General features: G+C 41.1%; 11 protein-coding genes, 6 long non-coding RNA genes, 2 other non-coding genes and 3 pseudogenes across 50 annotated transcripts; 10 read left to right on the top strand and 12 right to left on the bottom strand.

The window, feature by feature from the left end:
• The first annotated feature begins 7,445 nt into the window (after window positions 1-7,445).
• On the top strand, window positions 7,446-38,678 carry FFAR4 (free fatty acid receptor 4). Of its 3 annotated transcripts, XR_012326987.1 has the most exons (4): window positions 7,446-8,178; window positions 15,920-16,048; window positions 26,579-26,781; window positions 38,573-38,678. XR_012326987.1 is itself a non-coding variant. In XM_033841457.2 (3 exons), exons 1-3 carry the CDS (start codon window positions 7,612-7,614, stop codon window positions 26,678-26,680), a joined length of 798 nt encoding a protein of 265 aa, XP_033697348.1. In that variant the 5' UTR covers window positions 7,446-7,611; the 3' UTR covers window positions 26,681-28,252. The 3 variants fall into 3 exon arrangements, 2 of the variants coding, with proteins under 2 accessions (XP_033697348.1, XP_004321079.1); XM_033841457.2 differs by lacking the exon at window positions 38,573-38,678 and having other exon boundaries at window positions 26,579-28,252; XM_004321031.4 differs by lacking the exon at window positions 38,573-38,678 and having other exon boundaries at window positions 7,450-8,178; window positions 25,911-28,252.
• On the bottom strand, window positions 29,391-35,378 carry RBP4 (retinol binding protein 4). Of its 2 annotated transcripts, none has more exons than XM_033841458.2 (6): window positions 35,230-35,378; window positions 34,893-35,021; window positions 34,664-34,797; window positions 34,409-34,512; window positions 31,154-31,366; window positions 29,391-29,691 (listed from the first exon to the last, which is right to left on the bottom strand). In XM_033841458.2, the coding sequence occupies exons 2-6, from the start codon at window positions 35,001-35,003 to the stop codon at window positions 29,666-29,668; spliced, it is 588 nt and encodes a 195-aa protein (XP_033697349.1). In that variant the 5' UTR covers window positions 35,004-35,021; window positions 35,230-35,378; the 3' UTR covers window positions 29,391-29,665. The 2 variants fall into 2 exon arrangements, with proteins under 2 accessions (XP_033697349.1, XP_019795212.1); XM_019939653.3 differs by having other exon boundaries at window positions 29,393-29,691; window positions 34,409-34,515; window positions 35,230-35,377.
• Window positions 38,593-103,148, top strand: PDE6C (phosphodiesterase 6C). 5 transcript variants are annotated; one of them, XM_033841455.2, is made up of 26 exons: window positions 38,593-38,721; window positions 40,171-40,296; window positions 41,473-41,620; window positions 43,116-43,180; window positions 44,148-45,004; window positions 51,144-51,296; window positions 51,401-51,490; window positions 52,521-52,661; window positions 55,882-55,956; window positions 56,950-57,014; window positions 57,118-57,184; window positions 62,819-62,866; window positions 67,432-67,581; window positions 68,175-68,318; window positions 69,532-69,600; window positions 74,627-74,773; window positions 75,011-75,118; window positions 75,515-75,624; window positions 82,443-82,530; window positions 94,741-94,841; window positions 96,785-96,892; window positions 96,978-97,041; window positions 99,516-99,590; window positions 99,689-99,772; window positions 100,154-100,307; window positions 102,302-103,148. In XM_033841455.2, the coding sequence occupies exons 5-26, from the start codon at window positions 44,525-44,527 to the stop codon at window positions 102,361-102,363; spliced, it is 2,583 nt and encodes an 860-aa protein (XP_033697346.1). In that variant the 5' UTR covers window positions 38,593-38,721; window positions 40,171-40,296; window positions 41,473-41,620; window positions 43,116-43,180; window positions 44,148-44,524; the 3' UTR covers window positions 102,364-103,148. The 5 variants fall into 5 exon arrangements, with proteins under 5 accessions (XP_033697346.1, XP_033697344.1, XP_033697345.1 ...); XM_033841453.2 differs by having other exon boundaries at window positions 96,770-96,892; XM_033841454.2 differs by having other exon boundaries at window positions 100,154-103,148.
• Window positions 103,149-106,800: 3,652 nt separating this feature from the next.
• LOC101321198 (protein FRA10AC1) lies at window positions 106,801-147,573 on the bottom strand. Of its 2 annotated transcripts, none has more exons than XM_019939654.3 (14): window positions 147,443-147,573; window positions 147,140-147,209; window positions 145,380-145,456; window positions 143,716-143,811; window positions 143,558-143,603; window positions 139,980-140,056; window positions 138,848-138,931; window positions 137,816-137,900; window positions 125,351-125,396; window positions 123,182-123,295; window positions 122,033-122,075; window positions 120,118-120,236; window positions 109,260-109,338; window positions 106,801-106,969 (listed from the first exon to the last, which is right to left on the bottom strand). In XM_019939654.3, exons 3-14 carry the CDS (start codon window positions 145,454-145,456, stop codon window positions 106,927-106,929), a joined length of 909 nt encoding a protein of 302 aa, XP_019795213.1. In that variant the 5' UTR covers window positions 147,140-147,209; window positions 147,443-147,573; the 3' UTR covers window positions 106,801-106,926. The 2 variants fall into 2 exon arrangements, with proteins under 2 accessions (XP_019795213.1, XP_019795214.1); XM_019939655.3 differs by having other exon boundaries at window positions 147,312-147,450.
• Window positions 147,574-177,458: 29,885 nt separating this feature from the next.
• LOC141276744 (uncharacterized) lies at window positions 177,459-189,176 on the bottom strand. Its single transcript, XR_012326733.1, has 3 exons — window positions 188,994-189,176; window positions 180,004-180,032; window positions 177,459-177,620 (listed from the first exon to the last, which is right to left on the bottom strand). It is a non-coding gene; the product is annotated as an uncharacterized lncRNA (long non-coding RNA).
• A 154-nt stretch (window positions 189,177-189,330) lies between these two features.
• LGI1 (leucine rich glioma inactivated 1) lies at window positions 189,331-222,495 on the top strand. Its single transcript, XM_004315061.4, has 8 exons — window positions 189,331-189,870; window positions 190,264-190,335; window positions 207,994-208,065; window positions 208,167-208,238; window positions 215,940-216,011; window positions 218,565-218,734; window positions 219,006-219,170; window positions 221,336-222,495. Exons 1-8 carry the CDS (start codon window positions 189,404-189,406, stop codon window positions 222,169-222,171), a joined length of 1,926 nt encoding a protein of 641 aa, XP_004315109.1. The 5' UTR covers window positions 189,331-189,403; the 3' UTR covers window positions 222,172-222,495.
• On the bottom strand, window positions 189,339-206,867 carry LOC141276812 (uncharacterized). Its single transcript, XR_012326984.1, has 5 exons — window positions 205,734-206,867; window positions 205,319-205,373; window positions 194,530-194,588; window positions 192,892-192,966; window positions 189,339-189,524 (listed from the first exon to the last, which is right to left on the bottom strand). It is a non-coding gene; the product is annotated as an uncharacterized lncRNA (long non-coding RNA).
• LOC141276813 (uncharacterized) lies at window positions 207,244-378,307 on the bottom strand. 2 transcript variants are annotated; one of them, XR_012326986.1, is made up of 5 exons: window positions 378,033-378,307; window positions 376,994-377,210; window positions 249,245-249,419; window positions 248,015-248,130; window positions 207,244-207,921 (listed from the first exon to the last, which is right to left on the bottom strand). It is a non-coding gene; the product is annotated as an uncharacterized lncRNA (long non-coding RNA). The 2 variants fall into 2 exon arrangements; XR_012326985.1 differs by lacking the exon at window positions 207,244-207,921 and adding an exon at window positions 242,256-242,530.
• Window positions 296,425-306,321, top strand: SLC35G1 (solute carrier family 35 member G1). 2 transcript variants are annotated; one of them, XM_019939656.3, is made up of 3 exons: window positions 296,425-296,631; window positions 301,131-301,311; window positions 303,286-306,321. In XM_019939656.3, the coding sequence occupies exons 1-3, from the start codon at window positions 296,505-296,507 to the stop codon at window positions 304,022-304,024; spliced, it is 1,047 nt and encodes a 348-aa protein (XP_019795215.1). In that variant the 5' UTR covers window positions 296,425-296,504; the 3' UTR covers window positions 304,025-306,321. The 2 variants fall into 2 exon arrangements, with proteins under 2 accessions (XP_019795215.1, XP_004315108.1); XM_004315060.4 differs by having other exon boundaries at window positions 296,426-296,682.
• Window positions 378,308-378,466: 159 nt separating the features above from the next.
• PLCE1 (phospholipase C epsilon 1) lies at window positions 378,467-696,080 on the top strand. Of its 2 annotated transcripts, none has more exons than XM_073794169.1 (33): window positions 378,467-378,812; window positions 419,850-421,406; window positions 535,375-535,663; window positions 568,267-568,583; window positions 613,930-614,075; window positions 620,178-620,436; window positions 622,554-622,759; window positions 625,891-626,566; window positions 633,500-633,682; window positions 634,593-634,710; window positions 635,472-635,580; window positions 638,666-638,788; window positions 638,880-639,016; window positions 641,260-641,498; window positions 642,979-643,040; window positions 643,409-643,574; window positions 646,883-646,990; window positions 648,125-648,241; window positions 651,665-651,823; window positions 655,649-655,778; window positions 660,107-660,228; window positions 661,111-661,228; window positions 665,975-666,106; window positions 667,202-667,492; window positions 671,475-671,638; window positions 673,533-673,794; window positions 675,829-675,947; window positions 679,684-679,812; window positions 681,433-681,642; window positions 686,267-686,425; window positions 687,916-688,134; window positions 688,464-688,676; window positions 691,236-696,080. In XM_073794169.1, exons 2-32 carry the CDS (start codon window positions 420,201-420,203, stop codon window positions 688,650-688,652), a joined length of 6,864 nt encoding a protein of 2,287 aa, XP_073650270.1. In that variant the 5' UTR covers window positions 378,467-378,812; window positions 419,850-420,200; the 3' UTR covers window positions 688,653-688,676; window positions 691,236-696,080. The 2 variants fall into 2 exon arrangements, with proteins under 2 accessions (XP_073650270.1, XP_019795217.2); XM_019939658.3 differs by having other exon boundaries at window positions 635,472-635,628.
• On the bottom strand, window positions 551,180-552,821 carry LOC117308523 (uncharacterized). The gene is made up of 3 exons (XR_004522617.2): window positions 552,704-552,821; window positions 552,441-552,568; window positions 551,180-551,485 (listed from the first exon to the last, which is right to left on the bottom strand). It is a non-coding gene; the product is annotated as an uncharacterized lncRNA (long non-coding RNA).
• LOC101338475 (mitochondrial import inner membrane translocase subunit Tim29-like) lies at window positions 564,416-565,301 on the bottom strand (annotated as a pseudogene).
• On the bottom strand, window positions 677,526-725,213 carry NOC3L (NOC3 like DNA replication regulator). 16 transcript variants are annotated; one of them, XR_012326980.1, is made up of 24 exons: window positions 725,058-725,213; window positions 723,856-724,063; window positions 722,278-722,410; window positions 721,368-721,525; window positions 720,731-720,784; window positions 718,416-718,546; window positions 715,310-715,471; window positions 714,461-714,554; window positions 712,101-712,276; window positions 711,566-711,694; window positions 707,577-707,708; window positions 705,904-705,984; window positions 705,471-705,571; window positions 702,865-702,937; window positions 702,715-702,778; window positions 702,562-702,633; window positions 702,017-702,198; window positions 700,870-700,998; window positions 700,087-700,184; window positions 697,081-697,165; window positions 696,627-696,751; window positions 686,233-686,470; window positions 685,763-685,876; window positions 684,502-684,830 (listed from the first exon to the last, which is right to left on the bottom strand). XR_012326980.1 is itself a non-coding variant. In XM_073794170.1 (22 exons), the coding sequence occupies exons 1-22, from the start codon at window positions 725,064-725,066 to the stop codon at window positions 677,932-677,934; spliced, it is 2,439 nt and encodes an 812-aa protein (XP_073650271.1). In that variant the 5' UTR covers window positions 725,067-725,213; the 3' UTR covers window positions 677,526-677,931. The 16 variants fall into 16 exon arrangements, 7 of the variants coding, with proteins under 7 accessions (XP_073650271.1, XP_019795221.1, XP_019795222.1 ...); XR_012326981.1 differs by lacking the exon at window positions 684,502-684,830 and adding an exon at window positions 685,407-685,483; XR_012326976.1 differs by having other exon boundaries at window positions 685,763-686,470.
• TRNAG-CCC (transfer RNA glycine (anticodon CCC)) lies at window positions 690,429-690,501 on the top strand. Its single transcript has one exon. It is a non-coding gene; the product is annotated as a tRNA-Gly (tRNA).
• A 25-nt stretch (window positions 725,214-725,238) lies between the features above and the next one.
• Window positions 725,239-851,434, top strand: TBC1D12 (TBC1 domain family member 12). 6 transcript variants are annotated; one of them, XM_073794174.1, is made up of 16 exons: window positions 725,239-725,344; window positions 728,960-729,124; window positions 729,476-729,614; window positions 804,247-804,370; window positions 807,938-807,974; window positions 825,851-825,966; window positions 831,098-831,180; window positions 831,527-831,644; window positions 832,859-832,965; window positions 839,089-839,169; window positions 841,785-841,873; window positions 842,774-842,845; window positions 845,883-846,011; window positions 846,271-846,380; window positions 848,497-848,755; window positions 849,545-851,434. In XM_073794174.1, the coding sequence occupies exons 3-16, from the start codon at window positions 729,524-729,526 to the stop codon at window positions 849,611-849,613; spliced, it is 1,485 nt and encodes a 494-aa protein (XP_073650275.1). In that variant the 5' UTR covers window positions 725,239-725,344; window positions 728,960-729,124; window positions 729,476-729,523; the 3' UTR covers window positions 849,614-851,434. The 6 variants fall into 6 exon arrangements, with proteins under 6 accessions (XP_073650275.1, XP_073650276.1, XP_073650277.1 ...); XM_073794175.1 differs by lacking the exon at window positions 725,239-725,344 and having other exon boundaries at window positions 728,595-729,124; XM_073794176.1 differs by lacking the exons at window positions 725,239-725,344; window positions 728,960-729,124; window positions 729,476-729,614 and adding an exon at window positions 729,921-729,948.
• On the bottom strand, window positions 747,417-747,523 carry LOC117308610 (U6 spliceosomal RNA). The gene has a single exon (XR_004522700.1). It is a non-coding gene; the product is annotated as a U6 spliceosomal RNA (small nuclear RNA).
• Window positions 851,435-860,590: 9,156 nt separating the features above from the next.
• On the top strand, window positions 860,591-901,236 carry HELLS (helicase, lymphoid specific). Its single transcript, XM_019939671.3, has 22 exons — window positions 860,591-860,752; window positions 861,189-861,310; window positions 866,040-866,162; window positions 869,393-869,449; window positions 871,891-871,927; window positions 872,010-872,074; window positions 874,890-874,931; window positions 877,344-877,568; window positions 877,948-878,130; window positions 878,738-878,881; window positions 881,992-882,188; window positions 884,909-885,005; window positions 886,525-886,686; window positions 888,470-888,609; window positions 888,700-888,838; window positions 890,150-890,233; window positions 890,317-890,436; window positions 891,243-891,359; window positions 891,716-891,875; window positions 896,546-896,642; window positions 896,724-896,800; window positions 898,599-901,236. Exons 1-22 carry the CDS (start codon window positions 860,722-860,724, stop codon window positions 898,691-898,693), a joined length of 2,514 nt encoding a protein of 837 aa, XP_019795230.1. The 5' UTR covers window positions 860,591-860,721; the 3' UTR covers window positions 898,694-901,236.
• A 13,457-nt stretch (window positions 901,237-914,693) lies between these two features.
• On the top strand, window positions 914,694-974,029 carry LOC101330620 (cytochrome P450 2C18-like; annotated as a pseudogene).
• Window positions 922,309-924,720, bottom strand: LOC141276765 (tyrosine--tRNA ligase, mitochondrial pseudogene; annotated as a pseudogene).
• Window positions 974,030-975,115: 1,086 nt separating the features above from the next.
• On the bottom strand, window positions 975,116-1,021,017 carry PDLIM1 (PDZ and LIM domain 1). The gene is made up of 7 exons (XM_019939675.3): window positions 1,020,782-1,021,017; window positions 1,004,756-1,004,907; window positions 1,003,591-1,003,675; window positions 999,596-999,795; window positions 982,583-982,734; window positions 976,100-976,217; window positions 975,116-975,633 (listed from the first exon to the last, which is right to left on the bottom strand). Exons 1-7 carry the CDS (start codon window positions 1,020,875-1,020,877, stop codon window positions 975,447-975,449), a joined length of 990 nt encoding a protein of 329 aa, XP_019795234.1. The 5' UTR covers window positions 1,020,878-1,021,017; the 3' UTR covers window positions 975,116-975,446.
• LOC141276811 (uncharacterized) lies at window positions 1,014,105-1,020,013 on the bottom strand. The gene is made up of 2 exons (XR_012326975.1): window positions 1,016,419-1,020,013; window positions 1,014,105-1,015,374 (listed from the first exon to the last, which is right to left on the bottom strand). It is a non-coding gene; the product is annotated as an uncharacterized lncRNA (long non-coding RNA).
• Window positions 1,021,018-1,021,052: 35 nt separating the features above from the next.
• Window positions 1,021,053-1,024,105, top strand: LOC141276810 (uncharacterized). Its single transcript, XR_012326974.1, has 2 exons — window positions 1,021,053-1,021,360; window positions 1,021,479-1,024,105. It is a non-coding gene; the product is annotated as an uncharacterized lncRNA (long non-coding RNA).
• Window positions 1,024,106-1,024,483: the final 378 nt, after the last annotated feature.

The following is a 1,024,483-nucleotide window of genomic DNA, read 5'->3' as shown; positions in this document are numbered from 1 at the left end:
TCATTCATCTATTTAATTACTCCATTATCAGAAATACATATATATATATATATATATATATATATATTTTTTTTTTTTTTTTTTTTTTTTCTTCAGTACGCAGGCCTCTCACTGTTGTGGCCTCTCCCGTTGTGGAGCACAGGCTCCGGACGCGCAGGCTCAGCAGCCATGGCTCACGGGCCCAGCCACTCCGTGGCATGTGGTATCTTCCTGGACCGGGGCACGAACCCATGTCCCCTGCATCGGCAGGCGGTCTCTCAACCACTGCGCCACTAGGGAAGCCCAGAAATATTTTTAAGCATCCACTTTGTGTCAGGTGGAACAATGACACTTTGAAAACAATAATAACAATAATCTTTGAAAACAATAACACAGTTGTACAATTATGAAGTCCTTACCCTGTGCTAGGCCCTGTGCTAAAGGCCTGACAGTCATTTTCTTTACATGGGCCTGTGGTTATTATTTTATAGATGAGGAAACAGAGGTCTAGAGACATGATGTCACTCGTCCCAGTACGCTACAGAAACAATCACCCAACCTTGGAGGCTGCCGCCCATATGATCAGGCATTTCCTGCTAAAGTTCATTGCTGGGCTTGTGGCTGCATCTCTGCAGGAGCAGCAGGAGCAGCAGAAACTCCCAGGCCTGGGTTTCTGGCCACTTAAGTGCATTGTAACTTTGTGTCTCCTGAAGAGGAATTCCAGAATGTCCCAACAAGTTCAATTCTGCAACTGTACATCTCTCCTCTGAGTGGGAGCCAGCGCCACCTCAAAGCTATGGCTCTGAGAAGATCCCATCCAAGGCCACTGGGATGGGAGTCAGGAACTTGGGTCTGCTCCATTGGGCCTAACCAGCCACGTGAGCTGGACCCTCTCCCTTTGCCCTGCTGAGCCCTTCTGCTGCCTCATCTGTAGAATGAGAGACTACACTACCTGCCCTGGATAGCAGTCCTCAGGAGGAGATAAGAGCATGAACATGAAAGGTTTTTTTTAAATTTGGAGGTCTTTTCTTATATAAATCCATGCATCCTTATTATTGTCATCGTCTGGGCTTGTGTGCCTGGACTGAGTTCTCCTGGAGTCCTAGAGCAGAAGTTCCTGGCTTTTAGGACCTCACAGGTCAGGATAATTTTTTTCTATTATAAATCTCAATAAGTCTCATAGGGTTTTTACATAGGTCAACCTTTTTACATGGGGTTGTTTCTTTTTATTTTTTAAAAATTAATTTATTTTATTTAATTTATTTTATTTTTGGCTGCATTGGGTCTTCATTGCTGCATGCGGGCTTTTCTCTGGTTGTAGCGAGCAGGGGCTACTCTTTGTTGTGGTGCGTGGGCTTCTCATTGTGGTGGCTTCTCTTCTTGGGAGCACGGGCTCTAGGCGTATGGGCTTTGGTAGTTGTGGCACATGGGCTCAGTAGTTGTGGCTCGCGGGCTCTAGAGCACAGGCTCAGTAGTTGTGGCGCACAGGCTTAGTTGTTCCGCGGCATGTGGGATCTTCCCGGACCAGGGCTCAAACCTGTGTCTCCTGCATTGGCAGGCAGATTCTTAACCACTGTGCCACCAGGGAAGCCCCATAGGGTTTCTTCTTTTTTAAAAATACTCTGTCCTAAAAGAAAAAGAAGTTTAGCATAAAAGTCAGCAGAACATAACCTTACAATTAAAAGTGGATGTATTTAGCCTCATAAAAAACTATGTAGTCTGTATTTTTCTTGTTTCACTTTAGACCAGCGGAAAGTGAAGCAAGGACGGGCTTCTGGGAGCCATTGTTGGAGACTGTGTGGTTGGGTGTGTCCCCCACCTGCAGCCAAGCTCTGGGCAGTAAGAGGTGTATCATAGGGCAGCCATGTGCATTGGGGGAACGGAAGGACAGAACAGAAAAATAATGTTTCAGGAAATCTTTAAAATCCATGTTATAAAATAGTGGGTGCGCCCTGACCCCCAGTTTGTAAAGTACCTGTATGCCTACAGACAGCCTCAGATGCACAGAAAAAACACTGGAAGTCTACACGGCAAAACTTCACGGGGTTATCACTGCATGGAAGAATGATGGTTATGTTTATTTTCTCTGAGTTATTTCTTGCATTTTCCAAATCTTCCTGTTTTATAATCAGAAACATAGAAGGAATAAAGAAGTAAAAAAAAAAAAAGTGATGCAAGGGAAATCTTGCAATATACTGTTTAAGACCTTGGCCAATGGTCTTCTTGGGAAATGCAGAATTTCAGTGAAATCGCACCTTGGATTGCAGAAGACTCCTTTGGGACTGTGCTGACATCACCCACCCTGTCTTCACATTTCTAGGGCCTGGCCTGGTGCCAGGCATGTGGTAAGGATGGAGTCATCAGTGTGCGTCGTGTGGGCCACTTGCCCTCCTAGACTGGCCAGTGTGGCTCCTCACTGAGAGGGGCCCATGAAGAAAAGCTGCCACTTCCGTAGAAATGGACCTTCTCTGAATTGCTTTCCTTTCTGAGTACAAAAATTGGTATTTGCAGCTTCTTTTTGGAAGAGTGGAGCAAGGTGCAGGAATTCCCTGGTGGTCCAGTGGTTAGGACTCTGCGCTTCCACTGCAGTGGGCCCGGGTTTGATCTCTGGTTGGGGAACTAAGATCCTACAAGCTGTGCGGTGCGGCCAAAAAAAAAAAAAAAAGGAGCAAGGTGATCACCAAATCCCTTTTATGAGTTTAAGTTCCTATCTAAGAGGCAGTCTGGTTGCCATTAAAATAAAGACCATCTTTAAAGCAACAAGCCTTGGGGAGGCGGATCTTCCAAGATTAGGCATCTTGGTGACAAGCAACAGGAGTTAATTCTAGCCAATTCAAGCAGGAAAGAAATGCATTGGAAAGGCTCCCTCTTTGTCCGCCTCAGGAAACCAAGTGTCGTCACACTAGGACTCCAACCATCAGGCCCGGCGCCAGCCCCTCTTTGTACATCTCAGTCCTCGCAGTTGCTGTAAGGCTGACCCCTACATCTCCTCAGGCGAGATTCCCACAACAGTGAGCTGAGGACAGTCCCCAGGCAAATGGTTGGCTTGACGGAACACACTTTTATCCAGTCAGCAACCCCTATGTGATGGGTATGAGGGGGGATCTGAGGGCTGGAGCAGAGACCACCAACAAGTGGCAGGACGAGCCAGTGAGAAGGGCCCTGGCGGCACAAGTTTGCAAACCCTGCCAAGGACACCCACCTGAGGGGTGCATGCGGAGGCCGAAACCCAGCGAGGCCCTGCTCCCCAGGCTCAGAGCCTCGGCTGCATCCACCTTGCCTTTTCCTAAGTGTCTGCTCACTTTTCTAATTTTTATAAAGCATGGCATGTGTTAGGTATGGCTGGGCCACCAGATCTCATTGACAGATACCTGCCCTGGGCCCCTGGAATGTGAATACTTCACGACCAGGTGCTGATCACTTGTCCCACTGGACTTAGCTTTTTCGTTTGCCACTTTCTACTTGGCTTTTGACAGATAGGTGTGATATGGACAGCAGGGGGGATTACAGGCCCGAGGCCCGCAAAAGCCCGTGCCCTTTCCCAAGAACAGCATGGCTCTCATGCCCTCCACTTTGCATGTGCCCGAAGGCCACTCAGTGCCCTTGGACCTCCTTGGAGAAGAAGCAAGAGGTGGCCCTCCCTGCGCCCTGCTGGCCTGGCTGAGGTGGTCACTCAGCTGTGAACACTCAGGGCAGCTTGGCCTGAGGTCTTGTGGGAGCCCGCTTTGATAGGATGGGAGGAGGGGAGGCAGGAGCGAGACTTTAAGTGTTTACGGAGGGATAAGCGCCCTTTGCACTCTGCTCCAGAATAGATCCTAATTTTGCAAGGAGATACTCTGACCTCTGCAAGGACTTATGTCTCAGACCCGATAGATGTAGATATATAGGTAAATAGATGATCCATAGACTACCCGCAGAGAAGTTTGGAGAGGAAACTGCAGGCTGGAAAGCATTTTCATACAAACTTGATGAAAGTTTTTCCAGAGGGAAATTAAGAAAACCACACACAGAAAAAGGCCCCTCCTCTTTAGCTCAGAAACTAGACTGTCCATTTTTATATTTGGTGGATCCTCGTCTCCATTTTTACCATTTTATCTTAGAGCGGAAGAGGCAAGGGAGCATGGTACTAACACTAACAGTAATTAATGACCATAAGCAATGAATACAACTCTCACAACAAGGGCTCAGTCTGTGGTTTCCTATTGTCTTGTCTCCAAGGGACATGTGATGTCAATCCACCCTGGTGACTCTGTACCTGGCCCCATGGACTAAGGGGATTTCGCAGCCTTGGCCACCTAGGGCCACAGCACAAAGCTGAGCTTCACCAGTGAGTTGGTTAAAGGGTTTATAGAGTTTGCAGTGAAACTCCTGCCAGGAAGATAATTACATTTCTGGCTTTTGCCACAAGGTGGGACTTCACAACAGAAACCAATAGTAAGCAGTAAAGTCTGCTGAGGCCTCAAGAGGACAGGGTTTCTCAGTCTCAGCACCATTGGTATGTGGGGCTGGACAATTCTTTGTTGTCGGTCTGTGCTGTGCATTGCAGGATGTTCGGCCACACCCCTAGCCTCTCCCCTACCCACTGGATGCCAGTAGCAATCCCCTAGTATGACAACCAAAAATGTCTCCAGATATACCAAATGTCTCTGTGGTGGAGTGTGTGTGTGTCTAAAATCTCCCCCCAGTTAAGAAGCACTGCTCTAGTGGCTAATAGCAGGGGCCCTGGAATCAGACTGCTCAGATTCAAATCTTAGTGCCTGCAACCTGTAGGAGCACCGAATGAGTTAAAAAACATAAAGGTAAGGCTTCCCTGGTGGCACAGTGGTTGAGAGTCCGCCTGCTGATGCAGGGGACACGGGTTCGTGCCCCGGTCTGGGAAGATCCCACATGCCGCAGAGTGGCTGGGCCCGTGAGCCATGGCCACTGAGCCTGCGCGTCCAGAGCCTGTGCTCTGCAACAGGAGAGGCCACAACAGTGAGAGGCCCGCGTACCGCAAAAAAACCAAAAACCAAAAACATAAAGGTAGGCTACCACATAATTTATCTTCCAAACCAGAGCAATTTGAGAGCGAAAGAGGGTTATAATAATCTCATAACCTGAGACTGTCTCAGCAACAGGGATGTGTGGTCAGCCATTAAGTCCACACACAGTGTTGAGCACAGAGCCTGACCCAGTGTCCCCTGGATGACAACTGTGCTAAGTGTGTTACAGGTAGGAACTTTATTTAATCCCCCTAAACCCTATGAGGTGGTACTGTTATTATACCCTTTTTTTTTTTTCTTTTTGCTGTACAGGGGCCCCTCACTGTTGTGGCCTCTCCCGTTGCGGAGCACAGGCTCTGGACGCGCAGGCTCAGCGGTGGCCATGGCTCATGGGCCCAGCCGCTCCGTGGCATGTGGGATCTTCCCAGACCGGGGCACGAACCCGTGTCCCCTGCATCGGCAGGCGGACTCTCAACCACTGCGCCACCAGGGAAGCCCTATTATACCCTTTTGATACACGGGAAGATTGAAACACTTAAAGCTAAAATAACTTGCCTAAGGTCACACAGTGAGTAGCACAGTCAGGATTCGGGTCCTGGCAGGCGAGTGTCCGTGCCTGTGTTCTAACCACTGTCCATGTGTGCTTGGGGGTCACAGGAAACACAGTGCTGCTGAACGTTCAGCGAACCCCACATGGACTTCTAGCTCTGGGTTTTTCACAGTTTCAACATTAAACCCATTGACAAATCTGGGTTTTCAGGGGTTACTGTGATGGAAAGCGAATACATGGAGATCAGTGTGGAGCAGGAGATGAGAGTGGCAGTGTCCCTCCAATTCCCAGCTTTGTGGAGCTCAACGGGGACACCCATCCCTTTAGGAAGTCATTATTTAAGAAAGAGATGAAAATTTTATTTTTAAAATTCATTCATTTATTGTTTTCCCAGATGGCTTCTAAGTTGTTAGGACATAAAGTCAAGTTTTTTTGGACCCAGCTGCTTAATAAATGGAACTGCTGGGTATTTCTTTTGGCCTGCAGGTGCCATGAAGGTGATGTGAAAGGAGAGAGTTTGGGAACATCTGTACTCACCATTTTGCCATTGGGAGAACTCTGGAGGGTAATGATGAAGAAGGCTTTCTGGCACAGAGACCCCACTCTGGTTGTCCACTCTGGGGAAACCTCTTCCTGCCTCCGTGGTACTTGCACGCACGCGTGTTACCAAATCCCAATTGACTTACCTTTATTTCAATCTCTTGCCCTTTATCAACTGTGTCGGGAAGCAAACTGCTTCTCTTTTACTACCTGAATTTAGTCAAGGTTCAAGTTGAACATCTCCCACTGACATGCAATCTGCTCTTCAGGTCAGAGGTCACATTGCCAACTCAGACCCCAAATGCCACAGTGATAAGCAAACACAAATGCACCCCACCCCCGTGCCAGAGAGCACCTCAAGGCTGGTACACCAAATTTTTAATAAATACACAGAGATGATTACAAGACAGATGGCCTGGTAGCATGGCAAAGGGGAAGACCGTGAGGGTGTGCATGGTGGGACGGTGTCTGGCCAGGGAAGTGGTCACTGGGTCTAGGGCCACAAGCATACTTTCATTCTCTGTCTAATTTACCATAACAGAAAACTAGACAGCAGGGGTGTGGTGGAAACATCTGGGTCAGGGCCTTTTATTACTAACCAGGGGCCACCCTGGACAAGTCACTTCTTGCTGTGCCTCCGTTTCCTCATCTGTAAGGGGACTGGATTGTCCAGTGCTTTTTAAATTGGGGTGACAGAGGCACATTCACCACCTGTGTGTGCATTTGGAGTGTCTGTCTTTCCGGGGTGCTAAGTTTATTCAAGATTTTGGGGGGCCCACTCTTTTTACATTAAAGCATTTTATATCTTTGTTCAGAAAACAGAATTTACATGGATTTTAATTATGGTAATTAATAATTGATGAAGTTTCGTGAGCAATTACTGTGTGCCAAGTGTGAATTCCTTTATATGATCCTCACAATTACCCAATGAGATATTATGTACATTTATAGATTTTAAAAAAACAAGGGCACAGAGAGATGAACCAATCTACCCAGTCACAAGTTACTAAGCAATGATAAACAGCTGGTTCCCTTGCCCCCCAAAACGATCTGGGCCCATTGCAAGGATTTATCCGCAGACCCGTGAGACTTCTCTGGTGAAGCCTGAAAAGCACAGGCCAAAATGATCTCACATTTTGCGATCACAGGTCCAGCTCCGGCACTCCTAAATCAGTTTTAGCTAAATCAGTGGATTAAGGTCATCCTCCGGGTGCCCCTGGAGGATGAACGGGGCTGGGGAGGCCTTGGGGGGTTTCTGGGGGTTCACTAGGTGGGGTTTCCGGGCCGCTCGGGCGCTCCTATTCGGCCCGAGAGCGGCCTCTGCCTGGGCTGCCGCCTCCCTCCCAGCCTGGGTGTTACCAGCCGGCGTTGCCGGTACTTCCTCGTTCCCGCGCGCGCCCCAGGCTTAGCTCGCAACGCCCAGCGCCGGCGCTGCTCAGGCGGGAGGGGGCCAGAGGGGAGATGTCGCAACCGTCTCCCTCCCTCTTTCCCCGCCTTCGCACTCAGTCACCTCCCAGATGAGCCCGCTCGCAGACGGCTGCGGGCCGCGGTGTGCCCGGCATGTCCCCTCAGTGCGCGCAGGCGGCGGGCATTGGGCCCGCGCGCAGCCTGGAGCGGACCAACCGCACCCGCTTCCCGTTCTTCTCCGATGTCAAGGGCGACCACCGGTTGGTGCTGAGCGCCGTGGAGACTGTGGTGCTGGCACTCATCTTCGCGGTGTCGCTGCTGGGCAACGTGTGCGCCTTGGTGCTGGTAGCGCGCCGACGGCGCCGCGGCACCACAGCTAGCCTGGTGCTCAACCTTTTCTGCGCGGACCTGCTCTTCACCAGCGCCATCCCGCCCGTGCTGGCCGTGCGCTGGACAGAGGCCTGGGTGCTGGGCCCGGGTGCCTGCCACCTGCTCTTCTACGTGATGACCCTGAGCGGCAGCGTCACCATCCTGACGCTGGCGGCAGTCAGCTTGGAGCGCATGGTGTGCATCGTGCGCCTGCGGCGCGGCGTGCGGGGCCCGGGGCGGCGGGCGCGGGCCGCGCTGCTCGCGCTTATCTGGGGCTACTCGGCATTCGCCGCGCTGCCCCTCTGCATCTTCTTCCGCGTCGTCCAGCAGCGGTTCTCCGGCGCCGACGAGGTGAGCGCCGGGGTGTGCACGCGGGGCAGGTGTCCGGGAAAGGCTGGCAGGCGGGTTGCGCCGGAAACGGTGATCTGGGATGGTCATTAACAAAAACAACAAAACAATAATAGGCCGTTTGCTGCATTTAATCGTTGTGTCACCGTGCGCGGCACTAAGTTTTATCTGTGAAATTTCACTGTGACCCTACGATGTAGATCTCATAAACGCCCTCCAAAACGTTGTAAGTGGAGCCCCCGTAATGCCTGTAAAGTGCACTGACTATTGAGAGATTAGCTTAGCGGCCAGACAGACCGAACTAGGGGACCCGGAATGACTGATCACATTATAGTTAATTCTGCTTTCTCGCAGTACTCTTATTATCACACCTATTTACAGATGAGGAAGCTAAGGTACCCAGAGAGTAACTTGCTCAGGGTGTCTCAGCCTTAGCGCGAGGAGGAGCTAAGATCGCGCTCAGCAGATTCAGTGCGGGCCGGATGAGGGTCCTGCTTTGAGAATCGCGGGCAGGTGTGTGTGAATGGGCCGGGAAGAAAGGGCTTTGTTGACCCAGAGACCCCGGACCTAGTGCTGCCTCTAGCGGGGCTGTGACTTCCCCTCCGGAGCCTCAGTTTTTCCAACTGCAAGACGGAAAGATTAGACTAGACCATGGGATCTTACCCTGGGAGCTTTGAATGAAGAGTGCCTTCAGAGTATCTTGGACGCCCCAAATGTTCCGAAGATTCCAGAGGCTCAGCCCATAAGCGTTATTCTGGGCACCGCACCCAGAGTTGTCATTAGGATCATTGCGGGGGTCCAGGATCTAAAAAAGATTCTGCGCACAGTTCGTGACATTGGCTCGAGGCTATTCCTGTCCGGCGGTACAGAATTGCGGGCGCAGGTTTGTTCTCTTTGCTGCCCTGTGGCGCCGCTGCCGGGTTTGCGCGCGGAGATTCCCCCGGGACACCTGACCTGGACAGTGGCCGGCGGTTCTGGCTGCTATTGCGGTGTTAGGTTCTGTGGGCCTCGCGGGGAGGGCCAGGGACAGATGTACGTACGCCCCACGGGAAGGCTCGAGTCTTGAGGCTCAGCCTCCTGGAGTGTCTGCCCGAGACTGGGTTCTCCGCCCCGTTCCTTTTCCCTTCGACAGCAGTCGCTGGTTTTCTGGCCGTGGGACACTAAAGCTCAACCTTGGCCCTAGGAAGGAGTGTGGGGCCTCCCAGCAGAAATCACAGTCCCAAAGAGAGCCCTAAGCAGTGACCAGAAGAGGTGGGAGGGCCGGGAGGGAGGGGGGAAGGCTTCTAGCTGTGAAGGTGAACGTAGGCTGACGTGAACGCAGAAGTGGGCTTCTCTGGACGTTTCCCAGACTGGTCTCTCACACAGGCCTTTCACTGGGGAGAGAAGTCTGCATCCTGTGTGATATATATATATATATTGTTTTTAACACAAATCAAACCGAAAAGTCTCTGGGGGGCTGGGATTCTGCCATCTGTCTTTTGATTTTTTTTAAGTTATTCTCTCACTGAGTTACAGTGTTTCTGTATTTTTCACAGACTTGAGGGATTTCACAGAACTCAGGGAATTAAAACGCATAGAACATACCTTAAGGATATCTTATGTTTCCAGACATGTATCTTTGTGCCTCCCCCTTTTACAACTGTTTTAGGTACACTCTTACTTAACTGGAAAATAACACTAAAAAATGAGGCTATTGTCACCTCCCAGCCAAGAACCCAGACTAAAACTTCTTGCTGACGTGGACACGGGGGTTGTTTGAGTGAGAAGGCCTTCGCACAGATGCAGGACCTTCCGTGCCTTGCCACTCTGTATTTTACCCCAGGTAGGGCATCTGTGGAGGTTGGAGCCCTACACAGCACTTCCAGAATGACTACAGTTTTACTGTAAGGTGCTTCCGTGGAGGTCTGTGTTGTGGTGGCCTTCCCTCAGTCCCCCTTGGGGCTGGGCTCACAGACCCCTCTTGTTTCAATGCAGAAACACCTCCTTGGTCTTAAGAGCCTTTGGAGAGGGATATGGGGAAAGCCACTGGGAGAGAATGGGTCCACACAGCATCTCAGAAGATGAGGGGCCAGGTGAGCTGGCTGCAGGACCCCTGTTCCCTGAAATTAGTAGAGGTGGGGCCGGGGAGCTTGTAAGGAAAAACTGGGACAGTCCTTTCCAGCTCTCCATCCTCTGTCTTTTCCCCTACCTGCCCCTCAGCCCCCAACACACACATATCCACACCTGCCAGTAAGCCAACAAACAGAAAACTCCTGGTTCCTCAAGGGCCATGACCTGAATATGTAGGAAACATCTTACTTTATAGGTGGGCCTGTAAAGGGCCAAGTGAGGCTCTGCAGTTAAAGAAATAAGTTGAAAAGACTGAGAAATAGCAGGGGGGAGGGGGTGGGGCCATTGAAAAAAAAGAGACAGAGAAGGATCTAGTCTAGACTGAATTGAGACTCACATTTAAAATTAGCAAATGCTTGTTTTCTCAATCCTCTACTCCCAGCTTCCTGGCTGTAGATTCTGCCTGCCTGCTCCTACTTGGACACTAAATATGGAGGTTTTGGATGGGGGGACATTTTCCTACCCAAACCACCAGCTGAGAGAACTAACTAAACCCAAGCGCATGCTGGCTCCCTCCCCTCAAGGAGCACCGGCCGGGAAACAGTGCCTCTCAGAGTTTTCTGTTTATCTGAGCTCCCCCCACAAAACCCCCCCCAAGAACATGATTACCTTTGTCCATTTGGGCAGTGAGTACCAAGCAGTCAAGGTGACCAGACTCTCTCAAACTTAGATGAAATGATAGACAGGCTAGAAAATGCTAAATAATTTGGTATTAGGAATGCAGGCTTTGGAGTCAGATGTTCTGAGTGAATCCCATCTCTGCCATTTAGGAGCTGTGAGCCAGAGGCAAGTGGTCTCATCTCTCTATACCTCACTTTCCTCATTTGCCAAATGGGCACAATAACAGTATTAACCTTATAGGATTACTGTGGGGACGGAAGTTCAGTAAATGAGCTAACACCTGGCACACACACAGTTAAGCGCTCAAGAGTTGCCAGCTATTATTAGTTTCCTTATCTTTGGTTATAAATATTTTAAACATTTTTCAAACAGTACAATTCTTCTGATTGCGGTAATAAAAGACTGCCATTTTAAGAGGGTGGACACATCCTAGCAACTTAGACATCTCAGCCGGGTCAGCTCAGCCTTTGCCAGCAGGATTCCTGCCTGTGTATGCTGTGGCCCTGGTGGGGCGTGACCCTCATTGGCAGGTGGGGAGGGCTGTCCACCCTGGTCAGAGTGTGCTGCCCATTGATTCTGCAAACACTTACTGAGCACCCCTCCCTCCTGCCCCCGCCGTGAGCCACACGACCAAGACAGCATCCTTCTCTTCAAGGAGGGGCCTGTGCATCACGCAGATTCTGGTCCCAGACCCTGCACAGTTCGGTAACCCCACAGTAGCCCCACGAGTTGGTGTTCTCTTGTTTATTTTCTGAAGGAGAAGATGCCTGTAGTTACAGAATGGGCAAAGGATGGAAGCAGAAGTTAGCTGGGGTCTGTCTGTTCCTCCTGGTGCCTCTCCCATGAGTTCACACTTCCGGAGGAGCACTTGGTCCCACTGCTCTGCCCTGCCCCAGTTTAATACCAGGCCAATAATGCCGTCGTGTCCCTACTGAATGTGGATTGGCTGAGGAGACAAACAAGTTTCCTCACATTTGTTAATATTAGAGGATACTTTTAAGATATAGGAAAGTAAGTCCATCTCTTGCCATGGGTATGTTCTTTCTTCTCTGCTGGGAAGCTGATAGGAGAGGAGATATATAACTAGGATTCCTAGTTCCTTAAAATGACTTTGAAGTCTTCCATTTTGTTTGAAGAGGTGGGGCAGGGAGAACTAGTTACAAAGGTGTTCCCAAGGGTATTCCAGGAAGAGTCATTAGAGAAGCTGACTGGAAACAGCTGGAATCAGGTGGCATTTGCAAATGAGTCAGCCAGTGCGGGGAGGGGTCAGCACTTGAGCAGTGCCTGTAGATAGATGTCCCCCATCCACAGGAAAGTCTTCCTGGAAAAGAATGAGTGACGTGGGGAACTGGAGGGACATCACAGGCAGAGGAGATAGCCCACAATGTTGGCAAGAGATGGTGCTGGAAGGGTTGGTGGGGGTCAACTAGAGAAGGGCCAGTTACACACCCTTTAGGGCGTTGGGACTTAGGAGGTGAGAGATGGCCTGGTCTGTGGTCTGTGGGGGGAGGGGGAGCAGTGAGAATGAGCTTGTGGTGGGTTGGATAGCTATTAAGGCAGAACCTAGGAGTTCCCTCTGAGTGGAGAGGGAAGAAGAAGGTGGAAGGCCAGCACTCAGGTATCTGACAGCTTGGAAAATGGCGGCTCCGTGCCCGGAGTTGATGATGCAGGAGGTGGAATCTTTGGGGTGGGACACTGGAGGCTAGAAGTGCCTGTGAGGCATCCTACAGAGATGCACTCAGGGCAGTGGGGCCAGTCTGGGGTTCAGGAGAAGACTGGCTGGAAAGAGGAGGTTGCAACAGCATCTGCAAAAAGCCACCATGGAAATGGGTGAGACTGCTGGGGAGAGATGGAGCTTGGGATGGGAATACCAGTCACGGCCAACCACACTTCACACCATTGTACATGGCCTCTCATCTACATCCTTTCTGGTCCAGACACTGAGCTCCAGCTTCCCCATTCCCTTGACTGAAGCCCCATCCTTCCACGCACAGCTGACACAACCCCTCCTGGATGCCGCTTTCCCGGTGACTCCACAATCCCATCACCTATAGCTCTCTGGGCTTGCCGCTCTGTACTGAAGTTTCCTAGTGCTTTTTTCCCTCCCTGACTGTAGCATAGCCTCCTTTCCCATCCTCACTGTAGCCTCACAGTGGCTTAGTCACCATGGCTTGAGTCAGCGAGTGGCTGGACAAATAGATTAAAGGACACTGTTACCGGCTCAGCCAGCTCTGCTTCTGTAGTTCAGTAACAAAGCAGGCCCAGCACTTTTGGTTTTCAAATTTCCTTTTTATTTTTTTTAATAAATTTATTTATTTTTATTTATTTATTTTTGCCTGTGTTGGGTCTTCATTGCTGCACGCAGGCTTTCTCTAGTTGCGGTGAGCGGGGGCTACACTTTGTCGCGGTGTGCAGGCTTCTCATTGCAGTGGCTTCTCTTGTTGCAGAGCACGGGCTCTAGGTGCATGGGCTTCAGTAGTTGTGGCACATGGGCTTCAGTAGTTGTGGTGCATGGGCTTCAGTAGTTGTGGCGCATGCGCTTCAGTAGTTGTGGCTCGCGGGCTCTAGAGCGCAGGCTCTGTAGTTGTGGTACACGGGCTTAGTTGCTCCTCGGCATGTGGGATCTTCCCAGACCAGGGCTTGAACCTGTGTCCCCTGCATTGGCAGGTGGATTTTAATCACTGCTCCACCAGGGAAGCCCGACACTTAATTTTCTGGAGTGTATCTTTCCAGTCTTTTCTATGCCTGTGTGTGTGAGTGTGTGGATAGATACCTTTTCATTCGCACCTACACATTTTCTTCAACAATATGAGGCTAATGCAGGCAGATTATTTAAGGATCTATATTTTTGTCCCTAATGTAGCGAGAACACCTTGCTCTATCATTACACAGTCTTCGACAAAATCTTGTTAAGCCTGGAGAGGGTTAGGCAGACATTCTGGAGAGGGTTTTCAGAAAGAGTTGGGAGTTCTTGGGGGTTTTAAGAAATGCTTCTGGGGTCATCTGTTTTCTCTGCCCTCCCTCCCTGTACATTTTCCCATCACAAGCATAAGAATTAGAGACTGGGCTTCCCTGGTGGCGCAGTGGTTGAGAGTCCGCCTGCCGATGCAGAGGACACGGGTTCGTGCCCCGGTCCAGGAAGATCCCACATGCCGTGGAGCGGCTGGGCCCATGAGCCATGGCCGCTGAGCCTGCGCATCCGGAGCCTGTGCTCCGCAATGGGAGAGGCCACAACAGTGAGAGGCCCGCGTACTGCAAAAAAAAAAAAAAAAAAAAAAAAGAATTAGAGACTAAGTCACACTCAGGGCTGGAATCTGTTTCTTCTGTTTTCTGCTTCAACATTTCTGCTGATCTGTGTTGCCCACCCAATGCACTGGAATAAGGGGTCCCTGGTGGGTGGAGGTCTGAGTACAAGCATAGGCTACCTGGATTTCCCAAAGAGCTGTGGTCACTGCACTGTCAATATTCAGAAGATCCTTGAGAGACACAAATTTCTTTCCAATCACCAAAATGTAGAAAGCTCTAATAAACTTTATTCCATCCGGTGTGCACAGTGGGGGTGGGGATGAAGGAACAAGTTTTTAGAATGTCTAGTGCATTTGTAAACTGTCTAAACAAAACAGGAAAAGGAAGCAACATTCTCACCCCCAGCACCCTCTCAGGGTACAAATATAACTAAAGCATTCTTCCCTGTCTGACTTGCCTTAGCGGTTTTGGTAGGTTCCGTGATACCCTCTATAACCACTCAGCTCTTTGGAGATGATTAAAAAGGACTACATCTTTAGGGTTTTAGACTATTATTTTAGGAGGAAATTTCTAAGCTTTAGCTTCCTCCTCTGTGTGATGGGAAAAATAACTATGCATTTCAATAAGGTTGTGATGAACATTCCATGAGATAATGTATGTAAAGTGCTTCCTGGCAAAGAATAAATGCTCAGAGAATTTTAGATACTGAATAGGAAAAGGAGTGATTATTTGACTCTATTTTGAGTTTGACCATGCAATTATGATACACGTTGGGAAATGATAAAAATTCTTTGCCTTTGCTTAGTATAGCATTCAATAAATATTGGTTAAATGAATGAATAAATGACTGATGCTATGAATAATGATACTACTTCTGGACCGTGGTTAAGATGCCTTGTCCACCAGAAATCAATAATGTGGTCTTTTTACACAGAATATGCTCTTTAAAAGTCTGTTCTATGTGTCCAGAAGTGTGTAGGGCTCTTGTTTCCTAAAGAGTTTTGTCCTATAGTCAAGCAGGCGCTGGAGATCTGTGTTTGGGAGGATAAATAGATCTGTCATTGACCTATTTGTTCATTGGAAAAAATTGTTGCAGCAGCTTAGTAACTATCCAGTGAGGTCTGGGAACATGTTTTGGGGTTTGTAGTTAGTGTCAAACATTTGAATTCAACGCAACGTAGTGACAGCGGCAAGGTCACAAACCTGCACGCTCTTCTGCCCCATCCAGTGGTTTTACATCCTGATGACCGTGGCTGCACCTTCACTCTGGGGCTGTTGCATTCTCCCCAGGAGGAGGGGCACACCTCACTCCAGGTTTTATGTGTTTGCGTGTAGCACATCACTTCCAATCTATGTAAACTTACAGGGGTCAGATTTTTCCCCTGTAAAATGAAGGTCTTGGAAGAGAAGGCTCAAGGGCTCTTTGCAGCTCAGCCCAGGGAAGTGGAAAGAGCACTGGACCTGGAGCCATGCCTGGGAACTGACTCTGGGTCTTCCCAGCCTGGGGCCCTGAGGCCCACGTGCCTCCCTTGGAGAATGGGAATAATAATTATGGTGATTCTGAGGGTCAGAGGGGAATGACTTGTAAGTGGGGTTGTGTGGGCAATGGAAGGGAGTCGGGGGTTTCTTGTCATACCAGTTGTGTAACAGCAAAACACAACAGGGTAACACAACATTGTAACAGTGCCAGGTAACCCCACCTGGGGCTGAGCTAAAGGCCAAATAAGAAGCCAGCATTAAATGACCTTCTCTTCCTTTTTGTAACTAGGAAATTCCGATTTGCACACTGGTTTGGCCCAGCATTGCCGGAGAAATCTCCTGGGATGTGTCATTTGTTACTTTGAACTTCTTGGTACCAGGACTGCTTATTGTGATCAGTTACTCCAAAATTTTACAGGTATGTTTGCTTCAAGCGCTGTGGCTGAACTTCACTCAGGCTTGGGGTATTTCAGATGAATCTTAGCATTTCCAGGTCAAAATTTACCTTAGAATTCGCACCAGCCCAATCCTGGTTCACTGCCCAGATCCATCCCTCTGCAACGCTGAGGGACAAAAGTTTGGTCTTTTTTAAAAAGTTATATCTATGTGACTTTATTATTATCATTTGTTTTTGCTGATCACTAAAGTAATACAAGCTCATTATAAAAAATTAAAGACATAGAAATGTGTAACACAGATACTAAAAATCTGGTTTACCCCCACTGTTGACAATTTAAAGTACATTTTTTCAGGTTATTTTTCTTATAAATTTATATATATATACATATTTCTATGCAATGTGAGTATGTGTATGTATATCTGTGTACATATAAACACATATACGTATATATATGTGTGTGTGTATATATATATATAATGAACCATATAAAATGGTCAACTATAAAATATCAACTATTACCATGGTTCAACCCAATGTTTTTTTTTTTAGATTTGAGATAATGCTATCTGCTTTGTAACTTCCTTTTTTTGATTAGCACTGTATCATAACATCCTTCCATATCGGTTCCTATATCTCTGCCTCATTATTTCTAATGGCTTCATGGTTCTCCATCATATAGTTGTGACGTAATTTATTTTATGGGCTTTTGGGTTGTGTCCATTGTTTCCCCATCACAAACAGCAATGTGGTGATAAAGAATGTACACTTTTAAAAACTTGTATTGAAGTACAGTATAAATACAGAAAAGCACACCCAGCATACACGCACAGCTCACAAATTGACCACACTCCCAGAAACAGCTCCCAGAAACAGAACGAGAAACAGAGCATACGAGAAGCCCCTCCTCTATCCCTCTAATTGCTACCCCCACTCCCAGGGCATGTACCTTGTAAAAGTGCACTGCAACAGGAAATGATCTCTATCTTCAATGTGACTATGTACAGGGACATAAAAAAGACTTGCCAGCCTCTTTCTTACCCCTTGAGGCAGCATATTTGCATGCGAGGTGCTGGCCCAGGCAGATGGCATCTACATGTGTTCATGCTCATTTCAGAAGATTTAATGCGAAACGCTTGAGTCCTCTCCGAGGTTCACCGTTGTTGAATCTTGGTTTTGTAGCATATAATCTGCTAGTTGTGGTGAGCGGGGGCGTCATGGGCGTCATATGGCGAACAAGCAGGTTGAAGTGGGGCCCTTAGGTCCTGCTTGCTGTCTGGCCACTGTTATGGCCCTTTTGTTGTAGCTAAAGATCTGTGACCTTCTTAGATGCTTTAGAACCCAAAGCCAGGCCAACCTCCATCCGAGTCTTCTAATCTCTGGATCCTGTGTGAGACGGCCCCCCCACGTTAGTCCCTAGACTCTTCCCCACCAGTTGACTTGTGACCTGTTTAAGTGACGTCCCACCTGGGGCATGTTCAAGGGTATGAGGCAGATTCGGGCCTGGAGCTGAGGTCTGTAAAGTTCTTGCAGTGGGAGCCTGGCATGTGTAAATGCTATGTAAGCGTTAGTTACTATCATTATGTTAAAAGAAAAGAAGGGAGGGAAAAAGGAAGAGAAATGGAGAATGAATTTTTAAAAAATTATTTTAAAAATATTTATATGGTGTTTACAATGTGTCAGGAATTCATTTAATCCTAACCAGAATTACAGATGAGGAAACCAAGGCACAGAGAGGTTAAGTAACTTATGAAAGGGCACACAGCTCATAAGCAGCAGTATCAGGACTTAAACCCAGGCAGTCTGGTTCCAGAGTCCCAACATTTTAATTCCTCAGACACTTGTTAAGAATTTGCTCTGTGCAAAGTGTTGTTGGGGAGTAGAGATTGGTCAAGAGTAAGCAAGTCACATTCTCTATCTAGAAGGAGCTTTAACACAAGAAAGGGAAGGGGGAGACAGACAAAGGTGCTGCTATTCAATGCAGTGAAACCCTGAAACACATTAAAGAGTGATACTGAGGCTTAGTTTGAAAACACTTTGCAAATTGTTAAAAGAGAAAAAGGAGGGAAAAGGGAGAAAAAGCAAAGGGCCATAAAAAACACGGAGACCAGAAGGGGTTATTCTAATAACCTGCCTTTGAGTCCTGAATCTGCCCCTTACTTGCTGTGTAGCCTTGGCAAGTTACTTACCTTCTCTGAACCTCTGTTCCCTCATCTGCAAAATAATGATCCAACGGTTTAAGATTTTTGTGAGATACGTAGGAGATACTCCTGGTGGGACTATGGTGAGTGTCATGCCTGCCTGTAGCAGGGGATGAATAAATTACAGCTGTTGTTATTTGTTAGGCGAGACTGTTCCTCTAATCCTCTCACAGCATGCTGGGAAGAGGTACTGCTGAGATTTTTGAGAGAATAAACAGCAGGGCCCAGATTTGGAGCACCGCAAGAACATGGGACTGGCCCTAGAGCAGAGCTGGCTGGCTAGATGAGGGCTGGGCAGAAGCTGGCTGTGGCATCCGACCTCTCCTGCTTGGGCAGTCCCACTCCTGAGTCCCTTAGAGGCAAGAGGGTTCTGATCTGTCCCTTTTCACTCGTGCCTCATGGTTCTCAGCCACCTTCTGAGGAAGGACTGACTTATTCTATGGAAAGGATATTCTTTTCCTCGGGCCAGGGCCCACCTGGAAACATCCTAGGAATCCTCGAGCCCTGATGTGTCCTCTTATCCATCTGCCTCTAACTGCAGTTCCAGACACTTTGCCTATAAACTCACGGCCAGTCTTCCGTTCTTCCCATCCCAGACCTCAGGACAGCTCCTGGATGAATCGAGTGTCTGTCGTGACTCACAGTTATGAAATGGTGCTCTGAGCAGTGAGTCAATGATATAATTTAGATCCCATCACTTCCCTCACAGATGGAGGAAAAGCTAAAACCCTCACCTTAAGGCCCTGTGTGATCTGTCCCCTGCCTGCCCCTCTCGCCTCATCTTCTCCCCCTCCCTCGTGTCCTTGGGGCTTTTTCTTACACACGCCAACACACTGCTGCCTCAGGGCCTTTGCACCTGCCATTTCCTCTCCTGGATCTCTCCCCCCCAGACTTCTGCATGGGCCACTCCCCCACTTAATTTAGGTCTCTGCTCAAAAGGCTCTTCTCCAGAGAGATTCCCCATCATTCTCTAGTCCCTAATCCTGATTTATTTCTCTTCAAAGCACTTCCAACCCCTGTCAAATTCCATTTGTGTGTATTTACTTGCATATCATCTGTCTTGCCCACTAGAATGCAAGCTCCCTGAAGGCAGAGACTTTGTTTTGTTTACTGCCATAGTCCTGTGCCTAAAACAGAGCCTGGCTTATTCATTGTAGGGGCTTAATAAACACTCATTGAATGAGTAAGACACAAACTTTGATCACACTGAAAGGGCCAACAGCACCTTCTCCTTTGGGACAGTGGGAAAACCACTGGACAAAGAGTCACGAGCCACGGATTCTAGTCCAAGCTTTATTACTGTGTGACCTTAGGCAAGTCGCTTAATGAATGTGGGCCTCAGTTCCCTCTGGAGCCAAATGGGCCTCAGTGAATCATTTAACACAATAAAATGAGAATTGCAGATATGATAATGCTTTGAACAAACTGTTAGACTTTAATATGAAAGAGATCTAATGTGATTTTGAAAATTGCAACATTAATGCAAATATAAGACTTTCAGAAGATTACTTTCCACCCCACTGGCAAAACTGACTATTGCCCATATCCCAGGAGGACTATTACATTTGTTCTCACTCTGCTCCTGTTTGTAACTTGGAAGCTGGTAAGCTGCCAGGTGGAGAGCCTGGGTGGGGCCGCCTAGCTTGCGTCTCTCTTCCTCTGAAGATACTCATAACTCAGAGACCCTGAATCAGCCTTTCTGCTGAGCTTTTTCTATCAAGAGCAAAACTCTGTAAAATCAATTGAACATCAATATTAATTAGCTATATTCATAGAGACACAATTAGCAAATCATTTGAAACCATAGGACAGATAACTACACCACCGACCCTTTTCCCACCAGCCCTACCTCTCACCTGTCACTGCTGCCTCTAACTCAGGTAACCATCTCTAGGCCTGAGAAATGTCTCTTTCAAATCACCCTGACTTTTATTCCTCACAAGCAGTGTCCCCTAAAGCGTTCTCTAGAACTCCATGGGATGTTAGATGTTCGAAAAGGGTTCTATGATCAAAGGAGTTTGGAAAATGCTGGGTTAATTAAAGTTAAATGGGTTTCTTTGCTGCAGGCCTTCTCAGAGCCTTTATTATGCTCATGAACTTTGAGACTCTCCATCTCTGGAATAGAGTAGGCAGCATTGCTAAACCTGACTGCAGACCGCCTTTTCCGCACAGAGCTCTCTCTGGGCTGGTGCTCCACAGACTCTCCTTTGGGAACCGCCATTCTCAAGCCCCTACCCTGGTTGCTGGCTCTGCCCTGGGTGAGCGCTGAGAGGAGGCTTCACCGGGGCTCTTTTTTTCTGGGGCTGCTTCAGTTGCTCATGGCAATGGCCTTTTCCACCCTCTGCCTTCCCTGCTTCCTCTTTCCTCCTGACTCAGGCGTGCTCTACATCTCCAGTGGCTTTTTCCTATCAACAGTTTCCCAGGGTAATAGTCTCCAGGCCACTCCTCAGTGCCTTTGATCAGGCTGACCATGCTTGCTGGTGGGGCTTGGTTTATATTGTCACCCAGTAACCAGCACCATGGCAGGCTTTGTGACAGCTTATAGGTTTCTTGGTCCCCCTCTCCCTTCACCCCCAGGCCCCTCACCACCCAAACACTAGAATGGAAGTGCGGGGTGGGCAGTGCTACCTTGTTTCTTGCTGTGCATCCGGCACCTGTAGGAGTGTTGGCCACATAGTAAGGGCTCAATAAATATGTGTTGAATGACAGAGTGAGTGTCTGGCCTGAAGTTGGAAAACCTTCACCTATCTCAGGGCTTAACTGGGAAGTGAAATCCCTTTCGACTAAATGTGAAGGTCCTGGGTAGTGAACACGTGGCCCTTCCTTTCTCCATGCCTGGATCTCATTCCCCAGCTTTGGGGCCTGCTTGCCGGTGATGGAAGGGGAGATTGGTCCTCTGGAAGGATGGAGTCTGTTGTCTGATGATTCTAATAGGGAGGTTGTGGATTGACCAAGCAGCCCTCAGAGGAGACCCAACCCCAGGGGCTGGAGCTGGGTCAGTGGGAGCGACCTCTCCCCACATCCACCTGTCCGCGGCTGTGGTCTGGTGGCGTGGGGTGACAGAGGGATGTGGGGTGGGGAGAAGCTTTGCTCGTAGCCTTCAGATGCTCATGTGAATGTGAAGGCAGAGAGTCTCAGGCAATTTAAAAGTGACTTTTCAAAGGACTGGGGGAGAAACTCCAAGCCTGTTGTCCTAGATGAGTAGTTCTCATACTTTAGTGATTGAGAATAACCTGGGGAGTTTATAAAACGTGCGGACTCCTAGGCCCACTCAGACCCACAGAATCAGAGTGTCTGAAGGTGTGCCGAAGCATTTACATTTTATGGAGTGCCAGTGACCCTGATGGTGGTGGCCGTGGGCCACGTCCCCGGGAGCTCTGTCCTCTGTCCTGGTAGTGGCAGTGGTGTGACTGGCGGTGAAGAGCGTACCCTCTGAGGTACCCTTCCCTCACTTGACCGTGAGGCCTTGAGCAAGTCACTTCACCTCTCAGGGCCTCCGTCTCTTGTCCCCAAAATGAGAGCATACCCCACAGGCTTGTTTTAAGGATGAAAGTTAATCCTCAAAAGTTTATCGAGCTTTTAATTTGATCTAAAAGCACACCAAGCATTCAGTGTAATGCCAGAGACACTTTAAACCCTGAACAAAAGTCGACTAGTCTTGTCATCTAATGTGGGGAAGGGAGCAGGGAGGAGCTGCATTTTATTATAATGGGCCCATTTTCCTTCTCACTCCCTCAAAGCTGTGGGAACTGCGGATGGAAGGAAATAGGGTAGCATCAGTCAGTGCTAAAAAAAGAGCCAAGCACATGTTCACTTGGCCCGTGAGTCAGTTGTTTTGCTGTCTGCTCACGGTCATTGTCAGACACTTGCCAGAGCCCTGGACCACAGCAGCCACAGGGCTGCCCAGCCCCAGGGAGCTGCAGTCTGGTGGGACTCAGAGGTAAGAATGATGCTTCAACATCTACCGTAGAATATGTGGCAAGTGCCACGTGAGTACCTGAAACAAAGCGCTGCAGGATGCCAACAGCAGATGAACCAGGATGCCCTCCCGGAGTCCCTGGCATTAGAGCTTGGAGTTACAGGCTGGATGGAAGGATTTCCACTGACAGAGATATTAGAGGGTGGGAAGGAATTAGTTTAAGTTTAAGCATGGACTGGAGTCAGACTGCCAAGGTTTGAAGCCCAGCTCTGCGACTGCTTAGTTGGGTACTATTGGGCAATTTCCTTAACCTCTTTGAGCCTCAGTTTCCTCCTCTGTAAAATGGGGATCATCACTTATCTACAAAACAGAAATAGAGTTACAGTTGTAGAAAACAAAATTATGGTTACCAGGGGGTAAATGGAAAGAGGGATAAATTGGAAGATTGGGGTTGACATACACACACTACTATATATAAAGTAGATAACTAATAAGGACCTACTGTATAGCACTGGGAACTCTAGTCAATACTCTGCAATGGCCTATATGGGAAAAGAATCTAAAAAAGAGTGGATATATGTATATGCATAACTGATTCGCTTTGCTACACACCTGAAACTAACACAACATTGTAAATCAACTATATTCCAATAAAAATTAAATTAAAATAAAGCAAAATAAAATGGAGATCATCAAAGTACATATGTCACAGAATCGTTGGGAGAATTTAAAGAGATAAACCAAGTGATATGTACAAGGATTTGGCACATAGTAAGTGCTCAATAAGTGTGAACTTCCATCCACATCATTCATTCAAAAAATATCTAGAGAACTCCCTGGCGATCCAGTGGTTGACTCCCGACTTTCACTGCCAAGGGCCCGGGGTTCAAGCCCTGGTCGGGGAATGAAGATCCCGCAAGCTGCACGGTGAGGCCAAAAAAACGCCCAAAGAACCCCCAAAACAAAACAAAAAAATCTAAAAGACACCGTACCAGGGACTCCATCCTTCTTGGCAGAGCAATGTGGACAGCACTAGCAATGAGGCTGCTGTGGGAATCGTCCTCATGTGCCCACCAGGCTGCACTTAGCCTCCTCAGAAGTGGTGCCGTTTCCCCTGCAGCCCCACCCACCTGCCCCTGGGCAGCTGTTACCCTCCCCGGCCAATCATCCAACAGCTTTCACCTGAACACATATTCTAACTTTGATTCTACACAGCACCTTCCAGCTTAGATGCACCAGTGTGGCTTTGAGCCTATGGGTCTGAGCAGTCACCCCGCTGCAGAGCAGGGGGGCGGAAGTGGAAGGCAACTCCAGGAAGAGGGCTGGAGCCTTTTATGATGTCGCTCATCTTCAGCTCACCTGAGCTGGAGTTTCACAGATGGGGGCTTTGACCATTCATCATTAGTAGAGTGACCTTCAACAAGCTACTCAAATTTCCTGAGATTCAATTTCCTCATCTCTGGAGCAAAGATAATAATAGCACGAATCCAACGAGCAGTTTTGAAGATTAAATGTGACAATTTATGAAACAGATGCATAGTACAGTGGCTGGCACACAGGGAGCCTTTCTTGAAGCTCGGTGATCCTGATTCCTGTTGTTCTTGGCGGGGAGTGGGTGGGAAGGAAGGGGTTCTGTTCATTCAGCATCTGTTGCCTGGGTCACCGTCACCTAGAAGTGGACCAAAACTACTACACAGAAACAGTTGTATTTAATCACAGGAAAATTAAATGGCTACCCTTTAATTAGCTAATTAGAAGTATTCTAAAGAGAATATTTGAAGCCATATTCGGGTCTTGGAGTTAATCTTGCCCCAAATTTGAATGATTCTGATTACTTTCTAATTGCTTCATCTCTTGAGATTCAGTAATTTTAGGGGAATGGTCCTAGGAAGGCCCGGGCAGAGCTAACGAACGATAAGAGTTTTGGGGCTTCCCTGGTGGCGCAGTGGTTGAGAGTCCGCCTGCTGATGCAGGGGACACGGGCTCGTGCCCCGGTCTGGGAAGATCCCACATGCCGCGGAGCGGCTGGGCCTGTGAGCCATGGCCACTGAGCCTGCGCATCCAGAGCCTGTGCTCCACAACGGGAGAAGCCACAACAGTGAGAGGCCCGCGTACCGCAAAACAAAACAAAAAAAAGAGTTTTGGCTATTAAAGTCTCCAGACATGTAAGCACTCACTGTGTGCCCAGCAGCCTGCTCCTGCAGCAGAAGCAGGACACAGGGCCAGACTAAGCAAAGGCAAGTTAGCAAAGCACCACGAATGTGGCAAGACATTCGGAATTGGATCTCTTACCTGGGACAGAGGTCACAGGCTGGAACAAAGCATGTCAGGCTAGTGGGTGCAGGGCCCCATCACATCCCAGGCTAACTGTGCCCCAGTCTGCGGCCACCTCCACCCCAGCCCATCCTCACCCCCTCACGCCCACCTCTTGGCACTGTTAAAGCTAAGCAGGTGATGGGGGACAGCAGGCCTTCTGCCTACTGGCTGTGCTTAGAGGAAAATTAGAATCAGGCGTAAGCGCGGGACTCTGTATGTACCCCCGGGGCAGTGTGAGCCTAAGCACTGGGGTCTTTAGAGCCTCTGGGGAAGCCCCACCTTCTCTCTCACGGACTCCGCTTCTGTGGGGCTTTTGCCCTCTGATGTGAACAGTTCTAAGGCTCCTGTTTTCAAAGTACTTTGGCTAAACCCTCTCTCTCGAGAGCCTGTTTCTTCACCTGTAGAATGAAGGTGTGGAGTAGGCCTTGGCTACTCAAAGTGTGGTCCTCGGGGCATGCAAAATCAGAATCTACATTTAAATAAAATAGTGCTGAGTGCCTCACAGGCAGAGTGAAGTCTGAGAAGTGCTGCTCCAACCATGCACGGGCCCATCTAGCTGCAACACTCTGGTTCTGAGATGTTATGAAGCATTTGTCTGTTCCAGAAATACTGTTTTTACGTGGGACAGTGGGGTGAGAGGACATGCAGGGCTTTATTTTAATCTGGTTAGCCTGCCTCAGTTGATGGGCCATATGTCCAAGGCTGCCCACAGCCAATTAGTAGCCAGCTTCTCTGATGGATGCTGAAGCAAGACCCTCTAACTGACCAGGAGAGACTGGGCAGAAGGTTCGGAGAGCAGTGCCTGCAAGGGCTCCTGAAAGAAGAGTCCAGAACACCCTTCCGAACCCATGTCACCAGAGTTGCCTCCTTGCCCACAATCCCTCTGCTCTACTGCTGACCCTGCTCATTAGTACAAAATATTAGAGGTCCTTTCAGTTCCACTGTTGAGAATCTATTCTCCTGATATGCTCATCTAGGTGTGCAAAGATAGGCACGAGGGTGTTTATCCTACCAGCTGTCACCTCTCACCTGGGGGCATAAATGGGAAATGGTTTCAGTTTTTCAACACGTGTCACTAGCAGTGCTCTGGCCAGCTCCCCTTTCTTCCTGGGAAGGGGAGTCCTGAATGACACCTGAATCTGTGTTCACACATCTCTCTTCTAGACCATTGCATTCTGGCTTTGCACTTCCCCTCGTCAACACTATTTATAACACGGACGATCTGCCTTATTTCTCAGGAGGCCAGCTGACCTGCGCATCCTAAGCGCGGGCAGCGAGCCAGGCCTCTGAGAAGGGAGCTCTCTCCGCATAAAGCCCAAAGCCAAGTAGTCCCAGTGCAGCGAGAACGGCAGATTCCAACTCCTGGGCCTCCTCTGCCCCTCCAGGATCAACACTGCCGATGTCCTGCCGTAAACTGTGGCGCCGGCTCTGTTTTGTGTTCCTGCAGATCACGAAGGCGTCAAGGAGAAGGCTCACGACGACCCTGGCTTCCTCGGAGAGCCACCAGCTCCGTGTGTCCCAGCAGGACGTCCGGCTCTTCCGCACCCTGTTCCTGCTCATGATCTCCTTCTTCGTCATGTGGAGCCCCATCATCGTCACCATCCTCCTCATTCTGATCCAGAACTTTGAGCAAAACCTGGTCATCTGGCCGTCCCTCTTCTTCTGGGTGGTGGCCTTCACCTTTGCCAACTCGGCCGTCAACCCCATTCTCTACAACATGTCACTGTTTAGGAACGAATGGAGGAAATTTTTTCACTGCTTCTTCTTCTCAGAAAAGGGAGCCATGTTTACAGACACATCTGTCAGAAGAAATGATCTGTCTGTTATTTCCAGCTAGTTAGTTTTTCTCTGTAGGCGTCTATTTGTCACTCTCTGGCAAGCCATGGTGTGTTTTCAAAGGGAGTTCATTTCCAGGACGGTCGCACCAGGGTACCTGCTTTAAGAAAATGTAACCTATGCAAATGTACATTTACAGCACCAGTACATTGAGGGGTGATCATTCAGTATAACAATTCTATCCTTTATAAAAGTATTTGCTGTGGGTTCCTTTTCAATATGAACTTTTTCAGTGTGTAGTATGATTAAGTTTAATAATTTTTATTTGTAACTGTTCAGCAGTCTCATCTCCTACACGTAAAGCCACGCCTTGCCGGTTTCCTGAAGCGAGTCTTGGTCCAGGACCCAGATTTTTCCTCTGAAGAGTCATGGCCACTCTAGCTCCCCACCCTGGATTTGCAAGGCTGCAGGATCATTCATTAACGTCAAGAGCGCTTGAGGAATTTCCAAGGAACAAGGATTTAATTTCCAAGGAATTAAAGGTGACTTTATTTTTCATTTATAAAGGGATGCCATGGACCCCTTTAGGAGAAGCTTTGTCACGAAGTCAGACAGGAAGTCGGATGACTCCAAACATTTGACAGTGAGAACAGGAGTGATTCCCTTCGTTGATCCGCCTGTTAGATGCCTCTTAAGCACATGCTGTGGCCGGTGTTCTTGGTGGTGGGAATACAGCAGTGAACCAGACAGCCATGGCCCCTGCCCTCACGGAGCTTACTTATCTTCTAGGTGGGGGCAGCGAAAAACCAAACATAAGTCAATAGACAATATAGTGTTATGGAGTGAATTAGCGTCGTGAAGAAAATGGGACAGTGATGGCAACTTAGATGGGGTGTTGAGGGGTCTGCGAAGACCGTTCTAAGGGGTATATTTGAGGCAAAAGGTAAACCACAAGAAGGAACCAGCCATGTGAATCCAAGGGAGTGGGGCTTTGCAGGTGGAGCAGACGCTGGTGCTGGTGCAAAGAGCCTTGTGTACTTGTGGGACAGAAAGAAGAGGTGTAAACAAAGCAAACTATTGGCTCCTGTATGCCGGGCAATGTCCTTGATGCCAAGACAGAGGGGTGCTGTGCTGGAGACCATCAGTTGAGACCAGAGAGGTTACAGGGCTGGATTACACAGGGTCTGGGAGGCTGCCATAGAGAGTTTATTCTGTGTTCAGTGGGCAGCCACTGGAGGTTTGCAAGTGGATGCTGAAGTGACCTGCTCTACTGGTTGCTGTGCAGGGAATGAACTTTGTGGAGCAGGAATAAAGATGGAGACCAGTTAGGTGGCTGTTGAAGCAGAGAAAGAAGATGGGGAAGTTGGAGGTGGGTGGCATCCGTGGGGGATTGTGAGAAATGATCTTGGGACATACTTTGGGAAGGCAGAGCAAACATGATGTATTGATGGACAGGATGCAGATTAGGAGGGAAAGAGAGGATTCAGGGGTGACTCCTGACAGTGATTGGATGGAGAGCAGGCAACAAAAATGGGGAAGACTAGAAGAATGGGAAATAGAAAGACCAAGAGTTTCATTTGGGGCATTTACACGTGAAACCCCAGTGAGATCCAAATGGAGAGCAGGCAGTGGGGTGCAGGGATGTGGGGTGTGGGCCTGAATATGCAACGTTGGGAGTCACCAGATAGTGTTTGCAGATTTATGGCTTTATGAAATGTCCCTGGGAAGAGAGAGAGAGAAGAAACCGGAGCCAGCGAGAACCCAGGGCTACGCCAGCACTTGGAGGTTGGGCCAGTGGCTGGAACAGTAGCTCAGGGCCTGGCACATAGGACGTGCTCAACCAATCTTTGTCACCAAGTACATCAGAGCCAGTAGTTGTCTTTGCTGGTGGAGTTTCTTGAGCAGCTTGCTTTTTAAGTAAGGTTTATTACAAGCTTGAGGACTAGAGGACAGGGATCTTTTGTTCATCTTTAGTTAATAAATTTGGTAAATTAAAGCTGCTTTTTGAAGTGATGTGTGGCTGTCTTCTGGGTCTCTGGGGTGACACCTGAAGGGCCAGGCTCTGATGGCCCCTGTTCCATGTGAATGACAGGCAGAGCTTTCCAGTGCACGGTCCCCTGCCTTCCCCCTTTCTGGTGGGAGAACAAAGCACATTGATTTGGGGCCCCCAGGAGCCTCCGTGGCCCCCTGATATGTCAGCACCCACGCAGAGCTCTCCTCACACACGGGAGAGAGCTGCCCTTCCCTGCTTCCGACACATCTCAGAAATGTCAGCCTGGCATTCTAAGTGCTCTAACTGAACCCTCACTGCAGCCCATCAGGCAGACACTGTTTCCCCATATTGCACAAGAGGAGAGTGAGGCTCAGAGAAACTACACAACCAGCCCCAAATCATACAGCTAATTATATCTGAGCAGAATTTTGAAGTAAAACCAAGACACTGGTACCAAAGCCTTGATGCCTTTTTAAGATGATAAACTGAGGCTCCTAGGAGCTCCTGGGAAACTGAGGCACGTGGCTTTGTATGCAGCTATACGTTAGTGTTCACAAGCGCTGCTAATGGTGTGGGACACTGGTGTCCTGCCCCAGACCCAGCTACTTCCCCTTTCCCGCACACTGTAGGTAGGGGCGCCATGATCCGTCTCCTGATTCCCCCCGGGAAGCCCATGGCCTCTTCTCCTGCAGCCTTTTGCCCACAGCTGAAATAAGAAGTGAATTAGGTGCCAGAGACAATGAAGGGCTGGGGGGGCGTTTCTTAGAGCTCACCCCAACCCATGCCTCTTGGGCGTCTCAGACCAGCTCGGGGTAAGCCCACCCCCCCTGCCCGCCTCCAGGGCCTGGGGCTGCCTGAGGCTGGGGTCACTGGCCTGGCCTAACCTACACTCACCTCTTTTGGCCTCAGTAGTTAAGGCCTTCCTGGGTTAATGGGGAAATCCCTTTTTTCAGGAAGTTAAGAGAAGCCACATTCATTAATAATGGAGGTTAGGCACTAGAACAGGCCAAAGGTCATAAAGAGCCGGGAGAGAAGAACCCCTCCCGGCATATAGAAAGTGCATCCTACCCAGCCACCTGCAGAACTCACTTCAACACAGACGCGAACACAAATAAAAACCCAAATCACAGGAAATAGGTGACTATACATATTTTAATAAATCAAAGTCTGGAATCCTAATCCTCAAATGATTCCTTAGAAAACTCCAGGGAACACAGACATTTGAGTGCAAAGAGATTCACTTATCCCCACACATATTTTTACCTGTACTGAATGTTTTATGTTTACGTGGGGGAGGGGAGGGGAGGGGAGGGGAAGGGAGGGGAGGGGAGGGGAGGAGAGCGGTGCAAACTAAACTCTAAGAGTTGAAGGCTGAGTGAGTTAATAGGAAGTTTCCTAATGAAACGACACCCTCCGTGTTGCTACAAAATATTTCATTCTGATTCGCCATCACAGTAACCTGAAATGTAGAAAACAAAGATATTAATGACAGAAATATGGAGCTGGTGTTAAATGTAGAGAGTGAATATTCGATGACCTTAGGGCTCGGCTTTGTTCAAATGCTTCTTGTAAGGTTATAGCTAGATATGGCTCTAATTCATAAACATCTTCAAGGCTTTCTGAAACCCTCTGAATTTCTCTGGGGGTGATGGGGTGGGCCCCAGAGCATAGGATCTCCTGCATCAAAGTGCTGTTTTTTACCTGTCTTAAATTTGCCTCACTGCATTTCACAGGGATGTGGGTATGTCCTCCTGTTTCAGGAAGTGAGGGCCAAGTCAGCCTGACCTCAGCTACTCTGTTAGCAGTTTTATAGAGTGTTCACCATGTCCTGTGTCATATGTCACCAGGCGGTGCCACAAGGGGCTTCAGAGTCACAAAACCACTTTGGTTTGCATCCAAGTCAGCTATCTATTGAAGATCTTGGGCAACCTTCGTAATCTTTCTCAGCCTCTGTTTTCTCATCTTGTAGAACGTGGATAATGAGAATACCTACTTCATGAGGTGTCTCCAGGATTAAGTGAGATAAGGCAGGCAAAGGGCTTGGTGTGGAGCCTGGCTGGGGTGAGATCCTGCCCTACACTTAGGCTGCCCCTGGGTGAAACATCAAAATCTTACTTATTTACTTGTTTGGTCTGCATTCATATCTGTTTGGTGTAGTGTGGGTTAGCTAGTTAGATGACCAACAGAGAAGTTCAGTTTTGTTCCCTTTTTTCCCCCACAATTTAGCATTACCCTGTTTGGATTTTGAAACCCAGTTTCCCATGGGAGTGAGTGTCTATTCAAAATAAAATGTGCACTTTCTTCCAGAATATTACTGGCTTTTAAATCAAGATCAGACAAGAGTAATATCCATAAAAAGATTCAATGGGTGTTCCAGGGGATCTCAAAAAACGTAAGTGAGGAAAACCAGCTAGTCAACTTACTGGATATTTAGTTCCATATCAGAAAAAGAGCATTTGTTGAAACCACTCTCTTTTGAACTTGCTATGGTGATGTCTCTCTTTAAGTTGTTTTTACACCAAATGCCACATTCAATGCCCAGCTCTTCACTGGGGCCACTCAATTCCCCAGACAATATTAATCTAGTCAAAATGGTTTTTTGGGTAGTGCAGCCAGGAGCAAAATCATGTGACCACAGACTGAGCCTAAGGCGGCAGATAAAAAGGAAGCGTCTGTCCCCTGCAGTTTTACTTAATTAAAAGTGCCAAGGTTTTGGAAAAAGGCTTTTGCCCACTCCTTCTGCATCGGCCCCATGATAAGGCCAGTGAAAGATCTGGTCAGGAGGGATGAAGACGGGCTCAGAGGGGGCTCCCAGGACGCCCTGTCTTCTCTCGCATGCAGATGAAATGCATCTCAGGGCATGCAGACCCGGGGACCCTTAAGGGCGAGCAGCCGGTGCCCTGTTCCCACACAGCACTCACCATTGTGAGCGATCAGCCGGTACTGCCTGGCCAGGCACAGCTCCTCCTGCCTCTGCCTCACGATTCTCTGCACCTCCGGGGAAAAGCCGTTCAGGTCACGGGCGAACACGAAGGAGTAGCTGTCAGCGCAGGTACCATCGAGGTTCAGGAGGCGGCAGGAGTACTGCACAGCATAGGTGTCATAGTCCGTGTCAATGATCCAGTGGTCATCGTCTGCAAGGCAGAAAGCCATGGGGCCACTACATCTCCCTCCGCCACTCAGATGTCAAGGAAACTTACTGCCTGGCCCCGGAAGCCAGCCACTTCCCAAAACTGGATTCAGGAGTTAGGAAGCAGGAGACTACAGAGAATTCTGACAGCTCTTAGAAAATTGGGACCATGAGAAAGGATCTTGTCCTTTACAGGAAAAAATACTGGAGTCAGTGGTGGGGGGAACCTCATTCACTTTAATAATTCTTTCTCTCCCTGATGATAAATGTGATCGTATCTTTCCAAAGAACAATCGAGAATGTGGACCCATCAAAACCACAGCCTAGACCTTTCTACTGATGTCTCCTCCATCTACCCTCTGACAATATCTTGTGCCTTTGTGGCTGATATTGACGGCCACCAACGTATGTCACCCCCAACAGCAGGATGAATCCTTGGCACTGATCCGTATCAGCTAGTTCCCGGCCCTCTCACGATCCACACTGCTCTCCTGCCTCTCAGTCCACTGGATGATCTGGTTCATGGCTTTTCTGGCTCCACCCTAATTCTGGCTTAGTAACCCGACTCACTTCTCCAAGCTGGCAAAAGAGGGTATGTTCTGCCTTGAGGGCACAAGATGCCTACCCTCTGACATCAGATATTCTTTCTTAGAGCTCATACTCTTCAGAGCTCTCCTGACAGAGGCAGAGCTGAGCCCTTGAAGAATTTAGACTATATTTCTTCCTAAGACTGGGATGTAAGCCATGAAGCATAAGTGTAAACAAAGGTGGTACTAACGTCAATAAAGACAGGATGGGGAAACCACGTTAGTAAGAATGTATGTGAGAGGTTTGTCATGGAGAAACAACAATGTGGATATCCAAACACCTCACATTTGGTAAAATGTGTCACATCTCTGCTTAACATTCTTGTTGATGTATAACCATGACCAAGACTTTCTGAGCACTTAGTTAAGTATCAGTCACTGTATGGACACTTTCTGTGCTTTCTCAATTATTTTTCACAACGACCTGAAAGTGCACACTATCATCCCCATTTTCCAGATAAGGAAACTGAGGCACAGAGAAATTAAGTAATTCACCCAGTATCACAAAGAGCAGGACAGAACTGAGTTTCAGTCTGACTCTGGAGCCCCCATACCTAACCTCTACACCACGCTGTCTCCAGGCGATAAATAAACTGGGGGCAACAGGGGATAAGAAACTAGAAATGCAAAGCCTCCGTGTCTCCATTTCACACCCAGGTCATGAGGCAAGTGATGATCTCTGCTCTATGTCATGTTCTGTGCTGCAGGAACGCAGGGGAACCTGGATCCCCCAGCACTAAGGGTGTAAGGGAGATCGCTAATCCTCGCCTAAGTCACCTCTGGGTGTGCCTCTTGGCTCTGAGAACCCTGGGAGTCCCTGCCTAGAAGGGGCTCAGCCCAAACCCATGCCCTGTAGGAGAGCTGCACAGCGGTGGGTGGTGAGGCCCCTCTTCAGCCCACTGCAGGCCCGCCAGGAGGAAGACTGAGCCACCCCTGAACCTCCCAGGCTTTCCCATGGGGAATGTGTCAAACACCGGGATGTGGGGGTCAGGGGAAGCCATACGACTGCTCGGCGGTGGCCATGCTCGTCTGTTTGATAAGATGCAGATTCTAAAAATTAGTAACCTTGTGCCCCGTGGTACTGATTTTTGTAATCCATTATCAGAAGAGTTTATCTTTTACTCTAAATGGATCACTTCTGGAAGTTTCGCTGCGTTATTTGAAAAAATCTTTATTACCTCTAAGGATAAAAGCTTTTTTCCCCTCGTTGAATAGCAACTCCATATGTACAGTGTAAATCAATACTGAAGATGCAATTCGATAAAAAAAAAAAGTAAAAACTCATCTAACACAACTGTAGAGGAAGTCAAGGTGTGCGTGCCCCGTGTAGATGGGCTGCATGAAAGGACACTTCTGCCCTGGCTCACCAAGCTAAGAGTCCCCCTGAACAGCCCTCTGGGGCCTATCTCCCAGGAGAGTTCCAACAGTAGTCTGTAAAACTGTAAAAACTGGTTTGTATTAGGAGTCCCTGCTGTTCAGGGCCACCTAATCCTGACCTGGGAGCTGGAACCCCTGGCTTCTGACACTGGCTCTCACAAACTTGTTGCATGACCTTGGACAAAGCCCTACCTTCTCTTGACCTCAGTTTATTCATCTGCATGTTGAACCCCCTTCACATCTGCATGTTGAACCCCCTTCACAGATGAATAAACTTGACCACAGTTTATTCATCTGCATGTTGAACCCCCTTAACTCTCCATCTCTGTGGTTCCATGATATGTCCCCTGTGGCCTGCATTACTCTCTAGGTACCAAGTAGACTGCAGATTTGAAACTTAGGAGAAATGAGGAAAAAGTGGAAAGAGCATGTACATGTATGCTCTCGAACATCTACGTCAGGCTGAATTTTAGGATGCTCTTCTGAGAGTTCTTAACACCCTGCTCCCCATGTGAGTTTCAGGGCTTGGGAGAAAGGGAAGAGGTCACTGTCACCCAGAGCACTGTGCCTGGCTCAGAATCTCAGCAGCGGCAGGTAGGGCACCTTGGAGTGAGTCAACCCTGTGCATAAATGCTCCCTGCGTCCTTGGATGAGAGTCTCTGAGCCTCTGCTGGGCCCCTGGTAGTCAAGCTGTTTCAGGGATTCAGCCTAAAGAAATGGAGGAAATGCAAAACCAGGTTGGGTGGTGATGTGAGTTGGGTCTTGAGGAGGTGGGTGGTCTAAGCATGGAGAAGGCCACACCCCCTGGCACACTGGCCTTATGGGTAAATGGCAGGAGGAGGTCACGTGACAGGCCCCAGAGCCTTTTGAGCTTGGGCCAGGTTTTTGAGCTGGGGGATGGGGTGGGCGCAGTGAAGGGGCCTGGCTGCTTGCAGTTTCACCCCTCTAGCTTTAAGCCCTGCTGAGAGTTCTGGTTGCTTACAGACCGTTCTTCCCAAGGGTGCCACTAGAGGAGAAACCCAGCCTTTTGGCTAGGTATGTCTCCCATCCTCCAAGACAGTCCCACTAAGCCGACTACTTACTTCCTTTCTGGAGAAAGGACGCTACGCCCCAGTACTTCATCTTGAACTTGGCAGGGTCCTCGGTGTCTGTGAAGGTGCCCAGCATGTCTGCGCACAGGTCCCAGCTACTGCAGAAGCCAAGGGGATCATGAGCCAGGCTGGGCGAAGGGCTCCCTGCATCCCACCCCGGGTGCTCCCGTCCCTCCCCAAACAGGGTTTGGTGCTCAGCCCGGGGGACCCTGCAGCGCAGAGCGCAGCCCCCCATAGGTCACTGACTTAAAGAGACGGACTCGGCCCTTGGCCGTGGCTGTCATGTGGCCATTCTCGTTCATGAACTGGGCGACGATGTTGTCCTGCAGAAAGAGGCCCTTGGGGTCCTTCTTGGCCATGGCATACCAGGTGCCGGAGAACTGGGGAAGGGAGTAGAGCAGCGTTTGGTGTCCGGGAGCGCATGGCCGGCCGCCGGTAAAGGGGAACGGGGCGCATCCGGGACGCAGATACCTACGCGATCCTTGTCGAAGTTCTCTTTGACTCGGAAGCTGCTCACCCGGCAGTCGCGCTCCGCCCGGACGCTGCCCAGCGCCGCCAGTAGCACCAGCGCCCACACCCACTCCATCTTGCTCAGGAGTCCGCCCTGAGGGAACCGCGCGCCGTGAGCGCCTGGCGGCCGGACCAGCCGACGCGCCACTGCCAGTCCCTAGACCCCATCCCGCCCGCGCCGAGCCCTCATCCCGCCGGCCCCCGGTCCCCCATCCCTCCTGCCCCCGTACCCCCATCCCGTTCATCCCGGCCCCCCGTCCCTCCCGCGCCTGCCCCCCCGGTCCCGCCGGGCCGCCGCTCACGGTCGGGAGCTGCGCTCAAGCCTGGTCGCGGGTCCGGGCGCGCGTGGAGCTAGGGAGGCGAGCTGGGGCCGCCCGGCCGCATTATATAAAGCTCCGGGGGGAGGGGGTCGCGCTTTCGTAACTGCGCGGGATGAAAGACCGAGGGGGAGGCGCCGGGGCCGGCGGGCCAGGACTTGCATAACGCGCCCTGACTCACCGACGCCTGGGCGCTGGGAGGGTGCCTTTGGGCGAGAGCCTCACCTCCAGCGCCGCCCGGGGCTTGTGGAGCTGCCGCGTGGGGTGGCCTCGGCGGAGCCCAACTCTCCGGCGGCGGCGAGCCGCGGGAACCAGCCCTGGCCTAGTTACCCAACACGGGTGCCAGCTGCGGCCTGGGGTGGCCTCGGGGCCCAATTTCTCTGGCCGGAGGCTCAGGTCGGTCTGGCGGGAAGACCGTGGCCTCCCAGAGCGAGGGGCATCTGCGGTGCTGCCCGGTGCGTTAGTGCCTGGGCCGGGCCGTGCGCAACTGGCCCCTCGGCCCTCTGAGGGCTACTTGTGCAGCGGTCTGGGACTGTTTCCGCCAAGTAGTTTTTCATTTTATAAAGGATGTCTTTTACTCTCTTTCAGGGGAGTTGTGGTGCTCTCTGGATCAATATTTGTTCTTTAGTTTCAACATCTTTAGAAGCATTAAAACCCTCCCTGTTAAATATTCTCCAGAAACGCAACCCTGGTCAGGACAGGAAATATTTTAGCAACCTCGGTGGTCGCCTACTTACTCTGTGACACTTCACTCAAGCCACTTGGAAACACACCTACCAATTGTTTATGCTGCAATTTTATTTCAAAGCCAGAATGGAATTTTGTTTTGTTTTCAAAACAGCTAAGGTGAATTGACTGAGGAGAGGAGAAGAGGGGGAGGTGAACAAACTCTATAACGTCAATGGACAATTAAGTCGAAGTGCTGTGACTAGCTATGTGATTTTGTGCAGTCGTGGCACAATTCACTGACCGTGTTTTTCTCTTTCTATTCAGAGTTAAGAGTTCCTCTACTCTGATCAAAGCAGTCAGAAGATGCAGCTTTGGACTGAATGAGAATTAGGGATATGGCAAAGAGCTATTTTTTTTGTAAAGATGCCTGCTGTACACTATCAGCTGTGTCTCCATGGCCCAAACTGGAAAGGACCGAGATGAATGTGGTCCATTTTGCTACCGCCAGACCTGAAATAAGAGCGGGTGGAGGTAGAGGAGGGTGGCTGCCAAACAGAGACATAAAGACTTGATGGTCTTCACAGGGCATTCGGGTTACTTCTGAGCCTCCTGAAAAAAAACACCTGTGGCTCCTGCCACTTTCCTGTGACTCTCGGGCTGTCTCAGGAGTGCCAACGATGATGCAATTAACTCCTTACTGCCTCCTTCTTCCTGCTAAGAAAGCCCTGTTTCAGGCCTACCAGCTAACTAGGAGGTCTTCTGGTGAGGTTAATTTTATCACAAGATGTATAATCCCAAACAGCTCAAATAAGGTCTGCTCCAGAGCTGCTCCTGCAGGGACCCCGCGTGTGGCCATACATGTGGTAGTACCTATGCTCCCTAGGTGGGAAAGGACTTTAGGGTACCTCTCTATCTCGTGTCCAATGCGTGGATCCCCTCTTTGACATTCCAAAGTAGAGATCTATCAGCCTGTCCTCCAGCACCTCCAGTGATGGAGAGCTCCTGGCTGAGCCCAATTGCCTTTGGACCGTTATGAGTGCCAGAAAAGTTCTCCTTATTCTCCCAGCCCTTGTCAACTGTGACTGCCAGAAAAGTTCTCCTCATTCTCCCAGCCCTTGTCAACTGTTTCTTCCAGAGCGTATTCTTGGGGTCCTTGCTCGTGCCATATGTTAAATGAATATAGGGGATTTCAATGCATTTTTATGGAGCTTGTTTTTGCAGCAATACGTTTTTATTTATTTGTTAGATGCTTAAAAGTTGATGTAACTGTTCTTCCTCCCCCACCCCCCTCTCTTTTAATGATAAATCATGAATCTTGGTGTCCCAGACACCAGCAAAGGAAAACAGTTTGTTGGCATGCTCACTCGAATTTCTTCATGTTTATAAACACGTGAGTACAGGTCAACTGGTGTTTTTAAATTCGGTGCTTTGAAATTTATCTTCATAAAATAATTTTTTAAATATGCAGATGTGGGTATAATATCAACAGGAAAAGTGTTCACAGTGATTACCTGTGTGATAGGATTAGGGACATTTAAAGGTTTATTACTGATTTGTACCTTTTTGGTAATTTCCAAATTTTCCAACAGTGAAAATATTTAATCAGAAAATAAAACAAATATTCTCTTTGCAAACGTTTTTCTTTTTTTCTTCTAGAAGTAAAATTATGGTCTAAATTACATCTTATGGACTGTATATAATATACACAAAAGTTCATTGCCTTGTCATACTTTGTGGAGAGACAGACCATGTTTCCTTCATCTTGGTATCCACCCCCCCCAACTTTTCCACAGGATTTCTCAAGAGACTTACACATAGTAGGTGCTTGCTCAATAGATATTGATTTAATTTGTTTTACCGAAATCAGTCACTTTAGGTAAGCTTTATAAAATCCTTCTCTAAAAAGACCTGGTCAGAGGTCACTCTTTCTAAAATATAATTTCCCAGGATTTAACAACTGTAGCAGAGATGGCTAGCTGTCCTTTCACCAAAAAAGTTTTCACTTCCCTTCCATGGTGTAGAGTTGTTGGAAAGAAGCCACCCTGCCAGAGGGCACCTCCTCACTTCCTGCAGCTCTGTAAGATCACATGCCTATGTTCTGGTCAGTGGAATGTGGACAAAAGTGCTGTGTGTCATTCCCAGACGGGGCTTATAAAAGCTGCCCGTCTAATTGTCCTTGCTGTCTGTCTTTCCTCATCTGCTGGCTGGTGAAGCCTCCATCAGCCTGGGACCCCACCAGTGATTATCTTTATGTGAATGAGAAATAAACTTCCATTCGATTAAGTTGCTGGGATTTAGGGGTTACCTGTAACAGAAGCTAGCGTTACCTTAACTAATACAGCAGCAAGCAAGTCACTAATTCCTAGGAAATATTGAAAAGTGTTTTACCCTAATTGAAAAAAAGAACTAACGCAAGAAATTTATGTCCTTAGCCTCATAAAAATTAAGCATGTCCAACTAGCTCCATTTTGTACAAACTGATATTTACATCCACATCCTGACAGAGAGGCCAAGAAAAATTAATAACAAGGAAATTGGGTAGCATTTGTCTTCTGACTGCATTTAAAAGATGTCAAAATAATTGGTGGGAGAATGGAAAGATTAGTTATTTAGCCAATGTTTTCAAGTACAAAAAGTCAAACTAATTTTTTTCATAAAGATTTTTTCAGTGATTACAAAGCCATCAGTCAGTTTCATCAATTTCGCTGAAAATAACATGGATTCCACCAAATGAATTATCTCAGAGATACCTGGTCATGTCCATCAATTTGGTGCAGGCAGAAGCTGTCATGAGAGCAAATGTGCAAGGTGAGAGGGCCCTTTGTGGTTGACTGTCATGATGTGCCTGAAATCCCTGCCATTAGAGGATGCCTTTTGGTGATGAATAATGGTAGGAGCAGAGAATTTGGCTAAAGTGGAGCTGAAGAGCGGGGTCCAATATAATGATCCAAAATACACAAGGTTAGTCCAGTCTATTGTTGTGAGTTTTATGTTAGTGCTTCAACCTCATGTGCATTTTTTTGGGGGGGCTGTTAAATAAGCATTACTTCCTGCAGAAATAGTTAACTGCAGTGGAAAATTTTAGCAATTAAATATTACATGTGTTCATGAGTATAGTATACTATTGGAAAATGTAAATTTGTTAAACAGAAAGATTAAGGAAGTTAAACCATTCTTTGATATATCTGTAGGCTTTTAAAATGAGTTCCTGGAATTTTAATTTAAGTCTTGTATTGGTGTTTAACATTTTATTATATAGGTCTAGATTTTAAATTCCTTAAAGGAAAAGTCTTGTATGATCCCCTATAGCAGCTATTATGGTATCTTGTACACCTCATGGGTGTATTTTAAAATTTATTCCTATTTAAGCTCGTAGTTTGGGGTAGGTCACTATCACTAGCTGTGTGACCTTGAGCAAGTTATTTAATTTCTCTGTGCTTCGATTTGTCTCCTGTAAAATACAGATAATAATATACACACCTCATAAGTTTATTGTTAGGATGAAATGAGATGATATATATATAAGGGTCTTAGAAGGGTGCCTGGCACAGATTATATATTATAAAGTTAGCTATTCTTTTTTTTTTAACGTCTTTATTGGAGTATAATTGCTTTACAATGGTGTGTTAGTTTCTGCTATATAACAAAGTGAATCAGCTATACATATACATACATCCCCATATCTCCTCCCTCTTGTGTCTCCCTCCCACCGTCCCTATCCCACCCCTCTAGGTGGACACAAAGCACCGAGCTGATCTCCCTGTGCTATGCGGCTGCTTCCCACTAGCTATCTATTTTACATTTGGTAGTGTATATATGTCCATGTCACTCTCTCACTTCGTCCCAGCTTACCCTTCCCCCTCCCCGTATCCTCAAGTTCATTCTCTGTCTGTGTTAAAGTTAGCTATTCTTATGATCACTTTTTAATTATCATTACTTGTGGCTTATCTTTCTAAAAATATTCTGTGTAAATGGAATGGAGTTTTCACATCAATTTAGTTATTGTTTCTGAGATGCTTTGTCTAAATAAATGATTGGCAATGTCTGTAACATCTAAGATATTGGTCTTTTTCCTCGTTCTTCCCACTAGTTACTGTTCTATTCTTTAAAAACGTATTCTTTAAACGAACTGGAAATGCTGATATAAATGGTGAAGTTTAACAAAGTCAACAATTATTTTGTAGTGTTAAAAATTTATTCTAAGTGTCTGTTTGGTCATTTTAAAAATATTACATTTTCTTATTTTTGTTTTTTCAGTGCTTAGGACAGAGACACAAAAGTCTTGTCAACACAGGGCAGAAACTCTGCAAGGACTACCCCAGAAAAAGAGCAGCAGGGATGATGGGATTCAGTCAAGGACAGGGGAGGAGGAGAAGGATATTTGTGAGTGCACTAAAAGGCTGGGTTCCAGTACTTCCCTTAAAAAAATATTTGTCTTTATCAAATGTCATCCAATACGCAGAGTAGTCAGAAGTGATCCCTCTTTCTTGCTTGCCTTTCCTAACTAATCAATTCCCTTGTCCTGTTGATTGTTGCCTGAAATTATGTCTCGCATTTGTCCCTTCCTTTTTCATTCCCAAGCACCCTCACCCATAGCCTGTGAGAATAGCCTTAAAAACTTTGTTTATAATGAATGAATTTCTTTACTATATAAATTATATATGTTCACTGTAGATACTTTAGAAAAATCAGGTAAGCAAAAGAGAAGAAAAAAAAATATTATATTGAATTCCACCACTTTGGAATAATCACTGTTAACATTTTGGTATACACACCTCCATATATGTATGTGTGTATGTGGAATCATACTGCAATAGTATCTTGCAATTTATTGCACATAATAAATATCTGTTCATATCAATAAACAGACCTTTACAATAGGATTATTAATTAATGTATGGTTTCCTATTGTATGACTATAATGCCATTTATTTACTCAACCTCCTAGGCTATTTCTAATCTTTTCCATTTATAATTGTGCTTTTGATGAACGCCCCTGTAACTACATTAATCATATACAGCCTTAATTACTTTTGTAATTCAGAAGAAAGAAGAGTTGTAGGGTCAAAGAAGAGTTGCAGAGTCAAAGCCTGCACACATTTTTAGGGTATTTGATAAAGAACCAAATGCAATATAGCTTCTTAATTTGTATCCTAATGTCCAGTATTTCTTTCTTCCAAGTCACCTTTTTAAGCATGACCAGATTAAGTTTGTAGAGAAGAACCCTAATGTCATTTCTTACCCCTAAGAGTTTCCAGGGTTCAGAATCCTCAGCTAGCCTTTGAGGCCCTAATCTGGGCCCAACCTACTTTTCTAGATTCATCTCTCCCTAGTCCCCCTGTTACTCTGCATTCCATGCTATTGCTTCTGCTGTTACCACTACCTGGCTCACACTCGATTTCTACTCCACCTCTACCCAGTCTAGATATGATCCCATATCCACATCACGTAAAGTCTCATAGCTATATGTATGTACCTCACTTCTGGCTTTTATCCTATTCTGTTCTGTGCTTCATGACTTTCTGTGTCCTAATAGTATCTCCTTTGCTACACCACTAGTGCTTGTACAGCTGCAACCAAGGCTTACTCATCCCCTGTGTTCAGTCAGGATTGACTTGGTTATGCTGCAGTAACAAACAACCCTCACATCTCAAAGGCTGAACACAAGAAGGATTTATTTCTCACTCACGCTACACGTCCATCTCAGGTCAGTAGGGGGCTTTGTTCCATGACATCCTCACTCAGGGACTCATGAGGCCCCTACATCTGGCACTGGCGTGGCAGCAGGGAGAAGGGGGAGCTCCAGGGTCTCACTCTGGGAATTGATTGTTCCTACTTGGAAGAGACGTTTATGCTTACAACCCGTAGGTCAAAATTAGTCACATGGCCCTACTGAGGGAGGAGGGCAGAGAAGAATAATCTTCCCGTACAACTCGGAGGAGAGGGAAATCAGAAAAAAGGGGAACATGGAGTCTCTACCGCAGGAGCTAGTATGATGTCTTGCTTATAGTGGACCATCAGTAGACACGTATTGGAAGAACAAACAAATGAATGAATCTAAAAGTAGTTAGTGGACTTCCCTGGTGGTTCAGTGGTTAGAATCCGCCTGCCAATGCAGTGGACATGGTTTCGATCCCTGGTCCGGGAAGATCCCACGTGCTGCGGAGCAGCTAACCCCATGCACCACAACTACTGAGCCTGTGCACCACAACTACTGAAGCTGGCACGCCTAGAGCCCGTGCTCTGCAAGGAGAGAAGCTACCCCAATGAGAAGCCATGCACTGCAATGAAGAGTAGCCCCCACTCGCTGCAACTAGAGAAAGCCCGCGTACAGTAACAAAGACCCAACTCAGACAAAAAATAAATAAATAAAGTTTTCAAAACACAGAATGCTGACTATAAAAGAATATGCTTCATTTTAGAATTCATTTTCTTTTTTTTTTTTTTTTTGTGGTACACGGGCCTCTCACTGTTGTGGCCTCTCCCGTTGCGGAGCACAGGCTCCGGACGTGCAGGCTCAGCAGCCATGGCTCACAGGCCCAGCCGCTCCGCGGCATGTGGGATCTTCCCAGACCAGGGCACGAACCCGTGTCCCCTGCATCGGCAGGCGGACTCTCAACCACTGCGCCACCAGGGAAGCCCTCATTTTCATTTTTATAAGTAGAGGAATGTAAACATATATGGGCATTTTGGTTTTTTCCATACGCAGATTTCTACCTCAAGTATAAATCTGTGTGTGGGATATGGGTATGTGTTTTTGTCTCTCTGTGTGTAAAGAGGAGAGGATGGGAATTGTGAGCACACACATGCTTTTGAGAGAAGTGGGAACTGCACTGTCACACAGAACAACCAGGGAGAAAGAGTGTCCGCAACTGTGTTGGAAGATGAATGGTGGTCCCATAGGTGTGACTCAGCTGACTCAACTCCTTTCTCTTAGGAGATAAACCTGTGCATTATTCTAATTATAATGAGATGCTACTCGGATATTATGAAGTAAACAGCAATCTGAGGAGGACCCTCCTGAGACTAGACTTGGGTGTGACAGAGGGAGGTGCAAGAAAGGGTGTGTGCTTCACAAGACCCTTTGAGGGAGCAAGTGGACTCAACCATAGGAAGTGACATGGTTCAACAAATGCAAGTGTGGGTTCTGTTCCCCTGGGAAAACCATGTTCCCATCAAGAATCTCTTATCTCATGACCTAGAACCTGAAGCCTCAATGGATCTCTTCTTCTTTTCTGTCTAAGAAGACCATTATCACTCTAGCGAGGTAAGCATTAGGTCTAGAGAAATAAAGGAAACCCATAGCCTTGCTATTTTTGAAGTGGATTTAAATGTGGGTGAAACAGTAACTTTTGGAGTCACTGTAACTGTTACGTATGTTTTCATTCAAGAGAATTCTCCATATAAAGTTTGTAGCTTTATTGAAATGCTTAAAAGACCTTTGACTAAATTTGAAATCAGCCTGTAAATATTCAAGGAAATTGGTTCATGAAATGTGTAGTTCGGCTTATTAGTTGCATAATAGTGTTTAAGTATTTGGGAAAATGTGCTTAATCTATGTAAAAGCTTGATAACCTGAACATTAAACAAAAGTAAGTAGCGGCAAGTGTTTTTTCCATGCCAGAAGCCCCCGAGATGTAAAATATCCTAGCAACAGACAAGACAGGTATTATCCAGTAGATTTAACCAACTGTACCTTGGAGCAAAAAGGCATGAGGTCTGCCTATTACTGTGGAAAACAAAATCCAAATTAATATGCTTAGCAGGAAAACCTAGTTGGCAGCCTCATGGGTTGCCTTTTATGATCATGTCTTTTGACAAGGATTATTGTATAAATTGCGGCTTGATTAGGCTTGAATCATGGGCAAATATTTTTCCATGTTCACCTCTCTAGAATAAGCCAAAGGTCTGTTCCCTTAAAACATTTCCGAGGTCAAGTTTTTAAATGAGGGGAACTGAGAGGTGAGGATTTAAAAAAAAGAGTAGGCCAAGCAATCTGGCTGATCATAGGACTTTTAAGAAAAGGAAAGATTAATATTCGATTTTATGTTGTGTTATGCTAAACCCTTCCATCTCCCCCAAATGTTCATTCAAGTTGCCATATAAACAAACAGACATTTCCGAGGTCTAAATAGTTTTATTTCATAGAGCTATCGTGAAAGAACAAGTAGTATTGTCAATGCCTATGGAATATAATTAATGGATATATCCATGATTCTTCTTGTCGCCGACAGCAGCCACGGTTCAGCTATTTTTCTGGAATGGTCACTTTGACTTGCTACTTGGTTGGCTGATCTAAGACGCTCTGCGGATTCTCTGAGGATTTATGAGCTAATAATGCTTGGGGATTTCGTGTCCTGAAGAACTCTTTAATCCCATGCTTCCTGAATCCCACTCTAAGCCAGGACCTTCTGTCATATCCCAAGAGTTACAGGTCGTTTGAAAGCTCTGCTAAACAACCTTTCTGCTCAGCCTTTGGGGGTCCTGTGAGGTGCCCCTTAGGGCTTTCCCGGTATCTTTGACCAGGAGGTACCTCTTTGTTGGCACTCTGCCTCTGGTGGTGCTCTGAGGGTCTTCCATTCTGGACAAGAGCAGCAAAGCAAGCCACGCCATGGGTGAGATCAGCCAAGAGACGGTGGAGAAATACCTGGAGGACCACCCTCAGTTTGCCAAGGCGTATTTCGACCGGAAACTGCGGGGGGAGGCGGCGGGAGAAATCTCGGAGCCCGGTGGTGCGCAGGCGCCGGCCCGCGCGTCCTTCCCGGGCCTGACGCTGATGGAGGAGGCAGCCCTGTGCCTGGAGCTGCTGGAGGCCCTGCGGGAGGAGGCCGGCAGCGTGGAGCTGGCGGCGCACAAGGCCCTGCAGAGGCTGGCGCAGCTGCTGCGGGCGGACCGCTGCAGCATGTTCCTGTGCCGGGCACGCAACGGCTCGCCCGAGGTGGCCTCCAAGCTGCTCGACGTCACCTCCACCTCCAAGTTCGAGGACAACCTGGTGGTCCCCGACAGAGAAGTTGTTTTTCCACTGGACGTCGGGATAGTGGGTTGGGTTGCTCACACGAAGAAAACCTTCAATGTCCCAGATGTGAAAAAGGTAAGTGGCCTGATGGTGACAGTGGAGCGGAGAGGAGGCCTTGGTGGCGTCGGGGAGGAACACTGGGAAAGAGAGCGGGGGTCCAGGGGCCATCCTTGTGACATTGGCTTGGCTGGGGAGTGGGTGGTGGGGAAGAGGAGCACCGGGGCCGAGAGTTGCCAGATTTAGCAAATAAAATTACAAGATTCAGGGCTTCCCTGGTGGCGCAGTTGGTTGAGAGTCCGCCTGCCGATGCAGGGGACACGGGTTCGTGCCCTGGTTCGGGAAGATCCAGCATGCTGCAGAGCGGCTGGGCCCGTGAGCCGTGGCCCCTGAGCCTGTGCGTCCGGAGCCTGTGCTTCGCAACGGGAGAAGCCACAACAGGGAGAGGCCCGCGTACCACAAAAAAAAAAAAAAAAAAAAATTACAAGATTTCCAGTTCTATCTGAATTTGAGATCAACAGGGGATAATGTGTGCCCCATGGAATGCTGGGTGTTTTATTGGGCAGCCTCACCTGGGCCTGGTACAGTCCACACCTGCTCCCTTACACCTCCTCTGTGCTCTGGGCACTGTCCTGACCAACAGGGCAAAGCAGGCCGCTCACTGGTGAGATGATCAGCCAATACACCAGATGCCAAGACCCCTGAACCGCTTCTCACCCACGATCCTTTGAAGACACTCAGCTGTTTGGGGGTGAATTGGCTCCTGAATGATTCTCCCACCTATAGATCAAAGGTGCAAAAAGAAAAAAGATACCCTCCGAAAGTTCAGATGTTGCCATCTGGAGCCTTAAAAAGGTGAATTTAGGTGATGATTAAGTGCATTTGGCCATCTCAGCCCCTCATAACTCAGGTCTATCAAGATTTCCAATCTTGCAAATGGGACATTTGGACGCTCCTGAAGACTAATTGTATATTGCATAAATTATTATGCTCTTTTAAAAGCAGAAAAATTAACTTTCTCCTAACCAACGTAATGCTTGTTCATCTTAGAAAAATTAGAAAATACAAATAAACAAAAAGAAGGAAATGCAAATCACCCATAATCCCCCTCCTCAGCAATAGCCGTAGGTCCCAGCCTGGAGTGTCTCCTGCCTGCCCTTCTCCTACACACACGTCCCATCATTTTGATTTGCTATTAGCAAAGGGGAGAGTTCGACGATGATGGAGCAGAATTGATTGGGAGCTGCCCCTGAAATGCTTACTGTGTAGAGGTTTATTGCCGGCTTGTGGAGGAGGGGCAGCTGGAGGCGGGAGGATAATCCCCTACATGCCTCTTGAAGCTGATTACAGGAGGGGGGCCGTGCGGATCCAGAAGGTGCAGAAGTTGTCAAACATTAGCAACGCTCAGCAAACAGCCACAGGACAGCCCAGAGGGGCAAGGGTTGCCGTTGGGCACCGGAGAGTCCTCTCTCTTTACCATCCCTCCCTGCAGTACGTTTCAGCTGGTTTAAGTAGGATTCTGGGCCCACTGCAGCCGCTTCCGCTGACTAAAGGCCCTTAAGGCAAAGTTCTTGGATCCCCAGCAAGGAGGCTATGCCTGCACACCCTGAGGTTTTCTCACAGGAATATGCTTCTTGCCAGTCTCCAACTGAGGCCATCTCCAAAACGACTAGGACAGCAAACTTAAGAAAGTGACACGCAAGATGTTTTTTTTCAGAAAAACTTTTTTTTTTTTTAAAAGAAGAGATGGATAAAATGACTTATGCTCGACTCCTTTATGAATGAGCCCAGTTCTGTTGAGGACAGGATGATAGAAAGGAGCTGCTTAAGCGATCAGGTGGCCTGGGTGTGTTGCTGTCCATGATGGGCACCCCATATGCACAGGGCAGTAAATGGGGGGGAGGCGGGGTCACTTCGCTCTGTTCTCCCTTTTTCTGAGTATGTGTGAAGTCAGACGCCATCCCACCCTCCTGAGCTCAGAGGAGGGACAAAGACTTCATTTGCTCTCCGTTTCTACTGCTTCTAAGCATTTTTTTTTCCCTCGGAGAATGGTGCTTTTCAACTCTGGACGCACATTAAAATCAAACTGGGAGCTCTTTTAAAAACACGGATGTGTGAGACTCTCAATAGACCAATTACACCAGCCTCTTAGAGGCTGGGACACAGCCAGGAGTACTTTTTAAAAGCTCCCCAGGTGATTCTAATATGCAGCCAATGTTGAAAACCGCTGGTCTATTGGATGGACAGATTTAAGAGGAGGAAGTAAATTTCAAATCAACTGTGGATGATTAGATGGAAAGGGCTCCTGGAGCCTTTAGTTTATTCCCTTGGGCAGACAGGAAGTTGCAGTCATGGGGGGCTGCATCTCTCCAGGAGTCCAGGGTCTGGTCGGTAACTGAGAGTGGCTGGAGAGGATGAGGCCTCCTCGCTCTGTTCCCACCCTCATCCCACCGCGCAGCCCTGCAGTTTCACCGCACTTAAGTTGTGGTAAAATCTGCAAAGAGAAAGGAGTTGGAAATGTTTTAAGTGACATTTCTATTAACGCTTCACCTTTTCATTGCACTTGACACTTGGTGAAGATTTCTCTCGTTCTTTATCTCACTTGATTCTGGCCAAGACCCTGTGCAGAGGGCAAGGACCGTATTTTTATTTCCATCCTGTATATGTGAGAATCCTCTCAAGGTCAGTTAGGCAGGAGGTGCTGGGTCTGGGCTCCTAAACCAGGTCTTCCAAGGCCTCCTTTTTTTTGCCATAGCCCTGACTACACAGGACTCCTCCCTGGTTGGCAGTGTGGGCACAGGGAGGGAAGGACTTCTCACACATAGACCAGAGGCAGAACTGGATACTCCCAGCTTTGGCAACAGAGAAGCCACATGGTGTCGGGTGAGAGCTTTGAAATCAGGTGACCTGGGCGTATATCCAGGTCTGAGACAAGGTAACTGCGTGATGGACTGTGTTTCTGCACCTGAGAAACAGAGTAACCAAATGTACAGATGAAATGTACATAAAGTGCCTGACTCCTAGTAGGTGCTCAATAAATGAAAGCTATGGTAATATTATATTAATGCCAAGAGAAGTTGGGGGCTGGGTGTAGGTGGCCAAAACTGGGTCAATGATTATGGCCTGTTTTTAAAACAGGTTAAAGGCAGGGAAACTTAATAACAGGAAACTGAGACATATCCTCCACAAGTTAATCATTTCTTATTGTATTGGGAAAGCTGGTGATTAACTCTATGGGTGGTTCTCCTGACTGTGGTTTAAAAGAAAGCCATGCGAGAATCCTAAGTTTTCAATAATTAACAGGGTGCTTATAGCTCCCTTTCTGCCCTTCTCTCTTTCTGACTCTGGATCTTGAGATGTTTAATCAGAATTTAACAATGCTAAGATTGGCTGAGGGATCCAGGTGGCCCGCTGCTCTAAACCATGTTCCCAGTTGCCTTCATTGGCTTCTTTGAAGAATGACCACCAAGGGGAGTTTGTCAGTCCGAAAGATACAGGATTTACTCAAAGCAACTTCACCAAGGATTGCTTGAACCAGTGAAAATACAAAGCTGGAAAACCTTGCCTCACCCTACCCTGTAATTTGACAGATGGTTTTGTCCAGGATTTTCAGATGCAATGATAAGCAAGCATTAAATTTTGAAACTTCTAAGTCATTTTCTCAAAATAGCCAATTGAATGTGAGAACATTTCCTTGTGTTTAGAATCTAGAATAAACTAGCATCCAGTTTTGAAGCTGTAGAGTGAAGAGCGTCTGCCAAGAAACGCTGCATGTTTGGGGCGTTTTGGTTATTCCTTTAGTGCCCAGCATCACGGTGTAAGTGAAAGTGATCACGTTCTGTAATGCATAACGGGTTAGGAGGAAGATGGACAGTGAGCCAGCCTGGGCTATAGCAGTGGATTAAGAGAAAGAACCTCCCAAAATCTGGAGCTATTCTGGACTGAGTGAAGGTTCTGCAGGAGGTAGAGAGAAGTCACAGATAAAGCAGTTAGCAAAAAAATAGGGCTTCTGTTGGCGTGGGGCAGAGACTCAGCCCTCAGGAGCGAGCATGCTCCTGGGCATAGGAGGCCTACATCAGCTAAAAGCATCTAATTTCTTCAGTGGTTGGAATGGGTTAGAAAAGCTAGAAGTAGAAGCAGAATGGTAACGCAAAATCAGAATGACTTCTCACCCAGGGAGGCCCCCAAAGTCCCGGGTCTCTCTTCCTAGTATTAATTGAGCACCTACTATTAATATGTGTCAGACTCTTTTCTAGGTGCTCTGCCCACACTATGTTATTCTCTTCACATCAGAGACTCTAGACAGTAGATGATCTCATTGTTCCCATGTTCAGGCTAAAAAATGAGGATGCAGAGGTGAAGTAGCACGCCCAGGGTCTCACAGCTAGTAAATCTGGGCCTGATTTCAGCCAAGGAGGTCTGACTCCAGAACCTTCTTCACCCCTTATGCAATGCTGCCTCCTACATAAGTAGTTGGTTTCTGTGGTTCCACTTCGGGAAGGTATAGAAGACATCTGGGGTCAAGGGCTGCATCTGAATCCCTTAGCATCTCACATCTCTAAGGATCCTCCACAGAACTGATTCATCCGCCAGAAGTTCAGATTCCTGGTGAAGACAGATTCCACTGTAGGCAGTTAGGATTTGGTAGGTCTGCTGTGAGGTCTGCAAATCTGCATCAGTCTGCAGGTGATTCTGAGGCACAGCCCGGGTCTACTGCTCTGAGCAGAGCTGTGTGTGTTGACGAAGCAGCCCTTGTTCTCTGCTGGAAACTCTGGCCTGGAAGTCACACACCAGTGGACTCTCACATTTTTACTTTGGGAAATTGAACAGAGGCCAGCCTCCACGATTTGTGCTGCTCTTAGAAGCACCATCAACATGCAGAAATGAACAACTTGTGAAAGGAACACCACATTAATTTTGGCCACTGAGTCTCAAAGTCAGGTGGAAAGTTCAGTTCTAATTGAAGAAGACTCAAAGGGGAGACAGTCAGGACCCACAGCAGGCTGAGTCTACACCCAACTAGAGTGGGTATTCCTCTCAATTACAGCTAATAAGATAACTGCTGTCCTTGACCTTCCTCCGAGCCCTTCCATTTGTGTGCCTCTCCAAACTCATCACTCTGCCCTTTCCGTGGTTCTTGTATTAGAGTCAGCTCTCGCTTCTACTACTTGAAGTTTGTATCTGGGATGATACACTTCATTTTCCCCAAGGAAAGAAATAAAAAATATGAATGAGAGACATTGACTTGGTAGAACTTTGAGAAACTGATAAGTATCTGGTGCTGGCAAGAGGGTGGTCCTCTCATAAATGTCCAGGAGAGGTAAGAATTTCAACCATCTGTAAAAGCCCTTAGCGTTAAGTAAAAACTGCATATACCTGTTGATCCAGCAAAAGGAATTTCCACTTCGGGGAGTCCATCACATAAAAATAAAAGCAAGAGTGATTAGTGCAGTATTGTTTGCAGTGGGGAAAACTATCAGCGGACTGAATCAGGAGAGGCTGGCTGAGCAGATCCGGGGCCCCCGCACTGTGGAGCGGTCTACGAGAATCCAGAAGATGGGTTCACATCGTACACATCGGGAGTTCGTAAGGTAGTGTTAAGTGACGAAAGGATTGTATAAAATTAGAAAAGGAAATTTTATTTAAAAAAAGAAAAGTAAACCCTTTGTCTGAGCAGAGAGAAAGGCATAGAAGGAGATGTACTAAGCAGGAACATGGATTTCCTCAAGGAGGAGGAGTTTGGGGGATTAATAATTTTTTCTTTGTGTTATGATGGGTTGAGTGGTTTCAAGTGCACATTTTACTGCTGTGATTAAAAAGAAGAGCTCTGCGGAATCCCAGCTGTGCTCTCCTTCTGACACACACTTTCTGCCTGTTGTAATCCTGCATCTTCCCCCCGCCTCCCTCTTAGAACCTCACTTTCCATTTGGCCACAACATCACCTCTTTTCTCCTGGCCCAACCTCAGCCTAACCGGGATAGACCATAGTTCAGGCGGGAAATGCTCATTCGGAAACGGGCAGTTTCATTCTGTGCTCCACTCATTCTCTCTAATTGAGGGTGGGAGGTGGGTGGGGACTGTTTGCTCGGCACCACTGTGCAGCGGCCCTGGTTATCTGTTGGTAGGACTTGGACTAGAGAGGACGATCTGTTGCCATTCCTACATCTACACTCATGGTCCTATGCTGCTTTGGCAAATGTGTGAATGTATCTTGCAGAACAGCCATTTTTCTGACTTCATGGACAGACAAACCGGGTATGTCACCAGGAACCTGCTGGCAACCCCCATCGTGACGGGCAAGGAGGTTCTTGCTGTGGTTATGGCAGTTAACAAAGTAGATGCATCTGAATTTTCCAAACGGGATGAAGAGGTAACGCTAACCCTGGGCATCCCATAGGAGGCGCAGGAAATTTATTTGTTGTATAACTGAAAGAAAGATGTCACACCTAATTTGTTTTTCTCTGCCATCTGTAGGTCTTTTCCAAATACCTCAGCTTTGTTTCTGTCATCCTAAAGCTTCATCATACCAACTACTTGTACAGTATTGAATCCCGAAGAAGTCAGGTAAAGAGAAGGTGACATTAACCACTCCATGCTGACCTGTCTGACAAAGCAACCCAGAGGCAACAAGCCCAGACCCTTCCTATCCACACCACATGGATAAGATCCCCAAACGTCTATCCTCAGTGTCCTCTTATGTCCCCTCCCCCCACCCCATCTTCCTGTCCCTCTATCTGTAGGTACAGCTGGCTTGCTTTCTTCGGTCCGTATCCTGGGTGGCTGTGGTTTCTTCCTCTATGAGATAGCAGTGGTAATTGTAGTACTTACCCCACATGGTTGTTGTGACTATTAAATGGTCATTGAATGAATTAGTTCACATAAAGCTTTTAGCAGAACTATGTATTCCTGGTATTGGGTTGGCCAAAAAATTCGTTTGGGTTTTTCTGTAAAATCTTACGGAAAAACCCGAACGAACTTTTTGGCCAACCCAATACATAGTAAAGGTATTAATTTGAGAAGCACATCACTCCTCTGTTGCCTCCTTGAGCCAGAGGGATAAAGAACAACATTGGTAGCCAGGATACCTGAGTTGGACCGCTCTGTGGACCTCTGTTTCTTCATGAGTACAATGGTGGGAGGGTGGTTAGGATGGAGGACTTCCAAGGTCTCGTCCTGGGCTCACTATCCGGGTAAGGAGACCTTTGACTAGCTTAGGATGCATGGAAGGAGGCATGTGGCTTTCTCCCCATAGGGACCGGCAGGAGCCAGTGGGCCACCAATACTGGACCCTCTGCCCAGGAACTGTCTCTGCATTTATTGTTAGATCACTTGCCCTTTGAGCCAAAACATTTGGACATGGGGACCAATCATGGCTTCTCCCCTTTCATAAACCCACATCCTTGCAAAAGGTCTACTCATCATCCCACTCAGAAAATCTGAGTAATCTGTTGGACATGTACATGTGCCGAAATGGAATTGCGTTGTTTGCAATGCAATTCATTTTATCTGATGCACCTCCTGCTTTCTTCTGACTGATGCTCCTCTTCGTACTGTATTTTGTTCTGATTGTTTTCTGTTTAATACTCACTTTCAGATCCTCATGTGGTCAGCCAACAAAGTATTTGAAGAGCTCACAGATGTTGAGCGACAGTTTCACAAAGCTCTCTACACTGTTAGAACATACCTGAACTGTGAACGATACTCCATTGGACTGCTGGACATGACCAAGGAGAAGGTCACTGTTCCCTACATTTGGTCTCACCTAACATCCCCTATAAAATGCACATCACATGAAATGCAATCCATTAAAAAAAAATGGATACGCTATGTAAACTACTAGTCACGGTAGATCGTAAGAACCAGTGCCAAGAAAGTATGGTATAGAGGTAAACATGTACGTTTTTGGAGCAAAAAAGATCTAAGCTTGGCTTTTCCACTTCCTGACTATATGTCTTCAACAAGTCTTTTTTTTTTTTAATTAATAGACTTTATTCTTTTAGGGTAATGTTAGATTTACAGAAAAAATGAGCAGCAAGATCAGAGAGTTCCCATACATGACCTCTTCCTTCCCTACCCCCGCCCTTTCCCGTTATTAACATCTTGCCTTGATGCGGTACATCTGTTACAGTTGTTGAATCGATATTGATGTGTCATTATTAACTAAAGTCCACAGTTTACATTCAGCTCTCTGTGTTATACTGTTCTATGCATTTTGACAAATACATAGTGTCATATATCTGCCATTACAGTATCACACAGCATAGTTTCCCCCCCTAAAAACCCTCTGTGCTCCGCCTATGGAGCCCTTCCTCTCCCCAGCCCCCTGGCAACTACTGATGTTTGTACTCCCTCTGTAGTTTTGCCTTCTCTGTAACGCCGTATAGTTGGAATCATACAGCATGTAGGTTTTTCAGATTAAATTATCTCCCTTAGCAACATGCATTTGTGTTTCCTCCATGTCTTTTCATGGCTTAATAGCTCATTTCTTTTTAATGCTGAATAATATTCCCTTGTCTGGATACACCATAGTTTGCTTAATCATTCAGCTACTGCAAGACATCTTGGTTGCTTCCAAATTTTGGCAATTATGGATAAAGCTGCTGTTAATGTGTGTAGATTCTTGTGTGGACGTAAGTTTTTAACTCCTTTGGGTAAATACCAAGAAGGGCTATTGCTGGATCACATGATAAGACTATGTTTAGCTTTGTAAGAAACAGCCAGAGTGTCTTCCAAAGTGACTGTACCATTTTGCATGCCCACTGGCAATAATTGAGAGTTCCTGTTGCTCCACATCCTCGCCAGCATTTGGTTTTGTCAGTGTTCCAGATTTTGGCCATTCTGATAGGTGTGTAGTGGTATCTCATTGTTTTAACTTGCATTTCCTGACGACCTGTGATGTGGGCATCTTTTCAAATGCTTATTTCCCATCTGTATGTCTTCTTTGGGGAGATGACTGTTCAGATCTTTTGCTCACTTTTTAATTGGGTTATTTTCTTATCATTCATTTTTAAGTATTTTAAATACAAATCCTGTATTGGATATGTGTTTTGCAAATATTCTCTCCCAGAGTATTATATTTTCTTTCTCTTAACAGTATCTTTTGCAGAGCAGAAGCTTTTAATTTTAATGAAGTCTAATTTTTCCATTTTTTGGTGTTGTATCTAAAAAAATCCCACCAAACCCAAGTTCACCTAGATTTTCTCCTATGTCATCTTCTAGAAGTTTTATAATTTTGCATTTTACATTTAGGTCTATGATCCATTGTGAGTTGTTTTTCATGAAAGTCATAAGATCTATATCTAGATTCTTTTTTTTTTTTTTTTTGCATGTGGATGTCCAATTGTTCCAGTACAATTGTTGAAAAGACTATTCTTTCTCCATTGCCTTTGCTGCTTTGCCAAAGATCAATTGATAATATTTGTGTGGGTCTATTTCTGGGCTCTCTATTCTGTTCCATTGATTTCTTTGTCTATTCTTCCACCGGTGTCACACTCTCTTGATTATGGTAGCTATATAGTAAGGCTCAAAGTTGGGTAGTGTCAGTTCTTTGATTTTGTGCTTCTTTTCAGCAACTTCTTTTAACCTCCTTGATTCTTGGTTTATGCATCTGTAAAATGAGGACTTCTCTCATCAGCTGTGAGGGTTTGAGATTATTTGGAAATTGTATATTCATATCTATCTATCTATAGCTAAATGTCTAAATCTATATCTATATAGTGTCCAGCACATATTAGGGCATAAAAATAAAGTGTATTTTTATTACCAGTTTGAGGATTTATATTCTGAAAAGTTAAAATTATTTTAAAGTAGAAATTTAAAAATATTTAATATTACACAATATAATGCTCATTTCTCATCTTGCTTCATTAATTCTGTTGGAGCTCTCCTAGTTCAACATAACTAATGAATACCATATCATCTATATTTATTACTCTCCATGTGATTGGAAATGATCTTTTCACAGTAATTGTTCTAAGTGGATAAACATGGGACCAAGTGTCAGGAGGGCTGAGTTCTGATCCTGGCTCTGGGAGTTTCTAGGTGACTGTATTAGTTAGGATGCTTTTGGCTGCAAGTAACATCAGACCCAACTAAAAGCATCTTTAGTAATATGACAGTTATTATCTCATTTAACAAGAAGTCCCCAAATAGGGCAGTTCTATGGCTGATTAATTCAGAGCTCAATACAGGCATCAGAGTCCCTGGTGCTTTTCATTTTTTGCTGGTAAAGTCTCTGCTCCCTTCAGCATTGTTGGTGAGGTCTCTTCTTGTGGTGGTAAGGTGGCTATTGCAGCTCAAGACCTGGTTCACAGACATGACAAAATTGGGAGACATTTCCTACAAATATCATTCTCATCGCCCTTCGTCTAAAGAAAACCTTTCATCAGAAGGCCCTTGGAAGACTTCTCCTTCACTGTCCATATCCAGGCCACATACCTGCCCTCAAACTAATTCCAGCCACCTTACATAGACCACTCGTGAGCTGTGCAGGGCCCATCTTCCCTGAACAAATCACCACCTGATAACTAAATAAAATCAGGTTTTGTTAGCAAGGAAGAGGGGGAATTGAATGTTGGGTAAGGCAAGCAACACTGTCGTCCATTCTGCATGACTTTGGACAAGCCTCTTAACCTATCTGGATTTAGTTTAATTGTCTATAAAAGAGCTGCTATCTATTAAGTACTTTTAGCTATGTGTCAGGGTAGGTGCTCTGTATTATTCATTTAATCCACACAATGACCCTATAGTATAAATTTTATTATTGTCCCCATTTTACAGATTAAAAAGGTTGACTTGTTCACAGTCACAAGTTCATAAGTGGTATTGCTGAAAAAGAGCTTTAAAATTCCAGGATTATAAGTTAACATAAAACGTGCAAACCAATGACCTTCGTATAAGATATGGTAGGTCACGGAACAGTTTGCTTCGTAATGTTTAAATGTAATTGCCTCCAGGAATTCTACGATGAGTGGCCTGTCAAGCTTGGAGAAGTCGAGCCTTATAAGGGTCCAAAGACACCAGATGGCAGAGTGAGTGCAGACGTCTCTGTTGATGATACCTGTACCAGGCGCTAGAACTAGAGGAGGCCATGCGTAAAGGAAAGAGCGCTGGCTCGAGAAGGACTAGAAGGTTCTAGTCCTGTGACTTCCTGGGGGGCCTTGGAGTAGTAGAAAGAGCACCGGACAAGGAGGTTGAGGTTCGAGTCCCAGCTCTGCCCCAAACCAGCTGGGTGGCTCTCGCCTTCACTCATTGTTTAACTTCTCAGTTTCGTTTTCTGTGAAGCCAGGGCTGGGTGGATCAGTGCTTCTCCATAGGGAGGGATGCATCAGAGCCTCCTGCACAGTTTTTTAAACACACTGAGCCCAGGACCTTCTTCTGACACCCTGGACTGGGATCTCCAGGGAAGGGTTGGGTTAGATTTACTTTCCCCCTTGACTGCAAGCTTCCTAGGAAGCTTGTTCCACCACGGTATCCCCAGCACACAGGAAAGGGAAGGCATGGGATGGAATGTTCAGGTTCTTCATCTGCCCAAAGAAGTAGAAAGACTAGTTTTCAAGTTGCTTCCAGCTTTGACAATGTATCCACCGAATCCTGCTTCCGAGGCACCCTGTTCAGAAAAGCAAGTGCTGGAAGCTTGACCACTGGTCCCTGTACAGCTGGGAAGGGAAAACATTGACTGTGGTTGAGAAATTCCATGACTCGTTCCCCTGGAGTGATAAGTCGGTTATTTCTGGACAATAGAAAGAAATTAAAACACAAGATTCCCCTAGAAGCTGTTAGGCTGAATTCACCTTTCTAATATTAGTTCAATAGGCTTGTTCGTATAGATAAGTGGCCAGTGATATTTCCAGTCTTACGACAGGCTTATAATTAGGACATGAGTAGTTTGGTAATTTATGTTATGCAGAGAAATGTGGTTGGGAAATAAGGTGTTATTTAAATTTTAAAATATAAGTTCATTAAGGAAAAGTGTCTTCTTTGAGAAGTAAGATTTTTCTCATATTCTCTTTCTTTCCTCTTAGGAAGTCATGTTTTATAAAATCATTGATTACATTTTACATGGAAAAGAAGAGATCAGAGTCATTCCGTGAGTATTGCCATGAGGCAGCGGCAGGAGTTGCCGTTTTATTTTTGTATCCAGTGCATTTCTCTGTACAGCAATGATTTTCTTTCTTCTAATCTTCTTCAAGGACACCTCCTGCGGACCACTGGACTCTCATTAGTGGGTTGCCAACATACGTTGCTGAAAATGGATTTGTAAGTTATTGAACAAATTCAAATCTTACATAACATTGGATGAAACTTTCATTAGCCAAGAGATGGGAACAATTATGAAAGTAAGAATGCACCAGGTAAGGGTGAGGTTTGGCACAGGACATAGGAGAGAGGAATCTTGGCGGTCAAATGTAAGTGAACTAGAAACTCCTAAACTCTACAAGAAAATATTTAGTTAACATGAGAAAGAGTAATCCATCCCCCAACCTCTTATTCTGCGGCCACACAAATTTCAGACATCCTTTGGCAGTTCATGACTATGGTTCATTCTGGGTTTAATTTGATCTTAAGTATAGTTCCCTTGGTCAAGACTCTTGAAACAAGGAAAATTACTGACAAAAAGGAAAATATATATAAAGAAAGAACTTTGCCACTGATTGCAATGCAAAATGTAGTGAGTTGATAGATGAAGTGAAGATTTTTGCCCTGGTCTCTCAGGGGAGGGTGGGATGGAGGGACAATAGGCCAGGTCTGGCTGAGAAAGGTCAGGGGTGGGAAGACAACAAACAGCAGGTCTCCGGTAGGTCCCATAGGCCTCAGGGCCAGAGGACCAGGTCTCTGTAGCTTTCCCATTCGGCCTTGACCATACTTTCCTTCCTTCTCATGGCTGATTTCTCTCCCTAGTTGGGCTGTTCCACCATCTGTGTCATTTTTTTTTTCGCATCAAGATTCCTCCCCGCAAGAATGTTCAGTGCTTTTAATGTTTCTTTATGTTGGCATTTTTCCTTCTTCCCCCTTCAAACCCAAGTTTCTAAAAAAAAATTTTTAAGCATTTATTTGCATAGTTGTTTCTTCTTTAGTGTTGGCATTGTGTTTTGCTAGTGTTCATGCATCTTCATTATTTAGTATATGGGCATGTGAATTACAGTGACGAAAAGAGTCACCCAAGGGTCATAGGAGAAGTGAAACAAAATCTAGGTTGTCTAGTGTTTTTTCTTTTACTGTCATAAATCTGCCTCTGCTTAGTGTGAACATTTCTGGGTTCAGAATGGTGACAGAGTAAGGAAAATTCTATTGTGACTGCAAGATATTCTATCTGTGTGGGGATGATTTACCCTGGGTTTCAAGGAGGATGCCCAAACTCTGAGCTTAGTTGGTTTACAGGACCAGGTGGCCTTACCAGGTGACATGATCTCTTAGTGTAGAGACATGCCAAAGGGGAAGAAAAGAAAAAGAAGGGAGAAGCAATCTTATGTCTGTTAGGAGTAAACAGTAATATATACTAACAAATGTCATGTTTTCAAAACTGCCCCAAAATAATTGAAAATTTTTGAAAAAACATTTTTTTTTTTTGGCCACACCACGTGGCTTGTGGGATCTTAGTTCCCCAACCAGGGATCAAACCCTGGTCCTTGGCAGTGAAAGCGTGGAGTCCTAACCACTGGACCACCAGGGAATTCCCGCCCCCCCTTTTTTTTTATAATTGAAATATTTTTAAATGTCCTTCCTGACCTGGTGGTAATGACCAAAATATTCCAATTCATTCCTAACTGAATCCACAGATACCACAATTTTTCAGCCTCACCAAAATAGCCAAATAGCTTGACCACTGGCCCCTGTCCTCGGTTTCCCAGCATCCCATCTACCAGGCTCTATTTAGGGTTTTTATCAAGTTTGATACCCCAAAGCTGCTGTAGCCAGTATAAAGAAATTTATGCCCCACTTAAAAAAAATTTTTTTTATTGGAGTATAGTTGCTTTGCAATGTTGTGTTAGTTTCTGCTGTACTACAGCAAAGTGAATCTGTTATACATATACATATATCCACTCTTTTTTAGATTCTTTTCCCATATAGGTCATTACAGAGTATTGAGCAGAGTTCCCTGTGCTATACAGTAGGTCCTTATTAGTTATCTGTTTTATATATAGTAGAGTGTATATGTCAATCGCAATCTCCCAATTTATCCCTCCCCCGTAACCATGTTTGTTTTCTACATCTGTGACTCTATTTCTGTTTCGTAAATAAGTTCATTTGTACCATTTTTTTAGATTCCATATATGCTGTTTTCTGGATAATAAAAGTGATGTGCAATTTTTAAAAATAAATTTATTTATTTATTTTTGGCTGCGTTGGGTCTTCGTTGCTGCGTGAGGGTTTCTCTAGTTGTGATGAGCATGGGCTGCTCTTAATTGCGGTGTCCGGGCTTCTCATTGCGGTGGCTTCTCTTGTTGTGGAGCATGAGCTCTAGGTGTGTGGGCTTCAGTAGTTGTGGCACTGAGGCTCAATAGTTGTGGCTTGCGGGCTCCAGAACGCAGGCTCAGTAGCTGTGGCACACGGGCTTAGTTGCTCCACGGCAACTAAGCTCCCACGGCATGTGGGATCTTCCCAGACCAGGGATCAAACCTGTGTCCCCTGCATTGACAGGAGGATTCTTATCTACTGTGCCACCAGGGATTTTTTTTTTTTTTCCACCAGGGATTTTTGAATATTGAGTGAAATACTTGGCCTCGAGGACCTTGACCCATCTATAGATGTTCTCGAAAGGCTGGAAAAGCCTGGACCAAAACAGATACTGTTGATGGAAAGATCAGAAAAGAGAACTAAACTGCTTTTTGTCTCTTTTACACACACCTGAAGGATGCTTAGCCAATCAGTTCATGTTCTTTATTCAAATTAGATTATAAAAATGAATGGATAGCACAAATGAGTCCTTAAATGCTTAGACTGTATATACTGACAAAAACTTTGAAAGATGGTCCCATTTGCTTTGTAAGAGTAGTACAAAAACAGTAGACCTGGCTCAAGCACTCTCAGAAAGCACTTCCCTTGGGCCAGAGGGGCCGGCACAGTTAGTGCACTAGATAGAGAGGCCTGCTCTTACCTACTCACCAGACTGGTAGATTTTGGGGAGTTTGGTAAGCAGGTTGTTAAACTGTTGACAACTTGAAATCCTCCATGGTGGGAGTATTTACAATATGGAATTGGTTAATGATACAAATCAGGGCTTTCCCCAGCCCCTAGCAGGAGAGGCGATTCTACCAGCACCCTCACTGGAGATCCCGGTTCTCGTTTCATCCCATGAATTTGAACAAAATCACTTATCCTCTTTGGGCTTCTATTTCCTCATCTTTGAAAAGAAAAGCTTAAACAATTATTAAAGTGCCTTCTAACTTTAAAATGCTGTGATTTAAAGTATCTAATTTATCCGGGGGCTCTTCTCAATACTCTATAATGACCTGTATGGGAGGGGAATGTAAAGAAGAGTGGATATATGGGTATGTGTGGCCAATTCAGTTTGCTGTACAGTAGAAACTAACACAACATTATAGATGAACTATACTCCAATAAAAATTTAAAATAGAAAGAAAAGATGCCTGGCTAGTACAGTGGCATATAAAATCATCAATTCTAGAACTTGGAATTTCAGATCATTCTGATCTTAACCCAGTGTCTTTCCAAACTGAATATTGGCTAAGACTGGGCCATACTAATGAATAACACTTTCTCCTTATCTGGAAGTGAGTTGTAAGAACCAATGCAGTTATGCTGCTCCATCCACATGTATGCTTATCCCACAATACTGCACAATACTGCACAATACTTTTCTTTCCAACACATGGAGAATGTTGTAGTATAATAGAAGAAATAAACAGAGCATTCTCAAGGGACCAGTTTATTCATTTTAGGAGAGAGTACATATAATGAAATGCATTTTTGCTCAGAAATGCAAAGGGTCCTCTCTGCTATTGTCAAACTTGTTTTTATAAACTCCTATTTTATATTTTATTTTGGTATATCATTCTTGAGTACTTTATTGTCAGGTCTTCATTGGTAAACCCCTTCCCTGTGACAGTACAGTGTGTACTCAGTTTTGGAGCATGGAAAATGCATGTATTTGTTTTGTACCTGTAGTCTGGATATATAATTGACATCTTTGTGCTTTGGTGTTTCAAATATTTTAAGGCTGTAATGAGGAGTCACATTTACAGTCATCAATATATTCTCTGCAATGAATGTGCTCCCTTAATTAAATCATGATGCTGGAAAAACAAAAACAAACAAACAAAAAGTATCTAATGTAATTTTGGTGGAAAGAAAGATATTGTCTTTTATTAAGACATTAATATAAATGTTTCAGACATTACATGAAATTTCTAAAAATCTTATATGTTCTGGTATAATGTTGTAAGTCATAATTCTAGTTATTGCTTTACATATCTCAGAAATAACTAAATTTCCTTGTCAATTGCATTATTATGAACTTTCATCAAATCTTTAACCGTGGTCATTTTTAAGTCTTTTGTCATTTACAGACAGTTCTGGGTTTACTCTGATGCTTTTGCAAATATATTCCTATAAAATGGTTTCATCTTCAAGGAATTCATGGAAAAAACTCTGACAAGTACAGGTTTCTGGTAACTGACTATATTGCTGAACTGAATGAATAAGCATTTTCAGAACTCTAATGGAAAACTGATGAATTCATAAAAGTGCTAACAAAAGATCAAGATGAAAAAAAATTAATTACACAGGACTGAGTGAACTGATGAGAATGATTATAATTTTTGTGACTTGCCATTTGAATAAAAAAAAAAATCTCCCCCCAAAAAATTAAATCCACTGGTTGTTACTTAAAAAAAAAAAAGACCCATTTGTTGATTTGACCTGATGTAAAGATAATCCGAAATGACCCAAAAATGGAATGATTTCTTGTCCTTATGGATGTGAGCAATAGTCCCTGAGTTTAGTACTTAAAGTGATGTCTCGTAATGAGTATTTACTTTGGCGTACCTAAAAGGCTGTCTGGCTTTTCCCTCCTGCCCCTTAGCCACTTTCTCCCAACCCGGATCCCACATCAGAAAAAAAAAAAAAAAGAAGGAAAACAGAGCCTTCCCAGCATTGCTGCCACACCTGCCCAGGCAGAAAGGCCCTTTTGCTTAGACTCCTCCTCTCCTTGATCTGAACAACTAGTTGCTTTGAATTTGGAAGAAGAATCCTTAGAGGCTGAGAGAGTAGGAAGGAGCAGAGATGGGGCTAAATGTCATCCAGTGACTTAATTAGTAGAAGAGAAGCTAACTTTGTTACCCACCCAGGTCCTTGGACTCTTTAATCAATAGCAGTTGGTAAGAGGCCAGAGGAGAAATTCAGGCGAGGCTTCATTGGCACTCGCCGCAGCTTGAGGGAGCAACAACAAGACACAGGTGCCCTTGTTTGCTTCCTGGGAGGGGCGAGGGTGGGGGCGGGTTGGTGGGTCGGGCCGGAGGGGCGGTTTAAGTAGTCTGCCCACCCCCTTGGCCGTGCTGTGTGCAGGGATCACAGCAGTCCCCTGCTTTGCTCCTGGCGCCTCAGGAGTGGCAGTTGGTTTGTGGCCTTTTTGTGTCTTATCCTTCGTGATTTGCCCCAGCGGGGCATGCATGCAGTTGTTTTTAGTCCCTTATAGTTTCTTTGTATTCTGTTGCTCCAGGAGACGTTTGCTCAGATGCAAGCACTCCAGTAAAGGGGGCCCAGGTCCCAGCCCACCTCGACTCCAGCGTGTTGTTAGCACATGTGGCCTCACTGAGGTCTAGGGTGAATAACTTGTCTGCGAGCTGTGGAGACCCAGGGAGGAAACCCTTGCTCCCCGCGTTCTTTCTCGTTCTGCTCTGTGGCTTAATGGCTCCTCTTGCTTTGCAACAGATCTGCAACATGCTGAACGCCCCAGCGGATGAATACTTCACATTTCAGGTAACTGCCCTCTGCCAGGCCTCCCCTGTCAGTGCGGGGAGGGGGGCGGCACTGACCCTCTCCATCCCCAGAGCCTGCCTTGTGCTCGGGGGTGACCAGGAGGCACACGCAAGGCTTATGTCCCACTCACCCTGGCTGGGCTGGTGGCCACCAAGTAGCACGTTCTTCAGGGAAAGGAGAAGAGGGGGGAGGAGAGAAGGGTGTTTGTCACCCCAGCATTTGGCGGGGGGGCTGCCACTTCTCCCACCCAGTGCCTAAACCAGCCCTGGCACGTCACAGGTGCTCAGTAAATGGTCTCTGCCTGAATGATTAGCTGGATACATCCTACCACCTGGGTTCAGCCCTTTGGAGGTTTCTCGGGCCCGTCCCGGAGGCTTATTGCCGCTGTTATCAGGAAAAGGAACTTCTTGTTGGGTTCTTGGGAGCCCCTCCTGCTGTCAGACTCTTGGTTTTATCTTTCCTCCTCCAACATCCAGAGATGCCCCTCCCCACCTGTCCCCTCTTCCACCCCCTCCCCACCTGACCATTGGCCCGGCAACCTCTCCTTTTCCTCCTTCTGGCCCTTGCCGTTCTGTGTCCTGTTTTAGCAGACATCCAGTTGGAGCCCAGCCCCAGTCGGGAGTGGAGATGGCCTTCCCAGTGGGGGCCACTAGCGTCCGTCTTCCGGTCTCACCCCGACACGCCCACAGAGCCCCATCTCTGCCCACGTGGCACAGCCGAAGCCGGCCTGGGGTGGGTGGGGTGAGGGGCGCGCCCTCAGCAGCAGGGGCCCCCAGGCCTGGGAAACCTGTGCTCACTCGCCAGTTACGGGGCAGGTTTCCTCCTGCTCTCTGCACTCCTCTCTGCTCACCACCGTGGAAGCGTGCAGACACCACATGGCGTTTGCTCTAGCTCTTTCCTCCTTGCCTCCGAAGGCCTAATTGTGACCACACTGTGCCCAGCCATGACCCCTCTGTTTATGGCAACTGGGTGCCAGGAAGGAGTGCACAGGCAGGAAAAAGGGACAAGGACTCTCTAAGGTGTCTGAACCTTAAGCAGTCATAGTCTGAACAGGGAGGGCAGGGAGCTGGCCCAGAAGAATCGGGCCGCGCTCAGAGGTTTGGGGGCCTGTGCTTTCTGTGTGTGTGGGGTCCTCGTGTGGCCCCCGTGGGAGCAGCCACACAAGGGCTCTGACGGCGCAGAGGAGGCTGGGCACCCACCTGGGGTAAACCTCCAGCCTATAGGAATTGGCCAGCTCCCTAGGAAACATCAGTGTAGTGCCCGTGAAAACATGCTTCTCAGGTCTCTGACTGTAGGAAGGATGACCATCAAATGGCTGCTGGGCTGGGAAACCCACTGTCCACGCAGAGGCTGCACTTCCTGTGGGCCGGGATACTAACACAGGCCAGTTCCTGGGAGATGCCAGACTCCTCTGACCAGCACTGTTGGTCCTAGGAATCCCCTTCAGCCCTGCAAACTCTTTCAGAACTGCACTGTGGTCTAAGACACTCCCACCCAGCTCTCCATCCTTCCTTCTGTCCTTAGCCCTGGGGTCAGGACTGCATCTTTTTTCAAAAAATAAATTTATTTATTTTTGGCTGCATTGGGTCTTCGTTGCTGCGTGTGGGCTTTCTTCAGTTGCGGTGCGCGGGCTTCTCATTGCAGTGGCTTCTCTTGTTGCAGAGCACAGGCTCTAGGCATGCGGGCTTCAGTAGTTGTGGCTCATGGGCTCTAGAGCGCAGGTTTCAGTAGTTGTGGCATGCGGGCTCAGTAGTTGTGGCTCACAGGCTCTAGAGCACAGGCTCAGTAGTTGTGGCGCACAGGCTTAGTTGCTCCGTGGCATGTGGGGTCTTCCTGGACCGGGGCTTGAACCCGTGTCCCCTGCATTGGCAGGTGGATTCTTAACCACTGTGCCACCAGGGAAGCCCAGGACTGCATCTTGATGGGCTCTCAGCCTGTTTTCCCTCATAGGCATTGCCCCTGTGGATCATTCCAAAAGGCAGACTCAGGATAGGGTGCCCATCCTCCGCAAACCTCCACCCTGCTGGGCCTTCCCATTCTGTCCACCTGCTCGCACCCACCTCCATTCTCACCAGTCCCTCTTGCACCTGAGAAATTTAATGAAAAAACCAATGATTCAAAGTGAACTGTGGTCAGAACAAACCTGCAAAGGCAATGATTCTCAAACTGCGTTTCTTGGGGGCAGGGTATACATATTAGCTTCCTGTTGCTGCTGTAACAATTACCACTTAGTGGCTTAAAGCAACACAGCTGAGTTATCTTACGGTTCTGGAGTCAGAAGTCTAAAATGCGTCACACTGGGCTAAATTCAAGGTGCTGGCAGGACTGTGTTCCTTTCTAAAGGATCTCGGGGAGAACCTGTCTCCTTGTCTTTTCCAGCTTCTGGAGCTGCCTTGTCTCATGGCTCCCTTCCATCTTCAAAGCCAGCAGTCACATCGCCCTGACTTGGCTTCTGCTGTCATATCTCCTTCTCTGATTTTTGATTCCGACTCTCTTTTCTACTTTTAAGGATCCTTGTAATTACATTGGGTCCACCTGGAAAATCCAGGCTAATTTCCCTATTTTAAGATCAGCTGACTAACAACCTGAATTCCATCTGCTGGTTTAATGTGCCTTCCCCATTTAAAGTAACCTGTTCACAGATTCCAGGGATTAGGAAGTAGACGTCTTCAGGGTGTTCCTTGAAGTGGAGTAAGGGGCTCTTCAATTAACGTGAATCAAAGTGATTCCAATTCACAGAAGAAAAAGTACATAGAATTTTCTGTCTTAAGTTTTTGTCCTATTTCTCTTAAATCTTAAGTTCCTTCTATCACTTTTCTGTGAACAAGCTCTAACTTAATAGCAAGAGACATGAACATGAACAGGTACCAACTGAATATGTACTGAAAAAACAGAGGCAGTCAGTAAAGCTTATTTTGGAAGCTTTTTAAAAATAAATACACAGGTGCTTACCTTGCACACAGGTAATATTTTCTGTTATTGATGTTGTCTCTCATCCTTGTGAGGATATAAGTATATAAATATTTCATAGTATTTTCCAAAAATGAAGACTTTGAGAACCACAGTGCACTGCTTTTTCTTTCCCCCAAAGCTTTGACCATTAGGAAGCATGAATTGAGGTTTGGTTTCTCTGCGTTTCATTCTAAGTATAAAGGCAAGCTCTTCAACTAATAAGCAGTTGTTTATTGAGCATCCCTTATATGCCCAGCACTGTCCTGTCACTTAGGTAGAATTGAACAGTTTATGAAACAGCTCTTTGGTAAGATTAGAAAATAGCCTCAGAGACAACAATCAACAGTTCCAGAGCATTTGGAAATTATCTAAATGCTAAATTGTACAGTCAAGTCTAGAAGTGCTGTTGGAATTCTGAAAAAGAAAAGTTCCATATGGGTGAAAAAAGTTAGAGAAGGCTTCAAGGGAGAGGTGAGACTTAACCAGAGCCTCTGAGGATGACTAAATAAGCCGAGGACAGGCAGAAGAAGGAATAGCCTGGCCTGATGGGTGCTTGGCTACCTTTGCCTTGTTGCATGCTGTCCAGGTGCCACACCATGGTTCTCAGGCTTCGGAGGACTTTAGAATTACCTGGGGAGCCTATTTAAGATGCATGCCCAGAGATTATGAAACAAGCTAAAAAGAGAAAAATCTGTTGCCCTTGATCTTTGGGCAACACTTTGAGAAACACTGCTGAACTTCTGTGTCAGCATTCCCTACTAGGCTGTTATCTTGAGCTTAGGGACTGTGATTTAGTCACCTTTGCACCCCCAGCAGCTAGCCCAGGTCCTGAAACATCATGGGGCTTGACAGATGTTTACTAAGTGGAATCACACCACAGAACAAAAAACGATCTTGATGGGTCCGTCAGGAAAGCAGAAACCACACTAGGTATTTCAACAGAGATAATTTAATATAAGAATTTAGCTAAACAGGTTTTGGAGGACAGAAGAAATGAACAGGGACACTGAGGTAACACAGGTAAATGCTTCCCATCCCTAGGGCTGGAGCGGGAGAGGTCAAAGAGAAGAGGGTAGGGTTGTCACAATACAGACACTTGGTTCTAGGACACTCAAATGTACTACAGCACTTTTATGGCTGTATAGTTCTAGCCGTGTTCTGATACAACATAGGAATTGTGCATTTAACACCCCGCAATTATTCTTTCTTTAAACTGAAAATAACCTAAGTGGGGAATAGTGAGGGCTCTAGTGGCTATAAAGGGGTAGGGCAAGGGAGCCCCGTGATGATGGATTAGTTCTCTATCTTGGTTCTAGGGGAGGTTGCACATATCTACCTATGTGATGAGTTGGCATAGAAACACTCCTGCCTACCCCCGCACGTGCACAAATACATATAAATCTGGTGAAATCTGAATAAGCTCCATGGGTCGTACCAATATGTATTCCCTGGTTTTGTTAGTGTACCATAGTGACACAAGATGTTATCACGGGGAAGACTGGGTAAAGGGTACATGGGACTTCTCTGTACATTTCTTCTGCAACCTCCTGTGTACCTATAGTTATTTAAAAAAAAAAAAGTTAAAAAAATAACCTTAGTGTCTTTGTTTGTAGAAAGGACCTGTAGATGAGACTGGTTGGGTCATTAAAAACGTCTTGTCCCTGCCTATTGTCAACAAGAAGGAAGACATCGTGGGTGTAGCTACATTTTACAACAGAAAGGATGGAAAGCCTTTTGATGAGTACGATGAACACATCACTGAGGTAAGCGCAATTATAAACTAATGGAGGTAGATGAAATGCATGAAATAACAGAAGATGCATAATTATTTGTTATTCTGGAATGATGTTTCTGAAGGGCAATTAAGACGTGAGTCACACATGGTTGCAGTCAGTATATTGTTATTGTGTCATTTCTGTTTCCTGACTTCCGTAAACTGTACCGTTTTCTACCAAAGTGTGAACTTTTGGCTTAATCAAAATTCTTTTCAGTACTAGGGAATTGGGGAAAGGTCTCTCCTTTCTCCCTACTCCCCTTCTATCACCTCTCACCCTTGCTGCCACCTCCAGCCCTCTCTGATTTTCAGGTCATGCTTTATCTACTGGATTTTTGTAATTCCTCTCCTCTAATAAAGTATTCACGATGCATGGAGCACTTTGAAAAGCAAGGGCTTAGCCAGTTTTATTGTCTGGCTCTGATTATTGTACTTTTTCTTTTTTTTTTCTTAGATTAAAACAAGGAACTGGGTTGTTGATGGTGGAAGGGAGATTGATTGATAGGAAAGCATGCAAACTGTTGCCTCCAAATCATTTTTTCTTTAGGTTTAGAGAATCGAATCACATTCTATCTATTTCAGACTCTCACACAATTTCTCGGATGGTCTCTTTTAAATACTGACACCTATGAGAAAATGAATAAACTGGTAAACAGAAAGGACATAGCCCAGGAAATGCTCATGAACCACACCAAAGCTACTCCTGATGAAATCAAGTCCATTTTGGTAAGTGAGGAATTCGTCCTGTGACATTAGATGCTATCTAACCACGGCCTCTGGAATTCGCCTAATTACCCGGAGGTCTGCCAAATGAGAATAGGTTTAGTCCCGGGCTAAGGAGGGGAGAAACAAAGAAGGAGGGGTTGGGGGGAACTTGAGTGGTCCACAGTACACAGAGCCTTACTGACTTTCCAGGCTGCTTGGTTGGAATAGCACTTTGTTAAAAATAGCTCTGTAGGAGCTGGAGTAGTGAGGTCTAGATTCAAGAGTGTTAGCAAGGAAAAAAATATTTCTAGGGAGCGAAATGTCAGCTGTTGCCGTATAATGCTGTATAACAACCATAAGCTCTCAGTGGTGTATGACAATAAGCATTTCTTTCTCACTTATGAGTTTGTGGGTTGACCAGATTTCAACTAATCTTGGTTGGGCTGGGCTCCAAGCTGTGTGTCTGGTTTGCTTTCTGCGTCTATCATCCTTGATCAGCAGCTACCTGATAGATGTTCTTCTCATGGTGATGACAAGTACAAGAGAGCAAGCCCAGCTGTGCAAGCTCGTTTCAATTCTTTCCTCACATCAAATTCACTAAAATTTTCAAGGTACAAACATGACCAAGATCAGCATCATGGATGATTGGAGAGCAAGTAGATATTCGCTAACAGTGTTCTAATCACCACCAGATGAAGGGAAAATATAACACACCCACTGTCTCTATTCCTTTATTTCAAAAGCTTTCAGAGTGTGTGTGGTTGTAGTTTTCCTGGGGTGTTTTTGTTTGTTGGCTTGGTTGGTTGGTTGGATTTGGTTTTGGTTTTGCTGGGTGGTTTGAGACTTAAAAGAAATTTGATTTGAGAGTTTGAGATGTTGAAGATGAAAATGTCTGGGGAGAATAAAGGGAAATTGCTATAAACTAAAGAAAAACAGATGTAAGCCATTCATTTTTCTCGCCTACATGCAAACAACCGACGTCTCCTTCACCCTCTCCCTCTCTCTCTCTTTTTCTGAGACAGCTACTGTTACATTTTGGGGAGAAAAGAGAGATTAATTAATTTTTAGAGAAAATTCTAAATAATCAAGTGCTATAGATCTTCTTTGTATCCAGAATGCATCTTTCATGGAACTCATTACAACATAGTTTATTTTAACTGATTTTAAGAGTAAAGGAATCAGATCGAAATCAACTTTATAGCAATTTCACACCTCTTTTGCTTTTACATTTTAGAAATTTAAAGAGAAGTTAAATATAGATGTAATTGAAGACTGTGAAGAAAACCAACTTGTCACAATTTTGGTAAGTGTTTTACTTCTATCCTTAATGCCTTTTAAATAAAATATAGTAGGATACTTGTTCTCATTTTTCAAGTTAGTGTTGAGTTTCCTCTTCTCTGGCACCTTCCAAAGCTAAAAAGGAAAGAGATTTCTTCTACAGAGTGACCTTCTGGGTCCTTGCTTTTCTTTCTGTTTGTCCCCTACAGTACAATCCACAAAGGTAATTTAGAATCATAGTTAAACTAGATTACTGCATAAGGGAATGCAGGCACAGACTCTAGGGGTAGCATGGCCTGGTTTATTTTAATAGCTCTGGATTACAGCATGGCCACCCTGGAAGACACGGCAGAATTACAGTAGAAGGTAGATAGACCCTTGGAGGCACCATTAGCATCTGCCATTGCTAGCTTCTCTTCTGGATCCTGGAGGAATTCAGTTCTTTCCTGTTGTTGCCATTGGGTCACCCCTATTATATCTAGTTGAAATAACTTCTCTTCTAGTCATTAAGCTTGTATTTTGTTGTGTCTACTGTTTAAACCCACCCAAACACATGTTCTACAATCAACTGTTAAACCCATCCAGTAAGTTTTTAATTTCAGAGATTATCTTTTTCAGTTCTAGGATGTATATTTAATTCTTTTTTTTAAAGATTCCAACTCTGTGCTAAAACTTTCCATCATTTAGGGCTTCCCTGGTGGCGCAGTGGTTGAGAGTCTGCCTGCCAATGCAGGGGACATGGGTTCGTGCCCCGGCCCGGGAAGATCCCACATGCTGCGGAGCGGCTGGGCCCGTGAGCCATGGCCACTGAGCCTGCGCGTCCGGAGCCTGTGCTCCGCAGCGGGAGAGGCCACAACAGTGAGAGGCCCGCGTACCGCAAAAAAAAACCAAAACAAAACAAAAAAAACTTTCCATCATTTAATCTACTTTATCTATCTTCTTAAATTTATTCACATAGTGATTTTGAATTCTCCATCTAGATACCTGAATCACCTATGTGTCTGGTTCTACTGTCTATTTTTACTCTTGGGTTTTAGTCATTTGATCATTTTAAAGCATACTTCATAGTTTTTAAATTGAAAACCAGACACTGTGGGTTAGGATTTGTAGGGGCTCTGGGTGATATTATCTTTCTGTTCAAAGGGTTAGAGTTTTTTCTGGCAGGTGAAGGAGTTGGTTTTAGATTTTGTTAGGGGTGGTCTATTTCAGTTTTGCTCTTGCTACTAGGGTAGAGCCCTTATTTCTAGAGCGTGGCCCTTCTGGGATCCCAATTAAGAACCTGGGATTACCAAGGCCCCTAGACCTTGAATTTCAGAGGCTTGAATACAATCTGCTCGAAATTGAAATAATATCACACTTATTTCCCTCCCTAACTACCTCATCCTGTTTTCCACTGCCCCTTTCCAACCCATGACATATGTTCTTCTTTCTGAACTAAGATTACTGAATATCTCACCTTCCACATTCCCATTTTTATGGGCTCTGTCCTCCCATCCTGGCCCTTGGCTGTACCACCACAGAGCCAGTGGCCTGTGACCCCTTTTTGAGGGATCTGCTCCCACTTTTATGTCTTCATGTCACTTGAGGCTCTTCCTCCTTCTCTCACTCTCTCTGGCTTTACCTCTGAGCACTTTCCTCTCACACTTGGCCCAGAAGATGACTCCTTCTCCTCATTTACCCCAACAAAACTTATCTTCTTGTAAAAAAAAAAAGCTTTAATTGACATCCATGACATGTTGGAAATTTTCTAGTTCTCTATTTAGAGGAGGAAGGGTCTTAATGATGGAGAAGCAATAAAATGGGCAAAGAACCAGTAGCTTTACAATAAAACGGCCTATTTTGAATGTAAAATGTGCTTTAAGCTCATCCCAAATCATTGCCGCATAAAACTTAAGAAACAACCATATTTCAGAGGGGTTCTCCAAAACTATTGGCATAATTTCCAAGCTACATAAATATTTATGCATCTCCACTTAACCATGATTTTCTGCAGGGATGCATTTTAACTCTCAGTTCAGGGAAGGTGTGGTCCTCTTTTATAGGTATAACAGCAGGTGCACGTTGCTGGGCTGGGAAGCACTGAGGTAGCAGTGCAGTGACTTGGGCAAAGGAAGTAGGGAAAGTCGTTGTCCCATCTTCCCCTCTGCTTCCCAGGACATTTCAGTTCACTCGCGGATGCCCTGCAGCTCACATTTACCAGACCATGGGAGATGAGGACAGGGCGTCCCAGAGAAGTACCTCATTCAGTCCTCCTTCATTCCATTTTGTTTTTCATTCATTCAGTAATTACTGAAATGTCCTATGATACAAGGAACCGTTAAGCCTCAAGGGCAAAAGATAGTGTGGTCTGGTTTTCACCTGGTTCAAGAAGCCGCCTGTTTATTAGGGAGACAAAAAATACAAGCAGTGACACTGCCTTGAATGAATGGGTTCACAGGGCGTGAGCACCAAGGGCCCTGGGGAGGATAAGGGCCTGATTCTACTCACAGAAGATGATAGACTGCGAGATGAGGCCATGGCATGGAGGCCTGCAGGGAAAGCAGGAATCGGCTGGGCAGAGATTGACAATGGGGGCTTGGAGATGGCTGGAGATGGGATGGGGAAGCAGGACAGTGCAGACCAGGGCGTGGGGCACAGGAGACCGAAGACAGCTGGGTATGGCTGGAGCCCCAGTGAGCGGAAGAGGGGAGCAGCCCGTGAGGCCTGGCAGGGCGGTGGGACGAGACCATGGCAGCCTGGCACACTGGAACCTGCGAAGGGACCTGATCAGATACCCAGGAGCTTCTTCCCAGAGCAGAGGGAGTCAGCCAGCTGGGATGCAGCAGGTGGCTGGCGCCATGTTATGGCATGTGGGGTGGCAGCAGCCTCCCCCCTCTCATTCCACCTCAGCTGTGGGTTCCTTCAGGGAGGGGAAGACCAGCCTTTGGGGCCTGAGTTCCTACTTATCAGATGAATCAAAAGCCTTTATTTCCATCAGCCTCTCTGTATCACTGCTGCATGACTGCTGGTTTTCAAAACCTGTGATTGCCATATTGTAGTATTGTTTTATCGGTTCGCCTGTAACTGTAAATGGGGGCTGGGAGTCATAATTCTGAGAACTTCTTACTTTGTTTCCTGCTGAAATGCGCGTTTACGCTTTAGTGTGACTGACCTGATAACGCGTTAAAAAGCATTTTCACGTTTGATCTTTACATAATACTCTGGGGACAGCAGGACTGAGGCGACCTCCAGCAGGGAGGTTCTGGGCATTGGGCACCCCCCACCGTACCCCGTAATTCTTAGTCTGATTTTTTAAAAGATGTGCTTATTTTTTGTCTCTCCCCACGAGAATGTGTGTTTCAGGGGCAGTGACAATGCCTGCTTTCTTCATTGCTTTATCCATAATGCCTACAACACAGATAGGAACCAATAAATGTTTGTTGAATGAATAAAAATGAATGCAGAAAAAGAGCCCCTTTGGGCAAGGAATCTGGGAGGGTCTGGAGAGAGAGAAAGTGATGAGAAGGCTTTGGCAGAGGATGCAGGAGGTCCTGTGAGAAAGGAGTTTTGTGAAGTGTTACTAGGGGCCATGGGTTGAATCCCCCTCTCACTTTCTTTGACACACATGCAAATGAAATTGGCACTGCCTTTTCATTAGAACAACAAAGACAAAAATGTTAACTCTTGTCACTCCCATTTCACAGATGAGAACATTGACATATTGGGTAACATCTTATGGAAAAACCCAAACGAACCTTTTGGCCAACCCAATAGCTAATACCAACCCAGAACTGAATGCTAGTCTCCTGGCTCCAAGCCATAGCTTTGTAGGAGAGAGATCTCTGCCTAAAGCGACAGTCTGAGAGTGGCCTTGAGGAGAAGGGGGCACAGGAGGACCAGGAAGTTCCCTGAAGAGAAGGGCAAGGGTTTGAGGGGCCAGCCCAGACTCGGGGGTTAGGGGAACAGAAACCATAATTGTACTTAAAAGAGCCATATACCATTTGGTGTTGACTTTTGTACAAATAGAGCATGAATCATTCTCTGGGAAACCTTGAACTTACTGAGGGACATGATCTTAGCACAGTATTAAGGATTTATAATGGGCTCAGTAAATATCCACTGAACTGAATTGCTCCTGCATCTGCTGGACCCACTCAGCCCTCGCCTGCTTCTCTCCTCCCGTGGGACTGTCTCTGACCTGCCTTCTACCAGATCAGCTGAATACACAGCCCTCCAGAGTCTCTCCTCCTTCAGTTCCCCCAGCCTGCCTGCAATTTCTCCCAGCCCTGGCACTGACTCTGTGCTCTGGGAATGTTCTAAGCTCTCAGCTTTCACTGGTCTGTATTTTATAACCATTTTAGTAAGTTAAATTCCTTAAGGCCAAAATGCATATTTTTATCTCCCAAGCCATGTCAATATTCATGGGGCTAATTCACTGTTTTTTCACCTAGTCCTAAATCCTGACAGGGGGGTGGGTTAAATTAGATGTCTGCAAGTGTACCAGTACACTGCGGGGCATTCATTCATTCATTCACTCAACAAACATTTACCAAGCACCTCCATGGGAAAGGCCCTACAGGTTCTGAGATACCACAGCAAATAAAACAGACCAGATCCCATCCTTATGGAGCCCACAGACGAGTAGGAAAGCATCACTGAATAGGTAAAGATAATACGATAGAATCGAATTAAGCCATCATTTACTGTTTACTGAATATTTCTGGAATGGAAAAAAGTTGAGTATTGAAAATGGGTTAGGCTGCTGCAAGTAAACATTTTATCTTGCATCAAAGAAAGAAAATAGCCACTGGGGTCTGATTTAGAATTGAATGCCATCACTTAGAAAGCTTCTCAGTATAGCTGGGCCTCAGTTTCACCATCTGGAAACTGAGGATCATTGTGTAGGTTTGTTAGGATAATAAGGCATAACCCAGTATTGGGCAAGTAGAGACTCAGTGAATTGCATGTGGCATCCTTTTATTGTAATTTTGTTTTATGTCCAATGTCGGGTATATCAGACTAAAAGGAAATAAATGAATGTAATCTGGAACACTTGGTCCTTGTTTCAACAGAAAGAGGACCTACCAGACCCACAGGCCGTAGACCTGTATGAATTCCGCTTCAGCGACTTCCCCATCACAGAGCACGAACTGATTAAGTGTGGACTTCGGCTGTTTCTTGAAATAAATGTGGTGGAGAAATTCAAAGTACCTGTAGAGGTCAGATGGTATTTAATTTAAAATGCTGTGATTCTCTGGCTGTACTCCACTAAAATTTCCTGTGGTTCAGAAGATTCCCTGCAGTGTGGATTTTAAATTATCATTAACTTCGTCAGTTTGTCCACTTAAACCCTGTAAACAAGGCCAACCTATCTTTTCAGATAAGGTTGTCACAGACCTTCTTACCTTTAGAATTCTACTCCAAAGTCTGAGTGGTGTTGTCTTCTTTGGTGGCAGGTTCTCACCAGATGGATGTACACGGTGAGGAAGGGATACCGTGCCGTCACTTACCACAACTGGCGACACGGGTTCAATGTGGGGCAGACGATGTTCACTTTGCTGATGGTAGGTACAGAGCCTGTGAATCATCATAAACCTGTGCATCTCCCTCCTGAGTGTGGTGAGAAATGGATACAGTCCGTCACTTTAGATCAGTAATTTTGGAATTCATGGATACAGTCCCATAAACCCCCAACCCCCCTGGAGATGATGCCAGGGTACGTGGGTATCCCTGGGCGTTTGGCTGAATTATCACTCTGACACTCGTGTCCTTATATCCATAAAGGAAAATTCAGTTACCTGCTGGGTTTGTAACGGCCCAGAATGAGCTACAGTCCTCAAGAAATAAAGCCAGCTTGCTCTAAAAACACAGCAGACCCCCTTCTCCATTGCAGGCCGGCCTCTCTGCACATGCTGCGGAGGTGCATTAATCCAAGTAAATATGTACGTCTGTTTTTTTAGACAGGAAGACTGAAGAAATACTACACGGATCTTGAAGCCTTTGCCATGCTTGCTGCTGCCTTCTGCCATGACATTGACCACAGAGGCACCAACAACTTGTATCAGATGAAGTAAGTGAACACGTGTGGCCACATCAGCGTGTTCTGGTGCCCCCCCGCCTTATTTGTAAACGCCTTCACTCCTTCTTTTTTCAACTTTGTTTCATCAAAGTATTGAATTCATACATTAAAGAGCATTGATCTTTGGCGTACACCTGTACACACCTGGGTAGCACCCCACCAGCTCAAGCTAGAGAACATTTCTTCCTGGGCTGACTACTCTCACGTCCCTGGTCCTTGTACTTCCACCAGCTGACCTTCAGCTGACCTTGCATCTTAACATCATCACCATCTTCCTCTCTTGCCCAAGAAAAGAAGTGCAATCATAAGGGTAGAGGCCCTCAGCTCAGACAGATTTGGATTTATTGGGTTCACAAGTCATTTAAACTTTCTAAGCTTCGAGTTCCTCATCGGGAAAATAATAATTACAGTAATGGTACCTAACACTTAAGGTCGTTGTAAAGATTAAATGAGATATATATAAGGCACTCAGCTCATGGTTGGCTCTTGGCAGTTAATAATTATTAAGTATTATTATTATTACTGTTATTGTGTCATTGGCACTTTTCAAAATTCGTCAGCAATGCCATAGCCAGCCTAACTCCTTGATAGTGACATTTAAGAAGCTCTGTCTGCCTTGGCCACACTGTATCTTCATCTGTGACACATGACCTACCCCTCTCCAGAGGTACCAGAGGGAGTGAGACAATTTAGAGAGAATGAGCCTTGGAGTCTGGTTTTATGGGATCCAGATACTTCCCAGTTGAGGGATCTTGGGCAAATCATTTAATCTATTTGAGATTCTGTTTCTTAACTGTAAAATGGGTATAATATTGACCTCTTAAAGACTGCTGTGAGAATCACATGAAATTGTATATGTGAAACATAGTAGATGCTGAAGAAATTTACTCAGTGAATGAAATGCACCTCGTGAGCAGTGACTTTTCACCTTCAGCTACTCTACCAATCAGGCTTTGCCTTGAAAAGGGAATCTCCATTCTGGGTTCCGGGTAAGCAACGTCTTCGTCTTGAGAGTTCCAGCCCTTTATTTTTTTTTGTTTACCTTTTTATTTTATAGTGGAGTATAGTTGATTAATAATGTTGTGATAGTTTCAGGTGTACAGCAAAGTGGTTCAGTTATACATATACATGTATTGATTCTTACCTGTGTCCCGCTGTAGTGGAAGCATGGAATCCTAACCACTGGACCACCAGGGAAGTCCCAGTTATCCATTTTATTTTATTTTATTTTATTTTTTATATCTTTATTGGAGTATAATTGCTTTACAATGGTGTGTTAGTTTCTGCTTTATAACAAAGTGAATCAGTTATACATATACATATGTTCCCATATCTCTTCCCTCTTGCGTCTCCCTCCCTCCCACCCTCCCTATCCCACCCCTCTAGGTGGTCACAAAGCACCGAGCTGATCTCCCTGTGCTATGCGGCTGCTTCCCACTAGCTATCTGTTTTACGTTTGGTAGTGTATATATGTCCATGCCTCTCTCTCGCATTGTCACAGCTTACCCTTCCCCCTCCCCATATCCTCAAGTCCATTCTCTAGTAGGTGTGTGTCTTTATTTCTGTCTTACTTGATGAATCTCCTTGTGTGCCCTTACTGTGCTGGGGGAATTGCTCAGGAGTCCACAAAGATCTGGAGACATTACACTGGTAAAAACAGTTAACAGAAGATTGAATAAGACTGAATTATTATTCTCATATTGGTGGTACCGATCAGGCTACTGTGCAGTGTAAGCTGAAGCTGTTGGGACACAGCTTCCTGGCTTGACCTTGTGTCCTTGGTCTGATTTCTTGTCTCCAAAATGTCCAATGCCCTGGGTTCTGGTTTTCATCCTTATCTCCCATCTTTAGACTATGCCCTCTGGCAATGCCCTAGAAACCCTGCCATTTTCAAATTTTTATTATTCCCTTGAGTTCTTTTGTTCTCTTTGTTCACTTTTCTGGCCATTTTGTTTTCTGCTTCATTCTTTCATAGGTTCATAGATTTCTTTGTTCCTTTCATCCCCCTTTTCTTGGTTAGTTTTTCAGTTCTCTCATCTTTCAGTCTCCTTTACTCACCTCCGTTTTGTGTCTGATGAGATGTGGTTATCAGCAAAAAATCTGAGGAACTTTAGCATTTATCTCATCCTCCTCCGCCCCACATTCAACGCAGGCCTCTTTCCTACTGTATTTCTTCCTGAGTTCTCTAGTCTACATTCCATTATTTTTTATAATGGCCCATAAGGGACTCATATTTTTGAATGATTCTAATGGCTGAATGTTCTTCATGATATCAAATGGAAATTGGTCTTCTTATAACTTCTGTTAGTCCTAGTTCAAGTCTCTGAAGCTGTTAGAATATGTATAATTTCTCATCCACAGGCTATTCCTTCTTATATCGAAGAGAATTATTATTTTCCCCTCCTCTTTTCCTGGCTGAATATACCTGGTTGAACTTTTGTTTTAATCATTTCTCATATAATATTTTCTATACATATAATTTTATCTGTTATTCTTCTGTGAACCCACTCCAGTGTTTTTATGTCATTCCTTAAATGTGGGTCTTGGCAAATACCGTATGCTAACACATATATATGGAATTTAAGGGAAAAAAATGTCATGAAGAACCTAGGGGTAAGACAGGAATAAAGACCCAGACCTACTAGAGAACGGACTTGAGGATATGGGGAGGGGGAAGGGGAAGCTGTGACAAAGCGAGAGAGAGGCATGGACATATGTACACTACCAAACGTAAGGTAGATAGCTAGTGGGAAGCAGCTGCGTAGCACAGGGAGATCAGCTCGGTGCTTTGTGACCGCCTGGAGGTGTGGGATAGGGAGGGTGGGAGGGAGGGAGACGCAAGAGGGAAGAGATATGGGAACATATGTATATGTATAACTTTGTTACAAAGATTCACTTTGTTATAAAGCAGAAACTAACACACCATTGTAAAGCAATTATACCCCAATAAAGATGTTAAAAAAAAAAATGTGGGTCTTGGGGTTTGACATAATAATCCAAACATGATCTGAAATACTTTATATTTAATCCTAATTAAATTTCATCTTCTTAATTTGGTTCTTTTTTTAAAATTGAAGTTTAGTTGATTTACAGCATTGTGTTAGTTTCCGGTGTACAGCAAAGTGATTCAGTTTTTTATATATACATATATATGTATATATATAATCTATCTTTTTCAGATTCTCTTCCATTAAAGGTTATTATAAGATATTGAATATAGTTCTCTGTGCTATACAGTAGGTCCTTGATGTTTATCTGTTTTATATGTGGTGGTGTGTGTGTGTTAATCCCAAACTCCTAATTTATCCCTCCCTCCCTCTTTCCCCTTTGGTAACCTAAGTTTGTTGCCTATGTCTGTGAGTCTATTTCTGTTTTGTAAATAAGTTCATGAGTATGATTTTTTGAGATTCTACATATAAGTGATATCATATAATATTTGTCTTTGACTTACTTCACTTAATATGATAATCTCTAGGTCTTTCCATGTTGCTGCAAATAGCATTATTTCATTCTTTTATATGGCTGAGTAATATTCCATCATATATATATATATATATATATACACACACACACACACACACACACACACATATATATATATATATACACACACATATATATATCTCCCACATTTTCTGTATGGTATATATACCATATATATATACACCACATCTTCTGTATCCGTTCATCTGTCGATGGACATTTAGTTTGCTTCCTTGTCCTGGCTATTGTAAATAATGCTGCTATGAACATTGGGGTGCATGTATCTTTCTGAATTAGAGTTTTTGTCTTTTCCTGATATATGCCCAGGAGTGGTATTGCTGAATCACATAGTAACTCTATTTTTAGTTTTATAAGGAACCTCCATACTGTTTTCCATAGTGACTGCACCAACTTACATTCATTCCCACCAACACTGCAGGAGGGTTTGCTTTTCTCCACACCCTCTCCAGCATTTATTATTTGTAGATTTTTTTAATGATGGCCATTCTGACTGGTGTGAGGTGATACCTCATTGTAGTTTTGATTTGCATTTCTCTAATAATTAGAAATGTTGAGCATCTTTTCATGTGCCTGTTGGCCATCTGTATGTCTTCTTTGGAGAGATGTCTGTTTAGGTCTTCTGCCCATTTTTTGATTGGGTCATTAGTTTGTTTTTTTTATATTGAGCTGTTTGTATATTTTGGAAATTAATCGCTTGGCAGTCACATTGTTTGCAAATATTTTCTCCCATTCTGTAGGTTGTCTTTTCACTTCACTTATGGTTTCCTTTGCTGTGTTAATCTGATTCTTTATTCCACTCTTAATTGAAATTGCCTTTTAAAGCAGTCTGTCAGCCAATGGATTCGATATTTTTTCCAGCTTTTTTATCATCTGAAAATTAGATAGTCATGATTGCCATCAATATTCATCCAAGTCATTGATAAAACTGTGCATCAGGACAAAACCAGGGCAGAGTTCTGAGACTTGGGGCTAGAAACCTATCCCTGGGGAAGACAGTTAATTAAGCAGCACTCACTGGGTGGTGCTGTTCAGTATTTGTCCACACTCAATATTCCAGCTCATACAGAACACATCTTGAAGCTTCTTCTCAGCTGTCTTGCTGAAATCCAGACACACAGTTTCTGGCCTTCCTCTCTCACAAACCATATCACAAAAGTGTTCATGAGATCAATTCAGCATCATTTTCTCTTTCTAAACCTTCTCTGGAATTTCCTAGTAGTTATATTGTAAGTGCTTACAAATTCTGAAGCAGTTTAAACTGTTTCATAGATTAACGTCAATCTCCCTGTTCTGTCATCTACAGATTATACCATTTTCTACTTAAATTTTAGGGTAAAATGTACTTGTATCCAGTCTTCAATCATCTTTACCACTGCAAAATTTCCCAGAATATACCGACAATAGTCGCCCACACCCACCCCGCATCTTCAGATTCCTTCAGGAAGTTGGGATGTTACTCAACTGGGTTAACAGATGTGTGTGTATAAAAAATAATTTTTTCTTTTTTTTTTACTAAACCATTTGTGAGATAGTTGCAGGCCTCATGCATGACATTTAACCCGAAAATATTTCAGCACATATTTCCTGGGAACGTGGAGGACATTTGTTTATATAAACACAGTATAACGATCGCTCTCAAGAAATTTAACATTGGTACAATACTGTTATCTAGTATAGAATGTTTATTCCAATTTCCCCAATAATGTCCTTTATAACTATCTTTTCTTCTCTGTTTTGGGTCGAATCAAGGCTCACACACTGCATTTAGTCGTCAAATATCTTGAATCTCCTTTAATCTAGAATTGTTCCTTAACTTTTTTGGATCTTTCAGAATGTTGATATTTTTGAAGATTCTAGACCAGTTGTTTTGCATAATATCCCTCAATTTGGATTTGTCCAGTTGTTTTCTGATTACTAGATTCAGGGTAAACATTTTTGGTGGGAATTCTACGTAGGTGATGTTGTGTCCTTCTTAGTGCATTGCATCAGGAGGCTCATGATATCAATTTGTTCCATTAACTACAAGGTTAAGTTAAACTATTTATGAGTAATATTCAGCAGATCTCTTTATGCAAAGGTACATTTTCTCCTTTGTACTAATACGTAATCTGTGAGGTGTTATTTTGAGACTGGTTGAATATCTAGCTCCCCAGTAACCTTTCTTGAGTAATGTTTTTAAACCTAAAGGAACTAAGATACCACTCATTTCTAACTGAAATTGAGCTTTTTTTATTTGTTTAAATCTCCAGTGCTGACACAGTGTAGGTATTTGAATATGTATTAAAATTATGATCAATTATAGAACGGATCGGACATAGTCTGATTGTTCCCTAACTAGAATACTTGGTTTACCAGACCTGTTAATGACTCCTCTCCTCCCTAAAGTTCTGTTCTTTCTGAAATTAAGTGAAACTCTACTAAGACTGCCACCCATATTTCCGATTTCTCCCTTCCTTAAAATTATTTATTCCATATTTCTGTAACAAAGTCTTCATATTATCTATTAGACCTTTCACCTCGGCTTCTCTTCATCTTTTCTTTTCACCTTTTTATTTTCTTTTTAAAAAAAATTTTTATTTTATATTGGAGTGTAGGTGATTTACAATGTTGTGTTAGTTTCAGGTGTACCACAAAGTGATTCAGTTATACATATACATGTATCTGTTCTTTTTCAAGTTTTTTCCCATTTAGGTTATTATAGAATATTGAACAGAGTTCCCTGTGCACACCTTTTTATTTTCAATGTTGCTTCCCCTTCCTTGAACAGGAAGAATTGTAGAAAGACAGGGTACCAAAGTCCCCACTTTACATAAAGCTGTGACCTCACGACTAACAAATGGGAAATTTAAATTTATGTCACTGTCTTAGAGGAGAAAAGAAATGTTACTTTATCATCATTTTCATTTTGGTTCCTGGAAATTCTTAATATACACTTTCTGTGCAAATAAACTATGGGCTTCAACAAGTTTGCTACATGTTCTGTAAGTCATAGTCACCTCCATAAGCTCCAGGGAAGTTAACAATTTTAGATGCAGGGAGTGAACCAAACTTCGTAGTTTAAACAAGTCAATCATTTTATGCATTTAACCAATTAGGGTTGTTTTTTTTTTTTAAGGACTTTTTAAAAAGAGCGTATTCTCCTGTTCTAAATCTAAAGATTCTTTTCCAATATGTTACTTCCAACTGTTTCACAGGCATTCGGGGAGAGGGAAGAAATGAAAAAAAATCCTCAGATTGTAAAGATTCTGCATCATGTAACCTTATGTGTAATGTTTAAATAGCTAAAATTATCCTTTTCCTCCTAGATCCACATCTCCATTAGCACGGCTTCATGGATCGTCCATCTTGGAGAGGCACCACCTGGAGTACAGTAAGACTCTCCTGCAGGACGAGGTACGTGGGTCTCTCTCTCTCTCTAGGGCAGCTCACAAGCTCTGGATCAAAGCACTAACCCACAGAAAATGCTTAGAAAGAGGACGGCCTTGAGTTCTGGTGGTTGACAGTGTATACCCTTATTGAAGTCAATTGATAGAAATTGCTATATTGCAATAGTTTTTGAACAGCCAAGTTGGAAGTAGCTGAGATAGAGGAGAGAAGAGCCATGGAAAGTCACAGAACCTCTGTGGGTTTGTGAAGAAAGCAGCAAAAGCTTAAGGTGGGTGTGAGAGGGCTCTATGCACCCTGGGTATGTATGAATGTAAAGAGAAAAGGAGGCTACACAGCCACTGCTTTTCTGATTCATGTGGTATGCACTGTAAGGCACTGTCTGTATCTTTGAGAAAGTCAAGCTTTGGTAGTTGGGGGGTAGGCATGAAATCAGGCTGTGAGACAGATCGGACAACTGCCATCAGAGGCACTGAGTGAATCTCCCAAGAGTTCCAGAGGGAGGTGTCACATTCAGGAGTGGGCAGGACATAGGGGAGAAGAGGGGCAGGATCAGGAAGCTTTTCACAGGAAGTGGCTTAAGCTTGGTCTTGAATTCACTTTGATTTATGCAATATCATGTACTACTAACCTTCTGTAGAAGGCAGTCATTATTCTTTTTATTGATTTTATTTGAGGGGTATATAGGCTTGTGAGAAAGGTGATGAATATAATCTAGTTATACTTTAAAAAAACTATATCTTGAGAAAATTCTAACCCAGAATGAATCATTAGTAGATGGAGGGGAATACTGTTTTGTCTCAACAGAGAAACGGTCTAGAATCATACGAGTTCGTTAGGATAAATAAGCCCTCGGGAGAGTGGAGCTTTTTTCAGTTTCAATAATAATCTTTTTTTAAGCTCAGGGGACGCGGGGGTATATGGAAATATGTCCAAGTTTAGAAAGATAACACTACATTCTTCTAGATAATCAAAAACCAAGTGGGAAAACTTGTAAGACAGGGCAACCAGGGAGAAAAGTGGAAAAACAAAACAAATAAACACATGATTTAAAGGTTTTCAACAGCCTGTGATTGCAAGCTGCATCCAGACAGGGGGACACAGACCATCTGCGTCAGAATGATCGATTTCACAGGGTGGAGGTGGGCGGGCTTTTAAAAACACATCCTGGGCTTCATCCTGTGCTTACCAGGCTCCCTGGGGATTGGACCCAGGAATCTGCATTTTTAATAAGAATTTTCATAATTCTCATGTGTAGCCAGGACCTGTGCCTGCAGTAGTATCATAAAAAGGATGATACTATCTGTCCCAGGAGAATTAGAAAGAGTAGAATTGAAAGTAGTTCAGGAAGATAAGAGTAAATTGTTATTATCCAATTTGTTATGAGTCTTTGTTTTACTGGTTGGGACAGTCTTGTATTTTTGAGTAAGAATTTTCCATTCATCCCACTGATTACGTATACCACAGGCAGGTAGTATCAAAAATAATTTATTTAATTTTACGTTTACCTACTAACGCAAAATATATTTTTAAACCTTTACAGCCAAATGTTTAAGTGCTTAACTTTGGAAGGCTCCTAGTAGCTCATATGTTTTTCCTTTCTGGGATTTGAGAGTTTATAATAGAGTTGTTGTTTTCCATCTTAATTTTTTTTAATGTTATTTACTCTGCAGTCTGAACTGGTTTTGATGGCTATATAAAGGCTTATTATTCTTTCTAAAAAGGAATATTGCATCTTAGTAATCTGTACCACCTTGGCGAGGACCTGTCTACAGTGCTATTCGACCTGCTAATTGCAGACTTTTAAGGGTTGTAAATAGAGTCGCTAGGCAATAAATGCAATCACAGAGCATTTTATGAGCAGGCAAATTGAATGCTGAAAAAAATGAAATTTTAACCATCAGATGTTCTTTTTTGAGATAATACAGTTGTCTCAGTACATTTTTTTTTGAGAGACAATACAGTTCTTTTATTTATTTATTGTATAAAGAAAATATTTACACTTAAAACTAATTTTTTTACATAAGGGAAATCCTTATGATTATCTAGCAATTTTGTCATATTGTGGACGTTACTTATTTTGTTTTGTATATTATCAGGCTTTGAACTAAAATATCTTTATGTCCCAGTAGAGTTGGATTCCCTGCTTTGAGGACAGAACCATCTGTATTCTAAACTAGTCAGAAATCCACGCTTTAACCTAATGAATAGGTGGAAAAGTCTTGTTAGCCAAATTTGTCAGAATAGAAACTTTAATACTACAATGTACTGTCGGAATGACAAAATGCATTGCTCAGCATAAATAACAACACTTTTATTATTCAAAACACTTCACGAACTTTATTTATGCTTTTTCACACTGACCTTGTATTATACAAAGAAGAAATGAAGAAGAAATTAAATATCTTGTGTATGGTCACCAGCAAACCACAAACATGTTGGCAATCTTCTCTTATGGGTGTCGCATGTACCACATTGGAGACTAGAACTCATCTCCCCTGAGTGCCCTCATCAGGATGAATTGGAGCCATTTCTATTTTGGTGTGCTACGCAGAACTTACATTTTATTGCCATTTTCATGGCACTAGGAGAACAAAAACGGCCTGTTATTGGTAGAGGGGGGAGCAAAGTTAGACTCTTTCTGTGGGCAAGTGAAACCAGCTGAGCAGATGGGGGCCCAGCTGGAGTGGGGCTGGGACAGAGGCCTCCTCTCTTGTTCTGTGCACCTGTCTCTACATCACGTGTCCAGCACAATTCCCCGGAAGAACAAATGGAATATTATAGACTTATCTATATTTTAAATTAATGACAATAGTTGTAAAAATTACACATGCCCACTATAAAAATTCAAGCAATAGGAAACATTCCAAAGATAAATATTAAAAAATCACTTTAAATCCTATCACTCAGAAATAGACATTTCATTAACATTTAATGAACTTCATTGTAGCCCTCTGTGAATATATAAAGAGAGAAGGACAGAAACAATTTTAGAAAAATGGGATCTTACTATCCAAGCTATTTTTTTGGTTAGAGTTTTTATTTAATTAAGTTTATTGAAGTGTATGTACAATAAGTGGCATCCCTTTAATGTGTTTTTCATAAAAATTCTATGAATTCTATTCATACCCCTGGGAACTACCACACTCAAGATACAGAACACTTCTGTCATCCCAAAGGATTCCTTTTGCCCCCGGGCAGTCAATGCCTCTCTCTCCTCCCAGCCGAAGCAACCATTGAAATGTTTTTAGTCACTATAGTTTAAATCTTCTAGATTTTTATATAAATGAAATCATGCAATAATTACTCTTTTGTGCTGGGTTCTTTCATACAGAATAATAATTTTGTGATTTGTTCGTGTTGAATGAATGAATCAGCAGTGATTCATTCCTTTTCGTTGCTGAGTGGTAGTCCATTTATTTTAAATGAAAATTTTAATTCTACTTGAATTTAACAGAAGAAACTTTTTTTTAATGGAAAGAATTACAGAACTTCAGAGGACTGTGTTCTTATCACAAGAGATATTAGTTCTTAAAGAGAACCCTAAAATCAATAACCGGTGATTACGGGAAAGTGTGAAAAACTATAACGAGCATTTAGATGTTTGATTTTAGACCATACGTGTTAACTTTACATCATCCATGAACTCCCTGCTATGAAACATGAAACAATTAGAATACTTATACTGCTTCCAGCATCTCCACCTCTGTTTTATAAGGTATTTATTATCATTAAAAGTATTTTTTTTACTGTTATCAGTAGTTATAAAATTCACTTCGCTCTATAATTTCCACAATTGTCTATTTTTTTTAAACCAGAGCATTTATTGCATGACTAATGGTTGAAATCCCTAAGATGAACTGGATCCTACCCCAGTGGCTCTCTTGGGTTAGGTGTTGTTTTCCCCAGAATCCATGCCTGAATCTTCAGGATACAACCTGTAGGTGCTTCACTTGCCCGGCTCCAGTGGTGTTCTGTCCTCAGCCTCGGCACTCCAGGCACACTTCCTCTTCTGCCTGGTAGGGCAGCCACATTTGTCACAGGTGTGCTTCTGAAGGTGGGAGGCCTTAGAGCCACAGTGTGCGTCTCATTGTGATGCTTTCCAAATGACAGTGTTCCCTTTGTCATCTCTTTTCTGTGGCCAAGACCAAAGAGGCACAATTGTTTATTCCTAATTCTACTTTTAAATGGGCCTGATACTTAACCTCAGTCTTTCTACCATGACTTGTCCATTCCTGTGTATTTTATCTTGATTAGCTCGATTTGTGTTATTTGATAGTTTCTCCCAGAGTCTAAGCTAAGTACATGCCTAAGATCTGTTTGTTACATTTAGTTTTGAAAGTCAGTTTGGCAGAATATAAAGGTCTTGGGTCACTTTCTTTTTCTCAGAAATTGTAGGAAATTGCTCCAATGTCTTTCGGCATTGAAGCATTACCCTGAGAGGTATAAATGGCCAACCTGATTTTCTCCCTCTCACGTGACTTGATTTTTCTGCATAGATACTCATGTGATTCTTCTTTGTTTTTTTTATACTGCAGATTCATAGTCATCAGTTTTATACACATCAGTGTATACATGTCAATCCCAATCGCCCAACTCAGCACACCACCATCCCCACACCACAGTTTCCCCCCCCCCTTCATGTCCACACGTTTGTTCTCTACATCTGTGTCTTAACTTCTGCCTGCAAACCGGTTCATCTGTACCATTTTTCTAGGTTCCACATACATGCGTTAATATACGATATTTGTTTTTCTCTTTCTTACTTCACTCTGTATGACAGTCCTTAGATCCATCCACGTCTCAATAAATGACTCAATTTCGTTCCTTTTTATGGCTAATATTCCATTGTATATATATGTACCACAACTTCTTTATCCATTCATCTGTCGATGGGCATTTAGGTTGCTTCCATGACCTGGCTATTGTAAATAGTGCTGCAATGAACATTGGGGTGCATGTGTCTTTTTGAATTATGGTTTTCTCTGGGTATATGCCCAGTAGTGGGATTGCTGGATCATATGGTAATTCTATTTTTAATTTTTTAAGGAACCTCCATACTGTTCTCCATAGTGGCTGTATCAATTTACATTCCCACCAACAGTGCAAGAGGGTGCCCTTTTCTCCACACCCTCTCCAGTATTTGTTGTTTGTAGATTTTCTGATGCTGCCCATTCTGACTGGTGTGAGGTGATACCTCATTGTAGTTTTGATTTGCATTTCTCTAATAATTAGTGATGTTGAGCAGCTTTTCACGTGCTTCTTGGCCATCTGTATGTCTTCTTTGGAGAAATGTCTATTTAGGTCTTCTGCCCAGTTTTGGATTGGGTTGTTTGTTTCTTTAATATTGAGCTGCATGAGCTGTTTATATATTTTGGAGATTAATCCTTTGTCCATTGATTCGTTTGCAAATATTTTCTCCCATTCTGAGGGTTGTCTTTTCGTCTTGTTTATGGTTTCCTTTGCTGTGCAAAAGCTTTGAAGTTTCATTAGGTCCCGTTTGTTTGTTTTTATTTCCATTACTCTAGGAGATGGATCAAAAAAGATCTTGCTGTGATTTATGTCAGAATGTTCTTCCTATGTTTTCCTCTAAGAGTTTTATAGTGTCCGGTCTTACATTTAGGTCTCGAATCCATTTTGAGTTTATTTTTGTGTATGGTGTTAGGGAGTGTTCTAATTTCATTCTTTTACACGTAGCTGTCCAATTTTCCCAGCACCACTTACTGAAGAGGCTGTCTTTTCTCCATTGTATATCTTTTCATATGATTCTTAATTCTTCATATTTTAGTAACTTTGTCTGAATGTCTGGGTATTGACCATTCTGCATCTATTTTTTCCTTGTCATGGGTTACACTTATGATCCATAGAATTCTTTTTTTTTTTAATTTCAGGAAAGTTTTTTATTTTCATTGTATCTTTGAACATTTTTCTGATACACTGGGAATACCAATTATGTATATATTGAGTCTTCTTGCCATTTATTTGTTATGTTCTTTATATATATATATATTTTTAAAATATTTATTTATTTATGGCTGCGTCAGGTCTTAGTTTCGGCACATGGGATCTTTCGTTGTGGTGCGTGGGCTCTTAGTTGCATTGCATAGCCTTCTAGTTGTGGCGCACGGGCTCAGAAGTTGTGGTGTGTGGGCTTAGTTGCCCCACGGCATGTGGGATCTTAGTTCCCCAACTAGGGATTGAACCTGCATCCCCTTCATAGGAAGGCGGATTCTTAACCACTGGACCACCAGGGAGGTGCCTGTATATTTTCATAGATTTATTCTTTTCCATTTTAATTTCCTCAAGACTGTGGACTATGTCTCTTGCTGCAGTTCACTTGCTTATTCTATTTGAGTATAGCTTTAATGTGGATTTCATCAATTATATTGCTTTTATGTTCAATTCCATTTTTTTCATTCTACTACTAGTTCTGCTAGTTCACTTTTAATTTTACTGTTGCCTTGCAGTCTCCTCTTTAAGTTCTTATGGTTTTGAAACTATGGATATTACTGGTGTGAATTTTTCATGTTCCACTGGGTATTTCCTTTGATATATTTTTCATTTGCTTTTTGTGTTCCTTTCTTCTGTTGTTATTTTCTTAGTTTGGTGTGTGTGTGTGCGCGCACATACACTACATTTATGTACTCAGTCAACTACTGAAAGACATTTATGTGATTTCTGATTCAGGGTTGTTACGTATGGTGTTCTGTGACTCTCTAGTACATGTCTTTTTGTGAATACACGTGTGCATTTCTGTTTGGTATGTACCTAGAAATAGAGTTGCTTGGCCAAAGGATGAGCATATGTTCAACTTTGGTGAATGCTGACAAGCAGTTTTCCAAAATGGTTGTACTAATATATGTTCTTACCAACAGTTCCAGTGGTTCTCCATCCTCTCCAACACTTTGTACTTTCCATCCTTCTCATTTTAGTCACTCTGATGGGAATGTAGTGACATTGCACTGAATTTAATTTGTGTCAAATTAAATAGCATTGATTAACATGAACTACAGTTTATATTTATTAACCTTTTGAAATTCTCTGTTTTGGGGTTGCTTTGTTCTCAACTTGATTTGTAGGAATTCTTTACTCTGGTTTATATATCTTTTGTCAGAAATCTGTATTGCAAATATTTTCTCCCTTTCTGTGAACTGCCTTTTTACTCTTAATGTTGGATTTGGATGAATAGAAGTTCTTAATTTTAATGTCCATTTGATCTATTTTTTAAAGATTAGCTGTTTTTTTCTCATCTTAAAAACCTTTGACTATTCAAGGTAATGAAGATATTTTTCTCTATAACTGGTATTGTTCTACCTTTCTCATTTAGATCCACAATCTTTTTACAACTTATTTTTTTTTTAATAAATTTATTTTTGGCTGCGTTGGGTTTTCATTGCTGTGTGCAGGCTTTCTCTAGTTGCAACCAGAAGGGGCTACTCTTTGTTGCAGTGTGTGGGCTTCTCATTGTGGTGGCTTCTCTTGTTGTGGAGCATGGGCTCTAGCTGTGCAGGCTTCAGTAGTTGTGGCTCACAGGTTCCAGAGCGCAGGCTCAGTAGTTGTGATGCACGGGCTCAGCTGCTCCGCAGCATGTGGGATCTTCCCGGACCAGGGCTCAAATCCGTGTCCCCTGCATTGGCAGGCGGATTCTTAACCACTATGCCACCAGGGAAGTCCACAACTTATCTTTATATATGGTTTGATGTAGAGATCAATATACATTTTTCTGTCCAGGTGGAAATCCAGATGACCCGGCACCATTTATTAAAAAGACCACCCTTGGCTTCCCTGGTGGCGCGGTGGTTGAGAGTCCGCCTGCCGATGATGCAGGGGACACGGGTTCGTGCCCCGGCCCAGGAAGATCCCACATGCCGCGGAGCAGCTAGGCCCGGGAGCCATGGCCGCTGAGCCTGCGCGTCCGGAGCCTGTGCTCCGCAGTGGGAGAGGCCACAACAGTGAGAGGTCCGCGAACCGCAAAAAAAAAAAAAAAAAAAAAAAGCCACCCTTTTCTCCCTTCACTTCAGTGAGACCTTTTGTCATAAATCAGGTAACTGATTATAAAATAAGGTGGACTGCTTCCGTACTCTCTATTCTGTTCCACTGATCAGTTTCTCCTTTGTCAATATCATACCATCTTAACTACTATAGCTTTATAATAAATCTTAATTTCTTTCAGTGTAAATTCTCCAGCTTTGTTCTACTTCAAGTCTGTCTTGGCTTTTATTAAGCCTTTGTATTTTCATTTGAATTTTAAAATCAGTTTGTCAATTTACATACACATATCCACAAACCTGTTGGTATTCTGGTTGCAATTGCATTGAGTCCATAGATTTTGTGTTCTTGTGGTCTTTATGCAGAGGTTTTATGCAGTCGTTTGTTTTGAAAATGACTCATTCCTTAATGGAATTTGCCATCTGCCGAAGAATCCTGTGAGGAAGGGCAGAAATGCACTGAGGACAGCCTCAGCTTCCTATTTATTGTCTCAAACACTGCCTCACTGAGTCTATTTCTTTGGTCTGGGGAACACACCTCTTTAATTTGGGCTTTCCAGAAGTTGGGAAGGCTCATGTTAAGCAAAGCCCTTGAAGCTACAGGCTGTGTGTTAAGATCCGGCCATCGATGCCAAACTTCCTGCCATCACTTCTTGTTACCCAGGGCATTCTCTTTGGCACAGACGACTAAGTAATAGGAGTCAGTGCAGATATATGTCAGCATAGCTTTCCCATCAATTCCTCTTCTGCTGCTGCTCTGTGTTGTCAAACTGGATTTTTGAGGGACATCCTTCCTTCTTCTGTATGCTGTCCACATCCTAAGACCTCTTGCTCTGATTAAAAGATCACTGGCTCTGCCTTTGCTTACTCAAAAAAACCCTGCATGCATGTATATATGTTTAATCCTCAACTTGTTCCAAAATGTTTTTAATGGAGTGTCCAAAAAATATAACATTAAAGAAAAAAAATGAGGGCTAATGGGAATATAAAAATAAGATGATGTATGGTGAAGGCCCAAAATGTATACGGTGAAAAGTATAAACATTAGACATGGGCCACAGATTTGGTCAAGAGCTTTCTAGCAACTAAGACAAAACAGAAACAGGATCTTTTATGTGAATCTATAACCACAGCTGAAAAAGAAACCACTTAGAAGCTCTTCTAAGAACCTTAGCTGTGACAGAAGGAAAAGAGAAAATAGAATATTAAGAAAGGGTTTTTCAATTAGAGGCCTGTACAGTGTTTTTAGATGAAAGTGAAAATGAGTGAGAAGAGTGAAAATAAGGAATATTGTGCTATCAACAAAGGAAGCAGTACTGAAAAGGGTTGAGTGTACACTTTTTTCTTAATTACACTAATTTTAAAAGTGTGACATTAATCATCTTTTTTAAAAATCCAATATTGATTTACTTTGTAAAGTGAAAGACCTTTTGACAATCTGTCTGCTTTAATATAGCTGTTTTATTATTTTGGATTAGAAAAAGGTATGACTTAAATGAAGTTTAACAGTATTAAGTCATATTTATTTTTATCTCTTTATATATAGCTTTTCTCTCTCACATATATTTAGCAAATAGCAACAGGTATCCAGGTTTAAAAATAAAAGTACCTGTATTAAAGTAATTGGTGCCTAAAGAATACTGATTTACTTGGTTGATGGTTGTGTAGTCTGTACAGTCTGGCGTTTGGTAGACTCAAGGTCTATCCTAAGGGATTATTTATTTAAACCCAGCAGCCTTTTTTGTGTGCCCCCTCTCCCCATTCTATGTTTTTATTTGGCTCTTTTTTTTTAAGTTTATATTTAATTTTTAAAAATTACATATATTTAATGTATACAACATGCTGTTTTGATATACATATGTAGTAAAATGATTACTACAGTCATTAATTAACATTAACCTTTTTGTGTGTGGTGAGAACACCTGAGATCCACTCTTTTAGCAAATTTTTCAGTATATAATAAGGATTTAAATGACTTCATGTGCTATTAATTTGTCTAAAAGTTTAAGGCATTTCCACACGACCCCAACATTTTGTCCTTAGTACAGCAGTCAAGGATGACTTTAAGTGCTACTGGATCTACGAAGTATGTGTGGGAATTACATAATACACATTATTTTGGGAACATGATAACGTGTATCAGTGAACAGATAAAGGCAGTGACTCAGTGATGTAAATATGCCACTGGGTCCCCACCAGTCCAAGGGCAGGCCACCAGTGTACCAAAATCAGGGGCAGGTTAAGTGGGATTAAAATGACAAATGGCCCACTTACTCTTCCTTCTTCCTGGTCAATCCAGACCAGGTTAAAAATAACCTGTATCCAGACAATTTGGTGCAGAGATTATGCCCAAGGGGCTGCTGTGCACTGTCTCAAGTAAGACATTAATTTTGATCTAGACAAGCTTTCTTTTTGTTCATTATAGTGTCCAACAGCCATTTCTTCCTTCTATCAATTTAAAAATATAGCTGCTATTATGAACTCATTATTTTAACAAATATTACAACTTGCTTTTCTACTACTTATATCTGCTGTGTACAATACCATTTTTCTTGTCATGGAAGCTGTTATAAAAAGATGACTTAGGGCTTCCCTGGTGGCGCAGTGGTTGAGAGTCCGCCTGCCGATGCAGGGGACGTGGGTTCGTGCCCCGGTCCGGGCAGATCCCACATGCCGCGGAGCGGCTGGGCCCGTGAGCCATGGCCGCTGAGCCTGCGCGTCCGGAGCCTGTGCTCCGCAACGGGAGAGGCCACAACAGTGAGAGGCCCGCGTACCGCAAAAAAAAAAAAACACACAAAAAAAAACCCATGACTTAAATGGAGGTTTGTATTATGTATACAGTAACACATAATTCTAGTCTACTTCTTGCTAATATTTCAATCTCCTGGAATGACAGAGCTGTATTTGGTCTTGGGTTTGCAATTCTATTTTTACCTGGGGATTACCTCAAAACTTTATATAACAGTAATACTGATATATAATAAATAATTAAGTATATTTTGTAGCAACTTATAGTTCTGAAATGCATTCCCAGTTATCTCATTTGCATCAACATTCCATAAATATTTATTGATCACAGACTGAGTGCTAGGCAGTTAGCAGGGCAGCTGTTATTATCCCCATTTGATATAACAAATACAGATGTTAAGTGAGGTGTTCAGGATTACACAACTACCAAGTGGGGAAGCTGGGAGCTGAACCTGGGCTCCTTGCTGAGAGGCAGTGTGGTGCCCTGCTGCACTGGTTTAAACATCTGCTCTGCTGTGTACTAGCTGTTTAACCTTGAGCAATTACCTAACCTCTCTATGCTGTGGTTTGTTGTGCAATTAAGAGTGTTCATAGAGCACTTACAACAGTGCCCGGGAAGTAGTAAGCATTAGGTGAGTGTTTACTATTATTATTTGGTGCTTGACCCAGTATTCTTTTCTACATTATGCTGCCTGTATCTCCACATAGGTGAATAGACTGTTTCCTCCTTTCCGGTGGAATTTTTCTGTATTTCATAACTGTTAACTTCATTTGGCAAAACTCACTATACATTTGTCCTTTGGCCTGTATTCCTAAAATGGTGTTTTTGGAATATCATACCTTTTAAAAAACACTCCCAGATTTACACTCTCATTTTCTAGAACACTAAAAATTGAGGCTGATCCATGTATGAAGAGATTATTAGTGGGAAACTCTTTGAAGAAAGGTATAGTTAAGTCTTTGTAAAATATAATCGCAAGACATCATTTTAAGAACAACTTGGAAGAATTTACTTTTTCCTATGTGTATGTGAGTACTATTGTAATCTGCAGCTTCTGAAAGTTTTCCAGCAGTTTCTGTAATCACTATGAAATTATCTAGTAAATAATTCAACATGTCTAACAATCGGATAAATACCAGATATGCTTTATTAAGGCTCCTCAATTACTACAGAAAATTTTAAATCAATTGTTTTTGTTGAAATGGTCCTGGAAGAAAACACTTATTTCCTCCAAAATCTTATACATTGATTACCTGAATATTTGCTAATGATACCCATTTTTATAGTTTAAATTACCTTACTCAAAGTACAGCAGAGGGGTAACCTAATCCAAGAGAGAAAACTGAAAGCAAAAAAAGTGAAAGACCTAGTTGTTCTTCTTTCTATAATAGGATAACCTATGTTATTAAGCATTGTTTGGTTTGTATGTTGAATCAAAGGCAAATTAATGATGGCACTTTATTGTGAATTTTCATCTTACAGAGTTTAAACATCTTCCAGAACCTAAATAAACGCCAGTTTGAAACAGTTATTCATTTATTTGAAGTTGCAATAATAGCAACTGACCTGGCTTTATATTTCAAGTAAGTACAGAACTCCCTTGTACTCTGTGTGGTTCTGCCTTCTGTAAATGGTCCGTTGCCTTAAAGTTAAAAGGTATTTATTTACACACACAGTTCTTTTCTTTTTGTATTATCAATAGAATACCCTTAAGATGCCTGATAATGAATTTACTAGACATCTGGAAACATATTTTAAAAATCTAAGCCCCTAATATTAGTTTATCTGAAGAAATTTGAATTAAAGAATATGCAGCAAGGTAGGTGCACTGCCAGAAGAGCAACGCTACAAAACCTTACGAGGTGACTTTTGTCCTGGTGAATTCATCGTAGTCCACAATCTGGTATTTAGAGCTGCAGCCTCAGACATTTGCTCCTGCCAGAGTCCGAGAGTTGAAAAATCTTGGTGATACTGATGCACATTAACAAACTCAAAAAATGCTGACTTATATACAGCAGAGCACTAACCCTATTTATAATAATAATAATGATTACCAAGGAGGCCAGATACTCCAAGCTTCCGCACAATTTCTTGTCGGTGAATTATAAAGTTTAAAATGTATTAGAATAAGGTGAACTAGTTATAGGATCTAAGTATTTAACAACTTGGATGGGCAGTATTAAATTGTGCCTCTCTGATCCTTCTTCATTAAAAATTTATGTTAAATAGTTCAAACATGAAGACAGATATTTAGAAATATATAACTGATATCCAAATAGCTATAGCTCAGATTCAACAAATGCTAAGATTTTGTCTTACATCTTTCTTTTTTTAAGGGGAAAAAGTGATGCAATTGAGGCATCCCATGCCCACTCTATAATGAAAACCCTCTCCCCTTCTCCTTCGTAGATACCACCATCCTGATATTGCTGTGTATTCATCCTTCCCATTCATGTTTTTATATGGCATTAAGTGTGTTTAAAATTTTTCCATAAATGGTATCATACCGTGTATACCTTTCTGCAGCTTGTTTTCACACAATGTTTTGAAGATTTAGCTTGGTGGTAAATGGAAATCCAGTTCATTCTTTATATTTTTTATTTTTTTTCGGTATGTGGGCCTCTCACTGCTGTGGCCTCTCCCGTTGCGGAGCAGAGGCTCCGGACGCGCAGGCTCAGTGGCCATGGCTCACGGGCCCAGCTGCTCCGCAGCATGTGGGATCTTCCCGGACCGGGGCACGAAACCGTGTCCCCTGCATTGGCAGGTGGACTCTCAACCACTGCGCCACCAGGGAAGCCCTAGTTCATTCTTTTTAAATGTATATTCACCTGTGTGAATATACCATAATTTAGCCATTCTTCTATTCATGGACATTTAGATTACTTCCAATTTTTCATCACTGCCTACATTGTATATCCTTGTATATATATGAGAGTTTCTGTAAAGTACATATCTAGAAATGGGATTGTTGTAGGGTTTGCATATTTTAAATTTTATACCACATTGCAAATCTACTGCCCTCCTGAGTAGGTATGCCAATTTAACTCGCACCAGCAGCATACAGGAGTCCCTGTTATCCCATATCTGGACTCTTCTTGATCTGGGCTTACTTAAATCTATTTATTTTGTTAATCTGAGTGTGAGATGGTATTTTATCGTTCATACTTGTATTTTCATATCTTTTCATATATTTTGGCTTCTAATTTTTTGTTGGTTTTATGCATTACAGTGTTTCATCACAGCCTATGGCCTTTTATGTTATCTTTTTTTGTCACATGTAACTCTTAGTTTTAATGTATTCAAACCTAACAGTTTTTTTCCCTTTCTGGCTGGTGCTTTTTCTGTCTTAAACCCTTTCTATGTCAAAGTTACACAGCCATTCCCTGTTCCGCTCCCCTTGCCCCTTTGATCCACTACATGGACATTTGATGAAAACTGGGAACATAAAACCTGAAAAGCATGCATTAAAGACACTTTATCTCTGGTCTTATATGCTAAAATTGTTGCACAGCTGTATCTTTTTTAGGAAGAGAACTATGTTTCAAAAAATTGTTGATGCCTGTGAAAAAATGGAAACTGAAGAAGAGGCCATCAAATACGTAACCATTGATCCAACCAAAAAAGAGATTATCATGTGAGTAGTCAGAATTTTATTTCTCTTTTGGCAAAAATAACTTGTTTTATATTTCTATTTTAACACTTCTTGTTTTCTTTTAAAGGGCAATGATGATGACTGCGTGTGACCTGTCAGCTATAACCAAGCCCTGGGAGGTACAAAGTCAGGCAAGTAGTTCCCCTTTTCTTTCGCATACTCGGGCTCTGTCTAGGTCCCATGTGAAAGAGAACATGAAGGTATCAGGCAACCTCAGAATTTAATGATAGCTATCAGTTATATGACTATATATTTTGTAAGCAATTATCTTCATCACCCTGGTCTTGTCCTCTGAAACAATAGGTTTATAATTTACAAAGAAGAAAAAGGAATTTAAGAAGTTAAGACAAAAGTACAATGTTCCCTGTTGGGTTTCTGTTAGTGCAGAAAAGCAAACAGCTTTCAAGAGCTCACAAATGTCAGTGGGACAATAGGTCATTTGGTCAGGCCCAGAACAAAGCAAATAGAGGGAACCTTAGAAAGAAAATGCTTTCTGAAAAGAATTCCTTTATCACTGGACTGGCTGTAAGAAGTTTATATACAATTATTCAGGGAGTGTCTGCATTTTTAATAGAGGAGATAAAGGACGAGACAAGGATGAATCATTAGTGCCTTCATCTGTCAAGGGTGGCTTTGCACTTACAGTCTCCTCTTCAGTGTGCTGTCAGTTACCAGATGGCACTATCTGCAAGGTCATATTTAAGGGCGTCTTCCAAGGAAGTTCTTCCCCAACCTTGGGCAGTGAGAGTGGGAGCCATTCATTTACCACTTGGTTTCTTACTAATCGATGAAAGAAGCTTCTCTTTCTCCCTCAGTTAATTCACAGGGAAAACCCTAAGCAGAAGGGGCCAGAATTCACTGGGTTTGACTATAAATGTGGATTTTATTTGTAAAGACAGAATAATCGGAGCCATCAACCCCCAAGCCAAACACTTGTGCTCCTTCTGCACTGACTGCCTGCTCTTCCTTCTCTATTCTTTGTCGACATCATCACCCACGCCAGAACCTGGGGTCTTGCTTGAGTCCATCTCCCTCATTTCAAAACCATTCCTGTCCATCACTCTTGCTACCACCTTAGTTAATACTTTCCCTTTTTCATCAGAACTATGGTGGCAGCCTCCTAAGTGATCCTCTCTTATCATGAACTCTCCAACCTTCCTCTGAGCTGCTGCTGGGACTGCTTATAAATAGACCTCTGCTTGGCCACAGCATTGCTTAAAAGCCTTCTAAACTCCCCAGTGCTGGAGGTTTTCAACCTTTTTTAAAGAAAGAAGCAAAGTCTATTTTTCTCACACAAAAAGTTGTACAAAGATCACTTTATAAAAGAGAAAAAAGTAAAGTTACTTTCGCTTAAATTTCTCTTGGCATCTATTTTTGTGCCACTCATGCACTTTGGAGGGACCTTATGGCTCAAGAATAAGTACTACTGGCCCAGAGAATCAGGTTAAACTTCCCAGCAGAGCTTACATGGCCTGTCATTACCTGTCCTTAACTCCTACTCCCCAGTTTCTTTCTTTTCACTTTCCCATGTCGCCGCCTCACACTCTAAGCTGGATGTTGGGGACTTCCCTGGTGGCACAGTGGTTGACAATCCACCTGCCAATGTAGGGGACATGGGTTCGAGCCCTGGTCGGGGAAGATCCCACATGCCACGGAGCAACAAAGCCTGTGCGCCACAACTACTGAGCCTGTAAGCCAAAACCACTGAAGCCCGCGTGCCTAGAGCCTGTGCTCTGCAACAGGAGAGGCCACCGCAATGAGAAGCCCACGCACCACAACGAAGAGTAGCCCCCACTCGCCGCAACTAGAGAAAGCCTGCGCACAGCAATGAAGACCCAATGCAGCCAAAAATAACTTAAAAAAAAAAAGCTGGATGTTGAATTTTATCTGTACATAGTCTTCCCCCTCTTCTTTATCGGCAAACTACTAGTAATCCTTGATGATACAGCATAAATGCAACCTTCCTTATCTTTCTCCCTTCTCCTTGATCCACAGCAGTTCATACTGTTACTATTATAGCACTTACCAAATTGTTTACATGACTGTCTTCGTTAGACTGTGAGCATCTTAAAGATAAAGGTCACATGTTACTCCTCTTTGTAAGCCTGGCTCATGCCAATGTAAGGCAGCTAGCAGGTGTTCAATAAACCTGATAAATACTGGTTTTTAAAAAACTATAAATGAACCCTCAAATATCCTCTCACCATAATCAGGTGAAGTTGTTCTAAACTGTGCACGTATGTGCACAAACACACATGCAGATACATGCTAGATGCTAAGAGCTAAGCAGGACAAGAGGATCTGGGAAGCTTTAGAGCATGAAGCAGAATGTAATGGAATTACAATCTCCCATCTCCCCTTTTCATTGTTGAGAGGTGGTGGCAACAGCAAATAGGAGACAGGCACTCCTAGAATAAGTCTACCACAGTGAAGTAGGAAGAGAAATACCCTTTTCCCATTTAAATATAATCTGTAAATGACATCCTTTTAAAACCAAAGAGCACATGGTATGACAACACCTCAAGCATTAATTATAAATTTTATCCTTAAATGTCACAATAAAATGCAAACAAGTCACTTTCATGAATTATGTCATTCTTTTCAGGTAGCACTTCTGGTTGCAAATGAATTTTGGGAACAAGGAGATCTGGAGAGAACAGTGCTGCAGCAACAACCAATTGTAAAGAATGCACTACTTATTTAAAATTATCAATACAAATCAGTCTTTTTCACTGAACCTCAGAAAAAGATCTTTAAAGAATTTATTTCTCTTTCTAGCCTATGATGGACAGAAACAAAAAGGATGAACTACCTAAACTTCAAGTTGGATTTATTGACTTTGTTTGTACTTTTGTATATAAGGTAAGTAAACAAATTGATTATCTGAGTGAAATATGTCATCTTCTGGATGAGAATTTTTCTTTCAAACTGTAACCGAAATCAAAGCCATCCTCAAGGAAAGTCATTAGGGGTGTCCTTGTTTCTCCAAGGTAGTTGGAGGTATTACCTTAACCTCTCATTCAGGGGTGGAATGAAAGGTGAGAGAACTCAGATGTAAGCAAATGGAACAGACTTAGGCAGGAAGGAAAACAGCTACCTTTCCCACTTCTGAGGCACTGAGTTAATCTCATCCTAGCAGCTCTGAGCGCTGTAATAATTCCTTAGGGCTCCTTCTCTGCACATGAAAAGTATTAAAAATGAACTATATGATCTAAGAAGTTTCTGACCTAAAATTCTATCTAGGAGTTCTCACGGTTTCACAAAGAAATCATACCTATGCTGAATGGTCTTCAAAATAACAGAGTGGAATGGAAGTCCCTAGCTGATGAGTATGATGCAAAGATGAAGGTAAATGAAGAGAAGAAAAAGCAGGAAGAAGGAAATACGACTGAAAAAGGTAAGATGGAATCTGTTTTGACTTCTTGTAAAGTAGCTGAAAGTCAGGCGGAGCTTAATCTCACGACAAGAGCATAAAAAGTAAATGCAAACAGGAAATTTGCTTTACTGCACACAGACTGGTAATTAGAAGAAGTTGATTAGTGGTTTTCAGCGTTTTTTATCCCCCTCAAACAAGATCTTACTTTGTAATTCCAGATGGAATTGATTGGTCCAGTTGAAGTAGGGGTTAGGTTTCTTCATCCACTCTAGAATATGGCTCTTGAGGTACCTCTGCAGAATACTGAGTTTTTAGAAATAATATGAAAACCATACAATCAGTGGGATCAATCAGGATTAGGTGAGAAAATAATTTTAGTCCTAACATTATGCATTAGCTGTGAGACTTTGGGCATCTTGCTTAACCTGTCTGAGCTTAATGTTCCTCTCCAGATAATGAGACGGTTTTACAGATCTCCAGCCTCACTTCCAGACCTAAGGAAGCCCGAGATGTAAAGCTGGTCAGCTGATTGGGGTGACCTGACCGGTACCCCGAGACTTTGCCTATGCCTCAGATGTCTCTACTTAGTGCTGTTTATCCTGATGAAATTTCTACTCCTAAAGTCACTCAGTTAGGTTGAAGATAATCTTCAGAAAGCCTCTGTTAAGATGCTTAGGATCACCTATTAGTTCATCAGATGCCTCAAACGTCATCTGGAAAGTGGAATACTAATATCATGATTTTATATTTTGTCTTAAGAGCTCAACACTCAAAAGGTTTTGTAAGAAATTCTTTTTGTTTAACAAAGAAATCATCTCTATCTGGAAAGGCCCTGTAAAAAAAAGATGCAACATTCTTTTTAGATGGTTCTTATATTTAGTGGTATTTTAAAGAATTCATAGAGGGAGAAAGCATTTTGCTTAAAGGGTTAAGGATATCCTTCAACAGAATAAAAACAGGAGTTACTGACTCTGGGATATATATCCATTTACATATTTATTGGGTGTGTAGTCTGTACGATGGGGTCCTTATCTCCTAGAGCTTACCACCTGGTGGGGGAGCTAGACAAACTATCAAATGAACAATTGATTATCTAACTATAACTATCGGAGGAAGCATGAGGTATGTACCTGAGGCATCTGGGAAGACTTTCCTAAAGGATGCTTATGCTAACCGTAAGACTACATAATCTTTGCCTAAGCAGAGAAAGGAGGAGGAGTTGGAGAGGAAAGAACAGAATGTGCACAAAGGCCTTGAAGTGGAAATAAGCTTGGTGCAATTAAAGAACTTAAAAACTGGTGTAGCTGGAGTCTAGAGAGCTACAAAGGCGGGCAAAGTGCCAGATGAAGCTGGGAATGCAGGAAGCTCTGCCAGACAGTGTGTTGCCTTGAAGGCCTTGCTAAGGATTTGTCCTCCAGAGAGCACTGGGAAATCCTTAAAGGGATTTAAACAGGAAAGAGAGAACATCTGATTTGCACTTCAAAAAGGTAACAAAAATGGTCATTTTTACTGGGCAAGTGAAAAGAAAAGGTATTTCTTAGTACAATTCATCTTTACCTCAATTTTATGATGAACAGGTTATCAAGCCCTTTAAGTGGCTCCTAACTTTTTTTTTAGTTTTCAGTATATTGGATATGGATCTTCTATCCTTATTTACATAAAAAATTACTTCCAAATTTTTTTCCTACTACACTGAGAAGTCTCTGTAAACTAATATTATTTTATCTCCAGGCAACAAGCTTTGTGCTTGGCACAAAGCAACAACTCAGATTCCCGGATTGCATAGTTCAGTGGTTCTTCTGTGAAACTGAGACGTTAACTGGCTAATCATTTATTAGATTTTATTTTCTAAATGGACTAATTCTGAATATGAATTCAAGTTTTTAAATGGTCAAACCCTTAGTACTTGCTGTAGGTTAAAACTATGAAGTAGGCTATAAAGTTACACTAATATTAGGAAAAAACACTGTATATCCACTGACTCCCAATAATACTGCTTTTCTCCTTTTTACTAGCTGCAGAAGATTCAGGAGGTGGTGGTGATGACAAAAAGTCCAAAACATGTCTAATGCTGTAATACAGTCCAACTGGTCTAAATTTCAAATATTGTTTCTACATTTGAAGACAACAAGAAAACATTCAAAAGAACATCAGCAAATTTCATTCATCAAACCATCAAGTAACAGAGTAAGAGAATCTTCAGAAAAGCTACCCTGTGACTAGCATGAGAAAATATACTGCTAGCCTAAAAGCCCTGAGGGTAAAATAAAGTTCAACAGAAGTGCAAAATAAGACAAAAATAAGTGCATTTTTGGTGCCAATTTGTTTTAAATTAAAAATAATATAATCCTGAAATTAGTCACCAATTTTTTCTTTTTAAAGGTTCTTATTAACTGTATTCATTTACTAGGGCTACTTACAGCAAAATGCCCCAGACTGGGTGGCTTAAACAACAGAAATTTATTTTCTCACAATTCTGGAGACTAGAAGTCCAAGATTAAGGTGCTGGCAGGGTTGGTTTCTTGTGATGCCTCTCTCCTTGGCTTGTCAATGGCCATCTTCTTTCTCCCTGTGTCTTCAACTGGTCTTCAGTCTTCCCTCTTGTGGGTCTGCATCCTCATTCTTCTTATAAGGACACCACTCATATAGGATTAGGACCCACTCATATGACCTCATTTTACCTTAACTACCTCTTTAAATGCGCTATCTACAAATACAGCTGCATTCTAAGGTACCGTGGTCAGGATTTCAACATAGGAATTTCAGATGGGACACAATTCAACCCAAAACATTAATAATAATGATTCACACCTCACATCCCTTCCTGAATCAAAAGTCAACATGTCTTAATGTAAGAGTAAATAGAGTATAGAATGTGTAACATATGTAAGTACTATATAAGAAACAAAGAAAAAGGATGTTAAATGTTATTCCATCTGAAATGCTTCTTTCCTCCACTTTTTACCCTTGATAATAGTGAAGACCACACCACTTGTAGCAGCTTAAAAGTACATCATCATCCTACACCCATCCTTTCCCCCAAGTCTGAAATCAATTATTTTATGTGTAACTAAGAATACATTCTTACATTCAGAACTATTCTTCTCACTGAAAGAATTATCAATTTATAAGACATTACCTGGATAATCCTAATGCAAGTTAAATCAGCTAATAAATATTATGCATTATTAAGAAGCATGTGATTTGATTATGCAAAAACTTTACTATCAAAAACAGTTCAAAAGGACTTTTAACAGAGATTACTTTTAAAAATGATTACTAGGGAGCTTCCCTGGTGGCGCAGTGGTTGAGAGTCTGCCTGCTGATGCAGGGGACACGGGTTCATGCCCCGGTCCGGGAAGATCCCACATGCCGTGGAGCGGCTGGGCCCATGAGCCATGGCCGCTGAGCCTGTGCGTCCAGAGCCTGTGCTCCGCAAAGCGAGAGGCCACAACAGTGAGAGGCCCGTGTACCGCAAAAAAAAAAAAAAAAAAAAAAAAAAAAGATTACTAGGACTGTCTACCAGGAATTCTAAATACTGACTTGTCAAGAGAAACTAATCAACTACTTCTACTACATGGTACACATCTGTACGTCAGAGAAGATTTCTTTCTTATCTGTAATGACCAAATTATAAAACAGACCAAATATTTATACCACAGATTTCCTTGTAAAACATATCTAAATTATAATGAATTGGTCTCTGAACCTCAAATGTTTTGTTATAGAGAAGATAGTGTTCAGTTTTAAGCAGTTGAGAAATCACCATTTGTTATATTTTTACAAGTAAGTCACTTTAGAATTATAAGATTCTTCCTCTCACATTAGAATATAAGGTTCACGAGAGGAAAGATTTTTTGCCTCTTTTTGTCTGCTTTGTTCACATTGCTATGCTCACACTTAGAATAGTGCCTGGCACAAGGTAGGCACTCAGTAAACATGAATGAATAATATTTTGAATAAATATTGTAACAAACAGATATAAATGAAGAGTGCCTGGAAGTTAATAAAATATCTTTAGGGAGAAAAAAACTCAATATATACACCCAAATGATCGTTGTCTATATGTTATCACCTTTGGTGATATATGTACATCTTATTTTCATTGCTTAAAATAATTTTGAAACCACACTTCTAGGATTATTTTAGAAACTGTATAAGAAACCCTCTTCCTTTAAGCATTATATAATTTTAGACCCCAAAATATCAGTCAGCTCAAACAACTTCCTCTCCTCATTCACTAGAAAACGAACTGAGGGGCAGAGATGAGGAGGTCTGCAAAAATAGGAACTTTGCTTAAGAGCAAGTACAAGAAAGCATAACTTTATATCCCAAACCTATGGTCCGCTGAACACCACTGACTACGCTACAGCCAAGATTAAGATAGGTCTGCTGGAGAATTAATGTTTAAACTCTAGATAATAGATAATCAGCAAGGGCCTACTATATAGTACAGGGAAATCTACTCAATATTCTGTAATAACCTATGTGGGGGAAGAATCTGAAGAAGAATGGATATATGTATATGTATAACTGAATCACTTAGCTGTACACCTGAAACTAACACAGTGCTGTAAGTCAACTATACTCTAATATAAAATAAAAATTAAATTAAAAGAAATCTTTAAACGCATCATCTTGAGGCCTTTTCAAAGACTCCTTTAAAATATGACTCCCATTATCTGCCATTGTGTATGAATGGATTAAACACTGATTACATATAATGATCTAAATTTATAAATGAACTTAATGTCCATAAACCATACTTGCAATACCAAATATATAGATCTATTTTAAAAGGGTCTTTAAATATTCTTCCTAGTCACTGTTTAGTTTTGCAGGAATTTTATTTTCTGATGACCAATAAACTATTTTTATCATAAAATGTTTTAGCTTCATATATTCTATTACTAATATCAGTTTTGCTGCTGGACATTTCAATACTTTCCTCAGAAATCAAGATTCTTTTTCACTAAAAGTTGTGAGCTGAAAACGACAAAACAAAATTGTTTACTTATCTGTTGGTTAATAAACCAACACTGATTTACCATTTTCCGATGGTTTAGAAATGACTGCATAATTATTTCCTAGATACTTTTGTAGCACAGTGTCTCACACATAACAGAAGCATGATATTTAATGAATAACAACTGTTTAATAAAAAGATAATCTCTGATACTATTTAAAAATAAGATACTATAATTGCCTATTTTACAGTTTAATGCCAATCATTCCATGTTTAAATGTCATTTAAAATAGCATATCTTCAACAAAATAATTGGAATGGTACAATCATTTTTTACAGGTCCTCTCTTACTCACCAAATCATGCATCTTCTCCTCTATTCATCTCTTGGCTGTTTATAAAAATGGGTCTGACCTTTTGAAAAAAAAATCAATATATCCTTTTGAAAATTTGATGAAAACTATGGACCCTTTCCCCAAAACACACACATAATTACAAAAGTTTACACATAGATTCTAGGAGTGTTAGATTTCCTGAAGCACATCCATTGACTCTTGTGGGTATGAACCCCAAATTAAGAAGTTACATTTTGGACTTCCCTGGTGGCACAGTGGTTAAGAATCCCCCTGCCAATGCAGGGGACATGGGTTCAATCCCTGCTCCAGGAAGATCGCACGTGCCACAGAGCAACTAAGCCCATGCTCCACAACTACTGAGCCTGCTCTCTAGAGCCTGCGAGCCACAGCTACTGAGACCAACTGCCACAACTACTAAAGCCCGTGCACCTAGAGCCCATGCTCCACAACGAGAAGCCACCGCAGTGAGAAGCCCGCGCGCCGCAACGAAGAGTAGCCCCTGCTCACCGCAACTAGAGAAAGCCCACGTGCAGCAACAAAGACCCAATGCAGCCAAAAATAAATAAATTTATAAAAAAAAGTTACATTTTACAATATATCTCTGCATATAAATATATCCATATCTGTATGACTGTATCTGAGACAAGCTCTATGCACACAGTATTGTTCAGTTAAATTATGTTACTGTATAATCTCTGCTAAGAGTCAAGTTTCATGAACACATCTGCTGTTTTAGACTACTGGAATCTCATTTGGCCCCCTGTGGTATTAATTTAGTTTATAATAAATTACCCATACACTGGGGAATCAAATTTGATTAATAACAAACTCCGTTAAGTGGTAGAGGTGAGATGGAAGCAAGAGAAATGTAAGGAAAAAAGGAAAAGGCAGCTAATGACAAACTAGGTACTCAAAAGAGGGGTACTCGAAGACATACTTAATCTACTTTGTAATTTTGTGAAACCCCAATAATCCTAAAAGTTTAAGCTGAGGCAAGGGAACATAAATGTGAATCAGTGGGGGAAAAAAAAAACCCTACAAAAATATAGGCACAATGGATCTCTGTACTAGAGGATGTACTAGGTCCATACTTTAGGAGCTACAGATGGAACAGAGTTGTAGACAAACAACTGAAAAGATATACAGGGAAAAGTGCCTCCAATAAAACTGAAAAACTTCCAAAGCATCTGACATCCTGAGAGTAGCTGGATTTTTATTTCCAAAGACAAACCACTCAAGTTGCAACTTGTAGACAAAATTTTGTGAAGAGTTTCAAAGTATACTTTCACATTAAGGAATGTACGCATCCCTCTTCCATCTCACAGAAATAAACCTTGAAAATATTCATCAAATTCTTCTTCCCTATTTAAAAGAAAAAATATACAATTTGATTAAAATCAATTAGAGAAGAAAATTACTAGGTGACACATTATATGAAATTAATAAAAATATTTTAATCCAACATATTTGCTGATTCTTTTGTATAGCAATATATTTCATGATTCAGGTATCAAATAATTCTTGGTTACCCCAAAGATGTTAAAAAAAATAAATAATAATGCAAAAAAAATAATAATTCTTGGCTTCTAAAATAATCATAACTATACCAAGACTGATTAAATTGAAAATGCTGTATATGTTGGCACGTCTCCCTAAATGTACTTATTACCTAAGATTTTACTTTGAAGTACTTTGTGAAATGTCATTGCTTCTCTTTACTTTTTGGTTAACTTTATAACTTACTCTGTTCATTCTCATTTCAAATTATAGCCTGATCAAAAAATGAATGAAAAAAACTATTTTAAGGAAAAATACAAGTCTTACTCCTAGGAATAGGGACAATCTGCTTAGGCTGCAGATTTTATTACTCTGAGAAGAGTACATACGTATCTGTAGCAGTGAAGATTATGTCTAAAACAAAGAACAGAACTCTGAAAGGAGATATTACACTATAATGTGTTAAAATATTATGAAAATTGTAAAGTACTAAATAAACATTAGTGCTAGGAGCCACAGTAGTAATAGCACAGGTTTTCAAGTCAGACAGTGTTTTTTAAGTCCTAGCTCTGTCAGTTATTTGCTGAGCAAGCAAGTTATTTAACTTCTCTGGGCTCAGTTTCCTTATCTGTAAAATAAAGAACATCACATTTCCTCATAGAGCTGTTCTAAAGATTAAATGTATGTACAATTGCTTTTCTCCCTTCTGGGAACAGAGAATCAAGCTGGACAAATTCTGTGCACCAGTCTCTTCAGAAAATGTTCTTTTAGATCAGAGATTCACAATGGGACTCCATCATTTGGCTTTAAATAATTGTGAATGCCTAGAGCCACCACAACCATGTTCAAATTTTTAAAAAATTAATTCCAGAATCAGATAAAGTTGATTTAAAATTACCTACAATTTGGTATTCTCCTGGCTACTGTCCCTTTTCCCAAGCATGACAGCAAAATGCAGTAGAATTTTTAAAATTGTAGTAAGAACTTAAATATATGAAATTAGCTGAATTTCTGTGTGAACTTAGATGTCAGTACCTGATGTCAAGTTTTTATAAGGTCACAAAGAGCTTTGGATTATGAAACCCCTCTTAGGCTTTATTCATGTATCTTTACTGCCAAAAATGTGAGCTGACTCCAAGACCTGTTCTGTCATTTTCAGCTCTTCAAGGGAAAGTTATATGGTCAAAAGTTCAGTTGATAGTTTTACTAGGATAGTGATACCTTTTTTATAATCTGATCTATAACGACGACTCATTTGGGAATTCTTTACTTGGCTGACAAAAATAAAGGGTAAGGTCATAGAAAAAAACTAATCTTTTTAAAAAAAAAAAAAAAAAAAAAAAAAACACTCTTTCCAACACACCTGAATTCTATTACACTGAGAACATATTATATAATTAGCAATATGTTTTATAATCAGCTTAAATTAGCGAATCATGATTGATTCAACAGGTCTCTTATTATGAACCAATATGCCTAGAGTAACAAAATGGGACTAAAGTTTATTGAGCACTTACTATATTTGTAGGTATTGTGCCAGACCAGGTGCTTTACATTCTTTATTCTATTAAATCTTCACAATAAACTCTATGTAGTAGGTATTATTTTATCCCCTTTCAACAGATAAAGCTCAAGTGGTGAACATCCCAGTATATGAGAAGAACTGATAATATTCCAGCCTATATGCAGATAGCTCTTCAATCAATAGAGAACAATGCATGTGTTGACTTGTGTATCTCTGGGGTGTAAGGTGGCTGTTGGCAAGAAAACGTTTACACCTGTATATATCTTCAAGGGGCTCCCCTGTATAGGTTTATGATAATAAGAATATCATGGATAGGCTGCTCTGGAAGCTAGTAAACAGTATCTCTCTGAAACAATAAAAGCAAAGACTAGGGGGTCATCTGTCAATGTGAGCTGAGGAAAGATTTACTCACCAAGAGGGAGCTGGACAAGTTGGCTGTTTATGGCCATAAACAATGGCTGGGAATACACTCTGACCTTAGCAGGCTAGGTGTTCCTTGGCTTTAAAAAGACATTCATGATGCTAAGTTTTTCATTAACTGTTATCAAAAATGGCTGTGGTCAGAGCTTCCTAGACTGATGTAGAAGGTATGCATTATCACTGTCTATTAATACTATTATCAGGACTTACTGTGATTTTTCATCTGTCTCTGGTAGTGGGCCCTTCCAAAGTTCAGATTCTGAAGTACTTCCTTCCTCATCAGAGCTTCCTGTTCATTGAAAAGAGATTTTTTAAATGTGCACATTACATTTAAAACACATTTTGAACTACCCACCAATGCAATTAAATAAATTCCAGATTTACCTGTGGTTTAGCTTCAACTTTTATGGCTCTCTGAAAATTTAATGCACTTTTCCAGACCAATAAATTCTTTTGAAAAATAATAAGCTGATATATACCAAAGAGCCTCAGCAAATAGACCAAGGATTTAAAGTCTCATGGGAAACTTCTATAAATTATACTGAGTTAAAGTAACAATTCCAATATTAACTCTATATTATAAAGGAATTATCTCTTGTAATACAGTTGTCTTTAATTTAGTTTCTTATTTTTATTGATCATACAAAAGACATGCAGGGTAAGATTTTTGTAGAGTATTTACATTAGGATCAAGACCTTAAGAACTGAACTAGTATATAGGACTAGCAAGTTAAATTATGAAAAAAAATTTGTCAGACTTAAAAAAAAATTAATGCTGATTACATTAACTAGAAGAAGTCCATTTCAATGAAGAAACAGATGTTCTCATACATTGTTAGGAGTAAATACCATTTTCTTGAGGAAAATCTGGCAATATAGATCATTTTAAAATATAGATACCCTTTGACCAGCAATGCTTTTAGGAATTTAATTATTTACTTAGAATAAACGAGCACTCAGATATATGTACAAAGATGTCCATTGTATAACAACAACAGCAAAAGAAAACAAGTTAAATCCCCACCAATTAGGGATTAAGGCTTGGTTAAAAAATACTATACAGCTATTTAAAAAAACCCCATAGCACACCTGAATTACCATAGAAAAATGTGTATGCTATATCAAAATTTTTAAAAGTTACAGAAAGCAGGCGTAGTATAATACAATTTGTATTAAAACATATCTACATATATATTATTATTTATATATGCGTGTGTGTGTATATAAATACACACACACACACACACACACACACACACACACACACACAAATAAGTTTGTAAGGACCAACCAAACTTAACAGTGATTATATTACCTGTGGGCCTGGGATAGTTTTACTCTTTAAGCATTTCCAAATTTTTTTGTATTTTAAACAATAATCATGTATTACCTTTAAACATCAGTAAAAACAATAAATTTTATTTTTAAAACATAAAATAGACATGTTTCAAATGAATCACCCTATATTAGTCAACTAAAAATTATCAAATACTGAAACATGTATTATGAGACAATAAAATTATATGCCACAAAGTAATTATGTTAGCAAATAATTCCTCTCCAATAATGACCATTAGTCTGGAAAAGAAGTGACACAAATTTGGCCTGTCAATACAGAATGCACCTTAGTTAAACACAACACAAAAATAAAACAGTACTGATTTGCCATGATGGTTCTAGCCTTTTTTCCTGTTGGACTTTGATCCTTGAATCAACATGTTACGTCTGAACTTTGGTCCTAACTGAATCTATTCTAGCACAAATTCTAACGAAAACAGCAAAAAAATAAAAAAGGGAATGGGGGTTGTGCTTCTAACGATCTACACACAAAGATGATAAAATTATAAAGCTCTGGGAATAAGATTCCCACTCAACAACAGCCAGCACTGGAACTGCCAGTGTCCCAAACTGAATATGCGAAAAGACAAAAGTACTCTGCTTGGGACTTCCCTGATGGCACAGTGGTTAAGAATCCACCTGCAAAGAAAAAAAAAAAAAAAAAAAGAATCCACCTGCAATGCTGGGGACACGGGTTCAAGCCCTGGTCCAGGAAGATCCCAAATGCCACAGAGTAAGCCCGTGTGCCACAACTACTGAGCCTGCGCTCCAGAGCCCGTGAGCCACAACTACTGAGCCCACATGCTGAAACTACTGAAGCCTGTGCACCTAGAGCCCATGCTCTGCAACAAGAGAAGCCATCGCAATGAGAAGCCTGCACACAACAAAGAGTAGACTCCTGCTTGCCACAACTAGAGAAAGCCCGTGCGCAGCAACGAAGACCAAAGACCCAATGCAGCCAAAAAACAAAAACAAAACAAACAAACAAGTCTTCTGCTCTTATTTTTATGAAAATTCACTAACTGAGATAAAGAAAGCACAGAAAAACTAATTAGGCCTAGTAAAGTTATCACCATGGTGTTATCCTGTCAATGATGTCAGAGAACAAACCTACAAGGCCTTTGAAAGTGGGCAGCTAATTTCAAAAGGCCTTACAACCACCTGTTTTCTTGTTCCCTCTCAAGAGTACTGCCCACATGCCAGCTTTCCTACACCAGTTTTCTGGTAACAGACGATCCAGTTTTACTAAAAAGTACAATTAGTTTAGAATAACATTATAAAATAACTCTCTTTGAAAGAGGACATGCTGAAAAAGTGATCAAATATCCTTAGAGAATCAAATCTACAAGACTGGATTATATGACCTTTAAGGTCCCTTACAACCCTATGAATCTATTAATATTTAACTATGAATCTATAATACCTAATTCCATGAGGTTGACAGTAACTACAAATCATTTTTTTGATAACTGCTACAACCTGCCAGAGGTGGAAAGGGTACTGCATTTAGAACAATGGGCAACACAAAATGATGCTTGCATTTGTATCAGTGTCAAACCTACACAGTAATTATTGACAAGCGGGGATCAGAATTTAAGTCACTGACTCTGTACTGAAAGGGGAGCTTGGAGGTCCAGCCCTTATCCAATAAATGAACATCTTACTGTAATACTTCCAATAACAACTGGCTGTCCAATCTAAACACCTCACTACTTCCTGAAGCAGCCCATTCCTTTCTTCAGATAGTTCTAATTGACAAATTTTTCCTTAAATTAAGGCAAAAATCTGTCCTTGGGCTATTTTTATCCATAGACTCTAGTTATGCCAACCAGCCACCAAAAATAAGTCTCCTACATAGTAGCAGTCTTGAAAATATCTACAGTTTCCATGTCTACCTCCTTACCCCTTCCCTCTTCACTTTTTCCTAAGCTAAACATCTACGGTTCCTTCAACCTTCCTCCTATAACAACATTTCAAGTTCTGACAACACTTTGGTTCTTCTATTCTTGACCTGCTTTAAGTTTTCAATGTTCCTTTTAGAATGTAATGCAAATGTAATGCAAACTGCATATAATTTTCCCTATATGCTTTGAATAATGCAAGTAGATCCATCATCTTGGTTTTTCTGGATATTACATACCTAAATAACTTGGCCTACTGAAGAAGCGGCAAGTCGCCAATTATGAAAACAATGGACAGGTCAGACTTTTACAGACTTAACTTTTGATCTGACCCATTGTGAAGAACAAACACAAAATCTAATGTCCAGTATTTTCCTTTTCTCTGATATAACAATAATAGCTACAGATTATCAAAGATTACTTCATATAAGACACATGCTTTACATGTTTATTATTTCACTTGACTGATAATAATCCAATGAAGTCAAGTCTCTTTATACCCATTTTACAGATAGAACTGAGACACAGATCAAATCATTTAATGTGGATTTGTGTAATATATCTGCCCAAACTGAGGTATAAAGAGTAGACTAGGGGCTTCCCTGGTGGCGCAGTGGTTGAGAGTCCGCCTGCTGATGCAAGGGACACGGGTTCGTGCCCCGGACCGGGAGGATCCCACATGCCGCGGAACGGCTGGGCCCGTGAGCCATGGCTGCTGAGCCTGCGAGTCCGGAGCCTGTGCTCCACAACGGGAGAGGCCACAACAGTGAGAGGCCCGCGTATCGCAAAAAAAAAAAAAAAAAAAAGAGTAGACTAACTTTTGATTCACTGAAGAACAGTTATTGATGATATAAGTAAAAGAGCAGACTCTGGAGTTATACACCTGTGTTTAATCGTAGCTCTGCCATTAACCAACTATTTGACCTTAGGCAATTTATGTAAATTCTCTGGTCTTGGTTCTCTTATCTGCAAAATGGGATATTATATGCCCATTACTACGATTAAATGAGGTATACAACTAATCCACTTGCGATTATGGCTGACAATCAACAAAAGCAAGTTAAAATTCTTTTTCCCCATAGAAATTGGGTTTTTCTTTATGGATCTGGTGTAAATAATCCATATGTTAAATGAGGGTAAAAGGGTAACTGAATATTATCCAAATGGAAATGAAATATATAATAGAAACAGCAGAATTTGAGTTGTAAAATTGCCAAGACCACCTAAGACAGGTCACTGACCACCTGAGAAGATATCTGGGTTTGGCAAACTATAACAAGGTACATGTCCCCTGCTTGAAATGGTTCTACTTCAAGAACCAATCTAAGCTAGAGATTCTTCAGGTTGGCTACAGTATTGTCCTCTCCCTACCACCAGAAGTTTGACCTAGCTGAAGAGGGTGAAGAGACTTAAGATTATTTCCGGGAAATGAGGGAGGTTTGAGAGGGCTGGGGGAAGAACAGTGGGAGGGAGAAGGAAGGAAGAGCAAATGAAAGAATTAATATAAACAAGTCAGTCAAGCCCTTTCCCCAAAAGATTTTTTAATAAAAATTGGAATTGGAGAAGGGCAATGGCTTTTTTAAACATTAAATAGGCCTTCACACCTCTCACTGCAACATATAGTTGGAAATTGGCAAAAACTATAAAATTTCCCATTTTAACCTGTGTATGCTTTCTAAAACTATATATACTTACTACCCCATCCTCAGATAGCTTAAGTCTATCGTCTCATGCCTGGCTATGTTCTATAAACTGTCAGGAAACTTAACCTAATGTAGAAGAAGGAGCTTACTGATAGATTAGGATTCACATGGGGAGAAAGGAAGTGTCAGTGCTTTAAGGACACTTCAAATATGTTGAAAACAAAATGGTATGAGTAAAGTAATTCATAAAGAATACGTTGTATTCCTAAAGTAGAGGAATACCTCCACTGATATCTCCCTCTTCATTAAATTTTTAAACAGTAAATATCTTTAAAATTCTATTTCTCTAAAATTTCTGATTACTGAACACTTAAAAATTCTCCTTAAGAATTATATACTAAAATGCTAATAAAGTTTAAATTGAATGGTGATTTAGAGCAATTACTAAATATTTTCCTGAGTTTGCCACATAAATATATATTACTTTAAAATCAGAAAAAAATTAACTCTTAAGTTTATAAATTTACAAGTAAGGCTAGAAGTCTCAAATCTCTAAATTTCTATAAATAAGTTCAGATATTATAACATAAATTAGGTATGTTACTGAACTACACTTTGTTAGACCCTATTTATTGCAAGTTCTTTAAGAAATTCTACATCATATTACTGTTGAGATACAAGGTTACTGTTTGTTATATCACGAATGGATACCCCCTTTTATGAATCCACAGTAGATTCTGCTCTCAAAACTGCCTGGAAAAACTGAACACCCTGCGAGTTCTCTTTAATATTGTATGGGTACAATTAATCATTCTACTGGTGGTTTCCTTTCTTTGGTTTGGTTGTTAGGAAGGACAGTGACAAATCTATGATCTACTTTTGCAATTATGCAAGACTTTTTGGTAAATATTTGTCTGTATTAATTTTACCTCTAGCTTTACTTTCCTATTCTATCTTATTTTTCCATTATTTTGATTTCACCTTTAAAAAAATCTTATAGTATATATTTTTGTAAGTCATTGTGAATACTTTTTGGAATGTTGCAGGGAAGAAACAATAAAATTTGTAGCAAATATTCAATGAAATCCAATCTGATGAAAACTACAGGACTTACTAAAAATTGACCAGTAACAACCGTTGCTAACATTTGCTTTCTATGTACAAACCATATATTTAATTTGATCGATCAAAATCCCCAAATGACAAGAGATCACTCAGTCTTGTGCAATATAAGCAACATTTCTTAAATTTTAATCCACCTCCCCAATTCTTTTTCTATCCCAACTTCATCCCTCTTGTTCTCTTCCTTCACACTTCATGATGTGAAGTTAAAATGTTTATCCACTATATTTACTGAAAAAAAAAAATTTATGCTCTTCTATACTTGACATAAGAAACTTTTAAATGTTCTAATATGGGGAAGAAATACACTTTTGCTCTTTTTTCTATGATTTTTCTCACACAGTACAAAAACAACAACAAAAATTTACATCAGAACAAGTTACAGTTTGTGGGAAACCTAAACTGTAAATAACTTGAATCTGTATACTTTTATTAAATAAAAACTTGATACTGTTGATAGAATTTTCTGATTTCACTGAGAGTGAATGTGATGAAAAACAAAAACAAAAAACCCAGCACTGTTTAGTCAAGAATCATCTTGCAGTGGTGTAACAACTATAGCTATATAACTGGAATTCTTCCCAATAGTCTAGTGTATAGACTTGCAGGAAAGCACTTCACTGTCTTCTAATCTTTCCTGTTCCTTAGACTTATCTCCCTAATTAAAATGTTAGATTCTTTTAGGGAGGGGTGTTTTATGCTCTTGTACAGCCTGGAATACCTAGCACAAAACATAAAAAATAATGAACACCTATAAAAAAAAAAATCTCATGTTGCTAAGACAAAAAACCCCAAAAAAACCCAAAAAACCCCTCATAGATTAGCTGCAATACAAACAATATTTTATCTACAGATGTTCAACATCTGAAAGCAGTTTACAAATAAATGCCTTTTCTTAATCTTTTAAGAAAAAAAAATTTAAAAAATCTTTTAATCTTTCTTAATCTTTTTTGAAGATCATATACAGGTGAGAATTCTCTGTAATTGAAAATCACACAAAAAATTATGTCATAAAACAAACATTTTCAATTCTACAATGGTTTACCCAGTGAGGGAAACAGAAAAAGTACTGAAGATCTATTAAAGTAATCTAAAAAAATCATCATTATACAATCTCCTGCAGTAAGACCTCAGGGGAAATATTTCTGAAGGCTGCTAACTCAAAAAAGAACAGAAAACAGATGGAGAGTAACAACTCCTCCAACCTCCCTGGACAGGTCTCATAATTAGCCCAAGTTGTAGCATGAATGGCCCCTTAAGGCCAGACAAGAGGGTGTGAGAACTACAGGGTCAAGATTCCAAAGGAAGCCAAGGCCTGGACTGCAACAACTGCTTATGTTGTTTCTTCACTCCTACTTATTTCCTAGTCATCAGAGAGCAAATAAAAACATAGCTAAACTTCCAATGGCAAAAGAAATGCATTCTTCTCTGTCATCTTCTCTGTCATGTAAGGAACAATGATACCTGCTTCCAAGTGTCTATAGGTTAAAAAAAGGACACAGCTGGAACCAGAAGGAAGAAGTTGTACGTTTGGGCTAAATGTTAAGAGAAACCTGCTAGCAATTACAGCTGTCTGAAATGTAAAGGAGTATTTTGGATAATGGGTACCTTTTCCCTGGAGGTGTTGAAGCTAAAGCAGAACAAATACATGATAAAGAGCAGTGCATCTTAACCTTTATTGTACATATGAATCATTCTGGGAACTTAAAGTGCAACTCTGATTTAGGAGGTCTGGAGGGTCTGAAATTATGCATTTCTAACAAGCTCCCAAGTGATGACAATGCAAAGGACCATGTTTTGAAAGGTGAAACCACAGAAAATCTTTTTGATCATGATTCCAGGGCTGATCTCTGATGTTCCTTTCAACATTGAGAAATTGGTTGATTTCACTGACTCACTCACCTAACACTTACTGAATGCCTACTATGTGGGGCAAGCACTGTGCTTAGGAACTGGGGATAGAGAATTAAACAAGTCACACAGTCCCTTCCTTCACAGAAAAATTATTCCAAGAGTGATATGTATTTCTAAAGGTGAGTGCAGGATGCTATCAGAACGTGCTAAGAGGGACCTAATCTTGCCTGGAGGAGTGGGGTGAAGGGTGTCAGAAAATGCCTACCCAAGGAACTGAGCTTGGGGGCAGGATGGAGGTGGGAGGGGTAAGATCTTGAACTTCCTGCCAAGACAATTTACCTAAATACCCTGTTCTGTTCACACCTGCCAAAGCAGACTGGTCCTCAAAGTCAAGCTTTGATCTTTCTTACATTTCCTCTCTATGCATTCAGCTATCTAGCCATCCAATTATCCATCCATCCATCCACTTATTTAGCATTTTGTATGATGGTAACCTAAGGCTATCGGCTTGATGAGATCACACAGGGAGAACAGAGAAAATAAAGAGAAGCTGTGTAAGAGCCTTGAGCAATTCCAACAAGGGTAAGATGGAGGAGGAATTATAGTCAGGAGGCTGAGGAGAGGCTGAAAAGATAGGAAAAAGATCAAGAAAGTAATTGTTCTGAGGAATGCCAACAGTCCAAATGCAGCTGCGATATTAAGCATTTACTAATTTACTAACTATTCAAGTCTGGGCCAAATTAAGGTGGCCTGGCAAGAAAGTATCATATCAAGATCAACCTAATTCCAGATGATCGATCCCAGATGAGAAGATATTAAAGAGGTCTACATGGTTTTCCTAAAAGTTTGCTAAGATGTTGTCATTTTCTGCTTTATACCAAAGAAGCTGAAAAAAAGAACTATATCCTGTGCTCTCTGCTACGAAAGGTGCTCTGAATAAAGAGTATATAAGACACAGATGTCTCAATTCCACTCTGCTTTGGTTTTCTATCTCTGAAGTTGCCCTGAAACAATCTTCAAGTCTTTCATTTTCTTATTCTTTATTATTTATGCTTTACCTGTGCTAGTGGGGTGCTAGGGATAAAGCAATGAACACAGCAGACAGAATCCCTGTTCTCCTTGTGTTTTATGTAACTGTCATATGTGTAATGAAGGAAAAGTTCCAAGGTTGTGAAAGCATTATAAATGGGAGTCCTAATTTAGATTCATGGTCAGGAAAGGATCCCTGAGGAAGTGACATTTAAGCTTAAATCTGAAGGATGAGTTAGGATGGGACTGGAGGTTTTAGAGAGGAAGCAGCACCTATACAGTCCTTAAACAGAAAGAAGTTTGGCATTTTCTAGAAACTGAAAGGCTATGTGGGTGGAGTGTGAATGTAAGGTGAAGAGTAGTGATAAACAAGCCTTGTATGCTGGATCATATAGAGCCTTTGGGCTTTGTCCAGATATTGGTTATATCCTAAGAACATAGGAAATCACTACTAGATGGAGAATGGATTAAGGAGAGGGAGGTGGGATGACAAGACAGTGTTAGAATCAGTACGGATAATATAGTAGTAGCCTAGATGAGAAAACATGGTAGTTTGAACTAGACTAGAGAGAACATGAGAAATACATACCCTGGGGGTAAAACTGATAGTATTTACATAAGTAACAAGAAAAAAAGAAGGCATCAAGGATAATTTCCCGATTTCCGATATTAGTTTTTAGGTTGACAGAGGTATCACCTACCGAAATATAGAACACTAAAGGAAAAACATCTATAAGGAAGATCACATGCATATATATATTATAATTTGAGGGGTGCAACCCCATCCCTAGTCCTGAGTATCCAGCTACCTAATTATCTGTTTTGGAGGTACTGAATAAACTTTTATAAGGCAGGGATTAGTTCTTCTTTAATTTGGAATATGCAATGATTAACATAGTATCATACTATGATATAAATATATTATATAATAGTAAATGCTACAAAATCCTCAGATATAATACACTAAATATTTTACTGGCACATGAGGATAAATAAAAATTTTTAAAAACTCAAATGAGATTCTCACACTTAATTAAAATTTATTTTGAAATTTGAAACATGATTTAGAGACAAAAAAGGTATTCTGTTTCAAATACCATTTCTCAATAAACAAGAGAATATCAGTATTTTTCCTCTCAACATCTATCGATTTTACCAAGTCAAAAACTTGGCAATACATATACTTGAATGTATCATGACATGTTAGAAGAAAAAAGTGTATGTAAGAACATAACGTATCTAATGATCTTCATAGCTGGAGCAAGGCAGCCCTCTCCTGTTCAAGTATTATGTTAACACAGGCTGGAATCTAATTCAATCTACCATTACCTACCTAATTTAAGTCCAATTCACTCTAAGTTATAGTCAATTTGACTCTACTTTATTATGGACTAAAAAAGCAACTAGCAGTAACCTTCGTAATGCTAACTATGTACCAAGTACTATGCAAACTGCTTACATGCATTATCTCATTTCAACTTCTGAAAAATCCTATGACTTACTAGGTAAGATTATCATGACCATTTTACACATGAGAAAACTAAGGCTTAGCTTAAGGACTGCTGAGGAAGAAGTAGCAGTTGACTTGGATTTGAATTTAACAGTTATTTACTAATTGTACGTGCACAGCACCATGTTAGGTTCTGAGGACACATACATATCAACCTCTATCATTTCAAGAAGCTCATAAGCTAGTGAGAAAAATCACACAGACCATGATAATTGAAATCACAGTGTTACAATGTTAAACTGACTTATAGGTTATGTACTGATTTACAGTGTTCAAAGTGCCTTTCACATCCTTATTTGATTCTCCACAATAAGCACCAGCAGTATAAAGAGCAGGTATTCATATCACCACTATGTACACGAGGAAAGTGAAACTCAAGAAATTCAGTGACTTGCTCAAGGTAACAAGTCTGTAAGTAACAAATCCAGAAATTAGAATGCTGTTGCAATATTATACCATCTGCCAAAAATGAATCAAAACCAACCTTGTTATTGAAACTCCTGTAAGTTACTGTAAATTCATATCTAAATTCTCCAACCAGTCTCCTTTCAACTACTATAAAACAGAATTCTAAATGCATTTACTAATTAAATTCAACATTTGTGACATATGGCAGATTATACTTCATGTTCAGAAATATGAGTAAATATTTTATTTTAATTCCCTTTTACCTTTATCCTTTTTCTTAGAGGACTCTTCTACAGAAGATAATCTGGATTTTTTATGTGATGACTCTTCACAATCTTTTCTGGCTTTATCCTTTCTTTTTTTTGACTTGACTTCTTTTCTCCTTTATGTTGAACAATATAAAGTTAACTTTTTCAACTGAATTTTACAAAAAGTAAAAATCAATGGGTAAAAAAGTCAAATCAGTTAAAGTACTCATTTTTAAAATGTAGTTTACATAATAAGGAACCCTTAAATGAGTCTGTAAATATTTTAGGTTAGTATATTAATTAAAACAATTCTGTAAGATTATGAAGCCTGAACACTCTGACACAAAGGATTATTTTTATAAGTTCTGTGTATAAACCTTAGTAAATGTAAATCACAGTTTTTACTCATTTCTTTTCTATATTCTATCATTTAGCCATTCTAAAAAAATTACAAAATCAAATCTCATTTTCCTCCACATAATTCATATCTACCTACACTTTGAAAAAACACATACAAGAAAAAACCACTCTAACAGTTCTCAACCACCAGTAAATAGAAAATTCTTAAGAATAAAGGAATACAGCAAAGGTATAATAGAACGAGGATGGAAAAGCTTACTGTTAACTCATATATCTACTTTAGACCACTTATCCTTTTACTGCTGTAGCTTTATCTCTTCTAGGCCAAGTTTACAAGGTTGTCAGTGCCATAGCTGGCAAACAACTGATTTTAATTGGTTAAGAAAAGAAACACTAAATAGGAAAAGGTGATAATGCTGAAACTGGGACTGGGAAAGAGGATGAAGAGACAACAGAGTGGATTACTTTCAAGAAACTTGCTTATCAGGCCTTTCAAATTAAGATACACCAAATACTACAATACTGTTTAAGACAGTAATAACTTCTTGCCTCTTGTAAGAATAATTTCAATCTTGAAATGAAGCTCGAAACTCAAGGTCAAATAAAACTTTGTTATCTTCCAGTATCATTGAGAGGGGAAATCAATTAATCTAAAAACTTTGCTAATTTTAAGAATTTAAAATTTTTTATTTATTTTTAATAGCTAAAATACTAGATAAGGCTCATTTAGAACACAGCTGATTTTAAATTAATATACTAATATATACATTTTATAAAGTTGCAGAATCTTACTGTTAAGACTTTCAAGTGTTACTCAGGACATGAAACTTGACCACTACAATCATGCCAGGTTACACAGATTTTGTCTGAACATCTGCAACGCCAGGGACTTCATTATGCTTGACTTATCATACGCCAGACACTGTGTCAAGCATTTTATATGCATTTTCATTTAATCCCCACAATAACCTTAGTATACTCATTTTTAGAGATAATAAAATTGAGTCTTACAGAGGTTACATAGCTTGCCCAAGAAGACTAGCAAGTGGATTAGCTGAGAGGAATATATAGGAAAGCCTACTATCTATATATACTGCACAATGCAGAACAATGATACTCCTACCCCATTCAGTATGGCAGACACAGTCTAGCTCATTCAATAGGAGCCTGATTTTAACATCTAAAATGAGTATAGAGGTATAATCCTTTGTAACAATGACAAACTCTAATTAAAACAATGCTTAAATGAGACATAGGAATCACTTTATGAAGACCTGCTTTACAATATAGTTTCGAAGAATATTACAGTATCTGAACACTGATTCCAAACCAAAAATTCTAGCATCTATCTACCACCCTGCACAGGCCTTCACATTTAAAACTGCTTGACTAGAGTTAGGCATGACGAACTTCCAGTTCCCTGGTTTATGTGGTCATATGGTAATGGCGGATTTTATATACAATCAACTAATCAAACATCAACCACTCAAGTCTACTTTAGACATCCAGTGCAGGTGACTACGTCCCAGAGTACTAAAATTAACAACCACATTTTAAAAGATCATATTACCTGTGATGAAAATTTAATTTAAAGGAACATTCTTGGCATAATCCTAAAAAAAAAAAAAAAAAAAAGAGTAACAGCACAGAATTGCTAAATTTTAATAACTGCACAGCTACTTTACTTTTAATATCATAAATTGTCATTTTTCTTTACATTCCTTTACTGTAAGAGGGGAAACAAATAATCTGAAGAAAACAATCTGATTCTCTCCCACCTCAAAAAATGTATATATATAATAAAAATTGAATCAGAATGCTTGAGAAATTGAAAATATTCTGCCATTGCTTTAGAAAATGGTGCTGTCAAGTTATTCTAAAAGCAAACTGTTTCACAGGCAGAATTGTATCTCACATCAAAGACATCTAATAACAATAGTGTGGGTATAGTCATTTCCTCTGAAGTACTCTAAGAGTTTTCAAATGTAAAAGAACTTTCAAAAAAGTTCCTCTATTGTGGTCTCTTTTTTGCTTTAATCTCAGTTCACACTAGTTGACTCTTCCTCATAAGCACTTCCAGGAAGAACTCAGACACCAACCTTCATTGGTGTGTACCAAGTAGCATATGGAGAAATCCTTGATTTCTACCCAGAGTGGGCAGACACTCTAAGGGCACACGTATTTAGGAACCAGAGAAGGTTGTTAACATGAGGCAGAGAAGAAGCTGACACATAAAAGACTAGCTTAGGAGAAAAAAAAGAATAAGCAACAGATCCTAAAACATGTATATTAAGAGAAACTTCTGTATTCTGGGTTATAATCCTAAGCTTTTAAGACTAATATCAAGAAAATCTGCCCTTCTAAAATTTTTTCTTTATTGACAGTCAATAAAGTCTACACCATAACAATATGGCTATCAGCTAATGCGAGATTTTATATTGCCTTTTCTGATACTTTGCATCTCACTCTGCCCTGGTGACATTCTCAAAGTAATGGAAAGAGGTCTTCACTTCACGAATTACTGGTTTACCTTTGGCATTAGAACTATTTCCCCTAATGTCACTCTTGCAACTTTCAGAAGCTCTGAGAAAAAAAGAGTTCCCAAGAAGATACATTAAAAATTTTTAATTGGATCTTAAATTAGCCTATATATTTTAAAATCTAAATTACTAGATAAACTTTGAAGAAATCAATCACACCCCACCTAAAATCAACTTACTTAATTTAACAAGCGCATTTCTCTTTTCACCATGCTCAATATAACCAAAATTAACTTCCCAACTCTTTAAGCCTTCTTTTTTATCACAACGTTTATTTCCACAGCAAAACTGGCCTGCAAATAAAGGAAGGAATATTAGCTATGATGGTTGGTGACAATATTTATCTATACAATCTGGCATTACCTCTGAAATTTACTCAACATACATACATAACATACATGACATACATATATAAATTCCTAGCTTTATAAAATAATCATTAAAAAACTGACCACAATAATTGTGGTATGTTCAACAATCAAATCAAATTGCTGAATGAACTGTTTAAAAAAAAAACAGTTCCAGAATTCTTTACCTGATAGATAGTTGACTATCTATCAAGTTGACTGTTTATATTAAGATACAGAGTTTTAGTGACTCCGTGTAAGGGAATCTTACACTTTGGAAGATGGAAGTACTAGAAAAGTGTACTCACTAATACACTAAAAGAATAAGTATATTTTCCAAAGTACATGCACTTATAACTGGGACAATCTTTTTCAATATTTAATAATATTAAAATTGATAAAAATTGAAATTTTTAATATGGCATTTAAGTACCAGCATAAAATGACATTTAAAACACATTTTAACTAGCATTTTGAGATTAAGTAGAATGAGTAATCAAACCTGATGCTCTTAAGTTTTAGAATCACTTGACACTAAAATCAATGCCTTATTATCATATCCACTGTATATTAAAACCTATGCAAAAAAGGACTAATATTGATGATCCAAGAGGGAAAAAAAAATAAACTACTCAACAATTATTAACTTCAACAGAAAAAGACAAGATCAAACTTATTTGCACAAACTAAAAAAAAGCATTTATATCTCAATAATTTGCACCAACAGGAACTGCCTTTTTTTCATAAAAAAGAAACTGTCAAAATGAATTTTGAAAATTACCAGTTCAAAGGCTGATAACTTTTCTAAATTGGCATTGTTTCACTCATTCCAAATAAATACTTCATTAAATCTGTATGTGTTTAGCAATGGCTCTATTGTTAAAAAAGCACCAAGATTCAGTCAGAGCAAATAGCTTTCTTTCCCCTTCTCAAGTAAAACTTTTTTCAATTACATGAATTTAGAGAATGTCCATCAATTTTTTTTAAAGGCAGCATTACTTACTGTCACTTGAAAATTCCATTCAATAGAAGTATAAAATTTTAAAATTGTGGTAGACATTTCAACAGTTCTCATTGTCTTAGGTAAAAGCACAAACTAAAATGTAATGCTAAGAAAAGTTTAAAATAGCTTTAAAATTATTCTTTTTCCTTCTCCTCTATAGTACCTTTAGGGCTGATCTTAATTTATGGAAGATGTATATGAGCCATACTGACAGCATAAATGTTTAATCATTTAAAAATGAAACTTTTATTTTCAAAGATTTTTAAAAGTTTTTAGTTTAAAATTATTTCCTTAATGTTCCTATGTAGTTTTCAGAAACATTAACACTTAAAATGCAATCACCAATAAAGAGCTAATTTTATAGCGTGAGACAGTATAAAGATTAACACTTAAATGCAATCACCAATAATACAAAGCTAATTTTATAGCATGAGACAGTACAGAAATATTAAATTTTCAGAAAAATTTTATGAATAGATTACAATGCATAGAAAAAGCATTTACTGATTGTCTACCAAATGCTTGTTCTTTTTCTGTAAGACTAAATATTTGGGCTCAAACTCAGTGACTCCCTAAGAATAAGAACTAGCCTGTCTAAAAATTATTAGGTTCAAAGTAATATTTAATTTCTATCTGCAAAATGTGGATTTGACTGGAATACAGTAATACCAACACATTATTCCAAAAATTAATAGAGAAAAATTCAAGTATTCATCTGTTGATAGTTTCCTTCCTAGGAAATTTTTAACTCTTTGAACATTTTCTACTTATCTGCAATTGAATATCCTAGAAGCAAAAATTCTAAACGTAAAAACCATTAAAGCATTATATTCTGAACTTTGTTAGCAATATATCATTAATACACCTTCTCTAATTTTACTTTGTATTTTGTAGATAATCACTTATTGTATATATTAGGAATAATCTTACCCAGTGACTTCAATAATATAACAAAATAACCTTATCCTATTAAAAACTAAAATAAAAAAAAGAATTACCTTTCCCTGAAATTACTTCTTTTTCTACTCGCCACCTAAATCCAAACTGACAAGAAAAAAAAAATACATTTATGCCAGAGTAAATTTAAACAATATTTAAATTGTAGATAAATCTTATCATGGAGCCAACAATTAACATAATGACACTTACTAATCTAAAAAGTAAACCTAATTCCCCTCATGATAGTTTTTTCTCTCCTTATAGGATTCCAGGTACTTAAAAGTACATCTGAACAATCACCAACTTCTCTGTTAAGGAATAATCCTCTTTACTTTTTTTTTTTTTTTTTTTTTTTTTTTTTGGGGTACGTGGGCCTCTCACTGTTGTGGCCTCTCCTGTTGCGGAGCACAGGCCCCGGACGCGCAGGCTCAGCGGCCATGGCTCACGGGCCCAGCTGCTCCGCGGCATGTGGGATCTTCCCGGACCGGGGCACGAACCCGCATCCCCTGCATCGGCAGGCGGACTCTCAACCACTGCACCACCAGGGAAGCCCCTCTTTACTTTTTAAAAAAGTTTATTTATTCATTTTTGGCTGTGTTGGGTCTTCATTGCTGTGTGCGGGCTTTCTCTAGTTGCTGCGAGCGGGGCCTACTCTTCATTGCGGTGCACAGGCTTCTCATTGCAGTGGCTTCTCTTGTTGCACAGCATAGGCTATAGGTGCATGGGCTTCAGTAGTTGTGGCGTGTGGGCTCAGCAGTTGTGGCACACAGGCTTAGCTGCTCCGTGGCATGTGGGATCTTCCTGGCCCAGGGCTTGAACCTGTGTTCCCTGCATTGGCAGGTGGATTCTTAACCACTGCACCACCAGGGAAGTCCGATCCTCTTTACTTTTAGACTTCTTATTAAAAGTTATAGGTGCCAGGCACAAGGTATGTAAATTAACAAAAAATATATACTGTTCTATGACACTGACAGAAAAAAAGAAGTTCTAGTACAATAAAGAAGCAGTATACTATAATATGAGAGTACAGTCTTTGGAGTCAGATTGTTTGGGTTTATGTCTTAGCTCCATCGCTTCACAGCTATATAATACTGGACAAGTTATTTAATCTATTTGTGGCTCAGTTGCCTCATATAGAGATAATACGAGTACTACTGCTTTGGGTTAAGACGTTTAAATGGAATAATACATATAAAGTACTTATAATAGTATCTGGTGTATAGTACACCAGGGGTTAGCAGATAATGGTCTACAGGCCTGCTGCCTATTTTTATAAATAAAGTTTTAATGGAACACAACCACAACCCTTCATTTGTATATAGCTCTTTTCCCACTACAACAGAATAGTAATGAACAGGAAAAAGCAATGGTACCAGTCTGGAGCCCTAAAGTGGAAAGTTGTTAAATTTCCCTCCAGATTCCTAAACGTAACTTTATAGTTGACCCTTGAACATGGGGTTTAGGGGCACTGACCACTACGCAGTTGAAAATCTGAGCATAAATTTACACTTAGCCCTCCAGATCCAGGGTTCCACATCTGCAAACTGAACCAACACAGACTGTGTAGTACTATAGTACGTATTTAGTGAAAGAATCCACACAGTTCAAACCCACGTTGTTCAAGGGTCAACTGTTATTTGCTTTTTGGCTAAAAATGATAGTGTTAAAATGTTTTCTCCACTATCTTATAAGACTCACATCCATATGCTAAATTACTATTTTAGTAAATAGTTTAGTTTTCTATTCAATTTACCATATAGTTAAAAGCTCAGCTCTAGAATCATGCTGACCCAATGCAAGTTCTATCATTTATTAACTAGCTGTGAGGTTGGGAAAGTTACTTAATTTCTCAGTCTATTTCCTTTTTATGAATAAAATCCTAATCTCATAGGTTGTTGTAATTAAGAAAGATAATTCAGATGAAGCATTCAATGCCTGGTTAATTTTGCTTATTTTTATTTTATTTTTTAATCATCTATTATTTGAATTAGGCAATTCTGTATTTTAAACGCAAATGAGGGCTCGAAATATTTCAAAATATTCTAACTGAAAATAAAATAAAGTCCCCCAGTCTAGGAAAAAAAGAAATAAAAAATTCAAAATAACTCTGTATTTAATTCTATTTTTAAGCCCATACATCTATGTGAGGACTGTTTGTCATCCAAAAGATGTTGGAATGTCTACTGAAGCATAGTCAAATGTGTACAGCAACAGTTCCCAAACTTTTTCTTTCACTCATTAATCTATTCAACAAATAATTATTAAGTAACTACTTACTGGCTTGGCACTCTGCTGAGAGTATAAAGTGATTATTAAAATAAGTGTCTGTCACCAAGAAGGTTATAATCTTATGGCGGATAAGAAATGTAACAACTACAATATGTCCTACTAGTTAAAGATTGCATAGAGGTTTTGCCTCAATGTTTTTCTATTCTTTCCTGACAAATATTCCTGTTGATACATTGGATTAAACACTTGAATTACTCAGGGTGTGGTGCTTAGCCTCCTTTTCTTCTCACTCTACCCTCTAGAACAAGGAGGTCACACATGCAAGCAATAAGAGAGAAGTATCCTGACTTCCTGACAACACAAAGTTCCATGACCATCCACCTGGACTTTTATGGGAAAGGAAAACAAACTTGTAGTTCATTTAAGCCACTGTTATTTGGAACTGCTTGCTGGTCCCTGTAGCTGAATCTTACCCTAACTGATACAATGATCCAACCAAATTCTCAATGATGAAAGGGAAAAAGCAACAAAGAAGGAAATAGGGGTGTGAAACAAAGGCTGGAATTCACTAAAAATGCCCTAAGTATCTACTATATATATTAGGCACTTAGCTAGGAGCTTGTTAATTAAAAATGAATAAAACACTGCCTTTGTGTAAGTAAAACTATGAGAAAATGCATAGTAGCAAGAAAGTCAACAGCATTACTCTTTCTCCAAAATACTATGCCAAAAAAAACAATCATTATCTTTGCCAAGAAGATCCCCCTGGTATGTGTGGAGCAAGATATGGGAAATCTCTCTACCTTTCCCTCTATTTTACCGTGAACTTAAAACTGCTCTAAAAAACAGCCTTAAGAAAAAAGATGTCCCTCTCTCCATATTTCCTATTTCTCTAGGATCTATACTCAACACCTGCAAGTCATATGTGATTTCTTACTTGCACTTACCCTGGTATCTAACTAACTCATCATGTTCTAATAGAAAAACACAACTTGTTTCAAGATTATGCATTTTATTTATTTAAATTATTTATTATTTATTTTTGGCTGCATGGGGTCTTTGCTGCTGCATGCGGGCTTCTCTAGTTGTGTCGAGTGGGGGCTACTCTTCGTTGCGGTGCACGGGCTTCTCACTGCGGTGGCTTCTCTTGCTGCGGAACACGGGCTCTAGGCACGCAGGATTCAGTAGTTGTGGCTCATGGGTTCAGTAGCTCCATGGCATGTGGGATCTTCCCGGACCTGGTATTGAACCCATGTCCTCTGCACTGGCAGGCGGATTCTTAACCACTGCGCCACCAGGGAAGTCCCTATGCACTATAAAGTATGATTTCCAGTAATATACTGTGTTTTTATAAATGGGGAATACAGGGCTTCCCTTGTGGCGCAGTGGTTTAGAGTCCGCCTGCCGATGCAGGGGACACGGGTTCGTGCCCCGGTCTGGGAAGATCCCACATGCTGCGGAGCGGCTGGGCCCGTGAGCCATGGCCGCTGAACCTGTGCATCCGGAGCCTGTGCTCCGCAAAGGGAGAGGCCACAACAGTGAGAGGCCCGCGTACCGCAAAAACAAAAATGAAAACAAAATAAATGGGGAATACAAATATTTAACTATTTATTTATATCCACTTTCTTCCGTCAACTATAGTTATTTTTTGAGGGCAGACACCATGCTTTAACCCACAGCACCCAGCCCAGTCCTATATAAATACTGGAAGACAATCAACAAATGAACCAGGGTTGAAAAAGTTTTGTTATGTGCTCCTTGAAAGACTTACACTTCACCTGCAACTTGCAGTATAATACCTTCAAGTAACTCCAACTGCTGTGATGCTTTTTGGATTCAATATGGTCAATAACTATTAGAGATGAGAGCTAGTTTACAAGAAACTGAGGAAGTTTTAGGGATACATCAAGTGCTGGGGTTTGTAAACAGGGTTATAAAAATGCACACTACTACTATCTATGAGAATATTGTAAAGCAACCCACATGTTAAAGGCACTAGTGAAAAATTATTAAACCAATTATGGTTCTGAGATTTAACTATTAAAATGAAAAGAAATCCTTCGGATAAACAAATCTAAGATAGCTTTTTAGGGACTTCCCTGGTGGCGCAGTGGTTAAGAATCCGCCTGCTGATGCAAGGGACACAGGTTGGAGGCCTGGTCCAGGAAGATCCCACATGCCAACTAAGCCCATGTGCACAACTACTGAGCCTGTGCTCTAGAGCCCGAGAGCCACAACTACTGAAGCCCACGCACCTAGAGCCTGTGCTCCGCAACAAGAGAAGCCACTGCAAGGAGAAGCCCACACACCACAACAAAGAGTAGCTCCCACTCACCCCAACTAGAGAAAGCCTGTGAGCAGCAACAAAGACCCAACGCAGCCAAAAATAAATTAAATTTTTTTTAAAAACTTTTTAAATAGGTTGTCTTAATACAATACAGATGTACACTATCCAAAACATACAGATTTATGCAACATTCCTTCCCCTCCCATTTCAAACTGAGATCATTTGTTTCTGGGTCAATTTATCTATCAGTAGCTAAAAATGTGAAAAATGAGATAGGAATAAAAATCATCCTAGAGGAGGCGATCAAAATGGCAGAGAGACATGGAGCTCACCTCCTCCCACAAATAAAACAAAAATACATCTACTCGTAGAACAATACTCAGAGAATACCTACTGAAAGCTTGAAGATCCTATACAACCAGAGCTGAAAGAAAGATCCCCACATAACTGGGGAAGACAAAGGGAACAGGGAGAAGAAGAGGAATTGGGATGAGACCTACGCCCCTGGTAGGGAGCTGTGAAAAAGGAAAGGTCCCCTCACCCTGGGAACCTCCTTCACCAGCTGGGAGGTCTGCTGGGACAGATAGGGAGCTTCAGAGGCTCGAGAGAAGAGCATGGGAGCTGGTCTGCAGCCCTGCAGGGTAAAGAAAGACCAGTATAGACGGTCCCCGCCATGTCGCTGCACTTCCTAGCCAGAGACACGTGCCTGAAGTGCACAGCAACTGGGTAGTGAAACTTGGGCTTCAGTGGACAGACCTGGGAAGAGGACTTGGCTTGGCTGCGTGGAGACAGCCTGAAGGGCCAGGAGTGTTGCTTGGGCCAAAACTGGGGGTGTGCACAGGACAGAGAGTGGTTCTGCCACAGCAGGCTCATTATCAGCATGCTTGCAATGGGGCACAGCTCCGGCCACTGCGGGTTTTGCAAACTCTGTGGGTGCGCGCACACGGAGGCAGGGCTGAAGTCTGAACCAGTGACTGGAGCTCCCACAGTGCGCACACCTTCAGGAGGTTTTCCATCAGTGGCTTTGTCAGCATGCATACGTACCTAAGGGACCTCCAAGCCCATTACCAGTGCTCCCACAGAGGAACCAGCCACTGAAGGCAGGGCCAACAACACTGATCTTTGTGGGCACATGCACCAGGTGGCAGGCAGCATCACAGTTGCACGTTCCTGTGGACAGCTCCTGGGGAAGAATACACAGCAGCTCCTTTCCCAGAGAGAGTGCTCCAGTCCCACCTACCTCGCACTGCAGCTTAGAACCTGACCTGGGTGGGGGCTTCTACTCCTACAACTGGGGAGCAGACCCTGCCCCTGACAGGGCTGTGACAACCACAGAGCAAAGAGGAGGCCCTACTCAACATCCAGTGCAGGCTCTGATCACACCACCACCAAACACACTGCCATCAAGGGGACAAGGGCCAACACACCCTGAGAAAAGATATGGCAAGAATCCTACCAAAAACAACCCTTGCACCAAGAATACTGGATTCCCACAGTCTACACAGGGTCGCTCTGACATAAAAACAGCCACAGTAGATAACTGTTTCTCCTAAATTCATAGAGTCAAAGAAATATAAGTAAAATGAAAAAACAAAGGAACTATTTCCAATTAAAAGAACAAGAGAAATCCCCTGAAAGAACAACGAAACAGACTTCTCCAGTCAACGAAACAGACTTCTCCAGTCTACCTGACCCCAAGCTCAAAAAGGAGGTAATAATAATGCTGAAGGAATTAAGAAAGACTATTGATAGAAACGCAGATCACCATAACAAGGAACTAGAAACTATAAAGAGGAGCCAATCAAAATTAGATAACCCAACTGCCAAGATGAAAACCAAGCTAAAGGAAATAAATAGCAAACTAAATAAGGTAGAAGAATGAATAAGTGATCTGGAAGACAGAATAATGGAAATCACCCAATCAGAACAGCAGACAGAAAGACAAATGAAAGAAAAAAATGAAAGCAACATATGAGATTATGGGATAATATAAAGCATGCCAATCTATGCATAAAAGGAATCCCAGAAGAAGAAAGAGGAAAGGGAATCAAAAATTTATTCAAAGGAATTATGGCTGAAAACTTCCCAAACCTAAAGAAGGAAACAGATATCCAGATACAGGAAGCACAGAGGGTCCCAAACAGACCTACTCCAAGATATCATAATGAAAATGACAAAAGTTAGAGAGGATTCTAAAGGCAGCAAGATAAAAACAAAGAGTCAGTTACAAGGGAACCGCCATAAGGGTATCAGTTGATTTCTCTACAGAAACTGTGCATGCCAGAAGGGAGTGGCAAGATACATTTAAAGTCCTGAAAGGGAAAAACCTGCAACCTATGATACCCTACTCAGCAAGATTATCATTAAGCATGGAAGGAGAGAGAAAGAATTTCTCAAAGAAAAAAATAAAAGAACACAGCAACACTAAACCTACTCTATAAGAAATACTGAAAGGTGTTCTCTAAATAGAAAAGAAACAGGAATCTATAAGAAATGGAAAATCACAATAGAAAAAGTAAATATATAAAAAGATTGAAGACTACTTAAATTAGGCAGTACATAGATTAAAGAAACAATCAAAAAATTCTGTGAAAGCGATTATAATTACAATGAACAGCAAAAAGATAAACATGAGATGAGAAACAGGACATCAAAACTACAAAATGTGGAGGAGGGGAGTAAGAAAATGTAGATCTTTTAGAAAGTGTTTGAGCTGTTATGACCACCAGTCTAAAGCAAGTAGATAGAGTTATGGGTTAACATACTTGAAAATCAGGGTAACCACAAATCAAAAACATACAACAGATTCACAAAAACCAAAATGAAAGGAACTCAAGCATAATACAAAAGAAAACCATCAAAGCACAAAAGGAAAAACAAAAAGAAGAAAGGAACAAAGAATACAAAATCAACAGGAAAACAAGGTTTAAAATGGCAATAAATACACTTATCAATAATTACTTTAAGTGTCAATGGACTAAAAACATCAATCAAAGGACACAGAGTGGCAGATTGGATAATAAAACAAGAACCTATAATATGCTGCCTACAGGAGACCCACTTTAGGGCTAAAGACACATATAGATTGAAAGTGAGGAGATGGAAAAAGATATTTCATGCAAATGGAAATGACAAGAAAGCGAGGGTAGCAACACTCATACCAGACTTTAAAACAAAGGCCATAAAGAAAGACGAAGAAGGACACTATATAATGATAAAAGGATCAATACAAGAAGAGGATATCACACTGGTTAACATATACACACACAATACAGGAGCACCTAGATACATGAAACAAATACTAACAGACATAAAGGGAGAAACTGATGGGAATACAATAATAGTAGGAGACTTTTAACACCTCACTCACATCAATGGACAGATCTCCCAGACAGAACAGCAATAAGGCAACAGAGATCCCAAATGACACAACAGAACAGTTAGACTTAATTGAAATCTACAAGATACTACATCCAAATAAAGCAGAAAACACATACTTTTCAAGCACACATGGAACATTCTTTAGGAAAGACCACATACTAGGACACAAAACAAGGCTCAACAAATTTAAGAGGATAGAAATTATTTCAAGCATCTTTTCTGACCACAACCACATGAAACTAGAAATCAAAGAGAAACGAGGAAAAAAACTATTACATGGAGACTAAACAACATGCTACTAAAAACCAATGGGTCAACAATGAAATCAAAGAGGAAATAAAAAATATCTTGGGACAACAACAATGAAAACACAACCATACAAAATCTATGGGATGCAGCAAAAGCAGTCCTTAGAGGGAAGTTCATAGCGATACAGGCCTTCCTCAAAAAACAAGAAAACTCACAAATAAACAACCTAACCTACCACCTAAAAGAACTAGAAAAAGAAGAGCAAATAAAACCTGAAGTCATCAGAATGAAGGAAATAATAAAGATCAGAGAAGAAATAAATAAAATAAAGATTAAAAAACAACAGAAAAATCAATAATAGCAAGAGCTGGTTTTTTGAACAGATAAACAAAATCAACAAACTTCTGGCCAGGCTCACCAAGAAGAAAAGAGAGAGGACCTAAATAAATAAAATAAGAAATGAAAGGGAGAAATATTAACCGACACTACAGAAATACAAAAAATCATAAGATATTATGAACAGTTATATGCCAACAAAATGGACTACTTAGGAGAAATGGACAAGTTTCTAGAAATAGCCTGTAAAAACGGAATCAAGAAGAAACAGATGATTTGAACAGATCTATCACTAGAAGTGAAATAGAATCTGTAATTTAAAAAATTCCCTGAAAACAGAAGTCCAGGACTGGATGGCTTCATTGGGGAATTGCACCAAACATAGTGAGAAGAACTCATACTGATCCTTCTCAAACTCTCCCAAAAGATTGAAGAGGAGGGAACACTCCCAAAGCCATCCTATGAAGCCACCATCACCCTGACACCAAAACCAGACAAAGACACTAAAAAAAAGAAAATTACAGGACAATATCTTTGATGAATATAGATGCAAAAATCCTCAACAAATATTAGCAAACCGAATCCAACAACCCATAAAAAGGATCATACACCATAATTAAGTTGGGTTCATTCCAGGGTCACACGAATAGTTCAACATATGCAAATCAATCAATCTGATATATCACATCAACAAAAGACAAAAACCACATGATCATCTCAATAGATAAAAAGCACTTGGTACAATTCAATATCCATTCATGATTAAAATCTCTCACCAAAGTGGGTATAGAGGGAACATATCTCAACATAATAAAAGCCATTTGTGACAAACACATAGCCAACATAATACTAAATGGTGAAAAGCTGAAAGCCTTCCTGCTAAAATCTGGAACAAGACAAGGATGTCCACTCTCACCACTTCTACTCAACATAGTACTGGAAGTCCTAGCCACAACAGTCAGATGAGAAAAATAAAAGGTATCCAAAACGGAAGGGAAAAGGTAAAATTGTCATTATGTGCAGATGACATGACACCCTATATATAGAAAATCCTAAAGATTCTGCACAAACACTACTAAAACTGATATATGAATTCAGCAAGGTAGCAGAATACAACATTAATATACAGAAATCTGCTGTATTTCTTCATACTAACAATGAAATATCAGAAAGAGAAAGTAAAATAAATTCCCATTTAAAATCGCATCCAAAAAAAAAGAAAAATATCTAGGAATAAACCTAATCAAGGAGGTGAAAGACTTATATGCTGAGAACTATAAAACACCGATAAAGGAAACAGAAGATGATTCAATGAAATTGGAGGCTAGACCATGCTCTTGCACTGGAGGACTTAATATAGTTAAAATGGCCATACCACCCAAAGCAATCTACAGATTAATGTGATCCATATCAAATAACCCATGACATTTTTCACAGAACTAGAATAAATAATCCTTAAATTTATATGTAATCACAAAAGACCCAGAATTGCTAAAGTAATCCTGAGGAAAAAGAACAAAGCTGGAGGCATAACCCTTCCAGACTTCAGACAATACTATAAAGCCACAGCAATCAAAACTGCATGGTTCTGGCACAAAACAGACATACAGATCAATGGAATAGCATAGAGCGCCCAGAGATAAACCCACACACTATGGTCAATTAATCTTCGACAAAGGAGGCAAAAATATACAATGGAGAAAAGACAGTCTCTTTAACAAGTGGTATTGGGAAAGCTGGACAGCCACATGTAAATCAATGAAGTTAGAACACACTCTAACACCATACACAAAAATAAACTAAAAATGGCTTAAAGTCTTTAATATAAAACATGACACCATAAAACTCCTTGAAGAGAACATAGGCAAAACATCCTCTGACATAAATCGTAGCAATATTTTCTTAGGTCAGTCTCACAAGGCAAAAGAAATAAAAGCAAAAATAAACAAATGGGACCTAATTAAACTTAAAAGCTTTTGCAGAGCAAAGGAAACCATAAACAAAATGAAAAGACAACCTATGGAATGGGAGAAAATATTTGCAAATGATGAGACCAACAAGGGCTTAATTTCCAAAATATACAAACAGCTCACACAGCTCAATATAAAAAAAACCAAAAAACTCAATCAAAAAATGGGCAGAAGACCTAAATAGACATTTCTCTAAAGTAGACATCCAGATGGCCAACAAGCATATGAAAAGATGCTCAACACCGCTAGTTATTAGAGAACTGCAAATCAAAACTACAATGAGGTATCACCTCACACCAGTCAGAATGGCTATTATCAAAAAGTATACAAATAATAAATGCTGGAGAGGTTGTGGAGAAAAGGGAACCCTCCTACACTGTTGTTGGGAATGTAAATTGGTGCAGTCACTGTGGAAAAACAGTATGGAGTATGGAGGTTCCTTAAAAAACTAAAAATAAAGTTACTATATGATCCAGCAATCCCCACCCCTGGGCATGTATCTGGAAAAGACGAAAACTCTAATTCAAAAAGATACACACACCCCAACGTTCACAGCAGCACTATTTACAATAGCCAAGACATGGAAGCAACCTAAGTGTCCATCGACAGATGAATGGATAAAAAAGATGTGGTATATATATACAATGGACTATTATTTAGCCATAAAAAAGAATGAAATAATGCCATTTGCAGCAACATGGATGGACCCAGAAATGATCATACTAAGTAAAACAGAGAAAGACAAGTATATGATATCACTTATAGGTGGATATCTAAAAATAGTACAAATGAACTTATTTATAAAACAGAAACAGACTCACAGACACAGAAAACAAATGTATGGTTACCAAAGGGGAATATGGGGGGAGGGATAAATTATGAGTATGAGATTACAAATACACCTACCATATATAATATAAACAACAAGGATTTACTGGATAGCACAGGGAACTATATTTAATATCTTGTAATAACCTATGATGGAAAAGCATCGAAAAAAAGGAAAAAATATATATAACCAAATCACTTTGCTATACACCTGAAACACACAATATTGTAAATCAACTCTACTTCTATTTTTTAAAAATCACTTCAACATTAACTAAAATAGGACTTCCCTGGTGGCACAGTGGTTAAGAATCCGCCTGCCAATGCAGGGGACATGGGTTCGATCCCTAGTCCAGGAAGATGCCACATGCTGCGGAGCAACTAAGCCTGTGCGCCACAACTACCGAGCCTGCGCTCTACAGCCTGTGCGCCACAACTACTGAGCCCACATGCCACAACTACTGAAGCCCGCGTGCCCTAGAGCTTGCGCACCACAACTACTGAGGCCACACACTGTAACTACTGAAGCCCATGTGCTCTAGGGCCCATGTGCCGCAACTACTGAGCCTGCGTGCTGTGACTACTGAAGCCCGTGCACCTAGAGCCCATGCTCTGCAACAAGAGAAGCCACCACAACGAGAGGCCTGTGCACTGCAACGAAGAGTAGCCCCCCGCTCGCCACAACTAGAGAAAGCCTGCATGCAGCAACGAAGACCCAATGCAGCCAAAAATAAATAAAATTAATTAAAAAAAAAAATTAAAGTAAGATGTAAAGCGGGAAGGGAAATTTGCCATTACTAATTGGCACTGATAAGAGCTATTTTTACTAGAATAGACATTTACATAACAGAAGATGTGCATCTGCCTCTTTATATGGCATTCCATTTGGAAAAAAAAGCCTATCAATTTCAAACATCATTTGTGGAAGAAGACATCATTCAAAGTGTCAAATCATAATCACTAGAGGCTCTGGATTAGAGTCAGGATAAAACAAGATTCAGTAGCCACCTGTGTTTCATTTTAGACTTTTCATGTCTCAGCTCACAAAGAGTCACCCTTGACTTCAGGGCCCTTTGTAAATTCCACAGCTATCGAGGTTAAATGGTCCAACTGATACTTCATAGATGGAGGACAACTTAGGATTGAATTATTCTTAAAAGAATAATACAGGGCACAATAGTATATTAAAAAGTAACACTATACGTGAATAAGAACCTTCTTCTATAAATATCTGGAAGGCATACCTTATTTTCTTTGTATCTGGTGAGATCTGCTACGCAGTATTCCTTGAATAATTTATCATAGTATTTCTTTGCAAGTCTCTTCTCCCTAGATTCATTAAAAAAATATAAATCTTACATATTTAGAAATTCAACCATTGTTTGCTACTTGGAGGCAATGTCAAATAAATAACGCATATGATACAAACATTAATGTTTTAAAAGAGGTCATTACTTACATGTGCATAGAATATCTGAATATTAACTATTAGTGGGTCTCTAGGGAGGGAAGCTGGAAGACTAATAGTCAAAGATGAGAAGGAGACTGACTCTTCACTTTTTACCCTCTGTAATGTTTGAATTTTTAAAACCATTTTCAGGTTTTACGTTTTCCCAAAATATTTTTAAAATTTAAAAAGAAGCGTACTACTAGACAACAAATAATACTGTAAAAATTTTATAGATTATTTTTTAAAGACAAAGTCAAGCAATAAGAAGTCAGTTAGGGCTTCCCTGGTGGCGCAGTGGTTGAGAATCTGCCTGCCAATGAAGGGGACACAGGTTCGAGCCCTGGTCTGGGAAGATCCCACGTGCCGCGGAGCAACTGGGCCCGTGAGCCACAATTACTGAGCCTCCGCATCTGGAGCCTGCGCGTCTGGAGCCTGTGCTCCGCAACGAGAGAGGCCGCGATAGTGAGAGGCCCGCGCACCGCGATGAAGAGTGGCCCCCACTTGCCACAACTAGAGAAAGCCCTCGCACAGAAACGAAGACCCAACACAGCCATAAATAAATAAATAAAGTAAACTGTCAACAAGTAAAAATAAACAAACACTATTATATTTAAAAAAAAAAAAAGTCAGTTAAAATTGTTAAAAATTACCAAAAGAATCAAACCAGATTCAATAATCTGAGGCACGGTTTTATGTTCTCGATTCAGAACTGCTCCATGCAGGGGCCAAATGCATTGGACAGGTGACAAAACAAGAAAACACTCAGGGAGCAGGAGAGATAGGACTATAGCATTTGATGCATTATGTCTCACACGGGTACAATTACCAATTCATGTCCATTTCATCCTCCTCATTCCATAGGAATCTGTGATTTTCTCGTATAATATCCATGTCTATCTTGTCATTCTCCCTGAAATAAAACAATTTTAAATTCAATATGAAAACAAAATTAGTCAAACTTAAGTTAAACAGTGTGTGAGATTTTTGAGCACCTGAGTAAAAATAAGATACACAAAGATAGTTTTATATGTACGTATGTATGTATATTTATAAAAAGTATTTCAGTATTTTCAAAAGGCAGTTATAAAGAGTGCTGCTACAGAAACAAATGGATAAGGAATCCACCCATCTCTAGAGCTCGTTCAATTATATAAAGGGTGCTAAATTACCAAAACTAGGATGAGAAATCTGAATGAACACTAAATGGATAAGGAAGATGAATGAAAATAAGTTTCAGAATCTAAAATAAGTAACACCATCCTATTGTGATCTAATTTTAAAAATATATAAAAAATTTTTTCACACCTCATTTTACTACATCTTCCTAGGAAGACTGAGTAAGGAAGAGAACTGAAGGAGATGATTTTTCAAGATGGTAACAGATTGGGGACAGAAGAAGGGATTGTTGAGAAATACAGGCTAAATTCAGAGGAGAGTTAAGTTTGGGGCTGATGAGCTGGTATGAAGTTTTTTAGGGCACTATCAACTCGGAAAATCGTTAAGTAAAGAGAAAAAAACCCACACAAAACTAAGAGGCTCTGACAGAAGAGCCTCAGATATAAGAAGGAATTTCATGTGTGGGAAATATTAGAGTGAGGTCTCTTGTTTGTCCTATCTTTTAAAAAGCAATCCCAAACCTGAGGTCTGAAGAGTTCATTATTTCAAAGATCCTTGTGGGGGGAAAAAAAAAAATCACTGCATAATCAGGCACGTGAGTATTCCTCACACAATCCTGTTATTGCCAGAATCAGCAGGCTGCCTGAGGCCTGTTGCCAGAGAAATGGGGTTCATGATGAGTTGCTTAGCTAGAAGCTTCGAATGGCCTCTCCACCTTATAACAACAAAACTGGAATGGAAAGCAGGAGAACATGACAGAATCAGAAGATATAGTAGCTGTGAGTCTTCAAAGATACCCATACCTACCTCCCATTATGTAAAATAAACTTTATGACACTTACCCCAATCGCCTGAAGTCTTCTTTTTTGCCACCATAGTATAAAATATAGTCATTTACAAACTTTGTATGCCTTTGATACTGAAATGCAAAAAATTAAGGATTTTATTTGTTCAGTAGTTGGGTGTCAATGACATATTAGTGAGTAGGGAAAAAAAACATAGTATGAGTCTATTTAGTTTTTTAAAAATATACAAATATATACTATACATGCTTATAAATTAAAAAAAGATCTAAAAGGGTAAATATTAAATTGTTAAGAGTGAACACGGTACAGTAGAGGGGCTTTCACTTCCTACTGAATACTCTATATTGTTTTGAACATTTTCAAGCAATAACTCTCTGGAGAGAAGGACAGCTTCCTATATACAGCCTCACACCACCACTCATTTTATAGTTTCAAATTATAGTTTCCTATAACTATATATTATAGTTATTCCTATAACTATAAATTATAGTTTCCTATAACTATAACAAATTATAGTTTCCAAAGTTAAAGGTGAGGAGTAGAATTTTTCTTCATTATAAAATATAATTTAGCTATTTCAGTAACAATAAAGCCTCCAAAATAGAAGATGTAACTTTATTATATTAAATCCTAACAAGAGGCTTTCAAAAAGAAGTAAATATAAGAGATCACATGAAGCTACAGTCATGTTTTCAGTGCAATACAACGAGACACATGAGCATTTTACTTGTTTTAAAAAGCTCCATGGTACTCTCTCTAGAGCGGAACACACACATAACACAACTGACATAATATTGTCTGTGACTACAGCCTATTATATTAAAGACAAACAGTTATTTAATTGATCACAATGTGTTCCAGCAGAATAGTGAATCAAAACATAATTCTGAAACGAGCAAGAAAGCAATTAACATTTCAGAAAAGAAAAAAGAGAAAAAGCCAGATACCCAGAGATCTGGATTCTAGCTCTTGGTCTACCACAAACTGGTCATGTGACACTGGCAAGTCACTTAAATCTTTCAAGAGCTCAAGTCAGCAAACTTTTCCTGTAAATAGTAAATACGCAGGCCATACGGTCTCTGTTAAAACTACTCGACTCTGCCACTTTAGCATGGAAGTAGGCACAGATAACACCTAAATGAATGAGCACAGCTGTGTTCCAATAAAACTTTTATTTACAAAAGCAGGTGGTAGGTGGGACTTTGCTTCCTGGAAGATGCAGCAAAGATGTACAGTTGATCCCTGAACAGGGTGGATAGAACACCCACCCTCCTCATTGTCCAAAACCTGCACATAATGTATAATCAGCCCTCTGCATCTGTAGATTCAACCAACTGCAGATCATTAGTACTACAGTAAAATAAATACCCATATTTACACAAGTAATATAGTAAAATAAAAATCCTTGTATAAGTGGACCCTCACAGTTCAAACCCTGTGTTGTTCAAGGGTCAACTGCACTTCTCCCTATTCCTCCCACTGAGAACTAAAAACCTTGGAAATTATATATAAAACAAACATAAGAAGACTCTGAAAGGTAGAGAGAAGAAGGCAGACCAGCTACGGACCTCAGGACCCATGGTATGACATGGTGCTGAGTTCCCCAGGTTTTCTTTTTGCTGAATAAATGCCAGACTTGGAGGTGAAGAAGCTGGATAGCTGGAAATACCAACAAACACAGACAAAAGAAGTGCCAACAAAAGTCTGTTCCCTGTAACAAAATAATCAGGAGAGAGGCAGCCTAACAGGAAAGATAACTTTTAGGCAGTAACTACTCTATTCCAGCCAAACACTCCAGAAAATCTATGGCCCCACCTCCAGCCATGCAAGAAAAGGGGATCTAGACTTTCACCCTCACCAGGCTGTAACTAGATGCCCCAACACCCCCAACTGAGTGGTGTGATAGAAGGAGGAGCAGATGTTGAAATACTAAAGGAGCAGTGGCAGATGAGATCCATGGGAAAGCTAAGCTATTGGGTTAGGAGATAAGAGGAATAAATAAATTGGTGACAAGAGAACTTCTATAACTTAAAGAAAAGGATCAGGAACAATAAAGTGAAAGTGGTGACTACAGGATAGTGGGTATATCTAATTGACGTCGTCTCCTTCTCCCTATCCTGACTGCAGTAATAAATACCCAGAAATACTTTCACTCTCCAATATTCCCAACAGTAATATGGATGGCCAGTGGTAGCGGCTTGTGTAATAAGCCACAGTCTTACCAAAAAGTTGAGCTGAGAGATGGCTATCACAGGGAAACAAGGTATAACTTAAAGACAGCCCCAATTCATGCCTGAAAGCTGAAGCCACAGTAGGCCTGAGACAGTCCACAAACAGACCTATTATTTTTTTTTCATTTTTATTTTTTCTAACATCTTTATTGGAATATAATTGCTTTACAATGCTGTGTTAGTTTCTCCTATATAACAAAGTGAATAAGCTATATGTATACATATATCCCCACATCTCTTCCCTCTTGCGTCTCCCTCCTGCCCTCCCTATCCCACTCCTCTAGGTGGTCACAAAGCCCCGAGCTGATCTCCCTGGGCTGAGGCTGCTTCCCACTAGCTACCTATTTTACACTTGGTAGTGTATATATGTCCATGACACTCTCTCACTTCATTCCAGCTTACCATTCCCCCTCCTCGTGTCCTCTGTGTCTTTATTCCTGTCCTGCCCTTACATTCATCAGAACCTTTTTTTTTTTAGATTCCATATATATGTGTTAGCATACAGTATTTTTCTCTTTCTTACTTCACTCTGGATGACAAACTCTAGGTCCATCCACCTCACTACAAATAACTCAATTTCATTTCTTTTTATGGCTGAGTAATATTCCATTGTATATATGGGACCATCTTCTTTATCCATTCATCTGTCAATGGACACTTAGGTTGCTTCCATGTCCTGGCTATTGTAAATAGTGCTGCAATGAACATTGTGGTACATGACTTTTTGAATTATGGTTTTCTCAGGGCATATGCCCAGTAGTGGGATTGCTGGGTCATATGGTAATTCTATTTTTAGTTTTTTAAGGAACCTCCATGGTGGCTGTATTAATTTACATTCCCACCAACAGTGCAAGAGCGTTCCCTTTTCTCCACACTCTCTCCAGCATTTATTGTCTGTAGATTTTTTGATGATGGCCATTCTGACCAGTGCGAGGTGATACCTCATTGTGGTTTTGATTTGCATTTCTCTAATGATCAAACAGACCTATTATTAAACACAGTTTTACAAAGACATTAAATAGCCAAGAACCAGGTAGGAAAAGAGTAAGAGTTAAAATGAGACTGAAGATAATAGTATAAAAATGAGAAGTATTGACAGCTTGACAAAAATGGATTGGAAAAAATATCTGCAAGTACATGGACTTTGTAAACCTATTTATAGAAGATTAGTAATATGTTTTTTATTATTTTTTGCTTCTAAATCTTTCTTATATATTAGTAAAAGAGAATTGTACTCAGAAGTATATATGGCAAAATTCCATATCAATAAACATTTATCTTTAAATATAAAATTTATGTCTATCTGACTTCACAAGATTTTATGAAATAAAATAGATTTAAAAAGTTGTATTAGTCACAAAATCTAGAAATATAAAAGGATACAGCATCCATAGCTATGAGATGAAACCTTCTATTTCTTGCTTCTTCCCTGTTAAGAAAAATTTTATTTCAAGCAAATTCAAATGTCTATATTTAATTAATATAATCAAATCACCAACATCTCGAACCAAAAAAAAGTAATGTACATTGAAGTACCATACCTATCCAGCAATTCTGCTGCAACTTGCTTATGGACCACCTTTCCATGTTTTTCTTTCTGAAATGGCTTTTTGAGCAGTACATCATCTTCAACTGTCCTGGTTTGTTAAGAAGAAAAATTATTAGAAGAGTTCATTTTTCTCAGTGTTTCCTATTTCTTTATTATTTTCATAATTGGAACACGTTTTAAAGAATTCAACTCTTAAAGACTCACTGATCTTCAATGAGATATTTTACATCTCCTTTAACAGCTTAATTAATATCTTGACTTTATTTAATACCTATAAAATGGAGAAGACGAGACTAACAAATGCATGGGTTCTGGTGTCACACCACCTGGGGTCCTTGGTTCAAATTTTGGCTCTGTCATTCATTATCTTTATCTTAAATTACTTAATCTTTTTGTGCCACAATTTCCTTGTTTGCAAAGTAGAGATAACAAAGCTTTCAGTAACTGATAACGGAAAAAGAAGGGCTGATTATAGATGATATAGACTTTAGGTGATCAGCCCTAGTTACTTAAATAGATGTAATCCTAGAGCACACAAGACTATCCAACTAGATTGGCTCAAATTCTATTCTTACAAAGTAATATTTTTGAATGAAAAACCTTGAAAATGTAAAGCATTTTAATTTCATTTTATTACATAAAAATGTAATTCATTATATAATTATTTCTATTCTTTTGGTTATCCATGAAGACTGAGTACCCAATAAAAATGTTCAGCCCCAATTAGTATGCTTATATATTGTTTTCAGTGTCAAATAATAAACCAATTTTTGTAAGTTTGGTTAATATGAATCAGTCAACCACTCCTAAGTTAATGGATAAAATCAAGTTTCTAAGCACTGAAGGCTGAAAACAATGCCCCTCCCTAAACACAGCTACTCCACCAAGATCTGGCCTCCTTTGTAAGGTTCAGGCTTTATCTGCTAAGAGTTCTTACCTCTTCCATTAAATAAAGACTTCCATGAACTCCTTCCTCTGGCCACTTAGTCTGCTCATTCACAAAATCCTAAGAATTGTGCTGCATCACAATCTCATCCTCCACAGTATCCTCATTTTGCAGTCAAGTACTAGCAAAGGGACAACCAACCAAGCCCCCTCTTAGCTATGACAGTTGCAAGTAGAGTCCTTGACAGTTGAATGAAAAATAGATGCAACAGAGAAATCTAAGAACTTTAACTGATTTCCTTTTTTTTCCTTATGCTTCCCTTTCCATAAATCCCTTCACAGCATAAACATTACTTTCTTATCTTTTACAGAACTGTTCTCAATTTTTTTTTTTTTTTTTTTTTTTTTTTTTGGGTACGCGGGCCTCTCACTGTCGTGGTCTCTCCCGTTGCGAAGCAGAGGCTCCGGACGCGCAGGCTCAGCGGCCATGGCTCACGGGCCCAGCCGCTCCGCGGCATGTGGGATCTTCCCGGACCGGGGCACGAACCCGCGTCCCCTGCATCGGCAGGCGGACTCCCAACCACTGCGCCACCAGGGAAGCCCTGTTCTCAAATTTTTGAGTCAATTCATTATAGTTTAATAAACAAAAATTCATTCAGTAGAGCATCGCTGTCTTCACATGTAAACACAATGCCAAAACTTTAAATATTATTTATACCTCATCTCAATTTAGAAATGATCGGAAGCAGAGATCAATAAAAAATTACTTACTTTTTTTTCCTTTTGCTAGATTCTCCACAGTGTTCATCATCACTAAAATCAGAGTCATAGCCTCCATGACCATGCATCTGTAAAGGAGTATAGTCAGTTACTTAGAACTTAAATTGCCCACAGTTCAGGAAACAGAATAGTTCAAAAATAAGTTATCTTTAAAAGCCACAATAGTTTTAAAGGATTGTGGTGGGCATATCAGGGGTTATCTAGCCATCTAAAACTTTCAATCACTTTGAAGTAACAAACTTACCTTTCAGAAAATGAATCAATGTTTTTCACTTTAATTACCAACAAGGGAGATTACTCTTTGACCTTTCCATGTAAAACCAGGTCTAGAAGCTGCCATGTCACTGCATACAAGGTTCAGCAATGCTTTACTTTTATTTGATTCAGAGTAATAATGGTTGCTGGTATTTATCAACTTTGTTCCAGACATTATGCTAGGTTCTTTACAAACACTGCTTCTAATTCTGCAAGTTAGGAACTATTACCTTCATTTTAGAGATAAAGAAATCAAGGACAAAGCTAAGTAAATCAATTATACAGAGCAAATATGTGGCTAAGCAGATCTACTTGATTCTTAAGCCCATGATCTCAACTACTACAAACTGACTCTCTGGAATATGCTAACATTTTGATTACTGTATTCCATTAGCCTTAATGGATTTGTGAACAGTACGATCAACTGATAAAAATTTTCCTATCTTCTTTCAAGATTTCCTTTTTCTTTGAAACAGTTTCTTCAAGGTAAACCACCTTGTCCTTTGTTCTAGATAACTTTATCTTGTTTCTATTCATTTTTAAATCAAAATTCTTAGAAATACTGAAAGATCTCAATTGTCACTCAGTTGTGTTAGAAAGCAGCTCCTGGTTTCAGCATTACATAGAATTTGGGATATACATTAATGGCGGATGGATGGATTATTTGACTATATCTGCTAAATAAGGTGGCTACATCAAACAATCTTTAAATCCTATGAGTCTGTGATCTTCATAATTCCATTTTCAAACTTACGTGTATGGGTGCATATCTCTCTTCCCTGCCCCACAGAATTCGAGAGAGGCGGGCCCCAGCCAAGGTTGAGGCGAAGGTTTAGGCCACTTTCAACTCTACTCTCACTAAGTCACACCTGAATCGCACACCTTTTTATCATGTCAACTCCTTGCTTCCGCTGTTTTATCACATCTGTTCAAACCATACCAGCCTCTCACACCTTGTCTTATGTCCTCACTTTCTTCACGTTCTGATGGGGGACAACCACTGTGGGGAGCTTAGAGATAAGTTCTTAGAGATAAGTTTGTCTTATGTCCTCACTTTCTTCACATTCTGATGGGGGACAACCACTGTGGGGAGCTTAGAGATAAGTTCTGTGGGGAGCTTAGAGATAAGTTCTAGAGATAAGTTCTGGGGTCAGCCTGACAGAATGCAAACGGTGGCTCTGCACGTTTCATGTCTTTCTTTGGGCATGCTCCTTAATCTCTAGGAGCCTGTTTCCCCCTCCATAAAGGGAGGCTAATGAAAGAAAGTACCAGTCTCACAGAACTGGGCATTAAATGAGTTACCGCGTATAAAGGGTTTTAGAACAACGTCTGGTACAGTACAACCCTCCCAATTTTAACTACTAATTTAATTACCGTCATGATGTTCCTACACCCTGGGACACCACCTCCTACCCTTGTGCCCCCCGTCTCGTTTTTTTCTCGTCCATCCCATACCCATCTGAATTCAGTAGTTGCATTAAAAAGTTCTCACTCACTTCAGGCTACGAATCAACTGACAGGAACCAAGAGAAATTCGAGAAGGGAGACGCGGGGTGTCTTCTGAATCTGCCATCAAAAAAAAACACAAAAATCAACTAGTAGCATATGAGAAACAAGTTTCGAGATGTTTCTCCCCGACCCCAAGCACTCAAGGCCCTTCTCACACACCCCTTCCCCTCCTCTGCCAAGTGCTCCCGCTGAGTCGTTGTTCCCTCCTCTGCCCGCGTCTGCAGCGACGACCCACGGCCTGAGCGAGCTGCTGCGGCACCAGACCCGTCGCCCCGGCTGCGTAGCCTCACCACAGTCGCCGCCACTGCCAGAGCCACAACGGCTGCCGCCGCCGCCCGCTCCCCGCCTCTCCTTACGGGTCCCAACTCTGCGCTGCTTCCGGTCCGGCTCGGCCGCGCGTCTCACTTAAATGACACCGTTCCCGGGCGCGCCGACTTTGTGTTACAGCCAAAACAGCCCCGGGAAACAAAGGCCGCGGGAGAACAGGGCCGGAAGGGAAGGTGGCGGCTCCCAGCTTTACCGAAGTCGCCGCGCTCGGTTTTTTCCTGGGCCTTCTTCCATTACCCTCTGGGAAGCCCAACATTTAATCTCGTGTGGCACAGCTCATACTGAGCCCACGCCCCTCGTTTGAAATTTTATTTCGTTTTAGAAAAAACCCTGCCTGGATATCACTTGCCGTCCTCTTTCTAGTAACCTTAGAAACGCCTCCTCGGAGCAACCTTGCTGAGCGTCTCAGTCTCCGATCTGCCTCTCCTCCCTCTGCCCCACTCCTCCCAATAAAACAGTTCTCATAATTAGAACAGAAATAGCTTTCCATCGCTTCACCACCCACACAGTAGATGCCATTCCAAATGCAGTGCTGGTGGCAGAGGAGCTCATCGAAGATGCGAGGAGAGGCTGAAGAGGGAATAGGAGCGATTTCACAGGGTCGCGAATCCTCTGCAGACAAGTGACTTGGCACAGGTGAAAAAGATCCACAATAGTTACTAAAAAAAAAAAAAAAAAAAGAAGAAAGAAAAGAAAAAGAAAGAAGGAAAGAAAAAAAATACAGGCAGGAAAAGTTAAATTATTTTAAGCTCTGCCGGGTTCTCCCTGTGTTTTACCTTTTCTAAATTATGATGCCCCATTCTGCTTTACAGCCTAGTTACTGGGTTCGTGTCGTGTCTCCCTCCGGCTGATGCTATTCATCTTTGCTTCCTCCTCGGTACCCAACACGGTTCCCTGGAAATCAAAAGCGCTAATTAAATATTTGTTGAATTGAACTGGCACGCCACTGACTTTCACAGCGGGCTCATTTTAGTGAAAACCTTAGCACATAACACTCATTTTACATCTTTTGCACCAAACAGTGGATAAAAATATCTACCAGTTCAAGCCCTCCTTCTATCCCTGACAGTAAATTACAGATACAACCTGCTTTACCCAATGCAGTAAATATGATCTTTAAAAATCTGTAAGTTAAATTATTGTAAATTCAATTATTTCAAAATGCAATCAGATTAAACTTCAGTAAAAACGTTTATTAAAATATTTAAAGCAGTAGGAAGCCTCACGATTTAACATTATACTATATTGAATTATTTTGTCAAGCAGTTCCTTTTTTAGTAAATATCTAAAATATCTATTCTGTTCTTTTATTTATTATTGATAAAACCAAACACACTTGTACCTGGTATTCATTTCCTTTCTACCAATATGTGACCTTTAATAGCATTTTCTACCATTCTTAACATATTTTGTCTGTTGCTTCATTTTCCTCTTACAACAAGCCTGTGCTGCATGCAGTGTTATTAGCCCCATTTTGCACGTAAGAAATAGAAGCACAGAACTCAGAGCCACAGGCCTGGTGAGGGTCTAGAAACTGGGAATACTTGATTCTCTACAAGACCCTGTTTTCTCTCTGTGGCTCTCTCTCTCTGTCAAATTCTTTCTTTTTAAATTTACATATTTGTTTTTATTTTTGGCTGCATTGAGTCTTCGTTTGCTGCGTGCGGGCTTTCTCCAGTTGAGGCTAGCGGGGGCTACTCTTCCTTGCAGTGCATGGACTTCTCATTGCAGTGGCTTCTCTTGTTGCGGAGCATGGGCTCTAGGCACGTGGGCTTCAGTAGTTGTGGCACACGGGCTCAGTAGTTGTGGTTCGCGGGCTCAAGAGCACAGGCTCAGTAGTTGTGGCGCACGGGCTTCGTTGCTCCGCGGCATGTGGGATCTTCCCGGGCAAGGGCTTGAACCCGTGTCCCCTGGCATTAGCAGGCAGATTCTTAACCACTGTGCCACCGGGAAGCCCCAAATTCTTTCTTTCTCTCTCTCTTTTTAACTCATCAACTGTGTGAGAAATAGCTTCTGGTTCTAACATTTTAAGAATTTCAGATCTGTTGCTACCAGATCATTCAGCCAAAGATTTGCATTTCTCCCTTTGAGGCAGCAGTTATTGAAAGAGAGAAAATAGAAAATATATGTTAGGGATAGATCACATGATCTGAACTAAAAACAATTAATACAGGATAGACAACCTACCTGATCAGGAAATATCAAGTTAGCAATTACAGCTCAACAACTATAAAAACTGCAAATATTTATTAGGGGCCTGCTCTGGACAGAGAACTGTCATAATCATCAGGGTTACAAATATGTAAAAGTCACTCCTTACTCTCAAAGGCTGACTAGTAAGAAAGAACGAATATATAGAAAAAAAACAATAAAATATTCTATCATATATGAAGTGCCTGGTAAATGGCATGAACCTATGGTTCCCAATCTATAAAATGTTCTATTTTAATGAATATGAAAATTTACATGGACACCAATGTTATATAACTCAAATAAAGCAACAAAATACTACGATAGGTATGTGGTGGGGGTGAGGGAAGTTGGTCCCCACTCCACGCCATCACTCTCCTCTCACACACACACCCTTATTCCCGGCCACCCTTCCCCCCACCCCTAGAAAAAAAATGCTGCTCTGGGAAACAGCATAATAAAGAACTCCACTTCAAAATCAGCCTGACCCACAATCAAGTTAGGTCTCTGTCACTTACTAGCTAGGAGATCATGGGCAAGTTTTTAATTGAGTAAGTTTTTATTTCCTCAACTATAAAATGGAGATAATAGTAATAACTATCTCATAGTGGGTTATGAGGTTTAAAATGAAACAATGCAGCTAAAATGCCTAGAATGATGCATAGTTCATAATAAGAATATAATAAATGCTACTTGAGGAAAGTAGCATTTCTTGAGGGAATTCTTGTGATTTAGTTTAAAAATTAACTTCTTCTTGAGTATGGCCTAGAAACAGATCCACACTTATATAATCCTATGATTAATGGCATAGGTTTAAGTATGGACTTCTCAATAAATAGTTCTGAGCCAATTTAATATTACGGGAAAAAAAAAAAAAAACCTCAATTGCTAACTTGATTCACACCATACATATTAGTCACCTTCAAAGAAAACACAGGAAAACCTCTTCATGATATTCCATGATCTCTTCATTAGGGCAAGAGAAATTCTCTTAGATAGGACACACAAAAGGCTAACCATAAAGGACAAAAAAAAATTACCGACTCCGGTTCATTTAAAAGACTTTATTAAAAAATGAAAAGTTAAGGGGAATTCCCTGGTAGTCCAGTGGTTAGGACTCCATGCTTCCACTGCAGGGGACACGGGTTCGATGCCTGGTCAGGGAACTAAGATCCCACATGCCATGCATCGTGGCCAAAAAAAAAGAAAAAAATTTAAGTCACAGAGTGGGAGAAAATATTACAGTAGACACATTTATCAAGTTGTCAGATTATATGAAGAACTTTAAAAATAAGTAAAAGGCAGAAACCCAATAGAAAAATTCGCTAAAGACTTGAATAGGCAGTTCACAAAAAAGATGTCCAAATAGCCAATGCACATAAAACAAAGGGCTTGTCTTCACTAGTTATCAGAGAAATGAAAATTAAGAACACAATGCACACCATTACACACCTACGAGAATGGCTAACTGGAAAAGACAGACAGTGCTGATGGAGATGTCGTATGACTATAACTATTATATACTGCTGATGGGAGTGTAAATTGGTACAATCACCTTGAAAAAGGTGTTCAGTAGTATCTGCTAATGCTGAATGTGGGTATATTCTATGTCTCATATATTCCACTCCTCAGAATACCTTCAACAGAAAAGTGAACATATATTCATCAAAAGACCTGAATTAGAAAGCACTAGCTCTATTTATAAGTCAAAAACTGGAAGCAACCCAAATGTTCAGCAGCATTAGAATAGTTAAATAAATTACAACTTATTCACACAATGGAATACTATACAGCAATAAAAACAGACAAACTACAACTACATGCATTAGCACGGATGAATCTCATCAATGTAAGGCTGAACAAAAGAAGCATTGTATATGCAAAAGAATACATATGACACAATCCTATTCATATAAAAGACAAAAGGAAAAGTAATCTATCTGTGACAAGTCAGGATAATGATTTCCCTGATGGGTATAGAGGAGGTGACTGGAAGGGGGCACGAGGCCGTGGCGGGACGGGGCTTCTGGGGAAATGTTTCTTGACCCTGGCATTCACTACATGAGTGGTTCATTTCTACCTATGATTTGTGTACTTTTATGTATGTATGCTGTGCTTCAATAAAGAATTTACATTTACAAAATTTAACGGTTCCTAGAGTTTTTATAACTTTGACTCTAATTGATCAATGGAAGTGTTGGTGATTAAAGCGATTTCAGGCATGGCAGAATAAGTTAGGGAGTAGATAGGTGGGATTTCCTGGGGTCTCAGAATTCATGCCACATAAATGCTTGCATAGCCAAAGACAAATTTCCTGTAGGCACCAAGATGGAGGCAGACAGGGGCTCTGTAAGTGCTGAGACAGACTCTAGTCAGCACCCAAAGGACTGACATTGCCCAGGCTTTGAACACTTGGCACGGTCAGCTGTACTTCCTGTACATTTATAAGCCAGTATCTGGCAGAAGGCAGCTCCACAACCTCTGTAGTACAGCTCAGCCCATGAACAGAGACACAATCTAATTGCTATCTTTTGCGATCTGGTCAGCGGTTGGTCACTCGCTTGTGTAAGTGCCTGGAAGAGGCAGCCAGAGCACGAACACTGTGGTTGGATGGACGTTGAGAAGCAAAGTAGAGAGACAGCAATATACCAGTTAGCCAAATGAATTGACTGTCATTTCTAGGCCTGCTCCCAGGAGGCGAGATCAGAGACAGGATGTCTATAAAACGCCTCTCTGAGGCAGTGGTGGAGAAGGAGCCTTGTGATTAAGAGATAGGGAGACACTTACCAGGTCAATGAGATGAGAAGCAGAGACCAGGAATACTAAATGTCACCGGAAAACTGATGCACTTATTTTTTGTCATATAATATCTGTGGGTATCAAGATTTCAGGCCTCATTCAGGAAACTGCAAAGTAGGGAGACATTATAATAATGAAAGATGTTGGCTGCTGTAACTCTGGATCCTTCTTCAAGGGCTGGCTGGGCCTATAATCATGGAAAAGACATAATTCCCCCCATTGAGGCTATAGAGGAGGAAAGAAAACCTCTATCTTTCTAAGTTCTTCTGGCTGGTCTAAGAATTAAATTGACGTGAGACAGATTACCAGGAGAAAGTCAAATTTAATTACATATGTACAAGGTTTCATAAGAATACATATCACACGACTTCACAGTTTGTGAACACGAATTAACTGTGTAGAGAGTGTGTTGTATAGTCAAGTGAAACGTCCAGTGAAGTAGGTCTGTTGTGTATTTAAGGATACATATTATTATGTGGTCAGGCAACCAGATGTAAATAGTAAGCAATTTTCCTCAATGATCCCTGAATTAACATATTCTCTGAAACTAAAACCTCTTTGACTAGCTGTTCTGATACTGAAGGTGATAACTGATAGTTGGAAATGGAAACACTTAAACACAGAGGGATAAGCTAAATGACTGAATAGGCTCTGAGGAACAGTGGTAAACAGGAGATGGAGGGCCATATAAAAGCAACAGCACCCAAAGTAATACCGGGATCCATAAATGGAACTTTCTCAATGGCATACTTTATTGTCAGGAATTTTGTTCAATAGTATAGGAGGCATACAATAGAAATGCAATCCATTTTTCTAGAGAAGGTGGCAATCTGGATTTTTAGATTCAATATTCTGATTTTTAATATTGGCATCCAATTCAAGTTTAAAAATCAAAGCAAAACACCCTTTGAGCCAAAGCACTTCTGTGAGCTGAATTCAGCCCATGGGATGCAGATTTCCAAGGGGTAATCCTTCGACCTCAGGACTGCACTTCAGCGGTGGTGGTTTGCAAGCAGAGGTTCTGAGCCTGTTTTGGATGCATTCTTGAGAATAAAACAGACTCCTGGTAAGTCAGGCATGGACACACATTCAAGGAAGGAATCCAAAGACTTAAATAAACACTCGGGAAAGGGGGCTTACAGCAAGGGGTAATCTGTAAGTCCCTGGAGAGGAATATCTATGCCAACTGAGAGGCCCAGGGTGTCACCCCGACTGGGGGCATGGAACTCACATCCCAGCACACAGTGACAATGCTGAATTTTGCCTGAGCTACTTTGCTCCTGGAAAACAGGGCCAATTAAAGGAATTTCCCAGATTTTGTGATCTGGAAGAGAGCTGATTGCAAAGAACCACTCTTTCCCATATGACTTAAATAAGCCTCAGATGCCCCCTGTTTAACCTATGACAAAGCTACACATAGACCCCCCAAATTCCCATTCTTTGCCTCATAAATGATGAACTGAACTGCTCATCCCCACTGATCAACTGGATCGAAATGCTTGTTAACCAAACTTCGGTTGAGCTGCTTTCCTCCCTCCAAGCCCCTGAACTTTGGCCCACCATCAGCCTGAGCCAGCATACAGAGAACAGACTGGGCTCAGCATAAAATATTCTCTGATCTACAGTCTGATCGTGCCACCCTTTCATTCAAATTTCCCACATTTGGTTCTTTCCAGCCCTGTTCGTGCCTCTCTATTAAAATAAGACCAAAAAGCAAACAAAAAAACCCTGTATTTGCATGACCCTGGAGACCCCTGCAGGTTCTCCCTGTTGCAATTGTCCTCCCTCCTTCCTTATCACAATAGTCCCTCTATGCCCCCTTGCAAAAATTTTTTGAAAAACGTCTCTCCCAGCTAAGTCAAGATTTGTTTTTTGTTTGATCATGTCCTTATGCATCCTATATTAAATATTTTGCACAATTTCTGACAATAAAGTGTGCTGTTTAAAATACTGTTTATGGGGCTTCCCTGGTGGCGCAGTGGTTGAGAGTCCGCCTGCCGATGCAGGGGACACGGGTTTGTGCCCCGGTCCGGGAAGATCCCACATGCCGCGGAGCGGCTGGACCTGTGAGCCATGGCCGCTGAGCCTGTGCGTCCGGAGCCTGTGCTCCGCAACAGGAGAGGCCACAACAGTGAGAGGCCTGCGTACTGCAAAAATAAATAAATAAATAAAAATAAAATATTGTTTATGAACAGAATTATTATCTGGTGAATGATGCCCTCTCACAGGACAAGAATTAAGCAGCCACTGAAGTGACCCCAAGTCACTGGGCAGTGAGACGCTAGACGTCAGGAGTAAGGTCTCTAGTCTATCTTGTCTTCCATGATACCACACTCAAGTTTTTCCTCATCTTCAGCCTATGCCTTCATAGGCTCTGATGTTCTGCAGGGTTGGGGCTGGGTGTTCTTCTCTCGCTACTCTGTCAGCCATTCCCATGGCTCAGAGGACCATCTACATGCTTATATGCCCCCAGTTTATATCTTTTTAATGGCTTAATAATATTCATCATAGCTATCTATCTATATCACATTTTGTTTATCCATTCATCTGTTGACAGACATGAGTCATTTTTACCTTTTGGCTACTGTGAGTAATAATGCTATGAACACTGGTATACAAATATCTGTTCGAGTCCCCTGCTTTCAATTCTTTTGATATATTCCTAGGAGTAGAATTATTGGATCATATGGGAGTTCTCTGCTTAACCTTTGAGAAACCACCAATCTGTTTTCCACAACAGCTACCATTTAATATTCCTACCTTCTCCACATCCTCACCAACACGTTATTTCCCCCCCCCCTTTTTTCTTTTCTCTTTTTATAGCCATCCTAATTGGTGTGAAGTGGTATCTCATTGTAGTTTTGATTTGATTTCCCTAATGACTAATGATATTGAACATCTTTTCATGTGCTTATTCACCATTTAATACCTTCTTTGGAGAACTGTCTATTTAAGTCCTTTGCTTACTTTTGAATTGGGTTTTTTGTTGTTGAGTTTTAATTCTTTATAGATTCCAGATATTCATCTCTTTTCAGATAAACAATTTGCAGATATTTTCTCCATCCTATAAGTTGTCTTTTCACTTTCTTGATAGTATTTTTTGATGCACAAAAGTTCTTGATTTTGATAAAATCCAATTTAAAAAGATAATTTTTTTAAAAGGCTAAAATCATGACTCTTGTACACATATAAAATTACTGCACATCAGAGATTTTTACTTAGCTAATTCATGAGGCAAGCAGCAAGATGTTATCCCCCAGTTCAAAGGAGAATTTAGAGAACACACATATATAGGCAATCAGGAAAGTTAATATGAATTTACAAATGGATGCAAAACTGATCAATACCCACAGGGCAGTAATCAACTGCACCTCCACTAGACAAAATTCATTTGCGTCCCTATTGACTTGACTCATTTGTATTGCTATCAGTTTTATACAACTTAAAAAGTTGTATAAAATAGCTCAAAGACAATGAAAGTCTCATAACTTGATTGGGTGCTAGACAGGATACCTAGTAATCCATTTTCCTTTTTCAAAGTCTTCCATAAATTTTCCTGATGCCACCCCAGGCCACTCCCAGCATTATCCCAGCAGTGAGGTGAGCAAGCTGCTCTCCAACTGCCTCCAGTCTTTCAGCACTGGGATAGCTGCGGGGGGCAGTTAGTTCAGTTCAAGGACTAGTCATTAAGGGCCAGGTGGTGGAGGTGTAGCTATCCAGCCACTCCTGCTACAAACACTGAATATTTACTGTGAGCCAGCATTATGCTACAAGCACAGTGGGGAACAAGGCTGAATAGTCTCTGTCCTCTTGAGCTTTACTGTCCAAACAGGGACAGGAAGAACAAATGAATAAACAAGTAGGATAATTACAAACTGTGAAAAATGCAATGAAGGAAAACTGCTGCCATCACAGAGAATCACCCAGAGGGGCCTACGTAAGCGGGGTGGTCAGGACTGATCTCTCGGAAGAGAACATTGAAGCTGATACTTGAAAGATGAAGAGAAGCCAGCCATTCCGAGTGTGGAGTGTGGCAGGAAGCCAGCCAAGTAGCTGCTCTGCAGTCTGTCCTCACCCTCTGCACTTTTAGGACAGGTCTGCAGCAGCCGCAATTACTGTTTACCGCTGCCCTGGTGTGCAGGAGGCCGGAAAGGCCAAAGCCTGCCCTCCCAGCTGCCTTTGAGTCTCAGGTTCAAAAATTTTCAAGGGTAAGAGAAGGAGCCCTCCCAAACCAACTCACCCTCCTTCCTCTTTGGTCCCAGTTTTCCTCTAAATACCCGCTACCTGCTAAGTGAAGCCTGAAATGTCAACATGCAAACAACAGTTGAACCCAGAAAAAGAGAAAAACGGCTTTAACAATGCAAATGAGTGGGAGAATTAACACATTAGTGTGACTGTGTAAAATAATCAGCTCTTTTGCTGAACTGATTTGATCAGAAAGTTGCAAAACACAGGGATCTTCCAGGCAAGAGGAAAGTCCAAGGGTGGTGTGGGGCAATGCGGCACCAGGATCAATGGCACCTGCCTCACCTTTTTGTCCAGGGTCTGGGCAATAGGTCATCACTGTTCCAAAATCATGTCGTGCTGCTCCATGACTCTCACCAGGATGCTGGCACACGAAGGGCAAGGTTGGGAACCATCTGCCCAAGTTGGAGCGCTGCAAGTGAACGGGCTCCTAGGGACAGGCAGGAGAGGAAGGAGAAGGCAGAGGGCAGAGTTTGGGGCATTGATCTGGGTAGGAGAGGAAGCAGGAGATTGAGAACAGCAGACTAGGAGAGCCCACAGTGCCAGAGAAAAATGTTGTATCATAGCAACCGAGGGAAGTGTTTAAAGAAAGGAAGTGGCCCATTATGTCAATACAGAGGGACTGTTTCTCAGAATGTATGTGCCTCTGGGAATACCCACCTCAGAACCACGTGGGGGGTTATTAAGAATTCAGACTCCTAGGCCTCAGCCACCCCTGGTTTGGAATCTCTGTCTCGGGAGCCAGGAATTGGCATTTTAATAGGTGCTTAGGGATGTATGTTCCAAGTCGTGTTTAAAGACATGGGATGTAGAATTAGAGCTGGGTCTGATTCTGGTTCCTTCGCTTCAGCTGTTAGGCAAATTATTTAACCTCTATGAGCCCTAGCTTTTTAAAATCTGAAATAATACCTTTTACATAGAATTGATATAAGGACAATCTTCATATGAGATTTTATATATATATTATATATATGCAGTGCTTAGCACAATGCCTGGAGCACAGTTAAAAGTCAATCAATGTTAACTGCTATTATTACATAATAAAGAAAGGCCACTGGATTTGGGAAGAGGGTAATTTTAAATTTTCCAGAGAATTTCAGTAGTGGAACTTGGGAAATTTCCTGGAATTAAAAAGGAAATACGTGGATAAGAAGTAGAAGCAGCAAGTGAAGATCAAGTTCAAGCTCAGAAAAATTTGCAGCAGGAGGAAAGACATTTGGCTTGTTAGTTAGAACTGGGTAATGTTGGTAGGAGAAAGGTTATTACTAAAATAGCAGTGATGCATATGGTCACCTTTTTTTTTTTTTTTTTGCGGTACGCGGGCCTCTGTTGTGGCCTCTCCCGTTGCGGAGCACAGGCTCCAGACGCACAGGCTCAGCAGCCATGGCTCACGGGCCCAGCTGCTCCACGGCATGTGGGATCTTCCCGGACCGGGGCACAAACCCGTGTCCCCTGCATCGGCAGGCGGACTCTCAACCACTGTGCCACCAGGGAAGCCCAGTCACCTTATTTTTGATAAAGGAGGCAAGAATATACAATGGAGAAAAGACAGCCTCTTCAATAAGTGGTGCTGGGAAAACTGGACAGCTACATGTAAAAGAATGAAATTAGAACACTCCCTAACACCATACACGAAAATAAACTCAAAATGGATTAAAGACCTAAATGTAACACCAGACACTATAAAACTCTTAGAGGAAAACATCGGCAGAACACTCTATGACATAAATCACAGCAAGATCCTTTTCGACCCACCTCCTAGAGAAATGGAAATAAAAACAAAAATAAATGGGACCTAATGAAACTTAAAATCTTTTGCACAGCGAAGAAAACCATAAACAAGACGAAAAGAAAACCTTCAGAATGGAAGAAAATATTTGCAAATGAAGCAACTGACAAAGGATTAATCTCCAAAATTTACAAGTAGCTCATGCAGCTCAATATCAAAAAAACAAACGACCCAATCCAAAAATGGGCAGAAGACCTAAACAGACATTTCTCCAAAGAAGACATACAGATTGCCAACAAACACATAAAAGGATGCTCAACATCACTAATCATTAGAGAAATGCAAATCAATAGTACAATGAGGTATCACCTCACACCGGCCAGAATGGGCATCATCAAAAAATCTACAAACAATAAATGCTGGAGAGGGTGTGGAGAAAAGGGAACGCTCTTGCACTGTTGGTGGGAATGTAAATTGATACAGCCACTATGGAGAACAGTATGGAGGTTCCTTAAAAAAGTAAAAATAGAACTACCATACGACCCAGCAATCCCACTACTGGGCATATACCCTGAGAAAACCATAATTCAAAAAGTGTCATGTACCACAATGTTCATTGCAGCTCTATTTACAATAGCCAGGACATGGAAGCAACCTAAGTGTCCATCAACAGATGAATGGATAAAGAAGATGTGGCACATACACACATGAAATATTACTCAGCCATAAAAAGAAACGAAATCGAGTTCTTTGTAGTGAGGTGGATGGACCTAGAGTCTGTCATACAGAGTGAAGTAAGTCAGAAAGAGAAAGACAAATACTGTATGCTAACACATATATATAGAATCTAAAAAAAAAAAAAGGTTCTCATGAACCTAGGGGCAGGACAGGAATAAAGACGCAGACGTAGAGAATGGACTTGAGGACGTGGGGAGGGGGAAGGGTACATTGGGATGAAGTGAGAGAGTGGCATTGACATATACACGCTACCAAATGTAAAATAGATAGCTAGTGGGAAGCAGCCGCATAGCACAGGGAGACTAGCTCAGTGCTTTGTGACCACCTAGAGGGGTGGGATAGGGAGGGTGGGAGGGAGGGAGACGCAAGAGGGAGGGGATATGGGGATATATGTATATGTATAGCTGATTCACTTTGTTATAAAGCAGAAACCAGCACACCATTATAAAGCAATTATACTCCAATAAAGATGTTAAAAAAATAATAAAATAAAATAAAATAGCAGTGATGGGAGGGGGCTTGAAGGATGGAGTAAGGGAAGTTTCAGTGGTGCAGATTGAAGACACTAGAAAAAAACAGATTAGGAGTAGGAGCTCAGTCCTGGAGAAGATGGGAAGGAGGTTCAGAGGACAGGTAGTGGGATGGATACAAGCTGGAGAAGCTAACCTATTTCCCCTGATATCTGAGGAAAGAATTAGAACAGGAGTTCACCAAGTGTGGACCCTGGTCCAGCAACCTCAGTACCACAGCAGTTTGTTAGAAATGCAGCTCTCCAGCTCTACCCCAGACCTACTGTGTCAGAAACTCAAGGAAGGGGGCAGCAATCTGTGTTTTAATAAGCCCTCCAGGCAATTCAATGCACCTAGAGTTTGAGAACAACTGAATCAGGCAATAGTTGGAGAGGCCGGGACCTTGGAGGCAAAGTCATGCAGTGCCTTAGACAAGGCCATCTTCTGAGTGTGAGGGTGGCAGGGGGAGTACGTGGAGGCTGAAGGCACAGAGAAGGAGGTCTGGGACACCTGTTAGAGGTGGACACACGCGAGTCAGCTAGAGATACGTGCAAGTGTTGCCGAACTACAAGACGCCACAAAAAGTTTATGTCTTACAATAACAATGCATCTGAGTTCACTAGGAAAATAATGTAAAATATTCAAAAAGTCATATGTACTGAGATAGTTATGATAGTGAAAGACTAAACAATTGCCCAACAATAATAGGGGAAGGGACCTCCCTGGTGGCACAGTGGTTAAGAATCCACCTGCCAATGCAAACAATAAATGGTGGACATGGGTTTGAGCCCTGGTCAGGGAAGATCCCACATGCTGCAGAGCAACTAAGCCCATGTGCCACAACTACTGAGCCTGTGCTCTAGAGCCCGCAAGCCACAACTACTGAGCACGTGCGCCACAACTACTGAAGCCCATGTGCCTGGAGCCCATGCTCCGCAACAAGAGAAGCCACCGCATTGAGAAGCACGTGCACTGCAACAGAGTAGTCCCCGCTCGCTGCAACTAGAGAAAGCCTGTGCACAGCAGCGAAGACCCAACACAGCCAAAAGAAATAAAAATAAAAATGAAAAATAACAGGGGAAGAATTAGCAGAGTCCCAAGGCATCATTAACACCCTCTGAAGACTGAGACAGTGAGAGAAAACGTCTATGATACATTGTTGAATTATTGCACAATGACAATTATGTTTTTTTAAAAAAGCACTCTTGGGGGAATGATTCGAAGTTTTAAATACATAGATTGCCAAAGGCCACTAAGACCAAGGATATGGCTATTGAGTTTGCCACCATGGAAAGGAGTGGCCATTGTTAGGTGTAGGTACTGGTGAGGGCTTCTGGATTAGCTGGGCTTTAGTCTGGAAGTTGACTGCCATGGGGTGGTGTAGGGGACCAGGGGCAGCTTCCTGGCAGTCGCAGTGGCTCAGAACCAGGGCAGATAGGATGGAAACATTCAGGTTTCTTCAGAGCTCTTGAGACCACAGACTTGTCTGGAACAGAGGAACGCTATGGAGAATAATAGGAGATGGCCTTGGAAAGCCAGCATGGTGACCTTTCCAAAACCAAAAGCTGGGACCCGAGGCCTGCCAAGTTGATAGATGCCATTGGGATTGTGGGTCAGCATATTTGAATCTGGGCACTCCTGGGGTGTGTGAGACCAGGGCCATCACGTTGGATCAGTAATTCCAAGAGATCATTTACACTTGGAGACCTCAGTCCCCAGTCATCTTACAGAGAAGGAAAATGAAAGCAAGGGAAGTTTAACCACTTGCCCAAAGTCACACAGCTTTAATGCTGCAAAGGCCAAGGCTAAAGTGAGGGCTCCTGTTGTTTTGTTTTTTTTTTTTTTTGTGGTACGCGGGCCTCTCACTGTTGTGGCCTCTCCTGTTGCGGAGCACAGGCTCTGGACGCGCAGGCTCAGTGGCCATGGCTCACGGGCCCAGCTGCTCCGCGGCATGTGGGATCTTCCCGGACCGGGGCACGAACCCGTGTCCCCTGCATCGGCAGGCGGACTCTCAACCACTGCGCCACCAGGGAAGCCCAGGGCTCCTGTTTTAATACCATGCTTCTTGGATGAAGGACCCCGAAACGTGGGCTGAGATGAGATGCACTAGGTAACAGGGACTCATGATAAATTGCCATGCAGGGAAGCAACAGGGTGAGTGGCATGTCGGAGGAAGGACACTGATGTGTGAACTGGACAGGAGGAGTCTGAAGGGAGGGGATTGTTGGGGAACCAGCAGCAACCTCTGGGCATGTGGCCAGTTAGGGCCTGGGCCCAACTACTGGCTGTGAAATGAGACAGGAAAGAACTACGGAGAGACATGGCATCCCTCACGCCACACTTTCCCCAATTTCCTTCTGTCTGTTCCTCAGAATTCACTTCTTTGCCTTCAAGGCTGATTTGTGGACACAGCTCAGCACAAACTTTAGCCTGCTTGTAGATCTTTTAGGCATGTTTTCCTAGGCCATGCTCTACATTCTTCAGAGCCAGTGCTATACCCACTGGGAACTGAAAGGAATCAGCCCCACTATAAACTATGAGTGGTTCTGAACTTATGGCTTTCTACAAATGATGTGGCATTTAAATAGGAAGCTGAGGAAGCAGAGAGGCTGAGAGTGTCTCACCCAAATACCACTCTTTCTGTCCCACTTCCAGCACCTCTGATATGCCCTCAAACCTCCAGTGTCCTTTGCTCCCATCAGCACGAGACGAGAGGTATCACATTCAGACCATTTAGACTGAAAGGCACCTTGGGGGTCACCGAGGCTAAGCCCCCAGGGACCCAGGAACACAGGTGACCCAGGTAAAAAGAAGACCAGAACCCACGTCTCCTGATGCCTTCTCTGAACTACAACTTTCCTCTCCTCTCTCATTCCCCCTCCCTCAAATGCAACCTGAAATATAGTTCCAAAATTTTTTTAAAAGTCAGTTCAAAATTGTACTATATATATTTTTTCTGCATACATACATACATTTGTGTGCGTGTGTGTATATATATATGTGTATATAACTGTACTATATACATATTCAAACACAGATTAGAGCCAATAGAAGGAGATAAAGGTCCGGTAAACACACAGAAATCAAATATCACCTTAAATACAGTAATTGAATAGCATCCTCTAAGTCAAATTACCTTAATGGGGGGGAACGAAGACCTTTTCCCTTTATGCTATGTCTGCCATCAGAAGTGATTGATCCCCGTGCTTTTCTTTATATTACCCTTCCTCCCTTTAGAACTGCATTGTGTTGTTCCTTGTTCTTGTCTCATTTTCTTTCAGGACCAAACCCGCTGAAAGGAAAAGACCTTATTGTATTTATCTTTGCGTGCCTCCTGGTTCTTGGTATTGTTGGAGCACAATTGTTTGTTCTTCATAAGGTTTTGGCACAGTGCTCATTCTTCATAAATATTTGTGGAACGACAGGGCAACAAATGACTTGCATTCAATATTGTTGCAACATTTCCCTTCACCACTTAAAGGAGGAAAGTCCAATAGTGAAATGAATGTGCCACATCAACTGGTGAATTTAACAACGTGATTTCTAAAGAAAACACCTGAGGAAGCTGTGGGCTCAGACCCACGCTTCTGAAATCTAAATCTCACAGATGAGTCTGAACAGTGGAATCAAGCCTTGGGAAACAAATTAAAAATTCAACCCATGGCAATTTGGGCAGAATCAAATAAAATGTCCACTTGCCAATTTGACATTGACATGTAACCAATTTCCCTTTCCATAATCAATGAGTCCTTTTGAGGCAAAAAAGAGAAAAAAGAAAAATCCTCAGGATTGTATTTACTTACACTATTTGTAAGGAAACTGCCTGCTTGCTTTCCTGTAAAAGAGGGGCAGAGCAGTTCCTAGACTCTTCCCAGATGCTTCAGCTAAAAATTTAAATAAGCACCAGTGCCAATAATTGGAAATGAGGAGAAAAATTATGCCAAATACTTGGCACCAGCTGCAGCAATAAGTAAGCACCTGCTTTATGCTTCATCTGCTGTCACCCCCTCCCTGCTTCATTTAGGCTGGTTTCTGGTTTTTTGGAGAATAAATGCACCTAATTGCACATGCACACAAACCTCTTTTTTCCCTTCTCTTTTTTTTTTTTTTTGCTGTCATTAACTGGGGCAAACTGAATGGCAGGAAGATCCAGACAAGGACAGGGTAGTAAAGACACGTAAATTTCTAAAATCTAGAGCTTTAGGGAACGTCGGGGGCAGATGTAACCATAGTGATTAGCTCTGGTAGGAGAGTACCGATGTGCACTTCTGTACTGAACAGCAGATCACACGCTCCCAGGGAGACCCTGCAAATGAAGATGTGGATTCGATTTCTGGAAGCAAGATTCCTATTGGCTTCATCATGAACATTAGCTATGGCAACCAAAGCAAGTTCCCCTGCAGAGATGTAGGCTCGAAAAAACAATGCCATCAAATAGTTCTCGACTGTTAGTACAGGGCTAGTATGAGCATCAGATGAGATGTGAACGAGGTGACAGTGCTTTGAAAAGTTGAAGGGATTATGCAAATGCGAGGCAGGTATTAATATTAAAAATGTTTATTGAAATCCATCTAATAGAAACTGGATAGGAAGCGTATTCATCCCCTGGAAGTGAATTAGCACTTTTCAGAACCTTGAGTGCACATTTCCTCGCTCCCCTTTTATCTTGTCTGAAAACGCTGGCTAATGATGCCTACATCAGAGGTGATTGGGAGGCTTAAATGAGACTAAATGAGATAATGTATGTGAAGCACCTTGTTCCACGCCACTTTTATAAAAGACGCTTAATAAATGTGAATTGATTTCAAGGGGGAAAATCAAGCACATTATCCTGAGAATTCTTTGTACTTGCAGCCCACCAGTACATGCTTCACATTAAATAATGCATTTCCAAGACAGAAAAATGGAAAGGTCACCCTCAACAGTACATAATCAGTGAAGCTGATTGCTTCTTACACATAGAAAACAGACATGAAACAAAGACATCCATCCTTCCATTCGTAGGGGTCAAAGTCACAATTCCTTTCTTCCCATACTGATTACCTGTTCAGGGGAAATATTAAAGCTGCTTTTGAATTCCCTCTAACATAGCTAGATGCCCGCAAAGGAGAGATTCTGGGAATGGAGTAAGAACTTCCACTCACAGTCAAGAAGCTCCTTGGGGGCAGAAACATCTCTATCGGTTCCCTGCCACATTCCAGTGCCAACAAGCGTGCCCGGCACATAACAAGCACTCAGTCTACGTTTATCGAATGAGTTCAGCACGTGGGCGATATGAAGAAGAAAATAAGATATCACATTAAAGGAGTTTTGTTTCATCAATTTAATTGGCATGTGTTGCTTCATCTACCTTTGGTGCAAAATGAAGCCACATTTGTTTCAGTGCTCAAACCATAACGATTCTAAAGTTTCGTCTTGTTGATCAGGAGAGTCTATTCTACTCTTACTAGTGTACTTGTCTCATTAATAAGAGCAAGAACTCTGGGAGAAAGGAGTCCAGAGTGGTTAACCTATTAATTGTTAATTAGTTAATACTGCCTGACAGAAGAAGAAAACAGAAAGTCTGGTCAGTCTACCAAGGGGCTCTGCTGTCTGCTGTTTGCCCTGCTTTACATTAGCGTAAAAGAAGTAAAGTTCAGTTGTCTAGAGTGAGCCTCTGTATATTTTGGATATTGCTACAGTACCAAGACAGCCAACCATTGACAGTCCTAAGAGATGCTTAGGGAGCGTCAGGAGATAATGTCTCTTTCTCTGCGCCCACCTTGCAACCTCTGCACCAAACAGGCCTGTGCTTCTGGTGTTACAGCGCCCAGAATTTTCAGTTTACACACACTCACACACACAGAGCCACCCTGTCTCTAAGGCATGTCCACGGTACCTGGTGGCTGGATCAGCAGGCCCAGCATCAGCCTTATAATGTTCCCAGAACCCTTTCCTTGATTTTCTTCTCCCTGGAGAGCTTAAACACTCTGAGCTCAGGTTTGAGGAGATAACATTTGAACAGAACCTCAAGGCTGGGATGGAGAAGAGGAGGTGGGCATGCTAGAAAAACAAACAGTATCACCAAAGATAGTAGGTTTTTTCCCCCCAGGTTTCTGGCAAATTGAATGCATAGGTCTCAAAAGTCAATGGTAGGGCTTCCCTGGTGGCGCAGTGATTGAGAGTCTGCCTGCCGATGCAGGGGACGCAAGTCCGTGCCCCATCCGGGAAGATCCCACATGCCGCAGAGTGGCTGGGCCCGTGAGCCATGGCCGCTGAGCCTCCGCGTCCAGAGAGGTCACAACAGTGAGAGGCCCACGTAAAAACTAAATAAATTAAAAAAAAAAAGTCAATGGTAAGGGAAAGGGGAATAAAATAAAAATGGGTTTTGGGCACACATAGGGAGGGGCAATGAGTGGATGGGTCAGGACCTGGAGCAGGGGGATGTTCTTTCTTGGGCATCACATCTTATCCAATCCATAGTCCTCACGGGGAAGTCTCCTTCTGTCACAACTCATGGCTTGACAAGGGTACCATACTTGGCCTGGCATTCAAAGTATTATTCCCCATTCACACTATCATCATTTTCCCCTAGTGGCTCATCATAGTGGACAACAATCCAGTAGCCAGGCTTGAAATCTGTGAGTCCTACATATATGACAGTTCCCCGGTGAGGGGGCTGCCCAGGCACCTACACCTCACAGTGCTGACCTTGGGGATGGCATCAGCCTGGGCCTTCTCCTCGGTGAGGTGCTGGGCAATCTTGGCCTCAAGCAACCTTCATTCATTTGGACATGGAATTCATGCAGGAGTAGGGAGCTGGGGATGTCATAGAAAGGCCGGGCCATTTGGAGGGGTCTAAAATTGGGAGACATAGGGGAATACAGAGGGGTCAACATTTTTAAAAGCTGTCATTCTTTCCATGGGATATAAAGATACCCTGGAAAGGTGCAATTTGTACCACCTTTTAGACTTGGGGCAAGGAACCAGAACCCACCACCAACACTTCTGTGTTCTGCAGAGCAGTGGTAGCCTCAGGGAGGCCTTAGAGAGCTACAAAAGCACACTGGGAATAGACAGTCTTCCAAACTGGTAGGGTAGCATCTCCTAGACTGGTCTATCGTGTAATATGGACTAATTAGTTCTATGATAGGAATAGGTTAAAGGTATTATAGGAGCCCTTGGAAAGATACTCAAGCCAGTCTAGGACAATCAGAAAAATAATTGTGGTCATGAGAGTGAACTCCCCAAAATCTTACCTATCTTGAATGATAAGGAGTACATTCATTTGTCCGTCTGGCCAAGGAGAATGTGACTGGCCACGATCAGCTTAGACCAATCCTTTCGTTTGTCCTCTTCCCTGGCCATAAAATAGGACCACCAAGTGAGTGAAAAAAATTCCCAATGTCTAGGCCCACCCCAGTGATTCTAGACCCATCTGGGCTGAAGAAACAATGAATGAGAAGGCCTGGAGAACAGGGTGAGTTTATGGAGGTATTCATAGTTCTACATGCCCAGAACACAGAATAGGGAAGTAAAAGCCTCAGGTGACACACTTGGGACACCACTGCTCAGTGGGACATGGAAGTGGTGGTGTACCTTCTAATTCCCTGTCCTCAAGTCTAAAATGTGGTAGATGTCCCTGCAGCTATATCATAGCAGATGCTATTAAACAAGAGAATCTTAAAGAAATCTTTGAGAAAATGTACAATGGTTAAGGGTTCATGGTCTGCAGCAGCACAAGATGAGCTCAATTTTATCATCTAACACCTGGGACCAAGCCAGGGAGCCAGACCTGAACCTTTGGAGGGAATCAAGTACATTACGAAGGTACCACCCTTGGATTATCTTGTCCTTACCCACTATTGTCTCTCTATTACAGTCCTGAAAGCCATCACGTCCACGTTACCTTGCAAATTTCAGGAAATGCCGAAGCTTAGGGAAAGTGCTCAGGAGAAGAGACAGTTTCTTTCCTAGTTGCAAAGTCTAATAATCTGCAGTCATGTTCTTGGGCTCTACCAAGAATGTATCATACCAAGAACTTATCCAGGTTCTACCACTCATTTGCTATGTGCTATTAGGCAAGTTACTTCACTTGTCTAAAACTCAGTTTCATCTGTAAAATGGGGGTAATGATGAGTTGCTATGGCAGACGCTATGTGTTCACCATGCCTTGTTTCCTTTTTCTCCTGGTCATATGCGTAGTGGACATTTCCCAACCTCCCTTGCAGTTAGGTAGGGCCATGTGACTGAGCTCTGGCCAATGGAATGTGGGCAGAAGTGATGTGTGCCACATATAGGCCTCGACCTTAAGAACCCTCCCACGGGCTTCCCTGGTGGCACAGTGGTTAAGAACCTGCCTGCCAACGCAGGGGGCACGGGTTCGAGCCCTGGTCTGGGAAGATCCCACATGCCACGGAGTGACTAAGCCCATGTGCCACAACTACTGAGCCCCTGTGCCTCAACTACTGAAGCCCGCGTGCCTAGAGCCCGTGCTCTGCAACAAGAGAAGCCATCACAGTGAGAAGCCCGCTTACAGCAACAAAGAGTAGCCTCTGCTCGCAGCAACTAGAGAAAGCCCGCACACAGCAACGAAGACCCAACACAGCCAAAAAAATAATTAAAAAAAAAAAAAGAACCCTCCCACGGGATCCTCCCCACGAGCACTCTCTCCCTCTCCCCTCACCTGCTGGAGGATATAGAGTCCAGTAAAGAACTTCAAGGTCCTGGGGAGGATGGGGATGTGAGTAAGCAATCAGCCTTTACCTTATTAAGTTACTGAGATTTGGGGATTGTTTGTTATGGCAGTTGGCCTACCCTGACTAATACAGCAATCGTGAGGATCAAACAAGATAATTTATGTCTAAGCAGAGTGTCAGGAACATAGTAAATGTTTAGTAATTAATAGCTATTTATTACTGTGTGATATCTGCCCTACTTTATGTACATAGACTTTTCCCTTCCCATCTTTCCAATGCTACTTCTTCCCTTTCATCCAGTGACCAGGGTATCTCTGTATGTTTACCCCTGCTTTGTCTTTAAGCCTGAGCACAGTGTTAATGGGCTGCTTCTCTCTGGACCTTGTTTTACTAATAGCATTTCCTTGCAAAAAATATGGGGATAGAGGGGATGTTTCTATTGACATGATAATGGTTCTGAAATGAGTCAGAAGCATGAGACAGCCCAGTTGGCACCGTTCATCACACCTCCATTTTTGCCTTCCTTGCCTTTCCTGAAGGCTGCAGGGCTGAGTGTTAAATTCATTTGAGAACTGACTCGGATGAGCAGCACAATCTGCTCCACTGGAGAAAACATTTCATAAAAACTGTTCCTGCCGAGTTTCCATGAAACTTCCAAATTTTAAGTAGAAACTAGAGAACCAGATGGGTGGCAAAAGGAATATAAGTTAGTGAGGGAGCAATTGCTCATATGCTAAGGTTAAAATCAATAGCCGTATGACTAGGTGGCCACCTAATTGGCATGATTTGAGGAGTTCTAGGGGCTCCTCCTATGGTCCCCAAACATCTCCTCCATTGCATGTTGGCAATGCCTGAAAAGTTGTTCATAGCGACGCTTCACAATCACACGTCACTTTACGTGATCTCTCTTAACACTCACAATTCTTTTGCAAGGTAGGGTTATAAATATGGACCTCAAGACTGTGAAATCAAGTAATCGGCACAAGATTACACAGGTGGTAAAGGGCAAAGCAAGGACTTACCATGTGTCCTAAACTTCAGGATTCTTTCCACTATACCACAGTTGCCTCTGCCATCATTAAAACTTCATTTCTTTGGGTTAAATGAATCTCCTAAGAAATGGATCGTTCAAATGAAATCTTACCTGAATCTTAGTGTATAAATGGAGTTGTTCTGGCTGATGTGTATTTATGGGGAGGAGAGGCAGAGAGAGGGAAAGTTTAGGGAAGTAGATGCAAAGCCCAAGAACTACAGTCCAAAAGCCACTAGGTTAAAGCTTCCACCCCCTATTTCAATACAACTGGCCTTGGAGGAACCTCTCGCTGTCATTCATACCTTGTATCCTATCAGATATTTCCCACCACCTGAGACAAAGAACTAGAATAACAAGTCCAGATTAAAGGGCTCTGTCAGTACATGGCAAGGTGGGAAGGAGAGAAGGAGTAAATAAAAGATGAAAACCATTTGGCTTCAGGTTTGCTCTGTCTATTGAGGGAATCAAATTCTTCTGTAACTAATAGATTATTATGCTTCCTTAACCTTAGTGCTTTAAAACTGCTAATATGGAAACAGAGAAAACCTAGAAATAAAAAAGCAAATTACAATCCAAGAAGGCCTTCTATTACCTTGAAGTATGATCTTTATATTCTAGAAATACTAGAATTCCTTGCACTTATAGTCTTCAAAAAGTCAAAAATATAACTCTTATACAAGTATAGAATGAACACATGTTGGAGATTTATTCAATTCATTAGCAAAGGGTGGTGAAACTGATTCCAAAGAGAATTAGAGGAATTGGAATTATACAGGCATTGGAGAAAGGATATTGGCATGAGATGGTTGGATTAGACAAAAAATTGATTATCCTACAAGCAATAGAGCCATAACTTGAGGATTATGTTTTCTACCTTTCATAATTCATTTACATCTCTACAGGATACAAGTCTATAGGTTCTGGTGTAACTTCAAAGTGGCCTTTGGCCAATAGTGAACAGAAACTCAAGCAAAGGCCCACTACTCAGCCTAGATCATTCAGTAATTCTCGGCAGGCCTGTAAAGAGTGTTTCACTATGACACTGAGAAGACAGACTGCCCTCCCTTTGCTGTCTTTCCAAGTTTTGAGTCCTAGTGGCTCAAGTTGGGCTCAAGCAGGTCAAATTTTTCTAGTTCAAATTCTGATTTGCCTTTGAATGTCTGAGTGTGTTCAAAAACCAAGGAAAGAAAAAGAAGTGTGATTAACATTTGCATTCGTCAGCTAGGGTTGCATAACAAAATATTCCAAATAGGGTGGCTTAACAACAGAAATTTGTCTTCTCACAGTTCTGGAGACTGTGAGAAGTCCGAGATCAAGGGATCAACAGATTTGGTTTCTCCTAAACCTCTCTCCTTGGCTTGTAGTTGGCCACTATGTCCTCAAATTGTCTTTTCTCTGTTAACGGACCCCTAGTGTCTCTTCCTTTTGTTATAAGACACAAGTCATACTGGATTAGGACCCAACCCTTATGACCTCATTTATGCTTAATTCCCTCTTTAAAGGCCTATTTCCAAATATAGTCATATTGAAGGTTGGGCTTTAACATCTGAATTTGGAGGGCAGGGGGTACAATTCAGTCTATATGACATTTATTTAGCAGTTTCTCTGTGTTAAGACTTTCAAATACACAAACTTCTTGAGTGTTAACTCCAACCTGAAGAAGTGGGTGCATTTTACAGACGTGGTCTGGGAGGTTAAATAACTGCCCAAGATCACCCAGGTAGCAAGTGGCAAGGCTGTCGTCTGACTCTGGGAAGACGATGCTATAGGACGTCAGGAGCTAAAGGTGGGCCATTTCCAGAGGATCTTGTTAAGGTTACACAGCCTCTATAACTTCCTGATATTTGCTCTTTATTATAATCTTCTGATGCTTGAAATGAAAGATCCTATGGTCTTGTCTTCCAGGGAAGCATCGTCTGGAGAAGCCATGGAGACTGAGTTCCAGCCACAGCCAGCACTGTGAAAGTCAGAATTTCAGGGACCAGAGAGAGTGGGGGAAACTAACCACCATACTTCCCAAATTCCTGGGAGCTGCAACACGCAAGGGAAGAAGATAGAGCCAGCTGGCCTGTGACTAGGATTGGTAGGAGAAAAGGCTGCGTGGATCCTGATACGTTGAGAGAGACCGTCTGAGACTCATTCCTTCACTCTGTTTTTCATGCCCTCCCTCACTGTTTTACTCCATTCATATTAATTGGGCTCCTTCTGTGACCAGCACTACCAGATGCTGAAGGATTTACAATTCCTCCCAAGGATCCCTTTCTTGATTCTCCCTAAAGACCCCTTTTTTAGGAACAATAATATCTCCCATCTCCACTCCTGCAAAAAAATTGCCCTTACTAAGAAATGATCAATTAATTTTTTCATTTTCCTAGGTTCAAATCCTAGCTCTGCCGTTGGCTAGGTTTATGACCTATTCATTTCACCTCTCTAGCCTCAATTTTCTTACCTGAAAAAAATGGGCATATCAATAATACCTACCTCATAGAGTTGTTGTGAAAAATAAATGACATATGATGTATCTATATGAGATGATGGATGTTCACTAAACCTATGGTGGTAATAGTTTCATGATGTATGTAAGTCAAATCATTATGTTGTATGCCTTAAAGTTATGCAGTGCTGTATGTCAAGTATACCTCAATAAAACTGGAAATGAAAATAAAAGAAAAAAGAAATGATATAATGTAATATAGATATAAAGGTTCTAAGCACAATGCCCAATACCCAAACACGGCCCAGTGAAGGTGATCAGAGTATGTAACCCCAAAATATGCCACTTTTTTTAGCATTGTTTTGAGCTGAGAGCAATTTTCTCTCTGCCCTGTCCCTTCCTACCTAAAAGCAGAGTATAAATTTCCCTTTGTAAAGGTAAAATAAATTTCCATTTCTAAACGTGTCTCTGTCTCTAGTACCATGAAAAGAACTACTAGGGAGAAAATTCTTATCACCTGAGAGGACCCTTATCTGCATAACAAACCTTACTAAACAGCTTTTATCTACCACACATGCCCTAGTCACCTCCCAGAACTTACCCCCCCACCAGAGGCCCCAAACCCCTTTTTACTTTGTTTAGCCTCTTCTCCATACTTTATTAAGCCCCAATTCTTACACCTCCTTGAGTCACGTTTCTTTGTGAACGCCTGTGCATAAGTATGTAATTAAATACTTTTTTTCACTCATATTAAACTGCCTTTTGTCAGTTTAATTTGCACCGTCCAGGTACTGAACCTAAGAGAGTAGAGAAGTTTATCTTTCCCTACAGAGGCATGAAAACTTTTTCTTCTTGCAACTTTTTTTTGGCATTATTCTCCTTGTTGCCTTGTTTTCCCTAGAAACTATTTCTTAGAACCTTGGCCATTTTTGTGAGAATTTGGAAGCAAAAGAGTGAAGAGCTTTCCCAGGTCTTTGGGAGCAGAGGGCCTGCAGTGAGACACTCTCTACTGCTGCAGCCATCTGACATCCACAGGAAAGCTGGGCCCCTGGGGAGGCTGCTAGGATAGATTAAGGCAGAGGTGGAGCCCCTTGTTTAGTTTAAACTTTCCTGACACCTTAGTCTGGATTCTATTGCTGCTATTGCTGCCCCACCAGCCTGAATGTCCCCTAACTCATCCTTCAGCTCACTTGTTTCCTCTTGTTTAATTCTTGTCTCCTCCCCTAGACCGTGTGATGTTTGAGGGCAGGAGCTCTTTGGGTGCCATGCTGTGCCTCATATGGAGAACACACTTCATACACACTTATTGAATGAGTCAGCTGAGACAAATATGCTGAGTAAGAAATAAGATTCCTAAAAAAAAAAAAAAAAAAGAAAAGAAATAAGATTCCTTTGTCCATAGTAAAAAAGAAAAAAAATCCAGTGTTTACTTAGTTCTAATCTGAGCAATATAATTACAGTCAAATGTCAGATGATGGATACTCCACTTAAGCCTATGTCCATCACAACTCACTTCAATGTTGGTTCGGAAGAGGAACAAAAGGGGGAAAGTGTTGTTTTCCTGAAAAAAACTTGAACAATCATCTCAGCGTGTTGATGCTCTCATTTGAGAGTCCCTCTGACATCTGGCTCTATTCTAGGAGGGGGACAGAAGGAAGTACCATCTCTGGGCTGTGATTCACCCTCAGACTAGAATTAGGATACCTATTACCCAGGCCTGGGGGTGAGGGATATAGTCTGGGTCAGGCAGGCTGCCATTCTAGTCTCTTCTCCCCCATCCTCAGGCCTGATGTTTCCTCTCATCCCCCTCCCTCAGTCATTCTGACAGCTTCAGGAGGTGGAGGCTCTTATAAAGGTACCTTGAATAGCAGGAGACAGATCAGAATGATAATAACTTTCTATGCTAAACATATCTTACAGTATCTCATTTCCTCTTCATAGCAATCCTGTGAGGTGGGTTACTAGTATTATCTCCATTCTACAGATGAGGAAAACAGAGGATGACGAAGTATAAAAACTTTCCCAAGGTCACTTAGATGGTAAGTGGCAAAGCCAGGACTTGAGTTGTAGCCACAACACTAGACTGCAGCCTACTGGATTGGGATGACCAAGGAATCCCCCAGGTTTCCCCAGAGAGCCTCCAGAGCCAGGGCTGGGTCAGCCTCGGTCACTTCTGTGCCTCATACAATATATATAAACAAACAATGTCATACAGACATTTTACATAATAGTTGCCTCACACAGACAAGGCCTCAAGAACTGTCTATAATTTCATATACATCAAAAGTAAGAAATTACAGGATAAACATTTGGAAACTGATAGAAGTCAATTTGAAGCCAAGCTGTACGGTCTTGGGCAAGTTGTTTAATCACTGTGAGCTTCTGGCTCCTCAGAGTAAGGATGATAATGCCTCACTTGCAAGCCAGGTAAGATGATCAGTTGAGCACCTGGCCCATAGGAGGCCCAGCAAGTACTGATTCCTCCATCTTCCTCGCTCCACTGCTGGGAGCAGTAGGGGCAGTGCAAATGTGAGGCCAAGAGCGGGGCTGGCGTCAAAGCCCAGTGCTTTTCCACTGTTGATGCCCATCCTGCCCTGGACCAGCAGGGCACTAATCCTATGGTCAAAACCAGTTCCGTCATTCCCTTGTCATTTTCTGGGGTCAAATTCCAACCTTCTTGGGTCATCATTTCTACTGAAACGAATGAGTGTAATAAAGGCCACAAGTCACGGATAGCAATGGAAAGCTCGTAGTTCTTCCAGAATGAGAATATAAAGCCAAACAAAACGGAGCCTTTCTAAAGGGATAAGACAAAAACAACAAGCCTGAAATCCAACATCATGAAGTTCAAGTTTCCAGCATGAGCAGTCTAGTTACATGTTTTTCCTTTTAATTTCAGAGTCACAAAGCAAAACAAACAAACAAAAAAGGCAGTTAATAGTCTCCTTGAAAGGATGAAGGAGTGTCTCTTTTAAGAAAAAAAAAGACTGCTAATAACTATCTCGGGAATAATTCACGCATAAAATAGAAGAAGAAGGAAGGTGAGTAATCATATTTTCAAATTTATATTCTAATAAAGAAGTCTCACTCTGGGGCAACGCCTCTTAGAGCCACCGCTTTCTGGACCAATTATGTTCACCTTGACCGTGACTTAGAATTATGCTTGTTTTATTCCCTAACAACCTTTTTTTTTTTAAGCCAGTAAGAAGGTTGGCCTACCATGGTCTTGCCTACATTTTTGTTGTTTGACTCTGAAAAATTCAAATATATTTCCAGAGAAAATGCTAAATGGCTAAAATCATACTTTATCAAAAACAGTCTGGGATCATTTGCTTCTGTATACCTTTTTTTTTTTTTTTTTTGCTATGCGATGCAACATGCGGGATCTTAGTTCCCTGATCAGGAATCGAACCCATGCCCACTGCAGTGGAAGCATGGAGTCTTAACCGCTGGACCAACAGGGAAGTCCCTTCTGAATACTTTTTTTTAATTGAGGTATAGGGCTTCCCTGGTGGCGCAGTGGTTGAGAGTCCGCCTGCCGATGCAGGGGACACGGGTTCGTGCCCCGGTTCGGGAAGACCCCACATGCCGCGGAGCGGCTGGGCCCGGAGCCTGTGCTCCGCAACGGGAGAGGCCACAACAGTGAGAGGCCCGCGTACCGAAAAAAAAAAAAAAAAATTGAGGTATAATTGACATATAACGTTGTATGGTTTCTGGTATACAACATAATGATTCCATGTTTGTAAATATTGCAAAATGATCGCCACAATAAGCCTAGTTAACGTCCATCACTCTACATAGTTACAAAAATTTTTTTCCTGTGATGAGAACTTACAAGATTTACTTTCAAATATGCAACACTGTATTATTAACTATAGTCAGTAGAGTCAATAAAGTATGCTTCTGTATACTTTGGATTTAAGCTTTGCCATATGCATTTCAGTTAACTACAGTACATGTATCTGCCATACACAAAATGAGAAAAACAAAGGCTTTCCAAGCCTTGATTTTTACGAGGTATTTCTCCTTTCTGAGGAGAGGAATTAGGAAGTTATAGAATGTTAGTGCTATAAAGATGGAGAAACTGAGGCCTAAAGAAATGAAACGCCTTGTCTAAGGCCACACAGCCTCTCCAGAGTTCTTGCCGGAGGATATCTGTCAGTTTGTTTTGGATTCTGTGTGAAGAGCATTCAGCTTCCCCGAGTTAATGGATTATTGATTAATGTTCAGAAAAATGCACAAAGAAGTTTTTTATGTTCCCCACTATGAGAACTTCTTTTATTCTTCCTCAGTGGGAACGCTCAGAGCATGCTGGCCTGGACAATCCTTCGTTGTGTGTGGAGGTCCCAAGAGTTTCAGGATGTTAGCATTTCCAGTCCAACAACTGCAGCCAGGGTGAGAACAGAAATGCTCTTATCCATTTCCAAACACTTCCCAGGAAGGCAGTACTGCCCTTAGTCGATATCCACTGGGGTGTTCTAAGACCAAAATAGTGAAAAGTCCTCCCTCCCTACCCTGCTCTCCCCAGTGTCTTCTGTAATATTCTCCTCACTAAATAATCATTCCTTCCTTTTCAGGTTTTCTGAGCATCCAGGAATAGCCACGAGTGATGTTATCCATTCGCCAGCTACAGGCATATGGCACAAAGTGAAGCAGCAGGCAACTAAGCCCCAGGTTTTCAGACCTCCTCAGGGCACCCAAATAGCTATTACCTACTATGTTTGGATGTTCAAGAACCTGCTCAACACTCTCCTTGCCTTTCTAATAATCTAACCTCTAATAGGATTTCTGGCAGGGGCAGTTGACATGGACAGGATCCATAGAGATCATCCAGTGCAAGAGCTTCCTTTGAAAACCAGAACCTAGTTCTCAAGAGCTGTGCCCAATGTCATACAACTCATCCATGACAGAACCAGATCTTAGCCCATTTATCTTCCTTCCATGTCCCAGAGACAAACGTCCCATACGCCACAGCTCTTCCAAGGATCAACCCTGGTTACATGACCAGGCTAGCACAAAGGCTCAATACACATCACCTCACTGGGGTTCTGCACTTACACACCTCTTGCCTGCCAGGGTGTGAATAAGCTGAGATCATCTTTGTTTCAAGAAACCACTCTGAAGCAAGGAAACAGTGCTGTGGAGTGATTAGCAGCATGGAATGCCTCAGTTTAAAGCCAGATTAATCTCTTAATCTTGAGCAAGCTGCCTAGCCTCTGTGTCTCAGCTTCCTCATTTATAAATTGGGAGTCCATAATAACCAAACAATGTATTAGTTAAGATTAGATGGAGTAATGGTTCTAAAGCACCTACAACAGTGACTGGCACATTATAAACACCTGTTAAGTGTCAGTCGTCATCATTGTCATTATCACTAGATCATCATCATCATTATCCTTATCATCACCAACCTCTTCATCATCAATTACATCCTTTTTCCTCACCTGAAAATTTAACCAGGGAAAAAAAGCATGGCTGGTTCAATTTCTCCCACCATCATGAGCCAGAAGGGGCTCTTCCTTTGGGGACATAAGCAACGTTCTCCAATCCATAGCTAATTCAGTTTCTTCTCAATATTGAAGACAGTTGTGAAAATGTGTAAACTCAGCTTACTTACCTTTGGGAATAAAAATTAAGCAAATCAGGGCTTCCCTGGTGGTGCAGTGGTTGAGAGTCCACCTGCCGATGCAGGGGACACGGGTTCGTGCCCCGGTCCCGGAAGATCCCACATGCCGTGGAGCAGCTAGGCCCGTGAGCCATAGCCACTGAGCCTGCGCGTCCGGAGCCTGTGCTCCGCGATGGAAGAGGCCACAACGGTGAGAGGCCCGCGTACCGCAAAAAAAAAAAGAAAAAAAAAAAAAAATTAAGCAAATCAAAGTTCTTTTTTTTTTTTTAGAGTAAAGAAAATTACCAGCCCACAGCTCTATCTTTTCTCTTTTATAAGGCCATTTTAGCTGTTTTTCCTACTGAATAATCATTCATTCAAGGAGATAGAAAGATAAATAAATCGTGGGTCCTGCCTTCAAGGAGGCTTTCATAAGCAGTACAACTTGCTGCCTTTCATCCTGTTTACCTAGGTTCCACTCTGTGATGGGCTTGGAATCTTGGTAAACTAATAGTGCCAGGGCTGAAATTCTCCTGGAATCACTGACCTTCCTACTCCCTTCCTTGCAGACCACCACTCCTAATGGGCGGTTACCCAGGCTTCCATGCTGTTCCCAGTGCTCTTAGAGCACAGTCAGTTGCTTCCTATTGAGGAGTGGCTGGAAGGATGTATTCAGCATGTCTTTTTATTTTCTTTATTCTAAAGGTTTGACATCCGGGCCCTTGCTGACTTTGGAAGGACTGCCCCTCCCAGGGTTAGCCAATTCCTAGAGAGAGTAAATGACTCACCTGTGAACATATCTCTCACATATAAACCAACCAATGCAGAGCCCATATCTCCAACCACCTCCTCTGCTGGGCTCTCACATTCCCGACCACTAATCATCTCAGAGGCAGGTACCAGATAATTAGGGACAGCTCCAGTGCCCCAAAGCCCACTGAGATTATTCAACTAGTGCAATAAAGGCTCTTGTCCACATTTTTTCTTTACTCCCTCTGCCTCCTGACCAATGCTAGTGCTTCCCCACATGGCCCCCCTGCGTGGTGTGCCATGCCTCCTGTTTTATACTCCAGGAAACTATCACAACTTATTCCTTCATGACAGTTATTTCCACGTCTGCATGTCTTATCACACCTGATTAAAACAAATCTTGGGTACCCTTACAACAAAGGGAGATAAAACAGAAGAGGAAGAATCAGAGACAAGAGCCAGTTGGGGAGGAAGGATGGAATTTAACTCAGTAAATGAGATTAGGATAGGATAATAACCCCACATACTTATTTGATAACTTACTCATATCAAATGCTTTCATTGACACAATTTCACCCGACCTTGTCAAAAGCCTGTGAGGTTAGCATTATTAATCTCATTTTACACAAAGAAATTGAGACCCAGAGAGGTTAAGTGATTCAAACAAGATCCCACAGCCAGTGGTGGCAATACCGAGATTTGAACTCAGATCTATCAGATTCTACAATCTGGGTCACTATTCAGTTTTTCTGAATAGGTTGGCCCTACTGTGTGCTTAAAAGCTTAAATTTGGGAATCAGACAAATATGGGTTGAGTTCCAATTAATAGTAGCTGTGTGACTTTGGGCAAGTGATTTAACCTCTTTGCTCTTTCATTTCCTTTTCTGTAAAATGGGGTAATAATAGTACTTATCATACAAACTTGTTGAGAAGAATCAATATATAATTCAAATATATATAATTACATAATATTATATATAATATACTACTTATATATTATATAATGTATATGTATAATATATATTATAAATATATAATATTGTTAGTGAACACTAATATAGGAAAAAAGTTTCATCTGTATATCTGGCACATAATCAGTATTCAGTACGTGGTAGCAAGAGTTAGTACCTTTAGGAACCCTCCTACACTGTTGGTGGGAATGTAAATTGGTGCAACCATTATAGAGAACATATGGAGGTTCCTCAAAAAACTAAAAATAGAGTTGAAATATGATCCTGCAATCCCACTCCTGGGCATATATCCAGAGAAAACTATAACTCGAAAAGATACATGCACCCCAATGTTCATTGCAGCACTATTTACAATAGCCAAGACATGGAAACAACCTAAATGTCCACTGACAGAGGAATGGATAAAGAAGATGTGGTACATATATACAGTGGAATATTACTCAACCATATAAAAAAATGAAATTATGCCATTTGCAGCAACATGGATGGACCTAGAGATGATCATACTAAGCGAAGTTAGTCAGAAAGAGAAAGACAAATACTATATGATATCACTTATATGTGGAATCTAAAATATGACACAAATGAACTTATCTATGAAACAGAAACATACTCATAGACATAGAGAACACACTTGTGGTTGTCAAGGGGGAGGAGAGGTGGGGGAGGAATGGATTGGGAGTTTGGGATTAGCAGACACAAACTATTATATGTAGGATGAATAAACAACAAGTTCCTATTGTATAGCACAGGGAACTGTATTCAATGTCTTGTAATATATAATGGAAAAGAATCTGAAAAGAATATATATATATACACATATACAAATATATGTATACATACCCATATAACTGAATCACTTCATTGTACACCTGAAATGAACACAACATTGTAAGTCAGCTATACTTCAATAAAACAAAATTTAAAAAGAAGAGTACCTTTAATTCTTCTATTCTTGGCTGGGTATTGTGGGCCTTTGCTGTCTGGGTATGGGTATAGCATTATTGGCTTCTGGTCAAAATTCCCTTCTTAGCCATCCTCTTCATCAACTGGATAGAATATCCCTGCTTTCTTTCCAACTCCTGTTTTTCCTCCTTTGACAAAGGAGAGAGGCTATGTTCCAGCTCCATGTCCCTATAGCACTTTTACCCATTAGTTCAACAACTATTTATTGAGCAGTGTCTCTTTTTCTTTTCCTTTTTTCTTTTTTCTTTTTCCTGTTCCTGCATTAACAAACCACCCAAAACTCACTGGCTTCACACAGCAATCATTTTATTTGCTCACAGCTCTTCGATCTGGTCTGGGCTTAACTGGGAGTTTTTTCTGCTGGTCTTGCCAGTGGTCACTCTTGTGGCTGCATTCACCTGGCAGATCTATTTGGGGCTGAACTCAGCCTGGATGATAGGGTGGCTGGATCTCTCTTTACAGTCTTAGGATTTCTAACTCTCTGTATGGCCTTTTCACAAGGAGCCTGACATCTTACATTGCACCTCAGGGCTCCAAAAAGCCCCAAAGCAGAAGCTGTTGGGTCTTCTTGGGACTCTGGACTGGAACTGGAACAGTATCACTTCTGCCACATTTTATTGCTTAAGGAGGACCAGCCTGGCTGGCTTCCAGGGGAGGGGGCACAGGGCATGGACACTGGGATGTGTGGTTCCTTGAGCGCCATTAACATAACAGACTAAAAAAGCACATTCTAACACTTTGCAAGGCTTGCTGGTGAACATGTTAGAGCAGGTTCCTGCCTGGAGCTTACATCCCAAGGCAGGGGTTCTCAAAGCTTGAAAGTGTATCAGAATCACCTAGAAGCCTTATGAAAACACAGATTACTGGGCCCCACCCCCGAGACCCTGGGGTGGGACCCAAGAATTTGTATCTCTAACAAATTTCTGGGTGATGCTGATGCTGCTAATCTAAGAACACACTTTGAGAACCACTGTTCTGGGGTTGCTTCAGCACTAAAATACACCCCCAGAGATTTTAATTCAATTGGTCTGGGGTGAGGTATCTGTATTTTTTTGAACACATTTCCTTAGTGATCTTAATGTACAGACAGGGCTGAGAACCACTGCTTTTAGAGCCTAGAGTGTCTCCCTCTCTTTTTTCTTAAAAGCTTCCTTGAGCTAGTCACAATTTGATTCATCGTTATGACTACACCTGAATATTTCCCTTCAAAAACAAGGATTCTCAAATTTTGCCACACTTTAGAATTTAATGCGATTTTTAAAGTCTCGAAGTCCAGGTCATGCTCCAGACTAATTAAATCAGGACCTCTAGGGATGTAACCTAAGCATTAAGTATTTTTTTTTATTTCCCCATCTGATTCCAAAGTGCAGCCATGTTTGAGAATGGGTGCTTTAAAACACCCTTGTTGCCATTTTCCTGGTACACAGTTCCAAGTTAAAAAACAGTCTTTCCCATGCTGATCTCCAATGTCTTCCTGCAAACACTAAAAACTGCAGAGGATATTTTAACCTCGAATATTGCCCTCTCCTCTATTTACTCCCACTGACATCTGCATTTGTGCTCTCATCTCATAATCATGCTTTAGGGAAACCAGATTTTGCCACCTTTGCCATTAAAAAACTTTTTACCCAAGACAGTGAGGAACTTTTGGTGAGGAAGAGGTTAAGACGATAGCCCAGTTGCATGCTGGGAATTGTAGTTCAATAGCGGTGCCTAGCCAGGGAGACGCTATGCGCCTCCAAAGCGGCCCCCAGTATCCCACATCCCACACTGCCCTTTGGAGAGGCAGTGTCCAATAGCGACTAATACCTTGGGCACCAGAGTCAGAATGCCTGGGTTAGATCCCATTGCCACTCCTCACTAGTTGCGGAACACTGGGCATGTTCTCTAACCTCCTGGACCTCCTTTTCTTCTCCTATAAATATAGAGAAAATAATAATAATAATAATAATATCTAGCCCATGGGATTGTTACGAGGATTAAATGAATTAATATTAATAAAGTGCTTAGAACAGCAGCTGGCACATGATATGCATCCTGTGTCAGCTTTTGTTATTGTTGCCTTTTCAACTCCCCTCTTGGCCAAACTTCTGTTCTCTTGGACCACAAGAGTTGAAAATGCCCTGATTCCACAGTCAGGACATAAGAGTTTAGCTGACTTTTGGGAAATTATTCATTTGTTTGTCTAAATTGTCCCCTGGTCATTGCACTTTAAAATCTTGAGGATGGATTTGGGATGATAGCTGCTATCATTTCCCTTTGCCCTAGCCTAACAGACGCTGGCACACGTCCTGTAGTGAGTGTCCCTTGGTTTTGCCTGCCCAGCATCCATCCTCTTTGCTTCTGGTAGTAGCACCTTAGTTTCCTTTGGGGAGCCACTCCTCTCCCACAGTGTGCACTCTTGGTGGGATTGCCAGTCAAGGTGCCCTGGCTTCCCATGGCAAATGGGAGGGTACCTGACTCCAGCTGAGCCCAATGGACTCTCTCCTTCAGCAGGAACATGTGGATAAGAACTGGTAGGAGTGGATTCACCAGAGGACACTGCCCATTAGCTCCTGCTGCCTAGATCCCCAAGCTCCCACAAATTTCTCTATTTCTGAAGCCTGCTTGGACAGCCCTTCTGTGAGTCACTCCATCACCATGGCAGTAAGGTCCTTTATTTTAATATATTTATTTATTTATTTTTGGCTGCATTGGGTCTTCGCTGCTGCGCACTGGCCTTCTCCGGTCGCTGCGAGTGGGGGCTACTCCTCGTTGTGGTGCGCGGGCCTCTCATGGCGGTGGCCCCTCCTGTTGCAGAGCATGGGCTCCAGGCGCACAGGCTTCAGTAGTTGTGGCATGCAGGCTCTAGAGCGCAGGCTCAGTAGTTGTGGCACACGGGCTTAGCCGCTCTGCGGCATGCGGGATCCTCCCAGACCAGAGCTCGAACCCGTATCCCCTGCACTGGCAGGCGGATTCCCAACCACTGTACCACCAGGGAGGCCCAGTAAGGTCCTTTTATGCTTAGATGGGCAGAGTCAGTGTCCATCACTCTCTACCAAAGAGTCCTTGGTGACACACTACTTCTAATCTTTAAGATCTGGCCCTCTGCTCACTGCCCTCTCCCCCTCTTCCCATTTAATTCTGGGAGAGTTATCAGAAATTGAACGCCTTCTTTGTGACATGCCTTCCGCGTGCACTCTTACTAATCCTAATATCAACAATGCAAAGAAGGTATTACTTCCACTTTACCAGTGTGGAAAATGAGGCACAGAGAAGCTAAGCAACTCGCCCAAGGTCACACAGCTAGTAAATAACAGAAATGATATTCCAACAGGTCTGATTGCTGCTCTCAATCAGTAAGTGAAAGTTACTGGAATTGAGATCAACATTTCTCTGCCATTTCACAGACTCCTGGGGGTGGGTGAAGCTCTTCAACATCCTGTAAGGTAATGTTTTCTTTTTCTCTCTTTCTTTTTTTTTTTTTTTGTGTGTGGGGGGAGGTTATAAACCAATTGTAAGAAATACATTTTATATTGCAACCCTGAACACACACACACACATACATATCCAAAGAATGGAAACAAAGGCTTCACAAGGCAACAGCTACTCTTATAGGTGCAGTACAGTCCAATTTTGGATTCAAAACTATTTTATTCTTTAAAATTCTGCTTGACCTACTAGACTGATTTTGCAACCCACTAATGCAGCTGACTTGCTGCTTCAAAAACCCTGCTCTAGGTCCTGTCGCACCGGATGCTTTCCTTCACTCCCTCGAGCGCTCTCTCTTCTGCTGCTCAACTGCCTCTCCCCGTGAATACAGGCTCTCCTTTCTTCTTTCCATTCCTTTTCCCTGAATTTTCTGATTAACTCCCGTTCTCCAGCTGTTATCAGTGTCTCTCACATCTGCAATTTCCTTCATTTTTTCTTTTCTTTTTTTTCTTTTGTATTTTAATGGGACATACTTCAGACAAAAAAAAAAAAAAAGTTGCAAGAATAGAAAAAAAAATTCCTGGATACTGTTTGCTTAGATTACCCAATTTTTTTTTTTTTTTTTTCGGTACACGGGCCTCTCACTGTTGTGGCCTCTCCCGTTGCGGAGCACAGGCTACAGACGCGCAGGCTCAGCGGCCATGGCTCACGGGCCCAGCCGCTCCGTGGCATGTGGGATCCTCCCGGACCGGGGCACAAACTGTGTCCCCTGCATCGGCAGGCGGACCCTCAACCACTGCGCAACCAGGGAGGCCCTAGATTACCCAAATTTTAATATTTTAACACATCTGCTTTTTGCTTTAGCCTTCTCTCTCTTTCTCTCTCCCTCACACACACACATACATACTCAGTTACATATTTTTCTTTCTGAATGATTTCAAGATAAGTTGCAGACAGGATGTTTCTGTACCCCTAATACTGCAGTGTGAGTTTTCAAAAATAAAGAATTATTTCTCAAAAAAAAAAAAAGAAAAAAAAACCTGCTCTATTGAAAAAGCTGCTTAAACTGACACCAGTTTGCATGTCTGAGTGTAAAAGGAGGCAGGGCCAAGCTGGATCTTTTAAGCCTCATAATAATCATTTGTTTACTTGCATGATGTGTGTTTCCTAGGTCACCAGCCTGAGGGGAAAACTGGGATCAGAACCACAGCACACGCTGTTCTTCTCTCTCTGTGCTTTCATCAACTCTCCCAGAATTGCCAGCCCCTCCTCAAAGACCCCTTTCAGTTTCTGAGAATGCCAGGGAACGTCGCACATGCGCTCCCAAACATCTTCATTTTCCTTCTCTGCTGCTTAGGCTCCCTGCTGGGATCATTTGCCACCTCCTATGTCTGTGGGGCTGTCACTACTGTGGGACAGTAAGGGTGAGTTGCTCCTGGTGGAAAATCCAGTGATTCTGGTGATGTCTGAGCCATGGACCTGGATGGAGATACTATTGGTCTCATATCTCTACAGCAGCTCTGGATGCCAGAGCACTGTGTGTGGTCCCCATGGCACCCACAAGGAACGCCGTTGTGCCCACCAAACTAGAGAGAACACTCTCTGTTACAGGGATCCCAAAGTAGATTCTTCTTACGCCTTCAAAATTACACATGTTCAAGGGCAATGGACTGAAGAAAAAAAATTTCCATCCCATGTTCAAAACCACCTTCTTTTTCTCCAGCCCTGGCCCTTACCCTTGGACCAAGCTTGGGGGCTCCTACTCTCACCCAAACTGGGAGAGAGTTCTTTCTTCCCCAGGAGGATTCTTGGTTCCCTCATGTGCAGAGACTCTTGGCAAGGCCACAGTCTGTCATCCTGCACAGAAGTGCCTGCTTCTTGGAGTGAATATACACTTGAGATAAACCCATTATTATTTGAGAAATTTGCTTTCCAAATATCAGAAGTTACATGTTCAGAATTCAAGTCCCATTGCAATGATGACAATGATGATGATAAATCTTTCGTGTAACAGACCCCATGCTGAGCACTTTAGATACATTATTGTCCTTCATTCTCTCAACAACTTTATGTGATATGTACTGTTATACATACTCCTCATTTTACAGAGGAGAAAACTGACCTAGAAAGGTTAGATAGCTAGCCCATGGTCACATGGCTGGCCAAGTGCAGAGCCAGCCCTGGATCCCCTCAGCTACTCCTCCAGAGCTGGAACTGGGCAGTGAGCCTGCCTCAGCCAGGCCTCCCAACCTCCCTGGGCCTCCTTCCAGCTCTGCTTTCATCCTTTCTAAGCCTCTCTCCCAAGGCCCCCCCGTAATGCACAGGTGGGTTGCCAAAACATATAAAGGCTTCCAAGCTGGTGGAAAGCCCTAAGCTTCTACCCTCCCACTTCCCACACCCTCTCTGTGCCCTACCAGGGCTTCCTGAAGGAGGGCAGGGAAGCTTGGTCAGCAACAGGGCCCCCTCCCCAGGCCCCTCAAGACTTCAATATAGGGACTCCCGTGGTGGCGCAGCGGATAAGACTCCACGCTCCCTGTGCAAGGGGCCCGGGTTCGATCCCTGGTCAGGGAACTAGATCCCACACGTATGCCTCAACTGAGAGTTCACATGCCACAACTAAGGAGCCCACATGCTGCAACTAAGGAGCCCACGAGCAGCAACTAAGACCTGGTGCAACCAAATAAATAAATAAATAAACAAAAGACTTCAATATAGCGGCAACCTGCCCTCCTCTCACTAGTTCCCTCCTCAGTCCAATTCTGGAACCTGTAGTGTTTCTCCTCCCTAGATGAACATCAGCAATATGTTACTACACAGTTAAAATTGTGCCTGATCTCAGCAGGTGCTTTAATTGAATAGGAAATTCAAATCTGGGCTTTAAATGCCACAGCAAAAGAAAAAGTTATTGTCTTTTCAGAATGCCCATCGTAATTTCTCCTTAAAGAACCGCCCCCAACAACCCGCTATGGTCCTTTTTCCACTTGAACTGACAAACTGAACCGCCAGATAAATACAGCTGCAAAGTGAAGTTATGGCTATGATTTCTTTCCCGCATTCATTTGGTCTCCTGGATTAACCACGTCAAACATGAAAGACTGCTCGCCCTTTCCTTGATGGCATCTACAGAGCACAAAGCCAAGGGCTGATCACGCCATCTTGATAATCTGATACATTTGAAAGTGTATCAGAGGGGAGGGAAGTATTCTGTTTGCCTACACAGATCAGTTTAACCAAGCATCTGCCAGAGTGTCACCCCATGCAGAGTGGTGGCCCTGCCACTTTTCATCTGTGTGACCCCTCAGTACCTCAGTCTCCCCACTGTAACACGCAAACACGCAGTGATTGGAGCCGAGAACTCTGAGGTCCCTAAAAGATCTCAGGGTTTTTATCTTATAGTTACAAAACACATCACTTACAAGTCAGAGAACTTAGGGCATAGGTGATTGTTTGAATAAAAACCATCTTTTATGAAATTTTCGTCACATAATTATTTCACGGAGCAAGTTTCCACTGTGCACTCAAAGCAGGATTCAGTTTACAAACATCTGACTTGCAGCCAACTTTTGTGACACTTTTACTGTTTCAAGTGGGGCTTGCCCATAGGTCACGGTTTCTAAAATCACTGTGATAGACTCCCTTCCTCCATAGAGTCCTAGACAGCGAAGCAAGAGTAGAATGCATTCTAAAATCATTACTTCTCTTAGACTTAGTTTTTCCTTTCCTTGTTTTGTAAGACTTAGTTTTTTCTTTCCTTGTTTTGTAACAAAACACACACACACACACACACACACACACACACACACACACACCCCAACATATTTACAAGCCCCCCAAAACTGGTTTAACGATAATAACCTACTGGTCCTTTGGAAACACAAACCATATCCTATCGCTCTGCTGCCTAGAACTCTGCAGAGGCAACCTTGGCTCTCTGGGTGGTGGCCAGGCCTTTGCAAATGCTGCTTGCTCCACCTGGAATACTCCCGCCAACTCTGTCATTCCCCCTTAACTTGGAACTCAGCTGGATCATTGCTTCTCCAGGGAACTGTCCTTAACTTCCTTTATGATAGCTCTGAGGAGCTGTCTGGAGTTTCCTGGGACGAGCATGTCCCGATCACGGCTGCCTCCGCGCTCTGTGGCTGCCCATGAGGGCACACTTGTTGTTCACAGCGCTGAACAGGGCGCTGTCCAGGCACTGGATTCACCCAGGGGTCTCTCCCTTCATGGAGCCTGCAGTCTTCTGGGTAAACAGACAGCAATCAAATACGGGAATGACCATGACTGCCACCGCCCTCCTCTCACAGAGCTTCCAGAGAAGTAAACGAGGGGCGAGCTCCCTACAAGAGGGAAAGGTTAGACCATCAACGCCTCAAGCTCCATGCAGGATGAGTTTATGTCATAATCACATATTTGCTTAAATAGTCCTTGTACTCCTTTCAGTCTAAGAAGCTGAGAGAAAAAGGACTGTGGACTGACATCACTGGTGCCAGCTTGAGGGATGGCCGCCTGTGGCGTGGTAAGAAGACCAAGCGTCTATTCCTCCATCCTAAGCATCTCCACGCCCACATAGATTATACCTCCCTGCCCCAAAGCCAGGGCCTCTTGTTTTTCTCTTGTTTAAATGAGTTTCCTTCTCTAAGGGTACATCCTCTTTCCCATCATACAGGACAGTAACATAGCCTACCATTTGGATTTTTTTTAAATAAATGTATTTATCTATTTATTTAATTAGTTAGTTTTGGCTGCGTTGGTTCTTCGTTGCTGCACGTGGGCTTTCTCTAGTTGTGGCGAGTGGGGGCTACTCTTCGTTGCGGGGTGCGGGCTTCTCCTTGCGGTGGCTTCTCTTGTTGTGGAGCACAGGCTCTAGGTGCGCGGGCTCACTAGTTGGGGCACACGGGCTCAGTTGTTCTGCGGCACGTGCGATCTTCCCGGACCAGGGTTCAAACCGGCGTCCCCTGCATTGGCAGGCGGATTCTTAACCACCGCGCCCCCAGGGAAGTCCCTACCATTTGGATTTAATGTTTGTAATATTTATGGAACATCTGCATTATCATGCCCATTTTACAGACAGGAGAATAGATCCAGAGGCACCATCAGCTAGTTCATGGCAGAACTGGACCCTAAAAAGCCAGGTCTCTGGCTCTTAGGTTGGCGTTTTCCCCACCGTATCTCAGCCTCCTGGGTTCAGCCAGACCTTACCAGAGCCCTGGAAACCAAAGTTGGCTGCCTCCTGCTGGCAGGGAGTTCCTTCCAGGCTTCCGGTTCCAGCGCTCAAGAAAGGGGAGTGTGAGAGGTGAGGAGGGTGGGTTATACACAGAGGCAGTCAACGAACCGCTTCTATCTCCCTCCCTCACCATGGGAGGAGGGAATGGCTTACACATGGGGGGGAGGGGGCGGGGTGGATTATGAAAATCAATAATTTATGACAGTTAAGTGTCAGAAAAGTATTTACTCACATTCATTCCCTGAAAGTCACATTCTCCATGTGTTCTTGCTTGTCTTTCAGTGATGGCATCAGTCAGGTGGACTCAGCAAGAAATACCAAGGTTTTAGCCAAAAGCTGCGAAGGGAGAGAGTTTCATTTCACTTCCTATTTCCAGCCAGGGCTGGCTCCAAAGCTAGCTTTCCTTACTAGGTTGTTTGCCACATGAAAAGCAAATTCCCAAAGGTTTCTGAGATTGCTGAGATCCGATGCAAGATGACTGCTCCCACCCACCGGCCCACCCACCCACTAATAAGACATTATGCCATCCTATTTTTGGTAACAATTAAAGGGCTCCCGGTGCAAGCAGAAAGCTGTTTATTTTCTGTTACATCACTTCGCTTTGCCTTCGAAGGCTGGTCTGTGCTCAGTGTTTTCGTGGTGATGCAAGTCCGCTCTCTCCTCGAGCAGTTGGATCCCTCCCATCTCGCAGCACCTCACAGGTCTCTTCCCCGAGCAGTGCATCGCTGGAGCGAGGAGCAGCTCACGAATCAGCTGCAGGTCCCTGTTTTGAAAAGCAGAGAGACAGAGGCAGAGGAAAAGGGTGGACTCTTATGTGACCTGGTCTTAAAGCAAGACAATCACCATCTGAATTCCAGAAGCCCTGTTCATGTTTGGGGATATTTTTTCGACTGCATGGAATCAGAGAGAAGCCAAAGGATGGGAAATGCCTGCATCCCCCTGAAAAGAATTGCTTATTGCCTATGTCTCTTATCTGCGCTTTTGCTGACTGAGGGGAAGAAACCAGCGAAGCCAAAATGCCCTGCCGTGTGTACTTGTACCAAAGATAATGCTTTATGTGAGAATGCCAGATCCATTCCACGCACCGTTCCTCCTGACGTTATCTCATTGTAAGGCCCGTAAGCATTTTGGTATCTAATTTACAATTTAAAAATTCCAGCCGATGTATTTGGGGCTTTGCATGTATTGGTAGAAGGGCATGGGGAGAGATTCCTCTTGCACGCTTGGCCATTTGACAGGGCTAACATTTTGCTGCATTTAGAAATTTTGATTTTTATTAGCTGCTACAGAACATGCTTAGATATCTTCCACCCCTGAACATTATTATGAGAAACCTGTAGCAGATTCATCTCTCCTACTTCATCTGGAAAGGAACAGTATCGTACTTCATAAAATAGTGTCAAATAGTGACTGTTTTGCTAAACTGGATTAACATAAGGTTTGTTCTGTGTGTGTGTCTCTTTGTGTGTGTCTGTTTATTGTTTTGTTTTGTTTTCTTTCAGATCCTTTGTGAGATCTGGTTTTACTGAAATCTCAGAAGGGAGTTTTTTATTCACACCATCGCTGCAGCTCTTGTGAGAAATATTTATATCATGACTATTTTTAATACGGCATATATTTGGATAAACCCTCTAGTAAAACGATCTCAATATTAATTTTGTCAAATGTGATTATATTTCTGGAGAGGAAAGGAATATCAGTAAAGTGAGGTAGCTGGGTTTGTTTGCGACTTGACACCCACGGTGCGGATTGATGCTTGCAATTGTAAATTTGCTAACCTGTAATGCTAGCTACTTTCATGGCTATTTATGAAGTTGTTGGAATGTTGCAACAATGATCTTCATTTCATTCCACCCTTTTACTTTCAATTTTGACTTGGGAACTTTGGTAATTTTACCCTGGAGTTTCTGAATTAGTCAATACAGAACCCAGCATAACATATGCGCTCAAGATGTTGTCCTCGGGGACCTGGGGCAGGCTGCTACTCTGTATGATTTACCGTGTGGGGAAGAAAAATCTCAGTTCTTTCTAGGTAATTCCTTAAAATATTCATTCTCAAGTGACTGCTTTCTAATCTCATCTAATTTATAACTCATCCCCTTATAAGGAGGGAAAGGAAATATTAATATAGGAGAGTGCAAAGGATTAGTCTTTGCTGTGTGTTTTAAGTTAGCCATGAGGGAACCATATATTCAGTCTATGTCTGAAAATAGTCAAAAAATAATATTTGACTAAGAAATCAGATCTCTCCACAGTCATAACGTAACATGGATAATTTGTTCTGACGTGTAACGTTTGGCCATTGGAGTGTTAGTTCTTAGATCAGGACCACATATGGGGGCAAGAGGTCCCCCCCAACCCCCCACCCCGTTCTCAGGTGTCAGGCCACAGACTGGGTTGTAGTTACCGGTTCCAGGGGGGGAATCAGCCAAATGTCCATCAACTGAGCTGTAGTTATCTTAACTGCATGATCCTGGACCCAAGTTTTTTTGCCTGTTTTTGTTTTCTTGCCTTAATTGGCCATTTTGGCCTTTTGAGGTTTTATATACAGAGGCAAACAGCATGGATTTGAAATGCGAGAGACCTGTGTGTAAATCTCACCCTACCACTCCCTAGAAACTAGACGTGAAATTGTGTGCAAATGACTAATTCTCTCTGAGCCTCAGTCTCCTCATCTGTAAAATGGAGGTGATGACACCTTGAAAAGTTATCAGAGATAAATAAGATTTAAGTAGATAAAATGCTTGGTATAGGATGTGACAAATGGTTACACATTTTATAAATGGTAGGGTTTTAACTTTTCACATAAAGCTAAAAAAGCTAAAAAAAAATCACTTAATTTATTGTTTCGTCTATATGAAATCCCCAAACTGGTTTGACTATTTCATTTCACAAACCTGATCAGGTGTTTTGATATTATGTAATAATGTTGGCTACTGTCCTTCTACTAGCTAATGTCTTTGAATGATTAACAATTGAGTAGAATATTCCTAAGTGATTTATCTGTTTGATTGATGGCTAATAGTGTGATTAGGGGAAGTGTTAGTACATCAAACAAATTCAAAAAAGACAGAGTCTTTAGCACATAAAGGGGCAAAGTCTTCAGTGCTGGGATCCTTCCGTAGGATAAGAATTGCTTGTATGTGAGAAAGTGATCAGTTGTGCCTATGTTATTATTTGTTAAATACATAAATGGCTCATTTTAAAAGCATCCTTTTGTTGAGCTAAGGCACCTCTCTCTCCCCAGGAGAGTTAAATAGATCAGTCCTTAAAATTTGAGAAGCGTCAGTTGACACATACTACTCAAATTCCAACACTGGATGGGCATTAGCTGTGACACAGAAAGCCCGGATCGATCAACCTCATCAGTTAGCACCTCTCCACTCTGTGTTTCTGCTGGGTGGATCCGGCCTCAGCAAACACAGATGCTGGACAATGTTATAGAAATAGTTACCGGCTGCTGCAGAGTAATGTGATTACACGTATTTAGAATCACAGAGGAAAGCCAAGGAACTGGTTTTTAAATAGCCCACACGGAGCGTGTGTGCCATGCCCCTGCGTTCCATGCTCTGAGTTCCTATGGAACATTCCAGCCCTTATTTCTAAAAGCAGTTCAGTTTTCAGAAATAACAAAAGGGCGAGTAATTCTTGCCCTGGATGTCCTTACTTAACTCACACTGGCTAACCTCAACGTGGCAGATCTGTGCCAGTGCTGATCTTATGCAAAATTGTCCAGGGTCAAAGTTTGTCTCTGATCTCCAGGATCCTGTTTCCTAAAGATTCTGCTCCCCATTCTTCCTGTCCAATGTTCTCTGTTTCCTCCTGTCGTTGGGAAAGGGTCTAATAAGCGCATTTTCACTGAGGAGAAAATAAATGAAAAAGCTCCAAGTATGAACAGTGTCATAATCATAACAGTGGTGGGAATGCATGGCTCACAGACAGAAAGAGTTTTTCTGTAGGACAGGGCCATCCACTGCCCTGAACACCCCACACTGGAACATGAAGACCCAGGGGTCTTATTTGCCTTTGCATGACTTTTGCCATCAGACCAGACCTGGATCACACCAACCATTGCTCGGGGTTTGCAATGAATTCTAATGGTATTCGTGACCGCGGATTACCAAACTGACCTGTCATATCCTGTGAAGAGAGAAACTTCAGAATCGATTCTGCTTGATTGATGTACAAAGGCAGTTGGTTTCTTGCTAAGTTGTGGAAAAGAGAAAAGAAATGACCCATTCATGTCGCCCACCCTAACAATCTGGTAATTTCATTATGGCCCCAAATGCTTTTTCAGACCTTCTGCAGAAGGCATGATGAGAAGTACTTTTTGAAATGTTAGCCTGGGGTACTGAGGGAAACAGACGTAGTGCCTCCTTAAGTTACATATAATGTTTTTGGGGAAAAGATCCTGGTAGGCCTTGGCTGGCAATGTGTGTTGGAGAACAAGAAAAACAAAAGCCCACACTCTGTAGAGAGGAAGAATAAAATTATCCAATAAAAATTCATCAGATTAGTTATACAAACCTATTTTTTTAAAAAACACCTATGGTTTTAAACAACAGCAACAAAACCTTTCCCAAGCAAATGTAATTTCATTCATGTTTCCATAGGCCTGCTGTGAAACATAACCGGTGGGAATGATTATTCATTCTAGTCTGTTTTTAGTGATAGGAGCGAGTGGTACTTGTAGCGAAGGCAATTTACAGAAATGTGTTTTCACACAGGACAGTCCTGTTCTTCTCAACCACAGACTAAAATCCCCAATGATGTAGGCTCATTACAGAAGTAAAATTCAAATTTAAGAGCATAAAATGTGGCCACATTGCCATTTGTTGATCAAATTTTTAATAAACTAAAGCTATCCAACTCTAAAGAGAGTTCTATTTGCAGGGAGTAAATTACAGGGTTAGGTTAGTATCATGCACACACACAAAATCTTTATATAAGAATTTGGTGTAACCAGAAAAAATTCTATTTATTCCAGTGAGATCTGACCTTGTCTGAAGCAACAGAATTGATCCCTCTGGGGAAAAAATATCATCATTTCTTTTATTAATCCACAATCAATACATAAATATATAGCCCATAAGAAATCAAAAACTAAAAAACAGAAAAGCAAACAGCATGAACATGATAAATCATAAGTCCATCCTTACTAAGATTTTATCATTCAGTTCTTCAAAATAGGATTTGTCCGGGGAAAGCTATCCATAGCCTCTCTCACCTGTACAGCGATTAGCCTCTTTTTCTATTCCTCCTTACATGACAAATGTAAGAAACAGTTAGCAATCTTCAGTGACAACTCAAGCCAGACCCATCAGCTAAGAGGGCTTCTAGAGGAATTACTGGCCGGTTATAGATGAGCATGTTTTGGTTTGTGCCCAGTTGATGGCCCACAAGGGACGAAAAAGTAAACATTTCAATCACCTAGGCTGTTTTGTCTACAATCTGCCCAATGACCCATAGCTCTGATTTTTAACTTCTTAATTAATTAATTGTTGTGACTGTGCACACAGCCCTGTACACCAAAGGTTTTCTCTGAAGGTGTATTTCATTCTCTCAATTATTCAAGCAAGAAACTTAGGAGTTACCTCTCCCTCATGTCCACTTTCAACAGGAAACAGCATGAGAATCTGCCATCTCCTCTTCACCCCAGGACCATGGCCCTAACTGAGGCTGCAATCACTGTTCCACAGGCTGCTGGGGAGATTCTGCACTGGTCCCCCGATTCCGGTCCCTATTCTCCCCACCTCCATCAGGGTTACCTTCTTGAAGCGCAGATCTCATCATGTCACCCTCATGCTTGGAAGCCTTTAATGGTTCCCTAGAAACAGAGAAACATCTGAACACCCGAGTTGGTATTAATAGAATTTGGCTATTTGTCTAGGGTCATCTCTCGCAGTATTGATCGCACACACACATACACACACACATACACCCACACACTGTAAGATCCATGCATACCAGCCTGAAGTACCTCTATTTTCTCAAGCTCTGTAGATTTTACTGATGTCTATAGTTCTTTCTGTCATTTTTAGAGCTAACTGTGCTTGTGTCTGCCCTTGTTTCTCGAGGATTCTCAATAGCCAAGGTCCTAGAAAAGAGCCCGGATGTTATAAGCTTAGATCTTGCTTACTATATGTTTGTTGAATTCAGTTCATATTTTTATAGATTTTATACTAGAGATTCCTGTTTTCCTATCAGTAGATAGTCTCGGTCATGTACCTGCTCTTTTGTATGTTTTGTATACACAATCAGATTTCATGTGAATTAATAGTGTGGACGTCTGGAAAGTGGGCTGAACCAAAAAAAAACCATGAAGAGATATTTGTTCACGACATTATGATGTCAAACTCCTTCAACAGATATTTCCAGTGTACTGGAACTTAAAAGGCAAAGCATCCAAAATCTTTCTTTAGACCCACCTGCTGAATCCCTTTTGTTTCACTCTGATTTCCTCTAGGTCTTTGACAAGTACAAAATCATATTTGCCACCCAGGTTCTCTCCCAGGTTTGACTAGCCTCTCTCCTGTGAAGGTTCAAAGTCCCCCTTCATCCAGTCTGACAGGACATCCAAAGAAAAATGTTGGTTGAGCATTATTAAGATGAAGAGCAAATTTATGAACACAAAGACTGTATCATAAGGCAGTCATGATAAGCTCTCTCATTTTGTTCAAAATGATATTCAGTTGATTGGTGAGGATGGTGACTCTTGCCCATTGTTGAGCCTACGGCTGATATAGGCTACAAAATGATCCCAGGGCATTACAGTGACAGCTGTGGTGTCAAAATGGCTAACCCTGGTGAGCTGGCAATGTGGCAAGTAGTAAAGAACACAGGTTTTGTGGTCAAATAGACGTGGGTTCAAATCCTCGCTCTGCTGCTTCCTAGTTCTGTGATTCGGGGCAAGTTTAACCAAGCCTCATTATCTGCATCTACAAAGTGGGCAATAACCATAGTACCTGTTACACAGGATTACAGTCAGGATTCAATGAAACAGTACACGTAAAGCACTTGGCACAGCTCCTGTAACTCAATAAACATTAGCTTTCATTATAGTTCTGAAAATCACTTTAATTTGAATGACCTTAACATCAGATTAGCATCTGATTGTATAGTTTGGGTTTTCCTACAGTGCTAGCTGTAAAATTCTATTGTTCTACGCATAGGTCTCCATCAGAACCTGCTAAGAAATCTTTCTTCAAATACTTCTCACAAGGAACGTGAACTATTTACCTTTCCGAGAATGGGAGGGGAAAAGAGAAGCAGAACCCTTTCACTTCTTCCTCATGAAAAAACAACTGGAACCGTATTTTGTAAACATGTCAAGTTTTGTTAAAAATAATTAACACTGGCCAGTCTTCAGATGAGTAGTTTTGTGGTAAGATGGTAAGAAGCCTGAAGTAGAAGTCAGGAGACTTGGGTTTGAAATCCAGTTCAGACAGTAACGGGCTGTGTGACCAAGTATCCCTGGGCCTCAGATTTTATATGTAGAAAATATCAGAGATAGATTAAATTATGGTTCTCACACTCAAATGCCCAGTGGGGGCTGGGGTGATAAGGTAAATGAAGGAAACAGTTGGGTATAAGACAGTAGGGAGTGGTAGTGACTGGGGTAAACCAGACAAGACATGTCTTACCTAAAAATGACATCTTCAGTTTCAACTGATTATTGCTGACCGCACATGAATATGTGGTCTTACTTTTTAAATTTTCAGGGGAAGGCAGAAATCTGGAGGCAGATTTCTGAAACAGGAGACCAAACAAAACATATGTAATTGGCATTTTGAGACCTTCATGTTCAATTAACTAAGGTCTCTTTCTGCTTAAAAATTCTATTGTATTCTATTCTATTCTACAAACAGAGTACTGTTTGTAGGATAGAATACATAATATAGAAAATGGCCTTGTTAAAGAAAAGGACAATTTATTGTATCAATTCTAACAAACCAGTAAATTAGATTGTTAAATGAAAGAGCCTCATTCTATGGAATTGACTATTATAAAGTTATTATTAGAATAATAATGTAGTTTGGGAATAATAATTTCCCAAGCAGGTCCACTGGGACTTTACCAGGAGCTCCCATGGTGGCTGATGGTAGAACAATGTTTCAATATCCCTCCCATGGGGCAAGGACTGGAAAGGAATTGTTGAGCCCATTTACATGGCAGGATGACAGGTGCTTGCCTGTGTAAATTGTGATTAAAAAACAACGACCTTTAAAAAATAAACAGACTAGAATTTATATGCACAAGTAACTCCTGACTTGCAGAGAATTCCTTACAGGAGATCAGAGATTCTTCCTAACTTTGCTTCTATAGCTAAACGTTTCTAGATCTTTGAGAATTGTCTTCACTGCCAGTTTACAAGTCATACAATAAAACCAGGCAAAGTTTTGTTAGGGGACATTGTCATTTTTGTATTGCCTGATGCCAAGCACTGTATATGTCTCATTTTTTATTTCATCATCACAATAACCCTGTGAGGAAGTGTGATTATGTCCATTTTGCAGATGAAGCACTAAATCCTAGAAGGGTTAGGTAACCTCCGCGATGTCACACCCCTCATAAGTCTGCAGAGCCGGAGTGTAAACCCACATCCTCACTTTTAACTACTTCTCTCTGCTTCCTCTTGAACATGAATAACTGGGCTTAACTTTGCATAGCTTTGTTCCCCAAATCGAATCCCCTCTCAAAGGGTCAACCTTTGTCATTAGTGCGGATATGCAGGGGATGTGTCCTCATTCCTGGAGAAAATCGTTGACAAGCCCTTTGAAAGAGTGGCCCGCTGCAAGAACATCGAGTTTCCCTAGGGTTCAACTCTCTTTGTATGTGTAAACTCTGGTCTCCTTCCTTTGAAAGAGAGAGAGAGTGAAGAAAAGAGCAAATGGAAAGGGACTTATATACTTTAAAGTTATATCTTAGACCAATGTTTTCTAAACTCGTGTCCTATAGAACAGTTGTCCTGAAAAAAAAAAGAGTTCTGTGCTCAAATAAATTTGGGAAACCACTCATTCTATCCCTGCTTGGCTACTCGCAATGCATCTTGGCTTAGAAAAGTCTCTGGAATTATTTTATGTTGTTTTCCTTTTCTTAACCTACAACAGGATATTGGGAATCTATGCCTTCGGTGTTTGCTTTATTTATTTATTTATTTTTAAAGAGCTTCTTTTTATTTATTTATTTATTTTTTTGCGATACGCGGGCCTCTCACTGTTGTGGCCTCTCCCGTTGCGGAGCACAGGCTCTGGATGCGCAGGCTCAGCGGCCATGGCTCACAGGCCCAGCCGCTCCGCGGCATGTGGGATCTTCCCGGACTGGTGCACGAACCCATGTCCCCTGCATCGGCAGGCAGACTCTCAACCACTGCGCCACCAGGGAAGCCCTATTTTATTTATTATTATTTTTATTATTTATTCATTTATTTATTTATTTATGGCTGTGTTGGGTCTTCATTGCTGTGCACGGGCTTTCTCTAGTTGTGGCAAGCGGGGGCTACTCTTCGTTGCGGTGTGGGGCTTCTCATTGTGGTGGCTTCTCTTGTTGCGGAGCACGGGCTCTAGGCACGCGGGCTTCAGTAGTTGTGGCACACCGGCTCAGTAGTTGTGGCTCTCGGGCTCTAGAGAGCAGGCATAGTAGTTGTGGCACACGGGCTTAGTTGATCCGCGGCATGTGGGATCTTCCTGGACCAGGGCTCGAACCCATGTCCCCTGCATTGGCAGGCAGATTCTTAACCACTGCGCCACCAGGGAAGTCCCTTGCTTTATTTATTAGCTTAATTATTTATACCTCAGCTTGTTCTAGAGAGGCTTGCTAACAGAGCTTGGGTGGGTAGAAAGAATCCTATCTTAAAGGATCCATTAAACCATCTATCTCCATATAAGGAGTGACTCACTGCCAGGCTGTCTACCTGGTCAAGCAGCGTGGCACACTCTGCTTCTTTGGGGACCTCCCAGTGGAGCTCCATCTTTCAGAGGAAGTAGATTATCACTTGCAGCCCATTCGATAGGAAAAAGCCCTTGAGCTTAAATTTACACTCTCACTGTTTTTGTTTTGAGAGGATTCCCTCACAGCTATTTCCCAAATGCCTAATCCAGCATTTCCCTGGGTATACACACTGTATATAAAACTCAATGATAAAAGCGTCCCATTATCAATAAGATTGGGAAGCTGCATATTTAAATCCCTTTTGAAGAGTCTCAATTTACTTAAGGATAGAAAGATTCGTGTAATTAGGAACCCCGAGTAACTTCATTTACCCACTTTCCCCAAATTTATTTGTCTGTTTTTTTCTGTTGTTGTTCACGTAAAACCTCTCAACCCCGTAAAGGCCTTGTGTTCCAGGGACTACACTCGGGGAACTACTGGGCAAGGCTTGCCTAGATTTGTAGCAGATACTGGGCAGATCTGATAGGACTAAAAGGAGGAAGCATGGCCTTGCCCATGACCATTACCAGTCCGGGGGGAGATCATACTGGAGCACAGAATCCCAGCTCTGCCAGTTACAAGCTTCAAATTACCTCTCTCACCTCGGGTTTCTTTGTATCTTAAATGGAGACTACACTACAGTGTTCATTGGAGGATTAAAATGAGTTAATAGATGGCAATCTGATAAAGACGAGGCTTGGCATAGAATAGGCTTTAAATAAAATTTAAGTCCCTCCTCCTTTGCTTTTTAGAAGCAGGGAAATACAGACTGAATTTACAAACAACGTCGGGAGGGTGGGCTGTTGACTAGTTATGCCAATGTCTATAAAGGAAAAGTTTTGACTATCCTGGGAGGAGAGGTAATGAACTATAAAACCAAAGGGGTGGGTCCATGCTCAAGCCTTTGCTAGGGTGCATGCCAAGAATATTCCCCAGGGAAGCCCTGCAAATCTAAAATCTACATTCTAAACCTGGCGCTGCTCCTGACAAAAGATGTGGCCTTGAATAAGTCACTTAATTCCGCAGGCCTCAGTTTCCTCACCTGAGGAATTGAATGGCATATCTCTCTAGGATGCCCCCCCCCCCCTCAGACTTACGAGAGCAAAAGTAAGGTTACTCTCCATCAATCCAGATCGAAGAGGTGGTGGTCTACTTAAGGATCAGCTGAATTACATTGAAAATGTTTTCCAAGGATGAAAGTCAAAAAGAACTGTGACATAATGCGCTCATACGCGATGTGTCCCATTTTAATGCTTTCCTATCTTAAGAGCATATTTTAAAATATTCAGATGTAAATTATTCACGTGGCACATGCACTTAGAACGTGGGCATTTAACTGAAGTTAATCATTGGCCTATTATTAACTTTCATTCAACCAGTCCTATTCTTTTGGATAAAGGAGAATATTAGTAACAGCTAGCAGGTCTGAATCATTTAAGCAGAGGCAGCTCTAAACAAGTTGGCCAGCCCCTCCAGCTATGCCCTCGAATCTTCCAACGGCTGTAACCCATGCATCTTGCTCTCTCATTTACATATATATGCACATATACACACACAGGCACACATATGTACTTGGAAGTATGTTTACGCAACACTGCCCACGGCTGCCTAATTCCCTGGACAACGCTCATAACAGCTCTCTTAGGTAGGTGACAATCTCACTGGACCTCAGTTTCCCACTCTGTATAACTAAGGTCCTTCACTAGAGCTAAAAGCTCTTCCAGCTCTGATATTTTATGTCTATGCTCGTTGCTGAGCGATTCCTTGGCAGAAGCATTGGAGACATGCTCTTATACATTATCTCATGGAATTCTTAGAATCTTCCAGGAAATCTTTTTGTTATTATCATTCCTATTTTAATGGAGGATGAAATAGATTTACCTCCTTGATGTATCATGTACATAATAAACGGCAGCCACAAACTTAGAAACCAGATTCTCTATTCTATGTCTAATCAGTGCCATCTCTAAGGGACAGCCCAATGCTGGCTGCTCACTCTTCTTCATCCAGAGTAGCCCTTACTGAGGGGTTGTTTTATGGGAGAGCCCCCTAAATCATCCCCCACTCCATAGCTGCAAAGATCTGCTTCAGGCTGGAAGATAAAATGCAGACCACTTGTGGAACAATGACAATTCTGATGGCAGTTAAGATGTCACGGGTGACTAGAGAGAGTCTGAAGAAGTGTCATTAGAGCCAGGGGGCCCTGATGTGACTAGATGAGCAGTCTGGCTTGAAACAAGGGGAGATTTTCCCAGCAGGGTTACTCCTCCCTTTCAGCCATCTGCAGACCTGCCTCCCCACTATGCCCCACTCCTCATGTAGAGGCCATGCCTACTCTTCCATGAATGAAGCCTGCAGCCCTACAAGCCTGACGCATACATCTTTCAAGCTAGTTTAGACCCCTCATTTGACAACATAGAGAGGAGAAGTGATGTGCTCAAGGCCACACAGAGGATTTACGGCCAAGTGGCAATGAAGACCCAGGCTTTGCGATTCCCTCTGCAGCATGCTCCTTCCCTGGTCCCTAGAAGAGGTGAGAAGCCAGGGCAAGAAACCACTTCAGCAGCCCAGCAGCCTTGGCATCGACACATGTCCCTCCTGCCCAGTTATTTTACTCTTGTGGACCCCCAGCTGGATGTTGGGCAGCCTTAGCCTTGACCTCCACCTAATGTAGCTAGATCCTCATTCTGTGATCCTCTGCTTCTTCCTTTACTTCTCTGTTGCTGATCCCAGCACTTGAGCTCCATGCCAACCCTATCACACACTTCTCTGCCCCTTTTGAATTAAGTGCTGCTGGTCCTAGCTTTTCAACTAGGAACCCCCTAATAACCTTTCAGCCTTGGTGTTAATTTATTGCTTATGGAGAGGTGCGACCCACTCCTACAGACAGTTGAAAATAGGTAGTCAGAAGGAAGAACTGGAGCTCAGGGTCAGCAGACATTTTACAGATCTCGTCCTCTGGTCCCAGTGCAATATTAATTTTAAATTTATGAAAGCTTTAAAATAAAAAACTATCATCAACAGGAAATTTTAAGAATATTATTCTAAATATTTGTTGAAATCAAATATGCAATTTTAAGACATTACATTTAAAACTTACTGGATGCTTTACGTAGAGGTAAAGACATATTTCTAAATATTGATACTTTCATTTTAAATCAGAAAGAATAAAAACATATGAATTGAGCATGAAACAATACATATTCTAAGGACCTCAAGAGAAAATAAATAATAAACAGAAAAAAAAAATAAATTAGGAAGCAGTGGGAATAAGTAAATCCAAGATTTCATTTTTGGAAAAACCCAATAAAATAGCAGACATTTGAAGGAAGTAATACGTACTCGCAAGTGGCGGGGCGGGGGAGGGCATTAATTATTCAACAACAGGCTTTGGCAAATTTGGGTAAATTCTAGGCAGGAATCAAGGCAATGTCTCACCTCACATCATAGATAAAAGTAAGTCCCAAATAAATTAGAGTCAAAAAAAAAAAAGCTTAAGGAGGGAGGTTTAGGTAATATTTCATTAATATCAAGGTAGGAAAAAACATTTTAAGAATTACAGCAAAGAAAGAATATATAATAGAAGTTGATATATTTTGTTAAAATGTAAAATGTCTATATGTTAAAAATCATGATTCAAAAGGCAAATCATAATCAGTAGGGAAAAACTCAGCATCAAATAAGAAAGGAAAAGAATAGCTAATATCCTTAGTAAATAAAAGGCGCTTAGAAAGCAACAAAAATGGTCAAAGAACATGATTTCATAGAAAAAGAAACAAAAATGATAATACTAAATGTTGGTAAGGATGTGGTAAAAACAGGCGTTTTTATATTCAGAATTGAACATGTAATTTGATACGAGTTAGTAATAAACTAGAGACATACAAACCATATACAATCCAATAATGTTACTTTTAAAAATCTATCCTAAGTCTATTCTAAGGAAAGAATTAGGAATATGGAAAAATACTTGCATGAGAGGGTGGTTATGGTAGTGTTTATAATAGTGAAAATTGGAATCAACAATAAAAAAGTTAAATCCCGATATCTCCATAATACAAAACTTACTCGTCTGTTAAAATTATATATTGAAAATGTATTGTCCTGAGAAATTATAAGTACATGAAAAGGAGGACACAGAACAATAAAATTATTATTCCAATTTTATAAATATATACATGCATGTATCATATATTTATTATATATACACATATTCACATCTTTAGGTAGTATGATTACAGTGATCTTTATTTTCTTCTTTAAGCTTTTCTTTATTTTCCAGAATTTCTACACTGAGCATGTAGCGTCCTTAAGCAGAATACACCGAACCGCATTCAGATTTTTAAAATTCTTGACTTGAAAAAAATACAAGTTGACATGACCTTAATGTGACTTTAAGACTGCTTATTTTGAGTAATTAATTCCTTTAAAAAAGGAATTATGACTTAATTAGATTTCTTAAAACTGCATAAGCTGAGTAGTGTTATTATGGTTGTCTACCAGAATGGGGATGTTGTATCACTATGTGATCCGGGTCCTATACTGAGAGACCACCCAGTGTGTGGAAAGGGCAGTAGACCAGGAGTCTTGGGCCTCATGACCTTGGTCAAAGCTTTTAACATTCCTCTAGGCCTCAGTTTCCTCCTGCCAAACAGCTATTAACACCTACTCTACCACTTTCACAGAGTTGGTTCAAAGACCAAATAAGATAATGCAGCAGGAGTCTATGAAATACAGGCTATCATGGAGGCAACAATCATCATTTAAAGAATGAGCTATTGCCTGCATGGTATTGACAGTTGATATGTACGGTCTTAAATGTCTTTCTTGATAAGGAAGTACACACTCCCTTGGTTGCAGAGGAAAAAACTCCTCCCCGCACCTCCTACACTCCGTTGTTTTCGTACTGCACTCATGAGACTGATGGCTAAGAGACCTAAGTGCACAGCCCTTGGGGGGAGGGTACAGAAAGGACAAGGTGCATCCCTGTGTCCACCTCCACCAAAATCCTAGGGAACAGTGCCTGCCTTTTTCCCTCCCTAAGAATAGAGGAAGTGGCAGAGACCTCAAATGTTCCCACAGGATCAGGGGCAGAGGGCAAACTCTACATTATCTCTGCACCAACCTACTGGATGGCCGCTTGGCAAGTGTATGGATAGAGATCTCTGATTTGCAGCTCAGGGTAACCAGTTCATTCAGACAGTACACTTATCCCCACCCACCCATCCATGTGCTACTTTTGTGAGGGCAGTTGTCAAATCTGAGTCATATTATTGTGGACTCCTGCTGCCTGTAGTTATGGAGACGGGACAATCCACAGCACCTCTGTGTACCAGAGCAACTATTCCAGCCACACTTGCTGCAAGGAGCACAGGCCCCCTCGGTCACCACAGGTAAAGGAAGGCTATTGTGGCTGACAAGAAAGTTTACCATATGCAGCCCTGGCTGTGTGTAAGAGACACCTGGGGAGCTTTTAAATATCTCATGCCCAGGCCACACCCCAGGTATAGAATTTAACCAGAATCCCTGAGGGCGAGAACCCAGTACCAATATTCTTAAAGCAGGTGATTTAAGTGCAACTAAGCTTGAGAAGCACAGGTGTAGGATCTAACACAGATCTGGGCATCTCCCTGCTCCAGCCTTCACACACGCTGCCCTTTGTGGGGTCTCCTCTGCATTCCACTCTCTTCTGAGTGTGCCTTGCACAGTCTGCCTGCCATGGAGGTAACTCAACCCTAAGGCCTCTTTTCTCCTTCAGCTCCTCTGCTAGCTGGTTCCATCTGTTTGTGATTCCAAATCCCCAAGAAGGGATTCATCTTTCGCCCAACTCACCTTTTTGAACCAGACTAGTTGGGCCATGGGATGCTGACTGACCTCAGGATCAGCTACTCTGCATGAAGAACGGAGTCCTTCTTGGTCTCATAATTTATGAAAAGGGACAGAGGTCATGAGGTATAAAACCTGGCCACCCTGGTCTGCCCCAGATCTGTTTTGTGTGAAGAGGGGGTGGAGTGACACAGTTTCCCTTAACAGGGACGTTAGGATTCTTTAACACATCTGGCTCAATAACAAATCATGATACTGAAATCAAACATTTATAAAGGAACCCATACAAATTAAAGATTGGCATTTTACCCCCTTTATAGCACAGGACCTTTTTAAGTTTTTTTAAGTATATATAGGATAATAAAATGGATAGCCTGCTCAACTATATTTAGAATGTATGTATAAATTAACAAATCTTTGTCCATGGAATCCTTGTCCAAAGAAAATTACAATTGAATTTAGAATCTAGATATTAGAATATCTAGATATTAGAATTAGAATCTAGATATTAGAATTTAGATATTCATTATTATCTTAGCCAGAGGGATTTGTTTTAGCTTTTATAAGAAAACTTTTTATTGAAATATAATTTACTTAAAGAAAAGTGTGCATATCCTAAGTGTACATCTTGATAGTTTAAATTAAGACTTAATTTTTTTGGAGCAGTTTTAGGTTCACAGCAGAATTGAAGAGAAGGCACAGAGATTTCCCATAGACCCACTACCGTGACACGTGCATAGCCTCCCCCATCACCAGCCTCCTCCACCAAGGTGGTATGTTTGTTACAACTGATGAACTTACTTGATCGCCCAGAGTCCATAGTCTACATTAGGGTTCAGTCTTGGTGCTGTACATCCTATGGCAAATGTACAGTGACATGTATCCATCATTATGGTAGCATACAGAGTATTTGCACTGCCCTAAAAATCCTCTATGCTCTGCCTATTCATCACTCCCACCCCTGCCATGATTTTTTATAAAGTTAACACCCTTGTAACCAGCACCCAGGTCAAGAAACCAAACATTATCATTACCCTAAAGACTCCCTTTGTGCCCCCTTCCCGTTACCACTCACCTTCGAGGGTAAACCCTATCTTGACTTCTGCCAGCATAGATTAGTTTTGCTGGGTTTTGTTCTTTATATAAGTGCAATCATGTAGGATGTATTTTATTGCATTCTGGCTTCTTTCCCTGGACTTACGTTTGTGAGACTCACCCATATTCTTGCGTGTTGTTGTAGTTTTAGCCAGAGGCTTTGATCCTTACGAGCTAGTTCAGCAAACACAATTCAGCCAGGAAATATGCTCAGGGCTGAGGACACAAAAGTCAATAAAGATAAGCCCGTGCTGTAAGGAACATTCAATCTAGTAATGTAGTAATGACCAGAATTTAATGTAAAGTAAATCCCTCTTTATTTAACAAATGTTTATTCAGTGTCCACTATGGGACAGGCACTATTACAGGTGCTAGGGATAAGCAATGAACAAGCAGATAAAAATTCTAGTGGAAACACTGTTTTAGTTCCCTGACATGTACGGGCTAATTCTGCCCACTAATATCTATATCCTACCCTGTTATGCATATGATTCAACATAAGAAGAACTAGTGTTAGAAGCCATTTCTTCCAGTGACTTGGAGTGTGATTTTGAAGTCACTGGTCCAACCACGGGACAGTTTGCAAACCAGTGAGCATGGGAGGTATTTCTCTGTATCTATTTCTGCCTTATTTCATTCTCTCCATCCTTGATGCTGCTGCTTATACAGAATGAAATGAACATCTGGAACCCAAGGAAGACTTTGGATGGTAGCTTACCTTGGAGTAAGGCTGAGTAATCCTCTTGTTTCCCAGAACCATGAAGTAAGAAGAGACAATTGCCAAAGTTGTGACTGAAATCATAAAACTTTGAATTTGTTTGAATAACTATGGGCATCTAATACGTATGACTATTCGATAGTGCTGACTCTTCAGAGTCTAGTGAATCACTTGAGTATAAAGCTATGTATGATGTTGGAAGGAGAAGGGATAGAAGAGAATCCAATATCATTCCAGGAATGATAGCTTAGGAAGAAATGCAAGAGATCATCTGGTTTTGTTTGTGTTTTCGCCCATTTTTACAGAAATTTTCAAGCATATATAAAAGTAGGGATAATAGTAAAATTTACTCCCATGGACCCAGCCTCCAATTTCAGAAATTACCACCTCATGCTCAGTTCATCTCTAACCCACTGCTACCCCCTCCTCTCAATATTCTGAAGGAATCCCAGATGTCAAATAAGTTATTCACAACTGTTTAGAAAGTGACATCTCCTAGTTTTAATCCCCTTAGTTAACAGGCTCAGAGAGGGTAAGTCACTAAGTTGGTTAGTGGCAGTTATTTTTAACCCCTACACCTCAAAAATAAAAGTCAAATAGTTTACTAACTGAGAATATTGGACTTTACATAGTACAATTAAACAGTACGTATGAGACATGAGGTGTCAAACTATGTCAAACTTCTGGTCTGTCCCATGACCACGGTCACATTTTAGACTCTAAGTACAAGTGAAATATGAGGTTCTCCTATATGAAAACCTTAACATGTAGACTAAATGTCACTTGAACTCATTATAAATTTGTCATCAGTACATGAAAAATTTATTTTCAGTCTTTATCAACACTTTATCTAATGAATTCCATAAATTAATACTCATTCTAAAAAAATAACTTTGTATTATTTGACCTATAATCACCTCTGTTAAGCCTCCCATTCAGAAAAAAAAATTCTTCGGGAAATTCAACAGGATGTGGGGACGGCTGGTTGATGTTCCTTTTCATCAGTTATTTTGAAACCAAATCCCTGTGGATTTTGAAATTGCAAATAAATTTGTCCAAGCAAAAGTATTCCTTTTCAACTATGTAGTAATAAAATGCGTCTGAGACTCTTCCTAAGCCTCATGGTTTCCCATCTTCAGCCTGTTCTATTTTCAAAGTAGGAGGTTAGTTGATTTTTATTAAGCCAGTGTCAGTGGCTTATCTGCTATGAGATATCACAGCATAACTGGACACGGAGCTAGTTTTCTAGGTTTCCCAGGCTTGAAACCATGACACCAGCATTTGGCCTGGTCAGAATGTTCCAGAAGTTTCTAGAACAAGAGGGGGAGATTCTGCTAGTGTCTTTGCATGGAAACCTGCAACATGTTGATTTGGCTGTCGACTGCCATACTTGCCCTATTGTATCTCAAAATGTTACCCAGGGCATGTGACATCCATCCCTGTGAGGAGTGGGGCACAAGGCACCCCTCAATGAGCATTTGATGAGATAACTGACGGTTAAAAAAAAAAGCTGCAAAAATTACCTGAATAAATAACACTGTAGAAGGCAGACATCCAGACATTTTTCCATGCACAACTCCCACTCGTTTCTCTGAGAGATAAAAGCAGCAAAGATTGACAATCTGTCAGTTTAACCGTTTCATTGTGAACTTTTTCTGGGCAGGTTATTCACATCGAACTCATTTGATGTGATCAGTGATGATGCTTTTATTGGTCTCCCACATCTAGAGTATTTGTAAGTAAAATAACCTTTTTTTTTTTTTAACATAATGATTCAGTAAAAGGGCTCTGAGGTTCCTACAGCTGTCTGACCCAAAATATTATAACCTATTGCAGATTCATAGAAAACAACAACATCAAGTCCATTTCAAGACATACTTTCCGGGGACTAAAGTCTTTAATTCACCTGTAAGTATGAATGTTGCTATTACTTTTTAAACTTGCCAGTGGGCAATGCAACTTGATAACCTGTGGTTAAAGCACCCACTTTGTGGGTATCCATGAAAATTTAAGAAAGCCAAATGATTTCTCTACATGCACATTTGCCTTCTCTCCCTGCCATTAGCCAGTGTGTGTCCAGGAAACCAGTTACTATTAATACTAGCCCAAACCAGCAATAATTAGGAAAACAATCTACTCCAGGGAAATTGTGTGACTGAAATAACGTTTGTAATTATCTACATCATTACTCACTTCATGAATTGACTATATAGCTTAATTTGATATTCTCTGTTTCTCTTTTTCTGTACAAGCCCTGACTTCATATACATTTAAACATATACTAGAACCACAGGCCACGTCTACGCAGCACCTGAACAACTTTTTAATAAGAAAAATATTTATTCAATGGATGATTAGAGCTACATCAGCTGTTCTTAACGGGACAATTTTACCTCCCAGGGAACATTCACCAATATCTAGAGACATGTTTGATTGTCACAAGTAGAGGATGCAACTGGGATTTAGTGGGTAGAGGGCAGCAATGCTGCTATATACATCGTGCAGTGCACAGGACAGCCTGACAACAAAGAATTATCCAGCCTAAAATGGCACAGTCCTGAGGCTGGGAAATCCTGAGTGACAGGAACCAAGTAACTCTTTTCCCTTACCCTCCCCCACCCCCTACACACACACACACACACACACACACACACACACACACACACACTCACAGACAGATGTACTTTTAAGGAAACTAGAAGGGCATGGGAAGAAATGGCACTAACATTTGTTAAGTGCCTACTACTATGTTGGCCAGTGTGCTTTATGTGAATTTTCATTTAATCCTCTCAACGATTCTGCCAGAGTCACACAACCCCCGTTCTAGAAATGAGGAAACAGAAGCCTGGAGGGGATACGTGACAAGTGAACTGAGTAGTTATGGAATTATGATAACATCAACTCAATAGCTGAACTGCTATGGCTACTCATCCATTCAGGGACTGTTTCTCAAGTGCCTAATACGTGTCTCTTTAGTGTTAGATAAAGATGCAAGTCATCTAAGCATCATAGTCATTCTGTCGATTTTAACCTGTTGCCTCACAGTACCTCATTTCCAGCTCTGCCCTCTGAACCTTTATTCTAGGGTGTCTACGTGGTCATCATGCTGCCTCTACTAGTCCTTGTCTCTACTGCTGTTTGGATTTGTAGCAACAGGGAACTGATGGCCAGATGTATTTTACGAAATCACTGCACCTTTCAAGGCTTCTGTATATAGTCATTATAAAATGATGAGGAAAATAATGTTTATAAAATAAACAGTTTGCAACACTGCTTTTCACATCAGTGTTACAATGTGCTGCAAACCTGGCTGTGTATGGTACGAATGCTATGCCATTTGATTACGGAGCCAAACACCACCAAGCCTAATCTTTCAGTAAAAATAAATAAAAGAAATGAAGAAATGGAAAGATAAATGGAAGTTCATGACTTCAACTTGAAATCTACTTGATTCACATAAATCCATCCAACATGGCCTGTGTCTAATGGCTCAGCATCACGAGGGGCTGAAGGAAGGATGTAAGACCCTGGTGTTCTCTCTGGGAACCTGGACATAGCCTTGCCGTGCCCCTTAGTTCAATCAAGTATATCTTCTCTCCAGCCTAAGGGCCTCCCTCACCTGGAGGGAAGAATGGAAAGAAGGGAAGGAGGGAGGCAGAAAGAGAGAGAAAGGAAGGAATGAGGGGGAAAGAGGGGAGGGGTGAGGAAGGAGGGAAAGTGGGGAAGAAAAAAATTTATACAACACCCTAGTGAAGAACATTCATTTTGTTTGACTAGAGCCTATCATGCCCATAAAATAAAATGGAAATATAAATTTGGGTCATTATGAGGCCCCTTCTTTAGAGGTATGAAGAATATAAGAAGAAGGCACTGGTATAGCATGTGCTTAATACCTAGAAATTTTCAAGCTCAAGGGAACACAAAAGGCAGGCTTCAAAGAGAGAGGCGTGACAATGAAAGAGTCAGACAATGAAAGGGAAGTCCCACCTGTCTGACAGGTGCTGGAGGTAGGAAGGAGGTTTTAGGAGGGAACAGGTTAAAGTCGATTGAATATGACCCTTAGATCTCTTGCATCTTTATCAAACACTTAGGTTGATTCGTGTGGCATTGCCAATATGAGACTCTTTTGGATCTGCAAAAATGGCATTGCCATATGGTTCATCCTAAATAGTCTCTAGGATGTGCCACACAAAAATGAATAAAATCCAGCTCCAACCTGGAAGAGCTCAGTCTAGCAAGAGGAATTACATGAACATGTATTTTCTCACTGAGTGCCTTGTCCCCAGGTCATGATCTCCTTTCTAATTATGCTGTTCCTCCAGGTGTAGTTCTCTGCTTCTTCCTTCTTTCCTTCCTTCTTTCCTTTTTTCTTTTCTCCTTTCCTTTTTTCCTTTCAAGAAGAGATGGGTAGGGAAGATTTGAAGCCCAAATGTCCCTCTGACGGCTCAGCACATCAAGTTCATTTTCCATTATTTACCACTTATAAATAAATCTGACATTTGTTTGAGCCATTAATTTTCTTTTTAAGATTTTAGAGGTGTTAGGTTTCAAAGTGCACTTTCCTCCACCTCAGACCAATTCTTCTTAATTAAAGGCAAACATTCAAGTAGCAAAGAATTATCACCTCACCCTCTAACCTACAGAAAGCGTTTACAAAGCTTTTTCATATTCTTGACCTCATTACACTCTCTTGATGACCTTATGAAAGATACAAGGCAGGCACTATCCCCATTGGCGAATGAGAACACGGAGGTACACCCTCAGTTTAAGCTGCTCCCCAGTTAGTAGCGGTAAAAGTTAGAAGTTTCCCGAAGTCTTTAATGAGACATCTAGTGCCCTCGCCACCATGTCAATTATAGCAGGACCGGGGAATTCCCTGGTGGCCCCGTAGTTAGGACTCCGGACCCTCACTGCTGAGGGCCTGGGTTCAATCCCTGGTTGGGGAACTAAGACCCCGCAATCCATGCAGTGGCCAAAAAAGAAAGGAAAAAGAGAAAAAAAATTATAGCAGGATCAGAAAGCTTTATGGAGCTGGCTGGATCCTTCCACAGGACATCATTTGAGGAGCAAATATGGCTGGGGAAGGAAGAGAAGATCCTGAAGAGAGGAGCCCTACCCTCGCTGTAGTCTCCAAATGCAAATAGTTGGGATTAGACATATACTTTTAGACCCAACTGGTTCCCACCCTGGCCTAACATTAAAGCTTCTCCAAGGGACTTGCCTGAGCATTGATATAAATTCAGTTCATTCCTAAAGAAGCAATGAACTTATCTCACCTTCTTATACATCTAACTCAGTAGACTTACCTTCTAAAGAGACATTAATAGACAACTTAAAACTTACTATATAGACTTCTCTCCCCCTCAAACCAACCCCCCCGCAAAAAAGAGAATTCCTTATATTTAAGTCCTTACAAATCCTGGGACCCTCTCTTGATTATTCTGAATGACTGTAATATTATATATGATTAACTTAAGTGTTTGAATAGCTTATATATTTCAGAAAGGTTTGACTTTTCCTGATGACCATGTATTACTTCTGAAATCAGGGAAAAACTGAATTAAAAAATCATTTATGACCAATGATCACAAAATCTCTAAACATTTTGTACTGGTTTCTGTTAACATCCATGAGGTTTTCGTAAAGGTTCCCTCGGGCGTCACATGAGTGTCCTCGTGGCTAAGGCCCAGTGGAGGCAGGATTCTTTGCATGCATGTATAAAGACATTTGGGGAAAATGTCATCCATGTCTACCTGCTGGGGAACACCTACCGACTGCTCACCACTGCGGAGGTGCAAAAGATATATACAGCAGTCCCCAAGCTCAGGGTGCCTGTGTGTCTCCAGTTAGTCAGGCAGGATGTCCTCATTTCAGCCTTTACAATGACATGCATGTAAAGAGGGCAGTGCAATATACTGGCTGAGGGGGATCGCTGCCACCAGACTGCCTGGGTTCAAAGCACGGCTTTACCCGTTAATAGCTGTGGGACATCAGGCAGGTCACTAAGCTTCATGGTGCCTCCAATTTCTTATGTGTAATATGGAAGTGATAATAATCATCTGTAAAAATGGGGGTGGGGATAATAAAATACTTAGGAGTACCTAGATCCTAAGGTTGTCGTGAGATTAGGTCAGTTAATCTATGCAAAGTGCCTAGGACAGAGTGTGCTATGCAGTAAACACCATCACGTAGGAATAAACTAAACCTCACTGCCTAACTTCCACTGGTCCTGGATCAGGACTCCGAATGCTGTAGTGTATTTATCCCCTTTAAACATTTTGTATGAAATTAAAATAACTGTACTTGAAGTACCGCAAATTCAGTGAGACACCAACTCAAGCTGAGAATCTGCACTGCAGGGAGCCTGGGAGCACCCCAGATGGCCGTGGGCGATGCTTTCTTAGCAGCAGACCCCAGTGGCACTGAAACAAACGTGCTGTCTGAGCCAGTCTGGTCTGCCTTAGAGAGAAGACTTTCCAGTAGGTTCCATACTCCATAATTAGAGGTTTTCTCAGGTAAACCATGAAAACACCAAAGTGGAGGGAATGGTCATCAGTTCCATTGGGTAGGAAAGCCTGCCTGCCACTGAGAATGCTTGACCCTTCTCAGCTAGTCTCAAGGCAGCTAGGTGCTCAGCTCAGCAGTTTCCCTGGTGTTTTAAAGAATGTTTCTTAGGTAGACTCTGAGTCAGGACCTAGAGAATGGAGCTTAGTGGCAGGCATACTTTGAAGAGCCCTCCTAGGGAATTCCCTGGTGGTCCAGTGGTTAGGACTCGGCGCTTTCACTGCTGGGGCCTGGGTTCGAATCCTGGTCGGGGAACTAGAATCCTCATGGCTCAGCCAAATTAAAAAAAAAAAAGAAGAGCCGTCCTATTGTTTAGGGCTTATTACACAGTGAGGGCTCAGAGGAGGGAGGGCACTTTGTGAGCATCGTGGAGGTGGGGCAGTGGTAATTCACAGGGCTTTGCAATTTCTCCCTAACTCGGTGTCTTGGTACAAGGGCCTAAGAGAAGCATTCTCTGCTCTTTTCTTTGTCTGGATGGATGGCCTTCTTCTTATCAACTCCAGCCTGCCCCATTCATTCATTCATGTAAAAGTAGCTGTTGAGGACTTATATTATGCCAGGCACTGGGGATACAGTGGTAAGAAAAACATCCTTCCAGTACTCACTACAAAGTCATCCTAGAAAAAAAGTAACATTGATGCATGTTTTCTCAAACCTCTCATTGGCCTGTTTTCACTCTCTCCCAATCAGTTCTACCCCTCATCAGTTACCCAGATACAGCGCATTCCTACCCCATAGTAAAACCTAAGGTGGTGATGCTCATTGAGTTTTTTTTAAAATTTTGGAATTCCTTTTTTTTTAATCTTTTTTTTTATAACCAAAAACCCCAAAAAGACAAAAAACAAAAAAACCCGCAGTTCACCCATTTCTCCCATCCCCTCAACCCCACCTCTGGCAACCACCAATTTGTTCTCTGTATCTATGAAGTTCACTGACTCTTAACACCTTGGGTATGTGAGGCTTAGAGCTCTGTTCTTTGGGCAGGAAGCGGGAACTCTCAGATTCACCTGCTGTTTAAAAGAACTGCCCAGGGCAGCAATAAAAACATGGTGCCTCTTCCTGTGTAACCCTAGTGGCTGCAGTAATTCAGGACTTGACTCTCATCATTTCACTCCCACTGTCCTATGACCCAGCCTCCTCCAAGCTCATGCCCTGCAGCCAGTTGCACTTCGTGCTGGTTTCCGGGGGAGGGACTTCCACTTAGGAGAAGTTAGCATGAGAACTTCAGGACACATTGTGCCAGCAACTATATTGAGACACATAACTTGAGAGTGATTCTAGACTGGTCCAAGACCCAAGAAATCTCTTCATTTAACCACCATTCAGTAAAAAGAACTATGGAGCTGTTCTCTGGAATAATCTTCTTTAGCAGCATTTTATTAATTCTGCATAGGCGGACAGTCACAGCAGTTCATTTGTATGGTCAGTTTTCTAAATGTTGTTTCTTGGGCAAAGACCACACAAAAGCCTTTCTCCTTCCTGTCCCCCCCCACCACCACTCCTCCCAGCTGCGCTTTATTGAGAGTAGTCCAACTACCATCCTGAGTTACCGCATTTACTTTTTCTAACACTCTTATGATATGAGGTATTATTACCTCCGCTTAAAAAATGAAAAAGCTGAGTCGCAGAGAAGGTACATAACCAAAGTCACCCAGCCTGTAAATAGTGGAGCCGGGATTCAAACCAAGCTCAGAAAGAATGACTCCAAAGCTGTGCTCTTTGTCACAAAATGGACCATCACTGAGACTGGAAACTTCTGATTCAGTTCCCTTTCTTCTGTGTCGAGGTTCATTGAAAAAAAGCTTTCTAATCTAGTGGTAATTTCTAAAACTCAGAAAAACAACATAATTGACAAAAATAGATTTTAAAAGTTCTGAATGCTTGCACTTGAGAAATCTTGTATTAATTAAAGGAGGTGGAAAACATAGAAGACTTTTGAGAGTGTTTTAAATGGAATGTGAGAGAATTTTCAAGGGCTTTGGAGGCTGACAGCATAGACTCTTTTGTTTTTTTTTGTTTTTTTTTGCGGTACGCGGGCCTCTCACTGTTGTGGCCTCTCCCGTTGCGGAGCACAGGCTCTGGACGCGCAGGCTCAGCAGCCATGGCTCACGGGCCCAGCCGCTCCGCGGCATGTGGGATCTTCCCGGACCGGGGCACGAACCCATGTCCCCTGCATCAGCAGGCGGACTCTCAACCACTGCGCCACCAGGGAGGCCCTTAGTTTTAAATTTTTATTGTGAAAATTAAAAATACTCCTAAGAAGAGTATATAACATGTACATGTATAATGCTGGTTAAAAATAGAAAATTACCAGTACCTAGTACCCTTCCCTGTCATACAGCATCTGTTCCTTGTTATGTGCACATTTCTGCAGTATGGACACATGTCCCTTTCCTTGATACTATCAGGACTGTTTCTTACTTATTACCCTTGATTAGCATCAGAATCATTTTAGCGGTAAGTGAAAGAACAAAAAGAGAAGGAGAAAACAATTCCTGTGATAATAGGGCAAGAATTGGAAGAAGGGAAAAGGAGATGATTAAATAGGATGAATGGATGGATGGATGGATGGATGGGTGAATAGATGGATATTTATAAGGAAGCTATTTTCTAAGGAGGAATGAATGAATGGAGCTAAAAGGGAAAAAATGTAGAAAAAGGAGGAAACAAAAAGAATGTGCTGGAAGGGGGATAGATCAGACAGGCCTCCAAATTTGAGAGCTGTTGGTACTAAGAGTTGGAGGTTGAGCTGCTCTCTATAGCAAGTGGGGCGGTGGGGGGAGGGAGGAGAAGGGCAGCCTGAGTGAGAGGAGAGAGAGCACATGGAGACCATGGACACGGGGAGGCATCCCTTAGATGGAATGCCTGAGTGTGTGATGCTCATACTCAGTGCTAAGTAGAAAGACCGATGCCCAGGCATCATTCTGTTACTCGTATTTTGGAGGGTTTGCTTGTTTGTTTAATACCATAATACATAAGGGGTCATAAAATGCATTTATTTCATTTATGACTACAGTTTACATCATTCTTTTTTTTTTTTTCCAGGAGCCTTGCAAACAACAACCTCCAGACTCTCCCAAAAGACATTTTCAAAGGCCTGGATTCTTTAACAAATGTGTAAGAGGACCTAAGAAATCACTGATTAATTAATTAATTTGCAGTCGTTAACAAAGAAGCCTGGCGTGGATTATTAAATTTTTTAATTGGCTTTAAATTAAATGAGAATTTTTAAATTGGCTTAAAATTTGAATTTAGTTGGACTAATGTTTGAGTCTCCTATGGTATTTACCACTATATTCTGAAAATATAGTCCCGAGTTTGCCTTTGACAAAGTGTGTGCCTGTATGGCAGGGACTGATGACAAGGGACTTGGAGCGGTTAGGAAGAGGAGGGCTAGATAGAGATTTCAAGATGCCTTTTTTTTTCTCATGAGGTCCAGGAAATGGGGCTACAAAGAAAAAACATAAAGAAGTCTGGGAAACTGACAGAATAAAGATGAAAGTTTACACCCATGGGTTGGTCAGTCAAGAGAGAAATGGAGCAGGAAGTGGGGGAAGGGAAGAAAGTTTGCCTTTTCTCTCATTAGACTGAACAACAGCTCTAGGCTTAATCCCCAGGAATTTGGCTTAAGCCCCAGGAAGGGAATGAACTTAATTATTTTTGACCCTTTTTCAAACAAAAGAGCTTTCAAACTTTGACTTTTAAGCCTCAGAGTGAAAGATCTTTGTAAAGAATTTGTGTATTTTGTAGTAAGGAAAGCAAGTAATATATGCCTAACCCTTTCAAAAGCAATTTAGCTTCAATAAGTGCCTTCCAGAACATTGGAAAGGTATTTAAATGTCACAAAGTAGAAAACAGGAACAAACGAAAGATGTATGAAAACAAAGGAGTTCTTATTTTTCAGGTACTTTGCTATAGAATATATATTCAAAACAACTTTTCTCCAATAACAAAAATTTGAGTCAAGAATTTTCTCCTAAACCTAGGATTTAACTTCAAATCAGTAAGCTATGAAAAACTTCCTTTGTTCCTTGTAGTATTCCCCCCACCCCTCCTCCATGCCTATTACCCCAATTCCTGAAAGATGGTTTATTTCCAAGAGAGTGTCAGAATCAGGACACTTCCAAATAGTCTTGGACAGACCACAGTTATCCGCTCTGGTTTACAATAGCCCAGAAAAGTTGACACTCATTATTCTGGGTCAGAGTATTCTTGAGATATGAGGTGAGTCCTGAGAATGTCTTGGAAGTTAGATGATTCCCCACGGCAGCCTTGGGGATACAGCGTATTTGGGGACCCTCTGGCCCAACCTTGTGTCAGCCTATACCCCACAATAGCAAAAGAAAAAACACTTGAAATTGGCTCAGTCTCTCCAAGGAATCCCATAATGGGTTTGGCCTCTTGGGCCTACCTTGATAGGCCCAAACCAAGAATCATCTAAGAAGTGCAAGGATCCATGCCGACTTGCCTTTTAGTAGATTTCTTGGTTTCTTGAATTACGCCCTAAAACACATTTTTAAATGCTTCAACGTTTAAAAAGTATTCATATGCTGTGTGAAAAGTAGGTGGTACCTATCTTAGGAATTTTGTGTGACCAAGAATGGTTTTAGGGAAGAGATAGAGTTTTTGAACAGAAGCAGTGCAAATAAACAGAGAACTTGGCGAGCTGGGATCATATGTGGAAATTTAAACTATCTATGCTGTGCAGTTTATTATGGACATGAGCTATTATTGTATGTCTGCACTAGCTCGGCTGTGTCGACGTCATTTCCTATTAAAATTGAATTTGTAGACCATGGAATAGGATCAGGGTTAATTATGCCTGTGAGGAAGAAGAAAAGCAAATAGCTCACTCGATGTAATTAAATATGGTACAACAATCACTACATCTTTCTTTTAGACCTGTGCTGCCCAATATGGTAGCTACATGTGATCACCAAACACTTGAAATGTGTTCCTAGTGTAAATGAGGAACTGAATTTTAAATTTTACATAATTAAAAAAATTGAATAAAAAACTAAATTTAAAAACTGATTCTCTGTTCAATCATTGGAAGACTTTTAGGTATGCTTGGAACAACTTGGGTGTATAAATCTGTTTTTTTCAACTGTAAATTTTGTTAACTCTAAATACAAATCAGGAATTTCTGCTGAAATTTTATTTTCCAAATTGAGATATACCGTAAGTATAAAATACACATCAGACTTCAAAGACTTAGTATACAAAGAGAATGTAAAATATCTCATTAGTAATTTCAATATTGACTATATGTGAAAATGATAAAATTCTGTATGTATTGGGTTACATAACATATGCTATGAAAATAATTTCACTTCTTTCTTTTTAGTTTTTTAATGTGTCTGTAGAAAACTTCTAACTACATATGTGGTTCACATTGTATTTCTATGGAGAGCACAGCTCTAGACTGAGCTACCTTTGAATCCAAGAGGGAATAAGTTATGAGGTTCCATTGACTAGGGTGGCCTGCAAGGGCACACTGTGGTCATTCTCTGAGCCCAAAGTGAATGGTCAGTCAGGTTGAAGGTAGATTATGAGACATTATATAAAGCCAGGTGAGGTCATTCTGCACATGTTCATTGCTAAAGTAAAAGTCATGCCTGGGAAGGAAGGGCCCTCGTATATCAAAAGCAGCTGAAGTTTGTCTTTCAGGGACCTGAGAGGTAATTCATTTAATTGTGACTGTAAACTGAAGTGGCTGGTGGAATGGCTAGGCCACACCAACGCAACTGTTGAAGACATCTACTGTGAAGGCCCTCCGGAATACAAGAAGCGCAAAATCAATAGTCTCTCCTCCAAGGATTTTGATTGCATCATTACAGGTAATGTATTCCAAATGATTCCACCTCATAAAATTAAAATAAGGGCTAATTTTTTACATATGCAGGAACTGATTCTTTAAATATATATATTAAAAACCAACTGAGCAATTTAAAAATATTATGAACCGTTAAAATTCACGTGTTTAAAAGCAAAGTAAAATTGTCATTTCACTGTTTCTCTAGAATAAATATATTTCTTGTGGACATTTGAGATCTAGCCAAGGAATGAGGCATCAGCACAGCTACTCATCATCATTTTCAATTTTTGCAGAGTTTGCAAAGTCTCAAGACCTGCCTTTTCAATCACTGTCTATAGACACTTTTTCTTACATGAACGATGAGTATGTAGTCATCGCTCAGCCTTTCACTGGAAAGTGCATTTTCCTTGAATGGGACCATGTAGAAAAGACCTTCCGGAATTATGACAACATTACAGGTACGAAAAGCCTGATCGTATTTTGAGTGGAAAGTTAAGCCACTTGGGCCAAGGGCAACAGGAAAAGATGAATGATATCAGGGAATTCTTTGGGCAGGTTGAGAATCATTTGAATCCCAAATCTACCATTTACTGAGTGCCTGGGATTGTTCCCTAAAGCTTAATTTCCTCACTTGTAAAATGGGAATAATAATACCTAACTTTCAGTGTTGTTATAAAACAATGAGAGCATATGTTCAAGAAACTTAGTATAGGACCTAGCTTAGTAAATATACAATAAAAGGTGGGTTATTTTTCTTCAATGAAAAAGTACTGGACTAAGAATTATGAGTTCTAATCTAGGTTCTGCCACAAGCTAACTGGTCAAGCCACTCACCCTCACTGGGCCCCTCTTTTTAACTATAAAATAAGGAGGTTATTTTAGATCAATGAGTCTCAAACTTTACGGCAAAAGCATTACTTCTGCAAAATGTTCATGGGAAATCTCCTGAATTCCCCTCAGTTTCCCAATGGATTGCAGCAGGGCTTAGTGAAATCTAAACCTTACCTTTGTGTAAGGTTCTTCTTACATGTGTACAGTCTGTCAATTGCTTTGAATGAATCTTTAGATGAGCACTTAAATGAAAAATGAATCATATATTTGCAGACTTTCAGATGGCATCATCTAGTCTAGGATGATGAATATGTGTCATATATGCAGTCATTATCCCCTCCCTCACCCCAGACAGACATCGCTAATCTATCATGATGCTCTTTCTTGCAGAGGACAGAATCCTTCTTAACACAGTTCTCCAGGCAGTCACAATCAATCAATCAATATTGGTATATGGTTGAAAACTAGTGGCCATCTCTGATCTAGTTCCAACCCTCATTGTACAGAAGAGAAAACTGAATCCCAGAGAAATGATTTTCCCAAGGTCACAGAATTACACAGCCTTGAAAAGGGTCACAACTAGAATAATTTTGCCTATGGATGGAGCCAATTAATAGAAAGAGTTGATCCGGAACTTATTACCTCAAAGCCCTTAGAGCTGCAGTCAGAAAAAGCCTGGGACCAGATTTGCCCGGCTCTCTTTGGATTTCCTAGAGCCAAGCTCCCTCTATGAGATGAGATCAGAATCTACTGATAAATGTTAAACTTTAACAAAGGATATTGAGCTAGGCTTCTGACAGACTCCCATGTAGTTTTCTGAGATTTCCCAAAGGAGAAATCTCATCAGCTTCGCCCATGACTGTACCCCTCTTTCACTTTTCTCAAGGATTTCTCTTCCTTCTTTTCTGCCACCAGTGACCTAAAGCTTCACAAGTGGCATCTCTCTCCTTTCTCAGGAGAGAGCAAGAAGAGTTTATACATTCTAGAGCAAGAAGCAGTTTATACATAGAGCAAACCAATTGCAGGTAGAACCGTGGGCTGCCCAGACTACCGCTCAAAACTTTGTGAGGTTTTTCTAGAACCTTGTGGAATGCTGGCCAAGCTGGAAGCCCTTGTACAGCTAACTGCCCACCCCAGGTTGGGTTAAAAGCGTAGAGACGCTGGTAGCCTTGGGTTTGAATCCCAACTCTGCCTTCTCCTAGCAGCACCGAACCTCTCTGAGCTTCTGTCTGCTCATCTGCAAAAGGGAGGGTGATAATATTTATCTCTTAAGATTGTTGGGAAATTTAATGAGATGATTTGGCAAAGCATATAGTTGGTGCTCAATAAATGGCAGTTTCCAACTCATGATATGTCTGGGAAACAAATGCTTTCTTTCTGTAAGAAGCGAGAGGAGAGGGAGTTCCCTGGCGGTCCAGTGGTTAGGACTTGGTGCTGTCACTGCTGTGGCCACGGGTTCAATCCCTGGTTGGGGAACTGAGATCCACACATGGCTTGGCCAAAAAAAAAAAAAAAAGTGAGAGGAGAAAACTCAGGCTGTAGCTATGTATCCTGAACGTCTAGTACACGTTGGATGTGACATGACAACTCAGTTATTGATAACAAGGCTCCATGAGGTACAAAGGCACAGAACTTCGGGATCCCACTGCCATTGGACCTGATTAGGAAATTGGCCTTTTGCCTAATCAACCAAGGAAATGATTTTGGTGGCAGTTGCATGTCTTCGGCGTGCATCTTAACAGGCTCCAAAAAAGGATGGCCACCCTCCTAATCTCTCATTTGTCTTTTCCAGGCACGTCCACTGTAGTGTGCAAGCCTATAGTCATTGAAACTCAGCTCTATGTTATTGTGGCCCAGCTGTTCGGCGGCTCTCACATCTATAAGAGAGACAGTTTTGCAAATAAATTCATAAAAATCCAGGATATTGAAATTCTCAAAATCCGAAAACCCAATGACATTGAAACATTCAAGATTGAAAACAACTGGTACTTTGTTGTTGCTGACAGTTCAAAAGCTGGTTTTACTACCATTTATAAATGGAACGGAAATGGATTCTACTCCCATCAATCTTTACATGCGTGGTACAGGGATACTGATGTGGAATATCTAGAAATAGCCAGAACACCTCAGACACTCAGAACGCCTCATTTAATCCTGTCCAGTAGTTCCCAGCGTCCTGTAATTTATCAGTGGAACAAAGCAATACAATTATTTACTAACCAAACTGACATCCCTAACATGGAAGATGTATATGCCGTTAAGCACTTCTCAGTGAAAGGTGACGTGTACATTTGCTTGACAAGATTCATTGGTGATTCCAAAGTAATGAAATGGGGAGGCTCCTCATTTCAGGATATTCAGAGGATGCCATCGCGAGGATCCATGGTGTTCCAGCCTCTTCAGATAAATAACTATCAATACGCAATTCTTGGAAGTGATTATTCCTTTACTCAAGTGTATAACTGGGATGCAGAGAAAGCCAAATTTGTAAAATTTCAGGAATTGAATGTTCAGGCACCAAGATCATTCACGCATGTGTCCATTAATAAGCGTAATTTTCTTTTTGCTTCCAGTTTTAAGGGAAACACACAGATTTACAAACATGTCATAGTTGACTTAAGCGCATGACACACGAAATCCTGTGGCTGCCATCAGAAACTTTCTGCAGTACATGATCCGGATGAACTCAATGCATGATGACTCTTCTTATCACACTTGCAAATGAATGCCTTTCAAACACTGAGGCTGCTAGAACCAAGCACTACCCGTAATCTCCACCCTTTCCTGTCCAGTCCAGTGGTGTGGGAAGTTACCTTTTATAAGACAAAATTGAATTGTGTAACTGTTCTTTGCAGTGAAGATGTGTAAATAAGCGTTTAATGGTATCTGTTACTCCAAAAAGAAATATGAATATGTACTTTTCCATTTATTTATTCATGTGTTCAGAAACAACTGCCAAATAAAATGTTTACATTTTCTTTCATATCCCAAAGGTGATTATTTACAGGAGTTATTTTATTCTTGGTGATGGTATGTTGAGGAAGGAATTTTATACAATAGGGTTATATTTGGATCAAGAATTTATGGTGTGCATAATGAGTGAAGATAAACACTGATACTGATTACTCATCATTTATTAATAGGACGATCAGTTGAGTTTGAACATTCAAAGGTGTTTCTAAAGGGCATGGCTTTGGGGAACATTTTGAGGTGAAATGGTGACAAATGGAAAGAAGGGTAGTGAAAGTTGCCTATTACAAGAAGGCTAATTTGACAGTTAGACCCATCTTTTTCTATCTGATAGCTCCAGCTAAAAACATCATTCAGACAACTTAGAGAAGAAGCCAAAGTCAAGATTTTGGATTTTTAAAGGCCTATTCCGGGGCTTTCTAAATGTTTGACTCTGGAATCATCTGACAGCTGACAGAGATTGTAACCTTACAGCACTTGTCTCAGATGTATCCCGTATGAAGTCCTCTTAATATGATAAAGGATGCTTCACTTCTAGACACCAGTTCTGATACATTACTGACATACTGCAGAGTGCCTACGAGGCTCATATTTGATTTTCTAAATTCCTGCTCCTGGATCACATGGTATGTTAGCACTTGGCACAATGCCTGTGATAGAGCAGGCTCTTAAAAACTACTTTTGAAGATGCACATGTCCGCCTGTTATAAACTTAATAATAAACTTCATGAGGCCCTTTGATCTAATCAGTCATACTGATTTGAGTACCTATTAAGAACAGGGTATCATTCCTCTGGTTTGGGGAGGAAAACTGAGGAAAGAGGAGGGCATAGTCCTTGATCCGTGGGGCCTTAGAAGACTAATGGGGGGTTAGGACACAAAAAACTACAGTTAGCAGTGAGTGCCAAATTTCACCTGAACATTCTGATTTTAAGTATCGGGGGAGTATCCACAATGAGTTCCTGCAAGAAGTGGTCCTTGTTTGACCTTAAAGGGAAGACATGATTTCAAAAGGGGATCAGGGCAGAGAAGATATTCTTGGCATGATGTGGTTCTGTGTACTGCCTTCACAGAGGGGATCAGAGCTTCCTCCAACTCATTGTTCCCCAGAATCTCTTGCCAAATGACTAGGGGTGTGGGGGCAGGTGGGACAGACAGCAACTCCACTGGCAGCACATGCTTGGAGAACTTGAGGCATCAGAGGTACACATAATAGTTACATAGTCTCTGGGAAGCAACACCTTGGGGAGTTATGCATAGAAACCAGACTCCTTTACCACAGGGGGAAGATACTAACTCTGACATCAGGGTTATGGGGGGACAAGAAGAAGACTTACCCACTCCCAATCCTACACATAGGGAGACCTGGCCTTTGAATGTCTGACTTTCTTTGCTCCCTTGTCCTATAAGCAGCACATATGTGTTGGAGAACACCTGCTTGGTACAGACTGGGTTTAAGTCCAGCCCTGCAATGTCCTGATTTTGTCCACAGGCAAGTGACATGACCTCTCTGAGCCTCAGTGTCTTCATCTGTAAAGGTACAATGATGCCTACTCAAAGGACAACAGAAGGATTAAATGAAACAATGCACACATGGTGGATTGAATTTTACAAATATGGCCACAACAATATCTCCCAGCCTACTTGCTCTATGAGAACTTCCCCCAACCCCATCAAGAGGTGATGCCTAATTCCCCTATCCTTCAATCTGGATGGCCTTGTAACCAACAGAATGTGGTGGAAATGATGCAGTTTGACTTTTGAAGCTAAGTCATAAAAACAATGAAGCTTCTGCCTTGTGAAATTGGGACAATCCCTTTGGGAGGCCTGAGCTGCTGCATAGAAAGTCCTATTAGCCTGAGGCTACCATTCTGAGGAAGCCCAAGCTTTGGTCAACAGCCCCAGATAAGGTCGCAGCCAACAGCCACATCGACCACCAGTCCTGTGAGTGAAAGTGGCTCCAGGTGATTTCAGCCCCCAGCTCTCAAGTCACCACAGCCCATCAAATCTTCCCAAGTGAGGATCCGGAAATCATGGAGCAGAGACAAGCCATCCCTATGATGCCCTGTCCAAATTCCTGACCCACAGAATCTAAGAGCATAATAAAATGGTTGTTTTAAAAGGCCAAGTTTTGGGGTGATTTGTTATCCTGCAGCAGTAATCATGCAAAGAATAGCATGGGAAGTGCTTAACACAGAATGGCACAAGTTAGCACTCACCAAGTGCTAGCTATTACTAATGGGCTCCACACTCAGAATATTGTATGCTTTGGGGTCATGCTCTACCTTACTGTTGTAATATAATTCACCAACATTTCTTTTTTTTTTTTTTTTAATTTATTTTTGGTTGCATTGGGTCTTCATTGCTGTGCTCGGGCTTTCTCTAGTTGCGGCGTACGGGGGCTACTCTTCCTTGCGGTGCAGGGGCTTCTCATTGCAGTGGCTTCACGTTTTGGAGCACCGGCTCTAGGTGCGTGGGCTTCAGTAGTTGCGGCACGTGGGCTCGGTAGTTGTGGCTCGCAGGCTCTAGAGCACAGGCTCAGTAGTTGTGGCGCACAGGCTTAGTTGCTCTGCGGCATGTGGGATCTTCCCGGCCCAGGGCTCGAATCCGTGTCCCCTGCATTGGCAGGCGGATTCTTAACCACTGTGCCACCAGGGAAGTACCTGTCATTTCATTTTTAAAGGCTATCTCCTGTTTTCAGTATGTTCCGACTCTGTGCCAGGTACTCTGCTGACTTCAGGGCTGCAGAGATAGTGGATCTAGACTCTGCCCTGTTTGTTTTCATAGAAGCACTGGCTGTTTAAGTTAGCAAACCAACTGTCTAATTTACCTCGAAGCTGAGACCCAGAGATGTGAAGCAAGCTAGGTGAGGTAAGCTACGGTCCAGGCCTCCTGACACTTGGCCCAGTCCCTTCTCCATCACATGGTGCTACCTTTCAAAACCCTCCCATTGGAACCTGGGACAGCAGATGGGGAGAGAGGTGAGGAGTGAAGAGGCTGACCGAGAAAATAAATTCGAGAAAGACTGAGAAGGAGGACATATGGTAGGGTCCACTTTTACAGGAATTGACCGGTGTTTTCTGAGAGTTGCCCTCTCTCCCTGTAACCCTCATCTACTCTATACTATGCAACTCTGCCCGCTCTCCAGCCATAAATGATTGGACCTGGAGTGAACTCTCAATCTAGGTGCTCAATCCAGAAGCTGGGCTAGGCTCACCCTAAGCCAATCCATTCTCCCTCCTGGATATCTGGAATTAGGACAGCAGAGTCTGGGCCAATTAGCCACAGGCACCAGACTTGTAAGGTGATGATCTTAAATTTGGTTCCCTCGAAGCAGTGGGATTTACTGAAGGAGTGCTCTCAGGTAAGGGAGAGAGAGGCACATAGGGCAGGGGAAGATGTCAAGCAAAGATGTCCTTTCAGGAGAAGTCCAGCTGCAGCCTGACCCCATGTGGAACTCTAAAGCATGAATTGTACTACAGAGTGTGTCCTGCCTTGAAGCAAGGAATGTGGACATTTATATCCCTCATCTGACAGTCAGTGACCGGAGAATGTGGGGCATAACCTCTCAGGCATCTCCAGCTGAGAAGGTTGCAATTGGCTAAGGGTAATCCTGCAGAGAAGGGTACCAATGTAAGCAGTCATTAACCAACACCCACACTGCAGGATGGGTGCACCAGCCTAGCAAAGGGCACCTGGGTGGGTGACCGAAAGCATACGCTACAATGATGGTGGCTGAGGCACTACTCTGCTTTGGAGCAGCCATGATGGTCCATGAACCAGAAGAGCAGAGAGAAGTGGTCTGAAAGGTGAGAAGAGAATGAAGCAGACACTCAGAAAGGAGGGGTGAGAAACTACATAGTCAAGAGAGAGGGAGGGAGTGGAAAAAGAAGGAGGCAAGAAGAGAGAAAAGGGGTAAGAAAAGGGAGAGGGAAGGAGGGGAAACGGGAGAGTAAAAAGGAAGGGAGGAGGGAGAGTGGGAAGAAGATTGGGAGGCATGGTGTCCCAGCTTAGGTCACCTGAGAACCAGACTCTGAGAAGTTAATGTACATGTATTAGGTAGTACCTTTGAGACCAACACTGGGAAGGGAGAAGGAATTAGAATTTGGCAAAGAAAGCAGCTGAACTGTGATGCAGTTCTAATAAAAGCAACCCTGTAGGGAGCTCTAGAGCTGAGATGTCCTTTCTCAGCTGTCCCAGGTTGGAGCAAGGGGATCAGACCTTTATAGCTCCGCTGGAGGTGGGCTGTCCCTGGAAGAAAGCATGGCCTTGGGTGAGGCTGTTTTTTCAGCCAAGGCAATCCCCAAAGAAGGCAGACAGTAGAGACCCATCTTCTGTTAGTACTCCCAGAAGCTGGGAAAATAAGTCCTTTATTCCTGAATGAGGATCAGCCTCCATCCCAGAGGGAAAGGAGTGAGGAGTAAGAGTGGGAGAGAGGAGACGGGGAGAAGCAGCCCTGATTCCTAGTGATTGTTCATTTTCCACTCCATCCCTCATGATATCCAATGGCACTCCCTGTCCTTGAATTCCTTGAGATACCTCTGTAACCTTCTTATAACAACCCATCACACACACACACACACACACACACACACACATACACACACACACATTTTGTCTTGTTTTAGGTTAGTTTGTGTGGTTTTCTGTATTTGCCACAAAATCATCTTCGACTAAGTCAGAACACTTAGGCACAATGTACTATAAGGTAGATACAGTGGTGAGTACTAGATATTTCAATCTCTTTTCTCTCTGCTATTCAAACTGTATAATTTCTATTGCTCTACATTCAAATCCACCAACTCTCTCCTCTGTCATCTCTGACCACAAATTTCTTTAAAAAGTAGTATTATTTCAACTAGCTCAGAACTTCTCAACTTTCTAAAAATATTTCCAGTGTTTAAAAAAAAATTTGGACCATGGAAATTTTAAAATCTCCAATATATTTTAGACCAACGTATTTCCATTTATATTGTGGACCAATATTTTTGGAAATTAGAATAAAAATGAATTACTAGAAAAACAATCACGCGCTTGGTTATTGTGGCAATGTCAAATTGCTGTAAGAGTTTCTCAGCGCTTCCTCTCAAGTTCTGGACTTATCTCATCCCAAATGGATTCCACAGTCTTCCTGGACTGGCAGTGGTCCTAGAACCACATCTATAGGTAAACTGAACTAGTCAATGAGAGCTCAACTCACTCATTTCAGCTCTTGCAGTTATATGTCAATCTTAATGTGGGATGTAGACGCATTTTCATACGATTGTTATCAAGGGCATCAGGGCATCCACAGAAACCACAGGCCCAGGAAGACCTACAATGGTCCTATAAAGTTCTGAACGTGGAGTTCAAAATTTGACCCAGCTTCTTCTCCCACTCTAGCATCCTCCACTTCACCCACCCACCTGTTACCCACACAACTGGCCAATCCCTGCCTATCTAAGCACTTACATGCTTCCGTGCCCAGGCTGCTGCAACCACCTACAATGCCCTTTCCTTACTCTTTTACCTTTTGAAATCTTAGTCCTTCTCATCGAACCAATTAGATAGGATTTCTCCTTTCTCTGGCTTTCTCAGCCCGTTGCTTTTACCATGAGCGAGACTCACAATTCATTCTGCCTTGCCGTTTGCTTAGTTGTTGGTATGTCCATCTCTCCCACCAGGTTACACATCCCTGAGGGTCAGGACTGTCTCTTAGGCAGCTATGATCATTCTATGCCACCCCACCCTCAATCTCCTAGAACAGTCCCACTTTTAGAGAGAACACAAAGTTGGTGGGAATGAAATAGATTTAAGCCCAGCAGCTTCAGCCTTCATGTTCACATATCTGAGAAGCAGCCACATTCCCTATTCCCTGTGGTCAATTTCCAGTCCCAGAAAAAGTCCTCGCCATGGATTACCCCAAAAAAGCAGGCCCGCATAGGCCCATCTGCTCCCCAGGGGTAACCAGGGTGAGATGGAAGGTAAAAGAGACATAATTTATTTCCAGAGTCATTAAAAACACATACTGCAGATCTACCTAAAACCTAGCCCACAAAACTGAAGGCTAGGAACTGATTTAATTAATCCATGGAGACCCTAAGGATGAGAAGTTTGATACTCCTGGAAATTCTATGCCCTTTACAATTTTTATCCCACATCCATGGTCAGCACTACTCAGAGATGCCAAGGGGAAGCATCTTGCCTAGATGAAGCTTTTAACAATAATTCCCAGCAAAACTGTATCCCAGAAATCAGTCCTCTTAGTAGTACCAGATCTCAGGACAACTGTCCTTTATTTCCCTGACCTTGTCTACCCACACATGTTTAACAATTCTACCTTTAATTTAGGAAATATTCTTTAATATTTTAATTTCATTATAATAATGGGTGTCATTTATTGAGCACTTACTATGAGCCAAGTAATATACTAAGTGCTTTACCTGCATTATCATTTTTATCCTTTATAGTTCTATATAATAGTATTATTTTACAGATGAGAGAGCTGAGTCTTAGAAAAGCTAAGTAACTTGCCCAAGTCAAAGAGCCAGTTAAGAAGCAAAGTCAAGATTCATTTGGATAGTATTCATCAGTGACACCATGCTTTGAAGTGCTTAAAGACAAAACATATGAAAACTTCCAAACTCTGTAAACTGCCAGATAGACAGATATACCACTCAGGAACCTAGAGTGTTCCTAGTAGCCTCAGGCTATCAGATACCAACACCTACGGACACAGCAAGCACAATTTCATTGAAGATGTTTATTGATCACCTACTATGTGCAAAACACTATGATAAATGACAAAAACAAAACAAAAACGAGCAAGAAATTGTCCCTACCCTTAAAGGACTTGCACACCACTGGGGCTATTTCTAAAAGGCAGCATGCAAAAAAATAAAAGAGGCAAAAGTAAGATCTATAGGAAAAGTGAGATGTGACCCATGTTTTCCCATTTTTGCCTGTAGGTCTATCCTGATGGTGCCCATGTCAATTCTCTCTTTGGGGCAGTAGACACAGTGGTTAACAGAATATGTTTTAGACTCAAGCAGACCTGGGTTTGCATCTCAATGTGGCAACTTATTAGTTCTGTGACCTTGGGTAAGTTAATCTTGTCTGCAAAATGTGTATAATGATTACATAGAATGGGTTTGTAGTGATATGTGCCCTTATTTTTTTTAAGTGTATAATGTTTCTCTTTTTTTTCCTAAAAGAAGACAGAATCAGGTTCAGAAGGGGTTTACTCTATTGAGGCTATGTGACTTTGGTCAAGCTTCCTCAATTAGCATAAGTCATTCTCAACTAATAGTGGTGAGGAAACGCATAGTCCCATTTCCTGTCTCCAAACTCTGTCCACTCTCAATGGGTGTATCAAAATTATCTGTGGGTGTATTTCTAAATACACATGACCATTTCTCTACCCCAGCTTCTGATCCCTGAGGAGACACGGTGGTCAGGATTCTTTTGGTTGTCAGTTGCTGAAATCCAACTGAACTAGTTTCAACATAAAAATGCATCTAGCTTCAGAAAAACCTAGACCAGAAACTCAGGTGATATTTTCATTAGTCTGTCTTTCTCTGACTCTTGGCTCTATGTTCCTCCATGTTGACTTCTTCCTAAGGCAGTCTCTCCATTCACGGTGAAGAGACAGCCACCAGCAGCTCCGACATTGCCTCTTGCCAGTCTAGCCATGCCCAGTAACAAGACATCTTTCTCTGTAGTTTTAGCACAGGTTGGAGGATGATGCTCAACGGCCAGAGTGCCCACCTGAAGTAATTGTTTTGGCTAAGGATAGAGTGATCTGATTGGCTAAGCTTGGGACATGTGCCCACCCCTGGAACCCATGGATGAGAACCACGTGGAATGAGAGTGAGGTAAGGGTGATTCCCTCAAGTAAAATTAGAGTGCTGTTAAAAAGGAGGAGAGGATGCCACATAGGCAAAACAACAACAGTCATCAGCAAGAGGTGTGGTCTCTACTAAGATCCTCTACTTAGAGAGACAGGGTAACCAGAGGAGAAGCCACGGCCTCAGATGTGTTTAGAATCCCTTCACGAAAAGGTTTCAAAGAGCCCTTCCAGCTCTTATCTTGTGAAACTTGACAAAACATAACCTCCCATCTTTGTTTATTATTCATGATGATTCACTGGTACAATTTCTATATACATTTTTAAATGGTGTTCTCTCAAATATTCTGTTTTAAAATATTTAAACGGATAACCTTTATTTTAAAAGGATGTTTTCCCAAGTGAAGTCAAGCTGCCAATTCTGATTTAGTGGCCACCCATGCCTAGGAGATGAGACCAAGCGTTCCTAGATCATTTTCTCTTCTCCTGGATGTGTTTCCACTTCAGATCAATCTTCATCTGGCGAGGGCAGCTCTCTCCTTGCTCTAGTTACCTTGAGGTTGGCTTTGCAGATTAAAATCTTAGAGGCTCCTTGATGGCCCAGGACTTTCCCTGACTAAGCTTTCCCATAGGTATCTCGTCATTATCTGGAAATTATCATCGGCCAGTCTCAGCAGAGAACAGAATATAAAGTGCTGGCTTCTGTTAATAATGGTTCCCCAGACTTGAGGATATGGGGAGGGGGAAGGGTAAGCTGTGACAAAGCGAGAGAGAGGCATGGACATATATACACTCCCAAACGTAAGGTAGATAGCTAGTGGGAAGCAGCCGCATAGCACAGGGAGGTCAGCTCGGTGCTTTGTGACCGCCTGGAGGGGTGGGATAGGGAGGGTGGGATGGGGGGAGACGCAAGAGGGAAGAGATATGGGAACATATGTATATGTATAACTGATTCACTTTGTTATAAAGCAGAAACTAACACACCATTGTAAAGCAATTATACTCCAATAAAGATGTAAAAAAAATAATAATAATAATGGTTCCCCAATCTGGATGTCCCCCAGAATCACCTAGAAAGCAAACTAACTATACAGATTCTGGGGCCCTCACCTCAGACCCACTAAAACTGAACCTATAAAGGCTGGGATCCAGGAATTTTTATTTTTAAACATCCCTTAGGTGATTCTGATGTTGATAGCTCATTCCCAGTCCACTAACTGGGACTTGGGGTCCCCTACTCTAAATAACCACATTGGACTGACCAGTGGCATGTCAAGAGCACCAAGCCTATGGTTACAAAAGTTGGCCCCAAACTCTAGCACGTGCTAGCTTTAGGTATTACCCTGGGTGAGACATTTAAGTTTCTTTTGGCCTCAATTTCCTCTATAACTTATTGGAACTGGATCAGGTCATCCTGAAGGTCTTTCCAGCTCTGAAAATTCTGTAGCTCTCTGTTATAATGGGGAAAAAAAACTTAGCTTGGAAGTTTGGAGATCTGGGCCCAGTTCCAGCACTTTTATATTTTTGTGACCTTGAGAAGTCATTTTCATTCCCTGGGCCACAATTTTCTTTCTTTAAAAATGAGTTTGTTGTAGCACATGAGTTCTTTATGTTTATAATTTAAAATAGCTTTAAGATAACAATTAAGCCTTAGAGAATCCTTCAGGATAATCTGCTGAGATGTACAGTATGAATAAGCTGAGGATGATCACAGCTTCCTGTTAGCTTGGATTTGCTGGGTTGAGGATCTGCATGCAGCATTTGGTATGTTGGTGTTTAATGGATATGACATTTCACTGCACCAAATGGGAATGGAATATTTTTAGCACAGAATTCATCAAGGTTTAGTAAAAAGGACTTGTTCTCTGAATGGAGTGTGAACAAGCAGAGATACTATTTTAAAAGACCAAAAATAAAGGCCCCTTCCCCTCCACTATCACAAAATAGTCATATGTGCACTTATTTTCACCACAAAGCTTGAAGAACTTACTCCTTTCTGTATCTCCTAAAAGGCAGTATTCCATCTAGTGCAATAACTCTGCCAGCTCACACACATTCCTCCTGTATTTATATTGCCTGTGAACTTATGTTAAATAGGCTAAAAACACTGTTAATCATTGAAAGCTACCACTTATTGAGCACTTACTCATGTGCTGAATGTTTTACATGTATTTAGTCATCCAAGCCTTGCAACAATCCTATTATCAGTGTTTCCTAGAGAAGGAACTGAAGTTGAGAGAGGTTCAGAAGTCTACCTAAGGCATATAGCTAGGAGACAGCAGAGCCCGGATTCAAATCCAGGTCTGTCTTTCACAGACATCGAAAATAAACTTGTGGTTACCAAAGGGGAGAGGGAAGTGGGGAGAGACAAATGAGGGGTATTGGATTAACAGATACAAACTACTGTATATGAAATAGATAATGAACAATGATATACTGTATAGCACAGGGAATTATGCCCATTATCTTGTAGTAACCTATAATAGAATATAATCTGCAAAAGTACTGAATCACTATGTTGTACAACTGAAACTAATGCACTATTGTAAATCAGCTACACTTCAATTAAAAAATAGCTAGGTCTACAGATGAACTGGTTTGCAGGGCAGAAATTGAGACACGGATGTAGAGAACAAATGTATGGACACCAAGGGGGGAAAGTGGTGGGGGGGTGGGATGAATTGGGAGATTGGGATTGACATGTATACATTAATATGTATAAAATGGATAACTAATAAGAACCTGCTGTATAAAAAAATTAATAAAATATAATTCATAACTTAAAAAAAAAATCTAGTCTGTCTGAAATCAGAGCCTTAGTGATTGACCACTGTACTTGCATTGATTGTATCAGTCAGGATACGCTGGGGTACATGCAATCCTTTGGTAGAGCTCAAATATTACTTGCCTAAAATAATAAAGATTTCTTTCTTATTCATGCTACTAAGAACACTATTCCAAGTCATCATAATCTTCATATACTGATGCGTGCATTGATGGAATAGCCACTGCTTGGGACATTACTATGTAACTGTATCAGAGGGGAAAAAAACCCCAACAAAGCATGCACTGGCTGCTACTACTATTCTTATTGGAATTCCTTTATTCGATTTTTTAAAAACTGTTTTCATATAATACCTGAATAACCTTTTTAAAGTAAAGTTTTCCCAAAAATGGAGATTAAAGGGGACTAAGCTCCCTTACTGCCCGACCCCAGCCAACTCTTAGAGATGCCACTATTGGTTTGATGAGGATTTTGCTGTCTCATCCTCTTAATCGAAGGCCAATTTGCCCTGTAGTCATCAATGATATGGGGCAGATGTTCATGCTTACAATATTTACACTGGTGTGGGGGAAGAGTGCAGACCACTTTTAAATACACACATCTGCTAAAATGCTCTTCCATGGCAAACAAAAAAGGCTACGTAGTAGGTGGACCCTCCCAGAAGTACTTCCCAGATCCTGCACTGCTAGCCTGCATTAGCATGCTGGGAAGGATCAGCTCAAGACTCTGAAGAAGTCTACACTCTAAAATAAAATTTGACTTGTATTAATGGTTCCTAATAACCCAGCATGTTGGGGTATCTAAACCTAGGCTCCTTTATTTCTAGGATACCCAATTTTACCCCCAACAGCATCTTTCTAAATCTTTTCCCCTTTGCTTTCTGTTTAAAGGGTCAACCTGATGCTGATATTTGAAATTTCTGCAATGCTCAGCTACCACTTCAAGGATGCTGTAGCAGATAAAGCATAACAATAACAATTATAATATTACTCTGCTGTAGTGAGTAGGCTCATGTTCAGAGGCCCCCAAATAGGAACTATCACAAAATGTGGGAGCAAGGTCAAGAGATATTACCGTCTGACAACAAATTGAATGAGAGGCAGGGCAGAGTTGATGAGCTCAGACATTTTCTGGGCATATTTCAGGGCCCTTCCCAGAAATAACCCATTATTCTTTATGATGGGTGCCAGAACCATTCACAGGGCTTGTGAGATAAACTCTACCCGGAAGCCGCAACATGGCTTCATGCCATGCTCCTTAATAATAAGAGGGTCTGGTACCTGTTAAGGACAGATGAAGAAGGAGAGTTGGAGGGTAAGAATTGCAACCTTGGTGGGGAGGGGGATGTGACCCAATGGTTAACAGACAGAACAAGCCCACTGTGGTCAGAGAGGGCAGCAGAACCAGACTGCCCTTGTAGGTGGCCCCAGAGACTGTGTGGCATCTACTGTGGACATCTGAGCTCCAGGGGATCCAGTCCACGAAGGATGGTCCCCAGAAAAGTTGCAGCTAAAGTGGGAAAGGAGGTTTGGGGAAAGAGATTTCCTTTCCTGAGGCTGTTCTGGAAATTCCAAGAACAGAGTCCAGGGGCTACCAAGGTTCAAGAACTAGGATAATAATTAAATTTTTGCTGGATAAGCTTTGCCAAGGTCCTGCTTCAGCCTGATAAGGAAGGCAGCAGAGGCCAGAGGAGGAATCTGCAACTGAGGAAAAATATTTAAATAGCATCTTGCTTTAGTATTGTAAACAGAATTTCTCAGTGGGAAAGCAGCACCCCAAATCTGTCCATCTTCAAGGCAATGTTCTCCCCTGAAATCAATACACTGGCCTGCCCCCTGACAGACTGGATTAATCCTCCAAAGCCTGGTCATCCCAAGAGGAACCATGAGAACAGCAATTTGGATCATGCAAAGCTGAAGACTAGAACATAAACTCCTAATGACTCAGCCAAGATATAAGCAGTTAATTAAATTCAGCCTGAAACAACCACCCATCCTACCCAGCAGGTCTGAACAGACTAACCGTTGCTCTGCCTGTGTCACCAATGTCCACCACCTCCACAACAAAGAGAGATAACATCTTCCCAATAGACCTCCTGCCCTCTATCTTCTTCTCCAGAAGGTGAGTTTTCTCACCCAGGTGATGGTGAGCATGGTGAGGGTCATGTACACACAGAGGGGGCCTGCTTGGTTGCCTCCCTTTCTTCTTGGGTTAAGCCAGAGATGACTATGTGTAGTTGAATTTTACTGCCCTTAAATACAGCAAGACCGATCAAGCCCCGTGTGTGTAGGGTCAAGTACCAAGTACCACTCAGAGTTATTGCTAGTTGAGATGACTGTCCCAGTGGGTCAGGACAGTAAAGGAAATTATTTTTATTTATTTATTTATTTTTTTGCAGTAAGCGGGCCTCTCACTGCTGTGGCCTCTCCAGCCGCGGAGCACAGGCTCCGGACGCGCAGGCTCAGCGGCCATGGCTCATGGGCCCAGCCGCTCTGCGGCACGCAGGATCCCCCCCCAGACCGGGGCACGAACCCGCGCCCCCTGCATAGGCAGGCGGACCCCCCAACCACTGCGCCACCAAGGAAGCCCAAGGAAATTATTCTGTTAACACTTTGTTATCAAAGATGTTAGTCTAACTAGGCACAACTGTTGCTGTCAATGTATTCCCAGCCCTTCTCCTGGCTCTAAAGGTAAAGAAAATTCTGCCTTCTTCTACTCAATTTCTTCCTCTCCCCAAGTCCTCCCAGAGTCCTATTTTGGGGTCTCTCCTGAATCAGCACTGGGAGGAGAATAACACAAAGAAACTCACAGATTAGGCTGAAGGAGGGTGTTCGGATTTGGGTTTTGGAAGGGAGGGACCCAGAAGCAGCTGTGTAAGGGAAGTGGGTGGGAGAAAACATGGGGATTCTATGAAGTGTTTCTGTGGGTTACAGCCCTTTTGTGACATTAAAAAAAAATGTTGGGCTTCCCTGGTGGCGCAGTGATTGAGAGTCCGCCGGCTGGTGCAGGGGACACGGGTTCGTGCCCCGGTCTGGGAAGATCCCACATGCCGCGGAGCGGCTAGGCCCGTGAGCCATGGCCGCTGAGCCTGCGCGTCCAGAGCCTGTGCTCCACAACGCGAGAGGCCACAACAGTGAGAAGCCCACGTACCGAAAAAAAAAAAGTTGCTTGCCTGTGTTCATTTGAAACAAGTCTTCCTTGAGAATGGGCCCTATAAATCATAGTTTCAATAGAATTACAGGAGAAACTAACATAATTCTGCCTCTTCCTTTGAATGAGCATTTGCATAATCCAAATAGGTTATTCTGAACCTCATGAGGAACACGGAAAAGTACCCAACACACAGGATCTCAAGTTACCCCCAACCAAGCAAACCGGAAGACAAATAGTTATCAAAACCCTGCTATTTCTGATCTTCCCTTCCTTGGTATCACACCTAAAGCTTTCTGGAATCATTTTTGCTGCTTTAAAGCTGTTGGAGACATTTCCACTCCATCTTGCTTCGAAAGTTTCTTTTTCTGGAGGCCTTTGGCTTTAATGTCTCGTTACTTGCCTCCGGCTGCCCTTTAAAACCTCTCACTGTGGGCTTCCCTGGTGGCGCAAGTGGTTAAGAATCCGCCTGCCAATGCAGGGCACACGTGTTCGAGCCCTGGTCCGGGAAGATCCCATGTGCCACGGAGCAACTAAGCCTGTGTGCCACAACTACTGAGCCTGCGCTCTAGAGCCCGCCAGCCACAACTACTGAGCCCACATGTCACAGCTACTGAAGCCTGTGCGTCTAGAGCCCGTGCTCCACAACGAGAGAAGCCACTGCAATGAGAAGCCTGCACACCACAACAAACAGTAGCCCCCGCTCACCTCAACTAGAGAAAGCCCACGTGCAGCAACGAAGACCCAACACAGCCAAAAATAAATAAATTAAATAAATTAATTAAAAAAAAAAAAACACCTCTCACTGTGGCCTGGGCTGATGTTTCCTACCTTCATGTCTCCCCCACATGACAGAGCTGGTGTTCTTGGTTCAGTTCCTTTTTCTGTCCTAAAGGGACCCTTCTAGCTTCCAGAACTGAAGGCATTTAAAGAGGAAAACAGCCACAAGGCCCAAAGGCGCTTAGTTAACTAAGTGTTAAATATGCACTAGGTTTTACACCAGAGTATGAGGCATAGGATCAGGAGTGGCTTTTCCTGCTAAAGAAGGAAAACGGAAAGAAGAGGTAACATCAGCTGGAGAAAGTCTCCTGGTTACACACAAAAAAAAATGTTGGTATCTGAGCTGCTGGGGTTCTTTCTCCTGCCATCTCCCTCTCTGTCTGATTTTTTTTTTTTCTTTCATCGAAAGAGGATAAGGGCAGACATAACTAGGAAGAGTTGGAATTCACTGGGGAAATTACCTCACAAGCAGGCTATGGAAGAGGGCACCACAGAAACAGCTCCCCACGTAACCATGGTGACGAGCTGAGGCAGGAAGGGGTGGGAGGGAGGGAGCAAAGAGCCAGTGCAGATAGAGGGCAGGAGGGGACGCAGGGAGGGGAGAAGACATCCAGGTCAAAGGGGTGAGTGACAGGAACTCTGAGTCTTTTAAGCTAAATTCAGGTTTTTAAAGGAAGAAAGAATTAATTTATGATTGCAATTAATTGAGAAGGCAGGATGCACGTTATATCATGGGTTCTTTTTACGTTTAGACAGGGTTTTAAATGTTTCTTTGGAGTTTAGCTACTGTAACAAAGCAAGATTAGGAGTGAACAGTGGAAAGTTGTGGTTAAATAGGGGGTGGGTGCCGGGAGGGTTGAAGAGGAAGGCAGACAGACCTAGAGCTACCTAGAAGCCCAGAGACCACGTGTCATCTCTCCTGAGCACAGCACCCGGCTGCCTCCTGGTGGTGGCTGTCTTATGGAAGATCTGCTCCCTCAGGCTGAAGCAGCAAGACCAAAGCCATCAGTGCAGGATGGCTAGGTTTAGCAAATAAAAATACAGGATGCCCAGTTAATTTTGAATGTCAGATAAATGGCGAATCATCTTTTAGTATGTTTCTGTTCCCTAACACTTTAGTGTGTTTGACAACCCTAGGAAGGGTGACTCCCATTGGTTAAATATCTTCTTGATCTCTCATCATTATGTATTTAAAAAAGGAAGGAGGGAAGGAAGGAAGGGAGGAAGAGAAAATATGAACCCCAAATGGTTAGTTTCTCTCTAATTACCTATCCACACACTCCACCCCTTCTTGCTCTTCTGTCTCTTCACCATCACAGGACACTTCCTAACCAGTCCCCACAATATGTCTTCAAAAAATCAAATCAGAACAAAGCCACACACAATCAAACCAAACTTCTCCGGCTCCTACAAACTCAGAGTGTCTTTACCTAGGCGCTAATAGTGTATTACAACACCCCATATAGCCTCACCCGTGAGCCTCTGAACTGACCTCACTACTTACCTTTCTTGCAGCTGCCAGATCTACACCTGCTGGTTGACCCCACCTCTGAGCTCCCTGCTTGCACTTTTCTTAGGCCCTTGTCTATGATTAGGACACAATTCTTAAGGTGTCGACTAGTTAAGTGACAGGTGTCAATAAATCCTGTAATGGGGCTTCCCTGGTGGCGCAGTGGTTAAGAATCTGCTTGCCAATGCAGGGGACACGGGTTCGAGCCCTGGTCCAGGAAGGTCCTACGTGCATTGGAGCAACTAAGCCCGTTCACCACAACTACTGAGCCTGCGCTCTAGAGCCTGCGAGCCACAACTACTGATTCCACTCACCACAATTACTGAAGCCTGTGCTCCACAAAAAGTGAAGCCACCGTAATGAGAAGCCCACACAGCGCAACGAAGAGTAGTCCCCGCTTGCCGCAACTAGAGAAAGCCCACGTGCAGCAATGAAGGCCCAATGCAGCCAAAAATAAATAAATAATAAATTTATTTTTAAAAAATCCTGTAACAGTAACATTTCAAAGAAATGTTTCATAAAAGAGATCGATGTCTGTGGTTCCGCACATGGTGAGTGGTTCCGCACATGGTGAGTGGTCCTGGTGTTCTTTGATGGATTTTTCTCACACACCCCACCGCAGGTCCCAGCCCCCAGCCCTAACCTAACACCACTATAGAAAAGACCAGAAGTAAGACAAGAAATTGGCTCACAGATCATCTTAAAACTTCAGTCAGATCATGTCGTTCTATTTAAAACCCTCCACTGCTCCTCATTACATTGAGAACAAAATACAAAATGTTCACAATGGCCTGTGAAGTCTGTAGGATTTTCCTCCACCCACACATCTCACTCTTTTCCAAGCTCACTGCCGGCCAGTCACATGGAAGCACTTTCTGTTCCTGGAAAATGCCAGGTCTTTTCCTGCTGCAGGATCCTGCACTTGCTTTCCCTTCTGCCTGGAATGCTGCCCTCTGCCCAGATCTTTGGTTGGATAAATCATTCTGACCCTTCAGAATGCAGTTTTGGGGTGCTAAGAATATTCTATATTATACCTTCAGATTTGTATGCTTTGCTCTATGGATGTCGTGCCTCAATAAAAGCTAAAATATAAAGTGGGCCACCTACAGTAGTTCACTACCACAACACCCTCTTTATTTACTTCTGGACGGTGATCACAATCCAATAGTCATATTGATGTGTTTGTTTAATGTCTGTCTTCCCCCCCAGATCAGGAGTTGGCAAAATGATGGCCCACTGGCCAAATCCAGCCACCATCTGTTTTTGTAAATTAAGTTTTATTGGAACTCAGCCACTCCCATTCATTTAATGTCATCTAAGATGGCTTTTGTATTACAGTGGCAGAGCTGAGAGGTTGTGACAGAGATTGCATGGCTCCACAGAACCTAAAATGTTTACTATCTGCCCCTTTCCCAAAAAAGTTTGCCAACCCCTGCTCTAGACTGAAGGTTTCATGAAGGCAAGAACTGTATCAGTCTTCTCTATCTGTATTTTCAGGGTCCAAACTGTGCCCGACACAAACTCAATGAATGTTGGCTCCCACTGTGTCTCCTGCCAGCTGACCTCCAGTGCCATCTCTTAGTTTGCCCTTTCCCTCATTGGAGCCTGGCTCCTGGCCAGTTGCCCACAGATTGTAGGTTCTTGCCACCTGCCTCCCCGCCTAGTCCTGCCTCCTTGCTCTGTATCTCCAACCTGGTGTTACTTGTCCCCTGATGCTGAAAAGTGATCTGATCACAACAAATAATCCTATAACCCAAAAGCTTCCTCTGCTGTTTGTGGCCCATCAGAACCATGTTTTGTAATCAATGATTTTGTGGCATCCCAATCCATTCTCTCACGGGAAGCACGCCTATTTAAATTTCAGTCTTCTATTATTCAGCTTTCTGGACAACATATTTACTTAGGTCTTTTTCTGTTATAAAAATGATCCATCCACATAACATGAAATTTTGGAAGTAAAGAAGAAAATAAAAGGAAAAAATCACCAAGAGACAACCATTTTTAACACTCTGGTGTCATTTCTTTCCATTCTCCTTTCTATCTTTCTATTTTTTTTTTTAAAGCACACTTGTATGAAACAAAAAATGGCTAAGGGCAATTTTCTCTCTTGCATTCTCACAAGCATTTTTAAAATATTATACATTCTTTGTAAATTATTATTTTTAGAAGCTGCACAAAATTATATTGAGTGGATATATTTATGAAATATTTCCCTATTGTTGGGAAATATTTGTAATATATCCAGATTTTTATAACCAAAGATAATTATGAACATCTTTTGTGCATGAAGCTTTTTTCTTCCTTTTGGATTACTTCCTCAAGTAAATTTCCAGAAGCAGAATGACTGGATTAAAGGATATATATATTTTTTGAGTTCAGATACATATTGTCATTCTCACTTTTTAAAAGGCATGAAAACCTCTAGATAATGCCTCAAAGTAAATACACTCATGATACTATTTCCTGTGCTCTAAATCCATAAGAATGAGGGATAAGATGTCAAAATATATATTTATATGCTTCTCTCAAAATACAAGAGGAAAATCTCAGCAGCTCAATATACAAGTAAAACTTAAGCAATAAGCAAAATGTTAAACCACAGGCGTAAGCAGCTGGAGCCAGGCAAGCTGGGCTGGAGTTAAATACCCTCCTGGCCAGGCTAAATGCACCTTCTGTAATAGGAATCTGAGTTGGGCTTCCTACCCAAGAAGAGCGGGCAAGATAGCTCCACCCAGGCATGGAGAACTGTAGCAGAAATACACTACTTGCTCAGGGCCAGTGTCCACGGCAGAGTCCCTTCTGCTCTGTGCCATATGAACTGTGGAGAGTTGTCACTCCAGAAATGGGGAGCTCTGAAGTGAGCTGCACACATATGACATGGGTTGAGTCTGGTTAACCCATGAGATGGAGGCTAAGGCAGCTAAGAAACTGCCTCACAGACAAGGGACATGTGAAAGAAAATTCCCATGCAAAATGAGCTTTCCAGGAAAGGTTTGAAAACACACTTAGCACAATGAGAAGTAGTCCCAAAGGAGAGATTTATATCCTGAGGTGACAGAGATACAAGAAGAATCTAAAAAGAACTTTGAAAAAGGGGCTTCCCTGGTGGCGCAGTGGTTGAGAGTCCTCCTGCCGATGCAGGGGACGCGGGTTCGTGCCCCGGTCCGGGAAGATCCCACATGCTGCGGAGCGGCTGGGCCCGTGAGCCAAGGCCGCCGGGCCTGTGAGCCAAGGCCGCCGGGCCTGCGCGTCCGGAGCCTGCGCGTCCGGAGCCTGTGCTCCACAACGGGAGAGGCCACAACAGTGAGAGGCCCGCGTACCGCACAAAAAAAAAAAAAAAAAAAAGAACTTTGAAATGAATCTGTTTAAAATCTTCAAAAAAATAAAATAAGATAACATCAATAAAATCAGAAAAGGAGATTATGAAACTGGAATAGGTAAATAATTTAAAAGAGCATTAAAAAATTATCCACCCCTCAACTTAAAAATAAAACCATCCCTTAAAGGAACTGTACTTCACGACATTGACAGAAGAGGGTGATCTTGAACTAGGAATGACGAATTACTCCAAATCCATAAAATGAAACAAAGTAGCATAAATCAACACAAAGCTACTCTAAGGGGAAAAAAATGAGAATAAAAAAATATTTTAAAAAAAAAATTATTTATTTTATTTATTTATTTTTGGCTGTGTTGGGTCTTCGTCGGTGGGCGCAGGCTTCCTCTAGTTGCAGCGAGCGGGGGCTACTCTTCATTGCCATGCGAGGTCTTCTCATTGTGGTGGCTTCTCTTGTGGAGCACGGGCTCTAGGCGCACAGGCTTCAGTAGTTGTGGCACAAGGGCTCAGTAGTTGTGGCGCACAGGCTTAGTTGCTCCACAGCATGTGGGATCTTCCTGGAGCAGGGCTCGAACCCGTGTCCCCTGCATTGCCAGGCGGATTCTTAACCACTGCACCACGAGGGAAGCCCTGAGGATAAAAAAATCTTAGCTGGAGAAAATTCTTACCAAAAAACCACAAAATTCCAAATGGATTAATATCACCAAACAAGCATTTGGAAACAGGAAAAGCCACTTTAAATTAAAATTCAAAATCCAAGGGGGCTTCCCAGGTGGCGCAGTGGTTGAGAGTCCACCTGCCGATGCAGGGGACACGGGTTCATGCCCCGGTCCGGGAAGATCCCACATGCCGCGGAGCGACTGGGCCCGTGAGCCATGGCCGCTGAGCATGCGCCTCCGGAGCCTGTGCTCCGCAACGGGAGAGGCCACAACAGTGAGAGGCCCGCGTACCGCAAAAAAAAAAAAAAAAAAAATTCAAAATCCAAGAACAGAAATGGACAAAGTGATAGGTAAATAGATAGATAAAGTGATTGAGCAATCAACTGAATGAACTTGGGGAAAAAAAGACGAAATTATTTTAGGAATGAAGGCTAAATTTTAAGTACCCAACAGAGAACAGACTCAAATGAAATTTTAATGAAGAGTATTTAGGAGAGGCAGGAAAATAAACAAGAAAATAAAAATGAAATAAAGAACTAAAACGATTCAGACAGAAAGTGGTTGAAATGGAAGACAAAGAAAATTAAGGATACAAATCATTGGAACTCCTGAAGAAGACATGTAAAACAATGGAATACAATTTATATTTAACCCTATAATTCAAAATGGAGATCTATATCCTGTTTATGTACTGGAAGACTCAATATTGTTAAGATGTCGATTCTCCCCAGATTGAACTATAGACCTATCTAGGAAAAACTCCCTGTGTCTCCTTTACCTTTACACTCACTGACACTTCTGACCTGAGATGTGTGGGTTTATTCCCACACTCACCCATTTTCCAACAGCAGCTGGGTGTCCTACAGTTCAGTTCAATCTGACACTATGTACCTGGAGTGGGCGTCAGATCCCCTAAGTTAAGGGCTCAGTCCCACAAGACTGTCCACACTTCAGATGCCAATCACAAGGCTCAGGTTGTCCCTGGTACTTCTGACTAAACAGCTATAAATCGAAGTTCCCACAACCACCTCCCTGGATTTAATAATTTGCTAGATCAGTTCACAGAACTCAGGGAAACATTTATTACTACATTTTCCAGTTTATTATGTAATAAAGGGTATGGGACTTCCCTGGTGGCGCAGTGGTTAAGAATCCACCTGCCAATGCAGGGGACACGGGTTCAGCCCTGGTCCGGGAAGATCCCACAGGCCGCGCAGCAACTAAGCCCGTGAGCCACAACTACTGAGCCTGTGCTCTAGAGCCCGTGAGCCACAACTACTGAGCCCGTGTGCTACAGCTACTGAAGCCCGCTTGCCTAGAGCCCGTGCTCCGCAGCAAGAGAAGCCACCGCAATGAGAAGCCCACGCACCACAACGAAGAGTAGACCCCGCTCGCCTCAACTAGAGAAAGCCCATGCACAGCAACGAAGACTCAATGCAGTAAAATAATTAATTAATTTAAAAAAATGAATCTCAACTATTGCTTTACATTATATATAAAAATGTATTCAAAATGAATCATAAACCTAAACATAATACCTAAAGAAGTAAAATTTGTAGAAGAAAACACGTACAAGAAAAATTTGTGACCCTGGGGTAGACAAAGATTTCTTAGATTAGGCACAAAAAAGCACAAAATATAAAAGAAAGCTGATAAATTGGACTTCACCAAAATCATAAATTTCTGCTCTTTCAAGTACAGCATTAAAAAAGGAAATAGTCAAGCCATGTAATGGGAGAAAATATTCACAATACATACATAAGACCAAGGACTTTTATCCAGAATATGAAAAGAACTCTTATAACTCAATAATGAGAAGATAGACTACTTAACTTTAAAAATTGGAAAGGAAGAAAGATTGGGATGGAAGAGTCTCAGGCAAGCTGTCGAGGAGTTTTCAAGCCAAAGTCACACTCCTCTTGATGGAATGGGCTTGCCTCAGTCCCTCTGCTGTGCTCAATCATTGGAGCAAGTAGCCTAGGGAAGCGGGACTCCGCCCACTGGTGGTGGAGATAGAGGGGCAGGAGTAGGGGCCGGCTTGCAATTTTGCTCTTCGGTAGGAAATCCAGTGGCACATTTTCACAGCCACCCCTTCTCTGTCTCTACTTTCTGTTCTTCTGCCTTTGTTCTCCCAAGTATCATTTTTCTCTGAGCCTCTATCCCTCCTTTACAAAATCAGAGATATGATCATCAGATCTTCAGCATTCTCCTAACATCTGGCAAAGATGAGGAATTCTGGCTTTGTGACCCCCTGAAACTTTGCAGCAGAAAAACATTATTCTCACTGTTGTTAGGGCCACTCCTTTTCTCCAGCCCCACATCCCCTAGCATGGTGAGTCCTTACCTCTCTCAGGGAATTCTGCCCCATTCTTACACTGTAATAAGATGCTAGAATGCAGAAAATCCCACATTACACCATCAGCCAACTCTGTGTGTGTGTGTGTGTGTGTGTGTGTGTGTGTGTGTGTATTCTCACACAGTGTTAAGCTTTTAAATGTTTTAAGCATTTTTTTTTTTTTTTTTGGAAGACCTGGTGATTCTATCACAAACAGTTTTCTGGAGATTCCCCTGGCCTAGATGAGCTGTTAACCTTTGAAGTTGTTATGGGAACCTGTGTATTTTTTAATAAATTATTGATGTAAAGGAAAGAGAATCAGTGATGCTTATCTCAAAGGAAAACAAATGAGGCATTGGAAGATATGAAAAAATTTAAAAACCTGAACAAATCAAGTAATAAAAACAGCCTTTCCACCTTTACTCAAAACATACCAACGGAAAGCTCTCAACAATTCCACTATTTGGGGAATAAGAGCCCTTATTTCTATGGATAAGGTCAATTCGTACTTGTTGGATGAATGAACGAATGCAGAATGGGAGACAAGGTGACCCTGGCATTGTATTGGGTAAACAGGTCATGCTTTACTACTTGCATGGATTCTAGGAATTAAAGAGGTTCATCACCTGATGATTAGCCACTGATCCCAGTTTTTCATCAGCTCTGTTTCTTAAACCTGGAGAAATTTCACTGTGAATCACTCATTCACTTCTCAGAATTTTATTTTCTGTGCTGTGGGAGTCTGAAAGTTAGTATCTACAAAAATATCACCCTGTGAAGCAGTTCAAAAAAGCCAATGATAATATGTGGCTGTAGGACACAGGTCTCCTTTCGAACAAATTTAACCAGGTATTGCAGCGTCTCAAGCATAAAATAAGATCACATTAATTTTTCATGCCCGCATTTTAATGGCTGGAACCACTGAGCTCTTGCTAGATCTTAGGCTCTTGCAGTGGACACAGGGATGGTGAATCCCCAGGTCTCTGTTCAAGGAAGGACTTGCCCAGCTGCTGGGAGTGCTGTCAGCAGAGAACCTTCAGCTGTCAGCCCCTTCAGGGTCAGCCTCATACTTATACAGATGGTCCCTGACTTAGAATGATCAGGCTTAGAATGGCTATAGAGAGCTCCTTTGCCTAAGGTTACACCCTTCCTGGGGCAGCTTATACCTAATGATGGATGGGAGCCGGGCTATGTAGTCCCAGCCGTTTCAGCCCAACATGGGACAACTCAGATGCATTGGGTTGCCTGTAGGGTTAGTGGAGGCTGGTGGACCTACATATTAGTCCACCTTCTCTCTCAGCCCAGTCCAGCTTCCTTCCCCTTCCTGCCACATGTGTTGATCTCAAGGGTGCTTCCTGTAAACATCCTGCACACTAAACTCCATCTCAGAGTGTGCTTGTGGAGGACCCAACCTGCAACAACTCCTGCCCACTGCCACCTAGCACTGCCAGATAAAATATGGAACTCCCAGTTAAATGTGAATTTCAGATAAACAATGGATAACTTTTTAGTACAGATCTTCCTCGGCTTATGATGGGGTTACATCCAGATAAAGCCATCATAAGTTGAAAATGTCGTAAGTCAAAAACCTACCAAACGTCATAGCCTAGCCTAGCCTACCTTAAACATGCTCAGAACACTTACATAAGCTGAACGTTGGGCACAATCATCTAACACAAAGCTATTGTATACTATAGTGCTGAAGATCTCATGAAATGTATTGAATAGTGTACTGAAAGTGAAAAACAGAATGGTTGTAAGTGTATTGGTGGCTTACCCTCATGATCATGTGGCTGCCTGGAAGTTGCCACTGGCCAGCATCACTATAGCATCATACAGCATATTGTGAGTACAGAAAAAAGTCAAAATTCAGAATTCTAAGTACAGTTTCTACTGAGTGCATATTGCTTTCACAACACTGTAAAGCCAAAAAAAGTAAGGCAGAAAGAGAAAAACAAATATCGTATATTAACGCATATATGTGGAATCTAGAAAAGTGGTACAGATGAACCTATCTGCAAAGCAGAAATAGAGACACAGATGTAGAGAACAAACGTGTGGACACCAATGGGGGAAAGGGGGGGGGTGGGATAAATTGGGAGATTGGGATTGACATATATACACTACTATGTATGAAATAGATAACTAATGAGAACCTGCTGTTCTCAAGCACAAGGAACACTCAGTGCTCTGTGGTGACCTCAATGGGAAGGCAACCCAAAAAAAGAGGGGATATATGTATACATATAGCTGACTTGATTCGCCGTGCAGCAGAAACTAACACAACAGTGTAAAGCAACTATACCCAATTTAAAAAAAAAATCGTTTAAGTTGAACAATTCTAAGTCAGGGAGCATCTGTATAAGTATGTCTCAAATATTGTTTTGGCTCTATTCCCTATGCCTAGTATGGTGCTTGGCTTAGAGAAATGTTTGTTGGATGAATGAGAATGTTAGGACCTTATTTTAAAATAGAATGCCCTGTTACACAAGGAAGAAGGCAGAGGTGGGCAATGGTCTCCTACTTTCCATTCTGTGAGCATTTCTCAGAAGGTCCACAGATAAGCAACATCCCAACTACCTGAGGATGCTGGCTACAAACGCAGATTCCTGGGCCCCGCCAGCTTTAGTGAAGGAGGACCTCTGGGGCTGATCCCTAGAAATCTGCATTTGTAGCAAGCTGCCTGGAAGAGTCTTCTGTCCCCTAAGGTTTGAGAAACTTCTACACTGAGAATGGTGGCCTTGAACTAGAAAAAACAGTTTTATCCCAATTGAGCAGGCCTCTCTCTGTGGTCACCAAAGAACTGTAGAGAACAGGGGACGAACCCTGTCTCTTTCCCTTTCCTCTTGAGTCTCCTTTCTTGGACCAGACTGATCGTCGTAATCTCTGGGAGAAGAGTTGTATAAGAATTCAGATCTACTAAATCAGAGGCTCCAAGGGTAATATGCTGAGCATGGGAGGGCCTCAGAGAAGCCAGAGCGGCTGCGAAAGGTATTAGGGAAGAGATGCTTTGAACGACAGGCAGGATTGCACGGGCATATTGGAAAGGTCTGAGTATTCCAGAATTATAGACTCCACAGGCTTAGAAGCAGGAGAAGCATGGCCGGAGGAGACACTCACTGTTAGAAGGTGCCTGAATCTCAGTGACACGCTGCTTCAGGATCTGGGTGGCAACTTCAGGAACATTCCTCTCTAGCTCCAAACACAGTTCCAAGTTTCTGCTGTCAGATGTCCCTCTGGAAAGAAGCAGAGGAATCTTTCTACAGGGTTTACTCAGATCTCAAATGTGTCAACACAGAAACTAAATGATCATCTGCCAGGAGTTCCCAGATTGGTGCCCCAGTCGGCTGGACCCTGAAGTCCAAAAGCTCATGTTCAAATTTCATACCTTTGACCAAGTCCTCCTCATGCAACATTCTACTCTCTTCCCCACGGGATGAAGGGGCGAAGGTGCATGGGATGGGTGAGTGGTTTTCCCCAGATGCCAAACAATATCATAAAATTTTCCTCTCCCTCCCATTTTATCCTTTAAGGAGCAACAGGATTTGTGAGTAAGAGGCATCTAGGCATTTGGCATTTGTGCAAGGTGATTTGGGGCTGATGAAGAATATGTGACCTCCATGGAGGGGTGAGGTGGGGGAGTCACTCTGAGCACACACCTGGCTAGAGCAGCAGGTGCATGTGGGGAAGAGTGAAGAATAAGTTCGGATCATTGATAGTAATTTACCAGCCTTGGTATGCTAAGAGGGACAGTTCATCTTCTCAACCCATCTTTCTAGACCAACGTTATTGCAAGTCTCAGCTCACACTGTCACCTCCACAAAGAAGCCACGCCTAAGCACCTATTTTATTTTTAATTTTCTTAACATTTATTTATTTATTTGGCTGTGCCGGGTCTTAGTTGTGGCACTTGGGATCTTTGCTGTGGCATGCGGGATCTTTTAGTTGCGGCATGCGGGATCTTTTAGTTGCAGCATGCGGGATCTTAGTTGCGGCATGTGGGATCTAGTTCCCTTACCAGGGATCGAACCCGGGCCCCCTGCATTGGGAGCACAGAGCCTTAACCACTGGACCACCAGGGAAGTCCTGCTAAGCACTAGTTTTAAAATTGCTCCCTCCCTACTCTGACACTCTCCATCACATTACACTGTTTCATCTTGTTTAGTGTGTTGCTCATATATTTAGAATTATGCTGCTTTTTACTTATTTACTTGTTTGCTATCTTTGCCTTCACGAGAATGTAAATTCTATGAGAACTGAGTCTGTCAGTTTTGTCCACAGCTGTAATCCCTCGCCTAGCATTCCTTAAGTACGCCATAAAATGGTTGTTGAATGGATGAATGAACTTACATTTTTTTCATTGAACATGATGAATATTTGTTAATCCATAACAGAAATGTCAGCACAAATGCTATGATGATAGAAGTATCTATGCCATAGGGACCCTTAGTTTGCACTGTTCCTTGGGGCTCACGTGGACTGTCTTGTTAATTCTGAACTACATTTGAAAAGCCATTGACAAGTTCTGTGGAGAAAAAGACAAAGGTTGAGCATTGCAAAGTCTTTACCAAATTGTTGCACAGGGTTTTATGATTTGACATTTAGGGGAAAATCAGCAAGTCAGCCTATACCCAACAGAAATTCAAGAGGTGACAGGTAATAATTACTCATGAACATTACATTTGAAAGCCTTTAGCATGAAAAAAAATCTTTAGATAGATGCATGTATTTCTCTTAAATTTTATCTCAGAAAAAGTAGACTTTAATGAGTCTTTCTAATGAATAAAAACTCATTTTTAAAACTAAATAAAACTTGCCACAATCTGCATGTTCAATGAAGTATTTTGTTAAAATTTACGTGGAGAAGAAATCAAATTCAATTAATCACTAAGAAGTCAGAGCTCAGTCAAGGATAAAAGACCTGGAAAGTAGAATCATAAAAGCTCCCAGATGTCAGTGAAGTTGCATACCACTTCCTAACATATAAGATTATAATATTCAAAATTTTACTTATCTGCATCTCTAGGTCTAATTCTCCTGTTTTGAATGTCACAAAAGGTCATTTCTTTGACTCTCCAAAGAGCAGAATTTTTCTAAAAATAGGCAAATAGGACCTGTACATCCTTTACCCTTCCAAAGTCTATGCATCTATAATTACGCCCTGCGTTTAAGAAGGAGACAGCTAAATTATCTGTGCCTTTTAAAGAAATGTTCAGGAATTTGGTTGAGGTTGTCAAATTTCTTAGATGATTAACTAGCTTAAAGCAGGCTATTTAGGTTTCTACTACTGATGTTAAAACGTTCGCCTTTGTTCATTTGTTTTTCATTCCTTTCCTTCTAATGTTATTTGAGTTGTGGGTCTTTGTCTATCACTAGATAATGTGCATCAATTTCAGAGCCTCTGCTGCTTACAGAACTTAGCACAACTCATTCATTCAACAAATACTTTTAAGTGCCTGCTATGGTCTAGATACTGCAGAAATAGCAGTAAACAGAGACACCTGCCTTCTTGGAGCTTGTATTTTAGTGGTGAAGACAGACAATGAATAAGTAAAATGTGTGCTCTTGCTAGATTGTGATGGGTGCTAAGGAGAAAGCTAAGCAGAGAAGGGTACATGGGAAATCTGTGCACGGGAGGAGGAGGCCGGAAAAGGCCTCAAGGAGAGACGCCATTTGAGTGAAGTTGGGAAGCAAGTAGGGGCACACCACGCAGATAGAAAGCACTCATATGTATTGAGTAACTGAGCCATGGTCAATTAGTTTCTCAGCTCTCACTATGTTTGGGATGTCTCTTCCACTGAGGGGCTGGTGTGTTTATATTGTAGAAATCTTGTCCTTTCTCATAACTCTTGAATGATGTCCTTATTCACAACCAAAAATAGCAATCCCAGATCAGCTGATATGCATAGTTACGTCCCCAAGAATAAATGACTCTGCACTGTCAGAAACTGGCTGGGAAGCCAGCTGGCTGAATACGTAGGGGGTAATGTAGTAGCCTGCATTTGTGGGAATTCAGCAACACCACCTGCAGCTGTGTGGATGTGGCACCGTATGAAATGGAAGGGGTCAAAGAATTCCAAAGAGAAAGCAGAAGGCAGAGGTCTTGCTATTGGGAGTTAAGGTTTTACACACAAAAATGGTGTCAGGGAGGGAGAAATTTCCTCCTCGATCCCTCTTGAGTTCTTGTGGCTGGGCTAATAATAAAATTAACAGACAGATGAACAGGAGCAAAAGAAACAGATTTTAATCCTGTGCCCAGAGGTCTCAGAGAAATGGGACCTAAGAAGTGGCCAAAACAGGCAGCTTTTTATACTTTTTAGACAAATAAACAAATTTATGAGGAATTGACAGGACAAAGAAACATTGGGTTTTGGGTGCTCAATTAGCGAAGAATTTAAACAGAGTTTGGGCTTAGGGAGTAAATTAAGGTAACAAGGTTTATTTATCTGGGCTTCTCAGCCCCAAATTCCTTAAGGGTGTCCTCTACCTCCAGATGCAGGGAGGGCGCCTTTCACGTGAGAGATTTATTTCCTGCTTTTAGGGCGGCAGAGAGGAGGAGTAGCATGTCCCTCTTGCACCGACCATTTCTTAAGTAACTTTCATTCAAAATAATCAATGTGCCATTGAGGCACATTTTGGGGTGGCTGACCCTGGGTCCCAACAATAGCAATAAAACTCTGAACTGTAAACTAGTTTCTAGTTCTTGCATGTACATGTGTGGACTTTTCTCCAGCCTTATCTATTGGTCGTACCTAAGCAACATGTTATTCTTGGTACAAACTACCACCACCAGGAACTGAATGCCCTCTTAGCTCTCTGTGGCTTTGCACGTGCTCTGTACTCCTGACCCTTAGCCTTCCAAGACTCAAGTCAAAATTTCACCTTTTCTGTCAAAACCCAATGAACCATAACTTAAACTCGGTGCATATCACTGTAGGTGAATTATATCTCAAAAAAATAAAAGAGGGCTTCCCTGGTAGCCCTTCATTCCCACATGCCGTGGAGCAATGAAGCCCGTGTGCCACAACTACTGAGCCTGTGCTCTAGAGCCCATGAGCCACAACTACTGAGCCCACGTGCCACAACTAGTGAAGCCCGTGCGCCTAGAGCCTGTGCTCCACAACAAGAGAAGCCACCGCAATGAGAAGCCCGCACACTGCAACAAAGAGTAGCCCCTGCTCACCGCAACTAGAGAAAGCCCATGCACAGCAATGAAGACCCAATGCAACCAAAAATAAATAAATAAATAAATTTATAAAAAAAAAAAAGAAAAAAACTTCATCTCCTCTGAGAAGCCTTCCTGGCACAACCTCCCATTCCCCCCAACCTTCCCCCCACCAGCAGGTTTGGCCATGATGCCTGGCAGTTCCAGAGACTGGGAGTGAGCTTCCTAGTGAGCCCAGGAGCCAAAGGAGGGGATGTTAGTGCACCTGGTAATAATCCAGGTGGATTATTGCCTTCTTTGCCTATTCCACATTCCTCCTCCTTTATCCTTTCAACTGCAGACAGATAATTTCTGCCTCCTAGGGTTTTGTTCACTGTCGAATTATTGAGTAAAGATGCATTTTAATATTTCCCCAATTTTTGCTAACTTCTAGGAACACTAATTCAAACTTTACATCATAATTCAGACTTGTCCCACCCATCCATCCATTAGAGGTCAAAGCATAGTTATACAGGTTTTTGAGACAGAGGGCTGTATGTTAAATGACATAGATAGTTTGCACACCCAGATCTGTAAGTACAACGTGGTGGGTCATCGTGACCCCTTATAAGATCAAGAAGGAATGTTATCTTTTAAGAAGTTGTCCTGTTGGTGCTAGGAGAATGTTGTTCTTTATGGCTGAGCAGGTATTTCTGCTGTTGGGGGAGGTTTGGTCCAGGCATAATGCAGATGCACAATGCACAGTAGAGGCGGGAGGGGAGGCGAAAGGGCAGAGAAAAAAATTTTAGGCTTAAATTTTTCTTGTCTTGCTAGAAAATATGAATTTTATTTCATACTTCCTTCCTTTGCTCCAACCAGACCTTTTTGCTGTTCTGTGAACACACCTAACACACTTGCACCTCCCTCTGTCCAAAGCATCCTTCCCCCTACATCTGCAAGGCTCACACATGTACTTCTCAACCAAACACCCTATCTAAAATGCAAAGCCCACCCCCAGCAGTTCCAAGTCCCTTCACCTTGCTCTAAAGCTCATATCATGTTTTATCATTCTCCATAATTTACTTATTTAATTGTGCTCATTATCTCCTTCATTAGCTTGTAAGCACCAGAAAAGGAAGGATATTTTCTGTTTTAATCACTGAATAGCTTGCATCCGTGGCTAGCACACTGAAGGTGCTCAATCGGTATGTATTAAATGAGACGGTACTGGCATTAGCAGCCCTAGGGAAAGTTTATCTGAGGCCCCGCAAGTGAGAAAGCACAGAACTACCTCTCTGACTTTTGATTATTAAGCTGCACAAGTGTAAAAAACTCATTTTCATGTTACCCTTCAGTCAACAAAGCGATACAGTTCCTTCAACTTGCTTAATGAGTGCATGAGAATGATGGCTAATTAATGTGAAGCAGCCTAGCTGCTCTGCCAGTTAGCTGCGAGGATCACCTGAAGAGCTCCTCGGAAGGGGAAGAGGCCTCTCTCTGGCCCCTGCATATATGCCCCAATGTCTGCACAAGCCCAGAGGAGTATCTAAGGTGAAAGGAGAACGGAGACAGCCTCCATCTCGGGGTCTTGGACAGTTTCTGATTGTTCTTCTTGCCTATAGGAAGCCTGGGACTTTGTTCCCACTTTCCCAACCTGGGACCCTCATCCTGGACCCTGGTTTGTGGGATTCCTCAAAGACTGATCCTAGAGCTAGTTAATTAGAACATCCAGGCTCATGGGATAACTGGGGCTGTTTCTTGCTCTCTGGAATCTTTCCTGGCCTGGCTTTTCCTGGCTGAATGCTACTCAATCTCTCTCTCTTTCTCTCTCTCTCCCTCTCTCTCTTTCTATTTACATTAACTGATGTTCTGGCCACAAATTGAGAACAGATTTTACCTGTCAGACTGGGTCTGAATCCAGCTGAGCCACTTACAGGCTGATTGACTTTGAATATGTTTCTCAACCTTTGAGAGCACTGAATTTTACCTGAGCCCTGAGAAAACATGGAGGGTTAAGAAGTCCCCCGCCATCTCTTGGTACTCCAAAATCCCTCCACCTTTTTGTATTCCAGGAAATGGCTATCTCAGACAGGACAACCTGACCTTGCAGCTTCCAAGACCTATCTCCACCCTTTCCAGGATTCCCAAGAGGCATTCCCTTATTTATCTGCTTCTATAAAACTCCAGGCCCCTTCCCTTTATTGAGATCATCCGTGTTAATGAACCTTCTCCCTATTGCAGTAGCCTGGGTAAAACGAGATCCTTAATTGTCCACTACATTTTGTCTTTCATAGTTTTAAGCCTCGATTTCCCATCTATAAAAGGAGATCATCATAACTACTTCTTAGACTTGGTTGAGGGTTGAATGAAATTATGTATGTCAAGTTTAGTAAACTCTCAATAAATATTCTGATGGGATTATTATTCCTGTTAATTCCCTCCAGCCCAGTTCTACCAGGCCTTGGACCTTAGGTTTTCAATTAAAACTTGCTATCACTACACATTTTCTGTTATTGACAGTATTTTTCTAGAAGATTTTTTCTAGAATAAGATTTTGAGGGGTTTGGCCATGTCTAGCCCTAATCAGTCACTGTCAACCATCAAACACATCCTTAAAGCATGTCCCAAAGGCTGACTGAAAACAGCATCTCAGGGCTCCCCCTGCATTCAGAAATGGAGTTCTGAACCACTTCCCCAACCTGCCCCACATTTGTTCTCCAAGATCTGGCCTTGCTTCTCCCTTCACATTTCATTCTTGGTGTTTTTTCCTGTAATAAGCGTTGTGTCTCAACTATTCAGCTACATGCTTCTGGGTCCTACTGGTGGTAGAGTAGGGGACTACTTCACTCAGGGGAGAGCTAGGGCTAATCACTCCTTCGCTGTGCTTCTGACGGATGTTATGCAGATAAGAGTCTCTCAGGTAATAAGAGTTGTCTCTGGGAGTCGCTCTCTTCCTGGTATGGAGACATCTTTATATGGAATATATATACAAATGTAGATTTCCTTTACAAAAGAAGAAATTTATACTCTATTTTTAGGCAGTTAAAGGGAAGTAAAGAGCTCTTCCTTGTATGCTGGTTCTCAATGGCCTTTAGCTCAAGATAATCCACATCCTAGAGAGACATATTTTGGAATGGCATATTCTGATAGCCTTCATATGTTTATTGCAGGGTTTGAGCCCCATCAGTTGTAGATCTTTGAAAGCGTGCAGCGTCTGAAGAATTATCCAAAGAACCCTATGTCTGCCCAGGCTAATACATTTTAAATTGAGTTAAATATTCATCCATTTCCCTTTTGCTTTCATTTTATTAGGATAATGAGAGCTGCAGAGACGTTTTAAAATAGAAGTTGTTTAAAATTCCTTCTGTATATTTGAGCCTAATCAACTGAGTTCTCACTACGATAACTAGCATGGAATGCTTCACAAATCTGGAGATCAAACATGATCACATCTCTACCACTTTTCTAATTATTTGCTTGAGGCCCCATCTGCCTTACTATCAAGAAGCACAGTATCTCCTACCCTAAATTATCTAAGAACCATGGCGGAGAGTGGTGAGTAGGGGTGGGGGCATCTCACTTCAGCCAAAAAGGAAGCCCATGTAGCTTCCACACTCTAATCATGCTTTTTTATTTTCATTTCCAATGCTTTGACATCTTGGGACCTTGCTGATCCTGGATGGCTGCCCCTCCAAGGGCTAGCCAATTCCTAGAGATAGTAAAGACTAGCTGGGATTAGTACTTTTCATATGCCAACTAACCAATCCAGAGCCTACCCCCTCCCACCTACTCTATCAGGCTCTCATCCTCAGGGCCACTATTCCCCTGCCCTAATCACCCCAGGGCCAGTACTAGACAACTACAGAACACCCAGAGACCATTGAAATTATTCAAGTAGCCAGTCCTCAGCCTGCTTACACTGCCTTGTCTATTTCTTTCCACAGAAACCACAATAAAGCCTCTTGCCCATATTTTTCTCAAGTTCATTTTTCTTCTAACCAATGCTGGTACTTCCCCACCACTATGGTAAGCCACCCCCACTCCTCTTGGGAACTGTGAGTAATAATCATTTCATCAGCAATCCTCTCCTGATCTGTTGGCCTCCCCATTCCTGAACAATAATAAAATTTATATTTTAAAACCATCCCAGAATCTAGTGAGTCCAGCAAGCTATGGCTTTTCACTGTCAAGGGCATCAGCATTGAAAATAGGTGTTATAAAGTCCAAGGGGTCATGCTGGCCTCTCACTGCCATGATGTCAATGTGTTCCAGATCTCAACCAAGACTTCAGGAGGTCCTGGAGGCAGAGCCCAGCTCAGCCGAGGATGCCCCACACCTGGGATTCCAAGAGAGCTGATGCTCAGTGCTTTCAGCTCACATATCCAGGCACCTCCTGGGGGAAGTCAACCTGTAGAAGACTGGCATCTGGCATCAGCCACCTTGGGGACCCATAGCTATCTTGTGAGAAGGCTGCCTTCAATTGATACACTGATGTAATCCAGTGATTTACTCTAGAGGAGAGTAGGGGAGTTCCTGGCATCTCTTTTGCTATAAAAAAGAGAACCCCTTCCAAAACACTACCCCAATTTCATACAGGCATTTCACAACTTATCAGATTACCTAATTTATGAAGGAACTGCTTGTAAAATAACCTTTGTTCCTCCTCCATCACTGGCCTCCCTTGAGCTCATTATGGACTCTTTCCATCCCTGAAAACTCCCTTTCTCCCCATCTCCCATCCACAATGGCCAAAGCTCCCCCACAGACACCTTCTCTTCTAGTCTTCCCCTAAGCCTCCTGGCGATGCCCCAATCTTGGCTCCTCCATCAGCCTAAGCCTCTTTCCCTACAGCCTAGCTCATTTAAAGTTCCCCATAGACCTCAAGCCTTAGCTTTCAGAAAAGCTTAGGAACCTGTGTCAGGCCCAGCACTCAAGTTTTAGGAGGGCCTGGGCTGCTTCAAGGATTGTGTTGGGGAAGGGAAGAATTTCCTTCCACCCTTTCTAGGTTCTTCAGCTGGTCTAAGAATTGACATGAGACAGAATAACAGGAGAAAATCAAATTCCATCACACATTTATGGGGGCCCTACCAAAAAAAAAAAAAAAAAAAGAGACCAAGGACACACTAGGCGATTGAAGCCTATATGGCAGAGTGAAAGGAAAATCAAAATGGAGTCAGTATCGTTAAAAGAGCCGTCTACAATGGAGCTGGAAGGCTACTGAAGAAGTGTGACCTATGCACGTGTTTCAGCCTGGGAGGAATCTGACCTTTTGACTGCTTATTATCCTAATGAAAGTATCCAGAACATCTGCTAGAAACTCAAGATACTTATCAGACCCTTATCCTAAAATAACTGTGACAGTCTATCTACTTATTGGACCCCTACCATTAAACAACTTGTGATTACTTAAGGACAAATATTTTCTGAATTGTGTCAGAATCACAATTATCACCAAGCAACTTTAACAGCCTTGTGGATTTTTGTCTTTATAAGCCCCGTACTCATTCTCTTCCCCAGAATACTCTTTTTGTGATAGGTAAGAACAAATCTGACTCCATACTGGATCTGTTACTTGTACTTTAACCTTTGTATTCTATTGCTTTTGCTACAAGTTAATCACTAAAGAGTTGTTGCCTAGGGGCTTCCCTGGTGGCGCAGTGGTTAAGAATTCGCCTGCCAATTCAGGGGACACGGGTTCGAGCCCTGGTCCGGGAAGATCCCACTGCTGCAGAGCAACTAAGCCCGTGCCCACAACTACTGAGCCTGTGCTCTAGAGCCTGCGTGCCACAACTACTGAAGTCCACACGCCACAACTACTGAGCCTGTGCGCCTAGAGCCCGTACTCCGCAACAAGAGAAGCCACCGCAATGAGAAGCCTGCGCACCACAACGAAGAGTAGCCCCCGCTTGCCGCAACTAAAAGAAAGCCCCTGCGCAGCAACAAAGACCCAACGCAACCAAAAATAATTTAAAAAATAAATAAATAAAAAATAGAGTTGTTGCCTATAGCTTAAAGTACACATAATGGCCCATCTCCAGGAACTCTGCCTCCCATGCCTGAGCCTTAACTTAAAATACCTTTGTTTAGTTCACAGGAAACATCCTAACCAGGTCACCTGTGAATGGCTGCCAGAAAGAAGAATTTAACACATACTTTCCAGAGTCTGGCCGGAACCAGGAAATATTTACAGCAACTTATCGCCTTTTTTACTCTACCTTTTCAGCTCCCCCTCTTAGTTCCATAAAAGAAACTAGCATCCAAACCTGGGTGAGATGGTTCTTTACGGCGTTAGGTCCACCATGTTCTTGGTCTGCTGGCATTCTGGATGAAGTGGCTATTCCTTGCCCCAACAGCTCGGCTCTCGATTCATTGGCCTGTCTCAGGCGGGGAGAGGTACGAGGTTGGACTTGGTGACATTTTGGGGATTACCCTATCTGTATCTGCTGAATTGCAATTCTTAAGAACCCAAATAAAATCTTTTCTTAGTTGCAGCCACCTGCATTAGTTTTTGTTTTTGTTTAATTTGGCTGTACTGGATCTTAGTTGTGGCACGCGGGATTCCTGAGTGTGGGATCTTCCTTGCGGCATGCGGGATCTTTTAGTTGGGGCACGCAGAATCTTTTTTTAGTTGTGGCACGTGAACTCTTAGTTGCAGCATGTGGGATCTAGTTCCCTGACCAGGGATTGAACCCGGGCCCCCTGCATTAGGCGCGCAGAGTCTTAGCCACTGGACCACAGGGGAAGTCCTTGCATTAGTTTTTGATTGACACCATCTGAAAGACGTGGGTAAGAGTTTGGAACTTCAGAGGGGAGGAAGGCAATTAACCTGGAGCTGAGAAAACAAATGTTTTGTAAACAAAGGTTTGCTCTGCTTTGCAGAGACAACGGACACAGGAAGGACTTTGGTCTGTAGGCCCTCCAAGTTTTCCCTACCATGCCCAGCCCACATTCTTTGTAGATATCTCTGGTGAGAGTGCTCTTCCTGGACCAGGCCCTTTATCTAAATTAATTTAGGCAGTTAAGGGGGAGGTAAAAAAGAAAGACTACCTGAGGCTTCTTTTAACTTAAAAATAACCAGCCTAAAATAATCCACCTGCTAAAGAGACACATGTCTTTGGCGTGGCAAATTTTGCCCTCCTACAATTATAACAGTGACACGGGTTTTTAACTGGCCTGAGAACCCAGTAAACATTTAAACAAGTATGTTTCCAGAAGAAAATGTGTCCCAAGGTCCAAACAAGGGACACCCAAATGAAGTTTCAGAACATCCCAACTCTGACACTCATCTCATCCATAGAGACCCAGATAAACTCAATAGAATGCGCATACCACCTTTACGAGCTTCCTTGCCAGACATTAGGAGAATGGACCAGATTGTCTCTTGCAATTCCAACAGTGATGTAAGATTAAAGCTGAGCTCAAGAGAGGTTCATGTCCTGCTGTGAATAATTTCTGCATTGAATGATTTATGAAAAGTTTTGGGAGTAGGGGTGGTTTAACACCAATTTAAAGGATCCTTGCTAATTCAAGGATCACAGCAGAGAGGAGAATTTGGAGAGGGAGGTTGGCTGAGGGCTTTGTCGGGCTGGAGAACCCAAAGAGCACAAAGGTATCACAGGGTGACCAATTTATTTCTTGCTTCAGCGGTTCCTTTTTCTCAAATCCAGACACTATTGCATCACAATAGTCTCAAAGTGGCCAAATGCCTTCATTCCAAAGAGCAGTTGCTTGCCACCTGCTGGTTTGCATTAACATAAACTATGCAGCCAGCTTCTTGTTCCAGGGGAAAAAAGCCTCTCTGTAGGGTTGCTTAAGGCAATCAGACATTCAGCTTAAGAAAGGAAGAATTAATTAACTGAATTAGCTGACTTTCCGCTCCAAGTACTGTTAAAGGGAAATAATCTTGAATGAGTTTGTAACCAGTTCATTTACACAATTTTTTTTTTTTTTGACCCCACCCCACAACTTGTGTGATCTTAGTTCCCTGACCAGGGACTGAACCCAGGCCCTAAGCAGTGAAAGCACAGAATCCTAACCACTGGACCTCCAGGGAATTTCCAATTTTTGTTATTTTAAAGGATTCAATGAGATTTTAAAATCCAGAGGCCTCAGTTTAGTAAAGCTTGACCTGAGTGAGATGTTAAACATCGACACCAATGCACAGCCTCCTTCCCTCCCATTTATTACAAACATTCAAGCTGCTGCAGACGGTTGTTTTAGGGATATTAAACTACTAAATGCCAAGTCTTATTTTCACATTTCTATTTTCATTTTGCTAATTATCTCTTAATAGAAGCTTTTTGTGATTGACCTTTATCAACCAGTGGGCAATGCGGCAGATTTCAAAAGAACTTTTGTTTATACAAATCACTGGACTGGAGTCTACTCAGTGGCCTTGGCAAAGGCCTGGAGGTGGGAGAGACTGTGACTAGGGAGGCTGGGGTTAATAAAACCTGGTGAACAGAGCAGTGGTTATGGAACTCAGAGGTCGTGTGTTCAAGTCCCAGCTGGGTAGGATAATATAGTCAGATGATTTATTGTTCAAACCAGGGTACTTTTAAGAGTAAAAGGGACTGCTAACTGTATAGGATGTCAGGACAAAAGAACTGAGACAGTCTTAGGAAAATGGTCACCATGTTGTTAACTGAAAAACAGTGTTTGTCTCTTAGTGGGTGTTGAGGCAAAAGACACAACCAAGCCAAAGAGCAGGAGAAGGAAGGATTTATCACTTGCAAGAAGTAAGGAGAACACCGGGGACCTTTCCCAAATCAGTGTCTCCCCAGATAGCAAAATTGGGGAAGTTTCAAACTAAGGGTATATGCATATTACTGAAGGAGCTTGGGTGGTCAACAGAGCCCAAGCTTTAGTTGATTGAAGTCACCAGGGCCAGAAAAGGTCAACATCATCATCCCTTAGGTTCCAGCCGATCTGTTGTTTGAGGACTTCAGGCTAATCTTTACCACTGAAACAGAACTGGGAGTCTTTACAACTGATATATTATCTTTGCTATTGTTTCTTCTCTTGCCTGATAACAGTCATTGGCTTTCGAATTCTTTTGTTCCCTTAAGATCATTAATTACTGGGACCTGTTCAAGGGCAAGCAGTGTGGCCAGCCTTAGATCACAAAATGGCTTAGGCCCAAAATGGCTTCTCTTATGTCAAGAAAGCCATGCCTGGTTTTCTTTCTCTGGGGACTCCTTACCCTATCTGCTTACAATGCTACTTATCTCCTTAGCAGCTTTGTGATTGTGGAAAGTCATTTGACCTTTCTGAGCCCATTTCTCAGCTTTAGAGTGAAGATAACATTGTCCCACAGACCTTTTACACTTATTAGTCTTGGAGATACACATTAATGTACTTTATAACATGTAAAACATGGTATAAATATGAGGTACTACGATAGTTGATAAAGCAAAACCAAGCTTACTTCTTGCTACTGAGGGACCAAATATACAGATAGCAGCCTGACCATATATAAAAATAGAACGATCTGCAGCAATCTGCTCAGGAAACCAACCCCTTATCTACAATAAGCAGTGTAAGAAGCCAGCCTGCTATAAGGCAGACTTGCAAGAAGCCAGTTTGCTTTCTCTGATGACAATCCAGGAAGCTAAACAATAACCTCTGTCAGAATCGGCCCCAAATGGCCAGAACTTGATTTTAATAACTGACAACTTTCCTAATTTTTATCCAACTAGGAATCTATCAGAGAAAGATAAATTCCAATTTAGGAGCTATCAGAGAAAACCAAATATCTGCCCTTAACTAGTCACACAGGACGTTCTACTTCTGGGTAGGCAGCCTACAGCTTCCTCGTGTCAACATCCTTCAATTAGAGCATACCTGAAGTCTTCCTTTTTCCCCCTAAAAAGCTTTCCCACTCCTCTGCCTGCCTTTGAGTTTCTGCCAAAACACAAGTGACAATGGCTGACTCCCTTGCTATAGCAAGCTCTGACTAAAGAGCCTTTGCTTTTCTCACTTGGCTGGTCTTTATTTCCATATCTGATATTTTCTTACAGGACCTTGGGTCACAGGATATTGAATGGAACTTTCCGTGTTGTCTTGGGATTGTGCATAAAGCCCTAAAGCTGAGGGAAATAGGTGCTAGGTACATTCATAGAACTAGGAGGAATCCAAGAGGTCCTGCTACTTTTATGTCATCATTCCCTAAAGCCTAAATTAAGAGTAAAAATATTCCCAGAGTAGTAGAAGTACCCTACAGGAGGGATGCGGAAGCTTCTCAAGCAAGGATGTTTGTATTTCCTGTGAGGCACTTGATTCCACAAATTTAGCAGAACTTAAGCCTTCTCATTGGTACCGTTAATAGGCAGCTGCCTGCCGGTGAGAGGACCCGCAGCCCAGAAGGGGCTGAGGGTGATGGTTAGAAAATGTTATGCTGGAAAACATCCCCTAACCTTGGGTGCGTGGTCATTCAGAATAGAGACTACATTTCCCATCCTCCCCTGCACCTAGATGTGCTAAGTTCTGGCTGATGAGATGTGCAGCATCTATGCAGTACAGAGACTCTGCAGGGCCTCTTTTGCTACAGAGGTTTTTATTTTCTCTCTTTAGTCCCTCCTCTGCCTTCTCCAATTCTGGTGGATGCAGAAGCAGAGTGGGAAGGAGTGAGAGTAGTGTTGTGGAGGAAAAAATTATCCTCTACCTGTCTAGGTTCTTCTGGCTGGTCTAAGAATTAAATTGACATGAGACAGCGTAACGGGAGATAATCAAACAAAAGTTTAATAACGTGTATACATGGGAGAGACCCAGGAAAACTAACTCACCAAAATGGCTGAAACACTCATATTCAGCTAAAGACAAAAGGGGATACACAAAAGTGGTTTGGGACTTCAAAGGGGAGGAAGGCAATTGACATGAAGATGTAAAAATAAATATTCAGTAAAAAAATGTTTGCTTGAAAAAAAATTTAATTAAAAAAAATTTGCTTGGCTATGCAGAAACAGTGGGACAGAGAGAGGAATTTTAACAGACTGCTCCGTTCCTCCCTATCTACAACCATAGTTCCTACAATAAATATCTCATACCTAGTTCATACTGTAATGATCTATGGTGATAGCTCCTTGCCTGGAACAGGTCCTCTATCTAAATTCTTTTACGCAGTTAGGGGAAGGATCAAAGGTGTGTTTTTGTTGTTGTTTGTTTGTTTTAGTCTTTTGAGCCTTGATTGTTTTCAGCTCTAAATAATCTGCTTGCCAAAGAGACACATTTTGGAATGGCATATTTTGCTCCCCTATAGTAGACATGTCCCCTACCCCTTGCAAGCCCCCTTGGTCATACCCAAGCTGGGGAGGAGGGACGGAGCGTTGAGTTGGATATGAAACTGAAGCTTCTCATTGGGCTGGACCCAGCTTGGCTTTTTAATACCTGAGTGTGAATAGGAAGCTTTGGGATCTGCCCAAGGTGTCATCAAGGAACAGAAAATAGGTGCTCAATGGATGTTTTAGTCCAATGATCCAGATTTTCATATGCTCCATTTTCTTAAATAGGGCACACTTGGTATGTTGTGCAAAATACTTATAGATTGGGGCAGGAGCAAACACCAGAACTAAGGCAAACATCTACCAAAAGGGGCACCAGTAGCCAAAATACATCATTTGAAACTTCAGTATCCTATAGCTTGCAGGATCCTATGCTACAAGAGTCTTGTTTTTTTTTTTTAATTGTATTTTTTAAAATTTATTTATTTGTTTGTTTATTTTTGGCTGTGTTGGATCTTCGTTTCTATGCGAGGGCTTTCTCTAGTTGCGGTGAGTGGGGGCCACTCTTCATCGCGGTGCGTGGGCCTCTCACTGTCTCGGCCTCTCTTGCTGGGGAGCACAAGCTCCAGACGCGCAGGCTCAGTAGTGTGGCACACGGGCCTAGTTGCTCCGCGGCATGTGGGACCTTCCCAGACCAGGGCTCGAACCCGTCTCCCCTGCATTGGCAGGCAGATTCTCAACCACTGCGCCACCAGGGAAGCCCTTGCTTCTTCTTTATTACAGATTACGGTAGTCAATAAATGACTGATGGACCAATGAATTGATGATCTTACATGAAAATTATTAATCTTTTCATCAAGCAGGCAGCTTTTATCTTCAAACTTTTCCTTACATTTTTTAACGTTTAAAATGTAAGTTCTGGGGCTTCCCTGGTGGCGCAGTGGTTGAGAGTCCGCCTGCCGATACAGAGGACACGGGTTCGTGCCCCGGTCCGGGAGGATCCCACGTGCCGCGGAGCGGCTGGGCCCGTGAGCCATGGCCGCTGAGCCTGCGCGTCCGGAGCCTGTGCTCCGCGGCGGGAGAGGCCGCCGCACTGAGAGGCCCGTGTACCATAAAAAAAAAAAAAAAAAAAAAAAAAAAAAAAGTAATTTCTGTACATATATCCAGCAAAATGGAAGTCTGGAAATGGAATTACAGCCTTCTAAACATTAATAAAGTAGGAAATCGGTTTTACATAATTTAATCTTTGGGACTTCCCTGGTGGTGCAGTGGTTAAGAATCAGCCTGCCAATGCAGGGGACACGGGTTCGAGTCCTGGTCTGGGAAGATCCCACATGGCGCAGAGCAACTACTGAGCTTGTGCTCTAGAGCCTGCAAGTCACAACTACTGGAGCCCACACACCTAGAGCCTGTGCTCCACAACAAGAGAAGGCACCACAACGAGAAGCCCGCGCACCGCAACAAAGGGTAGCCCCCGCTCGCCGCAACTAGAGAAAAGCCCGCGTGCAGTAATGAAGACCCAACGCAGCCAAAAGTAAATAAAACTTAAAAAAAAAAATTCATCTTTGAGTTTAAATGTAAAGATGGCGTAAGCAATCACCCATTTTGTGATAGATGCTGACACCTACTGGCCAAATTTGATATTAAATGCTTGAAATGTTTTGACAAATTAAAAAAAAAAAAAGGAAATGTTCTCATGTTCTCTGTTCTACAAGGGGGAAGCTTGGTGGAGGAAGTGTTACCAAGCCAGACTTGGGTCTGCTCTCCTGCACACAGTAAAGCCAATCTACTGACGCCGGGTTGTGGTGAAGGAAAGCGCCATGCACCAAGCAAGGAGTCCAGGGCAGCTAGTCCTCAAAACACTCCAACTCCCTGATTGGTTTCAGGAAAGCATTTTTAAAAGCCAGGTGAGGGAGGGCAGCCACAGGGTTTGTGATCAGCTCACGGACAATTCTCTGATTGGTTGATGATGAGTGGTGAGGTAACAGGGCAGTGTCACATTATCAATCCTCAGGCTCCAGTAGGTCTGGGGGCTGCGTGCTCATGGTCATCATTTAGTGGTGGTTTTAGCATCTGTAAAACAACTCAGGAAATGTGCATCAGATACTGTTACCTAGGTACTTCAGAGAGGAGCTAAAGCACAGGACACGGGAGCAGGGGTTTGTCCGGGAAGGCCCCATAGGGTCCTGCTCCCTTACAGAAGGGGGAAAAAACCCTGGCTCCAGAGAGATGGAAGTATAGCCACTGGGAAACAGAAACCCAAGAATGAGAACAGACCTAAGGAATAGAATCTTGGGGTGGCTTTTGAAATGTCATCAGATTGACCCCAGAACTTCTGCCTCTCCTTCAGTTTTTCATTTGGGGTTCCAGGTGCACATTTTTTTTTTAATATTTATTTATTTAGGCTGCTCCGGGTCTTCGTTGCAGCATGAGGACTCTTAGCTGCAGCATGCATGTGGGATCTAGTTCCCCGACAAGGGATTGAACCTGGGCCCCCTGCGTTGGGAGCGTGGAATCTTACCCACTGGACTACCAGGGAAGTCCTTCCATTTTTAAACTAGACTTTAGAAAAGAACCACCCTCCAAGCCACCAAACAGATGTGCCCTTGCATCCTTTTCTAGGCATTCCTGTGGCACCTAATCATCAACAGTATTGCTGAGACGTTTCGGATGCCTACCCTGTGCTACAATGCTAAGCGCTTTATAAGTAGACAGACCCTGGAGTTAGACGACCAGGATTCCAATACTGGCTCTGCTATTTACAAGTTCTGTGACTTTAGTCAAATAACCTAATTTCTCTTTCCTTGTCTCTAAAATGTAGATAACAATAGAGCCTACAGCATAGAGTTCTTGTGAGGTTTTAAAGAGTTTATATATGTAAAGTGCTCAAAACAATGTCTGGTATGTCCCAAGTGCTATACAAATGTTAATTATTTTTACTTTGTTTTTTCTTTCCAGTGATAGTCTGAAATAAATAGTTATTTTTAAAATTAGGAAACTGAGGCTTAGTGTAGGAGTTGGAAATGCTTTCAGCCCCTCTCCTACTGGTAACCACTAACACCATTCCTTCCCTTGCTCCTTCAGGCTTAAGGGTAGTAAAGGCATTCTATTAGCAATAGTCCCTTGTTGATTCTCTTAACCCTGACATGACAAATTATTACATTCCATCTGTTTCCTGCCAGAACCCTGACAAACACCTTATATAGTCTCCTATAATATCCTTTTATGTATACTCTCTTAAGGGGTCTTATTCTATTGAGATTTCAACCTAGAGCCTTGTCCCCATACATCTTTCTGGCACCCCAGGTGCCCATAATGGCATGTTCCACCAACATATGCACAGCAACTTTGCTGTAGAATGAGGACGTCTTGGCTCCATGAGGCATGCAGGAGAGAATTAGAGTTACAGGCTTCCTTCACTAGTCTAGCCTGCCATGGTTGCAGTTCTCATGGTTGTATCTCTCCAATGTTGCCCTGCTTAATCTGAGTCCCAGCCCTTGTCCTGTCTTCCTAATAAGTCCAGCTTCTCTATCCTCTCCCTTTATCTTGCATCCTTTGCATCTAAGAAGTGTGCCCCAGTATAACTCTTATATGCCTCTTTCTTCCTCTGTCTGGGCTAAATTCTCCTACCATCTCCCATTCTTAGCTATTTTACTTCTTTCCTCTTTTCTCCTTCCTCAGTCCATGCTTCTCCTTTCCCTGTTTTCCTGGCTTGCATCTGGAACACGGCACCACTCCAAACTACTTTCCCAGGTCTAGTATCGCATTGCTTGTCAATCATTTGCAGATCATCATGGCATGTGAAAAAGAGAGTAGACTTAATTTTATTTTAGCAGTATTAGCAGCATAATAGGCTGGGTCTTAAATAAAATAAATGTTATGAACTCTGAAATACCGACACATGGATAGGAGTCTATTTTGCTCGTTCGTAAAAGCCATTTGTTTTTATTGTGGTAAAATATACATAACATAAAATTGATCATTTTAACCATTTTTAAGTGTACAGTTCTGTGGCAATAAGGACATTCACATTGCTGTGCAATTATCAGCACTATCCATCTGTAGAACTGTATCTTCCCAAACCACAACTGTGCACTCATTAAATGGTAACTCCTCATTCCTCACTCCCTCCAGCCCCTGGCAACCACATTCTACTTTTTTGTCCTTATGATTTTGACTGAGTAGACTTATTTTGTGCTGTTGAGAAGAACAAGGTCAGGATCACTGCATGTGAATTGCAAGTGGCCTGTGTTGATGTGTTACGTCCACCCATTGTTGGTGGACAGTGAACTGCCTACCTGTGGCAAATCTCAGGATGAGCCTGAACGAGCATCTGCTAGGAAAGAAGGGTGAGGGGCTGAAAGAGAGGACACCTCCACCCCCAACCCCAATCCTCAGCCCTGCTTCTGCAAGCTCCCTTCTGACTCTTTAATCCTATGAGAAGGAAACTTGGACTGAGGAATATGAAATGTGTTAATAGAAAACACTGGCTCTTAAGTTATTACAGCCAGTATGTCCCCACATGCGTTACTGACAGTTACTGCCAGAGTCATGCACAATAATATTATGAAATCTAGCCTTTGATTAAGGCAAGTGTCCCCCCAAAGCAGGAGTGATCAATGCAGAAGTGGTGAGCGTAGGCAATATTCCCCATGTCAAAAGTTACAAATAGGAAGCCAGTAGGCCAGACTCAGAGAGAGCTGTCCTGTTTGGCCTGCACAATATATTTTTTTAATGTGATTAGTTGGCAGATTTCAGCATCTGATTTCTGGTTTCACTTGAAACATCTGGCGACACTGGGCCTGAAATCTTGCCTGGCAACAAAATAAGGCTCCCACTCTTTGTTCCCCTTGCTCAGCCTGGCCCTGGGAGCATTCAGGTTTGCAACCCCTGCTCTTAGAGATCTTAGGGCCAACTTTAAGAATACATTTACAAAATGTTAAAGAAATGATTAATTACAGCTCTAAAAAATAATTGAAAAATGAATAGAGGAAATATTTGAAAAGGAACAGCGTCCAGATTCCACAGGTGTTATGGTAAGGGAAGTGTGACCTCATCAAACAGATTTGCAAAGTTGGTGAAAATAATTTAAATAAATATCTGAGGGGGAAAATCAATCAATACACATTTTGGGGGCACTTGTAACATCCTCCACCACACAATTCAATCCCTGTTCTGTTTGTCAACAACACTTAGCACTGTTTAACATACTCCATGTCATATATAATTTTCCATTATGGCTTAATAAACATAGCTGTATTTTTTTAATATAATTGCCCTTGATAACTTATTTTCTGTTAGTGTTCTATTAAAATACAAGCTCGCCAAGGGTAGAATTTTTTTTTTTAACTGACGTATAGCTGATGTGCAATATCTAAATTTCAGGTGTACAACATAGTGATTCACAATTTTTAAAAGTTTTATTCCCTTTATATTTATTATAAAATATTGGCTATATTCCCTGTGTTGTACAATATATCCTTGTAGTTTATTTAGTTTATACATAGTAGTTTGTACCTCTTAATTCCTTATCCTTATCTTGCTCCTCCCCGCTTCCCTCTCCTCACTAGTAACCACTAGTTTTTTTGTCTATACCTGTGAATATGCTTCTTTTTTGTTATATTTACTAGTTTGTTGCATTTTTTAGATTCCACATATAAGTGATATCATACAGTATTTGTCCTTCTCTGTCTGACTTATTTCATTTAGCATAATGCCCTCCAAGTCCATCCGTGCTGCTGCAAATGGCAAGATTTCATTCTTTTTTATGGCTGAGTAGTATTCCATTGTTTATATATATCACATCTTTTTTAAAAATAAATTTATTTATTTTTGGCTGTGTTGGGTCTTTGTTACTGTGTGGGCTTTCTCTAGTTGCAGCAAGGGGGGGCTACTCTTGGTTTTGGTGTGCTGGCTTCTCATTGCGGTGGCTTCTCTTGTTGCAGAGCACGGGCTCTAGGCATGTTGGCTTCAGTGGTTGTGGCATGCAGGATCAGTAGTTATGGCACATGGGTTTAGATGCACTGTGGCATGTGGGATCTTCCTGGACCAGGGATCAAACCTGTGTTCCCTGCGTTGGCAGATGGATTCTTAACCACTGCACCACCAGGGAAGTCCTATCACATCTTCTTTATCCATTCATCTGTTGATGGACACTTAGGTTGCTTCCATATTTTGGCGGTTGTAAATAATGCTGCTATGGACATTGGGGTGCATGTATCTTTTCAAATTAGTGTTTTCCTTTTCTTTGAATATATACCCAGGAGTGGAATTGCTGGGTTATATGGTAGTTCTATTTTTAGTTTTTTGGGAAACCTCCATACTGTTCTCCACAGTGGCTGCACCAATTTACATTCCCACCAACAGTGCACGAGGGTTCCCTTTCCTCCACATCCTCAGCAACATTTGTTATTTGTGTTCTTTTTGATGATAGAGGTATTATTTTTCCAACTGTTTTATTTGCAGTTATATCTCCAGAGCTGAGAATAGTGCCTGACACATCACAGATACCCAAATAAATATTTGATAAATGAATGAATAAACTTATTTTGTACAAGTTAGTTCTACACCAACAATTGTAGGGATGCAAGGATGCATAAGGCACCACTCTCATATTCAGAGATCTTAGTGTAATTGGAAAAATAGGACATAAAGACAAAAGGCAATAATAGGAGATTTGTATATAATTAAATTGACAAATGACTGGAGCAGACAAAATATTCCAAAAGTCCAGAAGGAGGAGAGATTATTTTGACCTGGGGTGGATGCTCAGGAAAGCCTCACAAAGGAGGTGGGATTCAACCTCAACTTTGAAGGCGGGGTGAGATTCATGCGAGAAGTAGGTAGGACATTCAAGGGAGAGGAAACTATATATTAGAAAAAAATTAGCAAGGAGTTTGATGACATCCTGTAAAAACTTTCATTTTATCACTCCATAGTCTGAGCAGAATTTGAATAAGGTATATATTCTTGGAGGTTTTGGAGCAAGTTACTGTCCAAAGCAGTGTTTTCAGGCATTCAACTTCATGACTTGGTGAAGGATGAATTCACAGCACGTGGTACTGGCAAGACTCTCAGAGGCAAGGAAAAGAAGTCTTGGGGGTTTCACAGCTTGATAATGAACAGTATCATTAACAGAAATAGAGAAGTCAGGAGAGAAGAAGCAGCTGCTCAGGATTTTGATTGCAAGTGACAGAAATGCAATATGAAAGTCTCTGGACAAAAATAGAGACTTTATTGGTTCAGGAAAGCAAACTGCCGAAAAAGCAGGTGTGACAGGGAGACTCAAAAACATTTGGCAACAGGAACTAGAAGTTCATCTCATTCTCCGTCTGCATCTCTGTTTCTCCCTTCTGGGTTCATGTCATTCATGAAGCTGCAATACATCTGCCATCATTTCCCAGGCTCACATCCTCCCCACTCTCACACCAGAGATGACGATTCCAATAGAAAAGTCCCTGTAACACTCTGATGGATCTGTGGGGTCACATCCCTACTTTAGTTGGAGGCAAGAGGCAGAGTACTCTGCTTAGCAGTGCCCATTAAAATCACAAGGTTGGCGGGTAGAGCAGTCCCTCAAAACAAAGGGAGGATACATTTTCAAAAAGAAATGGGTACATGCTAGATAAATAAAGCAACTGATGTTTACCACAGGGGACAGGCAGAGAGTGTATTGTTTGCTTGTTTTGACATTTAAAATTAGGTAAACTAGCATAAATCTGAGATCACAGATCATATAATCTCAGAGTTCCATAAAAGTCACCTGATCCCATACCCTATCTAATATATTCATTTTTTTTGGTAATATTCCCAACAAGTGATCTTTCAGCAGGCACTCAACTTAGTCCCTCCTTAAGCCCTCTAGCCATTGTAAAATATTTCTGGTTGTTACAAAGTTGTTCCTTATAGTCAGATAAAAATCTGTTACCTTGGAGCTTCCACCAGTTAATTGCAACTCTCTCCCTTGGTGGTATCCATAATGAATCTCTTCTACTTTGCAGGATCGAAGAGAGCTCTCATGTTCCCCAGTAAGCCTTTTCTCAGGCTAAGTCTCAATTTACTCCAGCTATTCCTCATGTGGCATGAAGAGTGCCCTTGGACCTTTGTCCAGTGAACTCTTTCAACATTCAATAAATGTTTATTGTGCACTTGCTTTGTGTCAAGCAGTAAACTAGACCTTGAGAATAAGGTGATGAGAAAAATAGGTTACATTCCTGTCCTAAGGAAACTTACAATCTAGGAGGAGAGAAAAATATTGTGTACATAGTCACACAAAAAGATGACAACAATGATAGGTGTTATCAAGAAAAACTGCAGGGTTATATGCTTCTCTTAAATTTTAGTGCCCAGAATCATATAAGCTGCTTCATGTATGGTCTTGCCAATGGTAATGGAGGGTGGATTAAATATGTCCACAAATTCTTTGCCACTGTCTTCAAAAGGTGAAACCCTCGCCTTGAGTATGAGCTGCACTTGTGACTTGCTTCTAATGAAAAGAAAAGAAGTAACGGGATGCTGCTCCAGAAACTAACTCATAAAAGGCACTGAAGTTTCCTGCTTGCTTTTTTTAAAAAAATTATTTATTTATTTATTTATTTATGGCAGCGTTGGGTCTTTGTTGCTGTGCGCAGGCTTTCTTTAGTTGTGGTGAGGAGGCACTACTCTTCCTTGCGGTGCGCGGTTTTCTCATTGTGGTGGCTTCTCTCTCTCTATATATATATGTGTAGGGCTCGAACCCGTGTCTCCTGCATTGGCAGGCGGATTCTTAACCACTGCGCCACCAGGGAAGTCCCCCTGCTTGCTCTTTCTTGGGTCACTCGCTCTGGGAAAATCCAGCTTCCATGTCATGAGGAAACCCCAAAAGCCCTTTTAAAAAAGCCTATGGTGGAACTTCTTAACCATAGTGCTTAACCATAAAGAGCGCCATTCTCCTAGCATCAATGAGACAACTCCTTAAAAGATAACATTCCAGGGGCTTCCCTGGTGGCGCAGTGGTTGAGAGTCCGCCTGCCGATGCAGGGGACACGGCTTCGTGCCCCGGTCCGGGAAGATCCCACATGCCGCGAAGCGGCTGGGCCCGTGAGCCATGGCCGCTGAGCCTGCGCGTCCGGAGCCTGTGCTCCGCCCGCGAGGCCACAACAGTGAGAGGCCCGCGTACCACAAAAAAAAAAAAAAAAAAAAAAAAAAGATAACATTCCTTTTTGATCTTGTAAGGGGTCACATGACCCATCATGATGACACTTAAATGTGGATTACGTAAACTGTCAATAGTACGTCATTTGATGTACAGCCCTCTGCCGCAAAAAACTTATACAACTCTGCCTTGACTTCTAATGGACAGAACAGTTCTCAGAGCATTCTGAGACACTCTTCCCGGGTTATAATCCTCAAATTCAGCTTGAATAAAATTCTCCATTTCTTTCTTAGATTGACTGATTATCTTTTCATGGACAATTCCTCACACTGACTATTTTGACTGTCATATTGCCCAGCTGATACATGTTGATTTTATGGTCAAATAATATTTCTGTCTTTTTCTCTCACCTTCTGCTGATTTAGCACATTGTTCTATCCTGTCAAAATCTTCTGGGAGTTTAATCTTCATTCAAGGTGATAAATTATTCCTACTGCTTTGTGCCACTTCATGGAAGGAGAGGAGCAATAACATCAAAATCAAGGAACCAGGTACTGATCCCAGATTTGCCACTAGGTACTTCCGTGACAAGGAGAAAATCTCCCAGTCTCCTTCAGCTTCAGTTTCTTCCATGTGCAAAATAAGTATAGTAATGCTGGTTCCAGGAGAGGGATGGGGGGAGGGCAAGATAGGGGTAAGGGATTAAGAGTTACAAACTACTGTGTATAAAATAAATAGGATATATTGTACAGCATAGGGAATATGGCCAATATTTTTTAATAACTATAAGTGGAGTATAATCTTTAAAAATGTGACTCAGTATGCTGTACACCTGAAATGTGTATAATAGTGTAAATCAATTATACCTTAAATACATACATGCAGACATAAAGCAAGCTGATTTCATGGGCCTCTGAGGACAGACTAACCTGAGACCTGTTCCTAGATCCAGGATTTATGAGCTAAAACGGACATTTTTCACTGCCAAGCACGCACTTACCCCTCCTTCTTCTGGTAACAGTACTAGAGTTTCTTCTGGGGAAACTACCATTCCTACACTCTCAGTCCATGTGGTTTAACAAGCTTGAAAGCCCCTCCCCAGCCCTAGCAATGGTGTCTAATTATGATGCAAAGGAAAACTCAATTACAAGGGACTTTAAACTATAGAGATGTTTACAGTATAGGTATAGAAGGTTTCTGGATCAGTTGAGTAATGCCGGGCTCGAGGCCTGCATCTCTGAGATTCTCTTGGCCTTCTCCTCATTGTCACACTCCAGCCTTTTCATTATCTCACATTAATGTCAAAGTAGGAAGTTGCTGGGTGGGGTGTGGTTTATACACATAGGAAGACTAGTTTCTTATTTAATCGGGGAAGAAAATTGTTATGACTTTGTTAAATTAATATTTATTAAGTAGACCTCCAGGAAGGTGGATGGTAAGCTGGTGTTCAACAAAAGACCACAAGAGGAACTGAAGGAGAGGTTTATTACTCACAGGTACCGGTGGAAGAACACTGCACTCTTTGATTGGCCACACAGGGAAGTCAAGGCAGGGTACAAGCAGAGACAGAGAGAGGTAGGATCCCAGGGCACATGCATTTATCAGGGTCTGTGGATGGAGTGCCTTGGGGTTCTCAGGCTAAGGCTGAAATGGTCCATTCAAAAGAGCAAGGCTTTCACAAGTTCCACAGGGGTCTTATCTAAGGCGGAAGGCGGGGGCACAAGGGCAAGGCCCTGGAAAGTGGGAAAGACTATCACAAAGGCTACTGGGGAAGTCATACCAGGAACTGACATTTACTTGTGACTCTGCAGGCTATCATCTAGGGTAGGAGCTTGCATGACGGGGCTAGTGTTAGTTTATGTCTCCCACAGGCTGCTTAGCCAAACAAAGTAGATGCCAAGGCAGCAATATCATGGAGTAGCTAGACTCTCAATAAAGATCTTCCCTGGAAGTCGGAAAGATCACCTCCCCTTTCACTTCATTGGCCAGAGTCAATCATATGGACATCCCTAGCTGGAAAGGAAGCTGAGAAATTGAGTGTTTGGCTTTTTCAGACTCTCAGTCAGTGGAGAAGAGAGCTGGGAAATACTGCTGGGTAAGCAGTTCATCAACAGCGTATGCCATAGATAAGCACATGACCCAGACCAGCCAATCTGCATATTCCATCTGCCCAGTCACAGGATAGGTGCCTGGATGGATGGATACACCATTCTCCGTGGATCCTTGAAAGTCGGAAATACTGTGGCCATCTTGCCACCAGTAGCAAGGAGTCTGCCTGAGATGGGTGTTGACACAGAGGGAACATGGGTGAGAAGCAAAGAGAAGCATATTCCCATTGACCTCATTTGAGTGCCTTGTTACTGACATTCCTGAGTCAGCTATACTTCTCGGACCTGACATTAATGTGAGCCATTAAATCCCAAGCCCACTGTGGTACTTTAGTAACCTGAAATGAACTGTGCCTCCCAGTATTCATACCTTGTGTGTTCTCTCTCCTTGAATCTGTGCTGACCCTCTGCCTTACTTTAACCAATAAATTATGGTAAAAATGACATTGTGCAAGTTCTGGGCCTAAGCCTTAAGATTCCAGCTATTGCACTCTTGGAAACCGGCCATTGTATAACAAGTCCAACTACCCTGAGACTATCGTGCTATGAAGCTAACCGTGTGGAAGAACTATAAGGAAGAGAACTGAGGAACCTAGCTGCATTGGCCAGGGTTCTCCAGAGAAACAGAACCAACAGGTTATACAAATATAGAGAGATTTATGATAAGGGATTGGCTCACATGACTATGGAGGCTCAGAAGTCCCATGATCTGCCATCTGTAAGCTGGAGGCCCAGGAAAGCTGATGGTTTTGTGCCCGTTCACGCCCAAAGGCTTGAGAACTAAGGGAGCCAATATTATAAATTCCAGTCTGAGTTTGGAGCCCCAAGAACCAGGAGTGCCAATATCCAAGGGCAGGAGATGGATGTACCAGATCAAGCACAGACAGCAAACGTACCTCTCCTCTGCCTTTTTGTTCTGTTCAGGCCTTCGGTGGATTGTGTCATGCCCACCCACATTGGTGAGGGCTGATCTTTACTCAGTCTACCAATTAAAATGCTAATCTTTTCCAGGAACACCCTCACAGACACAGCCAGAAATAATATTTTACCAGCTATCTGAGCATTCCTGAGCCCAGTCATGTTGACACATAAAATTAACCATCATTCCAGCTGACAGCAAGAACTGAGGCTCCCAGCCGACGGCCAGCGCAAACTTGCCAACCATGTGAGTGAGCCATCTTGGAAGTGGATGTTCCAGACCCAGCTGATAAGCTTTCCCCACTAAGCCCTGTCCACACTGCAAATAAAGAAAATGGTTGTTGTTTTAAAGCTACAAAGTTATGGAGCTGTATATCACACAGCACTAGATAATTGACATTTGGTATATATTTTTCTTCCACTCACTGAGTTATTTTTAGGATTAAATGAAATGTACATAAACGTACCTATTAATGCTAAGGATTCTTACTGGGCTCCCAGTGACCACTGCTTTCCCACCTGCCTTGCTGAAATCTGCAAACGCTGCCTCCAGCACTGCCTTCATCTTGCAGCTTTGTAAATCATCAAAAAAGAATAAGGTTAACTTAACTAGTAAACTCTTGTTGACTCCCAGTGACCACTTTACTCAGTTTTCTAAGTGGGTAAAGGATTTATTAAGTGGACCTTTCTATAATCTTGCCATAAATAAAGGCATAGAAAGCCATTTAAAACTTTGTTTTGTCCATTCCTGCATTTGTTTCTTGTTTATTTCTGTTCCCCCCTTTCTTCCATCCCACCCCCTCCTCTTCCTGCCATCCCCAGATTAGAGAAAGTTTCTCTGGCCTTGGCTAGGGAGTAGGTTGGTTCTACTTGGTTCTAAGAGAGGAACATTTACCCTGCTTCTCCCATGGGCTGTTTGGGCATGGAGGAGGGGAAGGACCGAGATCCCAGAGAGGTTTTGAAGTTCTAAATGTGGAGGGGACCTAAGCTGCCTCTCTTCAGTAGAGCCCTGATGGGGCAAACCAGCAGAAACTCTAAATAAGATTGGGGTTCTGAGCTCAGGGGGTACTGGAGGCAAGACCTCAGACTAAAAATGGATGTGGTGGTATGGGCAAGTGGACCCAAGAAATGTTACCTGAGGTCGTCTATGCCCAGCTATGTATGGGGACAGTAAATTATTCCTCTGAATACAACCCAGGCATAGGAAAGGGCAGCAGCCATGCCACGGGGTTCATGTGGGCCTGGCATCATGTTGAAAATCAGGAGCCGTGTGCTCCTAAGAAGGCACCCTGAGCTAAGAGAGCCCCAGATCCAAGGGGGGGATGGTGATTGGGACCCGTGTGGATTAACAACTAAAGACCAGGCGAGAATGAGGACTTCCTAGCAGATGCCAGCAAACAGAAACTAGGCATTCGACTTCCTTCACCCCACCATCCTCTGCTGTACTTTGACACTCAATACCAGAACTTTAATACAACACTGGAAGAGTGGGGAATCCCTGATTTACTAAGATAAACTGGCTACCACTCAAATCAGAACAAGGGCTCATAATAGAAATCAAGTTCATTCGTGGAAAGCTAAGCGCTCATACCTTGCATACCGGAGTCTTTGCATCAAACATATTCTCCAGGATTTTGGTGAAATAGTTTGCAGGTGTATTGCCAGTACTCAGACCTGAACTCTGCAGGTGCTGTCACCCAGTGCTACCGTGACATGGGCACCTGGCATGGCCCAATTGATTCAGACCATGAAGGTGGAAGAGATCAATGCCAGCAAAGTGCCACTGACCAGCAGTCAAGCAGTTTCGCAACACCAAGATCAAGTTCCTGCTACCTCAGTGGGTCCTGCACAGCACAAGCCACACTCACCACCAAGAGCCCCAACACCTTCCTGTAGATGTAGGGCTCTCCCACTCCCCGGTCTGGCCAAATAAATTCCCTGGGGGAAAAAAACCAGAACATGTTCTCCACCTGGGGAATATGTAAAAGGGAAATCTGAAAGATGGGTAGGGATTAGGGATTAGTTCAATGTATAAGGAGGGAAGAAAGTTCCAGGCAAAGGGAGGAGCATGTGTCCTTTTGTTTTCAGAGAACTGTGTAGTTCATTTCGAACGAAGTCCCATCCAAAAGAAGTTTTGTTTATATATCTTTAATGCCATTAAAGGGACAATTTTCAAAAGCTACCGAAAGCCAGTGGTTTCTGGTTAGCTAAGATGTCCTCTGTACTCTATAATGTTATTTCCCTTACCCAACCTTGGAGAACATTGCAGACTACTTTGAATGACATTGTTTTACCAGAAGCCTACTGGAGTATCTGCCCATTTCTCAGTGAACCCATTCACAGTGAACTGCTCAACCGTGAGAGTAGACTCCTGGCGACTTTATTTGTGATAGATGATCCTGGGCAACTTATAAATCAGATACAGGGAGACATCTGGCTCAATTTGAACCAATCATATTCTCCCTTGAAAATTAAGTTTGGCAGCTAAGGAGCTGCTAGTTATTCTCAGGGTGCAGCTGGAACTGAGGGGCACATAACCACAGGAGCTGAACAGAGACGTGAAGAAAGAGAAGAAGCAGGTGGGCAGGGAGATCCAGTGTTGAGGAACCATCTAGCTCCAGAAAGAGAGAGGGATCAGAGGGTGCCTTAGATCCTGATGGGAGTCCTGCAGGGGCCTCAGCTGCATTCCTTGGGTTCTGAGACACACCAAGTATATCCTTACATATATTCCCTCCCCCCCCACCAGCGCTTTCTGAAGCTAATTCAAGTGAATCCCATTACTTGCAAGAAAGGGTTCAAAGACAAGATAATGAATTGTGTGCCTTTGTTTTCCGGTGGGCCAGCCGGTAGCTGCTTCGTGCTCAAGCAGCAATGTTACAAGGCCTCAAATTAAGATTATTCCCTGCTCAAAATGCATGCCTGCGACTTGGCAGTTTTCTTCTGAGTCCCTGCAAAGTCCTGGCAAATCTCAGCCAGCTGTTGCCCTCTCCTTGTTCCCCAGTAGCTTAGGCTGGCAACTTTTGTATCCTCACACTACCTTGCTCAAAGCACAACAGGTAAGTCATCCAACACATGGGGATGCAGTGGTGTGTGATATGGACCGGGTGTCTACCTACCTAGAGCTTCCGGCTATGGGGGGACACAGGTAATTAAACACAAAATTAAATTATAATTCCGTTTTATTGCTGTTTAACCATCAGGAAGAACCGCATGCCAGAGAGACACATGGCAGGGGTGCCTAACCCAGTCAGGGAGGGGTGGAAGAAGAAAAGTGATTTGTCAAAATGGAACACGATCCCAAAACAATCAAAGCCTTTGCTTACACAGGGCTTCTGTGTACCAGACATCTTTCTAAGCACTTTACATGTTTGAGCTCATTTAATCTTCACACGTCTGTGTGGTAATTATTACTATTGGCCCCATTTTAGAGATGATTCAAGTACATCCTAGAGAGATTAATAAGCATGCCTAAGGACACACAGTTAGTGGTGGAGCTGAGATTCAAACCCAGGCAGTTTGAACAATGAATGTTTATTTATTGATTGAACAGCTACAAACTAGACAAAGTACAATGCTTATCCCACCACCCATGCTGGTCATTCTTATTTTTAAAATGTAAATATCCTTAGGCTTTGAAATGTGCATCTAGTGTGACCCAACTGTATATGTAGAGTCAATGTGAAGATAAAGAAAAGAGCATTTGGAGGCAATGCTGCCATGTTATCACACTCTAGATAATACTGAATGGCAACCACATTATAATCAGCAATGACCTCTACACATCAGGGAGCAGGAAAACAAACTGGATCATTTCAAGTTTGCACCAGCTGCCAGCTGAAATTACCCCATTAGAGGGAACTCCAAAGGAGCGGTTGCTGGGTGACAGGGGAAGCTGGCTGACATGAAGTGCTCCTTTTCAGGAAAATCCTTCCATGCGGATTTTTATTTCTACATATTTCAGGCTGATTTTGTAGCCTCATCAGAAAATGATTGTTTCGTTATTTTACTTAACAAAATGTACTACAGCAGTTACTTGTAAAGCTGCTGAGAGTTGAATCAACTCCGGTACGAAAGTTAAATTACCAGAGTTTGGGCGGTATTTTGCTACACTATATTGTACTAAAAAGAAGAGGTCTATTTTTTTCCCAAAGAAACAAAATGTATTTATAATTAATTAACAGAATTAGGAATTCTTCTTTAGAAATTTTTTATTTGTTTCTGTTCTTCTTTCCTTCTGGCCTTTATTCTCCCCTCCTCTTCTTTTAACTCACATCTATACCACTCTCAGCAATTCTCTGTTCATCTTCTTTCTGGACACTTTATAATATTTAAGTAAGAGTTACTGGCCTGATTTGTGCACATGAACTTGCAGAGAAATGATGGGTCTGTTTTGAGCTAATCTCTCATGTCCCTTGATATTAACTCTGTGACATCATTAGAGATATTCACAAACACCCAGTGTTCCTGTGTCTGGCACATGGTAGGACAGCACCTCCCACCCCATCTTGAAACTAGGTATGATCATGTGACTTGCTTTGGCCAATAAAATATGAGCAGAGTGATGCGAATGTGTTAAGACAATGTAAGGCAGCGATAATAACAACAACAATAATAATAATGGAAAATAACAAAGGTTTATGAAAATGTAGAAAAAATGGAAATACTGTTGGGAAAAAAATGTAAAATGGTGTAAATGCTGTGGAAAACAGTTTCCCAATAAACTGAACATAGAATTATCATATGACCCAGCAATTCTGCTCCTAGGTATAGACCCCAAAGAATTGAAAACAGGTGTTTAAACAAAACTTTTACATGAATGTTCATAGCAGCTATACTTACAATTGCCAAAGGTAGAAACAACCCAAGTGTCCACAATTAATGAAGGATAAACAAAATGTGGTATATACAATAATGGGATGTTATTCAGCCATGAATAGGAATGAAGCACTGATATACACTACAACATAAATGAAAATTGAAAACATACTAAATGAAAGAAACCAGACACAAAAGGCCACATATTATATGATTCCAATTATATGAAATACACAGAAAATAGGCAAATGAAGAAAGCAGATTGTGATTGCGAGGTGCTGCAGTGGGAGTTGAGGGGGTAGGGAATGGAGAGTGACTGCTAAATGGGTGTGGGATTTCCATTTGGGGTGATGAAAATTTCTGGAATTAGATAGTAGTGATGGTTTCACAACATTGTGAATACATTTAATGCCACTGAATTGTGCACTTTGGTTAAAATGCTAAATTTTATGTTATGTGCATTATATTATAATTTAAATATATATGTTATATATATTTATATACCATACACACATAGGAGCTTACATATGGAACATCCATCAATCTGAATGATTACAGCATGACTGGAAACTAAACTTTTACTGTGTTAAGTCATTTGTTGTAGCTGCATAACCTAGCCCATCCTGATTGATGTAAATTATTACATTGCATTTGGTTCACCTAATCTTTTCTTAGGCCTCCTTCATGCCAAGCACTAGGGAAGCAAAGATGAAAAGCCTCAGACTAGCAAGGGAGATAAACATATTAACCAAAAGATGCTCTTCAGTGTGATGATCCCATAATAGGGTAGATTAGGAGTTATAGTGGAAGCACAAAGGCCAATTGAAATGGCCAATTCCATCCTGAAATGGCCAATTCCATCCTGGAAACTCAGAGAAGGCTACCCAAGAAGGAGAAGCTTGAATTACAGTTTAAAAGATGTGTAGACATTTGCCAGCTAGAGAGAGGGAGAGGTTCATCCCAAGTTGATGGACGAACTTACCCTCTGTGTAATGATATAGGCATGAAACAGCTTGGCATGTGGCAGAAAATGGCACTGATCAGAGAATAACATGTGAGGTGGTGAGTGCTGGAGTTGAGACTGGAGAACTTAGCAAGTGTCTGTAGTTTGAACCTAAAGTTGTAGCCAGTCCTTCCTTACCATTCCACTTGTGACATACATGGAAAATGAATACACATATGGACACCCGGGCAAAAGACTGAGGCTGCTTGTGGCTGGCTGGCCACACACCTGGACCAATGTTAGCCACACCTGGCATATCTTAATTCATTGCAGCACACATCTTTTAGGAAGCTCTACTATGGGTAATAGAGTCTCACTGACGATTTTTACTCTAGGAAGTAATATGATAAGATTTGCATTCTAAATCATTGCAGGGAAGGTGGATTAGTATGAAGAACAAGACTGAAGTCAGGATGATCTGGGAGGAGGCAATGCAATAATCCAGAAAGAGATGGCAAGAGCTTAAATCAGCATAGTAGCCATGGGAATAAAGATAGTGGACAAATTCAAGATATAGTACAAGGTAGAATTAACAAGCATTACTGATTGATTGGATGTGGAGGGTAAAGCAGGAGAAAGAGTCTCAAATGGCTCCCAGACTGAGTGAATAACTGTGGCGCCACTGGAATGGGAAAGAGAGGTAAGGGAGAACCATGAAGATAGGAACCTGTTGAACTGATATGCCAGCGGAGGTACCTGAAAGGTAGTTAAATACCAGGGTAGTTAAATATGGGCTCAGAGAGAGGACTGGAGTATGGTTAAAGATTTAGGGGTCATGGACAGATCCAAGTGGTAATTAAAGCCAGGGGATAGATGAGGTGGTTGAGAGAGGACATAAGTGAGAAATGAAAAGGGCTGAGGTCATTTAAGGAGAACACGGAGGAAGGAAAGCCTATGGGAATGACATTGGCTTTGATGCATAACAGGATCATCTCAACGGACTGAACACTGAGACACTTTGAAAAGAGTGACTCTCTTTAATCTTTCTAAATCCGTCTAAATTAAATGTAAAGACACCTCTGGGAATTCCAGAAGATTGGTCCACTAATACAGGCTGAAGCCTTTTGTGAAAACTGAATGTTTAAAAAATATATATCATTTAAAGTAATTTTAACTAAGTCATAATTATGGCTCTCTCTAACATGTTACTACAGTATATTGTGCTTATCTACTTATATGTCTACTTCTTCTCACTAGATGGTGAAATCCTCAAAGGTCCCCTGGTGTCTAGCCTGGTACTGGCACATAGTTCACAACTGATAGATATTTGTGAATTAGTATGAATTTGAGTTTTAAAGTTCAGTATAAACAAAGTATGATAACACTTTTTGAAACTAGGGTCCTGTAATCTCTCCACGGTTTTGCAAAGGAAATATGTTAAATGGGCAAGAGATACTATAGTTCTAAATGTGGCAGTGCCCCTTATAATAGTCAATATTGATAATTATGCATGATATATTCAAAAAATATAATGTCATACAGAATGAACAAACTAACACTATACACAATACACTAAGAAGGGTAAATTTCACAAACACGATATTGAGTGAGAAGCCACACAGAAACAAATGCATACTATATAATTACAATTATATGAAGTTTTAAAAACAAGCAAAACTAATGGATAGTTTTAAAAGTCTGGATATTAGTTATCTTTGGAAGGGGTGTACTGATGGGGAGGAGGCACAGGGAGACTTTTGGAAAACTGGTTATATTTCTTGATTTGGGTATTATTTCATGGGCACATTAAATCTGTGATCATTCTTTGAGCTGTACACTTACTATTTGTGCATATTTTTCTGTATGATTGTTATACTTCAATAAAATATTACTTAACAAAAATAATTATAACTAATAACATTAAAAAATAGTCTCCACAAATAAGAACATGGCATTAAGCAAGTAGTTGAACTTACACTAAACAACCAATAAGAAAGGATAGTGAAACGAAGAAGTTGATGGATTTCAGAAGGTGTGAGAGACTTGGTTTGTTTATTGGCTAAAGACTCAAGGGGTTGCTGGTAACTGTATATCTGCATGGGACCAAACCCAAAGTGGCCTTGTAGCTTGATAAGACTATCTCAATTTCTAAGCTTTCAGTACAACTATCACCAAACGGACCTTCATTTTATTAGATCAAAATTCTGAGGATAGGGGACTTCGACTGCAATCTGTGATAAACTAATTGATATTACACCTGGCCATAAATAAAATATCAATAAATATGGACAAAATATTCAAAACATATATTTTAGATAATGAACAACAGGCTTCACAGGACTGTAATCTCTGAAGGAGGGAAACAAATGAGGTAAGTCCTGCAAATGCCCCAGCTTTAAGTTATAGGCATTTAGATTCTGGCATAGAGCAAAGCATAAGAGTCTTTCTCAGGAGAGAAAGAAGAAATGCCTATTCAGGTGTCCTCTCCATTTTTTAATGGGGTTGCATTTTTTTTTAATTGAGTTGTATGAGCTGTTTATGTATTTTGGATATTAACCCCTTGTCAGTCATATCAATTGCAAATATTTTCTCCCATTAAGTAGGGTTTTTTTTCTTTCTGTTTTGTTGATGGTTTCCTTTGCTGTGCAAAAGATTTAATTTTAATTAGGTCCCATTGTTTATTTTTGCTTTTGTTTCCTTTGCCTTAGGAGATAGATCCAAAAATATATTGCTATGATTTAAGTCAAAGAGTGTTCTGCCTATGTTTTCTTCTAGGAGTTTTATGGGTTTTGGTCTTACATTTAGGTCTTTAATCCATTTTGAGTTTATTTTTGTATATGGCATGAGAAAATGTTCCAATTTCATTCTTGTACACGTAACTGTCCAGTTTTCTGAGCACCACTATCGGAGAGACTGTCTTTTCTCCATTATATATTCTTGCCACCTTTGTCATAGATTAATTGACCATAAATGCATGGGTTTATTTCTGGGCTCTCTATTCTGTTTCATTGATTTATTTGTCTATTTTTGTGCCAGTATCATGCTGTTTTGATTACTGTAGTTTTGTAGTATAGTCTTAAGTCAGGAACCATGATATCTCTAGCTTTGTTCTTCTTTCTCAAGATTGCTTTCACTGTTGCTTCAGGGTCTTTTGCGGTTCCATACAAATTTTAAATTTGTTCTAGCTCTGTGAAAAATGCCATTGATATTTTGATAGAGATTGCCTTGAACTGGTAGATTGCCTTAGGTTATGTGGTCATTTCAACAATATAAATTCTTCCAATCCATGAACACAGTGTATCTTTCCATCTGTTTCTGTCATCCTCAATTTCTTTCATCAGTGTCTTATAATGTCCTGAATACTGGTCTTTTACCTACTTAGTTAGATTTATTCCTAGGTATTTCATTCTTTTTAATGTGATGGTAAATGGTGTCACTCTCTTAATTTCCATTTGGGCTAATTCACTCTTACACATTCTTAGGTCTCTACTGATTTATTAACTTTAGATGATTTCTTTTATTCTGCTTTGGAAGATGAAGAATTTTAGTGTATTTTACCACCTCCTACTTTTCCTTGTTCCTGTCATATCTTTTTGATCAACTGGTGTCTGGCCAAGTTGGCATCTGCCAAGATGGGGACATATTTCACTTTAGGATAAAAATGGTTGCCCTTTGTCAAACCTGCATCCTTGCCAGGCAGGCAATGCGCTATCAATTTATATATGGTAATATAATTAATCTTCAGACCCATGCTACTCAAGAGGCACTACCCCCATTTTACAGATACATAAAGTTAGGTTCTGGCTAGTTATGTTTCTTGCTCAGAGTCCTATAGTTAATGACGGTTGGAGGTAGACCTAGCCTCGACTCTCTAACACCCAAGCCCACTTTCTTTTTAAAAATATTTATTTATTTATTTGGCTGCACCAGGTCTTAGTTGTGGTACTCAGGATCTTCCTTGTGGCATGAGGGATCTTTAGTTGCGGCATCCAGGATCTAGTTCCCTGACCAGGGATCGAACCTGGACCCCTGCATTGGGAGTGTGGAGTCTTAACCCCTGGACCACCAGGGAGGTCCCCCAAGCCGACTTTCTTAACCATTACTGCCCTAGAATAACAAATGCCTTAAGGCCAGTCTAGTTCTGCCAAGGTGAATAGTTCCTTCATTATGCAAGTTAAGTATCTGTATGTGTGTGTGTGTGTGCACATGTTCATGTGTATCCATATTTATCATGTAGAAATAAAATATATGACAGTGCTATGTTAAAGAATGGGAGAGGGAAAATAGAAGGTTATAAGGTTCTTCATATAGAGATACCTTTGTTATTTTGTGGGTGACAATTATCTTTTAAAGATAATAAAAAGGAGGAGAAAAATTTTTATATATACTCAAATATTTACCATTTCTGGCACTCTTCATTACTTTGTGAAGATCTAAGTTTCTATATGGTATCATTTTCCTTTAGCCTGAGGAACTTTTTTTTAAAAAATTAATGTATTTATTTACTTATTTTTGCTGTGTTGGGTCTTTGTTTCTGTGCGAGGGCTTTCTCTAGTTGTGGCGAGCGGGGGCCACTCTTCACCGCGGTGCGCGGGCCTCTCACTGTCGCGGCCTCTCTTGTTGCGGAGCACAGGCTCCAGACACGCAGGCTCAGTAGTTGTGGCTCACGGGCCTAGTTGCTCCGCAGCATGTGGGATCTTCCCAGACCAGGGCTCGAACCCGTGTTCCCTGCATTAGCAGGCAGATCCTCAACCACTGTGCCACCAGGGAAGCCCTAGCCTGAGGAACTTTTTAAAACATTTCTTGTGGAAGAGATTCTGGGAACAAGATGGTGGAGTAAGAAGACAGAGAGTTCACCTCCTCTCATGGGCACACCAGAACTACAACCATGGGCTTCCCTGGTGGCGCAGTGGTTGAGAGTCCGCCTGCCGATGTAGGGGACACGGGTTCGTGCCCCGGTCCGGGAAGATCCCACATGCCGCGGAGTGGCTGGGCCCGTGAGCCATGGCCGCTGAGCCTGCGCGTCCAGAGCCTGTGCTCCACAACGGGAGACAGTGAGAGGCCCGCGTACCGCAAAAAAAAAAAAAAAAAAAAAAAAAAAATTACAACCATTTACAGAGCAACTGTTGATGAGAAAGACCGGCATCTAACAGAAAAAGATTTTCTACGACTAAAGATATAAAGAAGGAACCACAACAGATGGGTAGGAGGGGCGGAGTCCTGGTATGGTCATGACTCCTACCCCCGATGGGCACCCACAAAGGGGAGGGTAATTACAATTACAGAGGTTCTCCCCAAGGAGCAAGGTGTCTGAACCCCACATTGGGATCCTCAGTCCGGGGGTCCTGTACTGGGAAGAAAAGCCCCTAGTAGGTTTGACTTTGAAAGCCAGCAGGGCTTACTTTTGGGAGACTCAGAGAACTATGGGAAATAGAGACTCCACTCCTAGAGGGGGCATACAAAATCTCACATACTCCAAGACGCAGGACAGAAGTAGTAATTTGAAAGAAGCCTGGGTGAGACCCACCTGCTGATCTTGGAGAGTCTCCCAGAGAAGCAGAAGGCAACTGGAGCTCACCCTGGGGCCACAGACACTGGTGGCAGCAATTCTTGGGAGCTCATTCTACCACTTGGACACTGGTGCTGAATTACAAGAAAAAAACTGCAAAACCCACAAACATGTGGAGGCTAAACAATATGCTACTGAACAGCCAGTGGATCACTGAAGAAATTAGAGAAGAAATTAAAAAATACCTGGAGAAAATGAAAATGAAAACACAACAATCCAAAATCTGTGGGATGCAGCAAAAGTAGTTCTAACAGGGAAGTTTATAGTAATACAAGCCTACCTCAGGAAACAAGAAAAATCTCAAAGAACCTAACCTTACACCTAAAGGAACTAGAAAAAGAAAAACAAAACTCAAAGTTAGTAGAAGGAAATGAATCATAAAGATCAGAGCAAAAATAAATGAAATAGAGATTAAAAAGCAATAGAAAATATCAATGAAGCTAAGAGCTGGTTCCTTGAAAAGATAAACAAAATCGATTAACTTTCAGCCAGACTCATCAAGAAAAAAAAGATAGAGGGCCCAAATCAATACGTCAGAAATGAAAAGGGAGAAGTTACAACCGATACCACAGAAATTAGAAGGATCAAAAGTGGTTACTGCAAACAATTATTTGACAATAAAGTGAATAACTAGGAAAAATAGACAAGTTCCTAGGAATCTCCCAAGACTGAACCAAGAAGAAATGGAAAATATGAACAGACCAATTACCAACAGTGAAATTGAATCAGTGATTTAAAAAACAACTCCCAGGACTTCCATGCTGGTGCAGTGGTTAAAAATCCACCTGCCAATGCAGGGGACACGGGTTTGATACCTCGTCTGCAAAGATCCCACATGCCACAGAGCAGCTAAGCTCGTGCGCCACAACTACTGAGCCTGTGCTCTAAAGCCCATGAGCCATAACTACTGAGCCTACATGCTGCAACTACTGAAGCTTGCATGCCCAGAGCCCGTGCTCTGCCACAAGAGAAGCCACCGCAGTGAGAAGCCTGCACACCGCAATGAAGAGTAGCCCCCGCTCACAGCAACTAGAGAAAGTCCACATGCAGCAACAAAGACCCAACGCAGCCAAAAAATAAATTAATTAATTTTTTAAAAATTAAAAAAAAATCTCCCAATAAACAAAAGTCCAAGAAAAGATGGCATCACAAGTGAATTCTAGGACTTCCCTGTTGGTCCAGTGGTAAAGAATCTGCCTTCCAGTGCAGGGGACACAGATTTGATCCCTGGTCAGGGAACTAAGATCCCACATGCCATGGGGCAACTAAGCCCACACGCCACAACTACTGAGCTTGTGCACCTCAATGAGAGAGCCAGTGTGCCACAAACTACAGAGCCCATGCACTCTGGACCCCACGTGCCGCAACTACAGAGCCCACACACCCTGGAGCCCACATGCCACAACTAGAGAGAGAAAACCCACACTCCAAAACTAGAGAGAAGACTGTGCACTGCAACGAAGATCCCGCGTGCCTCAACGAAGATCCCTTGTGCTGCTACTAAGACCCGATACAGCCAAAAGATAAATAAAGAAAAAAAAATCAGGTGAATTCTACCAAACATTTAGAGAAGAGTTAACATCTATCCTTCTCAAACTATTCCAAAAAATTGCAGAGGAAAGAACACTTCTGAACTATTCTACTAAGCCGCCATCATCCTAATACCAAAACCAGACAATGACATCACACACAAAAAAATTACAGACCAATATCACTGATGAACATAGATACAAAAATCCTCAACAAAATATTAGCAAACGGAATTCAACAATACATTAATAAGATTGTACACCATGATCAAGTGGGATTTATCCCAGGGATGCCAGGATAGGTCAATATCTACAAGTCAATCAGTGTGATACACCACAGTAAAAAACTGAAGAATAAAAATCATATGATCACCTCAATAGATGCAGAAAAAATCTTTTGAAAAACTTTGACCTCAATTTATGATCAAATCTCAACAAGGTGGGTATAAAGGGAACATACCTCAACATAATAAAGATCATATATGATAAGCCCATAGCTAATATACTCAATGGTGAAAAGCTGAAATCATTTCTAGTGATAAAGGCAATCACTAGAAGAGTTACAAACATAAATTGTTTACAGTGATTGCCTCTGAGAAGTGGGATTGAGGGAAGAGAGAAAAGTTTTTATTATTCATTGTGTACCCTTTTGTACTATCAAAAATTTTATCATGCATTAAATATTGCATGAAATTTCAAAACCTAGTTTTATAATGTAAAATGTACATATGGAGCAAGGAGAAAGGTTAAACAAATATACCTGGATTTGTGTAAAAGTGGAACTTCTTGGGTGCTTCCCATCCTTACCACCACTGAGAGAGAAACTGCTAATGCTCCAGAAAACCAGTGCTGGCCTCCGTAAGGTTATACTTGCCAAGGACTCTGTGTGTGTGTGTCCATATGTCTGTTTGTCTGTAAAGTAAATAATGCTTTATGGTTTAATATTGGAAGTCCCTGATGTCTGACCCTTTGCCTAATTCTCCCTCCCTTGAGGATTCATATTATTAAAAATTAAAATGCTCTGAAGCAAAGCAATTTTTATAATAATATTAACCAAAGGGCTTCCCTGGTGGCGCAGTGGTTGAGAGTCCTCCTGCCGATGCAGGGGACACGGGTTCGTGCTCTGGTCCGGGAAGATCCCACATGCCACGGAGCAGCTGGGCCCGTGAGCCATGGCCGCTGAGCCTGCGCGTCCGGAGCCTGTGCTCTGCAATGGGAGAGGCCACAACAGTGAGAGGCCCACGTACCCGAAAAAAAAAAAATTAACCAAAGCCAACCTCTTATCTCATCCATAATGATAATCTCATTATCACACTCCAGGGTCCACAGCTCTGCTCTCTTCCTAACTCACTTCTGTTGTCCAAAGCTGGGGTCTTAGCTAGAACCCTCAGGGCAGGGGTGAGGGGTTGTTCATAGGCAATTTGCAAAGTGAATAAGTCCCCACAAGTAACACAGACCTGATTTCAGTCCCTTCCTGAATCCTCTGCCTGTCTGGGGCACTCTACTATTTTTCCTCCACTCTCTTGCTGTCTGCTCTATTTCTCTTTTCCCATTAAATCCCATTATTGGGAAAGTTAAGATGCTAGGGAGACACCATGAGCTAGAGAGACAAGCCACAGAGCATCGCTGTAGTGTAGAATGTAGTCGTGGAATGTTGCCACAGTAATGGCCTTAAGGTCAAAGCCAGGATATAAAGTGAAAGAAACTGTGCTCTAATGAGGTCCTCTTGGAAGCCAGCAATCCTGGTAATTGTCTTCTGGATGAGTAATCGTCTGGATCATGGACTTCAACTTCTGATGTCCTGGGTTCCAATTCTACCTCTGCCCTTCCCTATCAGCGTGACTTTGGCAAGTTGTTTAACATCTCTGAGCCTCGATTTTCTCTTCTGTAAAATGAGGGTAATAATATGCTCACCTTTTTAAAAAAGTACTTGCTCTCTGGTGTTCTACATGTCATTACCTCATTTCATTCTCATAGCAGCTGGATACTATTACTATCCCTGTCTATAGACGTGAAAACAGTGGCTCAGAGGGAGGCGGCTAAGTCACTTGTCTGAAGTCGCACAGCTGAAAAGTAAGGCAGCCAGGAGGGTAGCCAGGCAGTCTGACTCCAGAGCCCTGCTTTCAGTTATTCTGCTAAACTGTCTGATAGAGTTCACCTGAGATTAAATGTGATGATGCATTTAATAGCGCTTGGTGTATTTTGAGCATTCGGAGTAATTATTTAAGAGAGCTGGTTGGAATCCAAATCCCAAACGATAACAGACTTGGGAGTAAAGTGGATTATGCTGTACTTTAATCATATACAGCCAAGTTTAAAGTTCAGACATCCTCACTCTCAGATAATCCGTAAACAGAAAGCAAGTTCCCTCAGGAGGAAACAGGTTCCCTGGAGCCCCAGAAATCATTTATATGGGAGCTATCCTTTGCAGCGTGGGAACAGAGGAGAGTAGTAAAGCAAGGGATGGCTGGAGAAAGTCCCGACCACGTTAAGGCCTGCAGGGCTCCCCTCTGCCCAATAGTGACGTCTTGGGGATCCAGCCCCGTGACTTCTGAGCAGAGGAAACGGAGATGAAGAGAGCCCAGCGCATGCGTCCAGACTCGCACAACCACACAGAGCACTGTTCTGACTCCCTGGCCAGTGTGTCCAACGGGGAGGGAGCAGGAAACTAAACAAAATTCACATAGCTGGGCATAGGTTTTGCCTGATTCTGGGTCATGCTGGCATCCTTTTTCACTCCTCCATCACCCCCCACTGCATCCCTAGGAGAAATGCAGCCTTGCTTCTTTTGTCCCCCACTCTACCCCTGCTAGGAATTGTGAACGGTCAGGGGTAGGCACTGAAACAACATTAGTTGAATGAGTTACATGAAAAAATGATACTAAGGTAAACATAAATATATTAGGGAATAGAATAGAAACTTGGCATAAATTTTGAAGATGGGACACAGAACTTCAAAGAAACTTCCCATTTCTGGGGCTTTAAATTCTGTCTCCAGAAATTAGAGTTCCAAGTTCCCACTTCTTAGCTGTGAGGGATACTTGGATGGAAAAGTTTCAGAAGCCTGGAATATGCAATACCACGCTACCTCTCTTCCTCTTATTATTTCCTTTTTTTTTTTTTAATGAGTTGTTACCTCTGTATAATTATGGCCAGTGCTGGGGAAAATATCTTGTATGCCTCAGTTTGTATGCAGACCCGGGTTTACTTCAACTTTGGATTTACATTGCTGTTTTTTTTAGCTGTCTACTGAATACCCTGGTTTTCCCTGGCATATTTTTAACTTTTTAAAATAGTGGTAAATATATATAACATAAAATTTACCATTTTAGCCATTTTTAAGTGTGCAGTTCAGTGGCATTAGACGAATTCACATTGCTGTACAACAATCACCACGACCCATCACAGGACTCTTTTCATCATCCCAGACTGACACTGTACCCACTGAACAATACCCCCTCTTTCCCTCCTCCCCTTAGATCCTGGCAACTACCATTCTATTTTCTGTCTCTAGGAATTTGACTATTCTAGGTCCCTCATATAAATGGAATCATACAGTATTTTCCCTTCTACGTTTGGCTTATTTCACTTAGCATGTTTTCAAGTTTCATCCATGTAGTATGTGTCAGAATTTCATTCCTTTTTTTTTTTTTTGCAGTACGCGACCGTCTCACTGTTGTGGCCTCTCCCGTTGCAGAGCACAGGCTCCGGACGCACAGCCTCAGCAGCCATGGCTCACAGGCCCAGCCGCTCTGCGGCATGTGGGATCTTCCCGGACCAGGGCACGAACCGTGTCCCCTGCATCGGCAGGCGGACTCTCAACCACTGCGCCACCAGGGAAGCCCTCATTCCTTTTTTAAGCCTGAATACTATTCCATTGCATGTATATACCACATTTTCTTTATCCATTCATCCATTGATGGATCTGTGGGTTGTTTCCATCTTTTGGCTATTGTGAATAATGCTGTTATGAACGTTGGTGTACAAATATCTGTTCAATTCTTTGCTTTCAATTCTTCTGAGTATACACCCAGAAGTGAAATTGCTGGCTTGTAACATAATTCTATGTTTAATTTTTTTGAAGAACCAACCCTGGCATTTTCCTTCCTGGTATATTTCCAGAGTCAGTTCTTTATCGTCTATTGAAACAGTGTATTTTGCCTCTCTGATGTACTATCCTACAATTCTACTAAAACACCTCTCTTTTGCTTGCTCTCTCTTTCATTCACCAAGGCATTTAGAATTATGATCTTATGTTCCACAGTACTCATTTTCCCCAAAACAAAAACACTGAACCTCACTCCTTGGAACAAGCTGCCATTTTCCAAATCATAAGTTGCATTAGTTAAAAGAATAAGAAGCTAACTTTTTTGGAGGAAAAATGTGCAGTCTTTCAAATCAGTACCGAGATACCAGCCTTGTAGGCAGCAGGTAGACATACCAGGAAAAGAGCTCCTGATTTACAAATGTCTCACTTAAGAACATCCCTGACATTCAAACCATAGTGGAATTCAGGAGTTGAACTCCTGCAGTTGCTGAAGGTCTCTGTTTGCCACCACTGGTATTATGAGGACTGTGGACTCTCACTTGTTAATGGGACAGCTAGAGCCCACCTCTCTTCTACTTTCATCTTCCTTCTTTCTTCTTGACACCAGAACTATAGGGGTGCCACCACCACTGTGGTGGCTAGCTGGCATCATGTCGAGAGCTCCTGTTTTCACTGGAAGATTGAATTCCTTCGAACAGAAGAATTTCAGTTGGAACACTGCATGATTTTGCATACAGAAGCAACGCTCTTTCACATCTAGTCAACATATTCTGTCCATTCCATCCTTATCTAACTCAGAATCTATCTTTCCTCCCTGCCTCCTCTACCTTGAGGTCAAAATCTCACCTAGACCACTGCAATGGGCTGAGCTGGTCTCCCCGACAGTAAAGATTTCTACCCCGCCCTTCATATTATAGGGGAAATCCATCTCTCACCAGCTCAATGTCAGTGTCACCGGAGCCTTGAAATAACAGTGTTCAAAGAAGAACTTAACCACTCCAAGCCTCTGCTGGGTGGGGCTGCAACAGAGCCATGTCTTCTTACTTCTAGTCTGATCTATACTTTTCTTACCAGTAGCTTTTTAAGTTTACATGGCTCTTGTTTGTTTAGCAAACAAGAATGACTGTAACTGATATCATTCATATGTCAAGGTCAGCAGCAGAAGGAAAGGAAGTTAAATGAATGAACTCCAAGACCAAAATCATTCCATTACCCTTTTGTCACCTTAGTCAACATTGGTATGGTACCTATTTTCTTTTCTTTCTCTTTTCCCTTTTTGAGGATGGTGATCAAAGTGAAGTAGTTAAGGTACTTCTTGATCAACTCATCCAATTCTTTCTTCCTTTCACTTCCTAACCAGCATCTTCATCACTTCCAGAGGGAGATTAAAAGTGTTCCGGGACCCAATTCCACCATGGTGGGGTGGAGGTTCCCCCCACACCAACAACAGTTCTCTGGACACCAGCTTGGTGTCCTACAATTCGACTCAATTCTAACACTAGTCACCTGGAGATAGCACAGGTAAATCCCACAGGTTAAAGACTCAGTCCTACACAACTGCCCCCGTGCCTTCAAATGCCAGTCACAAGCCCACGTTATCACCTGTGCTTCTGACCAACCTGCTATAAACTGGAGGTTCCAAGGTCTCCCTTCCTGGGCTTCAGATGCTAGTTGCAAGTCCAGGTTGTTACCTGTACCTCTGACCAACTGGCTATAAATCAGAGGTTCCCATGACCCCCTCTGCGGGTTTGATTAATTTGCTAGAGCAGTTCACAGAACCAGGAGAAGCATTTTGCTTATCAGATCACCAGTTTATTATAAAAAGATATAACCAGGAACAACCAGATAGAATAGATGTATAAGGCAAGGTATAGGGAAAGAATGCTGAGTTTCCATGCCCTCTCTGGCCACACCACTCTCCCAGCACCTCCACATGTTCACCAACCCAGAAGCTCTCCGAACCCCACCTTTTGGGTTTTTAATGAAGGCTTCATTACATAGGCATGATTGATTAATTCACTGGCCATTGCTGATTGAACTCAATCTCCAGCCCCTAGCCCCTCCCCCCTCCCAGGAGTGGAGAGTGGAGAGTGGAGAGTGGAGAGTGGAGAGTGGAGAGTGGAGAGTGGAGGGTGGGACTGAAAGTGCTAACCCTCTAATCCCGGGGTTGGTTACCCTGGCAACGGGCCCCCATCCTTAGGTGCTTTTTAAAAGTTACCCCATTTAACTTAAACCCAGTTGTGGCGGAAAGAAGCTTGTTATGAATAACAAGACATCTGTTTCACCTCTAAGGCTCAGAAGCCATTTCAGGACCTGAGGACAAGAACCCAAATATTATAACAAAACATGTTCCCATTGCTCTTACTGCTCAGGAAATTCCAAGGATTTTGAGAGCTATGAGCCAGGAACCCAGGGTGAAGATCAAATATATGTGAGAAATATATTTTGGTTATCTGAATGTGGCCAAATACATATTTCTTATAAATCACAACATCTCATGGGCTCTTCAGATGCTCTGCACATCTAAATCTCAGAATGCAACTGTGAAATTGCACTTGATTTCTAGATGTTTGGAGGAGCTTCTTGGTTCTTCCTTCATAACCATGAGCTACCACCCTCACCACCCCTCCCTACAATTTCCCCACCAAAACACTTTTACAACCACCAATAAAATCAGGTGTACAGATTTTTGCAAGCAGCCTTAAATTCTTTTTAAGAACAAGGCAAAGGTATATGTTAATTAAGTTAGAATTCAGATGGCCATTTGTCCCAGTTTGCCTAGGGCAGTACCAGTTTGTGCCTACTGCCCTGCATAATTTTTAAACGAGCTCCCCTTTTTACTCTAAAGAAAAAAAGTCCCAGTTTGGAGGATAAATTATATGTTTTCCCTACTTAAAAATACACCTTGCTTTCCCAGTAAAGTGCTTTTCGGGTGACTCGGTGCTGTTGCCCACATCATTGCACTTTAGTTGCACAACAACTCTGCAAAGTAGGAAGGGAAATACTTTATCTCTGTCAATTAAATGAAGTAACCAAGGCTGGCTTCAGGTAGCACGGTGGTGATTGTCCGAGGTCACGCACTCCGTGACAGAATCAGAGCCAAAACCCAGGACTCCTGATTTCAAGTCCAATATTGTTCAGCTGTGGATCCCTTTGTGCAAATATCTAAGTAAAAGCAAACCTCATTCTCTTGTTTAGTAACCTGCTTGAACTTGGACCTAGAACAGTTTAGACAGGTTCATCCTTGCCCAGAGACTCTCTTTTCCCATTTGAAGCAAACAAAGAGATGAAAAAAGAATTACGTAAACATAAAGAGGGTATTAGTGAATCCTAGGGCCAAATGACATAAATCTTTGATTTTACCAGGTGCAGTTATATCAGGTTATTGGAATTTTATTTCTAACCGAATTAGGATGACTTGGTTGACAACAGGAAGGAAGGGAGGGAGGGCGGGAGGGAGGACGAAGTAAATGAGGAAGGAAAAGAGATGGGCAGACAGAAATACAGACAATAAAGATCAATAATGAATGCCTACAGTTACAAAAAACATATAAATGGGTTCTGCCCCAGTCTTATAGATACATATCCCGTATGGTTACGTGCTAATCTTTTTTTTTTTAAAACCTAAAACCAGTAAAATTCTACTCTCCTTGGATAAGTGGCAACGACAGAAAACAGAGGTAAAACCCACGATCCTTCAAAGACAGGCACAGTGCTTGGCAAGGTCTTCAGGGTGTCCTAGAGGTGCTGAATGCGGCGCCACACGGAGAAATAAATGCACACTCCCCTAACCTCCCGACTGGCCGCCCTAAGAGAAGATTACACGACCCGCGGGGGTCCCTGCCTCCTTTCGCAATGACAGAAAGAGGTCTAGTGTGCCCTGGGAAGGATGATTCCAAGACGCTCGCCAGTCTAGCCAGACTGCAGCAGAGGGGTGGACGCCTTGGGGCCAGGCCCGGGCACCGCAGCTGACCTGGGAGGCGACCGGCCCTCCCCTCTGGGACCTGAAGGTGAGAGGGTAGCAGAGGACGAGCGCGGTTCCCCGTGGAGGGGGTGGGGAGGCGAAAGGGCCGCACGCGCATGCGCCGCACCGCCACCTCCGCGGGCCGGAAGAGCGGAGCAGTGGAGCCGCGGCTGCCGGCGCCAGACGCCGCGGTGGCCGCGGGGAGATCGCCGGCTGGGCGATGCGGCCCGTGGACGACACTGGGGCCGCCAAGCGGCTGGAGTCCGGGCTGCCGCTAGTGGACATCCCGCCCCCGGGCTCCAGGCAAGAGTCGGCGGCCACCGAGGTAGCGGAGACGCCCGGCCCCGGTGGGTGCTGGCAGTGTCCTTCCTTGCCGTGCGGCTCGCGCGCGGAGCAGGGTGAGTGCGGCGCACGGACCCTGGTGCGGGTCTCGCCCGTGGGGGACCGGGCGGGCGCCAGCGGTGGGGGTCCCCGCAGCCGCCGGCCGGGGGCCCCGTGTGGACCGCGCCCCCCCCTTCCCACCCTGCTCGGAGCTCGTGAACACCCTCGTGCTGTCACCTGGGGGCGGGGGGGGGGTGCGGGCTGTAAAGCAGAAGCCCCCCGCGCCCCCGTCGGCGGGAAGAGCGGAGAAAGTTTCTGATTGTTTTGAAACCCATTTGGGATTCTGAAACTGTTCTTATAATTAAAGTGATTAAAGTGTTACGGGCAGGATCATGGAGTCAGATTGCCATTCGGTGCGCCCTGCCCGAGATTGGGAGTCAGGGAGAAAGGCCATCCCGCAGCTGGCCGAGGTTGGGAGGAAGCTAAGCAAGAAAACTGATCTCAATGTAAACGGTGTTGCTTGAAGAGGAAGTTGAAAAGCATCGGGTCTAGAAAAACGTTTGTCTCAGAGTTTTAGAATCTTGGGAAGGCAGAGTTGAGTGGGACTACTACTGGTTCTTAACCTTTTTGAGTTACAAGGAATTTGTAGCAACTGATGCAAAATGAGACAGAGGCACAATCTTACAAACACGGGTAAGAGGTTCACGGACCCGCCTCCAAAGCCAGGGACCTCGTGTGAGAAAGCCTTTATCTTGTTCAATGTCTTCCTTTCACAAATGATGAAATTGAGGCCTGGGAAGGTGAGGGCTTTGGGAGGGTTTTTTTGTTTTGTTTTGTTTTTTCGAAGATCTAGCATGTGTGGATGAGACACTTCACAGGTCCGGGCAGCACCAGGGATAGGATCCCAGTTTGCTAGCGACCCAGCCCAGAGCCCTTTCTCCTAGCCCCAAGCACATTCCTCCTTAAACTCCACCACCCACCTGGAGCAGCTTCCTCAAAGAAAAGAGAAATAGGCAGATGTCCTTTCAAGACAAAATTACACAGTCTGCACCACCTCATCCTCTGGATCACCTCCCTTAAGTGTGACCTGGGATTTCTATGTCTCTTAGCCGATCCCGCTTTCTGTCTGCACTTCTTGAGAGTCAGAAAATTCACACATTTTGTGGAGAGACAAACCCCAGGGAGATGGTTCTTGCTGCATTTTTGTCCTTAATGCTAAGAGAAATGATCAGGTTTCTGATCATTTATGTAAGGGTTACCTTCAGCTGAGCTGACCAGATGTGCAGCTTTGAAGAAGTCAGTTTCTCATCTTAGCATCCTATGGCTGAATGTTGTTACGATGGACTGCTGAGTTAGTCCTTGCAAACTTTTAAATGATTCCCCTGTTTGTGAACCAAAGAGGCATACTTCAGGCAGAAGGTGGCAAAACCTACGTAAGCAGTTCCACCTAAGAATCTTGAGGGGTCTTTTAATTTCAAAGAAAGTTGCTAATAATAAGACTTAGATAAAGTGACCAGATAATATTCCAAAAATGGGATTGCCATAGAAACACTTTAACACCCCCCCACCCCCCCGTACTGTGGTCATTGAACTTTGTGACAGTATCATTTTAGCTTCTTAACCCAACTGGTTATCTCAAGAAAGTTCATTTTCAAGTTCAGGTTGAAACTGTTACCCATTTTTCTTACATTCTTGGATAACCTTCCCAGACAGCACACAGCTATCCTAAGACATCTGTTTATTTTCTTGAGGGACAGTGTGGGTCTTAGACTGAAGCAAGGAAAAGAAGATGTCTTAAGTCTGTGCCTCACATCCCCCTGGAAGGAGTGAGTTCCTTAGGGTAGCAGTGGCCCTGAAACCAGTAGAACTTTTTACAGTGACCGAGGTCCTATTTCAGTGGGTCTAGGGTAGGGCTGGCATTGAAGTTTTAAAAGTTCCTCAGTTGATTCTAATTCCCAACCTGGGTAGTGAATCACCAGTTTAAAGCAGAGGATAGAGAAAGTGAGCAACTTTTCAGTTTTCTTCTGACTCAGGAAATCGCACTGTGGCCACTTACTTAACTTGAATTATTTACAGTTGCCAAATTATTAGATATGTTTTCAGTGGAATATGGTCATGGAAGCATATTACATAGGCAGATGCCTCTTTGGATTATGCTACTCTCTTGTCCATCTCCTTTGACAGAGAGAATTGAAATTACTATTCTGTAAGAGACTGAGGTCTGCCTGAGGAGAACCAGTCCTCAGTCTTATAACAAATAATCAAGTTAAACTAGACCTTGTAACTTAAAGTTTTAAAAGAGTTAAAATATCATGTTAAGTTAAAATATTCCTGGAGAAAATTTTAAAAGTTTAGGTTGGAGAAGATCCTTGAAATATAGACCAGGGAGATGTTTTCTGTCCTCGATCTTCCTATTCTGTTCTTTCTGAGGGTGTAGGTTCTATGTAAGGATTGGGTTTCTTTTAAGAAAAACTATTTTGGGGCTTCCCTGGTGGCACAGTGGTTAAGAATACGCCTGCCCATGCAGGGGACACAGGTTCGAGCCCTGGTCCGGGAAGATCCCACCTGCTGCAGAGCAACCTAGCCCGTGCACCACAACTACTGAGCCTGCTCTCTAGAGCCCGCGAGCCACAACTACTGAAGCCCATGTGCCTAGACCCTGTGCTCCGCAACAAGAGAAGCCACCGCAATGAGAAGCCTGCACACCGCAACGCAGGTAGCCCCTGCTCACCGCAACTAGAGAAAGCCCGCACACAGCAATGAAGACTCAACACAGCCAAAAATAAAAAATAAATAAATTTATAGAAAGAAAACTATTTTATTTGGACCTGCATTCTGAAATTTCAGAAACTGACCTCTAAGGCTGACCAGAGCCAATACATGTATTTTGTGGTGCTTAACTTGGAAGTCTTCTAAAGCTTCCTTCTCATGGGCTGAGTGGGTATGTGCAGTTTGGTTCCTACAGTATCTGAGCACATAGATATAGAACACGACGTGGAGGATTCGGGTACTTACAATGGATAACCTATTACGTGATGACTGCTAGCTCCAAGTCATTCTCTTCAGCAGTACACCTAGAACAGGAAAAGGTGGAGACCACTGACCAGAATGGCATCTTTTACTACAAAGGCTGAAGTGTACCCCCAGGAAGATTGTGCATCATCAGAGTTTGGTCCCACTTTGCAAACTGTTTGTCACTTGTGGGCAAAGGTATCTAATTAACATGAGGATGTTGAAATGTATTACCTGGTGTTTGTGTTTATCAGAAAAGGGCATTAAAACAAACAAACTTTGTGCAATACTGTTTTATGGCTGAGTAACCCACTGTAAATTCCTAGATTGGAATGATAATCCTTGTTTTACTACAAATTGCATGTGCCTACACATCCTTCACCTCTGCTATGCTCTTAACTAACAAGGGCCAGTACTGTGTTTCCTTCCTATTCTGTCCTTGTTTTTGTGTTCGTTTCAAAAAAGAAAAAAAAAATATTCCTCAGTGTGTGGCCTATCTTTTTAAGTTCTCTGCTTACCCTGTTGCATTTTGCTGTCCTCTGAATGATGGGGGTGAGACTGAAAGCAGGTTCTACTCCTGTCTTAGGCAGCTGTTTAAGACAGAGGCAGTGGCTGCTCCTACAGACTGTCATTAATGGATTGAATACTTGATGCCCTGGAGAAAGCAGAAGTTTCCTGGTTCAGATCAAACCAAGAATCAGATGGCAGTCCTGTTTTTTGTTTTTTTAAATTTTTAAGCACTTTTAAGTACTAAGTCAGAGGGATAGATAACCTAGCCCCTAGCCTCAAAGAGTTTATGTTCTAAATGGAAGATAAGTCGTAAACCGTGAAAACTTTAAGATCTCCTTAACTGTTCAAAATAACTAAACAGAGAGCCTTCTCAGATTATGCTTTTGCCTGTGGTGTTAGACCCTACATCTTTCCACGAAATTTTCTTATATTATTTCCTTCAGCAATTATTTATTCAGGGTCTTCCATGGGCCAGGCCTGAACAGGGCAGCTGAGATCTTAGCCCTGGAGGAGCTTACAGGCTTGTGGGGGAAGTCAGCTAATCAAGAAGTAGCCATATCACACAGTTAGGACCTGTTTTCCAGAAAAGAACACTTTCTACATAAAGCCGAGTTCACCAATGAGATGATATAAAATATCACTTGGAAGCATTTTTCTCTAGCCATCTTGATAAGCATTTCTTAAAGATTTCTTTCACCATCTTGGCAAGCTTTTTACTTCCTTTTGACTTTAGGAGTGAGGGATGAGTCTTCAGTGAGACAAAGAGATCCATTTTGTAGGGTGAACTGCATTCTAAAAAGGTAGGTTTAAATTGTTGCCCTTTGTCTATGGTTCTTTATTCTTCGTGGGGAAAATGGTTCAGATCCAGAGAACGGATATGCTTAGGAGGTAATTTTTGTAGGCTGTTAGCTATTAATGTTGTTCCATTTTTCTCAATTTCTAAGTAAAAGTGATTAAACATACCCTTGGAAGCAAGGACTAACCAGAATTTAATCTTTTTCAGAAGCTGAGAAGAAAGCACCCTGTCCTGGACTTGGCTTGTTTTACACATTATTGTCTGCGTTCCTCTTCTCAGTGGGCTCTTTATTTGTTAAAAAAGTGCAAGACATCCACGCTGTAGAAATTAGTGCATTCCGATGTGTGTTCCAAATGCTAATCATTATCCCTTGCTTAATATACAGAAAGTAAGTATTTCTTACCTGCAAAGTAGAAGGTATTAATAAATGTTTGTAAATCTTTTGACCTGCTTAAATTATCTACTCTACAGACTCTGCTTTATCCCTCTCATAGCTTTACCAGTCCCTACACCCTTTGGCTCAGATTAATGAAAAGTCACAAGGATCCACCCACAGAAGATGCTCTCATAAGCACCAACCACATGCCCAAACAAAGGAGGGGAAAGAGATTCAGTTATTTACCACCCCCTATTTTGAGAACAAAGCTTTCCTTGTACAATTCTCCCCATCTTGTACCACCCTCCCTCTTTCCTTTGGTGTAACTAGTATTTGGAAGAAAAAAGTAAACAGGAGGAAACAGTAGTGTCTCCTAGTGTCAGAGGTTTCTTTAAGTAGAACAGGCTGCTCTCCTACCAGGGCAGACAGAAGGTTACAGTAATAATATTTAGGTCTTCCCACTAGGGTGCCATGGGAAAGGGGAAAGTGGATCTTGAGAAAGGCCTCTTTAGCTCTTTTCTTGTTCAGTGTCCTCATCTGTAAACTGGAGGGAATGATATCCTTTGTCCTCTACCCTGTACGAAAACTGTAGTCCCCATCCTTACTCTTCTCTCCCCGCCCAGCCTCCCTTCCCCTTCTACATGGACCCCATACACACACCCTCCCCAGGTGAAAATTATACCTCCCCCACACTGTTGTAACCTCTACAGACCCCCGTGTACTTAGACGCCTGGGAGGAGCGCCTGTTGGGTTCCTGGTGGCTGTCTGGCTCTTTTTCTTTTTGGGTAAAGATGCTTAAACTCCAGATTAAAAGCTTCAGTCACTTGCTACCAAAGTCTCTTTGTATCTATAACTCAGTGCAGATTTACTTAGAATAGTTTCACTCCTTATCCCAAGTCTTTGGTGAAAAAGGTGAAAATCCTCTAAGATCAGAAATATTGTCAGAAATTCCCGTGTAGGTGTGGACAAGTCACAATATTTTAGGAAACGATGGTAGGTAAGACTTCAGAAATGTCTAAAGGTGGCAACAGACCACTGATGCTAACACAATCATTCTCTCCATTTTGGAGTAAAGGTATTGGCAGGAAGGCACTTAGAAGAATTTTCTTAAGTTGTTGGCACTAATCTGTTTTGACCCATTTTATGTTTCACTATCATGAAAAACTCTCAGCTTTTCAAAGTATGGACCAAAGGTGACCACACTTTCATTTCTAACTCCAGAGACCAAGGGCTCCCTATGTCAAGCCTAGACGCTGCTCTACAAAGGCCAGCTCTGGCACAGACCAGTGAGCCGCACCTAGCCAGGAACTTACACAGCACTCTGCTTCGTAAATATTTAAGTGTAAAGCATTTGAGCAGCAGTTGTTATATTTATCCGAATGCTACAGTTTCTTTTCCAGCGTATTTTAACTCTTTTCCTAAGGAGAACAATGAGTAGTTGTCTCATATTCAATGCCTGAAATAAATTTTAGCATTGCTTTCAGCTGTAACAGAAAAACTCACTAAGATTGAGAATGCACACTCGCATTCCCAAGTTTTCTTATACAGGGCAGCTAAATAATGAAATTGTATTTATTATAAAAATAACACTTTTCATTATAGAAAATTTGGGGAAAATAAATAGAAAGGAAAATTACCTATGAGTCCACCTATTAAGGTATAACCATGATGAACATTTCAGTATATTTTCCTTTTTGTCTTTTTTGCAGGCATGTACCTATACCTAGGGAAAATTATATTTGCTGACTTATACTATTTATGTATTTCTCTTGTGCTATTTTTGATTCTACTGTGAACACTTTAATGTCATTAGCTATATTTAGGAAACACTTTCTAAAAGGTGTATAATAGCTGTAGACATAATTAATTTACTATTGCCTTGTTTTCTGATAGTTAGGACTTTTAAGATAATGCTTAATTTAAAAATGTAATTTGAAAACAAATACCGAGTTCATTTAATATGCATTCCTTCCTTTGAATTTACAGAACTGGGTTTATAGGCCCCAAAGGTCAACGAATCTTCCTCCTTCTCAGAGGAGTCCTTGGTTCTAGTGCCATGATCCTTTTATACTACGCCTACCAGTCAACATCCCTCGCTGACGCCACGGTTATCTCATTTAGCTGTCCAGTGTTTACATCTATAATTGCTTGCATATTTCTCAAGGAAAAGTATAGCCCTTGGGACGCTGTCTTCACTGCATTCACAATCACCGGAGTGATCCTTATCGTGAGGCCGCCATTTTTGTTTGGTTCCGAAGTCGTGGAGACGGATAAAGACTATTCAGTTCACCTGAAAGGTGCTTTCGCAGCACTTGTACACGCTGTGTTTGCTGCCGTGACTTTAGTTATCCTAAGGAAAATAGGGACATCTGTGGACTACATGTTGAGCATTTGGTATTATGTAGTAGCTGGCCTTACCGAGTGCATCGTTGCCCTTTCTATATTAGGAGAGTGGAGTCTGCCGCACTGTGGGTTGGACAGGCTATTTCTCATACTAATTGGGCTGTTTGGTTTGGGAGGTCAGATGTTTCTCGCAAAAGCCATTCAAATAGAAAAAGCAGGACTAGTAGCATTAATGAAGACTATGGATGTGGTCTTCGCTTTTATCTTTCAGATTATTTTCTTTCATGATGTGCCGTCGTGGTGGACAGTGGGTGGCTCCTTATGCGTAGTAGCCAGTAGCATTGGAGCGGCCGTTCGTAAATGGTACCAGAGCTCCAAATAAAGCATCATTGCTGAAATGTGTACACCATCACCCAGTTGAGACATACCACCCGCATACACACCTGGAAAATCTGCATTTACTTCACTGACTATATACATTTCATAGTTAAGGTACCATTTTTGAATATGGTATGTCTTTAATTAGTTGAGGATAGCCAGTCAGTTGGGTGTAGCAATTATTATTTTTTGTGTGTCAGTTATTTTTTGGTTTTGGTTTTGGCTTTGGTTGTTGGGGTGGCATTTGGTAAGAGAACACATCATTAGTTGAAGAAAAACTGCACAATTTTTTATGACTCTTAAGTATAAATATATGTAATTTTTAAAAGTGTATTTTTGGTACCGATGGGATATAGGTGGGAAGAAATTTTAGATTCTCTTTTAGCAGTGTAGAGGCTAAGAAACTTATTGATAATAATGCTGCTGTATAATTAGTGTTGTGTTGAGAATTCATTTGAAATGTAATCCCATTTAGGAGGCCAAAGCTGGAGTAGGTGCCTACTTAATGGTATTAATAAAACAAATGAATTAGCCTTATTTTCAAGGCTTTTATAAATTATTGTCATTCTTTTAACCCATATTTGTGCCTTTTCACTCTAATGCTGAAATTTCATACATAAACTTAAAAAAAAAATCTTTAAATCACCAAATTTGGCTAATAGTGTTCTGTTTTAGTGGCATTATCATCTGTAGCTACATTCTGTAAGTCTAATTGTCCTCTGTTTTTTTTTGAAACTGCACTAAATTTTTCTTAACTTTCTAAGTTAAGGTGTTTAAAAATCATAAGAAAGAAATCTTGGCATGGCCAGTGTGCACATTTCCATCCTGAAGTGTTTTCCCTATACTAGAAATGTGATTTTCTATAAATTCTCCTTGAATTTATGGTGTGATGCCAAATAAAATTTTCTCAGGGCTTTATTAGGTTGAACCATAAGAAATTGATGAGATTTTACCTTTTTAACTTACAAAAACCATAGTTCCTTATGGTTCACCCTATTAAGATACCTCTCTTACCTTCTAAACCAAATACTTAGGGGACTTTGGAGTATATTTTTTTAAAATTACTTTTTAAAATACAGTAATCCTAGTAAACTTATTTTTGTAGTCTTTTTCCCTTATGGAGTTATATATAATAATGCTTCATGTTATATAGTAAATGTAAAGACCTGTGAATCCATGGTCGATTGATTTTTGTAGTTTCTTCAATAGGAAAACAAAATCACTGTTAAATTCTAGTATATCAGTATGATATTAAGTGTCAGTGCTGCACCATGATACTAACATCATGAATTCAAACACATTTTATGTCTGGAACTTCATCAGGCCAGTATTCTGCAGTTAAAGAGAGAATGTAATATTTAGGAAACCTTGGGAGGTTAATCAGGAAGTAGAGAGTACACGCAAATGGCTCTTTGTCACAGTGAACCCTTTACTGGTGAGGCTATAATGGTCTCCAGCTCTTACTGTGTCAGAGCTCTTATCTTAAGCCTACAGATTTGAAAGATTATAGGCTCTTTCCCACTGTTTCATCACAATTCTTCCGAAGTAAGAAAGAACTGGGGCTTCTGAGGTTTATGCCTTGGTGAGAAAAGGATCTTTTCCAGTAGTTCCAAGAGGAAATTTTTGGCTTGCTGATCTTCCCAAGTGCTTCCCACCAGATAAATCCTAAATGGTCTATTTAGGAAAGTCACACTATCTTTATAACTTTAGCCTAATCTGCAATATTAGAGTTTAGAGTTGCAAAAGCATCATTTTGCAAGTATGTTAGATAATTATAGAATTAGAGTGTCTTAGGGCTCAAGGGTTAGAGTCCTCTTGTAGGAGACATGCTCCATGTTTAGGGATGCTAGGGAGGGGACCTGCCCAAGATCCCTCCTTTAGTTCCATGATTAAGTACGGAAAGTAAACCACTGCTTGAGCTACATAAGGTAAATGAACTCTCAGGGAACCCTCTCCTGGTTCTTTACCTTGCACAATAAAAGAACCTATGGGACCTTGAAAGTTAAATGCCTTTGGGCCTGTACACTAGAGACATGTTTTATTTCAACAGTGTGGTTTAAGTGCTTGAATGTCACAATATATGACCAAAGTTGGAGAAAATGTTTCTTCTCCCAACTTTTACAGGGTGTGACTCTTAAATACTTTTATAATGTCCAGGGTATATACAAGGATATGTATTGTAACAATTATGGGTGCGTATATTTTGCAAAGACTGTAGTTCCTATATCTTGAAAAGGGAACTATTTTCATAAACTGGTTTTATTTTATAATTGCTAATAAAATTAATATGAAAGAAAACTATATTTTGGTTTTTATGATTATAGCATATGTGCTAGCTAATATACCTTATTTCTTTTTTCATCCATGTGCTTCAAAATGTACTTCTTAAAGAGACTGACCTCTGGCCATTCAGTTATGATGTAATAAGTTTCAAATTATTTATCTGTCTCTCTGATACTGTTACATCAAATCTAATGTCTCAGAAATAAAGGTCCTAATCTTATGTTCCAGTGAGGCCTTTATTTTTCTAGCTCCTCAGAGCTTGGAGCAGCTTTTGTTCCTATAGCTAATCTGTTACTAAGTCATGGAGTGTCTGTCTTCTTATTGTCTTGTGAATTCGTCTTTCCTCACCTTTCCACTGCTGCCGGCTTAGTCCGAGACTTATCACCTCACACCTGAATCACCACAACAGTATCCTGGTTATCTGCTTCTAGACTCTTTGTTCCACTCAGATCCTTGTTCCACTGCCAGACTAATCTTCCTAAGGCCCTGCTTTCATTGTTACTCTGGTTCTCATGTAGCCATAGCAATGCCTTCTTATGTACCACATCACATCCAAATTATTCATCTAACCCTATTCCTACTTTTCCAACTTGATTTCTTGTGTCCCAATACAAATTTGATACTCGGGTCAGTCTCCCCACCAACTCCCACATTTGCCAAGAGATCCCTTCCTTTGTGTTTCGCCTGCTTTCTTTGCCCTCTCTTCTTTGCTCTCTAAAGCCTCTTAGTCTCCAACGGCTCAGCTGAGCTTCTGTTTCTTCCACTGTCTCCAGCTTCTCCCACCCATACTAGTCCACCTTGGAAGAATGGATAAAACACTGGATTAGCTGTCTGAAGATCTGGGTGTGGTGTAATCACTTTCCAGCCAGGCCCTTCCACTTAGTGTCCTTGAGCCTGTTTTCCTCATTTGCTTCAATTATTAAATAGAAAAATATTACTTGCCCCAACCCATGTTACAAATAAGTGTCATAGAAGGACTTGTAGACCCCAAAGGAGGACAAAAACACTTAAGTATTGAACTGTGGTTACTATGGTAGAGTTGAGCATTCACTTCCTCTTCAAAATGATGCCTAGCGCAGGGTCCTTCCCCCTGAGCAGTCTCACCAGGAATGGTATGAACAGTTTTCCGGATTACAAACCTCATTTGGCTCCCTCCTGCTGGCACAGAATTCTACTGTTTGACAGCTCTAATTTTCTGGCTGATCTGCCCATGTAGGGCTGCCAATGGTCACCAGTCTTTTTATCTTACCCATAGGTGTCACCGTCTTTCCAGTTCTGGCTTTAGCTCTGTGAGTATCACACTTGGCTCTGACTAGGGGGGTGAGACTGATTCTCTGTGTGTTTCACATGTACCATTCTTCAAACTCAGCATGGCTCTTCTAGCCTCTTATCCTTTCACCCAATAAGCATAATTAGTCTACTGAGGGTAATCCAGTAGGAAGAGCCAGATCTCTTTGATAACATGCTGGCCTCTGATCTAGGTGTATGGAGCCATGGTCAGTACTCATGATGATTTGGTAATTACAGTGTAGGCTGGGCATGTGAAGCCTGGGCATTACCCCAAACACACTACTATATGACCCCTTTGGTCCCTTACATCAAATCTAATACAGCTACCATATTCACTTAGAGTTCTGCAAGAGGGACCCTCTGTGATCCACAAAGACCCATTCAAGTTTTAGCCTATTTGAACACCAGATTTGGAAAACCAGTTCACAAAGAACCCGTGAATCTTGACACTGCCCATCACTTCCTGGAAATGGTGGGTGAGGATTTATAGCAGGAGGGTAAGGAGCAGACATATCTGGTATCAAGGTAGGGCAGAAAATGTTTTACCATAGAAGTCCAGTCCACAAGAAAAGGTTCCACTGGGTTCCACAAGGTGCTATGCCAGCTCTCACCTCCTAAGCCAGATTTGCAACACTATGAAACAATGCTTATTTTTATCACTAATTAAAAAAAATAGTTACTTTTCATAAGAAAAGTTATTATTTATGTTATAATGGAATCATTTTAAATAAACAAATGGAAACTTTTTAGTTTTGCTTTTAAATATTGTAAAATATATATATCCCACATGAACCAGAAGCTCTTTGGAGTCCAGTCCTCAGAAATGTTTAAGAGAGTAAAGGGGTGCAAGACCAAAAGCTTTCTGAGCCATAGGTTTCAGAGGTATCAAATTTGAAACCTTAAAAAACAAAGATTAAACCCATCCCTTCTATTTCATGAGGTTCTGACAGTCTGAAATGCAGCTAAATATCAGTTTGTAAATTAGAAACCTCTTTAATGTGGAGTTTAATTTTAGAATTGTGAAGTTAAATAACTCTAAATCTATATAAGAGGTCCAGATTATGTACCCAAGAGAGAGCAAAGGAACAATGAGAATCCAATTAGCCCATGGTCATTGGGTCATATCAAATTGTCTCCATTACTTCCTATGTATGTGCTTTGGTTCCTTGGTATGTGTACTTTAGAAAACTCAGAAGACTTTGCTACTCTGTAGGGTAGCACATGCATTGATACAACTTCTATGAAGGGCAATTTGACATCGATTAATTTACAGATGCACATATTTTTTCACCCAGAAATTCCATTTCAGGAATTTGTCTTATAGATATACTTGCTTACTGAAAAATGACATATACAAGATTATTTATTACAACATTACTTAATAGCAAAAAACAGAACTAGCCTGAATGTTCCTCAGTAGGGTAGTGGTTAAACAAGTAATGGTACATACACAAAATACAATGGCATTAAAAGTAAATTAAGCCACACCATTGTAAAGCAATTATACTCCAATAAAGATGTTAAGAAAAAAAAAAGTAAATTAAGAGAGAGCAAGGGAGCTTTGCATGCATGGATGTGGGGTAATCTTCAAGATTAAGTGAAAAAAGCAAGATTTCAGATAGTAGCAGAGTATGTGATCAATTGTGTAAAAAGAGGGTAAACAATATTCCAGGAAGATACACAAGAATCTGGTGACATTGGTTGCCTTTAGGGAGAAGAATCTGGCGGCTGAAGAACAGGGTGGAAAGGTGACTTTTCACTGCATCCCCTTTTATACCTTTTGAATTTTGAGCTATGTGGATATATAACCTAGTCCAAAAATAAAATAGAAAATAAAACTGGTAGAACAAAAACAATAAGATGACTTGACAGAAAAGAAAGGAGGGGATGAAAGAGAGAAATAGAGAGATATATACATACATACAGACATACATAGAGAAATGTTTATTGTTTTAATCTGATTTATCACCTGGCTCACCATCACTGACTTCCTTTTACTTTCTCCTCTTTCCCTTATCCAGCTTACAAATCAGACTTAAATTCCCACTTCATGACTGAAGAAAACACAAAAGAAAAATCTGAATTTTCCCTAAGATCCCCCAAAACATTGCCCAGCTGTGAGCCAAATATCTGCCTTTCCACAGCACCAAAATGATTTTTTTTAATTAAAAAAATTTTTTTAAATATTTATTTATTTATTTAGGCTGTGTTGGGTCTTAGCTGCGGCACGCGGGCTTATCTCCCTAGTTGTGGCACACGGGATCCAGAGCGCGCAGGCTCAGTAGTTGTGGCGCAAGGGCTTAGTTGCCCCGCGGCATGTGGGATCTTGGTTCCCCAACCAGAGATTGAACCCGCGTCCCCTGCATTGGAAGGCAGATTCTTAACCACTGGACCACCAGGAAAGTCCCCAAAATTATTTTTACATGGAAAGTAATATTTATTAAACATGTCCCATCCAGGACAAGAGCTTCTTGATCTTTGTCTCATTCAATCCTTGCCAACTCTGGGAGATGGGTTGATTGGGAAATTAAAGTTCAAAGAGGTTGAAGGAGGTCACCTACCTGGTAAATTCCAGTGCCCTCACTAGTAAGTGATGGAACTGAGCCACTGTCCTAAGTCTGTCTTATCCCAAAGACCTTGACCTTTCCAGTACCTCACATCTCCTACCTAGCTGGGGTAGAATACAGGACAGGGAAACACTGTGGTGTTTGTCACTGTGGTGAAAGGATTGTTTTTTCTTTCTTTTTTCTTTTTACTTATTAATATTACTATTATTATTATTATTATTACTGGCTGCCTCACATGGCATGCAGGATCTTCTCCAAGCAGGGATCAAACCCATGTCCCTGGAGTGGAAGCTCAGAGTCTTAACTACTGGACCACCAGGGAAGTCCAAAAGGATTGTTTCTTTCTTTCTTTTTTTTTTTTTTGCGGTACGCGGGCCTCTCACTGCCGTGGCCTCTCCTGCCGTGGAGCACAGGCTCCGGACGCACAGGCTCAGGGGCCATGGCTCACGGGCCCAGCCGCTCCACGGCATGTGGGATCTTCCCGGACCGGGGCACGAACCCGTGTCCCCTGCATCGGCAGGCGGACTCCCAGCCACTGCACCACCAGGAAATCCCAGGATTGTTTCTTGATTTGGGGATTTGGAGGTATGTATGCCCTTCTCCTATCTCCTCCCCTCTCATGTAGCAAGAGCTGGATGTGAGAGTATAGAAGGAGGTGACAACACTGCATATATTTTAGTTTTATTTCTTTCAATCTATTAATCAATAGTTATTGAGCAGTAGCCATGTACAATCACAGTCAAAACAAGGAAACATCAAATATTGTCAAGCCCTCAAAATGGTCAAAATGACATGCAAACATGACATATATACACATTGTGTAATCAGTACACCTGGGCTACAGCAAGATACTGCCCAAGCACCTAGAAATGAGATAGCCTCCTGAGGCCTCAAAGAAGGGAAGACCAGAGCTGTGCAGTGCTGCCTAAATACACAGACTTGAACCTTGGGCCAGCTGCATTCAGCCATAACTTCCCTAGATGCACTAGGAACATTTCTAAGGGTGTAACACACCAATCAGGAGGACTGGCCAGCCTCAGAAGCAGGAAAGGACGGTGGCTGTGGCAGACGTGTTCCCACTGTAGAGACGGGATGCACCAAGACGGGGAGTTCCCAGCTTTTCTCCCTAAAGTACCCCTAATCGCTGAGGAGAGTCCGAGGCATAGCTATAAGCATAGCAACAATACCCACTACCCTTTATTTTGTCCTTCTAGTGTCGGCTACTGTCCTAACTGCTTTTTGTGCTCTGGCTCACTGAATCCTGCAATGCTGTGGGGAAGGCTGTTTATTGTCTTCACTTCATTGTTGAGGAAACAGAGGCTTGGAGAAGTTAAATGACTTGTCCAAGGTCATGTAGCTAATAAGTGGCAGAGCCTGGGTCTTAAAATCCTCCTGTGTCAATCCCCAAGCCTCTGCTCCTGACTCTGCTGCTCTATTGCTCACCCCAAGCCTGAAGCTGCCCATGTCAAGCTCAAAAGTTCTTTGAGCCTTCATGCTTTTTAAAAAATGTATGTAATTTTTTGCATCCTAATTAATAATATATCGGTGTGTTTTAGTGTAAAGATATTATTTTAAATGACTAATTCGGTTATTTAACTTCTTATCCCCTAAATCTCTGGTACCCTAGGAAAATGTGTCAAGTTTACCCTGGGCTTGTGTACCCTCGACACCCTGCCATATAGCCCATGGGACTCTTCAACTTGATTTTAAGAAACATTATCCAAAGATCAAGCAGTCAAGCCCCCAAGCTACTAACACTACAATTATAAAATCAACACCCCTTATTCCTTGTATATCCATAGTTTATCAAGTACCCATGTGATTATAATTTGGCTTCTCACATACCTTAAGTACAAAAGAGAATGGACTAAGCAAAAGATTGAGCACCTAGTTCCCTAAACTGTTCTATTTCTCACTGTATATTAATAAAACTGGCATATGTTCCACACATGTCTCCATGTACTTGGTCATTGTGACTCTTCCCAGAGAAATATATTGTATTCCCAGCATCCCTCATCCCCTTTCTTGTAAGTAATACTCCTGTATTATTCATGGTAGCTACGCTAGCTGCTATCATACCCCGCAAATCTCAGAGATGTGTCAATGGCGTTTTATTTCTTAGTTACATCACAGTCTGATGTAAACTGTAAGCTCACTGTAGTCTCCCCTTTAAGTGATGTATATTTTACAGTTACAGCACATCTCAGCTGAGACCAGCCACATTTCAGGTGCTCAGTGGCTACATGTAACCAGTGGTTATCTGACAGCACAATTCTAGAAAGTGCTGGGAGGAAAGGAGGGTTACAGTAACAGCTACCATTGTTACTGTAGCTGCCACGTGCCAGCATATTTCAAAGCTCCTTACACATTTCTCAAATTTGATCCTTGGAATAACCTTATAAGATTGATGTTCTTTTCCCTATTTTACAGTCTTAGAGCGTTTAAGAGACTTGTGAGGTCACATAACTAGCAAAGAACAGAGATCTGACCCAAAGCACTTTCTAACTGATCTCATGCTTCCCATTTACAGATACAAGAAGATGAATTCCTCTGGACTTCACCCCAAAGGTCATGAAACAGCGCAGGGCCTAATCAAAGCTCAAAGGAACGGCACTAATATCACCAGTAAGGTGTGCAACCGAACCAGGCATTCCTTGTGAAAGCAAAGAGGCACCTACCATGCAGATTAGTGAAGCAGAAACAAGGTGCTAATCAACTTCCCCAGCAAAACAATATTCTTCAAGAAGCAATGGTGAGGGAATGAACAAAGTGAAGAGAAGAGGAAAGCTATGCTAACCAGAAAGCGATAAGTGAGTTTGAACATTAACAAAGGGCAAAATTTGGTGATATAAAAATAATCACAACCTTGGCAGATAAACATGCAATTTCAATAAAGCAAGTGGAAGTGGATGCCACAGGTCCTACTTGTAAAGCTGCTCTTGGGAACAGGAGGAACCAGAGCCTGGGGCCAGGTCAGGGGTGACTGTGGAAAGCAAGTCCAAGGAAGAGCCAAGGTCACAATGGAGACAAAGATGTGCAGTCATCCAAGGTGTGCTGTTAGAACACCACGTCTGGCAGGCTCTGTACCAGCTACCAAGACAGACACAGCTGCTTACATGTGCTCGGCTAGAACTAATGCCAAAAGCAAGAATCCATATAAACAGTCCTCAATGAAAGAAGAACCTCATGCTAAACTTATTAAATCCCTACATTATGCCTTTTCTATATTTAGAGTTTAAATGTTTACTTACGAAACGATGGTAATAGTGGATTCCCATGGTTTGGATGGCTTTGTCTATCTTTACCTGGCAAATGTAGAAGTTGACAATTTTATATCGGTCCTCCAGTTTTATCACTTAAAAACATTTTAGCGGTATATAAAATCAAAAAAGCACTGCTTGAGATTCCATCCTTTTTCATGTGTACCAGATTTTGCTTCTCTCTGGTATAATTTCAACTACTCCTTCTACCCTAGCTCCATCCCCTCAGTGCATAAATATGCTCAAATTTCTTCCAAGTGAACCAAATCAAATGAAACCTTCCTTCAACTCTCCTCCCTTCCTCTCTAGATACACCTGAGCACCGGTTTCTTCTTTAACTTCCATATTTTCCTCAACCCCCCAACTGTTTATCCCTCTAATATTTCACACTGGCAATTGAATATTAAAAAATTTTGCAATAGTTTCTCCACCAAAATAAGGATTAATTAAAATCTATCATTCAAGTATAATGCTTTCCCTTCTAGTTGAATCACCATTAAAGCACTATTGCCTTCTTCCTATCTAATCACCTTCAGAGGGCCCAGTATTACATTAAACAGTCCTTTGCCAGTTTACCTTGGGAACTTAGACAAGTTCATAAGCTCTGTGTCAGTTTACCTTGGGAACTTAGACAAGTTCATAAGCTCTGTGTCAGTTTACCTTGGGAACTTAGACAAGTCCATAAGCTCTGTGTAAGAGAAAAGCCATGTTCCAAACTGGCTTTCAAATACATTTTGTTTTTCTTTTATCTTTTTATTTTGACGTAATTTCAGAACTACAGAAACACAGTAAGAACTGTACAAATAATTCCCACTACCTTTTCACCCAGATTCCCCAAAAGTGAACATCTGAGAGTCTACAGACGTGATGCCATTTACCCCTTGCATTTTTCAGGGTTCTCCAGAGAAACAAACCGATAGGAGATATATACATATCTTGAAAGAGATATGTATGGGCACGGGGTGGGGGGCGGCAGTTTAGATTAAGGAATTGGCTTATGCAGTTATGGGGGCTGGCAAACATGAAATATGTAGGGCAGCAGCAGGCTTGAAATTCAGGTGAGAGTTGATGTCGCATTCTCGAGTCTGAATTCCGCTGGGCAACAGGCTAGAAATCAGGCGACTGTCTACATTGCAGTCTTAAGAAGAATTTCTTCTTCTTTGGGAAACCTAAGTCTTTACGCTTTAAGGCCTTCAACTGATTGGATGAGGCCCTCCCACATTATGGAGTATAATCTGGTTTCCTCAAAATCTGCTGATTTAAATGTTAATCATATCTTAAGAATATCTCCACACCAATATCTAGATGGTTGTTTGACCCAGCAACTGGGCATCATCGCCTAGCCAAGTTGACACATAAAATTAACCATCATATCCCTAAAATTCTGCATTGTCTATTTCCTTCAAAAGCATATTCTCTCAATAACCACAGTAAAATTTGCAAAATCAGGAAATTAACATCAATATAATGCTAATATCTAATATACTGACTTTATTCAAATTTTACCAATTTTCCCAATAGCCAAAAAAAAAAAAAATATATGGACAGTTCTAAAGGGAACAAGAAAAATGTTTACAAGTCAGAAACTACTACACAGAAAGTAATTTTAATGAAAGGATTGTTGATTTTTTCAGTGCTTCTAATTGAGGAAATTAAAAGTTGGCCATTCTCTGATGGACTCAATCAATTTTTGGAATTTGATATTCAAAATCCCAAAGTCTGGTACCTGGCTAGAGATTCCATCCTTTCTCATATGCTTTAAGAACTTGTTTTTCTAATTCCTCAAACTTTCCACTTCTACTGGCCCTCCTTCTGCATATAAATATATTCATGTCTCTTCCATCTTCAAGCCAAACAAAAGCAAACGAATCCTTTTCTAAGTCCAACCTTTCCTTTTTGCTGTTATCCTAGTTCTTCCCACCAAACTTAGACTTCTAGAAAGAATCACCCACACCTGTCTCATATTCCTCCTCCCCACCCCATTTACTCCTCAGTTTAGTAGATACCAAATCCATCTATGTCCCTTTTCCTTGCTTGAATATCACCAATTTTGTTTGCTCAGGGAAAATGACCCACAACCCAACCTCAGGAGAGGGGCTAAGGTGGGAGTGAATTTCAATTACCATGATGATCTAATCCACTTGCCAGTGATTGGCATAGAAAGGGGCAAAGAAAACAATGCTGGTTAATGAGATGAGAAGGAAAGTTTATAGGCAATATCTCTGGGAAAGATTTTCTTATTCTCACAATGAGGTTTCTGATAAGAACCTTTTCTGCTTTGTAAGGAGGTGATGCTTGGAGCCACTGCAGCCTCTTGTAACCATGAGGACATCTAGCCAAAGGCATCCATTGACTGATAAAACTCAATGGCACTATGAGTGGTAGTTAACATTTTGCAAGCTAGCAAGTCATTTATCAGACAATTAGTCATTTATCCCCCCAGTATTCAAGGTAATAAAAAAATCCATTATTTAAAAACTTTATTTTTCAATTTTTAAACATCCTAATTATTTACTAATATTGCAAAGCATTATTTCTTATCCTCCCTTTTTTTCCATTTTTTGCAAATGCACATTATTTCAGTTATGTTGTATAAAATGAGCTATTGATGGATACCTTAAGAATTTAACCACTGGGGACTTCCTTGGTGGTGCAGTGGTTAAGAATCTGCCTGCCAATACCGGGGACGCGGGTTCAAGCCCTGGTCCGGGAAGATCCCACATGCTGTGGAGCAACTAAGCCCGTGCACCACAACTATTGAGCCTGCTCTCTAGAGCCCGCGAGCCACAACTACTGAAGCCCGTGTGCCTAGAGCCCGTGCTCCGCAACAAGAGAAGCCACCGCAATGAGAAGCCTGTGCACAGCAACGAAGAGTAGCCCCTGCTCGTCAAAACTAGAGAAAGCCCGCGCACAGCAATGAAGGCCCAACGCAGCCAAAAGTAAATAAATAAATTAAATAATTAAAAAAAAAGAATTTAACCACTGGACATGGCATTATATTTAAGACAAAATTCCAAGGGCCCACAAGTTAGCTTTTAAATAATAATTTGCACTGGAATGTCCCGGGAACCATCAGTTAATGGCAGTGTTCTGTTAGTCATGGTTCTCAGCTTTCCAAATCAACATGAATTACTTTAATGTAATATTTTTCTAAGGTTCTGTGCACTTTATTGTGTATGGTCCTTTCAAAAGGCTGCCCGGCAGCTTGGTCTATGATTTTTCAGCAAAGATAGCAGAAGTATTCCAAACAGGAAAGCTTTAAAGATTCTGAAATCATTTACAGAAAATCATTTAGTGAAGTGGCTTAGTACTCATTATCAAAGAATGTTGATTTGGATGTCTGCCTGGACTACACTTTAGGGAAAAAAGAATTGTCAAAATACCTTTGAGGCTATACACGCAGGATCCCCTTGGTTTAGAGCTCAGTTTTACCAGTAGATGTCGCTATAGTCAGACATTATTTTAGAAAAAGATAAAAGTGACCTCATTAGCATTTAAAGGCTGTCAGGGGGAGAAGCAAACAAGCTCTTCTACACCTAAACATGTGCTCTTTTTTTTAAGAAAACGCAGTAGGCATCTAATAAATGTTTTCTGAGTGAATTAATGAATAATCAATGTATATTAATTATTCTGCTTTGAAATCTTTGTGACTGAGTTATGTTGATGTAATAACATAACATGTCAGAGGCAAAGCTTTAGAATTTGCAAAATAAAAATGAGCTCTAAGATATGAGCAGACAAGTTTGAAGAAAACAACTTGTCTAGAGTCCATTCATGAGATGGGGCATGATAATTCAAGCAATTCGACTTCGCAGACATTAACTGCATCCCTCCTATGTCAGCAATGAGCGAGCTTCTACTAGAAACAGCGGGAGATGTGGTACCTAGGGCTCCATGGGAAAGTGAAGCAGAGGCCATTTGTTCTGTCCTCAATCCGTGAAAGGGGGAAGGGGTAGATTTTCCTGGCAACACAGTCAGACACAAGTTCTCAAATCTGGGAGAAGGGGCCAAGAAACAATTCCCACTAGCTCATTTAACACCCACTTTCCCTTTTTTTAGCAGAGGTTGGCCTGCACATGACATAAAGACATTATGCAAGCAGTTTACAAAGCTGTCATATTATTCAGAGGTTTGATACTGATTATATATATAATATGCATTATATTCATTTTGAGTACTTGCTATGGGGCACACTCTGTACCAAGTCCCTTATCTGATTTAATCCTCCCAAAAGCTCTGTGAGGCAGGAAATTTTATTATCCTCATTTTTAGAGATGAAGTGTCTGAAAAACATGGGGCTAGGGGATTGAGTGGTTAAACAACTTATCCAAGATCACCCAGTCAATGAATGGTAGAACAAGAGTCAAACCTAGCCCTGTGTATAGCACTCTGCTGTGCTCTTTCTTAGTTCGTTATTCCAAGGCAACAGGCTCTATTAGTGTTTGATCAGATAAAATCTGGAGTCACATTGTTTAAGGTGACTTTACCCGCACAGAAATAAACTCACGTATATATAGTCAGTAAATTTACCATAAAGAAGCCAAGAGTATACAAAAAGGACAGTCTCTTTGATAAACGGTATTGGAAAACTGGATATCTACATGCAAAAGGATAAAACTGGATCACTACCTTACACACCATACACAAAAATTAATTTAAAATGAATTAAAGGGACTTCCCTGGTGGCGCAGTGGTTAAGAATTCGCCTGCCAAGGCAGGGGACATGGGTTCAATCTCTGGTTTGGGAAGATCCCACATGCCACGGAGCAACAAAACCTGTGAGCCACAACTACTGAGCCAGCACTCTAGAGTCCCGAGCCACAACTACTGAGCCCATGTGGCACAACTACTGAAGCCCGTGCGCCTAGAGCCTGTGCTCCGCAACAAGAGAAGCCACCTCAATGAGAACCCCAAGCACCGCAACAAAGAGTAGCCCCCTCTCTCCCCAACTAGAGAAAGCCCATGTGCAGCAACAAAGACCCAGTGCAGCCAAAAATAAATAAATAAAATAAATAAATTTACAAAATGGATTAAAGACTTGAACATAAGACCTGAAACCATAAAAATCCTAGAAAAAAACAGGCAGTAAGCATCTTGATATCATGATTTTTGGATTTGAGAACAGAAGCAAAGGCAATAAAAGCAAAAATAAGCAAGTTAGACTACAGCAAACTTAAAAACTTCCGCATGGCAAAGGAAGCCATCAACAAAATGAAAAGGCAACTTATGAATGGAAGAAAATATCTGCAAATTATACATCTGATAAGGGATTGATATCCAAAATTCATAAAGAACTCATACAACTCAACAGCAAAAAAAAAAAAAAAAAAAAAGCAGCAAACAATCCGATTAAAAAATAGGCAGAGGATCTGAATAGACATTTTCCCAAAGACATACAGATAACCAACAGGTACAGGAAAAGATGCTCAACGTCACTAATTATCAGGGAAGTGCAAATCAAAACTCCAATGAGGTATCACCTCACTCCTGTTAGAACAGCTATTATCACAAAGACAAGGAATAACAAGTGTTGGTGAGGATGTGGACAAAAAGGAATCCTTGTTCACTGTTCATGGAATGTAAATTGGTAAAACCACTATGGAAAACAGTATGGAGTTTCCTCAAAAAATTAAAAATAGAACTACCATATGATCCAACAATTTCACTCCTTGGTATTCATCCAAAGGAAGCAAAACACCAACTTGAAAAGCTATCTGCATCTCCCTTGTTCATTGCAGCATTATTTACAATAGCCAAGACTGGAAGAAACCTTGGTGCATTTCATATACACACACACACACACACACACACACACACACACATCAACTGTAAAAAGGAAATTTTGCCACTTGCAACAAGGGTGGACCTTGAAGGCATTATTCTAAGTGAAATAAGTCAGATGGAAAAAGACAAATACTGTATGATCTCACTTATATATGGAATCTAAATAATAATAATAATAAACCCTAAATTCACAGATACCGAGAACAGATTGGTAGTTGCCAGAGGTGGAGGATGGAGGGTGGGTAAAATGTGTGAATGTGGTCAAAAGGTACAAACTTCCAGTTACAAAATAAATGGGTCATGGAGATACAATGTACAGGAAGGTAACTATAGTTAATAATATTGTATTTTATTTTTGGAAGTTGCTAAGAGAGTAGATCTTAAAAAGCTCTCATCACAAAAAAAAAAAATTGTAGCTATATATGGTAATGGATTTTTTTTTTTTTTTTTGGGTTATGCGGGCCTCTAACCGCTGCGGCCTACCCCGCTGCGGAGCACAGGCCCCGGACGCGCAGGCCCAGGGGCCATGGCTCATGGACCCAGCCGCTCCGCGGCATGTGGGATCCTCCCGGACCGGGTCACGAACCCGCGTCCCCTGCATCGGCAGGCGGACTCCCACCCACCCCGCCACCAGGGAAGTCCCGGTAATGGATTTTTAACTAGACCTATTGTGGTGATCATTCACAATATATAAATATCGAATCATTATGTTGTATACCTAAAACTAATATAACGTTATGTCAATTATATCTCAATCTTTTAAAAAGTTGACCTTACCTGAATCATTCGTTTAAAAAATCTTCATTATTGAGCCGTGCCTATGAACAGGCACTCTGCTGTGTGCTAGGAGAAGGGGAATATAAAGGCGTGAAAGCCAAGTGCCCTAGAAGAAATTGTAATTGAGTGGAAGTAGAGATGGGGTGTGTGGAGATGAGGAGGAACTGGAATGAGGAAGGTCACCCAGCCTCTGTCCTCTCTACACAGCTCAGGAGGATTTGGGGAAAGTGGAGAAGATTTGGAGCAGCTGCTGTGAGGAATGTGTGAGGTTAAATAATATGTCTGGGAGAAGCAAGGAGTATTTCAGGATCCTTTCCACTCAGAATTAATGGAGCTCATTTTCTCAGATTTTCCAAAATAAAGTTCACCTCTGGCTAGAGCTCAAGGTTGAAGAATTTTAGTTCAGAATTTAATTTTGTTTCTTGAAAATTTGTGAGCACTTAAAATTTTTTAGCATGAAAATATATAATTGATAATACTACATTAAGGAGAAGGAGGCCGAAATGCTTACTTGACTTTCAGTGCTGATTATCTATTCAATTTACTATTTCTTATTGTCGCCTCACTTCTGAAATAAAGAAACAATGAAGTAAGAAACGTTTTCAAAGCCAAAGTTGAAATTATAAGACTAACCTAAATTTAGGGACATTTGTGTTTGTATTTTCAAGATATGTGGGCTTATTGCCCGAATCCTTACATTTTTAACAATGTCATCTGCTTGCTTTGTGTTTCTTCATAAATGTGTAGAAATTTTCTGGCTCCACTGGGATGTCTTCAGTTCTGCTCTATTCCACTTAAAATATTTTGTTAAATTATCTCATTGCATTTTATGTTTAGAAATCCTCTCTTTGAGACATTCCATCTTGCTTCTGGCGGGGGAGTGTTAATTACTAAATGGAATTTCTTCAGATTCAAATCTTCCCCCACCCACTTTGCCTCAGAGCAGGTAGAAAATGTTGCTCTGGAAAAATTAAAGGATAAATATCTCTAAATGGGCTTAATAACCAAGCCCATAACCAGTGTATTTTTCCAGAGTGACTTTCAAAAACCATATATAAATTCATTATTAAAGCCGTAAACAAGGGGAAAAACTCCCAAAATAGGAAACACAAATGGCTAATAAATATATGAAAAAATTTCAACCTTACTACAAATAAAGAAAAGTACCTTAACAGAGCAATGAGTCCTTTTAACTTTAAGTTTTGGGTTTTTTGCTTTTTTTTAACGACAATATTCAAGATTGGCAAAGGGTTCAAATTGCCAGATGGCACCATGGTTGGGAGTATAAACTGGTAAAATCTTTTGGAAAATAAATCCAGGGACTTCCCTAGCGGTCCAGTGGTTAAGACTCCACGGTCCCACTGCAGGGGGCGCAGGTTCGATCCCTGGTTGGGGACTAAGATCCCACATTGCTGCAAGGTGCTGCCAAAAATTTTTTTTTAATTTAAAAAATAAATATGCAGTATGTATTATACCCTGTGGCCCAGTAACTCTATTTCTAGGAGTCTTTCCTAAGAAAGTAATCAGGACACAGAAAAAAAAAAAACCTTTACATGAAGATATTTCATTTTATAATTTATAATAATAAAAATGTAAACAACTATTTCCCTATTCGAGTATATTAGGCTTTTTAATTTATTTTTATTATTATATTATTTTTTTGGCTGCACTGCATGGCTTGTGGGATCTTAGTTCCCTGAGCAGGGATTGAACCCAGGCCATGGAAGTGAAAGCACCAAATCCTAACCAATGGACCGCCAGGGAACTCCCAATATTAATTGTTGTTTTTTTTTTAAGCTATATTCGTAGATTAGAATCTTATGCATTTTTTCACAATTATGTTTATAAAGATAGAAATAAGGGAAAATAATTGTGGCATAATACTAAATGGAAAAGCAAGGGAGTGCATATATTTAAGTAAATATGAGTAAAAACACATAAAATCTATATATACATATAAGTATATATACATACATGCCCTTTCTGTAAAACGACTAGACAGATGATCTCTGAGGCCCCAAGTGTGGTTCTATAAAGTGAATCTTACCAGTGTGCTGTCATCACATAAGTCATGACTCTCTGGAAACTAGAGTTACGGGGTCAGTAACACTAACCCCTTGTAGTAGGTCAGATTCCCTAGAAGCACAGCCTGGGAAAGGGATGAGGGTGTGTGATTTACTGGGGACACGCTCTTCAGGAAAGTCCTGTGAGAGCCTGAGAGAAATAGATGAGGGAGGAGAGAGGCAAGCCAGGATAGGGTTTCAGGTAAAGTCTAGTCTCCACCTGACCCAGAGGTGCTCTGGAGTACCTACCACACCACAGCACTGTAGGTGGCTGGAATCCCAATAGCAGCTCTGGGTGGGTGGGGCAGGGTGGAATCACTGACCTGCCAAGTTCACAGCAGCTGGGCTCTGGGTGCAACAGCAAAGGGGATCTGGCCTGGCTCCATTGTGTCCACCAGGCCATCTAGGGCCATTGTGAGGATTAAATGAGGTCACTGTTGTAGACCCACAAGACCCACCAAGGAACAGTAGCTTTTCTTTTTTTAATGTTAACCAGCTACTGATTTTTAAAGAACACACCTATGTTTAAATACATACACAAATCTGACTCTTCCAGTGGGAATGCAGCTGCAATGCAAAAGCTCAATTACAGAGTGTCCCCGTCCCCAACAGTCACCATCTACTGTTTCCACATGCTTTGGTCACCTGGCTCCCTGGCTGGTTGCAAATGTATGGAAAAGAGCAGAGAGGAAGCAGGGTTGAGCCCTCCCTATAGTCTTGGTGGCCTTGATTTCTCTAGACCATGTCTTCCTCCTGGGTAAAATTAAATCAATGAAGGGTCCTTAATCTGGGCCAGGATATCTCCAGGAATTGTACTGAAAATTCCATGCAGTTTTCTGGGATTAAAATGCATACCTTTCATCAGATTCTTTAAGGAGAGAGTGACCCAAGAAATCCAACTTCCAATCTTCCTTCCCCTCCAGCACTCTGATTATGCATTGAGAAGAGACTTAAGTCAAAGGAGGAAATTAAACATAAAATTCTTTGTTCTGGTTTTACAAATACAGTCAATTAGAAGAAGGATTCATCTTCCCTCAACCCCTGTTCAGATTTAGGAAAATTAAAGACAGCTACAAGTGCACCACTGCTCTGTGAGATGGGCTTTACCTTCATTGTACCGAGGAGGAAACTGAGGCGCTCCTGAGGTTACTCATCCAAAGACCAACAGCACCCCCTTGTGGTTTAGATCTAGATGGTCAAGACATTGTGGCTTTCAAATGCCTTTGGGTATATTTTAAAATATTTTTTAAAAGATTTATACTTTTTTTTCTCTTTCAAAAGTAATACTTTAAAAATTCAACAACATATAAAGATGTAAAATATAAATGGAAGGCTCAGCTCCCCAATTTACCTCCCTAGATGCTAAGTAGTAGAGTGGATTCTTTTTTATATATATACATACAGATTTGTTTGATTGATTGATTCTTACAAAAATGGCATTATATTAAACACACTGTCCTCCAACTTCTGTCCAGACAGGGTATCATGGACATTTTCCATGTCAGAGCACAAAGATTACACCTCACTCTATTGAAAACTTACACATATATTAAATACTACTAATATGTTAATTTGAACCACTAGGCTAAATTGTTTCTGTGAACCATGTGGAATGAGACTTCTTCCATCTTGGAGCAATTATTCAAACTTCTTATAAACTAATTATGGAGGTTATAGCTCTGCACTGTTCAAAAAAATTCAGGAACGGTTCAGGACCACTCACATGGAATTGTAAGCATGCTCTCACAGCCCAGGGAGCTTCCCTCCATTAAATGTCCAGCAAGATATGGGTCCACCTACTTTGCATAGGTGCTATCACATCATAACTATAAACTGCAATAGCAAGAGTTGCCTTCCTAGCTGCTTTAACATGATTGTATTATATTACATAAAGGCTTAGTTCTTATAATTTTGGTGTCTTGCCTGTCTAACTCTGTATACTTATAATAGAGTTTTTATAAGTTTTGGACATTTATGTTTAGCTTTTAATTTTATAAATGTTATTTTATTTTGGTAGAGGTGAAATAAGTAACCTAAGAACTAGAAGCCAAATGATAGATAGACAGGCAGACATAGATATAGATGTTTAATTATTTAACAAATCCTATTAAAAACAGCTTCAAATTGAGCTAGCCAAGCTCAGTTTGGCAAGGCATAAACACAATTATACCAGTCTTACAATGTAAATAAAATTCCAGGGGTGAAATTTTACATGTAATATTCTTTTATTCAACCTATAAAACAAGTGAAATGGGATGGCTTTGAAACTTTAAGTAAATGTTTGATGGACACAGGCACTGAGTATGAATATTTTCAAAATGCCTTGTTTGAACATCTCATAATGTTACAATATACATCTGAAAAGTGTGTTATACCAAAGAAGACTATAGCATGGTGGTTAGAAATCAGGTCAACCCAAGTTTGAATCCTAGCTTCATCATTAGCTAGATGAACTTGAGCAAGTAACGTCACCTTTCTGAACCTCAGTTTCCTCATCTATGAAATGGGTTTATTACTTCCCAAATAACAGAGGTGTTGCAAGAATTATGAGCTTGTGGCAGTAAAGAGTTTAGCATAATGCCTAATGCTGAGTAAGTATTAAGAATTATTATGTTTTAAACAAAGGAGAAGCAAAAGCCACTTGGGATCAAGATGAAGGATGCTCTTCTCAGATGTCTTCCTGAACCACAAGTAGCTTGTCAGGACCTCCTTGTCCCACCTACCTAACCCCTGCATACTGTGCTCTTAGCCACTTCACTGCATGAGCTCACAGTGAGTATCCATTTCCAGCAGGGAGATGCCCTCCATCAAATCTATTTTTCTTCTTTTCTGAAATTTGCATGGAAAAGGGAAAGAAGGCTTTTTTTTTTTAAGGACGTTCTTAAAGTTAAGTACAAGAGAAGGCAAACGTTAACAGAGGAAAGACTCCTGCTGTTGGCCACTGAGAAAAGCCATAGGAGGGGCTTTGAGGTCAACCTGATCCGAAGGGAAAGCTTTGTTTCCTGGCTAAAATTCACAGTGAATTTATTTTGTCTTCTTTTTTCATGAAAGTAATATGTATACTTTATAAAGAAACAAAATTGCACAGTTCAGAGAAATAAAACATTAAGTTTCCTATTCCCAGACACCTCCAGTCCTGGTCCCTTGCTCCATTTAAACTACCGGTTTCTGCCTTTCTGGGTCATCTCCATCGGACATGGGACCGAATGGAGTAATCTCATTCAAGTGTTTGCAAAGTCTGGTGTCAGGATATGCTGCACCAAAGGGAATAAGAAGATTCCATGTCTTTCTGGTTAAGACCAGGGTCAGCACAAGGAATTAGCAAACAGCATCCTAGCAGAATTTGGAATGGAATTTGGAAAATGGAATTCTGGAATAAATAAGCAGGCCATGGTCAAAAGGGCCAGCAGGCCCAGAGGGACTGGGGTTGGCTTTTCTGCTTACCCCTTACCTCAGCCACCCCAAAGTCCCTGGGTAGAGCCAAGCAAAGGAGCATCATAAACTGGACCAATGCCCACAAATGATCCAAGGAGCAAGGCTTGGAAACCAGGCTAGGGACCAAATCTCTTCCCATCACAATGATGCACCTGGGATGGTGACAGAATGAACCTGGCCCTGAATGGTCCAGACCTGGCTCCCAGACAGATCCCTTGAAAAGAAAAATAGGAGAGAGTCCACCTGGTGAGATGAAGGATTCCTTTGGCCAAGCCAGCCACCTGCACACTGGGAATAAATCAGGACTCTGCTCTTCTCATAGATATGCCAGCCAACTTGTGGCATACCTAGCAGGAATTTGGAAGCTGATTAAGGAAGGAAAGCAATCCAAGTTTACTTCATTATGGTCAGATGCCAACAAAATCTAGATTATCATTATGTATTTATACCCACAAAGGGAACAACTTGGCATGGATTGCAAAGTAGTTAATTATGATTGAGACATCTCATGTCATTCAATGTTTTGTTTTATTATGGCTTTATTTATTGACATGCCATCTTGACCACAGAAAATTCTAAGTTCCTACCAGCCCTTCACTGACCTCCTGTATTGTAAGGAAAAATAAAAATTAGCTGTACAGGAAAAAAAAAAAAAGGATTCACTTTCATAAGTAGCTTACATGTGATGTTGTAAGAATAGTGAAACTAGAGGAGGAAAGGAGTATCACCTTAAACACACAAGCTCTTGGAAGCTTCTCTACTTTCTCAAAGGCTCTTCTCCCCACCTCCGAGTTAGCCTTTCAGACTCACCCCTCTTTTAAGCCTTTCACTTCCCAGTTAGAATGAGTTTCTCCTTCTTTTCTACTTCTGGAGTAGCCTGTTCTTACTCAAATAATTGTATGAGTGATGTGTTCTAATTATTAGTTTAACTGTCTGTCTCCCCTATTGGTTAATGAGTTCGCCAGAGGGCAAAAGACTGTAAGAAATTTGCTTTCCTCATTATGGTACATCACACAGGGAAGTACTATGCTACAGTCAAAGAGAATAAGGAATCATCAGGCATCAGGGTTGTGAAAATCAAAGCTACAGTATGATACCACTTCATATCCACTAGGATACCTGTAGTCAAAAAGATGATAACAAGTGTTGGCAAGAATTTGGAGAAATTGGGACCCTTGTATATTACTTATGGGATTGTAAAACAGTGCAGCCACTGTGGAAAATAGTCTGGCAGTTCCTCAAAAAGTAAACATAGACTTACCATATGATTCAGCAATTGCACCCCTAGGTATATGGCCAAGAGAACCGAAAACATTTGTCCATACAAATCTTGCACATACATGTTCAGTTCATAACAGCACTATTCATAACCGCCAAAAAAGTGGAAACAACTCAAGTGTTCATAAACTGAAGGATGGAGCAACAAAATGTGGTATTTCTATACAATGAAATATTATTTGGCAATAAAAAGAAACAAAGTACTGATACATGATACAACATAGATGAACCTTGAAAACATTGTGATAAACGAAAGAGGCCAGTCTCAAAGGACTATACATTGTATGGTTCCATTTACATGAAAGAATAAGCAAAGCTATAGAGACAGAAAATAGATTGGCGGTTTCTTAGGGTTGGTGGAATTGGGGGGAATGGTGAGTGACTGCTAAAGGGTACAGGGTTTCTTTATGGGGTGATGCAATGTTCTAAAATGGATTGTGGTGATGGTTACACAACTTCATGAATATACTAAAAACCACTGAATTGTACCCTTTGAATGGGTGAATTGCATGGTAAGTGAATTATATCTCAATAAAACTGTTACTAAAAAAATAAGGAAGAGCTCTTTAACATTGAAAGGTGTAATTCTAGTATATACAGTTTAAAAAGCAAGGTGCAATTTAATAATACACGTGTGAGAAACAAGGTAGATAAAACTATGCATACACTAGTTTATTTTTGCAAAAAGAATTATAAGAAGGATAAACTAGAAATTAATGATAGTGTCCCCTACAGAGGGAGAGTGGGAAAGGCTGGAGGGGAGGTAGTGACACTTCCCTGAGTACATCTTTTTGTATAGTTTTGATTTTTGGAACCATGTTAATGTTTTTACATATTCAAAAATTAAATCAACAGCATTTCATTACATTTGACTTATTTCAAAAATGAAAAGATTCCATGAGTCTATACTTACACTAAAACAAACAGACAAAAATAAAGGAATAGAGTGAGAGAGAAAGTTCTTGTTTACAGAAGGATGCTAACTGAAAAATATATGAGAAACACCAGAATTTTAAAAATCAACCACCATCTTATTAACTGATTCAGGAAAGCATCATCAATAGTTGCTAAATTTACTGGGGAAAAATTGTTGGGGACCAGAATACTTATATAGGCTCAAAGCATCTTCTTGCAGATTACATATTAAATAAAAGGGAAGAAATGGTACCTTTACCAAAATATGGCAGATGATACATTAGCCAAATGATCAACATTAACATCACCCAGGATGGAATGAACCACATCAGATGATTCCTGCTGTGATGCACTGAAAGAAACACGCCACTCCTGTCATATTCCTGCCAAGATGCATAACCATAACCAAGGCACAAGAAGGCACTCAGACACACCTAAAATAAAGGCCATTCTGTAAAACAACAGGCAAGCACGCTTTAAAAATGTTAATGTCTTGAAAAACAGTGAAAGGCTGACAGATCATTGTGGATTAAAGGAGACTAAAGAGAAATGACAACTAAATGCAATGTGTGGTTCCGGATTAAAACCTGGACGGGTGAAGATAAGTGTTGCTGTATTCAATATTGGGATAGTCAGTTTGAATATAGACTACATATTAGATTAAAATATTGAATGAATAGTAAATTTCCTAAATTTGACAATAAGAGACAGCCCTAATTCTAAGAAGATAATACATTTTAGTGGTAAAGGGTCTTGATCTCTTCAACTTACCCTCAAGTGTTTAATTTGAAAAAAAGAAGAATGTGTGTGTGTGTGTGTGTGTGTGTGTGTGTGAGAGAGAGAGAGAGAGAGGGAGAGAACAAATACATCAAATTGCTAATAAAAGGTGAAGTTTTCAAATTTTTAATTTATAAAGAAACTATCTCACTCCAACTCTGTATCCCCAGCACTTCCTAGCAAAATAATCTTTGCAACATAGTAGATGCCCAATAAATGCTTATTAAATGCTTAAATTAAATGACAAAGTCCAATCAGGAATCACTGAATTGCAAGTGATAAGGTAGCCAGTTCAAATTGCCTAAGTTCTGACAAAGGAAGTCAGAAAATTTAACTGTAAACTCGAATGGTATACTTGTTTCAGGTATAGCTGGATCCAGAAGTTCAACCAGTGTCATCAGGATCTTCTCTCTCTCTCTGTCTCTCTCTTCCTTATTTTCCTCTATGTTGGCTTTACTCTCTCCCTTGAGATGACTCTCCTTAGGATGGACTCACATAGCTCTCTAGTTCAGCAGAAATAAAGATATTTTTGTCCAACTGTTCCATACACTTCCACTACTAAATCTCACGGAACTGACTTAAGTGATCAGAGAGGATGAAAAATGCTGATGGGCAGATTTGAAACTTGTGTTCTCAAGTGTGACCTACATGCTTTTTGGAATGAGCAGCTTCAAATTTTTCAAAGCACAGAGTCATGCAGAGTCTTGGAACATCACCCCTGAGAGGAGACAGGCAGCCGGGTTCTCCCTTCTGCCCTTGTCCCCTTTGATTAGCTTCTCTTTGAGCCTCACGGCACGAAACTGACAGACACCACAAAGTCTACACAGTGGCTCTCCAAAGTCCAAACTATTTATTCTCTAAGGTTAATTAATCTACGTTTCAAAATAAAATGTTGTAATATGAAATTCCAAGTAAAGAAAGTTCCATTAATCTTTTCTGAAAAGCAGTGATAAGAAGTGATGACTTCCTCTAACATGCTCCATGCCACTGGTCATGATGAAATCCATTTACTCAATCCAGCAGTGGACATTTTTAGACACTTAGTTCAAGATCACTTAGGGGAGATCTTGTGAAATTCCAAGATGGAATGGTCTCTGCTGGCAAGAAGCTCCCATTTTAGTCAAGGAGAGAGTTTACACATTGGAGACATTCACTAGGGATCTGTCCTAGCCCGTAGGTGCCAGAGGGGTGATGAAGCTTCAAGTTCCCTGCAAGTTCTGTGGATTCTAGGGTAAGGAGCCATCAGGGAAGATTAGAAGGGGAGCTCAACAAAGGTAGGGCCTCTTTCCTGTCCAATTCACTGATATGTCCCCATTCCTGGAAGAGTGTCAGGCACATAATAAGCATCAGTAAAGATGAGTTAGGGCTTCCCTGGTGGCGCAGTGGTTGAGAGTCCGCCTGCCAATGCAGGGGACACGGGTTCGTGCCCCGGTCCGGGAAGATCCCACATGCCGCGGAGCGGCTGGGCCCGTGAGCCAGGGCCGCTGAGCCTGCATGTCTGGAGCCTGTGCTCCGCAACGGGAGAGACCACAACAGTGAGAGGCCCACGTACCGCCAAAAAAAAAAAGATGAGTTAAATGAAAAATGGACTGAGGAAGCCCAGAAAGGTAATCAGAGAAGGTCGGAGGCAAAGTGACGACTGAGTAAGACTTAACGACGAGGGATGGTGGCAGGGAGGGGATTTAGGGAGGATGGGGACACAGTCCAGCCCTGGCAATACATGGGGTAGCTGCAGGATGGGGCAAATCCAGGCCACACTGGAACCAGTGATGCACACTCGCACAGAAGGGGGGCCGGCTGAGCCGCAGATGGGAGAGAGAGCAGTGGTCACAAATCAGCAGCCCGCGGCTATGTAAGCTAGAGGACGTGCTTTCTTTGACCTCCCCACGGTTTAAAAAATTGAGAAATCTTATATAGCATCCAGACTTCTGTCTTATCTTGAAAACTCAGGAGATCTGGCAACACTGAGCCCACATTCTCACGTGGTGACAACTGGCTGGAGCTGAGGAACCTCTCAGAGAGCACGTCCTCTGCAGCTCACAACAGCCCTCTCCACTCCCGGTTGTCTTATAACCAGGCCAAGCCTATCCTTTACGTGACCATGGGCTCCATGGCATCTGAGCCTGTGACAAGCATAGGAGGACTGTGTATTCCCCAAAGTTACCTCTGAAAACACACGTGGCGCCTTCACCTTCCTTTTTGAATCTTTCTGTGTTGTATTCTGTTCTCAACGAAATTTTAAGTAAAATTTAAAATATTTTCGAAAGAAGGCACTCAGAAGTCTGGCAAAACTAAGCTTATGCTTGAAAACTATAAACTAAAGAGGTGTAATCAAATGTTTTGCCACAATTTGCATCAAGGAAGTCCCATAGTCCTGCATTAATTAGAAGACTTTAGCAGCAAAATCTATTGCTTATTCTCACTCCCTCCCCTTTTATCCCCACCAGCAATGTCCTAGCACTACGACCTCTTTAAGGACATTGGTATGAATATTTCTGCCATCTTCCCTCTCTAGTATTTTCAGAAACTTAACACATGCTGGACATGGCAGGTGCAATTCTAATTTTAATACGTGTGGGAGTCCGCCTAGCCCACTATTCCAGAAGGGCTTTGGGAATTGTATCAGAGCATCAAGCTAGTTGGAGCATTATGCTGCCTGAACAGCAGTCCATGTGGGCATAAGTCTATGGAGTGCAGGCCCCCCTCTAGCCAGTTAAACCCCTGTGAGCTAGGAGTGATTAGAAAAGAAAAAAAAAACAGCACCTGTTCCAGCTTTGGCAAGAACCCTAAAATAGAGCAACCATTTCTCATAAAAGCTGCACTTCAGCATTTGCAGCTGCTTCCTTATCAAAAATCAATTTCTGTCTATTATATAAGATACATAAATAGGATGGCCTTTCCCCCTTTTTGGTTTACCACTTTTTTTCTTGACCAAAGGAATCTTTTTGAGCACTTTTGTATAGATTTGGAGCCAGTGGGAAAGTATTCTTTTTTCCATCAAAATCCACTGACCCTCTGAAAAGGAATCCATTAAAAAAATTTTTTTAAGCTAGTCACTTTAAAAAGTAAGCGTAGAGCTTACTGTTCTTTGTTTTCGTTTTCCCTTCTTATGTAGCCTACAAGAGAATGAATGAAAAAAAAAACATAAGAACATAAAACCTCATTCAGTAAGTACATCAGTCAGTAAAAACAGGTTTCAGTTTAGTATAACAATACACATGGAGAGAGACAGAGAAAAGACAGAGGCAGGAAAAGGGCAAAAGGAAGGGGGAAAGAGGATTAGAGAGGTCATGAGAGAGAGAAGTGCACTCAGACATGGGAGGGGAAAACCCAAAAGTCATTGATTCCTTATTCAGACCACTCCCCAGACTCCCAACATCCTTAGTCTGCAAACTCATCTTACATGCTAACTGAGCCCATGCCACCGCTCCTAACCCTGGCTCCATGAGCCTCCAGCACAGCTAGTCTATTCAGTTTGGTCCCTGATGCTATGGATCCAACCTCTGAGACCCACTGACAAAACCAGCTACAGCATCTCTTTTTCCCAAACTTATCTCAATCCCCTTAAGAACAATGAGCACACTGAGGGTAGAACTCTCCCACAATAGATTATTTGCCTCAATGATCCAGATCTTTTTCTAGAGTGCATGATTTTATTGGTTGCATTTGGAATAGCTCATTTTTAGGAGCCTGGAAAAAAATACATGCCTAGTGCTTTATGAATTCATCCATTCAACTGGCATTTCCTGATTTCCTATTGAATGTCATCTATGATACTAAGAACGACTGACTCAAGGGCATTTCTCACCTCCTGCAACATAATTCTCTAGTATACAGACTAGTTGTTCTTTCAAAATGCCTTGTACTAAGCCATGTTATTTCTTTTATTTGAGTAAATGCAATTTGCAAGTTGTCAACAGTGAAGTTAGCTAAGCAAAGTGAAAAAGCCCCCAAAAAATCTATTCCTTAAACTTCACCCACAGAAATAGGATACTTTAGAATATGCATTTTTTAATAGTTTGATTTGAAATGTGGAGGAAGAAAATAAATAAATAACTAGTCCTGGAAAACAATAAGGAGTTATTTCATCATTAAAGAAAATAAATTTCATCACTTCCTCCCTCCACCCGTTCTTGCCGCCACTGATTCTGCAGTGTCTCTTGGTAAAAAGCACAAGTAAAGAGAGAAGTTAAGGACACATGAATGGATTCTGAAGTCTGTGCATTCAGTAACTTATCTTCCCTCCGTCTACCCTTTGATTTAGGCAAGGACTCAGAAGTCAGTTTCCACTGCTAATCTCTACCACTGGCCTTGAGTTATATCAGATAGGAACTTCCAGTTATATCAGATCATCCTTTTATGGCCTGGCATTCTTACTATCAAATATAGTTACTGGTTAATCTGATGGCTGTCTCTTCTCACGTGGAAAGTTTTTTATAAAACCAGATGAAATTATGTCAGATCTAGCCTCAGAGTTCCAAGCTCCTCCCTAACTTCTAGTTCTGACAGTACAGACTAAGCAATGCTCTCAGCAGGCTTGGGTAAGAGACCCCACTACCCCCACCTGTGGTTCCACTTATGTTCTGAACTTTAAGCCCAAAAGTGAAGTCAGAAGTTCCTTTGAATACTGTTGTGAAATGAGTTAATTTTCTGATCTATGATAAGGATAGCAGCGTGATTTGTCTAGAAATCATGTCATGCCTCCACTCAAAAGCCTCCAGTATCTGCCCATTTCACTCAGGGAAAAGCCACAGTTCTTCAGAGGCCAGCACATCCCCACCCAATTCTATTAACCATCTAACTTCCTCTTCTACCATCTCCCGTTTGCTCTCTCCAACTGCCACATGATGTTCCTCTAACATCTCAATCTTTTACTCACCACAGGGCCTTTACATTTGCTGTCCCCTCTGCCTGAGACGTTCTTCCCCCAGATATCCACAGGCTCACTCCCTCAGTTCCTTGAGGTCTCCACTCAAATGTCACATTATCAACAAGACCTTCCTTGACCAAATTCCCTAAAAGAGCAGCAGCCCACTCTCACCCTAGTACTTTCCATATTTATTTTAAAAACAGCTTTATTTACAATAGCCAGGAGATGGAAACAACCTAAGTGTCCATCATCGGATGAATGGATAAAGAAGATGTGGCACATATATACAATGGAATATTACTCAGCCATAAAAAGAAACGAAATTGAGCTATTTGTAATGAGGTGGATGGACCTAGAGTCTGTCATACAGAGTGAAGTAAGTCAGAAAGAGAAAGACAAATACCGTATGCTAACACATATATATGGAATTTAAGAAAAAAAAATGTCATGAAGAACCTAGGGGTAAGACAGGAATAAAGACACAGACCTACTAGAGAATGGACTTGAGGATATGGGGAGGGGAAAGGGTAAGCTGTGACAAAGTGAGAGAGTGGCATGGACATATATACACTACCAAACATAAAATAGATAGCTAGTGGGAAGCAGCCGCATAGCACAGGGAGATCAGCTTGGTGCTTTGTGACCACCTAGAGGGGTGGGATGGGGAGGGTGGGAGGGAGGGAGACGCAAGAGGGAAGAGATATGGGAACATATGTATATAACTGATTCACTTTGTTATAAAGCAGAAAGTAACACACCATTGTAAAGCAATTATACTCCAATAAAGATGTAAAAAAAAAAAAAGCTTTATTGAGATATAACTCACCTCCTACACAATTCACCCATTTAAAGTGTACAATTCAGTGACTTTTAATATATTCACAGACTTATGCAACCATGATCACTATCAATCCTAGAATATTTTCCTTGCCCCCCAAAGAAATTCTGCACATTTTAGCCATCACTTCTCAATCACCCTAACTTCCCAGACCTAGGCAACCACTAATCTACTTTCTGTCTCTAAATTATTTGCTTATTTTGGACTTTTCATATAAATGGAATTATACAATATGTAGTCCTTTGTGACTGGTTTCTTAGCATAATTTTTGTTGTTGTTGTTTTTATTGCAGTATAGTTGATTTACAACATTGTGTTAGTAGCATAATGTTTTTGAAGTTTATCCACATTGTACTATGTATCAGTACTTCATTCCTTTTTATTGCCAGATAATATTCCACTGTATGGATGTACCGCATTTTATTGCTCCATTCATCAGTTGATGGATATTTGGATTATTTCCACTTCTTGGCTATTGTGAGTAATGCTGCTAAGAACAGTTGGTACAAGTTTTTGTGTGGACATATGTTATCATTTCTTTTGAGTATACACCTAGGAGTGAATCCACATCGTTTTTATCCTTCTTTATTTGAGAACTTATTACCATCTGATATAACATATGTTTACTTTCTTTTTTATTGCCTGCCTTTCCCCCACTAGAATATTAGCTCCCCAAAGGCAGGATTTTGGTCTGTTTTGTTCACTGCTTAGAATAGTGCCTGGCACAGTAGCATACAATAAATATATGCTGTATGAATGAAAGAATGCTAAATTATTGGGGCAAACTGAGGGGGGAAACCTATTAAGTCAGTAAGCTGACTGTGTACACATTAAAAGCCAATTTGTGGGAAGAGGTTTGCAATGACAACTTGCAGGGAAGTAAGAAAATTTCCAGAGTTGCCAGTAGCCTGTGCTTTAGTCAAGTGACCTTTCCTTTCTGTCTTTCCTTTTTTTTTTTTTTAAGCTGTGTGATTCTGTTTTTTTATTAATTTTTTGGCCATACTATGCGGCATGTGGGATCTTAGTTCCCCGACCAGGGATTGAATCTGTGCCTCCTGCATTGGAAGTGCAGAGTCTAAACCACTGGACCAGCAAGCAAGTCCCAAGTGACCTTTCTTGAGGTCAGTTCCTCCTCTGTAAAATGTCAGGATTGAACCAATGTTCCTGGCTCCTTCCAGCTCCATATGCCATAATATAACTTAAAAATTAACAAATGACTTGATTTGCTCATACAAATATTTATCTTTCATTCATTCAACAAATATTTATTAAGTGCCTTCATAAGCCAGACGCTATTCAGATGTCTTATTTGGCATATCAACACTTACAATTTACAACAATATACAACATTTACAATCAAACATTTACAATTATTTGGATAATAGTTACACCCTTGCTGATTTAAATTTCTTTTCTTCTTTTCTTTTTCACTTGTGTCCAAAAATACAGCTGAGTTGGGCTTTAAATGAAAACCATCTCTTAATTATTTTCATTTTCTAAGACATAGGCAGGAACTGAAAGACTCCCCCCCAAAAATCAGTATCAACATACATTTATTATTATTTCTTATTTTAGTGTCTTCCAATTTCACACAGGTACAAAATGCATCCATTGTCAGAAACAGAGAATCAGTGCGGTGGACTGACTGGCTGTGCCTTTTGTGTACAGGACTACAGTCTGCATTCCAAGCCCTCCCCATCAGCACTTCCTACCTCTTCTCGTGCTTTTCAAAGTGCCCACAGACTGAAAGTTTGCCTGATATGAGACAAGCTTCTCTATCATTTCTTTATCCATCTAGTTTATTCCTTGACTTAGCACAATTCCTCAAATGTTGGGGGACAGAGAGAGTAAGACAGTAAAAAAGCCTTTTTGGACCTCTAATTAACATTGTGTTCATGGGCAAGCCACACGTTTTGTCTCCCTTATACCTCAGTTTTCTCCTCAGTAAGATAATGGGTTTTGAGTTTAGACCCTGGTCTTTTCCAGGTTGAACTTGAGCATATGTAGAAGTAGAGCGATCCAAAGTAGTCAAGAAGCCAAAGGAATAAGAGGTTCTATTGTACAAAGGCGAGATAATGCTTACAAAGCCATTGGCTATGTTCCTGGACCAAATACCCCAAAAGGTACTTTGTCAGGAATATTTTCTATGCTTAAGTCCCAGGGACAGTTTTGTATCATCTGCCTACTGTATAATTTTAAGAAAGCATTTTGGGAGAGCAAAGTGGACCTGGGAAGAAATATACAAATTCAACAAATGTCTGTTTGCCTATGACATGCCAGCCTGAAAGCTGTTCTCATCCAACCTGTACTGGGTCTCCATGAAATAGATATTACTGGCATGCTCTGCTTAATAAATGAGGAAACAGGCTCTGAGATGTAAAACAACTACCTTGGCTAGGATGATACAAGTGAGACACAGATGATACATAGATACAAAGTCTGTGGGCCCCCAAAGACTTGACACTCTTTTCATCCTGTAAAAACCACTCTAATTGTTTACTTTACATTCATGATGGATCTAGGATGTTACCTTTGCATATGAAGTGTACAATATATATTAGAGATAATAGATGATAATAATGACAATTCCTTTCAGAACCAAAAAAGAGGATATTTTATCCTCCTGCAACCAGAAAATTTTGTGGAAACTTGAAAAATTTGATCAAATTCCATTATTTTCAATTACCAAATAGAAATCATAGGGTATCTCTTCTTCTTTTTTTTTTTTTTTTGAGAAGTTCTAATTCTAGAAATTTATCTTGATAGTTAAACATTCACACAGGGACTTCTTCCCTGGTGGCGCAGTGGATAAAACTCCATGCTCCCAATGCAGGGTGCCTGGGTTCAATCCCTGGTCAGGGAAATAGATCCCACATGTATGATGCAACTGAAAATTCGCATGCCACAATTAAGGAGCCCACATGTCACAACTAAGGAGCCCGCCTGCCACAGCTAAGACCCAGTGCAACCAAATGAAAATTAAAAAATAAACATTCACACAAAAATTCATATACAAGAACATAAATTATTATAATAACCAAAGAAAGGAGACCAATTAAATGTCTAGCAATAGTAATTATAAAATATGACATAACTTTAGTGATAGCTATACGATGGAATACCGGGCAACTATTAAAAATCATGAGGTAGAAGAATATTTAAAATATAAAACATTCAGTGATAGCGCATCTCTTTAAAAGAAAAAAACTCTAGTGAACTTTGGAAGCTCTGAGATGCTGTTTTCAAGAAAATTTAGGTGAATAAATTATTTACATTTCATATGGATGTCTCTAAATGTTAAATAAATGCCCCCCCAACCCATCCATTGGAAGTGATTAATAGACAGTTCCCCTAATATAAAGACAGCAAGTCTTTGGCACTGCATATTACCTAAGTTCCTAACATCTAGGCTGCACAGTGTGAGGACTGTATGGGAAGAGCTGTAATCTAATCTGATCTACAGTCCTTTAGTGCGATCCTGGGATACAAATCGCCCTTTCAGAATAATTCTATAAAATCATACAAAAAGAAAAAAAAATGTTGCCTGAGAGCTAGTTGTATCTATTGGCCACAAACAACAGAACCAATTCTTACTACTGTAAATAATAATAATAATAATTAAGGAACTCTGGGAATTGAACAAAAAGCTTTAGAATGAAGCTTAGAAAAGGGCAGGAACTAGGGAGTTCAGTGGCTCGAGGAAAAAAATGTCATGAAGAACCTAGGGGTACGACAGGAATAAAGACACAGACCTACTAGAGAACGGACTTGAGGATATGGGGAGGGGGAAGGGTAAGCTGTGACAAAGTGAGAGAGTGGCATGGACATATATACACTACCAAACGTAAAATAGATAGCTAGTGGGAAGCAGCTGCATAGCACAGGGAGATCAGCTTGGTGCTTTGTGACCACCTAGAGGGGTGGAATAGGGAGGGTGGGAGGGAGGGAGACGCAAGAGGGAAGAGATACGGGAACATATGTATATGCATAACTGATTCACTTTGTTATAAAGCAGAAACTAACAAACCATTATAAAGCAATTATACTCCAATAAAGATGTTTAAAAAAAAAAGCATTACATTCTAGATAAGTAGGTTTGACTGTCTGGGGCCTTGGTAAAGCTTTTTGCTGCTCTGCTCCATTCAGAGAGCACTTGAATGATTTAGTTCGGGATTTCTGCCCACACCTTAGCCAAGGGAGGGACACTTCACACACATGATGGATCTATGTTATTTCTGACTGGAGACGAGCACAGACTCCCCCAAGCCCAAGTTGGGTGTTGTTACCAGAAGAATAGAGTGGAGGCTGAGCAGGCAAACGCAACAGATGTCCGTGAACCTGACGTCAGGAATTTGGCCTCTCCATCCCCTTGGAGGGATCTGTGACATGGGTTTGAAGCTAGAGACAGATCCAAACCATGAATAGACATGAGGATAAACCCTGGATCAAAGCTACAGCCCAGGCCAGGAAGGGGCAGGCTGGAGCCGGGGAAGGCGGATGACAGGAGAGGGCACTTGGAGTTCTGAAGGGTGAGCAGCTGTATTTTCTGATACGCACTTCATCCGGCCGCCAGTACCGAGAATGTACCACATGGTCAGTAGAATGGAATGCAGGGCAGACACCAGCCCCTCTGAAGCACACAGAAACCTGATACAACGGCTTCAGCCTAATGCATGTCCAGGCATTTTCTCTTATTTAATTCCAGCTCTTTGCAACGTCCAGCAGAATAAAATGGCCAGGCTGGGTCAGAGGGTCAGACCAGCCAAGCCAGAGTGGTCAGGCCCAAACTGCACATTAAGGTGAGATGGGGGACATTAGCTGAGGCAGGAGAAACTGCCCCATCTCCTTTCTCAAGCTAAGGCTCACCCAGCTGGCACTAGAGAGAGGTCCTGGTTTGGGCTGGAAGGTGCTGGTTCTAGAGGGGGCAGAGGAGGCTGCTACTGTGATAGATGCATTGGGTGCAGTACCATTTGGAGCAAGGACTGGAGCAGAATCAGCTGCTAAATCCAAGAGGTCAGTTTGAGATTGTGGTCAAGAATGAGGTAAGAGACCAGACACAGGTCTGGAAACACAGTGGGAAGTAGGATGGCTTGAGAAATTTCAGGATAAGACTGCACAGCCCCAGGGACAAAAGCATTTTCTCACTGAATGCTGGTCAGATGGCCCAGAAACCAATCAAATCATTAGTAGCACAGGCTGGACTGGAAGAAAATGGGCAAATACCATAGGTGGATGTGGGTACCTGACCCACAGCAGGCAGGAACTGGGGGGTCTAAAGGCTGGAATCCAGAATCCCAGAAGTCAGAAAACCAGCCAGGTGGGCACCAGCCAGTAAGACAGACCTCTGATCTCAGTGATACCCTACAAGGGAGGATGCCAGGCCCTTGGACTTGGTGGTGATATTTATTAAATGTGAGTCATCTTCTAATTGGGCAAGTACAGATGCTTGAAAGAGAGATGTGTGTGCTCTACAATAAAAACCAAATCTAATATATTTTGGGGAAAAAAAACAGAGAGAGGTGCTGTTTCTGTAAGACATTGGTTCTCAACCATGGCTGTGCCTTGGAAGCACCTGGACTATTTAATAATAGGCGGATACCTGGACACCACCAATGGAGAGTCTAATATAGTTAGTGTGGGGGTGCAGCCTGGACTTTAGGAGTTTTAGACACTCCCTGAAGTGGCTGATTCCAGTGTGCGGTCAGGGCTGAGAACTGCTGTCCTAGAGCATTGGGTCCCAACAGGCCTCCCTCAGAATGCTGGTACAGCAGGTTTTTACTGAATGCTGGGTTTCACACCCAAAAAATCTAGGAAGTAATGCATAAAGTATCCAACATTCTTTTGAAGACTTAACAAATTCTGAGAAGTTTTTCAGTAAAAATAGCATTATTCCTCCTTTATAAAATGAAATTTACACACAGTAAAATGCACAGAAATTAAGTGTGCAGTTCCTTGAGTTTCAACAAATGTATACACCCAACAGTTGGTGATCTGGATGAAGGGAATGTGGAAGTTCCTTGTACTAGCCTTGCAACTTTTCTGTAAGTTCAAAAGTATAACAAAATTAAAAGTTACTAAGAAGCATACACTTGTGTTACCATCACCCAAATTAAGATAGAGGACATTTCCATCATTCCAAAAAGTTCCTTGGGCTCCTTTCCAGTTACCCCTAGACCCTCCTAGAATCAATATTCTGAATAATTTCTGTTACCATAGCTTAGTTTTGCCTGATTTTGTATTTTGTATAAATGGTACCATACAGTGTGTACCAAATTGTGCCTGTTTCTTACCATTGGCCTAATGTTTCTGTTGTTGTGTGAAACAGTAGTTCATGTTGTGAGGTTCACAGATACGTTGTTGTGTGAATTAGTTCATTCCTATTATAAATAAAGATGCTGGGGACTTCCCTTGTGGTCCAGTGGTTAAGAGTCCGCCTCCCAGTGCAGGGGATGGGGGTTCGATCCCTGGTCGGGGAACTAAAATCCCACATGCCGCGGGGCAACTAAGCCTGTGTGCTGCAACTACTGAGCTTGCGCGCCTCAACTAGAGAGCCCGCGTGCCGCAACAAAAGATCCCACGTGCTGCAACTAAGACCTGACACAGCCAAATAATTAAATAAGTAAATAAACTAATGAAGTAAAAATTCTTAAAAAAAGAAAAAAGATGCTATGAACATTCTTATACCAGTCTTTTTGTGGATATGTACTTTCATTCCTTTTGGGTACAGCAATGTTTTCACTGAAAAAAGGACTTCATATGTAAATAAGTCTGGGAAGTAATGCTGTGTGTGTGTGTGTGTGTGTGTGTGTGTGTGTGTGTGTGTGTGTGTGTATCAGAATGAAGTTGTCGACTCAAAGAGGTCGTAGTAGACTTTGACATATCTTAGAACTGTTTTCAATTAGGCTTAAAACCATAATATTTAAAACAAGGAAAACTCTCAAACGTCAGCTAACCCTTTGAAAATGAGCTCCTGGTCAATAACTTGAACGCCCTCTTTGTGAGTCCTTGGAGACAAGTCCTTGCCCTGCTCATCTCTTTCACATCCAAAACAGTTCTGGGCACATACGAAATTCTCAATACAGATATTGGGTTGGCCAAAAAGTTCGTTCGGGTTTTCCGTAGCATCTTACAGAAAAACCCAAACCCACTTTTTGGCCAACCCAATATTTTTCAATTGCAATACAGTATTTCTTAAAAGGTAAACAGCAAAATGTTAAGTTGTTCTTTTGGTGGTCAGACTACAGGTAACTTATGTCTTCATTTTTTTAATCTCCATTTTTGTATTCTGTGAACTTGAGTTACTTTTAAAATGAAAAAAAATATATTTTTAAGATACTCACTGTGAAAACCTATTGTCTCCATTAGGAGAAAAAAAAGGAAAGTTCAATCTCATCATTGCTTAAACATTTTCCAATTAAGTAGTTTATTTTAACATTAATACTAAGACTTCAAAGATTCTATTTGACCCTGAGAAACTAATAACTGATGGGACTAAGTGACCAGGAGCTATGGTGGGGTGTACATTCTGCTAATGTTTACAGGCAGCAACAGCAAATAAAGAAATACATAACTGAATGCTTTACAAAATGGGCCTGAGGTACTGATTAGTACTAGGTGAGAACATTTGAACATTTGGTCTGCTACTTTAGTATCTAATTTACCTTCAAACATCAAATACTCAGCTTCAAAGTTGACAGTTACAGAATACTAATAGAGTTATCACATTGAGATTCCTCCACTTCAAGGAATTCTTAAAAGAAAAAGCTGGGGGGGGGGTTGTTTGTTTTGTTTGTTTGTTTGCTTGTTTTTCAAATCATCTGTGGTGGCTCCAACCAAAGAATAACCAAATCTTGCGCCAGAGTATTTACTATGTTTAATCTGTCACTGGAACAGTTGTTATCTTATAAATTGTTTCAAATATTATTATATTTGTGTTTGCCTTTTTTTTTTTTTTTTTTTGCGGTACGCAGGCCTCTCACTGTTGTGGCCTCTCCCGTTGCGGAGCACAGGCTCCGGACGTGCAGGCTCAGCGGCCATGGCTCACGGGCCCAGCCGCTCTGCGGCATGTGGGATGTTCTTGGACCGGGGCACGAACCCGTGTCCCCTGCATCGGCAGGCGGACTCTCAACCACTGCGCCACCAGGGAAGCCCCTGCCTTTTTTTTTTTTAAGGCAGATCATACTCTAACTTGCATTAACTACAAAGACCTGCACTGTCAGGGTGTGGAATCTAGAGAGGGTTCCCACAGTAAAACTTTGGATAAGGTGGTCCTCATACAGGACAGTTCGTCACCATAAATGAAAATTTTGTAGCCACATGTGAGAGGTTTTCTTTTTTCCTCATATGTTAAACAGTTTTCCCTCCGTATTTTCTTATAATCAAAGCATACTTTTAAAACTAAAAAGAAAAAACAATCCAGAATGCAGTAAACTGATATGTATTTATCCGTTGTTCTATTTTGTAGACTACACATGGTGCAAGCATTGTTGGAATACCTTAGTGATGGCCGTTTATTTTTCCTGATTAACATGAAAAATGAAAAGAGAGAATACTTTTAGATTTGAAAGAAGTATTGCAGATGATAGACTTCAGTAATTGCTCTAGCAAACCACAAAGGATTAGTTTTACAGCAAGAAACTTGGGGTAACCTGGCTAAATATTTCATTCATGTGACCAAGCAGGTTCAGGGTGGGAGGGTTGGGATCTGCTTAGCAGTGCGGGTGACTGTGGCTTAGAGGGGCTTACAGTTAATTTCTCACTCATAGCTTCAGAGTGTACATGCTCTGTGCTCCACTGTGGAATCTGTGGTCCTGCCCCTCAGGTTGAGGCTCTCTTAATGTGGCAAGAATAGCAGCAGTGCTAGAGTCAGCCATTTCAGAGGAGGAAGGGCTGGCTGGCTCAGGCTGCTAGGTGTACAAGGGATGATGATGTTCTTGTCAAAAGCCCAGCCAGGATCCTTGCAAATTTCATTTCATAAATACCCTGAATTTAGCCAGCACTCCCTACTCTCACCCAGTGGAGTAGGTGCAGGGAAGCAGAGAATCAGGAAGAAATGAGAATGTTAAGGACCTGGTGAGTGAGGAGGGCTTCAACCCAGGATATAATTTCTCTGGATCCCAGCTGAGTCCTCATTTGTGTTCAAATGAGGAATCAGAGCCTCTTCCACATTCGTTCGAACATTTTTCAAATGATGGAACATTTGTGCTTTCAGCGGTTACATCTACGTTTTGGAAATAGCAAAGCCCATTCAGTTCTAATAAAGCTGGGCCAACAATAACTTACATTTGGAGAGTGGGTTTCATATCACAAGGTGCTGTAACAATGCCTTGTTTCATTTAATCTTCAGGACAAGCCCTGCTGTAGACACTTTTATTCTCCAATTGCAGAGGAAAAAAGTGAGGTTAAGAGAAGTTAAGGAATATGCCAAGTTACAAAACAGAGGTTGGACTTGAATTCAGATCTGATTTCAAATCTATTGCTTTTCACCCTATATCAGAGGTTCTATTTTTTTATTTAAAACATATGAAGCAGCACAATAGGGCAACCTAGGTAATTTTCATCCACACCTAATAATCTTGTGCTAAAGACAATTTAAAAAGAGGATTTCCAAAACACTTTGAGCAATTGTATCCTCAACAGAACGAGTGTGTGGTTTCCCAGGAAATAAATTCATGGTTTTCCTATCTTTCCAAACGCATGGTTGGATTTTAAAAGTCCCATTGTTTTACTGTCACTGCTGGTAAGACTTTAAAATGCTTACTATATTCGCTTCCATAAAAATCATTATGCAGGAAAAAAGTATTGGAGGTATAAGCTATTCAACAGCTGTGAAAGGGAAAATTGCAAAAGAACTTTAATGGTACATAAAACCAGACTTGTGAGCTACTTTATTTTTATCTGGGAAAAGAAAAAAATGCTAGCATAATAATATTTATACTGTACATCTACAAAAGGACCTCATTATACTCAGAGGTTATATTCTAGAAATTCCAAGTTAATACAGAAATATGAGGGGGATTTTCCCCTGATTCATTTTTTCCCTCCCATTTTTGGCCTTTGGTCATTTGTTCCATTACACTGCCTTTCTTTTAGTTGCAGTGACCATACGTAGGAAATCAGATTAAAATGTCCTATAGGTGCCATCATTAATCGTTGATTGACTTGACACGCATGTGCTTTAGCTGCTCAGAGCTGATTGTTAAATAATCAAGAGTTTTGCGAGTTAATTGTTAAACTCTTTGTACTTGAAATTGGCCATAGTGGGAGTATTTACACCATGGATATCGAGGAACTACTACTCCTCACCCACACCCAAAGCTGGTTTACCAGCCTAGCGCTGACCGTAGGTATGAGGAATCGGGGAGGGAGGTTGCTATTTAGCACCTCACAAACGTCGGAAGCCACAAACTGAGTCTTCTCTGTACCAGCGGAGAAGAACGATGTGTCATCTTGTTCAGTGACTTTGGATTTGACTTACAGAGTTTTATTAAAGCTGGGAGAGTAGGGCTGCATTTAAGAATGTTTCTGTGATGCCAAACAAACATTTGGAGCTACAAAAGAAATTCAATGTGCTTACAGAAGGTTGTTTAATTTACCCTCTAGTTAAAATAAGGTAAGATGGTCACTGTATATTGTTAAATTGAAAAAAAGCAAGTTTAAACTACACATAATGACCCCATGTTAATAAAAAAAAAATTGTTTTAGACATGGATATTCTAGAAAAATATGCCCCAAACTGATTATCTCTTAGATGAGTGGGGAGGGAGATTAAATGTTTAATTTATTTTTATTAAATGTTTAATTATTCTTTTTATTTCTGAATTGTTCTTTGTTGCTTTCTTTTTTAAAATCAGCATTAAATTTTCTTATAACTAAACAGTAATTTTAAAAGAAAAAGAACCAAACAATGTCAGGTGAATTTGGTCATACTGACAATTTGACAATGGCCCGTTCAAAGCATAAAACTGATCCAACAAATCATTTTCATCCCCATTCTATAGTCTCAACCTGTTTTCCTTTCTTAACTGTCTTGACTTTTTAAATTATTGTTTTCAAAGATAAACGCATTTATATCTTGTTGGACTCTGAATTTTCAGTTTTTGTACCTGCTTTAAAATACTTTAAAATCAGTTCCTGCATTGCACTGAAAGACATTCCAGCTCTACTCTAGAGGTTGGTTAGGTCCTGAAAGCCCACCACTGCGTTCATTCCTTTGCAAGGCCCAGGGGACTCCTAAGTTCAACTGTTGGCTGCAGGCAGAGCTGACAAGATTTTGTTCTGACAAATAGCTGTTTTCTTGTCAAGGAAAGTTTGTAAGTTACAGTTTGTTAGTCAAGGAGCTTCTTAAGAACTCTAGCATCAGGGGTGCCGGATTGTATTTCTAGCTTGGCCATATAATCAACCATGTTACTTTGGGTTAGTCACTTAATCTCTTAAAAATCATCTGAAAATAGGCATAATAAATACCATATTTCCGTGACTCTAAGATATACCTTTTCCCCCACATTTTACTATTTCTGAAATGGGATGTGTCTAAATAAATTTGCCAGCTGCCAGGCCCAGTGTGGATGCCTCAGAATGGGATATAACTGTCATTTGTGAATGTAAGAGAAGTTAGCAGATATTATAGAAGGTATCTGTTCATTTCATATCACTTCAGATGAGTTATTTGCATTTGATAGGACCATACACGTTTATTGTATTTCATCTTAAATAACTATACATTTATGTTTATTCTAAGTAAAGCAAACCTTTGTCACTGAAGGACTGATAAAGTTTCCGTACTTTCTTGTTAAGTAACAAGAGACACTCTCTGATAACTGTTATTAAACAGATAGTCTTCAACCAATGATACGCTACAATCAAGGGAAAGGGAAAATAACACTAGCAGGCTAATGCTGTTGAAGATTAAATGAGATATGCTAAAACCATGCTGAGCATGGTGCCTGGTACATAGTGAGCACTCACGAAATATCTTAGTCATTGTCATCATCCACTTTGCAACATTAGTTGACAATAACTTTCCATATTTATATTCTTTTACAACTTCTGTATAAGGAAAGCAGTAAGATCTGAGTCGATGGTTCTCAGATCTTCACGGAACCTCAGAATTACCTGGTGAGATTTTGAAAAAATATCACTGCCCTGAGACCCAGGCAAATTAAATTAGAACCTCTAGGGGCTGGACCCAGGCACTTGAAGTATTACTAAAGTTTCCCCAGTGATTCTAATGTGCATTAATTTAAGTTAGTGATTCTCAACCTTGGCTGCACATGAGAGACCCCCTACAGCTCAGATCAACACATGAGCATCTCGGAGGATGGCGGGATGCAGGTATTAGTATTTTGTTTTCTTTTCTAAGGGTGGATCCCAAACATCAGAATCACCTGGGGCACTTGTAACTGAATCCAGACTCACATACCCTAGTCCCCCAAATTCCTATTTAGGTCTCAAGTGAGATCCTTAAACTTTGCATTTTTAACAAGTTCCTCAGTTTACGCTGTGGTATGGATTTTCGAATTACCAATCTATGTTCACTAGGTTGCCGGTTAAAAGATCAGGGATCTAGTCTTGGTTCTGCTAACTAGTTCTCTGAACATAGCTCCCTCCTCTACGACGTAGGAGGTTGGATTAGATGCTCTCTGAGGTGTCTAAAGTCCCTTCTGCACACCATATAAAAAAATAAGGGCTTCCCTGGTGGCGCAGTGGTTGAGAGTCCGCCTGCCGATGCAGGGGATATGGGTTCGTGCCCCGGTCCAGGAAGATCCCACATGCCGCGGAGTGGCTGGGCCCATGAGCCATGGCCGCTGAGGCTGCGCATCCGGAGCCTGTGCTCCGCAACGGGTAAGGCCGCAACAGTGAGAGGCCCGCGTACCGCAAAAAAAAAAACCCAAAAACAAAAAAACCCACAAAAACTCAAAATGGATTAAAGACCTAAATGTCAGAACAGAAACCATAAAATTCCTAGAAGAAAACATAGGCGGAACACTCTTTGACATAAATCTGTCTCCTAAAGCAAAGGAGACAAAAACAAGGTAAATAAATGAGACCTAATTAAACCTAAACACTTTTGCACAGCAAAGGAAACCATCGACAAAATGAAAAGACAGCTTCCTGAATGGGAGAAAATATTTGCAAATGATATGACTGATAAGGAGTTAATATCCAAGATATATAAACAGCTCCTACAACTCAGAATCAAAAAAACCTAAACAACCTGATTAAAAAGTGGGCAGAAGACTTGAATAGGCATTTCTCCGAAGAAGACATACAGATGGCCAATAGGCATGTGAAAAGATGCTCAACTTCATTAATCATGAGAGAAATGCAAATCAAAACCACAATAAAGTATCACCTCATATCTGTCAGTATGGCTATCATCAAAAAGACCCCAAATAGGGCTTCCCTGGTGGCACACTGGTTGAGGGTCCGCCTGCCGATGCCGGGGACACGGGTTCGTGCCCCGGTCCAGGAAGATCCCACATGCCGCGGAGCGGCTGGGCCCGTGAGCCATGGCCGCTGAGCCTGCGCATCCGGAGCCTGTTCTCCGCAACGGGAGAGGCCACAATAGTGAGAGGCCCGCATAACGCAAAAAAACAAAAAAAACAAAAAAAAAAACGCTCCCCACTAATACAACTGCTCCTCACTAAAAATGACACTTTTTGTTTTACAAAGGTTTTGTGTATACCTCCTAATGATAGTCCTTTTACGTAGCACATGTACTTTCTTTAAAAGTTGAGACATAATTCACACACCATAAAATTCACCATTTTAAGGTACCCAATGCCGTGGTTATTAGTATATTCACAAGGTGTGTAACCATCACTACCAACTAATTCCAAAACATTTCATCATCCCAAAAGAGCAACCCCAAACCTATTAGAAGTCATCTCTATTCCCTCCTCCCACCCACCCTGAACAACCACAAAGCTACTCTCAGCACAGGTACTTTCATGCCCCATTTAAAGGCAAAGAAAAGGAGACCCAGATATTCTAGTGGTAAGAGGCTACAGCCAGGATTAGAAACTGTTGAACTATTCTACCTCCCTTTTGTGAACACATTTACGCCCAAGTTATATGTTTGCCACTGTAAAATGGAAGAGAGGGTTAAAACAATAACTTGTAAATTGTTGCAGTCATTTAGAAATAGTGTTGGTTTGTTCTGAGACGTCAATTCACTCAGACATGTCTTGCTTTACTTTTGTTAACATTATGCTTTCTTAATGAAAGAGATTACTTTTGTTTTCTTCTCTGCAACTGAAACCCACTTGACCTCTCCAGGAAAGAAAAAAATGGTTATTGGAGTTAAGTCAATTGAGCTGAAATATAAGGAAGAAAACAAGTTTTATATTGCCACAGCGATACATCTTAAGTATAGTAATTACATTTTAGTCTATTAGCTTCTGATCAGGACAAATAAACCTTATATAAAATTCAGACCGAGTTCAATAGGATTAGAAAAGGGAGGTCAGAGAGGAGATGTGGATATCACATTTTGAATCATTTGGAGTTCAAACAAACTTGGAGCTTTTCTTTCTGGCAGATATTAGTTTAATAAGAGTCACTGCCTACAGACTGCTTTAATCTAATTCTAGAAGCCAGTAAATTGCAATCTAATTGTGAAATGATGAAAGACAGTGATTTGAAGAAACGAATGTGTTTACATGCAGTTTTGTCCAAGTTCAGTTTTGTAGAAAAGAGTCAGAAATATCTAATCTCTACTTTAGGGGTAAAAATGCATCTAGGGGTACACACCCATATAGCTGGGTATGTATCTCCCTTTGTGTGCCTTGCCTTCCATGCCTGGGAGTCTATTTCTGTCGAGTCGGATAATACCAGGCCTGCATATCCCAGCCTCCAGAGCCCCTCAGGGTAAAGAGCTGGGGAACAGCAAGTCCCCAGAACAATTGGGGAGCCTGTTCACAGTTTTGGCTGCCTGTGTTGCTACTCTGCCAGTCTGTCTGAAGCATTTGGGGAACACCCAGTCTTTGCAGAAGCTTGAACTTGGCGCTAGAGAACAAAAATGAATAAAGAATAAATTTTCCCTGAAGGTGAGAACAGGGACATTTACTCTCCTGTCTAATTTTCCTGCCATTCAGCCACATTTGTACCAGAAGACCCAGTGCAGTGCACGTATGTGCTGGGAGGAGGGAGAACACAGACTCCTTCCCAGTCCACCTGGACATGCTAGGTCTAACAGTCTCTCCAATGATCAACTGTTAAAATATATTCAACTCTGTTCATTTCACAAGACAATGATGGTCTTCATACCTCTCGCCTTGGTCCATATGTCACTCTACTGAAACACCCACACATTCCTTCTCTCAAGACTGACTCCTGCTTGTCCTTCTAGACTCAGCTGTGCTGTCCTCCTGGGAAGCCTTTCTTAACCTCTCATTTGCACTCTTAGTTAAGTCCTTCCTCAATGCTCCTTCAGCGTCTACCCAATTCCATTTTGCATCTTCCTATCGTGATGACTATTGTACTCTGTTACTATCTTTTCTTAAAAAATCTCTATTAGATTGTTTCTACAAAGTCTGGCCTATCATGTTTATCTCTATATCCGCAAGACCTGGTATCATACACGACTTATAGCAGGCATTTCATTCATTCAAAAATATGTGTTGGGATTCTACTGTGTGCTAGGTACCATGGAGGGTGCTGCAGCTAATCATCATTTTTGCTTGCTAAATGAATAGTCTCCCATCCTTTGGTTCTTCGCCATCTTCTGCAGTACAGTAGAAAAGAAACCTTGCTGGGTGGCTTAGGTACCAAGGCCTGAATGCAAAGAATGAGAGTGATCTCCCTCCTGATTCTTTTTTTTTTTTGCGGTACGTGGGTCTCTCACTGTTGTGGCCTTTCCTGCCATGGAGCACAGGCTCCGGACGCGCAGGCTCAGCGGCCATGGCTCACGGGCCCAGCCGCTCCGCGGCACGTGGGATCTTCCCAGACCGGGGCACGAACCCGTGTCCCCTGCATCGGCAGGCGGACTCTCAACCACTGCAACAGCAGGGAAGCCCCCTCCTGATTCTTGTTTACATGTATTGACTGCTCACTGTGGGCCAAGCACTGTGCTTAGAGCCTTATGTGCATTCACACACTTAATCCTTTGGTCCTTGTACCACCTTTATCTCCGTTTTATAAATAAGGAAACTGAGGTGTAGAGGATGCTGTTTGCCCAAGGTTACAGGGCTAGTAAGTCCAGCTAGGATTCAAAGCCAGGCCTTTGTCACTACATTATACTAAACTATTGGTAGGAGATGGAGAATACATTGTTTTTTTCTGATCTCCATGAATGGAACTTCATTTCAACCCCAAGTGGGGTATCCTTCAGATGGAGAAAGACTTGCAGCCTGAGCTCTGAGAAGCCAGCGCAGTCAGCCACCATTCTGCCATGGAACAGCAAGCAGCTATGGGTTCTCATCCATTTAGCGGGCAATGTAGTGTGATGGATAAGAACCCAACATGAACTAAACGTTCTGCCCTTGCGTCCTACCTCTACAACGTCCTAGCTCTAGGGCTTTTGTGAGTCCCTTAACCTCTGTCTCCTCATCTGTAAAATGGGGAGAGACAGACTGGAAGAGGGTGATCAGCCATCCCAGCTTGCCAGGGACTGTCCCAGTTTCAGCTGAAAGTCCTGCATCCTAGAAAACCCATCACTCCCAGGCAAACCAGGATGGTTGGTCACTCTAAGCTAATTTTTTTGCTTCAGGACTCATGGTCTATAAGAGGCCCATTTAAGTTGAGTATTATGAAGCACAGCCATTGAAGAGTCTTCTGCAGCAGCGCTCACACTTTAACTTATATAGGAATCACCTAGAGAGCTTGTTAAACACACATTGCTGAACCCCACCCCAGAGTTGCCGATTCAGTAGGTCAGAGGTGGGGCCTGAAAATTTGCATTTTAACAAGTTTCTAAGTGATGCAGCTGCTGGTGGTCCCAGAACCATACTTTGAGAATTACTGGTCTATGCATTTAAAAATTGCTATGTTATCAGCCAAGAAACAAAACTGTACTTGAATAGAATTTAAATTTCAGCCACCATGATGAGAAAAGGTGAAATTTTATCAATATTTCAGTTTATTTGCACTCCCACCTTAGAGCTACCCAAATTGGTATTAAGATAAAATATTACAGAGGAAGATATGTTAATAGTTGTGCTAAGAAAACAGGTTTGTTGGCTTAACCAATAAACAGTAAAACAGTTTATTTTGAGTTAATCTTTAATATGCTAATATGAGATGTAAATTTCTGGGACATGTCACATTTCCCCAACCTTTTGACCACAGAAATCTTTGTTCTCCAGTATCTGGAAATGACTGCTCAACTTAAAATGGAGTAATAAATCATTCTATCAGTTTTAAAGCAACATTTAAGCCCCAATTTCTTACTTCCTAATTAGCTAAACAGTTGCTAAATCGAATTACACAGTGTTGTAGGTAGTAAAAACTTTCTTTATCCTACAGATTTCCATAGATCACTGTATGGGTCAAATATAACTTAGGTTATTCATACATATTTTTTTTGTTTCCAAAGAAGGCCTCGAGAGCAATCTTTATTCTTGCAGTGGACACTTCTTGGGATGGCTGTGTGGCTCATACAAATCCCTTCTCTGAGACTGGTACACGGTGGCTATGTCTGCCATCAGACCCTCTCAGTAGCCATAGTCCACTTCTGACCAAGCTGGCTGATCTGTCCCAGAAATTTGCAATTGTAAGCTAAAAGACAGAAGCTGGAAAGCCTTTGGAGCTTCTTTCTATCAATGGTGTAGCTCTAGTGAGAAGGTCTTTGTGTCTCAATTTCCCCATATTTAAAAATGGGGCAGATAATAGTATTTACATCATACAGCTCACGTAAGGATTGAATGAGTTAATACACATGGAGTTCTTAGGGCAGTGACCGATGTGTGGTAAGAGCTTCCTAACTGTGATTGCTTATTAATGTTGTTATTAATTCCTGACGCTCAAGTCGCTAGAGATGACAAGGATTCTGCCCTCCCTAATCTCTGTGGTTCAACTTCTCCTTAGCTTTCATGAGATAATATAGTGTTCTTCCAAAATATTCTTCTATAGCAGGTGGTAGGCAGAATAATGGCCTCCCAAATACATCTATGTTCTAATCCCTGGGACCTATGAATCTGTTACCTTACATGGTAAAAGAGACTTTGTTGATGTGATTAAAGATTTTAACATAGGGAGATATCTGAGTGGACCCAAGGAAATCACATGGGTCCTTATAAGGGAAAGAGGGAGATAGGAGGGTCAGAAGAGAGACGTGATAACGGGAGCAGAGTCAGAGAGAGAGTTGAAGATGAAACACTGCTGGCTTGAAGATGGAGGAAGGCGGAACAAGCAAAAGAATGTAGGCAGCTTCTAGAATGTGGAAAAGACAAGAGAATGGAATTTCCCATGCACACTGCCAATACTGTTAGCCCACTGAGAACTATTTTGGACTTCTGACCTTCAGAATTGTAAGATAATTGTGTTTTAAGCTACTAAATTAGTGGTAATTTGTTACAGCAGCAGCAGGAAACTAATACATGGCATAAGCTAACCAAAGCTAGATTCTGTTGCTCACAAGAAATAAAAAACAGTTTAATGACCTCTCTACAGACACTAGAAGAGTCTAAAGAATGGGCAGGTCTCTGCTGGGTGATTCTTCAGGTCCTTCTGGCATCTATTGGGATCACTAGGGGGCATCCTACCTGTAGCTGAATTGGTCTTGTGGGGAAGTGGCTTTTAAGATGACTTTACTCATTTGTCTGGCACCTTAGCAGGGACAGTTGGAAGCTAAGCCTTTCTCTCTCTCCATGTGGGCTCAGGGACTCTCTACGTGATCTTTCCAGCAGGATTGTTGGACTTCACACATGGCAGCACTGAGATCCAAGAGTGAGTGTTCCAAGAGAACCAGGCGAAGGCTCTAAGGCTTCTTATGAGCTAGTTTTTTTGCTTATGGAGCGGTGTATAAAGTTAGACACACACACACACATACACACACAGCATATGGCTAAGAACTGGGGAGGGGTAGTGCCCCTAGAGCAAGGCTGGAGGTGCTATTACCCGCGGAGGGAGAAAGGATGCTAGAACCAAAATGACAGGAGCCTCCCAATGAAGATACAGAAGCCAGCCAGGTGAGAGATGAAAGAAAAGCCCCTACTTTAAAGAGTGAGTCCATAGCTTAAAAGAGATCAAATATGTAAAATGTGTTGAATGAATGGGGACTATATGTTTCATTATTTGTTTCTTGTTTAAATTATTTTTAATGTACTGATAAAATAATAATATCAAGAGAAATAAAAACGTTCAGGAGCCTACCACATTGGCACATGGTTTTGAGTTTTTTTCTTTCCTTCCAGTCCATACCTTTGGCATAAATATTTTTTGAAGGTTAACTAATTTGTCATTTGATCTTTAGAATACCCACACAACCAGGATACACTAAAGTATGATGCCTTTATTTACCATTCTGTGAAAGTTTATATAGAAACACATTTAATTTCACTGAGATTATTTTTTCTTTACTTCATAAACTGCAATTGTCTTAAATGACTTTAAAGAAAAGCTCATTCATAATTCTGACACTATAATACAGTGACTTTAATGTCTGCACACTACCTGTTAGTCTTGGTTCATATATATTCATGCTTTTTCCCCCCCAAAGTTAGAATCACACAGTTTTGCATTCTTTTTTTTTTTTAAAGAACAAAATACTAACCATGATCTCTTGTTTTTCATTTTAGGAAGTCTTAAAACTGATGTTTATTATTTGCATAATATCCCATCTAGTGGTAGAGCATAATTTCCTAAGGCTAACCCTTATTGTTAGACATTTGGGTTGTTTCCATTTCCAATTTTCAGACATAGTATTTACTTTTGTCAGTCTAATTCCTGGAGAAAAAAGTCTTCAGGGCAATAACAGCCTCAGCCAGGATGAATGTGCTTCTCTGCTTGGTAAGCACAGCTATAGTCTAGTCCACATAGGTTGAGCCTACGGTCATGCCACTGGCAAGTCAGCTTACCAGCTTCCCACAACCTTGGCAGTACTGGGTGTTATTTTAAAAAACAAAGCACAGTGAAGTGGGAGGAATTGGTTTAATAGGCATAAAATGGTATTTGTTCTTCTTGAACTGTTTATTTTTCTCTTTTTTCCAACTATTTAATTTAATAGTTTTAAATTTACAGAGAAGTTGAGAAAATAATATCCTTATATCCCCTACACCTAGATCCACTAATTGTGAATATTTTGCCACACTTGCTTTTTCTCTTTCTTTCTCTTTGTCTCTCTTTCACACACTCCCTCTCTCTCACATACACACACACAATTTCGTTTTGCTGAACCGTCTGAAAGTTCCAGATATCATAATACCTGATGCTTAAATACTCAATCATGTGTCTCCTACATAACCAAAATACCACTGCCATACACAAGAAATTTAACATTGATACAAAATAGTATCTAATATACAGTACATAAGCATATTTCCCCCAGTAATTCCAAAATATCTTCTAAAGGTGCTTTTTAAAATTTGGGATTCAATCAAGGTTCACACATTGCATTTCTCTGTCACATCTTTTAGCTTTCTTTTGGTCTAGAAAAGTGCCCTGCCATATGTTTAACTCTTTCAGAGATTGACTTTTATTTGAAGAGTCCTGACCAATTGTTTCATAGTATATCTCACATGCTGGATTTGCCACATTGTATTCCCATGATTAAATTCAGGTCAAACATTTTGGTCAAGAGCACTATACGTGTGCTCCTCACCGCATCTCACCAGGAAGCACATGATGTCAGGTTGTCCAGTTACTGGTCATGCTAAGTTTCATCACTGGGTTAAAGTACTGTCTGTTGTGAAAGTAGCTTTTCCCTTTGTAATTAATAATTAATCTATAGAGGTGATACTCGGAGACTGTGTGACTATCTCTTTCCCCAACAATATTTCACCCAGAGGGTTTGGGATTCCTTGACAACACTTCCTAATTAGTTACTACATTGGTGGCTACAAATGGTATTTTGCTGTTGTTGTTGTTGTTTTAATTACTTATTTATTTATTTACTTTTGGCTGTTGGGTCTTCGTTGCTGTGCGCAGGCTTTCTCTAGTTGCGTCGAGCGGGGGTTACTCTTCGTGGCGGTGCACGGGCTTCTCATTGTGGTGGCTTCTCTTGTTGCGGAGCACAGGCTCTAGGTGTACGGGCTTCAGTACTTGTGGCACACAGGCTCAGTATTTGTGGCACATGGGCTTAGTTGTTCTGTGGGATCTTCCCGGACCAGGGGTCAAATCCATGTTCCCTGCATTGGCAGGGGCATTCTTAACCACTGCGCCACCAGGGAAGTCCCTACAAATGGTATTGTTAATCCAATTATTATTCCTTTTTACAGATTAGCTGATATACCTCTGTATAAATGAGCTATATCCCCCCTTTAAAATATCAGTATGAACTCTGTTTTCCATGCCTGTGTAATCTTCTCTCACATTGACAGTACACTTGGCCATATGACTTGCTGTGGTCATTGGGACCCTAGCAAGCAAGACCAAGTAGAAGCTTGATTAGCTCTTGTTGGGACTTGTCTCCTGGGAACACTCCTTAGAACCAAGCCATAAAGCTGTAAGAAAGTACAGGTTATCCTGCTGGAGATAGAGACCACATAGAAAGACCTGGGAGAATGAGACACCACATGAAGAATGAGGCCAAGTAGAGCTTCCAGCTTAAGGCAGACATAGGAGTGGTTCCAACTGACACCTCATGGAGCAAAAGAACCACGCCAGAATCATGAGAAATTATAAACTGTCATTGTTTTAAGCCACTAAGTTTGGGGCATTACACTGTATTAGATAAGTAAAATAAAACACACACTCGGAGAAGTCTTAATGATATTGTTGCATAAAAAACTACCGTAGGCTTAAAACAATAATTTATTATTATTTATCATGATTTAGTGGATCAAAAATTCAGAAAAGGCACAGCACCGAAGCCTTGACGCTGCTCTACAATGTCTGAGACCTCAGCAAGGATGATTTGAATGCGGGAGGCTGGAACAGCTGGGAACTGTCTGGGTACCTCCCCCATGTGTATAAAAATATGGCTTATCCTCATGACTAGCTTAGGCTTCCTAGCAATATAGCAACCTCATAGTACTTGTTTCTTACATGGCATTTCAGGGCTCCAAAGAGCCACTGTTCCTAGAGACAGTAAGAGAAAGCTCTTTCTTTTTTTTGGCGGTACGCGGGCCTCTCACTGTTGTGGCCTCTCCCGTTGCGGAGCACAGGCTCTGGACGCACAGGCTCAGCGGCCATGGCTCACAGGCCCAGCTGCTCTGCGGCATGTGGGATCTTCCCGGACCTGGGCACGAACCCGTGTCCCCTGCATCGGCAGGTGGACTCTCAACCACTGCACTACCAGGGAAGCCCGAGAAAGCTCTTTCTTAAGACCCAAGCCTGCACACTGGCATAGTTATTACTTCCACCGAATTCCATTGCCTATATTCAATCAGGAACACAGATTCCACCTCTTCATAGGAAGATGTCAAAAAAATCTGTGGTATCTTTAATCTGCTGAACATCTCTTCCTTTTCATTCTATTCTCTCCTTCCCCTATAAGAAACCATTGTAATTGTGTGTGTGTGTGTGAGCGTTTTCAAAAATAAGTGAAAAAACCCACAAGTTTTATTTCTCCTTTCTTTTAATACAATAGGTAGCAATATTTAAATGTTCTTTTGTACATTGCTTTCTTCCTAAATAGCTTTCTTGAGGTATTAATAGTATGTAATAAACTTCACATATCTAAAGTGTACAACTTCATAAATTTTGACCTGAGTATATACTTATGAACCACCAATACAATCAAGATAATGAACAGGTCCATCACCTCTCTCTCTCTCGCTTTCTTTTTTTTTTGGCCACGCCGGTGGCTTGCAGGATCTTAGTTCACTGAACAGTGATTGAATCCGGGCCCAGGCAGTGGAAGCGCAGAGTGTCCTATCCACTGGACCGCCAGGGAATTCCTGACCCCTGTCTCCCCTCTCTCACCCTGTCCCCAGGCAACCATTAATCTGTTTTCTGTCATTACAGATTAGTTTGCATTTTACAGAATTACATGTAAATGGAATAATACAATATATCCTTTTTATATTCTGTTAAAACTTTGACTTCTTTCACTAGGCGTAATTATTTTGAGATTTATCCACATTGTTGCATGTATCAATAGTTCCTTTTTAAATTGATGAGTAGTAATTATATGGCTACATCACAATCTGTTTATCCATTCATCTGCTGATGAGTGTTTAGGTTGTTTCTAGTTTGGGGCTTGTCATATTCTGCTCAGACTGCTGTAACAAACTACCATAGACTGGGTGGCTCAAACAACAGACATTTGTTTCTCATAGTTCTGGGGACTCAGAAGTCCAAGATCAAGGTACCGGCTGACTCAACTCCTGATGAGGGCCCTCCTCATGGCTTACAGACAGCTACCTTCTTGCTATATCTTCACATGGTAGAGAGAGAGCAAGCTCTGGTCTCTCTCCCTCTTCTTGTAAGAACACTAAACCCCACTAGGAGGTGAATACTATTATTATCTGCATTTTACAGATAATACTATTATTATCTGCATTTTACAGATAACCCCACTAGGAGGTGAATACTATTATTATCTGCATTTTACAGATAATAATGAAACAGAGCCACAGGTAAATGAACTTGCCTAAGTTCTCACAGCAATAAAGAGCAGAGTCAGGATTGAGACCAAGGTAGTCAAAGTCCAGGCTGCACCTTCACCATGATTCTATATCTGCTTATTGAGCACCTACTATGTGCCTGGTACTATTCTAGGTACTACGGATACCAGTTAACAAGCAAAACCACTGACCTCATGGAGCCTTCAATGGGGAGACAGAAATTAATCACATCAATAAATCAGTCTACAATATATCTGCTGGAGATAAATGCTATGGAGAAAAATAAAATGGGGTAAAGAGGATAAAGAATGCTGGGGAATGCGTGCAGTGGGGGTTGCTATTTTGTAATTAAGGTTTGTCAGGAAAGAATATACTGATTAGACCACATCTGAGCAAGAACCTAAAGAAAGTGAGGATGAAACCATGGAAAATGTTTGAGGGAAAATAAGTATAAAGTCCCTGAAGTAGAAAAATGCCCATGATATTCAAAAACAAGAAGGTAGGGAAAGTGGAAGGGAAGAGGTAAGAGATGTCAGGGATACCAGATGAAGGAGGGCCTTACAGGCCAAGGAGGGACTTCTGAGTGAGATGGAAGACCCTGGAGGGTTTTAAATAGAAGCAGGATGTGATTCAGTCACGAAATGTGACTGACTCACACTGTGAAAGAATTATTCTGTCTGCGGTACAGAAAGTAAATGGTAGGAGGCAAAAGCAGAAGCAGACAGACCAGATAGGAGGCTGTTGGCAGGTGAGCAGGTAAAAGGTGATGGCGGCTCTGGCCAAAGCAGCTGGTAAGAGATGAACGCCATCTTTGGGGCACATAACAGCCTCATTGCTTGTTTCCTGGTGGCTCTTGCCTCTCAGAAACACATCGCTGACCAATGGGTGCATCCACAGACTACCTGAAGCCTGTCTACGGAGTTCCTAAGTATCCTGGGTTAAGGAAATTGTCTCATCAGAACAGCAGCTCTGTGCTGTCTGACATACAGAATGTGTTTAGTTTAATACAGATGAATAATGAAAAACTTTAAGGAAGTATGGCAGAGCCTCCAGCCTCTAATAAATCTGAGCATGACTGCTCTTTCAACAGTGCAGTTATGCTCAGAGTTCAGACCAAATTGCATTAAATGTTGCTTCTATGTACTCAATAAAAAATAGAAGCATGAGTCACATTCCCAATTCTAAAAGCAATACTATTTTTTTTTTTTGCGGTACGCGGGCCTCTCACTGCTGTGGCCTCTCCCGCTGCGGAGCACAGGCTCCGGACGCGCAGGCTCAGCGGCTATGGCTCACGGGCCCAGCCGCTCTGCGGCATGTGGGATCTTCCTGGACCGGGGCACGAACCCGGGTCCCTGCATCGGCAGGCGGACTCTCAACCACTGCGCCACCAGGGAAGCCCAAAGCTATACTTTTGAATACTGTAGTAAAGTCTGCAGAAATGCATCCGGCTGGACCTTAAGGACTGATCCTTTGTGGAGTTACCATGGCCAAGGTCTGGTCCTTGGCTTTGAGGGGTCAGAGGTTTAATCTGGTTACTGATCCAAAGTTGCTCAGAGGCTGAAGGCGGCTTCTGGCCTGACTGAAGGTGTATGTGGCCCAAAGCAGAGGCCATGCTGGTGTATCCTTGTGGGAGCCAGAGTTTGAAGAAGATGTTGTGAGATGTCAAATGGCTTAAGTGAGATGCCACACTCAGCACCAGGGTGCTCAGGAGGAAGCTGGGTCATCAACGATCAGGACAACGTAGTCATTAACTCTAGGGAACAACTGCCTGCGTTCAAATCCTGATTCTGCCACTTAAATTACTTAATCTTCCTGTACTTACACTAAATGAATTAAAATGTATGGGTTACATAAAATAGTACCTGACATATTGTGTTATTACATGATAATATCATAAAGAGTAGAACAAAGATAAGGTAAATCAGAACAGCTATCAAGGGATCAGTTTGGAAAAGAGCCTATATTTTACAAGGTGAAGCCTCAAGACTACTCCCGGTTAAGATCTGCCTGAACACTGGACCCTAGCAACATCCACCTCCTCATCCCCAGAACCTAAGAATATGTTACCTTAAGTGGCAACAGGGACTCTGCAGATGTAATTAAGTTAAGGATCTTGAGATGGGAAGATATCCTGGATTATCCAGGTGATCCCAAGATCATCCCAAGGGTCCTTATAAGAGGGAGACAGGAAGGTCAGAGGAATACATGTGAAAACAGAAGTAAATTAAAATAGGATGATGTGGGATGTGGTAAAATACGAAATAAGCTTTAAAAACTCATTACTGATTGCCCTGTAGGATGATCACTTCCATACATGGGAAGGAGTCTTGAGAAATGCCTTTCCAACTGTGAAGCATTGGCATAGCTCAAAGAGAGGACCTGGATGGAGCCTGGAGTTTTTTTCCCCCTGTAACTCTGAAGATTAGCTTGTTTGTTCTTTCTAGGGCAAAAGAGGAGAATGTGTTAAAAGACCTTCATACAGCAGGCACACAATAAATATGTATTATTATTGTTATTATTCATTATTTGTCAATGCCCAGCCCTCCATGGTTCTGAGTTCACTGGGCAAGTAAAGTTACAAATACACAGTAAGCTGTGACAAAGCAAGAGAGAGGCATAGACATATATACACTACCAAATGTAAGGTAGATAGCTAGTGGGAAGCGGCCGCATAGCACAGGGAGATCAGCTCGGTGCTTTGTGACCGCCTGGAGGGGTGGGAGGGAGGGAGATGCAAGAGGGAAGAGATATGGGAACATATGTATATGTATAACTGATTCACTTTGTTATAAAGCAGAAACTAACACACCATTGTAAAGCAATTATACTCTAATAAAGATGTAAAAAAAAAGTTACAAATACATAGCAATTGGTTTCACTTACTAGGGCAATGGTCTGTTTAAAATATTTACGGTTAGAGGGCCGGTGATAGAAAGGTCATCTGAGTCCCACATCGAGGTTCACTGCAATGACAAATGGCAGTGTTCCTTCTTCAAAGGAATGCGGCTACACACCATCACCTGCCTGGCCCCAGGGTGAGTGCCTGGCACGTGTGAGCTGCTTGGCAGAAAAGGCACCCAGTGTTTCCCTAGCGAGGCATATGGGAGACACTGCCCCATGACTGCTGATGACCTTCAAGTCCCTTGTCCCCAAGTACAAGCAAGGAGCTTCCCATACATGAGCTTGTTGGTTGCTGCCTTAGTTCTGAACCACCTTCTCCTGGCTACTGACTCCTCCATTTTGATTCTTGTCTTTAACTTTAGATTTAACGTTCAGGTTTAACCCCAATGACCCTGGATCTTTCAACAGCAATTCTTGTTCTCTGTCCTAGCTGTGCTGCTGCCTCACACCAGATCACATAACCCTCCCCTCCAAGTTCACTTCAACCCTCCAAAGCAGCTTTTTCCCCAGGCACTACCCGTGTGAACACCCCTCCATCCCTCAGGCTTTCCCTATCACATTTCATGAACTTGAAACTAAGCATTCAGGGTGTCTTTCAGGGAAATCAGTCTAGAGACAGTATAGTAATGGCAGTTAACCAAGCAGTTTCTGGTAAAACACCACCTGGCTTTGAAAAGTAGATCTTCCACTTATTAGCTATGCAAACTTGGGCAAATTACACCCCTTCTAAGTCTCAAACTTCTCATCTGTAAAATGGGGCTAATGATTCAATGAGGTAATGCCTGTAAAGAGTTAGCTCAGAGGACTTCCCTGGTGGCGCAGTGGTTAAGAATCCGCCTGGCAATGCAGGGGACATGGGTTCAAGCCCTGGTCCGGGAAGATCCCACATGCCACAGAGCAACTAAGCCCGTGCACCACAGCTACTGAGCCTGCATGCCACAACTACTGAAGCCCACACGCCTAGAGCCCATGCTCCACAACAAGAGAAACCACCGCAGTGAAAAGCCCGTGCACTGCAACGAAGAGTAGCCCCCGCTTGCCGCAACTAGAGAAAGCCCGCATGCAGCAACGAAGACCTAATGTAGCCCAAAATAAATAAATAAATAAATTTATTAAAAAAAAAAAAGAGTCAGCTCAGAGTCTGGCACATAGTAAATAAATATTAGCTACTTCTGGTGCCACTCTTGGTCCTTTATCACAGATTTACTCAGTGGCATCATAGTGACCTTAAAGCATCGAAGGCTGCTTAACTTTCCACCAAAGTATAATGCAACATAAGAGCATGCACTTTATAAATCTTAGTTGTAAGAATGGATCCTCCTTCTCTAAAATCAAAATGGGAAAATATGTGGTTGTATGGCTCATGTAAAAGATGACACGGTGACTCTCTGGAGGTTTTTTATCCAGTAGATGTGATAAGAGACCTGTGGCAGAAACAGTCTGATCCAAGGCTTAACCACATAGCATTCTGAGAAAATACTGTGCAAAGATGATAGTCCATGGCTGGGCAAAAGAAGCAGAGTAGAGAATAAGACTGAAAAGATAGGAAGGGGATGGTGATGGAGGGCCTCGAATACCAGGTTGAACAGTAAGTGGTGAAGTTGCAAGGCTATAGCCTTCAGAGACCCACAGCCTGGGTGTGAATCTTCCACCTCATACTAGTTAAGACAGTGGCATTCAAATTTTTCTAAACATGACACACAGTAAGAAAAACGTTTTATGTTTGTTCCAGCATGCGCACGTGTGTGTGCACGTGTGCACACACACACACGCTCCTGAATCAAAGGTTAATGAAACAGCTCCTACCCTTAATATGCATGATGTATTCTGATGTTTTCTCTTCTATTTCATTTCTTAAAGCTGCTAGCCATGGCCACTAAATTGATCTCACGACCCATTAACAAGCTGCATCCCACCCACAGGTGAACTACAGAAAAATTACTTCATATCTCTGAACTTTGATCCTTATCTATGAAGAGGAGATAATGCCAATACTATAGAGTTGGGGATTAAATAAGACATAGAATGTAAAGAACCTAATACAGTGTTTGATACATAACGCATAATAAGTGGCAGTTGAAAATCTTTTTGCAATTTATTGATGGAGGTGAAGAGAAAGCTTTTGAGGAGTTAAAGATTCCTGGGAATTTTAAGCCTGGTGACTAGAAAAAATTGTGCAGTGAAATGAATTGGGTAAGGAGGCAGCATAAGGCTGACTGGGAGATACTTAAGGTTTTGTTGCATAGCTTCAGTTTTGCTTTTATTTTCGGACTATAAAAATCATACCTGCGGGGCTTCCCTGGTGGTGCAGTGGTTGAGAATCTGCCTGCCAAGGGGACATGGGTTCAAGCCCTGGTCCAGGAAGATCCCACATGCTGTGGAGCAACTAAGCCCGTGCGCCACAACTACTGAGCCTGTGCTCTAGAGCCTGCATGCCACAACTACTGAGCCCATGTGCCACAGCTACTGAAGCTTGTGCACCTAGAGCCTGTGCTCCGCAATGAGAAGCCCGTGCACCACAACGAGGAGTAGCCCCCTCTCGCCACAGCTAGAGAAAGCCCACGCACAGCAGTGAAGACCCAACACAGCCAAACATAAATAAATAAATTTATTAAAAAAAAAATCATACCTGCTCACTCTGCAGTTTGGTTTTTGTATTTTTAATTGTTCATAATACTTTAACATGTAAACGTTTAAAATAGTTATATATTTTAAACATTCACTCAAATTCCTTCAATTGCTCTTATTTTTTAAAATAAATTTATTTTTTACTTATTTGTTTGGCTGTGTTGGGTCTTCTTTGCTGCGCGTGGGCTTTTCTCTAGTTGCAGAGAGCAGGGGCTACTCTTCGTTGCGGTGCATGGGCCTCTCATTGAGAAGACTTCTCTTGTTGCAGAGCACAGGCTCTAGGCGAACGGGCTTCAGTAGTTGGGGCACACAGGCGGGCACACGGGCTCAGTAGTTGTGGCGTGCGGGCTCTAGAGTGCAGGCTCAGTAGCTGTGGCGCACTGGCTTAACTGCTCTGCGGCATGTGGGGTCTTCCCAGACCAGGGCTCAAACCCACGTCCCCTGCATCGGCAGGCGGACTCTCAACCACTGCGCCACCAGGGAAGCCCTCCTCTATGTCTTTTCATGGCTTGATGGTTCATTTCTTTTTAGCACTAAAAAATATTTCATTGTCTGAATATACCACAGGTTAATTCATTCATTCACTTACTAAAAAATATCATGGCTGTTTCCAAGTTTTGGCAACTACGAATAAAGTTTCTATAAACACTGATGTACAGGTTTTTACGTGGACTTAAGTTCTCATTTCATTTTGGTATGTACCAAGGAGTCCAGTTTCTGTATTGTATGCTAAGAGTATGCTTAGTTTTGTAAGAAACTGCCAAACTATCTTCCAAAGTGGCTGTACCATTTTGCATCCCTACCAGGAATGCTTGAGAGTTCCCATTCCTCCACATCCTCTATCAACATTTGGTACTGCCAATGTTTGGGATTTTAGCTACTCTAATAGGTAGGTAGTGGTATCTCATTGTTGTTTTAATTCATAATTCCCTAATGATACATGACGTTGAACATCTTTTCATAAACTTACTTGCCAACTGTATTTCTGCTTTGGTGAGGTGTCTGTTCAGGTCTTTTGCCTATTTTTCAATTGGGTTGTTCATTTCTTATTGTTGAGTTTTAACAATTCTTTGTATGTTTTGGATAATAGTCCCTTATCAGATGTAGCTTTTGAGAATATTTTCTCCCAGTCTGTGGTTTGTCTTCTCAACATCTTGACAGTGTATTTTGCAGAGCAGAAGTTTTTTTTTTTTTGTTTTGTTTTTTTTGTTTTTTTTTTGCGGTACGCGGGCCTCTCACTGCTGCGGTCTCTCCCATCACGGAGCACAGGCTCCAGACGCGCAGGCCCAGTGGCCATGGCTCACGGGCCCAGCCGCTCCGCGGCATGTGGGATCTTCCCGGACCGGGGCACGAACCCGTGTCCCCTGCATCGGCAGGCGGACTCTCAACCACTGCGCCACCAGGGAAGCCCAGAGCAGAAGTTTTTAATTTTAATAAAGTCAAGCTTCAGATATTTTTTAAAGCCAAAAACATTCTAGATGTAATTTAATTGATTTTTATACCCTTCTCTTTCATTTTCTTACCTGTCTAGAGGCAAATCCCTGTCATGAAGTTCATGTGTACACATCTTGTCCATATTTGTAACACTTGCATTTCACATGTACCCATAAAGCAGATATAATCTTATTTTGTTTGTTTTTAAAATTTACAGCAATGCTATCATACCGTAAAGGTCATTCTGTAATTCTTTTTCATGCAAAATTATATTTTTGAGATATATCTATGTTTATACTCACAATCTAATTTATTCACTTATACTATAGTATAGCATTCTTTCAAAAACAAACAAAAACAAAACAAAAAACAAACACATTAGTGCATTCACCAATAGACAAACATTCAGATATTCAGGCTTGTTTCAATTTATTTTGGCAATTAACGACAAGGCTGCAAAGAAATTATACTATGTCTCTTTATGTATATGTGCAGAAATTCCTCTATGTATAGACACAGATGTGGAACTGGAATTTGTAGTGTAAGGATCTTCAACTTCACTAGATATTGTCTAGTGACTCTTGAAAGAGGTACTGATTTACACTCTCAGCAACTGTGTACAAATCCCCATGGCCTCTAATTCTAACATTGTTCTTGCCAGACTTCAGAACACTTTCGGCCAAGTAACTGAGACAGTTTTTTGGTGTAAAAACCTATCCCATTTTAAAATGTTTTAGTTTTTTCTAGATTATAAATGAGGTTTAGCATGTTATCATATGTTTTTTGTTCTTTTGGTTTATTTTTTCTATAAATTACCTGTTCATAACATTTGCCCATTTTCTATTTTTCCTACTGATTTCAAGACATTCTTTAAAGGACACTAATGATTTGTCTGTTATTATGTTGCAACTTTTTTCTTTCAGTCCTTAGATTTTGTTTTAACTTTGTTAAAGATACCTATGGTTATATAGGTTATATGGTTAAAGCCAAATTTACTGATTTTCTCTTATTCCTTAACTTTTTAAAGAACCTTATTGAAGAACTCCTTTTCTACTCTGAAACCACAGAGACATCATCCTATATTTTTGTCTAAAAGTTATAAAGTTTCTGTATTTGGTAGAGTACATCCCTTCCTTTACTGTCCCAGAGTCATCTTGGCTCTTGTATGTTAGACGTCAGAGAAAACAAATAGTCCTTTAGACACCCAGGAAAATGATTACATCATCTAAAACAAGTAAATTAAGATTGGCCTCAGACATCTCTTAGACACATGAAGAAAGGATGCCAAATACAAGGAAGGCTACAGGTGTGGGAAGATTCCTAAAGAAGACACCCAAGGCTGCAAACCTCCCACAAAGGAGGCAAAGTGCCAAAGAAAATAACACCCTACAGGGAAATCCAATAATCCCATGTTGGAAGAGCCTCAAGAAGTTTGAAAAGCACTTTGTTGGAGGGGGTGAGAAAACGAGTACTCACCTACATTGCCAGTGGAACTGTTAATCATTACAACCCTATCATGGTCAATTTGGCAGTCTTTTTTAATTAAAAAAATTTGAAACCTAGCAATTCAACTTCTAACAATTTCTCCTGTGGAAATATTACTCTTACATGAGTGAAATGTTATATATAAAAGGCTATTCATTGCAGTCCTTTCTCTACCAGCAAAATGATGGGTACAACTTAGATTTCCATCAATGGAGGACTGGATCAGTAAATAATGGGATGGGAACACACTGGAGTATAACCGTTAATAAAGGGGATAGTACTGTATGCACTATCATGGGAAAATCTTTAAGAGACACTGTTAGCTGAAAAAGTCAAGGTACATATAACACAAATTATCAATTTTTTTTTTAAAGAAGTTACAAGTAAATGCTTGAATATGCATAGAACAGCCCTGGGAGGATACCTAAATGCATGGTAGAGGATAATGAGGGAGAAACTTACTTTTTACACTGTTTGAATTTTTATCCATGTTCCTGATCTACAGATACAAACCAACTCAAGTTGATCTACAAATTCAAGGTAATCCCTATCAAAATTCCAGCTGCTTTGTTTGCAGAAACTGACAAAACAGATCTTAAAATTCCTATGGAAATGCCAGGGACCCAGAATAGCCAAAACAACCTTGAAAAACAACAAAGGTAGAAGACTCGCACTGCCTATGACAGCTATTAAATAAACAAATTTTCTTTAAAAAGGAAAAAAAAATTGTCTATTTCATTCTTTTTAAATTTAATGGCATAAAATTTTTCCATAGACTTGTCATGTACTCATTTACTTTCTACTCTAGTTATGTTCACCTCCTTTAGCTTAGTAATGGTGAAGAATAGAGACTCTGCTTAGGGTCTTTTCAACTGATCATGAAACTTGAGCAAATAGCCTCTCTGCGCCTTAGTTTCCTATTATGTAAATAATAATTATAATAGTATTCATTTCCAGGCTTGTTGTGAGGATTAAATGAGTCATGTCAAGTACTTAGAAGACTCTACTTGACACTAAGTAACTTCTCAATAAATATAAACTTTATTACCTTTTCTATATTATGTATTTACGTCTTTTCTTTTAACTTAATTAGTCTTGCTAGAAGTTTACCTAGTTTATTAGTCTTTTCCAAAAATCCAGCTTTTGTTTTTCCTATTTAAATAATTCCTTTTATATGTACAATTTCTTCTTTGGGGTCTCCTCTGCTGTTCTCTGATGAGTTTCTTGTGTTGAATGCTTAAACTATTCATTACACACCCTTCTTTTCTCATAAATGCGTTTAAAAGTTATAAATTTCCCATCAGTATTGTTTAGTTACAGCCAATAAGATTTGGTATGTAGCTTGTTTTTTTAATGGTCATTCAATTTTAAATATTTCAGAATTTCTGTTATGATTTTTTTCTTTAGCCTATGGATTATTTAGAAGTATGTTTTTTCTTTTATAAACTGTTTGAATCAGATTTCTTGGGTGCAAAGAACAAAAATCAACTCTAGCTGGTTTAAGTGGAACAGTAATGTATTATATCAGAATCACTGGGAAGTCTGAAGAATGAGGCTCAGAAAATGGCTGAAACCAAGGAGGGCAAGACACAGCCAAGCTCACATAACAGGAACAGTCAGCTTAGGACCAGCTTCTGGCTTTTCTCTGGACACACTGCTACCACGTGGCTTCTGCCTGGGAATAGTCACTGCTGGTGTTGAAATGTCACTTCTGCTACCCTGTCATTGTCCTTCTTTTCAAACATTCTTGTAGCTAATCATTTTTTAATGATTTTTTGGGGAAATTTTCAGTCAAGTTTTTTAAAAAACTTTTTTTTTTTTGGCCACACCATGTGGCATGCGGGATCTTGGTTCCCCAACCAGGGATCAAACCCGTGCCCCCTGAATTGGGAGCACAGAGTCTTAACGACTGGGCTGCCACGGAAGTCCCCAAGACTTCTTTTTTTTTTTTTTTTTTTTTAAATTTATTTATTTATGGCTGTGTTGGGTCTTCGCTTCTGTGCGAGGGCTTTCTCTAGTTGTGGCGAGCGGGGGCCACTCTTCATCGCGGTGCGCGGGCCTCTCACTATCGCGCCCTCTCTTGTTGCGGAGCACAGGCTCCAGACGCGCAGGCTCAGTAGTTGTGGCACACGGGCCTAGTTGCTCCGTGGCATGTGGGATCTTCCCGGACCAGGGCTCGAACCCGTGTCCCCTGCATTGGCAGGCAGATTCTCAACCACTGCGCCACCAGGGAAGCCCCCCAAGACTTCTTAATATGGAAAATTTTAAACAAAAGAAAAGTAGAGAGAATATTATAATGAAATTAAATGTGACAATCACCTTAGTTTCAGCAATCATCAGCATTTTCTAGCAAGTTTTTAAAAATTCCATTGGAATTTTGTTAAATATTAACATAGTAGAAATTGGCATCTTTAATCTTTTATTTATTTATTTATTTTTGTCTGCATTTGGTCTTCATTGCTGCGCGCGGGCTTTCTCTAGTTGCAGCGAGCTGGGGCTACTCTTGGTTGCGGTGCACGGGCTTCTCATTGTGGTGGCTTCTCTTGTTGTGGAGCACAGGCTCTAGGCGTGTGGGCTTCAGTAGTTGTAGCATGCAGGCTCAGTAGTTGTGGCTCACAGACTCTAGAGCACAGGTTCAGTAGTTGTGGCGCACGAGATTAGTTGCTTCACGGCATGTGGGATCTTCCCGGACCAGGGCTCGAACCCATGTCCCCTGCATTGGCAGGCAGATTCTTAACCACTGTGCCACCAGGGAAGCCCTGGCATCTTTAATCTTTAAGTCTTTCAGGAAGGAATATTGTGTGATGATGGCTGTTATTTGTGAAGGATACAGTAGAGTACATAGAACATGCACTTCTATTATGTGTTTTAAAAAGACTTTTTATATCAGATAGAAAGTGGTGTTTAATTTTATGAAATGTCTTTTGGTTATTTATTGAGATGATAATTTGGTTCCTTTGATTTATTGACATGCATTCTTTTATTAATAAATTACCTAATATTCAAGTGTCTTTGAACCAGAGATAAATTTTGACTGGCACAGAGTAGATGATTTCAAAATATGCCGCTGAGTTTGATTTAATTATATTTTATTTAGGATTTTTCATGTCTAAGCTTATAAGTGATATTTCATGATATTTTCTTTGCTTTGGAAAATATTTTATGAGCATTTGATTATGTCTACTGAAAGTTTGTAAGAACCGATAGTTAAAATTATCTGGCCCATGGGCAGCACTTCACAGCAAGAGTTCTGTGCAATATTTTATAAATTAGGGAGTCTCTGGGTTAAACAGAGCTAAATAGTTATTTATCTGGGACTTCTCATAATCTTCAGTATGTCAATGTGAATTGTAAGCCTCCAGCACTTTAAAATGTATTTGGCCACAGAGCCCCTCTTTATTGATGAACTAGTATTGGGTAAAAACACTTTGAAAATACCATGCTAAATCTTTCTTTGGTGAGGATTCATTGTTAAGTACTCCATTAAATTATCAACTTTATGATGGTAGAGATTATGTCAGTCCTTCCCAGTCACTGTCATTTTCCTAGTATCTTACACAATCCCTACCTTAAAAGTCATTCAGTAAATATTTAATCAATTAACTACCTTCCTATTTTTCACTGGTTATTGGGTCAGTCAGGATTCTCAGTTACAAGTAACAGAAACTAACTTAGGCAGGAAAGCAATTTACCAAAAGGAATCTGAGTAGCTCACAGAATTGTTGAGAGCTGGAGAGTCAGCCTCAAAGCTAGGCTTCCAAGAATAATGCCCCAAGTAATTCCCCAGGCACTGGAGGCTATAAGTTAGCACTACTGCCAGGAACTCAACTTTTCTGGAATTCCATCTGCTACCAGCACTAAAGCCACCTTGGCACCAAGAATACAGCTTTACAGACACCCCAGAAAGCTGAGTTTCTCTGCTCTCATTCTTGCTAGCAAAATGTATTCTCTATAGACCTTCCCCCTTCAAATTGTTCACTTTTGAATCTAAGTCTCACACACACATGCCTGGCTGATGATGCTAGGTAACATGTCACTGTCCCAGCTGCAAAGGAGGCTGAACAAACATGGTTTATGGCTAATAACTTGGAAAAACAAGAACTGTAAGGAAGAATTCCTTAAACCCAAAATTCCCCAAACCCAGCAATGGTGTTCCAAAGGAAATACAGACTTTCCTCCTTCTTGGATCAATTGTGGTAATAGAGTTTCTCAGAATATTATCAATTTCATGTAGATTTTAAAAAATTGATTAGCTTAAACTTTATCATAGTATTCTTTTATAATTGAAAGTGTCACACCTTTATTATAGTGTTCTATTTCCCTTTTAGAATTTTGCTAGTTTTTTTTTTTTTTAATATTTATTTGGCTGCGATGGGTCTCAGTTGTTGCACACAGGATCCTCACTGCCGCATGTGGCATCTTCCTATGGCACGCGGAATCTTTAGTTGCAGTACGTGGGATCCAGTTCCCTGAACTGGGAGCACGGAGCCCCAGCCACCAGACCACCAGGGAAGTCCCAGTGTTTTTGTTCTTGATTACGTTTTCCAGAACTGTTACTCTTTTTTAACGCTCCCCTCGAAGGCATTTTATGTTTTCCAAAGAACCAGCTCTTTGATTTTTCTTCTAGTTGGGTAGGCTTTCATTGTTACTATCTTTTTAATTTTATTTTTCTTGGACTTGTCTTTGGTATTTTTAAAAATCTGAATGTTCAGTTCATATATTTTTACACTTTCTTGTTTAATAATAAAAAAACATTTAAAGATGCACATTTGCCTCTAATTATTGCTTTAGCCACATCTCATAAATTTAGATTATGTAATATTCTCATTTTTGTCATGTTCCAAGAAATCTATAATTATTGTTTGGATTTCTTTTGTGACCCAATCATTACTTAGAAGAACACGTTTAAATTGTTGAGCAGTTGATGCTTCTTCGTTTAAAATATTTAATATTAATTTCTAGTTTTCTTGCATTTTAGCCAGAGAATATAGCCTGAATTTCTTGAGATTTTCTTGACCCATTCTGGTAAATGTCCATGGAACTTGGAAGAGGAGATATATTCTCTATGTGCAGATTGCAAATGTTATAAAAAGTAATTTAGACTTTGTTTCTTAGCTTTTTCCATCATATTAGTAAAATCTATACTAAAGTAATGAATAAAATCAGGCCTAGAGAATTGTTATAAAAACAAGTCACAAGAATAAGCCATGTTAGTGGGAGGGACAGTGATTGAGAGAAAAGAGAAGAGACCAAAAGGATATTGGAAGGGCTGGGAGAGTAGGAGGAAAGGCGAGAAAAGGAGAGGAATCAGAAGAGCCATACGGACTTTAGAGAAAGTACAGTTGCTCAGGAGGGCAGATCTGGAACACACTGTAGACATGCAGAGCTCTGGTTGATGGAGACTTTACTGCATACACTGCTCACAACATCTTTGTCAGGGTGAGGTAGATAGCATAGGGTGAGAAGCTGCTTCTGGAAAATGAGAATGAAGAAAAAGAAGTGTCAGCCTAATAACAGAAGAGAAAACTGTGATCAGAGAAGGGAATTTCAGAGGTGAGACTTTGGAGGTGTGACCTTGCTTGCCAACAGCTGAGTTTGAGTAGCGCTGGAAAGCAATGAGGCAAGGAGGTTCCTAGATTTGCTGAGAACTAGCATTTTTCAGCTATGGTTTTCCATGCTGGGATGTCGTGTGCACATGGCCCTGCTCTCATGGAGGGCACATGTGCTCTCAGTATTGGAAGGGAGCATGGATGTGGAATCCTCTAGGATAATACCAGAAATAGGCTGGAGAGGAAGGGTAGATAGAAGGCTTTGGTGAAGATGGAAAGAAACTGGAACATGCCAGTGGCATAAATTTTGAAAGAAGACTGTTGAGGGAAGGCACTGGGAAAAGCGGTAGTGGTTTAAGTGGTGGGGAGAGGGTGGTAGGAATTAACAAGCCCTTCTTCCTTCTGCCCTGTTAACTAGGGAAGAAAAGGTAGCCTTCACTGCAGAGGACTTCAGGGATGACGTGGCACTGAGGTGAGCAAGGTGGGCTCAGTGCAGAAGGAACTAATTCGGGTATCTTAGGAAGGCTGGGGTAAGAGTATGGCTTAGCAACCAGACTGTACGAGTTCAAATCTAGATATTTGTGTAACCTTGAGCAAACTGCTTAACCTCTCTGAGCTTTAGTTTTCATTATCTCTAAAATGGAAACAATATTAGTGTCTACTCACATGTTTTTGGTGAAGATAAATACAAGATATATTGTATAGAAAGCACTGAGCACAGTGCATGGTAAGCCTTCATCCTCACTGATTCTCCTTTCCTCCTTTCCTGGCTTAACTTTATGGTTGATCATTATAAACACTCCCTTGCGTGTATCCTAAGTCCTTGCTTCTTTCTTGTTTGGGTAATAACCCTTGCTAAATCCAGTTCTCCATTTTTTCTTCCCACACACCCATAAATCTGTCCAAAGAAAAATGTACAATCATAACGACTGGGCTCACATTACATTTGTGACCACAATTGGACACAATACCTGGCATTATATTTCCCTATTTCATTGACTCTCCCACTTTTCTAAATGAGTATTTCAGATATTCTCTCTCAAACTATTTGTTCAGAACTATATTCTCTCTCAAAATACCCTATTTACTCTCACCTGATAACACTGTTTACCACTTTATTGAAGAAAACTTTCACAAGCTTCTACCAACTCTACTCACCTCCTAGCTTCCATACCTATTGTTTCATCTACTAAATCTATATTAAAAAGTTACCCCAAAGCTTGTGGCTTAAAAACCTGACATTTATTTTGCTCCCAAACCTGCAATTTGGGTAAGGCTTCCCAGGAATAGCTTTTGTCTGTTCTGCTTGCCATCACTGGGATGCCTTGAAGGCTGGGGCTTAGAACCCCCTGAAGACACGCTCACTCCCATGTCCAGGGTTGATGCAGGCTGTCAGTTGGGATCCTAAGCTGCAATCATCAGCTGGAACATTACACATAACCCTTTCATGTGGCCTGAGCTTCCTCACAACATGGCATCTGCATTCCTAGTATCAGAGTTCCGGAAGCTGTCTCAACTTTTGTGACATAGCCACTGTAGCCAGGTAGCATCACTTCTACCACTTTCTATTGAATAAGAAGTGGGTGAGCCACTGGGGCTGCCCCATACTCACAAGAAGGGGAATTGGACTCCACCTGTTATCAGTGGCAAAGTTCTGGAAAAGTATGTGGGCCTGGAAATATTGCCGTGGCCACTTTTGGAAAATATAATCTGTCTCGTCTCCTGTTTCTGTAAATGAACTGTGCTCCTGTCCAAGCCCAGCCCATTGACTTGCGCACTAGACCCCATCCCCTCTCACTCACTCACTCAACGACATTTTTACAGAAATACTTGCCTCTTTCTTCTGTATCACCCATTTTTCTCTCTCTCATGGGTCAATCCTTTCAACACAGGAACATGCTATTATTTCTCCCATCTGAAAAAAAGCCTCCCTTGACTTCACATAACAGTCCCAAAGTGAGTGGTCAAAGCTGCTGTGGTATCTCTGCTTTCTCTGCATAGGGCTTCCATCTCTGGGCCAAGACAGTTGCCTCAGACCTTGCCAATTCTCAAATAATGGGAAGGGAGAAAAGAAATCAGAGGCAAGCAGCTTCAGCTCTAAGGACATTACTGGATGTTGCCTGCTGACTTTCTGTTCATATGTCATTGGATGAAACTTAGCCATGAACTTAGCCTGGATGCAAGGGAGGTTGGGAAAGTAGTGGGCAATCATGGGCCCAGACAAAACAGGGTAGGTGGGAATTGTTTTATAGGTAAAAGAAACAATGGAGAATGGATATTGGAGGGAAATAAGCAGTGTCTTCCACCCTCCCTCACCTCTTATAGCCTTTACTCCATTGTTACCTCTCAATGAAGTCCTACCTGGGACATTGTATTTAAAATTGCGATCATCCCCAAGCCCTGCAGCACTCCCTGTCTTCCTTTCTTGCTTTACTTTTCTCGAGCATTTATCACCTTCTACTATACTATATGCTTTACTTTTACATAGCTCATTGTCTATCTATGCCTACCAGAATATAAGCACCATGAAGGCAGGGACTTTGTTGACTGTTGTGTTCACTGCTGTATTTCTGGTACCTAGAACAATGCTTGGCACATAGTAGGTGCTCAATACATATTTTTTGCATAAAAGAACAGCACAATGGTAAGCACTCAATTGCAGCTGCTGTTATCATTTTCTGGCATAAGGAGTGGTTGAGGATGATAATTGTTAATAAAAGGATCTGGGAAAGCTAGCAGATAGTAACATGCTAACATTAGCGAAGGAGAAGTGGCAGAGAAACCAAAGAATGAGCTTGTTCGGGGCTTGTAGAGCTAATCAGCACCAACAGTTAAAGAATCAGTGAACAAATCAGCCTATGCAAACCTGCCTTCATGTCATCCACCCTCCACTGGTGACCAGTCCAATCTATGGACAATTCACAGCACTTGGGATCACCCAGGAGCCACGGCCATTTTCCTAGCAGACTAGCTCCAGCAAAGCTTGAAGAAAACATGACGTTTTTCAAGCGAATATTATTTTCCTTTGAGTTCCATGACCATACCAGAGTTCTTTTCCTCTTCAACATTTTGGCCACTTAGAACAACATGAAACTTTAAAACCTACGTCTAGAGAAGTCTCAAGCTCCGATGTCTATGCTTTGGAATTCTAGTACAGTTAAAACTTTTTTAATTGTGCTTTTATAATTTTTAGTTATGGTTCCTTGAGATGATTTGAGCTACACCTGCCTTTTGCTGATAGCAACTGAACCAGATATTACAGTGAGATTCCAGAATGTTTCAAGGGAAAAAGATGGATGGACTTTCTGTCAAAACACTAACAAGATATTTGCAATATTCAAAGGAGGTCACAGTTTTTAAATACTGTAAATATAAATGAAAATAGAGTTCTGAGTTGTATTTCTTTAATCTAAGTGCTTCACATAGACTAACTCACTGCTCACAACCACCATGAAGGGCAGATATAGTTTACAGATGAGGAAGACGAGGCACGGAGAGGTAAGTAACTTGCTCAGGGGCTCACACCTGGGAGATGGATTGAGGCTATCAACTCAAGTGGACCCACATCAGTCTGTGCCCCTAATACCAGCTGTGTTGAGAGACAGATCTCCTTCACCCACATTCCTACCAGCCAACAGAAGTAGAGCTACCTGCTGCTCTAACAGTTAACACTGGTATTTTTCACCAACCTCGAACTGCCTTAGTACTTCTACCCTCACATATGAGATAACTCTGGGCTCTGTCCCCACTATCTGAACTCACTAGCCTATGTGAACACAGCTGGTAAACCCTGTATAATCTGATACACTGACTTCAAATGAGAGGAAATGGCAACTCCTAAACTCAGGGCTGCCTTGTTCCTTCAGCTCTTCCTTGGCTTCCAAGGCTACCCAGAAGTCTGCTGGCAAATTCCTCTGCTTAGCAACTAGCTCCCGTTGAACAAAGATCAATAAATTTGTCAATGGTGCCTGTGCTGACTACTCAGTTCCCAACCTTAAGGTTTGTTTATAAATGGGTTAACTGATGGCTGGCTTGTTGAGTGTGGCAAAGGGCCAATCCTTCTTTCTGCAGTATGTGCAGTAGGGGGTGTGGGGCCTCCCACTGGCAGCAATAACCATGAAGTCAGAGACACCCCCCACCAATCACAAAAATTACAGGATGTGAGAGGAAGAAAGTAGGGACGTGATTCCATTTCTTAAAATGATTTTACGACTTAAGTTCCCTAGTCCCAATGTTTACAACTTAAATCAATTTCCATCAAATGGAGACCATTATGTAACAAGTTCAAAAGAGATGTGCGCCTTCTTCTGAAATGTCAAACAAAGATGCACTACATTTAAATAGTTTCCACAGCATTATTTCTTGGGACTTTTGTTTTTGTTTTTGTTTTTGACTATGCAAAATGGTCTTGTACACAAAGATGCATAACTTAGTTTACTGAAGCTGAATTTTCCATGGAAACTGTCCAGTGCTCCCCCAATTCACAAGCACTTTATCTGACCGTCTTTCTTCTTTCAGATAATAGCTGGCAGCAACCCACAGTGTGGAGGTTGTACGCTGTACTTTTGAAAAAGTCTTGAATGGAGCCATTGTTCCCCTGAGATGGTCTCTGTGTTTCACTGAACAGAGAGCAGGGTGTAAAAAAGGCACCTTGTGTGCAACTGTTGGCGAGGTTGGGGAGTGAATTAAAATCTCCAGAAAGTCTGGGCAGTGCTGTTCAGAGGAGCAATGAACCCTCTGGAAGCACTGTTAGCTCAGACATTCCAATGCGGTGAGGCAGCCTCAGGGACATGGCTCCCTCCAGTCTCATTTAGAGAGGGATTGAGGGGGGCAAGCAAAGGACATTGATCTGGATCTGCTCTCTTTGCAAAAAATTGGGGACGGCTCCCTATTCCAGGGATAGGTGATACTGATTATCACACTCAGATAACTTTCCTGCCTAACGGACCTAGACCTTCCTTGGTTACTAATGGTGCAGTGACTCATTTGGAGGATTCAATGTTAACTGCTTGTGCATCCACCAGTTTGCAAGCCTAATTTCCATGTGCCTAATTAACAACACAAAACAAGCCTTTGAGGGCTCCAGGAGATTAATGATGTTTGATATTACTAATTCATTAAATGCATTATAAGACCATAATACACAACTGTATATTCAATAAATAGCCTACCTTGTTTAGTGTCAGTAATGCTTCCTTTTTCCTGGCTCCTCCATTCACCTGTCCAGGACCGTGCGAGCAATGGGTCAGAGTAAATGACTACTCCCTAGTCCTCTAGGGCTAAGGTCTCAAGCTTTTCATGAACAAAGAGTCTCCTCAGAGGCTTCTGCAGACAGCTTTCTAAAACCGGCTCTCAAGGAAGGAGGTAACGTTGATTTTCAGGAAAATCCTAGTGGTGAGAAAACAGCAAAACAGTTTAAGGACCAGGCTGGCGTATTTTTCTTACAGGCAGAATTCTTTGGTGCCCCTCCTGCGCCTTGAGGCTCAAAGGAGGGGAGGCCACTTTTAACAGTGACCTGAAAGAAAGGGTCATACTTGAGCAGGAGAAAAGGGTGTGGGAGGTGGTTGTCATGGTCCAGGTAGAGGCTCAGAGTGGGAGTAGCATCCTGTTGGGTGGTCCCTAATAACCAGGCCATGTTGGGTTCCTACAGTCGTGGGGAGTTAGTCTGGAAGGCAGCAGGGAGCCAGTGAAGGTTTCTGCACAGATTAAAGCTGTAGAAGAGGAAGAATAATATGGCTGTGTTGTGAGGGATGCTTCGCTCCAAAGAGTGGACAGACGGGAGGGCTAGGGGCCCCCGGAATTGGTCCTGATTGAATACAAGAGGAAGGGTGAAACCTATGCAACAAGTTAGTCCATTAAAATAGGTAAAGAGGGAGGGGGGTTTAGGGAAAAGGGAGGGGGATGATATTTCGATTTTCCTCAGGTGCCTGGCTCTCCTGACTGCCAGTTGGGTACAAAAACCACCTCGACGGCTACGTAAGGCTCCGTGCGGAGTCTGCAGTTTCCGGCAGCGCTGAACAGCTCTTGTTTGCTTCAGCAGCGAAAGCCACTAGATTTGGAGTCCACAGACCTGGATGTCACTATTTGGACGGTCACTATTAGCAGTCAAAGGGGTATCTCCTGAGCCTGGCACTGCACGGCGCCACACACAACAGTAACTATCTGAATGATGAATGACCGAACAGATTGGTGACTTGGTGCTGCCCTTACCAGAGTAACCTTGGTCAAGTAATTTAACCTCCAAGAGCCTCGGTTTCCGTGTGTGTCGAGCACGGACGGTCCCTGGCGGAAAGTGTGAGACTAAATTCCCGCGGCCTGAGGTGGACCGAGTTCCCCACCTCCAGTCGGAGCCGGGCAACCCCGCTGCGCTCTCGCCAGCTCCCGCTGCGGCTCCCCGGGCGTTGGGCAGCCCCCGGGGGCCGAGGCTGAAGTCGGGGCCGAGGCCGGGGCCGGGCTGGGTTCGCGAAGCCGGCGGCCGGGGCGTGGGTGGCGGCCGGGGCGTGGGTGGCGGCCGGGGCGTGGGTGGCGGCGGGTCCGCCCCTCGCGCCTGCCTTCTCAGCGCGGCCCGCGCCCGGGGGCGGGGCCAGCTCAGGCCGCGCCCCCGGCCGCCCGGCGGCCCGCGGTGGCGCTCGCGGCCTCTCACCCCGGGCGGGCGAGTTCTGGGAAAGCCCGGCCCAGGGCGGGGGCTCCGCTGCCGCCCGCGTCGCCGTCCGGGCAGCTTGCAGAGCTCTGCGGGCGCGGAGCGAAGGAGCGGCGCCGGGCGGGGGCGCACACGACGACGCGGGACCGGGTGGGCGCGGCGGCGGCGGCGGAGGCGGGCGGCGCGCCCCGGGCTCTGCCTCCCGGGCACTTGCCCGGCTCTGCGCGCTCCTGTCGTCCGCTCCGCCGCTGACACACGGTAGCGAGGACACCCGACGCCGCCAGCGACAGGCGCGTCCCAGAGGGACGCTGCACTTGGGGACTCCGGCGCGACCGGCCAGAAGAGGAAAGGTGAGGAGGTGTTTCTGTGGCTCGGTTCCTCAGGCTTGGAGAAGGGGAGAGATGGGCTTTTAATCTCTGAATCCAGTAGATCCGGCCAGGGGCAGCAGCCTCACTCCGCGTACCTGGCGGGAGTACAGGTAGCTACGCCCCTCCCCAGGGGAGAACTGAGGCAGGCGACTCTCAAGGGGGCGCGGGCCAGCCCTCACATGGGCTGGAGGATACCCTGTTAAGTGCTTCCTTCGCCCCTTCAAATGTTTGCCTCGGGTCTCCACTGCATTTTGTGTGTGCAGTACAAAGAAGTAAAAGTATAAGCTCTTGCTGAGGCGGCCCCCTAGCCGCCAGTATTTCACGGAAAGTGCTCAAGAGATTGTTCCTGGAGCGATTAGCTACATCAGGTCCTAGAAAATATAATATTGGACCTGGTCTCACTTTCACTGGTAACTAGAATGGCTACGTCTTTTTTCTTAAAGTCCTCTAATGCTGTGATAATGAATAACCTAGAAGGAAAAGTCTTTCTTGTGTCTAATGTTAAATGCACGGTGTAAATTTACGGTTCCCCCCGCACATCTTGCCTGGTATTTAAGCCATGAGAACACTTGGTTCAGCTGACTCAACTAATTATTCAGTGTAAGAAAGATCCATCATTCAAAGATTTTTAGCAGCCTCATTTTAAAGAGGGAGCTCCCTCAATAGATGTCAAGTAGGATTCACTTGATGGAAAAGTTTTATTTCCACATGGTTCTTAATTTTAGTTTCATCATGCAAAATTTGCCAGTAGGTCATTTAGATCTCTGCAGGATTAGTGAATTTCCTTGTGTTTCTGGTAGGAAGCCCTGGTAGGGATAGGGTGGAGCCACTGCCGCAGAATGGATGCAGCCGAGGCCAAGAGTGCTGCACCCCACCAGGAAGAATTTTTGAGAGCCTGTCTTGGGAGGTGGATGCAGGTGACCCTGTAGATGCCCTTACAGGGCCAGTTGGCATTGGGGGTGAAGGGGTGGCGGACTATCTCTGGATGCTGTATGTAGCCATGTCTTCGTGGATAGTTGCTGAAGGATGCCTGATGATGCTGTCTTCTAGAACATCCTTTGTTCTTCCTGAGTGCCCTTCCTGCTCCATTTTACCACTCTAAATCCTAACCATCCTTCAAGCTAAGTCTTTGTTGCTGCTGTGAGACCTTCCCTGATACCCCAGCCCCAAATAGTCGACATTCGCCAGCTCTGATGCCTGCAGCATTTTATTGAATACCTCCCTAGCCTTTCTTCTCTCAGCGTTCTTTGAGAGTTATTTATGTAGATGTTTCATTTTCCCTACTGAAGGAATTAACTGTGGCTTTCTTGGCACAGAGCTTGCGCCTAGAAGGCCCTCTAGAAATAGTGTTACGACTTTGTTTCTTCAATACAAATCTCTACTTTGGAAAAGGAGATAATATAACCAAAAGGATTCAGAGAAGAACATAATATTTACCATTCAAATTGTCCTCCATTTACAGCCCCACAGGGAAAATTTTCCTTATACCTAGGAGCCATGCATAATAATCATCTTTGGTCCAAGCCTGGGGATCAAGTAAGAGCTGGAGGGACAGTCTTCCAGTCCTTATAGTAACATAAGCTCCTTGGATGTACTCCAAGGTTGACCTGTGTCATTAAAATTTCCATGCTCCAGTGCATTGTGGTGAAGCTAGATTCCGATGAAGGTGGTTGGTTTTCTTTTTGTATTTGCAACTGTTCTTAATCACAGTCTTCCCTGGGCTTTTGTCGTGTATGTTAAACAATTCATTTGATGTGCAATTTGTTACCTACAAATTTTTAAATGAATAAAGGAAAATTGAAAAGAATTGTGCTTGCTGTTTTCTAAAGCAGAGAGCAGGGAATGCTTGCCCTGCCTGGGCAAGAGGAGATATTTGCAGGGAGCGAGGCTGCTGTGCACGTGTGTTGGCAGTGCCTGCCTTCCACACACCTGGCTGGCAATCGGCCTGTAGAGGACAACAACTGCTTCGGTCTGGACTCCTTCTTTCTCTGCCTGGGCTCCCTCTGCTTGTGGGGAGAAGGGGTCCAGGGGAGCACAACAATTTAGAGCTTCGGATTCAGAAGGAGTAGTAGGGAAGACATGAGAAAAAGCAGTAACTGCTTAGAGTGTGGATTTGTTTGATCAAGTTACTTTCCTCTGGATACTTGGTTGAGATCTTGGCATTGAGCAAGTGGGAATTTGGTTGGGAGAGGGAAGGCAGGTGGCTGGGGAGCATGATACTGCTGTAGAAGGGCTGGGAGGTATTGATGGGGGGGGGATTAGGGAAGCATGTGGCCCAATTATGTGGGGGTCCCCAAGAGGAGAGTTGGAGATGGGGAACTGGGGAGTAGAGAAAGAAGAAGAATATATCAAAGATGCACTTTGCCATGGGCCAACTATGGGGCCTAGAAAGGAAGAGAAAACTCTCTTCAGCATCATGGGGTCTTCTCTGCTCCCATGGTATAGAACTCAGGCTTGTTTTTATTAATGCTGTAATTCATCTGTGTTGTGGCTTAAATAGGTTTTCATGAGCCAGATTGGAACTCGGCCCTCTGTCCAGTAGGGTAGCCACAAGCCACATAGGGCTATTTGCATTTAAATTTAAGTTAGTTAGAATTAAATGAAATTAGTCCCATTTCAAGTGATTGTTACATGTTGCTAGTTGCTACCGTACTGGACAAGGGAGATATATAACATTTCCATCATCTCAGAAATCTGCCCTAGGATATTGTTCTAAAGGATTAATGACTATTACTCTCCAGTGTACTAATTTACAAATCAAATTTAGTCATAAATTAACAATTTCCTGTTCATAGTCCCCTACCAAGTCTATTTAGATGAGAATAATAATAGTAGTTGTTGTTGCTAACACTTGTATAGTGCTTACTACGTGCCAGGCAACGTTCTAAGCACTTTACATCTGTTACTTCATTTAATCCTAACAACATTAGGTGGTAAATGCCAGAGACCTGTTATCCCTTACCTGCAATTCCAAAGTTAAAACAAACAAACAAAGAAAAAAAACCAACAACTCTCAAAACTGTGGTTTTCATAAGTTTGGCTACAAAATTTGGTCATGAGGTTATTATGGTCTTTATTTTTCTCGCCTGGTAAGAACATTTATACATTTTAATTTCAGAAACAATTGGACATGTTTGCTGCAGATCCCACCTATAGCATTATTTAATATATGGCACATGTACTGTTTTACCATTACGAAAGCCAGAAACCTTCTGATTTTGGATAAGGACATATGGATCTCCCTTACTATGCCCCTTTTGAAGATGGGAAAACTGAGAAACTAAAAGGTCATGTAACTTGCTTGAAATCAGAGCAAGAAAGTGCCAGGGCCGGGATTCAGTCAGAGCAGGCCGGCTCCAGACTCCGTTCCCTTGACCATTGTGCTTTCCTGAAACAACCTCTGGGCTCATCACCCAAAACAAATGACTGGCTCTTTTTCTGCTGAGTGAATCCAAATAGCTTTAACTTGCCTCATTGGAAAGTTTCAGATAGGACTATAGCTAAATTGGTTAGTAGCTGGGGTTCTGAAACTTCCTGGTAGGGTTTCAGAGGATCTGGATCAATCTGGATCTGGGTCTTCTGAGTTGGAAGTCTCTCCAGGGAAGACTGTGAGGTTCTCTCTTCTTCTGGGAGGTTGATTAGAACTGCAGGGCTGGTCTGGGGTCAGGAATGGACTTCTCACTTTCTCTCTCCAACTGGTCCCTTCTTGGCTTTTTGGTCCAAATCTGCATTTGAAGAAACTCTTTAGTAACCCCAGGCTTTCTCCTTTGAGTGTAAGAAGATGTTCTGAAGGCTCCACCATCTGTGTGGACCTTACAGCATGGACTCTGCAGGACCCCTATGTGCCTGTGTCCCCTGAGCATGTGTACCTCTCATGGCATAGTCTCCAAGGCCCCTAGTGGTCATGGTGACTCCAGTTATAATAGCTTAAGGTGTAGGGACAAGGCACTCTTGGTCAAGTACAAGGGCTCTAGAGTCAAATTTACCTAGTTTTACATAAGCTTTGCCATCTACTAGTTGTACAACCTTAGACAAGAAGTTAACCTTTCTGTAAGGTAGTAATTTTACGGGGTTGCTCTGAGGCCCAAGTAAGATAATGCACTAAAGCACTTTGCATAGTGCCAGGCACATAGTCAGTGCTCAAAACGTTAGTTACTAATATTGTCTTTTCCCTCTGGACCTACCTAAGTCTTGCCAGTATGCAACTTTAGGCTTTGGAAAGACGTGTGGTAGGTTGAATAATGCCAGTGGTCCCCCAAAGTTGTCTAAGTTTTAATCCCTGGAACCTGTAAATATGTTACTTAACACGTCAAAAGGAACTTCACAGATGTGATTAAATGAAAGATTTTGAGATGAGGGGTTATCCTGGATTACCTGGGTGGGCTCAGTGTAATCAAGGGGGTCCTTATGAGAGGGAGACAAGAGGATCAGAGTCCCTAGCAGGAGGTAGGGGTAATGTAAGGAAGGGGTCAGGAGCCAAGGAATGCAGGCTGCCTCTAGGAGCTGGAGAAGGCAAGAAAACAGATTCTTCCCTAGAGCCTCCAGAAGGATGTCAGCCCTGCCAACCCATTTTAGACTTCTGGCCTCCAGAACTGTAAGATAACAAATGTGTATTGTTTAAGCCACTACATTTGTGGCAATTTGTCACAGCAGCAATAGGGAACTAATAGAGTATGGAAGAGAAAACAGAAAGTGGTAAGGAGGGAAATGAAAGCTGTCAAAATGAGAGAACAGTAATAGCTAGCATTTAGTTTGAACTTTGCTAGGTACAGTTCTAACTACTTTGTGTGTCATCCTCACAGCAATTCTCTTACTTTTATTATCTGCGTATCACAGAAGACGAAACTCAGGCACTGAGAAGTTAGGTAACTTGCCCAAGGTTACACAGCTAGTACGGGGTAGAGCTGGGATGTGAATCCACATAGTCTGGGACTCTTAATTGTTACCCACATGACTCCCCAAAGCAGGCATTTCTGTCTGCTAAGGCTGACAGTACTGGCCACTGAGTGGTATGTTACTGTAAAGAAGGAAAAAGCAGTTTTTGAATAGGCAAGAAGGAGGGTGATGTAGTCCCCATACACCAAAAAAAAAAAAAAAAAAGAAAGAAAGAAAAGAAAAAAGAAACATGTGTATCAAAGTACTTGGTAAGCTTTTGCCATTTCTTTCTCATATAATATGTGTGGACAGCTTGAAGCTGGAGGACGCTGGTTCTGGGAGCAGTTCCTGTGCTGGCCTCCCTCTCGGGTTCCCACCTCTGTGCCTACAGCAGCCCTGCTCACTCACCACAGACCGCTGGCCCCGGCGCCCTGTTGGCTCCGCTTCCCACCTCTGCCTGTTTATTGGATTTGCCTCATTCCTGACTCTCTGCTCCAGCCCTGAATTCCACCTCCTTCTGGCCCTTCAAATGCTCAAACTTGAGATGATTTGTGTCGGGGCCCGGATGGTGAGGTACCTCTGTGACTGCTGGGAGGGTGGCTGGTGGTTATTTCTTCCTTTTCCTTTGGTTTAGCTGGCTGTTGTTGGCTTTCTAGCTGTGCTGCTTTTGTCTCTCAAGCTCACAATTCAGAGTGATACTGATTTTCCAGCTGTGCTCCCGGGGTGTCGGGGCCTCTGTCAGGTGAGGGAGATGCAGGCAGATGAAGATCTCAGCCCTTCAACCCGCTTCTGATGAGCAGCCCGCTCTTACTCATTTTATTTATACAGTGAGGTCCTGCCTTAGATTTGGCATGAAAGGGCGCTTCTGTTGCTAGAGAGACAGAGAGAAGTTTGAGAAAACCTAGACCCCAAGTTAAGGCACACTGTGTATGACCTTTCACCCAAAGACTTGGATGTGCAGGAAATAGAACTCGCTGTATTTTCTCTAATTGCCTTTTACAAGTTGGGGATCTGGAGCCTGGTTGCTTGGATTTGTTTACCTGGCTCCACTGTTTATATGCAATCTGTGTGACCTTGTGCAAAATACTTGTCCTGCTGAGGCCTAAACTAAATGGGTCCTCATTCACTAAATGGGAGGGGTAATGGTAGCACCTAATAAATGAGATCGTTCGTGTAAAGGGCCTAGAACAGCGCCTGATATACAATTAGGATTCAACAAATCCTGGCTCTTAGGCTCATTTTTATTCTGGCTGAGTCTCCCAGTGGAATGGCGGAAGGAGAATCTAGCATCATCTCTTCACGGGGTTCTGCTCTCCCGTGGTGCTCTCCCCCGGTGCAGCTGGGGATCTTACTCCGTTACTCCTCTCTCTGCCTGGTTGCCACTGAAATGTCCATTGTCCCTGACCACAGGTGACTTCAGGTGCAGTGACACAAGGCTGCTTCTCATGGGTGCACAGCCGCACCTCCCCAAGGTCTCTGATGTCTCTCTGCCTCTGCAAGGAAGAGGGTCCCCTCTGCTCTCAGGAGCTGCAGGACATTTGTTCTTTCCTCCCCTGCCCGCCATCTGTGGGGCCTGGGACGAGAGGGACAGAGTGGAACCCCAGTCTCCTCCTTGCTTCTTCTTCACGACGTTGAGTCTATAAGGCAGACTTAATACTCTTGCATCCTTTCCCCTCTACCCTTAAGGCTTAAGAAAACAAAACAAAATAAACATAAACCGGGTGGCTGTGCTTGACTGGGTTATTGGTCGAGCAGTGCTGGCCAGTACCATTATCTGCATAGTGATGGCATTGCTGCTGGCTCCGTTGAGTGGTCTGCTGTGTGGTGGCCCCAGTGAAATGTGCTCCGTTTATAAAAATACTGGGACGTCTCCTTCAGAAGAGCCGATTACACGTACACACAAGTTCAAAGCTATAACAAAATGCGGTTAGCATTTATGAATTTTATTGCTTTGTAGGAACAGCTACATTTTAATAATTAAACAGTAATGCTGCTATATTCAGAATTAGGAAAGAGGCAGAAGCAAGGAAAGACTCTGTTTTGATGACTTTATTTTAGGTTTAAACTATATAATATCACTGACTATGGAAAATCTAGAGAATGGAAAAAAAATCATTGGGAAAAACACATGTGACCAAGTGCTTACTGGACACATCTGGGATTAAAATATCATATAACACAGTTTAATTTGGATATCACTGGAGTTACTTCAAGTTACTGTCATTTCTAAAGAAAGTTTCAATTCATTTGTTATTATTAACAACACGAACTCAGATTTCATTGATGAACATATTTTCACCTATGATCTGTTTGCCTGGAGGAACTGAAGCATTCTCTGATAGTCTGGTTTGTCAATCTCAGGGAGGTGGATAAAATTCACAGAAGTTAAATGCTTTTGGCGTGAAATTATATTCCTTTTTCCCCCCAAAGGTAGAATGAATTTGGATGACAGGATAGAGCGTGAGCCTCATTCAGTCTGCAGTTTTGGTAACTGCTGTGGTCTGAGCAAACTCAGATTCACTTCTCTGCTGCTCAGCAGGCTAATTAGTCCCTAACTCAGCCTGGATTCTTTCATCGTGCCTCCAGCAGGGTCCTAAAATTCACAGTGGGAGGGATTGGTAAAGCTCCAGGCAGTTGTGAAAGAAATATGCTCAAATATTATTTGAATCTGAGGGGATGGCAAGAACTTCTTGAGCTATGTGCAGAAACTACATAAATTTGTAAAAAGAACTCCAAAAAATGATTCCTGCGCTCTCAGTGCAACAGTAGTCAGACAGCCTTGCAGGTTCTTCTGGGGCATCTCTCAGATCTAGGATTTTGACTAAACTACCCTTTGCTGACTGAGGGCCTCACCAGTGCCAAGTCATGGGATGGCTGACAACAGGTGAAGTGTGTTCCTGACTCAGGCGGGCAAGCCCATATCAAATTAGTTACAGAGGATCAGAGAGCATGCTTATTTCTAGCCATGCGGCCTATTTCTAATGAATTATCACTATCTAAGCAGTAAGGTCTAAAATATGCCACTTGTTTAAGTTATTAGTTTAAAAGTAAAGAATTTTTAGGCAAATACTGTATGTTATCACTTATATGTGAAATCTAAAAACAGATGAATAAATATAACAAAACAGAAACAGACTCACAGATACAGAGAACAAACTAGTGGCTACCACACGGGAGATGGGTAGGGGTTGGAGCGAAATAGGTGAAGGTGATTAAGAGGTACAAACTATCAGTTATAAGATAAATAAGTCACAGGGATGTAATGTACAGCACAGGGAATATAGTCAGTATTTTACAATAACTTTGTATGGTGTATAATCTGTAACAATATTGAATCAACTGCGTTGTACATCTGAAACTAACACAATATTGTAAATCAACTATACTTCAATAAAAAATTAATTAAAAAAGAATTTTTAATTCAAAAATTTAACAACTAATATTCTATCTTTTTTTGTTTTGTTTTGTTTTGTTTTTGGCGGTACACGGGCCTCTCACTGCTGTGGCCTCTCCCGTTGCGGAGCACAGGCTCCGGACACGCAGGCTCAGGGGCCATGGCTCACAGGCCTGGCCGCTCCACGGCATGTGGGATCTTCCCGGACCGGGGCACGAACCCGTGTCCCCTTCATCGGCAGGCGGACTCTCAACCATTGCGCCACCAGGGAAGCCCTATCTTTTAATTATTAATACAGACGTTATGCATCTGTTTATGATTTGTTTATTACTTTTTTATTACATGTTGTGTCATGCAACAGTGAAAATTGAGGGATCCAAATGTTCCCCTCTCACTTTTACTTGTTTTTTTTTGTTTTCTTTTTTTCTTTGGCCACGCCCTGCGGCTTGTGAGATCTTAGTTCTCTGAGCAGGGATCAAACCCATGCCCCCTGCAGTGGAAGCACAGAGTCTTTTTTTAACATCTTTTTTTTTTTTTTTTTAGTTTTTTCTTTTTTCTTTTTTTTAACATCTTTATTGGGGTATAATTGCTTTACAATGGTGTGTTAGTTTCTGCTTTATAACAAAGTGAATCAGCTATACATATACATGTATCCCCATATCTCTTCCCTCTTGCGTCTCCCTCCCACCCCTCTAGGTAATCACAAAGGACTGAGCTGATCTCCCTGTGTTATGCGGCTGCTTCCCACTAGCTATCCACTTTGCACTTGGTAGTATATATAAGTCCATGCCACTCTCTCACTTCTTCCCAGCTTACCCTTCCCCCTCCCCTTACCCTTCCCACTCCCCATGTCCTCAAGTCCATTCTCTACATCTGCGTCTTTATTCCTGTCCTGCCCCGAGGCTCTTCATAACCATTTTTTTTTTTTTAGATTCCATATATATGTGTTAGCATACAGTATTTGTTTTTCTCTTTCTGACTTACTTCACTCTGTGTGACAGACTCTAGGTCCATCCACCTCACTGCACATAACTCAGTTTTGTTTCTTTTTATGGCTGAGTAACATTCCATTGTATATATGTGCCACATCTTCTCTATCCATTCATCTGTCGATGGACACTTAAGTTGGGAAGCGCGGAGTCTTAACCACTGGACCGCCAGGGAAGTCCTCCCTTCTCACTTTTAGAGTTGAAGAAATTGGTCTCAGGGACTCAAAGATTTGACCAAAGCCGCCTGGCTGGGGAGAAGCAGAACTGGGAGGTTTGTTTGTTTCAAACAAAATTAAAACCATAGTATAGATACATAATACACAATTTTCAGTCCTGCATTCTTTGCCTAACATTCCATCATTAAGATGTTCCCACTCTAGGGCTTCCCTGGTGATGCAGTGGTTGAGAGTCTGCCTGCCGATGCAGGGGACACCAGTTCGTGCCCCGCTCCGGGAGGATCCCACATGCCGCGGAGCGGCTGGGCCCGTGAGCCATGGCCGCTGAGCCTGCGCGTCCGGAGCCTGTGCTCCGCAATGGGAGAGGCCACAACAGTGAGAGACCCACGTACCACAAAAAAAAAAAGAAAAAAGAAAAAGAAAAAAAAGATGTTCCCACTCCATTACAGGTTTCCAAACCTTGATTTCAGTGTTTGGGTCTCATTCTGTCATGTGGTACTGTGGAGGGGCTTACCCATTCCCCTCTTGTTGGGCATTTAGTTGTTGATCCCCAATTTTTTCTAACTCTCCATTGCCTAGATCTGTAATTCTTTCTTTAGCACAGAGTCCTAGAACTGAAATTACTAAAAGTGAAGAACTTTTTTAAAGGCTTGAAATATGTACTGTCAAAATGCTCTCCAAAAAGGTTGCAACAATTTGCACTTCAACTAATGATGTGCTAGAGTAGTCTTTCCAGTGGTATGTCAATAAGAGATACCGGACTTGGTACTTCATAGTTGGAATGTGCATTTCTTTGATTACTGGAAACAATAAAACATTGATATCTCATCAGTGTGCTCTCCCGGTTAATCATTTAATCACTTTCTTTGTCCATTTGTCTTTTTTTTATTTGAGACTTCTTAATGAATTAAGACTATAACATATCATTGTTATTTGATGCTGTTTTTCTCAACTAGCATTTTTTCCTGATTCTAAAATAATACAAGTTAATTTTGGATAATTTGGGAAACAGAAAGGCACAATAAAGAAGTCCAATATTTGGTTCATGGCTTTCTAGTTTTTTTTCTTCTGTTTGTTTTTTCCCAAATTGAGATCATGCTTTCACATTTTATAACTTTTCACCTGACTTTGTTAATCATAATCAAGTGAATTACGTTTATCCTACTATGGGATACTGTATATAAATATTAATGAAATATCATTTTTGAAATGTTTATCATGTTCCTTAATGTACAGAAAATTTTAATTTCCACATGCCAGATAGGTCTGTGTCCGCCCTGGTGATTACTTACACAGCTTTTAAATTTGTATTCTTTATCTACTTTCTGTGATTAACTGTGTTTTTTAGCTTTTTAGGCTTTTAGTTACAATGAACTTTTCATTTGAAGTTAGTTTTTTTTTTTTTTGTACATATTATGAGTTGAAGACCTAATCTGTTTTCTAAATACTTCATTTTCCTTCAAAATGTATTTATTTCCTCATGTATATATTTATATTCCTTATATAATTTCCTTAAATAATATACTTTTTGGATAATCCTAGACAATTCCTAATCTGATTTTGTATATTCTAAAGTCAATTTTAGGCCTAAGATATCTATTTGTAAATTCTTGAATGAATACCACACTGTTTTAGTTATTTTAGCCTTATAACATATATTAGTATCACACAGAGCACGCTCTCTCTAATTATAATTATTAAAACTTTCCTTATTTTTCCTTGCTTATTCTTTTTTTTTTTTTTTTTTTTTTTGCGGTTACGCGGGCCTCTCACTGTTGAGGCCCCTCCCGCTGCAGAGCACAGGCTCCGGATGCGCAGGCTCAGCGGCCATGGCTCACGGGCCCAGCCGCTCCGCGGCATGTGGGATCTTCCCGGACCGGGGCACGAACCCGTGTCCCCTGAATCGGCAGGCGGACTCTCAACCACTGCGCCACCAGGGAAGCCCCTTGCTTATTCTTATAAATTAAATTTTGAAACACTTTGTCAAAATTTCAAACATCTATTTATATCCTGATCGGGATTATAATAAATATATATATTTATTATATATTATAATATATAATATGTTATATATAATATATATAATATAGATTTATTATATATATTATATATAATATATACATTATATATAATTATATTAATATATATTAATTTAGGAAAAATTATTATGTTTACTGTAGTCTTTCCATACTGTTATGTTTATTAATTTACTCAAATGTTTTTATATCTCTTAGTGAAGTTTTGTAGTAGTCTTCATGTAAATCATATACTTCTTACTTATTTTTTAAATATGTTTTAGGTTTTTTTTTTTTTTTTTTTTTTTAATTTTTATTTTATTTATTTATTTTTGGCTGCATTGTGTCTTTGTTGCTGTGCACGGACTTTCCCTAGTTGCGGTGAGCGGGGACCACTCTTCTTTGCGGTGGGCGGGCCTCTCATTGTGGTGGCCTCTCTTGTTGCAGAGCACGGGCTCCAGGCACGCAGGCCTCAGCAGTTGTGGCTCACAGGCTCTAGAGCGCAGGCTCAGCAGCTGTGGCGCATGGGCTTTGCCGCTCCGCGGCATGTGGGATCCTCCCGGACCAGGGCCCGAACCCATGTCCCCCGCATCGGCAGGCGGACTCCAAACCACTGCACCACCAGGGAAGCCCTGTTTTAGGTTTTTATTTAATCAACTTAATTTTTTAGCTGATTCTCCTGAGCTCTCTAGGTAGAGAATTGTATCGTCTGCAAATAATGATTATTTCTCTTTTAAATCAGAAATTCGAATATTGATAACTAAGAGGAGGATAATAGACCTTTCAAATTTATTCCTGATTTTATTGGAAATGCTTTTCATATCCACTTGTGAGTATGATGTTGGCTTTTGGTTTAAAATTGTTTAAATCACTTTGTGGAAGGAATTTTTTTTTTTTTTTTTTTTTTTTTTTTTTTTGTACGCGGGCCTCTCACTGTTGTGGCCTCTCCCGTTGCGGAGCACAGGCTCCGGTCGCGCAGGCTCAGGGGCCATGGCTCACGGGCTCAGTTGCTCCGCGGCACGTGGGATCTTCCTGGACCAGGGCACGAACCCGTGTCCCCTGCATCGGCAGGCGGACTCTCAACCACTGCGCCACCAGGGAAGCCCTGGAAGGAGTTTTATATTCATAGTTTTTGTTTGTTTGTTTTTAATGAAAGGGAGTTGAATTTATCAAAAGTCAAAAAGGTAATCTTTGAGATGATTGTGTGCCTTTTTTCACATTTGACCTACTGGTTTATTATATCACGTTAACAAGTTTCCCATCATTAAACCATGTTTTCAATCTTGCTGTGGCAGAGTATTATCATTGTGTTAATGAATTCTCTCTATAAGGTAGAAATCAATCTAGAATCCATTTAGATTTTACTTCCTTGGTTTTTTTTTTTTTAAGTTGACTTTATTTTGGCCATGGTCATCAAAGACTGATATTAAAATTAGCTTGCTGCTCCTGAGTGTGCATAGATTGAATTCCTGGAGACTGCCTGTGCTTTCCTAAGAGTGACAGGGGCAGCTTCAGATGTGGTGAGGAGCTGGAGATACTGTTCCTGGGGAATAGAGTAAGGGAGACGAAGTGCGAACTGTAGAGTGGAGAGAGTAAGGGAGACGAAGTGCAAACTGTAGAGTGGAGAGAGTAAGGGAGACGAAGTGCAAACTGTAGAGTGGAGAGAGCAAGGGAGACAAAGTGCAAACTGTAGAGTGGAGAGAGTAAGGGAGACGAAGTGCAAACTGTAGAGTGGAGAGAGTAAGGGAGACGAAGTGCAAACTGTAGAGTGGAGAGAGTAAGGGAGACGAAGTGCAAACTGTAGAGTGGAGAGAGTATAGGAGATGAAGTGCAGATGATAGAGGGGGAGAGAGTAAGGGAGAAGAAGTGCAGACGGTAGAGGGGGAGAGAGTAAGGGAGACAAGTGCAAACTGTAGAGTGGAGAGAGTAAGGGAGAAGAAGTGCAGACGGTAGAGGGGGAGAGAGTAAGGGAGACAAGTGCAAACTGTAGAGTGGAGAGAGTAAGGGAGAAGAAGTGCAGACGGTAGAGGGGGAGAGAGTAAGGGAGACAAGTGCAAACTGTAGAGTGGAGAGAGTATGGGAGACGAAGTGCAGACGGTAGAGGGGGAGAGAGTAAGGGAGACAAGTGCAAACTGTAGAGTGGAGAGAGTATGGGAGAAGAAGTGCAGACGGTAGAGGGGGAGAGAGTAAGGGAGAGAAGTGCAAACTGTAGAGTGAAGAGAGTAAGGGAGATGAAGTGCAGAGGGTAGAGGGGAGAGAGTAAGCGTAGATTGGTTACTTGGGGCTCTTCCTGTGAAGTGAAAATGTAGTGCCTTTATTTATTTGTGTGTGTATGTATGTATGTATGTATTTATTTATTAACTGGGACACTCTTGTTTCTTTGCAATCCTCATAAGATAGGCAGAATTGGAACTACCGTTAGAGGGTTAGGCACTGTTCCTTACAATTCCAGACACTGAATGTGGACTTTTGTCTCCTTTTCTGGACTGATATGGGATGTTAAGTAACAAAGCAGCAAACCTGAAAGACAAGCTTAGAGTCTAGTAGGAGTCAAATTCAATGTCAAGTCTTAGTTTAGGTGAAAGGTTAAAAAAAACACAAGTGTTCCTAAGGCATATAGAAAGGAAGAGAGAAAGCGGTTACAAAACTTAAAAATATTAAATGGCCAGTACTGTAAGTGTGCATTTGACAGCTATAGGACTGAGAAACTGACCCAAAGATTTAGCTACTGTGTGGGTGTCTTTGTGGAGAAGTTGCGGAGAATCTGAGCCTAAGATGTAAGGAGGTGGCTGGTTGTTTCTTTGCCTCAGCTTTCTTTGTACTCTTGCTACTTCCGTGTCGCCCCTCATTCCCTGTATCCTTGTTTTTTCTGTCTCATCCATTCAACATTCATACATTCAGCAGTCCTTCTGAGTCACTCCCATGAGTCAGGCACTATGCCAGCTGATGGGGGACACTGGTGAGCAAGATCCCCATGGCTACTGCCCTCCTGAGCTTACCTGAGCCAGGTGATGATGCAAGTGAGAATCTGACAATCTCTGTAATTTGTGAAACAAGATGTTACTGTCTCCCTTTCTCAGTATTTCAGACATTTGCTTATTTATAGAAGGATAGTATAAAACATCACAAATGAGGAATCATTTATAAATTGTAAAATTAGACAATATTTTGTTAAAGGATCTTGGTTAAAACTCTGTGACTTGACTCATGGGAAAGAGGCTTCTATTGCTGCTACTTGGTGTTTTCTGAAGTAAAACATTTTCATCCTCGTTTCTTCTGTCATGAAGAAATTTCTTTTCAACTTGAAGAATTCTGGAAGCAAGGGCTCTTGGGAATAGGAATAGATTAGAAGGCACAAGGAGAGGCAGGGAATGCTCACCTTGACCAGCTCTGTTCAGTGCAGAGGCTCAGGGGTAAGCTTGGGAGAGTGCCCAGGACGTGCTTGCTGTTGTATTGAGGAAGGCATTTAGGTTCATCTGGAGTAACTAGCCCACATAAATGCTTTGCTATTGCTTCATTACGCTTTTGGAAACTGAGTACTATTGGTTGGTTCTGTAAAGAGGATGTTGACTGCCTTCTTAATGTTATACCCAGGATTTGCCATCAGAGAGCTTTCAGTCCAATCAGGGAGACAGGGCACAAATACCTGAAATTTTCAATATCCTTACCAAGAAATGGCTGAGTCCCTGGCCAGCTGTTAAATGGCTTGAGTCTAGGAGAGGGAGCTCTGGGCTGGAGTTTTCTGGAGCAGAGCGAGGGCTTGGAGGAAGCTGGGTGTGGCTTGATGGAAGGGATGGAAAGTTGTTCTGCTTGGGAAGAGGAGAAGCCATCCGCAGAAGGCTGTTCATGGGAGTGCAGTAGTCGGCCAGGTGAGCAGCATCTCCTTTGAGGTCTTCATTTTCCTTGTTCGTCCCGGGTACATATTGTGGATCCTTAGAGTAAATCCATCTCCATGAGTTGTTTCATCCATGATTCCAGATCTTTCCATGGTCCATGCCTCACTCCTGAGCTCCAGACCTGCATATCCAGCTGCTTGTGAGACATCTCCTCAAAACTCATGTCTCAAATTAAACTCAATCTTTTCCCAAACCTGTTTCTCCCGTGTTCCCCATCACAGTGAATAGAACCTTTGTAGACTCACTTACCAAGCCCGGAAACCTCAGCCCTCTGAGACTAACCCTTCTGAGCTTCTTCCTCCCAGTATTCGCCTCACTCTGCTACCTTCTATTTCTGTGTCTGTCTTTCCCAATAAAGTATACGCTCCATGAAGCCAGGGGCGTAGTTCGTTTCTGTGATCTCCAGCCTCAGCACAATATTGAGCCTGTGACGCAAGTGCTCCATAAATACATGTTCATTGACTGTATGAATTGAACTTCCTGTCCATTCTCCCTCCTAAGCATCTCTCTAGTCAGGCAGACCCCAGTTTGAAATCCAGCTTTGCTGTTTACTCTCTGGGTAACCTTAATGAAGCTATTTTTTAAAATTTTATTTTGAGTTAATTTTTAATTTACAGATTAAGCTATTTTTAATCTATGCATCAGCTTCTGAATCTGTAAAAAGGACATAATTATGGTACCTATCTCATAGGTTTGACACAGATTAAATGAAGTAAAGAATGTAAAACATTACTGTGTTTGACAAATGGTAGTCTTTACTGTTACAAAGGTAGGTTTGAAGCTAGAATGTGAAAGTCCCTTGATGCAGTTTAAGAAGTGTGTGCTCTATCTATTAGAAGGCAAGGATTCATGAAAAGTTCCAACTGTGTGGTAGAAAAACCACGAGCTGTGGAACCAACACAAACTTGTGGTACAAATCAAAACTCTGCCACTTAATAGCTATAGGCTTTTAACAAGTTACCTAATGATTCTCAACTTCAGTTTTATACCTCTAAATTAAGATAACAGTACTTACTACCCAGAATTATTTTAAGGTATAAATGAGATGGTATATGAAAAGTGTCTGACACTAATTTTTTTTTGAAGTTACTTTCTTTCCTCCAGTGATAAGCTCTGGGTTCCCTGGGAAAGAGATCTATAGTCCAGAGGCTTCTTTGGTTCAGCCCAGTTGAACATTTTTGTCAGATACTTGGATGAAGGCAAAAAGCCTTATTTCCCAAATTTGCAGATGACTCAAAGTTGGGAAAATAGCTAATACAATAGGGTGATGGAATGGAAGCTCAAAATGACCTCAACAGGCTGGAATGTTGGGCCTTCACCAAGTGGGAAGTTGGGCATCTAGCAGAAGGATCAAAGCAGTCAGTCAGGGCCAAGGAGACCATTTATTTATAGATTTTTATTATAGTTGATTTACAATGTTGTGTTAGTTTCAGGTGTACAGTAAAGTGAATCAGTTATACATATACATATATCCACTTTCTTTTTAGATTCATCTCCCATATAGGTCATTACAGAATATTGAGTAGAGTTCCCTGTGCTGTACAGTAGGTCCTTATTAGTTATCTATTTTACATATAGTAATGTGTATATATCAGTCCCAGTCTCCCAATTTATAAGGAGACCATTTAGAAGGCGATTCCACTAGTCCAGGTGATGGATGGAAAGGGTCTGATCTGGGGTGGTGTCAGTGGCTAACAGCTGGGAAAAATTTTTTAGAAAAATCACCAGAAAAGGACAGATAACTAGCTGGGTGTGTGGATTAAGAGGACTAGTGATAACTGGGAAGTTTCCTTTCTGAGTTCCTGGGAAGAAGGAGGTGCCAGTTAAGAGGAAGGAAGAAGGTAGGCAGAAGAATTGAATTAGGGAGAGAAGGGAGGACAGTAGTCTGGTTTTGTACATGGGGTGTTGGCTGTATCCAACAGGAAGTTGGAAAGTCAGGACTGTAGCTCGTGGGAGTGGCTGTGTCTGGAAAGAGGCATTTGGGAGTCATCCACATAGAGGTGATAGTTGAAGCCGTGAGTGGGAGGGGATGGGATGGCCAAGGAGTGGCCAGTGCTATTCAGATCATTAGCATTGTTGGCTCTAACTGGAGATAAGCAAGATAAACAATCCCTTGCCCAAGTGGGAGCTAGTTCTGCTGCCTTCCACAGGCTCTTTAATGGATTAAAACAAACTTTCACAGGATGAAAAATCTCATGTAATAATTTAAGACTTTCAAAAATTATATTTTTGATTTTTTTTTTTTTTTGCTTTTTTGCTTTACGCAGGCCTCTGTTGTGGCCTCTCCCGTTGCGGAGCACAGGCTCTGGACGCACAGGCTCAGCAGCCATGGCTCATGGGCCCAGCCGCTCCGCGGCATGTGGGATCTTCCTGGACCGGGGCACAAACCCGTGTCCCCTGCATTGGCAGGCGGACTCTCAACCACTGCGCCACCAAGGAAGCCCCTTGATTTATTTTTAATTACACGATACGTGAATACATTCTTGGTTGTAAAGAATGTAAACACTCCCGATAAAGTAAAAGCCCCCATAATTCATCTGCAGTTCTCCTTTTTCTTTTTCAGAAGTAATCACCGTCTCTGGTTGGACAGGTGCTCTTAAAAACGTTTCTCTATGCATTTATACAGTTGTACACACACATACACATAAAGATATACTTTTGGTTTTGTGTGTGTGGTTTTGTTTTGTATTATATAAGTGATCTCCTAACGTGTTTGGTTCTTCAATTATCTTAAAAAATGAAACAATATACTCTGGAACTCTTTCTAGGTAAATGTATCTAAGTCATAAAAACAAACACAAAAAGATCTGTTTTCCTGGGTATGAATGTGCTATGTTTTATTTAATCATTCCCTTATTGATGCACTATATCTTTTTTTTTTTAACATCTTTATTGGAGTATAATTGCTTTACAATGGTGTGTTAGTTTCTGCTTTATAACAAAGTGAATCAGCTATACATATACATATATCCCCATATCTCTTCCCTCTTGCGTCTCCCTCCCTCCCTATCCCACCCCTCTAGGTGGTCACAAAGCAGCGAGCTGATCTCTCTGTGCTATGCGGCTGCTTCCCACTAGCTATTGGTTTTACATTTGGTAGTGTGTGTATGTCCATGCCACTCTCACTTTGTCCCAGCTTACCGTTCCCCCTCCCCGTGTCCTCAAGTCCATTCTCTAGCAGGCACTATATCTTGTTTCCAACTTTTGCATGTGTCCATTCTACAGATATTTACTGCTCGCAATGTGTAGGAGACTGCCCAGCAGAAACTGGGATACACTGGCAATAGTAAGCCAGGAGTTGGCAGGCTACCAGGGGCAAGGAGAAGCATGTAAGGAAGAGGACAGGCAGAAAATGCTGCTTCTTAAGGTTGCCACATGCTGTGGTGGCTTAGAGGAAGGAGACCTTATTTCGTTGTGGGGATGCAGAAGTAGATGAGAGAGGCTGAGCTCTTTGTCTCGGTTTTGTAGTATAGAAACACGAATGGATGATTGAGGTGTAGTCTATTGCCCCTTGGTGCTCCAGTCCCACCATCCCCCAAGGGATCAACTACTAATATGCTGTCGACCTTATGGCAGGGAGTTTGTTTCAGGCTCAGCCACTTGTTGTGTTCAACCTTGCCAGGATCCTCTCTGCCTTAAGCTGGAGGAGCTGGAAGTAGTGCGGAGAAAGGGAAAAGGTGAGTGTATGCTAATGAGATGGGGACTTTCACCTCTGTCCCCAGGTCCAAGCCAAAGTTGGAGTGATTGATTTGGGGAGGGGTGGGTTGGGTTTGAGAACATTTTTCTTTTTACAAATATCATCAAAATTAATATACAAAGTTTTTAATTCTTACTGGGAGCCCCTGTAAATATATCCCCCAGTGAGACACTGGTACATTTTTCCTTTTTTTCTTGAATGCATGAGATTTCTTGAGTGTAAGGATCACTGGGAAAGGAAAGGAAGGGGGAACACTTTCCTGTACCTGCTTTATCACAACACAGCCATTCTCTCTCCCTCTCTCTCCCACCCATCCCTTCTCTCTCTGGTTTTCCTGTCTTTGATGCTCTCTCTGAATCATATCACTTCTTGTGAGCAAATTTGGGCCATATACATTTTATGCAAAATACCAGGGCCCTAATTTTCCTTCTCTTCCTTTCTGCTGCCTTTACTCAGGGCTCAGAGGAGATTCCACTTTGGCTCAGATCAAATGCAGGGAGTCACACTGGTTATTCTTTCCCCTCTTCCCGCTGTTTAGCCCTGACAGCAGCTGTGAAGCTCTGCCAGGCTGTTAGGAAGCTGCACTGTCCCTGTGCGAGACAGCCGAGAGCAGGGCTCCACAGGCAACCCTGAATCCATGACATAGGCAGCCTAAGTCCTCCAGCAGGTGCGACAAGTCTGGCTGGGAAAAAATTTAACTTGGAATCTCTCTCCAGTTCTCCAAGCCTAGCCCCTCCCAAGTCAAGCCCTCCCTGCTTGCAGTACAGCGAAGTCTGGTTGATTTTTTGCATTTCACCTTTTTCTACTCCCAGCCAAGCCAGACCGGCCCTCTGGGCTACTGGACCAATGAGCAGGCTCATCTCTTCAAGGCCTCCGAGGGCATGTGTCTGAAACAGCTTTGATCTGCTGCCTGTGGGAGAGTGGCCACCACCCACCTTTCCAAGTACATCTCGCAGCCCCTTTGCCCCCACTTGTCCCCTGGCACACCAGACACTCCAGCAATAAACACCCAATGCATTTACTACTTGGAGCTCCCTAAACACGACACATGGTCTCTCCATTCTGTGCCTCAGCTTGGGCTGCCTACTCTTACCCATCCTTCTTTCCTCTGTCCTTTATATTCAGTTTAGGTGTCAGCCACTCTACAAAGCCTTCCCTGACTCCCCCCATGCCAGATTCACCTCATTGACTTTGAGTTTTCAATTCGGTATCTGTGTCCCCCACTCCACTGTGATAGTCTCCGTCACCTCTCAGGATCTGGAATATGCTGGACACTCAGTTCAGGCTTGTTGAACCCCACTGACTTAGGTCAGGGAGCATCTTTGTGGTTCTTCTTCTAGGTTTGCCCTCCTGGCATATCTCTGCCTTCCTAAGTAGCGTCTTGTTATTTGAGCCCCACTAGTGAGAAAACTCACTGAGAGGCCTAGCCTTGTAATAAATAATTGGGTTGCATTGTGTTTGGATGGTCTGCAGGGTGGAGCATCATCATTTTTAGATTCCAGACAAGTCTCTGTCTAGGAGGAGTGGAGAAGAGGGGGGGGCACCTACTGTGCAGGGTCGTGGAGGAGACCCCTTGAGGTGCTCAGGGCTTCATGAGCTGCCTTCCCTCCTACCCCAATGCATGATAACCCCACCTTGTGTGGAGTCTTTCCTTCTAAAGCACCTTGGCACACCTGATCTCATTTGACCTTTCCTACAAATCACCTTGGGAGGTAGAAGGAACAGATTATACACAGTGAAACAAATAAGCCTGATTAATCTATTTATTCTACAAATATTCATTGAGTTCCTATTATATCTCCAGCAAGAGAATATGGCAGTGAACAAAACCAGCACATTCCCAGCTGTCAGGAAGTTCTGGTTCTAATCAGGCAATGCCAACAAGTAACCAGTGTACAAATAAGTAGTAAATAGAATTTCCAGTGATGGTAAACATCAGGCAGGGTAGTATTACAGAAAATGATGAGTGGGAGGGGAGGAGGGGCTGCCTTAGGGCAGGCAAAGCCTTTCTGAGGAAATGACATCTGAGCTGAAATCTGAAAGGTGAGAAGGAACAGGCCAGGTGATGCCCGAGGGAGTTGCGGTGACATGCTGAGGGTCCCAGGGTGGAGCTGGCCCTGGAGCCCTGAAGCAGGCTCTTTCCCCAACATCCCTTGAGCTCCTCTCTTCCCTCTTTACTCTGTCCAGGGACACTCATGAGTATGTCAGGGACAGACTGCGGGCGGGCAGGGGATGAGGTGTGCTTAAGAGTGCTGGGAACTGTCTCCCGGACTTTGAGTGTCACAGCCAGCCCGAAGCTGGGGAGGGGCCACCAGAGGGCCAACTTTCTCCACCTTTTACTCTCAGTTGTCCCTTTCCCAAGGAATCCATCCCTCAGGAGTAAACCTCACCTCTTTCCACATCAGCAGGAAAGGGTGTCAGAGACACCTTCTACAAGACAGCTGAGAGTTGGGTATCCTGCCATTTTTTTATTGTGGTAAAATATAACATGAGATTTTCCGTTTTAACCATTTTTAAGTGTGCAGTTCAGTGGCATTAAGTATATCCACATTGTAGTGCCGCCATCACTACCATCCGTCTCCAGAACTATTTCATCATTCCAAGGTGACAGTCTGTACCTATTCAACGATAAGTCCTGCCACTTTTTGAAAAGCCCTGATGGACTCACAGACATAGAAAACAAATTTATGGTTACCAAAGGGGAAAGGTTGGGGGGAGGGATAAATTAGGAGTTTGGGATTAATATATACACACTGCTGTATATAAAATAGATAATCAACAAAGACCCACTGTGTAGCACAGGGAACTCTACTCAATATTCTGTAGTAACCTATATGGGAAAAGAATCTGAAAAAGAGTAGATATATGTATATGTATAACTGATTGACTTTGCTGTACACCTGTATAGCATTTACAACATTGTAAATCAACTATACTCTAATACGAAATAAAAATTTTTTTTAAATATTTTTAGTTAAAAAAATTTTTTTAAAAAGCCCTGATGGATCATGGGTAATGAGAAAACGAATGCCATTTTCCAAAAGCCTCTCCCCTGATGGGTTTATTCTCCTAGTGTTTAAAACCATATCTCTCAGTGTAGTCTGAAGACAGCTGGCTCCAGAATCACTTGGTTGGCGGGGGAGTGCCTGTTAAAATGCAGATCTCCCCCTCCTTCCTGAACCAGAATCTCTTGACCAGCACCCAAGCAAGCGTGTTTTTACCAAGTCCCCTGTGTGATTCTGATGCTGATGAAAATGTGAGAATTACTGGTTTCAGCCTCATGGGAAGAACACGTGAGGAAGAATATTCTCCAGGGCAGAAAAAGCTTGCTATGGGGAAGTAGCTGCGTGGATTTGAATACTTCACCAGTGGCTAACTGAATAACTCTGGGCAAGTTGCTTAATCTCTCTAAACTTCAGTTTTCTTTTCTCTAAACTGGAAACTGTGGTCGTAGCATGTACCTCACCGCAGTTGCCGTGAAGACTGAATAAGATTATACACAAGGCGCTCAGATTGGTGCCTTGTGTGGAAGATCTCAGGTCTTGATGTGGCATAAGGGTGGTGAGGTGACCCAAGTAAAGTAGTTACGTTTTCTTAAGGAGATATATACACACACACACACACACACACACACACACACACACACACACACACACACACACACACACACACACACACACACACACACACACACACACACCCTGCGGCAATTGAGAGGGTAGAATGTTTTTCCTGAAAGATCCTTTCAGAGATGGGATTCATTTGGAGAAGTTCCTGAGAGGAATGGTTAGGTGATTAGTAGTGATGCATGTAGTACATAGCTGAGGGAAATAATAAAGAAAATGAGGCTCTGGTGCCTGTCCCGGATACCTACCACCACCCCACTAGGGAGCAAGGGCAGTTAAGGTTGTCTACAGAATGGATGGTTCTGGATGGTTGGTGCAGCAACAGTTTGAGAGTGAGGCTCGTAGTCACTGTTCAGAAAAGCTTCCTGAATAGAATGTGGCTCTGCAGAAAGGAAGGTAGGGGTTCTCAGGAGTGGTGAGCAAGACACAGAAAGTCAGGTGAAAGGCAGGTTCAGGGATTTCCCAGGTGGTGCAGTGGTTAAGAATCCTCCTGCCAATGCAGGGGACACGGGTTCAAGCCCTGGTCCGGGAAGATCCCACATGCCACGGAGCAACTAAGCCCGTGCGCCACAACTATGAGCCTGCGCTCTAGAGCCTGCGAGCCACAACTACTGAGCCCGCCAGCCACAACTAATGAAACTTGTGCTCCTAGAGCCCATGCTCTGCGACAAGAGAAGCCACCACAATGAGAAGCCCGTGCACCGCAATGAAGAGTAGCCCCCACTCGCTGTAACTAGAGAAAGTCCGTGCGCAGCAATGAAGACCCAATGCAGCCAAAAATAAATAAATTAATTAAAAAAAAAAAAGGCAGGTTCAGGGAACAGGAGCTAGACCACCCTGGCTGAGGTGGGTGTCAAATTGGTGAACTGGAAAGGCTAGTTTTGATCAGATCACCCTCAAACCTGGCTCCATTTGGCCTAGTTTAATATGTCACTTAAACCTAGCAAATATCCCTTTAATAAATTTCAATTAGACCTGGTAATCTTATGGACCATCTGTACTCAGTGCCTAGCATAGCATCTGGCACACAGTAGGTGTTCAGAAAATATTTGTTGAATAAGTGAATGGATGAATCCTACCCTTTGGTTGGCCAGCCCTTGGAAGAAAGATTGAGCAATTTGGAAGTTGTTGTACTCCAAGAATGGGGCAGTGTTTACAAATATATCAAACAGGTGAGATGATGCATGATTTCAGGGAGGCACAGAATGTGATTTTTCCTGATCTTCTCCTTTTTATAATAAGATTTAGATTGTTGGGAAAGAGATTGCTAATGTTTATATAGATTTCATTATGTCCCAAAGTTATTCTTTTAGACAATATAATATTAAACAAGAGAAGCAGGATAAAAATGGTATAAACAGTATAATTTCAGTTCCATGAAAGATCTGTGTTCATGGAGGAAAAACTGGAAAGAAGTTATAACAAAATTAGGACTGACTTAATGATCTTACCTTTTCTACTTTATACTTATCAGACTTTTTCCAAATTTTCTACAGTAAATGTGTATTACTTTTATAATTGGAAAAATATAACGTGTTATTTGTTCATTAATGTAGAAAGTGGTACAACATTCTTGCCAAAGCCTGCTTTGTTTTCTTATCCCTGGCATTCATCATAAAAATCACAACTGATACTTGAAATAATGACATAATGATAACAAAAATGAACTACACCTTACCAGGTGTAGTACTACCTGTGCCATGTGACACAGCTGATCTGCTGAGGAGCCCACACCATCCAGATACTGCGATTGGCCATGTCAGGGCTCCTTGCCTCCACCTGCACATCCCTCAGCCTCCCTGAATACCCACCCCACTCCCCCTCCACCCTTGTCAGAGGCTCAGGAATGGCCGGAAGGCTGGTAGTGCAGGTCAGAGCAGCCCTGCTTGCTTTGGATTGTGGACTCAGCAAACAGCTCTGTACTTTGGGTTACACTGCTCTGAAAAATAGCAAAAGTGCCAAGGTATTGTCCTATAGATTAAACAAATTAAAAACAAACAACAACAAAACAAGAGCAGCAGAACCCAGAAAACTTGTTCATTTCACTTTTTTTCAATCAGGCAAAAAGTATGAATGATATTGCTTCTCCCTTTTGGATGATGACTTCTCAGTGGTAAATCAGAGGCACAGCTAAAGTGAACTTTGAGTTTTAATGAGGTGTTCTATTTGCAGTTTTAACTCTACTGAAAACAAGCGCCATTAGAATGATATCGACTGTTTGAGTCAGTTGTTGGCTTGGACTTCCACCCAGAATTTGATGTCATTGGTGGGCAGCCATGAGGAACAGGAATAATTGTGAAGTTTGTTGACCAGAGGACCTCTGAAGACCTTCATTGGTGCTGGTGTTAAATATAATGCAAATATAAAAATGAAAATGGCTATCCTATGCATTAAGTATGTGGATTTAAAAGTGCTTTCCGGGCTTCCCTGGTGGCGCAGTGGTTGAGAATCTGCCTGCTAATGCAGGGGACACGGGTTCGAGCCCTGGTCTGGGAAGATCCCACATGCCGTGGAGCAACCAGGCCTGTGAGCCACAACTACTGAGCCTGCGCGTCTGGAGCCTGTGCTCTGCAACAAGAGAGGCCGTGATAGTGAGAGGCCCGCACACTGTGATGAAGAGTGGCCCCCGCTTGCCACAACTAGAGAAAGCCCTCGCACAGAAATGAAGACCCAACACAGCCAAAAATAAATAAATAAATAAACAAATAAAAAGCCAAGCATTTAAAAAAAAAAGTGCTTTCCATCTGCTAGGGCTTTGTGGGGGAACGTCTGTGAAACTGGAGAGTTATTGCGTCTGGAAAATGTTTTACTCAGTGTGATGATGAAATGTAGGCTAGGTATCAGATGCAACGGACCCCAGGAGTGAGGGAGAGCAAGAAGCACAGCCGCAAAGAAAAGAGTTTGTAGGAGTTGAATCATATCTTATTTTGATTAAATCAGGATCGTTTTACTGAGAGGCTGTAATATGAGAATGTGTTAGGTAGTAGAAGAGTCCTATTATGTTTATCTCATTCAGAGTGAGTTTGTTTTCATCACATGAATTTTTAATTCTTTGGAAAGACAATTACATTAATTGAGGAATGACTTGTAGAATACCAGTTTGAAAAAAACATTTAGCGAATGGGTGTGTTGATGTTGCCTAACTATCAGTTAATTAAAAATTGCTTGTAACATGAGCTCTAGGTACCCCAGCTAAATGGTGGCAGTTGGCTGCTTGGGGAAGCCCATTATATTTTTGATGCATTAGTTGGGTAAAGCAAGGCCTTCAGGGAAGTGGCTCCGGGTCCTTCCCACTTTCCTCTTCCTCTTCATTACACGGCTTCCAAAAATGTGCTGCCTTGACCTAGTATGAGAACTTCCAACCCCAGAATGAATTGTCCAGGATGGTTCTACTGCTTCTGTTGCAGTTAGGCTTAGCAAAGGCACAGTAGCCTCCATGTGCCAGCCAACCCATGACTTTCCATCCCATCTCCAAGACAAGACTCCTTTCTCCCTCTCTCCTCCGTTTTCTCCCTGGCCTCGCTTCCCAGGGCAGAGTCCTCTTTTAAAGACTGACATTTTCTAGGAATTCTTCACTTGTGACTTGAGTTCATTCTGAATTCTGCCATCTGTATCTTCATTTTTTATCTGGTGCACAATTAGTACACACTGTTGAGTGATCCCCCCACTTTTTAACTGGCTGGACTGTACCATTCAGTATTTCATGATAATAGCTCATATTCTAAGTTTTTTCCTTGTAGCTCTATAATAACAAATGATTTCCCTGTAGGCATTGGCTGTGCCTTTCTCTTCCTGTGAAGTCATGTACTACCTTGCACATGTGCTAAGCACCCAGTAAACTTGTACAACTTAAAGAATCATTTAGCTGCATGCACTGGATGAGTTAAGGAAAATCATCTCATGCTAACGTACAAATAATATTCTACACAAAGCAGTAAGTGAGCAAATATTTATTGAGCCTCTATTATTATAGTCTCAGAGGTGATTTACAGGAAAACAGACATGGTCCTACATCAGGAAGTTATATATGAAAACTCTGCAGAAGTTTTTATAATGATAAGAGTAAAAGGTACTATTTTTTGAGGGATTTCTACTTCATAGGATTATTGTGAGTATTACATGAGAAACTTTTACTCCCCCCCCCCCCCGCCCTTTTTACAGATATAGACACTAAGCCTTAGCAAGGTCAAATGGAGACAAACTCTGAATGTTTCCACTATCCTGGTGCTCTCTCAGCATCACATTGTACAGTTGAGCAAGTTGTTCAGTGCTCAGAAGTGCCTGGCTGAGAGTCGAAGTGGGAATGAAATGAGCCCTGTGGTTCGCTTGAAAAGCCGATGTGGGGTAATGTATACTGTTGAATGAGTATACACCTGGGTAGCTACCACCCCAATCAAGATAGAGAGCATTTCCACCACCCTCAGAAAGTGCCTTTGTGCCATTTTATAGTCTTTCCACTCCTTCCCACCCTGCCACCAACCCCCAGTGACCACTCATCTGATTCTCCTGAATACCATAATTTTGCATGTTTTCTGACAGCACTGTCCTACCGAACTTTATGCAGGATGGAAATGTTCTCTATATCTGTGCTGTCCTATACAGTTGCCACTGATCACATATGACTGTTGAAATGTGGCACTTGAAATGTGGCAACTGAGAAACTGAATTTTTAATTCCACTTAATTTAAATTAATTTTTTACTTACACTTAAATAGCCACATGTGGCTAGTGGCTACTATATTGGACAGCATTGGTCTAGAACTTCAAATACATGGAATCAGTCAGTGCCTGGCTTCTTTCATACAACCTCATATTTTTGAGATTTATGTTTTGAATCTCAAAATCTTGAGATTAGGTTTGTTACAACATAAGAAGATCATTTTTTACAATTGCTGAGCAGTATTCTATTCTATGAATAGGTCTCAGGTTGTTTATTTATCTGTTAATAGACTTTTGGGTTGTTCCCGGTTTGAGGCTATTATGAATAAAGCTGCTATAAACATTTGCATACAAGTCTGTTTGTGAATGCATGCTTTTATTTTTCTTCCATGTGTGGAATTTGGAAGTCATATGGTAAATGAATATTTAACTTTATAAGAAAATGCCAAATCGTTTTCCAAAATGGCTGTACCATTTTATATTCCCACCACAATATTGCAGTTGCTCCACATTCTTACCAACTTTGGTATGGTCAGTTTTTTTAATTTCAGCCATCCTAGTGGGCATAAAGTGCTATCTCATTGAGAGTTGAATTGGTATTTCCCTGATGACTGATGATATTGAACATCTTTTCATGTGCTTGTATTTCTTCTTTTGAAAAGAGATTATTCAAATCTTTGCCCATTTTTAAAGATTGTCTTGTCTTTTTTTATTGAGTTGCAGGAGATCTTTATGTATTCTGGATGCAGAGCCCTTGTTAGATATTTATATTACAAATATTTTCTACCATATTATGGCTTGCCTTTTGAAGAGCAGATATTTTAAATTGTGATACAGTTCACATTATCAATTGTTTTTCTTTTGTGGTTGTACTTTTGTGTTCAGCCTAAGAAATTTCTGCTTATTCCAGTGGTTATAAAGATTTTCTCCTATGCTTTCTTTTAGAAAGTTTATAATTTTAGCATTTATATTTAGGACTGTCATCCATTTTGAGTTAACTTTTGTGTATGGTGTGAAGAAGGGATTGAGGTTCACTTTTTATTTCCATACAGAAATTTTGTTGATCTGTCACAATTTGTTAATAGGCTGTTCCCATTATATTATCTGGTGGAGTGTCTGTTCAAGTCTTTTGCCCATTTTTAAAAATTGGCTTATCTGGTTATTATTGAGTTTTTAATATATATTCTGGATACAAGAACTTTTCAGATATATATATTGTGAATATTTTCTCCCAATCTGTGACTTGCCTTTTTGTTTCTTAATGGTATTTTTTTTTTGAAGAGTGGAAGTTTTAAATTTTGATTAAGTCCATTTTACCTTTTTTTCCCTTTTATGGTTAGTGCTTTTTGTGTTCTAAGAAATGTTTCTGTATCCCAAGGTCATGAAGATTTCTCCTGTTTTCTTCTAGAAGTTTTATAGTTTTAGATTCTATGTTTAGCACTGTAAATCATTCTGAATTAATTGTTGTGTATTGTGATGTAGGGGTTGATGTTCACTGCTTTTCTATTTGGATCCAGGGCCATTTATTGACTATCCTTTCCCCATTGAATTACCTTTGCACCTTTGTTGAAAAGCCAATTGACTAAATGTGTTGTTATATTTCTAGACTCTATTCTATTCCATTGACCTAAATTTCTATCCTTATGCTGACAGCACACCATCAAGTTTACTGTAGCTTTGTAGAAGTCTTGAAAATAGGTTGTGTAAGTACTCCAATTTGTTCTTCCCTTAAAAATTATTTTGGTTACTCTAGGTTTTTTTAATTTTCCATGAATTTGCAAAATTCTTTCAATACTTGAAAATCAATTAGTATAGTTTACCATTTTAACTTTTTTTTTTACATCTTTATTGGAGTATAATTGCTTTACAGTGTTGTGTTAGTTTCTGCTGTATAACAAAGTGAATCAGTTATATGTATACATATATCCCCATATCCCCTCCCTCTTGTGCCTCCCTCCCACCCTCCCTATCCCACCCCTCTAGGTGGTCACAAAGCACGGAGCTGATGTCCCTGTGCTATGCAGCTGCTTCCCACTAGCTATCTATTTTACATTTGGTAGTGTATATATGTCAATGCTACTCTCTCACTTTTTAAGGAACCTCCATACTGTTCTCCATAGTGGCTGTATCAATTTACTTTCCCACCAACAGTGCAAGGGGATTCCCTTTTCTCCACACCCTCTCTGGCATTGATTGTTTGTAGAATTTTTGATGATGGCCATTCTGACTGGTGAGAGGTGATACCTCATTGTGGTTTTGATTTGCATTTCTCTAATGATTAGTGATGTTGAACATCCTTTAAAGTGGGGTTTATCCCAGGAATGCAAGGATTCTTCAATATATGCAAATCAATCAATGTGATATACCATATTAATAAAGTGAAGGATAAAAACCATATGATAATCTCAACAGACGCAGAAAAAGCTTTCGACAAAATTCAACAACCACTTATGATAAAAACTCTCCAGAAAGTGGGCACAGAGGGAACTTACCTCAACATAATAAAGGCCATATATGACAAACCCAGAGCCAACATCATCCTCAATGGTGAAAAACTGAAACCATTTCCTCTAAGATCAGGAACAAGACAAGGTTGCCCACTCTCACCACTGTTATTCAACATAGTTTTGGAAGTTTTAGCCACGGCAATCAGAGAAGAAAAGGAAAGAAATGGAATCCAAATTGGAAAAGAGGTCACTGTTTGCAGATGACATGATACTATACATAGAGAATCCTAAAGATGCTACCAGAAAACTGCTGGAGCTAATCAATGAATTTGGTAAAGTAGCAGGATACAAAATTAATGCACAGAAATCTCTTGCATTCCTTTTTTTTTTTTTTTTTTTTTTTTTTTGCGGTACGCGGGTCTCTCACTGTTGTGGCCTCTCCTGTTGCGGAGCACAGGCTCCGGACGCGCAGGCTCAGCGGCCATGGCTCACAGGCCCAGCCGCTCCGCGGCATGTGGGATCTTCCCGGACCAGGGCACGAACCCGTGTCGCCTGCATCGGCAGGCGGACTCTCAACCACTGCGCCACCAGGGAAGCCCCTCTTGCATTCCTATACCATGTTAACTTATTAGAGGAGAAAAATTATAGTTATCTCAATAAATGCAGAAAAAGCATTGGGCAAAACTCATTTGTGATAAAACTTCCAGCAAACTAGGAATACAAAGGAAAATGCTCAGTTTAACAAAGGGCATTTATGAGACACCTACACCTAACATCTTATTAAGTAATCATGTATAGAATACTCTCTAGGACTGAGAACATGGGAAGGATATGCACTCTTTGTACTTATATTAGCATCAGAATTGGAGATCCTAGCAAGTGCAGAAAAGAAACAAAATGTATACATTTTAGAACGAAAGAAGCAAAACTCTTTATTTGAAGATGACATGGATGTCCCTGCAGAAAATTCTAAGTCACCTACAAATTATCTGCTAGAAGTACTAAGTGACCTTAGCAAGGGTATAAGTGATAATGTCTACACACAATAATCAATTGTATTTCTGCATTCTAGCAGCAAACAACTAGAAAATGAAATGTAAAATAATTCCATTTACAATAGCAGCACCGACATAGGAACAAATTTAACAAAAGATGTGCAAGACCTCTGTATAGATGAATACAAAATATTAAATCTGTGTAATCTATGTCTGAGCCTCTCAACCATCACTTTCCATTTTAGTTATTTTTTTAACTTATTTTTTTATTGAAATATAGTTGATTTACAATGTTGTGTTAATTTCTGCTGCACAACAAAGTGACTCAGTTATACACGTATATACATTCTTTTTTATGTTCTTTTCCATTATGGTTTATCCCAAGATATTGAATATAGTTCTCTGTGCTGTACAGTAGGACCTTGTTGTTTATCCATTCTATATGTAATAGTTGGCATCTACTAACCCCAAACTCCCAGTCCATCCCTCCCCCATTCCCCCTCCCCTTTGGCAACCACACGTCTGTTCCCTATGTCTGTGAGTCTGTTTCTGTTTTGTAGAGAGTCAGCCATCATTTTCAAAGCAGCAAATTCATTGTAGGACAAGGTGGAAGCAAATGTCAGACTTTCTTCTCTGGGCTTCCCAGCTGTCCAGGATTGTGGCTTCTCAGATCTAGCTGCCTTGGTAGCCCTCCACTAACCTTCATGAAAGGTTCCAGATGGGCCAAAAATTCTTGAGGATTATAAGAAAATACTTTATGTTAATAATCTATTAAGAGTTCACATTCAGACAACAATGCTATGCATGGCTTGCTCTTCCCTGAGACTCCAGAGGGCTGTGTGGTTGGCCCTGCCTCTACACAGCATGGCCACTTTACACACCTGCTGTCCTCTGCCTCCTGCGAGCACACACAGTTCAGCTGTGTGACGTTCTGCAAGTGACACACACACTGTGAAAGCAGCCTGGCCCTGCAGCAGCTCTTCCATCTATGACATGCAGAAAATAGTCAAGAAGAGCCCCTCTTTCCCCCAGGATCTACAGAGTTTTCTTTTTTTAGGTTGCTCTTATATAAGTATCACTCACCATGAGAGAGCTGCTAGGCCTAGCTATCACACAATATGTCACATTCATAAAAACAATAAACATGCAGGCATTATTCTACTTAAAAACAATAAAACCAATTTAATTCTAAGGCACATCTTGCTCCCAGTATTTTATTTTTAAAATACTATTAGATGTCCATGACATCTAATCTAGTTTTAATACAGAGGTATTTCAACTTAAATATTTTCTCTGAGGAAATCAGATATTGTTTTGGGCAAAGCTTTTAAATCACAATAAAATAGTTATGAAACAGCAAAAAAGAGAAGATATGTATATATATACAGAGGTGTGTGTATACATATACCTACATATATTCATATATATGTGGAGAGAGAAGCACTAGTACGAGTTAGCTACATCATGTTTATGGATTAGAAGCCTCAGTATGGTCAGGATGTTATCTTTCTCCAAATTGATATATTTATTAAAACCAATCCAAAACAAAGTCCTTGCAGATTGATGATATTCTTTTTTTTATTTTAATTTTTCAAATTTACTTTTGGCTGCATTGGACTTTGTTGCTGTGCGCGGAGAGCAGTAGTTGCGGAGAGTGGGGGCTACTCTTCGTCGCGGTGAGTGGGCTCTAGGTGTGCAGGCTTCAGTAGTTGCAGCACGTGGGCTCAGTAGTTGTGGCTCGCGGGCTTAGTTGTACCGCGGCATGTGGGATCTTCCTGAACCTGGGATTGAACCCGTGTCCCCTGCATTGGCAGGCGGATTCTTAACCACTGCACCACCAGGGACGTCCCAGGTTGATGATATTCTTGAGGATTGGGTTAAGGTTTGGATTTACCACACTAAATAATGTGACGCTCTGTTCCTTCTCAACTGATGTGGATGAAAGGATGAGAATAGTGTTTGGGGAAGATTTTTCTAAAAATTGTATGGGATGGATTGAAAGAGGAAAAGGTTAGAATTTGGGAGACTGGAATCTCTTAAGTTCTAATGGGTTATAAGGGGCAAGGATTGGGCTCAAATAGCCGTGGAAAGGAAGGAGAGAGTCAAATGCCTTTTGAGACCAAGTATATGCCTAGGTATAAGCCAGGAATGTGGGGTGCAGGGTCTCTATAAAACTCCTTAAGTTTGAAGATGCAAGGTCTTTGTTTTTAAAAAGCTCTCAGTCCATGCAGGGGTCCTACATTATCAATAACTACAATATAGTGTGCCGTGACATGCTATGGTGAGATGTGGGAAGAACTATGGGAAACACAGATGAGAGCAATTAATGCTGACAAGTGAGCATCAGAGAGGGCTATAGAGAGGAGATGCTGTTTAAGCTGGGTGATGGAGTCTTAGTTAACTTAGAAGACAGTAGTAAGGGAAATGCAAGAGGCATCAAGTGCTAGGTTGGTTCAATAAAGGGCAAAAGAACAGTGTGACAGGATATCTTTTCCTTGAGGGTATTGGTCAGAGATGAAACTGGAAAAAATCGATTGGGACTAAATCATGGAGGGTCAAATACCATCTTCTACTGCCCACTTTTCTCTCTTCTCATCATCTTATCAAAAACATGAATCTCTGTGTGCATACGTCCTGTGAGTGTCAACACCATAATCCTATTTGCCTCCGCTCTTGGCTTAAAGTTACATTCTACTAATGTCTGTATCCCCATATTTCTGGGAGAGCAATAGGGAGAGAAGGGGCAGTTTGCAAGCTGACTGGAGACTGTATTTACAGTGAGGATTTCCTTTCCTTGGGAGTTTTACAATTGAGAATTAACCTGCATAGACAAACTTTTTTTGTGATCCTCCATGTTACTGTATCGGCAGCCCTATCAATGTATTCATTCAAAAATATTTATTTGTGTAACCTATCAAATCAACTCCTGATATCCAGTGTACACAGAGTAGAAAGATTAAGGTCTCTCTGAGTTTTCTGGGTCATAAGTCTAGCATCAAACTCTGAAACTTTTCTAATAAAGAGAGTAGAAGTCACAAAGGGTTAAGTCGTTGGGGTCTTGGAAAATGATCTGGATGGGTACACCAGTGCCTTTTGGGAGTGTTTTAAAATCTTTGTTTCTTTGTGACGTAAGGAATTTCTGTCATCATAGTTCAGAGAAAGGAGGTCAGGAGAGGCTGGAACAGCAGACATTCACCGGAGAAGAAAGAGTGAAGACTGACTCATATCATGCAGTTTGGGTGTGGGTGTGTGCAAACACCTACAACCGTGCACTCCACGTGCCTGTGGTTGGGAGAAAGGGAGGAAAGGGTTGTGCAGACATAATATTTTCTTTAATCTCTTTGCTGAGTGGACTTTGGAGAAGAGCATGCGTAAGTAAATAACTGTGGCATGGTTGTTTGTCTGTCATACACATGATACTCAAAGGGACTCTATAAAATCCTGTAAGTTAAGATGCAAATAGAACTATTCTGTTACCAACTTTGTTGGTTACCCTAGTATTTCTCTTCCATGATGGTGAAATTACTGCGCAATTTTCAGTTTCTTTGATTAGTTGAAATGTTCTCCTACGAGCTTCAGATGAATTCACGGTTATGCATTATATTTTCTTCAACTTTCTTTACAATGCTCGTTCTACCCGAATATGGATAAAAATAATCGCTACCTCTTTGTAAAGTTCCAGCTCAAATCTCCCTCCATCAGAGCTTTACTGATCCCCTGGTCCTTGGCCATCTTGCTTTCTGAGCCCTGTGGAATATAACAGGTGCTTAATAAATAATTGACAGTTGTCTAGTAGATTAGTTTTTGTTGTTGTTGTCATACTCCACCTCCTTCCAACACCTACAGTTAGAAAAGACAATATGCTTGTATTTAATATTTTTCTAATTTTACTATTTTGTATGACGCAAAGCATTCCGTCTGGTTTAAGAGCATAAACTTGGAGATGTAGTAGGAATTAGGGACTATAACTTTCCCTCCAATGCAGGAATTTTCTATATAGCTTCCTTGTTACACTCCTCTGTACTCTTACATAAGTGACTCAAATACTCTGAGCCTCATTCATAAAATGGGGACGACAATAGTACTCACCTTTATTAGTTAGGAACAGATCTGGATGCCTGTGACAGAAAACCTAAAATAGTGGTAGCTTAAAGAAGATAGCATTTTATTTTTCTCTCTTCCAAATCTAGGAAACAGGCACAGTGGCTTCTATCTTGTTTCTTTGCTATGCAAGGCATCTATTCTCATGTTTACCTCACAGTCTGATATGGCTGCTTTAGCTCCAGCCATCATGCCTTCCCTGCAGCCAGCAGAAGGGAGAAAGAGGAGGAAGAGAAGGGCACACTCTCTCCCTTCAAGGACACTGTCCATAAGTAGCAAACCATTTTGCTTATATCTAATTAGCACTAACTTACTTGTATTACTACATCTAGCTGTAGGGGAGGCTAATAAAGGGATGGCCACTAAATTTCACTAAAATTCAGAAGTTCTATTATTGAGGAAAATGAGAACAGATTTGGGGGGACAATTAGCAAGTCTCTGTCACCCTACTGATAATTTTATGAGATAAAAGATGAAGATGTTAAGAAAAAAAATGTCATGAAGAACTTAGGGGTAAAGCAGGAATAAAGACGCAGACCTCCTAGAGAATGGACTTGAGTTTATGGGGAGGGGGAAGGGTGAGCTGTGACAGGGCGAGAGAGAGTCATGGGCATATACACACTAACAAACGTAGTAAGGTAGATAGCTAGTGGGAAGCAGCCGCATGGCACAGGGATATTGGCTCGGTGCTTTGTGACAGCCTGGAGGGGTGGGATAGGGAGGGTGGGAGGGAGGGAGACGCAAGAGGGAAGACATATGGGAACATATGTTTATGTATGACTGATTCACTTTGTTATAAAGCAGAAACTAACACACCATTGTAAAGCAATTATACCCCAATAAAGATGTTAAAAAAAAAAAAAGATGAAGATGAAATGAGATAATACGTACACTGTGCTTAGAACATGCCTGACATACAATACATGCTTAATAAGTATTAGCCATTGTTTTTATAATTAAACATTATAGGCAGTCATTCATTCACTCTATTATTTGTTCAACAGACATTGAATACCTACTATGCTGGATATCATACCTCTCCTGTTTAAATCTTTCTATCAACAATGAGGAGAAGACTGCTGTCCAAGATAGCCTGTCCTTTGTGGAACAGCTCTAAAAGTTAGGGAATTATTTATCAAACTAAGCCAAAGCATGCCTCCCCAATAATTCATTTGTTTTGGCCCTGATCTTACCTTTTGAAACTATGAAACAAGCCTTTTTCCTCATTTCAGTTCTTCAAATACATGAAAATGGCTAATAAGCCTCACGCTTAGTTTTCTGTCTCTAAACAGGCATTTTGTTAACTCATTTATTTAGTGTGTAGTTTGACAAACTTTTTCTGTAAAGGGCTAGATGGTAAATATTTCTGGCTTTGCAGGTCACATGGTCTCTGTCACAATTTCTCAACTCTACCACTGTAATGGGAAAGTAGCCGTGGACATTATATAAATGAATGGCCACGACTGTGTCCCTATAAAATTTTGTTTACAAAAACAGATAGCAGGCCAGATTTTGGCCTGGTGCTATAGTTTGCTAGCCCCCGATTTAGCCCATGGAAACTTACCAACAAGGTTATTTATGACTGATATTCCCCTACTCTGAAGCTGAAAACTTACTCTGTGACACTCCTGATTCTTCTTATACCTTTCATTTCTTTTTCTTGTCTTACTACAAGATTTGGCTAGAATTTCTAGCTAGGATTGGCTAGGATTTCTAGCACCCCCTGCGTCTCCATAACTTTACTTCCTGGCCAGTCATTTCCCTTGACACATTATCTATCCCAATTCATCTCTAGCTTGGAAACGCTACCTTGACAAGTCCTCTCTTGTTCTGCCATATTCTTAACTCACATATTGTTTGACCTCTCCCAGGCTGGCCCTTCTCCAATCTTCCCCACAAACCTGTGCACATTAAGAAATGAAGAATCCTTTTTTCCATCCCTTTCTTTTTCAAATCTGTTAGACTCTGATCTTCATTCGGACTTCAGCTTTTCTTCAGTTAACAGTCTAATGCTAACTATAACTCTAACCAAACCCAACTTCCCTCAAAGACAACCTAGAGGAGATAGGTAGAAAATTAACATTTACTGATGGGCCAGGCACTGCTGACATTTGCAACATGTATGTTTCACTCCAATGTTATAGATGTGGTAAGGGCAGTTCGAGATTGATCATATAACCAGCTGTGGTCATGCAGCTGAGATTCAGGGAGTCAATCCCAGTTATAGAATAGAAATTCAAATTTGACTGGACCTGAGGAGTGGAATGTGTGAATCTGGCAAAAGTAATTCAACACCATGTCACAAATACAACAGAGTTGCTAAACTCTGGTCATCTTCTCTCATCAAGACATTTACAAGGCATAGAATAACAAACATTTGCACTGAACTTTTGGTTTTCAGAACATTTCCTTCACAGTTTTATGAAGTAGGTGATTTTATTTCAATTTTACAGGAGAGGAAATCAAACCGCAAAGTGGTTAAAATATTTGCCGGAATTGCCAGGCGGCAGTGTCTTTCTATTTCTCTCTAGGAGAGTCCACAATTGCTCTTCTCGTAAAAGTCCGTACACCTCTTTTCTAGCTAACTCTGTTTTGTCTTTCATACCTCAGCTCGGTCATCATCTTTTCCAAGAAATACTTCCTGCAGTCACTCCCACCTTGTGCCCACCATCTGATTTAGATGCTCTTCCTCTGTGTTAACCCAGATCATCATCACCTTATTTGCACTGTATCTTAACCGATGAAGCATTAACTTGTAAGGAAATCAGGGGCACATTTAATTGTGCCTCGTTTAATTTTGTACTCAATAAATATTTGTCGAATAAAGGAATGACGTGAGCTGGAGCCAAGTCAGTGCTCCAGGGAGTCATTTTCCTGGGATGTTGCTCAGTCCTGGTTACACCTGGAGGCAAAACAGAAACCTCAGCCTCTTCCAGAGACAAATGCAAATAAAAGAGGATTCTCCCAGGAGCCATCGATCTCTGTAACCAGGGGACATCAGAAATTCAAACCTGTGGGGTTTTAGACTAGATAGCAAAGAAAGCAGCATAACTATGGAGAAGAGCGTAGGTTCTAGAGTCAGGCTTCTTGGATTTGAATCCTGACTTTACCATTTTCCAGCCGTGTGATCTTTGGCAAGTGACTTAGCTTTTCTCTGCTTGGGTTTTTAATCTCTCACACGTGGATAATGATGGAACTCATCTATATTAGTTACTTATTGCTGTGCAACGAATTATCCCCAAAACTTAATGCCTCAAAACAATGAACATTTATTATCTCACAGTTTCTGTGGGGCAGGAATTTGGAAAGGGCTCAGGTGAGTGCTTCTGGCTCTGGGTCACTGGTGAGGTTACAGTCAAGAAGTCGAGTAAGGCTGCCTTCATGTGGAGCCTTGACTGAGGTTGGAGGATCACTTTCCAAGGTGGCTCACTCAAGTAGCCGTTGGCAGGAGGCTTCAGTTCTTGCCACAGGGAACTCTCCTTATGACATGGTAGCTGATATCCCCCAGAGAAAGCAAGAGAGGAAGAGCCAAGAAGGAACTCCGATGACTTTTATGAGCTATTCTCAGAAGTCATACACTGTTACTTCCATGTCATTGTCTGTGTTAGAAGGACGTCACTAAGTAGAGCCCACATTCAAGGAAAGGGGAATCAGTCTCCACATTTTGAAAGGAAGAGTATCACAGAATTTGTGGACATATTTTAAAACCATCACAGTATCTGGTAGAGTTGAGTGAGAATTACATGAGATAAGAATTATAAAATGCTTAGAACAGGACTTAAGCAGCACCTACCTTGAATTACCTTCCTCATGGGTTAGAAAGGATGGATGAACTGTCAATCTGAAGGCTTTGGCTTGAAAAATTACATTCCTCTAAAAAATGGAGCAAAGATATTGAAAGCTGGTGCCGTAAGCCATTAAAGTATTCAGTATAGTTCTTGACATGAAAAGTTGTTCATGTTTTGAATTTTTAAAAGCAGGTATAAAACAGCATGTACAGTATGATCTGGTATTTGTGTAATTATATACTTATACCTCTGTATGTTAATACATAGGGAGCATTCTGGAAGGAGGTTCCTCATAGTATTAATCATGGTTATCTCTGGGTGGTGGAATTTGTGTTAAGGTAAAAAAAAATGTGTGTGTTTTTCTGCATTGTTTGAATTGTTTTATACTGAGCATATATCTACAAAAATAAGAGAGGCATTTTCCAAAGAAAATAAAAAAGAAACCAAGTTGGAAGGAAGACACAAAAGGTGGAAAGGGTTAGGATGTTGTATTAGGACGTTGCTGCTCTGGGTGGGTTGGTTTGTTCCTTGTGATGTATATGATCGATAGGGTGTCCTCTGATCTTCAAGGTAGTTGTGAAGACCTGCATGTGCTGAAAGCAGGTGAGAGTTTGTGACTGTCCTTGCTTGAGGAGACATATATGTAAGAGAAGAAGGGAAGAGCGGAAAAGGAGGAAGCAAGGAGAAGAGGGACATCTGTGTAGCAAAGAGCAAAGACAGGGTGAATCTGCTGTTGACAGCAGAGCCTGAATGCCATCAGTTGCCTTGGGAAGAACAGCTTTACCTATAAAGGAACAGTATACTTGTGATGGGCACCCTATGGGCCCAGAGTGCCTTGAATATCCTTTATAATTGCACTTGCCACATTGGACTGAAATCTGTTCAATTGTCTCTCCTTAATAGACTTGCAAGCAGGTCCTGGCTTTCTAGCCCATTACACGGTTCCCAGCAGAGAGCAGGGTTCAATAATTTGGAGAATAAAATAGGCTAAATTATTTTTTTAAATAATGTCTTTCACAAATTGAAAATGTTTATGTCAGTTGACATTCAACTGAATAATTTATTCAAATGAAACAGAGGGAGTTAAAAATGTATATACTTTATGGGAAAAAATTAGAAACACTGCCCAAAGATGTTCTTTGAAAGGTTTAAATCTATCATTTGTCTCCCATTTGTTGCATCTGTTCTTTGTTCACCTTTTCCTTTTTTCTGCCTTCTTTTTTATTATTTGAAAAAAATTTTAAGATTCTAATATCTTTACTTATTTCCTATGTTTTTTTCTTGAAGTGGTTGCACTGGGGCTTATAGGATACATCTTTAGCTTATGACAACCTGACTTTAAGTAATGTTATCCCGATTCATGTAGAAAATAATCTTATAACAATATATTTCCATTTCCTCTCTCTTGACCTTTGTGCTATTATTGTCATATATTTCACTTCTGCATTTGTTAGTAACTCCACAATGCCTTGTTACTATTTTTGCTTTAAATGGTCAGTTATCTTAAGTTATTTAAAAAGTAAGAAAAAATTGTATTTATCCACATATTTAACATTTTTCATACTCTTTATTTCTTTTTATAGATTCAGATTTCTATCAGGTATCATCTTCCTTCTGCCTAAAGGACTTCTTTTACCATTTCTTATATGTAAGTTTGCTAGTGATGAATTCTTCCAGCGTTATATGTCTAAAAAGTCCTTATTTCATTTTTGTTTTCAAAAGATTTTTGCTGAGTATAGAAGTCTAAGTAGGCAGTATATATATATATACATATATATATATTTTTTTTTTTCCCCCCAGTACTTTAAAGGTTTACTCCACTGTCTTCTGGCTTGCATTGTTTCTATGAGAAGCCTGCTATCATCCTTATCTTTGCTCCTCTCTACTTCATGTGTCTTCTTTCTCTAACTTCCTTGGCCTCTTTGAATTCTCAACTACTTCTCTTTAAATTAGACACACTGTTGGGTTTCATCTGGGTCCCACCTCCCTCCCCGGTAGCCTAAAAACTCTTAAGCTATAAGCTAGGGCATTTATAGAGCTCACCTTATTTGTTTTTTTCTTCTTTCAGGGATCATTGTTCTATGTTGCCTGTTGTTCAATATCTGAAAACCATTATTTCATTATTTTTTTCTGATTTTTTTTCAGTTGTTTAAGGAAGGAAGATAAATCTGGTCTCTGTTACTCCATTCTGACTGGAAACAGAAGTTCTGAAATACTGAATCAGAAAAATGATACCAACTTCTGATTGCAAAACTCCTTACTCAAAATGGATTCGTAGTTTGCCTTAGCTTAGAATTATGAGTTCATGTTTGAAAACCTGTTTAGTGCCACAGTGTTTGACATTATCCCTTTTTCTCACAGGATACATTCGAACTGGATTTTTAAATCATTGTAAGCCAGTGATGAATCAGAGGTTACAGAATGCAATGTCGAATAAAAGTCTTCGAAAGAATTGCTTCAAATGACCAAAGAAAGAAAATTGATCTACCGCCTTAAAACCTTGATCTCGAAGAGCATACTGCACATGGTAGGAAGTGATAACTGGGGAAATTTATGTGGCTCTTAATGCACCTAAATGAAGGAATTGTCACTTTGTTTCTCAGAGGGCTTATACACCTGAGATTATTTTAATAACCCATAGTTTTATTAACATTTTGACATGATCACAAACGGGGAGAAACAGCGGTAGCTAAAGCCTGCTCATTGGTCACGATGACTTCTGAAGAAATGGCAGCTTCTGTCCTCAGACCTGTGACTCAGCGAAAAGTGGTATCTGCTCAGTCGGCTGTAGATGAAAGTAACGATAAGGTCTCGGACATCAGTGTTCCAAAGACGCATCCTGTCAGGCAGAGCGGGGAGACTTCTCATACCATCTCACAACTGACCAAACTTACAGAAGAACCTTCTGGAAGCAACTTGCCCCAGATTCTCTCAGTAGCAAGGGAGAAAATAACGAGTGATGAGAACAGTAATGAAGAGTGCTGGGAGAAAAGCATACCAGACTCTGTGAAAAACCTTAACGTTAACTGCAACAACATGCTGAAAAACCATCAGTGTGGCCTTCCTCAGAGCCAGTTTTATGAAACGTGTGATTCTACCACAGAGGAAGGCCTGTGTTTGGAAACTGGAATCCCTTCTTCACTGGAAAGAAAGGTGTTCCCTGGAATTCAACTGGAAATAGATGGACCTCCCGCGGGCATTATTAGTCCATTAGGAGCTCAATCAGCCATCTTAGAGACGGGCAGGGCACACCCTGACAGCAACATGGCGGTATTTCACTTTCAGTATGAAGTTGACAGAAGAATGTCAGACACTTTCTGTCCCCTGTCGGATAACTTGATTTTGGATGATTGTGGAAACTGTGTACTACCTGCTGTTGGTGGGGAACAAAAGAACAATTACATGGTGTATACTTGTAAACTGATGGAATTGGCAAGTAACTGTGACAGTAAGAATAGGCAGCTGCAGTATGATCCTTGTGACCCCTTGAATGACAAATACTTGTGCTTTGAAGGCTCTTGCCCGAAGGCCGATGTAGTATGTTCAAGTGACAGCTTTTGCGGGGAGGATTTTATGGACAGTCCACCTGCCAAGACCTTTCTGAGCCATTTTGAGGACTTCCCTGACAATTGTGAAGATGCAGAAGAAGATTTATTCAAAAGCAAGAAGGAGCGGTCCACTTGGCTAGTGAGGAGATTTTGTAAAAATGACAGGGAAGTAAAGAAATCTGTATACACTGGGACAAGGGCAATTGTGAGAACTCTGCCTTCCGGTCACATTGGGCTGGGGGCTTGGAGTCACGTTGATCGGAAGAGAAACAGTCTCTTACTGCCTTGTGGGAGAGTCATGGAACGGCTGTCAACAGTGGTGACGAGGCAAGATGGGGGCCAATGTCCGTCAGAAGCCCAGTGGTATCCGGTAAGAGTTAAAGTTTCTTTTGATCAATTCTTTAAAGTTGAGTTTTTAAAAATCCAAATCTCCGTTGTCTTAATTCATGGGAAATTTTCAGTTCTGGCAAATGACTCTTAGAGGAAGCATTTGTAATTTTTGGAAACTAGTAGACCTAACAGATACTGGAATTGACAGCTATCAAGATTGTGTTAATGCCACAACAATATAAGTAACAAAATACACATACATACATCATCAGGATAGGAGAAATTAGGGATAGCCCCTGGTTACTGTGCACAGGATTATAAGATGGAGACAACTGAGAGTGGGAAACGGGCTCCCTCAACTGATTGTCTAGTTGTGTCCTTTGGAGATATATGCTTCTGTCCTCTTCTACCATGTAGCTCATTGTTTGCTCTTAGGTTGCAAGGCCTAAAGGAACTTAAATCTGTTTTCCTCCGTTTTCTAGCCAATGCTCCCAGTTTCTTCCCCCTTCACCCTTTTTATGCCATAGGCCCTTTTGGCAATTTGGTAAAGTCTTTAAACTGAGAAGAGCACTTTTAAATGCATCAAACGAAGTACAAAGGATCATAAAAGACACAGATTATGTGGATATACGTTTATCAAGATAATTTTGAAATTGTAATATAGCAGAGTACCGTAATGGCATAATGCAATAATAGCATCTAGCAATGTGATAACAATCATAGTTTCAAAGTAGGATGAATGTTAGTAGGGAATGGTTTACCTGGGGCTTTCCCAGTTTTAGCACTGCAAGTCCCATGCTCTGGGAAGCCACTCAGTCTTGGGCAAACCAGGGCAGTTGGTCACCCTAATTGTAAATACTATTTTAGGTCTCTTCCGTGACTATAATATATGGAAATATCTGTGGTTTCTGTTGGTGGCAAAAAGCACAGGTACTGCCAGTATTACTGAAGTTTGTTGCTTACATTCATAATTGAAGGAAATTCTACATTTCTATTTGAGATTAATAAAAAAATTCTTTTTCATCCAACTTTCTGGGCTCTCTGAGTTCTATCCACAGTTCCCCCTGTTTAAGTTAAGATTCCTGCTTTAGAAATGCACACAATTAGCTGCCCACTCTTGGACCTGATCCTTGCATCGGAAGCCAGCACCATGTATCATCTCGGTTTTTCCCTTCTCTGGCTAAATAGCCCTACTTCCTTCAACTGATCTTCATGGAAGAGCCCTTTCTATAACTCTTGCATTTCAGTTTTACACAGTTCCTTAAAACCTGGCCCAGTAAATAAAACCTGGTCTAGAACATCCCTTTTATTGAAATATGACTAGTATATTTTTATTTTAATCATCATCAACCATGGGAGCTAATGTTTATTGTGCATTTTACATGTGCCAGGCATTGGGCCAAATAACTTACATACTTGATTTCATGCAGTCATCTCAACTACCTTCTGATATGGTCTGATTATTAACCCCATTGTATTGCTAAGAAAACGGAGTCTCAAGGAAATTCTGTACCTTGCCCACAGTCACTTAGCTAGTAAGTGGTATAACTAGGACCTGTAATCCAGGCAACTCACACTCTTAGTTTCTCGGGATCAAGAAAGATATAAAATTTAGATTAAGTTTTCAAAGGAACGAAAGAATTCTGTTCTTTTCACAGTATGTTGATTGAGTAGCCCCACTTACTAATGCTCATAGTATCTCAGACTTCTCGTGTTCCACACGGTGGCTCTGACCCTGGTTATGTGTTAGAATCAATGTCCAGGCTCCACCCCAGACCCTCTGAATCAGAATCACTGGGGTAGGGCACAGCATGAATAATTTCTCTAAGTTCCCCTGGTGGTTCTATGATTCTATGGAGTTGAGAACCACTGACCAGGAGCTTAAACTGAGCTTTTTGCTTTTTGGTCAGGACATTTCGGGAATATTTGCTCTGCCCTAAATTCCCTGACCCGGCTCTGGTTCTCAGGAGTGTCAGGGCTGCCCTGGGAGCCTGCCTGAAAAGTGACAGCTTGCAGGCCCTTCTCTCTGTACATTTGATGGGCAGTTCAACCCGGCAAGTGTCAAGGGATTTGGTTTTGAATCTTCATCTGGTTCCTCATGAAACCTGAGTCAAGAGTTGGTGTGAGCTACCCACATGCTCCCCAGCTCTTCTGACAGAATTTTGTCCACCCAGGAGAAAAAAGCTCATTCCAGGCATGTGTGTCCTGCCTGCACTATGGTGACTTGTCCAGTGCTGACCATGAAACTGCTGCTGATGGCAACATGTCAACCCACTTAAAAATGCATTGATTTTAAAATCCATGTACACTTGAAATTGAACATTAAGAACACAACAGAAATTTAAATACAGCAAAGTAAATGGAAGTAGATGGCTTGAAACCATTATCAGAGTTCCCCACACACTTATACAGTCATGAGGGTCATGAATCTGATGTCAATTTCAGAATAATTTTTGGCATGCCTTTATTCATTCCTCCAGTTTCTGGAGCCCTGCCACTTCTTCTGAGAATGTTCACTGGTCCCTAGCTCAAACCTGTCCCTTTCTGTCTGTCAGAGGCCTTGGGATGGGTAATTTCCAAAGAAAAGAACCAAAGAGATGATGCAAATCATCTTTTTCCTGCTTCTTAGTCTCTGGAGGCTGGGAGAGCCTGCCACACCTCCTGCAGAGTAAACCTCAGGAACTTCTCTCTCCTTCTCTCTGTCTGGGCTTCCTGGAGGCTGTGGCCATTTTTATTAACCCCAAAGATGAAGCTGGGGGATGGGCCAATTGTCCTCCTGTTCATTCATTTGTTCGTTCTTTCTTTTTTTTTGTAGTTAATTTACAATGTTGTGTTAGTTTCTGGTGCACAGCAAAGTGATTGTTTTATTTATATATATATATTATTTTTCATATTCTTTTCCATTAAAGATACTGAATATAGTTCCTTGTGCTATACAAGTATGACATTGTTGCTTATTCTCCTATCCTTTCTTAAGGGTAATTTCTGAAAGGGAGAGCCTTTTTTGAACACTCAAACATGGCAGGAATGAATCAGTATTTTCTGAAGTATCATATTGTCTCTGCATCTCATTCTTTAGTTTGAGTCTGGTGGAAATCCTTCTCAAAAGTTGCACAGATGAATTATAGCCCCTTTCCCCCTGCTCCTGTAAATTCCATCCTCCACCTAAAAAAACTACAGACCCCCAAGGTTATTCTCCTGTTCCTGTTCTTCGATTATTTCATGTGTCCGTCCTAGCTCTCCAATCAGATTGTAAGTTTATTAAGGTCAAGAAATGGCCCTACCTTTTGTATACTCTCCATAGTGCAAGCACGATGCCAAGTATTAAGAAAACAGGACAATGCCATGCTTACAATCATGGTCTCTGGAGTCAGTCGCCCTGAATTGAAATTGTGACTTTGACTCCAACACCTACTGGCCATGTGACCTTGGGCAAGTTGTTTAACCTCCTTGTCCCTAATTGCCTTAAAGGTAAACTGGGAATAATGGTTCTTGGGGGATTAAATGAAATGCTACCATAAAGTCCTCTGCACGGTGCCTGGCCCCTCTTCTCGCCCGGGGCTGTTATCTTGCGCTTTGTCATGAACTGTCCCCACCTCCTTCTACTCTTTGGTGCCTTCTCGCACAGGGATGTTTACCGTGGTATGCATTTGAAGGTATGTCCTTCCATCTATGATGTGGTAGCTTGCTTAATCCCTCCCACACGTTTAGAGTATGTGTTATTTGTCCAATTAGTTCCTTTGCCTCACATTAAAAATTTTTTTCTTGAATGCCTTCGTCAAGATAACCCAATTAATTTATGTTTGCACAGCTGTGCAGGGAAGAATGGATTTCAATGGGAGACATTAATGAGGATTAATGCTTGCTGACTGACTAACCATATTGGTATCTTCCTCCTCCTGCCTGTAAAAAATTAAAACCTACCCCTTATTCAGTTACAACCCCCCTTGCCTGCTTTCAGTTTATTGGCTCAACAAGACGGCATATTTTGGCAAGTGGCTAAAGTCTCCAGGTTAAATGTTGGTTAAAGGTGCTTTTCCTTTAAAAAAAAATTCTCCCCTTGCCCGAATTTTGGGGAGTTTTAAGTACCTAGAGTTATTCTGAATATGAAGTACAGGAGGATCCTGCGTCTGCTGGAATTACTCATGTAACCTAGTTCTCCGTGCACTGAATGATGAAACATGGAGAATGTGAAGGTGGCAGGGCAGACAGCCCACCAGGTCCTGTTTTATTGCTTCATTTGTTTCCCTGCCTTGATCCACAAGAGGATTTACCGTGAAAGAATATATACAACAAAATAGAAAAAATGAAGTTTTACTTTTTAGAAATCAGACTAGGAAAACTAAATTAAAAACCAGCTTCTATGTTGCTATTCCCTGTTCTGCTTTCTGCCTTCTAAAATGTGTCTTTCTCCTTCACATTTTATTCTGTTCTCTAGCAGAGAAAATTAAACTTAAGAGGCAGTGAAAAATATTCGCGTGTTTAACATAAATGCCTTTGTCAGCACATATGTCCTGGATTCTTTATTTTCTCTATTATGTGTAAAGGGACCAACCGATAATAAATTCATCTTCTAAGTTGTAACTGTTATGGATGATCAAATATCCATTGAGCCCTGCTGTCCAGTGTTGTAATAGATGGCAGTTGAAATAGCAACATGTCTTGTTTTCTTATCTGGAAATTTGGTCTCCCTGCAACTTGGGTACAGTTGGACCTTGAAATAATTAAAATTTCACAGGGTGCCCAGGTAAGCTGAAAGCCTGTGCTTGGGGACATGCCAGGCCTCCTCTTCCATTACTAAGGGTTATGTCAGGGTCATGACATGGGTATAGGACGATGCTGGCCCCTTCCTGCTGAGCACAGTGAAAGGGAATCCAGTTCCCGGCCAGCCCCTGTGCAGTTTAGTCACATCTAGTGCATCAGTGGAAAATGTGATGGGCTGTCAATAGGACAGCTTTCACTTATTAGCTGCATTGGGGCCGTTTAGAATGAATTTACTTCCACATCTCGGTAGTCACACCAGCTCTTTGGCTAGGATTTGGCAATAAAAGAGAAACAAAAAAAAAAGGAATGAAAAACACTGACCCTGGGCCGTAGTTTAAGGTGAATGTATTCATGGCCACTGTTACTCTTTTTTTTTTTTTTTAAGATTTGCTATAAACTGTTATTCTTATGTTAGCTTTGGGACACAATCAGATTAGGATGTTTTTCGTGTTCTTCCTTTTCCCCAGATGTCCTGCATAATGAGAATTAGCAGCTGGAGAGGCCTGCCCCATCCCTGGAAATGGGCTGTGGTTAAAATGTGGCCTGAAAAGAATCAGAACCCGTGGGCAAAGATAAGAGCATCAGATGGAGGCCTGATCTAACCCACACTGTGCATTTTTTACACAGGATGAACTCAGGCTGCCCATAGAATGACTTCCCCATAGTCATGAGTGATGAAGTGGCCCTCTTCCCCCGCCACCGCCCCTCCCTACCTCCCCCGGGAGCTGACTCAAGTACAGCAGTCCCCTTAGGGCTTATAGGCCTCCTGGAGTGATGCGGATTCAACACTCAAGGACTGAAGCATTTTTGGCAGTGGGGGGAGGGGGTGGTGACCGTCCCCTGACCCTCCATGACTAGACTAACTCATGGCTCAGGCAGGATCTTCCCTGAAAACCTCTTCTCGGACAATGGTGCTAGGGTCATTTTCTGACCCTGAAGAGCCCCATGCAGTAGTTTTTTGTTGTAGCAGCGGGCCTGGATACATTCAGAGCCTCAGGTTAAACAAGCGTCTTAACAGAGCTCAGTTATCCAAATCCCTAACCCCATCACTCAGCCCTTGAACCCCAACCCCTTCCCTCTCATTCAGGCCATCACCCCTCAAATCCTCAGAAAGAACTCAGCAGAAAACCACCTCTGCCTTTAGCAACACAAGGACACAATGATCTTCAAGGAGAGCCCATACGTTGAAACCCAATAGACCTCCTTGGAGGGAAGGAGAAATGCTTTGATTTTTTTTTCCTTTTTAAAATGGCTTTATTGAGATACAATTCACATAGCATACAGTTTACCTATTTAAAGTATATAATCCAGTGGTTTGGGGTATATTCACATATGTATGCAATCATCTCCACAATTTTAGAACATTTTTATCACCTCAGAAAAAACCCCGTACCCTTTAGCTATCACCCTCCATTCTCTCCATCCCTTCCCCCCTCCCCCAGCCCTAAGCATCCACTAATCTACTTTCCATGTCTATAGATTTCCCTATTCTGGACCTTCATATGAATGGACTCATATAGTATGCAGTCTTTTGTGACTGGCTTCTTTCACTGAGCATAATATTTTCAGGGTTCCAAGTTCATAGCATGTATGAGTACCATGTGAGTTTTTTCTGCTGAATGATATTCCATTGTATGAATATACCACATTTTCTTTATCCATTCATCAGTTGCTGGACATTGTCTTTTTTTCTGCTTTTTGGCTGTGAACTTTCGTGTACAGGTTTTCGTGTAGACATATATTTTCTTGAGTGTATACCTAGGAGTGGAATTGCTGGGTCATATAATTGTGCTTAGCTTTTTGAGGAACTGCCAGACCTTTTTCCAAAGCAGCTGCAGCTTTTTACATTCCCACCAGCAATGTGCAAGCGTTCTAATTCCTCCACGTTCTGACCAACATTTCTTAGTGTCCATCTTTTTGCTTATAGCCATCCTAGGGGGTATGAAATGATATCTCATTGTGGTTTTGATTTGCATTTTCCTGATGGCCAGTGATGTTGAACATCTTTTCATGTGCTTGTTGACCATGTATGCATCTTTGGAGAAATGCCTATTCAAATCCTGTGCCCATTTAAAAAAATATTTTTTTAATTTTTGAATTCTTTACGTATTTTGGATATAAGTCCATTATCAGATTGTGATTTGCAATATATAGCTAGATACATGTATAGGTATAGATATAATGAATGGAAGTCAAGAGGGCAGCAAAGAAGGCTTCCAATTTTAATGCACAGTGAATCTTGTTAAACCTTTCCGTTGGATATTGATCTCATTCTTAGTCTTTCTTACACTACCCGACCAGCAACAACTTTCAAGTAAAACTTTCTATCTTCCTTCTCCCCACAATTCTCTCCAAACTCCAGTCTGCTTAGTTTCTCCTTCCTCTTCTGCCCAAGCTTTTTATCATGCATATAGGTCATTTTTCTAATTATCCAAATTCTGCTCCACAGAGCAGTGGCTGGGAACCAGATTGTTTCCTGCAAACTTGTGCATCACAGGGAGGCATTGAGGAGGATGTCACCACTTCATAGTAACATGCTCCATCATGCACAGGTGCAGCAGGGCCAGGCCTGGGCTGAGACAAGCAGGTGCCTAGGGTGCAAAATTTAAGGAGGCAGGGTCTTGCAAGTGCCAACCCTGTACTTATCAGTGAGCGCCTCCTTAAATTTTGAGCCCTAGGCAGCTTACTTGTCTCACCCTAGTTCCAGCCTTGGGTATGAGGGTCTAAGAGTATCTTTGCTTTAGAAATGCGTATTATCTTCCTAGTTCAGGAATGGCCTTGACTAAACACCCATATACCTTAATACAGATATTCTTAAAATATAAGTTAAGAATGGTTCCTCATTTTTATTTTTATTTTATTTTATTTTCTCTTGCGGTACGCGGACCTCTCGCTGTTGTGAGCTCTCCCGTTACGGAGCACAGGCTCCGGACGCACAGGCTCAGCGGCCATGGCTCATGGGCCCAGCCACTCTGCGGCACGTGGGATCTTCCCGGACCGGGGCACAAACCCACGTCCCCTGCATCGGCAGGCGGACTCTCAACCACTGCGCCACCAGGGAAGCCCTGGTTCCTCATTTTTAAAGGGTTCAAAAAAATCACAAGAATAATAATATTTCATAACATGTGAAAGTTATAAGAAATTCAAATTTTACTCTTCACCAATGAAAGTTATTGGAACACAGTCACACCTGTTCCTTTATGTGTTGTTTACAGCTGATTTCTCCCTGTAACAGCAGAGTTGAGTAGCTGCAATCCAGACTGTATGGCCTGCAAAGACTAAAATATTTATGATCTGGTCCTCTACAGCAAGTTTGCCTTCCCCTGGCTTAGAACACCCCTTTCTACCTGGCGAATTCCTACCCATCCTTCCTTCCTGAGCTTAGATTTCACATTCTCTCCATGGTCTTTACTACCAGTCCCCTCCCCCTACCACGGATCCCAGTACAGAGTTTCTCTGACAGTCAGTACTCAATACGTATTTCTTGAATGACTCCCTGAATTATAAATGAATAAAGGCGGTTTCCACCCACTTACGGTGTCTTCTCTCCTTCCCCAGACCCAGTGCAAGCTTGTTAGCTATCCTTCCCCTGACCCTCAGAGCTTGGAACCAGTTCCTTAGTGCAGTGCCTAGGACAGAATCAGAATTTTCCATTGATATTCAAAGGATCTTTTTCAGTCCTGTGAACCCAGAGATCCATGCTTGTCACCTCGACAGATTTTGCCAAAAAGACAAAGAAGGGACATGTTTGGACCTCCTTGTTCCTGGCCCACCATTTCAACTGGCTGTAAAGACCTTTGAGAAAGTTTCCAAATGTTTTGTGTTTATAAGGGAACACCTGATTCTGCTGTTATCCGCAATGGGCCAGGGAGGAAAGAAAGCCCCCTCCTGTCAAGACCCAGGAGCTCTGTCCCTGCCCTTCAGAACCCCCAGCCCGTACAGGCAGATTTCCGTCATGGACCAGAGGGGATCTAGCTTCTGTTTCTCAGTCACGGTCAGGGATGATGTTGGTGGTAAAGCGATGGGGACAGCATGCCATGTTTGTTAGTTGAGGAGATCATTGTTGGCGTTTGGGAGGTGTTTGGCCAGTTCCTTCAAACCATCTGACCCCTTAATACTCTCAATAATAGACCTGAGGTAGCACCTTCCCACCCCCAAAAAAGACCTAAGTACCAGTTCCAGCTCTACTATTAACTGGTTGTGTGACCTTAAGCAAGTCACTTTAGGACCTGGGATTTTAATTCCTTTGGGTATAAAGGAAATTGAGGGCAGGCATGGACTCATTGCCTACTTCGTGTCAGACACTGTGTATATGATTTGCAGATATTAACTTAATGTTTCCTGTTAAAAACCCCAGCAGGCTATGACTTGTTGATTTAAGTCCCAGCCATGGATTTTGGGGTGAGTGTTCTGCCTCACCCAGAACTACCTCCTGGAGGTTTGATTTGGAGAGAAACTTGTCACTCAAACACTTGGAGTAATGGCAGGACAGAGGAGAGATGCTCCTTCATCACTGGCTAAGCACTGAAATGCCTGGAGCAGTACATCAGCGAGCACTTAGTGGGCTCTCACAGGGTGCCAGGCCCTGGGCTTCCCAGATGTCTTTGCTCTTTTCCCTCTCGTAGACAGCAACTGTCTACGAGACTGATATTATGAACATCCTCATTTCATGCTCATGATAAGTAACGGGACCAAGCTCACACAGTGTCAGGACTTGAACCCAGGTCTGCCTACCTCCATAACCCATGCTCATAACAGCTCCTCAGAAGTTTCCCTGGAAGATTCTGATGTAACTCACCCCGGTAACTTGGCAGAGGTTCTGCTCTCTTATTAAATGTGCAAATGTTGAGCTGGATGAATCCTTGAGCTGTTTCTTTCTTCAAATGTGAGTTGGGTGTGACCTTTGGATGAAATGGGAGACGTGGGGAACAATACCAATTCTTAATGTGAGGGGCGTGTTGGCTATTGAAATGGCTAAGATTTATTTTTTATGACTCAGCCTGCAAGGGGGAAGAAACCAAGCCCGAAGGTTTGAATTTTTTACTGAATTGCTGTAATTTAGAAGGACATTTTAAAAGTTTTATAAGTAAGTAAGCAAGAACAAAGTCCAAAGCAAACTGCACACATCTGACTCAGAATCTATAGCTTATTCATGATCACACTGAAATAACCAAAACTAGCGGGAACATAATTCAGTATTTTTCCATTTTAATTTCAAGTTTTCTCTGACCCTTCAAAGATTCTGAGCAACTGACCTGAGTATGAAAAACATTACTCAGTAACATTTCTTTCCATAATCACACCATTAAAATGAAGTTTTCGCCTACTTCACAAGGTTGTGGGGCTGGAGAAAAAAAATGAGTTGGTTGTGTATTCAAGTGCTTGGCCAACGTTATGAAATCTCCCCCCAGTTACAACTTTTATTACTCCATGCTCTGAGGATTCAGAGTGAGGTACCTGGAGAAAAAGGGAGTCAAAAACTACTGCAGACGCAGCAAAACAAAACCAGAATCAGCTGTATCCTTTCAGAAATGCTGCAAGCATAGAGTGTGGAACCTGCTTGCCGAAATCTGACCTTTGGTTTCCCTTTCATGGTGCCAGCCTAGTTTTAATAACGTCATCTTCAACTTGAGACTGGGTAACTTTTATCACCGACACCTAGTTGGTCTTATCCCTATGTTTTGATAGAATAAGGAATCAATTTTTTCAGTAGACCATGCTGAGTAGCCTAGCTTCAGAAAGATTTAGCACCAAATTATAAATGGTGAAACTTTAATAGTGAGTGTGGATGTGTCTCGAGAGCCAGCATGTAGGAGTTTGGCAGTGGGAAAGCCACATGACTTCAGTTTTTCCAGATTGTGTACCCTTCCATCAAATAGTAATTCCTTAGCCTTGAAAGACTCTTCCAGAACAAGGGGAAAGTTCATTTGAGTTCTAAATCGGTGAATCCAAAACTTGTTTGGTAGCAAATGCATTATTTTTCTTTTCAATTAGGCCATGAAAATGGTCTCAGGCCCTGGATGGACCAGCCAGTTCTTCTTCTGATGGCCACAAACCAAATATGGGCACCGTGATGATGGTGGGACTGGCATGACTGATATTTTGTGAGGGTAATGCCATTATTGTAGCAACCATATTTTCCAAATAAAAAGCTGGGAACTTTTTATTGAGAGGAGAGAAGGGCAGAGTATTTGAAATTGAGGCTGATCCAGGAAATCCAGAATGATTAGACTTGGTAGTTGTGGATCACAACTTAAAGGAAAAGCATTGTGAGTGAACTAGTGCAAATCTAATTTGTTGCTAGAAAAATCAGGAGCCTCAAAATGAATGACTTGATAATGGCGGCAAAGAATTGTCCACATGTAAAGATAACACATTAGAAACCCAGAATGGGGATCCAGCAAGTATTTTTCCCAAAGTTTTTGTTTTTCTGTATTTTGGCAAGTATTTGGTAGTTGCCATGATTTGTAAGTGTGAGGTAATTAAATAGATTTATTTTAAACACCAGGACATGTGCAGCTAAATAAGGGTTTTCTTTTTCTGAGGAATCATCTCAAAAGGCTCTCTCTGTTTTCCGTTCATGCTGCCATTATGCAAAATGTCTTAATCCTTTGAGCTTGGATTGAAATTTTCAAAACAGTCCATTCAAGCATCCTGGTTAATGGTGGTTTGGATCAGTATTGATGTGTGACTATGAAAGATAGGATTGGTTTTATTGAGGGTCTTATAAACTGACCAGAGGTGAAACGAGGTGTCTGACAATGTTTTGAGCAAAGGTAAAATTACAAGTCCTGCATATAAAACAACTTCAATGCAAACTTGGCCATTGTTTCACAGTCTGGCTCACGGCTTCCCTTCAGCATTGATGGATAGTTCAGAGGCGTCCACAAACCCATAACGCACCTTTGGTTTGGACTCAGCCTCATGAGCACAAAGCTCATGCCAGAGGGCAGGTTGAAATTTGGCCCCATCTTCTTCATCCCTCTTGGCCAGGTGCCCTGATACAGGATGCAACACTCTCAACCACATGTGATGATCCTGGGTAGTACCATGTGGAAGGGAATCAGAAGAGCTACTGAAGCCCAAAGCTACAATTGTTTTTTCTCTTAGATTCATACATTATGTGCTCAGCATGGTGCAATCTGTTGAGTTCCAATGGTCTGAAATATAAACAAATTAAATTGGTCCAGTGTGAATGCTTTTCTAGGTGAATATAAAATAAGTATTTGGTAACTTTATGAACTACAGAATTCTTGAGCTGGAAGGCCCATCTTTTTTTTTTTTTTTTTTGCCGTACACGGGCCTCTCCTGTTGCGGAGCACAGGCTTCAGACGCACAGGCTCAGTGGCCATGGCTCACGGGCCCAGCTGCTCCGCGGCATGTGGTATCTTCCCGGACCGGGGCACGAACCCGTGTCCCCTGCATCGGCAGGCGGACTCTCAACCACTGTGCCACCAGGGAAGCCCAAGGCCCACCTTTTATAACTTTATTCAGCTCCTCATTTTATAGATAAAGTAGCCAAGCCCCTAGACAGGTGAAGCTATTTAACCAGGTTCACATAGCTAATGGTGGAAGACACAGAACTAGAAACTGGATCTCTAAAGACTGTCTTCTCATCTCTAAAATAGGATAAAAATGTGTGAAACAGCCTGTCACATAGTAGGTGGTCTGTTAATGTCAGCTGATTCTGAACCTAATGCTTTAGGGTTCCTGGGATGCATAGATTCCTGGTACAGCACCTGGCCTAGAAGAGTTTATGGTGGAATGGTAGAGGCCAATATGTCTGTGCTATCTTTCATTTATTGCACCATTTTCCCAGATTGTAAACAACTTTGGTTGGTGCATAGTTCATCAGGTTTTTCCTGTGTTCTCTGGTCTATTCCAGGTTTCACGGCTTATTCTGTCTTCAGTTCTTTAAGAAACTGGCTCATCTTGTTGCAATAACATTGTCAGTGCTTTAAGTATTCAGAGATGCCCTTTTAGTTTGAATGTAGCCAAGATTTGTGAGTTCATTTCTCCCCTTAGTCCAGTTCTTTCCATCCTTCACTTGGCAGGTAGCTCTCTCTGGTTAATGACTGTAAGTTCTTCAAAGCATCCAGAACAGCCGTGGGATCCCTCCCAGTCTCTCAGGAGGATATTTCCCCCTTGTTCTTTTTCTCTTATTTATGGGAAGCAGCGCCAACTGTGAGACACTGAGCCCAGCGGGAGGGGCCAGACCTGGCCCAGGAAGAGCTAGTATGGCCTGAGCTGCAAGGAATCCAGCCAGGAATCCCAGACTCATAAAACGTTAGCACTGGAAGGGCCGTGGAGACCATCAAGTCCAACCTTTCATTTTACAGAAAAGGAAACTGAGGCTCAAAGAAAGGCAGAGGCCTTGCCCAGGTCTGGTCAGGCATTGATTTCAAAGCCAGGCTCTCAAGCCAACTCTTCTCCCCTGTGTCAGAAGCCAAACACTATTTCTGACCCATAGGTATGGGGCTGAATTGATTGTATTATGTCAGTTAAGTTACTGAAGGCTTAAGCCTCCACAGTGGTTAAGTGAGCTCAGGAGCTAGAGTACCTGGGTTAAAATTCTGACTCTATACTTACTAGCTCTGTGACCTAATGAAAGTTACTTAACCTCTCTGTGCCTCTGTTCCCTCATCTCTAAAGTGGGGATAATAGTTTTACCTACTTCTTTGGATTGTAAAAATTAATAAGTCGTTATATCTTAAATGATAACATATGTTAATGATAATGTTCTTTTTTTTTTTAACATCTTTATTGGGATATAATTGCTTTACAATGGTGTGTTAGTTTCTGCTTTATAACAAAGTGAATCAGTTATACATATACATATGTTCCCATATCTCTTCCCTCTTGCGTCTCCCTTCCTCCCACCCTCCCTATCCCACCCCTCCAGGCGGTCACAAAGCACCGAGTTGATATCCCTGTGCCATGCAGCTGCTTCCCACTAGCTATCTACCGTACGTTTGTTAGTGTATATATGTCCATGCCTCTCTCTCACCCTGTCACAGCTCACCCTTCCCCCTCACCATATCCTCAAGTCCGTTCTCCAGTAGGTCTGTGTCTTTATTTAATGTTCTTAATTTTAAAGCATTTAGACAGTACCTGGCACTATTGTTGTTGTTTCTCAAGCCTCAATTTTTAACCAAAACTCTGTGTTATCTCCCCATAAATAGAGATTTTTCTCTAGGGACCCTGACGAAATAACTCTAAATTGTGGGGTATAGTGTCTGCTGTAAGAGTGGGAGGAAGATTTGTGTAGCCTGAGAAGACTTCCTGGAGGAAGTGGGATATCTGCTGAGTCCTGCTAGGTGTTAGGATTGCTCATCTTCCAGCAGTGAGAAAGCAAAATATTCCATCACAGGAAGACTGACCACCTTTCTCACTTGCAGGAGTCCATGTGACTTATTCCAAATATAATGTTGATTTCAGAGGCCTTCTGCCATTTTGCCTTAGTGATTTTTCCCCCAAAGACATTACTTCACCTAAAACTTAAAGTGATGTAAAATTAGCTTCTATACTTTGCAAAAAGTTTTTGACAACACCTGTTGATGTGAGGAGGCAGAGGACCAGTTTGTTTATGTGTTTGTTTTTGTAGTTGGCCATTTTCAATAATGAAATAAGTCATAAACTTATCAGCCAACTAGATGATGGTTAGCATTGTTTAGCAATAAAGAATTTTTTAACTGAGGTATGTGCATTCGTTTTTTATACATAATGGTATTGCACAGTTAATAAACTACAGTATAGTGTAAATGTTGAAATCATTTGGACAAATACCATATAAATTTTTAAAAATTTATTTATTTCATTTATTTATTTTTGGTTGCATTGGGTCTTCGTTGGTGTGCACTGGCTTTCTCTAGTTGTGGCGAGTGGGGGCTACTCTTCGTTGTGGTGCACGGGCTTCTCATTGTGGTGGCTTCTCTTGCCGCGGAGCACGGGCTCTAGGCACATGGGCTTCAGTAGTTGTAGCACGCAGGCTCAGTAGTTGTGGCTCGCGAGCTCTAGAGCGCAGGCTCAGTAGCTGTGGCATGGGCTTAGTTGCTCCGCAGCATGTGGGATCTTCCTGGACCAGGGCTCGAACCCGTGTTCCCTGCATTGGCAGGTGGATTCTTAACCACTGAGCCACCAGGAAAGCCCAATACCATATAACTTTTATATGCACTGGGAAACCAAGAAATTTGTGTAACTCGCTTTATTGTGATATTCACTTTATTGCAGCAGTCTGGAATCATATCTGTAATATCTTCAAGGTATGCCTGTATTGTGTTGGCTGTTAAAAGCCCTTTTCCTTTCCATATATACTGTAGAATCAGTTTCCTGAGTTCTACAAAATAGCTTACTGGGATTTTGATTGGGACTGCCCTGAATCTACAGATCAGGTTGGAAGAACTGACATCTTAACAGTGTTGTCTCCTTGTCCATGAACATGGAATATATCTCCATTTATTTAGATCTTCTTTGATTTTTTGTTGGCGTTTTGTAGTTTTCCACATATAGGTCATGTATATATTTTGTACTTATAGCTAAGTATTTAATTTTTGAGGTATATTGTAAGTGGTATTTTTTAAAATTTCAAATTCCAACTGTTCCTTGCTCATATATAGGAAGCATTTGACTTTTGTACATTAACCTTGTATCCTGCATCCTTTCTATTACACTCACCTTTCCTTATTGGGGGGTCAGTTTTGGGGGATTTTCTACCTTGAAAATCATGTCATCACAAATAAAGGCATTTTTATTTTTTCCTTTCAAAAAAAATAATAAATAAAAAAATAAGTTTATCAGCCGAAAGTAATGCTAGGGCCTTGAAATACCCTGTATGCCCTCTTTTGGCCCTCTCATGCCTCTGCCTATCCCCTTTCCCCCCAACCCAAGTATATTATCCTCAATCCTTTCCATTATTCCCTTACTTTTCTTTTTATACAGTGTTGTTGCATCTACATGTATTCTTAAGAACTATACATTTTTACTAAATGCCACTGAATTGTACACTTTAAAATGGTTAGTTAATTGTATGTTATGTGAATTTCACCTTGATAAAAAAGCTATGCATTTTAAATTTCCATTGTTTTGAACTTTACATGAAGGCATGCCTATGTGTAATCTTTTGAGACTTTTAAAAACAACATTATATTTCTCAGTTGCATTTATACTGTTCTATGTTGCTGTAGTTCATTTGCTTTGATTGATGTAAATATTCCTCTGAATATATCACAGTTTACTCATGCATTCTCCAGTTGATGGACATTTAAATTGTTTCCATGTCTTTTACTATTTTAAACTGACCTTCTGTGACCATTTTTGTATATGTTGCTCGTTTTCATGTACAAAATATTCTCCTGGATATCCAGTTGACCCTTGAACAACAGGAGCTTGAACTGCACAGGGCCACTTATGTGCAAATTTTGTCAATAAATACATACTATGTTACTACACATCTTCGAGTTGGTTGAATCCAAAGATGCAAAACCTTGGATGTGTCACACACAGATTTTCAACTGCACAGGGTTGGGGGGGTGCAGTTCAGCATCCCTGACCACCCTGTTGTTCAAGGGTCAACTGTATACCTAGGAGTAGAATTGCTAGAACATAGGGTATGTGAATATTTAATTTGGAAGATAGTGGCTGTTTTCTAAAGTGTCTATACCAGTTTAGACTTCACACCCACCCCGGTGATGTGTAAAAAATTCTCTGGATCTGTATCCTTTCTAATACTTGATATTTTTCAATTTGTTGTTTTTGCCAATCAAGCAGGTTTAAAAGTATTTCTCTATGGTTAATTTTGCATTTTTCTGATCACTAATGATGCTAGCCATATCTTCATATTGTCATTGTGTTTCTTTTTCTGTGAAATGCCTCCCATCTTTTGCCCATTTTCTATTGGTTTGCTTGTGCTTCTGATTGATTTATAGTAGTTCTTTATATATTCCTGATATTATCCTTTTTTGTTTGTGTGTATTATTAATATTTCCCCCCAGTTTTAAATTGTCTTTTCTTTTTTGTAATATTTCCTTTGAAAAACAAAATTCTTAATTTTCATAGTAAAAGTTAGTAAAGTTTTATTTTATAGTCAGTGCTTTTTTAAAAGAAATTTTTCTCTACCTGAATTCTAAAAGATTCACTTGTATTTTCTACTAAGAGTTATAAAGTTTTATTGTTGACATTTGATTCCCTAATCCATTTAAATCCTTGATTTTGTATATGGTGTGAGGCAGAGATCCCATTTTAATCTATTTCCACACAGGTATCCATTTTCCAGCTCTAATCTGACATGCCACCCCTGTTATATACCAAAATTCCACATATGCATTGGTCTTCTCTGAGCCCTCTAATATAATTCATTGGATAATTCATCCGTCACTGTGCCAATAACATTAGGAAATCCTAACAACTTCTTTTCAGAAGTGTCCTTACTATTCTTGGTCCTTTGCTCTCTGTTATTATTATTATTATTATGAAGTATAACATACCTACAGAGAAGTATACAAACCATACAAAGTGTACAACTCACTGTATTTCACAAAGCGAATACAGTGATATAACCAGCACCATAATCAACAAATGGATCATTAGCACCCCAGAGGCTTACCTTGTATCCTCTTCCAGTCTCTCTCTTTTTGCCTTCTCCCAAAGTAATCAATCCTGTTTTCTGACACCATTTGGCCTATTTTTTAACTTTATGTAAATGAACTCATAGTAGGTACTATTTTGTAGGTCTTCTTTTACCCAACATTTTATCTGTAGGACTCCTTCATGTTGTTTCATATAGTGGTAGTCTGTGCATTTTCATTGCAACTTGCTACATATTCCATTCCTTTTCAGGAATATCCTACTCTTCATCCATTCCACTGAGTTGTTCTCAGTTTGAAGCTATTATGAATAGTGCTATTCTGTTCCCTACTAGCCTCTAAAGCCTTTGCCTGATCTGGTTCTCTCTTCCTGTCATGTCCCCCTCACTTCACTACTTAAGATTCTGGCCATTTTATAAAACCTTGTTAAGTACATCCCATCCCTTTTGTGAACCTTTCTTAGGCTACCACAATATACCAAGTTACTCTGTCAGGGCTTCAAAACTTATAGCCTGTGAGTTGAACCCTAATTGCAATACTCAGAAGATTTTTGCCAAAAAAGTTTTACAAAATAATTATCATCTAGCAAATATGTACTAATAGGGTATAACTACTTGCCATGAAGAAATCTGAGAAGTTTTTCCTAAACATGTAAACACAGAGTCATATGCAAGGAAAGGAGGAAGTAAGAGGTGTCCAAGAGTTTGTGTAAGTCAAAGAAATGTTTGGGATAACTAACTTCCATTTCATTCTTCTTTAGGAGAAAGTGTAGGCCAGGTTCATAGTATGATGTGATGGAGAAAACGATCAATGTTGTTAATGACGTATGTGTTTTTGCTCTTAACTATTGCCAGTTTACGGGATGGGATACTTGGAAGAAGTTGAAACAGAGTGTTAACATTTAGTTTATTTTAATGCCGTCAGATGGCTAGGCAATGGAAACTTGTTGAAAAGATCTCCTCAACTACTTTTTCAGATTAAGGATGCTTAGGGACCAAAAGGCTTTATGAATTAGTGAGTGGTTTGAAATGCATCGTTTTCTTGCTAATGGGACAAGACATCTGAATATACTGAATTAAAAGATGTTAAGGTAAAAGCAAAATCCAAACCAAACAAATAAAAGTAAGCATAATGCTGATTTGCTCAAACAATTAAGATATTCAGAGTCAAATTGGACATAGCATTTGAACATTTATTGATTCATTCATTCATTCAGCAGTTATTTATTGAGCTACTACTACTATGTGCCAGGTTCTATTAATGAACTAGAGAAACAATGAACAAAACAGAAATGCCCCTGCCCTCTTGAAGTGTATTAGTTGGGATATAGGTTCTGTTGTCTTTAACAGTGACCAAAAATAAAAATAGCTTAAATAAGATAGAAGGGGCTTCCCTGGTGGTGCAGTGGAATCCGCCTGCCAATGCAGGGGACATGGGTTCGAGCCCTGGCCCAGGAAAATCCCACATGCCGCAGAGCAACTAAGCCCGTGTGCCACAACTACTGAGCCTGCACTCTAGAGCCCACGAGCCACAACTACTGAGCCTGTGGCCTGCAGCTACTGAAGCCTGCGTGCCTAGAGCCCATGCTCCACAGCAAGAGAAGCCACCACAATGAGAAGCCTGCACACTGCAACAAAGAGTAGCCCCCGCTCACCTCAACTAGAGAAAGCCCGTGCGCAGCAACGAAGGCCCAATGTAGCCAAAAATAAATATATAAAATAAATAGATTTTTTAAAAATTATATAAATAAGATAGAAGTGTTTCTTTGTCACTTAAGAGTGCTCTGTGGTTATTTTAAAATTCTGCCCTACCACATCATTCTGGGACCCAGGCTCCATCTGGTATATTTCCCTCATTCGCATGGTCCAAGATGGCTCAACACTTCGTCCATGTTCTCAACAGTAGGAAGAAGAAAAGCAGGAAGAAATGGCATGCCCACTCCTTTTAAAGGACTGTATTGTCCAGAGATTGTCCACATCACTTTCCAAAATATTCCATTGGCCAGAATTTTGTTACATGGACACTACCTAGCTCCAAGGGAAGCTGGGAAATATAGTCTTGATTCTGAAAGATCATGTACTCAGATAAATTCAAGGGCTCTGAGTCCAGGGGAGAGTGGATAATGAAGGACAATCAATAGTCTCTGTTATGTTCTAGTAGAGGGGAAAATACCATAGGCAAAACACAAATAAATAGATATTATACAGTCAGATGGTGATACGTGACAAAGCAGGATACATAAATAGAGGATAAAGGGAAAAGAGATGCTATTTTAATAAGAGAGATGAGAGAAGAATTCTCTGATTAGGTGATATTTTATCAGGAGGCATATGGGGCATGTATAACTCCACCATTTATACCTGTTCTTAAGCTCATGGACCTGCAGAGCTACTTAGAAGGAATTGAAATCGTAATTGCAGAGGAGATTCACAGCCTTTCGTGAGTAAGAATGTGCTTTAAGACTTTGCCAGTCGCGTTGGTGTATCTGGGTGATCAAACACCTGCTTCACCATTGTTAGCTCATTTTCAGAGAAACTGATCCAGCTGAAAAGAAACTAGGATACATCATTCCTTACATTTTGGTGGTAAGCATACACATCCCAGAACTAGCCCTGGTCACACACAGGGCAATGTTGGAGACCCACGGGCATTATGAAAGTACACTCTTTATCATAAGAGCACTATTAGTCAAACCTAAAATCACCGTTAGTAAAATAAACCTGGATTCAGAATTGAAATGTGCTGAGACTGAATACAGTCCTTAAGAATACAGTCCATAATGCTTGAGGAGAGTTGAGCATCCATATTCTTGTTACCGAAACTCAGGTCCGGCTGCTTGCCACTCAGAAACCAATACCTGAGAGGCAAATGTTGGTAGAAAGGAAAGTTGGCTTTATTCTGGAGGCTGACAACCAGGGGAGAGGGGTGGACTCATGTCCAAAGACCAACTCTCACCTGCTGATCAGTAGGAAAGAGCTTGCTTCAGGGGTGTGTAGGTAGAGAGAGGGGGCTATGTGCAGAACAGCACAGTCAGCTCTGACAGTTGTCTTGAAATTAGTCAGTGGACTGATCAGTGTCATCTTGATTGTTTAAGTACAGTTAATTTTCAGTCCCAGGGTCAGTTTGTTCCCATTTCTTTGAGGCCAGTTCCCAGAATTGTGGCAGCTTATGTCATGGGTACAGTCTGGTCATCATGTAGTCAACTTCATCCACCTGGTGGGGATTTCAGTATCTACAAGACAGCTCAAACGATATGGCTCAGAATATTATCTCTAGCTTTTGAGGAGGAACTTCTAAAGGTCTTTGACTTTGTTTATTGACTAAACTATTATTATTTGATCTTGTTTGACTGCTTTCCTTTGCTTTTGCATTTTCTCACTTCCATGATTAAATTTATTCTTTAACTTAAGTTTCTCTACAGACAAAAGGCAGGTAGAGGACATGGGTAGGGGGGTTTGTCCTGAGAAGACCCCATAGGGTCTTGCTCCATTTCATTCTCATCAACATGATTAAAAGTGAACAGTGACAAGCAAACCATCTATAGACCTATGGGTAGGTTTTTGGTCATCTGATGTACTTCTTGGATGCCTTTGTATTTTTATATATTATCTCCCTTACTAGGCTTTAAATTTAAAAAAAGACAAAAGCAATACACGTTCCTTGAAAGGAAAAAATTATGTATAAAAATTTACAAGTAGTTGATTCTTCCTTGCCTAATCTCCCACCCCTGTCCCAACCCCAAGTTAACAGTTTGCTGGTTCTGGTTCCAGATCTTTTCGTATGAATTCTAATAGGTTTTAAGCTTCTGGAGGCCATGGCTTTCTTATTGAACTTTGTAACCCTTTCTACCTAGAAAAACACTTTGCATAAGACAGGTTCTCTGTCCATATTTATTTGACTAATGATTGATTAATTGGAGATTGGAGGGAGAAGGCCCAAATGGAAACCTTCTGTGAGAAACCAAAAACAAAGTCTTCAAAGTTCAATTCAGTTGTATTTGACAAGAAACATTACTAATACCCTTTGAAGGAGCTCTCTGATATCTATTTTTCTACTTCCTTCTTCCCGCTTAATACAACATCATGAAGAGATAATAAAGAAAAGCTTGAGAAAAGATATGTGTGAGTCCCTCTGCCATCTCCTCCTTCTTAGAGAGTGAAGGCTGTGTAGAATGGGGAGGCCGGGAAAGACAGAGAGGGGCCCTAGCAGCAGATAATTCTCTTACTTTGTATCACCTGACTCTAAAATTTGCTGTGGAGTATTTTTATGGGTAATTTCTTTTACAGATGTGTTTGGAGAAAGTTGAAATTATGTTGGTAAAAGCACTCCACATTGCAACTTTAACATATTGTATTTTATTTCCTTAAGCACAAGGACAGAGAACCCTTTTTTTTCCCCCTCCTTCTTTTAATTAAAAAAAAAACAAAGAAAGAAAGAAAGAAAAGAAAGTCCAAAGTGTCTTTTCCTACTTGGACTGAAAAATTAATGATTGCTTTGGGCATAAAGGTAGTGAGCATCAAGTCTCACTCCTAGTTAACCAGGAGTTGCCTTTAAATATAAAGAGCAATGGCTTTGAAAGGCTAGAAAAATATAGTCTTAAGGTGTGATTCATATTATTTCCCCAAGGTTTCATTTTTATTTTATTATTCTTCAACTCCATAACTAAACATTTATTTGGTGCTAGCAAATTGAAAAAGTCTGGACTGCAATAAGCCGTTTGCCATCCCTGATTAATTGCCATGGCATGCTTTTGAATCCTCCCGGTGAACCTGAAGTGTACTGTCCCGAGGAGCGCTTTCCAAAGGGAAAACTTCTGGAAGGATCTTCATTTCTTTGAGTTTTCATAATAGTGGAATGTGTTATACAGGCAGCAGAGCGAGCAGTTAAGAGTTGGGCTCTGGAAGGAGTCCCGGCTCCACCGTTAACTCGCAGTGGAGCCTTCAGCAATTTACTTGATCTTTCTAAGTGTCCACTTTTCTCACCTGTAAAATGAGAATAATGAAAACAGCACCTAATGCAGAGAGTCGTGAAGATTGGATATCTGAAAAGCACCAAACATAGCACGTAGCAGTTGTTCCAGCAAATTTGAACTGCTGCTGTTATGATTATGATCTCTATGACGACTATGAAAAATAATACTAAAATGTGAAGTTCTGTAATAGCTTATTGTACTTTCCACATCTGAGCAAATACTGTACATACTACAATATCTTATAATACCTTACTACAGTACCTTAGTTAGTGTGCATGATGTTTTTACTCTGCTAAGTGGTAGTTGTGTAGAGGCCGTTTCCCCTCCTAGATTGTACACCTCTTGACCTGCTCTCATATATTAGCCTTTGCATCTGCTGGCGTGCCTTCGGCAGGGACTAAAGAAGGGCTTGTTGAATTGCATTGCGAAGTTATAGGGGTTGGGTTCCAGCCCCTATGCTCCAGAGTGAGGGCTCTGTCTTAGAAATATCCTCCCAGTTATTGAATGAAGGCCGGGGATAGGGATTTGGAATTTTGCATTCCAGCTAGGAACTGGGGCTGCCAAAGTCCTAGTCACCATAGTAAGAGCCAGCCTTCCAGCCTCTGAATGAAGTTGAAGAATAGAGCAGATTTGGAAAACAGAAGTTTTACAGCGTGGCCACATTAGTTTCTTTCTTTTTTTTTTTTTCCCTAGTAAGTATTTTAAATTACAAAAAGTAAATGGTCAGAACGTGAGATTCAGATTTGTAAATTGTCAGAATCCAGGTTGAAGAAACAGGCAGTGAGAGTGTCAGTACAAATGGTTAAAACATCAAGGGAAAAATGCAAGTTTGAGTGTCTCAGGAGGTAGTTAAGAAAGTCTTACCATGTGAGGGAAGGGGACAGTCAGCTGTAGATCAAGTTGGCCTTGCTGATCTTTCCAGCCAACAAGGATGAAATCAATCCTAAGCAAACAGGAAAAAAATACAGATTCTCTGTACAGTCTGTAAATGAAGTGGTGCCAGATCCTCCCTGCTAAGCTGGTGGTTCCAGGAAGAGTTTGGGGAAAGAGAGGGACCAGGGTTAAATCCAACTGCACAATTGTTTCCTTTTGTTATCTTTACTCCAGTGCATCGTCACTAAACCCTCAATTTCTTTCTTCCCCTCAGACCTCTGCTTTTATGGGATTTCAGTTAAGAATTCCAAATGTCACCATTGTCATTCTAAAACATAACATGTTTAATAATGATGACTACATACCTTTTGTGAGACCAGTGCTATATAAGAGGGCTGTTTGATGATGATTTCCACTCGATTCATGATACACTCTTACTTTTGAATCCCTTCCCTGTACCATATAAACCACTTTCTTTATTTGGTTGTGCCGGGTCTTAGTTGCAGCATGCGGGGTCCTTAGTTGCAGCTCCAGGGCTCCTTAGTTGTGGCTTGCTGGCTCCTTAGTTGTGGCATGCGAACTCTTGTTTGCAGCATGCATGTGGGATCTAGTTCCCTGACCAGGGATCGAACCTGGGCCCCCTGCATTGGGAGCATGGAGTCTTACACACTGCACCACCAGGGAAGTCCCAACCATTTTAAGTATAGCTTTTGCTCTATGTTTGTGAAGGGATTTTTATCATTTTGAGTTTTTAAAATAATAAATCGTTTGGTTCCTGTGATTTTAGCTGTTTTAAATTTCTACATGACCATGTAGAGTGAACTTGTAGTTAACTAATCGACAGGATGTTACCTTTTGAGGAAATTTCATTTATTAATCTTTATATTGTAGTTTTCTCTTTCATATTTTAGCCTATAAATTATTTCTTCAGGACTTAATCATTTTTTACAGACCCTTAAAAAGTTTGTTAGCTGTGGGCATACCATGATGAACAAAACAAAACAGACCTAGTTTCTATCGTAGAGCTTATAGTCTGGTGGGGCCTTTTCTCTGTCGTGGAAATTAAAAATGCCCTGCTAGGTGAAACAAGAGGTCACGTGGAAGGGGGGATCACCCCTCATTTCTGCAGTCTTTTACAGTATCAGAAGATGAAAAGGCACACATGTGGTCTATTCTGTGAAGGAGATTGGTTCGCTGTTACCAAACCTATTTCCCTTCCTCTTCAGCTGCCAGCTAGACCACGTTCCCAGACTCCCTTGCAGTCCTGTGCATCCGTGAGCCTGAGTTTTGGCCAGTGGAACGGGGACAGAAGTGAAGTACACCACATCTAGGTCTAGGAGGTCCTAGGAGAGGCAGAGGGCAGTATGCAAGGAGCCTGGTTCCTGAATCACCACATAGAAATCTTCCTGCTGAGCGCCCACAACTGACTGTGTGGTCAGGAAATAAACTACTCTCTGAAACCCCTGAGAGTTCAGGGTTTCTCTCTTACAGTATTCAGAATTACCTGAGCCATTAATAACATTCCCTTCTAGTGCTTTTAGTCTACTGGGGCGAACAGACAAAAATTAAATGACCACACAAATTATTCAGGTGAAACTAAAATGCCCTGCTCAATCAGAGAATACAAGGGCAAGCCTACGTAGATTACAGTCATTTTTTTAAAATAAATTTATTTACTTATGTATTATTTATTTATTTTTGGCTGTGTTGGGTCTTCGTTGCTGCGTGTGGGCTTTCTCTGGTTGCGGCGAGCGGGGACTACTCTTCATTGCGGTATACGGCCTTCTCACTGAGGTGGCTTCTCTTGTTGTGGAGCACAGGCTCTAGGCTCACAGGCTTCAGTAGTTGCAGCACACAGGCTCAGTAGTTGTGGCTCATGGGCTCTAGAGCGCAGGCTCAGTAGTTGTGGCGCACGGGCTTAGTTGCTCCGCGGCATGTGGGATCTTCCCGGACCAGGGCTCAAACCCGTGTCCCCTGCATTAGCAGGCGGATTCTTAACCACTACGCCACCAGGGAAGTCCCCTACAGGATCATTTTTGAAGAACTGAAATTTGAGAGCTGTGATCTGAAAGAGGAATATGAATCATTTTATTATAAAAGGAGGCAGTATAATGGGATAATAGTTGGTCCTATATCATAGGATTGTTCTGAGGATTAAGTTAATGATATATTGCAAATAAGCTAATAATTACATGGATAAATTAATAAAACATAGAACATTGCCTGAATCATAGTAAATGTTTTTTGGGTTTTTTTTTTTTTTTCTGTCTTACTTTTCAGTTATACTTCCTGGGTTAAAATCTTTCTTGTTGTAACCTGGGCAGTTTATTTAACGTCTCTGAGCTTCAGTTTCCCCACCTATAATACATACCCCATAGAGTTATGTGAGTGGTAATGCAGTAGTTTATGGATCTCTCCTCAGTGCCTCATGTGGTGCATAACAAATTCATGGCCTTTCTCTTCAAACTGTTTTAGAGCATCTCTTACCTTGAGCTAGCTCCATGGGGATTCTCTGTGATACCTGCTCATAGAGACCCTACTATCATTTGGGAAGGCAAGACATGCACACAGGATTAAATAATCATTCAAGGCATTACATGATTTTATGTGAATTTGAGTGGTTGTATCACTGTTGTAGCCACATACCGGTTTGATCATCAAAGGACCTTTGAACCCATCCTGAGGTATTGCCCAACTCAGTGGTCTGCATCCAGTGGATTTCTGTAGCCTGGCTAGTCTATGGATATCTGTACAGCAAGATTATATATACATATTTTAGCAAACTCTTTCCTACCTCAGTAGGTATGAATTTTCTGAAAGCTAAAGATCCATTTTTTTTGTTCCTTTCATTTTGAAAAGCAGCACCATATACTTAAATTTATACTAATCACTCTTGGATTTTATCAACATTAAAAAGAGAGGGTTGAAAAAAAAGAGATTAGAGGGTCAGACTAGATTAGTGGTTTTTAAATGTGGTTGGAAGATCATCCAGAATTTATTATTCTCTTTTCAAAGGCCATGAAATTATGTTTTATGAAACATTAAATAACTAGGAATAGCATTATATGCTAAATTAAATACCTTCTTATTTTAGATTCTGGGATAGAATGTGGTAGGTAATATAAAAAATGTTTAATCGATTTTTCAAATTTTAGTATTTGTGTATCTGTTTACAAAATTGAGAATACAAAAAAGAGAAAAAGAAAAAATAGTTTTTGTAATCGAACCACCAAAGAATAGCCAGTAAATTTCCTTTCAATCTTTATTCTATGCATATACTTTTTTTTCACAAATTTTGAGTCATATCATATACAATGTTATATTCCTTAGCCTTTTTTTAAAGGTATAATTTACCTTAGCATAAAATTCATAACATAAAATTTACCCTTTTAAAACGTACAATACAGTGGTTTTTAGTATATTCACAGAGTTGTTCAGCTATGACCATAATCAATTTTAAAACATTTTCATCACTCCAAAGAGAAACTCTTGTACCTATTAGCAGTCACTCCTCCAGACCTTGGAAACCACTAATCTACTTTGTGTCTCTTTGCTTATTTTGGACATTTCATATAAATGGAATCATACAATATGTGGACTTTTGTGACTGTTTCACTGAGCATAATGTTTTCAAGGTTTATCCATGAGTAACATGTATCAGCACTTCATTCCTTTTTTGGCTGAATAAAATTCCATTGTATAGATACACCACTTTTTACTTATCCATGCAGTAGTTATTAGACATTTGGATTGTTTCTACCTTTTGGCTATTATGAATAATGCTGTTGTGAATATGTGTACCAATTTTCTTGTGAATATGTTTTCAATTCCCTTGGGTATATACCTAGGAGCAGAAATGCTGAGTCATATAATAATTCTATGTTTAAAATTTTGAGATATCTCCAAACTGTTTTCCAAAATGACTGCACCATTTTCATACTGTTTTACAGGCTGCTTTTTTTTCGAGAGAGAGAGAAAGAGGGAAATGATAAATGTATTTCCCACATCAAATTTTAGTTACTAAACCATTTAGGTTCTTACTCTATAATGTTTTTCACCCTTTTCTGCTTCAAAGCTAGTATTCTAGTTCACATCCTCTTTAGTTTTATTATTTTTATCAAGGTATAGTTGATTTATAATATTAGTTTCAGGTGTACAACATAGTGATTCAAAATTTTTATAGATTATACTCCACTTAAAGTTATTATAAAATATTGACTGTATTCCCTGTGCTGTACAATATATCCTTGTAGCTTTTTTGTTTTATACATAGTAATTTGTACCTCTTAATTCCCTACCCCTATCTTACGCATCCTTGTTTCCCTCTCCCCGCCAGAAACCACTAGTTTGTTCTCTATATATCTGTGAGTCTGTTTCCATTTTGTTATATTTATTTGTTTGTTTTGCTTTTTAGATTCCACATAGAAGTGATAACATACAGTAGTTTTCTTTCTCTGTCTGACTTATTTCACTAAGTTTAATACCCTCCAGGTCCATCCATTTTGTTGCAAATGGCAAAATTTCATTCTTTCTTATGGCTGAGGAGTACTCCAATGTACATATATATCACACCTTCTTTATCTGCTCATTTCCTGAGGGACACTTAGGTTCCTTCCATATATTGGAAATTGTAATTAATGCTGCTATGAATATTGGGGTGCATTTATTTTTTCGAATTAGTGTTTTCATTTGCTTTGGGTATATGCTCAGGAGTGGAATTGCCGGATCATACAATAATTCTATTTTTAGGTTTTTTTTTTTTATTCAAACAGAAAGTCACAAAAATTATAATTATCCTTATCAGTTCACTCAGTCCCATTATTTTTAGTTTTTTGAGAAACCTCCAAACTGTTTTCCACAGTGGCTATACCAATTTACATTCCTACCAACAATGTACAAGGTTTCCCTTTTCTCCACATCCTTGCCAACATTTGTTATTTGTGATCTTTTTTTTTTTTTTTTTTTTTTGCGGTACGTGGGCCTCTCACTGTTGTGGCCTCTCCCATTGCGGAGCACAGGCTCCGGACGCACAGGCTCAGCGGCTATGGCACACGGGCCCAGCCACTCCGCGGCATGTGGGATCTTCCCAGACCGGGGCACGAACCCATGTCCCCTGCATCGGCAGGCAGACTCTCAACCACTGCGCCACCAGGGAAGCCCTGTGATCTTTTTAATGATAGCCATTCTAACAGGTGTGAGGTGATGTCTCATTGTGGTATTAATTTGCATTTCTCTGATGATTAGCAATGTTGAGCATCTTTTCATGTGCCTGTTGACCATCTGTATGTCTTCTTTGGAGAAATGTCTATTCAGGTTCTTCTCATTTTTTAATCAAGTTGTTTGTTTTTTTGATATTGAGCTGTATGAGCTATTTATATATTTTGGATAGTAACCCCTTATCGGTCTTATCATTTGCAAATATTTTCACCCCATTCAGTGGGTTGTCTTTTTGTTTTGTCAATGGTTTCCTTTGCTGTGCAAAAGCTTGTAAGATTAATTAGGTCCCATTTATTTATTTTTGCTTTTGTTTCCTTCACCTTAGTAGACAGATCCAAAAAAATATTGCTATGATTTATGTCAGAGTGTTCTGCCTATGCTTTCTTCTAGGAGTTTTATGGTTCTAGTCTTACATTTAGGTTTTTAATTCATTCTGAGTTTATTTTTGTATATGGTGTGAGAAAACATTCTAATTTCATTCTTTTACATGTAGTTGTTTTCCCAGCACCAATTACTGAAGAGACCATCTTTTCTCCATTGTATGTTCTTGCATCCTTTGTTGTAGATTAATTGACCATAAGTATGTGGTTTTATTTCTGGGCTCTCTGTTATTTTCTGTTGATCTATGTGTCTGTTTTTGTGCCAGTACCATACTGTTTTGATGACTATAACTTCAAAGTATAGTCTGAAGTCAAGGAGTGTGACACCTCCAGCTCTGTTCTTTTATCTCAGGATTGCATTGGCTATTCAGGATCTTTTGTGTTTCCATACAAATTTTAGAATTATTTCTTCTAGTTCTGCATTTTCAGTCTGTGTATGTCTTTAGATCTGAAGTGAGTCTCTTGTAGTAAGCATATTTATGAGTTTTGATTTTGTATCCATTCAGCCACTGTATGTCTTTTGATTGGAGCATTCAATCAATTTACATTTAAAGTAATTATTGATAGCTATGTACTTACTGCCATTTTGTTAATTGTTTGGGGGTTGTTTTTGTAGTTCTTTTTTGTTCCATCTTCTTTTGTTCTCTTCCCTTGTGATTTGATGACTATCTTTAGTGTTATGTTTGGACCCCTTTCTCTTTTTTGTGTGTGTATCTATTATAGATTTTTGATTTGTGGTTACCATGAGGTTTATATATAGCCATATATAAATACATATATATGACTTATATGATATGATTTATATATTTATATGATATGTATATGATATACAGGATTTTTTTAGGTTGCTGATTTCTTAAGTTCAAACACATTGTTTTTTAAATTAATTAATTATTTTATTTTTTGGCTGTGTTGGGTTTTCATTTCTGTGCGAGGGTTTTCTCTAGTTCTGGCAAGCGGGGGCCACTCTTCATCGTGGTGCGCGGGCCTCTCACCATTGTGGCCTCTCTTGTTGCGGAGCACAGACTCCAGACACGCAGGCTCAGTAGTTGTGGGTCACGGGCCTAGTTGCTCCGCGGCATGTGCGATCTTCCCAGACCAGGGCTCGAACCTGTGTCCCCTGCATTAGCAGGCAGATTCTCAGCCACTGCGCCACCAGGGAAGCACTCAAACACATTTTAACAACCCTGTATTTTTGCTCCTGTCACCGCACAATTACTGTTTTTGACATCATATTTGACATCTTTTTGTTTAATGTATTCCTTAAAAACTTATTGTAAATATAGATGATTCTATTTTCGTCTTTTCATCTTCCTACTTGCTTTCTACATAGTTGATTTCCTACCTTACCGTTTGCCTTTACCAATGAGCTTTTTCCTTTCATAATTTTTGTGTTTCTAGTTGTAGCCTTTTCTTTTTCGCTTAGAGAAGTCCTTTTAACATTACTTGCAAAGCTGGTTTGGTAGTGCTGAACTCTTTTAGCTTTTGCTTGTCTATAAAGCTTTTGATTTCTCCATCAAATCTGAATGAAAGCCTTGCCAGGTAGAGTATTCTTGATTTAGGTTTTTCCTTTTCATCACTTTACATATATTGTGCAACTCCCTTCTGGCCTGTAGAGTTTCTGCTGAAAAGTCACCTGATAGCCCTATGGAGATCCCGTTGTATGCAACTTGTTGCTTTTCCCTTGCTGCTTTTAATATTCTCTCTTTATCTTTAATTTTTGCCCTTTTAATTACAATGTGTCTTGGTGTGATCCTCTTTAGATTGATCGTGTTTGACACTCTTTGTGCTTCCTGGACCTGGATGTTTGTTTCCTTTCCCAGGTTAGGGAAGTTTTTAGCTATTATGTCTTCAAATATGTTCTCTGCCCCTGTCTCTCTTTCTTCTTCTGGAACCCCTATAGTGTGAATGTTAGTATGCTTAATGTTGTCTCAGAGATCTCTTAAACTGTGCTCATTTCTTTTTATTCTTCTTTCTCTTTTCTGTTCAGCTTCAATGATTTTCATTACTCTTGGCTTTTAGCTCACTGATCCATTCATCTGTATCATTTAATCTACTGTTGATTCTTTCTAGTGTATTTTTCATTTAATTTATTGTATTCTTCATCTCCATTTTGGTTCTTCTTTGTATTTTCTAACTCTTTGTTAAAACCTAACTTTTCAGTGTGTTAATTCATTCTTCTCCTGAGTTCTTTGATCATCTTTAGAATAATTACCTTGAACTCTTTATCAGGTAGATTTTCTATCTCCACTTCACTTAGTTGTTCTTGTGGGGGGTTTGTTTCTTTTTTTGGAGTGAAAAAAATGTTTATTGTTTTTCCATATCGTATTTAAAAAATTTTTAGTCGTATTCTTTATCAGTCTAAAGTCTTCTGAATTTTGTCTTATTTTATTTTTTAAATTAATTAATTTATTTTTAACATCTTTATTGGAGTATAATTGCTTTACAATGGTGTGTTAGTTTCTGCTGTATAACAAAGTGAATCAGCTATACATATACATATATCCCCATATCTCCTCTGTCTTGCGTCTCCCTCCCACCCTCCCTATCCCACCCCTCTAGGTGTTCACAAAGTATGGAGCTGATCTCCCTGTGCTATCACAAAGCATGGAGCTGATCTCCCTATGCTATGCGGCTGCTTCCCACTAGCTATCTGTTTTACATTTGATAGTATATATATGTTCATGCCACTCTCTCACTTCATCCCAGCTTACCCTTCCCCCTCCCCATGTCCTCAAGTCCATTCTCTATATCTGTGTCTTTATTCCTGTCCTGCCCCTACGTTTTTCAGAACTATATATATATATATATAGATAGATAGATAGATATATAGATTCCATATATATGTGTTAGCATACGGTATTTGTTTTTCTCTTTCTGACTTACTTCACTCTGTATGACAGTCTCTGGGTCCATCCACCTCACTACAAATAACTCAATTTCGTTTCTTTCTATGGCTAAGTAATATTCCATTGTATATATGTGCCACATCTTCTTTATCCATTCATCTGTCCATGGACACTTAGGTAGCTTCCATGTCCTGGCTATTGTAAATAGAGATGCAATGAACATTGTGGTATATGACTCTTTTTGAACTACGGTTTTCTCAGGGTATATGCCCAGTAGTGGGATTGCTGGGTAGTATGGTAGTTCTATTTTTAGTTTTTTGAGGAACCTTCATACTGTTCTCCATAGTGGCTGTATCAATTTACATTCCCACCAACAGTTCAAGAGGGTTCCCTTTTCTTCACACCCTCTCCAGCATTTATTGTTTGTAGAATTTTTGATGATGGCCATTCTGACGGGTGTGAGGTGATACCTCATTGTAGTTTTGATTTGCATTTCTCTAATGATTAGGGATGTTGAGCATCCTTTCACGTGTTTGTTGGCAATCTGTATATTTTCTTTGGAGAAATGTCTATTTAGGTCTTCTGCCCATTTTTGGATTGGGCTGTTTGTTCTTTTGATATTGAGCTGCATGAGCTGCTTATATATTTTGGAGATTAATCCTTTGTCAGTTGCTTCATTTGCAAATATTTTCTTCCATTCTGAGGGTTGTCTTTTCATCTTGTTTATGGTCTCCTTTGCTGTGCAAAAGCTTTTAAGTTTCATTAGGTCCCATTTGTTTATTTTTGTTTTAATTTCCATTTCTCTAGGAGGTGGGTCAAAAAGGATCTTCCTGTGATTTATGTCATGGAGTGTTCTGCCTATGTTTTCCTCTAAGAGTTTTATAGTGTCTGGCCTTATGTTTAGCTCTTTAATCCATTTTGAGTTTATTTTTGTGTATGGTGTTAAGGAGTGTTCTAATTTCATTCTTTTACATGTAGCCATCCAGATTTCCCAGCACTACTTATTGAAGAGGCTGTCTTTTCTCCATTGTATAATCTTACCTCCTTTATCAAAGAAAAGAAGGTGACCATATGTGCATGGGTTTATCTCTGGGCTTTCTATCCTGTTGCATTGATCTATATTTCTGTTTTTGTGCCAGTACCATACTGTCTTGATTACTATAGCTTTGTAGTATAGTCTGAAGTCAGGGAGCCTGATTCCTCCTGCTCCATTTTTCTTTCTCAAATTGCTTTGGCTGTTCAAGGTATTTTGTGTTTCCATACAAATTGTGAAATTTTTTGTTCTAGTTCTGTGAAAAATGCCAGTGGTAGTTTGATAGGGATTGCATTGAATCTGTAGATTGCTTTGGGTAGTATAGTCGTTTTCACAATGTTGATTCTTCCAATCTAAGAACATGGTATATCTCTCCATCTGTTTGTATCATCTTTAATTTCTTTCATCAGTGTCTTATAGTTTTCTGAACACAGGTCTTTTGTCTCCTTGGGTAGATTTATTCCTAGGTATTTTATTCTTTTTGTTGTAGTGGTAAATGGGAGTGTTTCCTTAATTTCTCTTTCAGATTTTTCATCATTAGTGTATAGGAATGCCAGAGATTTCTGTGCATTAATTTTGTATCCTGCTACTTTACCAAATTCATTGATTATCTCTACTGGTTTTCTGGCAGCATCTTTAGGATTCTTTATGTATAGTATTGCGTCATCTGCAAACAGTGACAGTTTTACTTCTTCTTTTCCAATTTGGATTCCTTTTATTTCTTTTTCTTCTCTGTTTGCTGTGGCTAAAACTTCCAAAACTATGTTGAATAATAGTGGTGAGAGTGGGAAACCTTGTCTTGTTCCTGATCTTAGTGGAAATGGTTTCAGTTTTTCACCATTGAGAATGATGTTGGCTGTGGGTTTGTCATATATGGCCTTTATTATGTTGAGGTAAGTTCCCTCTGTGCCTACTTTCTGGAGAGTTTTTATCATAAATGGGTGTTGAATTTTGTTGAAAGCTTTTTCTGCATCTATTGAGATGGTCATACTGTTTTTCTCCTTCAATTTGTTAATATGGTGTATCACATGGATTGATTTGCATATATTGAAGAATCCTTGCATTCCTGGGATAAACCCCGCTTGATCATGGTGTATGCTCCTTTTAAAGTGCTGTTGGATTCTGTTTGCTAGTATTTTGTTGAGGATTTTTGCATCTATCTTCATCAGTGATATTGGCCTGTAGTTTTCTTTTTTTGTGGTATCTTTGTCTGGTTTTGGTATCTGAGTGATGATGGCCTCCTAGAATGAGTTTGGGAGTGTTCCTCCCTCTGCTATATTTTGGAACAGTTTGAGAAGGATAGGTGTTATCTCTTCTCTAAATGTTTGATAGAATTTACCTGTGAAGCCATCTGGTCCTGGGCTTTTGTTTGTTGGAAGATTTTTAATCACCATTTCAATTTCAATGCTTGTGATTGGTCTGTTTATATTTTCTTTTTCTTCCTGGTTCAGTCTCAGAAGGTTGTGCTTTTCTAAGAATTTGTCCATTTCTTCCAGGTTGTCCATTTTATTGGCATAGAGTTGCCTGTAGTAATCTCTCATGATCCTTTGTACTTCTGCAGTGTCTGTTGTTACTTCTCCTTTTTCATTTCTAATTCTATTGATTTGAGTCTCCTCCCTTTTTTTCTTGATGAGTCTGGCTAATGGTTTATCAATTTTGTTTATCTTCTCAAAGAACCAGCTTTTAGTTTTATTGATCTTTGCTATTGTTTCATTCATTTCTTTTTCACTTATTTATGATCTGATCTTTATGATTTCTTTCCTTCTGCTAATTTTGGGGTATTTTTGTTCTTCTTTCTCTAATTGCTTTAGGTGTAAGGTTAGGTTGTTTATTCGAGGTGTTTCTTGAGGTACGATTGTATTGCTATGAACTTCCCTCTTAGAACTGCTTTTGCTGCATCCCGTAGGTTTTGGGTTGTCGTGTTTTCATTGTCATTTGTTTCTAGGTATTTTTTGACTTCCTCTTTGATTTCTTCAGTGATCTCTTGGTTATTTAGTAGTGTATTGTTTCACCTCCATGTGTTTGTATTTTTTACAGATTTTTTTCCTGTAATTGATACCTAGTCTCATAGTGTTGTGGTCAGAAAAGATACTTGATATGATTTCAGTTTTTTAAAATTTACCAAGGCTTTATTTGTGACCCCAGATATGATCTATCCTGGGGAATGTTCTATGAGCACTTGAGAAGAAAGTGTAATCTGCTGTTTTTGGATGGAATGTCCTATAAATATCAATTTAGTCCATATTGTTTAATGTATCATTTAAAGCTTGTGTTTCCTTATTTATTTTCATTTTGGATGATCTGTACATTAGTGAAAGTGGGGTGTTAACGTCCCCTACTATAATTGTGTTACTTTCGATTTCCCCTTTTATGGCTGTTAGCATTTACCTTATGTATTGAGGTGCTCCTATGTTGGGTGCATAAATATTTATAATTGTTATATCTTCTTCTTGGATTGATCCCTTGATCATTATGTAGTGTCCTTCTTTGTCTCTTGTAATAGTCATTATTTGAACGTCTATTTTGTCTGATATGAGAATTGGTACTCCAGCTTTCATTTGATTTCCATTTGCATGGAATATCTTTTTCCATCCCCTCACTTTCAGTCTGTATGTCTCCCTAGGTCTGAAGTGGGTCTCTTGTAGACAGTATATATATGGGTCTTGTTTTTGTATCCATTCAGCCAGTCTGTGTCTTTTGGCTGGAACCTTTAAACCATTTACATTTAAGGTAATTATCAATATGTATGTTCCTATTACCATTTTCTTAATTGTTTTGGGTTTATTATTGTAGGTCTTTTCCTTCTCTTATGTTTCCTGCCTAGAGAAGTTCCTTTAGCATTTGTTGTAGAGCTGGTTTGGTGGTGCTGAATTCTCTTAGCTTTTGTTTGTCTGTAAAAGTTTTAATTTCTCAGTCAAATCTGAATGAGTTCCTTGCTGAGTAGAGTAATCTTGGTTGTAGGTTTTTCCCTTTCATCACTTTAAATATGTCCTGCCATTCCCTTTTGGCTTGCAGAGTTTCTGTTGAAAGATCAGCTGTTAATCTTGTGGGGATTCCCTTGTATGTTAATTGTTGCTTTTCCCTTGCTGCTTTTAATATTTTTTCTTTATATTTAATTTTTCATAGTTTGATTACTATGTGTCTTGGTGTATTTCTCCTTGGATTTATCCTGTATGGGATTCTCTGCACTTCCTGGACTTGATTGACTATTTCCTTTCCCATATTAGGGAAGTTTTCAACTATAATCTCTTCAAATATTTTCTCACTCCCTTTTTTTTTCTCTTCTTCTGGGACCCCTGTGATTCAAATGTTGGTGCATTTAATATTGTCCCAGAGGTTTCTGAGATTGTCCTCAATTCTTTTCATTCTTTTTTCTTTATTCTGCTCTGCGGTAATTATTTTCACTATTGTATTTTCCAGATCACTTATCCGTTCTTCTGCCTCAGTTATTCTGCTATTGATTCCTTCTAGAGAATTTTTAATTTCATTTTTTGTGTTTTTCATCATTGTTTGTTTGCTCTTTAGTTCTTTTAGTTCCTTGTTAAACGTTTCTTGTATTTTCTCCATTCTATTTCCAAGATTTTGGATCATCTTTACCATCATTACTCTGAATTCTTTTTCAGGTATACTGCCTATTTCCTCTTCATTTGTTTGGTCTGGTGGGTTTTTACCTTGCTCCTTCATCTGCTGTGTATTTCTTTGTCTTCTCATTTTGCTTAACTTACTGTGTTTGAGGTCTCCTTTTTGCAGGCTGCAGGTTCGTCGTTCCTGTTGTTTTTGATGTCTGCTCCCCGTGGGTAAGGTTGGCTCAGTGGGTTGTGTAGGCTTCCTGGTGGAGGGGGCTGGTGCTTGTGGTCTGATGGATGAGGCTAGATCTTGTCTTTCTGGTGGGCAGGACCATGGTTGGTGGTTTGTTTTGGGGTGTCTGTGAATTTATTATTATTTTAGGCAGCCTCTCTGCTAATGGGTGGGGTTGTGTTCCTCTCTTGCTAGTTGTTTGGCGTGGGGTGTCCAGCACTGGAGCTTGCTGGTCGTTGAGTGGAGCTGTGTCTTAGCGTTGAGATGGAGATCTCTGGGAGAGCTTTTGCCATTTGATATTATGTGGGGCTGGGAGGTCTCTGGTGGACCAATGTCCCGAACTCGACTCTCCCACCTCAGAGGCTCAGACCTGGCACCTGGCCAGAGCACCAAGACCCTGACAGCCACACAGCTCAGAAGAAAAGGGAGAAAAAAAAAGAAAAAAAAAATCAATTAATTAATTAATTAAATAAAATAAAGTTATTAAAATAGAAAAAATCATTAAAAATTAAAAAGTAATAAAAAAAGAGAGAAAGAAAGAAGAGAGCAACCAAACCAAAAAACAAATCCACCAATGATAACAAGCGCTAAAAACTATACTAAAAAGAAAAAACAACAGACAGAACCCTGGGACAAATGGCAAAAGCAAAGCTATACAGACAAAATTATGTAAAGAAGCATACACATACACACTCACAAAAAGAGAAAAGGGAAAAATATATATATATTAAAAAAAAATGGAAGAGAGCAACCAAATCAATAGACAAATCTACCAGTGATAATAAGCTCTAAATACTAAACTAAGATAAACATAAAACCAGAAACAAATTAGATGCAGAAAGCAAAACCCAAGTCTATAATTGCTCCCAAAGTCCACCTCCTCAATTTGGAATGGTTTGTTGTATATTCAGGTATTCCACGGATGCAGGGTACATCAAGTTGATTGTGGAGATTTAATCTGCTGCTCCTGAGGCTGCTGGGAGAGATTTCCCTTTCTCTTCTTTGTTTGCACAGCTCCTGGGGTTCAGCTTTGGATTTGGCCCCGCCTCTGTGTCTAGGTCACCTGAGGGCTTCTGTTCTTCACTCAGACAGGACAGGGTTAAAGGAGCAGCTGATTAGGGGACTTTGGCTCACTCAGGCCAGGAGGAGAGAGAGGTACGGAATGCGGGGCGAGCCTGCGGTGGCAGAGGCTGGCATGACATTGCACCAGCCTGAGGCGCGCCGTGCGTTCTCCTGGGGAAGTTGTCCCTGGATCCTGGGACCCTGGCAGTGGCGGGCTGCACAGGCTTCTGGGAGGGGAGGTGTGAATAGTGACCTGTGCTTGCACACAGGCTTCTTGGTGTCTCCAGCAGCAGCCTTGGCGTCTCATGCCTTTCTCTGGGGTCCGCGCTGATAGCCGTGGCTCGCACCCGTCTCTGGAGCTTGTTTAGGCGGTGCTCTGAATCCCCTCTCTTCGTGCACCCTGAAACAATGGTCTCTTGCCTCTTAGGCAGTTCCAGACTTTTTCCTGGACTCCCTCCCGGCTAGCTGTGGTACACTAGCCCCCTTCAGGCTGTGTTCACGCAGCCAACCCCAGTCCTCTCCCTGGGGTCTGACCTCCGAAGCCCGAGCCTCAGCTCCCAGCCGCCGGGTGAGCAGACAAGCCTCTCGGGCTGGTGAGTGCTCGGCACCGATCCTCTGTGCGGGAATCTCTCCACTTTGCCCTCTGCACCCCTGTTGCTGTGCTCTTCTCCGTGGCTCCGAAGCTTCCCCCCACCCCCACCCCCCCCGTCCCCGCCAGTGAAGGGGCTTCCTAGTGTGTGGAAACCTTTCCTCCTTCACAGCTCCCTCCCAAAGGTGCAGGTCCCATCCCTATTCTTTTGTCTCTGTTTTTTCTTTTGCCCTACCCAGGTACGTGGGTATTTTCTTGCCTTTTGGGAGGTCTGAGTTCTTCTGCCAGCATTCAGTAGGTGTTCTGTAGGAGCTGTTCCACATGTAGATGTAGTTTTGATGTATTTGTGGGGAGGAAGGTGATCTCCACGTCTTATTCCTCCACTATCTTGAAGCCACCCTTCTTGTGGGGTTTTATCTTGTTCCTTTGTTTGGAACATGTTCCTCTGTCGCCTCATTTTGCCTAATTTGCTGTTTTTAATTATACATATCTAGTACGTTGGTTACACTTCCCAACCTCGCAGAAGCGGCCTCTTGTAGGGGAAGTCGTATGCGTCCCAACAGTGCACCCCTCTCTGGTCACCAGAGCTATATGCTCTAGGGTTGCCCCTATGTGGGCTGTGAGGGTTTTCCTGTTGTGGTGGGCTGACTACTGTGGGTGGTGTGGTAGACATGGCTGGCCCCCAGTCTGATTGGTTGTCAGGCCCTGCCTTGTGCAGAGGCTGCAGCCACTGGTTGGCTAGGCCTGGTCTTCAGGTGGCTGGCTCAGTGGCTGGCCCCCCCCAGGGGCGCCTGGGGCTAGTGATGGCTCAGTGGTGGGCAGAACTGGGTTCTGAGGTGGTCGGTTGTGGGACCAGGGTTCCTGGATCTAATGTCAGCCTGCTGGTGGGTGGGGCTGGTTCCTGACATGACTGGCTGTGGGTTCCATGGTGCCTCGAAGCTGGTGCTGGCCTGCTAGTCGGTGGGACTGGGCCCAGGTGCTAATAAACTAGGGGAAGAATTGCAAAATGGCACTTGCCAGCACCAGCGTCCACAAAGTAGAACGAGATCCCGAAAATGCCTGCCGCCAGTGTCTGTGCCCCCAGGGTGGGCCCCAGTTGTCTCCTGCTTCTGTGGGAGGCTGTTCGAGATCAGCAGATGGGACTGACCCAGGCTCCTTTCAAATGACTGCTTCTGCCCTGGGTCCCAGAGCATGTGAGATTTTGTGTGAGCCCTTTAAGAGTGGAGTCTCCATTTCCCATAGCTCTCTGGGTCTCCCAAAAGTAAGCCCCATTGGCCTTCAAAGCCAAATAGTCTGGGGGCTCGACTTCCTTGTGCAGGACCCTAGGGCTGGGGAGCCCAATGTGCAGTTCAGACCATTTGCCCCTTGGAGATAACCTCTCCAATTGTAACTATTCTCTCATTTGGGGGTTGCCCACTCGGGGGTATGGGTCTTGACTATACTGTGACTCTGCCCATCCTACTCTTCTTATTGTTCCTTCTTTATACTTTAGTTGTAGAAGATGTTTTCTGCTAGATTCTGGTCTTTATTTTTTTTTTAATTTTTTATTTATTTGTTTTTGGTCACATTGGGTCTTAGTTGCTGTGCGCAGGCTTCTCTAGTTGCGTCGAGCGGGGGCTACTCTTTGTTGTGTTGCGTGGGCTTGTCATTGTGGTGGCTTCTCGTGGTGTGGAGCACAGGCTCTAGGTGCGTGGACTTCAGTAGTTGTGGCACACAGGCTCAGTAGTTGTGGCACATGGGCTTAGTTGTTCTGTGGCATGTGGGATCTTCCCGGACCAGAGATTGAACCTGTGTCTCCTGCATTGGCAGGCATATTCTTAACCACTGCACCACCAGGGAAGTCCCCAGATTCTGGTCTTTCTAATCAATAGTTGCTCTATAAATAGTTGTAATTTTGGTGTGCCCATGAGGGAAGGTGACCTCAGGGTTTTCCTACTCCACCTCTTGGCCAAGCTCCCAGGCTGCTCTTTCATCTGGCATTATATCACAATCATTTGCATGAGTCATTCAATTTTCTTTGAAAATGTTATTTTTAATAGCTGATGTATACTCCATCATATGGTTACACCATAATTAAGTCAGCCATTTTCCTAATGTTGGATATTTTTCATCATTATTATTATAAATAATGATACCGTGACATTGCATGCATCTCTCTTTCTTTTAGAGTAAATTTCTAGAGGTGGAGTGGGTCAATGGGTATAGACATATTTAAGACTCTTAACACTTACTGTAACATTTCCCTCTAAAAAGGATTAACAATAGACCTCCACCAGACAGTGTGCATGGCCCTTGTCACATCCTTTGCCCATTTTTCTAATGAGAGCCTGGCAAAAATCTGTATTAGTTTCCTCTGGCTGCATAACAAGTTACCACAAGTGTAGTGCCTTTAATTAACATCACAGATTTATTATCTCAGTTTCTGTAGAACAGAAGTCCGGTGCAGTGGGGCCATATTCTCTGCTTGGGTTTTCAGCTGGCTAAAATCAAGTTGTCAGCCAGGGCCACCTTTCTCATCGGGGGCTCAGGGTCTTCTTCCAGGCTCATTGGTTATAGGTGGAATTCATTTCCTTCTCACACTTTCTATTCATTAAGTTTCTTTCTTTTTCTTTGAATTAGGAAAAGGCATACCGTTATTCACTTTTAGTAGTTGAATACCTATGTTCTACAGGTACAAAGTTTGAGAATCAGTGGAGTAGATTAATTTTAAGACCCTTCTAATTATAATGTTTTACCATTTGTTAGCTATTCAGCCATCTTTCTGCAACCAAAACCCAGCTGTAATTGAACTGGTGTAACAGGGGGACCCCCTCCAATTAACAGAGAAGTTTTTTAATGGAGAGTTAATGCTTCTTTTGTTTGTTACTACATGTTAAAATGCTTTTTTAAATTGTCAGGTGCTATATAAACAGTAGCTGTTAATGATTGTTATTGGGGTATAAACTTGGAAGCTCAGTGCAATTCCCTTGTCAGAATTGTGCCTGTCTCTGGAATCAGAAAAAGCCTTTTTCGCAAGTGTGTTCTGTAGAATTCCAGCCTTGCAAAGTATTCTTTTGAGCCTAGCCTTTTGTGATAACCAGCTTTGGGAAACCTTGCATTTCATAATTTTACTCCTCCCTTTCCTCCCCTGGAAAGTCATGGTACACATGAACATTTGAAAAGTTCTTCAGTAAAGAACTTGTTTGAATTTCTAGACCATGTTTCCCTTGGCCTTGGAATGAGCACGCTGCGGCAGTGCTGCTTCATGTGTCTCCTCGTCTCCATTCGTCAGAGTATGTGGAGATGAGTGGGTCATCGCAAACCTGGCTGATGACCAGGAACCTGAAAGGGTAAGTTCTGGGGGTCCAAAACAAATCACCTCACCTGTCTGGGATGCTAGCTTCTCCTTGGTAAAATGATAATGGGGCATTCATTACACTTTAAAGTCTCAGTTCTAACATTATGGGAGTCTATCATTTACTTTCTTATAAAAGTATAAAGGAAAAATGTCTCATAAACACAGCTTTTCCAAAAATAAAATAGTAACAAGCCACACCAAAACAAACAAAAAAATGTAAAGTCATCTGCTGGGCCTCTGAGAAACAATTGGATCATGGGAGTCTTTCCTCATGAATTTTTGAATAGTCCCATAGCATGAACATGTATACATATCAGAATAGAGCTTATTGGTCTAACTGTCTAAGTGACACATTCAGGTGCACACTTCCATACATTAGACCCACAGGGTGGTGACAATCTGAAGGGGAAGGGAAGAAGAGCAGTTTGGCTGAACAGACACGGTCATGGTGGAAAGCGAGAAAATTAGATGTGTGTTAAGGAATGCGTTGAGAGCCTAAAAGGACATGGGACTAATAGGCAGCCCCCAGTATTTCCTGAGTACAGAAATAACACTGTGAAAGGTATGGTGTAGACCAGTTGCTTGGGCTGTGATGCTAGGACAGATCAGAAGAGAGAATTTCTGCAAAGACCAGGACTGAGGCTTTGGCAGCAACTTGGTGGCAGGAGGTGTGGCTGTGCCAGGCTGATGACTAGAGCAATGTGGAAGGAGGGTTGTTGGAACGTGGTGACTCATGAGGTCTGACTGTTGAGGAAGAAGGAGGAAACAGTGGTAACTCCAGGATGGAGAGCTCAGAAAAGGGAGTGGTGCCATTGGCAGTGATAGGGAAGGTGTGCAGAAGTAGTGATATAGAGCTAAAATGATGATTTTCACTAGATAGTTGAGCTCTGAAGAAGCAGCGAGGCAGCCCAGTGCAGCCGGCCAGCAAGCAGGGCAGGCGAGCACTTTGGGAAGTGGGACTCAGAAAAAATAACTCTGTTGGTTTGAGTACCAGCAATATGTGTGTTCCATGCTAATCTTATTTACTCATGTACTATTTACTCATGTACTGTTGCACTGGGAAGGTACCTTTGTACTCCCATTTCACACACCTTCTACCTAGTTTGAAGGTAAATTTATTTCAGTGCTTCAAAACATATGACATTTATACTGCTTTTTTTTTTTTGCGGTACGCAGGCCTCTCACTGTTGTGGCCCCTCCCGTTGCGGAGCACAGGCTCCGGACGCGCAGGCTCAGCGGCCATGGCTCACGGGCCCAGCCGCTCCGCGGCATGTGGGATCTTCCCGGACCGGGGCACGAACCCGTGTCCCCCGCATCGGCAGGCGGACTCTCAACCACTGCACCACCAGGGAAGCCCCTATACTGCTTTTTGAGCTTTACTTGATCTCTGTATGTTTTCATGAATGTAATGAGTGGTCCCTGTTTCAACTCAGGCCCTCAGCCTTCTCTTCCTACTCCTGATAGCTTTTTTTGTTTATTTTCATTTTGAAGAAGTGCCTGGGTTTGATTAAACTTGGCACACTGTTAAGTTACATCAAGTTGTAGTGGAAACGCTATTTGCGTTTTTCGTTCGCCTTCTCAAAATAAAAAGGCAGTTAAAAACAATATCCTTATGGGCACTTCTTTAAGGTTCATGATTTTAATGGCATGTGGAATGTAGGTCAGGGCTCTGGTGGTATGAGAGGCAGTGTGGCTTTGAAATGAAGGCTTACTATATGCTGAGGTTTGGAAAAGTTACTTTTCATCTCTCTAAGCTTCAACTTTCTCAGCTGTAATATGGAATTATTCATGCTACTTATTTCCCATTGTGGTTGTAAGATTCCAGTGAGGTGATATGTATAAAGGCCTAGAATGGTGCCTGGCACCTATTAAAATACTCAGTAAATAGAGCCTACCATTATTATTATCATTATCATTATTACTATTATTAGTAGTTAATAGTAGTAATGGAAATATGTGATGTCTACAGCTGATAGAACCAGCTAGAAAATTTAATTATACACACAGAAGAGAATAAAGACCTAAAAATAAAGGAGAAAATGGGAAATAAGATTAGCTTGCTTTAAATGTCTGTTTCTTAGTTTTGTGAACTTGTCAAGACCTTACTTTCCTGTGCCTTGAAGAAATGAGCACTCTGTGGCTTTGCCTTACAAGAAAATTACAAGGATTAGGGCATTTATATTGAACTCCTGGACTCTCTGATTGCAAAATAGGAAATACTCTTTGCAGCTGTGATGCATTAATGTTAGCATGAACCTAGGCACGGTTATGGGACTTAGATTTTTTTTCTGCCCTTTTTCAACTTTTATGAAACTTTTCTGTGTTTTTCAGTTGTGAGACTAAGGAAATGGCAGCGAACATGCCTCCCAAGTATTCAGCAAGGGGGAAGCCATGGGACAGGGCACTGGATGCTCAGCGTGACGAGTTTCAAACGAAACCCATTTTGCTTTTTTCTGATCTGAGCAAACTTTCCACAAAACTTGTTTCACACTGAGACAAGCTGGAGAAACCAATTGTATAGGAAGATTATAAGAGGTTGTGGTAGAAATGAAGTTCTTTATTGGAGATCAAAAGATTAGCTTAAGCAGGTGATCTCTAAATGGTAGTTCTCAAGTCCATTGAAATGGAAAAGACCAAACCAACACCATGTATCTGTGGACTGGGGACTGAAGCATACTAAGGACCAGGCCCTTAAAGAAGGTATCCAGGACAAATGAAGATCACACAAAAGAGTAGCTGAATTTCTTTAACATTAGTCAAAGAGGAATGGCCTTTTACACTTAGGTGATCAAACCATGATCCTCCTGATTTTCTATTTTTTTGTTCAGGCAAGTAATAAAGTAAAAGTTTAACCAATGGTATCTAAATTGTAGCACAATGAAAGCTCAAGTACAAAGGGTAGGTATTTTTGTGTGTTTTTTTTTTTTACGGTACGCAGGCCTCTCACTGTCGTGGCCTCTCCTGTTGCGGAGCACAGGCTCCGGACGCGCAGGCTCAGCGGCCATGGCTCACGGGCGCAGCCGCTCCGCGGCATGTGGGATCTTTCCGGAGCGGGGCACGAACCCGTGTCCCCTGCATCGGCAGGTGGACTCTCAACCACTGCGCCACCAGGGAAGCCTCAAAGGGTAGTTTTTGTTTTTTCATGCCTCCAGTCATGCCATTTAGAGGGACCGCTCATGTGAGGAGCCAGTATAGTGATGGAGAGCAGACTCTTGAGCCCAACCGCCTGAAATTGAATCCAGGCTCCACCTCTTCATAGCTGTGTACCTTCAGGCAAGTTCCTTGGCCTCTTTGTCCCTCAGTTTCCTCACCTTACAATGTCAGAATAGCAGTATCTACCTCGGAGTTGCAAGAATGAAAAGAATTGATAAGGATATAATGCTAAGAACAGTACATGACATATAGAGTAGGCACTAGTATGGGTTAGCTATTATTATTTTGATAACTTGGTGGTTAAGAATGTGGGCTCTGAACTCAGATGGCCTAAGTTCTGTGCTCCTACTTGGGAGCTGACCTTAGACAAGTTACTAACTTCTCATAGTCTTTATATTTGCTAAATGATTACACCTACTGTATAGGACTGATGTGACCATTAAACTTACAAAGCAGTTCATGATTCATACAGTGCCTGACATATGGTAAACACTCAATGAGTATTAGCTATTGCTTTCTTGATTTTTCCTGTCTTCAGATTTCAAAGACAGCATTATGAGCCCTCAAGAAGAAAACCAGAAAATCTCAGGGTGACAGCTCTGGGGGCTTATCTCTACCTTCCATTGCTGGAATATCCTTCCCAGATTTTATGTTGGCCCCTGAACAGCATAGTCAATTGTTGTCTGTCTGATTTTCCAAGACCACAGTGTTCTGTAGCCAATCCTGGCAATACCTCAGGTTCTAGGCAAGTACATGAATCACCATGGGACTCTTGACTGTGCACTTCTGAACTTCATAAGAACATGATTCTATTAGCAGATCTCCTAAGTATCCTTTCTTCCCTGATGTTCTCACTTCCTTCCATCTACTTATGTCACCCACTGGCAGCCCCTTCCACTGCTTTCTCGTCCCTGGTTTCATGCCCACCACTCTTCCTGCTGCCTTTAGCCCAATCCCCAAAACGTGTTCAGGCCTTTCTCACCTGGACTCTTTCCCCCACCTGCTCTCTTCAGAACACCTGCCCTCCTGTGAGCAGACCCTGTCTCTGCCTTATTTGCCACACTCCCTCCTGTCCTTCCCTTTATAGCAGTCTCTTTTTTAATGAGGGCATCACATACTCTGCTGTCTTCACAAGTGGAAGCCTCACCTTCTTTGTGGGGGAGGAGGGGATTTGGCTTTCTCATTGCTCTGTGCTGGGAGTAGGCACTGAACTGCCGCCTTCTCCCTGACTCTCATAGGATATTCACGTCATCTGTCTGAGGTCCTTGCTATAGCACTGCCACATCTCATTTCTCTAATCCCAGACTGAACACCTAGAATAGACCCTGGCACATAGTAGGCATTCTAATATGTGTTGAGTGAACTGAATGAGTGAATGAATCTTTCTAAGGAGTTTTATCAACTGGCACATTTTTTGCCTACCTTGACCCCATTTTTCAGTCATTATTTATTCATTCACTCAATAGATACTTATAAAGATGCTAGGGGTGGCTCACCACTGGTCTTCTCTTCTCTTGAGACATCCCATTTAGTGAAAGGAAGATATATTGCTTAGATAAGTTAATTAGAGTTGTGATAAGTGTTTGAAGAAAAAAATGCAGGTTCTGTGGGGCCTAACCTAATGGGGAATGAGGTGGTCAGTGAGGGCTTTTGTAAGGAAGTAAGGTTCAATTCTGTACTAGGAAGAGGAATGGTAATTGGTTAGGTCAAGGTAGCTGGGAGGAGTAGGACAGAATGTTCTAGGCAGAGGGAGTCACATGTGCAAAGGCCCTGCGAAGGGAAGAAACACAATACATTTTGAAGAGACTGAAGGAAGACCAGAGGTGCAGGAGCAGGGGTGGCAGCTGAGGATTGTGAGAGGTGGGCAAGCGCGAGGTCTGGGGACTTAAGTAGTCATTTTGCTGACCCATGATATTCCTTAACATCATGGCCATCAACTCTGTACAAGTGCTTCCTTGCCCTGCATGTTTCTATACACTGTATGTTTTTATCCCTATAAAAACTCTTTTTGCTTTGCTTCTAGCCCAGAGCAGTCACAGTGATGAAACCTGGAGCAGTTTATTAATCATGGTAAGAGAGGCTAATTGGATGATTAAGAGAATGAGCCTTGCAATCAGGCAGAGCTGTGGTTCAGATTTTAGCTTCGTCACCTAGCTGGATGGTCTTAGGAAACTTACTTTAACCTCTCTGAGCTTCCATTCTCTCATCTGAAAAAGAGAATGATAATATTTACCATGTGGATTTGATAATGATTAAATAAACGAATGGAGTAAAAGTGCTGAGCACAGAATTTGGGTCGTATTAATTGCTCATTACATGGCTGTGCCTGCTGCAGGTCGAGAAGTGTTTAGAGCCCCTGTGCCGTAGGAAGCAGACCCAGCCCTTTTCCTGCTGCTTCTTGACCTTTCTTTGCAGAGCCCTGAGCAATAACTGGGGTGAGAGTTCAATTTTTTGGTGTTTTGTTCTGTAACTGCTTTCTTAGAGTATGAGCCAGACTTTTTTCATTCCTTGTTCTGCTGTGAAGACATTTGACATCATCCATGTTGAGTCCTGGTCTGCTTCTCACTCAGCAATCCTTAGGGAAACTGTCGGTTCTTAGGTCTTCTACTAGCTTGTCTCTGACTGTCACGCCCCATTTTATATTTCCCACCCCAGCTGCTCACTCAACCTCTACCTCTACCTAAATTGGGTTCTGAAACCCTTGTGTCCCCTTGTCATTGAGATCTGGTTGTTTCTGTTTTAACTATCCAATAATCTGGTCCCAGACTCTTGGATTTCCCTGGATAGGTGATGTTATATATCCCTTTACCTCCCTTTGATCTACTGGCTCTGGAGACAAGGCTTGCCTCTGACACCTGCCATCTGGGAAAACTTACACTCTGTTTTCCAGTTCTAGACCCAGACTCATATCCAGCCTTCTCTTGGCATTACTTCCTACATGTAAAATCTCATACTGTTGCTGCCTTTATTTCTTCCTAGATAAGAGACACAACTTTTGGGTCCCCACCACCTACTCTGACTCAACACATTGAAAACCTCTTATTTGCCTCATTCTTTCCGTACTTTGGTCAGGTGGCAGGCCTAGAACTTATTGCATCATATTTGCCAGCCCCATTAAATTATGAAATCTCTGAGGACAGCAGTTGTCCTTAATTATCTCTGTGTTCCCAGTATTTAGTTCAGGCCCTGGAAAATAAAAGAAGACCTTTAATTAAAGATTTTCAAAATTAATTGGAAATTGTCACCCTGCCAGGGAAGTTAGGGTCAACCTGCACCACTGGGAAGGAATAGGGCCCTTGCCTACTAGAGGGCAGCAGGGGCCTTGGAACAATTCCAGAGATGGTCAGCTTCAGATTATTTCGGGGAAAGTTCTGCAGTCAGCTGAAAGTCAGTGATGTGGCCTCCCTCTCTGCTTGGGGAGGATCTTCTAGATATCAATATGGCACAAAAAATAGTGTATTAATGTTTGCAGCACTTCCCGCTACTCTAGTCTGCTAAGGATACGTCTGTGCTGGCTTTTTCAGTATTCTGTTTGCTCTCTCTTCCTAAAGAGGTAGTGTACTGTCTGGCTGAGAGAGAAGCTAAGTTCATCTACAGACTAATGGACATCCAGGGGAAAGTAGGAGAAGAACAGAAATCAGATCTATCTGGGGAGAGAGTGAACTTGGGGGAGGTCATTCTTCAGAGAGCACTCTGTAGCTGCTGAAAGGTGAAAAGGAATTGGAGAGGAAAGAGAAGCAAGAAATGGGCCCCTCTGATGATCTTTTTTTTTTTTTTTTTTTTTTTTTTTGGTACGTAGGCCTCTCACTGATGTGGCCTCTCCTGTTGCGGAGCACAGGCTCCGGACGCGCAGGCTCAGCGGCTATGGCGCACGGGCCCAGCCGCTCTGTGGCATGTGGGATCTTCCCAGACCGGGGCATGAACCCATGTCCCCTGCATCGGCAGGTGGACTCTCAACCACTGTGCCACCAGGGAAGCCCCCCTCTGATGATCTTTAAGAAAAGCAAATAAAAGATTTGACTTAGGGACAAACTTTCTCTGCATTTTTTATCTCTCTATCACTTGTGCCCAACACAATGTCTGGCACGTGGAATGTTTTCACTAAGTATTTGTTGAATTACTTCCTTAAATATCGGAACTGGATCTTCAACAAGTGATGGTACCCAGATAGTAGGCCCTGTATTCACACCATTCACAGTATTATGGGGCTTGGAGCACAGTCCATTGACACCATGAGTCTAGTATGGCAGGGTGTTGTGGAGGAGCAGAGGAACATGCACCAACCGACCCCCAACTTCATAGGGAAATGATGGTGCCCTCATGTGCAGTGCTACTTCAGGACCAAGGACAGCATCTATTGGACACTGCCCCCTCATGTTTTAGTGCTGCTACTCCCATGCTTGTGTGTGACTTCAACATCCTGGGCCCCTTATCCTTCCATTATACCTGCTCTGCAACCCTTCCAGCTAGGATCATTTCAACTACTGCCTTCTCCATTTCTAGACATGGCCTAGTACTGCTGGAGAGAAATGACAAAACTAATCCCTTGGATGGACACACAAATTCATGCTCTCTTGTCTCGGCTCCAACAAGCAGTGCTAAAATGTTGCTTGTCATCACTCTCTACTCCATGCCCCACAGTGGCTATTCTAAACCTGCATCACCCTAGCTCCTCACACCTTTGCCTGTCCTTTTAGTCTCGGTATGACTCTTCCTCCAACTTCCATGAGAAATCGAACGTCCAAGGTGAAAATTACGTTAACTTCCTTTTTACACGCACTTTGCTTTGTCTGCCCCCAAAAGGTAAGGTGTTCTTTGGCCTTCTCAAAACAAATCCCCCTACATTTGGTTCTGATTTTCCTCCCTATCTGTCCAGGTTCTCTAGGACCAGACCTTGTTCCATCAGCTGTCCTCCCCTCTCCTCTGGATCTCCACTGGATCCTGCCCAACATACTAGCCAGTGTTCCTAGACAACTGTGAAGTTCTGTCATATTCACATAGAGTCATTATTTAAAGCAGTAGATTTGGGGACCCTTCGCCAGGCCTACTGAATCACAGTTTTTGGTGGTAGTGCCCAGGAATCTATATTTTAAACAAGTGTTCCTGGTTTGCAAAGCACCGTTAAAAGCTCTGCCTTTATTATTGCTGCCCCCAAACCATCTTTCACCCAAGAGCCAGAAATACCTCTCTGAAATGCAAATCTGATCACATCATTCCCTGTTAAAAGCCCCTCAAGAGTTTTTTAAATAAGTTGGGGTCAAGGCAGGATGCACATGGCACATTCAAAATGTGTAATTAAAAGAAAGTTTAATCAAGGTGATATTTACAAAAGTGTGCCAGGGGGTGAGACAGAAATGAGGGCTAGTGCAGTACCCCAGAGCAGCAACAGGAGCCCTAAAAGGGTAAGGGGAGGGAATGGTTCCTTGTCCAGAAATAGAGGACTGCCTCACCTGAGTTGTAATTAGTGGAAAGATGCATCCAACCTGGGACAGCGACAGGACAAAAGAAATGAAAATAAATACTCCTCCTTTCCGCTTCCTTCCTCTGAATTCTTCCCAGTGTTCCCCATTGGATGAGGGAAATGGAGCTGGGGATGCAGTTTATATTGGGCACCCTCCGAGGTATGGGGCATGATGGAGAAAGGAGGAGAGTGGGATTTGGAGAGGTGAGGGAGAGAGGTGGGGCACACATACCAAAGTTACCTAGCATGGGTTTCTAACCAATGCGTATAGGATAAGGGCCAAAGCCTCAAGGTGGCACATAATGTCCTCTTCCCATGAGGTTGCCTCCTCTGTAGAAGACAGGGGCTCTGGGAAGTTCCAGGCTGTTCCTTTGCTCATGCCTTTGCTCATGTAACCTCCTTTGCCTGGAATGCCCACTGTGTTCTGTCCACCTAACAACTGCCAGACTTTCTGAAAAACTAAACCATTCCTATGAAGCCTTTCTTTAGCCTCCTCATCAAATTAGAATTGGCCACTCCTTTTGTGCTCCCAACATCATAATAACAGTTAACATGAGTGGAGTGCTTATCCTGTGCCAGGCACTAAGAAGTTTACCTGTGTTTACTAGTTAAATCCTCACAACGAATCTATTATCCCCATTTTACAGATGAATAAACTGAGGCACAGGGTGGTTAAGTAAGATTGCACTTGATCACCCAGCTAATAATTGATGGAGCAGGATTTGAAGCTAGGCAGTCTGTCTGACAGCTTAACTATTCTGCCATAGAGCCTCATGGCACCAGTACCACTTGACTGCATTAATGTATTTATATGTCTGTATTCCTCTACTAAACCATAAACTCACCAAGGATAGGATGGTGTTTTATTGATCATTTCCTCACTAACCCCTTGCTTTACCCCAGTACTTAGCACAGAGCTTGGCAAATAGGAGATATTTTTTTCTGCACGCAGGCTTTCTTTAGTTGAGGTGAGTGGGGGCTACTCTTCGTTGCGGTGCGTGGGCTTCTCATTGCGGTGGCTTCTCTTGTTGCGGAGCACAGGCTCTAGGCACGCAGGCTTCAGTAGTTTTGGCACACAGGCTCTAGAGCGCAGGCTCAGTAGTTGTGGCACATGGGCGTAGTTGCTCCACGGCATGTGGGATCTTCCCAGACCAGGGCTCAAACCCATGTCCCCTGCATTGGCAGGCGGATTCTTAACCACTGCGCCACCTGGGAAGCCCAAATAGGAGTTATGTGATAGATGGTTAATGAAAGGAATGAATGAGGAGGGGAGGGAAAGGAATCTTTTGCAAACATCCCCTCTTTACAATTGACAACACTGTGCTGTAATGGCCTATGCTATAATTTCAATCCAGCTCTGCCTGACTACAAAGCCCCCTCCCCGTCATATCAGGTTGCTTTCAAGAGGAATTCAGAACTTTAACGCTATATAACTGTTCCCAAACAGAAACATGGCAAGCTACCTGGCATCACTTGGATGACTCAATGGAGGTCAAATGCCATTTAAGATTAAAACCTAAAACAGAAACTCTATTCAGGAATAATGAACTAGAGCTAGGGGGTAGAGATGGCAAAATGGTACAGGGAGAAAGTTCTACATCAGAATTCAAGGTAATATCCAAAAAGTCAAAATATAAGAACCACAGGTCTAGAAACAAAGGATAGGCCTCTGACCAAATCCTGGCTCTTCTTGAAGCCATGAATTGAGTAAATAGACAGAGCATGGCCATGATTTAAGAAATATGTCTTCCAAGGAGTTGGGTGGGGTTTGACCAAAGCCAGGTCCACAGGGTAGCTCTCTGGAGGCTCCAGTTCTATAAGGTGTACTAAAATATTACTAGACTACATTGGGAGTAATGTGCCAGTTAACTCAGCTTTCCATAGTCAACTCCTAAAATAACCTGGGAAGCAGGAATTGTCCTTTCTCGTGGAAATCTCCTTTCATCAAGTAGAAACTGTTTTAAAGCATACCTACTAGTCCTGGCCACTCTTCAAGCAGTGAATGAGCATGCAGGCTGTAGCTGCAGCCACAGGCATCAACCTCAGCCCCGCCAATGGCTGGCCAGCTGTCATCAGCAAGTACCATCAACCAATTCCAGTACTGAATAATGCACGGCACGATAGTGACTTACTGTCTAAATTTTAAACAGTTAGGATGCCTGGCTTAAGAAAACAAATACATGCCAACGATCAGTGTAATAAATATCTTTTTAAACATAATGAATTAGGTGTACATTTTCTTACTAATAGAGAAGCAGTTTTTGTTCTTTCCCTAATGAATAAATGTTAAGCAAATATGTTAAGAACATCAGTGTAAGGGATGCCTAAATGTCGGATACTCCTCTCTGAACCCACACCCTCTGTTAAATACTTCATCCTAAAAAGAAAGAGCTTCCCACCCTTCACCAGGAGCGTTGATCTCCCAGCACTGGCTGATTCGTTCTCCTTCTTTCAGTCTGCCCCTTATCTCCCTTCCCTTTATTTCAGGCTCTAACTGCCCAATTACTGGATCATTTGCCTCCAAGACATTTTAACAGGTTACTCCTTGGCATGGAGATACACTTTTTTTGAGCAAAACTTCCAGGTCTTTCCACAACCCAGTGCCCTTACACATTAAACACTTTTCCTTACTATTCCTGCTATTCTCTTTAACTGGGAACGTTTCCACCCTGGTCCTCACAGACAGAAGATCTGGGTTCATTGTTGCTTCCAGGCCTTCAGGCACTGCCTCCTCAATTCTGACCATTCCCCATCCCACCCCAGTCTCAATTCTCTTTTCTCTTTAAATCCTACCCACTTTGTAGGTTCCTCCTTCTCTGTAAAGCCTTCCTTGACTGTACTGGCCAACGTTAATCCTTTCCTCCTGATGCAACCTTGTACATGCCAGGCACTATGATGAACACTTTATACCCATCCTCACACTATCTTTCCAACAAACCTGGCAGGAGACATTACTTCCCCATTTCAGAGATGAACACAGTAAATTTCAGGACAGCTAAGCAGCTCAGGATCAGATAGCTACTAAGTGCTGGAACTGGGATTCAAGACCCCATCTTGGAGTTACTGTCAGGTCTGTGAAACTAACACCTTTCTCTCAGGGCAAGGCGGTTCAGCTTGGGTGTGTCCCACACAGACTCCAAGGGCTGGGAGGGTTGTCTGTGCTCACACACTGCTTCCCTGCTCCTCTCACACCTCAAGGCCATTCTGGCTCAGGATACTCTCCTCTGTGCCAGTGGCACCACCTTGAGCCTGGCTCCTGGCCCTTCTTTCTTCCTCCTCTGGGAAAAGCCGTCCATTACACAATTCCTTCCTCTCCCGCTGCTTCCATTCCACCTCAGCTGTCCTTCCTGCGGCGCATACACACATCTTCTTAACCTCTTTCCCGCTCTTGAAAACCCTTTGTCTGGTTACAGCAGAAAGTCTGCCTCTTTCTTTGCCATGTCATTACTCCCCTTCCACTCTGTTATCACTCCTATTTTTGTGTCTCCCCTCTCTTTGATATTAACTCTTGTCTTCCTATTTCTGTCCCCTCTTTTACCTCTCTTTCTCTTTCACCCATTTCATTCCACTGAGGAGCTAAGGAATACCTGGAGGGTGGCTGATTAAGAGAGCCTTGTGTTCCATGGCACTATTCGGGGTGGTGGGAGTTGTTCTGCCTGGATTCAGCTCCCAGCTCTACCACCTTCTTGCCTTGGACAAATGGCTGGCTCTCTCTTCCTCAACTTTTCATCTGTAAAATGGGCATGAGAGAAGTTACTGAGGCTGAACTGCAGTACTCCTTTATTATTTGGCTGTTATTATCATTATTATTTGAATTTAGATTTGAATTTGAATATTCTTAGTTGGGGCCCATTGTCCCTACCTTTAACCTGTCCTGTTTCTACAACTGGGCCCATGTTACCCATGTCATTTATCTGCTTGCCTCCTGTAGGTATTTGAGCTTGTGATCGACACAGACCAAAGCTTGAAAACTACTCAGAATGTCTCCATTTATTTCTTTATTCCCTTACAAATAAATCTTATTTCTCTCAAGCATCAGCAGTGACACTTGTGGAGTTTAGTAGTAGTAGTAGTAGTATGTTTAATTCCTAGAGCTACTATAAGAGTTTTCTGTTTTCATTTTTGTATGTCACGATGCGGGTTAAGTAAATGTCACCGGATGCCATCAGGTGGCCCTCCCTTTGAGCTCTCCACCCAGACGCATTGGTGAGCAATGTGAAGGCTTACTATATCACCTTCCCCTCAGCAACAACTCAGACCCCTCCCTGGGCATCTCCAACTACAAAGTCTCCTTTGCCAGGTGACACCAGGAAGTCTTTTTGCTCCCACCCAAGGGTGCACCCAGCTCTCTGGGTCCTGTCTTCATCCTTCCATATCCAGCTTCCCACCCCAAGCTTTGGGCATTTTCTTGGTGTGTAAACCCTCCCCCTACTCCCAGCCACCCCCCTCCCCGTCCCAAACAGCTCATCACAGTTATTTATTTATTTATTTATTTATAGAGAGGCAGAGTGCCACAGGTAGTGCCTCATTTGCATGTGTCTGAAGTCTTGGAAGCTTGACTACCCTATGTTCTGTAACTGGACCTTGAGAGCTTATTTGGGGGTTCTAGCAGGGGAATGCTGCTACTCCTATACCCTTGACTGAAGAGTGGTCCTCCTCTACCTGGGAAGGTTGCCATCTTCAACGGAGCATGCGGCTTCAGGAGGGATGGACATGGAGCAGTGAGGGAGGAAGGGGACGCCCACCTAGCCAGCCAGATCAGCTGAATCAACCCTGGCGATCGACGGGGTGACAGATGTCGTAGCCAGATTGCCTTCACACCCTAGGTTATCTTTAAATGAACATTCTGGCAAACACATTTTTTCCATGTCGTAACTTAGATTTCTCTAGAGTGGCTTAGGATACTAATCAACATCTGTATTACCTTTTCTATGGGTGAACATGTTCTGAATTCCAAATAACTGACTTAAAAACTTGTAACTGATATGTCTAAAGTCACACGGAGCTCAGTGAGGACTGAAAATCATCAGGAATGGCTTCATGGAAAGTGCATCTGGAGTTAGACCTCACAGCATTGTAGAAGGCATTCAGAAAAGGAGATATTCCGGGTGGGGGAGTAAAGAACAGAGGCAGAATTGCTTTGGACAGTGAAGAGGAGTAGAGAGGAGGAAACATGTTGGGAGAGTTTTTACTACTCAGTAAGTGGAAGCCTATTGAGTGATTTAATTTGTTTCCCTTTCCTCAGTTTTCTTTAATTTTTAAGTCAGGGATGGCAGTGCTGGGCACATATGCTACCATCTACCCATTGCTCCCATGGCAGACCATGATAATTATTGTGACACTTTCCTTTGATGAGTCAAGTCATGGCCTAAAATCCCTTCATAATGAAACATCCCAAGCATGTCCACCAGTTTATTAGAGTTGGCTGCATGCGATATGAAATCCATTTGCTATTCGTGTCCTGGGTTTAGTCAACCTGGTGATTTTTGTCACTAGGGACTCTATTATAAATAACTTTATTAAGTAAGAAATGTAACATCCATTTATGACAGCATTAATATAATTGCTCAAATACATTATGATACTGTCTTGCTAGGATACAAATTTCATAGTGATGCACCAGAGCCCTTTTAACTGATGCTAAACCCATTTGCTTGTAGAAGGTGATGTCCAGTTACTGATGTTGATAGCTTTGTTTGCTCAGATTTCAGTTTTGCATTGATCCATTTTCCAGAGCTTTTTTTAAGAATAACTTTTCTAACACCAAGTAGAACATGTATATTAATAAGTTCTACTCCTTTCTTATCAAATAAACAATTTATGCCTGGACAACACATGGTCTACACATAATGTTTTCCATAAAGACGGTAGGATTTCAAGTGCCTGGGCCTCTGTGGAGTCTGTTCATTGGCTCCCTTCTTCCCTTTCTCCTGGTATTGAATTTTTATCTTTCAAGAAGTGGCTCAGGAATCATCTTTCCTGTGAGATCTTTCCTAAACCTCCATGTCCTCCATCAGAGTTATTCTCTCTCCTCTTTTCTGTCGCACTTTTTTTTTTGCACTCTTAGCAGAATAGCTGGGGACGTGCCCACGTCTCCAGATGGACTTGGAGCTCTTTGAGGGAAGCCCTTTTCCTCACCTTCCCCTCCGCATCACTCAACACAGTGTAGGCACCAGGTGCATCCTTTATTTTTGGTTACAGCAATACATCATTTAAAAATACCAGGCTAAGGGAAGACATATGGGAACATATGTTTATGTATGACTGATTCACTTTGTTATAAAGCAGAAACTAACACACCATTGTAAAGCAATTATACCCCAATAAAGATGTTAAAAAAAAAATACCAGGCTAGTAAAATTTTCATGTCGTTTGAACGTATCAGTGCTCACGCTGGTTTACCTGAGAAAGCAAAATCAGTGTAAAATTAGGTGACAAATCCATAAATGTGGATTTCAGGAGTCATTCATCTTGGAAGACTGAATTTTTCTTTTTACTAACTAAACTGCTGACATTATGTTTTTTACATTAAAAGTGCCATGGGGTAAAAGCATTGGTGTTGGTGTCTGTCTCAGGCAGAGCCTACCTTCGCTTGAGTGAGGGGAATGTATTTGGATCCTATGACTGGAAACATGCATGTCATGAGATAAATATGCTGGCATTTATGTTAGAACAACAGATGATATCCTCTTCCTGAGTGAAATGGGAAAAGCAGGGTTTCTGGGGAGGCCTGCACCATGACCCCGGTGAGGGAGTAGCATCCAGGATATGTCCCGCTATTCAGCGTTCCCGTCCTCTTGAGCATCACCCCTTGCCTCAGTTTTGCATATGGGAAATGGGTGGAAGTCCGTGGAATTATTGTGTAACAAAAATAGCTAACTCTTATTTCCTATGAGTCAAGTACTGTGCTGAATACAAGAGCTCATTTACTCCTGAGGTGACAGCCCTATAAGGTGATGACATTAGGATCCACACTTAACAGGAGAGGAAACGGCAGCTCGAAAGGTTTAGCGACTTGCCCAAGGTTGACTGCAAGAAAATGGAAAAGTCTGTGACTCAAATCCAGATCTCTCTGACCATAGAGCCTGTCCTTTTACCTCTGCCCTAAGCTGCCTCTGTGGGAGCTCTGGAGAGCCTGATAAAAAAGCCAAATAAATAGAAGGGGTCAGGGATATCCTTATTAGAGAGAATGTTCAGTAAGAAGGTAATGAAGATAATATTATGTATTTTCTTGAGAGAGCTCCCAGCCCAGAGTAAAGACAGATGCTGTCAAACTGTACAGTGGCTGATTTAATCAATAACTTGATCTTTGGCATCCAATTAAGCTTATTTTACTGTCAGGTGGTTTCTGAGACTTTGGTCCATTGCAGTAGGAATTCAGAGGATAAAGGTCTTTATTAGGGCTGGAGGGGAGCAGTGTGAATTGTTTGAGGGGTGTACTGCCTTTTCTGAATTGTGCATTGTTGTCTTTTTTCCTACCAGTAGGTGGAAATAGAACTGAATCTTTCAGCACTTGCTCTTTCAGCTGAGTCCTGGCAGGATTCCTTCAATTTCTGCCTCAAAAGAACAACAACCCAAAAAAACCCTCAGAAGTTTGAAGTGTGTAGTTACAGGATTGCTATTCTGCAGTCAGACTGGAATATTTCCAGTCTGATGGTCAGATAATGATTTTAGCCTCTTACAAGGCCAGGGTGCTGGAAGCAGCTGCTGGTAACCATGGTTCTCCTTTGAGCCCTGCTGGACACCCGCTTCGAGTGGGTGTTTTGGTTTTTTTCCTGTCCTGACCACAAGGCCTTTTCCAAGAATTTTATTCCCAGTTTTAAACCTTTGCACACTGTCAAATTGTGTATCATGATTTTTTTTTTCAGGAACTACATTTCTGAAATTAAAATTTACCAAATTAAAGCAGTCCACAGTAGATAAAGTAGGAGAGGAAAGTCTCCCTTGCCCTCTCCCTGACCTTCACCTGTATTCACTAACAGATACATGTATCTCCACTTAAATAAAATTGGAATCACATAATATGTGTTATTCTGCATTTTGCTTTTGCCAGTAATCGATGTTTTAGGGTTGCCCGTGTATGTGAGTGTCTCTAGAACAGTTCTCAACTGGGGCAATTTTGCCCCCAACTGACACTTGGCAATGACTGGAGGCATTTTTGGTTGTCACAACTGCGGCAGATGGTGGTGCTACTGGCATCTAATAGGTAGAGGACAGGCATGCTGCTAGACATCCTCCAATGCCCAGGACAAGCCCCCACTTCAAAGAATAATCTGGCCCCAAATGTCAGTTGTGCTGAGGTTGAGAAACCCTTTTCTAGAGAAGCTCATTCTTTGTAATGGGTGTATAGTATTCACAATGTGGAGTTCCATCCTGTATTAATCCATGTTCCTACTGGCAGCCATTTTTTTTGAGGTATAGTTGATGTACAATATTATGTAAGTTTCAAGGGAACACCATAGTGATTCACAATTTTTAAAGGATATATTCCATTTATAGTTATAAAATATTGGCTATATTCCCTGTGTTGTATAATATATCCTCGTAGCTTATTTATTTTATACATAGTAGTTTGTACCTCTTAATCCCTTGGCCCTATCTTGCCCCTCCCCTCTTCCCTCCTTTCACTGGTAACCACTAGTTTGTTCTCTGTGAGTCTATTTCTTTTTTGTTATATTCAGTAGGTTGTTTCATTTTTTAGATGCCACATATAAGTGATAACATACAGTTAGTTTTTATCTTTGTCTGACTTATTTCACTAAGTGTAATACCCTCCAGGTCCATCCATGTTGCTGCAGATAGCAAGATTTCATTCTTTTTTATGGCTGAGTAGTATTCCATTGTATATATACCACATCTTTATCTGTTCATCTGTTGATGGACACTTAGGTTGCTTCCATATCTACTTGCAGTCATTTAAAAGCTGTTTCTAACCCTTTGCTATTAAAAGCAATGTTGCAGTGAACATTGCTTTACATTTTTGTGCACTGTGAGATCTTATTTCTGTAAGATAAGGACACAGAAGTAAAATGTCTGAATTTAGGGACTTTATTTTAAAAGTAAAAGAACCTAAACACTGAAAGTTTTTTCTTAAGTTCACAGCAAGCTCATTCGGTGGGAAAACCTGACATAAACTGGCAGGAGGCTAGTTACAATTTTTATTTATTCTGTATAATGTGAATATTTAGACATTTTGTGATTATGGAATACTGCCTCAGTCTCTACTGGGGATGTTACATACTATATGGCATAAGTACTTCATTCATTTATTTTAATTTTAATTTTTAAAAATTTTTACTGAAATATAGTTGATTTACAATGTTATATTAGTTTCAGGTATATAGCAAAGTGATTCAGATATATATATATATAGATATATACACACACACACACACACACACACACACACACATATTCTTTTTTTACATTGTCTTCCATTATAGGTTATTATACGACCTCACTGATTTTTGTTAATCAGAAAAAAATTGAATCCCAGTGCTCTCTTAAGTTTTTGTTGCTGTAGTGATGCGGCACATTTAGTCTATATAATACTCATGTGTTGCAATGAGCCAGTGACTTTGATGATTTTGTATTCAGCATCTAAAATCCCCCCTTTAAAGGTGATTTTGGTTCTGTAAAGAGAAGTTGTATGTATTCAGGTTGTAGTTCTTGCCAGTGTCTTCCGTGCAAATTAGCCTATCAGAAAACATCAAGCATGACCCTGAGAAGCACTTTTTTTTTTTTTTTTTTGCGGTATGCGGGCCTCTCACTGCTGTGGCCTCTCCCGTTGCGGAGCACTGGCTCTGGACGCACAGGCTTAGTGGCCATGGCTCACAGGTCCAGCCGCTCCGCGGCATGTGGGATCTTCCCGGACCGGGGCACGAACCCGTGTCCCCTGCATCGGCAGGTGGACTCTCAACCACTGCGCCACCAGGGAAGCCCCTGAGAAGCACTTTTTGCCTTGATAGTTATAAATATCATCAAAAATATTAACAATAGTTACAACAATTGAGTGCGTACTGTGCCTTATGCTTAATCAACATTACCAAGTCAGACTTTTACGACAATACCACTAAGAGGTGGGCTTTGTAGCTTCCATTATACTTAAGGGAACAGGTTTCAGGAGTTGAGCTCTTGGGCAAAGTAACATATCTGGGAAGAAGCAGAACCCAAGCTTGCAGTGGTATGTGCCGCATCCCTCCCCAGTATTATTACAATTCACCTGCCCCCATGTGGACAGAGTTTTACTATTTCTACATTGGTGGTCATTAAAAATTTTTTGAGGAAAAAAAATGAGTCCCAAGTTGCTTTTTCTCTCAAGGGGCTGCACTTGGACTTGAGGGCAAATAGGCAAGTGTTGTTCAAGTCAAGTGGATATTTTCATCACAACGTTAAGAGAAAGTCATTGGAGCAAATCTGAGGTCACACACTCTCCCACCAGTGAACTCCAGCACTGAGCGTTGTTTGAAATGGGAAAATGTTAATGTCCTCCCTGGAGCCTATATATGATATGGTATTAGGGGAAAGCATTCAGTTATATTTATTTTTCTTGGTATAATCCCAAGAAGATGTCAGTTTCCATTATGAAAATTGCAGGTGTGAAAAATACTATCTTCTGTTTGCTACAGCAGAGCCAATCCAAGAACCCTCTGGAGAAATTCATACCCCAAGCCAACTGGAATTTGTGATTCCTGAATTTTTTGTATGTGACCAGCCTAGGCTGAGGTGGTGTCCAAGAAGGATGCTCCTAGGTTATCTTTTTTAACTGCCACTGACATAATCCACTTTGCTACCTCCTGGCTCTAAGAGTTTCTCCAAAACTCAGCATGCAAGGAACCTTCCCATTTCCTCAGCAGATTCCCATTTCTTAATGATTTTTTCCCACAGTGTCCTCTGCAGCTCAGCCTACTGTCTTAAAGTTTCAAGTTTATAATTGTTTTTACTTCAATGAAAGGGAATATTAGACCAGTGAATTACTCCTGTTGTTCCTTTTCCTGCACAGCTTTTATTGTTACATTTAGATGTCTTTAACTTTTTACCCATGGTCTTTCACCCTGAGTGAAATCTCTCTGGTTCCTTGGACTTTGAGGAAGACATAGGTATGCTCCCCTTGACCCTGATTGCAGTACCCTTCCTCACAATACCCCAGAACCTTTCATGGAGGTTTCTTTAGATTATGCACTAACACTGCACAGGCCTGGACTCCTTTCTGCCTCAGGGCCTTTGCACATGCTGGTCCCTCTACCTGGGACGTATTCTTCTACCTATTACATCTCTGTATCTGGTGGTTGACTTCAGTTCATGTCCTCAAGGAAGCCTTCCCAAAACACACTCTTTCCCCTGCCAATGTCAACCATTAGGTTATTTTATAAGTTTGTCTCTACCATAAGACTGGAGATGGTATTAGGCCAGAGACCACATAAAATATTTCAGTGCAATAAATATTTGTGCAGTGAGTGGACAAGCAAGGGCTGTACTACTCTGGATTTCCAGAGAAGTAGCTCTTCTGCTTTTAGACTTTATTTCTGGACCAAAGTTTTCTCTAAAATATGCATCTTTCTTCACACCACTCCCCTGCCTTTTCACTGCCCCCATCTTCTGGTAGTCACACTGGCCCTCTCTAGGGCATCCTGGTTCCCATTCTGGGCCCAGCCAGCCTTCTCAAAAACTGACTTATTTAGGCACTTTTCTATTCTGTTGTACCTCCTCAATATCAACAAGTTTGTTTTATTTATTTATTTTAAAATTTTATTTATTTATTTTGGCTGCATTGGGTCTTCGTTGCTGCATGCAGGCTTTCTCTAGTTGCAGCGACCGGGGGCTACCCTTAGTTGTGGTGTGCGGGCTTCTTATTTCTGTGGCTTCTCTTGTTGCAGAGCATGGGCTCTAGGCGCGCGGGCTTTGGTGGTTGCAGCATGCGGGCTCAGTAGTTGTGGCTCGTGGGCTCTGAGCACAAGCTCAGTAGTTGTTGTGCACAGGTTTAGTTGCTCTGCAGCATGTGGGATCTTCCTGGACCAGAGTTGGAACCCGTGTCCTCTGCATTGGCAGGCAGATTCTTAACCACTGCACCACCAGGGAAATCCCAACAAAGTTGTTTTAGATATAGTTTATTTGCTTGTGTTTACTTATTATGGACATTTCAAGCAAACAGGAAAGTACAGAGAGGCTTATGACAAATAGCCATGTACCCACTACCCAGAGTTTCAAGTGTCAACATTTGTAATGTTTGCCTCAAATTTTTCTTTAAAGAAACAAAATGTTACAGAGACTGTTGTAGACCCCACTCCCCACTCTCTCTTCCTGCCTCAGAGGTAGCACTATGTGGACAGTTGTCAGGCCAGTCATTGGAAAGTCTGTAAGTGGAAGAAAATAGAAAACTTGACATTTTGGCTAGCCTTATGCCTTATGGATGGGAAATATTATCTCACTCTTGTTTTCATTAATATTTCCCTGAATACTGGTAAGGTTGAACATTTTTCATATTTATTGGCTACTTAAGCTACTTCTATGAACTGCCTGTTTATAGGTTTTCTCATTTGTCTGTTTGGTTGTCTTTTTATTGTTGGTCTGTAAGGTTTCCTGTGTAGTTGGATTACTCCTTTACCTATTTTATATATTGCAGTTATCTTCTTCTAGCCCGTAACTTGTCTTTTATCTTTGTTTATGTTATCATGTATTTTATAGAAATTTTAGATTTTAATATGATTCAACTAATATTTTCCTTTATGATTTCTGCTTTTTATATCTTGATTAAGAAATCCTTCCTTACTCTGTGATTGTAAAGACATTCTCCTCAAAATGTTTTTAATGTTTTGCTTTTCACATTTGGAATTTTCATTCATCTGGAATTATTTCTGTAATTAGGTAAAAATATAATTTATTTTTACCAAGCTGCCACACACAGTTGGGTATATTTATTTCTTTCTTTCTTCCTTCCTTCCTTTCTTTCTTACTTTCTTCTCTCTCTCTCTTTCTTTCTTTCTTTCTTGATATATTACTTGCAGCAGTAAGGAGAACACTGGGGATCTTTCCTAAAATAGTGACTTCCAGTTGGTTATATTTCTTCCTTTGCCATCTTTATACTTCTTATTTGTTTTTCTTGTCTTAGTACACTGCCTAGTACTTCTAGTGCAGTATTAAATAGATGTGTCCTTAGCCCTATGCTAAATCTCATTTAATTTGATTACACTAATAGTCATTAATGTAGGTGTTATCTCATCTGTATAGATGAAGGAACTGAAACTTGGAGAGGACAAGTAACCCTTCCAGAATCACACAGCTATTAAGTAAATAACAGAGTCAGAATACAGACCCAGGTCTGAGTGACTACAAAGTTGAACTACTTATACTACCTCTTGGTCACAAATGACTTGGGAAAAAGATAGCCCCTTCTACCTTGCCTGCTCTTGCCCAGAACCTCTATGTCTAATGAGGAAAGAAAATTTTATTGAAGTGATGCCAGAAAAGCACTTCCAGTGTGTCTGAACAAAGCCAATAGACTTTGTTTAGTTTAGACCTGCCAAAAGCAGATTAGAGAACCATATAAGTATAAAATCGTTCTTATTCCAGGTGGCATAAGCATTTACTCAGGTAATAAAATCACATCTTGGTGGAACTTCACAAATGAGAAGTAGATCTTCATAGTTAACAGTCTCAGAAATATTAACAAGTAATTGAAGTTTCCTTCCTCCTTCCTCCGTTCCTTCCCAGCCTCTATCCATGAAAGATCTGAGGCAGCTTACAAATATCTACCCAAAACAAGATAAAATTAAAAGATAAGGAAATCAGGGTGAAGAGAAAAATAGATATGGCAAAATAAAAATTAATTCTGGCCTTAGTGTCATTTGCTAGAGTTTGGCCACAACATAGCCCAAAGGTTCCTAGCAACTAAAACAAAGAAAACCTATCCAGCTACACAATTCACAGTGGGCATGGGATCAAAATAGAATTGTTGCTAAGGGTATAGATAGTATTTCCTAATTCTGAGGGAGAGAGAGGAGCTTCTGCCATGACCTTCATACAGGGACCCTGTGTGGTAATGTGGACAGTGCTTACCAGCATCTTCTCAGTACTGGGGAAGTGTACCTCACTTGGACCTGGTTCCCCTACTTGACCCTGAGCTCCTTGAAAGGGCAGAGACTATATTTATTTTAGTCTACATTATATAACAGAGCCCAGCACCCTACCTGATACATAATAGGTGCTCATAAAGTATTTTTTGAATAAATGAATATTATTTGTAATATCCATCAATAAAAGCCAATGGCTCAATACAAGATCAATATACAAAAATCAGTTATATTTCTTTACACTAGCAATGAACAATTCCGAAATGAAATTAAGAAAACCCAATCCATTTACAATGTCATCCAAAAGAATAAAATACTTAGGAATAAGTTTAACAAAAAAGATACAAGGGGGCTTCCCTGGTGGCGCAGCGGTTGAGAGTCCGCCTGCCGATGCAGGGGACACGGGTTCATGCCCCGGTCCGGGAAGATCCCACATGCCGCGGAGCGGCTGGGCCCATGAAGCATGGCCGCTGAGCCTGCGCGTCCGGAGCCTGTGCTCCGCAACGGGAGTAGGCCACAACAGTGAGAGGCCCGCGTACCGCAAGAAACAAAAACAAAACAAAACAAAAAAAGATACAAAGCTTAGACACTGAAAACTACAGAACATCATTGAAAAGCCAATGGCAAGACATTGGAGCAAATTTATAAAAAGCAATTGTATGCAAAGTAAAAATATTGATATTCTAGGTATGTGACTTTCTGATGATTTGATTTGATCAAAGACTACTGTTTAAAATTTTACGAGGAATAGATGGGCCGAACATATTTTTTGGCAATTCTTTGTGATTATTACTTTTTGCATCCAAGTTCCTAGTAAGAAGGAACAGCAGGGAGTTGGAGTTTACTTCTTGGTCAAGAATCTGAAAGTAAATATTACATGTTGCCAATAAAAGACGCAGCTAAGAACTTAGATGAACTCATAATACGTACATGGTACCATAATTGCTTTGTAAATTGGAAGAGTATGTATTAGGTAAAGTAAAATCAGGATGTACGTAGAAAGTGGGAAACTGCCTCAAACATTTAGCACTGTCTAATTTATATTGAGGACATTTATGTTACTGATTTCAACCATTAATCTGTATTTTAATATCTGTCTTAAAACATGTATCTGCTGTCATTAGCTAATTTTCACTGAGCCCATAATGTGTACCTGCTACTTTTCTGAACAACTTTACTGACATTTTCTCATGTAATGCCCATGACTCTATAAAGGAAGTACTGCTGTTATTGTCTCCTTCTATAAAAGAGGAAACGGGGGCTAGAGAGGTTAACCCACTTGCCCAGGTCACACACAAGCACATGAAAGTCCCAGAAATCACACCAAAGCCAGGGAACTGTTCCGCCTGTGCCTCCTGCCACCCTGCCATGTTGCCCCACTTGTTTCTTGCCCAATGATGGCAAACACCAGTTTCCTGTGATCAGCTAGAAGTGAATGTCCGTTTCAGGTGTGGAGTGTGAATGTACTCTGGGGGGTTTTGATGTTTTAATGTTGTCCTTAGGACGCCACAATTAAAGAATTGTCCCGATTTTAAGACTGTCTTTCCAGAGCGTCTCCTAGAATTTCAGGTTACCAACTACAGTTTGTATGACATTTGCCAAGCATTGGCCTCAGGAATTTCATTGCTCAAACAGAGGCCTGGACACAAGCGTGATTACCAGACTTTGTTCCTGCCTCACAAGGATTCTCGTTCTATAAAAGTAACAGTTTGTAGATAAGACCTTGGGCTCTAGTCAACCAAATCAGTTAAAATTCTGTTTTAATAATGGAACCTTCCACATAGTGTTGCTGTAGGCTGTCACTTAGGGCACTTAGCACAACGTGGGGCACTTAGAAAGCTTTTAAGAATGGTAGCTGCTAAAACACACAACCTTTTAAAACGACTTCGGGGTAAGGAGTGCATCTCGACAGCCAGCAGACACAGCCAACAGTTGAGAGCTAAGAGCGGCTTTGTACTGCAGATTCCTAAGGCCACCTGGAAACTCACCAGCCTGGAGTTTGAAAATTTAAACATTTTCAAATTTATTTTTAGCCAAACGTAAAGAAAAGGGGTTCCCACAGTGTGAAGGAGGCTGCTGCAGCTTCACCATTTCCCACAGGGAAAGGGACCGAAGGAGGCTTCTTTTTGTTGGTGGAAGAAATGAGGGGGAGGGCGAGAATCTGGGGTTGGGAAGAACCTTGGACTGGGAGCTTGAATCTGGGTCCTCAGCCAGCTGTCCCTGGAGTTCTCCAGCCACTCTTTCTACTGCTATAAAACCAGGGGGGCTGGACTACAGGCCCTTCCAGCATTGACGTTCTGTGAAGCCATAAACGCCTCCTTGGAGCTACAATTTAATGTGAGCCCTCGGCTTTTATTGTGGGGCCCTTGTAAGTGTGGGCCTTTGGAAAGATGTCCCTGTATCTTTCACACAAGTCCCAGGGAAGGCATTGTCCTTTATGTTACCCAGGGCTCTATATCTCAGCTTATAAATTCCTCTGGAAATTTGGAGCCAGGAGAAAGTTTGTCTCTCGGCTTAAACCATTACATTTTTTTCTGATTGGATGACATCTGTGATACACCCTCAGTGTGTTTCTCTTATTACTCCACTTGCCAAGAAGCTCAGACCAAAATGCAGTGATTAGCAATAGTGGCTTCCCTCAGACAGCGCAGGCCTCTGAATCCTTCTTAGAACTGGATGTTGTTGTTTGATTTTATGCACTTTAATATAAAAACCACACGAAATCCTTTTGTGGCATTAAACAGGGCATAAAACATTGGTGCAGGATGACACAGTAAATAGATGCAGAAATACATGAATACTTTTCCTCACGACCAGCGTGTCCATTATCTGGCTTCTTCCCCACTCCCAGCAAATCGGAAACAACAATAACAACTGATATGTAATGGGACCCACCCTGGACCTGGCACTGTTCTAAGTCCTTTACATGTATTTTCTCATTCAACCACCTTATGTTTGGGGCTACTATTATTTTCTTTATTTAAAGATGAGGAAAGTGAGGCACTGAAAGATAAAGTATCCAGGCAAGTTCTCACCACCCCCTTTCTTCACTAGTGATGGACAGTCAGGCCAAGGGGTCACATTAGACCCAAGGAATTCCTTTGGTCCTGGGAGTCCTAGTAGCCAAGAGGCGTTGGCCTGTTGATATGGATAGTTAGTAAGCCAACCACAAACAAACAGCAGAAGGGGAAAATTGAAGACTGGAGAAGCCTCTCTCATTTTTGACTACCCTGAGCTCTATGCCAAACTCCAGTTGGTCCTGTTTATTTGGGGAACCCCGTGGAGTCTCAGAGATGTCAACCCATTTTTTGGAATGTGTATGGAGTCAGGCTGTGGTTGGGGGATGGTTCCTTGGACTCCCACTTTCCCTCAGACTTAGACCTGGTAGAAGGCCAGCATGGCTGTGGATACACAGGTCCCCTGCCTCCCCTAAAGGGGCAGTGGAAGCATTTCCCAGCATTGCTTGTCTTCCAGAGCTGGCACGAAGTCAGCCCATTTGGCTACAAGCCCTGAGCAGATCCCGCATGGTGGCTTTAGTACCTGGTTCTCACTCCTCTTCACACTGAATGCTGGAATGGCCACGGGTAGGGACAGGATGGGAAATTGTCTTGGCCAGTCATGGCCAAGCTCACCACCCAGGGCCTGGCCTGGTAGACAGACTGGGTAGGTACAGTCTTAGTTTGGCCATTGAGCTCAGTTGGGAATGTGTCCACAGTCAACATGCGGATGTCTAAGTGTGACCGAATAATAAAACAGCTTTTAGAAACAAATACTCCAGAATTTATACATTCAAAAGTCTCTCTCGTTTAGTCAGTCAACACACATTTGTTGAGCCTCCCCCTGTGCCAGGCACTATGCCAGATGATGGAGACACAGCAGCAAGCAAGCTCCTCTGGGCCTGCTGATGAGGAGCACACAGCAAGTGATTCTGCAGGCCGTTGCCTCTGCTGTGGTCACGTGGTATGCTTGGGAAGCCTTGTCTTTTGGAATCGCTTTGGGTGGCTCTGCCTTTAATCTGGAGATGGTATCATTGCTCGAAACATTTTTGGAACTGCCTTTTAGGAATTGCCTTCAGAGCTAGTCTGGGCCACACAGGAAAATCCATCTCACTATTTTATAGCCACACCTAGCTTGTGACCAAAAATGGTATTGCCCAGCTTGATGACCCAGTTTATTCCCTAGACTTGGCTCTGATTGACTTGCCTGTGAGCCAAAATTGCATCCACCCTCTGAGGATGGAGATTTACCACCACTGAGCATATTAGCGGTAATTTGGATAATTCTGAAATAATATCTCACTTGCCCAAAACTCCCATTGTCCTGTTCCTCTGTTATAACACTTAGCCCAGTCTCCCTGGCGGTGAGATAACCTCCTTCTGCCTCCATTTCCCCCACCAGGTTGGGAGACTTTGGAGGGCAGGACCATATGTCTATAACCTCTGCAGTGTCCAGCATGGATTAGATGTTCAAAAATGAATATTTACTAAAATGCAATCTACAGGTTCTGAAGGAAGTTGCCGAAGAAGTGTTCCAGAATTGCTGTGAGAGACAAGCGTGTTGGAACATGGGCAGTGTAGTGTAGGTGGAATATGTGGGCTCTGCAATCTATCAGGCCTGACTCCAATCCCTACTTGTCCCCTTTACCAGCTGTGTGGCGTGCCTTACGCAAATCGTTCATTCCCTCTGAGCCTCCATTTCCACAGCTGTGGGATGGAGATAATGACACTGTCTTACAGGGGCTTTTATCAGAACAAGTGAGAATATTCATGTAATGCCCTAAGCATAGTGCCTATCGCATAGTACGGTAACTCATAAATGAGAGCGATTATTTTATTTTACTATTGTTATCGTGGTTGCTGTTGTTGTATTGGAGTGACTTCTCATTTGGATGCATAAATTCAGGGTTTTTTAAAGTAACATCTCACCCAGCACTCACATCATTTAACATCATATGTCACAGAGATTTCATGCTGAAAGGAACGCTAGAACCCAACTAAGTCCAACCTTCTACTTTTTCATAGATCTAGGAAGGCGAAGTGGTTGACTAAGGTCATACTAGTTCATGGCAGAAATGGAAATGGGCCAGACCGAGCTCCTTTTATGTAACATTTGATCCTTGCCCCTACAATTGGAGGTTTTCCGCCTTCCTTCTGAGGGCCTGGCAAGCGGGCTAGGGGCTCTGGGGCCTGGCGTTCCTGGGCAGCAACACCAAAGGATTTGGTTTATGCATTTGGGAGCTGCAAACACATGCTTCCCACACTTTTGTGTAGTAACGCTTTGTCACTTTGCAGAGCACAGAGCACGCTTGCGATGGTGTGGTTGTGTCTGGTGAAGCTGACAGGAGCAATGGACTGGTGGTCAAGGAGCACACCAGACAGACCTGGTGCCACTACTTAGGTACCAGGTGTGAGCTTTGGTTTCTTCACCTGCAGAACGGGGACAGTAATAGTATCTGCTGCATAGGGTTGTTGTCAGGGTTAAATGAGGTTTGCATACAAAGTGCTTAGCACAGTGCCTAGCACGTGGTAATTACTTTTAAAATCTCACATTATGAGCGGTAACACATCCAAAAACAAATAGTCTACCTCTGGCCTCCCCACCAGTCTCAAGACAATCTCTGATCGGTTGTAAAACCTTACCCAGACTCTCTCCCAAGCAGGTTTTATTGACAAACCCTTTCCCCTCCCCTCTTCCCCTTTTCATCCAGCAGCAATGTGCCCCTCAGACCCTTCCGTCTCACTCCGATCAGGGACTGTAAGATCCTAGAGTCATCAATAGCAGTTGCCCATCAGGAATGGTGTTGGGAACCCCTGGGCTTTCTTGTTCATCAAAAGTTATGGGAAGAAAAATGGACTTCTGGCTTAAAGAAACACTGCTTTTCTTTGGAGATGTTTCCTTTGAAGGCATTTGCAGCTGTGGGAGGCTCTGGTCTCCTGCAGCATAACAGGCTTCCACATCCCTGGATCGGTGCCATCCACCATTACCACCTTGATACAAGGTTCTTTGCACATGAATACACTGGGTTCTGTTTGTTACCTTTTTTTTTTTTTTTAAATCTCAACTAAAACTATGAGTAATTGAGAAGTTCTGAATTTTTATTTGGAAAACACGATACTCGGTGAGACCAGAACAATCCAAATAACCCTAAACTTACAGAGACCAGTTTCATTAAAACCCAAGGGTGAATTTTTTTCCCCCATGTAGAAAAATTGTATTTCACAGCGGGTCTTACAATGCCCTGACTCTGGATGGGGGCCCTCCCTCGATTCTGGATATTACATCATTTCATTTCGGCTAATGTAAACACTCATCACCCCGCATGTTACAGGATTTTCAGTACGGTCTGAGATTGGCCTTCACTCGGTGGGTCGTTGCAATGATTAATGGTTTCAGAAGGAAGTGCAGCAGGAAGAGGCTTTGCAGGAATGGAAGAGGTGAGGCAGCTCCATGTGAGACTCTGCAAAGGGATTAAGATTTGGCACCGGGCTTGGTTTCTGTGCAGCCTCTTAGGCAGGGAGCCTCAGGAGAGGGAAGCAGGCTGTCAGCTGGGGCTTTGCACGCTCTCAGCCTGCCTTGAGGGTTGGTTGGTTCTTCCCTCTCTCTGCAATACCCAATTTTACCTTATTAAAGGATGGATGTGGATGCTGAAGGCTTAAAGAAGACCAGGTAAGGGTTCCCATTGTCCAGGAAGTCCCCTGATGTTCTTAATGCATGAAATCTGGGGACTGTTCCTTTTCTCACACCGCTGTGCAGTGTTAGCCAAAACACAATTCCTCTGAGACATTTCACACAGAGGATCAGGGAAGTTTCTTCCCTAATTAAGGAAGTTTCTAAAATGTTTTAACCTGAAATATTTAACTATAGAGATGCAAATTCCTCTTCCTTTGAAGACACAGCTTTAAGATTATTTCTGTGCATTTTAATCTACAAGGTTTTGAAAGGAATCCTGAGGGTTTATTAGATGTTTGTTTTCCTTCCTTTTATAATGGCCTGTGGTGTGTTATGTATGTATCAACATCTAGTTTAATGAAAACTTCTAATTCATTATATTCTTCAGAATACTAGCTTTTGAATAAGTTGATCTTTTTGCAGATTTTATTTTTTTTTTTCATCTTTACCTTTTGGCTTTTGTGAATACAATCCTGGTAAGGGAATCTCCTTAGTTATAATGAATTTTTAAGAGGAAATAAGAGTTCAGTGCAATCATATTTGATAGCATCCCTGGTTGAAATGAGCTACATGTTTTTTCATGCTTCAAATATACCTTATTAAAAAAATTTTCCGTGTACAATGTCCACAGTTTGTGGGAGAGGTGATACAGCTTATCCATGTGGTTAAGCTATCAATACTTATTCACAGACATTAAAAACATGTTAGACCTTTGACAAGATTAGCTCGAGAGATATTTGGAAGAGTAGTTTCCTGCTCACCACCAACTCAATTCCAAATTGTTCATTTTCCTTAAAAAAAAAATTCTGGGGTTAAAAATAACCCAGAATAAAACTTGAAAACTGTTTTGTTTCTCTGTATTTGGCTAACTTCATTGCAAAGTACTGTGTTTAAGGAATTCAAGCTATGAAGACTACTCTTGAAATGGCTCATGCTCTATCTCCAAATTTCTATAACCCTTTTCAAGAGCATATGATGTTTTATGAGTATTAGGATTAAATTTTTCAATTAAGTGTTTATTCCTTCTACACCCCTAGTAGACGGTGGAAAATAACATGAGAAATAGTGTCAGTTTCCTGACACAGGCTCATTTTTCCTTTCCAAAGTAGTGTGGAGTTGTCAAAGTGAGGATGGGAGGCATTTGACACACCTGTTTACTGTGAGAGTGTGTGTGTCTTTGTAGGAGTGAATGCCTGGGGCTGTTGTGGCAGAAGGATAGACGCAGGAATTCTTTTTTTTTTTTAATTTACTTTTAATTGAAGTATAGTTGATTTACAATGTTGTGTTAGTTTCAAGTGTACAGCAAAGTGATTCAGTTATATGTAGTCTTTTTCAGATTCTTTTCCCATGTAGGTTATTACAAAATGCTCAGTATAGGAACTCTTGGTCTCTATTTATTGAAAATCAAATGTTTTTATTCAATGTAGGGGACTCCGACCCTACAGCTTCGGTTGGGTGAGAGGAGGTCTCTGCACCCAGTTGTTCCTACTGTTTTTGTTTGGTGAGCCCTTTTAGTTCACATGGTCTCTGTTTCTTCCTTTGGGAGACAGGCTGGCAGTAGAATCTCTAGCATTTTGTGTTTTCCTGTAGTGGGAAGGCTAATAATAAGGCAGGCTTACAACTCAATTTGAGAAGGTGTGAGAGCAGCTGTAATCTTTAGGAAAAGAGAATCATGCCAAGGATTAAACATGCAAACTCTTAATTGTGTTATGTTCATGCTTTTCCGATTATTAGATAATCTAGATGTTCATGCTTTTCCGATTATTAGGTAATGTAGACACGCTATTGTTATAAATACTTTCCATAATTGAGGTTTTAAAAAAATCATGCTGTATAGTGTGGAAATGGGGAAACTTGATGTCGTCCTGACTTGACATTTTCATGGTCATATTGATATCTTCTTAAGGGATATCCTTAGTCCTCTAATATTTTTAGAAATATTAAACAAAATATATTTGTTATATTTTTGTTAAGAAAACAACATATGATTTTGTCATATATTACCTTATCCTCATTCTACTTTCTTACCTGTCATTTAGGAGAGAGGGGAAATTGTCCAGGTAAACATTTGGAGAATAATTACCAGGAACGTCCTAGAAGGTTGCCAAGAATTATCCTTTCCCTCTTGGTGTGCTCTTGATAAAGATTCCATTTATTTGTTGTTTTTAACTCTATTGAAATAGTAAGACATGCGTGTGGCTGAAAAAAATTCAAATGGTATAAAAAGGTGTAAATAACGAAAAGCCTCCTCTGTGGACTCCTGACCCCCAGTTCTCCCCTAGGCAATGTCAGAGAGAATTCTGTAAAACAGCTAACAGTGCTTTCGAGCCACACTTTTCAAGCATAAGCAGCACCTGCAGAGCTGGATAAAACACGGCTTCCTTCCTGGGCTCCACCCTGAAGATGCTGGTTCTAGAAGACTAGGGTTGGACCCCCAAATCTGCATTTCTAGCAGTTTCCCAGGTGCTGACGCCACCTGCCGGGACCACACTTTGAATCGTGCTGGCTTAAAGTGAAGGTCTCCTTCTTCTGCTTTCATTTTTCACTTTCTCTTCTCTAGTATTCAGAATGGCTGCAGCTGAAATGAATAGCCACAGTAACCCACTGGCAGAGAACCATAAAATAAAATCACATACCTGTAATCAGAATTGGGGTGGAGAGAAGGGTAGTGATGGGGACAAGCATTCTGTGTGAATAACTGTGGTGTGTGATGTACACACAGAGTGAAGGGCATTGCGTTACAGGTGGGCAGCTGTAAGTTCCAGCCTCAACTATTGTATGATCTGAAACAGTGCCATCAACTAAAGTGAGCACAGCCTCCACCAAAAGTATCTTTTTCTAGGTTGTGATTTTTAAAACATTTATTGTACTTATATATATGTAGATATATACACACACACACATGCTGGAAAAATGACCTGTCTCTGCCCCCGCTCACCTCAGTTTACCCATGAGTGTCACCACATCTGCTCTGTCCTATGGCAAGTGACACACGTAGATCTACTTGACACAAAAGAGCCCAGGTCACGCTTTGGTATTGGGCAGAGTGTTTCCCATGACACCAGCCCGAGTTGTAAACAGATTTGTTCTCATTGATGTATTGGCTCATTCCATGTGGCCTTATGTGCCACACACTGCTGTGCCCTGAGATACAGCAGTGAGCTGGACAGACATGGTCCTTGCCTTTATGAGGCTTTGGGTATAGTAGAGATTCTTGGGAAAGGAGGTGAATAACCCAGGATGGGGATGGAGAAGGGGAGAATGGGAGGACTATGATGTATGACCCACATGGTAGGCTCTTAGTGATGACTGAGTGTATGAATGTATCCCTTCCAGTTCATGTTCTGTTGAATTAAACAGTTACTCAGGGCTTCCCTGGTGGCGCAGTGGTTGAGAGTCCACCTGCCGATGCAGGGGACGTGGGTTCATGCCCTGGTCTGGGAAGATCCCACATGCCGCGGAGCGGCTGGGCCCGTGAGCCATGGCCGCTGAGCCTGCGCGTCTGGAGCCTGTGCTCCGCAAAGGGAGAGGCTACAACAGTGAGAGGCCCGCGTACCGCAAAAAAAAAAAAAAAAAAAACAGTTACTCAGTGCAAGTCATAATATTAGGACTGTAAGGGATACCCAGGAGGGTGTGAAACATAGTTCTTGCCCTCAAGGAGTTTGCTGTTCAGGAGCAGGTGATACAACTCTGATAGTCCATCACTGTTCCATTCACAAGGAGCTTTCCCATACATGTGGGCCCCAGTCCCCGCGGTGACAGTGCGACATGGTTGGATAATAATATATAAGCACTTGTCTCTGGCACCCACTTCTGCTACTTCCCAAAGGAGCTATTGCTGCAAGAAGAACAAAAAGGTAAAACACCTACTGTGTTTTAGTTAATGTTCATTTCACACCCTGACTTGCTTTGCCACCAGATGCCAATTGACTTCAAACTGCTTAGACATCTAATACTAATAATTTCCACATTCTCACCTGCAACATGAAGATATACGGAGAAGCATCAGGTGTATGTGTGTGGCAGGGTGGGGGGAGTGGAAAGGGGTTTTGCCAGAAGCTGTGTCTGTTCAGTGATTTCTCCATTGGGGTCCATAGGAATCCAACAGGGTCAGCCCATCATACCCATGAGGAACGAACTGTGGCAACCACTGCAGGCTTAGGCAAGTGCAGGACACGGGGAAGCCTCGGGGCATTCCAGAACCACTTTGCAACAGTTGGCAAAGGGAGTCATTATCCACTGGCGCTAATCGGGTGAAGACCTTCTGGTGAAAAACAATGCAAGAGAGATAGGAAATCAATAGGACAGAAGCTGTCCCATGCATGCCCAACTCTCCTTTTGGGTCCCGATACCACAACTTGGGAGCATACAATAGGAAGGTTCTGAAGGCTAATTTGGGAAGCTGAGAAAGACGCTGAAGATCAGAACCTTTTGTGATCATTGCTGAGCCATAGTCACAGATAGATAGATAGATAGATAGATAGATAGATAGATAGATAGATGAGAGACAGACGATAGAGAGATAGCTGTAGTACGGAGCATCCATGACACAGGTGGAGTTTTAGGGTCCTAGTAAGAGCAGGACAGAAAGCTGTTGAGTTTCTCAGAAACCAAAGGCTCTCTTGAGACATTTGGCAAAGAAGGGTAAGAGACCAGGGTCATGAAACAGATTGTCAGAGTGGTGGAGAAATCCAAGGAGCCTCAGCATAAAAATGCCATCAGGAAATGCCTAGTGGGTGGAAATAGCCAACAGTTAATGAAAATATAGCAGTAGAAAGGGGTCATAGGCCACCTGACAAGGATAATGAGATTGAGTTGGAGACTGGAATAGGACTGGCTGAGCTAAAAAAATCAGGCCAATTAGTAATAATGAGGGTGTTTACTCACTTGTAGATTGGCAAAATACCTCCCTGGGATGAATTAGGACAAATGATCATTTCCTGTACTAATGATTTTATAGAAGGAAAGGAAGAGAAACACCATAGAGGGTGCAGGAAGTATTGTGTGTGAACACTGTGATTTAATGGTCCTAATAAGTTTAAGATTAATGGTCTGGTGCAAGTTTGGAAAATCAAGATGATGTATACATAACAGGAGAATTGAGAAAGACGCGAATAGTAATTATGAAACAATTGTCATAAACCTCAAAACTCTTGCCAAGTGATTTTTTTAAAAACATTACCAACACCTTTGGGGAAGCACAAAGTATGACAAGATTAAAAAAAAAACATTTGGTGGGTTGGGTTGAGAAGAACTAGCTTCCTTTTCCTACGCCGTCTTCTTTGGCTATAGGATGATAAGAATAAATAACTGTTTGCTAGACATTTACTGTGTGCCAGGCATCAGGCAAAACCCTCTATGTGCCTTACTTCATTTGACTCTCATAGCCCTGGAGGTTGGGATAATAATCTCTGTTTACAGATGCAGCTCAGAGAGGATTGCTCAAGGCAGAGACACCTTCCCAAGAAACAGATGTCTTCAGGAAAAATAGAAAGTTAATTGAGAGGAGAACAGGGAAATCTACCTGGGAAGCCCAGGAAAAAGATCCACATATAATTGAAGGAGCATCCTGTAAGAAACAGACATTAAAGCAAGAATAAGAAGGCCTTTTAAAGTAATTGAATGAAGGAGCCAGCCAAAGACCCGGTAGAACCTTTGTAGATTACAGGAACACTCCTTCGGATGTATAAAAAGGAGCTAGCAGGCATAATAAATTATTTGCCTTGATCTTTTCAGAAAAATATATCAAACCGAATAACACTCTTAAATCATCTTTAGAAGCAGAGGTACTAGATCAAGTAGTGGTAGATGCACAGAATGTTCTAGACCTAGTTGACAAACTGGATGTGGATAAATCATGGGGACAGCTCGGCATTCATCCAAGAGTTCTAAAGGAATTCAAAGGTGAAATCGTGGGGCTTTAGCTTCAAAAACCCAGCAATCTCCTAAACCTTTGTTGTCTGGAAAAGTTGCCTGGCTTCATCTCTCTTTACTACTTCATTTGAACATAAATTATAATAGATATATGTAAAATATGAAATATAATAAATCAAATAAGAAAATAAAGACAGCAGTGATTTTGAATTCTCAAACCTTGTTGTGTCACGGTCTTGAAAGTCTTTGTGAACATTTCATTCTTAAAATTGTTGAGAATTACCCAGCCCCTTACGATCATGAAAAATAAGCTTATAATTATTCATGTGAGCTCAGTAGCAAAAGCACAAAGAAACAAATGGGCAGTGATTCAGGGTTTTGAGAAAGTATTCATCATACGGTTCTGCTTCACTTAAGGGGAAGAAGATTCCTGCAGCCTCGGAAACGGACGCTTACTGTCCATTAATTAAAGGCATGTGGAGGATTTGGAAACTAATCAGCTTTTGAGCCCCTAACTGCACAGTCCAGCTGCCCGATTTGCCTGGTGCTCTGGCCCTGCTCCCAGCTGGCTCAGGCCTTCTTCCCTTCCTCATGGTCTTGACTTTGTCTAGCCCTGCTCAATGGCTAGTCCAGATGCCCTGTTCTCTGCTTTGCTGCAGGTAGCCCTAGTTCTGTAGTGCATAGGGCAGGAGTAGAATGGGCCCGGTTGGGGGGCTGGCCAGAGTCAAAACACAGTCAGAATTTGTGCCAGGTGAGACAGTCCAGTATAGGGAGTTTGTCAGCGTTTAAGCAAGCAGGAGTAAACAAGAGATGGGAGCTGGGGTGAAAGTCAGTCAGTCATTTAATAGGTCTTTTTTGAGTACAGTGTGCCAGGCATCTTACTGAGGATATGAATGAGACCACCACTGTGAGAAAGGTAAACGGGTAAGCAATCACACTAGAGCAGTGTCTCTCACCCTCAGCGCTAGTGACATTTCGGGCTGGACAGTTCTTTGTTGTGAGGATGGTCCTATACATTGCAGGTTGCTTAGCAGCATTAGATGACAGTAGCATCCTCTCTCATACACAGTCTTGACAACCAAAAGTGTTTGCAGATATTGCCAAATGTCCCCTGGAAGCAGAATCATCCCTGCTGAGAATCCCTGCAGTAGCGTATAAGTGTCTGAATGGAGAAAGAACAGGTGGTTATGGGAGCTCTTGGTAGGTCCCCTTAACCCAGACTTGGCAGGGAGGGGAGGCTTCCTGGAAGAAGTCATATCAAGAGGAGACTTTGCAGGGTGAGTAGGGTGAAGGGTGAAGGAGACTTTGCAGGGTGAAGGTTTGGAGAAGGAGGGTCAGGAAGGGAAGTGCTCCAGGCCGAGGGAATAGCCAGGTCTAGAGACAAGAGGGAGGCCAGCAGGGTGGTTACTCATGGGTGGTAGACACTCCTTTTAGTGCACAACTTTATCAATGCCCAAGAGACAGCGTTTCACACCCAGGGTCCACCAGCAGGTTAATCCCTTTTGGATGCTGTGCTTACACGCAAGCAACTGCCCCCGAGTAAGGAACCATATTGGTTTAGAGATGCTTAGCCTAGTGGTCTCAGGTGCAAGGGAAGAAATGGGTATCCAGTCCCCTTCCTGGTGAATTTTCCATAGAATTCTAATTGCCCCTTTCAGCTCTAATGTCTATTTTTTTTTTTTTTTTTTGCGGTATGCGGGCCTCTCACTGTCGTGGCCTCTCCCGTTGCGGAGCACAGGCTCCGGACGCGCAGGCTCAGCGGCCATGGCTCACGGGCCCAGCCGCTCCGCGGCATGTGAGATCTTCCTGGACCGGGGCACGAACCCGTGTCCCCTGCATCGGCAGGCAGACTCTCAACCACTGCGCCACCAGGGAAGCCCTCTAATGTCTATTTTTGATTAGCTAATTCTAATCAAATTAGAGAAAGATTCAAAAGTTGTTAGCAGAAAACTTTTTTTTCTCACATGGCTACCTCAGGAGTTGTTTCCAATTGCTAATAACTGTAGACTGTTCCAGCAACTGTTTAACAAAAAATATGTTTTAATCACCTTTCAAATGCCCCTGTCTTCATTCTACCCTCTCTGTAACTGATTCTTTTCTAGAGAGAATGGTTTTGATTTCTGCTGGGAAAGGGCTATGAGCCACCTGCTGCATCTCCCCGAGGGTTCACATATCTTCGAGGAAGATGCAGTCTGTGTCTTTGCTTTGGCCCCAGCCCCTCTGCAGCCCGCTTCTCCTGTGGGCTCCTTTATCACTGCTGTACCTCGTGGGCTCTTCCATTCCTTAACAGCAGTAATTGACACTGAGCACTTGCTATGTGCCACCACCACAGGGCTGCCTAGGAGAGGAGCGACAGGTACTAGAAGTGAGGGGAAAGGGAGGTAATCAGGTCTGGCACCATACTAGCTGCTTTCATGTAGGATATTTCCTCTGATCCTCTCAGAAAACCCTGCTTAGTGGGTGGTATCATCCTCATTTTACAGATGAGTAACAGGACTGATTCCACACAGCTACTAAGGGGTACAGGTGGGATTTCAGCCCACCTGTTAGACTCGGAGCCCATGTTTCTTCTATTTCCATATTCTGGAGAAACTACCCAGGCCATGGGCCTTGCTGTGGCCCAGCTCCCATACCATTAAGACAGACTGGTCAGGGTCTTCTCAGGCTGCAAGGCAGATCTGGGACTTGAGTTACCTCTAGGACTAAAAGTGAGGCTGTCATCTCCAGCTGTTCTTGGGGGCTTCTTGTGATCCAGATTTATCCTTATTTGGGCCATCACTTCATTGTTTCATTCACAGGTTGCTGAGATAGCGTTACAAGCAGGAACCCCGGTTCTCTTCACCCTCCCAGCTGTCCCGGTTACTGCTCCCATGGGCAGCATGGAATGATGCTAAAGAGGCCAGGGCCAGGATTTAGCAGACCTAGATTCTGGGTACCTCTGCCTTTCACTAGCCGTGTGATCTTGAGTGTGCTGCTTATCCAGCAAAATGATGAGCCAACCATAACCCCTACCACTGGTTGCCCTGGGTTTGGAATAACATAATGGCTGTAAAGGCAGACTGAAAAGTTGCATAAGCTACCACTGTCAAGAGGTACTCTGTCAGCACTAGGAGGGACAAATTACCATTGAATTGGCTCATAGTAGGAACTTAATACGTGTGTACTGAACAAGGGAATGAAAGAAACTCCATCAGGAGGTGAGCTCCAGACAGGAACTTCGTATCAGCAAGTCTGGTTTCCCTGTCAGGCAAACAGCTGGAACATATAGTAAAGAGGGACTCTCTCTGAACACTCAGCTAACACATCATGTTAGGCACAAAGCATTGTGGCTTCTATAAAAGAAAGTACCCAGAAGATTATACCTGACAGGATCCCACTGATTACCCAACTGCCTCCTCGTTTGACAGATGAGGAAACTGAACATCAGAAACATTGGTGGCCAGATCACATTCACATGTAGGCAGAGGTAAAGCTAAGACTGTTTGATTTGTCAGTTAAGGTCTGTTTAGATGTGTATGTGAGAAAAGGGAAACCCTAGAACACCTTTTATTTGGATTTTCAAATAAGGCCTCCCACCAAAGGTTCTTGAAGATTTAGTTATCATGGGTTTGGGGAATACTATATTGACAAGATGAGGACCTATGCCGAAGAGAGTACTTCATACATGGAGGGAAAATTGAAATCAATGATTTTATTCACAGTGTTTGTTCATTAATGAATCTATTCATTCATTCAACCAGTATTTACTGAGCACCCACAACTGTGTGCCAAGCACATGACAAGTGGTGGACAGACAAGCCCCTGCCTGTTGGAGCTTCCAGGCTTCCTGTAACCAGATTTATTCTAAAAGAGCTGGAGAAGGCATACAGTGAGCTGCTCAAGGCAGTAAGATGGAGCTCGACCACAAGAACTCCTGAGAGGGCTATGTTAGTGGACAGGGACATAACAGATGGGTTTCGAAATGGCATTTCCAAGTAAGAGCATTAATCTTGGCAGTCTAGAGTTTTAGAAAATCCAACTTTTTGCACAGAAAGGAGAAAAGTCAGAGGAAGGAGGCCTGCCAGGAGGTTGCTACAACAATCAAAATGTGAGGTGCAGGGCTTCCCTGGTGGCGCAGTGGTTGAGAGTCCACCTGCCGATGCAGGGGACGCGGGTTCGTGCCCCGGTCCGGGAAGATCCCACATGCCGCGGAGCAGCTAGGCCCGTGAGCCATGGCCGCTGAGCCTGCGTGTCCGGAGCCTGTGCTCCGCAACGGGAGAGGCCACAACAGTGAGAGGCCCGCGTACGCAAAAAAAAAAAAAAAAAAAAAGTGAGGTTCAGAGGCTTTAGACAGGGCTGGAGCCGTGAGAATGGAGGAGAAGGGTGTCTGCCTGAGTCATGTTCCAAAGTATCATTGGCTGCCTGGTTTAGGGATGAAGGGAAGGAATGAGACAAAGGCGATATTGAGGTCTCTAGCTAGAACAGTGGAAAGAGATAACAGCAATGGTAGAGCTGTGATAGCAGAGACAGTGAGTTTGCTTGGTGGAGGGTGACAAGGTCAGTTTGGAGCAAGCTGATTGGGAAGGGGTGGCAGAATGGCCCAGGTGAGCGGTCATCACAACGGTACTTAACCTCACTTGTATGAGTATGTTTGGGAGCATTACGAAAAGGATGGCTTTTGCACATCATTGAGGAAACTGAACTCTCTAGGAAGAAAAGCAGTTGTAGAACAAGACAGAAGATTGCTGGGGATTCATCAATCATTCTTTTTAAAAAATAAAAAACTTCTCGTGTAACTTTTCAAACAAACCCACATAAAAAATGAAAATAGTACACTGAACTCCCATGTGCCCATCCCTTTGCTTCAACATTTATCAACATTTGCCAGTACTGTTTTATCAGTCTCCTCCCAGGAGTATTTTCCGCTTCTGCTGGAGTACTTAAAGGAAACCCAGATTTATATCATTTCATCTATAAATACTTCATTATATTTTTTTTACAGATAGTCTTTTAAAAAACATAATTACAACATTATCATACCTCAACAAATAAATAATAATTCTAAATTAACATTTAACAATAAGCCTACATTCACATTTCCCAGATTGTCCCCAACATGGCTTTTAATATTTGATATTTGGAATCAGGAATTGGATGAAGTCCAAATAGTACATTTGATTGACATGTCTCTTGAGTCTTTTAATCTCTAGCAGATCTCTCTCTTTTTATACACCATTTACTTATTTAAGAAACTGTGGTGATGGTCCTGTTGAAAATTAAGTCTTTTTTAGAGTCAAATAACTACTTGAGGTTTACTTCCTACAAATGCAGTGGGCATAAAATTGTTAGGTGACTCTGGAATTTCTTTCTCGTATTTCTTCAGTCTTAGGAGTTGCCACCATCATGGCTGATGCTTCCTGGTTTTGCAGAGCAAATGGGGTGCCAGGCTGAGCAAGGGCAGCAAGTATATACTTTCTTTACCAGTTGTGTACTGAGATGCTGTGCCAGGCCATGTGGGATCTGCAGGGGAGACGGAAGTGCCTTTGCTTGGCTCTGAGGAATTTATCAGTCATTTGGAAGGAAGAAAATTACATGAAACTAAGAGATTCACACAGGCAGCACGGTGTTGGGAAATCAAGTCAAGCTGCACTTGGCTCACACGTAAGCCTTGACGCTTAACAGCTGTGTGATCATGGACAAGTCAGTTCACCTTTTCTGAACCTAATTCATTTGGGCCTGGGTGCTTTGCTCCCCTTATTTGCTTGAGTAAGAAGGTTATTCACAATTTCTGGAAGATTTCAGAGGAGGGCCATTCGGTCTAAAATTGTAAAGTCACTTATCCTTTGGCCTTAATAGACTGTCCTTGGGACTCTTGCCTGCTTCAAGGGCTCAGTGCCTAGGTCTCTGCAGGTAGGAGAGATTTTAAAGGTCACTAACACTTTGGTGTGAGTTACTCATGTCTGCTGTGCCCTCATGCTATATGCACACCTCCAGGGAAGGTGGATACAAACAGGTAATGATCTGTTTCAAGACTGGTGCACAATACCCAGCTCAGAGGGAGGGCTTCCCGGAGAAAGCACCTAGAGAATGAATGTGACTTGGCCAGAGTTACCAAGAAAAGGAAATAGCATTTACAAAAGCCTGGAAGTAAGAGAGAGGAATGAGTCGATGATGGATTTGGGATGCCTGGGTGGAGCCGTTTCTGCAGAGCTGCCAGGCGCCTCTGGTCTCTCCACAGAGAGAAATGCAGTCATTGTCAGAAGTCCTGCCACGCAGGACCAGGCCTGGTTTACCAAGGAGAGGTGACATGGGACAATCTGGGAGGTAGAAGGAGCCTTTCCTAGGAGTCTGTGGTCTGCTTTCTCTCTCCTGCGTGACTGTGTGACCCCCACAGACCTGGGCCCCAGAGCCCTCAGTGTTTTCATGAATGAAGTGAGAATTCATGAGTTCCTATCAGTGCCTCAGTTCCATGGCTCTCTGAAATTATTTTTAAAGCTGAGAAAAAAAAATCAAGCAACTACTGAAAACAGATTTCAGTCCTTATTAGGTTGCAAAATGGGAACAGAAACAGAACCTGGTATTGAGAAAGAATTCAAAGAAACATTTGAGAAGAGACATCTTTGATATTGAGTAGATAAGGGCTCTGTGGCAATTCAAGTCAACGCTGAGCTTGAATTCCCGAAAAACAAGAAACGAATCACGGGAGAAATCTGAGGAAGAAGAGAAAAATGCTCCTCAGAAGCAAGTAGGCATTTGAGAAAAGGGACCAAGGGCCTCCCCCAGGTGGGTGAGCTTCTTGGTAAATACAGTGGCCACGGGCTGGCACAGAAGACGTGCAGGGTGATGGCGGCTGCAGACAGGCGTCAGACAGCTTGAGCTCTTAGGAGACGCCAGCTTGTGTCTGCTTGGAGGTTGTGGGGCGGAGGGTGGGTGTCACTCCCTGCTCTGTGTGCAGGCGCTAGAGGGGTCTGGCCTTAGAGGCCGGAGGCTGTTTGCGAAGCTAAGTGCCAGCTGAGCCGGGCAGAACTGGCGTCTGACACGTAGTGGTGTGTGTGTGTGTTGGTAGATCGTGATTGTGTGGGGCACGTACTTGGAGTTGTCTGGGGACCTCTGAGGCCATGGGTCAGAATCCCTGAGGAAGCTGGATGCGTGGGGCTGCAGCTGAGCCGTTATCTGCTCTGCCTGCCGAGGAGAAGTCGGATTCTGACAAGGAGTCCAGGGAAGGAGAGGAGAATAGGTTTCCTCTCCAGTGGCCTTATAATATGAGCCAGGCGTCCTCATCATCGTTTCTTCAACTTTGTACTCAAAGCAGTAGCAGCGTCTGTTATTAAACATTAAGCTAGGTCTGTTATCTACATTAGTTCCAAACCTCCCAACGACCCAGCAAGTAGCCATTATCTTTATTATCCCCATTTTACCCATTTTTCCTCCAGTGAGGCAATGGAATCCCAAAGAGATTAAGCCTCAAAACTAGTGAGTTGCAGAGATGAGGATTCACACCTGAGTTTTCCTCCTTCTCTTTCATGAGACACAATATGAATTTTTTCCAGTCCCAAACAGTTGTACCAATGTGCCATGTTCCAGTAATGCAAAAAAATAAGCAATATTGTTTTAAAATTTTTATTTTAATAGTGTTAAAAACGTTGTCTTTGGAAGTTCCCTGGCAGTCCAGTGGTTAAGAGTCCGCGCTTCCACTGCAGGGGCACAGGTTCGATCCCTGGTCCGGGAACTAAGATCCTGCATGCCGTGTGGCACGGCCAAAAAAAATGCTCTCTTTGTATTCCTATAATTTTCATTTCTTTGATAACTAGTGAAGGGCACAGTGTTTATACCGTCTATCCTCCTGGGGGAATTGTGTTCCTTTTTTAAATTTTTGTCCACTTCTAGCCCTCTCATATCACAGATAAAGACAATACAGTCTGGGGAATTTAAGTGACCTGTCCAAGGTCACACAGCTAGTTATGGGAAGGGCCACGGCCAGAACTTCTGCACCGGCTCTCTTGACTGATCCTCTGCCCCATTACCCTGAGCTGAGCTCCCAGGGCCTCCATTCTGCCACCTCAGAGGGAGGTACTGGAAGCCCCACTCATTGCAGGGGCTGCCCTGGGGAAGAAAAACAGGACAGGCAGCTCATTGACCAAAGCATCCCGACATGAAATCCTTCCTACAAAGAGCCCTGGAATCTCTTCTGATGAATAATAGGCAACGACTCAGGCACATTTTAAAATAGCTAGTTTGTTTTGAAATTAAAAAAAAAAAATACAAAGAAGAAAAACAGTGAAGCAGGCACATTTTAAAAGAGTTCTCACTGGAGATTTTAAAAGCAAATATATAAACCAGCTAATAAAGTGCCCATCACAATGCAAAGATGAATACACCTAAGATCTCACTGGGGCACTCGGGGACAAGAACAGATATCCTTGTGAAATCAGCTGTTTAAAGCAGCGGTCCCCAACCTTTTTGGCACCAGGGACTAGTTTCGTGGAAGACAGTTTTTCCATGGACGGGGGTGGGGGTGAGGGGGGGTGATGGCTCAGGCGGTAATGAGAGCGATGGGGGGCGGCAGATGAAGCTTCGCTCGCTAGCCCGCCGCTCACCTTCTGCTGTGCAGTCTGGTTCCTAACAGGCCGCGGACCAGTACTGGTCCCTGGGGCTTGGGGACCCCTGGTTTAAAGAGCGCTGACTGCCAGGCACCCTGCTGAGTGCTTCTTGAGTATTCTCATTTATTCTTCACAACCACCTGATAAGATAGATCCTGTTATTATTATTATCACCATTTTATAGATAGGCAAACTGAGGCTAAGAGAGGTTCAGATATTTTTTCAAGGTCACAAGATAAGAAGCAGCAAAGTTGGGGCTTCAACTAGGGCGTGAATCCAAGGTTTGCTCTTAATTACTTATGCCACCAGACACCCTGAGGTCATGTCTTAGACCGTGGAGTGGCAGCAGCAGCCCTCTGGCTGGCCTGCACGGGGCAATCCTTAGGAAAACAAATTATCCCAGCCACTTTTTATAATAGGCCCTGCTGCAGAAAATAGCGCCCCCAAGACCAGTTTTCAAGACTGTTCTTCAGTTCCAGTAATGGAGGCTCAAGAAATTACTTTATTGTAGGTAACAACTCTAAGTGTTGGAGCTGAAATGACCCAGACTCAAGCACCCAAGCAGCTTGTCTCATCTGACTATAGTCCTTCCCCCTATCATGCATGTGCGCGTGCGCGCGCGCGCACACACACACACACACACACACACACACACACACACACACACACAACTCAATCACTCACGCAGCAGGACAGCTAAGAATAAAATGGGTTCAAATAACTCAAGCAAACGGTTGAAATTACAGACTCAGGCTGGCGGGCACCATGCCAAGGCATTCTAATTTCATCTCTACCAACAAACTCATATCTCCTTTTTAAAGAGAAGCGTCATTTTGATTTCAGCAGTCCTGGCAGAAGGTTTTTCCATGTAAATTCCTCCCAGCCCTTTCGAAGTAAAAATGAAGAACAGCTAGCTGATCCCTGTCTTGTCTAATGCATGGCTTTCCATAGTACTTTTATGAGTGAGTAGCATGAGTGGAGAGGAAGCATCCTTTAAGACAGTCGGTGTGCGCTTCTCTCAGCTGCCTTGTGTTGTCTCTAGCAACTAAGATTTATTTTATAAATGCGTACATAGTGCTTACTGTACAGCAGGCCCTGTTCACATCCTTATCGCAACCCTGTGAGGGGGAAACTGAGGCAGGACGGAGCCTAGTAGTCATTTGCCTGAAGTCACTTAGCTGGGGGTTGGCAGGGCTGGGATCAAGGCTCAGGCAGCCTGGCTTTGGTGCCCGTTACTTGTGGGTAGTAGAAGGTTACAGTTTTTTCTAACATAGGGTCGATTATCCTCATACAGGGCTTTTCTCACACAGAGAGTAAGCCTGAAGTTCACACAGTCCATGACCCTGGAGGAAAAAAGAACCAAACTCCAACAAGCAATGGGAAATGAGTCAGAATCTGTTTATTCTGGTGATTTATTTTGTGAGAGCAGTCTGTTGAATGAATGAAACATGGGCTTTTTTGCAGCTTCTGTTTGGCCACTCTGATATTCAGTAATTCATTTCTTTTGATCTTCTAAGCCATCTTATTGAAATACCCACAAGTTCAGATATTACGATTTATAATTGGCCTCCAGCCCCTGTCTGCATCTGGCACAGTGGTCTCAACTACATCTCACCCCTTGTGCCTTTGACCTCTTACTCTAAAAATAAGGGCCAGATGAACGCTTATATTCTTTATAGAACAGATGATGGTTTTACTGAACGAGTGTGGTTTATGCTTTAGAACAGCTGCATGTATGGAAAGAAATTATTGGAGTAACCCATTTTCAGACCTTGACACATACATTTGGCTTCAAATTCAATACGTGCTTTCTCAAAAAGGAAATGAATGTAAACAATCTTCTCACACATTATCCTGCACATCTGAATCCTGTGTTTTAATGGTTTCTCTTGACTCTGGTATATAATACACTGGTAATAGGAAAGGAAGTCCCATTCATTTGCCTCTTTGGGATATGAAAGCTATAGAATGTTAGAGTCGAAAGGGGCCCTGGAGATCATCTAGGGTGACCCTCATTTTATATGAGGATTCTGAGGCCCAGAGAAGTTTTGTTCTCCAGAGCCCCTCTGGTCAGTCAGTGGTGGTAAGCATGAGACTGGAACCAGGTGGTCTGACTGCAGGCCAACTGAGTTGGTCGATGCTGAGATAAACTCTAAAAAGCTGATGTTCGGAGGTTCTCTGGCCCACCACAGCTCCCTGCCTGACTGCCAGCCTCACCACCTTGCCAACACTAGGGATTGCCTATCTTCTCTGAGGCCTTGGATACCTCTTCCAGGCTTCGGGCCTGGGGTCCCTTTCGTGCATCAGGCCTTCATTGCCCGAATAATGTGTTGGCCTTCTCACTGACAGCCCTAGTCTTCCTGGTCACCTCCCCCCACAAACACACACAAAACACTTTTAAGACATGTAACTATCATACCCAAAAGGCCAATCTTGATTACATCAGACCTTTTCTAAAATATCGTTGTTCGTTTCATTCACTGATGTGTCCCAACCATCTGGAACAGTATCTAGCACGTAAAAGGCACACAATAAATATTTTTTTTAAAATATTTTTTTAATTTTAATTATGCTTTATTATTTGACCTACATGCTATTTATGATTGTATTGATTAATTTTAAATTCTTTTTTTTTTTTTTTAAACCCCACATTTGTTTATTTATTTATGTTTTTGGCTGTGTTGGGTCTTCGTTTCTGTGCGAGGGCTTTCTCTAGTTGTGGCAAGCGGGGGCCACTCTTCATCGCAGTGCGCGGGCCTCTCACTATCGTGGCCTCTCTTGTTGCGGAGCACAGGCTCCAGACGCGCAGGCTCAGTAGTTGTGGCTCACGGGCCCAGTTGCTCTGCGGCATGTGGGATCTTCCCAGACCAGGGCATGAACCCGTGTCCCCTGCATTAGCAGACAAATTCTCAACCACTGCGCCACCAGGGAAGCCCCACACAATAAATATTTATTCAATGAATAAATGGCTCCTCATTTCCTACTGAATAAATTAATTCTCATTCCTTAGCCTAATGTTTAAGGCCTTTTATTATCTGGCACTAATCTTTTCCCACCTTTCCCCTTCTATCCTCTGGTAATTTAAAAAACGACAAAAAAAGGTATTCTTTTAGGCCAACAATTTATGGAGTGTTCCCTATATGCCAGGCCTTTTCTAACCTCTTTATGTGTATTAATTCATTTAATTGGCACAACAACCTTATGAGTACTATCATTAATGACATTTTACAGATGAGGAAACTGAGTCACAGAGAGGTTAAATTACCTGTCACTTCTAGGACAAGGCAGAGCTGGGATTCAAACTTGGGTAATATGGCTTCACAGCCCATGCACATAACCACTGTGCTCTAGCTAGCTCTCCTGTTTATTTTTCATTACAAATTCCAACAATCTAGAAATACCTAAAGTAAAAAGTGACAATTGTCCTTCTCTCCAAAAACTTGAGATAATCCATGTGTATCCTTCCAGGTGGCTTTCTTATGTTTATGTGACTAGTTATATAATTTTAAAACTGAAAGTGGGTCCTATTATACGTATTACAACTTGTCTTTTTCATCTGTTGTAGTTTTGAGATTTTTTCATGTTAGTACATATATTGCTACCTCCCTCCTTTTCACTATTACCTACTATTCCATTGTATGGATACACCATAATTTATTTAATCGGTCACTGCTGATGAACACTTCCTTAGAAAAGGAACAGTGCTGGAATGAACATCACTGTACATCTATCTGTGCAATGTTAATATCTCTACAAGTTCAGAGTCCTAAAAATGTGGTTGCTGAATCTTAGGGTATATACACTTACAACCGTGGATATTGATAAATGGTCCTCTGCAAAAGTTGTGTCAATTTATCCTCCTGCCAGTAATGTCTTGAAGTTCCCCCTGATTTTCCTTACCTCCGTATACAAGTTCAGGAAGTGAGCCCTAGCTCCCTTCCTAACAGTTCCGGTCCTCTGAGAACTCCTGTTCCCTGCTCCTCGTGTCTGTCTTTCGGCAAAAGGAAGTTATTTCTTCTTCCAACATTGTTTGGCTATAATCAAACCCTCCCTGATCCCTCACTTCTCACCTGTGTGGGTTCTCTCTGTCTCTGTCTCTGTCTATCTGTCTTTTTCTCTCTCCCTCCCTCACTCTCTCGGTTATGCAACACAAAATATAGACCCTCATTCAGGCCAGGGTTTCTTTGTTACAATTTTCCTATCAGGGAACTTGGAGGCTACGTAGAGAAGAGTGAACTCTGTGTTCCTGGCTGCGATGACAGGTCACGTGGTGCAGGCTGGGCTTGATGCTGACAGTCTTGCGGTATCAGTATTTGGTTGTGTAGGTAAAGATGTCATTGTTATCTTGCCCAGCCTTATTTGGAGCACAGCAATGACTATGATTAAGAAAGGAGCAAAGGGTTACAGTGTAAGGCAAAACTAGAGAAGAGCCTTTTAAGTGATGAAGGAGATGGAAAAGGAGGGATAAAGGCATGATGCTTCCTGAACCTCTCCTTTATGCTACCTCTTTTGCTTGGTGCTTTACATATATTATTGCATTTAATCCTCCAGTGAGAACAGACTAAACAGCTTAGGAATGTTCTGTCTGGAAAGAGGAGGAGGAGGTGAACAAAGTTTCTAAAATCATACATAGACTTCCTAGTGTAACTACTAAGAAGAAGAGAAGATAGCCCTTGAGGTTAGAGCAGAGCGAGCCTGGGACAAGAGAAAAGTACTTCCGAAAGTGGCAAGGAAGTAGTGGACTCTGTAGCCACAACTGTGGTGCAGATGGAAGAATAGATTTTTTAAAAGGTTTTAGGAAACTACATGGTAATGCATTGCTACTGGTTTTCTAAAGAAAGTTAGAATATTTGCGGTCCATGTCATTCCTGTTGGTGTCAAGGGGTCCAAACATGCTTTTGGCCCAATGTCCATGAAAGTGTTTAGGTTGGGGATGGGTGAAAGGAGACCATTCTGGGCTTCCTTCATCTCTCTTTAAACCAGAATCGCTCTACTTCTTATCTTTTATAAATTCTGGGCTTCTACATGAGATTTCTCTTGAAAATACTTTTTGTGGACTTCCCTGGTGGCACAGTAGATAAGAATCCGTCTGCCAATGCAGGGGACATGGGTTCCATCCCTGGTCTGGGAAGATCCCACATGCCACGGAGCAACTAAGCCCGTGAGCCACAACTACTGAGCCTGCGCTCTAGAGCCCGCAAGCCACAACTACTGAGCCCGCGTGCCACAACTACTGAAGCCCACACACCTAGAACCCATGCTCCGCAACAAGAGAAGCCACCACAATGAGAAGCCCGTGCACTGCAACGAAGAGTAGCCCCCGCTCACCACAACTAGAGAAAGCCCGCACGCAGCAACGAAGACCCAACACAGCCAAAAATAAATAAAATTAAATCTTAAAAAAAACAAAAAACAGTTCATAAGTCATTGCACTTGATTTCACTATTGGAGATGAGCTCTGGGCTGAATGAACTGTGAGGCTAACCCACTGTGGCTGATTTTGTCTGTGGACCAAGGCTCCACCATTGCTTCTCTCCATAGCACAGGCCAAGGCCTGCTGGCCTCGTGGTCCATTCCTGACCCCAGTCATGGGGAGGGCAGGGAAGAGAGGGCACATGCAGCAGCAAGAACTGTTCCCTGTTACTGGAGGAACACTGCCAGTCCATTTGTAAGACCTCCTGGTCCCCACCCCACTCTGCCCCAGGCAGGGTCTGAGCTCAGCTGCACCCATGGTGCCTCCAGGAGCTTTACCTGCTGTTTTCCCAGGAGGAAGAGTCAGGGAGGCCTCAGCCTCAGCCTCAGCCTGGCTCGCAGGTTCATGCCTCCTTTGTGCTGTCCCTGAGCTCCCTGTTTAACTCCTACTCTTGCCTGATCTTTCCTTTGGGCTCTGAGCCAGAAGACAGGGGTTGAAATCTCTGCTTGGCCATTTTGCAGCTGTAAGATTTTATATTACTCTGAACGTCTGTCTTGTGTATGTCTCCGTAACTACTCCTATTGGGTGGCTAAGATAATGGGATTGACTGAGATAATGCAAGTAAAGCACTTAGCAGAGCACCTACAATGAGGTAAACTCTCAGGTGGTGGTATCAGTGGTCATAGTTGCTGCTGACGTATGTCGTTTTTATGCCTCCCATCATCATTGCTAATATCCTGGTTCCTAGACCTGTGACTTGGAAGAGAATTTGACTCCTGCCATGATACCTGATTCTGAACCACTGATTCTCGCCCCAGACATCTTCCTGCTTCTTTCCAGTCCCACAGCTCGCCTGATCAACACTGACTTTCCTGTCCTTGACCATACTTGCATTGACATCATAAAGGACAATACACAATACACGGGAATACACAGTAACAACCCTCTTCATACTGTTATTGCATGTAGAGAAGTACACTGTATCTCCAAAAGCACTTCACATATGCTGTTTCATATTTGATAGGCTTCCTTTTTTGAAATTGAGCCCTTCAAATGTCAGTGACAAAGCCGGGGGCTTCCTAGTTGCATAGAGGAGTAGAAACACAAGTCCTCTGATTCCCAACTCTTACCATTCCCTGCCATCACTGAGTTTACACATCAAGACATATTGCTTTGGTACAACATTGCAAGTCAACTATACTCCAATTTAAAGAAAAAGACATATTGCTTTGCTTTATATATACTTGTAGATTTTCCTTTAAATCTGGGATCAGGAAGAAAGTGAGAGTTTAACTTCTACTTCTCTGTAGCCATACTCTAATCAGCTGCTAAAACTGAGGAAAACTGGGCCTTTATGAAAAAATTTTTTTATCTTTGACCTATTCTTGTTTCAAAATGTTCTGAATTTATCCCAACAACAGCTGTTAAGATGTTTTTCAAAATTTTGCATTCCCAAAGGCCAAAATACCTGAGATAAAGAGAAAATACAACCAAAAAATAAATAAAAATAAAAGTTTTAACCTAAGCTGCTTTAATAAATAGAAAATGGCCTTATGCTTATAAGAAAGACATTCTAAGTAAAATCATTTTGCCTCTGTAACCAGCAAATCCTTCCATCTTAAGAGCATATTAGTTATGTCTCTTTGTGCCAAAAATCACAAGACCTTTCATTCTTGTTCTCATGATCCACTCCAGCACTCTATTCAAAGTTCTGGGATGGATTCTTTTTTTGCTGGCTCCTTTGAAGTTCCTCAAATGGAGACACCTTTTTTTTTTTTTTTTTTTTGCGGTACACAGGCCTCTCACTGTTGTGGCCTCTCCCATTGCGGAGCACAGGCTCCGGACGCACAGGCTCAGCGGCCATGGTTCACGGGCCCAGCTGCTCCACGCCATATGGGATCTTCCTGGACTGGGGCAGGAACCCGTGTCCCCTGTATCAGCAGGCGGACTCTCAACAACTGCGCCACCAGGGAAGCCCTCAAATGGAGACACTTTAAGTTGCAGGCTTGGAGTATGTTTTCAGACCAGCGTAGAGCCGGGATCCAGGGGAACATTTCACGTGACTTTTGATATTAGATAGAATCCTTTGACAAAACCCGTTTGCATTTCAAAAATTATGTAACGAGTATAGACCCATTCTAAAATTCATCCAGGAAATAACCACCCATGTAGAAAAAGTGTTATGTATAAATGTGAATATCACAACAGCTTTTATAATAGTGGAAAACTGGAAACAACTAAAATTTACACAAATAAGAGAAGTTTTCATTACACTGTGGTTTGTTCATGGGAACAATGAAAGCAATGTCTTTTAGTAATACAGAGAAAAGCTTGATTGTCATGTTATGCAGCAAAAGCAGAAAATAAGTGGGATCTAATACAGCCACAACTGTAAAAATATACACCGCTGGGGTATCACGTGTGATCTTTTGCTTTTCTTTATTTTCTAATTTTTCTGTAATCAGCATGAATTTTGATAATTGGAGGGAAGGCTTTTTTTTTTTAACTGAAAACAGAAACATCATCTTTTTTTTTTTTACATACTGCTTGTGTTTTTTGTTTCTTTATTTTATTTATTTATTTATTTGGCTGCGTTGGGTCTTCATTGCTGTGCGCGGGCTTTCTCTAGTTGTGGCGAGCGGGGACTACTCTTCATTGCGGTGCGCGGGCTTCTCATTGCAGTGGCTTGTCTTGTTGCGGAGCACGGGCTCTAGAGAGCAGGCTCGGTAGTTGTGGTACACGGGCTTAGTTGCTCTGTGGCACGTGGGATCTTCCCAGACCAGGGCTCGAACCTGTGTCCCCTGCATTGGCAGGTGGATTCTTAACCACTGCGCCACCAGGGAAGCCCCCGAAGGTTTCTTTGATTTCTCTAGAACAGTATTTTTCAACCTCAGCCATTTTGGGGTTGCATAATTCTTTGCTGTAAGAGCTGCCCTGTGCCTTCTAGGGTGTAGCATGTCACCATATCATTGGCCTGTACCCATTAGGTGCCAGTAACATGTCCTCAATTGTGACAACCAAAAATGTCTTCACATTTTGCCAAACGTCCTCTAGGGGCAGAATGGCTGAGAACCACTGTTCTAGAACCGTGTGCTGATACTTTCCCAAATTCCCACCACCCTCTACGGTGCGTGGGAGACCAGAGAGGTGAGGAGGCAGGAAAGAGAATGTCTGGAGATTTATCTGGAGGGTTTTGGTAAGAGAGTTATGCCAGGAGCTTGTAAAACATTAGGTCAGTGTGATCAGGAAGAAGGGACAGAGAGAGGGAGGGGTCCCGGAGACCCTTCCAAAGGGAGACAGCTGCTGGGTACAGCCAGAAGGGCCGAGCTTGCCTCCACAGCACATGGTTTTCACAAGGAGGCGATAGCAGCTGGCAGTCCAGGGGCCACCTGGATCGGGGAGACCCACCAAGACGTAGCAGTAGCTGTTCAGTTGTGCAGTAATGGAAAAATCCAGGCATTCATTCATTCATGAAACACTTGTTTGTGGCAATAGGTAGCAGGATTTCTTCCAGCTACAGGGTGGGATTCCAGGAGGGGATTTCAGCCCCTTTCATGCAGAGACGGATTAAGGAAGGAGTCTGGCAAGCAACGAGGACTGAGATTCAAGCAGTTCTGGTCACTGGAAGGAGGTAGAAGACTGACTTCCCAGCTGGGAATGAAAGTAGATAGACTTGACTAGAGACTGCACCAAAGAACTACAGCTCCTTGGTTTAGTACTGGCCTCCCAACTGGCACAGCACAGAGCTCTCACACAGAAGGAGCAGAGCCGTGAATGAGGAGGTAGAGGAGTGCGCGGGAGCCCTGAGGGCACCAGCAAGTTGGAAGTGAGACTGTGCGGGGTCAGGTCTAGACTGAGACCTTTGTACTTGGTCCTGTAAGTAAGGAAGAGACAGGGCCAGTTTTCCTATAGGAAAGATCACTAGACGAGGCTCAAAGAATATGCACTTTTTGAATTTTATTGGTAGTGCCAAATTACCTTTCAGGATGACAGTATAATAATCAATGGGTAGAATTTAATTGTGGCATTTTATGGTACTTGAATAAAAAATTTATTATTTTAAAGGTTTATAGCTGTTGCAGCTTTGCTTTCGTGACCTGTTGTTGATCTTATCTCTGATTTATATGTCTAGTCAGGAACACAATCCCTAATCATAAAATATTTCCTATGGGAAAATAACGTGCTTTAGGACAAACGTGCTTTCCAGAAACAATGTGTGACAAAAAGTGAAGTTTGTCTACAAAGTTGGTGTTTGTTTTATCTGTTTGTGAATTATCTTGCTTTTGTCTTCCTTAATGGCTCATTTATTTTCCATCCTGTACTAGAAATATATATTTAATAAAACTTGAAATGTTCTTTTTAAAAAGTATACGAAGCACAAGGAATATGCATAGATGGATTTGTGAGATGACGGTGCAGACTGAGTATTATACGTACCTTCTATATCATGAAATAAATGCGTTCAATTAGTTTGAGTAGTATGAAATTTCCATTTTGTAACTCAAAACAATCAAATATCAGCAATTTCATATGGTTCAGTCTAACAGGAATGTTAGCTCCAAAGAAAATTTTTGTGAAATGAACATTCTGTTTCTTATTGCTTTCTTTAAGATTCAGATTCATTTCCCTGAAGGCAGGGTTGAAAACTTGGGCTGTGTAGCATTCTAGGCATGGCTGGAATTCAACAAATTATCCTTGCTTAGAATGGTTGTTTCCCTTGGGACAAGAGTTCTCAACCCTGGCTGTTCATAGAATCATATTTAATTTAAAATCAGGGAACATTTAAAAGATACTGATGGGCCCCACACCAGACTGATAAATCTGAACTTTGAGGGGGTGGGGAGAGGCAGGGCTCATGCCTTTTTGTTTCTCAGGTGACACTAAGGTACGGCCAGGTTTGAGAACCACTGCACTAGAATTTCACTTTGAGGAGACTCAGCAAAGCTTTTCTGTGTCTTAGATAAACAAAAACACAACACCACTGCTCCTGATTTATTTTCCGAACTTGCTTTAGACCAACAAGGTCCAGAGATAAAATGTGAAAAAAATACGTTTAACTACATGGAACCCATGTTTTGGTTTTCATTCAGCTTTTGGTTTTCATTCAACAAAACATTTATTGGATGCCTACTATGGCCCTGGTCCTATGGCTGGGTATTTTGGGGAAATAGATAAATGACGAGTGAAAGAAGAGTTTGGCCCCTTTAAAAAACCAGGGGATTATATGAAATGCCCAGAATAGGCAAATCTATAGAGATAGAAAGTAGGTAGTGGTTGCCTAGGCCTGGGGAGGTTGGGTGGAAAATGGGGAGTGACTGTTAATGGGTGTGGGGCTTCTCTTTAGGGTAATGAAAATGTTCTAAAATTAGAGAGTGGTGATGACTGCACAGCTCTGTGAAAATACCAAAAACCATTGACGGTACACTTCAAATGGGTGAATTATATCTCAATAAAGCTGCTACTTAAAAAAATTAAAAAGCCACAGCTATACTTCGCTAGGAGGACTTAACGCTGACTAAGTGAGTTAGGAACAGCAGAGAAGAAACTCTGCTGTCTACCCATTCCTTTCAAAATAGACAGAGCTTAAAATGGGGACAGTAACTGAGAGCAAAATAAAGTAGACCCTGCTTGGATGCATTTAGTTCTCACCTGTATTCCAGGTAGCACCCTGAGCATTCAGGGGGGAAGATGGGTCAGAAGCCATGCAGATGTCCTGGGACGTCCAGTGGGTGAGAAAAAGACCAGAACTTGTACAGAACTCGCTGAGTCCCAGGCATTGCTCTCCGTGCTTTACATACATATATGATTAATCACCACACAATATCCCCATTTTCCCACAATGAAACTGAGGTGCAGAGAAGGTAACTGTCCCAAGGTCATACAGTTATTTCTAAGTAGTAGCATTAAGACTGGGTAGGGCTCTGATAGGAATGTGAAGGTAAAGGTATCCAAGGTGATGTTAGGGTGGAGGGCTTGGGTGTGCTGAGGGGATGGATAGTAAGCAGGAACAGTGGGTTCAGGTAGGGTAATAATAATGGAGGATGATGCTAAAAGGATGGACAGGGAGAGGTTATTGAGGAGCTCTCATGACCGTGCTACGGCATCACAATACCATGGGGTGGGCACCACTGAAGATCATTGAGTCAAAGTAAGGCCATGTCGAGTCTTCTCAGTGCACAGGTATGAGTGTGTCTGAATTGGTGTCTCTCTGGGTCTACTTAAAAGCAGCTCTGAGTGTAATGTCTGAGCACCACCTTGTCCCTTGCATCTCATTGGGTATGTGGTGGGCACACCACAGGACCTGCCAGCCCACCTGGCCCTCTGATAGCCACTGGAGAGCAGCCACCAAAAAAGAAGTCACAATGACCTGGGGGAACTGAAGGCCTCCATAGGACCTGCCTTAGAACCGTGGATTCTTTGCTGTGTTAGCAAGTCCCAGCCCAAGGGCACTCCTCAAGCCCAGAATGTTCAGGACATTTGGCATCAAGCCTCCTGGACGAAGAGGCAAACTCTCTGACGGGGAAGGAAAAGCCTGTTCTCTCTTGACCCCCTCACTCTCTGCAAAGTAGGAGCAAGTTGGGTTTCCCAGCCTTTCTCTCCCTTCCCACTGGGGCACATGGGGGCCGACAGTGATGTGGCCAACAGGGGCAGAGGAGGGAAAGACATCCAGACCCTCAGGCCCACAGTCTGATCTTCAATCCACATCTGCACTTCAGAGCCAGCAGCTTTTCATGCCCATGAACACATTCCTCTCTGCCTTCCTAGCCCAACTCTGTGCGTCTTGGGGCTTAGTTCCTTCATGAAGGTTTTTCCGTGATCTCTCCCTGGTCTGACTTCTGTCATGCTTGGATTTTTATACCAAGCCTTGTAGCACCTCACTCATAGGTAGCTTTGCTAGTATGATAATCTCCACATCACCCCAGGTAATCAAGATAATCACAGTGCAGCTGTTCTTTCCTTATTTCTTCATCCTCAGACCTCACAATAGGTTAATTCTGCTACGCCCTGTCTAAGTTTTTGCCCTTGCATGATACTGGGCAAGCAGTGGCCGCTCACATCCCAGTGAAATCAGCCTGTACCCAGGTGCCTGAACCTCTCTCTTCTCACTTATTATCTCCTGTCTTGTCCTATTTGTTTATTTATGGCTGTGTTGGGTCTTCGTTTCTGTGCGCGGGCTTTCTCTAGTGGCGGCGAGCGGGGGCCACTCTTCATCGTGGTGCGCGGGCCCCTCACTATCGCGGCCTCTCCTGTTGCAGAGCACAGGCCCCAGACGTGCAGGCTCAGTAATTGTGGCTCACGGGCCCAGCCGCTCTGCAGCATGTGGGATCTTCCCAGACCAGGGCTCGAACCCGTGCCCCCTGCATTGGCAGGCAGAGTCTCAACCACTGCGCCACCAGGGAGGCCCTGTCTTGTCCTATTAATTAACTTTCCCAATTACCTGCCCTGCTTTCCCAACTATCCCTGATCATGCAAGAGACACTCGATGAAGCAGAGGTGAGTCATTGATTAATCAGTCAGCACTTCACAGAGTAGGGATGAAGAGTGATAATTGTTCTGTTATCCAAAACCAGGGTGAACCACAGGTGTCTCCAGAGCATGCTCACCTCAGACACACCATCCGTGCTTCTTTTCCTCCTGCCCCTGCCTTCCTCTCTACATCTCAAGCTTCAAAATTTTCTCTCTCTCTGATTCTCTTCTTGCCAAATTCCTCCCCTACACACACACACACCCCAATTTTCTTAACCGTTCACAATGTAGATCACATTTATCTTCAGCTATACGTGTTCTGCATACCACTCTTGGCTTTTCTTATTTTCTATGTCTTACGTCTAAAAATACTATGATTCCCTTTTAACTTTGTGTGTGGTCTTTGATTGATTTTCGATGTGGGGAAAGGATCCGTGGCTTTGGTAGGAAAAGGTTGCCAAGTCTGTCTTAAGAATTCTTAGGAGTGTGTACAGGGCAGAACGTGGAAAAGCAGATGCTGGAACCTGTTGGAGGGGACGGATGCAAACCAGAGTTAACCCAGCCAGGGACAGCCACGCTCTCCTTCCTAACACACAATATATTCCACGTCCTAAAAGAGGTTGCCTTAGCTTCTCCATGGCTGCAAGGTGAAGAGCTGACAAGGAGCAATTTGGAGGGAGGGCATCAAAAGAAAAGAAAGAGCTTCTGACATCATCCCTGCAGCCCTGACTTTCTAGAGCCTGTTTTCGAGAATCTGTTTCCTCTTCAACCCCAGTGCCTCTGCCTGCTGTTTTCTAGCACATCATGGTCACTACCGGATCACAAACAAGGAAGCGTTGAGAGAGTCCTCTGTGGTCTGCTCATCATTGAGGCCCCGTGCCGGGTCCCCGTATGTGGTCCTTCTCCTCCCATCGTGAGCACAACAGAGAGAACTCCCTTCCTCTCTCTTTCACAGACATAAAGTAGATGGCTGAGCACGGTTGGGATTCTTGTAGTGAGGGCACAAGATTTTGAAAGAAGAAAGAACACAGGGAATGAGCTTCTCAATGAACAAAAGGCGGTCTGACTCGTGGGCCATGGATCATAGAAACCTCCAGCTGAAGCCTGATTTGATCTTGAAATCGGATGTCTGAAGAAGCTGCAGAAATGTCTAGGCTTTACATGGAGTGTGGCCCCACCAAAGGGCCCTTCTTCGACTCAGCACTACATTCACATTTTCGATTCACATTCCGTCAGCTCCTACCTGCTCTGCTGGAAGTGAGCCTCGGTGGTCCCACCCTCCCCTCTAACCCACCCCCAGGCATGGACTCATGCCAAATGCTGGCTGCATCATCTTTGCCCCTGCCTTGATATGCTGGTAATGTCCAGTAAGTACAGATACCAAGAGCCGGCTGAAATCAATTCAAGAAATATTTCGTGAGTTCCAACTGTATCCAGCACAACATACCAGGATCACTGTAATCATGAAGGGTGCAGAGGAGAGAAAATCTTGGGACACCCACAGGTGGTTGATCCCCGGGGGGTTGGCCGCAGCTGTATACTGTTTTTTGACTTTGTCTTTCGTTACATGTAGTCGCATCTGCGTAGTGTCCTTTATAAAGTCTTAGAAAACCATGACTGTGTCCAGTTGTTTAGGGTTCCCTCAAAGTGAAGGATACTAGTATTTAAGATTGTTGCAAGAAACCCAGAAACCCAGAGACTCTGGAGACAGGGAGAGCTCTTAAGTCTACTTTTCACACAATAGAGCTTCATACCATTATTCTATATATAATCTTTTTACCAAAACACTGTCGCCTGTTTCTGTCAACAAAAGACCTCTTTGTTTTGATAGCCAAGAAAAGCCTTAAGCTCAGTAGAGACAACAGAACAGTCTTTTTAAATGACAAAATGTAAGGGCCAAAATGCCTTATTTTTGGAATGTAAATTAGAAGGCTTTTTTTCTTTAATATGACTGTAACCCTCAGTTTTGATCAACTTTAGGGTTTTTCCTCTTTTTTTCTTTTTTTAATGATATCCATGGACTTCTTTGGAATGCAGCCCAGGATAACCATAGCTTTTTTATATGGCTACAGGGTAGGCACAAGTGAGGTGGGAGGTGACGACTTTCCCACACTCTTGAGCCCTCTGAACTGTTGTCTTTTTTTTTTTTTTTAATGTTTATTTATTTATTTGGCTGCGCCCGGTCTTCGTTGTGGCACTCAGGATCTTCGTTGCAGCATGCGGGCTCTTTTAGTTGCAGCGTGCAGTATCTAGTTCCCTGACCAGGGATCAAACCCAGACCCCCTGCATTGGGAGCATGGAGTCTTACCCACTGGACCACCAGGGAAGTCCCTGAACTGTTGTCTTTGACCTTCAGTTTCTCTGTATAATCTTACTGCTGAACATATGTGCTCAGATGTGCAAGTAGCTGAGAGCCTCTGTAACAGGACAGAAGTTCTCTGTCTGGGGATAGACAGTGTCCCTGACTCTTCCCACGAACTTGAGTACAATTCTAATGCCATCACCTGTTTACTTTTTTGTAGTTCCCAATATTTTGGAACCTTCTTGAACACTTACCTTTCCACTGCTATCTTCCAAAGGTAGAGAGGAAGGCGACAGTTCCTTCAGAGCCTTCCCATCTCTGTCTCCACACTTCCAACTAGACAGGAAAAGTCTTAACCTGCCACCCACCCAGAGGGATGCCTCTGTCACTGTTACACTGTGGGTATGAAGTCCATCCATGGTCTCTCCTAGTCCATGTTGGCATGTATGTTGGGCACTTCATCCCTTCCTTTTGGTTTTTATTAATAACAAGGAAACCACCACATTATAAGAAATCTTAGGGGCTTCCCTGGTGGCACAGTGGTTAAGAATCCGCCTGCCAATGCAGGGGACGTGGGTTCGAGCCCTGGTCCAGGAAGATCCCACATGCTGCGGAGCAACTAAACCCGTGCGCCATAACTGCTGAGCCCCTGTGCCACAACTACTGAAGCCCACGCGCCTAGAGCCCGTGCTGTGCAAAAAGAGAAGCCACCGCAATGAGAAGCCCAGGCACCACAACTAGAGAAAGCCCGCGCCCAGCAACGAAGACCTAACGCAGCCAAAAATAAATAAATAAATTTTTTTTAAAAAAGAAATCTTGAAAGTGATCATCTCTATCCCTTTGGTGACTTAAGAGCTGAGATTGGGTCATGTTTGTTGTTGCATCCTTAGTATTTAGCATGATACCCCTAAAGGGGTGTTGGATGTCCCCAGGCATAGGAGATATAACCCTCTAGATGTAAACCTTTTTTTTTTTCTATTGAAGGTACTTCCATGGTAGTTAGCTTAGAAAATATTTGTGAGAGGAAATAGTTCTGGGCTAGAATTGCAACCACTTGTAAAGACTCAGAAGGACCCTGCTTATCTCCCCAGTCTCGTTGCCTACTCTCTTAGCTCCAGCCATAGGAGCCACTTTGCACATGCTACTCCCTCTGTTTAGAACATTTTCCTCTCTCGTATCTTACTCTGGCCTCACCTTTGCCTGGCGCAGTCTTATTATCTTTAGGTTGTGTCTAGATGTTACCTTCTAGGAGAAACCTTCTGTGACCTTCTTTGACCTTCCTCTGTGTTCCTGAAGCACCTTGTATTCACACTATTGCAGAATCACATGCTGTAATGGAATTGCCCACATTCTGGCCTACCTCCCCTGATACTTGTAACTTTCTTGAGGACAAAAACAGTTTCATTCATCATTTTGTCTCCAGCTTCTGGCATGCTATTTGGCACAAAGTACACATTTAGTTAATATTAGTTGAGTGAATGAATGAATGGTGTCCAAACAAGGAAGATATTCGTAGGCATAGATTTCTTCCCCTTCAGAAATTAAAGTGTAGCCAGAGACTTTGTCCGTGTCTGCACCGGATGCCAGTCCAAGCTTCTCAGAGGATTCCCCTGGGTGAGCGCCCCTGCCTGAGGCCCTCCCGAGGCTGCCTCGTGACCTGACTGAGCTCGTGGCGACTCCAGCTCCTGGAGACCTGGTGGTCTCTATCCACCCATTGCTACCTAGTCCATTTGCTCTGCCTGACGTATGTTCACTAACTGGCTGTTAAGCCTGATTCTACCCTCGGATGAAAGCTGAGAGTCTGTACTGCTTGTTCTAAACAGCTGTCCAGTCTTCTTGATAGCATGAGGCTCTGAAGTGGGTGTCATCATGCCTGCAGCCAGCTCAACTAAGCAAGGCCAGCTTACATTGGGTCCTGTTGCTGAGGGTGGGTCCAGTGTTTTCTCAACTACTGCGTTCCTGTTTTTTGGGGATGTGGGGGAGGAATGTCCGTAGCTCCTCTCCATTGACCATTTACTTAACTCCCATCAAAGAAGGGACTTTCAAGAATTAAAGCACTGCAGTTTTCTGGTAGAAGAAACACTGTGCATTCAATAATGACAAACACCTGTCCACTCACAATTAGAGGATGGTCTCAGTTTGCAGATCCTCCTAGTCAATACTCCTCCTTTATTCCCACCTTCTTCCTTTGCCCACGGAACTGAAGCTCAAAGGATCCAGATCAAAAGGGGGTGTGAAAAAAATGGGGGTGGAGGAGAGAGGTGAGCCATGGAGATAAAGGGAAGACAAGGAGAGCGAGTGAGGAAGATGGGAAGATCAGGACAGAGTAAGGAAAAATGGAATAGGAGTAATAAGAATAATAAGAAGAAACAAAGTGTAACAAAGCAAAGTGGGAGACATGAACATGGGGAAGAATAAAAAATTTGAGTGAAGAAGCCATGCGGACCCAGAGAAAGTTGGAGAAAACACCTCCAGGAGCAACCTGGAGAGAAAGAAGAGAGCAGAGAAGTGAGAGGAAGGAAGAAACCTGAGGTGAGAGAGGACTCATGCTATAACTCTCATATTAACCAGAAGGATTAATAAGCTCCCACTTATTGAATGCCACCTGTGTAAATAAGCGCTGTGATAAGGCTTTGCACTTATAGCGTAGTGGGTGCACTAGCCCAAAACTGAGTTCAGAGTCTGGCTGTTCATGGAGCTGTGGACTAGAAAACACACGGACATCTGCACATGAGTTCACATGCGGGAGGCTGGGCAAACTTACATCTGAGCACAGAAGAGGCTCCACAACCTTGGGACCACCAGTGAATAACTAGGAGGGGTGATACCTTTTGAGGGTAGGAAGTTGTCTCAGGTCTTGCAGGCAAGCAGGCGTGTCCTTGGACCTCTAAAGATTCAGGCATGGATGCTGTTATGACCACTTGGATACTCAAGGGCTGTGTAGTTGGAGAACCCACAGCTATCTTTTCTCATTTAATCCTGGTTTATAACAACCATGTGATAACCTCCATTAAAGAAACACAAGTTGCTTTCCCACTGCCACTAGATGGTGGCGCTAGGAGTCCAACAGGATCAGTGTGATGCAAAGACCAGGCTCTTTCCTCTCCACCCTAAGGCGTCTGCTCTGCTCTCCCACCTTTGGTGGTCAGACCAGAATGTTCCAGGAGGTCAGCCTCAGGCAGTCTTCAGGCAAAGAGTAGAGGAAGGAAATGTAGTATTGTTTGGTCCAGAAGCAATGACCCAGGCAGAAAGGGGCCTCTGGGAGCCATCAAGACAGATGGCAACACTGATCCTTTTCAGTTGGGCGGAGGAGGGGAAGTTAGAAGCTTGGACGAGGTGAGTAGGGATCCATTTGCCACCCAGGATCAAACAACCTGGCCATACAGGTTGGCCTTGGTCTCCTCCACCTGCTGTGAACACAGCAGCCTGGGGCCACAGGACTCCAGGAACTTTCTTTCCCTCACAGCTTCCCACGTGCACAGCTTAGCAAGAGCACTGCCCCTGAGCCTCTGAGCCAGGGCACCACAGTCTACAGGATTTGTGGAAGTTTGTTTTTGTCTTGCAGGGGCTTTGTCCCCATGTGATTCATTAACTGACCCATTGCTCCTTAGAGCTGCAGGGAGCCTGGTAGTTCAGGCCATTAAATCCCTTCTGTCGGCCTAATTCACAGCCCGACATCACAAGCCTCCCAACATAATCCATTTGTCCTGATTTGATTTTTTTTTCAAGAGGCTTCCTTGGCAGCCAGGTTTTCTCATTACGAATATGATTCATCTGTATGGTAATTCCCATTAGAATTAGTATATCAGACATGATTCATCTTTGGAAATATTAACCCAGAAGCATCATTTCAGAAAGGCCTGTTACATTCACAGCCAGAGGGAATTTCTGCAAGAGATGCCCCTTCATTCAACTAGCATTTGTTGAGTTGGCCCTGTGCTGGACTCTGAGCTAGGGGCTTTGGGGAATATAGAGACGATAGGACTTCACCCCTGCCCTCAGGAGCTCCCATTCTAGAAGGAAGATAACATAGACATGCGTGTTTATGGGATGGATAATATGAGAAGTGCAGTCAGAGATGAAAGGTAACATGGTCTCGTAAAATCTCAGGTTCTCAAACTTCAGCAGGAATCAAGATCACCTGGAGGGCTCATTACAGCACAGATATCTGGGCCCCAACCCCAGAGTTTCTGATTTAGTAGGTCTGAGGTGGGGCCCAAGAATATGCATTTCTAACAAGTTCCCAGGTGATGCTGCTACTGTTAGTCTGGGGACCACACTTAGAGCACTGGGCTCTAAGACTTCAGTTCTTTCTCCACTGCCCCCTCCCTTCACTGCCTGCAGTGTGCTAAGCTGTGTGCTCCCTGCTGGGGACAAGATGTTGAACAAGACATGACAGGGAGGGGATATCTGTGTGTGTATGGCTGATTCATTTTGTTGTGCAATGGAAGCTAACACAACATTGTAAAGCAGCCAAAAATTAGTAAAAGTAAATAAATAAATTGTACCGGGGTTGGGGGGGAAAGACATGCCCCTGCCCCGCCGGGGAACTGACAGCCTGGAAGGGGAGTAAGCAGTGACTTCTACACTCCACAGAAAGTGCCACTATAGAGTTTTGCATGGGGGCCATTGGAGCACAGAAAAGATACTGCTTAGTTCTTGCTAGAGCTGGGAGAAGACTGCATGAAGGAGGCAAAATCTGAACGCAAGGGTAAATGTGGCCTGGAAGAAGTTATGTGGAAGGGTATTTCCAGCCGCTAACTTCCCAGATTATCAACTGTGAGGGACATCCCCTCACATTCCTTCTTAAATGTTTTCTGCAGTGATAAAGTTTCGACTTAACGTCCTGCAGAATCCGGTGGCATAGCTCGGGCTCGTTGGCCTGGCATTAGCAAAACGTTTATTTTTGGCTCTCTGTAGCTGTCTTTGGTCAGCGTCTCGTGCATGGTCTGAATATTCTCAGTAGAATGGAATTCTCCACATAGACACTTGAATAGAATGTAGAGTCAAGAGCAAAGGAAGCAACAGCTTGCTACCAAAATCTTCCTCCCCATCCCTACCTACCACGCGGGTCTCCAAGCTGCCTCAGCTACCACCCGCCACCCCACGTCAGCCTCACTGTTCTTGTTGACGCTTTAGGAAAGTTGGCAGTTCTTACACCATTGCATTTTGTTTAGACACACACATCCATCAGAAATCAAACTTCCAGCATGGAAGTTGTTTGATGGAAATCAAACAACCATCTAGAACACTGCTTCTGGATTCCAGAAGTTAGAAAAGGGGCCCATGAGACCAGTTAAAGGGGTTTGCAAACCACAGCTCTCACACTTGATTCCATGTGGGAGGCTCCTGTGTTCCTACCCATCCTATTAACTCTCAGTTAACACAGTTCAAATAGATATGATTATTTGTTTTTCCAGCTCAGACTACTTTAAGAATCACATTATGGGGAGGATAAGAGAGCTATTAGAAGTAGATATATAGTCACTAGTGAGAAAGGACAACTGATATTAAAGGAGAACACTGATAAGTAAGAAGGAAACTGGAGACCCTAATTATACACCAAATTCAAGAATAATGATGATCAAAATTATCATTAAAATTAAGGTTAATTAATATCCTCCATCCCCCCATTTAAGAAAGCTGAGAAGTATTGGTCATCAAACAGTAACACTAAGAGGGATGTAGGGATAATGTTAGTTGACCCCTTCATGTTAAAGATAAGAAACCTATGAGAGAGGGGTGGGTTTCAGTCACGGGACAGAGTTTGTCTTTTTTTTTAAATCATTGTTCTCAAGCATCTGCCATAGTCTCTGTAACTATAACTCAACATTTGTTGAATTAACCTGAGTTAGGAAAGTCAATATGCGAATCCGTATCTTGTTTTTTTTAAGCCCCATTATCCTTCCAAGTCATTGTTTTCATGAAAAATCAGGATGGAGACTAGATCTAATTAAACACGCTCAACTCTAAGCCAAACAGCAAATGATAAGGGAATAGTATTAAACTATTGGTAACTTTCTCAGAACAGATCACGTTTGGTTAGTAGCAATCAGATCCTCATCTGGCTACAGCTATTCTGAGTGTTTTGTAAAGAACTGGTGCCATTTCATGTGACCTCTGTATCTGGTGTTCAGCAAATACAGGTGACAATGCAATGCCACCTGTGGTTCAGATGAGTCCAATAAAGTCATGACCCAAAAACTAGAGAATTCTAGCCAATTTCTTGGGGAAGATATATAAGACATTCATTAATTCAATTAAGAACTATTTATTGAGAAGCTATAATGCCAAACACTTCTAGACCCTGGAGATAGAGCAATGAAAAAGGAAATAAAGTCCATATGAAGCTGACATTCTAGAGGGAGGAGACAGACAATAAAGAGAGGTGGCAGGATCATTACTACAATTACCCCTCTCTCAAAAGTGGTTTCTTTGACAATTGTAGTATGGGATTCTCTGTTTGGTTTGGTGGTTAGCAGCACTGGCTGAGAGACGGAGGGTCCTGATGCAGAGTCCCAGGTGTGTGCACATTAGTTCCTTATTTTTATGTGGTGGTAATAGTGGGATCTCTTCCTAGAGCTCTTCTGGAGTTTCAGTGAAATCATATCTCAGTGCTCAGTGCCTGCTTCATTTTAAGCACTCAATAAATGTTGCAGTGATTACAAGTATTATTATTGAGTCAATGGACACCTAAGTAACAAGCCTCCTTCTTGCTGAAAGATTTCAGAAGATATGCCATCAGATTTTGGAACATCATGATTTCCCATAGCTCTGACCCTAGAAAGATAGCTTTTGAAACAGAACAAGTACAAAATTGACTCCCCTTGTCAAGTATCCCTTTGACCCCAGTAGAAGTCAAGTAAAGACAAAGCCCTTTCTGGCTGTATAGAGGAAGGAGCTTTCCTCCTGGGTGAGTGCTGTGGACACAGTGTGTCTGGCTACTTCATGCCTTTCAGTGCACTCCTTCTGAATTACCCAGCTCTCTTCAGCCTTGGATGTTTGTTTTATTATGTTTTGGGTTTGAACTTGATGTCCCAGTGCTGGGTTCTTCAGTCACAAGGAATTTCAAATGTTTTCTTGAGTATTGTCTAAGTATTGCTTGCTTTTCTGCAAGTAACATCATAATGTCAAGGTCATTCTGCTCAAACACAGCACCTGCCATAATGGGAGTAGTATAATTCGAGGGAGAGGATCCACTCACAGTTCACAGTCGTGGTTAAACATAAGTACTATGAGGGGCACTGTTTGCAACATTGATCTATAGCTCTCTATATAAATCTTTTTTTATTGAAGTATAGTTGATTTACAATATTTATATTAGTTTCAAGTGTACAACATAGTGATTCAATATTTTTATAGGTTGTACCCTATTTAAAGTTTTTACAAAATATTGGCTATATTCCCTATGCATACAGAGAAAGACAAATACTGTATGTTATCACTTATATGTGGAATCTAAAAAATATGTATAAATCTTATAATTTCTAAGAACTCCACAATGGTCAACTATAAAAACCTTGACTCCTTTCCTTTCCTCATTCTCAATGACTTCAGCAAGTCCTGTAGAGTCCATATCCGAAATATATCTTGACTGTTTAAAATAGTCTGCAATTTTTAATTAACTTATTTGGTCTACTTGTTTATTGTCTGCCTTCCCCCACTAAAATAAAACTCTTTTTGCTCTCTCCTGGATCCCCAAGTCACTGGGCTTGGCACAATGTATACGTTCAATAAATATAAGTCAATTATTGAATGAATGGATGGACACACATCTGTTTAGCAAGGTTAGATGCCTTGTTGTGACGTGTTGATTTTATCTCAAAAAGGATATTGACCCATATAGGGCAGTAGTGTCTCTAGTTTTCAGCACCTTCTATTACCACATTAATCAAGTGAGATAAAGTTTATATTTTTTTATCTTGTAATTTAAAACTATAAATCTCCATATAAAGGAAACATATTTGATCATTCATTAGTCATAACTTGACTGTTTTCCAAAGTAATTTAGGGTGATCATGAAAGGAATTATCATGAACAAAAACAATAGCAATGGCAATGTTAACATCACTTAAAACTCTTGCCAAATAATGATGTTTTCTTGAATCCCACTGTTGGGGCTTTGGGTGTGACCGTGTTTAATGCAATGGGTAAAGCCGGACTACAGAGTTGAACAAACACAATTTCCACCCTGGCTCAGCCTCTTATCAGCTGTGTAAAGCTGACTGTGTTCCTCCACCTCTGTAGGCTTACTGTCCCCATCTGCGAAATGAATCAGTCTCATAGGGCTAGTGTGTGGATTCAAATCTCATGCAAGGAAATACTCATTATTGTGCCCAACATATCATCATTATGTAAGTTAACTTTTGCTGTGTAACAAGGCACTCCCCAAACATAGTGACCTTTACAACAATCATTTATTTAGCTCATGTTTCTGTGAATTGGCTGGGTGGTTCTCCTCGTCTGGATGAACTGATCTTTGCTAGACTCTCTCATATATCTATGATGGCAGGTAGACTAGCCCCTGGATGATCTAGGATCTAGGATGGACTCACTATGCGTCTGCCTGTTGGCAGGCTGTTGGCAAAGGTGACAGGAGTGACTGGGCCATGGTCTCTCATCCTCCAGCAAGCCAGCTCTGGCTTCTCCACATGGTAGTTGTCTCAGAATTCCCAAAAGCAGCAAGAGAGAGCAAGCTCCAACACACAAGATTTCACTTGCAACACGTTTACTAAATTCCCATCGGTTAAGTAAACCACAAGACTGGCCTGGAATTAATGAAAGAAATAATTTATGGCCATTTTTTTAGTCTACCACAATCATCCTTATCGCCATCATCATAAAAACCAGTATCTGTTGAGCATTTACCAAGTGGCTGTTCCAATCATGTTACTATGTTTATCAAAGCTTGTAATTCTTGGGGCTTCCCTGGTGGCGCAGTGGTTAAGAATCTGCCTGCCAATGCAGGGGACATGGGTTCGAGCCCTGGTCCGTGAAGATCCCACATGCCACAGAGCAGCTAAGCCCGCAAGCCACAACTACTGAAGCCCGCGGGCCTAGAGCCCGTGCTCGCCCGCGAGCCACAACTACTGAAGCCCATGGGCCCAGAGCCCATGCTCTGCAACAAGAGAAGCCACTGCAGTGAGAAGCCCAAGCACCAGAACAAAGAGCAGCCCCTGCTCGAAGCAACTAGAGAAAGCCCGTGCGCCGCAACGAAGACCAAACACAGCCAAAAATAAATAATTTTTTTTTAAAAAACTTGTAATTCTTACCACAACTTTATGGGGCAGCTACTATTATATGCCCCTATTGGAGAAAAGCATACTGAGGCACAGAATGGGAAAGCAAATTATACAAAGTCACACAGCTGGGAAGCAGAGGAGCTAGGACTCAAACCAACACTCTAGAGAACAACACTCATAATTACCGTTTTATACTGCCTCCTCTTCCCATTCTATGTATATGGGATTTTCCACAATTGCTTTTTTTTTTTAACTGGATGATCTAATAAGAGGTTATAGCCTATTTTTAGCATGTACCCTGAGCACTGCCATATCTACCACCACTTCATCCATATTTCAGCATTTTTCCAACAAGCACTTTGAATTCAGTTCATCCAGTATTGATATGAATGACATGTTTTAGTCCAGATGATGGTAGAACCTTAGCTGTCTTTCTGATTCTTCGTGGATGGGGTGTTAGCAGTAGTGATGGCAGCTCAGAGCTTTATTCTGGGAGCTCTTCCTCTCTTATTTCTTCAGACAAGTTTGAGGGCTTGGAAACAGCTGATAGCAATGCTGAACAATTACTTAATATATACATAACATTTATATATGTTGCAGGTGAGCTGCAGCAGCCCTTAGGAGTAGAGGCCATGGCTTTCTCTCTGTATTCTCAGAAACCAGCACAGGCAAGAGGACAGATTGGAGGAGCTCAGTACAGGTTTACTGTATGTATCTACCTCCATATCGATATCCCATTAAAGCAAGTGTCACAAACACATATACTAATGGTGACCAGATAATTGGCCAGGTGTGCTCACTAGAGAGTGATGGGGACTGACACTAACCTGAGAATTCATGGAAATGCTCAGTGTTGCCAGATTGTTCCATTTTTCAGATGATGCTCTAACTTCAGATGTGTATATAAACTTTCCTCATTTTAAAACGGTGTGTGTCAAATGAAGCAGGTCCCTTGGGTGAACCTGGCCCACGGTTCACCAGCCAATTGTTGACCCCCTACATTAGACGCTTGTTGGCATCTCTCTGTTGTATCACAGCTGTCCTAAGGGCCTGAGGAGGAAACCTTTAATAAGAATAAGGCAGGGGCTTCCCTGGTGGTGCAGTGGTTAAGAATCCGCCTGCCAATGTGGGGGACACGGGTTTGATCCCTGGTCCAGGAAGATCCCACATGCTGCGGAGCAGCTAAGCCCATGCACCACAACTACTGAGCCTGTGTGCCACAACTACTGAAGCCTGCGCGCCTAGAGTCTGTGCTTCACAACAGGAGAGGCTACCGCCATGAGACGCCCACGCACCGCAACGGAGAGTAGCCCCCGCTCACCACAACTAGAGAAAGCACGTGCAGCAGCAAAGACCCAATGCAGCCAAAAATTAATTAATTAATTTTTAAAAATAAGTATAAGGCAAAGATGGAGCACTGAAATGATAAGAGAGGCAGGACTTCGAGAAAGCTGGGTGATGGTCTATTTCAGAGATTCCACAGAGGTCAAGGACATGAGAATAAGAAACAGCCATTAGATTAGAGCAAATTATTCCATACAGTGCTGCATTCGCAGGCTATGTTCTTTAACAAAAATCCATGGTCAGATAACATGAGAAATACTCAAAACATTCAGTTCAACAAAATAAAATAGATTTCTTTACTCTGACCCTTTTAATTGTTGTTAATATTTTAATAAGCAATGTAAGTCTTCAAAAGTAGAAATACATACTGAGTTTTTCAAACTTCCATGATCAAGGAGTCCTTATTTCATGCAGTTCATCTAGGTCTAATGATGTGAGGAAGACACTTTGGGAAAGATCGATAAGGGACTGAATGAGACATTGGGACGCTCTGAAGGCATGGGATGGACTCTGGAACACATCGGGTAATGAGTGTGGCCATAATGAGCCAACGGAGCAGCTTGGCAAGTAAAGAAAGTGGGTCAACACATTGGCAACTAGGAACCAACAGCATGTTAGTCTTTGTAAAATAAAACCTTTTTAGGATCATTCCTCTGATGAAAACAAACAAATAGACAAGCAAAAAAGTGAACGGTTTCCCACCGCTGATGGATTAAACCTCTTTGCTTGACATTCAAGGCTCTCCTCTATCAGGCCAACTGACCTTTCCAGTTTCCCAGTTATTTCCCTACACTCACTCCCTGCTCTTAATACCTGCTCTGCGCACCGTCCTTAGGACACATTCACTGTTCCAGCCTCTTCACCTTTACTTACCCTGTGAGTTGCCTCCCCCAACTGCCCCAGTTAGAGCCATGCCTGTCTTCCAAGGCACAGCTTAAATCTTCTTTCCCTCTGAATCCTTCTTTAGCTATCAAATCTCACAGTGGGTTCTTTTCCCTGAATGTTTAGAACATTTACTTCTGAAGGACTGTCTCGAGAGTTAGTGTGTTGGGGATCGCCTGTATGATTTGGAGCTGAGAGAAGAAAATCACATCCTGAGCTCTGCAGCTCTCTACCCGCATTTGTCCTCACAATACACCCAAATAAGGTTAGGAGGATATCCAGCAGCACCTAAGAGCAAGGGTATAACCCCATCACAGTGAATTTCATCGACTGTGCTCTGTTGTTAAACGGCCACCTGCTGATCCTTGAGGATAGAGTCCGTTCTCTTCTTGCTCAATAGTAATGGGTGCCATTTCTAGACACTAGACTGAGCACTTTATGTGTATTGTCAGGGTGAATCCCACACCATCTCTAAGAAGGGGCAACTAGTATCCTGTCTGGCTGGTCAAGGCAGCCCATATACCTGACCCCAAACCTGGGCTATTTCTGTCCCAGCACACCATCTCTGTGGCCACACTGGCCACCAGAAATTTAATGACAGAGAATTAAAGCTAAAGAATCTGCAGTCTGCCTTCAAGTAGCAAGTATATACCCGTAGGCAGAGGAAGGCGGAGTAGAACTCTAGGGTGTCAGCACAGTTTGAATATCAGGGGGAATTCTGGGTACATTCTAGGGTCTCATAAGGACTCAGCACAGCTCAACAGGGGTCATTTTGAGTACCCAAGGGCTCTAGTTAAGGTGAGATTCGGAGTGTGCAGCATCACAAGGGTGCATGCAGGGTCTGGAGGGCATACAAGGGTCTTCCCTTCCCTGGCCACTCACTGGTGTCAACAGAGGGGGTGACCTTAATTTCCACCCTACTATGAGCTTTTTGCTTATCTGTCTTCCTTATTAACTGTGAACTCTTTGAGGGGAGAAGCTGTCTTACTTACCCAGGTCTGACACATAACTGGTATATAAACATTGATATAATGAATGAATGACAAGTCAACCAAGGCAAGATGCTCAAAGTGACATGATGGAGACAACACGATACAGTAAAACCTTTATTCCACCATCAGAAAGCTGGATTAACTCACCCCATGTTATCGGTCTTCCCTGTCGCTTATACACTACCCAGAAGGCTCTGGCTTCCCAGAGACCTTGACAAAACCCCAAACCTCCCAGAAATAATGTCAAACCTCATAATTTTCAGGTCTCATCTTCTAAATTAGATTGTGAAGTCCTGTAGCACAAGAGGTGTGTTACTCTTTGTACATGCCCCACATCTTTTATCTCAGTGCTTCTCGCAGAACAGATCTATATAAATGCCTGTTGAACGACTGTATTGGAATGGATTGGAATTGTGGCTGGGAGACTGTCCTAATAATCCAACCTCCTTGAGATAATTCTTGGTGAATTCAGATGATGAGGGAAAGAGGAAGTCAGGATAGTGGCAGAGACAGAAGGAAAGACAGAGGAGGAAAAGCGGGCAGGATCTGTCAACTCATTGGATATGGAAAAAGTATTCAAAGACTTTGATCCAAGGTGACAGATTGAAGGATTACGCCCGAGAGAGAAATGTAGATGTTCTCCTGTCCCTTAACCGTCTCATCCTTACTTCATTTTGAGCATGGAGGGAAGATTCCTCATGAATCAGTCTGCAGTGTTCCTTGGAGATAGATCTGGGAGAGTCACTCAGGAGGATCCAGGAGGACAAAAAGGAAAGGTTTGCCCTTGTCCCGCTAGACGAGCTTTATTCTGCTGAGGAGGAGAAGAAATTTGAGCTGAATATATTTTTGGTTCGTACAAGTTGTAAGTGCTCTGTTTGATAGCAAGTTTGTTTGAATGGCCCATTTCATAACTACACATAGTTTTCCCAAATAAATGGTGTCTGTAGAATGTTCAGGTTAATGCATGAGTCCAGTGTTCACGAGTGTTTGCACTTAGAGCGACTGAGCCTTCTTTCTTAATAAGTCATCTTGGCATTTTGTCAACAAGTTAATTTGCTTTTCTAAGAAACTAGATTAATACTTCCTGTACTTTGTGCTATTCACAGATCTACAGTGCAGTGAGAAGGGGAGAAGAAACAGCAGAGACAATTAGATCTCTTCTCCATTTCTTCACAAAGCTCCCAGCCTCCGAGACAGCCCATGAAAGGATTAGCATTGGTCCGTGCTTAAAGCAATGTGTCCAAGACACTGTTTGTGAGTATCGTGCCACGCTCCAAAGGACTTCCATATCTCAGTACATCGCCGGCTCTCTGCTAGAAGCCACCACATCTTTAGGAGCAAGAAGTAGCCTTCTCAGTTCTTTTGGAGGATCCACCGGACGAATGATGCTGAAAGGTAATGTCTGAAATTTCACTTTTAACTTTTCGTCTTTGAATGCAGAAAAGAATCTAAGTTAACATTTATTGCATCTCCTGATGGAAAATTGAGTCCACGTATCAGCAACTTTAAGAAAAGATAGCTGCTTTAAGAGAATATATAAAAAGATAGTCCTCTATCAAAATCCCTTAAGGTATAAACATTCCAAATAATAAGCATTAAGATATTGAAATTTCTTTTTCAAAAATAGCTAAAAGGCTATCTTTAATTTTTCTAAGTTATCCAGATAGGTGGTTTCTCCTAGTGGTATTCTTTGACAGATGTCAATTATTGTAAAAAAAAGTCTTGTAAACAAGTGTAGTCACGTGGCCACAGTGAAAACCAACCGTTTCATTCAAAATAGAGTGGAATATAGTTCTCGTTTCTACACAGAATCAATAGGTTCATGTTGACCAGCAGAGCTAAAGGCCATCTTCCAGTGACTCCCATCTTAAAAGATAAGATAGGTGTCCTGCTGAAAAATGAAAGCCAATGGAAAATGGGATCAGAACTTCCCAGCGACTTCCCACAAGTAGCAGAAAGGCAAGTCAGAGATGGCAGTGCACCAAAGAACCTTGGAGATTTGTGGACTGCACAGCTGTCACCACCCGCTTGGCAGTCCTCCCTGGCAGGAAGCTGCCAGCCAGACGGGGACCACGCAGAGCAGCATTCCACTGCCTGGGGGCTGCCAAGAGCTCAATCTGACATCCGGCCACTTCTCTCAAGGAGAGCAGCTCTTGTCCCTCCACAGCAAGCCCCAGACCTGCGATTATCAGGCCAGTGGCCTCCCTCCTTGATCCTCAACCTCCCCACTCCCAACACCCCTTGGGCGAGCCCTAGAGGGGGTTCACACCTGAGTGGGTGCCATGTTGATTTGTTTTCTAGAGTCACCTTCACTTTTGTGGATTGGTTATAAAGAATGAATGAAGAAAAACACAAAATGTGGGACAACTAATCCAAGAGACTAAAGAGGAGATACTTGGTTTCATATGTGTTTCATTCATTCAGCATATGTTTTTTGAGCCCCTACTAGGTGCTGGGTAGGGAACAAAACATAGCCCCTGCTCCCGAGGAACTTGCAGTCTCTAGGTAGTAGGCAGTTTCCCCTATACATGGGATTCAAGATTTCCCTACTCTAATGCGGCTCCTGGTAACTGCCCAGCTTACATTCTCCATCAGTGCTCTTCCTGGGAATTTGGGCTGAGATTAGCGTGTAGAGTTGGCATTGCTTCAGTGCTTGTGACTCTATGTGAGGACCTTCTCCTGTGAGTTAATCAAGCTGTGTTGATCAGATACCCACTCTGTGCCCAGCAGTGTGTAGGTGTTATGGGAGATCCTAATAAAGTACAAGTGAATTTACTCCCCTTTAGGTGGTTTATGACCCTAATGAGGAGGCCACATTTGCATGCACCAAGTGTTCAAAGAACAGACTGCAGAGAGTTAAATGCCAAATAATGTGGAAGTGGCTCTAAGTGTTCAAAGAGTTTGGAGACAGAGTTAATGTTCCATGTGACAAATGGCTTGGCCGCAAACAAACAGAAGTCAATAAAAGCCACTTTGTTTCTTCCCCATTAATTGCAAAAGGGCAGATCTCCAGGCTCCCCAACCAAGGCAGGCTGCCTCCAGTCTTACACAGACCTTTGCGGAGAAAAAAGGAGGCCACTGGTTAAGGTGTCTGTTGCCCTGATAATAACTTGATTTCAGTTGCTCTTTGCCTGTCTGTATTCAGATCAGAACTCCTATCAGCATTTCCATCTCTGAGACTCCTTGGATCATCAGCTAATATGTTATCTTTAAATGGGGGTTTTATGCAAGAGTTGGGAGTTTCTTTTACTTTCTGTTTTGCAGCTCTTTAATGGCTTCTGATATCCCTCTGTTAGTAGCTTCTGCTGAAGAATACAATTAGCCAGTTGGCTTCAGCTCCAAGCTAATTTCTATAGCTCTGACTTGCTCTCTTGGAAAACTTTTTCAACTTCAGGGCCCACTCCCCTGGGGTTTTCAAAGTCTATATGTGCCACAGTGAAACATACATTTCTTTAACATGCAGTGAGAGATAATGTGTCAAAAAAAACCCACACATGGCTGTTCAAAGTCGTGGAGTGTTTATGGAACCTATAGGTTCAGCATACTGACTAGTTGAGTCGAGCTCTATCGGTCGTATACTCCATCAGGGGGTCTAGAGGATATGCTTGGCTGCTGTGCAGTGCTTTTCTGCTTGTTTTATTGTTCAGTGTGTGTCCTGTGGCACTGAGTAGGCCAACAACTTTCAGCTGTCTGTCACCAATGAAAATCTGTGGGAAGTGTGTAACGCACTCAGTCCCCAGTTTATAAATGACTTGTGTTCCAGAAGTTCATTTCTCAGGAGCTGTGTGGAACTTAGAATGCCCTCCTGGAGAATCAGTATTAAATGTTGTGATTTGGTTCCCAGACTCTAGTCCTCAAAAACCCCTTTAACCCATAACACAGCTGAAATCTACACACTTCCCATGGAACAAAGAGAAAAACACAATTATTAGAATACTGAGAATCAGCCTCCAGGAAAAGCAATACAAGTGAGTTAAAAGACATTTCTTGTTGAGGGGAAATAATTTTAATTAAGATGAGTAGAGTTAAATTGAAACTTTTATGGAGCTTTTGTAAAGAACTTTGGGCCATTTCAGAGATTTTAGATGTTGGCATCTGTAGTTCTGTTGTTATAGTTAATTATCTTTTGAAACTCATATCTAACATGGAAGATTCAGAAAATTACTATCCCAGTAAGTTTTATTTCTTTTCTTTTAATGAGAGACTTATAAATGGAATGAAGAAGGGGAAAGGAGGGCAGGGCAGGGTTTATAATTTTTTTCCCAGAGGGAAAGGATAAGAAAGAGGGTCAAAAAGAATGACTTCTTCCATGAGAGAGATCACATTTGAAGTGGATTAAATGGAGTTGGAAAAGGTAGAAAGAAAGGAGGAGGGCAAAAGACAAATGCTGTATGATTCCTTTTATATGGGGCACTTAGAATAATCAAAATCACAGAGACAGAGTAGAATTGTGGTTGCCAGGGGCTGGTGTGGGGTGGGTATGGGTGGGGAGTTACCGTTAATGGGTACAGAGTTTCAGTTTTGCAAGATGAAAAGAGTTTTAGAGATGGATTGTTGGTGATGGTGGCATAACATTATGAATGCACTCATTACCACTCAACTATATTAAAAATGGTAAGGATGCTGACGTTTTTGTTATATGTGTTTTACCACATACACACACACACACAAAAGAATTGAAGAATTTAAAAAGGAGGAGGAACATGTTCTGTAGGTCTTTGGTGTCAGGTCCATTAAGATGTTAGAAAGAACCGAAAAAGAAAAAGAAATATGAAGACAGCTTTTCACGTGACCTGCAGGTGCCCCAAGTCAACTTGTCTCCTGGAAGTGGTTATGATTACAAGATGAGGGTTGGAGCCGCCTATAGTAGGTGAGAATAGGAGGAGAAAATGTGCAACCCGTTCTTCATTATTCACAGGGCATTCACAAGTCAGGAATCGGTAACTTAAGTGTTGATTAGTCAGAGTTCTGCAGCCTTGCAGCTTTACCACAGTCTACAGGATTCTGCTAACTCTGAAATCTCCATCAGCTTGCACACCTCCAGTGGTACACGTGGCTCTAGAAAAACAGCCAACAGTCAGTACATTCCTGGTTTTCTGCCTGCAGGACCAATGAGGATGGTCCATCTACTAAGTGGAAAGTTTGCCAAATAATGAGAAACATTTTCTGATATGAAGCATCGAAAGCAAGGGTATGCCCTTGATTACAAGGATGTACTGTCTCAAAATGGAAAATGGAGAGCTTACACCAGGGACTGTGTAAGGACTGTCAGGGACTTCCACTAGTTGAGTACAATCAAGATCTTTCTACTTCCCATCTGGTTCCCCTTCTCTTCCTTCCCGTTAACCTTGTTAGAATCCCAGGACCAACTCTGTATAGCAGTGGCAGCCAAAAGAATTATTAACTTCAATAATCAGGAATGCATTTTCTAAATCCACCTGCTGTTGTTTCTTTTTTTCCATTGTACTCCCTACTAAAAATTACAAAATCACAATAAAGTAAAAAGCGAGAGAAAAGAATAAGATAATTGATAGTAATGTAAAGCACTGAAATAGCAAAAGTAAAAAAAGTAGTGAGAAGGGGAGGACTTTTCAATATAAGGAGGCTAAATGTTTTCAAATGTGCGTATTGTATCAGCCAATATAATAAATTTAGTACATTAAACTCAATTTTTCCTTCTCAAATTGTTCCTAAGTAAGTCTGTAAATTAAAGGATTAAATATTTATATATTATCAGGACAAAGCATGGTTACCCATATTTAAATTATGTAGTAGACAGTGCTCATTTTTAACCAGTTTGGGTATGTGTAGGTATAGAATAGCTATTAATAAACAAAGTTATCCATCATATATAGACTATAAATAGAATATCAATATGAAAACAAAAACTGCCCTACAGATGTAATATTCTTATTTGAAAATGGGGGTACTCTGTTTCTGATAGAAAGGTCTAATAAATTTTCAACTTATTTTCTTCTACTGCAATAAGTATGTTCTATTTGTGTCTTCTTCTAAAGTAAATGCCTTTGAGTATAAAAATAAGACGTCCTAATAGGAATACACACACACACATTTGAACTATGTGCTTGTACCTCATAAATAATTTAGTTTATTAAGGCTGTCCTGGTTGACTTCCTCATAATCAAAACAATTACCCTTTACATGCCTACCAGGCAAGGGAAGGCATGTCCATAGTTCTAATTCCAAGATTTAAGTGTATTTAAAGAAATCCTCTGACTTACTGGTTTTGTGACCTTGAAATTATTCCTTTGATGTTAAAGTATGCTTTAATGTAACTTGGAGTATGTTTTTGTGCCAGTTAATCAACTAAAAAGTGTTCATTCACTGCCCACTATGGCCTAGGGCTGTGTCACCTCTGGGAAGAATGTGAAAGATCACATCTGGAAGCCTTCAACTTGTAAAATAATATTTCTCACTCCAGAGAAGATGTAATATTAGGTTTCAGGTCTACTGAGGTAGCCCTTACTACCCTCAAGAGATTCATAAAGTGCAAGGCTAGTCAGTTGATGGTGGGGTCTGTAGCTCACTGGGCTGGGGAGTTTGGTAGGCACAAGACAAAAGCTCTCTGCCTTGGGACACAGGTGGCCAGGTGTCATCCAGGAGTGTGACTCCATGTCGAGATGTACCTAAACATGCTCAGGTGTGACTGAGGAGTGTGACTCCACACCCATGCTTATAACCAGGGGGAGCGTCTCCAAAGCTCCAGTGAAGAGCGAAGTTACCTACCTCAGGTATTACTGGAGACATGATGCTTCTTGAGTCGAAACAATTGTGTGTCTTTTGGGGGAGAAGGAGGGTGAAGCAGAGGAATTACATTTATTTTTTAAGTTTTTCAAGATGACATCCCCATTACTGATATCTCTGAATTTTTATTTTATTTATTTTTAATTAATTAATTAATTTATTGGCTGAGTTGGGTCTTTGTTGCTGCGCGCGGGCTTTCTCTAGTTGCAGTGAGCGGGGGCTACTCTTCGTTGCGGGCTTCTCATTGCAGTGGCTTCTCCTGTTATGGAGAACGGACTCTAGGCACGCAGGTTTCAGCAGTTGTGGTTCATGGGCTCAGTAGTTGCGGCTCACGGGCTCTAGAGCGCAGGCTCAGGAGTTGTGGCGCACCGGCTTAGTTGCTCCAGCAGCATGTGGGATCTTCCCAGACCAGGTCTCGAACCCATGTCCCCTCCATTGGCAGGCGATTCTTAACCACTGTGCCACCAGGGAAGCCCCTCTCTGAAATTTTAAACTCTTTCGTCTGTAAAGAGAAAGTTGGGTAAAGGGAAGGATTAAAATTAGAATTACGGTAATAATTGTGAACATTTTTTAGTTCTTGCTTGGTGCCAGGTGTTACTCTGAATGCTTTATATGTGTGATTTCATTGGCTAGTCAATGGTCCAATGAGGGAGGTACTGTCTACTAGGAGACCCAGAGACATGAAGAAACTTGCCTAGGTGTACACAGATAGTCCGTGATAGAGCACTTGAAACCAGACAGCCTGTAGAGTGCTTACTGTGATTCAGGCAGTGTACCAAGCCCTTCATCTGCATTATTTCATTTAGTCCTTATTGTGAGTTGACTTGTGTCCCTTGAAAGAAATATGTTGAAGTTCAAACCCCAGTTCCTACAGATGGGACTTTATTTGGAAATAAGATCTTTACAGATGTAATCGAGTTAAGATGAGGTCACTTTCAGTTAGAATCGGCCCTAAACCCAGTGACTGGTCTCCTTTATCCAAAGAAGAGATGAAGACAGACCATTCTGGGATGAACACCCATGTGATTATAGAGGCAGAGATTGGAGTGGTGCACCTGCAAACCAAGGAATGCTAAGGACTGCCGGCCACCACTGGCAGCTAGGAAGAGGCTGGAAAGATTCTGACCAGAGTCCAAGGGCGAGCATGGCCCTGCCAACACTTTGCTTTTGGACTTCTAGCCTCTAGAACTGAGAATAAAGTTGCATTGTTTTAAACCATCCCAGTGGTGGTATTTTGTTACGACAGCACTAAGAAATTAAGACAGTCTTTTTGACAATCCTGTTAGGAAGAAATATTAGCACCAGGAAACTGAAGCTCATAGAGGTTAAGTGACTTGCCCAAGGTCACCCAGATAGTAAGTGTGGGCAGCCAACCCAGGTCAAGCTTCTCCAAGGCCTTTGCTCACAGCCGTGCGGGAGACATGTTTGCAGCTCTCCAATGGCACTGTCCATTTCCGCTTTGTTTTAGTTGTTCGGCCCCATCCTCCTCTCCCACAAACACCTTGCCTGGCACAGGACCGGGCACAGAACAGACAGTCCGTAAACCTTCGTGGATTCCAGTGGCAGATGTGTTCACAGAATCAAGGAACATGTAATCATTGTTCCTTGCAACACTTAACTGAATGAGATCATTTTAGAACCAAAGAAAGAAAACACTAATTTACCTATAGTTTGCACTAACATACCAGACTCATACAAAATGAAAATACAAATACATTCAGGAAGTTTCCAAGCAGGAACAAAAGCTATATTCAGTGTCTCAAAAGCTACTGTCAGTGCAAGGTGCTGGAATGGTTGCAGAGTTATCTCTGGGGTCTTTCTTGCTCCCTGTCTGAACTCCTCTCCCCTCCTCCTCAGACACTGTTGCCTCTGGGGGTGCAGAGCCCCCCTAACTGTATCAGCCCATTCACTCCTAGCTTACTACCCCATTAAAAACACAATCTCCTGTTCTTTCCGCAGTGGACCCCAGCTGGGCTTTGTGAAGAGAGAGGTCTGCTAGGTTGGAATAGAGACCTGGGGTGTTGACTGATAAGGGAAACTCCTCCGGGAGGGCCAGGGACAGATAGGGGAGCTGATGGTAACTGGCAGAGGGAACGGGGCACCCAGGTGTAAAGGCATGAGACAGGAAAAGGCACGGTGTGTTCAGGGACTGCTGGTCTACCAGGCTGTTCTGGCCAAATCTTGGGGCATGCAGGGAGTAAGTAGGAAGGCATGAGCTGGGCTGGGGGGAGAAAAATACGTCTCCATGGGATTGTATTTTATGATAAAGAGCTTGGCTTTTACCTTGTAAGTAATGAGAGACACTGAAGGGTTCTAAGGAAGCGTGTGATGTGAGCAGACTGTGTTTTTAGAAAGATCCATCTGGCTGTAGTGTCGGGTGGGGCTGCTCAGAGTGTCACCCTTAGCCCACCTGCATCGGAATTGCCCAGCCTGAGTGTCCAAAGTATAGCTTTCTGGGCTTCACCCCCAAACCCACCGAATTAGGGTCTCTGATACTTCAGGTGAGTATGTTTGGTGTGGAAGGTGGATGGAAGGAAAGAGCAGTGAGAACTGGAGGCATTTAGGAGGCTGTTGCTAAGGCAAGGTAGGGTGCTGCTGGCACATTTAGTAATTGGTAAAAATTACGAAAAGGCCCCCTCCTCACTCTCTGCAGGGTGATGCAGGCTCATACCCACACATATCATTTAGTGCACAGCATGCGGGCTGGATCTCGGACCTCCCCTCCACTCGGGTAAGGACTTTTGTGCAGTGCCAGACTGTTCACTGTACCAAAGAGTCGAAATCCTTGGGAAGCAGCAGAGGGGTGTAAGTAAGAAGTAGAATTAATAGAATGTGGAGACTGAATGGGTGTAGTGGGGTTAAACGGAGTTAGGTTTAAGATGACCATGAATTTATCTTTAAAAAAATAATTTCAAATCCTTCCATCGTGTTACTAATGGCAAAAATTAATAGAATTATTGGATCATATGCCCATCCATCCTTCCCATCGCTTTAAGAAATCAAGAAATTAAGGGTTGGTTAAATCCTAACGTTGAATTCAGAAAGATGGTTGGTGAGGACAGCAACCCAGTCACTTGGAGTTCCTCTGTTTGAGCTGATCATAAAAATGTCAAGTCCTAGTTACAGAAACTCAGAGTGGGCCATATTCCTGAAACTCATTTTGCAAGATAGTTACTTGAAACTCTATACCCAAAGAAACAACAGTAACTGGATTCCAAGCCTTCCTCCCAAAGCTTGCATACCACGTATAAAACTGAATTCATAACTATTTTAAATCAAAAAGTCCTAAAGGTGACTTTTCAACGTTAGTAAGTAAATGTTTTCCCAAAACAAACTGGAATAAGAAATCGCTGCATTACTGTTGGTGGGAATGTGAATTGATGTAGCCACTGTGGAGAACAGTACGGAGGTTCCTTAAAAAACTAAAAGTAGAACTACTATACGACCCAGCAATCCCACTACTGGGCATATACCCTGAGAAAACCATCATTCAAAAAGAGTCATGTACCAAAATGTTCACTGCAGCTCTATTTACAATAGCCAGGACATAGAAGCAACCTAAGTGTCCATCAACAGATGAATGGATGAAGAAGATGTGGCACATATATACAATGGAATATTACTCAGCCATAAAAAGGAACGAAACTGAGTTATTTGTAGTGAGGTGGATGGACCTAGAGACTGTCATACAGAATGAAGTAAGTCAGAAAGAGGAAAACAAATACTGTATGCTAACACATATATATGGAATCTAAAAAAAATAAATGGTCATGAAGAACTTAGGGGCAAGACGGGAATAAAGATGCAGACCTACTAGAGAATGGACTTGAGGATATGGGGAGGGGGAAGGGTAAGCTGGGGCAAAGTGAGAGAGTGACATGGACATATATACACTACCAAACGTAAAATAGATAGCTAGTGGGAAGCAGCCGCATAGCATAGGGAGATCAGCTCGGTGCTTTGTGACCACCTAGAGGGGTGGGATAGGGAGGGTGGGAGGGAGATGCAAAAGGGAGGAGATATGGGGATGTGTGTATATGTATAACTGATTCACTTTTTTATAAAGCAGAAACTAACACACCATTTTAAAGCAATTATACTCCAATAAAGATGTTAAAAAAAAGAAAAGAAAAGAAATCACCACATTGATCCCGAAAGAGGAAGGTTTAGAGAAGGATAAAGAGCAGATGAATAACCTTGGGGGAGTTAAGAAATACATTTAAATTGAAATGTAAAGAGAGAAGATTAATAATAGTATTTAAAGCTGAAACATACAGTTACCAATAGGAAAATAAAACTAAAAAAATATAACTTGCAGTAATGGGGAGAATGGGCCAAATTCCTCATCTTTCATCGAGGTGATTAAATGTATTCTTCTTGGGCTTCCCTGGTGGCGCAGTGGTTGAGAGTCCGCCTGCCGATGCAGGGGACACAGGTTCGTGCCCCAATCCGGGAAGATCCCACATGCCTCTGAGCGGCTGGGCCCGTGAGCCATGGCCGCTGAGCCTGCGCGTCCGGAGCCTGTGCTCCACAACGAGAGAGGCCACAACAGTGAGAGGCCCGCGTACCGCAAAAAAAAAAAAAAAGTATTCTTCTTGAAAGGGAAGAGAATATATATTTTTAAATGGGATGAAAATCTTTTTTACAGTTAGGAGATAACTGCCAATGAATAGACAGAATCATGCAAAAATGGTTACCTCCAAGAGAGGCCTCTTACTTGTCACCTCCTATCCATCCTTACTATTTGAATGTTAATTTCCATGTGCACCTACTACATGAGTGACGTTTAAAAAGAGGCATTTGGAACCTGTGTGAAGACTGATAGATTCAAGCCGCTTGTTTCCAATGGTATTGTTTTCTGCAGCCATAATGAAGACCATTTGGGGCTCACATTCAAATGAGAAGGGGGACAGAGGCTTTGTTGAAGCAAGCAGAGAGAGGGGCTCAGAATCAATAAGACAAGTATTATCTGGGGCTCTCTTCGTCCTGTAGGACTCTCAGCCTCTGAGTTGCTTCATGGTTAAAAGATATTGAGCAGGAGCATCATTCTGTCTTTTGTTCGAGTCTTGACTTCAACACTGTGTCATCTTGAATAGGTGACTTTTCCTTTCTAGGCTTCAGTGTCTGCCACCTTAAAGCAGGAATAAGAGCAACAACCTCACAGAGTTGTTCTGAGGATTAAATGAGATAATGTATATGAAGAACTTAGCCTAGTATCTGGCATCTAATTTGTGTTCAGTAAACGTTACAGTGATGATGTGATGCTGAGGGTGATGATGGTGGTAATGATGATTGCTGCCACCCTTTGCCAACACTGTGAAATGCCAGCCCTCCACTGTTCTTATTTTTTTTTTAATTTTTATTGGCATATAGTTTATTTACAATGTGCTAGTTTGAGGCGTACAGCAAAGTGAATCAGTACATATGCACATTCTTTTTTTTTTTTAATTCTTTTCCCATATAGGCCCTTAGAGAGTATTGAGTAGAGTTCCCTGTGCTATACATCAGGTTCTTATTAGTTATCTATTTTATATATAGTAGTGCGTCTATGTCAATCCCAATCTCCCAATTTATCTTTCCCCCGTCTCCCCCCTCCCACTGCCACCTTATCCCCTGGTAGCCGTAAGTCTCTGCTCTTAGCCAGGTCTCCCTGGCTATGGGCTCAGAGAAGTAGCATCTTACGGGACACTTGAAAGGAGGTATCTAGAGGCTGGAGGCTGCCCCTCTGTATGGTTTGCCTTAGGACTCATGCATCAGGCCACTCATTAATTCATTTAAGAAATATTTGTTGAGCATCTTCTATGTGCCAAGCACGGTGTTAGGCCCTGAGGATAAAACAGTGAATAAGACAAAGTCACCTGATAGTGGAGGAGATGGACAGGTATACATGCAATTTTAGGACCGTAAATAAATGCTGTAGTTGAGATAAGAACAGGATGTAGGGGCTCAGAGGGAAGTCCCTCTACCATCTTGAGTGAAGTCTGAGGTTTCTAAAACCATTTTAGAGCCTGGAGAAATGTGAATATCTATTTAACCAAGGAAAACAAGCCCTCACCTATGTTATGATGCTTCTGTTGTTTCAGCTTCATTCTCTGCTGATATCTCTCTTCCCTCCAGAGTAGAAAAGATGCTAAGCATTTATTGCTGGGATTGGGCACCATGTCTACTAAGATTGGTATAAAATTTAGTGTTCAAGTTAGAATTTGTACATTTTTATGAAGATGGATGGATTACTCTTTACAATAAAATTAAATGAGATTTTTTTCAGTACGTGTACCTAATCCTCTTGAGTGTTTTAAATTGTTTAACGAACAAAAACCTCATTTAAATGAGCTATGAAAATTCTTGTCCATGGGAACATTTATAGAACATAATGGAAAATGCTTATAATTTGTTTATAATAACATGTAGGTCAGTAGCAAATATTTAAGAGGAAAAAAAGAGAAGATCTCAGGATAGTCTGAGTCATTATTTAAACTTCTGTCAGAATTGAGTCTTAAAACCAAGAAACTTAACTAGTACAGTTAAAGTAGTAAGAGGGCATTTTAAGAGTGTTTAGTTTTCAATGGACTAAATTCTAACAGAAGATTTTACCATCTTCTGGAAGGTCTAAAATGTTTTGCCAACTGGAAATATGTACATATTTGGTATTTTAAGTCTTTTAGCTCTGTATTTCATTATAACAACAAACTTTTTAGAGAACAATTTCTATAATATTAATCCCATAAATGATTCTATGATAGCCTGAACAAATGGATGCTTCAACCTCTCTGAGGCTCTACCTGTGAATTTTACAGTCACCAGAAACACCCTTGGTAACAGTCGTGGGTCCCCAGTTTATACAGAGAAACACATTTTTACATTAATAAGCAGACATCTAAAATCCATTTCAAGCAGATATTGTGGATGATCTGAGAACATGGAGGGGAACTGAGAGCATAAAAAGTTTCAGAGACTCTGGCAGCTCATAAGATCTGAGCTTATGGACTGCCGACTCTAGAACCAAAACCTTTAACTGGGCTTAGTGGGGCAAAGCCAGCATTTGGTCCCAAGTCTGTCTAATTCCCAATCCAAGTTCTTAACCATTAGGAAACCCTCCAGTTTTATCTCCCACTCAAATCTCAGCCTGTCCTGAGCGTGTGTGTGTGTGTGTGTATGTGTGTGTGTGTGTGTGTGTACATACATATATAAGTACAACATGGAACCCCCAATTTGAATACAGGTCCGTCTGACTACAAAATTGATCACTTGTCTGTATACCTGCTGCCTCCTTGACCTAGAGACCTCCAAGGACTTCAAGGCTATTTCAGGCATTCTTTGATATGGGTACCTATGGGGGTGGGTGGAAGGCTTTTCCCTTCTACAGCTGAGTCAGCAGTCATAGCACAGAATCAACCAAACGGGAGAGGAAGTCTCAGAAAATATTTGTTGAGTGAAAGAATGAGTAAATGAATACCTGTGCACAACTCTATGCTGACACACAGTTACCTGTACTAAATAAAACCAGAAGAGCACGTTTGAACCCATCTGATTTGAGCCTGTGAGCATCACGACTATCTAAAGTTAACTTACCAGCAATGGCTATTTTTCAAACATCATTTACAAAAATCATTTGGGCTGGTCCCAGCCCTGCTCAGTATGTGACTAAAGGTATATGGCAGAAGACAGACCATCTGAGAGCCACACAAGGCATATTTGATCTTCATTGGCCTCTGAGCAGGAAAGTCCTGCCCTATCCCACAGTGAGGCAGACAGCCATGGAATGATTTCTCTGTTGTCTGGTTCTGTCACTGCTCTATATGCCCTCATACCCCTGGGCCTACTGGCAAGTGCTCCTTAGGGCTTTATCTCTGCAAAGTGGACCCACACTGTTGTTGAGAAAAGAGAAAAGGAGTAAAGAGGAGAGGCTCCAGTCTCTGCATTAGCCCTGCTTTGAAGGGTCTGGGGTCTCTTTCCTGAGCAAAGAGATGAGGGCCTCTCCATTCCACAGCCCTCACGCTGAGAGAGGAGCCCCTATTTTCTCTCTATCTTTGGGGAAGGCCCTCTTCTCTGTGGTCATCATACCCCAGCACACCAAGAACAGGCTGCTAGTGGTTGAAATTCATTTACCTTGCAAGTACTATTAAACATCTGCACTGCCAGGTATTAAGAATAGAACAGACATTTTCCCTACCCACATGGAGCTTAAAGACCAGTAGGGAATCATGTAATTACAAAAATAAATGACAAGTTGTGGCCATGGTACATGCTACCAGGGAAAGGGCCATGACTGTGTGAGACCCTCTAAAAGGGGGATTAAACCCAGGCAGAGAAGGCAATGATGTTTCCACTGAGGGCTAAAGGTCCAATAGATATTAACTAAGAGAAGGGGAGCTGGAAGAGTGTTCGAGGCAGAAGTAATCATTTGTGCAAAGGCCCCATGGCAGCCGGGAGTATGGCAAGTTTGAGGTTTGAGTGGAGGGTGGAGATCTGCAGGTTTCCTCAGAAAAGTCAGAAGAACTCTGAGTGACAAAGGCTAACAGGTACTGGGTACTCACTGTGGGCCAGGCACTCTCAGAAGTGTTTTTTTTGTTTTGTTTTTTTAATATTATCTAATTTAAGACTTACATTTTTACATGTGAAGAAACTAAGCCACAGAGAGGCAAAACAAACTACCAGATAGTGCAGGGTCTTGTTAAGGGCTCCTGTCTGTATCCCTAGGAGCCATGGAAAACCATCAGAGAGTTTTAAACAGAAGAAGAGACACAATAGGATTTCTCTTTCAAAAGGATGATTCTGACAAAAATCAACTAGAGATGCCCCCACTTACACTGCCTCTCTAGGCCTCTTTACCCCCAAATAAAAATGTTTACATTTAAAACCGTCGAGGCTATTGAATCTGAAAATAAATGATATTCTGAAAGAGAGACGCAGCTTGTATGAGCTGTAGTGCTGTGTGGTTGTTCTGAGGAGGTGGGCAAAGGAGGAATAACCTAGTGACCCAGCTTTCTCTACTTTCTGGGAACTGTATTCCAAGAAGTTTAGAAGACAGGCTATGGTGTGGACTAGAAAGGGGGATTGAAGACACTCCCCCCTGCAGGCCCAGGGGGACTGTTAACACTCCCCCACCCCAAGCCAAACTCACTGAGTGTTGAGTCATAGCAGTGTCTTGCTTTGACCAGGAGAGCAAAAACTCCCTTGTGGGCCAAATTCAGGCTATGTGGCTTTTTCTTTGACAGCTGCAGTATTTTCTTTACATTAGGAAATTTTGCATTAAAATGTGGAGTTCTGGCTTTTCTGACACCTCTGGGCCACCATTCTCCCTTGGCCCCTTGCACTGGCCCTGGTGCATGCACACCCCCAGGCAAGACACACCAGCTTGCTCTCCCATATACCTGGCCCCGCCACTGGGTTGTCTCCCTCCCAGCTCAAGTCTCATTTCCTCACCCGTCTGACCCTGCAGACAGCTACATTTGTGTGCCCTGGATGGTATGCTAGGGAGGATTTCAGTTCATGGGTTTAGGAGGCTGGGCTGGAAGCAGGAAAGTCTTCTTTGAACCGGCTTCTGCTGGGGGTCTCATTCCAGGCACGAGATAAAGTACAGGGTGGGAATGAGCACAGCGCCTGGGAAACAATGAGGAAGTGATTCTCAGCAATGATCTGTGGGCGGATGCAGTGAGGCGTAAGGCTAATTTGGTAGATGTGGTCACAATTTGGAGAGAACAAGGTGAAAATTTGGACCTAAAGCATTAGAAAGCCATCAGAGGCTCGTAAGCAGGTTGAATTTTAGGAAGGAGAGACCAACAAAAACATGGTATAGGTCAAGAGCCTGGAGGTGGGACACCCTCGGAAGGAGGGAGAGTAGTAGTTACAAACTTGCATGAGTATTCCCGGATCAGGAATGGTGCACTCAAAGTAAAGGGCCAGAAGCCAGTGTGAACCTACACAATTTTCGTTGGCACAGGGCAGTGCTTACCGGAAAAAGATTGGTCATGAAAATTTAGCATCATGGGGAGAAAAATGAAATGTAATAAAAATTACGGTTGGTTAAGAATGGAGGCATTTTTACTATGACACAGCCCCACTGTGAAAACCTCTGCATCTGTGCCAAGGGGTGACGCAGTCGGCTCAGCCCAAGGGGCTGGGAGCGGGGCCTCCTCGGGCTTCCATAAAGCACAGATCTTGCCCAAATGTGGAAAACCTTTAGGGACATGAAAACCATGAGGGATCCATAGCCCTGATTTGAACCAAGCAGAATAAACAAACCCCTGCCCAAACTGGAACTCACTGGACGCCTTTCAGAGTTATCCAAGGGGAAAGGCTGGAGGCCTCAGGGGTCTTCAAGTGGGTTAATATCTTGTTTCACTGATTCACTCCAGTCTGATATAACTGCGTGCTCTTCGGTCTTTGTCCTTTTCTGTAGCATCTCTCAACACCTCAGTTGCAAACCCAGACATGGATTGTGTTCTGAACCTAAAACATATACAGTACCTTTTTTTTTTTTTTCTGCTAATGAGATGTTAAAGCCCAAGTTAGACCATCTGGAAGTGTGTTTCATGTTCAGGAACTGGATTGGAAAAGTTCCAGAGAGCATTCACATTTTCCATAGACAGGGTTTTGGTAAGTTCCCAACCTCTTAAGCTCTTACCCTGTCTCTAGCCCACCTCTAGGAAATATAAGGTAATATAACACACTATGAAAACATGTGCTGAGTGCTGGCCATGGCTTTGTCCTAGCCAGGGATGAAAACAATGAAAAAAGGCAGTGTCCTTCATCTCTAGGAGTCATTGATTTAGTTGACAGAAAGACTGACGTTCGAATATGTGGTTACACTGTACTGTGACACATATGAGGCAAAAATTAGTGATTAAGAGTGTGCACTTTGGTAACAGACATACCTAAATCCCAGATCTACAACAGACAAGCTGTGTGACCTGGTGCAGATTACTTAACCTTTCTGTTAACCTTTCTAAGTTGTATCATCCTGCCTGTAAAATGGGGACAATGCAGATACTTGCCTCAGAAAATTATAACAGGATAAAATCAATGAACCTAATGAATATAAAGTGATTAGCGCACTGTCCAAAACAAATAAACAAAAAAAGGTGGAGATGGAGCAAATAAGACATTCCAGAAATAGCAAGAACAGAGGCTTAGATCAGGATGGTTCTCCGAAGTGAATAGCAAGGGGTCAGGTTTGGCAGGAGGGAGGGGGCATGGAGGGAACTGTGGGAAATGGAGCTGGGGAGGGTGCCCTCGTCTGGAGGCCATCTGGAGCTGCAGGTGGCCCCTGGGTCAAGGCAGACCTCAGGAGGATGGGGGTCCAGACAGAGCTATTCCTGGCTCTTGCCCTCAGAGCTCATTTCTCCCATCCACCCCCATCCCTTCCCACGATTCCAGGCTGCATCAACCACCAACAGCACCTCACCTGCCTCGAAGGTCTCTCTCATCTTCCCAGTTAGCTCAGGTGGATCATACACAGGTAAATTCCTTTTTCTCCTTCTCTGCCTCAGCTGTGAGAAAATTGGAATTTTTTTCTGAATGCAAAGTCTTCCTCTAAAAAAAAAAAAGGATAGAAGGATATGAGGGAGGAAAAAGAGATAGAAGAAGGGAAAGGGAGGGAAGTGGATAGGGGATGGGATGGACATACAGATGTCCAGTAACAGACATGTTCAGCAAAGCACAGACTACCTCATATATCAAAAGTGGGTCACAAAGATCAGCCTTGCCAGTGGATTCCATTTGAAGGACTTCCTGTTCTTCTCTTCCTTGCTTCTGTCTGAATGTCTGGTGGACTTGGAGAGATTACACTAGCTATCTGAGGAAAAGTCTGCTTGCCGACATGGATGCCACATCCCTTCCAGAACCTTCTCATCTGTCCACAGTGGGGGGAGGGGGAAGCCCAGGACTTAGATTCCTTTGGCCTTAGGCTGTGTCACATTCCTTTGTGTTTATCAATCTCTCCATCTGTTCATTCAGTGACAGTTACTAAACTCTCCTCTCTGCAGGCGCCCTGCCGGGAGGGAGTTGCAGATAGAAACATAAGCTATAGGAGGTCCAAACAACAGTACTACAGACTCTGAAAACAGCACCAAGAAAGGACCAGGGCTACCCAGAGCACCTTTGTATCACATATATCATACCCAAAGGTGACTGCTTAGTGTTTAACTTGGACATAAATTCTGGTGGTATTGTTTTTTAAAAAGGTTACTCTTGTACCTTTATTACTTTGGACCTAAAAGCAAAAAGCCTGCATTGCTTTAAAAATATTGTTATTAAGACTAACTTCTTCTACTGCTCAATTTAGTACAAATTAATGAGAAACCATGTATTTATGAAGTGACCTATGGTGGAATAACATAATTGTAATTTCGGCTCCTATGTTGAAAATGAATTTTTGATTATTTGATTATTCAGTCTCTCTGAACCTTAGTTTTCTGTATCCACGAAGTGGAAATAATAGGCTTATCGTATAAATCAAAGCAATGTAGGGGCATTCAATTTCCTGACTCTAAGCCATTTATAAAACTAAGCTGTTGTTGTTAACTGCTGCAGATAATTGTGATGATAAGTAATGACTATGATTGTGGTCCTGGGTGTGGGTTTGTGAAGTCAATGGACTTATTTTCTGCTATATCTGGATGCTTCTTTCCCTGTGGCCACCCTACTTACAATGACACTCCATCAAAGCAGTGCTTCTCAAATAGTAACGTGCATCTGAATCTCCTTGGGACTTGGCTGAAATGCAGATTTGGATTTACTAGGTCTGGGGCAGGGACTGAGATTCTGAGTTTCCAGAACATTCCCAAATGATGCAGTTGCTGATGGCCAAGACCCTCATGTTGAGTAACAAGACTCTAGATTACCTCTGGAAGCCTCCTCAAGGGACCTTTCTGTATCTCAGGGCTTTTGTGTCACACACCTTTGCCTAAGGAGAACTAACTCATCCTCTGAGGGCCAAAAGCTTCCATGCCAGGCCTACGCCTGGTCTTGGAGCGGGAAGCCCACCTGCTGCACACAGAACAAGAGCCCCATCCTGCGGCAGCACCCTTTGGTTGCTGCCACACACAGGAGGCAGCCTTTTAAAAAATGTTCTCCTGTTTGTTGGTTCCACTTCCCCTTAAGCTCTAATCTTTGGCTCAGAAGGCATCTTCAAAGCTTGGTGTGGTCAGTTCACCAGCCTATTTGAGTCCGTCTTTGAACCCTGGGGCACTGGTCTGAGCCAATCAAGTCCCCAGGAAATGGATTTCTAAACCCAAAGGCACTTGCCCTATTTCTAAGAGCTACACGTAACTCAACCAGTGCGAGTAATAGAAACAATAATAACTATCATTTATTGAATCAGGAACTACATGCCATAAACTGTTCTAAGTGCTTTAGCAACACCAACCCTCTTGCAATTGAAAATGTGGTCCCAGAACCAGAAGAAATCTCAGACCCCACCAAGACCTCTTGAATCAGAATCTGCATTATTTCAACAACAAAATTCCTAGGTAAAAATCCTGGGTTCAGTGCTAGCTGTGCCACTCACTAATGGTGCAAACACTCTTTTCTCCCTTGCCTTCTGTCCTCAATCCCTTGGTCTCATTCAGTTTCAAGGTCACCTTGAAAAGACCACAGGTCTTTCCCATTGACAAAGATGTTTGAGAGTTCTCTTTGGTGCCCAGGATTGGTGGTCAACAGCTGTAAGTTTCACTCAGAGTGGCCAGAGAGGATTCTTCCTTCAGAGATGGCAAGGGTCCAGTTGGGTTCCTTCAGGTGAAGAGCTTACAGAGTGATTAGATATGATCCACCAGCTGTTAAAAAATAAAATCTCTTTGTATTATTTATATATGTAACTGTAGACAAAAAGGAAGTCACCCTGAAAGAAATAACAGACCAGTAAGTAATTGGGCCTTCAACAGAATGAAAAGCCACATGTCCTTTGTGTATTAATGACCTATTCTCTCCCTTTGCCAACTCTCATGTGCTTATAAACAAGTAAATAATAACACATTCCTTGGGCATATGACAACCTTCCCAGAGTTCATGTGGAAACATGTAGGTCTTCTATTAATGGCCCAGCCACTATACTGTTTTGTGTACACATCATGTAATTCCCAAAGCAACCTGGTGAGGTAGGCTCGTGATCCCCATTTCAAAGATAAGAAAACTGAGACTTAGGGGCCATAAATTGGTACCCCTACAAATTCCAGTTGCTTAAGAAGAGCTTGAGAAGGGGGAAGATAGCTGGTGGCTTTACCTGCTGTTGTCCTGAGCTATTCCCTCTGGCCCCCAGCTTGCCTGTCCCTGTCCACAAACCAAGGCCCTATGGTTAGGCTAAGTGGGTGTCTCTGTTTTGAAAGGCGTTTTGGGGACTTCATAGTGATCCCACCCCCTTCCAACTTCAGAGGTTTGCCAGAGTATTTGTCCCAACCACGTATGATATTTCACTTCTAAGGAGTTTAAGAAAATTGATTTTCCCCATCTTCTTGTTTCTTTACTGGTGTTTTGTACTCCTTCCAGCTGGGAGTTCACAGGAAGCTGAGCAGATGGCCTGCTCCACTCTGAGAGATTAAGTACAGGGTTAAGCAACTAGAGAGTGGCTGAGTGGGATTTGGGCTTGGTTCTGTCCCACTTCAGAGCCCGGGCACCTGAGCGCTCTCCCGCATTGCATGTGAAGCCTAGGGCTCCCCCTTCACCACCTCCTTACCACATGCCTCTGGTGGGAGGCATGAGAATGAAGGTGCCCAACGCTCCCAGGCATGCAGCCCTAGTTTGCCCAGTCAGAGCTGGCAGCACTCCGGCTCAGGGTCACAGATACAGAGACTGGGCAGTCTGAACTGTTTATGTCCAGGTATGGGCACCAGTACCTCCTTTGTCTCTGCTGCTCTGACAGAGGATGACAGTTGTTATTCCAGGTCCTATGACTGTTTTATACCAAATCAGAGAGGAACTGACCTCAGGAAGGAATTATGAGGTCTCTCCAAGACATGATGAAACCTGTGTGTGTTTTCTTTCCACATTTTATTGGGCTGCCTCCACCCTTCTTCCACCTCCCACTGCCATCATGGACATCACTTCACAGAGCCAAATGGCCTTACTTATCCCCTAGGCTTTGGTCTAAGAAGGCTTTTGTGAGGATTCCTCTCAGTATCTCAGAGTAGAGGATAGTCAAGAGGCTGATGCAGATATCCATGCAGGTGGGAATTGAGAGAAAGCAGTGAAAATGGGATGGAAGGGACTAATTCTGGAAATAACTGGTGGACGAGTGGGTGCAAAATCAGCCCAGGACATGGAGGAATAACAGATGCCTCCAAGATTTTGGATCTGGGGAAGTAAAGGTGGTACCCTAAAAAGAAAGGGCAAAGTTAGATCGAATTTGCATAGCTTGACTCTGAGGTGCTGGGATGTTCACATAGACACTCCGAATAGAAGCATCAGGATTGGAGCTGAGGTAGAGGTCAGAACTGGAATTACACATTTGCAAAGTCATCTGCTTAGCTGTGATGGCTGCAGCTTGAGATGAGCTTTTCTAGGAAAGAGAGATGAGAGAACTGAGACTGTAGAGTTCAGTCTCAGGAGCTGCAAGGAGACTCAGAAGCCAGTGCCGTTGCTGGAGAGGTAAGGGGAGAGCCAAGATCGTGTAGTGTCCTGAGCCAGGACTCAGGGGAGGTCCATGGTGTGGGGCTTAGACTTGTAGATTACCAGGCTCCCTCTACATGACAATGGCATGGTGATTTTAATGCACCAAATCATAATGTCCTCAAATCTATCATTAGCCACTTTGGCATAGCTTTTTTTTTTTTCCTGTTAAAGGTGGCTTTGACTTTGTCAGCAAAGATCTTCTGCTTAAATCATCAAACATAGTCAAAAAGCTATTAATTGCATAATTAAATACAAAGCAGTTCCCGTACAGCCTTGTCCACTACTAGATTAGATACATCCCATAGGTTGAATTCACGTGGTAAGTACCTACTGAGTACTTGACTTGAAATAGCATTTGGTCAACAAGTGGGACATGGTGAATCCTAATGCCTTCCAGGTTTTGGTCCCATTTTAGTTGAAAAGGGGAAATGAGTTTTGAGTTCGTGCATAAATTTAACTCTGGTACCTAGAGTACAAGAAATGGTGAAGAGAATGGACTTTGGAGTCAAATGAGTCTAAGTCAGAATCCTGGCATCACTACGTAACTACCTGTGAATATTTAGGCAAGTTCCTTAGCCTCTCTGAGTTTCTTCAGCTGTAAAATGGAATACTTAATCATAGTCAGACCAGAGTCACTGATAGGACTAAAGGAGATACTTAATAAAACGTTAGCAAGTAATGCTGTCAGTACCATTAGTGTTGCCTTTTATGGGAAAAAAAAATTCCAGGTCGGTATGTGTTTTTCTTATTAAGTGACTTTGACCTACCCAAAGTCTGGTACAGGTCAGTTCTGCAATAATATGTTCTAAATCAGAAATAACACGCACAAGTTTTCTCTTAAGTCATAGAGCTATTTTAATTGATGCTCATATCGTCACAGGTTGAAAATGTGATTATAATAACAAACAATAATAAAGAGTATATTTTCAACATGAATTTTTAAAATATATATTTCCTTTCTTTAAAACAAACATAATTTTTAAAAATATCAGAGTGTTTGTGATTTGGAGTCATGGTTACAGCCATGTCCCAGTTTGCCATCTGTTCTTGTCCAATGTACAGGTCCAAGTTAGGGTCAGAACTGCAGTTAGACAATAAATGTCTGCTGGTCTCATACAAAGCTCTTCTCAGTTAGACTGTGCTTACACACACAATATATTAATATAAAATGAGTGTACAGTTAAGCATATGAAAATCAAAGTAATGCACTATATTAATAGAATAATGGACAACAACCACATGATTTTCTCAATAGATGCAGAAAAATGATTTGACAAAACCCAATACCCTTTTACAGTAAAAACACTCAACAAAATAGGAACAGAAGGGAACTTCCCTAACCTGATAAAGTGCATCTATGAAAAACCCACAGCTAACATAATGCATAATAGTGGAAGACTGAGAGTTTTCCACCTAAGATCAGGAACCAGACAAAGATATCCATTCTCACTACTTCTATTCAATATTTTATTGGACGCTCTAGCCAGGGCAGTTAGGCAAGAAAATGAAATAAAAGGCATCCAAACTGGAAACAAAGAAGTAAAACTATCTCTATTATCAGATAACATGATATCGTATATAGAAAAACCTAAGGAATCTACTAAAATACTATTAGAACTAATAAATGAGTTCAGCAAGTTTGCAAGATACAAGCGCAGTTGTATTTTTATACACTAGCCATGAATGAACAATCTGACAGTGAAGTTACAAAAACTATTTCATTTACAACAGCGTCAAAAATAATAAAATACTTAAGAATAAATTTAACAAAAGAAATTCAAGACTTGTGCACTAAAAACTACAAAGCATTGTTGAAAGAATTTTAAAAGACATCAATAAATGGAAAGATCTCCTGTGGTCATGGATTTAAAACTTAATATTGTTAAGATGGCAATACTCCCCGAAGTGATCTACTGATTCAGTGCAATCCCTATCAAAATTCCAGCTGCCTTTTTTGCAGGAATCAATAAGTAATCAATGCATTACTACAATGCATGGCAAGATGTGATGGATATTTCTTTTCATATGAATAAATGAGGATTTTTTGAAAATGTTTGATTATTGGTGGGCACCACACCAGAGGGTACAAGTTGCAGGTTATAAAAACAAAGCAAAACTTTCCATAGCCTGAAATGGTTTGATATATGACTAAGTCTCTCAATCTGGCTTCTAAGATCAAAGGCCCCAGAATTCCTTCTTCGTCTTTCAAATGATGAATTCATGATGATAAAAAACAGCTAACTACTGAGAGCTGAATATGCACTAAACGTTTTACATGCATTTTCTCATTTTAATTCCCCTATCATCACGGTGACATGGTTGTAGAGAACTTACCCGAGGTCATGCCACAAGTCAGTGCCTGAGGTGGGCTGCAGCCCCACACTTGTGTGACTCCCAGGACCTCACTCATAACCACTGGATTATACTCTCTGTTTCCCTGTTTTCTCCTTCTGGGGGAGATTCCCCCCAAGAGTTTACAGCACTGGAGGTTCTAACCACAGCAAGTAGGGGAGACAGTGGAGTAGAGAGGGAATACCCTGGACTGGGAGTTGGGGGCCAATTTTGCCAATAATCAGCTCCATGACCTTGGGCAAGAAGCTTGACCTCTCAGAGGCATAGCTTCCTGATTTGTAAAGTGTAGAAAATTTGTCCCAACTATTCCTGAATGTAGTCCTTCCAGCTCAAGCATTTGGCCCAAGTCCTGCCTCATTTACCTACGACTGGGAAAACATTTGATTGTCAGTTGTACAGAAACACTGAGACGAACAAATCCTTCAAGTCAGTGTAGGGTGGTGATTTGGGGAGCCTGGACTTTGGTGTTAGACTGATGTGGCACTGCTTCCATCGCTAATCTCAGGGTGATATTGAGCAAGTTCTGTAACCTCTGTCCCCATCAGCTAACATGGGTGTAATAGCATAGGGTGCTATGGCATAAAGTGCTGTGAGGACCGAGTGAGACCTCTTTAGGGAGCTTAGTGCAGTTCTTAGTGTACAGTAAGTAGTGGTTATTATATATTTAATATTATAATTTATTTAGTGTTATTATTATTGATGGTTATAATTATAAAATAGAGACACAGAATCCCTTAAGGGTAATTAGTATATGTTTAAGTAGCTCAGCCAGATCAGACTCTGGAGTTCAGGTGGCCTGCTTGGGCTGTGTTCTAGAACTAGCCACATCCACTGGGTTGGCCATCAGGAATGTGCTGCTGGGTACAAGGGCATTAGATTGTCACTGACACTCCAGAGTTTCCCTCCTATTAACTTGGAGTCAGTAATGCCATTTTCCTCTTAAGCACGGCATCTTATTATAGCTTACCATGTGAATTTTGGCTCAGTTAATTTTGTTTACCCAAAATCATCAGAAATAGATTGGTGATCAATGAGAGAGACTGCTAAAACATTTGGTTAATGTGCCGTGAAAAGAAAAGAAATTACTGCTCCCTGGAAATTTCCCAGTGTGGGCAGGGAATTTTTCTCTCTTTCAAGGTTTTTGGAAACATAATAAGCACATATAATGGTATATTTACAAATTCTATCACAGTTTTATTTCTAACAATAAAAAATAGTTAAACATAACATTGACTACTAAAGAGCCATTAAGATCCAATATTAGAAAACTAGTTTTAGAGTTGGGGAAATGTGCACTATAGAGTAAGTTGGGTTTTTGTTTTAAGTTTAGAAAAAAAGTATGTGTTCTGATGCTAATTTTGTAAATGTTTTATATATAGAGAGAGAGAAAAAATGTGAAATGCTACAACAAAAATATTAGCAAGATTATCTGTGGGTGTAGGATTATTGATTATTTTAATTTTCTTCTGTATATGTCTCTAAATTTTTTATACTTTCACAGTGAGCTCATATTTCATTGGAAATCAGGGTGCAGAGTTACTTTTTATTAATAAGAATTCTGTCAGATTTTTTTCTTCTAAGAGGCTCTTCAGTCCCATAAGGAGTTTTATCTGAATATGGCTTAATTCTCAACCTAGGCATATTGGTTTTTTCTTTTTTTTAAAGTACAACTTAGAAATAATATGCTTCATTGATTTTGTGAACTTGTAAAGTCATGCAGTTTTGAGGACAAACCAGACACATTTGTTGCAAGATTGATTGTTACTCTGAAAACCAATAACAGATAATGAGAAAGAATCACCAGTTAACTAACCTTTCTCTAAACCCATTACTTCCCTGTTGAAAGCAATTTTCAACTCTGCCTGAGATTGTCTTTAAGCCAACTCTGAATCTTTCATAAAATGAAATCAACATCCTTCCTCTCCTGTCTTATCTTATATAATTGGAATTGTATCACTCAAAGGCTACTAAATGTGGAGTTGATGAATCCAGTGCTTAAGTTAAAAAAATAAAGGGATTGTCTACAAAATGAATTCAAATCAAAGAAAAATATATAGAGTAGATATAATAAAAGTTTTTCGTACTTTCTTCCCTAATTGTAATTTGAAGAAATTTTTCAAAACCAGTATTGCAATATATGGAAAAGATCTGAGCAGCTCAAATGCCAAACCAGTTTGTGCCCATGAGAAGATTAGAATTTTGTACTCTGGATGAATTTTTCAGATACCATTTTGATATATTTTTTAATACTGTCAAACCTGCGTTAGAAAAAAGTTCAATGAAACAGAACTGTGCAATATATAAACACTTTCATTAGCTTGGTATGTACTAGACAGATACAAACATATACCTACATTTTTAAAATTCTTTTTCCTCCAATAGGTTCATATTCCATTGTTCCCAGCTTGCTTTTTTTTCCACTTAAATTTTCAATTTTAGTACCTATGAATTTACCTCACTTTGTCTGTATTTTTGCAAGAATTTCTGTCAGATAAAATCCCAGAAGTGGAATTGCTAAGACAAAGGGTATGCATGTTTAAGTTTTTGTTTTGCCTTCCAAGAAAGTCTGTGCCCATCACACCACCACTCACAGAGAGTGAGAATGAAAAATAACATTTCAGAAGCAGAGCTATGTGGCAGGTTCTCCCAAAGGTTTTACCTTTGTAAATATATACATACATACATACTAAGCTACCATCAAAATATAATGCAAGTACTATATTCTATTTTTCATTAAAGTCAGATTCCTGTAAGGTATAATCCTGCCTAACTTTTCAACCACCTCTCTCCCTACCCGGAAAAGACTGTGTGTGTGTGTGTGTGCATGTGTGTAACAGAGAAAAACAGAGAAACAGACTCAGCAGGAAATCAGGGGAATCCTTCTCTCCTGCAGGAGATCTCTCAAAATGTTGACCATAGTAGATGGTAGACTTTTGGAGTCAGAGCTGAATTTTAGTTCCAGCCCCATCTCTTAGTAGCAATGAGTCTTTAGACAAATTGCTTAACATTTCTGACCCTCAATTTGTCGTTTATAGAATGGGGGTAATCACGCTTGCCTGACAGTGTTCTTTGTAAAAATTAAAATATGTTACTTCGTGCAAAGGGCTAATAAATGGTGAGGTGCAAGAGCTAGGTGAGTAGCTCTTGTTGAGATGCCAGAAAAGGATTAGGGTGACCAAGCCAAGAGCATCCTGGATGGTAAAGCTTTGAAGACTTTTGCAGAAAGACTTGAGGAAATAGCATTCTAGTTAAAATATACATTGCAGGGCTTCCCTGGTGGCGCAGTGGTTCAGAGTCTGTCTGCTGATGCAGGGGATATGGGTTCGTGTCCCGGTCCGGGAGGATACCACATGCTGCGGAGCGGCTGGGCCCGTGAGCCATGGCCTCTGAGCCTGCGCGTCCGGAGCCTGTGCTCCGCAACGGGAGAGGCCACAACAGTGAGAGACCCGCGTACTGCAAAAAAAAAAAAAACTATGTAATACTACCCCTTTCCAACCTCCATCCAATATCTTCCCCTCCCCCACCCATATTATAGTAGTGTTTATCAGTCGTCTCTCCTAGGATGTTCAGTATCAACAAGGATCTTTTCTTATTCACTGAATCCCAACATCAGTGTAGTCTTAACCCCATTGAGATACATTGGCAGCTAATAAGGCTGGCCCCTGGACACAGAGCACATCCATGGTGACCCAGGCTCAGCTTGGTGTAATGCCGAGTACTGGGCAAGGAGCCAGAATCCTCTGATTCTCTCTCAGCTTTTACCAGTTCCAGGGTTGACCACTCACAAGCTGGATTCTTCAGCAGATCTCGTAGCAATTTAACTCAAGCTTTATGAAAAATACAGTTAGCCATGCCAACCTATCATGGCTCCCTCACATTACGTTAAGAGAGTTTGTGAGATTACTTGGTAAACTCTAGACTTGCGTATGAGACACAGCAATAAAGACCTTTTGATAGGGATCAAAAGGCAAAAAGAGAAATCCATGGGAAGTGGCAGGTTTTGCTGAGCTCTAGGCCAAGCCCAAGGCTCTTACACGGCTTGCACCTAAACTAAAGTTTCTGAACAAGTGCTAACCCTGAGGGAGGGAGCAGAATTCCAGGGGTGGGAGTTATGAAAGCCACAATACCCAGGGCATTGGGTGAAGAGTTATCAAGGAAAAGTACTTATCCAGTGTAGAGGCTTTTCTGGATATTTCTGGGTTGCACAATTTGTGGACAGCCCCTGGGAATGGCAGTTCATAGGCAAGATGAGGGCTTTCTGATCACCAGAAAGGAAGAAAGGAACCAAGGATTAAGTGGATGTCTCTCATAGCAGCATCCCTCAAGGGAAGACTTGGCCCAGACTCCCCTCCTTCAAGGTGGGGCGATTGCCTAGATCCACCGGGAGACCCAAAAGTTTAGGCTGTATGTTTCTTCACGTATATGTTTGGATCCTCCTACCACCCCCATTGTTCCTTCATGAGCCACACCTGTTCTCTAGTGCCTTCTGGAAAATAAAGCTTCCTTCATTTTCTACAGTGATGCTCCATCTCTCCCAATGTATGCTACAGCCATCGGCAATGACTTGCAGTTTCCTAAATAAGCCATGGTCTCTCTCACCCTTAGACCTTTACATAGATCTTTACATATTGCCTTTGGCAATATGGTGGACTAAGGTTCTTTGTTTTTTTTATTTTTTGGTTTCATCTCCTGGTTTATTAACTAGCCACGGGCCGCATCAGTGACATAGGTAGTCTCATTCCTCTAATATTAGTTTTAAAAGTACGATTATAACCCAGCTATGTACACCAACATATTCCTTTCCAGAGGATTCTGTGTTTTCAGGGTTACTGAGGTGTAACATAACCAGAAGCTAGGATTCCATATTGATTTCCAGATCAGAAAATGCTCTATCCCTCCAGGTCACTTTAACATCACTATCAATACACCTATGGTAAAAGCAAGTTGCTTTTGCAAAAAGTTTAGTCATCCCAATGTCAATCTCCTGGTGTTTGGTACTGCTTGTAGAAAACGTTACCATTTGGGGGAAGCTGGGGGAAGGGTACACAGGATGTCTCTGTTATTTTTCCAGTTTCCTCTGAGACTACAATTTAAAAATCAATTTAAAAAAAATGTTACTCATGGAATAGAAGATAAACATTTCAGTTCAAATTTTAAAACAAAAATCTGAAAATTCTTCGGAGAGCTTGGGAGTCACCTAACAACTGTGATGCCTCAGTCAGGGGAAGGGTGAAGCCCAGTGAACAAAGGCTTATTTCCTTCTAAAGCGCCTTACTAACTGGCAGTGCTAAACGTGACATGGCATGTCGCTCTGCTCTCCCCAACTCCTAGACCAAGGAGGCTCTGAATTAGCGTCAGCTCACAATCAACAGGTGAGAGGGAGGCCCCCGATTTTGTGAAAACTCAGGGAGAGAACAGTGCAAATAATTTATTTCTGTCACTCGGCGTTTGAGGCTCACTCGCACCAACTGCACAATCCCCGGCCAACAGTCTGCCAGGGCTCAGAGCCCGATCGGGACCCAGGCTGGTCTGGGTTTCATCTCGCGACTTCCGACGGCACCAGCGGGTCGGCCTGGCTCAGGGCGAGCTGGTCCTTCTTCTCCTTCTGCAAGACCTGCTCCTCCCACAGCGCCTGGTCCCACCTGATCGTCGGTGAGCACCACGGGCTTGTACTTCTCGTCGAAGAGCCGCTCGTTGGCCTCCGAGTGCAGCTGGTGGGGCCCGACGGCGCGCAGATGTGCCGGCAGGTGCAGGAACTCGTCGTCGTTGATGTCACAGTCGCGCATCCGGGCCCCCAGCACCCACCAGCGGCCCACGAAGCCCACATCCAGGATCCGGTCCAGGAAGTCGACCCAGCTGGGCTACAGGTAGCGGCAGCGGGCCTGGCAGAGGCTGGCCTGGGCGTCGAAGGGGCCCGGGCTCACGTGGTGCAGGCAGCCGCGGCCCCGCAGCAGAGCAGCAGTTGCACGAACGCCTCCGAGTCACGGTTGCGCGTGGCGGGGCGCCAGCAGCAGGAGGGTCCCTGTCGCCTGGAGCAGCGCCTCCTCAAAGGCCACCGTGCCGCCCAGCAGCCCCCCGTACACGGCCGCCCGCACGGGTCGGGCCTTCGCCACCGCCACGTCCCCGCAGGCTTCAGCGTAGTCCCGGAGCAGCCCGCCCACACGCCGGGCTTTGAGGCCGCAGCGTCACCAGTCTCAACGCGGCTTCGGGGCCAAAAGGGACTAAGGTTGTTTGGAACCACTAACCCCACAAGCACCCGAGGCCCTGTTTCCCCCACTGACAAAACTTTTGAGGAGACTGTAATTCCCATGCAAATGATATAGAGATAGACAGCAAGGTTGAAGAGAGCTGCTGTGTGCTGTGATAGTATATGCCCCTCGTGGAATTTATTAAAGGCTCTGAGAAGTCCTGCAGTTAAAATAGAAAAAAAGAAAGCTTGTTTAACTTTGTTTAACCCAGTATGTCTCTAAATTATTAACCAAGGAACGGTGTTTTGCATAAATTCAGTGTTGCACACTTTGGAAAATACCCATTTAAAGCATGGGAACATTCTTATGAATTTATAAGAAGGAAAGGAGAGGGCACTTTTGGGTTTCTATATGCTCCATTCTAATGTAGTTGTAATGTAGTGATTGACGTGATGGTTCCAGGCTGAACAAAGAAGGGAACTGTCCATGCTCTAGGGTCAAATCCTTACCTTTGGAGTTTGAAGAGTTCATTTTATCAGATCAATGCAAGTAAGTAAGCACAAGAATTTGATTTATACTAACTTAAATCACTTGAGATGCATCTAAAATCCAGAATGACAATGTGATATTCTGTCGCTACATGAGGTTGTATGCTGAGTGATCAAGAACACGAGCTCTGAAGTCAAAAAGACCCTGATTCAGATCCCAGGTTCCTAGCTTACTATTTATGTGACCTTATGTGAGCCTCACATAATAATGCTATCTACCTCCTAAATTAATCCATATAAAGTACTGAACTCGGTTATCAGGGAAATAGAACTTGAAGACACTGTGTCTCACAGTAAATTTTGTTAGGCTGTTAGAGTGTCTAGAGATACGACCCTATTCTACTGTAGAATAACTATTAACTGGAGAACATGGGGCTGAGAGCAAACATTGACTGTAAATGAGATCGATAATTATATTCACCAGAAATTTTCTAAAAAATTTTTCACAAGAGAAGAACTACGGTTGCCTGTGGGATTAATGAACTTTGCTCCACAAATAATGAGGAATGATCAGGGGTCACAGAGCTCCTGGGTCTTTAATCCATCATAGAGTTGCCCATGTTGCAGAGAGGGAGATCTGATGGTGACTTACAGCTGAGAGTTGGGGCAACGTGGCCTGTGAATAGGAAAGAGGAGATTAAAGGGGAGCTCAGCAAGAATGAGAGAAAGCGGGCAGTATTTTTAACAGCTGCTGTTTAAATGTGGAACTTGAAGAACACAAAATATGTCCCCAAAAGATTTCTGGGATGTTTCTTTGTGGTGCATGATACAAAATCCCCGAGTAATCCTGCTTTAAGGAAACCTACACTAAAGGTCTACATTATGTTTCAAGGTTTCTAACCTCAGATTTGTGTTTCCTTTGAGTGTGATGCCGTGCTTATATTGAGACACATGGGGCCACTATATTTATTCGAGTTACACCTACCAGGCTTCTTTTTCTTCTTTTATTCAAATTTGTTTAGGTCTCCTTTATTGCTATTTCCCACAAATCACTAGATTCTTCTTCATTCATTGTAACATCATGTGACTCATGTCTCAAGATACATTGTGATTTACAATATATCATGTTATTTACATATTTTATTACATTATCTCTTCTCTTGCATATTAGATAAGCAGCTGTTTCATAAGATTTGGGAGTTACTTTTATTTCCTTCACAGAGTGCTATGCTTTGAAATCATGTCTTAGAGCTGGTTAATTCTGGGAAGACTTTCTATATATGGTTAATTCCACTGTACATAAATTATCAGTGTCAGAAACTGCAATCTGCCTCTGTCATCATTCAGGCTACATTCTGACTCAATCTGGGGGAAATCTGGTCACTTTCTCAACCATTCAGCAAGTTGGAGAGTGAAGCCACGTAGGCTTGATTTGAGTACCTGCCTTATTTTAATTATTTTCAAATATGAGCTTAGAGAGAACCAAATATGATTTTGTATTCCAAATCAACACAGGAACTCCCAGGACAGACCTGGTTTCCATTTTTCTGTTCCATCCACATCCTTATTGGTTAATTAATTTGAACAGACTGCGTGGCCCGATTTTTGGATCAGAAGATATGGTCGCCATACTCACAGAGGAAGGAATCAGGGAAAGTAGACTCCCCTTTAGGGAAGGTACATAATGAAGGGTAAGGCTAGTTGGAGTTTAAGGGATAAGGGAAGTTTTACTGGTTTGTATTTAAGGATGAGGGAAACTAATATCTGTGTAGGCAAAGAAGAGTCAGTGGGAAGAAAGGGATTGAAGGTGGAGCTATCCACTGAGGCAAAGTGAATTTGTGCTAAGGGAATAATTTTGAGCCTCTGAATGAATGTCTTTGGTGCTTCTATCTAATGCACTCATTAATTTCCCTCTCGCTACCACCTTCTTATTACCAGTTGTGGAGCAGGGAATGAGATTTATTTATTTTGTTTATTTAGATACATCTCCTCATTACCTATTTCTTCCTTACTTGTATAGGTGGTTCTGTCCCTGCACACCTCCAGGTAAATCTCAGTGGAATCAGAGTCTTTGAGGGCTGAATGTTGGCAGAGCAGACCGTGAAGTTTTGAAGCCTGGTGTGCAGAGGGTCCCTGGGTCTCCTGCGTATTCAGACATAGGGTGCATATGCCTATATGTGTACAGGCCTCCTCCCCCTACTGCCTTCTTCCCTCTTCCACTTCAATTGCTGTGCCCATGCCCACCTGCATTTCTTTTCATGGTGATGGTTAGTCCCGGAGGATGAGGAAGCAAATGGTACATTTTACTTCACTGCTACTCTGCAGAGTGTCACAGTGAACTGGTTAGGGAATGGTGTGCTAGATCAGTTCTGCTTCTGAAAACAGGAAACTAAGCCTTCCCCTACCCCCAAGGAGTGGGAGGGGGCAGGCAGGAGAGATATCAGAAAGGTCTCCAAAACGGGAGAGATAGTATAGAACTATTCACCAAGCAGAAACTTCAGTTGAGAAACGTATAAAATTTTGAATGGCTCTCAAGTAAATACCTGTCATAGGGGATACCAGCCTTGGTGTAACAGTGACTTTTGTTGCTTTATTTCAGAACGCCAACCAGGCACCTCTATGGCCAATTCCAGTGCCCTCCCTTCAAGTTCAGCTGGGATCAGCAAGGAACTGATTGATCTGCAGCCCCTCATCCAGTTCCCAGAGGAAGTTGCCAGCATCCTGATGGAGCAGGAACAGAATATTTACCGAAGGGTCTTGCCGGTAGACTATCTTTGCTTCTTGACCCGGGACTTGGGCACTACGGAATGCCAGAGGTCCCTGCCCTGCCTCAAAGCGTCCATCTCAGCATCCATTCTTACCTCCCAGAACGGAGAGCATAACGCCCTTGAAGATCTTGTGATGAGATTTAATGAGGTAAGAAGCCACTCTGAGATGTTTTGTAATGATTTTTAAGCATTTCTCCTTTTAGGTTTGTTTGTTACTGATATCTCATCTACCTGTCTGTCTGCCCACTTCCATGATGACTGTCTCTTTTCCAGGCAATGTCATCCTCTCTTTCACTTCACTCCACCCTTCAGCCTAATTGAGACCATCTCCATCCCATACCATTACCATGTCCACAAGCCTTCTCCCTTTGGACAACCAGTATCCCCCCCGCCCCATTTTCTCTATGCCCTTGCCAAAATATTCTCCCTGGGCCCATTTTCAAAGATTCTCCCCCTGTTCCCACAAGTGCTTTTAAGACCAGATGTCTCAATTTTGGGTTTGGCCAAGGGATCATGGGATCTGTCTGGCCCACTCTGTCTTCCACTATCAGACCTCCTCAGCAGAAATTAAACACTAATATACCTGGGTAAGGACAGCTGGGAGGAACATGGTCGTGAGGGGCAATGAAACACCTCATTCCTGATCTCTGCATCCCATCAAGCTCCTCAGCCCCAGAAAGTCCCTCCATGGCCTCCAAGGCCTTGCCAGAAGCAAGTTCTAAAGAGGACAGGTGTGACCAGAGTCTGGGAACACCTAGGAAGGAGGCAGTGTACGAGCTCTAGGCGCTCACTGGGAGGAAAAGAGCCAATGGCTAGCCACCCTGTGGTCCTGGACCAAGGATAAAGGACAGGATGGAGAGGAGGTCGCCATGCTATGCTAGGGTCACAGGATGCTCCTCTCTCAGGCTTAGAGAACACTTTCATTCCATAGCATAACCCCACACCCAGACCTTTCTGTTCTGTATTTTATTTCTTCTAGACTTCATTTCTATGTCTTGATTTTTAAAACACAAAATTACAGTCTGTGTGTTTGGTGGTTGTTGGTTGGTTGAATTCCACAAATACAGTAGTTTCCTACTTTAGTCATTTAGTAAACTACCTAAATGCTAAGAGGATGCTCCCATCCTAGTTTGTATATATCTCTGATTGACAGAGGATCAATCAGCCTTTGTTACTTAAACACTTTCCAACTATAGCAGTTCACCTTGCAGCCTCCATAGCCTTCCAGTCATGACCCTGGTGATGGTTGTATCACAACAGTGATAAAGCCCAGTGGATGGAAAGTATTAGAGGCTGAGCTCAAGCAATTCTGTATCCAGACATGCCTTGAGCATCATTCCTCAAAGGGAGATCCATTATCCATAGGAATTGCTAATATCCATCTAGCACCGTCATACTAATTATTTAATATGTGCCACTTATTTGTTCCTCACAACAACCCTGGGAGACAGATCCTTGTCATTGACCCCATTTTAGCAATGGGAAAACTGAGACATGAGGAGATGAAGTTCTTTGCCCAAGGTCACACGGGTGGTAGGTGACAACAGTGAGACTCAAGCCCAAAGAGTCAGGTCTCAGAGCCTGGGCTTTGAACCACAACAATATCCTGCCTCTCGCCTGTATCAGGCTCATACTGAGCGTGACACCTGCTAAATTGCAGATTCCTGGTCCACTCCAAACTGAGTAAGACAGACTCTCTGGGAGTCCACATGAATGCTTGTAAACCACACGGCCCCCAAAGTTGCCTTTTAAAATAAATCTGATGTTCTTGATTTTCCTTGCTGATAAAAACAGAGTGGAAAATGAAAGTTCCAGTAAACTGGGTGATTGTATTAGTGGATTTTACTGTATATCATGAATTATTTTAAACTTCCTGATCGACTCACTCAAACATCCTTAGGACCCTACCCTTGTCCTTTGTCGCTATTGTTGTTGTTTTAAATTCCACCTGAAGTTAAAAGTGATTTGCCTGAACTTTAAAAAGCTAGTTTTAAGTTAGTTTTGGAGAGGGAAAACTTGGATCTCTTCCATTTAGTACCATAACTTTGGGAATCAAAGATGAAACAGTGATTTCACTAATTCAGAATTAGTGATGATATGAACCACAGCTGGGTTAAGGCATGCTTGGGACTATCTCTGAAAATAGTTAAGCTAAGCAACTTCAAAATGTAAACAAGGTTTCTGGGAAAACACCTGAACTACTTAAAAGAACAGTCTGTATTCAAGTATTCTCAAGCATCTATTTTCATACATATTATGTGTATGCCGATTAAAAAATCAGTCTAATGTAGTCATTACAGGCAGATCCCAAATGACCTACACTAGGCAAAACTGGGAGAGCTAAATTCTAGTTGTTTTATATCCTTTCAGCTAAAAAGGCTTCATTCCATTGAAAGAGAATTCTTAAATTCAGATTTCACCTATTTAGAATGGTCTTGCCTCCAAATTAGCGTGGCTTTACTTTCTGTAAAGAAAAAGAAGAAAAGGAGCTAGCATTTAGGACTAGACTGGAGATTGTCACTTTTTTTCTTTTAATTTTATTGGAGTATAGTTGATTTACAATGTTGTGTTAGTTTCAGGTGTACAGCTAAGTGATTCAGTTATACATATATTCATTCTTTTTTAGATTCTTTTCTCATATAAGTTATCCCAGAATATTGAGTAGAGTTCCCTGTGCTATACAATAGATCCTTGTTGCTTATCTGTCAGTGTCACATTTTTTAATCCCACTAATCCTTATGACAGTTGTGTAAGGCAGTTATTATCTCTGACTCACAGGTGAAGAACGTGAAGCTTAAACAACAAGATAAATAATGATAGTATTGGACTGTGGTCCATAGAATAAAGTAAATATTCATGAGTCCATACTGATATAAATAAATAAGTGAATAAATAAATCAATGGGAGGAGAGGGAGAGGTACAGCTCTTACTTATAAAAGATTTCCAATTAATAAATGTAGAAGGGATGAGGGAAATGAGAAATCACCATTAGGACACCCCAGCAATAAATTGTTACAGGCGAGAACCACTGATGAATGCTAAAATTATTGAACAAAATATGAGAAACAAGATATTTGCATAGTCTCAAAGTATCTATTCACAAAATATGTATTAATTACAAAAGGAAAAATAGAACAGTGAGAACCCCAGTAGACACCCACCTTAAGTAAGTGCTCAAGGTCAACATGACCAATAATAAGACATATTGATGTCTTATTACTGGTCACATCTCCTGATGTGACGCACTCGGAAGGACTAGATGTAGTCTCTATGACGTATTTGCCCCCCCTAAAAAAATAACCTAACTCTAATCATAAGAAAAAAACCATCGGGCAACCCCAAATTGAAAGACATTGTACTCTTCAAAAGTGTCAGGGTCATGAAAGGTAAGGAAGGACAGAGGAATCATCAAAAATTAGAGGAGACCAGGAGTCATGACAACTAAATGCAGTTTGGGATCCTATTAGATCCTGGACTAGAAGAAGGATACTGATGGGGAAACTGGTGAAATTCTAATCAGGCATGTAGTTTAATCAGCATGAATGTATCAATGTTAATTTCCTGGTTTTGATAAAGGGACTATATTTAAGAAAGATGCTAACACTGGGAGAAGCTGGGTGAGCTATGTATGGGAACTCTCTGTATTTTTATAACTTTTCTGTAAATCTAAAATTACTTCAGAATTAAAAGGTTTAAAAAAATAGTGAAGCTCAGAGAGGTTGAGTCACTTGTCCAAGGTCACACAGTGGCTGAATGAATGTCAGAATCCAGATGTCTGTCTTTAAAGTCTATTCTCTTCTCAGCCAACTGCCTTGCCTCTCTACTTGTTAAATTATCAAGTTAAAGTTTGTAGTAAAACCAGAATTTCTGATTTTGAATTTAATTAGCCTCGGTCTCCTTTCCCTCTTCCCTCCCTCTCTCTACTTCTGTTCTAAACCTCCTGTGCATCTACCCTTTTTCTACTCCTACCATTTCTATTTTTATTGAATTTCCTATTACCACTCCATTCATTCACTTAAGACTTATTTATTGAGTGCCTACTATGCTATAACCTTCTCTTTTTTAATTGGCGTGTCACACACTCTTTTAAATAAGAAATGAGCAATATATGATGAAAATTTACAACATTATTAGCCCATACTTTGGTTCTGTCAAAATTGGATTCACAAAATAAATGCACTTTCCTCAGTGGAAGTAAAATATATATTTTTTGAACATGGGAGAATCTCAAAGACAAGAGAGAGACTACTAGATGCACTGCTAGTTACTTAGGAGAGAAGCGAATGCATTTGTTCATACATTCAGTCATTCAGTTAACGTGTTTTCAGCACTTCTCAGAAGCAGGAGACCATGGTGGATAAGCAGTAAGGGAAATGAATAACAGTCTGCGTCTGCCAGAAGCTACCAGTCTTAAATTGTAGTCAGGCATGGGCACAAATCACTCCCAAAAGAGGCAGAAAATACATGCAGTGTGAGTGGCACAGACGGTGGGAGCCGAGGTGTCTAGGTGGGTGATCAGAGCTCTCTCTGCTCAGCACTGGAATTTGCGGCTGGGCCTTGAGGGATGGCTGGGATAGAAGGGGACCATCACGGGAAAGGGAAGGAGGACATTCCAGACGAGAACACAACCAGTTCTTGTCATGAGCAAGAAAGATTCATGACCTAAGGAGGCAGCTTGCCGCTCGTTGTCAGTAAAACCTGAGCATGAGCTAGAAGTTTCCCGAATTCTTACAACTCTTTACGTAATGACTTAACTGTAACGTGGGGAAAGGGGAGAAAATCCCTGATGCCTCTCAAGCAATATTGCTTAACGTTAGTTCTTAGGAAAATATGGTTAAAATGCAATTCCAGGTACAATCATGAAACAACTGAAAGTGTTTGGCTTACATTAAGGAACGCCAGGAGATAAATCATTTAAAATCAATTTAGACTGTGGCTTGGAAGCAATTTGTCTCCCCATTTCCCTATCTCCTGCCCGATGTCAAGACTGGCACTCACCGGAGTGACTTCTCTTTATCCTTGCAAGTAAACAGAAGCAGGTACAAGGGGCTAGGCCCCAAGCTGGTGGTAGTCAAGGGGGCACTGGGGGTGGGCTCCATCCTGCTCCACTTGGTTTGGGAGACAGGGCTTCCTGAACCCTTTTGATCTGGACACCTCTCTGTAGTCATATCCTCGACCTAAAGCTCAAAGAGCCCGTGTTCTCTCTTCCTCCCTTCAGGTTAGGCAGGCTCACTTCCTGGCCACCCACGATGTCTCTTGCTCCGACCGGCTCAAATCATATTGTCCTTTTTCCCTCCTCTTTCTTCCTCTCTCCAGCCTCTACCTGTAGTCCACATTCCTTTTGATCTTACTGTTTTTTAATTCCTCTTCGAATACATTCCAGAGCCATTTATCCCTTCTAAAAGGAGACAGAGAGGCATTTTTGGTAGATAACTTTACCAGAGAGATCACACACTTTAGCACATGCATTTGAGCAGATATGAAAGGCAAATAAAGATTGAGGAGCATCCTTACTCCCTTTGCGTTCATGCCCTTTTCTTGCGAAGGGCTGTGATGGAACATGGTTTGGGGAGGTGGTGTATTCTAGGATCACAGTTCTGAGTTATGAGTTCTCAAACCTTATGACTCATCAATATAGCCTCTGCTCCTGTCCTGTTGTTCACCCACTGATGATCTTTGGGGTTGGAACTCATCATGGTCTGCAACTACAGCTGGTCCTCAGGATCCGTCAACAGAGTAAATTTTCAGCTCCATAACCTACCACTGCCCACATCACTGCCAGACGCTCTTCTGTGTAACAGTTGATTTCTCTGACTGAGGGCTGGTTTTCAGCTTCAAAACGCCATTAACAGGTTTACTTTTTCCTATGCCCTGAGAGAGCAGTTTTTCTTGTCAGGTACGTCTTAGCAAGACCATTCTCTGGGCTCCTCTTTCAAACCAGCTGGTCCAAGAGCAGGTGATGAGGCCAAGATTGAGCCCACAGTTATACTGAGACCCCAGAAGGCTCTGGAGGGATTCCACCTGGCTTTTTGCCCCAGGTGACCTTCCTCTACCCTCCTGTGTTTGGTCAAACTAAGCAGTCATCAACCCGCTTCTCTAGCCACACAAATGTGGGCAGCCCAAAGTGACACTCAGTGCTGTTCCTTCCATCTGGTGGGTTTCAGCAGATGTCAGCTCAATAGTTTAAAGGCCACCCTCTCTATAAAGAATGCCAAGGTGCAGCTTAACTCTCTGGGAAAGAGCATAAGAATAAATAAACCATCTGGCCAGAGAAGGGCTGTTTGGGCCTGTGTCCTTTCAGCCAGAATTCCGTGGGTACTTCATAAGAGATCACGATCACTTTGACAAATTCCAACATCTAGAAGTCTGTCTGGTCGTAGCCAAGGAAAGACTATTTCGGCATAGTAAGGAAAAAGCATAACATGTGATAATGACCAAATGTGTTCCTTTACTTGGTTTTGAATTTGTACATTTAACCATGTTAGGAAAGTTTCCTATCAAAGCTTTCCCCTCCCTCTTTTATGCAGAAAGCCAAGCAAATCATCTGTTCAGGTCTGCTGTACAAACTTTTTTCCTCATGTCTGAATACCCATGAGGTAAATTGTTAATAAAGCCCTCTCAGGGTAAGGGAAATTTCAATTCACTTTGGAAAACCAGATTTTTTCCTTGGGAAAGCACATCTCCCTAGAGGCACACCTCTGAGAGCAGAAATTGTATTCATTCCCCAGAATATTTCATGGCACATTCCCCGGTTAACAGAAATTTTAGTTCAGAAGTTTCTGGACTAAAAAAATACAGTAGGCAGTTAAACCACAGAGACTCAGCTGTGCAGGGCAGTGTTCTAAGAGCAAGGTTATTTGTAGGGGACTTATCTGCCCTGGAGTCTATTGACAGCAAATCATGTTCGGTGGTTCTTGGCAATCAACACCCACAGGATTCTACTCACTCAGCGTAACACTAAGTAAATGATGGGGCTGGAAATGAGGAGGGGCTTCACAGCACACCAGAGCCAATATTCGTGCTCCATCTACCTGGTGCCATTGAATCAAAAGCCATAAGAGCCTTTTTTCCTCACCTTGGTCTCTTATTCTGAATGAAACCGTTTGCTTCACAACAGGATTCAAATATTCTTTACTATTTCAATACATATAACATTGTTAACCTCCTTGTTGACTCCTTGATATTGAAAATGTGTCATTTCCTTTGAACTGGGAGACTGTGATCCTTGAAATTGGTAAGACAATGGTGTCACAAGGTGTCTGAGAACATTGTCCCAGAAGAGGAACAGAATAAATTGTCATATCCCAGGCAGAAAAGGGATTTAGGTCTTTGGCTTTTAAAGTTTCCTTTTTGGCTTTGAGGGTTCCTTAGGTACTGGATACCTGAGAATGTAGAATGCCAAAAGAAAATTAAAAATTTTACTTTATTTCTTTAGCTTCATTTCTTGATCACATCACCTCTGCAGTCTTTTTCCTCCTCTTTTTCTGTATTTCAATTTTGCATGAAACCTACACCCCCAAAAGTGATGGCTTTGAAATTCAAAATCTTTAGTTACATCTGTACTCCTAGGAAGACTGGAAGTACAGTTTTTGTGGATTCTTTTTTTTTTTTTTTTTTGGCTGTTCTCAGGCTGTGCTCAGAGTTGGGGCAGCAGGAGAAGGCGGTGGAGAGGGGCTGCTAAGCACCTTGTGAATCAGAACCTCCATGCCTGTGTTCATTCTTTGAGCATCAGACACGATTTCCTTTAACAGTGGCTTTCACTGGTCAGCAGAACGAAAGCAGTGGGCCTCAGAATATATATATATATTTTTAAACATCTTTATTGGAGTATAATTGCTTTACACTGTTGTGTTAGTTGCTGCTGTATAACAAAGTTAATCAGCTATACGTATATCCCCATATCTCCTCCCTCTTGCATCTCCCTCCCACCCTCCCTATCCCACCCCTCTAGGTGGTCAAAAAGCACCGAGCTGATCTCCCTGTGCTATGCGGCTGCTTCCCACTAGCTATCTATATTATGTTTGGTAGTGTGTATATGTCCATGTCACTCTCTCACTTTATCCCAGCTTACCCTTCCCCCTCCCCATATCCTCAAGTCCATTCTCTACGTCTGTGTCTTTGTTCCTGTCCTGCCCCTAGGTTCTTCATAACCCTTTTTTGTTTTTTTAGATTCCACATACATGTGTTAGCATATGGTATTTATTATTCTCTTTCTGACTTATTTCACTCTGTATGACAGTCTCTAGATCCATCCACCTCACTACAAATAACTCAATTTCATTTCTTTTTATGGCTGAGTAATATTCCATTGTATACATGTGCCACATCTTCTTTATCCACTCATCTGTTGATGGACACCTAGGTTGCTTCCATGTCCTGGCTACTGTAAATAGAGCTGCAGTGAACATTGTGGTACATGACTCTTTTTGAATTATGGTTTTCTCAGGGTATATGCCCAGTAGTGGGATTGCTGGGTCATATGGTAGTTCTATTTTTAGCTGCTTAAGGCACCTCCATACTGTTCTCCGTAGTGGCTGTATCAATTTACATTCTCACCAACAGTACAAGAGTGTTCTCTTTTCTCCACACCCTCTCCAGCATTTATTGTTTGTAGATTTTTTGATGATAGCCATTCTGACTGGTGTGAGGTGATACCTCATTGTAGTTTTGACTTGCATTTCTCTAATGATTAGTGATGTTGAGCATCCTTTCATGTGTTTGTTAACAATCAGAATATTTTTTAAATATACACATGCCTGGAGCCGGTCCCCAGGAGATTCTGTGGACTCTCTGTGGATCCGTGGTGGGCCCAGGGATGTGTATATTTTAAAAGCTCCACAAGATAATACTGATGCCACCAATGGTTGAGAATCACTACTCTAGACCATCAGACAGAGGTATTCAAAGAACAGAACAAAGCTGTATCCGAAAGCAAATGGGGGGAAATGATTCCTGTCTTTGGAATAGGAACTATTATAATAGTTGATAATTGTCCAAAGGAAATTTAAATAAATGTGATGACTTGCTTGCTTTCTCTTTCTTTCTTTCCATCCTTCCTTCCTTCTTTCTTTCTGTATTTTTTTTTTCATTCTTTGCTCCTAAAGGACTTGGTTTTGGAATCTTAAATATTCAAACTATTTTGTTACTATGACAGGATATTTTTATTCTTATTTACCCTGCTTAAAGCTCACATCATGTTTTTAGGATTTAGCCAACCTAGAAAGAGAACTGCCAAAGCCACTGACCCACTGGAGGCCTGTTTTATTCTGTTGAAAGCAGGCATCAAGTTACCACTCAATCCTGTTGCTGATAGAAGTAAGAATGAGTCCAGTGGAAATTAGTAAATAGACAAGTAAGATTTTGACATACATGAATAGTATTTTTTAAATGAAAATAGTTAACATGACTCAGAGAAGTAGTGCAGCATCTCCTCAAGGCCCAGTGTTCTTTTCCATTAGACATATCACTTTAAATGACACTGAACGCTGTGGGAAAGACCGGGTGTGCTTTTGTCAGAGACTGGGATTTTGAGCCTCTCTCCAGGACTGAATTAACTGACCCTATTAGGATGCTTAATTCAACTCTCTGAAAAACCACTGTCTTAGAGATCCTTACTGCACATGTAGGAGCCAAGGAGGAATGTATTTATGCTTTGCTAAGAATCTACATTTGCCAAAGAGATTTAAACATTCATAAATCCAATTGCCTTCTCAATGCCTCCCGTTGGCTTTTTTCATTCAACAGATTTTTATTAAGTACCAACTTATATTCTAGGTACTGTTTTGTGTGCCAGGGATATAGCAAAGAACAAGACAGATCCCTTCCACACACAGAGCTTACATTCTAATGTCTAAAAGGCATCTCAAATATGGTCAGAATAGAACTACTGCCTTCTCACAACCCCATTCACATACTACCCAGTATCTTCCCTATTTATCCCCATCTTCCCCATCTCAACATCTACCTGGGTGCTCAGTCTAACAACCTAGGAGTCGTTCTTGATCTACTCTCTTTTCCCAAACTGCCAACATCCAAACCATCAGCAGGTCTCATTTGCTCTACTTACAAAATACATCTTGAATCGGACCACTCCTTAGCATTTCACCCGCCACCACCCTTAGAGCCAGTCACCACTGCACTCACCTCCAGTATTGCTTTCGTCCTTGCATATCCTATAATCCAATCCAAGATCACCCAGCGGCCAGAGTGACCTTTTAGAAACATAAAGCAGATCAGGTCACACCCTTCCTGAAAATCCCCCAAGGTCTTCCTCTTGCATTTGAAATAAAATCCAAAACGGCAAGACCCTGCATGATTTTGCCCCTGTTGACTTCTCCAACCTAACTTTATACCATCCACCCCTCTCTCTGTCTCTGTTCCAGCCACACTGACTTTCATTCTGTTCCTGAACACACTGAGCTAGTTTTCCCCACATAGACTTTGCACTTGCTGTTCCCTCTGCCTAAAACCATCTCCCCCCCACTGCTGTCTTCTTCTGAGCATGTCTTCTGATCATGTCTCAGTTCAAAAGTCAGGGAAGCCATTGACTTGTTTACTTTTTTCCTTAGAAACCTGTTTAACCTCTTCATTGCTGTATGTCTGGTTCTCCGCAAAGTGCCATTTACGTACTAGATGGTCAATAAATACTTAATAATAACTGGTGTTAGCAATTGTTTATTGAAATAGGAGCTGTTAGAAATAATAAGGCAAACAAGACATGCCCCTTTGTTCAGGGAATTTACAATCTAGTTCTCGGCATATAAGACATAAAATATTGAATAAATATACATATTTAGAAAAAGGCAGTGCTTTTCACGGGAGAGACAGTGGTTAGAGACATGCCATAGGTAGTGGAAAGAGTATGATTCTGTTGCTAAGTCTGATTTTGAGTGCAGGTTCTGCCACTTACTCACTATCGGAATCTAGACAAATAAGTGATCACATAACCTGATTTCAGCTTTGTATTTCCCACCTGTAAAATAGGATAATTTTATCAACTTCACTTGGTTGTTGGAACATTTAAGCAAGCTAATGTGTATAAGATCCCCCAGCACGGGATAAGTACTCAATAAATAGTAATTAGCAGGATTCCGTGCCACATGAGAGACAGGACTGATGTTCTGTGAGAGTGGAAGAGGGAGACCACACAGGCACATGTCCCTTGAGGATGACCAAGGACTTCAGAGCCTTGGAGGTTGGGAAGACTTTTGCCAGACACAATTATGAACTTTATCGTTGATGAAGTTTCAGAGGTTATGTTATGTTCTCCTATCTCCACCAAATGTAGGAATCTCTCCCTTGCATATTCTTATCTAGCTTTTACTAAAAACTTTCAAAGACAGAGTTCACTCCATTTTAATGAGCTTATGATGTTAATGGAGCATAATTTGTTTTAAAATCCTGCCTTAAATCGAACTGAAATCTGCCTCCTTATAAATTCCACCTGTTGCTCTCAGGGGAATAATAGAAATTGCCTTCCTTTGGTCTGGTTCTCTTGAGGTTGGACGTTCCCCACATTGTCCAAACTTATATTATTTTTCAATATTCTTCTTTAAAGTGAGTCTCCCTAATCTTTTCTGGACAGTGAGACTCTCCCTTTTTATAGTTGGGTCATTCTCCCGCTCTTTACTTTTTCCATCTAATTATTAGCCCCTGAAGGTCAACTAAAACCCCTAGACTTTTAGCATGCAAACGGCCATGCTCATCTTTTCTCTGTGTATAGGTTGCCTTGTTTGTTGTTTTCTTATGTGGATGTAATATTTTATATTTAAGTCTACTAAATTTTCTCTTTTGGGGCATTTTGAGTATTAATTTAGTTATGCATTGAATTAGCTACCACTCCCCATACTTTTTATATTCAGGCTTGATACATATGTCTCAAGTTTTTTAATGTAAATTGTAGGTAAAAATGTCAAACCAAATAGGAATTAATAGGAAGCCTTTTGGCACATCATTAGGCTGCTCATCAGGCTGGCCTTGAACCATTTATCCCCTCCTTGCACAGTGTTTTTAAGCTAGATGTGAATTTCCTTAATGCAGTCATCTGACAGATGTTTCTCATTTTGTCTCTGGGTATAACTTGAGATGCTCTGTGAAATGATTTCTTAAAACCAATAAACACCCTTGATATGTAAGTCAAATTATCCTCTAAATAGGAAAGAAAAAATGTGGTTAATTTGACAAATAGCTGTTTGAGGATGTCTAATGGTTATTCCATTTATTTACATAACGATGATGATGATAATGGCAATGTTGGTGATAGAGAAATTAATAATATAGCCACTGTTAATTCTGTGCCTTGCACTGGGCACCATGCCAAACACTTTACATACCTAATCACGTAGTTTTCATGCAACCCTGAAAGATGTGAATCACTGCTTTATTTTACAAATAAGAAAACTGAGATTCAGAAATGCTACATAATTTGCCCAGTATCACATAGCTAGAAAGTGGCTAAGCTAAGATGAAATTCAGGCTTTCGTGACCCCAAAGCCCAAATTCTTTGTTGTATTGCTATACATGTAGCACTATGCATCTATCAATAGTTGCACAATAAATATTTGCCCCAGGAAATACCATGAATAAAGGAATGAGGGCAGAAAATGCTGGTTTGTTTGAGGGATTTGGGGGGTAACCAAGTAAGACTAGAACAGCATCTCCCATAGTTGTGGTGTGGGATGTCTGTATGCATTCTATGGAAAAATATTGCCCCATGGTCTAACATATATGCCACTTGCTGGGCAAACAGTGATAACTAAGTTTTCCTTTCTGCGTTGCAGGACTTCTCAGGTCATTTATTGTGCTCGTGTACACTGGGACTCTCTTAGAAGACAGCATGTCACAAACATACATGAGTATTGGGTATCTATAGGCCTGATACCTATTATAGAACATGCTTTAAGAAACTCTGTCACATAGGAGAAGTAGGTGGATCTGTCACATAGGGGAGAAAGTGGGTCTGGGCCCTAATGCCTTAGCCTCTCAAAGCTGCTTGGCTACAGATCCTTTGAGAGCTGGAGAAAGAACAGGGAAGGAAGTGAGGATTCAGCTCCAGGTCAAAGCAGGGCAGATTCTGTAGAAGGTGGGGTCTTGGTCCCTCCTGTCCTGGCACATGGGTCTGAATCACATGGTTTTACCAGGTGAGACCCTAATCTCGTGATTCGGATTTCATAAGCCTCACACAAACACAAGTTTCATTCCTTTATCGTTACACCTCATACTTTAAAAATTATACAGACGCTAAAATCATGTATAAATCAACAGGGTAGAAAACGTGCAGGACAGGCCCTGGACAAAAGATGCAGCCAAGAAGTTGGCTGGCATTTCCAGCTTCCACAACAGTCTCTTCTATTCTCCCTCCCCCTCCCCCGCCAGGTACGCACAGCCGCCATGAGGCCCAGTACCCCTCAGCCACACCAATTCATGTTCAAGTTGCCTTATCTTTTTGTTCTGAGTTATTCTGTAATTTTTAAAATGCTGTTCTCTTCCATGAAAAGTAAAGTCACCATATATTTGTGGCAGTTCTTTATTTGGATCAATCGAATATATAAATGCAACAAATACTCCGTGGAAGCAGAGAAAATCAAAATCTGTATATTTAGAGTCCTTTGATCTAATACTGACTAAAAAGCTCCCTATTGCTATATAAAATATGATTTTTAAAATTTTTAGCTGGAGAAGGTAACAGCCAATCTTGGGGGAAGTTTTTAAGGTATACTTAAATTAAAACCCTTAATCAAATAGTGACACATTTATACTGTGCTTTACACTTACACAGAGCTCATCACACAAGTTATCTCATTTAATCCTTATAGGGCCACTCTGATTTTGGATCTGGGGCTCCAGTCTGTCCTTCTGAGTCCAAGTCCAGGGCTCTTCCCCTCCATCACTGCAGCCTTTCACTCCTGCTGCATGCCTAGCATTTTGATAGATACTCCTAGAATAGCTTTTCCTAAACATTGTGCTGCAGAACCCTGGTTTCTCAACCTGCTCTGGAGGAGAAAATTTTTTTTTAAATTCATGGTTCAGTACCTTCCAGAAACATCTTTGCAGCTTCTTTCTTCTGTATTGATATTCCCAATGCACATTAGTGTACTGAAGGCTTAACAAGTCCAGCAATAAAAACACTTACAGTTCAACAGCATTTCACAAATGTATTTCAGCTCAAACTTTATTTTCTTGATCTTTCTTCTAGTTTTGCAGAACACACTGCTCTTAAAAAAATCAAAGACAAAAAATAGTAAGGAACAAAAAATACACATGTGAAATATTTAAATTACATTATAGTTGATATATGTTCCAGCCTTCCTCTGCCCAGGATGAGGGCTGCAGGTCAGTTAGGGGTGGACAGCTCCAAGATAGGTCAAATGAATGGCAAAGAGGTAGAATGGCAGGGAGGACCTTTTTAGTGAGAGAACCAGCTTGATCAAACATATTCTAGGCAAGATCATGCATGATCATGCATGATGGATTGAAGAAGGAGCCTGGGTGCAGGAAGACACATCAGGAGAGAGTCGAAGTAAACAACAGGAGATGACAGGGAGCCTGCTGTAGGATGCTGGGGAAAATGGCTTCTGATCATTTAGAAAAAGAATCCCAGTAGTGCAGTGACCCATTGAATAGGAAGGCTCAATGAAAGAGAAAGCTCAGTGAAAGAGAAGGTTCAAGACTGATTTCAGGCTTTCCAGGCAGGTCTTTTGGAATACAAGGGGCCCCTGTGACAGCATCTGGGCAGTTACGAAGGCCATCCAGTGTGGTCAAGAACCCATGCTTTGATTCAGACATGCAAGTGTTCAAATCCTGACCCTGTTTCTTATTAGCACAGTGGACAAATTACTTTATTTCTCTGAGCCTATTTCCCCAACTATAGAAGGGGCAAGAATATTTTCCTCATGAGTTGTGTAAAGGTTAAGTAAGATAGTGAATCCTTAGCTCAGAATAGTGTCTGGTGCAGTGTAAGTGCTCAACTCATGTTATTTCTGTTTTTACTATCATCATCATCATCATCATGTAAGGAGATATTCAAGTTGGGACATGTAGATTTTAGGGTGAGAATAAATTAAATTAAATAAATCACTCATTCATGCATTCATTCATCAAATGTTAGCCTTTAAGTTAACTATTTGCCATTTTAACTACAGAGTGTTTCATCTGCTCGGCATATGTATGGATAGAAATTACTAGATCCTGTGGTGTATTTCCTCTGTGAATCGTCTGTTCCTGTGTCTTAACCACTTTCGTGCTGTGTTGATATCTGTGCTTTCCATTTGGTCTTCGGGGCACTTCTTCCTCAGCATTTGGTTTCTGTCAAATTATACTCTTCCTTTTCAGTGTTGAAATCCTGACTGTGCCCAACCAGCGAGAAGCCTCACTTGAGTCCATTTCTCAACCTGGTGTGCTTTTTCTTTCTTTCTTTCTTTCTTTTTTAACATTTAAACAAGTCCAATGTTTTAGCATAATAAAATAGAGAAAAAAGCAAAAAAAAAAAAAAAATCAGGTGGGAAGTAAGCAGTGGGAGGTAGGAGCCAGGAGTTCATGTACTACGAGATCGAGGCTGCAGATACAATTTGGGAATAATCCCTACAGAAGGGATGGCTGAGCCATTAGAATTAATTTGCTTCCTAAGACATCAAGTGTGAGAGAGATCACCGGCTCCAAGGATCAAGCCTTGCTAACACTCACTGTCATGACAGGTAAAATCATGCAGTGAGAAGGAGAATGTGGGCATCACAGGAGAATCAGGCCGTGTGGGTGATGAAAACCAAGGGGAAAGAATTTCCAATATGAGTATCACATTATCCTGAGCCAAGGGAGTTGAGAAGTGCACTGATAGCCCAGAAGGACAGAATCAGATGAACAGGTCACAGAATGACATAGCATTTCCTTGCCTCTCCTCTAAACTGGGCACATCTGAAATGCAGTAGTCTGAGGCCAAATTTGCAGAAGGATTTCTACATACCAGAGCAGAGAGGACACTAAAGATTAAAAAGTGTTGTACAAGCAACAGCTGAAGGAACTTGTACTATTTTGACAAAATGGGAGACGACTTCTGAGGTGGTCAGGGTAGGTGCATTTCAGTATTTGAAGGGTTGCCATGAAGGTGAAATTGAGTTATTCTTTGTGACTTTAGTAGGCAAAACTAGGGCCCGTCATTTCATCTTGGCCTTGGAACAGGCTGCCTTCGGAGGTAGTAAGCTTCCTACAACTGGAGAAATTTCACACACAGCCTGGGCTGGCCGGCTGCAAAAGCTGGGAAGAAACTCCTGGTTTGGGTTGGGAGGTTGTCCAAGATGAAACTATGGCTTGGCCCACCACCTGTTATTGTATAGCCTATGAAGTATGAATAATTTTTACAGTTTTAAAAGATTTTTAGAAATCAATAGAAAAGTAATATTTTGTGATGGTTGAAAATGATATGAAATTCAGATTTCAGTGTCCATACATAAAACTGCCCTGGAACACAGCTAGGCTTATTCGTTTACATATTGTCTACGGCTGCTTTTGCGCCACAATGGCAGGGCTGAGTAGTTGCAACAAAGATTGAATGGCTCACAAAGCCTAAAATATTTATCCTCTGGTCCTTTCGAGAAGAAGTTTGCCAAAAAGTTTGAAATCATCCACAGGACTTTTTTTCAACTGGGAGATTCTGTGAGGGAGAAAAATTTTTGTCCTAGATTTGGGTAGGAGGTCCTGGGTGCAGGAAGACACATCAGGAGAGAGTCAAAGTAAACAACAGGAGATGACAGGGAGCCTGGTGTAGGATGCTGGGGAAAATGGCTTCTGATCATTTAGAAAAAGAATCCCAGTAGTGACCACCAGCGCAATAGCTGCAGGGATGGAAAACCAGGGTGCAGTGGTGAGAAAATGTAGATGATGGGGTGGGAATACTTGTTTGAGAAGTAACACAGAAAACAAAGGTGAGAACATAGATGGCACTCATCAGACCAGCACGGTACAGGGAAGGTATGTGGGGATAGAAAGACATGTATAAGCTTGTGTCAGAAGAGAGACATAAAAACTCTTCCTGTGCTTGATGAACCCAACGGTATTCTTAGTATCTGCTTTATTTTATGGCACGGTTAAACATATCTGTTGTGATATCTCTCAGCAAGAGGGGATCTTCTAAATGTTCTTGTTTATAAATGTGCAGAAAATTTTTGCACAGGGAGTCATGCTTTTGTTGGCCAAAGAAAGTGAACACTTGCTGATTTTCTGGCAATCCTAACGAAAATACTGAAGTGTATTTATACTCCAGGGGCCAAAATGAATTTCAGGATGACAGTGCTCAGATGCATAATCAGCCCAGCTTTCCTCTTCTACCTCCACGGGGTTTAACAACTTTGTCAAATCCCTTCCTCTGAAAGCCACTTCTGCAAGTGAGTTGAAACTGATTCTCTCTAGTGCCGCATAAACACAAGGCAGGCTTCCCTGCTGGGCTCTCAAAAGCTTGGTCCCCAACCAGTGGATGAGCTAAGCAGGCTAAATCCATGGAAAGTGTGGTATGAAACTGTATTTTTTAAAGAGCAAAACTTTCACTGCTTTTTTACAGTGTGATTTCCTTATTAACCTTATCTTGTGACCATCACGAAAATGTTTACTTCATGCTGTTTTGAAGCATTATGATATTCCAGAATTTCAAGCCAGACACAAGAACTTAGTTACTGTTCTTATTCCAATAAAGGCAAGATAGCTAATATGTAATCCAGTATAAGTAACTATTATCTGTGCCAGTGAAGGAACCAGATATTCTGCTGATGCAAATCCACACAGAACCAAACATCCTACTTGGGCTAATAGTTTTGCCATCCTTTCCCAGGAGAATTATGTGACAACCGTTAACAAGACCCACATTCATTCATTTGGTTTTCGCATTTATTCCCTGGCCCTGTGGCAATAACAAGAGGCAGCTCTCTGCTCTTCATTCTCTAGTAGCTCCTTATTGCCAATCCAACAGTGTTCAGGCATTTTTAGCCTCATTCAAGGCGCTCTCCAACGGACCTGTCCAGTTTTCTCCCCCAGTAATCCCTTCCTGCCCCTTTCGCAGGTATAAGCCTGGATGCCACACTGTTGTCCTCTGTGGGGGAGTGGCAGGGACCCTGCAGAATTCCAGAGGGGAATTCACATAGTGCCCAAAACAGCAGCTCTGGGTGAGAGTGCTGGCTCTGGGGTTTGAATTCAAATCCCAGTTCCACCACTTACTGTCTGTGGGACCCCAGCTAATAAGTTTCTCAACCATTCTATACCTCAGTCTCCTCATCTATAAAATGGTACTAATAACACCCACCTAACATGTAAGGTTGCTGCAAAAATTACAAGAGACCGTTTCAGGGAGTGTGTTTGCCATACCTAGACTCAAGAGCTCAATAAATAACTAATGATGAAGATAATGATTCCAGGGAACCAGTAACTCTGGATCACTACTTTTAAGACAGATAAGAAAAATTTCCTTGTTTCCAATACTCTGACGTTTTAAGATCTCTATTTACAAGCTCTCAAGAGGTTTGGGGAAACGGAGGTCCCCATTTTGAAAGTTCAGCACACCTCTGCGTACCCTTTGAATGATTGCAGAAGTGGCAGATAGACGTACTGATATTAGGGTTGGTTCTACTGTCTGTATCTGGACTCATAGAATAGAGAGACTGCATCTAAAGTAAAGTTTTCTAACATTTTTAACTCATGTTCTCTTTCAAAATTAAAAAAATAAAACCATTCATATCCACATTTAACATGATTTGAAATTTCAAAATATAATTGATAGCATGAGTAAAAGCAATTAATAAAGCGCTAAATGTACATTTAAAAATACTACGTGTTCAGGACTTCCCTGGCGGTCCAGTGGTTGACTCCACGCTTCCAGTGCAGGGGGCACGGGTTCGACCCCTATTCGGGGAACTAGGATCCCACATGCCACACAGCGGAGCCAGAAAATAAAATAAAATAAAATGAGCCTTAAAAAAAAATGCTACATGTTCTCCTCTCCCCTACCTGCCCTGCCCCAGCCCTGGCCAAGATTGTCATCACCCTTGCCAGGTGATGCGCGTGTCCAGACTTCACATGACCTCTTCCAGCCCTAGGAGTTTATGATTTGGGGACTCAATGTTGAAACCCTGGAGATCCAAGACTTCCTCTTAACAGGAAAGAAGTCCCTGTGTACAGGGACACAATGAGATGACATGGGAAAGAAGTTTCCCTAAGAAATGGAGGCTTTTTTTTTTTTTTTGGTAAGAGAAGTGACATGACAGGACATCTCTGAGGAGAGTAACACCACACCCAGTGATTCCCTTTCTCCTGGGAAGATGAGACTCGTAGGAAAAAAATCACACACACAAAAAGACATTCTATCAGCAGTATAACTCCCTGAAGATTTTGAAAACTTCTTTCTTAGAAATCCTAAAGAAAACAATACATACCCCTCTGCTCGGACTTAAGTTACATAACTCTGGACCATGGATGTGAGATCCTGACTTCAGGGAATTTCTGCCACCTCTGTACAATGAATCTAAAAATGGCCAAGGAAACTTTTAACAAGATCATGAGTGTGGAATCTTCCTTTTGCCTCTAGCCAGCCATGTGATGTTGAGCAAATCCTTTAGTCCCTGGGCATCAGTTTCTGCCCCATAAGACAAAGGTAGACCAGATGATCTCCAGCACTCCTTAGAACTAGAGCTCTGATCTCCCCAAGTTCGAATCCCAGCTGCATGGTTTACATGACCTATGTTACTAAGCCTCTCTTTGCCCCTCTGTCAAATGCCCTGTAGGTAGGGTCGTTATGATTAATAAATGCCATCTATTGTTTTAATCCTCTGATGCTGAATACATAAGATGAATTGAATGTAATACCGAATCCAAAATACCCATTATGGTACAGATGAACCGGTTTGCAGGGCAGAAATAGAGACACAGATGTAGAGAACAAATGTATGGGCACCAAGGAGGGGGGAAAGCAGGGGCTGGGGGGTGGGTTGAATTGGGAGATTGGGATTGACATATATACACTTACATGTATAAAACAGATAACTAATAAGGACCTGCTGTATAAAAAAATAAATGAAACAAAATTTAAAAATTAAAAAATATATATCCATTATGCACTACCCACTCAGCATACCCCTCCCTATTTGCAGGGAAAGAAGGGGCAGGAACTGAGTCTACCAGTCCACACCCATGGCCCTGGGCTCAGCAGCTTGGATTCTATGGGGTGCAGTGACAGTGAGGGTTCTGCTATTGCTACATACTATATATTTTATCATGAAGTGTTGTCTTCATTTCTTGGAGGTAGTGATTTCTTGTCTGATCCACTTTCAACTGGGTCATTGCAGCTGGGCAGAGCCCCCAGAGGGGAAGCAGCTACACCCCCAGTTCAGAGTGAAGGGAATCTTCTCAGGATGAGAGGGGAGGATCTATAGCCTGTCTTTCATGGGAGAAATTTAGGGAGAAATGGCCCCACTCAGGCATAATGGAGTGGGACTGCCCAGCTCTGCATGCCTAATCCCCCTTCTTGTGAGCTTTCTCTACTGCTGGCAACACTTTTTTCATTTGTTTGTTATTTTCAGTGTTTGTCATTTTGTAACAGCTTTGTTGAGATACAGTTCATGTGCCATACGATAGAAATATTTAAATTATACGGTTCAGTGTCTTTTTAGTATAGAGCTGTGCAACCATCACCACAATCAATTTTAGAACATGCTCATCGCCCACAAAAGAAACCCCCTACCCATTGGCAGTCACTCCCTATTCCTCCCTCACCCTAGTTCCTGGAAACCACTAATCTATCTACTTTGTGTCTCTATGGATTTGCATATTCAGGACATTTCACATAAATAGAATCATATAATATGTGGTGTTTTGTGTGTGGCTTCTTTCACTTAGCGTAATGTTTTCAAGGTTCATTCACACTGTAGCACCTGTCAGTGCTTCATTCTTTTTTATTGTTGAGTAACATTCCATTATATGGCTATAACTCATGTTGTTTATCCACTCATCAGTTGATGGACATTTGGGTTGTTCCACTTTTTGGTTATTACAAATAATGCTCCTATGAACATTCATGTATGAATTTGTGTGTGGCTGTATGTTTTCATTTCTCTTGAGTATTTACCTAGGAGTGGAATCACTGGGTTATATAGTAACTCAAGTTTTAGCATTTTGAGGAGTTGCCAAATTGTGTTCCAAAGTGGCTGCACCATTTTGCATTCTCACCAGTAGCATATGAGGATTCTGATTTCTCCACATCCTTGTCAAACTCTTTGTTATTACAGCCATCCCAGCAGATGTGGTGTGGTAGCTCATTGTGGTTTTGATTTCATTTCCCTAAATGGCTAATGATGTTGAATATCTTTTCATGTGCTTATATTTTTATATCTTCTTTGGAGAAATTTCCATTCAAATCCTTACATTTCTGACAATGAAGCATTTTATTAAGATACAGTCTCATCCTTCTTAGATTGGCTATTGTCATTCTGAATCCTTAAGTAGGAATGTGTGTCCTGGGTAGGGAAAGTGAGAGTTCTACTTCTAAGTGTGGACAAGTAGAAAGGGATCAGCACTTAAGACTCTCACTCTAACTGGGGTTTATGTCTATAAGCAGAGAAGACAGAAAATCAGTTGTTTTCTAGACAAGTGTCCATTCTCAATAGAAAAACTCTGGGCTTGAAGGTTGAAGACCTGAGTTCAATTCCTGCTTCTGCTTGGTGACCATGTTGCTTAGTATGTAACTTAGTGTCTTTAAACTTTCCTCTCCACTGCCCCCTTTCAGTGATCTTCTTCTCTTTTTTGAAATGAAGTATAATTTGCACACAGAATTCACCCTTTTTTGGTGTACGATTTGCATTTTGACAAATGAACACAGTTGTGTAATGACCACCACAGTCAAGATAGAGAATATTTGCCTCATTCCAAAAGTTCCCTTTGTCCCCTTTGTAGTCAGTCTCCTCCCCTACTGTAAACCTGTGTGAATTAATGATCTGATTTCTCTCTTTGTCCTTTTGCCTTTTCCAGAATGTCATATAAATGGAATCTTACAGTCTTTTGAGGTTGGCCTTTTTCATTAAGCATAATGCATTGGAAATTTATCATTGTTATTGTACATGTCAATACTTTGTTCTGAGTAGTATTCATTGTATGTATATCATACATAAAATTAAAAATAATTTTTAATTTTAATTTAATTTATCCATTAATTTAATGGATAGATTAAAAATGGATTTTTTAAATCCATTCATCAATTGAAGGACATTTGGATTATTTTGCAATTATGAATTAAACCACTAAAACATTCTCAAATAGGTGAAGATAGGTGTTCGTTTCCCTTGGGTAAATGCTAAACTATTTTGCAAAACATTGTGCAAAGTATCTGTATCATTTGGCATTCCCAACAGTGTGAGAGTTCCAGTTGCTCCATGTCCTTACCAGCATTTGTTGTCACAAACCTCAGTTTTTTCATCTGTAAATGGAACAGCAATCTCTGTATTCCTCTCTCAGGATTGTTAGATAGAAGTAAAAATGAAATCGCATAAGCAGAAGTGCTTATAATCTGTGAAGTACCGTGCCCAAATAAGAAATGCTGCTGCTTTTGATGACAGTGATCATGCCCACTTACATGTAAAACTTGTTTCCCACATGAGCTAAATGTTTTGGTTTTTTCCCCCTACATCCTGGCAGACAGAGTGAGTTACAGCAAGTCTAAAGCAACAAGAGGTTTTGCCTTAGATGCACTCCGAAGTTTGTTTTGGCTCCAGTTTTTGAACTTTACACAGAAGCAGATAAACGGCCAAGATGTAAATCATCAAGTGTGAGTCAGTTTTGTAAAGAAAAATGACCCTATGTGATGGAAATCAGCAGGAGTGGAGTCAGCAGGACAGGCAGTGTGACGTGCTGTGGGAGAAATAAATACAGGCCTAACCAGGCAGTGTCCCCAGGGTAAGGCATTCATAGGACTGCAGCAGTTAAGAGGACTGGCTGCCTAATATGCCCCATCAGGGTAGGGTGGGAGGGGTGGGTAGGAAAACTGAAAATAAAAGTAATACTTTTAACTTTCTCTTTTCAAGTTTGAAGTTTACTTTTTTCCACTTTAGAAACAGAAAGGTGTGAGAAACAAACTAGCAAATGTTTTCTCATTGACATCAGTATGAAATAATGATTAGCATAATATACAAATGGTTACCTGTAGAAATATTTATAGATATGTATGAATTCACAGGTCACTATACACACATATATTTCCTTGCTCTGACATCTGGGGGCCTAGAAGCAGCTGACACCCCAGTAGCAATGAGCACACCTTCTCCGCAGATCTTAGTTTCTAATTCCATTCTCCAGTAAAAGGAACCAGGGCTCCTTGGAGAAATGGCTGATTCTAGGACTAGGGCCAGAAATATACAAGATGAACCTGGAGTATCTAGTAGTGCTGGAATATAAGAGGCCAAAAATCCACAGTGATGGGTATGTTAAAGAGGCACAGGAGTCAACTGAAAGAGCCAGCTGAAAGAGTGGGCAAAGCTGGAGCAGTGTGAGCAACAAAGTAAAGTACTACAAGTACCTCTGACTTTTCAAAATTTCACTTTGCTGCATTTCAATTTAACGAAAGATCTATACTAGTACCTGTTTCTTTTTTGGGGGGGGCGGGTTGGGGTGTTTTTTTTGTGTGGTACACGGGCCTCTCACTGTTGTGGCCTCTCCCGTTGCGGAGCACAGGCTCCGGATGCGCAGGCTCAGCAGCCATGGCTCACGGGCCTAGTCGCTCCGCGGCATGTGGGATCCTCCCAGACTGGGGCACGAACCCGTGTCCCCTGCATCGGCAGGCGGACTCTCAACCACTGCGCCACCAGGGAAGCCCCTAGTACCTGTTTTTGCCAACCAAGAGAAATCCATAAAGGATTTTCATTTTTATGAAAAAAGGCAAAAAGCAAAAATGGTGTTGAGCATTTGTTTTGCAACAAGCAGTTATAGAGGCATCGTGTACCACGACCAGCAGTGAGAGTGGCAACACCAAGCTCCTTCCCTGAGAACTACACTAAACATCTCAGTGCCATAGCTCTGAATTGCATCTGTGAGCATCTGTGCTTTATATCAATTTATTCTGTGTTAGCAGGAAGTGTCCTAAGGTAATCACTTCTTCTCTTTATGCCATTTTGGTTTACAAAAGGTTTCACAGGAACATACTACTTTCAGATAGCAGGGGAAACCTGTATTAGAGTACAGCCCATCGTGACTTTTTAAAATGAGCATTAGTTAAGTGAAACCCCCAGTGTCAGATGGTGAGCCACTGGTTGGACAAAAGACTACTAGGGGAAGGTCCTGGAAGAGGTACCCAGCACACCTAGAGGGGCCACATTGAGAAGTCAAGGCAGGTGCAGGTAGTGAGAGAGGCAGGACCTGGGCCATGTGCCTTTATTAGGATCCATGAGTGGAGCGCTTTGGGGTTCCTGGGCCAAAGCCAGATTGGTCAATTCAAAACAAAAAGAGCAGGGTTTTGGTAAGCTCCACGGGGGTCTTATCTAAGGTGCACAAGGCCTTGAGCAGAGCATTGGGAGAGAGTGCTTATCACAAGAGTCTTTGAGGGAGTCATATCCGAAAGCTATATTTACTTGTGATTCTGCAGGCTGTTACCTAGGGCATTGCTGGAGGGAGGGGATAGTGTCAGTTTAATGCTTGGCCACACAGAATGGCTGCCAGGGCAGCAATATCACAGAGTACCTGAGCTCTCAACCTAGCCCCAAGTATAAGAGAAATATTCATGGATCTGTACAGATATAAGCAAATGATGGAGTAAATAAATAGGAAAAATAGGCAAATCTCCTATGCAAAAGAATTTCAAATAATTCATTCTAGAAACTGCCCTCTAAGAGGTGGAGCATGACTCCCTGCTCCTTAAGAGTGAGCTGCGCGTAGTGACTTACTTCCAAAGAGGACAGTGTGGAAAGGGAGGAAAAATGAGTAACTTTATAGAATAAGGACATTAGGTAAAAACTGAGGGAAAAAATGAAATTATGGAATTTAGTTAATAATAATATATCAATACTGTTTTATTAATTGTGACAAATGTACATACTAACCTAAGACATTAATAAAAGGGGAAATTGGGTGCTGGGTATATGGGAATTCTCTGTAGTATTCTTGCTATTTTTTGGTAAGTCTAAAAATATTCTAAAATTAAAAGTTTACTGTTAAAAAACTTTTCTTCTCACAAAATAAGAACAGATCTAAAATTTCATTTGTAGATGTATATATAGAACACTTTGTCCCACTGAAAAATATTCTCTGAGGAATTTTAGTTTAATCTTGATGAAATTTTAAGCAAGATCATTTTTTTAAGGTTATATGACATGAATTATGTAAGCTGCAAATGAAACATTTATTTTTTTGGTTTTGTTGCTTACTTACAAACCCAAAGAAAAGGATGACTACAGATATTTTGGGGGTGTTTTCTTTCTAAAACTTAAATATGGAGAAGTATTTGGTTAAAAAAAGAAAAAAATTAAAGCCCAGAAGATAAATCAGGCACAAAAATCGAAGGCCACTTTTTCTGCCAAGTTAAAAACAAAATCCAGCTTGGTTTTCGTTTGTTTTCTAAGATGTTATTTAGTTTTGCTTTTCAAATTAACAAATAAGAGCAAGTGGACCAATAAGATCAGTTTACAAATGGTGTGGAGCCCAATATTTTATAATGTGACCATGGCATGTAGAATATCTGTCCATATCCAAACATCTGGACCATCTAGGTCAATCAATCAGGACGTTTTATACCAAGGGGAAATTTCCATATTCCTTTTATCAACTTAATTTATTCCCGGCCACAGTATCCTCCCCGCCGTCCCTGAGATAGTAGTGATGCCTTTAAAGGAGATGTAACAGTTTAATCTTCCATTGCTTTCTAGGGAGCTTCCTGTAACAGAAAGTTTCTGGCAAGATGTTTCACATTCAGATCCAATTCACTGTCTGTGAGGAAACTGAGCCAACAACTTCACAAACCACCCCCCCCCATAGAAGCTGATGCTCCCCAGCCTCACCCCCTAAGACTCAGGGCTGCCAATCACTCATTCTGTGAGGGTCTTTTCTCCTTGGGCTTAGGACTGTAGTCTTTCCCTGTTATTACCCTCCAGGGGCACCTTGGCCCATTCTGTGCTCAGCTGGTCATTTACGACTTGATGACAATGTGAGGAAACCCTGGTTCTTTGGCTGCAAGATATGTAAGTCCAGCAGAGTTAGGCAATGACCCAGGTACACAGTTCATTCACTGGTTTGATGTATCCTAACATAAGTCTGGCTCATCACAATTTCAGTCTGAAAACTGTCTTCTCTGCAGCTATGTCCACCCCAGAGGGTAAAGTCTGTCCTCAGTTAAGTGTACCCAGCACCTCTTCAGTATCTTCCATGTACTGATGGTTTTTCTTTACGATTTTGGCCTAGTTCTTTAAGTAACCTAGTTACTCACTGGCTACCATGGTTGCTCTAACCTGACTCAGGAACGGTGATAGCTGTGATTAGTTGAGCACTTAAGCAAGTCTACCCTGTGGGATTTATCCATGTGGCCTCATTAAATCCTCTGCACAGTCCTGGGGTATCACTGTCCTTGTTGCCGTTTTACACCAAAGCTCAAAGAACTTAGAAAACGTGTCGGAGTCCACAAAGCTGGTGCCTGGGAGAGCTGGGATTCCAGACAGTCTGTGTGCCTCCAAAACCCGTATACGTAGTGGCACTCCAGTCAGTCCTGGGCTCTGCCATGCTCTCTGCTCCTCCTAACTGTGACCCCATCCTCCACCGCTCTTAGGGACACCTGTCAGTCTGCCCTGAATATCTGGCCAACTCACACTCTTAGATTCATCTTTCCACTCACCCTGTTTTTCCATACAAGGAAACCTAAAAGTACAAATAAGAATTTTTACTTCATATTAATGTTTTAGGGGGAATTAATTATTTTAAATCCAATCAGTCACACTTGCTTTGGGAGTATAAACTACCATATTTCAAACATCAAAATGTGGAGCCCCTCAGCTTGCTTTAAACTCATGGTGTCCTTCTTTTTGGTGACCCCACAGTCCACAACAAAAATGTCATACTCAGAAATACCTTGTTTCCTCAATATATTTCGTCCATATCCCCGTTATTATGCCTGAGGTCCCAAGTGAATTTGGTAGGTTGCCTACGCAGAAATGATGTGAGAAGTTATCCCCCTCCTTCCCAGATCCAGTCAGCCTTGTGCATTGCTGGTGATGAGTGGGGAGATCGTACAGACCACAGCCTTGCCTTCTTTCCCCAGAAGCGGAACACAAAGGAAATCAAGCAGAGTGAATATTCACAATATCTAAAGGCAGAAGAAATTCTAGTCTTTAATTTGAAATAATATATAGGGTAGTGAGAGAGTGGGAACCCTCACTCTCTCAGGTTTTAGTCTGAAAGCTTCCATTAATTAGCTTTTTGTGGCTCTTAGCAAAGGCAACCTCTCTGAGCCTTATTTTCCTTACGTGTAAGTTGTAAAATGTCAGCATTGGACTCTCTATTAATGGATTATTTATGTCTCCTCCTTCTTGCAAAAAAAGAAAAAAATCTCAAGAAGCTTTTAGAAATGATGGAGTAAAAAGGCTAAAATCATGTAAGAAAGGGTAGAACAATACAAGAAAGAACGCTTGGGCAAAAGGAAACTGATACCATTGATTCAAAAGTTGGTCCGAGCTTCCTGGTAGCCTAGGCAAAAAGAGAGAGAGAGAGAGAGAGAGAGAGAGAGAGAGAGAGAGAGTGAGAGAGAGATGATGATACAGTATTATTCTCGTTATCTGAAAAAGAAAGTTTAGAGAAGAGGGGAAAGAAGAGGAATGAGAGGAGGAGGACAAAGAAGCAGCAGCATACCAGCTTATCCAAAAATCCAAGCTAAGCTCTGGGAGGAATTTCTTCTATGTGTCCTATAGAAGGTGGATAGTCTCCAAGAGCTGTTTTGAGAACAAAAGCATTTGCAGAAACAGTCTCTGCCTGGCCATATTTTATACTGACCCTCAATAAAAAGACATAATTTAAAAGCATAGCTCTCTAAAGATACGCATGTAGAGAGCTAAGATAATCTAGTCCAGGTGTGTTGCTCACTAGAGTCTCGCTTGGCACAGGGATAAAGCTTAGAAAATCTCAGGAATGAATGCCTGGTATGACCCTTAGGATGTCTTTCTCAAATACCAGTTACCTCAGCCAAGCTTTTGACAAGCGTGACATGCTACAGACAATTGAAAATTGAGATTCCAGGCAAGTCCCTTTACATATAAAAGTCAAGTTTGTGAAACTTCTCTCCCCTTTCACCACCTTTCTATTCCCCAAGGACTCTCACCTGTCTACTTGCAGAGAGGGCCGATAAATGTTATTATTAGGGTGACCCATAGTGAGGGAAGGAGGGAGGGAATTTCATTTTCTCATGTACAGAAGGCTATATTGTTGGATTTTCTTTTTATAACAAACATGTATTGCTTAAAATAATAAGGTTAAAACTAGGGATCCCGTGAGTGGGAGAGAGAGAGAAGGAAAGAAAGGAGGGGGGAGGGAGGAAGAGAGAATGAAAATGAAATACAGTTGCAGGCAAATAAATTTGAAAAAGTCTGTTTAATAAAAAGAAGAAAGGTATACACATGAAGCCCTAGTGCAGTCCTGTCAGTTAGACATTGCTCCACAAATATTTGTTGAATGACTAAGTACATAGAACACAGAGGAGAGGACTGGCCAGCAAGAGTCTGAGGCCAAAGTTGCCAGTTGGCCACCTTGACTAGGAAACAAATGTACTTCAGCTTTTTAAAAACACACTTTGTTGTGAGTGAGGAAGCATCCTAATGCCCTTTCCAGGGTGAACATCTCCAACATGCCCTCCCCCCAACCCCAGTTCCTAAATGGATCACTAAAGGGGTTCATCTGTCAACTAGAATTATATGTCGAAGGCAGGCTGCCAAAAGTGACTCTTCAGATCCAGCAGAGTTGGAAATGAGCCCTTCCTCCTGTCATCAGACAGCTAGCCCTTTTGTTGGCTTCTTGAGGCCATGCTTGGAATATCATTCATTTGTTCATTCAGTCATTCATCCAGGAATATTGCTTGAATGCCTACGACATGCTGGGCCCTGTTCTAGGCTCTGGAGATCCTGTGCTGAAAAAATAACCAGACAAGAACCTCTACTGATAGGAATTACATTCTAGTTAGGTGGAGACAGATGATAAGATAAGCAAAGCATATGACTTGATAAGTGCTAGAGAAGAAATAAAGCAGGGGAGAGGGTGGGGAGTGTTGGGGAGGAGTGGCTGTTATAACCTGAAGTAGGTGGTGAGGGAAGACCTTGCAGACAGCCTAGTATTTGAGTAAAGACAGGAAGGGGTGGAGGAAATGAGCTCTCTGGACATCTGAAGGAAGAGCTGTCCAGGCAGAAGAAACAGGAAGTACAAATGCCCTGTGGAGATGGCGGGGTGGGGTGGGGGCCGGGGGGGTCCCATGCCTGGCACATTCAAGGAACAGTAGGGAGGTCAGTGTGGCTGTGGAGAACGGAGGGGACTAGTAGAAGGTGAGGTCAAGCGGCCTGATGGTATAGAGCTTTTCGATTTAATGGTAGACCATTTCAATTTTACCCAGAGCGATATGGGAAATCATTGGAAGGTTTTGACCAAATTGTGTGTGTTTTTTCCTGACTTGTTCTTTCACTCAACTTTGTATTTGAAATTCATCCATGTCGGTATGTGTGGCTATGATTGATTCATTTTCAATGCTCAATATTATTTTATTGAGTACTCTTTACCTTTCTACCATTGAAAGACTGGTGTTTTTTTTGTCATAATGTAGATATGTCTCTTTCTGTTTGCAGTTGTGGGGAGTAGGGGCGGGTATATCCTATTCACCTAAATGCCACATTGAAATAATTTGGGGATGAGTTAAGAGCTTGGTGGCGCAGTGGTTAAGAATCCACCTGCCAACGCAGGGGACATGGGTTCGAGCCCTGGTCCGGGAAGATTCCACATGCCGCGGAGCAACTAAGCCCCTGCACCACAACTACTGAGCCTGCGCTCTAGAGCCTGCAAGCCACAACTACTGAGCCCACGTGCCACAACTACTGAGCCCATGTGCCACAACTACTGAAGCCCGCACGCCTAGAGCCTGTGCTCCACAAGAGAAGCCACTGCAATGAGAAGCCCTCACACCGCAACAAAGAGTAGTCCCCACTCTCCGAACCTAGAGAAAACCTGCATGCGGCAATGAAGACCCAACACAGCCAAAAATAAATAAATACATATATTTAAAAAAAAAAAAAAAGAGCTAGGGATCTAGGCCATCCTGTTTCTCCTGTGCAGAGCTGGAGTTTATGCCATCAATGGGGAAATCCTATGCAATGTGACCTTCTGATACCCCTTCATAAGGATTCAGAAGGAATGTGAGAATCCCCAAATCTGGTGAGATACACAGCTTGGCCCCATAGGTCGTTCCTGGCCATGTATCAACAGTGGACAATGGACAAATCTATGTGGCTAAGCTGTCAGCAAATAGCAAAGTGGTCAGTAAAGCCTGTCTTCTCCTTGTTTGGAGTTTGAGGGGTGGATAAGGCTGGTGGTGTTGAAATGATGTTCTCAGGAGCCCCAAGGAATGTTGCTTGAAGAGACTCTATCCCTCTCCTCATCCAGCCTCTCTTCATCAGAGCAGCTCTGCTTATTCAATGTCATGTCCTAGGCATCCCCATAAAATCCTGGGGCCCCCAAATTTGAAACCATTTGACTAAGTGACCTCTAAAGTTCTTTACAACTTTAAAGTTCAGCTGCCACGCACACACACAAACACACACACAATGTTTAAATTATCTTAATGTTTACTTTTTTATTAGTGAATGTTTTAACAAAAAAGGTCAAATTTACTTTCACAATTATGAAGTTACTAACCATTGTAGCTTAAACACAAGACACTACTGGTCCATTTACAAAGGATGAATAGCCTTCCCTTTCTTGCCCAGCATGGAGGCGTCAGGAGCAGGCGTGCCTCATTGAAGTGAGGGGTGTGGGAGCCACGCAGAAGTACATCAATGGCACATCAGACAATGTAGGGTGGTGGCGGGGGTATATGTAGGTGGTGGATGGAAGAGAAGGCCTGGATGGCTGGAATACCGGTTACTTTGAGCAAATAACTCAGCTGATTGTATAAATAAGTACTATCTATATGAAGGAAAAATATCTGAAAGCCAGGTTCCTTACTGTTGGAAAAGATACAAACCTAGAAAGAAGAAAGAACCTTGAGGTATTGGAAATGTAGATTTCATTATGAACTTATGTTTTTAAATATATATAAAGAGATAAATATGGGAATAGTTATGGGGTGTGGGGGGATTATGTGTGTGTTTTCTAGCTCTGTGTGCCTAGGAGACCTAGAAACAATGACATTCCAGTAGCATGAACACCCTGAGCACACAGACACTGTATTTTAAATACCATCCTCCACTAAAAGGAAACCAAGGGCTTCTTGGAGAAAAGGCTGATTCCATGGCTGGGGCCGGAAGAAATTAAGAGAAGTCTGAAACATCTTGTTATGCTAGAAAGTAAGGAAATGCTCGAATGATGATGGAGACATGTCAGAAAGACTCAGGATTTGAGCTTCTGCAACAGTTTGAGCTTCATTATGATAGTCATGGATTCCAATATAGTGGGGAGTCTTTGCTGATTTAAGTGAATAAATAAATAAATAAATGGGGGAGAAGGGAGAGCTCATTCTTACCAAGGAAAGCAGCTAATCCATATAGAAGTAAGGGTGGAAATATAAATCATCATTTGGCAGCTCTCACAGGGGTAGCCGGCTGATCCAAGTGGTAGTCGTCAGCGGGAGGCAGATGGACAGAGGCTTGACGAGCAGCAGCATTTCAGTGCAATCACTGAACGACCTCCCCACAAAGCACTGATCAGTTATCAGGGGGCAAATGGTGACTTTATGGTAGAGAAATCTGGGCACATGATCAAGATTGATAGGCCCAAGTGGTGCCAAGTGTTGATGTCCTGGGCCCTTTGTTGTGATGTACCGAGCCAGAGCCAGCTTCATTCCGGGGCATTCCTGCCAGAACAGCGTAACCAAAGTCTGGTCATGAGGAAATATGCCGCGGACCTAGGTCAAGGGCCATCCTACAGAGTGTAAGGCTGCAATCTTTGAAACTGCAGAGGACACGAAAGGCAGGGAAATATGGAGGAACCATTCCTGACTGAAAAAGACCGAAGAGACCTGAGAGCGAAATGCAGAATCTCCGCACGTAACCCCAGCCTCAAGCCCAGACCTACTGAATCAGAACCTACATTTTAACAAAATCCCCGAAGATTCCTGTACACACTTAAGTTTGCAAATGGCCGAGACTCCAGATCAGCGGTTCCTAGGCTTAATCAGAATCACTTAGGGAAACTTTTTAATAGGACAGATTCCTCCCCTCCCCCTCCCCAGATCTACAGAATTAGACACGAAATGGCAAACTCTCACAGGCTGTTCTGATACCAAGCTACCGGTCTCGAAATGGTACTGCCCTATGTATGTGACCAAAGTGGGGTTCATTCCACGTGGGCCTGGAAACACAGATTGAAGAATCAAGCTAATCATCACCACAACTCCTACTCCAAGCATGGAGACATGATCCCAAACTAATATTCCAATGCAGGGGTGGAATGTACATAAATATTGCTGGCTCACGTTTCAGGAGTTTTCCAGGACATTTAAGTGGATTTGAAAAATACTTTTGAAAAGATTGTTTGTACAAACATCATACTCTTTCCAGTCCTTGTTTGGCATAGAGTTTAATCAGATTTAAAATGGTGAGTGTTCTTTGTAAGGTTATATATTTCTTTTCTTCTAGGGCATGTAAGACAAGACATCTGGGTTTTATCAGTAAAATACTAAAACATGTCCAGCATTTTTAGGAAATCTGGGCCTGAGTTTATAAGCTGCAGGTGTTGAATATATTTGATAGAAGGCTGTAGTCTATTCATTTAAAGTTAAAAGGAAAAAATTTTTGCAAACCGATTTTGTTTCAGAAAAATATTTGACTAAAACATGAGTTTCTGACCGTATCTTAGAAAATTAGGAGAAAAGAGAAAGAAATCTTTTAGCCAATCTTATATGAAAATGTCTAGTTTTAAGATTACTTATTTTTACATTATACACTGAACTCTCATCAACTCATAGGAAAACTTTCTTTTACGCTCTTACTAACATCTGTTAATTTATCTGTGGGCATAAATAGCATCCTCCTTTATTAGTTTCTTTCCTGCCACAAGAAAGATATAAAAATATTGAATTTAAAGAGTGGGGCTGGCAGACTTCCCTCGTGGCACAGTGGTTAAGAATCCACCTGCCAATGCAGCGGACATGGGTTCCATCTCTGGTCCGGGAAGATCCCACGTGCCGCGGAGCAACTAAGCCCGTGAGCCACAACTACTTAGCCCGCGTACCTAGAGCCTGTGCCCTGCCACAAGAGAAGCCACGACAATGAGAAGCCTACGTACCACAACGAAGAGTAGCCCCCGCTCGCTGCAACTAACTAGAGAAAGCCCACGCACAGCAACGAAGACCCAACACAGCCCAAAAAAATTAAAACAAAATAAATAAATTTATAAAAAATAATAATAAATCTTAAAAAAAAAGAGTGGGGCTGGGGTAATATAGGCATATTCTTTATGCAAGTCTAATAGAGCAGAGGCCAGTGAGGGGTGAGGGAGACAATAAGACATTAATTTAAAAATTGTAATTTCTAAATTCAAAGAAATACCACATTAAATGTAGGTGCCTCACAAAACCAAATGCCATATCTGGAAGTCATTGAATGCATGTCCATTAATATTAATAACATTGGCTAATCTTTCTACTGTGCTTCTAAGTATAAGCACTTTCACCTTATTTCCTTTAACCCTGCAATTCTGTAAGGTAGGTGTTGCTGACAGGCCTGCTTGAAATTGAAGGAATAGAAGAGACAAAGTAATTGGCCCAGTATCACAGTTAGTAAATGTTAGAGCTGAGACTTGAATCTAGCACTTCTGACTTTGATCGTGGGCTTCCTACCCCCCACCCCCTGCATCTAGGAAAGAGTATCTGTCCAGTCAGCACCCCAAACACATGGTCTTGGTTTGGTCTGGGCTTCTGTTCCGTTTTGTTTGGGTGTAAGATGTGCCACTTTCTAATACTTAAATGGAAGTTTCTGCTTCTCAGTCTCCGTCATCTGTACCCAAAGCATTTTCCAAGTAAATATTTCTCTAAAGAGATTTCTTGAGCCAGATATGAAACATGTCTTTAACCACTCTGGAGTGGAAACTCACCCTCTCTCCACAGGAGAAGCAAGGCTTGTGTTTGGCCCCCACCCACTCCTGCCATGGCTTCAAGGAACCCTTAAACTATCAGACCCCAAACAGGTCAGTCACTTTTACAGGAACTGTCAGCACAACCCCAAAACTGTCAATAGCCCCCAAACTTCTTTAACTGACTCTCCTGAAGAAAACAAGTAGAACTTCAGCCCACTCAAAATCACTCCGAAGTCCTGCCAGCCACGTGGCGTGGCCCCAGTCTCCAAAATAAATCCCCTCTTCTGCTGGTCTGAAGCTCCCTCCAGCCTCCCCATGCCCAGAGTTTTGAATTCTGCAGCTCCTGTCCTTGGCTTTATGCCCATGAGCTATTCATCAGGGTCTGCAGCCCATAATCTGCCAGCATCACCGGTGAGCAGCCGCTGTCTCCCTTCCCAGAAGACACATCCCAACAGAAATCTTCTGGGAGGGCTCTTCCCACCTGCCCCCTCTCCTCAAGGAAGCAGAGGAGGCTTCTTTTTTGTTTTGTTTGTTTGTTTTGGCCGCGCCCTGCGTTGTGCAGGATCTTACTGTGCCCCCTGCATGGGAAGCGCGGAGTCTTAACCACTGGACTGCCAGAGAAGTCCCTTTCCTAGTTTGTTTTTGTTTTTTTAGAGGAGGCTTCTTGACTCTTCCTCGGACCTCTCCTGCCGTCATTGAAGACAAGCAGCAACTGCACCAACTATTATTTCTCCCTGTCTTCCTTCCAGCCTCCCTTCTAGAATCCTGCCCCAAATCTCTGTGGGCAGGCGGCTGCCCACTGAGGGCTTCTCAATGTCCTGACTCTTCTTCCTTTTGTTCACCATCTCTTAGGCTCCCTGAGTCAGTGTCTTCAGCAATTCCTGCAGCTCCCAGCTCTCCTTCTCCCCATCAGACCAGGTTAACTCCTTGCTGGCACGTGCCGCTTCTTCACCCAGGCGGAGCCTGCCTCTCTGGACCCACGGATGGAGGGAGTGAGAGGGGGAGGGGTGGCGGTGCATCAGATCCTCTTCAGAGAGATAGCGGAAGCCCAGCAGATTGTGACTATAGGATGTCCTGAGGTCAGGAGACCTGGGGTCTAGCGCCGGCACTACCACTCACTAGCTAGTTGACCTTGGGCAAGTCACCTGACCTCTCTGGTTCTCTTGGGTTTCTTCATCTATAAAATAAGGAAAATGAGCTAAATAACCTTTAGGATCCTTGATATATTCGTTGGCACACTGTGTAGTAGAACCAGATGGCTCAAAGCCAGTCTGCTAGGCTCTTTCCTCAGGACTGCCTTGGCTATGAAATGATAATTGCCCACATGCCTTAATCTCCTCGTTTTGGATTTTAAGGAAAATCTTCTTTGTGTCTTGGTTTATAGAATTCCTACAATAATATATTGATTCTGAATTTATGACACCTGTTACAAAACCATATGCTGCCATTTCTGACTATTTCTACCTCCTGAAGTCCACTCACACCGTGCAGTTTCTAGAGATGGAGGAATGTGTTCTCAGGTTGAGCAGATGCAGGCCGAGGTCTCCAGAATTACCAGTGGAGACGAGCCTCTGGCTGCGTCGTCTCCAGGCTGTAGGAGCTCAGATAGACTGGTGCCAATATTCCAGGATTTTTCTAGATGCTAGTATACCTTTGAAAAAATGTCATATGGTATAAAGAATATGGGAAACTCCGAATATTAGCCCCTTCTTGGAGACTTACCGTGCACATTAGCATATTTAAAGCTCTAAGAAATCCTGCCAGTGAAGAAATCTTAATTTATCCCAGCATCCCCCAAACCTGTATGGCCCCAGACACTTTCTTCACAAAATCCTGGTAGAACATGTCCCCAGAACACAGTTTGGGGCACATTACCACAAAATCTGGCTGACCTGTCTCTATCTGGGGCTTTGGAGCAGAAAGAGAAAACTACAGCTGCTGGAATATTTACTGAGCACCTACTGTATGCAGAATAACATGGGAACAACTCAAAATTGGCACAAGGGTCTGCCTGCCAAGACTTCGAAATCTAGAGCTGCAGACGGACAGGCACACATGAAGAAGCATGCCAGTCAGCGAACAGGACAAATGAAGTGTCAGGTACAGTGTGGAAGTGCTGGAGCCAGGCCCCTGGGCAGTCGTCTGCTTCCCAAAGTGAATTTCTGCACACTCAGCTGTCAGGCTCAAGATCGTTGCTTTGCGCCATCAGGGTAGTTACCATTCAACCAGTTACATGACCTCATCAAAGGACAGTCATTGTTTATTTTTATAGGTTAGGTGGTTGGGGAGGCACACCAAGTACTTTTATTTTGTACTGGACATCCTAGAATTTTTGCCTTACATGTACAGCTCTGTTGGGTTTTATTTGGAATTGAGATCTATTCTTTCCCTAGAAAAGGTAACGTCCTTCTCATGAAGTAAGAAAGGTACTGAACTGGCCAGTGTCCCATGCTGTTGTTTAATTTCACTCTGAATCAAATGTAACTGCTGTCCAATGTACCTGATGTTTCCTGGACAAAGGGCCCTGGTTTCTCAGGGCAGCTGCCCCTTTAGAACCTATCTGTGACTCACTGCTATTTTCCAAGCACTTCCCCTCCTACCAAACCATATCCACAAGTCCTCAGACAGCCCTCGCCCACATCCTCCTTCCCCATCTCCTGTTTCCCACCCCTCCCTACCAACTCCGCTTAGACTTTCTTTTGATACTTTTTTTCTCAACTTTTTTCTTACCCCTTTTCTGCCTTCCTTCTACCTCTCCTTTCTGGCCTCTTTAAAAGAAGCAAAGGATCATTCTTTCTTAGAGTTTAATCCTTGGGAACTCCCTCTCTGCTAAACAGAACAGAGAAGCTGGCACTGTGATACGAAGGCCAACATTGTTTCCACAAAGAAACATCTTTGAAGAAGGAGCTGCTTATTCTTTTTTTTCATTATCAGTATTAGTTGACATTTATTGAGCATGTACTCTGCTCCAACCACTAGAGCACATTACATACATTTATTGTATCTTTTATTAGTTACCACACACCATCCCCCTTATGGCAGGACATTTTATGGGTGAGAAATTGAGTCTCGGGGAAGGTAAGAAACTTGCTCAAGGTCACAGAAATAGTGAAAAGCAGTGCCAAGCGGTGAACCTGCATTTCTTTGGCTTCAAATCCAGTGTTCTCCCTTCTCTCCCCCACCTCCCATTGAAACAGGGACGCTAAAGAGGCAGAATTCTGGTTTTCATCAGATTTATTCCCTAACAAGTTCATTCACAGAAGCTCACCCCTACACACATGTACTGCACAGACGGCAGATTTAATTATCTTCTTCTTAGTGATCCATTATATCTACCAGGGTCCAACCGGGCAGGATGTCATTGATCTTGGTGGGATGCCAATATCCTTTGTTTCTTCACACAGACTTGTCTTCAGGGGAACATAGGCCAACACATGCAAACGATTTTATTCCCCTCCCTTCTCTCCTTCCTGCTTGATCATTGGTATCGGTTTAACTGTTGGTCTCCTGTTACCTGCTCACCATCCGCATTGCGATTGGCAAACATTTGCCGTTGGGCCCTGCAAGTGAAATAGTGACTTGTTGGGCTCAGTTTTCCTTTCCTGTGACAGGTGTCCACCTGCCCTGGGACCCAGAGTGATTCACAGCAGGTCTCAGAACCTCCAGACCTGTTCGGTGGCCCTGGAAGACAACCTTCTCTCTCTCCCTTTTCCAAGCAGTGTGGCCTGCAGCCAGTGAGTTCCCCATCGGGGGACTTAAGTAACCTGGGAGGCCATTTCCTGAACATCACTCAGGGCACCTCAGAATGGTCCCAGCTCATTCCAGAGCAGACGAGAAAGCCATCACTACCCTAACTCTCTGATGCCCAGTGCTCTCAGGGAAAATGGAATCTTCCAGTCATGGGCCCAAATGCCCACAGGCCTTCTATGCCATGGCTCCCAGAGTATCCTTTCCCAGCACAAGCCTCTGAGCCTCCTGGGTGAAGGACAAGCAGACAAGTGATTATAGGGTGGGGTTGCAGCCTCCAGATGCCCTGGGCACTCAGGCCCTTGGACACTTCTGAGAAGGGCAGTACTGACAGGGAGTGGGCTGCTGTGCTTTGTGTGGGACTCAAAGTAAGAAGTTACTGAGGACCCACCACTCATGCTGGACCCTGTGCTGGGAAATAAATGAGTAAAACAATGCCTGCCTTCAAGGAGCTCAAATTCCAGGGATAGAGGACAGGGGGAAAGTGGTCACAGTGCAGTGATAAAGTAATTTTGATTAAACATATGAGGATTCAAGAAAGGCTTCCTGGAGGAGGTGACATCTGGGCTGTTTGGCAGTCAGTTGGATGAGGGAATGGAAGGTGAAGGAAGAGTCAAGGACTGGGATCAGGGTGTGCTTGAGGTGGCCTTGGGCCCTCCAGGTGGAAAGGTCCAGTTAATTTTTGGATATACAGGACAAGAGATAGATATTCAGAGACAGCAGCAGAGAGGTGGGTAAAACCAGGTAAGTGAAAGAAATCATCTAAGAAGAGGACGTAGCATAAGAAGAGATCCAAGAAGGGTCAAGGACAGAGCCCCAAGAAATACCAGCATTCAAGAACCAGCTTGTGCCTGCAGAGACAGTATTATGAGCCTGGGCTCTGGGCCTGGGCTGCCTAGGTTGGGATTCCTCCCTCCACAACTTACTAGCTGTGTGACACTGGGAAAGTGACTAAACCTCTCTGTTTCCATTTCATCTATTAAATGGGATGATAATGACATACATTTCATTAGGTTGTTGTAGGATTAAATGAATACATGTTAAGTACTTAAGACAGTTTTTTTTAATGTAATATCTGCAAAGAAGACAGAGTATTTAAGTAGACTTTTTTTTTAAATTAAAAAGGAAAAAAGAATAGGCAGAGAATAAGAAATGGTACAAAATGTAGTAGGATTGGAATGTCAGACAGATGAGTGGCGGGCAACAGTGAAAATTAATGCTGGAGGTGTAAATTTAGATCATATGGTACCATGCTTGAAGGCCAAAAGAAGAGGTTTAGAGTTTGTTCTATAGACAACTGTGATGCAATTTGAGAGTATAATCCAAGATGTGTTTAGGGCTTCTCCAGAAACCACCTTCAAGTGCCTCCTTTTTTCCGTCTGAGTCTCTCCTAAACACAGTCATGGTGGAACCATGCCAAGCAGGACCAGGAGTTCAAGAGACTCTTCTGCACTCACTTCACATCAAGGAGGATGCCTGAGCATGTGTAACTTGATGGCCACTGCATCCTTAGTACAAGACCCTGACATTAAGTCCTGGCCTCTGCTTCAAGGAGCTCACACTTGGGAGAGATTGGTTCAGAACAAGGTACTAGCAATACTCCTATGCATACATATATGTAAATATCTACATATGTATATGGGATTGAGCAATTTAAATAGAAAAAACTGGTTAATTTATTCCTAATGAGGAGTCAGGGAAGCCTTCGGAGAAGAGGAAATATGAGTTATCCTTTTAGGACAGGCTGTGCTTGGGGCGCAAACCCTTCTCAGGGCAACCACAGATTCTTCCTGGTTCGGCCTTGGGCTACTTCCTTCCTTGTAGTTAGGAAGTGGAACTTGGAGACTCCTCTCTTCTGAATTTCTGTGCTCTGCTTCCTGGAATTCAGCTTCTCTACAACTCAGGTAGCAATATTAATAGTAGTTGTAGAAGCAGCAGGTGGCCGCAGTAGTGAACATCTATTGAGCCCTTAACTACACACTGAGCATCACATTGAGGTCTTAGATATAACCTCCAGGTTCATCCTGAAAACAGTCTTTTCAGGTAAGTATTATTATTCCCCTTTTACTGAAAAGGGAATTGAGGCTCAGAGAGGGTAGGTCGCTTGCCTCAGGGACCTGTGCAGGGTAACAGTGGAACTGGGAGTTGAAGGCAGGTCCACTCAACTCCGGTGCCCACGCTCCCCACCAGCTATGCTATGCTATCTCCCGCTGGCTCCTCCTTCCACGTTCCAAACCGGTGACAGCCCCAGTCTCAAGAACAGTCACAGAGGTGGTGACTTATAGTATTGGACAGGTACTACAGAAGTGATGCTTCCCTGACTCGAGGTTCAGGGGCACAGAAAGGAACACCGAACCCCTGGTATAGCTCTCAACTTAAGTGTATACAAGAACACCAGGGAGTTATCTAAAAATGCAGATTCCTGGGCTGCAATCTTAGAGAGACTGGTTTCTAGGTCTGGATGCGGCCTTGTAATCTGCATTTGAATAAACACCCTACCACCACTGTGGAGATTTTGATGCCGGTGCTCCATGTTGTGAGGAGTACCGCCTGGGCAGGGGTATTGTGTGTGTGTGTGCACGTGCGCGTGCACACGCGTGTCAGTGTATTGCCTGCGCGAGCATGCCACATCCTCTAGTTCAAGGGTTGTTCTAGTAAAGCTCAGTGGAGGGCGGGTATAGATGTGCACTGCATACAACCCGCTTCAGAGGAGCTTTGTCTAGAGAGACTTTCATTGCCTTCTTCAGATTTCACCGTTTGAGGCTGGACTTAGCAGTGAGGGTGACCAGATACCTGTTACAAAGGATCATCTTTCTACGAAAACTTCTGCTCAGCATGTTCAAAAAAACTTCTTGGCAGGAAGTCATTTGTCCCCTTTTTCTGGACCTGGGAACAGCAGTAGGAAGTGTTCAGGCCTTTTCCCAAATGTAATATCTGACCATTTGAAGGCTGAGAATCCTTTCTGCCTACGGCCTCCTGGGACTCTGAGTGGCCTGCCTGCCGGTCGGGGGCACCGAGCATCCCCACACTGGGGATGTGGGAAAGATGGTCTCTGCCCTCGAGGACTTAAGGTCTTGGGGGGAGACAGAACAGACCCATGTGAAAGAGTCAGGCACACAAATATAACAAAGCTAAGCCAGATGTAAAGCCACACAGCTGTGAGAACCCAAGTGCAGACGTGACGCTGCACTCAAGGTCCGACATTCAGTGAAGGAGAAGCAGGAGGAAGTTGCACGTGGGGCGTCGGTGAGCCATCGGAAAGGCCTTCCCAGGGGAGCTCACGTGCGTTCATTCATAGACTCTCCTTAAGCACTTACAGTGGGCTCTGCTGCTGTGAGCACGGCAGCCCCAAAGTCAGCCTTTTAGGGAACACGGTGCTGACTGTCCAGGGAATCTGGGGCACCACGTGATGCACAGCACATGGACCCAGCCCAGGTGGCACATCAGGACAGGCCTCCTCAAGACAGCAAGGCTTTCATCAGATTCCTGAAGGCGGCCCTGCCCCTGACTTTGGGGGATTCAGCACGAGGTACAAAGGAAGGCCCACCTGTGGCCTTCCCACCTCCTCTTTCCATCCTGGCTCGTATGCCTGTGTATCGTGTGGACACCTCAGGCCTCAGGTGTAAACTCCATCAATACACCACCCTCCCCACTTGGCCAGCCTTCAGGCCTAGAGTTATGATCTACCCTCAGGAGGACTGATCTAGAAAACAGGCCCTTGCCGGCCTGGAAGTGAGCTGTTTGAACAGGGGATTGGGAATCCTGGGTCTACAGGGGTGAGCGATCTGGAGGTGGGTGCACAGCCAGTGGGCAGACAGGTTCCCTCCTCCCCACAGACTTCTCACTCTGGGGGGGAGCACAGCTGGATGAGGGCCAACATGGGCCTCTGTAGCTCAGGGCATGGGCAGGGGGTTGGACTGCAGGTCTAAGCACAGTTCTGCCCAAAGGATGAGTCGACATTAGCTAAATCAAAGGTGGAGGGATGGGGCAGAGGGGGGCTTCCCACAGAAGGAACAACCAGTGCAAGATCCCTAGGGTAGGAAAAGCCTGGTTCACCTCCCTAAAAGCAGGAGTGTAGTAGAGAGAGCCGAGGTGAGACTGGAGAACAGACAGGGGCCTCAAGGGCCAAGATAAGGATTTGGCTTTACAAAGGACACAGGCAAGACATGGTGGGCCAGGGAAAGGTCATTTTGAATGGAACGAGAACATTCCTCCCAAACGAAGCTTGTGTGATACCAGTAAGGCATTTGATGTGGGAAGAGGGGGCAAGCTCTTCACTTTGGCTGGGCCTCAGAGTACTGAGAAAGGCCTGAGAAGGAAAGAAAAAAAACAATTGTGGAGGACTTGTAGGCATGTAGGAAGGGGTCAGGGTCATCAGGGTAAGCACAGAGCCTCTGGGAGGAATGCTTAAAGAATTAGGCTGGGAGCCAGATTCTTTCTTTATGCTGTGCTGACCATTGAAATAAGGCAAAATAATCTGTCACATTTAACACCTTTCTGCCCTAGGACTCCTCCCTATGTTTGAGTCATAGTACTGTACATGTATGCGATCTTTGTGTTTTTCTGTGTGATTTCAGTGTCCTGAAATTCTTTCTGGATTGGCAACACATCCCCTTGTCCACTTAGTAAATATGACCATGTTTATGCTTTGGGCTACATTTTACAGTCATCACTGAATGCTCGTTTCCTTTTCGTGTCATTTATTTTTTATAATTGTGCTGACACTCTCGTTACTTAATGCCTATGGAATTATGAATACATTAGGCCATGATAAGAATTGTCCCTGAAGTCTGTAAGCAGATGGTGGGGTGTGTGTGTGTGTGTGTTTGTGTGTTTGTAATAACAGTGCTTACATAATCTCAATAACCAAGCCCTGGGGACTCACACTCAGAGACAGAACAGTTGGCTTAAATTAGGTTTCCATGTGAAATATGGTATCACTATTTTTTTCCTAGCCTTGTGGGAAAGTATATGGAAAATGATTTGACTGATAGGAAATAAATCTGGATGTGTGATCAGGACTGAGGCACAAACCACTTGGTGGTCTGTGTCTGCTCTGTGAAGCAGGCCTCTCCAAGGGAAGACATGTTAACCCTTTCAGGTCATTGCACTAATAAGTCACTGTATGGGACCAAAATAGCCTGAAAGTACAGAGACTTTGCAAAGACACTGATTTGCCATCAATTTCAACATGAAAGGAGCTAAAGCCATAGAAAAAATATAGCCAGAGGCCTCAAGAACTAATGCATTGGGTGTCTTTGAAGAACTAATGCATCGGGTGTCTTTGAAGATCTATTTTAACTTTTCAGGGTTTCATTTGTATTTTAAGGAGATGGATTTGGATTTCCAGCTCAGAGTCAATGATGTTATGATTCTGAGTGTTTTCTGATGATTTCTTAGAGCAGGATAGGGCTTATCAAAACTAATCACACCAAAGGAAGAATTGGTTAGAAGCATTAATGACACTCAGTCTTTACTGGCAAAATAATGTCTTGGTCTAGAGAGCCAGAGTTTCACCAGCCTGGTGACTTTTACCTGGGTAACCAGGTGAAGGGAAAGAGCTTGGAGACAGTGAGCCAGGGATTGCTCACGGCTGCAGGAGAGGGGCTGGTTTGGGGAATCCCAAAGGGCTCCTGTGTGCTCAAAGCAGTCCCAGGAGATCAAACGAATGGTTATCTTCTTCCAAGAGGCTCTTAATTCCTTGCAGCATGATCTGGACTACGGCTTGTCCTAGGGGTCTGATTCCAGATCTGTCCTCCTGATGTTTCACAAGAGTTCAGCCAAGTCCAGAGCAGGTAGAGGTCGGTGGTGCCTGCTTAGAGCCCACTGGGCTCGTGCTGGTCTCAGGGGTGGCAGGTGGCCCATCACATTTTGCTTCAGCAAATTTCAGAAGGGAAGAGACCGATTGTTACTGCAGCGCTCCTGGCTGCTACCAGATTATAACCCTGTTTTAGCACTGAAACTCTCTGTTGCTATTTCCCTATTTGTTTTTGTGTAGGGAGAGGAAAGACATGTTCAGCATCAATCTCTTCTGTTCTGCTTTTTTCATTTTTTTAATCATTTTTTGGTACTCTTCTCGGTACCTTCTCCTTTGATTCCATCTCTGTCTTCAAATGTGCATCTCTTATTGAGTGCTTAGAAGGACCTACCAGTGCCAAGTTTACAAAAACTAGCTCCCTTCATCAGCTGAAAGAGCACCAGCCTGGGAGTCCTAGCTTTGACATCAAGAATTGTGACCTTGGCAAATCATTTCTCCCATGAGCCTTGGATTCTTGATCTGGAAGCATGGGGTTGGACTGCCCTCTGCGGTTGCTGCCAGCACTAAATGCCACTCATTCCTCTCATTTTATTTGGAGGGAGGGAGTCAGGGAAGTGGTTGCCTTAGACCTTGAACTCTTTTTTCCCTGTAGGCTTCTCTGTTCAGGCTTCACTCTCGCTCAAGCCAGGGAAATGAGTTGCTCCCCAGGTTTCAGCACTGTTGCTAAACCAAGTACAACTAATGGGCCATGTGGGGTCAAGACCAAGGCTTTGATCTATTAACAACTGAACTTATCAGCCCAGACCTTAGCCAGGATGGAGAAAGTAACGTAAGTGAACACTAGTGTTCCAAGCACCAAAGTACAGGTAGCAGCAAAATAATCTTAGCAATTAATCAAAGGATTTTGAGGCTGCATACCATAAAGGGGGGACTTTAGTAGTAGATTATTATTAAATATTATACTCCAGTCTGTGTAGTAGAAAAGACAAATCACACTAGACTAAATTTAAGCCTAGAGCAGGAGAACAGTATATACATTAGGCATTTAGTGAGTGGTTAATAGGGACACCTCTGGGCCACACACCTCGGTTCAAATTCAGGCTTTGCCACCTATTGGTTGAGGACCTTGAGCAAGTCTCTTAGGCCCTCTGTCCTTCATTCGTCATCTGTAAAATGAACATAGTTATAGTTCCTGACTCTTAGGATTGTTGTGAGAGATACATGAGTTAACATATATGAAGTGCTATATTGGTTCTATTTTTTAGTCATTTGAGGAGCATAATAGATAATGTTTTTGTGAAAGACAGTTCAAAAAACTTTTTTTGCATTTTTTCATTTAATATTACGCATTTTATTAATTGACAAATGGACTTTCATTTATGGGCTAAGTGCATTGATTGCATTTATTCTTGCTCTTTTGGTCAAATACATTTAAATCATAGTTATCCTTAGGCCTTGTTTTCTTATGGTCTCATGGAATTTTATAGCTGAAAAGAGATTGTATAAATTACCTTTCAGCCTCATTTTAAAGATGAAGCTGAAGAATACAGAGAGGTTAATTCCATTGCAAAGCAGTGATGGAGCTACAGCTTCAATTCAGTCTCTTGCCTGGGTCCTTCATTTCCTCATACTAAACTGACTTTTTTAAAAAAAAACATTTTTCTTATGGAAAAGTATGTATCAAGCTTCCAGCGCATGGTTTCAGTGGACGCTCCTCTCTGCATTCTGCAGGTGAGCTCCTGGGTGACATGGCTGATCCTCACGGCGGGCTCCATGGAGGAGAAGCGGGAAGTCTTCTCGTATTTGGTGCACGTGGCCAAATGCTGCTGGAACATGGGCAACTACAACGCCGTCATGGAGTTCTTGGCCGGCCTCAGGTATGGGCGTTGGGGAATATGGTTTTCTGGGGGGTTTCCTCTTACCAGCTGCGTGGCACTGAATTAATTGTCTGGGTAACCATATTTACCCAAACCAGACAATTAGTCGTGATTATTTGGGGGAAATAACCTCTGCTAGCACCACAATCCGTGTCCCTCAAAGAGGCTGCAGAATTCAGAAGTCACGATCCTAATTCACTGGGTCTGCTCTGATCCCCTGCTCTTGGCCAAGCTAAGTATCTGATTGCATAACTCCATCAACCCCATCACTGACCTGTTTCTTCCCCTGCCTGCCCTGTGAGCCCCACTGTTACCTATCTCTTCCCAGCTCTGCCTTACAAATTACCCCAGCACTATAAGCTCCCAACTACTGACTGCCCTTAAAAATAACAGTGGTCACCACTCATAATAAGCATTGAATAATGTTAGCTCTCATTTTTATTGAACACTTACTATGTGTCAAGCATTGGACTAAGCATGTTCTATGCATTAAATCTTTTAATTCTCAGAACAGTTTTTGAGGTAGATACTATTATTATTCCCACACCATACAAAAGAAGAAACTTCTAACTAAGGTAAGAAGAAATTAAGTCATTCACCCAAGGTCACCTGGCATGGCTGGGATGTGACTGCAGGCCACCTTGAGTTCAGAGTCCGTGCCCTTAACCTCTGTGATATCCTGCTCTTACGCCTTCTCTATCAAGCTAATAAGAAGATCACCGTTCTGCCAATAAAGCCTCCTGCCTTGTTCCGTTTCAGCTTTGGTTACCTTGCACAAAGTAGCTGCTTCTCACTCTTGCAGGTGCAAGTGTGGTGTGAAGGAGACGAGTATGAATGGTCGAATGAGAATAGCAGAGAATCAAATCCTGGCTCCCCGCCCCGAATAGCTGTGTGATCTGGGCAAGTTACTTGACTTCACTGAGCCTCAGTTTCTTCATCTGTAAATGGGGACAATAATGAAAAGCACCTACCCCTTTACATAGGATTTAATGTGATAATGTAAAGTGTTGAGTATGTGTGTCTGGCATGTAGTAAGGCTCCAGAAAGAGGACCTGTGATTGCTGTTGTTGTTGTCTGAGATTCACCTTCCCATTGAGGGTTCTATAAATCTATAGATAGATCTATAAATAGATCTTGCTTCATAACACTTCGAGGTTTTTCTTTGATTCTCCAGGCCCTACATAGGGATTCAGGGTTGGGGGTGGAGGGGAAAATTCTGAGTTGGAAATTTTTCTGTCCTTTTGAACTTTCTCAACTAAGAATAAACTCAAATGATCATGTCATTGGCATTTAAAATGGTCACACAAATGCACCAAGCATAGCTCGAAAGGAGGAAAAATACTGGGAGAATAGGAGGCTTTATTCAGATGACTCGGTTCTCTTTGTGATAAATTTTCTACAAAGAATTTGTGTTACTTTTCTTAAAAAAAAAGAATGATCATATTATGATAAAATAGTTCTATTTTAATGGTGCTTATCCTCTGTATTTGACTGGCAAACTGGGGCAGGCCGTTGTCTGGGGACTTCACGTCTTCTCTTCGGGATGTCACTGTCCTCACAGCTTGGCAGCTGTCTCCCTCCGCAGTGAATGATCCAAAAGAACAAGGCTGCAGTACCTTTTGTGTCCCGGCCTCGGGAGTAATACACTGTCACTTCTGCCATATTGGACTGGTCACATAGGACCAGCACTGATTCATTATGTGTGGGGACCACACCGCAGGAGGACGCGTGGATCTTTGGAGGTTGGCTGCCACATACCATGTACTAGAGCAGGGGTCTCCAACCGATAGTGGTCCATGGCCTGTTAGGAACTGGACCGCACAGCAGGAGGTGAGCGAGAGAAGCTTCATCTGTATTTACAGCTACTCCCCATCGCTCGCATTACCACCTGAGCTCCACCTCCTGTGAGATCAGTGGCGGCATTAGATTCTCATAGGAGCTCAAACCCTACTGTGAACTGCACATGCGAGGGATCTAGGTTGCGCACTCCTTATGCGAATCTAATGCCTGATGATTTGAGGTGGAGCTGAGACAGTGACGCTAGCGCTGGGGAGCGGCTACAAATACAGATTATCATTAGCAAAGAGGTTTGACTACACAGAGACTATAATAAGTCAATTGCTTGCAGACTCTTAGCAAAACCCCATCAGTGAGTGGCAAGTGACAGTTAAGCTGCATCTTATGGAGTAGACTGAACATAAGCCACATAATTCAGGTGTCACTGTCTCCCATCACCCCCAGATGGGACCATCTAGTTGCAGGAAAACAGGCTCCCACTGATTCTGCATTATGGTGAGTTGTATAATTATTTCATTATATATTACAGTGTAATAATAATAGAAAAAAAGTGCAGAGTAAACGTAATGCGCGTGAATCATCCCGAAACCATCCCCCCCACCTCTGTTCCGTGGAAAAATTGTCTTCCACGAAACCAGTCTCTGGTGCCAAAAAAGTTGGGGACCACTCTATTAGAGACTTTCTTGATACAAGAATGGCCTCAGAATGACCCGTGGAGGCCTTGGGTGAATGGGACTTTTAGACCCAACTTAGTTTGAATTCAAAATCCAAGAAGTCCATAGAGTCAGGTAACTCTTTCTTAGGTGAGCAATAACCCCAAACGAGCTAACCTCACCACTGATTCCTGGGCACCTCAGACCCACTGCTACCTAGTTTCATGCTCCTATATTTGGCTTAAAACTGAACTGATCTTTACAGATAGATGGGTAAAAGTACCAAGTTTAGTAGCTCTTCAGCTGGAACAATATATACAGGAGGTAATTTGCTAGCTGTCCTTATGATGGAATGATTGTGGAGGAAGAGCTCATGTGTGTACTTTCAGGTTTGAAAATATTTAGATTACAGGTAATTGAACTACACCAAGATAACTGAAAGTTTTTTATTTTTAAAACGATTAGATGAGAAGGGGGCTCTTACTGTTAAGTGACTGCTTTTCTGTATACTTTATACATTTTGCTTCCTCAAACTAAATTCTCAGCTGTTTACAGGAAACAATTAGAAGTACAAAGATTTACATATAACAAGATTTACTCAATTTTAATGTCAATATAAAATAACCCAAGTGTCAACTACACTTCAGTTTTAAAATAATAAAATAAAATAACCCAAATGAACAACAATAGAAAAATGAGGGAAATAACATGATGCAGTCATACAATGGAATATTATTTAGCCACCAAAAATTACGTTTATAAAACATTTTTAATATCACTGGAAAACAAGTAACATAAAATACGTAAAACTACGTGGGAACAAAGCGGTCTATACTTAATAACCTCAGCAATATTTATATAACAAAATTTATTAAATGTTTAGACCAGAGAGACACAAATACAGTAAGTACTGGAAGGAAATATACCTAATGTTGGCTGTGGGTGGAAGAACTACGGGTGGATTTTCTATATTTTTGGTATTTTCCAGGTCGTCTACGATGGGCATCTACTACCTTTATAATCATAAAAAGAAATAGAGGTTTTTTAAAAGTGTCAATTCTCAATCTAACAAAAACTCATTTGATCTTTACTGAGGTTTGTCTTTTGCCCCCCAGAGTACTATGACGGCTCCATTACTCACGGAAAGAAGGATGATTAAATAATGAGAACCAAGTCTCATTCATGTATTCACTTCATTTATTTAAACCTCTACTCCGTGGCCCCAAAAGGACTCTCACCACCTTATAAGGAACTGGTTGTAGAACAAGCTGAACTTAGTGGGGTGAAATCAGGAGACAATTTTATTTTTCTGACCTCACTGTCTTTCAAACCTGCCAGTTGGCTCTCCTTCCCCTAACTCTGGGTCGTGTCTCTGGGGACGCTGTGTCTTTCCCCGTCACTTCTGTAGTTAATAAGCAGTCTCATTCACCTACGCCCATGAGCGTGAATGAACCTGAGAATCGTACGGCAATGCCACAAAAGCAGGTTGCCTGAGAGTTACCTACAGCGTGACACCGTTTGTATGAAGTTTAAAAATGCACAAACAGTTCTACAAACTGCTTAGCGATATCTGCGTGTGTTGGGAAAGTATCAGGAATTGTAAGGGAAGGAGAGCACTAAAGTCGCAGTTGTGGTCCCCTGTGGTCCCCTGTGGTGAGAGAGGGAGGAGGATATGCTCGTGGAGGAATCCATTGGGGCCTCAATCATATTATTAATGCTTTATTTTTTTAAACTGAGCGGTTGATGTGTGGGTGTTTGTCATGTTGTGCTTCTTTATGTCTTTTGGATATCTTAGATATTACATAATGATCTTTTAATCCAGTCTGATATAAATCAAAACTTCAACTTCTCATTTAAAGCTTCACTCTTTCCCCAATTTTGCAGCCCAACCAGTCTCAGAAAGCTGCGGGAGTGTGGGAAGATATGGTTTATCTTTTCTCTCCCTCTCCCTCCAACTCAGAGTCCCTGCAGAAGAAATGGGCAGGAGAGGAGAGGAGAAGGGTGGAGGGGTAAAGGGAGCCCGTGTTACTTGACTGGGGCAGCGGTGATCTGGCCTTGGAGCCCCCACTGAAAGCCATGAGGGGTGGTTTCAGGGTTACTTCCTAGTTACCTGCCTTAACTTCACCCACTGTCCCATAGCCACCTCCCTGCACCGTTACCTGGTAAGGGGCAGTGCACCTCTGGCTGACTACTCAGTCCTCCCCGCTACAGTGTCTAGTTCTGGAAGTCCTACCCTCACAGACTCTTTCCACTAAGGTCACCTCACCGGCAGGCCTTTCAAGATAACTCAGGCCCCACTGACTCTCAGAGTCCATTCCTGACTCACAGAAACACCCAGCGCTTTGCCCGCCCAGAGTCTGCAAATGCGAGCCACGCCCGCTGGAACCTTCTCCCTCATGATGCCATCAGGCAGCTCAACACAGCCTCTCATCGTTAGACTTCCCCAAGCAAATCACACACCAGTCAGTCTCTGACCCACAAGCTGCCGGGACACGGATCAGCCTCTCCATGGAGTTCCCTTGAAGCCCCTGCACTTGGGTGATTTCCTCCTTCTTGCATATGGTGCCCTGACAGCCCTCTCCAAAGGAGCGTTCCCTACGTGGCTGCTCAGACCCAGTTCCTCTGCTGATGGAGGGTGGGAGACCTCTGAGGGCAGAGCAGTTTGGGTCTCCTGGTGCCAACCCACTGCCTCTCTTTAGAAGGTGGGGTTCAATGTCAGCTGTTGTTCTCAGCAGCAATTTCAAAGTAGGAAAAATCTCATTTAACATCCTATTCTGCAAATAATACTTTAAGATAACGTCCCTCAAGACAGGCCAGTGACTTAATGTCAAAGCTGGATTCAGTAGAAGCAATTCAACAGAAGAGGTCAAAACAGGCTTCGTGGGTATCACTGCGGGACTGGCCTAATCCAATAACATTTAAAAGATCAAGAGGAGTGGATGGAACACATTTTCTGCGGGCGATCCTCCATAAATACCTGTAGAAACCATATTACCCAGGAAGTTTCCCTTTTGGGAAATCAGAAAAACTCAAACTTAAGTTCAGTGCCCACCTTCCGAAATTAACTCCTCCTGCACGTGTATGTTTGTTTTTTGGCTGCATTGGGTCTTTGTTGCTGCGCGCTGGCTTTCTCTAGTTGCGGCGAGCGGGGGCCACTCTTCGTTGAGGTGCACAGGCTTCTCATTGCAGTGGCTTCTCTGGTTGTGGAGCACGGACTTGCAGGCACGTGGGCATTAGTAGTTGCAGCATGCAGCCTCAGTAGATGCAGCACGCGGGCCCTAGAGCACGTGGGCTTCAGTAGTTGCAGCGCGTGGGCTCAGTAGTTGTGGCACACAGGCTTAGTTGCTCCGCGGCATGTGGGACCTTCCCGGACCAGGGATTGAACCCATGTCCCCAGCATTAGCAGGCAGATTCTTAACCACTGCACCACCAGGGAAGTCCCCACATGTATTTTTGTATGTATCTGTCCTATTTAATTTTGTGTTTCAATTTATTAAAGTAATAGTCACATCATTTGGGGAATCCTAAATAAATATTAAAACAGAAAGAAAGCATGAAATAAAATGAATTTTGTATGGAATTTAGGCTATTTTATGTAAATTATATTATTTCTCCTTCAGTCTAAAAACAAAATGTCATTGACTTGTAATAGGTCAAGAAAAGTTTTAAAAATGTGGCAGTTTATGGACCAGTCTGACCTGGAGACGATGAGAAGCCTGAAGGACGCCATGGCCCAGCATGAATCTTCCTGCGAGTACAGGAAGGTGGTGACTCGGGCGCTGCACATCCCCGGCTGTAAGGTGGTTCCGTTCTGCGGGGTGTTTCTGAAGGAGCTCTGTGAGGTGCTTGATGGAGCCTCTGGCCTCATGAAGCTTTGCCCGAGGTACAATTCCCAAGAAGAAACTCTAGAGGTGAGGCCTTTCAAAATCCTCATGGTGAGTCGTTGTTGCCGCCTGGCTTGTCCCTCACTAAAGCCAGAAGAGAGACCTTTCTGAGCCCAGGGTTATCAGTTGTCACTGTTGTGTTGGGTAATAGGTCCTTGAACGTTCCAGAGAAAAGAATGCCAACTAACGCTGCTGGGGCTTAATATTAAGTTAGCTTTAATGGGGCAGTGTGAAAGTACAAGTGCAAATGGGTATTGTTTCCTGATTTTTTTTTAAAGGTTGATGGGGTTTTCTTCTCTCTTATTGGGTGGGAATGTCTGGGTGCAGGGGATACGAGAAGTCAAGCGATAGTGGTAACTTTTCTGGATCAGTGGAAGAAAGACTGAAGGGAAGTCAATACTGCCTTCCTTTCCTCCTTTGTGGGAATCTGGTACGTCTTCTAAGGATGAGCTCTGGGCTCCTGATCGCACTGCCTCCGTTCCCCCCAGCCCATTGCTTCTCATTCCTGACCCCCAGCATGGAGAAGACCACAGAGCTTGGACACGGAGCATTGGGCATTGGAGAGAAGGGCATTGAGAAATGGAAGAAGATATGGAAATCTCTTATATAGTGTTTAGAAACGATAGAAGGGACTAAAAGGGGGGAACTTTACAGAGAATTTTGAGGAGTCCCATACCTGGAAGTCCCACACCGAAATCTAGAGTCATTCTCACCATGGTGACAGCACCCACTGCTGACCTTACACACACACACTCTCACACTCACACACAGCCCTTCTCAGTGGCAGTGGGAAAACTTCCTAAAACTGCAGCCTCTTCCAGGTCACCTGGGAACAAAAGCATTGCCTGGTATCAGGGAGACTTAGAACCTCTGACAGGTGCCGGCAGCACTACTGGCTTGCATCTCCCTGGCTTATGAGGGAGGGATAAAGTGCAAGAAATGGAGGGGAAAGCTTAAAGCAAGCCCCCCAAAGCTGCACCCACACCGCCTCCCTCATGTCTCAGAAGGCAGGAACACCCTATCTCATGGCCTAGCTGCCCCTCTTGTTACCGACCAGGGTTCTTGGCCTTCCCCAGCCGATAGAAATTGACTAGAGGCCAGACAAGAAATTCAGGCAAGGCTTTATTGGGGCCCCTGCTGCAGCTCCCTGAGCGGGGCTGGGGAGAGCTTGTTCCTTATATGGGGTGAGGGTAGGCATGTGTCCAGGGGTCGGTCCAGATGGGTGGCTTAGGTGTTTTGCCAACCCCTCTCGTGGTGCTGTGTGCATGGGGCATGCTCAGTACCCTGCTTTTGCTCCCCACTCTTCAAAAGTGGCAGTTGGGTTTTTTTGGTCTCTTTGTATCTTTTGGGTCTAGAATTTGCCCCAACTGTGCATGCATCCGGTTATTTTTAGTCCTGTACAGTTTCTTTGCATTTTGTTGCTGGAGGAGAGGTGTGTCCAGGTGCAAGCACTGCAGCACTGCAGCAAAGGGTCCCCGGTCCCAGCACTGCAGCAAAGGGTCCCCTGTCCCAGCACTGCAGCAAAGGGTCCCAGGTCCCATCACTGCAGCAAAGGGTCCCAGGTCCCAGCAAAGGGTCCTAGGTCCCAGCCTGTCTCACTCTGACTTCTGATGGGAGAAACTTCCTGATCACAAATACAGACAATAAGGGCTTATAAACCAGCAGGAAGCCTCTGTGTTATACCGTAAGATGTATGGGAAATAAATAAAGCAAAATGTCCCCCTTTCTGCATCATTTCCTTGGGCCCCAGTAATTTTATCCAGTTCCATAGAATAATACACTTTTGTCATGGTTTTTCTCAATTTCACTACAAGGATAAAATAACCCTGTCCTTCCTCTGTAAAGTGGCTAATCTTCTCCCTAGGGAACCCTTGAAATAATATTGCTTTTTATGTTGTAAATTCAAAGTGGAGTGTTGATTCCTAGCGGGACTAATGTTGTCTTAGTGGAAACAAGAGTGACTTTTGGTATTTCATGCGGTGAAAGGAAAGAAATGTTTTTCCTGGAGGTTTTCTTTCCCCCAGTAAAATAGGCACAAATGCCATTATTTATGACTGTTACGATTTCGTTTCCCTAGCTAAGTAGGTTATTTAGATGTAGTATGTGAAGTTGCAATCACAAATCCTCAATATATTTTTCTGTAGTTTGTAGCCGATTATAGCGGACAAGATAATTTCTTACAACGAGTGGGACAGAATGGCTTAAAGAATTCAGAGAAGGAGTCCACCGTCAACAGCATCTTTCAGATCATCAGAAGCTGCAGTCGAAGTCTGGAGACAGAAGAGGAGGACAGCCCCAGTGAGGGGAGCAGCGCTAGGAAAAATTCCTTGAAGGATAAAGCCCGATGGCAGTAAGTTTTACATTTTAAAAATTGGGATGCTCGGGCTTCCCTGGTGGCGCAGTGGTTGAGAGTCCACCTGCCGGTGCAGGGGACACGGGTTCGTGCCCCGGTCCGGGAAGATCCCACATGCCACGAAGCGGCTGGGCCCGTGAGCCATGGCCGCTGAGCCTGTGTGTCTGGAGCCTGTGCTCCGCAGCGGGAGAGGCCACAGCAGTGAGAGGCCCGCGTACCGCAAAAAAAAAAAAGTGCATAAAAAAGAGTGGATTTGCACCTAGCACCCAAATTTTGATTTCTAATAACATTTTTCAGTGAAAGAAAGCAAAGCTTCTTGGAGAAATGGCTGATTCTAGGACTGGGACAGGAAATACACAGGATGAGCCTGGAGCATCTTGTGCCAAAAACTAAAGAAGTGCTGAGAAAAAGAAAACAAAATAATGAGGTTATGTCAAAGAACTACAAGAGCCAACTGAAAGAGCTCCCGATTGCCAACTGGAACTATTTGAGCAACAAAATGAAGTAGTATTAGATTATAACCCAAAGTATTATATAAATATTCATGAGTCCATATACGTAAATGATAAATAAACAAACAAATAGGGGAGAAGAGAAGAGACAAATCTCCCATGCAGAAGAATTCCAAATAACTTATGTATACACTCCACCCTCTACAAGGTAGAGCAGAATTCCTTAAGTGTGGGCTGCACGCAGTGAATTCCTTCCAAAGATTACAGTGTAGAAAGGAGTTCTTTTTTTTTTTAAAGTAACTTTGCAGTGGACATGACCAGCACTACCTCAGCCAGGTCGACATCAACAGAGTAAGTCGTGTTGATAGAACCCAGAGCCCCAGAATAATTATGAGAAAATTAGAAAAATATCAGGCAAATTCTAATTGATGGTCATTCTACAAAATGCCTGACCACTGCTCCTCAAAACTGTCGAGACCATCAAAAACAAGGAAAGTCTGAGAAACTGAGAAAGTCTGAGAAACATAAAGAAATATGATGGGTAAATGAAATACGGATTCCTGGATGGAATCCTGGAACAGAAAAGGCAAATGGGTAAAAAACTAAGGAAATCTAAACAGAGTATAGACTTTAATAAATAATAATGTATCACAGTATTTGTTCATGAATTGTGTCAAATATACCACCCTTAATGTAAGATGTTAATAATAGGGAAAACTGGATGTGGGGTACACTGTCTTTGCAATTTCTCTACAAATCTAAAACTATTCTAAAATTAAATTTTTTTTAAAAAAAAGCTAATGTTTTTGAATAGTTTCAAGTGAATGCATGTGTAACTACCACCCAGAGTGAAAACATTGTCAGCACCCACAAACCCCTTGTTTCCCTTCTCAATTATGTCACCACCTCTCTCCCTAAAGAAAAGTTCACTGCTGTGATTGTATGATAGTACATCCTGCTTTTCTTTATAATTTTACCACTATTGTGTCTCTCTAATATAATCAATATAGTATAGTTTTCCCTGGTTTTGAAATTTATATTAATGTAATCATACAGTATATATGCCTGTATGTCTTGCTTAAGATTTGTCCATGTTGTTGCAGGCAGCCAACCATTGCATGTTCATTTTCATTGCTGTGCAGGATTGTGTTGTATGAATTACTTCAAATTTTATTTATACATTTTATTGTTGCTGGTCATTTGGGTTGTTTCCAGTGTTTCCAGTGTGGGTGATTTGAAAAGGATATTCTGACCATCAGGTTTGTGAGATCCCTTGTGGATTTCTTTTCTTTCTTAAGAATATCTATTTATGTGGGGCAAGGAAGAAGAAGCTCTTGCTGTTTGAAAACAGTAGTGGGATCTTGCTCGGGGACCAGGATCTAGCCTGAGAGTCCGAAAAGCCCAGGGCTGCTGTTTGCCTTGCCAAGAGGCAGTCGGCTGCCCAACTGCCTCAAGATGATGGGAACATTCCTTCCCAGGGATGTATGGACCCAACTCCTTCTCAATTTTATCCACCACTTTGCTAGCGATATCTATGGATCAAACAGCAGAAAGCTTGATCTTAGTAACAATTCCTCATGCTTCGAAGAGAATGAGTCTCTCTTAGGCATGTTCCTACCAAGTGGCCAAATAGAAAGGAGGCAATAAAGACTCCCTTGCCTTCCCCCTAAGATCCTTCTGGCCCTGGTAATCCAGGTTCCTGACTCAGGGAAGGCAACGTGCTAAACTGTCCAAGCAGACAAGTCCTTTATGTGCACATGTGCACACACAGGCGCACACACACATACAGTGAAAATCTAAGGTTGAGTCAAGGAGGGCTGTTCTTGCTCATCTGGTACCATGACAGTATTTCCCAATGAGTGCCTTTGAACTAATTGTATTTTATTTTTAGCAGAGGCACTTCGCAGGCCCACTTATTAAGTCTTGTTTTGCCTGTTTTAGCCCCATTGTATTTTGTTATGATCAAGTAGAAGGCAACGCACCTAGTAATGAATAGCCCAGGCTAAAGGGTCAGACAGACCAGAATCCTGCCTTGGGTAGGTCTCTTCTGAGTTGGGTAACCTGGAGCAGTTACTCATCCCTTCTGAACCTCAGTTTCCCCATAGGTTAAAAAAAAAAATAAGAAAACTTACTTTGCAAGTAGGTCAAATAAAGTGCAAAAATGTATGTATTTAACACAGTTCCTGACACAAAAGGAAAAACTAATAAATAATGAAGATTATCGTTGTTTACATTAATAATGCAATAGCTGGGGACTTTCCTGGCGGTCCAGTGGTTAAGACTTCGCCTTCCAATGCAGAGGGTGCGGGTTCAATCCCTGGTCAGGCAGCTAAGATCCCACATGACTTGCAGCCAAAAAACCAAAATATAAAACAGAAGAATAGTGTAACAAATTCAATAAAGACTTTAAAAATGGTCCACATCAAAAAAAATCTTTAAAAATGCAGTAACTGATCTAGTAGTTCCTTTCTTTAAGCCTTTGGTCAGACATATTGTTAAATATAAGGTTTTCAAATACAGCTAAAAAAATTACTCTGTGACTTTTAGCATTTTATATTTTCTATGTTAATTTGAATTCATAGTGGAATTAAAAATGGTGTCCAGTGTCAGTGAAAGCTTTTTGTTGTTCTCACTTCTGATTATAAGACAGACCAAATTTGTATCCCTTTCTATCAGGTTTATAATTGGAGATTTGTTGGATTCTGAAAATGACATCTTTGAGGAGCCCCAAGAATGCGACCCTCATGGAACAGAAGAGCCACAGAAGGCCTTTGACCATGGGACAGAGCTCATCCCGTGGTACGTGCTGTCCATCCAAGCTGATGTGCACCAGTTCCTGCTGCAGGGGGCCACGGTCATCCACTATGACCAGGACATGCACCTCTCTGCCCGCTGCTTCCTCCAGCTTCAGCCTGACAATAGCACCTTGACCTGGACAAAGCCCACCACTGCTTCCCCAGCCAGTGCTAAAGCAAAACTTGGTGTGCTTAGTAACACATCCGAGCCTGGCAAATTCCCATTACTGGGCAATGCTGGATTAAGTGGCCTGGCAGAGGGGGTCTTGGATATGTTTTCAGCAAAGGCTGTGTACATGGGACACCCTAGCATTGATATACACACTGTGTGTGTCCAGAACAAACTGAGTAACATGTCTCTCTCAGAGACTGGTGTGACACTGCTCTACGGGCTTCAGACCACGGACAATAGATTATTGCACTTCGTGGCACCCAAGCACACAGCTAAAATGCTCTTCAGTGGATTGTTGGAACTCACGAGAGCTGTGAGAAAGATGAGGAAGTTCCCTGACCAAAGACAGCAGTGGCTGCGGAAACAATACGTCAGCCTCTACCAGGTAAGGGGTACAGCCTTCCCTCTCTCCTCAGTGGTATAATTCTCCAGATATAATTGTTATAAAGACACACTGGACAACTAGACCACCAAGGTTCATTCTCCCAGCTCTGTCACTTCCTACCTGAGTGATGTGGAACAGCCTTTATTTAAGTCTCTGTGCCTCAGTTTCTCATCTATAAAGTGAGAATAATAATGATACCTATTCATAGGGTGACTGTGAGCTTTAACTGAGTTAATATGTGTAAAGCCATAATGTAAATTCATAGGTATAAAGAATAGTGTCTGGCTCATAGTAGGTCCTATTATTATTTTGTACGATAACAGTGACTGTGGTCATTGTACGTCTCACATCTGGAAAGAAACAAGTTAATATAAGCATTTTCACTTACTCAAAGTGAAAATGGAAAGCATTGTATATGAATGCTTTTATTATTAATTAGGGACTAGCTGATACATTGGAAACCTTCACTTTGGAAATTGAAATCCTGTTTCATCTTCTAATGTGCTCCGTGACCCTAGGAGGGTTATTTAACTTACTGTGTATTGCTGCTGAACTGTAGGACTTTTGAGGTTAAAAGAAACTTTCCCAAATGTGAGATAAACTCATACCTAGAGTTCTTCCAAGCCAGATTTGTAGTGGCAGCAGCTCTTAGGAGGCGGTTTCTCACAGTCGCAGGTTAAACTGAGCGAGTTTTTCATTAACCCTAAATTATCAGGTACTTTGACACTCCAGCTAAGGGTGGCAGGAGGCCTGGGCTGAATGAGGTGGTGAGAAGAGACACAGGCATAACCAGAGTAGCACACTTGTGGAGGAAGGAGGGCAGAGATTGCTCGGAAACTGAGTCATAAACCCCACTACAAGGTGACACTGTTAGTGGTGTTGTCAAATGCGTTGTACAAAGTATTCGGTTTTTCTTTGCTATGCTTTTCTATCTATTGGGGAGGGGGGGAATTATCTTTTCTACTAGTGTCACAGAACAAATAGAAGTATGATTTAAATTACTCAAATGACTGATTTCATGCACTTTTCACAGTGCTAACATGTTTCTGACAAGTAAAAACATCTTCCTCTCTGGAATGTTAGTAGAGGCACATATAGGACCCCTTCTTTCCCCTTTTCCCACATCCATGCAGTACTTATGATAGAGATCATATCCTGAATAACTAACTTGATTAATGACTTAATAAGCACATAGGGCTTCCCTGGTGGCGCAGTGGTTGAGAGTCCGCCTGCCAATGCAGGGGACGCGGGTTCGTGCCCCGGTCCAGGAGGATCCCACATGCCGCGGAGCGGCTGGGCCCGTGAGCCATGGCCGCTGGGCCTGCGTGTCCGGAGCCTGTGCTCCGCAACGGGAGAGGCCACAACAGTGAGAGGCCCGCGTACCGAAAAAAAAAAAAAAAAAAAAAAAAGCACATAGACCTATATACACGATTATGCTGCACTGCGCAAAGCCAGTTTTAGTTAACTCATCTAAAATGGAAACCAAATACCTGCTTCCTGTCTATTCCACAGGGAGCTCTCAGTGCTGCCAGCTGCTTGGAAGAAAGGTCTTCAGGAGCTATTACCAATATTGATTTTCTTTTTTTTTCATAAATTTATTTATTTATTTGTTTATATTTTTGGCTGCATTGGGTCTTTGTTGCTGCACGCGAGCTTTCTCTAGTTGCAGCGAGTGGGGACTGCTCTTCGTTGCGGTGCACAGACTTCTCATTGCAGTGGCTTCTCTTGTTGCAGAGCACGGGCTCTAGGCGCGCGGGCTCAGTAGCTGTGGCTCGCGGGCTCTACAGCGCAGGCTCAGTAGTTGTGGCACATGGGCTCAGTTGCTCTGCAGCATGTGGGATCCTCCCCGACCAGGGCTCAAACCAGTGTCCCCTGCATTGGCAGGCGGATTCTTAACCACTGCGCCACCAGGGAAGTCCCTTGATTTTCAATTACAGTCATTTCTCAGCCTTCTAGAATCATGAAAATCCATTCAAGCTGGGCATAAACCAAAATCTTTGGGCTCAATTACAATCACTGTCACAAAGCCTATGTGGTTTATTTGCTCCATTTGTTTCCCTCCCCATGTTATAGCATAAAGTAACTGAATTAACATATAAGATCTACTTAGTTTCTAATTTAACCTGGCAACCTTCAGTTTGTGCTGAAGAAGGCACCAGCTGAGACCATGAACAATGGTCTGATAAGAAGAGGTAAGAGCAGAGTCAGAGGAAATGACTTGGAGCAGATTCAGTCCTACACAGTTGCAAACACAGCTACACCCCTTCCTATCTCCCAGCCCCCACCGCTCCACCCCGTGTGGAACCAAGTCATCACAGTGTAACAAGCAAAATAGCTCCAATATACCTCAGTCACTTCTGAACACACAGGTGACATTATTCCTCAAAACAATGTACTACATGAGCTGCCTAAGACAGGCAACAGTCTTAGACACTCAAGATTTCTTTCTTTCTTTCTTTCTTTCTTTTAAAGTGAAAAAGGTCAACGGACTACTCATTTTCCCATCAAACAGACCAGTTCCCAAATGATCTCAGGAAACATCAAAAAGATGCTAATTTCGTACTTGGAGAACAAAAGGTCAAACAGGCATCATGCTAAATAAATGCCCCGCTTGTCTGACTTATAATACGACTTAGCACATTTAAAGCTCTGAGAAGTCTCAGAGTACAACGGAAACCTACTTAAATGTATCTATAAATTAAAGAAATGTACAAAAAGTCTTGATTTCTTCCAAACTTCTGTTAACAGCCCTATAAGTGTATCTCTTTATCCCCAGTTTGGGAAGAGCTTATATAGAAAATAATCTTTCTGACATAAGAGTCCTTTTGTGTGATGAATGTTTGCACGGTTACTTTCAAATGTAAGTATTTTAGTACTAGTAAATGTAAATTGATCTAATGGCAATAGTAGCAGGAGATAAAGCAAAAGACAAGAAGAAATAGTAACATTTGTAATGAAGCCTAGGAATACAGGAAAGTAAAAGAAAGTAAACTCTGCAGAGATTCCGTGTGGGGTGTGGAGGAAAGGCTGGTATCATGAGCTTTGGCTCAAGGTTATCATGGGCAGAGCTTGGGAACTCATATACTTGGAAAGATCTCTGGGAAGCGGAGAAGGTTATACACAGGATTATCAGTTAACTTCTTTGATTGTAAGCAACAGAAACAGATTCTGGCTATCTTTAAGGGAAAAAATGGGATCTATTTAAAGAATTAGATTAGTTTCACAGTCTTTAAGATATCATATGCAAAGATTTGCTGGGTTAAAAGTGCATGAATATTTTTTAAGGAATTAATTTCCTAATCCTCAACTTCCACATGAACTATTTTCTAAAACTGAGAATGAACCTTCACTCACAATAGTCCTTCTCCCAAATTAAAAATAGAAGGACATATTTCACCTATCCTAAACAAGTTTATTGTTTTGTATAAAACGAAAGAAAGATTCAAACTACATTTTAGTTCCCAGAGAGTCTCCTTTAAAGATTAAACGAAAGCATCCTGCCTTTTCCAGGCCTAAAATATTTCCATTAAAAGTAAAGCTTGGCACACGTTGACCTGTTCTGAATTTAGAAAAGCCAAAGCAGTGGAGGCTGATTCTTTTTTATGTACATGGTAATGGATCTATTAAATTTTTATATTAAAGATTTTATTTTTTAGAGCAGTTTTAGGTTTATAATAAAATTGAAAGGAAGGTACAGAGATTTCCCATAAACTTCCTGCCCCCATGCCTGCATGGCACCCCCATTATCAACATCACTCACCAGAATGGTACATTCTTTACAACGGATGAACCTATGTTGACACATCATAATCACTCAAAGTCCATAATTTACCTTAGAGTTCACTCTTGGTGCTGTACATTCTGTGGGCTTGTGCAAATATTTATTGACATATATCCATCACTATAATATTATATGGAACATTATTTATTTATTTATTTTTGCTGTGTTGGGTGTTCGTTTCTGTGCGAGGGCTTTCTCTAGTTGTGGCGAGCGGGGGCCACTCCTCATTGCAGTGCGCGGGCCCTTCACTATCGCGGCCTCTCTTGTTGCGGGGCACAGGCTCCAGACGCGCAGGCTCAGTAGTTGTGGCTCACGGGCCTAGTTGCTCCACGGCATGTGGAATCCTCCCAGACCAGGGCTCGAACCCGTGTCCCCTGCATTGGCAGGCAGACTCTCAACCACTGCGCCACTAGGGAAGCCCCTTAAATGGAGCATTTTCACTGCCCTAAAAATCCTGTGTGCTCTGCCTGTTATCTCTTTCTCCCACTCCACCCCCACCCCTTCCCCCAGTCCCCTGCAACCACTGATCTTTTTATTGTCTCCATAGTTTTGCCTTTATCAGAATGTCATATAGTTGGAATCATACAATATGTAGCCTTCTCAGATTGGTTTCTTTCACTTCGTAATATGCATGCAAGTTTCCTCCCTGTCTTCTTGTAGCTTAATAGCTTTCTTTTTATTCTGAATGAAATTCCATTGTCTGGGTGGACCACAGATTATTCATTCATTCACCTACTAAAGGATTTCTTTGTTGCTTCCAAATTTTGACAATTATGAATAAGGCTGGTGTAAACATCCATGGTCAGGTTTTTGTGTGGACATAAGTTTTCAACTCATTTGGGTAAATACCATGGAGTGTGATTGTTGGATCATACCGTAACAGTGTGTTTAGTTTTGTAAGAAACCAAACTGCCTTCTCAAGTGGCTGTATGATTTTGCATTTCCACCAGCAATGGATGAGAGTTCCTGTTGCTCACCAGCATTTGGTGTTGTCAGTGTTCTCAATTTTGGCCATTCTAATAGGTGTGTAGTGGTTTCTTGTTTCATTTCGCATTTCCCTGATGACATATGATATGGAACATCTTTTCATGTGATTATTTGCCATCTGTATGTCTGCTTTGGTGAGGTGTCTGTTAGGGTCTTTGGCCCATTTTTTTAATTGGGTTGTTTATTTTCTTATTGTAGAGTTTTAAGATTTCTTTGTATATTTTGGATAACAGACCATCAGATATTCCTTTGCAAATATTTTCTCCCAGTCTGTGGCTTGTCTTCTAACTCTCTTGACAGTGTCTTTTGCAGAGCAGAGCTTGTACATTTTAATGAAGGGGTCTATTAAATGCTTAAAGATGTGTTATTTAAAACCCATAGATAAAAATTTTACGAGGTTTCTTTCAGAGTATGTTATGCAATAAGGTAGTTAAAATCTATTTGTGAAATTGTGTCATGAATTGTTTATTCCACTTTGGAGTCAGTTGTAGTGACTTGTAATCAGGGACTCTCTTCAGCAGGCCTGCACCAGGTGGAATCATCTCCAAGCATTTTCATGCTCTGTATCACTGCATTCAAGATTCATTTTCCAGGGACAGAAATTCTGATTGGCTTATTTGGATCCCGTACCAACCATTGATCAAGGGAGGCTGTTCCCCTTTGATTGATAGACCCAAGACTATATCTAGTGAAAAAGAGATCAAGTAAAATTGGGGTATGGTTAGAGAAAAGAGAAATGATCCATAAGCAGGCATAAATCACAAATATCCACGACAAAAGGTCACTAAAAGGTTTCATCAAATGTCATTCAAAAAAAAAAATTAAATTAAATTAAATTAAATTAAAAAAAAGATCATCAAGTATCCAAGTTACTCAGCATGCTGGGATCCATAACAGGATGCAGGAAGTGGGAGGTCACAACTCAAGTCATAAAATCAGATTGTCATTGAACGTTAGGATGAAGGAGCAAGTGTGCGCACGCGCGCGCGTACACACACGTACAGCCTCTTTATTATTTGTGTATTATCTACAACAAAGCAAAATCTATTTACAAGCACTTCTTTGGAATTGCAAAGGAAGACTAACCTTAAAAATTTGCAGAAAGTAAAGATAGTAAATGGAAATTAATTTTAAGAGGTACCTTTTCTACAACCTGTGAAATATCATCAGTATTGTTTTTAATTTATATGTGACCTTTTTGTGTTTTTATTAACTGAGTTTCCTGACTTATAAGGAGAATTGTTGACCACTGATCATTAATCAGGAGGGATTACTCATTCATTAATCAATACAGATTAATGAATCCCTACTGATACTCAATGCATGTTACACAGAGTTGCCTTACAAGCAGCAGCTATTGTAAACCATCACCTACCCACTGAGTATGTTTTTGCTGCTCACAACATCATAATATGCATGGTGCTCTGAGTCCCCTGGGCTCTCTATCCTTGGATATCAGTCACTCAAGAGGATAGCAGCTCCATTTCTCATGCTTTTTCTTCCTTCTCCAGCCATTAGCCAAAAAGGGTTGTTTTGTTTTGCTCATATGCCATTCTTAATATCAGTGGCGTGCACCTCATTTTATTAAAAAATTATCCAACAAAGAAAAAAAAAACGAGGTTGGCAGCTCAACTACTCAAGGTGTTCCCAGAGCCCTCCAAAGTGAATTTTGTGTACTCCATCTACTCCGACTTCAAGTCAGACTGTCCCAAGCATCGAACTAGGTGAAAATACACTGGCGTGATGCAATAGCAAATAGAACTTGATTTTACTTAAATAGATTCGTACACACATGTACACCCTCCAAGTCCTCCAAAGCCCAGATCTGCAAAGTACATCTTAATGAATTTGCCTGCAGTGATGATTCTGGAACATAACCTCTGAAACTGGGAAGGGAAATTTTTTTGTTAATCCCAGTTGAACGTGGCCCTATTAAAGCACATCACTGGAACTCAGCAGGGTGTGACCAGGACAACAGGGGACATGATGAAATCCCCAACAGAGAGTTCTGACAGTTAGAAAACAGCCACTTGCGTGGCCAGATGTTATTCTTCGGTGACAGCCTATTCTCCTCCACCTCTGGGAACTTACGGGAAGCTGTTAATGTATTTACTTCCCCATTGCTCGCTCTTTCCTTATGTGTTCAGAATGTGGTTGTTTTACAGGAGGATGGACGATACGAAGGCCCAACTTTGGCTCACGCTGTGGAGTTGTTTGGCGGCAGACGATGGAGTACTCGAAACCCCAGTCCCGGGACATCAGCAAAGAGTGCTGATAAGCCCAACATGCAGAGAAACAACACCTTGGGTATAAGCACCGCCAAGAAAAAGAAGAAAATCCTTATGAGGGTAGAGTTTATTTATTAAGCATTAACCCCAGTATTCCAGGACCATTGTATGGTCTACATGACCATAAACTACCTTAGGTCATTTGGCTTGGGGTCAAGATGAGGTGTAAAACAAATGAAACCCAAGAGCTTACCAACCACCTCCTGGATGCCACGCCCAGTGATAGGAACTGAGTCAGCACCAGGGAAAATTCAAGGTCTGTAGAGGGACACAGAGATGTTAACAAACACAGTGAGATCTAAATAAGAGTCACTGTCAAGCTGTCTGCAAAGTGCTGTGGGAGCAGAGAGAAGGAAAATATGGGGCTGAATGGCAGTTGCCAGGGGGGAAGGGGAAGGGGACAAGGGGAGCTGTTCAAAGAGTTTCAGTTTTGCAGGATGAGAAAGTTCTAGAGATCTGTTTCACAAGGTACAAATAGTTAACAGTACTCTACTATACACTTAAAAATGGTTAAGATGGTAAATTTTATGTTTTGTTTTTTACCCAGATATATATATGTATCACTATATATTATATATTACATTATTTATATTCTTACTGTAACATGATAATATATTTTCTTCATGGTTAACTAGAAGGAATCCCAGTCTTTGCGTACGGGAGACCTAAGACATATGTTGATGCCTAAGTTGAACTTTGTCTGCTTCATAACTCTGCCTCTACACAGATTCCAGGGGTCTTATTCCTCCTCTTGTCACCCTCCCCAGAGGAGTGCTGCATTTTAGTGAAGAACACATGGGATAAATATAACACGAGAATAGCTGGTCAGCCTTCACATAGGTCTTTACTATTTTTGTCAGGTGGAGGTAGTATCGAACGTGGGTCAGTGAGAAAATACGGACCCACCTGAACTAAGCAGTGATGGGAGAGAAATACAGAATGAGAAACGATGTGAGTTTTGTGTTCCCAGGGTGAGAGTGGAGAGGCCACCGATGACGAGATGGCCACCCGCAAAGCCAAAATGCACAAAGAGTGTCGGAGCCGGAGTGGTTCTGACCCTCAAGAAATTAATGAACAAGAAGAATCAGGTAAAGCAGCGTCTTTACATCTGAGAATTTTTAATGGGAAAATATATGCATTTGGTTTTAAATTGTGATTTATATATTGTGGGCATTCTTAACAAAACTCTTTATCACATTATATACTTACCTTTGTGTTTCACTAGATGATGGAACCCAAGAGGTATTTCTGCAAATACAAGTTTGCAAACACAAGTGTAATTAAGAAGAAAATTCTCATTAAGTAACTTGCTATTACTGACAAGGAATATTAGGTATAAAAGATACAAGTTGATAGATTAGACCAGTGATTCTTATCCCCTGGCTGGATATCAGAGCTTTTAAAAAATACCTGGATGCCACACCCCAGCCCAACTGATTTAGACGCTCTCTGTCTGGGACCTGGACATCTATGCACTTTTTAAGTTCCCCAGATGATTCTTTTTTTTTTTTAATTTTTACCATTTACTCATTATTTGTTTATTTATTTATCTATTTGGCTGTACAGCATGTGGGATCTTAGTTCCCCAACCAGGGACTGAACCCATGCCCCCAACAGTGGAAGCACAGAGTCCTAACCACTAGACCGCCAGTGAAGTCCCACTCCCCAGATGATTCTGATGTGTAGCCAGGACTGAGAACCCACCAGAGTATTTTGATGCTTCTTGTACATTAATTACCTGCATGGATTGATTTCCTCAGACGTTCAGAAGCATCTTTGGTTTTCGTTTGATTTCTGAGGGCAAGTATAATCACAGTCATTGTCTCTTTTCTGTCTTTCACCCTCACAGAGGCGAATGCCATCACAAGCTCTCCTAACCCTCTCCCTTCCAGAAGAGCCCACTCTTTGACCACGGCTGGGTCCCCTAACTTGGCTGCCGGGACGTCATCTCCCATCAGGCCAGTGTCCTCCCCTGTGCTGTCTTCTTCAAACAAGAGCCCGTCCAGGTGGGGCCTTAACATGACAAAACAGAAGGACCCTTCACACCCTTCAGGTTGTGTAGAAGGGCATCCTCTCCCAGTGCTCTACGGAAAGACTATCTCTGATTTTGACTTAACAATCACATTAAAACGGAAAACCCCCAATTTTTTTAAAGGTCCTAATTTTCTTGATTTTGTATTCCTACCTTCTCATATTACTATAACTGCTTCTCATTTTTTGACAAAGATCAGTAGCAGTAACAAAATCTGAGCTGTGAGTCTCTAAATCTGCACTGATATAGCAGCTGCTGGCCACAGGGGAAAATGTTAAGTGGCTATTTAAATTCGAATTTTAATTAATCAAAATTAAATAAAATTTCAAATTCAGTTCCTCAGTCATGCTAGCCACATTAAAAGTGTTCCATAGCTACCAGTGGCTGGTGTCTACTGTACTGAACAGTGCAGATAAAGAACATTTCTATCATTGCAGAAAGTTTTATTGGATAGCACTGCTCTAAACGAAGAAGAAATTAAGTTTTAATGTAAGCAGCTTGACCCTTTGCTAATAGGTGAAATATATTTCACACTCTTGTCATGTATGAGATATACATGTCTAGAGAAGTGAATGTCTTACAGCAAGTTAGATAGGTTTAGCTGGTATTAGTGTAAATTATTTTGTAAGGTCCATGCAAATTACAGATTTGAAACAACAGTTACCCTCTCAGAAGAAATATTATTAAAATGAAAGTCTTTCAAAGGAATCAGAATGCCACATCATCTCCCTCAGCCCCATACTAAAGTTTAAGAAATGCAAAGATTCCAGACAGAACTATGATAAGACAGACATTCTTTACTTCGTCAAACAGAGGAATGGGCGAAGGAAGTGAGTCTGTACAGATATTGGCTTTAGAAACGTTAATTTTACACGCGCGCGTGCACGCACACACACACACACGCACACACACACACACCTCCCTCCTCCCCCCTTCCTCTCTTCCTGGGAAGCTTGCTACAGATAAGAACCCTACAGTGACTCATCTTTTAAAGGGAAGCATCCTTTCACAATATGATAATGAACATAATTTCTACACTTGATGAAACTGGGTTACAGGTACATGGGAATTCTTTATACCACTCTTGCAAGGTTTGTAGGAGTTTTGGGTTTTTTTTTTAAATTAATTTATTTTATTTATTATTTTTGCCTGCCTCGGGTCTTCGTTGCTGTGCTCGGGCTTTCTCTAGTTGCGGCGAGCGGGGGCTACTCTTTGTTGCGGTGCGCGGGCTTCCCATTGCGGTGGCTTCTCTTGTTGCAGAGCACAGGCTCTAGGCCCGTGGGCTTCAGTAGTTGTGGCTCGCGGGCTCTAGAGCGCAGGCTCCATCGTTGTGGTGCACGGGCTTCGTTGCTCCGCGGCATGTGGGATCTTCCCGGACCAGGGCTCGAACCCGTGTCCCCTGCATTGGCAGGTGGATTCTTAACCACTGCGCCACCAGGGAAGCCCGGTTTGTAGGTTTGTAACAAAATTAAAGCTACAAAGAATCAGAATTCTTTACATTATATTTCAGCCTATACAGTATCCCGGGTAAATGAAATAGCCAGAGAACTTGGATTAAGTGGTCTTTCCCTTTATTTCAATCACTCATAAGCAGGAAAAGGGAGGACAAAGTAAAGGAGGAAAATCTTTTCAAAGAGGTAAAAGTAGAGAAACTACCGTGCCAGATGCAAGATCAGAGGACCCTGCCATAGAAGGACAGGGGCAGTGCCCACCAAGTATTCTAAACCAGAAAGAGAAGACGAAACAAGAGAAGAAAAGTCAGCCTGAATGCTTTTCAAGGAGAGAGCAAGACGGAGCCCTAGGAAGGGAACAAGTGGACCGATAGAGTTTCCTAAAGTCAGAGGGAGATGGGTGCCTACAGACAGAGGCCAAACCAGGAACCAGAAGGAAGGAAGGCAGGGAATGTACTTGTTTAAATGCAAATGATAAGCCATTTTGTTATTGGATCTTTTTCCTCTTCCTGAACCTCCACCCTCTGTTTCCCATACCACATTGGCGATCAATAACCCAAGCCTACAAAGTACAATAAATCTATCCATTTGTATTACTCTTCCATTAATGGAGGTGACCTTCTGATGTCAACACAAAATAATTTTTCATGAATAAACACTATTGGAAGGATTGAGGACAAACTAGCTATTCATTACAGTATTCTCTCTACTTTCTTACATATTTGAAATATTTCGAAAGTAAAAAATAAGAGACAAAAGCAAAAATGAAAAAAAAAAAAAAGAAAAAGATCCTAGTCATTGATTTGACCAAAAACCAGTCAAAACATTTCTCATACTCTCCTCTCAGGGAACCAGTGTAGAAAATAAAAAAAATATTGTGAAACAGCTAGACTGAATTTTTGACCCAGTTGACTGATATTTTTATATTAAATACATCCAACCTTGGTAGGTGCAAATATAATTCTAGGCAGAGTTGGCTTCTTTCCATCCTTAATATTTTTGTGACTCACATTTTCCATTAACATTAAAAGCCCGTCCTTGTTTTCATCTAAGAACTGGTTAAGAAAGGAAAAAGAGAAGACCTTGATACATTCAAGATTTTCTTCTTAAATGTGTTTCTGTATTTTAGAATATGGGAAAGAACACGCATAATCTTCCCTAAGTCATGACTGAGTAATTTGGAGCTCTTTTGTAAAATGACTTTTCTTCAAAACCACTGAATTTATGTGTTTTTTTCCTCCCATTGACCTGAGATTGCAAAGAACTGTTATGATTAGTAGAGGGATATTAACCTCAACTTTGTGCCCTTATTAAATAAGCTATAAACATGAAGTGGTTTCAGTGTATAAAGTTTTACTTCCTCCGATGCAATGTGGATTAATTTTGAGAGAAATGAAAAGATGTACGTAATTAAAGCAATGCTTAGAAAGAAAAGAGCCTAAACCTTCAGTGACTTGCAGTCCATGTTTTTGTTCATATTGCTAATCAGAGAATGTCTCTTGGGGCAGAATGACAAAACTGGTCCCGGTTCTGCCCATTAAGGCCGTGTCTTTGTTGCAGTGCTTGGAGCAGCAGCAGCTGGCATGGGCGGATCAAAGGAGGAATGAAGGGCTTTCAGAGCTTCATGGTTTCAGACAGCAGCATGAGTTTTGTGGAGTTTGTTGAGCTGTTCAAATCATTCAGGTATGGCTGGATTTCTTCTTAGCCTTTCTTGTCTGACCCTTACCTTGTTATAACAATGCCAAAGGTGAGATGTTCTCCATCTCGCACCCAGTGTGAGGAGCCGCAAGGACCTGAAGGATCTCTTTGACATCTATGCCGTACCCTGCGACCGAGCTGGCTCCACGGCGGCCCCCCTCTACACCAACCTGACCATTGACGAAAACACCAGTGGTCTTCAGCCTGACCTAGGTTTGTGCGAGAATTTAATATTTCCCTTTGAGACCTTTCTACCTAAAAATGAAATTTAGAGATCCAATCACACAAGCCCTTAGCCTGTCCCACATGGCATGCTGCTACCTGGAGCATTGTGAAATGCTTAGAGAATTATCTTTCTAATGGAGGTGTCAGGGGATAGGGTATCATTAGCATTTTGGACAAGGAAATTCATCACTGTGTGGGTCTGTCCATGGATTCCAGAATATTTCACCAATAGAGCCTCCCAGTCATTCTGACAACTAAAAACCTTTCCCACTGACTTCCAAAAGTCCACAAGGTATGTGGTATATCCCAGTTGGGAACCACCAGTCTCTTCTGTGCCTCCAGGTGGGTGGGTACTCAACCCCAGGGTGGAAGTTGTCTGCCCTTTGACAGGAGAGTTTTTCGTGACCTCAGCAGAGCACTTCTGTCTGAACATCCAGGACATTTTTCCTAATATGTAAACCAGAATGTCTAGTTCCTCGATCCCACTCACCACCACCATCATTACCATAACCACCCATGCATTTTAAGCCTATTATTTTTCTCTTCTGTTCTTGCTGGAAACTATAAACACTAAAAAGCAAAAACAAAAAAAAACCATCCTCTTTCATGCATTTGCTTTTTAATTATTTTAAAACATACTGTCCTTATGCTAAAAATATTGACCTTTTTCAACTTTAGTCATAAATGTGCATAACTATGGACTAGCCCAGTAGTGACACTTTTTATAAAATTAATAGACTTTATTTTTTAGAACAGTTTTAGTTTAACAGAAAAATGAGGGGAAAGTACAGAGAGTTCCCATATACCCTCCCACACACACATACAGTTCCCTCCCTTAGTAATATCTTGTATTAGTGTGGTATATTTGTTACAGTTGAGCCAATATTAATATATTAACTGAAGTCCATAATTTACATTAGTGTTCACTGTATTGTACATTCTAGGGTTCTTTGTTTTGTTTTGTTTTGTTTTTTTATTGCGGTATGTGGGCCTCTCACTGTTGTGGCCTCTCCCGTTGCGGAGCACAGGCTCCGGACGCGCAGGCTCAGCAGCCATGGCTCACGGGCCCAGCCGCTCCGCGGCATGTGGGATCTCAACCACTGCGCCACCAGGGAAGCCCATGTCTCCATAGTTTTGACTTTCCCAGAATGTCATATAGCTGGGATCATATAGTATGTAGCCTTTTCACACTAGCTCCTTTCACTGAGCAATATGCATTTAAGGTTTCTCGATGTCTTTTCATAGTTTGATAGGTCATTTCTTTTTTTGCTGAATAATATTTTGTTGTATGGATATTTGTCCTGTTGAAAGACATCTTGGTTGCTTCCAAGTTTTAGCAGTTATGTATAAAACTGCTATAAATATTTGGTGTGCAGGGTTTTTGTGGAGGTAAGTTTTCAGCTCACTTGGGTAGACACCTAGGAATGCAGTGGCTGGATCATATGATAAGTCTGTGTTTAGCTCTGCAAGAAACTGACTGTCCTCCAAGGTGGTTAGAATGAAAATGACTGGCCATACCAAAATGGGTGCACATGTGGAGCAATCAGGGCATTGCTGGTGAAAATGTAAAAGGGTACAGCCACCTCAGAAGAGAATTTGTCAGTTTCCTACAAAACTAAACGTACTCTTATCGTGTGATCCAGCAGTTGTTCTCCTTGGCGTTTACCCAAATGAGCTGAAAACTTGTGTTCACACAGAAACCTGCACACAAATGTTTACAGTTACACTTTTAAAGTACAGAAAAAACTGTAATCTTAAGGGTACGTCTTCCATTTCTGCAAACATAAAGATGTAGAAGTAGCTAGTCTCAAAAACCAAAGACTGAATACAGCCTGAAGTCCCCAAATAAATTTACATTTCGTTTCCATCTAATACTTAATCTTATGGGCTTTCAAAATCTTTGACCTCCCTCTCTCTTAGTTTCTTTTATTTATTCATTGATTCATTTTTGTTTATTCCTTCAACTATGTGAACTTTATTCCTTCAACTATATTCCATCAAACTCCACTGAGTTTGATGGCTTGTTTAGACAGCCATCAAAGTGAAGAGTTTGTGAAGAGTTAGTGAAGAAGAGTTAGTGAGTTAGAAGAGTTAGTGAAGAGTTAGTGAGTTAGAAGAGTTAGTGAAGAGTTTCTCCAGCTTAATATTTCCACAACACCATTATCTCCAAAATGAACTTTATAAAAGACGCTGGCTAGCCTGTCCGTGTTCTGTGGGTGGTTCTCTTTCAGATTTGTTGACCAGAAATGTCTCCGATTTGGGGTTATTCATTAAGAGTAAACAGCAGCTGTCCGACAACCAGAGGCAGATATCTGATGCCATTGCTGCCGCAAGTATCGTGACAAATGGCACTGGGGTGGAGAGCACATCCCTGGGCGTGTTTGGAGTTGGCATCCTCCAGCTCAATGACTTCCTAGTGAATTGCCAAGGAGAACACTACACTTACGATGAAATCCTCAGCATCATCCAGGTTTGTACCCATTTGGTATGCAAGCAAATGTGCAAAGCCTCTAACGATGCTAATTATTTTCTGTAAACATTTACTCTTTCTATATTTCCTTCTAACACCTGTAAGTCTAGGGCCGAAATAGAGGGTTGGGTTTTTTTTTTTAAATACCAAATGTATGTGTTCTTATTTAACATATGATTAACATAGGTCCTAAGCCTTCTCTTACGCAGTGACTACTGTAAGGAATCAGTACATGATCGCTTCTTGTAGTTCTAGCACATGCAGTAGAATTAGCAGTTAGGTTGTCAACCACTTTGATTGTTTAACAAATGTTTATTAGCTTGTACTATGGACCTGGCTCTGTTCCAGGACCTGGAAATATACTAGTTCCATTCTAGTGGGTGTGGCAGACAATAAGTGAATAAAAATATAAAGTAATTTCAGGTAATGATGGGTTCTGAAAAAAATTGAGCAGAGTAAGGGGATGGAGTGATGCAGGAGGGCTGAGAGGAGTAAGCAAAGGCCACTGTGGGGAGGTGACACTTGGGCTGAGCCCTGAATGCATAAGCCATGTGAAGGTCTGAGGAAAGAGCATTCCAGACAGGGAGTAGCAAGCAGGAGCGAGCTTGGAGTCTGTGAGGAATAACAAATGCCAGAGGGACAATAGCTGACATGATTTCAGACAGGTGGGCAGGGGCCGAATCATCCAGGTATTTTAGGCCATGGGAAGGAATTTGACTCGAGTCCATGTGAGATGGGAAGCTATTGGAGACTTTTGAGCAGGGCAGTAACATGATTTGATTTGTGTTTTTAAGAGGTCACCCTGGCCCCACTGCAGTATAAACTGTGCTAGGGAAGGAGGAAAGCAGAGAGACCGGGTAAGGAAGCTGTCACAGTAACCCAGGCGAGAGGCGGTGATGGCTTCCGCTAGGGGGCGGCAGGAGCTAGGGGGCGGCAAGATGTTCCTTGTGCCTGCGCCACATGCAGCAGAATTAGTCTAGGTTTTCAGCCTGCCTTGTCAGCTGATCGGGAATCAGTGCACTAGCTGGCCAGCAGCTGGACTTGATCACTGGCAATGCTGAAAATGTAAGGTTAAGATCACATGATTGTGTGCTCGCTATAATATGATGGAGCGCAAGTACCGAGGAGTCCATGTGATTCTTGCATTTCACCTCCCACCAACTCTATGGTAGCTGCCGTTATGATCCCCATCTTCACCTGGATAAACCGATATCGTTTGTTTTCATATAAATCAGTCTTATTCTTTTCTCCCACTCTCCTTTTTTCTCTTAAATAAATATGCTTCGTATAATAAACTCACACATAATTAATGTTTTCTTTTAGACTAAAAAACTAGACCTTACCACTGCATAACTAAATTAGTTCAAATATTTGGTTTAGATGTTTCCTGATGAAAACAGAACAGTTTTTAAAAATGATGTGGTGGTTTTTCCCTTTAGTTTCCTTTACTTAAATAACACTCTTTTTGTATCCCTTGCAGAAGTTCGAGCCTAGTGTTAGTATGTGTCATCAGGGCCTAATGTCGTTTGAAGGATTTGCAAGGTAACTTTCAAAAAATCTTTGCCCATCATTTAAGAGCATACATTTTTCAAACAGACTTACAAATGCAGAGGACAAACTAGTGGTTACCAGTGGAGAGAGGGTTTGACAGCGGGGCAAGATAGGGGAAGTGGATTAAGAGATACAAACTACAAGGTGTAAAATAAATATACAAGGAAGTAATGTACAGCACAGGGAATATAGCCATTGTTTTATAATAACTTTATAAAGCGTATAATATATAAAAATACTGAATCAATATGTTGTATACCTGAAACTAATATAATATTGTAAGTCAACTATAGTCCATTTTTTTAAAAAAAGAGTATATATTTTTCCCATGCAATTCTAAGAAACTTTGTTTCCTCTAGGTTTCTGATGGATAAAGATAATTTTGCCTCGAAAAATGATGAGTCGCAGGAGAACATTAAAGAATTGCAATTGCCCCTCTCCTACTATTACATTGAATCTTCACACAATACCTACCTCACAGGCCATCAACTCAAAGGAGAGTCCTCAGTAGAACTCTACAGCCAGGTACTGAGAATTTCACTTGGAATATGGTTTTCATTAAACCTTATTTATGTAACCCCCAAAGTCACAAAAGCCTGACCCCAGACTCCTTTGAAGAACTTATACACTATTAATTGTGAAATGTGAGGAAGCATGATGTGTGGGAAAACCAGCTATACATACAGTTGTTTTCTTTACTTCTTTTTGTTTCTTCCCCCCGCCCCATCTACACTTAACCTTTATTCTAGGCAAAATTTAAAAAGTAGTTGTTTGAGACTCATAGCTTTTAGATCCTGGTTAGTCTGACCTACCTCTACTAAAATTAGATTTTCCCATGGGAAAACTATCTAATTGCTTCACTAAATGCTAAATAAATCAATATATTGTAGTGGGAAAGCATAGCAGAAAATGCAACTGTCTGTGAAGTTATTCCCAAAATATTGTTTGTTTTGGTTTTCAATTTGTCAGAAAATTAATCTATCCCTATGGCAACCAACAAAAAAAAATTTTACAGACTGCAGGCACTGTCCCTACACGTTTAAATTCATGGGAATATTCTTGAAAACTCAGAAGGGTCTCTGGACTAGAAAAAGCACATCCTTTTGACCTAAACATCCAGCTCTCAATGATCCATATGTCTGTTGCTTCTGTTATATTTTCTGCAACATCCTTGTCTATGCTGCCTGTTTTCTGAACTCCCACAAGGTGAGTTAATTATGGGAGGAGCTAGCTACGTCCAGGTGTGTGTGTGTGTGTGTGTGTGTGTGTGTGTGTGTGTGTGTTGGGGGGGTCCAACTGTAAAAATTGTACTGTTTACACAAACCCAGCAGACTTGAGCTTCCTTTATTCTGATAAAGGTCTATATATTCCTCAAAGCATTGGTCAAACTTCTGTCCCAAAGCTTATCTGGTATGGAGTATGTATTTTATTTTATTTTATTATAGAAATCCATTTTTAATTTATTTATTTTACTTTTGGCTGCATTGGGTCTTCGTTGCTGTGCGTTTTGGGTTTTCTCTAGCTGTGTGGAGCGTGGGCTACTCTTCATTGCAGTGCGCAGGCTTCTCATTGTGATGGCTTCTCTTTGTTGAAGAGCACGGGCTCTAGGTGCGTGGGCTCAGTAGTTGTGGCATGTGGGCTCAGCAGCTGCGGCTCACGGGCTCTAGAGTGCAGGCTCAGTAGTTGTGGCGCACGGGCTTAGTTGCTCCGCAGCATGTGGGATCTTCCCGGACCAGGGCTCGAACCCGTGTCCCCTGCATTGGCAGGCAGATTCTTAACCACTGTGCCACCAGGGAAGCCCTGGAGTATGTATTTTAAACTCTAAAATCTAAGGGCTTTTATTATGAAATGAAGATGTGTCCTTAGAGTAGTGATTTTCAAAATAAGAGTTCTGTCAAGGGGCCTCAGCTGCTGACACAGAAGAGCAGACAGTCACTGAAGAGCAGACTGCCACTGAAGATTTGCTCTTTTATGTACTTTATATATTGGCCCTCCATTTGTACCGAGTATTCCAAGGTTAAAAGAAGTTTGAAATCCATTGTTCTAGGGGAAAAGAATGAAGTGTGTGTGTGTGTCTGTGTCTGTGTGTGTCTGTGTGTCTGTGTGTGTATTTATCCCAGGAAAATAAGCAGGGACCATTGTCCTAGCTTTAATTCCTACTGCATATATACATATATATTTGACATCAGGGAGGTTTTTTTTTTTTACTCCTTAACATACACCTCAAGTAGAGATTGTCACAGCCTTTGAATAAGGCACAGAAACCCCTCAAATAGACTCACAGATGTGATTAAACTTAGTATGAAGCTCCCTTTTATTTCATTTCTTACCACTCTCTGCTCTCTCTCAGCTCTCCCAGTTACCTCCCACGATTACTGTATGGGGCAGATGAGAAGTGAGAAAAAGCTCTGTTCTCACCTGGAATTTGCAGCCCTGGTTCTCCTATTCTAGCCACATGTGGAAGCCTTAATGTCATGCAGACATTGATAAGGACCTTTAGTCTTTTCATACTGAAAACCCATCTCATCTGCTGCTGGTCAGTGAACATTCTTCCCAGCGAGGCTCACTACAGAGATGAGGGAGCCTCACGTCCCACCTGTCATATTACACGACAGTTTTCAGCCCAAAGCAACACACCTGTAGATACTCTAGTGCTGACAGACACTGATAGCCTTGGGATTCTTTGCCAAAGAATCAGTTCCCCCTGGGAAGATAGGTCACCTAGGAAAACCGGGTGCTGTATGCTGTGCAATGGGAAGAATCTACCAAGTATCTCATATAAAAACATTAAAATAAGGGGGATTCCACTATCCAAGTTATGTTGCAGCAAGTCTAATGGCCACTAGCCCCCAGTACTGGACTGCTGTCACATGAAAATAGTTAGGTGAATTCTTAAATCAGAGAGTTGGCCTATTCACAGATATATCCACCTTTGGTTTTGGTTGACCCTTTCAAAATATGGTCATCTTTAAGATAGTCCACAAATACAGTCTATGGAGGAAGAAGTTGCTCCAAGCAAACGTTACAGAGATGCAACCCAAGCACATATATCAGGAGCTCTGCTTCCAGCTCTAGATCCAGAGAAGCAAATAGGTATCATCTCATCTAATTCACTGGTAGTGTTTCCTGGAGTTCTTTGCTGAGGAGGCTGTGAGATAACACATCAGAGCTTAGGGGGCAAGTATATTATGATTGATTACTGATGACTGCTATGGGTGTGCAGAGGGGACTTTATGGATTATTTGTCATCTCTGCTGTAGAGGCTGTTCTAGGATTAGACAGCAAGGGAAATCCTTGATAACTCCCTGCTTCTACTCTTCTCCCATGCTATATGTTCACAGCAAAGGTATTAGGTGGTGGCAGAATGTGTGTCTAAATAGAGGAGATTTTATCCTGATTGGTTTTATATAAATGTTTGGCCAGTTCACTAAGGAATCAGTGGCCTCATTTCCTCATTAGCACCTGTGTCACCTCCACTGACATCTGCCCAGATAGAGTTATAGCCTGGCTGTCTCATTTCAGGATGCACCATGTGTAGGTCCCTTGAGGGACCAAAGTTGATGGGAAAATTGTCATATGTTTTTGCTATCAAATTTTACCTTCCAATAGTATTCAGCTCTGGTAAGCACTCTTTCTACCTTAATCTATTCTCTCCCTTCCCCACCCCGATAAATTGTGGCCTTCGGCCAACATGTAATATTTCTTTTCAATCTTAGGCCCTTCTGTTTTAGCCTGGAGAGTGAACACTGATATGTGGAAGCCAGTGCTGGGTTTAATTTGAGACTTTATCTCCATTTGCTCATCTGGGGTGGATTCATTCATTGATCCCACAGGTCCTCCTGCAAGGCTGTAGGAGTGTAGAGTTGGACTGCTGGGACGGAGATGATGGGATGCCCATCATTTATCATGGACACACCCTGACAACCAAGATCCCCTTCAAGGTAATGCTTCATAACTTTCTTTAAATCAGATCACAAAGAGTCATTATCTTCATTCGTGATTTAAATGAATGACTCTTCCAAGTTATACCTTAGTTTGGGAGTTCTTATCCTGGGTCTTAAGGCTTCCCCAAATTGTGTGGGATGTACACATGTTCATTTTCCTAGGAGTTGATCTAGAACTCTCCTTAGATTCTCATTTGACCAAAGTTTAGTAACCATTACCTTAAATTAGTTATCATGTAATAATATTGTTGAAATTTTTACATCATAAGATGATATATAAAAGGCAGGGTCTGTTCTCTTGCTGTAGGAATTAAAGGTCATTTCTCCCGGTGTCCTGCTGACAAAGGCCAACATCATGTGTCAGGAGATGATTAAATGACATTATAAAGTAATGAGAATTGATTCCACCTAGGGAGATTGGCCACCCGGGAAGACTGGTTTCACTGTATTATTATTGCAAGTTCTAAGTAGTTTATTTGTTCATTGTGCAATTACTGTCCTCATTCAGAGGGTCTTTGGCTGTAACATCATTTTTTTCTGAACCGTGGCTGGGCTAGAAGGAATTTTCTTAATTTCTGTCTTGTACGTGAAGATGGTGGCTAAAATGCATTTTCTTTTTAACCCATTTTCCTATTCAGCCCTCTTAAAACTTTTTGTACCCTATATTGAGGGAAGGAGTAGTTGATAACTGTGTTTACATACATGCATAAATATATGTGAATATGTGATACATGTCTTATTGCCCCAAGTAGATTTGATTATAAACTCCTTGAAAGCAGGAAAGTATCTTACGCCTTATCATTTTTGATGCTGTAACTAAAACAGTGTCTTTTACTTATACTCAGTATATATATATAGATATAGATATAGATATATAGATATAGATTTGTTAAATTCAGGATACTGATAGCTGTTCCTCATAGTATGTGAACAATACTCAATATGAATAGTTTAATGTACTTATAGAAAATAGCCTGTTGCTTAACCTGAAAATACATTTGAAAAGATAAAAACCACTTTGGCCAGAGTCTTCTGCATAAACAGTTTAGACGCTTTCTGTGGCTGTAAATGCCTTGCCTTTTGACACCTTGGGCAGATATCTGAACTCTCATGAGCTGTTTTGGCTCACAGGAAGTGGTTGAAGCCATCGATCGCAGTGCCTTTATCAACTCTGACCTCCCCATCATCATATCTATTGAGAACCACTGTTCATTGCCTCAGCAACGAAAAATGGCAGAAATTTTCAAGGTAAGGTATCAGCTAAATGACGGGATGGTATCTTGGCCTTTGTCTTGTGACTGTTGTTGAGCTTAATTTGGGACCACTGTGGACCACACCACAGCTGGACCTCAGCTGTGAAGCACGTACAGTTAAGGTCCCTCAGACCTGAGAAATAGGGATGCCCTGGGAGTTTGGGCTCTCTCTTGAGTGGTCCATCTTTTCAGCTGGAGTGATAGAAGCACTGTTCTGTGGTCTCCTGAGCATTTCCAGAAAACCTTCGGAGATAACAAGAGACCAACTTTCCAACACTTTTGGTACCACAAATCAGGGATGCCAGGATGTCACCTGTCAGTTGTATGTGGAAAAGCTGAAAATATCTCAGGGCAAATAAGTCAAATCTTCTTGTGGCCCAACTTCATAGATGGAGATCCAAGGTGGCGAAGAGGTTAGACTGGCCAGAATAGTGCTGTTAACACTCGGCTCTTCCTTATACAAGGGAAATATAATGCAGACAGATTTAAGGGCAAATACGCCATTATACTTCCTCCTTCCTCCACTGGTAGAGGCGTTTATGGGAACATGGCTCTCAGTGGGAGGGAGGGGCATGGCTAGAGGGAAATGTCCCCAAATACTAACGTCAACAAAACTAATTAGCCTTTCATGTTGCCTTTTCTTTGCCATCATTTAGAATAATGGTCTCTAAACTTTTTTGATTGCATACCCCATCAGTAAAATATACCGTGTATTCCTGTTGTGTGTGTATTGACTTATTCATAAATTATATACATATCCTACTTATTAACATATTTTATACATTAATTAAAACATGCAAAAATAGAACATAAAAGAGAGTAACATAGAAAGGATAAAGTAAAGAATAACTTTTAAATACTATTATTTATTAATGATACAAAAACCCTTTTGCTATTATAAAAAAAATTTTAAATAAACTTATTTATTTATTATCTAAATTTTTAGTGGGAGTAATATGATTAAATACACTTCATTATTTTGGAAATTTTTGTGATCACTGACTTGAATGTCTGGTTTTAAGTTTAGTTTATTATTTCAATATTTGGCTTTAACAGCTATAGTAGCTGATAAAAATGCCTTACAAAGATACCTGTATCCAGATGGAAAAGGGGTGTCATTAACTGCACTTGCTAAATCATGGTACTCATTTCTCAATTCCATTAATGAGGCAAAGGTTCTTATTGGAATTTGGCTAGACAATTTATATGTTTCCTGGTATCAATCAGCTTTTCTTATAAACTAATTGAAAAGGTGTTGCCTTTTTTTTTTTTTTTTTTTTGCGGTACGCGGGCTTCTCACTGTTGTGGCCTCTCCCGTTGCGGAGCACAGGCTCCGGACGCACAGGCTTAGCGGCCATGGCTCACGGGCCCAGCCGCTCTGCGGCATGTGGGATCTTCCCAGACCGGGGCACGAACCCGTGTCCCCTGCATCGGCAGGCGGACTCTCAACCACTGCGCCACCAGGGAAGTCCGAGGTGTTGCCTTTTATATTTTTAACATATGAGTTCAGACTCCAGTAAATCCTTCATTTAGAGGATTTTTTAACCATTAGAAAATCTGCTTCCAGGTAGCCTGAGTGTGCATACATAAGAGTTTTTATGTTAACACACATTGTTTCCTACAACAAAATCACATCACAATAGAAATATTTTTAGACAGCTGTCTTTACTCTTTCCAGAACACAGATTTTATCTAAAGAGCAAATACGTTCAGGCTTCCCTGGTGGCACAGTGGTTAAGAATCTGCCTGCCAATGCAGGGGACACGGGTTCGAGCCCTGGTCTGGGAAGATCCCACATGCTGCAGAGCAACTAAGCACTAAGCCCATGCACCGCAACTACTGAGACTGTGCTCTAGAGCCCGCGAGCCACAACTGCTGAGCCCGCGTCCCACAGCTACTGAAGCCCGTGCGTCTAGAGCCCGTGCTCCGCAACGAGAGAAGCCACCGCAATGAGAAGCCCGCGAACCGCATCGAAGAGTAGCCCCCGCTTGCCGCGACTAGAGAAAGCCCACGCGCAGCAACGAAGACCCAATGCAGCCAAAAATAAATAAATAAAATAAATAAATTTATTTTTTTTAAAAAGCAATTACTTTCTCACTCAGTGTTAAAACGTTACCCTTATCATATAGGAACAGATTAACAGTGATTTTATCATCATCATCATCATCGTCTGGTAACAAAGTACAGCTACCCACTATAAACACAGAAAAAGTCCGAAATTTTAGGATACTTTTTTTTTAAAGAAAATTGTATAACTTAGAATACTCCTTTAATTTACTGCTTTCTCCTTATATAAAATGTGAGCGTCTATATGTTGTAAAAGATTTTCATAATCACTTTTCATCTCATTACAAAATATTTCAAAGAGAAGTCTTTTTGTGAAATTAACCACATGCCGTCACCAAAGCACCCAAACTGTCATCATCTCAATAAGCTGTTAGCAAACAAAGATGTGAGGGACTCACCTTTGCTCCCTCTGCGTCAAGAGATTTCCTCCTCGTCCCTCAGGGACCTTCACGAACAGTGCCTGACATACAGACTGAGGGTGCCATTTTCAGTCTGTACGTTAAGCACTAATAAGCTTCCATTTTGTTCTTTTTTTCATTAAAAAATAACCAGAGGGCTTCCCTGGTGGCGCAGTGGTTGAGCGTCCGCCTGCCGATGCAGGGGACGCGGGTTCGTGCCCCGGTCTGGGAAGATCCCACATGCCGCGGAGCGGCTGAGCCCGTGAGCCATGGCTGCTGAGCCTGCGTGTCCGGAGCCTGTGCTCCGCAACGGGAGAGGCCCCAACAGTGAGAGGCCCGCGTACCGCCCAAAAAAAAAAAAAAAAAAAAAAAAAACCAGAAATGGAAACTGACATGTTTTCTACCCTCACCCCAAATGGGTCGTCCTGTGCCTTCCCCCACCACCCCCCTCCTTGGGGGATACACATTTCCCTTTGAAGACCAGTGCTCAGAAAAGCTTTATGAGAATGCTGTCTGTGGTTCCTTATACTCAGTGGTGACAAATTCTCCCTATTATTTTTCATTTTTGTCCCCACTTCCTACCTACTTCAAGGTTTGTATCCTTGTGACTTCTTACCCATGTCTGGAACAGACCATATTCTACAAATCACAGCCTCTAACTGAATATCTTTTTCTTCTTTAGTACATCAGACCCCAGAGTATTTTTCTAAATAGTTAGAGCTGGGCCCCCCTGGAGAGGGGCCTAGACCCCTCCTCCTGGCCTTCTAACCACTTCCCTTCTTTCCAGTAAGAAACTATTCAGGGCTGGGGGGCGGGGGACACACAGATACAACATCTTTCCTAGTTTCTCTTCCTAGGATTTTTAGAACAATTCAACTGGGCTGAAATATCTAGCTGATGATTCAGGTATAGATAAAGGGCATTGATTACTTGTTTTCCTTTATTGTTTTTAGACTGTGTTTGGAGAAAAACTGGTGGCTAAATTCTTATTTGAGAGTGATTTCTCAGATGATCCAATGCTTCCCTCACCTGACCAACTCAGGAGGAAAGTACTTCTCAAAAATAAGAAGTTAAAAGCCCATCAGACACCGGTGGATATATTAAAGCAAAAGGTACTGTCTTATTAAAGAAGTTATGAGTATGCTGTGTGCCCAGAACAAAGAAATTCATGTCATTCTAACCTTTCAGATGACTGATGGGTAACCAGTTTTTGAAGATTCAGTTTCCCTGAATGATACATTTGATTTTTGGCTTTCCACTGAATAGACTGATAAATACTCTTCCCACTTACATAAACTTTTGTTTTGAAAAATTGATGTAGAATGTACCTCATTATTTAATTTATTCTGAGCAGGATAATAAGTGACTCTTGTCTCTGGGCCTGGGCTTCACCGCTGTCAATCCCACAGTGGTCGCTATAGTCCGCTTTAAGAAGAGTCCCCTGTCGGGAGAGCACTTGGACATGGGGTTATGACTCCTGAGGTCAGTAGTAGAACCCCAATAGCAGCAGCCCTGTGCTCCCAGCATGGAAGTTGGCACAGTGTATCACTGTGGCATATGGACCCCAAGGCACTTCTGTACCTGCCTCACCCATGGAGATCTAGTCCCCGAGCACCACAGACTTGCCTATATAGGAGGGCCCTCAGCCCAAGAATCTGTGAAAAAGTTCAGGTCCAGGACCACTGAGTCCATATGCCAGGTTGAACTTACTCATCCCACAGACTGACAGCTGCCAAAACTATTTGTCCTATTTAGGAGAGCACTGTTGGCCCTGAAACACCACTTTTGAAAATTACAGCAACCGAGAGTTGCTGCATGAACCTCAGCCCCCCGCAGGACTAGAATGGTGCAGCCCCGGCAGCGTGGACAGTCCAAAGTAAAACTAGGTCACGGCCTAGAGCTTTTAATTTCTCTCTGAGCATCACCTCCAAGCCTCCAGACCCTACTCCAGCTCTGCTTTAAGTGGTTCCCAGAGAACAGATGGATTCTACGAGCCCAACAGATTTGGAATCTTTGTCCTAAGTCATTGATTAAAAAATGTCAAGTCGAGCTGTACAGCAGAAACCAACACAATATTTTAAATCAACTATACTCCAATAAAATGTTTGTTTTAAATTTCAAGTCAGATTGAGTCGAAAGTCCAGTTTGACCTAGTTGACTAGTCTGTTTGGAACAATCGTCTAATCTTCACTTCCATTAAGAATGTTTGGATATTCTTCCATCTGTGGATATGCTTAGATTTGTGAATCTTAAGACGTGATTTCCAGAAGTCAATGCTCAGGGTCTGACAGCACAAGGACCGTGAAACCATCACCTCTCTTAATTTGAACTTTATACCTCAGTTAACACAACCTAGAACTGTTCTCGCTTTTTAAATTCTTTAACGCCTACCAGGCTCATGTTGAGTTTGTGGAGAGCAAAGAGTTCAGTTATTTTCACAGGACTAAACTTATGCCTAGTCTCCCCATTTTTCCAGGTTTACAATTAATTTTAAATTTTTGTGTAGCAGGAGTCTCACATTTATCTCTGTTAAACTTGCTCTTCTTGGTTTTGGTTTGTTATTATAGCATACAAGGTTCTTTGTGGATTTTGACCTCTGTCATCCAATTATTTATTAGCAGTTTTCCAAATTGTGCCTTCACCCAAGTTGCCCTTGAGCCGGACGGCCAAGTGGAGAGCCCTGTGGCCCTTCTTGCAGGACCTCCCTCAAGTTTAGGTGATTATCACTCTTGTCTGGTGCTCTCTTCTCTGAAGCCCAGACTTCTGCAGAATCTGCTTCAACCTCTTTCTTTATAGAATAGAAATTGAGATCTAGGCATTTATGGGACTTTCTCCAAGCCACCCAGTTCATAGTGGCAGAGCCAGGATTCTGATTCAGGTCTTCAGGGAACACCTTGTCAAAGACAACACAGAAGTAGGATACGTTGATAACAATCACTGGGGCATTTTCAAAGACACAGATTCTTAGGTCCCAAATCTGCCCGACTACATCAGGATTTCCATAAGGAAGACTTGGTAATCTGTTTATTTAAAAATAATTCTTATCCTCATTTTTTTACATAACAGCTATTAACACGCATGGAGCTAGTGTTCCATAAAAACGTTGAGCCTGGACAATGCCCAGTTATCTGGAGTAGACTGCATGTAAAAGATTTATCTCGATATCAACATAGCCTACATTGTATCTTCCTTATGTATATATTTTTATTATAAAGGTAATATAACCACATTTCGGAAAGCTTGAAGAAGAATTATTTTAAAACACATAATTCCAAAGCCAAACACAACTTTTATCACAAGGATTCTTAACCTTAGTAATATCCACAGACAGAATTCAGGGGGTCCATGAAATTAGATGAAAAAAATTAAATTTTTTTTTGGCTGCGCCATGCAGCTTACAGGATCTTAGTTCCCCAACCAGGGATTGAACCCGTGCTCCCTGCAGTGGAAGCACAGAGTCCTAACCACTGGACCAATAGGGAATTCCTGAAAAAAAATTACATCTTCATTTTCACTAACCTCTAGCTGAAAGTTAGCCTTTCCTCTGATTATAAATGTAGGGAACAAACCACAGTAAAGTTGGCAGCATCTATGTCTCTGTCACCAGTAGAAATCACAGATGTTTCATATTATATCACAGTTGTTGCTAATATCTCCAAGAATTATTTATGCTCGTCACTATTTCAGAAACGTTACTTGACCTACCATTATATATTTTTTACTATGTTAATAAATAAACATATATTCCTAGAGCACAAATTTTTTTAAGATTTAATAACTGTATCAACATTCTTTTTTTCCTTTGTAATCTTATGTATTTTGTTCTATGCATTTAAAATATCATTCTGAGAAGGGACCTTACCTCACCAGACTGCCTAAGGGGCCTGTGCCATAAAAACAGGTCAAGAATCCCTACCGTATTAACATTTAACAGCTAGCCTTTTACGCACATCATTTTATATAATTATAATCATTATATGTAGACAGAAAGATAGTTATTGAACAAAAGATATAGAATTATATATATATGCATAGATACGTGTATACATGTATATGCTTACATGTCTAAATATTATTTATATCTATACACACACACAAAATTCTGTATCCTTTGTTCAATAAATACATACCACAATTATTTGTCAAGTCTTATTCTCTCAAGCAGATACACCATAGTTTACTGACGTCATTCCTCTATTGTTGGACTTTTAGGTTGCTTCCTGTTTTTAATTCACGCAAGTAACTTTGCCTATATTTTGGACTATTTCCTTATGCTAGGCTCCCAGATTTATATTTATTCTTGTGTCCTGTGATATTCCTTCACAGTAATTCTAGTCAAATGTAGAAGCACATGACCTCCCCGATAGCACACATCAATTTTCCAGAAATCTCTAGGCCTATTTTGTTAATCTGACTGATGGTTCAAATAAAGATCTGTTGAAAAAACTTTATTTAAACCAACTATTCTTTTAGTCTCATCCATAGGGATTCTAACATTTTTCTCAAGGTCAAAGAAAGGCCTTTAGATAGTATTTTAAGAAGGGGAAAAAAAACGGTTTCTTAGCAGAGATTTACTTTTCCAAAATGGATGGGCTGATTTGCTTCTTCATTTGGGATTGATGGTGGTTCTCTGAAGCATCCAGGTTTCTCCTGGTGGGGTTGTCCTAGGAAACCTGGATGGCTGGGCACCACACACGGATTCCTTGTGATTGTTTCCTAAAAGCTCCTGGCTTCCTCCTGTAGGGACGTTAACATTCACTTAAGTATTGACGTTGTGCTTTAAGTGACTGTAGAGTTTTGGGGCTTTTCTCAAATAATCAAAATTAGGTTAAGCCACTTTTTATGACTGTGGTAAGCCTTAGGTGGTCATTTGGTAAGCTATAAATGAAAGTTTAGTAGCTGGGCATCTGCAGTCTTTAATTGTTGATATGTTACAGGCTCATCAGCTAGCATCCATGCAAGCTCAGGCTTATAATGGTGGCAGTGCCAACCCTCCACCTGCTAATAACGAAGAAGAGGAAGATGAAGAGGACGAATATGATTATGACTATGAATCCCTCTCTGACGGTAAGAAAGCCAACCCTATGCTATACACAGGGAAGTGCCTGGAAGATTTTTCTACTGGGGTTTTTGGGTGTCTTTTTTTTCTTAGCAATAGACTTAGCAATAAGTCTATTGCTCCATAGACCAACAATACCGATTGTTGTAATATTATCTAAGAGTTTCTGGAACCCTGCTGCTTAGTAAGCAGGACCAAGCAAGGAAAGGGATTCTGTCAGCCACTACGGACACCACTCAAGGAAAGAATAGGAGGGTATGGGAAGCAATCCAGGGGTTGTTCCTAAATTGGTTTCTAGAGGAAGAGGTGGAATTACTGCAAAGAGACCCCGTTCCCACCCTTTCAGCAGCTGGTGTAGTGGATGCTCTTGGCAGGAATTGTAGACGAGGGCTGACTCTTTTCTCTCCCCTGCACCACCTGCAGGGGGCAGCATCGCGTTCCTGTGCTCTCTGCTGCTCCCCTTCACTCCCCGCCCCCCTTCCCTTGTTCTCACATTACTAAGCCAACCAGACATTTCCTTCTGACCCCACCAAAAAGATAGGTGATGGCTAATGGTGCAATACAAAAAAGTCACATGAATGATGTTACTTACCTATTAAAGGTGAAGGATTCTTCTTAGGAGATAATTAGGTTTCAGTTGTGTTTCATTTGCACTAAATTAGTGTCATTTGCTAGAGATTGCGAAATGTTTTCTCAGGTACCACTGCTGATGGTAGACTGTTTAATTTTGGCAACTTCTGAAAGACAAATATTCAGTAATGAAAAGATACCAAAGTTCCTGTTTATTTAAACGTTATAAATGTAGACTATATTACTTCTCTGTAGGATATTGTCTTGTTAATATGCAGATGTGCCCAGACCAGCAACCGTTTACCACTTGCATTAAGAGAATCAAGCTACACTCCTTCAAATATCTGCTTCTCACGAGCACGATTGTCTCCTGGTCGTGTTTGGTTTTGTGAGCCTCCATCATAGCCAGCAGCTACAGGCCAACCTCTTTCTGCCCCCAAATACAATACTAGTCTCTGTCCATGTAATATTTGTCCTTAGTAATTGTTGATTGCTTCATATAATCAACTAAAAGCCAATGTACCCGACCTGAAGTCCCATCAGATAACACGAGGGCATATTCTCTAATGGGGAGGACGAAAGTGGGAGAAAATGGGAAAGAGTCAAGGTCATTTCTTGTATCCTATTCCTCAGAAGTCGTGGGAGTATGAATCTTTTTATATTGACTTATTCCTCCCCGTGGATCTCTACCACAGTCATGGTAATGTTGTTTCATAGAACAAATTTATTTGATAAGAAATGAAAACCACATTGAAGAAATCAACCAAATCCAGATGTTATCTGCCCCTGTGAGAAGTTAGTGCTCTGGAAGATAAATTCACTCTCTATCATAAAATACTTCTGTGTTTTTTTCTGTACTTTTGAAAACAGGAAAGAAAAGACTTTTCTTAGTTATTAGTAATAGTAGTATAGGAAGTTTTGATATGCAGATAACAAAATGCATAGGGAAGGTGGGGGAAGGAGCTTTCTGATTTATTTTCAGTTAGGAGGGTAAAATTTAAACCCTACCCCACTGAATCTCTAGGACAGTTGCACGCTTTTTAAAAACCCACATGTGCTGGGGTGGGGTATACATGGAAAGCACCCTCAGGTTCTGCTCCAATAGACTGTGAGACCTTGGGTCAACGTCTTTTCACCACTCTAGACTTTAGGCCCCTCAGAGGCATAATGGGAAGATTTTGTTACAGGTTGTCAGATGTTCTCCCTTCTAACACTAACATCTATGATCTATGACAGTTAATTCCAATACCACCACATGATAATTTCCCATTTCATTAAAAGAGTCCTTTGACTGGCGGATTCCCAAATAGGCCTTGTAGTTGATTATGCCGGGACTTATTTAAGCTTACCCTATTAAGGCTTCCTGATGCTACTGTTAAATGCCAGACAGTCTTGCACTTTCGGTCATGGTTTGTGGTGCCGAGCTCATCCCTGCCTCCTTCCCTCAACCTTACTTCCTCTGGCTGAGATGAGAAGAAAACAGAAACCTGCTTGCTAAGGGTAGGACCATTCCCAGCTTCTTAGCAGGACCCCAAACGTTTCTAAGCTTCTTGTAATGATGGATCCCTTTGAGGATGAGATGGAAGCTGTGACCAGTCCCCTCAGAGAAATAAACATGGTCTCAAATTTCTACATAAAATTGCAAGAGTTTTCACAGGCCTTCTGAGCCCCTCGCAGGTACCTCAGGCTAGAAACCCGTCTCTAAAGTCTGGGTGGCCCAGTTTATCTCTGTGACAGCTCTAGTCCTCAGTTTTCACATACATAAAATGAGCAAATTCGTCTAAAACCTCTTTTGACTATAAAAATGTGATAGTTCTGGGCTTCCCTGCTGGCGCAGTGGTTAAGAATCCACCTGCCAATGCAGGGGACATGGGTTCGAGCCCTGGTCCGGGAAGACCCCACATGCCGCAGAGCAACTTAAGCCTGTGCCTCACAACTACTGAGCCTGCGCTCTAGAGCCCGCGAGCCACAACTACTGAAGCCTGCATGCCACAACTACTGAAACCTGCACGCCTAGAGCCCGTGCTCTGCAACAAGAGAAGCCACCGCAATGAGAAGCCTGTGCACCACAACGAAGAGTAGCCCCTGCTCGCCACAACCAGAGAAAGCCCACACACAGCAAAGAAGACCCAACACAGCCAAAAATAAATAAAATAAAATACATTAATTTAAAAAAAGAACGCTTTAAAAGAAAAAATGTGATAGTTCCTAGGCACAAAATTACTTCCAGAAAATCTAAAGGAAGTTGCAAATGAGGCTCAAGTATTTCAAGAACTGCTTCTCTGCCTTTTGGCCACTAAGTTCTTGATGAATATTTATTCAATTAAATTTTATTAAATAAACATCAGTTAATTTTTTCCCAACCTTGCTGTTTATCTTGACTAGCTTTGAACATGCACTAGAGTAGAGATTTGAATTTCCAACTTCATATAGACATTCTATGACTTCGTATATATGAAGTCTAATGACTGCATGATTCTAACAAATTAATCAATTTATATCCATTTGACATAAAGTATTTTGGGGAGTATTAGGACAATCAGTAGCTGAAAATACGCAATGTGAATGTGGCAGCGTGATTAACATTAACAATGTTTGCACTTCTTTTATTGCTAGCCTTTGCATCCCTTAATAGTCAAAATATTACATCGATGGAAGATTTCTTATTTCATTTACCTTGTAATCTAAGCTGTTGTTATTCATGCTTTGCTTCATACCTTAGTTTAATTTATCTGGCTTTTTGCCTTTATTTTCCTTACTTTTATCCCCTTTCTGATTCTGTTTTTCTGTAGCAGATGTCCTTACTGCTTCTCCTGTTCCTAACAGTCAGGAAGGTAAAGCCACTTGAACCTGACCTTGTAACTGCATGAATGTCGGCATTCTGTTTCCATTTGCTTAGGCCTGATTAGCATGAAGTTGTGACCCTCATAAGAATAAAAATGTAATTAAATGATTGATCTCGTTTATTTCTTGGCAGCCTGCATGGCCCTGATTTGGTATAAGGATATTTTGGTCTAAGCATTTGTGATCTGATGAGATAGTAAAATCATGGGTGAGAAATGAGCTTTCTTGTTTTTCGTTTTTCCTTTTAAAAGAACATAATCATGTTATATCTCTAACACCTTTAAAATCACTTTGAATAGTAATACCAAAACAAGAGCAAAGTATAAGATTATCTGTCATACTTTGGAAATTTTTAGATATATTTTAATTCCTATCCTTAAGATTTTCCCTTAATAAATTGATAGACAGTTATGAAAAAATTACTTTCCAATTAAGCATAATTGTGAAAACTACATTGCAAATAAGTGTCTTTTTCCCTCCGGTTTTGACATTTCTAGAGGTAAAAAAAGCTAATAGCTTCATTTTAAAGTGAGAGTGATTAAATCATGCCTGCACCATCTAGAAGTGCTTCAACCACTAAATCCTTCCCAGACTTGTGTGCTGAGAGCTTCTTGACAGGGTATCTTCCATAATGTTTGCACAGTTCCAACCATCTGTATGAAAATGAGCTTTCTCATTTAGATTACGTCTATATGGTACCAAAACTACCGGTAAATTAGTCTATTCAATCAAAAATAAATGTATCATTTAACAAATTTTTAAAATTATACTTCAAGCCATCATTTTGGTAACATGTAGCCAGTGCCTCAGTCTTACATTACAGATAAGCACAAGTACCTGGATATCCTTGCAATGATGTAGCCATAGCCCTTAAGTGAAGCATTCAGTTCTTGTTTGCTGAAGCCTGCCAACTCATTTTCAGACAACATTCTAGAAGACAGACCTGAAAATAAATCATGTAATGACAAACTTCAGTTTGAGTATAATGAAGAAATCCCCAAGAGGATAAAGAAAGCAGATAACTCTGCTTGCAACAAAGGAAAGGTGGGTGAATGGTTTCTGTTAAATTACACTTGGACCGTCAGTTTCAGATAGGATTTCACTCCCTCCCTATCCTCTCCCTTCACCTCTCTGCTCACTTTCCCTTAGACACCAAAGTCCACATGGTGATGTTATGGGACCCCCATCTGCAATTTATAGAAGGTTGGTCATCGATTTGTCCAGCCAATACCTACTGAAGATGTAGTGTGTGGCAGGCACTGAGATAGCGCAGGAGGTGATTTGGCCATGGAGACAAACATGTAAACAGTGCTTGTAGATAAGTACAAAGAACAGTGATTACACAGTGTAATCAGAGCATGATGATGTTGAGAAGCAGACAGAAACAGGGCATTCAGACCAGGAGGCTGGTACATTCAAGGAATTGCTAGAAGTTTTAAAGGTGTTTGGGATGACCAGGAAGATAAACAGGGCTGATTGGGAAGTGTTAACAGAGGAAGGACAACAAGAATAGAAAGAAAAATGAGATACCCGGACCCAACCCTCAAGTGCCTCACAGTGTATAGACTCTGAGCAGATCTATAGACATAGTTACAGTGACATTGTTGGACAACAAAATAATAAAATACGCCAAAAATTTGAGCCACAGAAGATACATACTCCACTATCTGTTCGTTCAACAACTATGCGTTGAATGTTCCACATTTAAGACGCTGGACTGTACTCTGAGGGAAGATGAAGATGAGTTAGACTCAGCCCTTGCTCTCAGAAAGCTTTTCTCTAGGGAAGGTGTTAGGACATGTATATGGATAAGATAGAGCAAGTGAAGCACAGTGATGACAGGAGAAAGGAACAAAGAGCTTTAGGGATTCCAAGGTGAGTGGCATATACCTTCCCTGTAAACCAGTATCATTTTTCCCTTGTTAGGTTTATGACATGGAACTGGGAGAAGAATTTTATCTTCCTCAGAATAAAAAGGAAAGCAGACAGATTGCACCAGAGCTTTCTGACCTTGTCATCTATTGCCAAGCAGTAAAGTTTCCAGGTAAGAATAGACAGTATCAAATGAACTTATTTACAAACAGAAACAGACTCACTGACTTAGAGAATGAACTGGTGGTTGCCGGGAGTCGGGTGGGGGGAATAGTTAGGGAGTTTAGGATTTACATCTACACACTGTATTTAAAATGAATAACCAGCAGGGACCTAATGTATAGCATAAGGAACTCTGCTCAATATTATGTAACAACTTAAATGGAAAAATAATTTGGAAAAGAATAGATACATGTGTATGTATAACTGAATCACTTTGCTGTACACCTGAAACTAACACAATGTTGTTAATCAAGTACTCCAATATAAAATAAAAGTTAAAAAAAAAAGAATAGACAGTATATAACTGATTCACTCTGTTATAAAGCAGAAACTAACACACCATTGTAAAGCAATTATACCCCAATAAAGATGTTAAAAAAAAAAGAATAGACAGTATCATTTATAGCATTTAAAGATACCAAAAGATTAAAATATGCTATTTATTTAATTGGGCGTCATGAATGCTCTCCAAATAACTAAATTGTTTTGCTGAAATCATTGTTACAGTATCTAATAAATATTTATTATTATTATTTGCTTTGATGCTGATGAGGAGAATACCATAAAATGTTCATTTTTCAGATCATATCATGTCTCTCCATTATAGTTAATAATAATAATATTCATAACATCTAATAGCTAAAATTTATTAAGCACTTAATACCAGGATTTATGCTACGTATTTTATGTACATCGTCTTAAATGACTCCATAATAATTCTATGAGTAGGTGGATTTATCTCCATTTCTAAATAACAGTCTGAGAGAGATGAAATAATTGGCCCAAGGTTTCAGAGCATATCAGTTAAGACTCTTGTGTTTGAAAGTGGCAGAAGTTACTTAAGCAAAGAAGAAATTTATTGGCTTATGTGTTGAAAAGTGAAGGGATATATGAGTTTCAGGTACAGCTTGGTCCAGGGCTTTCTGTCTCCATATTTCTCACTCTGCTGCTACTATGTTGGCTCTTTTCCCTTTGCGGTTGCAAGGCAGCTGCAGCAGGCTAACACTGCATACTTCTAGATTCAGCTTCAGTATGAGTCTCTTCCAGAACTTTCAGCAGCAGTTTCATGGTTTTCACTGGATCCTTTGCCCATCCCTGAACCAGTCACTGTGGCCAAGGACATGCAGTGCTCTGGCTGTCTAGGGCTTAGTCACGTGCCCCATCCCTGAGCTGGGTAGTGAGTCTCCACCCAAACTGCAAAGATCAAGGACAAAGTTTCAGTGGAGAGGTTTCCCCAGTTGGCCATTTTTAGAAGTACAAGCGAACTTAAGCTGATAAACCACTGCCCCCCCAAAAATATGCACTTCAGTTAATAAGTGGTAGGACTATGATTCTGAAGCCTGTCTATCTCCAAAGTTCTGCCTTTAACCCTAGCACTACCCTGCCTCTCTTGTTAGGGTGTGCTGTCAATGAGCTCATCCAGATGGGGCAGCAGGAGGTGGAGGGCAAACAGGAAAGTCCATAAATATATAGAAGTCAGAAAAATTCATCTCCTTCTATTAAGAAGGATTCCCTTGTACAAGATTTCTGAGGACAGGAGAGCAGCTGGAATTGGGGGATCCGTCTAAATGTTAGTAAGCAGCATATATGAACTTGGTCTAGAGAGGGAAGTTAAAATACCAACCCTCATTTTTTTTTTTTTTTTTTTTCGGTACGCGGGCCTCTCACCGTTGTGGTCTCTCCCGTTGCGGAGCACAGGCTCCGGACGCACAGGCTCAGCGGCCATGGCCCACGGGCCCAGCCGCTCCGCGGCACACGGGATCCTCCCGGACCGGGGCACGAACCCGTGTCCCCTGAATTGGCAGGCGGACTCTCAACCACTGTGCCACCAGGGAAGCCCCCAACCCTCATTTTTTTTAAGATGGTCTAGACGCGGATCCTGGCTTCCAGAGACTTCTCTTAAGCCCTAGTTCTCACACTCTGCCCTGCAAATGGGACAGAGGTCCTGGACGATTGGAAAACTAGGTAACGAGTGGTCTGTTCACACACCAGAGGGGGAAAAAAATCGTAGATGAAGCTTTCTCAATTTTAAGTTTTCTCCCATAAATTGTTCTTAAACTTCTGGTAGCTGCTACTGCTTATCTACTAGCAAATTCTGTTGAGGAGGATGAGAATAAATAAGTAGCAAGCAAAGATTTCCAAGAAATGCAAGACCTTAGCTATGTAGGTTTAGTTTCACAGATCCTGACTTTCTGTCTCATAAGTACAGTATGACCTTATCTGCAGCTGGTGAAATTGTTCTTATCACGGGGTAAAATCCTTTCACTGTCAAAGAGCCTCATGGCCTGCATGTCCTTCATCACAGGAACAGATGGGAAGACCACTCCATCCAAGAACCATACTCACTGCATCTCTTGTTCTTTATAAATTCAGCTGCCACTGCACCCAAACCATTCCTCTGGCTTTGTCTTTTCCTCTCAAGCACTGAGTAAACAAAGAGCACAAATTCCAAGAGATATTTGAAGTCACTATGAGAGATACAGTTTCTGTACGGGTAGAGAATTGTGGAAGGGTCAAAAAGTCATTTGGTCTAGCTTTTGACTTGAGACACAGGCGAAGCATGGGGTTATTTGACTTATTTTTAAAATTCCAAGTATGCTGTTTTTTTAAAGTGTTTATATAACACACATTCTTTATAGGTATACTATATTCTAATATATGTTTTTAGTAATTGAAGTTTCTTACATTTTTCTTTCCCCAAATTTATTTTCTTTCTCAAAATGACTAAATTATATTGCCAGGATCGTTGTCGTAATACCTTCTAAATATTTATTGTCATTATGATTAGTTTTGATGCTCAGGAGGAAAATACCATAATGTGTTCATTTTCTTGAGCCATAACTTAATAAATTATATTAATTACAATAATAAAAAATGTTCATTTTGCTACACTGTTGATTTTAATTTTGCTACGTTATCAATTTCAATGCATCTCACCTTTCACCATCCCAAGTCCCTTCCAAGGAGCCACATGAAAAAAACTCTTCCGAGCAGTGAGGCATCATGAAGATCATGGGTATGACCTTCCCCAGAAGTAAAGTAACTTCCCCAAGATCACAGACCTGCTTCAGTGGCAGGGCTCCACTACTCAGTGAGCTTGGCCAGGACAGTTCCATAACTTCTCTGCACTTGGGATTCCCTACCTGCGAAAGAGGCATAACATTGCTAACTTGCAGGGTTATTGTAAAAAGTAGCGATAAGGTATGCAACGTGACTAGCACACTATCTGGAAAATAGTTGGCTCTCTCGAAATGGCTGTTGTCATTTTCACTGGTGAACAGACCAGCAGGGGAGATGAAGGTTCTTTGTTGCTCCTTCGATTACTTCTCTGTGCCTCTCCAGATTCCTTCCCCTTTCTTTATCACCCAGCCCTTGTTTCCTTGCGTGCTCACCCCACCCCAGAGAACGCCCAGGCTCCTCACAGGAGGGCCCACATACCCCTGGAGGATGTCAACATGTGCTGGGGTGTGTGCAAAAACCCCAGAAAGAACATGGCCCCTCACTCTGACCCCTCATCTCTTTTACTCGGGAGAAAATCCATTGTTAGATCATTGTGCAGAGGGCAAAATTCACATAAAGTTTTAAGATAAAGCATAAGAATTCACTGTTCCAAGTTTGTGCATCTTTGCAGTTTTGGATACTTCAGAGGAAAAAAAATGTAGAAACCCCACAGCTGCTGTGTACTGAGCAATTTCTCTGAACAGGACACTCTATTAAGTATGCGGATATACATTATCTCATTTAATCCTAACCATGACCCTTTTGGAGATGAAGAAGAAGTGATCAGAGAGGTTAAGTAATTTGTGTGAGGTCACATCACAGGGAACAGGGTTTAAACACTAGAGTCTACACGCTTATTAAACACTAGTTTATCCTGTCTTCTCTGATGATGTTCTTGGAAGATAAATTTTCATCTCAAAGTGGCCCCTCTGAATGCTGCTTCAGTTAAAGGAAATACTCCCTAATGGTACAATTGTAGACAGTGAGAATGGTTTGGAGGCACTGGTGACTTTAAATTACACTTCCTGCCCTGGAGCCAGGTCTGCATGGTGTGCATTCATTTCCTCATTCAGCAAATATCTGTGAAGTTCCCGCTGCGCCGGGCACTGTGACAGGCAGGAAGGATTCAGGGAGTGGTTGGACCAGAAGAGAGAAAGAGAAGCCATGAAACATGATTACCATCATAATCTGTTTCCCATTCAATCCTCAGATTAACCCTGTGAGTGAGTTCCTATCATTGCACCCATTTTGTAGATAAGAAAACTGAGGAATCAAGAAGGCAGATGTTAAGTCAAAGCTCATTCAGGAAGGAATTGATCCTAGACAATTATGACGCTACCGCTCAGGCTCTTGGCCATTCTTTCATCTCTCCATACTGCGTGGTTAGGTTCTGGAGCCCTTTCTTTTCACGCAATTTTTCGAAATCTTTCTGGTGTACAATCAGATGGGTGTGAGTGTGATCTGTGGTTGTCCTGTAATAATCATGCAGGCCTTGTCACATTTGCCAACAGAGATAAAAACTTTGCTATCATTGCCTGCAATGCTATCATTAACGGTGCTAAAAATGCTAGCAGGTCTTCTGTACTGGGTTACAAGGGAATAGTAGGACTTCAAAATAAACATTAACAGGGATGGAAAATGTTGAGTTCCCTTGCTTGTAGTTTTTGGCTTATTTATCTTCATTTTATGGGAACAGGCCTGTCAACTCTAAATGCATCTGGCTCTAGCAGAGGAAAAGAAAGGAAAAGCAGGAAGTCCATTTTTGGCAACAATCCGGGCAGAATGAGCCCCGGGGAGACAGCATCACTTAACAAAACATCTGGAAAAAGTAAAGTCACCTTCTAACAGTATCTTTGCTTGAATCTGCCTGCTGGAGGATTCCAGTATTTCACTAAGCACTTTGCTGGAACTTTTTAAATCTTTTTTTATTTTCATGAATGTTCATGTTATCTAAGTGTGGTATAAATATTTTTTTAATTACAAAATTACCCTCTTCCTAAAACATAGCATTTCACTGAAGGTGTTCTAACACTGTTTGCCTCAAAAATAAAAATTGGAGCCACCTTGGAACCTTCTAGGGGTTCTTGGAACTGCACTCTTCACCATTATAACTCCAGAAGATATATCCATTTTATCTCTAATTACTTTTTATTGTCAAAGTAATAAATTCTCATAGTTAAAAAACTCAGTTTAATACAGAGGATTATTAAAGTTTCTTTCCACTCACAATGTCCCAGTTCTGTTCCCCAGAGGTAACCACTGTTAAGTTTATTGTGTTTAGTTCAAGAAAAATAAGATCCTTTTTAAGATAATCCAAATGGGACATAACTGAACATAACTTGTATAACTTTTATACTTGCAATAACTTTCCATATAGCTTTCTGTACATACAATCTACCTTCTCCTTACTGCCCCTGTGGTATTCCAGTGTGTGGATATGCATTTATTTAACCACTTCCTCACTGGTGGAACTTTTGGGTTGCTTCCCGGGTTTTTTGTTGCTTTTTTTTTTTTTTCTTGCTATAAAAAACACTGCTAGATTGAACACCCTTATACATATACTGTTGTGTATTTATGCAGATATATCCACAGGACAGATGAGGTACTGAGGCAAAGGACTTTCAGGCTTTTAATTTAAAATGGTGTTGCGGCACTCACTTTACCTATCCCTTTTTGGGGGAAGGTCTAACTGGCTTTATTATTTATTAACCCTTGAATGGGTAGCATCCCATCTAGCAAGTAGAAAGGCATACCCTCGGTAGCTATCATTTGGTCTCAAGGTGGTGGACTCACAAGTAACACTCAAGATGTATTCTGATGTGTGATGTGTTGTGATTCTTTCCTGGGGTGTTGTTCAGGTTTCTCTTGCTAAAATATGTAAAGTTTTCTGCACTAATCTGAGGCTAATCTTTGGGGGGTTTAGGTTCCTGTGAAGGAATGCGACAGGCCTGGGAGGACTCGCCTTCCTCTGTCAACCCAGCCACGTCCCTCAGCGCTATCATTAGAACTCCCAAATGCTACCACATCTCCTCGCTGAATGAAAACGCCGCCAAGCGTCTGTGTCGCAGGTGTTCTCAGAAACTGATCCAGCACACTGCCTGCCAGCTGCTGAGGACGTATCCGGCTGCCACCCGCATCGACTCGTCCAACCCCAGCCCCCTCCTCTTCTGGCTCCATGGGATACAGCTCGTGGCGCTCAACTACCAGACAGATGGTAATGGGCCTGCTTCACCCGGAGGGGTGCCCCTTCCCCTTGCTCCTTTGCGTCTTATATCTCAGCAAACGTAGTTCAACAAAAAACGTTTCAAAGGGGGCAAGATTCCCAACTGAGGCCTATGTGAGGGTACACATACAGATGACAGAGAACAGAAGTGAATTCGATACTGAGCTGTGCTCTTGACTTTCCACAGTTAAGGCAATAGAAAAGAACCTTCAGGGAGCCCCTATTAGTCTCCTGGTTCTGCCCCGTTTTTAAAGCACTTTTCAAACATAAGACTGTTCTTGACAGGGCTGTGTCCAGTTTGTTTTTAAAGACCTGATGGGGTAGAGATTTCCTAACACCCCTTAGTAACTGTCTTGCTAATCTCCTGTTCTTGCAGTGAAAAAGTAGGGTCTCTCGAAACCCTTTGCAAGTTAATACCATTTTAGCTTCCCCTCATCCCTTTGAGATTGAAATGGAGATTAATGGTCAGTGCTGTAAGAGCAGCTGACACAAGGGAAACAAGTCTGTGAATTACATGAACCGAGAAAGTAGTGTTCCTGCTTCTCCACCGTCCTGAGATAACGGATGAGGCCAAAAACTCCAGGGTACAAGCTACCTTTTATTGCATGTTCACTGTACACCAGGCACCATCTCAATTCTTGACCCCTATTTTCTCATTTAATCTTTGAAACAACTCTAAGAAGTGGGTACCTTTATGATCCCCATTTTTCAGATGAGCAAACCAAGACATAGAGCAATTAAGTGGCTCAAAATCACAGTATGACTTACAATAATAAATTCAAGCACTCTGGGGGTTTAGAGAATAAAATGTTTTGGTTCCACTTAGACGTGGTGAGAGGTGGGAGCTACAGCAGATGAGGAAAGAGCAGATGAGGAACGTTTCCTAGAAGCTCATTCAAAAACCAGAGTCTTCTCTTTGAACAATCAAGCAGCCTCCTCCTTCCTCTCCCGTGAACTGAATCAGATCCTAACCAACTGTGCTGTCCCATCGACCATAGCTTAGCCCTGCCTGCAGCCGAGGTCAAACCACAGTTGTAGCTCTGGGACCAGCTAGCCGCCTGGCACTGGCACCACCAGAGCCCATTTGTGGCTGACCCTGGTTAGAGACATCAGTCATATTTTCTTACCTTTGTTATATTTGCTTCTTTCAGTTGAAATTGAGTGAGATAATGCAGGTGAAATACCAGACTTAGCATAGTGCCTGGAGCACAGACAGCATTCCACAGACGTTAGCTACCATTAAGTGCTTTTGATAAGTTATGAAAACAGTATGATTTGGACTTGCAAGTGGAAATAATAGTGAAATATTTTAAAAGCTGTAAAAATTTATTTTCAATCTGTCCCAAGTGGCTTGTGGGTTTATATCTCTGGCCCTGTCTATAGCCCCAAGTCCACTGTTGCCCTTGGTGGAGATGATACTGAAATATTTTAAGTGAACTGAAATAACTAGCAAAATGGTTTTCTCAAGGAAATGGAAATGCACTTGGTTTGGGACGTGTCCTTTCTCCTGAAGTGCCTAGGTTGGCGCAGACATACTGGCTCCACTGATGGCATGGGGAGCCGCAGCTGAAGGGGACACGGGTATTGCCCCTCCTTGGGCCTCTCTGGGGTCTGGAAGCACACACTGAGGCTGCACCTTGGCCTCCACTCATCCCTGAAGGCTCTGTCTCTTTCCCAAATCAAGCCGGAGTGCATGTTCCCTTTGCCCCGCTCGGGGTGGGGCAGGAGGCTGTGTTGTGTGATTCATCCTCAGGTTTCTCTACATAATCTTCCAACTCAGGTGGGAGTGCTGCCATATAACCTCTCTTGATTCTAGGCAGCAAAAGCAATGATTAAAAATCTCCCACGCTGGGCAAAGCTCACGCTACATGCAGTTTCAGTGTGTTCATCTGTAAAAGTGGTCTTCATTCCTGCACACTGGGGTAGAGCCTGGTCAATCCCTTGCACACAGTAGATGCTCAATAAATGCATGTTGCACTGAGCTAACAGATTGTCTCAATGAGCCCCACTGCAGTCTGAACCTATAGTTCTTGATTTTGAGTCCAGCTCTCTTCTAGGTATTGCTATGTGAATTTCAAGTCCAAGGAGACAGAGAAGAGTCAACGTTGGAATCACTATTTTTTAATTTTTGAAAAAGAATTCCTGGGTTAAGGAGTTCTTGGTTTTCCAAGAAGCATGCCAGCCAAATAACAAAGAACCCCCTCCCAGTGCCCCTCTAGCCTCCAGATATGTTCCATAGGTCATCTGCCTTACACTTCCTGAATTTCAGGGGACCCCAGTGCCCTAAAGTGGTGTCCATGGACTTAGGGCATCTCTTCCCAAGATCTCTAATGACTCCATCAACTCCAAGAAGGTCTGCAGTGATCTGGAACCAGAAATAGCTCGGGTCTACACTCGGGTCTAAAGACAAGGACCTCACTTATCTTTATGACACTCCTGTGAGATGTACCTTAAATGGCTCAGTAGTTAAGATTAGGAACTGTGGGTCAGGCTGTCTGGGTTCGAACCTTAACATTTACCTCTTACTGGCTATGTGCCTTGGGCTTTTTCACTTCTTGTGCCTCAGTTTCTTCATCTATAAAAATGAGAATACTAAAAGAATCTACCTCATGTGTTATCGGGAGGCACTAATACACACAAGTTCTTAGAATGGGGCTTGATACATAGTAGGAGTGCAGTAAGTGTGAGCTGCTGTAATTTTTTTAGCAATATACTGTGTATCCATTTCTTACTTACCAACTCTTCCTGAGATACTTTCTTCACTCTTTGAACCATTCTCTGCCCACATCTATGTTCCTCTGTCACAGAGCAGCCTGGGAAGAGAATTTTCTCCCACTGCAGGCAAGACAATTGACCTCAATGAATCAGTCATATTGGGGCTGGAAGGGGTCTGAGAGGTGGGGTCCAATGCACTAATTTTGTAGATGAGGAGACAGAGGTCCAAGGAGCTTTGATATGTGTCTAAGACATCTGACCCTAGAAATTCCTGCACACAATCCCAGCCAACCCCACGTATGGGGAAAAATTTCACACACGAGATGAGGAGCGGCCAACTTCTCATTGCTCTGTGGTCCTCATTTAGCACACTTTTCCTTGATGTCGGTCCATTTATCAGAGTTCATTCTGCACATGGAAGGAATCTATCAGAGGGAACATTTGTCAGGTGTGTCTCATAAACGTTTTGCTCATTTGGAATGTAACTTTTCTACAGACTTGTGCCATCAGATGAGCATTTGAGTGTGTAAGAGCCCAGAATCCGTGCAGGGATCCAACCGTTCATCGAACAACTCTGCCAAATAGAATTTGGCCACAGAAGACTGGAAGCTGTTGTGAGGGTTCCCAGAGTGCACTATGGAGGGGACTGTGGACATAATGTGAATCACATGTGATAATGATTTTTCTTTCATATTTAACTACAGCTTAAAAATAGAGGTAGAAACACTACGATTTATGAGTTGAAATTGAAATTTCAAGAAAAAGATACGTTTCTCTGGCTCTTCTCCTGATCTTTCCTGGATTCTTAAGATTTTATCTTACGTTTGAAAAAGCAAGAATTGGTCGTACAATTGTCTTCATGGTTTGGTGTTTAGGGATAAGAAAATGCCATTATGCCTTTCTAAAATTCAGTATAAAATGAGGTCTTTCAAAGATTATTTTTTGGAAGGATGTTGTAAATTTTAATTTGCAAAAGGAGTTTTTAAGTGGCAGGTGTTTTTAAGTGGCTCCTGGGTTAGAGTGGGAACATGGGGCATATCCCATAGACAGTGAGCTCCATGAAGATGGGGATTTTGTGTCTTATTTCCTGCTGTATCTCTGGTGCCTAACACGAGCTGGCACATAGTAGGCACTCAGTCTATGGAGTGAGTGCTTGGTTCTCTCTTCTTCCTGCTTAAGCTTAGGGAAAATCGAAAAAGTCAATTTGTAAGATGACACTTTAGTGACAAGGTAACAAGTGATGTTGACTGTTTTGCAGATCTCCCTTTACATTTAAATGCTGCCATGTTTGAGGCCAACGGTGGCTGTGGTTATGTTCTGAAACCCCCAGTTCTGTGGGACAAGAACTGTCCCATGTATCAGAAGTTTTCTCCCTTGGAAAGAGACCTGGACAACATGGAGCCTGCCATCTATTCTTTAACTGTAAGTCTGGCCCTGATGGTCCCAATAGAATATAGGAAGGTGTTTAAGCCCTTCCTATATTCCTTTTTTATATATATAAACTTATTATTTATTTATTTATGGCTGCGTTGGGTTTTCGTTGCTGCACGCGGGCTTTCTCTAGTTGCGGCAAGCGGGGGCTTCTCTTCGTTGCGGTGCGCGGGCTTCTCATTGTGGTGGCTTCTCTTGTTGCAGAGCACAGGCTCTAGGCTCATGGGCTTCAGTAGTTGCAACATGCGGGCTCAGTAGTTGTGGCTCACGGGCTCTAGAGCGCAGGCTCAGTAGTTGTGGCGCACAGGTTTAGTTGCTCCGCGACATGTGGGATCTTCCTGGACCAGGGCTTGAACCCATGTCCCCTGCACTGGCAGGCGGATTCTTAACCACTGTGCCACCAGGGAAGCCCGCCCTTCCTATATTCTATTGGGATTCTAAGGTGTAATGCCTTTTGAACTCAAGGCGTTACAAAACTCTCATGTCACAATTTTGTTGGTGCAGATTTAGTTCCCAAAAGAATTTCTTTACTTCTCAGACAGCAGCGGCTGAGGTTTAGGCATGCAGTAACCAGGCTGTATTCGCTAGAGCCCAGCAGGTGGAGTTATGAGCTCCCTGCTACCACCTCCATACTGATGATGGTAATTCTGTCTTCCAGGGCCCTCAGAATCATAACTCTCAGTGCATCCCATAAAAGCTGAGCTCTTTCTTAGAGCAGGTCATCTTAAACTCTAACAAGCTCTTATAAAAGGTAAAACAGGCATCAATATACAAATCAATTAAACATCTTTCCTCCTTACAGTTTAACCTTTGTCATTCCTGGCCTTTCCTTATTCCTTTTATTGCCTAATTAACTAACTGTCAAAACTCCACAGACTGCCCTTAACATCAGAGTCCTGGTAGCTCATTACTCATTTTTATTTCCAGCTTCTCTCACTCCCCCTTAGCTGAGGAAAAAAAAAAAAAACTAAACAAAACACTGAATGGGTGATAGAAAAGACAGGGAGCGATGAAGTTATCCCTCCATCCATCTCTAGATCTTGTCTGTTTCCCAAGCAGCCTCTGCACACAACACCTCAAAACCCTGGGAGATCCCAACTGAGAGATTTTCCTACCACCAAACTGCTTTTTCTCTTTCCCTAAGACAGTAGAGCAGTAGCTCCTTTTCTGTGTGACCATTTTCACTAGACTTGAGTATAGCTTCATGTTGACAGAAGGCTATGAATTTTTTTTTTTTTTTTTGGCGGTATGCTGTCCTCTCACTGTTGTGGCCTCTCCCGTTGCGGAGCACAGGCTCTGGACGCGCAGGCTCAGCGGCCATGGCTCACGGGCCCAGCCGCTCCGCGGCATGTGGGATCTTCCCGCACCGGGGCACGAATCCGCGTCCCCTGCATCGGCAGGCGGACTCCCAACCACTGTGCCACCAGGGAAGCCCAGAAGGCTATGAATTTTTAACAACATTCCCTGTGACTTGCTCCAGAACCTAACTATTCAAGAAAAAAATTTTGAAGTTGTAAAAGATACACCTAAAACACTTTGAACAGAACGTGAGTAACACATTTGTGGTTTCATATATAAGGTCTTCTTTTTTCTCAACAAACTTAATTTCATCTTAATTACATGGTTTTTGAAGATATTTGAACATGTTGACAATTGAAAGGTTATAGTTAGGCAAATGCTGTTGACAAAATAGATGTTACCATGATTCCAGTCATGCAATTACCTGATTGTGATAACTTCTCTTTTTTTAGCAGCCTTATTAATCATTTACCTGGTCCATTCCAAAGGGTTCTTTGTCTTTCTTTGTGGATGGAAACGATGAGGCTCAGAGGCGACCTCTGTCTCTTTCGCATCTTCAGTGACTTTGATCCTTTTTCCTCCTCAGATTGTCTCTGGGCAGAACGTGTGCCCGAGTAACAGCACGGGAAGCCCGTGTATAGAGGTCGACGTCCTGGGCATGGCCCTGGATAGCTGCCACTTCCGCACGAAACCCATCCACCGCAATACTCTGAACCCCATGTGGAATGAACAGTTCCTCTTCCGGGTTCACTTTGAAGATCTCCTATTTCTTCGTTTTGCCGTTGTGGAGAACAACAGCTCGGTAGTAACTGCACAGAGAATCATCCCCCTCAAGGCTCTAAAGCGAGGTAGAATCAAATTGTCCGAAGTTCATAATTGTATCTGAGCGATGGATGCCCCGGGGCTCATTACACGCTTCTCTCTACTTTCGTATATGTTTGAAATTTTCACGTTAAAATAAGAGGCAGAAGCAAATAATACAAGTTTGAACACTGTTTGAGCATGTCTCAAAAGACATTTTTCTTTTACGTTATTCTAAAATCCGAAGTTATTGACAACGTCTGTTATGAAGTGCAGCCTCTCCCACTGTTGCTGATGTTGGGAGCGGCAGTTGTTGTGCTCTTGTCGACATACATCCCTCCCCAGATAGCGCCGCCTTACCCCTGGCATGTTTAAAGCAGGGACTGACGTGAGGAGAGGAAACCGACAACAGGGAGGGTTGGGGTGTGCTGTGGCATGAGTGGGACGAGGTTGGAGTCGGTGGTGGTGGTGGAGTCCAGTGTCAGAAGCCGGGGGTGGGTTTGGATGCAGAGCAGGGAAGGTGGAAAATTCTGAGCAAAGGCCAGAGCTGCTGGCTTGCTGCATGTGGGCTTTGCCATGGCCCTTGGGGGAAACATCAGCTTGTCGCACCTGTCTAGAACGTCTGTGCACTGCTTTCTCAAACTTTGATGTGCAGTTGAATCACCCAGGCTCTTAGTAATAAAATACAGACCCAGATGCTGTGGGCCTGGGGCTTGAGATTCTCCCTTTCTAACAAGCTCCAGGGATGCTGACTCTGCTGACCTCCTTTGAGTACCAAGTTTCCAGGACATACTTCCTCCCACAGCCATACTCTGCCAGCCTCTGAGCACCACCAACATGTTAAAGTCTCCTACTTTTTAGTTTTTCCTTGTTTCTCTTCTCCATTGTGTGTAGTGCGTGGTCACTGTGTTAGTCACACAGTGACTAACTGTGCTAACTGGTCACTGTGTTAGTCACACAGTTAGTCACACAGTGACTAACTAGGGCTGTGGAACAAAATACCACAGACTGGGTGGCTTAAACAACAGAGGTTTATTTTGTCAGTTTTGAAGGCTAGAAGTCCAAGATCAAGGTTTCAGCAAGTTTGCTTTCTTCTGAGGCCTCTCTCCTTGGCTTGCAGATGGCCCCCTTCTCCTTGTGTCCTCACAGGGCCATCCCTTGGTCTGTGTGCACAGCATCTGGTGTTTCTCCGTGTCTGCTCTCCAGTCCCCTCTTCTTATAAGGACGCTGGTCATATTGGATTAGGACCCACCCTAATGACCCATTTTAACCCCATCACCTCTTTAAAGACCCTATCTCCAGAGAGTCACATTCTGAGGTAATGGGAGTTAGGGCTTCAACATACGAATTTTAGGAGGACACCATTCAGTTCATCACAGTTATTACAGAAATATGACAAAGTACAGAGAAGCAAAAACAGTTTTTTTAAATTATCCTTTTTTCCATCTCTTCAAAATAGTTACTTTTGGTATATATCTTTTGCAGGCTTTACACCTCTACCCATGTATATACATATTAGCATATAGTATATATTTTGAACAAGTAAGCTTCCTACTAATCTTAGTGTTTTGCAACTTACTGGTTTTCACTTACTGATGTATGTAGTGATCAGCTTTTCAGCTTAATAGCTATACGCCTTCATTACCACTTTTCAGAGCTGCATATTACTCCATTTTATACTTGCACAAATACACACCATAACTTATTTAGCCAACCCCCTATTGTTGGAATATTTTATTATCACTAAAGCTGTTCTAAAATGGAATATTTGTAGAACAGTTATTCTAGATGACTTGATAAACAAAAATGATCAGGTTTTCCTACTATATTTGGTTTGAGTTTAAAATTTTCAGTTTGAGTCTAAGTTAAAAACAGACCTTGGACAAGTTAACTACCACTGGGTAGCCCCAAACTGTCCCCTGGGGCAACACTCCTGGGGAAAAGGCATCAGTTGGTTGTCACCCCTGCCCATCTTAAAGTCTTATTTCTCCCTATCATTTACTGACCTCCCTGGGGGATCTCCTTTGCAGAGCTCTGCAGTGCACAGCTAACAAGCTTTTCCCAATTCTGCATTGTTCCAGGATATCGACATCTTCAGCTGCGAAACCTCCACAATGAAGTCTTGGAAATCTCTAGTTTATTCATAAACAGCAGGAGGATGGAAGAAAATTCCTCTGGCAATACTATGCCAGCCTCTTTGGTAATTAAGTTCTATTTCATTCAGCTTACTTGTGGGGATTGCTATGCTGGAGGCAGGCTTTCTTGTGGTCCAGGAATGTGGCCCATTTGAGTTATTGATTAGGTAGCTACGGAAATACTACTAATAATAATGGCTGACACTTGACACTTTCTAAGCACTTTACACATATACTAACTCACTTAATCCTTTCCATAACTTCATGTAATAGCTATTAGTATCATCTCCATGTTACAAAGGAAGGTAAGAGCTAAGTACACCTGAGGTCACACAGCTATAAACCCAAGTTCATCTAGTGCCAAAGCCCATACTCTGAACGAGTACATTATAGTGCCTACCAGGGAAGTGAGCCAAAAATAACAACACGGGGGAAAGGCTAGTTATGCAAAGCCTGCTAGGAAGCATCTTGATACTTCTAGAAAGTTTAGGTTAGACGAGGAAAATCCTTTGCTTCTTCAGCAGTCCAGGGGCAGACATCACAGGCGAGCAGGGTCGGGTGAGCAGCCAGGCACTGCTGGTGACACATAACTGCAAGCATAGCGATCCCCTGGCACCTGGGGAGAGACAGCATCTGCACTCTTGGGAGTGGGAGAGGAACACCGCAGAAAGGGCCACCTTTACAGGAGCTGTGTTTTAACAAGTTCCCCAGGTAAGGTCCAAGCCGTTGAACTTCCAGAACCATTGGACCAGCACTCACCCCAATAAAGCAGGGTTGTTTGCTTAAACAAGGAACTCTCCTTTAATTAACTGGTTAATTCCACTCTGCTTGCTCTTTAAAAATTAATATAAAAGGGTGTCCATCAATCGCCTCTTTACATGTTTAATAATCTGTTCGTGGTTGCATCAATCTTGTACTTCAGCAGGGTCCTAACAACCTTTGGAAAGGCGCCTTCTGTGCTCACAATGGCGCTGGGTTTAGCCACTGCTGCTGCCACCTCTGAATAGCCCTGCTTTCTCCTCTGCTTCTCTTTCCCTAAGCTCAACAGTTTCTTCTCTTTCTCTGTCCCTCACCTTGTTTTCTTAAGTTCTCCTCCTTTTCCTTTCAACGAGTGATCGAAGTTGAGCACAGCACTTTGGCCAAAGTAGGGGGAGGTATTGCCTCTGCCTGGTGCAGAGGACTGGGAAGCAGGGACGGGGCTGCCTGGTACCTAAGAGCAAGAATTAGATGCTTTCAGAAAGGCAAGGCAGAGCTTAGTGTCCACTTCTGGGTTGGTTGCCCTCAATACCTATTAGAGCTGAAGATCCCACACATGCCATGAATGAACCATTCTTCCTCACAACACTTCTGACACCAAATGTGTGGTGTCTTCTCGACACTACTTCTCCAACTCTCTGATGCCAGCTTGGTGTCCTACAGTTCAGTTCAGTTCCAACACTACCTGGGCTGAGCATCAGATCCCACAAGTTAAGGGCTCAGTCCCACAGCACGGTCCCCACTTCAGATGCCAGTTGCAAGTCCCAGGCTGTCACTGGTACTCCTGACTGGCCAGCTATAAATCCAAGCGGTTCCCGCAACCCCCTCCTTAGGGCCAGTAGTTTGCTAGAATGACTCACAGAATGACTCCTGACGACTCAGGAAAGTGCTTTACTTACTATCACCAGTTTATTGTCAAGGATACAACTCAGGACCAGCCAATGGAAAAGATACATAGGGTGAGCTATGAGGGGAGAGGGAGCAGAGTCTCCATGCCTTCTCTGGACACACCACCCTCCCGGCACCTCCATGTGTTCAACAACCCAGAAGCTCTCAGAATCCCGTCTCTTAGGGGGTTTTATGGGTGTTTCCTCGCATAGGCATGACTGATGGCCATTAGTGATTAACTCAACCCCCAGCTCCTTTCCCCTCCCCTGAAGTCAGCAGTAGCAGGGGCTGAAAGTTCCAACCATCTAATCATGACTTGGTCTTTCCGGTGATCAAGCTCCCATCCTGAAGCCATCTAGGGGCCTCCAGCCGTAAGTCATCTTATCAGCACACAGAAAACTCTCGTCACTCCAGAGATTCCGAGGGTTTAGAAGATGTGTGCCAGGAACTATGAGCAAAGACCAGATATTTATTTTCAATTATATCACACCATACCATCCTAGGTACATCCCAGGCAGCAGCATATATGCTTGGTAAATATGTGTTCTTTGACCTTGGAAGTCATCACCTTCCATTGCTCAAGACAGTAACTGAAGATCATCCTGGGCTTCTCCTTCTCTCTCACTGCCCCGTGTAAGACTCGATAAATCTGTCTCCTTAGTATCTTTCAAATCCATTCATCTCTATCCGTCCCTACCATCTTGGCCCTCGTTCATTCTCACCTGGCTTGTGGCTGTGGGTTCCTAACTGGTCCCTCTCCCTCTGAGTCTGACCACCTCTGTATGTCCTCCTTTAGGGCCTTTTAGACAGTTCTATCTAAAACTCAAATCTGACCATGTCACTCTTCTGTTAAAAACCCTTGCTCAGCTCTCCTTTGCTCTCAGGATAACGTTTGTATGTGGACTGGGCAGAGACTCTGGGAAAGCCGAGAGCTCATGGGTCATTTAAAGGGACAGCTGCCACCCTGCTCTCAGCTCCAGCTGCTTGTTGCCAAGCAGTTTTGCCAGATATTCTGGTTTTCAAGACTGTCAGGACATCTGGATTGGCATAAATGTTGGCAACTATTTCAACTTTTTAAAAATATAGTGCAGGCTGAGCCATACAATTAAAATGCATGTATTTTATGGTATGCAAATCATGTCTTAATAAAATTGATTAAATAATAAAAACGCATTGTACAAGCATAACAAAACAGCCAACCTCTCCTCCCCCACACCAAATACAAACAAAATGCATGCTAAACAAAATATTTAGGCAGCCTTTTCCCCTCCATCACCTCACGGAATTCATTGAGGTTCCCAGAATGCCTTGCTTTAGGCCACCTCTAACGCTTTATACACAGGCTATACCAATATTGGGGATGTTCTTGTCCCGCTCTTTATCTGCTAATTCACACTGGGCCTTCAGATGATAACCACTTTCTGGAGGTGCTCTCGATTTCCTCCAAACCTGGGCTCCCAAGGAACTTACCATGCTTCTTATAATTGTCCACGTTCTCTCCTAGCTGTTCTATTCAACTGGGAGCCCTTGAAGCCAGGGATAATGTCCCATTTCTCCCTGAATCCCCAGGGGCAGGCAAAATGTCTGATTCACTGCCAGCCCTCCATAAATGATTTTGTATTTTAAATGAATGAATATATCTTAATATACAAACTGCTCAAAGACTTGTGAGTTATACACCTTCCCAACTCCTCCTAACAGAAATACTTTTTGTATCATAATTATTTGTATGCCTGGACAGCAAGCTCCTTAAGGCCAGAATATTTTATTTATCATCTTACCATCCAAAATTCTAGCCCAGTGCCCTGAAGAGGGATGGAACTCGACAGACACTGTTGAATGTCTCTTCATAAGTAAGGACTGACATACATTTCAGATAATATCAGTCCCCTAATTATGATGGAAAGAGACACTGTTATTTAAAATAAATTAATATTTTGGTGGTATGCTGCTAAATATTCTTACTAGACTATTAAGCAAGATGCACCATTGCCTATTGAACCACAAACAGATGCACCTGGTTATAAAAGGATGCTCTTGTTTTGCATTTACGTGTCCCTATACGTACGTCTAAGAACTAGCACTTCCGTATTGGTGTAGCCTAGAAACAATATGAGAATGTAAATGAATGAGAAACCATGTGATCTTCCTTGACAGATGTTTAATACAGAAGAAAGAAAATGTTTGCAGATTCACAGAGTCACAGTACATGGGGTCCCAGGTCCAGAGCCCTTTGCTGTTTTCTCCATAAATGGAGGCACCAAGGCAAAGCAGCTTCTCCAACAAGTAAGTTCACTGAACCTGTAGCTAATAAACAGTCCTCCTTTGAGGGGACTCTCTATGCACAGGTTAACATCTCGCTCAACATTTTACAACGGACTTCAAGTCAGAGAAAGCAGCTCGTGTCAGATTTCATAGATTATCAAACAGAAGCTACTACCAAGTGGTTTGGGGGGCTTTGTTTTTTAAATCCGTCCGTCCATGAACTTCGGTGTCTACTATCACAAAGCACTGTTGGGGTTTTGGAGACGTTATAAAATATGATGATGTAAAGTAAGGAAACATTTCCACGGACCACCCATAAAAAGTAGCATATTACTGTCACCCTACGTGAGTAATCACAGGGCTATAGCTGTAAAGCAGGACTGGGGAGGGAGTGACACTGGCCCTATCATGCAGCTAACAGTGTCGACTGACCTGCTCCTGGAAGCTTCGTGCCCTGAATTATTGCTGTAGTAGTAGCTGCCTTGCCCCACACAACCCACAGCCCAGCATCGACCATAGACCAAGGGCTGGGGTAAGAGGAGCAGAGTCTTCTTGAGAATCTTCTGCTCCCCCACCCCATCCCCAGTTCATTCTGCTTCTCCAAGTGAGATGCAGCAGTGCCAAGTGCTGACTCTGGTCCTTGCATCATTGTTGGGGGCTGGTGGGGGGGATGCCTAAAGAGAAGAATGTTTGCTCAATCTAAGCCGGATGGTAGCATCCTTCTCTGGTCACTCACTTCAAGTTTAGCCTCTGTTGGTAACCTGGACAAAAGAAAAAAGTGTGAAAGAAAACATCAGTAAGAGAAACTATCATGATGGCTAGTGTTTATAAGTTCTCCTACTGTGTCTGGATTATGCTTTAGAATCAATCAGTGCCTCAATCGTAAAATGAAACAAAATTAAGAGGTTGTGACTTTGGACTTCCCTGGTGGCACAGTGGTTAAGAATCCACCTGCCAATGCAGGGGACACAGGTTCGAGCCCTGGTCCGGGAAGACCCCACATGCTGCAGAGCAACTAAGCCCGTGCGCCACAACTACTGGGCCCACGTGCCTAGAGCCCGTGCTCCGCAACAAGAGAAGCCACTGCAGTGAGAAGCCAGCGCACCACAACCAAGAGTAGCCCCCGCTCGCAACTAGAGAAAGCCTGCGCGCAGCAACGCAGCCAAAAGACCCAAGGCAGCCAAAAGAGTTTACTGAAAGGGGAATTCCCAGGAACTTAGAACAGATGAGATTAGCAGATGACTGAGTATTTCCAAAAGGAGAATGGGAGATTATCTTGGTAAAAGCTGGACTAGGTTCTTTGCCCTCGGTCCTGTGTTGCAAGATTACAAAGAGCTAAGTTCACGGATTGAAAAACCTAAAGTTTTTAATTCAGTAAGAGCTCTCATTCCAGCAGTGGGAAAAATAGTTATAACTGTCTGGAGATTATGAATAAATTGTGTCATTGCCCAGAATGAACATAAACAATCCTTTTTGGACGTAAGAGAATTCTTAGATCTTCCAAAAAGAATTATGCAATGATGCAGGGTAGGTTTCACTTACAAATTGCACATCAAACCTATCCGAACCCCATGAAAATAGACTTGTTCTTTTGCCCACTCTTCAGAGGTGTGCCTAAATTTGCCTTTGTTTTTTCTTTAGAGTCTGACCATTGATCAAGACACCAAAGCTATTGCCACAGACTATTTTTTAATGGAAGAAAAATATTTTATATCTAAAGAAAAGAATGAATGTAGGAAACAACCGTTCCAGAGACCCATTGGTCCAGAAGAAGAGATCATGCAGATTTTAAGCAGCTGGTTTCCAGAAGAGGGATATGTTGGCAGAATTGTCTTAAAAACCCAGCAGGAAGTAAGTGTGTCCTGGGGCAGCCTACATTGTAGCAGCTCATATGTAACTCACCACCTCACCACTAGCCGCCTGCCTCAACTTCAGAATTTCTTATCATTGCAACTTGCTTTATAGTCTTCTTAAGTAAGTGTGGAGAATTGATTTTATTCTTCTGCACATATTCAGAATGTTAACTCTAAGTTACAGAAATTCGGTCTAAAAATCATCCCTTAGGAAACAAAGGGAGAAAGAACTGAAGGATTCCTTAAGCATGTCATCAGTGGTGCATCCAGTGTTTTATCTGTTTATGTGAAGACATGGTTATGAGGGTCACAGTAGTGTGTAATGGAAGGCCTGGAGGCATTTTGCGTTTGGGGGTTTGTTGCCTGTTCAAGTTTTAGCTAACAAAATGTTTTGTGCTAATACGTGAAATAACAGTATTTCTTTGAAAATATTCCATAACTTTACACAAAGTAAGAATAACCTCTCAGCCTTAGTCCGAATTTGTAACAATATTCCCATGATCATTCTCATAACGGAAACAATACAACTGCCCGTCAGCTCCAGATTCTTGGGCTCCTCATGGGGTTTGCTGATGGAACACATTTTTTTTTTAATAAATTGATAGGAGCTCACTAACTTACTTCGATTTTTAAAAAATGACATACAAGATCATTACACAATCATACCTCATGATAAGTCGATAATGAAGCAGTTCAATCAATTCAACAATTCGATTAAACAAATATTTATTGAGCACCTAAAATGTGCCAAGCCCTGTTCTAGGCACATGATCTGCCTCTTTGGGGCATGTAATAGAGCTGGGCTGGTAAAACGCCCATTGCTGGTCCATGCTTGCTGGGACCCAGTAGAGATAAGGAGCCCATTTTCAGCATCATGTGTTACTTTTTCACTCTCTACCTAACTATGAACGTGGCCTGCAGCATCCACAGAACTCCAGCATCTCCCCTGGGAACCAGAGCCACTGCCTTCCCTCCTAACATTGCCTTAGATGATAAAAGGACACTTGCTTTAAGCAAAGAAACGTACTTGTCTCCCTAGCGTCCTCTCCCCATCAGACATACAAATTACTAAGACGGAGGAAAAGCAATTCTAATAATAATAGCTTTATGAGAAAATAGAGGGCTTAGCTGGATTTTTGAAGCCATCTTTAATTTCTCTCTAAATTTTTTTCCTATTTCTAATTGTCTTTGTCACATGTAAAAAAGTATCCTAGAAATGACAATTTCAGTGAAGAAGTGAGTTTGTTAAACCATATCTTTGCATCATGACTTACAGCATTTAACGCTCTCACGCACCCACTAGTTTGAATGATCTCATGATGTAATGGAAACCATTCTACACAAAGAAAACAGGTTCAGAGAAGTTAGATCACGCCAGGGTGAGAAGGAGACAGCACTCAAGTCTTACGGCTTCCAGGTCAGTGTTCTTTCCACTACCCTGTGCTGGCCAGGCTGGAGTTGCATCAGTCTCCGTGGCTTCTCCCACACGCACCATGGGAGGTGGTGAGCAGGAGGAAACGTGGGCAGCCTGCTGAGTGTTGCCGTGGAACTTCATCACATGGTTGGAAGGACCAGGAGTAAGAGGTGCCCCATATGCAACTTAAAATGTATATGACAGGGCTTCCCTGGTGGCGCAGTGGTTGAGAGTCCGCCTGCTGATGCAGGGGACACGGGTTCGTGACCCGGTCTGGGAGGATCCCACATGCCGTGGAGCGGCTGGGCCCGTGAGCCATGGCCGCTGAGCCTGCGCGTCCGGAGCCTGTGCTCCGCGATGGGAGAGGCCACAGCAGTGAGAGGCCCGCGTACCGCAAAAAAAAAAAAAAATGTATATGACAGCAGGCAATAGAGACATCGGGAACGAATGTTTAATAAAGGCTGGTGGAACAGAAGCATTTTGAAAAAAGGAGGAGAAATTAGAGGGGAAGCATTTTCTGATGAATACAGTACAGCAAGTTCTCCTTTATATGCCTTTGTTGGGAGAAGAGTTTCGAAATGACTGAAGTACATCTCAAAAGATAACATCATATTTCACGTATCTAGGCTTACCGGCTGCACAGCAACACACAGTACAAATTTACTGATTGACGAAATGAATTCAGCGTGCATTGAATGCAAGCGGACACTGGCATAGCTGATAGATTTGGTCTATAAGTATTTCCATTTAGTTACTTTGTGGAACTAGTAACATAAGCAGTTTGCCCATGAAGCTGCAGTCTGTTACCTCTGGTCTTACCTGCCTGCCTTGTATGATTTTCTTGTCTTCTGGGCTCTCAAGCTGTTAGGTATCTTCCTATGGTCAATATGCTGTCCTCTGACACCTGCTGGATTTGAAGTCAGACAAACCTGGCTCTGACACAAATTAGATGGATGACCTTCAATGGCTCATCTGAATTCTGTAAACCTCTATGCCCTAATTTGTAAAATCTATGAGAGGAACTACCCTGCTTGACTCAAAAAGATTATCATGAGACTCATGCCAAACATGTAGACAATATGTAGAGAAATGCTTAGTAGACTGTAAAGGAATACGCAAATGAAGGTTATTGTTATGGTCATAATCTGTGGCTTCTGATGTGGCTGAAAACGGCTTAAACATTAATAAGCTCTGAGTAAAGCTCTAAGGAGTGCTCTTAGAAGTATTTCCCAGTGCATGGTCACTGGGATATTTTATGTGGCAACTTAGAACTTTTTTGTTTTTTGTCTTGCTTACTTACATCCTAGCTTTCAGAACCCTGAGATTATAAATTATGTCATGTGAATTAGCACCCAACCCCACTCCCTGATTGGTTAAATATATTATAATCAATGCAATGACATATTATGCAAAATCTTTAGGAACATGAAATGATGATCAGTCTTTTTTTTTTTAATAATCTTATTTATTCTCTCCTTGTTTACTTCTTTATTTATTTATTTTTGCTGTGTTACGTCTTCGTTTCTGTGCGAGGGCTTTCTCTAGTTGCGGCAAGTGGGGGCCACTCTTCATCGCGGTGCGCGGGCCTCTCACTATCGCGGTCTCTCTTGTTGTGGAGCACAGGCTCCAGACGCGCAGGCTCAGTAATTGTGGCTCACGGGCCCAGTTGCTCCGTGGCATGGGGGATCTTCCCAGACCAGGGCTCAAACCCGTGTCTCCTGCATTGGCAGGCAGATTCTCAACCACTGCGGCACCAGGGAAGCCCTCACAGTCTTTTAAGTGGAGAGAAAAAAGGAGTTGTAGAATAACACAGGTACTAGAGTACAGTCTCATTTTATGTAATAAAAATAGACAATGGCTCTCTTCCCTTCACGCATAATATGATGAATGGGGTCAAAACAGTTCAGTTGTGTAAATTCTAGGGACCACGACTGCAAGCTTAATGAAATGATTGGGGCGAGGCTGTGTGCCTGGTTGGTGAGAAGCCCCAGGAGCCAGTCCTTTCTGGTCCTGGCTACAGTTTGGCGCCACCTGGTGACAGTTGTCCATTTTGACTTTAAAATCAGTGGGGACTATTCTAGGTCCTGGGGCTGGCTGGACTTTCCAGGACAATGACAGTGATTCTTGGAGTCTTCTGGTTAGGTAGCACCATTTCTGTGGCCTGATCTGAGATTAAGCTAGAATGCTGAGGACTGGAGGGCCTTCCTGCCACATCCTCACTTCCTGAGATGGGGTTCCCTACTGCTCACTTGCCTTGCCTCCCCCTTGCGGAAGACAGCTTTACATAACCTCATTTGACAGGGGCCATTTGATGATCACATTATATCTAAATTCACATAATTCCAGGGTTTCTTTGTATATATTTATTCACATATACAAAAATACATTTGTATATCCATAGCAGATGGTTAAAAGGATATGCAACCTAATAACAGTGGGTTTTTTTGTGGAGAATGAGATGGGAGAGGTGGAAGAGAAAAAGAAAAAAGGTAGAAATGGTAAGTTTGCCTTTTTATTGATATATTTCCTTACCACTTGAAAATTTTTTAAAAGATACATATGTCTATAGATATATCTGTGTATGTAATATATAATTATATATGTAAAATTCACTGAAAGCCAGCCCACCAAAAGCCATCTAACCTGATGACCAATTCTCATAATTATTGAGAATTTTGTCGATATTCCTTTCGATGTGACTTACTTCCAGTCATCGTTTTAGCCTTTCCACTGTGGGTTTTGTTCATCCAGCCTGCCTGAATGCCGATTTTGCATGTTTCACGTTTCAGATGTCTAGCATTTCTTAAGTGCTCAAGGTCTGTGGGGGAATGGGTAGATTTCTCTTAAATGTATTTATTGTGTTATTTGGCTTTTAGTAATTGGCAAAATGGCATATTGTCTTTTTACAAATTTATCTCTAGCTGATTTGGACTCAAAATCCACAGCTAACAGGAGCAGATCTACTGGCTTGTTCTGGACCAAACCTTATCAGCGTGTCAACATCAGCAGAAACATACAGTACTTTCCTCCTCTAAGAAGAGATGTAAATCCTTTTAGAATAGTTTATGAAATAGTAACTAGTGTATGGAATATAAAGCTAAGTTGTTTCCACGTTACCAAGATCCATGTCAAATTTTCGCTAGGCTTTTCTTTCCTTATTCTACATCATCTTACCATCCACTCAGACTTTTCTTCTTTTTTAACATAGAACCTGGAAGAGAAGAGCATCGTTCAAGATGACAAGGAGATGATCCTGAGCTCAGAGGAGGAGAGTTTCTTTGTCCAAGTGCACGACGTTTCTCCCGAGCAACCGCGAACAGTCATCAAGGCGCCCCGCGTCAGCACTGCGCAGGACGTCATTCAGCAGGTGAAGGCCTCCCCTTCCTCACCTCAGTCCTGTCTTCAGTGTGAACTATTGGGACAAATCCGATTTCAGCTCCCTTTGTGAATGAGGTTTTAGAACAAAGGGGACCTGACAAGGGAGAGTGTGCCTCTTAAGGCTGGGAAATACTGATTCCTTCAACGATACTTGCCCAGTATCTACTGTGAGTCAGGCTCTCTCTGAAGCCTCAATAATGGATCTAGAAGGTGGCTCTGCAGAGCGGGAACGTCATCATCCCAGAAAGGCCTAAGCCAATACTTAATGGCCATCTCTCAGGGATCCTGCAGAGGACATGCAGGAGGCCTCCTCTCACCCTCTCCCCTCCTCTGGTCATGCTTCTCTGTGTACATGGCTTCAGAGGACTCTGTTTCCTTCGTTTGAAGCCCTGTTATAGTTTGCGTTTATTAAACACTCACTTGAAAAGATAGCATAACAGTTACCAGACTCTAGATCAGATTGCTCCAGGTGCAAATCCCAGCTCTACTTCTTACTAGCTCTGAGAGCTTGGACAAGTTATTGAACCATCTGTGCCTTAGTTACACTGGTGTGCTGGTAAACTGGCTCGCTTCAAAAAAAAAAAACAAAGGCCCTGATTTTGTAGCATTTGCCAGTTTCTATCTTGTAAATCCTCCCACCACATCTGATTCCAGTGGACTCCAGCACACCACCATGTGCTAAGCTACCATGCAGATAACGTGGAAATAGTACATTAGCACTTTCCTTATAGAGTTATTGTGAAGATTAAATATATGTAAAGCACATTCGCCTATTACAACACCTAGCACATGGCAAACACTACTTAAGTGCTATTTGCTATTCTTATTGCATGATAGTTTGGTTAATATTAGCCTCTTTAATAGACCTTGAACTCCCCAAACTATATACAGTATCTGGGACATAGTAAGCCCTCACTAAACATGTGATGAGTGAATAAACGCATAAATGAAAGATAATCTTGTACTAAATGAGAAGTGAGACCAGGTAAGTTCTAACATCTAAGACTCTGAGATGAAGAGAGAGCCTCGTGGAACAAAGAGGCTCCCGAGGGTCAAGCTTCTGTCCCTCACTGTCTGCATGACCTTCCATCTCTACCAGCTTTGCTGGAGGCAGAAAATCCAGTTCAAGTCCTTTTTCTGTTACTTACTAGCTGTGCATCCACTGGAATCTGCCTGACCTCTGTATGCTTAAACTTCCTTGTCTGAAAAACGGGCAGAGTAACACCTATATCATGGACGGTTGTGACGCTAAATGAGGCAATGTGGGAAAGTTCCTATAAGCTAGCTACAACTATGACAATGTATAATGAGAAGTGGGATGACATGATCTGAAAGACCCCCTCCATCTCTTAAAGTCTGATATTTTCCCACCTCAAAGTCTCATCTACAGTATTTTCCCACCTCAAAGTCTCATCTTACAGTGAAGCAGGTGTTGGAGATAGTGTGTCTTTATTCAGTTGATCATAACTTGTCTTTCAGACCTTATGCAAAGCCAAATATTCCTATAGCATCTTGAGCAACCCGAACCCGGGTGATTATGTGCTTTTGGAAGAGGTGGTGAAAGACACTGCCAACAGGAAGTCTTCTACCCCAAAGTCCTCCCAGCGTGTCCTTTTGGATCAGGAGTGTGTTTTTCAAGCTCAAAGCAGGTGGAAAGGTGCAGGAAAATTCATCCTTAAGCTAAAGGAACAAGTGCAGGTAAAGTGCAAGGTTATTTTTCTCTCTTCACAAATTATTTGATATTCATAACTACAGTGTAATCAAATTCAGGAGCTAGTGAAATCTAGGAGAAAGTTCCCGAGTCAAGGAAATTAGTCGGAAGAATGTCGTTTGGCTGTTTTCACTGTGTGGAAAGAAATGTCTTCCTCTCTGAGCTTTCACAGTCCTGAGAGGGGAGTCCCTCAGCCCTGCTTTCCAAAGCTCTACTTACTAGAAAGGGAACAGGAAAGGGCTTTTTCTGATAGTGTCATGTGATTGGGGACCCTGGCTTTAACCTAATACCAATGGAAGATTCTCGTTTTCCACAGGCATCCCGAGAAGACAAAAGAAAAGGCATCTCTTTTGCAAGCGAACTCAAGAAGCTCACCAAGTCGACTAAACAGCCCCGAGGACTCACATCACCTTCTCAGGTCTTGGCCTCCGAAAATGTCCAAAACAAGGAGGAGAAACCTGTGGGCGGCTTGTCCTCCAGTGACACGATAGACTATCGACAGTGAGCAAGGGTAGCACGTTTTACCCAGGTATTCTGAGTCATTGCACTGTTCTGAAACGGGGGGGTCAACTTACACTACTTTGTAAGACACAGTCTGTACACTGTCGTTTGTCTTTTCCAAGAGGAGGATGTCCCTGAGGCAGGTAGGAATGGTACCCTGCAGGAAAAGGGCTCTGAAGACACACATCACTTCAGCACTGATAATTTTAGATCTCCTTATTTTGTAGATAACTAAAGGCCCCAAGAGGACAACAAACTTGCCCAAACTACAACAGCCTTATTGCATCAGGCACAGAACTGTCTTAATTACTGGTAACTCACATGAACATTCTTGAAGGGCTGCTATGGGCCACTCAGCTTTTATTCCTTTGGATTTCTAGTTTGATGTTCTTCTAATTTAGGTCTGATTTACTCTCAACAACCTCAACTTCTTCTGCCTCAATTAAAAAATGAAAATCTGGCATCCAGGATGTAATGATTAAAAAGAAAGCAAAATGACATAACAGCCTGCGGTAAATCATGCCTTTGGTTGCCAGCTTACTGCTTGGTACTCACATACAGAGTAAATTTCATTCTATCTTAAAACAGACTACTTATGTGGAACCTGAATTTAAAAAAAGAAAAAGCATGTGAGGAAACCAAACATAGATTTCTTCTTTTCACTTAGTTTCTTAATGAACCCAAGGGATTATTAACGCCCACCTTTCACCTGTTCCATCACAGTTCTAAGATTTAAAATTCTCGAGACCTCCTGCACAGTGAAGGCATTGTTGCTTATACTACAGAGCTGCATCAGCTGTCTTCGTCACAATCAGATATTTGTAGAAGCTCATAATTAAAGAATTTATTAATATCTCTTGACAGGGCCAAATTTGACTTATAACTGCCCCAAAGAAGGCTGATACATTGAGCCAATGTTTAAGGAGCAACTCCTAAAACAATTGGTGCCCCGTATACACTTACAAAGAAAGCTCTTTCAAAACAGACGAGGCCAAATACAGGAAACTGCCTCCTCCAGAACTTCTGCACATCCCATTATCTTGGGTCAGGGCTTTTTAGGTTCTGTAAGCAAAGACTCATCAGGAAGAAATCTTGGCTCTACGGCAGCAATCCACATCACACAGCATCAGATGATAGTGAATATGCAGAGAATAGTGAGGCCCCGGGTGTTCCAGACTCTGAGAAGGCTCAGCGCCCATTTTCTGTTGCGGGACCTCTGGTATCCCATTTTTAAAGTTCAGACTCACTTCCTTTCCTGCCACAGTGTCACCGAGACAGGCAGTGTCCCCGAAAGCCCAGTGAGCTTTAGGACTAAGTACCATGCTAAGCCTCTCCAACTTTTGCAAAGTGACGGTGGTAGTGGGTGTGTGAGCACACAATAAAGACAGTGATCAAAATTTCAAATATTGTTTTCCATATCAAGAACCTAGCATCAGATAAATCACAGGTGTGATAATGTTATGCACACCTCTCTATTATAACCTCCGTAATGACAGAGTGAAATTACACTCTGCACATAAAGAGCCCTCAGTGTGCCAGAAGATTAATAAGTACGTAAGAATACAACTCCACTAGAAATTTGACTTTAAAATAATGTGCCTGCTATAATGAGCATTACTAGTTGCTTATATTTTAGGAGCGTAGGGAGGGGGGTGGTGATTGAGACGATTGCCTTTGGACTCAATTTTCCTATAGTAAGCAGATATTCAGAATCAGTCAATTGACCTCACATCTTTCACTAAACTTGGGGAAGCTCTTTAAAAATAGCCATTGAGGAACTTCCCTGGTGGTCCAGTGGCTAAGACTCTGCACTCCCAATGCAGGGGGCCCAGGTTCGATACCTGGTCAGGGAACTAGATGCCGCATGCCACAACTAAGAAATGAATGCCGCAACTAAAAGATCCCACATACTGCAACTGAAGATCCTGCACACAGCAACAAAGATCCCTGTGCTGCAACTAAGACCCAGTGCAGACAAATAAATAAATAGATAAATAAATATTTTTAATTAAAAAATAAAAATAGCCATTGATATAATAGTAATAGCCATTGGTGCATCTATGGGAATATAGATCCCATGTTATTAATTTTACAAATGGTGTTTCGAAGAAAGCATTTGTGAAAAAAGAAGGGCCTTTCTGTATATGCTCGTAAGAAAAAAAGTTTAACATTTTTATTGCTTTCTGAGTGATATATTTCATGTTATTTGTTCTGAAATATTCACCTCTAAAGTTTCAAGTTACCTCCTAATAATAATCTAAGAATTTCTAAATAATTAACTTACTCAACTAGTTGACAGAAGTCCACCTTTTTTTTTTTTTTAAAGCTGAACAGTTTAATTATGGTTTAAAAAAAAAAAATCTTTCTAAAGAATGTGATGTTCCAGGGCAGAAATAGCCTAATGTTCCACCTCCCAGGAACATCATGTTCTACCACTGTGAGTTTATAGGAAATAGTCTCTCCCCCAGACCCAGTCACCAGAGCTTGGGTTTCTGTTGGTTGAACAACCTTAAACCTTGCTACACTATGAACATTTCTGCTCCTTCACTTTAAAGAGACTAACAAGCCTATGTATACAATTTTACAGGTGAAGATCTTTGGGCAAGAAATTATAAAGTCAAGAATGAACATGATGGAAACAAATATAACTTCCTTATTTTCATTAGACTTAAACTGGAAATTGATGATTTCTGAACTTGCGATATGAGGTCCACACTGAGGTCAAGCAAAATGGCACAGGGCTGGCTACCAACCAGTTTCCTGATGAAGCAAAGAAGCCCAGCAGACTGCCACTTTACATGTGTCAACAGTTGGAAAAACCATTGCTAACCTTGTAATAACTGACTTAGAACAAGGGTCAACAAACTTTGTAAAGGGCTAGACAGCAAATATTTTAGGCCTTATGGGCCATATGGTCTCCACTGCAATGACTCAACTCAGCTGTAGTGCAAACGCGCCATAGACAATACACACGTGAATGAATGTGGCTGTGATCCAAGAAAACTATATAAAGACACTGAAATTGTAATTTCATACAATTTTCCCATGTAATAAATATTCCTCTTTTGATTTTTTAAAATCATTTAAAAATGTAAAAACTATTCTTAGTTCAAGAGCTATACGAAACCAGGTGGCAGGCTGGATTTGGCCCAAGGGCCATAGTTTGCTGACCTGACTTAGAAAACTGGGAACAAGATGCAGTGGTATGAAAACAAGCAGGCTAGTTTAGTCATACATTTTATGGCTGAGAATTGGAAGATTCTGGGCATTGCAAGTGTAAATATGTCCTATAAGATTCATTAAAAATTAATTCAATTTAGTTTCTATATTGTGTACCATTGTGAACTCTGTAGTATTTCTTTTTAGCTACAGAATGATGTTGGGTTTTTTTACGTTCATTGCTTATATATTCACAGACTTTTGGTTTCCATAAAATGAAGTTAGAATAACGTATATCTACTGAGTTGTGACATCTTAACAAGAAACTTAACCATGTTTTTAAAGCAAAAGTAGATTGTTGGTGTTTATTTATTTCACTAGGTCTGTACTGACATTGTACCTATATATTTATTATACACGGCTTTCTTGATACTGCTTGCAGATTAGAAGCGTTAGTGGTTCTATCTCACTATTTGAAGACAAATCTCCTAAAAAGAAAATGTATGCTCTGGATATCTGAAACAGGCCAGAATTGCATGTAACTTGCCATTTAATGTAAATTATTTTAAAAACCTTGCTGTATAAAACTATCATGTACGTGTAAAGGATTCTTCTTATTCTTGGCATGAAGCAAATTATGATTTTTAAAATGAAAGGTGTTCCTCTAAGTAAAATCCAAATTTTATCTTTCTATTGACATTAAAATTTAAGATGTTTTTCTTCAAATTATAAAACACACTAAAAATCCTAACCTTTGCTTTGAGAAGTTTTTCACCATAAAAAATGAATAAAACAATCCCCAAGTTCTTTGCATACGCTAACAGAAGTGTTAAAAACACACGGCCCAGCTTTCATGTTACTGGAAGTTCTGACTGAGTCAAAGCTTTAATGCTAGAAGAGCCACATTTGCTTGTCAACAGAATTCAGGCTATTCCAGTTTGATGTCATTTGTACAGTGCTACAGGTTTCTTTTTAAATCAAATAATCAGTCTACAACAAATGTACAATGCTGCCTCATTTTTTAAAATATTCCAGAAACCGTAATCAAGTTTCTCTAAACTAAGAGGCATTTTTTCCTCTGGTTGGGCTTACTGTGTCATAAAAATTGGGTTACTGGTCTAACTGGCAAGAGTCAAGATGAAAACTGTGCAGAGTAGCGAGATGGAAAGCAAGACCGGTCTCACTAGGTTTATCACTTGGCCTTCACTCTAAGCCCTGCAGCGCCCCACCCCATGGCCCTTAGCACAAAGTCTGAAACTTACCTTGAGACTGCAAGGGAGACTAGGTTTTAGCAAGTGAGTGAACCCAACCTCTGGCCTATGTTGCAACCCAACTTGATGGTTCATTCTGAGGTGAAAGGACATACTCTGCTGTATTTGAGTCTTGGGGACTTTAGGGGGGACTACTCTACTATTACAGCTAACCAGCACAGCCTGGTGTTTGCCAAAAGTAGGAAATTTTGATTTAGATCGTCTCTGAATTATACAGTTATATTACTATAGCAAATGAAAGAAATTATCCCATTTAGAATGCATCTAAAATAGTCACCCACACTATACCCATTACTACTTCATACTTTCCATACCATTAAAAATTTGGGTAGCAAACCTTCATCAGTAAAGTCGATGTGGAAAAGAATCTAAATAATACAAGCTGGCTGAAACCCCCACCAAGTGGGAGAAATGAAGGGTATGGTGCCCACAAGCACGCAAACCCCAGACCGGTTGGAACCAGAAGGTTGATGATGCTGACTCCCACTTACGTCACCATCAACCAATCAGAATGTCCATGAGCTAATGGTGCCCTCTTTGAACCATTACTATAAAACTCCTCACTACCCGCTCCAGGTCGGGACACACAGTTTTGAGGGCATTAACCCCCTGTGGTCCCCTTTGCCTGGCAAAGCAAGAAGCTGTTCTTTTCTACTTCACTCAATAAACAAACAAACAAATATGCAAACTGTATTTACTACAAGATTTTGAAAAAAAGTATTTTTAAATGCTTCACTAAAAACAGAAAGGAGCATGAATTCTGTTAGGTGGCGCCACGTTTAAGATTATGATAGCTGGCAAGAAAAGATTAGAACAAGAATCCAACGTGATGTGTGATGCTGGAAAAAACATTAACTTCCTCTCAGTCACCTCCTCTGTAACTGTTTGTTTCGCAAACTAACGTGAGATTATATAAGGGTATGAAGGAGTTGAGAATAAGTTTGAGGATAAATCTGCAGGAAGTAACATTATTTGTGCAGAAAGTGCCTTCTTAAAGGAACGTCTCTTTTCGTGTCATCCTTACCAAGTAAAAGTTATTTATAAATTCTCTAGCTGGGGAGAAATATGGAGTCTCGACTCAACAAAAGTGAGTCAAAAGTCAAATTTACTTTCACACAAAGGTCTCCCATCGTGATGGCTCTGGAGACACTGAAGGCTCACTAATGAAAGCGGGCCTCCCCTATGGCTCCGTATGTGCTTTTTTTTTAAACACATCTTCCCCTTCCTCTGTTCTCTCCCTTTCTAGTACCTCTGTAGACCTCTCCTCTTCTGCCAGACACCCGAAGGCCTTGCTTAATTCTGAAAAGTAATCAGAGCTTGCGTACTGGCCTGGTAAAACTGAATTAACTAAACCACAAAGCTCCACAACTCTGCTCCCATGCCAGTAGGGAGGATTTTCCTGGCTGGTGTCTGATCTTGAACTTGGCATAGTGAGAGGCAGCCTACACGGAAAGAGCTCTCTAGTGGGCTGCCTCAAACACTTTTAGTTGCTTCTCTTAAATCAGCAGCAAGGCAAGAAGAGGAGAATACCTGGACCCTCCAAAAAGTTGTTAGAAAAGGAGACTGCCTCTTACACAAAGCCCAAACTTGGGTCAACATGATACAGTACATTGTTAACAATTTATATGTTCTCTGCCATTTCTTCCTATCAACTTCCTAAATGCAGTCCTTGCATGACGGCTAAGGATTCTGACAGGAATACCTGAGTGTTTTTGAAATACTGAATCGCCATGATTACCAAGCTGTTCGTACACATCTCTTAGATCCAAAACATACTATGCTCAAGTCTGCCATCCAGCAGGCCTCTGAAACCTTCCCTATTTCAGATGATACAGGTCTCTGAACTTTGAAACAACTCACTCTGACACTGAATTGGGTAATGTTGTGTTCAAAAAAATATGTGAATGCTCTGACTCAACATGCAAGGGCATGGAAGACTGAGGCTACGTCTTATGCCTGTTATTACCCGACTTCACTTTTAAGTGCGTAGCACAGTGCTAAGCACATAGTAGGTGCTCAATATTTATCTAGTTAAAAAAACAGACATCGAGGCTGTAGTTTACTATAGGCTCAGGGTGTATGTTATTATTAATGACTATAATATTTAGTTCTGAAAATGAAACTCATCAGTACAAGGCTACAGAAGTTAGTGCACAAATGTTTCATCCTCAAATTCATATAGGATATTCAAATACAAGATGTATAATTTTATGGTCCCACTGTGATTCGCTTATGTGTAACAAGGTTAAAAGCATAATACAAGTGTGAAATAGTTGATGAATTTTTATTTTAAAATTTTTCATTTAAACTATAGTTTTTGCTGCCAATGTGAAATATAAATGTATTTGTATATGTTTGGAAAATAAATGATTTGTGACATGTACTGGTCACTTGTGCTCCAAAGGCAAAAGACCCCTTGGTCATCTAAACAAATATTCATAACATTCCTGAACTTTAATATCTAAAAAGTGCATTAAAAGCAAGTATTTATATAATGAACCACATATTTCTCACCATTAAGTAATCAAGCCTAAAAAAATTGATCTTAAAAACACTTTTTAAAACCACATATAATATGCTAAGATTAACATGCGTCATTAAGCTGATATTCCCCACTCTGCTGGAATGATAAAGGAACGTTCTATTTTCATTTACTTCATGAGAAAAAAAAGAACTTTAAGCGCTACCCTGGGCCAAAATATTTGGCTTCTACAGCTTTGAAGAAATAGATCTACTTAGTTGGACTGCTGTGCATTTTTTAAAATGCTCACTAGAAAGCAGAAAAGTGCAGCTGTTTTATTCAGCTATTCACAGTAGAGGATATTTATAACCTGGTCATTAAAACACTTATTTCATAAGCCATTCCTAGAATATGGCAATAGCTGTCACATAAAATACTGCTTTTTAATTATATTCATAAGAATAGGCATTTCATCTGTTAAAAAAAAAATGAAGGGAGAAAAAAAAAAAAGCCCCTCGCTGGGTACCCTTTATCCTTAAAACAGAATGGTAAAGAAAGTCTCAGACTTGGTTTTTTCCACCATCACCCTCCAGAGCATGTCAGAAAATGCGACGAACTTCAAAGAGACTAGAATCACACTCAAACTTTCTTTGAAAGTAGCCATGATGAGCATTCTTTTTCACAAATGCCAAATTAGGTTACTTCTTGAAGCATATCGTCCAGTAAGAGCCAAAGAACCTGGTATCCAATTGCAAGCTATTTTTTCTTTTCTCAAAAATTTTCATAAAAATATATACACTCAAATTTAGAATGTTTCTCACTTCCATCATGGTGGTACAATAAAAAAACACTTATTTCGTTATTAAAAAGTATTTGGTTATAAAGAGTAACTGAATGGTAGAAAGCAATCTCATGGTCTTGATTTTCCTGTGCATATTTTCAGAATTGGGGCAGAACCCTGTGCCACACAAAGGATAATTCTTCCTCCTCAAGAGAAGGTCCTAAATTAACAATATATCTTTATGTGCATCTGCACAAACACACAAATATACAACAAAAGTCCCCTGACTTTTCATTTTTCTATTACCGTACTGACGTTTCCAAATATTTGGTGAAATCCAGAGGCGACTGAGTAGCAACTTCACTACAATGTCTTTTGATTAGTTGACTTATCTCTTCACTTAAAAATGAATCCCCTTGTAAAACTTTATCCTGAAAAAATATTAAAAGTATGAGTTAAAAGTTTGCTTATGCCATAAGCAAAAGCCAAGCCGTGAGCAAAGTTAAAAATGGCAACAGCTGACACCAAACTAACACATGAAAAATAACGACAGGTGCTGGGTCAGGTCTTGGACATATCAGGCATATCCTGCATTGAATGAAACAGTCTCCTGACTGTCTCTATAGAATTCCAACCCCAGAAATCTATCCTACCATCAACTCCTAGCACGAAACAAGCAAGTTGAAATCAGGTATTAAGAAACATATTAATTTAGTTTTTATTTCATCCTTTAAAAAAAATAATGAAAAGTGTCACCCACCTTCCTTTTAGAATTTGAAGATTCAACAGGAGGATTGAATGTCATTGCTGCCATGCTATAAGCCTCAAAAAGTTCTGCAGGAGATCTATAATCACAAATATAAGAAAAGTAAAGACACCACCATATCTGTGTAACTTGAAAATATTTAGATTGTACCCACAGAATTAGACTGTACACAGAGAAAACAATTAGATTGTACTCATTATTCTAAACCTAGATATAACATAATCCTGCTTTCGTTTTTGTTTCTTTTTTCTCATTAAAATCTTCTTTGTCCCAGTTTTATTTTCTTCCAGTTTTATTCAGATATAATTGACATACAGCACTGTGTAAGTTTAAGGTGTACAGCATGATCTGACTTGCATACATCATGAAATGAATTACCACAATAAGTTTAGTGAACCTCCATCATCTCACATAGATACAAAATTAGTGAAATAGAAAAAAAATTTTTCCTTCTGATGAGAACTCAAGATTTATTCACTTAACTTTCATATATAACATACAATAGTTTACTTATATTTATCATGTTGTACATTACATCCCTAGTACTTATTTATCCTATAATTGGAAGTTTGTACTTTTTGACTGCCTTCATCCAATTCCCCCTTCTGGTAGCCACAAACCTGATCTCTTTTTCTATGAGTTTGTTTGTTTTTGAAGTAAAATTGACCTACAACTCTGTTAGTTCCTGTTACACAACATAGTGATGATTTGATATTTCTATACATTTCAAAATGATCACCACGATAAGTCTACTTACCACTTGTCATCATACAAAGATATTGTATAATTATTGACTATATATCCCACACTGTACATTTCATACCTGTGACATTTATTTTGCAACTGGGAGTTTGTACCTCTTAATCTCCCTCACCTATTTCTCTCCTCCTCCTAACCCCTCCCCTCTGGCACCACCTGTTTGTTCTCTGTATTTATGGCTCTGTTTCTGTTTTGTTTGTTCATTTGTTTTGTTTTTTAGAGTGAAATCATACAGTATTTGTCTTTCTCTGACTTATTTCACTTAGCATAATCCCCTCTAGGTCCATCCATGTTGTTGCCAATGGCAAGCTTTAATTCTTTTTTTCATGGCTGAGTAATATTCCATTGTGTGTATATATACCTCATCTTCTTTATCCATTCATCTATTGGTGGGCATTGAGGTTGCTTCCGTATCTTGGCTATTGTAAATAATGTGGCAATGAACATAAGAATGCATATATCTTTTCTAATTATTGTTTTTGTTTTCTTTGGAAACCAACAAAACACACTTATATAAAATAAATCCTAAATCCCCATGTTATGACATCATTATCCAACTAAATCCACCTCAGAGAGGTCTGGTATACATTTAGAAATATAGGTCTGGACAAAAAGGCTGAGCAAAAAGCCCTCAAGCTCGATATGATCAAATCCCAACTCAACCAGTTATGTGAACGATATGCAACTAAGTGTAAGTTAGTCATGAGAGCATAGGCATGGAGTCACCTTCCATGGATTTCAATCAGCTCAACCCTTCAGCTGTTTGCCTGGATTGAAAGCAAGGAGAGGCCAATCAGGACAGAATAAATGTCTATACCCATGCATGTAAATGAATCCTTAATGACCTGAGATTGGTTCATATTCTCCAAAGGAGATTGGCAAGGGATGCAATCAGGCTCACATCCCAAGCTCCACTCCCCAGGGGAAGCCCATCAAGAGTCTCCCTTCTCAAGCCTTTGGGATAATCCATTCAACTTCCTCCACAAAAGGAAACCTCTGGCATAAATGAGGCAAATGGTGAAGATCTCTGACAAAAACATACCAGAAAAGGATTGTGAAGAAGTGACAAAGAATCATTTTCTCCTTTTCCTTTTGAAAAACAAAGCCGGGGTACAGGTGAGAAGTATGAAGGATGAAAGACGTAAATGGCCATTTTACTATTTAATAAGAGCAAAGGTTATCTCTATCCTACCCAGAAGGAAAAGGGTTTACAGGAAATTACAATATATGTCTCATTTAGAGAGGGATACATCTGACTACTGCCTTGTAAAAATATAGACCTGTTTTGTCAAACCTCTCAGTATTTCAAGAGAAGCTGGAAATGATTTTTGGCGAATTCTTCCAATATTTAAAAGATTAGACCAATTAGATTCTTGTTCAAACTCTGAAGAGGCCAGAAAATCTTGCCTACAGGTCACTTGTCTGTGATCTCTGATTTAAAGAAACCAGTGGGCTTGCAAAGGAGGGGAAAAATCTGCAACAAAATATTAATTCTGAGTGATGGGAATATTACAAGGGTGTCATACCATTTTCTCTTCTTTTCTGTATAACTGAAGTATTTCCTAGTTGACTTTGTGGGGGAAAAAACGATAATTACTACTGTTTCAACTTCTCTGTACGAATTTTTTTCAGATCAAAAAGTTGTGGGAAAAGAAACTTCTTTTAGAAGGACGCTTTTCTCAATTTGGAAGCGTGTAAGGTGAATGCTGGAAGTGCCAGTCCAAACTCTCACAGGTCGGGGGCACTGAACAGAGATGGCTATGAGGGCCAAGGAGAGAAACTGCTCCCTTCTGGGTGGCAGTGTTCAAAGCACTTCTTTTCTCTCCCTCCTCACTTCTCCCTTTCTTGTCCTAGGAGAACCATTTGGAGGGGGGAAAAAAAAAGGTTCTGTGGATGGACTCATGGACCTTCACATAAAGCAAATATGGCATCATCTTATTAAATGTTGAACCTAAGTAATGAGCATATGGGGATTCACTATTCTTTCTACTTACCTGTATGTGTGAAACGTTTTATGACCAAAAAAAAAAGGTTAAGTAATTACTCAAAACAAACTAACAAAATCACAGTCAGCAATGTTTTCTCTTTGGAATAATTCAGGAATATGAAGTGGACCAAGTCCAGATAACCAACCAGCACTTTACATTTTGAAATCTATTACTTTGGAAAACAGACTTCTCATAGTCAAAACAGCTATCAAGTGAAATTTGCAGTTCTATAATAAGGCAATGCTAATACTACCTTCGGCTCAACTCTGGTTTGAGTGCTTCCGAGCCTTCGGAAGGGGCTCCAGCGATGAGGTGAGCTGCAAATCTTTGCACTATAGGATGGTAATGTCGCTGAAGGGGAAACAGGACAACCATATTTTGCACGGGTCAATATTTTATAAGATACTAGCTATACTTTAATAAACATTAATTTTTTAAAAAAACCACATATGCATATGTAATTCATTACAACCACATACCTACAGAAAAAAAACAGTATCTTTGCTCACAAGATTCCAACACAAATCTGTTTGATGACCAAGTTCACTGAAGTAGCTTAGTCTTGCTTTTACAGTATGAAAAGAAAAATCAAAAGGCAATTTCTCTTTCAGAGTGAAAAAAGTTAGTTTACAACAGGTTTCCTAAAACATATTTCCACTATAATGCTGCTGCTGTCCGCACTGTAGGATCACAACGTAGGTGAAACCCTCTTGAAACTGGTGGGCTGCAGGCCTCTGGAAGTCCCCCTGAATAAGACCCAATACAAATGTGCCTGATAACATATCTTCTATTCTGAATAGTGTCAGGGAGTGACTTCAAGAAATCTCACCCCACAATACTGAAATCAATTTCTGCTTCCTTAGAAAATGCATCTCAACATCTTAATAGTAAGAGCAAAGTGAAATGTACAGTATTTAGACAGGAATTCTATGAAAGGCAGTCCCAGAACAAAATATGTTAAGTTCTCTGGCAATTATAACTACTTGGGGGAAAAACTGCAAAAGCCCTCACAAAAAGGGGAGGGGGGGACTCTTACCCTCAGTGCATGCAATTCCCAAAGAGCAGTGTTCTGAGCATTGCAGTACTCAGGTTCATCCAGCTCAGGAAGGAAAACTCCACTACCCTGAGATTCATTGTCAAGCAACAGATCTGTTTTGGGGAAAGTCTGCAAAAATGTCACATAAAAAGAAGGATTAATTAAAGTAATATTATTAATATTAAGAACGTTATTGGATTCTGTACTTTTACATAATTTGATTTTACAGTTACATAAGAGCTATAAGCACATGCACTTTATACCTAGTTTTAATTTTTGCAATTTAAGTTTATTCCACAAGAGAACAAAAGAATATTAGCTTGCTTTGAAAAGAATTAATTTTATCTTGCAAAAGAAAACAGATATTCTTTCATTCAGCAACCCCACTTTTAGGAATCTTTCCTATAGAAATAATTACATCAGATACACTTATAAGAATATTCACTATAGCATCATTTATAATAGCAAAAAAGGAAATATCTTACATCCATCAAAAGAAAAATGTAAAGTGTAAAAGCCAGACTGCCTAAATTTAAATCCCATCTCTGCCACTTACTAGCAGTGTCATTTTAGACAAGTTTCTTAGTCTCTCTGGACCTCAGTTTTCCCCATCTATAAAATGGGAACAATAATAGTAGCTACTTCACAGAGTTGTTATGAAAACTGAGTTAATTTTTGTAAAGCATTGTAACAGTGGAATTCATACAGTAAGAACTATGTATTTGTTAAACCAATAATCATTAAAGAGACCAAGTAGCTGTATTTGTACTGACACAAAATGTGTTCATCACCATTAAGTGTTAAAAAAGAGTTGTAGAACAATACTGTATATCATAATCCCCTCTCCATTAAAAAAGAAAAAAGTTTTGTTGTTTGTGTGTGTTTAGTGTACACATTTATAAATGAATTTTTTTTAAGTTTTCTGGAAGGATACCCACCAAATCGTAAAACTGGAGAGTGTCAGTAGGGGTGGAGTGCTTTCCTTCTGTAATTTTATGTACTTCTTTTATCACCTTAACTTGTTACAAGTGTGAATTACTTTTATAATTAAAATAATAATGTAAATGGAGGAAAAAAATGTGCATCGAACAAAACACCATTGTTGCACTGTAAGAACTTAGCTCTATTCGTTTGCATCACTACTTACATGCATTAATATTCTGTTAGTTGCTAAAATGCCAATGCTTGAATTTGGAAGCACATGAAGAGCAAGGGTACAAAGGCGCTTGATGAAGGCAAGGGCCCGCTGCTGAGAAACCTGCTTTCTGCGCTTAGTCAGCATGACGTCAAGGCACTGGAGGACGATCTCAACACCTTCATTCGTAGCACCTAAAACAGCAGATATACCCTTTGGGGCTGTTCTCATTACTTTTTCATCATGCAACTTCACTGAACTTCGGAAAAATCCAAGAGGAGCCTGTCGCACCTGTCCCACATCATTTCCCTATGGAAACGATGAAGCAGTGCCAGACTGCTCACACAATAATGTGAGTTGCACTGCATCTCCAGTCAATTCCAAAAGTTCTCTCACTCCAAGTCTCACTTAAGGTTAAATACAGATGTGTAGCACTGGCAGGCCAGCATTTTATATACCTGCTCCTATTTCTCAATTTTCATTGACTATAATTCCAGTCACAAAATATTCTTAGAAGATAAAGATTTATTAAAGACACATTATCTAAACATACATACCTGCATGTAACTTGAACAGTGTTTTGTAAAGATGTGTATAGAATTTCATTGGATCAATATTCAGAACATCACCTTTGAAATGAGAACAAAAATTAGGTATGTTAAAGCCTCCAAAGGCAAAGAAAACAAAACTTAATCAAGAAAGTACCTTACCTTGCCCAGAAAGAACATGAAAAGCAGTCTGGACACAGTGAAGACTTTCTTGATAGCTTAGGTCCTTAAAACGAAGAGGAAAAAAAAAAGGATATTAAGAACAATTACAATTTATATCTTAAAAAGTAATTCATTAGTAGAGTTACTTACACCAGACTCAATGAGAGAATGTAGAACTACTAATAAATCATCAAAAAACTCCACATTTATAAGGTGAGCAAACCTAGAATCAAACAAAACTTAGTTAAAAGGTAACCTAAAAATAGACATAAAGCAGTTAAAAATTAAACCTGACTTTAAAACCATATTTTCAATATTACTTATTTCAAAATGTTAGCTATGATGGAGATGATGGTGATTATCGATACTTTTCATTAATTCAGACTGGCCTCTTTGGACAATTCATCCACGACTGGACACTATACTCAGCAGGAATATATGAGGCACTAAACAAACTAAATATATTTCAAAAATACTCCTACCCAGAGAAAGAAATTGCTAAGAGCAAACAAGTTCTCTGAGTCAAGTTGACCAGGTGTCCAACAATGTTCTAAGTCACAAAGGAGTCAGCAGTTACAGCTTCTAGGAAAATGGGGCAGGAAGAAGGAAAGGAGGAAAGATTTTGCTATTAATTAGAAAATGGACCCTATGAAAGCTTTAAAAAGAAAAGAAAAAATCTTGGAGCTAGTGTCTAGTTCAGGCTCAGCAATTAATTACCTATATAATCCTAGTTAAGAGCTGACTGCCCTGGCCTTCTATTTTGAAAAATAACTGAGATCATTCAATAGAGTTAAAGAGAAAGAATCATGTGAGCTACTAAATGTCAGAGGACTCTGTACACTATAAAATATCAGGCACCGAAGTAGTTAAAGTCAGGATATCTCTTCAATATTAGTGCAAGAGCCTTTGACACTGTAAATCTTAGAAGAAGGAAGGACCTCAGAGGTCATATATTCCCTGTGTATTGGTACAACCTTTTTGGGAAGTAATACGGCAATATTTATCAAAATTTAAAACGATCATACTCTTTGACCTAGCAATATGTGCACACAAGTACATTGAAGATATTTCCAGTGTAGCACTGGGGACTGACCAAATAAAGTATTAAATATCCATGACATGGAGTATTATGAACTTAAAAAGAAAAGTGGGTCTATATGTGCTAACATAGAAGGATACCCAGAATAACTGTTTATCCAAAAAAGAAAGGAAGTTACAGAACAGTATACATTTATGTGAAAGATTCAATTTCTATGAAGGAAGGCAGGTGGGCAGATTTACATACTGATGTAGGAAGGAAGGGAACTTGTGATCTTTTAATTCTTAATTGCATTATTTGAATTTTTTAAATGAGCATGTATTATTGAAAATTTGTTTAAATAAACAAATTGGTCATTAGAACTTCCCTGGTGGCGCAGTGGTTGAGAATCCACCTGCCAGGGCTTCCCTGGTGGTGCAGTGGTTGAGAATCCGCCTGCCAATGCAGGGGACACAGGTTTGATCCCTGGTCCAGGAAGATCCCACATGCCAAGAAGCAACTAAGCCCATGTGCCACAACTACTGAGCCTGCGCTCTAGAGCCCGTGAGCCACAACTACTGAGCCCATGTGCCACAACAACTGAAGCCACGTGCCTAGAGCCCATGCTCTGCAACAAGAGAAGCCACCACAATGAGAAGGCCGCACACCACAACAAAGAGTAGTTCCCACTCGCCACAACTATAGAAAGCTCATGCGCAGCAATGAAGACCCAACACACAAAAACAAAAAAGAAATTGATCATTGAAAAAAACAAACAACAGGTCCTACCTAAGGTAAGAATAATCCCTTCTCTTTGAACCTCTGACCAACCTCTCTTTCAATGACAAGGACCACACTATCTTATAAGGCAAAGCATCTCATCACCAAATAGCTACAGTCATTAGAAAGTAATTTCTTCTACATTGAACCAAATTTGCCTTTTCTCTATCTTCCAGACATTAGTCCTATTTCTAAAGCTGTGCTGTCCAACGCAGCCGCTGGCCATTAGGGATTTGAAATGTGGCTAGTCCAAACTGAGATGATGTGCTATAATGTAAAACATATATGACTTCTAGAAGATACAGTATGAGAAAAGCCATGCCAAACACTTCACTAATGTTTAATCTCATTGTTCTGACATTAATGTATGTCAAAATAATATTTTAGATAAAATGAGTTCAACAAAATATATTTAAGTTAATTTCATGTTTCTTTTTCCTTTCCAATGTGGTTAACAGAAAATTTTAAATTTCATATGTAGTTCACACTATGTTTCTATTGGATAGCACTGTTCTACAGGACAATACCTCAAATAATTGTAGAAAACTATCCTGACAACCATTATTCTGGCTCACATCCCCCAGTAGGTTCATTAGTGTTGACAGAATACAAGAAGACCTATCTTAAGAGGAACAGATTATGCAAGACTAAAAACTGACTACAGAACAGAAGGAAAGCAGAACTGAGGGACGAACCCTAGGGACAGCGAGAACTAAGTAATAAGTAGGAGGAAAGAGTTAGCGAAGGAGATTTTTAAAATAAAAGGTTTGAGATGAGAAAACCAAAAAAGTGCAGTGTTATGAACAGTTCCAAGGAAAAGCTGGTGACAAATAAAAAAGGAATGAGAACTAAGAAGGACACCGGGTCATCATTAGTGAACCCTGTTTAAAATTCATGGTTACCTCGGTCTTGTTGATTTAGAAAGAATCTAAAAGGCTTCAACCTACACAGCCCTTACTTGGCAAGACCTTCCAGAACTGCTGGCAGGAGAGGTGACCTCTGGGCCTTCTTCAATATTCTAAAGTAGGTCACAAACACAATATTCAGAGTCTCCGTGTGCTGCAGAACAGACAAAATGACTTCAGTATAACCTAGTATACTTTCTCCCGAGTTACCACAACTACAGCTTTCAAAACCCAACCTTTTCTGTGCTTTCCCATCACTCCCCACTATTCAATCTTAAGAGCTTCAACAAAGCAGAATGAAGATACACATCCTGTGATTTCCTAAAACTAGCATCATCGATCACATTTATCATTTCTTATACATCATGTATCTAAGCCTCATGAAATAAACCAAAGTCATACAACCACAAGTTGAAGCAATCAATCTCTAGTTGAAATCATTTAACAAAACATTTTAAAAGCATGAGAAAACGTGAAACTGCCTACCAGTTTAAGTTTTTTCTCAGTACTCTCCGAAGCTTCTGCCTCCCGAAGCTCTCTCTCTAGTTTCTCTTCTGCTTTCTTCCACTGAAAACAGATTTTAAAAAAAGAGTATACCACTGAATGAAAAAGCTACCTTCAGAGAGGCATTATGCCAATATTATGAAACACACACAATAATACCACAGACTGTCTACAAATATAAGCAAAAATAGAAAAATGGATAAGAAGCATCCATAACCCAAATTTATGGCAGTGGCTGCCTCCTTGGAGGACGGGAGAAGGATGGGACTGGAGAAGGGACAGAGGGACTCCAACTCTACCACCAATGCTTTCTTTCTTTTCAAGAAAGAAACTGAAGTATATTAATATTTGCTCAATCAGAATGGTAAATACATGGGCTATTATACTACTCTCTGTAGTTTTCTGTAATTTAAATTTTTTCAAAAAAAGAAAGAAAGGAAGGAAGGACATGCTGAGCCCAGAAATAATTCTTATTGTTTAATCATCTATAATGTGGAAACCAGTCATCAACAATGCTTCCCAAACTCATTTACATACAATGCATAAAATCAGATACTATACATACAGAAATTCAACGGAAAACCAACTTTTTTCCACTCCCTTATGCTGTTAGAGCAGCAAACAATGGTTGCTAAGCTGCCTGAGACACCGGGGACTGACTGAGGAATGGCGTTTCCTTCCCTCACATGAAGCTGTTAAAGAGCTGCTTATTGGGCCTTTGCTTCCCCACTAGCCACATACATGCTGTTCCTAACAGGCACATCCAACGTATATGAGGATGGTATGGTATAAATAATTTAAATATTTACCTTCATTTGTTAACAATCATTAAGTCTATTTTGATATTCCTGGCTTATTTTCAAAATTTATTAGACACATTCAAAGATGGATCTCCCTGGAAATTATTTTTTCCTTTGTTTTTATAACCCATTTGATAACCCTAATAAACTGTTTAGAAATGTTTTGAGAAGTGATCATAATAATGGCGGTGGTGGTAACTAATGTGTATAAAGTGTGCCCAGCACTGCACACTCTAAGTGCTTTTCCTATGTCATCATATTTAAACTACACAATCACCCTGCAAGGTAGGTGCTATTTTTAGCTCCGTTTCTCAGAATATTAAAAAAATGTTTCCAAAGTCTCATAGTAAATAAACAAAAGCCTGGAATTTCAACCTAGTTTTCAAATACAAACCAACAGAGAAAGTAGATTCGACTAAAACCTACTTTGTTGCCAACTTCACATGAATGCATCCTTTCTGTTAAGGAAGGAATCTGTGTTATCACAATGAATCTAAGCCAGCATGGGGACTTCCCTGGTGGTCCAGTGGTTAAGACTCCGTGCTTCCAACACAAGGAGCACAGGTTAGATCCCTGGTTGGGGAACTAAGAGCCCACATGCCGAGTGGTGCGGTGTGGCCAAAAAAAAAAAAAAGCCAGCACGGCAAGAAAACCTTTTCATCTACTGCTCTCTTTGCTAATGAACTATCTGTTTAAGTTGATTTAATAAAACATTTCTTTGCAATAACTGGAGAAAATAAAATTCTCTAAATATCAGATTTAAAAATATTTATATCTTAACTATGATTTTTACCTGTGCCTATATTACGATTTTAATCTAAAATCAATTAAAACAACAAAGGAAATCAATCAAACCTTTCTCTGCATTCTTGATAGAGTTTTTCTCTTTTCCTTGAAAGTCATGAACTTTTTTTGTTTATTAATATCCTCTGTATCTTTTTTCACTTCTACTTCTTTGATCCTTAGGCACAAGAATGTTTTTAACATCTAGTATTGAAGAAAACACAAATACCAGCTTAATATTTATATTGCCCTCAAATACTTTAAACAGAATAAGCATTCAACAGTGTTCTTCCTTCATGCCAAAAAAACCCAAAATACAAAAAACTTTGAAACATCTTTTATCACATTTTACACAAAGTTCTATTATCTTTTTGTTAAACGTATTCAGTAAATTTTGTCTATGAAAGGACACTAGTATTTGGCTAAATACACATAATACTACTTTGCAGTGGAATAAGAACAAGGAAGAGAGAACACTACCTGGCACTGGTAGATAGGATTACAAAGAGTAGACAGGTCAGGAAAAGGTTTGGACCAGTATGGGAGAAGACGATGTTTATTAGACATTTCTAAACCAGCTTTAAATTCCCAAACCAGATTCAGTTTTGCAGTTAACAGTTCTAATCTTTTTTTCCCAACAAAAAAAAATGAAGACTAGTGTTATTAAGACAACTTACTTTTCTTCAGGCCAGTGGGTCTCCAACTTTAGCAAACATCACAATCACCTGGAGGGCTTGTTAAAGCACAAAAAGCTAGACCCCATCCCCAGAGCTTCTGATTCAGCGGGTCTGCAGCGGGGCCCCAGAATTTGTATTTCTAATCCAGCTGATGCTGGTCCAGGGACCACATGTACTATTGCCTTAAGCCATTCAAAAAAGTTCAGAAACTAATTTAGAAACTGATGTACTGTGTGCTACAGCAACCATCCAAACACAAAGACAAAAGGGGTTTAAAATCCTATGTTTTCTGGGGAAGAAACCACTCTACTGACCTGCAGTCACAGCAGCATTCTTGGAGAAAAAAAGAACTACAGGTTTGTATTCTTCTGAGGTTCCAATATGTACATTTGGAAGAAAGCTGAGAACTTCATTTAAAGCATGTAATGAAAACAAGGAAGAACTAAAAGCATAAACACTGAACCTGAAGTCACTCTAGGTCTCAGAAAGATGTGAGTATTTTGTAGGTATTCTATGTGCTCATAAAATATCACCCACAAATGAAAAATAACTCCAAATCAAAGAATGCGGCACATGGTCAACTAATCTTTGGTAAGGGAATCAAGAATACACAATAGGGAAAGAATAGTCTCTTCAATAAATGGTGTTAGGAAAATTGGATATCCACATACAGAAGAATGAAACTGGACCCTTATCTTACCAGTCACAAACATTAATTCAAAATGGATTAAAGACTTAAATGTAAGACCTGACACCATAAAACTCCTAGAAGAGAAAACATAGAGACAAAGCTCCTTGACATTGGTCTGAGCATTAATTTTCTAGATATGACACCAAAAGCAAAAACAAACAAGTGAGACTACAGTAAACTGAAAACCTTCCATACGCAAAGGAAACCATCGACAGGATGCAAAGGCAACCTATGGAATGGCAGAAAATATCTGCAAATCATGTATGTGATAAGGGGTAATATCCAAAATACTAAAGAACTCTAACAACTCACAGCAAAAAACAACCTGATTTGAAAAAGAACAAGGGCTCTAAAAACACATTTTTTCCAAAGAAGACAAACAACAAATGACCAACAGGTAAATGAAAAGATGCTCAACAGCACTAATCATCATGGACATGCAAACCATAACCACAGTGAGATACCACCTCACACCTATCAGAATGGCTATTATGAAAAAGACAAGAAATAACAAGTGTTAGTGAGGCTGTGAAGAAAAGGGAACCCTTGTACACTCTTGGTGGGAATGTAAATTGACACAGCCATTATGGAACAGTATGGAGGCTCCTCAAAAAATTAAAGATACAATTATCATATGGTCCAGCAATCCCCCTTCTGGGTATATATCCAAAGGAAATGAAATCAGTATCTCAAAGAGATATCTGCACACCCATGTTCACTGCAGCACTGTTCACAAAAGCCAAGATATGGAACCAATCTACATGCCCGCCGGAATAAAGCAAATGTGGGATATACATACAACGGAATGTTATTCAGCCTTAAAAAGAGGGTCCTGTCATCTCTGATAACATGGATGAACCTGCAGGACATCATGCTAAGTGAAATGAGCCAGACACAGAAAGATCAATACTGTATGATCTCAAAAAGTCACACTCACAGAACCAGAGAGTAGAGCGGTGCTTGCCAGGGAATGGAGGAAATGAGGAAATCCTGGTCAAAGGATACAAACTTTCAGTTATAAGGTGAATAAGTTCTGGGTAATAATACTGTATCATAGACCTGAAATTTGCTAAGAGAGTAGATCTTAAGTATTCTCACCACACAAAAAAGGTAACTATGAGAGGTGATGGATGTGTTAATTAACTTGATTGCAGTAATCATTTCACAGTGTATACATAGATTAAATCATCACATTGTACACCTTAAAAAAATCAGATTACTATACAAAGTATATATATATACCAAGCAAATAAATAAATACCAAGAAAGTAAAGAAAGCAGTTTATATTCTAGCATCATTAAAATGAAAGTGTTTCCCTATGGCCAATTTCATGTTCAAGCCTTATTCCCTGATTACTCTAAAATTCTGAATAATACTTAAGCCCAATATTTGTAATGTTAGCGGTTCAACTAAAGTTATCAGCTATAAGGGATGAAAAGAATTTGACGGCAAAGGAAGAAGACTTCAAAATTAGGAAATAAAACAGTAAAAAAAAAAAAAATCAGCTTAACAATCAAAACTATATGACTAAAAATTAATGAAAATATCTAAGACCCAAATGAAGAAAACTATAAAACTTCACTTAAGAACATAAAAGAAAATGGCAAGATACTTGATATTCTTGAATATAAAAAAATCAATTCTGTAAAATAAGTAATTAAAATGCAAAATTTCTATAAAGCAAAAAGACAACACAAAATTAAAGGACAGAGCAACAAATAAATATTTGCAACTTATATAACAGAGACTTAATATCCTTACTATGTAACTTAAGCTCAACAAACACACAGAGCTTTTGTTTCTTTTGTTCACTACTTTATCCCCAGGACCTAGAACAGTGCCCAGTACATGGCTCATATTTATTCAAATATATGCACATTTTAAAAATTATTACATGTCTTTAAGAAAGTCAAATACCTGAGGAGAAAAACTGGCAAACAATACAAACAGGCAAAAAATTCAAAAGACTAATAAATGTATGAAAGGAAGTAAAACCTCACTAATAAAAATGTGTAAACAAAATAATATACATTAATTTATGTAATTTTTTACCTATCGGACTAACAAAGATTAAAGAGTAAAAATATTCAACACTGGGTAGGTTGTGGGGAAATGACACTCCTATCACTAGCGGGAACACAAGTGATCAAATGTTTTTGGAGGACAATTTGGCATTAGCTCTCAAATATTTAAATGTGTATACTGTTGGATCCAGTATCCACACTTTAGAAATTTAACTCACAGAATACTCACACAAGTGTGAAAAAACAATGTGGCCCAAACATTCTTTTCCATGCTGACTGTAACAGCAAAAATCTAGAAACAACTCAGCCATCCATCAAGTAGTGACTATATATTATTCACATAATGGAATACTACAGCAAACTTGTTAAAAAGAATGGGATAGATAGCCCTATACATTAGTCCACAATACATTAAATGAAAACAGCTCCAGAATAGTTTCCAAAGTATAAACCCATTTTTTTAATTTTAAAATACAAAGTATGTCTCTATCTGCATACAAAAACATCTAGAAGGATACACGCCGAACTGTTATGACTGGTTACTTCTGGGGAGCACTTTCACTTTTATACTTTACACATCTATAAAAAATAAATTCCTCATAACAACTGAAAATTAACTTCGTAATTTAAAAGCAAACACAATATAAAGTGAGAAAAAAAAGGCTTACCTCTGGCCTAACTTCATAATTTCTGCCTTTCACAAAACCAGAAATCACTTTAATTACACCGAGTGATGCTTGGCCTAATTTATCTTGTTTAAAGAGTTTCTTTACTGCTTCACAACACATTTCAGATACCTGAAAAATAAAATGTTACACTAAACCAGTGTTTCTCAGCCTCAGCAGTACTGACATTTGGGGCCAGATAATCCGTTGTTGTGGGGCCCTGTCCTGTGCATTGGAGGATGCTTAGAAGCCTCCCTGACCTTTATCCACCAGAAGCCAGCAGCAACAATCCTCCATCACCATAGTCATGACAATCAAAATGTGTGCAGACACAGCCTGAAGAGGAGGGCAAAACCACCTCCTATTCAGAACCACTTCACCAAGCTTACATTCAAACAATTTTCTTGAAGAGACAGTATTTAACAAAGGACCCAATTTTAGCGAAAAATAATAGCGCCAAAAGAATTTTGGGAGGAAAAAAAATAATCGCATCGTCTATGATTTTCTGTTAAGGACAACAGCAACAAAAGCAACCCACCAATTTTGACATGTCATTCATGAGAGGGACAATCAGTACAATGATGTTGTTGTGAAAGTTGAAATGAGGCAGGGCCACCAGCAGCTCACACAGGCTCTTCACAGCCACCTCTGCCAGTCCCTTGTAGGCCTTTAAGGAAACCACGTTACTTTTCTTCAGCTTCCTTTGCTTCCAGTCTAATCAAGAGATAACTGTAGTTACTTTATTCATTGGCTAAAATTTCAATTAGTTTGTTTTACAGTAATAAGCAGTAATATGAAAAATCAACATACCATGTGACTTCTTAAGTATGAGCTGGCTACACTCAGACACAAGTACAGATGTTACCGTTAAATTTGCCTACCATGATCCTTCTCTACACTTAGACACAAGTACAGATGTTACCGTTAAATTTGCCTACCATCATCCTTGTCTACACTTAGACACAAGTACAGATGTTACCATTAAAATCTGCCTACCATCATCCACCCTCTGACTAACCACAATTACAAGAATCTTGGCTTTCCATAAGCATCATTTCCCCTGGCTTCTTGCTGATGCTCACTGTGGTATCTTTACCCAGGAGGTCCAAAAAAGTTTAATTTCTCCTTCAAAATAATTAATGATTCACAGTACCTCTTTTCTAGAAACTTCTACATACATATTCTGTTACTGTAACACAGTATCTTGAATGTGAGGATATGAAAATACGCTGATTTTTTTTCTAGAGTAGGTTCAAGACCTCCTCCTACATCATACACAACCAGAGATGTGAAAGACAATATAGAAGACAGTGCCTTGGCTTCATTTTATTTTATTTTATTATTTATTTTGGGTTTTTTGGCTGTGCCACGCAGCATGCGGGATCTTAGTTCCCCAACCAGGGATAGAACCCATGTCCCCTGCAGTGGAAGCATGCAGTCCTAACCACTGGACAGCCAGGGAATTCCCTAGTGCCTGTTTTAAACTTGCTTCTCATATATGTGATTTTTCCTCAGACTGTATTCACCGTAAGTAAGAATGATACCTTCTATTTACTTAAAACTGACTTCATAATGGATGGGTGAATGGATACACAAAATGTAGTGTACACATACAATGGGATATTATTCAGCCTTAAAAAGGGAAGATAATATTGACACATGCTACAGCAACGATGAATCTTGAAGACATTCTAATAGACAGACAGGTAGATCAAGTAGGTAAATAAATAAATACTAGTATGTAGGTTCCAGTCGGGATGCCAGAGCACAGAAGCAATGCCCATGCCACCCATCCCACCTCCATGTCATTACTGGGCCGACAGATTAAGTAGCTCTGCTGCAGCTGAGCTAGCAGCTGGGTGATCTTTAGACCCAGCACTGAGTAAAGGAGCCCAAGTGAGTCAGGTGAAAGCACCTCGCCTTGGCAATGAAATCTCTTCCCCATTCATGCCTGAATGCCTCCCATGTCCTTCCTCTTCTGAACGAAGAGAAAGAGAACAGGGTTTGACAGAAGAGTTTATCATCCCGATAATGTTAAGCCCATTTTCAAGGCACTCACTACAACCAGTTCACATTATCTTTCTCCCTTGACTACCCCCTTCAAATAAAAACCAGTAGAATATATGTGTCAGTGCTAAACTCTCTCGCTTTGTCCCAGCCTACCCTTCCCCCTCCCCTTGTCCTCAAGTCCACTGTCTATGTCTGTGTCTTTATTCCTGTCCTGCCCTTAAGTTCATCTACCAAATGCAAAATAGATAGCTAGTGGGAAGCAGCTGCATGGCACAGGGAGATCAGCTCGGTCCTTTGCAACCAATAGAGGGGTGGGATTAAGGAGGGTGGGAGGGAGACACAAGAGGGAGGGGATATGGGGGTTTACGTATGCATAAAGATGATTCACTTTATTATATAGCAGAAACTAACACAACACTGTAAAGCAATTATACTCCAATAAAGATGTAGGAAAAAAACCCTCAAAAAAAACCAGCAGAATAAATTCCAGCCATTCATGAATTCAAGAAACATACAACTACTTACTAGGTAAAGAACTGCAGCAACAATAATACTAATACTGATAGCTGATAAAGCACAGTGCCTAGTATAGGCACTATAATTCTACTTTATATCTATAAATTAATTCACCACTCACAACAATCCTATGAGGTAAAGTACTATCCTTATTCCCATTTTATAGACAGGAAAAACTGAGGCACAGAGAGATTAAGTCCTTTGCCCACCACATAGGTGGTGAACCAGAATTTGAACCCAGGAAGTCTGACTCTATAGACTCTGCTCCTGACCATACGCTACATGACTCTAAACACACAGGACAGAATATAGAATTCACATTCCTGATCAAAGCTAAGTGTGTTACATACTTTTAAGATATTTTTAATATACCTTTAACTATTTGCTCCAGATTTTCCAAGTAAAATTTATATTGGCTAACCAGGCCTTCTTCAAATTCTCTTAACTTCTGGGTTTCTTTGCGGATCTAAAAAGACCAAAAAAGATTATTTCCTTAAATCAAAATACTGAAATCCATTTTTAAATTACCACAAAATATGAGTGTCCCCACTATTTCTCCCATCTCTAGCTATGCAAAATTTTCAGCTTATTTTGTGTAGTAATTATATCCAGCATTACTATTTACAATAGCCAGGACATGGAAGCAACCTAAGTGTCCATCAACAGATGAATGGATAAAGATGTGGCACACATATACAATGGAATATTATTCAGCCATAAAAAGAAACGAAATTGAGTTATTTGTAGTGAGGTGGATGGACCCAGAGTCTGTCATACAGAGTGAAGTAAATCAGAAAGAGAAAAACAAATACCGTATGCTAACACAAATATATGGAATCTAAAAAAAAAAAGGTTCTGATGAACCTAGGGGCAAGACAGGAATAAAGACGCAGATGTAGAGAATGGACTTGAGGACACAGGGAGGGGGAAGGGTAAGCTGGGATGAAGTGAGAGAGTAGCATTGACATATACACACTACCAAATGTAAAATAGATAGGTAGTGGGAAGCAGCTGCATAGTACAGGGAGGTCAGCTCAGTGCTTTGTGACCACCTAGAGGGGTGGGATAGGGAGGGTGGGAGGAAGACACAAAAGGGAGGAGATATAGGGATATATGTATGCATATAGCTGATTCATTCTGTTATACAGCAGAAACTAACACAACATTGTAAAGCAATTATACTCCAATAAAGATGTTAAAAAAAATTATATCCAGCATTACCTTGGTAGATTTTTCTGCCTCTGTTAGGGGTCGTATTTTATAAGAAGGAGTAATGTCTTTAAATAACTCCATCAGAGAAACTATCACCAGCTTTCGAACAGTAACAGCCACGTCAGGATCCTGTTCCATCAGCATGGAACGTAATTCTTTCAATTTTTTAATCTGTTAAAGAAATACCTTATATGGCTAGAGAAATGGCAAGACAATTATAAACAAAAGACAACAGCCTCACATCTGGCACAATAAGTGGAATTCACACAATGGCTCACAGTCTAGTACAGCCACACACAACTACAGACACTGCTCACATTTACAAAAGATATATCACTAAAGCTATAAGTTCATCATATTTTTGTTAAATAAGCAGTTAGAAAAAATATAATTTAAAAAGTATAAATTTATTAATCTATTTATTTTTTAGAAATTCTTTTTTTATTAGGTTTTCTACTTATGATGCTACTTTTTTTTTTTTTTTTTTTTGCGATACGCAGGCCTCTCACTGTTGTGGCCTCTCCCGTTGTGGAGGCTCCGGACGCGCAGGCTCAGCGGCCATGGCTCACAGGTCTAGCCGCTCCGTGGCATGTGGGATCCTCCTGGACCGGGGCACAAACCCGCGCCCCCTGCATCGGCAGGCGGACTCTCAACCACTGCACCACCAGGGAAGCCCGATGCTACTTTTTTTAATTGAAGTATAGTTGATTTACAATGTTTCAAGTGTACAGCAAAGTGATTCAGTTTTATATATATATAAAAACATATATTCTTTTTCAGATTCTTTTTCATTATACGTTATTACAAGATACTGACACAGTTCCCTGTGCTATACAGGTCCTTGTTGTTTATCTACTTTATATACCGTAATCTATACCTGTTAATTCCAAATTCCTAATTTATCTCTCCCCTGCCCCTTTCCCCTTTGGTAACCGTAAGTTTGTTTTCTATGACTGAGTCTACTTCTATTTTTAAAATAAGATCATTTGTATCATTTTTTTAGATTCCACACATAAGTGATATCATATATTTGTCTTTCTCTGTCTGACTTACTTCACTTAGTCTGATAATCTCTAGGTCCATCCATGTTGCTGCAAATGGCACTGGGTTTTCCTAAAACATGTGTGTCCTATATTTCCCTAAAAACACTTTTTGAAATATATTAAAATGTTACATATATCAATCAAGTATATTATTCACCTATACATGAACTAATCAGGAATTAAATATAATGTATCCACATTTAGTTTCAACAAGATCATAGAAAGATCATTTGTATTATGTGATGAAGAAGTGAAAAGCTGATTTCAACAAATGTGCTTGACTGGATGAACTACCACTGCCTGCTGGAGTGCTCTGCTATCTTCAGAATACGCTGGTTGGTCAAAAATGTTTGCCATATAGTGGTGAGAGGACAAATACGCCACCACCTATTTGCAACCCTAACTTGTATGAAATGAGCATGAGGATCCAGAGTTAGAAGACCTGGGTTCCAATCTAGTAGCTATTAAAATATGAAACAACTTGAATTTGTAAGCCTTAATTTTTCAACTGTAAAATGAGATCAATAGCTCTTGTCTCTATGGCTTTATACTGATTATATGAGATCATACTGGTGAGAAATATTCCAAATTCCCCTCCCCAATTCTGCTCCAGACCTTTCCCCTCACTTTATTAGAAAAGGACAAGTACTACAGCAAAGCATACCCATATGAATTTTTTTTCTATAAATGTAAATAATCTATTTTATCATTCAATAAACAAATACTCATCACAGTAGGATGCTGGGGACACCAAGCTAAAAAGAATAGTACCCCTTAAATGACTTCATGTATATTTTATCATTTAATCCTCACAACAGTTTTAAAATAGGTACCATCTGGATTTCCCTGGCAGTCCAGTGGTTAAGACTCCACACTTGCACTGCAGGGGCACAGGTTCGATCCCTGGTTGGGGAACTAAGATCCCACATGCTGCGTAGCGCAGCCAAAAAACAAAAAAGTACCATCCTCTTTTTAGAGATGAAGAAAATGAGCTTGAGTAAAACGACTTTCCCAAAGTCTAACAGATAGTACTTAAAAGAGCCAAGGGGCTTCCCTGGTGGCGCAGTGGTTGAGAGTCTGCCTGCCGATGCAGGGGACACAGGTTCGTGCCCCAGTCTGGGAAGATCCCACATGCCGCGGAGCAGCTAGGCCTGTGAGCCATGGCTGCTGAGCCTGCAGGTCCAGAGCCTGTGCTCCACAACAGGAGAGGCCACAACAGTGAGAGGCCCGCGTACCGCCAAAAAAAAAGAGCCAAGACTGAACCTCAGGTTTCTTGAGCCCACATGTTATAACTATCACCACCTTTACCCCCATGCCCATGGCTCACTGATAATTCATTATAACTCTTCAGTCTACTTTATTTAAAACAGATAGACTTTTTCCGGACTTCCCTGGTGGCGCAGTGGTTATGAATCCGCCTGCCAATGCAGGGGACACGGGTTCAAGCCCTGGTCTGGGAAGATCCCACGTGCCACGGAGCTACTGAGCCCACGTACCACAACTACTGAAGCCCGCGCGTGTAGAGCCCGTGCTCCACAAGAGAAGCCACCGTAATGAGAAGCCTGCACACCGCAATGAAGAGTAGTCCCCACTCGCTGCAGCTAGAGAAAGCCCACGCACAGCAACGAAGACCCAATGCAGCCAAAAATAAATAAGTAAATAAATTTAAAGAAAAAAATTTTTCCACTTACAATTATTCCTGAACTAATCTCACTGGCTTTTGTGTACCACCTTCCTTAATAACTCTGCAGATCAGTCAAGCAACTTGCAAGTTGGTTCCTCCTCCCTAGTACTGTTAATTTTTACACTTAACCACTTTTAGAGTTACAACATTAAGTCCAATATCTTCATTTAGAGATGAAGAAAGTAAGACTCAGAATGTTTAAGTAACTCTTCTAAGACTACAGATTTGGAGTAGGCTAAGGTCCTGTGTACTCTTATTCTAACTCAGCTACTACATTTTGTTAATGCTCTTCCTTTCTGTGTGTGCATATAGCTAACAAAAGAATATTAAAAGATTAGACTGATACACCATATAATATGAAGAGCCTAAGGAAATTAATTATACTTACATTACTTTCTGGATCTGATAATATGGCAGATGCCAAGGCTGCGATACGCATTTTCTTCTCCTGTAGTTTCTTCTTCCTCTCAATTAAATGTTCTTCTAACGTCAGCTCTTTAATGGGTTCTTCAATGATCTCTGAAACAGATTAGGTTTCCCCTCTTAAACATGTCTTTATTTACAAGTATCCAAGAACCTTAATTAATAAAATAATTTTCTTGTAGTAACAAATAATCGGGACTTCCCTGGTGGTGCTGCGGTTAAGAACCCGCCTGCCAATGCCGGGGACACGGGTTCAAGCCCTGATCTGGGAAGATCCCACGTGCTGCAGAGCAATAAGTCCATGCACCACAACTACTGAGCCTGTGCTCTAGAGCCCATGAGCCACAACTACTGAGCCCACGTGATGCAACTACTGAGCCCGCGTGCCTAGAGCCTGTGCTCCGCAACAAGACAGGCCACCACAATAAGCCCATGCACCACAACGAAGAGTAGGTCTCGCTCCATGCAACTAGAGAAAGCCTGTGCACAGCAACGAAGACCCAACACAGCCAAAAATAATAAATAAAATAAATAAATTTATAAAAAACAAATAATCATGATAGCTAACTTTTATCAAGCACTTGCCATGGGCCAAGATTACTACATATCACCCTCTCAACAATCACATGAGGCAAGTACTATCATTAACCCAATTCTGTAGATACACTGAGGCAAAGAGAAAGTAACTTGCCTAAGCTCATATCCCTGGCAGAAATGGGATTCAAACCCAGGCAGTCTGACTTAAGAGTTCACATTTTTAACTACTGTGCTAATAAACCCACAATAATTCATACTAATTAAGGGAAAGAGCAATCTCATTTAGTTTTTTTAAAAGTACATGCTCCTTTGTTTTCAACTCTATAGTCCTTTGAGCTACACAAAAATACATCCACCTTAAGAAATTCACAGGGAATTAGAGTTAATAAACACACAAGCATAATCTGTAATGAGCTGATGAAGGATGCCTAAAAACAGTTAACAGTTGTCCTGTAATCTCATTTACACTAATATGGTTTGCTAAGAGAAAGTAAAATTTAACCAGCTTGTTCTCTCACAAATTCCAAACCAATATAGTTTCAAACAATAAAATACATTCAGGGCTTCCCTGGTGGCGCAGTGGTTAAGAATCTGCCTGCCAATGCAGAGGACATGGGTTCGAGGCCTGGTCCAGGAAGATCCCACATGCTGCGGAGCAACTAAGTCCGTGTGCCACAACTACTGAGCCTGTGCTCTAGAGCCTGAGAGCCACAACTACTGAAGCCCGCATGCCTAGAGCCCGTGCTCCGCAACAAGAGAAACCACCGCAGTGAGAAGCCGGTGCACCGCAATGAGGAGTAGCCCCCGCTCGCCGCAACTAGAGAAAGCCCACATGCAGCAATGAAGACCCAACGCAGCCAAAAATATATAAATTAAATAAATAAATTTATCTTAAAAAATAAATAAAATACGTTCTTTCAGTTTAACTTTGATTAGAACTGTTCTAGCTCTTAGAACCCACATTTAGTTCTGTAAAGCAGACATACATAAAGTATAATTGGTCTAAGAAAGAACCAAAATAATTTTGTACCACAGAATCGTTTTCACAATTTAAGCTAAAAAGTGAACAGTTATTTGTAGGTAGGTCCTTCTTTACAATTAAAAAGAATTCAAAACAGTAACAATTTATAAGATTCTTCATGCATACCTAGACATCACAAACATAACTGAATAAAATTTTCCATAATAAAAGCAACAAAAAATCAAATTACAGGGCTTCCCTGGTGGTGCAGTGGTTGAGAATCCACCTGCCAATGCAGGGGACACGTGTTCGAGCCCTGGTCTGGGAAGATCCCACATGCTGCGGAGCAACTAAGGCCGTGCACCACAGCTACTGAGTCTGCACTCTAGAGCCCATGAGCCACAACTACTGAGCCCACATGCCACAACTACTGAAGCCTGTGCGCCTAGAGCCCATGCTCCACAATGAGAAGCCACTGTAATGAGAAGCTCACGCACCACAACAAAGAGTAGCCCCCACTCGCCACAACTAGAGAAAACCCGTGTGCAGCAACAAAGACCCAACACAGCCAAAATTAAATAAAAAATAATTTTTTTTTTTTAAAAGACTCAAGTTACACAAAGTAAGACTTTCAAAATGTGGGAAAATGTTCGAAATGAGCTTGAAATGACCAGTACTCCAAAATGCACATTCCAGATTTTATGTAAAATTAATTCACTATTAAGTAAAAAAATGTAATTCTCAATGAACAATTTAGTAACTAGAAAGATGCATCCCATTACCTTCTTCAGGTTCCATCTCTTCTTGATCCTCTTCATCTTGGTTACTGTCAATAACTATATGGAAAATATGCATATTAAAAGTGTGATAATATACATAAGTGGTAAAACCACAAGGAAAACCAGGGAAGTGATTACCATAAAACTCAGGAAAATAGTTACTTTTGTCAGGAGGGAGCAATTAGTGATTTAGGGGAGTATAGGGAAGTTTCTGGGTGCTGGCAGTACTTCCTTCTTGCCCAGATGGTAGTTTTATGGGTATGCTTTTGGTGATAAACCACCTACCTTCACATCTTTGATTTCTAGACTTTTGTGTGCGTTTTATTTCACAAAAAATACATGTAAGGAAAAAAAGGCTAAAAAAGGATGACTAATATGCTCTAATTTTAGAAACAACAGAATGAAATACTCTGAAAAGAATCACCTTAACCTTGTGGCTTCAGCTGTACTCATAGTACAATGGGCACCTGAGATAACCATCTGTATTTCCAGCCAAAATCATCAAGTTTGCTCTATGACTAACTGTAGCTATCCCCTTTTGTAAATATGGGTAAAAGTTAAAATAAATATTGAATGAAAAAATTTTGAACGTGATTATTAGTAAGGAACTAAAATTTTAACTAATACATGGGCTGATCACCTGGTTTCTCTCTCGTCTGTGGGATTATACCACTTTTATCTTTAATAGGAAGTAAGTGAATCAGTTCCTTCTCTGGTGCAGTTTGCAGAGTTCTTGGTATTTTTTCATATTTATCTATAACATGCTCATGCTTCCGCTTCCTGGCGTGAACAGGCTCACTACAAGAAAAAAAAATTTAGTTTTAATATATTTAAAAAAGAACCTAGAGACCTATCATTTTAAAAGCACAGAAAAATAAACCACTAACCAAACCTTTAATAGGCATATAGATATTAGCATCTAGACCAGGCATTTGTACAGTAAATGAATAAATGAATTGTATGGCCAACCATAAAGACCCAAACTATGGCTACACTTAGTTTTCCCTTTAGGGGCAAAACAAGGTGAAAGTTACAGCAGATTTTTCTTTGAAGAATATTCCACAGAGCCAAGGGTGACATCATGCTATTTTACTTTCCCCAAAACTGTCACAACATAGCATGGACTTTTGACTTAGAAGTATCTAAGTTTAAATTTCAGATCCACTACTTGTGACAATGGGAAAGCATTAGTTTCCTCTCTGTAAAAGGGAATAATATGTACCTAATAGGGTAACAAGGACTGAGGCATGTGTAACATGGCCATAAAGAACTCAGGACTGCTCTGCCTCAAACAAAGAACAGCATACTTCACCCATTCACTCCACTTCACTATTCAAACTCAAAAGAAATAAAGATATACACTAAATAAAATCAGCTTGTTTTATTTATGAACTAACCTTATTTAGGAAATAGACTGAATAGGGTTTACTCTTTGTAAACACTGTGTTCAGAGATGAGCAGCATCTTGCACTAACCACCTAAGTAAAATTCAGAACCAAGTTTTTAGCACTGAAAGGATGTGAATGACTATAATCTAAATGAAGTATTACCTAGAAGAAAGATCTCTCGTTAGAAAAGACGCTCTTTGCCCTAAATCCTTCATTAACTGTAAGTCATCTTCATCCATCATATCTAAAGGAAGGGCTTCCTCCTCTTCTTCCTCTTCCCTCTCAATCCTTTTACCTGTTCCAACAACAACAAGAAATCAGAAACAAGTATTAGAAATGTAGAACGCTGCATTTTTGTGTCTATGATAGGAAAAGCATGTGCTTTACTAACACCTTAGCCCAGTGTTTCTAAACGGGAGCACTACTGATACGCTGGGCAGGACAATTCTTTGTTGTACTTGGGTGTCCTGGGCTAGGCAAAATGCCAGCATCTCTGACCCCTGAAATCTAAATGCCAGGAGCATTCTTAGGTCACTGTAACAACCAAAAAATAAGTGTGTCCACACATTCTGCAATGTCCTTCAGAGCATTTGAGATCACCCAGTTCTTAAATGCTGGGTTCCTTAAAATTCTGTTCTAGGTTCTCTTATTTTCATGCTACACAGTCTCCATGGTGATTTTACCCAAGCCTAAGGCTTTGATTACCATCTACATGTTGATAATTCCAAAAACTATTCTCTCTAACCCAGATCTTTCACTTGAACATTATACTCTTATATCCAACTGCCTGAGAGACTTCATTTAGATGCTCAACATATAAGAATGAAGAAATCTTTTGCTTCTATTTTTAAAATGTAATTACTAACACATCATGCTTTTTAAATTCTTCTGAAATTTACATAGATCTTTAAAAACATCTAACTCAACCAATGCATTTTTGTTTTTTAAATAGATGAAGTACCTGGAGATTAAGTGACGGACTAAGGCCACACTGCTAGTAAGCAACAAAATTAAGAGAAAAGTTCAAGTTTCCTGACTTCCAGTCCCATGACCTTTTATACATCACAATAACGTGTTGCCAAGGGATCAAACTAAATAGGTCAGGATAAGAGAATGAGATGGGCATGGGAAGAATGAATAGTCAGATATAGCCAAATATGAATTCCCTGAAAGTATGAGTAACCCTGTAGAAAAACTGGTCTGACTCAAAATGGTCATATTCCTTACCTGTTTTTTGAGTACTTGGGAATTTTTGAACAGGTTTACAAAAGAATAACCCTGACAATTACAGCTTAATTTCACTCCAAGTTTCCAAGTGAAAAGAAAGCCAGAAGTTTAGAAAACTAAGTGAAACTTAGCAATACTGTGAAGAATGCACCAGAGAAAAGCAATGTTCTTACCTTAGCTAACTGCCAGTGAACGGAAAAGTGGCAGCACTGGCATGCCCAACAATTATTTACATTTGCTACTCTGAGTCTGTTTTCCCAAGTATGTATTGTATCTTCAGATCTGCTTTCTAGACGAACTGAAAGGCGAGTCTAGCTCTTTCTCACTGTGAATATTGTACTGAAATGTTTTCTCATACTAATTGTGATAAAGCATATAAGACTACGATCCTTACCTACTCGTAGGAAGACCTGAGAACAAGAAGAGTGATTACTAGAAAGCAAAGTTATTCCATGAAGAACATTTTAAAACAAATCAATGGAAACTGGAACACATGAATGTTTTCACAATTACCTGGTCGTTTTTCCTTTGGGTCCTCCAATGGAATAGGTTTCTTAGACACAGCATCTTTTACAGCTTGTCTTAGTTTCCTCTGTTCTTTTCGGTACTTCTTGAGAGTGCTTTGTTGTTTAAATTGTTTGTTTTTTAGCTTGTTTTCAAGTTTGACTTTACTAGTTTTTAGCAACTTCCGAAAGCTTGGGACTTGTTTTTTATTTCTTCTCTAGAAAACAACAACAGAAGAAGCACTGCATATCCAGAAATTTAAATTATTTTTAAAATCAGGTTAAAGAGAATTGATTATAAAATTTCATTAGACCAATTCCACAATTTTAATGTCTCACAGCCATGGGTCTTGGATATAAAAGCTAAAACCACACTATGGCATTAATCCTACAGAATGGCACTAGATCATCAGTTATTCAACAGGAGGGTCTTCCTGTGACCAGAATCCACAGATGCTCAAAGGAGTCTAAGACTCCAAAAAAGGTGAAGAACCACTAAGCTAGTGGTAAACGGTTATTCAAGGCTAGCTTAACGCCTGTAGTTTGGCATAATAAGAGCAAAATGCTGGCTGTATTTCACAATAACTGACGTTTACATATCGCTTTACTTGTTTACAAAGTGCTCTAACATATTACCGCCAACAGCCTAGTCAAGTAGCGACAGCTGTTATCCTCATATTACTGGGGAAGCTACGGCTTAAAGAGTTTATGTGATTTGTCAAAGACCCTTAAACTAAGGAAAGCAAAACTGAATTCGGGTATGTGGATTACAACTCTCTTGCTGGTGACCTCTCACTCAGAAATTACTCGCTTTTTTATCTCCTACCCTTTAGGGAGAAAAAAACGGACTTATTTCAGGTCCCACAACTCATAAGCTCATTGAAGGCAGGACCCTGCTTCTCATCTGTGAAATAACGGGTTCAGAAGATGGTCTTGTAGAACCCTTCAAATCTGACATCCTATGTATGAACTCAAGACTCCGTGCTAGTCTCACTGCGGTCCCTTGAAGCCAAGCGCGCACACCGGGCGATGAAAAAGGAGCCAGGTCTAAGGGAGGGGACGCTGACAGCACTTAGAGCCAGGAGGGACCCCCTAATCTAGGCCACAGCCCCCCATACAAGGGCGAGAACCGCCGAAAGGCTGCACCAGGGAGCGACTCTGTGAGCCAAAGGGGCCATAATCCGCGGGGACCGGGCTTCTAAGGACACTTACCGCCTTCATCCTTTAATCTGCAGGGGAACCCAGGCCCGACCAATTCACCAGGGGCAGGGGTAATCCGGGAATTCCGAAGAAGAAACACACGTGCGAAACCAGCGTCACTGCTCTAGCCGGAAGGGGCTCCTAGCCACTTCCCACCCTCCGCCGCCGGAAATGGGGGCGGGACTTCCGTAGACAGGAGCGGGCACGCGCCCTTTCGCGGTAACGTTCTCGCGTCCCTGGGTCGGCGGCGGCGCGGCGTGCGCGCGCGTGAGCACACACGGAACCGGGAATCGCCAAAGGTGAATGGTCCTAGGGTGGGGTTCACCTCACAGGGTCTTTGAATCTTTGACTCTTGCTCTGTTTCTTTGAAATTCTTAAGGAAATCGGGCTTCTCCCCTCAGAACGAAAAGACTTGTTTTTTTCAATCCCTGTCTTCATTTTGTACGTCTCCTCATGTTTAGCTTGTTGTAGGATGTAGCTCGTCTCATCTTTCTTTTATAGATGCTGAGTTTTGTAGTCAGCTTTCCTCACGTAAAGTCGTGAGGACAGAGAAGAGCTTATTCCTTTCGTGTAGTACCCGCCCCTCTCCTGGCCTTCGACAAGCTCTCTGGGCGCGTTTGTCGAACGGCTAATGATTTCTCATGACCTTTCGACACTCAAAAGTCTATGATTCTTTTTTTTCTTAATTAAATTTTTTATTTTGAGACAATTGTAAATTTCCATGCAGTTATAAAATATAATAGAGATCCCGTATATCCTTTAGCCAGTTCCTCCCAAAGGTAACATCTTGCAAAGCTATGATATAACAACCAGGATATTGAAAAGTCCATGATTCTTAATGTTTTATTTTGAAACACTTTTTGCCTTAATTTTAACCACTGTCTGATTAAGAGTTATACCAGTGAGATTCATCTGCATTTCAGTATCTTACAACTATTACTTTTCTGTAAATTATACTGTCTGCTTAGTAATTCCGCCAGTCATGAGTTTTAACAGGACAATTTAGACATTGCAAGAATAAGAGTATGTTTTTCAAAATGATTGTCTCTCAAAGACTTCTTTTCATGAATAAATTTTAAAATTCCACTTAAGATTTTTTTTTTTTTTAAGTCTGTGATTCTGAGCACATCCCTGACAGAGTCTGGCCTAGCAGTCCTGAGCCAGAGGGGAAAAGCCAGCAGAGGCTCCAAAGAATCTGACCTCCCTAGTGGGTGTTGATCTTATAGAGACTGAGAGGAAACCTGCCAATTTCTGGATCCCCCTTCAAAGATCAAGAATCCCATTCTATCCAGAACTCTTCTTACCCTCCCTTCCAACTTCCCCAATTTCCCCATTGCTCTGTCTTCTTTACACACACTCTCAGAAACAGCAGAACCTATCCCACTGGAATATTACTTCATCAAGCAAACTGAGAACATTATCCTGTACTCTTCCCAAGTGGCTGAATTCCTTCCCAAACATAACAGCTTATCTGTGGTCACTCCCATCCTTTCAGCCTTCCATCCAGTCTCTCCAAGGGTGAGGCATCCCCATTTCCATTCAAAACCAACTTCTCCCAGCTTCATCGGACTCCATGTATCGCTAATTATCCCTTTTCTCCTGTATTCTTTCTCTCCCTAATGGATCTTTACCCTTGGCCAATAAATATACTGAAATCTCTTCCGTCCTTAATTTTTTTCCTAATGACTCCATCTCCTTTTAATTTCTTTTTTATTTTCCTCCTTCCCTGTTTGTCTTTACTTAGAAAAAAACAAAAACTGCAAAAACTAGTTTTATCTCCACTTCCTCTTCTCTGTTATCACAGCCCAAGCCTGTACTAGCCTTTTTAAGAATTAAGTTATACTCTTGGCCCGTTTTAAGTTTATAATCAACCAAAAATCTTTGGATCATTTTTAAACAGTTGTTGCCAAGCTAAATCTCTCCCACCTTGATTTTGAGCAATCTGTTATTTAAACGCAAACTTAACAAATGGAAGTTTACATGATTCCTACTAATGTAATCTTCTGGTTTCTCAGTTATGTCGTCCCCAGCTTTGTGTCATTTCCCATTCACTCAAATCACTGCTAAGCTCAGTTTGGGCTCTAGATCCTCTTGGATCTTCCATAGCTTTCCTGGACACTTGAGCTAAGAGGGGGTCACTGGACTACCCCAAAGTAGCTTCACAGGTATCATACCCAGAGTTTCCTGTGAGCCCTTTTGAAACTCTGCCCATAACATTCCACTGAAACTGCTCTCATTAAGATCACCAAGAACCTCCAAGTTGTTGTGAATTTTTTTTAAGTGTGCACAGAATTACATCATTTTTTTTCTTTTTTTAACTTTATTAGATCTCTCTGCTGCATTTTTCCTTTCTCACATTAGAATTTTGACTCCCTTGGCTCCCTTAACAGCCTCTTCCCCAGGTTCTCCTACTTCCATTCTTTCTTCCTCCTGCCTCTTCAATGTAGATGACTCTCAGGGTTCCACTGTTGGCCCACTTTTTTTTTTATCTCAGACACAATTATTAAGTTTTTTTTTTAATTTATTTATTTTTGGCTGCGTTGGAACTTCGTTGCTGCGCGCAGGCTTTCTCTAGCTGCAACGAGCGGGGGCTACTCTTCGTTGCGGTGCGCGGGCTTCTCATTGCGGTGGCTTCTCTTATTGCGGAGTACGGGCTCTAGGTGTGTGGGCTTCAGTAGTTGTGGCTCACGGGCTCAGTAGTTGTGGCTCATGGTCTCTAGAGTGCAGGCTCAGTAGTTGTGGTGCACGGGCTTAGTTGCTCCATGGCATGTGGGATCTTCCCGGACTAGGGCTCGAACCCATGTCCCCTGCATTGGCAGGAGGATTCTTTACCACTGCACCACCAGGGAAGTACCAGGCCCACTTTTCTACTTCTCTTTATGTTCTACTTGCTCTTCTGGTGTGATCTCATCCATCTACCTAATGCAAAGAGATTCCTAAATCTTTCATCCGGTCCATATCTCTCCCTCAAGCTTCAGTCATGTAACCACCTACCTCCTGGACATCTCCAGAAGATAACCATGGAACTTCAGATCACCATGTTCAAAATGATACTATATTTTTCACTTGTACCTCTTCCAACGTTGCCTATTTCATTCATTTACTCACATCCAGAATCCTGATATTCCAGAGATCTTTAGAAATAAGCCAGGAATTTCTCGGCCATTCACCATATTACAGTTCTGTTTTCTATAAACAAACTGGTTTGAAAACTGTCACTAAGTGGGCAAAGTACAATAAGGCTTCAGAGTTTCCTGTCCCACAAGATAATGTATATGTTATAAGAAGGGACCTTGAAGAAACTAAAAGCATGTAATATGTTCAAAGTAGATGCTTCGTATTTCCTTATGAAAAATTACTAAAGGTACCAGATTATAATTATAAGTCTCCAAAATCCCAGCATCAAGAATTTGAAAATATACATGTCATTCCTCTACCTTCGTCAATGCTAAAATATAGTTGAGGAATATATATATATAGTTGAGAAAGATAATTATGCATGACCAAATAGAGATTAATAAGAGATTGCACAGGTGCTGAAAAAAGAAAAACAATAAAAGAAAGCTGCTTTGGAGGAAAGGACAGAGCAATATATATTTAAGTGGACCCTTGTAGAAATGACAAAGTTCAGGTAGGTGGGATAATATTTTCTAAGTTCAGATAGTGCAAATAATTTATATTGTGTGTCATCAGAAAATAGGCTAAAATAGCTGATAACCATAATTAGAATTAATGATTAATTATTCAATTTAAAATTAACCAAAAACCTAAATAATAACAAAAAATAATAACGTAGCAGATGTTGTTGTTGTCATCCCATTGACATCCTCTCAGCACTTCCTCCATACATGCCGGAAAGAAGTCCTCTGCAAGGACTTGTAACTTTTCACCTGAGTTTTTCTCAACCCCTGCAGGACAGGACAGAAGTGCTGAGGAATTTTCACCCCTGAGAGCAGCCTTCAACCAATGACAAATGGAAGCTGAAGGATATATACATATACCACCTGTGGCAGGCTGGAAAATGTCCTCTGAAGACATCAGGCCCTGAAACTGTTGAATTTTATGTTGTAGAGCCAAAGGTATGATTAAGGATCTTGGGATGGGGAGATGATTCTTGAGTGTCCAGGTGGGCCCTAAATGCAATCACATGTATTCTTACGGGCTAGGCAGAGAGAGATTTCACACAGAAGAGGAGAAGACGTTGCCACAGAGGCAGAGAGTGTAGTGATGTAGCAACAAGTCAAGGAGTGCCAGCAGCCATCAGAAGGGGGAAGAGGCAAGGAGCAGATTCTCCCCTAGAGCCTCTAGAGGGAGGGTGACCCTGCTGACTGCATGATTCCAGGGATACTGATTTCGGACTTCTGACGCCTAGACCTGTGAGAGAATAAGTTTCTGTTGTTTTCAGCCACCAAATTTGTGATTTGTTACAGCGGCCATAGCACACTAATATACCAACATTTATACTAATAAGTATACCAATGTCCTCACTCCTGAGAAGCAGGACAACTCGGAGGCATCTTCCACATTGTCTCCAGGAGTCTACAGAAGGGCTGAGCCCCACCTGCAGAGGTAACTTACCCATCAGCCCACTCTGTTACTGGCCTTCTCTCCCCAGTCTCACTTCCCCACTCTGCTATCAGTGGTTCCAGGTCTCTCCTTCAAGATAAACCACATACTCTCAAATCCTTGTGTATTAGTTTCCTGGAGCTGCTGTGACAAAGTACCATAAATTGTGTGGCTTAAAACAACAGAAGTTTATTCTCTCACAGTTCTGGAGGCCAGAAGTTGGAAATACAGTAAAGGTGTTGGTGCGATTGGTTCCTCTTCAGGGCTCTGAGGAAAAGTCTCTTCCATGCATCTCTCCTAGCTTCTGGTGATGGCTGACGACCCATGGCATTCTTTGGTTTGTAAATGCGTCACTCCAGTCTCTGCCTCCATCTTTACATAGCATTCTCCCTGTGTCTCTGTGTCTTCACGTGGCCGTCTTCCCCTCATATAAGAACACTGGTTATATTGGATCAAGAACCCAGTCTGATGACCATATCACAACTTTAATTACATGTGCAAAGACCCTATTTCCAAATAAGGTCACATTTATAGGTACCAGGGATGCGAATTTTAATATCTTTTATGGGGCACACAATTCAACTCATAACACCTTGACTCAGGGTCAGATTCGGGGACCCCCAACCTAAGACAATTATCACTTATGAAGCACTTTTTATATTTCCCTAAATATAATTATCTTACTTTATCCTCAATAATCTTATGAGATAAATATTGGCTCCATTTTAAAGTTAATAAATCTGAGGATTAGATACTATAGTGTAGTCAAGTCATTGTTGTATCAGGTGAGAAGTGTAATAAGATGCCAGTCCCACCAGTGGGAGTGGTTTTCAGCAAAAGAGGTCAAATGCCTTAAGCTTTTTTTCTCTAATCTGCAATAATATAGATGAGGAAACAATTAAAGAGGGATTTTCCTAGGACTGTGATATGTGTTCTTTTTTATTTAAGACTTTTGTTGATAAACTTCTAAGACCTGACATTTCCTCTTTCTTTACTTGCATTGGCTGTTCAGAGCCACTCTTTATTTATTCATTGCTTTCAAAAATCTGTGGGGAAGGGGAAGTAGTTTCCATGCACAAAGTCATGTCCAGTTTCTGATACTCCCTTTGGCAGCAATAGTTGCTCCCTCTCCTCTCTGTACCAGACTCTGCTAGGAGCTCTCTGTAAAACAATATTCTGTAAAACAAGGACACATTGTCTCAGCCTCTGTGCTAAAGCTGCTGGGAAGTATACTGAGCAGGGAAGAGACTATAGAATGAAACTAACATCTAAGGTATCCTGTATATCATTTTCACACCTCTCACAATGCTACCCCTGCCTATTGTAATATTTTCTACTCCATCTATCACCAAAGGTCAAGTCCTTCCCCTGGTCACAAGTCTGAAAATACTTCCACTTATGGGCATATCCACATACACTCCAAAGACCTGTTTAGGTGGCATTTATGCTTCTGATTGCTTTCCTTCATTTTCCAAGCTGACACTGCTGATTATAATTAAAATCCTCTCGGGTAAATAAATGGATACATAACTGAACTAAGTGGATATTTATGAATAGATTGATGAGAGGTCTGGATGATCCAAAATATCTCCTCCAACATCTGTCACATTAGAAAGAAGATAAAGATCTGACCCTGAGCAATCCCTCTCTTGGGCCCATTAGGAGCAAAATGACTTTTTAATATTCTATTTAGGACTTTTTAATATCAGAAAAAGGGGAATGGGTGGCTTCTGGAGGTGGCAAAAATGGGAAGTGGAGGAGGGGAAGAAGGTAAGTGAAAGAGGCTCCAAAACAGCTAGGTTTTAGACATAAGACGTGTGTATGTCATAACATGATGATAATTTCAGTAGGCGTATGAGTTATCTATTTCTGCTTAACAAATTACCCTAGAAGTTAACAACTTAAAACAATAATAAACATTTATTATTTCACATAGTGTCTGTGGGTCTGGAGTTTAGGAGTGGTTTATCAGGACGGTTCTGGTTCTGGAAGTTGCAATCTAGCTGTTGGTCAAGGCTGCAGTCGTATGAAGACTTTACTGAGGCTCAAGGATTAACTTCTAAGATGGCTCACTCATATGGCTCTTGGCAAGAAGCATCAGTTCCTTACTGGCTGTTGGCAGCAAGCTTCGGTTTCTCACTACCATAGGGCTGCTTGAATGTCTTCATGACACAGCAACTGGCTTCCCCCAGAGCAAGTTATCCAAGAGAGAGCAAGAAGAAAACTCTGCCTTTTTAAGATCTAGTCTTGGAAGTCATCACTTCCACTGTTCAGTTTATTAAAAGTGAGTCACTTAATTCAGACCACTCCTAATGATAGGGGAGTTAGAGTTCACTTTTTTCTTTTTTTTTTGGCTGCGCTGTGTGTCTTGTGGGATCTTAGTTCCCCGACCAGGGATTGAACCTATGCCCTCAGCAGTGAAAGCGTGGATTTCTAACCACTGGACTGCCAGGGAATTCCCAGAGTTCACTTTTTTGAAGAGAAAATATCAAAATATTTGTGGACATATTTCAAAAACATTAGTTTTGGGTTCAGTGAACATTTATTGAGCATCTTTACTGGGACCTGAGTAGGCACTTGAATTCAAACACAAGTTATTATCACCAAAGACTAAAGAAATCAGAATTTTTATATAGATAGACAAGAGACAATTTTAGGATACAGGACATTACATGACTATGATAGGTTTAAAGCTGAATGGACATGTAGGTGAGATTTAAATCATGGACAGGATGAGGGACTGATTTTTCTACTGAGCGGACAATAAAGGTTATTTTGTAACCTGTAACCTGTGTAACTGCCCATTCATAAAACCTTGTGGGACCCGAACTGAGAACTAAATACCGAAGTACAGAAGTAGTAACATATTCCATCTTTTAACCCCAGACACTTAGGTCATTACTTTGTATCTACAAATAATCAATTAATATTTACTGTTTTTTGGATTAAATTTAACTGATAGATTAAGATGAATTCTAGGTATAAATTTATATACCCCATTTGCTTGTTGTAGATTTTGATTACTGTAGCTCTTCTGGATGTTTTCTGTTACTTATTTCTTTGACATGGTCAGCTCTTTTCTCTAGAATTTAGAGCAGTCACAGGGGCACAAACTAGAGGCTCATGGGCTAGACTCTGCCAGAGGAATAGTTTTGTTTGGTTAAAATTGTGTATGTTTGTGTGATATTTTTCACTGATTTTTTAATGCCCTTAGGTAGGGCGTACACTCATTATTCAGTCTCGGTTCCCGCACAGGCCCCACTACTTCCTGTTGTCTGATATCCATCAGCCTTACTGGCCCCTAAAGACGCTTGAAATGTAGGACCCATGCATCTAGATTTTAAATCTCAGGATGGCACTGCATAATATTAGTTCAGCCTATTCTTTTGTGTTTTTCTTTTGAATTTTTAAATTTTATTTTATTTATTTTTTATACAGCAGGTTCTTATTAGTTATCTATTTTATACATGTTAGTGTATATATGTCAATCCCAATCTCCCAATTCATTACACCACCACCCACCCCCCCGCCACTATCCCCTGTTGGTGTCCATACATTTGTTCTCTACATCTGTGTCTCTATTTCTGACCTGCAAACCAGTTCATCTGTACCAGTTTTCTAGGTTCCACATATGTGCATTAATATACAATATTTGTTTTTCTCTTCCTGACTTACTTCACTCTTTATGACAGTCTCTAGACCCATCCACGTCTCTACAAATGACCCAATTTTGTTCCTTTTTATGGCTGAGTAATATTCCATTGTATATATATGCCACATCTTCTTTATCCATTCATCTGTTGATGGGCATTTGGGCTGCTTCCATGACCTGGCTATTGTAAATAGTGCTGCAATGAACATTGGGGTGCATGTGTCTTTTTGAATTATGGTTTTCTCTGGGTATATGCCCAGTAGTGGGATTGCTGGGTCATATGGCAATTCTATTTTTAGTTTTTTAAGGAACCTCCATACTGTTCTCCATAGTGACTGTATCAATTTACATTCCCACCAACAGTGCAAGAGGGTTCCCTTTTCTCCACACCCTCTCCAGCATTTGTTGTTTGTAGATTTTCTGATGATGGCCATTCTGACAGGTGTGAGGTGATACCTCATGGTAGTTTTGATTTGCATTTCTCTAATAATTAGTGATATTGAGCAGCTTTTCATGTGCTTCTTGGCCATCTGTATGTCTTCTTTGGAGAAATGTCTATTTAAGTCTTCTGCCCATTTTTTGTTTTTTTTTTTGTGGTAAGCAGGCCTCTCATTGTTGTGGCCTCTCATTGTTGCGGAGCACAGGCTTCGGATGCGCAGGCTCAGCGGGCATGGCTCACGGGCTCAGCCGCTCCACGGCATGTGAGATCTTCCTGGACCAGGGCACAAGCCTGTGTCCCCTGCATCGGCAGGCGGACTCTCAACCACTGCGCCACCAGGGAAGCCCCTGCCCATTTTTTGATTAGATTGTTTGTTTTTCTAATGTTGTGCTGCATGAGCTCTTTATATATTTTGGAGATTAATCCTTTGTCCGTTGATTCATTTGCAAATATTTTCTCCCATTCTGAGGGTTGTCTTTTCGTCTTGTTTGTAGTTTCCTTTGCTTTGCAAAAGCTTTTAAGTTTCATTAGGTCTCATTTATTTATTTATTTATTTTATTTCCATTACTCCACAAGGTGGATCAAAAAAGATCTTGCTGTGACTTATGTCAAAGGGTGTTCTTCCTATGTTTTCCTCTAAGAGTTTTATAGTGTCTGGTCTTACATTTAGGTCTCTAATCCATTTTGAGTTTATTTTTGTGTATGGTGTTAGGGAGTGTTCTAATTTCATTCTTTTACATGTAGCTGTCCAGTTTTCCCAGCACCACTTATTGAAGAGGCTGTCTTTTCTCCACTGTATATCCTTGCCTCCTTTGTCATAGATTAGTTGACCATAGGTGCATGGGTTTATCTTTTGGCTTTCTATCCTGTTCCATTGATCTATATTTCTGTTTTTGTGCCAGTACCATATTGTCTTGATTACTGTAGCTTTGTAGTATAGTCTGAAGTCAGGGAGTCTGATACCTCCAGCTCCGTTTTTTTCCCTAAAGGCCACTTTGGCTATTCGGGTCTTCTGTGTCTCCATACAAGTTTTAAGATTTTTTGTTCTACTTCTGTAAAAAATGCCACTGGTAATTTGATAGGGATTGCACTGAATCTGTAGATTGCTTTGGGTAGCATAATCATTTTCACAATATTGATTCTTCCAATCCAAGAACATGGTATATCTCTCCATCTGTTTGTGTCATCTTTGATTTCTTTCATCAGTGTCTTATAGTTTTCTGAGTACAGGTTTTTACCTCCTTAGGTAGATTTATTCCTAGGCATTTTATTCTTTTTGTGGCAATGGTGAATGGGATTGTTTCCTTCATTTCTCTTTCTGATCTTTCGTTGTTAGTGTATAGGAATGCAAGAGATTTCTGTGCATTAATTTTGTATCCTGCAACCTTACCAAATTCATTGATTAGCTCTAGTAGTTTTCTGGTGACATCTTTAGGATTCTCTATGTATAGTACCATGTCATCTGCAAACAGTGACAGTTTTACTTCTTCTTTTCCTATTTGGATTCCTTTTATTTCTTTTTCTTCTCTGATTGCCATGGCTAGGACTTCCAAAACTATATTGAATAATAGTGGCGAGAGTGGACATCATTGTCTCATTCCTGATCTTAGAGGAAATGCTTTCAGTTTTTCACCATTGAGAATGATGTTTGCTGTGGGTTTGTCGTATATGGCCTTTATTCTGTTGAGGTAGGTTCCCTCTATGCCCACTTTCTGGAGAGTTTTTATCATAAATGGGTGTTGAATTTTGTCAAAAGCTTTTTCTGCATCTATTGAGATGATCATATGGTTTTTATCCTTCAATTTGTTAATATGGTGTATCACATTGATTGATTTGCGTATATTGAAGTATCCCTTGCATCCCTGGGATATATCCCACTTGATCATGGTGTATGATCCTTTTAATGTGTTGTTGGATTCTGTTTGCTAGTATTTTGTTGAGGATTTTTACGTCTATATTCATCAGTGATATTGGTCTGTAATTTTCTTTTTGTGTAGTATCTTTGTCTGGTTTTGCTATCAGGGTGATGGTGTCCTCATAGCATGAGTTTGAGAGTGTTCCTTCCTCTGCAATTTTTGGAAGAGTTTGAGAAGGATTGGTGTTAGCTCTTCTCTAAATGTTTGATACAATTCACTCATGAAGCCATCTGGTCCTGGACTTTTGTTTGTTGGAAGATTTTTAATCACAGTTTCAAATTCAGTGCCTGTGATTGGTCTGTTCATATTTTCTATTTCTTCCTGGTTCAGTCTTGGAAGGTTATACCTTTCTAAGAATTTGTCCATTTCTTCCAGATTGTCCATTTTATTGGCATAGAGTTGCTTGTAGTAGTCTCTTAGGATGCTTTGTATTTCTGCAGTGTCCATTGTAACTTCTCCTTTTTCATTTCTAATTTTATTGATTGGAGTTCTCTCCCTCTTTTTCTTGACGAGTCTGGCTAAAGTTTATCAGTTTTGTTTATTTTCTCAAAGAACCAGCTTTTAGTTTTATTGATCTTTGCTATTGTTTTCTTTGTTTCTATTTCATTTATTTCTATTCTGATCTTTATGAATTCTTTCCTTGTACTAACTTCAGATTTTGTTTGTTCTTCTTTCTCTAGTTCCTTGAGGTATAAGATTAGATTGTTTATTTGAGATTTTTCTTGTTTCTTGAGGTAGGTTGTATTGCTATAAACTTCCCTCTTAGAACTGCTTTTGCTATGTCCCATAGGTTAGGATCGTCGTGTTTTCATTGTCATTTGTCTCTAGGTATTTTTTGATTTCCTCTTTGATTTCTTAAGTGATCTCTTAGTTATTTAATAACGTATTGTTTAGCCTCTGTATGTTTGTGTTTTTTACATGTTTTCCCTGTAGTTGACTTCTAATCTCATAGCGTTGTGGTCAGAATAGATGCTTGATACGATTTTAATTTTCTTAAATTTACCAAGCTTGATTTGTGACCCAAGATGTGATCTATCCTGGAGAATAATCCATGTGCACTTGAGAAGAAACTGTAATCTGCTATTTTTGGATGGAATGTGCTATAAATATCAATTAAATCTGTCTGGTCTATTGTGTCATTTAAAGCTTGTGTTTCCTTATTAATTTTCTTTCTGGATGATCAGACCATTGGTGTAAGTGACGTGTTAAAGTCCCCCACTATTATTGTGTTACTGTCAATTTCCTCTTTTATAATTCTTAGCAGTTGCCTTATGTATTGAGGTGCTCCTATGTTGGGTGCATATATATTTATAATTGTTATATCTTCTTCTTGGATTGATCCCTTGATCATTATGTAGTGTCCTTCCTTGTCTCTTGTAACATTCTTTATTTTAAAGTCTATTTTATCTGATATGATTATTGGTACTCCAGCTTTCTTTCGATTTCCATTTGCATGGAAATATCTTTTCCATCCCCTCACTTTCAGTCTGTATGTGTTCCTAGGTCTGAAGTGGGTCTCTTGTAGACAGCATATATATGGGTCTTGTTTTTTTATCCATTCAGCAAGCCTGTGTCTTTTGGTTGGAGCATTTAATCCATTCACATTTAAAGTAATTATTGATATGTATGTTCTTATTACCATTTTCTTAATTGTTATGGGTTTGTTTTTGTAGGTCCTTTTCTTCTCTTTTGTTTCCCACTTAGAGAAGTTCCTTTAGCATTTGTTGTAGAGCTGGTTTGGTGGTGCTGAATTCTCTTAGCTTTTGCTTTTCTGTAAAGCTTTTGATTTCTCCATCAAATCTGAATGAGATCCTTGCTGGGTAGAGTCATCTTGGTTGTTGGTTCTTCCCTTTCATCACTTTAAGTATATCATGCCCTGTCTGGCTTGTAGAGTTTCTGCTGAGAAATCAGCTGTTAACCTTATGGGAGTTCCTTTGTATGTTTTTTGTCGTTTTTCCCTTGTTACTTTCAATAATTTTTCTTTGTCTTTAATTTTTGTCAATTTGATTACTATGTGTCTCAGTGTGTTGCTTCTTGGGTTTATCCTGCCTGGGACTCTCTGCACTTCCTGGACATGGGTTGCTATTTCCTTTCCCATGTTAGGGAAGTTTTCAACTATAATCTCTTCAAATATTTTCTTGGGTCCTTCCTCTCTCTCTTCTCCTTGTGGGACCCCTATAATGCGAACGTTGTTGTGTCTAATGTTGTCCCATAGGTCCCTTAGGCTGTCTTCATTTCTTTTCATTCTTTTTTCTTTATTCTGTTTCGCAGCAGTGAATTCCACCATTCTGTCTTCCAGGTCACTTATCTGTTCTTCTGCCTCAGTTATTCTGCTACTGATTCTTTCTACTGTATTTTTCATTTCAGTTATTGTATTGTTCATCTCTGTTTGTTTGCTCTTTAATTCTTCTAGGTGTTTGTTCTTTAATTCTTCTAGGTCTTTGTTCTTTAATTCTTCTAGCTCTTTGTTAAATATTTCTTGCATCTTCTCAATCTTTGCCTCCATTGTTTTTCCGAGGTCCTGGATCATCTTCACTATCATTATTCTGAATTCTTTTTCTGGAAGGTTGCCTATCTCCACTTCATTTAGTTGTTTTTCTGGGATTTTATCTTGTTCCTTCATCTGGTACAGAGTCCTCTGCCTTTTCATTTTGTCTATCTTTCTGTGAATGTGGTTTTTCCTTCCATAGGCTGTAGAATTGTAGTTCTTCTTGCTTCTACTCTAGTTCAGCCTATTCTTACTCTCCATCGCAAGGGTGAACTGCTTTCAGATCAATCACTTTTGGCTTTAGGTCAAAAGTAGTGTTTTGGTAGCTATCTCCCTTTTTAGCTTAGTATCCTCTTGCATTCTGCTAAACCCTTGTTTTCTCTCCGTCTCTTTTTTCCTTTGCCTTCTATTCAGCACTCTTGGTGAATATTCCCCTTTTCCAGTTTCTCTCAATCCCCACATCCTAAATGGTATATGGAAAAAAGCATGAACATTGAGGGCAGAAAGACTTAGTTTTTAACTACCTTCTAAAATGGGGGAGGGGTTCCCTGGTGGCGCAGTGGTTAAGAACCCACCTGCCAATGCAGGGGACATAGGTTCAAGCCCTGGTCCAGGAAGATCCCACATGCCACGGAGAAACTAAGCCCGTGCACCCCAACTACTGAGCCTGCACTCTAGAGTCTGTGAGCCACAACTACTGAGCCCACGTGCCACAACTACTAAAGTCTGCATGCCTAGAGCCCATGCTCCACAAGAGGAGCCACCACAATGAGAAGCCCGCACACCACAGCGAAGAGTAGCCCCTGCTCACCGCAACTAGAGAAAGCCCACGTGCAGCAACGAAGACCCAATGCAGCCAAAAATAAGTAAATAAAAAATAAAAAAATAAAATGAGGGTAACAATACTTACCTGTTAGTGATATGGTGTATGGCACCTGGCATGCAAAAGGTGTGGCAAAATTAAGAAGCAGTCCCTCCTTCTTTATGGTAAATAATTTCAAGACCTTCTGTGAGGGTATTTTCATAGTTCTTCCACTTTCTCTTTTCCAATCTTTATTGTCAGTTCATTCATTTACCCTTTTATTAATTCACTTATGTAACAAATATTAACTGGCCTCTTACTCTCTATCAGCCAGTGTCAGGGCATGAGAACGAGAAAATGATACCATCCCTGCCTTTGTTGGGCTTTGGTCTACTAGTGGGAAGCAGATATTAGTCAAAGAACCACACAAATAAATGTAAAGTTTTCTAATTCTAAAACGTTTTGTTGTAATTAGTGCCAGAAAAGAGAGTATACAGTGTTAAGACCTATTATATTAATAATAGGGGGATGTTGTGGCCTCATCAGAGAGGTCATAGGAGGCTTTTACTAAAGAAATGATGACTGAGCTGAGATCTGAAGGAAAGAGGAATTAACTCTGTGTGCGTGTGTGTGTGTGTGTGTGTCTGTGTGTCTGTGTGTGTGTCTGTGTGTGGTGGTGGTCATGATTAGAATTTTTAGCAAATGGAAACAGCATATGCAAAGCCCTGTGATCCAAGGGAGCAGAGGCTTATTACTGGTCAGTTTGCTCTCTCTTGCTTTTTCTTTTTTTCTTCTTACTTTCTTCCATTCTTTCTTTCCTCCCTTCCCTTATTTCTTTCTTATTCTTTTAATGCAGAGAGTTAACACCTTCCTCAGTTCTTGACACATTATCGTCATTCATCCATGCAAAGACTCTCAGTTACATTTTTTTTAAGATTTTTTAAAATTTACTTATTTATTTTTGGCTGCATTTGGTCTTCGTTGCTGCACCCAGCTTTCTCTAGTTACAGTGAGCGGGGGCTACTCTTCGTTGCAGTGTGTGGGCTTCTCGTTGCGGTGGCTTCTCTTGCTGTGGAACATGGGCTCTAGGCATGCGGGCTTCAGTAGTTGTGGCATGTGGGCTCAGTAGTTGTGCCTCACGGGCTCTAGAGCACAGGCTCAGTAGTTGTGGCGTGTGCGGGCTTAGTTTCTCCGTGGCATGTGGGATCTTCCCGGACCAGGGCTCGAACCCATGTCCCCTGCATTGGCAGGTCAGTTTTTAACCACTGCACCACCAGGGAAGTCCCCTGTTACATTTTTTATTTATCAGTATACTCAGTTTTATCCCCTTTTAGCAATTCCTTTCTCTCTTCCATATGCAACCATTTTAATACAGATTTTTTAAATTCATGTTCTTGAAAAAAGGTATATTTGTTTTCTATGTATGTGTTATTAACTTATGTAAATGATATTGTATTATTATTCTCATTTCTTTTTCACTTGGCACTGTTTTTAACATAGTTGTTCTGTGTATATCTGTGTATACTAATCATGCTCTGTGTATATCTAATGTTGTTACTATTTGTTACATAGTTCTTCATCTTGATTATTATACATTTACTCCAATTAAGAATTGTCTCCAATTCTTTTCCACCTCACACAAGAACAGCAACAACAACACTGGCACACTTTAATGAGCATCCTCTAACATATCCTCTTAGGGACGAGCGAGAAATTCCTTTGAAGGGTATAACCAGGAGTGGAATTGCTGGGTCATAGGTTATGCGCATACTTGATTTGACTAAGTCATGCCAGCTGGATCATCAGAATAACTCAATTATCAGGGGTTTTCTGTTTTATGATTACCTCATCCCCACTGCTCTCCAACAGAGCATCCTAGAATCTTCTATTCAATTCTATTTTCCCCTGTATCCCTTTTATCCTTCACACATCCATTGTGAGTAAGCCACTGGGGTTCTCCTTTCCCCCAGTAGCCTAGATCCAGATCCAGTTTATCACATTCCCCTTCAGGAATTTACAACACACAGTTGTATACTAAAGATAATTGTCATCTTCTAAAGGAGGTTTCTGTTTACTTTTCCTAAACATTTAAAACCCTGTGCCCATAATCTGTATACTTCTCCATGATCCCCTTTCAACTCACAAATATTTCTTAGGATTATCTAATCACTAAGGTGGACTACAAGAAGGTTGGACAAAGAAATTTTTTACTTAGTCTCAAAAGAAGAAATGTAAATGGCTAATATGGGAGTGGGGTGGGGTGGGGGAGGGAGGTCCAGCTTCATTAGTAGTACTTTTCTTTGTTTTATTTTAAATGAATTTATTTATTTATTTATTTATTTATTTATTTATGGCTGCATTGGGTCTTCATTGCTGCGCTTGGGCTTTCTCTAGTTGTGGCAAGTGGGGGCTACTCTTCATTGTGGTGCGCGGGCTTCTCATTGCGGTGGCTTCTCTTGTTGCAGAGCACGGGCTCTAGGCATGTGGACTTCAGTAGTTGTGGCACGTGGGCTCAGTAGTTGTCGCTCACGGGCTCTAGAGCACAGGCTCAGTAGTTGTGGCCCACAGGCTTAGCTGCTCCGCAGCATGTGGGATCTTCCCGGACCAGGGCTCGAACCCGTGTCCCCTGCATTGGCAGGCAGATTCTTAACCACTGTGCCACCAGGGAAGTCCGGTAGTACTTTTCAAAGAAAAGTAGTTAGAAATAATTAAGAGAAGTCCTTTTACTGATATAAAGTTGGGGAGTTTTTTAAAGAGATACAATCTATCTTTGGTGAGGTTTCAGGAAGATGGGTGCTTACACACAATGCTGGTAGGGAATGTAAAACTGTACAACCTTTTCACAAAGCAATTTGAAAATGTGTATCAAAGGACCAAATAGTGACTTCACAGTGCAGAAAACTGGAAGGCATCATCTTGACTAAATTATTAAAGTTAATATCACAAGTATTGGGATAAACCAGTATTATGCGCCTCCTGCTGCAATGGATGAGAACACAACATCACTTCGGTAGTATTCTTACTAAACATGTATAACCTGAATTGAATTATGAGGAAACAATGAAACCAAACCTAAACTGAGGGATCTTATAAAACAACTGGCCAATCTTCTTCAAAAGTGTCCAGGTCATTCAGAATCAGCTACATAATTTACAGAGCCCTGGTAAAATTCAAATGTGAAATTTTCAAAATTTCTTTAAAAATAATAAAGAATTTCAAGACAACAATAACAGTATTAAATCAAATGTGCAGGGCAGGGCCCTGTGCCCTGAGTTAGCCCTGAGGTCATGAAAGACTGAGAAACTCCTGCATTGGAGGGGTAGAAGGAGACATGAAAACTAAAAGGAATGCTTGATCCTGCACCAGATCAAGAACATTAGTGGGACAAAATGAAATATTTAAGTAAGGTCTATAGATTAGGTAATAGTATGATAGCAATGTTTCTTTTTCCTTTTTTTTTTTTTTTTTTTTTTTGCGGTACGCGGGCCTCTCACTGTTGGGGCCCCTCCCGCTGCGGAGCACAGGCTCCGGACGCACAGGCTTAGCGGCCATGGCTCACGGGCCCAGCCGCTCCGCAGCATGTGGGATCCTCCCGGACCGGGGCACAAACCCGCGTCCCCTGCATCGGCAGGCGGACTCTCAACCACCGCGCCACCAGGGAAGCCCCATTATTTTGATAATTGTATTGTGGTTACGTTAGATATTAATATTTGGGGAATCTAAATGAAGAGCATATGGAAATACCTTGTGCTGTTTTTGCAAATTTTTATAAGTCTCAAATTATTTCAAAATAAGTAAAAGTACAAGATGTGGGAGATCAGTGGGCATTGGAGTACTCACTGAAATTGTCTTGGAAAATAGAGCTTAAAACTGGGTTTTGTATACATTTATTTATTTATTTATTTAATTTTGGGTGCATTGGGTCTTCGTTGCTGCAGCGAGCTTTCTCTAGCTGCAGCCAACGGGGGCTACTCTTCGTTGTGGTGCGCGGGCTTCTCATTGCGGTGGCTTCTCTTGTTGCAGAGCGCGGGCTCTAGGTGCGTGGGCTTCAGTAGTTGTGGTGCGTGGCCTTCAGTAGTTGTGGCGTGTGGGCTTCAGTAGTTTTGGCGCACGGACTTCAGTAGTTATGGTGCACAGGCTTCGTTGCTCCACGGCATGTGGGATCTTCCTGGACCAGGGCTCAAACCCGTATCCCCTGCATTGGCAGGCAGATTCCTAACCACTGTGCCACCACGGAAGTCACAAAACTGGGTTTTGGATAATGGATGAGAATTTAATGGATAGAAAGGAGATTTAATTGGACATAGGAAAAAAACATGTAAAGGAAAGCAAAATCTTTGGCTTTCAAGTCTAATAAAAAAAATGTATATTTATATGATTTCCCCTATTATTCCATTTCTGATAAATTTTCCTGAGAAAATAGCCAAAGATATGTACAGATATTTATATACAATGAATCAAACTGCAGCAGTGTTTATAACAGTAAACAATTGGGAGACATCAAAATGTCCAATAATGGGGTTGGTTAAATAAGCTTATTTTCATCCACAGATTAGGAAACAACACAGCAAATTAAATTATCTATAAAAGAGTATTCAATTAGTATTGAATTTGATTAGTGCTGGGTAGAGGGATTGTGGCTTTTTAAAGATTTTTCTGTTTATGTTTTATTGCAAAATGGCTTCCTGTTATACTTTTGTTATCAAAATACAGACATCACTGAAAAAATGAGAAATATTTAACCTACTTCAGGTCTGGCCCCAAACGTTTCTGAAAATACTAACACTTAACAAATGTTAGTCCTCCTTATAGTGAATTTATGTAAAAACTCTCATTTGATTATAGCAGTACCAACTATTTGCAGAACAGGTCATTGTTTTTGTAAGTCTGTGCATAGTCTTTAAATGTAGGCTTGTAGATGCTTTTTTCTACAACTGTAGCTGAATGTCCTCTTGCAGCGTAAAAAATACTTGCAACTCTTGCTTCTTCACAATTCATAGCTATGACATGTAGTTGGAAGTGCTTTTCAGACTATTCTTTTAAAGAATTGCCATTTAATCAATTTTAAAATATCATAAAAGGAAGTATAAAAATCCAAAAAACTCCATCATTCTCTTCATATCTATCCTTTTTGACCATTATCAAGCTAGAGATGCAGATTTTATATGTCATTATAATCATGATACACAATTGTGTATCTCTACCTTTTATTTAATATTATTTTGTAAAATTTCCCCATATTTCTGTATTTTTATCATTTTAATTATCTTCATAATATTTCACTGATATACCTAGTTTTTCCTACACTTCCCATATTATTGACAATTTAAGTAATTTCTAATTTTTAACTATTAAGCATTTTGTTACAAGCATCTTTTTATAGCTTTTATTTTAGTCTCTTGAATTATTTCCTTATGACAGATTCCCAGGAGTAGGATTGCAGTGCCTCTTGATATGTGGTATCAGTTTGCTTCCCCAAAGGATCAGTATGCATTTCTAGAGCATCTCATCAGTCTCTTGGTTTGTGGCTGGCCCGCTGTTGTTTACCAAACAGCAGCTGCTTTGTGATCTTACTATCATTCATTTCCCACATGTGTCTCACCCTTCTGGTTAATCTGCAATACACATATTCTCAATACTTGTTATCTAACTATAACCCACAACCTTAGTCCTAGTCACCTTCTCTTACTGGCTGAGGCTTTACCAGGCATGCATGGAATTTAAATCATTTGTGGAAGTTGAGGATGATTTCAGCAGCAATCCAAGTCACATAGGCACACAGAAGATTGTTTCACAGAACTTTATTTGGATTTTGATACCAAATTTATTCCACATCTTGTCAGCCAATTTTCAAATGGACATACTGACCACAATTTTGTTTAGTCAGTTTGTCATCAAAGATTCAGCTTTCAGATCTGTATATAGTGAGGACAACCTATAGTTATTTTAGGTTTCACTAGTGCATACTCATACAAAACGAACCATCTTTAGGTTAAACGTTCATCCATGGACAATGAAATTGCATGTGTTTAAGAGTGTAAATAGGAATCAGCATCAGGCAGTTTTTGGATTATGGTCTTGAGGATCATAGATATGCTTAATCTGTTGAGTTGGGAATTTCCTGGAAACTAGACACATATTTGATAGTAGTTTTATTCACCCATTTATTCATGTATTCTTTTAATAAATGTTTATTGCTACTATGTTCTTGGCACTGTGGTTGATACTATTGCTAAGAAGGTGAACAAAACAGCCATACTCCCTCCCCTCATAGAGCTTGTAGTGTAGTGTGTGTGTATGTGTGTGTGTGTGTGTGTGTGTGTGTGTACAAATGCCAACCAAATATATTTATATATATACATATAAAATTATAGCTGTGATACTGACTACAAAGAAAAAAGGTGCTATGAAAGCATATAACTGGAGTCTAAGCAATTGGAGTGGAGATCAGAGAAGGCTTCTCTGAGGAGGTGACATTAAAACTGAGTCCTGAAAAAGCGTAGGAGTTAATCAGGTTAACAAGGTGGGGAAGAGTCTTCTAGGCAGGGGGACCAACATGCACAAAGACCCTTAAGGAGAAGGGGCTGAGCACATAATTTCAGAAACAGGGAAAAGTTGATGTGAAAAATGCTGAGTGAGGAGAAAGGAAATGAGAGATGAGATTGGAGAGGCAGATAAAAATCAGCATAACACAGACCCAGGTCATCATGGAGAACAACCTAGATATAGAAGCTTGCACAAGGAGCTTTGTAGTAACTATGACAAAAAGAAGACCAACACAACAGAAGTTCAGGGAGTTTAGGAGAGAAGTGGGAGGGGAGACTAGATAGGTAGACAGACCATGAAGAGCTTTGTAGGTCATGAAAAAGATTTTGTCTCTGGCCTTAAGAGAATAGGAAGCCACTTACATTTGGATTAAGGAAGAGGAACCCTCCCAAAGAGTACTTAGAAGAAACAGCCAAAATGTAGGAGAAAAAAATAGAGACAATAGAGAAATGAAACCTAAGGAAAAAGTGTTTCTTTTAAAAAGTTGAAAGGTTAATATAAAGGTGACTAAAAAAGCAGGGCAGTGACATGATCAGATATGTGTTTATTAAAAAGTACTCCAGGGGCTTCCCTGGTGGCGCAGTGGTTGAGAGTCCGCCTGCCGATGCAGGGGACACGGGTTCGTGCCCCGGTCTGGGAAGATCCCACATGCTGCGGAGCGGCTGGGCCCGTGAGCCATGGCCGCTGAGCCTGGGCGTCCGGAGCCTGTGCTCCGCAACGGGAGAGGCTGCGACAGTGAGAGGCCCGCGTACAGCAAAAAAAAAAAAATTCCTAGGAAAAAGTACTCCGGCAGGACTTCCCTGCGGGTCAAGGGGTTAAGACTTCGCCTTCCAATGCAGGGGGTGCGGGTTCGATCCCTGGTTGGTGAGCTAAGAACCCACATGCCTCACAGCCAAAAAACCAAAACATAAAACGGAAGCAATATTGTAACAAATTCAATAAAAACTTTAAAAATGGTCCACATTTAAAAAAAATCTTAAAAAAAAAAGTACTTTGGTTGCAGCATGGGAAAATGTTTGAATGTGGCCCCAAGTGAATGTGGAGAGACCAGTTGGAGGGTAATTCTGTCACCCAGGAAAGAGATGATAGTAACTTAGTCTGGGTGGGTAGACAGAGTGTAAAGTGAGTACATTTAGAGGATATTTACATTATATCCTTAGACCTTATCCATCTTATAGCTGAAAGTTTGTAAGCGTCTCTCAGCTGTCTAATTTCAGAAGATCTGATGTAAAACATGGTGAGCTACAGTGGATAACATTGTATTATATAATTTAAAAAAGATATTTAGGAGGGTAAAACAAACAGACTTTAGTGACTAGTTGGTACATTAGCCTTCTAAGGCTGTGATAACAAACTGCCACAGATTTGGTGGTTTAAAACAACATAAATTTATTCTCTCACAATTCTGGAGACCAGAAGTCTGAAATCAAGATGTTCGCGGAGTTGGTTTCTTCTGAAGACCAGAAGTCTGAAATCAAGATGTTGGCGGAGTTGGTTTCTTCTGAAGGCTCTGCAAGAGAATTCACTTCATGCCCCTCTCCTAATTGATGGCACCATCAGCAATCCTTTGGGTTCCTTTGGCTTATAGATGCCTCACTCCAATCTCCTCCTCCATCTTCACATGGCCTTCTTCCCAGTGTCTCCATGTGGAGACATGGAGACACTCCGTGTCTTCTCTTCTTCTTTCTTTTTTTCCCCCACTATTTGATTTTTTTTAATTTAATTTTTATTTTATATTGGAGTATAGTTGATTTACAATGTTGTATTAGTTTCAGGTGTACAGCTAAGTGATTCAGTTATACATATACATATATTCATTCTTTTTCAGATTCTTTTCCCATGTAGGTTATTACAGAATATTAAGTAGAGTTCCTTGCGCTATACAGTAGGTCCTTGTTGATTATCTATTTTGTATATAGTAGTTTGTATATGTTAAACCCAAACTCCTAATTTATCCCTCCCCAAAATATGGAACACTTCGTGAATTTGCATGTCATCCTTGCACAGGGGCCATGCTGATCTGCTCTGTAGCATTCCAGTTTTAGTATATGTGCTGCCAAAGTGAGCACTCCTCTTTTTTCTTTTATAATGACATCCATCACACCTATTTATTAGGTCTGTTAGGAGAGGGGGTATGTCTAATCCAGGATTATCTCATTTTGGGAGCCTTATCTTAATTATATCTACAAAGACCCTTTTCTAAATAAAGTCACATTCACAGGTACTTGCGGTTAGGACTTGGATATATCTTTTGGGGGGACACAATTCAACCCACTACACCTGGATAAGGAGTAAGAAAGAGGGAGGTATCAAGGATGACTCTTGGGTTTTAGGTGTGTGAACTAAAGTACTGTCATTTGGTGAGATATGGAATATTATAATAGGAGCAGATTTGGAGAAGGCAATTATGAGTTTAGACTTGGACATATTGGGATCAAGGTGACTTTGAGACTACCAAGCAGATATATTGGGTACACAGTTGGCATATAGGACCTGGAGAAACTGAGTGGAGGGTGGTGGTATGTATTAAGATGGAGAATGCTGGAAGAAAACTAGGAAAGACTCAGTCATGTTATGTTTATGATGTCTAAAAATATCTACATGTAAGTATCAAGAAGGCATTTGGATTATAATGTTGGAGCTGTAGATAACAAATTCAAGAGTCCATTTTATAGATGATCATCTAAATCATGAGATTGCCGAGGGTAAAGGGGGTTGAATAAGAAGAAAAGAGGGTTCAGAACTATTCCATTAGGAAATTTCAGCTACAAAGGAAGAATTCTCTCTTCCCTTGAGGAGACTGAGAAGTAGTGGCCAAAGAGGTAGGAGGAAAACTAAGAGAGTATGGCAACAATAGAATAATAAAAACTGAGGAAAAGGAGTGTTTCTTTTAAAAGGTTGAAAGCCAGGTGAAAGAGTGTTTCAAAATGGAGGGAGTGATTAACAGAATGAATGCTGTTGAAAGATCAAGCAAGATAGAGACTGACATTTTTTCCTTAAATTAGGGACAGGGAAGTCATTGATGAGGGTAAAGAATTGTGGACAGAAGCTAGAATGGAATAAATTGGGGCGGGGGGGGGGCAGGTGACAAGTGAGAAAATAGAGAAATCTTTAAAATGGTATTTTTTGGAAATAAACTTACAAAAAGCTATAAACATAAAATAGTACAAAGAACACATACATCTTTCCCAGATTTGCCTACTGTTAACATTTTAGAAAATTTTATTGAAGTATAGTTTACAATGTTGTGTTAAGCAAAGTGACTTGGTTGTCCATATATTTATTCTTTTTCACATTCTTTTCCATTATGGTTTATCACAGGATATTGAATATGTTCCCTGTGCTATGCAATAGGACCTTGTTGTTTATCCACTGTTAACATTTTATCCCATTTACTTTATCCCTTGTTCTGTGTGTATGTGTGTGCATGCATAATTTTTTTTTCTAAATCATTTGAGGGTAAATTACGTATATCATGGCCTTTTATCCCAAATACTCTAGTGTACATTTCCTAAGAGCAGAAATATTTTCTTACGGAATATAGCAATTGTTAATTATAAATATCAATTTTTACATTGACACCTTTACTTAATACACTGTGCTGCGACTTCCCTGGTGGCGAAGTGGTTAAGAATCCGCCTGCCAATACAAGGGACACGGGTTCAATCCCTGGTCTGGGAAGATCCCACATGCCGCGGAGCAACTAAGTCCATGCACCACAACTACTGAGCCTAAGCCTGCGCTCTAGAGCCTGCAAGCCACAACTACTGAGCCCGTGCGCCTAGAACCTGTGCACCACAACAAAGAGCAGCCCCTGCTTGCTGCAACTAGAGAAAGCCCACGGGCAACAACAAAGACCCAACGCAGCCAAAAATAAAGTAAATAAATAAATAAATTTATGGAAAAAAAATATCCACTGTGCTTATGACAATTGTGTCAGATGATCTAATAAAGTCCTTCATAGAATGTTTTCCTTTTCTCTACCTAATACAAAACCCAGTTTAGGGGCAGGTATTGCATGTACTTGTCATATTGTTTTAATTTTATTTAATCTCAAGTCTGTCCACAGCTTTTATTTGCCTTCTATGATACTGCCTTTTTTTGAAGAATAGAGTACCCCCCATTTCATTTTTTAAAATAGAATTTTCCTCATTTCAAGTTCATCTGATGATTTTGTGTGATTAGACTGAGGTTGTACATCCTCGGCCGCACTGTATCCTTCTCTGGGTATCACATCTGGAGGTGCACAATGTGTAAACATCTTTTTAAAGCAGCTCACTTGTTCAGGGGAGGAGAGAGAGAGGTTATAGGTATAAGGCAGCATTTTCCAACCTTGGCTATAAATTAGAATGACTTGAGTGGCTTTTAATACCAGTGTAAAGGCTCCTCCTCCAGAGATATTGACTGAATTTGTCTTGGGTATGGCCCAGACATCAGCATTTTTAAAAAAACCTCCCTAAATGTTGCTGCTAATGTGCAGCTAAGTGAGAAAAAGTGTATGCAGGTGTTGATGATGGTGATTTAACATGATAGAAGGTTAAGCTTTTGAATGCTATTTGGAAATCCAGTGTAACAAGAAAAAAGTTGATTAAAGAAAGAGGAGCTTTGAGGTCTTTTTTGGAGGCCTTTGTACTCTCCTTGAGTACAATTGTAGCAAAATAATAGTATGGGATAATGGTACCATTCTTCACTCTTCAATAACGAGAATTGGGTCATACACATAGAATATGACTAATTACGTGTTTTTTGTTTTAAGGAAGGAAATTCTTTTTAAAAATAATTATTTTATGTTTGGCTGCGTTGTGTCTTCGTTGCTGCGCACGAGCTTTTCTCTAGCTGCGGCAAGCGGGGGCTACTCTTCGTTGCAGTGCGCAGGCTTCTCATTGCAGTGGCTTCTCATATTGCAGAGCACGGGCTCTAGGTGCGCAGGCTTCAGTAATTGTGGCACGTGGGCTCAGTAGTTGTGGCTCGTGGGCTCTAGAGTGCAGGCTCAGTAGTTGTGGCGCATGGGCTTAGTTGCTCCGCAGCATGTGGGATCTTCCCAGACCAGGCTCAAACCTGTGTCCCTGCAGTAGCAGGCAGATTCTTAACCACTGTGCCACCAGGGAAACCCTAATTACATGTGTTTTGAGAATTTCTGTGAAAGTCAGATTTCTCAGAAATGTAAGAATCCAAGTATACCAATAGTTTTTCATATTTTAATATTAATATTAATTAATATTTTACAGCAGAGATTAAGAATATGCCTTCTCATCATAATGATTTCATCTGATTTATAGGACTGTACCAGGATATATTATTTATGCCTGAGTTGTAGTAATGTAATATGGTATCAAAAGTTTTTGATGTCAGACCCTTAAGGACCACAGAAAGGATATGCTACACCTTGAAAGAAGTTTTTTTTTCTTTGTAAGATAGGATATGATACTACTTATCAGAGAAGTCGGAAAGTTTTATTGTTGAAAGTGGGACATATAACCACTAATCACTAAGAAGAACCACTATCATTGTTTATTATGCAATACATATTACTGTAGACAAAGTTACAAAATATAAATGTGTCAATTTTGAAGTCTGCACTGATAAAATAGAAGGGTTGTATGGGCTATTATGGTTCATAAAACCTTCTTCTATTGACCGTGGGAGAGAAAGGAGTTGAACAAAATAAACAATTTGAAGAAACTGTATTTTTAAAAGAGTATGATTTCACAGAGGAAGAAATAGAGTGGTTGCTTGAAAAAAATAAGTTAATAAGTTAGGGAAGGTTTGACAGCAGGAAGAAAATTGCAAGGTTAAATTCTCTAGGCATAGAGGAAAAAGGTTGAAAAGACAGACGATTGAGATTAGATTCTCTTAGCTACCCTCATCTTTACCATCGTACAGCTATACTTATGTCTAGATATCTCCTACATTAACTTAAATTTTTTTATTGGGGTGAAATTCACATAAAATAAAGCCATTTAAAAACGTGCAATTTTAGCTTTTTCCAGGCGGCGGGGACGGAGGTGGGGCTGGCGGGTCCGCGCAGCCTCGGGGCCAGAGCCCGGGTCCCCGCCCGCCCCAGCGCCCGCCGCCGGCCGAGACCCGCGCCCCGCGCTTCCGTCCTGGGTCGCGGTGGCCGGAGGCGCACCCGGGTCCGCGGGACAGGCGGGCGCAGAGGTCGCTTGTGTTGGGGGGGCGTGGTACGGCGAGGTTCCGGCGCCTCGGCGGAGCATCGCGGGTCCAGGGCTGGGGGCGCCGCGGCTTGCCATGCTCTCCGCACTTTCCCGGCTCGGAAGCCTCGAGAACACGGCTAAGCAGCAGTAATTTAATGGGGACTTTGCCTGCTGGGAACTAGGGGCCTGCTGGGGTCTCAGTTCTTGGCTGGCCCCGGAACACGAGGTTGCCAGGCGTGTGACAGCAGCAGGTAGGAGTGAGCCGCTGGTGCAGTGATGAGCAGGAGAGGAAGGACGGCGGCTGTTGGCCTGTGAACCCAGGCAAGAATGACCAGCCAACACAATCCAGACCAAGGTCCGTGGGCCCAGCTCGGTCCTGTGCGGCTGGTCAGTGGAATAGACCTGCAGGTGTGGCTCTTGTCACTCTAGGACTGGCTTCAAGACAGATCCTGCTGATGAACCCAGGGCACGGTCCTCAGTTCTCCAGGAGAGTGCGCCGGAGTGGAGCCAGGGTGTTGTGCCCGACTCAGCGACTCAGCACGGCGGCCACGCACGTCCAGTCTGCCGGCAAGGGCAGTGGGGAGCCGGGGGAAGTCATGGCCTTGAGAATGTCCTCTGATGAAAAAGAACCTGCAGGCTTATCAAATAACTTTTGTGTGGATCAGCAGTGCTGAGGCAGCAGGCGTGATACAGAAGTGTGAGCAGAGACCATCTGGAATCCCCAAACTCCAGGGAAACTAGAGGTAACAGCCAGCCTAGTGAAGAGGACAGGAGTTGGGGGCCGGTGGTGGTGGCAGCAGCCCAGCAGGTGCCCCTCGTCTCAGGGCCTTAATCCTGGCTCCAGCCGAGTGGTCAGGGGAGCTGCAAAGTCTTCTGGGCGAGCAGAGCCCACAGTCCTGAGCTGTTCTTCGCTGTGTTTGGGTCATCTCCCCCCATCCAAGGGGAGAAATCTAGATGAGGTTTAAGAATCAGTGCTTTAAGAATGTGGATCTCGTAGTTGAAACCTTGGAACACGTGTTTTCAGCACAAGGTGTTGCAGTGAAGGGAAGGATTTAACGCCTTTTCAAGGAGGGTGTCTCCGTGTGGGCAGAACTAGAGAATAAATGGGTCTTAAATAAACAACAAAACAAAAACCCGTGCAATTTGGGACTTCCCTGGTGGCACAGTGGTTAAGAATCCGCCTGCCAATGCAGGGGACATGGGTTCGAGCCCTGGTCCGGGAAGATCCCACATGCCGCAGAGCAACTAAACTCATGCGCCACAACTACTGAGCCTGCACTCTAGAGCCCACGGGCCACAACTTCTGAGCCTGCGTGCTGCAACTACTGAAGCCCACGCGCCTAGAGCCTGTGCTCTGCAACAAGAGAAGCCATCTCAATGAGAAGCCCGCGAACCGCATCGAAGAGTAGCCCCCGCTCGCAGCAACTAGAGAACGCCCATGCGCAGCAATGAAGACCCAACGCAGCCAAAACTAAACTAAAAAAAAAAAAAAAAGTGCAATTCAATGGCATTTAGTACATTCACAGTGTCATGCAACCACCACCTGTATCTTGTTCTAAAACATGTTCATCACACAAAAGAAAACCCCATATCCATGAGGCATTCCTGTCCTATTTTTCCCGTTTCCCCAGCCATTGACAATCTCCCATCTGCTTTCTTTCTCTATGGATTTACCTATTCTGGACAGTTCATATAAATGGAATTATATAATATGTGACCTTTTGTGTCAGGCTCCTTTTACTTAGCATAATGTTTTTGAGATTCATCCACTTTGTATCATGTATTGGTACTTAATTCCTTTTTATGGCTAATAGTCTGTTGTGTGTATATATCACATTCTGTTTATCCACTCCTCTATTGATGGACATTTCGGTTGCTTCCATCATTTGTTTTTTATGAATAGTGCAGCTGTGAACATTCATGTACAAGTTTTTGTTTGAACATCTGTTTTCAATTCTTTTGGGTATATACCTAGGAGTAGAATTGCTGGGTCATATGGTAATTCTATGTTACTGAGGAAAAACCAAACATTTTCACAGCAGCTATACCATTTTACATTTCTACCAGCAATGTGTGAGGGTTCCACTTTCTCCACATCCTCTACAACACCTGTTATTTTCGACTTTTTTGATTATAGTCCTTCTAGTGGGTGTGAGTGCTATCTCACTGAGGTTTTGATTTGCATTTCCCTGGTGATTAATTATGTTGAGCATCATTTCATATGCTTATTAACAGCTATTAGCATATCTTCTTCAGAGAAATGTCTGGTCAAGTCCTTTACTCGTATTTGTTTATTTATTTATTTATTTTTGGCTGCGTTGGGTCTCCGTTGCTGCGCGCGGGCTTTTCTCTAGTTGCGGTGAGCGGGGGCTACTCTTCGTTACGGTGCACGGGCTTCTCATTGCGGTGGCTTCTCTTGTTGCAGAGCACGGGCTCTAGGCTCGCGGGCTTCAATAGGTGTGGCACGTGGGCTCAGTAGTTGTGGCTTGTGGGCTCTAGAGCACAGGCTCAGTAGTTGTGGCGCATGGGCTTAGTTGCTCCGCGGCATGTGGGATCTTCCCGGACCAGGGCTGGATCCCGTGTCTCCTGCTTTGGCAGGTGGATTCTTAACCACTGCACCACCGGGGAAGCCCCTTTACTCATTTTTAAATTGGGTTGTTTGTCTTCTTGTAGTTGAGTTCTTTATATATTCTGGATAGTAGACCCTTATGTATATGAATTGCAAATATTTTCTCTTTTCCTATATTAGCTTTTCCACCTGTGTCTTGGAGGTCATTTCTTCTGAAAGATCTTGATACTAAATGTATTGCTAACTGTGCCCTAGCCACTTAGTTTTTACTTAGGGCCTTGAAAAATGCTCATTATAAAAGACACTTGACGTTTCTTAAACTGGGTGCTAGGTACATGGATGACCATTTTATTTACACATTTTAGTACCCATATATAGGTTACATTCACTCTTGTGTGTGCGTATATATATTTTAAAGGCTTGACAATGCTGCTTCCTCTAATTCTCCATTCTCCTACTACTGTCCTTTCATTGACATACTTCTAGAATGAGCTGTCTATATTTGCCAGTTCATTTTATCCACAACTAGTGCCTCTTTAATCCCTCGCAATACAGCTTATTTGTCCATCCTGATATAGCGACACCTTTGAGTCTCTGTCCCACCTCCATCTTTAGTCTTTCTTCCTAGATGATGTTACTCATGACTCACCTAGTTTCATTATGCAGATGACTCTTCAATCTGCGTCTCTAAACCGAAGCCCTAACCCAAGATTTAGAACTCTATATGCTGGATATTCTTACTTTACCAAATATATTTCTCCTATTAATCAAGTTATTAACAATCCAAGTCCCTATTTCTTCAAACCACATCAGTTTCAGTCTCAAGAGTTTTGTAGTAATTTGGCTGGTTCCTCCCTCTTCAGTCACTCCTTATATCTGATCAATTATCACATCTGGTGATTTCTACACTTCATTTCCATTCATTGCTTATCACCCCATTTTAATCCATTTTCATGGGGTGCTGGAATTATTTCAATAGCCCTCTCTGCCTGAGTCTACTTCCTCTTTCTCCTTAAGTGATAATGGAAATCTTTAAGAGAGGGTGATGTGATGAAACGTGGTCTTAGATAAAAAAGATAACTTTGGTAGTATTGGGGAAGATGAAGTGGAGAAGGAAGAGTTTTGACCTGAGGCGAAGAAACCCTAAATTGTGGCAATGGATCGGTGGATATAAAAGTGTAAAGTCGACTAGCGACCAATTAGAGCTGGAAGGACTTAACATCTAACATACTGTATTCTACTCCCATAAATTAAGTACGTCAAGTGCATTTTTGCTAAGCGAGCCATACCCGTGCTTCTGTAAGGACAGTCACGTTCCGCGTGGGCCAACCAGCCTCCGTCATCCAGACGCCGGATCCCAGATTGGCAGTTGGAGTGTCACGGAGCGGGTCTCTCTAGCTACCGTCTCTATGGTTCGTGGAATCTCCAGGTCGGGGCTTGACCGGTCTGGCTTTTGCGCGTGCGCTAGCCCAGGCGGGTGCCCGCCCTCCCGCAACAGCCCGAATTCCCGGGAGGGAGGGGCGGGTCTGGGAACGGTGCGGCGGCAGCCGCTGCTGCCCCAGCACTCAGGGCTCTTTCCGGACCGAGCTCGTGCCTCCTCGGGTGGCGCTCACCCGGCCCCAGATGGTGGGTCCGGAGGATGCCGGAACCTGCTCGGGAAGAAACCCCAAGTTGCTCCCTGTGCCGGCGCCCGAGCCCGCAGGCCTGGACGGGAAGATGATTCGGGCCACGGACGGCTTTGGCGGAGGCGCCGGCGCTGTGGAGACTCCGGAGGAGCAGGAGGAGGAAGAAGAGGAGGAGGAGACGCCGCCGCCTCAGCAGCTCCTTAGGCGTTATCTCGCGGAGACCGGGGGGCAGCTGGAGCCCGGGCTGTGCTACTGTCCGCTCCCCGCCGGCCAGCCCCGCGTTCTGCCGCGCTCCGCAGCCCCGCACTCGGACGCCTGCCTGCCGGACGCGGGCTCCAAGCACCGCGGCGCGGAAGCGGCGGATGTCCGCGCGGCGCGGCACGGAGGCATGACCAACGGGGACTCGGGCTTTCTGCCGGGCCCAGACTATCGCGACCTGGCCCACGCCGGCGGCCGGGAGCCGCGCCACCGCCGCCTCCGCCCGGAGGGGCCTGGCGACGAGGGCGCGGACGGCGCGGGCAGCCCGTCCGACTGGGCCGCGCCGCTCGAGGACCCGCTGCGGAGCTGCTGCCTGGCGGCGGCGGACGCCAAAAGGCCCGAGGATGCGGGCAGCGGCTCGGGGGGCAGTCCGGCCAGCAGCGGCAGTGGCAGCGAGGACTTGGAGCAGCCGGGAGCCGGCCCCGGGGGTCCCGAGGAGGGCGCGTCGCCGGTCACCTCGGCCGAGAGGACTAGCGGAGGCGCCGGCGCCGAGTCGCGCCTCGTTTTCTCCGACGTTCACTTGAACTCTCGGAACACATTCGAGGTGAGCCGCCACCAGAGCGCCCGCGACCACCTGCCGCCGTCGGCGCCGCCGGTGCCCTCGCCTGCCGCGGAGCAGGGCCCCGCGGGGACCTCGGCCCGGGCTCGACGGAGCGGCGGCTTCGCCGACTTCTTCGCCAGGTACAGCGCAGACTGCGCCGGGGTTCGGGGAGGGCTCGGGCCGGGAGCTGGCGAAGAGCGGCGTGGAGGCTCTCTCTGGCGTCCGGATTGAGCTTTGATTTTTCACCGGGGGAAGAGGAACTAGGTCTGCGTTGTGTATCGGAGAAGTTGTGAGCGCGGGGAGCCAGGCTTTCTGTTCCCTTGTCCGCTGGACGGTCTACCTGCCATTCACACCTGGTTTCTGTGTTTTCAGGCCGGCGTGCTAGTGTCTTACCTACAGTTTTCCGTCTTCCGGAAAAGCAGACCACCTTCCTCGTCTCCATGTACTACAAAGAATTAGGGGCGGGTGGCGGGGCGGTGCGGTGCGTGTGTACGGGTGCGGTTGTGAAAGAGAAAGGGAAGTCATTTTGGAGAGCTATTTGCGTGGAGTCTAAACCCATTCAAGTAGTTTGGGAATTCTTGAAAGTAGAGGTGGTTGTGTTTCATAGCCTTTAACAGCTTGTTTCAGTGGCCTGTATTAAAATGCCGTCAGTTTGGTGTTTAGAATTTGATCCTGGCCTTTAAGCCAAATTACTATGGCGCTTTATGTAGAAAATCCCTCTTTCCTTTTATCAGATTGGCCTCTACCTTTTTAAAGCATCTTCTTTTTAATTTTTTATGGTGTTGTATATGTGATTTGACCTGCTATTCTTGAAATTAAATTACGGTGCTGGACACTACAGGGTTCAGAGTGGGACTTTGATAGGGATAAATATGTCGTTAGAAAATACTCATTTTAATGTACATTAATGAAAAAGCAATTTCTTTTGGGTCACATTTTGACACGCTTATTTTTTTTTAAGTCTCTAGGAAAACAGGAAAGTATTCCCAACTTGTAAAACTCTCCCTTTCAAAGTTCTTTCTCCTTTCTCTTGTGTTTTTGTTCCCTTTTTAGGGATCTTGACAAAACCAGAAGTAAACGAAATAAGGAATGCGACTCAAGTTTTAGAGGATTATACAGTTAGTGTGCATATTTGTAGACACACAGGCACAGTTTTCTGATTAATATTTCTTACTCCTTTTTCTACGTTATTAACTTATTTTTCCTGCTTGTATAAATTTACGAATAAATTATGAAGTTGTTTAAGTCAAGATTGGGAAAGCCTAATTATGTGTTACTCGTAGGACAACATATATAGTAGTGAGATCTGTATTTGTGTCTGCAATTGCAAAGATATACTTAAAGCTTGTAGTGGCAATATTTTAAATGCACTTAAGGGGGCTTTCCTGGTGGTGCAGTGGTTAGGAATCTGCCTGCCAATGTGGGGGACACAGGTTCGAGCCCTGGCCAGGGGAGAATCCCACATGACGCGGAGCAATGAAGCCGATGCGCCACAACTACCAAGTCTGCGCTCTAGAGCCCGCCAGCCACAACTACTGAGCCTGTGTGCCACAACTACTGAAGCCCGCATGCCTAGAGCCCGTGTTCTGCAACAAGAGAAGCCACCACAATGAGAAGCCCGCACACCATAATGAAGACCAAACGCAGCCAAAAATAATAAATAAATAAATAAAACTGCCTGACAGCTGACATAAAAACATGACCAATAAGCACCCAAAAGTTCCACAAGGTTACAAGTAAAAAAACTTAACACACCTTAAGTGCTTTTTAATTAATTTATTTATTTATTTATTTTTGGCTGCGTTGGGTCTTTGTTACTGTGCGGGGGCTTTCTCTAGTTGCCGTGAGCAGGGACTGCTCTTTGTTGAGGTGCATGGGCTTCTCATTGCGGTGGCTTCTCTGGCTGTGGAGCACGGGCTCTAGGCGCACAGGCTTCAGTAGTTGTGGCTCACGGGCTGTAGAGCGCAGGCTAAGTAGTTGTGGCGCACGGACTTAGTTGCTCCGCGGCATGTGGGATCTTCCCAGACCAGGGCTCGAACCCTTGTCCCCTGCAATGGCAGGCGGGTTCTTAGCCACTGTGCCACCAGGGAAGCCCTGTCAGGCAGTTTTACACCTGAAAGGGGCTGTGGAGAGCACTAATTCAACCAGTATACCCAGAGTACTTGCTTGGTCCCTGACTTGGAGGTGGAGTGCAGGCTAGTGGGGATTAAGTTTGAAGACAGATACATTATATATGTATTGCAATATTCAAATAATAACAAGGCAAATCTGTTATAAGAGGCTTTCATATTATTGACAGTAGGCAGGAATTTTTATATAATTTAGAACATTTCTTTAACCTGTAGACTAATAGGACTTTAATTAGCATGGTAGTTGACATTCATATGATATACTTTTCACGTGTAGCAGAGCACTGGGTAGGAAATCAGTAAATTTAGGTCCCCTGAAGTTAATTTCTGTAAGCTTCATTTTTGAGATCTGAATGTCAAGATTCTAAGCATGGGGCTTCCCTGGTGGCGCAGTGGTTGAGAGTCCGCCTGCTGATGAAGGGGATGCGGGTTCGTGCCCCGGTCCGGGAAGATCCCATATGCCGCGGAGCGGTGGGACCTGTGAGCCATGGCTGCTGAGCCTGCACATCCGGAGCCTGTGCTCCGCGACGGGAGAGGCCACATTGGTGAGAGGCCCGTGTACCGCAAAAAAAAAAAAAAAAAAAAAAAAAGATTCTAAGCATCATTGCTTGCTTCATTTAACATTCTTGGGAAAGAGCAGAATCAGACAGAGGCATAATTTTTCTCTTAGCATTTAGTCAAAGCCTTAACTGGATTCTGAACACCTTAAAGGCAGAGACTGTGATGTTTATTTCTGAATCTACAGTACCTAGCGCTAGTATGAAGAATCCCATTCAGATTGTGTTGAAGTGACAACTTGCACAGACTCTCTGTTTTTACTCCTCTCTAGGTAGTGTAATTTTGAACAAATCGTCCATCCCCGAAGAGAATAATCAGAAATTTCCCTTATCCCTACAACCTAAGAGTGGTTTTTCTTCCTGTGCACAGTTGTGATTCTCAATTCTGAAACCCAGATGAGGCCTTCCTTTGGGGATATCTTGTTCTAGGATGTATTCCTGTTCTTGGTGCAGCCCCTTCCCTCACTTCATTTTTTGGTGAGGAATCTCACTGTCTAAAGAGAGGAGTTTAGTTAGCTAATAGCAGAGCTGGGATTGGGAACCAGGATTTCTGATTTTCAGTCCAGGAATTTGATTATAACTTCTGTTTACCTGTGACTCTTTTTCTTCCCGCCTGATTATCTCCATCATTCCCTTCTCCTTTCCACTTCCTCTCTTTCTCTTAACTGGGCAAAAAATTTATAACAGAAATAGTTTGAAAGAATAGTTTCATGTTTGTTTTAACCTTTTACAAGTAAAGAGAGGGGACCATTTTATAGCAGCATATCTATTACTACAAAAATATGTTCAATCAAGACACATCATTGACAGGGGCTTCATTGAGTAGGGTAGAAATCATGTAGGAGAAAAAGGCATTTGGTCCAGGATGGGACAGCTCTCATCATCTCCTGCTTGCCCTCCCTTCTAGATGAGGTGAGTTCTATTTCAGTCCCTGTTGGGGGCTTGCCCTAGCTTCACACGGGCATCTCTCTGTGTTTATGGTGACTTGATTACGGGAGGCCTAGAAGTAACATTCCTTTAGATCCTTAGCCCTTTCCTGTCTATAAAAGTTTTGAAATGCTAGGTGAGTACCACTACTGCCACTATCACCAACTTAGCAGTGAGAAGAAGATGAAAGCTTAAAAGCAAATCTCTTGTGTTTTCAGGCTAGCCTTCGTTTCTCAAGGATCTGTTTATTACTCTGTTTTGAAAGTGAAGTAGCTTTAAACCATTTTTATGTGTCCTTTAAGCAAATTCATGTCTTAATTGTTTTCAGACTAGAGTGGTTTATTCTTTAAGTCGATACACTCTTAATAGGTGTATTTTTAAAAACCTTTTAAATAAATAGATTGGGAGTTTGGGATTGATAAGTACACACTGCTATATTTAAAATAGATAACGAAGGACCTACTGTATAGCATAGGGAAATCTGCTCAATATTCTGTAGTAACCTAAATGGGAAAAGAATTTGAAAAAGGGTAGCTACATGTATGTGTATAACTAAATCACTTTGCTGTACCTGAAACTAACACAACATTGTTAATCAACTATATTCTAATATAAAATAAAAATTTTTTAAAGGCTGTTTAATACTTTTGAGGCTTGTTTGGATTGCACTGGCAGTTACTGTTGTTTAGAAACACGCAAGTATCTATCTGTGTCTCCTGGTAGTGTTGATAGTTTTTTACAAAATTTTCAAGATGAATCATAAGAATTCAGTGACTTAAAAGGGCATAGCTAAGGTAGGGGAAAAAATACTGAAGGTTTTTTTTCTTTTATCTGAAAAGATAGACTTTATAGATTGTGGAATCTATATAGACCTTTATAGATTGATTTTATAGATTCTGGGACATAGAGATTCATGTAGCTTTCCCGGTAATTATCGACTCTGAAACTTCCTAAACATTGTTGCACAAAATTATTTTCACGGAGCTCTTTTTATTATGAGTAGCTGAACAGGGAAGACTAGAAAGGCTCATTTAGTGATTTCTTTTCATACGTAGGCAGTCCCAATCTCCCCAATATGAAAATTGTTGAGAATATACTTTTTGTTATGATATTGAGAATAAAAACTTTCTAACAGTTATAATTTTTCTTAATTTAAGCTTCTCAGAAGCTATGAAATTTTCTCTCCTACTCAGAATTTAGTTGGTGAACACTAGTTGATGAAATCATTATTCACCTGACTGAGCCATCTATTGACCTCCGTCAGATAGGGCTCCTTTATTTGTTTAACTACAGTTTTAAGACCAGTTTCTCAAAAACTCCCTTCTTTAACATCTCAATAAAGAAAAGGCAAAATATCAAACTTCTGATAAGTTTTAAGAGATTTTTATAGCTCCCCAAAACAAGCAGTTCTTTAAAACAGGTGTGGTATGATTATAAGGAGAATGAAGAAATATCTTGCTGTAAACATTAAATTTTTGTTACTACAAGAGATTGTAAAAATAAAGGCTAAAGTATTTGTCTCACTAATGAAACTCTCTTGGACATTACTTATATATTAATATCTGTATATTAATATAATTACAGTGTTTAAAATTTTAGAAAAGCTGGAAAGAATGTGTAATCATTTGCTCTAGAATAAAAATAAGGGTCCTTTAGTGTTGTGAAGCTACCCATTATAATATTATTAGATTGAGAAGCTAATGGCTGAAGAGTCTTTTGTATCTTTCCCCTGTTTCTGACCCTTTTTCCCCTCTCAGATCCAGTATTTTCTTAAAGAAACCAACCAACCGCAAAACCCTAGATATCTATACTAAACAATTGGAAATCCAGCATTGGTTCAAGGACTTCATGGTTAGAGATGTGATCATCTGAATATAAATTAGCTAGAAAGTACTAGGAAACTCCAATTTTGGGGGACTAAGGTAGTTTTAATCGCCCAAACATATTATTTTGCTTTTTGTTTTCGTTTTTAATTTATTTATTTATTTTTGACTGTTTTGGGTCTTCATTGCTGCGTGCAGGCTTTCTCTAGTTGTGGCGAGTGGGGGCTACTCTTCGTTGCGGTGTGCGGGCTTCTCATTGCGGTGGCTTCTTGTTGCGGAGCACGGGCTCTAGGCGCGCAGGCTCAGTAGTTGTGGCACACGGGCTTAGCTGCTTTGCTGCTTTGAGATCTTCCCAGACCAGGGCTCGAACCCGTGTCCCATGCATTGGCAGGCGGATTCTTAACCACTGCGCCACCAGGGAAGTCCCCAAACATATTATTTTGAAGTGCTAAACTAAATTAACATTTTAACACTAAGCCCCAATAAGCAAAGCAGGCTATTGTTTGAATGTTAACTTGGAGTTAACTTGTTTGGTAGAAATTTTCTGAACTGTTCAAAATGGGCATAGAGATTTACTTTTCATTTTTTAAAATATTTTTTGTTTAAGAATAGTTTTATATTTATGGAAAAGTTGCAACAGTACTACAGAGAGTTCTGGCATACCCCTCACCCAGTTCCCTATGTTGGCAGCATCACATAACTGTGGTACATTTGTCACAACTTTTATTTGCTAGCCATCACCTAGTAAGGTGGTATTAATTTAGTATTGGAAATGAGTTAGACATGGTAATGAGTTCTTCAGGTGATCTAGAGCAATGGTTTTTAAAGCTTTTCAGTTCAGACTATTTGGAGCAACATTTACTAGATTTAACAACCAGTACCTATTTGTTATAAGTTTTTTTGTTGTTTTTTTTTTTTTTTTTTTTTTTTTTGCTGTACGTGGGCCTCTCACTGTTGTGGCCTCTCCCGTTGCGGAGCACAGTCTCCGGATGCGCAGGCTCAGCGGCCATGGCTCACGGGCCCAGCCTCTCCGCGGCATGTGGGATCTTCCCGGATCGGGGCACAAACCCGTGTCCCCTAGCATCGGCAGGCGGACTCTCAACCACTGCGCCACCAGGGAAACCCTATAAGGTTTTTTTTAGATTCTTGAAATATTCCTGTGACCTAACGGGTGAGGTTTATTTTTTTATTTTATACTCATTTGCCCAGAGTCAGATAGTTAATGAATTAAAAAAAATCAGTAACTAGACATAGATATGATTGCTAGGGTTTGGAGCTAAAACATTGATTTCTGTGAATTATAAGAAGTTTATGGGACTTCCCTGGTGGCGCAGTGGTTGGGAGTTCGCCTGCCGATGCAGGGGACACGGGTTCGTGCCCCGGTCTGGGAGGATCCCACATGCCGCAGAGCGGCTGGGCCCGTGAGCCATGACCGCTGAGCCTGCGCGTCCGGAACCTGTGCTCCGCAACGGGAGAGGCCACAACAGTGAGAGGCCCGCGTACAGCAAAAAAAAAAAAAAAAAAGTTTATGAACAAAAACATAGCTTTTGGTGTAGTGAAAATACTATTGTCTTGAGAAATAAGAAACTTGGCTTTTGTCCTAGGTAGTGTCTTTTCTTCTACCATTAAATAATTGTGTGATCTTGGGCAAATCATTAAATTTCTAGACTTCAGTTTACCCATCTGTGAAATTAGGAGATTCAGAGTCCCTTTCAGCTCCAATACGCTGTGATATTGCACAGTTCTCTTGTACTCATTGTTGTAGACCTCAAATATTTGTTGGCTAAATACTACAAATGTGAACCAAGTTAAAGAGGATGCTTAAAAAAACAGCTTGTTTTTTCATCTGTAAAATGAGAAGGTTGCCAGAGATAGAAATATCCCCTTCAACTCTAAATTCTACCTTGAACATTTTCTTCGGTAACGGTCTAACTCTGCCTCAGAGTAATCATGCTAAACATCAGTGATCTTTGTTTAGTTTCCCATATGCAGAGAGGACAGACCAGCAGCTCTCATTTTTTTTCTTTAGAAAATTCTAGATTTTTTTTTCTTTAAAATTTCTTTGGAGTAGGAATAGGGTAATAAGTAAATTCTAGTTAATCAATGAACTGGAATTTGAGACTTTTAACTTCCAGACCATGAGTTATTTCTCAAAGTTTGCCGGTGTTCCACTTGGGAGAACTGTTCCTAGCCTTTGTTGTACTTCAGAATCACCTAAAAGCACATGAAAAAAAAATTGGATTCTCCAGAATCCACAACCCCTACTTAGTTGGACTCAGGGGACTTGCTTTTGGCAGGTGGCATCTTCAAACTGTAGGATATAATGTAGTGGTTAAAGATGCGGGTTGTGTGGGCTTCCCTGGTGGCACAGTGGTTGAGAGTCCGCCTGCTGATGCAGGGGACGCGGGTTCGTGCCCTGGTCCAGGAGGATCCCACATGCTGCGGAGCGGCTGGGCCCATGAGCCACGGCCGCTGAGCCTGCGCGTCCGGAGCCTGTGCTCCGCAACGGGAGAGGCCACAACTGTGAGAGGCCCGCATACCGCGAAAAAAAAAAGAAGATGCTGGTTGTGGAGTTGGACTGCCTGGCTTTGAATAAGCTTACTAGCTGTGTAATTATGGACAAGTTACTTGACCTCTCTGGACCTTAGGCAACTCATCCATAAAATGGGGGTAATAGTGATACCTATCTCATGGGATTGTCATGAGGGTTAAATGAGATAATATACTAAGCGCCTTGTATTTATTATTTGGTATATAGTGAGGATTCAAATGTTATTCATACCACAGAAGACCTCCACAGTCCCTTCCCCAACTTCATCACTGAAATCAACTGGTTGAAAGAAAGGGAGAGACTGGAATGAATTTTTTCTGTACTCCCAGAAGAAACATTGCACAGTTGCTGTAGCAGATTTTTAAATAATTTGTATTGGGATTGGATGGGTGTCAAAATGGACTCTGGTGTAGTGATATAAAATTTCCAGAAGTAGTGAAGCTTTGCCTAAAAAGCAGATCTGAGAAGAAACTGAAAGGAGGGAATGTTGAGAAAGATTAAAATGTTTGCATCTTTTATTGTTTTAAGGAACTTTTACGACAGGCAGAAACAACTTTGTAAGTTTAAATTCATGAAATGTTTAATTTGGCTTACTCATACATTTCATACTTAGTATTTTGTGGTAGGAAAGCTTTGAGGAAAAGTGAAGACATTTGGAGATTTTGAGGTGATACAGCTGTTACCCATCAATGAATGTATTATTCAGAAAGGGAAAGCCAATCCTTTCTGAGGTGGCTTATTTATTCCTAGGAACCCTGTTAGCTACACTAAACGTTGTCCCCAGGGTGTGGTGGTTGCTAGTTGCTTAGACCCTAGGACGGTAATCATTAAACGTTAGTGCTTAAAATCACCTGTGGTGTGGGGCTGTGGGGAGTTAAGAATGCACATTCCTTGAGCCCCCTTTTTGATTTAGTAGGTCTTGGGTGGGGCCTGGTATGAATCCAGGTATTTAACAGAGATTCTCAAGTGATTCTGATGCAGGTGGTTCCCACACTAGAATTAATGAAATACATTTGACCCTGGAAAAACAGGGGTTTGAACTGCGTGGGTCCACTTATATGTGGATTTTTTTCAATAGTAAATACTACAGTCTTACACTGTCTTCTGTTAATTGAATCCCTGGATGCAGAACCACAGGTAAGGAGGGCAGACTGTAAAATTATACTGGGATTTTTGTCTGTGTGGAAGGTAGGTCCCCATAGTCCCTGCGTTGTTCAAGTGTCAGCTGAAATTATCGATAGGCAGGTCTCCTCAGGTAATAACTGAAAGAAGGTACAACATAACATTTATAGTTTAGATTGCTGTATTGATTTAAAATTGGGTCATGTTTAGGTACTATGTAATTGATGAGTATAAGTAGAGATATAGTAGAGAACAGGTATAAAAACAAATGTAGGGGCTTCCTTGGTGGCGCAGTGGTTGAGAATCTGCCTGCCAGTGCAGGGGACATGGGTTCGAGTCCTGGTCTGGGAGGATCCCACACGCTGCAGAGCAACTAGGCCCGTGAGCCACAACTACTGAGCCTGCGCGTCTGGAGCCTGTGCCCTGCAACAAGAGAGGCCGTGACAGTGAAAGGCCCGCGCAACGCGATGAAGAGTGGCCCCCGCTTGCCGCAACTAGAGAAAGCCCTTGCACAGAAACGAAGACCCAACACAGCCAAAAAATTAATTAATAATTTAAAAAAAACAAATATACAAGTATTTTGCTAACTTTCACTAGGTTAAGAAACTGTCTCTACCTAATTAAATCTTATTTTCCTCTTTATTAGTGGGAAAGGTCTTTTGCTTTCATTTTATGTAGTTTAGATAGCCATGCTTATATGTTCTGTGAAAAACTTTAACTCACAAAACCTTACTCAGGTCTCTTCAACATGGAGTCATAACTTTACTTCTCCTTATTTATAGTTTATCAAAAAGGGTATTAATTTCCTGTCTTCCTGCTGGGTAGTTGTAATTCTTCTCCATGCCTTTAAGAAAAACTCCTGCACGTTGTACATGGCTTATTCCCCTCCAGAATTTGCTGCTTCAGCCTTTCTTGCACTTCTTATTTCTGTGGCCAAAACAAGAAAGATGAAAAACCATGTGACTGTCTGGGTTTTCAGCAGGCTCTTTCCTGCAATTAAGAGAAGTTTACCTAGGAAACCAAGCTATAAGTTACGTTCCTACTTAGAGCTAGTTTGAGAGTAAACTTGGTAATGCGTTTAATTTACCTTTGAATTTTGCTTTTTAGTTTCTTTTTAATATGAATTTTACTTTGGGATACATTTCTTGGTTAAAAAATATTTCCTTCTGCCCGTCTCTAACCTCACAGATTAAAACATTTTAAGTTTGGAACTGAACATGATAGTTTTGAAATCAAATTCTGTGCTGTGTTCTCATATTTTCCCCAATACTGTAATATACAACTACCCGTCATACACTGGGCATTATTTAGAATTTCCAAATCTGGTTTTCATCTAGACTGTTTGTAGTCATTTTCTAGTCAAGGACGGGAAATACTTTTCTGTGCTGTCCCAGGGAAAAGTTATTCAAAGACTATAACAGTTTATTGGTTTTTGTTGTCATTATTAGAAAAACATAAAATGCTCATATTACCTGCTTTCTAAAAGCAGGACAGGGAATATAAAATAAAACTAAAGATAAATACTTTGTTTCTATACTATTCCAGTTAAGGTGGTAAGAAAGAAGATAAAATTGGGAGGGTGTGGAGGTTCTGTTAGAGAGAGACTGTTAGAGAATGAGTTTGAAGAGGTTTGTATAGAGAAAAATTGCTGGAGAGAATAAATGTTAGCTGGAAGTTAGCTCTGTACTTTGGCCTGTGGGCTTCAGAGTATTGGCACAGATTATTTACATATTTATTTTTCTATTCTGCTTACTTCAATGCCTTTGTGGATGTTTCTGGCAACTTCTTAAAGATAGCTGCTGTGCCTCTTCTTCTTAACTTCCCTAATATTCCCATCCCCTCATGGCTTCTTAACAGGTTATATCCTGCAGCAGAAATATTTTTTAATGACAGGTTGTGTGTATCAGGTTTAATTTAGACTTTAAAAGTTTAGGTTGTTAGTATGATAGATTCATGTATTAAAAAGTGCATGTATCAAAGTGTAAGATAAATGCAATATACAATTTTACAGAATGTATTCTTACTTGAGTTCAAGTGCTAAAAGGCAAACTTCTCCTACAAGCACCATGGTAAATCTAGTAAACAATTTAAATCTCTCACCCATGAGAAGAAAATTGTTCATTATCAGGAAGATATACTGTGTAGAAATTTAAGTTTTGAAGTAAGTTATTAAAGTTTTAAATCGGTAAAAGGTCTCAATTGAATAAGTAGTTTCTGTGTTTTTGAAAAGTGATAAAATTTAAGTTGCTTTTTTGCTTACATGGTCCTTGACACTCCTCACCCCACCCCTGCTGAATTGACTTTTTAACTTCATTGGTACTACCTAAAATTAGTACCAATGGGGGTTGGGTGTTGTTTGGAAAACAAAAGGTTTGTTGTGATTCTTAATTGGGTGTTGAGCACCAAAATTTGTTATCTAAAGACTAATAAAATAAAGCTTTTGGGGCTTCCCTGGTGGTGCAGTGGTTGAGAGTCCTCCTGCCGAGGCAGGGGACACGGGTTCGTGCCCCGGTCCGGGAAGATCCCACATGCCGCGGAGCCTGCGCGTCCGGAGTCTGTGCTCCGCAATGGGAGAGGCCACAACAGTGAGAGGCCCGCATACCGCAATAAATAAATAAATAAATAATTTTTTAAAAAATAAAGCTTTTGATAGACAATTATTGTATAGGGTAACCAGCACAATAACTGCACATATAACTAGAGGGTGATGTCCATCTTTGTGATATACTTCCAGAAGCACATTAATGCTGTCGAGAATACAGTACTAGGACAGGGATTAACTTTCAAAATTGGTTATACTAACAAAATAACTGAGAATTATACTGCATGAAGAAAAAATTTTAGAAGGTAACCACTATAAAATGTTCTTGATTAAAATAATAACTAGCTATACATTGTAATGAGGAGGTAAGATTGTTTTGCTCTTGTATGAGGCCACCAAAATCTTTTGATTTAGTTGTCCATTTGATGGAAACGTCATAACACCCAGTGGAAAAAAAGACAGTTACCTTGGTCAGGAGAGGTATTTCAACTATGCTGCTGAAGATAGGTTCTATCATGTATACCTTCAATTCAGGAAGTACTTCTAGGTGGTCAGAGGAGCAAAATGTCAACAAAACAAAAACAACAACAACAACCCTAGCGCTAAGTGTCTGCCTCTTTATTGTTAGAGAGTTTAGGCACCTAATAGATGTGGTTTAGCCTCTGCTTCAATTTTTTCACTAACAAGGAGCTCAGTTTCCTCAATGCAGCCTATTGAGGGTATTAATTGTTAGAAGGTTCTTTATGTCAAAGCACAGTGTATCTCTTTGTAATGTTCCTGGTCCTAATTTGCCCTTTAAAGCCACAAAGAACAAGTCAGTTCTTTTACATAATTACAATTCATAAGATTGCTACTGAATCTTTTTTTTTGTTTTTGGATCCTCCCAGCTAAGCATATACAATTCTTATGAGTTAGTTTACGATTTTCTTACCATTTATTCTTTCAACAGATGCTATTGAGCCCCATTTTTTAATACATATATATATGTGTGTGTGTATATATATATATATGAGACATTAAGGAAATTAGATTAAAAATATTTTATTAACAAACTTAAGATGGGAGAGTCATATAAATCAGTACTTACCATATTACCTGATTAGTGTTATAAAAGAAAATGCAAAGGTACATTAGCAGCACTGAAGAAGGAGTGATTAACTTTGGGATGAGATGTTAGGGAACTCTGCACAGTAGATGAGACATGAATGCTTGGTTTTTTGTTGTTGTTTTTTTAATACCAATGAGGAGGATTTGGATCGGAATGAGGGTGAAGCCAGTACAGGTATACGACAGCATAGGCAGAATTATACATGAAATAGCACAGCACTTTTGGAACTGTAGAGACTTATTAGTATGACCTCACCTTAGGGCAGGTGAGGTAGAGTGTCAAAAACCGAGGCACAAAGGTTGGGTCTAAATTATGAGGGAGTTTATGTGACAGAACTAAGCATTTTGAATAGATTCTGTGAGAGTTGGCAGTCCATAGGACCTTTGATGGGTTTTTAAAACAAGGGCAACATGCTTAGGATTGCATTTTAGAACAGTGACTCTTGTAGCAGTGTAGCAGATGTTTTGGGACTTGAGAAACTGGGGCTTGGATACATTTGTGGTAGTTTACCTGTACTTGTCAGGCTCTTTATTAAAGTGTGATATCCAGATTATTCATGTAAACTACATTAAATTCAGTCCCTGTCAGAAGGGGTAGCTAACAGATTCAGTGACATATGCTTATACCAGTAGCTTTTTTGTGAAGCTTTAATGAAGGTAAACTTTGAATCTGATTTTTGTTTCTGAGGGAAGTGGGATGATACGAAAATGGAGAGTGATGTGAAAAATTATGTCTACCATGTTTTGTAAGGAATTTGATGAGGGGAGAAAAGAGCTAGAATAGTTCTTAGGTCAGTTTTTCCCCCCCTAAATTCAAGTATAGTTGATTTACAGTATTATACTAATTTCAGGTGTACAACATAGATTGTACTCCATTTAAAGTTACTATAGGGCTTCGCTGGTGGTGCAGTGGTTAAGAATCCACCTGCCAATGCAGGAGACACGGGTTCGAGCCCTGGTCCGGGAAGATCCCACATGCCACGGAGTAACTAAGCCCATGCACCACAACTACTGAGCCTGAGCTCTAGAGCCCGCGAGCCACAACTACTGAGCCCGTGTGCGACAACTACTGAAGCCCGTGCGCCTAGAGCCCGTGCTTCGCAACAAGAGAAGCCACCGCAATGAGAAGCCCGCACACCGCAAGGAAGAGCAGCCCCCTCTCGCCACAACTAAAGAAAGCCCACACGCAGCAACCAGGACCCAACGCAGCCAAAAATAAATAAATAAATTTATAAAAAATAAATAAAGTTATTAATATTGGCTATATTCCCTGTACTGTACACTACATACTTGTATCTTATTTATTTTATACCTAGTAGTTTGTAGTTGTTGTGGAGCAGAAGGGAAACGATTTCAGGGAAAACCTTGAGAGACTAAAGTGGTAAAATCAAGTCTGTATGTCCAATGCACAAGTTCTATACATTGCTTCATAAAAGTGGGTGGAGGAAGTATACCCATCACCCATTTTTGAGGATTGAGTGAGGTAAAGACAAAGTATTGAGACTTTCATAATTACTTGTATGTATGTGTCTTTTCTACTAAGATGCAAACTCTCTGCAGATATGAAACGTCTTTTTTGCTCTTTTATCTTTGCAAAGAGACATAGAGCCATATATATGAACCATATATATGGAGCCATATATAGGAACACAAAGATTTATTGGATTAAAAACTTTTTAAAAAGTGCGAGAACTTACATAGTCAAATGATTGGAACCTTTGGAGTGATCACTCTGGGAGTAATAGTATCATTTCTCAAAGTATTTTTGGTACCTTTCTCTGAGGGATGTTTCTGTAGGAGAGAAATCAGTTGGGCCAACGTAAGATAGGACTGAAGAATTGAACGTTGGAGGAGAGTCATAGCTGAAATACATTAGGAAGCCAACTAAGCAAGTTCACTTGTATGTTAACTATAGTAAGTACTCTAATATTCTAGATGTAATAGATTCATGCCCAGGCAAATTATTTAGACACACATAATGTGTAAATAGTTGAGGTTAGTGTAAACAAGCATAAATGATTTCACCTCTGGTACTCTTCTGAAGGATTATATAAAGTCAGTGACTTGGCGGTCTGTCACCCTTGAATTTGGTCATCTTTGAGTAGGCACAGCTGTATCAATTTTGGTGAAGCCTACAACTCTTTTTAACAGGGTGTTTGCAAAACAGTCCATATTTAAAGGACTGACTTATATAGGTTGTGGTAAAATCCATAATACAGCATCTGTAACCGACAATGTTATAATGTAAAAGAAATGTTGAACTTTGTAAGTATTGCCTTAATGCCATTGACAGTTTTGAAGTATACTTTTTCCACTTGTGAAGTAAAATATTTTCTTTTGCTTTTCTAATTAATGAAACAAATTATGTATTTTCTCCTATTCTATGGCTTGTCTTTATACTTTCTTAATAGTGTCATTTGATGCACAAAAGTAGAAATGTTTTGGGTTTTTTTTAACATCTTTATTGGGGTATAATTGCTTTACATTGTTGTGTTAGTTGCTGCTGTATAACAAAGTGAGTCAGCTATATGTATATCCCCATATATCCCCATATTAGAAATGTTTTAAATTTGGTATATTACAGTTCTAAGTATGTGTTACCAACTTAGTTTTTACTGTAAAAGGTAAGATATATATGTGTCTATCCAGAGCATAGAGGCAAGAAAGTAGGGAATGTGTGAAAAAGAGTACAGTTTGGCTAATACGTTAGAGTTAATTAGTTTTAAGGAACAGAAGCCAACTTAAGCTACCTTAAGTGAAGAAGGGTTTATTGTAGGCATGTAGTAGGCATCTTGTGCACATTCTGAAGATAGAAAATAAAGTATACCCGGGCTACAGAGTACCTGGAATAATGGTTTCTCTGCCTTTCGGGGGATGCTTGGTTTTTCTCATCTCTATTCTGCCTCTTAGCTGTTTAGTGCATGGTTTCTACCTGCAAAAGCCCTATACAGCTGTCCCAACTGTACATGATTTATCAGTTCAAGCATTTACCGTCATTTGACTTGATCTCTAAGTCTTCTGTTTAAAAATCCTGGGAATCTGATTGTCTCAGCCTACATACGAATTTGTCCATGTTTTATCAGCAGTCCAATTTAATCAGTACTGACTGAGGGTCAAGACCATGAGATGCAAATATGGCCACTTTGGGCTACTGCTTCAGTCAGGATTGGGGCAAAGGCACTGTCGAAGTGGGGAGTGGGTTGCAGGTATGCTAAAGCCACATGTATTTCTCCTAGTTGTAAAAAGGGTAGTAGGAAATAATGTTGGGAAAATAATTTGGGTCCAAATTGTAAAGAGTCTTTAATGCTAGGATAAAAAATTAAAACTTTTCCATAGATATTAGAGAGGTTTAAGGATTTGGGGGCAAGAAATGAAATGCTCTATTCTTTTCTGCTTGTGCTTTGACGTTTATTCTAGCCAGAATGAGATATATGTCATTCTCCTCCTCTAATTTTCTCTTTGTCTGAATCCTCCCTTGTTCATTCAACAAGCATATTTGAGCACAGACTGTATAGCAGGAAAAGAAGGAGCTAGAATAAAGCCTTTCTGGTAAAGCCAGTGATGATCACATTGCAAACATAAATGCTTACGATGTTGATACTAGCAGGGAGCATGAGATGACGGAAGCAGTATTTATTCCTCTGGCACTGAATCTGGCTTGTAAGTCCATCTTCAGGCTCATTTCAGTGCTTTACAGAGGTTACCAGTGGAGGGAGGGGTAACGACAAAGAGGTAACATGATGGAGTTTTTTCGGGGTGATCCAAGTGTTCATTAACTCGACTGTGGTGGTAGTTACACAAATCTATACATGTGGTAAAACTTGTAGGACTGTATGCCAAAATAAAGACAGCCAATTTTTATTGTGTTAGTTTAAAAATTAAAAATTTACTGAGTGTTTAAATACCTTATATGCGGGGTACTGTGAAAGTTATACAAATCCTCTTCTCAATGCACTTATAGTTTAAAAGTAGCATTCAGATCACTATTTAAGGTAGAAAGTGAAAAGTATAAGGAGAGAATGATTTATAGAAGAAATGGCTTATGGGGAGAAAGGTTCATAGAAATAATAGCTCCCCAGACTGCACTCTTCCATTAGACTAGTGTTATAGACTGAATGTTTGTGTCCCCCCTAAAATTCATATGTTGAAACCTGATCCCCAGTGTGATACTATTTGGAGGTGGAGGCTTTGGCAGGTGCTTAGGTCATGAGTGTGGAGACCTCATGAATGGGATTAGTGCCCTTATAAAAGAGGCCCAGAGAGCTCTCTTGTGCCTTCTGCCATGTGAGGACACAGTGAAAAAACTACAGTCTGTGAACCAGGAAGCCACCTCTCAGCAGACACTGAATCTGCCAGTGCCTTGATCTTAAACTTCCCAAGCCTCTATAACTGTGAGAAAGAAGTTTCTTTTGTTTATAAACCACCAAATCTATGTTTTGTTGTTGTTGTTGTTGTTATAGCAGCCATAAAGGGATAAGACATCTAATTTGAGGACAGCAGTTCTTTTTTTCTCTGTAGCCCCCAAATTAGCAGACTTTCATTAATGTGTGCAAGCACAGCACTAGGATACAATGGTGAACACAGAGCTCACAGTCTAATGCAGTGGCAACATCATAGAGCTCACATTCTAATGCAGAAAATGACAACTAGATAAATTTTCAAAATCGTTTTGGCTATTCTACTTCCTTTGCCTTGCTACATCAATTTTAGAATCAGCTTATCTATATTTACAGATAATCTTTGTTAATTAACTTGGGGAGAATTAACATCTTTACTGTGTTGAATCTTCCATACCTGGAACACAGTATATTTCTCTGTTTATAATTTTGGTCTTTTTTAATTTCCTTTATCAGAGTTTTGTAGCTTTCAGCATACACATCCTGTTCATGTTTTCTTAGATTCATATCTAAATATTTAATATTTTTTGGAGCTATTGTAAATAATACATTTTTTTAAATTTCAGTTTCTAATTATTCACTGCTAGTACTATATAGAAATACGACTGATTTTTGTTTTCCTTATACCCTGTAACCCTGGTAAACTTAGTTCTAGCTCTGGGAGCTTTTCTGTGGATTCCATGGGATTGATTATGTAGACAATAGTGTTATCTGCAAATAGCAAAATTTTAATTTTTCCCTTTCCAATCTGAAACACTTACTTTTCTTCCCTTACTGTACTGGCTAGGATTTTCATTATGATTTTGAGGGGAGTGATGAGAGCAGACATTCTTACCTTGTTTCCAATCTTCAACACATTTGGTCTTTCACATTTAAGTATGATGTTGGCTGTAGGTTATTTTTGTAGATGCCCTTAACTAGGCCAGAGAACTTCTATTCCTAGTTTTCTGTTTATTTATTTTAATCAAGAATGGATTTAGGGTATTATTAAATGCATAAGTTGATAGGATCATGTGTTGTTTCTTCTTTAGACTGTTAAGATGGTGAATTACATTGATTGACTTTTTTTTTAAACATCTTTATTGGAGTATAATTGTTTTACAGTGGTGTGTTCATTGATTGACTTTTTTTGTAATTTTTTTAACATCTTTATTGGAGTATAATTGCTTTACAATGGTGTGTTAGTTTCTACTTTATAACAAAGTGAATCAGTTATACACATACATATGTTCCCATATATCTCTTCCCTCTTGTGTCTCCCTCCCTCCCACCCTCCCTATCCTACCCCTCTAGGTGGTCACAAAGCACCGAGCTGATCTCCCTGTGCTATGCGGCTGCTTCCCACTACTTATCTATTTTATGTTTGGTAGTGTATGTATGTCCATGCCACTCTCTCACTTTGTCACAGCTTACCCTTCCCCCTCCCCATATCCTCAAGTCCATTTTCTAGTAGGTCTGTGTCTTTATTCCTGTCTTACCCCTAGGTTCTTCATGACATTTTTTTTTTTTAAATTCCATATATATCTGTTAGCATACAGTATTTGTCTTTCTTTTTCTGACTTACTTCACTCTGTATGACAGACTCTAGGTCCATCCACCTCATTACAAATAGCTCAATTTCGTTTCTTTTTATGGCTAATATTCCATTGTATATATGTGCCACATCTTCTTTATCCATTCATCCGATGATGGACACTTAGGTTGTTTCCATCTCTTGGCTATTGTAAATAGAGCTGCAATGAACATTTTGATACATGACTCTTTTTGAATTATGGTTTTCTCAGGGTATATGCCCAGTAGTGGGATTGCTGTGTCATATGGTAGTTCTATTTGTAGTTTTTTAAGGAACCTCCATACTGTTCTCCATAGTGGCTGTACCAATTCACATTCCCACCAGCAGTGCAAGAGTGTTCCCTTTTCTCCACACCCTCTCCAGCATTTATTGTTTCTAGAGTTTTTGGATGATGGCCATTCTGACTGTGAGATGATATCTCATTGTAGTTTTGATTTGCATTTCCCTAATGATTAATGATGTTGAGCATTCTTTCATGTGTTTGTTGGCAGTCTGTATATCTTCTTTGGAGAAATGTCTATTTAGATCTTCTGCCCATTTTTGGATTGGGTTGTTTGTTTTTTTGTTATTGAGCTGCATGAGCTGCTTGTAAATTTTGGAGATTAATCCTTTGTCAGTTGCTTCATTTGCAAGTATTTTCTTCCATTCTGAGGGCTGTCTTTTAGTCTTGTTTATGGTTTCCTTTTCCTTCCTGTGCAAAAGCTTTGCAGTTTCATTAGGTCCCATTTGTTTATTTTTATTTCCATTTCTCTAGGAGGTGGGTCAAAAGGATCTTGCTGTGATTTATGTCATAGAGTGTTCTGCCTATGTTTTCCTCTAAGAATTTGATAGTTTCTGGCCTTACATTTAGGCCTTTAATCCATTTTGAGCTTATTTTTGTGTATGGTGTTAGAGAGTGATCCAATCTCATACTTTTACATGTACCTGTCCAGTTTTCCCAGCACCACTTATTGAAGAGGCTGTCCTTTCAACACTGTACATTCCTGCCTCCTTTATCAAAGATAAGGTGACCATATGTGCATGGGTTTATCTCTGGGCTTTCTATCCTGTTCCATTGATCTATATTTCTGTTTTTGTGCCAGTACCATACTGTCTTGATTACTGTAGCTTTGTAGTATAGTCTGAAGTCAGGGAGCCTGATACCTCCAGCTCCGTGTTTCATTCTCGAGATTGCTTTGGCTATTCGGGGTCTTTGGTGTTTCTATACAAATTGTGAAATTTTTTGTTCTAATTCTGTGAAAAATGCCAGTGGTAGTTTGATAGGGATTGCATTGAATCTGTAGATTGCTTTGGGTAGTATAGTCATTTTCACTATGTTGATTCTTCCAATCCAAGAACATGGTATATCTCTCCATCTCTTTGTATCATCTTTAATTTCTTTCATCAGTGTCTTATAATTTTCTGCATACAGGTCTTTTGTCTCCTTAGGTAGGTTTATTCCTAGATATTTTATTCTTTTTGTTGCAGTGGTAAATGGGAGTGTTTTCTTTATTTCACTTTCATATTTTTCATCATTAGTGTATAGGAATGCCAGAGATTTCTGTGCATTAATTTTGTATCCTGCTACTTTACCAAATTCATTGATTAGCTCTAGTAGTTTTCTGGTAGCATCTTTAGGATTCTCTATGTAAAGTATCATGTCATCTGCAAACAGTGACAGTTTTACTTCTTCTTTTCCGATTTGGATTCCTTTTATTTTCCTTTCTTCTCTGATTGCTGTGGCTAAAACTTCCAAAACTATGTTGAATAAGAGTGGTGAGAGTGGGCAACCTTGTCTTGTTCCTGATCTTAGTGGAAATGGTTTCAGTTTTTCACCATTGAGGATGATGTTGGCTGTGGATTTGTCATATATGGCCTTTATTATGTTGAGGAAAGTTCCTTCTGTGCCTACTTTCTGGAACATTTTTATCATAAATGGGTGTTGAATTTTGTCGAAAGCTTTCTCTGCATCTATTGAGATGACCATATGGTTTTTCTCCTTCAGTTTGTTAATATGGTGTATCACATTGTTTGATTTGTGTATATTGAAGAATCCTTGCATTCCTGGAATAAACCCCACTTGATCATGGTGTATGATCCTTTTAATGTGTTGTTGTATTCTGTTTGCTAGTATTTTGTTGAGGATTTTTGCATCTATGTTCATCAGCGATATTGGCCTGTAGTTTTCTTTCTTTGTGACATCCTTGTCTGGTTTTGGTATCAGGGTGATGATGGCCTCATAAAATGAATTTGGGAATGGTCCTCCCTCTGCTATATTTTGGAAGTTTGAGAAGGATAGGTATTAGCTCTTCTCTAAATGTTTGATAGAATTCGCCTGTGAAGCCATCTGGTCCTGGGCTTTTGTTTGTTGGAATTTTTTTTTTTTTTTTGCGGTACGCAGGCCTCTCACTGCTGTGGCCTCTCCCGTTGCGGAGCACAGGCTCCGGACGCGCAGGCTCAGCGGCCATGGCTCACGGGCCCAGCCGCTCCGCGGCATGTGGGATCTTCCCAGACCAGGGCACGAACCCGTGTCCCCTGCATCGGCAGGCGGACTCTCAACCACTGCGCCACCAGGGAAGCCCCGTTGGAAGATTTTTAATCACAGTTTCAAATTCAGTGCCTATGTATGGTCTGTTCATATTTTCTGTTTCTTCCTGATTCAGTCTTGGCAGGTTGTGCATTTCTAAGAATTTGTCCATTTCTTCCAGGTTGTCCATTTTATTGGCATAGAGTTGCTTGTAGTAAGCTCTCATGATCTTTTGTATTTCTGCAGTGTCAGTTGTTACTTCTCCTTTTTCATTTCTAATTCTATTGATTTGAGTCTTCTCCCTTTTTTTCTTGATGAGTCTGGGTAATGGTTTATCAATTTTGTTTATCTTCCAAATAACTAGCTTTTAGTTTTATTGATCTTTGCTATCATTTCTTTTTCATTTTTTTCTGATCTGATCTTTATGATTTCGTTCCTTCTGCTAACTTTGGGGTTTTTTTGTTCTTCTTTCTCTAATTGCTTTAGGTGCAAGGTTAGGTTGTTTATTCGAGATGTTTCCTGTTTCTTAATGTAGGATTGTATTGCTATAAACTTCCCTCTTAGAACTGCTTTAGTTGCATCCCATAGGTTTTGGGTCGTCGTGTCTCCATTGTCATTTGTTTCTAGATATTTTTTGATTTCCTCTTTGATTTCTTCAGTGATCACTTTGTTATTAAGTAGTGTATTGTTTAGCCTCCATGTGTTTGTATTTTTTACAGATCTTTTCCTGTAATTGATATCTAGTCTCATAGCGTTGTGGTCGGAAAAGTTACTTGATACAATTTCAATTTTCTTAAATTTACCAAGGCTTGATTTGTGACCCAAGATATGATCTGTCCTGGAGAATGTTCCATGAGCACTTGAGAAGAATGTGTATTCTGTTGTTTTTGGATGGAATGTCCTATAAATATCAATTAAGTCCATCTTGTTTAATGTATCATTTAAAGCTTGTGTTTCCTTATTCCTTTTCATTTTGGATGATATGTCCATTGGTGAAAGTGGGTTGTTAAAGTCCCCTACTATGAATGTGTTACTGTCGATTTCCCCTTTTATGGCTGTTAGTATTTGCCTTATGTATTGAGGTGCTCCTATGTTGGGTGCATAAATATTTACAATTGTTATATCTTCTCCTTGGATTGATCCCTTGATCATTATGTAGTGTCCTTCTTTGTCTCTTCTAATAGTCTTTATTTTAAAGTCTATTTTGTCTGATATGAGAATTGCTACTCTAGCTTTCTTTTGGTTTCCATTTGCATGGAATATCTTTTTCCATCCCCTCACTTTCAGTCTGTATGTGTCTCTAGGTCTGAAGTGGGTCTCTTGTAGACAGCATATATATGCATCTTGTTTTTGTATCCATTCAGCCAGTCTGTGTCTTTTGGTGGGAGCATTTAATCCATTTACATTTAAGGTAATTATCGATATGTATGTTCCTATTCCCATTTTCTTAATTGTTTTGGGTTTGTTATTATAGGTCTTTTCCTTCTCTTGTGTTTCTTGCCTAGAGAAGATCCTTTAGCATTTGTTGTAAAGCTGGTTTGGTGGTGCTGAACTCTCTCAGCCTTTGCTTGTCTGTAAAGGTTTTAATTTCACCATCAAATCTGAATGAGATCCTTGCTGGGTAGAGTAATCTTGGTTGTAGGTTTTTCTTCTTCATCATTTTAAACATGTCCTGCCAGTCCCTTCTGGCTTGCAGATTTCTGCTGAAAGATCAGCTGTTAACCTTATGGGGATTCCCTTGTGTGTTATTTGTTGTTTTTCTCTTGCTGCTTTTAATACTTTTTCTTTGTATTTAATTTTTGACAGTTTGATTAATATGTGTTTTGGCATATTTCTCCTTGAATTTATCCTGTATGGGACTCTCTGTGCTTCCTGGACTTGATTAACTATTTCCTTTCCCATATTAGGGAAGTTTTCAACTATAATCTCTTCAAATATTTTCTCAGTCCCTTTCTTTCTCTCTTCTTCTTCTGGGACCCCTATAATTCGAATGTTGGTGCGTTTAATGTTGTCCCAGAGGTCTCTGAGACTGTCCTCAGTTCTTTTCATTCTTTTTTCTTTATTCTGCTCTGCAGTAGTTATTTCCACTATTCTATCTTCCTGGTCACTTATCCGTTCTTCTGCCTCAGTTTTTCTGCTATTGATCCCTTCTAGAGTATTTTTAATTTCATTTATTGTGTTGTTCATCATTGCTTGTTTCATCTTTAGTTCTTCTAGGTCCTTGTTAAATGTTTCTTGCATTTTCTCTATTCTATTTCCAAGATTTTGGATCATCTTCACTATTATTATTCTGAATTCTTTTTCAGGTAGACTGCCTATTTCCTCTTCATTTGTTAGGGCTGGTGGATTTTTATCTTGCTCCTTCATCTGCTGTGTGTTTTTCTATCTTCTCATTTTGCTTATCTTACTGTGTTTGGGGTCTCCTTTTTGCAGGCTGCAGGTTCGTAGTTCCCGTTGTTTTTGGTGGTTGTCCCCAGTGGCTAAGGTTGGTTCAGTGGGTTGTGTAGGCTTCCTGGTGGAGGGGACTAGTGCCTGTGTTCTGGTGGATGGGGCTGGATCTTGTCTTTCTGGTGGGCAGGTCCACGTCTGTTGGTGTGTTTTGGGGTGTCTGTGGACTTATGATTTTAGGCAGCCTCTCTGATAATGGGTGGGGTTGTGTTCTGGTCTTGCTAGTTGTTTGGCATAGGGTGTCCAGCACTGTAGCTTGCTGGTCGTTGAGTGAAGCTGGGTCTTGGTGTTGAGATGGAGATCTCTGGGAGATTTTTGCCGTTTGATATTATGTGGAGCTGGGAGGTCTCTTGTGGACCAGTGTCCTGAACTTGGCTCTCCCACCTCAGAGGCACAGCACTGACTCCTGGCTGGAGCACCAAGAGCCTTTCATCCACATGGCTCAGAATAAAAGGGAGAGAAGGAAGGAAGGAAGGAAGGAAAGGAAGGAAGGAAGGAAGGAGGGAAGGAAGGAAGGAAGAAGAAAGAAAGAGAGAGAGAGGATAAAAGCAAATAAAATAAAGTAAAATAAAATAAAGTTATTAAAATAAAAAAATAATTATTAAGAAAAAAAATTTTTTTAAGTAAAAAAAAACGGACGGATAGAACTCTAGGGCAAATGGTGAAAGCAAAGCTATACAGACAAAATCTTACACAGAAGCATACACATACACACTCACAAAAAGAGGAAAAGGGGAAAAAATAATGAATCTTGCTCTCAGAGTCCACCTCCTCAATTTGGGATGATTCTTTGTCTATTCAGGTATTCCACAGATGCAGGGTACATCAAGTTGATTGTGGAGATTTAATCCGCTGCTCCTGAGGCTGCTGGGAGAGATTTCCCTTTCTTTTCTTTGTTCTCACAGCTCCCAGCATTCAGCTTTGGATTTGGCCCCGCCTCTGCGTGTAGGTCGCCAGAGGGCGTCTGTTCTTCGCTCAGACAGGACGGGGTTAAAGGAGCTGCTGATTCAGGGCTCTGGTTCACTCAGGCCCGGGGGAGGGAGGGGTACAGAGTGCGGGACGAGCCTGCGGCGGCAGAGGGCGGCATGACGTTGCACCAGCCTGAGGTGCGCCGTGCGTTCTCCCGGGGAAGTTGTCCTTGGATCCCGGGACCCTGGCAGTGGCGGGCTGCACAGGCTTCCCGGAAGGGAGGTGTGGAGAGTGACCTGTGCTCGCACACAGGCTTCTTGGTAGCGGCAGCAGCAGCCTTAGCATCTCATGCCCGTCTCTGTGGTCCGCACTGTTAGCCGTGGCTCGCGCCCGTCTCTGGAGCTCCTTTAAGCAGCGCACTTAATCCCCTCTCCTCGCACACCAGGAAATAAAGAGGGAAGAAAAAGTCTCTTGCCTTTCGGCAGGTCCAGACTTTTTCCCGGACTCCCTTCCGGCTAGCCGTGGTGCACTAACCCCATCAGGCTGTGTTCACGCCGCCAGTCCTCTCCCTGCGCTCCTACCGAAGCCCAGCCTCAGCTCCCAGCCCCGCCCACCCCGGCAGGTGAGCAGACCACCTTCTCGGGCTGGTGAGTGCCGGTCGGCACTGATCCTCTGTGCGGGAATCTCTCCACTTTGCCCTCCGCACCCCTGTTGCTGTGCTCTCCTCTGCGGCTCCGAAGCTCCCCAGCTCCGCCACCTGCAGTCTCCGCCCGCGAAGGGGCTTCTTGTGTGTGGAAACCTTTCCTCCTTCACGGCTCCCTCCCACTGGTGCAGGTCCTATCCCTATTCTTTTGTCTCTGTTTATTCTTTTTTCTTTTGCCCTACGCAGGTACGTGGGGAGTTTTCTTGCCTTTTGGGAGGTCTGAGGTCTTCTGCCAGCGTTCAGTAGGTGTTCTGTAGGAGTTGTTCCACGTGTAGATGTATTTCTGATGTATCTTTGGGGAGGAAGGTGAGCTCCGCATCTTACTCTTCCATCATCTTCCACCTCTCTGTCCAGATGACTCACTATTGATGCTATTATTCCATTGATTGACTTTTGAGTATTGAATGAGCCTTGTGTTCTTGAAATACATCCCACTTGGTCTTACTTGTCTTTGTACATATTGTCACTTTTGATTTTTTTTCACTTAAAAAAATAATAGCTTTTTTGAGATATAATTCACATACCATACAACTCGTCCATTTAAAGTGTACAATTCAGTGATTTTTTACTCAATTCACAGTTGCGCAACCATCACCACAATTTTAGAACATTTTTATCACCCCCCCAGAACCGTGTATATGAAGATTAAATACATGAAAAGATATCTTTTATTGTAAACAAAAACACTAACATAGTTTTATTTATATAAGAGGCATTAATGGATAAGTATTCACACGTGGTTAATTTTATTCATCATTATCTGTTAGCTTGGTTTTCTTTCCCAACTTTCTCTCTTTTTTAATTTTTTGGTCACGCTGCGCAGCTTGCAGGATCTTAATTCCCTGACCAGGGATTGAACCCAGGGCTATGGCAGTGAGAGTGCCGATTCCTAACCACTGAATTACCAGGGAAGTCACCCAAACTTTCTCTTAGAGGTTAAAAGATGTCTTACCTCCTGGTGACTGGAATATGTTGCTCATATTTTGCTGATGTTGTTCCTTGTTACTGCTCATGTTCCTAAAAGTTCTTAACTGTATCCTTCCTCTTTTGTTCTAGTGGTTTCTGGCTTTCCTCTGAATGTCTTAGGTACTACACTAGGCTTAAAGCAACGGAGTTCCTCTTCCTGAGGCCTTTGATACATGATGTAATTAGTATGTAGCAGAAAAGCAAGAATATTTTTATAATTACCTTTCCCCCCCTTAATTGTATTCAATTGTGTTTTCCCATGCAACAAAAGAATAAAAAGATCTCTATCAGTAAGATATTGCCTGAAACTTATTTACTAAAAGAAATAAGACATACCATAAGGTAACTTGCTGACATGAACACAGGAGAAAGAAGAAAATAATTTATGTATTTGAACTGTTTAAATGAGTATCAAGAAACATTTTGGCAATGTGTAGGATGAAAGAGAATAGGCATAGTTGTGAAGCTCTTGTGTCTTGATTGTTCTGTGGAGGACATGAACAAGATAAGTGTGATTAAAAAGAAGAGGAACTGTGCGAAGAGATCTGGCTCCAGTACTTAACTATTGATGTGACCTAAAAGAAGAGGAACTGTGTGAAGAGATCTGGCTCCACCACTTACTATTGATGTGACCTTGGGAAGTGGCTCGTGAACCTTTCTTGGGGGTGGTGGGGTGGCACATTGAATAGTTGGAGCATTTGATGAAAGCTATAGACAGTTGCCCAAGAAAAATGTTCATGAGTACATCATTTACTTCAAATTGTGCATACAGTTTGAGGAGGCTCATGGACCTCCTCTAGCCTGTTCATGTTCTTTTTTTTTTTTGGCTGCGTTGGGTTTTCCTTGCTGCGCACAGGCTTTTTCTCTAGTTGCGGCGAGCAGGGGCTACGCTTTGTTGTGGTGCGTGGGCTTTTCATTGCAGTGGCTTCTCGTTGAAGAGCACGGACTCTAGGTGCATGGGCTTCAGTAGTTGTGGTACGTGGGCTCAGTAGTTGTGGTGCATGGGCTCTAGAGCGCAGGCTCAGTTAGTTGTGGCACACGGGCTTAGTTGCTCTGCGGCATGTGGAATCTTCCCGGACCAGGGCTCGAACCCGTGTCCCCTGCACTGTCAGCCGAATTCTTAACCACTGCATCACCAGGGAAGTCCCAAGTTCACTGATTCTTGATGACGAACCTTTGACTTGGTTACTGTCTGAGGCCCCTGGCATCTCTGAAGTACTTAAAAACAATTATAACCTTACTTTCAGCATTGAAATTCTGGGGTTTTTTGACAAGGAATAAATGATACTGAATTCTGTCCTTTTCTGATAGTCCTGATCTATGGCAATACTTAGGTTAATTAAGCAGTGTGTATTAAATAAAATTCTCTATTATTTTTTGATTTTTAGGATTTGTAATAATGACAAAGACAAAATCCAGAAATGACCTGAAAAAGAAAATTCTTGGAATTAAAAAAAAAAACCTATCTGGCAAAAAAAAAAAACAAAGCAAAAAAACCACTTTTTTTTTTTTTTGCATATAGTCAGCTGAAAGTCTTTTTCAAGTGAAAAATGATTGAGGTTTGGAAAGAATGTAAGTAATCTTCATGCCAGATCTTTAATCCAAAATACTCAAGGGTAGCCGAAGTACCGCGTTTTAAAGAGACAGTACTTATACTTCTTTGAATTAATTATGTAGTCAACTGTGGCATTCCATGTTCACTAGATAATGTTTTATTTTTGGCCTTCTGTTATACTTTGGGGAAACTTAAGTACAAAGTCCAGGAAGCTGCTGTGTTTTCAGAGGTCCAACTTCTGCTGAGACAGAGTTTGAAGATCAGATTATGATTTCTAGTTTTTCAAGCTGATTTTACTCTCTTGATTAAAGTTGAATTTTTTCCTGTTTGGAAAAGTATTCTAACCTCTTTTTAATGTACAACTACATTTAAGTGATGATTAGAATTTATCTGATGAATCTAAAACGTTAAAATAGTCATATATATGTAAATGTTAGGCAAAAACAGTGTTTTTTGTTTTGTTAGAGGTGACAGTATTGTTGGCAGTAAGAAGGTTCAGGATTAGGTAGTCAGAGTTTTCTGTAGCTGTGTCAGGTTCCACAATCTGAGAAAATATGGAGTTTAAATGTCTTTTACTCAGATATATAAGTAGGTTTGCCAATTCTTAAAGACCCAAGTACTGGAGATTCTACTTTAGAAATGAGGAGCAGAGAACTTATATGGTGTGAGTAAGTTTTGCCCCTTTTTGGTTAGCTTTATCCTTTAATAAGGTGTAGTATGCAAGAGGTCTGACTCTTTTATATCATCTGTAACTCTTTCAGTGCGGTAAAAGAAATGAAGAAATCTTAGAAAAATGAAACAGACACAGATAAGTGAAGCAAGTATTAACAGGTATTAACAATCAAGAGCCATTCATCAACCTTTATTATAAAAACCACTAAAGAGAAGGCTTGGCCTTTTTTCTTCCTTCCTCTTTCTCTTCTAATCCCCACATCAGTTTTTTCTTGGTGTGTCTCTTTTTTCTTTATGTTTTCAGCAATATAGAAACATTGAACTGCTGTTTCTCAGCTAGTGCTGTTTCTTAACTGGTGCAAGAGATTTTCTCAATTTCTTTTTGTTATGAAGAGTGGACACAAGTTAGTGGAGAGAATGGAAGATAGTGTGTTTGTATCTCTGTGTGTGTAGATGGTTGTGTATGTGAACATAGTGTTGATTTGGAGTGGAGAGTGACTTTAATGGGGGAAAGATGGATTATCACTACCATTCCCTATTCCTTATATATACTGACAAAATGTGTCACAGAATGAAAAAAAAAAAACCTGAACTAGAAAACATAGTTTTTAATATTTCCAGTATATCTGAAGCAATAAGACACCTTTCAACTTATAAAAACTTGACTTTTGGGGGTTTGGGGAGAACACCTGTTTATCAGCCCATCTGGGTTTGGAATCAGTTGAGAAAAAGATATGGACACAGACAAATAGGACCTCAAAACATCATACTCATGAAATCTGTGTTGAAAGACATGCCTTTGGGTGCAGTGTGCCTCCTAATTCTTCAACTGAATTAAATGTATCCAGCTAGTCACTAGCACAGCAGGCCTTTCCTGTGGAGGTGGGGGGCAGAGGGGTGCAGAGGAAATGACCTGCGTATTAGAAAAGTAGAGCAGACTGTATCTTCTCTGCTGTTTGGCAGCAATGTCTGTCACCAGAATTTTATCCCCTCAACTGGGGATGGATAAGGGGGAAAAGAGAAGCTAGGAGTGGCCCTCTGCCCTGCCTTTCCCCTGAAACGTGAAACGGACAGAATGAATGACCCCCTCTCCCAACACTGCCGTGTAAGTCTCATTCATACAGTACCTCCAGAATTCAGAGAGAAAGAATTGTCCTCTTTCAGGTGTGGGTGCTTGAACACATTTAGTTTGTTTTGCAAAGAAACCTTTAGTGTTGATTTAAATTTAAGAACTTTGACTGCCTTGGGGGGTGGGGGATGGGAAAAAGGGGTGTGTGTAGGGGGGGTGGGGAGAGAGGGAGGCTCTTTGGTTTGAAAAGGTGATGAGGAGGAATCTAGTCCTACACATTTATTTGTATTGAGACCTAAACTTGACCAGTCCCCGGATGGCGGATTAGGAGGGACAAAGGATTGGGCATAAGAAGAAGGACAGAGTATGGCACACTTTTAGCCTATTTATGTACCTTTTCATTGTGTTTTCCCCTTAAGATTTAATAAAGTGGTGATTCTCTTTGTAGGCTAACGAGTAGAAGCCCATTTGATCTGTAATGCTGTTTTAATATAATTCTGTGTATTTGCAACAATATTTAAAAATTTTCATTGCAGATGTATATGCCATTTAGCTACATTATAAATAGTTTTTGTGGCAAGGGATAACCTGAAAATGCAATCCAAAATTTCTTAGTGGCATAAGAAATTAATGTGAAACATTATCTGGTGGCCTTTCTTTGCAATTGGATACCTGTGGGTTCGTATTTCCTTTAAGGAAATCTCTTATAATAACCAAGGTTACTGGACATGTAAATATAAGGTATTTAGCTTTGGTTTGCTTTTATGACTTAATGAGAATTTAAACTTCATTCTGAACTTCTCATCGTTGTAATATTGTGCTATAATACATATTGGAGCCACACTTTTTATTGTGGAGGCCATCTATTTGTTTTTTGCTTTTTTCCTTTGTATCCCTGCCAGTCATAGCAAAATTCTTCGGAAACTACATCCATTGAAAGACCTACTGTTGTTTGATTTAAGTAGTTAGTATTCCTTGATTTTAACTTTGGAAGTCCAAAATATTCTTGTAAATTAATTTTGCACATAAACACATACATACATGCATAACTTTTTTTTAATGATGCAGAATAATTTCTAAGAGTCTTTACTCAAAAATTGGTGTATATTTGGCATTTTGGCTGTGACTTTATTTATTTATGGCTGCATTGGGTCTTCGTTGCTGTGTGCGGTCTTTCTCTAGTTGCAGTGAGCGGGGGCTACTCTTTGCGGTGGCTTCTCTTGTTGTGGAGCACGGGCTCTAGGCACTTGGGCTTCAGTAATTGTGGCGTGTAGGCTCAGTAGTTGTGGCTTGCAGGCTCTAGAGCACAGGCTCAGTAGTTGTGGCGCACGGGCTTAGTTGCTCCGTGGCATGTGGGATCTTCCCGGACCAGGGCTCGAACCCGTGTCCCCTGCATTGCCAGGCAGATTCTTAACCACGGAAGCCCCTTGGCTGTGATTTTTAAAGAGTTCTGTTTTGTAACTCATAGAGGTATAATGTACAGTATTGATATGTATAGCTTCTAGTTTTTCAAATGAGAATATGTTTGGTAGTGATTACAGTATCTAAATGTAAGTAAAGGTATAGACATAACTACCCCCAAAGCCTCCTTGTAAAACTCTGCACATGAGTTTTCTGATCTGTGGTTATCACTGTCCTTTGGTATAATTGCATCTTACATTTGTGGTCTCCTCATTCTGTTGCTTTGTCTGTGTTCCCAGCCAGGTCACATTCTTTGAAGTTGTGCTTCCCTGGATTTGAAAAAAAATGCTTATGTTCTTTTACTTTATGGTTACCCTGCTTTAATTAATTATACATGTACCCCCTCAATTCTAGAGAATGAAATGCTGTTTTTTTCACCTGACAAGCACTACCTTGTTCATGCATTGTTGTGAGGAGACAAGCAATTTATAGGTTTTTAGAAGAGATCGGGTGCGTTCATGGTGGTATGGCTGTAGACTAATTTATAGGTCTTTAGATCTGAAACAGTTAAGATTGTAATTAGAGATCTGATTCTCATCAATGATTGGAGTTGGTGGTAGCTGTGAAAAACAAACAAAACTGGTTGTTCATTGTAGACTCCCCCCACCCAGCCTCCAAGAGCTAAATTGTTAGTGTGAGGCTTCTGACTAAATACCTCAATATGATGAAGACAAATTTATATATAAATGTGAATTGACTCTAAGAGGAGTGGTTAAAATCTGAAACGTTTATTAACTTTGGCCCAAATAAGTATACCTAAGCTTGTGGCAAAAGTGGATGCCTCACACTGTAGGAAAAGGCTAACTTTATAGCTCCTCAGTGGAAGGTTAAGAATATGAGATCTTTTAATTGTTTTAGTTAGTGCTCTTCAGTTACAAGGGAGTTCCACTTGGGACATTAGGTTTATATAACTTAATAAAAACTGGTGGGTTTTTTTTTTGACACATACAAAAGAAAATATGAAACAGACATGTGAATTGTGATACACAGTATGCATTAGTGAACCCTTTGCCCAATCTCAGAAATAGAACATTATCAACACTACTGTTGAAAATATACTACCTGTGAGTGTCTTACTATCCTGCTCACCGCTACTATGTAGCAACTGTCCTGAATTCCCTTGGTGTTTTAAGGAATAATTTTTGCCACATTATTTTTGTTATTATTGTATTGTTTTTGAGCTTTATAAAAATGATATACTGTGTGAACTCTGCATCTTGTCCCATCCCCCTTCCCCCCCCCCCCCCGCCCCCCGCTGCCCAGCCCTTGTTTTTAAACAGCATTGTTTTTAAGCTTTGTCTATGTTGATGGATTTAGCTTTGGTTCATTTTCACTGTGGAATAATATTACATTTACTAATACAGCACAATTTAAGTTTTCTATTCTTCTGTCAGTGGGTCTTAGAATTGTTAAAAGGTTTTTGCTCTTTTGAACAGTGTTGCCTTGACTGTTCTTTTATATGTCTTCTAGTGCACATGTCCAGAACTTTCTCTAGAGTCTAGCTAGAGTAGCTAGAAGTATAATCCTAGATGGTAGTGTAGTGTATGCAACTGGGACAAGTGTGATTACATCAACGTAAATTCCTCTCAGTGTTCCTTTCCATCTAAATTTGGTATCAGATTTCTTAGTTTTTGCCAGTCCAGTGTACATAAAATGTTATTCTGGTTTTAGTTTGTGAGCTCACTTATTACCAATGAGGCTAAATATCTTTCGATAGGTTTCTTTATTTGTTGTTTGTTTTCCCTCTTTGTGCAATAGCTTTTATCTGTTTTTCTATTAGTTTGTCTTTTATGAAAATGATTAGTTGGAGTTCTTTATATTTTCTGTATACCAGTTGTTTGTCATTATGTGTTTTGGAGTTTCTCCTCCAAATTTATATACTTTCTCTATAGTGCCTTTGAACAGAAGTTCTTAATTTTAATGTTGGTAATTTTTATCCAGTTTTTTAAAATGATTAGTGCTTTTGGGTCTTGCTTTTAGATTCTTCTCTACTGTAAGATTATAAAAATATCCTCCTGTATTTCTAAAACTTTTAGAAGTTTGCTATAACTATTTAATCTATTGAAAACTGACTCTTATGTGTGGTAGGTGGTAGGGATCCAATTTCCTTTTCCCCACATTGATAGCCAAAGGTCCCAGCACCACTTATTAGATGATCTATCCTTTGCTTACTGATCTGCATTACTGCCTGTTTCCATTTATGCTTGGGTGTGTTTCTGAGTTGTGTATTCTTTATTCCATTGATCAGTTTCTTTATCCCTGGGCCAATACCATGCTATCTTAAAAATGATAGTCTTAATAAATTTGAATATCTGGTAGGGTAAGTCAGCCTTACCCTTTTCTTCTTCAAAGTGTCTTGGCTATTTTTGGCCTTTCAGTCTTTAATATAAATTTTAAAGTTGTTTTTTCAAGTTCTTCAAATACCTTGTTGGACTTATGATGGGGATTGCATGGAATCTATAGATAAATTTGGGGAGAATTGATAGTTTTATGATAGCATCTTCCTTTCTATAAATATAAGCTGTCTATTTGATTAGGTCTTTTAAAAATGTGTTTCAGGATGATTGTATCTTTTCTCCGTAAAGGTCTTAGAAAACTTCAGTTAGACTTATTCCCAGATACTTTATATTTTGTTGCTATTATATCTCCTTGGACTTTTTCATTCCTAGCTGTTGTTGATGGATACAAAGTCAAAATTGTTTTTTTTTTTTAATTGAAGTTTGGTTGATTTATAGTGCTGTGCCAATCTCTGCTGTACAGCACAGTAACTCAGTTGTACACATAGAGACATTCTTATTTTTAACATTCTTTTCCATTATGGTTTATCCCAGGAGATTAGATATAGTTCCCTGTGCTATACAGTAGGACCTTGTTGTTTATCCATTCTAAATGTAATAGTTTGCATCTACCAACACCAAATTCCCAGTCCATCCCTCTCCCTCCCCTCCTCCCCTTTGGCAACCGCAAGTCAGTTCTCCGTGTCTGTGAGTCTGTTTCATAGATAGGTTCATTTGTGCCATATTTTAGATTCCACACTTAAGTAACATCATATAGTATTTGTCTTTCTCTTTCTGACTGACTTCATTCAGTATGATAATCTCTAGTTGTGTCCATTGGGTTTTGTTTTTTGATCTTACAGCTAACCATTTGCTAAACTAATTTGATGGTAGATTCTTGAGTCTTTAATACAAACTTTCATGTTTTCGTGAATGATGAGTTTTGCTCTTCTTTTCCAATCCTTATACCTTTTATTTCTCTTTCTTGCTTATTGCACTAAGATTTTCAGGACAGTGTTGAGTAGAAGTGGGGATAGTGGCATCCTTGTCTTATTCCTGATTTCAAAAGAATATGTTCCTGGAATTTTATTAAGAATGACATTTACTGTAGATTTTTAGTAGGTGTCATTTATTAAGTTAAGGAGTTCTAGGTCTTTTACAAAAGTTTCTATCATAAATGAAATATTTAATTTTACCATCTTTTTTCAGCTGCATTTATTGAAGTTACCATACAATTTTTCCCTTTTTTTCTGTTCATGTATTGAAGAACATTTAAGACCTTGTAATGTTTGACTACCTTTGCATTCCTGAGGTAAATCCAACCTAGTCATGATGTATTTATCTATGTTATACAAGATTATATTTAGTTTGCCAATATTTTGTTTCTATGTTCATGAGTTAGATTATTCTGTAATTTTACTCTCCTAAGCTGTTCTTGTCTGTGTTTGCCATTGGCTTTACAAACTTAATTAAGGATTGTTCTCTCTTTTATTCACTAAAATATTTTATACAATATTGGTGCAATATCTATCTTAAAAATTTGGTAGAACTTTCATGTAAAGCTTTTCGTGCCTGATTTTTTTTTTTTTTTTTTTTTTTTTTTGGGGTACGCAGGCCTCTCACTGTTGTGGCCTCTCCCGTTGCAGAGCACAGGCTCCGGACGCGCAGGCTCAGCGGCCATGGCTCACGGGCCCAGCCGCTCCGCGGCATGTGGGATCCTCCCAGACCAGGGCACGAACCCGTGTCCCCTGCATCGGCAGGCGGACTCTCAACCCCTGCGCCACCATGGAAGCCCATGCCTGATTTTTTTGGGGGGAGGTGGGTGGTTTTAACTATTGTTTCAGTTTTTCAAATAGTTTGGGACTACTGATATTTTCTATTTCTTCTGAGTCTGTTTTGGTAAGTCATATTTTTCCATAAACCTGCCCATTTTGTCAGAATGTTCTAAATTATTGGCAAAGAGTTGTTCACAGTATTCTCTTGCCTTTAAAATTTTTACTGTAGGGCTTCCCTTGTGGCGCAGGGGTTGGGAATCCGCCTGCCAATGCAGGGAACACGGGTTCGAGCCCTGGTCCGGGAAGATCCCACATGCTGCAGAGCAACTAAGCCCGTGCACCACAACTACTGAGCCTGCACTCTAGAGCCTGTGAGCCACAACTAATGAGCCTGCATGCTGCAGCTGCTGAAGCCCGCGCGCCTAGAACCCGTGCTCTGCAACAAGAGAAGCCACCACAATGAGAAGCCTATGCACCGCAACGAAGAGTAGCCCCCGCTCACCACAACTAGAGAAATCCCGTGCACAGCAGTGAAGACCCAACACAGCCAAAAAAAAAAAAATTTTTTTTTTTTTTTTTTTACTGTATCTGATTTTATACCTTTTTCTTTGTTCCTAATTTATTTCTGTTGTCTTTTTTGGGCTAAATCTCCTGGAAATTTTGTCTTTTTTACTAAACTTGGCAGAAGACCAACTTTTGGCAGTGTTAATACTCTGTTTGATTATTAGTCTAATAGTCTTTTAATTAGTAGCTTTGTAGGGGTATAGTTTATACACCATAAAATTCACCCATTAAGTGTAGAATTCAATATTTATCATTGAATTTATACAGTCATGCAACTATCACCACCGTACAACAGTGTAGTTGTAGAACATTTCCATCACACCAAAGAGATCCTTTGTGTCCATTTGCAGTCAATTCCCATTCTCATCCCCACTGATCTACTTTCTGTCTCTATAGATTAGCCATTTCCACAGTTTATATAAATAGAATTATACAGCATACAGTCTTATACATCTAACTTCTTTCATTGAGCACAATATTTTTGAGTTCATCCACGTTGTAGCATGTACCAGTGGTCCCATTCCTTTTTATTGCCTGATAGTGTTTCATTACATGGATATACCACATTTTGTTTATACATTCAGTAGTTAATGGATATTAGCTTGTGTTTACATTTTGGCTATTATGAATAATGCTGCAGTTAACATTCCTGTGCAAGCCTTTGCGCAGGTTTATGTTTTCATTTCTCTTAGGTAGATACCTAGGAGTGGAATTGTTTGGTTGTATGGTAAATTTATGTTTAACTTAAAAAAAAAAAACCCTGCCAAATTGTTTTCCAAAATGGCTGCACCATTTAACATTCTCACCAGCAGAGTATAACGTTGTTTTTCTTCATACTTCATATTGTCTGTGTTTTTTTATTATAGCTATTTTTTTTTTTTTTTTTTTTTCAGTACGCGGGCCTCTCACTGTTGTGGCCTCTCCCGTTGTGGAGCACAGGCTCCGGACGCACAGGCTCAGCGGTCATGGCTCACGGGCCCAGCCGCTCAGCAGCATATGGGATCTTCCCGGACCGGGGCACAAACCCGTGTCCCCTGCATCGGCAGGCTGACCCTCAGCCACTGCGCCACCAGGGAAGCCCCTATAGCTATTTTTGAGGTGTGAGGTGGTATCTCGTGGTTTTGATTTGCATTTCCCTGATGACTAATGATGTTGAACAACTTTTCATGTGACTTACTAGTTTTTAATTTATCTTCTTTGGTAAACTGTCTATTCAGATCTCTTTCCATTTTTTAACTGAGGTGTTTGTCTTATGGAGCTGTAAGAGTTCTTTATACTGTCTGGACAGAAGTTTTTTCTCAGATGTATGTGGTGCAAATATTTTCTCTCAATCTTTGGCTTATGTTGTTACTTTCTTAACGATGTCTTTTTTAATTGTAAAATATACAACTTATCATTTTAACCATATTTTAATGTACAACTGTGCAGTTCAGTGGCATTGAGTACACTCAGAGTGTGTACATCTATGACCATTATCCATTTCCAGAACTATTCATCATCCCACACAGATACCCATTAAGCAAGAACTCCTCATTCTCCCTTTTTTCCCAGCCCCTGGTAACTTCTATTCTACTTTCTTTTTCTCTGAATTTGCCTATTCTAGATATACTACATAAGTGGAATTATATTAGTTCCTTTTTATCTGGCTTATTTCATTTAGTGCAATGTTTTCAAGGTTCATTCATACATGTGTCAGAACTTCATTTCTTTTTATGGCTGAATAATATTCTGTTGTATGCTGTATTATTTTGCTGGGACTGCCATAAAAACATACAGAGATTGGGTGGTTTAAACAACAGAAATTTTATTTCTTATAGTTCTGGAGGCTGAAAGTCTAAGATCAAAGTGTTTGAAGGTTTAGTTTTCTCTGAGGCCTTTCTACTAGGTTGTGAATGGCTGCCTTCTCTCTGTGTCCTCACATGACCTTGTTTTGTTTGCTGTACCTCTCTGGTGTTTCTTCCTCTTTTTTAAATACACCAATCAGATTGGAAGAGCCTACCCATATGATCTCATTAAAACTTAATTACTGGGCTCCCCTGGTGGTGCAATGGTTAAGAATCCACCTGCCAATGCAGGAGACACGGGTTCAAGCACTGGTCCAGGAAGATCCCACATGCAGCAGAGCAGCTAAGCCCGTGGGCCACAACTACTGAGCCTGTGCTCTAGAACCCACGAGCCACAACTTACTGAAGCCCGTGCGTCTAGAGCCCGTGCTCTGCAAGAAGAGAAGCCACTGCAATGAGAAGCCCATGCACCGCAACAAAGAGTCGCCCCCGCTCGCCGCAACTAGAGAAAACCGACGCACAGCAACGAAGACCCAATGCAGCCAAAAATAAATAAAATAATTAAAAAAATAATAATAAAATAAAACTTAATTACTTCTTTAAAGGCCCTATCTCAAAATGCAGTCACCTTCTGAGGGACTGAGAGTTAAGAGTTTCAACATACGAATTTGGAGGAGACAGAATTCAGTCCATAACATAAGTATATGCCACATTTTGTTTATTCAGTTATCTGTTGATGGACACTTGGGTTATTTTCACCTTTTGTCTACTGTGAATAATGCAGCAATGGACATGGGTGTACATATTTTTGTTTGAACACCTGTTTTCAGTTCTTTTGGGTCTATACCTAGTAGTAGAAATGCTGGGTCACATAGAAATTCTGTGTTTAACATTTTGAGCAACTGCGGAAATGTTTTCCATAGTGGTTGCACCATTTCATGTGCGCACCAGGGGTTCTGTTTTCCTGAATCCTTGCAGCACCTTTTTTTTTTTTTTGGCTGCACCACGCGGCATGGGGGATCTTAGTTCCCCAATCAGGAATTGAACCCATGCCCCCTCCAGTGGAGTCTTAACCACTGGACCGTCAGGGAAGTCCCTAATTGTGGTTTTGATTTGCATTTTCCTAATGACTGATGAATACACTCAATAGAGTATTTTTTCAAGTGTGTTTAATGGCCATTTATAGATTTTCTTTGGAGAAACGTCTATTCAAGTCCTTTGCCCATTTTTTAATTGGATTTTCTTTTTTTAAGTTGTAAGAGCTCTTTGGATATTCTGGATACTAGACCCTTATCCAGTATATGATTTGCAATTATTTTCTCCTGTGAGTTGTCTTTTCACTCTCTTATGGTGTCCTCTGATGCACAAAATTTTTAATGAAGTCCAATTTATTTTTTTCTTTTGTTGCCTGTGCTTTTGGTACCATGCTTAAATAAGAAATCATTGCTGAATCCAAGATAATGAGGAGTTGCCTATACATTTTCTTCTAAGAATTGTACAGTTTTGGCACTTAAATTTAGTTCTTTGATACATTTCGAGATAATTTTTGTTTATAAGGTAAGGATCCAACTTCATTCTTTTGCATGTGGATATTCAGTTTTCTCAGCACCATTTCTTTGAAGACTGTCCTTTCCCCATTAAATTGCCTTGGCACACTTGTTGACAATCAGTTGACCACATTTGTGAGAGTTTATTTCTGTGCTATTTTATTCTGTTAGTCTGTATGTCTGTCCTTTTGCCAGTACCACAAGGTTTTGATTACTGTAGCTTTGTAGTAAGTTTTGAAACCAAGAAATGTGAGTACTCCAAATTTGTGTTCCTTTTAAAGATTGTTTTGACTATTTGAGATACGTTGATATTCTTTATAAATTTTAGGATGGGTTTTTCTGTGTTTGCAAAAAATGCTATTGGGATTTTGATTGGTATTTTACTGAATCTGTATATTGCTTTGAGTGGTAGTGTCAGCTTAACAATATAAAGTCTTCCAGTCTATGAACATGGGATGCTTTCCATTTTTTTTAGGTCTTGTTCAATTTATTTTTGCAGGGTTTTATAGTTTCTAGTGTAGAAATCTTTCACTTCCTTGGTTAAATTTAATACTAAGTATTTTATTCTTTTTGATGCTATTGTAAAAGGAATTGTTTTCTTAATTTCTTTTTTGGGTTGTTCATGCTAGTGTATAGAAACACAACCCTATTTTGTGTGTTTCTGTAACTTTGCTGAATTCACAAATTAGCTTTTAACAGCTTTTTGATGTGAATTCTTTAAGATTTTCTACATATAAGATCATGTCATCTGTGAAAAGAGATAACTTTACATCTTCCTTTCCAATTCGGTTGCCTTTTATTCTTTTTTTGCCTGATTGCTCTATTACTATGTTGAGTAGAATTGGCAAAAGTGGACATCCCTGCCTTGTTCTTGATCTTAGGGGAAAAGCTTTCAGTCCTTCATCACTGTGTATGATGATAACTGTGGATTTTTCATATGTGGTCTTTGGCATGTTGAGGAAGTTCCCTTCTATTCCTGGTTTATTGAGTGTTTTTGTCATGAAAGAGTGTCAGATTTTGTCAAATGTTTTTTCTACGTCAATGGAGATGATCATATGGTTTTACCCATTATTCTATTACTATGATGAATTACCTTGATTAATTTTAATATGTTGAGCTACCCTTGCATTCTGGGGATAAGTGCCACTTGGTCATGGTGTATAATCCTTATAATAGCTGCTGAGTTCCGTATGTTGGTATTTGGTGAGGATTTTTGAGGAATTTGGTCTGTAGTTTTCTTTTTCCTAGAGTCTTTGTATGGCTTTGTATCAGGGTGATGCTGACCTCATAGAATGAGTTAGGAAGTGTTCTCTGCTCTTTAGTTTTTTGTTTTTGGGGGTTTTTTGTTTCTGTTTTTGTTTTTTTTGGAGGGATCCCTTAAAGTTAACAAGAAAATGAATCCACTTTCACCATACTGTTTTCAGATTGTATTGAAGGTATTAGCTAGCACAATGACAACATTAGATCAAAAGACTTGTAAAGAGTAAAACCTTTTATTTTCAGGTAATATGAATATGTTCCCATATAATCCATGAGAATAAATGGAAAGTAAGATAATTCAATAAAGTAATAGGATATAAAGCTAAAATACAAAAGTTAATAGCTATTATATGTACAAAAACCATTAGTAGATATATGGAAGAGAAAGTACTATTTTTCAATATCAATAGAAATAAAATACTAGAAATAAACATAGCAAGAATATACAGGGCTTCCCTGGTGGCGCAGTGGTTAAGAATCTGCCTGCCAATGCAGGGGACATGGGTTCAAGCCCTGATCCGGGAAGATCCCACATGCCACAGAGCAACTAAGCCCGTGAGCCACAACTACTGAGCCTGTGCTCTAGAACCCGCAAGCCACAACTACTGAGCCCTTGTGCCTAGAGCCCGTGCTCCACAACAAGAGAAGCCACCGCATTGAGAAGCCTGCACACCACAATGAAGAGTAGCCCCTGCTCCCGCAGCTATAGAAAGCCCGTGGGCAGCAACGAAGATCCAATGCAGCCAAAATAAATAAATTAAATAAATTTTTAAAAAAATGAATATACAAAAGATGAGTGGGAAAAACATTAAAACAATCTTGAAGGAGCTGTGGGGGAAGAAGAAATTTTCCTCTACCTTTCTGAGTTTCTCTGGCTGATCTAAGAATTAAATTGACATGAGAGATTAACAGAAAATCAAACAAAAATTTAATAACATGTATACATGGGAGAGACCCAGGAAAACTATGTAACTCCTCTCCTCTTCAGTTTTTTAGAAGAGTTTGAGAAAAATTGGTATTCTTCTTTCAGTGTTTGTTAGATTTCACCAGTGAAGCCATCTGGTCCTCAGCTTTTCTTGGTTAGGAGGTTTTTGATGTTGAGTCAATATCCTTACTTATAAGTCTGTTTAGATTTTCTGTTTCTTGAGTCAGTTTTGGTATTATGTGTATATATCTAGGAATTTTTCCATTTCAACTAAGTTATTTGATTTGTTTGTGAACAGTTGTTCATAGTATTCATATACTTCTTTTTTTCTTTTTTTTTCTTTTTTTTTTCTTTTTTTTTTGTGGTATGTGGGCCTCTCACTGTTGTGGCCTATCCCGTTGCAGAGCACAGGCTCCAGACACGCAGGCTCAGTGGCCATGGCTCACGGGCCCAGCCGCTCTGCGGTATGTGGGATCTTCCCAGACCGGGGCACGAACCCGTGTCCCCTACATCGGCAGGCAGACTCTCAACCACTGTGCCACCAGGGAAGCCCCCATATACTTCTTACTCGTAGTAATCTCCCACTTTCATTTCCGCTTTTAGCAATTTGAATCTTCCCTTTTTTTCTTAGTCAGTCTAGCTAAGTTTGTCAACTTTGTTGATCTTTGCAAAGAACTTGCTTAAAATTTTTTCCTATTGTTTTTCAATTCTCTGTTTCATTTTGTCCACTCTGATCCTTATTATTTCCTTCCTTCTGCTAGCTTTAAGTTTAGTTTGTTTTTCTTTTTCTAGTTTTTTTCAGGGCTGCAGTTAGATTATTGGTATGAGGTATGGCTCTTTTTAAATGTAGGTGTTCACAACTATAAAATTTCCTCTTAACATTGCCTTTGCTGTATCTCGCAAGTTTTGCTATGTTGTATTTCCATTTCAGTTCATCTCAGGTGTTTTCTAATTTATGATTTCTTCATTGACCTATTGGTTATTTAAGACTGTGTTGTTTAGGGACTTCCCCGGCAGTCCACTGGTTAAGACTCTGCCTTCCAATGCAGGAGGTGTGGGTTTGATCCCTGGTCAGGGAACTAAGATCCCACATGCTGCAGGGTGTGGCCAAAATCTGGAAAAAAAAAAAAAAAAAAAAAAAAGACTGTGTTGTTTAATTTCCACATATTTGTGAATTTTCCAGTTTTCTTCCTGTTATTGATTTATAGTTTCATTTTATTCTGGTTGGAAAAGATACTTTGTGTGATTTTAATTTTTTAAAACTTACTATAATATTTCTGCATTAATATATAGTTCATCGTGGAAAATATTCCATGTGTCCTTGAGAATTTGTATTTTATTGTTGTTGAGTGGGATGCCCTGTGTATGCCTGTTAGGCCTAATTGATTTATAATGTTTAAGTCTTCTATTTCCTTTTTGATCTATCTGGTTGTTTTATTATTAAAAGTAGGGTACTATAGGGCTTCCCTGGTGGCGCAGTGGCCTGCTGATGCAGGGGATGTAGGTTCATGCCCTGGTCCGGGAAGATCCCACATGCCGCGGAGCGGTTGGGCCCGTGAGCCATGGCCGCTGGGCCTGCACGTCCGGAGCCTGTGCTCCGCAACGGGAAAGGCCACAACAGTGAGAGGAGGCCTGCGTACTGCAAAAAAAAAAAAAAAAAAAGTAGGGTGCTGAAGTCTCCAGTTATTATTGTAGAACTGTCTGTTTCTTCCTTCAATATCAATTTTTCTTCATATATTTTGGAGCTCTGTTGTTAGGTGTGCATATATTTATAATAGCTGCATCTTCTTACTGGATTAAACTTTTCTTCCTCCAACATATAATGTTCTCTTTTGCCTCTTGTAGCCTTTTTGACTTAACATCTATTTTGTATGACAATAATATAGCCACTCCAGCTCTCTTTTGGTTACTGTTTGCTTTCAATATAATTTTCCATCCTTTTACTTTCAACCTCTTTGTATTTTTTTATCTAAAATGAATCTCTTGTAGACACCATATAGTGTTTTTAATCCAGTCTGCCAGTCACTCTCCTTTTAATAGCAGAGTATAATCAATTTATATTTAAATTCATTGTTGATGAGAAAGGATTTACTTCTGCCATTTAGCTTCTTATTTTCTGTATGTCTTACATGGTTTTATGTTCCTCAGTTTCTCCATTATCACTTTTTGTATTTAGTTGAGTTTTTAATTTTTTTAATAAATTTATTTATTTATTTTTGGCTGTGTTGGGTCTTCATTGCTGCGCTCAGGCTTTCTCTAGTTGCAGTGATTGGGGACTACTTTTTGTTGTGGTGCACGGGCTTCTCATTGCAGTAGCTTCTCTTGTTGCAGAGCACAGGCTCTAGGCATGTGGGCTTCAGTAGTTGTGAATCACGGGCTCTAGAACATAGGCTCAGTAGTTGTGGCACAGGGGCTTAGTTACTCCACAGCATGTGGGATCTTCCCGGACCAGAGCTCAAACCCATGTCCCCTGCATTGGCAGGCAGATTCTTAACCACTGCGCCCACCAGGGAAGCCCTAGTTGAGTCTTTTTAGTATACCATTTTGATTCCCTTCTTTTATGTATATTTTGAAGTTATTAGTGGTAACTTTAGGGATTACAATTAGCATCTTAAACTTAAGACAACCTAGTTTGAATGATACCAAATTCATTTCATTAGCATATAAGCTAGTTTCATTAGTGTACAAACACTATGCTACTGTACATCTCTGTTCCTTCTCCTTTATATTGTTATTGTCAGAGATTACATGTTTATACATTGTGTGCCCAACAACATAAATTTGTAAAGGTTATTTTATTCATTTACCTCTTAAATCACATAGGAAAAATGTGGAGTTACAGACAAAAAAGTACAATAATACTGGCTTTGACATTTACCTATGTAGTTAATTTTACCAATGTTATTTCTTCTTATGGCTTTGACTTTTCATTTCCCTCTGAAGAACTCCTAACATTTCTTGTAGGGCAGATCTGTTAAGAATGAACTCCCTTAACTTTTGTTTATCTAGAAATATCTTCATTCTCCTTCATTCTTTTTTTTTTTTTTTTTTTTTTTGTACGCGGGCTTCTCACTGCTGTGGCCTCTCCCGTTGCGGAGCACAGGGTCCAGACACGCAGGCTCAGTGGCCATGGCCCACGGGCCCAGCTGCTCCGCGGCATGTGGGATCCTCCCAGACTGGGGCACGAACCCGCGTCCCCCGCATCAGCAGGCGGACTCTCAACCACTGCGCCACCAGGGAAACCCTCTCCTTCATTCTTGAAGGATAGATTTGCTGCATATAGAATTCTCAGTTGATAGTTTTCTTTCCTTTCAGAACTTTAAATTATGTCAGCCTGACACCTTCTGACTCCCATGGTGTCTGATAAGAAATCGGGTGTTAATCTTATTGAGGATACCTTGTTTTTGATAGTCGCTTCTCTCTTGATGCTTTCAGAATTCTCCCTTTGTCTTTTGACAGTTTGACCATAATGTGTCTCAGAGTATAACTCCTTGAGTTTATTCTGCTTGGAGTTTGTTGAGCTTCTTGGTTGTGTAGATTTGTATCTTTCATCATATTTGAGAAGTTTTTAGCCATTATTTCTTCAAAATTTTTTCTGCCCCTTTGTTTTTCTCTTCTGCTTCTGGCACTCTTATAGTACATGACTCTGCTCATTTTTATTCATTCTTTTTTCTTTGTGCTCCTGAATTCAATTAGGAATAATTGATAAGTTCAGTAAGTTCAGTTGTCTTACCTTCATGTTTGCTATAGTGAATTTTTAATTTTATTCTACTTTTCAGCTCCAGAATTTCTGTTTGGTTCCTTTCTATAATTCTGTCTCTTTAATGATATTCTCATTTTGTTCTACATTTCCCCCCTTGATTTCCTTTAGTTCTTTGTCCATGGTTTCCTTCAGCTCATCAAGAATATTTATGACAGTTGATTTAACATCTTAGACTAGTAATCTCATTGTCTCAGCTTCCTCAGGAATGGTTTTTGCCAAATTCTTCTTCCTGTGAATTGTCCATACTTTGCTCTTTCTTACTATTTATTGTAATTTTTTTGTTGAGACCTAGACATTCTAAGTATTATAATGTGGTAACTATGTAAATCTGTTCTCTCACTTCTTAGTGATTGCTGATTTTTGCTCATTAAGGGCTGGAGTCATCTGTTTGTGTTATTTCCAAACTGTTTTTGCAAAGTGTGTAATCCTTTTTGTGTGTGGTTGCAAGTTTCTGTTCTCTTATTGCTGCAGTTAGCTGGTGACCTGACAAAGATTTCCTTAAATGTCTGGATCAAAAAAAGGGACAAAAAGAGTTCTCTTTTAATATTCTGATAGATACCACCAATGGAAGCTGCTGCTGCCTGTTCCAGAAACTATTGCTCCTGGAGCCAGTGGGCTGCTATCCCCACAACTACAGGAGGGAGGAGCTGAGGAATGGGGGATGGTAGTTGGTTCACACATGCTGTTAACTTAAGAAAGATCAACAGCCTCTCCTTTCACACACTCTGTTGGTTGTTTTAAGTGTCTGATAAGGTTCTGTAGCTCTAAAATGGTTGATTCCAATTGCTCTTTCCGTCTCAGTTTTTACTTTGGTGGAGGGATTGAATTCTAGATCTTTCTACTGCTTTATTTTGCATCAGTGATGTCTTTTGAAGTGCAGATGTTTAGATTTAAGCTCAATGTCATATTCAAGAATCCTTTGCATAAACCATGGTGACAAAGTTTTTCTCCTGTGTTTAGCATGGTTGGATGGCAAAGCTTTGGTGTGTAGGCAGGCCATATAGAGGCTTGTGGAGGAAGCATGGCTTGATGAGAACTGTCTGGGGAGTACAAGTGAGCTGTATGGGGCCTACAGAGGGAATTGGTGCATCAGTGCTGGCAGGAAGCCTTTGGGTGCCAGTTTACATGTTAATAAGACTTCAGGAAAGCCATCTGCAGGTTGAGTTGCTGAGGCTGTAAGTTTGCTCAGGCACTTAATGTTCTGGGCATGTGACTGAGCAGAGTTCTACTGGATATCCTCATACCCAAACCACTGACCCACTCTGCATCAGCTGGAAGCCACAGGAGAGCAGAGCCCCTTTCTTCTGTGGTGTCCCTTCAGTGCCCTCTATCGAGTAAGCTTAACAGCCTCATGTTTATTTTGAAAGGAGAAATGCTCAAAGGAATTCCATGTTGTCACAGAGCATATATTGCAAGGTGAATATAGGCAATAAATTGATGAGCAGCACATAAGATATCAAATAGTGTTTAAATTAATAGGCCATCATTTGAGGCTTGAAATTTTACTATAAATATACCAGTCCTCAGTATAATCATTATTGAAAACCTCCAACTTAGAGATCTTATAAAATAGAGAATTGAGTCGCTATATGTGGTCTCAGAGATGAAACCTCTAGAGTATCCTAAGCAGAAATTACTCTGAATTGTCATCAGTTCACTTCCATTGCACACCCAAGGAAGTGAGAGTGTTTCTTTAACTTATTATTCATTAACCCATATTCTTTTGTAGGAGTCTGTTGATACCTTTCTAAACTTGAAGAACAGCCTTAACGTTATGCATTAAAAACTTACCCCCTTCTTATCACAATAATGTACTTTTAAGAACAGATATATTTATATGATATTTTGAAAGCCTGAGTTATTTGGGCTTTCAAATACTTTGTGACTGTTTGTAACTGTATGTGAAAATTTTAAATTTTCTTAATGAATATTTATATCACACCTTATATGAAGGCTTTATATTCAGTTGGATTCATTGTACCTTTCTGATTGGTTCATGGTGCCCTGGCATGCTGTATTGATGTATACATATTTTGAATATCATTCCTGCTTACATGTGCAATAGATACTTAATTTGGTTGGTAAGGGAATGGAGATAATAGGTAAAATCCTTGATCCTTGTGCAGATTCTTTTTTTAGATTTTCAGTGAGAGATAGTTTCTTACTAGGTTACATATTGACGCTTTTGCAGTAAGCTTTTCTTGTGCATACCTGTCCTAGGAAAAACAACTTGCATATACATATATTATAGGAATAGAGGCTCAGTAGATACCCTTTTATTTCAAGCAATAACAAATTATTGCTGAGAATAATTAAATAGTATTTTCCCCAAAGATGGTATTACTTAATCCTTTACCTGTTTTATATAAGTTCTCTTTAACTTTTTTGTTCTCAGATTCTTGGCTTTTATTGTCAAGTATATATATAGTCAATTCTAGTACACTTTGTAGCTAACTCAAAGCAAATATTTACATTTTATTTACAGCTGTCATTTTTCTCCCAATTTGTTTATCTCTCTAATATCTCTGTTGATGATTCTTCTAATATTTCTTTATAAGCCAGGTAGTCTTAAGTGAGTCTTGTTAGTCTAATAGTCAGTAGTATAAGTAGTAGAAATAATTTTATTTAAAAGTATTTTGTATTTGTCTTGAGGATAAGCGTACTTTAAAAATTATTATTAAGTAGTTCCCTGGTTACCAGAAACACAATTCATGTAACTTTTCTGTGTTTCAGAAACCTTTTTCCGAAAAGGACAAAGGAACTCAAGTCAGTTGTACATAGTGCTCCTGGTTGGAAATTATTTGGTAAAGTCCCTCCCAGAGAGAATCTTCAGAAAACTTCCAAAATCATTCAGCAGGTAAGTACTAATGTAGCCATGTGGTTTGTCTTGCTTTTCAGATATTCTTTTCTAGATAATTAACCATATTCTATTTTCATTCCTTTTTCTTTTTAACATGTAAAATTTTGGGACTATAGATATTTGTAGTAACTTTAACTTTTTTTTAAAGCATGACATATTTTCAGTTATCTTTTATGGTTGTGAAAATTCTTTACAGTCATAGAACATTGATTTTGTTTCCTAGTTATTCCTTGGATGGCTTTTTTTTTTCCTTAGCAAACCATTGTCACCACAGACTTTGACTTCTAGCCAAACATGGTAGCATTTGCCAGCGGCACAGATTTTATGGATAATGGGTAGTTGTGAACTGATAAAGCAGCATAAAGTGAAAACCGAGTAGATTTTGAGGTCGAACTCTTTCCTTGGTCACTTTTCTGGTTTTCTGTCTTAACCAAGGACTTTGTGAGAGGGCGGGTGTATAGTCTGTTTCTAGTAATTTAGGAGCCATTTCTTCTGTTATCTGTTTTAATATCCATATTCTTGAGTTCTTAAGAATTTCAGATCTTGTTTGACTCCTGAGCTTGTGCTTCTCAGTACTAGGAGATAAGTGAGACTGGAATGCAGTGAGACTGTATCAATTTGTAGCATTTTTAATTTTAGAGAAGCTGTTTCTCAGGAGATATTATAATAAATTTCCTATTTCTCTCCTTCCAGTTGTAATTTATCAAATTTAGCACATCCAGCATTTATAAAAATAATCACATTAAAGCAATAATCATCATTCAAACTGGAAAAAATACCTTCCTTTAAGTATTTACTAGTGTTCTTTTTATTGCTCAAAAGAAAAACAGGTTTCCCAAGTAAATGAGAACATAATTTTTAGATCTTTAAAAGCATTTGTTATAGTTAATTTTATTTACAAGTAATTAAAATAGTGACCAGTTTATATGTTGCTGAGACTTAAAACTGTAGTGCTGTGATTCCCAAGCTGTGTGCCTAGGGCACCCCATGTGCTGCAGCTAACGCAGGGGGGAACCATGGCAAACTCAGTGATGCTACACATCTGCTGGATATGGTGCAGACTGATAGCTAGTACACAATTTCAACATTAAATGGCAATGTATTATTTTCTGTGGCATCGTATTCTTGTGAATCTGGTTTTTCCTAGTTTGCTATGATAAAAATCAGATACTGTGCAAAAATCAGTGTGGAACAGGAAATGAAGGTGATGGTGTCCAATCTGATTTCAAGGTTTGTGAAATTGTACAGTGCACAAAAGGCACACATGCCCAATTAGTAATTAATTGTGGTTATTTAAGAATGCAATAAAATGTTTTTCTTTTAATTTATGTGTACTATTTTTTCAAGTGGTTACTAAGTGCTAGGACATAAATCTTTACTTAATTATTGGACATAAATACTTATTAAACAGAATGTTTAAGGATTTCTGTTGGTTTAGGGGGCACCAAGAAAAAATTACTGAGACACTAAGGTTGCTGTTAATCCAAGAAAGTTTGGGAATCTTTGCTATCTGGACATTAACTCTTTTTTCGTGAAGTCTTTCAGAAGACCAAGTTTGCCCTCTAGAGGCAAAAACAGTGGTCTTGCTATTGAAGGTTTGTATTCTTGACTTTATGATAGTTTACCTGAAATATGCTTGTGCATATACTTTAATATCTTTATGTAAACTAATATTCTGTGATATTTTCTTACCATAGATCTCTAAATAAGTTACTAGTGGATAATTATCTGTTTACCAATATGTCTGTGCCTTTAATGTGCTGTTTTCATTTTGGAAAGCCAAGGCCTCACCTCCTCTCTCCTTTTTATATATATGTTGTTTGAAAATTTGATTAGTGGTCAGGAAAAAACAACTCTTATTTTCATATGGGAAGAAGGAGTGAGTTGAAATGCAGTTTCTATCCTCTGTCCCTTTTCTGGCCTTTTACACATGATGATTTCTCCCAGCTGCTTCTTTTAATTTTTGAGTTTTCCATTTGTGTGTAGGTGCAAATGTGTATTTTGGTTCCTTTTTCATGGTTCTGTTTGTTTTGGGGGGGCTGTGATGGATAGCGAAGTCCTTATTCCTCTGACCGTTTTCCACGTTCAAAAATATGTATCTCTTTCACAATGTGATGGAATATGTTTCTGCCTCTCCTTTTCTGCTTTCTCTTTCCCTACTGTTTGTGTCCTCTACTCCACATTTGTCTCACTTTGCTGTTCTCTTCACTGCAATTGTCATTTTAAAAGTGGGCATGATTGGGCTTCCCTGGTGGTGCAGTGGTTGAGAGTCCGCCTGCCGATGCAGGGGACACAGGTTCGTGCCCCAGTCTGGGAAGATCCCACATGCCGCGGAGCGGCTGGGTCCGTGAGCCATGGCCGCTGAGCCTGCGCGTCCGGAGCCTGAGCTCCGCAAAGGGAGAGGCTACAACAGTGAGAGGCCCGCGTACCGCAAAAAAAAAAAAAGTGGGCATGATTTTCTTTTATTGGTAATGGTAAAGTTATAACTTTCTGTCTCTGTTCCCACTTGAAAACATTTTTTTACAGCCCTGATTTCTAAACTCTGTAAAATATTATCAATATAAAACTACATTTGAGATCCTTGACCATCTATCTACCCCTTTCAAATGTGTGTTATATGTTTGGAATGAGAAATTTAAAATGATGTTAAGAGTAAAGCCGTGAAGAGTGTTAAGACACATCTGTCATGTTTTAGGATAAGGTCTTAAGCTGTTAAGGCTATAGAAAATGAAGATAGCTAGTATTCCAGTGTAAAACTGCCTGAAACAGTAAGGCAGTGCTAGAAGTACTAAGGAAAAAATAGATTCCTTTGACCTTCCTAAAGATGCCTCACTTGCTTATTGAATGACAAAACAGTAAAATTTGTTAGAATATTAGAGTAGTAGTAGTATTTTATAGGATAATTATTTTATTAAGCAAATATTCAGAAAGGAGTTGCCATATTCTTAAGGATGAGTATATGTTTGGGAGCCAGAATTTTTTTCTAGTAGAGAGACACCTATAAGATTATAAACCAAACTATAGAGTAAAGTAGTGTTTGACTTACCATCTTTTTCCTCTATTGTTAATTGCACAAATAACACGATTATGTTCTCTATAAAATATAAAACATTATAGGGCGATATGTCTCATTTTACTTTGCCTTCATATTTTTAGGCCTTTTAAAATTCAATTTTTGTATGGAAAACACAATTATTTTCACGTGTGTATATTTTTACATATATGGTGTTATTTTTTTTCACGAACAAAATATTTATATAAATTTTTTTTGCCTTACTTTATGTGTTTTGTACCTATAGATTTTTCAGAGATATATGAAGTCCAAAAGTGAAAGATACTTGTAGGTTAAATATTTTTTAAAGTTTTATTCTTGTAAATTTTATTAAAGGTCTGATCAGTTTTAGTGCTTTCCATGTTAACAGTAAAGAAACATAAACATCATTTTAGGGTAATAACAAAGTCAGACCGACTCAAGTTTGGCATTTAACTTGACAGTAAATTCCCAAATCACATGAATATTCATAATATTATTTTATGAGGATTATCACATGTGTTCTCTTGCAGGTGTGAAATTCCTGCTTGTGGCCATTTGAACCAGTTGGTGAGCCATGTTAAAAATTGCATCTATTAATTATAAATAGTATTTCAGTTATATGGTAGTTCAATTGACCTAAGTTTTTGGTTTTTCTAAATTAATAGGCTGAAGTTGGAATACAGCTACATAGTTTGTCTTACGACCTCCAAACTGCAAGTGAGAATTATTTCAAATGCACCATGTTATGTATAATTGTAACATGATTGCATACTAGATTGAGTATACTCTATTTATGTCAAACTGACAGTCTTTCAGTAGAAAGTGATTTTTTTGTTTGGCACTGTTTTTATATTGGCATCTTTTTCATTATGAGGAAATTAGATTGGAGTACTTAGATGATATTTCATGTTTTTCATCACTCGTCTTTCTGAGTGATGTTTTAGTTGCGTGGTTGAATCACTTTCAGATATCTTTTGGCAGGCAAGGAAAAAAGTTTTAAGGCACTAACTGATTTCTTAATCTGAGTATTTCAAATTGTCCAGAAGTAGGATAGGTCACACTGCTCAATTAAGCCTTTGATTTTGAATTGTTAACTTCAGGAACAATAGCGCTGTGGAAAGGACTAGAATACACGTGCTTTGTGAGCAGTAAATATATAACACTTTGCAAGTGTAGAGCTTAATTTTCTGGTTACTAACTTTATTGGTGTATGTAGCATTAGGATACTTGAAAACAGTTTGTTGGTTTTAGTTATGCTTAAATATGGATACCTTTGGTGTAAAATTTGAGTGAGCACTGCAATAAATGAGCTACTTCCTTCATTGTTAAATTGTGGAGGGGCTGGACTATGTTCAGAATTTGTTTTTGATAAGTCCTTAAAACTGTTAACACACTTGCATGTTTTTTCACCTTTATTTACCTAAGGTATTGTCACCTTGAAAAGGTAGTGAATAATTACCTTTCTAGCCGCATGTGTGTTCCTTATTTATAGTTAATGATAAATTATGTCTTTCCTATGTATGAATAAATTTATTTCATAAATGTTAATTTGTGTGGTCTGGAGATTGAGAGAGGACTTTATAACAGCTCTGGGCCTGTGCTTCGGGGAGAGGGGAGAAGTGTGAGCCTTAAGAAAGAAGGTTAAATTAGGTAAAGAAAACAAAAAGAATAAAGCACTAACCCCTTTAGGAAGAGTGTTCTCACTGTCCACCGAAACTCAAAAGTTGAGTCACTCTGTATACACATCAGGCTATTTTGGCTTTTACATTGTCTTTAAAAGAGAAGCTCCTATTCTATTCTTTCTTCTCCCAAGACTCCATATTTTACTTCAAGAAGCTGTTCAAAGACTCCTGCCACCCTCCGTTTGAACCAATAGACTGATCTTTTCTCATATTCCGTCCTAGTACACCTTCTTTCTGGTGAATCCCTTTAGATACAGAGCCCAAGCCATCAGAATGTGGTAGGATACCATTCTGTGACCAACTTACCCTGTGACCTCGTGTTAGCAAGCTCTAAACCTTTTCTCTAGTAGAACTTGAAGGACAAAATTCTTTAATTGATCCTAGATTCTTCTCGAAGATTGTCTGGCTTTCATTTCAATGAATGTGTAATTTATGCAACATACATTGACTGTGTATAATACCATAAGCATGGTTCAGGTTCTTGGGAAATAGATAAATATAAGTCCTAGCCTTTCAGTTATTCTAGCATAACTGTAGGAAGGAGGGGGAAGGTTCATATACGGTTTTAATATAGTGTAGTGAGTGCTGTAATACAGTTGTGAACCAAAGTATGAGAGTAGAGATGAAAGAGTGATTAATTCTGCTCAGGATGACATGCAGTTTCTGTGTTATGAAGTATACTAGTAGGAGTTCACCAGGTAGACAAGATGGGGAAAGACATTCCAGATAAAGAAAATTGAATGAACAAGCAGGAATGCACCAGACTTGTTTAGCTCAATTTTAGGTCAGTATTTCAGGGAAGTAGGGTAGATGGTGAAGGTCCTTAGCCACAAGGTTAGAAAGTTGGGTTTTAACCAAAATACTTTTAAATAAGGCACTGAGGCATCAAATTCATATACTGGAAAAATTCTGGAGGCATTGTAGAAGTTAAATTAGAAAAGAGTGGGTTTGCAAACAAGGACATTAAGATTTATTGTAGTAGTCTATGATTCTGGTTCTCAAACATAGTGGATTATGTAGGGAATGTGTTAAAAATACAGATCCCTCAGCTCTTTACCTTGAGTTCTTAATGTCAGTTTTGTGTTTTTCAATTCTTGTGTTTCTGGTTGTTTCTTTTTCAAATCTGCTATATCACTTTTTGCAGTTTACAGTTCCCTGCTGAAATTTCAAGCTTGGCCTTTATCTCCTTAAACATAGTAAGTATAGTTTTTATAGCCTGTGTCTGATAATTCCAATGTCTGGAAATTCTATAGGTCTGTTTATATTGAATATTGATTCTGCTAGTTTTTGTTAGCAGATGCTATTTTATCTCTGTGTGTGCCTGGTTACCTTTGCTTGGGTGCTGGATGTATATTTGAAACATCATATGTAGAAAACAATTTGAAGTACATCTTGGTTACTTCCAAGTTTTATCAACAGTGAATAAAGCTCCTATAAACATCTGTGTGTAAGTATTTTTGTGGGTGTAAGTTTTCATTTCTTTTGGGTAAATACCAAGGAGGCTGGTTGCTGAATCATATGGTATTTTAATTTTGTAAGAAACAGCCAAACTGTCTTCCAAAGTGACTGTACCATTTTGCATTCCCACCAGCGATGAATGAGCATTCCTGTTGTTCCATATCTTCACCAGTATTTGGTGCTGTCAGTGTTTTGAATTTTGACCATTTTAATAGGTGTGTAGTCATATCTGATTGTTTTAATTTGCAATTCTGAATGAACATGAATTAGAACATATTTTCATATGTTTACTTGTCATCTGTGTATGTTATTTACTGAGGTGTCTTTTCTGACCTTTTTGCCATTTTTAATTGGATCGTTCATTTTCTTATAATAATAAAAACAGAACTCAATAGAGTTTTAAGAGTTCTTTGTATATTTAGTATAACAGTCCTTTATCAGATGTATCTTTTGCAAGTATTTCCTCCCAGTCCATATCTGGTCTTCTCATTCTCTTGACAGTGTCTTTCACAGAGTAGAGGTTTTTAATTTTTATCAAGCCCTGCTTCTCAATTATTTCTTTCATGGATTGTGCCTTTGGTGTTGTATCTAAATAAAGTCATCACCATACCAAAAGTAATCTAGGTTTTCTCCTGTCTTCTATAGTTTTATAGTTTTTTTGTTTTACATTTAGGTCTATAATCCATTTTGAGTTAATATCTGTGAAGAGTGTAAGTTCTATGTCTAGATCCATTTTTTTGCATGTGGATGTCCACTTGCTCCACGCCATTTGTTGAAAAAACTACCTTTGCTCCATTTTATTGCCTCTGCTCCTTTGTCAAAGATCAGATAACTGTGTTTATGTGGAACTGTTTCTGGGCTGTCTGTTCTGTTCCATTGACTTCTTTGTCTAGTATTTTGTCAACACTGCCCTGTATTGATTACTGTAGCTTTACAGTAAGTCTTGAAGTCGGGTAGTGTCAGTCCTCCAACTTTATTCTTCTTCTTCAATACTGAGTTTGCTATTCTGGGTCTTTTGCCTCTACATATAAACTTTAGGATCACTTTGTCAATATCCACAAAGTTACTTGCTGGGATTTTGATTGGGATTGTGTTAAATTTGTAGATCAAGTTTGGAAGAACTGACATCTTTGTAATACTGACTCTTCCTATCCATGAACATGGACTGTCTCTTCCTTTAGTTAGTTCTTCTTTGGTATCTTTTATCTGAGTTTTGTAATTTTCCTCATGTAGATATTGTATATATTTTGTCAGATTTGTATCTAAGTATTTCATTTTGGGGGATGCTAATGGAAATATTAATGTGTTTTAAATTTCAAATTCCATTTTTTATAGCTGGTATATAGGAAAGCAATTGACTTTCCTAATATCCTGCAACGTTGCTGTAATTGCTTATTAGTTACAGGAGTTTTTTTGACTGTTCTTTCAGATTTTCTACACAGACAAGCCATGGCATCTGAAAACAAAAACAGTTTTATTGTTTTCTTTTCCAGTCAGTATACCTTGTGTTTCCTTGTCTTGTTGCATTAGCTAGGACTTCCCATACAATGTTGACAAGCAGTGGTGGGAGGGGACATCCTTGCCTTGTTCCTGATCTTAGAAAACTTAGAGTTTCTCACCATTAGATATAATATTAGCTATAGATTTTTTGTAGATGTTCTTTATCAAGTTGAGAAGTACCCCTGTATTCCTTCTTTAATGAGGGTTTTTGTCATGAATGAGTTGAATTTTGTCAAATGCTTTTTCTGTATTGATATGGTCTTGTGATTTTTCTTTCTTAGCTTATTGATGTGATGGATTACATTAATTAATTGTCAGATGTTGAGCCAGCCTTGCAGACATGGGATAAATCCCACTTGTTCATGGTTTATAATCCATTCGATTTGCAAATATTTCATTGAGGATGTTAGCAGCTATGTTTCTGAGAGGTATTGTTCTGTAGTTTTCTTTTAATGTCTTTGCCTGTTTTAATATTAGGGTAATGCTGGCTTCATTGATTAAATTAGGAAGTATTCCTCTGCTTCTGTCTTCTGGAAGAGATCATAGGGAATTGGTATAATTTCTTCCTTAAATGTTTCTTAAAATTTGCTGGTGAAGCCATCTGAGCCAAACTGCTTTCTCTTTTGGAAGGTAATTAATCATCAACACAATTCCTTTCCTCCTTCCTTCTTTCCCTTCTTCCTTCCCTCCTTCTCTCCCTCCCTTTCTCCCTTCTTCCTTTCATTTTTTCCAGCTTTATTGGGGGTATAATTGTTGATTCAATTTTTTAAATAGATAACAGGACTGTTCAGATTGTCTCTTTCTTCTCTGAGTTTTAACAGATTGTGTCTTTAAGGAATTTATCCATTTCCTCTAAGTTATCAAATTTATGGGCATCTGATTGTTCATAATATTACTTTAACGTACATCAGATCTGTAGTGAGGTCCCCTCTTTCATTTATGATATTTGTAGTTTGTGTCTGCTTTCCCTCTCCCTCTCTCCTTTCCCTTCCTCCCTCCATCCTAGAGTTTGTAATATGCATTTACAGCTAATCTAAGCCCACTTTAAAATAACATTTACCACTTCATGTGTAGTGTAAGTACTTTATAATAACAAAATATTCCTAATTCCTTCCTTCCATCCCTTGTGTCTTTGCTGTCATTCATTTCACTTATACATGAGCATGCTCTCACACACACACACACACACACACACACACACACACACATATGTAACTGAATATATCATTATTATTTTGAACAAACTGTTATCTGTTGGATCAGTTAAGAATAATAAAAATAAAATTTTTATTTTACCTTCATGTATTTCTTTCTGATGCTCTTTCTTTCTAGATGTAGGTAAAAGTTTCTGACGTGTCATTTTCCCTCTCTCTGAAGAGCTTCTTTTAATAGATCTTGCAAGGCAGATCTGTTGGCAACAAATTCTCTCAATTTTTTGTTTGTTTAGAAAAGTCTTTTTTTCTTCTTTTTTTTTGAAGGATAATTTCATAGGGTACAGAATTTGAGGGTTTTGCATTTTTTCTTTCAACACTTTAAATATTTCTCTGTACTCTCTCCTTGCTTGTATGGTTTCTGAGAAGTTGAATGTAATTGTTATCTTTGCTTTTGTATAGGGAAGGAATTTTTTTCACCTCTGGCTTCTTTCAAGATTTTTTTTTTTCAATCTTTGATTTTCTGCAGTTTAAATATGTTATGCCTACATATAGTTATTTGGGCATGTTTCCTGCCAAATTTTGTGTTCTGAACTTTATGATCTGTGGTTTGGTGTTGACATTAATGTATAGAAATTCCTGGTTATCATTCCTTCAAATATGTTTCTACTCCATTTTCTCTCTAGTTGCTTGCTGCAACTAGAGAAAGCCCACACGCAGCAATGAAGACCCAACGCAGCCAAAAATAAATAAAATTAAATCTTTTTTTAAAAAAGTTCCTTTTCCCCTCCTACTGCTGGAAGCACAAGGAGATTTTTCTCTGACATACACTGTGAGTACCTGATAGAGTTCCTGGAGGTAAAACTTGCAAAAAGTATGTGGGTCTGGGATCTCTTGGAGTCTTAGCGCTCAGACCTGTCGACCTTGAGCCTCTAGCAATTTGTCAGTTACAGTTCAGGTTTTCCTACCCTGGCATTGATTCCCACAGAGGTTTCTTCATAGGTTTCTGCTCTGGTAAGTTGTGATTCTCTATATCCACCTATTTCTCTAATTTTGGAGCAGCAGTTTGCCCTGTGACCTCATTTCTCTGAGGAATCTAAGAAGAGTTGTTGATTTTTTTAGTTTGTTCAGCTTTTTACTTATTGGAGTGGGTTGGCAGCTTTTAAGCTTCTTACGTGCTGGAGCAGAAAACAGAAGTTGAAATGCTAATACTTTGTTAAGGATTTTTGCTTCCATTTTCATTTGAGATAATGGCCTGTAATTTTCTTTTAATATCTTTGTCTGATTTTGGTATTGGGATAATGCTGAAATCATTGAATGAATTGAGAGTTTTTTTCTTCGTCTCCATTCTAAAAGAATTTGTGTAGAGTTAGTATTTTTTCTTCCTTAAATGTTTGATGAAACTTGACAGTGAAATTATCTAAGCCAAGATTTCTCAACCTCAGTGCTATTGATATTTTAGGTCTTGTAAGTTTTGTTCTTGGGGGCCTTTCCTGTGCAGTGAAGGATTTAGCAGCATCCCTGGCCTCTGCCCAGTAGATGCCAGTAGCATCCCCTCACAGTTGTGGCAACCAAAAATGTCTCTAGATGTTGCCACATATTCCCTGGGGCCAAAGTCTACGCCAATTGAGAATTACTGACATAAACCAGGTATACAGGGGAGACTTCCCTGGTGGTCCAGTGGTTAAGACTCCACACTCCTAATGCAGGGGGCCCAATTTCGATCCCTGATCAGGGAAGTAGATCCCGCATGCTGCAATGAAAATCCTGAAGATCCCGCGTGCTGCACCTAAAAAATAAAAGATACTGCATGCTACAACGAAGCTCCTGCCTGCCACAACTAAGACCTGGTGTAGCCAAATAAATAAATATTTTTAAAAAACCGAGTATGCAGGGGCTTTCCTTGTTATTGTTGAATAGCTTTTTAATTATAAATTTAATATTTTAATTGATATAGGGGTATGACATTTTCTATTTTTTCTTTTTTTCCCCACATCTTGATTGGAGTATAATTACTTTACAATGTTGTGTTAGTTTCTGCTATAGAACAAAGTGAATCAGCTGTATGTATACATATATCCCCATATCCCCTCCCTCTTGAGCCTCCTTCCCATCCTCCCTATCCCAGCCCTCTAGGTCATCACAAAGTGTCGAGTTGATCTGCCCACTAGCCATCCATTTCACATTTGGTAGTGTATATATGTCAATGCTGCTCTCTCACTTCGTCCCAGCTTCCCATTCCCCCCCTGCATCCTCAAGTCTGTTCTCTACATCTGGGTCTTTATTCCTGCCCTGCCACTAGGTTCATCCGTACTGTTTTTTTTAGATTCCATATATCTGCGTTAGCATACGGTATTTGTTTTTCTCTTTCTGATTTACTTCACTCTGTATGACAGACTCTAGGTCCATCCACCTCACTACAAGTAACTCAATTTTGTTCCTTTTTATGGCTGAGTAATATTCCATTGTATATGTGCCACATCTTCTTTATCCATTCATCTGTCGATGGACATTTAGGTTGTTTCCATATCCTGGCTATTGTAAACTGTGCTACAATGAACATTGTGGTACATGTATCTTTTTGAATTATGGTTTTCTTAGGGTATATGCCCAGGAGTGCGATTGCTTGGTCATATGGTAGTTCTATTTTTAGTTTTTTAAGGAACCTCCATAATGGCTGTCAATTTACATTCCCACCAACAGTGCAGGAGGGTTCCCTTTTCTCTACACCCTCTCCAGCGTTTATTGTTTCTAGATTTGTTGATGATGGCCATTCTGACCCGTGTGAGGTGATACCTCATTGTGGTTTTGATTTGCATTTCTCTAATATTTAGTGATGTTGAGCATCTTTTCATGTGTTTGTTGACCATCTGTATGTCTTTGGAGAAATGTCTATTTAGGGCTTCTGCCCATTTTTGGATTGGGTTGTTTGTTTTTTTGATATTGAACTGCATGGGCTGCTTGTATATTTTGGAGATTAATCCTTTGTCAGTTGCTTCGTTTGCAAATATTTTCTCCCATTCTGAGGGTAGTCTTTTTGTCTTGTTTATGGTTTCCTTTTCCTTCCTGTGCAAAAGCTTTTAAGTTTCATTAGGTCCCATTTGTTTATTTTTGTTTTTATTTCCATATCTCTAGGAGGTGGGTCAAAAAGGATCTTGCTGTGATTTATGTCATAGAGTGTTCTGCCTATGTTTTCCTCCAAGAGTTTTATAGTGTCTGGCCTTACATTTAGGTCTTTAACCCATTTTGAGTTTATTTTCTTCTATTTATTCTTGAGTCAGACTTGGTTAACTTACATCTTTTAAGAGATTTTTACATTTCACCTCTTGTTGGATTTATTGGGAAAAAATTGTTAATAATATTCTGTTTTTATCCTTTTAATGTCTACTGGTGATGTGATATGGATACAGATTGTCTCTCAATACATTCCTGATTTTAGAAATGGTATCTTCTTTTTTCTTGATCAGTTTTGCCAGAAGTTATCAGTTTTACTGATCTTTAAAAACGTATACCTCAGGGGGCTTCCCTGGTGGCGCAGTAGTTGAGAGTCCGCCTGCTGATGCAGGGGACATGGGTTTGTGCCCCGGTCCGGGAAGATCCCACATGCTGTGGAGCGGCTGGGCCCGTGAGCCATGGCCACTGAGCCTGCGCGTCCGGAGCCTGTGCTCCGCAACGGGAGAGGCCACAACAGTGAGAGGCCCGCGTACCGCAAAAAAAAAAAAAGCATATACTCGGGCTTCCCTGGTGGCTCAGTGGTTGAGAGTCCGCCTGCCGATGCAGGGGACACGGGTTCGTGCCCCAGTCCGGGAAGATCCCACATGCCATGGAGCGGCTGGGCCTGCGCGTCCAGAGCCTGTGCTCCGCAACGGGAGAGGCCACAACAGTGAGAGGCCTGCATGCCACAAAAAAAAAAAAAAAAAAAAAAAACCGTATACCTCTTTTGTTTCACTGATTTTTACCTCTTTCTCTGTTTCTATCTCATTTATTTTTGGTCTTTATTATTTACTTTCCTCTTGGTTCAAATTTGTTTTTTCTAGTTTTTTAAGGTGGATCATTGATTTTAGACCTTTTATCTTTTTAATATGTGGATTAAGCTATACATTTCCCTCTATGCTTTAGCTGCATTTTACAAGTTTCAGAATTTTCATTTTCATTTGATTCAAAATATTTTCTCTCATTTCTTTTGTCATGATTCTTTGGAAGTGTGTTGTTTTAATTTTCAAATATTTTAGAATTTTCCTAGATGTTTCTGTAAATAATTTCTAATTTAAGTCCATTATGCTCATACAGTATACATTATGAAATTTTAGTCTTTTTCAATATATTGAGACTTATTTTATGTCCTAGATATAGCTTGTCTTAGGGAATGTTCCTTGTGTCCTTGAAAAGAATGTGTATATTCTGCTGATGTTGGGTTAGTGTTGTGTAAATGTCAATTAGGTCATGTTAGATGATAGTGTTGTTCAAGTCTTGTATACTTTTGCTGATTTTCTATTTGTTCTGTGAATTACTGAGAGAGGAGTAATAAAGTGTCCACCATAATCTACTTGGCTATTTCTCCTTTTGCTTTTTTTTTTCTCTTTTTGTTTTGAAGCTTCGTATTTATGTCTTCTAAATGAATTGACTTTTTTACCATTAATGTAATGTCTTTTTTGCCCTGGTAATGGTTCTTATTATGAAGTTTTTGTCTAACTTTAATTTAGCCACTGAAGCTTGCTTTCACTTAGTGTTTACATGGTATTTATTCTTCTATCCATTTACTTTTTATCCATCTTCATATTTAAAGTGGTTTTTTTTGTATGTAGCTTATATTTGGGTCTATGTAGGCAGTCTAATACTCTCTTCTTTTTAAATGGAGTGTCATTTATTGGTATGACTTGTTTTAAATTTACTATCTTGCTACTTCTTTTCAAATTGTCCCATCTGGTCTTTGTTTCTTTTTATCTCATTTCCTGCCCTCTTTTGGATTAAATGAGTTTTTTAGTACTCCATTTTATCTCCACTGTTAGCTTATTCAATATACCTTTGTTTTAGTTTTTCAGTGGTTGCTCTTGGCCAACAGTTCTCAAATGTTTTATTTTTACAACTGCTTTGGATTCTGTGTATGAAGGATCTCAAAGAGTTCTTGTTTATGGGGATTGTTTGTCAATTACTACTGTACCCAGAATTAAAACTGAAAGGATGAAGTATTTATTAATTCACTTAAAAAGTGAAATTGGCCATCCCTTCCCCCCTCCCCCCCCCCTTTTTTTTTTTTAAACTGTGAGTGCATGTCATGAAGAACACAGTGATTAGTAGTACAGTTTGGTGTCTCTGCCTTGATTTGTGCTAGGGCATCAACAGTTTTATTCAATATTGCTTTAGGGGCTTCCCTGGTGGCGCAGTGGTTGAGAGTCTGCCTGCCGATGCAGGGGACACAGGTTCGTGCCCCGGTTCGGGAAGATCCCACATGCCGCGGAGCGGCTGGGCCCATGAGCCATGGCCGCTGAGCCTGCGCGTCCGGAGCCTGTGCTCCGCAGCGGGAGAGGCCACAACAGTGAGAGGCCTGCGTACTGCAAAAAAATATATATATTGCTTTAGCAAAATTAGTGCTAATGTCAACACATTGACAAACTATTAGCACTATTAGGACTATAGTTTTGACTTCGCAAACCTCATGAAACCATCTCTGGGACACTGTTGAGAACTGCTGCAGTAGGGCTTATGATATTTATCTTTATCACAATCTATGCTCAAATAATGTTATACCACTTTGAGCATAATGTAATAACATTACAACAGTATACTGCCTTTCTCTCCCTTCTGATTTTGTGCTGTAAGCCCCTCAATACACTGGTATTATTTTTGCTTTAAGTAGTCAGATATCCTTTTAAAAATGACTTTTATATTTTTGTCTCTTATTTATGTCTTTTCTAAAATGTTTTCCATATTTACTATATTTGGTGCTTTTTATTTCTTTGTGTAGATTCATGTTTTCATATGATGTATTCTTTCTGCCTGAAAGATTTCCTTTAAGATATAGAGCAGGTCCACTGACAACAGATTCTCTCAGGTTTTGTTTGTCTGAAAACATTTTTATTGTGCTTTTATTTTTCAAAGATAGATATATTTTTTTGGTATAGGATCCTAAATCAACAGGCTTTTTCCCCCATTATTTTGTTATTTTTTTTCTTCCAGCAATTTAAAGGTTTTTCCGTTGTCTTCTGACTTGCATAGTTTCAGATGAGTCTGAGCATCCAGGTCTCTCCTGAATATCCTATGTATTCAGTGAAGACTTTCCATTCTGGTTGGTGGGAATATGAATACTTCTCAGCCATGGGTGAGCTCTGGAAACTGTTTTGCTTACCATCCACAGTAATTGTTCTTCCCCCAGAAGTTGTTTTTTGCCCAGCCTTGTAGTGTTTCGCCTTACACATGTGCAGTTTGGTATTCAGCTAAAGACTCAAGAGGACTCCTGTGCAGATTTCTGGAGCTCTTTCTCAATGGAGTGCTTTTCTGCTACTCTGGCCCACAAATTCTGGCCCCCATTGACCATTCCAACTAACAGCCAGGCTTTCTTCAAGTTTTCCCTTCCTGCACTGGATGTCCAGAACTGCCCCCATGCATAATAATGGGATGATCGATAGGCTCACCTTGTTTGTTACCCCTTTGGGATCCCAGAGGTTGTTTTCAGCAAGAAAGTTGGTATGAATTACCCAGTCCACCAAGTGGGAATCTGCTTATCTTTCTGAAGAATTTTTTTGTCCAACACGTATGTATTAGTTTTAGGAATGTAGATGAAAACCAAATACTTGTTTCTAATTACATATTCAATTCACATATATAATAATATATTAAGAAATAGTGTCTTTTTATTTGGATCTGTTTGCATACATCTTTGATGTCAGTATGTTCAGTGGTATGTTCAGACCACTTTTGTGGTCTTTAACCCCAGAGCACATCATCTTCACTTACATCAAAGTTGTAGGAGATATAGTGCTTTTTAAGTGTATTATCTTGTTACTAAAATTTTGTCTCAAGCCACAGGTTTCCAGATGCATTACATTTTTTCTTTTATTCTATAAGTATAAAATTATGATCTCTACAACCTAATCTCTTCCTGTATTGTTCTTTAAGGTAATGTTTAAAAGGCTCTTTATGATAGTTTGCAACTGAATGGTTATACCTCCGAGAATCCTTCGTTACTTTATGTCCATTTTCTTCCTTTCCTTCTCCAATTTAACAAAGCCACAACAAAAAAACCTATTAAAAAAAAAAATCACCTTCCAGGGGCTTCCCTGGTGGCGCAGTGGTTAAGAATCTGCCTGCCAATACAGGAGACATGGGTTCGAGCCCTGGTCCAGGAAGATCCCACATGCCACGGAGCAACCAAGCCCATGCACCACACTACTGAGCCTGTGCTCTAGAGCCCGCAAGCCACAACTAGTGAGCCCGTGTGCCACAACTACTGAAGCCGATGCACCTAGAGCCCATGCTCTGCAACAAGAAGTCATAGCAGTGAGAAGCCCGCGCAGCACAACAAAGAGTAGCCCCCACTTGCTGCAACTAGAGAAAGCCTGTGTGCAGCAACGAAGACCCAATGCAGCCAAAAATAAATAAATAAAATAAATTTATTTTTAAAAATTATAAAAAAAAAGTCACCTTCCAAACTAGTGTTGACTGAGATAGTTTCAGGGTAATGCACCTTCTCCAAGTAGTGCTTTGCTGTTCAAATTAATAGAGAGAAAGCACCCATAAAATGAGATGTTGTTAAGCAAATGTGCTTTCTCTTTTCTAAGAGATTATTTTGAGGAAAAACATCTTTTTCGTTTATGTGAATCCAATATTTCTTTGCCTTGGAATTGTAAGTAATTTTTTCTACTTTATGCTTGTGGAGATGACAGCAATTGCCAACCATCTTTTGATCAGACTTAGAATTAATTGCCTGTTTGACTCAAATTTTCTTACAGTAGCTAGAATAAATTATCCTACAGATATTTGCCAGCCTGCCCCTAGCGCTGGTTTCACCTTCTGTTCTAGTTACCCCAGTTAAAGTAAACATTCCATAGAACAATATTTTGAGTGGAAGATGAAGAATAAGTTAAATTAAAAAAAGAAACAGGCTTCATTACAGTATCCCATAAAAATACGTTCCCTAAGTTAAAAGAAAAACTAAATGCCTCTTAACCTTTGGTAGGTAGCTCCCAACAACTCATGAAAATAAGTCAGTTAAAACTGACCTTTGGAATTCCCTGGCGGTCCAGAGGTTAGTACTATGCGCTTTCACTGCCGAGGGCCTGGGTTCAATCTCTGGTTGGGAAACTAAGACCACACGTGCCGCGCGACATGGCCAAAAAATAAACCAACCGAACAACAACAACTGACCTTTGTTGGCAGGAAATGAGGTAGATCGATGTGATATTTTCAAACAGTGATTTGCTATAGCTAGCATTATTTACTGATTTCCTTGGACTATGATATTTCCAATTGCTTTTTAATATTGTAAAGTTTCTTTATAACTTATAAAATTATCGATTTTTTTTCCTTATTAAACTTCTATGGAAGGAATATACAGGGGATTTTTATGACATGACCCACACGGATTTAAAGTGAAAATGACTTCAGGAATTTCTCCCATGAGATATTATTTGGTTGTATTTTTAAATGAAGTCTTATTATGTATATCAACTACTTATCAATAACTTGAACACTATTTTCTCTCTCTATTGCCTTCGACTCATCTAAGAATTATGTGATTTTCCTCACCTATAGGGATAGGCCCTAATTAACTTTAACTCATTGATAAAGCTTATTTTTCAGGTCATTGTGATTGCGTGTTGAATGGGGTGTTTCCTGGGACCTTCCAGGAAGGATGCTTTCTTTGTATTTTGTGAGAGTTATTATTGGAAGAGCAACTAGAGGATCTTTGAAAGTTATGCTATGAGGATGTGACAACTGGCTTTGCTACAGTCATTTCTCTGAGCAGCAAGCCAACCTCCAGATGAAGCCCACACATGGAGGAGGGCATAGCTGAGAGAGTAGTAGAGAAGTGGAGTCTCTGATTGGTGCTGTGAGCCTCTTGGTCAAACAGAGACCACAGTTAGCTAAATATATGGAATATTAGTCCTATAGTCTGATACATTTGCCTGAATGTATTTGATATCACTTTGTGATAAATTTTGAAAATACTGATATTTAATATTTTACTACTTCTAATATAATTTGTAATTTTAATCATGTTAGAAGAGCACCTTAAGTTATTTGGCAAATATTTAAGTCATTGAAGATGTATGAATCTATCCTACTTTCAGATAAGTATGGATTGATATCATGTTTTAAGCTTTTAAAATAATTATTCTCTAGAAATTTAAAGCATTTTTATGCTAAGCATCTGTGATAGAAAATACTAGAATACAGCTTCTTTTCTCTCTCATGTGAAGAATATTTGAGTGACAATTCTGTATAAAGCTCATTTGTAAGGTAGATACATAAATAAATTATATTTATGTACTTTTGTCTTGCCTTTCTTATTAAACGTGTACTTATTTAGTTAATTTTTAATAAAAGACTTTTCATTTTTTGTTCAGACTTTCAGTGGCTCTCCATTTTGTTCATCATGAAATCCAAATATTTTTGCCAGTGAAAGGCCCCATAATTTAGCCTATACTTTATTTCTCATCCTTTTTCATATTCAGTGAGATTAATGTGTTTCCCTAATCCATGCCTTCGCTTGCTGCCCCTGGCATGTTCTTTCCAATCCTTTCTGTCTATGTAATTAATACCTATCATTTTTGCCCCAGTTCTGATCCCAACTCTTCAGTAAAATCTTTGTGAGTTATCCACCGTGACTATAAAATGATCTCTCTTACAAACAAGCTACTTTATTTCTTGCAAGAAAAGTCAAACAGTACTGAATAATTTAAAGTAAGACAAATGCACTTCATTTCTAGTCTAAGCCTCCAGAGGAAAACCCCTTATAGTTCAAATTCCTTGATATTTTTCTATGTAAACTTGAGCATATATGACTTATTTGGTTATCACTTCTTTTTTTTTTTTTTTTTTTTTTTGCGGTACGCGGGCCTCCCACTGCTGTGGCCTCTCCCGCTGTGGAGCACAGGCTCCGGACGCGCAGGCCCAGCGGCCATGGCTCACGGGCCCAGCCGCTCTGCAGCAATGTGGGATCCTCCTGGACCGGGTCACAAATCTGCATCCCCTGCATCGGCAGGCGGACTCTCAACCACTGTGCCACCAGGGAAGCCCAGTTATCACTTCTTTTGACTACCATATTGGAAAGTACAGTTCTATAGGCTTAATCATATTTGTTTGATTCTTCTTTTGGCAAGAATACTTCAAGAATGATGCTATGTACTTCATATTGCATCAGGAAACACATACTCTCTGCTGGTCTTTTAAAATAATGTTTAGATGGATCAGTGATTGAGGTATTGTTAGCTCGATCTTCCCATTTTAAAGTTCCCTATCAGCCTCTCACTGAATGATTTCATCTATCTCATTATTTTAAATTGTCATAGACGGTTACTTGACTGTCTGCTAATACATAGTAAGATAATAGATCGTTAAAAGGCCAAGCTCTGGAGCCTACCCTGCCTGCAATTTATGACCTTTGGCAAGTGACTGCACATCTTTGTGCCTCAGTTTCCTCTACTGTGAGTTAGGTGCCTCACAAGGTTGTTTCAAGGATTAAATGTGTTAAGTGTTTAAAACAGTGCATGGTACATTGTGACAGTAAGTGCTAGCTGTTATTAATATATTGATTTAGAAGTTTTTTGGGGGGTGGGATGAATTGGGAGATTGGGATTGACATATATACACTAATATGTATAAAGTAGATAACTAATAAGAACCTGTTGTATAAAAAAATAAATAAAATTCAAAAAAAGAAGTTTTATTTTGCTGTCTATGTACTGGCATTTGTTTGCATGGAACATGCTTTACTGGATAGTATTCATCGCATTCTGTCTGGCAGTGAGACCTGGTCACATTGTAGGAAAACAAAGTGCTGTTTAAGTGATAACAAACCTCATACGTATTTAGCTTCTATGGTTTTTAATAAGAAAAACATTAGCAGGAATGGGGATTTGTTATACTTGAGTTTGTAATGAAGAAAAGAAACTGATCATAATTACATGTATATCCTAGATATTAGGAAAGAAAATTTCGAAAGAGAAAAAGGAATGAGTGACCCCATGGCTTTTGACACTGAAAGGCTATGCAGTTCTTTGAAATGGGAATTAATAAAAATGAACATACACAGTTCTAAATAATTTGAGAAAGAAGTCTCTAAAAATCCAATGCAGTCATGCAAAGGAACTCTCAGATTAACAGCATAGATTTATTAGATGGAAAGGGAGATGTAAAACTAAAGACAGTTATAAAACAATAGTACAAACCATTATAAACAGTGGCAGGAACCATAAAGTAAGCTTGAAGTTTATAGAAAATGACTAAGACAACATAAACTTTTTAAATGTGATATCAATAAGATGAATCTTCAACAAGATTATCAGATTTTTAAGAGGGATGGAATCATCAGTTCATATTTTGCAACTGTCAGATTCGGTAGGGAGAAACAGTCTTTGAGTTAGAAGAGATAATAATAATAAAAGAATTATAGGCCATGGTAGGAAAGCTGCTAGTTAGTAAGTGAAACATTTGACCACTTTAAGTGCATTTAATTTTCTTCATTTAAATTAATGTCTTCTCTAGAAGCCAGTGAGCTCACATATCTACTCATGAAATCACTGAGTAATCTTTGAGAATGTCATGGCAAATATATTTGTTATCTGGAGATGATCACACACTAGCTTGACTTTTTTTTTTTTTTTAGAAAGGGGAAAATGTGGGTTCTGGAAATTACAAGCCATAATCTTGTTACTGATCTTTTGCAAATTTCTAGAAATAAATTTCAGCACAAGCTTATGAACATCTATGAAAAATATGCTCAAATGTGGAAATTTAAATGTGTTCACCAAAAACATATCATGTTAAATTAACTTCACTTCTTTTAAGAGAATTATCAATTCAATTGAATGAGAAAAATACTGTAGTAATAGTCTTTTAATTTTAGTGAAGTATTTGACAGTCTTTGGCTATATTTTTGGATAAGATATGTTGGTGAATTATTGTTTCAATTTAGAGTAAGTAGGTAGATTTATAGTAGTTAGACTCAGAGTAGGTTGAAATCAAAAACCGGTGTTTGATTAGAGGTTCAGTGTCACCCTTGAGAGAGATCTTCAGAGCATTACAGCAGGATTACCTATTTCTTGTGTCAACATTTCCATCATTGATCTTGGCTGAACGTTTAGAAAGTAGGCTTATCTGCTGTAGATTATTAAAAGCTGGACTTGGATAACTGATATCATGGAAAGTAAGCAGGAATATCTTTCTAAAACCTTACCTAATTAATCTAGTACATTTATATCTTCTCCTCTTTGAACATACTTTCATACTTTACATATAATATAAATTCATAGTTTATATTGCTTCAGGGGGAAAAAAGTGACTTTTTTTGTCTACCTGATCTTTTTACCAAATTAATGTATGAATTGTATACCTTATTATAGCATAATATCTTTAATGATACAGATTTAATAATGCAAACTGCAAATTGGAAAAGTTAGTTGCTGCATATGTATATTTTTGTCTACTCTAGGAATATGAAGCACGAACAGGGAGAACCTGTAAACCACCACCTCAGTCTTCAAGACGAAAGAATTTTGAATTTGAGCCACTCTCTACCACTGCCCTGATTCTTGAGGATCGACCGTCGTAAGTATTTTAGTGATCATCAGACACACTGTTTGAATTTTAAACTTTAATTTTTCTTATTATTATTTCATTTAAAAGATACCAAGAAATTAGATAAAGAAATGGGTTTGTTAGGGAAAATTATTTTTAATCCCAGAGATGAATCCTAACACTAATAGGGAAAAATTGTTGATCTCCAAGCTTTATGCATATTTTCTAGAAATCTCTATGACCCAGTGTATGAAACATAAAATCTTGGCTTTTTATATCTGTTCCTATTTCAACCTTCCTCTGCCTTATCTTTTTTTTTTTAATTGAAACATGGTTGATGTACAGTATTATGTTTCAGGGGAAAAAAAAGTGACTTTTTTGTCTACCTCATCTTTTTACCAAATTAATGTATGAATTGTATATATTCTGTATTATAGCATAATATCTTTAACGATACGGATTTAATAATACAAACTGAAAATTGGAAAAGTCGCTGCATAAGTATATTTTTGTCTACTCATACTACTACATAATTATTTGACATTTACATACATTGTGAAATGATCACAATAAATCTAGTAACCAACCCTCCCGATATAAAGTTATTGCAATATTATTGACCATATTCCTTATGCTGTTTATTACATCGTTGTGGCTTATTTATTATATAACTGAAGGTTTGTACTGCTTAATCCTTTTCACTTATTTTGCCAATACACCCCCCCGCCTTATCGTCACATGATAGAGCAGTTATTTTTCTTTTCTTGACATTTAATATGCACTTATGATGTATTTGTCCTTTTTGCCTTTTTCTTTTTTTTTTTTTTTTTTTTTTCGGTACGCGGGCCTCTCACTGCTGTGGCCTCTCCCGTTGCGGAGCACAGGCTCCAGATGCACAGGCTCAGCGACCATGGCTCACGGGCCCAGCTACTCCGCGGTATGTGGGATCTTCCCGGACCAGGGCACGAACCCGTGTCCCCTGCATTGGCAGCGGACTCTCAACCACTGCGCCACCAGGGAAGCCCTGTCATTTTTGCCTTTTATGCCATGCAACTACTGACTGTCAACCAGTTGGTTTACTGTTATTAAGAATATATTCTTTTTAAAAATATTTATTTATTTAGCTACGTCGGGTCTTAGTTGCGGCACGTGTGATCTTTTGTTGCAGTACGCAGGTTCTTCATTGTGGCATGCAAGCTCCAGAGAGCACGGGCTTCGTAGTTGCAGTACACGGGCTCTCTAGTTTTGGTGCACGGGCTTACTTGCCCTGTGGCATGTGGAATCTTAATTCCCTGACCAGGGATCGAACCTGTATCCCCTGCATTGGAAGGTGGATTCTTTTATATATATATATATATATATTTTTTTTTTTTTTTTTTTTGGCTGCATCGGGTCTTTGTTGTTGCGTGCCAGGTTTCTCTAGTTGAGGCGAGCCGGGGCTGCTCTTCATTGTGGTGTGCGGGTTTCTCATTGCAGTGGCTTCTCTTGTTGCGGAGTATGGGCTCTAGGCGCGGGAGCTTGAATAGTTGTGGCACTCAGGCTTAGTTGCTCTGCGGTCTGTGGGATCTTCCCAGACCAGCGATCGAACCCGTGTCCCCTGCGTTGGCAGGCAGATTCTTAACCACTGCGCCACCAGGGAAGTTCCTGGAAGGCGGCTTCTTTACCACTGGACCACCAGGGACGTCCCTCACCTACATAATCCTTTAAGAGTAAGACTTTTTCCTTTCTTTCATGTCTTTGTTGACTTCTTCAGCCTTCAGTGAATTCTTTTACTTTCTGAATGCTTTTAAGACTTTCCTTTATGTGATTTTCATAAATTAGATTATGGTTGCTTTGGTATGGTTTTCTCATGTTCCGTCTGTTTGGGGTCATTGAGCTTAATGTGTCTGTGCATTTATAGTTTTGCATCGATTTTGGAAAAATTTTAGCCTTCGTTTCTTCAACAGTTTTTTGTTCTGCCCTCCCTCCTTTCTTCTGAGATGTCCATTAAACGTGTTACTTGATATTTTTCCATGTCCCATAGCTCATTTGTGTTTTTGGGGGGTATTCTTTCTCTCTATTTCATTTTGTATAGTCTTATATTGTTATATCTTAAAGTTCACTTATATTTTTTTCTTCTGCAGTATGTAATTTGCTGTCAGTCCCATCTTTGGAATTTATCATTTTAGAAATTTTCATCTGTAGACATTTGATTTGGATCTTGAGTTTCTCTTATCATGCTCCTGCTTTCTTCTACCTTCTTGAGTATATTTATAGCAGCAGTTTTATCGTCCTTGATTTATAATCCTGTTGTCTGACATTTCTGCTGATTGATTTTTTTTCTCATTATGGTTTGTATTTTCCTGTTTCTTTGCATCCCTTGTAATTTTTATTGGATACCAGCTATTGTATTTTTACATGGTTGGATATTGGACTTTCTTTTATTCCTTTAAATATTTTTTTGGTTTGGTATGCAATTAAGTTATTTGGAATTGGTTTGATCCTTTTGATATAAGCATTGTTAGGGTGCTTCCAGAACAGCCTTTACTTTAGGGCTAATTTATCCTTACTACTGAGGCAATACCCTATGGACTCTATCTGATACCCTGTCTATTAGGAGGTCTTTCTACTTTGACGGATCAGTCCAGTGTGATTTTGAGATTGTTCTGCCTATTTCTTGTGTTTCTTTCCCCGGCCACCATAGTTTAATTACACGCGTGCATAAGTCAGTGTTCAGGCAAAGCCTCTGCAGCTCCCTTCTCTCTGGTACTCTGTTATGCAAATTCTGGCTGTCCTGGGCTCCCCAACTTCAAACTCTATTTCCTCAACTCAGCAAGACTGGTGGGCTCTGTTTTGGCACTCTCTCCTACCACTGAGACCTGGAAACAGGCTGTTAGGTCAGGCATTTGCAGGGTTTCCTTGTTTATTTCCTTTCTCATAAGGACCACTTGTCTTGTGCTGCCTGTTGTCCAATTATCTTTAAAACTGTTGTTTAATATATTTAACTCATTTTTCTAATTAATTAAGACAAGAGGATAAACCTGATCTCTCTTATTCCATTATGGCCTGAAACAGACATCTTAACCTTTATTCCTCCCTGCTACAACATACCTGAGGAATCTAACTCCAGAAGAGAAGAAGTAGAATGTATAATTTGAAAGTTTGTCACATACCTTTTCCACCTAGCCTGTTGAAAATAATTTAAAAATCTAATTCCAAAAACTGGACCTTATTATGACATATTTGGATATGGTAATATTCAAATGTGTTTCTTCTTGCATAGTCATGTATCTAAATCACTGCCTCTGTGATTTAGTTTATAAACCAAAATATGGTATATGCAAGTAACTGATTATCAAATTTTTATTCAGAATGGTATCTTAAATCTCTAGTAAAGTGGAAAGCATTTTGTTATAAAAATATACCTGCACTTACATTATGATCTAGGAATTCTGCTCTTAGGTATTTACCAAAAGAAATGAATGCAGATAGCCACACTTGAAATGAATATTTATAGTAGTTTTTATTCATAGTAGCACCTAACTGGAAATAATCTAAATGTCCATCCACATAGATAAATGGAACATTATTCACCAATTAAAAGGAATACATTACTAATACACAGAACAGCGTGGATGAATATCAAAAATATGCTGAGCCATAAAAAGAAACAAAATTGAGTTATTTGTACTGAGGTGGATGGACCTAGAGTCTGTCATACAGAGTGAAGTAAGTTAGAAAGAGAAAAACAAATACCATATGCTAACACGTATATATGGAATCTGAAAAAAAAAAAAAAGTCATGAAGAACCTAGGGGCAAGACAGGAATAAAGACGCAGACCTACTAGAGAATGGACTTAAGGACACGGGGAGGGGGAAGGGTAAGCTGGGACAAAGTGAGAGAGTGGTAGAGTGTATATATGGACATATATACACTACCAAATATAAAATAGATAGCTAGTGGGAAGCAGTTGCATAGCACAGGGAGATCAACTCGGTGCTTTGTGACCAGCTAGAAGGGTGGGATAAGGAGGGTGGGAGGGAGGGAGACGCAAGAGGGAAGAGATATGGGGATATATGTATATGTATAACTGATTCGCTTTGTTATAAAGCAGAAACTAACATACCATTGTAAAGCAATTATACTCCAATAAAAACGTAAAACTATATATATATATGTGTGTGTGTGTGTGTGTATGCTGAGCAAAAGAAGCCAGGCACGAAAGAATCTATACAAAATTCTTTAAAGGCAAGTGACTAATCTGTATTGATAGAAATCAGATATGTGATTGCTTAAGGTAGGAGGTAGGTAAGTATTAAGTGTAAAGGGGTCAAAAAGAAACTTTCTGGAATGATAGGAACATTCTATATCTTGATTGGTCTGTTGTTTGCACAGGTATATAAATTTGTCAAAACTCAACAAACAGTACTCTTAAAACATGTTTGTCCGTTTTGTTGTGTGAAATTATACCTCAAAAAAGTTGACTAGGGATTTCCCTGGTGGTCCAGTGGTTAAGACTCCGCACTCCCAATGCAGGGGGCCTGGGTTCGATCCCTGGTCAGGGAAATAGATCCCTCAGGCTGCAACTAAGACCTGACCCAGCCAAATAAATAAATAAATATTTTTTTAAAAAAAAAGTTGACTAAAAAAAAAAAACTATAGTAAGTGGGTTTAACAAATAACCTAGGATTATTGGCTAAAATTGGACATGTTTAAATGATATATAAACAAATATATATGATATATAAATTTATATACACACAAATGTATAACAAATATTAGCAACCTGGATTCTGATTCTTTTCTAAGATGCAGAGTTCTTTTCAACCTTATACTTTCTTTCTTTTTTTTTTTTTTGCGGTACTTGGGCCTCTCACTGTTGTGGCCTCTCCCGTTGCGGAGCACAGGCTCCAGACGCGCAGGCTCAGCGGCCATGGCTCACAGGCCCAGCCTCTCCGCAGCATGTGGGATCTTCCCGGACCGGGGCACGAACCCGTGTCCCCTGCATCAGCAGGCGGACTCTCAACCACTGCGCCACCAGGGAAGCCCTTTATACTTTCTTAATGTATGAAATGTGAAGGTTGGGTTAGAAATTCTTTGTATCCAGCTATAAAAAGAAAAGAAGTCAATAAACTTAAGTTAGTCTTTTAAAAGTTGACGTAAAATTTGTTTTTCCTCAGAAATCTTCCTGCCAAATCTGTGGAAGAAGCTTTACGTCACCGACAAGAATATGATGAGATGGTGGCTGAGGCTAAAAAACGAGGTATAAAATTTAACTCCAATTGGTATATTTAATTTATTGGTATCAAAAGGAAATGAATTTCAGTAGGATGGAACATGGTGAAATTGACCAAGCCTGTCTTTAAGATGATGCTGATTTCTTATTTTTCTAACTAAATTTGTTCTTAAAGAGAAATAAAATGTCATTCTAGAATCACAGTTTTTCTGTAAGTACTTTTACAAAACTATTATGAGGAGAAAGGCAGCAGACTATCTATGAGAGACTCTGTAATTGTGTCATAAACCTGGGACTACTAGTATCTTAATTTATAAATGAAGATATTATTCATGAATCTATTCCTGAAATAATTTTTACTTGTTTAAAACAGAAATTAAAGAAGCACATAAAAGAAAAAAAATAATGAAAGAACGATTTAAACAGGAAGAAAACATTGCAAGTGCAATGGTAATTTGGATCAATGAAATACTACCCAATTGGGAAGTAATGTAAGTAAGCAGACTTTTCCTGAATTTCAGTCTGTCTCCAAAGGTCTCGTTTCCAATTTTGTATTTTTATGACTTCCAGCATGTATCTTATGTTTTAGCTAAATTATACTATTAACCAATGTTTGAAAACTTTCATGCTTATCTCTGTGCTTTGCTTTTGTATATCCCTGTCTCTAATGCCTACTTCCCTTACTGACCACCCTCTGTGCCTGTCAGAATTTTACCTATCATTTGAGTCCCATCTGAAATGTTAGTTGATCCATGAAACTTCTAATTTCCTCAGTTACCGTATTTTCTTAATTCTAACATACCGTCTATTGCAAGATGCACTATTGATGTAATAGCAGGTTTTTTGGCAAAGAAAATGTTAAATGTGTACCTTCATTGTAATATGCATTTATTAAATGTTAACTATTAAAGTAGCTTCTAACATGCTTCTCTCATAATCAAGATAGTAAGATATAGATGATCTTTCCCTTCTGTGATGTCTCATTATACTTGGAGACTAATACACTTCTTGCCTTACTTTGCCTTTTATTTTTTGACAGTATTTTTACACATACCTTATTTTTCCTCTAGACTGGATGGTAGGAGATGTCTTCTGCAATGCCTAGTATAGGATGTGCATTGGGAATTTGTTGAATATTGTCACAGTGTGACAGATACTATATTAGGCTCTTTACACAAGTAATCACATTTGATTCTTATAACCTTTACTCCCATTTATCTTATAGGGAAGCTCAAAGTCAGAGAGGTTAAGTGATTTGCCCAGGGTTGTACAATTAATGGTTAACCAGATTTGAACTCAAGTCTATCTGATTTTAAAGCGCACACTTCTTTCAGTAGACTGTGCTGCCTCTCAAAGACTAGGGCTTTACCCATAGTAAATATGTTGTGATTTTGTTTTTGGTACTGAATTGGCAATGCGTTTTTATGTTCCTTTTATCTTCTTTTTTCATAATTGTCCCCATATTTCTGATTCTCTCATTGTATCCTTAGTATAAGTGGCAGTTGTAGAAGGCAGTTTCCTTTAAATTACTATATATTTTTTGGCTTTTTTTGCCTACATACATGAGCCCAAGAAAAGAGTGCATCACATACTTAACTCTCTGTGTTCTGTAGTCACTTGGTCATAGACTAGATAAACCATCATGCAACTAGTGTTTTTGGTATAAAAAGTAACTTTCTCCTTTTTTCTCCCCCTTTAATTCTAGGCGTAGTACAAGAAGAGTTCGAGAATTGTGGTGGCAGGGATTGCCCCCTAGTGTCCGTGGGAAAGTTTGGAGTCTAGCTGTAGGAAATGAACTAAATATCACTCCTGGTTTGTATTCTATATTCAGTTACTCCCACACATGCAAACAGCCATCTTCAGCGTTCCAAAGCAGATTAGTAGATTGGTCATTTGAAAAGGCCATATATGGCCATATACCATATGTGTCATTTTAAGAACATGCTTCATTCCCTACCCCCTTCTAAAACCTGGTAAGATTTAATAAGTAAGTTACTATATTTCATATTATATAAATAAGGTTTGTGGGTTTTCCTTTAGTTCACAGCCATCAATAATAATCTTGACATCTAAATATCTTAACTGTGGGTAACTTCAAAAACTTCTGGGTCAAAAAAAGACAAACTTCTGGGTCTAGGTAACAATAGGTGAATAAACATATACAAGGAAAAATAAAATAGTTGTGGAAAAGTTTCCTCTTTTTTCAAAACCATAAATATTGAGGGAAAGCTAGAAATTTCTTTTCCTATCTTTCTACCCAAACCAGTCATTTTGAATTTTTTTATTTAAAAATTTTAAAGTTTAAAAAACAAAAAGAAGTAAGATTCTCATCGTTTTTATTTTCTTAAGTTTCTTAAAACCTTTACACATAGGAGTAAAATGTAGATAGGAGTAAAATGTAGTGTAGTTTTGATGAACTAAAAAAAATTACATACAATAAGGATATTATCAGTAGGGTAAAATAATTAGTAATAAAAGATACTAATGGTCTGAGTGATAATGATAATGCCAGATAAAGGTACCACAGAAAGACTTAGGGACTCTAATATAATTAAATAATACATTGTTACTTAAAGTTTTTTATTTACATATTTATTGAAAAACAGTCAAGCGATAGTAAAGTACAAACTGCATGTTTCGTCCCCCTCTTCCACCCAAAATTCTGCTCTTGATCCTACTCTAGGTACCATTTAGCAATTTGGTGTATGTTCTTCCAGATCTTTTTTCTATGCACATAAAAAAGTGTACATCTACATATGATAATTTTTAAGCCTTCTCTTTTTCTTCCTTTTATTTTTTCCCACAAACCATCTGAACCTCCCTCGATATCAGTGCATAAAAGGGGCACTTATATATACTGTAGCTGCACTGTATTCCACGGTTTGGCTATAGTATAATTTATTTAACCATTTTCCTAGTGATTGCTAAATCAAAGACATATATGTTAAAACAACATCAGGACTTCGGTCCAGTGGTTAAGGCTCCAAGGTTCCAGTGTATGGGGTGCAGTTTCAATCCCTGGTCAGGGAACTAAAATCCCACATGCATGCAGTGCAGCCAAAAAATAAAAACAAAAAAAACAACATCAAGGTACCTGTCTTTTTTTACTCCTCAAAAGTGATTAAAATTAATGAAAATTACCCACATGGAGGATAACTGAAAATAATTTAGAAATATTTACCAAAAGCATCAAAAAATATAACCTTTGATGGATTTATTCCAGTTCTAACACTTTAAGTAAATAAATAATCAGGACTGGTTTCAAAAGCTTTTCTACAAGGATATTCATTACAGCAATCAGCATTATATATAGTTGTACAGAATTTATAACAAAAATCTAAATGTTCATCTTTAGTCTTAAAAGTGATGCCAACTTTGAATAGCATGATCATGTATAGTTTATAAAATTGATTTTCACAAAAATCCTATAATGAACATGTCATTTTAACTTGACATTTTCTTTAATTAAAAAATTAGAATTTTAAAAAAAAATGAGAATTTAGGGCAAGAATTGAGTTTTAAATTAAGCCTAGAAAAGGTATTGTATTGGTTAAAGTTTTAGGAATCAGTTTTGCATATAGGTGAGATGAAGAAGTATGGGTGGCTATTTGAAGTTTTGTTTGCAGTTTTGTTTTTTTTTTGAGAACTTTGGCTTTACACTTTTAGGTATCCTGACAACTTAGGCATTAAAACATTGGTTAAGTTGGTATTAATCTTTTGTGATTCTCTAATCAGAAAGTTATTTTTTAAGCTTAAAATTTGCAAGGTTTGTAAAATAACTGGTTCATTTATTTTCAGTCATTTTAGCTTCTCTCTACTAAACAGTTATGTATTCAGGAGTGAAATGGGTACTCATTCTCTTCTTCATTAGTGGTGGGAAGAAAGCTAAATTTCAGTGGAAGTAAATTTAGTTTTGATAACTTTGTTTATTTTAGGGGCTCTAATAGTTTGACTCTTTTCCTGTTGTATTTGTCTTAATCATGAAATTTATAACCATTAGAGAATAGTAACTAAAAATAGGGGTTCTAAAGTCAGTCAAATGTGGTTCAAATCTTGGTTCCACTCTGTATTAGGTTTGTGACCTTGGGCAAATTACTTAACATCTAGAGGTCTTAGTTTTCTTCATCTGTAAATGGGGATAAGATAATTAGCTATCTCAAAGGAGTGTTCTAACAGTGATTTGTGATGATGAATATCAAATTATAGTGAAAGTGAAGTTTACTGAGAATGCATACACTATCATTACTGTCAGAAAACAAGAAAGTGAAACATACACTGATCTCAAAATATTCTCTGCTCAAATCCAAGATACTTCTTTAGTCTGCTTCAAGCTCTACATTTGTACATACAGAATAAAATGTGTGACATGCCCAGTCAAGCATGAAATTGAACTGAGATGCAGGTCATCTTATAATAGATGAGCACTGTAACTCTTCCATGAAGAGATATCCTTTGATGTTTGGAAATGCATTGCTACATTTTTATTATTGGATCAATTTTGTGACTTCCAAAAGTGATGTATTTATTTCATGAGCCTTTTTTTTCCAAGACAGTTTTGAAGTTTGAGTAGAACAGTGAAACTGGAATTCCTAGCTTGGAATCAGTTTGAAATGAAAAAGTGCAAACCTCAGTCTAAGAACTGCAAAAAAATTATATATCTAAATTTTAAGATTATATCTACATCTTATATCAAAACATTGATGGAGATGGGCACAAATAATAGAATTTTTAAGTTTTTTGTTCTTTTTAAAGTTCTTCTTTCCAAACCATGAGTAGTAACAAGAAGTGAACAGAAGGGAGAAAGGGTCAGAATAGTAATAGTCTATTTGAAATGTAAAAGTCAGCAATTTTATAATGATCTGGTTCTTGTTAGTATATATATTGGGTTGGCCAAAAGATTATTTTGTTTTTATCTGTAAGATGGCTCGTAGCACTTAGTTGTCTTTAACTTCATTCAAAACACTTTTGTTAGATTGTATGTGACAGCTGTCATATCAGCGTGAATTTTAAAAAGACATCAAAATTGGTGAATTTTTGTGCAGCCATTTTAATATTGAAGATGGAAGAAAAATCCCAACATTTTCGGCATATTATGCTTTATTATTTCAAGAAAGGTAAAAATGCAGCTGAAATGGCAAAAAAAGATGTGTGCAGTGTATGGAGAAGGTGCTTTGATTGATCGAACGTGTCAAAAGTGGTTTGTGAAGTTTCGTGCTGGAGATTTCTCGCTGGATGATGCTCCACGGTCAGGTAGACCAGTTGAAGTTAGTAGCGATCAAATTGAGACATTAATTGAGAACAATTGAATGTTATACCACGAGGAAGATAGCCAACATACTCAAAAGATCCAAATCAAGCGTTGAAAATCATTTGCACCAGTTTGGTTATGTGAATCACTTTGATGTTTGGTTTCCACATACGTTAAGCTAAAAAAAAAAAACCTTGACCATATTTCCACATGCGATTCTCTACTGAAACGTAATGAAAATGTTATGTTTTTAAAACAAATTGTGGGGCTTCCCTGGTGGCGCAGTGGTTAAGAATCCACCTGCCAATGCATGGGACACAAGTTTGTGCCCTGGTCCGGGTAGATCCCACAGGCTGCAGAGCAACTAAGCCCGTACACCACAACTACTGAGCCTGCGCCCTAGAGCCTGCGAGCTACAACTACTAAAGCCCATGCTCTGCAACAAGAGAAGCCACCGCAATGAGAAGCCCGTGCACCGCGACGAAGAGTAGCCCCCACTCTCCACAACTAAAGAAAGCCCACACAGCAACGAAGACCCAGCCATACATACATACATAATACATACATACATACATAATAAAGTTCCCTTTAAAACAAATTGTGACAGGCGATGAAAAGTGGATACCATACAATAATGTAGAACAGAAGAGATCATGGGGCAAGTGAAATGAACTATCACCAACCACACCAAAGGCCGGTCTTCATCCAAAGAAGGTGATGTTGTGTATATGGTGGGATTGGAAGGGAGTCCTCCATCATGTGCTTCTTCTGGAAAACGAAATGATTAACTCCAACAAGTACTGCTCCCAATTAGACCAAGTGAAAGTGGTACTCAACAAAAAGCGTCCAGAATTAGTCAACAGAAAACGCATAGTCTTCCATCAGGCTAACGCAAGACCGCATGTTTCTTTGATGACCAGGCAAAAACTGTTACAGCTTGGCTGGGAAGTTCTGATTCATCTTCCATATTCACCAGACATTGTACCTTCGGATTTCCATTTAGGTCTTTACAAAATTCTCTTAATGGAAAAAATGTCAATTCCCTGGAAGACTGTTAAAGGCACCTGGAACAGTTCTTTGCTCAAAAAGATAAAAAGTTTTGGGAAGATGGAATTATGAAGTTGCCTGAAAAATGGCAAAAGGTAGTGGAACAAAAGGGTGAATACATTGTTCAATAGAGTTCTTGATGAAAATGAAAACTGTGTCTTTTATTTTTACTTAAAAACCAAAGGCACTTTTTGGCCAACCCAGTATTATGTATACTTAATATGGTACAGTCATACATTGGGATACTGTGCAGTTGTTAAAAAAAAAACCACAAACCTAAAGTAGATTTATTCTACTAATGTGGACCAACTTCCAGTGTGATAAAGCAAGATGCAAATCAATGCATGTAATATGTTGCCACTTTATTTCAAAGGAAAATATATATGTATATGCATGTGTTTGCATATTTTTATCTTTAGAGAATTGGTAAGCAGAAAGTGCATTGGAGGGAAGGAAATTTATTTCTCACTCTATACTGTTTTGTACTGTTCGAATATTTTAGAAAATCACATTCATATATTACCTTTAAAAACAAATACATTTTTTAGTTTTATATTTTAATTTAAAAAAAAATTTTGGCCGTGCTCTGCAGCTTGTGGTATCTTAGTTCCCCAACAAGGGATCGAACCCACACCCTCAGCAGTGAAAGTGCCAAGTTCTAACCAATGGACCACCAGGGAATTCCCTAAATACATTTTTAAAAAAAGATTAATTGAAGTAAAAAATGTTCTTGGTATTTTGGGCAATATATAAACGTTGGTATTTGGGCAAGAAGTACTTTTTGCTGTTTTGTCATGGAAATTTACAATTTTTATGTATTTTTAAATATCTATAATAGAAAGTAGAAACAATTAAAATTTGAGAATTGAGAAAATTTTTCAATTTCTTTTATTCTTGAAGTTTTAATGAGATGCTGTATATGGAAGCACAGAGTGGTAGTCTCAAAAAGTGATTTGGCAATTAAAGTAAAAAGATAGGGCTTGAGATTTTTGTATGTAGGCCTTCTGGAGAAATTTGTGAAGTTTAGTAGCTTTGGATAGCTTAGGTAGCCTTAGATAGCAATATCATAATGGAGAAACCAGTTTCAAGAGAGAAGGAAAGCAAGAAGTAGCATTTGCATTTATTGAGGGTCTATAAGGTGTCAGGAGGTGTATGTAAATTATCTTATTTAAGCATCAGTAACCCCATGAGTAGGTGGTGTTTTTCTCCGGTTTACAGATGAAGAAAGCCAAGTTCCAGAGTGATCAAGTACCTTTCTTGAAGTCCCACAGGTAGTAAGTGGCAGAGCTGGAATTTGAATCTAGATCTGACTGACTCCGAGAAAATCATGTCTCTGCTATTCTACAGTGATACTTCTTCTGCAGAAGCATCTCTTCCTGCCTCTTAACATTCATTCTATATTGTAGCTATTTGGATGACCACTCTGCAGTATTTTCTTTGCTATCTTTCTGGTTGAGTAATGAATAGTTTTGGTAGAATCAAGTACTTCAATTTGCCACATTTTTGATGCCGGCTACATAAGAAAAATCTGACCTTATAATAGGATTTTTTCTCTTTATTTTTAAGTAAGTAAAAATAGAAAATATGAGAATAAATTTCTTTCCTATTATTTATGAATTTTTGTTCTTTTTTTCCCCCAGAACTTTATGAAATCTTCCTCTCAAGAGCAAAGGAACGGTGGAAAAGCTTCAGTGAAACAAATTCAGAGAATGATGTAGAAGGTGTGATTTTTTTTGTTGTGGTTAATAAAAATTTCTCAAAATCCAGTTGCTGAGATACTAGTGTGATTTTTACAGTGTATCAGGAACTAGTAATTCTTCACATACATTATCTCCTTTAATGTTATAACCCTTTAAGTAGATGGTATTATACTGAATGATATAAGAGGAAACTGAGGCTCAGAGTATTTAACTTGGGAACAGTGAAGCTGTAATGTAAACCCAGGTTGTTGAACCCCCGAGTCCAGGTTTTAATCACAACAGTAAGACTAATGGGATACAGTATTTTTAGGCCAACTCTTAACTTAAAGATAGATGATCTGCACACCTCACTTGTGACCTGTTGTCTCCCCTCTCACTGACTTTCATTCACTCCCTAATGTATTATTTATAATTCTTATTGTGCCTTAACCTTTGTTCATTTAATTCACGCATAGACTTCATCTTTCCCTCCACTGTCATCAGGTTTTTTTTCCTAATCATTTTGGCGAAAACAGGAACACTCTTTTTTCCTGTCATCATCGTTTATTAAATTTAGGTAAATTTATTTAAATATTTCTTGTCCTTGAATAATGGGGAGCTGTTTATCTGCCAGTCACTTTTCTTTCTACTTCATAGAAGGCAAATTTTTCTCTTCCCTATAAGTAAAACTCTAAAAATGAGCATGGTTTAGGGTAGAGAAATGGTGCATATCTCATAGTGGTTTTCTATGAGTATGTAAACAACTCTGTTAAATTCCTTGAATACTCTTTTTTCTAATTTAGAAAAGTGAACAGTATGGTGGGGAAAATTGACTAAACAAGGTTAGAAAGAAGATTTGATTGGCAGAAAGGTTCATGTAAGTATCATCCCAAGACCTGTTAGCTATGTCAGCTATTTGTGGGAAACTAAAAGTTCAAGGAAGAAGATGTAAGAAGTTTTAATTGGCAGGGCCTCAGCCTGAGTTTTAAACTCACTTTTATGAAATATTGGAAGCGTAAGAATTAAAATTATGAGCATTTACTTCAGAGACATTTTGTCATGATTAATAAATGGTAAAAGTTATATTTTAGTAGAAATTAAATGTAAATGAAGAATTGTTTCAATCAGAAAAACTGTTCTGTTTAAATTACTGATTTCTTATTTCCTGGGTGTTTATAATTTGTAGTTGTCATTAAACTTTTTTAGCCATTATCTTTTCAAATATTACTTCTGCCTCATCTTTCCTCTCCTTCTAGGACTTCAATTACATGTATGTTAGACCATATAACAGTGTCCCATAAGTCTCTTATACTATTTATTAAAATTCTTTTTCTTTCTGTGCTTCAGTTTAGATGATTTTTGTAATCAGGTTCATGAATCCTCTCTTCTTTTATATCCAGTCTATTAAATATGTCCTATTTATCCAATATATATCTTTAATTTCAGAAATTATACTTTATAATTCTAGAATGTCTACCTGGTTCTTTTTATAGATTCTATTTTTCTGTGGAAATTATCTTTACATCCCACACATTTCCTCACTCATTTTCTCTATTTTCTTTAACATATTTATAGCAGTTAATATCCTTGTTTAATTCCATTCCTGGATCATCTGCAGGTCTGCTTCTATTGACTGGTTTTTCCCTTGATTATACGTCATATTTTCCTTATTCTTCGCATATCTTAAAAGTTTAAATTGTATGTTAGTTATTATAAATAAAAAAGGTATAAATTGAAGCTGGTGTTTCCCCTCAGAGGAATTATGCTCTTTTCTGTTAGGCCATTGGGTTATCGCCTCAATTCAGTCAGTAACTGAGCTAGGTTGGGCAAGATTACAGCTTTAGATAGACTTAGTTAATCTTGGGTTTCAAATTTGTTGATAGGACGAACTGTCCTATTTTGACTACAGGCTCCCCTCTTCAATGAGACATTCTCCCAAGGGCCATGTGCTTATGAGTTATTTCATTATGTCTTTCCAGCTTGGCCTTCTTCACTACACTAGCACTCAGCAAAAGTCCCACAGGGTAAAACCAGATATACATTCAGGCTCCTCCAGATCCTTCCTGTCACATCAGTCTTATGTGGCCATGAAAAGCTCTTCTGGTTTCTCTTTCCCTAAGCAGAGTACCTTTGTCTATGGAGGCTCAATCCTGAGCCCATTCTGAGACTTGGCAGATGCCCCTAGAAAGAAAAATGGCCACTGGTATCCACTCACCTAGGAAAGGGAAGGCTCTTCTCTTTCTGGGATTTATATCCTTTAGACTGCTTTCCTGGCCCTCAGCAGTGAGAACATGGAGTCCTAACCACTGGACCGCCCGGGAATTCCCTCTTATGCCTTTTTTAAAACAAGTGGTATTTGAAATTCATTCTTTTTCCTAGTTGTTATTGTGGCAGCAGTAGCCTTCCCCTACCTTCTATGAAACCCAGAAGCAGAAATCTTGCACCATAAAACTTTCTGATAAATGTATAGATACTTTCTTCATATTAGAGGCTCTAAGTTCCAGTAAAAGCTATATGGCATTTCTTTAAATTTCTTAATTATTCAGCTTTTAACTTTCCTTAAGTAACATATATGCTGTGTGATCATTCTGTGTTGGTAAGATTGAACTTGGTATAGTCAAGTAATCATTTCAATTTTATCTAACTGGCAAATGCAGGTGTATCTGTTGCTGATCGGGAGGCCAGTCTGGAATTAATTAAGTTGGACATATCCCGTACATTCCCATCTCTCTACATCTTTCAGAAGGTAAGGGTTTCTAACCAGCTTGTAACAACTAATTTTTTTTTTAATCCAAGGGAACAAATTCTCTAAATGCATAGCTCTTATTTTTTAAAAGGCAAAACTGTAAAAATTGTAGACCTTTATATAAAAAATGTAAAACTAGTAGGAAAAGAGTAAAGGCATTTCTGTTATTTTATTCCACTGTTTGAATGCATTGCAGTTAACATAGCACATAAAGGTACTTGATGAGTTTTCACTGAAGTGAATTTCTTTGTTTCACTTTCTATTCTGTAAAATATTTAAGTTTTAACATTTTTGCCTAGTATATTGTTAAAATATAAAGAAGTTTGTTCCAAAACTTTAAAATTTTTCATAATTATAATACTATTGAAATAGGAAGAAACAGTTTATTTTTTGTGCAGAGGCTGTTATGAAGTTGTTTATATTTTATGAGGAGAGAAATGATTACATTTTATATGTCTATATGACTCAAGTCTTTATTCATGGAATTCTTCTATCTTTATATTGATAAAATGAGATTAAAAATTTTACCATTAAGATTAAAATTATTAATAAACTTAATTTCGTGTAGCTTGATGGTTTTCTCTTGCTGAAACTGTATTATAGCAAATGAAAGAATCTATTTCCATTATAATTTTATTGTACCAAATTTAGACATCTTTAAAATTGCAGACAAACTACATAGCTTGTATCCATCCATCAAGTGAGTTTATTTGGCTTTTTTGGTTTTCCATAATTAAATATTTTTTATTCATACTTTAGAAAACATCTTTGCGGAGTGATAAAGTATACTGACTAAAACTAGTCATTTAGGAAATGTAAAGTTTATTAACATGTTTTTTGAGAATCAACTTAGAGACAGTTATTTGTATAGCTTGACATTTCATTTTTCTCTCCTCTAAGGGTGGCCCATATCATGATGTCTTACATAGTATATTAGGGGCATATGCATGTTACAGACCTGATGTTGGTTATGTAAGTATTTGTTTCAGTCTGCTTTTTGAATATAAACATTTTATCTCTCTTATCTCATAATATCTTATGTTGTATTAGCTCCCAAATGTCTGTATCTTTATGTTTTTTTTTCTTGGTCATATTAACTTACCCGGAGAGGAATCGTCCCATCTCCTACCAGAGGCTTATGAGACTGATAGCCAGCTTTCTCGGAGAGCAGCTGGGGATTTTACCATTCAATTCGTAAACTTTTATTTATTGTTCCTGCTGTGGTGCCTTCTCCCCTTCTCCCTAACTCTCCTTTTCCTGACTGTCCCTTCAGAGATAAACCTCTTATGTTCTGCTGGGTTGAGGGGAAGGTAGATGGATACCTGTCCATACAGGATAGAGGAGGGGATTTGCTCCTTTCACAGATTTTCAACCAATCCTAGTTTTAGCCCTACCTTTCAATTTTAGAGGAACCTGATAACTTCACTTCCTGAGCTTTCCAGATTTTGTGACTGAATTGACTTGCTGCTTATTGGCTTTCTCCTCTGCACATATTTTAGTTTCAACATTCTCCATTTAATTAAATTAAAATTTCTAAAATGCTGTTGACATCTTTTATCTACTGTTTATATTATTTTCCATTCTTTTCATCCTCCTAAGTTAATATTTATCTTTTTATTTACTGTTATTTTAGTTGGATTTGGGAGGGAACAAAGAAAACTGTATGTTCAATTTGTCATGTTTAACTAGAAATCATTAAACCTTCATCTTCTTGCCTTTGTCTTAAAGTAGAAGAATTTTAGAGATCTCACAATAGGGTGGCTGTGTGGTACAATTTATCCTATTTTGTTGCATGTTCATTTGTATATTTGTTTATTGATCCACTTAACAAATATTTATTGTGTGCTTATTGCTATATGCCAGGCTTTGTTCTAGGCATTTTGTTCACCTTAGTGAACAGAAGAAGGATTCTTCCCCTTTTTTTTTTTTGTTTTTTGCGGTACACGGGCCTCTCACTGTTGTGGCCTCTCCCGTTGCGGAGCACAGGCTCTGGATGCGCAGGCTCAGCGGCCATGGCTCACGGGCCCAGCCGTTCCGCGGCATGTGGAATCTTCCCAGACCGGGGCACATACCCGTGTCCCCTGCATCGGCAGGCGGACTCTCAACCACCACGCCACCAGGGAAGCCCCCTTTTTGATGCTTATAATTTAGAAGGAGGAGACAGACAATAAATAACAACAAATAAGTAAATCATATGTTATATTAAAAGGTGATAAGTGCTATGGAAAAAGTATGGCACGGGTTGAGGGGAAGTGAAGGTTTGGGTATGGAATGTAGTATTAAAGGATATGTCCTTATAAAGGAAGTAAAATTTGAACAAAGAATCCCTCTTGCTCATGTGTTCTGTAATAGAACTGTAAAGACATTATGTAACCCCTTCACATTTTAAAGTTGACATTCATTTAAATTTTTTCATTATAAGTTTAATTGTAAAGGATTTAATTTTTAGCACTTGTTAAATATTGATATTTTAAAATAAAACTCATACTTCTTTTAAAAAGTGTAGCCAGTAGAATTTTAACACTATAATGAGTTTATATATGTCATCATCCATTTAAAGAAAAATATATGAACGAGTTCTTCATTAATACTCTACAGAATACACAGATTTATTGGCTCATTGGATTTATGTAAAATGACCACCTTAGAACCTAATTGGTGATGGCAAGCCTCACTGGCAAGCCAGTCAGTCAAATCAGACTTGTTTTATAATATATGATAAGAGTAGTATAAACTATATTGGAATACATATTTCATGATGTGGTTTGATAAAATAGGTTTTTAACTGCATTAATGAATAATACATACTTAATCTATAAGTAAATCACACAGAAGTTTTATCTGTGGAATTTCTTCAGTATATCTTGTAAAAATTTGGTAATGGTTCACATTCCAGTTATATTTAAAATAACCAAGGACACCAATCTGTATTGCTCTTTTATTTGTTCTCCTGGTCTCTCCGTGTAAGTCTGTTATACAAATCTCTACCAGAAGTGCTCTGTAAACTGTTCTTTTAATGAAAGAATGAATATTTTTACAACAGCAGTTCCCAATTACTTATCTGCTAAAAAATGTGCAATAGCTGCTCGTAACTCACAAGCAAACATCTGTATAGCTTAGCCTTTTACTGAAGACCTTTCATAATTTGTAAATGCATCCTACTTTTTCTAATTTTTCCCATTAATCCCATTATAAATCGTTTGTTCCAACTGTGCTGGCCCTGTATGTCTCTGCTGACGTGTCTTTTCCATCTTAGAATGTTTTTTCCTCATTTGTCCAGCTGCTCTTCCGGGAATCCAGCTTCACTATCCTAACCCCCACAGCCTCTTCTTTCTTGGAATTTCAGCGGCACTTCTCATAGATCTCTCTTTTTTTTGCGGTACGCGGGCCTCTCACTGTTGTGGCCTCTCCCGTTGTGGAGCACAGGCTACGGACACACAGGCCCAGCGGCCATGGCTCACAGGCCCAGCCGCTCCGCGGCATGTGGGATCTTCCTGGACCGGGGCACGAACCCGTGTCCCCTGCATCGGCAGGCAGACTCTCAACCACTGCGCCACCAGGGAAGCCCCTCATAGATCTCTTTTGTTCCTAGTTCTTCACTTTCTACCTCAGACAGATGTGTTATAACAATGGAGACAGTCACCTAATTTTCATTAACTTTTGTGAGTTTATACTCTGAAATACTTCAAACTGAGAGAAAATGAAAACTAGGTAGAATACTGAGATAGACTTTTGTAGCAAGTAAAAGCTGATACTTTTTTCTTTTTTCCAAAATTTTCCCTAATACTTTTTAAACCACATGAGCAAGAAAGAAAAGTAAAATTCAGGGAGATTTCATAATTTTTAATGGTTCTCTATATTTACCTTTGTTGGAAAATAAAAAGAAATTTAAAAACTTGGTTAATTCTACTTTGTAATGTCACTTTGTAATTTTTCAGGAATACAATAAAATAAACTGTATAGAATTATTATTGTAAGCACATTTTGATTAATTTCTTTCCCTTTGAAGGTCCAAGGGATGTCCTTCATAGCAGCAGTTCTCATTCTCAACTTGGAAGAGGCAGATGCCTTCATTGCATTTGCAAATCTCCTGAATAAGCCATGCCAGTTAGCCTTTTTTCGTGTGGATCACAGCATGGTATGGACATTTGGAATGAATTGTGTTTTTCTTTGACAGTTTCTATAGTCTGAATGCCCTTTTAGAGTGAAAAACAGTAATTAGAAGACTAAGATAATCTGATCTAAAATAAGCTTTTCATTGAATTATTATAGTTTTATGAATGCTTGATGAAAAGACTCAGAGATGTTAAGCAAGATTTTCTATTACTATTAAGGATTTATTTTCTCTATTTCTAGAGTGTACTCTTAAATAATTTTGTTGAAATTTCTATCTTTAGATGTTGAGATATTTTGCAACGTTTGAAGTATTTTTTGAAGAAAATCTTTCCAAACTGTTTCTTCATTTCAAATCTTACAGTCTTACACCAGACATATACTTGATAGACTGGTAAGTCATAACATATGTAAAATATAACTATTAAAAGGAAACAAAGTGTAACTTTTTGCCTAGAGTAAATTTCATGCACAGTACCATACATATAAAAAGCTCTTCGCTTACATGTAGAGAAACTCATATTTTTGTGGAGAGGCATGTGATTAAGAGCATGGACTCTGTGTTGAAATCAGAATCCCTCAGTTTGTGTTTCAGTTTCCTAACTATAAAATGGGAATAATAATATCTATATCTTGAGTTGTAGTGAGAGTGTTTTGCATGGATTATCTCATTCAATGCCTGGTACATAGTAAGCTCTCAGAAAGAGTTACTTGCTGTTCCTTTAATATTCTTAAGACAAGGGCTTATGATAGTTATGATAGTGTTTCTTTATCGAGGGCTTTGTTTTTTTCCAAGGCCTTATCCAGCTTTCTGACCGAGTAATGATTCCTTATTTAGGTGCTAATGTCTTTTTTCAACTTTACAATTCTAGCTCTTCTGTTTTAACTTGGAAATTTTGCCTAGGACTCTGGTGAGCAGTAAAATCGATTATAGAGAGGGCGGGTGAACTTTGCCCAAGAGATGGAGCAGTTGATCGTAAGATAGACTGTTAGGAGTACATGTGAAATATTTAAACCTTAAATCCTAATCATTAAACATCAGTGGGTTTCATATAAATGATATTGTTTTAGTATGGAAAAATAAATTAATAATGGCATTGATCAAGTATCTTTCCAGTTGTTTGAGGTTTCTTTTATTTAGGCTTTAAAAAAAAAACTAAGTTATTTTTCAGTGTATTCTCTTCCATTCCCATTAGGAACATTAGAATTCTGTTGAATAGGACCCAAGATCATGGGGAGAGCGTTTTATAATATGGGACCCAAGGGACCAAGATCAAATATGTAAATCTGTAAAAGAAGGGGGGAAAAAAACTCCTCAACTGTCCCTCTTAAGGACTGTGAACATGAGGCAAAGCAGGATCACAATTGATAAAGGGAGCAGGATGGAATTAATACTGAGTGAGTACTGTATACTAGAAACTCCCTAGGCAGTACTGGTACCCTTTCTCATTTTGAACAGTGAATTAGTATTCTCTGTACTACCAAGAGTATCTTTTTTGTTATGCAATTAAATGTGTTTATGTTTATAACTTAAGAAGTAGACACGGATTTTTGTTTCACTGCCTCTGTTGAGCTTATAACATATGAATCCCAGGATCAGTGGTGCAAGAAAAAAGAGGAATAAATGAGTGGCAGTGCTAAAAGGAATTTTTTTCATTTTTTAGTGGCAGAACCTTTAGTTTCCTTGTTCACGCACGTTTCACCAGCAGTACCTCAGATAAACACAGTCTGTGTAAAAATGTGTACCTTCTTTGCCAAGGCAACATCAAGAGAAGTTCTCTAGCACCTACTCTCCCTACTTCCTCAACCAGAGTGCTACCCCAGAGTACCACTGGATAAAGACTTACATGATCAAACATTATCAGAAAGGATGTGAAAAACCATTTTGGTGATTCTATTGGAGGGTATACATGCTCCAAAAGAAGTAAAGTTTGGTGAAGGGAAAACAAAACAGTGGATGTTTGTGGAAAGAGAAAAGAGGAAAGTCAGACTTTATGGTTTTGTATTTAGGTTACTAAAAGATGGTACTTGGTTTCCTCATACAGTAGTAAGAAAAGTAACTTGTATTGAGCATTTCTTATGTGCCTGGCACTATTCTAAATACTTTACATTTATTAACTCCTTTAATTTTCAAAACAATTCTGAGAGGTAATTTTATTTTGTTTACTAATGAGGAAACTGAGGCACAGCAAGGATGAGTATCTTACTCAAGGTAACACAACCAATAAGTTGCAAATCTAAGATTCAAACTCAGGTATTCTGATTTCAGAGCCCATACCCTTAACCATGAGGTTATTCTGCCACTCTAGTTTGTATTAGGCCATATCTCGACGTAAGGTTGTAAATTCACATACTTCATTTCCAACTACTCACGTTCTTTGAGCGAAGGAGCCATATCTTATTTGCCTTTTTCACCCTAATTAAGCACTGTTCTTTTTATATAGAGATACTTAATGAGTGAATGAATAAATGAATGAAAAATTCCAATGACTTTTTCCCCCTAATTTTAGGATCTTCACACTATATAGCAAATCACTACCACTTGATCTGGCCTGTCGTGTCTGGGATGTATTTTGCAGAGATGGGGAGGAATTTTTATTTAGGACTGGATTAGGAATCCTCCGACTATATGAAGATATTCTCCTACAGATGGACTTTATTCATATAGCACAGTTTCTAACTAAATTGCCAGAAGATATCACATCAGAAAAGCTGTTCACCTGTATTGCAGCCATCCAGATGCAGAATAGTACCAAAAAATGGACTCAGGTAGAGTGGCATTTTCCTACTTGTAATAGATGTATAAAAACAGTCTATTTCTTGTAAAAACAAAAAGTCATGTATTTCTCAAATATTAGTGCTTAAATTTTTTAAAAACTTACAAAAATAATTTTTGACTTTGGAAAAAAAAAAAACGAATTGCTCTGCTTTCACCTCTCCAGACTTATGGCTTTATTTTTATGTAAGTCCAGTAATATTTTATGAGTTTAGTGAAGTACAGCCTACAATAGTCATGTATTTGCCAGGGCAATTGTATAATTACCTTGGTATTTCAGATAGACAACAGTTGTTTTAAATACCTGATGTGTACTAAGGGTTTGCAATAAAAAGAATGTAATGTATGATCCTGACTTTTTAGATGCTTAATCTTGTTAGGGAAGCAAATATATTGGAGGGAAGCAAATATATTGGCAGTCAAAAGTTAAATGACATAAAAAATAGTGTTAACACTTGCTCCATGAATGATAGCCAGTAGGCATTATAAGCTCTCAAGTTTTATTGCTTATGAAAATGAAAATATAAGAATATTGGTCCAGAGGATGTTTTGTTACCTAACAGTAATTTTATAATATTTGGCAAGTGATGAAAACTGGAATCTAACTATATATCATAAAATTGGGTTGAAACAAACAAGAGGATTTGAGAATGGCAGTCTTTCAGGGGACAGAGTTATGTGTACTAAAGCTGTTTCATGTTAATAAACTATAGTTTTTAAAATCTCTTTAATCTGCATGGTAGTTTTTTTGAGGATTAATGTTTACTTTATATAATTTCCAGGTCTTTGCATCTGTGATGAAGGATATTAAAGAAGGAGACAAGAATAATAGTCCAGCTCTGAAAAGCTAATCTTCAAAATTAACAGACTAATTGCAATATTAAAAAAATGTTTTTGATAAAAGTATTTTGTTTCCTATGTAAACAGCATGGAAGAAAATGTTGAAGAAAGCTAAGAATCAAGACTTGGAAAACCGCTGATTTTGAATTCCATGGCTGAAGTAAATGAGTACCTATTGACAGTATTAATAAAAAAGTATTTTATAGGGAGAGCCATTTTACAAAGAAAAAAGTTTAAATGGCTAGTTCATACTCCGTAATTTGGAGTGAACAGTTTAATGCAATAAATTTTTTTAACAGCTTTGGAGATAGTTCAAATTTTTACATCTTTTCTTTTTTAACAATTAGCATAAAGGAGGAGCATAACAATTAGCACTTTGGAGGTCAGAACAGGATTGTTAAATACTACTTTAACTTCCAAAATACTATTTGAAATAAACACCTTAGTACAGATATTATCTCCAGTTCCACACATTTGAAGATATTATAGACCAAGAATAAGCAACGTTGATTGTAAATTATTTACGTCACTGAAGTTGTTTATCTTCACTCACAGGTTGGGGCAAATTTAGGTTATCTGGGAACTAGAAATATTGGTAGGAGATTGTTTAGCATTTGTGTAGGTGTTTTTCCACAGTACCATGTCTATTTGTTTTTGAAAGGAAATTGTTTCATTTCCTCAAGGAATTCCTATCACTCAGAGCATTTTAGCCTCTCTGTTTCTAGTCTAAGAAATTGTTCATCTAGTAATTTAAGAAAGCTAACTGGTAGAAGAAATTTCTTTGCACTTTAATGGACTGAAGGCTTTTTGGGGGGAGTAAGTCCATAAATACAAATGAGGTTTTTCACTGGTAAGAGTAAAAAGTCATGAATTTTGAGAGTTCTTAATTAGAATGCTACTTGGCAAGACTTTAAATTTGTTAGTTAAAATTCTTTCACTGTAGAAACAAAATCTGTTAATTCCAGTTTGAAATTGGAAATCTTAATATGTAGCCAAGTCCATGACTTGTAAAACACTGTGTATAATTTTCTAATGAAAGGAAATAAGAGTAAAAGGTAAAATTAATTTTTTTCTAATGAGTAACTTTGATTATATTAGGATAAAGGAATGATTAACTATCGGTAAATTGACATTAAATTTATTATAATATGTTTAATTCTTAAACCTAAAATAAATCACTTGAATATCATGAGTGATATCTATATAAAATGGTATTTGGTTAATAATTAGATTATAGTGTGCTTTTATGTTGCAATTTTGTTTGAAACAACACTTAAGCACACTATTTCTGTTAGTGGTATATAGTCTTCAAACTAACAAGCCTGAGAACCTTGTTAGTGTAGCACCTGCCTCTTTAGGAGTATGGGACCAGACGGTACCTATGTATTTTTACCCCATGGGTCATTCTAGCCTAGGGACCACTAATGGAACCCTCAGAAGTTAACTCCTCTCCTAGGAGCTTGCTTAGTGGAAACTAGTAGTGTAGTAAAATATTGAGGGAGTACCCAGGGTCTTAATAGGTTTTAGAATGGCATTTTAACTCTGGTAACTACTTCCTTGGTATTGGTGGCCCTGATAGAGGGAATGTAACCCCTGGCAGTAATCTCATTGAGGTTATACTCCCTGCCTAAACTTAATCTTACTTTTGTGTATTTGTTTTCAGAGTTGGACCTAAGTTACTGTATTTCTTTTTCTCATTTTTATTATTGTATAGTTTCTTTACCTTTCAAATATAAATGTGTATATAAAATGTAAATACAAGGAATTTATTAAAAACCACTATTAACAGTTACTGTGTAAATAAAACTCGTAAGCAGAGTAATTACTTGAAATGAGTCTTCATTATTTTGGGGATATTTAACTACATGTGGAGATAAAAAGGGGATAAACTTTTTTGCCAAATTTCTCTTCCTGGGATGCACTGGACCTTTAGCCTCTTGAGACTGAGAGTACTGGCAGCTAAAATATTTTTACTGTCTTTTCCCTTGAACCTCTTATACATGCAGTATGGAGTTACTCATTATTCACATGGTCAGTTGTATGACAGTTTTTTTGGTTAAAGTATATTTTCAATTAAAAAATAACTTTCCTAAAAGCCTCAAGATAATGTGAAATTTAATATGGTGTTGTATTTGTTTGTCTATTTAATCAGTATTTCTCACTTCATTGTCCTTTTAGCACAGGTCTACATTGTATTATTTAAATGCTACTGGAAGACTCCAGCAACTAGCATAGTTTTCTAAAGTCAGAGAACATAGTCATAGTTTTTGTTGATTTCTTTTGCAGTGATGACCTTCATATAATGTTGTTGGTTTGAGTATATACATATATATATATATATATATATATATATTTTTTTTTTTTTAATTGAAGTATAGTTGATTTACAATGTTTGTTAGTTTCTGGTGTACAGCAAGGCGATTCAATTCAGCTATACATACATACACATATATATATTTTTTTCATATTCTTTTCCATTATGGCTTGTTACAAGATACTGAATATAGTTCCCTGTGCTATACAGCAGGTCCTTGTTGTTTATCTGTTTTATATATAGTTTATATCTGCTAATCCCAAACTCCTAATTTATTCCCACCCACCACCCCCTGGCTTTTCCTCTTTGGTAACCACAAGTCTGTTCTCTACGTCTGTGAGTCTGTTTCTATTTTGTAAATAAGTTCATTTGTGTCATATTTTAGATTCCACATATAAGTGTTATCATATAGTATTTGTCTTTCTCCTTCTGACTTACTTCACTTAGTGTAATTTCTAGGTCCATCCATGTTGCTGCAAATGGCATTATTTCATTCTTTTTTATGTCTGAGTAGTATGCCACTGTGTATATATACCACATCTTTATCCACTCACATGCTGATGGACATTTAGGTTGCTTCCATATCTTGGCTATTATGAATAGTGCTGCTATGAACATTGAGGTGCATGTATCTTTTCAAATTAGAGTTTTCTCCAGATCTGTGTCCAGGAGTGGGATTGCTGGATCATGTGGTAACTCTTTTTAGTTTTTTAAGGAACCTCCATACTGTTCTCCATAGTGGCTGTACCAATTTACATTCCCACCAACAGTGTAGGAGGGTTCCCTTTTCTCCACACCCTCTCCAGCCATTATAATTTGTAGACTTTTTTTTTTTTTTTGGCCACACCGTGTGGCATGTGGGATCTTAGTTCCCCAACCAGGGATCGAACCCGTTTCCCCTGCAGTGGAAGTGCAGATTCTTAACCACGGGACTGCCAGGGAAGTCCCCTATTTGTAGACTTTTTGATGATGATGGCCATTCTGACTGGTGTGATGTGATACCTCATTGTAGTTTTGATTTGCATTTCTCTAATGATTAGTGATGTTGAGCATCTTTTCATGTGCCTTTTGGCCATCTGTATGTCTTCTTTGGAGAAATGTCTCTTTAGATCTTCTGCCCATTTTTTGGTTTGGTTGCTTGTTTTTTTGTTATTGAGTTGTATGAGATGTTTGTATATTTTGGAAATTAAGCCCTTGTAGGTCGAATCATTTGCAAATATCTTCTCCCAGTCTGTAGGTTGTCTTTTTCTTTTGGTAATGGTTTCCTTTGCTGTGCTAAAGCTTATAAGTTTTGATTAGGTCCCATTTGTTTATTTTTGCTTTTATTTCTAGTGCCTTGGGAGACCTAAGAAAACATTGGTACCATTTATGTCAGAGAATGTTTTGCCTATGTTCTCTTCTAGGAGTTTTATGGTATCATGTCTTATATTTAAGTATTCAAGCTATTTTGAGTTTATTTTTGTGTATGGTGTGAGGGTGTGTTCTAACTTTATTGATTTGCATGCAGCTGTCCAATTTTCCCAATGCCACTTGTTGAAGAAGAGACTGTCTTTTCTCCATCGTATATTCTTGCTTCCTTTGTCAACGATTAATTGACCATAGTTGTATGGGTTTATTTCTGGGCTCTCTATTCTGTTCCATTGATCCATGTGTATGTTTTTGTGCCAATACCATGCTGTTTTGATTACTGTAGCTTAGTAGTATTGTGTGAAGTCTGGGACTTTGCCTGCAGCTTTGTTCTTTTTCCTCAGGATTGCTTTGGCAATTCTGTGTCTTTTATGGTTCCATATAAATTTTAGGATTATTTGTTCTCGGTCTGTAAAAAATGTCATGGGTAATTTGATAGGGATCTCATTAAAACTGTAGATTGCTTTGGGTAGTATGGCCATTTTAACCATATGAATTCTTCCAATCCAAGAGCATGGGATATCTTTCCATTTCTTTGATCATCTTCAGTTTCCTTTATCAGTGTTTTATAGTTCTCAGCATATGTCTTTTACCTCCTTGGTCAGGTTTATTCCTAAGTATTTTATTTTATTTATTTGATGAGATTTTAAAAGGGATTTTTTTGTTTACTTTTCCCTTTCTGATATTTCATTGTTATTGTAAAGAAAGGCAACAGATTTGGTTTGAGTATATTTTTTGACTCTACAAAAGTTAGGTAGCATTGGCAAAAGGGCATTGAGATTTTCAAAGCCTCTTTTAGGATAACAGCTTTCATTGTAGCTTAGGAACTAAGGCTATTTTTATCTAGAACAGTCAACTTTTTAGAGTATACATTGTTGGAGGGTATAATACTAAAGCATATAATCATGGAATAATTTGTCTTAAAATGCCATATGGTTTATTATGATTTTTCATTTCCTATTTTTGTTTGGATAAGGTAAAATTATTTCGTATTTCATGAGCATATTCACACAGCAGAGATTGGTATAAAAGGCAAAAATCATGTGAGGTAGCAATGGAAAATCAGATTTTAATTTGCCATGATTGTTTTATAGTTTATCTGACATAATATAGTGTCAGAAAACAAAGTCTTACCTCTGGGGGGGAAAGTGATTTTTGTATTGAATTCATATTATTTTGATTTTGTCGAAGCAGTGTCCAAAATATGAATTTCCAAATGTAGTGTCAGGGAGGAAGAAATTTTCCTCTACCCTTCTAAGTTTTTCTGGCAGGTTTAAGAATTAAATTGATGTGAGACACATTAACAGATTAACAGGAAAAGACAAGAGTTTAATAACATGTATTGTGGGAGAGAACCAGGAAAACTGAGTAACTCACCAAAATGACTGAAACCCTCACCTTAACTACTGTCTTCAGCTGAAAACAAAAGGGGATGTGGGGGGTAGTGGTTTGAGACTTCAAAGGGGGAGGCAATGCATGTGGAGATGAAAAGCAAATGTTTGGTACACAGATGTTTGCTGGGCCTTGCAGTACACTGAGTGGACTCTGATCTCTAGGCCCTGCTGAGTGTTCCCCACCTCACCTAGCCCACATTCTTAGCTCTATTCCAGAACAGGCCCTTTGTCAAAATTCTTTTTGGCAGTAAAGGGGTCAGTAACAAGAAAAGCTTCCTGAGTCTTCTGTTTCTTAAAAATAATCAGGCTAAATTAATCCTCATGCCAAAGAGATACATTCTGGGGTGACAAATTCTGCTTCCCTACAGTGGTAAGACCATTAATTTGGACTTCACTGTTTTACAACATGTAAAAATGAAAATTAAATAATTTTTTAAAAGATTTAAAAATATATATTTTTTTTATTTTGGGGAAATTAGCCACTTCAGAGAGAGAAGATAGCCTTGCCCTTTAAAAATATTGTTTTCTAGAAATGCAAATCAAAACTACAATGAGGTGTGAATGGCCATCATCAAAAAGTCTACAAATAATAAATACTGGAGAAGGTGTGGAGAAGAGGGAACCCTCCTACACTGTTGGTGGGAATGTAAATTGATATAACTGCTATGGAGAACAGTATGGAGGTTCCTTAAAAAACTAAAAATAGGATTACCATGTGATCCAGCAATCCCACTCCTGGGCATATATTCAGAAAAGATGAAAACTTCAATTTGAAAAGATACATGCACTGCAATGTTCATAGCAGCACTATTTACAATGGCCAAGACATGGAAGCAACCTAAATGTCCATCGACAGATGAATGGATAAAGAAGATGTGGAATATGTATACAATGGAATATTACTCAGCCATAAAAAAGAATGAAATAATGCCATTTGTAGCAACATGGATGGACCTAGAGATTATCATACTAAGTAAAATAAATCAGGAGAAAGACAAAAACATATAATATCACTTATATGTGGAATCTAAAAAAAGTGATACAAATTAACTTATTTACAAAACAAATAGACTCACAGACATAGAAAACAAACTTATGGTTACCAAAGGGGGAAGGGAGGAGGATAAATTAGGAGTTTGGGATTAACGGATATACACTACTATATGTAAAATGGATAAACAACAAGGACCTACTGTATAGCATGGGGAACTATAGTGAATATCTTATAATAATCTATAATGGAAAAGAATCTGAAAAAGAATATATATATATATACACATATGTATACCTGAATCATTTTGTTGTACATCTGAAACTAACACAACACTGTAAATCAACTATGCTTCAATAAAAAACATATTGCTTATTTACTAAGAGTGTAATTGCAGAAGTGAGCTACTTCGTACTTTGAATGAATGCAGGAACACTCGGTAAGCCCTGATTATGTGCCAAGCACTGCCTCAATATTTTGATAGGCTACATAAAGTTACAAGGCTTGGGAAGTTAGCAAAACTGCATTTCTTTATAAACATTCTACCATTCATATTGATCTTCTCTTGGTTCCAACTGAGGTTTTATTTTGTACATTTTATTACGTGAGTTGGGTTTATTTTCTAAAATACTCCAAGAAGGAAATTTGACTTTACGAAAATTGCATTGCAGGCTTCCCTGGTGGTACAGTGGTTAGGAATCCGCCTGCCAATGCAGGGGACACAGGTTCGAGCCCTGGTCTGGGAAGATCCCACATGCCACGGAGCAACTAAGCCCGTGTGCCACAACTACTGAGCCTGTGCTCTAGAGCCTGCGAGCCACAACTACTGAGCCCATGTGCCACAACTACCGAAGCCTGCGCGCCTAGAGCCCGTGCTCCGCAACAAGAGAAGCCACCGCAATGAGAAGCCCGCGCACCACAACGAAGAGTAGCCCCCGCTCGCCGCAACTAGAGAAAGCCCACGTGCTCAACGAAGACCCAACGCAGCCAAAATTAATAAATAAATAAATTTTTAAAGTGCTTCATTTTTTGAACGTTTAAGTAAACAGTACTTCCATTATTTTATTTAAGGTAAAAATGACAGGTACTATTGCAATATATTTGAAAAAATCATTTTTGTAATAAAAGTAAATGATTAATATAGACGTGAAGGAGTATATAAAATTGATAACAATGGGGTATATACGTTTGTTCTCATTTTTCATCTTCATGTACAACACTATACAAAATGGTATAAAAGCAGAAAGTGAAGCCTCAAATGTTTTTGGTCTAAGCAGTATTGATAATCAATATTGTAAGTACATGATGTATTCTGATTATCAAATAAATCCTAAGGCTTTTAATTTTAGCTTCTATATTCTTAAAAAACTTTGAAAGGGAAGTATTAACTTGATTAAAACTTTTGTAGATTGTAAAATGCTTTGAATGCCTGTGTTTGGGCTTTAAAGTGTGAAAATAAATTGGAAAGTGTTTGAATGATAGGGTTTGTTTTATTCTTAATTTATACCAAGTGATTTTAAATAAACTGTGTATGCAGTAAATTTGTCATAACTTAGTGGTAATAGTTCTGATTTGATTTTTAAAGCCACTTATGTGAGCCGTTGAAAAACTAAACAATTCTCATCACACTTTTAATTAGACTGCATGTTTTATGATCTTTTAAACATGTGAATCAAATCCTATTATTCCTTAGTCAGGACCCTCTAGTGACATTCCTCATAATAAAAATCCAAATTTTTATTACAAGTTCCTATTTATTCTAGTCTCTATCTCTACAATTTCAACTGCCACTCAACCTTATTAACTTCACTGTGGATCTGATTTCTCAATCTCCCAATTTCCTATCTACCTAAGGGCTTTTACTCTTACTTTTCCTTTGGAAATATTCTTTGCCTAAGTCTTCGTATGGTTTATATTATCTTCTCATTTAGGTCTCTACTTAATGTCTGTTTACTCAGAGTCAGACTGTTCTCTACCCATCCTCTGTCAGTATCATGACCTTACCGTACTTCATATTTCTTTATAGTTATCTATTACTTACCACTAGCTAACATTATTTTATATAGTCGTCTATTGTTTCCACTACAATGTAAACTCTGAATTCAGAAAGATTGTCTTGTCTTTTATTACCTCCGAATTGCTAGTGCCCAAAATAGCGCTTGGCACTACACATGATAGATATGGATGAACAGATTGTTTTTATTTTGGACCATTCCTAGTGAACTTACCTTTCATTTAAAATATTTTTATTAGCTTATACAATTAGTTAGAAACTCAGATCATTTCTGGTTCACTCAGAAGTTCAACACTTAGAGATTGGCTAGAGGAGAATGAACTAGTAGACGTCAGAAACAGGAATATCAGGAGAGTGTGGGGGTCAGAAAAAACAAGGGCCAAATGTGTTTCCATAAAGAAGTGATCAATAGTGTCAGGTGTCAATGAGGTTGAGATGAGGACTGAGAGATGTCCATTAAATTTGACCATGCATAGTCATTGATTTCCTTTGTTACTTTGGTGTGTGTTCAAGTATTTAAGTACTAATGGAAAATATTCAGTAGAGGTTTAAGAAATAAAGAGTGAATGGGGTAATGTATAATCTAAGGTTCCTGAATAGGCTGCAGGGAGATGGATCCAGAGCATATCATGAGAGAAAGTGGAAAAGGTGTTAGATGCAGGTAGGTTTGTAAGCTTGGTGTTGGGAATCTGGAAGGGGAGTTCTGTCTCATAGCCATTGTTTACTTTGTGAGGTAGGCAGGAAGTGGGGCCATATAAGCAAGAGGGAGCAGTGGTTTTGTTTTTTGACTGTTTTGTTTCACTTCTTTGATTGGGTGGATGGTGAAGCCATTAAGAAATCTAGAAGAAGACGGCATTTTGTGGCTCATCTGGACAGTCTACCTCTGATTTTTTGTGCCACACCCTCTTGTCAACTCTGCTTCAATCATACTGGTCTTCTTCTGATATTCAAAACATACCCAAGCTTATTCCTGTCTTATTCTCTTTGCCCTAGCTGTAGCTTCTGCTTGGCCCATTCTTCCCCTGGACTAGCTGGCTGCTTGACATTTGGTTCTCAGCTTAAAAGTCTGTCACTTCCTCAGATACCTGATTACCCAGTCTAAACTAACTACCCAGTTACTCTCACACCACTCTATTCTAATATTTTGCAGAGAATTTCTCACATATACGTAGTTGTCTCAACTCCTGGAAGGTGAGTGCCATATCAACAGGAATCCTGTTTGCCTGGTTCACTGCTGTACAGCACCTAGAAAAGTTACAGGTACCCAGATGACATTTAAATGTATACCCTTAAAGTGAATGAACAAAACTTTTCATAGCCACTCTTGAGGTCTGCACAGTGGCAAACATGTCCGGAAACACCCAGTGCAACTCGTGTCAAGTGTGGGGCTAAGATATTAGATGAGATTCCTGTCCTTTGAGAATGAGATGAAATTGCCTTGAATTCCATCCCTCGTGTGTTTGGATAAATCTTCCCCATTTGATCTCTGAGGAATCAGAAGGGAAGTTGTTGGCCTTGAGTTGATCATCGAAGTCTGTAGAGCAGATACTGCAAGGAACAACAGAGAAAAAACAGACAGAGGAAAGACTGGGGAGGTGGGCCACAATTGAGTTCAAAAGAGGGAACAAGAAAAGATTTTCAGTACCTTAGGGAAAAACCCCTGTAAAAAGCAGTATTTCAGAAGTCGGGGCAAGAAATTTCGGAGTTAGTTTGGTGAAGGTCAGAAATCTTAGTAGTGTGAGACTGACTGATAGGTATTGTCTTTGATAAGAAAGAGGTATGATTTAAGAATAATTACTAATGGAGGTTATAATTTATCTTAATACTGAACTAGTTTCCCAAAGACCTGGGTTTGGCTACTGTTGTATCACAAAGTGACTGTAGGCTTCTGGGCAAGTTAATTTATCCTCTGTGAGCATCAGTTTTCTCACCTATAACGTAGGGATAAAAACAATCTGCTCTGCTAATCTCAGTGTTATGAAGGTTGCTGAAGATGGTTATGAGGGACGTGACGTGCATTGTAAACCCTTAAATTTTGTACAATTACAAATAATTAAAGTTGTTGGAGTCAGAAATGGAGGAAACAGGTGGTTACATGGCAGGTATACCATAAATTCTGAGGTTGGGGCGAGGGGTGGCAAAAGAACTTGTTAAAAGGGACTGCAGGTAAGAAAGGGAGGGACTGCAGGCTGAAGTGAAAACCAAGGGACAAGAAAAGCCCAGCTCCTCCCTTCAGGTGCCTTCTCTAATAACTGGTCTATTGAATTCCTGAACCTTACGTCTTTTCTACTGGCCACTCCGGTAGGCTTATCACTGCATTAAGTTCTCCCTTATCCTGAAATAACTTTTCAACAAGAACGCTACCATAATCTTACTTCTCTCTCCTATCCCAGCCACAAAAAGAGCCCTCTTCTGGGTCATTTCGGGGAATTTTCACTCAAAATGTGAACTGCAGATAGTGGCAAAGTTTAGCAACATTAGTCTCTGACATCTTCACCTGGATACTCAGTACATCTTTCTACCTAAAGGATCATCCATTGGCAGGATTTAATCACTTTAGCCAGTGTGTGAAGGTACCTTGCAAACAAGAGCGCTACTGAAGTCTGCATAGTGCGGCACCATCATCAATTAGCTGAGGAAACCGGGCCCTCCACGGTAGGCAGACTCGCCTAGTATCACACAGCTCGTTTAAGGCTGACTTCTGCAGCAGAACCCAGCTTCCCCAAACCTGAGGTCCTCGGAAAAGCTCACAGTCTCCCAAGAGAGTTCTGACGAAAACCAAACTTCGCCAAGTCTCGCGCCACCGGGACTCGGGGGCGGGGTGGAGAGGACGAAGTATCGCGAGATGACGGCGTTTTCCCGCGAAGGAGAAGCGCGCGTTTTTCTCTGGCTGGACACCTGGCCGGGAGACCGGGACCGGCAAGCGGCTGGGAGGTTTTAGCGCGCGGCGTTGCAGGCGCTGTGAGGAGGGCACCCGGTTCCGGAGTGTGTGTCCAGCCATGCCGGCGCAGCGCCCCGCTAGCAGTGGCGGTGAGTGAGGAGAACCTGCCTCCCGGAGCGGGCGGCGGTGTCCGGGGCGGGGGTGCGGGAGCAGCATGGAGAGACTGCCGCCGAGCTTTTGAGGGGAGAGGCGACCCCGGGCAGAGACTGAGGAGGAAAGGAGGGTTACCTTTTCTGTGGGGAGTGAGTGGGGGACACCCGGAACTGCGCATATTTGCATGGTATAGGAAATTTGACACAGGGGAGCTGCGTTTTCCCAAACATCTCCATTTGTAAACTGGGGTCCAGGCAACTTGTTGACATAGTGAAGGCTTAGGATTTCTTCTGAGAGGTGATACTGGCGTCCCCCTGGGTCTTCATGGTTTGCCGCAAATGCACCTGGGAAAGGGAGGAAGGTTGTTTACTCGGAAGTTGAGTAACTGGTCATTTTTTAAAGCTGCAATTTAAAAGCCTTGTCTCCTCCTAGGGTCCGTAGCTCCAGATGTGGTTGAACAGCCGGAGACTGCCGTGATTACTCCAGCCATGGTAGAGGAGGAAGAACAGCTTGAAGCTGCTGGGCTAGAGAGAGAGAGGAAGATGCTAGAAAAGGTAAAATAGGCATCAAGTTCATCGTCGGGGGTGTGGTTTGTGTGCTTAAGTTTACTAGTCTGGTTTTTCATCAGCTTTAAAACGGGCTTCCTTATTTATCTCTGTTTACCGATGCTATTTTTGAGAAACCTTTGCATGAGCTTTGAATGAGGCTTCTATCAGATATAGTCTTGGTCTATAAAGTGGCCTCATTTCTCTTAGGTGAGCATTTCAAATTGATTGTTTAGCTATTATAATTCTTCCAAAGTCGGTAGTGAATTATTTTTAGTGAATTCTTTCAGTGCTGTTTTCCACCTAAGTGATCAACTTGTTTTTTGCTTTCTTTTACATTTCTTGGACTATTGCCGAGTAAGATCCTTTAGGTTAAAATGTGATGTACTTTTTCAACGAATAGTTAATTATCCTTGTGGTTTTCTGGTACAGAGTATTTTGTAGGTTACTAAAAGCAGTTTTTAACCTCTTGAAAAACTTCAGTTTTTAAGTATATTTTATTCCAGCACTGTCCCACCCTGTTGCTTCATTATTGCATATGCAAGAAGACTGACACCTAGTACATCTTATGTGCTGCCTACTAAGTGATTTTCTTGTAATAATTTATTTAACCCTCCCAGTATTATGGTTATTTAGGTACTTTTGATATCTCCACTTACATATGATGAAACTGAGGTAATTGGGGGTCAGGTCACACACTAGTGAACTCAAGTTTGGCTGTCTCCAGAGTTCTTGTCCTTAACACTAAACCTCTCTGAGGACATTAATATTGAATTAACTCCATGTAATTACAGAACTACTCAAATTGGGGAATAATGCACTCCAAAGGCAAGTAATGAATTAGTTAGTCCCTGCTATTTTATATCAACAATCATGATAATTTTGTTAGCATTTTTGACACCTCATGATCATTTATGGTGAGTCAGTCACTGTTCTGAATGCTGTACATGTATTTTACTCATTGAATCCTCAATAGTATCAAGTAGATATCATTATTAAACTCATTATGATTACTATTATTAAACTTACTAGTTTAATTACTAGTATAAACTATTACTTTTATTAAAATAGTCTATAAACTAGGTTCTATTTTCATTCCACTTTACAGATGAGGAAACTGAGGCACCTAGAGGTTGCCTGGGGTCCCTCAGCTAGAGATGGTAATGTAGGCCATGTGGTTCCAGAATTCACACTTTTTAACCACCTTGCTATACTTTCACTCCAGTATATAATAGTTCCATTATTACTGATCATCTGTAGTTGACCATAATCCGGTAAGGTAGTATATTAACAAATTTTAATAGAATTGGGAGGTCAACCTTGAACCACCTTTACTCATTCTATGCATTCCTACAGTACTTTGTTAGACAGTATTATCCTTACTTACTTGATTCTTTCTCACTTTGTTTCTTGAGGGCACATCACATTGTTTTGTTTTTGTAGGCTGTGCACCTGGCAAATAGTAGGCTGTAGTAAATGTCTATTGAATTTCTAACTAAGGTAAAAGAATATTTTATAATATATTACCTAACATATATGATTATATAATAAAATAAATATACTTACTAGCCATTGTAACAAGGTGAATTGTAAAGGATGAATCCTGGGGCATGGTCCAGAGTAGAATCAACTCCAGAGATTTTAAGTGATAAACCCTTAATTTTGAGTAGTGTAGTTCACTTTTATAACCCATGAAGATTGTTGGTTAAGGAAATGCTATTTGAAGAAAGATATGAGGTGTAATAAGAATACATTTCAAGAATGCATGAGTTCAAGTGAAGAAAGATTATTTTCACATTTAAAAAAGGTCTATCAGGGAATTCCCTGGTGGTCCAGTGGTTAGGACTCGAGGCTTTCACTGCTGTGGGCCCAGGTTCTTTCCCTGGTCGGGGAACTAAGATCCCACAAGCGGTGCGGTGCGGTGTGGCCAAAAAAAATTTTTTAAATAAATAAATTTAAAGGTCCGTCAAAATTTATAGTACCATAAGTATTTGCTGATTAAACTAGGGATCAAAATAACTTCTACTTTCAGTGAAATTTTTAAGCTCTTGAACATTTTGCAATCCTAAAGTTTTTTGGAATTGTTACTCTTGAGGGATAGGTATGGTACAACTAGCTTTTCTTTAGCAGTTATGCACCATAGAACTTAAAATAGCAATTTTTAATCCATTTTTCAGTACTTCCATGAATAAAGCTCTTTTCAATCCTATTAGTGCAGGGTGTAATTTGCTAAAAACCTAGTAGGATTGTGGTTCATTGTTATTATGTATCTTTTTATGTACAGGTATTGAAAGAATTTGATTACTTTTTGTCCTTGACACTTACAAATTATTCCCTCAGTGACTGTAGAGAAAATTCTAAGAATAAGTCTCTCTCTTACATGTCTTTGGAGCCAAAAAATTCAGTACACAAAAGTAATGATTCCTTTTCTTTTGGGAGAATTCAGTATTTATGGGCATATATTTAGAAGTACTTAAGAGAGGAAGAGCTAGCTTAAGTTCTTAATGAGAAGCATTTGCTTTGCTTTAGGAGATTTGAAGGTTTGTGAAGATCCTGGAGAATGATTTTGACATTCATTTGCTACAGTTATTTTCTTTGACTTTTCACCTGCATTTCCTTTTGAAAGAAGTCATTGTTAGTCTAGAATACTTGAGAGTAGCTTTAACTTCTGTGTACGTGGGGGAAGGGGAATGGTAAGAGTTGTGAGGGTTCTTGGAAAGGTAAAAAAGGAAAACAGTTCATATTGTGTAACCTGAAATAGAACTCCCTCCGCAAAATAAAGAAATAAATAAAACTGGGGTTTGGGAGAGGTAATGGGGTAGACAGTGGAGAATTTATGCTCTTGGTGGCCACTGGCATACTCTCTCACTCTCTCATCAAGAGATGCTTCCCACCAGGCACTCAGTATTGAATACTTTCCACAGATGAAGCTACAATTTACTTTAATATTAACAAATAACAAAATTAAGTCGAGAGAGTAATGATAGATGAGAAGATTTACTACAGAATTATTTTGAAATACAGAAGACTGGGTTTAAAGGTTAACCATTGGCATATTTTAATTATATTATAAATTATTGTTCCATGATGGCGCCTTTAAGCTTTAATTACTTCAAAGATGTATGCTGATTTATTCTGAACAGGACTTAAGGCAGCAGATAAATTAAGCACAAAGTATTTTAACTAAAATAAAGTTAAGTTTAAGAATTCATTTTTATAAAGTTTTAAGTAATTTCATCTCATTTATAATATCCATTTCATTCAGTGACTGACTATTGTAATCATAGTAGTACGTTGGTAATAGTAAAAGAAAGGCTGTCCTAAAAGAACTGAAAATAGAGTTTTATGAGACGTCAACAGATTATCTGCACGGGTAAGACTATGGATGATTTTTTAAAGATTTTTTATTTTCTTGTAATGCGCATGTATTTCATTAAATTTATTCTTAGGTATCTTATTGTCACTGCTTTTGTAATAGAAAATAAATTTATTTTGAAAGAAAAATTAGATGACATAACATCTGGGAAATATAAGTTAGTATATACTGGTGTCTGATTTATAAGGTCAAGCCTTAACACTAAATTAAATTTACCTCACACACACACACACACACGCTCAGGAGTGGAATTGCTGGTTAGTAAGATTTGCATATATTCAACTCTCACTTGACTTCAGCCCACTTAATGCTTTTCTTTTGAGTTCAGATTACAGTATTTGGTTGGCAAATTATGAACTGGATTTGGCCTTATGTCTGTTTTAGTGGAACACAACTTTTGTTTACGTGTTGTCTATAACTGCTCGAAGGCAGATTTGAGTATTTGCAATACAAACCATATCATGCTGAAATATTTAAATATTTGCCCTTTGCCCTTTTACAGAAAATGTTTGTGGACCGTTGAACTATACTATTTATTTGTTGCTTTTGTTTTCTCTCTTGTGCCCTCTGTTATTGTTCTGTTAAAATGTTTAACTTTTATTGTGAATTGAGAGGGTTCCTCCTCAGCCACTAGACTGTTGTATACTCTTACAAATCAATAAATAAATGGTGTGTAAAAGTAATATGGAAAGCAGAGGTTTGTAAATGGAAGGCGTACAGAGGTGAAAGATAAAGGTAAGAGTATGAGAGTAGAAAGCTAAAAGGTAAGGGCAAAGCTTGGGCAACACAATACTGAGGAGGAAAGAGGCTTGTAAGAAATAAACAGTAGATTTAGCACGTTTAAATATTTTGACAACATAGTTTTTAAGTTCTAAAACTAGATGTTCTGATTCCTAGCCAATGAGACTATCTTTTAATTCCATTGCTCCTTCAAATTAAACTGGTGTATAAAATTTTTCTTTTCTGAAATGATTTGGTTTTGTAAAAACTTAAATACAACTTGAATTAAATATTTGCTTTCTCACTTTAATTTCAAATATTTTGAAAATGGACCTTCAATTCTGTAGATGCCAATAACCATATATTCAGTGTCTGAAATTTCATTATTTTGGTAGCCAAGCTATACTTTGCCAGATTGCCTGTTGAACCCCAGAATCATTTTTTTTTTAGCTATTCTAGGTTTTTGTTTGGAAGATAACCATTTTTAGTAAGTGAATTTAATAAAAATATTTTTCATGAATTACAGGAAATATATTAAACCTAAAGAGCAGTTGTTTAGTCATCTTTGTTACACCTTATGCAAAAAAAATCAGTGTATGTCAGGAAACCGTTAATAATTATGGAAACTTTCTCTTTGGATAGGCTCGCATGTCTTGGGATAGAGAGTCCATGGACATTCGATATCGTAGACTTCAGCATTTGCTTGAAAAAAGCAATATTTACTCCAAATTTTTATTGACTAAAATGGAACAGCAGCAGTTAGAGGTATGTATATGTGATTGATTATAGCTAATAGCTTAAATTTTTAAAATAAGCTTTATTGAGATATAAATTACATACAATAAATTGCACACATTTTAAGAGTTAGATGAGTTTTGACCTGTGTAACCACCGGCACAGTCAAGATAAAGAACATTTCCATTATCCCAAGAAGTTTTCTTCTCTCAGTGGTCTCTGCTTCTGGCCCCGGACAACCACTGGTTTCTGTTTTCTGCCACTATAAATTAGTATTGTTTTTTCTAGAATATTATATAAATGGAATCATATGATAAGCACTCTTGGTGTCTCACTTCTTTAGCTCAGCATATTTTTAAGATTCACTTACATGTATTAATTTAGTAGATCATTTTTATTCCTAAGAAGCATTCCATTGTATGAATATACCAACATTTTTTTTAAATTATGAATACTGTATTAATTAAATGAACAAGGATTAAGAACTAGGACATTCTAAATATTTTTGCACCTACATTTCTGCTTCTCTTTCCCATCTCCTTGCCTCGTTTACCATCCTAACCCAGAGGTAATTACCATCATGAATTTTGTATTTATCATTTTTCTGCTTAAAAAAATAGTTTAACATATATCACATGTGTATATATCCATAAACAGTGTATATTTTTGGTCTTGCTTATTTTGAGCCTTATAAGAATGGTATCATACTATATGTAGTTCTTCTGTAGTTTGCTTTTGTCATTCAAGATGTGTTTCATTCAAGAGTAACTGCTTCTAAGCAGACATTAGAACAAAACTCCTGTTTTTAGTTCCAACTTCATCCTCACTGTGCTGCCTGCCAATCCCTGAGCTGTTGAGTTTCCTCAATATAAATTGCTTTACTCCAACATTTATTTTTTTAGTCAACTGTTAACTGATTTTTATCCTGTCTAGTGATATTTTTTGGATGCCAGAAATTGTGAATTTTATGTTGCTCAGTCTCCTTTTCTAAAAATTGCTTTATTGAAATATAACTGATATACACAAAACTGTACATTTAAAAAATGTATACCCATGAAGCCACCACAACCAAGGTAATGAACATAACCATTAATTCCAAAAAATTCTTCCTGTCCCCCCATTTTTAATGAGATACAGTTGTGACATGTAACATTATATTAGTTTCAGGTGTACAGTGTAATGATTCAATATTTGTATATATTGCAAAATGATCACAGTAAGTCTAGTTAACATTGTCACTGTACACAGTTAAAAAATTTTTCCCTTGTGATGGGAACTTTTAAGATTTATTCTCTTAACAACTTTCAAATATGCAATAAGTATTATTAATTATGGTCACCATGCTGTATAGTACATCCCCATCCATGACTTGTTTATTTTATAACAGGAAATTTAAACCTTTTGACCTCCCCCCTCACCCCCCCACCCCCCAACCGCCGGTCTGTTCTCTGAATCTGTGAGCCTTTTTTTTTTTTAAGATTCCACATGTAAGTGAAATCATATAGTATTTGTTTTTCTCTTACTTCACTTAGTATAATGCCCTCAAGGTCCATCCATATTGTCGCAAATAGCAAGATCACATTCTTTTTTTTATGGTTGAATTCTGCCCCTTTTATTTAATTTTCTCCCATCCCTCACTTCCTGTCTTCATCACCAGATAGCCACTGATCTGCTTTCTGTTATTATAGATTTGTTTGCATTTTCTGTTGGTGTTAGGTTCTTTTAGTTTTTATCTCTGAAAAAGTCTTCATCTACCTTTATTTTTGAAAGATTTTCTACTGGGTGAAGAATTTATTTTTCTTTAGTGCTTCCCCCCACCCACTTGCAGTATTTTAATGATGTTTCACTGCTTTCTAGCTTACATTGTTTCTAACAAAGCCAAAGTCCTTAGGATGGCCTACAAGACTATAAGCAGTCTGGTTGCCTCCCTCAACCCCCATACCTTTCAGACCTTGTTCTAGGTGTGTTTCCGGCCTTTAGGCCTTTGCACTGGCTGTTTTCTACTTGGAACCCTCTTCTCAATAGATATCTGCCTGGCTTACTTCATCATCATCTTCAAGCTTTGGCTTACATGTTTTCTCAATGAGACCTGCCCTGACAACCTTAAATAAAGTTACCTGGCACCTCCATCCTCACACTCCTGATCCCCTTTACCTTGTTCTTTTCTTCGCATTGCATTTATCATCTAAGACACTGTATAATTTATTTATAGTCCACTAGAAGTATGAAGATTTAAAAACTTGGGCAAGTGTCAGTACTACAATAAATCCTTTTGTCCCCATCATTCACATTTAACAGTTATCAATCAAGATTTTGCTACATTTGCTAAATTCTCTTTTTCCTTTGTTGAAGCCCTTTTTAACCCTTCGTTTGGTAAAATGAAACAGAAAAACAAATACCAAGCTTAATGACTCACTGTAAGGTAAATACTCTTTTAAACACCTCTTGGAAATGGTTTGAATCGTTTTCTGTCCTGCTTTTAAAGCTTTGTTAGGGGGCTTATGGAACAGCTTTTTTAGTCCAAGAATAACTTGGTCCCTCTTCTGAATGTTCTTGAAGCCCCATACATTAAGAGGCCCTTCAGCTTTGGCTGACGGGAATGTGAACTGTTCCTGAGCCCTTGTGAGCACAGGGATTGTTCTACCTGCTTTCTAGTTGCTCTTTTCCTGGCCTTCATTTTCTTACACTCACACACTGATCAGTACTCAGCCTGAGGATGCCACTACAGATCTTCAGAGCCTCTTTTGTATGAAACTGTCCCCTCTCTGATACTTGACCTTGGTTTGCTAGCTCCTCTGAGTTTTGCACTCTGTCTTTTCAACTCAGGAAGACTTTTGAGCTCTATTTGGGTTCTCCCTCCATTATTTGCACTTGGAAGTTGCCTCCAGGCAGTAAGCTGGGCAGTCAGAAGATTCGCGTGGTTCATGACAGTGTTCACTGTTCTTTGCTGCGTGTTGCTGAAAACCAGATATATTTTATCTAGATTTTAGTTGCTTGAGGCAGGAGGGTAAATCTGTTCACAGGACAGTGTTCACTGTCCTTTGCTGCGTGTTGCTGAAAACCACTGATATATTTAGATTTTAGTTGCTTAAGGCAGGAGGGTAAATCTGTTATCTGTTACTCCATAAAGGCTTGAAGCGCAAGTTCTTGTTTTTTAATTTTTATATACAGTTTCTTCATTGCGAACTTAAGTTATTTGAGATGTGTGTTTCATACTTTGCATTTTCCACTTTTGACACTAAGAAAAAATTATGTTACAGGAACAGAAGAAGAAAGAGAAATTGGAGAGAAAAAAGGAATCTTTAAAAGTTACTAAGGTAATAGTAAGCTAGAATATTTTGTATATGTTACCTTAGATATCGAAGACATTCTCTTGTATTCTTTTGACTACTGATCATCTATTTAATTTTAATCTTTATCTGCTAACCTATCTTTGTTGGTTGCATAGAAATATGTAAAATCTGTTTCTCAGTATTTTATTTATTTATTTAGGGTTTTTTTTGTCTCAGTATTTTAGATATATGGGAGGAGAGCTAAACTATGACCTTTTTAGTTTCTTATTCTGTGGACTATATTTCATAATAGCAAAATTTCGCTTTCTTATCTGGGGAGAAATCTGCAAATATTTTATACCTCAAGGCATTTTATAAGTTGCCAGCTCTTTTGGAGCATGTAATGCTTACTCTTCTTCATGCTTCTAACCTCGTCATGTCAACTTTGAGCCATAAAAATAATCTAAATTTGTATCTTGTACATAGCTGTAGCAGTGGAACCAAAATTGGAACATATGACATACATGGTAATAGCATTTCAGATAGAGCATTCATTTAGGGATAGCCTGAATTTTAGATGTGATCTTTTTGGGGACTATGTTTTAACATGAGGCTGTTTAATGCCATATTGATAGGGATTATACAAACAACACTTGTGTTAGTGAAAAGAGAAATAATAAAGGTAACATTTATTGAGTACTTACTGTGTGCCGGGCATTGCTCTAAGCTTTACATGTTTTTACTTAACTCTCAAAGCAGCTCTGTTAGGTAGAGATACTGTTTTTATCTACATTTTATGTATAAAGAAGCTGATGCAAGGAGATAAAGCACAGTTCATCCTCATTATTTATAGATCCCATACTTGCCATTTAGCCTATTTGCTAAAATCTGTCACCTGTGTTTTTGTGGTCATTCAGACATGTGTATATGCAGAATGGCAAAAAATTAAGAGTCCCAACATGCACATTCCCAGCTGAGGTCAAACAAAGCTATCTGCCTTATTTAAGTTGTCACAGTGTAAACAAGTGTCCTCTTTGTGGTCTATTTAATGCCATGATTTTTGTGGTTTTGGTGGTTTTGCTGTTTAAAAGACTGTCAGCCACATTGTGCTGAAGTGCTGTCTAGTGTTTCTATTGCAAGAAGGCTGTGATGTTCCTTATGGAGAAAATAGGTGTGTTAGATAAGCTTCCTTCAGATGTGAGTTACAATGCTGTTGGCTTTGAGTTCAGTGTTAATCAGCATATGTTTTAAATGAGCTGTGTTTAAACAGCAACATACATAAAATAGGGTTATGCGTTGATCAGTTGATGAAGATGTGACCAGAGGCTTGCAGGAACCTAAACTTGTATTTCTTCTAGATGCACTGATTCAGTGTTCACTAGTTCAGTATTCACAGCGACTTTATAGAACACAACTATTGTGAATGAGAATTGACTAACTTTGAAGGTCACATATCTAATAAATAGTAATGCCAGGATTTGAACCTAGGATTAATTTCGGATTCCACACTTAATTTCTATACCAAACTGCCTTTGTTAGAAAATATCAAAATACCAATAGGAAAAATAGGTAGGGTATCTTTAAGTCCAGTTACTTGATTCTTAGTGTGGTTATTGGTGATGTTAAAGTACATAGCAGATAACTCTGCAACAAAAGCAATTGTGGAAAACTGATGTTCGACCCAGTTGCGAATTCCAGGAGCTTATTTTGGGGTTTTGAAGAATGTACTTATAATTTTACTGGCTTAATTATTTACTCGGTACTCTTCAAACTGCCGATTTCAATCAACCTTCACTTTCACCAAGCTAACTTTTTATACCAGGTTTTGGGTTTTTTTCCCTTTATTCTAAAGGTGTCAACCATTAAATTCTGCCTATTCCATTTCACTAGTCTCTTTTGGTATTTTCTTTTTTAATCCTTTAAATTTTTAACTTCATTTTTATATTTACCTTATTTCTTTGTCATTTTTATTTTTCATACATGTTGTCTACCTATTCTTTGCCAGCTCTCATTCTGAAACTTTGTTTTTGAACACTTCTTCCTTTCCCTTATCTCCTTTCACTAGTAATTTTTCAGTTGGTTTTCTCTTTTATTTCTACTGTCAGTTGTATTTAACTTATAAATTATACTGAAAATGAGTATTCCTTCCATACCATACCCAGTGAGTATCTTCAGCATAAATATACAGTTAGAGAAGATGTACATGGTAATTTCAAAATAAAAATGCCTTCTTTGTTTAGTTTTGAAATGTCTCTTACATGGAAGAAAACTGAGGAAAGTAGAGTCTTTGGGAAAAAGTAGAGGGATATGGTTACGAACAAGTTATAGTAGGGAAATACAGAAAAAGATTACCTTTTGGTAAGCATAATAGTGAAGAGTTGTGGATGTGGTTCAACTGCAAGGAAAGCTAACCTAATCAGTGCCTTTTAACATGTAATACCGTAGAAGTCTTTAGGAAAATAATACTCTAAATCCTTGTTTTGTAGGGTAAAAATTCCATTGATGCAAGTGAGGAGAATGCAGGTAAATTTCCTTGTTCCAGTTTTGAAGACTATGTGTTTATATTTTTGTTTTAATTACTATAAAAAATAAATTTTTTTTATAGTTATGAGAAAGAAAAGAGGAAGAGAAGATGAATCATACAGTATTTCAGAGGTCATGTCAAAAGAGGTAAAAATAAAGGGGGAGGGATACATAAGATTCGATGTTGAGTAAAACCTATTGTGGGTTTTGAACCACCTTAAAGCTGTATTGATTACTGTTATTTACCTGGGTTTTCAGCCAGTTAAGTGTTTTAAGGAGGAAGATGGTACCATCTTCCTGTTTGTTAAAGGAGCATGAGTTTGGCCTAATCAGAAATTATTATAACTTCTTAGAACCTCAAAACTGTATCTTAAGAACTCTGTTCTTTGTTTGAAAACCATTAAGGAACTAAAATCATAAACTCATTTCTAAAGCCATTTCTTTTTTCACCTTCTCACGTATTACCTCATTAAATAGAAACTAATTAGAGTGTCCTCAGTTATGACAAACCCTAAATATTCCTTAAGCATAATTTAATGTATCACATTCTTAATATTAAAAAAATTCTAACCTTAATTACCTACTCCATTTTTCTTTTACCTGAGATTCTAACTCTTTACATCTTCATAAGGTATAAAGTTTCACATAATACTTGTCTTTAGTCTAGGGATGGACTCTGATATTTTCCCTTTTTTCCCATTTAAAAATAATAGTTGAGACCCACTCAATTTATTATGGAACACACTCAGCCTGCGGTTTGAAAACACTATTAATGAGATTTATTGAAGTTTAGCTAATCACACGGCTGTTATTTTAATTCATCAAATGTTGGTGGCATATCTGCTATGGACAAACTTTGTTCTAAGTGGATAAGATCAATTAGTAAAGAAAGGTAATTGTAATAGGAAAGAACCTTTTGTATTATAAGTTAGTCACTAAAGGGATGTTGCCTATAAGCTTAAATTATACATAATGGCCCATCTCTGGGAACCCTGCTTCCCAGGAATGAGCATTAAGCTAAAATACCTTTGTTTAGCTCACAGGAAACATCCTGACCAGGCCCACCTGTGAATGACTACAGGGAGGAAGAAATTAACACATCCCCTCCAGAGGCTGATGGGAACCAGGAAATGTTTGACTTTACTCCACCACCACCACCCCCTTTTAGTATAAAAGGAGCCTGAATTCTAACTCAGGCAAGATGGTTCTTTGGGGCATGAGCCCACCATCTTCTCGGTTTGCTGGCTTTCCGAATAAAATTGTTATTCCTTGCCCCAGCAACTCGTGTCTTTTGATTATTGGCCTGTCAAGCAGTGAGCAGTACGAGCTTAGACTCGGTAACATAATCACTGTCTTTGCCTTAGCCTATATCCAGTGAGAAAAATTTAGAAGGAAGTAGTCAAATATAATTGGATAATTGGAAAATGCTATTGAGCATATAAAGGGGCTCTTAACTCAAGCAGGAAGTTCATAAAGGTTTCATCTAGGAAGTTGAGACTTGGATAGAAGTTAAATCATTTAGAGGTGGGGGTAGGTTAATAGGGAAATAGTAAGATATAGGGAGGTTACTGGGGATGTGTTGTAGGAAGAAAAAATAACCTTTGACCAATGTCCAGAGGCAGGAAGTTCCTGGAAAGTTAAAAAAACTTAAAAGGAAATTATATTTGGCTCCAGTTTGTAAATAAACAAGTGGTGAAGGATGAAGCTATAGAGGTAAGCAGTGTCAGGAGTTAAGGAGGTTTAATTTCTAAAAAGAATACTTAGTAATTGGTATCATTTTGAGTCATTCACAAATTGTTCTCCAAAAAGGTTCAGTTTATCTATCCATTTTAAAAGACAGCTCTTCTATCCGTTCTCTATATAAAATCTCTTCGGCCTTAGAATATGAATATCATCTATACTTACATAATACTTTACATATACACATGTATGTATGTGGTGTCATTCACTTACATGTCCTGTCATTTTCCTGTGTATCTCAAATTTGAGATATGCTTAAAATTTCTTGAATGTATCATACTATTTTACTCCCTTGGTCCTCTGCACATGCTATTCTTTCTGCTTGAAATACAGCCTAATTCTGTCTTTAATGATTATCCCTTGATGACAACTTTTTCAGATAATTTGATATAATACTCTCCTAAGTCACCAGGGACATTGTCTCCTTACCCTTAGCATCTAGTAGGTAATTCAAAATCAGAACACTTTTATTCTGTATTTTTAATGTATTTGTCTTTGCCTCTTGCTCAGGATTGCAAACTCAGTCCTCTAATCCAGAGAGAGGCCTAAAGTGGGCTGGAGTTGGGACTGTAGTACATTTGGGAGTGAATACTTGAATAATGGTAGTAACCTAGAGCAGGGTTTGGAGAACTTTTTTTGTAAAGGACCAGATGGTAAACATTTTTGGCTTTCAGTAGTTTTGTGGGTAACTAATCAACCCTGAACTTTGCCATTGTATCCAGAAAGCAGTCATAGACAGATTGTAAACCAGTGAGCCTGATTTTGTTCTAATTAAACTTTATTTAGACATTTATAAAAACAGGTTGCCGGCTGGAGTTGGTCCACGGTCTGTAGTTTGCCAGCCTCTGTACTAGAGGACTTTGTGAATTTGGACTTAGTCTATTCAGATAAGCTTTAACTAAAAAAAAAAAAGCTGGAAGATTTAGGAGTAAATATCCCAATTTTTAAGCACTGCTAACGAATTCAGAATTTTATAAGATGCTATCGGCTTCATTCCCTATGAATTCATGGCATGATGGTGTAAAGAAAATAAAAGACCTGAACTGTTAAAAAAAAAAAAAAAGATTCTATGGGCTTAATTTTGTCTGAGGTCCACCTGTATTCTAATTACCTTCAAGGCTTATCCCCATTTCCTGGCATAAAATCAGAACAAGAATAAATGTTAAATAAATGAATGAACCACATTCGTTGTTATTTTGTTTTTGTTTTCTCAATGTTTTAGGAAATTTTGTCTGTGGCTAAGAAAAGTAAAAAGGAGAATGAGGTAAGAGATTTATAATAGATATTAAATTTAGGAGTCATATTTGCTTCCCTGATCTCTTAATCACCAGTGTACATTTTTTCTCACTAGTTATCCTATTTCTTAGCTTTTTTTAAAAAAAATAACCATTTGGCTTTTTTTATCCTAACATGCTTCTTATATATCAAGTTTAGGTGGTCTATTGCATGTTCCTTAGTGTATAAATATTAATTTATGGGTCTTTGGGAGTATAGCAATGATGCAAGTAACTGTAACCATATGGATATATACATTCCACATGTATATATTCCATAGCTTGTGGAAGCCCTGAGGGATACTTTAATCTTATTTCTGGCCTTCAAGATTTTCTTTGGTTCTGTTTGGGAAGGCTTGATTTTACTCCCACCCCAACCCCTCATTTTATGTAGAGAGGTTCCTTGTTACCTGAGTATTTACTATCCAAACCCCTATAATTACAGGATTTAGTCTTTGTTCAGTATAAGGATTTGTTTATGATGCAGTTATAACCCAACTATGTTTAATGTAAATAAGATTAAGTAAGCATATTTTTAATAAATATTTAGTTGCGTTTTTAAAGATAAAGCCCAATCTAATCTTCTACCACAATTTACTATGGAATTGACATTTTATAATATACAATAAATAAACATAGATCTTGTGTTCATTTGGAAGAATTCTGACAAATGTATACATCTGTGTAACTATTATCCAAATCAAGATTTAGAACCTTATTATGGTAGAAGGATCCCTTGTATCCCTTTCCAGTCATTTCCCCACCCCAAACCTAAAGGCAACTGCCTCTTGACTTCTATTATAGTAGTTTTGCCCAATTTTTTAAAAAACTTCTATCACAATCTAGTTTTCATACAAATGAAATATAAATAGTATTCTTTTATTTCCTGCTACTTTTCATTCAGCGTGGATAATAATCATTGATGTTGTTGAGTTTGTTGCTAGTCGGTTTCTTTTTATTGCTGAGTAGTATTCCATTGAATATTATAATGTCTTAATCCATTTTCTTCATGAGCATTTGGATTGTTTCCACTTTGTGACTATTCTGAATGAGGCTGCTATGATAATTTGTGTAAAGATATTTGTGTGGACATGTTTTGATATTTTTTCTGTATGTACCTAGGAATGGAATTGCTGGGTCATATGGTAAATGTAATTCAACTTTATAAGAAAGTACAGATCTTTTTCCAAAGTGAACACACCATTTTACTCTATTGCCAGCATTTCATGTTGTTAATCTTTTTGATTTTAACCGTTCTACTGAATGTGAAATGAATCTCATGTAGTTTTATTTTGCATTTTCTTAATTACTAATGTAGAGTTTATTTTCATGTTTGTAATGGCTGTTTATATGTTTTCTTTTGTAAAGTTTCTGTTCATATCTTTTGCCCAGTTACTGGGTTATTTGTCGTTTTGTTGATATACGAGTTCTATAATCTCATTGTTGTCACATATATAGACTGTATTTTCTTTAAGTTCGTGGCTTGCCTACTCATTTTCTTAATGATATCTTTTAATAAGCAGAAAATTTTAAATTTTGTAATAGCCCAAATCATTACCTTTTTTCTTTTGGTGGTTAGTGCTTTTTTGTCTTGTATAAGAACTGTTTGTCTGTCACAGAATTATCAAGTTATTCTGTTTTCTTATAAAAGTTTTATGGTTCTGGGTTTGATGTTTAGGTATATCATTTCATCACAGATTTTATGTAGGGAGTGGTGAAACTCAAGTTTCCTATTTTTCCAGTTGAATATCCAGTTGTGGCATCATTTATAAGACTTACCATTTGTAAGACTTCCCTTTGAATTGACTTAATCCTTGTTTTCATTTTCTTAGAATAGAGTTGTGGACATAGCTAACCAATAAAAATCTACCATTGGTCATAAGTTGGTGCTGTGTCACAAACAGATAAATTGACATTCTTAAGTTTGATATAGTGAGTTTTTAAACTGTATTTACTTTGCCCCTTTGCCTGTAGTGAAAGTAATTACTTAGATGAAAGTAAATATTTTTATGTTCCTTGAAAATAATTTTTTTAACAGACATTATCTGTTATCCTGCCTATGGATGAAGGAAATTATTAAGAAAATAGTTTAATAAATTCTTGGGTAGCATATTTTAGAGGTTTGGAAGGGATGTTTAATTGTAAAGGTCATTTCAGAAGTATATGCCTGTTATATGTAAGGGTTATTTTCAGAAGTGTTTTTTTTTTTTTCCAGTGGCTTTGAATTTGTGGGGGAATGGAATTAACTGTCTAGAGGGTTTTATTAAACATGTAGCTTTATTTTTTCATACCCAATGATTATACGACTGGGCAAATTTTGATTAGCAGTTACATTTTCTGATTAATGGAGGGTAGCAGCATTATTATGTATTAAACTTCTAATTAAACTTTTTTCTTTACAGGATGAAAGCTCCTCTTCTAATCTCTGTGTAGAAGATCTTCAGAAAAATAAAGATTCAAATAGTAAAATTAAAGATAGATTATCTCAAACGGTTAGGCAAAATACTAAATTCTTTTTTGACCCAGTTCGGAAATGTAATGGACAGCCAGTACCCTTTCAGCAACCAAAACACTTCACAGGAGGAGTGATGCGATGGTACCAAGTGGAAGGCATGGAATGGCTTAGGGTAATGAATCCTCAATTTTAATACAAGATATTGGTTCATTTCTATATGATAACCTATTCATATGATGTAACACAACTTGAGTTGTTCCTTCTGTGTTTCACTATTATATATAAAACAAACACTTCTGTGTAAATACTTATTTTCTAACTTATTTACCCAGAGTAAATTTTTGAAAGTGAAAAATTATCTTATTCAAGGCTACCAACATTTTTATGGCTTTGATAACTGAGTTCCCACAAGTGTTGTTATAACTTATGGTGTACATATGTCAGTCTCATCATAATTATCATCTTTGGGTTAAAAGAAGAAATAAACTTACTGCTGATTCAATAGGTGTTTATGTCAGCATTTAAATACAGTGTATATTATTTTTGTCCAGATGCTTTGGGAAAATGGAATTAATGGCATTTTAGCAGATGAAATGGGATTGGGAAAGACAGTTCAATGCATTGCTACAATTGCATTGATGATTCAGAGAGGAGTACCTGGACCTTTTCTCGTCTGTGGCCCTTTGTCTACACTTCCTAACTGGATGGCTGAATTCCAAAGATTTACACCAGAAGTAAGACATGTTTCCTTTTGTTAAATATATTATCATTACAAATGTTTTATTGTTTTGTTGCCTGAATTAAGCTATAGATCTCTTACTAAAATTATGTTGATTTCTGTGTAGCACTATATCTTATTTGACTTATCTTTCAGTCTCAGCAGTACCTTCTCTAAGTTTATATAGAATAAACTAAGTTTCCATAGTAATCTCAGACATCTTGCCTAAAACATCCGTGGGTGGTTTTTAGTGCCTTGAATAATTTGACTCACCTGAGATAGACCTGGGTAGAATTTATTTTTAATTCTGTTCATTCTTATTATGGTGTTTTCCTTCCATACCTATGCATTTTAGCCACATCATTGCCTTATGAGAGTATATATTCCAAAAATAACTTCGCCATCTCTCTCACCTTACACTCAATTTGGTTTTATGGCTTTTTTATCCTCCCATAGTAGCCCAATAATTTATTAGAATTGATTGACTCATTTTGTTATAGAAGTATAGAAGTAAAGTTAAATTATATTTTTTCTTTCAGAAATGATTAACTTTATATTTTACAAATTGTTGTTATTTACATTTTGTTCTAAAGTTGGTTATAAATCAATATAAAATCTTTTAGATTCCTACTATGTTATATCATGGTACCCAGCAAGAACGTCGAAAATTGGTAAAGCATATTCACAAACGGAAAGGGACATTGCAGATTCATCCTGTGGTGATCACTTCATTTGAGATAGCCATGAGAGACCGAAATGCATTACAGGTATGAATGGTCTTATTGGATTCTTTGTAATCCATAAATCACATTTTTCTTAACTTACAACACTTTGTCACCATCCAGTAGCATTTGTTTGTTTATTTTTTCTGATGGAAGTAATAGATTGCATTGTGCATATTCCTTTAGAACCTGGAGGTTTATATTAACAGAAAGATTGATGGGCTTCCTTGGTGGTGCAGTGGTTAAGAATCTGCCTGTCAGTGCAGGGGACACGGGTTCGAGCTCTGGTCCGGGAAGATCCCACATGACGTGGAGCAACTAAGCCCGTGTGCCACAACTACTGAGCCTGCACTTTAGGGCCCATGAGCGACAACTACTGAACCTGTACACCACTTTAGGGCCCGCGAGCCACAACTACTGAACCTGTACGCCACTGAAGCCCGCGTGCCTAAAGCCGTGCTCTGCAACAAGAGAAGCCACCACAGTGAGAAGCACATACACCGCAACGAAGAGGAGCCCCCGCTTGCCACAGCTAGAGAAAGCCCACGCTCAGCAATGAAGACTCCATGCTGCCAAAATAAATAAATTTTAAAAAAAAAAAGAACGATTGACATGAAGGTTGTAGTCTCTAACAAGAAAATTAAAGCCTTTGGTACTTTAATCTATAGCCACGACACCATTTTATTTATTCATTTATTTTTTAATTTTAAAATTAAAATTTTTTTCCTTGTTTTCTTTTTTTAATTTAATTTAATTTAATTTTTTTGGCTGCACTGCACAGCATGCAGGATCTTGGTTTCCCGGCCAGGGAGCGAACCCGTGCCCCCTGCAGTGGAAGCACAGAGTCCTAACCACTGTGCCACCAGGGAATTCCCTCCACAACACCATTTTAAAATCAACCAGACATAGACCTAATCTGTGAATGTATTACAGATGTCTCTGACAAGTGCTTTAAGTATATAGAACTTATCCATTTAATTTTAATTAAATAGTGGAATATATGAAGACAAGTTATTTTTTATTATCTTATGGACCTACTATGGCATAACATTCCCATATCTGTTTTTCTTTGTGTTGTAGCTACTTATTTATTAGTGCCCAAGTTATTGTAATGCAATTGGAAAATGGACTTCTCATTGCCTCTCTCAGTTCGGTTTTTGGTGTTTTTTTTTTTCCTTCGGTAACATGGGCCTCTCACTGTTGTGGCCTCTCCCGTTGTGGAGCACAGGCTCTGGACGCGCAGGCTCAGCGGCCATGGCTCACAGGCCCAGCCGCTCCGCGGCCTGTGGCCCGGACCAGGGCACGAACCCGTGTCCCCTGCATCGGCAGGCAGACTCTCAACCACTGCGCCACCAGGGAAGCCCCATTTTTTGGTGTTTTGAACTTCTTCCTCACTGCTCCATGTATTTCACATACAGTTCTTTACTGCTTTGTTTTACTCTGACCAGTACAGTTGACCCTTGAACAACATGGGGGTTAGGGGCGCCAACCCTATGTGCAGTAGAGAGTTTGCATATATTTTATAGTGGGCCCTCCATATCTGCAGTTCCAGATATGGATTCAACCACTCATGAATCCTGTAGTACTATACGTGGTATTTATTATTGAAAAAAATCTGCATATGAGTGGACCCGTGCATTTCAAATTTGTGTTGCTCAAGATTCAGCTGTATGTAAGATTTTACTTGTGTGCTGGTAGAACTTTGGAATGTGGTTTGCAGTTATGTCTTCACAGTAAAAGTAATACATATTGCATGTAGGAAAAAGTAGTGTACAGAAAGACCTGAAAGCACTTGTAATTCTACCTGAGAATTACTACTGCTGTGTTACATAACTATTGTTAGCATATAGGTATAATTTATAAATATGGTAATACTTTATGTTGCTTATTGAAACACCTGTTTTCTACTAAATAATATAACATGAAGATCTTCTAATTATTTTGATTACCATAGCCAGACCATATTGAAACAATAAGCTTCCTTGTCAATTCCATTTGCCAGTGGCTAGAATTTTTGTAATTTTCCCTTTCACTGAATTTTTATTATTATATCAAGGATCCTAGCTTTAGGGGTTGATGGCATTAGGGGTACAGAACTCCTATTCCTGAGTGGCAGCAGAAGTAAATGAGTCCATTTACTAATTCATTTATCAGATTCCTCATCATTTCTGTTGCATTGGGTTTTCTTTTTTGCTTATTCATTTATGAAGGATGTTGTATATTTTGTTTCATTTTTTTAAGGTAGATATAGTGAGAGATTATTCAGGCTATCTGATTTGTTTGCCTTATCAGAAAAAAAGTTCCAAGTTTTTTATTAAAGAAGTCATAATATTATTTTAAGCTATGAATGTATAAAGTAAAATGCAAAAGATGTCCCATTTCATACTCTTCCCCCAATTTGCTAATCCCATTATCCAAGGATACCTACAGTTGCCAGTTTGGTACTTATACTTCCCAGAAATATTGCATATTTCTGTATTTTTACACAGTAAAACAGAGGAACTTTAGGTTTGCTTAATCAAGATAAAAGAGCACAGATATTAAAGATGAGAAATTAAAACAATTTTCATGACAACTTAATGAAAGTAAATGGTTAGCTTTCTGTGAAGATATACATTACCAAAATTAGCTCCAGAAGAAAGGAAAAACCTAAACAAACCAATAACTATGTAAGAAGTTGAGAATACCATCAGATAATAAAAAGTGTCAATCTCAGATGTGGGCTTCAAGAATGAAAATTCTAACGATATTTAATGTTTCAGAGCATATAGAACTAATAAAGTCCTTCAGTTCTTTTTTTAGGACTGCAAGATAACACTAATTAAAACTCAACAAAGCATTAGAAAGGAAAAGTACAGACTGCTTTGACTAAAGAATGTGAATGGAGAAATCTTAAATATATAACAGCAGGTGGACTTTATTAGTTCAGGACCAAGTGAGGTCTGTTACAGCAACACAAGTATATATCAGTTTTAGGAAATTAATTCATTCTCTTAGTAGATCAAAGGAAAACATGATCATCTCAATAGGTATAGAAATACCGTTTGATAAAATCGAACATTCATTCCTAATAAAGAAGTTTTATCTTTAAAATTGCTTTTAGGAAAAATTGTGAGATCATCATATAAAAAGTTTCCCCTGAATTCCTTTTCTAGAATTGCTACTGGAAATACTTAATAGTAGATGAAGGACACAGGATTAAGAACATGAAGTGCCGCCTAATCAGGGAGTTAAAACGATTCAATGCAGATAACAAGCTTCTTTTGACTGGTACTCCTTTGCAAAACAACTTATCAGAGCTTTGGTCATTGCTGAACTTTTTGTTGCCAGATGTATTTGATGACTTGAAAAGGTAGGTAAGCGGTTATTTAATTATTTCCTATGTTTTTCTAACTGTCTCAAAATCTGTGCTCATAGTTTAAATTAATTTCTATCTTCTAGGTAGCTGGATTAAAGTGATAGCTTTTGGCCAGTTCTTTGTGGTATATATGTTCTGCTCTTTTTATTTTATTTTTTCCAGTTTTATTGAGAAATAATTGACATATCACTGTATAAGTTTAAGATGTACAGTATGATGGTTTGATTTATATGTATTGTGAGTGATTACCACAATAGGTTTAGTTAACATCCATCATCTCAAATAAATAAAATGAAAAGAAAAAGTTTTTCTCCTTGTGATGAGAACTCTTAGGATCTACTCTTAACAACTTTCCTATATATCATAGAGCTGTGTTAAGTGTAGTCACCATGTTATACATTACATACCTAGTGTTTATTTACTTTATAACCGTTAGTTTGTACATTTTAACCACCTTCCTCCAATTCCCCTTTCCCCAAAAGTATGTTCTACTTTTGACACAAATTATGAGAGGAGATAAATAAAAGATTATTTTAAAGCTTTTATTGCATTGATTAGTAGAGACAAGCTGTTTTATGCTGCCTTAAAAAATTATTTTTTTTTTTTTTTTTTTTTTTTTGGCCACACTGCGCGGCTTGCGGGATCTTAACTCCCCAACCAGGGATCGAACCTGGGCCCACGGCAGTGAAAGCCCCAAATGTCTTAACCGCTGGTCTGCCAGGGAGTTCCCTGCCTTAACATATTTTTATAAAGCTCCTTATTGTCTTGACTTTGTGAAACACTTTCAGGTGGATTTTTCTCATTATTTTCTCACAAACAAGAGATAGGTTGAAGGGATAGGGGTTGATACATCCCCTGTCTCACACATAAGAAAACCCAAGTGTCAAGTTATTAAAAATATAACTAGTTAATGCCAGAGTCAAAAATATAACCAGAGTCTCCCAGTTTCACCCTCATGCTTTTTACTCTAGAACTGTTTGAATCTTAGCTTATATCATAAAAAGCAAAAATAAACAGTTTTCAGAAAATCATTAGTATACTCAGAATGGAAGAGTAAATAATCTTACCAGACATTAAAAATAATTAACATAGAAGTTTCAAAATCAGGAGGGCAAAATAATTGATTTACACTTACTTTGGCATCAGTGAAGGAAGAAAGTTAATTTTATATGGGAGAATAACTTTTAATGTTTTATTTTGAGAATGTATTCCACCTCTGGTGACCAGATATTAGCCCAAGGCCAGGCTGTCTTAGGGAACATTTATTAAAAGGCAAGATTTCCAGGTCCTATGCATTTCCACTGAGTTAGAACACTGAGGGAGGAGCTGGGAATCTGAATTTATAAAATGTGCCTGAGGTGACGAAATTTTGGAAATATCTGATGTTACTACTGCATTAATGTTGTTGGCATTTTTCCCAATTGTATTTACTGACAATATAGCGTTACTTAGTGTAGACATGCTTATATTTAATAGCTCATGTTAATAGGGTTGTTTTTTTTTAACATTGTGAAGAACTAAGGATATTAATAGATATCATTATCAGGGTACATATATGTTGAATTTTAAAAACACTGTAGTGGGTCACATTTTTACCTAAAGAGAGAGATCATGTGGTCTTGATATTCAGAGATAGTTTTCATTTCTTTAACTTTATTAAAATGTTCCATAAAATGTGTACCTTAGGATGTGGGGGCAGTCTGGCTGTGACATCTGTCACCCCACTGATTGCTAGGGTTGATCTGGCTGACCTGACTGGCTAGGCCGGTGTCCCCTTCCTCCCATGGGACATGTGCATTCCTCCCGAAGCTACGTGCTTTGTCGTAGAGGATAACATTCCCCAATAGAGGAGGACCCATCTCAAGGTCCATTTGTAGGAAAACATGGGATAGTCACGCTTCCAAGACTCCAGACATATCCTAATAAGTCTGCCTTTAAAAAGAGGAAAAAGGGGGGCTTCCCTGGTGGCGCAGTGGTTGAGAGTCCACCTGCCGATGCAGGGGACACGGGTTCGTGCCCCGGTCCGGGAAGATCCCACATGCCGCGGAGCGGCTGGGACCGTGAGCCATGGCCACTGAGCCTGCGCGTCCGGAGCCTGTGCTCCGCAACGGGAGAGGCCCGTGTACCGCAAAAAAAAAGGGGGGGGGTACTTTAATGTTTATTTGATGTTTATACTCTTGTTAAGATAATATATTTATTGGAATCTAAAAAAAAAATGGTTCTGAAGAACCTAGGGGCAGGACAGGAATAAAGAAGCAGGTGTAGAGAATGGACTTGAGGGCATGGGGAGGGGGAAGGGTAAGCTGGGACGAAGTGAGAGAATGGCATGGACATATATACACTACCAAATGTAGTGGGAAGCAGCTGCATAGCACAGGGAGATCAGCTTGGTGCTTTGTGACCACCTAAAGGGGTGGGATAGGGAGGGTGGGAGGGAGACGCAAGATGGGAGGGGATATGGGGATGTATGTATATGTATAGCTGATTCACTTTGTTATAAAGCAGAAGCTAACACACCATTGTAAAGCAATTATACTCTGATAAAGATGTAAAAAAAAAAGATAATTATAAATCAGAAAAAAATGTTCCCTTTAAGAAAATATCTGCTTCATAATACACAGATTAATACAAAGTTGAAAATGCAAAACATATGTCATGTTAAGATAACTGATTTATATGTTAGGTTAACTTGTAATAATTTTTTTATTTTACAGCTTTGAATCTTGGTTTGATATCACTAGTCTTTCTGAAACTGCTGAAGATATTATTGCTAAAGAAAGAGAACAGAATGTATTGCATATGCTGCACCAGGTTTTGACTTTTCTTATTCTGCTTACTAGACTCATAGAATGAAAAAGGAACCCTAGAAATTACCTGTTCAACCCATTGTGGTAGAATTTGAAAAGTGAGCCCCCCCACCCCCAAATTTAACTTACTCTCCTGCCCTTTTCCCTCCCCTAGAGGTCTCATGGTGTTAAAGCAAAAGTAAAGTGCTTTTTAAAATTTTGTCCTTTTCACGTATACTCATTTTACCCCTAATGGTTACTGACATGTTTGTCAGCCAAAAATGAAAATTTTTATGCAATGTTTGCCAATAATAGTTGCATAATTTACTTACTTGTATGATCCATTCTACTGTTTTGTACAAACTCCATCTATCCTTTTTTTTTTTTTTTCTGTACGTGGGCCTCTCATTGCTGTGGCCTCTCCCGTTGCGGAGCACAGGCTTCGGACACGCAGGCTCAGCGGCCATGGCTTACGGGCCCAGCCGCTCTGCGGCATGTGGGAGCCTCCCAGACTGGGGCACGAACCCGTGTCCCCTGCATCGGCAGGCAGACGCTCAACCACTGCACCACCAGGGAAGCCCTATCCTATCTATTTTTAAACAAACATAATCTTTCAAAGGTCTCCTAGTTTTCATATGTGGGCCTGAAAAGCTTCTCAATTGTGCTTTGACAATTTTATTCAAAATCTTTTTGAAAAAGTTTTTTTGACTTTGAAGTGAGATAGTACGTAAATCAAAGTAAAAATAATACTCCAAATCTTACTTCCCCATATCATTTGCATGTTTTTTCTGATACTTGCCTGTAGGTATATTTGTGTCTGGGCCGCTGTCTACAGATACTTTTTTCTTAAACTACTGGTAATGTTCTCTCTTTCTCTGGAAAATTAAAGTCTCTCTATGCTTGGCTCTATACCTTTGAGGTATTTAAGTACAGAGCCCTAATCTATATGTAAATTAATTACTAATTTAAAGGGAAGGCTATAAAGGATATAAAATGATTTTTTTAAGTTGACTTTCTTTTAAAAACCTAAGTAGTTTAATAATGATATAGTTATCTATTGCTTCTCTGTTGTTTTATAAATGTGGAAATCTCTTGTCATCACAGCTGATGAAGGAGAGTAGTTTTAAGTCTGAAGTTTTAGAACTTATAGAAGGAAACTTTTCATGCCTACTTTTCTGGATCAGTTGATTTTTTGGTTTTCTACTAATTCGAAACCTCACTTTTAAAAACTGTGGGCTATAACTTTATCCCTAAGAAGTACAGATATCACCTTCTTATTTCAGCTTTTTAAAATATTCAAGTTATACTAGAATTTTTGAAAAATTAAGTTGTGAAATGTTACAGATAAACGCTATGAGTTTGTCATGTGGTGGTTTTTGGTCTGGAAAATTTCAAGGAAATATTTTATATCACCTTTTGAGATGTGATAGTTTTATATAGGAAGAAAAGAGGAAGAAGGGGTAAAAGGGTATTTGGGGAGAGTATTCCTTGAAAATACAAAAATGTTTAACATTTATATATGTTTATTCATGTTTAAATTTTAGATTTTAACACCTTTCTTATTGAGAAGACTAAAATCTGATGTTGCCCTTGAAGTTCCTCCTAAACGAGAAGTAGTTGTTTATGCACCACTTTCAAAGAAACAAGAGATCTTTTACACAGCCATTGTGAACCGTACAATTGCAAACATGTTTGGATCCAGCGAGGTAGAGTGTGGATTTGAAATAACCTACCTGTAAATGACAGTTGGCATAGAAAATTTCATGGTTGATTTCAGTCTTATATGAGGCTCATCACCTGTTTTCATGACTTGTTGAGGGTGAATTTCTAACTGGAGTATAAGGCATAAGGCCAATAGCAAAAATTGTCTCCTAGTAATTCTGTGGTCCTACTAAAATTCAAGTGATGGTTCCTGCATTGATTGCTTTATAGTCATCTGAAATACTGTCTGGGGATGGATTTGGAAATACATTTGAACAAGCACACAATATACTAAGGGCTTGCCAACTAGACCAGTCACCCCAAATATACAATCCCTTTACAGCAGGTTGTTGGTAGCCAAAAAATTTAATAAAATCCTCTATTTGAAAGAAATATCTTTTTTAGTTACCCACCATATTACAAGAAATTGAATTGGAATGTGATTATCTTATAATTGAAGATTAGAAGACCCTTAAATTTTGTTCAGATGTCCAGATTTTTGACTGTTTGCCATGGACCTGTGTATTTCTTTTCAAAGTATTTATGATTACGCATTTCTGTTTTTGTACAACCATTAGACTGTTATCCCATTTTCTTTTTTGTTGTTGTTTTGTGGTACGCGGTCCTCTACTGTTGTGGCCTCTCCCGTTGCGGAGCACAAGCTCTGGACGCGCAGGCTCAGCGGCCATGGCTTAAGGGCCCAGCCGCTCTGCGGCATGTGGGATCTTTCCCCAACCGGGGCACGAACCCGTGTCCCCTGCATCGGCAGGCGGACTCTCAACCACTGCACCACCAGGGAAGCCCTCATTTTCATTTTAGTTAAAGGGAATCTCTGGCTTTTTAACTGTTAGAAAATTAAAGTAGTTGCCTATTGGAAGGAATTTCATTGCAGTATTATACCAATCCAAAAAAATAACCTCTGTAGTGCAGATATGTGGAGCTTCATTTCAGCCCAAAGCTATTAAATTCCTTTATATAAGTTCAGAAGTTTTATCCATCCTTATTTTTTTCCACTGATATGAATGCATTAACTCTGATTCCAGATATTGTCATCAGTGTTAAAACAATTAAATTTCCCAGGATAAAATTTACATTTGGCTATAGTTTATGGATCCTTGATTTTGTGCCTTTGGAAATTAATAAACTTGATGATGACAGACAAAATTATTTTTTTCTTTATATGTTAAAACATTTTGTACATAAAAATATTATATACCCTACTTTGTGTGTGTGTGTGTGTATAGAATTTAAGAGTATAGCTTTTTTTTAACATTCTTTTTAACATCTTTATTGGAGTATAATTGCTTTACAATGGTGTGTTAGTTTCTGCTGTATAACAAAGTGAATCAGCTATATGTATACATCTATCCCCATATCCCCTCCCTCTTGCGTCTCCCTCCCACCCTCCCTATCCCACCCCTTTAGGTGGTCACAAAGCACCAAGCTGATCTCCCTGTGCTATGCAGCTGCTTCCCACTACATTTGGTAGTGTATATATGTCAATGCTACTCTCTCACTTCGTCCCAGCTTACCCTTCCCCCTCCCCATGTCCTCAAGTCCATTCTCTACATCTGCGTCTTTATTCCTATCCTGCCCCTAGGTTCATCAGAACCTTTTTTTTTTTTTTAAGATTCCATATATATTTGTGTTAGCATATGGTATTTGTTTTTCTCTTTCCGACTTACCTTACTCTGTGTGACAGACTCTAGTTCTGTCCACTTCACTACAAATAACTAAGAGTATATATATAGCTTTTTAAAAAGATATTTCTTTAATTTATTGTTTTAGAAAGAAACAGTTGAGCTGAGTCCCACTGGACGACCAAAACGGCGAACTAGAAAGTCAATAGATTACAGCAAAATAGATGATTTCCCTAATGAATTGGAAAAATTGATCAGCCAAATACAGCCAGAGGTAGACCGAGAAAGGTGTGAGTTTAAAAATAAATTTAAGTATTCTTTAAACTGTGATTTTTTTTTTTTTTAATGTCTCATTCATGGATTCTATATTTTGTGCAGAGCTGTTGTGGAAACAAACATCCCTATAGAATCTGAAGTTAATCTGAAGCTGCAGAATATAATGATGCTACTTCGCAAGTGCTGTAATCATCCATATCTGATTGAGTACCCTATAGACCCGGTCACACAAGAGTTTAAGGTGAATACTATTTAATAACATACTGTTTTGATGTCTGTAACTTTTTATGTGGGGTGAAAGTGTCATTTTTATTATTATTACTTACAGTAAATACTGTTATATGAAGATTGTCTTCTCCCCCCAAATTCAGAGAACTTTATGAATGTTAGAAAAAAGGTGGTTTTCTATATGTAAGCTAACTAATATTTTTATTTATATATTTCATGTAAACAGCTAGGAATCCTCCTAAATTTAGAGTGATATTGGAAATATAAGTTTTTAAGTAACACAGTTGATTTCCACTCTGTGTTTTAGTTGCTATTTTGGAGATTGTTGTCACCTTTTCAGTATTCCTTTTAATTAGTATTCAGCTTGTCAAAATCAGTCGGGCTGCTCATTGTTTAAATCTCAACAGATAGCCACAGAAGAGAGCAAAAAGTTATGTTGATTTGTGGGCTTTCAGATTAAATGAATGAAATTGCTTTCTTTGGCAGTTGATGGAAAAACAACCTAGTAGTAAAGGAAATCAGTTCTCAGTAACCCTCAATAACCCTGTTTTGTACTAGTTTACAGCAGGGTTCCTTACCCTTGTCAATATTGACATTTTGGGCCAGATAATTCTTTGTTAAGGAAGTGCTGTCTTGTGGACTATAGGCCATTTGTCCAGCATCTCTAGCCTGTAGCCACTAGATGCCAAAATATTTCCCTCCCCCAGTTGTGTCAACGTGTAAAGTATCTTCCAGACACTGCCAAATATAAGCTGGGGGTGGAAGGCAAAACTGCCCCTATTTGAGAACCAGTGTTTTAAAGCTTTTCATTGAGTAAGGAAGAAGATAATCTCTGAAGGTAATTAATATTCACCAGAAGGTTAAAAATTTCATTTTGGATACTTAGGTTGCTTATAAGCTCTTATACTTTCTTTAATTTCTACTGAGAGCTTTAGCAGTAATTTTCATACGCATTTGGTTGAAAGTGTACTCAGTTATAAAGAATAAACCTCAACATTAAGTAAGTTTGAACTTAATGTTCTGTTATACAAAGTTTTGGGGAGAGGTGTGGGGAGGATAGATTATACACTTAAACTGAATTTTGTTTTTTGTGAAATCATTGGTTTTAAATTGTAGAGTTTGTCTTTCCTTGAGTATGTCTTTCCTTTTCCTTTTTTATCTTCTGATAAAAAAGATCAAATAACAAGGTCAATTTAAAAAGTTTTATAGGGACTTAATTTGTCATTGAAAATTAAACTGTTAACATGGTTTTTATTTTAACAAAAACAGATTATTAGTAGTTGTTGTGACAATTTCTTTTTTCCTTTCTTTCCCCACTTTTAAGATTGATGAAGAGTTGGTAACAAATTCTGGGAAATTCTTAATTTTGGATCGAATGCTGCCAGAACTAAAAACCAGAGGTCATAAGGTATGGTACTTTTGATTGGATTTTTGGTTGTTTAATTATTCTTCATTAATCAGTATAGATACTAAGATATATTTAAATTTCAGGTGCTGCTTTTTTCACAAATGACAAGAATGTTGGACATTTTGATAGATTACTGTCACTTTAGAAATTTCAACTTCAGCAGGCTTGATGGATCCATGTCTTATTCAGAGAGAGAAAAAAATGTAAGACTGCTTATGTCATACATACTTAATTCTTTTTTGTAACTCCTGTCTTGATTTCTGAAGTAATGTTCAAAATTGACCTAGGGACTTCCCTGGCAGTCCAGTTGTTAAGACTCTGCACTTCCACTGCAGGGGGCACAGGTTCAATTGGGGAACTAAGATCCCACATCGCGCATGGCACGGCCCAAAAAAAAAAAAGGGACCTACATCCTAGGGCCTCTGGTTTATTGCCACAACTTAGGCAATAGGCATGATCATGATTTTTTTGTTTTATGGGAGTTGAGTCTGATAATTTTATCTCTTTCCACCAAATTGGTCATTTTCAACTTTATGGCTGCTGTGGCTTTCAGTATTTATTTATCCCACATCAAAAGTCATGTGGATGGGGGCTTCCCTGGTGGCGCAGTGGTTGAGAGTCCGCCTGCTGATGCAGGGGACACGGGTTCGTGCCCCGGTCCGGGAAGATCCCGCATGCCGCGGAGCGGCTGGGCCCGTGAGCCATGGCTGCTGAGCCTGCGCGTGCGGAGCCTGTGCTCTGCAACGGGAGAGGCCACAACAGTGAGAGGCCCGCGTACCGCAAAAAAAAAAAAAAAAAAAAAGTCTTGTGGATGCTTAAGAGCTCACACCCAGCTTGAAGAATGCTGGCTTATTATATCCCTTGGGACACCACTGCCCTCCCCTTTCCTTTGCTGGTAAACAAACGGTTATAAGATAGCTGCTTAATATGCAGCTCTATATCCACATTCCAGGCAGGAACAGTTTCTTTCTTTCTTAATTCCTTATGTTTACATCCCTTTTGCTTTTAGATGCACAGCTTCAACACAGATCCAGATGTGTTTATCTTTTTAGTGAGTACACGAGCTGGTGGTCTGGGCATTAATTTGACTGCAGCAGATACTGTTATCATTTATGATAGTGATTGGGTAAGTTGGAAGTGTAGCAATATACTGATTATATTTCCATTCTGAACTTTTAATCTTTCATTGTACACTTTGTAATTTCATTTTTCTGTTTTGAAAAGGTATCCACTTTAAGATGAAAATCATTTCTTTGTCAAGTGTCCAGTGTGTAAAGACTTGAACCTACTTTATCATTGAAGTCACTCTAGCAGTCTAAATTGAGTTAAGGCACTTAAACAGTACCTTAACTCAATTTTAATCAGAATCTTTTTAAACAAAGATTCTGATTGGATCATGCTTATTGACTTTACCCACATAATATGAGTTTAAATAATTTTAACCTTAAGCTGTTAAATGTTATTTTTCTTTTTAACTTTAAGAACCCCCAGTCTGATCTTCAGGCCCAGGATAGATGTCATAGAATTGGTCAGACAAAGCCAGTTGTTGTATATCGTCTTGTTACAGCAAATACTATTGATCAGAAAATTGTGGAAAGAGCAGCTGCTAAAAGAAAACTGGAAAAGTTGATCATCCACAAAAGTAAATAACATTTTGTAGTACTTTCTCGCTTAAGTTGTCTGTTGTCTGTTGTGAATTTTTGTTATTGTTGTTACTTTCTTTATAAAAGAAATAGGGGCTTCCCTGGTGGCGCAGTGGTTGAGAGTCTGCCTGCCGATGCAGGGGACATGGGTTCGTGCCCCAATCTGGGAAGATCCTGCATGCCGCGGAGCAGCTGGGCCAGTGAGCCATGGCCGCTGAGCCTGTGCGTCCAGAGCCTGTGCTCCACAACCGGAGAGGCCACAACAGTGAGAGGCCCGCGTACTGCAAAAAAAAAAAAGAAAAGAAGGAAAAGAAATCAGTGCAGGATTTAAATAGGCAGTGGGGAATTTGGAGCTGTGAAGACCTAAGCTGGGTTGGTGTGACCATAGACATAATGAAAAATACTAGTGTCTAAAATGAGGAGCAATGGGGCAGTGAAGAGTATCAAGTATACTTTTAAAGTGCCATATCTTAAACTGTCATGGAGATTGACCTGATGTTACTGATTATTCTTTTTTTCATTAAAGAAAAAGAAACTTTTTATTGAAGTATAGTTGATTTCTAATATTATATTAGTTTCAGGTGTACAACATAGTGATTCACAATTTTTATAGCTTATACTCCATTTAAAGTTATTAAAAAATAATGATTGTATTTTTATAAAGTCATTATCTGTGCTGTACAATATCTCCTTATTGCTTATTTATTTTATACATAGCAGTTTATATCTCTTAATCCTCTGCCCCTACCTTGCCCCCACTTCTCCCCACTAACCACTAATTTTTTTCCTATATCTCTGAGTCTGTTTTGTTATTCATCTGTTTTATTTTTTAGATTCCACATATAATTGATAACATACAGTATTTGTCTTTCTCTGTCTGACTTACTTCACTAAGCTTAATCTCTAGGTTCATGCACGTTTCAAATGGCAGAATTTCATTCTTATTTATGACGAATAATATTCCATTTTGTATTTTTCTTTAACCATTCATCTTTACCCATTCATCTGTTGATGGACACTTAGGTTGTTTCCATATCTTGGCTATTGTAAATAATGCTGCTGTGAACATTGGGATGCAAGTATCTTTTCAAATTATTATTTTTGTTTTCTTTGGATATATACCCAGGAGTGGAATTGCTGGATCATATGGTAGTTCTATTTTTAGTTTTTTTGAGGAACCTTCGTACTGTTTTCCCACCATTCCTACCAACAGCATACTAGGGTTCCCTTTTCTCCACATCGTTGCCAACGTTTGTTATTTGTAGACTTTTTGATGATAGCCATTCTGACACGTGTGAAGTGATATCTCATTGTGGTTTTGATTTGTATTTCTCTGATGGATGGCGATACTGAGCATCTTTTCATGTGCCTGTTGGCCGTGTATAGATGTTCTTTGGAAAAATGTCTATTCAGGTCTGCCAGTTTTTTAATCAGTTGTTTAGGGTTTTTGATATTGAGTTGTATGAGCTGTTTATAATATTTTGGATATTAAGCCCTTATCAGACATAGAGTTTGCAAATATTTTCTCCCATTCAGTACGTTGCCTTCTCATTTTATTGATGGTTTCCTTACTGTACAAAACATTTATGTCTGACTAGGTTACATTTGTTTATTTTTTTTGCTTTTGTTTCCCTTGCCTGAGGAGACAGATCTAAAAAATACTGCTAGGATCAATGTCAAAGAATATATTGCCTGTAGTTTCTTGTAGGAGTTTTATGGTTTCAGGTCTTAGTTTAGGTCTTTAATTCATTTTGAGTTTATTTTTGTTTATGGTGTGAGAAAATGTGCTAGTTTCATTCTTTTATATGTAGCTATCCAGTTTTTTGAAGAGACTGTCTTGTCTTCATTGTATGTTTTGCCTATTTTTCATAGATTATTTGAACATAAGTGCTGTGGGTTTATTTCTGTGCTCTCTATTCTGTTCCATTGATCTATGTGTGTGTGTTTATGCAAGTACCATGCTGTTTTGATTACTGTAGCTTTGTAGCATAGTCTGAAGTCAGGGAGCATGATTCCTCCAGCTTTGGTCTTTTTTCTCAAGATTGCTTTTGTTTTGGAGAGGTCTTTTGTGGTTCCATACAAATGTTGGGATTACTTGTCCAGTTTTGTGAAAAATGCCATGGGTATTTTGGTAGAGATTGCATGAAATCTGTAGATTGCTTTGGGTAGTATGGACATTTTAACAATATTAATTCTTCCAATGCTTCTTTCACCTCCTTAGTTAAGTTTACTCTTAGATATTTCATTCTTGATGGGATTGTTTTTTTACTTCTGCTTTCTGATAGTTAATTATTAGTGTATAGAAATGCAACAGATTTCTGTATATTAATCTTGTATCCTGCAACTTTGCTGAATTCATTTATTAGCTCTAACAGTTTTTTGTGGAGACTTTAGTTTTTTTCTTGATATAGTATTGTGTCATCTGCAAATAGTGATAGTTGTACTTCTTCCCTTCCAATTTGGATGCCTTTTATTTCTTTTTCTTGTCTGATTGCTGAGGCTGGAACTTCGATACTGTGTCAATAGAAGTGACGAGAGTAGCCATCCTTGTCTTGCTCCTGATTTTCTAGGAAAAGCTTTCAGCTTTTCACTGTTGAGTATGATGTTATTGTTAATGTCTATCCTTTTTTTAAAATAAATTTATTTATTTTATTTATTTATTTTTGGCTGCGTTGGGTCTTAGTTGCTGCGTGTGGGCTTTCTCTAGTTGCGGCAAGCAAGGGCTACTCTTTGTTGAGGTGCACAGGCTTCTCAATGCGGTGGCTTCTCTTGTTGCGGAGCACAGGCTCTAGGCGCGGGCTTCAGTAGTTGTGGCTCGCGGGCTCTAGAGCACAGGCTCAGTAGTTGTGGTGTATGGGCTTAGTTGCTCCGCGGCATGTGGGATCTTCCCAGACCAGGGCTCAAATCAGTGTCCCTTGCATTGGCAGGTGGATTCTTAGCCACTGCGCCATCAGGGAAGCCACTACTATTTATTCTTTTTTTTTTTTTTTTTTTTTTGTGGTATGCGGGCCTCTCACTACTGTGGCCTCTGCCATTGCGGAGCACAGGCTCCGGATGCACAGGCTCAGTGGCCACGGCTCACGAGCCCAGCCGCTCCACAGCATCTTCCCGGACCAGGGCACGAACCCGTGTCCCCTGCATCAGCAGGCGGACTCTCAACCACTGCGCCACCAGGGAAGCCCTACTGTTTATTCTTGATAAGAGATTTGTGTGCCAAAATGCTTTAAGAAAACTTCCAAGCCTCTTCTTGCAAGTAAAATATATTAAATATTAGAATATTAAAGGTATATTGAAGTAGTGCTACAATAAAATCTGTTTACTTTGTTGAACGTACTATTTCAAAAATATTTGACTCCAGTATGCCCTTTTCATAGTTTCAATAATAGAATATTAAAAACACAGTATTTTTTTTTTTAATCTAGAAAAGATTTTGAGGATAGAGAAAGTGAAGTGGGTGAGGCATTGGCATTTTATGTTCTGTTCCCTGGTATTCCTTGGAGTTCTGCTTTTATTTATTCAATATAAAATTCTGTTTGGATAAATGGCTTGATGGCTGCCTTAAGAAAAGCTGAACATCATCTTATATAAGTTTTGAAGCCTAGAAAAATCATAATGTTGAAAATTGCTATCAATTTATTTTATGCTACTTTTCTACTTGCAAATACCTTCTCCAGTATATCTGATTTTGAGGGAAATTGTGGATTAGGCTTTAGACCTCTTTGATTTGATGGAGCATTCAGATTGCAGTTAGAATTTCCATTGGAGGAAAAAGGAACTTGGTCCTAATAAGATGTTGTGCAAATTAAAATTTTTTCACCTGTGCTGCTTTTAGCGATTTGAATTATGAAATAAATTCTGTTTTGTTTTGAATTTAGTTTAAATTAGGTACAGTTTATAGTTTTACTTCCCCAAGTTTTACTAATTTTAGAGATTAATCTCAGAGAACAATTTGAAAGGAATTTTTAAAATGCTGACAGTGTTTTATTGAGGTGTTATACATACAGTAAAATTCCCAGCTAAGTGTACAGCTTGATGCCTATAACAAGTGTATATACTCGATTAATTATTATCCAGATCGAGGTAGTGAACATTTCCAACATCCGAGAAAGTTTCCCTTTCTAGTCATTTCTGAGGCTCCCTTGCTCCTCACTAGAAGGCAACCACTATTCCAATTTTTGTCATATAGGTTAGTTTTTCCTTTAACTTCATACCTGGATTCATTTGTATGTATTCTTTTTTTGCCTAGCTACTTAATATTCGACATAATATTTTGAGATTCATATATGTTGTGTGTGTTAGAAGTTTGCGATTTAAACAAAAAAATTGCTGAGTAATTCATCCATTCTTTTGTTGATGTTTGAATTGTTTACAGATTTTGGTTCTTATGCATAAGCTCCTCTTATACAAATATTTATGGTCATATGTATGTATTTGTTCTTGGTCTTAGAGTGTGTGTATGTTTAGCTACAGAAAACTACCAAACTTTTCCCCAACCATTTTACACTCCCACCAACAAAGTATGATTAATTGCAGTCGCTTTTCTTTTTTTACCAACACTTGGTTTGTCTGTCCTTTTTAATGTAAGGCATTCTGATTGGTTTGTAATGTATTGTATTTTGGCTTTAAAGGCAATTTTGAGTGTTTTGAATTTCTTGAAAATTTTTTCTAGATCATTTCAAAGGTGGTCAATCTGGATTAAATCAATCTAAGAACTTTTTAGACCCTAAGGAATTAATGGAATTATTAAAATCTAGAGATTATGAAAGGTAAGATTATTTTAATTTTAGAAAAATATAATGCATAGTTTTGATTTATCATATAGATGTGAATATCTTCTTTCCTTACAGGGAAGTAAAAGGATCAAGAGAGAAGGTCATTAGTGATAAAGATCTGGAGTTGTTGTTAGATCGAAGTGATCTCCTTGGTAAGTATCTCTCATGGTTTTACTTATTATTTTTACAGAAACTTTGAAACATATACATAAGTAGAGAGAATAGTATAATATACCTCTGTGGATAATTCATTCTGCCATTAATAGTTTACAACATTTAGCCAATTTTATTTCATTGCCATTTTCTTTAGTCAGAGTGTTAAACTCATGACATTTTACCCATAGCCACTTTCTTAGGCATCTTTTACTGAGAAGAACATGTTTTTAAACATAGTCACTATGTCATTATTACATTTAAGAGAGCTGGTCCTGAAACCTTAGTATCAGCTAATACCCAGTTCATATCCAGATTTCTCCAGTTGTCTCAAATCTTTTTACGGTTTGAATCAGGATCCAAATTTCATTGTTTGCTATATCTCTTTTCTTCTATATCACCCTCCTCACTTTTGTTTTTCCATGCCATCGATTTGTTGGAAAAACTGGGTTATTTGTCCAGTAAAATGACCTGCATTCCGGAATTCGCCGACTCCTCCCCCCCTTACCCATTGTTCTTTTTTTTTTTAGTAAATTTTTTAATTTTTATTTATTTTTGGCTGCATTGGGTCTTTGTTGCTGTGCACGGGCTCTCTCTAGTTGCAGCGAGCAAGTGCTACTCTTTGTTGCGGAGCACAGGCTCTAGGCGCTCGGGCTTAGTAGTTGTGGCTCGTGGGTTCTAGAGTGCAGGCTCAGTAGTTGTGGTGCACAGGCTTACTTGCTCTGCGGCATGTGGGATCTTCCCAGGCCAGGGCTTGAACCCGCGTCCCCTGCATTGGCAGGCGGATTCTTAACCACTGCGCCACCAACGAAGTCCAGGAAAAGGATTCTTTTTTTTTTTTTTGCGGTACACGGGCCTCTCACTGTTGTGGCCTCTCTCGTTGCGGAGCACAGGCTCCGGACGCACAGGCTCAGCAGACATGGCTCACAGGCCCAGCCGCTCCGCAGCATGAGGGATCCTCCCGGACCGGGGCACGAACCTGCGTCCCCTGTATCGGCAGCATCGGCAGGCGGACTCTCAACCACTGCGCCACCAGGGAGGCCCCAGGAAAAGGATTCTTAAACAGGATACAAAACTCTCAAACTAAATGAAGAGATGAATAGATTTTATTAATTTAAAGACTTCTGTAAAAACAAACAATACCGTAAACAGATAAGAGATAAACTACAAATATTTGCAGCACACAGCGGCACACAGGAAATGTTTATCGTATATAAATAAGTAAATATCAACAAGAAAACTGGACAGCTTAAGAGCAGACGATTACCAGGAGAGAAAGAAACAGCCAGCGAACATAAAAAGATGCTTCAATCTCCCTAGGAATCAGAGAATGCAAATTAAAACCAGTAGTGCTTTCATTCCAATAGCTATCATATTGACAAAAATGCAAAAGATAGATTTCATATTAGCTATGGGAGTGTATAAAGATATATTTTCATGATGTTTTGCTTTCCTGCTTTTAAACTAACCATAATCGGGCTTTTTAAAAAATATCTCTGAGAACATAATTCAGATTGGCGTTGTTTATTGCTATGTATCAGTATATTTTAAATACAGCAGAAGTGATTTTGATTAGCAAACTGCTGTTTCAGTTTGTTTGTTCCCTGGAGGCCAGTTCTAGTTTTTAATAAGAGGAGTGTACTTTCTTTCTAAAGTGGCCCACATTTCTGTGGATTTTAAAATTTTGGACAAATGACTCACTTCTCATAAAAACATAGTGGACCTCTCTTTTAAGATTTCTTTTTAAGTTCTTATACTTAAAAAAAAAAAAAACTTGTTTATATATTTTTCTCTTAGATCAAATGAATGCCTCAGGACCAATTAAAGAGAAGATGGGGATTTTCAAGATACTAGAAAATTCTGAAGATTCCAGTCCCGAATGTTTGTTTTAAACTGGAGCTAAAAGAATGTCTTTAAAAAGTTCTTGTTTACATCTGGTGATCTGTATTGGTGTTAAAATCCAGATTTTTCACTCTACTTCTTTGATTATATCAGTTTACGTAATATAACTTGTACCATTGCATACGTTTCTGAGCCTTATTAAGAGCAAAGACATATTCATAGTAAGTTTCAGTTAATTTTTCGGACTCGATAGTACTCCTGGGTATAGGCTGTTGTGTCCTTAACCACTGCCAGATTTATACAGTCTTCCTGTGGAAGTTTAATGTCTTTCCCCCACCTTCCTTTTTAGCAATACAGTTCATGAGTTTTTGGTACTTCAGTTATGGAGTAGGCTTTGGATGGGGGAAAGATTGGGATTATACTGTCTATTGTTGAAATAAGAAATGGTTTGATTTTTTAGGGTCTCTTTCTATAAAATAGTTTGCCAAATAAATGTTTGTTATAAGATGATCTCATCAGATTATTTTTTCAGATAAATAATGGCTCAGGTGAAATACTAGCAAACGTCTTGACTGGCATTGTGATTCAACATTATGGTAACTCTTGTTTCATTCATTAGTACTATACACATATGTCATATAAAGATTTCAACTGGACCTTGGATCAATGCAGAGAAGGCTCTGGAAGAAATTATAGGTTCTTGACAAAAGACCAGAAATTGGAAGTGGCAGTGTACCATGCAAAACAAGAACAGAACAAGAGAAAAGGGACCCTGAAAATTTATAGCAGGGAGGGGTTAAAATAAGACTTAGGAATATAAGTAACACAAGATCCATAACAGAGGAGCAAAATGGGAACCATTTAGGCCCTGTATGTATATGAAAACTGAATGCTCCCTGAACCATACATTTTTGTGGAGGTTGTTATTCTTGCTGCCATGTATATTCAAATGTAGATGAGATTCTCTCTGCCTTAGGGTAATGGAACCTAGGACTCAGAAGAAAAACTATTTTAAGAGAATATTCAGCCAAAGGAAAGAATAGACTACAGAGTGGATTTTTTCAAAGTGGAAATGTTTACCAGTCGCTGACAAATCATCATCGTAACCTTAGTTGGTTGCTTAGTAGTCATACTAAGTTTTTCTAATCCATTCTCTTACATTGAGCTCAAATGATTATTTCATGGGTTTATTTCTGTCCTTAACATTTCTAATACCTCCTCCCTCTGGGCTTGCTCCCTGTCCACACAGAGAAAATAAAAATGATCAGAAAAGAACTTGCCACCACTGCATCTGTAAACCTACCAGCATCTGTGCCCATGTATCGTTTACTTTTATGGATATAGTCTGTCCTAGCTAGAGCCAACAGAAAGGCCCCATTTCTTGTTTTACAGCAAACTCCTTGAAACAAGTCTATATTCACTGACTTGTTTCGCTTCCATTTTTTTCCTAAACCCATTCCAGTCAGATTTTTAAAGTCTCCAGTGACCTCTACGACCTCATTTACTTGATGTTTCAGCAGCATTTCACATAATTGTTACATTTCCACTAAACCATTTCTTTAGTTTGCTAGGTTTTCAGCAAACACATTTGCCTGGTTCTTCCTACTTCTGGTTCTTTCTCAATCTCCTTTGCTGTTTCTTTCTTACGTCTTTGACTCCTTAACATTAGAATCTCCCAAGTGGGCTCCCTTGATGGTCTTGTTGCTTTAAATGCCAACTATGTATTAAATTAAATGCCAACTATGTGGTATGACTCAGGTTTATATCTCCAGCAAGAATCTTTCTCCTGAACTCACTTCCAACTGCCTACTTGATATTTTTACTTGGTTGCCTGATAAACGATCCCAAATCTGAACTGTATGAACTTGTTCTCCAGCCTCTTAAGACTGTTACCAACCATGCAGTTATTTTTCAACTTCTGAAATCTTGTGTTGTCATCTCCTGTGTTTTCTGGGAGTTTAATGACTCTTTCATCCTTTGTTACTTTAGTTTCCAGATTTTAGTTTAAGGGGCAAGAGGAACAGATGTATTCACTCCATGATATTGAAACAAATACTCCCTGCTTCATCTGTGTAAAAAGGTATTCTCAGACCAGGATTTGTCTTCCCTCACTTTGTCAAATTGCCAAGAAAAATACTTCATTAGCTTTACTATTCGGTGAGTCATTCTTCTGTATTACAAGGCAGTTCCTGAATGTACTGAGAGGTATAGTGAAAGTGGTACTTGAACATTTCCAGGCAAATATGTTTGATGGAATCTTTCACTGATGTCTTAGCAATTGTATTTGATTTTTTAGTCTTAGAACTTTGAAGTAATACTTTATGAAAAGCCTGAAATGCACTAACGTTTATATTCAAAACATTAAGTAAGTGTTTCTGGTTTTAAATTCTATACTCTTACTTCCCAAGATTATTTTGGTTTTGAGTTTTTTAAGTTAATGGTACTTAAGTTTTTATGATTCTATTTGCTGTATTCAGTACATCTTCACAAATAACATACTATGTATTAATACTTTATCATTGATTATGGTTATAAAAATCAAGCCCAAGGAATCATATTTATGAGTAAAATTAAAGATATCTTTTGGTCTTTATTTCTTTGGAATCACTTATTGTTATCACTTGGTTTACAACCATTGCTACATTCAGAGAATAGGTAACTTGTCGAAATCTAGTGAAGCTTGTCTTTCCATTATATACATTTTACGTCTCTAACTTAGGTAATGATTTTAACTCTAAACAGGTTTGATTAAAAGTTGAAATGACGTGTGTGTGTGTGTGTGTGCGCGCGCGCACGCGGTACGCGGGCCTCTCACTGTTGTGGCCTCTGCCGTTGCGGAGCACAGGCTCCGGACGCATAGGCTCAGCGGCCATGGCTCACGGGCCCAGCTGCTCCGCGGCATGTGGGATCTTCCCGTACCAGGGCACGAACCCGCGTCCCCTGCATTGGCAGGCAGACTCTCAACCACTGCGCCACCAGGGAAGCCCTGAAATGACTTTTAAAGTGAATTATAAAAACAAATTTTTACATTTTTATTTCTGGCTTAGAGGTGGCAAACTAAGCTTAAAATACAACATGTTGTAATGTAGTCTATGGTGCATATCTAGGACATGAGTTTGACAACAGCACCAAGCAGATGGCAGCCAGATGCAACAAAAATACTGTCTCTCTTAGGTGTTACTTGGTACCAATATAATTGGAAAGTATGAGCACTCACAGGAAGCTGTACTTGATTGTATAGTAGTTGGTCATTCATGTGATCTATAGTGTACTTGTTATACATTTTGTTTAGATCTGATTGAAATGAATACACATTTTAAAACTCAAATTCCTGAGCTATGTCCACAGGTTCCAGTGGAGAAGCGCAGCCCTAAAGGATAAATTAATTTGTCCATAATTTTTCCTGATCTCCCTTTCACAAATCTGTCTCCTCCAGTCAGATCAATTTACAGATCAGCCCCCAAGTCACATCTCTGGGTCTTTTTTTATTTCTTCCTGAGTCTTAACTACTTTTTAGATTCCTCTATATTATTAACTGTTTGCTTAAATGTCACCACCTGAAGAGGTCTTTGATAGTAGGGGGATTGTGTGAGCCGTTCCTCTTCTCTAAAGTATTTCAGGATGTTTATAAAATAATGTGTGCCTGCTTTTTCATTTTCAGTGCTCACCACCACCCCCTGCACCTATACAATTAAGGTGCTCAGATGAACATTTCATTTCTTCTTAGCTTTAAAAAGTTATTTAAAGAAATACAAAAATAGCACAGTTATTATAGAAACATAGCAAATTTCATTTTCACTTTTTATTGAGATATAACATCTCAGTAAAGAAATCTTATACTCAGTTTGGTGTATCCACTGTGTAATTTACCATCCAGATTAAATGGGGGTGTTTCTTTAAAGAAGGCTTTCTGCCCTCCTAGTTAATAACCCTACCCTAAGGTAACCAGTCTTCTAATTTTCGTCACCACAGTCTAATTCTACATAGCAAAATCTATGACGGGTATGCAAATTAGTGAGGTTTGGGAACCGTTAACCAAAAAACATTTCTCAGTACCAATGAAAACCTCTGGTGAGAACAGATCAATTATATAGTTATCTTACCCCTCTTTTCTCTTGCTCTCTGTACAATTTATTACTGGATTTTTGAATAAGGATTTTAGCTGCTGCCACCACCACCAATACTAAGCGTATTTCTTGAAAGATATGAAGTGAATCTCATCTTATCGTTTCATCAAAATGAGATCTCTGACCTGACTACCTTGTGCTGGGGAAACAGGCATGGACTCATTTGGGAGCATTGGGTGCAGGAGGCTTTCCTTTACCCTATTTATCTCACCACCAAGGTTATACCTGCTGTGTTCCTACCTTTTTCTCCACCTTCCAATGAATTCTCTTTATACCAGTACTAGGGTGTATGACAAGTGATAATAGAATATTATACTACTTGGTACAAGACAGGTTTAATATTTTCATGGGAGAGAATGGAAGCTTAAGTTCTGCATGGACCTGAAGATAGGTACCAGTGATGCCAGAGGTAATCCTAAAAATTAATAATTGATCAACTCATTACTTACTGTTTGGACTTGTTCCGTCACATTCCTCACTCAGACGTGTGAGTGGTTGGCTCCTTGGCATTCAGGTGTCAGCTTGCATTTCACTTCAGAATGAATGTCCCTGATCCTCCCCCCAAAGGACCACACTTGCCAATCTGTCAGCCTCTCATCATCTCCACAAGGTTGGGTACTTTATCTGTTTTGTTGACTACATAAGAGAGCATGTTGGAAACATGAAGTAGGAATAAAGTTAGAATCATCCAGTGAACACACTGGATAAAGAAATACTGTTCCCTAGAATTAAAGCAAGATGAAAGACCTCAGATTAGATTATCAAGCACTAAACAGAGATAAGGAAAACTATACTCCCGCATTCATTATAGATAAAATAACATCAAATGCAAAGAGAGTCTTCTAAAACCAGATCACTCACAAAGGAACAAAGATCAGGTGGACAGCAGATGTGTTATTTTAACAGTAAAAATAAGACTTAAAAATTTCAATGTGTTGAAAAAAAATCCCAACCTAGAATCACATCTGTTTAAATGTGAGGGAACAGTGAAGGTATTTCAAGGCATACAAGTTTTGCCATGCAAAAAAGTAAAGTGAAACCAGCCTAACATAGAATCCACATTTCTGACATGGCTCGTTAGTACCTCACTGAGGATCACCCTAATTCAGTAAGTACTTCAAAATGTAGCCCATTAAAAAGATTTTTTTTATTGAAGTATAGTTGATTTATCAAAACAACAATCAAAAAGTGGGCAGAAGATCTAAATAGACATTTCTCCAAAGAAGACACAGATGGCCAACAGGCACATGAAAAAGTGCTCAACATCGCTAATTAGAGAAATGCAAATCAAAACTATAATGTATCACCTCCAGTCAGAATCATCAAAAAGTCTACAAATAATAAATGCTGGAGACGGTGTAGAGAAAAGGGAACCCTCCTACATTGTTGATGGGAATGTAAATTGGTACAACCACTATGGAGAACAGTATGGAGTTTCCTTAAAAAACTAAAAGAACTACCATATGATCCTGCAATCCCACTCCTGGACATATATCCAGTGAAAGCTATAACTTGAAAAGATAAATGCACCCCTATGTTCATAGCAGTACTATTTATAATAGCCAATACCTAAATGTCCATGGACAGATGAATGGATAAAGAAGATACACACAATGGAATACTACTCAGTCATAAAAAAGAACAAAATGATGCCAGTTGCAGCAACGTGGGTGGTCCTAGAGATTATACCAAAAGAAGTAAGCCAGAGAAAGACAAATCATATGATATCATGTATGTGGCATCTAAAATACAGTACAAATGAACCTATCTATGAAACAAACAGACTCACAGACATAGAGAACAGACTTGTGGTTGCCAAGGGGAAGGGGGTTGGGGAGGGATGAAGTGGGAGGTTGGGATCAGCAGATGTAAGTTAATATATACAGAATGGATACACAACAAGGTCCTACTGTGTAGCACAGAGAACTATATTCAGTATCCTATAATAAACCATAATGGAAAATATTAAAAAAAGGAATGTATATATATGTATAACTGAATCACTTTGGTGTACAGCAGAAATTAACACATTGTAAATCAACTATACTTCAATTTAAAAAATTAAAAAACCAAACAAACATAGCCTTCACCCCTTATGTGGTGCAGATCTTGGTTTTTATTTCTCATGGGTGACCTTTTTCTCCATACCCAAGGTCCTACCTGGACTGACAGTGAACGTCTTCACTTTCCTACATTGGTGGATAGAATTCTTTTAATCCTTTTTTTAATAGAATGAAGCAGTCTTGTGAACATCCAGGTCTTATGTAGTTGTTTCAAAACTTAATGCCCCATTTTGAGGCAATAATTCTGTTCTGTCCTTGGGCTTATGAGTCAATTCTGTATTCCACTCTTTATCTTTTGGGTTCTGGCACCTGAATATTTGCCTTTCTTTCCTTTGAGTTTGTATAAAAGTATTTTTGTAATATTTTATGCAGCATTTATATGTGTTTATAGTTGGTGGGGAGCCATTCATGTCAGCTCTGTCTACCATGTTTCTTTGGATTTATCTTTATATTCTTATTTTATGATTGTTGAAGTTGAATAGTTAGTGAATTTATTTCTTTTCTTGTAATTCAGTGATTACATGCAAAGCTATACAATTTATATATTGATAAATACTGGGCATTTAATGAGATTTACTTGCAAATAGTTGGGATTTTACTTTTAGAATCTTTTCACACCTTAATTATTATTTAAGATGTTTTAAAATATTTTGAACAGTACTGTCACATGGTGGGTGGATTTTTTTTGGTTAGACTTTAAAAAATGAATTCTGATTTCATTGCATTGGGATCAGTGAATGTTGCTAGAATAACAGTGTTGCTTTTGGTGGTCGATTAAGATAGTCTTTGTGGCCTAGTAAGTAGTTAATTTTTGAGAGAGCTTTGCTAGCAGCTTTATCCTGGAGCACATGTAAGGTCAGCTGCACCAAAAGCTTTCAAGTTTGGCTTAGCTGTTCCATTCTTAAATGAGGAGGTTGACTGTCTATGCCCTATAAATTCTGCCTAACTATCCCCATTCTACTTGCATCACATCTAATTTCCCATCAGCCAAAGAGAGTCACTGGGGCAAGCCCAGAATCATAGTTGGGGGGCACTGTAAAGTTATATGGCAAAGGTATGGGTACAGGGACTGATGAGGCATTTATGCAAACCACCACTGAGAATTCTTTCTTACTTTCAAACACAAGTAAATACAAAACCAGTTGGAGACAGTTGAAATTGTTTTTGGAAGCCTTGTGATATTTAGTTAGTTCTGCCCAGTCTTCAAAGCTTAGTTCAAATACCATTAATTTTTCTTGATTCCATTAAATTTTCTTGATTCTCACAACAAGGTATTTTCATCCCTTTCAGATTTCTACAGATCCTTCTACCTTTTTTAGGACACTCATTATTCAGTACCTTATAACTCTCCGAGAATATGCATTTTATTCTTGACTAGAGAATAATATCCCGAGGACCACTTTCTTTTTTTCCTGAAAAATTTCCTTAATTCCTAATCCAGACCCTGGTGTGCAGTAACTGTCCAATAAATATTTACTGAATAAACACAAGAATGAGCAAATGGAAGAAAGATTAAGCAAACCTTCAGAGAGGGTTTTGGGACATAAGAAAATCCCTTAAATCCCATGAGAAGTCCTTGTAAGTTCTAATTATAATTCTTTTCTTCCTATAAGGAAAATGCTAAATTTCCAGTAATGTTAGTTTAAAACTGGCCTTATTTGAAGTGTTTCTTTAAAGAGAAACAGACACAAATCACACCCAGACTTCCCAGTGGCAATTTATTTCTCCTAAAAAGGTAGAATTCCATACTGTATATAAATGCATATGATGTTTGAATTATGAAGCTAATCTCATAGTAACTAGGTAGAGTTCTGAAACCAAAGGGTTCTTCAATTGCCTGTAAAGATAATCCTAAAATCCTTTAAAGTCTGGTGTTTGCAAAGAGCCAATTTCATCATTCAAAAGTGTCTACTTCTATGAAGTTCTAGAAGAGCTAAAACTAATGTGCTAGAAACCAGAGCAGTGGTTGCTTCTGAGGATGGGGATTGCCTGGAAACGGGGTGAGGGAACTTTCCAGGGGAATGGAATTATTCTACATCTTGATAGTGTGTGGTTTACTCAGGTGTTGGTGTTTATCAAAACTGACTATATTGTATACTTAACTCTTATCAGAAGGCCCCAGTGTCCCCAAATGAGCAAGATGTTAAAGGCCGTTTCCAAAAGGAAAGGTGTTGCAAGTACCTGAAAATAAACCTTTTCTCGTGCCCATTCTGATTTAGACCGACCATGTGTTTATACTTGCCCTTTCAAGGCATAGCTGGGCTTTATGCTTTGCGTTATGATTACAATATTAATCTTGATAAAGATGATTTCTGATGACAAATAATAAAATATTTAAGACAAGACTGGTAAATGCATGTGCAGAAACTCTCCAGTCTTTAAAAAATCAAACCATTCTTTCCAAATAACTTTTTTCCCACTTCTTTCTAAACTAATACATGTTCTATGTTGATAGTGTCAAAACATCAGATACTTTTAAGAAAGAAAAGAAAGAAAAGGAAAAATCACTTATTTCACCACCCAGCCACTACTGTTAAAAACCTGGGGGCTAATTCCTTCCCACACTTTTCTATGTGAACATATATGTGTTTACATGTTTTCTTTCAAATGGAAGTTCTCTGTATGTTCTTTTCAACATGCCTTTTTAGCTTGATACATACTGAACATTTTGCGGCCAAGACTGTTCCTGACTGAGTAGAAAAGGGGTGAAGCCAGACTGGGAAGCGGCGGGAAGGGAGTGAAGACACAAGGACTGGCCCTGAGGCATCTCACCATCACTCTGCCCCTCCTTGTCACCGTCTGCTCTGCAGAGAGGGCTGTGCCTCCTGGGATGGGCGCCTGCAGTGCTGCTTGTCAGAGAAGGAAAAAGGCAACCTTCTTTCAGGTAATCCTGGCTGCACTGACCACAGGAAGCAAAAGGGAGCATGTGCAGAGGGGGATCTGCTTGCCCACAGTGTATTTTCAGCCAGCTTGGAAATACTTAAACCCTTTGTCAGGGAGATATGAAGCAGAGTTTTGAGTTACATGCTGTTATAATCATCTAAAGGGCAATGTTTGTTTGTTTTAACCAGCAAATTGCATGTTACCCTACTTCAGAAAAATTTTGTCAGAAGCCAGCTTGTAGACAAAGAAAAAATGCTATAGTGACCGTTTAACGATAATGCCAGCTATCATGTGTGTATAGTGCTACCACGCGCCAGGCCCTGTTCCAAGACCTTTACCTACACTAAATCTTTCAATATAAATCGTTACAAGGCCATCTGTTAGGGACACCTCCCTGTCAGAGTTCAAGTGACCAATCCAGTATGCTTTTTTTTCCTTTAAAAATTAAAGCTTATCAAATAACAGCAGAACTATTCTCTAACAGCTGCTTTTATTCTTATGTATTTTAGGGAAAGATCATATAGGTTGGTGCCATCTTTTGCCAGATTTCTACTGTTATCAATTGCTTCCTGGGTTTTTTTCTACTTTTTTCTATGTGAATCTGTCCTCAGCTCTTCCTGCTTTAAAATAAGTTGCCTTGGAGCTTGCATAACCTGTTAACTCTGTGTTTAGGCCTCCAGCTCAGCCACTGAATGGCTCCACCGATCAGTGTGGCTTCTGACGTGTCCGTGAGCCCTTTCATCTTTCACTTGACAATGAATGGAAAAAGTTTCCTTGGTGGCTCCAGTCTTTCCAAAGAATATAAAAATTCCGCTGCAGACTTAGAATCACAGTGTTTCAGTTGAGAAGGAACTTTATTTAGGGATTAGCTAACTCAAAGATTTCCTGTTATTGATAGTAGTGGCCTAGTAAATACAAACTTGTTTTTGATTATGACCATCTCATTCCATAAACAAACTCTTATTTGCCACAAGGACGTGCCATGAAATTGAAAGAGGATCTCTCAACGTGCAAGCTGGCGGACAATCTCAGAGTTTCGCCCTGAAATTTGTACTAAAAATTGTTATATGTGGCAATATACGAAAAGACCACAAGGTGGCATAATTTCCCCAATTAAAACTGACCTTCCCGGTTCTATTTCAGTCTTTATATTTTACAAGGTTAAGGTTTCCATTTTACTTATTTTATTTTGCCTGCTGAAAAAGGGAAAGAACAACAATTCACTAACTCCTGTATCTGTAACAGCAAGGGAGATTTCTAAGTTATTTCTTTATGTTTTAAAGTAGAATCTTCCTTTTCTAATTATAAAAGTAACAATTTCAGAAAATTTGGAAAACACAGAAATCATGTTCCTTATCTCTTTCTATGTGCACAATTAAAAGCACACACATATTTACACTCTCAGGATCACATTGTATATAAAACCTAGCAAATTGTTTTTCCTGGTAAGAATATAAGATTTACAATTTATATCTATAATTATTTTCCAAGAATATTATTGAGTACATACTAAATTATTTTACAATATACATGGATCATTATTTTTTTAAAGTAATCGTCTGTTATTGGATAAGTGTTGGATATATAGCGCTGTCTCCTATATAGGTCTTTGTAAGTCTCTGATTTGCTTCTTGGGATACATTTCTATAAGTCTGAAGGTGTGAACATTTTCTAGGCTTTTGATAAATATTGTCTAGGAATGATTTGCCCATTTTAACAACATTTACCCATTTACCTAGCACTGTGTGTGTGTTAATTTGTTCAACCAATTTTGTTAAATCTGGAGTTGTAAATATATGTAAGGCTTTTAATGCATATTGTCTAGGAATGATTTGTGTATATATCTATACCTCCACAAAATTAGAACAGCACTTACCTACTTGAACCAAGTAGTGTGCTTATGTATTCATTTATTCATTCATTCATTTTTAAATTTTTTCAGTTCATTTGTATGTGGTTGTGTGTGTGCATTTTCTTGTCATGTCAATATGTTTCTTACTGAAAGTGATAGTAAAAAAAAAAAGTGTTTAAAACCCTGATCATATGGTTACTGAGTACCAAAATTCCTTCCAGAGTTCTGTTACATATTATTCCTCTGTTCAGGGACCCTAGAGAACAAGAAGTCTCCTGGCTTCATTTTACTGATAAGGAAACTAAAGCTAGAGAAGAAAGCAATCTTCCCAAAGATGACAGGGCAGAAGCCAGACTCAGAACCAAGATCTCTTGGCTTCCTATACTGAATCCTTTCCATTCTACATAAATTTTTACATAAATGAGCCAGGCATCTACCAAGGGGTGTCTCTGATTAGGTTAGTGATCAAGACAGGAACTAGGAGAGTAAAGAGAATGAATGAAGACAATTGGAAATATTGGGGCCTCATATAAAGTGGTGAGGACACACCCCTTCTAAAATTATTGATGTTAAAAATTTAAAAACAAGATTTCTGTGGCTAGTAAGGAGTTTATAACATTGATCTAAGGCCTTTTTATGGAATAACCAAGCAGTTCCCCACAAGGGCTGAAATTCTATGACATTTATTGAATGTCCATGTTCACTGCAGCATTATTTACAATAGCCAAGATATGGAAACAACCTAAATGTCCACTTAAGGATGAATGGATAAAGAAAATGTGGTCTATGTATGCAAGAGATTAGTATTTGGCCATAAAAAAAGAATGAAATCTTGCCATTTGCAACAACATGGATGGACCCTGAGGGTATTATGCTAAGTGAAATAAGTCAGAGAAGGACAAGTGCCATATAATCTCATTTATATGTGGAATCTAAAACAGAAAACAACAAAAAAACCCCAAACAACTAAACTCCTGGATACAGAGAACAGTTTGGTGGTTACCAGAGGTGGGGGCTCAGGTAGGGCAAAATGTGTGAAGTGGTCAAAGAGTACAAACCTTAAGTTATAAAATAAAAAAGTCATGGGGATGTACTGTACAGCATGGTGACTATACATGCCGCGGAGAAACTAAGCCCGTGCTCTACCGCTACTGAGGCCTGGGCGCCTAGAGCCCATGCTCCGCAACAAGAGAAGCCCCCACTCGCCGCAGCTAGAGAAAGCCCACACGCAGCAACGAAGACCCAACGCAGCCAAAAATAAAATTATTTTTTAAAATAATAATAATACTGTATTGCATATCTGAAAGCTGCTAAGAGAGTAAGTCTTTAAGTTTTCATTATGGGGAAAAAAATTCTGTAACTATGTATGGGGACGGATGTTAACTAGACTTATTGTTGTGATCATTTTGCAATACATACAAATACCAAATCATTATGTTGTACAGCGAAAACTAATATAATGTTGTATGTCAACATACCTAAAAAATACAATATAGAAACATAATTTCTTTTTTATTGAGGTGAAATTTAGCAACAGGGAATTGTACATATCTTAACTGTACAATTTGATGAGTTTTGATCAATGCTAACACCCATGTAACAACGATTCGATCAAAATATAGAACATTATCATTACCCCTGTAACTCCCCTTATGTCCGATCCAGTCCATCAATGTCCATAATTGTCCTAAAACAATACTTTTCTATTTCTATAGATTAATTTTTCCCTTCCTTGAAATTCATATACCTGTGTGTAATAACATAGTTTGCCAGTTTCATGGCAGCAAGGGGCAGTACCTACACCCTGGAGCCTGCTGAAATTATTCAAACAGCTAATCTTAAGCTTACTAATCATACCTACCCTGTCTCGCTCATTCCTTCCCACTAAAACCAGGATAAAGGCTTTCGCCCATGCTTTCCCTTCACCCCCCTTCTGCCTCCTGACCAACCAGGGAGCGTCCACATGTGGCCCCACCTGGTGTGCTGTGCCTCCTGTATCTAGTGAGCTGTGGGCAACAATTTCTTCCTTCATGACAGCCATTTCTGTGTCTGCGTGTCTTACCATACCTGATTAAAACAAATCCCAGGTACGTTTTATTTTTTTATTTTTATTTTAATTGTTTTAGTGAAACAAGTAAAGTGTTTATTAGGAGGGAAAAATCAGGTACACTTTAATGTAAGTAGTTTTTACAAACAAATTCAGGTTTTCTACCTATAAATTCATATCTTTTGTGAAGAAGGAAAATTTTACTTCTTCTTTTTCAATGTTCTTTTCTGTTTTCTTTTTTTTTTTTTTTTTTTTGCCATACTTCTCTTACTAAATCCACTATCTAACGTTGAGTAGAGGTGATGAGTGCTTGCCTTGTTCTCCCTAGTGTGGGGAAATGTTTCCATGTTTCACTGATAAAGACAGTGCTAACTCAAGACTCCTTACAGATGTACTTTATCAATGGAGGAGCTTTCCCTCTATTCCAATTTTGCTGGGGGTTTTTTCCATAATGATGGTAATGATTTTCTTCCAAATTTCCCCAAATCTATTGAGGTGAATTTTTGTTTTATCTTTTTTACTTAGTTAACAAGAGTGGACTTAAAATTTGTGTTTTATTTTAAAGGTTATATTGCAGTGTCTGTGGCTCTGGACCAGACTCAGGGCTGTTGATTGTAGCATGGGACTGGCCTGGGCCTGAGACTCAAGACACTGCCCAAATATCTGAGACTTCAGTTGTGTGCTCTGCTTCCATACCCGTCCACGTGCCAGCCCTGGGGATACACCTGACTCTGTGTCAGCCCTGCTACTGGGCAGAGCTGCCTCCATACCACGTCCTCCAGTACCAAGGCCCCCACCCAAGCTCTTGGGGCAAGATCCCACTGAGGACATCAGCACGTGAAGCCTAAAGACACCATTTTGAAGAGGGAATTATATTGGGATAGGTCCATCTTTCCAGTATAATTGAGTTGGGGCAGAGGCAGGAAGTGATAGCCTGAGGCTACCTCCCTCTTCATGAACATCTACAATTAATGCAGTCCCTTCCAGAGCTCCCCACAGCCAGAGGGCACTCGACATGGATGGGTCCAGTCCTGCTGGGCTCCCACTCCACAGACTGCCCTCTCCACTCAGTCACCACACACTAGTCATTTAAAAATTCAACCATAATTTACTGAAACCAAGAAGCAATTTTCAGCTCTTTCTTGTAACACTGGTAGATAGAAACATTAACAGAGAAAAGTATTTTTTAATTTCGTGTCTTTGTGGATTAAACTGCTCACAGATATTGTATTGTTTAAACAAAAATGAACTGACTCATCAAAGAAATATCTACTGCTTGTTATTTCTAGATGTACGATATAATGGGAATGACTTAAACTGAATCGATCTTGATACATTAGTATCAGGATGAAAGAAAGTAAAACCACTTGCCAAAAGTGAGCTTTGTATTCTAAAACTAAATACACGCATAGTTCCAAAATATTTTCAGGAAAATAAGAAACTCAGTGACATAAAAGTCTACCAGTGTATTAGGATTTTTACGACTCATGTCATGAGGGAGGCCACAGGTAACACACTTCAAATTTCAGAATGGCAGTGTCCAGGGAAAAAAGCCAGGCCATGGTGGACAAAAAGGCAGACAGAAACCCCTTGGTAGGATATGATTCAGAGGGGTGTCTGTAGGCTTCCTGGGGTGGTGGTGAATATCCTCTTGCCAGGAGCTCTCCCCTTAGACTCACAGTAAACATGGGCTGGGGAACGGAGCTGCAGGGGGAGGTCAGCCTGGCACTCAGGGGGAGGGTCTGAGGAAAGGGAAGCAGCACCCATGCACAGAGATTGGGGAGCAAATGGTCCTTGCCAAATGCTCCTTTGGGATCATCAGATGTCCAAGGAACCACTTCTAGGAGCTCAAGTTTAATCACAGGGTTTTTCTTTGTCTCAGGTTTGCAACCTCTTCTCTGCAGATGATGAAGTTTCATTCAGTTCCCTCCAAAACTCTCCTGAGGTTTTAGTTCCACGGACAGGCTGCCTCTGTGAAGAAGAAACGATTCTTGCCAGCTTTTTTTTGAGATCTTTGAATTGTTTCCTGTAGGTCTTGAGCTCATCATTTTCATGCATCATTAGGTCATTTGCTTCAGAACTTCCCATTTCTTGCTGCCAAGTTACGATCTGCCATGACAGGTCATTCTAAGTTGCTCTTCTTGTCTCTGTTGAAGCTCAGTCATTTCGTTTCCTCCCTCCTTAGGATGTTGATCTGCCCATTTGACTGAAGATTCTTCAGTCTGGACGCCTTCATGAGGATCTGTCAGGTGGGCTTTTCCTTCTCTCTTTTAGCCATGTTGGTGTAGGATAGATCGTTCTTGCTATTTTCAATGTTTGAATATGCATTTGACTTTGGAGCATCCCGCAGAGACATGACTGGACTCTACACTCAGGCTCACAGTGGAGACCTTGAGCCTTTTTCGCAGTCGCCCACAGTAGTTTTAATTGTGATTTAGCTTTTTCCACTTTTTTTGATAGAATTGGTTTCATCTCCCAGAGGCTAGATCTTTTTTTTTTTTTTTTTCCTCAGGAACAGATATCAACCATTCTTGGTGTGAATAGTGAGGATTTTCTTTCCCCCCATGTTTTATTACAACACATATGATGTTCCTCATCATAGGGTTGAACAAGTCCAGGTCACCAGACTTTTCTGCATTTGCATCCTCTTCCTTCACAGGATGAAACTTGTCAGGAGCATTAAATTTTGCTACAGCTTGTGCTGAACTGCTGACTGGCAGATTCCTTGTTTCCCTGTAGAGAAAGCCGTTCTTTGACTACCTGAAAAATTCTGCCTAAACTCAAGAGAGCTATGAACACCTGACCCATCCCAGCACACTCCACCGTCTCCCACTGATATCCAGGGACAGCGAGCCTGGGTGTCTCACTGTCAGTGCATTCTGCCAGGAAACTCTTCAGCATTTGCCACAATTGCTCCAGGTCCACATTCCTACTAGGATGTGGTTCCTCCACAGTGGCGCCTGAAGCAGAGTCCCCTATACAGCTACTCCCATGGCCAGCTGGACCACACCACATTGTGGAGATCACCGAGCTGGGTTCTGCCCAGAATCACTCCTGTGACAGGTAACTGGGCAGACCATGCCTGCAGAAGGTTGAGTGAGCAGTACCAAAGCAATGAAAACTCACACACCCTCCACCCTGCCCTTGACATTTTCTTTTCTCTACTTACACTTCTCCCTCTGTGGCCCCAGCAGGCCCATCCAATCCTCTAGGCATGCTGTACCCTCAGCCTGGAAAGATCTTCCTCCCATTGCCAATGTGGGGTCACACCCCTTCTTTAGCAATTGTGTTCACTTGCTCCTATGTCCTCAGTGCTCAGGGCAGGGCCTGACTGGGATTAGGGGCCCAGTACTCCATGCATTTTTGTGAGAGGAATACATGAATGAGCATTTGAATGAATGCAGGAAGGAGAAAGCCATCCTTTGCCATCACTGGAGATTCATACCTCATGTTCTGCTGACCCATCAGGCAGTTAAAACTCTGGTCGATGTAGAAAGAAGGAGTGATACAATTAAAAATGTCAAACAAATGTTAATAACAGATGACCATGTAATGTTAATGAAAATTCACCATTTTGGACTATAAAAGACTAGAGTCGAAAAGGACTATAGTCCTATAAAGGACTATAAAAGATCCTCAGCTTAAAAAAAATTAAATAGTGTAATGGATTTCCTGTAATCCAATTTCAGGATAATTAAAAACAAAGTGTGAAGTAAATGAAACAACTGCTTGGAGATTTCAGAACTCTCCTAAGTAATCTTTGGATCAGGGACTTCCCTGATCCAGTGGTTAAAACTCTGCGCTTCCACTGCCGTGGACCTGGGTTCAATCCCTGGTCGGGGAACTAAGGTCTCACAAGCCACGTGGCCAAGAAAAACAATCTTTGGATCAAAGAAGGCACCAAAAACAATATTCCACAATACTTTTAAAATCCTAACAACAGATATACCAACAATACGTAGAATAGAGATAATATTATTCAATGAAGAAAATTCATACCATATAATACTTCTGAACACTTAGGACAAACATGTGAAAATGAATCAAACAATGAATAATGTAGCTTAAAAAGCTAGAAATTGAAAAGGAAATACAAAGAAGGCAGAGCAACAAAAATAAGAAGTTTTAGCATAAAGTATTTTAGAGCTCTGAAAATCGGAACACTTGATAGGAAAATATAAGAACTGCTTATAGGGTGGCTATTTTTCTTCTCCCTGAGGATGTCCAGTGCACTCTGTGGACTCCGTAGAAGCTTCCCTCAAGTACAGCTTAAAACTCCACTGGAAAAGTACATACTCCTGTACTAGTGAATATAACAAAAGAGAAACAGATTCACAAACATAGAGAACAAACTAGTGGTTACCAGTGGAGAGGGAAGGGGGAAGGAGTAAGGTAATATAAAGGTACAGGATTAAGAGGTACAAACTATTATGTATAAAATAAGCTACAAGGATATACTGTACAACACAGGGAATACAGCCAATATTTTATAGTAACTATAAATGGAGTATAACCTTTAAAAATTGTGAATCACTGTATTTTATACTTAACATATAATATTGTACATCAACTATACTTCAATAAAAAACTACATATGATGATATCTTTATAGAATATGTCTTTGTATAAGCATTACTATTAGTGATCTAGTAATGTATATAATTCCAGTGACATTTAGATCCTCATGACCACTAAGTGCTGTTTCCTGTTCAGGTCTGCATGTTGCATTGGTTCTGGGCCATGAGTCTGTTCAGTGAAGTCCCTGTCTTCCATCTTCCACTGAATCCACACCTTTTGTTTTGTCAAAATCTCCCTTCCTTGCTGTGCATACTTCATTCCATTATTTCTGACAATGACAGAACAAAGAAAGCAACCAAAGCAGATGTATCTGGAGGTGACTGGGAGGTGGGGGAAGTCATGGTTTCTCAAGCTCTGCCCCCTGAGATTAGCCCTTCCATTAGTTACCTGAGCCAGTTTCACCTCTGCAGTGATGGAGGGGGAGAATCCCTATCTTTTACGTCCTGAGAACCCACGACCGTTTTATCCTTGCAGTCAAGTAACGAACATCTATTTAGTGTGAAACTTGTTATTCTGTAGACATTCACGGGGTGTATGTTCAGAGAAACTAATGTTTTGGGGGTTTGGTTTTGTTTTCCTAAAATTGTTCTTGAGGCAGCTGTGGTGTAAGCCACAGTGTACCACAATGGGCATTAGAGGATATTATTTCAAATCCCAGTTTTGTCATTTATTAGCTGTGTGACACTGGCCGGACCTCCTGTTCTCTGAATTTCCCTTTCCCCATCTGAAAAATAAAAATTAAAAATTTCTTCTTCTAGTGTTTTTTCTGAGGGGAGGGGGAGAGTTTAATGGTAAAATGTGTGTAAATTTACTTAGCTATTTCCTTGATACATGTTTGGACCTTCAAAATGTATGAGTTCTGTTAGCTGGTTTATGTTTGGGAAGCTATAATGTTAGTATGGTACTCTAAAATATCTCAAAAGGCTTTCATTTTCAAGGACAAAGTATATTAGTGTTTGATAAAGCATTAAAGGATATACTTTTTTTTTTTTAACATACAAGGTCATAAAGTCCTCAAAGTCATAAATTCTTAACTGGTTACTAATCTGAGAATCCAGAATGTTGAGCAACTTTTTGATCATATCATTTACTTCACTGGTTGTCAACCACCTGGAGTGTTTAAAAAAAATTACCAGTACCTGGGCTCCACCCCAGACCTCTTAAACTGGAATGCCCAGGTGGGGCATTGAAAAAAAGGGCAAGAGCAAAGAACACCATATTTTAATTATCACAAGGATAAAGTTCCTTCAAAAGAGAAATTAAAGTAGACCTAGCTGATTGTTCAATTTATGAGTCAGAGGCACAAGCTGAATTAGCAGGGACTGTTATAAAAGCTTTAGATTTCAGGTTCACAGCTGTCTGAGTAAGAAGAGAAGGTTCCAGTGGACCCGGCTGTGGTCCTGGTCCTCTGTCTCTCTCTCTCTCCTGTCTGCTTCTCCTCTCTGGAAACAGAGCTCTGGGAAAGGGCAGCTCCCGACTGGCCCCACTCCTCTCCCAATTCTTGGAAATATCCTACAGTTAGACGTTAAGGACATCAGCAAATCCTTAATCAATGTAAGTAGGTTTTATGTTCATCCAGTGGCTTGCAAAGGGAAAGTAAACGAACATCTACTTTTTTTTTTTTTTTTTTTTTTTTGCGGTACGCGGGCCTCTCACTGTTGTGGCCTCTCCCGTTCCGGAGCACAGTCTCCGGATGCACAGGCTCAGCGGCCGTGGCTCACGGGCCCAGCCGCTCTGCGGCATGTGGGATCTTCCCAGACCGGGGCACGAACCCATGTCCCCTACATCGGCAGGCAGACTCTCAACCACTGCGCCACCAGGGAAGCCCATGAACATCTACTTTTAAATAAAATATCTTCATTAAAATATATTAAAATACATTACAATATATTAAAATAAAAATTATTAAAAGATATTATTTAAGGCAAACACTCGCTTGGAGTATTACTTTTGGTCTGTCATTGTCAATAACAGTGGAATGCATTTTGTGAGTAGAGAAACATTTAGGGCTTTGTATGGTTGAATCAAAATAATAACGTGACAAAAGACTGAAGTGTTTCTTCCCTTTGTTTCACCACCATTTGCTATGATTCTTGGCTGAAGGTAAATGGTAAGGGAAATGTTTTGTGGTTAGAGATTTCATTCAAGAAGTCATCTATTATATAAACTGTGTTTTGTTCAGAATAGCTATGAAAATTGAACTTCTGTGAAGAAGCAAATTATGCCTGATGTTAAGGAAATAGCTTGGGAGCAGGACAAGTATGAGTGAATGAAAGAAAAAAGTAATGAGTCAGAGCCAGCTGGGTAGTAATAAAATCCTCTTGGATTCTGCACAAAGCTGCTGTCTGTGGCCAAGAATGATGCAGGATGGAAGAAACTGTTCTTCCATGAGCTGCTGCATGTCCTGGCACTGCCTTTGTGATGCTTGCTCTCTTTCTGTTAGTAATACTAGCGGATCTTAAACTGGGCTGGGCATTTGAATCATCTAGGGTGGTTTTAAAAAATATAGATTTCTAGTATTTATCACTACTGAGTCAGAATTCCCATGGGATGAGCTTTACAGGTGATTCTGAAGCAGTCAACTGGATATTGGTTCCAAGGTAGGCATTGGGGACTGATAAGTTTCTTAGGCATCAGAGGTCAACTAAGCTGTGTTGAAATTTGGGTCTTCTCCTTAATAAACATTCTCCAAAGACACACAGATGGCCAGTAGGCACATGAAAAGATGCTTAACATCACCAATTATTAGAGAAGTGCAAATAAAAACTACAATGAGGTACCACCTCACATCGGTCAGAACGGCCATCATTAAAAAGTCTACAAATAACAAATGCTGGAGAGGGTGTGGAGAAGAGAGAACCCTCCTACACTGTTGGTAGGAATGTAAGTTGGTGCAGCTACTAAGGAAAACAGTATGGAAGTTCCTCAGAAAACTAGAAATAGAATTACCATATGATCCAGCAATCCCATTCCTGGGCATATACCCAGACAAAACTATAGTTCAAAAAGATACATGCACCCCTATGTTCACAGCAGCACTATTCACAATAGCCAAAACATGGAAACAACCTAAATGTCCATCAACAGATGAATGGATAAAGATGTGGTACATATATATAATGGAATACTACTCAGCCATAAAAAAGAACAAAATAATGCCATTTGCAGTAACATGGATGCAACTAGAGATTATCATACTAAGTGAAGTAAGTCAGAAAGAGAAAGACAAACACCATATGTTATCACTTATTTGTGGAATCTAAAATGGCACAAATGAACCTATCTAGAAAACGGAAACAGACTCACAGGCACAGAGATCAGCCTTGTGGTTGCCAAGGGGGAGCTGGGGGGAGGGAGAGGGATGGACTGGGAGTTTGGGGTTGGTAGATGCAAACTATTACATTTAGAATGGATATATAACAAGGTCCTACCATATAGCACAGGGAACTATATCCAATCTCCTGGGATAAACCATAACGGAAAAGAATATTTAAAAAAAGTATATATGTGTAAAACTGAGTCACTGTACTGTACAGCAGAGATTGGCACACCATTATAGTTGAAGTAAATCAACTATACTTCAATAAAAAAAATTGGGGTCTTCTATTTATTAACTGTGAGACACTGGAAATAAACAGGACAGCCTTTGAACCTTAATCTCTTTATCTATAAAACAGGGTAAATAAATCTAGCTCAAAGTTTTGATATGATGATTAGTAATAATCTGAGTACCAAGTACCCAGGCCATGGCCCGGCACATCAGAAGTGATATAATAATCACCATCATAGTTAGTCTTTTAAAACATTTTTATTGAAGTATAGTTGATTTACAATATTGCGTTAGTTTCAGGTGTACAGCATAGTGATTCAGTTTGTTTTTGCAGATTATATTCCATTATATGTTATCACAAGATATTTTTTAAATGCAAATAATGTGGAGCTTTGTTATTTAAAGAAAAACATCTGGACACACACACATACTCTTAAAGGCTTTCAGGGTGTTGGGAGTGAGGTTTAGAACATAAACACTTTACTAAAATTCTCCAGGTGGTTCTTGATATGAATTACATTATAAATTTGAAGATCAATTATATATTGTAGATACTAAAATTTTTAAAGTCATGACATTCATGAAGGACTACTGGCAGGAACAATATGGATATGTCCATTACCTTTAGCTAATGGTACCCATTTACTAAGAAACAATAGGCTCAGCAACTCATCTCAAACATAAAGAACCAGTTTCGGTCTGATATGATACGGTACTACTTTGAATCTGTTAGTAGTACCATCTTCGTAGAATACAGGCTTCCAAGATGTTTGTTAGCACACTTTAAAATTACTCTGCCATCATTAGACATCAATTTTGAAATCATAGCAATCCGTGACTTACTTATTTCAGGTAGGTCAGATGATGACCATTCTATTCTAGCTTTTTGAATTTGTAAGGGGGAAAACACCTCGTCATGCACCTTTCCCCAGCACATCAAATTTCAAATTGAAAATGTGACCTGCTACAGTAATGCGCTTGCTAGTACTACACACCTTGTACAAAGAAAAACAGAGGCAAGATAGGTATGGAAAGAGAAAAACTTCTTTTGTTGGCCCTCAAACTGAGTGAAGTTTTGAAATGTAGCGATGATCTCTGACATTTATAATGGATACCTGTATGTTCATTGTTACTGTGTAAATAAAATTGCTGCTATGAAGTGACATTAAAGTTTGTCAATAAATGAATTCTTCCTAACTTTACTCCCAGACGAAGGTTTGGATAAACTATGGCTTTCTAACATGTAAATCTACTTTGGAACATAGCAATACAGCTTACACTGTACAAAAGTTTTATGGCTTTTTTTCCCTGTTAGATTTTTCCTAATTGACTCGAGCATTATTACATCTCCATTTTTGCATATGAAGATAGTGACTTGCTCCAAGTAATCCCCAGGTAGTAAATGGCTAGAATTTGAACTCTAAAGCCATGCTTTGCTGCCTGTAAGATTTTCTAGAACAAATCTGATTGTAAACCATTTTGTGTTCGTGTTTCACTTGATCCTCAGGGGAAACAGGGGTGCTATCACCTTGATTTTTCAGGTTTTAGAAACATTTCTGGAGGATCAAATTGCCTAGTGAATGTAGAGCTTAATTTAACTAAGTCTTGATTCCAAATACTTTAAATTTGACCTGAAATTTCTTTATCCCTTTTATCTTTTGATATACTCATATGATTATCCTCTATTTTATCTTGTTGGTAACTTAACTTTTCAGTTCATCTCAAGTTGCAATCTGCCTGGGGGCAGAATTTGAAACTTTAAAAACTAAAAGCCTATAAATTTATAAAACATTGATACCTTTTTTACTAAGTAAAAAAAAACAAATAAACAAGGCTGTGAGTAAATTTAATTCTATGGAACACAGGCAAGGGACTGGAAAACTGAATTAGAAACTTCCTGAAAAGTCAAGTACTGATTTTTGTTCTTTTTTTTTTTCCAAAGGAAACTTTCTACCGTAATTTCTAATGTCAAATATGGCTTCCTCTAACTTTTCTCCTTTTCAAAGGAGAACTGTACTAGCTTCCTTAACAACAAAAAAATCCAGTGAGATATTCACCTGATATAAAAGTACCCACAATTTCTTTTTTTTTTTTTTTTTGGCCACGCTGCTTGGCATGTGGGATCTTAGTTCCCCAACCAGGGATGGAACCCGTGTCCCCTGCAGGGTAAGCACGGAGCCTCAACCACTGGACCGCCAGGGAAGTCCCCCCCTTAAAATTTCTTATACTACCTGTTTTTCATTGTTATTCCTTGTCTTCAAAAGAACAAGAAGGACAGGATAGGAAAGATAGCACTTAGTTTTTCATGGAGAATAATTATGAAAAGAGATTAACCCCGGAAATCATGCCTTTCTGTGGTAGCCCTTAATGTTTAAGGACCAGGAAATGAAATATCCCACTATTACACAAACAGAACCAACTTATATAAATAATGAAATCACTCACGCTGTGAGGCCTGGAGTATACTCCATTCTCTGTTGTTTGATTTGCATAAGCGAAGATTATACGTTCGTATGTCTTGAGAATGAATGATGGATAAATTTGAACCACCAGAAGGATGTTTCATCATAGCTGAAGCCATTTTATAATGTAGAAATTCCTTTTTCCTATTTTAAGTAACGAAAGTCCATTCTTGAGAATATGTTGTCCAACAACTAAAACACTCTCAGGATCCGTTACTTGCTTGTGATTTATACTGACTCCGCCTTCCGTTATCATCCGATACCCTCCAGGACCGTCTGAAACGGCGTTTGCTTTGCAGCATGTATTATCCAGGACGCTTATTCCAGGGTTCACCTGGTACAAAAACTCGGCCAAACTCACGCCACCTGGGTCTTCAGCCGAGTGTGCACGCTGGGCCGGTTCAGCAGCGTGGCGGCGCGGAAGTGGCCGCCCGCTGCCGCTAAGAAGTCCACCAGGTGCTGCTTCGGATACCACGCCGAGCTGTCCAGCACCGCGCAGCTGTCCCGCGTCAGCCAGTTAGTGAGCAGCTGCTGGTGATCAGCAGCCTAGAGCGCCCGGCGTAGGGCGCGCACGTTGTTTTGCACGTGCTTTGCGTCCAGGGCCTTGTGCGCGCAGGTACCGGCGCTGCCGTCTCCCAGGCGCGCGGTGGCACCTCCCACCGACGCGCTCGCACCTCCCACCGACGCGCTCGCTTTGTGGCCCTATCGGTGGAAGTGAAACAGGCCCAACAGTGCCAGCAGATGCCACAAAGGAAGCGAGTCATGGGGTCGAAGGTGCAGTAGATGGTCTGGGGAAAGTTGCCCGCCATACCACCGTCCAAGAGCTCTGGGAGCCCTGTCTTCGTGCCCCTCTCTGGGAAGAACTCCTTGAACAGACCCGGAGCCTTCGGCACCTCCAGCAACCCCCGAGCGCCCGAGTTGGCCTCACGCAGTACCAGGGGAAGACTCTTGACCCGCCTGTGGTACCAAACCACCACCTCGGGAAGTATACCGCGATTTGGGTGCCGCCATCTTCCTTCCTGGTGACCTAGTACAAGAAAGTGAGTATAATTCCCCGTGCTATACAGTAAATCCTTGTTGCTTATCTAGTTTATGTATATTAGTTTGTATCTGTTAATCCCATACCCCTAATTTGTTCCCCCCCACCTTAGTAACCGTACAGTTGTTTTCTGTGTCTGTGAGTCTTTTTCTCTTTTGTATATAAATTCATTATTATTAATTATTATTATTGGTGGTATGCGGGCCTCTCACTGTTGTGGCCTCTCCCGTTGCGGAGCACAGGCTCCGGACGCGCAGGCTCAGCGGCCATGGCTCACGGGCCCAGCCGCTCCGCGGCATGTGGGATCTTCCTGGATCGGGGCACGAACCCGTGTCCCCTGCATCAGCAGGCGGGCTCTCAACCACTGCGCCACCAGGGAGGCCCTGTATTATTTTTTAGAGTTGACATATAAGTGATATGATGTAGTATTTTTCTTTATCTGACTTATTTCACTAAGCATATTATCCTCTAGGCCCATCCAGGTTGCTACAAATGGCAACATTTCACTTTTTAAAAATATATATTTATTTTTTTATTGGTCTTTTTTTAATGGCTGAGTAATATTCCATTGTATAAATACACCACATCTTTTTAAGCCAGTTGTCTGTTGATGGGCACTTGGGTTGCTTCCATGACTTGGCTATTGTAAATGGTGCTGCTGTGAACACTGGGGTGCATTATCTTTTCGAATTAGAGTTTTTGTTTTTTTCTGGGTAAATACCCAGGAATGGAATTGCTGGATCATATAGTAACTCTCTTTTTAGTTTTTAAAGGAGTCGCTACTGTTCTCCATAGTGGCTGCACCAATTTATATTCCTGCAGCCAGTGTAGGAGGGTTCCCTTTTCTGCACACCCTCTTCAGCATTTATTATTTGTAGACTTTTGTTGATAACCGTTTTGACTGGTGTGAAGTGGTACCTCATCGTGGTTTTGATTTGCATTTGTCTAATAGGTAGTGATGTTGAGCAGCTTTTTATATGCCTGTTGGCCATCTGTATGTTGTCTTTGGAGAAATGTCTATTTAGGTCTTCTGCTTTATTATGTTGAGATATGTTCCCTCTACAACCACTTTGGTGAGAGTTTTTTTTTTTTTTTTTTTTTTTTTTTTTTGCAGTATGCGGGCCTCTCACTGTTGTGGCCTCTCCCGTTGTGAAGCACAGGCTTCAAGACGCGCAGGCTGAGCGGCCATGGCTCATGGGCCCAGCCGCTCCGCGGCATGTGGGATCTTCCCGGACCGGGGCACGAACCCGTGTTCCCTGCATCGGCAGGCGGACTTTCAACCTCTGCGCCACCAGGGAAGCCCGAGAGTTTTTTTTTTAATCATGAATGGATGTTGAATTATCATCATACATATATAAGATCCAGAAATCTTTGAAGTTATGTGTGGCAGAATAAAACATCAACAACATGATGTTGATAACAATCTTAATCATGAGCAAAATAGACCAAATTGTGACTTCTTTTGCGAATATACATTTTCCAGCTCTCAAAAAAGTGTATGGCCCTGTGTTCACTGGGTATTTTGGCTTGAAGCCCACCATAGTGTTGCATGGTTACAAAGCAGTGAAAGAAGCCTTGATTGATCTGTGAGAAGAGTTTTCTGGAAGAGGCAGTCTCCCTGTGTCTCAAAGAGTTAATAAAGGACATGGTAGGTGTGCGTGTGCGCATCTTCCGCGTTGGTAGTGAGGGTGGGAAGGATGGAAAAGAGGAATTTGAAGAGCCCCCCAGCAGAGCTGGGTCCATCTGCCAGGCTGCCAAGTGTCAGCTCACTCCTCCTTCCCTAGGGCCTCCCTCCTAGTTTCTGTTTCTCCTCCTGGTAGGAATCCTCTTTAGCAATGGAAAGAGATGGAAGGAGATCTGGCGCATCTCCCTCATGACACTGTGGAATTCGGGGTGGGGAAGAAGAGCATTGAGGACCGAGTTCAAGAGGAAACCCACTGCCTTGTGGAGGAGTTGAGAGAAACCAGTGGTGGGTGATGCTATGCTCTGTCACTCTCACCTTAACAGACTGCTGTCTTCTCCAGTGACATCCTAGGAAACATTTCAGGGACAGCCACATCTTTCATATGGGTCATGGTTGTCAGCCCTCCTGTGGAGCGGGGAGAGAGAGGAGAGAGCCTAGAGGGCTTTTGTGTATCTGTGCTTGTTGTGTGTGTACACCCACTGTGGTGCATATAGTGTGGATTAAAGGTCATTTAATCCTATCCTGTCCTGAACTTTTTGTTTTCAAATCATTAGGTCATGAAGGTGGAAGGTTTTGAGTCTCGTTTTTTTCTGGCATTAGAGAATAATGTTTTTTCCCATAGTGTAAATGTGGGTTATATATTCCAGAACATTTCATCAAGTGGACATGGTGGGAATGACCTCATCACACCCTTATGGAGCGTGAAACAAATGACATGTGCTTTCACTTAACTGGCCTATATTTGTATGGTCGCCTCAGGCACATGTCTGAGGGTTTCTTCTGAGACCCATTGCCTACTGTTCTGGCCAGTAATGATAATTGTCTATGGTTTTAATTGCTTAGGCATCCCTTAGTGCAGACCTCATCAATTGTGATTTCCTTATAAATAACTGTTTTAAAATTAGCAGCTTCATTTACTTAATGTTGCTCCCTATTTAGTGTTGTTTTATATATTTTAAGAAATAGATGCTGTGGCTTAATCCTGAACATTACACAAATACCAGGTTATAAAATGATCTATTTAAACAGATTTCAACTATTATTAATAACTCATTACCCTGCCTTCCCTATTAGTTTCTTCTGTTTTCAGCTTTCTTTATACTTCCCTCCCCCATTATTGATATAATAATCATGTTTTTTCTTTTCTCTACTTTATGATACTTTGACATTTTGGGGGACTTGCAGACCCAGGGAGCAACTGCCTCTCCCAGGGTTAGCTAATTCTGAGATAGAGCATCGCATCTTGTGTGTGAGCACTCCTTTGATTTTCAAACCAGCCTATCCAAAGCCGATACCCCCAGGAAACCTCCTTTATGAAACCCTCACACGCCAAGCCAATATTCTCCCTGCCCTAAATCAACCCAGGGCCAGTTACAGGACAGCTAGGGACCACCCCTGGGGCCTAGAGCCCTCTGAAATTACCCAAACTATCCAGTCTTAAACTTACTGAGCATACCTACCCAGCCTTGCTCATTTCTTCCGTGAAAACCCCAGTAAAGGCTTTGGCCCATGCTCTCCCCTTGTTCCTTCTGCCTCCTGACTGACCTCAGTGCTTCCCCATGTGGCCTTGTGTAGGGTGCCCCCTCTTCTTGGGAAGTATGAGTAATAAACTATCTTATCATCTCCTGATGTGTTGGCCTTACCATCTGAATAAAAGTAAAACCCAAGTACATTTTAAAACAATTGGATGGTAATTGGTAATTTTTTACCAATTTTGGTACTTTGGTAATATTTTACCCCTTACTGTCAGCTGTACTGACCTATGAAGTGCTTGTTAAGATGGATCTTATTTTCCGTCTGAATTCCAAATTACCCTGCTTTGTAAGTCTCTCTCTCAAGTGAAAGGAAAGATTAAAAACCAGATTTTAGCTGTCACACACACAGAAACCTTAAGGTCTTCTCAAATTATCCCCTACCTTCTAAAGTAAAAGTTTTTCTGCAAGCTTAGTGTCTTGGCATGACACTAAGAACCATGACTTGGTTCAGCTGAAAAGGAGCCTGGCATACGAGCAGTTAACTAAATAGGTTCCTATTACTTAATTCCCTATCATTTCATCACAACACTTTGATTCAAGTCACCCTTAATTACATGTATGATGTGATTTGGGTTTTTTGCATATAAAGTTTATCGATCATCCGATTATAGCAATTTCACGTAAATATTAACCACTAAAAAAGAAAACTACTTTTCCTCTGCTTTAATTTATTTGTCTGTAAAATGATGGACTTCATCTAAATTCAAATTAAAAAATTTGTAACAACAGATGGTATTCCGTTGATGGCTATATGTAGCAATATCCCAGAATTCCACAAGAGGGCGTGTTCTGTCCAAATAAATTAAATGTGAGGCCTGATTGGTGATGAGGGACACTATATCTTAGAGCAGGATGTTCCTCCCCACACCTGCTCTGCATACTGCAATAAAGAAACAAAAGGACTCCATTTCTCAATTTAATCTTTCTTGTTTGCCCTGTGATTTGTTTGAAATGCAGAATTCTTACCTATTTTTATTTTCGGCAAACAAATCTATCTTACAATTCATGTTCATTTGTGTTAGTTTTCTTCTCGTACAACATGGACAGCTTTTGCTTTTTTTTCTTTGTACCATCAAACACCTGACTTTTTCCATAATCTTTCTCTCTTTAATCTTTTCCTTTCCTGATTGTACAAGTTGTTCCTTCAGCTATTCACTATATATAAAACGTTTCCAGGTTCCTAACTATTGCTTCCTTCCTACGTCAGTGCTTAATTGTCTACAAGTTTACCAGACAGACGTGATTTTGCACTGATAGATAACCTGAATTATTGTCTTAAAAAACTGACCCTTAAAATTTTTTCTCTTCTTTTGCTCTACAAAATAACCAGCACCTTGACTTAACGCAGTGATGTAAATGGAGTATTTGGAGAACTATTATTAAACAAACTAGGATGGAATGGTCAGTTCATGTTTGGTTTTTTTTAACATCTTTATTGGAGTATAATTGCTTTACAATGGTGTGTTAGTTTCTGCTTTATAACAAAGTGAATCAGTTATACATATACATATGTTCCCATATCTCTTCCCTCTTGCGTCTCCCTCCCTCCCACCCTCCCACCCTCCCTATCCCACCCCTCTAGGTGGTCACAAACCACGGAGCTGATCTCCCTTTGCTATGTGGCTGCTTCCCACTAGCTATTTATTTCATATTTGGTAGTGTATATATGTCCATGTCACTCTCTCACTTTGTCCCAGCTTACCCTTCCCCCTCCCTGTATCCTCAAGTCCATTCTCTAGTAGGTCTGCATCTTTATTCCTGTCTTGTCCCTAGGTTCTTCTGACCATTTTTTTTCTTTTTCTTTTTTTTTAGATTCCATATATATGTGTTGGCATATGGTATTTGTTTTTCTCTTTCTGACTTACTTCACTCTGTATTACAGACTCTGGGTCCATCCACCTCACTACAAATAACTCAATTTCGTTTCTTTTTATGGCTAAGTAATATTCCATTGTATATATGTGCCACATCTTCTTTATCCATTCATCTGTCGATGGACACTTAGGTTGCTTCCATGTCCTGGCTATTGTAAATAGAGCTGCAGTGAACATTGTGGTACATGACTTTTTTTAAATTTTATTTTATTTTTATTTTTGGCTGCGTTGGATCTTCGTTGCTGCGCGCGGGCTTTTTCTAGTTGCGGCGAGCGGGGGCTACTCTTGGTTGCGGTGCGCGGGCTTCTGAGTGCGGTGGCTTCTCTTGTTGTGGAGCACGGGCTCTAGGCGTGCAGGCTCAGTAGTTGTGACACATGGGCTCAGCAGTTGTGGCTCACGGGTTCTAGAGCACAGGCTCAGTAGTTGTAGCACATGGGCTTAGTTGCTCCACGGCATGTGGGATCTTCCTAGACCAGGACTCGAACCCGTGTCCCCTGCATTGGCAGGCGGATTCTTAGCTGCTGCGCCACCAGGGAAGCCCCACATGACTCTTTTTGAATGATGGTTTTCTCAGGGTATATGCCCAGTAGTGGGATTGCTGGGTCGTATGGTAGTTCTATTTTTAGTTTTTTAAGGAACCTCCATACTGTTCTCCATAGTGGCTGTATCAGTTTACATTCCCACCAACAGTTCAAGAGGGTTCCCTTTTCTCCACACCCTCTCCAGCATTTATTGTTTGTAGATTTTTTGATGATGGCCATTCTGACTGGTGTGAGATGATATCTCATTGTAGTTTTGATTTGTATTTCTCTAATGATTAACGATGTTGAACATTCTTTCATGTGTTTGTTGCCAATCTGTATGTCTTCTTTGGAGAAATGTCTGTTTAGGTCTTCTGCCCATTTTTGGATTGGGTTGTTTGTTTTTTTGATATTGAGCTGCATGAGTTGCTTGTATGTTTTGGAGATGAATCCTTTGTCAGTTGCTTCATTTGCAAATATTTTCTCCCATTCTGAGGGTTGTCTTTTCGTCTTGTTTATGGTTTCCTTTGCTGTGCAAAAGCTTTTAAGTTTCATTAGGTCCCATTTGTTTATTTGTTTTTATTTCCATTTCTCTAGGAGGTGGGTCAAAAAGGATCTTGCTGTGATTTATGTCATAGAGTGTTCTGCCTGTTTTCCTCTAAGAGTTTTATAGTGTCTGGCCTTACATTTAGGTCTTTAATCCATTTTGTCAATTCATGTTTAAGGGAACAGTGATGTGTTGATTTTAAGCATGCTTAAATGTTTGCTGATAGGGAAATTTCTAGGTAGATATTGCTTCAGAGATTCTAAAATTATCTGTTATCCACAACAGAGTTTTATATTTATATCTTAATAGTGTTTTATAAATCTTTTCAATTCTTTAGGGTCACCCTGTGACCCCACTTTCATCCTGGGCTGTGCTCCCTGCAATGTGATCTGCTCCATTATTTTCCAGAATCGTTTTGATTATACAGATCAGAATTTTCTTAACTTGCTAGGAAACTTTAATGAAAACCTCAGGATTTATGCGCTCCCCATGGATCCAGGTGAGGTCAGGATCCTCTCTTCCTGAGAAATCGTTTATGCTCTTTTCTCTGACAAGTCCAAAATTCTATATGGACCAAGCCATGAAGTGAATGTTTGAAAACTGGACATTTTGGATATTACAACGTGGTAACTCTGGGAATCAGATTCTCCCCTCCCTTTGGTTTTTTTTTTTTTTTTTTTTTTTTTTTTTGCCTCGTGTGGTCACTGGAATCTCTGTTCCTTTAGCTTACGTCCAGCTAGTGTTTGGAGAGAGATGTCCTTTTTTTTAGGAGTGATAGATCTTTCTTTTGCTTTTCTTTTTGTTTCATTCTTTTAAATTGAATGAAAGGGTCTTTAAATTCTGTATTGCTTTACAATTTTCAAAAGTTTCACACACATGATTTCATATAATCCTGTAATAACCCTTTTTCCCTCACTACCCCTATACTGCCCCTCCCTCCTTCCCTCTCCCTTCTGATAACCACTAGTTTGTTCTCTATCTGGAGTCTACGGATATTGATATCTTTGAATGTGAGGAGGCAAAAAGAAAAAAAAGATGAAGAGAAAGAGATGGGGAGAGAGAGAGAGAGAAAGGAAGAGAGGAAAGGGGGAGGGAGGGAGGGAGGGAGGAAGGAAATAACTCTTCCAGATTGGCTCTGTGCATGTGTGTAGCTTTCTAAATTTTTCAGTATACAGGGGTGCTTTTGAATGTCCTAATTTCCCAAAGGCACTCCCTCTGCAGCTTTTCTTCCTGGAGTTTGATGCTCTGTTGTATGCCTTAACTGTAATATTTTGCCCCAGGTGGCTGTGGGCTGTTCATTAATCTTGCAAGGTTTTTGAGACATCCCTGCTGCATTTCCACTCTAGGTTAGATGAAACAAAAACAAGTGCCTGTGTCAGTCTGTCAGGTGGCCCCAGACAGGTTAGAACCACAGAAACACAGTCTTCGTGACTGAGGTCTGCTCTGGTCCCTCTGGAACCAGGAACCAGGCTCCCACACCACAAGCTGCCCTTGTTAAGACCACTGCCAAGCCGAGGATGGAAGTGGGACAAGGGCAAAAAAAAAAAAAAAAGGAAAAAGAAAAAACAAGCCACAGATCTCTGCTGCCATTTTTTAAGTAGATTCTGACAGTTTCTGCTTGATTTTCTGACATTTGTGTAGAGGGATAGGCCTTTAGAACTGTCTACTGCATCAGTTTTGCTGATGTTATGCTGTAAGTGAGTGTTTGAACACAGCAGTCCTGCCTTACTGTCATAGAGTGAACATCTGGGAAAGGTGGCTGAGCCTTTATTTTACGAAGAAAAGAAATGCCTGAGTATAAAGCTGGAATTCAGGCCTTGTTGGCTCCCTGGCCAGTGGTTTTTCCACTACCCCCCAAAGCCCAGTTTCCATAAACTACTTTGGTGACTGCCCAAAAGGATGGCCATAGCACTCAGTGGACATCCAGGTCCTTGCTGAAAGGTTTCCATTACCCACAAGGCTTATCCTCAAATATGCAGTGATTTCTTCATCACGTTACTTAGCAGAAATATCCTAATTTAGGAAGGAAGAGAATATCTCTTTCAAGGAGGGACAATGTTTATGAACAGAGGTGCTGCCAGGGAACACTGACTAGGGCAGGGGTGTTCGTTGCTTCAGTTGGGATCCTAGCTGACAGCGTAATTGGGCTTGGGATGACAAAATGATTGGTTCTATGGTGTATGAATCATAAACAGACACCACAGTTTTGCCCTGTGCTGAGCTGATATGTCCTGTCCTCTGCCTAAATAAAATCACATGATATTAGAAAAGGCACTTACCTGCTCTGGTGCACAGCTGCTTTATCCCTAAAATGCTGAGGTGGGTTTCATGCCATTTTTTCACCCCTCTGGGTTATAATATAGCGATTCTATTTCTGAGGCTGCTTGATAGTAGTAGAAATAGCAGGGAGTGGGTTTGTGCTCAGTATCAGGTTACGCAAAATTCCTTAACCTCTGCCCTCTTCTACAAAATGTGAATCATAGTAATTCATCTTATTCTGTGTTTCAAGGTTATAAGGAAGAATTAATTTAAAAAGTGAGAGAATTGATATAAATATGCTTTAATATCATAAGGTTGATGTATGAGTATAGGAAATTGCTATCAACTTTCATCATCTGGTCAGAGTTTTCTCCCTTAAATACTCTAGCAGCATGAAGAATTATTTTACATGTACACTATAAAATGCTCCTCCTGAAGAAAGAGACCATATTATATTCGCTTCAGTTTTTAACCAGGGCTTGGCATATGATAGATATGTCTTCAATATGTGTTTTTAGTTTAATAAATATATTTTTAAAATCTTTAAGGTCTGCAATAATTTCCCTGCTCTCATGGACTATCTCCCAGGGAGTCATAACAAAGTACTTAAAATGTTTGCTTATGTAAAAAGCTATGTTTTAGAGAAATAAAAGAACACCAAGCATCTCTGGACGTTAACAATCCTCGAGACTTCATTGATTGTTTCCCGATCAAAATGGAACAGGTAAAATATTAATGACAGATTGGTTGTCTGTTTGCCTGAATTTTTTTGTTCATTGACTAGTTCTGTACTTATTAGGGATATTTAAATGGTTACGGACGAAATGCTTGACCAGCACTTTGGGTACTTATGTGTGCATGGATCTGGATTGAGCATCAAAGGAGATTTAAAATTGAATTGTTAAATAACAATACATGGACCCTGTTCGTTAGGTACTAATAGGCTACCTGAGGAGAAGGAGAACATATGTCTCGGGTGAAATGGAAATACAAACAAATGAGAAATACAAAATACTGAGCCATAAAAGGAAGGTGGATGTGATCATTTCACACAGCATGTGGGAGAGTGAGAAGGAAGGGCTTAGCCTGGGTGGGCTTCCTGAATGTCCTGAGGTTTGATGTAGATCTTCAAATATTTGCAATAAGTCATAGGGGAGGGAATTTCAGGTTGGTAGAATGGTGTCATGAGAGGTTCAGAGGTGTGTTGTGGTAAAGAGACTAGATGGATGGAAGAGAGAAGCCTTAAACGAGTGTAACCAAAAATAAATTTGGACAGATGTGGAGTGGGAGGTTGGTGTCTGTCAAGTAACTGTAAACGTGAATGTTGGCAGGAGAAGTTGTGATTTGATCAGGTAGATGTATGAGCCAGAACAAGAGTAGAATGCAAATAATTACTGGGGAAGATTATCCAGCTGCCGGCACAGTCAGTTTCTGAGCACTTTTATGACCTTGAAAAGAAATCCTGTATGCTTTAGGAGTCACCCCCTTTCCTCCCCAACCTCCCCAGCTCTAAACATTTCCAATCTACTTTCCATCCCTATAGATTTGCTATTCTGGACATTTCATATTAATGGAATTATACAATATGTATAGTTCATACAATATGTATGATAACATCTTTTGTGTCTAGCTTCTTTCACTTAACAGTGTTTTCAAGGTTCATTGATGATGTATCATATATCAGTACTTCACTCCTTTAAATGGTTGAATGATATTTCAGTGTGGATATACCACATTTTATATATCTGTTTGTTGGTTGATGGACATTTTGGTCGCGTCGCTTTTTGGTTATTATGAATAATGTTTCTGTGGACATTTGTGTACAGGTTTTTGTGTATACATATCTTTTAATTTCTCTTGGGTATATACCTAGTGGTAGAATTGTTGGGTCTATGATAAATTTATATTTAACCTTTGGAGGAAGTGTGGCAGATCAAAGGCTTAATGTAAGAGCTGAAACTATAAAACTCTTAGAAGAAAACTTATGCATAAAATTCCACCATTTTATATTCTCATCAGCAGTGTATGAAGGGTACAATTTATTCACATCCTTTACAGTACTTCTAATTATCTGTCCTTTTTTTTTTTTTTTTTTTGTGGTACGCGGGCCTCTCACTGTTGTGGCCTCTCCCGTTGCGGAGCACAGGCTCCGGACGCGCAGGCTCAGCAGCCATGGCTTATGGGCCCAGCCGCTCCGCGGCATGTGGGATCTTCCCGGACCGGGGCACGAACCCATGTCCCCTGTATCAGCAGGCGGACTCTCAACCACTGCACCACCAGGGAAGCCCTATCTGTCCATTTGATTCTAGCCATCCTAGTAGGTGTGAAGTGGTCTTTCCTTGTGGTTTTGATTTACATTTCCCTGATGGCTAATGATGTTGAGCATCTTTCATGTTCTTGTTGGCCATTTATGTATCTCTTTCGAAAAATGTCTATTTCAGTGCTTTGCCCATTTTTGAATTTGGCTATTATTTTTTTAAATTAATTTTTATTGGAGTATCGAGTAGAGTTCCCTGAGCTATATAGTAGGTTCTCATTAGTTATCTATTTTATACAGAGTATCAATAGTGTGTAAATGTCAATCCCAATCTCCCCATTCATCCCACCCCCCCCCCTTTCCCCCCTTGGTGTCCATACATTTGTTCTCTACACCTGTGTCTCTATTTCTGCCTTGCAAATAAGATCATCTATACCATTTTCTAGATTCCACATATATGCGTTAATATACGATATTTGTTTTTCTCTTTCTGACTTACTTCACTATGTATGACAGTTTCTAGGTCCATCCACATGTCTACAAATGACCCAATTTCGTTCCTTTTTATGGATGAGTAATATTCCATTGTATACATGTACCACATCTACTTTATCCATTCCTCTGTTGATGGACATTTAGGTTGCTTCCATGTCCTGGCTCTTGGAAATAGTGCTGCAATGAACATTGGGGTGCATGTGTCTTTTTGAATTATGGTTTTCTCCTGGTATATGTCCAGGACTGGGATTGCTGGGTCATATGGTAGTTCTGTTTTTAGTTTTTTAAGGAACCTCCATACTGTTCTCCACAGTGGTTGTATCCATTTACATTCCCACCAACAGTGCAAGAGGGTTCCCTTTTCTCCACACCCTCTCCAGCATTTATTGTTTGTAGATTTTTAAATGATGGCCATTCTGACGGGTGTGTGGTGATACCTCATTGTAGTTTTGGTTTGCATTTCTCTAATAATTAGTGATGTTGAACATCGTTTCATGTGTTTGTTGGCCATCTGTATGTCTTCTTGGGAGAAATGTCTATTTAGGTCTTCCACCCATTTTTGGATTGGGTTGTTTGTTTTTTTGATGTTGAGCTGCATGAGCTGTTTGTATGTTTTGGAGATTAATCCTTTGTCAGTTGCTTCATTTGCAGATATTTTCTCCCATTCTAAGGGTTTTCTTTCGTCTTGTTTATGGTTTCCTTTGCTGTGCAAAAGCTTTTAAGTTTAATTAGGTCCTATTTGTTTATTTCTGTTTTTATTTTTAAATTGTTGAGATGTAAGAGTTCTTCAGTGTTATAGATACAAGTGCCTTATCAGATATATAATTTGCAGACATTTTGTCCCATTTTATGGGTTGTCTTTTTACTTTATTTTTAAAATTTTTTATATTTTGCGGTACGCAGGCCTCTCACTGTTGTGGCCTCTCCCGTTGCGGAGCACAGGCTCTGGACGCGCAGGCTCAGCAGCCATGACTCAAGGGACTAGCTGCTCCGTGGCATGGGGATCTTCCCGGACCGGGGCACGAACCCTTGTCCCCTGCATCGGCAGGCGGACTCTTAACCACTGTACCACCAGAGAAGCCCTATTTTATTTTATTTTATATATTTTTTGACCATGCCATGCAGGCATGTAGGATCTTAGTTCCTTGACCAGGAATTGAACCCGTGCCCCCTGCATAGGAAGTGTGGAGTCTTAACCACTGGACCACCAGGGAGTCCCTGTCCTTTTACTTTCTTGATAGTGTGTTTTTTTTTTTGATAGTGTGTTTTGAAATTCAGAAGTTTTCGATTTCATGAAATCCAATTTATTAATCTTTTTCGTTGGTTGCCTGTGCTTTTGGAAACTGTTATCTAATCCAAGGTCACAATGATTCCCTCCAAGTTTTCTTCTAATAGTTTTATAGTTTTAGCTCTTATATTTAGGTCTATGATCCATTTTAAATCAATTTTTGATAATAGTGTGAGGTATGGGTCCAACTTCATTTTTTTGCATATGGGTGTCCAGTTGTCCCAGCACCATTTGTTGAAAAGACTATTCTTTTCAGATAGAATGATCTTGGCAACTTTGTTGAAAATTAGTTATAGATGTGAAGGATTTACTTTTGGACTCTCAATTCTATTCCACTTGTCTATATATCTTGCTCTTTGCCAGTACCACACAATCTTGATTACCATAGCTTTATTGTAATTTTTAATATGGGAAGTGTGAGTCTTCCAATTTTGTTCTTCTTTCCAAGATTGTTCTATCTATTCTTGGTCACTTAAATTTCCACATGAATTTTAGGACAATCTCATCAATTTCTGCAAAAAGCTAACAGTGATTTTGATATGGATCATGTTGAATCTGTAGGTCAGTTCGGGAGTAATGCCATCTTAAGAATACTAAGTCTTTCAATAGATGAACATGGGATGTATTTCCATGTATTTAGTTTTTCTTTAATTTCTTTCAGCAAGGTTTTGTACAGGCTAACTTATTTTTGATAGGCTATGTGTACATAACCACTGATGTTTCAAATTCACTTGAACAGATGGAAATAGTAATAATGGTTTATAAGAACTCTGCTCTCCTTCTTGGCCTCAGAGTAATTTTGAGTTGAAAAGGTTAGAAAACTGTGTGAAGTTGATGTTACCAATGAGGATGACTACTTTTATCTACCAGGTACAACTGTCGATAGGGTTGTCTATCTTAATGGTGTTGGATTACGTAATATTGGGCATGCCACAGGTCATTTGGGGATTATAAGAGCCTTATTAAATTAGTGCTGGTCTAGAGGACTGGATAGGAAGAAATTATTTTTTGGTTTGTTAATGACCTCTGTAGTCATTATTTCAGATTGTCCCACTGTTATTTTCTATTTTGAATCACATATATCCCTCATCTAAACCAACCTTAGTTGTCCCTGTGAAGGGCTTTTACTCTCCCAACTTCTGATTTGTGAGAGCTTTATTCAGTCACTTCCTGACCCTTAGCATCTGCACTTGTTTCCTAGACCAAGTTGCCTATTGCCTCATATCTTGGAATACAGTAGTGGCCAGCCCCGTTTTGTCTTTGTGAATCCATTCTCTTTCTCTATAATCTATTCTAGGATGTGCTGCCATGTTAGTTTTTGCACATTTTCAACTTCATAATGGATCTTTAGGCAACACAGAATCCACATAAATTCTTCAGTGGGAGAAGAGAATTGCAAACTCTTCATTCTGTCTTATAATGGTTTTCAAAATATAGCTCTAATTTGCTCATTTCTATCAATTAAGATTGTGTTTGCCTACCAATAAGAAAAAAAATTAACAAAGGCTTAAAGAAACAGTGGGCTTATTTATCTCACATAGAGAGAGTCTCATGTTGGGCAGTCCAGAGCTAGCCTTGAAGTATCATGGACTCAAGTGCCTTCCATTTTTCTTCAGCATTCTTAAGTATATAGGCTTCATCATGTTGCAGTGAACATGGGAATGCAGATATCTCTTTGAGATACTGATTTCATTTCCTTTGGATATATACCCAGAAATGAAATTGTTGGATCACATGGTAGTTCTGTTTTTGATTTTTTGAGGAACTTTTATGCTGTTTTCCATGATGGCTGTACCAGTTTACATTTCCATCAACAGTGTATAAGGGTTTCCTTTTTTCCACATCCTCACTAATACTTGTTATCTCTTGTCTTTTTGGTAATAGCCATACTAACAGGTGTATGGTGATATCTCATTTCCCTGATGTTGAATACCTTTTCGTATACCTGTTGGCCATTTGTACATCTTCTTTGGAAAAATGTTTATTCAGGTCTTTTACCCATTTTAATTGGGTTATTATTACTGTTATTATTATTAGCTATTGAGTTGTTTGAGTTCCTTATATAATTTGGGTATTAATACCTTGTCAGATATATTTCACAAATATTTTCTCCCATTCTGTAGGTTGCCTTTTCATTTTGTTGATTGTTCCTTTTCCTGTGTAGAAGCTTTTTTATACTGATGTAGTCTTACTTGTTTATTTTTGCTTTTATTGCCTGTGTGTTTGGTGTCGTATCAAAAATTATTGCCAAGACTATGTCAAGGAACTTTTCCCCTATGTTTTTTACTAGGAGCTTTATGATTTGAGGTCTTACATTTAAGTCTTTAATCCATTTTGAATTAATTTTTATGAATGGTGTAAGATAAGGATCAAATTATATTCTTTTGTATGTATCCAGTTTTCCCAGCACCATTTATTGAATGAATCCAGTTTTCCCAGCACCATTTATTGAAGAGACTGTCATTTTCCCACTGTGTATTCTTGGCACCCTTGTCAAAGAAAGTGACTGTAGATACATGGATTTACAGATCTTTCTCAACTTACAATGGGGTTACATCCCAGTGAACCCATTTTAAGTTGAAAATGTTATATGTCAAAAATGTGCTTACTACATCTAACCTACTAAATAGCATAGTTTAGTTTAGCCTACCTTAAACATGCTTAGAGCACATACATTAGTCTATAGTTGGGCAAAATCACCTGCTACAAAGTTTATTTTATTATAAACATTGAATATCTCACGTAATTTATTGAATACTGTACTGAAAGTGAGAAACAGAATAGTTGTATGGGTACAGAATGTGGTTGTAAATGTATTGGTTGTTTATCCTCATGATTGCATGGCTGACTGGGAGCTGTGGCTTGCTGCTGCCGCCCAGCATTATGAGAGAGTATCATACTGCGTATTGCTAGTCTAAGAAAGGACAAAAATTCAAAATTCCAAGTACAGTTTCTACTCAATGCATATGGCTTTTCTACCATTGTAAAGTGGAAAAAACTGTAAATAGTACTGTCATAATTTGGGGACCATCTGTATTTCTGCTGTATTCATGATGTTCCATTGATCTATGTGTCTGTTTTTATGCCAGTATTCTACTGTTTTTATTACTGTATCTTTGTAATATAGTTTAAAATCAGAAAGTGTGGTACCTCCAGCTGTGTTTTTCTTTCTCAAGATTGGTTTGTTCAAGGTTTTTTTGTGGTTCCATATGAATTTTAAGATTCCTTTTTCTATTTCTGTGAAAATGTCATTAGAATTTTGATAAGGATTACATTGAATCAGTAGATTGCTTTAGGTAATGTGGACATTTAGAGAATATTTATTCTTCTAATCCATGACTGCAGGATATCTTTTTATTTGTGTTTCTTCCATTCTTTTTAATCAGTGTTTTATAGTTTCTGATGTACAGATCTTTCACCTCTTTGGTCAAATTTATTACTAAGTGTTCTGTTCTTTTTGATGGTTTTATAAGTGGATTTTTTTTTTTTTTGCGGTATGCGGGCCTCTCACTGTTGTGGCCTCTCCCGTTGCGGAGCACAGGCTCTGGACGCGCAGGCCCAGTGGCCATGGCTCACGGTCCCAGCCGCTCCGTGGCATGTGGGATCCTCCCGGACCGGGGCACGAACCCGTGTCCCCTGCATCGGCAGGTGGACTCTCAACCACTGCGCCACCAGGGAAGCCCTAAGTGGATTATTTTTATCATTTCTCTCTCAGATAGTTCATTGTTAGTATATAGAAACATAACTGATTTCTATACACTGAGTTGTATCTTGCTATTTTACTGAATTTGTTTATTAGTTCTAACAGTTTTTGGTGTAGTCTTTAGGATTTTCTACATATAAGATCCTATCATTGTAAATAGGGACAATTTAACTTCTTCCTTTACAAAATCGATGCCTTTATTTTTCTGGTCTAATTGCTTTGGCTAGGACTTCTAGTACTATGTTAAATAAAAGTGGGGAGAGTAGGCATCCTTGTCTGGTTCCTGATCTTAGAAGAATAGCTTATAGTAATATTAATCAAAGAATTATATTTGCTTAATTGGAATAATATCAGAAAACACCTTTTGATAAAAATCCATCAATGTTGGTATAAATGGGTTAAAATATTCTTTAATAAACTGAGAGTTAAAAGGTTCTGGCTCAAAAGAGCAGGAACAAAATGGTGGGGTCATAATTTCATGTACTATTTGTTTCTCACTCACACTGGATTAAAAACATCATGCTATACATTTCATTTGGTCTCCAATATTCATTAAAAATTATAAATGGTTTAAAATAAATACAATTATACGGCTAATATATTTTACCTCTTAAAAAAAAGAATAGCTTATAGCATTTTACCTTTTTTTGGTTAACCATCCACTCTTCCCTTATTTATTTATTTTAAAATTAAATGCTTTATTGATGTAACATTGGTTTATAACATTATATATGTTCCATGTGTACAACATCACATTTTGTATACACTGCAGTGTGCTCACCACCAAAAGTTTAGTCTCCATCCATTCACCATACAGTTGACCCCCTTTACCCATCTTGCCCTCCCTTCACCCTGCTTCCCTTCTGGTAACCACTACTCCGTTCTGTGTATCTATGTTTTTGTTTTTGTTTGTTTGTTTGTATACTCCACATGTGAATGGAAGCATACAGTATTTGTCTTTCTCTGACTGGCTCATTTCACTTAGCATAATACCCTCAAGGTCTACCCATGTTGCAAATGACAAGATTTCTTTCTTTCCTTCCTTTCTCCCTCCCTCCCTCCTTCCTTCCTTCCTTCCTTCCTGTCTTTCTTTCTCTCTCTCTCTCTCTCTCTCTCTCTTTCACTAAGTAGTATTGCATTGTATATATACCACATCATCTTTATCCAGTCATCTGTTTATGGCCACATAGGTTGTTTCCATATCTTTGCTATTTTAATGCTGCAGTGAACATAGGTGTGCATATATCTTTTTAAATTAGTGTTTTCATATTTTTTGCATAAATACCCAGAAATGAAACAGCTGGATCCTATAGTAGTTCTATTCTTAATTTCATTAGAAATCTCCATACTCTTTTCCATAGTGGCTGAACCAGTTTACATTTCCACCAACAGCATATGGGGATTTCTTTGTCATTGACTTTTGGCAGTTTTAATATAATGTGTCTTGGAGAAGGTCTTTTTGCATTGAGGTCATTAGGTGTTCTCTTAGCTTCATGCACTTATATATCCAGTTCCTTTCCCAGGTTTAGGAAGTTCTCAGTTATTATTTCTTTAAATGAACTCTCTGTTCCCTTCTCCCTCTCTTCTCCTTGTGGGATACCCATTATCCTTATGTTGTCCTTCCTAATGGATTCCAATAGTTCTTTTAGAATTTCTTCAATTTTTTTTAACACCTTATTTCTCTCTCCTCTTCAACCAGAATCATGTTTAGATTTCTATCTTCAGGCTCCTTAATTCTCTCTTCCATGGGGTGCCCTATTTCCAATGCTTTATAACAGCGGTCCCCAACCTTTTTGGCATCAGGAACGGGTTTCGTGGAAGACAGTTTTTCCACAAACGGGGGCAGTGGGTGATGGTTCAGGCAGTCATGTGAGCGATGGGGAGCGATGGGGATCGGCAGATGAAGCTTCGCTCACTGGCCCACCACTCACTTCCTGTTGTGCGGCCCGATTCCTAACAGGTGGCCCAGGGGTTGGGGACGCCTGCTTTATAATGTGTTGTTCATCTTATTTATTGCATGCTTCAGCTCCAGATTTTTTTTTTTTAATGTTTCAGTCTCTTTGGTAAGGTATTCTTTCTATTCATTAATTTCATTCCTTAGCTCATTGAACTGCCTGTCTGAGATTTGCTGTATCATGTTGAGTTTGAGTTTCTTCACGACAGCTGTCTTGAATTGTCTATCAATTAGATCTCAATATTCTGTAATTTTCAGTTTGGCTTCTGGAGAATTTTTATGCCATTGTTACGATGGTGCTTGATGAGTTGTTCTTCTACTGGTGCATTTGAAGTAGCAAACACCTTTCTTCATTAGGTAAAGGTGTTTTATCTTTCTTTTAACCTTGTTTCTAACAATTCAACAGGTTTGTAATTGGAGGCCTTACTGTTTGTTTGTTTTCAGTAGATGACACTATAGCACAGGTTTTTGGTTTCTCTTACTTCAGCTGCCTCTGGCTATATTTGAAAATTGGCACTTTCCACCCCACTGCCTTTGCCAGAGGTGTTGTTCGGTGCCCTCATTGTCACTACTGATGCCTCATTGTCACTGGTGCCTTGCTGTTGCTGGTGTCACTGCTATTGCTGGCATTGCCGCCTGGGGCACCAGAATGGCAGGCACCTTGTCCAGGGTCGTCTGGGCTGTGGGCTTCACTGCCGAGGGGGGAGGGTGGGAGTTGGAGGGCAGTTGGAGCTATGGTCACCTCTGCTGCATTAGGGGCTTTCAGGTTCGTGGGTGCTGCTGCTGTGGGCGGGAGGGTGGGGGTCCAGAGTTGCAAGTGCTTCCACAGCTGAAGGGACAGAGTCACAGGTCCTGCTGCCACTTCTCAGTTCCCTGTGGCTGTGGGTGCTGTTATGACTGGGAGGTCAGAATTGTGTGTAATGCCCCCCCCCCCGCTACTCCTGGATTCTCTGGGGCTGTGGGCTTTGATGCCATGACTGGGTGCCAGGATCTCAGGCGTTGCCTCACCTGTTCTCTCCATTCTGCCTCCTCTATGTGTTCCAGTCCACCCACCTTTAAATGTAGAGAAGTGTGGAATTCTCTGGCATCCTCATGTGTTGGGCAGAGTTCCCTTTGTTGAGTTATGGACGTTTAACTGGTTGTAGATTGAAGGTGGGGATAAAGGGAGTGTCTCACTCTGCTGTAATGCTGATGTCACTCCCCTCACCGTTGAGTATGTTAGCCCTGGGCTTGTCATATACGTTGAGATACATTCCTTTATTTTGTTGAGATACATTCCTTCTATACATAATTTGTTGGGAGGAGTTTTTATCATGAAAGGATGTTAAATTTTGACCAATGTTTTTTCTCCATCTATTAAGATGACAGTATGATTTTTATCCTTTATTCTATTAATGTAGTACATCATATTTATTGTTTTGCATATTTTGAACCACCCATATATCTCAAGGATAAATCTGGCTTAATCATGGTGTGTGATCCTTCTTTTTAATTTTTTAAAAAATTTATTTATTTATTTTTGGCTGTGTTGGGTCCTCGCTGCTGTGCACGGGCTCTCTCAAGTTGAGGCGAGCAGGGGCTATTCTTCATTGTGGTGCACTGGCCTCTCACTGAGGCGGCCTCTCTTGCTGCGGAGCACAGGCTCCAGGCACGTGGGCTTCAGCAGTTGTGGCTCACCGGCCCAGCAGCTGTGGCTCTCCAGCTCTAGAGCGCAGGCTCAGTAGTCGTGGCATATGGCTTAGTTTCTCTGCGGCATGTGGGATCTTCCCGGATCAGGGCTCGAACCCATGTCCCCTGCATTGGCAGGCGGACTCTTAACCACTGCACCACCAGGGAAGCCCAGTGTGTGATCCTTCTAATGTGCTCTTGTATTCAGGTTGCTAGCATTGTGTTGAGCATTTTTGCATCTATGTTCATCAGGAATATTGGCCTGTAATTTTCTTTTTTTGTACTTATGTCACACTTAAAAAGCAATTTTATTATTCCAGAAGTCTTGAGTCCAGAAAAATGGTGTTTGCCATAAGAATTTCCTTTCAGGGCAATAGCTTTAACTTTTATGAACAATTTTTTTTAAAATTAAAAAAAAATCTTTAAGCAAATTATGTTTTTCTGGGTCAGAACCCCATTGAAATGATGATAAATTAATTACAAATGAGAGTTATTCCTGAAGAGTCAGGAGATCTCATGTAGGAAAATGGAGGTTTCAGAGAGGGTGCTGGGCACAAGGTTTAGAAAACATCTATTTCAAAATGGACTAGGTGGATAAAGCAGTTGGGAGAGGAGACACCAAGAACAAAAGATAAATGATAAATTGAGGCTTCCCAGTAATTAGAAAATTAATTACTAAGAGTTTGAAACATCTGCCTGAGCATTTGCAATAATTCTAAATTGGCATCTAAAAATTAGGAATTGAAATACATGTTAAAAGACCAAGAATGTACAAAAGAGTCAACATAATCATAGTTGTCTTAGTCATAATGATATAAACAATGAATAGTGATATAATAAAAAATTGTGATATAAATATATTGTGGAAAATTGAGTGAGGGGAAGTTGTGTGTGTGTGTGTGTGTCTGTGTCTGTTTGTGGGTACTTATTTTGTATGGGGTGGTGGTTGAGATGTAAACCCTCATCTCACTTATCAGAAAGTCATTATACATTGTCTAAAAATGGATAAATCAGGAAATAAAAGTAGTAATTTTTAAAATAAATTTATCTATTTTTTATTTTTGGCTGCATTGAGTCTTCATTGCTATGTGCAGGCTTTCTCTAGTTGTGGCGAGTGGGGGCTACTCTTCATTGCGGTGCGAGGGCTTCTCATTGCGGTGGCTTCTCTTGTTGCAGAACATGGGCTCTAGGCATGCGGGCTCAGTAGTTGTGGCTCGCGGGCTCTAGAGCGCAGGCTCAGTAGTTGTAGCACACGGGCTTAGTTGCTCCACAGCATGTGGGAACTTCCCGGACCAGGGCTCGAACCCATGTCGCCTGCATCAGCAGGCGGATTCTTAACCACTGAGCCACGAGGGAAGTCCCTAAATTATTTTAATTAAAGAAAAAAATCAAGATCCACTGGATGCTTGTCATTGGGTAAAAAAAGAAGAAAGTGGTAAGTGGCATAAATGTATATAGGATTATCTGCCTGATATGCATAATATCTCTGGAAGGTATATAACTAGTTGGTGGGAATGGTTGTTTTTGGAAAGTCTAAATAAATTTGTGTAGTTAGATGGGAAGGAGACTTACCTTTTACCATACGTGCTTTTTGTGACTTAATGTATTCCTCTGTTTTTTACTTGAGGTATAAGTTATATAGAAGAAAAATCACCTTTCTAAGTGTAGAGTCTAAAGAGTTTTGATCAGTATGTGAAATTATGTAACTACCACCACAACTAAGATATCAAACATTTTCATCATCTCAAAGAGTTTCCTTATTCTCCTTTTGCAAACAATCCATTTCCCCCAGTTCTTGCCCTTGGTAACCGCTGATCTGCTTTTGGTCCTACAGTTTTGCCTTTTCAGGAGTGCAGTATAATGTGACATAAATGAAATAACTTGTAATCAATATATGCCTTTATCTCTTTTTTATGTGGCAGAATATCTTTGAGATTCATCCTTGTTATTGCATATATCAATGGATTATTCCTTCTTTATCGATGAGTGGATATCATGTGGAGTGCCACAAATTGTTTATTCATTCACTAATTGATGGATATTTGGGTTGCTTCTAGTTTTGGGCTATTTGAGTAAAGGTGCTTTAAACATTTGATACAGGTTTTTGTGTGGACATAAATTTTCATTTCTTTTGGGTAAATACCGAGGAGTGGGAGTTTAAAGTTAAATGTTTAACTTTATTTAAAGTTTAAATAAGTTAAATGTTTAACTTTATTTAAAGTTTAACTTTATTTTAAAAACCCACCAAACTGTTTTCTAATACGGCTGTGACATTTTTCCCTCCTACTAGCAATATATGAAAGTTCCAATTGCTGGAGGTAGGTACCCTCCAACACTTGCCGTTGTTAGTGTTCTTAAATTTTATTTCATTTTATTTTTAATTTATTATTTATTTATGGCCTCTGCCCTATTTTTTGTTTTGTTTCTGGTATTTATCGGCATTCCTCCAGCCAGATCACCTCGTTCTACCAAAACAATCCAATACGTTTTGAAAACCATTCTGGAGGGGCTGTTCTTGGGTGGTGGTGGGAAAGGGAGTTTTGGCCAGAACGATATTGACTGGTAGGGAAAAAAAAAAATCAGAAAAACACCAAACCAAGTACACGCCTCTCCCCACATACACACCTGTATTTATGTACCCGGACACATGGCCGGCCAAGCCGGCCCTTGGGGGCTTTGAACAATCATCTCAACGCCTCTTTCCGTTTCTCTTGTCCTGAGTATGGGTAGGGGCGAAAGGGGAGATATTTCAGATCTGTAAATATTTTTAAAGCGAAAAAAATAAAACATTTAAAGCATCGTTGTTAACTTTGGTGGAACTGATTGTCTGTTGTGCTAACGCTGGAGGTTTTCTCGCTTTTCCGTGTAAGGGCTTGCAGGCGCGTGTCAGATGTCTGGCTCGCCCCACGTGGAAGGTGGGGCGGGGATCAGGGGTTAAAGGTCGGGGCCTTGGCGCCGCCCCGTGAAGCCGCACCCCTTTCCGCTCGCTGGTGGTACCCATAGTTCCTGAGCGGGCTGAGGCTCAGCCCGGCTGGAGTCCAGCTCCAGATCCCGCGCAGACAGGGTCAGACGGCGGGTGGAGGCAGGCCTCACTGCTGAAGCGGTGGCCTCCCCGGACACGCTTTTTTGCAGCACAGGGAGTGCCTAGGGGTTGGCGGCAGCGAGGCGCCGTGCGACGTGGTCCAACCTGTGACACGTGCCTCCCCTCCGAGGGCGCAGGGCAGGTGGGGCGGTGCTGCCTGGACCAGGTATAGCGCCCGACTTGCTCATCCCCCATCCTGGCGCGACAGCCTGGCAGCGCTCTCAGCTCCGGAGCCGGTGGCAGAGTTGCGGGTCCCGCGCGGCGCGGGAACTGGGGGCGGAAAGACGGCCCTTCGCCTGAAGCTTCTTGAGGCCGGAGACTAGGCAAAGAAAGCTCGAGAGGCAGAGGCTCCTCCCCACACTGTTGTGTTGTTTACGGTTTGCATTGTGCTGGCTAAGAGGCCGGAACCCGGGCAAGCACGTGGCCGCTGGCCCTGAATGGAACCAGGGTGCGCCGTCTGCGTGCCCACCGACTTCCGCGCCCCAACACTTGCCGCCGCACCCTCTAAATTTTAGACACTGAAGGGGTTGTGTAGTGATATCTCATTTTGTTTTACTTCTATTTTCTCGGTGAATAATGATATTTGGCTTCTTTTCATGTGTTGATGGGCCATTCGTATGTGTTCACTGATAGTGTTTGCTCAAAGTCCTATTTTTTATTGAGTTTGCTTTATTTAATTATTGCAGTTCTTTAGTATGCAATCCGTTTGTCATGTCTCAGTGTTGCACATGTTTACTCCCGGTTTGTGTCATTTTCTTTCTTTTTTTGGTTTCTAAGAATGTCCTTCAATGAGCAGAAGTTTAAAAAAAAAACATAGTTTAAAATTTTTATGAAGTCCAGTTTATCGATTATTTCTCTTATGAGTTGGGCTTTTGTGTCATATTTATTTTCCAGCACATGCTATCAAATATTTATGCTTTTCTTTTTCAAGTTTTATACTTTTAGCGTTTATATTTAGCTCTATGATCCATTTAAAGTTCATTTTTACTTATGGAGTGAAGTAATGGTCATATTTCATTTCTTTTCTTTATGGTTATCTACTTGTCCCAGCACCATTTGCTGAAAATATACCTGCTTTTAAAATCTTAAAGTAACATTTTCCAGTATTATTTGTTTAAAAATATGCAAGGCAATAATTTTAAAAACAAAATTATAGACCTTAAATACGATAAACTTAAGGGGTGCAATTACCCCCAATTTTGAATTTAAAAGGTTTTAAAATTTAAATAGTATTTAAACGTACAATGGATATATATATATATAATATATGAAATACATATGAAATTGTGTATATATCTATATTGTAACTACCTGTCTGTCTGTCATCTGTCTATCACACTTAACACCTAAATACTTCAGTATGTATCTTCTAAGAACAAATGAACAAGGACTTTATCTACATAACAATAAAAGCATTCACACTAAAGGAATTATCATCTATATAATATTTTTTTCTGATATATATATACTATAATTACATTTTCTCAATTATCCTAAAATATCTTGTGTAGCTTTTTTTGAGGGGGCATCTAGTGTCCAATCAAGGAACAAGTATTTAATTTGATTATCTGCCCCTTTACTCCCCTGTTATCAAGAACAGTTCCTTTTCCTATGTTTATTTCATTTTAATACACTGACAATTTCGAAGAGTCCAGGACAATTGTCATGTTAAACGTTCCTCAGTCTGGATTTATGTGATTGTTTTCTTGAGATTAGATTCCAGTTGTATGTATTTGACAAGAAAATTACTTAGGTGATGTTGTGTATGTCCCACTGCATCACATTTCGGCTGAAGACGTGTAATGTCAGCTTATCCCATTATGGGTGATGCTAAGGTGATCACTTATTAAGGAGAAATCTGCCATATCTCTCCATTACTGAGGTTCTGTTTTCATAGGTAATTAATTAAAAATCTATGGCATGGTACTTTAAGACCTTGTGAATATACTGTTTCCCAAATCATTCATCCAACAGTTTTAGCATTAATTGATGATCTTTACTTGAATTGTTGAAAAATGAGAATTTTTCTAATTTTATCATCTGTTTTTTTTAATCTAGAATTCATCCATAACGAAGTGTTCCCCCACATTTTAAAATTAAGAGAAACAAATTTCATCCCAAAGATAAATGCTCAGTAGTTGTTAGTGTACTTGTTGATATTATCTAAGAAGTCACTTTTCCTCTTGGGAAAATTTTCTTTCTTACTGTGGTAAAATAAGTATAACATAAAAATGACCATTTTAGCTATTTTAAAGTGTACAATTCAGTGAAATTTAGTACATTCACAGTGTTGTGCAACCATAGCTACTATCTAGTTCCAGAACATTTTCATCACTGCAAAAGGAAATCCACCACCCGTTAAGCAGTCATTGCCCATTCCTCACTCCTTACAGCCCCTGACAGCCACTAATCTGTCTCTGTATGGATTTGCCAGATGCCATTTTTGATCAGGTCAGACCTCTATTTTAAAAAGCCCTATAAACAGATTCCAAATACATCTGACTTTTCAAGAGCCCTCAGAGGCTTCCATTTTAAACTATGATCCACAAATGAGATGTAAGAAAGCTGAAATGATGAAATAGAGTCAAGGGTGGGATACAGACAGCAGTGTGCAAACGTTGTGATAAGTAAAGGGGATTCAGAGATCTAGCACCCAAGTAACCAAGTACACAGTACTTCAAATGCTATTGAAGGCCACTTTAGTAACATCACTGCCACTGGTCTTAAACTCATCCCTGTTTATTACTTGGTCTGTCTGTCTGGAATTGCTGCTGCCCTTCTTTGGACCTGGGACTCCTCATGTCTAGATCAAAAAATGGGACTAAATGACTTGTAACATTTCTACCGCTCCACGACCTCTTTATAATTCATTTATCTTCATCTTTCATTCCAGGGCACGACTATAGTAACATTGCTGAGTTCTGTGCTACATGATGACAAAGAATTCCCCAACCCAGAGGTGTTTGACCCAGTCCACTTCCTGGATGAGAGTGGCAACTTTAAGAAGAGTGACTACTTCATGGCTTTCTCAGCAGGTATTAAAAATTAATTTCCTTAGGTACTTAGGGAACAAGACACCTTTCTGGAATTGGTTGGAACTTAATGATGCCCACTCTGGAACTGAGAATCTGTGACCCTTTTTCCTTGGAGTTCAGGGACATCTATTTGTTGTGAAGCCTGTTATTTTGTGAACAATCAGTTGGGTGTGTATTCAGAGTAACATTTTTGGGGTTTGGTTTTGTTTTTCTAAAATCGTTCTTGAGGCAGGTGTGGTATATATGAGAGTGCATCACAGTGGGCATCAGAAAATCTCAGTTTAAATCCTGGTTTTATTAATTATGAGCTATGTGACACTGGACATTTCTGTTTACCCAGAATCTTCCTTTCACTCATTTGAAAAATACAAAATTACAGTCTCTACCTTCCAATGTTTATTTTGGTGGGGTAGATGTGGAGTTTCAAGGAAAGAGTCATGTACATTTACTTATATAATTACTTTATCTTTGGTCATTCAAGATGTTTGAATTAAGTTAGTGTTAACCATGAATTCCAAGAATGTAGATCTGGTTGAAATCAAGCGGTGTTTATTGGGGGTTTGTTAGGACTATAGCCCAGGAGACACAGATCCAAGAAGCACTTAAATTGTGTTCTTCCAGACTAAAATGGGGAAATTTATAAAGGCAGAAAACCACAAGGGCACATAACTTTTTGTCAAGAATTAGAATTGTAGATGACAATATGTAAGGATGCTTGTAAGCAAGAATTGGTTGGGGTTCGAAATGGTTACATAGTTGTGAAGGGGGAGGGGAACTTTGAACATACAAAATTGTAGCAAGCACCTGTTAGCATATATTGTTTTGAAAATGGCTGGTGGAGTCCTTGAGTTTGACACAGTTGGGAATTCAAGTTCTCAGTGATGCAGGAACATATCTAAACACATCCACAATGAGTATGTGGCTTCATTTTAGGTGTCTGAACTATAGTTATTCCATTCTGATTTTTAAAGGATCTTAAATATGTCATCAGTAACTATATTATGTATAGGCAAATGTAATATTAATACAGTACATTAAAATATTTAAAAACCTTTCATTTTTAAAGACAAAGTGTCCTAGTGTTAGATATAACATTAAAAGATAAACATTAAAAAACAAAATAAAAAATCTTAAAATTTGTATGGAAACACATAAGACCCCAAATAGCCAAAGCAGTCTTGGGGGTAAAACAGAACTGGAGGAATCAGACTCCCTGACTTCAGACTATACTACAAAGCTATAGTAATCAAGACAATATGGTACTGGCACAAAAACAAATATAGATCAGTGGAACAGGATAGAAAGCCCAGAGATAAACTCACGCACCTATGGTCAACTAATCTATGACAAAGGAGGCAAGAATATACAATGGAGAAAAGACAGTCTCTTCAGTAAGTGGTGCTGGGAAAACTGGACAGCTGCATGTAAAAGAATGAAATTAGAACACTTCCTAACACCATACACAAAAATAAACTCAAAATGGATTAGAGACCTAAATGTAAGACCGGACACTCTAAAACTCTTAGAGAAAAACATAGGAAGAACACCACTCTTTGACATAAATCACAGCAAGATCTTTTTTGATCCACCTCCTAGAGTCATGGAAATAAAAACAAAAATAAACAAATGGAACCTGATGAAACTTAAAAGCTTTTGCAAAGCAGACTACAAACAAGATGAAAAGGCAACCTTCGGAATGGGAGAAAATATTTGCAAACAAATCAACGGACAAAGGATTAATCTCCAAAATATATAAACAGCTCATGCAACTCAATATTAAAAAAAAAAAAAATCCAGTAAAAAAATGGGCAGAAGACCTAAATAGACATTTCTCCAAAGAAGACATACAGGGCTTCCCTGGTGGCGCAGTGGTTGAGAGTCCACCTGCCGAGGGGGGGGACACGGGTTCGTGCGAAGATCCCACATGCCACGGAGCGGCTAGGCCCGTGAGCCATGGCCGCTGAGCCTGTGCTCCACAACAGTGAGAGGCCCACGTACTGCAAAAAAAAAAAAAAAAAAAAAAGACATACAGATGGCCAAGAAGCACATGAAAAGCTGCTCAACATCACTAATTATTAGAGAAATGCAAATCAAAAATACAATGAGGTATCACCTCACACCAGTTAGAATGGACATTATCAGAAAATCTATAAATAACAAATGCTGGAGAGGGTGTGGAGAAAAAGGAACCCTCTTGCATGGTTGGTGGGAATGTAAATTGATAGAATCACTATTGAGAACTGTATGGAGGTTCCTTAAAAAACTAAATATAGGGAGCTTCCCTGGTGGCGCAGTGGTTGAGAGTCTGCCTGCCGATGCAGGGGACGCGGGTTCGCGCCCCGGTCCGGGAAGATCCCATATGCCGCGGAACGGCTGGGCCCGTGAGCCATGGCCGCTGGGCCTGCGCGTCTGGAGCCTGTGCTCCGCAACGGGAGAGGCCGCAACAGTGAGAGGCCTGCATACAGCAAAAAAAAAAAAACAAAAAACTAAATATAGTATTACCGTATGACCCAGCAATCCCACTACTGGGCATATACCCAGAGAAAACCATAATTCAAAAAGACACATGCACCCCAATGTTCATTGCAGCACTGTTTACAATAGCCAGGACATGGAAGCAACCTAAGTGTCCATCAACAGATGAATGGATAAAGAAGATGTGGCACATATATACAATGGAATATTACTCAGCCATAAAAAGGAACGAAATTGGGTCATTTGTAGAGACGTGGATGAATCTAGAGACTGTCATACAGAGTGAAGTAAGTCAGAGAGAAACAAATATCGTATATTAACGCAAATACGTGGAACCTAGAAAAATGGTACAGATGAACCAGTTTGCAGGGCAGAAATTGAGACACAGATGTAGAGAACAAACGTATGGACACTAAGGGGGAAGTGGGGGAGGGGTGGGGTGGTGGTGTGATGAATTGGGAGATTGGGATTGACATATATACACTAATATGTATAAAATGGATAAGTAATAAGAACCTGCTGTATAAAATAAAATTCAAAGAAAAAAAAGTAATAAGTACTTTTTGTTGATCATTTGGTTTGTTGACCATTTTGATTTCCTGCATCATGAAGATGTTCAGGGTTTTTTTATTCCTATATTTATGTTTTCTTTTTTTTAATGGATTCATAGGAATTTTTCTACATTCAGGATATAAATTTTTTGTTCATTTATCAGTATTGTAGTGGTCTCTCCCATCCTGTGTCATTTTATTTTGTTTTGTTTCTTAAAAAAAACAAAATAAAAAAAAGGCATAGAATACACCAATTGGCCTCAGAGTCATAAATCCCCAACTGGTCATTGTTTGAATCCAGAGTTATAAGCCTTTTTTCGGCCTCAAATTATTTATTTCAATGGTTCTCAATCCTGGCTGCGCAGTGGGACTCCCCTCTCCCCTTTTCTAAAAAATTATCAATACCTCGACCCAATCCCAGTACAGTTAAACCAGAATCTCCAGAGTGTCCTTGGACACAGAGAAAACAAGACTAAAAGTTTATTTTTATCAGTGGGGCAAGGTCTACTCAGAATGGGAGTGCAAAGTGGCTGTACTTGATTGGTCTGTTTCTATCAGAGAGGCACAAGCTGAATTAGCAGGGACTGTTATAAAAGCTTTAGATTTCAGGCTCCCAGCTGTCTGAGTAAGAAGAGAAGGTTTCTGTGGATCCGGCTGTGCTCTGTCTCTCCTGTCTGCTTCTCCTGTCACTCTGGAAACAGAGCTCTGGGAAAGGGCAGCTCCCTCCTGGCCCCCACTCCTCCCCCAATTCCTGGAAATATCCTTAGATATTAGATGTTAAGGACATCAGCAAATCCTTAACCAATGTAAGTAGGTTTTATGCTTCTTCACTGTCTTGCAAACGGTAAGTAAGTTAATCCCAATGATGAAACTAATACATATTGTCATGGGCACACTGTCAAAACAGGTCAGCGTGAGGTAAATTACTTCCTATAAATTTTGACCTTTTTCTTGCCTTTTCAGGCCTGTCATTGTCATAAATAGATGAGCAAAGTAATGTGTTTTGTGAGTAGAGAAACATTTAGGTGTTTGTATGGTAGAATCAAAATAATAAAGTGTCAAAAGCTTGTAGTGTTTCTTCCCTTCTTTGTTTCACAGCCATTTGCTATGATTTGGCACTGAAGGTAAGTGGTAGGTGAAGTGTTTTGTGATTCGAAATTTTCTTCCAGAAGTCATATACTATATAAGCTGTGTGTTTTGTTCAGATGGCCATGAAAAGAGAACTTTTCTGAAGAAGGGCATTGTGCCTGATGTTAAGGAAGTAGCTTGGGATCAGGACCAGCATGAGTGAATGAAAGAAAGTAGTCATCAGTCAGGGTCCAACTGATGGTAATGGTGTTCATTTGGATTCTGCAGGGAGCTGCTGTCTGTAGCCTATGAATGCTGCAGGATGGAAGATACTCTTCTTCCACGAGATGCTGCACGTCCTGGCACTGCCTGTATGATGCCTGCTTTCTTTCTGTGTTAGTAATACCAGCAGATCTCAAACTAGGCTGGGCATTGAAATTATTTGCATTTATTTTTTATAATATAGATTCTAGTATTCATCATAGGGCTACAGAATCAGAATTCTAATGACTGCTCTACAGGTGATTCTGAAGCAGTCAGCTGGCTGTTGGTCCAGAGGTGGGCATTGAGAATCGGTACAATTCTCAAGGATCAGAGGGGTGAATACGAAGAGCTTCAAATCTGAATCCTCTTTATAGTAGCCCTGGAATGCTGGAAATGGAACAGAATTCCTTAACCTCAGTTTCCTTATTTATAAGTGGGGCAAATAAACCTGCTGAAGGTGCTGATACGAGGATTAATTGTAATCTGTGTACCAACTACTCGGGCCATTGCCTGACACATCAGTGGTAGCTATAAGTGGTAGCTATAACAATCACCATAATATTTATGTAATAAATACAGAAATATTTTAGGCTCCATGTGGCAGAATAAAAACATAATAGTAGGATGATAATATATTCCACGTCAGGCACAATATATTGACTTTTGCTCTTACATGTATGTCCATTCCCAACTCTCAAAAGTCTATGGCCCTGTGTTCACTGTGTATTTTGGAATGAAGCCAACGGTGGTCTTGCATGGATATGAAGCAGTGAAGGAGGCTGATTGATCTGGGAGAGGAGTTTTCTAGAAGAGGCAGTGTCCCAATGCTTGAAAGAGCTACTAAGGGACATGGTAGGTGTGCATGTGCACATGTTCAGCATTGATAATGGGTGGGGGTGGAGAGGATACAAACAGGAATATGAAGAGCCCCCAGCAGAGCTTGGTTCACCTGAAAGGCTGCCAAGTGTCAGCTCACTCCTCCTTCCCTAGCACCTCCCCCCTAGTTTCTGTTTCCCCTCCCGGTAGGAATCATGTTCAACAATGGGAAAATATGGGAGGAGACCTGGCGCTTCTCCCTCATGACCCTGCGGAATTTCGGGATGGGGAAGAGGAGCATTGAGGACCGAGTTCAAGAGGAAGCCCACTGCCTTGTGGAGGAGTTGAGAAGAACCAACAGTGGGTGATGCTATGCTCTGTCACTCTGACCTTAACAGTTGGCTCTCTTCTCCAGTGACGTCCTTGGAAACATTACAGGGGTGGCCACATCTTTCATAGGGGTCATGGTTGTCACCCCTCAGATGGAGGAGGGAGGATGTGGAACACAGACAGCCAAGGGAACTTTTGTGTATCTATGCTTGTTGTGTGTGTACACCAATGATGGGGCACACAGTGTGGGTATAAATGTGTTTTAATCATACTCTATCCTGAATTTTGTGTTCAATTCAGAAATCACAAAGAATAGTTTAAAGTCATTTCCTGAAAGAGTTCGAGAACAATGTTTTTCCTGTAGCATTAATGTGGGTTATCTATTCCAGAGCATTTCACCAGGGAATACTTGTTAATTGAACAGGATGGGAATGACCCTTGTGCAGCATGAAACAAGTGACACGTGTGTTCACTTAATTGGACTATATTTATATTTTCAACCTCACAGAGATGTCTGAGAGTTACTTCCAGGGCCCAGGCCTACAATTCTGGCAAATAGTAATGACATCTAAGGGTTTTAATCATTTAGGTGTATCTTATTGCATTTCTTCTCAATTATGATTTCTCTGTAAATGCAGCACTATTTTAAAAATACCTTTACTGTATATTTACCTTTACCACTGAGCTTTTTCCATTGTAATTTTCCTGTTTCTAGCTGTGGCCTTTCCTTTTCCCTTAGAGAAGTCTCTTTAACATTTCTTGTAAACTGGTTTGGTGGTGCTGAAGTCCTTTAGCTTTTGCTTGTCTGTAAAATTTCTGATGTCTTTATCAAATCTGAATGAGAGCCTTGCTGGGTAGAGTATTCTTGGTTGTCAGTTTTTTTCTTTTTTCTTTTCTTTTTTTTTTTTTTTGCGGTATGCGGGCCTCTCACTGTTGTGGCCTCTCCCGTTGCAGAGCACAGGCTCTGGACACGCAGGCTCAGCGGCCATGGCTCACGGGCCCAGCCGCTCTGCGGCATGTGGGATCTTCCCAGACTGGGGCACAAACCCGCGTCCCCTGCATTGGCAGGCGGACTCTCAACCACTGTGCCACCAGGGAAGCCCGTCAGTTTTTTCTCTTCATCACTTTTTTTTTTTTTAGCTTTAAATTTATCATGCCGCTTTCTTCTTACCTGCAGTTTCTGTTGAAAAGTCAACTAATAGTGTTCTGGGAGTTCCCTTGTGTGTAACTTGTTACTTTTCCCTTGCTGCTTTTAATCTTCTCTTTTTATGTTTAATTTTTGACATTTTAATTACAATGTATCTTGGTTTGTTCCTCTTTGGGTTGACCTGTTCAGGACTCTGTGCTTCCTGGACTTGGATGTCTGTTACTGATCCCAGGTTAGGGAAGTTTTCAGCTATCATGTCTTCAAATATGTTCTCTGCCCCTTTATCTCTCTCTTCTTCTTCTGGAACTGCTATAATGTGAGTGTTCGTATGATTGTTGGTGTCAGAGATCTCTTAAACTGTCTTCATTTCTTTTCATTCTTTTTTCTTTTTTCTGTTCATTGTCAGTGATTTCTGCTACTTTGTCTTCCACCTCACTGATCCATTCCTCTCTTTCATTTAGTCTATTCTTGATTCTTTCTAGTGTCTTTTTCATGTCATTTATTATATTCTTCATCTCTGTTTGGTTGTTCTTTATATTTTCCAACTCTTTGTTAAAAACTACTAACTTCTTGCTCTGTGTATCCATTCTTCTCCCAAGTTCTTTGATCATCTTAACAATCATTACCCTGAACTCTTTCTTGAGTAGATTACATATCTCTACTGCACTTAGTTCTTCTTCTGTGGTTTTATCTTTTTCCATCATTTGGAACATGTTCTTCTGTCACCTCATTTTTTCTAACTTGCTGTTTTTATTTCTATGTATCTGCTAGGTTGGTTATAGTTCCTGACCTTGGAGAAATGGCCTTTTGTGGGAGATGTCCAGTGTGTCCCAGCAGCACACTCCCCTCTCATCATTGGAGCTGTATTCCTCAGGATTTCCCCCTATGTGGGCTGTGTTGGTCCTTCTGTTGTGGTGGGCTGAGTACTGTAGGCAACCTGGTAGGCTTGGTTGGCCCTAGTCAGGTTATTCCCACAGCTGGTATGGGACCACTGATAGGTGGGGCTGGTTCCTGACAGAGCAGGCTGTGGGTTCTGGGGTGTCCAGAAGCTTGTGTTGGCCGGCTGTTTGTCAGGGCTGGGGCCCAGCGAGTCCCAGGGCACATGCTGGCCTTTTGATGGGTGGGTTGGGTGTGCAGTCTGCAGGACTATCATTGTTCTGGGGCTGGGCGTCTGCCCTCTGCTGGGTGAGGCTGGTGCTGGACCTAGCGTAGGCTAACTGGTGGGCAGGTCTGAGGTCCAGTAGGTCTCGGTTGGTGCTGGCCTGCTAATGGTTGGGCTGGATTTGCAGATTGTGGGCCTGTGGTGGTCCTGTGACTGGTGTCTGCTCATGGTACATGAGGCTGGTCCCAAGGCTAGGGCAGGCTTACTGGTTGACAAGGCAGGGGCCCAGCTGGTCCCAGGGCTAGCCTACTGCTATGTGGACTGGGTCTGCATGCTGTGGGGCTGTCATTCTCCTGGGGTTCTCACCTACCTGCTGGTGGGTCCTGAGGCGAGAGCAGGCTTGCTGGTGGGCAGAGCTGGGGATTCTGGGACTGGCGCCTGACCAGTGGGTGTTTTGAGCTGAGTCCTTGGTTCTCTGGCTCAGGGCCCTGGAGGTCCTGGGTCTGTGCCTGTGCAGTGCTGTTTGGAGCTGGGTTCCAGGCCTCTGGTGGGCAGGGCTGTGTGCAGGGGTGGCTGTGAGGTCAGAGGATCTTAAGGCAGCCTCTCTGCTGGTGGGTGAGGCTGTGTCCCCACCCGCTTAGCTCCTTGGCCTTAGGCAAGTACTGGTGCCTGCAGACTGTTGGGCAGAGGGAGGATTCCAGAATGGCACTTGACAGCACCAGTGTCCATGTGGCAGAATGAGCTCTCCAGAATGGCTGCTGCCAATGTTTATGCCCCCAGGGTGAGCTCCAGTTGCCTCCTGCCTCTCTGGGAGACTCTCCAGTATCAGCGGGTATTTCTGACCCAGGCTCCTTTCAAGTTACTGTTTCTACCCTGGGTCCCAGAGCATGTGAGATTCTGTGTGTGCCTTTATGAGTGGAGTCTCTATTTCCCTCAGCCCCCTGGGACTACTGAAAGTAAGTCCGCTGGCCTTCAAAGCCAGATGTTCTGGAGGCGCATCTTCCTGTTGCAGGACCATCAGGCCTGGGAGCCCAGTGTGGGGCTCAGACACCTCACTCCCTGGGGAGAACCTCTGCAATTGTAATTATTCTCCCGTTAGGGGGGTCACCTACGTGGGGATATGGTATTTCACTATACCGTGACTCCACCCCTCCTACCCATCTCTTTGTGGTTCCTTTATATATTTAGTTCTTGACGATCCTTTGTGGTAGGTTCTGGTCTTTTTCATCAGTGGTTGTTCCGTGAATAGATGTAATTTTGGTATGCCCATGAGGGGAGGTGAGCTCAGGGTCTTCCTTCTCTGCCATCTTTGCCAGTCTCCTCCCACATTTCTTTATCCGTAATCGTTGATGGACATTTAGGTTGTTTCCATCTCTTGGCTATTGTCAACAAGGGAATGCAGATATCTCTTTGAGATCTGATTCAGCTGTTTTGGATAAAAACTCAGAAGGATATTGCTGGGTAATATAGTAATTCTCTTTTTATTGTTTGAGGAACCTCCATACTGCTTTTCATAGTAAATCATTTAACATTCTATCAACTATATACAAGGGTTCAGTTTCTCAACTCCCTCATCAACACTTGTTATTTTCTTCCTTCCACTTTTCCTCCCTCCCTCCTTCCTCCCTTTCTTTCTTTTTTTTTTTTTGATAATGGCCATCCCAGCAGATGTGAGGTGATAACTCTTTGCTTTTGATTTGAATTTTCTAATGTGTAGTTTAAACCCAGACAGTTTTTTTTTTTCTTTTTTTGTAATGCAAGTACCTGATGTAGGCTATGATTGCTTAAGGCATCCATTTCAAAGCAGCGTCCCCTTCAAAGAAGGCTATCAAATAAACATATGCCAGCCACGGGACTAGATGAAGAGCTCCCCCTACTGAGCCTCGTTTGTTCTCAGTTGATTTCAGTTACTGACCATTTGGGCTACTTGTTTTTGTCTCTTCTAGTGCTTTGTGTTCCCACTCTTTATGTTCTAAATTCACCAGTAGTGAGCCATTGAAACCCTATGCCCCCGCACTTTACCCCAGTGAGAGCAGAACCCCAGGCCCTGTGTGAGTCTCTCTCTCACCCCACTCACAACCTCACACTGTGTTCCCAGGTGTGCCTGCAATTCCCAGGTCTTGTAGGTAATAAAGTTCTATTTTTCAAAGTTTCCTCATGGTTTTTGCTGAAGGACTTCTTGCAATCATAATAAGAATCACAAGGTCTGGTCCAGCCACACTGTTGGTTATTGATAGGCTGAGACCAGTACAAAACATGATGATTAGTGATGTTGACCATCTTTTCATGTACCTGTTGATCATTTTTATTTCTTCTTTTTTTAAGTGAACACAAGATAAAGATATTATTTAATTCGTTAATGAGGAAATCCGTTACAACCTGTTGTAATAAGGTGTTACTATCTGTTCAAGGGAGAAGGGTAAAAAAGTACAGACTTACTTAGAGTAGAGGAATGTTGACATGAATGTGCAAATGAAGACAGAACTAGCTGGGAAAGTCAATTGAACCTCTACTGGACAGAACAGAGCTTGTATGTCTATAGGCAAGAATTATTTTGTACTGCTATTAGGTATTGATAATTTACAAATTATTACAGACATCTCCAATAAAATCACAGTCAGATAAAGCACAGGGGTGAGGTATAGTATAGTTTTCTGCTGGAGCACACATTTTCCCTGCACTGTAGCTGTAACTACACCTACATATCCAGGTTAAAAAAAAAAAATCGACTTTCTTGAAAGGATGTGATTTACACTCAATATTTCCCCCTCAGCTTTACTGAGATACAGTTGGTATACAACATTGTGTTAGTATAAGATATACAACTTATTGATTTGACATGCTCAGATATTGCAATATGATTACCGTCATAGCATTGTCTAACAGCTCCATCAGACTACATAATTACCATTTCTTTGGGAAACATTTAAGATCTACTCCCTTAGCAACTTGCAGGTATATTATACAGTAATGTTAACTGAAATCACAGTTCTGCACATTAGCTCCCCAGAATTTATTCATAATCTAACGGGAAGTTTGTACTTTTTGACCAACATCTCCCCATTTCCCACACTCGCCAGCCCCTGGAAACCACCCTTCTACTCTTTGTTTCTTTGAGTTTGGCTTTTTTAGATTCCACATTTAAGTTAAATCATGTGGTTGGTATTTGTCTTTTTCTATGTGACGCATTTCACTCAGCCTAATGCCCTCAAGAGCCATCCATGTCATTGCAAATGCAAGGATTCCCTCCTTTCTCATGGCTGAGTAATGCTCCATTGTGTGTGTGTATATATTTGACCCTTGAACAGCATGGGTTTGAAATGTGTAGGTCCACTTATATGCGGATTTAAAAAAATAAATATGTAGTACAGTACTACACGTTCTGTGGTTGGTTGAATCATCAGATGTGAAATTGTGGATATGGAAGACTGGCTGTAAAGTTATGCATGGATTTTTGCCTGTGCAGGGGGTCCATGCCCCTAACTCCCATATTGTTCATGAATCAAATGGATATAAGTGAAAAACATTCATCTGTTTGTCAGTGGAAATAATAATAGGAATAGAAAATGATTTTATTTGAGCCAAACTGAGAATTACAGCCTGGGAGACACAGATTCAAGAAGCACTTGAATTGAGTTCTGCCGGACTACAAAATGGGGGAGATTTATAAAGGCAAAACCCACAAAATACGTGGGTTGTTTGTCAAGAACTATAATTGAAGGTGACAAGAAGTAGGGATTCTTGTTAAGGAGGTATTGGTTTGGGTCTGAAATGGTTGCACAGTTACAAGGGAGACCTTGAGACCATAAGGTTGCAGGTGGCAGCTGTCAGCAGATATTTTGTAGAGAATGGTTGGTGGTGTCCTTGAGTCTGATACACTTCGGAAAATTCATGTTCTCAGTAATGCAGGAATGTGTCTGAAACCACGTCCACCATGGCCACCCAGCCAGCCCCATTTTGAATGCCTGAACCACAGTTACTCCATTTTAATTTATAAATGCATTCTCTTCTTTAATGGTTAAAGCAGATGTACAATGCATGTTTAAGGCCACAAAACAGGCTGTTCTAGACAGCATAAAATCTAAGCCATATCATGTATAAGCCAGAATGACTTCTCCATACCTCAGTATGTGAAAATTTCTTCCATCATGTTATGGACAGATAGGTTGTTTCCACATGTTGGATATTGTGAATAATGCTGCAGTAAACGTGAGAGCACAGGAATCTCTTTGATATCCAGTTTTCATTTCCTTCAGATATATACCCAGAAGTAGGAATCCTGGATAATACGGTAGTTCTATTTTTAATATGTGGAGGCACCTCCATACTGTGTTACAAATTGGCTGTTTACATTCACACCAGTTTACATTCACACCAACAGTGCACAAGTGTTCTTTTTTCTCCACATCCTATCCAACATTTGTTATCTTTTTACTTTTTGATGACAGTCATTCTAACAGGTGTGAGGTGATGTCTCATTGTGGTTTTGATTTGCATTTCCCTGATGATTAGTGATTTTGAGCACTTTTTTTAATGTACATGTTGGCCATCTGTATGTCTTTGGAAAAATGTCTGTTCAGTTCCTCTGCCTGTTTTTAACCAGATTATTTTTTCCTATTAAGTTGTAATGGTTTCTTTAAATAAATATTTTTGATATTAACCTCTTATCAGATATATGATTTGCAAACATTTCCTCTCCGTTTGTAGGTTGCCATTTCATTTTGTTGATCATTTTGTCTTGCTTGCAGAAAAGCTTTTTAGTTTGATATAGTCCCCTTGTTTATTTTTGCTTTTATTGCTTGTGCTTTTGTTATATTAAAAAAAAAAATCATTGCCAAGACCAATGTCAAGAAGTCTTTTCCCTGAGTTTTCTTCTTGGAGTTTTATTGTTTCAGGTCATACATTTAAGTCTCTAATCCACTTAGAGTTGATGTTTCTGAGTGCTGTAAGATAGGGGTCCTGTTTCATTCTTTTACTTTTGGACGTCCAGTTTTCCCAACACCACTTATTGAAGAGACTATCCTTTCCCCAATGAGTATTCTTGACTCCTTTGTCAAATATTAGTTGATAGTATATGTGTGGGTTTATTTCTGGGCTTTCAGTTCTGTTCATTGGTCTATATGTCTGTTTTTATGCCAGTATACTACTGTGTTGACTTTCTTTTTTAGCTTTGTGATATAATTTGAAGACAGAAAATTTAATACATTCAGCTTCTTTCTTCATTCTCAGGACTTCTTTGGGTATTTGGGGTCGTCCATATAAATATTAGGATTGTTTTTTATATTTCTTTAAAAAATGCCGTTAGAATTTTGGTGGAAATTGTATTGAATCTATAGATGTCTTTGGGTAATAAGGACATATTAACAATACTAAGATTGATCTGTAAACAGTATGTATCTTTCCATTTATTTGTGCCTTCTTTATTTCATCAATGTCTTGTGAAAGAACATTGTACAGAGCTTTCTCTTGTTTTTCTTTTGCATTCTTTTTTAATATTTTTTTCCATTATGGTTTACCACAGGATATTCAGTATAGTTCCCTGTGCTATACGTTAGGACCTTGTTGTTTATCCATTCTAAATGTAATAGTTTGCATCTACCAACCCCAAACTCCCAGTCCATCCCTCTCCCTCACTCCCTCCCCCTTGGCAACCACAAGTCTGTTCTCTATGTCTTTGAATCTGTTTCTGTTTTGTAGATAGGTTCATTTGTACCATATTTCAGATTCCCCATATAAGTGATATCATATGATATTTGTCTTTCTCTTTCTGACTTACTTCACTTAGTATGAAAATCTCTAGTTGCATCCATGTTGCTGCAAATGGCATTATTTCGTTCTATTTTTTACGGCTGAGTAGTATTCCATTGTATATATCTACCACATCGTCTTGAGCTTTTCCTTCCTTGGTTAAATTTATTCCTAAGTATTCTATTGTTTTTGTTGCTGTTTAAAATGGGATTAATTTCCTTAATTTTTTCCATAGAGCTTGTTGATAGTCTATAGAAACACAGATGATTCTTGTATATTGATTTTTGTATCCTGCACCTTTACTGAGTTCATTGATTAGTTCTATCAATTTTTAGTTGAGTCTTTAGGGTTTTGTGCATGTGCAAACAGACTTTTTTCTTTTCCTTTGGATACCTTTTATTTATTTTTCTTGTGTGATTGCTCTGGCTAGGACTTCCAGTACTATGTTTAATAGGAGTGATAAGAGTGGGCACAATCATATTGTTTCTTTTTTTTTTAATTTTTAAAATTTTTTATTTATTTATTTTTGGCTGCATTGGGTCTTTGTTGATGCACATGGGCTTTCTCTAGTTGTGGCGAGCGGGAGCTACTCTTCATTGCGGTGCGCGAGCCTCTCATTGCAGTGGATTGTCTTGTGGAGCACGGGTTCTAGGCGCGCGGGCTTCAGTAGTTGTGGCTCACGGGCTCTAGAGCGCAGGTTCAGCGGTTGTGGCGCACAAGCTTAGTTGCACTGCGGCATGTGGGATCTTCCCAGACCAGGGATCCCTGTGTCCCCTGCATTGGCAGGCAGATTCTTATCCACTGTGCCTCCAGGGAAGCCCAATCATATTGTTTCTGATCTTAGGGTAAAAGCTTCCAACTGTTCAACTGTGAGTATGATGTTAGCTGTGGGCTTGTCGTATATGGCTTTTACTGTGTTGAGTAAAGTACTATAGAAGTGCTTTTATCATGAAAGAATTTCGAATTTTGTCAGATGTTTTTTTCTGCATCTATTGAGATGATCATATGAGTTTTACTCTTCATTCTTTTAATGTAGTGAATCACATTTATTGATTTATGTAAGTTCAAAAGATTTTGAGAAGGATTGGCAATGCTTGCCGATCCTTAAGTGTTTGTAGAATCACCAGTGAAACCATCTGATTCTGGACTTTTTTTTGTTGTTAGGATTTTTTATTACTGATTTGACAACCTTATCATTATTGGTTAGTCAGATTTTCTATTTCTTCATGAATCAATCCTAACAGGTTGTGCGTTTCTAGAAATGTATTCATTTCTTGTAGATTATCCAATTTGTTGGTAGATAATTGTTCATAGTAGCCTCTTCTTTTTTTTTTGTATTTCACTGGTATTGGCTTTAACATCTCTTCTTGACTTCTTATTTTATTTATTGCATCTTCTCTCTTTTCTTCTTAGTTAGTCTAGCTAAAGTTTTGTCGATTTTGTCTTTTAACTTCTATACTAGAAGTAATAGTGGTTTATTCACCACCTCTACATTGTGACAGTATTCTGGATTTGTCTATATATTTACCTATGTCAGCTACCTTTATACTTTCATATGCTTTTCTGTTGCTGCTCAGTGTTCTGTTGTTTCAATGTTATGGAATTCTTTTAGCTTTTCTTATAAGACATGTCTAGTGGCAATTAATTTCCTCAGCTTTTGTATATTTGGGAAAGTGTTTATTTGTCTTTTGTTTTTAACGAATTGTTTTGCCAGATACAGTATTCCTTGTTGGCAGCTTTTTTCTTTCTGCATTTTGAATATATCATCCCATTGCTTTCTTTTTTTTTTAATATTTATTTTATTTATTTGGTTGCACCAGCTCTTAGTTGCTGCAGGTGGGCTCCTTGGTCGTGGCTCACAGGCTCCTTAGTTGTGGCATGTGAACTCTTAGTTGCGGCATGCACATAGGATCTAGTTCCCTGACCAGGGATCGAACCTGGGCCTCCTGCATTGGGAGAGTGGAGTCTTAACCACTGCGCCACCAGGGAAGTCCCCCATTGCTTCCTGGCCTGCAGTGGTTTTGCTTAGAAGACCATTGTTAGTCTTATGATTGTTCTTTTGTATGTGACAAGTCACTTGTTTTGCTGCTACCAAAATTCTCTCCTTGTCTTTGATTTTGACAATTTGAGTATAATGTATCTCAGAGTGGATTTCTTTAGTTCATCCTAGTTAGAGTGTGTTGGCCTTATAGAATCTGAGTGATAAATTTTCACCCAGATACGGGAAGTTTTTGCCATTATTTCTTCAAATAAGCTTTCTCTCTTTTCCCATAATGTGTATATTGATCCACTTGTTGATGTCCCATAAGTCCCTTAGGGGTGCCCACACTCATCACTATTATTCAACATAGTTTTGGAAGTTTGGCCGCAGCAATCAGAGAAGGAAAAGAAATAAAAGAAATCCAAATTGGAAAAGAAGAAGTAAAGCTGTCACTGTTTGCAGGTGAGATGATACTATACATAGAGAATCCTAAAGATGCTACCAGAAAACTACTAGAGCTAATCAATGAATTAGTAAAGTAGCAGGATACAAAATTAATGCACAGAAATATCTTGCATTCCTATACACCAACAACGAAAATTCAGAAAGAGAAATTAAGGAAACACTCCCATTTACCATTGCAACAAAAAGAACAAAATACCTAGGAATAAACCTACCTAAGGAAGCAAAAGACCTGTATGCAGAAAACTATGACTCTGATGAAAGAAATCAAAGATGATGCAAACAGATGGAAAGATATACCATGTTCTTGGATTGGAAGAATCAACACTGAAAATGACTATACTACCCAACTCAACCTACAGATTCAATGCAATCCCTATCAAATTACCAATGTCATTTTTCACAGAACTAGAACAAGAAATTTTACAGTTTGTATGGAGACACAAAAGACCCCAAATAGCCAAAGCAATCTTGAGAAAGAAAAACGGAGCTGGAGGAATCAGGTTTCCAGACTTCAGACTATACTACAAAGCTACAGTAATCAAGACAGTATGGTACTGGCACAAAAACAGAAAAATAGATCAATGGAACAGTATAGAATGCCCAGAGATAAACCCACGCACCTATGGTCAACTAATCTATGACAAAGGAGGCAAGGATCTACAACGGAGAAAAGACAGTCTCTTCAGTAAGTGGTGCTGGGAAAACTGGACAGCTACATGTAAAAGAATGAAATTAGAACACTCCCTGACACCATACAAAAAATAAACTCAAAATGGATTAAAGACCAAATGTAAGGCTGGACACTATAAAACTCTTAGAGGAAAACCTAGGAAGAACACTCTTTGACATAAATCACAGCAAGATGTTTTTTGACCCACCTCCTAGACTAATCGAAATAAAAACAAAAATAAACAAATGGGACCTAATGAAACTTAAAAGCTTTTGCACAGCAAAGGAAACTATAAACAAGATGAAAAGACAATCCTCAGAATGGGAGAAAATATTTACAAACGAATCAACAAAGGATTAATCTCCAAAGTATATAAACACCTGATGCAGCTCAATATTAAAAAAACAAACAACCCAATTGAAAATGGGCAGAAGATCTAAATGGACATTTCTCCAAGGAAGACACACAGATGGCCAAGAGACACATGAAAAGCTTCTCAACATCACTAATTATTACAGAAATGCAAATCAAAACTACAATGAGGTATCACCTCATACCAGTTAGAATGAGCATCATCAGAAAATCTACAAACAACAAATGGTGGAGAGGGTGTGGAGAAAAGGGAACCCTCTTGCACTGTTGGTGGGAATGTAAATTGATACAGCCACTATGGAGAACAGTATGGAGGTTCCTTAAAAAACTAAAAATAGAATTACCATATGACCCAGCAATCCCACTACTGGGCATATACCTAGAGAAAACCGTAATTCAAAAAGACACATGCACCCCAGTGTTCATTGCAGCACTGTTTGCAATAGCCAGGTCATGGAAGCAACCTAAATGCGTGTTGACAGACTAACGGATAATGAAGATGTGGTACATATATACAATGGAACATTACTCAGCCATAAAAAGGAACGAAATTGGGTCATTTGCAGAGACGTGGATGGACCTAGAGACTGTCATACAGAGTGAAGTAAGTCAGAAAGAGAAAAACAAATATCGTATATTAACACATATATGTGGAATCTAGAAAAATGGTACAGATGAACCGGCAGAAATAGAGACACAGTTGTAAAGAACAAACGTATGGACACCAAGGCGGGAAAGCGGGGGGTGGGAGGGGTGGGGGGGATGAATTGGGAGATTGGGATTGACATGTATACACTAATATGTATAATATGGATAACTAATAAGAGCCTGCTGTATAAAAAAATAAAATTAAATATATATATATATAAGGGAATAATTTTTAAAACAAAATTATACCTTTTATCTGATAGAATTAGGGGATGGAATTTTCCCCCAGTTTTGTATTTTAAAAAATGTAAATCTAGGGACTTCCCTGGCGGTCCAGTGGTTAAGACGTCACCTTTCAGTGCAGGGGATGCAGGTTCAGTCCCTGGTTGGGGAGCTAAGATCCCACATGCCTCACAGCCAAAAATCCAAAACATAAAACAGAAGCAATATTGTAACAAATTCAATAAAGACTTTAAAAATTGTCCACATCAAAAAAGATCTTTAAAAAATTTAAATCTAAATAACTTTCAAAAATGTATATATTTTAAATGTGTGTGTATGAAAGTGTGTTGAAATCTGTCTGTCCCTCAGTTCATCATATGTATGTCCCAAGAACAAAGATTTTCTCATTCATAACAGTAATAATATTTGTGCTCAGGAGTTACTGTTGATACAATATCGTCTAATACACAACCTATATTTAAATTTTTCCAACTTTCCTAGAATATCTTTTATAGCCTTTTCTCTTTGCAATTCAGTCTCCAGTGAAGGAACAAGCATATCATTTGGTTATCTTTTCCCTTTGGTCTCCTGTAATCAAGAACAGTTCTCTTTGTTTCTTTATTTCTTTTCAGTACATTTATCTTTTTGGAGTCCAGGCTAGTAGTCATGTAAAATGTTTGATTGTTTTCTAGATATTAGATTCCAGTTATGATTTTGGTGAGAGAACTACATAGGTAATATGCATGTCCCACTGAATCTCATTGGGGAGGTGAGGGCACATAATATCACTTACCCCATTATTGGTTATGTCAACCTTCTCACTAAATAAAGTGGTATCTCCCAGATGTCTACATTGCAGAGGTTCCATTATCTAATACATAATTAATAAAAATTTATGGCATGATACTTTAAGACCTTGTGAATATCCTACACCCAAAGCGTTCACCCAACAGTGTTAGCGTTTATTGATGGTCCTAAGCTGAATTGTTGCAAAATGATAATTTTTTCCATTTTTATCATCCCTTCTGTGTTTTGTTTTGTGTTTTTGTTTTTGTTTTTGTTTTGTGGTACGCGGGGCTCTCACTGTTGTGGCCTCTCCAGTTGTGGAGCACAGGCTCCGGACGTGCAGGCTCAGCGGCCATGGCTCACGGGCCCAGCTGCTCCGCGGCATGTGGGATCTTCCTGGATCGGGGCACGAACCCGTGTCCCCTGCATCGGCAGGCGAGCTCTCAACCACTGCACCACCAGGGAAGCCCCGTTATATGAGTTCTTGAAAGAAGGCTCCGTCCTTATCATGTTGGTATCAGACTCAAAGCAAGGAATAAGACCCCATAGAATAAAGGAAGGGGAGTCCATGACTCAGCGCACACATTACAGGTGTGGAGATTACAGGTTCGAGCCCTGGTCCGGGAAGATCCCACATGCCGCGGAGCAACTAAGCCCGTGTGCCACAGCTACTGAGCCTGTGCTCTAGAGCCCGCGAGCCACAACTACTGAGCCGGTGTGCCACAACTACTGAAGCCTGCGCACCTAGAGCCTGTGCTCTGCAACAAGAGAAGCCACCACAATGAAAAGCCCACGCATCGCAATGAAGAGTAGCCCTCGCTCGCCACAACTAGAGAAAGCCCATGAGCAACAACAAAAGACCCAACGCAGCCAAAGATAGATATCTAGATAGATAGATAGATAGATAGATAAATTTATTTAAAAAATAAATATGTTTGATGCTGCACTGAAAAATTTTCTGAGAAGGGGCATGAGTTTTTAGAAATAATGAATAGCATTTATGTTTACCATTCTACAGAAAGGTAATGTAAAAGATAGTTCATAATTGCTTCTTCCTTCCTCTTTCTAGATTTCACTAGAAATTAAGGTTTTTAAAGGTTTTTGACTGAAAAAAAAAACCCTCACAATGTAAGAGCCATGAGCTGAGCATTATTGAGTGTCTTACTGAAGACTATAGCCTGGCAGACAGCCTCTCAGATAGCTCTGAGGAACCCCTCCAAAGAGGTAAAAGAGGAGCCAATATATATATGAAGTTTTTGGCTGGGAAATACATGTAGTCAAACATATATTTTTGTAAAAAAAGAATTACTGCTGATAAAAAAAAGAAATTGAGTTCATGATTTTAGTGCTTATATATGGAAAATGCAAGACTCTGGGGTCCTTAAAATTCTTCCTTAGATATGCACCTTGACTAGGGGCCCATATATCCAAAACACAGAATGCTTAATCCCGAATTCCTTTCAGGGTGTACTTGTAGGTCAGCAACGGCAGTGGCTAATGACTTGATCTTTGTAGAATTGGAATGGTGGGCAACATTCTTTGTTTACAAGGTTAACAATTCTGATTAGTATATGTAATTTAAACTACTAAAATTAATAAGGAAAACATCTTATGCAAGGAACTTTTTTTTTTTTAAGGATACGAAGAATGGAAATACATTTTGTTAAGGGAAAAGAAAGTGAGTTTGCCCTGAAGCTGGTTCTTTCTTTCTTTTTTTGTTTTGGCTGAGCGGGGTCTTCGTTGCGGCATGCCAGATCTTCATTGCTGTGTGCTGAATCTTCCTTGTGGCATTCAGAATCTTTAGTTGTGGCGTGTGGTCTCTTAGTTTCAGCATGCATGCAGGATCTAGTTCCCTGACCAGGGATCGAACCCAGGCCCCCTGCATTGGGAGGGCAGAGTCTTAACCTCTGGACCACCAGGGAAGTCCCTGGTTATTTCTAAATGGAAAAGAAAATAAGGAATGAACTAATATGGAAATAGAAAGTTGTAGAAGGTTTGTGAGAAAAACAGAAATCTTTAGAAAGGAATTTTGTGGGTGGTCAGGACTGGCTAAGACTGAAAAAGTGAATGAGTTTTAATAGTAAAAGCAAGGTGGTGTAAAAGTAGGATTTGTTTTTCTGTTAAGAGGGCAAAGTTTTCTTGGAATATTGATCAACTTTTGATAACAGATTGTAAAGTTTCTCTAACCTTTTAAGTAATCTGTTGCAACTTTCTGTATTTGCCTTTGAAATCTTTTTGTCTCATTGGTTGAGTAAATAAGTATTGTTTCATAGTGACCTACTATCCTATCTGACCAAGTGTTTTAAAATCTGCTGATATCTTTGACAAACTTCCCTAAATCAAATTCTAAATGAAGTTCTTTTGACCTCTAGCTAAATTTGGGATACTTCAGAAGTTCCCTGAAACATCTCAAAGAGAGAGATTAATTAGGCTTTTTTGGTATGTTGAATTACATGGGAAGCATTGTCAAATGAGTAATGATAAACTTTCTTAGGTTATATGGGTAAATGTTATAAATGTTCTAGAAATTATGTGAAATTCCTAAAATTGGATATGTCCTGGTATAATGTTATGTCATAATTTTACTTAAGATGTTATATGTTGCATAAATAACCAAGTTTCTTTGTCAATTGCATTGTAATCAGGTCTTTAACCATGCCATTTAAAGTCTTTGACATTTATATTACTCTGATGCTTTTACAAAAATGAAGATCTTCAAGACGGTTCATAGAAAGGACTTTTTAGAAACAGGTTTCTGATAACTTTTAGATCATACCACCGAACTGGGTAAGAAATTACAGAATTCTAACAGAAAACCTGATGGCTTCATAAACTTCTAACAAGAGATCAAGATCAATAAGAATTAATTACATGGGACCGAATGAACTGATGAATATGATTTATAAGTTTTATGACTTTTTGTCTGAAATAGTACTGGCTTTTAATATTTGTTTTCCAGATATGAGGAAACCTGCTAACTATGACTATAATATACACAAATATTTAAATTCTATCACATATTATCACTGTTTTATACATTTTTTATTTATTTGGAGTTACCCACATATTTAATTTTGTTCCTGCTTCTCCACTCTTTTATCTGGGATTTCCCCCCTTCTTCTTAAAAAATATTTTTACTATTACCCTTTAGTTCATTATGCTAATGACAAATCTGTTGCTGTTTTTCTGTAAATGCTTTCACTTCTTTCAAAAGATATTTTTGCTTGTATACAATTCTTAGGTTTGTTATTGTATCCTTTTAGCACATTAAAGCTACCTTTCCATTGAGGTCCAGTTTCCATTTTTGCTGTTGCAAAATTAATTATCAATTTAAGTTTTTCTTCTTTGGTGGAATCTCTTTCTTTTCTTTCTTTCTTCCTTCCTTCCTGTTCTCCTTCTTTCTTTCTTTCCCTTCCTTCTTTTCTTTCCTTTTCTTTCTTCCTGTCTTTCTTTCCTTTCCTTTTCCTTCCTTCCTTCCTCCCTCCCTCCCTTCCTTCCTTTCCTCTTTTTACTTCCTCCTGACTAAAGTATACCTATGTAAACAAAGATGAAGCATTTATCTTTTTCTCTCTACCTGATCCATCCAGAATTTGGCTTTTTCAGCTGGCTTCCCTCTGGATTTGGTGGTGTATTGTGATCCAGACTGCAACCAGTTATACTAATCATTGTTCTAATTTGTTCTTCGTTGTTTTTTAACTGTTTATGCTTTGTGTCTCTCATTGCTGTACTATAGCCGTACTAATGCTATTCGTGCTATTATTCATACCATATTTTATAAGATTGTTGTTTCTTGTATTACCCAATGTGTAACCAGGTCTCTGACAATATTAACGATGGCTAAATGTCTTGAGGCAATTGGTCACGTATATATAGTTCTCCATAAAATTAATTGTAATAGTGTAACTCTAAATATGGGAAAAAGCAATAAGGGAGAAACACTTCCTGGATCATAATAAGCTAGTAAGATAGATGATCCAGAGACTTTTTAGGATAACAAGGCCTAATTCAGAATAGCACACGAATAGCCTATCAACGAAATCCTCACCTGACCTAGGAATGAGTCTTCCCAGCTCCATGGGACAAATTGGTCATGAACTCCCTCCCAAACCTTGGTCAAATTTATGACCAAAAGTGGGAAGTGAACAACAAAGAACCACAAGCATCAGTCATCACCCAGTTACACAAGTGGGTTAAATCACAGCCCACTGAAGTCAGCCACCAACAGTGCACCTTGAGGTGAATTCATGAAAAACAGGATGAGGCACTCTGCTTTGGATAAACAGGACCCTAGATAATTAGATGCATATCTCAGGAAGAATTTCAGGGAACCCAGATTCTTGCATCTTCCCATACATAGAAAAACCTAAAATCATTAACTTGAGACGTCTGTTCTTTGTGATTAGCAGTGATCTTTTACCAAGATGCATGCCTGACTACACGTATTTCCCAGCCAAAAAAAAGTCATGTGTATCCTGGCTCCTCGCCCACCTCTTCAGAGCAGTTCCTCAGAGCTAGAGTGGCTGTCTCCCGGGCGGGAGTCCTCAGTAAGACCCCGAATCAAACTCAAACTCACAATTCTCATGTTGTGCATTTTTCTTTAAGTCAACATAGGTTTTGGCTGGAGAAATCATCGGGATGCTTTCAAAATAGCTGTCCTGCTGGAGGACGGGCAGAATTGAGAAGCCAGAGTACAAGGCAATTAGAAGAGATTTGGTGGACACATGGGAACAAGGGAAAAGAACATGGTATCTAGAAGCGAAGCAGAAATCCAAGATGTCTTGTTTTAAGGTAGGTGCAGGTTGTGTGGTCCAGTAAGGTAGCCAGTAGCTACACATGCCTATTGAGAATTTGACACGTGGCTAGTGGCATAGATTAAAATGATAACACTTTGGGTATATGGCACTAAATACAATATATTGTTAAAATTGATTTATTGAAAAAAAAAACAAACAAAAAAAAAATTGATTTATTGATTTTACCTTTTTCTTTTTCCATGTGGCTATTAGAAAGTTTTAAATTACATGTGTGGCTTTCATTGTACTTCTTTGGACAATGATGAAGCATCCATTTACAGATTCATTCACCAGACATTTGCGGACTATCTCCCTGCTCAGGGCCGAGTAGACGAAGCTGATACAGATAGAGGAATAGCTCTTATGGGGGCTTCATTCCTTTCAGGAGGCTATGGTTAGTGTCTCATGTGATGTGTGCCCAGGAGGTGTGCCCTGGATACAGGAGCACAACAGATCCTAGGCCTGGTGGGCCAGCAGAGAAGACTGTCTAGAGGAGGGACGCTGGGGCTTCGTCCTGAAAGACCACTGATGTTTACTAAATCAAGAACTGGGGGCTTCCCTGGTGGTGCAGTGGTTGAGAGTCTGCCTGCCTATGCAGGGGACACGGGTTCATGCCCCGGTCCGGGAAGATCCCACATGCTGCGGAGCGGTTGGGCCCGTGAGCCATGGCCGCTGAGTCTGGGCGTCCGGAGCCTGTGCTCCGCAACGGGAGAGGCCACAACGGTGAGAGGCCTGCGTACCGGGGGGGGGGGGGGGGGGAAGCTGGAAGAAGAGCGTTCCAAGTCAGAGGGAATCACTTCATCAAAGTCTGTGACTGTTTTTCCTCTCCAGGAAGTTGTCCAAAAGCTTAGTAATTAAAGGATGATGCAAGTCAGATCAGAGATATTCCAATACATTTCTTCCATTTTGTCTTCATTTTAGAGTAATCGTGACAGAAGAAATAAAATCAGATGAACATGGTAGGCAAGAAGGACAAGAAATAGGTCAAATCTTAAATTGCTCTTGGCAGGAAGTAACTCTATCAATGTAAACTAAAGGCTGGAGGAAAAGAGGAGTTCTTAGCCACAAGACACAACTTGCACTGAGGACAGTAATGCTGACATCCTGTTTCATTTTGTCGGGAAACAAATTAGCCTTGGAGGCCACGGAAAACAGCCATAGTGGTCACTTGACACTCCCAGTATCTGGCCTCCACCGGAAGGGAGGCACCCTGTACGTAAGATCCACTCCTAAGAAGTAATACTGTCGTTGAACAAGAAAAGCATCGGACATTTGGCACATTATCTGAGGAAAGGGACTGGAGAAAGTTCTAAGAATGTATATTACCCATTCATCCCCCTCAGTCAATAAACCCAGGTCACAGTTGTTACTGTATTTGTAAATGCATCAAACTTGCTGTGGTTCAGAGAGCTTTCATTTTATCTTGATTTGCCCAAATTACAAAGTTTCAGCCACCTTGCCTTTTACAAACTTAGAAAGAGTTTAAAATAAGGATTAATAGAAAGAGAAAGGAAGGAAGGAAGGAAAAGATAGAAAGAAAAATCAAGAGCTTTAACATGAAGTAATTTTCTGCCTGGAAGTTTTTGTCTTATAGATTAGAACTGCTCGTGTCTAAACTGTCTGCAGTGTGTCCAAGTTTCAGATATCTGCCAAGTGAAATCCCAGCACTACCATCTAACTAGAATCCTTACTATTAGAAAGCTAGTCCCTTCATCAGTAAAGGACATCAGCTATTGCCTGCGGTGATGAATACTACTTAAGCGTAGATGATTTGCTGTTTCAGAGGAAGAAGGGCTGGTGGAATGACCTGTCTGTCTCTCTTAACAAATCAGTCTCTAGAGCAACAGGGGTGCTACTGTTTGAGCAAATGACTCCTTTAGTGGTTGGTCACCAAAAGATGACCTACGGTAACCTAAGATCTCTGACTCAAGGCCCCTTAACGGCCAGGGTTCCGGGTCTCTTCCTGGAGGAGAATGCATTTGCCACTTCCCTGAGCAACCTGCAGGTTTAGGACTGCTGGCCACGGTCCTGAGTTTGCTTCCCTTCACAAAGGAGAGGGGTTGTGATGGCAGCAAACCAGCCTGGTAAAAAGCTCACCATCTATTATTTGGAAAGCATTCATTTCCTCTAAGTCCCCAAACAGCCAGATGTAAAGAAAACATTTCATCACAACATAACTATCTTACATTAGCATCAGAGAAAGATGATTTGGACCAATCTTCAAAGAAATGTAAGAACATGGCTGTTGGGAATTGCCTGGTGGTCCAGTGGTTAGGACTGCGAGCTCTCACTGCCAAGGGCCCGGGTTCAATCCCTGCTCAGGGAACTTAAGGTCCCATTTGCCACATGGGGGGGCAGAAAAAAAAAAAAAAGACTGTTTTCAGATGCCAGTTTTCTCACACTTGGAGGAGAAGGCCTGCAAATCTCAGAGGTATGGGAACCCCCAAACAAGAGGAGAGCCCTCAGAAATCTCGTGTGGCTTGAGACAGGAAATAGGATACATGGTTACATGAAAGAGACACCACACTGCCTTGAAGTCTATTAATTTATTGGGTGAAAGGAAATCATTGTCAGACATATTAAATTTGGTTTGGTTCAAGTTTGGCTGGTGTCCATTTGCAGCAGAGATGAATGGAGGAGAAGAGAAGACACAGTGATGCTGGTAAGGGGACACTGAACAAAACCATCTTCCGTTAATGATAAAAGCGGGCGTCACACAGCCAGCGTGAGTCAGTTAGCTGACGAGCAGGGATAAAACCAAAGTAAGCGAGAACTTTCTAGATAAGAGAAGACAGAGCTTTCAGAGGACAAGATGCAGCAGGGGCTCGTTGGGAGACCAGCGTTCGGTGCTGAGCTGCCGGCTCACTTGGGGAACACAGTGATCACATCGTAGCCCTCGGGTGGAGTGACCCGCTCCCGGGCGTGCTTTTCACAGTAGATCAGATCCTCCACAAAGAAATGGCCCTTCTGTTTCAGGTTCGTGCCACAGTCGGTGCACACGTAACACTCAGGGTGGCGGTGACGGTCCCGCAGCTTCACAAACACGCCGCTGCAGGAGGGAGGGAGGAGAGGGGCTCCTTTAGTGACAAGCACCTGAAGGGGGCACCAGGCTTGGGGGCTCCTCCCAAGGGTCCCATGTGGCAGATCAGGGCTTCCTCCCAAGGGGCCCATCTGGCAGATCAGAGCCTCCTAACTGGCCTCCAGTCATAAAGGGGCTTCTCATGCCTGGGGTCCAAAGACGTTACCCTTGAAGCCTTCGGGAAGTCCTTCCCACTTCAACAGAGCAGCCCTGCTTTTTCTGGTGGTACATGTTCATACCCTAAGGGTTCTACAGCCAAGGAAAGCTTTCACCACCTGGCTCTGGGACACAGGACCTACCTGGCCTCTCTGCTCCATTTTCCAGGCAGGATTTTTTTCTCCATCACACCCAAAATGCGCAACATCCAGCGCTTTCCACATTTCCATGGTTTACCCAACCTGCAGGGCCTCTGATGCCCTGGAAGGCAGATACTCACACAATGCCGGTGCCACACTTGTCACATATGGGCAGCTTCTGGGCGTTTCCAATCGATGCAGCCACTTTGGTGACTGGAGCCTTAACACTTCTGAATCCTGAGGGCTTGTTGGGATCCCCTAAAAGGAGGAAAACACTTGGGTTGGCCGGAAGTGTAGGATTGCGTAAGTATCATTTAGCTCTTTCAGATTCACTTATGTGTATGTTCCAGCAAGGTCATGGGCACTGGAGTCAAACAGACTTGACTCTGCTCTGTGATCCTGGACAAGTTACTTCTCTGGTCTGCAGTTTCCTTTTCTATAAAACAGGAGATCATTTCCCCCTCACAGTGGGACAAAAAGATTAAAAAAGACACATAAAGCCCTCCCTGGCACATGGTCAGCCCTCAAAACACAAATTACATTACATGCTGATTAAATACATGCAAACACTGATATGGGACTTAAAAATTAAAAATGCTTTATATAGAAAAAATAAAAATGTCTGAAAATCGAAAGGCAGTGTAGTCAGATGCCAAAAGAAACCCACATTACAAAGAGAACAAAATCATAGAGTGCGCTACAAGCAGCCAGATAAAAACCACCCGCTACAGGGCAGAGTCAGCGGCAGCCTTCCTGCAGTCAGCTTTGTGTGTACAAGACAAAGCTCCTAAGTTGCTGGGTGCTGAACTGCCTACAGCCCAGTTCATCACCTGTGTAGAGCCCTGTGTAATGGTAGCTATTAATAATGGTAGGCTACTGAAAGCACTGTTATTGCTATATATTTGGCTGGCTGTGTTTCCACATCACATTTTTTTTTACTGTGATGTGGCCTAGCAAACATTGTTAGGTTTGTCAGCTATAATAGAGGCTCAATAAATACACAAGAAATAGATGATGAAATGCCGTGACAAATGCATGATGGTCCCTCTCTTAGTCCAGCATGCTTTGGCTCAGGAAGCTGGAGATGTCTCTACACTGATGGTTCTGAATGGGCATCTCTGAGCATCCTGGGCACCAGGAGAGATTTCATAAAATTCACAGACCAGGCTCCACCCCAGACCTGCTGAAGGAGCATCTCCAGGTGCAGGGGCCCCAGCATATCCTGTTCTATACTCCAGGTTAAAATCCACTTCTTTAGACTAAAACAGCTGTTCTCAAATGCTGTTGTGCATCAGAGTCACCCGGCAGGCTCATTAAAACCCAGATTGCTGGGCCCACTCCCAGAGTTTCTGATTAAGCAGGCCTGAGGTAGGGCCCAAGAATTTGCATTTTTAACAAGTTCTCAGGCGCTGCTGCTGCTGGTCCAGGAACCACACTTTGAGAACCACTGAATAAGAGCGACAAATGGCTTTTTGTGTCAGGTGAGGGGGCGAGGAGAGGGTCATCCCATATCTGCAGCCATGCTGGGCAATCCTGGGGCTGATAAATGCGGGCCCTAGCTCGCTTGTCCTTTTCAAAAACGAGTCCCCATATGCTGGCTGGCGCTTCTGAACCCAAAATTGAGACTGTGTGTGACATAAGGGGCATTTAGAGTTGGCTAGGCGTGGTAGACTGTATATTTTATCTGCAGTTATCCGTACCCTCCCATACTTCCCAGTAGGTCAGTGCTTCTCTGCTGGTGGCGATCTTGTTCCCTAGTTTTGGTTGTCTCCATTGCAAGGGAGTGCTGTTGGCATCTAGGGTAGAGGCCAGGGATGCTGCTGAGTGGCCTAAAACGCACAGGACAGCCCTACAGGGGCTTATCTGGCCCAAAGTGTCAACAGCACTAAGGCTGAGGAAAACTTGCTCTTGGTGGCGTATACTCCCCCATCCCATCGACTTTGGGTTTGGCCACAAGACTTGCTTTGGCCATTGGAGTGTGGGCAGATGTGAGCCCTGTTTGGTTAGAAGCACGAAGTGCACTTGTGTGGCTTGGCCCTAACGCCACTGAGCTGCTGCCCTCTGCCATAGGAAATCTGGCCATGTGCAACAGCACGGATGGACCTGGAGGGGAGGATGCTTAGTCAAGTAAGTCAGGCAGAGAAAGACAAATGCTCTATGTTATCACTTACATGTGGAATCTAAAAAATAAAACAAACAGGGACTTCCCTGGTGGCGCAGTGGTTGGGAGTCCGCCTGCCGATGCAGGGGACACGGGTTCGTGCCCCGGTCCGGGAAGATCCCACATGCAGCGGAGCGGCTGGGCCCGTGAGCCATGGCCGCTGAGCCTGCGCGTCCAGAGCCTGTGCTCCGCGGCGGGAGAGGCCGCAACAGTGAGAGGCCCGTGTACCGCAAAAAAAAAAACAAAAAACAAATGAATAGAACAAAACAGAAAGGGACTCACAAATATGGAGAACAAACTAGTGGTTACCAGTGGGGAAAGAGAAGGGCGGGGCAAGATAAGGGTAGGGGATTAAGAGGTACAAACTACCGTGTACAAAATCATAAGCTACAAGGATATACTGTAAAGCACAGCAAATATAGCCCATATTTTACAATAACTTGAAACAAAGAATCTATTAAATCACTATGTTGTACACCTGAAACTTAGTAATATTGTACATCAACTATATATACTACAATTAAAAAAAAAAAAAAAAAAAGAACAGCAAGCCCTGGACTGTGACACTGCTCTCTGCTGGGATCCCAGATAAAGCCCGCCTCGCTGCAGCTCGTTCAGCTCTGCAGCGCCACCTGCTGGCTCCATTTTCTTCTCTCACCTATTCAGCCAACACTGCAAATGCAAAAGAAATTTCCCTTCTTCCTTCCCTCTCCACTAGCTTACAGTAGAAATAGCTCCCTTCAGACTGTGGGCTACTACAAAAATTTTCAAATATCTCTCCTTCCAATGAATCTTGCATCTCAAAGCTTTTGGGAAGAAAGTGAAAATGAATGGTGTAAAGCACAGCCTTTTTACTATCCACTTCCATGCTCAGCAACCCTCTGTGACTACACTACCTATAGGATCAAATTCATGGTCCTTAACCTTGCACCTGGTGGTCCTCCATGACCCGACTGCAGACCATCTGAGGATTTTCCTGGAAGCCTGGGAACCAGCCAAAATGAGCCTAGATACTTCCTGAGCAAGCCTCCAGCTTTCTTATCTCAGAGCCTGGGGTCCCCATTGTGTTTCTCAGTCCATGATGGCTGGGGACAGATAAATGAATAAACAAGATGTGGTGTATACATACCACAGAATATCATTCTGCCTTGAAAAGGAGGGAAATGCTGACACACACTACAGCATGGGTGAACCTTGAGGACATTATGCTAAGTGAAATAAGCCAGATACAGAAGGACAAATACTGCATATTCCACTCATATGAAATACACGGAATAGTCAAATTCATGGAAACAGAAAGTAGAATGGTGGTTTCCAAGGGCTGGGGAAGAGGGAGCCATGAGGAATGGGTGCAGAGTTTCGGTTTTGCAAGATGAAGAGTTCCTGCGGATGGACAGTGAAGATGGCAGCACAGCAGTATGAGTGTCCTCGGTGCCACGGAATCATATGCTTAAAAACGGTTAAGACGGTAAATTTTGTGTTAGGTATATGTCCCCACAGTGAAAAAAAAATAAAGCCTCCTTCTACCTGCAATTCTTAGAATTTGATCCAGAGCAAGAGGAAGTGTGAGGAACCCAGGACCCTTTCTCCTAGTCCAGAGGCTGAATTTCACCCCAATTGAGAAGACCCACATTGAGCCTGGAGATTTATCACCAAGCCCTGCTGCAGCCAGACCTCCCTCGGGGGCCTCACTGACTGTGCCTGGCACATTACCGCACTGTTTCCCTTAAGGCTTTAAACTACCCGTGAAGTAGCCATTATTAGCATCACTGGATGTGTGCAGATAGAGTAGGGCTTAGAGAGAGGAGCCACTTGCTGGAGGTCTCGTGGTGGGTCTCGGGCAGAGCCTGGACACCAGTGCTGGTGGTGCAGTGCTGCTTCATGAACCACAGCCCTTCTCGAATGATAGTAACCCTCACGGAGTGCCTTCACCATGCACCAGCCACTGCCCTGAGCTTTGACCATTTCATCTCAAATGAAAACAGGTATTTGAGCTCCCTCACTTGAGAGCCTTCTGCATGTGGTAGATGTCTGGATTGGAACTTACACTGTTCCATTCAGTGAAAATTTAATGCAAGTGCATATCAAGAGATAAGGGAGAGACCACAAGATTTTTTCCCTTTACCTTTTTAGCAAAATTTTTATTTTCTTTGGAGCAAGGAGATATCCAGCCCAGGCGAGAAAAACTATAATTCTCAGACTGTTTTGCAACTAGATGGGGCCATGTGACTAAATTTTAGTCAAAATATAAGTGGAATAGTCATGTGGGACTTCTGGGAAAAAGAAAGCTGGTTCATCTGAAAGGGGGATTCCCCAATTAGCCCTTTCCCTGTTCTTCCTTCCTGGTCCCTGGAAGTAGGCATGATGGCTGGAGCACCAGCTGCCAACTAGAACCATGAGGTAGCCTTGAGAATGGAAGCCACTGGCTTGGCAGGTAAGAATACGGGATGGAAGGGATGAAGCATGAAGAGCAGGGAGCTGCCACCTCAGGGCAACTCAGTGATCCTGGGCTTCAAGTCCTTCTCTGTGACCTCTGTGACCTGAGGGCATGCAGTGAGGTGAGCCCTGCAATGTCTGTCTATGTTCTACTTTGGGCTGGAATGGACTGACTTTTCCTCTCTTAACTGAAGGGTTTTGCACCCACTTACTCAGAGTATAGTTGTGGTTTCTCACGTTTTGAAAAACCATCATCCTCTAGGGTTGGCCCCCAGGTCATCTGTCAGTTGGGCTAAGACTGGAACTTAATACAGAGTATATGATGCATTCCTTTCAAATTGCACAGGTACTCCAAGAAAAGGGGAAAATTGCTGGTAGGGACAATATCCTGCTAGCATAAAAGAAGAATTTTCCTAATATCCTGTGCTTGTAAATTGCCGGTTTCTCTAAAGAACCACCCAAATGGGGAGGAAGCTTGGGTGCTGAGTGTGTTCAGGAGGGAACTTTCAGCTCAGGAAGGACTCCTGGGAAGCCAACTCTGCAGCTGGGGGCTTCCAGGCGGAAGGTGACTCTTCCAGAGGGCACTCAGCTCTGACCCTCACTGGCCGCCCTGGGCAAAGAACCAACCCCTCAGGAGCCTGGCTGAAGCGGGTCTCCGAAACAGAACAACCAAGTGTCCCTCCCAGAAGTACCAACTCTCCTCACAGGCAGGCACACTGGGAAGAAGAAGAGAGCAAGAGAAGGCAGGGCTCCGGTGAGCCTCGTGGAAAGGGACAGTGCAGACTATGGAGGGCTGGGCCTCGCTGAGACCAGGAAGGGCTGCAAAACCCAACTCTCCAGAACTCACTGGTAGTTAGGCTGATGGCGAGAATCAGAGGCACTTGTGAATGACCACCTGCGAGGTGGGCAAGCCCGAGAGCTGTCGCTCACAGGTCACCTTTGTGAGAAGGGGAAAAAAACATCTCTTGTGCAACACACCCATCTGCCAGAAATTTCTCCTTGTTGTTGTTACAAAGCTGTTGAGACAGCTTTGCTGCCACCCACTTGAAAATTATCGTGAGAAGCACAGAGTGTATGATGTGTAGAGGGCAAAGCCTGTCTCCTGAGACCTGCAGAGCCACATGTGTGGCCCTGGGCGCCTCGGGCATTGGAGCTCACGTGTGGACAAGCTAAGGCTGGCCTGGAGCCTCTTGATGAGGTCTCAAACATCATAACAGTTACGAAGCACCTACTGTGTGCCGGTCACAGTGACAGGTGTTTTGTGTAATTTATAACATTTGATCCACACACCAGTCTTAGAGGAAAGGGTTTTCATCCCTGATTGGCATATGAGCAAACAAGCCTGGAAAGGTTCAGAGACTTGCCTAAGGTCACTCGGTGGGGGGGATGTGGCCAAACTGGGGGCCCTCCGGTTCTCAGGAAGCCATCCTCCCTAGAGCAAGAACAAGCACGTGGCCCCAAAGTAAAGCTCAGAGCCTGGCTTCACTGCTGCTGATTCATTTCATTCTGCTTGTCATTCATATCCCATGGCCTTCACCCACTCACAGGTGCCAACCACCACAGAAGCATGGTGTGTGGGCTCAAACCAAACCAGTGGCCAAGGGACAGACGACAGAATCCCACAACAGTCAAGCTCCCCACGTCCTCAGCCTCCCCATGCGCCTGTGACAGGAAACAGCTAGGCAGGTGTGGCTGGGAGTTCATTCATTCCTCCCCCGACTCCACCCCCCTTTTTCTTTTTTTTTTTTTGGCTGGGACTCACAGCTTGCAGAATCTTAGTTCCCTGACCAGGCATTGAACCCGCACCCTCAGCAGTGAAAGCGCAGAGTCCTAACCACTGGACCACCACGGAGTTCCCTCTTTTTTTTAAAAAAAAGAGCTTTTAGCCTTTTAAGAGCCATGCTCTTTCCACCTCTTCAGGGCTGTGTTCATCTGTGTTTCAGCAATGACTGCTTCTCTGCCCAGGTCTTGAACAAGAGCCTCTGACCACACACACACACACACACAGAGACACACGACTGATTACCTTTCTCCTCAGACTCCAGGATCTCCTGCAAAACCAGGAATGAAGTGGACTGTTTTGGAGGCTCATTTAACTCTTGTTTCTCCTGAAGCATCTTGTAAACTTCAGATTCTTTGTCAATGACGAGTCCGCTTGGAAGCTGAGAATGGTCTAAGCTGTGAAGAATGTTTGCAAGTTCATTAGGACATGTCAGAAGTTAGGAGAAAAAAATTCACCAGGCACCCCCTTCCAAGAGAAGGCACCCATGAATCAAAGGGTGGAGAGAAATGATCCCAATGGACGAAGCCTTCTTCAATGCAGCCATAGACCTCCTGCCGATACTGTGAGGTGTCTGTAGGCAGAGCTAGCTGCTGCTTCCAGACAATAAGAGGCTAGTTTTCCAAACAGTTTCAGTGATTCAATTACTTTTTAGCCTAATCCCATGGAATGGGAATGCCGTGCTTCTTTCAAAATTACATAAACAACATGATGTTGAAAGAAATTTTATAAGAGGGAAAATGTCAACCACAATCCGAGCACTAAACACTCAGCTGGGTCCCCTTAGTACGGGCCACATACTTTCCCCAGAGCAGAAATCAGTGTTCTTTATTGCTGATGACATCAAAAGGCTCTCTCTGTCTCCATAAACTCTCCTAATTCTCACAGCAAGGAGCTCTGGTCTCTTCACCTACCACACAGAAGTAACAGTGTCTGCCCTGCTCAGTTCACACCGTTGTTGGCAAGGATGAGAAAGGCAAGAACTTTGTTTTCTGTTTTCTTGGAGTCTAGTTGCTTTACAATGTTGTGTTAGTTTCAGGTGTACAGCAAAGTGAATCAGTTATACATATGCCTATATCCGTTCTTTTTTAGATTCTTTTCCCAAATAGGCCATTACAGAGTGTTGAGGAGCGTTCCCTGTGCTATACACAGGGTCCTTATTAGTTATCTGTTTATATATAGTAGTGTGTGTATGTCAATCCCAATCTCCCAATTTATCCTCTACCTCCGCCCCCCCTTAACCCCGGTAACCATAAGTCTGTTTTCTAAATCTGCGACTCTGTTTCTGTTTGGTAAATAAGTTCCTTTGTACCATTTTTTAGATTCCACACGTAAGCGGTATCACATATTTGTCCTTATCTGACTTACTTCCCTCAGTGTGACACTCCCGAGTTAAGAACTTTGTAAACAGTGACGTGCTGTTCCGCTGAGCGAGGGGCAGAGGCCTCAGCTCGGGCCCAGGGACGGGGCAAGCCAGGCCTTGCCGCCCACGCCTCCCCCTGTCCTTCTGGGCTCCCCATGACAGGGTGAGACGGGTAGAGCTGGCGGCCTCTTTCCCCCAGGGCCCATTTTCCAGGGGAGACACCTCTGCTGCCTGGTTTCGGGGAACGAGGAGAGTGAAAGGAGGTAAACTCCAGTCAGCTTTACCTGTGAAGTCTGTCCTGAGTCCCACCCCTTTGCACCACCCCCTCCTCCCCTGTCCCAGCCACGCCATCTGTTAACAGCACGGCTGACCAGCTTTGCAACCTGTTCCTCTGCCGCCACTCTCAGCCCCCAGGACCGCCTTACTTTTCTGACCAGAGGCCAGGGTGGTATTTGAAACACAAGAATCAGACTGTGTGGGGATGTGGCTGCAAGTGTTCCCATCTGACTCAGAACCAAATATTCACAGTATTAGTAACAAGACACAAGCTTAACCAAATTCATCTCCTTTGGAGTGAATATTCATTACAAAAAGTAGAAAGGCCCTGCAAGATGTGGCTCTGCTCCCCTCTCCAAACACATCGCCTGGCACCCCTTGCTCGCTCCAGTGAGACCAGCCTTCATGGGGTTTCTAGGACACACCAGCCTCAGGGCCTTTGCACATCCTGCTCCCTCTGCCTGGAACGCTCCCTCCACAGAGAGCCCCGTGGCTCCCACACTTCACTCAGGTCTCTGCTCAGATGTCCCTCCTCAGAGAGGGTCCCCGACCCTCAGCTTAAAACAGTCCACTCCATCCCTGTCACTCCTCCCCTTGCTCTGCTGCCTCTTTCTCCATGTTGTTTCTCACTCACCGTCAGTTATACTTGTTTCTTTATGGTCTGTCTTCCCCTGGAAAGTAAGCCCCACGAGGGCAGGGCCATGGCCTGCCTTGTTCACCACTGTGTTCCTGCCTTGTATCAGTGCCCGGCACGGGGCTGGAGCATGGTAGGTGTTAGAGAAGTGGGTTAAGTGCCTTTCTCCTCCTCACTGCACCCTCTCCCTGCTCCTGTGGGGTTGCAGGGAATCCCCCAGGGCTGTGCCAGGGACATGGGCAGTCCAGCCTCCTGGGCCCAGGTCACCTCCTGCGTCTCAGCCTCAGCTGCTTTTTCAGAAGCCTCCACCCGCTAGGGAAGAAGGGCAGTGCGCCCAGTAGAGCCAGAGAGGAAATACCAGATGGTGGTGCAGTTTATCACCCACCCATTGCATAATCAGTTAACATTCCATTTTAAATGTGACTCAAGGCCCTGGCTGGAAGCAGGGTCACTCGCATCAGTGAAGCTCTAGGTTTTCCCTTTGACTACAACCAGGTTCTCACAATAGAGGACAAAACCCTCAAAGAGTGACATCTGTTCTGCTGCTCTCAGGGAAGGTCAAAATGCAAGTAGAGAGACTCATCAGCTGGTCACTTGTGCAGGCCACGGTGGGGCGGCGGGGGAGGGAAGCCACCACCCCTGCCCGTCCACAGCTGCTGGTCTCTGTCCGTGTCTCTTTCCCTCCGTCCCCCAGGCAGGTGATGGGCCACCCTGAGGAGCGGTTGTAACCAGGGGCCACAGTCTTCCTGTGGCCCACCTTTTTAGCCCTATTGTCTGAGATACATGCTGGACTCTTTCTTTGAGTCTTGAGTTCTGAGCTTGCCCTATAATAAATGTATTGTGTTATTTTGACAAATATTTTTTTCTATTACACTTAGAACTATTTTAAAATCAAGATCAGACCGTGGAATGTTCTTGGGGAGAATTTTTCCCCTTCTTTGGTGTATGTTGTTATGTCTGGAAGCCACCAAGGGACTGCTAAAAATGACAGAAGCCAAACTACAAGGTCATCACGTATTCTTCCAGCAAATGGTCTTGGAAAGTATTTCCATGATTAATGAAAAGAAAACAGCTTACTATTTATTCTCAAATAATGATAATATCTTTCTACCACTTGACAATTTATAAAGCACTTTCAATACCCATCGCCTTACTGGAAGCATTGATCTGCTTAATTCAAAGATAATATCCTAAGACCCAAGTCTTAGATGTTAGACTATCAGATATAGACAAATGACATCACAATATATTAAAAAAAAAATTCTAGGACAAAAACATGCATGAGAAATGGAGCCCCCAAAAAAAGCATTCTCACTTTTTATATATAGTAACAGCATTGAAAGGAAGAATTCTATAGTGATAAGCTCTCAAAAAATGAGCTACATGACTGAGTCACCAGGAGAAAAACTTCTGAGAGTGGGTCACTAAGAGTAAGCACAGCCTTCTAAACCCAGTCTTTACAATTTTAATAACAAAATACAAGATTTTAATCAAATTCAACTCCTTTGGAGCAACTATCCATTACACTCTTCATGTTTCCTGCTTCTTGTTTCTCCCTGAGTCAGACTTGGTGCTGAATGTACACCAGTTCCCTAAATGTTTTCTTTCAGTCTTTTAGGCCCTGACCACAGGGCCTGTCTCCCCAGGGATCTCACAGCCAGGTGGCGCTCTGCCTGACGAGGTGACTGACGTAGCTGGGTGTTTAAGGCTGGTGGTCTTTAGAACGTGAGAAGAAAACTCCGCTTGAGCTCGTTTGCAAGAAGAGGATTTCAGAAGCTGAGCCTGCAGACCTTATGTGACACAAAGGCCTGTTCCAGGCAAAAGAGCAGCTGGGGTGAAGGTAAGAAGGTCGAGGAGAACAGAGGAAAAGCACACCCATGGTTTTGGAACAGCAACCCTGGGATGAGCATCTACTCCATCAAAACGGTGAAGTGACCAGAGTGGGGACATAAGAGACTCTTTAATTTTTTTCTTTTTAAACTTGAGCCATCACCCATGGAAGCAACTTAATAATCTGTATATAAATCTCAGCTAAAACAAGGAAGCCATAAGAAAACAATTCCCACTGCTGATAAAACCTTAATGGCGTCATTTTCTCACATACTAAGTCAGCTTTGGTTCTGCACTAAAACTGCCTGTGTGTGTGACAAAGTTTGGGACGCAAAGAGGGATTATTTGAATTATAAGATGCATCCAGACAGGAGAAGACATTCTCTTCATAAAAATCGTTTTGCCATCTGGGAAGATGGAGTAGACATAAGTTTCCCTATTCCTCCCACTAAGTACAACTAAAAACCCTGGACATTCTATATAAGATGAACACAAGAAGACTCGGGGGACTTCACTGGTGGAGCAGTGGTTAAGAATCCGCCTGCCAATGCAGGGGACACGGGTTCGAGCCCTCGTCCGGGAAGATCCCACATGCCATGGAGCAACCTAAGCCTGTGCGCCACAACTACTGAGCCCACGTGCCACAACTACTGAAGCCCATGCACGTAGAGCCTGTGCTCCGCAACGAGAAGCCACCACAATGAGAAGCCCATGCACCACAATGAAGAGTGGCCCCTGTTTGCCGCAACTAGAGAAAGCCCATGCGCAGCAACGAAAGACCCAACGCAGCCATAAATAAATAAATAAACAAATAAAATTTATATTAAAAAAAAAAAGACTCTGAAAGGGGGACAGAAGAAGGCAGACCAGCCAGAGACCTTGGGACCCAAGGAATGACAGTGGTCATACACTCCAGGCTCCAGTAGGGAGCCCGTATGTCACCCCCACCCAGCAGTGACAAGGCCACCACTCAGCTGCAGTGAGTCTGTGGAGGCCATGTGGGTAGCCAGAGCTCCCACTCCAGCAATAATGAGCAGCCTCCAGTAACTCCAGTGTCAACACAGTAGAGTGGGGAGACTGGACTTCTATCTCCGCCTTGGTTGAAACCACTCCTCATGGTGGCCCATCACCTGACCTGGGGATGGGAGGCTCCCACAGTCCCCTGAGGGTGGGCTGGAGAGAGACAAGAGCAGGGACCAGCAGCTGTGGACATACAGGGGTGGTGGCTTCCCTTCCCCCCACTGCAGCCTGTTGCAAGTGACCAGCTGATAAGTCTCTTCTACTTAAATTTTGACCTTCCCTGAGAGCAGCAGAGCATGTTCATTCTGTGAGCTTCATTGCTGTTACTGACCCTGCTTCCAGCTGGGAACCTGAGTACTTCAAGTGCCCCAGGAGGCTGACAGGAAAAAGAAAAAGAGAGGAGAGGAAGAAGTAACTTGGGGAGAATTACCCAGGGAAAACCTATACCTCAGTTTTCTTTCTTTTTTTTTAAATTTAATTTTATTTTTAATTTTGGCCATACTGCGTGGCTTGCGGGATCTTAGTTCCCCTACCAGGGATTGAACCTGGGCCCACGGCAGTGAAAGTGCTGAGTCCTAACCACTGGACTGACAGGGAAGTCCCTCAGTTTTCTTTTTAAAATGACATGTGAGCTAGTTATACAATGAGTGGATGCAAAATGAGTGAGTAAACATAACTGGAATAATTCATTTGCACTTGTAAAATTGTCTTTACCCCTAAAGATAAAGTGGTTAGATTTGCTGAGAAAACTGTTTGTAGCCATCGCCTGCATTCTTGAACCTGGGAGACAGCCTGGTGGACTGGAGAGCATGTGGCTTTATTTCTCACAAATTAGAACTTCTCTACATACAAACCTTTCCTTCTGTATTGATAAATTGCACCACCATTTGATATTTGTTCTTTGGCTCCACTGGGTACACTATCCCTCTTCCCTAGAGGGTGGAGGCGTCTGAAAAAACAGCCAAGGCTGAGAGGCAGGAGGTGATCTGAGCCCAGATATCCAGAAAAGGACTAGAGGATATGTTGATGGCAAATGAGCTCATGAAAAGATGTTCAACATCATTACCCACAAGGCAAGTGCAAATTAAAACCACAGTGATACATTACTACACACCTATGAGAATGGCTAGAATAAAAAAGAGTGGCAACACCAAATGCTGGAGAGGATACGGAGAAACTAGATCAAACATTGTAAGTAGGAATGTAAAATGGTACAGATATCCTGCAAAACTGTTTGGTAGTTTCTGTAAAATTAAACATGTAACTACCTTATGACCCAGCAATTGTACTCCTGGTCATTTGTCCCAGAGATGAAAATTTATGGTTACACAAAAACATGTTCACAAATCTTTACAGCCACTTTATCCATAGTAGCCCCAAATCAGACACAACCCAGATGTCCTTCAATGGGTGAATGGTTAAACAGACTGTGGTATATCCATACCATGGAATAAAAAGGAACAAAAGAGGATAGAACAACCAGACAGAAGATTTATAAGCAAACTGAGGACCTGAACCACACTATAGACCAGCTGTACCTAACACACACAGAACACTATACCCAACAACAGCAGAATATACGTTCTTCTCAGGTGCACACAGAGCATTCTCCAAGATAGATCACAGGTTAGGCCACAAAAAAGTCTTCACAAATTTAAGAAGACTGAAATCACCAGGTATCTTTTCTGACCACAATGGAATGAAACTAGAAATCAACAGCAAAAGGAAAACTGGAAAGTTCACAAACATGCAGAAATTAAACAACCCACTCATGAACAGGAAATTAGAAAATACTTTGAGACAAATGAAAATGAAAAAAGAATATATCAAAACTTACAGGACATAGCAAAGGCTGAGAAAACATTATAGTAGCAGTAATGCCTAATTTAAAAAGAAGAAAGATCTCAAATAAGCAAACTTTACACCTCAAGGAACAAGAAAAAGAAGAACTAAAATTAGCAGAAGGGGACTTCCCTGGTGGCACAGTGGTTAAGAATCTGCCTGCCAATGCAGGGGACACGGGTTCTAGCCCTGCTCCGGGAAGATCCCACATGCTATGGAGCAACTAAGTCCATGTGCCACAACTACTGAGCCTGCGCTCTAGAGCCCACGAGCCACAACTGCTGAGCCCGCGTGCCACAACTACTGAGGCCCGTGCACCTGGAGCCCGTGCTCCACAACAAGAGAAGTCACCGCAATGAGAAGCCCGTGCACTACAACAAAGAGTAGCCCCACTTGCCACAACTAGAGAAAAGCCCGCGCACAGCAATGAAGACCCAACGCAGCCAAATAATAAAATAAAATAAATTTAAATAAATAAATAACGTTAGTAGAAGGAAGGAAATAATAAGGACTACAGCAGACATAAAATAGAAAAGAGGAAAACTGGAACAAAATTAAGAGTCTGGTTTTTTGAAAAGATCAACAAAATTGACAAACCCTTAGCTAGACTAAGGAAAAAAAAGGAGAGAAGACTGAAATAACAAAAAATCAGAAATGAAAGAGGAGACACTACCATGCCTGTGACAGAAATAAAAAAGATCATAAAAGACTATTATGAACAATTATATACCAACAAACTGGATAGCCTAGAAGAAATAGATAAATTCCTACCAAGACTGAATCATGAAAGAAAAAAAATATGTGAACAGACCTATAATAAATAACATGATTGAATCAGTAATCAAAAATCTCCCAACAGGGCTTCCCTGGTGGCGCAGTGGTTAAGAATCCGCCTGCCAATGCAGGGGACACGGGTTTGAGCCCTGGTCCAGGAAGATCCTGCATGCTGCGGAGCAGCTAAGCCCGTGTGCCACAACTACTGAGCCTGCGCTCTAAAGCCCACGCCCATGCTCTGCAACAAGAGAAGCCACCACAATGAGAAGCCCATGCACCGAAACGAAGAGTATCCCCCGCTCACCACAACTAGAGAAAGCCCGCACACAGCAACGAAGACCCAACGCAGCCAAAAATAAGTTAAATACATTTTTTAAAAAATAAGTCATAAAAGGTCTTTAAATATATATATATATATATATATATATATATATAAAACAACTAAAAAGCCCAGGACCAGATGGCTTCACTGGAGAATTCTACCAACTATTCAAAGAAAAATTAACACCAATCCTTCTCAAAGTCTTCCCAAAATAACCGAAGAGGAGGGAACACTTACAAATTCATTCTGTGAGGCCAGCAATGCCCTGATAGCAGAACCAGACAAAGATACTACAGGAAAAGAAAACTACAGACCAATATCCCTGATGAATATTGATGCAAAAATCCTCAGCAAACTGAATTCAACAGCACGTTAAAATGATTATACACTATGAGTAAGTGGGATTTGCTTCTGAAATGCAAAGATAGCTCAACATATAAAAATCAGTCAATGTAATTAATACACTATATTAACAGAATGCAGATTAGAAGACAAAAACCACATCATCATTTCAATTGATGCAGAAAAAGCATTTGACAAAATTCAATATACTTTCATGATAAAAACACTAAAGAAACTAGGAATAGAAGAAAATTACTTCAACATAATAAAGGCCATGTATGACAAGCTTACATCTAACATCATAATATTGAAAAAGTAAGTTTTTACTCTAAGATCAGGAACCAGACAAGGATGACCACTCTCACCACTTCCATTCAACATAGTACTAGAAGTCCTGACCAGAGCAACTAGGCAAGAAAAGGAAATAAAAGTCATCCAAATTGGAAAGCAAGAAGTAAAATTATCTTTGTTCACAGATGACATGATCTTATATGTGGAAAACCCTAAAGCTTCCATACATGAAAAGAATTGTTAAAACTAGGACTTCCCTGGTGGTCCAGTGGTTAGGACACCACGCTTCCACTGCAGGGGCACAGGTTTGATCCCTGGTCAAGGAACTAAGATCCCACATGCCACAGGGTGTGGCCAAAAAAAAAAAGAATTGTTAAAACTAATAAAGGAATTCAGCGAAGTTGCAGGACACAAAATCGATACACAAAAATCAATTGTGTTTCTATATACTAACAAAGAATGATCCAAAAGGAAAATTAAGAAAACAGTCCTATTTAAAATAGCAACAAAAGAATACAATACTTGGGAATAAACTTAGCCAAGGAGGCAAAAGACTTGTTCTGAAAACTATGAAACATAATAAAAAAAAGTTGAAGAAGACAAAAATAAATGGAGATATATCCATTTTCATGGATTAGAAGAATTAATATTGCTAAAAATGTGAATACTACTCAAAGTGATGTACAGATTCAATGCAATCCCTATCAAAATCCCAAGAGCATTTTTTGCAGAAACAGAAAAAAAAAATCCTAATATTCATATGGTATCTCAAAGAACCCCAAATAGCCAAAGAAATATTAAAGAAGAAAAACAAGACCAGAGGTATCACACTTCCTGACGTCAAAACATAGTGGAGGGGACTTTCCTGGCAGTCCAGTGGTTAAGATTCCACACTTCCAATGCAGGGGGCATGGGTTTGATCCCTGGTCAGGGAAGTAAGATCCCACAGGCGGCATGGCAGGGCCAAAACAAACAAACAGGTGTGGGGGGGTGGGATGGAGAGGAGACCATACTGCAAAACTACAGTAACCAAAACAGTATGGCACTTGCATAAATACAGACATATAGACTGAAGGAACAGAATATGCAGCCCAGAAATAAACCCTGGCATATAAGGTCAAATGATCTTTGATGAGGGTCCTAAGGATACACAATGCAGAAAGGATATTCTCTTCATTAAGTGGTATTGAGAAAGCTGGGTATCTGTGTACAAAAGAATGAAATTGGACCTTTATCTCACCATATACAAAAATCAACTAAAAATGAATTGAAGACTTATTGTAAGACCTGAGACCATAAAACTCCTAGAAGAAAACAGGGAAAAGCTTCATGGCATTAGTCTTGGCAATGATTTCTTGAATATGACAGCAAAAGCACAGGGATCAAAATCAAGTGGGACTACATTAAACTAAAAAGCTTCTACATAACAAAGGAAACAATCAACAGTGAAAAGGCAATCTACAGAATGGGAGAAAATACTTGCAAACCATGTATCTGTTAAGAAGTTAACGTCCAGAATATATAAAGAATTCCTACAACTCCACAACACAAACCCCCCAAATAACCAGGTTTTTTAAATGGGCAAAGGACTTGAACTGACGTTTCTCCAAAAAGATACACAATGGCCAACAACCATGTGAAAAGATGGTCAACATCACTATTCATCAGGGAAACACAAATCAAAGCCATGAGACATATCACCTTACACCCATTAGGATAGATGCTACCAGAAACCAAACCAAAACAAAAAACCAGAAAATAACAAGTGTTGATGAGGATGGAAAAACTGAAACCCTGTGCACTGTTGGTGGGAATGTAAAATGGTACAGCACTATGGAAAACACTATGGAGATCACTCAAAAAATTAAAAATAGAACTACTGTATGATCCAGCAATCCCACCTCTGGGTATATATCCAAAAGAATAAAAATCAGGCTCTCAGAAATATTTGCATACTCATGTTCACTGCAGCATTGTTTACAATAAATAGCTGAGAGGTGGAAGTAACCTAAATGTCCACTGACAGATAAATGGATAAAGAAAATGTAGTATATTCAGATAATGGATATTATTCAGCCTTTAAAAAATAATGCTGTCCCAGAACCTTGAGGACATTATGCTAAGTGAAAGAAGCCAGTGACAGAAAGACAAATACTGCATGATTCCACTTATATGAGGTGTCTAAAGTAGTCACTCTTAGAAGCAGAAAATAGAATGGTGGTTGCCAAGGGCTGGAGGGAGGAGGGAAAGTGGAGTAGTTCAATGGGTGGAGAGTTTCTGTTTTCCAAGACAAAAAATTTCTAGAGATCTGCTGTACAAGAATATGTATGTAGTTACCACTACTGCACTTTATACTGAAAAATGGTTAAGATGGTATATTTTAAGCTATGTGTTTTTTCCCACAATTAAAAAATATATATCTTTAGAACAGAAAAAAAGGAACTACTGGTACCTAAAACAACCTAACTAAAATCAGGTAGATCTCCAGTGAATGATCCTGAGTAAAAACAGTCAATCTCCGAAAGTTACATACTGTGTGATTCCATTAATAACATTCTTGAAATAATAACATTGCAGAAATGGAGAGCAGCTTAGTGGGTTGCCAGGGGTAAAGTGGGGTGCAGGGGTGGGAGGGAAGTGGATGTGACTATAAAAGGGAAACCTGAGGAATTTCTATGGTGATAGAAATGTTCTGTATCTTGGCCATATAAATGGCAATATTCTAGTTTTGATTTCATGCTTATGGTTTTCAGGATGTTACCATTGATGGAAACTGGGTGAACGTTATAGGGGATTTCTCTGTTTTGTTCCCTATAAGGGCAATATGAATCTACAAAGTTTAGTTAAGTTTAAGACAAATTTTCTCCAAATGATGGAGGCTAGACACTAACTGGAAATGATGTAGAGGAGATTTTAGTATGTGATTTTTATGTAGGTGGGGAGAAAGGATGTAGGCTGACTCAGAAAAACTGTTCATGTCTGAGCTGCCCCAACCTCATTACCCCAGTGTTCACCAAATATGCAATTCTGAGAAACCCTATGTAATCATTTTTGGAAGGGGAGCCTGGTCAGAGTGTTCCCTAAGTTTTAATCTTCAAAGGCCTAGATGTTGGATCTAATAAGAAACCAGAGGAGTAATTCTGGGCACCAGGAGAAGAGGGAGGAACATCCAGACCCCCAGGCCAGTTCTCTGTGGGCTGTGGGCAAGTTTAGTTAGAGGGGCAAGCAGCCACCTTCATGATGGAGGTTTTCTTCTGACCAAGCTCCAGTGCGTCAGGGCTAATATAATCCCTCTGGTATCAGATGAACAAAGAACAATGAATGCTTCCCTTTATTTCCACTGTACCTGCTTAGAAATCTGCCTCATGAGTTTATGGGGGGATCCCCTGAGAGCACAAATTGGAAGAGCTAGTATCTTGGGACTATTGTGGTGGCTACGGGAGCCCAGCTGCTTATTCCATGAATACCACTCCATCAGGAAGGTAATCAATTGTACTGGTTGGCTGAACTTAAGCTACAGTGCTGGGAAAGAAAGAAACTTGCCCTAAGTTACAGCAAAATCTTCTCCATGACATTTGTCTACGTGCTTCCGCCCTCTGGAGCCCCAAGTACTGAGAAGTGATGGGTATGGAGCTCCTTACTCGTGCTGAAATCAGTAACAAGTAGCATTTACCGAGCACCACCAGAGGCCAGGCCCCAGGCTGGATGATAGTTTTTGCACATCGCATTGAAATTTCTCAATAACCTGGTGGTGAGGTAGTTCGTATTATCTGCGTTATAGATGAAGAGACTGAGTTTCAGAAGTTACGTGGTTTGCCCAAGGTCCCACAGCTAGCATGAGGCAGAGCTGGAATTCAGGCTCAGGCCCCTCTATCTATGAAGCCTGCACCTTTAAGAAAGTATCAAGCAGTATCACATATATAATGAAATCCAGGCCCCAAATCACCAGAAAATGACCAGAGCCCCTAAACTCAGTGGAAGGGGGTCAGAGGGCAGGTGAAAGTTTTCTGCTGATGAGAGACACATTTCCTCCACCCACTTGGTACACAGTAGGCACTCGGTAAACGACTGTTAAGCTGAACTGACCCAGAGGCCCTCCCACTCAACCGTGTGTGCTGGGAGAACAGGAGGCAGATGGCAGGCACCTCCTTGCCTGTCTTCCCCGTTGAATTTGGCAGTGGCAACGCTGTCTGTGTTCCTGTCTGACGGGGATGGGGCCCTGGGAAATCCTACAAGACAGACGGCCACACACACACCAGGCTGCTTTGAAGGGCATGCGACAAAGAAACTGAGAGTGCGCCCCAGGGTATCCGTGATGACCTCAGATGCAAAGTATGAAGTGAGCCAATTCTGTAACCTCAGCGAATTTCACAGACTAAACAGTGGCGGGTGAGCGCTTGTGACTTCTGCTGACAGAGCAGCAACATGACCTGGTAGCTGCTGGGTTTGCACGAGAATCTTCCTTCACTGATATGCACAAGTGGCCTCTCTAGGAACAGACCAGTAAGCAGAGACCCACGCACAGGGCCATTTCCTCCGCCAGGGGTTGCCGGTATTCCCACTGTTGCTGGATTCATCCTCAGAGAGTTTGGGATAGACCAGGAGCTGGGACCCCTCTGCTGAGAAAATCTGGACGGAGACTTGTGATAAAGACTCAGAGGCTGCTGTAGCCAAGAAAGTCTGCCACAGGAGGGGAGAGGGGCTGCAGGAAAGGCTCGCAGGGTCCAGACAGTAGAGATTGAATTGTTTCAGACTGGAGGGAGGGAACAGGCGGGGAGCAGGAGAGAAGAAAGAAGACATTAATTAAAGAATAACGGCCAAGGCCATACTAAAAATACCTCCCTGGCACATATTTCTGCCAATGCATAGCAGCCTTTCAATTAAGGATGTGTCATTTCCTGGGTTATTAAATCCAGATCATGGAACATTCCACTCTGGGACAGTAAAAGAGGGTCACGTTCTCAGCCTCCCCCAGCACAAAAGCAGCAAAGAATGGGGATCACGGCTCTCGGTGTTTCCACCACTCAACTCCCCACTGAGCTGCTTGGGAGAAAGCTTCCCTTCGGAGTATGTCCGTGGAAAGCTTAGGGGGGCCCAGCATGGCGCTCTTAGGTACCCCATAGGCCCCCACAGTCACCGTGAAGGGCATCCTCATCATCTCAAGCCAGTAGGGCCTGGCAGGACTCAGAATTGAAGGACGAAGAAGCATTAGTAGCCCCTTTACTACTACTATTGGTTACTACAATAAATGCTGGTGACCTTTAACATCTTGTAAAGCCAAAGTCACACGGCAGAAAGCCTCCCCTGCTGGGCCCTGCGAAGCTTAAAAGGAAATTGCAAGGCCCTCTCAGTGCTGGGCACAGGGACCTGCGTGCGGCAGGTGCCCAAAACACCTGCCTCTCTTTTTCGGAGAGAAGGACTATATGCACAGTATGATCAAGGGGCTCTCGAGAGATCAAGGGGCTCCCCACAATAGCTCTTTCCAAACATTTAAGTAGTTTGGAACCTCTTGTGCCTTAACCTGTCCTAACCTACATCTGCAGCAGTGGGTTTGCCGTTTAATCACCCTAACAGCTGGGCAGAGTCTTGTTAAAGGTGAATTGAGAAGAAATTGAACAGCAAAATTGGCTTCAGAGCTAGTACAAGAACTGAGGATTCCAACCCTAAATGAAACAAAAAGATAAACCTACAGACTGGGAGAACGTATTTGCAAGCAATACGACTGACAAGGGGTTGCTTTCCAAAATATGCAAACAGCTCAAAAAATGGGCAGAAGGGCTTCCCTGTTGGCGCAGTGGTTGAGAGTCCGCCTGCCGATGCAGGGGACACGGGTTCGTGCCCAGGTCCGGGAAGATCCCACATGCCGCGGAGCGGCTGGGCCCATGAACCATGGCTGCTGGGCCTGCGCGTCTGGAGCCTGTGCTCTGCAGCGGGAGAAGCCACAACAGTGAGAGGCCCGCGTACCACAAAAAAAAAAAAAAGAGTGGCCCCCACTTGCCGCAACTAGAGAGGGCCCTCGCGCAGAAACGAGGACCCAGCACAGTCAAAAATAAATAAATAAAAATAAATAAATAAAAATACTGAATACATAACTACTTTAAAAATAGTAATAAAAAATAAAGTGTACCTTAAAAAAAAAAAATGGGCAGAAGACCTAAATAGACATTTCTCCAAAGACAACATACATATGGCCAACAGGCACATGAATGGATGTTTAACATCGTTAATTAGAGAAATGCAAATCAAAACTACAATGAAGCATCACCTCACACCAGGCAGAATGGCCATCATCAAAGTCTACAAAGAGGGACTTCCCTGGTGCCAATGCAGGGGACACGGGTTCAAGCCCTGGTCCAGGAAGATCCCACATGCCACAGAGCAACTAAGCCCATGCGCCACAACTACTGAAGCCTGTGCTCTAGGGCCCGAGCTCTGCAACAAGAGAAGCCACCACAATGAGAAGCCCGTGCACCGGAACGAAGAGTAGACCCCACTCACCGCAACTAGAGAAAGCCCGCATGCAGCAACGAAGACCCAACAACAAACAGACCCAATGCAGCCAAAAATAAGTAAAGTAAAAAAAAAAGTCTACAAAGAACAAATGCTGCAGAGGGTGTGAAGAGAACCCTCCTACGCTGTTGGTGGGAATGTAAATTAGTGTAGCCACTATGGAGAACAGTGGAGGTTCCTTAAAAAACTAAAAATAGAGCTACCATATGGTCCAGCAATCCCACTCCTGGGCATATATCTAGAAAAGATGAAAACTCTAATTTGAAAAGATACATGTACCCCAGTGTTCACTGCAGCACTATTTACAATAGCCAAGACATGGAAACAACCCAAGTGCCCATCAACAGACGTTTGGTTTAAGAAGATGTGATACACACACACATGCACGCACGCACGCACACACCCCCCCTGAATATTACTTAACCATAAAAAAGAATGAAATAGTGCCATTTGCAGCAACATGGATGGACCTAGATAATATCATACTAAGTGAAGTAAGTCAGACATATTATATGATATCACATGTGGAATCTGAAAAATAATACAAATGAAATCTATTTACAAAACAAAGTCATAGATATAGAAAACAAATTTATGGCTACAAAAGGGGAAGGGGAGGGATAAATTAAGAGTACAGAACAGATGCACACCACCATATATAAAATAAATAAACAACGAAGATTTACTGTGTAGCACAGGGAGCTATATTCAGTATCTCGTAATAACCTATAATGGAAAAGCATCTGAAAAAAATATATATATATACATATAAAAAACCGAATCACTTTATACATATAAATACCTGAAACTAACAGAAGATTGTAAATCAACTACACTGCAATTAAAAAAAAAAAAAAGAACTGAGGGTTCCAAGCGGAAAAGATCCTCCGAGCTCAGACAAGTTTGGAGCACATGGTATATTCCAACAAGTCTGACCGTCAGCAACATCTAAAAATCAGGGGATTTCAGATGAAAAGCTCTCTGCCTTCTGGTTTGATGAAATGAATCATCAGAAATGGGAATCCCAGGCCTGCATGTGGTGTCTGGCTGGAGCCAAGGAGTGGTTCCCCCTCTGGATGGGGCATGCACTTGTCCAGCCGCCACGGGTCGCTCTGCTCCCCCTTGTCTGTACTCAGAGCTCTGTCCTTGAGTCCTTATCTTCCCTGCCACCTTTGGGCATGTGAGGTGGTAACTCGTGCCCTAGTCCCTCCCGTTTTCCACCACAGACAACTGATCCCATCTCTTACTCTGTCGTCAAACCCAGTTCTCTACCATGGGCTGTGAGATTCCCAGTGTTTCTGGATTCATCTTCAAAGTGTTTGGGAGGGAGTCGACTCTGGGCCCCCTCTGCTGGGAAGATGCAGAGGATCCTTTGGATAAAGACTTAGAGGCAGCTGTGGCCAAAGGTGACAGGCCTCCCCAGCCCTAAGCAAGATGCTTCCTAAGACCTCTCCACCATGGCCACCTGCAACCCTTCCTCTCCCCTGGGCAAGCCCACCTCTGCCTCTGCCCCAGATCTGAACCTGTTCTAACAGACACACATTTATATCCTCATGGACTTCTTTCTATTATCTCTACTGGGCCACTTGAGGGAAAAAGGCAAACACTGCTTCACCGAAAACTGCATTCAGGTGCTCTTCCCTCGCTCAGACCAAATGGTGATCGTAAGCAGAAAGCCCAAACTATAAAAACTGAAGAGTTTCTTGGGAAGCAGCAGAGCTGTCAGGGGAGAAAGATGGTCACTTAGAAGAAGACGATGACCACGGAAACCAGGATGATAATAACATAGGTCTCGGTGAATACTCAGTTGGTGTGTCAGACCCGGTACTGGCATTTTACAGGTTACTTCTTATTGTACAACAGCCCCACAAGGCAGGTGGTATTACCCCCTTTTTAGAGATGAGGAAAATGAACACAGAAAGAACTGCGCTAGAGTAGGCATTTTTCTCCCAGGGCTAGTGGCTGAACCTTCTGCCCGCTGCCTGCACGAGCCTGTCCTGGCGTGAAAAGCCTCTTCCAGGACTGGCCCAGAGCGGACTGCACGGGCCTACTTACGCTCTGCCATTCATCTCCTGCCCGCTGGCTGCCGTCTTTGACTCCAAGGCGTTGTTGAAGTTGGAGATGTTTTCAGGGGAGTAGAGGCCAGCTGGGTTGTTGTACTGGTTTGTGATGACCCTGGGGGCAGGGCTGGAGGCAGGTGAGGCGGTAAAGGGCATGGCACTCCGGTTGTGGGCGCTTCCTATGTGTAGGACCTCCTGCGGGCAGAGATCAGAGGAGAAATCGGGGGGGTGTCCAATACGCACCCCTTGATGGACGGTACAGGCTGAGTGCCAGGGAGAGAGAGGTGTTCCAATGAGCTATGATGGCCCTGGCTCAATGCCAAACTAGCTGAGGGGCTCTGACAAACCCACCTGACACGGGGCAAGACCCAGGACGTTGCACGAGCCAGGCACGTGTGCAGTTTCATCCGTCAGCTCTGCCTCCTGGTTCTTCCCTGAGGCCCAGCAGAGCCTGATCTCCTGCTGGGTACCCCTGGGCAGGACACCCCCTGATGCCCTGGGCTGTCAGGATCCAAGTCAGAGCTGAAACACCCTTTTCAGGGCACATTTCCAGAGGGATTAAGTACCAGGAAGAGAGGAACTGGCATCACTTTGGCGCGGAGCAGGAGATGATAAAAGGTGGAGATGAATTCCCCAGGAAGGAGCGGTTTAGAGAAGCAAGATAAGAGGGTTGTGTCACCAGTGAAGCAGCTGCTGACTAGGCAGAGAAGCCTCAGGGCGCTGGCAGAAGGGGCTAACGGGGAATGACTGATCTGGTGTTTTGTGTGGGAGAAGGCCAAGGCTGATCAGATGGAAGGCTGGGGGATACCTGCTACAGAGCGGTGCCCAGGGGGAGCTGCAGGAAAGGACTTTGAGTTCCTCCTGTGCTCATTCCCCTCTTTCTGTAATGTGAGGAAGCGCCTCCACCTCCACACTGGACTGCCAGGGCTTGGTGGATAATCACTACGGCTGCCACACCTAGCAGCTACTTTAAGAACACCCCCGAAACCTTTTTAAACGAACATTCGCCTTTTGAAAAAGATCACGGCTTTTCTGATGACTCAGTTAGCAAGATGCTTTCCGCATGGGTGTTCTGGTTCAAACTCTGCTCGCAGGTGAGAGCGTACTCTGCAGCCTGCTAAACTCGATGTGCGTCCTATTTTCTGGGTCTCCCAGAAATCCTCCTGAATCCTGTACTCCTTGTTAACACCCAGGCCCAGAATGACTGCCCTTCCTTTTTTTTTTCTCTCTCTTTCTTCACTAAACCTTCAAGTCTTTTACACTTAGAAAACGATGATGAAAACCACCAGCTTAATTCCCTGTGTACTGACTTAAAAGACAACATGAAAATGTGTTTATGATGATTCAGATAGTCTCCCTCTTCAACAAGTCGGAATCAGTGCGGTTTTACTGTATACGTTACGTTGAGCTGACTTTATCCACGTTGGAAAAAAGCTCAGTACACACAGCTTGTTCACCAGAGGGGAAGTATAATTAGTTAAGAAAATAACTTCAGCAGTAATCAAAGAATGGTTAAGTACGTTCCTCGGCACAGCTACCCCAAGGAATAAGAAGGGGTCATTAATGGCAGCAGACTTCCCGAAGGGTGGCCTGGGACTCTGGCCCCCGTCAGTGGCTACCCTGCAGCTCTGTGGGGCAGGTGGACAGCGGCAGCCAGGACTGCAATTCTTTCCTCCTCTCTCCTTCCCCACAGCAATTCCTTAGGAGCATCTTAGGATGCTGAGCACCAGGGAAGAGCCCTCATGTTTCTGTCTTGGCTCAGTTTTTTCCCTGTTGCTTCCTGCTCGGCTTTGGGCAAGTTATACTTCTTTCTTAGCCATTGCACAGTGCCCAGCACACAGCAGACAGTCACAGTGTCATTCCCTTCTCCTTCCATAGAAACACATTTTCAGTTAGAATGGAAGTCAGTAGAAAATGCAGGTTGGAAATTCTGATTTTTTACTTTATAGAGAATCTCCTAAGAATGTATCTGTTTTGTATATAAAAGGAGTATCTCTAACCCCATGTGAATACTGGTCTTTCCAGAAGTCAGGCGGTTAATTCAGGGCCTGCCTTTTGGAAGGGATGATGTCATTGTTTGGGCTTTGTATTTATGTCTCCAAGGAAACTCAATAATGAGGAAATATAAACTAGGTGTGTAACTACACTGACCTCAGATAAGCTGGGGTGTGGGCTAGCCTTACATGAATGAACAAATCCTTTAGTTATAGATGAACTCTGCTCTTACTCATTCCTCTGTTTTAGAATGACTGGAAGTGGAAGATTTTGGAAAAATGAGAGGTGGGAAGTTTTTCATATGAACAAAGAATTACTGGAATCAAAAGAAATGTATAGTCAAGTTAGATGTTAAAGTGTTGGAGATTTTTTTTTTAACCTGAAGAAAACTACCTTCAAAAGATTAATATAGGTACTCAGATTATATGTTTAAGATGAAAATTCAAGTATAATACATATAAAAAGTATAACTAAAATGTAAGCATTGCCTTACTGAAGTGGAAACTAGGATTTTAGATAGACCACATTAAAATCATTCCTTACATATTATAAAACATATAAGGACTTAACACATTAAAACAACATTTATAGTAAATCTAATGAAGTGGCTGAGAACTCCCTAGGAAATTGGAATTGACTGTGGCATGTTTTAAATTAGTTTGCACAACTGCCAGTTTATAGACTGAATGCCATTTCATGAACTTTCCTTAGAGGGGCTGTACAGAATAATATGGTCATGTCAGTTTTGACATGCCAGATGCAAAATGATCCTTAAAGTGACTCTTAGGACTAAATATTATTTTTATTAATGGGAAAAATTTTCTATGACTGCATTTCTGACAGTTTAATGGAAGACATTTGAGAAAATAACCATTCACATACAACCACTCAATTTACCCACACTAATGTACCCAGTGAGTTCAATTTCATACAAGTTTCTGTTTTAGGTATAAAAGGTAACGAGCTATATGTTATCTTTTGATTATACCTCAATACACCATAAAAATGAAACAGTGTCCCAAATTTAGAAAAAGAAAATTAAAGTTCAAATCTTCAATTGGGGCTAAATGTATAACAACCACAAACCAGTCTAAAAGGAGTTTCAAAAGCCATTATTGACTTACCTACTAACAACTCATTAATTTATCCGAGAGACACACTTTGTGAAAAGTAGCACATCAGAAAAAAAACAAAACAAACAAACAAAAAGTAGCATATCAGGAGTGAGGAGTTTTACAAAGATGTTCTAAACATTCTTCTCTACGTTTCTCCCCTTGTTTCTAAAGACTACCCATTCATTGTAGATAAGTTAGGAGATGTAGTTAAAGAAGAAATACAATCGCTTATAATCTATTATGTACAAATATGGGATCTCAGGACAGTCTCCCATCCAGGAAGTTCTATTTGGCCAACAAATTGTGCATTGACTCCCTATCACATTTTCCAATATGAACTACCACTTTATTTTAGTAATTTTAAGATCTCACTGTAAGAAAACTAGAGATTCCCATCCTAAGGCTCTTGGAAACCAGGCAGTAGGACCCGGGACCCGGGGTGGGGCGGGGTATGTCTGGGTTTACTACTAAATTTCCTTGTAGTTCCTCTAGGCTCTAGGCCTTCTTTTTGTCCCTGGCATGATTCATTTGCATCTGCAATCCATAATGAGCTGAGTCAGCACCCCTATTTTGCCATGGTTCTGCCACCCTGTTCTGCACAGGAAAGCTTCCACACGCTTCCCGTATCCCCTTCCTACCCGCTGTGTCCAGCCAAGGCCCTGGCGTCACTGCCCTGGGGTTTTCCAGCCCCTTCCTCCCACAGTTCCCTTACGGGAAGAACCAAACAAGAGCCAGGTCCCAGCAGTGTCAGCGGAGGGCCCTCCCCCTGCGTCCTATCCCCTGCCTCCAGGGCAGGAAAAACGGGAGTGTGCCTAGCGGTGTCAAAAGCAGAAAGGCCTCTGGGTGCTGACAGCAAGGGCCATGGTGGGCAAGTACTTACTTGGGGTTCAGAGGCTAAATTCATCTTGTATGGGTGACGTTTCCCTTCCTCTGTCACCAGAGGAGACCAGATTTTCTGTTCAGATCTGCAACAGATTGACAAAGCTGCTGTTTCATGCATGCTAAATAAATAAAATATACTAAAAACGGAGTGGGAAAGTGTCCCCTCTTGCCCGACTGCTAGCCTCTGAACTAGCATTCTGCCCACGCCTTCCCCTCCATTTTGCTATCAGTGTGATTTTCGGAAGCACCAACCTCATGACATCATGTCTGATGGCTGTGTACGCTCAGCCCTGAGGGATTTCCCAAGCTGCTGTCATTCTTCCAGCCTCATCCTCCCCCACTGCGCTCTGTACCGCTGACCCAGCCACACCGGCCTCCTCCATGCTCCTGGGCATGCCTGATGCCGCCCCACCTCTGCTCAGGACGGAACAAGCTCCTCTATCTCATCCAGTGTTCCCGATCCAGACCAGATAACCAACTTGTTCGTGAAGTGTATCTGGACCAAACAAAAGCGATGCCTCCTTTTCTGAGCTTGGAAAGGATTTCCTTGTACCATTCACACAGCAACTCTCTAGGTCGTGTCTCAGTTTTCATTAGTGTAGCATTTTTTCACTCTTACGGGTAAAGAATATTTGTACTTATCTTTTTATTTTCAGAGTGCCCAGCACAAGGCCAGATATATACAAGATGGAGCTATTCAATGTGTTGGTAAATGGATCAAAAAAATCAATTAATCTGTAATGAATGAATGTCTTGAAGGAGAAGATGTGGACTGAGATAGAAATGGAGACAAGAATGAGGGATAAATGTGCTTTTGATGGGATAGTAATAGTGCACCTCCCATGAGGGTAGGGCTCTGAAGTGTACAAGATGGTTTTCTTTTCATTATACTGATTTCGCTACCTCAAAATTTTGGTTAGTTGTGTTAGGTCAAATGAAAATGCAAATATCTTAGAGAAAGATGCCCATACTATGAAGAGCACTGTGAAAATTAGAGAGGAAAATGAGCAACCTGAAATTTCAGTTCCACAGACCTCTGCCTGCCTACACCATACAAGGCACTGAGCTGGGTGGGTAGGGGATCCTGAAATAGGTGAAGTAGTCCCTGTCCACAAGCAGCTTCCAGGCAACCAGAAATGAGCGAGTGTTTCCACGGGCCTCACCTGGTTACTGTGAGAGTCATGTTGTCTGTGCAGCCCTTGATTTTGTTCTGAGCTTCCAAGTGTGTCATATTGCTGGTATTTTCCCCATCGATGGCTGTGATTACATCTCCAACACATAAATTAGCTGTAGCAGCCTTGCTTCCGGGAGTGACCTGGAAAAAAGGAGAGGAGAGCTGGCTTAGTTACCATCTGTCTCCAAGGAAACCACTGAGTAAATTACCACTGGATTAAGTATTCACTAATGTGGATCAAAGCATTTAAGAAGGGAAGAAGGCTAAAATCATAAGTTTCAGTAATAATGATCCTTTATAGTTATGTAATACATCGTGGTTTACAATGAGTTCTTTTCTATATACCATCTCATTGGATCCTTACAATAACCTTGTGAAAAAGGAAGGCAAGTATCCGACCCTATATTGGTCCCCATTTTAGACACCAAGAAACTGAGGTTTAGAAAGATCTGTGACTTACCTGGGATCACCCAACGGAAACATTACTGTATTACTAGTCATCCAACTATCAATAGTGTAATCAGAGCCAGGACTCAAACCCTAAAGCAGACCCAATGTTCTTCCCACTGTCTCTTGCTGCTTCCCTAAAATAAGTCACCAATTTAAAAAAAACACACTTAGAGAACATTATGTACAGAAACATCCTATTTCTATAAAAATCTTAACAATTAATATGCTATTTACACACAAAAATATTGGGATACTGCATACCAAACTTCACAGTATTACATTGCTGTAATGTTTTTGGTTTATACAATGAGCTTGAATTACTTTTGTAATTGAAAAAAGCAACAAAGAATATTTTAAAATACAATAGTATAGGTTTATACTGGTTCATTTCCTCCCAGCCAGGAAACTGACTATTAGGGTTTAGCCCCTTTGGGTGGCTGATTTACAGGCCAGTGCTTCTAAAACCAGTGGTTCCAAATTTATGGGCAACCCATGCTTGGGGGAAGCCAGCCAATGACCACAGTGGGTCATCAAATTCATCTGCCTAGTGAGCGTTACACGTGACCTGAATAAATATCAAGCTTCACGTGGAGATGTCCAACTATCTTTCAAGTGAATAGACGCTATCGTGATGACCAAAGTATGAACTCATTTTGAAGTAGTACTAACCTCAGAGATGATTTTTCCTATTAGGTATTTTCTAAACCAAGGTATACTAAAAATAGGACCATCATCCCAAGGTCAGCCCATGACTTTGACATTAAGAGACCTTCCTTGAGGAGAAGTCCAAGCCCTCCAGGAGCAGAGTACGCCCAGACTCCCAGCACCCACAGGGCTCTGGCCTCACCTTGGAGAAGGCCCTTGGCCCCTGGGAGCCCAGTGAAGAAGATCCTATGAACATTTGAGGGTCTCCGTAAGGCTGAACCACAGGTAAGAGGCCTTTCAAGACATCAAATCAGGACACAAGGCTTATGTCCTGAGCCTCCGTGTCTGATGCAGTTTTCAGCAGCCAGTTTCTGCCAAACGGAAAACACTGACCCTTCTGAGGTGGGCTAGTATGGTGGCTGCTGTCATGGCCATCCCCCCCATCAGTGCCCTATCCCCACAAAACAAGGGGTGGATGACTTGATCCTTGAGGTTCCTTCCGGTTCAGACATGCTATGACTTTATCAGGCAAAACTCTCCTGGAATGTAGCAGGATGTGGAAACCAGTGCAGAGATCCTGACCTCCTAACCTTCCTTTCTGGCGTTCCCATCATCTGTTTACCAGAGATCTGGCCTTTAGAAAACAAAAGTCCCCAAGGTTCGGATCTTCTTCTAATGCAGCCACTGGGAAAAGATATTTTATACAGGCGAGCGTAGGCCACACTCCTTTCATTTGACTTCGGGGAGTTAGTTCTGAGTCACCCAGTACGTGCCATAAAGACAACTTCCTCTCATTTTCTGCCCGTCTTCCCGAGGAGACTCACCTGGTGTGACTTCATGTATATTTTGCTTTTTCTAAAGAACAACACAGACCCCTTGTTTTACAAATGGCCCTAAGCATCACTTCATTTGGGATGAGCCGTGGTTCTGGGTTGGCAAACTCTGTCTCCAGGGAGAACAGCCTGATTGAACTCATTTATCAGGACCAACTCTCATGGTCTTAAAAAGAAGTCCCCTTGGATAAAATCCGGAATCACTAATGAGGTTCCTCAGGACTGTGCCATTCCCCTACTAAGCTCTAGCTACAGGGGCCTTCCTGCCTTCTTTCCTGCTTCAGGGCCTTAGCACCTGCTGCAGCCACTACCTGATTAACTTCTTGGCTTAAATGACCCTTCTCACAGAAGACTTTCCTGAATCCTCCAATCTAAGTCACATCCCTTGGGCTTCCCTGGTGGCGTAGTGGTTGAGAGTCCGCCTGCCGATGCAGGGGACATGGGTTTGCGCCCCGGTCAGGGAAGATCCCATATGCCGCGGAGCGACTGGGCCCGTGAGCCATGGCCGCTGAGCCATGGCCGCTGAGCCTGCGCGTCCGGAGCCTGTGCTCCGCAACGGGAGAGGCCACGACAGTGAGAGGCCCGCGTACCGCAAAAAAATAAAATAAAAATAAGTTAGATCCCTTGTCAACCTTCCCCCTGCCCCCCCCCACCCCGTCAACATTTTTATACACTCTCTTCTTCACGGCACTTGTCAGTTAGGTTTGTAAATCTATTCTGTGGGTTTGTTTACATAATGCTTGAGCCTACTAAACAGTAAGGTGTGGGAGAGCAGGATTTGTCTGCCTTATGCACTGTGGTATCCCCAGTGCCTAGCAGTGACTGGCACATAGTAGGTGCTCAATAAATATTTGTCCAATGAGTGACTGAATCCAAAATATCTAGCGGTTGTTAAATATGTAATCATGCTGCTTCGTTCCATCCTTTAAAAAAATGACTATTTCAAAAGGAATCAAATAATCGCTTTCCCCAGCATTGCTATCCTGGACTGGGACCACTCACAAAACTAAAATGAGGAGATGGGGGCGGTGGGGGGCAAAAAGCCTGAGAAAATGAAAACAGAAATTTCCTTTTACTTTCATATGCTCAGCTGCTAAGAACGCTGGAATTTCCAGCATTTGGTTCCAACTGTCTTGGAGGTGAGGCATTTCTGCTAAGTACATCCCAACAGATCCTGGACAAGTTAGAACCAGTCTTAAGAGCCCTGAGTCTGAGTAATCAAGGCCTGGCCATCCTATCTTTTGGTCTGATTTATTTTTTAAGCCAAATTAATGGGGAGCCAAAGGAAATCTCAGAAAGTTATAAGACAACATCATTAGGTGGGGCTCAGATGGAATCACATATAAATAAAGTCCGCATTCTTTTATGAGCTGTCTATTTCTGGGGGGAAAATGGATTTAAACAAATTATGGGATTTGCGTTTTACAAAGCTCTTTCACAAACATTCTCCTAGTTGAGATAATAATGATGATGACCTCACCACCAACATATAATTTTTCAGATGAGGAAATTGAAACTCAGAAAAGCTGTGACTGACTCAAGTTCACACAGCTAAAGGTTGGAGCCTGAACTTGAAACCAGATTCCCTCATTCCAAATTCCATTCCCCTTCTGCTTTACCACAATGCCACAAGCAGAGGCTCCAAACCCCACTGTCAGAGCCAAAGAGAAATCCAGAATTGAGCAGACTCATCTGTTGTGGCCTTCAACACAGGGAACTGGAGTGTCGCAAACTCCTGCCAAGGCCTGGGTGCCACTCGCCATCCATCAGACAACCATCTCCATTGGTCTGTGCTGAGCTGGGGGCCAGTAACTCCTCCCCTTATAAAATACTCAAGTCAGAACTGAAAAGCCCTCAGGACAGAAGGCCTGTGTCTCCAACTCTGGTTAGTTCCCATCATGAATGGAGGACTCCAAACCTTACTGCACACTAACTATTCATCACAATCATAGCAGTATTTATCAGTTAATGAGTGTTAATCATGTGTCAAACACAGTTTGTTTGGCAAGGGTAGAATTTCCCAGTCCTCCTGAGATACTATCAGGTAGCCAACATTATTTGCATCTTCATGGAGAAGGAAGTGGAGGAACGGGTTGACAGCTGGTGAGTGGCGGGCTCTGGGGCTCCGAGGTCCGTCCACCTAACCCAGCACGCCCCACTGTCTGTTCTGATTTCCTCCTGACCGTCAGATTCCATCAGAACCGGCTCAGAATGGAATCAGCTTCAGTTTCTAGAACAGAAGTCCTATACTCTCCTCCAAAGGGACAGGCCCATTAATTTGTTCAATGGACATTCTCAAAAACCCTCTTCCAGCTTTCTTCCCCAGGGACCAGACAACTTGATCACACAACTCTTGATGCCTGAGAATAAATGGAGTTAGGCACAATTTCCACTAATGAACAATCTGCCGTCTTCTGCAGAATTCACTCATGCCTCTCTCACCCTTTGCCCCCGCAGGCAGACACTTTGCTCAGAGTCCAATCTGTACATCCATCCTATACTGCATCATTAAAGCCTGTGCGCTGCCGTCAGACTTCTAAACACAAAAGAAGGTTCATAGAATGTCACTTCTAAATGGCGCAGAATAGGACTATGATGTGGCTCTCCCACTTTCTTCGATTTACATCTCAATAACTAAATATTGCTTTTATACAAAACTGGATGCATACCCTCTGGCCACAGCAAATGAAAAGATGACTTTCTTCCCCCGTATTATGGCATATACCTATTTTATCCCTCCTCTGTTACCTCTTTCTTTCATTCATTCACTCATCAGATAGACATTCCTTAAGTCCATTCTCAAAGACAGTGTAGCTTATTAAGATGTGGCTACTGAAGTTAGATGACCAGGGTTCAAGTCCCGTTTCTGGTGCTTGTGAGGTAAGTACCCTTGGGTGGGATGTTTCACCTCTGTGTGCCTCACTCTTCTCACCTATGAAACAGGGGTGATAACAGTCCAGGCATCGAAAGGCTGTTGTGAGGATTACCTGAAATGATTGAGGCAGAGCACACTGTCAAGTTCACAATCTCCTGGGGCAGACAGGTATGTACAACAGCTGATGCTAGAAACAAGTAAAGAGGCAATGGGAGCCTAAAGGTGAAATCAGGGAAGGCTCCATGGAGGAGGCATTGCTTAAAACTGTGCAAAGGCACTACAGGAGGCAGAAAAGAGCATGGCAATTTACTGGAATAGCACGTGGACTGGCACAGATAAAACACAGGAAGTGAAGGGAGAGGAAGGGGAGGAGTCTGGAGATGTAAAAATAGACCAGGCTGTAAGAGTTCTGTCATTTTCTTTTTAACAAGACTGTACTTTATCTGGAAAACAATGGGGAACAACAAAGGAGTTTAAACATAGCCTCTGACTCAACTGCCCAGTTACTGCCAAGAAACAACCAATGAGCCCTAGCTCTGTTGAGATTAAGGTGACTGTATTTGTCAGATATTCCCTAATGGCAGTTGAGAGAAGCAGACCCATTCGAGGGGTCGACAATTCAGCCTCTAGGACAGCCATTCTGAGGCTGGCTTACCCTAGAGGACTTGTCCAAAGGCACTTCTACTTAAAATTACGTGTTTGATTGACAGCCAGATTGGGTTCCTTTAACTCCCTAAGCTCAAGATTGAAAGCTGGAGGAGGCCCATGAAATGAATCCAGTCTACAGTCTTAGCTTTTCAAAATTTAAATTACTCTGCCCCCTTTAGCTGAGGCAGACACTCTCCACTTTGTCAGTTCTCACCATGCTCTACTGCCCCCAACACAGAAACCTGGGACCAGCTGCCATTTAGCATCTTTCTTGCAGCTGTTAATTTTTCCACTACCTCACCCTCGAGTCAAAACTCTTTTATGTTGTCTCCGAACCCCTTCATGCAAATGTGCTTGTGACCACTGACTTAGTTAAAAAATTATATGCAGAAATGTTTTATGACTAGGACTACAAGACACCCTGGTTTGCCCAGGATGGTAACAGATTTTCCCAGTTTAATTATCAAAAGCACCCCATTTCATTTTCAACAGTGTGTTTCAGTCTGGATGATAAATTGTATTGCCACTCTTTTGACAGAGATGGGGGTTTTAACCAAATACTTGTCAAACAGTTTAAACAGTTCTGAAGCAGCCTCACCCCACACCCGCAAGGGAAACTGTCCCTGTTCAAAGGTTCTCTGACTTTATTCTGCAGACAGGAATACAGGTCAATTTCCTGAATGTTCACAGAATGTTGTTAACCTTGACCCTTGGAATTGGCATCTAAACTTCAGACCAGAAATTGACCTAGCTCGCCAATAACTTAGGGGGAAATGACATTGGCAAGGATGAGGCAATGGTTCCCAAACAAGTTGGTCGTCAGATCCCCTCAGGTTTTAAAAATATAAATAGATCTCTACTTCCCACTTCAGATCTACTGAGGGGAGTCTACACCATCGGTCCCCAACCTTTTTGGCACCAGGGACCGGTTTCGTGGAAGACAATTTTTCCACAGATAGGGTGGGCGGGGTTGGTTCGGGCAGTAATGCGAGCGATGGGGAGCGGCAGATGAGGCTCACATGCTGCTGTGCGGCCCGGTTCCTAACAGACTGAAGACAGATACTGGTCTGAGGACCGGGGGTTGGGGACCCCTGGTCTACACAGTGTGACCCAGGAATCTTTATTTTTTAAAGCTTCCCGGAAGATTCTGATGCTCACTAGGTTTGGGAACATCAAGGGAGATGCTGACCAGCCTTTTTCCCCCAAAGGTCTCCCTGAACGAAGTTAACCAGGTAAACAAAAAATACTTAGAATCTAAGATCTCAGCGCCTCCAGAGACAACTTCAAGGCTTACATTCTATTAAAATGCATAAAAGGCCCTTAAAAGAAACATCCAGGGACTTCCCTGAAGGTCCAGTGGTTAAGACTCCGCTTCCACTGCAGCGGGTAGGGGTTCCATCCCCGGTAGGAACTAAGATCCCACGTGCCGTCCGTGGGGCGAGGCCAAAAAAAAAAAGAAAAGAAACATCCATTAGAATAGTATTTTCCTATCTCTTACCAAAACAAAGGAAAAAAAAATCCCCTACACCACTGGTCAACATCCTTGAATGCAAATGGAGTACTGCAGAAGTTATTTCATTCCAGATGCCTAAATAACTTAACATGGTTCCTATTTTGCCTCCACCAGAAAACTCACAGCTAAATGTAGTATGCAATTACAGAAACCACCTCATTGAAAGGTCCTGGCACATCTCTTTCTTCTTCTAAGTTCCAAATTTTTAATTTATTGATTGATTGGCTGCGTTGCGTCTTCCGTGGCTGTGCGCGGGCTTTCTCTAGTTGCTGAGGGCTTCTAATTGTGGTAGCTTCTCCCACTGCGGAGCACAGGCTCCAGGCGCACAGGCTTCAGCAGTTGTGGTACACGGGCTCAGTAGTTGTGGCTCACGGGCTCTAGAGCGCAGGCTCAGTAGTTGTGGCGCACGGGCTTAGTTGCTCCGCGGCATGTGGGATCCTCCTGGACCAGGGCTCGAACCCGTGTCCCCTGCATTGGCAGGCGGATTCTGAACCACTGCGCCACCAGGGAAGACCCCAATTTTTTGTTACATCTTACGGTGTGTGTTCTTTTGTTTGAAATTTTGTAGCCATGTATTTTGGTGCTATAAATCACCTTACAAGTTGGGTGTATTAATATTAAATAATGATAACTTAATAATTTTTAACATTATACAAACAAGACTGGAATAAAGAAATTTGGAATTCACGTTCAATCTCAGTGCCATGCACCTTTAGGGACAACCTCCTTCAAACTAATGGCTGTGTCCAAGTATTTAGGTATAAATTTTTTAAAAAATTTTATTTATTTTTGGCTGCATTGGGTCTTCGTTGCTGCGTGCGGGCTTTCTCTAGTCGTGGCGGGCGGGGCCTACTCTTCATTGCGGTGCGCAGGCTTCTCATTGCGGTGGCTTCTCTTGTTGCGGAGCACAGGATCTAGGTGCATGGGCTTCAGTAGTTGTGGCACGCAAGCTCAGTATTTGTGGCTTAGTGGGCTCTAGAGCACAGGCTCAGTAGATGTGGTGCACCGGCTTCGTTGCTCCGCGGCACGTGGGATCTTCCCAGACCAGGGCTCGAACCCATGTCCCCTGCATTGGCAGGCGGGTTCTTAACCGCTGCGCCACCAGGGAAGTCCCTATTTAGGTATAAATTTAAACGACTCTGAGCTGGATGACAAAGCAGAGCCCCGCCCCTGCAGTATGCCACTTAGATGCGGAATTTGAACTCTCCTTGGTCAGACTTCTGACTCAGTTTGTTTGCGGGCCCAGGCTATGGCACAGACTTTGAAGCCACATTATAGAAAGAGAAGCTGTATGAGCTTATGCAGTTGGCTTGAAAACCCTAAGAATGTTTCAAAATGTTCTTGGTTACTCCATAACCATTTGCTTAAGAAAATGAGGCAATGAAGTAGTTCAGGTCCAAGCAGCTGAGCTATGCCGTAATCCAGCTTCACTTCGCACTCGCTGCAAAAGGAAGCTATTAACGCCAAGGGGTGGCCGATCAAAGAACTTATTGCTCTTAGTCTGAAAGACCATCATTTCTTAGGTAGGAATATAATTAAAAAGCAGATAGCAAAGTAGAATACTTTGACTAATTGATCAAGAAGTCATCAGTCTCTCAAAGGTCCCTATACAAGTCCCAGTGAATCCCGTGTGCTTTTAAACAGCCCCAATAACAACGACCCATAACCCAAATCCTAACCATTCACTAAACACATAACCTTGGGCAGTTATACTCTCCATTGCTTCAGTTTCCTCATTTGTCAAATAAAATTTATAATAGGGTCAAGCTCATTTGTTGCTGGATTAAATGAGATTTCATTTGTAGAGTTTAGAACAATGTCTGGCCCATAATAAGCACTCAATACACAGTAGCTACCACTAATATATTTTTTTAATAGTACCACTGTATCCTGACACCTTCTACGTGTTAGCCATAGTGCTAAGCTCTGTCTAGACATCATCTTAATCCTCACTACAACCTTTGAAGACAAGGACTATTATTCCCGCTTTACAAATGAGAGCACTGAGGTTTCAGAGGCTAACCCTGCCTGAGGACATACAGCTAATATAGGGACAAGACAAGGTTTGAACCTAGATCAGGCTGATACCGAGACTTCATTTTCCCATGACATCAAGATGGCTTTAATTCTTGATTTGCTGCATTAAAAATAAGGCAGAAAGTACAAAGCAGTGACATCCAAATAGTTCACCATGACATGGTAATTTGATTTTTAAAAATGCTACACGAATGGAAAACTGTCTGAAAAGTTTTGCAGCAAACCGTTAAACAGTGTTTACCTCTGAGAAGTAAGATTGGGGAAAGGTGTTGGAAGGCTTTTACCTTGTGCTGTCCACATTTTTATATTATTTGATCTTTTATAATAAGCACAAGGGTTGTTATGTAAGATTTTTATTGAGGCATAACACACATACAGAAAAGGACACGAATTGTAAATAAACAGCTGGATGGATTCTCACAAAGAAAGTGCACCCGTGGAATCAGCACCAAATAAAGAAACAGAGCATTACCTGAACTTCCAAAGGCCCCTCGTGCCTCCTTCCCATCACCAACCTCCTGGCAAAGGTCACTGTGATCCCAACCTTTAACACTATAGATTAATTTTGCCTGATTAATCTTATATAATTGCAATGATGTGGTATTTATGCTTTATGTCTGGCTTCTTTCTCTCAACATCATGTCTGCCTGTCTGATCCATGTCATTGTGCATGGTTGTAATTCCTTCATTCTCATGGCTGCAGTGTTTCATATCATTATTTATACGTTTATAAATACATTTATATGTACCACCATTTATTTCTCCATTCCACTGTTGTTAGACATTTGAACTGTTCCGAGTTTGGGGCTATCGTGAATAGTGCTGCTTTGAAGATTCTTGACATGTCTTTTGGTGCCATGTGGACACATTTCTATTGAGCAGTTAACTAGGAGAATTGTTGGGTCATAGGGTCTGATCACGTTCAGCTGTGGAAGTGTAAGTATTTTTTTTTTATTTTTTATATAATTTTTTTAAAGAAATGGATGTAAGTCATTGCTGCATCACCTGAATTTTATTTATCTGTATGCATTTGACAACTTTATCCTATACAGGTCATCCCTATGTCCTATCTTCTTATCTGATAGACATGAGTAGTCATAGCTATTAAAATTAGGCCGAGTCCTTGATCAAGAACCTGGCCTCCTACAAGACCAGAGTGTTCTTTGGAAAGGTGTTTTTCATGTTTATGGCATTTGCTGAGAAGGCAGTGTACTACACATATGAAGGCAGTGTACTACACACGGACCTCAGTCACAGATGAGCTTTCCACGTCACCCACGTCGGCGCTAGTAACAGTATCAACAATCCCACAGGGCGCTAAGTGCCATACAGAAGTTACCTTCCTCGTCTGAGGTTTTCATGGGTACATTTTGTTCTGGACTTGGCCGCCACTTTGCAGGCCCATCCTTGGCTGGGCAAGGTGGATCTGTCCTCTCCCTGGTCATCTTCATTTGCCATAAAAACTGCCCCCAAATCCCCTCCTGGCCACCTACAGAGGCTTTTCTCTGGCAAAGCGTCCAATTCCTCGGCTCTTCTGTTCTTTCCTGCCCGCACGGCCATGGAATCCTGTGGCTGGTCTGTCAGTTCTCCCAGAACTGACATGGCTTCTAAAAAAAAAAAAGCCATGGCTTCTAGCTTTTCAGGAGAAACAGGAAGGGGAGGTGCTGCTCTCTAGGTTGCTCTGAGCTCCAGGGGCACTCAGGCTGAGGCCAACCCAGCCAACCCCCATGGGCATGAGGGCCTCTGGGGTGAGGAGCCCAGGAGAGTCCTGCCCCTCATGTTGATGACTGCCCCGCCATTAGCACTTCTCAGACCTGGGTGCTGGGTAATATTATTATCAATGAAATATTGACAGTTACAGCTTATCAGGGGGCAGAATACTGTGGTTGAAGCTGGCCTGGGAGTCAATCTGTCTGGCTTCAAATCCCAGCTCTTCAATTTACTGTATGTATTGTGTGTCCTGTGTCCTGTGTCGTGGGTTGTGGGGAGTACAGAAAAAGATAATGCAAGTGCACACCTAGCACAGAGTAGCCATTCAAAATATATTAGCTACTGTTAAAACATTATTATGACAGAGAGGTTAAGGCTATGGGCTTTGAAGCCAGACCGCTCAGCCAAATTCCAGTTCTATCCACTCACTACTGTATGACAAGGGCAAAGTACCTAATGTTTCCATGGCTCAGTTTTTTCATCTGTAAAATGGGTATCTTAATTGTATCTACCTCACAAGATACTTGTGACGATTACTGAAAGACTATGTTAAGCTCTTAGAACACTGCCTGGCATATAAAAAGTCATATACAGTTTAACTATGGTCATTGCTGCAAGCCAATCAAATAAATAGTCTCACACAAATCTTCCAAGTGTAAATGGACGCTCTTGTGATTAACATAAGAGTCATTTGGGCATAGATATTCAGATGAATAACACAACCCAAATTCATCTGAAAACATTTCTGAATTCATATTACGCTTTCTCATCAACTGGTGGTTGAAGGTACAATTAGTGTCATATGAGAGGTTGGGACACTTTTTAACAATAAAAAAAAAGGGGGCCCTCATATTCAAAGGGTACAAAACCACTGGTTTACTTATTTATTATTTTATTTATCTTTACAGAGAATTGAGCCCCAGAGAAGGCACGTGACATACCTGGGGTCACCCAGTGTGGTGTTCAGGACTGGAGTTCAGCCTGAGTTCCTGCCCTGGACACTCTACCAGGCACCATACAGAAGTTCTGGAAGCTTCTCCAGGCTCTCCTCTGAGACATACTGGAAGTCAAATCATCCTTTAAAAAATAATTTTCTGACATAGCCTTTTGCTCATTTTTAAATGAGCCTTTACCTTTTCCTTTACAAAGAAGTTAAGAAGTAGTTCATTCATTGAAAAAATTTGTAAATTCAAACAAATTACCTAACCTATGGGCACTGAGCTTCTCCCCTGTAAAAGGCAAAGAATACTCATTTTCCTCTCCTCCAGGGAGCAATGGCAAGGTACGGCCTAGGGAATGAGCACAGCTTGGAAGCCACTCCTAACTAGTCCCAGCACAAGAGCAATTCTGGTGCTTTCCCCAGTCCTGATCAGAGTAGGAGAGTGATCTCAGTGGTTAAATGATAACGTCCTCTCAATTATCTGCCCTGTTGCAATACCTTAACACCATTCTCCGCTCTCTCCTCCTCAAAGACAAGCCAGCAAGGTTGGCATCCAGGATTTTAGGTAAGGGGCAGGGTCTCTGGTCAAAGGGACATAACATGGCTTGGTGAATTTCATGCCAGTAGGCTCAAGCATTCACTTCCAAGCCATTCCCTGTAATTCATCCTCTTCCTCCTCTCCTTAGATCAGCTGGAGCAGCTAATATTTCCCAGGTGATCAATTTCACAGAATGAGGGAGTACAGAGCAAGGGCCATTAATGCATAATGAGCCTTTATGGACAATTCTCACTTTTCACAATCTGACAGATAAGCCCTGCTCTTTCGACCTTAAGGACATGACGCAAGCCTACTTGAGTCTGGAAATGACACTCTTTAAAGTCAGAAAAGACCCTGTGACTACAGAGTATCCATTATTAAACACTCCTTAGGACACTTGAGCAAAAACCAGAGGCTCTTAGCAAAGGCTTCCCCAGGACTCAAGAGGCAAACGAGCAACTCCTCCCACCAAGAGCATCCCCTTATCTCTGGCCCCGCCCCTTCCTGCCTTTTGTCAGTTGCTGGGAGAGGAAAAACAGTCAACATAAACTCCGCAGCAATTTTGGCCTGGGTGTGGATTCTCTGAAGACTTCCATGGAAAGCAACTAGAGGAAATAAGAAATTGACATGGGAAAAAAAAAACATACCACAACTCAAGGAGATAGACAACTGTAGACCTGGAGCAGGAACTGACAGAGAAAAAAAATCTCAGAGGACAATTACAAATGTGTCAGGAGTCCAAGGAGGACTTCAGGGAGTCCAGGGTAGAGGCTTAAATGAGAAACTGGTAAAAGGAAGAAAGACAGTTTACGTCCATTCACAGTTGGAGAGCTGGATTGAAATTTTTTAAGTGTATCACAATAACAAAGATGAAAATATTGAGGAACAAAAGCAGCTATTCACACACACACAAATGTGTTCTGTTTGTTTCTGTTCAGAAACTGGCTAAAAACAAGGAGGTAGGTTAGTGAGCTGCTGAGGTCCTGGTAATGTTCTATTTCTTGACCTGGGTGGTAACTCTACGGGTCTTTACTTTATAAGCATTTGCTGTGCATTTTTAGTTTATGACTTTTTAATTTCACAATAAAAAAGTTAAGAAAGAAAAAATTTCAAGTATACAAGATTACAGAGTTATATTCAGGAGCTTTAGTAGTTTGACAAAAGAATGAAGCCAATACCAGAATAATTCATGCAAGAGAAAGCAAACATAGCTATTTAAATAAAAGGCACTCCTTTCCCAGCCTAATTTTATGGTTTGCTTTGGTGTGGAGACTCAAAGTCTGCATATACGAAACCACAGCAAACTGTATCTGCCCCGAATGATGAATCTAGCACACCTACCAACCAGAACGTCTGTATAACTTTGCGGATGCTCACACCTCCTCACTACTGTTCACTGTTTACAGAGCAATCTCACATACCTTAACTCACAGCCAATGGCTGGAGTTATCCCCGTTGCAGAGATAAAAAAGGCAGCCACAGACAGTAGAAGACTCACCCCAGGTACAGCTCAAGTAAGAAGCAAAAATCAGACCTATACCAGATCTCAGACAGCTACCTCAGGGACCCTTTACGACAATGACTTTCCCATTCCCAGGAAGTTAGGAGGCCCACGTTTTTTCCATGTGGGAATAATGAGATGAATAAACAGGTAAATTACTGTCAGCAAGAGAATGTCACCTCCTCTGAGTCACTTTCACTTTTCAATTAAAGTACAACCCAGGGCGTTATAAAGATTAGCTTCCCTCACTAAACCATGAACACCTTGAGAGTGGAGCCATGTCTTCTTCATTTCTGGGACTCCAGGGCTTTGCTGTATAGTTTCTAGAATACGCTATATGCTCATGAGACATGTGCTAATAAAAAAATAAACAAACAGATGAGGGTACAAACTAAAGAATTCACAGTATTGTGTTTTCCACCCCATACCATCATTCCTGCACAGGGCCACTTACATTAAGTCTTTTAAAACCAGCTAAAATGGCAGGCAGTAATTGCCCTTTTAATAGATGGCCAATATATTCTCAATTCTTTTTTTTTTTTTTTAATCACCCCCACTCTGTCCCTCCAGCTCCAGCTCCGACTCCTTGGAGGAAGCCATATTCTCCAGTTCTTAAGAAAGGGTTTCATGTCATACATAAATTCAGAAGCTGAGCCGGCTGACAGGTTAATTATAGACACAAAAGAGTGGGGACAAATGGACTATGAGGTAAGCGAGTCTAAATGTGCCTTCCCTGGATAAGCATTTATTAATAAACCTGCAAAGATTTACTGGGCACAGCCAGGTGCAGCTCGGTGCCAGCCTTGGGGGCAGGGGTCCAGATTTGGGGAAGGCACAGTTTCTGCACTTGAGGAATCTGGCTGGTGGCTGGGAAGACAGCATGTACCTGCAAGAATAATCTAAGTTGTCCCCTGGGGACAGCAGGTGGAAGACAGGGCCTAAGAACTGTAGCACCTGCCCCTTTTGGGAGTGGGATGGTCAGAGAAGACATCACTCCACTAGGGCCCACCTGCAAGGAAATGTGGGTAGGACTGTGGCTGGAGAGAAGCCAAAGAGGAAGCCCCAATTCTTTTCCTCCTGCGCCTCCCACCATATTCTTTCGGGGGCTGGAGGCAAGCACCTAAGTCAAAAAGACCCATAGAGATATTCCCCTTCCCTCTCCACCCTCCCCCTCTAAGAAAAAGGAGGAATGTTCAGATGGCTGGGGAGGCAGGTCTAGGGTCATCTTCAGCAAACAGATGAGCCCAAGAATGGAATGATAGGCCTATAAAAGCTGGGTACCAGAGAGTGTTTGCGCTCCCTTTTTTCATTCAAAAAAAATTTCTTGCCCGCCTTTTGGTGGCACATTGAATGTGGCAACTCTCAGTGGGACATCAACCTTGCCTTTAGCAAGATGACCAAAGCCTGGGCCTCCAAACAGTGAGTCTGGGTCTCCCTCGGGCTTCCGCTTTATTTGGGGATCATGGACCTGGTCGTCTCCGATTGAACCTGGGCCCTTCCAAACAGATGAGGACCCTCTGAGAATTTTTCAAGCACCAACTTCCCCCAGACAAACACAAGGTGGGAACCCCACCGCAGCCCTATTTATGGGGGGAAAGGGCCGATCAGTTGGTAATCCCGAAATGCCAGGCAGAAATATGGCACGGCCATCTCCCGCGAAGTAGGGGAATATCCAAGAGGGTTTATACGGGTGGGTCTGTTTCCAAAATCCCGCCATTTCTCCAAAAGACATTAGAGAGGTAAAACTTGGCCGTGGATCAAGTCCAAAGAGTAAGAAACTAATTGTTTCGATAGTTGCGTTTAACCTCATTCGCCCTCCCCGCCCCCGCCCCAGTAAACTTCCCATCCTCTCCACCTCACTTTCCAGGTGGTTCCTGCTACTTCCAAACTGCTTTCCGCCGCTCTGCGGCTTGTTTAGAACGGGGAAGCGCTACCTCTCAGCCTGCGGGATCTGTGGGGACCCTGAGCCTTTCACCCGCGGACAAAGCGCGTCCACGCGCCGGCCACGCTTCCGGAGCGAAGGCACGAAAACTGCGCCTTTCTGTCCCGCGGACGCGGTAAGTGGTGCTCCGCAGCCGGCTGGCTCGCCTGGGAGCGCGGGGTCCGGCAAGCGCGGCGGGGGCTGCGGGCCCGAGGTGCGCGGAAAGCGCTCGGCGCACCTGGCGCACCTGGCTGCGCCCGGCCGCCCCGGCTCCGTCCCGGGCTCCGGAAGCCGCCGTCTCCAACAGCGCCCGCGGCGCCCCGGCCGCCCCAGCTCCCCTCTGGGTCACGCCGCTCCCCAGCCCGGGATGGCCCCGCTCCCCACGCGTCCCAGGCTGCTCTTACCCGGGAAATGGCGAGAGGCTGCTCGAAGTCCTTGCCCCCCACGAGGCGGAAGCCCCACGGTCCCGGGCCCTGGAGCGCTATTTGCTGCGTGGTCATGGCGCGGCGACGGCGGTCGGCGACTCCCGGGGACAGACGGGGTAGGACGCAGAGCAGCGCGCTGGGCTCCCCGGCAGCTGTCGGAGAAAGAGAGCGCGGCGCGGGCCCGGGGAGCCTGGGGCGGGCGGGAGCTGGGCGGTAGGAGGGCGGGGGCGGCTCCGCCCAGGCCGCGTCGCGGCCGCCTGCCACGCCTGTCCTCCCGCCCGCGGCCCGCAGCTGCCCTCCGCCCCGGCGCCCGCACAGGGCCTGGCCAAGAGTCGGGCAGAAAGAGCCTGGGGTCAGCTCGGGGGGGCTCGGGATTTCAGCAGCCCCGCCCCGGCCCCCAGCGCCGCCTCCCTCCCGCGCCAGCCGCCGCCCGGCTGCACTCCCAGCCCCGCCGCGGGCGCTAGGTGAGAGGCAAGTAGGTTCCGGCGACCTCGAAGGAGACAAAGCTTGGCGCTTTTGAAAGAGTTTGGAAGTGCTGTACAAAGTCATCCCTTTGAGGTCAGCTCCATTTTCACATTTTTTTTATTGTAAACGACAACGATGTTTCAAAGGTGCTTTCGAGTGATATCGTTTGAAAATATGAAGCAGTCAGGGCATTTATAGCCCCATTTTACAGATGAATTAACTGGGTCGGCCGAGGTTAGAAGACCTGCCAGAAGCCACACAGCTTGTCCGTGGTGTAACTGGACCGTCGCCCAGGCTCCCCGTGTTAAAACCGCACACTGGAACTTTTCTAGTGCGAATGAGACCAACGTACGAAGTTGTAAGTGAACTTAAAAACCTTCCTAGAAACCTTTCCCCCTGGCTGGATTCACTGTAGGTTCTGCCCTTCCCAACAATTCACACCTCAAGTTTGAGGCGGGCCAAGTGCGTGGAAAGGGAACTGGGTTGAGTACGAAGACCTGGGTTGCTGACTTGCCACTAGCCTCCTAACTGGGCTCTGTCCCCCTCCCCCTGGAGTACGTCTCCTCGCCAGATCAGACCACATCTCCTTGTCCACTGGGTCCCCCACTTCTCTCTGAGTAAAGCTGTAATGCCTAAAATGCTTGTAGGGCCACCCACAGAATGGCCCCAACTCCCTCTCTGATCTCATCTCCTTGTGCTGCTCCCAGCCCACACTGGCCTGTTGCTTCTGCCTCAAAGGCTTTGCGTCAGGGCCTCTGGAATGCTTTTCTCCCAGACATCCTAAGGCTCGCCCTTTGTTCAGATGTCATCATCTCAGTTAGGCCATCTCTGAAAGCCCTATTTAAAACCTCCTCTCTAGAACACCCTGTCACCTTCCTCTGCTTTTATTTTCCCATTGTATTTATCACCATCTGACATACTCAATATTTCACTTATTTGTACTCCCCGGTCACCCCTAAGCATTAGTTCCCCAGTGGCAGGGGTTTTTATCTGTTTGGATCACTGCTGTATCCCAGTGCCTAATAATAGTGCCTAGTACATAGTATTTAATGAACTCAATACATTGGCCAACCTTATGACCTTTGGGTCCCAGGTTCTTCATAGTTTTCTTGGCTCCAATTCATCCTGGCACCTGAGCCCCAGTGTTCTGTCTCTTTGTGATCCTAGCCTACCTACCCAGAAGCCCTGTGCACAGATGTACACATAAAAGGATTATCTTACTTGTCCAGTTGTGTCACAGCACAAATGCCTGGTTTGGGAATGGTTTGCTTGAATTTAGAAATCAGAGTCGTTTTATGTCATCTATCCATCCCTCTCATCTTGCATCCTCATATTCTTTTTTTGTTTTAATCGAAGTATAGTTGATTTACAATGTGTTAGTTTCAGGTGTATAGCAAAGTGATTCAGATATATATGCTTTTTCAGATTCTTTTCCATTAGAGGTTATAACAAAATATTGAATATAGTTCCCTGTGTTATACAGCAGGTCCCTGTTGTTTATCTATTTTATATATAGTAGTGTGTATCTGTTAATCCCAAACTCCCAATTTATCCCCCCGACTCCACATCCTGGTATTCTTTTTTTTTTCTAATTTATTTAATTTACTTTTGGCTGCGTTGTCTTCGTTGCTGCGCGCAGGCTTTCTCTAGCTGTGGCGAGCGGGGGCTACTCCTCGTTGCGGTGCGAGGCCTTCTCACTGCAGTGGCTTCTCTTGCTGTGGAGCGCAGGCTCTAGACATCCTGATGTTCTTGAATCTGAGAAAAAGGAATGTGGAGTTACAGCCAGGAGTCAACTACCTGCTTCATCAAAGCCAAAAATTATACCCTCTTTGATTAAGATTCTCCTGATTTAAAAACATGCTTGTGTTTCAAGTCCCTGCAGAATTTGGGAGAATCGCCAAATTCTGGGTCTGCCCTAAGATGGGTAGAAGTTTTGAATATTTTGTGTCCTAGGAAGAGAAAAAGGTTGAAGAGCCACAGCTTCTGTGCTCCCCAAAGGTGGGAACTGCCTCTCGTTCATCCCCAGCTGTCCTGCTAGCATGGACCTGATACATCGTGGGTGCCAATAGTGCTTATTCTATACAATATTCTTTTCAGATATAGAGCAGAAGTACATAGGTTACTTCATTTAGTTATTAAATGTTGTCAGTTGCAGTCTGGCTCTACATAACAAGAGCTATAAAGCAGTCAGCACTCTGACCAGGCCATCCCCTTTCTGGGTACTAATTCCAAGGACATAATTTAAAAGAAGAGGTAAAAGTTTTATGTACAAAGATATTTATAGCCACATTATTTATAATGACAAAAAAACTGGCATTAAGCAGCAACAGAAAAGTGGCTAAATATGGTATGGCCATATGAGGGAATAGTATGCAGCATAAAAATGATAATCATGAAGTCTAAGAGGGACTTCCCTGGTGGTCCAGTGTTTAAGACTCCATGTTCCCAATGCAGGGCACCTGGGTTTGATCCCTGGTCAGGGAACTACATCCCGCACGCCATAACTAAGAGCCCGCGTGCTGCAGCTAAGATCCGATGCAGCTAAATAAATAAATAAATATTTTAAAAAAGACTGAGAAGGCAGGGAAATGTGTTTTCAAGATATGTAAAAAAGAGTGGAACAAAATTATTGGTAAACCAGTTATTATTTGTAAACAAAATTATAGATTTCATGTTAAAAAATAAAAATTATGTCTACCTATTGCCCAAAATTCGGAGAAAGTACAAAAACGAACTTTGTATTGGAAGATGGAATTGGAGAAAAATTTTTTAAATAATTTCTTCTAACAATGATGTAAAGTTTTCAAAGCAAAAATCAATTAAATGGCCTCAACTCCTTGGAGGCAGACTAAATGCTAGTCTTTCTGGGGGTAGGGAACCTCATCTTCTATCTTTTTGATCTCCCTCTCCCTGCTCCAGCAAGCCAGCTCTGAGCTGGGCACACAGCATGTACTCAGAAAATACCCAGTGATGGACTGAGAGCTCTGACCCCCAAACACAAGCAACCTTGTTTTATCTTAAACACCATTATTTATTAATCCAAACTCTGCAATTCCCTCACTGGCCACCCTTGCCTCCTACTGAGTACAAGTTGAATGGCCTTAAGCAACTTCTCTGAACTTCAGTTGCCTTGTCTATTATTATTATAATGAATTCCATGAAAGTTTTTTGACCCTAAACAGCCTACATCAAAATACCTGCATATGAGGGGGGTGC

Source organism: Tursiops truncatus, chromosome 16 (assembly GCF_011762595.2).
Source record: "Tursiops truncatus isolate mTurTru1 chromosome 16, mTurTru1.mat.Y, whole genome shotgun sequence".
Lineage (NCBI taxonomy): Eukaryota > Metazoa > Chordata > Mammalia > Artiodactyla > Delphinidae > Tursiops > Tursiops truncatus.
The sequence above is the reverse complement of the archived record's forward strand: the minus strand, read 5'-3'. Positions and strand labels throughout refer to the sequence as shown.

Excerpts from the sequence above, each read along its gene's own strand:
- FFAR4 (XM_004321031.4), top strand. The coding sequence starts at position 7,612 with ATGTCCCCTCAGTGCGCGCAGGCGGCGGGCATTGGGCCCGCGCGCAGC. Across the intron at positions 8,179-15,919 it reads GGTTCTCCGGCGCCGACGAG|GAAATTCCGATTTGCACACT; the intron begins GTGAGCGCCGGG and ends TTTTGTAACTAG. Across the intron at positions 16,049-25,910 it reads GTTACTCCAAAATTTTACAG|ATCACGAAGGCGTCAAGGAG; the intron begins GTATGTTTGCTT and ends GTGTTCCTGCAG.
- TBC1D12 (XM_019939667.3), top strand. The coding sequence starts at position 755,802 with ATGGTGGGTCCGGAGGATGCCGGAACCTGCTCGGGAAGAAACCCCAAG. Across the intron at positions 846,381-848,496 it reads GACATATACTTGATAGACTG|GATCTTCACACTATATAGCA; the intron begins GTAAGTCATAAC and ends CCCTAATTTTAG. Across the intron at positions 848,756-849,544 it reads GTACCAAAAAATGGACTCAG|GTCTTTGCATCTGTGATGAA; the intron begins GTAGAGTGGCAT and ends TATAATTTCCAG.
- SLC35G1 (XM_004315060.4), top strand. The coding sequence starts at position 296,505 with ATGCGGCCCGTGGACGACACTGGGGCCGCCAAGCGGCTGGAGTCCGGG. Across the intron at positions 296,683-301,130 it reads CGGCTCGCGCGCGGAGCAGG|AAGCTGAGAAGAAAGCACCC; the intron begins GTGAGTGCGGCG and ends AATCTTTTTCAG. Across the intron at positions 301,312-303,285 it reads CCTTGCTTAATATACAGAAA|AACTGGGTTTATAGGCCCCA; the intron begins GTAAGTATTTCT and ends TTGAATTTACAG.
- LOC101321198 (XM_019939654.3), bottom strand. The coding sequence starts at position 145,456 with ATGCATGGTCATGGAGGCTATGACTCTGATTTTAGTGATGATGAACAC. Across the intron at positions 138,932-139,979 it reads GAAGACTTCAGGCGATTGGG|GGAGAATGACAAGATAGACA; the intron begins GTAAGTGTCATA and ends GTTTTATTTCAG. Across the intron at positions 123,296-125,350 it reads AGAAGTAATTTCAGGGAAAG|GCCAGTTTTGCTGTGGAAAT; the intron begins GTAATTCTTTTT and ends CTTTATTTGCAG.
- PDE6C (XM_033841452.2), top strand. The coding sequence starts at position 44,525 with ATGGGTGAGATCAGCCAAGAGACGGTGGAGAAATACCTGGAGGACCAC. Across the intron at positions 52,662-55,881 it reads TGGACATGACCAAGGAGAAG|GAATTCTACGATGAGTGGCC; the intron begins GTCACTGTTCCC and ends AATTGCCTCCAG. Across the intron at positions 97,042-99,515 it reads CCTGGGAGGTACAAAGTCAG|GTAGCACTTCTGGTTGCAAA; the intron begins GCAAGTAGTTCC and ends CATTCTTTTCAG.
- PDLIM1 (XM_019939675.3), bottom strand. The coding sequence starts at position 1,020,877 with ATGACCACGCAGCAAATAGCGCTCCAGGGCCCGGGACCGTGGGGCTTC. Across the intron at positions 1,003,676-1,004,755 it reads ATGACTCTCACAGTAACCAG|ATCTGAACAGAAAATCTGGT; the intron begins GTGAGGCCCGTG and ends AATCTGTTGCAG. Across the intron at positions 999,796-1,003,590 it reads ATTTAGCCTCTGAACCCCAA|GAGGTCCTACACATAGGAAG; the intron begins GTAAGTACTTGC and ends CTCTGCCCGCAG.
- HELLS (XM_019939671.3), top strand. The coding sequence starts at position 860,722 with ATGCCGGCGCAGCGCCCCGCTAGCAGTGGCG. Across the intron at positions 872,075-874,889 it reads CAGAGGTCATGTCAAAAGAG|GAAATTTTGTCTGTGGCTAA; the intron begins GTAAAAATAAAG and ends TCAATGTTTTAG. Across the intron at positions 874,932-877,343 it reads AAAGTAAAAAGGAGAATGAG|GATGAAAGCTCCTCTTCTAA; the intron begins GTAAGAGATTTA and ends TTTTCTTTACAG.
- RBP4 (XM_019939653.3), bottom strand. The coding sequence starts at position 35,003 with ATGGAGTGGGTGTGGGCGCTGGTGCTACTGGCGGCGCTGGGCAGCGTC. Across the intron at positions 34,516-34,663 it reads GGCCGAGTCCGTCTCTTTAA|TAGCTGGGACCTGTGCGCAG; the intron begins GTCAGTGACCTA and ends TGGCTTCTGCAG. Across the intron at positions 31,367-34,408 it reads GTCCTTTCTCCAGAAAGGAA|ACGATGACCACTGGATCATT; the intron begins GTAAGTAGTCGG and ends TCTGCCTTGCAG.
- NOC3L (XM_019939662.3), bottom strand. Across the intron at positions 700,999-702,016 it reads CTAACAGAATATTAATGCAT|ACTTTCCCCAAAACAGATCT; the intron begins GTAAGTAGTGAT and ends ACATTTTTGCAG. Across the intron at positions 697,166-700,086 it reads AAACCAGAGTTGAGCCGAAG|ATCTCCTGCAGAACTTTTTG; the intron begins GTAGTATTAGCA and ends TTGTGATTATAG.
- PLCE1 (XM_019939658.3), top strand. The coding sequence starts at position 420,201 with ATGACTTCTGAAGAAATGGCAGCTTCTGTCCTCAGACCTGTGACTCAG. Across the intron at positions 614,076-620,177 it reads GAGTTCTTGGCCGGCCTCAG|GTCAAGAAAAGTTTTAAAAA; the intron begins GTATGGGCGTTG and ends GACTTGTAATAG. Across the intron at positions 648,242-651,664 it reads AAATGGCAGAAATTTTCAAG|ACTGTGTTTGGAGAAAAACT; the intron begins GTAAGGTATCAG and ends TATTGTTTTTAG.
- LGI1 (XM_004315061.4), top strand. The coding sequence starts at position 189,404 with ATGCAAGTCCGCTCTCTCCTCGAGCAGTTGGATCCCTCCCATCTCGCA. Across the intron at positions 189,871-190,263 it reads CCTCCTGACGTTATCTCATT|ATCCTTTGTGAGATCTGGTT; the intron begins GTAAGGCCCGTA and ends GTTTTCTTTCAG. Across the intron at positions 218,735-219,005 it reads TTTTGATTGCATCATTACAG|AGTTTGCAAAGTCTCAAGAC; the intron begins GTAATGTATTCC and ends CAATTTTTGCAG.